Source organism: Leucopleurus acutus (assembly GCF_964270905.1).
Source record: "Leucopleurus acutus genome assembly, chromosome: 21".
Lineage (NCBI taxonomy): Eukaryota > Metazoa > Chordata > Mammalia > Artiodactyla > Delphinidae > Leucopleurus > Leucopleurus acutus.
Window position 1 is genome coordinate 34,053,095 of NC_139163.1, and position 1,153,433 is coordinate 35,206,527.

The 1,153,433-nt window shown below is 41.0% G+C and overlaps 3 protein-coding genes and 1 pseudogene across 11 annotated transcripts; 1 reads left to right on the plus strand and 3 right to left on the minus strand.

Annotated features, from left to right (window-relative positions):
• Window positions 1–6,573: 6,573 nt before the first annotated feature.
• On the minus strand, window positions 6,574–81,803 carry SH2D4A (SH2 domain containing 4A). 2 transcript variants are annotated; one of them, XM_082863895.1, is made up of 10 exons: window positions 81,505–81,803; window positions 76,602–76,976; window positions 61,419–61,578; window positions 59,964–60,135; window positions 44,510–44,590; window positions 38,099–38,210; window positions 36,289–36,490; window positions 30,803–30,933; window positions 9,442–9,662; window positions 6,574–7,779 (listed from the first exon to the last, which is right to left on the minus strand). In XM_082863895.1, the coding sequence occupies exons 2-10, from the start codon at window positions 76,780–76,782 to the stop codon at window positions 7,687–7,689; spliced, it is 1,353 nt and encodes a 450-aa protein (XP_082720021.1). In that variant the 5' UTR covers window positions 76,783–76,976; window positions 81,505–81,803; the 3' UTR covers window positions 6,574–7,686. The 2 variants fall into 2 exon arrangements, with proteins under 2 accessions (XP_082720021.1, XP_082720020.1); XM_082863894.1 differs by having other exon boundaries at window positions 81,196–81,803.
• A 182,878-nt stretch (window positions 81,804–264,681) lies between these two features.
• PSD3 (pleckstrin and Sec7 domain containing 3) lies at window positions 264,682–847,372 on the plus strand (the record flags this gene model as incomplete). Of its 7 annotated transcripts, none has more annotated exons than XM_082863881.1 (17): window positions 264,682–265,398; window positions 398,246–398,354; window positions 451,668–452,772; window positions 455,718–456,113; window positions 529,498–529,692; window positions 529,798–529,878; window positions 531,842–531,954; window positions 534,501–534,559; window positions 565,507–565,596; window positions 581,939–582,004; window positions 675,147–675,190; window positions 736,974–737,167; window positions 763,571–763,641; window positions 801,469–801,626; window positions 804,534–804,678; window positions 820,402–820,545; window positions 840,861–847,372. In XM_082863881.1, 17 exons carry the CDS (start codon window positions 264,682–264,684, stop codon window positions 841,077–841,079), a joined length of 3,906 nt encoding a protein of 1,301 aa, XP_082720007.1. In that variant the 3' UTR covers window positions 841,080–847,372. The 7 variants fall into 7 exon arrangements, with proteins under 7 accessions (XP_082720007.1, XP_082720013.1, XP_082720008.1 ...); XM_082863883.1 differs by lacking the exon at window positions 264,682–265,398 and adding an exon at window positions 333,488–333,561; XM_082863887.1 differs by lacking the exon at window positions 581,939–582,004 and having other exon boundaries at window positions 565,507–565,646; window positions 675,116–675,190.
• Window positions 319,196–320,050, minus strand: LOC309977636 (protein phosphatase 1F-like; annotated as a pseudogene). The gene has a single exon. The product of its transcript is annotated as a protein phosphatase 1F-like (transcript).
• A 192,440-nt stretch (window positions 847,373–1,039,812) lies between the features above and the next one.
• On the minus strand, window positions 1,039,813–1,046,157 carry LOC309977659 (arylamine N-acetyltransferase 1). Its single transcript, XM_082863899.1, has 2 exons — window positions 1,046,078–1,046,157; window positions 1,039,813–1,043,612 (listed from the first exon to the last, which is right to left on the minus strand). The coding sequence occupies exon 2, from the start codon at window positions 1,043,605–1,043,607 to the stop codon at window positions 1,042,735–1,042,737; it is 873 nt and encodes a 290-aa protein (XP_082720025.1). The 5' UTR covers window positions 1,043,608–1,043,612; window positions 1,046,078–1,046,157; the 3' UTR covers window positions 1,039,813–1,042,734.
• Window positions 1,046,158–1,153,433: the final 107,276 nt, after the last annotated feature.

Sequence of the window (1,153,433 nt, forward strand, 5' to 3'; positions counted from 1 at the left end):
CAATCCCATTTACAATTGCTTCTAAAAGAGTAAAACACTTAGAAATAAATTTAACCATGGAGGTGAAACACCTGTATATTGAAAACTATAAGACATTAATGAAAGAAATTGAAGAAGACATAAATAAATGGAAATATATTCTGTGCTCATGGATTGAAGAAGTACTGTTGTTAAAATGTCCATACTACCCAAAGCAATCTACAGATTCAATTCAATCGCCATCAAAATCCCAGTGGTATTTTTCAAAGAAATAGAACAAACAATCCAAACATTTTTATAGACCCATAAAAGACCCCAAATAGCCAAAGAAATCTGGAAAAAGAGGAACAAAGCTGGAGGCATCATGCTGCCTGATTTCAAACTGTATTACAAAGCTAGATTAGTATGGTATTGGCATAAAAACAGAAACTTAGATCAATGGCACAGAATAGAAAGCCCAGAAATAAACCTACGCATATATGGTCAATTGATTTACAACAACAGAATCATGAATATACAATGGGGAAAGAATAGACTCTAATAAATGAACTTGCGAAAATTGGCCAGCCACGTGCAAAAGAATTAAACTGGATTACTCTCCAGCACTGTACACAAAAATTAACTCAAAATGGATAAAAGACTTGAACTTAAGGCCTGAAACCATAAAACTCCTACAAGAAAACACAGGTTGTAAGCTTCTTGACATTGGTCTTGGCATTGATTTTTTAATTCTGAGAGCAAAAGCAAAAGCAACAAAAGCAAAAAGGAACAGGTGGGAGTACATCCAACTAAAAAGCTTTTGCACAGCAAAGAAAACCATAAACAAAATGAAAAAGCAACCTACTGAATGGGAGGAAATAATTGCAAGTCATATATATATATATATATATATATATATATATATATATTTTGTGTGTGTGTGTGTGTGTGGTACGCGGGCCTCTCACTGTTGTGGCCTCTCCCATTGCGAAGCACAGGCTCCGGACCCGCAGGCCCAGTGGCCATGGCTCATGGGCCTAGCCGCTCCGCGGCATGTGGGATCTTCCCGGACCGGGGCACGAACCCGTGTCCCCTGCATCGGCAGGCGGACTCTCAACCACTGCACCACCAGGGAAGCCCAACAAGTCATATATTCTGATAAGGGGCTAATACCAAAATATGTAAAGAATTCCTACAACTCAATAACAAAAACAAAAAAATCTGATTTTTAAATAGGAGGTAGATCCAAATAGGTATTTTTCCAAAGAAGGTTTACAAATGGCCAACAGGCATATGAAAAAATGCTTAACATCATTAATTATCAGGGAAATGCAAATCAAAGCCACAATGAAATACCACCTGTTAGAATGGCTATTATAAAAAAAAGTGTAGAAATAGTAAGTGTTGGCAAGGATGTGGAGAAAAGGGAATTCTTGTGCACTGTTGGTGGCAATGTAAATTGGTGGAAAACAGTACGTATGTTCCTCAAAAAATAAGAAATAGAACTACTACATGATCCAGTAGTTCTACTTCTGGGTATTTATCTGAAGAAAATGAAAACACAAAATTGAAAAGATATATGTACCCACACATTCATCACAGCATTCTTTACAATAGCCAAGATAAGGAAACAACCTAAGTGTCCACTGATGGATAAAGACGATGTGGTAAATATACACAGTGGAACATTATTCAGCCATGAAAAAGAATGAAATTTTGCCATTTGCAACATGAATGGACCTTGAGGGCATTATGCTAAGTGAAATAAGTCAGAGAAAGACAAATACCATATGATCTCACTTATATGTGGAATCTGAAAAGAAGAACCAAACAACAACCCAAGCTCATAGATATGAAGAAAAGATTGGTGGTTGCGTGTGGCAGGGGGTGGAGGGGAGGATAAATGGATGAACCATTTTAGTTTTTTTGGGGGGGGTGGGTATAAAAAAATTAAACAAAAGCAAGCGTTAGAGCCTGCATATGCCTATACTTTACCCTAGTCAGGACAAACAGAATAGATAAAAGAGAAAAAAGCTCACACCCACAGTGTGTGGGCTGCCAGGAATGTAGGGAGTGGCCTGGTTAAGAAGCCTCCTCCAGAGCTTGGCCACACCATCAAGAGCACCTTCCAAAGGTGAGGCGCTCGCGGTGTTGCGGGGTGTTGAGGCCCATTGCGATGGATGGGTACCATGTCTGGACTCAGGTGGTGGGAAGACTCATGAAGGAACATCCTTTCAGTGGGAGAAAAGTAAAAGCTGACTTAGACTGACAAGGGTGTTGGGCCTTGCCCCCTCCCTGGCCATCTGGCTTAGCACCAGCACGGCCTGACCTCTTCGCAGGCAAGGCAGAGTTAACTCCCAAGCGATCTGGGTTTGTAATAAGTCTTCTGGTCAAAAAGAGAGGCAAATACTTGCGGATTTGCGACCAGGAATGCCAAGGCAGCTGAATCTGTTGTCAATGGCCAGCTTTGGGGTGAAGACTGGTGACTGCTAACTTGGCTGATGTCAAAATCAGACGTTAGAGAATGCCCTTTCCATACCATTTCAAATCCTAACTAAGTGAGCCATTTCTCTGCAAGTCGACTGGCTGATATATTGTGTGATTCATCATTAGGTCCCTTACTCTATAAAAGTTTCCCTTTCCCCCTAAATTCATCCCAGAAACTCTAGCAAAGGGGCCATTAGGATACACAGCCCATTGGTTATATGAGCTGAGCTGATGAAGGGGGAGATGGATCCTGGGCTCAGGACTCACAGGAATAACTGCTATTTGTGGAGAATTTTGTATGTTCCAGGCACTTTACAAATTTCTTTTCTAAACCTCAGAACCCAAAGGGTGACTTTAGAACTCCTGTTTCAGAGATGAAGCTGAAGCTCATACAGCTTAGCTTTTTTTTTTTTAAGATTCCACACAGCTGGTTAATGGAGCAGCCAGGATCCAAACCCAAACCTGCTGGGCTTTCCCTCTACTATACCAAGCTACCTCATTACCAAATAGTGCATTTTTACCACACAATAAAAAGATCTTTTATGCCTCCTGGTGGCTTTCAGTCTGGGGCAGTAGTAGGACATCTACAGATTCCCTGAACAGGAAGGTAAAGAGGCAGAGCCAGTACTTCTGGAAACAGAATTATTAATGTCCACACTGCAGGCTGTACGGGCAGAATTAACACTGCGGAGAATGTAACCTGTGAGTGGAAAAGAAAGAGTGAGCAGTTCTCCTAAAATACAAGGAAGAGGATGGAGAGAGGAAAATAATAATGAGGAGATTACAACAATGGAAGGCAAAGGAGGGAAATCTAAGTAAGATGCATAGTGATAAATGGAATATTTATGAACGGAATATTTCCTGCCATATCAGTAAACAAAGGATGTCACAGTCACCGATGATTGCAGCCCTGCAACGAGAGCCGGAGGAAACTCAGGGCTGAAAAGAATACCTGCCATCTAGCAGCCAACAGACCGCAGCCACTCCCTGCGGTGAGCCCCGAGGAAACTCAGGAGGTGAAAACGAAGGATACTGGCCCCAGATAGTTCAATGCATGTCAAAGGAATGATTTCAGTGAGCCCAGACTCTTGCATCTTCCCATGCATAGAAAAGCACTAAATTCTTTAACTTGAGATATCTGGTTTTCTTTAATTAACAATAATCCTTTGACGTTCCCGACTACCTGCCCTTCGTTGCAAAACTCCTGTGTCCTGGCTCCCCCCCTCGCCTCCTTGGAGCAGTTTCTCAGAGTTATCTGAAAAGCCGTGTCCTGGGCTGCAGTCCTTATTTTGCCCCACATAAAACTAACTCACAACTCTCACGTTGTGTATTTTTTTAAGTCAAAAATGGTTACTCCGGAGGACGGGAACACATAATTCAAATTGAAGTATTATTTAAAGATATAAATGTAGAAAACTTATGTTCTAAAACAGAAAACTGTGCAATGCAGTCTGGAACATGTTCTTGACAAAATGAAAGCAAAGAGGCCCCATGAAAACACATCCGAGCATCCCCCACAAATCATTTCTGTGTCTTCTCTGTGCACCAAATGCAGGAGTCCCAGGGTATATATATGTGAGATATGTGAGGACATAACCAATGTTTGGATGCGTGTGCGTGAAGAAAGCCGCCCCTGCAGAGGTGGCAATTGCAAAAACGTAGACCATAATTTTAAAAAATTTATTTATTTATTATTGGCTGCGCTGGTCTAGTTGCGGCGAGCGGGGGCTACTCTTCATTGCTGTGCGTGGGCTCCTCATTGCGGTGGCTTCTCTTGTTGTGGAGCATGGGCTCTAGGCACGCAGCCTTCAGTAGTTGTGGCTCGTGGGCTCTAGAGCACAGGCTCACTAGTTGTGGCGCACGGGCTTAGTTGCTCCACCGCATGTGGGATCTTCCCAGACCAGGACTCGAACCTGTGTCCCCTGCATTGGCAGGTGGATTCTTTAACCACTGCGCCACCAGGGAAGTCCTGACCTTAACTTTTTTAACTAAAAACAGACCTCATGCCACATCAGCCATGACCTTACACTAAAAGGATGGTCAATTCCAAAGCATTAGCTCAGAGAGGCAATTTCTGGTGCAAATGCTGCTGAGATGTCTCAAGTGATCTGCCTGTGCCCCGGGTTCACTTTTTCTCTGGCTGTTCCTGTGTCTTCCTCTTCTTGGTGTAAGGTTTGAGCCAACTGACACTTCTGCTTGTCACTTAGCCTGCTGGGGATGCCAGAGTACAGAGTGACTCTCTGGTGCACCCTCGTGTGCCTTGATGGGGGTTTGGTGGGAGTGTGAGGTTCTGGCAGTGGGGAGGGGCAGCGGAGGGTCTGGGGCAACTGTAGGAGACCCGCAATCTCCCTGGGGGAGAGAAGAGTCACCACGGTCAGGGAGCGGTATTCAGCACAGTCCCACGGAGGTGGGCAGGTTGCAGCGCCTGGGGCTGGGGAGCATCCCAGACCAGGAAAGCTCGACAGGCAGGTCTGGGTGCTGGCCTTATCGAGGCCACAGGAGGGCGAGAGCAGGCCAGAGGCTGGACGTCCTCTCCTTCAGCCTTAACCAGGCTCAGACCCCGGGACACTAAGTCTAATTGCAGAGCTGGGATGAGAATTCAGGCCTCCCCAACCCCATTTAGTGGTAAACAGTTTCTAAGTTATGTAAACCACTCTCCCTCGGAATATCAAGTGCTACTCTTGGCCATCTTATCAGCAAACACTGGACAGTTTCTTCCTCTGAATATCAATAGCCAACGAGGTAAAAGTGTAGAGAACTCAAGTCTGCCCCTCCTGGTAATATTAGGTTAATTCAGTCTGGTCACCTGTTTTCTAAGTCTTCCTCCGGTAGGGTGTCACTTTGTAGTTACATCCGGATAGGACTGTACTTATTTCCTCCAAAATAACTGTAGGCAGAGGGTGATGCTAGAATCTTATATGTCTTCATAATTACTAGTGGCTATAGGGTATTTTTCTATTTATTCCAGAACCTTAAGATTTCAGAGATGGATGAAAATAATAATTACCTGGCTATCCCACCTTGTTTTGCTAGAAGTGAAAAACTGAAGTTCAGAGAGGTAGAGGGACCTGTCCAAGGTCACACAGCTAATGGTGGGAAGAGATGGGAACGCAAGTTTTTCTTTTCTTTTTAAAATTTTTATTTATTTTTGGCGTGTTGGGTCTTCATTGCTGCACGTGGGCTTTCTCTAGTCGCGTGAGCGGGGGTTACTCTTCGTTGTGGTGAGCGGGCTTCTCATTGCGGTGGCTTCTCTTGTTGCGGAGCATGGGCTCTAGGCCCACGGACTTCAGTAGTTGTGGCCTGTGGGCTCAGTAGTTGTGGCGCACAGGCTTAGTTGCTCCGCGGCATGTGGGATCTTCCCGGACCAGGGCACGAACCCGTGTCCCCTGCATTGGCAGGCGGATTCTTAGCCACCACGCCACCAGGGAAGCCCGGTAACAGAAGTTTCTGACTTCCAGCCCTGTGTATGTCTGCAATTTTATAATGTCATGACTGCCGGACTACTGTTAGAAATGAAAGCTAAGAGACAGGTTCTCTTAGACAACTGACCATTGTCTCTCAGACAACAGAAACCACACGGAACATTTCAAGAAACACCTAACAATGATCAGTTTTAAAACTTTCTCATTAAAGCACACATACACCCATGCACACTCACACATATACGTGTACCCCACCCTCTTCTCTGGCTACATTGTACACTGTCCAGGTGTGTCTTGCACAGCCAACAACTTCACGAACAGACTGCTACAACCCTATGCGTCCTTTAAATGAATGCCGCCACAGGAGCCAAGCCTGGAGTACCAGCAAACCCCATCCTCCTGCGTGATCCTGGTGGCCGCCCAGAGGCCATCGCCCTGCTGGGCTGGCCCGGGAGCTACTGCATGAGATGCCTGCCTGACTGAGCAAATCTGCGTCGAGAGCCGAAGAGCCAGGAGGAGTTATCTCCCGCCTTCCCCTCCTCAGGAGGCTGGCGGGCTGTACGGCAACCAAAGGTACACAAGGCACATCAGGGTCTGCAATTACATAAACGTCTATATTAGTTTCCTAGGGCTGCCTTAACAAATTACCATAAACTCGGTGGCTTAAGACAAAAGACATTTATTCTGTCATAGTTCTGGAGGCTACAAGTCTGGAATCGAGGTGTCTGCAGGGCCATACTCCCCTCCAGGGCTCTGGGGAGTCTGCTCCATGCTGCCCCCCCAGCCCTCGGCGTCCCCTGGCTTGTGGCTTGTCACTCGGGGCCCTGCCTCTGTTGTCCCCTGGCTGCCATCCCCTCTTCGTACGCACCTCAACTTCCCAACCCCTCTCTCCTTATAAGGACGCCGGTCGTTGGCTTTGGGACCCGCCCTAATCTGGTCTGACCTCGTCTTAATTTGATCACATTTGCAAAGACCCTGTTTCCAAATAAGGCCACGTTCACAGGTGCAGGGGGTTAGGACTTCAATGTCTCTTTGGGGGACTCGACCCACAGCACCTAGTGTCCACAAAGCTCACTCTTCTGCCCTTGTCTATCCAAGGCACGCATGTGGCTTCACCCTCCTCGGCAAGGTCCTGGGTAGAGCCCTGCCCCGCTCCCCAGAGCCAGCGAACCCCTCACACAGGGCCCCTCACCCCCTGCCGTCGTCCGGAGTATTTCTGTACATGTGAAGGCTCTCGTCCTACACCTTCAAACTCCTCATTCAGTTCACAACACCCGCAACTTGTGTTCCCTGTGTGTCTTACACCCTGGCCCACACATGCACCGCAAGTGAGGCGTGCAGGGCCGTGGGCTCAGCCACCAGTGCAGGCTCTTTCGCCAGTCCCTGACGCCACCGAGGAACTTCATAGGAACATGACCCCGAGACCTTCTGAGATGAGGCAGAGAGGGAGTGCCAAGGCCATGGAGGACTTCTGGTTTTGAGGTGCCCCTTAATTCCTAAAAGGTTCCAATTTCTTCTTCGTTTATTCCATACATCACTAGGGTTGTAGTCTTCATGTTGGGAGCTGCAGAGATGGGGGTTCTTCTCCCTTTACTTCTGGGGTGCGTACAATGCAGAGGTGATTCCCTCTTAGCGTTAATTAAACTCCAGCATTTGTGCAAAAGAGAGGTCGCCATGGGACCCCCAAGGGTCCTTTCACTTGATCAGGATCGGCTCGCTGCAGGGCGATGTGGCTTCATACACAAGTGTCCATCTCCGCGGTGTCTGTCTGTCCAGAGGACGGCCCAGCTGGCGGCTGCAGGATGACACGATGAGGTTGTCACTCAAACAGGCCCTGGTAGTCGGGCGGCTGTTCCTGCTGACCGCAGGGGTACAGAAGGAGCTCCTTCCCCAGGGAGGTGAGGGGTTCCTCCTGTGAAGCAGAGGGTACAGGTCAGGCTGTGCCCAGTGACGGCAGCACAGGTATCAGGCGGCTCCTGAGTCTTATTTATCAGACAGCTTAGTAGGAAGCCCTGCCTCCCTACCCCACCCGAGCACACAATCTCTGGTCTCCCCTGGTGTTCACAGAGCTTCCAGAGCACACAACCTCTGGTCTCCCCTGGTGTTCACAAAGCTTCCAGAGCACACAACCTCTGGTCTCCCCTGGTGTTCACAAAGCTTCCAGAGCACACAACCTCTGGTCTCCCCTGGTGTTCACAGAGCTTCCAGAGCACACAACCTCTGGTCTCCCCTGGTGTTCACAAAGCTTCCAGAGCACACAACCTCTGGTCTCCCTTGGTGTTCACAGAGCTTCCAGAGCACACAACCTCTGGTCTCCCCTTGGTGCTCACAAAGCTTCCAGAGCACACAACCTCTGGTCTCCCCTTGGTGCTCACAGAGCTTCCAGAGCACACAACCTCTGGTCTCCCCTTGGTGCTCACAGAGCTTCCAGAGCACACAACCTCTGGTCCCCCTTGGTGTTCACAAAGCTTCCAGAGCACACAACCTCTGGTCTCCCCTGGTGTTCACAGAGCTTCCAGAGCACACAACCTCTGGTCTCCCCTGGTGTTCACAAAGCTTCCAGAGCACACAACCTCTGGTCTCCCTTGGTGTTCACAGAGCTTCCAGAGCACACAACCTCTGGTCTCCCCTGGTGTTCACAAAGCTTCCAGAGCACACAACCTCTGGTCTCCCTTGGTGTTCACAGAGCTTCCAGAGCACACAACTTCTGGTCTCCCCTGGTGTTCACAAAGCTTCCAGAGCACACAACCTCTGGTCTCCCTTGGTGTTCACAGAGCTTCCAGAGCACACAACCTCTGGTCTCCCCTTGGTGCTCACAAAGCTTCCAGAGCACACAACCTCTGGTCTCCCCTTGGTGCTCACAGAGCTTCCAGAGCACACAACCTCTGGTCTCCCCTTGGTGCTCACAGAGCTTCCAGAGCACACAACCTCTGGTCTCCCCTGGTGTTCACAGAGCTTCCAGAGCACACAACCTCTGGTCTCCCTTGGTGTTCACAAAGCTTCCAGAGCACACAACCTCTGGTCTCCCCTGGTGTTCACAAAGCTTCCAGAGCACACAACCTCTGGTCTCCCCTGGTGCTCACAGAGCTTCCTTGGCTTAGGCAGCCTTGAAAGAGATTTTTCTTGCCCACAAACTGCCACGTGGTCTCCCTCCCTCCTGGGCTTGTGCTCTAACTTAAGAGTGTTCTCATGATGGAAAAGAATATATTATAAAAAAAAGAGAGTATATATATGTATAACTGAATCACTTTGCAGTATGGCAGTAATTACCACCACATTGTAAATCAACTATACTTCAAAAAAAAAAAGGAGTGTTCTCAGATGTGATCAGAGTGTACAGATTTTGTAGCATCTCCTGCATGCTCTGCCCCAGTGGGTTCTCCCTGAGCATTTGAGGAGGAACTAGGTTCAGTGATAAAGGAAATGCCATTGACAATCCTGATTTTCAGGAGGGGTCATCAAAGGCTAATCCCCCACTGCTTGTGTCAGTCATTTTTCTTGGAATTGCCTTTCACTGTCAGAGCTGCTGCAGGACCCCTATCACAGAGCCAGTGAAGTCTGCGCATCGCTTCACCTTGTGGTACTCCACCAAGTCAGCCAGGCTGGCGTGCTGCAGCTGGTCGGCACCCAGGAAGCTGTACGAGTCCGTGGAGGCATCTATGAGGAAGTGTTTGCAGCCATCCTTGGACAGATAGGACAGGACGTAGCCCTTGATCCTCTCACTGACCCGGATCAGAAAGCTGCCTGGCACGCACGTGCTCAGAAGCTCGTTCGCTCTCTGTACGGTGAGAATTCCTGTGGGAAAGAAGAGGTGTTTCAGCCAAATCATTTCCAAAACTCCCCTCTGTTAAACGCAGCCGCGTGGATAAAGCTAATAAAAATCTGAGCACGTTTAAGTCCAGTTTGGACTTCTTAGGAATACGGTATAGTATCATTCGTCATCTGGTATTTGGTGACTGGGCCGGGGTAGGTTACATAAGCAAATAGATAGTATAAACGAGAGCTGAAACGTTTACCCCTCAGAACACGTTTCCACTCGCACACCCACTGACAACAGCACAGGCGTCAGGTGGCTTCTGAGTGTCGTCGGACCCTTGACGGTCGTCCTGGGAGGGCGAGCTCTCCCCAGTTGACTGATGGGGACTCTGTGGCCTGGGAATGATCCTGCTTGATCTGGAACGGTAGTTCCCACCCAGGGCAATGTCTGGAAATGTCTTGAGACATTTTTGGTTGTCCTGGGCGGGGGGCTACTTTCCTCCAGTTCGTTGAGGCGGGGATGATGCTAAACCTCCCACCGTGAACAGAACAGCCTCACTACAAAGAGTGATCCAGCCCCAATGCCGTCAGTGCCGAAGGTGGACACCCTGGTCAGGTGTTAACAAGTGAGTGACAGAAGCGGGATGGGCCCAGGACTACCCAGTGCCCTCTGCTGTGGCTACTCCTAAAGGAGGCTTCATTTACAGGAATGAAGGTAGATATACAGGTATATGCATGTACATGGGTATATATGCTTATCTATTAATATTTATGTCTTCACATACATTCAAAAGAATGAAACCCTTCATATACATACACATGAGTTTTATACCCCTATGTATACATGTGTATAGTTTGGATGCCTCATGAACTCACACTGATTCAGACCGGCCTTTCCCCCAATGAGTCCACACTCATGACGTCTGACCCGTATTCCCAGTTCCCCTTCTCATGCCTAGTGTAATTCTTCAGATGAACCAGCAATGTGATGAGATGGCCAGAAAGCGCACAGACACGTCTTGGCAGGGTGGTGAGGGCGGTGAGCGACTCTGACCTCTGACCTGGGGAGCAGCGTTCTCTGCGCCCTTTCCCGCGTCAGCAGATGGGACCCCCTGCCTTCTCCCATGCTGGTCCTCAGTATCGTTATCAGGAAAACCCAGAAAACCTCCTGGTGGAAAGGCAATGGATTATCACAGCCCTTTAGTCTAACATGACTAAAGGTGGTAAAGTTAATTGAGAATTAAACCTAATTATCCAGGGTGAAGCCTAAACTAAAACTGCTTCTATGTTCTCTCTTGTAAGCAGACCTTTAATAACGGGAGGACTGGAAATCCAGCTGACCGGCCCGCCTCCTGCCCCGTGCCCCCTGCAGGGCCCGCACCTGCACGTCCCGGTGCGTGAGGCTCAGCCCCAGGGCGACGCCAGGTTGGGGGTGGGAGTGGGGGCGCTGGACAGGAAACGAGCCTGCCGCCTCTCCTCTGGCCCCAGCTCTGCTGTGTCCCTGCCCCATGGGGCACCTTCTCTGTCCTCTCCAGTCACCTTCCTGCCCTTCCCCAGCGAGACTGAGCCACTGGACATGGCAGGCACCGTGACCCTGAGGAGCCCCTGGGTCAGCTGCTGGGTGTCCGCGTCAGGTGCCCAAGTGACGCCCAGGTGAGCTCCCCCAGCTACGACCGCTTCTGTCTGCCTGCACACACTGGTCCCACAGAGGGCAACCGGAGGCTGAACCAAGGCCACAGGTGACCAGCCTGCCTGGGGCCTGCAGGGGACCAAGGTTTGAAGACTCTGGGTCTGTCTCTGAAACTAGGGGTATTTTTCACTGACTTCAGAATCGAGCTGAGGGGCTCATTCTGAAAAGATTTCTCTCCCCTGCCCGACTTACTGACAGGCTGACTCTGAGATTCCAGATTACTTCAACAGATGGGACAGATGTTATAATGTATAATGTCTGGATTTTATCAAGAGGGATTTGGATTCCTAAAATGAAAGCTATTCTGGAAAATTATAACCAGAATAAGGCAAATTCCTCCTAAAATCAGGTCATATAGTAGCTGTAGATCAAACCACCCGAGAGCCTCCCAGTCTGTAACTATTCCTCATTACACACAAGTCCTGGTGCTATCTCATCTCCAGAGACACCAGAACTTGGTCCTAATGGGGCCTCCTTCCACTCGGTGGTACCCACGGCAGGTGCAGAAGGTGAATGCTACGGGAACTAGGCTTTGTTCTTTTTGCTTTACAACAGGGTCACCACGCCTGAAGGGCATGCTCTCTTGGTGCACCTGTGATACAGGTCGATGGACCATTTCTCACGATTCCATCGAGGGCAGCGGGTGCCTTCAGGGAGGCCTGACTGAGGTCACTGCCAAGCTCCCCTGTAAAGGGAGCTCCTGAAATGCAATGCCGAAGTCCAGCATCAGATATTAATCACCACGGACTCGTGCCCCGTGCACAACTCTAAGAAATTAATTCTAGAGCAGTGAGTGGCCTTCCTCCAGTCCCTGAGGCTGTGACACCTCCAGGCCACCACCCTCGCACCAGCTCTCCTCACACAAGAATCAAACCTGTCTAGGAGCATAGAAGGATCTCCGCACTAGTGGAAACGGATACATAAAAGCTTCCTTCTGCTTCAGCAGTTTTTTTAAATGAACCAGCTCTTCACCCAGCGGTCTATTTTGGAGCTGAATCCAGGCCAGGTGGGGCAGAACGGCGGTGGCCCGGGGGACAGCAGAGGGCATTGTGCCAGGGGAAGGGGCTAAGCTCCCGAGAGCCTGGACCCCCGGCTTGGAGGGGAGCAGAGAGAAAGGTCTCACTTGTCCCGGTCGTCTGCGTGACGCCCGGCGCCCTCAAGAACAGTCCCATTCAACAGAACTTTCTGTGACGATGGAAATGTCTGTGCCGGTCATGTGTGGCTACTGAGCACCTGACATGTGACTGAGGGACTCAAGTTTTCATTTTAATTAATTTTGCTGTAAAGAGCCAGGCATGACTAGTGGCTCCATATCGGAGAGCACAGCCCTAAACCCCTGCGAGTGTAGGTTTAGCGCTCCAGGCCAGGCCCAGGAAAACTGTTTTTGCACAGGAGACGATAAATGGACCCCAGGAGACCTGAAACAACTCAGAACCCCCCGCAGGACCCTCACTGGAAAGCCAAGTGACAGCGACTCCCCTACAGAAGGAGGGCAGGTAAACGGGATGCCCTTTGCCGGCCCTTCCTCCGTATTCTCCAAGATTCAGCCCAACAGCATGAAGCGTTCTCATCTCTCCCTGAGCAATCTGAGGCCGAGGGTCCTCCAGGCCCGGTGAGCACTCACTCAGCCTCTCCAAGGGCTCACCTGGCCCGACCTCCACCTGGGCAAGCGCCGTCCACAGCTCTGAGGGGACCACGGCACATTCTGCTTCGTGTCTCCCTGCTCCACCGCGTGAGCAACGGGAGGGCAGCTACCACTCCTTATTTATTTTCACAGCCTCAGCACCTGCCACTCAGGATGCCCAGAAAAGGTCTAGCGAATAATTTTGTCTTACTTCTTTCTCTAGGACACTTCCAGCAACCACCGCCTCTGGTCTGAGAATTGTTACCACGGGGACAAGGGGTGCACTCTCCACGGGGAGAAAGGGGTGCCTTTCTCCAAGGCACCGCCAGGTCTAACTCTGCTGATACATGTACATCTGTGTGACCTGCTTCCAGTGTCTGGAAAAGCTGTGTTTAATAACCAGACGAAAGATAACCCAATAACAACAGCACTGAGGGTTCTTTGTGTCTGCCTGGCACTCCTCCAGGTGTGCATTCCCTCATTTAATCCTCACAGTGGCCTGAGGAAGAGGCACTGTCACTGCCCTTCAAGGACAAAGGGGAAGGCCCATGTTGCAGAGTTCCTGACATGCGTACGGTCTCTCGGGTGGGCCCCGAGTGCTGGCTGGACCCGGTGCCTGACCCGAGGCCAGGATCACACACACCCATCTGGAACACCTGTTCCCGGCGGGCACGTTGGTTCTTCCAGGCAGAGCCCTGCAGACTGCGAGTGTACACGTTATCCCCGGGGAGTCTTAAACTTGGGAGAGAGCTCCTTCCTACTTTACACTCTCTGACCCTGCAGCATGTAAAGGAAGCACGTTCAGAGAGGCTCTGGGTCCTGCCCTGGTCCTCTGTCTAGAAGGAGGCGCACCGTGATGCTGACATTCACCCTTGACGTCTCAGGCACCTTAGGGATGATGAAAAAACGGTCAGAGCTCTTAATAACGGTCAGAGCTCTTAATAACGGTCAGAGCTCTTAATAACGGTCAGAGCTCTCATAATGTTTCCTTAATAATTCAAAGGTTAAAATTACATCGTTTGTTCTCACCTCATCACCATGGCTAACACTTACTAACCAGGCCTGAGTATGCATCACACACAGTTCTAAGTACTTTATGTATTTTACCTTGTTCAGACCAGCCCTGGGAGGCAGGTAACGTCGTTATCTGCATCAGACTGATGAGAGTCAAGTGCAGGAGTCGTGCGACTTGCTGAGGCCACACAGCCGGTTGGTGGGGGACCGGGAGCTGAGCGCAGGCGGCCAGGCCCCAGAGATGCGCTTGTCGCCAGCGCGCGTGCTCGCCTACCTGCACCGGCTCAAGAAGCAGCGTCTAGCCTGCTCTGGCTGTGGCAGCAGAAGTCCAGGACACAAGGCACGTGACAAAGAAAGTCTGACAACAAAAGCGTGGACTTAAAGCTACTTCTCTAAAGAGTAGAATGCCCCTTTCCAGAAACGCATCACAAGTAAACCCCCAAGCAGAGCCACTCCCTTTGGTGGGACCCACCCACTGCCCTCTCTCTTGCCTCCGAGGTCCCTCCGAGACCACAGTGGAAACCGCAAACCCAGAGTCGTGGGCGTCAGTGATGGGAAGTGTGAGGCTCCGAGTGCCGGCAGGCCCTGACCCCGGTGGCCAGCAGCGTCAGGGTGAGGACCCAATTGCATCATTTGAAAAACTCAAGGAAGAGAGGGTTTGGGGTTAATGGACTGTTCTCAGCATTATTGGAATAACATACTAAGCCCTGGGTAATTTATGAGAAAAGCCAGGGTCTCCCAGAAAAAAAGCAATGCGTAGTATTCGCTGCAGAAAAGATAGCTCTTCTCAAATCTGAATAAATACCGTAGCTTTCACCTCTTTATGTTTCATCTTCAGGTATTTCAGAAATCTGAACTAACACTACGCAGGCACATAGGAGAACCGCAGAGAATAATTTGGACAAAGTGCTCTGATGCCTCGTTGTAGATGAAGCTTTGATGCTGAACGGAGGTGACTCCCGGGGCTCGTGGCTCAGGCCCTGCTGGTTCCTCCCAAGGTCAGGGCTTCCCCGTGCCCTCCCCTGCAGAGGCTGGAGATAGCCAAGCCAGGCATTTACAAGCCAGGCATTTACAACTGGCCTCCCGTTTACATTTCAGGGGGCAGGAAAAAGTGGGCTTCAGGCCAGACTAGTCTTCTGTTTGCATTTCCTGAGACAGGAGATAGACAGGTTCTAGGTTAGACATTTAAAATCAGCCTCCTGTTTGCTCTCTGCAATAGAAGTGACAACAGAAACAGTGTAAATAGCCAGACTCTGTCTCCTGTGGATGCCTGAAGATAACAGCCGTGGCAGGAACAGAGAGGGGCTAAACTTTGTGTGGGTAAAGATCAAGAGGTCACATATGTCCCACCCTTGGGGCAAGGGAGACGCTGCACATGTGCAGAAAGCCTCCTTGGGGGTCAAAAAGGAGGGGGCACTACTCCATAATGGGTGATGCTAAGGCCGTCCCATAGGCCTCTGGGCTGGAATCCATCTTGGAAAAAAGTTGCGCACACATGTGTTAGGGAGGGTCCTAGGGCAGGGCAGGTGCGGAGAAAGAAACCAGATAATTTGGCCAGAGGTAAACAGAGACCCAGAAGAACTGCCCTGTATAAGTGACTTCACCGCCTCTTTACTGCACTCCTCATTAGGGAGGATGCCCACACCCGTTCTCTCCGGGTGTGCATCTCTGCCTTGTTTCTGTCTTAACTAAACAAACTGTTTCCCTGTGTGCTCTCCCACTTGCTGTGCTGTGTCTCTAATAATAAACTTTGTACCTGTTTTTACAGTTTTTGCCTCTGTGAGAAATGCATTTTTCACTGCGGGCAAGAGCCAGGGGTGTGGTGGCTTGGATTCCTGGTTTTCATCCAGGCTCCCCAGGTTCAATTTCTGGGCAGGGAACTAAGATCTCCCTTCACGCCACCACTCCCTGCTGCCTCTGCAAGATCACTGCCACGCACAGGCACCGACGTCCTCCTGCTTCCGACCACAGCCTCTTCCACTCCATGAGGTAGCCGAATCATAGATGTAAGTGAGGCAGGGTGAATACATTTGGGTGACTTTGAAAAGTCACACAAATCAGTAATTTGTGCTTAAGACAGAAGCTTGAAAAATCCCTTTGTGAGAGATGGGTAGAATTTTGATGGCCCCCCAATTAAGAAACCTCCACTCCTCAGCAAAATAGCTGAAGGACAGATTATCGCTTATGGATGCCAGTTTCCAGGTTAATTAAGGTTTTAGCCTGAAAAAAATCTAGGGAGGCTTCTGTGAGACTTTCTCAATGCAACCCATCCAGGTATATACACTCAGCCCTGGAGGACTGTGCTGATGGAGCCTGGATGGCACACTGCTGGTATGATGGAGAAGAACAAACCTGACTCCATATTGGACCTATTCCTTTAGCTCTAACCTTTGAGCTCTGTGGCCTGTGCTTAGTCATGCAGGCTCTGCACCTTTGTAAAAAAGAATGCTGCCTATATCCTGAAATATACAGGGTAGCCCATTCTCAAGGCCTGACCTTTAAAGGTACAATGCTTTCCACTCATATAGAGATAAAAAGTTGCAGAACAGAGAATAACCTTTGTCTTGTTGTGACCTGACCTATGTGAACGTCATGACCTATGTGGACAGCTGCAAGAACAAAGGATTCTGACACCAAGAAGCACACCAGCTCCCCTTTCAGTGTAAAAGAAGCCTGAATTCTAGCTCGGGTAAGATGGTTCTTTGGGACACTAGTCCACCATCTTCTCAGTCTGCTGGCTTTCTGAATAAAGTTACTCTTCTCTGCCCCAACACCTCATCTCTCAATGTATCGGCCTGTCATGCCCTGAGCAGTATGAGCTTGGACTCGGTAACACTGGGAAGACAAAGACGCAGGACTCCTCCTGGACAATCATCTCTAGGGAACTTAAGTTCCAGAGAATAACTGCCTCCACAGAAATGGACAGGATTTACCCCCAATGGAGGATGAAAATTTGGAGGGTGTAGCAAATATGGAAAGGATCAAAATAGTTGCAGTATGAACTGTGTTGGTAGCCCATGGATGTTAAAAGGATTTGCTTTTTAAGTAGCTTAAAATGTAAAGTTTTAAACAAATGTAAAGCATTTGGAGGGCACGTTCGATCATATGCCACGACAGCAAAGACATCCACAAGAAATAAATCAGGTGGAAGTATTTCATCAACAGTCTAAGCATTTCCAATTTCGGATAAGGAAGCATAAATTACATTTCAGAGGAATAACGATCAGCTGTTGATGCATAAAGCAGGCATGTGAATTATCTAACAACAACAGAAGTAACTAGAAAATTCCTAAATCAGAAATCTGTTTATACATTTACTTCTATCCTTTTCCCACCTTCCCACTCCTAGTTCCTGCTGGCTCCTAAGCTCCTGACACTGTTGCATATTTAACAGGAGTAGGAAAATGGACGGAATGAAGAAATAGGTCTGTGGGTTTCTGGATGGACCTTCAGACTTCAGTTTTATTTATTCCTTGGCCCTTTTCTCCAAGAAGTGGTACGATTAATTACATATCTACCCACATTGAAGACTCACAGCAGGAAACAGAATGAGTGAAATGACTTTGCTCAGAGGGGTGTTAAGTCTGGCCAGGAAGGCTCCCCAACACTTATCACCAACTGCACAAACGGTCCAGACCAAAAGGCGCTCTAATAGGGTGGCCACACGCAAGAATGAAATGGATAAAAACAAGGATATATTCGAGGGTCAAGACAGTCCTGAACTCAACACAAGCATGTGAGGAGATAAGCAGTGAGGAACAGAGAAGAAAACAATCCCTCTTAAGGAAACAAAACCAAATAGACTTAACAACTACACTACTCAGAAAATTATAAATCTAGAAAAGAGAAGACACGCTTCAGTGACCCTAGGACTCACTGCCATCTCACCACATCCTCCCTCCTAACCCCACGCTCAACCCTAACTGCTTGTTATGCTGAACTTTCCACACAGCTTTATTCCCTGTTTGTGGGGTGGCTATCCACTGGTCCTTCCAAATTACTGTTGCCTTCTGGGGTGACCTCCAGGGCTCTAGGCTTTTAAAGGATAGGCCCTAAGTAAATACTTGAGGAAACAGTGTAGGATGGTTTGGGCAGTAATTAAGATCTATTTTGTTGAAGTGCTGCCTCTTCCTCGTATGTGATGCTGCTACTCAAGACAATACTTTGTGGTGGGGTGAGGGTGATGAGGAACAGAAAGGCAGGGAGGACAGGAGGGGTGAACTTCCAATAGGAAGCTGATCGGTTCTGCTTACAACAGAAACACTGCACCAGGCCCTAAGCACTTCACGCATGTCAGCTGACTTACTTAAAAAACAATGCCGTGGTGTAGATACTATACCCATTTACAGAGGAGAAAACACACCTGAAACCCAGTGATCCATCTTGGAGTCTGGTACTAAGCCTGCACCATGCTACCTTTCTGAGCTAGGAGCTAAGAAAACGCTGTGCTGCTTTGGGGCATTAAATTTTTTAAAATCAGTTTGAGATATCATTTACATGCAATAAAATTCACCAATTTTAAGTGTGTCATAGATCAATTCTGACAAACGCATACATTTGGGTACCTACTGCCACAATCATAATAAGATTGCACTTCTGTTACTCCAAACCCTGTGGCCTTGGAGCATTTGTATGTCAAATAACTGCTTCTTGGAATCCCACCTGGAAGTGAGCAAAACAGTGTCCAGACAAAAGCGTGCTTTTCCCTTATTCTCAGAGGCAAGGATGGGGCAAGACATAGCTGAATGAGGTCTCTTTGACACTCCCATTTCACCACTGACTGTGAGACTGAGTGACCTCGTTCATTTATCAGAGAAGCAAATCTCTGCGGTATTACTATTCACTGATTTAAACTTCACAGGTTAATAAAAAGCACCACATGGGTGTTCTCACTTGTCCTAGTGCAGATACACTGTGGCTTTGAAGTCAAATAGATCTGGGTGGGAATGCTGCCTCTGCCACCACAGGTAGGGAAAGAACCTACCATCTTAGTTCCTGGGTTCTTCTTCTATGGAGTGGGAAAGTTACCTTCTTCAAGAGTGCAGTGCAATGCTTGGCCCACGTTAGCCCTCGAAATATTACAGCTCCAACAGAAAACTCTGACAGTAGAATTAATAAGAGTTCAACAGTGTTACTGGACTCAAGATCAATATATAAAAACATAACTTCTTTAAACCACCAACAACCAATGACATACTTTAAAAAATCTCTTTCAAAATAGAAACAAAAAATATAAGTACATACAACTAAAGTCTGGTTTGCTTTCTTTAAAGTGCATGTCATGTATGGGGAATTTATTTAATGATTTAAAAAGAAATATAAGGAGACATTTACCATGTTCACGGGTGGAAAGATATGATAACATAAAGATGGCAATTCCCTCTCCAAATTAATCTACAAATTCAATGCAATTCCATTAAAAATCCCAACGAGAGTTTTAAAACTTGACATTACCAATCAGTGGAGAAAGGAAGGACTATTTAAGGAATGATGTTGGGACAACTGGCCACCCGTATGAAAAAAGATAAATCAAGCCTCTATACCACATATCATATATAAAAATAAATTACAGGGTGGAGTCAAGATGGAGGTGTGGGAAGACGCAGACTTTGCATCTCCCCACAACTAGGGTACCTGCCCCAATGCCCAAGGAGACGAGAGGAACCCCCAAGCGAACCGGTACGATGTGGAGGGACTGAGAGGGCAAGAGAAATGGAGGCTGGACATGACCGGTGCCCCTGAGGGGTGACTGAGAGGGGGCAGGGGTTCCCACACGTAGGGGGACCCTCAGGGGCTCAGATCGGGGGGATGCGAGCCCAGCGTTTCCCCTGCCCAGTTAGCCGGGGAAGTCTGCCTGGCTCTCAGGCCAGGTCCTACGCCTTCAGAGGTGCCCCCCGGGCTGGGTTGGTGCTGGGGACATAGAAGGGAGGCGGGGAGAGAACAGGAGAGGCAGGCGGGAGGGGCCCTCCAGGACCAGAGGAGTGGGAGAGGATCACAGGGCGTTTTCTCTGCCCACTGGGGCCTGGGGAGCCTGCTAAGCTCCCAAGCCGATCTCGCACCCTCTAAAGCCCACTCCAGACCACGTGGGTCCTGGGGACATAGGAGGGAGGCTGGGGAGATCAGGAGAGGCAGGTGGGAGGGGCCCTCCAGGATGTGAGGAGCAGGAGAGGAGGGTGTTTGCACCCCCACTCGAGCCCAGGAGGCCTGCTAGGCTCCCAGGTGGGGTCCCCCACCCGCTGAAAGCAGGGGTGGGGGGCATTCCTGGGTCCCTTATGTTCCATTGAGCCTAAGCCCCACCTGCCCCACCCCCCTACCCCCCACCTTTTCCAGCCCTGTGGGTCCTGAGCATAGGCCCCGCCCACTGCCCAAACCTCACCCTTGCTTAGGCACCACCCTCCACAACCAAGGCCTTTTCCACCTTTTTTTTTTCCTCCTCCTCTTTTTCACTATTGTGGTTCTGTTTTACCTTCTGGTTGTTGTTTCATCTACATTTTAATTTTTATATTTTTTCTAACATAGCTGTTAGTTTCCTAGTCTAATTTTATTTTTTACATTATTTTGTTTTGCCACCCAGTGAGGCTTGCAGGATCTTGGTTCATGAGCTGGGGGTTGGGTTGAAGCTCCTGGGGTGGGAGCTCCGAGTCCGAACCACTGGACTAACAGAGAACCTCAGACCCCAGGGAATATTCATCGGAGTGAGGTCTTTCAGAGATCCTCATCTTAGCACCAAGACCCAACTCTACCAAACAGCCTACAAACTGCAGTGTTGGAAGCCTCAGGTCAAACAACCAGTAAGACAGGAACACAATCCCAGTCATAAAACAAAGGGAAAAAAGATGAGATGCAAAAAAATATGTCACAGATGAAGGAGCAAGGTAAAAACCTACAAGACCAAAAAAATGAAGAGGAAATAGGCAATCTACCTGAAAAAGAATTCAGAGTAATGATAATAAAGGTGATCCAGAATCTCGGAAATAGAATGGAGGCATGGATTGAGAAAATACAAGAAATGTTTAACAAAGATCTAGAAGAACTAAAGAACAAACAAACAGAGATGAGCAATACAATAAGTGAAATGAAAAATACACTAGAAGGAATCAATAACAGAATTACTGAGGCAGAAGAACAAATAAGTGAGCTGGAAGACAAAATGGTGGAAATATCTGCTGAGGAGAAGAATAAAGAAAAAAGAATGAAAATAATTGAAAACAATCTCAGAGACCTCTGGGACAACACTAAACGCACTACAGAGGTCAAATTACAGGGGTCCCAGAAGAAGAAGAGAAAAAGAAAGGGTCTGAGAAAATATTTGAAGAGATTATAGTTGAAAACTTCCCTAACATGGGAAAGGAAATAGTCACCCAAGTCCAGGAAGCACAGAGAGTCCCATATAGGATAAACCCTAGATGACACACACCAAGACACATATTAATCAAACTAACAAAAATTAAATTCAAAGAAAAAATATTAAAAGCAGCAAGGGAAAAACAAAAAATAACATTTAAAGGAATCCCTATAAGGTTATCAGCTGATATTTCAGTAGAAACTCTGCAGGCCGGAAGGCAGTGGCAGGATATACCTAAAATGATGAACGAGAAAAACCTACAACCAAGATTACTCTACCTGGCAAGGATCTCATTCAGATTCGATGGAGAAATCAAAAGCTTTTCAGACAAGCAAAAGCTAAGACAGTTCAGCACCACCAAACTAACAACAAATACTAAAGAAACTTCTCTAGGCGGGAAACACAAGAGAAGAAAAAGACCCACAAACCCAAAACAATTAAGAAAATGGTAATAGGAACATACATATCAATAATAACCTTAAATGTAAATGGACTAAATGCCCCAACCAAAAGACACAGACTGGCTGAATGGATACAAAAACAAGCCCATATATATGCTGTCTACAAGAGACCCACTTCAGACCTAGGGCCACATACAGACTGAAAGTGAAGGGATGGAAAAAGATAATCCATGCAAATGAAAATCAAAAGAAAGCTGAAGTAGCAATACTCGTATCAGATAAAATAGACTTGAAAATAAAGACTGTTACAAGACATAAGGAAGGACACTACATAATGATCAAGGGATTAATCCAAGAAGAAGATGTAACAACTATAAATGCTTATGTACCCAACTTAGGAGCACCTCAATACATAAGGCAAATGCTAACAACCATGAAAGGGGAAATCAACAGTAACACAATAATAGTAGGGGACTTTAACACCCCACTTACACCAATGGACAGATCCTCCAAACAGAAAATAAATAAGGAAACAGAAGCTTTAATGACACAATAGACCAGATAGATTTAATTGATATTTATAGAACATTCCACCCAAAAGTGGCAGAATATACTTCCTTCTCAAGTGCACACAGACTATTCTCCAGGATAGATCACATCCTGGGTCACAAATCAAGCCTCAGTAAATTTAAGAAAATTGAAATCGTATCAAGCATCTTTTCTAACCACAGTGCCTATGAGATTGGAAATCAATTACAGGGAAAAAATGGTAAAAACCACAAATACATGGAGGCTAAACACTGTGCTACTAAATAACCAAGAGATCACTGAAGAAATCGAACAAATAAAAAAAATACATAGGGCTTCCCTGGTGGCACTGTGGTTGAGAGTCTGCCTGCTAATGCAGGGGACACAGGTTCAAGCCCTGGTCTGGGAAGATCCCACATGCCGTGGAGCACCTAGGTCTGTGAGCCACAACTACTGAGCCTGCACGTCTGGAGCCTGTGCTCCGCAACAAGACAGGCCGTGATAGTGAGAGGCCCGAGCACCACAATGAAGAGTGGTCCCCGCTTGCCACAACTAGAGAAAGCCCTCACATAGAAACGAAGACCCAATGCAGCCAAAATAAATTAATTAATTAATAATTTTTAAAAAAGAGTAGCTATTATCATCACTGAAGGGAAGTAAAAACTTTAAAAAAAAATACATAGAAACAAATGACAACAAAAACACAATGACCCAAAACCTATGGGATGCAGCAAAAACAGTTCTAAGAGAGAAGTTATATCAATTCAATCTCACCTCAAGAAACAAGAAAAATCTCAAATAAACAATCTAACCCTACACCTAAAGCAAGTACAGAAAGAAGAACAAAGAAAACCCAAAGTCGGTAGAAGGAAAGAAATCATAAAGATCAGAGCAGAAATAAATGAAATAGAAATGAAGAAAACAATAGCAAAGATCAATAAAACTAAAAGCTGGTTCTTTGAGAAGATAAACAAGATTGATAAACCCTTAGCCAGACTCATCAAGAAAAAAAGGGAGAGGACTGAAATCAATTAAATTAGAAATGAAAAGGGAGAAATCACAACTGACACCACAGAAATAAAAAGGATTATAAGAGACTACTACAAACAACTATATGCCAATAAAATGGACAAACATGAAGAAATGGACAAATTCTTGGAAAGGTACATTTTCCAAGATGGAACAAGGAAGAATTAGAAAATATAAACAGACCTATTCCAAGTAATGAAATTGAAGCTGTAATTAAAAATCTTCCAACAAACAAAATTCCAGGACCAGATGGCTTCACAGGCAAATTCTATCAAACACTTAGAGAAGAGCTAACACTGATCCTTCTCAAACTCTTCCAAAAATTTCCAGAGGGAGAAACACTCCCAAATCCATTCTATGAAGCCATCATCACCCTGATACCAAAACCAGAAAAAGACATCACAAAAAAAGAAAATTATAGACCAATATCACTGATGAACATAGAAGCAAAAATCCTGAACAAAATAGTAGCAAACAGAGTCCAACAACATATTAAAAGGATCATACACCATGATCAAGTGGGATTTATCCCAAGGATGCAAGGATTCTGCAATATATGCAAATCAATCAATGTGATCCACCATATCAACAAGTTAAGGAATAAAAACCATATGATCATTTCAATAGATACAGAAAAAGCTTTTGACAAAATTCAACAACCATTTATGATAAAAACTCTACAGAAAATGGGCATAAGGGAACCTATTTCAACATAATAAAAGCCATATATGACAAACCCACAGCAAACATCATACTCAATAGTGAAAAACTGAAAGCATTTCCACTAAGATCAGGAACAAGAGAAGGATGTTCACTCTCGCCATTCTTATTCAACATAGTTTTGGAAGTCCTAGCCATGGCAATCAGAGAAGAAAAAGAAATAAAAGGAATCCAAATTGGAAAAGAAGAAGTAAAACTCTCACCGTTTGCCGATGACATGATACTATACATAGAAAGTACTAAAGATGCAACCAGAAAACTACTAGAACGAATCAATGAATTTGGTAAGGTTTCAGGATACAAAATTAATGCACAGAAATCGCTGGTATTCCTATACACTAACAACAAAAAATCAGAAAGAGAAATTATGGAAACAATCCCATTTACCATCATAACAAAGAGAAGAAAATACCTAGCAGTAAACCTAACTAAGGAGGCAAAAGACTGTACTCAGAAAACTATAAAACACTGATGAAAGAAATCAAAGATGACATAAACAGATGGAGAAATACACCATGTTCTTGGATTGGAAGAATCGATATTGTGAAAATTATTATACTACCCAAAGCAATCCCTATCAAACTACCAATGGCATTCTTCATACAATTAGAACAAAAAATTTTACAATTCGTAGGGAAACACAAAAGACCCCACATAGCCAAAGCAACCTTGAGAAAGAAAAATGGAGCTGGAGGAATCAGGCCCCCTGACTTCAAACTATACTACAAAGCTACAGTAATCAAGACAGTATGGTACTGGCACAAAAACAGAAATATAGCTCAATGGTATAGGATAGAGAGCCCAGAGATAAACCCATGCACATATGGGCACCTAATTTATGACAAAGGAGGCAAGAATATACAACGGAGAAAATACAGCCTCTTCAATAAGTGGTGTTGGGAAAACTGGACAGCTACATGTAAAAGAATGAAATTAGAACACTCCCTAACACCATACACAAAAATAAACTCTAAATGGATTAAAGACTTAAATGTAAGGCCAGACACTATCAAACTCTTAGAGGAAAACATAGGAAAAACACTCTTTGACATAAACCACAGAAAGATCTTTTTTGACCCACCTCCTAGAGAAATGGAAATAAAAACAAAATTCAACAAATAGGACCTAATGAAACTTAAAAGCTTTTGCACAGCAAAGGAAACCATAATCAAGATGAAAAGACAACCCTCAGAATGGGAGAAAAATTTGCAAATTAAACAATGGACAAAGGATTAATCTCCAGAATATATAAACAGCTCATGGAGCTCAATATCAAAAAAACAAACAATTCAATTAAAAAATGGGCAGAAGACCTAAATAGACATTTCACCAAAGAAGACATACAGATGGCCAAGAGGCACATGAAAAGACACTCAACATCACTAATTATTAGAGAAATGCAAATCAAAAGTACAAAGAGGTATCACCTCACACCGGTCAGAATGGCCATCCTCAAAAAATCTACAAACAGGGCTTCCCTGGTGGGGCAGTGGTTGAGAGTCCGCCTGCCGATGCAGGGGACACAGGTTCGTGCCCCAGTCTGGGAGGATCCCACATGCCGTGGAGCGGCTGGGCCCGTGAGCCATGGCCGCTGAGCCTGCGCGTCCGGAGCCTGTGCTCTGCAACGGGAGGGGCCACAACAGTGACAGGCCCGCGTACAGCAAAAAAAAAAGAAGTTAAAAAATCTACAAACAATAAATGCTAGAGAGGGTGTGGAGAAAAGGGAACCCTCTTGCACTGTTGGCGGGAAGGTAAATTGGTACAGCCACTATGGAGAACAGTATGGACGTTCCTTAAAAAACTAAAAATAGAACTACCATATGACCCAGCAATCCCACTACTGGACATATACCCTGAGAAAACCATCATTCAAAAAGAGACATGCACCACAATGTTCATTGCAGCACTATTTACAATAGCCAGGACATGGAAGCAACCTAAATGTCCATCGACAGATGAATGGATAAAGAAGATGTAGCACATATATTCAATGGAATATTACTCAGCCATAAAAAGAAACAAAATTGAGTTATTTGTAGTGAGGTGGATGGACCTAGAGTCTGTCCTACAGAGTGAAGTAAGTCAGAAAGAGAAAAACAAATACCGTATGCTAACACATATATATGGACCCTAAAAAAAAAAAAAAATGGTTCTGAAGAACCTAGGGGCAGGACAGGAATAAAGACTCAGATGTAGAGAATGCACTTGAGGACATAGGGAGGGGGAAGGGTAAGCTGTGACAAAGTGAGAGAGTGGCATGGACATATATCCACTACCAAATGTAAAATAGATAGCTAGTGGGAGGCAGCAGCATAGCACCGGGAGGTCAGCTCGTGCTTTGTGACCACATAGAGGGGTGGGATAGGGAGGGTGGGTGGGAGACACAAGAGGGAGGGGATATGGGTATATATGTATAAGTATAGCTGATTCACTTTGTTATACAGCAGCAACTAACAACAACGTAAAGCAATTATACTCCAATAAAGATGTTAAAAAAATAGTACATTAAAAAAAAATCATGGTGAATAATATTTGATTTTTTTAACCAATAAAGAAGTCAATATAAGGCTTTTCATGGAAATTAATGTAAGAATTGGAAAAATAAATTCTTTATAAACTAATAAAAAAAAGGCTAACTGGACAACAAATCAATGCTAATTAAATTAAGGTGGTTCCTCTGCAGGCTGTTAGATTAACAAAGAAGTCTGGCAATACCACGTATGTCAAGTATATAGGAAGAAAAACTCTCAAGTATAGCTGGTGGGAGTATAACTTTGTATAATCACTTTGGAATGCATTTGGCAATATTTAATATAATTAAAGATGCACATACCCTACCTCCCAGCATTTCCACTTCTAGATGTATACCCTGAAGAAATTATCATGAATGTCTACAATGAGACATGTTCAGGGTGTATACCACATCATTTTCTGCAATAGCAATAAAATGTACCAAATGTAGGAGAAGGGATGAATGAATAATGATATGTGTGTGTAATAAAATATATATCATCGTTAAACACAAATAAAGCATTATGTGTTTTATAGTGTGTGTATTATAAATATTTAAATAACATATATCATATAACACTGCACTACAGGTAAATGAATAAGCCAGTCTACATTTATAAACAAAGAAAAACCCAGATAACATAATGTTGAGAGAAAACACATGTTGCAGAAGAATGTCTATAACATGATACCCATGTAAATGTTAAACACAATATTCTGTTTTATAGAAACATATATATACCTATGTTTTATATTTTTAAAATATATTTTATAGAAATACACAGGTATGCATATATATAATAAGAGTATAAAAATATGGATGGAAAGGACAGCTTCAGAAGAGTGGTTCACCCATTGGGAAGGAGAGAATGAAATAGAATCAAAAAGGGAATAAAAAAGAAGCCTTAATTCTCTCTGTCAGGATTTATTTCTTAATAAAAGCCGATGTGAAGTAAATATGGTTTTTAACATTCACTGTATCTGGAGAGTAGCTATAACATGTTCATCACTGGCAATAGATATATTTCCCTCTGTACTGTTTTTGTTTAAAATATTTCATAATTAGAAAAATCATGTTTAGGGACCTCCCTGGTGGTCCAGTGGTTAAGAATCTGCCTGCCAATGCAGGGGACACGGGTTTGATCCCTGGTCTGGGAAGACCCCACATGCCACAGGGCAACTAAGCCCATGTGCCACAACTACTGAGTCTGCACTCTAGAGCCGTGAGCAGCAACTACTGAGCCCATGAGCCACAACTACTGAAGCCTGCATGCCTAGAGCCCGTGCTCCACAACAAGACAAGCTGCTGCAATGAGAAGCCCGTGCACCACAACAGAGTAGCCCCCGCAACTAGAGAAAACTCACGTGCAGCAAGGAAGACACAGTACAGCCAAAAAAAAAAAAAGAAAGAAAAAGAAAGAAAGAAAGAAAAGAAAAATCATGTTTAAACGAGGAGAGAAAATCCTCCATAATGTGGGTGGGCCTCATCTAATCAGTTAAAAGCCTTCACAGGACAAAGACTGACCTTCCCTGAGCAAGAAAGAATCTGCCAGGGGGTGGACAGCCTCTGGATCTGAGCCACCAATCTGGCCATTCTCCCTCTGGCTGGCCTGCCCAGCAGGTTTCAGACCCACCAAGCCTGGGACAGAGACGGGGGGGTCTCTGCTCCTCTCTGCCACTGCGCTGAGTGGTGGCTGGCACTCCCTCAGGTTCTGTGCCTGGTCTTCCTCTCTTACCATCTTCCCAACTCACCCCTGGAAAGTCTCATCCCCTCCATGCTTTTAATTATGGGCTAACGATCCAATCTATTATCTCGGAGGGTTGACCCATTAATCTGATTGCCAAATGGATACTTTCACACAGCGGCCCCCCAAAACATTCAAACTCATCATATCCCAAACGAGCGCACTGTCTCCCTCCCCTAAGTCCCTGCATCCTCCTGGGTTCCTGTCTCACCAACAGCGTGCAGCTTCCACCCACCCCACAAGCCAAAGGCCCAGCAGCCCTCACTTCCCTGGTCTCCTCCTACCCAGCCCCATCCTTACCCAAAGCTAATTAAGAGAAAGGGGTGAAATAGAAACTTCTGTGGGGTGGAAGATTAGGTGGCCAAAACAGTAATTTAGGAAGGATGTTTAACGGAGTGCATGACAATGAATGGAATATGGCAAACCAATAAAGAAGAGCTTCCATGCCGCTATTTCAAAACAGGCTTCCTGATAAATAAACAATTATATTTCCAAAAGATAAGATGTGATCCATCTTCTCTTTGTGATAGAAATGTGAAATTTTGTCTTCTTAAAACTGAAGATAATGATTTACATTGACTACCTGGCTGTGTATTTATTTATTATTACCTTATTTTATTGTATCATATTATTTGCTTTGTTTATAACTATGATGTTTGTATAAATAAAAATAACTCAATAACAATTAATAAATTATATGTAAAACTCAAGAGTCTTATTTTTTAACCAAAGCTTCAACTAGATTTTTAGTCTGTGTCTTCCTAGCTTGTAGCAACTGTTTCAAACAGATCTGCCCATTGAAGTATCAGGATTTTTAATAACACCAACACTTTGAATTTCTCACTCCCTGCTGTTAAAAAAGCTACCACCCTTTCAATCAGGGATGACAGCATCTTCTGCCCAGTGACACAGAAGCTACAAAGTGGCTGATTTCCTCACTGTTTATCTTAAAAAGGAAAAATAAAACAGGCAATGTGGGGCAGCGGAGTTGACCATGACAGACGGGTCACTGACCATGTTCTTTCTATTCATCTTCTGATGCTGTCGTCACTCTTTCCCCCAGTGTCTTCAGAGCAGAATGGAAAGGAAGGACCTGGTCCCGGGAGGGCTGGGCTGGGGGGGCTCCTCTGGGGATGGACAATTACAAAACCTAAATCGCCAAAGAACATGCACTTTCCAGGAAAACTAGGCTGCTGTGCTGTACCTGTAAAGGCAGCTCTTTGGCAATGAGCCTACCGCAGATAACGTGGTTCTTTTTAGAGGAGTTTGCCATGCTGTGTGTTTGGGAGCTTGTTTTTGTGGCTTTATTTATGTGTGAGACGATCCTACTGAAAAGAGAGTAAGTAGCATTAAACATAACTCAAACCGAGATACCCGTTAGGACAAGTGTGTTCCATGAGAGGATGTGATCTCTGTCTTAAAGCTGTCGTTGGGACTTCCCTGACAGTCCAGTGGTTAACCCTCCGTGCTTCCACTGCAGGGGGCACGGGTTCAATCCCTGGTTGGGGAACTAAGATCCGGCGTGCCGCACCGTGCGACCAAAAAAAAAAAAAAGCTTTTGCTGTCCACGGGACCAGTGAGTCCAACCCAACCACAGACCTCGTGGAAGCCAATCGAGGCAGGAAGCCACCTCCTTCTCTTGAAGTTCAAGAAACGGAGAGGTCGGTGAGGCAGGCGCTGGGTAAACAGAGTCTTGGATGAGCCTAGCTTCGAGGGTCGAATGAAGACGTGCTTTACGAGCTGACCTCTGCTCAGCCCCCAACAGACCCACTTCGCAGCCTTAACCGCATGGGTCAACTTTTAAGTTCAAGATCACAAAGTCCCACCCCTTCCCTTAACAGATGAGGAAAGTGAGGCTCAGATAAACGGAATCACTGCGGAGAACGATGATCTGCTCAAGGTCACTCAGCCCGAGACCTTCCGGCCACCCACAGAGGCCACACCAGCCCCTCCCTGGGTGGGGGACGGATGACAGCGCTGCCATCTGGGGCCGTCCCAAGGGGCCTGCCTTCCCTCCGCCCTGAAGATAACTACTGGCCCCACACAAAAGGAGATCTTTGTTTTTTATTTTTCCATACTCCTAACAGAGAAGGATTTTTAGTTTTTATTTCAGAGGAAAAGGCTTTAGACAGTTGTGTTTCATTAAATCAATATTTGGTTTCTCTTGGTTATTTTAAATATCATCTTCCTCCAGACCAGAATATGAAAAAGTCATGTAATAGCAATAACCAGGAGAAAATAATTTTATATTTAGTGAAGATAAGGGATGGGGGTTTCTGCTGTGATATCACTGCATTTTTCTTTTTTCTTTTAACATCTTTATTGGAGTATAATTGCTTTACAATGTGGTGGTGCCCGTCCGGGGTGATGAATCACCCCCGTGCTGGGAGCCACCGTGGCGTGGGCCTCTGGTTCTGAGACTGCAGCTCCCTGAGAAAGCCGGGAAAAGCTGCTCTGTGAGAACAAGGTCAGAGCCTCTTCAGGGGCAGCTCAGGTGAAAGGCAGCCCTGACCCTGCGTGCCTGGAGGCCGAGCCGGCTCACCCACTACCAGGGGCGGGGCCGTGCACTCACCGTGGAACCATGGGGCGATGCTGTCCGAGGTGCCCAGGTAGCCAGCCCGCAGCGGGAGCTGCTCCTCCCGGAACCAGCGCACGATGTCCGCATGGGTCGAGTGGGACGCCGGCCTTGCCGCTGCCTGGTTTCTGACATTCATGAAGGGTTTCAAGTTAGATTCAACTTATTGGAAAATAATGCTTTCAAAAATCACACACACACGCAGGGAGTATAACATGTCTGAAGATCTGGCCTCGCAGCTGAGCTCACGGGGTGTGACCCTGCGCACGGCTGTCACACGGTTCCTTCAGGGCAGGGAATAGAAGGGAGCAGATCTGTCACCTGCCCTTCCAGTCCTGCAGGCTAGCCATGAGTTGCTGCTGTACCGACACACAGATTTTAATTCATTTTTAATATGAATGAGAAGCTCCATTAATTAAAATTTGACAAAATGAGCATTAAAAAGTGAAATACACCCCCAGCCATATTTTCCTGGAGAGCATGTACTTGCAAAAGGAGGAAACCAGATGCAATAGAATAAACTTTCTCCCTAACACTTTCATCATTCACTTTCCTCATCTTTCTGTTGCCACTAACCTCTCTGGCTTGCTTCCTTCTCTCCCATACTTTGAAGAGTTCTGCTAAAAGGCAGTCTCAGAAGTAAAAAGTAAAAGCAAGAGGAGTGTTTGAAGATAGGTTAAGAGAAAGATACAGGCAGCAGAATGGATCTGAAATAAATTCAGTGGCAGAACTTAAGTCAATTTCCACTATAAAAACTAATACTGCAGTGTAACAAATGTATTCCCAAGTTCCAGGCCCACAAATTCTGAGCAGAATTCAATGTAAAAACAACAAGTTTGGATGAGCTACCGGAATATCCTGCCATGTAAATTACGTTCTTTATGCTTTTTATGGTAACACATGCTACCAGGAGTTACATGTGACTTACATGTCAGATATATACACGTGATGTATATGCATGCACATACATACATAGCATTTTGGAGAAAACAGCTTATAATACTTGACTTTCCAAGGGAGCAGACACTGCACACACATGAGATTACATGTTAAGTTCTCCTCCCGGCCTTCAGATTAGGTTCTGTTCTTCGGGAAATCTTTGGAGGTAAAGCAGAAACTCCAAGGACAGCCTGTGTCTGTTTTTCCCTGGGCTGGCTCCTAGCTGACCTTGGTCATCACTGTTTGAAGTCCCAGCCCTGAAACCATCCGGTCTGGCCACCTCACAAAAAGCACTTCACGCAAGTGGCTTAAGTTGGAAAAAATGAGCTACTGGAGCTTAAAACATCGTCTTAAAACCCTCATTAAAAGGCACCTTCAGGGCTTCCCTGGTGGCGCAGTGGTTGAGAGTCCACCTGCCGATGCAGGGGATACGGGTTCGTGCCCTGGTCCAGGAAGAGCCCACATGCCGTGGAGCGGCTGGGCCCATGAGCCATGGCCGCTGAGCCTGCGCGTCCAGAGTCCGTGCTCCGCAACGGGAGAGGCCACAACAGTGAGAGGCCCGCGTACCGCAAAAAAAAAAAAAAAGGCACCTTCATTGCTGTCAGTCACATAAGCTGTGCTCTAAAAATACTGTGGGTGCGGGTGTATGACAAGCTGTATTCCACCCTTGGGGGAGCCTGGAGAGGCACATAGCCTGCGAGGACCTGAGGCCCGACACAGTGACAGGCTCGGGTGTGGGAGGCACCTGAGCAGGAGTTCACACTCCGTGCCCCAGGCACAACGTTGAGGGGCCTCTCTTGTTGTCATAAGGAAAAAATCGTTCCCCAAACTGTCACTCTGTAGAACATGGTCAGTTAGTGCTGGTCCCCAAGTTCCCAGATGGAACCTTTCAACTGAGTAAGTATAAATAATCATAGAAGAGGAAATGGTCCGCCTCCTGCTTCCTCTGAGGACAGAATCCCCATTAGGAAAAAGCCCTGAAGATAACTACTGACCCCACACGAAAGGAGATCTTTGTTTTTTATTTTTCCGTACTCCTAACAGAGAAGGATTTTTAGTTTTTATTTCAGAGGAAAAGGATTTAGACAGTTGTGTTTCATTAAATCAATATTTGGTTTCTCTTGGTCATTTTAAATATCATCTTCCTCCAGACCAGAATATGAAAAAATCATGTAATAGCAATAACCAGGAGAAAATAATTTTACATTTAGTGAAGATAAGGGATGGGGGTTTCTGCTGTGATATCACTGCATTTTTCTTTTTTCTTTTAACATCTTTATTGGAGTATAATTGCTTTACAATGTTGTTTTAGTTTCCGCTGTATAACAAAGTAAATCAGCCATATGTATACATGTATCCCCATATCCCCTCCCTCCTGAGTCTCCCTCCCACCCTCCCTATCCCACCCCTCTAGGTGGTCACAAAGCACCGAGCTGATCTCCCTGTGCTATGCTGCTGCTTCCCACTAGCTATCTATTTTACATTTGGTAGTGTATATATGTCCATGCCACTCTCGCACTTCGTCCCAGCTTACCCTTCCCCCTCCCCGTGTCCTTAAGTCCACTCTCTACATCTGCATCTTTATTCCTGTCCTGTCCATAGGTTCTTCAGAACCGTTTTTTTTTTTTTAGATTCTATATATGTGTGTTAGCATACAGTATTTGTTTTTCTCTTTCTTACTAACTTCACTCTGTATGACAGATTCTAGGTCCATCCACCTCACTACAAATAACTCAAATTTGTTTCTTTCTATGGCTGAGTAATATTCCATTGTATATATGTGCCACATCTTCTTTAGCCATTCATCTGTCGATGGACATTTAGGTTGCTTCCATGTCCTGGCTATTGTAAATAGTGCTGCAATGAACATTGTGGTACATGTCTCTTTTTGAATGATGGCTTTCTCAGGGTATATGTCCAGTAGTGGGATTGCTGGGTCATATGGTAGTTTTACTATTTGTTTTTTTAAAAAACCTCCATATGGTTTTCCATAGTGGCTGTATCAATTTACATTCCCACCAACAGTGCAAGAGGGTTCCCTTTTCTCCACACCCTCTCTAGCATTTACTATTTGTAGATTTTTTTTTTTTTTTTTTTTTGCGGTACGCAGGCCTCTCACTGTTGTGGCCCCTCCCGTTGCGGAGCACAGGCTCCGGACGCGCAGGCTCAGCGGCCATGGCTCACGGGCCCAGCCGCGCCGCGGCATGTGGGATCTTCCCGGACCGGGGCACGAACCCTGCATCGTGTCCCCTGCATCGGCAGGCGGACTCTCAACCACTGCACCACCAGGGAAGCCCATTTGCAGATTTTTTGATGATGGCCATTCTGACCGGTGTAAGGTGATACCTCTTTGCAGTTTTGATTTGCATTTCTCTAATGATTAGTGATATTGAGCATCCTTTCATGTGTTTGTTGGCAATCCATATATCTTCTTTGGAGAAATGTCTATTTAGGTCTTCTGCCCATTTTTGGATTGGGTTGTTTGATATTGAGCTGCATGAGCCTCTTGTATATTTTGGAGATTAATCCTCTGTCAGTTGCTTCGTTTGCAAATATTTTCTCCCATTCTGAGGGCTGTCTTTTCGTCTTGTTTATGGTTTCCTTTGCTGTGCAAAAGCTTTTAAGTTTCATTAGGTCCCATTTGTTTATTTTTGTTTTTATTTCCATTACTCTAGGAGGTGGGTCAAAAAGGATCTTGCTGTGATTTATATCATAGCATGTTCTGCCTATGTTTTCCTCTGAGAGTTTTATAGTGTCTGGCCTTACATTTAGGTCTTTAATCCATTTAGAGTTTATTTCTATGTATGGTGTTAGGGAGTGTTCTAATTTCATTCTAATTTCAACTGTAGCTGTCCAGTTTTCCCAGCACCACTTATTGAAAAGGCTATCTTTTCTCCATTGTATATTCTTGCTTCCTTTATCAAAGATAAGGTGACCATATGTGCGTGGGTTTATCTCTGGGCTTTCTAACCTGTTCCATTGATCTATATTTCTGTTTTTGTGCCAGTACCATACTGTCTTGATTAATGTAGCTTTGTAGTATAGTCTGAAGTCAGGAAGCCTGATTCCTCCAGCTCCATTTTCCTTTCTCAAGATTGCTTTAGCTATTTGAGGTCTTTTGTGTTTCTACACAAATTGTGCAATTTTTTGTTCTAGTTCTGTGAAAAATGCCATTGATAGTTTGATAGAGATTGCCTTGAATCTGTAGATTTCTTTGAGTAGTATAGTCATTTTCACAATGTTGATTCTTCCAAATCAAGAACATGGTATATCTCTCCATCTGTTTGTATCATCTTTAATTTCCTTCATCAGTGTCTTATAGTTTTCTGCATTCAGGTCTTTTGTCTCCTTAGGTAGGTTTATTCCTAGGTATTTTATGCTTTTTGTTGCAACGGTAAATGGGAGCGTTTCCTTAATTTCTCTTTCAGATGTTTCATCATTAGTGCATAGGAATGAAAGAGAGTTCTGTGCATTAATTTTGTATCCTGCTACTTTACCAAATTCATTGATTAGCTCTAGTAGTCTTCTGGTAGCATCTTTAGGATTCTCTATGTATAATATCACGTCATCTGCAAACAGTGACAGTTTTACTTCTTCTTTTCTGATTTGGGTTCCTTTTATTTCTTTTTCTTCTCTGATTGCTGTGGCTAAAGCTTCCAAAACTATGTTGAATAATAGTGGTGAGAGTTGGCAACTTTGTCTTGTTCCTGATCTTAGTGGAAATGGTTTCAGTTTTTCACCACTGAGAATGATGTTGGCTGTGGGTTTGCACTGTAGTTTTATTCAGGGATTTTCCAAAACAAATTGTTCTGCCTAATTCCCCCCACAGCCTAGGAGGCAAAGGGACCACCATGGCCAAATAAAGTCTTCATTTAAGAAAGAAACATTTCCAGCTGCTGCATAGCACAGGGAGATCAGCTCAATGCTTTGTGATGACCTAGAGGGGTGGGGTAGGGAGGGTGGGAGGGAGGCTCAAGAGGGAGGGGATATAGGAATGTATTTATACATATAGCTGATTCACTTTGTTGTACAGCAGAAACTAACACAACATTGTAAAGCAATTGTACTCCAATAAAGATATTAAAAAAAAAAAAGAAAAGAAACATTTCCAAATTCTCAATCTATGAGCTTGGCTGTATATCCCAGAATGAGAATTATCATCAAATCTTTAAGCCTGAGCAGAGGAAGTGTAGCTCTGCTCATGATGTGAAGCCCGGCAAGCCTGGGTTCCTACTGTGATGACCCCCCAGTTGTCCCCCCTCCGCTCACTGGCTGTCACCAGGTGGGGGTGAGCTGGGCTGGTGGCACAGGACCTCGCTGAGCATCTTCACGAAATTCCTGGCTGTGTTAATGGTAACCACAGCGGGGATTTTACAGATGAGGGGAGATGAAGGGCTGCCCAGGTGTCTCAGAATCACAGACTCAGAGGTGGAGCCGGATTGAATGGCACCAGTAGGCTCTCTCCCCGCAGCGGCCACGCAATTCATCTATTTTAATCAGCCATTTCACCGCTTATGCTTAAAGCCACCTGCATGGCTTCTTACCTGAGAGGTCTGCAGGGGTGTCCCGAAGGGCTCAGGAACTGAGGCTTGGGTGGAAGGGGGGGCCTCCGAGGCTTCTGGGGGCCGCCGAGGGGGCTCTGTGGCCCCTCGCCGCCTCTCCCCCTCTGGGACAGCCTCTTGTAGTCCTCCCGCGCCTGTTTTGCCAGGGAGCGCCTCCTCTCATCAGCTGCCTTGGATTTTCGCACTAGAAAAACAGTGGGGTTTGAGAAAGGCCCTCATGAGCCACGGAGATGTTTAGAAGAATCAGCACCTCAGACGGTGAACAGAACGGACTCTGGTAACAATGAACAGGCACCAGCAATGCCTAGCGTTAAAGACCCTAACGCAGGATGTAAGAATAAGCTTTACTGAGTGTATCTGTACTTCAGACATTATTGATCAGAATCTGTTATGTTTGATTTCACAGAAATGCCTTAAGTCTTCCATTACACTAAGATTTCACTGCATATAAGTGATTGGATCTGGTAAACATTTTCACTTCACAAAAATTGTCATTTTAATGGTGTGATTGTGATGGAATTCCCAACATTCTGCAAACACAGCTGCCCCTGTTCTCCTCCTGTTGCTTCAAGGGATGACCGGGCAGTTAGGGTATATTTGTCCAAGTCAGATGGAAGCTCTAATCCTGTTTCAAACCCAAATCCTCCCAGCATCCTCACACATGCTCTGCTCTGCCTTCATCTGCACTGGCCTCTCCCTAGGAGGACGATCTCTAGGAAGTGCTAACTCAGAATGGGGCAGGGTTGAGCCATAGGTGTGGAAGGGACGCTGACACATCCAGCCTGTCACACCTGTGTTCTTCTGATTACAAAGTTAAGATGTGTTCACTGTTGAAAACTGAGAAAAATACAGAAAAACGAGAAGAATTCCAATAAATAACCTTGAATCCTGCCTCTCCAAGAAAACTAATGTTAATATGTTAACCTGCCACTTCTTTTCCCTCATATACTTAGACATTTTTAAGTACGGATATTTTTCATACTATTTTATAATGATTTTTCTTCTCCAAGCTAAAAAGATATAAACACAGGGCTTCCCTGGTGGCGCAGTGGTTGGGAGTCCGCTTGCCAATGCAGGGGACACGGGTTCGTGCCCCGGTCCGGGAGGATCCCATATGCCGTGGAGCAGCTGGGCCTGTGAGCCATGGCCGCTGGGCCTGCGCATCTGGAGCCTGTGCTCCGCAGCGGGAGAGGCCGCAGCAGTGAGAGGCCCGCGTACCGCAAAAAAAATAAATAAATAAATAAATAAATAAAATAAAAAAATAAAAAGATATAAACACATTCCAAGGACTTTAAACACTCTTCCAAAACATTTTTTCATAGCTAAATACCATTTCATCATATACATACATCATAATTTTGATGGTACAAAGATGAATTGAGAACCTTTCTGCCATTCAATGTTTAGATGAGAACCTTTCTGCTATTCAATGTTTAGATGGCTCTGTAGCCTTTGAGTAATAGTTTAGTGTTAAAACATCTCTCAGGCTTCCGTGGTGGCGCAGTGGTTGAGAGTCCACCTGCCGATGCAGGGGACACGGGTTCGTGCCCCAGTCCGGGAAGATCCCACATGCCGCGGAGTGGCTGGACCCATGAGCCATGGCCGCTGAGGCTGCACGTCCGGAGCCTGTGCTCCGCAACGGGAGAGGCCACAACAGTGAGAGGCCCCTGTACCGCGAAAAAAAAAAAAAAAAATCTCTCAACAACCACTCTAACTGCTTCCTAGATGGATCATCTTATTCTGTGAACAAACTAGCTTAGTGTCACTGTTATGGAGGCCTCTGGGTACTCACAAGAGGCCTGCCATTCCGAATCTTCTTTCCAGCTCTTATAAATCTGCTTGGTTCTCTCTTCATCTATTTGTTTTACTTCTTCATCTTGTGTTTTCTTCACAGATTCTTTCTTCTGTTTAAAAAACCAAAAACAAATACTGGTGAGGGACTCTGGCAGTTTCCGGCAGTGAGGCAGGCACTAGGCATGGTATGGGCACAAAAATGGGCATATAGATGAATGGAAGAGAATAGAAAGCTCGAAAATGAAAACACAACCTTACAAAATCTATGGAAAGCAGCAAAAGCAGTTCTAAGAAGGAAGTTCATAGCACTACAGGCCTTCCTCAAGAAACAAGAAAAATCTCAAATAAATAACCTAACCTACCACTTAAAAGAATAGAAAAAGAAGGACAAACAAAATCCAAAGTCAACAGAAAGAAGGAAATAATAAAGATCAGAGAGCAGATAAATAAAATAGAGCTCAGAAGAAAAATAGAAAAGATCAACAAAACCAAGAGCTGGTTTTTTTGAAAAGATAAACAAAATTAACAAACCTCTAGCCAGGTTCACCAAGAAGAAAAGAGAGAGTACCCGGATAAACAAAATAAGAAATGAAAGAGGAGAAATAACAACTGATACCACAGAAATATAAAAAAATCATAAGAGAATACTATGAACAATTATATGCCAACAAGTTGGACAACCTAGAAGAAATGGACACATTTCTAGAAACATGCAGCCCACCAAAGCTGAGTCAGGAACAAACAGCTAATTTGAACAGACCGATCACTAGAAGTGAAAGAGAATCTGTAGCTAAAAAAAGAACTCACTGCAAACAAAAGTCCAGGACCAAATGGCTTCACTGGGGAATTCTACCAAACATACAAAGAAGAACTTACACTGATCCTTCTCAAACTCTTCGAAAAGACTGAGGAAGAGGGAACACTCCCAAATTCATTCTATGAAGCCACCATCACCCTGCTGCCAAAACCAAAGACACTACAAAAAAAGAAATTTACAGGCCAATATCTTTGATGAATATAGCTGCAAAACTCCTCAACAAAATATTTGCACACTGAATCCAACAACACATAAAAAGGATCCTATACCATGATCAAGTTTGATTCATTCCAGGGTCACAAGGATGGCCCAACATATGCAAATCAATCAATGTGATACACCACATCAACAAAAGAAAAGACAAAAAATCCATGATTATCTCAATAGATGCCGAAAAAGCACATGACAAAATTCAACATCCATTCACGACAGAAACTCTCATCAATATGGGTATAAAGGGAACATATCTCAACTTAATGAAGGCTAGTTACAACAAACCCACAGTCAACATCATAGTCAATGGTGAAAAGCTGAAAGACTTCCCAAAGGAACGAGACAAGGATGCCCACTCTTACCACTTCTATTCAACATAGTATTGGAAGTCCTAGCCACAGCCACCAGACAAGAAAAATAAATAAAATGTACCCAAGCTGGAAGGGAAGAGTAAAACTGCCACTATTTGCAGATAACATGATACTCTATATAGAGAACCCTAAAGTCATAACACAAAAACTACTAGAACTAATAAATGAATTCAGCAAGATAGCAGGATACAAGATTAATACACAGAAACCTGTTGCACTTCTTTACACTAACAATGAAATTTAAACATGATTTTAAAATCATGTCAAAACAAAAACAAAAACCTAGGAATAAACTTAACCAAGGAGGTAAAAGACCTATACATCGAGAACTATAAACATTTATAAAGGAAACTGAAAATGATTCAAAGGAATGGAAAAATATCCTATGTTCTTGGATTGGAAGAATAAATATTGTTAAAATGGCCATACTACCCAAAGCAATCTACAGATTTAATGTGATCCCTATCAAAACACTCAGGACATTTTTCACAGAACTAGAACAAATAATCGTAAAACTGATATGGAACCAGAAAAGACCCAGAATTGCCAAAGCAATCCTGAGGAAAAAGAAAAAAGCTGGAGGAAAAATCTTCCCAGACTTCAGACTATACTACAAAGCTAAAGTAATCAAAACTGCATGGTAATGGCACAAAAGCAGACACATAGATCAATGGAACAGAATAGAGAGCCCAGAAATAAACCCTCGCACCTATGGTCAATTGATCTATGACAAAGGAGGCAAGACTGTACAATGGAGAAAAGACACCTTCTTCAACAAGTGGTGTTGGGGAAAGCTGGACAGCTACATGTAAATCAATGAAATTAGAATATTCCCTCAAACCATACACAAAAATAAACTCAGAATTGCTTAAAGAACTACATATAAGATACGACACAATAAAACTCCTAGAAGAGAACATAGGCAAAACATTCTCTGACATAAACCGTACCAATGTTTTCTTAGATCAGTCTCCCAAGGCAAAAGAAATAAAAGCAAAAAATAAACAAATGGGACCTAACCAAACGTATAAGCTTTTGCACAGTAAAGGAAACCATCAACAAAATGAAAAAACAACCTACGGAATGGGAGAAAATATTTGCAAACGATGCAAACAACAAAGGGTTAATATTCAAAATATACAGACAGTTCATAGAACTCAATATCAAAAAGGTAAACAACCCAATCAAAAAAGGAGCAGAAAACCTAAACAGATTTTTCTAAAGAAGGCATACATATGGTCAACAGGCACATGAAAAGATGCTCAACTTCGCCAATGATTAGAGAAATGCAAATCAACCACAATGAGCTATCACCTCACACTAGTCAGAATGGCCATCATCAAAAAGTCCACAAATAATAAATGCAAAAGAGGGTGTGGAGAAAAAGGGAACCCTCTTACACTGTTGGTGGGAATGTTAATTGGTACATCTACTATAGAGAACAGTAGAAGGTTCCTTAAAAAACTAAAAATAGAGCTACCATATGATCCAGCAATCCCACTCCTGGGCATATATCTGGAGAAAACTCTAATTCAAAAAGATACATGCACCCAATGGTCATAGCAGCATGATTTAAAATAGCCAAGACATGGAAACAACACAAGTGCCCACCAACAGATGATTGGCTTAAGAAGATGTGATATTTATACACAGTGGAATATTACTCAGCCATAAAAAAGAATGAAATATTACCATTTGCAGCAACATGGATAGACCTAGAGATTATCATAGTTAGTGAAGTAAGTCCGACAGAGATAGACAAATATTATATATCACATATATGTGGAATCTAAAAAGTAATACAAATAAATCTATATACAAAATAGATTAGAAATAGAAACAGGCTCACAGACACAGAAAACATATTTATGGTTACCAAACGGGAGAGGGAAAGAGGGAGGGAGGAACAAATTAGGAGTATAGGATTAACAGATATAAACTGCTATATATACAACAGACAAACAACAAGGATTTACAGTATAGCACAGAGAATTATACTCAGTATCTTATAATAATGTATAATGGAATGTAATCTGAAAAAAAAACTTAATCATTTTGTTGTACACCTGAAACTAACACAATATTGTAAATCAACTGTACTTCAATAAAGAAAAGAAAAAATAAAATATACAAAAATATCTTTTAAAAGCATCCTTTTTGAGAAGGAAAAATATAGAATAAGAAACATGAGTCTTCCTTAAAAAGGAAATATCTTATTGAAGTATAGTGGTCTTACAATATTATTTACTGTGGTAAAATACATACAACATAAAATTACCATTTTAAATTTTTAAAAAATTGTGGTAAAATATACATAACACTAAGTTTACCATCTTAAGCATTTGACATGTACAGTTCTATAGCCTAAGTACACCCAAGGGAATTCGTTTTTAACCAAAGAGAAAACTAACACACCAAAGCACTTAAAAATTCCTTTGTTTCTTTGAGGACAACCTTCTGAGTGTTCATGAGAAAAATGAATTTACAACTTGGTGTGGCAAAAAGCCTCGTCAGCTGAGTCATGAAACAGGCTGAGGGGCGGGAAAGACGGGCCGTGCTTTGCTCTGCACCACAGAAATGGTTTTTTTCTCTTGTGTTTTCCTATAGAAAGATAAAGACTTTCTTGTGGTTAAATTATTTCACCACAAGTAAAATATGAACCTCGATACTGTGAAACTGGTTTCAATCACCATTAAAGCACAGTTAGCACAGAAGATGGTGGTAATTCATATTATGCACTTCACCTCAGATGCAACGAAACTTCTGTGGTTTCACTGTTTTCACTTTTTTTCTTACATTCTTTTCCTGCCTAGAGCTAAGCCCCCCTTCTTTAGTTAATATTATAAAAACCAAAGAGCAGCTTTTGGTGTTTGAAATGACTTAAAATTTGCCATTGCCTTATTGAAGCTGTTGGCAAGCCTGAAAATATCAAAAGTGCTGGTAGAAATTTCTAAGCTCAAACAGAAAAAAATTCAAAGGGAGCTTTGTTTGTCTTCCACACACATATTTTTAAATGATTTTAAATAATTAGAAAAATATAGCTACAATATTAAACTATGCTATCATAGCATACTGTTATACTAAGGATACTGTTGCTTAGGAAAAGCAAGAAGTTTACAAAGTGAGTCTACTTAAAGAAATATATTAAGTAAATAATAATTCGGGCGGTACTTGGCTGCTAAGTTGATACTCCAGTGTCTGAGAGAGATGTGTTTAGTAAGTCTCACTCCTTTTTCATCCACAGTGTCATTATGTATGGGCACAGTGAGAAAGGAGACAAAATTAATGTTTCACAGAGTAATAGCAGATGAGAGCTGACCCTGGCCGCTGTTTTGATTCAAAGCAGCTAGAACACTCAAGAACTTGTCCCGAGTTTCTCTAAGGATTCCTCCAGAAAATTTACTTTTAGAAAAGTCTTTACAAGTTGATCTTTACTTTCTCTGTTTAGAAAACCATCATTTCTTCTTTAGAAGTGTTCTGCTGAAGCACACAGGTCCAGGATGAAGGCCAGGGAGTGGAGGGGCAGCAGGGCTGAGCCTGGACACTGGTCCAGACGCCCAGGGGCCGGGGTGTGGAGCCAGAGATGGGAAGACGGAGCTGTCAAAGGTCCCTGACACAAAGCCGCTCGTCCCGGGCTGCTGATGCAAATACTCCCACCAGCTCCCTCATCAGCCCCTCACTCCGTCTCATTACTGACTTCTGTGCGTTCCTCCACCATGTCCAAGAGCTCTTGCCTCTGTGCCCTCCTACGTGCTATTCCCTCTGCCTGGAACACACTTCCCCAGCCATCCCCATCACCCCGCCCTCATTCTTCAGGTGTCTGCTCCAATGTCAACTTCTCTGGCCACCTCTATAAAATCCAATTCCCACCCTCCCTGCATTCCTCAGCTCCCTCATCCTGCGTGATTTTCCTGCAGAGCTCTTAGGACCTGAGTTCACACACAGATGTATCATCTGTCTCCCCATCAGGAGTAGAAGCTTTCCAAGGGCAGGGACTTTATCTGTTTCGCTCACTGTGTCTCTAGTGCCCATAGCAGAGCCTGGCACGCAGGAGGAACTCAACATAGGTCGTCTGAACGAACACACAGATCTTCTGTCCTTTCTTCCTCACCTGCCCTCATTTAAAATGACATAAGTAATCAGGGCAGGGTCACTGGGGAGTTCCTTTAGGGACTATTGCTGCTGTTTTATAAAGAGGCATGTATTACATCAGCGTCTGCACACCAGGCCCACAGCTCCAGACCTCCCAATGACTGACGCCTCAAACGTGCGAGCTCTCCAGCTCACACGTGGCTCTGCAGAGGAGTCCGGGCCTGGGTCACCACCCAAGGTAACCAGCCCCAGCCACCTCCTGACAGCCTCCATCCCAGCCTGTGGCCCCCAGAACCTTCATTTTACAGCCTCATCTCTCACTCCACTTTTTCAGACCATCTGTGGGCCAAACCCTACAGGGTTTCCAGTCTCTGCCTCAGTTATCCTGAGCCGCATGTATGGTAACACGGCAGTAGGACGGAGGGAGCAGAGAGGTCCCTGTCCGGATGGACCCGGAGACCTGACCGCCTGGAGGCCCTGCGGGCACCGTGGGCACAGTGACCCAAGCAGCTGCTCAGCGCAAAGGGACAGACTCGAGAAAGAGTGAACACCTAGGGAACCTAATGTGAATTCACGATTTCTGCCAAGTTTCATGCTTCGTTTATCTCTCTCTGAAATCAGTCTCCCCAGCGTTTGCCTCTGTCCGGGATGCTATCTCACGTCAGATCTTCAGGGAGGAGTCCGATATGTCCTGACGAGCAGATACGTCCTGGTACATCCTTTCCATGATACTCAAGACTCTCCAACTCCAGATAAACAGGTAAAGATGAACAGCTGTGCTCACAAGCTTTTCAAAGATAGAGTTCACAGTCTGCTGCTTAATTTCATTTCTGCATGAGGCTAATAAAACAATTTGTGAAACATTAGTGGAACTGGCTCTGCACTTAGCCCCTGAGACGGAAGGTAAGTCTTTTACCTGGTGAAATCCATATTCCTTCATACGACTGATAGAATCTGCCAACATTTGGTGAATACTTCTTGAGGAACTGGAGGGCAACTAAAAATTAAATGAAACACATTTTTATGCCATTTAGAGCTGCAGTGCAATTCCAGAAGATAATCTGTTAATGCTTCCCTCATGTCGATGTTCCCAAATGCTGCCCCCCCACCAACTGGATCCATCCCTTTCCCACCAGCAAGTGAGCTCCAGAGCCCATCCTGACTGAGGGGGCAGGTATATGAAGCCCCAGCCTCTGCACTCAGTAGGGTTGGAGATGAATCACTGCCCAGCAGCCAGGAGCTGGTGGTTTGCTCATGTCTTGCTCCCAGCTGGCCCCAAGGTCCCTGGGGTGACTTTAAGACATCAACACTACTCCTTAATCTCAATTCCCTTCCTTCTCTCTTAATCCCTGCTCTACCCCAACCCGTGTTTTGGGTCGGACCAGAGAAACACCTTAGTTTCGGCCACTTAACTGCATTCGCCTCTCTCCCCTTCTAGGGCTGGAGACATACCTGGAACACCCAGTGCCTGGGAGCCCTGCCCGCTCACATCCCCCTGTCCCCCCACTTCCCCCACTTCCCAGTTCTGGCTTCTGCTGCTCTAGACGGATTTCCCAGGAGCCAGCTCCTGCCAATGGGATTCCTAGTTCTGCTGCCTGGATTCCCTGGGACCATCCTCGTGGGCCACCTGCCAACCCCTCTGGCTCAGTGACTGAGCTGGCACAGCACACGGGGTGCCTCGTAAGACCAGGTCAGTTACACCGGCCCCAGTCACCCGGTCCCTGGCCTGAGTGCAGTCTGGGCCAAGGCCAGCATGGCAGCCATGTGACCTGTGTGGCCGATATTAGACACCCTCAACCCACGGTACCACGACTCACGAGCCTTGTGCCTGAGGACTCCTTCCTGGGTCCTGGCTTAGATGAGAAATTGCCTGCAAGGTTTCAGCCAAAGGTCTGCACCAAGATTCAGCGTGGAGCACAGTGGGTACTTCAGGGTCACTTCTATGCCATGAAATGAACCAGCATGGCTACCTCAATCCTGCCCCTGCAGTTAGGTGCCCATGTGAATAATTATCTCCAGAATAATACAGGTGATAACTGGTATTGGCCACTTCTATCCGGGCCCTTAAAACCTCCTTCACATGTGTCTCCAGGCCATTTCCCCCTTCTTTGGGCTGGAATGGTGTCAGCAGTCATGCTACTAGAAAAACAGCAGAGCCTCCAAAGCCTGAGTCCCTGAACGGCTGTGTAGACCTGAGCCTTCCTAGACCAGAACACCCACCCTGGACGTTACAAGGGAGAAAGATGAACTTCCATGATGTTTTGACCATTGCCTGTTTGTTCTACTCTATCTTAGCTGATAAAGCTGGCCACAGCAATTGCTGGCGGCCCTGGACTCCAGCTCTCTGCTGAGGTCATTTACTGATCACGGGAGTACAGTCGATGCTGATTTCCCTGATGGCTGAGGGTCACTGGAGCCTGTCCTGCCCAGGCTCTGCATCAGGGCCTTAGTAAGTATCAGCTTTACTGCCCACAACATCGCTGTTGGAGGGGCAACATTACGCCCATTCTCAGGTGAAGGAACTGAATCTCAGAGGAGTTGTGCAGCTTTCTGGGATCACACAGCCAGCCTGTGCCAGAGTTCATGCTTCTTCCACTATAGCAATATCGTCATGACAGGGAAATGAGTTGCAGGTCAAAAGATTTCTTATACCTATTACTTGGCAAAGTAATGAATGCTATGGGTTTCACAATTGCTACTTGCCATATTCTGTCTCATTTTTTCCTTATTCTGATATTATAAAAGGATATGTAGCTGCCCTGCATCTAAAGCAGAATAGGACAATAACCAGTTCCTCTACTGATGAACAGATCAGAACTCTTCCAACAGGCTTTGTATGTCTGTCTGTTCAAAAGTCTGAGATGGCTTTGAAGGGCTCAGGCTTGTGGGCTCTGAATACATTTCCACTGTAAGAACTGTGAACTTTAAAAGCAGGCTCACTCTCCCTTCCCTCAGTGATGTAAGATCTGTGGGGCATTACTTTGCAAAAAGCATGTTTCTTCTATGCTGAAAATTAGGAGGCAGGTGACTGTGCTCCACGGATACCTCCTCAAGTGCTGTAGACAATGCTGCAGCCCCCGCTTCTCCACTCATGTTTCAGAGGGACCTGGGCTTTTGCCACTAGCAGAGCTTTGGACCAAGGTTTCATCAGCAGCACCTCCACCACGATCAGCTCCTGAACAAACTCTTAGTTGTTTCCTGAATTAGCGTCAGGCTAATAGATATCTGACGTTGCTCTTCTAAGTCATATATCCCAAAGTGTGGTCTATTTTGTCAAGCACTTTCCCCCGTCACTTGCCAATTACTGTCCTCTGCTTGGACATAAAACCTTCAACACACTGTACAAGTTATTCTTTGTCCCTTAGCAGTATTCCTTCAATGGAACTGTCGATCTCATGTATACACACAAAAGTGTTTTCTCACCACTTGCTTTTTAAGAAATTACAATCTGGGTTTTTTCCACCATCATCATGTGCCCTTTCTCACTAGCACTTCCAACATGCTCACTGCTGCTTCACTTGTCAGATATTACAGGGTCATCAATATTGTTAAAAGAGCTCAAATCTAAGCACAGATGCAGGAACAAGACAATTTTCAGGACTTGGTGCCAGGGACTGAAGGGACCTCTGTGACCGTCAGCACCGCCTACTGGTGCCGCTCAGAGTTGACAGCCTTTCCTTGTCTGAAGGTTTAGGTTTTGTTTTTAGTACATCAAAGCTCACAAGTTGGTTCTTGAGTAGATAAGATTTAGCATAAACAGCTGATTAATTTAACAACCACCCCAGAGATCAGTACTTCTATTCAAATCCTTCCATGTGTCCAAAACATACTGTCAACTTTAAAACCATTCACACATACTAAGAACCACATTTATAAAAATTCTCATTTTAAGGGTGAGCGAAGATTTGCTCTTATTCCAAAATGTTAAAATAATATGAAGAAGTTAATCAAGACTTGCGTAGAGCTTACCCTTCCCCCTCTGCATATCCTCAAGTCCATTCTCTAGTAGGTCTGTGTCTTTATTCCTGTCTTACTGTGACAAAGCGAGAGAGTGGCATGGACATATATACACTACCAAACGTAAAATAGATAGCTAGTGGGAAGCAGCCGCATAGCACAGGAAGATCAGCTCTGTGCTTTGTGACCACCTAGAGGGGTGGGATAGAGAGGGTGGGAGGGAGGGAGACGCAAGTGGGAAGAGATATGGGAACATATGTATATGTATAACTGATTCACTTTGTTATAAAGCAGAAACTAACACACCATTGTGAAGCAATTATACTCCAATAAAGATGTAAAAAAAAAAAAAAAGACTTGCGTAGAGCAGTTCATTCAGATACACTTACATGCTTACAAATCCACAAAGCACACCATGTACAATGGAATAGACTGAAAGCAGTGTGAGCCAGATCTCCTTTACTAAAAAACAGCCAGATCCATGGCTCAAAAGTGATGATTCGCAATGTCAATACCAGAAGGAGACAGCCTCAGGAATAGCACTCTGAGCATCCCCAGCTCAAGGATGAAGAGAAGTCCTGAAGAGGGTGCCGGGCCCTCTCTGAAGCTTCCATAGGACGCTGGGTCCCAGAGAATAGACTCTTTAGGTATTCCAATTTGCAACACATGGAAGGTTGGAAAACTACCCACCTCCCTGCATAATTTTTTCTTACAAAGAACTTTCAAGTCCATGCATCATTTGACCTTCATATCAACACCATAAGGGTATCAAAGCAGGTATTATCCCTTTACCAAAAATGTAAGGCGACCTGTTCATAGGTAGGAAAGCAGGGTCTGAAACCCTCGCCCTGCTCCTTCTGTGGGTTGTCCCGGAGAGAACATCTGTCTGCTCTCGTGCACAGAAGCCATGGCAGTCCCCTCCCACCTGCTGCATCACAGAGACTTCTGCAGCTGCTGAAGCCCTATGGGCAGAGTTAAAGCTATTGTATCCTCTACATATTTGTTTTATTTAAAAATGAAAACTGCCATGGAATATTTATGCAAAAGCTCCAAAAAAATAGAGAGAAAACTTGGAAGGCAATGACATCACAAGCTAGTGGACTCTCTGCAGACACCAAGTCAGAATGGTCCTCTCCAATCAATGTGGACCAAGGAAACCTGGGAGTGGAGCCCCTCCACAATGACCAAAGGATTTTATAAGTATATATAAATTACCATTAAACTTAGAAGTATGGCCATTCAAATCTATATAAGCAATGGGTAAACAAAAGACGCTGCCAGCAACATCAATATTATATGGTTACAAATTGTATTTCCTCCAGAGACTGTGTGTCATGTGAGAATTATTCTAATTATATTCACTTTTTAAACTGGTTTGAAAAATGGTTCATTCTGGCTTCTAACCTAATATTCACTCTGTTTAAAAGTAGGACTACACAATCAAACAAACGTCAAGAGCCTTTGGAATAAACAAGAAAGCTCCAGTGAACAGAACATTTTTAGCGCTTATATTTTAATGGTGAAGAAGAAAATGATGAATTAAGGCAGGCATCCCCAAACCGCAGGCCGCAGACCACTGAGGGTCCCTGGCCTGTTAGGAACCGGGCCGCACAGCAGGAGGTGAGCAGCGGGCTAGTGAGCGAAGCTGCATCTGCCGCTCCCCATCGTTCCCCATCACCCGCATTACCGCCTGAACCATCGGCCCCATCGCTCGCATTACCGCCTGAACCAACCTCCCCATCACCCACATTACTGCCTGAACCATCCCCCATTCACCCCCCATCCGTGGAAAATTGTCTTCCATGAAACCGGTCCCTGGTGCCAAAAAGGTTGGGGACCACTGAATTAAGGGGCTAAAATCAAGAGTTTTCATTTGAAAACACACTGCTAGGTTAAGTACTGGCTCATCCTGATCTTACACCTCTTAAATCCATGGTATCCCTTAACAAACTGATGGTCAGAATAGTAACCTCTGTGAGTGCAAAGATCACGTCAGCTTAATTAATTCAAGATACCTGGAGCCCCAGCAAAGAGAACAGTGACTGGGCACTTACTAGGGCCTCAATAAGTATTTGGTGAATGAATGAACACACTATATATTCATGAACACGTTCTCAATCATTAAAAGATATTCAGTCTAGGGCTTCCCTGGTGGTGCAGTGGTTGAGAGTCCGCCTGCCGATGCAGGGGATGCAGGTTCGTGCCCCGGTCCGGGAAGATCCCACATGCCGCAGAGCGGCTGGGCCCATAAGCCATGGCTGCTGAGCCTGCGTGTCCGGAGCCTGTGGCCACAACAGTAAGAGGCCCGTGTACCACAAAAAAAAAAAAAAAAAAAAAAAAAAAAAGATATTCAGTCTAGTTTTAATACTAATAAGAGAGACTTAATTCAAATTCTCCAAAAATCGATGGCCTGTCCCCACGCTTTGCTAACCAGGTCGCTGGAATAATCAGATTCCTATTTCTATTCTCAGCCATTTTAAGTGAAAAGGGAATTTCCCAGTGATGACTATAATAGTAAGCTTTTAAGCATACTGGGGTTTAGCATTGTTTTTTTTTTTTCTTTCTAAAATAGTGAGAGAGGCAGAATAATGAAACCATGCTTTGATAAAGTGACAAAGAATAATAATATAGAGAAAGTGGAGATACTTTCCTAAGGCCAACTAGACTAACAGGATGAAAAAGGGACATTGAGTTTTACTGCTGAAGGTATGTCGTATGGTCCCTGTGGAGAGATTTTACTGAAACATGAACTAGGACAACGGAGAACTTAGGGAATTTTCTCCCCATTTCTCTAACATCGTTCCTAGCAAAATCTGTGCACAAAGACTACTGGAGAGTCCGGCTTGAAAATACAGTGGACTCTAGTATGATGTGCAACTTTATGGCACCTCTTTAAATAATGCATTAGTCTTTAGTGCCTGAGTTTATTCTGGGCAGAGCAGAGCATGGAACTGTCATGCTGTATGAAGGTCTGTCCGCCGGCGTCGCAGCTCACCCACGACTCCTCCAAACGACGCGCAAACAGCAGAACTGGGCAGTAACATCCTCAGGAAATGCAATAATCAGAATTAATAAGGGTTGTTAGGGCAAAGTGTTTCAGATATGAAAGAGTTTCAGAGGCCGCTCTTACAATTTCACCAGGGAGAATATGATCCATGAAGGAGAAAAGGAAGACAGCAAGAGAAATAAAGTAATCGTTAAATGTAAAGTTTAAGGATATTATAAATATATAAATATTTATATATTTATTATATTTATACAGCTGTAATATATATAAATATAAGGTATAAGGATAGCAACAAAGGATTGTTAGGACAGTAGTCCAAGAGTCTTAAAAACATGGTTGATTTGGGAAGTCTTGACGTAACATAAAGTAGGAGCCTAGCAATAAATAATAATAGAAAATAGTATTTACATGTGTAATATTTTACTCACATCCAACCCAGTGATTTGCAGCTACTGTAACCTCCATTTTTCAGACCAGGAAACTGAGCCCCAGAAAGGTCAGCTAGGCCCCACAGGGTTCCATATTTTTCTTCCCAGCATGCTACTCCAGTGAGGGATAAATGAAGCATCGCCAACATCACGTGCATCACACAAAATGAAGTTGTGTTACCAACTTTGTAATGTACAACTCTCAACACCAGAACTGTTTTTCTCTTTTGTAATTCACTTTATATGAAGCTTTTAATATAACATACTACTTTTAAAACTCCAACAGCTTAAAAGGCTTTTAAGGGCTTACGATTCTGTGATTCTACCTTATGTAAAATTTTATTCTACAAACTACCATGAAATTCTATTACAGTTATACAAACACTACTGGGGTAATTGTGTAACTCTCTGATTGTGGCTCTTCTCTTGAATTAATAAAATGAGCACGGTTAATTCCTCGTCTGTTTTTACCTGGTATACGCAATAGTTTCATCTCTCACAAAAATAATACTGAAATGCTTCCTTCACGTATACTAGGAGGGAATATACATCAAGAGACAAACGGTTACTGGTTTGGGAGTATCTCTCTTTTTTTCTTCACATTCAACTCAACCCTCAAAATTCCACTTGCATTTCAAGAATACATTTCCCCTTCTGTTTGCAGTGGTGTCCTCATTATTAGCGTGACCCCTACTCCCTCTGAGGGACTGGCAACATGTCTGTCTGCAGACAAGAGCCAGCCGTCCCGCGATGGCTCCACCAGGCCCTGGCACAGGGCGTCTACCCCTCGGTGGGGGGCAGGGTTCTCCACCCGCCTACTCCCCTAGGTTAAGTCACCTAAGGAGCTGTGCTCTAATACTACTTTTCACTCTTTTTTTTTGCGGTACACGGGCTTCTCACTGTTGTGGCCTCTCCCGTTGCGGAGCACAGGCTCCGGACGCGCAGGCTCAGCGGCCATGGCTCACGGGCCCAGCCGCTCTGCGGCATGTGGGATCTTCCCGGACCGGGGCACGAACCCGTGTCCCCTGCATTGGCAGGCGGACTCTCAACCACTGCGCCACTAGGGAAGCCCTACTTTTCACTCTTAATAGAAAGCCGGTGCCACATAGAACCCCAAACTTTGGTTGCTATGTAGAAGCACCTCGAGATGAATAAGGGTCCAAAGGTAGCAATCAAGCATATTCTTTTCCATTCTCTTCAAGTGGTCTGATCTCTCAGTACCTTGCTTTTGAATCTCTCCTTTATGAAGGCAAACAATCAAAATCCAGTTTTAGAGAACTGCTGGCTTCTGAGTAGACAGCAAGCTTAACAACTTCAGTCTGGAAGGGATGAAGGAGGTAAGGAAGAAGGAAAACCTAAGTGGAAGCCTTCCATTGTGTCTGAAAATCATTACCCAGGTGCCCCTTCACTGTTCTCTACTGAAGGGAACATAACGCTATGAGTTAGAATAACACCTAAAAACACAACTGAACACTACCACAGTTTCAATGTCAACTTTACGATTAAAATGCACATTTTAGTGGCATGTTTTGTTATCAGTTGTTATAGTGAAATGACAGATGTAAAAGCAGGTGCCAGAGCCTTGGGGCAGTGTGGGAGGTGTGTGTGTGTCTGTGTGTGTGTGTGTGTGTGTGTGTGCGTGCGCACGCACAGTAGAGGTGGAGAGGTGAGAGGTCTCATCTCTAGCTCCATTTGGTTAAAGAAGGTACTATGTACGACGGGGAAGACTCTTGCTCAAGGGTTTTTAATCTGCTAGCTTCGAGGTCCTTTTTGGGGTTTTTTGAATGCTTTGAATTCCAAATGTTTGCGTTCTAATTTTTTTTTAATCTCCTGGTTTGCAATGTGGTCCACTTTGAAGGCCATTTCTGTTAAAAACAAGTAATTCTCGGGAAATAAAAATCTAAAAGTGAGCAGATAGTTTTATCCAAGGTCCCCTTTGGGGCAAGGACAGTCAGTCTACTGATGAATGAGTCCCCAGCCCACAAATCACCTGACACAGAGACACACAAGGGCTTATCTCTTTTTTTTTTTTTTTTTCAGTATGCAGGCCTCTCACTGTCGTGGCCTCTCCCGTTGCGGAGCACAGGCTCCAGACGCGCAGGCTCAGCGGCCATGGCTCACGGGCCCAGCCGCTCCACGACATGTGGGATCTTTCCGGACCAGGGCACGAACCCGTGTCCCCTGCATCAGCAGGCGGACTCTCAACCACTGCGCCACCAGGGAAACCCAAGGGCTTATCTTTTAATTAGCATCCCACCCACCACCCTCAAACCTGTTCTTTTCCCTCCCAAATTCTCATGCGGGAAGGGGTTAAACACTGACTGCTTTGGGAGGGCTGTCCACGCCAAGGGTCCCTAAGGATCTCTGCTCAGCAGAGGGGTACTCCTAGTTCTTACCCAGAATCCCCCAGGGAGGGGCGCCTGCTCACACAGTGCCTCATCTGTCCTCTTCTCTGGCTCTTACTAACTGCTCATCAGACTTGTCTCTGCCTGGGAATGACCTCTGCTTCCCAACCTGCATGTCTCAGAACATGGCTGGGTGACAGCTAAATTCTCATATTTACCATCACCTCCCATTGAGGGACAGGCTCCCAGCAACACTGAATGTTTGCTGTGATCCACTGAGAACCAGAACACTCTCACTAGATATTAAGCAGAACATCATTTCTGAGTTTCCCAAGTGCTGCCACTGCTGCCAAAAACAAGGAAAGGGCAGGCATTTTGTAGAGGGCAACAGCTTCCAGAAAAGAAGCCATGCAGGCAGCTCTAATCTAGGGATCATTTCTCTCTCCTCAGATTGCACCAGCCACTCAGCCTCCCTCTGCCTCTACCTCCTCAACTGAAAAATGAAAAGGACCAAGCCTGGGCTCATGGTAAGAATAGCATCTCATAACTGAAGGACTTCAGGGGCAATTCTTGCTGTCTCCATCAGATGATATTAGGCAAGCAACCTCATAAATTTTTTTCAGCTTCCTTTGTAAAGAAACAATGTTGCTAATTTAATCCCTATTCTATAGAGGGAATTGATTCCTGTAGGATGGGGCCCGCAGGTCACAGAGCTGCTTCTAAGGATGGAAACCTCCATTCCCAGACTAGAGGTATTCTATGTCAGCTGCACTGTTTCAAGGTATCTGGTACTTAACTGGGCAGTCTTACTTTTGGTTACCCATTTGTTAAAATGAAAATTTTAAGTTAACATAAATGTATAAGAAGTATTTTGTAAAGATTATCCTCAGTGTGTAAAAAGATGCTGAGACTGGACCCCAAGTTTTCCAAACCCTGAGGCAGGCATCAAATAACTCTTCTCAAATCCCCCAGGTTTGCTTCTTGTGGATCTAAGGGTTAAGCAGAAATTCTCTACCCTTAGGAATTGGGACAAATCTTTCACTGTTCTAGAAAAGATCTCCTTGGATGAAGCCATCTGCCAATGAAGGTATAAAATGAATCATTGTTACATTGGTATAAAATAATCCAAATGCAAACCTAAAGATTGGGCTGTTTACTGTTCTGGTTCCATGGAGGGAAGGGTACAGGTCTCTACAATTTTTTATATGTGAGAAGATTAAGTAGACCCAGGTGAGTCAAGAGGTATCGTTTACAATCTGGGGCTGGAGGGCTGTGGTGAAAAGCTGAGGATAGGCTAGCCAATTGACTAAGGAGGACGTAATATGCACTTTATTTCCAGAAATGGGGCTGGGTTAACCTCAGCCCTGTACTGCTGGGCTTGGACCTCACACCCCTGCCTAATTCCTGCTTGGATGTGAAAGTCCAGCCCTGGTGATGTGATTTTTCCAGTGAAACTGCATGGAAACCCTCCTTAACAGCCATAAAGACATGAGAAAATATTCGCCTTCAGGCCACACAGGCATGGGTGTTGTTTAGGATCACCGGCATTTACAGGTGGAAGGCTAGGAGGAGTCATCTCAGCAAATAGATTCCATCTCTAGCGCTCGCTCCCAGGACTGAGCACGAGACATCTGTGGACAGGACGCGAGGGCGCATGTGCCCTGGGTCGGGGGAAGGAGAGCTGCGATCCATTAGTGATGTCTGCCCAGGTGTAGGTGCGTAAGAGGTCTTATGCTTTGTGTCTACATACCTTTTAAAAGCCTCTCATTTTATAGATAAGAAAAAACGAAATCCTGCAGACACAGAGAATGAAAGCCCAGTTCTTCTGACTACGTTTACCATGCTTGCTCTCATTATGTTAACACAGAGCAAAAACCTACCATAAGTCCACAATCCCTTATTAACAATTCTGAAATCCAACAAGCTCTGAACGTACATAACTCATATTGAGGGGAAAACCTGACTTGGACTAACATGAGATCATTTACAGTATTTACAGTAACTGATTGCAAAGTGTAACCAAACCCTGCCGGGGACACTATATATTATACAGTATATACACAGCATTTCTTCTATAAAATCTGAAAAAATCTGGAATCTGAAACACATCTGGCCCAGGGGTTTGGATAAGGGAGGGTAGGCCAGTGGTACTGAGTCCACCACCTAGAGGGTGTGGCAGGTAGAGTAGCCCCCAAATGTCTACACCCTCATCCCCCGGAACTTGTGTCTGTGTTATGTGACACAGGAAGTTTGCAGGTATTCATTATAAGCTACAGACCTCAAAATAGGGAGGCTTTCCTGGATTGTTCTATTGGCCTCAACTAATCACATGAGCCCTTAAAAGCAGAGAACTTTCTCCAGCAGGAGTCCGAGAGATGCAGCAGAAGGTCAAGTCTAGAATCTTGGCATCTCTCTAAATTCCAAGCAGGAGAGAGACTCCACCTGCCTTTGCGGGAGGGGCCACACTGGCGGCACGAGGAGGCAGGCAGGCAGCCCCAGGACTGTCCCCAGGCTGACGGGGCTTGCCGTGGCTCATTCGCCAACGACCTGAATAAGCGTGGAAGCGATTCTTTCCCAAAGCTTCCAGATAAGATCCCTTCTCAGCCAACACCTCGATTTCCGCCTCGTGAGAACGGAAGACCCAGCCAAGCCATGTCAGATTTCTGACCTGGGGGCTGTGAGATAACAAGTGGGTATTAAGTTCATAGTAATTTGCTACAGCAGCAACACAAAACTAAACAGGACGAGCCTGATTCCTCCCCCATGATACAGCCTCTAGACACCCTCCCAAAGTGCCTTCCCCGCATCCCAGCCAAGCCCCGCCTGGGTCAGGCCGCTCCCTCCCTGGACCCACTCAAGATGCTTTCACTCTGACACCCTGCTGGCCCCCAGGCTCCCCCTGGCCAGCTCCGCCCTCCCTGGCCAGCCCCGCCCTCCCCACCAGGAACTTGACTCTGTCCTGCCTCACTGGGTGCAGTGCTTTCCAGGGGGTGTCCCTTCTTCCTCCCAAGTCCTGAGACACCAAGACCCAGTCGGGTGCCTCCCTTATGGCCCCGTAACACCTATCACTACACGTATGGAGCCCCTGACAAGGCTTAGCTCACAGAAGGACCGATTCACCTCAGTCGGCCTCACCGTGCAGGGTGCACACAGGGCAGGCCGGGTGTAGGACACTGTCACGCAGACCAGGCAAGGCTTCGCGTGTTTCTGGTTAAAATAACCCCTTGGAGTTGTAGTGGGATTTGCAGTTTTCCAAGAGTTTCCAAATATATTATCTCATGTAATTTTTACAAAATAAACCATGAGATAAAACAAGGCAGGTATTTTTAATTCCCAGTTTTTACAGGTGAGAAGACAGAGGCTCTAAAAGGTTCTGAGGTTTGTCCGCTAGCCCACGTGAGAAACCCTGCCTCACAGACTCAGTGCTGCCACGCGCAGCGCAAACGCAACTCTGAGAATCTGGCCGAGGCAGCAGCAGGGCCACATTGCGAGCTCTGGGGACACTGCCGTGGATCCGCTCTGGCAGGTGTCCAGGCAGTTAGATCTCATTGCGTCTGTTTCTCCACTCTCCTCTTTCTCTTTCTCCATGTTTTCTTACAGAAAAAAGTCTACTGTTTAATTTGAAAGCCAACAACATCTGGGTCTAAAGCACTCCTGCTTTGGGGGCACAAAAGCAAAACCTCTCTTGCCAGCAGTGTGATGGTGACGATGCAGCCATGATAGCTTCCCCGGGGCAGACGAGATGGCCCAGCTCTGCCTCTAACACAGGCTCTGCACAAGCCACTGCTCTCTTCCTCCCCTCAGAGAACAGACCCTGTTTCACATCTCCGACAGCTGCTGTGAGGATGGAATGAGACAGTGCATCTAAGTCATTTGGCAACTGTCCAGGGATGCATGCACGTGAAGTGTCAAATTCCTCCCCCTCGCTGTGATCACCCCAGTTACCCACACGAAAGCAAATCTGCCTTTTCACCAAAGAATATCCCAGGCTCCTGGCTATGCTCTTAGGATGTGCTGTTTTCTCCTCTTGAAGCTGGCTTCGGCATTCTTTTAAGCTGATTTCATCTTATTCAAAATATTAGTGGGTAAAGAGGGAGGATAATGAAGGAATTAACTGTGGGATTGGCCCCCAAGTCCTACACAGACCTAAAGGGGTCCCTGACTACATGTTCTCCTCCATTCACAAGATAATCAGAGCAGAGCTGAAAAGACACTGGCTGATACAAATGCAGAAACCCAGTCCACTCTTATACCCCAGTTAAATCATTAACTAAGAAGCACCACCTCCTATGAGTGACTGACTCTTACACAAGAGCTTCCACGGTGCTGAAAGCACATCAACATTTGGGTTGAATTTAACTTTTATCTCTTCTTCATAACCCTTCAGAGATTTTAGATCAGACTAGTAAGGAGTGCTTTCAGATTCAGGTCTGGAGAACTTTCTGAGCATATGGGGCACATTTTCTGGTGATGATCTGTCATGTGGAAATTCATTACAAGTCCAACAAGACCATTTTATTTTAGTAAATCTATAGCTGATTTTCCTTGAATACTTTTTATAATTCTGGAAAACTGATGGCTCTTTAAATCCTCCCATGGTTATTCAGATAAGCATTATGATCACTAACATCAATAAAAATGGCTTGATGATTTTTCCTTTTATAATAAACTTTAGGCCTTGTGTAGGCAATGCAATTTTAAAGACGTGACAATATCCTTCTGGATACTATGGTTAAATTATGGCCGAAACACGGAAATCTTTACAGCGCAAGCCTGGATTGCATTTGGAAACATGCACTGGGTGACTTCCAAAGCTCCTGCCTTGGTTTCTCACTAGAGTTCTTGTCCAAGGAGCAGATCTGGAGAAGACAATCTGTTTTAAGTACATCAAAGTTATGATGGGAGTGGAAGTTCAAGTAGATATACAAAAATGAGGACTTTCTGAGATATGGGGGGCAAATCAATCTCTCTTTGGGCATTAGTTTGTTCATCTGTACAAAAGAAATCATACTTGAATTGTGTTGTAAAATGAACTCAATCCATGAGGAAAAGCTCTGTGAACGCTAAGTCAAATTGTGTGTGTTTTATTCTTTTGTATAAAATCAACTTACATCTCCACCTGGAGGAGCATGAGAAGTCCCTAATGTTTCTAAACCAGACTCATCTTTAAAACCAGCAACTGCTCCAGCAGTTCGTTCCTGTTTATGCTGATGACACACCCACACCCCCAGGCATCCAACCTTGGAAACATGGGCTGTGCTAGAAACCTCACTCCCCTGCCCACTGGGATGCCCGGTCAGTTCCTTTCAAAATATGAATCTGCTTAGGTCAGCCCCTTGCTCAAAAATCACTGACAATTTCCAGCTGTTCCTGCACAAAGGGTCAGAACACGTAAGTCGCCCCCAAGACCTGTCCTGTCTGGCCTTGCCCAGCCCCTCACTCTGTCATTCCCTCTGCATTCCAGCCACACAGACCTGCCCAACTGTCCCTTTGCTGGAACCTCCAGCCCCAGGCAGCCTCTGTGGTCACCTCCAGCTCTGAGTCCCCGGCAAAGCCATTATGCACGCCGCAGTAGTGCTCACGTCCTGGGGTGAGAGAGGCACAGAAACATACCCCAGTCCTGGAGCACAGCCATCGTTTGAAATGAGATTTTATGTGAAGTCCTTCCCTGCTTCCCCAACTACGAAATTCATGACAGCAGTGATTCTATTTTCACTCCTGAATTGTCATCTCAAGCCTAGCACATAATGGGCACTTGTTCATTGCATGAGTAAATCAATCAATCTTGGGATCTTCTCCTCAATACACTTCCCACTTAACAGCCTCCAAGAGGTAGAGCGCACACACAGCGTCATAGAGCCAGAGACCTAATGGAAACCACACAGCTGCAAATCCCCTGTTAGTTCTCAGGGTAATTAAATCGTTGGCAGAAGAAATACTTCACCATATAGTTTCATTATTCTTCCAAACCATAATCCAAGCCGCAAATTACGTTTGAGCTTTTTAAACCACCTGACCTAAGAGAATCATCCTAGTTCTGAGTATAGAATGCTGTTGTGTTGAGGCAACAGCTGTTCCACAATCCCAGGCAGAACCTACGAAGCCAAGAGACACTGATGCTTTGTCCTCAACAAAAGAGGGGACCCATTAGGACATATCTAGGTCCCGGAGGTGCCCGTGTTACAGGCAGGCCCAGCAAACTGCAGCCCGAGCACCAGACCCGGCCCCAACCACCGTGGTGAGTAAAGTGGCCACAACCTGTGCACACCTGCGACAGAGGCCGCAGGGCCCAGAAGCTCCATGGTCCACCATCTGGCCCTTCAAGAGTCTGCCGAGCCATTAAAGAAGGCATATAACACGGAAAAATAACCCCGGAAATGTCTTAAAATGCAGTTTTATATCTAGAGTTCTTTCCTCACACCTTCTCCCATGGAAAAGGGCGCCTTATACTGTTTGTGAAAAGGCAGGTGAGCCAAACCCCCGAATCTCCCAACAAGGAGTAACAGCAGGGCCTTCAAGCTGGGAGGGATTTGTCCCAGAAAAGCCAGTTTAGGATCCTGACGCTCAGTGACCCCAATACCTCCATCTCCCCCGTCATGAAATTCCGCACATTTACAGACAGGAAAGACTCACAGGCGTTTTCTGCTCTTCTAGGGGTGAAGCTGGCCCGCGGCCACGCCCGTGTCCCCCCTCTTCTGTCGCCTTCTCACACACGCTCCGAGGCTCCCGGTCACCTGGTGCCCGCACATCGGAGGAGGGTGACTTTGGTTTCAAGCTGCTGGTGAATTCTCTGGACTGAGTTTTTCTGAAGAGAAACAAATGTGGAATTATCAAAAACAGTCTTCAACAAAGACAGCTTTCCCAAAGTAGAGGTCTGCATTCAAATTACATGGAAACCAGTAATGGGTACCATTTACTGAGCGCTGATGGTAGGCTGAGCCCTTTGCTAGGTATTTAAAGTCATTAACTTAATCCTCATAACAACCCTGCGAGGAAGGCACTGTTATCCTTGCTTTGCTGTAAGAGGCTCAAAATAATGGTATCACTCATCCGAGGCCACGCAGCAGCCAGGACTGAAACCCAGGTCTGCCCGGCTCCTGGTTCGGAAGCTAAACAGCCAGGGCACACGGCCTTTGTGTCATCAGCAGCAAAGAGTCCCTTTCTCTCTGTGTGCCCACTTACGGCTGTGAAGTCACAGGACCGCGGCACGAAAGAGAGGCCCACGTGTCTGTTCCTATTTCCCCGCTCGCACGGGGCTGCCAACACTTCGCAGAGGCCACCCTGGCACCCAGCCCAGGGGACCCATCCCCTGCCTCACTGCTCCCACCCAAGCTACCTTCCTGTCTCTGCAGTTGATTATGTCGCTTCCTCATTCACCACCTCCTCACTGTCACAGAATAAGGTCCAAACTCCTAAACCTGGCCTTCCAGGCACTTCAGAGCACGGCCCCCCTCACCCCTGTGTACCCCAAACAGGCAGAAGGACGCACCATCACCCAAAGTGCCATACATGCCCCATCGAGCGGTCTTGATGACCCCTCTGCCTGCATTGTCCTGCCTGACCTTCTGTAGCTGGAAAACTACTTACCTTTCAAGGTTCACCGCCGTGGATCAGGATGATGGGCTCGGGGAACCCTCTGCCTGACCTTAGTCCCAGCGCACACCACAGCCTGTGTGTCTGCCTGTTTCTCCTCCTGAACTGCAAGCTCCTGGCCCGTCCCTGAGCTCCCAGCACCCAGCACAGACAAGCACCCTCGGGCCCACTTCCTCCGGGGCCCCCGGAGCCTGAAGCCCGAGGGGTCCCCGCGCCTCACCCCTCCCACAGCTGCACTGTTCCAGCGCGAGGCTAGGGAAGCCCAGGGTCACCGGGGGACCACCTCCACACCCAAGCAGGAAAGCGAAACGGCCGACATGGTGGCGCTGTGAAAATGAAGGGAGTCGCCAGAAGTCTGAAGGAAATTTCCAGAAACTGGGAGTCACCGTGCGCCCTCAAGTCCCACCAGGCCCCCCACAGGGTCTGAGAGCGAGAGGCCTCGCAGCCCCGTTGTGTGGTGCCTGGCCAGTCCCTCACGGGTCTGCAGGTTCATACCTGAGCTCCCGCACCTCCTGCCCCGACTTCAGCCGTGCCCTCTGGGCACGGATCTCATCACAGAGCGTGTCGTAGGGTTTATCGAGGTGGTGCTCACCCATCACCCACACCCAGACTTCCTCGTCGGCTCCCAGTTTCCAATGAACCGATTTGCCGTTGTCTGCAGGCAAAACAGAATTTGGATGAACAAGTATCTTTAGCCATGGGTTAGGATGTTTTCCATCATTAAAGTATCTGAAAATCAGATGAGGCAAAGCCCGTCCAACCTGCTCAGAATGAGCAGCATTCCCAGGGCGCCGGCGGTGGGCTGCAGTACGTTTGTTTGAAAATATGATGAATGTGGTGCCCCTTTTCTAAGTGAAGATGCAAGATGGGAAGAAAGCAGGCATTGTCTGCATTATGTTTAGGGTAACAAAGCAGCATCAGGCACCAGAACATCTACAGCCTAAGAATCTCCCTGCAACCCGGCTGCTCCAGGGCTTGGGGTGTCCACTACATTTCTAGGTTTCATTGCTGAGTACAAGGCAAACACTTGAGAGTCAGACCGGCTTTAGTCTAAATCCTAGCCCTGCCACTTAGCTGTGTGGCTTGGACAAATTATTTAATCTCCCTAAGCCTCAATTTTCTTATCTGCAAAATGGGATCTCCCTAAGCCTCAATTTTCTTATCTGCAAAATGGGAATGCTAACATCTACTCAGGAGGATGGCTGTGGGGAGGCGGCGACAGCCGTGCAGGCAGGTCCCCAGGTGTCTGACACACGACACGTGACGGACTCACGGGAGAGGCTGGCGCCACCGTCCCTCTGTGCTGTTGACAGACGGACGTGCCAGCTCAGAGACTCGGGCCAGCCCATGAGAGATGACACGCCCGAGGCGTGAGGCGCGGGGAAGCTACTTGAATAACCGAACTTGCGCCTGCTCCCAGCAGGGGTTGTGTTACATTCTCTCTAGTTCCTGCTCCTCAGATGCGGCCACACAGGTCATGTTCCCTGAAACCTGGGACGGGACCATTCCCAGGAGAGGGGGTGGGCAGTCCTAAACCTGAAGGCCCCAGAGGGGACTCACCAGGGCTATCATGGTCCACGGCTGGTCAAGATGCCTGGGCCTGAGGACCCACACTAGCCAGTGGTGTTGAGTGTGTGACATGGGCAGCAGCTGGCATGCAGGCCGGGCCGTGGCCATGCCACAGGAAGTAGAGTGAAGGTAAAGAGGCAGAGGTTTTGGGGCAGGAAGAAAGGGAATTAGATAGGATGTGTCAGATTTAGCGGCCCTGACAGGGGTCTCTGCTCTGAAGACACTGGGGTCCTCCAGGAGGCCCACACAGCTCCCTGAGCCCAGGGAGGGGGAATCATTCCCGTAAAGTGAGTGTCGGCCTGGTGCCCTCTGCTTCGTACCAAGATAGGGGGGCTAGCAGGGCCTCTGTGTAGCTCCTTCCACAAAATCCTACTGCGTTCCTAACGCTGGCAGGATGCAGAGCTGGGTGCTGCGGAGATGTGGGGTGAAACATCCTCCTGCAGGTCACCCAGAGCCTGGCAGAGAAAGAGTAGGGTGGTAGGTCACTGACTTAATGAACTTCACTGCGTATCTGCTATGTGCCAGGCCCTGAGGTAGACACGCGTGAACACTTACAAACAAGACAGACCAGTCCCTCCTTCTAGCTGGGGGAGGCAGGTGCTGACCAACTAGTTACCTAGAAAAGTCGCAGTAACTGGGGAGGGGTGTTGAAGTGCTGCGGGATGTGTGGAGGGCCGGGGACATACACCGTAACCACGAGAGATTTAAGTCCATTGAGGATTCAGAGGACGGAGGATGCTTCAGAAGGACAGGGAAGAAATAAGAAGTTCTTTGTGTTCAGTTTGGGAGGATGGATATGGCATCTGGACAGAGAATAGGGGTGGGTTTGGTGCTGGACACAAGGAACAGCACGACCGAGATCAGAGAAGGGAATCAACGTGGGGCCACGGGGAACAAGGGTCTCCGCCAGAGCCGGGAGGCTTCAGAAGCCACCTGGCCATGGGCTGAGGTTCAGGCAGGGGGAGCAGGTGGCCGCCTGGCACAGGTCCCAGACACCACGCTGAAGGGTTTAAATGTAGGCCCTGTGCTGCATAAAGCCAGAAAGTGGCGCTAAAATCCCAGGGCTTCTACCAGCTCTACGTGACCATGTATATATCACAATATCTCTCCGAGCCAGAGTTCCCTCTTTGATAACACAGAGGTAATGAGTCTGAACTCACAGGCCTGTCACATGACAAGTGTTCAAAAAGCATTAGCTCCATGTTCTTGGTCTGAGTGACCAAGCAAGAGTCCACACCTGTAAGACATGACACCATAAAACTCCTAGAAGAGAACATAGGCAAAACCTCCTCTGACATAAATTGTACCAATGTTTTATTAGATCAGTCTCACAAGGCAAAAGAAATAAAAGCAAAAAATAAACAATGGGACCTAACCAAACATATAAGCTTTTGCACAGTAAAGGAAACCATCAACAAAATGAAAAAACAACCTATGGAATGGGAGAAAATATTTGCAAATAATACAAACAACAAGGGGTTAATATTCAAAATATACAGAAAGCTCATAGAACTCAATATCAAAAAAATAAACAACCCAATCAAAAAAGGAGCAGAAAACCTAAACAGATGTTTTTCTAAAGAAGACATACAGATGGTCAACAGGCACATGAAAAGATTCTCAACTTCGCTAACTATTAGAGAAATGCAAATCAACCACAATGAGCTATCAACTCACACCAGTCAGAATGGCCATCATCAAAAAGTCCACAAATAATAAATGCTAAAGAGGGTGTGGAGAAAAGGGAACCCTCTTACACTATTGGTGGGAATGTAAACTGGTGCATCTGCTATGGAGAACAGTATGGAGGTTCCTTAAAAAACTAAAAATAGAGCTACCATATGATCCAGCAATCCCACTCCTGGGCATATATCTGGAGAAAACTCTAAGTCAAAAAGATACATGCACCCCAATGTTCATAGCAGCATGATTTAAAATAGCCAAGACATGGAAACAACCCAAGTATCCATCAACAGATGAATGGCTTAAGAAGATGTGATACACACACACACACACACACACACACACACACACACACACACACTGGAATATTACTCAGCCATAAAAAAGAATGAAATATTGCCATTTGCAGCAACATGGATGGACCTAGAGAATATTATACTAAATGAAGTAAGTCACACAAAGAAAGACAAATACTATATAATATCGCTTATATGTGGAATCTAAAAATAATACAAATGAATCCATATCAGAAACACACTCATAGACATAGAAAACAAACTTATGGTTACTAAAGGGGAGAGGGATAAATTAGGAGTATGGGATTAACAGATACAAACCACATAACAGGTACATAAAATAGATAAACAAGGACCTACCATATAGCACTGTATAATTATTGTACTGTATAATTATACCTACTGTATAATTATATTCAATATCTTATAATAATCTATAATCAAATCTAATCTGCCAGAAAACCCCAAAACCAAACCCTATGCTGTACACCTGAAACTAACGCAGTATTGTAAATCACCTCGACTTGAATTATAAAAAGAGTCCAGGACAGTACTGTGCAGGTGGTGCCAGGACCAGGAAGCCCTGCAGCGCGTCCGCACGCAGGGAGGACCTAGACCAGGCGGTGTGCAGCGGGTGTACAATGATGTTGCAGGAGACAAAGGGTGGAGAGAAGAGGGGTGAGGCCAGCCGGGCCTGCGCAAGGGGAAGACGGCCTCCAATGGGGCGATGGCGTCTGGGCGGCCGAGGCAAGGAAGGACTCAAAGATGAGGCCGAAGGTTTGAGAACGTGGGATGATAAACAGTGACGGCAAGAAAATACATGTGTTTGAGGAGTTAGGTAGTGAACGTTTGGGGAAACGAAGAATAAACTATTTTCAATTTTACTAGAAACCCAGATGGCAAGGTTGAGCACATACCTGAAACATGGAATTGAAGTTTAGAGTAAGGTCAGGATGCACAGTGTGAATGTGGGGATTACTTTACAGATGCCATCGTGGACACCGCTGGCCCAGAGAATGAAACCCAGGAGAGACCCTCGGAAAAGCATGTGCTTCGTCAGGACACAGAAGAAAAGACAGGGGAAGGAGAGTCCTGATTCAAAAGGAAAAAGAGGGAGAGGGAATTCTGACTCCTAAATAACTGGAAGGAGAGTGGGGAGGATGCCTTGCCTCCAGGAGAGGAGAGGTTCCGACCTCAGAGACGGTCACTTCAGACAGACGGGGCAGGCTGCACGGGGCACAAAGGACTGGGCACAAGTTACTAGGGGAGGAGCAAAGAGGGTTTGGCGGGGCTCAGCAGGCATCACTGAGCTCCTGCCACGACCCGCTGTGCCCGCGGGCAGGACAGAGCAGCCCAGGCGCTCAGGGGAACGTGGACACTTCCACTGGGTTGCTGGGAGGGGAAGGAGTATGGACGCCAGGGACCAGGCCGGGGATGGGGACACAGGGACAGGAGAGAGCAGGGAAAGAGGGTGCTTTTGAGGAGAGAGAAAAGCTCAGCTGCTTAGAGTTGAAACCTGGCTGCACGGAACCACGTTCAGTTCCCAGTGTGCCTCCTTAAGGTAAAGGTACAAGCATGAGGGGTGTTAACAGGGCAGGCACTGCAACTCGTCCTGACTTAATGCTCTCCAGGTGTCCTGGGCCTCCTGCTGACTTCAACTCAGAGGACAGTGAGAGAGGGACCTGTTACAGCGCCTCCACTGAATTATGAGCTTGTTTCCCAGTCTTCGACTCACGTTTCTATGCTGCAGTGCTCTCAAGTTTGCTCTTAGGGACTCAAGAGGCAGTGCTGTAGAATGTCACACGAAAACAGTGACGGGTCACGCACGTCCCTGGCAAGGCCATGGCCAGGCCCATTCCGCTCTGACGGGGGAGGGTGATGCCGCTCATGCAGTGCGTGTCAGGCCCGCAGGGGGCAGGAGGCAGCGCCTGGAGGTGTCAGCGGGGTCGCCTCCTCCACTGAGGTCAACACGACCCCCGGGGCTATGACTGTGCCTCAGAGTCAGCATCTGGTCTCCACTCTGACTGATCCACTTGGAGGGACGAGCACAGTAGCAGGTGTGCACGAGAGGGAGAGGGATGGAGAGAGGGAGAATTGCATGCTCTACCCCCACTGAGAGAAGACCACGGACTTGGAGAACAGAAGCCAGAAGAGCAACAGAACCAGGGCCCCTAATGCACCATGCATGAACTACACCAGGGCTGACGGAAGCAGGGCTCCTACCAACCCCAGGCTGCCGTGTCCATATGCTCCCTGAACTCACAACATCCCAGGACTCTCCCACCACTCTGGCTGCTCCTCTAGGTCACCCACCTCCAACCCAGAAACCAAAGGGTGAATGAATGCCTGGCCGGGGGGGCCTCCGGGACTCGGGTGCTATGTCCCTTCTGACTGATGCCCGTGCCAGGTCTGCCTTGAAATACTTAGAGCACCACTGAGGCTGTTACTAACCCTACTTGACCGCAAGGAAATTGAGGCTTAGGGAGGGTAACTTGCCCAAGATCACAGAGGTGGTGAAACTGGAACCAGAATTCAAAACTCGGCTGTGAGATGGTAAAACCTGTGTTTAGAGCCGCCTCTGACGCATTGTCCAAAAGGAAATACTTTTGAAAGCAAGAAAGGAAACCCACCAACAGGAATGGCAGGAAATGGAGAACGTGCAGGGCTCTGCTGAGCAAGCTGGGTGTGGGGTCACTGGCATGTGCCCTCACGGCCCTGCAGAGCTGGACAGCTCCAGCCTCACGTGCATTTAGTGAAGGACAAGGCCCAGTCCTACAGGCACTTCCTGAAGTTAACCTGGTAAGAATCCTGCAGTTACTAACACAGGTCCATCCTTTAAAACTTCAAAAATATTTATGCTTACTATAGAGACAAAAGGACAGGAAGGAAGTTGGAGAATGTGCATGGCACCATGGTCCAGGGAAGCAGGTGGTGGCACAGACAAGTGAGAAGGTGAGCCAGGAGGGAGGCCCGCTGAGTCCACAGCTCGTGGAGGTGAAAGGGAAGGGCAGCCAGTGAGCATCTGCATCCGGTGCTCAACGCATAAGACACCAAGTCCGTTACACTATGCAGCCGAGAGTGAGGGGCACAGACAGGGCTGGGACGAGTGGCTCAGCACAGACCTGGAGTAGATCTGGACCTGAGTTCAAACCCTGACTCCACCGGTGACCCACACAAGTTACTTTCTCCAAGTTTGTTTCCTTATTTGTAAGAATAAGGGGGACAACGTTCACCTCCCTGGATTCTTGCGAGGATTAAATGAAACAACATAAATACAAGGCTTCTGGCTGGCACACACTAACAGACAAGCAGGTTGGTGGGGAAAACCTCCCTGGGATGGAGCAGGTGGGATGCAGTGAGGTCAGGAGTAACCAGGGGACTCCCGGGTTTCTGGCTTTGGTGACTCAGGGCCACAGATCATGGTGGAGATTGAGAGGCAGGACCAGGCCTGGGGGTGGGGAGAACCGTGGTGATGCTGATTAACTTGGTTTTGCATCAAGTTTGTAGGGCCTAAGGGTCTTCTGAGCGGAGATGCTCATTGGGTAACTGACATGGAAACCAAAGCTCAGGTGAAAGGTCTGGCTTCGAAATACGGGTGTGAGAGTCTGGCATAAAGAGCAGAAGAGATGCCCCAGGGAGAGAATACGGAGACCCTCACCTTAACCTAGTCTCTGAGGTTAACCTAGTGAGTTAACCTAACCTAGTGACTGAGCCTCAGGGAGTCTGTGAACATTGGGAAACTCTCCAGGGAGAGAATACGGAGACCCTCACCTTAACCTAGTCTCTGAGGTTAACCTAGTGAGTTAACCTAACCTAGTGACTGAGCCTCAGGGAGTCTGTGAACATTGGGAAACTCTACACGAAACATCCTCTGTGTGCATTTTCCTGGTCCAAGCTTTTCATAAGTTTTCCATGGAGTCTATGGGCCCCTCAATCCCACCTCAAGGTTACCAACCACCGGTGTAGAGTGAGACTCCCCTGGGGAACACGGGTATTCAGGGTCAGGCAGAGACGAAAAAGAAGCCGTCATGGAGACAGCAAGTGCCCATGACACCAACGAGAGACTCTGAGAGGCAGCTCACAGGATCAGACGCAGCTGAGGAATCGACTGAGGTAAGAACTGACTCTAGCAGCAGAGGTCACCGTGCTGGGTCAGGAATGAAGGGAGGGGAGGAAGTAGACACGGCATGTGGCACAAAGCAAGGCTTTATCATCATTTCATGAAAAAGGGAAGGTTTTGCATAAAGGAACTTGCCTGAGAATCCACAAATGAAATTTCACAAGCCCGAGTCTGTTTCAGGGGCAACATGGAGCCTCTCGGGCACCACACACGGCGCCCAGAGCCCAGCCTCCTGCGTGAGGCTTCTGCCAGCTGGAGAGAGGTCCATTGCTAGGCAGCCTCCTTTGTGTGTGTTACCAGAGAGAATCTTACAGAATAAATGCTCCACGGCAGGATGCCGATGCAAGCACGTGTTCAGACGCGAGCAGGGCACCTAGACAACAGGAACTGTTACAAAGCTCCAGGTAAGCTGAACGGGTGGGATGTTTGTTGACAGCATTGGCTCCGGGAGAGTCAGACTCAGGGCCACTTACTAGCTGCTGCCCTGGGCAAGTTATTAAGGTCCCTCAGCCTCATTTTCCTCACCTGTAAAAGGTGAACGGTAACTCAGCTCCAGGCTTGGTTGTGACTATTTAATGAGACGATATATTTAATCACAGAGTTCAGGGTCTGACATGCCTTCAGCTCAATCAGTGCTGGCTGGTGCCATGTTTACTGTCTAGAGCAGTGCTGTCCAGTGGGCGCTCTGCCTGTCATTATACATTTTCTAGTAGCCCAACTAAAAAATCAAAAGAGGAGTTTGCCCAAGATGATGGAGTAGAAAGACCCTGAGCTCACCCCCTCTCACAAGCACACCAACATCACAACTATCTGCAGAACAACCATCGATGAAAAAGACCAGAACCTTCAAGAAAAGATATTCTACAACTAAAGACATAAAGAAGGAGTCACAACGAGACATGTACACCAGGTGGGTGACCCATAGGCTGGAGAATAATTGTACTGCAGAGGTTCTCCCACAGGAGTGAACATGCTGAGCCCCCGTCAGCCTCCCCAGCCCAGAGTTCCTACACGAGGAAGATGACCCCCAGAGCATTTGACTTTTAAAGGCCAGCAGGGCTTAATTTCGGGAGCCCCACAGGAGTGGGGGAAAGAGAGACTTCACTCTTAAAGGGCACACACAAAATCTCACATGCACCAGGACCCAGGGCAAAAAGCAGTAATTTGATAAGAGCCTGGGCCAGACCTACGTGTTGGTCTTGGAGAGTCTCCCAGAGAGATGGGGGTGGCTACGGATCACCCTGGGCCCATAAATACTGGTGGCGGACATATTTGGGAACATTCTATTGCGAGAACATTGCTGTTGGCGGCTGCCATCTTGGCTTGTGAGCGCCAAGATCTGGTCCCACCCAACAGCCTGTAGGCAGCACTGCTAGGATGCCTCAGGCCAAACAACCAACTGGATGGGGACACAGCCCCACCCATAAGCAGGCTGCCTAAAGACTTCCTGAGCCCACAGCTGACTCTAGACACACCTCTAGACTTGGCCCTGCCCACCCGCGGGCCAAGACCTAACTCCACACACCAGGGGGCAGGCACTGACCCTTTGCTCCAGGAAGCAGGCACTAGTCTCTAGACCAGACTCATTGGCCAGGAGGCAGACACCAGAAGCAACAAAACTATGATCCCACAGCCTGCAGATCCAGCCCACCCACAGCTCACCAGACCCCACTGTGGGACCAGCTGGGACCTGGCCCTGCCCACTAGCAGGCCAGCACAAGCTTCAGGACACCCCAGACCCCAGACCCAACTGTGCCAGCAACTGGCTCCCCAACCACCAATGATTTTAAATGAGTTCTGGGATCCCTGGGCCCTGCAGCCAGACTCCAGGACCTGGCTCTGCCTGCCAGCAGTCCAGCACTAGTGCCAGGACGTACGTTCACCTGTCAGTGGGTGCACAACATCCCTGGAGTCTTTGGTACCCTGATTCCACTCACCGGTGAGCCAGCACTAGCCCCAGGGCCCCCTAGGATTCCTCAACCAGTCACCTTATGGCCAGATCCATCTACACAGCAGCCGGCAGCATCCACACAAGGCAGGGCCTAAGAATCAACCAGGCTGGGGACCAACCAAGCCCCCCAGATGGCCCGCACACTCAGCCCCTATGACAGAAGGGCCGACACAGTCCTCTTAGGGGGCACCCCTAGAGCCTATACCTTGAGTGACCAGGTGGGAGTGCGCTGCTGGGACACACAGGACATCTCCTACAGAAGGCCACTTTTCCAAGGCCAAGAAACATAACTAACCTACCACATACATAAAAATACAAATAACAACTTAGACAAAATGAGGCAGCAGAGGAACATGTTCCAGATGAAGGAACAAGATAAAACCTCAGAAGAAGAACTAAGTGAAGTGGAGGTAGGCAATCTACCCAAGAAAGAGTTCAGGGTAGTGCTCGTAACGACGATCAAAGATCTCTGGAGGAGACTGGATGCACAGAGCAAGAAGTTCGAATTTTTTAACAAAAGAGTTAGAAAATATAAAGAACAACCAAACAGAGAAGAATACAATAACTGAAATGAAAAATACACTAGAAGGAATCAATAGTAGACTAAATGATACAGAAGAATGGATCAGTGAGTTGGAAGACAGAGTAGCAGAAATCACTGCTGCTGAACAGGAAAAAAGAAAAAAGAATGAAAAGAAATGAGGACAGTTTAAGAGACCTCTAGGACAACATCAAATGCACTAATATTCTCATTATAGGGGCCCAGAAGGAGAAGAGAGAGGGAAAGAGTCTGAGAAAATATTTGAAGACATAATAACTGAAAACTTCCCTAACCTGGGAAAGGAAATAGTCACCCAAGTCCAGGAAGCACAGAGAGTCCCATACAGGACGAACCCAAAGAGGAACATACCAAGACACACTGTAATTAAAATGACAAAAATTAAAGATACAGAATATTAAAAGCAGCAAGGGAAAAGCAACAAATAACATACAAGGGAAGTCCCATAAGACTATCAGCTGATTTTTCTGCAGGTCAGAAGGGAGTGGCACAATATATTTAAAGTGATGAAAGGGAAAAACCTACAACCAAGAATACTCTACACAGCAAAGCTCTCATTCAGATTCGATGGAGATATCAAAAGCTTTACAGACAAGCAAGAGCTAAAAGAATTCAGCACCACGAAAGCAGTTTTACAACAAATGTTAAAGGAACTCCTCTAGGTGAAAAAGGCCACAACTAGAAACAAGAAAATTACAAAATGAAAAAGGCAAACATACAGTAAAGGTAGGAGATCATCCACACACAAAGCTAGCAAGGAGGCTAAAAGACAAAAGTAGTAAAATCATCTATATCCACAATAACCAGTTAAGAGGTACACAAAACAATTAGATGTAAAATATGATATCAAAAATAGTAATTGTGGGGGAGGAAAGTACACAAGCAGGGTTTTTAAAATGCATTTGAAATTAAGAGATCAGCAACTTAAAACAATCACGTATATATATATATATATATATAGACTGCTATACAAAAGCCTCCTAGTAACAGCAAACCGAAAATGTATAATAGATATATACACGAAAAAGAAAAAACAATCCAAACATAACACAAAGACAGTCATCAAATCATGAGAAGAGAACAAAAGAAGAAAGGGTGAGGGGCAAGACCTAAAAGAAAGAATCCAAAACATTAACAAAATGGCAATAAGAACACACATATTGATAATTACCTTAACTGTAAATGATGGACTAAATGCTCCAACCAAAAGACATAGGCTGGCTGAATGGATGTAGATCAAGACCCGTATATATGCTGCCTACAAGAGACTCACTTCAGATCTAGAGACACATACAGACTGAAAGTGAGGGGATGGAAAAAGGTATTGCATGCCAATGGAAAACAAAACAAAACAAAAGCCAGAGTAGCAATATTTATATCAGATAAAATAGACTTTAAAATAAAGACTGTTGGGCTTCCCTGGTGGCGCAGTGGTTAAGAGTCCGCCTGGCAATGCAGGGGACACGGGTTCGTGCCCCGGTCCGGGAAGATCCCACATGCCGCGGAGAGGCTGGGCCCGTGAGGCATGGCCACTGAGCCTGCGCGTCCGGAGCCTGTGCTCTGCAACGGGAGAGGCCACAACAGTGAGAGGCCCACGTACCGCAAAAAAAAAAATTAAAAAATAAAATAAAATAAAATAAAGACTGTTATAAGAGACAAAGAAGGACACTACATACTAAGCAAGGGATCAATCCAGGAAGAAAATAGAACAATTGTAACATTGTTACAGTTGTATATGCACCCAACGTATGAGCATCTCAAAATATAAGGCAAATATTAACAAAGGAGAAATTGACAGTAATGCAATAATAGTACAGGACTTTAACACACCACTTACAGCAATGGACAGATCAGCCAGACAGAAAATCAATAAGGAAACATGGGCCTTAAATGACACATTAGACCAAACAGGCTTAATGAACATACAGAGGGCTTTCCATCCAAAAGCAGCAGAATACACATTCTTTGCAAGTGCTCATGGAACGGTTTGCAGGATAGATCTTGTGCTAAGCCACAAAACAAGTCTCGGTAAATTTAAGAAAACTGAAAACATATCAAGCATCTTTTCTGACCACAATGCTATGAGACTAGTTCTATCAGTTTTTCACAACAGAAGTTCATTACTCCCTTAAATTTAACACTTGGAACAATATGTTTTGCACCACAGTGGTTCCTCTGACTACAGAAAAGGAAAAGTTCTGAGAGTCTTTCTCCACTTCCCCTATAAAGACAGGCCTCCTCTGTGTCTCATCTTGCTCTGTCTTCGGTGATCAAGCCACAGAGAGTCAAGGCCGTGTTGTCATGGCTGAGGCTCCCCAGGCTGAACGAGGCCCCAGCTGCTGCTTGCCAAGCCCTCAGCATGTGTTCCTCCCCGACGGTCTGGATGACTTAAGTGCTACTTTTCCTTAGTGGTTCATAGCTGGGCTGTGGCTTTGAGCTTGTCCTTTTCTTGGCTCATAAATATATCTATGTCCACCCCATTCCTTTACCATTCTAGCTCACCACTTAGCAGTTCTTTCGCTGTCATCCGGTCATTTTTTTCTCTATATAGCCTACTGTGGTGAGTTTTCAAAAAGCATCACTAGACTTTTAGTGATAACTAGCATATTGTGTATCCCAGGAACCTGTCCACCTTACAGTAATCCTCAGGCCAAAGTAGGAGAGGCTAAAAAACAATCAGAAGTATGGATTTAACTCAGTAATAGATCAGAAAATCATTTCGAAATGTAGCGTGAAAATATGATTGTTAGAGAGGGACAGAATTCTGGACCTCGTCTGCCTGCTGGGGCATAACGAGAGGGCGGAAGCTGCAGGGTCCAGTCTGGTAGCCGCTGGCCACAGGTCACTACTGAGCACACGAAATGAGGCTGCTCTGGGCTTAGGTGTGCTAGACAGGTAAATGACCAGAGACTTGGTAGGAGGAAAATTAATGCAAAATACCACATTAATACTTTTATATTCATTATATATTGATATGATCATATTTTGGGCATCTTGGGTAAAATAAATATATTAAAATTAATTTCACCTTTTTCTTTTGATTCTTTTCTGATTTTAATTTACTTTTTAAAATTTTTAAATAATTTTAAAGGTTACACTCCATCTACAGTTATTACAAAATATTGGCTCTATTCCCCATGTTGCACACTACACCTTGTAGCCTGTCTTACCCCCAGTAGTTTGTACCTCCCACTCCCCCTCCCCTACGTTGCCTCTCCCCGCAACCGGTAACCACTAGCTTGTTCTCTACGTCTGTGAATCTGCTTCTTTTGTTATATTCACTAGTTTGTTGTATTTTTTAGATTAGTTAAGTGATCATTAAAAAAGTATGTTGATATACACCTATTCCACTGTGTAAATCAACATACATTTTTTATGATCACTTAACTTATAAAGTAACGTAGGTTTTTGAAGAGGTAGATTCAAACCCTGCAAAGGAAGAACTTAAGCAAAGAAACGGAAATTATTGTCTTAAGTCAGCACGAGGAGAACAATTCAGCAAACATGAGAAGCCCAAAGTGTTTCAAAGAGCCTGGGCCAACGATTCCAGGGGCAAGAGCCCTTCTGCTGTCACCAGGCTTCAGAGTCACACACCACATCTGTGTGTTATGTTCACAACCAGCATGGTGCCCAGTGGCCTGGTTACACCTGGTAAACTCTGACTGAAGGATGCAAGGAAATGAAGGAGCCAGTTCAGAAAGATAAAAGCTCATGCTTCAGTTTGGACGCGTTACCTCTAGAAGGAAAAACAAGTATCTATTTGGAGAGTGTAGGGTACTGTGAAACCCAGAAGATCTGGGCACTAACTGGTGGTGTGACCTTGCATTTATTACTGAACTTCTCTGATTCTAAGTTTTTCCATCTGTAAAACAGGACAACTGATACCTATTTTGCAGAAATATTGTGAAGATGACATATAATGTATGTAAAAGTGCTTTGCGTGGTGTCTGACAAAACAGGTGTTTAATAAATAGCTGTCATTGATGATAGTAATATTAAATGAGATACTCATATTTGTTTCCGTATCACTATAAAGGCTTAATTCTAAAAGATGCCGCATGCTGCAACTAAAGATCCCGCACGTCACAACGAAAATCCAGCACGCAGCAACGAAGACCTGGCGCAGCCAAATAAATAAATATTTAAAAGAAAAATAAAGGCTTAATTGGAAAAAGGTTTTAATGAAAGGCAGTACAAGGTAAGGGTCACTAAACTGACTTCCTTTTTGAGTCTGTGTATACAAGTTAGATTCATGTTCTCAATCTTTGAAACCCTGAATGGTTTTATCAAATTTAATTTTTCCTGGCTTAATGTAGAATGAAGAGAGATTGATCTTGAATACCTCTCTGTAAGTGACCTTGAAAACTGTGTGGTTTTTTTCCAAATGATAACATTTTATTACAGAAAAAGCATCCCAAATATAGGATTTCATAAACACTGATAAGTGAACAAGTGCAACTTTAAAAGTAAATACAAAGTAAAGAGGCAAAACCTACAAGCATTTTGCCTTTAAGAGAAAAGGTAATGCTCTCTACAGAGGTGATCCCACCCAGAGCACAAATGTGGCTCCATCTCCTGTAAAGACATCAGGTTTGCTTTCTGAACTATGTCCAGTTTAACAATTTCAAAATGATAGCAAGAAGTGACATGGAATAAATCACTAAGACCAATTAACTTTCTATTGACTATTACTCAATGAAGGCTCCCCATCACACTTTGACAATTTAAAGCCGAAAACTGTGCTTTTTTTAAACAAAATAGGTATTCATCCATAACAGAATGTGCGTGTGTGTGTGGGGGGGGGGGGTGTTAATGTGTGCTTTTCCACATCTGTGTGTGTATATCCTGATGTACAAGGAATTCCTCCTCACCCATGGTCCCAAAAGGCCTTCTCAAGTTACCAGGGATTCCTTGAGTCAGGAAGACGTAGTACATCTGAAAAATAATCTCACACTAAAAAATTAGTATTATGACTTTTTTCCTGTTAGTAGTATTTACATTTTAAGAGTGAATCTCCCTAAAAAAGAAAACTCAAAGAAATATCTCTTAGAATCTAGGAAATGCAAACAGCACTGCTACAAAGATTTTGACACAAAGACTTTGTATGCTGGTAGCAGAATATTAGTTGTCTGTGACAATATGGGGATAGAACTCTTCCTTAATTCCCCTCAGGTCCAGTTCCACGGGTGACTTTTTACTGCAGCTTAAGATCAGCCTGGTTTCGAGTAAGAGATCTGCTTTTGGCCTCACAACTCCAGGGTAATTGCCATGTGCGTGCATGTGTGTGTGTGTGTGTGTGTGTGTGTGTGTGTGTGTGTGTACATGCACGAGCATGGAGACTTCAAGTCAATAAACTGCACCATTAAAATCTCAGTAACACTGAGGGTCCACCTGCCAAATTAGACCTCACACCTGGCTTGCTTCTGACTGGTGTGAAACGTGGGAAAGAGCGGGGAGGCATCCCACGTGCAGGCTTCCAGGCAAGGCGGGCTCCGCTTACCTTTCTTTGGTCTGGGTTTCACTGGCAAGGACTCCTGTTTTTCCATTGCTGCTTCTCTTTCTTTCCATCGGCGGACCTGCTCCTCCCTCATCTTGAAGAACAGGATCTGTTTCTGTTCTTCGCTGAGCTCTGCCAGCAGATCAGGATCTATGTACATCTCCGACAGTATCTGTTTCAGCATCTTTGCAAGGGTGGAGTCTTTTACACCTGTGGCAAAAGTTCTTGAAAATGGCTTCCAGGGCTGCCTTCACCTGGGCTGGCCCTGGGAGGTACCCGCAGACCTTCCCCGAGACTCGAGGGGCTGGGACAGTAATTCAACAAACTGGTTCTGGGTTCCCGGCACCAAGCATCCTGTTCAAAACGCCACTCATGAACCTGCAAAGAGCAACAGGCAAAATGCAGGCCGTGTTAAAAAGTGTTAAAATGTGCAGACATGGGGCCAGGACAGGCTCAGGAATAAAGCTTGGAGGAAATACAGTATTGCTTTTCATTTCACAAGAAAGCTGAAGCAAGCTTTGTTAAGAGTTTGTGTAACCTGTATCCTGTAATTTCCAAAGATACTTTATCAAAAAACAAAACAAACCCTAACAGGTCAATCTCAGGGAAACAAAAAAATGAACAGAGGTTTGGCCTTCTCCCAACTAAGCAAACATACTATTACCTCAGAGCCCAACAACCCACTACGTCCATGGCTAAGAACAGAGTTAAAGAGACAAAGGCACAGGGAAAAATTAAAAGAAGTTATTTCAAAAGGAAATACCATTTTTGAGATTTCTCAGAATTACCCACACAAACCCAAACCAAACCTAAGCCATGCTCAAGGAAGGAAAAAGAAGAAATAAACATTAGACCACAGTGCCATTTTCCCATTTCTCCTTAAAAGTAGCACTAAATAAATACAATTATGTCCTTTCATCTTCACAAAAGGACAATACAATGTTCAGACAACACACTAGAACCATGAAAACTGTGCAGGTGCAGGAGAGAACATTCATGTACATTTTGGAAGGTCACCAGGTTTTAGGTGTACCTCTTCCAGATAACCTAATTTAATAGGATCTAAATTTACAGACCAGATAAACTGGGGGAGTGGAAGTGACCAGGTTCATCACAAAGGGTCCTGGCTCTGTAAAAGAGTTTCTCAGAGGAAGGAACCTTGGACCTAAGCACACAGGTTGTTTCATGGGGTTGCTTACCCCACTGCGGTTTCATTCTACTTCACATGTTTCTATTTGGTCTATTTAAAAAAATATACCAAACCTTCATATTTTTGTAATCAGAAGGAAATAATGTATAGATTTCCATTCTGAAAAAAAAAGATGTTTATTTGGTTCCAGTATAATAGGATACACAAAAAAAGCTTACTTATTTCGACTTTCCAGGATCACCTATGTTCTAAGAAACTGACGAATCCTTTTGTGCTTACAATGCCTCAATAATCCCACCACCTAGCCACGCCCTCTCAAATATCTTTTTCTCCAAACTAAGTTCAAATGCTCTTAAACCTCAGACTAGTCACTTAGCCACACCATGGCTCTCCCAGTTCCATCACCTGGTCCTTCTCCAGCCAGACTGTGATGTTCCTCTCACCCCTGGGAGGCCCCTGCAGCTTCACCTTTTCATACTCCTCATGAATGTTTCTCCATTTACACCCGTCTTCCGAGAGAAGCATGAGCAACAGCCCAAGAGCCAGGGTACCCAGAGTGGTTTGCATACACAACACATAGCTCGATTCACTAACGAGTCATTGTGTAGCAGGGACCCTTACTAAGGCTACCACGACTCCCGTTAACTGCATCCTACAATCTGCCGCATTCAACTACCAAAACTCAAATGGAACACAACGTTAAGAGAAAATTTTAATTAAAGGCACTGTATGACTTTAACTCAGTCAGCCATGCCCGCCCCCGGCTCCCTGGCTAGCTTTGTATTTTGCTTTGAGGTGATCTTCAAAGGCTGTAACGGCCACAGTACTGAAGTTCTGTGATGCTTTCTTGATTCTTGGGTCTCACAGCTTCTCCAGGGGTGGGCCAACTAAATCCACACTAAAGGGAGGTTTCCTGAAGCTGAGCTCTTATCTGTAGGTGTCAGAACCGCAGGAAGAATGCAGGTCCTCAGCTCACTGGACTCCGGTGCTCCCAGACCAAGTGGTAAGAAACCAAAGTGAAAGAGTCCTTGACATTCCGGTAAATGTCCTTATGCTGGCACGTTCCTTGAACAGGGGTTGACTTTCCCAGAAATTAAACATGGGGAGGGGAGCAGCCCAGTGAAGCTGGAGGCTTCCACTCTGTTTCCCAGTTTGAATCGGGTGACTCCCAGCAACAGGGACAGTGTGGGTTGAGCCTAAAAACTAAAACCCTGAAAGGGCCAAATCCCGCCCCCCCCCCCACTTCCCCACCCAGAGCGCTCCTGGTCACAAGTGCTGACACCTGCCGCGCAGCCACTACCTTGAGCGCTTGACATGCAGTAACTAATGAATCTTTGCCATAATCTTGGAGTTCAGTCCCTCACTATCCCCATTTTATAGAAGATGGAAAGGCGTACGCCGGGCGGTCTGGCTCCAAGTCAATACAGCAGAGTCTGTGAACCCAGAATCAGAGCATCATCGGGATGCGGTACAACTGGTGAAGTTTTAGAATGAAAACCAGCAAGTTCTCGCGAGAGCGGAAACGAACCAAAAGCACATGAAGCAGGGTCCCTCTCAGGGGCAGAAGCCTCACCCCTGCAACTGCAGGTGAGCTCAGGGGAGGCCAGGTATTGAAAAGCCCCCACCCCAGGAAGGACAGTGGGAAATGACCGCCATGCCGGCCCAGGCGTGGATGATGCTGCCCACGGCATTCACCGGGCACTCAGTCTCCTGGCTCCCCCTCCCACTGTCCTGGGAGCAGCACGGGCGGGCAGTGGGGTGCAGGGCTGCTCTGCACCTCGGGGATGACACGTTCAAGCTCTCACAGCTTCCATTTTGTGCTGTTTCGCCTTTTGTAGCAAACATGGGTTTTTTTGACATTAAAGATAACTAATGGACCTTAAGGGAAAGACACTGGCTTCCCTCTGTCCTCAGAGAAAACTTGGGGACCCAGCTGACAACATTCTTGTGGGGCGAGGCTGCTGAATAATATGCACTGCCTGCCACGCTGAGGCTGTGGACTCCCAGTGGTGCGAACGAACGCCTTCCTCAAATACAGCTCAGGCCACTTACGGGACGGCCAGCTCTGCCTTGCGGGCTGTGTGTCTCTGGGTTGTCACTTCACTTCCCTGTAGGGAGTTTCCTCACCGTGAAATGAGCCTGAACTGTGACCCTTTGTAATCTGAGGTCTAGGCCATATAATCTAGCGGGGAGTTACGGAGACAAGTGGAGCCGGGGTAGAGGAAGTAGAAATGAGGAAATTAGCTGACCAGGGTTTCCCCACTTTATCCCGGACAATCAGTGCTGCTACTGATTCAAACGGGCATGACTTTCCGTGTCTAACACACTGAGGGCAGCAGGCTTCCACTTATGCAAGATCCAGTAAAAAGGAAAGCTCGGCTAACTCGGTTTTCTTCTTGTACAACACTTTTCTTAAAAGACAGAAATGACAAGCAACAAGTCCACATCTGCTACTTTTTCCAAAAATAAATTTCTAATGGGTCACAGTTGTCTTTCAGGATGCCTAGAGATGTGGCCTAGCTCTCACACTTTCCAGAGCCACTGTCCTATTTTTTTTAATTGTATTTTTAATGACTCTGAGACCTTACCCCAAATGCCAGAGATACAGCCAAATCAATAATAAAAATAGTGTGATATGGACGGTATAACTTTAATGGTAAGAATATAGTTTGAATTCTAATTCTTTTAAAACAGCCAGCTCTGTTTTCAGACTTTCAGTTATCTTACTCAACTTTATGTTATTAATCTATCTGCACAAGGGCTATCTTTGAGGATAGAATGAATTGCCAAGGGTGACAGCAATTTGGTAAATTTTGTAAATATACACCCCTCTTCAGAAATTTGAAATCACTGTACACGGATTTACCCAGAAACTCCACTCATGCCAGATCTATGCCCGCATACGCCTTCCACTTACTTCTTCACTCAAAAAAAAAACAACAAACCTGTATCCAAGTCGTTGTTCTATTAAGCAGGCAGTCAAACAAAGCCCTTTAGGAGGCGAGCAGGGACTAAGTTTAGAAAGAGGGGAGCTCGCCTGCCTCCTTCCTGTGACTCTGGCGGGGGAAAGACGACTCTGAGCGAACCTGAACAATGACTCGCCGCTGCCCCTAACGCCACCCCGGGGGCGCCCGGCGAACCCGAGGGCGGGGAAAGGTCACCGCCGGGCCGCCTGCGGCCACCGTCCGCGCCCGTCTTCCGGGGGCGGCGCGCCCACCCCGGGCCCCGCGCCTTTCCCCCGCGCCCACGGCGCCCTCGAAGGAGGGAAGCGTCCCCGCCGCCCGGCCCGCGCGCGCCCGGCAGGCCGTCCTACCCCGCCCGCGACCCCCACGCGACCCCACCCCGCCGCCCGCGCGCTCCCTCCCGGGCAGTCCCGCGCGCGCCCCTCGGGGACCCGGCCCGGAGCCGGAGCTGCCCGTGCGCCCCGCGGCCCCGCGCGCCCCTCACCACGACCACCGGCCTGGCCCTCGGCGCCGCGGCTCTCCCGCCGTTGCTGCGACACCGGACACCCGACACCGGACACCGCTCCGCCGGCACCTGAGCCCGCCGGGCGGAGGAGCGTGGGGCCGGCCGGCGGGACCCGGACCCGCGGGAACCCCCGCGCTCGCTGGCTCCTCCCGGCCTTTCCCGGCCGCCTCCAGCCTAAGCGGGGCTGGGCCGCCCGGGGCCGTCGGGCGCCGAGGGAGGGGAAGGCGTGGGCCGAGCACGTCCCCGCCCGCCCCGTCCGTGGTCCAGGCCCGCCCGGGCCGCCCGCACCTGCGGCCGCCGGGGCTCATCCCTCCACGCGTGTCCCGCGGGCCGCGGCGGGTCCCGGCCGGGCGCTGGGCGTCCTGGCAGGTGGGGCCCAGGCAAGGCGGGCGGGACCTTCTCAGCTGCACGGGCTGAGCTTCTGCTACGGCGTCGCTGGAGCTCACTTTTTTTTTTTTCTTTCCCTTTTGTTGACCTGAAGTAAATTATCAAACTCTCCGGCGCTTGTCCGTACGGGTGTGGCTTCGTAGGGAGCCAGGACCAAGGAGGAGAAAGGTTGGAAAAGATGAAGACAGCGGAGAGAGGGGAGAAAATGAAAGAAACGCGGTGAGAAGGAAAGAGGGTAAAGGAAGGCCGTGGACTGCGGCCAGGCCAGGTTGGGGTGTCGCACGGGGGGAGGAGCTGGCTGCGGACGGAGAAGGAAATCTGGGAGGACAGTTCAGCAGAAGCAGAGCGGAAACGTTGGAGGGCATTTTACGTCTAGAGGAACGTTCAGAATGTGTGAAGCAAACAGCCTGCTTTGGTGACGCCCAGGTCGCAGGTGTCCGGGAGAGAGGCTGTAAACGGCGAGTGTGGACCTCGTCTACGCAGCCCACCTGACTTGCTCCTTCAGAAATGAAACCCATTTCTAGCCTCTCCAGACCTCGGAAGATACTCAAAGGTAGAACCTGGGGGCAGAGGTCAGGACTCCCTAGGAGCTATTTAAGAACTTTTCTAGGGATCCTATCAGGGAAGAATTTCTGGTTGGGTTTGGTTCCCACTGCTTATTAAATGAATGGCCTGTAGGGTGTTTCTGGCCGGAGTGTCATTTGCCCCCCGGCTAGCTGCTGTGGCCAACTCAGAGTGAACCCTAACACTGTATGGTGGAGCAGTTGAAGAACTACGAAGTCAGCATTTGACACATCCGAGAAGCATTTAATGAATACCTGCTGGGTGCCCGGCCCGTCGTGACACTGGGACCCACAGGGAGCAGACAGCCGGGCCCTGCTGCTGTCCTCGGGGCAGCACTGCCTTGTACAGTAGCTGTGTGTATGTTTTATGCCTCTTTGAAATCATAAACGTGATGCCAGGACTGATCCCAGGCAAGTTTGAATCCTACCTGACACCCAGGCACACAACAGGCAAGCAGTACACATTGGTTGAATGGATGTTAACAGCCCGACTGAGCACAGACTGTACACTGCATCATTCTCTCAGTTAGGAGCCCGGTGTGTCTTTCCTTTTCTCTGCCGCCTTCTCTACATCTTCCTTGCCATGGGCCTCGCTCCTGTATTGGTAAAATATCTCTTCTTCTCTCCTTTCTCTGCTTCCCCCTTCATCCTGTTCACCTTGTCCCCCTCTCCGCCACCACCTTCCCTTTCTGTTCCTTCTCTCCCATCACCCGTTATTTCCTCTTTCCATTGGCATAATCTGATACAGAAAATATATTTTTTCATTAATTTCAAAAGCAGACAGTTAAAATGTTTTCTATTGCTCTAAAAACAACAATGGCTCTGTTACTTAATTATGAGGCGCTCAATTATTTTCCCTCCGGGCCCATGCCCTCAGAAGAAAGCATGTCCCCACCCCGTGATCCAAGATGAGTTGTGGGAGGGTTGCCACCTTCACATGCTGGCAGTGCCCCTGTTGAGTGTGAGGTCTGGGCATTGGCAGGGGCTGGGGGCTGAGCCTCTCCTGCTTGCTGGCCACAGGCGAGTCACAGACCCCTCTGAAAGGAGTGTTCAGGAGTTCCCTATGCCCATCCAGGGCAGTGTTCCAAGAGAAGAGCTAAATATCTATTTACTTTATACTAATTTTTAAAATTAGTCATTTATTTGTAGTAATGGGTACCATGAAGCAGATGGCCTATGTTTTGATGAACATGTTCCGTGGCATTCCTTTTAGAATTTTGCTTAAGATCCCTGCTTGTAGGCTGCCATGTACAGCCACGCGGCTGGCTCTGTGCAGCTGGAGGGGCGCCGAGCAGAGGCGACAAAGCATAGGTCATCCCCCAGCTGTGAGACACAGCAGTCCCAGTGCTGCCAGGAAGACCAAGAAGACCACTTTTCATAAGTGTGTGAGTTTTATAGAAAATGAAAGTTCCCTTCAGATGTTTTCTTTAGAAAATAGCATAAACACCAATAATGTTTTTCCTGTCATACTTTATCATCAGTAACAGAAAGTCCAGCCATGCTTTTAATTCTCCAAGAAGTAAGCTATACATGTGTCCCTTAGTGACTGTGAAGTAGATGTGAAAGAAAAAGACTAAGAAATTTTAATTTTACTAAAAATTGACCAAATCTCAAAATAAATCTTAGTCATCAATTTTTTTTTTAACGTACTGAAGGGCTACTTTGTCTTCAGTTTTTTGCCAGCAGTTAGATTTTATTTTGAACGATTTTCATTCCTTTATGACTCTGTGTGGCTTTTATTTTTTCATCTTCATGAATATCAAGATAAATTATTGGTCTTTACATCATTTTTAAATTAATTCGATTACTCTAATTTTTGATGTTTCTGCTGAATGACCTTTATGGAATTGTTCCCTCCAAACCCACCCTATGGGCTGGTGACAAGACCATGGCGTTCCTCATTTCTTGTGTTTCTGTAAAAGCTGTTGCTAGCATCCTGGCATCCTTGGATCTTCCCAGGCAGCTTGGAGTAGGTCTCCTAATGCAAATAAAACCAAAGTCTCATCACTTAATCTTGGACCAGATTCAGAATCAGGTTTTGATTTCCTAACCTCTTTTTTACGTGCCATCTTTTCAAAAATTACACAGATTCATTTTAGTTTTATAAAGCTTTACTGCCGGGATCCCAGAAGTAATTCTCAAGCACATATTAAAATAACCTAAGGGAGGTTTAAAGTTTGCCCCTTTGTCCCCTCCCCCAAGGGGTTCTTTTTTTTTTTTTTTTTTTTTTTTTGGCGGTACACGGGCCTCTCACTGTTGTGACCTCTCCCGCTGCAGAGCACAGGCTCCGGACGCGCAGGCTCAGCGGCCATGGCTCACGGGCCCAGCCACTCCGCGGCATGTGGGATCTTCCCTGACCGAGGCACAAACCCATGTCCCCTGCATTGGCAGGCGGACTGTCAACCACTGCGCCACCAGGGAAGCCCCTCAAGGGGTTCTTCTGATGGGGATGGGATGGAGCACAGACATCAACATTTTTCCAGCGCATCCTAGGAGGTCCTAAGGTGTGGCCAAGGGTGAGAACCACTAAAATATGTGGGAACAAAGTTAATTGGTTAAGGGAGATTTTGAAGGAGTAGTAACGGCAGCCCCTAGACTTTCTTAAAATAAACATAAAACTGGATGTTCACCTTCTTGGTTCTGGTCTTGAAGTTAGTCCCACAACCTTGTCTGGGGATGGACAGCCTCACATTTCATAAACGCAGTGTCTGGCTCGTCACTGCTGCTCAGTAGGCCAGAGTTTTGCTTCTTTCCTTCCATTCACTACTTCCTGATTGTGAAACCCAGATGTTCCCTCTGACCTTTTAGTTGAGGACAGGGCTTCGCACTCTGGCCCAAAGACTCCCACCTAGGCTCCTGGCTCCAGGCGTTCTTCTCTTCAAGTCCTTGCCTTTCCTGGGGATAGCTCTTTAGTTCTGCCCTCTAGGGCCATCTCCCCCATTATACTCTGTTTGCCTAAGGACTCTTCTTTAGCAGCAAGGAGAGCCTTACCCTGGGGTAAAGTAAGCTACTATGCCTCTTCCCCTAAGTGTATGTTTGAAGAAGAGCCAGTTTATGGCCTCAACGGTGAATGCCATTGTTTTAAGTTTGAAACTGGAGAGTTGATTTTATTGGCATGTCAGCATTTTAACAAGGACATTTGTATAGCATCCAGTATTATGGAAGGTTATGGCCAACAGATAACAGATCATGCTTTATAAATAGGGAATATGAAAGAGGACAGACTCCCTTTGGAGAAAGGAGTCTGTATTCAGAGTTTATATAGCCACACTGGGAACCGTCATTGGGAGTGCATGCTACAGCTCTGTCCTCACTAAAGGATAGTACATCATATACAGTGTTTAGGGCTGGAAGGAATTTGGACGTTATCTGGACCTCATTTTGCAGCTGAAAAAAATGGGGGGAAAGCAAGGTTAACCATAACAGAGCTTTATTGGTGAAAACAGAATGAAAACAAAGAGTTTCTGACATTCAGTCTTTACAGAGTTATTATACTATAATAAATTAACCAGATCATTTACTTTACTGAGTTCAGGAGTAAGAATGAAGGGAACCATCACCTGTGTTTCTCTTCCAACATAAGCACCTCTGTCTGGTAATGAAGGGGCAGACAAGAGCCTCTTCGGGGCTGCACCAGCTCGAGGGCAGCTATGGGGCACAGGTCTCCCCTCTGGGCTCTGCTGGCCATGCTCATAGCACTTGCAGAAGGAGACCTGCAGGTGCCACATCGAGATTTTCACCCCTCTGGAGAAGGCAGACCTGAGGCTGTGACCCTCCCTCTTTCTTCAGTGCAATAAGCAGGTACTGATGGAACCACCAGTCAATTCTGAGTGTTTCCTTGGGTCAAATTCTGCCCAGAGGAAGAGACGTAAGAAGAAGGAACAGAGGAATCAATGCCAGAAGAATAAAGAGAGTGGAGGTGATTTTTTTTAAACGTCCACATGACTCAGCTGATTTCCTAAGTGAGCTTTGCTTCCCATTGGTGCTTCCTGTGGAGCCTCAAATCTGTACTCCTTCCTAGCAGGGGAGGGGTTCACACGTGAGAGGGGGAAGAATGCATCCAGCATCCAGAAATTACTTTGAGTCTTTAATGGAAGAGGAGGAATTTCTGGTCAATACTGGGCTTGAAAGCATGAATTTTATTGCTAGTTTTGCTGTGTGGTGAGCAGCCCTCCCAAAATGGCTGAAAGAAAAGTCTAATCAAATGCCTGGGAAACAAAAGACTCAAATCCTACTGTTTTTTCCTTTCAATAACATTTCCTAGTTAGACTCCAAGGAAGTAACATATGTCACTAAAGAGATGACACTTAATGTCAGATAGAAATGGTTTCTAGTCCTCCAAGTGTGCACTAAATCATCATGACACCGTAAATCTGTACAGACCAACATTTCAAAGCACTTTCAAGCTATGATTTCCTTCAGTCCTCCCAACATGTTTGGTGAGATAGGCCTTTTGATCTTAATTGACAAATGGGAACACTTGGGTTCAGGGCAATTCCATGATTTGCCTGGTTTATACATTAGCTTGGGTAGTAGTGGACCAGGGCTGGGACTCGGGTCTTCCCACACCTAGTCCAAGGCCCTTTTCCCCACACCCTACTGCCTCTGTCACCCTGTCATTCTCCCTGCGTGCATAGGATGGCTGGAGCTTCGTCTCATTATTTTTGCAGCCCCCAAGCCTAGCCCAGGCTGTGATATAGAGTAGATACTGAACACATGTTTGTTGACAAGCTGAAGGAATCTAAATTTGGGCTTGCCCAGAGAGAATCAGTGCCTCCCTGCAGAGTCTGGGTAAGCTTATTTTTGGAAAGTAAGGTTAAGTAGCTTTGCAGCCTAAGAACTCATCAGTGTGTTTTGAGGAATTATCTTAACCCCAGGAATGGCTCATGTAACTTGAATGTTCTGACCTGAGATGCTAGTCTGTATGAAAGGAGGGGATAATCTCATGGGGATTATATTATTACCCTGACACAGAATCATATGCCTTATTTTTATTTTCCCTTAATGCTTTATTATTTTTCAAACTATTATTCATTATGTGCAATGATGTAAATCTTTTATCCCTATGATGTGAATGACACACACGTGAGCAGCTATTGTTTTGAAATACATAGCATTTGCTGCCCCAGAAGGGTGATTATTTACATGATCAATCTTGCAATTTTAGGAATGCAGCATCTTGAGTTATTATTCAACTGTTTCATTGCTGTTGGTTCTCCAGCTAGATTATAAATTCCTTCAGATAGACTCGTGCATTTTATGTATTTTATCTCCCTCATGCCTAATGAAGGAGCAACACAAAACATGGATTTCTGAGTACACAGATCACGGCAAAGAATGTAGATTCCCTTGATGGAGCTCTTGGTGTAGTCTGGCAATGTTCGCTAGAGAATTTTTTTTTTTTTAGTTTTCATCTTGATCCAACTTAATATTGTAGTTGGGATGGAATTCTGTTTTATTAAACTCCTCATAGTATTTCCTAAGAGTTATATATTTGTATAATGAAACTTTCTGTTGGTAGGGCAAAAAAAGTAGACGGAATTGAGGGAGCTGCTTCTAGGATATTTGCATTAAGAAGAGAAACCACATGTGACCTCACCTTCTCTTCCTGCTTTTCCCTCTCTTCCTTCTCAAATAGCATGTGAAAACCTACAGATGGGAATTTCCATTGCTAAAATGAGAAGGAAATGAATGATTGCTTCTGCTGGCTTGTCAAACATTTAGTAAACACGTGTCTTTGGGGGGCGGGGGGTAATGAAAAGAAACAGTCCCTGATGGCCATTAGCAAATACCTACGAGGGAGAGATGTCATGAATAAAAACAATTAAAATAATTTTAATAACGAGGTTGAAAATATAAATACTACAAAGGCCACAGAGATAAAGGTGTGAGCATTCATGAGAAGACAGATTACATCAACCTGAGGGACTTTGGAAACTGGTGGTTATCAGAGAACTCATCGTACATTCCTTCCTCCTTCCGGTAGCTTAGTCATAGGGGATGGTGGGAATTCATGGGGCAGTCACAGAGGCACTTGGGGTTGTCAGTGAGGCTGAACACGTAATAGGATTTTATGAAGGTTTTCTTAATTAGAAAGTTTTAGTCCTCTGATCTGATCTTTCCAGCTTGTGTCAGTTATCTCTTGCTGCATAACAAACACCAAAAACATAGTGACTTTAAACAATAACCTTTAACATTCCTCATGGATCTGTGGGTTCCCGGGAGGGTTATCCTGCTGGTCTTGCCTGGACTTGTTCTTGCGGGGCAGCTGTGGCCTTTGACTGTCACGGGGTCCAGGCGGATTTCTCCACCAGCAGCAGCAGCATTCCAAGAGGCCACGGCCCGGTGTGTCACAGCACATGTGCTCGTGTCCTGCTGTCTGAGGCAAACCCAAGGCCACCTCCAGAGTCAATATAGGAGGGGCTACACTGCACAGATTGTAGGAAGTGTGACTCACTGGGACCATTACTGTTACAGTGTACCACACAGTCCAGCACAGAACTCTCTAGAACATGGACAGCTTGCCCAGGAGAGCTCAGAGCTCTATAGGAGTTTATTCCGCTGTTTCCTGCATTAGCTTGTTTCTGTAGATGTCTCATGTGGAGTGTCTGGATGACCCCTGGACTGGGATAAACCACTGGTGACACTACCTGCAAGAACCTTTTCTTCCTTTTCTTTTCTTTCTTTCTTTTCTTTCTCTTTTTCTCTCATTCTTTCTCCCTTCCTTCCTTCCTTCCTTTCTTTCTTCCTTCCTTCCTTCCTTCCTTCCTTCCTTTCTTTCTTTCTTTCTTTCTTTCTTTCTTTCTTTCTTTCTTTCCTTCCTTCCTTCTTTCCTTCTTTCTTTCTTTCTCTTTCTTTCTTTCTTTTTCTTTCTTTCTTTCTCTCTTTCACTCTCTCTTTCTCTCTCCCTTCCTCCTTCCCTCCCTCCCTCCCTTCCTTCCTTCCTTCCTTCCTTCCTTCCTTCCTTCCTCCCCCCCTCCCCTCCCTCCCTCCCTTCCTTCCTCTCACTTGCCCATGCTAACTTAGGGAGTGTTAAAGACTAGAATTCAGATCTCAGTCTAATGATCTCTGCATAAGCCACCTCCCTCCCTCTCCAGCCCCTATGGATATCTTGTCTCCAGTTTCATTTACTTTGTAACATTTGAGGACTTCTTGTCTAATATTTTATGTGCTTTTCAATATTTATAATTAATTTATTTGCTGTTTCCTCTACTTTTCAATGCTATGAATACTCCTTATTACTTCACAATCTCTCATTAATTTCATTTCTACCATGTTTAACATTAACTAGTAGAGACACTACAGAGGAATGACCCCAAACCAGATCCTGCAGCCCTGAACCTTACATTCCCCAAACTGTGTTTCCTCCTGTTTATTATTAACTTTGATTTACTTTGCTTTAGCTGGTATTCTGACCATGAGACTATGTCTGACACTTGATAATGTCAGTTGTTTTTCAGAAAAGAGGTGATAATTCCACATCAAACTTACAAAGCTTACAAAGCTCAGCTTGTAACTGTAAGTGAATTCAGAGCACATTGCTTATAGGCTTTATTTTTCATTAAGCCTAAGGGTTTAACTTAACAAACAGCAGAGTGCTGAATAGGAACAGGATGTTGAGTACTTCTTTCTGTTGTGCCTTTTCTCTGACTCTCAGTTCCCCAGTCTGTCAGCCACTGTGCAGGGATAGGTGGGCATCTCTGGGAGCCACAGTAATGCTCTCAGCTTGCTTGCACTTCTGACTCAAGCCAGGAAGTAAATTGGCATTAGGATAGCAGGGCCCTGAGCAAGGCACATAGTCTTTGTTCTGTGTGTAAGGTTCAGGTTAAATAAGCAAACAGATCCAAACCTATGGGTTCCCTTCCTCAGGAGGGCTGGTGCTGGGTCTCTGCAGTGCTGTCATCCATGGGTTGCCTTGAGCCTCGTCATCACCCCCGTCATCATTATTCATGTTGTTCTCACTTGTCACCAAGCAGCACATTTTTGTTCAGGCTCAAGTGCATGTGAAGGGCATGGAGAGAAGAAGAGGGGGTGTCACAGGAAATGACGTCAGGGTTTTTCTTTTGGCTCAGTTTCAGGCTGTTGGAAGGAAAGGTTGACAATTTCACTGTATCCTCCTTCGGTCAGGTTGCCTTTGGGAAATTTCGTTTGAATTTGAGTGCCACAGTTAAAGGTGACATCAATCATGGACAAGTGTAGTTTTTCCAGGGAAGAATGGATAAGTTAAGTACAGTTAAAGGAATCGGGGGGTGATTAGCCTAAACCCAAGAAAGCTTGGGGGTGTGTGGGAACCTCCTCAAATATCTGAAGGAGTCTCACGTACTAGAGATACCTCGGACAAATTAGGACATTTGAAACTTGAGGTCAGTTATTGCTCACGACATTTCATCTCTTCTGGCAATCATCATTTAGCAAATGAAGGACAATGGAAACTTACCACCACCTTCACTCTGTCCTGGTCCATTTTCTTATTTATGGCTACACTGGGTTTCACAGATGTCAGTTCTGGCTGTGTATCCTTTCAAGATATGTTCACCCACAACTGCTGTTTCTAATCTATTATGTTTCTTGCATTAAAGCTCATTTTACGGTGTCAGACTGTTTCATTAAGCTGTCCCATCTCATCCCTTTCACCACTGTCACCTACTCAGCTCCCAGGCACTGCCCCTCACTCACAGACTTTGAGACGTGTTACAAAGTCTTCCCCTCCACTCCCATTCCTGCCAGCGACCTGGAAAATCTCACCGTCTACCTAGATAGATGATCCATCCCACAGCATAGCTCACCCTTTCCTGGGTCTCTTTAATTCCGAAGACATCCCCTGCTCCTTTGGCTCTGTCCACAGCCTGGATCTTCTGTACCTCTTAAATTTGGTATTTGAACATAGCAATTTCTGGCCACAGCCTGCTGTTCTCCCAATTTTCTCATGAACTCACACTGCACTGCTCTTTTAGCTCAAAGGAACTTTTATTCCCTGATTCCTTTCATTTTATTGGCTTATCAGCTACCTCAGCCCCTTCCTTCTTCTCTCCCCAGCATAGTCCTCCTTTGCTGATTTCTCACCACCACTTTCCATTCCCTTACTCCTCCATCATTTTGCTGGAGAAGGAAAATCACACAGTGATGAGGATAAGGGCTACCTAGAGTCATGGCTCTAACTCCAGCTGGACCTTAAGTCTGCCGCGAGTCTTGGGTTAGCTTCCTCTCCCGCTGTTCCCACCAACTACTCTAATAATACTATCATAATCACACTCTTCAGGCCTCCATCTCTCAATTTCAGCAGATGACCTGCCTCCTGTCTTGAGAAAACTGATGCTTTTAGATATGCTGGCTGCATCAGTCAGGGTTCTTTGTTACAAACAACGGAATCCAATCCACTGGTTGAATGGCATGTTTGTTAGAAGTTACTTTGCAGTTCAGAGAATCTGCAGAAGGACCTGAGAGCCCTTGGAAGCTATTTGGCCCCAACCATGCCATGGGGGCTGTTATAGTAAACACCACTATCAGAATCCAAACCTTAGCTCGCACCATGCACTGACAATGATCACAACCGAAAGCCGGAAGTTCTGTTCCTACTGTGCTTGAAGAGATAAACTCTTCTCCACTTCATTTGCTGAAATATGGAGTCTGCGTGTACCTACCACCTTATGCTGCTCCCATCCAAGTCAACAGAAGCATCTGACCCGTGGGAGCTGGATTCACATGCCTGCCTCTCAGCAGCAAGGGATGCCAGAGTGAGTTCTGGTTTCTCCCTTGTGGAGGCAGGATTCATCATATGAGAAATTCTCCAATACAAGAGGGGTGACCAAAGACATCACACCTGATGTCAGCTCTCATCGCACACACAGGATTAACATTTCTCCTTTATTCTAATCTCTTTTGGTTGGTGATTTCAACCAGTCCCTCAAGTTATTCTTACCATTTCCTTTTTCTTTACTATCCCCCATCCCATGTTAATTCTAATCTGGCCATGTCAATCCTAAAGCCATTTCTCGAATTCATCACAGCCTTTCCAGCTTTGCTGTCATTGGTTGAGGGTCTCATCATCTCTTTCTGAATTTCTAACTGGCCTCCTTTCTTCCCATCTCATCGTCTCTAAATCCATACTCCACATAGCCACAAAACAGGATATATTAACCAACTGTGCTGTGACATCTCAAAGCCCATCACTGACGCCCAGGGGGTGTCCTGCCTCTCCAGCTTCATCCCTCACACTATGTGTCCCATAGTTTCGACCTCAACAGCACTAATGATTTATCCAGTTTCTTGCATTTTCATGCTATTTTTGGCTTCTCTGTCGTTGTGCACGCCATCTCTCTTGCCTGGAGTGTTCTTTTCTTTCTCCTCTCTATATTGACACCTCACCCCACCCCCCAAAACCACCACTTAACTCTCCCTCATCCTTCATGCTCAGCTCAGGCATCAGCTCCTCCACAAAGCTTTTTGGGCCTCCTTTTTCGTCCACTGCAGAGTTAGAGGCCCCTCTGCCTGCTCGCATAATGCCGGTTACATGCTCCTCAAAGCACTCACTGGATATTTTATACGATCAAGTTATAATAGGTCTTTTTCCCTGTGAGAGTGTAACTTTCTTAAGGGAAATAGTGGTCTCATTCCTTGCTGTAACCTCAGAACCTGGTAAAGTGCCTGACAGCTGGTAGATACTTCATTAAAGTTTGAGAAACAAATGAAATAATGGATCTCCTTTACAAACCCTAGAGTCAGGTTTTGGTGCCAAGATGCTAACCCTCTCATTGTCCCCTGTCACCTCCCGATGGCATATGAAAAATGGTTGTACCGTTAGACAATGGTTAAGACTTGCAATGCTGCCTACACACACTTCTGAAGGTACTTTAAAAGCTAAGTTTACACAGTTGCCCCATCAGTATCAGAAGCGTGGCAGAATGAAGACCACCCTTGGTCTAAAATCATGAAGCAATGCTAACACTGACCCATGGGCTCAGTGGGTAATCAGAGCATGTCCAAGGTTGGAAGGTAAAATAAAAAGAAAGACTATGCCAAGGGAGAGGAAAATAGCTGATGTGCTGCGCTGCAGTCTTTGGGCTGAAATTAGAGCAGGTGAGAGTTTCAAAGATCAGTTGTTAAATATTCCAGCCTGTAAATATTACAGTAAAATGAAGATAACAAAAATGTGTTACGGTGAAGTAATATAAAGTATTTTAGGCACACATTTTATGTTTGAATTGGAAACGTATGATTGGCTTCCACTAAGGTATCTTGAAAGTGTTGGTGGGTTATTTTAATCTACGGGATGCATACCTCAGGGCGAACTGGCCACTCTCGGCCACGATTGCAGGAGCCTTTGCTCTCAGCCTGTGGAATGACGTCCACTCTGGTTCTTGCTGTTTTGTTAAGCTCATTGGAACCCCCAATGGAGCCACTCCTTCCGCTCCCTGGGGACATGCCAGCTCTTGGCCTGAGGCCACCGTCCCCACTTCCCTGCACCACCACCATGCACTACCCTCTGCCCGGCATGGTGGGAGCAGTATTCACCATGGCTAGGAGCGCCCCCTTCTCCCCCCAGGTGGGTCCCCGTGTGACGAAAGACACCACTGGGACTGGCACCCAGCGTGGCTGTGTCTCTGGGAGGGAAGGACTTCATCGGAGGACAGAAGCAGCTTTCCGCAGCCCCCCTTTTGGAAGTGGTGAGTTAGTCATTAACTAAAACACCTCTGCTTCTGGGAATCAGTCCTGACAAGATGAATGCTGTTCTCTTGTAGAAGTGGCCCGTGACGGAAAGAGGGATGGCAGCTGGGAGCAGAACAAAGACCAGCTGAAGAGTGGAGAGAGGAGTAGGACCACGTGGAGACTCATCTCAGCTCTAACAGAGCAGAGGGGGCCCAGGGCCTGGCAGCTCCTCTCTCCCTCCCGTCCTTACTACATAACGAAAGGCTTATAAGGGAAGGGGCCTAAAAGTCCAAAATTCTACATACCCATGAAATTTGAGAAGCAGACAACTAATTAGCCTGAGAATCTGAGTTAAATGTAATTAAGGGCATATGCAATGAATTTCATGTTCCAACAAATATTCTATACAGATTTATAATAAAGAATAGTTGGGGAAATTTTTGAAGATGCCAATAGTCTGTTTTTTCTGGCCCATGACAGGGTTTATCCAGTTGTCAATCTATTTCTTGTTCTTTTCATAAATCAGACACCTAATGGTTTGAGGTTCAAATGTGGAACATTTCAAGACTAGAAAATTCGGTTGTGTCAGTCGGACTAGAGCTGTGTTCTTATAACCACTTAACTTTTTTTTTCATTCTTAAAGATCAATCTGAAATCCAAAGGCTGGCCAATTATACTTATCAGCAATGGCAGTTTGCTGAAGCCTCACTAAAAACAAGGGTCTGGGAGGAACTAAAGGTCCTTCCGACGTTTCTTGTGAGGAGGCACCTGGATGAATTTCAAAACTACTCTGCCATCTGCCAAGGTCAAATGACATCAGATCCAGGCCCCATCGCACGGCGGTGGTTAGCAAGAGGCTGGTGACATATGAGGCTTTGGAGACCAGATCCCCTGATGGGTTTCCAACACTTGGAGAGCCTTCCCAAGTGCACTGCCTGTTCCCCAGCATGTCCCCCAGCCCTTCCAAGGGAAGGGGTGCAAATGCACGGGCTCCTATGTAGAGCTGAACTATTTGGATGATTCTGTTACAGGTTTTCAGGATCCAATCCAGCAGTCAAAAACGATGTGCCGAGTGCTAGCACGTCTGAAACACAGTGCCAGGTTGGGGAAGATGTGAAAAAGCAAGAAGACAAGGCTTCTGCTCTCAGGTTTTCAGAGCAGTGGGGAAGGATGCCATTCTCCAGGTTGACGTGACAGATTCCAGGTAGATTTCTACGAGGCTCCCGTAGCAGAAGACCAGGATTAATTGGGTAAAAACATCACTCAGACTGTAAATGTCCTGGTCACCACCTACCCTCCTAAAAGGCCCATTGGCCAGAGAGCAGTATTCGCACGGGATTGATTTAAGAACTCAAAGCACTGGGGAGGTGGCATCTTCCCTCATCTCGCTCAGGCTCCCATGCCCCCTCTTCTCTCTTTGCCTGGCTCTACTTTTGTCCTCTGTGTACACATACTTTGAGATGGAAAACATTGACTCAATGACTGTGGTCTATTAGCTCCATCCTGGAGGTTATCTACCTTGCAGGTGGTGTGGTCCTGGATCACGTAGTGTGGGTAGACAACAGAATGTAAACACCAGTGGACAAAAGTCACGTGTAAAGGGGATGCAGGGAATACTCACACAGACTCTGTTATTCCTCACCTTTCCTTTTCTCCAGCTGATTTCTACAACTGGATGTAGTCCTGAAGAAAAGGGGTAAAAGGTCCAGAGACCACTGCCCCATGTGGACCAGTGTATTCTTTACGAAACAATTCAAATAGCCTTCAGTGAAAAAACAGCTTACATCGATGGCGTGTTTACCGTGTGCCAGGCACCACATGTCTCATAGTTAAACCTTCTGTTATCTGCACGTTACAAATGAGGAAACTGAGGCAGAGAAGTAACGTGCCCAAGATCACACAGCTAAAGAGTGGTAGACTTGGGAAACCAATTCAAGCCATTGAACTCCTAAGTTTGTGTCCTTAACCATTACAGGTTCTTCCATCCTGGAATGAAAATAGATTGGGAGTCTTCTTTGTCACATTCCACATTCCTCTTGAGTTTGTGTCAACCGTGTTGCCATCTGACGTATGCCTGGCGTCCATGGGAACCAATCAGTCTGCAACACCAGCCTCCCCTGCCATGAGGCAGCTAACATGACCCTGAGTGGGTCACAGTGTGAGCATCTGGCTGAGCTTGTGCCTTCCGGGCCAGCGAGTCTGGGAGAGAAGCCGCCTAACTGGCTTTTCCACTGACATCACACAGGGAAATAATTTTTAAGGCATCTCTGTACTTTTCCAACTTCCTTGAATAATGGTGTTATTTATGTGGTTATGAAACATGGCTTGAGAATTATTCTTCTTTGATTTAAATAAAAACGTCATTAATGAAGCATGTCAGTTTTTAGCGTCATTGCATAAGGTGTTGCCTTCATAAAGTGTGCTTCATAATTTGGATTGTGGAATATTCCATCAGTATCATGCTTTTGAGAGGGAACCAGTCTCTGAAAATCATAAGCAGTTTTATATAAACATCTCCTGCTTCTTGACCTCCATGGGATACAAATCTATCCATCTTAGGTTGTTATTTGATTGTTTTAGGTGAATTTTAAACTCCTTAAGGATACCTCAAGATAGCTGGGGACACCATAAGTGCAATACCTAATAGATATTGTTGCAGAACTGCACAGGAAATATACAGGTACTAACTTATCATTAGGTACTAAAAATCAAGACTTGAATGATAAAACTTCAGAATTAATTTTGAAAACATATATTCTCCTTCACTCCCCAAGGGACCACAAGTCTCCTTTTCTATTTCTGTTTTAAAGTTCAAATTAAATGACCCATCTTTGTGAATATAATGGAGTAGTTATTGTAAAAAGGGATCTTATAAACTCAGAGTGAGTTTCTGAAAGACATTAAGTCCAATGAACAGATATCCTACCTTTCTCACAGAAGAATTTAAAATAAATAAGTAGTCAGAGTTTATATTTTAATCTATTCTATTTTATTATTTTTACAGAGAGGGAAGTTTCATTCCCTTCCGTGTTGCAGCCCCACTCCCCAACCTTGGTAGAGTTGGAAGCTTTGAAGGTGGCCTTGAAAGGAGGGCGGTCTAGACATAATGTTGTCCTTCAGCCACAGTCCTACAAAAAAGAAGAGCTGCAAATAAAAACGTAAATCTTCCAGCTGGAAGCGTCAGCTATTGTCTGTTGTTATGGAACCCAGAACTTGGCTCTTAATTCTTGGGGCCGGCAAAACGCATGCAGATCAGCGATGGAGTCTTGTTCTTAAATAGTGCTTTTCACGATCCTGGATCTCAGCTCGGAAGCTAGTGAGCAAATGGCCTTGAAGGATGACCGGTGATGGATGGCTGTGGGGAGAGCAAGGGCAAAAGCCATAAAGGCAACGTGTTTTATAAGCTGCCTCCCTCGAGAAACAGGCCCGGCAGTGGGGGAGCGGAGTGAGGTGCAGCATATGTGCCCAAGGACAGCCCAGGCTCAGCCGGGAGGAGTGCACGGTGGCCTGTGCGCGAGCTCGCACCAGGGCGGGTGGTGGGATGTAGGTGAGGAGGGAGACGGCAAAGAGACAGGTGCCAACTAGTGCACGAAGAGAGGACAGACCTGCCCAAGAAGGGAAGGCAGCTGCCTCCAGGCCTCGAGTTTTCCAACCTTCAAAACGAGGAGACTGGTTTATGTCTTAGCTTGATAGTAGTTCATAGGAACTCACTCTCGCTGGCTAATGCAAAAGCGAGAAAACACTGGAAGGATGCTGAGGTGTGGAGAATCCAAAGAAGGGGAGAAAACCCAGGCCTCGGAAACAACAGGGACCAGGAGGCTGCAGGAAGCTAGGCCGCTGCATCTGTGGCATTTCTCTTTAGAACATTGCTGTGGACGAAAGTCAGCAGCCAGGACCCTTGCCTCAACTGCCCCCACTCCCACCCCCAGAGCTCCGTGTCTCTCAACTCGAAGTTTCTAGTTTCTGGGAGAGACAACCGACAAGCTTAGGTTGGGTCAGCCGTCCACGCCTGGACTGGTCACTTCTGACCAGGAGATAGGGTCTCGGGAGCACAGCCAGAGCTGTTGGGTCCCACCCTGTGTCTTGGGATGGAACAGAGGTGGACAGAGGCAAATAGACGAGAGCTGGGTGGCCACACCCATATCTTTCAGTTCCACCTAAGGTTCTAGTGAAACTACTGCAGCTCACAGGGATATTTATGTAATAGCTCTCACGGTGCAACTAGAGCCAGGTGAGTAGATCAGGAAGGAGTTCTCAGAGGGGAGCAGGTCTGAATGGGGATTTAAAGGGCCCTGCTCGGTTCAATGGTGGGAAGAGTGCACAGACGCTCAGAGTGAACAGAGCTTACAAGCGTAAACAAGTCATGTTTGGGGAGAGGAACCACTTTGTTTGGTCAGAAAAATTATAGACTAAAGCATTGAGATAAAATGGCTTAAAGGTGAGATCATTCGTCCAGAGCCTAGAGTTGGGAGGCAGCCTGGAGGAGAAGAAAGAGCAGTGGCATGGGAGCCTGGGAGCCTGGGATCCGCCACGAATTGGCAGTTTCTCCTTGAGTAATCGAGTTCCCTTGGCCTCAGGTATTCACCTGTAAAAGGAGTCTATGTTGCTACCACTGGCAATCGTGTTTCATTTATTCATCCAAAAAATGTTTATTGAGCAACTACTATGTGCAGGCACCTCTAAGTGCTGAAGATTTGACAGTGAACAAAACATAGTGCCTTCTGTCCTGGAGCTGTGTACCCAACTGATAAAGTAACCATCAAAACAAAGTTTGATTCAGACTGAGGATGGTAAGTCTTGCCTTATTGTCCTGCCCCTGCATTTCCTGCACACACTTCCTTTCATGGAGCCCCTTCCTGGGGCTGCATCATTCCTTTGCTAGCTCTCCCTGTCGTGTCAGATGGCACAGTCATCATCGCAAAATATTGACCTGACTCTTAAATTGAAGTGTTTGAGGAGTCCTGAAATAACACCTTTCTTTCCTTTCCACGTTCTGAGCCATTTCAGAAATAAGACAAGAGTAAGGCAGACGGGAGAACCAAACTTAACCCCTAATCACTGATAAATGCCAGGCTTAGTTTACGTCTGCTGTGAAGCAGGCTTTCTGACACTGAGCTCCAGAACCAGACACCCCCTCCCCCGCTCCATCTGCCGGCCTGCCCTGAAAGGTCTCCTGGCGGAGGAGAGGGCAGATTGCATGCTTCCTGCGGGCAGCAGGCTCCGGGACAGGGGACAGAGCCTGGCCTGGGCATGCCCAGTGCCCCTCCCCCATCCCCCATCAGGAAGTCACTCCTCCCCCTGAACTTACTCTCTATTGCTATGTTATTATCCATTTGCTAAATTCCTTCCTATTTGGATAAAGGGGGAATTTTGTTGCACGTCCCCAATGGAAACAAGGCAGAGATGGGGACGCCAGGAAGCAGGTCCTGTGTCACACTGCTCCACATCCCCGCCTGCAGGAGGGCCAGGGTCTCGTAACTACTAGGGCACAGCCCGCTTTGACGCGTTGTCTAAACTCTCGGGTAACGTTGTTGTAAGTTCTGGGGGTTACGGTGAGTTTCCCATCAAAAACTTGGAAATTAGGAAAACTGCTTCCGTAAGAGATGAGACACAGATATGTCACCTGAAGGACAAATAAATAACTACCAGGCCAACAGTAGTTGACTGAGTGAGCGGCTAGCCCTGGGATGTCCAATATGGTGGCCACGTGTGGTGACTTAAATTAAAATTAATGAAAATGGAATAAAATTAAACCGTTCCCCAGTTTGACTAGTCGCATTTCAAGTGCTTACGTGGCCAGTGGCTATTACGTTGGACAGTGCAGATCAAGGACATTTCCATTGTCACAGAAAGCTCTGTGGGTCAGCGCTGACCTAGAAAAGCTCCCGTGATCTGGAGAAGAGTTGGCCAGCTGACTCACCTTGCAGACAATGGAGAATCTCCAGTTAAACACTGGTAGTGAGGTTGCATCCGCCTGGGTCCTGGGAGAAGTCAGATGGCGCTTGAAGGGTTAACTGAAGATGGTGTAGTAAACAGATTATTGACAAAGATAGGGCTACACTGATCTAAAATCGAACCCACAGAGCTGGTGAAGCATCTGGGGCCTTTGCACAGCGGGGAGCTAGCACCACGCTGCCGATGAGAGGTCTGAGGGGGTATGACGTCACTGGGCCCAGTAGCTGCTGTCAAATTGATAGTCCTGCCGTGGGCATTTTGAGGGAATACCCTGCTCTTCCTGCCCTTCATCTGTCTGGCTGGCGCCTCCTGCTGGCGTCCGACTGGAGGCCTGAGGGCATGAGAGCCTGGGGATGAAGGCTGCCCCCGGGGTGGGGGGGGCCCAGAGAAGAAAGCAAATAGAAACAGAGGGGGCAAGGAGAGGGGCCAGCCCTCCCTCCAAGCGCTGCCCTGGGGCCAGGGGGTTTGACCTCGCCGAGAGTGGTCCAAAGCTCAGGCGGGGTTCCTAACGTGGAGATGGAAGCCGGAAGGTTGTATGATGCTGCGATGGTTTAGTTTCCATGTGGGTCTGGCTACACGGGAAAGAGTATCCACGGCCTGTGGTGCTCATGCTTGCTGGTGGGGCAGTTTTCTCTCTTGCTGTGAATTTGAAGTTTGAAACACCTGGCCAAGCGTCTACAAGGCTGCAAGGCCGCAGGCCTTGGGCCAGAGTAAATTGACCAAAATGATGGGCACTGCCTTGTGAACGCTTTTGGGAAACATCCAGCTGGCCTTGCCCTGAGAAGGACTCCAACATATCACATGGGCTTAAGGACAAACATTTAAATTCCTAAAATAACACCTGCCCCACGGAATTGCTGAGAGGGTTCCAACACATGACTTAAGTGAAGCACCCGGCACAGACCAAAGAACACAGAGGGCATTTGTTCATTCACCTGATAATGTCTGATAAGCGTTTATGAATGCCTGCCACGTGCTGGGGATGGAGCAGTAACTAAACAGGCAAAATGTCCTGCCCTCGTGGAGTTGGCATTTTAGTAGGGGAGAAGGATGGTAAACAAGGTAGGTAAGTACACCATATATTATGTTGGACAGTAGCAAGTGCTGAGGGCAAAAATAACGCAGGGCACAGGGATATGAAAAGGGGTGGCCTTTTATACAGAGAGACAGGGTGGCCGGGGAAGGCCTTCCTCAGAGCATGGAACTGGGGAAAAGCCAAAAGAACATGAAGGAACAAGCCAGGGAGGCCTCTGGAAGAGGGTGCCAGACGGCGCGGGCAGCTCGCACAGGGCCCTGGCGGGAGGGCCCTGGCATGCTCGGGAAGAGGGGTGGTCAGAATGATTGGAGCAGGGGAGGGGCAGGGAAGACCAGGTCGGAGCCATGGCAGGAGTTGGGTGGAAGATCACGTGGCCTTGCAGTGGATGGGTGCTTGTGACTGCCACGTGTCAGCCTTATACCCCGCGACCTGTCCTCACATATGGGACTGAGTTCTCCTGTCCTTATGTAATGTTCCTTCTGATCTAAGAGGCTCACTCAGAGTACTCTGGAAGCTAGGCTCCTGTCGTGTGTGTGTGTGTGTAATGTGTGTATGTGAAAGTGTATGTGTGTAAGTGTATGTGTGTGTATGTATGTGTACGTGTGTGTCACGTGTGTGTGTATTAACGTGCTTTGTCCAGCATAGTACCTGACATCAAGTTGACGCCCTATGGATGCTGACTGACTCATGTAGAAATTCCCATGTGGTCTTCAATTTGCTTAAAAAAAAAAATCTGTGATGTCCCTGTCCCAGGGTCATATGAACTCCTGGAAAAGATAGCACAGCTTTTTAATCTGACAGCAGATTAAAGTAAGCTTTATCTGCATAGTAATAAAAACCCGGGCCATATCCTTCAGGAATATCTTAGGTTATCACTCAAGTAATAAAAAAACAGAATAATTTTAGTGTCTATTTAAGCTTTCAAATAATCTTTGACCAGGACCAAAGGCATCTTCAGCAGCCTGACAACAGAGGCTGGATGTGCCAGCTGAGGCCGAGATTGATGGGCTTGGAGCTGGCAGGGCAGCGAGCACACGGCTTGCGGAAGGCGGCTGCACTCATACATCACCTGTGTCTCTCAAAGAAATGACAACTTGAGTGCTGTGCTATGCTAAGGACTTGATTGAAATTTCTCCGGTAAATCAAAATGAACAAGATATGTTTGCACTTGAATCAAAATGAGGTTTCCTAGTTCCCCAAATGGAAAGCAGGACCATGAAGCCAACTAAACTAAACTCCATTTAGTTTATGTGATGCTCTTATGTCTCCGGGTTCTGTGGTCCACAGGCTCCCTATCTTCCCAGGATGTCTTTTTTTATGTCTCCCAGCCCTACGGGCCCTTGTCCCTTCTCTTCTCATTTCCTTCTCCTCCTTTATCTAGTAGAACGCTGGTCTCATTCGTTCTTTTCTTGCTTTACCTTCATAGCCCCACTCTCTCTCGTAGCCCCTCGCATCCACCCCGTCTCCCCTACCAGATGTTAGGCACTGTGAGGGCACGTGCCTTGTTTAAGTGTCTACCACTCAACCCCACTGGAATGCCTTTGATAGTGCTGGGCATACAGTAAATTCTTGTTGTTGTTTTTTAAATCTAGATGTTTTATTTATGTAGATAATCATCTTGCTCCAGTGGGAATTTGAGATGACTTATAGAAATACACAGAGTTCCGTAGGTTATTTTTCATCAGGATGTTGTAGTGGAGATTGGAAACACTGGTCTTTATCCCACATATGATTCTTCTTTGGGTCTTTCCCACACAGCATCCTCCCATGATACAGCAAAACCTCGGATCCCCTGAGGCAGGTCTCCTCCTGAGCGCTGCCCTCCCCAGAATCCACCCCTCGTGGGGAAGCAGCACAGCCCCCTGGCTTGACTGAAGCTGAGTGGGTGTGCAGGCCGGCCTGCTCTATGCAGTGGCCGCTTTGAGACAGAATGTTTGCTTTCATTTAATCTGTTTGGTTTCCAAGACATTCCAAAAACGTTCAAGAAATGTTTTTTTCTTCTTTGGCACTGTGCCTGCAATTAAGGAAAAAAACTAACAAGTGAATAGTGATATCTGGCAGGCCAAAACTTCTTGCCTTTCATTTTTGATGTAGTTACTCCAATCATAAAGAACAAAGTATGCTTTTCTAATTCAACTTTGCCCTGATTTTACTTTCTTTTATTATACCAGGAAAAGTGTACCACATTTAGTATGGAGAAAGTCACCTGTTACTCTAACTCATAAAGTGTAATTTTTTAAACCTTTGCTTCTAAGATGTTTACTAGTTTTAACAATAGAGCCTTGTATTGTGCTTTGTTCCTTGATGTTATTTTCTGTTCAGTAATTTTAATATCTGCATAACATTCTTTCTATGATGTGCCATGATCATTCTTCATTAATTGGCATTTAAATTGCTTCCAATTTTTCATCGTTATAAATACTGCAGTGAGCAACCACGAGCATATGCTTTTTCTTATAGTTTGGGTTATTTCCTTAAGATAGATTCCCAGAGGTGAGATTATGGGCCAGAGGGCTTTAATATTTTTATGATTCTTTACAGATATTGCCAGATAACTTTCCAAAGGATTGTACAGCTTTACAAAGCCACCATTGATACAGGAGGTAGCCGACTTCATAGCTGCCTGCCAACTCTGGAGTTGTATTAAATCTGTAAATTAAATATGGGGGAAAATTCACTAAATTCAGTCTTGCAATTAAGAAGTCTACCTGTTGCTGTATTAGTTATTGTTCGTTTTTTATTTGGCTATACATATGCATATGTGGACTATATGTATCTACATACAACTGGCATCAGGGAAACCCCTGACTCTGTTTTGGAGCAGGATGGACCCTGGCTGCCCAGAGTGTCCCCCTCAAGCCTCCACCTGTGGCCCTGGCCTGGGACTGATCCCAGGGAGCCTGGTCACCCAGTCCGAGGGGAAGGGCGCATGTGCAGTTCCCTCCCTGCGCCTCCCACCCTCAGGAATCTCGTACCTCTAGGCTGTGTGAACAGGAGCAGAGCCAGCCTGGCAGGTGACACCCTGGAACTAGGTGCAGAGTGGGGAGGTCATCTGGTCAGAGCCCAGAGGATACACAAGGCCTCCATGGGAGGCAGGTCTCCCAGGTAACTCTCACTGAAGGGCTCCCCGGAATTACTCCCTAGAGGTCCCATGAGATCTGGCATCAGTGGAACCGGCAACCCTGTTCTGGAGGCTGTGGTGGACCTTGGCGTTGCTGAGAGTCCCCAGAAGTCCCGACCGGTGGCCTGGCCTATCCCTATAAGTCCTGGATCCGGACAGGATCCCACGGTGCCTGGATGCTGAGTCACAGATGCCTGCACCTGCGCAGTTCACTCCAGCACCCCTGCCCTCAGGCATCCTGGATGGCAGGCCTGTGTGGACAAGGGCTGCTCCCGCCCAGTGGGCGTGTTCCTGGTGCCAGCGTCCCAGCACTGAGCTCCTGATGCGGAGCCTGGAAAGGTCCTCCAGGGGTGACCTCCCCTGACCCTGCCGCGGGCCGTTCTAGGGCTCTGGCCTCCCCGGGACCTCACGCGCCATCTGTGGTCCTGCTGGCACTGCATGGCTCCCCGATATCGTGAGATATGCATTCGGGCGAATTGGCATCTCTGTTCAGAGCAGGCTGGACCTTGGCAGTGTGATGTGCCCTCCAGAAGCCCCTGCCTGCCATCTGGCCTGTCCTTACCCGTCCCAGACTCAGGGGCAGCTCTCAGGGAGACGGCGCCCTGAGTTCACTGCGTGCGCTCGCGGAAGTCGCTGCAAAGCCCCTGCCCCGCAGCCCGGCTCTCCCACCCGGACTTACATATGATCGGATGTGGGCACAACAAGGTCCCTGGGGCCACACACCCCTCTCGTCTCCTTGCCTTCTACGTGCTCCCTATCCTCCTGTCTTCGCCCACCAACCTCTCCATAGCAATAATTAAAACACAATAACCCACCCACCCCCCAAAACACCCCCAAACACCCACAATCACCCAGTGGCAGAGACAGTGATTGCATCCAGCCTGGTAAAGCTCTGCTAGAGGCTGACTATCTGGGACACACGTGTCTTGAGTAGGTCATGCCCACCTGGAATTAGATGGGGGGGAGGTCAGATTCACAGCACATTGGCTGGCATTGGAAACTGGCGTGTCCTCAGGGAGGTGTCCCATTGTACCTGAAAAGAATCTTGGTCCCCCTGGCGTGAACGTGTACACAGGCTGCATATGAGCGTGAACTGATGAAGGCGAGTGTGCTTCCTCGGCGCCGTGCTCTAGTCTCAGGGGCAAACTGTGTTCCGTTGGCAGGATGGCACTTCGCTGCTCTGGGCCAAACGATGAAGGAGGTCCCCTTTGTGATGCTCCCATACCTGCCTCGCTTCCCTTGGCTGGCCCCTGACTCTCCTCTCTTGCTCCAGCCCAGGTAGAGAATGTCTACACAGGGCAGCGTCCCAAGGTCTGAGTTGCAGAATCTCAGGGCTGAAATGTGTCTCAAAACTCACCTAGTCCAATCCTTTCCTTTTGAATAGATGAGGAAACTGAATCCAAGAGAAGTAGCGTGGCTTGGCTCAGGTGAGTCTGTGGCAAAATCAGCCCTAGAACCAAGGTGTCTGGGAAGAAAGGGCCTGAGATAAAGGGTCAAAAGATGGACTGGGTCTGAGCCCTGCCTTGTAGGAAGCGCATGGCTTAGGGTAAGTCAGTTACATAGACTTGCTAATTTCCATAACTGTTCTGGACCAGATTAAATTATGGATGTGACAGAGGACTTTAGAAACTGTAAAGCATCCCACCAATGAGAGGTTTTACTATGCCCGGTCAGTGGTGTGCCAAGGTCAGCCATCAAGGAGGTGCATTGTCTGTAAAGAACTTAAAAACAGTTATAAAACCAACTAAAAGTGCGCTTCCTTTTTGTTATCACTGTGTTTGGCAATTCTAAATAATGTCAGTGATAAAATACTCTTTCCTGAAAAAGTCTTTCATAGGTCTGAATTCCAAGCAATTCTTATGGTTACTATTGAATTTTAATAACATATATGAATGCTTCAACTTACCACATTTTTGTTTCTTATCCTTTAATAAACCTTGTCTTCTCCATGAAAGTTGGTCAAAGATCTCCCAGTTAGGGTTGACAGATTGATTAAAGGAAAATCAGAGGGCACCACATAATTTTAATTTCAAATAACAATGATTAATTCTTTAGTATAGCTACGTCTCATGCTTACTTGGGACATACTTATACTAAAACAAATTTATTGTTTACCTGAAATTCAAATTTAACCAGGCATCCTGTATTTTGTCTGGCAACCCTACTAGTTATACGTGAGGATGCAGCTACCCGCTTAGGTTCAGAGAATGAATTCATAATGGTTTAGAATGATTTGAACTTACTTGGAGCACAGTTTGTAACTCCAGCCCTGGTACCTATACACATACTTTATTTAAACAGTAGATTTTAAATAACAATAGCACAGGAGTGGTAAAAACAAAGAAACAGAACGTGAGTCCTTCAACTCTGTCATTCCACATGACCACTTGGAGTTTTTATACGGTTTTAAAAATTTAAGAGTAAAATAGAGTGTGAACTGCGAGGTGTAATATTTTTGTTTGGTAAGTGCAAATTTTATTTCGCATGACATGTAAGATTGTTTTAAATTAATTGATTTATTTATCTAGGCTGTGCCGGGTCTCACTTGTGGCACAAGGGATCTTTGTTGCGGCATGCAGCCTCCTCAGTTGCGGCCTGCATGCGGGATCTAGTTCCCTTACCAAGGATCAAACCCAGGCCCCCTACATTGGGAGCACAGAGTCTTACCCACTGGACCGCCAGGGAAGTCCCAACACTTAAGATATTTTACTAAATGCTATGGGTTGAATTGTGTCCTCCCAAAAGATATATTAAAGTTTTAACCCCCAGTACCTTAGAATGTGACTTTAATTGGAAAGAGTATTGTTGCAGATGTAATTAGTTAAGATGAAGTTGTACTGGAGTGAAGGTGGGCCCTTAATCCAATATGACAGGGGTCCTTGGAAGAGGAGAGAGACACACGTGGGGAGAGGAAAGCCATGTGAAGACACAGACACCCACAAGGACGCCATGTGACAATGCAGGCGATGCAGGTGACGATGAGAACGATGACATTGCATGGCAAGGAACACGGAGGCCTGGGGACCCGCCAGGAGCTGGGAGAGGCAAAGAAGGGCTCTCCCCTGTGGTCTCACAGGGAGCACGGCCCTGCCCACACTTTGACTTTGGACTTCCAGCCTCCAGAACTGTGAGAGAATACATTTCTGCTGTTTTAATCCACCTAGTTTCTAGTACTTTTTTATGGAGACCCTAGGAAGCTAGTACACAGAATCGGAATGACGTCTTTAAAGTTAAATGTGTTCCTCTCTTTAAAAATCGTCATTTTCTCTAATTTGTTGTTTTTGAACTTCAACATTATTATTTATCACATGTTCATTCCCTTAAAAAACCCATTAATATAGTTAGTATGAATCTATTTTTTTCCTTTTTTGTACTGTACTATTTCATCTTTTATTTATTTAAAAATTTTTAATGGCATAAATAAGTATAGGGTTCGATAAGAGACAATTTTCATTGCCTATTTCTTTTCTGGTTTTAAAATTCTTTGTTTTGTATCATAATTATTACTAAACATAATTTTGCCACATAGAAGAGGGGTATAAAAAATGACCCCCTCGGGAGTGTTAGGTGAGCCACATACACAGCTGTGCCCAGTTCAACCATGTGTTCATTGTGGGGCTTTGTCAAGTTTCTTCATCTACCTGAAGCACAGTTTCCTTATGTACAAAATGAAGCTACTAATACCCACCTCAAAAGTTGTTAGAATTAGATGAGATAATGCATGCAAAGGGCCCAGCACTGAGCAGGGCATAAAATGAGAATGTGAATAATATTGACCGCTCTCTTTACGGTGCTGCTATTTTAATAGCTGAAGGTGTGATTATCTAAGAGTAGCACATTTTTGAAGACCACATGCTCAAGGTGCAGAAGGATGTACCGCAGCTGGAAGAACAGGAAGAGGTGACCTGCCCATGAACGCAGCGCTGGAGAGGAGGGTCACTACCTGGACCTGAAGAGGGAGCTCTCTGACCACACGATTCTCCTTCGCACGCTTCACACAGGGCCTCCAAATGGAACAGCTCTGAGCAGTGGTTCGAAATGTTCCTACCCCCAAGAAGACTGGTCATTATGCTTGGGGGCGCCCTGAGACTGGGGAAGCCACTGGGAGAACAACATAAGCAGCATGAAGCCATAATAATAATAACAGTAATAACATTATGATAATGAAGATGACAGCCAAAATGCTGGCGTTTATTTCACTTTTACTGTATACTGTGCTGTATTAAATATATATTACTGAACTTAATCCTGCCAACAGCTCTGTGAACTCGTTACTTCCACTTCACAGATGAGCGCCCCGAGCCTCAGAGGGGTAAGTTATCTGCCCAGGGACCCAGGGCTGGTCAGCAGCTGGACCATTGCCACTCTGAGTCATTGTCCTGAGTGGCCAGACGAAGAGGAAGCATCAGAGCCGCCCAGGGCCTGGCTCTCTCTGCTCACCCTTGTGCCCTGGACCAGCGACTCCATTTACCATGTCCCACGTGTCCTGTGCCGTGCCTGAAAGGACCGCGAGGAAGCCCAGGATCCAGGGCTGACCGCCGTGGCCCCTTCCTTTATCCTCGTCCGGGGCCCTTCAGACCTCCTACTGTTTGAACCTCAGTCTTTTCCTCCACCTCATCAGCTGCTGGCCTAGCAAGCCCATGCAGGGAGAGACCAGGTGGGGTCTGCTGTCTCCAAGGAGGTACCTGGAAGAGGCTCAGGGCAGGATTCAGGGGGTGGCATGTGTGCCAGGGGACCTCCTGCCTGGCCTCACTCTGCCAGCAGCTCCCAGAGGGGTGGCGCTACGGCTTGTGTAGGTCCACCGGCCCCAGCGTGTCTCTTGACCTCTCTTGCTTCCTTGGCCATTTTGCCCAGCGAATCAGGAGAAGAGCACCACCAATTTCCTCCTGCTGTCCTGCACTAACCCCGTATCCTCCGGACCATTACCACCCTCCTTCCGCAAGCCTGGCACCAGGCTCTGCATATCATATGCTCTCTCACTGATTTCCCCAGGAAGAACTCATGAGACAGGCACTGTATTATTCCCATTTTGCATATGAGGAATGATGATGTTCAGAAAGATTAACTACTTTTGCCTGAGTTACCCAGCTGGTAAATGTCAGAGCTGGGATTTGAACCCAAGTCTCCCTGACTTCAAAGCTCACATCCTTTATGTTATCCTACACTGATATTTAGACCTGTTCAAGCTGAGAGTAGCAGAGGAAGAAAAGGAGTACGATTACACATGGATTCAACCTTTAAAGTTATTTTCAGTGGTCTGCCCTTGCCTTTTCTTTCAAGGCTGGAGTTGCCCAGCCAGCAGCAATAGGACACATCCTAAGTATTTTTTTTTCTTTACCATTTTTTAAATTGGAGTAGAGTTAGTGTACAATATTGTGTTAGTTTCAGGTGTACAGCAACGTGATTCAGTTACACATATATGTATATATCTATTCTTTTTCAGATTCTTTTCCATTTAGGTTTTTACAAGATATTGAATATAGTTCTCTGTGCTATACAGTAGGTCCTTGTTTATCTATTTTATATATAGTAGTGTGTATCTGTTAATCCTAAATTCCTAATTTATCTCTCCTCCTCTCCCTCCCCTCACCCCCCCGCTATCCCCTTTAGTAACCGTAAGTTTGTTTTCTATGAGAGTGAGTCTGTTTCTGTTTTGTTAATAAGTTCATTTGTATCATTTTTTAAGATTCCAGATATAAGTGATATGATATTTGTCTTTCTCTGTCTGACATAACTTCACTTAGTATGATCACCTCTAGGTCCACACATGTTGCTGCAAATGGCATTATTTCATTTTTTTATGGCTGAGTACTATTTCATTATCCACATCTTCTTTATCCATTCATCTAGGACACATCTTATTAAATAACACCACAGAACCTGAGGGAGGTTCCAGATCCTTCTAAACAAATGAAGCGGCACAGTCTGAGAGGCTGGGGAAGCTCTTGAGAAAATAGGGACTTCACAGGAATTTCAGTCTCTGTGGAAACTCTAAATAACCATTGAAGGGCCTTAGATTTTCCTAATGTGCAATTTGAGAGCCAAAGATCCTTTGTTTTGAAAAATTCTAACATGTTCCCTCCCCAATCCACTCTATTCTCAATGGCATTCTCAGCCCAGTCTTTTGTAGTAATTCAGTTACTGTTGCTGTTCTTAGGAAATCTATGATACTGAAACGGATGAACAGAACGAGTAACTGTAGTAGGTAAGCATGAGGAAGTAAACACCAGGTTTCAGCTCCTGCAGCTCCCAGGCCCAGATGCAGCGGGAAATAACCAGCTGTTCCAGCAGGCGGCGCTATAGGCCGCCGGAGGCTTCGGGACCAGGTGCGCATCCTACAGTCAGGAACGAACTCGTTTTCCGGGTTCATTCAAGGACAGGGTGGCGTGCCCAGGATTTCATCCTGGGATCCAGCAGCACTGTCGTGTGATCCTTCTACAGACAAGACAGTAGCGGCCACGTGGGGACGGGTGCCCGCAGCCTTCCTAGGACTGCAGTCCTGGAGAGGGAAGGGCACGTCAGCCCAGGTGCCCTGAGGATAATCCCGTGAGGCCCCAGAGATGCTGTGTGGACAGAAACTGCGCTAACAAGCGAGCCGACTAAACCAAACAACTTCAGTGCAAACAAAGCCTCTGGTGATGCAGCGGTTCTTAATCAGAGGTTCGCTTCAGAATCACCCTGAGAGCAAAATAAGCATCCCTGGGTCCCGCTGTTGAGCTCTGGTGGGTCCGGGCGGGCTGGGCGTCCGTGTTCTCAATCTCCACGGTGATTCCCGCGCGGGATCCCGGCACCTCCGCAAAGCTACCCGCCGTCGTGTCATCCGTGTCCCTCGGTTAGTGTGATACAACGGGAAGAACATGTCACAGCTGTTTCCTCATCTGTAAAATGGACCAAGTGGCCGAGATGGGCTAGTTCCTCAAACCCAGAGATCAGACTTGAGCTATGATCAGGGGTCAGAACTCTTGGTGTGCCCCGCCCCCACCCTTGAAGCAAAGCTCGGCACCATGCTAAGTGGAGAAACATCGCTGTTGAGATCGCTGCCTTCCTCAGTAACCGACTGTGATATAGTGATGTCAGCAAGGTGAGCTTGGTCCCTTCCCTGAGGCTGGGAAGTATTAGGAAACTAAGCCTCTTTCATTTTATAGTCTTAAAAACAGTGCTCATTCGGGTCACCCATTGTTTGATGATTTGGGACTCAGAGACTCCTCGAAGGAATAATTAAATCTGTTCACGGTAGGAGGAAAAGAGGAAAGGAGAGGACATTTATGATTTTGTTTACTCTTTTCAAGAGAAGAGAGGAGAAGAAAGACTTCCTGAGGACACAGGAACGGGGACACCTCCAGCTGACTGCCGCCAGCCCCGGGCTAAGCCCAGTCCCCTTGTGAAACCGTCCTTCCGCCTTTCCTCCGCTCCCCCTACCCGACACTGGCCTCCACACCCCTCACCTGGGAGTCAGAGCTCAGCATCCCGGGGGGCCTTCCGCCTCCGCGCCTCCCCCAAGCCTGGTCCCACCCATCCTGGCCGGTTATGTTGTAAAGGCGTCTCTCCCTTAGACTTGGAGCTCCCTGAGCGCACAGGCTCTGACTCATTCGAAGTAGAATGAATGAATTAATGACGCAGGATTAACAGACAGGGAGAGTTTTCCTTACCTGCAGGGAATGTGTCTGGTCATGTCAGGGCTATGCCTGAAATAAAGAGAATTTACAACACCCCACCTCCCAGTATCCCGTATAGCAGCCTAGCAGGTATTTAATTTTGCCAATAATTCATTTCTTCAGGTTAAACATTGCCGGTGCCTGAGGGCCTCTTTGAGAATAGAAACATCCCCAGGAAGGATGGACTACCCCCTTGGAATAAGTGTGATTCCCAAATCTCAGGTGGGAGAAAGGGCTTAGGATGACTCCTTGAGTCATGCCTGGGAGCCAGGGTTTGAAAGACAAGTGTCACCCGGGATTCTGCAGGGAACCAGCTCTGGGCAAAGGGATGTCCTGCTAGGAAGGCCCAGCTCTGATCCTGTGGGGCGTCGGCGGGGAGGGAGGGCCTGCAGTGGGGTTGTGAATGAGTAGGATTCCAGGTGGAAAGAGAATCAGAACCTTCATTTCGTAGAACCAGCGGCTGAGGCCCAGGGAGAGGAAGGACTTTGCCCAGGGTCGGCGTGGGGATTCAGAACCCCCAGGCAGGACGCTTACAGCAGTGGCGTCTGCAGTGCCCTTGTGCTGCCCTGGTGCCACCAGGTGGCCACGTTCCTGATGCCAGAGCTTTGCTGGGCATACCCGCAGGCTGCTCATTAGAATCCTCCAGGGCTCTTTTTTCAAAACCCAGGGACTGTATTTTTAACACAAATCTGCATTTTTAACAAGTGCTCCCAGGTGATTCTGATGCACAGCAGGTGTGGGAACTATCGGCCCAAGTTATCAGGACTGTTTGTATAGATGACCATAGAGTTCTTTTAACTGCTTAAAAGGACCTTAGACATAGCATGGATCCTCTTTTTTTTTTTCCTTTTAATTACAGAAAAGTTTTTTTTTGTAAATTTTATTGGAGTATAGTTATTTACAATGTTGTGCTAGTTTCAGGTGTACAGCAAAGTGATTCAGTTATACATACACATATATTCTTTCTTTTTCAGATTCTTTTCCCATACAGGTTATTACAGAATATTGAGTAGAGTTCTCTGTGCTATACAGTAAGTCCTTGTTGTTTATCTATTTTATATATAGTAGTGTGCATATGTTAATTCCATAGTCCTAATTTATCCTCCCCCCCACCATGTTTCCCCTTTGGTAACCATAAGTGTGTTTTCAAAATCTGTAAGTCTGTTTCTGCTTTGTAAATAAGTTCATTTGTATAATTTAAAAAAAATTAGATTCCACATGTGAGTGATATCATATGGTATTTGTCTTTCTCTGTCTGACTTACTTCACTTAGTATGATCATCTCTAGGTCCATCCATGTTGCTGCAAATGGTAATATTTCATTCTTTTTTATGGCTGAGTAATATTCCATTGTATATATGCACCACATCTTCTTTATCCAGAAAAGTTATGCATTACTAAACACAGTCTACTTCCATGAAAAAACTATAGAGACCAAAAAAGGCAGACTAAAGAAGAGGTCAGAGAAAAAAATAAGCTTATGAATACTGTATCTTAGTGTCTCCTTGGCCCTTTTTTTTTTTTTTTTTTTTGCGGTATGCGGGCCTCTCACTGTTATGGCCTCTCCCGTTGCAGAGCACAGGCTCCGGACGCGCAGGCTCAGCGGCCATGGCTCACGGGCCCAGCCGCTCTGTGGCATGTGGGATCTTCCCAGACCGGGGCACGAACCCGTGTCCCCTGCATTGGCAGGTGGACTCCCAACCACTGCACCACCAGGGAAGCCCTCCTTGGCCCTTTCATTTCCCAAAGGAGAAAACCGGATTGAGAGAAGTTAATGATTTTTCTCAAAGTCACACAAGAAGCTTGTGACAGAGCTGGGCCTGGGAAGCCAGGCCCTCAGGCTCCACTCCCCCAACCCTGAGGGGCTTTTTGAGCTCAGAGAAAAGGCCTGTGGGAAGGAGACCACGAGGTCGCAGCGGTCACCTCTGGAGGCCGAGATCACCCACGCGGCATTTCATTCTGTCTTGTTTAACCCTAGTCCAGTTATAAGCAATGCAGAAGGCTAGGTTACCTGAAATCCTCCACTTCAAACACTTCACTGGGCAGTATCACCTGTCGCAAACAGCCCTGTCAACACAGAGCTGAGTGTGCAGAAAAGTAAAGGGATGCTTCAGCGCTGAAAACCAGGCTGCTTTGCCTGGTGCCTCCCTGCCCTGGGGGTGTCGGCCTCAGCCGGGAGGTGATGCTTCTGGCCCTGCAGCAAGCAGACGTCTGGGTGAGAACCCCACACAGGCAGGCCTGGGAGGGCTGAACCCACAGGAAGAGGAAAGGTATCCCTGAGAACTTGCAACCCATGATTTATTCAAGTAGAAATTGTAGTTTATTCAGGAAAATTAGAAGTTAATAACAAAGGTATAAGTTTTTAAAAAATCCTCTGTGTTTGGAAATTTAGTAAACCATTACTCAATAAGCCTTGGTTTTAAGAGGAAATAAAGTAAACGAATACATGCTCATAATTAAAAGATAATGAAAACATGACATGTTAAAATGTGTGCAATAGCTAAAGAAGTACCTTTAGGTGAAATTATAACCTTAAATATGTTTAATAGAAAAGTTTAAAAGGTTAAAAATTACAAGCTAACTGTTCAACTCAAGAGTTTGGAAAAGGAGCACTGGAATAAATACAAAGAAACATCACGAAAGAAAACAAAAATAAGGACAGAAATCAATGAGCTGGAAGAGGAAAAATAACAGAGATGAACAAAAACAGCAGTGGGTTCATGAAAAAGATTAATAAGAAAGGTATCTGGAGGTAAAAAGGGAGAAAATGCAAATATGCAAAATGTGTAATGAAAAGGGGGGGACACTTGAAAAATTTTAAAGGTGATTGTAAATGAATATATACAAATGAATTTGAAAAACTACCTGAATCAGATAAATTCCTAGAAATGTAAATGTGTAAAAATTGGCACAAAGAGAAATTTTAAAATTAAACCAACCACTGAGTACACAAGGTTTTCAAATGGAATTAATGAACCGTCACTCTCAAGGCACAAGTGCCCGTGTACACACACACACACACACACACACACACACGCACACACAGGACAGGTGGGGCTAATGAAGCCCCTCGGAGTCAGCGTCGAGGCTGTGTCACAGCCCCTCTTTCGTTTCCGCCGTCCTGAGACATACGGTGGTGGGTGGCCTCTGAAGTGGCCCTTGTGACCTGTCTCCTGGGATTGGTGCCCTTGAATGTGGGCTGGACCTAGGGACTCTCCTCATGAATCGAGTATGGCAAAGTGATCGGACGTCACTAGGTGTTTGGCCACAGGGAAGCTAAGGCCCGTTCTGCTCCTGCTGTCCTCCTCTCCCTCTCAGCCCTGCTCTGGGGAAGCAGGGCGCCTCGCTGGGGGTTCCCCAAAGGAAAGGCCCAGAGCCAAGGACTGAGTCTCCTGCCAACAGTCAGTGAGGACCTGTGGCTTCTGAGCAGCCGTGCGATTGGGCTGGGAAGTGGATTTCTGAGTCCTGCCAAGAACCATGTGAGTGAGATGAAAAGCAGATTCTCCCTCGGGAGAGAGCTGACCCACACCACATCGACGGCTACTTTGTGAGAGACCCTGAGTGAGAAGCAAGTAGGCCCACAAAGCTGTGAAGTGACAAATGTGTGTTGTGTGAAGTCACTAAGTTCTAGGGTAGTTTGTCACATGACGAGAGATAACTGACACATACAGAGACAACACTCCTGATTGATTTTACTGGTGAATTCTGCCAACGTTCAATGAGCACTTGTCTCCTGTCTTATAAAAGCTGATCCAAAAAATAGAGAATGAAACTACGCAGTTCATTTGTGATGTTAATATCATCATTTCATTATGATGATGACGACAATGATGATAAAATTTAAGGCAGACGTGCACAGACCTTCAGTGTGCGATCAGGTGGGTGATGACAAACACATACTCCTGTGTATCGATGCGCCAATTAAGACAGAATATTTCCATTCCCCCAGGAAGTTCCCCTGTGCCCCTTTCCAACCAATCTCCCTTCTCATAGGCAACCCTACCCTGATTTCTATCACCATAGGTTATTTTTGGCTGTTCTTTGGAGGAATTGCATAGATATGTACTCTTTTGTGCCTGGTTTATTTTCCTCAACACAATGTTTTTAAGATTAAGCCCCATATTCCCCTCTCCTATATTAATGCCAACTTCCTTCTATTTTCCAGACCCATCTCTGCTCACAAAGCCAAAGTACCAAATTAAAACGAGATCAAATATTCGGTCCAATTGAAAAACATTTAAGCTGGTCTTTTAACTACAGACTAATGACTAAGTTGGAGATGTACAAAGAATTAAAATTGTCTGGTAGCTTAAAGTCAGGTGTAGGGGCAGGAAATTATTAGAGCAGAAGGTTAGAATTTTCTATCTTTGTGTAGAGCACAACACTATGATGAAACAAGGCAGGTTGTGTGAATTATGTATGTATTTCACTATGATGAAACAAGGCAGGTTGTGTGCTAGTCAAATTATACTGAATAATTTTGTCTTTGGCATATACTAAAAGTAGCTTATCTATAGAATTTTATCTGAGAGTTAGTATGTGGATGTGTATACCTCCTTGTAGATTGTTTTTTCTTTTTTTATAACTAGAGTTTTATTTTTTTAATAGATCATTGAGGGAGGTGAGGGGACCACTGATCATTGTAGAAATGTAAGTAATTAAGAGTTAGTAATCTTGTGTTATCTTACAATAAGCATGTTGGGGATGGAGGATTCTGGGCACTGAGGCCACAGCACCTCCCCTTCCATGCACATGATGGACGTCACTAGCCCACCACAGCACTACACAGACGTCACTAGCCCATCACAGCACTTCGCTTTCACAGAGCTGCCTAAGAACCCTTCCCAGACAAGTGCTCCAGGCAGCCACCATCCGTCTATGGAGTTGGCATAGGGGTGGAAACCTACGGGACAACTATTCCCAAACCTATGAGAAACCTATGGGAACACACTGTGCATAGGAGTATGTTGAGATACAAGTGCTACTTCACTGATATGTTACAGTGTAAGTGTGTCGAGGGAAAAGCAGGGACATTGGCGTCTAAGAGCCCTGGATGTGAATCCTGCCTCTGCACTTGATTTTCCAGGTGGCCTTGGCCAACCACACCCCCTCTTCAAAGGAGAAATGATCACTGTTATCTTACTGAGTTCTTGTGAAAAATGGAAATAACTTTTTAAAGTGCTGAGCAAATAATAGGGGTTCATTAAATGGTGACTGTCACTCTCATCACAGTGGAAAGAGTATAGGTTTGGAATCAGGCAGAGCTAAATTCAGATCCTGCCTCTGCTCTTTTGCTGTGACTTTAGATAAGTTACTCACTCACTCTTAGTCTGTTTCCTCACAGACAAGAAAAGGATAATAATAATGGCCTTTATGGGTTCTTTTGTAAGAATCAATGCTAATATGTGGAAATTGCCTGAAACTTGGCCAAAGCTTGCAATAACAGCTTTTATTTTTATTTTAATGGTACTGTTTTTATTATTCTTCCCTCCTCCCTCCCCCCAAAATATGAAAAAGAATTGAGAGGATGTGCTAAACCATTGATGGGGTAAGGGTGCAGGCGGGGAGGGCAGAGAACTTAGAGAGCTTTCAATATCTCCAACTGGTGTTTCTGTATTGTTTGAATTTTCAAGATTTTGATTTATATCTGAAGTTAAAACCCAATATAATAGTAAAACTTAGAAAAGTAAAATGCGTATTAACTATCTATAAAGAGTTTTTCAAATATTGACTCAACCATAATAAATAAGACTCCAAAAAAGAAAAGATTAAGCCATGTTGTTGCATGTATAAGTAGTTCATTATTTTCTGTTTGTTTTTAATTCATAAGTTTTTTAAGGTTTTATTTATTTTATTTTATTTTATTTTTGGCTGCATTGGGTCTTCATTGCTGCATGCGGGCTTTCTCTTGTTGCAGCGAGCGGGGCTACTCTTCATTGCGGTGCACAGGATTCTCATTGCGATGGCTTCTCTTGTTGTGGAGCATGGGCTCTAGGTGCATGGGCTTCAGTAGTTGCAGCACGCAGGCTCAGTATTTGCGGCACGCCAGCCCTAGAGTGAGTGGGCTTTAGTAGTTTTGGTTCGCGGGCTCTAGAGTGCAGGCTCAGTAGCTGTGGCGCATGGGCTAAGTTGGTCCACGGCACGTGGGATCTTCCCAGACCAGGGCTCGAACCCATGTCCCCTGCATTGGCAGGCAGATTCTTAACCACTGTGCCACTGAGGAAGCCCAGTTCATTGCTTTTTATTGCTATATTCCAAACAATTTGTTTATCCAATTTCCTCTTGATACACATTTGCATTGTTTTCATATTTTGGTTATGATGAATAAAGCTGCAATAAACCTTCTTGTACAAGTCTTTTTGTAAATATGTGTTTTCATTTCTCCTGGATAAATTCCTAGGAGTTGAATTACTGGTTTATATGGCAGATGTCTATTTAACTTTATAAGGTATTGCCAAAACTATCAGTTTTCTAAAGTGGTGAAACCATTTTACTTCAGCCAGTAAAGTAGGAGAGATTTGTTGTTCTACAACTTCACCAACATTTGATGTTGTCAGTCTTTTATATTTTAGCCACTATTGTGGGCATGAGGTAGTACCTCATTGTGGCTATACTCTGCATTTCCTTGGTGACTAATAATATTTAGCTTCTTTTCGTGTGTTTATTTACCATACAGAGATCCTTCTTTGTGAAATTAATTTCAAGTCCTTTCCCCATGTTTTAATTTGGGTTGTTTTCCTTTTATTGTTGACTTAAAGCTCATCACATATTCTGGATAGCTGTATCCAAGTCCTTTCTATATGTATATCTTCCCTCAGTCTGTGATTTTCCTTTTCATTTTCTTAATGGAGAGATAAATTTAAAAATTTTTATAAGTTCAATTTATTTCATAAAGGTCAATACCTATTTATAAGTCTTTTTTGTAACAGTAACTTATGAATACAACAGAACTTCTTTACCTTGGTGAAGGTTTTATCCAAAACCTATAGGAAGAATTACACTTAATGGAAAAACTTTGAAAGAATTCCCTTTAAGATAAAGTCCACAATCCCCAGTATAGTTCTGGCCAATACTATAAGGAGAAAAGAGGAAGTATAAACTGTGAAAGAAAAAGAGATAAATTTTTACTATTTGAAGATCATATGATTATCTATTTACCCAATGAAAACCAACAGAATCAATATACAAATTAATAGAACCAATAAGAGAGTTCAGCAAAAGTGCCAAGAAAACATCAGTGCAACAAGAACTACATTCTTCACACCACTGATATAAAACTAGAAAAATATAATAAAAATGAAGTGTCATTTACATAGTAACAAAGATGGATAAAGTGTCCAGGAACTAACCAATTTATTCATACAAGTTCCCAGTAGAAAACAGATGATACACTCAAATTTGATAATTGAGAACAGATTAATAAAATGATTATTTATCAAGGTGCGAACAGAGTGTAGGGAAACCCCCAGGTTTGGTAAAACATTTTAGAGCTTGTAATATCAGGAGGCCACCACTACTCCTAGGGCTACAGTTTTTGAAGTTCTAATTTTGCATTTTGTTGCTGATATAGTTCAAGGTGGCTTATTTCCTTGTGTGTTTTGTGATTTTTTATTGTCAGTTCATGTCCCTTGGAAATTTATTTGTGAAAATTCAAAAAGACCAGGATTTGAAAATGCTTTCCTTGTTTTTGACAGACACCTGTCATCCTAAGACTTCCTTAGACTAAATTTTGGCTTTTCTCCTCCATGAGTAATGTGGCTTCGGGCCCCAGATCCACAGTGGTCTGCTGTGGTTAGGAATTCTGAGTGGAGAATTGTTTTCTGTTTCTTGTTTTCTCTTTTCCTTCAGAGCCCAGACTTACCCAGGCAAATATTCTTATCCTCTCACTCTGCACGACAGATTTTTGTAATTCCCGTTATTGTGTACTTTGTTTTCTAGTTTACCAGCTGAGGGTGTGGCTGTCGAGGGGTGAATGTTCCCATGTGTGGCTTCCACCCACCTGCGTGGTGGGACCTCCTCTTCCTCATTGCCCTTTCTTGACTCCCCTCCCTGCTCAGCTTCCTGAGCTCCTTTGACAGTTTGATCTTTAGCAAAGGCTCTTGCTCAAACCTGCCTCAGTCTGGCAGCTAGTTTCCTTCTAGCCTTATCTACGTCCAAAACGTATTGATTGATTAATTAATCCAATGAATATCTGTTAAGAACAATTCTGGGGATATAATAGTGAACAATACAGACAAAAATTCATAAATTTATGGATCTTATATTCCAGTGAGGGCAGATAGACAATAAATACATAAAAATATATAAGTAAACTAATTTCAGATACTGATGAATGCTAAATATTTCTAAAACTAGGTAATGGTATAAAGAGTGACTGGACAGGGATGGGATGACCTTAGTTAGAATATTCAGGAGAGTTCTCTCCAGGAAGATGATACTTGCTTTGCTTTGAGAAAATGATGAGAAAGAGACAGATGTGAGACAACCTGGAAGGTAAAGCTCTCTAGAAAGAAGAGAGAACAGGCAGGAAAGCACTGGTGTGTGAGGAATGCAGAGGAGACAGGTGTGGGAACCTAGTGGTGAGAGTGAGGAAAGGCCGGGAGATCAGGGGATGCTTGTGAGCAGGGTAAGGGGTTTGGGATTTTCTAGTGCTTAGAAGTAAATAGTTTCAAGAAGGGGTGTGGCATGATCTGGTTTCTGTTTAATAAACATATCTCTTGCTGCTGTGTCTCGGAGCGTATTTGGATTGTGGTGAAAAATGGAAGATCCATCCAGAAGCTCAAAGACAGCTTCTAAGTGGCTTCACAGGCATGTCTGCTGACTGAGGAGAGCTGTGGAACAGGAACAGAAAAGGGGAGAGCTTCTGCTAGGTGTTGGCAGTTGTGCTTGCCCAGACCCCTTGGAAGACTCCAGGAAGACTCTTCTGACCACCTTGAAGATGTATAGGAGTATGGAAGGTCATTAGGGCTGTCACCAGTATTCTGCATCTCCTCCTTCCTGACCCCTCTCATGATAGGTGTGGCCATGTGACTCTGTCCAGTTAGTGGAAGTATGTGATTTTCCACAGCCATTCCTCTAACATAGTGACTGGAGGCATTCCAGACAGTAGAAGATCTGTCACCCTGAGTCCCTGACTGAAGATGAGTATATAGCATGAGCAAGAAACAAAATTGTGTCTTTAAGCCACTACGATTCTAGGGTTCTCTGTTGTCAGAGCATAACCTAGCTTATCCTGACTAAATAGGGAATGACAGTGATAGGAGACTTCGTTGTAGTTTGGACTAAGGCTCAGTTTTAGTTCAACAAACCCTTCTAAAGAGACAAGTCTGGGGAATTCCCTGGTAATCCAATGGTTAGGACTTTGCACTTTCGATGCCAAGGGCCTGGGCTCCATCCCTGGTGGGGAACTAAGATCCCACAAGCTGCGCAGCCAAGGAAAATAAAAATAAAGAGACTACTCTGCACAACACACAAAAATATGAGTCTAGACTAATCCTCACGGTGATTGCAGTCTACAACTGGAGAAAGACACAAAAGCACAGTAATTGTGTTAAGTGGAAAGATTTATAACATAGCCCTGTCCCTCCCATCTTAAAAAACAGACACCTATTTATAACTCTATGTCACCCAATAGTGGTGTGGTCTACACAGCCAGATTTCTTGACTTATTACCTTCTGTCCCCCAGCTCTGTCTTCCTCTGACTATGCTCTGACCTCTGAACCTGCTCTTCCCAAAGTCATCAATAACAGGCATTGCTAAGTCTGATGGCATTATTTTTTCAGTTTTTATCTCATCTGAGCTCCCAGCAGTGTTTAACTCTCTTGAGCACCCCTTCCTTCTTGAAATACCTTCATCTATACCACAACCCTCTCCTGCTTTATGTCCTGTCTGCCTGGCTATTCCTTCTCAGGATCCCCTGACTGTTTTTTGCTTTTGGTTTTACATCTTTATTGGAGTATAATTGCTTTACAATGGTGTGTTAGTTTCTGCTTTATAACAAAGTGAATCAGTTATACATATACATATATTCCCATATCTCTTCCCTCTTGCGTCTCCCTCCCTCCCACCCTCCCTATCCCACCCCTCCAGGCGGTCACAAAGCACCGAGCTGATATCCCTGTGCTATGCGGCTGCTTCCCACTAGCTATCTACCTTACGTTTGGTAGTGTATATATGTCCATGCCTCTCTCTCGCCCTGTCACAGCTCATCCTTCCCCCTCCCCATATCCTCGAGTCTGTTCTCCAGTAGGTCTGTGTCTTTATTCCTGTCTTACCCCTAGGTCCCTCCTGACATTTTTTTTCTTAAATTCCATATATATGTGTTAGCATACGGTATTCGTCTTTCTCTTTCTGACTTACTTCACGCTGTGTGACAGACTCTAGGTCTATCCACCTCATTACAAATAGCTCAATTTCGTTTCTTTTTATGGCTGAGTAATATTCCATTGTGTATATGTGCTACATCTTCTTTATCCATTCATCCGATGATGGACACTTGAGTTGTTTCCATCTCCTGCCTATGGTAAATAGAGCTGCAATGAACATTTTGGTACATGACTCTTTTTGAATTATGGTTTTCTCAGGGTATATGTCCAGTAGTGGGATTGCTGGATCATATGGTAGTTCTATTTGTAGTTTTTTAAGGAACTTCCATACTGTTCTCCATCGTGGCTGTACCAATTCACATTCTCACCAGCAGTGCAAGAGTGTTCCCTTTTCTCCACACCCTCTCCAGGATATATTGTTTCTAGATTTTTTGATGATAGCCATTCTAACCGGTGTGAGATGATATCTCATTGTAGTTTTGATTTGCATTTCTCTAATGATTAATGATGTTGAGCATTCTTTCATGTGTTTGTTGGCAGTCTGTATATCTTCTTTGGAGAAATGTCTATTTAGGTCTTCTGCCCACTTTTGGATTGGGTTGTTTGTTTTTTTGTTATTGAGCTGCATGGGCTGCTTGTAAATTTTGGAGATTAATCCTTTGTCAGTTGCTTCATTTGCAAATATTTTCTCCCATTCTGAGGGTTGTCTTTTGGTCTTGTTTATGGTTTCCTTTGCTGTGCAAAAGCTTTGAAGTTTCATTAGGTTGCATTTGTTTATTTTTGTTTTTATTTCCATTTCTTTAGGAGGTGGGTCAAAAAGGATCTTGCTGTGATTTATGTCATAGGGTGTTCTGCCTATGTTTTCCTCTAAGAGTTTGATAGTTTCTGGCCTTACATTTAGGTCTTTAATCCATTTTGAGCTTATTTTTGTGTATGGTGTTAGGGAGTGATCTAATCTCATACTTTTACATGTAGCTGTCCAGTTTTCCCAGCACCACTTATTGAAGAGGCTGTCCTTTCTCCACTGTACATTCCTGCCTCCTTTATCAAAGATAAGGTGACCATATGTGCATGGGATTATCTCTGGGCTTTCTATCCTGTTCCATTGATCTATCTTTCTGGTTTTGTGCCAGTACCATACTGTCTTGATTACTGTAGCTTTGTAGCATAGTCTGAAGTCAGGGAGACTGATTCATCCAGCTGTGTTTTTCGGTCTCAAGATTGCTTTGGCTATTCGGGGTCTTTTGTGTTTCCATACACATTGTGAAATTTTTTGTTCTACTTCTGTGGAAAATGCCAGTGGTAGTTTGATAGGGATTGCATTGAATCTGTAGAGTGCTTTGGGTAGTAGAGTCATTTTCACAATGTTGATTCTTCCAATCCAAGAACACGGTATATCTCTCCATCTATTTGTATCATCTTTAATTTCTTTCATCAGTGTCTTATAATTTTCTGCATACAGGTCTTTTGTCTCCTTAGGTAGGTTTATTCCTAGATATTTTATTCTTTTTGTTGCAATGGTAAATGGGAGTATTTTCTTGATTTCACTTTCAGATTTTTCATCCCTAGCGTATAGGAATGCCAGAGATTTCTGTGCATTAATTTTGCTTCCAGCTACTTTACCAAATTCATTGATTAGCTCTAGTAGTTTTCTGGTAGCATCTTTAGGATTCTCTATGTATAGTGTCATGTCATCTGCAAACAGTGACAGCTTTACTTCTTCTTTTCTGATTTGGCTTCCTTTTATTTCCTTTTATTCTCTGATTGCTGTGGCTAAAACTTCCAAAACTCTGTTGAATAAGAGTGGTGAGAGTGGGCAACCTTGTCTTTTTCCTGATCTTAGTGGAAATGTTTTCAGTTTTTCACCATTGAGGACAATGTTGGCTGTGGATTTGTCATATATGGCCTTTATTATGTTGAGGAAAACATCCCTCTATGCCTACTTTCTGCAGGGATTTTATCATAAATGGGTGTTGAATTTTGTCAAAAGTTTTCTCTGCATCTATTGAGATGACCATATGTTTTTTTCTCCTTCAATTTGTTAATATGGTGTATCACATTGATTGATTTGCGTATATTGAAGAATCCTTGTATCCCTGGGATAAATCCGACTTGATCATGGTGTATGATCCTTTGAATGTACTGTTGGATTCTGTTTGCTAGTATTTTGTTGAGGATTTTTGCATCTATGTTCATCAGCGATATTGGCCTGTAGTTTTCTTTCTTTGTGACATCCTTGTCTGGTTTTGGTATCAGGGTGATGGTGGCCTCATAGAATGAGTTTGGGAGTGTTCCTCCCTCTGCTATATTTTGGAAGAGTTTGAGAAGGATACGTGTTAGCTCTTCTTAAGTGTTTGATAGAATTGGCCTGTGAAGCCATCTGGTCCTGGGTTTTTGTTTTTTGGAAGATTTTTTTTTTTTTTTTTTTTTTTTGCGGTAGGTGGGCCTCTCACTGCTGTGGCCTCTCCCATTGCAGAGCACAGGCTCCAGACACGCAGGCTCAGTGGCCATGGCTCACAGGCCAAGCTGCTCCGTGGCATGTGGGATCTTCCCGGACCGGGGCACGAACCCGTGTCCCCTGCATCGGCAGGCGGACTCTCAACCACTGCATCACCAGGGAAGCCCTGTTGGAAGATTTTTAATCACAGTTTCAATTTCAGTGCTTGTGATTGGCCTGTTCATATTTTCTATTTCTTCCTGATTCAGTCTTGGCAGGTTGTGCATTTCTAAGAATTTGTCCATTTCTCCAGGTAGTCCATTTTATTGGCATAGAGTTGCTTGTAGTAATCTCTCATGATCTTTTGTATTTCTGCAGTGTCAGTTGTTACTTCTCCTTTTTCATTTCTAATTCTATTGATTTGAGTCTTCTCCCTTCTTTTCTTGATGAGTCTGGCTAATGGTTTATCAATTTTGTTTATCTTTTCAAAGAACCAGCCTTTAGTTTTATTGATGTTTGCGATCATTTCCTTCATTTCTTTTTCATTTATTTCTGATCTGATCTTTATGATTTCTTTCCTTCTGCTAACTTTGGGGTTTTTTGTTCAACTTTCTCTAATTGCTGTAGGTGTAAGGTTACGTTGTTTATTCGAGATATTTCCTGTTTCTTAAGGTAGGATTGTATTGCTATAAACTTCCCTCTTAGAACTGCTTTTGCTGCATCCCATAGGTTTTGGGTCGTCGTGTCTCCATTGTCATTTGTTTGTAGGTATTTTTTGATTTCCTCTTTGATTTCTTCAGTGATCACTTCGTTATTAAGTACTGTATTGTTTAGCCTCCATGTGTTTGTATTTTTTACAGATCTTTTCCTGTAATTGATATCTAGTCGTATAGCGCTGTCGTCGGAAAAGATACTTGATACAATTTCAATTTTCTTAAATTTACCAGGGCTTGACTTGTGACCCAAGATATGATGTATCTTGGAGAATGTTCCATGAGCACTTGAGAAAAATGTGTTTTCTGTTGTTTTTGGATGGAATGTCCTATAAATATCAATTAAGTCCATCTTGTTTAATGTATCATTTAAAGCTTGTGTTTCCTTATTTATTTTCATTTTGGATGATTTGTCCATTGGTGAAAATGGGGCATTAAAGTCCCCGACTATGAATGTGTTACTGTCAATTTCCCCTGTTATGGCTGTTAGTATTTGCCTTATGTATTGAGGTGCTCCTATTTTGGGTGCATAAATATTTAAAATTGTTATATCTTCTTCTTGGAAGGATCCCTTGATCATTGTGTAGTGTCCTTCTTTGTCTCTTCTAATAGTCTTTATTTTAAAGTCTATTTTGTCTGATATGAGAATTGCTACTCCAGCTTTCTTTTGGTTTCCATTTGCATGGAATATCTTATTCCATCTCCTTACTTTCAGTCTGTATTTGTCCCTAGGTCTGAAGTGGGTCTCTTGTAGGCAGCATATATATGGGTCTTGTTTTTGTATCCATTCAGCCAATCTGTATCTTTTGGTGGAAGCATTTAGTCCATTTACATTTAAGGTAATTTTCAATATGTATGTTCCCATTCCCATTTTCTTAATTGTTTTGGGTTCATTATTGTAGGTCTTTTCCTTCTCTTGTGTTTCTTGCCTAGAGAGATTCCTTTAGCATTTGTTGTAAAGCTGGTTTGGTGGTGCTGATCTCTCTCAGCTTTTGCTTGTCTGTAAAGGTTTTAATTTCTCCATCAAATCTGAATGAGATCCTTGCTGGGTAGAGTAATCTTGGTTGCAGGTTTTTCTCCTTCATCACTTTTTTTTTTTTTTTTTTTTGCGGTACACGGGCCTCTCACTGTTGTGGCCTCTCCCGCTGTGGAGCACAGGCTCTGGATGCGCAGCCTCAGCGGCCATGGCTCACGGGCCCAGCCGCTCCACGACATGTGGGATCCTCCCGGACCGGGTCACGAACCCATGTCCCCTGCATCGGCAGGCAGACTCTCAACCACTGCGCCACCAGGGAAGCCCTCTCCTTCATCACTTTAAATATGTCCTGACACTTGCTTCTGGCTTGCAGAGTTTCTGCTGAAAGATCAGCTGTTAACCTTATGGGGATTCCCTTGTGTGTTATTTGTTGTTTTTCCCTTGCTGCTTTTAATATGTTTTCTTTGTATTTAATTTTTGACAGTTTGATTAATATGTGTGTTGGTGTATTTCTCCTTGGATTTATCCTGTATGGGACTCTGTGCTTCTTGGACTTGATTAACTATTTCCTTTCCCATATTAGGGAAGTTTTCAACTATAATCTCTTCAAATATTTTCTCAGTCCCTTTCTTTTTCTCTTCTTCTTCTGGAACCCCTATAATTCGAATGTTGGTGCGTTTAATGTTGTCCCAGAAGTCTCTGAGACTGTCCTCAGTTCTTTTCATTCTTTTTTCTTTATTCTGCCTGCAGTAGTTATTTACACTATTCTATCTTCCAGGTAACTTATCTGTTCTTCTGTCTCTGTTATTCTGCTATTGATCCCATCTAGAGTATTTTTAATTTCATTTATTGTGTTGTTCATTGTTGCTTGTTTCATCTTTAATTCTTCTAGGTCCTTGTTAACTGTTTCTTGCATTTTGTCTATTCTATTTCCAAGATTTTGGATCATCTTTACTATCATTATTCTGAATTCTTTTTCAGGTAGACTGCCTATTTCCTCTTCATTTGTTAGGTCTGGTGGGTTTTTATCTTGCTCCTTCATCTGCTGTGTGTTTTTCTGTGTTCTCATTTTGCTTATCTTACTGTGTTTGGGGTCTCCTTTTTGCAGGCTGCAGGTTTGTAGTTCTCATTGTTTTTGGTGTCTGTCCCCAGTGGCTAAGGCTGGTTCAGTGGGTTGTGTAGGCTTCCTGGTGGAGGGGACTAGTGCCTGTGTTGTGGTGGATGAGGCTGGATCTTGTCTTTGTGGTGGGCAGTCCACATCTGGTGGTGTGTTTTGGGGTGTCTTTTGAGTTATTATGATTTTAGGCATCCTCTCTGCTAATGGGTGGGGTTGTGTTCCTGTCTTGCTAGTTGTTTGGCATAGGGTGTCCAGCACTGTAGCTTGCTGATCGTTGAGTGAAGCTGGGTGCTGGTGTTGAGCTGGAGATCTCTGGGAGATTTTTGCCATTTGATATTATGTGGAGCTGGGAGGTCTCTTGTGGGCCAGTGTCCTGAAGTTGGCTCTCCCACCTCAGAGGCACAGCACTGACTCCTGGCTGTAGCACCAAGAGCCTTTCATCCACATGGCTCAGAATAAAAGGGAGAAAAAGTAGAAAGAAAGAATTAGTAGAAGTAGAAAGAAAGAAAGAAAGAAAGAAGGAAAGAAAGAAGGGAGGGAGGGAGGAAAGTAGGAAGGAGGAAAGGAAGGAAGAAAAGAAAGAAGATAAAGTAAAATAAAATAAAGTAAGATAAAATAAAGTAAAGTTATTAAAATAAAAAATAATTATGAAGAAAAAAATTTAAAAAAAGAAAGAAAAGAAATGGACAGATAGAACCCTAGGACAAATGGTGGAAGCAAAGCTATAAAGACAAAATCTCACATGGAAGCATACACATACTCACTCACAAAAAGAGGAAAAGGGGAAAAAATAATAAATCTTGCTCTCAAAGTCCACCTCCTCAATTTGGGATGATTCGTTGTCTCTTCATGTATTCCACAGATGCAGGGTACATCAAGTTGATTGTGGAGCTTTAATCCGCTGCTTCTGAGGCTGCTAGGAGACATTTCCCTTCCTCTTCTTTGTTCTCACAGCTCTCAGGGCTCAGCTTTGGATTTGGCCCCGCCTCTGCATGTAGGTGGCAGGAGGGCATCTGTTCTTTGCACAGAGAGGACGGGGTTAAAGGAGCAGCTGCTTCGGGGACTCTGGCTCACTCAGGCCAGGGGGAGGGTGGGGTACAGAGTGCCGGGCGGGCCTGCGGCATCAGAGGCCGGCGAGATGTTGCACCAGCATGAGGCGTGCCGTGCGTTCTCCCGGGGAAGTTGTCCCTGGATCCCGGGACCCTGGCAGTGGCGGGCTGCACAGGCTCCCCGGAAGAGGGGTGTGGAGAGTGACCTGTGCTCACACACAGGCTTAGCGTTTCATGCACTTCTCTGGGGTCCGCGCTTTTAGCCGTGGCTCGCGCCCGTCTCTGGAGCTCCTTTAAGCAGCAATGTTAACCCCCTCTCCTTGCACACCAGGAAACAAAGAGGGAAGAAAAAATCTCTTGCCTCTTCGGCAGGTCCAGACTTTTCCACCGGACTCCCTTCCGGCTAGCCGTGGTGCACTAATCCCCTGCAGGCTGTGTTCACGCCACCAACCCCAGTCCTCTCCCTGCGCTCCAACCAAAGCCCGAGCCTCAGCTCCCAGCCCCGCCCGCCCACCCTGGTGAGTGAGAAGACAAGCCTCTCGGGCTGGTGAGTGCCAGTCGGCTCCGATCCTCTGTGCGGGAATCTCCCCGCTTTGCCCTCCACACCCCTGTTGCTGTGCTCTCCTCAGCAGTTCCAAAGCTTTCCCCCTCTGCCACGGCAGTCTCTGCCCGCATAGGGGCTTCCTAGTTTGTGGAAACCTTTCCTCCTTCACAGCTCCCTCCCAATGGTGCAGGTCCCGTCCCTATTCTTTTGTCTCTGTTCTTTTTTCTTTTGCCCTACCCAGGTACGTGGGGGGTTTCTTGCCTTTTGGGAGGTCTGAGGTCTTCTGCCAGCCTTCAGTAGGTGTTCTGTAGGAGTTGTTCCACGTGTAGATGTATTTCTGGTGTATCTGTGGGGAGGAAGGTGATCTCCGCGTCTTACTCTTCCACCATCTTCCCCTCGTCCGCTATGTTTCTATTTCTTCATCGAACTTATTGTTTTGTTCATGCACTGTCTTCCTAATTTTGTTTAGTTGTCTGTGTTTTCTTGTAGTTCACTAAACTTCCTTAAGAGGACTGTTCTGAATTCTTTGTCCAACAGCTCATAGATCTCCATTTCTTTAGGATCAGTTATTAGCGCTTTATTAGCTTCCTTTGGTGGTGTCATATTTTAATACTCCTTGATTCCTTACATTGGTATCTGCACATTTGAATAATTGTTCTTCTCTTCCAGACATTGAGGGTTCTCTGCAGAGACAGTTCTTTACCAGTCAGCTCAATTTGGGTTTCTGGACATGTCTTCTGGTAATGTCCTTGAGCAGGTGGGGCCTGCTATTATGGTCTATTTTGGGGCAAGGCAAATATTCAAGCTCTGAGATTGGGGGTAGGGGTGGGTGTCACTGGCTGAGAATGACTGGATAGGATGGCTGGCTTGGTTCTCTGCCCAAGTGAGGCTATAGGATGGTCTCTGTGGTTGCCTAGATTCTCTGGTCAGGCTCACTAGACGATTGGGACTGGGTATCATACTCAGCAGTAGGTGATTTTTTCCTGGGATGCAATAATAATTCAACATACCAAATCAATAATTGTGATACACCACATTAAGAGTGAAAGATAAAAATCATATGATCCTTTCAATAAATGCAGAAAAAACATTTGACAAAATTCAACTTCCTTTCATGATGAAAACTCTCCATAAATTGGGTATAGAAGAAACATAATCCAGCTAATATTATACTCAATAGTGAAAGGTTGAAAGTTTTCCCTCTAACATCAGGAACAAGGCAAGGGTATCTACTCTCACCACTTCTATTCAACATAGTATTGAAAGTCCTAGCCACAGCATTTAAAAAAAGAAAAAGAAATAAACAGCATCCAAATCAGAAAGAAAGAAGTAAAATTGTCTCTATTTGCAAATGACATGATTCTATGTACAGAAAATCCCAAATACTTCACTGAAAAACTGTTAGAACTAGTAAATGAATTCAGTAACATTGCACAATACAAAATCAACATGCAAAAATCAATCAAGTTTCTGTACACTAACAATGAACTCTCTGAAAGAGAAATTAAGAAAGCAATCTCACTTACAATAACATCAAAACCAGTAGAATACTTAGGAACAAATCTACCCACGGAGGTGAAAGATCTGTATACTGAAAACTACACAGTATTGATGAGGATTCTTGTTCAGGATGGTGATGATCGTGAACTCACCTCCTCCCATGGGCACACCGAATCTACAGCTATGTATGGAAAACTTCCTTTGAATAAAACCCTAAAAACTGGCAGAGCAAACCTTCACACTGGGCAAACAAGAGGGAAACCACACTGAGTGGTAGGAGAGGCAAAGACACTCTCGCCATAAAGCCCACCCCACACAGTGCCCCACAATCGGGAGGGAACTCAAAACCCAGAGCTCCTCCCTGAGGAGGGAAGGATTCCTACCCCCCCTCAAGAACCCCAACTTTTAAGACTGGTGCCTGAGAGAAGAGCTCCCAAAACATTCAGCTTTGAAGTTCAATGGGGCTTGTGTCCAGGAGACCCACGGCTGTGGTGAACTGAGGGCTCACACACAGACTCACACACCCTGGGGCCCAACACAAAAGCAGCTCTTTGAAAAGCACCAGGACTTTATGTGAAAGAGACCCATTTCCTAAATTTAAAGCATGGGTCTGTGGGGCGGGGACTGAGGGGATACTCTCCAGGGCAGGGGCTGGTGAGCACCATCTTCCTGTTCTCCCTCTGCCTTGCTACAGCCAGCAGGTGCCATCTTTTTTTCCTTTTTTTCTTTATAGTTCCCTTTTTTCTCTTTTCCTTTTCCTTTTTGTTTTTTCCCTTTTATCAGTCAGTACAATGTTTTCACTCTCCCTCTGCCATGCTCCAGAGTGCCAGTATCTGTCAGAAGGGAGCGTCAACACACATCTGGCGCCCTGGGTTTTATGACTACCATGTCTTGTTCTGGAGGCCGGGGGGGGGGTGGGTTGTGTTCCTGGGTACCACAGGACCGCAACAATTGGAGTGACAGTTCTTGGCAGGCTACCACCCCCAGGGCACTGCACCGAGGACTGACACACCCCCAGCCTTTCTGTGGAAGAGGTCTACTCGCTAGTCCTGCTTGGAGGCAGGCTTCGGGTTTGCACACATGTATAAGATACAGAGGTGCTCTCAGGGAACATAGGCCAAGAGTGTCAACTTTGTGCTCTCCCTCTGCCTCACTATAGCTCACCAGTATCTCCCAGAAAGGAGCTTGTAAGCCCATCTGGAAACCCAGTTGGCCCTGCTGCCCAGGGAACACCTCAAGAGCACCCAGCTCTGGGGGCCACTAGGGCTTATGGTCCCATAGGACTGTATATATTTGCTATTTTTTTTTTTTTAAGTTGCTACCAGAAGGTCTGGCTTTCAATCAGCCTGAATGTAGGTGCTGACTAAGATCCTCCCCTTTGGGGAGTGATGTTGAAATCATGACAGAGTGAGATGCTTCCTTTGTTTCCCACAATTCAACACATGTGTCTCTGCCCAACACACCAGGATGCAGGAGAATTCCACACATCTGTACATCTAAAGGTGAGTGGATTGTAATATATAGAGGAGGTGGAATGAGGGGAACAGTGGAGCACTGCCTGGAATCCTGCCCCCCACTGCCAGAAGTGGCAGCTGAGCCCACAACCCCAGGTAGCAGCAGGGGAGGTGGCATACTGGCCTACCAGCTGCCATGGCGCTCATGGCCACACATAACTGGGCAGCAGCAGCAGCAGCAGCAGCAGCAGGACCTGTGGCCCCATCCCTCCAGCCATGGGGGCACCAAGACTCTGGCCCCCAACCCCCACTTGCAGCCGCAGCACCCAGGAACCCAACTCAGGCAGCTCAGGTAAGAGGAGCCAAAAATTTGTGCTATAGCGCCACCTACTGGAAACAAAAGCAAGCCTTTTGCTTCTAACCTGTTGTCTCATTAGAATCAAAGGAAAACAAAAACTTTACCTAAAGAAGAAAAGCAGAGGAACAATTCATCAAGCACCATGAAGGCCCAGAGTAATACTGTATTACAAAAAGAAAATGACAATTTTCCAGAAACTAAACTTAAAGTCATGGGATATTGCAATGTATCTGATAGAGAATTAAAAAGAGTCATCATGAAGATACTCAATGAGCTACAAGGAAACTCAGAAAGTCAGTTCAATAACCTCAGGAATAAAACTTATTAATAGAAGAAAAACTTTACAAAAGAGATTGAAACTCTAAAAAAGAACCAAACAGAAATACTGGAAATGAAGGACTCAATAAACAAGATAAAAAATGCATTAGAAAGCCTTGAAAATACAGCAGACCATATGGAAGAGAGAATTAGCAAGCTTGAAGATAGAAAGCTAGAAATAATACAGATAAAAGAGGAAAGAGAATTAAGATCTAAAATATTTCGGAAATTCCACTACAATTATCTGACACTTTTAGGAAGTGCAACATTATAATAATGGGTATCCCAGAATGAGAAGAGAGGGAGAAGGGAACAGAGAGTTTACATACAGAAATTGCAGCTGAGAACTTCCCAAATCTGAGGAAGGAACTGATATACAAGCCCATAAAGCTAAGAGAAAAACCAGTTATCTCAACGTAAACAGGCCTGTTTCAAGATACATCGTATTAAAACTGTCAAAAGTCAATGACTGTCAAAAGTCAATGACAAAGAAAAAATTTTAAAGGCAGCAAGAGAAAAAAGGATGGTAACTTACAAAGGAACCCCCATTAGTCTATGAGCAGATTTCTCATCAGAAACCCTATAGGCCAGGAGGGAGTGGAATGACATTCCCAAAATACTAAAAGATAAAAATTGTTACACAAGAATACTCTATCCAGCAAAGTTATCATCCAGATATAAAGACTTTCCCAGAAAAAAGCTGAGGGAATTCATCGACACTAACCTGCCTTACAAAGTGTTGAAAGGAGCTTTTCTACCAGAAACAAAGTGGTCAAAATATACAAACCTCTGAGCAAAGTGATAAATAGAAACAGAAAATTGCAACTCTTTATTAGAATAGGTTTTACAACACTTTATTACAGCATAAAAATTAAAGGGGGAAAAGGCAGGAAAAAAATAACTATACCTATTTCAATGCAGTAATAAACTCACAACATAAAAAGGGATAATTTGGGGAAACAAAAACACAAAAGGGGAAGAGGAAAAGGATGGAATCTGTATAAACAAATGGAGATAAGATGCTGTTAGCAAAAAAAAAGGACAATTTTATCTATGAGATATTTTATACAAACCTCATGTTAACCACAAAACATAAATCTAGACCAGAGACACAAAATATACAAAAGAAGAAACTGAGAAAAATACTATAGAAAACCACCAAAACAAAATGGCAGGCAGAAACACAAGAAAAAGAAACAATGGAGGGACTTCCCTGGTTGTCCAGTGGGTAAGACTCCGCACTCCCCATGCAGGGGGCCTGGGTTCAGTCCCTAGTCAGGGAACTAGATCCCACATGCATACCACAACTAAGAAGTCTGCATGCTGCAACTATGAGCCTACATGCTGCAACTAAGGATCTTGCATGCTGCAATGAAGACTCAGTGCAGCCAAAATAAATAGAAAAGAAAAAGAAAAAGAAACAATGGAGATATGGAGCAACAAGAAAATAAAAGATTAAATGGAAGTACTAAGCCCTTGCTTATCAATGATCACCCTAAATATAAATGGATTGAATTCACTAGTCAAAAGACACAGAGTGGTAGGATGAATTAAAACACAAATTCCAACTATATGCTGCCTCTGGAAGACTGATCTCAGCTCTAAAGACAAATATAGGCTCAAAGAGAAGGGATGGAAGATGATACTCAGAGCAAGCAGCAGCCAAAATAAAGCATGTGTAGCCATACGCATATCAGACAAAATAGATTTCAACCAAAAAAGGTAACAAGAGACACATGTGGACAGTATATAATGACAAATGGAACAATTCATCAAGAAAACATAACAGTTATTCATACACAGGCACCTAACTTAGGAGCACTAAAATATATAAAGCAAATACTAACAGACTTTAAGGGAGAAATAGATAGCAATACAATATTAGTAGGGGTGTTAAAAGTCCCATACATTTTTGGAGACAAACAAAAAGGGAAATACAACATACCAAAACTTACAGGATGCAGCAAAAGCAGTTCTAGGAGAGAAGTTCACAGCAATAAATTCCCACCTCAGGAAACAAAAATCTCAAGCAACCTAACTTTACACCTCAAGGAACTAGAAAAAAAGAACAGACGTAGCTCAAAGATCTGTAGTGAAGTCCTCTTTCATTTCTATTAAAGTAATTTGTGTCTTCTTTTTCTTAGTTAGCCTGGTTAGAGGCTTATCAGTTTTATTAATATCTTCCAAAGAACCAGCTTTTGGTTTTGTTGATTTTCTCTGTTGATTTCCTGCCTTCAATTTCATTGACTTCTGCTTTAATTTTTATGATTTTTCTTACTTACTTTGAATATAATTTTTTATTCTTTTTCTAGTTCTCTAAGGTGAAAGCTTAGATGATTTATTTTAGATCTTTCTTCTTTTCTAATATATGCATTAAATCCTATAAATATCCCTCTAAACACTGCTTTTGCTTCATCCCACACATTTTGATAAGTTGTATTTTCATTTTTATTATTTCAAGGTATTTTAAAATTTCTCTTACAATCTCTTCTTTGACCCGTGTGATATTTAGAAGTGTGTTGTTTAATTTATAAGTATTTGGGGATTTTCTGGCCATCTTTCTAGTATGAATTTCTACTTTAATTCTATTGTCACCTGAAAGCATATATTGTATGATTTCTATGCTTTTAAATGTGTTAATGTGTATTTTATAGCCTAGAATATGATTTATCTTGGTGAATGTTCCATGTGAGCTTGAAAAGAATGTGTATTTGGCTGTCATTGGATGAAATAGTCTGTAGGTGTCAGTTATATCCAGTTGATTGGTGGTGGTGTTGAGTTCAACTGTGTCCTTACTGATTTTCTGCCTGCTGGATTTCTGATGAGGCGTGCTGAACTATTCAACTATGATGGTGGATTTGCCTATTTCTCTTTGCAGTTCTATCAGTTTTTGCCTCACGTACTTTGATGTTCTGTTGTTAGGCACATACATGTTAAGCATTGTTATGCCTTCTTGGAGAATTGACCCCTTTATCATTATGCAATGCCCTTCTTTATCCTTGATAATTTTCCTTGCTTCAAAGACTGCTCTGACATTAATATAGCTACTTCTGCTTTTTTTGAGTAGTGTTAGCATGGTATGTGTTTCTCCATCCACTTACTTTTAATCTATATTTAGCTTTATATTTAAAGTGGGTTTCTTTATATTTTTTCTTATAAATTTATTTATTTTATTTATTTTTGTTTTCGGCTGTGTTGGGTCTTCCATGCTGCATGCAGGCTTTCTCTAGTTGCGGCAAGCAGGAGCTACTCTTTGTTGCTGTGCATGGGCTTCTCACTGCAGTGGCTTCTCTTGTTGCGGAGCATGGGCTCTAGGCTCGTGGGCTCAGTAGTTGTGGCTCGTGGGCTCTAGAGTGCAGGCTCAGTAGTTGTGGTGCACGGGCTTTGTTGCTCCGCAGCATGTGGGATCTTCCCGGACCAGGGCTCAAACCCGTGTCCCTGCATTGGCAGGCAGATTCTTAACCACTGCACCACCAGGGAAGTCCCTAAAGTGGGTTTCTTAATTTATTCCTCCCCTCACCCACCTCCCACTTCTCCCCCCATATGTTGGGATTAACATACACACGCTACTATATACAAAATAGATAACCAACAAGGGCCTACTGTATAGCACAGGTACTATACTCAATATTTTGTAATAACCTATAAGGGAAAAGAACCTGAAAAAGAATATATATAACTGAATCACCGTGCTGTACACCTGAAACTAACACAATATTGTAAATCAACTATGCTTCAATTAAAAAATTTTTTTAAATAAAGTGAGTTTCTTGTAGAGAGCATATAGTTGGGTAGTGGTTTTTGATCCGCTCTGACAATCTCTGTCTTTCAATTGATGCATTTAGATCACTGACAGTCAAAGTGATTATTGATATAGCTGAATTAATATCTACCATATTTGCTATTGTTTTCTATGATTTGTTGCCCTTTGTTCTTTGTTCCTCCACTCTTTTTCTTCCTTTTGTGGTTTTAACTGAGCACTTTATATGATTCCATTTTCTCTCCTTACTTAGCATATCCATTATACTTTTATTTAGTGTTTGTCCTAGAGTTTGCAGTATATGTTTACAATTAATTGAAGTCCACTTTCAAATAACACTTTACTGCTTCACAGGTAGTGCAAGCATCTTATAATAAAATATATTCCATTCCTCCCTCTCATCCCTGTATCGTTGCTGTCATTTATTTCACTTGTACATAAGCATATATAGCCTAATATATTGTTTCTATTGTTATTTTGAACAAACTCTTATTTGTTAGATTAAGAAAAAGAAAAATAAACATTTTCATTTATTCCTTCTCCAACACTCTTCCTTTCTTCATGTAGATCTGAGTTTCTGATCTATACAATTTTCCTTTTCTGAGAAAAACTTCTTTGAACATATCCCACCAGGCAGGTTGACTGGTCACAAATTCCCTTAAAATTTGTTCATCTGGCAAAGTCTTATTTCTCCTTTACTTTTGAAGGATAATCGCACAGGGTACAGAATTCTACATTGGTGGGGATTTTTCTTTCAATATTTTAAACATTTCACTCCACTGTCTTCTTGCTTGCATGGTTTCTGAACAGAAGTCAGATGTAGTTCTTGTCTTTGCTTCTCTCTAGGTAAACTGTATTTCCCTCTGGCTTCTTTCAAGATTTATTTCTTTATCTTTGATTTTCTGCATTTTAAATATGATATGCCTAGGTGTAGGTTTTTTTTTTTTCTTTTTCTTTTTTGGCATTCATCCTGCTTGTGTTTCTTTAAGCACAGCTTCCTGAACCTGTGATTTGGTGTCTGATGTTAGTTGCTGGAAATTCTCAGGCACTATTGTTTCAAATATTGCTTCTGTTCCTTTCTCTTTCTTCTCCTTCTGGCATTCCCATTCACATATTTACTCCTTTTGTTGTAGTCCCACAGTTCCTGGATATTCTGTTCTGTTTTTTTTAAGTCTTTTCTTTTTAGTTTTGGAAGTTTCCATTGGAATAGACTCAAGCTCAGACATTCTTTCCTCAACCATGCCAAGTCTATTAATGAGCACATCTGATGAACTCTTCATTTCTGTTAGTGTTTTTTACTCTTGTATGTTCTTGATTCTTTATTAAAATGTCCATCTCTCTTACATTATCCATCTGTTTTTGCTTGCTGTCTACTTTGTCCATTAGATCCCTTAACATATTAATCATAGTTTTAAAAAATTCCTGGTTTATAATTCCAACATTCTTGCCATACCTGATTCTGCTTCTGCTATTTTTTCAGTTTCTTCAAACTGTGTTTTTTCTCAGTTTAGTGTGCTTTGTGATTTTTCTTGGTGGCCAGATATGAAGTACTGTGTAAAAGGAACTGGAGTAAATAGTTATTTAGCAATATGGTAGTCAAGTGTGTATGGAGAAGAAATGTTCTTTAATCTTATGATTAAATAAATCTTACTCTTTTAATGAGACTGTGCCCCTGAACGTCAGACTTCAGAAGTGCTTCTCCATTTCTGCTCTTCCCGCCCTTGCATGTGACAGAATAGCTAGAGGGGGATGAAATCTTGTATTTTCTGTCCCCCATGTGGAAGAATAGAGGGAGCTGGAGTATCCCCTTCCTGCAGCTCAGTTGGGAAAAATGATTTCTCCTGAGGGCAGCCCTTGAATACTCTGGGGGGCAGGACAGAGAACTCAGACATGGTTCAAAATGGCTAGCCTCCCTCCCCCCACCCCCCCACCAGAAGCATGAGGAGGTCTTTTTCCAGTCTTCACTTCAAGAGGGTAGTACTCTTAGAGGTAAAGGGAGGCCCTCCTTGACTGTGTCCCTCTGGAGTTTTTAACTCAGAATTACTCACACTGAGCCTCCAGCAATTTGTCAATTTAAGTTCAGTTTCCCCTACCTAGGCATTGGTTCCTGAGGGGGCTTCTGCTCTAGTAAGCTGTGATTCTCAGTATCCACATGTCTGTCTCTCTGATTTGGGGAGCAGCAGGTTACTTTGTGACCTCACTTCTCTGATAGACTAAGAACAGTTGCTGATTCAGTTTGCTTAGCTGTTTACCTGTCAGAACACAGTGACAATTTCCAAGCTCCTTACATAATTAACCAGAAATGGGAAGGCTCTTCTTACCCTCAGTGCATGTATGTAATGTCAAACAATGTAATAGTCATCCCTTTAGATTTAAGCATGTCTTACAAAACTCACTGCTCACCACTGTTTCTTGTACTCTTTAGTTTCCTTATCTAAGCCCTTTGTTCAGATTTCTTTTTCCTTTGGTTAGGTTACTTCCTGAAGTGTTTTGCTTGGATAGAATATGTGGGTGGTGTGCAAGTGTAAAGGACGATGTCTTCACTGGGTATATGATCTTGGGACTTATACCTGTTCACTCAGTAGCTTACAATGATTGTCCACTATCTTCTAGCTTCCAATCCTGCAGAGAAGTTGAATCTTCTTTTCTTTATAGGTATCCTGTGATTTCTGGCTAGAAGCTTAGACATATTTTTTTTCTTTATCATTGAAGTTCAGAAACATTGCCAGAATATGTCTAGGCATGTGTCTTTTTTGCCCAATCCTGTTTGGAACTCCCTTTCAGTAAAATGATTTGAACACTTAAAAAAACTTTAGAATAGTTTTATATTCTATTTTACCCTTAATCATCACTTCTCTATTTTTTCTCTTTTCCTATAAAAATCCTATTATTTGTATAATAGATTTCTTAGGTTTGCTTTCCAAGTGTCTTATTGTTTTCCTTATGATTTGCAATTCTTTCCTTTTTTCCTCTGTGCTGTGAGTTGTGAATTATTTGTCCCTTTTAGTTATCTGCTCCATTAATTGAATTTTCACAACAGCCGTAATAATTTTTAGTGTTTCTTGAATTTTTAAATCCAAAGTCATGTTTTGTACTTACAGCTAATCTTTTTTAAAATTGTATAATTGCATCTATTTGAGATTCTTGTTAAAGAATCTATTAAATTTTCTATTAAATTTTCTTTTGTCTTTTTTGCCTCAGTGAGATCCTCCTTCTCTTGGACTTGGTATTAATTATCTATTACTGCATAACAAATTACTCCAAAATGTCATGGTTAGAATTCTAAACACAACTCACAGAATAGCTCACAGAAATGAGCAGAAATGCTCTAAACACAGCTCATAGTTGCTGTGGGTTGTCCAGGAGTGGCTGAGCTGGGTCGTTCTGGTTCCAGGGCTCTCACAAGGCTGCAGCCAAGGTGCTGGTCAGGGCTGCTGTCCTCTCACACACAGCTGAGAAAGGGTCTGCTTCAGGCTCCCTCACGTGGCCTCTCCACAGGCTGCCTCAGGCAGGGCAGCTGGTTCCCCCAGGAGTAATCCAAGAGCATGTGAGAAGGAACACCCAAGACAGAGCCACAGCATGCTTCTAACCCAATTTGGAAATTATATCTCATTTCTTTTTTACATCCTATTCCTTGGAAGTCAGTAAGGCCAGGCCTTCCAAACAGGAGGGGATTACACAAGGATGTGAACACCAGGAGGTGAAGGTCAGTCCTCCCTCAAGCTATGAAGACCCTCCTTAGAAAGCTGTACCTTACCCTGTCTGTTCATGAATGTGAGTTCCCTTGAGCCTGTTCATGTCAAGCTCATGGGAGGTTCTTGGGCAATGGCAAACATGAAGAGGTTGAAGACAGGATGGTCTTTGTTCTAGAGGCAAGTAAGCTGTCCCTGGATTTCAGTCAGCCAGAATCCTGGCCTCTTATCCCTCCCAGAAACAGAACCAGAGCAGCCCAGAAAGCCACAGGGAGTCCCTGAAGAGCAACACATCAGGTTTGCTTTTCAGAAAAAAAAAACTTTAGTAAAGTTATGGAGGATGGATTGCAGAAGAGGTAGGAGAATACATTGTGGGGCTTTAGCAATAGTTCAGGTGAGAGATGATGGGCTGAATTAGTGCAGTGGCATTTGAAAGGGGTGTTTTTTATATTTAGGAGGGAAATTTTACCTGGATGTGAATTTGGATGTTGAATGTGAATGTGGATGTTGGGTGTGAGGGAGAAGAAACATAAATGAATTCCCAATCACTTGGCTTCAGCAGGTAAGTGCAAGAAGGAACTATTCACTGGAAAAGGACATGCAATTAGGAGAACTCAATATTTTGTGTGGGCTGTGGGGAATAATTAATTCAGTTTAGTTTTTAAATAAATAAATAATTTATTTTTGTCTGCGTTGGGTCTTTATTGCTGCGCACGAGCTTTCTCTACTTGTGGCGAGCGGGGGCTACTCTTCGTTGCGGTGTGCGGGCTTTTGGTGTCTTCTCCTGTTGCGGAGCAGGGGCTCTAGACGTTTGGGCTTCAGTAGTTGTGGCTCGCGGGCTCTAGAGCGCAGGCTCAGTAGTTGTGGCGCACGGACTTAGTTGCTCTGCAGCATGTGGGATCTTCTTGGACCAGGGCTTTAACCTGTGTTCCCTGCATTGGCAGGCAGATTCTTAACCACTGCACCACCAGGGAAGTCCCTACTCCAGTCTTTAAAATGGTTTGCTTAGATGCTGGTGGAACATCCAACTGGAATTCTTCAATAGGAAGTTGTGTTACAAAAACCTGCGTTTCCAGGATTCCCTGGTGGCACAGTGGTTAAGAATCTGCCTGCCAATGCAGGGGACACGGGTTCAATCTCTGGCCCGGGAAGATCCTACATGCCGCGGAGCAACTAAGCCCGTGCACCGCAACTACTGAGCCTGTGCTCTAGAGCCTGCGAGCCACAACTACTGAGCCCGTGCACCACAACTACTGAAGCCTGCGCGCCTAGAGCCCGCGCTCTGCAAGGAGAGAAGCCACCTCAGTGAGAAGCCGGCGCACTGCATGGAAGAGTACGCTCCGCTCTTGGAAACACCCCACGCAGCTAAAAAACAACAACAACGAAAAAGGAAACATCACCCCGTCCTAAAGAGGGTGGGGGGGGGGAGACCTTCCTAGTTCTCTGTGGCCGGAGGGATGCAGGCGCGGGTGTGGGCGGAAGCCTTCCTTTCCCGTCAGCTGAGAGGCTTCTGCCCTGGAGCTAGTTCCTTGGCGCTATAGCAGGGCCCTGGGGGGATCTGATTCCACCCCCGGTGGGGGGAAGGCAGGGGGACAGGGTGTGGGCACGTGAGGGTTATGGACTCACAGGCTAACGTCCCGCTCTGGAGGGGTCCAGACAGGAGAAAGATGGGAAGAACTGAGTCAGAAAGAGAACGAGGAGGCGGAGTCAGCGCCTCCTCCCCCACCTCCCAGGGGTTCTCGGGTGCTCAGGCGGCCGCCATCGCCCTGCGGCCCGGCTCCCCGCGCTCTCGGGACAGGCCCACCCCCCCACACACCCCGGGCACACGAACGGCGGTCCCGCAGGGCGCAGGCGCCGGCCTCGGGGCACGACTCCCCGCGGGGCGCCCCTGCGGCTGCGACCGGCTTCCCACGGCCACCATCGCCAGCGGCCCCCTCGCCCGGCGCCAGCACCGCGGCCCGGCGGGGCGCGTTTCTTCACCTCCTTCCCCTTTTCCCCAGCGGCCCCCAGGCCTCTACCTGCACCCCAGCCGCTCCCCCCAACTCCAAAGGGCCCCCTTCCAGTTCCGGACGCCACCACCCCGCCCGCGGCACCCAGTCCTCCTTCCATCACCGAAGGCGGGGCTCAGGACTCTCCAGAGACACGCAGAGAGAAAACCCGCGGAGACCCCCCTCCCCACCCCCCACCCCCCACCCCCCCGTGAGAACGCCGGGAGTGGCCGCCACCCCTGGCGGCGGAGAGACTGCGAGGCAGGCAGCGGTCGGAAGGCTTCCTAGTGGACAGGAGGCCCTGACCCCAGGCTGTTGAACTGGGCAACAAGCCAAGCATTCTGCGTGGTTGATTTAGGAAGAATATTTGGGATTCCCCGGTTGTTCCAGAGTTGGAAGCACGGGACGGGGCGGGGAGGGGGGGAGTCGGGGGCGGGACGTTAAGGAAGCTTGCGTATCTTGATCAAATCCTCACCGTTTTGGTCTGGTTGCCGCAGGGATTGCGGGTCAGAGTTGCCTATTTATATACGGTCTCCCGCCACTCATCCGCTTGTGCTTCGTCTGATCACCTACGCCTTCCCAAGTGGAAGCTGTCGGTGGGAGTTCTCACTAAGCTCCAACCCGCTAAATAGGGGATTAGCATTTTCCTAGGAGAAGACACTTCAAGCAGTAGGCATGTGCCCAGGGCTGCGTCTTCTGGGCTTTCCGCTCTGTAATGCAGATGGTGGCTGAGCTTTCTGACTTTATTATTGTGAAACCAGCACCTCCTCCGCTTTAGTTCTATGGCAGGGCAGACACCCAGAGGTTACAGAAACGTCTACTGTCTATATAGAGTCATCATCTTCTCATGAATGGCACCTAAAAACCACAGGCCAGGCTCCCTGCTACACAAGTGGACGAGGGAGGGTGTGCTGGCTGTTCTGTGGCCACCAATTTGGTATTAATCAGGTTCTGTATTCACAAAGCCTCCCAATTTCATTTTTGCTATGGTCTGCTTCCGTGCCTGGATTTTCCCCGCCGTGAGATGTGCGAACGTCCTGCTACCCAGAGCTTTCGAGCACCTTGCAAAGCCTGCTAGTAATGAAGAGTGAGGTCTGTCCCTGTCTTTGCTTGCTTCCTGCGTCCAGTTAGCAGCAATTGAATGGTCAGCTGGTGAGTCACTGGCCGCTATTTAGTTTGTTTTGTCAGCTGTTTATTCATCTGTATCTTCCTGTTAAGATGCAGGGTGTGCTTTTTAAAGAAGCCTTACACAGCATAAGTTTTATTTTGGGACTGGATGTACTAATATATAAAGAGGATCTCTGAGAGTTATTTAGCCCTGTAAGCTATTTTCTTTCAGCAAAATTTTGTGGGCGCTCACTAGGTGCCAGGCACTGTTTAGGGCACTGGTGGTGCAGCAATGAATGAGATGGTCTCAGCTTCCAGCAGCTTACCATCCACTCCAGGGAGATGAGCATAAGAAAGTGCTGCATAGCACAGGGAGATCAGCTGGATGCTTTGTGATGACCTAGAAGGGTGGGATGGGGAGGGTGGGAGGGAGACGCAAGAGGGAGGGGATAAGGGGATATATGTATATGTATAGCTGATTCACTTTGTTGTACAGCAGAAACTAACACAGCATTGTAAAGCAATTATACTCCAATAAAGGTTAAAAAAAAACGTGTGGCGAGTGCCGTAAAGCATGGTAGACAGAAAGAGGGGATGCAGTGGAGATCTGAGAGTTTCTACAGCAGGAGGGGATGGTGGGAGGTGAGGAAGAGTCGAGAGAAGGTTTTTGTTTTGGACCCTTGGTTAATGGTGTTGCTGTTGAGAAGAATGGAAAAGAAGCAGCAGGTGTGTTAGGTGATGGCTGTGGAGACATGGGCTCATTTTTGGACCTGTTGCAATAGTTTGAGAAAGAGGACTGGGCGGGAAATGCAGATGTGAGCTACATGTAACCATTTGGAAATGTGTTTCTACTAAAAACAGATTATACTTTATGTTTATGGCACCTGACAAATGACTAGCACTTCAAAAGTATACGGTGTTTATTTTAAAATGTACTTTTCAGATAAAATGTAAGTGGATTCCAGATCATGGCTTTTTTCTTTAATGGTGTCATCTTTTATGTCGGGGATTCAGCATATCAGGAGGGGAAGAGGGCAGTACAAACTGAACACAACCTACAAAGTGAACTTCAGGGTGTTAACAATGACATTAAAAGTGTTACTTGCCCTTTCAGGATTAGAGATTTAAAAAACACTCTGATGAACTCTGGAAAACTGTATATTGAATTTGATCTTGAAATGCTGTAGAATGAAGGTTCTTTCCAACAGTGCCGCACTAGTTCCCGGGAAGTCGGTAAAAATGTGTCCTTTATCATACAAAGAATTTTCAAGAACACATTTTTGTAAAATCGTCCTTGTATCCAGGAATCTAGCCTAACCCTAACCTTAACTCTAACCCTAACCTGTCCCCTTAACCCTAACTCTAATCCCAACCCCCAACCTGCGTGTCGCACTGTCGACTTAAAAAAAGGCACCATCTGACAGTTGCGAGTTAAGTTTTATTGGGGGCAAAATGAGGACTGCAGCCCGAGAGACAGCATTTCGGAGAGCTCTGAGAAACTGCTCCAAAGAGGTATGGGGGAATGTCAGTATATATGTGATTTTGGTGAAGGGGAATACATGTAATCAAGCACAGATTTTTTGTAGAAGGTTTCTGCTAGTCTCGGGAAGCTTACTGCTAGTCACGAGGAGTAGATGTCACCAGGAAGGATTTTAGTGCTTTTCTAGATATGAGGAGATACAAGAACCGGGCTCATAAAGTCGGCTCCTGAAAATACCTAACTATCTGAAGACCTGTTCTGCCAGTTTTTCCCAGAGCACAGAGTGCCTCATTTCAGCGCTCCACCCTGAACTCCTTTCAGGGGGTGTTGAACATCAGCAGCTGCAACAGCACATAGTTTAATCCTTGTAGAGGTAGATGGCGAGTGCCACTTGTAGTTGACAACACTAACACCAACTCTGGCGTGAATCTGCATCTGCACATCTAAACTGACGCCTCATCCAAAGCTGAGCCTTAACTCTGACAGTAACCTGAACTCTAACCCTAAATGCAGCACTAACCCTTAACTCTAACGTGAACCCCATTTCTTGTCACTAACCCTAACCTTATCCCTAGAACTGGCTTTTTTAGGGATAGACCTATTAGGGTAAAATGTTCTTTAGGTCTCTAGAAAACAGGTAATCAAAACTGAGAAATGAATTTCAGATTAAATGAGTAATTTACGAACAGATCATCAGTGGACCATCTTCAACAGCATTTCATGGTCAGGTAGCCTGATCTTTCTGATAAAGACACCCAAGGTGTGGATATTGTTCCCGGATGTCTACAGGACATCCTTGCCTCTGTTCTCTGATGTCACTAAATGTACTTAATAAGGGTCATTGTGAAAATTCAGTGAAAGTCTCTGGAGAGGCAAGATCCAAATTGAGAGTACATTTCCGTAGACTCACAAAGGCGTATGCTAACCTTGATCCCAGTCTTCTAGGACTCCCCAAAGTGTAAGACTTTCCTACTCCAGAAGACCTGCAGAAGCCTGGGCTCTTCCCTTTGTATCTAAATTCCACTGTGACCCGAATCCAGCTAGAACTCATGTGGATTAGACCAGCAGTCTTTAAGACAGCGTGCTGTGTTAGGCTCTGAGGGTTATGGAAGTGAGGTAAGGTACTGCCTTGCATTCAGAGACTTCACAGCCAAGTTGAGGGAAAATGATTACCGTACATGAAACAACAAGAGAGTCTGATGGGACAGGACGTAATTCAGTGCTACACTGCGTGGTGCAGACCTGGATGCTGAACTGACCCAACGCATGGACGGTATTGCCTCACATTTGCCTAGCACTTTGCTGCTACCAGACCTTTGTGAAGCACATTCCGTCCTTCCTAGGGTTCTGGGAGGTTGACAAAGGGCAAGTATTAGTATAATCATTTATCTTTGCATATGCAAAAATGACTCAGAAAAGTTAACTGTTTCTTCCCAGATCCCCCAGCCAAAGCAGAGCTTTGACCTCAAGTCAGTCAACTTCAAATCCAGTGGGAAGCTCACTCTATTTCATGGAGTAAATGAGACTTGAGCTGGGCCTTAGAGGCCTGAGTAAAATTTGAAGAGATGAGGGGAAATGAGAGTATTATGCTTGGGGTAAAGAGTATAAGGAGAAGGCAGGGAGCCAGGAATGGGAGGGTGAGCAGATGAGGGGCGGGGCCAGTGGATGAGGTAAGACTGGAAGGGAAAATGGGGCTTTGAGAGCTAGGCAGGGGTTCATGTTTCATGTAGGGTTTCACTACCTACATGAGGAGTCAGTGAAGCTTTGAACTGGCTTAGTGGCTTAAAGAAAGACCCATCTGATACTGGTGTGCGGGGAGGTTTAGAACAAGGGGGGTCCAGAGGCAGGAAACCCATTTAGGTGGCTTTGGGGTGTGGCTACAAGGACAGGCCTGGAACCAGGTGGCAAGAGCTGGTATAAAATAAAAATAAATGGGTTTAAGAAAAGGCAGTTCAAAAGGACAGACTTAGTGTTTGATTGAGCATGAAAGATGGAGAAAGTGAAAAAAATCAAAGATTCTAAATTTCAAATAACCAGTTACGTGGCTTCAGGGAAGTGATAGAATCTCTCTGGGCCCCTCAACGGAAGGAAATGCAAGTGCAACCCCTCACCTCACAGGGGACTGAGGCTTGTATGTACATAGAAGGACTGGATTAATTGGTTGTTTTGACAAAGAGGGACAATTTTATTTATTTATTTTAAAAGATTGCTTTTATTTATTTATTTATTTTTGGCTGCATTGGGTCTTCGTTGCTGCGTGCGGGCTTTCTCTAATTGCGGCAAGCTGGGGCTACTCTTCGTTGCGGTGTGCGGGCTTCTCATTGCAGTGGCTTCTCTTGTTGCGGAGCACGGGCTCAAGGAGCGCGGGTTCAGTAGTTGTGGCTCGCGGGCTCTAGAGTGCAGGCTCAGTAGTTGTGGCACACGGGCTTAGTTGTTCCGCGGCATGTGGGATCTTCCTGGACAAGGGCTCGAACCCATGTCCCCTGCATTGGCAGGTGGATTCTTAACCACTGCGCCACCAGGGAAGTCCCGAGGGACAACTTTAAAATGTCTAGAGAGACATTCTCAATGACATTATTTAAAATAAGGAAAAATTGGGAAATGTCTAAATGCCTCCCATGGGGGGAGAAGTAAATACATTATGAGTATTGTATAGAAATTAAAACCACATTTAAATAACATGGGGACATAAGTATTCAAAATATAAAAGTAGGTGGAGGAAAGAGGGCATAATACTATCTGAATATTATGAAGAATAAATACATGTAGAAAAAAAGGACTGGGAGAGTGATTGTCTCTTGTTGATGGTAATGTGGCTGATTTGTATTATCAAGTTTTGTACTTTGGATTTTTCCGCAATTTCCAAATTTTGTGCAATGAGCCTTATCACTTTTATAATGAGAAAAAATATTTCGGAAAAAAGAACAAGAAATGAGTTCAACTACTACTGAAACTGTGCAACTCAGATTGGGACTTCAACCCATGGTCTTTTAAATAAGATCACACACCTGGTCTCAGGACTTAATGAAACTCAGGTTCTTGATGTCTCCTTGCAGAAAGAATTCAGTGAGAGACAAAGTGATAGGTAAGAAGTGGATTTATTTAGAGAGAAACACACTCCACAGACAGAGTGTGGGCCATCTCAGAAGGTGAGAGGCCCCAAAATATGGGGTGGTTAGTATTTATGGACTGGGTAATTTCATAAGCTAATGAGTGGGAGAATTATTCCAACTATTTTGGGGAAGAAGTGGAGATTTCCAGGAATTGGGCCACTGCCCACTTTTTGATCTTTCATGGTCGGCCTTGGAAGTGTCATGGCACTGGCGGGTGTGTCACTTATCTTGTGCTAATGTATTACAAGGATGCTAACGTATGAGGCTCAAGGTCCACTGGAAGTCAAATCTTCCACCATCTTGGACCTAGTTGGTTCTAACCAGTTTTTATCTTGTCCTATGGATATGTCATTCTTTTAAAGGTTGTACCCTGCCCCATTCCCTCCTGTTTCACTACTGTTTAAAATCTTCAGATATGTTGTCTCCCTTATAACTGTTTCAAAAGAAAATAGCATATAATAGGTAGAGAGGTGGCATCCTTCTCTATCTGAGTTAAAAAATATCAGTGGAGTGGAATAGATCCTGAGACATGACAGAGAGGGAGAGGTGACCTTCATAGGAAAAAGGGAATAGGGCTAAAGAAAATAAAATACAGCAAAGATAGAGCAGAGATACATGCCTTCACAGAAAGGAAATCAGAGTTCTTCCCTGTAAAGTAGTCTGACCTTTGGAAGCTGTTTACAACTCAGATAAATACAAAAGCAAATTTGGAAGTAGATAAGAATGCAGTTAAGTCACAATTGCAAACAATGCTTCATTGTACAGTATTTTATTAGGTTTGCTAACCTCCAGGAAACCTCTGCCAGGATTCCTCTTGGTTTTCCACCAGGGCTGCAAAATGTTTTCAGTGAACCTGCATTCAGGCATAAATGAAAACTGACCATCCAGTGACATCATGAAACATTTATGTGTTGAGAATTTTTTATGAATTTACATGTAACTAAATAAAATACTTCTAGGAAATAAGACCATAAATGTACCCCGAGGAAAATAATAATTGAAAACCAATAGAATAAATATCTTAAAATCTTGGATCCATGAAGGTTCCTGGCTTTGTGCTTAATAAACAGATAATATGACATGACACGGCTACTGGCTGGAGGCAATATGAGGGGGAAAACGGTCTTTGACACCAAGTTTTCTGCTAAATGTATGATCTCACATGACCTTGTATTATCACTTAAATTGAAAACCCTGGGAATTACCTTTAACAGATGAGTTTCTGACAAATGGAGCCTTCCTTTTGGCTTATCGTTTTTTTCGTTTTAATTTATTTATTTTTTATTTTATATTTTGGCCTCGTGGCATGCGGGATCTTAGTTCCTGGACCAGGGATCAAACCCACGCCCCCTGAAGTGGAAGCGTGGAGTCTTAACCACTGGACCACCAGGAAAGCCCCCTTTTGGCTTATCTTTGACTGTATTTTACAGTTACCTGTGTATTGTTGTTTTCCACCAAAGACATGCTACTCAAAGTTCAGAGAACTCTCCTGAAATATTTTTTCTTCTCCCTACAATTTACATTGGCCCACGTGTCCCCTCACTGTTCTGGATCTCACTCTACCTTATCACAGGTGAGCACACGAGGGTCTGCCTGGTAGAGGGTCAGAGCTCTCTGAATAGCACGGTCCCCAAGCCCCAGTAAATACTAGATCTGAAAAGGGTAAGGGGGCACCCTCTCTGGTTTTCTTTAGGATCAGCTTACTACTAGGTTTTGGGTAGACCCGCATGTGCTAATTTTCTTAGCTATGCTCACATTTGTAAAAATGGCATAAAAGAAAAGAAATGAACATAGCAAGGATTGGAAGAACCTGAGTTTCTCACTACCTCTCACCATCCCCCAGTGTTTGTGCTGCCTGCCTATATTTTATGTGGCAAGTGGGCAAAACTGCTCCATGTAGAGATGGAAGATTTTTCCCAGTTATAAGATACTTTTCAATATAGGTTGTCAAAGTAAATAGTGTAATATCTTTTTCTTATGATATTCCTATGGTAGAGAATGCCAGAAACATTAGGAAAACAAAAATTCACATGTCGATACTAATTGTTTAAAAGTTAAACCTCATTAGAGTATGTTTGCATATTTAAAATGTCTCCGAGGAGGAAGGTAACACGCTGGGAAGGAAGGATGAGGATAAGAACATTATGGAACTTTTGGACTTTATTCATAAAAATGAAATAATTAGGCCTGAGATGGATTTTCAGTTGTAGGCCTCTCATCCCGTATTTCCCTTTGAATGACTGTCACAATAAGCTACCAGTCACCACACCGTGTGTAATCAGTGTGACATCTGGCTCCATAAGAGGCCACTGTTTCTCCAGCGTTAGCTAAACCAGTGCACTTCCTGTTGCTGGATTAACTGTCAGAGCCACAGGGTCTGATTTCCCTCCTGCTGATTTAGAGTCCCTGTCCCGTTCTCTGTCGGCACTTGGATATCATTCCCGCTTTGAAAAAACTTACTCCTTTGACAAATATATACAAAACAGAGAGCTAATGGGGTGACTAATCTATTTGAAGAACCTTCTACATCCTTTTGTGATCGATGATTCCTACTTGGCTTGACACATGTACATTTGGCACCTTTTCCTTGACAAGTAAACCGAGATTGTGCGGTTTTCGTCGTGGCCTATGGTGTAGAAGCGGAGAATGAGGAAGAAAATAATTTGAAGATTTGCAGAGAGAAGGGATTGGATTTCACCCTGTCGTGGAGTCAGTCCATTGGGATAAACCAAGTCACTAATACCAGGCAGAGGAAGTGACCGAATTTTATATTTTGTGTCAGACACAACCTCAAAACAAAGAGGAACCACTCCAAGGACCTGGCCAGATGCAAGCCTGGTAAGTCGCTGCTTAAGATTGAAACTTTCTTGTGAAGCAAAACACCAGCAAGAATATATTTTAGGAAGAAATGTTTGGGTCTTTGAAAAGTTTTATACTTTCTATAACTGTGACTGTGTTAAAATAAGAATTCTGACGTGGTGGGAGATGTGATTTGGGGGTATTTTGCTGGGCTGCTTTGGGATATGTTTTCCTTTGGAGGAAGAAGAGTCAGAAAAATATTCTTGGTTTTACCATCTAAAGCTATTCTAGCATAAAGTCAAATTGCCAGAGACTTGGTGTTTGAGGATCTAGGCAGGTTGATGACCTTGAATTGTGCTTTTCTTCAATATATTCTGAAATGTCAACTGGTTGGATGTGTAGAGTTCTCGCTGAACATTCACTGACGGAAGATTTTATTGGAAGACTCAAGTCTATTCTGATTTAAAGAGCTATAGTTCCATAAAAAAAACAAAACTTTGCTTTTTGCCCTTTATTTAATAATATCTTTAGTGTTAAAGAGACAAAACCATAACCAAAGCAGTTGATGGCAAATACATTACGAAGAAAACCTGTAAACAGTAAAAATGTTAGAATAAGATCGTGTATTTCCAAAGAAAAGCTGAAGATTTAAACTTCAAAAAAACAGAGATAGAAAAGGTAACTTTTTAGTTCTGCTTATCCATAAAAATTGCCACTATTTTTGCAATCACACCTACTAAGATGGCATTTATATGGTGCTTTTGCCCTCATCAAGCGAGGGGGGAAATACCTAAATGTGAAATCACTGCAGTTTATTAAATGTCAAAGAGGAACTTGTTAACCAGACAAATCAGATAACCAGCTGCTGTGCAGAGCAGTTGCCAACCATGGGAAATGTCAGCACTCCCTTTAGAGAAAGACAGCTGATGACTACACAAAATGCATAGTTTATAGATAATTAGAAAAAAAAGACGAGAAGGTGTGCCACTCGTGTTAACCTATATGTTCCTCAGAAGAATAAATATTAGAATGTGTCATTAATACCAATGATCAAATATGATTGTGTTAGAAAATGAGAATGTAGACTACATTTCTGCCTAATTCCAGAATCTCAATTAGATACACGGGCAGGATATGAGCAGAGGATTGAGATTTCAAGGACAAGTGTTGGGGGAGGGGAGGCTGTCCAGGGAGTGGTCGAGGCCCCTTTGTGTTTATGAACTGAAAAGACAAGTTTCCTAGGAAGGAGTCTTTGTCAGGAGATGGGATTTTTCCACTTTCTCTCCCGGGAATTTCTCTTCCCTGAAATGAGGGCAGATGGAACCTTCCATCTCCTTTCTGGATGCTCTCTCTCTCGCTGTCTTTGAAAAGGAGGAAATAAAATTCCCAGGAACGGATCCTGGCCAAGAAACCCTAAGGGGATCTATGGGATTCTAAGAGGTGGACCTAAGAAGGCCTATGACCCCCTGCAACTTGTGCAGAATTGCTGGTTGAAGAACGACTCCTTTGCATGAGTAGCATGTTCGAAGGGAAGGACTCACACAGGTGGAAGAGAGACATGTCTTTGAACTATGCTGCCTTGGAAGCTGGACTTCTACTGCTCCGGCATCTCAGGATATTTAGGAGAAGAGCAGGCCCAGTCCAAGACCCTTGTGCTTTGTGTGCAGTGCCTGTGTAAGAGAGAGAGTAGAAAATGTTTCTTGCCCTGTGTGAACAAGTATGGGTCATCCAGAGAAATCTGAGAACCCTATAACTGGGTTAGTCTTGCCCAAGCGGTGGTAGAGAGGGTCCTGACCATGGAAGGAGCCAAGGCTTACTGAGGCATCTCTGACCTCCACCCAGGAGGGGTGAGCGGGAGACTCACGTGGAGACCCAGAACACTGAACGTTAAGAGCACAGTAAGGACGAGAGGTGCGTGGCTCTGAGGATCAGGGCAAGGACAGAAGTAACGTTGGTGACGAGTTCAGAGCAGAATGGGGCTGGTGGAAAGGAGGGAATCGTGAGAAATGACTCTGAACTGGTTCTGCTCACAGAGCCTGTGCACTGAGGCTGGGTGAGCGGGACAGGGCCACCGTGGCCTAAAGGTGCTGCAGCACTTGGGCAAACTGGATAAAATCTCATATTATGGACTAAAAGTTACCCTAAGAAATCTTCTATTCCATGTCCCTCATTTCACTCACTTGGAAAGTGAAGCCTAGAGATGAATCCACGATTCCATAAGTAATCATGGCAGAGCCTGGCCAGAACCTGCCCATTGAGTGGTCAGCTGTGCCTTGAGGCTGTCATGACTAATCTCATTGTTCCTTTTCCCTTGTTTACATCTGTCACCACGAGGAGCCCAGCCCACAGGGCCCTAGTCCCCTCCTGGACTCTATTTACCATGTGGTTCTGCAGAGCCCCTCTTCCCCTGTCTCTCAGTCCTCCCCAACTCCTGGAACCTTCCACAATGCCTCTGCAACTCGCTGCAAGCCATCAGCTTATTTCTTTGTATCCCTCAGCTTTCCTTTCTGGATGGTCCCCTCACTGCCTAACTGAACCCAAGTCTCCCCGGAGGACCCTGCAGCTCCTCAGGTAGCAGGGGGTCGATGTCCTCTCCACCCGCCCCCCATTGCTCCTTCCACACCCTTTGCCCCTGTCCTGACATCTCCCAGCCTTAAACCCCATCTCATCAGACTCTGCCACCCACTCCCTCTCATTGTCAGAGTCATCAGCTGGGGTCAAGTGTACTGTAAAGCCTAAAACTTCAAATGCCGCCTTGACGCCTTGGAGCCTCACAGGCCCCAAAGGCCTGATCCTGAGTTGCCCTGCTCTTGCCAGATATGCCTCCCACCCCAGTGGGAAAGACTTCCTGTCAGTTGGGTCAGCTGTGCCCCACGTGGTCCTCAAGCTGACAAGTTCACTTCCCTGAAAAATTACCCAAGCAAGCCAATCAGCCCCTCCCACGGGGCACAGGGGCACCACACCCTCTTGTTACTACAAAGCCTGCCCCCAGGCTTCGCTGGTTCACTGTAATCTTGAGAGCAGCCCCTGTGAGACCCTGCATGGCACGCGGTGCCCTCCTCCCCCAGCTGTGAGTGTGTGTGGCTGGTGAACCACTGCCCTCTCCTCTGTCCCGTGTTGAGCATCCTGTGTCCCATGCTATTCAGACAGGGACCCCTCCCTCACCCATGAGTGGATGGAAGGGGATCACAACAGTCAAGTCCCCTCATTTCTGGATCATTTTAGTTCCCGAATCACTATCACTCTTTTCAACACTTTTCTCATATTAACTCTTGTTGATTTCAACATATACATCTGTGATCCTTGCAGTGCCCTGGTCTTCGGGTCCTTTCATTCTTGTTCCCTATAATCTTGTCCTCCACCCTCCGTCAGCCACTCACTTCCACGTCCTTACCTCCCATGACCTTCATCTATGCCTCCCACTTCCCGCCTCCATCCCCTGTCTTTTCAGTTACTCATACAGCACCTTGAGCCCAAAAATCCTTTGACCCCAATGGGACCTTCATTCCATCAACTCTGTCACCTATTCCCTGTCCCTCACCCCCTTTCTTCCCTCTCTGCCCAGTTAAATGGCCAATTGTTACAATCACTCTCTTGTGCACACCCTCATCCCCCCTTGTTTTTGTCTTTTTCATCCTTCTCATTCAACAAACCTGCCTGACCCTGCCCTCATTCTCTCTGTACTGTGTCTGCGCAGCTGAGAGTGGCTCACGCACATTCACACTACACATGACATTCAAGACCACCGTCCCCAAGTGGGCCCTGATGCTGCCTTGAGAACATCCTATATTTCCCTGGTCTGTGTGCTCTCCTGCTCACCTAGAGAAATATTTCACGCCTTTTCCTCTCCTAAAACCCCCAACACCTTTTCCCTGTGCTCTGTCTCAGCTGATGGCTTTGTTTTCTACTCACTGAGAAAACTGAGGTCATTGGAAGAGAGCTTCCAAACTCCTGACACATGTTCAATCAGGAAGCATGTGACCCCATGTTCCTGCCCCTTCACAGGGCGTCCAGGCTCCTGCGGCCAGGGGCCCTCCCTGGGAACTAGACCCTATCAGCATCACTTCTCAAGGACGCTCCTCCAGCAATCGGGCCCTTTCTCTACTGGGTCATTCTCACCAGAAAGCAAATAGGTTTTGTTTCTCCCAACTTTAATAAAACAGCAACTTTTTATTGACGTCATTTTTTCCTCATTATTTCTCTGCTCTCCTTCAAAAAGAAATGTCTCAAGAGTGTTCTCCAATTTTTCTCACCCTATTTCCTCTTGAACCTGCTGTAATCAGATTTTACTCCACTTCAGCAAATCCCTCTGGAAAATGTCAATAATAATAACTTCAAGCACAGCGGTCATCTCTCAGTCCTCATCTTACCTGACATGGTCGATCTCGGTCTCCTCCTGACATTCCTTCTTCCTTCACCTTGAACTGCGTGTGCTCTTCTGGTTTTCCTTCTATCTCACTGGTAGCTCTCAGTCTTTGGCTGTTGCCCCTCCGACGTTTTTACTGTGGCGCTCCCAGGGTCCTGGGCCTTGGACTCGTCTCCTGTTGGAATGCTCTCTCTTTGGGTGATCCAATCCAGTCTCAGGGCTTCAAATACCAGTCATATGACGACAACTCCCAGATTTACACATTCAGCTGGGACCTTGACCTTGAGACTCACAGCCAACACTTACCCAGCATCTCACTTCGATGCTGTAGCAGAGTCTAATCAGAAGGGCAGGACCACTATGAGTGATAGGAAATTGGCGGGGTGGGGGGGGGGGGGGTTCATTGCAGGGATTCGAATTTCTGCAGTTGTGGAGTTGCTGAAGGGTCTGTGAAGAGCTGTTGACTCTGCCCCTGGGGGCCTTCAGGTGCCATAGGTCAGCTGTACCTGCAGTTGGGAGGAAGAGCTGGACCTGGAGTAGGAGGGAGCCGGATGACTGGGGCCACATCTGCCTCTCGCTGTCTCTGACCTGGACCACACGCCGGCCTGCACCCCGGGCCCGGGGTCAGCAGAGCTGGGGAGGGGTGGGGCTAGGGAGGCTGCAGGATCTGCTACCCGCCCTGGCAGCGCAGTGGCCAGCGCTTCGGCCACAGTGCAGGCAGGTCGTGGCCTGACCTTAGACGCTACCTCATCTGCACCTTCCAAACTCAGCGCAGATTTACCTGCAGCCTGACCAGGGGCCACAGGAGGGAATGGGCTCTGTCTTAGCTCCGCTGATGCAGCTCAAAGCCCTCATCGTGTCTAATGGATTCTCACACGACATGTTCCAAACTCTCCCCTTAAATCTTCCCCATCTACCATCTTTCTCCATCCTTCCGAGAATCTGAGTCATTCTTGATTCTTCTTTTTTTCTCACCCCCCTCCCCCATATTCCATTTTCCAGGAAGTCTAGTCAGCTGTGTCTTCAAAAAACCCAGAATCTGACTACTGGGTCCAAGCGCCATAATTTCCCACCTGGGCCATTGCAGGGACTGCTCTCTGCTCCCTCACAAACCCCCTCCCCGTATACTTTCCACCTGGCAGGCTGGGTGGCCCCTTTGAAGCAAAAGTCAGATCACACTGTGCTGCCACACAAACCCTCCAAGGGCTCCCTGTCTCACTTGGAGTGAAAACCAAAGTCCTGCCAGCGAGCCGCCTCCAAGTCCCTACATCGGCTGTCCTCCGGGCCGGCGTCGCTCCTGCCACACTGGCTCGCGGGCTCCTTCCGGCTCTCCAAGCGCGCCAGGCACGCTCCGGCCCGGAGCTTTCACGCAGGCCTCGGCCTCGCCTGCCTGGGATGCTCCCTCCCCTCCTTCAACTCTTCACGCCCCTGCGATGCCCACCCCGACCAGCCTGTTTTCAATTGCAGTCTCCTGTCCCGGTCACCCCTGGTGAGCTCTATTTGCTAAGTAGCTCTATTTTTTAGGAGCGATTATTACATTCTAAGACAGGCTCTGTGCATTATTACGATGACTGTCTGCCTCCACTAAGTAGAATGTAACCGAGTCAGGGCAGGGATTTAGACTGTTTTGTTTACTGATGTACCCCAGGGGCTTCGTCGATGTTTGTTGTATGAACTGAATGTTCTTAGTGTTTGCTTCCCCCTAATTGGAGGAGATGGATCTTAAGAAGGTTACCTTGTGCATTTCTCCATTTTTAGGAGGCATTCTTTCTACATCATTCCAAGGAATTTCTGTGGGAAAGAGAACCCTCCCCATTGTTTTAGGGCTTCGATTATAAATATCTTTTCTTTTTACCTAACTAGATCTTAACTATGAGAGTTGTCATCCCTTTAACTCACCCTGGGAGCATGTGATTAAGTATTAGAGACATACAGAGATGTAGTGGGACACACTCCTCAGCCTTCTTCTAAGGACTGAGTTCTGGGTTCCTTTCACCTAAGCCCTTGAGAGAGCTTTCAAAGTTGGGAAAAGAGGTCACTTGCTCGGGAACTTGATGCAGTTCGCTGTCCCTGCAACAGAGAGGTCTGAAGGAAGAGAAACCACTATCTGATGTGAGAGGAGGTTCCTAGAAAGTGAGGTAGGTGCCTTGGTGGCAGTTATGAATCTCCGAGATGGCGTTCTCTGGCAGCGGACGCAGAACAAGGAAAGGTTTAATCACGGAGGGTTTGCAGCTTGAAATGAAATGTTACTGAGCCTTTTAAAATGTCATGTGCCTGTCCCTTGGGGCGCTGTATCACACTGTACTCCGGTGACACCTTTATGGGACTGTCCTCTAACCAGTCCGGGTGCCACTCCAGAGCTGGGGTGATGTTTTTCCTCTCACCTCCCAGAGCTGGCAGGTGCCGGGACCAGGAAGCAGCTCGCTGAGGGCCTGTTGGGTGGACAGAGAATGAACGAGACATCTCCTGGATCAGCATCAGGAAAGAACAAGGAAAGGGAAGGGGCAGGGGGAGAGGAGGTAGCCCTTTGAGAGCCCCTGTGGGATTTGTGTAACGTAATGTAACTCATGCATTCCTGGCATGTGCTAAACGGTAGCTATTTGTATTTCATTTAATTTTACTAACTTCATGAGGTGTACGTTATGGCCCCTTTTTGACATGTAAGGAAACATTGGATCTGAGGACGGGTGTGCACTTTAGTGCCACTTAACTAGCGCTGGTGGAGCCAGGATTCAGCCTCAGGCCACGCACCTTCCCTGATCCTATCTCTCCATGTGGTCCCCAGAAAGGACGCCTGGAAGCACAAGGCAGTCGTATTTATGTGTGTAAAACGCACACTGTGCACGTAGGCGGGCAATCTTCACCACAGACATGAGTAGGAAACTGGAGAGAACTTACCTTCTTTTAATCACCAACTTCCACCTGGCCGCTGGACCACCATGCACTGTCTTGTGGTTCCAGATGTCCTCACCCTGGGATGGAATGCAGTCGTATTCCATCATTTAAACTCCGAGCCTCAGTCCTTTCACCTGTAAAACTGAAATAATTATATCCCCCCACCATGGGTTCATTGTGAAGATTAAGTAAGAATACAAGGCAACATTATTGAGGGCTCCCTATATACCAGACACTATTCTAAGCATAGTGCGTGGATTAGTTTATTTAATCCTCACAACCAGCCTATGTGGTGGGTATAATTATTGTCATCATGATCATTTAGTGAGTGAGGGGCTGGACATCAGAGATTAAGTGACTGGTATAAGGCTACCCAGCCAATGGCAAAGATTCAGACCTGGGCTGCCTGACTCCATGGGTCCCTGTGCCATTTCACCTCTGCTGTCTTAAAAAACAACAACAAATAAACAGAACCTCTAAAATAAGATAATAATTAAAATAATAAAGATCATAATAAAATAGCTACCACTTACTAAATGCCAAGTGTACAAAGCTCCATGCTTGCTACCCTCCCCTGGTCTCACTGTGAGCCCCCAGCCCCTCACAGAGTTAGCGGGGGTAAATGACATGACAAGTGCCTCACATAATAGGACATTAATAAATATTTGGTCTGTTTTTCACCCAGAGACAACCAAAATTAATACCTTTATATAGAAACTTATAGATATTTTTTCTATACCTATTTACAAGTAAATAAATGTGGATTGTATCATACAACCTTTTTTATTTACTTTCCCAAATATCATAAACATTTTTCCATGTCAGTGCATATCAATCAACAACATGCTTTCTCAATGAGTGAGAATGAGCCCTCAAGTTGGAAAATACTGGCTCTTAGGGGTGAAAAAAATCTTAGATATTACAATGTATTGTGACCCTTTAAAGGACCACAGTACATAAACAGATGTACATCATGGTATTAAAATTTCATGGGGGCTGGGACATCCCTGGTGGTCCAGTGGTTAGAACTCCAAGCTTCCACTGCAGAGGTCAGGGGTTCGATCCCTGGTCAGGGAACTAAGATCTCCACAAGCTGCATGGCATGCCCCCCGACCCCCACCAAAAAAAAAAAAGAAAAGAAAAATTTCATGGGGGAAGGAGGTGGGTGAGAAACTATTAGGATATTAGGGTAAAAAAGTCTAAAAAGGCTCCTTACAGGGACAATATTGGAAAGAGATCGAGAAACAATGATCTACAACATCATTTTACATAATGGATAGTATTCCTTTGTATGAATGTGCCATGTTTATTGAACTGAAATATTGTTCAATCCGTTATTGAAAACTGAGGATGTTTCCAATTTTTAGCACTATAAACAATGCTGCAGTGAGCATCCTTGCAGCTAATATTTTGTACATCTTTTTAATTATTTAAGATCAATTGCTAGAAGAGGAATTACAGGTCAAAGGATGTCTCAAAACTTCCGATATATGTTCAAGACTCTACTTCAGGCAGTTTTCAGAGCAATTTCCAATTATGTATCACTTATACAGAAACTGGAGGAAGGGGTAAAACATTTCTTCATACAACTAAGGTTAATAAATTCACTATTAGTGTGAGTCCATGCTTTAAAAAGTCACCACAAGTAAATGTTTCTCAAGATGTCTTTCATCTGGAATGTTCTGAAATATATTTTTGCAGCAAATATAAAGGCAGACTAGTGCACTTCCGATCCCCGCTCTCATCTTGCTCTCCTGCTGGGGCCCCACCTGACACCCAGAGAAACTGGTGTGACCCACCCAGGAAGGGGGGGTGAGGCGCATATAAGCTCTCGTGGTCCAGCTCCAAGCTCATGTGTGGTTGCTCTCTAAGTGTGTGGGTTCCTACAACTGAGGCCTTTTGTTGGGGATGAGGGAGCGTCCATGCTTTTTAAAAGAATCCGCTCTGGGTACTTCCCACTGAATTCTGGTGAAGAGGATCTTGACTCGCCTGGCTGGTCGTTTTTAACCTCTTTTAACCCTTGGCCCCTTGATGGAGGTCCTCCTCCAGTTTGGCTCTGCTGAGGCGCCATAGGCCTGCCCCTGGAAGAAGGCCTTGGGCAAACACCCCTTTTGTCCATGACACCGTCCACTACCATCTCCGGGCATCCTGACCCACGGGAGGAAGGTGCACCTGTGCCTGCAGGCGGGGGGAGGCGCAGCGCTGCAGGCATCTCTTCTTCTGCTCAGGCCAACCCAGCGACACCATCTCGGCACCTTTGCGCTGGCGCCAAGCTCTCCACGTGGTTCTGCTGGAGCCCCTCTCCCACTTGGCTTGTGGTTGGGCTGAAGCATCCTCTCCCCTTCCCCACGGCAGGTGAGGGCAGTGGAGGGGAAGCCCCCCCCCCACACCTACATCCAATCGTCTTCACGTTCAGTCTCATTACAGCTCACCTTGGGGGCGGGCGAAACTTTATAAAAGCGGTCTTCAGCTCTTATGCATCTTGTCTAGGTGTGAAATGTGGCAGTCCCTAGAACCTATGATTTCTCAGTCTTAACTAAAGCAAGTCAAGTCACATCCTAATTTTCTGTTAAAATTAAAAGTAAGAACAACACCCATTAAATATGACGAAATGTGCTGAGACTCCAAAAGCTTTCAGAAGAAAAACACATGAACCATCTAGAAGATTAAACACTTTTTTTTGAATAATTGAATTACAGCAGCAGTGACATCTAATGCCTCAGTAATTTAATGCCATTTCTATGCTCACAAGGCAGCTCACATATATATCTCCTCTGTATCAAAGTGTGTAACCCAACATTTTTATTGTTGCTTACTACTTCAGTCAAGGTAAGAGTTGGTGCTATTTTAAATACAATAGAATAAAAGTATTGGAAAATATACCCAGTGACTGTGTTTTGGCTCTTGGCAAATCAAATGATAGAGATTAGGGCTTTCAAATCTTCTGTCAAGTCCCAACTTTTTAAAGATAAATTTGGCTAGTTATGCTTAAAATGGATATTTTTTGATTCACAGAATAATTTCTATCCACTGACTTCTTTAACATTTCCATTCAGAGCAAAGCTTATAATAACTGATGAATCTCTGAGAACAGTCGTTCCAATTTTGTTCCTAGAGTATGTTCGCTTTTGATAATGTTGTTCTTATTATTGGTTATCCTAATTTGTACTGACTAGATTTTTTTAAAACCTAGCTTAATTTTATGGGAACAATTGAAATCTCATATCAAGTAAATAAATGTTGACTAGAAAATTCAGGCATTAAATCCCATCATTGTAAATTGGAGCGTAAGGCAGTCAGATAACTTTAAATTACAGATGATGTGTAATTTTAAATTAAATTTAAATTAACCAACATCTCTTGTGCTCCAGAATGAATTTCTAAAATTTGAGCTGTTTTTCAGCCACCATTCCTGAGGGTGTTTTGTTTTGTATTAGTTTAGTTTAAATTTAGTAGAGAATTAGATTTTTTCTTACTTTGAGAGCAGGGATCAAAATCTGTTCCAGCTGTCTAGTGCCCAACATTTCGTGTCTGAAAACAAGGACTCTTGTGTAGTGTTTCTCATGGATTTTGTGGATCAGGGTTGGGTTGGCTCAGCTGAGTAGCTCTGGTTGGTAGCACCTGGTGTGGTCAGTCTGAGGGTGGCAGCAGTGGGATTAGCCGTGTGTGGAGCATCTGGGGACTGGCCAGGTGTTTCTCTCTTCACACGGTCTCTGCTTTTGCCTAAAGAAGTTTGTGCTTCCTCATAGCGTGGCAGCCTCAGACTTCTTACATGTGGTGCAGGGCTCCGAAAGCTAGTGTCCTGAGAGAGAGAGACAGGAGGAAATTATATTGCCTATAATGACTTTGCCTTGGAAGTCATTCTATGTCACTTCTTCCATAGTCTATTCATTGAGACAGTCATCAAGTCCCACCCAAGATCCAGTGGAGGAGACATAGACTCCATCTCTTGATGGGAGAGCTGAAAAGTTCTGAAGGAGCATGTGGGGGTCAGGAGTGTTGTCATGGCCATTTTTGGAAAATACAATATGCTACAGTTTGTCCTCTGGCTACTGTCATCTGCATCCCTTCCATATGCAAAATGCATTCATCCCCTCTCAGAAGACCCCTAGATCTTGCGCATTAAGGTACCAGACTCAGGCTTGAGGTTCAGGATCAAGTTATTTATATCAAGCTTATGTACAGCTGAGGCTTCTCAAGTGTGTTTCTTCACATACAGCTCGTTGTGTAATATTCCTCTCAATCTGAAGTCTTGCAAGCTAGAGAGAACTTACCTGCCCTCTGCATGTGCAGCCTACAATAGTGAGACAGCATAGGATAACTGCTATAGATGCTCCCACTCAAAAGGCAGTAACAGGAGAAACACAGCAATTCTAAAATCCAGTCCCGCACCTGCTGCCAGGTTCTTGGTTAGGGGTCAGGCCTATGACTCTAGGAACAATTCCTGACAGCTCTTGGCTCTGCCCTCCAGGCTCTTAATTCCTCCCTGGGAGTAAAATGTAGCCCATGTTTGCAGCTGAGTGGTTTTCCCATCCTGCTTTTTGTGTACAGAAGTTTGTGGGTCCAAAGGGGTCTCTTTATTTTATAACATTTCTATGCTTTTCTGTCCCAGTTGATGTTATTTTCTGCTACCACAATTCTCCTAAAAGCTTTGTGGGTTTCCTATAAATCATACTGAAGTTTATTCGGTAGGAAAATGGCAAAATATTGAAACAGAAAATTCCACAGAAAAACATACAAATGGCCTTTAAATATATGAAAGGAAGCTTACCCTTGCTCAAAGTAAGAGAAATGCAACTTGCAACTCACTAAATCAGCACGAGGGGGCTTCTGCAGTGCTAGTAATTTTTCTGTTTCTTCATTGGTGTGCTGATTACAAGAATGTGCTCAGTCTGTGAAAATTTACCATCTCTGCACTTCTGATAGGTACACCTTCTGTATGTACATTGTACGTAAATAAGTTAACAAGCAAACTGCCCTGAGATACCACATCTCACTTACCAGGCAGGCAAACATCCCAAAGTTAGACAACACATCCTGTAGAGAAGGTGGTGGGAAACCGGCCCACTCATCCAGTGCTGGTGGGTGTGCCAGCTGCTGGCACCCCTGGGGGGCATTTCGCAATATCTAGCAAAGTTATGTGTGCGCTCATCCTTTGACTTTGCAGTGCCATCTCTAGGAGTCTGTGTCAGAGACATGCAGGCAAAGTTATGACATGACAACATGCACATGGCTGCTTATTGCTGCTCTATTTGAAATGGCAAGAGATTGTCAAAAACCCAAATGTCTGTCAGTAGGCGTTGGTAGCTGTTACTTTCACACAAAGGGTCACTCTGCAGCTGTAAAAGGAATGCGAATGGTCTGTACACCCACCCTGGAGGGAGCTCCCCATGTGGTACCTAAAACCCTGAGCTATGGAACAGTGTTAAAGAGGGACAGAGTGAAACAGCATATGAGTTCACCCATAGTTTCAAAAAGAAACAAGTGAAGAATAAACAAAACCAATAAAAAATGTTTACCTTTGGGGAGGGGGGAATTAGGGTGGAGGGAACCAAGATGAACCTTTACTTCAGAAACATGAAAATGTTTTACATAATTTTAAGAAATTGAACAGCACCTTTAAAACAATACAAAAGGAAGCAAATGAACGTAGTAATTGTATATCAAGTGCATGAAGGTTAGACTGAGAGTGAGTATAGTGACCATAAAGTGTGTCATCCTAGTAGGGACACTTTTGAGAGTGAAAAGGGGTAGTTTTAATAATTATTCCCAGACAACGGGTATAAACCAGACTGACCTTGGCCTATCGGGACTGGTGACTACCCCAGGTTGGATGTTATTAAGGAATTACTCATTTCTGTTTGATGCAATAATATCACTTATAGATACATATTGAAGTGTTTACAGGTCACATGACCTCATGTGTGGAATTTGCTTGCATACGTTGCTTCTCAGAGTGTGCGTGCATCAGGATTACCCGGAGAACCTGGGAAAACATAGAATACTGAGTCTCCCCCCAGAGATTCTGATCCAGTGGGCCTGCAGTGCAACTAAGAATTTGCATTTCCAAAAAGTGTCTAAATATGCTGGCTTTGCTGGGTTTTAGATAGTTTTGAGAAACTATGTATCTGCACACACAAACACATCAGCTCATCCTCTCTGCCCCCGTGTATGTGTGTGTGTGTGTGTGTGTGTGTGTGTTAGTGGGGGAAGGCTGCAGTGAGATTGGCAATGTGTTGATCATTATTGAAGTTGGGCCATGAGTCCATGAAGGTATTTTCCTATTCTCTCCACCTTTGTGTATGCTTGAGAATTTCCTTACTATAAGTTTATATATGTTTTTCAGTTCAGGAGGTTGAGGTTCAACTCAAATGGAACCTCCTGTATTGCCTTGATTCATTTAATTGGATCACACTGATTTTTCTTTATTATTATAAGAATCATATTTATACTTCTGCCAAAGTAAAAGCCAATAAAAATGAAACATAAAAAATTCACCCTAAATGCTCTTATCTGTGATCCACATTTTATGATTTTACATACAACTGTGACCTGATGCAATAAAAAAAACTACAGAATTTAATCAGAAAATGAATTTGAAATAGATATAGAAAATCATTTTCTTATTTTTCTTTAATGCAAAAGCAACTCTTTTAATCATTCTCTTGTATCGCTTGTCTCTGTTATAACTTTCCTAAAGTTTTCTCTTCCTATACTTCCTCTTCTCTCCTTTTTCCTTCTCTTTTCTTCACCCCCTTCTGCTTCCTTTGTCTTTTCCTTCCTGCTCTCTGCCTTTCTAAATATATTTTAGATTTCTGGGGTTTTTTGTTTTTAAGTAAGGTCCTGCATCATTTGGTTTTAGTTTGCAAAGTGATTATGTTATTTTATATATTTCTCTCAAAAATTGAAATTGCTTTGAATTTATGTGAACTCTTTAATTGATTTCTTTTCTTTTCTTTTTTTTTTTTTTTGGCTGCGTGGCACATGGGATCTCAGTTCCCTGACTGGGTATTGAATCCAAGTCCCCTGCAGTGTAAGCACAGAGTCTTTTTTTTTTTTTTTTAATATTTATTTATTTGGCTGCACTGGGTCTTAGGTGCAGCGTGCAGGATCTAGTTCCCTGACCAGGGATGGAACCCGGACCCCCTGCACTGGGAGCGTGGAGTCTTAACCACTGGACCTCCAGGGACTTCCCTAGTTGGTTTCTTTTTAAACACCTGAGTATCATCAGTACACCTCCGTGGGAAATAAAATCCCACCATTGCGGTGAGAGACCACATCTTCGGGCCTCTATAAGTGGTTTGGTTTCTTCCTAGGTGTGCGCCCGGGGAGCCTGTGGTCTGACTGAAACATGTACTTTTACACTAAACCCCGAGATGCCCACTCATGACAGGCTTCACTGCCCACTCCCTGCATTCTAAAGACTGTGTAATTTAGCACAGTAAGGGGAAATGCTGCAATACTTTATATTCTTTACAAAACGTCATATTTTGTAGCAGTTACGAAAGAACAAACCATGACTCACACAGTTTTACTGGCGCTGTGTGGACTTGAGGTGAGCTCCCGAGAAACGTGACCTCACTGTGTTCTTTTGGCTGAAACATCAGCAGAAGCTGATAATTCAGATACTGAGAAATCTGTTTAGGAGATAGTGGCACACATAAAGTCCCTCTGTAGCTCACAGCCTTGCAGTCTGTTCTATTCTACATACATTTGTCCGAAGTTTTAACAGGAAATGTTTGGTTAACCACAATCCTGCTCAACTTTAAACAACTAATTTAATATCTTTAAAAATCTGGCTTTGAAATAGCTTCTCTGAAAAAAGAAAAAAAGTCATAGATTTCTTAGATAGAAAATACAGGCCAACTATCAGAACAGGTGATCACTGTTTTCTTAGTCACTCCTGAAATGATGGTAATAGCAGCTAACATTCTTATAGCCCTTGCTCACTTGTAAGCACTTTCCTAAGTGTTTTACATTATATGTAATTAATTTCCATTAATCATATAATTTTCACAGCTATCTTATGAGGCAGGGACTTTAAATAATGATTGGAGATAAAAAATAAATTTGCCTCAGTAGATAAATAAATTTAGAGGGAAGTAAATTCGCCTGAATGTACTCATGTGTAAAATAGGTATAGTCAACAAATTTGATGGTGGGAAATAATGGAAGATATAACAAAATGGCTTAAATTATTTTTTCTAAATAAGTATTTTTAAAAACTACTGAATAGCTTGGCTTAAAATACTTCTCGGGTGTGGTTTTATCTTAAAATGAGAAAAGGTTTGACCCGTTTGGGAAGTCTCTTAATCACTTCACCATATATGAAATGAAGTGAAATGAAATCATTATGCTGTACACCTTAAATGTATATGGTATGTCAATTACATCTCAATAAAACTGCAAAAGTTAAAAAGAAGTCTCAGCACTAAACGTTGTAAGGTTAAGCAAGGAAATTATTCGATGTAACATACAATTTGGAAATAAGAAGGACATTCAAAGGAAGTTAGTAGTGTATGCCACGTTTTTTTTTTCTTTCTCTCTTTCTTTTTTTTTCCTTTTTTCCTGCTAGCCATAAGGAAGTGAACACACAGGAAGAAAAGTAACTTTCTCCTAGAAAAGAAGATTCAGGGAATTTAGATTCCTGGGATAATTAGGAAATAGATACAGATAAAGTCCTAGTAATTAGAATAAGGAAGTAATTAAAGGCCTGACAGCTAAAACAATAAGCTTTCTTGTCAAGTGAGATTGTTCTGTGTGTATAATGTCTTAGGTAATTTCTGATTTTAAGAAAAGCCTCAGTCAGTCTTACCTTAAAGTCAGAAGTATTAAACTTGAATTCTAGTTCATGTAGTACCAAAATATATCTGGGTGTTTGAGTTTCTTTAAATCTTGCTCTGTATCAGCTTATGTTGGTTATAAATGAGTTAGTAAACATTTTTCCTCTCTTACTATATTTTTGGAAAAGAATATTTGGCTGAATTGTGACTAAGTGTATTACTTCTTAGCTAAACAGTATACCCAGCTCACCTGTGTACCCAAACTTAAAGCATCACTCTTTACCTCGTGGCAGCTTTTCCATTGGAAACATAATCAGTGTTCTAGGCAAGTGTTCGTATACTCAACCCTTTTGTGATAGTGCACATTTTAGGCTTGATATTTTATAAGGGGTGGTCGCACATGTTGTGTCAGTATCTATATGGGAAGCTGAATATTTTCCTTTTTTTTTTTGGCGGTACGCGGGCCTCTCACTGTTGTGGCCTCTCCCGTCGCGGAGCACAGGCTCCGGACGCGCAGGCTCAGTGGCCACGGCTCACGGGCCCAGCCGCTCCGTGGCATGTGGGATCTTCCTGGACCGGGGCACGAACCCGTGTCCCCCGCATCGGCAGGCGAACTCCCAACCACTGCGCCCAGGGAAGCCCCTATTTTTAATAGCTTCTTGGAGCTTACTGTTTTCTGAGTGTGGCTGGAAGCACCAGAAAGCAGTGTACCTGGTGCTCTGTCGAGACTTGTTTATTTACTTGGGCTCTCGACTGAGGTTCGCATAGTTTTCCTCTTGCCCCGGCAGAATCCAAAAACCAGAGCCTCGAAGGAGATGGAAATGTGGCTCCTCAGTTGCCCCTTTCAAGCCAATCAAGCAGGCCAGGGACACCTGAGGTGAGGCAATGACACACTTCCTCCGCAGTTCTTGCCGAAAGAGTCCAAGAATGAAGGTAATGATCACCTCACCTGGCAGATGTCCCTTTGTCCCTACGAGAGCAATTGAGACAACCGCGTCCCATGTTCATACCTAAGGCCGCAATTAGCTGTTGTGTCTCTTTCAGAAAAAGTGGTGCCTGTGAATGTCACTCTGCTCTGGCCTGAGCATCACTTTTCTCCTTGTTTTAAGTGCCGTTTTACCAGGAAATGTAGTGATTGAAGGAAGAAGCTTTAAATAAATAGCAAGTTTTTTTCCTTTTCTTAAGATTTGGTCCCTAAAAACCAGTTTCCATAGCGTCTCTGGAGCTTGTTACATGAACTCAGTTTCCTCTTGTTCCCATCCCCATGAGCACGTCTACAGAGAACCTGCTCCCTGGGCTACTCAGAAAAGAAATGTCAAAAAAAATAATCAATAAACAATAATAGCAATAGAAAAGAGTTTTATTTGCGTCAAACAGGACTAGCCTGGAAGCGCACTTCCCACAGTAGTCTGAGGAGCTGCTCCAGAGAAGCGGGGTTTCCACCACAGTCTTATATCTTGTCAGAACAAAGAACATTAAACAAGTCAGGGATATATTTCTTCAAGGTCAAAACTAAACAAAACACAAGCAAACAAACAAACCAAAAACAGTCACACAGGCCAGCACATACACAGCAAGTCAGCATGGCCTTGGCACCTGGGAAGGGGGTCTTATCATCAGGGAGGACCAGCAAGAGATGCCAGGAAGAGATGCGTTTAATCTTTATTTTTAATATGAACATTTTTTTTTTTGGTTGCATTGGGTCTTCATTGCAGTGCGTGAGCTTCTCATTGACGTGGCTTCTCGTGTTGCGGAGTACGGGCTCTAGGCGCACAGGCTTCAGTAGTTGTGGCATGCGGGCTCAGTAGTTGTGGTGCACAGGCTTAGTTGCTCCACGGCCTGTGGGATCTTCCTGGGCCAGGGCTTGAACCCGTGTCCCCTGCATTGGCAGGCGGATTCTTAACCACTGCGCCACCCGGAAGCCCTGGACAGTCTTTACTTCTGGTCAAAGTTCCCTTTTCTCTAACAATTAAAGCAGATGTACAACGTATGTTTGATAGGCCACAAACAAGCTATTTTAGTTAGCATAACGTTCAAGTTAGTTCGTGTATAAGAATGACTTCCCTATCTCTCGACATGTGAAAATTTCTTTTAGCAGAAGCTATTGGGCAGCTTCGTGCCTCAGTTTTTGTCTTGTCCACTTCCTTACCCATCTTACTCTCCCTCCTATCTTAGAGGAAAAGAAATCCTTCATGTCCCTCCAAAGCCAACTGTTTTCATCTTTGCTAATGGTCTTTCTCTTTTCCTACCTTCCCTGGGGATTTATTTCATCAATTTCCTACTCTGTTTCTCTCATCTGTTTATTCCTCTCCCCCAGCCTATAACTGTGTACAACACCCCCAGGTCACACTCTCCATCCAGTTATTCCCCGCATCCTCTCCTTTGTTTCACTAAAGGGTTTTCTACCGTCTCTGCTCCCTCTCCTCTCCTGTATTTCCTGCTCCCTTGAAACCTGGTTTCCGTCCTCACCGCTCGACTGAATTGTCACAGCAAAGGTCATCTGTGACCTCAAATCCAATGTCCTTCTGAGTGGTCACCTTACAATGTCCTTCGAGTGGACCTCTCGACAGCCCTCCCTCCTGACACCTCCTCCCTGGGGAACATGGAGCGCTCTTCCCCTCCCTCTCTGGTCCCAACCTCAGGTGTCACCATGGTTCTTTGCTGGGGTCGATTTTCCCTGGGGCTGGGGAGAGGGGCTCGGTCATGGGCTCCTGTCGTGTTCTCTCCAGTGACACTTCAGGCATGGCTCGTCTCTTGGTTCCATTTCTCTTCTTCCCTAGGGTATTAGAAACACGAGAAGGCTTCGAAATATCTGGCACAAATTCAGAAGTTGCCATTTTTGTTGCCCTGCTTGCCTTGCCCTAATGAAGGAAGGAGGTCACTTTTAGTGGCAAAGGCCTTGGTCATTCTCTGTCCTGTACCGGCTATTGACATGAGTCACAACAAAAGAGGGTTTTATGAGGACATGTTAAAACTCAGAGCAGCTCTTGTTTCTGGCCCTTTAGGTTTCTGCTGTCCCATCCACGTGCCTCAGTGCATCCCGGGTTCCCGCAGGCGAGGCCCACACTCCCTCACGGGGGAGAGTCACTGCATGAAATAGTTTTGAGGCACAAGTGCGTATCTTCTATTTAGGAAACGGTGGTCCTTATCACAAGGCACACAGCACCCCTTCACCACAGCGTTGAGAACTGTCCAGGGAATCTTTCTGTGGGCTTGGGGTAATCCCTGAAAGGCAGTCACCAAAGTTGGACCATTCATGCTACGGATTCTGGGCGGACACTGTAGTTACTTACTCACTTCTCCTTTCAGCAAAGCCTTCCTTCCTCTTCCACATTTTTTTCCTTTCTGCCCTTCCTTCCTTCCTGCTCATGGGCTGTTTTATTGGAAACCATGAATAACCCCTAAAAATTGCATTTTCATCTTTCTTCTGAAGATCAGAGGACACAGATGACAAAAATCATGCAAATACTGAACTGAAAGTAGCAAAGGAGCCTGAGTAAGATGTGAGCTTTGTGCCCTGAGGGAGACGGGAAGCAGAGAAGCTGTCAGGGTGGTGCTGGGATGCCAAGGCACTTCCTGCCCTCGAGGTATCGGGAAAGGGGACACACACCTGGGCCCACCCCATCCAGGGAGGTGGCCGAGAGTTTCAGAGTCTCAAAACTCAATGCCACACTGACCCCGTGTCTTAGTAAAGCTTATTTCCAGCACTCGTTAAAACTCCAATGTACTGGTTTTTGGAAGAAGTGAAGATACTGATTTTATCAGGCTCCAAACAGTCCTTTGGTTTTCTTTTCTTTAGACTTAATTTTTATAGGGATGTGAACACTTGATAATTTTCCAAGGAGCACTTATCCACAGGTACACTGTGAGGTTGGAAACGTTTATCAGAAGACTCCTCCTTTTCTTTACCTTATTTTCCAGTTTTGCATATTCCAGACAATTTCAAGTGTTTACCCTGGAATAAAATGCGGCTTTAATTTAAAATGGAAGTGACCTGGGGGGAAGAGGTTGGTCCCACTAATGATACTGTAAGGCGCTGTGCTTCCCTTCAGTATCCTGAATATTCCCATCCATTTATATGCAAACAAAAAGCTGCGGAATTCCCTGGTGGTCCAGTGGTTATGCTTTCACTGCCAGGGTTCGGGTTCTATCCCTGGTTGGGGAAGTAAGATCCCACAAGCCGTGTAACGCGGCCAAAAAAAAAAAAAAAAGCTGCGATTTGTTCCTGTGTTGAGTTTTGCGTCACGTTTCTTTTTGGAGTCAGAGCCCTGGCCAGTTACTGCCCAGGACAATGAAGTGCCATCCAGCATCTGAAACCACGTAACATGCATCCTTTAGAATAATCCTCAATGTTGGCAACTCAGCTGCGAAGGTTTTTTTTGGATCTAATGTCTCTGCAGAACCTGAAAGGCAAACAGCAGGAAATCTATTGTTTCAGAATTCCATTTTCAGTGGAGTGAGTCCAGGATTTATGTTTGAGATACATGTGGACACAGCAATTCCAAAATTATCTATCTTGCTGAAAAGCAGATGTGAGAACAGACCCCAAAATGTGCAACTCCGTGGTTTCCTTTTGCTTAGTTTATAATGATGTCACAGTAATCACTAATAAACAATGACAAGGTTTTCCTCAAACTTTGCCTTGTGTCAGGATCGCCTGGAGGGCTTGCTGGTGTAGATGGCTGGGCTCCACCTACAGGGCTTCTGAGTCAGGGGTTCTGGCAATGCTCAAGAATCTGCATTCCTAACCGGTTCCCAGGTGGTGCTAATGCTGCTTGTAGTGAGACCGCGCTTTGAAAACCACTGCTCAGATTACCAAGTGCCAGTATGATCATTACACATGGGCACGGAAATCTGTTTTATTTCACTCTCTGCATATGCAAGAAAACCTGAAAAATTACTATGGGGACTGAAATACTTTTTTTAATTTAATTTTTTTTTATACAGCAGGATCTTATTAGTTATCTATTTTATACATATTAGTGTATATATGTCAGTCCCAATCTCCCAATTCATCACACCACCACCACCATCCCCCTGCTCCTTTCCCCCCTTGGTGTCCATATGTTTGTTCTCTACATCTATGTCTCTATTTCTGCCCTGCAAACCAGTTCATCTGTACCATTTTTCTAGGTCCCATATATATGCGTTAATATACAATATTTGTTTTTCTCTTTCTGACTTACTTCACTCTGTATGACAGTCTCTAGATGCATCCACGTCTCTACAAATGACCCAATTTCATTCCTTTTTATGGCTGAGTACTATTCCATTGTATATCTGTACCACATCTTCTTTATCCATTCGTCTGTCGATGGACATTTAGGTTACTTCCGTGACCTGGCTATTGTAAATAGTTGTGCAATGAACATTCGGGTGCATATGTCTGTTTGAATTATGGTTTTCTCTGGGTATATGCCCAGTAGTGGGATTGCTGGGTCATATGGTAATTCTATTTTTAGTTTCTTGAGGAACCTCCATACTGTTCTCCATAGTGGCTGTATCAATTTATATTCCCACCAACAGTGCAAGAGGGTTCCCTTTTCTCCACACCCTCTCCAGCATTGGTTGTTTGTAGATTTTCTGATGATGCCCATTCTAATTGGTGTGAGGTGATACCTCATTGTAGTTTTGATTTGCATTTCCCTGATAATTAGTGATGTTGAGCAGCTTTTCATGTGCTTCTTGGCCATCTGTATGTCTTCTTTAGAGAAATGTCTATTTAGGTCTTCTGCCCATTTTTTGATTGGGTTGTTTGTTTTTTTAATTTTGAGCTGCATGAGCTGTTTATATATTTTGGAGGTTAATCTTTTGTCCATTGATTTGTTTGCATGTATTTTCTCCCATTCTGAGGGTTATATTTCCGTCTTGTTTGTAGTTTCCTTTGCTGTGCAAAAACTTTTAAGTTTTATTAGGTCCCATTTGTTTATTTTTGTTTTTATTTCCATTACTCTAGGAGGTGGATCAAAAAAGATCTTGCTGTGATTTAGGTCAAAGAGTGTTCTTCCTATGTTTTCCTCTAAGAGTTTTGTAGTGTCTGGTCTTACATTTAGGTCTTTAATCTATTTTGAGTTTCTTTTGGTGTATGGTGTTAAGGAGTGTTCTAATTTCATTCTTTTACATGAAGCTGTCCAGTTTTCCCAGCACCACGTATTGAAGAGAGTGTCTTTTCTCCATTGTATATCTTTGCCTCCTTTGTCATAGATTAGTTGACCATAGGGGCATGGGTTTATCTCTGGGCTTTCTATCCTGTTCCATTAATCTATATTTCTGTTTTTGTGCCAGTACCATACTGTCTTGATTACTGTAGCTTTGTAGTATAGTCTGAAGTCAGGGAGTCTGATTCCTCCATCTCCCTTTTTTTCCATCAAGACTGCTTTGCTATTCGGGGTCTTTTGTGTCTCCATACAAATTTTGAGATATTTTGTTCTAGTTCTGTAAAAAATGCCATTGGTAGTTTGATAGGGATTGCATTGCATCTATAGATTGCTTTGGGTAGTATATTCATTTTCATAATATTGATTCTTCCAATCCAAGAACAGGGTTATCTCTCCATCTGTCTGTACTATCTTTAATTTCTTTCATCAGTGTCTTACAGTTTTCTGCATACAGGTCTTTTGTCTCCTTAGATAGGTTTATTCCTAGGTATTTTATTCTTTTTGTTGCAATGGTAAATGGGAGTGTTTCCTTAATTTCTCTTTCAGATTTTTCATCATTAGTGTATAGGAATGCAAGAGATTTCTGTGCATTAATTTTGTATCCTGCAACTTTACCAAATTCATTGATTAGCACTAGTAGTTTTCTGGTGGCATCTTTAGGATTCTCTATGTATAGTATCATGTCATCTGCAAACAGTGACAGTTTTCCTTCTTCTTTTCCAATTTGTATTCCTTTTTTTTTTTTTTTTTTTTTTTTTTGCGGTATGCGGGCCTCTCACTGTTGTGTCCTCTCCCATTGTGGAGCACAGGCTCCGGACGTGCAGGCTCAGTGGCCATGGCTCGCGGGTCCAGCCACTGCACAGCATGTGGGGTCTTCCCGTACCGGGGCACAAACCCATATCCCCTGCATTGGCAGGCAGACTCTCAACCACTGTGCCACCAGGGAAGCCCTGTATTCCTTTTATTTCTTTCTCTTCTCTGATTGCCGTGGCTAGGACTTCCAAAACTATGTTGAATAATAGTGGCCAGAGTGGACAGCCTTGTCTTGTTCCTGATCTTAGAGGAATGCTTTCAGTTTTTCACCATTGAGAATTATGTTTGCTGTGGGTTTGTAGTATATGGCCATTATTATGTTGATGTAGATTCCCTCTATGCCCACTTTCTGGAGAGTTCTTTTTTTATTTTTTAATAAATTTATTTATTTTTTGCTGTGTTGGGTCTTTATTGCTGCGCACGGGCTTTCTCTAGTTGTGGCGAGTGGGGTTAGTCTTCGTTGTGGTGCACGAGCTTCTCATTGTGGTGGCTCCTCTTATGGTGGAGCATGGGCTCTACGCATGCGGGGTTCAATAGATGCAACACACGAACTCAGTAGTTGTGGCTCATGGGCTCTTGAGCACAGGCCCAGTAGTTATGGTGCACGAACTTAGTTGCTCAGCGGCATGTGGGATCTTCCCAGCCCAGGCACAAACCTATGTCCCCTGCATTGGCAGGCAGATTCTTAACCACTGCCACCACCAGGGAAGTCCCGCTGGAGAGTTTTTGTCATAAATGGGTATTGAATTTTGTCAAAAGCTTTTTCTGCATCTATTGAGATGATCATATGGTTTTTATTCTTCAATTTGTTAATATGGTGTATCACACTGATTGATTTACATATATTGAAGAATCCTTGCATCCCTGGGATAAATCCCACTTGATCATGGTATATGATCCTTTTAATGTGTTGTTGGATTCTGTTTGCTAGTATTTTGTTGAGGATTTTTGCATCTATATTCATCAGTGATATTGGTCTGTAATTTTCTTTTCTTGTAGTATCTTTGTCTGGTTTTGGTATCAGGGTAATGGTGGCCTCATAGAATGAGTTTGAGAGTGTTCCTTCCTCTGCAATTGTTTGGAAGAGTTTGAGAAGGATGCGTGTTAGCTCTTCTCTAAATGTTTGATTGAATTCACCTGTGAAGCCATCTGGTCCTGGACTTTTGATTGCAGGAAGATTTTTAATCACAGTTTCAATTTCATTACTTGTGATTGGTCTGTCCATATTTTCTATTTCTTCCTGGTTCAGTCTTGGAAGGTTATACTTTTCTAAGAAACTGTCCATTTCTTCCAGGTTGTCCATTTTATTGGCATAGAGTTGCTTGTAGTAGTCTCTTAGGATACTTTGTATTTCTGTGCTGTCTCTTGTAACTTCTCCTTTTTCGTTTATAATTTTATTGATTTGAGTCTTCTCCCTTTTTTTCTTGATAAGTTTGGCTAATGGTTTATCAATTTTGTTTATCTTCTCAAAGAACCAGCTTTTAGTTTTATTGATCTTTGCTATTGTTTTCTTTGTTTCTATTTCATTTATTTCTGCTCTGATCTTACGATTTTTTTCCTTCTACTAACTTTGGGTTTTGTTTGTTCTTTTTTCTCTAGTTCCTTTAAGTGTAAGGTTAGATTGTTTATTTGAGATTTTTCTTGTTTCTTGAGGTAGGCTTGTATTGCTATAAACTTCCCTCTTAGAACTGCTTTTGCTGCATCCCACAGGTTTTGGATTGTCGTGTTTTTGTTGTAATTTGTCTCTAGGTATTTTTTGATTTCCTCTTTGATTTCTTCAGTGATCTCTTGCTTATTTAGTAATGTATTGTTTAGCCTCCATGTGTTTGTGTCTTTTACATTTTTTCCCCTGTAATTGATTTCTAATCTCACAGTGTTGTGGCCAGAAAAGATGCTTGATATGATTTCAATTTTCTTAAATTTACCAAGGCTTGATTAGTGACCCAAGATGTGATCTATCCTGGAGAATGTTCCGTGTGCACTTGGGAAGAAAGTGTATTCTGTTGTTTTTGGATGGAATGTCCTATAAATATCAATTAAATCTATCTGGTCTATTGTGTCATTTAAAGCTTGTGTTTCCTTATTAATTTTCAGTTTGGATGATCTGTCCATTGGTGTAAGTGAGGTCTTAAAGTCCCCCACTATTATTGTGTTACTGTCCATTTCCTCTTTCATAGCTGTTAGCAGTTGCCTTATGTATTGAGGTGCTCCTATGTTGGGTGCATATATATTTATAATTGTTATATCTTCTTCTTGGATTGATCCCTTGATCATTATGTAGTGTCCTTCCTTGTCTCTTGTAACATTCTTTCTTTTAAAGTCTATTTTATCTGATATGAGTGTTGCTACTCTAGCTTTCTTTCAAGTTCCATTTGCATGGAATATCTTTTTCCATCCCCTCACTTTCAGTCTGTATGTGTCCCTAGGTCTGAAGTGGGTCTCTTGTAGACAGCATATATAATGGGTCTTGTTTTTGTATCCATTCAGCGAGCCTGTGTCTTTGTTTTTTTTTAAAATATTTATTTATTTATTTGGTTGCACCAGGTCTCAGTTGCAGCAGGTGGGCTCCTCGGTTGTGGCATGTGAACCCTTAGTTGCGGCATGTGGGGTCCAGTTCCCCGACCTGTGATCGAACCTGGGCCCCCTGCATTGGGAGCGTGGAGTCCTATCCACTGCACCAACAGGGAAGCTCTGAGCCTGTGTCTTTTGCTTGGAGCATTTAATCCATTCACATTTAAGGTAATTATTGATATGTATGTTCCTATGACCATTTTCTTAATTGTTATGGGTTTGTTTTTGCAGGTCCTTTTCTTCTCTTATGTTTCCCACTTAGAGAAGTTCCTTTAGCATTTGTTGTAGAGCTGGCTTGGTGGTGCTGAATTCTCTTAGCTTTTGCTTGTCTGTAAAGCTTTTGATTTCTCTGTCGAATCTGAATGTGATCCTTGCTGGGTAGAGTAATCTTGGTTGTAGGTTCTTCCCTTTCATCACTTTAAATATATTGTGCCACTTCCTTCTGACTTGTAGAGTTTCTGCTGAGAAGTCAACTGTTAACCGTATGGGCATTCCCTTGTATGTTATTTATCATTTTTCCCTTGTTGCTTTCAATAATTTTTCTTTGTCTTTAATTTTTGTCAGTTTGATTACTCTGTGTCTTGGTGTGTTTTTCCTTGGGTTTATTCTGCCTGGGACTCTCTGTGCTTCCTGGACTTGGGTGGCTATTTCCTTTCCCATGTTAGTGAAGTTTTTGACTATAATCTGTTCAAATATTTTCTCAGGTCCTTTCTCTCTCCTCTTTCTGTAACCTCTATAATGCAAATGTTGTTGCATTTAATGTTGTCCCAGAGGTCTCTTAGGCTGGCTTCATTTCTTTGCATTCTTTTTTCTTTATTCTGTTCCATGGCAGTGAATTCCACCATTCTGTCTTCCAGGTCACTTATCCATTCTTCTGACTCAGTTATTCTGCTATTAATTCCTTCTAGTGTATTTTTCATTTCAGTTATTGTATTGTTCATCTCTATTTGTTTGTTCTTTAATTCTTCTAGGTCTTTGTAAAATATTTCTTGCATCTTCTCGATCTTTGCCTCCATTCTTTTTCCGAGTTCCTGGATCATCTTCACTCTCATTATTCTGAATTCTTTTCTCTGGAATGTTTCTTATCTCCCCTTCATTTAGTTGTTTTTCTGGCATTTTATCTTTGTTCCTTCATCTGGTACATAATCCTCTGCCTTTTCATCTTTTCTTTCTGTACTTGTGGTTTTTGTTCCACAGGCTACAGGATTGTAATTTTTCTTCTGCTGTCTGCCTTCTGGTGGATGAGCCTATCTAAGAGGCTTGTGCAAGCTTCCTGAGGGGAGGGACTGGTAGTGTGTAGAGCTGGGTGTTGTTCTGGTGCGCAGAGCTCAGCAAAACTTTAATCTGCTTGTCTGCTGATGGGTGGTGCTGGGTTCCCTCACTGTTGGTTGTTTGGCCTGAGGCAACCCATCACTGGAGGCTACAGCCTCTTTGGGGGGGCTAATGCTGGACTCTGGGCAGGCTCACGCCAAGAAGTACTTCCCAGAACTTCTGCTTCCAGTGCCCTTGTCCTCACAGTGAGACACAGACACCCCCTCTTACAGACAAGCCTCTGTACAAGACCCTCCAACACTAGCAGGTATGTCTGTTTCAGTCTCCTATAGGGTCACTGCTCCTACTCCTGGGTCCCAATGTGCACACTATTTGTGTGTGCCCTCCACAAGTGGAGTCTCTGTTTCCCCCAGTCCTGTCAAAGTCCTGCAATCAAATCCCACTAGCCTTCAACGTCTGATTCTCTAGGAATTTCTCCTCCTGTTGCCGGACCCTCTGGTTGGGAAGCCTGACGTGGGGCTCAGAACCTTCACTCCAGTGGGTAGACTTCTGTGGCACACGTGTTCTCTAGTTTGTGAGTCACCCATCCAGCAGTTATGGGATTTGATTTTATTGTGATTGTGCCCCTCCTACCATCTCACTGTGGCTTCTCCTTTGTCTTTGGATGTGGGGTATCTTTTGTTGGTGAGTTCCAGTGTCTTCGTGTCGATGTTTGTTCAGCAGTTAGCTGTGATTCCAGTGCTCTCACAAGAGGGAGTGAGCGCACGTCCTTCTACCTGGGGACTGAAATTTTTGAGGAGGAATACATATTGAGAAAAGTTATATTTTTAAAAACCTACTATCTCCTGTGACCTCAAAAGTGTAACACAGCATGTACAAAACACCTGGGACAAAGAAGCCAAATCACCTTTTTCTCAGTGATTTGCTGCTATGGGTCATCTCTCTGTGTTTTTGCCTTTGCAAACAGACCGTAGATTTTGTGTCAGAGAGTTAACTGTTGAGGCTGGATCTATTTACATAGGAAGCCTGTCTAACCAGCAGTCCCATTGGCCTTTTGACATGACAATGTTTCATTCACTGCCCTCCACCCCTAACAAGCTTGAATCACTACCTCCTCTGTGGCCAAGGGACAGGGCACTACATGTAATGCTCTGGAAATTTTGCCTTTGGAATTCAAACCCAACTAAGATTCCCTGCATCACTGTTCAAGGAAATGGGACAAGAGTACCCCAGAATACACTCTTCTTGGTTTGGCCTCTTTTTCTTTTTTAAATTTTTGTTATGTATGGCTTTTGTAGAATCCTCAGAGCATCAGTTTTCTCTTTTAATAACCTCCACACAATGTTTCAACTTTGCTAAAGCCAAGTGCCAAAAGAGGTAATTGATGGTGGAGCTGTCCAAGCTCAGCTCAGACACCATAAAGGAAGTAAGCCATGACCCCACAACTGAGCCCCAGGTGGCTGAGGGCGTCTGCAGCAGAGCAGGAGGATGAGGGCCTGGGGGCCGTGCTCCCAGGGCACACTAGCTCCACAGGGGCTGATGAGCAGCTGTGGCGTTGGTCTGAGTGTTAAATGCACACAGCAGTGGATGTGCCTAAATATTTTTCTTTCCGAACACCTGGTGTCCTCTGGCCTGTAGCCTGAATCTAAGAGAACGTGCAGCCCTACAGTTGGGCCTGGGTCTATGTTAGCAAAGTCGTCTCTGGGAAACAAACAAGCAATATTACATCTGTTTCCAACTGTCAGGCGTGTTCTTTCTCGACCTGCCTCCCTTCCCTTTACAGTGGGAACTGAGTGGAAAGGTAACAATTGCCACCAGGAAGAGGCGAAGAGAGCCGAGGAAGTCCTCCCAGCCAGAGCCTCTTCCCTTCCCTTCACTTTGGTCTCTTGTTCTCTCTCCTAATTCTTCCTCTTCTGACAGAGAAAATGACTACCAAGTCTTATACTGGTTATCCCAACTGCACATGAGAAACTGTCCCTTTATCTTATAGCTGTGACTAGAATAGACCTATTCTCAATTATGTTTTCCAGGTTATTCAGTCTCATGGTTTTTATTTTTGTTTTTTTCATTTTTTCTTTTTTCTCAGTCTCAAACTGAAGTCTCCTCTGGTTCCCAACAAACTCTCAGGTCACTTTCTTTATTGTCCAAATTTATGTGCTCAAATAATGTAATTCAATACTAGCCTCTCCAAAATACAACTTTAAAAATAAAAGATCTGCAAGCATTATATGCAAAAGCCAATAAATGTATGACTTTTAATATTATCTGTGATTTTAGCTTATGAGTGACTGTTCTCTATGATAATTGATAATAGATATTGCCTCATATTTTTAGTAGGTATTTAATTATTGATTGGTTGATTGTCCCTCTGTCTTACTAGTTTAATGATGCAGAAACTGAAAGAATATGAGTGTATTTTTATAATTGTTCTCAACCCAATGGTTTATTTAGTAAACCACATGGTAACAAATTTTTTTTTTTAATGTATTGCACAGATTCATTAACTTCAGAGTAGCTGTGCAGGAAATTCTCCAATACAAATGTAATTTATATTTATGTTACAGTACATAAATACTGTAGCCTACATCAAAGCCTATGATTATTATACAAAGATCCCAAGTGACCAAGTACTGGTACCACAATTAACATTTGAGAAGAGTAATTAGTTGACTCTTCTCTACACAAAACAGATTTCTTGTTTTTTTTAGTTAAAAACAAATTTTAAAAATTGAAGTATAGTTGATGTATAATATTAAATAAGTTACAAGTGTACAACATAGTGATTCACAATTTTTTAAGATTATACTCCATTTATAGTTATCATAAAATATTTCCTGTGTTGTACAATATATCCCTGTAGCTTATTTATTTTACATATAGTAGTTTGTACCTCTTAATCCTCTACTTCTATATCCCCCTTTCTCTCTTCCCACTGGCAACCACTAGTTTGTTCTCTATGTCTGTGAGTCAGTTTCTTTTTTTATTATAGTTACTAGTTTGTTTTATTTTTTGATACCACATATAAGTGATATCATACAGTATTTTTCTTTCTCTGACTTATTTCAATTAGCATAATGCCCCTAAGTCAATCCATGTTGTTGCAAAAGGAAAAATTTTGTTGTTTTTTATGGCCGACTATATTCCATTGTGTGTGTGTGTGTGTGCGTGTGTGTGTGTGTGTGTGTGTGTATTCATCTGTTGATGGGTTGATGGGCACTTAGGTTGCTTCCATATCTTGGCAATTATAAATAATGCTGCTATAAACATTGGGGTGCATGTATCTTTTCTAATTAGTGTTTTCATTTTTTTTTCAGGTATATAACCAGGAGTAGAATTGCTGGGTCAGATGGTAGTTCTATTTTTAGTATTTTGAGAAATCTACATACTGTTTTCCACAGTGGCTGCACCAATTTACACTCCCACCTATAGTGTATGGGGGTTCCCTATCCTCACATCCTTGCCAACATTTGTTATTTATGTTCTTTTTGATGATAGCCATTCTGACAGTTGTAAGCTGATAGCTCATTGTGGTTTTGGTTTGCATTTCTCTGATGATTAGTGATGTTGAGCATCTTTTCATGTGCCTGTTGGCCATTTGCATATCTTCTTTGGAAAAATGTCTATTCAGGTCTTCTGCCTATTTTTTAATTGGGTTGTTTGTTTTTTGATGTTGAGTTGTATGAGCTGTTTATATACATAACAAAATTTCTTGGGCATGACAAAAGGATAAATTATTTTTCTTTACCATCTCCAAAGGCTATAGTTTTTCAGTTATTTTAAAAACAATGTCCTTTGAGAGTACTAAAACTAAAGACCAATAAGCAAATCAAGTTGAAAACAGAAATAACATGGATTCAATCTATTAATGAGATATTAATGAATAGCTAATAGCCACTAGACTCACATATTTGGGCTTGAAGTAAAAAGTCAAGTCAGGAAATTATCTTTCTTTCTTAAGCATTCCTATTTGGAACCACATAGACAACCCATAAAAATTTTCAGTCGTCTCCACACAATTTGCTGCCTTTTTCTGACTTGACTTCACACCCAAACAGTGACTTTGAAGGAGTGATTGCTCAGGAAGGAGACCAACCATGAAGTTCTATTCTGTCCTGACAGTGAAGCTGAGCAAACCTTGAGCAGTGGAAGGTCTCTTCTGAGACTCGCTGGGGGCCGTGGGCCCTCCCCGGCCTACTTAGATGCACGTGGCACACCACCCGCTTGAGAAGGACAGCTCTTGCACTCTCGTGAAAGAGGGGCTCTGAGTTAGGCTCAGAGATGCAGACCGAGACTCTTTGGGGAGAGATCCCATAAGCCCTGAGAACTCTCCGAGGTGAAGGAGGGCAATGTCAGGACAGTCTGGAATTCTCCAGAAGTGACGTTTTGGAGAAGGGCTCCGGGTGAGGACCAGGGGCTGAGGTCGTCGGGGCCAGGTTTCTCAGATCCTGCTGGCTTAACTTGGAAGATACTGCCGCTAGGGCCAGCCTTTCAGGATGGTGGCTTGTGGTCTTCAGAAGTTTGAGAGTGACTTGTCGGAATGAGATACAGTGGTGGTAACACACTACATGCTTCCAATAGAAAGAAACAACTCATGAGATGAGTGTGAGGTCCCGAGTTGATTTAAAATTACCTTTTCCATCAAGCAAAAAACCTGGTGTCCACTGGTTTGATGGCCAAAAAGGGAAAATTAGAAAGTCTGTTGTTTTTTCTCTGGGCTGTAGGACCAGAAGAGACTGTGGGGCAGGCTGGTGGTGAGGGACAGGGAAGGGACTGAGGAAGCTTAACCCTCCGAAACATTTACATTCTGTGTTTATTTATGGAAGATGCAGATTATGATGCTGAGAAATACTGAGAGTGGAAAGGAAAGAGCAGGTTTTGTACATTCATTATTAGAGAACACTGCAAACACAGGAGGTATGCCCACTCTTACAAAGGAAAATAGCAGAAGATGTAGAGCCTAGGCTGAGGCCAATGAGACTCTCACCTTGCACACTTACAGGGGATGCCAGAGACCTCAATGATCAAGATAAGTAATGTCTATCTAATATATTAGACACACAGTACCTAGTATCTAGTAGATTACTTATCTTGATCACTGAGATTTTGGGCACTCGCTTAAATTTTGTGCCCTAGGCAAGTGCCTCAGTCCCGTCACCCTATTCCCAGTGATGGACCCTCTGAATGAACTGGACTCATCTGCCATGGAGAGTGTTATAGAAAGCAGACTTCTCAGGGCAGGGGCCAGCAAGGCTGTCCTCAATTGGTTTTTAATTTGTAACGGGGACGTCTGGGATATAAGTATGTCAAGTGTGAGTGACTCAACAGGATCTTTAAAAAAGTAGCACAGAAATCCCACACTTTCAAAAATAAAATTAGAAAATGTAAGCTTCACTTAATATGTGTAGTGGGTTAAATAGTGGCCCCCAAAAAGATCTGTCCAAGTCCTGACCCCTGGGACCTGTGAATGTGACATTACTTGAAATAAACAACAAAACAAAGTCTTTGCTGATGTAGTTAAGGATTTTGAGATCAAGAGCTCATCCTGTATTATCCTGGTAGGACATAACTCCAATGGCAGGCATCCTTATAAGGATGAGACTGGGAGCTTAACATAGACAGAGGAGGAAACCGCGAGGGGAAGAGGCAGAGACGGGAGTGAGGTGGTGACAGCCGGGAACACGAGGGCTTCTGCTGCCAGGGGGAGCTGGAGAAGGGAAAGATGGGCTCCCCTCAGAGCTTTAGAAGGGGTGCACACCAGCCCACACCCTGATTTTGAACTCCTAGGCACCAGAACTGTGAGCCAACCAATGTCTGCTGTGTTAAGCCCCCAAGTCTGTTACAGCAGCTGCAGGAAGTTAACACAACGTGGCAATGAACTGACAGATGACAGCACAGACGTCGAGATTTTAATGTCAGCGAAGGTGCTGCTTGAGCATTGTCATCTACATACCGAGAGTCTTGAAGATCAGACTGATAGTGGGTCTTAAGTAGGGCGACCATATAACTTATGGACCAATCAGAACACTTCTGAGAAAGGGAGCGGGGACTACCAGTGACCACAAGTCCTGGACCAACTGCCCTGGGTGATTAATGGCTTAAGCTATTCATTTTCAGCAAATCGGTGGTTGCTGATTTAAACATAGTATTATATAGTCTCTTTCTAATATTTCAATTCGGTGGGGAGCACATAGTTTCCTTATGATGATTCATTTTCTTTTGTGGTTTGTAACTTTTCACCATGAGTTCATCTTCAACTGAAGTTGTTTGTTTCTGTGGGTGTCCCATGAGCTTGGTAGGAAAATGTCCCTACAGACTTGTTTTGCATTTTCTTTTGCCAAGTGCTCCATGGGTTTCAATGATCTGGAAACCACTTTTGTGTTAATTATACGGGTCATGAGCCCATAAATGAGGACCCTATACTTTGCGGGGGTTTCAGGATTGGATTTTCATTCTCACGGAAGAATTTTTGTTGTTGTTCATTTATTTGATTTTTATTCCAAAATCCTTTCAAGGAACAAGCTACTGGTAGAGTTTTTCTAGAACTTCTTTCTAGGGACTTAGCTGTATAAGGTATTTCCCAGTTTCAGCTCCCTCCTTTGCAGAGCCTAAGACCACATCAAAATGCCCTTCTGGGAGCATTAAAACCTCACTCTTTTGGACCTGTATTCAGGTTGATGTCTCGGGGGCCACCCAAGGCAGCTTGTAAGCATCTCACCCTGCCCAAGACCTTTCTGCTATTGCTGATAATTGAAGAAAGTCCATTTGTTTTTTTCAGTATTGGCTATGTGTTTACAATCTTTGTTATATTTTATGTTTGTAGATGAGATAGAGCTTATTTTAGTTCAAATGCCCATGTTGCCAGAACCAGGACTCTGTCACTTAATATACTATAGATACATAGATACCTGGATATGGGTATAGATTCACAGACAGACCCAGCATGGACATCTTCTTTTTCTTTATTTATTTTTGGCTGTGTTGGGTCTTTGTTGCTGCACGTGGGCTTTCTCTAGTTGTGGCAAGCAGGGGCTACTCTTCGTTGCGGTGTGCGGGCTTCTCATTGCGGTGGCTTCTCTTGTTGCAGAGCACGGGCTCTAGACATGCGGGCTTCAGTAGTTGTGGAACACGGGCTCAGTAGTTGTGGCTCGTGGGCTCTAGAGCACAGGCACCGTAGTTGTGGCGCATGTGGGATCTTCCTGGACCGGGACTCAAACCTGTGTCCCCTGCATTGGCAGGTGGATTCTTAACCACTGCGCCACCAAGGAAGCCCCATGGACATCTTCTTGAAGAATATGCAAACTATCCTTTTTCCTGGGTCCCCAGCTTGCTGGCTGACCCTGTAAACCTCGGGGCTTAGCCTCCATCATCACATGAGCCGATTCCTTATAAAACATCTCTGTTTACCAGGAGAGCCCTAATGCCTGACTACACATTCTCCGATCTCCTGCTGGTACTTTCCACTGACCAAGTCCAGCCATCGGGGGACCCAGGTGATGTCACCTGCTGGGGCTCAGAGCAGTGCCACAGAGGATGTGCATGATTCCCAGGTTTTGTGTGTGTGTGTGTGTGTGTGTGTGTGTGTGTGTGTGTGTGTGTTGAGGGGATGGCAGGGGTTGGGGGACAAATAGAGACAAATAAAATTCTATGGTGGTTCAGAGAAGAAAGAGATTGGAACCAATGGAGAAAACTTTATGTAGAGGTGGATTTTAAGGTATTTTTCTGAGGATCAAATGGGATTATGACTGAAAATTATTTAATAACTGTAAAGTTCTGTAATATGCCAGCTGTTATGAAGATTTGGATACATAGTATTACACATTGTAGGATAATACTACTTACACAATAAGAATCATAATACTTATATTAATAGTTAATGGTACCTACCACTTACCATGTGCCAGGCACTGTGTTAGATGCTTTGCATTAGCAGTTGGATATTTCATTTTTAAACATTAGGTGATGATGCAGAGACATGGACCCCTTCACAGAGCCCTGGGTGTACATGTGAAGATTCGGGGGGCAGTTGGCAGGGTAGCTGCTGTCTGCCCAGGCTCCCGGGAAGCAGGGCCTCTGAGGACTGGGGACACTGTGCTGGGTTCCGTGTTTATTGGCTGCCATCTGGGTTATGCCAGAGCAACACTGCCTGGTGGTCTAGCCAAAGGCACTGCATGTATGAAGAAAACAAATACCCGCACCAGCTCCAGGGATGGTTCATCTCCCCATTGGGTGTCCTGTTCATCACCCCCCTGGCTGTGGCCTGAGGCCAAACCTAGGAAGTGACACAAAGAAGAAAGCTCAGAAGGGCGCTAATGAAACATATATTGTCCCGGGAAGGAGATGGGAGGGCCCAGCTTTCTGCTGATATGAATTCTATTCTACCTGTTCTGTCCGCGTCCTGCCAGGTCCTTGGAAGAAGGAAGTGGTGTCGTCATGCTCTCAGGTGCCCAATGGGAAGAGAGAAAGTGCAAGGGAAAGGGAGCCCAGTGAAACGGACCAGGTGGTCCTGTGCTAGGTGATGATCCCGTGGCGAGGCAGGGGAGCTGCTCCTCTGTTTATAGGCCTCTCGTAGGCAGATTGCTCTGAAGGTCAGCCCAAGGTCAGCCTGAAACCAGGTCTGACTCATATGTGCCCTCACGGGTTCTCGCTGCTCACAGACTGGAAAGAAATGTGGGCTTGTTCAGGCTTCTCCAGATGCAGGTCAAGAACATCCCAATTCAGAGCTCACATGACAAATGACACTACTTTCCAGGCTGAGCCCTGACTGGGCACTTCAGAGTCGCTTTGTTGCTGTTCCTGAATTTCAGTGCACCTGTGAGCCACTGGACCCTGAAGGACAAGAGGATGTCAGGCCTTTGACACCAAAATGAAACAGGAACAGAACCAGTGAGTGTAGATGGTCAACAGCCCAGAGTTTGAGTATGTCCACTGCTTTAGGGATAAACTGTTGTGGCTGTGAAGGACCTGGGACGAGTGTACAGGTGGGGGGTTGGGAGGGCAGGTCTGGGTGCCAGGGAGCTTGGGGTCTGGTCCCAACGCTGCCTCTAAGTTGTCTTATGGCCATAGTGGGTGAAATAGCTTCTCTGGCCTCAGCTTCCTCATAATCGAAATGATACAGTTGTGTAAAAAGACCCCTAAGGCCTCCCTGTAGTGGATACGGCTCTATTGCATTCCAGAGCCTAAGGAGGGGGGTGCCTACAACATGGGTTCCTGGTCTCTTGCTCCCTTTAGGGGAGGAGCAGAGAGTCGCAGCCAAGAACCCCAGTCCTGGATGTCCACACTGCCTGGAGTGTGTTGGATCCTGACCAGTAGCTGTGGTCCAGCAGCTTTGCAAATGGCAGACAGGCTGTCGCTGGCTTGTCCTAAGCCTTGGCAGACTGATGGATCCATCACTGATGGATCATGGTATTATCTTTCTCAACCGAGAGCTCCAAGCAAACACTACTACTAAGTTAGAGTAGGCTTGCTAGATGAAGCTTACTTGTCATCCCTGCTCTCATCTTTTTCTTCCCAGCTTGACATTCTTCATTGGACAGCATCAAATTAATTGGCTTGCATGGAAAATTCAGCTACTGTATGAGATGACTGCATTTTAATTAGGTTTTAAGTAATTAAACTCCCTAGTCAACAGTCTTTACATTTAAGTATTATATTAATGAAGAAATTTGTTCTCATAATTTAGCACTGGGTAAGCAAGGATGCGGTTCCCACAGAATCATAGCTTGTGGAAAAAGAAAGAGTAAACATGTATCTGGACAACCTTTTAGTGCCCTGGAAGAAGCACAGCACAGTTACTCATAACACATGCAGAGATAATATTGTTTTTTCAGTTCTGAGTAATGGGGTTATTTGCATCTCCTTTGGGAGATTTCCATAACCTAATGGAGTTTCACAACATTTGGCCCTAATTATTTTTTACTTAATTTAATTCACTGATTGAATTTAGATTGCTTTGCACCAAGCGAAGTTATTCATCCTTTTCCTTGTAAGTAGACACAGCAATTATTGAGGGCAGCTATCACATCCCATCTCAAATGTCACAACTGGGTTAAAAAATCTTTGGAGTTTGCATTACATCATCTATGCTGACGTTTGATGCTCTTCCCAGAATCACTTACAACTTATCTACATTATGATAAATCACATTATATACTTGGGAACTTTCTTCTCTTGTCGTCAACATGCAAAATTTGTGTAGCTTCCTAGAATTTTGCCTGAAAAAGTTTGTTTAGCTTTTCATGGTCTTCGCCTAATGATAGTTTCTTCCATAACTCAGAGCAAGGACCAAGGGGGCTCTGGTGATCAGAACAGGCCAGGAAGGGCCATGCTTGCATTAAGCTGTTGCCACCTGGGAGACATTGGCAATGCCATGCCGAGGTGGGAGGGGGCTTGAAGATAGGGCCCCTCCACGTTGATGAATACTCCTGCATACAAGGAAGACAAAAGGTGTCCCCATCTGGGTAAAGGGCACAGGGGCTGGGAGAGGGATACCCTGACACAAGGGAGAATTGAGGCGTCTGGGCCAGTCCTGGAACCCAGCTCAAGCTGACCTCAGAGTAGGGGCGGACCCACTGTGAAGCTAGTAAGGCTTATGCATCAGGGACCCTCACTGTGTGGGCCTCTTCCGAGACTCTGGGAGGGGCCCTAGCAGTGTGCTCACATGGTCACATGTTCTTGTAAAATATACTCGCAAAAGGAAAAATAAGACATTTTAAGCACCGTTGGTCCAGCCCTCTGTCTCTGTCCCCTCCCGCTGTGCCTCTGTGCTTTCTCTCGTGTCCAGGGTGTGACGAGCATGCAGGGAGTCTTGGTGCTCCATCTAAGGGGCCGTTGAATCGGGGATGTGGGCAGCTGGGTCGTGACGTATATTTATGGGGCTCACTGTCACGTTTGTGCAGGGTTAAGTGACAGGGAGCTGTCCCCTGGGGTTCCCTGCTTCCACCCCAGCTTGCCTGCTGTGATGTCACGGTGCAGGGTCAGGTTGTGATAAGTGTGTGTCCCGCGGTGCCTGCACTGGTACAACCAGATAGCAGAGCAGAAAGTAGGATTTAAACACTTGGAGACAGAAACAGGTCCTTGGAAAGTTCTCCCAATTATCAAACGTGTAAGATGGTAGGTAGAGGATTCCACTTTCAATAGCACCTGGTCAAAAGGGGAATGTTCTTCTCTCAGGAACAGACGCAATAACTCAGTGTATAAAATGATAAAATCCCTGTGCAGTATTTTTCTTTGTTGGCGGAAACCAGTGAGAGGAATTGATCAGACTTCTTGTGTGTGAGGACACAAACCTACCCACGGGGAAACGTGTGTGTGTGAAGCCGTGTGCTCATGCATCTTGACAAGCCACACCCTGGGGGCAGCCTCCTCGTAGGTCTTGTCCTAGCAGAGTCTGGTGGTTCCAGAGGAAATGATGTGCCAAACAGTCACTGACACAAGTGGTCCAGTGACAAAACTCCTGAGCTCAACCATCAGCCAGTCAATGTATGCAGCAGAAGAGTGATTCGATTAAACAGCTGCACAGCTCAATGCAACAAAGCAGCATCATAACCATTTAAAATTGCCTTTGGGACTTCCCTGGTGGCGCAGTGGTTAAGAATCCACCTGCCAGTGCAGGGGACACGGGTTTGAGCCCTGGTCCAGGAAGATCCCACATGCCACGGAGCAACTAAGCCCGTGCGCCACAGCTACTGAGCCTGCTCTCTGGAGCCCGTGAGCTGCAACTACTTAGCCCATGATCTGCAACTACTGAAGCCCGTGCACCTAGAGTCTTTGCTCTGCAACAAGAGAAGCCACCATAATGAGAAGCCCATGCACCACAATGAAGACCCAACACAGCCAAAAATAAAATATAAATAAATAAATAAATTTATATTAAAAAAATAAAATTACCTTTGCTCTACTGTAGGCCTTGATTTCAAATTAATTAGGTATATTTCTTCAGATTTATTGTTCATACTAAAATTCAAATACAATAAGAAAGAAGTAGCCCAGGGAAGCCCACATTGTAAGAAAGAAAAACTGACAGAGTTTAAAATGTCAAAACCTCTCTGATATAGCACATTGGGAACTAAAAAACTCCCAAAACTTTAATAATTAAACTCGTGAAGATAAGGATAAGATGAGTTAATAAAGGCAAGAAAATACAGGTAATGAAAATGATGCAGAAGAATTTTTAAAGATAAAGAAGGTCAGGACACTTAAGTAGGAAAGAAAAAAAGAAGAAGGAGGATTAAAATAAGAACAAAGTAAAACAATCTGTACAAACAGTACATAAAGGCCAACAGCAGCTTAATTTTGATGAATTCGCTGACTTTGATAAATTCTGTGACCTCAGCTTGTTACAATGAGAAATAATTTTTGACACCATTTAATGAAAACATTGGTTTTCTTTTTTTCCCCCAAGTTATCCCATTAATATTTACAGAAAATCAAACAGCACACACACACATACACACACACAAAGATATTTTGAAAATAGACATTCTGGAAAAAAAGTTTAAATGATCAAAACTATCATGAGACTCTGGCTGGCCTATTCCAAGACTGCATGTGTCATTTTATTTCTAAACTGCTTTGAAAGGGACAGATATTCCTTATAGGAGACCAGTTTTTAGACTGGATGTGTATGTGAAGAAAGAACTTCAAAAGTCGTAAAGCTTCTATGAAGCACTAGAAGGCTGTACTTGGATCACGTATCAATCAAATAAAAATGTTATATGTCTCAAAGAACAAAGAAATACAGTATTACCTTGATTGCTTGACAGAGTTGTGTTTATTATTTTTTAATGAAAAGTTTGTTCTGATGTTGCAATGAAAAGTGGCTGTCCTCAAATAATGCAACTTCCATGGGAATTGTTGAGGTAATTACTGAATTTGATTCACTTTTGCATGAGCAATTGGCAGTTAAAAAATTTTAAAAGTGACTTGCTTATCCAAAATAGCTTACATAATATTAACAAAAATAGCTTGAAATGTATAAAAAATAAACCAGAAAACAAATGGACTCCATTATTATAAATTATTATAAATTCTCCATAGGAGATGACACATGCTTTATCAGCTGCTATATTACTCTTATAATAGAAAACCCTATGCATGATTTTTAACTTTTTTGCCAACTGAAAATCATTTATCTGTGACCTTATTCAATAAAGTAAAAGAAACGGTCAGACAACGCGTAGAAGGAGAATACAACAGCTGCAAGCACTGTTTCAAAATATTAATGATTATGTAGCGCATGTGACATACGCAGCTGGCTTCCTAATCTCTTCAGAGAAAAAGCTGCCCCAACAGTATGACGCTGTTGATGACTGCGGTATTCCTGTAATAGTTAAGATCTGTGCTTTCCAGGTTTGTCTGGCACAGTGTGAGCCACTGGAAATACAATGTGAGCCATAGTAAATGTTTCTAGTGTCACAATTGAAACAAGTAAAAACGAACAGTTGAGGTTTTTTCATGATACGTTTTATTTAACCCTATGGATCTTAACATGTAATCAACAGAAATATATTTGAACATTTTACATTCTAATTTTTTTGTACTAAGTCTTTGAAATCTGGGGTGTATTTTACGTCACAGCACTCAATTCCGACCAGCCCCATTTCAGGTGCTCACAGCCTCGTGAGGTTAGCACCTGCCCTGTGGAACAGTACAGGTATAGCAGGTGGTGTGTTTCAAGCACAGATGACATCTCGGATTTTTCTTTAAAGGGTTTAAAATGCAGTGAAACTGTTTGCTCATCACAAACTTGCAACTGGGGTGCAAGGTACCAGCAAGCTGAATTCACTGCCGGCAGAGCATGCGGCTGACTCCAGGGGCTGGACCTCCCCGGGGAATGAAAATAGAAAAGCGCACGCAGCTCGGTGGGGCTCTCAGAGGAGAGCAGCGCGGGGGCGGGGGCATTAGCAGGGGGTCCCAGGGAGAGCTGGAGACCCCTGCAGCCGAGCCCCAGGCTCCCAGAGGGGCGCCCTGGGCGCTGACAAAGTAACAAGGCCGGGAGGAGACGCCGGGCTCACGGGGACCAACAGACGCCAGCGAGGGGCGCCGGGGCCCTGGATCCTGTCTGGGTGCTCCTGACTCTCGGGACAGTCCTCAGTTAGGCGCTGTCATCCTGGATTGACAGCCGACACCCGTGGCGGGGGGGGGGGGGGGGGGGGCCTCTGACGTCCCCCGGGAGGAGCGGAATCGGGGTTTGAACGCTCGGGGAGGCGGGGCGGGGGTACGGATGGGAGGGGGCGTGGGTCCCGAGACGTGCAGAGGTCGCAGAGCCGAAACACAAGCCGTACAATCCCAGCTTGACTCCCCGTCCCTCGTCCGGCGTTGCCTGAAAATCAAGGGTTTTCTTAGGGCTACACTGTGCCTTTGACCAGGAGCGGCCTGGGAAGCAAGGATTTGGCACCTCCAGGTACCAACCGACGCCGCTTAGGGGCTTCCTAGAGACCCTGTGTCCTGGGAGCAGGGACCACCTCCGCGTTGCAGCATTGCTAAATTCCATTTGAACTAGGTCAGCTTTTATTTCCCTCAGACCCGTGTTTTCCAGAGCTCTTCTGAGAAAATTGAATCCATGGAGTACAATTGAATTGAATTGAATTGAAGCCTTCTCACTTTTCCCTCTTGCTTGTAGATACACTTTTTAAGCAGGAAAATGCTTCTAAAGGAAGAGATGCTAAAAGCACATGAAATGAATCTTCGTCTGAGAGAACAGCCTCCAAGTAATTAAAAGCCGATTGTCTCCTCCTGGGCCCTTTAGTTTCTGGTTTCTGCCTGAGGACTTTAAGGTTTAGGTGTGAATAAAAAGACAAAAGTGGCTTGGAGGGTCACCTGGATAACTGTTGATCTGAGCCTTCACGGACTATGTCTCCAGGGAGAGGCATGAAGAACATGGACCCCCTCCTGCTTCCCTGCTAATGAAATCAGGTAAAAACTGCAGGCACCAGTTCTGCCGTTGGCTGGGACGCATGTCAGGTGGGTGACCGCCTATCCTTGACTCCGCTGTAAATGAGAAAAAATCGCCCATTCTGGGATTATCGGGCGCATTGACCGAGATTAAATGACGTGGCACGTGAAGGGCCTCCAGCTGTTCCCAGCTCATGGGAAAGAAACCTCGAATGAATGAACAAATGAACATTTGGGGCTTTTCCCCCTCATCATTTAAAACCATTTAAAGAATAATTATACCAAGTAATTATTAAAAATACTCAATCCATTTCCCACATAGCTTTCCTCCCTTACAATATATAGTTTATTTTCCTTGTAGGCTGGACACACTTTTGTTGAGCGCCTCTTACGGACAGGCGTTGTCAGTCGCCCTCAGTGTTGGCTATAACATTCTTTTTTTTTTTTTTTTGGCCACACGGTGTGTGGGATCTTAGTTCCCCGACCCGGGATGGAACCCAGACCCACGGCAGTGAAAGTATGGGGTCCTAACCACTGGACCGCCAGGGAATTCCCGGATCTAACATTTTGATGTAGGAGAGATTCAAGGGCAGAGTTCTGGTTGTGGGAGAAGAGTACACAGAGGACTTGTCCTTTTATTATTGAGTCATAACATACAATATTATATTAGTTTCAGGGTACAACATAGTGTTTGGATATTTGTATACATTATGAAATGATCACTGCAATAAGTCCAGTTACCATCTGTCACCGTACAAAGTTGTTACTGTATTCTTGACTATATTCCCTATGTGTACATTACATCCCCATGACTTATTTATTTTGTGGTCGGAAGTTTGTACCTCTTAATCTCCTTCACCTGTTTCATCTGTCCCACATCCCCACTCCCCTCTGGCAACCACCAGTTTGTTCTTTGTATCTATGAGTCTGTTTCTGTTTTATTTTGTTTGTTTGTTATTTTTTTAAATTTTAATTTATTTATTTGGCTGGATTGGGTCTTAGTTGTGGCACGCAGGCATCTCTCTAGTTGCGGCACATGGGTTTTCTAGTTATGGCTTGTGGGCTCCAGAGCACACGGGCTCAGTAGTTGCGGCATGCAGGCTTAGTTGCCCCGTGGCATGTGGGATCTTAGGTCCCGACCAGGGATCGAACCCACGTCCCCTGCATTGGAAGGCAGATTCTTAATCACTGAACCACCAGGGAAGTCCCTGTTTGTTATGTTTTTATATTCCACATATAAGTGAAATCTTACGGTATTTGTTTTTCTCTGACTTTTTTTACCTTAGCATAATACTCTCCAGGTCTATCCATGTTGCCATAAACAGCAAGATTTCATTCTTCTTTTATGGCTGAGTAGTATTCTATTGTATATATACCACATCTTCTTTATCCATTCATCTGTCGATGGACACATAGGTTGCATCCATATCTTGGCCATTGCAAACAATGCTGAAATGAACATGGGGATGCATATAAATTTTTGAGTTAGTATTTTCATTTTCTTCAGATAAATACCCAGAAGTGGAATGCTGGATCGTATGGTAGCTCTATTTTTAGTTTTTTGAGGAACCTCCATACTGTTTTCCATAGTGGCTCTGTTGAGTTTCCTTCACCATGCAAAAGCTTTTTAGTTTGATGTGGTCCCATTTGCTTATTTTTGCTCTTGATACCCTTGCCTGAGGAGACATATCTGAAAAAATATTGCTGACACCAATGTCAAAGAGGTTATTGCCTATGTTTTCTTCTAGGAGTTTTATGGTTTCCAGTGTTACATTTAAATCTTTAATCCATTTTGAGTTTATTTTTGTATGAGGTTTAAGAAAGTAGTCCAGTATCATTCTTTTGCATATAGCTGTCCAGTTTTTCCCAGCACCATTTATTGAACAGACTGTCTTTTCTCCATGATATATTCTTGCCTCCTTTTCATAGATTAATTGCCCATGTGAGTGTGGGTTTATTTCTGGGCTCTCTATTCTGTTGCATTGATGTACATGTCTGTTTTTGTGCCAGTATATTACTATTTGGATTACTATAGCTTTGTAATATAGTTTCAAGTCTGGGAGTGTGTGATACCTCCAGCTTTGTTCTTCTTTCTCAAGATTGCTTTTGCTATTTGGGGTCTTTTGTGGTTCCATAGAAATTTTTTTTATACAATTTTTTTTTGGGGGGGCTGCACCATGCGACATGCAGGATATTAGTTCTCCAACCAGGGATTGAACCTGGGCCCCCTGCAGTGGAAGCGTGGAGTCCTAACCACTGGACGACCAGGGAATACCCTGTATATTAATTTTGTATCCTGCAACTTTACTGAATTCATTTACTAGTTCCAATAGTTTTTTTGGTGGAGTTTTTGGGGTTTTCTATATGTAGTATCATGTCACCTGCAGATAGTTTTACTTCTTCCTTTCCAATTGGGATGACTTTCATTTCTTTTTATTGGCTAATTGCTGTGGCTAGGACTTCTAACTATGTTGAATAAAAATGGTGAGAGTGGGCATCTTTGTCTTGTTTTTGATCTTAGAGGAAATGCTTTCTGCCTTTCACCATTGATGTTACCTGTGGGTTTGTCATATGTGGCCTTTATTATGTTGAGGCATGTTCCCTCTATACCCACTCTGCTGGGAGTTTTTTTTTTTTAATCATAAGTGGATGTTGAATTTTGTCAGATGGTTTTCTGAATCTATTGAGATGATCATATAATTTTTATAGTTCTTTTTTTTAATGTGGTATATCACATTGATTGATTTACTTTATTATTTTTTTGATTGATTTACTTTAAATCATCCTGTACCCCTGGAATGAATCCCACTTGATCATGGTGTATGATACTCTTGATGTATTGTTGAATTTGGTTTGCTAACATTTTGTTGAAGATTTTTGCATCAATGTTCATCAGGGATATTTGCCTGTAATTTTCTTTATTTCTGGTGTCTCTTTCTGGTTTTGGTATTGGGTAAATAATGCCAGACTCATAAAAGGAGTTTGGAAGTGTTCCTTCTTCTTCAACTTTTTGGAATAATTTGAGAAGGAAAAGCATTAACTCTTCTTTAAATGTTCGGTAGAATTCGCCTATGAAGTCATCTGGACCTGGACTTTTGTTCTGGGGTTTTTTAAAAATTCATTTATTCATTTACTTGGCTGCATCGGGTCTTAGTTGTGGCACGTGGGATCTTCGTTGCAGCACGTGGGCTCTTCATTGCGGCATGTGGGCTTCTCTCTTGTTGTGGCACACGGGCTCTAGAGCTTGCTGGCTTAGTTGCCCTGCAGCATGTAGGATCTTTGTTCCCTGACATGGGGATCGAACCCACGTCCCCTGCATTGGAAGGCAGAGTCTTAACCACTGGACCACCAGGGAAGTACCTTGGGGGATCTTTTTGATTATTATTTCCTTTTTTTTTTTTTTTTTTTTTTACTAGTAATTGCTCTATTTAGATTTTCTATTTCTTCATGATTCAGTCTTGGAAGATGTATGTTTCTAGAAATTTATCCATTTCTTCAAAGTTGTCTAATTTTTGCCATATAATTTTTCATATTATTCTCTTGTGATTCTTTGTATTTCTATGGTGTTAGCTATTTCTCCTTTTTCATTTCTGATTTTATTTGTTTGGACTCTCTCTCCTTTGTTCTTGATAAGTCTTGCTAAGGGTTTGTTGATTTGTTTATCTTTTCAAAGAACCAAGTCTTAGTTTCATTTACATTTTCTTTCTTTTTTTTTTTTTTTTTTTTAGTTTCTATTTCATTTATTTCCACTCTGATTTTCATTATTTCCTTCCTTCTACCAACTTTGAGCTTTGCTTGTTATTCTTTTTCTAGTTCCTTTAGGTGTAAAGTTAGATTGTTTGAGATTTTTCTTGTTCCTTTTTAAAAAATTGTTTTTACTGGAATATAATTGCTTTACAATGCTGTACAGTGAAGTGAATCAGATATATGTATACCTATATCCCCTCCCACTTGGACCTCCCTCCCACCCGCCCCCATTCCACCCATCTAGGTCATCACAGAGCACCAAGCTGAGCTTCCTGAGCTTTATAGCGTGTTCCTGCTAGCTATCTATTTTAGTGGTATATAAGTCAATTATATACATTGTATAGTATATATGTAAGTAGTATATATACACTCTACATAGTAGTATAGTAGTATATAGTGTATATGCATGGTAGTGTATGTGTGTCAATTCTAATCTCCCAATTCGTCCCACCCTCCCCTTCCCCCTCTGTGTCCACATGTCTGTTCTCTATGTCTACTTCTCTATTCCTGCCCTGCAAATAGGTTCATCTGTACAATTTTTCTAGATTCCACACATATGCATTAATATATGATACTTGTTTTTCTCTTTCTGGCTTACTTCACTCTGTATGATAGACTCTAGGTCCATCCACATCTCTACAAATGACCCAATTTTTTTCCTTTTTATGGCTGAGTAATATTCTATTGTATATGTGTACCACATCTTCTTTATCCATTCATCTTTCATTGGACATTTAGGTTGTTTTCATGTCCTGGCTATTGTAAATAGTGCTGCAATGAACACTGGGGTACATGTGTCCTTTTGAATTATGGTTTTCTCTGGGTATATGCCCAGTAGTGGGATTGCTGGGTCATATGGTAGTCCTATTTTTAGTTTTTTAAGGAATCTCCATACTGTTCTCCACAGTGGCTGTATCACTTTGCATTCCCACCAACAGTGCAAGAGGGTTCCCTTTTCTGCACACCCTCTCCAACATTTATTGCTTGTAGATTTTTTGATGGTGGCCATTCTGACCAGTGTGAGGTGATACCTCATTGTAGTTTTGATTTGCATTTCTCTAATAATTAGTGATGTTGAGCATCTTCTCATGTGCTTCTTGGCCATCTGTATGTCTTCTTTGGAGAAATGTCTATTTAGGTCTTCTGCCCATTTTTTAATTGGGTTGTTTGTTTTTCTGATATTGAGCTCCATGAGCTGTTTGTATATTTTGGAGATTAATCCTTTGTCCGTTGCTTCATTTGCAAATATTTTCTCCCATTCTGTGGGTTGTCTTTTCGTCTTGTTTATGGTTTTCTTTGCTGTGCAAAAGCTTTTAAGTTTAATTAGGTCCTATTTGTTTATTTTTGTTTTTATTTTCACTACTCTAGGAGGTGGATGAAAAAAGATCTTGCTGTGATTTATGTCAAAGAGTGTTTTTCCTATGTTTTCCTCTAAGAGTTTTATAGTGTCTGGTCTTATATTTAGGTCTTCCCTCTTAGAACAGCTTTTGCTGCATCCCATAGATTTTTGAAAGTTGTGCTTCCATTTTTATTTGTCTCAAGGTATTTAAAAATTTCCTCTTTGATTTCTTCATTGACCCATTCATTGTTTAGTAGCATATTGTTTAGTCTCCATGTGTTTTTGTTTTTTTCCAGTTTTCTTCTTGTACTTGATTTCTAGCCTCATACCATTGAGGCTGGAAAAGATGCTTGATGTGATTTCAGATTTCTTAAGTTTTTTGAAACTTTCTTTGTGGACTAACATGTGATCTATCCTGGAGAATGTTCCATGTGTACTTGAATGTATATTCTGCTGCTTTTGTATAGAATGTTCTCTCTATAACCATTAAGTTCATCTGGTCCAATGTGTCATTTGGGGCCAGTGTTTCCTTATTGACTTCCTGTCTGGATGATCTATCCATTAATGTAAGTGGGGTATTAAAGTTCCTTACTATTGTATTCCATCTATTTCTCCCTTTATGCTGTTAATATTTGCTTAACGTATTTAGTTGCTCCTATGTTGGGTGCATAAATGTTTATAAATGTTATAGTCTTTGTTAGATTGACCTCTTTATCATTATGTAACACCCTTCTTTGTCTTTTATTACAGTCTTTTTTTTTTTTTTTTTTTGCGGTACGTGGGCCTCTCACTGTTGTGGCCTCTCCCATTGCGGAGCACAGGTTCCGGACACACAGGCTCAGCAGCCATGGCTCACGGACCCAGCCGTTCCGTCGCATGTGGGATCTTCCCAGACCAGGGCATGAACCCATGTCCCCTGCATCGGAAGGTGGACTCTCAACCACTGCACCACCAGGGAAGCCCCAGTCTTTTTTTTTTTTAAGTCTATTTTATCTGATAGGAGTATTGCTTTCTTTTCTTTTCCCTTTGCATGGAATATCTTTTTCCATCCCCTCACTTTCAGTCTGTGTGTGTCTTTAGATCTGAGGTCTATATGTAGGTGTAGTGTAGATTTGGTGTGTCCAAGGGAGGAGGTGAGCTCAGGGTCTCCCTATGCCACCATCTTGGGCCCCTCCCAGAGGACTTGTCTTAAGCTGCTTTACATAACATTCTGCTTGAGAAACATCAGTTTTACACACCAGTGACTAGGGAGGGTAGACTGACAGAAACCATAGGTGCTGCTCCTAAACCACCACTGTGGCCACAATGGTAGGTTCTATAGAGAATGCATACACATGCCTATGTAACTGCCATTGTGCTAGAAAAGAATATGGTATAACATCACCTTTAAGAGCCTAAAGTGTACATGCAAATAAATCACATGGTAGGAGACTTTCTGAGGAAAAGAACTTACCAATCACTGTGGCAACTTGGCAGAGGGAGCTGACAATGTTTTGCGGTGTTGGCTTCAACATCACAGATGTCATATTTGAGTTGTGTCTTATAGGATGTGTAACAATATGCTATGTGGAGAAATGCAGGGCCAGGTAAGCAAAGAAAACAGCATGAACAAAGACCTTACAACATTTAAAGGACTGGGAAATTCAGGAAATGGAAACTTGGGGAATGGCCTAGGAGTCAGTGTGGCTATAATTTAGGCTATAGATTGGGGGGCAGAACACCAGGAGATTAGCCCACAAGGATAAGTTGGACAAGATAGTCTGCTGGGGTAAGGCATTTGGACCTCACTATTTAGGCAATGGCTAGCTCCTGATAATTTTTAAACAAGGAAATGCTACAATCAAATTGTTCTTTTAAGGATATAAAAAGATCAGCGTATAGGGCCAACTGAGAGAACCCCTCCAATTGTATTAGTCAGAATATGCTAGTTTGTGCTGCAATAATAAACAAACCCCAAACTTTAAAAGCTTAAAAAATGTTTATTTCTCTCTCTCACAAGACATGTCTCACATGAGTCAACAAGAGTCTTGCAACATATAATCTCTCAATATTCTATCTTGTAGCTGCACCATCTGGATGGAACACAAGGCATCCATGTCTGCAAGGAAAGAGGGAATTAGTCTCACAGCCTTGCTTAACTGCTGGAGAGCTGGGATTGTCAATGAGCAAACAGAATACTTGGTGAGCCCTAACTGTCTCTGCCCCACCAGGAGAAAAGGAATTTTAGAACTACCCAAGTAGGGCACCATAAGAACCACTGGAAAGGCAGTGGTGAGGTTGGCTGTAACACCTAGAACTTGTAGAGCTCTGCCGGGGCCAGCCAGCCATGGAAAAGTCAGTCCTTCTGTATCCCATCCACATGTCTCTCCTCTTTATCCATCCCTGCTCACAGATGGGTGTCTGCTAACCTCTACAGAGATGGTTGTGGGAAATTAAGAAATAAGCTGATCAGGATTCTAGGTTATCGGGGCTGGGAACACATGTTGTGTGGAGATCTAAGGCCAGGTGTGTGGATCCCATTGTACCCGTTTCCCTCTTTGCCCTTCTGTCTCATCTGTGAGGGAAGATGAACGAGGCAACCTCTGGATGAGAGAGTGAAAGAAGGGGACAAAAACAGAGGAGAAAGAGGGAGAAAGAGCAAAATACTTATATTGGGGAAAAATAACATGTTAATAGTGGTTGTCTGGAGGTGGTGAGACTATGGTTGTCTGGAGGTGGTGAGACTATAGACTATTCTATCTCTGTTACCACCTTCCTTTTCTGTATTTCACATTTTAGGCAACTTTAAATGTTTTCATCATTTAAAGGTAACTTGATTTATTTAAAACACTATGTAGAAGTTTTACTGTTTATTCTGAGAATGGCTTGTGGGGTTGACACTCTCATCATTTTGATTTAATTATTTGCACTATGCAAGTGCAGATTAGAAAAGATTAGCAAAGAATTCTCTCAACTTCTCTGCTAGTCGAGTAGTAGGTTTGATTAAGGATCTGAGGACAGTTTGGACCACTGCCTGAGAGGGGTGTCTCCAGGGAGGGGATGGAGCCTGGCCTTGGTGCAGGGTTCACAAGCCACTGACTGTGGTACGGATGGACGAGGCTGAACCTTCAGCAACTGAATCAGACTCTGCCCCACCGCGAGCACATTTCTCAGGGCTGGGTCAACACCAAGCCCTGTATTGTCTGGAGAAACTCCTCTCCCCTCTGCTCGTGATTGAATGATGGAAATAACTGTTTTTGATTGTTAAAAATTTTATATTGATATGCATATTTTTAAAAAAACCCTTTGTAAAGATAAAAAGGATGTTAGTTATGTAATAATTAGCACTGTGACAGGAATTGGCAGCATGGGGTAATATTAATCTGAACAGACGTAAAAATGAACATTGAAAGGATGAGAAGTTTGGGGCTTGTAACTTAGTTAACGCAATTTTTCCACGTGTGAGTCAAGCCAGGGTGGTGACTTGTGGTTCTGTCACTTGAACATTCTTTCCCTCTGCATCACTGGAGAGGTTACGCAGTCATTCTGATCTTCCAGCTGTTTCTAATCAAATTAAATGAAAACTTGGAAACAGGCTCTGAATGAACCCACACCATCTCCAGACAGGTCTTGCTTCAAGGAGCCCTGGGGGAGTGGAATCTTCTTATCACTTGTTTACACACATTTATTTCCTTCCTGATGCAGAGACACACATACTAAGAGCCTTTAACTAAACCGAAGATCTGTTCTAATAGCTGTCCAGCCCCCTGTCCTTTGTAGGTCCCACTAGAGGGACTGTGTACAAGCCTGTTTGAAGCAGGCCAATCAAATATGATAACTGAGGCCTCAGAAGACACAGGCAGAGCCTAAATGTAGCTCAAACACCACGGTTAGGAAACATGTCCATTAGGAAAACTGCACCACAGCCTCACCTTTGACGATAGATGCAAACATCTCAAATAGAATGCTAGCAAAACTTCTTCTATAATATAATAAAAATAAAACAATTATGTTCCATGTAAATCGATACAGCGTGGTGTCCAATTCCAGCTCCATTTACCAAGTACCTCTGCACAAGCAATTTCCCCTCTCTAAATATCAGTTTTCCCATCTGCATATTGGGAGTGTACTTCTCTCACTGCATCGTTGTGTGCCTGGCTTATAAGTGAGGAAACAGAAGGAAGGGAAATTCTCACAGCCAGTGAAGGGCAGAACCAGGATTCAACTTCACCTTCACCAGACTCAGAACCTGGGCTCTTAACCTCTAAGCTGTAAGGGAGCCAGGAAGCAGATATAAAAAAATATAGGGCTGCTTTTCTGAACTAGAATAGAAAGAACTTTTTAGTAATATAAACAAATGAAGAAAACATAAGGTGATTTAACAACATGAACTTTAAAAACTTTTAAATATAAAACATACATTTTTAAAATTTAAAAAGTTAATAACAAACTGAGCAAAACATTCACAACATATATTGGTTAATATTCGAAGAATATTAAAAAGTGCTTAAAAAGATGAATATTCAATTAAAAAAAAGACAAAATATGTACACTGAAAATTCACAAAATAAGAAATACAACTGGGCAATAAACAGAAAAATACTCTAAGACAGAAAGACTCTCCAGAATAGTTCCTAGGTTGAGAGAATGTCCACGTTCCGAGAGTCCTTCTCTGGTCCCGTTTGTCCCCAGGCTCCCAGCCTGTGGCGAGCTGGGGATGTGAGGCCTTTCAGCAGGACACAGCGGGCTCCTGCGGTCCTGCATTTCACTTTCCCGGTGTTGAGTGTTCGGGGCTGCTCTGCTGAGGCTTGAATCTGGATCACAGTTATTCAGCTGGTGAGCGAGCCTGCCTGATGCTAACATCCAGGTAGCTGTGCTTCACTGCTTCATACTCATTGTTAAGCGTTCTCATAAAGCAGTAAAAACTGTTTCTTTATGCAAAGGGATCAAGAAAGAAAGAAAGCAGCATGGTAATGAAAGTGAAGTCAAAGTGTGCAGGTTTTAGGAAGTTTTGGTTCTTGGTCAGAAGAAGAAATCTTGAGTATAAAGCCTACCATTGAGCAGCAGCTAATACAATATTCACAAGCAGATATTCTAGAGGCGTCTGGACTTATCCCTTTAGCACGTTAAGGGGTCTGTTGCACTGCCCTTCCCTGAATGCATGTTCCTTCAGGATTCTGTGCCTTCTCTTTTCCTGTTTCCACCCGCCTTGCTTCCTTTCTCCACCTCAAGGCCAAGCCCACAGCACGTCCTCTAAGAAGCCTGCTCTGCAGCGGGCAGAGTGGAGCGCATCTTCTCCATGTGCTTGTCACACTTTGTATCTGCACAGCATAGCCGGAGGGTGACAGCCCGGACTTGGGAGCCGGACTGTCTGCGCTCAGTCCCAGCCCCGCCGCTGATCAGCTGTGCGATCCTGACCCTGTTGCTTCACCTTTGTGTCTCAGTTTCCTCACCTGCAAAATGAGGGTAAAAATAGCACCACCTCATGGGAATGTCTAAGCCTTAGACGAGTTAACGGATGCTCAGCGCTGGGGCAGGGTCTGACATGGCAGCAAGCATGGTTCTGTCACTCTCCCTCAACACTTCCCACGCTTCATCGTGGTTACCTGTTTACATGCAGTGCACGGTTCAAAAACAAAGACTGCCGTAACTCAGTAAGGCAGATAAAGTGTAGTTTCTTTCATTTGTTTATAGATTTTCCTGGACTTCCTCATGAGCTGGCCACCTCTACCTCTCCTGCTCTGGGAGATGAAGCTTTGTAGACCGAGTGTGATCCAGTAATTTAAACAGCCCATTGATAATGCTGTTTGGGGGGTAGTTGCTTAGACTCTGACCTGAAGTTCTCCAAACCCCATCCAGCTCCTCTGAGAGAGAGGGGGACATCCTGCCTCTGATGGGGGAGCTCAGGGGCATCCGATCCAGGCCATGCTCTCTGTTATCCCAGCTGATAGGGGCTCTCCCTCGCGCCCTGGGGGGCTGCTCCCACTAGCCTCACTGTCTCTCAGCTCAGGAAGACCTAGTGCCTCTCCCCATGACTTAGCCCCACCAGCTGTGGACTTTCCAAACCTCTGTTCCGTCTTCCATCCTGTCCCCTGTTCCAGGGTCTACCCCCAGCTCTTCTGCTGTGAGCTTGCTCTCAATTCACCAGCCCCCCACAGGAGACAGGCGGGAAGCTTAGCTTCCCAAACTAGACACTCTCTCTGCCCTTTGATCAATGCTGGGACGGAGACACTGAACCCCTCCTGCCCCCGATTCAGGTTTCCAAGTTCTATCAAGCACACAGCTGCCTCTGATGGCCATGTCATCCCCACCCCGACTACCCTTGGGAGGAGAAAGGGGGCTGTCCTCGATTCTTCCTGATGGGCTATCTCCCACCCCCATGTGGACACTGGGCTGGACAGCCAGCCAGGCTCTAATACAGCTTCATTCCCTTCATGTCATATTAAGCCTGTCTCGTAAGCAAAAAATCCTACTTTGAATGTTAGAATTTAAATGCTAATATTTTCTTTTCCCTTTGACATTCATGTAACAGCAATTTAAATCCCCTCAAGGCAGAGAAAGAAAGTAGGTTGAATACAGTAAACTCCATCCCCACGCCCCCAATTCCAAACATCCGCCCCGTGGTTTGAGTTGGTCTCCAAGTTTGCCCTTGAGCTCCAGGGACAGACTTTGTCCAGTGCATTGGGCTGGGCTCTGTCTAGACTCAAATTCTGACCCTGCCGTTTACCCTGAGACCTTAGACAAGTTACCTATCCTGTCTGTGTCTGTATTTTCATCTGTAAGAATATTACCTTGTGAGGTTATTTTGAGGGTTAATTGACTCATGGGAAGTTTTCAGGACAGTATCTGGCACATAAGTACTCACAAAAATTGTGCTTGAACGCAAACTACCAATACTGTTACCTGCCCCAAACTCATCTCTACCTTTGAATCTGCCAGTAAAGCTCCATGGGAATAAAAGGACTAGACAGTGGTTTGTACTGAGCAGTCTCTGCTGAAATATTATTGCTTCTCTTCCTGATGGAAAAGCCCGCTAACTCTCTCTTCTCTGAGTGACCCACAGTCACTTGTAATCTACGGGGCAGAGTTAACTGATCTAAGAGGCAAATCTGCAGAAGATGACGTGGTTCTTCCAGCATTAACACCCCCTTTGTGTGTGTGTAACTATAAAGATAAATTCTGAATCAACCCGTAGGAAGATGAATAAAATTAGCTCCAATGGACTTTGAACAAAACATATGTTATTAGGAGAAAAATATTTTTAATTCTAAAGGATTCAGTCATCAAGCTATGAATCTAAAAGTTTCATGAAAAAAAAAAGTGGAATCGAAGAGTGGCAGCTGGAAAGGGCCTAAAGATTATTTAGAGGCCCATGCATTTCAAGGATGAGGAAATGAGCTCCAGAGGCAGGAAGGGACTTGCCAGAGCCTCAGGGGAATTCCTGGTGGAGCCAGGAGTAGACCCAGGGCCACCCCAGTGCTCCCCACTGGTGTTGCTGGAGATGCCAAAATCAGTTGCAGGAGATTGTACTGACCCTTCTGGAGACCTAGAGATTATCCTAAAATTGACTGAAAGAAACTGGAGAACGTATTTTCCTATTATTGTGACTTCATAAAAATGTACCGAAGTAAAAGTTAAAATCCAGACTGTCAAAAATGCCTGTGTAATTTCCACCATGGTTTTGAGTCTTTCAGTGTGTGTGTGGTCTGTTTTAGTACATCGTGTTAAAGGTACATTCAGGTTTTCTTTATTACAAATATACTTGAAAAAAAAAAGTGGAGTGTGTGGGTAGAGATGTTTGTGTTTTTGTTTTTAGGGTTTTTTTGGTAGAGATGTTTTAATAGAAACATTTGGGAGGAACTTCCTCATTTCCAAAGCATGCCTTCAATATAGAAAAAAGCAAGGGTGTTGATTTTTCTTTAGGGTTTGATGTTTCTTCTTGGCTCTTGGTCACAGCACAATATATGGAAAACTCGTCAGCCTTTATTTTAGCAAATGGAATAAAATGGAACAGTTACCTAAAGGAACAAGACATCTGGGCAAGAACCCAAGCATCTGGCTCTCTGAGATTATGGCCTCATTTGGAAGAGCTGCTCCCTTCCTGTGTGCAGTGTGTGACATTCAGTGGCACAGAAACCTAACTGCCTATATTTTCCTATGATTACAACTCAAGTCTACCTAAGCCCCCATCCTTCCTGAATCTAGAAAATCTAGTCAGTTTCAACTAAAACTATCACCACAGGGCTTTCCCAGTCACTTTATGATTTCTCTGACCCCTTCCTCCTGCTCTGAAGGGCGACATCAGCCCCAGAGGCTTATCTACATTGTAGCCAGGACAGAGGGCGCCTGTGGGGAAAGCGGGAGCTCTCCAGCTCTCCTCTGTCTACAGTGGCACCCGGTGAGAACAATCTATATACTATTGGGTTTTCATTTCCTAAAATAACTGATTACAGAAATGTCACCTCTTTAAAGAAGTTCTGTGATTCCTCTGAGTCAGAAATAATCTCTTTCTGCTCTACAGCTCTTACATTTTATATTTCTTGTGTCACTCACCACATATTTTGTATTTTATTTGTGTCTTTTCCTATTTTACCTTCTAGACAGAAAGGTGCCTGAGAATAGAAGAGATTGTCTTATTCCTTAAAGAATAACCATGAAATCTAATGCATGGCAGTGCTCCAAATATGTTTTCTGAATGAATAAAGTGATGGTTGTATCAGTCAGCTTTCACTATGATAACGCTGCGTAAAGAAAATGTCAGCAGTTTGCAGCACTTATTTCTCCCTTGCAGTCATGGGCAGTCGGGTAGCTTCTATTTTGCCCCATGTCCTCCATCTGGGACTCATACTGAGGGAAACACTATCTTGTATGCTCACTTCCCACGGTGGTAGTTATCAGAGGGCTGGTGGGAATTCTCTCAACGCGTTTTCCAGCATCCACTTGGGATAAGCAGGAGCCACTGCTTCCCTCACTCAATTAGCCAAAGTGACCCACCCAGCCAAACCCAACTTCCCTGGGAAATGCACTTCTCCTGGCGTGGGGGAGGGATGAGGTAGGACAGACTTGGAGGTGAGAGGGAATATCTGCTGAAACATAATGTAACCCACCACGAAGACATGAGGAATATAGAATGGAAAAGAAGCAGATCCATAGGGGATATTCCTGCTGCAGCAAAGGTACCACTGAGCCAAACAACAGCCATGAAAAGGATTTTTCACATTAATTTCCCATCCTTGTAAATTTTTTGATTGGGCAGTTGTCATACATATATAGTTCTAGCCTGCATGGAAAATATACACCGAGGAACGAAAACCTCAGCTGTAGAATGACAGGCAGACTTTCCCAGGAGACTAAGATACAATAGCTCCTTTTCTTCTCGTAGAAGAAATGGATAGGGCAGTCTTAATGGAATGAAGTCCCTTAAATTATTTCAATATCTTTATTGAGATATAATTCATATGCCATAAAATCCACCCATTTAAAGTGTACAATTCAATTCAATGACTTTAACATATTGAAAGAATTGTGCAAGCATCATCACTGTCTAAATTTAGAACATTTCTGTCACCTCAGAAAGAACCCCTGTACCCATCAACAGTCTCTGCCTATGAACCATCCCCCAGCCTGAGGCAACCACTAATCCACTTTCTGTCTCATTAGATTTGCCCATTCTAGACATTTCCTAGAAATGGAATCATATGATATGTTATCTTTTGTGACTGCCTTCTTTCACCTAGCACATGTTTTCAAGGCTCACGGGTGCTGTAGCATGTATCAGTACTTCATAATTTTTTTGTGGCTGAATAATATTCCTTTGTGTGGTTGGACCACATGTTGCTTATCCATTCATTGGATGGCGGATATTTAGGTTTTTTCACTTTGGGACTACTGTGAACGTTGTGTATAGGTTTTTGTGTAGACAAACACTTTCATTTCTCTTTTTTTTTTCTTTTAACAATTTTTAAAGTCTTTATTGAATTTGTTACAATATTGCTACTGTTTTATGTTTTGGTTTTTTGGCGGAGAGGCATGTGGGATCCTAGCTCACTGACCAGGGATTGAATCCGCACCCCCTGCATTGGAAGACAAAGTCCCAGCCACTGGACCACCAGGGAAGTCCCTCATGTCTCTTGATTATATACCGAGGAGGGGATTGCTGGGTCATGTGGTAGCCCTATGTTTAACCTTTTGATGAACTGCAAACTGTTTTCCTGAACAGCTGCACCATTTTACGTTTTCATCAGCAATGTACAGGGCTCCCAATTTCTCCCATCCCCACTGACATTTGTAATTATCTTTCTTGATCCTAGCATCCTTAATGGTTTTGATTTGCATTTTCTTAATGGCTAACGATGTTGAGCATCTTTATTGGCCATTTGTATATCTCCTTCGGAGAAATATCTATTCAAAGACTCCTCATTTTTAATTAGGTTGTTTATTTCTTTATTATTGAGTTCCAAGAGTTCTTTGTATATTCTTAACATCTGTCCCACATCAGATAAGGGATTTGCAATTATTTTCTCCCATTCTCTGGGTCATTTATTAACCTTCTTAGTGGTTTCACAGAAGGAAGCCCTTTTGCCTGAACTCTTAAGCTTCTTTTGTGCCAGCACCTCTGTGCTTCCTTACCTGGACTTCAGGGCAGCCAGAGCCTTTCAGCTTAAAGTAGAAGCATCACTGCTAGCTCTCCTCAGGGTCATATCACCATCAGAACTTGCTTTCTGATGTGTTAAGAAATTATTTAACTCTCTCCATCCAGTCCCAGATAGTCTTACTGGGGACAGCACAGTGCACGTCGCCTGGACTTTATTTATTTAAATTTTGATGAGGTCCGATTTATTTTTTTATTTTTAATTTTTTGGCCACGCTGTGCAGCATGTGGGATCTTAGTTCCCCAACCAGGGATCTAACTCATGTCCCCTGCCTTGGAAGTGCAGAGTCTTAACCACTGGACCGCCAGGGAAGTCCCCAAAGCAGGGGGTTTTTTTGTTTGTTTGTTCGTTTGTCACCTGGACTTTAAATCCAGTTCCTCCCTTGGAGTGGTTCCTAGGTACCCGAGAAATTGTCATCAATCCCAATAAATGTCCAGGACCTTACCTGCGTGTTCTCAGTGCTCCTGATCTACAACCTAGAGATGAGATGACCTAACTGAAAAAAACTAAACCTATAAATCTCCAAGCACGAATGTGCCTTTGTAAACCTGAACTCTACTGAGAGCACTTTGTTTCTGACATGCAAGAAGGCTTTGGTGTGCAAAGCCTGCTTTTAGTGTCAAGCAGTCTTTCAATCAGCAAACTGTAAGTGCACACAGAGCTTTTATAGATCAGGTGTTCTTCAATTCTCTGATAAACTGACCTGTAGCACAGAGGATGGAGGTACCAGTTATGGGGCTCTTGGAGCTGTCCATCTGCTGGCGGATTCATGGGTGTCAGTTTCACCACCCTTTCTTCCCAATTTTCTTTTTTAATACATTAGAAACTTATTTAAAAACATGAAGTTGTATGCGAGTAGCCAGCCTCCACGGACGATGACAGTGCTTACTGTCTTAAGGAGGGTTTCCCGGATCATGTCCTGAGACAGAGACGGCGCCGGAAGGGAGGTTTGTAGGGAGTCTCTCCGGGGCCACTCCCGAGAACTGTGGTCCAGTGAAACCACAGAAGAGTGAGGCATGCAGGCTCATGCACGCAGGCTCATGCTGTATCCTCAGGGCTGAGTTATGCTGAAGCTTAACCCCAGTTATAGGACTAGGGTCAAGAGGTGGGTGGGAGCAGGTCCTGATGGGACACGTGTCTTGTGGGTGGAGGTCTTTGCATTGCCTGCAAGGTGGCGGTGAGGGGGCAGGAGGGCCACTCTTTATAGGGAAGGTGGCTTGCTTCTGCAGGCCCGGAGGGTTTGGGGAATTAGGAGTTTCAAGACAGAAGGGGGAGCTGAAACCATCCCAGGGGTCCTTGGCTGGACCCTTCCCCTTCTTGGTTCTGCTGTTCCGACAGTTAGGTCCTGAGTCTGGTGGTCATCTTTCTCTGCCTTCTCCCTCTGGGAGGTGAGACCCTCGTTGCTGTTGTAAGGAGGGTCCCTGGCTTCCACATTGACTCTCCATCACCGTAAATCGCTCGCAGGTTTTCATGACGCGTGTCAACTTTGCCATAGTAATAGCTGTTGAATTCCACTGTCATTAGAGTCGCTGTTTCCTCCAAACTTTTCACACATCTGGCACTTTACACCAGCATTTCCTTCCACCCTCTCAACTGGTCCCTGGCAAAAGTTTTAACGACTAGACCGGGCATTAGTTTCCCAGGGCAGCCATGACAAACTGGGTGGCTTAAACAACAGTCATGTGTTGTCCCCTGGTACTGGGGACCAGAGGTCTGAAATCAAGGAGTCAGCAGAGCGGGCTCCCTCTGAGGCCCCGAGGGGAGAACTCTCCTCGCCTCTTCCCGTTTCTGGTGCTCCTGGCGCTCCTTGGCTGTGGCTACGTGGCTCCAGTCTCTGCCTCCATCTTCACATGCCTTCTTCCCTATGTCTCTCTGCCTGTAGGTTTCCCCGCTTCCCCTTGGCAAGGATGCCATCATTGGATTTAAGGCCAATCCTAAATCTTACTTTGAGGTCCTTAGCTAATTACATCTGCAAAGACCCTATTTCCAAGTAAGGTCCTATTCTGAGGTTCTGGGTGGACGCGAATCTCTGGGGACACTTGTCAACCTACTACCAAGAGCCGCTTTGTGGCAGGGGCTATTCGTGCTTGACTCAGCACCAGTGAGAGGTAAGTCAGGTAGCAAGTGAACCAGTTCCAAACCCCACATTATTTTTGTCACCCCCATCCTGGTACCAGCTTCATGGGGTGGGTTCTCCAGGAAGCAGACTGGAATGTGCTCAGTGCCTGCGGAAGGAGGGCAGCCAAGCCTCAACAGCCTCGACCCCACCCCCACACCCCGCACCCAGGGAGCTTTGGAGCGAACATCACCTGTCTGAGCTGTCCTGGGTTGGGCCAGATTGTTGGCTGTTCATGCACCCACCCGTCAGTCACTAGGTATGGGCTGCCCTGGAAAAGGCTTGACCTTGAATGAGGTAGCTCTTTGCAGCCGAGTAATCCGTGGACGGCTGGCAGCTGAAGGCCGTCTGCTGAGAGTACTCAGCAGCGGCAAGAAGTCCTTCCTTCAGGGAGGCCCAGAGGTGAGGGTAATGGGGTGAAGATGGAGTCAAGTCTCCCTGAGCACCCAGCTCACCAAACCCTGAGCCTTCTCCTCCCCTTCTGGGCCCCCCTAGCTGATGAGTCAGCCAACCAACCTCAGTCAGAATAGTTCAGTAGCTGACAAGGATGGACACACAGAAGGAAAACCTCTGTAGAGTCAGGAAATGTAGCAGCCATGACTCTACGACTTGGGAATTAACACCTTTTAGAGAAAAATGAACTGATTCAGGAAAAGTTAATTACCTTGCCCCAAGTCATCAGCTATGGAAGTGAAAATGAATTTTGTTAATTTTTCTTTTTTACTCATTTTTTTTAACTATGCTTATTTATATGGAAGAATAACAAATGATCCAAATATTTAACAATGGAAGAATTGGGTGAAATAAACTTGATTACAGTTATATAATGCTATATAGCTATAAAAAAACACATCTGAAAAAAATTTAATGACATGGAAATAAGTTAATGATAGAGTCTTAGGTGAAAAAGGCTAGTTAGGGCTTCCCTGGTGGTGCAGTGGTTGAGAATCTGCCTGCCAATGCAGGGGACACGGGTTCGAGCCCTGGTTTGGGAGGATCCCACATGCCGTGGAGCAGCTAGGCCCATGAGCCACAACTACTGAGCCTGTGCATCTGGAGCCTGTGCTCTGCAACAAGAGAGGCTGTGACAGTGAGAGGCGAGGCTGTGACAGTGAGAGGCCCGCGCACCGCGATGAAGAGTGGCCCCCGCTTGCCACAACTAGAGAAAGCCCTCGCACAGAAACGAAGACCCAACACAGCCAAAAATAAGTAAATTAATTTTTTAAAAAGGCCAGTTAAAGCAGTGTATATAGTTTAATATTATTTTAGAAAAAAAAGGTAAATAGACAAAATAATCTGAAAAGTTATTTATTGAACTATTAACGGTTGTTATCTCTAGGTCATGAAATTATGAATGGATGATTTTATTTTCTACATTTAATGTTTTACTTTTTAATAACAAAAATGGAAAATTATTTAGAAATAATCATTCCAAGGATTGATTTGTGTGTGATTAATGAGGAATAAGTCACCTTTTTCACCTGGTACTACGATTAGAAGATCAAAAGCCCAGAATCTTAATGACAGAACTGAAGTCAAACACCCTTCCCGCAGTCCTCCCTCCTTATGTGGCCACTTGTCCTGATGTGGGGTTCAGAGGATGTGATTCCCATTTCCCAAGGTGATGGACGCAGAGGCTGGCTCAAACCAGGTTGAGCCTCAAGGCCACATTGTAAACCCTTTAAACCAGATTTATTTTTACAGAAGTAGGATTCAAACTTGTGTCGATGCCTGGAGTTTGGAGGTAAATGTAGGCATTCTAGCAGCTGTGAAAGATGTTTTCTTCTTAGAAAAGAGGAAGGAAGCTTCTTATCACATAGGGAATGTCATATATGATTTGAAGACATTAGCCGTTGAAAATGTGTAATAAGTAGAAGGTCCAAAGTTTTCTCCCAACCCAAATGAACCAGGTTTTCTCAAAAGCCTGACCTTTGGTTGGCTCTTTCTGAGAGATGTTTTATTTTTTCACCACCAGCAAGACACACCTTCAGGATGCTTTGTGCAAAACGCATAATCCTAAAAAATTAGATATAGAATTTTAATTTTTATATTTTGAAAAGTTTTAAAAATATTTAAAAGTTCCAAGATTAATTTAGTAGGTACCCAGTGGTCAATGTTAACAACCAACTCGCAAGAGGAAAACAAAGCTCTGATTTGTAGGACTTGCTGATTTCTGTGAATTGGTGTGAATACTTCCAGCTATCACGGTGATATCACTGAATGGGGAGCTGGGAGGATCTGCACACAATCTACCCTTCCCGGGGTGATCCAGCTGTAGCTCACCACTGAGCGGACCCAACAGCCATAATTAACAAATGTTAACAATTTTCACATGACATCTTTTCACAAAAGAAAGAAAACGTTGTGAGTAATGTTGAAATCCTCCTTGTTTCTCTCCACAGATCCATCTTACCTTCCTTCCCCAGAGACAACCGTCTCAAGAATCTGGTATGTATTCTTCCAGATTACACTTTTATACTTTTACCACATATATATGTAGTCAAAGCAATACATCGTTATGCTTTGCCTACTCTGAATTTTACCTAGTGCTGTCATATTATACATATTCTTCAACTTTCTTTTCTCTTCAATATTGTGTTTTTGAAATTTATTCATATTGATGCATGTAGAGGCAGTGCATCCATTTTAAGTGCTGATTGTGCTCAATTATGTAAAATATCACAACTTCTTTATCTATCCCCTTATTAATGGACTTTCAGGTTGCTTTCAATTTTGCTAATAAAAGTGATGTTGGAATCACCCTACAGACGGTCTCCATATGCAAGTTTACTGTCCCTAGAAGTGAAGTGAACAGATTGTAGGGAGCTCATTTTCTACTTCAGTAATATTGACAAATTGTTCTCCAAGTGGTTATACCAATTTACACTCCTGGCAGAACTATATGCAGGTTTCTCATTTCCCATAGTCTTGCCGATTTTTAGTATCATCAGACTTTTAAAATGTTGCCATCCTTAGGGCATGAGATGACATCTCATTTTAACCTGAATTTCCTAATTACTAGTTAGGTTGAACATTGTATTAGTTAGGGTAAAGCTAAGCTGATGTAACAAAGAGGCCTCAGGTACAGTAGTTCCCTCTTGCGTAACCACCTTGCGTTGGGCAGTCAGGTTGGTATTCAGGGATCCTTCCCTTTGTCACACTGCCATCCCTTAGGTCATACTCCTCGTCCCCATGGTTGAAGTTGGGTAGTTGCCACACACTAACTTTTGGAAAAAAATTAGAGAGTTTCTGAGAAAGCAATTGTCTTATAGGCAAGTAAGGCAGAAACTGCACACACTCCTTCAACTCACATTCCATTGGCAAAAGTTAGGCACATCCTTGGGAGGCGCTGGGAGTCATGGTCCCTGGCTGGGCAGCTATGTGTCCAGGAGGAAGGGGGGAGGGGGACTAGCTTTCCTTCTCAAGCGGTATTTGTGTGGCTTCTGGGCCTCCTTTTCCATGACTCAGCTGGTAAAAGTTTTTATCCATTTTTATTTTGTTTGCTTTGTCTTATTGAGTTATAGGAATTCCTTACATACTCTAGTTTGCCTGTTTAATTTATACAATAAATCTGATCACTTAAATGCACCAGTGCACATACATCAATAAAGATATTTTTAAATATTTTAGCATAAATTTAAAGGAGTTTGTTATTTAAACAAGTCATATATTCTTTTGATAAATTAAGATTCTTTTTATAAAATGAATAATTACCATTTTAATGGCAAGATCTTTACGCTAATATAAGTTATTCAAAGTTAAAACTTAGGGAAAGTGGTTTCTTAGACTCAGTTGAACCTACTGAACTGAACCCACAAGAGAATCTGACACCTATGACATTGTGGTCAATTTCTTAACCACTCGGAGTTTCCATTTTCTTGACTGTAAGGATGATATTATTTGCTCTGCCTCCTATATGAGATTTTTATAAGGATCAACAAGGTAATGTAGAGAAAATGCCCCATAGGGTGCAAAGTTTATACCGTTGTTAGGAATTAGAATTACAGATAGGACTTCAGTAGATGCGTTGGATTTCATCTGAAGGTTACTGAATCTCTTTTCTGGTTCCCCTTGACACTCTCTATGCACTGTCTACACCTTACTCCCTACTGCAGACCAGGGTCGTCCTGGGTTTGTGGGCTGTATGGTTGGAGAATCCATGTGAGATGCGATGCCCCTGAGGGCAGCCTGGCAGCTCGGCTTTCCAGCCTGTTTTCAAGCAGTTCTCAGCTAAGCCTCTCATCCAAGTGGGGCCGTGCAGTTTCTCTGGTTCAGGCCAACCCAGCTTGTCATCCATTACCTCCGTCACGGGGAACAGTTTTCAGTTTCTCAGCATTGGCACCCAGCCTGGCACACACGCTCAGAGCCCATGCCGCTGGGGGGTGAGCAGCACCTCCGCCTGATCCCCCAGCTCCTCTCCCCGCATCTCTGCTCCAGCTCCGTGCTACGTGGGGGCCCGCAGGCTCTGCCAGGGGAGTGGGGGTGGGCAGGGAGGGAGAGTATGGAGGATGCCCTGGAATGTGATTTTGCTTTATTCATGATAAACCAACTTTTAAAAGTTAGAAAGGAAAATTTTAACCATGTGTTGAAGAAATGAGTATATAGTATAAGTCTCGATCTTTCATTGCTGTGTTTCAATTTTGTTTTAAAAAGGAGAACAGTGGTGCTTTTGTGACAAAATGCAGGACATCTTTTTACACTGTGCAGCCTAAACCTGCAGGTGTTAGGCAGGCCCGGTGGGGTATGGGCTGTGAGCTGAGGTGGCCACGTGGCAACCAGAGAAGGGATGAGTAGGGTGGGGGTCTCTGGCCTCCCTCCACCCGGGGTGGGGTTCACACCTAAGCGTTTGCTGAGCAGCTCCACATGCCAAGAGATGTCCCAGGTGCTGTAGCACAGGCTGAGCAGGTGACATCCTGCTCTCATGGAGCTTAAATTGTAAGGCCAGAGACAGACAAAGACACACATGATAATGCAAATATGAAAGTGTCAGTTACTGGTAAATGCTCTGGAAAGATTTTTCAAAGGGTGATGAGAAAGAGACTGGGGTCATCAGGGAAGGTCTTCTTGAAAAATTGACATATGAGCTGAGATCTTCACAATAAGAAGGAACAACTCATGTAAAATTGGGTGGGAGAGCACATAGGGCAGAGGCTCAGCTACTGCAAAGGAGCAAAACTAGGATCAAGTTTAACAGGTCCCCGTGGGATGAGGAGGGAGGTCAGTGGGCCTGGAGTGAGGGCAGAGGGTAAGGAGGTGTGTGTACAGAGGGGGCTGGGGCCAGGCCATGCAGAGCTGTCGGGGAGGGCCTGAATCACAAGTCCAGAAGTTTAGTTCAGAATGGGATCCACCCTGGGGGGGCTCCTGGAGCCATGAGGGAGCCGTGGTTCTCAGAATCAGGGAGTTGGCTCAGGGACCAGCCTTTGGGGGTCAAGGACAGATACTGGGAAGATAGGAGCTCTTACAGCAATGGTACCTGCCCTGGAGGAAGGGACTAGCAGGTACTGGGTGAGTTGCTGATGGCCTCATGTGGCCAAAGTGAACCCCCAGGACAAGGCCGGACAGACAGACTCCCCCTGGGTGAGGACTGAGGAGGGCCCCGTGGCTCTCACCTCCACGAGCATCACAGAAGCATCAGCTCTGCCCCTTGTAGCCTGCACCACAGGCCGGGGGCAGGGAACCAGCTCCAGAGCCTGCTTCCTTGAGCACAGAGCTCCAAGTGGACTGCAAGCCTCCTCACCTGGGCCACGCCTGACGCTGGCAGGACACTTTGGCAGGGAGGTGGCAGCTATACAGTGCTGGGCAGATTGGGCGAGACCACCAAGATGGAAACCATCTTGCTTCTGAAGAGTCGGGATCAAAGTCAGTGTTCTACACCTTTGGGTTGAGGCACAAACCAAGCCAAACTTTCACATCCTTTGACGTTGTAGATCAACCACCTGGTGAAGGTGGTTGTTCATTTTCAGATTTGATTATGCATCTCACCTGGTGAAGGAGCACAGGTGGATGTTCACCTTAAGATTTGATTATGCATCTCACCTGGTGAAGGGGTGCACGGGTGGATTTGGTCATGCATCTCACAGGCAGATGCCCTGCATTAGGTCAGGAACAAACTGAGGCTTTGCGTGCTGAATAACACCCCAGGATTCCAGAACGTGTCTATTTCAAAGGCAGCACCATGTCTAACTACAAGGTCCTTAATTTTTGCAGCCAAGAAGAACTCCAGACAGCCCCAAAGCTCATACTCTTCTTACTAGACTGTCCTGTTCTCCTGAGTAAATGTGTCCCTAAACTTTTAATTTTTGTAGTAAAATTAGTCCATGATTTAGGAGTTCAAATGAGGCATCTTTCATGGAGAGATACTATACAATATTAAATTAAAAGTATATTCCTGTTTGCTCAGTGGAAACTATATAGACAGATAATATACGTGACTATGACATCACATTAGGAACTTTCTATAAAAAGTTAACAATGGGGACTTCCCTGGTGGTACAGCGGTTGAGAATCTGCCTGCAAATGCAGGGGACACAGGTTCGAGCCCTGATCCGGGAAGATCCCACATGCCGCGGAGCAACTAAGCCCGTGCACCACAACTACTGAGCCCGCGTGCCACAACTACTGAAGCTCACGCGCCTAGAGCCCGTGCTCCACAAGGGAAGCCACTGCAATGAGAAGCCCACGCACCACAACGAAGAGTAGCCCCCCACTCACTGCAACTAGAGAAAGCCCGTGTACAGCAATGAAGACCCAGCAATGAAGACCCAATGCAGCCAAATATTAATTAATTAATTAATTATTTTTTTTTAAGTTAACAACAAAACTATTATTATTTTTAATAGCAGCTCTCACTTCTTAGTGCCTGACTGTGTTCTCGGCCCTGTGCTGAGCACATTTTACATGACCTCATACTCCCTCTCTTGTGCCATTGTTTCTGAGTAAAAGTAATGTACTCAAGGAATCCCAGGGCTTGGACAGTCATCTGGTCTGACTTACATCATTTGACTTACAGTAGATTTTCCATTAATGTAATCTTCTTCACCTCATGGGACTTGGGTAATCACTTATTTGTACTTCTTTCTTTTTCTTGGGAGGAATAGTGCAATAACAAATTAACTAAGTGCTTGGATCGTAGAGATAGAAGGGGCTGTGAGAGGCCTGAGCTGGCCTCCTGCCTTTAGATGACTGCGCCTGGGGCAGGGTGGGTGGCAGGCAGGAGAGGTTAACTCACCTCCTCAAGGCCACAGTCTGGGGCTCCTTCTAAGAGCCTGTCTCCTGCTCAGATCTCCTTCCCCTAAACTGAGCTTCCATGCGGCAGTGAGTGTCAATATGTGTTGAGATGTAGCACATCTGTGCCCTTGGTTCTCCTTGACAAGCTACACTTTCAGAGCATGGATTGAAGCGGTGAGGCTGAAATAAAAAATGCTTCCTGCAAATGGTATATTGTGCTTTTAACTGGCCAATTTGGAAGAATTTAGGAAAGGCAGCTAAAATTAAAGCCATAGCTCAGAATAAGCAACACCCCAGGGACACGATCACAGCCGTCCTCTTCCAGCCCCACCTGTGACAACATTCTACCCAGATGATGAAACAAACATGCTCCCTCCGGCTTCACTTCTACTCAAGCACATCTGCTCCATCCCTCCCATCTGCTAACACCCCAAACCGCAGGGCAGGGCGGCCTGAGGATGCAGTGCAGGATTCAGGGAAGGTGTTGAGGGGACCTTTCTGCCAGTCTCAAGTGGTTTTTAAATTGCAGAAATGGTATTTAGCATAGAGAGGGCTCGTTTTATGGCATGTGTGTGTGTGTGTGTGTGTGTGTGTGTGTGTGTGTGTGTGTGTGTGTGTAGGGAGCACTCTCTCTGATGATTGTGCCTAAAAGCTGGTCTTTCCTGACCCACTAATGAGGTTTCCTGAATGGCTGAGAAATAGCCTCTCCCGCCATGAAAAAAGCCAGTCCCAGAATAATCTCTTGCGAGATAGAAAAATCTGAACAAACATAAATCAGACATAGATTTAATGCAGATGCTGACACCACAAGGAGCATGAGGAAAAAGGGAAAATTTGGGGAGAAGCAGCGGCATCTCCTGAAAGGAAGGAGAAAGCAAAAGAATAAACCAAAAGACCAACAATTGGTAGCACGTAATTTATCTTGTACCATTCATAACCCTGTCAACCAGAGCATGTGCAGAAGTGAGTCTGGAAGGGGTAGGGGAAGCATGGGGCTTTAGTAGAGGACAAAGAACCCACCCAAAACATGAGGTCCACTCGCCCAGGCTGTGAAGCTACCATCTCCCTGCTTAGGAGGGATGAGGCTCAAACTGCACTTAGGCTGGTGGATTTATTTACAGATAAATTATATCCCTGTAATTAAGCACATAGACTGAACTGAAATGTGTAGTCCCAATATTACCCATCCACACTTGTTGGTTTATACTTAAAAGACCCCTTTGTGTTTAAAGTGACATTAGGGAGCTGGGTAGTTGGGTGGAGGGCAGGAGGTGGGGATGGAGAACCCCAAGGACAAGCTGCATTCTGCCCAGCCAAAGGCCATCCTAGGCTGCAACTCTCTTTACCAACTTGCTGGAGAGCAGGGTGGGACAGAGTTAACGCCCCACATGGAAGTTCCATCAGCAGGTCTGGGAGGCGCTGGGGGTCTGAGTCAGTGGGTGAGTCACATCCCCACTACACCCAGGATCAAACACACAGTGGAGCCTTTCAAGGCAAAGGTGTGAGTCATGCCTGCACGTCGAGCTGGCAGTGCACACCACGACCTCACCTCTGCAGTACTACTGGCCCACCCGATGGCTGCGGAAGCAGTGACTGAATCTGAATCAAGTTCAACTCTATTAAGTGAACCTCTGCAAGGTCAACATCTGCTACTTGCTTTTTGGCCAGCCGGCAATCTCGAAATGAGTGCGGATGCCTTGGCTAATGAGGCTTTGATAATGGAAACCTGGGTCCTGATTAAATTTTGTGCAGCCTGTGTTTGTGGACACCAGTGTATCCTGCTGGGTTTCTCAGACTTGTCAATTATATATCAAAAATTATAACAGCAATTGCCCTTTTGAAATGTATCCTACAGATAATTAGCATGAAGCCTGTATATGAACAGCTTTGTGTATGTATACACATATATATCTATATATACATATACATACAAATACATATAGTAATATGTATACATACAAATACCTATTGTACTTAATGCTAATGTATCTGTATATATAGGTATATATATGTGTGTATATACACAAAGTTGTTCACTGTAGCATCTTTTATTGCAACAGTAAATGTCTAACCGTGAATACTCAGCAGTAGGATGTTTTAAATTAGGTTATAGCCCATCTATACGGTGGGATGTTATGGAGGTATTAACAAGAAAAAAGTATACTGATATGTATTAGCTATTTTACATGCTATAACTTTTTAAGCATGCTTAAGATATGTTAAGTGAAAGAAAACTATGTGACAGAAAAGATAACGCAGTAGGGGCCCATTTATGTAAAAAAAAGGATAGACATAAATATAAATTATGAAGGCTTAGTTCTGAAAAAAAATGAGGAAAATAGCTGTTAACTGAGTGCAGAGAGGGACTGGAGGTCTGGTGAAGGTGGAGAGGTGTGGGTGAGAATTTTTTTGTTAAAATTAGTTATTTACTTCATGTTTCTTTTAAAATATGCCAAACACTAAAGAAAAACACGTTAAATGCATCCAATATTCAGAGGCCAAACTATCATAACTAACTCACTGGCTGCTGAAAAAATACTTTAAAATGGTTCCAAGTTTCCATAAATAAGGCTTCAAGTGCCCCCAAAGCAACTTCACTGTTCATTGTTTATACGGCCATGTGTTCTCTTTAGCACCATTTTCAAGGAATGGGGGCATTCTCTTTCCAGATAGTTCCTTTCTCAAGAATTCAATCATTGATCTAATAATAAAAAGAAGCTATTAGAGACTCTGTGTGCCAGATACTACTCATGCTTGATAAATCGCATGCCCAAGGGAATATGAAAAAAAGCACACCAACAAAAATAGAATTTAATTCACATTGATTAAAACAATGTGTGCCAAACAGCTCTTTTTGTGGGAGAGAAAAAAATAGCAACATATATCAAGAAATCTAACAACTGAACATAGGAGATTATGGCCCCAATAGGTTTGAATTATTCGATAGACTTTTCTTGATTATTTTGTATCAGGCATTATGCTGAGGATGAGTAGCAGGACAGTATGATGAAAGGAAGAGAAAAGATAAAACAATAATTACAATGCAATGCAATAAGAGGTAAAGTGGAGGCCAAAAGGAAAGTGCATTTAAGCAAGTGCAAAACCCACATAAACACGAAAGAATGAGGTAAGGAGGGAAAGGTGAGAACACTGCTATTCCTGGGTGTGAAGGGGGCGCATCTCAAGCTGCCTCTTCAACATTCCTCTCAAACCTAATACCCCCCAAGTTGAACTTCTTACCCTCTCCACCTCCTCCATGGGCCCATCCCATGGTCTGCCTCTTCTTAGTCATGGCAGCCGCATCCTTTAGTTGCTCAAGCCACATGCCTAGGAGTCACGATTGAATCCTCTCTGTAATCCTCTCTCCAAAGTGTCAACAAATCCTTTTGGCTCCACTGAAAGGATCCAGAACCCAATCGTGTCTTACCAGCTCTGTTGCTTCCACCTTCATCCAAGCCACCATCATCTCTCGCAGGGCTGCCCCACTTCAATCCATTCTCAGCAGAGCGGACAGGGCGATCGATCCACGTATATGGTAGGACAGATCATGTAATTCTCCAGCTCAAAAACCCCCATGACTCCCATTTCACTGAGTAAAAGCTGAAGTCCTCACTGTGGCCGACCAAGGCCCTGAATGCCTGAATGACCTGAGCCCCCCATCCCTCCTACCTCCTTTTACTCCCCGACTGCCCACTCCCCACCACCCCCGGGAGCCTAGCGCTCCCCCCAGACTCCCCGAGCCACACTTCTCTCCCCCTCCATTTTTTATTCAATGACCCTTCTCCGTAGGCCTTCCTAATCCTCTTACAGAAACTTGCCATCCCTCCTCTTACACCCTATCCTCTTATTTATTTTCTCATATCACATATAATTATCAAACACTCTATATTCTACCTATTTAGTTTATTATTTGCCACCTACCACCCATCCCCAGAATATAAGCTCCAGAAAGGTAGACATTTTTGTCTGTTTTGTTCACTGATGAGTCCTCAGAGCCTAGAATAACACTCAGAATATTACAGGTGTTCAATAAAAATTTGTGAAATTCATGAATGAATGAGTGGGGTCTGAATGGGGTTTGGTATTATCAAAACTGAGGTTGAAGGGATAAACAAGGGCCCAGCTCTGGAAGGTGCCACCGTAAGAGCTTTGAACCTCATCAGACAATAGAAAATCACAGGAACAAGAGAGATGTTTATACCATTTGTTTGCATGTAAATATATACAAAACATTAAGAATGCAGTGGGATGCGGGAAAGCACGTCTGGTATTTTTGCCATAAACATCTTTGCTGTGAGCAGTTTCATTGCACAGCTATCTGGCTGTAGGACAGTTTTGCTCTAAAAGATAAACCAGCTGGTTGACATTTTGGTTTCAGTGCCATTCAAGACAATATAAAAGATGCACCTAGTAATTCACAACAGTCTTCAAGAGCATTAATGATCCATCCTTTGGCTGATTTAGATACACTGCTTGTTCTCTCCTGTACTTTTAACAAAATTTATGAATATTAACAATGTTAGAAGTTGGAGGCAAAAGAAGCATCAAGGTCCTCCTACCCACTCAAAAGAAATAGTAATGTGATTCCCGATGAGTGTAGGTTTCTTGAAAATGCGAAATTTTTTGCCATTTGATAATGGAGAACATGATGTAGATGGAATTTTGGTATTTGGCACAGAATGTGGCTTCCTTGATTTAGTGGAATATAAGGACTAGGCATGTGATAGAACATTTCAATATAGCCCAGCTATGTTCTAGCAGTTACATATGTTCCATATACTGATGAAAAATAGCAGTGTCTCTGTCTGTTTGTTTTACTTCCAGGAAAATCTGGAGAGACTTGCAGCAAATATTTTTATATCATAAACAATTTATGTCTGACATTAGATCCTGAATCCTTAATGATCAACATTGAGAAACTATCATCACTTTCTCTAAGATATACCCCAATACAACATAACGCTGAATCTACACATTTTAAAGGTAGTCAAATTTTTTGTGTGTTTTCATTTTTTACAATAAAATCTTAAAAATTTTTTGTTATTAATTTTTCATGTTTCATTATGTCCTTTTAACCTTTTTTTATTATGTCCTTCTTATCTTTTACAATAAAATTGTCTTACGGCCAACTAGTTATGCAGCAAAACTCCTTGCAGCAAAGATTCTTACCACAAAAATACCTGGAACTGGGGAAAAGGCAGGGAAAAGAAAAGCTTAAAAATTATTGCAATGATATTTGACAGTGAGGATGGAAATTGTGACAGATTCCAGACACATTTCAGAGTAGAATTCATGACATGTAGTAGCTAAATTAATGTGGAAGGTGAAGCAGAAAGAGGACCCAAGGTAACTGAGTTTCTAGCCTGGGTGAAACAGGAGGGGAGGGAGCAGGACACAACTTTTGAAAGAATGGCATAGCCCGAGGACATGACATAAAAGGATTAGAACCAAATGGGTCCAAGGTGGTGGACAAGTTGACTTCCATTAGACCTTGAGCCTCAGTATATGCTCATTGTAACACATCAGCAAGCTAAATGACACACCCACAGGAGCCATGACAGTTCCAAGGCCAACCATAATCAAAAAAATGGGCCATGGCCCAATTCCTGGAAATCCCTGCCCTTCCAGAAATAGCTGGAATACTCCTCCCATTCATTAGCCTATAAAATTACCCACCACTATAAAAACTGACAACCCCATACCGAGGTGCCTTTTCTCGCCTTCTGAGATGGCCCACGCTCTGTCTGTGGAATGTGTTTTTCTCTAAATAAATCCACTTCTTACCTATCACTTTGTCTCTCACTGAATTCTTTCTGCGATGAAACATCAAGAACCCGAGCTTCATTAAGTCCTGAAACCAGGTGTGTGATCTCAGTTGGAAGGCTGTGGGTTTTGGCCGGGTTCAAGTCCTGGCCGTGTGGGTTCAAGTTCCAATCTGGCTTTAAGCTGGGTTTGAGTCCTGGCACATGGGTTCAAGTCCCAATCTGAGGTGCACAGTTTCATGGGTGTTTGGGAATGTGTTTAAATGCCATTAAGTAAAGGTAGAACATATGACCTGCAAGGAATGTACTCAAGGCCAATCAGGAGGAAATTCAGGCTGACAGGCCTCTGGACTTTATAATCGATTTCATGCTCTGAGTCAATTTTTACATCTTGCACAAGTGACTTCCTGTGGCAGATGGTAGACAACTGTCTGTCCTTCTGGTCCTTAAATTCATATTCCCTTATATGAACTGGAATTTAAGGCTGGGAATGTGGGGAGGTTAAAAATAAGCAATTCACACTTAAACTGGAGACACTTGATACTTACTGGGTAATACTACAAAAATGTTATGATAGAGGGCTTCAGGGTCGCAGAGGGATGTAATGACTGTAAAAGCAATTCCTATCTTTCTAAGTAGAGAGAGGAGGAGAAATAATAGATAAGGAGACGCTGACATAATATCGCTAACACTGCCTGACATGTCGAGTCGTGTCACAGTATTCAGGCTGGGCTTGTTTCATAAAGGCATCTTAGGACGTGCTTGGAATACAGATAGACTTGTTTACATAGTAAACACATAAACATTACTTAGCTTCTGCAAAGAAACACACTTCCTCTCATTTTTTCTGAGCCTTGCAACCCTCTCAGTATATCTTTCATTTTCTAACTTTTGATGAAGACTTGAATCTAAGAAATGCTTCACTATTTCTTCACTCCATTACAAGAAAAATTTCAATGTAATAAAAACAAGAGGTGGCCCGATGAGGAGCGGTGGCCTGATGATGAGCAGCAGCTCTCACCTGGTCTCCGTGTTAGGTGGGCTGTCCTGATGCTCCTGCTCCCTGGAATGTCAGTCCAGGGCTGCCAAGTAGAGGCAGAAATGCAAGTTCCATATGAAAGCCCCTTTCTAAAAAGGTTAGCAAGCAGGTAAAAAATGGTAATGCACGGTGTAGGTCAACAGGGTACACGGAAACTAAACAGGCTTGAGCAGAAGTTTGAATCCGCTTTAGAGTTTACAAAACTCCTTCAGGTACGTTCTCTTGCTTGACTTCAGGAGGACCTGGTGAGGCAGGAATCTTATCGTTTTTCTTTTCTGATACAGTGGTAACCTGGGGGAGAACAGCTTACCCCAATTACATAAATCCACCCTTCTCACATCTGAGCCTCCCAGCCCAAACCTCGTGCTCTTTCCTCTACTCCATTTTGTTGTTTTAAATGTTGAAAAAGTTTGAGACAAACTTTACATTCTGGTTACCTTCCTTTTCTTTTCCTAGTTCTACAAATTATTTGAGACCAAAATAAATTGTATATTGGGAATGTAAATTGATACAGACACTATGGAAAACAATATGGAGTTTTCTCAAAAAACTGAAACCATATGACCCAGCAATCCCACTCCTGGGCATGTATCAGAAAAAAACCAACAACACTAATTTGAAAAGACACGTGCACCCCAATGTTCATAGTAGCATTATTTACAATAACCAAGATATGGAAGCAAAACCTGTGTCCATCAACAGATGAATGAACAAAGAAGATGTGCTACATATATACAATGGAATACTACTCAGCCATAAAAAAAACAATGAAATTTTGCCATTTGCAACAACATGGATAGACTTAGAGGGCATTATGCTAAGTGAAATAAGTCAGGCTGAGAAAGACAAATACTGTATGATATCACTTATATGTGGAATCTAAAAAATACAACAAACTAGTGAAATAACAAAAAAGAAATAGACTCACAGATACTATAGAGAACAAGCTAGTGGTTACCAGTGGGGAGAGGGAAGAGGGGTGGGACAAGATAGGGGGAGGGAATTAAGAGGTACAAACTACTGGGTATAAAATAAATAAGCTACAAGGATGTACAGCATAGGGAATAGAGCCAATATTGGATAACTATAAATGGAATATAACCTTTAAAAAATAAGTTGTGTATATGTAATTTCATTGAACTCACCTTATAGATTATGAGAAAAAAATAGATTAATCATGAAAAATGCAGCAAAGTTTACTATTCTTCAAAATCTTAGATAACTTGATAGTTAAGCACTTGCTACTCTTGTCACTAGCCACAGGTAGGTAAGTTAAGTCTAACCTTAGGGGAGTGATGTGTGTTTGTCTCCTCCTGTAACATGTAGACTTATGTCTCAAAATATAAGCACAAGAAAAATAAGGTACTTAACTATCTATAGCCTGTCAAGAAGACAAATGAGAGACTTCATATTACACTGCATTAAGACTTTAGATATCCTTCCTGCATACATGATCGTATTTAATCACATTGATCCTATTTGAGGCTATTGCTGTCCCCTGGAGGGAGATGAGGAAGGTGAGGCTCAGAGACATGTGTTTGCTGAGTTCATACTGTTTGTGAGCAGAAACCAGAGACTAGACTCCAGGCTCAGATTTTCATACAAGCTCTGCCACTAAATAGCTCTATAACTGAGGCAAGACACTTTCCTCTGGGCTTAGTCCCCTTTTAAATTAAATAACAGATTTTAACAATACAATCTCTAAGCTCCTTCGAGCGCTGACATTGCAGGGTTCAATGACCAGTCCCCAGGCCTCTGATTCCTGGTCCATCCCTCTTTCCACCACCCCATCCTGCCTTCCTTGCTCCAACCTGACAGGCTCTTACTCAGCTAGGAGAACTGTGATGTCTCAGACCAAACTTGGACACAGGGGCACTGCCCTAAAACCTGAGGAGCCATGGGGTCAGGACAGTCCAAGAGGGCTTCCCACTGGCCACAGCTCAGAAGAGATATAAGTAAGATCCAGAAGAACAAGGCAGCAACGAAAAACACTGGGTTAACAACAGCCAGAACAAGATAAACACTGAAAGCCAAGGATCTCAGCTAAGACTGACGGTCCTGTGCAGCTGCCAGCCATGAGCCAGCCAGTGGTCAAGAAAGAAGGGGTCATGCAAAGAGGGAGGCAACCATGTGTCAGAAATCAAGAAAGAAAAGTGGCCAGATGGATACCAGGTGGAGAGCTGACCCGTGATGCCAACAGTCAGATGGCCAGTGTGATTCAGATGCTGGATCAGGGCAAGGATGGTCTCCTCTCTGCTCTTTTAATCTTTTAGAGTGTAGGGTATAAACTAAAGTGATCACGGTGACCTAGCAAGCCAGAACTTTCTGGATAAAGGAGCAGTGGAATTACAGGTGGAGAGGAGTGGGATTGCTAAATGGACGCGGTTCTTGTCGCTTCCCACACCCAGGCACACCACACCACGTGCGCTATTACAGCCTTCACGTGGACGAGACTCTGCGCTCCGCCGAGCTTGGTGACGGTCTGGCACGCTGGTGACCCGTGAGATAAGCCTGCCTGCCTGCCTGCCTCTGTGACAAGGTCAGTCTTCCTTCCGCTGAAGCCAGTTTCCCCTGAAGTAAACAAGTGTGGAGAAAGGACTTGAGAATTTGGGGTTTGTGAAGAAACCTTCGCAGATGTGACTGTGAAATTATTTACTTAAGAAGCCTACTTCTTTGGGGGCAGGGGAGAAAATCCTACATCTACTGGACGCTGTAGGGAGCGCTGTGATGCACGACGCAGACCCCGCCCGCCAGGGACTAAAGAGCTCCTCCCCGCCGCGGAAAGCGTGGGCGGCGGCAGCTAGCAGCTCACTCCCTGCCCCGGACTGCGGGCCTCTGCAGGGGCATCCTCGTCCGCGGTCACGCTCCCCTCGCTGGGGAGCCCATGACCAGTGACTGGCTGCTGTGGGCGTCTAAAAGTGCAGCCCCCTCGCTCCAGCTGGGGCCACTCTAGCTCCAGAGCCCCCCACCCCCATCCCAGGGGGCTGTAGAACTGGTCCTCCCGGGCCCCCTCTGTCTGGTCCTTCCTCACTGATTTCCTCACGTGATTCTCTGCAGCAGACACTCCATCAGGTGAGGAATAATTACTTAAAACAAGATGACTGACTGGGATTTATCAAGTAACAACAACAGCAAAAAAAAAAACAATAGTAATAACAGCTACTTTAAATGAGTTCTTACTACGTGTCAGGCATAGTCTGTTATCCCATAAAATCCTCACAGCAGTGCTACTGAATAGATATTAGTATCTCCGTTTTACAGATGAGAACACTGAAGTCTAAAGAGGTTGAAGTACTATTCCCAAGGTCACAGAACTGATAAGATCTGTCTGGCATTTGAACTCAGGTCTGTCTGGTCACAAAGACTGCGCACCACCTCTATTCCAGTATCCACACTGGAAGCACTTTTGCTGTCAGATAGAACTGTGAATCCAAGCAGTTATTATGCAGTGATCACCTCGATATTCTAAGAATCGCATTGCATTGGGAAAGCAGGAAGAGAGAAACGGAGTGTAAGCAGTGTTTCCTGTGCTTTGTTCTAATTGAAATCAAAGATAAACAGACTTCATTAAGTTCGATCTTATAAGGAATCTTACTTAAATCTATTCTTCGTTAGTAATTGTTGAGTTGAATTGTGTCCCCCCAGAAGCTATGTTGAAGTTCTAACCCCCAGTGTGTGACCTTACTGGAAACAGGGTCACTGCAGATGCAATTAGTTAAGAGGAGGCCATCCTGGGGTGAAGCGGCCCTACTCCAACATGGCTGGCGCCCTCAAGATAAGACAGTGTGAAGGCCCAGGGGAGAAGCCATGTGACCGCAGAGGCAGAGATGGAGAGGGGCAGCTCCAAGCCAAGGAGCACCAAGGATCACCAGCCGCCCCCAGGAGCTAGGACGAGGCAGTGAAGGGTTCTACCCAGAGCCTCAGAGGGGGCATGGCCCTGCTGACTCCTTGGTCTCAGACTTCTAGCCTTCAGAACTGTGAGAGAATGAAGTTCCGTTGTTTTAAGACACACTCTTTATAGTACTTTGTTATAGCAGCCACAGGAAACTAGTACAGAATCATGTAAACACAGAGAAAAACGACAAGGATATAGCATTTTCTGCCCATCAAGTTTATGTCCACCAAACTTTTTAATTGGAAAAATTCACATCTGATAAAACCACCACAAGCAGTAGTGTATCAGTAGATGTTTAACAACCAGCTCCAAAAAAAAGGTATTTGTAGGTACGTGTGTGTCAATATATGTCTATAACTGATATAAAGGATATGTAACACAATTTAGAAATAATAAAATATGCAGTGCTCTTTATCATCAATTCCATTTAGCCAACTGATTCTCACAGAAAGCTTTCTGTTGATTTTTGCTAAATTCTGAATCCGTAGCCAGCCCGGAGTTATAACTGATGAATGAGTCATGACATGAATGTCACTGGTAAGATTATATTTAATTCAAATTCTAGTTAGTAGGCATCTTTCACTGAAGTGAAATGGGTTTTAATAAATGATTATTGTTGCTACTCTAAAATAATAATGGATAACACTTATGGAATATTTACTATGTGTCAGTCTCCACACCAGGCACAGAGGACACAGCAGCCCCCAGACACAGTTCCTCCTTTGTGGAGCTTAGTCTAAGAGAAGACAGACACTAAAAGAAAATTTAGTGTGCAGGAGATGCATGGCACCATTCAATTTAGGATGCTAAAATACTGAGAGTTTCCTCCCCAGCTGAGGACAGAGTCAGAGGACTGACACTGCAGTCCTAAGGAGAAAGGATGGGTTGGAGATACCTTTGGTGGGATTTTTGGACATGATTTGGTGATTGGATATAAACACAAAGGAAAAAGAGGAAGGATTAAATACTCAGCTTTGTGGCGTAAAGTACTTTCATTCAAGTATCAATTTAACGAATATTTATTGAGCACCTACAAATGACAGGCAGCATTCTAGGTATTGAGGGTGCAGTGCTGAGCAAGAAAAGGCACCTTAGTGAGACGTGGGGAGGAGACAGACAATCAATGGGTCAATTACTCAATAAATCGTTAAGTGATGGCTGCTAAGCAAAGCATTAAAATAGGCTGATGTGATAGAGGAAGAGACTTTGGATTGGACTGGGCGGCCGGGGGGACCTATCTGAGGAGATGACATTTAAACTAAGTTCTGAAGAACAAGAACAAGACAACCGTGCAAAGTAGGAGAAACAGCATGACAGGAAGAGGGACTATTTGCTGAAATTCTCTAAGGCAAAAATGAACTTAGTGAAATGAGAAATTGGTAGGGTTGCCAGATATAGAAATAAAAATACAAGATATCCAGTTAAATTTGAATTTTAGATAACCAGCTATTTTTATTTTAGTATTAATATGTCCCATACAATATTTGGAACATACTTATACCAAGAAAAAATAACTTTGTTGTTTATCTGAAATTCAAATTTAACTGGGTGCATGTAGAAAACTCCTAAAGAATCAACCACAAATTCTTAGAACTAATAGAAATTACATGAAGATTTGTGGACACAAGTTTAATATACAAAAGTCAACTGCTTTCCTATATATCAGCAATGAAAAATTGGAATTTTATTTTATTCTATTTATTTTTTAATTTTTTGGCTATACCACACGGCTTGTGGGATCTTAGTTCCCCAATCAGGGATCAAACCCCATGTCCACATTAACCACTGGACCACCAGGGAATTCCCAACAATTGGAATTTTAAATTAAAAACACAATATCATTTGCATTACTACCAAAAAAAAGAAAGAGAGAAAAAGAATAAAGAAAGAAACACTTAGACTTAGGAATATATAAACCTAACAAAATATGTACAAGATCTATATGAAGAAAACTAAAAAGAGCTTTGATGAAAGAAATCAAAGAAGATCTAAATAAGTTCAAGGATAGGCAGAGACTATTGTCAAGATGTTGGTGCTTCTCATCCTGACCTATAGAGTCAGTGCAGTACCAATGAAAATACCAGGAAGCTATTTTGTGGTTATCAAGAAACTGATTCTAAAGTTTGTATGGATAGGCAAAATACCCACAATATCCAACATAATATTGAAGAAGAACAAAGTTGGAGGACTGACATTACTCAACATCAAGACTGTAAAGCTACAGTAATCAAGACAGTGTAGTACTGGTGAAAGAATAAATGGCCAGTAGAACAGAATAGAGAGTTCAGGAATAGACCTGCATAAGTATAGTCAATGGTTCTTTGACAGAGATGCAAAGGCAATTCAACAGAGAAAGGATAGTCTTTCCAACAAATGGTGCTAGAACAACTGGACATCCACATGCAAAAAATTAATCTAGACATAGACCTTACACTCTTCCCCAAAATTAGCTCAAAATGGAACATAGACCTAAACATAAAATTTTAAACTATAAAACTTCTGGAAGATAAGATATAAGAACATCTAAGTGGTGCATTTGATGATGACTTTTTAGATACAACACCTAACAGCACAATCCATGAAAGAAAAATTCGTTAAGTAGAATTTCATTAAAATTAAAAACTTCTGTTGAGGGCTTCCCTGGTGGCGCAGTGGTTGCGAGTCCGCCTGCCGATGCAGGGGACACGGGTTCATGCCCCGGTCCGGGAGGATCCCACATGCTGCAGAGCAGCTGGGCCCGTGAGCCATGGCCGCTGAGCCTGCGCGTCCGGAGCCTGTGCTCCGCAGCGGGAGAGGCCTCAACGGTGAGAGGCCCGCATACCGCAAACAAACAAACAAACAAACAAACAAACAAAAAACTTCTGTTGAAAGATATGGTTAAGAGAATAAAAGAACAAGCCAAAAACTGAGAGAAAATATTTGCAAAACATACAAGTAAAGAACTTGTATTCAAAATAGCACAAAGAACTCTTAAAACTCAGCAATAAGAAAACAAATAATCCAATTATAAAGAAGGAAAAAGATCTGAATAGACACTCATCAAAGAACATACACAGGTGGCAAAAAAGCCTCTGAAAAAATGCTCAACATCTTATGTCATCAGGAAATTGCAAATTTCCTAACAAACTATACAGCTATTAGAATGATTAGAATCTAAAACACTGACACCACCAAATGCTGGTGAGGCTGTGGAGCAATGGGAACTCTCATGCATTACTGATGGGAATGCAAAATGGTACAGCCACTTCAGAAGACAGTTTGGCAGTTTCTTACAATGCTAATCATACTCTAACCATATAATCCAGCAATCATGCTCCTTGATATTTACTCAAATGAGCTGAAAACTTTTATCTACAAAAAACCTGCACATGAGTGTTTATAGCAGCTTTATTCATAATTGCCAAGCCTTGGAAGCAATAAAGATATTCTTCAATAGGTGAATAGAAACGAAGTTTGATATATCCATACAGTGGAATATTGCTCAGCAACAAGAAGAAATGAACTATCAAGCCACAAAAACATGGAAGAACCTTAAATGTATTCTGCTAAGTGAAAGAAGCCAGTCTGGAAAGGGTACATACTGTATAATTCCAACAATATGACTTTCTGGAAGAGGCAAAACTATAGAGAATAAAATGGTCAACAATTACCAGGGGTTGGAGGGGAATCAGAGGGGAGTTGAGTAGCTGGGGCACCCGGGATCATTAGGTCAGTGAAACTATTCTGTGTGATAATGTAACTCCAAAAAAGATAAACATATGCCATTAAGCACATGTCATTATACATTTGCCAAAACCTAGAGAAGTGTACAACATAAAGAGTGAACTATGGACTTTATTTAATAATAATGTGTTAATATTGATTCACCAGTTGTAACAAATGTATCACAAGATATCAACAGGGAAAATTGTGTGGGAAGGTGGAGGGGGTATATGGAAACTCTACTTTCTGCTCAATTGCTCTAAAAATCAAAGTATATTAATTAAAAAAAGAATTTAACTGGGCATCCTGTATGTTATCTGGAAACCCTAGGAACACAGAGAAATACCTGTGGTTGGACTTAGTGGGTGAATGGAGAGTGGAATGGGATAAACTTAAAGAAGTAGAGAAGGGCCAGAGTACAGAGAGCTTTGTAAACCAGGAGTTGTGATTTCATTCTAAGTGTAATGCGATGCCCCTGGAAAGATCAGTATTTAAAAAATTCTCTCTGGCTGCCATGTGGAGAATGGATGATTCCTGCTGTGGAAGCGGGAGACCTTTCCAAGGAGCTTGCATTTGCCCAGGCAGGAAGTGAGGGTGCCTTGGCTGGTGGCAGAGGAGGTGAAGAACAGTGGTCAGATCTCTAAAGTGGGGACAGAAACAACAGAGTTTTGTGCTGGGATTGGGGATGGAGAATGAGTGGAAGAGCGGAGACACACCTTTTTACGGAGCTGGTAAAGACTAGGTATAAAAAGTCGAGAGTTTTTTGTCCTTTGAGATGTCTATTAAATATCCAAGTGGAGGTGTCAATTTTACTGAGCTAGGGAATAATGTCATTAACTTATACTGGAAACGATGGGAAAGGAGCAGTTTGCATGGGAAAGGTCATAAACTGGATTTTTGACATGTTAAATTTGTGACACTGTGAGAGATCTGAATGCATGTGTTGAGTAGGCAGCCACATGTCTTAGTCTAAAGTTGAGAAGAGAAAGTTTGGCCTGGAGATACCATTTGGAAATTGCTGGTACGTAAGATACAACTGGAGTCATGGTGTTGAATGAGGTTACCTGTTGAGGCTCACATGTCCTAATCTTTGCTTTATAACCCAAGATGGCACAGAGTAGGGTAAGCAGTCTCTCCAAGGCTGGCTACTGCTCCCCATAGGCTACAACCCAGGTCTTTTCTCCTTTGGACCCCCAAACTAGTTTCCACTGGGTCCCCACCAACTTGTTCTGGGGGGTGGAGATGGGGGCACAGAGCTTGGCCTTTGCACTACTTCTCATTGTAGTCTTCCTCTCATCCCCTCTCTCCCTCTCCCCGAATCTTTGAGCTCTTTAATGAGTCGAGGAGATGAAAAGGGACCTGTTCCAGAGTCACCATCACCTCACTCCCAGGTTATTAGTGCTTAAAATTTGCCTCATTTCTGACAACACTCTTCCCAAGGCAAGTGTTGGTCTGCATCACATAGTCCGAGTAGGGCTGGGGTAGAAGAACACAACAAGCTGGTTAAATCCCAAGTACAATTTCACTAGCTATCTGTTCCTTATTGTGGGTCCCTTCTCCAGTCTGCACATGTGTCTCCTTCCATCTTCTTAAACAGCCAACTGTTTTGTTTATCAGTGCACTGACAGAACCCTCCCATCATTCTTGAGATATTTTCTCCTTCAGTTTCTTTAGAGTGAGAATCTACGGTGAGGATTCTCTAGGAATGAGATAATAGTTAGTAGGGAGGTACAATCTGCTTCTGTCAAATCACTCTTGCTTTTATTGACCTAGACAATTACCTGGGATCTGTGCAGCTACTTATTTTCTAATTCTTCTCTCTACCAGAACTCTTTTTTATGTCCAAATTTTAAAATTACTTTTCAATTGAGGCATAACATGAATATAGTAAAGTGTCTAAATTGCCCAGTTCTTATATGTACGATTAATGATTTTTAAGCTTGTATGCAACTATGTAGTCCATACTGTTTTAAACCTTTTGTTTTCTTTCCAGAATAGTGAAAATAAAACATGTCACAGAAAATATAGTTAGTTATGTTATTTAATCTCTTTAGACCAACATTTACAAACTTTTGGATCTCTGGACCACTTTACACTGCTGAAAATTATTGAGACCCTTAAGAGCTCTTTGCTTGTGTTACTTGAGAGATAGGTAGGTAGGTAAGTAGGTGGATAGATGATAGATAGATAGATGTATATTAGATATATATTATAAATTAAATCTGAAAAAGTTACAAAACACAAGAATACAAAAGCACACATTCCATTAGATTTTGTAATAATGACACCATGGGAAACTTTTCTGTATACTTGTGAGAGGATGAGGGTGAAAAGGGCAAATAATGTCTTAGAATTATTATGAAAATAGTTATTATTATTACGGAAATAGTTTTCACCTCACACACTCCATGAAAGAGCCTTTAAGCTCTCCAGCAATGATCAAGAGACAGCACTTTGAAAATGACTCTTCAAGACCTCAGTTTTTATTTCTACATGACATTAGACTAGATAATCTTTAATAGTCTTTTTACTCCGATTTCTATGATCTCTGACTTCCATTTTTTGATGCCCCTTTAAGTTCACAAAACACTTTCCCACATTCACTTATTTTCTTTCTCACTGGTGTGAGACAGTAGAATAACCCATGTGTTATGTAGATCACTGGGAAAGGTGAGGAGTGCAAAGCTGATATTTAGAGATCAGCTCTAAAAGCTTCCAGGACCTCATAAGATGCCATAGAACCTGATGTGCTGGAAGGCTTCCTGCATGATCAGATATGAGATCCCCATTTCTGCTTCACCGGAGCGCTTTTTATATAGTGGCGTTCCACACAGATTTAATTTTTTTAAAAGAGGGTATTCCAAGCAAACAAACAAACAAATGAAAACGATAAACTGAACCTCCTCAAAATTAAAACCTTTTGTGAATCAAAAGACACAATCAGGAACTTCCCTGGTGGCGCAGTGGTTAAGAATCTGCCTGCCAATACAGGGGACACGGGTTCGATCCCTGGTCTGGGAAGATCCCACATGCCATGGAGCAACTAAGCCTGTGAGCCACAACTACTGAGTCCGTGAGCCACAACTACTGAGCCTGCGTGCCACAACTGCTGAAGCCCACGTGCCTAGAGCCCGTGCTCCACAACAAGAGAAGCCACCGCAATGAGAAGCCCATGCACCACAGCGAAGAGTAGCCCCGCTCACCGCAACTAGAGAAAGCCCGCACACAGGAATGAAGACCCAATGCAGCCAAAAAAAAAAAGTCACAATCAAAAAGTGGACAGAACAGGAGAAAATATTTGCAAGTCATATATATGACAAGAGTCTAGTATCCAGAATACGTAAGGAAGTTGTCAACTCAATAATAAAAAGACAAATAATTCAATTTTTTAAATGGACAAAAGATTTGAATAGACATTTCTTCTAAAATATATATACAAATGGCCAAGAAGCAGATAAAAAGATGCTCAACATCATTAGTCACTAGGGAAATGCAAATCAAACCCACAGTGAGATACCACTTCACACCTACTAGGATGGCTATAATCTAAACGAGAGGTAATGATAAGCGTTGACGAGGCTGTGGAGAAACTGGAACCCTCCCACATTCTTGCTGGGATTGTACAATGGTGCAGATGCTGTGGAAAACAGTTTTGCATTTGTTCGAAAAGTTTAACATAGAGTTACCATATGACCCAGCAATTCCACTCCTAGGTATATATCCAAGAGAATTTAAAATATATGTTCACACAAAAACTTGTACACAAATGTTCATAGCAGCAATATTTCAAAATAGCCCCAAGTGGAAACAACTCAAATATCCGTCAGCTGATAAATGATTAAACAAATTTGGTATATCCATACAATGGAATATAATTCAGCCATGAATAAAGTCCTGATTCATGCTACAACATGGATGAACCTTAAAAACATTATGCTAAGTGAAAAAGCCAGACACAAAACGGTACATATTGTACGATGACATTTATGAAATGTCCAGAATAGACAAATCCGTACAGAGAGAAAGTAGATTAGTGGTTGCTAGGAGATGGGGAGAGGAGAGAACGGTGAGTGACTGGTAACAGGTATGGAGGTTTTTTTTGAAATAATAAAAATGTTCTGGTATTATACAGTGGTGATAGTTGCATAACATTGTGGATAAACTGAAAACCACTTTATTAGTATATACTTTACTATATGAAAACTACTTTATTCGTATATACTTTAGTATATACTAAAAAACACTTTAAAATGATGAGTTTTGTGTTCTATGAATTATATCCCAAACAAGTATTGTGGAAAAAGTGTTGTCCTCCAGAAATTATTATTTGGAGCTTTAGAGACAACTTGAAACAAACTTTGTGATCCAGAAAATAAACAAATGGGTGGAGGAGACTGTAGTGTAGATTTCTGCTGAGGGGGAGTTTGTGGAGAATCCCTGTTGCCAGATTGAGTGCAGCATTGGGCTTAGTTCCTGGGTCACTTCGCTCCCAGGGCAACTGCTGTTGAGCTCAGAGTTTGAAAATGCAGTTGTCTGGGACTTCCCTGGTGGTCCAGTGGTTAAGATTCCAGGTAGGCTTCCACTGCGAGGTGCGTGGGTTCGATCCCTGGCTGTGCCACATGCTGCACGGCACAGTCAAAATATAAATACATAAAATATTTTTTTTTAATGCCGTTGTTTAAGCTGAGTGAATACAGTGCTGGTGGGGCAGATGCAAACCTGCAAGAAAGTATAGACAAGCCAGTTTAAGGGCTGCCTACCATGCCCTAAGCCTGGGTTAGGGCAGAACTTACATGTGTTCTTGTGAAACTCAGGCAGAAATGAAACTTTAGAAACTATTAGAAAGAAGGAAACAAGAACAAAACACCAACTTAACCATGACAGCACATGGGTCCCATACATCATGGAAAAATCATCTGCTTCCTCATGGAGTGCCTTTTCTCTGGTCACCTGTGGAGTTTGGGAAGGGTGATCCAATCAAAGCAGCCCGCATTTGAGTTCATTCCCCAAAGAAGAACACAAAAGGCAGAAGAATGGAGTTTAATGGCAAAAGACAAATTTTTAAATATGACAGAAACACATTAGATGGTGTGAGGTGGGGTAAGTCCAGGAGCGAATGGACAGGTGAACTTTCTCCTGAAGCCATGCCTGGATCTACAGCTGGAGTAAGAACTGGGAGACGGGAGAAGCAGAGTGAGACTCAGGCTCCAGGTGGTAGCTCCACGGGGAGAAGGAGACCAACCAGTCCTAAGGTAGAGGGACTTCCAGAAAAGGACCACAAGGGCAGGTCTCGACATCCCAGGTAAGGGACCGGCCTGGTGTCAGTGGGGCTGCGTTCAGGTGTCGACTTCCTGGGGTTGCAGAGGTGCCACATCAGTAGGTACCCTGCTGAATTTTCAAGGCACGACTAAGATGACCCCACGCAGGTGGGAGGGAGGAGGCCCCAATAGGCTGGCGTGCAGGACTTCTGCAAGGGGCACAGAGTTTGAAAGGTATGTCATGTCTTGTGTGTTACCTAGGCTGATGATCCCAGAGTTCTGAGTTTACACTGAAGCAATGATATTCAAATGCAAACAAAGAGTAACTGGACAGATATATGACTGCAACCACTGCATAGCATAAGCTATATATAGATTTACGTATTTACACTCCCAGGGAGAGAGAAGTGGAAAGATTTCTTTAAAAAAAAAGAAAGAAAAGTATACAGCCTTTTGATTAGTTTTCTCATGTTCTGTCTTCATGTAAAATGAAATTTAGGGCCAAAGGCTGTAAACAGTAACAAATATGCAACATCCATCTGGAGTGGTATATGAATAGTCACTAAGGAAACGTTTCCAAGAAAGAAACCATAAATGCTTTCACCAAAGCCAGATAATTAGAAGTGTTGTTAAAGAAACAGTGTAGGATTTAAAAAAAAAAAATCCCTGGTTAAGATAAAACAGATTTGATTACATTTTAGTTGCCAGGTCTTCCCCAAATCCTTAAAATCTTTCATGAAAATTAATTAAAATCGTAATTCTTAATAGGAAATTTGAGAACAAACAAGCTCTCTCAATAGATTAGAATGTTGCAAATTTCTGAAAATAATGTATAATCTTAAGAGTACAATACATCACACATTATTTTCTTCTCCTAACTCATGGGATGCTTTTTCCCTTTGCAGTTATATGAAAAAGATCCTCTATATTCTTTTTCTGTTTGAGTAAGTTTAGAGAAGGTAAATTTCTTTGCTATAATTTCATGTAGGCTTGCAAACAAAGACTGGCCCACATCATAAAGAGAACCACGGGGTGTCTGAAACATATCTGGCAACTGTGGTTATCCACAAAGTGCCCTTTGAGTTGGGGCAGGATTGTGTGGACGAGGAACTAAAGCACAGAAGGGAAAAGTAACCCTGGGATAAGAGCCTGAGTCAGGAGAAAACCCTGGTAGGTGGAGAGCTCTGGTACTCCCTGCCTTCTGGGCTGTGGTACTCGCAGGTAGGCTCACAGTCCCTTCTCTGAGATTCATGGGGTCAGATGTGTTTCCAAGTTCTGAATGTTTGGGGCTACATGAAGGTAATCTATTTCGGATATACTGTGACAGATGGTGTGACACCCCACGGAGGCTGGGGCAGCAGCTCACAACCCAACACAGCAGCACGTCTGCAGTTTCTGTATGAACATCACACTAACTGGGATAAAGGGAGACTAAGAATAGCCTCCAGTCAGTTCAGACCAGGTTTTGCCTTCAAATGAATTCTGAAAATCTCTTAGTTTTCAGGAATTTCTTTGGAATTGTGGGCAAAAGATGGTGAACCTGTAATTAAATGTAAGAGTCTGTGCCCTCTTCCTCTGCACGGAGGGAAACCCTCTCTGGGCTCTGGGTGGAAAGTCCTCTCCAGTGGCTCCTTCACTCTGTCCCCCTCGAGCTCCACAGCAGAGCTTGAACAAGAGACAGCAGCGCCCCGACCCCTGTGCGACCCTGGCTGGACCATCAATGAGTCGTGAAAGAGATGTATTTGATTTTAGTCAAATGTGGAGATAGATCCTCGTTAGTTACACCCCAAGAGAAGGATTTTGTATTTGCTGGATCTGGTGCAGCATGGTGAGTATGTGAGTATCCAAATAATCCTGGGGAATCTTTCACTCTATTGCTCACTTTTACCTAAATTAAGTGTATCGTTTATCTCAACAGTTGATTAAAAAACATCCTAGTTTCCTAATGAACTTAGATGAATAAGGATCCCTGTCTGTTCTCCTTCTATCTGCTCCCTTTCTCTCCCCACTGAGCCCTCTGCCCCCAATCCAAGTTCAATGGAATTAAAAGTATGAGCAAATTTTGAAAAACCTTATTTGGGATATTGAGATAACTAGCACTTTGTTTTCAAGTATAACAGATGTAGCCAGTGTGAAGTAAAGTCATCTTTTTGGCTGTGAACCAATTTTTAAGTTTGAAATGGCCAAGTGGTCAGTTTAAGAACTGAAAATGCCATTTTCTTGGTCTTCAGACCTACTCAATGGAGGAAAATAATGAAGGAAAGAAATATGTGAGCTACACTTGCCACTTAAAATGTTCTAGTAGCTGCATTTAAAAATGTTAAAGGAAGCAAGTGAAATTAATTTTAATAATGTTTTATTTAAGCTAATATATCAGGAACATTAACTTAATATAAAAAATAATGAAATAACTTACATTCTTTTTTTCACACCAAGGCTTCAAAGTCTTGTGTGTATTTTTTACTTAAAGACCATCTTGAATTGTACCAACCACATTTCAAGTGTTCAGTCGCCACATATGACCATCAGCTACTGTGCGGGGAACGTGAAAGTTTAGAAAATAGAGCCAGCACCCAAATACTCAGCAATTTGTGATTCTTCTGGGGAAAGAATTGCTCCTACTTAAACTAACAAAGCACACAGGATTCAGGAAGAGAATCGCATGCCATTCCTTGGCTAAGCAGAAGTCACAATTTGAACCCCAAATTGGAGGAAACAGTGCAATGGAAAAGTTTTGCCCATCAATTTTTTTGCAAACCCAGGTATCTCTGTTGACTTTAACCCTGGTAGCAATGTAAACCGCTCTGAGGAAAGCAAACGTGAACATGGTAAATAAGTGTTGCAATGGTTCAAAAGTAAAATTCAAGCGTGTTTATGCAGTTAGGCTTCCTGCCCTCAGGAGCCAGGGAATTTAGATTTTGCAATCTTGTTTTAGAGTAACCAGCTGCATCTAGATTTTCACCACTATAAAATGAGAATAATATACAGTGTTTGTTACAGGCATTGTTCTCAGTGTATTACATGCACTGATTTGTTTAATCCTCACAATAATTGTATAAGGAAGACACTATATTTTATTTCCACTTGAAAGATGAAGAAACTGAGACCAAAAAGGTAAAGTAACTTTCTCGCAAGGTCACAGAGCTGAGGAGAAATGAATTAGAATTCAAACCCATGTTATTAATCATTATTCTCTAAACTACTAGATCTACAATGTTAAAATAAGATGAAACCTCATTATCTTAAATAGAAATTACAGTATAAATGCAATATATTAATATTCAGAAACAACCCTTTATTAATGAAAATGACATTTGTTAAAGGAAATCCTATTCCATTTATGTTTAAATTATATGTAGTTTGTCTCATGTTGTACTCAGACAGCTAAAGTTTAAACTCATCCATTCATTTATTCTGCTCAAATATCAACTCTCAGTGAGACTTTCCCTGATCACTTAAGGTAAAGTAGTAAGAACCTCCCAGCCCTTGGCAATCTCAATCTTCCTTAATTATAAATTTATACATATAAATTCCTCATTATAAATATATACATTATAAATTTATATATAAATTCCTTATTATAAATTTACTTACATGTTTGTGCTGTCTCTCTCCATCCTTAATAATATAAGGTCCTCACAGGCAAGACTTGTTTTCTGTTTTGTTCACTACTATATTACCAGTACCTAAAAACAATGTTTGGATCTTAGTAAATTCTCAATAAACATTTATTAATTGAATAAATGAATGATTTTTATATTTATTCATTTATGCTGAAACAACACACATAGCAATTAGGTACATAGACTGTGGAGCAAAATATACTTGTGTTAGGGGTATAGTTGCCATTTACTATTTGTAAAATATACAAATAATAATAAATATATTGACCTTGTAAGGTTATAGGGAATAGGATACCACTTTCTAAAAGTGACATAGAGGCTGACACACTGAATGTGGTTGTGTTGTTATTTTTGTAACATTTTTATTACTTATCCATTCCTTAAATAAATACAGTGTCAAACACTGTGCTGGGTGCTGAAGGACTTTGCATTGAAGAAGACATCTCTTTTGAGATACCTCGTAGATTGTAGATAGATTGCTGGACTGATGAGAAGGAAAGGAACTCTTCAGGATGCCACAGCCCTGCAGGCTTTAGCCCCGACCCCAGCCCTTAACCACAGAGTGAGCTGAAAGCAGAGTCAGGAGCTGGGAGCAGTAAGCAAATGAGATGTGCAGTGTTTCCCTGAGGGCAAAGGCTGAGAGCTGTACTGCAGTCGGGAGCTCCAGCCTTGGGCCAGTGCCAGGTGGGTGAGGGAAGCCTGTGTTCTGACATCAGCCAGGGGGTTTCAGAGAGGACTGAAGTAGACAGTGCCAGCTTCAGTAGTAGCAAAAGGAGGCACAAGTTCTCTCTGATGAAGTTTGCATGACTTCCATGCACTCAAGCAAATATGAGTTCAAAAAGTTCACCAAACACACAAATAAACAAGACATCATGTCATAGAAAAAGGAGATAAACAGACTTAGACCCCAAAGGATTTCATATTTTTAAATTCTCAGATAAAGAATACATAATTCTTAAATACAAAGTATTTATGGAAATAAAGAATGGGATCATAAATTTGATCAAGAAACAAAATGATGGGTTGATTTACAAAACAACCTAATAGAACTTTTTTTTATTTTTAGTTGATTTACAATGTTGTGTTAGTTTCAGGTGTAGAGCAAAGTGATTCAGTTTATATATATATATATAAATTTATTTATTTTTATTTATATTTATATATATTTATATCTATATACACACACATATATAATGTATATGTAAGCATCTATGTAAAGTATATATATAAGTATAAATATAAATATATATATATATACACACATATACAAAGTGTATATATATACTTCTTCAGATTCTTTTCCATTATAGGTTATTACAAGATATTTAATATAGTTCCTTGTGCTATAGAGTAGGCCCCTGTTGTTTTTCTGTTTTATGTACAGTAGTGTGTATCTGCTAATCCCAAGCCCCTAATTTATCCCTCCCTCCGCTTCCACTTTGGTAACCATAAATTTGTTTTCTATGTATGTGAGTCTGTTTCTGCTTTGTAAATAAGTTCTTCTGCATCCTTATTTTTAGATTCCACATGTAAGTGATATCGTGTGATACTTGCCTTTCTTTGTCTGACTTCATTTAGTATGATAATCTCTAGGTCCATCCATGTTGCTGCAAATGGCATTATTTCATTCTTACTTATGGCTGAGTAATATTCCATTGTATACATGTACCACATCTTATATATATACCACATCTTCTTTATCCATTGATCTGTTGATGGACACTTAGGTTGCTTCCATGTCTTGGCTATTGTGACTAGTGCTGCTTTGAACATTGGGGTGCATGTATCTTTTTGAATTAGAGTTTTTGTCTTTTCCAGATAGATGTCCAGGAGTGGGATTGCTGGATCATATGGTAACTCTATTTTTAGTTTTTAAAGGAATCTCCATACTGTTCTCCACAGTGGCTGCACCAATTTACATTCCCACCAACACTGTAGGAGGGTTCCCTTTTCTCCACACCCTCTCCAGCTTTTATTATTTGTAGCCTACTTGATGATGACCATTCTGACCAGTGTGAGGTGATAACCCATTGTAGTTTTGATTTGTAATAGAACTTTTTAAAATGAAAAGTATAATTGTTGAAATTGAAAACTCAATGGATAGATTAGTGTATTAATAGTAGCTGAAGAGAGACTATATGATTCTAAACGTATAAACTATGGGAAAGAGAGAAAGGGATGTGGAAGATAGAAGGAGAAGTCCACCAAACGTATAAGCAGAGTCCCGGAGGGAGAGAATAGAAAGAGGTGATACTTGAAGAGAAAAGGGGACTTCTGATGAGAGAAAACTTACCAACAGGATAAATGAAATTATGTGGATACGTCATAACGAACTACAGAATATCTAAGCAAAGAGAAGGCCTGATAAGCAGTGAAAGACAAAATGCAGGTTTCCCACAGAGGAATAACAACTAAACTTACAGCAGCCTTCTCAACACACAAAAAGGAGACAGAAATGGTGGAATGGTATCATCAATAGCTGAATAACAACGTAGAAAAACTATTTTAAGAATAAGAGTGAAAAAACAACCTTTTGAGATGAAGGCCCAGTGTTCCTAGGAGCAGAACTTTATGAAAGAAACTTCTAAAGAACCTACTTCAAGATCAAGGAAAGTGATCCCAGAAGGAAGGTCTGAGACACAAGAAGGAATTGCAGGAAAATAAAGTAGAAAACATGCAGTTTATAATAAAAACGATGTCTACTTGTGGAATTAGAACCAACACAAGGTTCTTGCATTTGGGGGAAAAGATTAAGATATTGACTACAGTTAGGCTTTGTTTACTCCAGAAATATCATTGGCAAAAATAGTAATAGAATATTTAGCTTCCAAAGCAGAAGAAGAAAAAAGGGGATAAAAAAAGTGAATAAAAGTTCTGCTAATTTTTTTAAAAGGCAAGGAAGGGGGAAAAAGTGGCATAGAAAAAGTAAGACCAAAATAATAACGTAAGATCATATAAACAAATCTAAATATATCAATTATCACAATGAATATAAGTGTTATCATCTTACAAGTTAAAAACAAAGTAAACCAAAGAGAGGGGGAGGGAAAAAATTCCAACTATATACTATTTATGAGACATACCTAAAACATTAATATACCAACAAGTTGAAGTAAAAGAATAGAAAACAATATAACAGATAAACACTTATTTAAAGCAATATTATATTCAATACCTTTTTGAATAAAGAAAACAAAACACTGCCCCAAATCTTAACCACAATTATTTTCATTTTTATAAATCCCTCTATCTTTTGTCCCAAGCTTCCATATTTTTATATTACTGTATTTGTGATATCCATTTAATTTTAATTCTGTTTTTTATTTTTAAAATTATAACATCATAATTTCCCAAGCTTTTATGAAGTTTGTATAATATAATTTCATAATAGCTATTTTGACCCTTTTTATAATTCAATTATGTTTCCTGCCCAAGCTTTCTAGTAGTGCATTTTGTAAGTTTACTACCAACTCAATGAAGTAAAAATTCATTTTATTTGTTGCTTAATCATTAAACTTTAGAATCCATGTGTCATGTGAATATGTCTAGATTTGGGGGGTACCCATGTTTCTCTTACACAGGCCACTCTGATTTTGTGGGTTTTGTGGTCCCTCTTGCAGGCTGAAGCCGTGCCCTCTTTTGCACGTAGCAAAAAAAAAATCCTCACGTAGCACCACCTGTCCTGCTGATCATCTTAACTGACTCTTCCTGTTCTTTTCGAAGAGGGTAGAGGGCTGCTCAGCTGGTTGGGAGTTCGAGTGGGGATACAGGGCCTTTGGACCAAGTCTCAAGACAGTACAAGACTGAAGCAGAGGCCCTCAAAATACCAACACCAGGGACAACAACAAAAATGAGTGTTATCTGTGCAGGACTTCCTATGCGCTGTGCACTGTTTAAATCATCTTACAGACAGCATTGCTTAGTGTGAGTCCATGAAGGCCTTGAATACCTGCTCAAGTCCTCTTTCTACTCCTCCCTTCTTTGTTTCCAAAGAAATCAGAGCCAAGTGACTAGGCATTCAGGCCTCTTGCCTGTTTGTAGAAGCTGTAAAATTGGCATCAATACTTCCATTCATCTGCCTCTCTTCTGGGTCCAGAGGGCATGATGACAGGATGGATTATGAAACAAAGGGGTGTTAACTTGGGAGCAGAAGGCCAAAAAGAAAACTCCAAACAAACAAACCATAGAGGTCAATGCTAATGAGTAGAAAACCGGCTTGTAACTAAGACTCTCCCAGGCTTTGAGGAACTTAATAAAATTAGATTATGTTTCAATGACAGGCATTGCAGCAAAGCTGAATAATAATAACACATTTAGTGCAGCACATAGAAATTACTTGTGTGCATAATTATGGATTTGTACAAACTAATGGACCAGTTGAACTCCTCCCTGATCTCTGACTACAAACCTTTGTTTCCCTTCTAGGAATTGGAAAAAAGTCAACGTGTCAGCAGTTCATCTATTTCTGCCTGTTGGTTCATCATGCAGAAATTAAATGAGGTGCATAATGTAAATTTAGATGTCAACATTCTGTTGAATTCTAGAAAGATGCATTAAAATGTTTAGTTTGCATCATATTTCAACAGATTTGTGTCATTCTAAGTTTGTTAATTTTGGCTTATGGAACACTGAACATTTGCATAAATCTAAATTCTACTGAGGACCCTGTGCTAATACCCTGTGCTTCATATTATTTTTCCAAAGAACAAGCTTGATCTGTTCAATCCAATCTTTAAAATCTTCATTATATACTTTGGAAAGCAATATTCTCTTCAATCTTCAGTATTCTGCCGTTAAATCAATCTTGTGAACTGGTCTTAGTAGTTTTATCTTGCAGGCTAATCATTTGACACCAACATTATCACGATGTATTAAAAACCAAACCAAATCAAAGCAAAACAAAAAAAACACGGTTCATGTTGCCAATCACACGGTTGGTCTCTGCTAGAGTACCCTGGGACCTCCTGACAAAGGGCACACGTCTGGGAGCAGAGGCTCGCCAGGCTGGAGCTCTGGAGCTCAGCTGTGGACGAGCACGTCTAAGTGGGCTGTCCTGGGCCCTGCCCAGCCGATAACAGCAAGCATCATGATTACTGTGTAAAGAAAGTGAATTTTAATGTTGTGCAGCACGATATGAAATGATAGCTTATGAAAGCAGCCAACAGCGTGTGCTGCATGAGGGCTTATGAATGGAAAGCTTACCTTGAAATGGGCCCCCTACCCTCTTAACATCCCCACGTATCTAATCTAAGCCTCATCCCCAGACTAAGGCCACTGTAACCCTTCCTTTGCTTTCTTGCTTCAGCCTCATCCCATTTCAACTGCTCTCCACAATCAATCTTCCTACAATAAAGCTACTGTCCTGTCCTGTCCTGATGGGACGACTGGAGTTCACACGTTTACCTGTTGAATCAGGTCCAAGTGCCTCGATCTGGCTTTACATCACTCTCCCTTTCTCCCTTCCTTCTTCCTTCCCTTTTTCCTTTCCTCCCTCCCTCTCTTCTCTTCTTCTTTACTTTTGATCTACTGAATTATAATCTACCCACAGAAAAGTGGACGCATCGTAAGTGTTGCCTGGCTCAGGGGATTCTCACAAACTGGACACACCCAGGTGACACCCAGATCAGGAAGGAGAGCCTGACTGGCCCCCAGAAGTCCCTCCTTGCCCCATCACGGGAGCTACTCACACAGTCTAAAGGGAAACACTGTCCCACCTTCTAAGAGCAGACATTAGTTTGGTCAGGCTTCCTACATGCAAGACTCAGGGGACGGCTCTGACTTGGGGGCCTGAAGATGCCTTGGCCCCCAGGCCTGTGGCAGCGAGTCTAATTCAAGGCCCTGCTCTGGTGGATCTGGATGCCCTGTCATCTGCCTTCATCAGAACTTGCTCAGGAACTGCCAGCCGGAAGTGTCAGGGTGACAGCTGGTGAGAGCTGGGCAGGGAGGGACTGGGGACGAGTTGGGTCTGATGAGGAAGACGTGGAGCTAATATCATAGGCAGCGTGGTCCCCTCCCACCCCCAGGCCTGCTCTTCAGCCACTTCTCTACCCTCCCACACAATTACACGTCCCCGAACAAAGTCACAAAAGGCAACTGCAACAGTGGCATTCAACCCATAGAGTCCCCAGTTGACACCAGGGCTTTTGCATCCCAAGTGGAATGCCTCCAGAGAGGGGCTGGGGATTCCCTAATGCTGCTCCCATCTCAACAACTGTCTTCCTGTCTTCCAGCAGCAGAGACAAGAAAATATTGTTTACCTGTGATTCTTTTTAACAGCAATTCAACAAGTGCTATTAGTTGTTGCCTTATTCTAAAGTTTTCTTAGGCATCTATTGAAAATGTAACATAAAAATAATAAGTTAGGTATCAAAGAAAAGTCAGGAGGTTTATCATAACCCCAGCCTAACTCTACAACCACTTTAATTTGCAGATCACCTCCCAGTCCTGTCCACACTCACTCCAAGTCTTACCCTGTGGTTACCACAGGTTCACATGAGGACATTGTCTTTAAGTGGCCTTTTGTTTATGCAAACAAAAGGGATGCTTTACAGAAAATGATCTCTCTACCAAAGGGATAATTTTAATACAGAATCGTAAAATTCTGCCTTTCTTTTCTGACATAGCCTCAATCTCTGTTCAGGGAAGCTGTGTAGCTGGGGAAAACAAATGGCAATGACGCCAGTCCCTGCGGAGCCTGGGTTTTGTTCCTGTCAGTTACTGTTTAAATAAACATATGGATGTCAGCTTAACCTTCTTATGCCTCAGAATCTCCAGGAGTAAAGTGCAGAGGATGAGACCTATCCCACCCACCTCACAGGATGTTTCCTTCACTCAGTAAACCTACACGGAGTCCCAACCGCACAGGCACCAGGCCCCTCGCTGGGGACTGAGACACGGCAGTGCCAGCACCTGCATCCACCGGGCATCGGACAGGTGCCGGCTCCGGTCCAGACGGACGATGCCCCCTCAGGAGGGGCTGCAGTCAGTCCCTGCCCGTCCTCACCCTCGTGCTCCCTGAGAGCAGCTCCCGGGTCTCAGGATGGACGCAGCCATGTGAGCTGTCTGAGCGGCCCCTGTCCCTTTCCCCGGACTCCCTCCACAGTCCCTCCCCAGTTCCCCCCGACCTGCCTCAGCTCTCCTTCACCACAGCCTCAGGTGGGGCCCAATGCTTCCTTGGCCTGGAACCCCCATCCCAGGCAATACAAAACCTGTTCCCCTCCCCAGAAGGGAAGCATGGGGGCCTTAGAAACACAGGGGTCCCCCTTTGAGATACATCACCTCCCTCAAAAATGCACAGAAAAAAGGTTTTCTGCTGAGCAGGGGAAAAATTGTTTTGAAACATTCCATTTCGAATTCCATTTCATTCCACTGACATAAATCCAGAAGCCAGAGTGGTTGTTTCTGATTGGAAGTGACTTGCAGGATTTTGCAGAAAGGGTGGCTTTTGTGTCAGGCATTGGAGACAGATGGGACTGAAATAGGGCATCTCCCGTGGGGCGCTGGGGGCAGAGGGCAGAGGTGGGAGGATCCCGAATGTGCTTGGGGACCGTGAGGACCCAGAAGCACACAGGGCACACTGGAAGGGCAGCCGCCCTGGACGACAAGGGCTGTGGCCCGAGACGGCCAGGCTGAAGCCCACCCTCTAAGAAGCCAGCAGGCTCATCGCTGTGCACGCAGCCAGAGGCCCTGAGTCCCCACCTCCCTTCACCTGAGCAATCACCGTACACCTCTGTACAGGCCCTGATGCGCCTGAGTGTGCCTTCTGTTCATGGCCTCTCCTCTGAAATGGGGAGGTTCTCTGAGACGGCTTTCCCACGGACACTCAAGGCTGTTTTTCCTCCCATATGCCATGTAACCGGGGCCCACAGGAAGCGGGGTGGCTGCCTCCGTGCCCACCTCTGCTACCTCCACACAGCTGCACCCATTTTCCTGTCAGACCTTTGCCTCTGACGTTCATGTGACTCGGACATGCTACCCACCCCCTCCCTGGGCTTCTCCCCAGGGAGAAGGTTTCTGTCAGGTTTCTGTCATCTCTCAGTCACCCTCTTCACTCACTGGTTCCTGGGCTTCCTTCCACTCAAATTCCATCCTTTTTGTGACTTAGACATTCCCAGGGGAGGCCATCTAGGTTCCCCAGCATCTCGGTTTTTTCATGTCGTGTCTCAAATGGTCTTTTCTTCCCTCTCCAGCAGCTGCCCACTCTGACAGCTGCCCCCAGACACTGCCCCTGGACACTGCACCACCTCTGAAAGCTTGAAGGCCAACCTCCAGCTCCCAGACCATCCATGTCCTTCTAGTTTAGTTATTCAAGTATCCCTCCTAGTGGGCTTCCAATCTCATCATGACTCACACTTCATTGAATCTCCCATTTCTTCCCTGTCCATCAGTAGCCTCATGAATGGCTCCCCTCTTGCTTAGATTCAATCCCATTCTCCACCATTCTAATCATCGTTTACAGATGCCATAAATTCCTTTATCTGTCATGGCTTCATGCATGTGCTATGGGCAGGTATCCCAAGCAGCAGCATAAGGGATGGATTAAATCAGAAAGAAATTGGAGGCAAAGCTGCTGGGAAGAAAAAATGATTCAGCAGATAAGTATATTTATATACATATATATTCTTTGAATATATATATACACATGTATTCTTTAAAAAGGTAAATATGCTGTGTAAATATATGGTTGAACTAAGTTACATATAGTAATTAATTATATCCTTCATGAAGAATTAGCAACATTTGACTTGATCAAATAGTTCAGCCTTGGATATGTCATGTTCAAATGATCAATTTTTGAATGACTGCCCCAAATTATCTCAAATATATTTATGCCCACAAGCTGTAAAACATTTATAGTTGTGGTATGGGGGCTAATCGGGCCTGAAAGTATCTTTCCACAGTAATTGGAAAAAGCCTCCCATATTCAGCTGGCTATTTTTAAACACAAGCAACATCTCACTCCTTCCAAATCAGATTGCTTTAAACTTGGAGAACAAGGGCCCTTATTCAGGACATGTGTGTGCCAGCTCTAAGGCCCAGTTTCTTCAAAGTATCTGGATTGAAACAGTGCCCGGAAAAAGTGATTAAAGTAGCTATGAGTTTTGAAAACTTCGAAAACAGTCATACAGATTTTAAAGATGTATTTAAAAACAAATAAACAGAAACTAATTCTACCCAATGTACCTGGAAAAAGAAAAAGGCCAAGGAACAGCTTAACTCTAAGTGCCAAGAGAAATGAGCAGCAGAGAAAGAAAGGGGTTTCATTGACTCAATGCCCAGAGGCCACCTCTGGCAAAGCGCTTTAAATGGCTATTTTATTCATGTGTTGTCTCTAAATCCAAAAACGTTAAGTGAAGCCAACACACCCCGGAGTGTTTGGTTCTACGTGGTGATGCTGAGGGCAGAGCTTGCTGAAGCTGCTGCAGGGTTAGGGTACCCGTCTCAGGCCCACCTCCTAGGCATCCCCAGCACGGTGGGAACCAGGGAAAGTGCTGGGAAAAGAGCAAAAATGACAGAGCGCCTGTGAAAGGCAGCTCAATAAATTAGTTTTTGTTTTAACTGTTAGGGCAGAAAGCATTATATTAATCCCTGGTAGTTCTGGGACTAAGAGTGGTTTATATGAAGAAACTGTAGTGAAAAGAAAGGGAACAAAATAGTTCTGGTAAAAGAAACTTGAGAGATTTCTACCACAGATATTCAAGATCTGACTAAGTAATTTTGTGCTGGTATAAACGCTGTACTGATGACGTGCCTTTGCCACGTTCTCGGACCAGGACTACCTCCCGGGTGTCTGGATGGCAGTGGGGCCTGCAGAAGGCCCCGCCGCCGCAGCTGAGATGGGTTCTAGCCAGGCCTCCATCTATTTCAACTCTGTGACCTGGAACAGGTAGCCTCCTTTCGCTGACAGTTCTTTCCTCTTCTTAGACTGACATGTTGGCGTCCACCCTAGGAAAGAGGAACGTCATCTCTGGAACTAATTAGGACAGAGTGTGCAGACGTGGATGTGTTAGGATGTAGCCAAGGGCCAGCCCAGCTTGACTTCATCCTTTTTGTACACTCATCCACTGGAGAAGAAGCAGGGCCCTTGAGACGAGAAGGTTGGGACAGGGTCTTGGCGAGCAGACAGAGGGTCAGGAAAGGTTGGAAAAGCACAGTAACATTTACAAGCACAGACATGCAGTGACCCTGACGCTGGCTCCCTGAAGTGGCAGCATTTCCCAACTGTGGAGATAGAAAATGGAAACCCTGGTGCAGTGGGCATTCCAGAGAGGGCAGGGTCAGAAAAAGGTCCTCCTGTCAAACATGAAGAAATACGGCAGAGTTCCTGCCCTTGTTGAAGCTTCATGGAGCACCTTAGCATAGTAAAGGCTCTGACAAGTCCTGCAGCAAAGAAACAGGATTTACTATTTAATCCTGAACTTGCTGGACTATAGGAACTTTAACAGACATGTCTGTTAACATTTCATTGAACACAGTAGATAAACATTGCTCTAGGGAATAAAAATCCAAGCTCCCTAACGTGGCACGTGATGCCCTGCGGGGTCAGCTCCCGCTGCTCTCTGCCTCAAACCTGACAGGGCACCGAGCCCAACCCCCTTGAGACTCATCGCTACCCTGCCTCGCAGTTCCGCAAGCCCTGGCCGGCCCTGCACATTGCAGACTTCGGGTTTCTTTGCGTGTTTTGTTCATTGCGGACACAAATGCTGTCCCTCCTCTTTCACTGGCTAATTCCTATACGTTTTTGTTTGTTTGTTTTTTGCGGTACTCGGGCCTCTCACTGTTGTGGCCTCTGCCGTTACGGAGCTCAGGCTCTGAATGCGCAGGCTCAGCGGCCATGGCTCACGGGCCCAGCCGCTCCAGGGCATGTGGGATCTTCCCGGACTGGGGCACGAACCCGTGTCCCCTGCATCGGCGAGCGGACTCTCAACCACTGTGCCACCAGGGAAGCCCCCTATACGTTTTTAAGACTGGTGTGAGCCACGTGCAGGAGGACACGTCTTCCAGGGATATATGGTAACCTTGAGTAGAGCCATCTATGCATCCGTGCACAGAAGTATCCATCCTACAAACTGCTTCCTTGTATAGTATCTCATTTAGTCCTTGCTTCTATTCCGCAAGGGAGACATCATTACCATTATCATTTTACAGATGAGAAAACGAGAATCAGAAAGCCCAGTGACTCGCCCAAGATCACCTGTCGGGTCCGGAAGGGGCAGGGCCTTCTCCCTCCGAGCCGGGGCTGCCAGGGCGGCTCCTCCGTACTGGAAACCCTCAGCCTTGAGGCGCCTCTTCCATCAGGACTCATCAGGAGGCTCTCTCTCCCTTCTCTCCTCCGACACCATCCCGCCCACACCATGGCTGCCTATCCGATGGGCCTCTGGTGACTCGGAGGACTGAGGACAGAGTCTCAGGGTGGGGGGGGAAAGGAAACTCATTTGTACCCAGTGTGCACATCTCTTCTCACAGCTGCTGCTGTTCCCAATTTTCTGCTTGGCTGGATTTTTTTAGTGTTAACTGGTTTTTTCCTCTTGCTAAACTCAAAACAAACCAAAAAAGCACAGTCACATAAGTGTACACGTGCGAACATGTTTCTTTCAGAAGCAAATATTTGTAATAACAAAGAGCTGGAAAGGATGAAAATTATCTTTAAAATTTTTTACATCACTTACGCTATTTTAGAAGTAGAAAGTGACTAAAAGAAAAGGCTGCAACTACAGCTGGAAACACTGAGCTCATTAACCCTTTATCTTCCTCAGCTGCCCCGGATCCTCGGCTCGCGGGGAGCTCCCTGGGACGGTGAGTGAGGCTTGTTCCTCCAGTCAGCACCCCTGGGCCCTCCTAAGGATGCAGCCTAAGAAAACCACTTGCACGGAGACACTAGGGTGTGGTGGGTTTGCTCCTCCCAGAGTAATTAGTGTTTTAAAGGAGAATCCACTCTCACCCCTAAGGCAATGATTAACCCAGAGAAATGAATCCATGGGGATAGATCTTTTGGGTCTATGTCACTCTGATAAGCATAACTTTTAGGCCAAGTAGGCCTTCCTGGCATCTTCCAAGTTGCTTCACAAGCAAGGACCTTTTCCTCTCCCCTGACTACCAGGTGGAGATAAGTGAAGCAAAGTTTAAAAAAAGGGGTTTTAATGCCTATGTGTGTTAAATGGAATAAACAGTCATTTTCCATTATTTAAGCAGCTGCACAGACCTAATGAAAAGCATTCTGTTTTCAAACAGTTGCACTTTTAAGTGTTTCTTGCTGCCCTCTACCCCTCACTCCTCTTGTACTTGACGTGGCCTTTCAAGATAAATAAGGCCTTTTTTCTGCTATTGCAGGATTTCCTTCTGAAATGCAGAGAGCATGGGTGAGAAGCAAATCCACGCATGCCTGGTTGAGGTTGCTGATTCTGCCTGGTCCGCCAGGCGAAGGTGAACCAGACCTGCACACCTGAGTCATCTGCACCTGCCTGCTGGGCATGACTACGTGCCCACCACACCTTGGTGCTCCATGCTGGCTCTTATCTCACCTATTTTATACACAGTAGTTTGTGTCTCTTAATCCCATACCCCCATCGTGCCCCTCTCCCCACTGGTAACCACTAGTTTGTTCTCTATATCTGTGAGTCTGTTTCTGTTTTGTTACATACATTTGTTCTACTTTTTAGATTCCATATATAAGTGATAACATACAGTAATTGTCTTTCTCTGACTTATTTCACTAAGCATAATACCATCTAGGTCCATCCACATTGTTGCAAATGGCAAAATTTCATTCTTTTTTATGGCTAATATTCCATTGTATACATACACCACATCTTTTTTTTTTTTTTTTTTTTATGCGATACGCGGGCCTCTCAGTGTTGTGGCCTCTCCCGTTGCGGAGCACAGGCTCTGGACGCGCAGGTCCAGCGGCCATGGCTCATGGGCCCAGCCGCTCCACGGCATGTGGGATCTTCCTGGACTGGGGCACAAACCTGTGTCCCCTGCAACGGCAGGCGGACTCTCAACCACTGCATCAGCAGGGAAGCCCTATACCACATCTTCTTTATCCATTCATCTGTTGATGGACACTTAGGTTGCTTCCATATCTTGGTCATTGTAAATAATGCTGTTATGAACATTGGGGTGCATGTGTCTTTTCAAATTAGCGTTTTCGTTTTCCTTGCATATATACCCAGGAGTGGAATTGCTGGATCATATAGTAGTTCTATTTTTAATTTTTGAGTAATCTCCATACTGTTTTCCATACTGGCTGCACCAATTTATATTCCCACCAATTGTGCACCACGAGGGCTCCCTTTCCTCCACACCCTCACCAACATTTGTTATTTGTAGACTTCTTGATGATAACTATTCTGACAGATGTGAGATGATCTATCATTGTAGTTTTGGTTTGCATTTCTCTGATGATTAATGATGTGGAGCATCTTTTCATGTGCCTGTTGGCCATCTGTATGTCCCCTTTGGAGAAATGTCTATTCAAGTCTTCTCTGACGCAGTTCACACTCATACTAATCTACTTATCAAACAGTCGCCTGGCCACACCCTAAGTGTTCTCTTCCAAACATGCTTTCTCATTTTCTTTGTAATATGATAATTTTTCAAATCTTCAAGTTCTAGTTCCTTTTTGCTTAATAATACCACCTTCAAGCCATTTCTCTCTTCTCACAATTTACTATAAGAAGTCAAAAGGAGCCAAGCCTTTCCTTTAACACTTCACTTAGAAACCTCCTCAGCTAGGAATTCCCTGGTGGTCCAGTGGTTAGGACTCCAAGCTTCCACTGCAGGGGGCACGGGTTTGATCCCTGGTTGGGAAACTAAGATCCTGAAAGCCACATGGCCAAAAAAAACCCTCCTCAGCTGAATATTCAATTTTATCACTCCCATGTCCTGCCTTCCACAAAACACTAGGAAACAAACACAATGCAGCTAAGTTCTTTGCCAATTTATAAGAAGGATTGCCTTTTCTCCATTGTCCAGTAACACGTTCCTTGTTTCCATCTGAGACCCCATCAGAACGGCCTTTTCCATCCATATATCTGCCAACATTCTGTACATGATTATTTATGTGATCTCTAAGGAGATGGAAGCTTTCTCTACAGCTCTCCTTTCCTTTCTGAGCTTGCACCAGCACTGCCTTTAAAAGTTCCTTTATTGCCCAGTTTCAAAGCTGCTTCCACATTTTTAAGTATTTATTATAGCAGCACCCCATTTCCGTCTCAGCTTGGGCTGCTATCACAAAATACCATAAACTGAGTGGCTTATCAACAATAGAAACGTATTTCTCACAGCTCTGGAGGTTGGGAAATACAAGATCAAGGTGCTGGCCAACTTGGTGTCTGGCGAGATCCCTATTCCTGGTTGCCCACTGCTGACTCTTGGTGTGTCCTCACGTGGCAGAAAGAGCAGGAACGGCCCTCTGGCCTCTTCTTGTAAGGACACTAATCCCACCAAAGGGGCTCCACCCTCATGACCTGATTATCTCCCAAAGGCCCCACCTCCAAACACAATTCCTCTGGGACTAGGTTTCGATGTGAATCTTGGAGGGACACAAACATTCAGCCCACAAAGGCCATCTTCTGTTAACTCTCCCCACTCTAATATGATGTCCTTTCTTCTGAGCCCTGTGGCATTTTGGTTTCATGGCCTCTAAGGACGTTTACTTGCTTGTGCAGTTTGCACTCCACAGGGTCTAAGCTGCTTTGGGCACAGTCTCACCTCTGTAGCCCTGTCACACAGGACTCACAGCACCTGGCACACAGGAGATGCTCGGTAGCATTTGTTAAAATAGTGAACTTGTGTCACTTCCTGGCAATGACATCAGTTGTTCAATCTATTTGTCTTATCTTAGAAGAAAGCATCAGGATTCAAATTCCCTTCTATGGTCCTAACATGGTAATTATTCAGTAACACTATGAAGTAAAATATATTCAGTAACATTCTGAAGTTAAAATATAAAAATTAAAAGAAATTTTACGTGCAGAAGTTGAACCCTCACATCTGTGCTACTGGTAAGGTGTGAGGCTAGTACTGCAGTCTGGTCCACGGCTCCTTCCTCTCCATCACTCTCTCCAGACCAAAGCCTAGGTCTGTCTCTGTTAGGGGACAGTCCTTCAGCCTGAAGCTCCTGTCAAGAAGTACAGCAGAGGGCTTCCCTGGTGGTGCAGTGGTTAAGAATCCCCCTGCCAATGCAGGGGACACGGGTTCGAGCCCTGGTCCGGGAAGATCCCACATGCCACAGAGCAACTAAACCCGTGTGCCACAATTACTGAGCCTGCGCTCTAGAGCCCGCGAGCCACAACTACTGAGCCTGTGAGCCACAACTACTGAAGCCTGCGCGCCTAGAGCCCATGCTCCACAACAAAAGAAGCCACTGCAATGAGAAGCCCGCTCACTGCAACAAAGAGTAGCCACTGCGTGCTGCCAACTAGAGAAAGCCTGCGCACCTGAGGACCCAATGCAGACAAAAATAAATAAATAAAATAAATAAATTTATTTTAAGAAACTTAAAAAAAAAAAAGTACAGCAGAAGCTGGGAAATCCTAAAACTAAAGCTGGGAATCCATTGGACAAGTAAGGATCCCCAATATTATCCAGCCTTATTAATTCTAGATTTCTCCCTCCCTATTGCTTAAGTGATCACATTGTACCTTTTTTGGGACAGAGGTTCTGTTTAACACTGATCCAGGGGACTGGTTCTTGACTTCTGGATCATTCTACCCTTTCAGGAATTAGGGAGTAGAGCAAAAGATCAAACTCCCCAACAAGGGCTGAGGATCACTGTGTTTTCCCTTCAAAGCCTTCATGCAGGGCCGTTACCAGAGGGTGAAAAGAGGGTGCTCATCATATGGGTACAACTGTTCCTATTAAGACCTGATAAAACCTCCTTCACTTCTATGTAAACGGTGCCTCACTATGCAAGTATATCAGACACATATACACATATATCAGACACATATACACATATATCAGACACATATACATATACAGACACATTTTCAAGCTCACTGCTGAATTAGTCATAGTTCCGTAGAGTCTCAATAAACTTTGTAGTCTGGTGTATATTAAAAAATTATCAATATGTAGTTCTGATCTGAGTTTACAATTTAGCCTAATATTTTACTTATGGGAGAGGAGTTGTAACATTAAAATATTTCAGATGGCTTTTGAGACTGTGTCAGGAGTTAGAAAAAAGAAAATTTCTAAAGCCTTTTGAAAACTTCCTTCTTTCCTGTCTTTTCTTTCTTACTTCTACCATTGGCATCAGAATCAATGTTTTTGGCAGAAAGTGCTAGAAAAGGAAGTATTACTGATGGCCAGAGTGTCTAGCAAGGATGGGGAGGACAGGGAAGGGGAGAGCTCAGCCAGGGTCCGGGTGGAGGCTTTGCACGGTGGCCCCGGGGAACCTGTCCTGTCTGAGGGGACCCCACAGAGGAAGAGTGGGAGGAGAGTCTGGGAAAGCAGGGATGGTGCAGGCAAACCACTGTCTGTGGAGCTGACAACGCTGGAGACACTGGGGACCTAGGCTCATGGGCGTGCAGACCTGGGGCTTGGAAGACGGGTGCAGAGCGTCAGTATAGTCGGCTGGCCAGGATGGGCTGGGCACTGCCAGGATGCGATGGGGTGGCAGGGAGTGTGGCCTGGGTGGGTCTGGGAGGCACCTGGTGCCATCAGGGCCCTGTGTGCAGTTATGACAGAAGGGCTGAGGGCTGGCTTTGCCTCTGGTCAGCAGCAGTGGACAAGTTGACCCACCTCCCTGGGCCTCAGGCTCTGCATCCCGAGGACTAAACAGGAGAGCAGATGGGGGGTGCTGGGCACGTGGGATCAAACTGCGCCGTCACCAAGTTCACCTGGAACTTACAAAATGTGCACTTGAAATCATTGCTACTCAACTAATCAAGCTTCCGTGAAGCCTCCTTCCAGGAAACTCACAGCCCTATGAGGATGGCTTCCCCAAGGGACAATTACAGACCAAGTGAAGAGGTACAGCCTCTGGCTCTGACCCGGGCCTCAGCTAACACAGACCCCAAACACACTCCTCCTCTTCAAGCCGCCCTTCTCCTCCCCCCACCCCAGCCCCTTGGTGGAGTGGTCCTGCTCCCTGCAAGGACCCCACCTCTAACTGCCCAGCGCCTCGTGGTAGAAAGTGTCTCAGAACCGTGAACGAGAGGATGGCCATCTAAGCTTGACACAGGACAGAGCGTTCAAGTTCCTCAGGCCAGTGCTCTGATCTGTTCAAGAAATTTTTCCATTTACTTCAAAAGCATCAGCCTGTGTGATCAGATGCCAGTGTAGACACATAGCAACTTAACATACAAAGAATCACTCAGAACACACCCATGTGTGTATGGAGTTGGGTGGCAGGCAGTAAAGGAAATAGAAGCAGGATGAAAATGAAAGCCTCTTTCTAATCAGAGCATTTCCCAAGCGTTCCCATCTGGTTCCTCCATAAATAGTCATCACAAGGGGACTATCTGACACAGTGTCATCTCCTGAAGAAATGAGCCCGGCTTGCTTTTGGAGGAGAGGAAAAAATAGTCACAGGGGACTGGGTTTGGAGAAAGTAAGGAGTGGAGGAGTTGAGGGGACCACGTGCCCCTGGAACCTGGGGAGGATGTGAGAAAATTTTCTTTTTTTAACCTCTCCAAATCTCAAGTCTTTGTCTGTAAAATGGAAGATAACGTTGTCCTCTAAATATATTCATTGGGAGGCAATGTGGCATTGTGGAAAGGGCATGGACTTTGGATCCTGAAAGACCTGGGTCCACCTCATTGCTATGTCACTTTGGGAAAGCAGTTTAACTTCTGCAGATTTTGTGCTCCTGTCTGAGACAGAGTCTAATATTTACCTTGTTCTGGGGGTGAGAAGTCATATATATAAAGTGCCCTTGGCCGTGTCAGGCATAAAAGAGATTTTTCGTAAATGGCAGCTCTCACTGTCACCACCATCAAGCTCACTATTAGGCAAATCTCCTTATGATAACGGAGGAAACCAAGCTACAACTGTGAAGGTGCATTTCTAACCAGTAGACAGAATATTCTGGAAAGTCCTGAAGCTTTATTTGTACGGCCTGAGCAGGAATGCTCAGTGCTGATTCCTGCCATCACTCTTGTTACTGATCTCAGGTCTGGCTGCCCACCACCCAAAAATCAATACCCGAGTATGGAGGTTCCTTAAAAAACTAAAAATAGAATTACCATATGACCCAGCCATCCCACTACTGGGCATATACCCAAAGAAAACCATAATTCAAAAAGACACATGCACTCCAATGTTCATTGAAACACTATTTACAATAGCCAGGTCATGGAAGCAACCTAAATGCCCATCAAAAGATGAGTGGATAAAGAAGATGTGGTACATATATACAATGGAATAGTACTCAGCCATAAAAAGGAATGAAATTGGGTTATTTGTAGAGACGTGGATGCATCTAGAGACTGTCATACAGAGTGAAGTAAGTCAGAAAGAGAAAAACAAATATCGTATATTAACGCATATATGTGGAGCCTAGAAAAATGGTACCGATGAACCGGTTTGCAGGGCAGAAATAGAGACACAGATGTAGAGAACAAACATACAGACACCAAGGGGGGATAGTAGCAGGGTGGTGGTGGTGGTGGTGTGATGAATTGGGAGATTGGGATTGACATGTATACACTAATTTGTATAAAGTAGATAACTAACAAGAACCTGCTGTATAAAAAATAAATAAAATAAAATTCAACAAAAACAAACAAACCAAAAAATCAATACCTGAGAGGCAGTGGTTGGTAGAAAGGAAAAATGCTTTAATCAGAAAAGCCCGCAATCTGGGGAGAAGGTGGACTCATGTCCCAAGACCAATTCTGAAGATTCTACTCAGCCATGACAGTTTTTAAAGGGAAAAAAGGGGCATAATTTCAGTTAATCATTTAGATAGGGGGTCAGAGTCATCACCCTCCCCCACTGCGTGCAGGCTTCTCAACTTCTTGTGATTTTCTTTAGATGCTGTCTTGTTCACACAGTCGGTTCACAAGATTACTGAAGGGGAAGCTAGGGAAGAGATCTGATCATCTGTTAATTACTTATTCTTCATTTCTACTTCTCTGATCTAAGGAAAGAACCAACAAGTTAGGCAAGGTATTGTGTGATCAGAAGATTTGAAAAGTGTGCTTGGGCTGGAGATGAGCAGAGCATGCGGGTGCCTGGTTTAAGGTTAGTTACAATATATTGGGTTAGCCAAAAAGTTTGTTCGGGGTTTTTCCATAAGATGCTTTGCTAAAGTAACAAGAAAGGGGGTTTCCTGCTGAGGGCAGTTTCCTGCAAAGAGCTACTTACAAATCCCCCCCACCCCCACCCCCGCCCCCATCAGATATCATTTCTTTTCTATGGGATTAGGAACGAAGGTACATCTTCTGTAACTTCTTCATGCTGAGAAAGGGCATTGAGGTCTTAGAGTGGAAGATGTTGACATGTGTCCGTAGTATCTCTTTGCTGACGGTTTTTATTGCCTGCTTATGTATACAGGCAGAGCAAGCTATAATTACTTTGATGTTCACAAAGGTATAGATGATCATGAGCAACAGTGCTAATCCCATTCTCTTGAGGCCAGTTCTTGGAATTGTGCTAGCCATAGACTCAGTACTGCTCAGGGTGTGGCAGTTATATCATGGCTGCAGTCTGGTCATCATGCAGTGAGCTTTTTCCCTCTGGTGGCAGTTATAGTGTCTGTAAAACAGCTCAGGAGTGTGCATCAGACACTGAGTCTGGGACCCTATTGTCCTGATCATTAGCTGCTTGGGCTCACTCTTTTGGACTCAGGGAGGCCTGGGAGACTTCAGCTTTTCTACAAACGAGAGGCAGGGGACATGGAGAGGCCTTTGTAATTGGGGGCCCCACAGAGTTCTGCTCGGGTCCACTCTCTCTGCCTCCCTAACCATTCAGGCTTCATTTCTGCCAAGCTCTCCCTCTGGCCCACCCCCACCTCCGCCTTGTCTCTCGTTCTTTCTTGAATCAAGAATGCATTTTCCGGGAATTCCCTGGTGGTGCAGTGGTTAAGAATCCGCCTGCCAGTGCAGGAGACACGGGTTCGAGCCCTGGTCCGGGAAGATCCCACATGCCGCTGAGCAACTTAAGCCCGGGCACCACAACTACTGAGTCTACGGTTTAAGCCCGCGAGCCACAACTACTGAAGCCCGCACGCCTAGAGCCCATGCTACGCAAGAGAAGCCACCGCAATAAGCCCACACGCTGCAACTAGAGAAAGCCCACGCGCACACAGCAATGAAGACACAATGCAGCCAAAAATAAAAAAGAAAAATTAAAAAAAGAAGGAAGAAAATTCTTGGAAAATTATTTTTAAACAGTGCATTTTCCAAAACATATCCTTTGGCAGGAGAGGACTATAGTTACCACCTTCTTCTCTTCTTATCAGGTGCTAATGCCGGAAGGTCATGACCAAACTGGGCACAGGGACTCCAGAAGGTTCCAAATTTAGTTGCCAAGGACGGGTGGTGTGAACTCCCCTGAGAGAATGAGTGCGTGTGGAGAGGATGTCACTCCTGAATGGAATATTTCCAGGAGCCCCTGGGACCCCCGGGACATGGTCCTCTAACACTCTTTCTCTGGAATCACTACTCTTGGGAGAATTACTTTTCTTCAATTCAGACAACAGATCTTGATAAGGTACCATTTTGTACAATCTTAAATCATTTAAGCTCTTAAGAACGCTAGAGAAACAACTTTAGCAAGTAGCTCCCTGGGCAGCGAGGCAGCTCATGTGGGTGGGTGGGCCTTTCCAGGGAGCCCAGGTTTGGAGAGAGGAGCAGATGGGCTGGACCAGCTGTGTGCACCATCCACCGGTCTAGAGAGGGGAGGAGGGAGCCAGACCCGATGAAATCTCCGCTGCTGTGCCCGAGCCCCGGACCCCGGTGCTCTCAGTCTCTTTCTGCGTCTCTGGAAGGGGGCTCAGCTGCCGACTGCATGAGGTTGTCACAAGGTTGGAGAGAGAGAAGCCCTGACATCTCTCCTCAGTGCCCACTCCCTGCTCCACCCGTGTTAAGTTTCTAGAATCTTCTTTTCTCGCTAGAAGTGATGAGAGAGGTCATTAGCAGAAATAGAGTCCAGTTTAAATTATCTGTTGTTTGCCTTCACACCTTATGAATCTTGAAGGTCAGTGGTGGTGGAGAAATATGAAATCAATTTAGAAACCTTTCAGACAAAGAGATCTTGAGTTTTCAGAGAAATCAGACGATGGTTAAGTTTAGAGTTATTATTAATGATATTATTATAACAACACCCATCCTGATGTAAAGACTTAATAAATATTAATTTTGTGTTTACAGAGTACTCTTACACAGATTATCCCCCTTGACCTTCAAAACAATTCTGTAAGACAGAAAGGGCAGAAATATATTTTGCTCAGGTAAGTCCACTGAGGGTCAGAAACATGCTGTGAGTCACAGCTAATAAATGATCATGTCAGACCTCCAGACCCCAAACTCACTGCTAACCCTAACCTTAACCCTTCCCTCATCGCAGTGACTTCTTCAGTGCTCAGATGCTTACCCATCAGATAGGAAGCGTACAAACTTGCATATGATTGCCATTGCAGGTTTAAAAAAAAAAAGATTTCATGCAACAGCTCAAATTGTTCCATTGGGTCAACCAAACTTCCTAGGCCTGAAAAGTGTGTGCATATGCATTCTAAGAAATGCTAACATTTATCGAGAAACCTTTTTGTGCCCGATACTATGCTAAACAAGACGTTGACAGACACTTCCACTTCATCCTCTCAGCAACCCTATGAAGTGGGTATTGTTAACGCAGAGAAGAGGAAACTGATTATCAGAGAGGTTAAGTAACTTGCTCAAGGTCACAAAGCCACACAGTGGGCTCAGAAAAATGTCTGTGTAGCACCAAAGCTCGTGCTCTCAGTCCCTGTGCTATTTACATCACAGCAGAAACCCATGTTTTTCTGGCACCTGCCCCTACTTCTCACAGAGAACCCCAGCTCCCTAAAAGTCCCCCCAATACTAAGGAGGTGTCTTACACGTGTCCTCCAGGTAAGTCCCTCCGCCCTCCTGTCAACCCCCCAGTGGCATCCCCGCCATTTGTTTACTCTCCTCCCAGGCCAGCCCAAACAACCTAGACATGAAACATTTGGCAGTAATCACCTCTGCGGCAGCCTTGCTAATAACAAGTCGGAAGAGAGAATTGTCCTGAACTCACCACCACCACAGACTTTGTGGTACATTTTTTTTTTTTTTTTTTTTGCGGTCCGCGGGCCTCTCACTGTTGTGGCCTCTTCCGCTGAGGAGCACAGGCTCCAGACGCGCAGGCTCAGCGGCCATGGCTCACGAGCCCAGCCGCTCCGCGGCATGTGGGATCTTCCCGGACCAGGGCACAAACCCGTGTCCCCTGCATCGGCAGGCGGACTCTCAACCACTGCGCCACCAGGGAAGCCCCTGGTACATTGTTTTATTTGCAGGTTGGAGTTGAAGTGAAACTTCTCTTCTGATGGTTCCTTAAGCCCCTGCCCATCTGGGGCTGTTGTGGTAAAAAGGCAATCATTTCCCCTCCCCGAGCTCCACCTTCCTCACCTGTGCAGTGGAAACACTGCCCCCTGCCTCTCAAGATGGGGTTGAACTGTGAATAACAGAAATGCAGAGCACCTAGTGTGATGCTCGAACCCCTGGAAGCTAAGACAAGACAACGGTACTTCTCCCCAAATTCCTGTTCTGCAGGAAGACAGAGCTCCCCCCTGGCCTTATTCAGAGTTAATCGGTTAACTAACTAGTACAATACTTGTTGAGTGGTTACAATGTCCAAGTAAGTTCTTTTATAGGAGAGTGAGTTACATAAAGAGGCCTAGACATCACTCACATGGGATTTTTGTTGAAAATAAATATAATCAGATCAGTATGTCATAATTTCAATGGATAAGTCTGAGACTTGGACATATGTTTTGCTGCAATTTTCTCTGTCATGGTGTTTGTTATAAAAGGGCTACAGCGCCCAGAGCCTGGCCCAGACAGCTCTGGACACATGTAGACTGAGTCATTTGTCAGCTGTCTGGAAACAAGGAGAAGCCTCCATAAACTTGGGTGGAAAAGCTGTGTGAAGATGTTTAAGAAGGAAAACAAACACAGGGCCCCATCCACCCAGGCTGAGAATTTCCAAGGAGCCGCCCCGGACAGCGGTGGTCAGCCAGAGCCGGTGCCCTCGGCCACTGAAGGTACACTGCCCGTGGGAGGTCACGGTCAGGAGTTGGGAGGCTGTGGCTCAGGCTAGCTTGCTGCCAGCTCTCCAGGCCACGTGCCAGTTTGTCTCAGAGGATCATTTCCTGGTTCCCTCCCAGTCAAGCTCAAATTGATAAAGAAAAGACCTTTTCCACTCACTGCTATGCTGTCCCCAGGATCAAGGTCAGCAGGACTCAAAGGGCTCTTTTCCATTGTGAGGGATATTGAGCCTGTAGTAGCCCACTAAATGTGAATTACTGGATGAATTTTCAGGTGATTTCCTATTGTTCTCACAGTTTAAGAAAACTAAAGTATTTCTTAAAATAATTTAACAAAAAACCTCCTGCTTGATTTGTCACCTGGATAGATTTTCTTATTTCATCTTTCTCTCTTTCTTATTTTCTCTTTTTCATCTTTATCTCTTTATTTCTACTTATCTATTTGTGTGTGTGTGTGTATGTGATGCTTAGTATTTTGCTGTGGGACTATGGGACTACCCCCTGGGGAATTCCTGAATAACCACATGATTTCAAGTGGAAATTCACTAAAACATTAAAGTTGTCTACAACTGTGTGTCACTGATGCGAGAAAGGTAGATTGAAAGTGAGCTTTGAAGTGTCCTGGGGGCTCATCTTTACATGCATCCGTCTCAGTGTCAGACACCAAACAACAGGTGTCGCTAATATGGAGTTTAGGATAAGCATGGAAACTAGTAACTTTAGTGTCTTCAATTCAAACATGGGGAGGGGGCCGGATAACAGAAGGAAAGCCATCAGACACACCAGGGAGAGGGCAGCCGAGTCCCAACTGTCCCCTCCCAGCCTCGCTCCCCCAGCCTGTCTGTTCATGCACAGTCCTGACCCGCGGCTGGGTCACCTCCATCCCCAACTCCTTCCCCACTCCAGGGGGAAGACTCCCCCTGGGCTGAAGGTGTATCATTTGCTTCCTCAGGCCGTCGTGGAGCCATGGGGCCAGGTCACGCCTGCCCGCAGCTGCCGGCCTTCGCATCCCTGGGCACCGAGGTCTGAAAGTCGACCCGGCTGGACCAGCCGAGCCCCTGGAGGACATGGCTGAGCAGCAGCAGATGAAAACTTCCTTCCTCTCCGTGCAGCTGCGGCCCACCCCAGCGCGCGCCCGCCCCGCCCTGGCTCCCGCCCGGACTGCGGCCGCAGGGGGCCCGGAAGAGGGACGCTCTCTCTCGGGTCCCGGGACCGGCTTCTCGGCAGGCCGGGCCCTCGGGCTCCCGCGGGGCCCGGCTGCCCCTCCCCCGCAGAGGCAGGGCCGTGGGACAGAGGCACCAGCTGCTCCCAGTTGCTCTGCTCCCGACGAGGGGAAAGAAGGAGAGAAGAAAACCCGGGACGTGGATGCAAGGAGGGGGCGCGCTCGCAGATCCCCTGCCTCCGGGACCCGTGGACGGCGGCAGCCCCGGCCATGCAGACCCCCTAGCCCGGCTCGCGGCATGGGCGACGGTGGCCGCAGTCCCTCCGCGGGCTGGAAGCCCTGGCCGGGCGGTCCTGCCCCGCGGCACGTGTGGGGCACGGACCCGAAGGCTCAGGACGCCGTGGGAGGCTCCCTTCCCCAGCCCCTGGCTGCCGCCGCCGCGGCTGAAAGCCCCCGGTCCGGGGGAAGTGGCGAGGCGCCGGCACCCTGCCCGGAGCGCCCGCGGAGCGCTGAGGGCTCGGGCACGTCCACGCGGCCCAGGAGCGCCAGGCTCGGCAGGCATCGTGCGCTCCTCCAGACCAGCAGGAGCTGCCCGGCCCCGCCTGCCGCCCTGCCTCTCAAGGTAAGAAAGTGCGCGTGGCTGAATCCCTGAGACCCGAGCTCTTCCCAGAGAAGCGAGAGTGGAGAGAGGGGGCCGATGTGCCCGCAGGGCCCCCAGTTCCTCACGCTGGGGTCTCCTGTCCGCTGTGGGCCTGGCTCCTTCTTCTGTGCTCCGCCACCTTCCCTGCACGAGCGGCTTATCCTGCGGAAGGAGAGAATGTATCGCTCCTTCCCAAGATTTCTGCCAAAGACTAGCGTCCTTTATGGGAAAGCGGAGAGGGAGGTTGGTGGCGGTGCACGGACACTTGTTGAGCCCTGTGCTGTGCCAGCCCTTATGCTGGGTGTTAAGCTGCATAGCCACCCGAAAGACAAAGGCTCCTATCCCCAACTCCAGATGAAGGAATTGGGAAGTGATTAGGCAAAAATCCTCCTCTTGCTCCCAAAAAGGAAAGGGCAGAAGCAAAACCTGTTCTCCGGAATGGGCGAGGGGGACTTGGGGAGCCTTCGGTGGGTTTTGTGGAGGTTTCCAGAACTGGAGTGCAGCCTTGGAACTCAGCCCCATCTGTACCCAGTGGACCACCTTCCACCCCTGCCGGCAGGTCGATGTTTTTCTTCCTGGCGTCAGCCTCCAGGCCCTGCTTCCCTTCCCACCAGAAGGGAAAGGGTAGCACTGGGTGGTTTCCAGCGTCTCTCCCAGCTCCAGTCATGGCCAAGCCTACTCTTTGCTCTTCGCATTTTATTCTCTGCATCTCCACTCAGCCTCCTCTCTGGGCTGGTGCTTGAGCCCAGCCTCCCCTCTCCACCCAGCTCAGATGTACTGATCCCAAAATGGGTGGACAAAATTAAAAATTATGCTTTTGTTTTCTCTTTCCCGATAGCACGGACATCTTGCTATACTTTGTCCATATACAGGCAATGAGGGTGAGGGGGGGTTGGTGGGATGAGATGGAGGAGGGGCCTCTTGCTGGACTGTGTGGAAGGTCCACATGGAGGGACGCTTGGGGAAGTCACCAGAGAAATGGATGAAATTCACAGCATCGGGAGAGGGGCCTCCCAGAGGTGTGGACGTGATGCTGCATCATCTGGAGCCTGTGCCTCCCTCCTGCGTGCCTCTACACCCTCCTTCCTGCCCCTTTCCCCGTAACAGGCAGCGCTTACAGCCACAGTAGAGAATCAGGGAGAAAAGATGAGCTCAAGTTCTCTTTGGAGGGAAACTCTTGGAAGAAGAGAAATGCTAGCATGCTTCCTTAAGAAATGGTTTACATTCCATCCTAGTCCTTGTATCTTGTGTTTCCTACAGGGATTTAAGAGGAATGACATATCCGTGCGTCAGAGCCCAGTCTCTGAATGTGGGGTCACACGGTAGTTGTTTGTGTACTTTAATGCTGCTCTGATGACTTGAAAACTCCATCTCCCCTCCTTTCTCCTCTGCCTTCCAGGTATAAGAAAACCTCAGAGCTGTTGCCAGTCCTCTAGGGAGAGGCACGGTGGGACTTGTTCCAAGTGGGTAGATTTCTGCCTGTCTGCCCCATTTAGCCACTTTTGCTAATGGATCCCCAGACATCTGCCCCATCTAAAGCAAGGACGGCAAGATTCCTGGCTAAAATCCTGGAAACCCCAGGTTCAACTCCTAACCTTGAGCAAACCACCAGAGCTCTCAGTTTTCCCATCAGAAAGCCCTGAGGACGCCACCTGCCTGGCAGTCGCCACGGGGCCAGTGAGGGTCCCTCAGTAGCCCTATCTTAGGGGAGAGAAGAGAAGCAAAGTCAGTGGGACAGCAGGTAGGACCGGGAAGCATGGAGTTAGAGGGGTCAGTTTGGGGGCTCTGGGGTCAGGGGAGAATGCAGGGCTAAACTTAACCTTGACCATGCTGGTCAGACTGTGTGACGGTCTCTGTCACAGCAAAGACGGAGTTGGAAAATCAGCACCTTCAGAACTACAAGTCCCTCAGGTGCCTCATGGCTGTTATTAGCCAGGTGACCCCTGCCTGGCCTTGGGTGTTAGAGAAAGGAAGAAATCAACAAAGAGAGGTTTCCATCCGCCCAGCCCTGGGCACATGACGGTTTCCCTGGGTCTGATAGATTGGTGCGCAAGCACCGCCCTGTCCTCGCATGAGTTGGAACTTAGCTGTGTGAGTCACCGCATAGTGACAGCAGACTGGTTAAAAATGTCTTCTGTGAGCTACCAGTGAAGAGGCCTTTCACTCAATACACTCATACAAATGTGATTATTTACTACGTTTATTAAAGTGAAATATTGCTTACGTGGAAGCGAAATTCCTACATGCGTATCATAGGATGGAGGTCCTTGTATCAACTTCTCAAGCAAAAAAGTCTGGATCCTAAGTGTAGACTTTCTTCTCCAAATGGCTAAATTTACTCCCTTATTGTTGAAACAAATGGGGTCCAGAGTGAACATTGCTGATGTATCCAAGTATCACAAGGAGCGGGTACAGCAATCACTTAGTTCTTCATCCAAACCATGACTAGGCTTTAGTGAAAACTACAGCTCTCTGTGCCCTACAGAGAGCTTCCAAAGCATGATTCCTTCTTATCAGAACCTCACAACTCTGTGAAGTTATACATTATCATTGTGCCCACTTTGTGGATGAGGACACAGATGCTTGAGGACGGTCAGTGACTTGCTACGTCCTGAGGCCAGGATGCAGCAGCTTGGACAGAGCTCCTGTGGTCCATGCAGAGGCTGGAGCTCTGCTCTCACTGCCTTCTGAGAGGGCGAGGCTTCCTCGGAAGGCAGCCCACCAGCCCCGGGACTGGGGTCCTGTAAGCACTCCTGGGACATGGGAGAAGGGGCTTCAGGACTATCAGGTCTAGTGACCTAGCCTTGCTGATATGTGACTTGAGTTTGGGGCTAAAGATACAAAGACACAGAAAACAGACAGAAGTCAAATGAGAGGGGAAAATAGCTTTCTCTACAATCATTTTGGGAATTTTCCATTTTTTTAACTGTCTTCCTATCTTACATATTTTATGTTTTGAAATTACAATGACTTTGGGTGTGTAAATGACATTAGAAAGACTTCCCTGGTGGTCTAGTGGTAAAGCATCCGCCTTCCAGTGCAGGGGATGCGGGTTCGATCCCTGGTCAGGGAGGTAGGATCCCACATGCCGCGGGGCAACTAATCCCGCGCGCCACAACTACTGAGCTTGCGTGCCTCAACGAGAGAGTCCACGTGCTGCAAACTAAAGAGCCCATGCGCCCTGGAGCCCACGTGCATGCCACAGCTAGAGAAGAAAAAACCCGCACGCCACAACTAGAGAAGCCCGGGCGCTGCAACAAAAGATCCCGCATGCCTCAACGAAGATCCCGCGTGCCACAGCTAAGACCCGAAGCAGCCAGGAAAAAAAAAAAAAAAGAGCCATTTCACAGCTTCCCTTCCCAAGAAAGCAACTTAAAAAAAAAAGGAAAGAAAATTAGCAGTAAGTAATATTAAAAATTCCCCCCAAATGCCATTTCTACAAACCCCACCTGTAGCTTTAAATTTCCCAAGGATTTTACCTCTTTATTTTGGTCTTCCTCTTCTCTTCCTCTCTCATCTCAAAAACAATTAGCTTTTTGAGTTTTCATCACCAGCTACTAGGAGTGTTCGGGGTTTAGAAGGCAGAGTGAGAATAAGCAGGGCAGAAAGGGCCACCCTGGAGGCTGGGGTCGGGGGCACAGGGACGGGGGTAGGGGGCAGTTATTCCCTGAGGTGCTGAGGGGAAGGGGGGTCCACTTGTACACAGCAGATCAGAGAGAATAGCTTTAACCCTCTGTGTCTTGGATTGTTTTGCCTTAAAATAAAAACAGGGTCTGAAATATGTCTGTAAAGTGTATCAATTTTTGATAGAGAGATTTTATTTAGAGAAAAGGTCACTGTCACTGGGATTCAGGAGATGAAGTGAAGCTCTGGTTCTGCCAGCCAACTAGCTAAGCGCCCTGACGACTCACTGAGCAAAGCAACGTTACCCTGTCTGACCTCTGAGGTCTTTCCAGCTCTGACCTTCTGGGATAAGTATGAATCTTCTAATCCAGAAAGGGAATGAAACTAAGGAAATAAAAGTATGAAAATAATTTAATTTCACCTACCTCCGCTTGTCTCTAAATATTAATTATTTTGTCAAACGGCTCCAGGGCAGGGAAGCTACCCTTAGCGGGCTTGCATCTCTCAGGGGATATGGGATTTCAGCGGGAGCTGGGATGTTCTCTATAGGACCAGCACTGAACAATCAGTTGAATGAATGAAACTTGGAAGGGGGTTAACATCCAGTGATAGGAGTCAGTGCCATCTTTGGGCAGTAACACAAATCCCCACCACAAAATTTGAGGGCCACAATCGTTTGCTGTCTATTCCCTAAAGCCTGATATTTCTTTCTCTGACCAGATTCGAGTTGAATGAAGTTCTCTTCTGAAGTTCAGTACTGACCCCCAGGTACACCTAATCCCCAGGAGGAGGTCGTTGATCTCATCTGGAGTAAATGCTTAATTTCTTAAGCCAATTTGACTTTTCTGACCTGTTGTGAGTTTAGAAACTGTTCTGCTCATAGAAAGATAAAATTCTAGATAATTCTGTCATTATATTAGTCATTCTTGGTGAGCAATTTAGAAGTTTTAAAAGAAGCTAGAACAAAGAGAGAGCTTGCACAAATGCCATATAGTAATTTGAACAGTGATGTAGATAAATGTGCAGTGGTATCACTTTTAAAGGATTCTGGTATTTAGAAGACAGTGTTGATCAGATTCAAAAGCTTATCTTTAGTCTGTTTTACACTGCATTGGTTTTGACACAGATGTCTTGATTTATTATTTCAGTAAATAAAACCTGAGGTAGCAGAATGGGTTTCAACTCTTTTTCATCTTGTGTTTGCCTCGGCGTTCCCATGACAATGTTCTCTCACTCTTTTTCTCTCCTTACCCCTTCCTTCGACGTTCACACAGACGTCCTGTCGTCATTGTGCAGGAGCCGCCCTCATGGCCCCATCTCACCTCCACAACTTGATGGGACAAGAGGGCGGAGAGCACACGGACCACTTCACACATTGCCTCTGAGACTTGTAGAAGCGATTCGGGGTGGGAGCTGGGACCCAGGTCTGGCCCCCTCTTTGGTTCAAGTTAGCTAAGTAAGGGCGACCTCCTCACGCTGGGTCTCAACTTCTCATCTGAAATGTGAAAAGATCAGACTGTGATTTCCTTCCCACTAGCTCAAGATTCTAAATGCTTGCCAATCCATTTGCACCTGTGTTTGTGAAAACTCTACCAAAGCTACAGCTTTTGATGACAAATCTCTAAAAATCCATCATGTTTAGAAGTCACTACTGTTGGGAAACTCCTTTATTGGTAAAATTAGATACCTCTCCAGGATCCAGAGGTTAAAAAGGAACCAAAATACATTTTTAAACAATTTACACCAATATATACCCAATTTTCTAATCTCAAGTGTTAAATTTCTCTACAAAATATTGGTAGCACGAGTTAAGTATTAGGTTTGCCCTGAGAGATTTGGACAAAATACTGAATTGAGTTTTTTATAACTATACAAAAAGGAGTTGTGTTTTGTTATTCTCCCATATTAAAAGGAAATACATTCGCTGAAAGGGATTGTTTTGTGTTTTTAGTCCCGTGATTTAATTACTTAGCAAAGGGAATATTGGAAATCGATTCCAGAATTAAGGCCCAGAATGAAGAAGAGGCTTGTCCGCACTCAGCCAGTTGGAATCAGTTCCAACAATTGCCTCAGTTTAACTTTCAAGTTTTGTGCCCTTGAACAAAAGTGTTCTATCACTTGTAGATTAGTTAGGATTCTTGGTTGTGTGTGATAGAAACCCTCAAGGCTACTTAACCCCAATGAGGGGGATTCATTATGAGGAGAACCCTTGCCTGTAAGTGTTGGGTGTGTAGAACCAAGGGTGGGGGTGCAGCTGCGTCAGGATCACCTGGCATGAGGGCTCCAGGGCATCCAGTTCTCTTTTTTGTTTCTTTTTTTTAATTTTTGGCTGCGTTGGGTCTTCGATGCTGCGCGTGGACTTTCTCTAGTTGCGGCGAGCAGGGGCTACTCTTCGTTGCGGTGTGCGGGCTTCTCATTGCGGTGGCTTCTCTTGTTGTGGAGCACGGGCTCTATAGGCGCTCAGGCTCAGTAGTTGTGGTGCACAGGCTTAGCTGCTCCGCGGCATGTGGGATCTTCCTGGACCAGGGCTCGAACCCGTGTCCCCTGCATTGGCAGGCAGATTCTTAACCACTGCGCCACCAGAGAAGCCCCAGGTCTCTCTTTTCAACTCACCTGTTGCTCTCTGCCCTTCCCAGCACTCTTCTCTGAACTATTCTTTCTCTTTTTGCACATCTGCTTCCCCTATTCCAGGGGGAGGAACATGGTCACCCACAATTCCCAGATTTATATCTCCTCTCCTTAAAGATTGGGATTCCTCAGACCTGCTTCCCAATCCCCCTGCAAAGAGGCTTCTTGGTCCAGTGCAGGTTGGGGGTTGGTGCCCACCCAACCTACTGTGGTGGGGACAGCTCATATGGTGCTATCAGGTCTACTGAGAGCCCAAAGGTGGTTATAACCATGTAAACCTGTGTGAGGGACAGGTCCTAGAAGTTGATGGGACATGGAGAGAAGGGGGCAGTGTGGACGGCCAACCCAATAGATGACAAAGACACTTTCAGGGAGTTTCACTTAAAATTTATAAAGTCACTGCTTTCTATAAATGTCCTATCTGAGCCCTCTCTGATTTTAGGGAAGCCAGTTTTTATAGCTCTTAAGGAGATTTTTTTAAAAAGCATCCCTGAACAAGCAATGTATTAGAATCAAATTATTGCCTGATATGATTTATAAATAGATTTGTTTCCAGAATCTGCTACTGGGCATAATATGGTAAGTTTTCTCTTTCAAAGACTTTTTTCCTTGTAGATTTTTAGAGACTGTAAAATGCTACATGATTTACATAAATATAAGTCCTTCGCTGAAAGCAGGGCTCTGTAGCCCTTTGGGTTCTATGTGTGATCTGTTCAACATTACAGCCACTCCCTGGGCTACTCACAGAATCCGAGAAGTCAGGACAGTGAGGGGAAGCCATGTTCCTTGAACTGAACCGTATCAGTGAAAACACGAGATGGGCAAAGGAAAGAACCCTGGCTCCACCGTGTCACCACTGCTGGGCCGCTGCAGCCTGCTTTGTGAGGAAGTTCGCTCTCCTTCGTTCTAAAGGAATCAGCAGCTGTGGCTCTTTTTTGGCTGCCTTTTGTGTTGTGCACATATCCTGTGATTATATTTAGTCAATTTTAACTTTTTGGAATTTAACTTTCAATTTTCAGGATGTGTGATTTTGTATTAACCTTTGAATTACCAAGTCCAGCAGATCGTGAGCTAAAAAGCTCCAGGACCCTATTCAAGCACTTACAATGTTCTGTCATTTGAAAATTCCATTTTGTCTGCAAGAAGCTTGGTTACTCTTGACTGAGTTATCAATCTGATTGTATGATGAAGTAACAGTTAAAATGTCACTCCATCCATCTCATGCCACAAGCAGAGAGATCTCAATCTTTTTCCGTAAAGAATTTAAAGTGCCCTACAACTATAGCACAAATAATAAAAATAATAAAAATAAAAATAACTATAGCACAAATAATAAAAAATAAAAATAAAAAATAATAAAAATAATGGTGAAGGTAAACAGTAATAAAGAATCAGTTCTAGGAAAACATAAATAAGTGTCAAGATGAAGAAAGGTCAAGATCAGGAAAAGAACCCAAAAGAACATAAAGGCCAACAGAGCCAGTATGTTTGAAAGTCACATTTGGCTGTGTGCTTTCTAGCTGCTCAAGGTAAAAGAGACATGGTTAGCTACACAGTTCTGTGAGAAGGGACGGAGAGAGGGAGGGAGGGAGGGAGGAAGGAAACAAGGGAAGGAGGGAGGGAGGGAGGAAGAGGTCCTCTAACATGTTCCACAGAAATCAATTCTCTTAGAAAACCGAATTTTGCTTGCCCTTTAAAATAACAGGAAAAATAGCATTTTGGATAAAAACTTTTCGAAGGAGGACTTACCATTTACTATTTCCCTGTTTCCTTAGATACATATACATGTATACAACATAACTTAATTTTCTTGATAACTTAAGCAATTACTGTAACTGCAGTATTGCTTGCTGGCAACCTCAGATCTGTGAGACTGTTTGCTTCTACACTTAATGCCCCAAATACTCTGTTTTCTTAGTTCTTTTTGCCTTTCAGTAACTTTTTAGTTTTCTCCATGCTGGCCTATCCCTTCTTGCTGCTATTAGTGTGTCTACCTCTAATATACTTTTTTTAATCTACCACAGGCCAGGAAACTAGGCAGCAGATTTGTTTAAATTGTAAGGCAAGTTTGTTAATTGCATAAAGTAAAAGTTGAGTGGCTCATCTAGCAGAAGGACTGAGTGGGCTCCTCCAGCGGAAGGACTGAGTGGGCTCATCCAGCGGAAGTTCTGAGTGGCTCATATAGCAGAAGGATTGAGTGGGCTTATCCAGCGGAAGGTTTGAGTGGGCTCAACCAGTGGAAGTTTTGAATGGGCTCATCCAGCGGAAGGATAGAGTGGCTCAGCTAGCAGAAGATCTCACAAGTTTTAGAAAGGATTTTTTTTCCTCTGATATTTAAAAAATTAATTAATTTATTTATTTTTGACTGCATTGGATCTTCGTTGCTGCTCGGGGGCTTTCTCTAGTTGCAGTGAGCGGGGGCTACTCTGTTGCGGTGCGCGGGCTTCTTATTGCGGTGGCTTCTCTTGTTGCGGAGCACAAGCTCTAGGCACGTGGGCTTCAGTAGTTGTGGCATGCAGGCTCAGTAGCTGTGGCTCGTGGGCTCTAGAGCTCAGGCTCAGTAGTTGTGGCGCATGGGCTTAGTTGCTCTGCGGCATGTGGAATCTTCCCGGACCAGGTCTTGAACCCGTGTCCCCTGCACTGGCAGGTGGATTCTTAACCACTTTGCCACCAGGGAAGTCCCTCTTCTGATTTTGTGTGTTCAGAGATGATACTGTTGCTTTCTGTGACTATGGCCATGCTAGGGATGAATAAAGTTGCTGAAGAAATAACTTCCAGATTCATTCATTCAATAAGTATTTCTTGACCACCAGCTATGTGACGAGCAATGTTCCAGGCACGGGTGGTACAGCAGTGAGTTGACAAAGTCCTTGCTCCTACAGGGAATGATGAACAAACAAACAACACACGGGCATAGGACTTCACATGGCCACAAGAGCTTGGAAGAAAATAAAACAAGGGGTGATGAGGGGAGGGTGCTCGAATGAATGGTTTAGTTTGTGTGATGACAGAAGGTGACCTCAGAGTTAAGCCTTGAGTGACAGACAGGAGGCAGCCACGAGAAGATCAGGGAGGGAAGGTTCTAGGCAGGGTTAGCAGAAGAGTCCCCTGTACCTGCAGGATCACTGGGGAGCATAAGTTACTGTGAAGCTTACTCAGAGCTATAGGCAGGGCCAGATCACACAGGGCCTCTTAGTTTTCAGTAAGGATTTTGAAATTTATTCTAAGTAAAATAATAAATTTTTAAATTTATTATTGGGGAGCCTTTGGAGAGTTTTAAGCAGGAGAGAAACACAGAAATTAAGGGAAGGGTGGGTGTGTTTATGAAGTGACCCCCCTACAGTTACTCTGCAGATTACATGTTTGAATCTGCCTCTCATTTCCTAATCTTGTCAAAGAAACCTTGAGGCACACAGCTTAACTCCCTCTGAACACTGGGGGCTCTAATTTTCTTCAGAGTCCTTTAGTTCTGAAATGTAGAGGTTTGATGAGGTCCTGCGGACACAGACAGGTGAAGGGGGAGAAAACTCCAGTTACTCAAGGATTTGAGATTTCCCCAAATGAAGCTGTGTCCTAACGATAGACAATAGAGTAGATCTTTTCCATATTTGTAACCTCAAAAAGTTAAACTTATTGCAGTGCATAGAATTTATGATTTAAATAGAAAAACTCCCCCCCGCCTTTTGAGCATTACAAAATGCATTGCACATAATAGGTGCTCCATAAATATTTCTCAACTTTAGATTATGGCAAAACCACACTAAGTGACCTCTTTTACCAATTCCTTCTGTTCTTCCCTCAGGTGCTTTCATCCCTCCGGTTCACATCTGTAGGCAGTGAACTGTGAGGCCATCCATGCCAGGAACTTGGCAAGCAAGTGGTGGTTGGCACTCTTGGAGTCCATCCAAAGTAGAATAGAATTTTGAACTATCTTTGGGGTCATAAATTTAGCCTAGTGGTGTTTCTATGAAAATGTATTTCTCTTGTGGCTTAGACTAATGTTTAAGGAGTTCCTGGGTGGCCCCGTAGCCAAAGAATTAACAGTGGTATTTCTGGCTGAGCTTGGTGACCTAGTTTTCTGGATCTGCTTTGTGAATAATCTTTATGAATAATGACCCCCAATAGCGGTAACTATTCTCCTAATGAACCAGCTTTACTCCATGCTTTAAACAACCTGTAAAATAACTTTTTTCTATTTAAATAAATCAGTCTACTTTTCATGCCATTTTAGAAAGCTCATGGCAAAATTCTTTCCCTTCTCATCCTCGATCTCTTTTACTAAATGAGCTTTTCCTTATAGTTCTCTGCAAACTGCTCTCCTACCACCTTTATGCTGTTTTGTGAGCCACTGAGGATCGGCTGCCTTTGTTTATTGTGTCGTCTTGTTGTTTGCAGCTTCTGGAGCCCTTTGAGAAAAAAGCATCACATAAATCCAGTTAGAAGTAATGGCAGGAATTACACTGTTGACTACCTGTAAGTTACTTCAAGCATTATTGATAGAATGTAGAGAGGGTTTGAGTTCGTGGTTTCTCCTGAGTTCATGTGTGAATTTCATGATTCATTATGAAGGAACATAACAACTATGTGGTCACATATTTAGAGAGTGAATGCTTTTCAAACTGAAAATATTTAAGGTTTCTGGCTTGTTAGTTTATATCTTTTATTCGAAAGTATAAAAAATAAATTTAAATTAGTCAACTACATTTACTGAAAAGAATAAAATATCATGAGAGAAGCACACATTCCAGGATTTAAAAATAAGCATAATTTAATGCAACACTGGAGAATTTGAAACCAAGACCAGAAAATCTGGACACAGAGTCCCATGTCTGTGCATTGGAGAGTGGTGGCTCCGCACCGGAACTGGCCCGTTTCCTTTCCCAGGTGGCAGGTGATGATGGCAACTGAACAGGGCCGCTTTGGGAGGCGTTGCTAAGAGACGCAGAGATGCAGGAAAGGGCCCTGCATGCCGGACCAGTCGGTGAATCAGAAGCTATTTCTTGCAGGAAGCAGGGGAGGCAGTTTGACTCTGGGACGATTCTGTGAATGAGCAAATGTGCAGGGAGTGTATCTTGCTGTAGACACGAAGGATCCTGCTGTTTGGACAGCAAATCAAAGCAGGTGATCCAGGCTGGGAGCAGGCCCCTGTGACTCCTGAACAAAAATGACGTTTAGAAATCTGTGACGGTAACAACCTGTCGGTTCACAACAGTAACGTGTAGATTGGCTTTCCTGCCTCTTTCCCACCCAGACGGAATCGTTATGATTATTAAGACCTCTTAGGCCTCTTAATCACGAAGACCAGGCCAAGAACTTGAAGCACTCATTTCCCTTCCTTTATAACCTCACTGGGCCTGTCTATGCTGCTGGTGGAGCAGTCTTTGCCTTCTCTTAAGGGCAGGAAAAAGACAAAATAAGTTATTCCTGACTGTAGCAGGCCTCAGAATCCATCAACATGCTCAGAGAGAGAGCCATTTCATTCTTTTGTTAAAATCACGTTAAAAGCTAGCTGCAAACCCCCATCCTATTGGAACTCAGCTATGCTCAGGGCTCCCTGTCTGCTAACTTTGGGCCAAGGATCCAGAAAGGTCATGACAGGAGAAGTTAATGAAGTCTTGCCCTCACATCTGTCCTTCAGCACGTGGTCAGCATGAGCGCAGCCTTGAAGAGCTGCCCCAGGGCCCCGATTCTGGTGAGAGGCCGGCTCTGCCTGCCCCTTCCTCCAGGGTGGCCTTGGTGAGTTACTTAATCTCTCTGTGCCTCAGTTTCTTCATCTGTAAAACAGAGGTTAAATGAGGACCTGCCTGATAGAAAATAAGGATTAAGTGTGTACTAACATTTAAAGTACTCGGAACCATGCCTGGCATGGAGTTTGCAGATGCTGGGGGACCCCTGCTTGGATTAGCTCTCTGTCTGCTGGAACTTCCCCCAGACTGCGTCCCACCCCAGGCTTCTGTGCCCCAGGCTGGGGGCTGGACTCTGCACTTCTGGAAGAATGACAGCACAGAAGTAGGGGGTCTTCTCTCTGAATGCCTGAATACCCTCCCCCATCTCCACCCATAAAGATGGGGCTATATTTTCTTTGTTTAATCATAAATTCTGTTATATATATGCTTAATATCTGAATTCACTATGATTTCGTCACCCACTATCCAGAACTGATGGGACCTTGAGAAACAGAAAATTGTTTAAGCTTAGAAATGTAGGAAAGCAAAAGAGCTCTCTGTAGTTGGAAGAGTAAAGCCATGTGCCTCAGGGTCCTGAAGACAAGGTTAGCAAGTGGGAGGTAAGGTAGCAAAGCCTGAAAAACCCTGGCCAACAGCTTCATTGCGCCACTTCATAACCACGACGGCCTCCCCTTAATTCCCGCCCCTTTTCCCCTGCTTAAAACTCCCCAGCCCTGAGCTTCCCTGGTGCCGCAGTGGTTGAGAGTCCGCCTGCCGATGCAGGGGACGCGGGTTCGTGCCCCGGTCCGGGAAGATCCCACATGCCGCGGAGCGGCTGGGCCCGTGAGCCATGGCCGCTGAGCCTGCGCGTCCGGAGCCTGTGCTCCGCAATGGGAGAGGCCACAACAGTGAGAGGCCCGCGTACTGCAAAAAAACCCCAAAACAAACAAACAAAAAAACTCCCCAGCCCTCACCCTCACCCGCACCCCCCAGGAGTCACAGGATTCTCTTTCTGCCCCTTTCCAGGCACAAGCATCCTCTCCTCCTCTCCCCGGACACTTGTTACCGCTCTTCAGTGTGTCTAACCGAAGGGAAGGGTCCTGAGGAGACCTGTGCTCCTGACACAGAAACCTCCCTGGGCACAAGTGCGTGTTAATAAAGTATCCTGCCACTCAAGAATGTTTTGAAGAGGTTTTCATTGTTAGACCACATTCTAAAAGTAAAACACATCAGCCAGGTGTACCTAGAGTTAAAAAAAGAGTTAAAGAAAACTTGGATTTTACAAAAATGTATTGGATAAAACTCTAGTGGTTCTCTGGGTTTAAGTTTGCTTGGTTAGTTCCAGTGTCCTTTTTATTTATTTATTTATTTTTTAAGGAGGGAATACCAACCTTTATTCATACTTGGGTTCAGGTTCAGAGGTATCTTAGAATATATAGCAAAGCAGGAAAAAGCACAGATTCTGGGATCAAGTCTCAGATTCCAAAAAAGCATATTAACTGTGTTACAACAGGCAAATGTTACCCACAGTTTCTTCGGTAAAATGGGGGGAGCATCACCCCAGCTTCCAGCATCTGGTACAGCTGCCTCCCCTCCCACCTCAACTCCCTCACAGGCAGCCCGGCTGAGAGAGCACAGCTCTGCAGGTCTCAGCTCTGCTGGTTAGGGTGGGACTCGGTGAGTCACTGAGACTCTGAAGTAGCCCCTCACCCCAGTATTCACCAAAGGCAAATAGGGGCTCGTGAACTGGTACAAGGACCAAGTGAGAAAACCACACATAGGTGTTCACTAAATCTTAGTTATTATGAGTCTTGCCCAGGACAAGGATGGGGCCAGAGTGTCCAGCAGTGTCCAAAGGGGGTGCTCAGGACAGTCTATTGGGTACAGAAAGAAAGAGGTGGTACTTCTTATATTTTTATATCTCATCTTTAACATTTTTATTTTGTGCTTTAAAATGTACAGGATATATTAATATGAGAGTATTAACGTATCAATCATAAATAAATATGTGTATTTGGGGGACAGATGCTCAACTGATTTTGCTGATGGTGTTGAGGGGAATGGTTTAAACATTGTGAGGCTTACCACACTCAGGGCTGTTAAAAAACAAAATTCAACTTAGTAAATTTTAAAGATCTTAGTGGTTTTCTTCAATGGTTCGTGAATCAGGCAGCATCCCATCTAAGCAGATAGAAAGGGGCTCCACGGTGCTGTACAAAATGAAAGATTTTATAGGTCCAAGGGAGTGGGAACAAGGAAGTTATACCAGCCAACAGTGGGGTGCTTGTGTCAGGTCACTTTCCTGTAGGGGCTGCAGGGGTCTATCAGGCAGATGACCTCACTAGTGCTGACCAGGTGATCCTGATGGATGGGTTTAAGACTCCATTCCTGGGAGAGGCTGAAACTGTAGTAAAGTTAAGCCTGGGTTTGGTGATGTGAAGCTCAGCAGAAGTAATTCCATTTGGGGCTTGTTGCCTTGTGTTTAACAGAACAAATATTCAAAACAAATATCATCTACATGACAATTTTGTCTAAGTCTTATGCCTCTTGCAGCTACCACGATTCATCCAAAATAGGGCTGGAGCACCTATTTTACTCTGGCCTACTTCCACTCCAAATTCCACCCTGCAGAGGTTTTTCCTGCACCACCAAGCAATTCTCAGACACCAGCTGGGTGTCCTACAGTTCAATTCAATTCTGACACTACCGACATGGAGATGGCGTCAGATCCCAGAGGTTAAGGGCTCGATCCTATAAGACTGCCCCTTCCCCCGCTTCAGACATCAGTCACAGGTCTAGACTGTCACTGGTGCTTCTGACCCACCGGCTACAGATGGGAGGTTCCAGAGGGCCCTTCCTCAGGTTCAATTAACTTGCTCAAGTGGGTCACAGAACTTAGAGAAGCATTCTACTTACTAGATCGTCAGTTTATTATAAAGGAGATAACTCAGGAACAACCAGGTGGAAGAAATGCAGAGGGGACAGTCTGGGGAAAGGGCACGGGGCTTCCATGATCTCTCTGGGCACCACTCCCCCGAATCTCCAGGTGTTCACCAACATGGAAGCTGTCTGAACCCAGTCCTTTTGGGGGTTTATGGTGGCTTAATTACATGGGTATAATTGATTAATCATTGACTGAACTCAATCGCCAGCCCCTCTCCCTCCCTAGATGGGGTGGTGGGGAGGGACTGGAAGTTCCAGCTCTGATGGAGAAAGAATAGATTCCTCTGGCACCAGCCGCCTTCTTTAGGAGCCTCCCCCAAGTCACCTCAATAACATAACAAAAGACACCTCCTCTGATCTTACCTTAGGAAATTCCAAGGGTTTTAGGAGCCCTGGGCCAGAAACAGGACAAGACCAAAGACATATTTCTTACTATAAATCACAATATCACATATAGGCAATAGACCATTTCACTCCTAACCAGAATTCCATACAAATAGCTTCAAAGGATGAGATTTGGAGAAGGGTTGCCAAATTTAGCAAATAAAAATAGCAATATTTGGGACATACTTTTTAGTACAATTATTTGTTGTTTATCCGAAATTCAGTCTTAAGCAGTGTTCTGTATTTTATACAGCAACACTTGTTTGGAGTTGGGTCTGGTGTTGAAGACCCATTAGCTAAGAGACCTTGGGCAAATGACTTAGCTTTTCCGAGCCTCACTTTCTTTGTGCCCTCCGTTGCTGTGAGCATCCTTTTTATAGTGGATATCAGCACTTAGCATGGTTCCTGCACAAAGGAGATAAAGGTCTAAATTATAGGTATTATCATGATAGATGGCCCTGTTAGTTGCAACTCAGATTCAAGTATTTACTATAAATCTTACCTCCTTTGCTTGAAGGTGGGATCCACATTTGCACAGACTTGCACTTAACTTGTGCACAGTTTGTTGAATTTTGCATAAGTACAGCTTCTGCCCAAGCACTTCCACTGAGTCTGGTTGACTGGCTCTTGGCTGGCCCCCTCTTCCTATTCTCCTATTCCCTTTTCCTTCCCCGTAGGAAGAATGAAGCTTTGTTCTCAAGTTATTTCAAGCAGGCTAAACCCTTGTGGAAACTGCTTCAATCAGTTTTTATAGGCCAGTAGGTCCCACAGGATGTATAAGATTTATCGTTCATATCAAATTGAAAAACTCCCCTGTGTAAATCTTTGAAACTACAGATGAAAATGAATGGCATTCACTGCAACCACTGTAAAGATTTAATGACATTTGCATTCAAGCTGCTGAAAGTAAATGATTATGGATGCCGGGCGGCTATTCTTTTGCTGAGTTTAGACCGTTTAGAACAACTTGCCCAACGTTAGCTTGATATTAATTCAGGGTGTGTGAAGTGTCCCCCTCAGAGCTGTGGGTTGGATATGATGGAAACTTAGACATTTCTATACAGTCATGAAGCATAACAAGGGTTTGGGGGAGGGAACCCAGGACAGCGATAGGGACAGTGGGAAAGACTTCCTGGAATGCTCACCCACCCAGACCATCCCCTGGGAGGAAGCAACGGTGCCCAGGAGAGAGTGCCAGCACAGTCCTCACAGTCACAGCACACCAGCTCCCAACGGTCTGTGTGTCGCTGCACTGAGGCACTTCGCCCGCCTTCCGCTTGCTGTCAAGAAGGAAGGTTAAAGTGAGAATTAAAGACTCTCTGAGTCTGACTTTATTTTGAAAAGTCCCTGACCTTAGCTCCCCGCCATTTCAACTCTGCTATTACTAAGCATCCCCCTGGGCCACCCACTCTGCTCAGGTGTTCTGGGGCCTCTGCTAGGTAGGTATCCCCCATATGCAGGCTGCAGAGGAGTCAAAATCAGGGGACTGGGCAGTCAGTCCTGTATTCCCAGTGTGTGGGCAGATGAACTGGACTGAACTTTCAGGCATGTGGAAGACCATTCTCTTCCACATCATTATCAGAAAGCATTTCCCATGTGCCAAATGATGGAGGGATTTTCCTTCGGACCCCCGGGTGTTCCACGTTGGGAAGCTAAAGGGAGGTATCTGCAGTGGACAGAAGAGACAGAATGCCAGGCATGCTGCTCCAAGCCAGCTAGATGATGCACAGCGCACTGAGCTGATAAGCCCAACCGTCACCTATTGGCTCATATGAGGGAGATCAGTCACCCAGCCGCCACTGCTCAGGTCCCTCCGGAGCAGCTCTTGCCTGCATGGCCCTGGGGGCTGTGGTCCACTTCAGCATCAGACAAAGCTCCCACCCTGGGCCTTGAGCATCACTCCTTATCTGCACCATCCGATTGTATTTCCATCTTCTAGTTCCATCCGCCCATTTTTGTGCAATTTCTTATCCCCTCACAAGTTATGATTCAAGATTTTGAGCTCATAGAACACACGGTCAGAGTCCAAGGGCTTTCCTTGTGCTCTTTCTGTAGGAGGCATTTTGGAGGATGCTGTGACTCTGGGTAAATGACGGCTTTCTGTTTCCCTATCTCTCACATGGAGCTTTGAATGAGATGGCTCTGGAGTTTCTTCCAACTTTCGTATTCTTTGAGCCTCTGAGATGGGGTAATAGGTATGAATACACTATAAAGCAAAGAGGGTCAGAAAACTTAGGTACCACTACTGTTATTATTATTTTTCTTCTGAATTATGTCTCAAACTGAGGTGTGGCACAATACCAATTTCTCTCAATTCCTAGTTCCTACAGATTGACCAATTTTAAAAACTGATAGTTGAATGTCTGCCCAAAGAACCCATTAGTTTTACAGCTTCAGCAATCAACTTTCACTCATTTAACAAATATTCAGTTTCAGGCTCTGTGCTAGACACCAGGGAATTAAAAAAAAAAAGACAGACCTGCCCTTGTGGTGTGTATAATCTAGCATCTAGCTGAGAAGATAGGTATTGAATAGGTTATTAAAAGTATAACAAATGTTACAAGGAAGGTCAAGATGCTGTAGCAATGTGTAGTGGGAGCAGCCTACCTGGTTTGAGTGGGTAGGAAAAGCTTCCTGCCAGGAGGAATTCTCCAGGTTAATAATAAGAGCTAACATATATTGAGCCCATTTTATATGTCATCATGTTATGTGCATTATTTCATTTGGTCTTCATAAGAACCCCATCAAGTAGGGTCTATTCTTGTTTCTACTCACAGACAAAAGAAATCAAGGCACAAGCGGTGACAACCATGCCCTCACAGCTAGTTGGAGATAGCCCTGCTTGTGGGTGCAGGAAGCTGTACCCCAGTCTCGGCCGACTGGTAGGAAGGAAGCTGGACAAGCCAGGGGCAAAGGCTGGGGCAGGCCCCGTGCCACCTCGTGGGCTTCGTGAGCTGACGCTGCAAGGAAGCTCCAACAGCCTCGTTGTCCGTTTGTCCTTCAGATAGTAACGTGCTTCTGAAGGAACAATTGCTTTTCTAATTCAGGAAAGAGGCAGACGGAATGGTTCATACACAGTCAGAGGTTACTAGGGTTTGTGAGAAGTAAAATATCCTTAAAGTAAAATTTCCTCAGAAGTGGGAGGGGTTGCATAATCTAATTTTCTAATAAGCCTTAAGTGAGAAAACTCTATAATGATTTTAATGCAGTTCCACCTGGTGTTCAATCAGGTGGCAATAATAGTAGATGTTCAGTGTTTTAATGATAGAATGATTCTAGCCACAGTCACAAAGGCATTGATTCCAGCAGGTTATTTTTCTCCATTCCTGGAATCACATGCTTAGGGGAAATGTAGAAATAGTGAGGAAATATTATAACGGTGGGAGGAGGACTTTTCGTCCTGACACTGTGAGCGGTTCTACAGGGTTAACCTGGACGTGTCTTGGCTCAGGACGACTTCACAACATTCAGGAGAAGGGTCTGCTGGGCCACGTTTAGATTCCTCCAGTGTTATTAAAGCGTTTCCACCTTAACTTCAAAAGAAGCAATATAAGCATGACCATGTCCAATATTACTTTATCTGGGTGCACACAAAAGCATCTTTAATTATTAGGAATGACATGCTATTAAAACTTAATTAACTAGAGTTCCACTACCTGGAGTTCTCAATTAACTTGAATTACTTTTTGTATTGTATCTAAGGCTTATGGGAAATTGCCAGATGATAACGGGTTAAAAGAAAAATAAAACCCAACTCAAACATTTTAAGACGAATGAATCTCACGTTGATGGGGCACCTTAGGCCAGGATTCTGGGCACACCTGTTCTGCTACACTTGGTATTGTGAACTTGGAAATCAGATGGGTGTGTCTGAGAGTCCTCGTTATGCTCACTGTTTTGTCTCCAGACGAGTTATTTCATTTTTCGATGGTTCAATTCATTCATCTGCACAAAGCGGGTCATAGTACCTGTCTCACTCTAATGTGGGAAGAGCAGAATGGGATCACATGGGGAAAGCAAAGGGCCACTCAGAACAGGTACTCAGGAAACAGAAATCATTGAAAATGATTTAGCCTGGGCCACCACAACATCACAAATCATCAAAGAAATGTTACTTACATTTGCTGTTCTGTGCTAACTTTGACAGAAATTATGCCTTCATATTTTCAAAAGTTATTTTTGATAGTGACTTTTGAAAATATGAAGGCATATTAAAGTTCATTTAATAATGAATTTTAATATTTTTAAAATTAAAATATTTTCTGGTTAACCCTTGGTAAGCTATAATTAAAGTCAGCTAACTAGAATGCCCAATTTAAAAATATTCAGATTAATAAACACTTGATTTTTCCTGTATCAGAAACTACAATGTTTTATCTATAGAGAAATAGGAGTATCTCTCAGATACTGTCTCCTCTGATTTTAACAAAGTTTATTTTAACAAAGTTAAATAATAGAACTGTCAGCTCTGATTTTAACAAAGTTTAAATAAAGTGCCAGCCAGGAATTAGTGCTGTTTTTCTCTGCCTTTTAAAGCTAATTTGGAATCCTTCAAGTCCAACTGTCTCACACATGTTTTCTACTTGATGTCTTAGTTTTGTTTTTTGCTGAATACCTATTAGCATGTTTACTTTTGTAGGGCTAATAGACTTTTTTCTTGACTAATTTTGAATGGTAGCAAATTTTCTTTTCTCTTGCATTTGGGGAAAAACAGATCAAATCAAATAAATATGACTCCTTGAAAAGGTTGATTTTTCAAAGGTGGGTCCTAACATATGTATACAGTAATATCTATGTGAAATATAGGCTAATCTATCTTACTGGTCAATATGGATTTTGATGTAATATAATGTTTCTCAAAAGTGTGGACCTTAGGTAGTAACACAATTTTACTATTTTTATTTTTAAAAGTTTTGTATTTTAAAGAATATTTGTATATACCTTCTACTTACAGAAAATGATACTGGTTTGCCATTTATTGATAAAAATTCTAAAGATTCCTTTTAAAACTATTTAAGTTAGGGACTTCCCTGGTGGTCCAGTGATAAAGAATCTGCCTTCCAATGCAGGGGACGCGGGTTCTATTCCTGGTCGGGAACTAAGATCCCACATGCTGTGGAGCAACTAAGCCTGCGCGCCACAACTACTGAGCTCGCACGCCTCAACTAGAGAGAGAAAAAGCCTACGCCACAACTAGAGAGAAGACTGTGTGCTGCAACGAAAGATTCCACATGCTGCAACTAAGACCCAACACAGCCAAAAATAAATAAATAAATAGTAAATAAATCTTAAAAAAAAACTACGTTAAAAAACATTAAGGGGGGGCTTCCCTGATGGCGCAGTGGTTGAGATTCCGCCTGCCGATGTAGGGGACATGGGTTCGTGCCCCGGTCCAGGAAGATCCCACATGCTGCGGAGCAGCTGGGCCCATGAGCCATGGCCGCTGAGCCTGTGCGTCCGGAGCCTGTGCTCCGTAACAGGAGAGGCCACAGCAGTGAGAGGCCCGTGTACCGCAAAAACAAACAAACAAAAAAAACAAACAACAACAAAAAAAACAAAAACATTAGGAATTGAACAGATATTATCCCTATGCAATAAAAATTGGGCAGATGGCGCATAAGGGGTGAAACTGGGGAAACAGTGGTCTCTTGCTGCATCTGAGGAAACAGGCCACAGTTTACTCATCCTCCTCCCCCAACTACCAGCACAGTGCGAGGACCACCGCAGCGCAGCTCAAGGCAGCACTGGAAGATTCAATACATTAACTGTCCCCTCCACTTCTGCCATTTGGGGGCCCCTCTATGTCTAGAGGAATCAGCACTTTCATTTTCTTTCCAGTTGTCTACTGAGAGAGATACATCGTGTAGCCACAAGCTTGAATATTTAACAATTGATTGAGTTTATTTGTGCCTTGGACGTACAAAGCGCAATGAAGGAAACCAGAGAAGTGATAGGAATGGTGACTGTCCCCAGAGAGTTTGCAGTTCCCTTGTGAAGGCACTTAGAGGGCAAGTTAGGCGTGTAGGTCAGCAAATATCACTGGATGTGGCGAATCTTATCCAGGATGGGGGAAGGAGTTATCAGTTATTGGCAAGTTTGGGGAGGAGATGGGACATGACTTTGAAGGAAGAGGTGTTTAAAATAAGGGATAAGAAGAAGGAGAACATTCTAAGCTGGGTTAGCCATGTGTGTAAAGTCTGCAAAGTGATGTTTTTAATGCATATTTAACAAATTCACCAGCAGACAAACACAATAGTAATACATTTATCCTCCTGATTGAAGCCCAGTATTTATGATCTAACATACTTGTTGGTTGAGACATTTTGTTAATTTCGTCTTGCTGCCAATGATTAAATTATTGGCCATGTTCTTTTTTTTATTTTCTAAAATATTATCTAGCTGTAAGGCTCTTGACCAATTAGATTACTCTATCATCTCTTTGGCCTGTTTGTTTTGTAAGTGTGGTGTGGTCATGTGTGTTTATTTATAAAGACTGCCAACTATGATTTCACTTATTTCTTTTAGGAAGTTCTCTGCTGTGATGGGAAACTGGGAACCAGTGAGGACAAATGGGGCATGAGCAGATGCCACTGGTGGGAGGCACGCACCTGGCTGATGTCTGGGAAGCCTGCCAAGGCTATGGAGGAAACCCAGGCTGATGAATGTGCCCTACTATGCTTTGTGGATGATTGAAAGGGGCCAAAGAAAGGGCCAGTCAGAGAAGGTAGAAGCCAGGACCCTTCAGCTAGGGGCAGTTGTCACCTTGCCAAAGAGACATCTAGACACCAGGGTGGGCACCTCTGAGCCACCTGCCATTCCTCAGCCTTAGGCCCTTGCAGGCCTGTTGCTTCTGTGTATCACATGTCATGTCCCTCTTTCCTCCTTTAGTTGACTTTATAGTTGAGGATATCATAAAGCAGAATTCCATCTTAGCAGTGAAAAATAGCAGTGAGATGAGACGATGGTCAGTGGGGCTTCAGTATGGACACGTATGTGACACTGATAAGCTCTGCTGGTTGTATTAATAGGTTGATGTTGAGCTGCATATGACGATCCAGGTCTCCATGATGACAGACGCAAGGAATTAGTAATCCTACACATGAAGATGTAGTTTTCCATATATTGATAAATAAGAGGTAGTGACAGCAAAATCTCTATATAGATATTCCTACACTTCTTGGAAACTCAAATTTTACAGTGTTTTTTAAAACTTTTCCTCTCGTCACCTGAAACACATATTCCTTAAATCCCCAAACTTCAAAATGCACGCACTTCCTTCAGCTGCCATTATTCACAAATAAGGAGGAAGACAAACCCCACCTCCACAAAACCTGACGTTGCAGGGAGTCAGGGCCCTCCAAGCATCATCTACAATATACAGGCTGTCATCTAAAAGTCAGCTACATTTAGGGCTCCTCTGGTCAAAAACACTCACATCAAGCACAGGTGCGACAGCAGCCCACGTAGACTTGCTCTTCCATCGGTTCTCAAGGCAGTGGCTCGGGATGCAGCGCTGGGCACAGAGCAAGGTCAGAAGTTTCCATGGTTATAGGAGACAGAAGTCGGCTGGGCGGGTACCCTGGACGGGAGGCCAGTCACAGAGAGCTGCAGGGGACTTGGGCAGGCTGGAAAAGAGGAAGATGATCCAACAGAAAGGAAAGCCTGGCACTTGTCATTTCTTTCCCATCTCTTGCTTTTTGTTTTCTCCAGAATCTCTTCCCAAAACTTTCTGCTTTCTGTCATGGGAGTGATTGAAGGTCTCAACTCAGCACTACACAAACACAGAACATTTTTAATGGTTTTGAATACCTGATCATCAGCTTGCTCTCATAATCTCCCTAGGTACTGGGGCAGGTGGGGAGGGGTCTGTTTCATCTCATTGAATAAAATAATAAAATACCTCAGTCCCATCTGATACTGGTTTAAACCCTAGACTTTTCTAAAAGCTTCAGTCTCTCCCCATCCTGCTCAGGCTAGTTTTCTGTTCTGGAGCAGCTGCTGCTCTGTGTTGGAAATAGACAGTTGCAGAGCTTGGCATGCCCTGCTTACCTGGTCCTGTTTTTCCTTTGAGCTGCACTGTCTACAGAAGCAGCAATAGAGCTGGAGCGCAGGGGACCATCTTCTTATGAGGCTGATGGCGGTCTACAGAATCTAGCAGCCTGGGCATGACCACTCCTTTCTTGGCCCCTGCTCTGGTACCATTCCCTGGTCTAGCTCCCGGCACAATGATGCAGACTCGGCCACAGCTGGATACCACCTGGGTGGAGGACGCGCTCAGGACTTAGACCTTGATTATTCTGTTTTTAATGGTCTCTGCTAAAATGGAGATTTCACTGTAGGTGGCATACAGAGTGTTCATGGTCAGCATTCAGCTCCAATACAGCTGAACCAAAAGACCATTGGAGGGTAGTCAAACTTTCCTGTGGCTTCTGCCCTCAGTACGCACTATATCCTTTCAGGCCCCGCAACTCTGCTTTGCAGAGTGATCACAAGGGCAAGCTCTGGGCTCCCATCCCTCAGTTAACCTCACTTGGGTCACAGAAACCAGCTGGGTTTTTGCCTTGATCCCCAAAGCTCTGGAGAACTGGGATGGCCACGCCCTCACTTTCCCTTTCCTAAGCGTGCTCCACACTGCGGACCCTTGTCACTCTCCTGGCCGAGGTACTGATCAGCCACTCACCATCAAAAATATCTAGGTAAGGAGCCGGCACCATTCCCTAATTTCCAGAAACATCTCCAAACTTCAGAGAACTTTTATAACAATGTGCTTAACACTTCAGTTCAGGGAAAGGGAAAGTATACTGGTAGTATTTTAGTTGGGCCTCACTGGTAGAGTAGGCAACACTTTAAAAAAATTATCATAAAGTAAAATTAGCATGTGTGCGTGTTTGTGTGTAGTTCTATGAATTTTAACACACACACATATATACATATATAATACACACACATACACACATAATTATGCAAACACACCCAAAAAACACATGCTATCCCTTCATACTTACTCCTTCCCCCACCCCTAGTCCCTGGAAACCATTCATCTGTTCTTCAGTACAATAGTTTTGTCTCTTCAAGAATGTCATAAAAATGGAATCACAAAGTATGTAACTTTTTGAGACTTGCTTCTTTCACCCAGCAAATCTCAATATTTTGAGATTCAGCCGAGTGATTAGTTATTGCACGTTCAAGAGTTTGTTCCTTCTTACTGCTAAGCATTCCATTGCGTGGATGTTCCCCAGTTTGTTTATCCTTTTACCCTTTAAAAGGCATGTGGGTTATTTCCAAGCTTTGATGGTGTGAATAGAGCTGCTGTAAACATTCACACACAGGTTTTGTGTGAACATGTTTTCATTTCTCGGGGAAAATAATCAGGAGGGAGATTGCTGGGTCATATGGTAAGTGTATGTTTAACTTTATAAAAATAACTGCCAAGCTGTCTTTCCAGAATGACTGTACCATTTTGTACTCCCATCAGCAATCTATGAGAGATCCAGTTTCTCCTCATCTTTGCCAGCATTTGGTATGTTCACTGTTTTTTATTTTTACCATTCATGATGGTATCTCATCATGGTTTAGTTTGCCCTTCCCTAATGGCTATCCTTATAACCTCTTTAGTGAAATAATTGTTCAACTCCTTTGCCCATTTCTTTCTTTGTCCATTTATTGAGGTTTTTTTTTTTTCTTTTTGTTGAACTCTGAATGTTCTTTATATATTCTGGATACAAGACCTTTGTCTGATATATGGCTTGTAAATATTTTATCAGTCTGCCACTTGTCTTTTCATTTTCTTAACATTGTATTTCAAGCATGAAACTTTTTATTTTTTTGATGAACTGCAATTTGTCACCTCTTAAATTTTACAGATCATGCTTATGGAATATCATGTCTAAAAACTCTTTACCTAATCCTAGGTCATGACATTTTTACTTGATTTCTTCCAGAAGTTTTATAGTTGTAGGGTTTACATTTAAGTCCATTTTTAATTTTTGTTTAAGTGTGAGATTTAAATTGAGGTACTTTTTTTTTTTATAAAGATGACCTACTTTTCCAATATCAGTTGCTGAAAGAGCTACACTTTCTCCACCGAATTGCTTCTGCCCCTTTGTCAAAAAGGAAGTAGCCATATTTGTGTGGGTCTATTCCTGGGTTCTATTCTGTTTCTTTGACCTAAGTGTAGCTCTTCAACAATTCTGCTCTCTTCTTATTACTGTAGCTTAAAGTCTTAAAACTGGATACTGTGATTCCTCTAACTTTATTCTTCTTCAAAAGTGTTTTAGCTTCTAATTCCTCCACCATCCATATAAATTTTAGAATCAGCTTGTCTAAATCTCCAAAAAATTCTGCTTGGATTTGGACTGATATTACATTAAGTCTATAGATCAGTTTGGGGAGAATTGGCATCTTTACTCTGTCCTCCAATTAATGAACACAGTATGTCTCCATTTTTTTTGGTCTTTGATTTCTTTTATGGACATTTTGTAGGTTTCAGCATCTAGCTTCTAAACATTTTTTTAGACTTTTACCTAAATATTGAAATTATTTTAAACAGTATATGTTTTGTTTTCGTGCCGGTTTTTTCCTTTCTAAAATTGTCATGAAATACATGAAACATAAATTTTACCACTTTAATCATTTTTTGAATTTATTTATTTATTATTTATATCTTGAATAAATATACACAAATATATATTAGGAGAGTTGAGTCAAACTTATTCATAGATTCTACCTTTTAAAAATTTATGTTTAGTTTTTGTTTGTTGTGGTTTTGTTTTGCTTTTTTAATATTTAATGGATTTATGTTTGTACATGGTGGGGATAGAGGGGTTGCTGATTCAACTAGGTAATTTTTATTGGAGTTCTAAATGAAATAATAAACTAATTGTTTTCCTATACTGTCTAAAACTCTTTCACTTACTCTTTAATTGTACAACTCTTTCATTTATTCTTTTTTTAAAAATTCTCATTGAAGTATAGTTGATTTACAGTGTTGTATTAGTTTCAGATGTACAGCAAAGTCATTCAGTTATACATATACATATATCCATTCTTTTTCAGATTCTTTTCTCACATAGGTTATGACAGAATATTGAGTAGAGTTCCCTGTGCTACACAGTAGGTCCTTATTGATTATCTATTTTATACATAGTAGTATATATATGCTAATCCCAAACTCCTAATTTATCCCTCCCCACCTTTCCCCTTTGGTAACCATAAGTTTGTTTTCTATGCCTGTGAGTCTGTTTCTGTTTTGTAAATAAGTTAATTTGTATCATTTTTTTACATTCTACATATAAGTGGCATCATACGATATTTGTATTTGTCTGAAAGGTGCATTTACTTTGCTTAGTTTGATAATCTCTAGGTCCATCCATGTTGCTGCAAGTGGCATTATTTCATTCTTTTTTATGGCTGAGTAATATTCCATTGTGTGTGTGTGTGTGTGTGTGTGTGTGTGTGTATACACACACACACACTACATCCTCTTTATCTGTCAATGGACACATAGTTTGCTTCCATGTCTTGGCTATTGTGAACAGTGCTGCAATGAACATTGGGGTGCATGTATCTTTTCAAATTAGAGCTTTTGTCTTTTCCAGATAATATGCCCAGGAGTTGGACTGCTGCATCATATGATAACTCTATTTTTAGTTTTTTAAGGAACTGCCGTACTGGTCTCCACAGTGGCTGCACCAGCTTACATTCCCACCAACAGTGCAGGAGGGTTGCCATTTCTCCACATCCCCTACAGCATTTATTATTTGTAGCCTTCTTGATGATGACCAGTCTGAGGTGCTACTTCATCGTAGTTTTGATTTGCATTTCTCTGATAATTAGCAATGTTGAGCATCTTTTCATGTGCCCATTTAGGTCTTTTCATGTGTATTTAGGTCTTCTGCCCATTTTTTTGATTGGATTGATTTTTTTTTTTGATATTGAGTTGTATGAACTGTTCGTATATTTTGGAAATTAAGCCCTTGTTGGTTGCAGCATTCGCAAATATTTTCTCCTAGGCCATAGGTTGTCTTTTCATTTTGTTAATCATTTCCTTTCCTGTGCAAAAACTTGTAAGTTTGATTAGGTCCCATTTGTTTATTTTTGCCTTTATTTCTTTTGCCTTGGGAGACTGACCTAAGAAAACATTGCTTTAATTTATATCAGAGAATGTTTTGCTTATGTTCTCTTCAGGAGTTTTATGGTGTCAGGTCTTTTATTTAAGTCTTTAAGCCATTTTGAGTTTATTTTTGTGTATGGTGTGAGAAGTGTTATAATTTCATTGATTTACATGTAGCCGTCCAGCTTTCTCAACTCCACTTGCTGTAGAGACTGTCTTTTCTCCATTGTATAGTCTTGCTCCCTTTGTTGAAGATTAATTGACTATAGGTGTGTGGGTTTATTTCTGGGCTCTCTATTCTGTTCCAATGATCCATATGTTTGTTTTTGTGCCAATACCACACCGTTTTGATTACCGTAGCTTTGTAGTATTGTCTGAAGTCTGGAGGGGTTATGCCTCCAGCTTTGTCCTTTTTCCTCAGGATTGCTTTGGCAGTTCTGGTTCTTTTATGTTTCCATATAAATTTTGGGATTCTTTGTTCTAGTTCTGTGAAAAATGTCATGGGTAATTTGATAGGGATCTCATTAATTCTGTAGGTTGCTTTGAGTAGTAGGGCCATTTTAACAATGTTAATTCTTCCAATCTAAGAGCATGGAATATCTTTCAGTTGTCTTTAATTTCTTTTATCAATGTTTTATAGTTCTCAGCTTATAAGTCTTTCACCTTCTTGGTCAGGTTTATTTCTAATGTTTTTTTTTTTTTTTGGATACCATTTTTAAAAGGATTTTTTTTTTACTTTCTCTTTCTTATATTTCACTGTTAGTGTAAAGAAATGCAATAAATTTCTGTATGTCAATCTTGTATCCTTCTACCTTGTTGAATTCGTTTATCAGTTCTAATAGTTTTTGTGTGGAGTCTTTAGGGTTTTCTATATGTAGTATCATGTCATCTGCCTATGACAATTTTACCTCTTCCGTTCCAATTTGGATACCTTTTATTTCTTTTTCTTGTCTGATTGCTGTGGCTAGGACTTCCAATACTATGTTGAGTGGGCATTTTTGTCTTGTTCCAGATTTTAGCAGGAAGGCTTTCTGCTTTTCACCATTGAGTTTTATGTTGGTTGTGGGTTTGTCCTAAATAGCTTTTATTATGTTGACATATGTATTCTCTATACCTACTTTAGTTAGAGTTTTTATTGTGAATAGATGTTGAATTTATCAGATGCTTTTTCTGCATGTATGGAGATGATCATGCAGTTTTTGTCTTCTCTTTTTTTGATGTGGTGTATTGCATTGATTGATTTGCTTATGTTGACACATCCTTGTGAACCTGGCATGAATCTAACCTGATCATGGTGTATGATCCTTTTTATGTATTATTGGATTCGATTTGCTAATATTTTGTTGAGGACCTTTGCATCTATATTCATCAAAGCTATTGGCCTATAAATTTCTTTTTTGTAGTGTTTTTGTCTGGTTTTGGTATCAGGTTGATGGTGACTTCCTAGAATTACTTTGGGGAGGGTTCGGTCTTCTTCAATCTTTTGGAAGAGTTTGAGAAGGATTGGTATAAGTTCTTCTTTGTATGTTTGGTAGAATTCCCCAGTAAAACCATGCAGTCCTGGACTTTGGTCTGCAGGGAGTTTTTTAAATTACAGATTCTATTTCATTTCTAGTGATTGGTCTGTTCAAATAATCTATTTCTTCTTGATTCACTTTTGGTGGGCTGTATGTTTCTAGAAACTTGTCCATGTCTTCTAGGTTGTCCAATTTGTTGGTGTGTAATTGTTCATAGTATTCTCTTATTTTTTTTGTAGTTCTGCAGTATCATTTGTTATTTCTCCTCTTTCATTTCTTATTTTGTTTATTTGGGTCCTCTCTTTTTTCTTCTTGGTGAGCCTCACCAGAGGTTTGTCAATTTTGTTTATCTTTCAAAAAACCAGCTTTTGGTTTTATTGATTTGTTTCTATCATTTTCCAAAACTCTATTATATTTATTTCTTCTCTGATCTTTATTATTTCCTTCCTTCTGCTGATTTTAGGTTTTGTTTGTTCTTCTTTTTCTAATTCTTTTATGTAGTAGGTTAGGTTGTTTATTTGAGATTTTTCTTGTTTTCTGAGGAAGGCCTGTATCACTATGAATGTCCCTCTTAGGACTGCTTTTGCTGTGTTCCATAGATTTTGTATGTTTGTGTTTTCATTGTTATTTGTCTCAAGAAATTTTTAAATTTCCTCTTTGATTTCACCATTGACCCATTGTTTCATTTTAACCATTTTAAAGTGTATAGTTCAGTGGCATCAAGTACATCCACAGTGTTATACAACCATCAGCACTCTCTATTTCCAGAATTTTTATTACCCCCAAAGTAAATAGTATTGTTTTTTATAGTTCAGTTTCCAACTGTATATTGCTACTATATAGAAATAGGACATGTGTGTGTATACTTTGTATCTTGTGACCTTCCAAAATTCACTTATTAGTTCTATGAGTTTTATTACAGATTTCTTGGGATTTTCTACATAGACAATCATGCAGTCTAAAAAGAAAGATAGTTTTATTGATTCCTTTCCATCCACTGAGTTTTTAAATTTAGATTATTTTACTTTTCATTTTTTAAATTCCCACTTCGTTCTACTTTATATTTTCTGATATGTTCTATTTAATATTTCTTTCAAGAATGTTTGCAATTACTTATTTGAGCACTTTTATAATAGCTGCTTTAAAGTCTTTTGTCAAATAATTCCAGGATCTATGTCATCTTATTGTTGTCATTTGTTGATTATGAGTTGAGATTTACTTGGTTCTTTGTAGGCCAAGTAATTTGGGTTGTTTGTATCCTGGATATTTTGCATATTACTTTATGAGACTCAGATTTGTTTAAATCATATGAAGAACATTAGTTCTGTTTTAACAGATAACCAACCTAGTTAAGTTCAGGCTGCAAATTCCAACCCTCTTTTTGTGGTCTGTGACTGAAACATCAGTTCAGTTTTCAAAGCTTTTGCAGTGAGCAGTGATTGAATCTGTCCTATTCATGCACCATTCATATCAGTGTGGGACCTGGGCAGAGTCTATGCTTTAACTTAGTTCTCAAAGTCTTTGGTATGCTGATTAGGACCAAACCCATACATAAGCATGTCAGGATTGAGCCTAAGAGTTCATAAACAATATGTTCCCTCTTCACTGTCTCTCTGACGTTTTCCAGTTCACTAGTCTCCCCTTCTGGTCCCTTAGCCAGAAACTCTCCACTTCCACAACTGCATCATGTCTGGGGTCATGTGGTAGGAGGAGTGGGAGTGGGGGTCAGGGGAACTATGTATTTGGTTCCACCTCTTAGAGCTGCAGCCCCACTGAGCAGAAAGTTGCCTCTCCTTGTAAATCTTGAAGTTCTTCTCAAGCCAGACCTAGAGTGCTTCTCTTGATCGCTCTCTGTCTGCACCATAGTGCTCACTTCCATAGTTCCAGCTACCTCAAGTTCAGGTTGGGGAATACTGAGGGGAAATGAAACTGTAAACTCACCACCAAGTCCAGCACTACTTTGAATTCTAGCATTTTTGCCCGATCTGCCTGCTAGTATATACTTCATTTTTAAGGTCTTCAAACATCTGAGGGAGACACATTGTCTAGGTTTTATAGTTGCATTCAGTGAGAGAAAGTGTGGCATGCACTTACTCCATCACACCTGGAACCAGAAATTCTGGCTATTTTTTTGCATGACATAATTTTTTTTAACCCAACCAATTTTGTTTCGAAGAAGAACTGTCAATAAGGCATCATTATTGAATCAGAATAATAAATTACTAGCTCCAACTGGAAGAAAAAAATTACTATATCTATAATCTCTCCATGCCTCAGCTTTCTCTTGTAAAGTGGGGATAATAATAATTCTCACTTTACAGAGTTGTTATAAGGTTTAGATGAGGTAATGTATGTGTATCTCTTAGAACTGTGCCTTAAATATAGTATCATACAGGCACTTGGTATCATCACCATACAGCATTAATCAAAAAGATATTAATTATTTTTGTAAGATGAGATCTATTTTTGATATTTCAAATATATATGCAATGAGAGGTAAAAAGACAAATTTTAAGTAATTATATAGATTGTAGGAAAAATGTACAACAAACAAAATATCAATTTTGTACTTACGTGTGAAGGTTAAGCATGTAAAATTTATATGTGAAAGTTAAACAACTGAAACACAAATGAAAATTTGGAGTTTTTCCTTTACTATAGTTGCCGATTTATAAAAACAAACCATGATTTTCCTTGAAACTTACTGCATATGTGAGTTTTCTTATTAGATGAATATATAACTTACTGTTTCTCTGAAGAACAATTTAGCAAGAATCCAAAAGTCACTCAATTCTAAATGCTGAAAATATTAGGATTCCCTATAACCTCTCCCCTGATTTGGGAAACCACTAACAGACTTACTTTTCAAATCTACAACAGTTATATATGTTCAGTTGCGTTTCCCTAAAAATGTTCCGTCCGTCCATCATGTGGGTGTCACTCTCCCTTCTGCTGATGCCCACTTTGCACCTAGGCACGGTCACAGTGATAGTTCTCTCTCCTGTCGCTCTGTCTGCTGCTCTCACGCGTTCCTGGGCATTGGTCTCAGGTCATGGACAGGGCACCGATTCGCTAACCCATAAAGTCTCCAAATTGTGCCTATAGTATGTACAGTCTTGGTGGAAAAAATGACTGGTAATGGGAAAATTTCACAGACACAGTGTGTATTTTGGAGTCTGAATGGAATGCTTGCTGCCTGTTGAAATTTTAAAATGATACTAAGTGCCTTGCTGACTTGGACTCCACTTAGCTATAGCTTGGTCTGCCCGAGCATTTCTCTCTGCTCATCAGATTGCAAATGAGGAATCCGTCCAATCTTTCCATCAGGAGCCTTCTCTTTACCTTGTAATTGTACAACGAGTCAAAATTCTGGCTTACTTCTCTTCTACTGAGAGGAACAGTTCTAAGACACATTTTAGTTTTAATACAAATGCCCCAAATAATACAAACATGCAGATTCTGCCTGGTCTGATTAATTATGGTAGAGGAGGGTCAGATTTCCTCATTTGCAAAGCTGCAACATAGCAAACTACCCAGAGACCGGAACTGGTTTCCTCTGTGGCTTCTGAGTTTCAGATTTTGCTCTGAAATAACATCTTTTGTTGGCCTGTATTTGAGAAAGATGAAAGGGAAGGAAGTTCTCCCATGAGAAAGTTGCTGTAAATGATCACATTTAAATGAGATTAAAACTCAAACAAAGAACAGCCACAAGAGGCAGTATTTAACATCAAGGAAGAAAAAAAATCAGACAAAGAAACATAGATTTTCAAGATAATAGAACTACCTTTCATAGACTGTATCTTTGATAATTCACGTGGCAACCTTTTTAGTATGAGAGCAGATGATCTTGGGAATCAGTGTGTTCTCTTGCCACATCATTGGCATGGAGAATAAAGCTGAACTGTGTTGAATTCTGTGTCTGCCTTTGTTTGGTGGAATGTCTTTCCAGTCATGTTTAGTGTAATCTGAACACAGGAACAGGGACCATTGAGAAGATTAAATCTCTGTGGCCACAGGTCACAGAATGAGGTGTGGATTCTGTTGGGTCTAAAATTTCAACATACTGGTCCTAACTGTGTAATTTTGCTTTGTCAACACCCTTTACCCTGAGCACCATCTACATTTACCATTTCTGAACCTTTGCCTTTCCTTGCTGTCTCGAGACTGAAATACATAGCTTAGTTCTTTCAGCCCAGGACTAGGGATGTAGATCAGTGAAAAAGGCTACAAGTCGTCTAGGACGTACACGTGTCGTGGGTTATGTATGAACTCCCGTTTCAGCTGTTGTATTAGTCAGGCTAGGCTAAACCGTTCCTTGGCAACACAGCAACCCCTGAATCTCAGTGGATCAACACAACCAAGGTTTACTTTTTGCTCATGCAAAATCAAATAGGCAAAGAGAAGAGAGATCAAGAGGTCAAGCAGAGGATTTTCACTGTTGCAAACCCAGAAGTGACACGCATCTCTTCCACTCACACAAGCTGAGGCTAATCACATGGTACCTCCTACCTGCCAAGGAGCTGAATGTGGCATCTTCCACATGCCCAGGAAGGAGGAGAAAACAGGGTAGAGAAGCTTTCAACACAAATGTTCCTTCTGCTGACAATGTATGTAATACCACATACATCTATCATGTACAATGTATATAATATCACATACATCTACAATGTATGATATATATACATCTACAATGTGCAATGTACATAATATCACATACATCTACAATGTACTGTATAATATCACATACATCTGTAATATATAATGTATATAATATCACATGCACCTACAGTGTACAATGTATATATTACATACACCTAAAATGTATAATGTATGCAATATTCTTGCTTTCTAAATTATTTAGTTCAAAAGTCCCTCAAGCCTAGAACTGCAGATATATCAGGATTAAAAATTGTTTGCATTATTAGATGTTATTAAGGGGAAAATTATTATCATGATTCCTGTTTGAGAATAAGCCTTTTTAAGATCCTATTTCTATAAAATAGGTTTAGATTCATTTAATCAGCTCACAGGTATTATTAAAACTAAATTTACCAAAAATATGAATTCCCCAGACTACATTTGGCAAATGCCCAGGTGAAGATTCCTCACTGCATTTTTCAGCGTAAAGAGAAGTTGAGGAAATGGGAGGAAGCAAATGGAGGCACATGGGGCAGAGGAGTTGGCTCCATGCAAGACGATTACAGAGCTCTGGAGACACAACTTCTTCGCTCCTTTCCTTCCTCCCTTCATCCCTTTCTCCCTCCCTTCCTTCAACAAATATTATTCAGTCTCTGTCACATGCCACAAACTCTGCCAGGCACCAAGGAGACAATCATCAACGAGTAGTCACTGTTCCTGGATGAGTTAGGGTAACACTGAGTGCTTAACAGATAAATCCCCAAATCCTAGTGGCTCAACACAATAATGTTTACTTTTAATTCATGTACAATCCAAAATGTATGTGCAGGGCAGGGGGAGGCTGTTATCAGTCATATGATTCACATGGCTCCACAAATAGTACATGAAGCTTCCAAGATGTGTGACTGCAACAAGCCAGCAGAAGGGGGAAGAGTGTGGATGTTTCCAGATGGGAGATTTCCACAGGCCTGGCCCAGCGGGGCTGTACACCACTCCATGTCCCAGTGCAGGTGGGAGGGTCAGAGCGGAAGAGACTTAATGGACCAGAGAGACACAACTGAAGGAGTCCACTTTTAGCTTAGGGAAACAAAAATAAAAATTTTATTCATTAGTCCAACAAAAACTCGTTTGCCTTATTTTCTTTTCTTTTCTTTTCTTTTCTTTCCCTCCCTCCCTTCCTTCCTCCTTCCTCCCTCCATTCCTTCCTTCCTTCCTTCCTCCTTCCTTCCTTTCTTCCTCCCTCCCTTCCTTCCTTCCTCCTTCCTTTCTTTCTTTCTCCCTTTCTTCCTTCCTTCCTTTCTTTCTCCTTCCTTCCTTCTTCCTTCCTTCCTCCTTCCTTCCTTCCTCCTTCCCTTCCTCCTTCCTCCCTCCCTCCCTTCCTTCCTTCTTTCTTTCTCCCTTCCTTCCTTTCCTTCTTTCCTTCCTTCCTTCTTTCTTTCTTTTTCTTTCTTTCTTTCTCTTTCTTTCTTTCTTTCTTCCTTTCCTTTCTTCTCCTTTCCTCCCTCCCTCCCTCCCTCCCTCTCTCCCTCTCTCTCTCTTTCTCTTTCTTTCTTTCTTTCTTTTCTTCTTTCTTTCTTTCTTTCTTTCTTTCTCTCTCTTTCTTTCTTTCCCTCCTTCCTTCCTTCCTTCTTCCTTCCTTCCTTCCTTCCTTCCTTCCTCCTTCCTTCCTTCCTCCTTCCTTCCTTTCCCTTTCTTCTTTTCCAGGCAATACTCTAAGTACAGGGGCTACTACAGTGAACAAAACAGACAAAAATCTTTCCACTGTTCCTAACCTCAAATTCTACTTTTAGGTCTTATACTCTTAAGAAAATCTTGTATATGTAAGCAAGGAACCATGTACAAAATGTTTATTACATTATCGTTTGTAAACGCAAAAAAAAAAGGAAACAAATGTCCATTGATGGGAAAAAATGGATAAATTATAATGTGTTTATTTAACAGAATAATACTACAAAGCAGATAAACTGAAAAACTTTGAGCTACAACTATCAACATCTCGAAAACAATTTCAAAAAATCTCAAAATCAAGTCTGAAAAACGATCTCAAAAAATTTTCAAAAACAAAATACTGTGTGAAAAAAAGCAAATTGCAGTTGATTCTTAATAGACCCAGGTTACGTTTAAAAAAGTTTTAAAACCCTGAAAAACAATACCACATGCTCTTTATGGATGTGAATTTATATTAAAAGTTAAAAACACGCATGAGCAGGATGAACACAGAATTCAGGATAGTGGCTGTTACTCCGAGGAGGAAGCAACAGAGAGAAATGGATGAGGAAGAGATACACAGAGGGCCTTAGGTGTATCTATAAATTATGATCTCCCTTAGAAAAATCTGAAGCAAATATGACATAACGTTTCGATTGGATAAAGCCGGAGGTAAGCATGTGTGTGTTCAGCATGTCGTTCTCTAGTTTGTTTTTACATTGGAACTGTTTTTGGTACCCTTTTAACTAGACTCATTTCCTCCTAGCCTCTTCCCAAATTGCCCCGTCCCCAAACATCCTACGCATCTCCTGATTAGTGTCTCAACTACTGGTCCTGACCAGGGGAGATATTTTCCCTTCTTGCCCTTAGGTGATGCATCTGAGGCAGTGCAGGGAGGCCACTAGTGGGAAGGAGGGAGGACAGAGAAGGAGAGAGGGAATTTGGCTTCCAAGTGGGGAGAAGGGGGTAGGTGGGAACAGGGTCAGGCAGCTTACCTCCCCTGTCTGGCTGCGAAAAGGTCATCTAGAATCCAGCACCCTGGGTGCTTCTATAACTCTTCTAATGGGAGGGACCCCACTAATTTTATTATTTTCAAAGGATTCAACAAATTGTGGCTTTAAGGGTTCCTGTCACCAGTCTGTTCTCCTTGGAATATCTATCTTTTCTCTGGGCAGGTGCCAAACCACCACAGTCACCTTGACTGCAAGTAAATTCTTGTATCAGCAAAGTGAGTCTGGCTCCCTGATCTCTATTACATAACCGTGCTCGCCACCAGAGTGACCTTGTTCTCCTTGAGCCTAGGACAACACAAGCACAAGCCAGGTGATCCGAGGTAACTTTGTGGGCAGACACCAGTTTACCAGCTCCAGCTCCAGACATGTAGCCCTAGACTAGGATCAGCCAAGGTGATCCTGGTCCAAGCTGCTTCTTAGTAAAATGGTTTCATCATGGGGTATGTTCTCTCTTGATTGTGCTTTGGGTGTTTTCCATTTTACTGTACATCTCTTTATATCCTCACTTCATCTCTTAATCTTATAAGAAACTTGCCTTTCTTTAAATAACTCTGTCCTGGGACCTGGGATTCTCTCCCATGAGGACCTTATGTTCTCCTATTCTCTCTGTCAGGAGGAGAGGACTGTGTGTGTGTGTGTGTGTGTGTGTGTGTGTGTGCGCGCGCGTGTGCGCATGTGCATGGGTGGGCTCCTCCCACTTCCCATGGACCACCTCTCCCCTGCTGGAGTCACTGGTCTCCTTCCCCAGCTGGGACCCCTTGATGAGCTGTATTAACCCCGAGTCGCCACCCCATTCGTCAAGCTCTGGATTTAGGTATTGAAGCACAGCTGAAGAAATCCCAAGAAATGGTACACATATTTATAGCAAGCCAATTCTCAGCCCTTGACACTTGCTTTCATAACTAACTCTCTATATTTTTCATGAACCCTCTGGCTTTCTTACACAGTAGCTTTCCCAGACCGTCTCTGCTCTCTTCAAGTATGTCTTTTTTCCCATCCACTCTCACTCCCACTTGAGGATCTCACCAAGGAAAGACTGGAAGGAGGCAACATAGGCACCTGGAGCAAATACCCCCATCCCCATCATCTTTATTTTTATTTCTACAATTGTTCCCTCTTCCTTCGTTGTGGTATCAAGGGGAGAGACTTTCCTATTCCTTCCTGGAGTTAATCCAGCTACGTGTGCTCTAAATTTCTTGACATCTGAGCTGAGAGATCTTATTGCTGTATCATGCCATCTCTTTCCAGCATCTTATGTAGCTGTCATTTTCAGTTAGCTCTTTGTGTTTTTCCTCCTTCAACAAGTGTGTGAGTGCCTGCACTGTGCTAGGTACAGTGCATCTAATAAAGGATAAAGTATGGCCCCTGCCCTCAGTTGAACAGGGGTAGATGGTAATGTGCTATTCACCTGATTGTAAGTCAGCACGACACAATGACAAATAGTTCTACAGGCATTCCCAGGGAGGAGCAATTATTGTGATGGGGCATTTTAATTTCTTCAAGCCCTTCTACTGCCTCAGAGCCAATCTCCCTATTCCAGCAGCAAAATAAATAGAAAAGGAGAAAAAGCATGCAAATACACTCATTAATCCATTCAAAAAATATTTATTAAGTGTCTACTATGTGTCAGCACTACCGGGGTGCTGGAGGCCCCCTAATGAGTGAAAACAAACAAGGTCCCTGCACTCATGGAGTTTGTAGATAATCAAAGACTAGCCTTAATCACACAAATAAGTATGAGCTGTGGAAAGTGCTGGAAAGGAGCAGTGCTGGGTCATATGCACGTGCATAATAGAGGGTGTGGTCTAATCCCAGAAAGCAGAGAAGTCTTCCCTGGACCTGGGACAATGGAACTAAGAACTGAAGGATGAGTGCTGGTCATCAAGGTAAAGATGGAGGCCCAAGGAGAGCCAGCCTGCACAGAGCTCTTGTGCAGGGAGGGGGCTTGACCAGGACTCAGGCCTGGAAGGAGGACAGCAAATGGAGGGGTGCAGACATGGAAGGTGAAAGACGCCAGGAAGCAGGGTCTCACAGATCAGGATAAGAAGCTGTGTGTTTATTCTAAGAGCCATGGAGCTGTTGAAGTCCTTGAAGCAAAGAGGAGACTTGATCAGACATGGGCTTAAATGAACACTCCAGCTGCAGGGTGGGTAGCAGGATGGAGGGCTTGGGGTCAACTCTGGTGAAACTGGAAGAGCACTGGATTCAGAATCAGACCTCACAGGTCGTATTCAAGTCTTATGAGCCAATGAACTTGGGCAAACTCTTCCTGAGGCTTGGTTTCCTCCTCTGGACGCTGAGGCAGTTGGGAGAGGATGTGTGTGACTAAGTCCTGGCTCACAGGAGGCCTTCAGCCCATTTGTTTAATCCTATACCTTTTTCAGTGTTTCCTAAGCCTCATAGCCATTATTTGTCTGCCAGGAGGGCATGTAGGTGAAGGGTGTAGACCCAGTGCATTTCTGTGTCTAGTTCAAAGAGCACACTCAGGCTCACCTTGCAGGCCCTGGGGTGGCGGGATCACTTAAATTATATCACTTTCTTTTTTCTCATTTGCAAATTGCAGACCTCAAAGACTATCTAGGGAGAGCTGACATGGCCTCCTTGACCTGCATCCTAAGTACTGAACTCTTGATCTAAGAATTGTTGGAATCTCCATCACAAATTGGCTGGCTTGTTCAAACAAAAGTGTTATGTTTTGGGACTTCCCTGGTGGTCCAGTGGTTAATACTCCACACTCCCAATGCAGGGGACCCGAGTTCTATCCCTGGCTGGGGAATTAGATTCCAAATACCACAACTAAGACCCGGTGCAGCCAAATAAATAAGTAAATAAATATGTTTTTTTAAAGTATTATGTTTCCAAAATCTGGGCTTCTTTAAGAGTTTCAACTCTCTGCTAGGTGCTGGCTGGAATTGAGGATTTTAATTGTTTCATCCCTTCCCTTGTCATGATTGTTTTTCACTAATGGGTTAAGCTAATACGTGGCAGGCATAGGATTCAAATGCAGGGAGTCTGGCTTCACACCATGGGTTTTTCCAGGACACCCTGCTGTTCCACTATTCAAAGCAGGCTCAGGAGCTGAGGAGAGAAAATATCTAGGTTTCCACCTTTTAATTAGATGAGGAAATAAAGCCATCTTTGTCACCATCCTCTGTCACAGATCTTAGAGGCACAGGAAAGTCTTAGAAGCATCGGAAGCTCATCATATGTGTGATTTAGGTGTAAGGGATTCCTGGTGCAGTGATGGGGGAGGTTCTCCTCCCTCCTCCTTGGAGAATGTCCCCTCCTTTTAGGGCCTGAACTATTTCTCCACCCACCTACCCAAATTTGTATGTTGAAGTCCTAACTCCCAGTGCCTGAGAATGTGACTGTATTTGGACACAGGGCCTTTAAAGTGGTAATTAAGGTGAAATGAGGTCATATGGGTGGACCCTAATCTAATAGGTGTCCTTATAAGAAGAGATTAGGACACAGACAACACACAGACGAGGGCAACCCTGAGAGGACACAGGGAAAGGTGATGCCTACAAGACAAGGAGAAAGTCCTCAGAAGGAAGAAACACTGCTGACACCTTGATCTTGGACTTCCAGCCTCCAGGACTTTGAGACAATACATTGCTGTTATGTAAGCCAACCAGTCTGTGGTACTTTGTTGTGGCAGCCCTAGCAAACTGATACAGAGCCTAAGGCAGCTCTACCAAATCTTCGTAAAGTGAGAAAACCTGATTGCTCTTTGCTTCCCTGCTCATATAGACTAGAGTGGACCCTAGCAGTGAGTTTTCTCTATTTTGTGAACGCAGCTGCTTACGGATTCACAAGCATCTTTCAACCCAGTATCTCACAGGTCTCACGTTTACCCACCACGCTGTTGATGTGGGGTCTCTTCCTGTCTTTCTTCCCTCCTTTCTCCACAAGGATATATGAGGATATATAGCATTCTCGCAGTTAAGCTGCTCGGAGTACATAAAGTATTAATTCAGCAGCTGAGCACCTTTCACTACTTTATCCATATATCTTTGTGAGTTAAATGGTTTTCACATGCTCAGCTATATACCATTTCTTCAGGAACCTGACTTTCAAAGGTGTGGGCTTTAGATGGGGAGAAAGTACACTCTGCCCTCATAAAAGATCCCATAAAAAACATCTCTAGGGCTTCCCTGGTGGCGCAATGGTTGGGAGTCCGCCTGCCGATGCAGGGGACACAGGTTCGTGCCCCGGTCAGGGAAGATCCCGCGTGCCGCAGAGCGGCTGGGCCCATGAGCCATGGCCGCTGAGCCTGCGAGTCTGGAGCCTGTGCTCCGCGGCAGGAGAGGCCGCAGCGGTGAGAGGCCCGTGTGCCGCAAAAAACAACAACAACAAAAACAAAAAAAACCCACCTCTAACTGCTCTTTCCTCCTAAGTGATAGGTCTGCCAGGACTCTGTGCCCTGTAGGAGAGGGCGGGGCCGCTTCTCAGTGAAGGGCCAGGAGGTTGGCTCCATCGTCCCACCAGGCCCACTGGCATTTGGGTTAATTTTAGTCCTGGGGGCGGTCATCAAGCCTGGCCTCACCCTGGCTGCGACTTCTTGTAGGGCTTCAGGAGAATGAGTTAGAGGCGTCTGCCCTGTTCTTTGGAAACTCTGGATGTGCAAACGCTACTTGTCTCCAGGTTTGGGCAAGCCAAGGATGCTGCCAGGCCGTTCCGTGGAGAGGCTGCATAAGCAAGGATAGAAGGCGAATGTGCATGAAACTTCACTAAAAGAATCCAACCACAAGACACTCAATGACACTAGGCTGTGTGTAGGTGTTACCTGACAGCAGAAACTTCAGAGCAGGAGGCCCACCTGGCCACAGCATTGGCCCTGGGGGAGATTCTGCCAGGAGCACAGGCACCTTGGGATCCTTGTTCTGATGGGTTCCTGTTCTTAGGCAGGAGAGAACTGGTCCTCTGCCTTTTAAGTCACGTCATTCAGCACATCCCTATTGAATACCCACCTTGTATTATGCAAGAAGCAGGGGAATGGCTGATAGACAGACGTGCTCCCTGCCCCCTGGGCTCAGCAGTGTGCTTGTGCATGCAGCATAGGCTGTTTCCTTCCCTCACCACACTCTGTGTCTCCCTCTTCTTTGTCCTTTCTTCCATTCATCTGTCCCCTGCATGCTCCACCTCCCAGAGGCTTGCATCGGAGGAAGACGCTGCAGGAAGAATGATGCTTATCTCAGGGCCTGAGTCCCTAATGGCAGGATTATATCATCCGGCTAGGAGATATTTTACGATAAATGACCATTTTATGGCCTCTCCAATTACAGGATCCTGAATCCCTTGCTTGTAATGAAATCTGCACAATGCATCTTACTGCTATAGCCTGGAGGCACATGAGAGCTACCCCAGAGTGCCAAGGACTGTGCAGTTAGAGACCTCCATGCTTGCAAATCAGCAATGCATTTTGTCATTAGCAAATAAACAGCTGAGTAGCACTGCATTGCTCACCTGAGGCTCTTAAGTACTTCATCTACTCAAGCACCTAGCTTAGTTCCTGCTTCCTGCAAACAGAATCATGTCCCCACATACACAGGAATAAGAGGCCTGCTGGCAGTGAGCCCCAGGGAGGTAGTGGGGTTTGCAGAGGGTATGCTGACAAATGTAATTGCTGGCAGCTGTTGGTCCCAGGGCTGCCAACCCTAAGATTTAACCCCTAACTCTCCAGGTGCTATGTGAGCTGAGGATAGATAGAGATCACTCTTGATCAAAAACAGGTGCTCACCTGAGGATCGCGATCACTCCTGATCAAAAACAGGTGCTCACCTGAGGCCCACACCTGAGAACTTTGTCCCTGTTCCTATTTAATGCCTTTTCTTCTATTGCAAGACCAACCAACCATTTCACTTGCCAAGACTTGAATGATAGTAAGCTTCAGTATTAAATACTGTTCAGCAGTGTCAACAGTATTTCTTTGAAACTTCCTTTGTCAGCTTTAACAAAACCTCATCAGATCTTACTAAAAAGATTAGCATCCTGGTGTTTTACTTGGGTAATCCAATATTGCATCAAACTTGGAAGAAAAAAAAGGTTTAGCTTGCCTTGGAAATTCAAGGCAAAGTTACACTTGGGTGTTTTAAGAGGCAAATGGGAACGATAAGGGGTAGAGTGCCAGGACTGAGTGAGAAAGAGTAGGCATGACCCTTTGCTAAGTCTGACCTCAGCCAGATGCATGGTGCCAGGAACTCAGCTCATATTTGCTGAATGAATAAGTGATAGCCCAAGGAAGGAAACTGATCAATGCTAAAATCAGAGTCCCTGTCAGGTCCGAAAGTATAAGATCTAGTTATTTCATCTTTGTTCTACACATATTTTCTTGTTTCCTATTGGATAATTCCAGTAAAATTTGTACCCAAACTAAACTTGAACAAGATGTAAGGGATGTTGGTTATGGACAAAAAGAAGATTTAAAGGAAAATATTTGAGAAACTAGTAATTAGACTGATGAAAGCCCTGAATTCAACTGGGAGTAAAAATGCCTACTTGGTAGGTTATTGTGAGGATTAAATGAGATCATGTGTATAAAGCATCTAGCATAGTGCTGACACCTAGAAGGTGCCCAACAATTGTTAGTAGCCTCCTCTCAACACAGCCAACCTCAGTTGATTTTGAGCTGAATCAGAGGGCTGGTTTCTTTTACTTTCTTCCATTTTTAGAATTTCCTTCCCCTCTTAATGGAGAAATGTTACAGAGGAAAGGGATTATTACCTTTCTTTTGTTATGTAAAGAGACCTCATCTTTGCAAGAGCAAAGAGTTTTCTAATCACTTGGGTAAACTTCTGTAGAATCAGTCCTAGAAAACAGCTACTGGGAACTGCTATTTTCAAGAGCTTTATGCTGTTGCTTAGAAATGCTTCTTATTTTTCCAGGAAAGATACTTGGCTGTGTTCAAGGGAGTTTGGCTACTGTCAGTCTCAACTCCCTTAACACTTCTGATATATTCAAAATAAAAGACATATAAGAGAAATACCCTTTGGTGAACTTTTTCAATGGAACTGTGAATCTCTTGGTTTCATTTCATTCTCTCCTTAAATAATCTCTCAATTGTCTGTAACAAAGTCCTAAACCTCTATAATGGTATTCAAGGATTTTCACAATTTGGGCCTTAACTTCTTCAAAAGTCTCATCTGCCTGTCTCCCCGGGTCATACCTAAGCCTTCACATTTTTCTATATAGCCTTCCCCATCTCTCCACCAAACTCCTATTCATCCTTGGAGAATCTCTTCTGTGAATCTTTGTGGTACACCACAGAGCAAGGTTCTCATAGAACTTTCATAGTTCTTTTGCTTTCACAGTATTTTTCATGTTTTATTGTATTTCATGTTGATATAGTAGGCTTGTACAGTATCTAGTATCTAGTTGACACTAACTCTGTGTTTGTTGAATAAATGTTGTCTTGAATTTGGTCCGAAAAGTGGGGGAATACACCAATGTTTTACTGTTTGCACCAGACTGCAAACTCTAGAGAAAAAGACCTGGTCTTGGTGACTAGATTAAAGGCCATGGAATGAGTTGACAAAGAACAGTAAATATAGTGAAAAAGAATAGATAATAATTTACATTCATTTAATATCTGCTATAAACTGGGTACTAGATGCTTTCAAGGATACAATTGATATAATCTTATTTAATCTATTTGATAACCAGGTGGGGATTAACACACTTACAAGTCAGTAAATGGGTTTAAGGGTAGAGTGACTTGGTTAGTGACTTAATTAATCATGGAGCCTAGATTTGAATCCCATCTGTTGCTCCAAAGTCCAGGCTGTTTGCATTACCCCAGTCTGGCTCGGAGAAGGGAGGCTACCATTGAAGCTATAGGCTGGCACTTGTTCGCAGCACAGGTTTGAGGGGGGAAGGCAGCCAGGAGATTGCAGGAATTAGTCAGTTGTGAGGTGATGAGTGCCTGGGCAAGAGTAATAAGCAGAGAGTGATCAATACATGTGATAGGCCCTGACAGGGAGGAGCCGGGTGCAGCACAGCATCTTACTTGGTCCTGAATGCAGTTGTTCGAGGGGTGGGGTGGGGGGACTGCAATAGGGGCAGGGCACAGTCCTCAGCACAGATCCCCAGGTGCAGCTGCTCCAGGCCCTGAGCTGGGAGACTGGCCAGCAGCGTGGGGAGAAGGAGACAAAAAAGACTCAGGTCCTGCAGAAAAATCATAATGTGGTTAATGCCTCTGTGAGTATCTGAGCCCTGACACAATATGTGGTCACGGTAGTTCCCCCCAGCTATGAACCTAAACATGGCCTGCAAAAGTAATAGGTTGGATCCCATTTTCCTCCCAGGTGGGAGGGATTGTAGAGTCCACAGCCCCACAAAAGCATGACCAGATGAGAGGATTGTGTGGGAGCTGTTTGGCTGAATATCACAGTAAATTGAAAGGCTTTTGACCCTGAGCTACCACTAAAACTGCTTTGAGATCCTGTTTATGTAGCCTGATTCCATACCTGTGAATTCTTACCACAATCATTTTGGCCATATATGCTGTTTGCCAGTCTATGATATTTGGCAAAATGTGTGGTCTGATGCTAAACGTAGAACTGGCCTCCTGGTTAACATGCATCAAGTCTTGGGTCTTTACTCTTTTTTTTTCTACTCTTTTCTGTTCCACCCATTTTCTATAAGGTCAAAGTAGTTTATGGACATGTACCAGATTCCTGGGGAGAGGCGGTAGGATAAGTAAGGACCCGGTCTTTTTGTAACTCCCTCCCTCCTACCTGCATTACTGGCCAACTCACTGGCAGCATATTCCTTTATTCAAATTTACCAAGATGGAAGTTGTATTTAACTGGAGATGAGAGTCATCATTCTTCTCTTGTAAAGTTGTGCTTTCTTTTTAGGAGGTATGATTCCTTTATAGGTATTTCATTCAATTAAAAAGAAAGAGAGAGAAAATTGAACTTTTGGCAGCAACATCAAGTGTTACGAGTGAAATGAAAACACCCAAGCCAGTGCTCAAGCCTTTTATGTGGATTTATGATATTCCTTTGAACTCTTCATAAGTTCAGTGATTTTGAGTTTCAGTGACCCATGAAAAAAGTACTTTCATGAGGTGCTTTTGTTTATGTCCCAGACTTTTTTTTAAAGAAAACTGAAGAAATTCTGTTGGTGTCTGGACCTGGTCAACTTATAGACAACCTTTGCTGGCATAGAATTGAAGGTTTTTGATATGTCAATCATTGATATTCTGCTGTTACGTATGATTTTCTTCACTTTATATATTATAGACCTAGATTTATCATGCCTGACATTTTGGTTTTAAACATACACTTAGGCTTGCTTGGAGAAGAACATGTTGGGGGCTCACTCATCTGGGAGCCTCACCCCGCATTTCACTAAGCATGTGGAGGGAAATAAGTTTGCAGAATGTAATTCTAGAAGGTGGGTCACCTGTGAAATCACTTTAGAATTTGATATCCTTTAAAAAGTGGGGGGAGGGGTGCTGTAGGGATGAAATACCATATGTTAGGTGCAATGTGGGAATCTGAATCTTTTCCTCGTTTATTATGTAACGGTTTTGAAACCACATGTTCATCCAGCTGTTTCTCATCAGATTTGTTTTGTTTCCATATAAACACATACACATAAAATAAAACAATTTTAATGAAAAGAGAAATTCTCTTTTCCCCTTAAAGTTTCTTTGATGATGAAATTCATGTAAAGGTCTGAATTATGACAATGTACAAGTTAAAGAATTCAGAAGAGAATTAGAACAAAATTCAGTTTTGATTATCTCTTGTCTCCCTTTTTCAAATATGTTTCTTCATTCCTTTGCTCTCTATAAAACCACATGGGAGGGCTTTCCTGGTGGTGCAGTGGTTAATGATCCGCCTGCCAATGCAGGGGTCACGGGTTCGAGCCCTGGTCCGGGAAAATCCCACATGCCGCAGAACAACTAAGCCCGTGCACCACAACTACTGAGCCTGCGCTCTAGAGCCCGCGAGTCACAACTACTGAGCCCGTATGCCACAACTACTGAAGCCTGCGTGCCTAGAGCCCATGCTCTGCAACAAGAGAAGCCACTGCAATGAGAAGCCCGTGCGCCGCAACAAAGAGTAGCTCCTGCACGCCGCAATGATGAGTAGCCCCCACTTGCCACAACTAGAGAAAGCCTGCGTGCAGCAATGAAGACCCAACACAGCCAAAAATAAATAAATAAATAAACTAATTAATTTAAAAAAAAGGATGTTTTTTTAAAAAACCACATAGGAAAAGCACAATTTTGAAATAATATTAGAAATCACAGTTTTTGGTTTCTTTTTTGTGAGAAAAGATAAAATGGCAGAAAAACTGTGCTGATGACATCAAAACAGAGGAATTCTGGTTCAGAGCATGTTGGGAAACACTTACTTCTTACTCTTACCCTTGTCTCATTACTGAAAATTTGCCTGGGCGTATAGTCCAGTGTGTTTGTCTGACACATACTAACTTTGTATACAAAGACACGTAGCTGTCCTTGGGTCTGGCCCAGCAAGTTCAAGAATTGTAGCATTTCCAGCAGTTACAGCTTTGCAAAGGGACAGAGCACATTGTAAGACATTTTATTGTACTTTTGCACTGAATTTCATTTAAGTAAGAATAGTAACTTAGATTTCTATAAAAATTTATACTTTTTAGTAACTTAGATTTCTATAAACTTTATACATTCCTTCATTTAATCTTCACAAATTGATACCCCTTTTACTATGAATTTAAGGCTCAGGGGATTCTGACTCCACATAGATAAGTAAAATGGGTGTCATGCATTGGGGCTCATTCGTTATGGCAAATCACCCTACTACACTGGGGACCAGTCAGCTCCTAAAGGTAGGATAACTAGCTAGACCAGCTCCAGTTAGCTCTGACCTCTCGTTAATGCCTGTCCCTTTTGTCTTCTGACTTACAGGGTTATGGGGCCATATAAAAAGTAGATAAGGCAGATTCTACATAAAATGGAATCAAGTCTCATAGAGTGTAGAATGTTGGCGGTAGCGAAACCTTCCATACCATGTTGTCCAAACCTGACTCATGGGCAACATTCCTGACTTCCCCCCCTTCCAGGATACTTCCAGTAATAAGGGACACAGCCCCTCACATGTAGCTTCTTCAGCAAGCTCGTCACCTGCATGGATATTCTGGTCCAAGTCCCAAGACTCTCTTACCTGACAACTGAATCTTATAGGTCTTCCTGTCATCACTCTTGTCCTGCTGCAAACTCCATGATCTATTCTCCACATAGCAGTAGGTGATCTTTTAAAATGTAATCAGGCCAAGTTATTCTCAGGCTTAAAATCCTCTAAGGTATCCCCACCAGTTAAAATCTAAATCCAAATTCTGAGCATGGCCTTCAGGCCCAAAGACCTGGACTCCCGCCTTCATGCTGAGCTCTGGTCCTTACTGCTCTGCACCAACCACGAGGATCCTCTCACTGCTCCCATTTCACAACCTTTGCCCTCTCCCCAGGCTCCCCTCCCGTCTTTGTGGTACGTTCCCTCATTGTCAGGTCAATGCTCCAACATCATCTCCTCAGACCACCCTAACTAAAACATTTCCCACCAAGCTGCTTGCAAACCCTTGACCCGCTTTCTTTTTCGTCAGGGCTCTTTTTGTTCCTTTCTATTATTTAAAACGTTTATTCATGCAGATGTTTACTGTCAGCCTCCACTCATTCCATGAGGTAGGGACTTTTTCTCGTTCATTCTCCACTGTGTTTCCCAGTGTTGTCATCTTGTAGGTATTCTATAAATAAATTAAATTAAAATTAATTAATCAATTATTAGAAAAATTTCCTTTCCATTTCAAGATTGAATATATGCAGGGGTGAAAGATGACCCTAAGATTCCATCCCTGGGTACCTGAAAGAGTGATGGATGTGGGACATGAGGAGTTGTAGGAATATAGAGTGGATGGCATCTAATGCCACCCATTGAACACCCCCTTACTCAGGAGATAGGGTTCATACAGCCAGCATGTCAGGGACTGGAATCCACGTCCCCTCATTTCCCTGCTTTGTGTTCTTTCCAGGACATGACATCATTTCATCAGCAGGAAGTGAGGTTGGTGTACAAATAAAGGAGAGATGATGAATTTGGCTTTGGACATGCTGAGTTTGAGGTGTCCCTGGGACGTTCACCAGTTAGATATAAAAACTGAAACTCAGAAATGAGCTCAGGTACCTGCATTGATTTTGTAATTGAAATGTGGGAAAGGATGAGATTGCCAAGGTAGATAAAGAGCAAAAAATAAGAAAAGGGAGAGAAGAAGATGGGAAAAAAAAAAAAAAAAGCAAAGGCCAGAACATTTGCATATGGAAGAAATTTGCGGATAAAAAAAAGGATGCACATGGTCTCATGAAGTCAAGGAAGAAAGAAGGTCAATGGAGGGAAGGTCAAGTAGGACAAGGACAAAGCAGGAGGAGGGGCAGTTTCAGCAGTGCAGGGTCAAAGGTCAGATTGCCAGGGACCCAGGTCCTGAGGATGAGGCCTTATTGGTTAAGATCACTGGAAGTAAACTGCCTGGATTTGTACCCAGACTTCAGCATTAACTGTAGGGCCTCAGGAAAGATTTTTAATCTCTCTAAGCCTTATTGCCTCATATACTAAATAGGGATAAAAGTATCATATTAAAATATTATGAGAAATAAATGAAATAATCCACTTAAATTGTTAAGCCCAGTTCCTGATGCATAGCAACTGCTCAATAACTTTAGATATCATTTCTCTCTCTCTTTTTTTTTTGGCTGCGTTGGGTCTTCGTTGCTGCGTGTGGGCTTTCTCTAGTTGTGGCAAGCAAGGGCTACTCTTCGTTGCAGTGCACGGACTTCTCATTGCGGTGGCTTCTGTTGTTGTGGAGCACAGGCTCAGAAGTTGTGGGTCGCAGGCTCCAGAGCGCAGGCTCACTAGTTGTGGTGCACAGGCTTAGTTGCTCTGTGGCATGTGGGATCTTCCCAGACCAGGGATAGAACCCATCTCCCCTGCATTGGCAGGCAGATTCTTAACCACTGCACCACCAGGGAAGTCCCAGGTATTATTTCTTTTGGTAAGAGTTTGGAATATAAAGGAAGGAGAAAGATAAGATATAAATTGGGGAGATTAACGGAGTTCAGGGAAGACCTCTTGAGTGAACAAAATCCTGTAAAGAAAGGAAAAAGGTTCATATATTTAGACACAGGGCTTAGTGTTAGGGAAGAGAAGATAGATGTTGAGATAGGAGCACAAAACGGATGATAAGGATGAGAAGAGAGATGGGTATTTTGATAAAGAGAAGGTCTTTCAGTGCCATCTTGTTAGATCAGCCCATGGCCCCCACTTGTTGAGAGCTTGTGAGTGCCTCTTTCTCACTATGCCACATGGGGCTGATAATTCCAACTTCCTGAACTGATACTGTTCGATAAGCACTGCCAGGGCTAAGGACAGAGCTCTGTAGAGGTGTAAGAAAGCCTCTCCAAGTGGCCACTGACCAATAGTGAATCGAGCCGCCATTCATGCAACACAATCATTAAGAATCTCAGGGCTGGAGGCTTCTGAAAGGCCATCTGGCCCAAGGTCACCTGAATTCCCTCCACAGCATCTCCAGCAGGCAGTTACATATAAGCTGCATTTGAACAGCATCCCATTTGGTATCTTGCAAGCCAGACCTTTCTTTCTCAGGTTAGACTGTTCAGCACAGGAATTCTCCCACTGATCTGCCATAGACTTGAAATTGCCATTTTCAATCACTCCTTAGGCTTAACAGACTGAAGGATTGTTTTAAACCACAAATACATAACCTGGTGATGGAGATGCTGGTGATGCCTTTTCTGTAAGAGTCCTTGTCAGTCACAAAGGATGACTCCAAGGAGGGGTAAATCTAACGTGCGGTGGGAGGGCTGCAGATGTTAACATCTGAGGATGCTTAACACCAAGGGATGTTAAAGAGCATAAGACACTGCTACAAAAGCCAACATGAAAGCACAGGGTATTCAGAGGAAGGGAAATATTGAAGTCATGTTCATCCTTTGTCTTATTCTGGCCCCAGGTGGGCACTGGGGTGTGCCACCATCTAAAGAGGAGCCCGGACTTCCCTGGTGGCGCAGCGGTTGAGAGTCCGCCTGCCGATGCAGGGGACACGGGTTCGTGCCCCGGTCCAGGAAGATCCCACAGGACGTGGAGCGGCTGGACCCGTGAGCCATGGCCGCTGAGCCTGCGCGCCCGGAGCCTGTGCTCTACAACGGGAGAGGCCACAACAGTGAGAGGCCCGCGTACCGAAAAAAAAGAGGAGCCCAGGCCTGAGCATTCATTCTTGCCCTCATGTAAACGAGGACATTTCAATTACTGGCAATGAGGTAGTCCATTGAATCCATTTAAATGGACCCAGCCAGAGGTTCATGGATCTGGTTTAAGCTAGGATAGCAGAAGGTATTCTCAGTCTACCTGAGGATAAGACTTCCAACCAGCCATGTAACCCTACCACAATCCAAATGGAGCCCAGCCCAGCCCAGCCCAGCACTCTCTGAGTTCAGCTAACTCTGAACTTTGTTTTTCCTCATCTGTGAAATACCTCACCTATTAGAATGCAGGGAGCTAGAGTAGAGGGCCTTGGGTGGGTCTTCCCACTTCTAAATTCCATGATAGTAGCTCAGCTACAAGATCTCCCTGGAGACTCAAGAGATCATAGCAAGGAGGCAGGTAGGAAAGGAACAACGGCAGCTCCAGAATTTCAACCTGTGGCAGACCTGGAGCCCATCTGTTTGGAGGTTTGACAATCTGGAGAGCTTGTCACGTAGTTCCATCTGCATGGCAAACAGCGGTTTTTACTTCGATTGCATAAGCATTCGTGGGAGTTAAGGGAGGTTGACAAGCTCCCTGCAAACAACCCTTGTGCCATTTTGGGAAATAGGTCCTGGCGGATGATGTGGCCATTCCTCCAGCTCTCACTCGGGGCAATCTCCATACCCTGCATTCAGCTTTAGGAAACGGAAAGGCTCAGCAGTGGCATTTGAGTATTGTCACCACCATCAGAAGATATTCCTTTTTCATCAGGAAACCGTGGTTATCACTAATTTTCTCTTCTGCCTGAGTGTATGATGTGAGTTGGTTAAGATTTGGCCAAGAGAAGCATAAAAGAGAGACTAGACAATTTGTTAAAAATAAAAAGGGTGATAAAAGTTTTAAAAAATCCTTTTCTTAATTCAATGATGAAATATGGCTGTTAATGGAAAATGAATTGGTCTACTCTGGCCATAAACACTTCATGTTTATGTTAATCACACTAGCGTTAATACCAAACACTGTGAATCTATTAATAGCAGTTTTCATCTTCATAGTACTTTACCAACAACTAATTAATTAAGCAAACCTGTTTTAACTGGTTGCCATGGTAGCAGAGATGCACAGAAATGGTTGCATCCATCAAATTCATTCTTAGCTCCTGAAATATAATTCAGTTTGGGCAATAAGTTATTATTATGCAGCACTATAATGTGTTTAGAACGATAATTACTATGTTAGTAATGAAAAGATTTGCGAGTACACATAAATACGTGCAGTAGTAAATATTTAAAAAGATAATTTTTATGCTTATTACCTATAAAATCTTTTCCTCCACTGAATCTGGTAGCCAAAACATGACAATTTCATCTGTAATTACTACTCTGTTTATACCTTATCTACTGTGTTTGCTCTTCAGTACCCATCCTGAGAAGATGGTCATCCAGATGAAAGAGGCTTCCAAAAATTTGCCGCTGAATAAACAGTGAGGAGAGGAGTTGCGGGGCAGGGTGGGGAGATGACAGTTGCCATCTTCAAGGGTCTGAAGGCTATTGGAGTGGAAGAGGAATGGGAGTGGTGGCTTGACCGCTGGTGTCCAGACCAGCGTGAATGGCGAAGCTACAGGGAGGCATGTGTGACCTGTGGCCCCATGGCACAGGGGTTACATAGGATGCTCTGGAGTCAGGCTGGACCTAAATCCAGACCCCGTCCTTGCTGTGGTGGGGTTAGTTGCTCGGAGCCACCGGCCTGCTGCATGGGGTCGTGTGGGGATTCCCAGCTAATGCACGGAGGCCTCTGTCTAGCACAGAGTAAATAGAACATGAGTGTTAGCTCTTTATTAGTGGAGAATTTTTACCTGAAGTTTGTTAAAAATAGAATGGACTGCTTTGTGAAGCAATGACTCACTTCTCTGTCAACCAGAAGTAATGAAGCAGAACCTGGATGGCCACCTGTTAAAACTGCTGTATAAGGGCTTCCTGCCTTGAGGGTAAGGTTGAAATAGATGATTTCCAGGTCCACGATTCCATGAATTTGGGCAGGAGGGAAAGGAGGAAGGACTTCTATTTTCATCCTTCAACCTTTGCTTCACTGGATTCTTACTATAATGTAATACTTGGGTGAACTAGGTTTGTGACATAGTGTTATTGGTAAAATGGTATTATATGGAGCAAACTGTTCTCTTTCAGAAAGAAAGTCCTGAGCTAGCCTTAATTCTAAGAAAGACGCTCACTAATTTGACTGTTTAGTCTCTGCCAAGTTTTCCTCTGAGACCCTTTAGGTCCTTTTCAAATGGAGATGTTTTTCCAACTAGTTTCCTTAAGTCTGTGGCTCACTGTGTTCTAAAATTACGTTATTTCCCTTATTATCCAAAATGTCATCTGTCTACAGTCATATTTCTCTAAATATTTGTACCTATCTTTACCTTGTCCTTTAAATCCTCATCAGTGAGCAGGCAATGAACCAGCCTAGGTTTGTTTTTTTTAACGTCTCAGCAAAGGTGTTTTTAATAAACACAGCCTAAGCTAAACAGCTCTGCTTCAGAGAATTCTTTCTTGACTAGAGTGGCAGCCCTGAGCTCCCGGGTGGCGGGTGGCGGGGCTCCCAGCTTACAGTCTTAGACCTGGAAGGTTTTCTGTTCAGATTCAAATGCAGCCTTGTTAATTCTGGTGAGGTCTGTGCTCAGAGCATCTGATGACGGTGCCTACCCCCCCACCCACCCCCACCCCGCGTCTCTTCCTGCCTTGTCGACTGGGCCAGGCCTCAGCTCTCTGGACCTGTTTCCCGGTCTCAGAAATGGACACGATCTTAGTATCCACCCTGCTAGGAGGACCCCCGAGGTTCCGAGGTGAGGTTCAGTGGGCGGTAAGGTCACAGAGGGACCAATGCGTCCTTTCTTCTTTCAGAAACAAACGCGCCTCATCGCGCTAACTGCCGACACCAGCAGCCTAGTGAGACCTGCCCGGGGGAGGTGTTTGGAGGGTGGGGAGGGTCATGTGGACCTCGTGTTGCTGCTTCGCGTTATTGCCCTTCGCAGATGGTGTGTTTTTCACAAATTGAAGGTTTGTGGCAACCCGGCGCCGAGCAAGTTTATTGGCACCATTTTTCCAACAGCATTTGCTCACTTCCTGTCTCTGTGCCGCATTTTGGTAACTCCTGCGATATTTCAAACTTTTTCATTATTATTCTTCTCTGTCGTGATGATCTGTGAGCAGTCATCTTTGATGTTCCTACTGCAAAAAGATCACGACTGGAAGGCTCAGATGACGGCTAGCATTTTTTAGCAATAAGGTGTTTTTTTACCGTACATGTGTTGTTTTCGATGTAATTCTGCTGCACGCTTATAGATGAGGGTACAGTGTAAACGTAGCTTTTATCTGTACTCTCGCCGGGCTTTCCAGAGGAACATATCATCGGTGCAGCGGAAGGCTGCTCTCAGGGCCCCTGCGGGGTCAGTGGGCATCTCCGGCCGGTGGGCAGCAACAGCGTGCATGTGCACAGACGCGTACCCCGCGGCGTCCACCCCTCCGTGCCCATCGAACACGGCAAAGTAGGCGCAGTCCACAGAGTCCGATAAGCCAAAGAGCAGGTTGAAGGCTGGGAGGCACACGTGCTGGTCCTCCATCCTGAGGCGCGCATTACGGATGGCATGCACGGAGACGAGCCACTGCCGCTGTGGGACCCAGGCAGCCACGGGCACCTGCTTCTGCCACTGGCTGCACACTTCCCAGAGCCGGTCAAAGAGGCTCCGCACCAGGCCCGCAGCGTCCAGCAGGCTCACAGGGGCCTCCTCCTCCTCATCTCGATCCTCCTCCACCTGCTCCGGCAACTTCCGCAACTCAGAAAGGTCCGTCCGCAGCAGCCAGGCAGGCAGCAAGTGGCGGCCGAGCGCTCCTGCTGCTCAGGAAGCCCATGGCCAGCTCAGCTAGCTCGTGGCCAGCTCAGCTAGCTCGCCTTTCACCTCCTCCTGGATCAGCATTGTCCCTCGGACCTTCCATGGCAACGGGCTCTCCGGGCCCAGCGGGGCTGGGAAGTCGCGGAGGAGTGCGTCCAGGAGGCTGGGGTTCTCCTCTGCCTTCTGGCTGTTCTGCTGTGGGGGTCCTGAGGCCATGCCCAGAGCATCCCCGGGGGCTGCTGCCAGGTCGTTGGTCTTCATTCTGCCACTCGGCCGCCCGGCGCCCGCTAGCCGCTCCCCCCAGCCTAGGTTTTTAACAGTGTGGGCTTCTTTCTCGTTTTTCTTTTTTTCTCTCTAACAACACCGTATGGTGACAGCTCTGGCCTAGCTGCTAAACGTCTGCCCAGAGCCGCTGAAGTCCACACAGTTACAGGCTTGTTTGTGGGACCTGGTGTCAGGTCCATCCCAATCACTCATGACACTGCTACTCCTGGGAGTGTGGTTGTCACTATGACAACAGGCTGAGAAGACCAGGGATAGACTGAGAACTTTACAGCGAGGCTGAGAGGGAGCCCAGGGAAAAGGAAAGAAAATAAATCCTAGGGAGGTCACCAAGGCAAGGGTGCAGGGCTGGGTGTAAGCAGTACAGGTAGAAAGGAGACAGAAGGAGAAGGAGAGCAAGAAAGAAGAGGTTTAAAATCTGTCCTGATTCTCACTTTTAAGCCCTATGTCTACATAGATCCTTTAGATGCAATAGAAACCCTACTCCTTAGAAGAAATAAAAATTAAGGTTTGAAAAACAAAATATATTCTAAAAGAGAAAAGAAAAATGTCCTTTTACGGATGACCATTCTAGAATCAATCATTTACTATAAAAGCACCATAACAGCATCAGCAATATAAACTAGTATGGGCAATTTCTATAGAAAACCACAAAGGAGAAAAAAACTAAATGAGAAAACAATCTCATATCCAAAAATATGATGATTGTGTATCTCTAGCTATTAAATAACTTTCAGAAATCACGTACAAAGTCTTCTTCTGAACAAAATGGATTTGAAGATGTCCTGTTGTTTTGTGTGTGTGTGACAACTACGTGACATTTTAACCAAATGACAAAATTTAGAGCATTAAAGTAGCCCTCCTTATTGTTAAAAGTTTCAGAAGTTCTTCAACTGTAATATGTGCATATTCAACTTATATTCACAACAAAATGAGAGGCAAGTTCTACAGTCTGACATTAATGTTGAATATCCATCAACTACAAATTACTAATCCGTTTTTGGAAATATTTTTCATCTGAAAAAATCAGTAGCAGGTTAATATAGCTTAAATTACAAAAGAAATCAACTTGGCTTTCAATTTTGTTTCTAAACGTTATATTTAACAAATAAACATAAGGGATAGATAAAACCACGTCTCATTTCTGAGGTGTGTGGGTGTGTGTTTGGGGTTAGTGTAAGAGGATGAAATGTTGATTTTTTTAAAATATTAAATTGCTCTACAAATCTTAAAGCATTTTATTTGTAACTCATTTGACAAGTGAAGACAGTGGCTGGAGTGAAGGGCCCAGATAGGACCCACTGCCCCCAGGTTGGCCTCCTCCAGTGGTCCCCCCTCTGGGGTCCAGTGGCCTGAGCATCCATCCCCAAGTCACGCTGAGCAGCAGGAAGGCCCCCCTAGAAGGTGATCATTGCTCCAAAATAGAGCAGATCATGGGACGTGTCCACCTAGGACATTTATAAAGTAAAATATTATGACGACGGTACTCAAATAAGTGTCTTTCAAGCTGTGCCAAGAGTCTGTAAAGGGTTTCCCCACCTGTAAGGCAAAGAGGTCGGGTTACATCATCTCTAGTGTTCCTCCTAGTCCCCTCTATGATGCTGAGACTTTTACTCGTGGTTTTATCTTCCACTCTTATTTAGTTAGCATACACAAAAGGCCAAAATTTTTTTTAAATTGGTAAGATCAATGCAATAGAAGAGAGTTCAAAAATAGACCCACACATATATGCTCAATTGATTTTCAACAAGATAATTACATGAGGAAAGGGTAATCTTTTCAAGAATGGTTTTAGAACAATTGGCTATCCATGTAGGAAGAAAGGAACCTTGACCTTTAACTCATACCACATAAAAAAATTCAGTTGTAATGTAAACATAAGAGTTAAAATTATAAAACTTCTAGAAGCAAACATAGGAGAAAATCTTTGTGACATTATATTAGGCAAAGATTTCTTAGGAAACAAAAAAACACAAACCATAACAGAAAAAGTGGCAGATTGGACTTTTAAATTAAAAACTCTTGCTCTTCAAAGACACTTAAGAAATTGAAAAGACAAGCCAAAAACAGGGAGAAAATTATATGTATTTACAAATACAAATACATTTATAAATATGTATTTACAAAATACCTACCTGATATAGAACTTGGATTCAGGATATATAAAGAATTCTTACAACTTAATAAAAAGAAGACAAAAAGATTCCATTTTAGAAAATGGGCAAAAGATTTAAATAGACACTTTACAAAAGAAGACATATGAATTGAAAATAAGCACATGACAGGATGCTCAATTATTATTTATCATTAAGAAATGCTAGTCAAACTACAATGAGATACCACTCTACATACACAAAAGGCCAAAAATTTTAAAAAACTGATAATATCAAGTGTTGGCAACAATGTAGAATACTGGAACTCTCAAACATTGCAGATGGGAAAGCAAAATAATATGACCACTTTGGAAAACTGTTTTGCGTTTAAAAAAAAATAAACATATATTAACCATATGACCCAGAAATATCGCTTCTGGATATTTATCCAAGAAAAAAACATATGCACTATACACAAAAACTTGAATATCGAAGTTCATAACATTTTCTTTGTAATAGCCAAAAACTGGACACAACCCAAATGTCCATCACCTGGTGAATAAACAAATTATATTGATATATCCATATAATGGAACACTACTAAATAACAAAGAGGAAAAACTGCAGATCCATATAAAAACATGCATGAATCTATGTGAACACAGGCAGACAACAAATGATTTCATACTGCATGATTACATTTATGTGGGATTCTAGAAAAGGGAAAACTACAGCGGAGAGAAAAGCGAGTTAGTAGTTGTTAGGATCCAGGGTCTGGAGGGAGGGGTTGACCGCAAAGGGGCAGGGAAATTTGTGGGGGGAGAAGGTATGAAATGTCTTTTTTTTTTTTAATTTATTTTATTTTTGGCTATGTTGGGTCTTCGTTGCTGCGCGGGTTTACTCTAGTTGGGGTGAGTGGGCGCTACTCTTCGTTGCGGTGCGCAGGCTTCTCATTGCGGTGGCTTCTCTTGTTGCAGAGCACAGGCTCTAGGCGCACAGGCTTCAGTAGTTGTGGCACGTGGGCTCAGTAGTTGTGGCTCGCGGGCTTTAGAGTGCAGGCTCAGTAGTTGTGGCACACGGGCTTAGTTGCTCCGCTGCATGTGGGATCTTCCCGGACCAGGGATCGAACCTGTGTCCCCTGCATTGGCAGACGGATTCTTAACCACTGTGCCACCAGGGAAGCCCCGGTGTGAAATATCTTGATTCTAGTGGTGATTTACAGAACTAGATACATTTGCCAAAGCTCACTGAACTCTGAACTTAACAATTCTTATCACCAGTTCCAACGTGTGTGGGTTTTTCCCCACACCACTAGGCAGTTCCCCAGCGCCAGCTGGGTGTCCTACAATTCAAGTCAATTGTGACACTATCTACCTGGAGATACCATCAGAGCCAACAGATTAAGGGCTCATCCTTAAGGAACGAAAGGCAAGATTGTGTTCCTTGTGTTCTCCAACCCAGAACCTCATCCTTTTGTTTTTTTTAAGGAGGTTTCATTACATAGGCATAGTGGATTAAATCACTGGCAATTGGCATCAATTCAACCTCCAGCCCCTCTCCCCTTCCCAGAGGTCAAGGGGTTGGGACTGAAAGTTCTAGACCTTTTTTTTTTTTTTTTTTTGCGGTACGCGGGCCTCTCTCTGTTGTGGCCTCTCCCGTTGCCGAGCACAGGCTCCGGACGTGCAGGTTCAGCGGCCATGGCTCACGGAGCCAGCCGCTCCGCCGCATGCGGGATCCTCCCGGACCGGGGCACGAACCCGTATCCCCTACATGGCAGGGGGACTCTCAACCACTGCGCCACCAGGGAAGCCCAGGTTCTAACCCTTTAACCACAGGGTTGGTTCTCCTTGCAACCAGCCCCCACCCTCAGGTGAGGTTCTAAAGTCATGCCATCAACATAACAAAAGACGCTTTTGCTCTCACCACTTAGGAATTTCGAGATCTTCAGGAGCTCTGTGTCAGGAGCAGAAGGAAGACCAAGTATATTTCTTATTATAAATCACAGTACCACAGCACTAACATTGGTGAGTTTTACAGTATGTAAACTATCCATCAGTAAAGCTGATTTTGAAGGAAAGAAACCCTTTTCTCCAGGGTTCCTGACTGTGGATTTATATGAATCAATAGGGCCAAAATAGCTGGGCTCACAGAGTTCAAAAGTGAGGTGACTCGAAAAGAGCCACTCGGTCAGAATTCAGCCCCAGGAACTTGTCAACTCTTGCAGGTAATTCAGCAGATGTGTCCAGAATGAGGGTTTTTAATGGGAAATGGAGAGAGAACGGGTAGATTTCTCTCCTTTCATGAACACAGTTACAGGAATTTTCAAATGTAAGAGTTCCTAAAGCAGATATTTTGAGATGAGAGTTCTATTGGAAGTTCTCTTACCTGCTTTGTTGACAGTGTTCACCAACATTTCTCTCTGTAGAGCCACTGAAATCAAAGGAATCCCTAAACCACATGCTAGTCCCTCCCAAAATAAGGAGAGAGAATTCATTCATCTATGCATTCAGGGAACACTTGATGGGCAACTCCTCTGTGCTGGGCAATGTGCCTTGGGCAGGAGATAAAAAGGAAGTAAATAAAGAAGGTGTGGTCGTCTCTGCACCTGAAGGCTAGTCTGGTCTGAGTTTCTTGGGGTCACAATTCAGAACATTTACAGATTCAGCTTCTGGGATTTGCCATTATCACTAAAGCATTGCCAGAAAGATTGTGAGGATTGTGACAATAAAGACTGCTTTTGAACACCAGGGTACTTTTACAATGTGGACGCACTCAGGCATTGGTAATTTTCATAGGTCATGTCTACTCTGGAAAAATATTATACGTGAAATGCTTATTTCAGCAAAGTAGTTTTTATATGGAATCCCCCTTCAATACAAACACTGCTTTTGAAACAATTCCTTTTCACTGGAATAATTCTGAAAAAGTAATTTGTTTTTTGAGGGAAATAGGGACTTTCCCCTAAATATTTTCAGTAATTATTTGGATGGTAAAGCATTTTCTAGTGGAGTAGGAGGATGCAGATAGGTTTTCAAGGGTGAAATAGAAAAGCAGATATACCTATGTACCTTGGTTTTTGTTCTTTATGGTTGAGTCAGTACTTAGTACTGTACTAAAAAGCTTTATATTCTCAGAAAAATAAACCAGGGCAATCATATGGTATCGTTAGGGAACCGTTGGCCGAAACCACTCACCTTGGCCAGGCACGATAATAACCACTTGCATGAGTTGTCTCACAATAGGAGGTCCTGATAAGGAACATGGTGCTGCCACCTAAAACCAACCTGGAGAATTTGGGAAGGGCCAAAAGGAGAGAGGAGATGCCAGCCCGTAATATGTCCTGCCGACCTCCCAGAAACCCTCGTGCTGGAAACCGTCTTGGCTAAGAGATGCACGTACCATCAGGAAGGACACTGAGTCAGACCAAATATGGGCACAAGCAAGATGATTGGCCAGAGACAACCCCCAAAGCTAACCCCCATCACCATAAAACCTGAGACTGCAAGCCGCATGACAGAGCAGTTCTACTGGGTTCCCCTACCCTGCCGCTCTCCACCTGGGTGTCCCTTCCCAACAAAGTCTTTTGCTTTGTCAGTAAGTGTGTCTCCTCGGACAATTCATTTCTGGGTGTTAGACAAGAGCCCAATTCTGGGTTCCCCTTCTGGTAACAGTATCTTTGGACCAAACTTTCACTTGCCATTCAGTGCCTCCTATGTGCCAAAGCCCTTGTGAGGCTGTGCTGTCCAGCAGAACTCTGCAATGATGGAAAGGTTTTCTATGACTGCACTGTCTAGATATAGTAGTCAGGCTCAGAAACTGGGTTTTAATTTAATTTAATTCTTTTACATTTAAATGGCTACATATGGCTAGTAGTTATCAAGTTGGACAGGTTGGGTATGAGGAATAGGTAATATGAAGTGTCCCAATATGCACAATGTGGTCGTGGTGAATTGGGCTAGGTGTAGATGGAGGATTTTTTCAGTGATTTCTGTCCACAAGGGTACCAGTCTTTCAGTCATCACCTTCAAACATATAAATCTACAATGGAGGTGATTAAGGCTATATCCAGAGGTACAATATGTAATGTATATACTTAAATGTCCATGTAAATATAAGTGCACATGTATTTATAGCAAGAAAAAAATGCTTTGACTCTTTCAAGTCAAGATAGGTAAGAGGATGGTAGGTAGAATGGGGCTCTTTCTGTCTCGGGTTCTACTGAGGTATCAATGCATTAGATATGAAAGTGTACAAAGTGAATGTGAAACAGACCTCCACCCCATGTACAGATTTTGAAGGAAATGGTCCTGAGATCCTGCTCCACAATCTTGGATCCCATAGTTAGATCAAAGCTGTAAAAAGAAGTGAGTGTGAGGAGATTGGGAGGACATGGTGACTAGAGCGGTCGCCTGGTTCTACTCCCCATTAGGGGAAGGTGGGAGGTTCTACTCTATGACCCCAAGACTCATAAAGGGACTTCAAAGAGACTCGTTGGAGAAATTTGAAGTTGTTCCCTGTAGCTGGAAAACACTGAGGATAGTGGCCTCACTCATGCCCCAGAAAGCTAATGGAGACTGTTGCTTTCCAGGAAACTCAGTGTGAGAGAGAGTTGAGTGCTCTAGGGGCAGGGCCTGAGATCCCCTGCTGTGTGGTTGGGATTAGCTTGCACTTCCAGAGTTTCTGAGCAAGGGCCATGAGTGTTCTTGTGAACCAGACGTGGGCCACATGCAAGAGAGTTGGCCTGGGGTCTACCTTCCTGTGGTCTATCCATTGGGGTGGGCTGGAGAGTATCAGTAAGAAGAGGAGGTGTCCCAGTGGGTACTTAGGGCTGTGGAACAGGAGCAGAGGTTGTCACCTACACTCTCCTTCCCATAGCACACTTCCAGCTAAGTAGGGAAGAAGATCTGATGTCAGGTCAAGTTTGGGCTTTCCAGGATGGGGTAGTTTAATTACTGAACTGACCCTGTGTCTAGAGTGAGCTGAACAATTTCTGGGCCTGCCAAGTTTTCATTTAATGACAGGGAAGAGTTTCCCCCACCGAATGAGATGGTTGTGGAGGACAGTTTTGGTTATACCAGGAATGGAACTTATTCAACATCCTGGTTCTAATGTATATAGTCATTCCATTCGATTTTTCTTGGTATAATTCCAAGAAGCTGTGGTTGACACTTCTTTTCTTTTGTAACAAAAAATACAGAAATTAAATACAAATTAATTAATAAACAATTTCTATCAGCCTGGAAACCTATATATTAATTAAATATCTTTTTTAATGAATTCTAGAAGTAATTATTTTTGCAAAAAATAGTAAACAAATATTAGTAACTAGGTCAGGCATAACAAATTAGCTTGAGACAAAGTGAGAAATTGCTAGAACTATAGGTATAAACACTCTCTTCCATTCTTCTTGAAAATGATAGAATGAACGTGTTGATAAAAAGAGAAGTGATGATTGTAGGGTGTAGGGATACAGCAGAATAGAGAAAATGCTAACTGAAAACTTTAGAGAGGAAAAACTTTCATGTAAAAATAACCTGACAATATTCCATTAAGAGCATCTACCTGCTCTCCTATTTTTTCAACCTCCTCTGCTGGTTCTTACTCATCCCCCTAACTTCTTAGTGTTGCCTTGGACTTTCTCTTTCTCTTTATCCGCCTCTTTGTTGATCTCATCTCATTTCATGGGTGTAAATACCACTTCTACTCTAACTTCCAAATTTATAGCTCCAGCACCAACCTCTTCCCTGAATTCTGATCTCCAACTGCTTATGCAGCACTACCATTGGGTGTCTGAAAGATGCCTGTAACTTACCACGTCCACAGCTGAGCGCTGACGTCCCCCGCCTAGTCCTGCTCCCCTGCAGGTTCTTCCCAGCTCAGTTTCCCAACTCCATCTTTCAAGCAGTTCTCCCCCAAACACTTGGAGTCATCCTTGACTCTCTTTCTCTTCCACCTTCCATTGATCAGAAAATCCTGTCAGCTCAGCCTTCAAAATACGACAGAATCTGAACAATTCTCACTACCTCCTTTGCTTCCACCCTGGCCTATGCCACCCTCATCTGCTTGGATTGTTGCATTAGCCTCCTAATTCACTTCCCTGTTTCCGACACCCCATACAAGGTGATCCTGGTAAAAGAGAAATCAGATCCCGCTACTCCTCTGCTCAAAAGCTTCCAAAGTCACTTAAAAGCCCAGATCCTCTCAGTGGCCTGTAAGACCCCACACACCACACCTCCTGCCGCCACCCGTCCTCACTCGGCTCTTGGCACACTGACATCTTTGCTGTGGCCTGAACATGCCAGGTGAGCCCTCGGGGCCTCTACACTCACAGTTCCTCATCTGTCTGTCTGTGAGGCTGGCGCCTCACCTCCTTCAGGTCCTCACTCAGATTTCCCCTTCTCAGGCGCATCCTTCTCCAAACATCCTTTGCAACCATCCACTCCCCACACCCACATTCCTTACTTCTTGTCCCTCTTCCTTGTTTTATTTTTCTCTAAAATGCTTATCACCATATCAGGTCTTATAAATATTAACTTATCTTGCATATTTTCTGTCTTCCCAAGGTCATTAGACTGTAAGCTTCGTGAGGACAGGGATGTTTCATTTGCTGCTAAAGTCAGTGAACTATACCTAGTACAATACATGCAAATGTTCAAGAAATATTGGTCATATGAATGAATAAAAGAATAGCTATCCATGAGAAAGATAATAAAAAATAAGCTGAAACCTTTGTTATTTGTGTTTCTTCTTCTCCTTCTCCTTCCTCTTCTTCTTCTTCCCAGACATAGCCTAACTTATTTGGATCCTGGGGAGAAGGTGAACTGGGTCCAGCCTATGATCTAGCATGTGCTGTGTGCATGCAGCACAGGGAGCCAATGTCACTTCCTCCTTGATCTTCCCCTGATTCTCTGCTCTTTGAAATCACCTCAGCACAGTGACCACATTTTTACTCTTTGCTTCTTGTCTTCCAATCCTCTTATCCATCCAGCATCCATTCAGTATTCAGTAGAGTCAGATGCCAGGTGAATTTTGTCTTAGATCTGTCCTTTCAGTTTCACCTTGGGCTACTGAAATTCAAGGACAACATGATTTTAGATTGTTGTATATTCGAGTTGAATATTTGTTGTGTATGTAAGTTGAATAATTCTACCTTGGATAAGGGCAAATTTCAACTCAACAATTATTCACTGAAGTCTTTACTATGGACCAAGAACAGTGCTAGAAGCTAGGAATTTGACAATAAATAAGCTAACGTTCTCCACTCTAATATACCAGTTATTTGTATACAACTGATAAATGATTAATGTGTTAAGAGGTCTTCTAATTGAAAATATTGTAGAGGTTAGAGTTTGTGTATTTCAAATAAAAACTTTAAAAATGCATGTTTTAAGACTCTTGGATTGTTTGAGAATTCAGGTAAAAACAAGGAGTGAACCATAGAACGCAATGAGAAATTTTCTTTTTCTCTTTTGACATGAAATAACTGACATCTATGAAATGATAAAATTCACAATATTAAGAAAGATGAATTTAAGAGCACTTAATGTTAATCATTGCCTAAATAACTTGAAATGTCCCCATATCCTACGGCTCACATATGAAAGAAACTTGAGACGTCTTCCTAAATTCGACAACACAGTAAAATTGTACATGTTATTTTCAATAATGAATGTGAGACAGGAACTTTTCTAAAGTGTCAATTAAAAAAACCAAACAACTTTTGATCAACTATGCTGGAGAAAAGACTTTTTATTCTACCCATCAGAAATGATGTTACAGAATTATTCTACCACTTCACACTCATTAGAACGGCTATAAAATCAAAATACAGACAATAACCAGTGTTGGTTAGGATGTGGAGAAACTGGAACCCTCATACATTGCTGATGGGAATACGAGATGGTGCAGCCACTGCGAGGCACAGTTTGGCAATAAAATTAAACAGAGTTACATATGACCCACGAATTCTACCCAAGAGAAATGAGAATATAACATCCACACAAAAACTTGCACAGGAGTGTTTATAGCAGGAGTATTCATAAAAGCCAAAAAGTAGAAACAACACAAATGTTCATCAGCTGATGAATGGGTAGTAGAATATTATTTGGCAACAAAAGGAATGAAGTTCTGATATACGCTGGTCCCGGATGAGCACTGAAAACATTAGGCTAAGTGAAAGAAATCAGTCACAAAAAGACCACATAGTGTATGATTTAATTTATATGAAAAGTCCAGAATAGGCAAGTCCATAGAGACAGAAAGTAGATTAGTGGTTGTTTGGGGCTGAGGGGGTTAGAAAGAAAAGAGCAGTGACTGCTAAGAATATAGTGTTTCTTTTTGGCATGATAATATTTTTATAAAATGCACAACTCTGTGAATATACTAAAACCCATTGAATTGTACAGTTTAGATGGGTGAGTTGTGCAGTGTATGAGTTATATCTCAATAAAGCTGTTAAAAAAAGTCATTCCAAAGAGATGATCAAAAGTATGCAGCCAAAACACATGGGGGAAAAGTACTGTAAAGGTACTTTAGGAAGTTAATTAATAAAAATATGTGATTTTTCTGGATTTGGTGCTGTGCGCGTAACTTGTCAACTTTTAGAAATTTGTATTAAAGTTTTTTCCATTCTAAATAAATATTCACTCTTGTACAAAAAAAAAAAAAAACGAAAAAAAAATCCACAATCTGGTTCTGCAAACTGGCCTTCAGAAATAGTGGGGATTGGGCTTCCCTGGTGGCGCAGTGGTTGAGAGTCTGCCTGTCGATACAGCGGACACGGGTTTGTGCCCTGGTCCGGGAAGATCCCACATGCCGCGGAGCGGCTGGGCCCTTGAGCCATGGCCGCTGAGCCTACGCGTCCGGAGCCTGTGCTCCGCACAGGGGAGAGGCCACAGCAGTGAGAGGCCCGCGTACCACCAAAAACAAACAACAACAACAAAAGAGAAATAGCGGGGATTAATTGTATGCATGAATCATGCATGAGAGAATTTCCATTTCCTTTTCATTTCTTCTTTTGACTGCTGGTACCTAATGTCTTGCCTAAGTTATCTTTCTCTCTTTCCACAACACAATACAGGGCTCATGGGCAGAGTTCAGGGAGGGATATGGCATTGGATAAATACAGACCAGCCCATACCTCTTTCGGAGTGGTTGCTCCTCCCTGGCCAGTGTGCCTCCTTCCTACTTTTACAAGGTGGATGTCTGTGTATTCTGACACCAAACTTGAGCACAACTGTGATCTTTTGAGCTGGGTGCCTGGGATCTCTGTGGGCTAGAGTAGCAGAAATGCGAATTCATACTCTATTTCCAATATTTCAAGAAACCTAACAAAATATTTATCCACAAAATACATGCTGGCAAAATGCAATGTCAACCTTTGTTTGATTTGCTTTGGGCTTTATCAAATCAAAAGTGGCAACACTGGCTAATTTATGCCGATCAGAGTCTCCAACAATTATGCCTTTGATTATTTAAGGTGGGAAGAATGAATGATCATTTAATAGGTGTGACCAGCTTTGTAAGTAAAATCTTAAAACATGTTGAATTCAGGGAGAAAAAAATAAAAACTTTGCTTTGTGATGAAAATGTTTCTGTTGCCTAACTTTTGAAATGCCTCTTTATTGAACATTTACTATGGGCCAGGAACCTTACATAACTTGTCATGCTAATAATAGTTCTTCAAGCTATTATTATCCTCTTTCAGTAATTGAGGAAACAGAGCCTCAGATTATAGATGTCCATTACCACGTCCCTTAACTAGTAAGCTCATGCAAATCTCCGTCTACTCTGCCTCTTCTATGAAGAGTTATGTCTGGGCATCGTTGGTATGGGTTTAGATTCAGCTCAAAATCCTGACCTTCTTCCATGTATGAGCTGTTGGTTGATTTTCCAGGTAAAGGCCACCAGGCCAGCGGTCAAGCCCTAGGTAGCAACAGCATTTCCTACTTGGTTTTACTCCTGATTCTTTGCCAACAAAGTCATCAGACCTCCGGGTTCAAGGAAGGTAGGAGTTTATTGAGAATAGGCACACAGGGACTGTCTTCTTTGCGTCATTCTGTTAAGAGGGGAGGATCCATAAAAGAGAAAAATGCCTAAATAACTGGGGTGCTTTAGAACCTACACATCTGACCAAACTTCTGCTCTGGCCAGGTAGCATGGACTACGACCATTTTCAGAAGCTGGACTGGATCTGCATAAATGCATCCACCCCCTCATTCTGGTTCCGCTGGTGGGCGCCGCTGGCTGACCGGCAGCTGTGAATGGGGCAAGGCAAAGCAGGAGCCTCAGGGGCCTCCTGCACCCTGACCTGGTGGGCTGCCTCCTCGGGCCACCAAGGAGCCTGACCCTCCATCCTCGACTCAACGCTTGGCCATTGTTAGCCATTTCCCTTTATTTGGGCATCTTCCACCGGTCACAGAAGCCAGACTTTAAGGCTGCAATACCCTCATACCATAGCACCGTGCAGCCGGCCACGCGGGTCTCTGCTCCAGGTGCTGAGCGCGCTCTCCGCGGGTAACGGACCTCTGGGGGCGGGGGGTCTTAGGTCTCCCCCTCCCTCGGCCAGAGAAGGGCGCCTTCCCGGCCCCGGTCTCTGCCGCAAAAGCTCGAGGCGAACAGGAAAAAGGGCATCGGTGTGCGGCACTTCGGTTGGAAAATGCAGTTTTACGCCGGGATCCCCCGGCACGCGCATTCGGAGCCGGGACCGCGGTGGCCGCGAGCATGGGATCTGCCTCGAGGGACTGGACTTGGAAAGGGTCGGCGGGTCGCTGGAGAGCAAACCCCTACACGGACGCCAGAGGCCCCCCGCCCAGATGCCGCGACCCAATGGGACGCGTGGGCGTGTCGGGCGCTAGTCCCGGGAGCACGCGAGACGCCGCTCCCCTCGCGGCGCTTCCTGACAGGAAACTCCGTCGGAAGCGCGGCTCACTTTCCTCAGGGAGACGAACGAAGCAACAGGCAGGCTTCCGCCGGAGACAGGCAACTGCGAGTTCGGCGCGGGGCCCGCCCCTCCCCCTTTCTTCCCCCTCCCCCTTTCTTACCCCTCCCCCTCGTCTCTCCCCTCCCTTCCTCTGGGGCACCGCCCACCTCCCCGCTCCTGCCCGCCCCCTACCTCCCCGGCTGCCCCGCCCCCTTCCCTCTCCCCCGCGGGGCCCGCCCCCATCTCCCGCGCCCCTCCCACCCTCGGCCCCGCCGCCCTCCCCCTCTCTTTCTCCTCCCTCCACTAGCCCCTCTGGCCCCGCGCCCGACCCCGCCGTCCCTGGGCCGCGGCCCGGCCGCAGCCTCCGCCAGGGAGCGCGCCCGCCGCCCGCCGGTGTCCCGGGAGCCCGACAAAGAGCGCGCCTGAGGCTCCAGCAGCTCGGCGGGCGATGGGAGATGGAAGGAAGCGACGCCGCGGTGAGGCTCGACCCAGAGGGCGGGCGGGCGGGGGCGGGAGCGCGGGCGGCCGTCGGGGTGGCGGTGCTTTGTGGCTGCTCGGTCCCGGGGTCCCGGACCGCTGGACGTCGGGTTCGGGAACTGCTTCCTTTCTGCCCTCTCTTTGTGCGGGTGAGAAGGCGGAAGGCTCGCTCTGTGGGGTGGCGGTTCGGGGGGTTCACCCTGACCCCCGAGGCCGGGACGGCGGGGGAGGCGGGAGGGGGCCCGGCGGCCGAGTGCGCGGCGCTCTGGTTTCTGTCAGGAGAACAGGGAAGCCCAGCGCAGCGAGCGGGCGCGCGGCCGGCGGTGGGGATTCCGCACCTTGAAAGACGTTGCAGCCCTTCGGTGGTACTTGCATTTAACTTTGTCCGCCGGTTTCTGCAGCGAGTTCTGGCAGGCGGTGTTGTGAGATGTTAAAAAAAAAGCAGGCACCACTTGGAGGACGTGGGTTTAAAATGCTGTCGGTTGCTTGGATGACAAATGTGTAGTGTTACCGCTCCCCTCGGAGGACGCGACGCATGCGACGACGTCATTGTCCACAGACACTGGGGTCCCGGGTTTCCAACCCGGAATAGCTCTTAAGTGGGTCCAGGTGCTGGTGTAGGGAAGACGAGGTCTGGAAAATTCCGCTCACTGGGATTCTGGGAGCAAATGCTTGCAATTCATGAGCCATAGTTGAGTATCTGCAGAGGATTTTGCGGAGTCCCGTAGCCAGGTGAGTGCGACAGGCTTGCTGCTGTCAAGGAGCTTGCCTTCTAGGAGGGGCGGCTTGGGCAGAGCTGTGAAGGAGGAACCCAGAGGAGGGCGGGGTTCTGGCGAGCAAGGGCCTGGACGGCCTCTGCGGGCATGTTGGGGTGGACCTTGAAGGGGAGGGTTGGGGCGGCCGTCGCGTCGGGGGGAAAGGATGCTCCCCGCTGGAGGAAAGCGAATGCACTTTCTAGTTTCTTCCAAGACAGGCTTTACCGTCCTTCCTTAGAGTGTTTGCAGATCAAGGGACATTCTTTTAAAAAGTGGTTAAATTCCTCTTACCGCTTAAAAATAAGTGCGGCATGCTAAACAAAACCAGCAAAACAAAGCAAAATAAAAGAACACCTTCCCAAACAATTGTTTAGTGGCTCGATGCATGTTCTTCTACAACTCTCTATATCCTCTCACAAGTCCTATGGCAGCTCTGTGGGTTTGTCTTGTCTGATATTTCATTAATACACACTTTTTGTGCTGACAGGAGCAGAGTGGGTACCATGGAAAGTGCTTAGACACCTGGCTTGTAGGTTATATCACTGACTGGGTGAGTCTTTGCCACTGTCTTTGTCACATCCTTTAGCCCCTGGAGCTGAAATTTCCTCCTCTGTAGGATAAGGGGATTGGGTGGATAGGTGCTCCCTCGGAGTCTTCCAGCCCCAGCATTTTATGGTTTCATGCCTAGACGTGTACATGCATTCCTTATTCAGTGATGTACTCTCAGCTTCACCTTCTGAATCGCTCTCAGTTTATATGTTCTGTGAACGGATCAGCACATCCTGGCCGTTGAGTGGGGGAGAGTGATGGAAGCTGCAAAGCTAAAATAACCTTATTTTAAGGTGAAATTCCACAGTTGGATTTTATTTTTTAAAATGCAAGTGTAAGAAGCTTGATTTGCCAATCTGAATGAGTGTTTGCTTTAAAAAAGGTTTTGTTGACCCTGTTCATTTCATTTGTGACCAAAGAATAATACGTGCTTTACTGTGTACGTGTGTTAAGAGCTTCAATTTTACTCTTAATTAACTACTAGCACTTAAAAAAGTGAGAATCCTTTTAGGCTAGTAAATCTTGGGAATTTGGAAATAAAAATAATATAAGACAGCAAATAGTTCCCTGAAAAAGGGAAATTCAGCGATACTTTCCATCCATGGTTCTGTTCACTTTCTAAAACCTTGGTATTTGTTTGCTGACCCTGGTGGAAAATATGAGTGGGATTTAGCCTGGCATTTTTCCAAAAAAACATGTCTAAGGCATTACTCCTTTTAGAGGTGATTTTTCTTCTTTAGAAATTCTGGAGTCATCTGTCATCATTCATAAACTAAGACACCAGTGTGGTAATGGATTAGGCCCAGTCTTGATTAAGAAGTGCTGGGGCAAAAAACGTGTGAATGTTAAAATGTGTATGTACTTTGGCTTCCGGACTGGTTTGTTTGAGGTTTACCTGACGTAATGTTGTCACTTGCCAATTATGAAAAGAGCATTTCTTTGCGTTTGGGTTGGATTAAGAAATAAGTAATGGATGATGATCCTTCTCAATTTTTAGAAACGAATTCAGACACGATTGAGGTTTAGGCAGCCTGTGAGAAATAATCTGGTGATCAGTAGGTGACCAAAGTCCCCTTACCTGAGCATGTGACTCAGGCTTACAGATACCTTGGGGTCCAGGCTCACCTCCAGTCACTGCTGCTTTGATAGTTCTCAACATTTAGGACTCTCCCCATGCAGTGGTGGCCAGGCGCAGAGGTCCTTGGCTTCCCTTTGCTAAGAGTGGAGACATTTCCACCTAGGGTACTGCCTCTCAGCCCTTCCTAAGTTCTTTCACAGTTAAATCAGCTGAACCTTAGTTTAGGGTAGTGCACCATCCAGGTGAAATCCCCCAGAGCATTTGTTCATAGTGTCCATGTCTGGACAGCTTTCGTTTGTGGTATTGTTTGCAGTTTCAGAGATTTGCTGGAAAGAATTTTAGCAGTGGCATTATTTTTTGAGAGCGTGTCCCTTTGTACCTTTCCTGTGTTTCTTTTTTCTTTTTTTTTCCCTAAATTGGAGTATAGTTGCTTTACACCTTTACACTGCTGTGCCCAGAAGGTCAACAAACTGGGGCCCTGTTGGTGCTGAGCGGGCAGGATTTTGTTGACACTCCAGGGCACAGAGGTGGTGAGGCGTTTTCTCTTTCGGGCACACCTGTGGTGTGAGGGAGTCACCAGCTTCTCTCCCCATCCTCCGTGTAAGCGCCAGGCCCTGGCCACAGCTGACCACTCATTTCTCCAGGCCTGTTTAACTGTGAACAACCATCTAGTTTGAAATTCCCTTTTCGCTGGTCACAGGCCAGTGAGATGAATCAGAATAACTTGTACATGTTGATGGACATTTTTGGAAGTTTATCCTTGGGGTTAGGGTAAGAGGGAAAATGAACATTTTGGCCTGAGCCTCCTTTTTTACCTAGTAGCTTCGTGTGGGTTGTCTGAGAAGCAGCATTTTCCTTTAAGTTTCAAATTATGGCCTAACTTTTGGAAAGTGCTTATTTCATGTGATAGTTTCAAGCATGATGCATTGTTACAGTCACAGCTAATATTTATTGAGATCTTATTGTGTGTTTTCACACAGGTTACCTCTAGTCCCCATGACAGCCCCATGCGGTCAGTACTGCCATTATCTCCAGTCTGAAGTCTGGAGAGGTTAAGTAACACAGCTAATAAGGGGCAGAGCTGAGATTTAAACTTGGCAGTCCAGTGGTCTTAACCACCATTCTGCTTCTATGTACTCAAAGTTAGCATTGTGTTGGGGCTTCCCTGGTGGTGCAGTGGTTGAGAGTCCGCCTGCCGATGCAGGGGTCACGGGTTCGATCCCTGGCCCGGGAAGATCCCACGTGCTGCGGAGCAACTAAGCCCGTGCGCCACACTACTGAGCCTGCGCTCTAGAGCCCGTGAGCCACAACTACTGAGCCTGCGTGCCACAACTGCTGAAGCCTGCGTGCCTAGAGCTCGTGCTCCACAACAAGAGAAGCCACCACAATGAGAAGCCAGCGCACTGCAACGAAGAGTAGCCCCCGCTCGCCACAACTAGAGAAAGCCCGTACACAGCAACGAAGACCCAGTGCAGCCAAAAAACAAACAAACAAATAAATTTATTAAAAAAAAACATTTAGAGGCACTAAGGTCATATTTCAGAGTGTCAGACCTCACAGCCTGTAAATACTGAAACTACTGTATTTAAGAACCCTTTCATGGAATACTTTCATAGAATCAATGAGTTACCTCCAAATCAGTATTGTTCAATAGAACTTTCTGCTGTGATGGAAATAGTTTATATCTGTGCTGTCTAATATGGCAGTCAGTAGCTGCATGTAGCCACTGAGAGCGTTTGAAATATGGCTAGTGAGATTTAGGAACTGAATTTTAAATTTTATTTAATTTCAGTGAACTTAATTAGCCTCATATGGCTAATGGCTAATATATCGGGACAGCACAGCTGTAGACCAGAAATGCTCTACTAGATGCTAATGGTTGTCCTGGGCAGTCAGTTCCCACTTGACCGTCTGGTTGCTTATGGTATGTTTACTGACTGGGCTTTGCTAAGTTTTTAGTTTTGTATGTGTTTACCCCATCATTTCTGATAAGTACAAAAGCAGTGAGAGTATATGGGGGCATGGGATTTTAATGGAAATGAAGTGGAGATAGAGTCATTGAAAGTGATGAGAAGAAGAAAAATGTATTCAAGAGTAAGAACTATACTAAAGAAAAAAAATTGTGTAACAGGTAGCGTGCAGTTGACAGTACTCAGCAAGATGGAGGAAAAGCTTTTGATAAAATAGAAAAACGAGTGTCTGGCTGAGATCCACTATTATATTAATTCATGAGCTGGCTGTGAGTTGTTTGAGAACTTACAGAGATGGTGAGAGCACTGCCGTTGACTTTTTTTTTGTTACAAGCTGTGGATAGTTCAGTAGCTCCCAGCTCCCTTTGAATCTGCATAGCACCACAGTCCAGGTGGTTAGTGCTGGATATTCAAGTGGCTAAGGTCTTTCCTGGGACCCCTCAAAGCTGTCTTGGAGGCCCAATAGATTTTCAAAGTAGATGAAGCTGAGTAGGAAAGATTTCTGTATTGCATGAATTTTGGCAAGGAGCATGCCTAGCTTTAAAAGTACATGTTAGTAGAGGTGCTTCAGACCACAGAATGGAGAAAAAAATCTTACTCTTTATCCCCAAATACTTTTCAGTCTGGGAGGTAGACAGCCACATTTACAGATGCCAGGGTTTCTCCAGGGTCAGGCGTGTAGGAATAGCCTTGAGTATAATAGCATGTGTGAAATCATGAGAGAATTCTCATGGTTAGGCTTCTGTTGGAATACCTGACTATTTTGAGTTTTCTAACTTGTGGTGAAAACACAATGATATCAAGGCATAACACTGCAAAAATGTGGGGATAGGAAGAGGAGAAAGAATAACATGTATCTGTATTTACAGTGTGGCAGGCACCATGTGAAGCAGTGTGTGTATGTGTGTGTGTGTGTGTGTGTGTGTACGTGAATTTACATATTCTTTTTTTTAAAAATAAGTTTATTTAATTTACTTATTTATTTTTGGCTGTGTTGGGCCTTCGTTGCTGTGCCGTGGGCTTTCTCTAGTTGCGGCGAGCGGGGGCTACTCTTCATTGTGGTGTGGGGGCTTCTCACTGCGGTGGCTTCTCTTGTTGCACAGCAAGGGCTCTAGGCGTGTGGGCTTCAGTAGTTGTGGCGTGCAGGCTCAGTAGTTGTGGCCTGAGGGCTCTAGAGCGCAGTCTCAGTAGTTGTAGCGCACGGGCTTAGTTGCTCTGCGGCATGTGGGATCTTCCCGGACCAGGGCTCGAACCTGTGTCCCCTGCATTGGCAGGCTGATTCTTAACCACTGCGCCACTAGGCAAGTCCAGTTTACATATTCTTATATGTTCTTTACAATGTTGTAAGCTAGGTAGTATCCCCATTTTCAGAGGATGAAATTGAGGCTCATGGAGGTTAAATGGGATTCCTTTTTAAAACAAGTTTATTGAGATAAAATTCACATACCACACAGCTCATCCATTTAAAGTGCATATTCATTGATTTTTAGTACATTCACAGAGTTGTGCATTCATACTCGTAATCAACTTTAGAGTATATTCATCACCCCAAAACAAACTTTGGATCCATTAGCTGTTTCTCCGTAATCCTACTATTGCCCCCATTCCCTGACCGAGGAATCACTATTCTATTTTCTGTCTCTATGGGTTTGCCTATTCTGCACATACATATAAATGGAATCATACAGTAAGTGGCCATTTGTGACTGGTTTCTTTCATTTAGCAAAATGTTTTCAGTGCTCAGCCATGCTGTAGCATGTGTCAGTACTTCATTCCTTTTTATTGCTGAGTAATATTCAGTTGAATAGCCAGGACATATTTTATTCATTCATCAGATAGTGGTTCCCTCCCCCCCTTTTGGCATTTAGGAATAATGTTGCTGTGAACATTCATGTACAAGTTTTTGTGGGGACATATGCTTCCATTTCTCTTGGGTATGTACCTAGGAGTGGAATTGCTGGGTCATATTGTAACTCTGTGTTTGACACTTGGATGAACTGCCAAACTGATTTTCACAGGGGCTGCACTACTTTACATTTCTATCAGCAGGCTATGCGAGTTCCCATTTCTTCATATCCTCATCAACACTTGTTATTTTCTGTCTTTCTGATTTTAGCCATCTTAGTGGGTATTAAGTGGTATTTCACTGTGGTTTTGCGTTTCCCTAATAATGCTGACCATCTTTTCACATGCTTTTTGGCCATTTGTTTATCTTCCTTTGAGAAATGTCTATTCAGATCATTTGCCCTATGAAAAATTGGGTTGTCTTCTTCTTATTGAAGTAAAAAAGTTCTTTATATTCTGGATGCAAGTCTCTTGTCAGGTATATGCTTTGCAAAAATCTTCTCCCATTCTGTGGGTTGTCTTTTCACTTCCTTGTTTCTGTCCTTTGAAGTAAGTGAGGTTCTTTTTCTTAAGCAAAGCTTGGGTGGGCATAGCACACTTATAGGTCCTCACATATTTGCTGAAGTCAGTCACCACAATAATTTGTAAAATAGTTTGTATAATGAATATCATTGTTTTGGGGTTTCTGGTTGGAAAAAAGGATGGATTTAACTTTTGCCTAAGTTACTTAAGAGGAAAGCAAAGCTCTGAGGATTTGAGACCTTTATGTGTATTGAAAAGAAATTTTCGAAGTTGTTTCTTTGGAGTCTTTTATGTACAGAAAATGCTGCTTTCCTCTTGGATTAGAGAACTGCTTGAAAGGAAAAGGACACCCTGCCTAAAAGACCCCTCTTGTAGGTCCTGTAATTTTATGATCTGAATAGAGGTTCCCAAACTAATTTGTCACAAGAATCACCTGGTTTTAGATTTCTAGGGCTGCCTGAAGGTCTGGTTCAGTAGTTCTGAGGCGGCACTTTTCATAATCACCCCACATGATTAAGATCAGGAACATTTGAGAAACTCTGATCTAAACTGGTGATAATCATGACCTTTTAGTGGTTGCCCCTAGAACTTAAGGGGCAAGTTAAGTTCTTGGTCTTAGTGGGTGTGGTCTCCGGGTGGCAAACATCCCTCCCTGAGGGTGATTACAGAGAGCTGATCCAGCCAGTCTGGCTACTTTGCTTAGGGAGCTACGGATCTTGATCCAAGGCAACGAACATTCTCTTTCCCTCCCCTCATATAGTAGAGGTGGTTCCACTATAAAAATTTAAACCAGGTTCACAAACATTTCAAGTCATAAGGTTGCCACTACCCTCCTGAAAGTATTCCTCCCTCCCCTTTCTTCCCCTTTAAGATGTGTCCCTGTTTTCTTACCATTGCTGAATCCCTGGCGGCCTTCCATAGCCGCACAGATCTCTATGAGACCCAGTGGTGAGAAGAGGTCATGGAAAGGAAAACAGTTGGAATTTTACATAATCCTTACTTACACTTTGCTTGTTTTGGGTGGGTGGTCAGGGTCTCCTAAAGGATTTGATAAATGTGATGTTGGGCCAGCTTCATTTAACAGGGGATGGGGACACTCCTGTGCCTGGGTCACCAAGTGAGAGGCAGTGCAGTATATGGTTAGAATGTGGCCTTAATAATGCTTGAGAGGGGCTTAGTGCCTGCAGTAAAACAGTAAGTGGACAGTAAATGTGACCTGGATGGTAGTTATACTTATCTGGGTAGGAGGTGGAATTATTTCCATTCTTAAAATCACACAGCTGTTAACTAGTAAGACTGGTTTTTCTTGTTCCCTATATTGTGATTGCTTGTAGATACGCAGTGTGGCAGCCAAGAGGAAAATTCTGGCACTTTGAATGGTGCTTTGGCACATGGTAGTCACTCAATGAGTTAAACACCACAGGCTATTGAATCGCTAAGCCCAGGAACCCTTCCAAGCATGTGTGGACAGAATAGGTGCTCTGATACTGACCCTGGTCTTGTGGTGGAGTAGAATTTCCAGAGTCAGCAGGGTTTCTGGCCTGATCATTTTTTGCCGTTGCTTTGGTGTGTGGTCTTCTTGTACCTCCTGCTTTGGGGAAGTGAATTTTCCCCACTTTGCAGATGTTCATGGGCTGCATTTAGTGCTCCAGGTGTGTGACTTTCATTACAGCCTTCTTGCAAATGACAACCTAGGGCATAAAGGTAAGAGTAATGTGTTAACTGTGAACTTCCTCACATAGGTCTTTCCCTTCTGGCAGAGGCATTTCATAGAAGTAGATTACAGGTGTAGGCTGTGTTTGCATGGTGTGATACAACGGTCTCAGAGACCTGATTCATTCATTCTTTTGATTTTATCACTTTTTTAAATTCTTGATTCATTTCTTCCTACCTTCCTTGTGTGGCTTATATGTCAGTCGATTGTCTCTTGTATTGATAGGTTCTATCTGGGGAAAAAAATCTAATTAAATATAGTGTAATATTCTAAAGCTGGAGCTTTAAGTAGAGATATATTTACTTAAAATACTTTAAATTTTATTTTATTTGTATATAAAGATATTTATATATTTAAAAGAACTTGATAGCTTCAGAGTAATTAAGGTCAATATTTTAGAAGCACTACTAAAATAAATATCTGTGATTATTTAATGAGAAAATGTTTTAATTTATAATATCATTATATACCAAAAAGTTCACAGGGGAGTTAAAAGGATAATGGTAATTTCTTGGTGTATGGAGGGATAATTGCATTATGAATCTTCATATATGACAAATATTTTATAAATTTTATTTTGCCTCTATTTAGTAAAAACAATTTAAAAATAAACCACTGTTGGTAGAATTCTGTTATGGTCATTTAACGGCTTATTTCTAAAGCATTCCATTTAGCTTTCATGGAAACAACTCTTTCTTGTTATACACATATATAATCGCTCTACATAATATTTAATTAAATTACATAATATTGGCATAAATCAGTTTGGGAGCAAACACAATTGATTCTGGTAACCATCAGCTCAGTGATCAGAGCAGAATTTCAGAGCCTTGATTACTAGCCATGAGCACCAGGTTATAATGGGCTTCAGCTCGGATGTTTCACAGGGTGCCTGATCATCCTGGAGCTGGCTAACTGCCGGCTGGTGAGAACTTCTGCTGTATATGTAACTTTAGAAACCTGATAGACTATGTGAGTATTGATAAGGTAGAGAAATTGGGACACTTTCCATTTTGTTGTAGAATCACTTTTAGCTTTTATCTGCCTCATATCACTTCCATTTGTGTACACAGTTACTAAACTCCTAAATAATTTATTTCTGCATCTAAATGTTTTTGAAATTAGTTGGCTTTCTTTTTACCTGGAAGATACTTTTAAGTTCTTTTAAACTATGGTTTATAAAAATATGACCCACCCATTTCTTTCTGTTAACTGAATGCACTGCTAACAACAAAATAACTTTTTTTCTGTCTCATACCGTTCACTGGTTACACCCAGATTTTATACAGCATTAAAACATTAAGTGCTTTGTACTTTGTGTCATAATTTCTCTATCATTTGAAGAAATTAAAGTCCATTATATTGGCCTGGAGACTTTCACCTGCTTCAGGAAGGGTGTACCTATTGAGACCCATCTTTTCATTGTGCTCTGGTGAAGTAAGGTCTAGGGTTTTGAGAAATCCTACTACCCTTGGAGTGTTTTAGAGTATCTCTCAGTTTAGAGAACTATTTCTTTACAGTTATTCAGGTTTTGTATGAGATTAATTTAATTATCAAGTTGGAGCACCTTTGTTTTTTCTACAGTATCTGAATATTTATATGCATACAAAGTGCCATATTAAGATACAACCCTTTTATAAGGCTGCAAGATATACTATCATAGTTCACATGCAGCTCTGTATTACTGTAATCTTTCATTCATTCATGTATTCATTAAACAAATATTTATTGAGTGCCTCCTAAATATCAGGCATTATTTTAGGTACTGGGGATACTGTGGTCAACAAAATAGACCCCAAAATTCTAACTCTTGCAAGGTGAGACAGACTCTGTGTGTGTGTGTGTGTGTGTGTGTGTATGTGTATGTGTATGTATGTATGTGTGTGTATGCACGCGCGCTCCTGTATATGTGTGTATAGTACTTTGGAGAAAAATAAAACAAAGGAGGGAGGTTAGGAATTGGGAGGGAGTTGAAATTTTAACTAGGATGGTCAAGGATGGCCCCCCTGTGGTGACTTGTATAATGAAAGGCCTGAAGAAGGTGAAGGGAGTCATGTGGCTGTCTTGGGGGAAGAGGGGCCAGCAAATGCTAGTCTTGAGGCCGAGGCATGCTTTCCGCCTTCTGGGAACTGCAAGACTGGTGTGGCTGGCGTAGTGCAGGCAGGGAGGAGAGCAGACACCAATTCCTGTAAGGCCACTGGTCCCATAGGCTGTTGCAAGGCCTTTGGCTTGTACTCGAGTGAGCAGAGAAGCTGGTGGAGAGTTCCACATAAAGATTTGACATGATCTGGCTTATGTTTTAAGAGGACGCATTGCTGTTGTGTCTCATGAGACTAGACCTAAGTGGAGAAGGGCAGAGATAGGGAAAGCAGTTAGGAAGCTATTGTAGTAATCTAGGTGAGCGATTGTGACCGCTTGGACCAGGGTGGTCTGTTTTGAAGATAGAGTGCAAAAGATTTCATGGTTGACTGGATGTGAGATGTGAGTGAGAGAAGTCAGTGGTAAATTGCAAGGTTTTGACCTCTGCAGCTTGAAGGGGGTAGGGAGAAGCTGATTTGGAGGGAAGGATCAGGAGCTCAGTTTTGGAGATTCCCAGTGGGCAGTGGATATGCTAGTTTGGATTTCAGAGGAGAGGTCTGGGCTACAGATAAACATTTGGGAGCTGTCAGAATGTAGAGACTGGAGAAATCCACAAGGGAGTGAGTGTAGATAGAAAAGAGGTTCAGGGCCAAGAACCTGGGCTACTTCTGCACTGAGGTTGGGGAGATGAGATGGAACCAGTAAAGGAGAATGAGAAAAAGCTGCTGATGAGGTAGGAAAACCAGGAGAGTGCCATGCCTTGGGAGCCAAGTAAGTGAAGACACTGTTTCAAGGAGGATGAGTCAGATACTGAAGAGGGGAAGTACAGTGATGGTCAAGGTCTCGAATTGACTTAGGGATTTAGCAATGGGGAGGTCATTGGTGAGCTTGACAGCAGCAATTGTGGTGGAGTAGTGGGGACCTACAAATGATGATGAGGACAAGAGACAACAGGAGTAAGAAGTGGGAACATCAAACGTGGACAAATATTTCAAGGATTCTTGTTGTAAAGGGAAGGTGAATAAATACGGCTGAAGGGAAAATGAGGTCAAGAAAGGTTTTAAAATGTGGAAAGTAGCAGCATGTTTGCTGATAGCAAAGACAGTGAAGAGGAAAAATGGAATGATCCTTCATGTAGCAGCATAATTCCCTTTCAGAAGAACTTTGGTTTAGTTTAAAACAGCCAAAATCATTTAGCTTACTATTGTGAACACTAATTTTTGTTAATGTAGCCTATATTTTCAATGTGCAAAATTCTTATCTTCCCATCTCTATCGAGGGAGGTCCAAGCTGGAGAGGATATATGTATACATATAGCTGATTCACTTTGTTGTACAGCAGAAACTAACACAACATTGTAAAGCAATTATACTCCAATAAAAAAAAATCAAACTTTTTCTTTTCTCTGAGCCTTTAAATAAATGTTTTTTTTGTTTGTTTGGATCGTTTCTGTTCATCTTTTTCAACCTAAGGGAGTCCCTAGTTCTGCACCAGTATGCATGGGCCTGAAGTATACTCTGTCCATACACTTCAGTAACTGCTGACTTTTTTTTTTTTCAGACTTCATTTTTTTTAAGAGCAATTTTAGTTTCGCAGCAAAACTGAGAGGAAGGTACAGAGATTTCCCATGTACTTCCAGCCCACACACATGCATAGCCTCCCCATTACCAACATCCCCATCATACGGTACACTTGTTGCAATTGATGAGCCCACATTGACACATCGTGATCACCCAAAGTCCACAGTTTACATTGGGGTTCACTCTTGGTGTTGCGCATTCTTGGGTTTGGAAAATGTATAATGACGTGTATCCTTCATAATAGTAGAATATTTTCACTGCCCTAAAAAGCCCTCCCCTCTACCCCAGCCTCTGGCATCCACTGATCTTTTTACCATCACCATGGTTTTGCCTTTTCCAGAATGTCATACAGTTGGAATCATGCAGTGTATTGCCTTTTTCAAATTGGTTTCTTTCACTTAGTAATATACACTTAAGGTTCCTCCATGTCTTTCCATGGTCTGATCATTCATTTCTTTTTAGTGCTGAATAATATGCCATTATCTTATGTACCAAAATTTATTTATCCATTCACCCAGGACAGTATGGTTGCTTCCAGGTTTTGACATTTATAAACAAAGCTACTATAAACATCCATGTGTAGGTTTTTGTGTGGACGTAACTGCTTGGGCAAATAACCAAGGAGTATTGTGTGGATTGCTGGATTGTATGGTTAGAGAACGTTTAGATTTGTAAGAAACTGCCAAACTGTCTTCCAAAGTGGCTGTACCGTTTTGCATTCCCATCTGCAATGAATGGGAGTTTTTGTTGCTCCATAGCCTCATCAGCATTTGGTGTTGTCAGTGTTCAGGATTTTGACCATCCAGATGACTGTGTAGTGGTATCTCACTGTTTTATTGATCTTATCTCTGGCACAGATTTTCCACAGTCCTTTAAGCAGGTATGGAATCCTCTGGGTTTTCCAAGAATATATTTAGTCAACAAAATAGTCATTGCATGCATTATACATATATGGTCCTGTGTTTACAGATAACAGCCACAGGGCAACAGATGGCTGATAAAAAACAGGAAGAATCTAAAGATACAGATGTCTCTGGCTCTTGTGTGGATTAGTAGTGGCTTCTGTGCATGCTGTGCAAATCATCTTGGGACACTGTAGAAATGCAGATTTTGACTCTAGGTTTGGGGTGGGGCCTGGGATCCTGCATTTCTAATAAACTCCCAGGTGATGCCAGTGATGCTGGTGCACCTCATTTTGAGTAGAAAGATATCAGAGGTACTACTTCTGAGCTTAAGTTTTTTCCTTAAGGTTTTGCTTTTGTTCTCTTCCTACTTTCTCTTATTTCCATACTGGGTCCTCTCTAGTGGGAATTCTAAGTACATACAGCATTTCAGTATTTTCTGCTTTCTAACTTTGCATTTTTATTGATCTCTGCAAAAAGCCTACTGGCTTCTAGGGGTTTGTTTAGTAAATAGGTAGTAATGAGGCAAGTGTCATACGTATTATCTGTGGAAGGCCAGACTCTCAGGCTCGTAAATCCCCAGGCCCTTTTTCTCCTGGGCATCTGAACATATGCTTATGTGCTTTGAAGACCCAGAGGCAAGGTCCAGCACTGGGGCCAAATTGCCAGTTCAGGTGTGTGTTCAAGCGTGGTCAGCTGTCTAATGCTCTGGACGCTTCCGTGCTAAGTCTAGCTCTCCTGATGGAGGTTAGTTGCTGAGCTGTGTTATAGAAGTGAATTCTGTCAGCTTGTGGAAAGTAGAGGAAATCTCTTAAATTCAGCACGTGCTGATAAAAAGCTTCTCAGATGGCTCTAGAATTGAAGAGTCACTCATAAAAGGTCATTTTTGGGGGGAGTGGGGGAGAGTTTGAAATTAATTATATGTAAACTGAAAATTTATTTAAGTTCTATGTTTCGTTTCTGATCATATATCTGATCATATTCTGATCATATATAGATCATATATCTTGTCCTGAATTTAATTTTCATGAGGCATATTCTTTAGGATCATCTATGTCAGTGCTGTCCAATATAAATATGTGTTATATATAATTATATATATATAATTATATATATATGTTATATATAATATATATAATATATATATAATTTTAAATTTTCTAGTAGTCACCTTAAAAGTAAAAAGAAACAGGTGAAATTAATTTAAATAATATATTTAACCCATTGTATCAGAAATGCTGTCATTTCAATATGTAATAGGTATAAAAATTATTAATGAGATAATCTGTTTTCTTCTTCTTCTTACCCTAAGTGTTAGTGATCTGACATGTATTTTTTATTCACAGCACTTCTGCCATGTTTCAGGTACCAAATGGCTCCATGTGGTGCTGTATTGGACAGTGCTGATCTATATGCAGAGCAGTTGCAGGTGTAGTAAATACAGTTTTGTTTGTACCTTTATTTCATCATTCTCTGTGAATCTCAACATACTATTTGCTATAGTGATAGCATTTATGGCTAGCTAAATATTAAAATTGGGGTGGAATTTTTAATATTAATTTAAAAATCTACCCTAAAATGAATAGATGAATGTATGGAAAATAGAAAATTATAAATATGCAAAAAAATGCTAAGCTGCCAGCTGACTTCAGCAATGGCTAACAGAGGTGAGGGTCTATATAAATTAAAAATGGCTGAGACTTTCAGATAAGTTTTAGCAAAATTATTTAGGATAATTTGCTTCTTCAGATGATTTCTGAGTAGTTACAACAGCAACATCAGTAAGAGTTTTGAAAGGTGAGAAGCACCGTTCTGAACACACTTCATGTTCATTTTCATTTGATTCCCACAAATCCCTATAAGGTAGGTAGGTACTGTGATGACTTGCATTTTGAAGATGGGGAACCTGAGACCAGAAAGGTGTAGTAATTTGCCCCAGGTCACCAAGTGGGTAGACTGTGGATCTAGGATTTGAACTCTAGACAGTCTGATCCCAGAGCTTACTTATTTCAAGTCTGTGCCAGATGGCTTCCTCAGTATGTCCCAGTGATGCCTTGTTAAATTGTGTGATTCAGGGGTAAAGAGTGGGGATTGCTTGATTTATGAAATCGTTGTGTTCTGAAAACTTGAGTATAAATTAACTCTTTAAATAAATCTTTTGCCATTAATTTGTCTTAATTTCAGAATTGCTTTATCTTGACTTCTGACTGATCTTCAATTTAAGTTGGGCCTCAGCACTTAATTTCTCTGCCCAACCCTGACTTGGGGAAAGAACAGCTAATGATATATAAGGGAAACCTTCCTTGTAGTAGAGGACTAGAGCTTACAGCTTGATTGGGAGGATACGGCTCTAATACTAGTAAAAGATTATTATAACTTACTGTTAAGTGCAGTCACAGCAGCAGTCATTTATTTTTATACTCATTATCTTTTTTAATCATTAAAATGATGCTGTAGGGTTGGTTTTATCTTCCTCAATAAATAAGTGCCAAAAACAGTGCATTGTATCTGAAGCAGACTCCATGTATTCAATTCTGGGTGTCACCTTTCAAGACAGACATTAGCAATGAAAGGACAGCTAGGTATGTGAGTGGTGGGTGGATGGTCAGAAAATCATGTGATATTAGAAGAGGTTGTAGAAACTTTAATCTTTAGCTTAAGGAAAGAAGACTTAGTGGCAGAATAGTTGTTTTTAAGTATTTGGAACAAGGACTGTGGTCTAAAGAGAAACCTGACTACAGGAAAGGAATATGTACACTTACTCCATCTTTCTCCAAAGAATTATGGGAGAAATTTACAGAAAAGCAGATTTTTACTTCGAAATAATAAAGAACTTTTTCACAGAGCTGTTTGAAAAACTAAACCACTTTCTGTTTACATGTGTTTGGACAGAGAATAGGTCCCTAACTGGATATTTAGATTAAATGCTTGCATTTGGAAGATTCGGATTATAGGAATTGGCTATTGGGTGAGTTGTCCAGTTGGTCAAATGAAAGGCCCTTTAAGTTCTTTCCAGTCTTGGGGGTTTGTGATTTTGTTATAAATTGTGTTCTAAAATCAGATTTTTTGTAATGTAAATAATTACTACCTCAGTTTTGGAAGTTAAGTTGGAGATTGGAAATTAAGTTGGAGATTGTGATTTAATAATAGAATGTCAGAGCAAAGAAGGACCTTAGAAATCTTGAGGTCTAACCTCATTTTGCAAATGAGGAAACTGAGAAAGTTAGAGAAAATAAAGACCCAGTTGGACAAGTACTCAGCTCGTATTGACTTCAGCTGCACTGCTTTTTTTTTCTCACTACAATTACTAATGTATAGGTGGAACAGACTAAATCACCTACAGCACATTTTGAAAGGTCCTTTTTAATCTTCTCTAGAGCTAACAGAATAAAGCAGCCTTAAGTTCACTTTGTTCTAATTGGGGCACACTTGAGTCCTTTTTTTGTTACCTCATCTGAACTTGAAACTCAGTGATTTTCCTAAAGACAAGCTTTCTGTTTCTTCAACTTATTTAATGCCACAGTGTTTTATTTCACTGAAAACATAAGCATCTTCACATTGAAGGCAGAAAGAAGGCATACAGTGGCTCTGATAATTTATCGTTCCTTCAACAAATATTTATTGAAGGCTTCCTGTGTGCCACATGCTTTTCCAAACACAGTTGTCGGATTTTTCTCTGAGTTGGGAAGCCATTAGATAGTCTAGAACAGAGGATGAGGGGATGTCCTTTTTTTTTTTTTTTTAAAGTATCACTAACAATCTAAAAGGATTATCTGGGAGTTTCAGCCAGCTGTAGTCTGCTTTGATTTAGTAAAACACCTTTTGTCCAGTTGGCACACGTTGGAATTACTGCAGTTAGAGCTTTGATCCTTGTTAGTTACATAAGCAAGTTATTCTACCATTTACTGATTTGAAAAACATTATAACTTTATGATGGAATCTGACAGACCTACGTTTGAATCCCATCTTTCAATGGTGATCTGATTCTGAGCAAATGTATTAATTGTGAGCTTCAGTTTTGTCATTGGTGAAATGGGGTTAAAGCTGTTTCATGGGGCTTTTTTGATGATTAAATGATTAAAAGGAGAACGTGCTTATGAGGTGCTCAGCTCATTGCTTGGAATGTTGTAAACATTCAATAAAAGCACAGCAATTACTATGATAATTTAGAAAAGGGAATTTTAAGAATTGGTAAAAGTTATTTTAAAGATAGATTTAGGGTGCTAACTCAGCCTTTATGTTTAGTTTAGACTAAATGTATTAAATACCTTTGTCTAAAAGTCCTAACATTGAAACAGTACTTAAAATAATACCTGTCTTAGCACTATTTCTTTTACATGTGTATGAATTAATTCTTTTAAATGTCACTAGCTGTTTCTGTGGTGTCACAATTTGGCACATTCTAGAACCCTCTTCCCATTCCACAGGCGTTATCAGTTTTGGACAATTCTGGAAATTTGGCTGTTGATTAAAGCAGGCAGAGAATGTCCTGCCTGTGGGTCACAGTTGACCTCTAGCCAAAGGACACGCAGGGAAGTGGTTCACTGTGAAGCCTCCCTGGGTTTTAGGGGTCCGTGCCAGTGTGTGTGTGTGTGTGTGTGTGTGTGTACTCTGTTACGCAGGATCTTTGTCCTCCCAGAGTGTAAACACAGCATCTTATGATTCTATGGACAAGTTTACCTCTGATGTTTTTTCTTTACATATGTTTTACACCTGGAAATTCAGTCTGACTTTTACTTCAGTGTTGTATCTAATAGCAGTGTCTGGTTAAAAGCATTACAAATTTGATTTGCCAGTCTGCAAGTGATATTAGGAGAGAGTCCTATGTGTAATTGGATTGGACCTCTGTAAAACTTGTCTTTATGTTGCCCTACTTTTTTTGGGTGATGGCCTGCTCATTTCTGCATCTCATTTTCCTGGGTCTTTAGGTGTCACCTAGCTGACTTGAGAAATACATCTGGGTTATTGGGAGAGGGATTGAGGACCATGTGGACATTTTAACTGTCTTTGGAGGCAATATTTTGTCTCCCTCTCCTCTTAATTATTTGACAGTACTTTGGCAAAAATAAGGCCACTGTCTTAATGTAATATTTCAGCATTATTTTCAGTTGGCCCATGAGTGAGTGTGATCATTATGAGAATTCTAGATCATGGAAAAGGTGGATACATGGCAGGCCTCTGGTGAAGATGTGGGCATGTGCAGCTTTTTTTCTTGGATTGTGTAATTAATTGTTAAAATTCCATTTTAAAATATAAAATTTGAAATGTTTTTCTGATTATGAAAAAAGGCCTGGTAATTGTAAACAGGTTGGGATATACAGAAATATTTAAAGAAGAAAACAAAAATCAACTATAATTCCTCTACTTAGAGATAAAACACTGTTAACCTTTTTTGAGGCATTTCTATTTCTTATTCTGAGCGTGTGTTTGTGTTCATACAGAATATATGGTTTTATGTGTTTTATTTTGCTTAATATTGTATTACAGACATTTCCCCATGTTATTAAAACTACTTGCAAATATGCTTTTTAAAATGGCCACCTACTATTTAGTGTTAGGGCCCTTCTGTAACTTATTAAACCAGTTCTCTATTGTTGGATACCTAGGATGTTTCCAGGATCTCATTGTGATTTTATTTCTACATATATTGAATATACACACACATACTTTATATATAAACTTTTGTCTGTATCTCTGATTATTGCCATAGAATATTTTCCTATAAGAGGAGTTTGAGAGTTATAGGTGTGAACTTTTTAAGTCCTCCACATCTATATTTCTTTCTGGAAAGGTGGCACCATTTACATTTATATTTTACTCACCATACTATAGAGTCAGAAAGAAACTTTTGTGATTTTTGAGTGATACAGGTTAGGACTAGCTTTGTCATAGCCATTATCTAAGTTCACATCTTTAAAAGGAGGTTATGGAACCACAGAGCTGAAATCTTTAGATCTACATCTAGTACATATTAGTCCTACTATGATATTTTACAGATGAGGAAACTGAGAGCTACAACAGTTATTTAATTAATTTACCCAAGTTCATGTGGTTGGTAATTGGCTGAGCCAGGATTAGAGACTTTGACTCCTTGTCCTGCATCTTTTCTTTTTCATCTAGATCTTGATGCACCAGAGATAGTTGTTCCCCAGGACTGAATTAGAGGGTGACATAAATGTCACCAAACATTTTTTTGCCATGACAGCCTCTGCTAGGCGTATAGAACCATTCATTACCTATCATCTGGCCCAGGACATGCCTTTTCCCTATATCTCCCCCAGAATCTTGGCTTAATTTTGATAGGCCTGGCTTGACTTATGTGTCTATCCCTGTGGCCAGTGTCTTAGCTCGGCCTGAGTCACATGCCCAGAGGCATGGCCCTGGGTGAAGATGAGGGGAAGATGCCAATTTAAGCCTAACACATGGAGTGAGACTAGAGGAGAGATTATTTAAAGAAGAAAAGAGGTATTCTGTTATAAGAAGAAAGAGTGCTGGGCAGGCAGAAACAACAGCTGTCCGTGGTTGATGAAATGGGGCTGGCCAGAGGAAGCGTATGCCTTATAGAGGGATAACAGTGCAGAAGGTAGGGGCAGGCAAGAGCTTAGCACAGGAGGGACTGAGGAAGGCCTGGGGCCTGGCCTGGCCAGGGACTGAGGAAGGCCTGGCCAAGTGAGGAGGTGTTGGGAGGGGGAGATGGGGAGGGAGGGAAGGGAATTGGAAAGGTAAGCTGAAGACAGATTGGGCAGTGAAGTAGGATGCTTGGATTTTGTCCTATGAAAATGAGAATTCAAGTCATTGAAGGGGTTTAAGCAGTTTAGCTTTTCAAAAAGATCACGCTCCATTCATTTCTCCTAGGCAGAAAGGAAGAGGGAGAGTGTTAGGAGACTTTGTAGGAGAGAGATGAAGTTTTCTTGGATGGGAATACAAACAAGTGGAAAGATAAGTGAGCCACAGTTTGTGTAGATCAACAGAATCTGTTGAGTGATGGGTAAGGAGAGGAGGAATGACAGATTTCCAGCTTGATTAGCACAGTGGATGGAGCTGCCATTGTTGAGATTCAGCTCTTTTATGTAAATGGAATTATTCAGTATTATATTTTGTGTCTAGCTTCTATGCTCAAAATTGGGAGGTTAATGTGAGTCATTGCATAATAGCGACACCACTGCTATTACCCTGGATAGATATTCTGCCAGTCATTGAGCCCTTCTGTTGAGGGATATTTGAGTGGTTTCCCACTTTAGCTAGCACGGCTAGTGGTGCTGCCAACACTTACGTATATGGTGCACATATATGTGCATTTCAGTAGGTATATGTATCAGGTCATAGAGTGTATGTCCTGGGTTGAATAGTGTCCCCCCAAATTCATGTCCACCTGGAACCCCTGACTTTATTTGGAAAAAGGATCTTTGTGAGTGTAATTGGTAAAGATGAGGTCATAGTGGAGTAGCGAACCCTAATCCAGTGACTGGTGTCCTTATAAGAAGAGAAAAAGAGACACACAGACACAGAGAGGAGAAGGCCATTTCTTACTGGATACTGCTTTGTGTTACTCAGTTCTTCCCACCCAGACTGTAAACTTCTTGAGAACAGGGGTTAGACGTGTCTCGTTTTTCTTCGTTGATTCTAGCACAGTGCTGAGGTGTATAATAGGCACTTGGTTGGACATAGATCGGGGGAGCTGATCCTAAACCCCACTCTCAGGGTGGACCTTGAGCGGAGGCTTAAAGGAATGAGAACAAATCCCATTTATTAGGATATTTTTTGTTGATGGTTTTTAAACTTGTTTAAAATGGTATAAATTATGTGGGAAGAGGTGCATGAACTGCATTTCTTACAAAATAAAGAAATTTGCCCTAGATAATCTTTTGATAGTGCTTTAACATTTTCTAATCCCTGGTATTCTCATTAAATCCTCTGCCCTATTTTTGTGCTTCCAGGTAATTTTTTTCTGTCTAAAATTAGTGTTTCTTTTTTCTTTGGTGTTATTCCACATAGTGAAAAGTAAAAACATCAAATAACTAGCTATGTCATCTCTGGGTGGTCTCTGCCCCTTCGATGCTGCTTTGATTCTCTCAGTTTCTTGGTCTCTTTTTTTTCTCCTTTACTAAAAAAGCTCATTCTGAAGTGCCTGTGAAAAGAGGTCAAGACTGGAAGAAATCAGTCCAGTGGCCCAGCTCCCTGAGGTTATAGGGCAAACAAAACCTCTTCACAGAATGTGCTCCTGGCCTGGAAGCCCAGTGCTTCGCTAGGCTCAGGAGATGCTCAGCGATGCTGGTTTCTCAAACTTAACCACTGCTGTGGTTTGCTTGGCCCAGACTGGTAGGTGGTTCTGCAGGCCAAATGGTGGGCTCCAGCCCAGCAGGTACTAACCACCTGGGGCAACAGTGTGCTTTTTGTTATGTCATTTCTCCATTTACTACAGATTTTAAAAACGATGATTAGGAGAGTCTCAGAAACCAAAGTTATTTTCCATACTCTTATTTCCATAGTTCTGAAGGACTGTTAGAAATTTTAGTTCTGTTCCTTAAGTTTCTAAGGAAAAAAGTCCCCAAACGTTGGGGTCACTTTTACACCTCCAAATCAATCCTTGCTTTTTACATGTGGTCGTGTCATTAAATGTTCCTGTGGAAGCACTGTTTAAGGAAATAGAGATGTGGAGGGGCTTGGCATATGGGGGTTGGGGGAACATTTTTAACTTGGGTAATTAGGCGGCTACAACCATGTGGAACAGAAGTGGTGATTAGACTAATTAGTTAAGCCATTTTGTAAGTGCCCTGTCGACCCAGGGGTAATGGCCTAGAAATGCTGCCTTTCCTGATTTATTTGATTGATGGAAAGCAGGTTTTACACTTGGGAATTTTCTTGTTTTTAAAATTAGAGATCTTTTTGCCTGGTTTTCATCTGTTTCGATTTTGTTTCTCTGGTAACAGAGAGGCAGGCGTATCTTGGGAGTTTTGGGACAGGGCTTCTCTGCTTTTTGTTTTCCTCTCCTTCACACACTATTCTAGTGGAGCAGATTTAACTGAGCACCTTTAGTCAAGTGTATTTATCTAACATCCCTTGTTGCCTACTGTGTGTCAGGCACTGTTCCATGCAAAAGGTACAGGGATATCTAGCAGTTAAAAGAGTTTGTTTTATTCAGTGTTACTTACCCAGCTGCTTGGTGCATGGTAGGTACTACGTAAATAATTTTTGAAAGAATGAGGGGGTTAAAGGGTTGGCCCTTGTTTTGTGTTTTGTGTGTATGCTCAGATTTAGCTCATGCAGTTGTAGCTCATTTTGCAAAACAGATTTTTTTAAAAAAGGAAAACAAATTTCTGTGCACTTAATCTCATTTCCCTGTAGTTTTAAAATTTAAGCTAAGTCTTTTCAAGGAATTTGCTTCTAAAAATAATAAATAAGAGCAGGAATACTGTAGACCCTTAAACATAAAAAATATGAAGTGAAAAATGTTTTGCCAAATTTTAATATGGTGCAATACTTTTTGCACATGTTGTGTTGTTTGATCTTGCCGTCATCTCTGAGGTAGGCAGGGCGAGCATTACCATCCCTGCCACAGCACTTGTGTAGTGGGCGTGTTGTGTGGGTTAGAAGAGTTAGCTGGCTTCCTCAAGTGTCCGCAGCCAGAACATGACAGAGACAGTACACCCCCTCCTCTTCTCACTCCTGGCCCATGTTAGTCTTCCCTTCAAGGGACAGCTTCTTGTGTACCAGCTCCCAGATGGCTGGATCAGCCCCACTGGGTTAATGAACCCTTTAAGGATGGGCATTCAGCAATAAGTAGTGTTTGACTCTTCAAAAGCAGCATTAGTTATATATATACTATATGTATATATATATTGTATATAGTGTATATACGCACACACGCTAATCAGATAAACAGAATATTTAAAGATGCTTGTGAGACTTTTTACAACATTGAACATTTTGTGATGATTTGACTATTCTCCTTACCTCAGATAAGAGCTTATGGGCTTATAATGAGGAAGTGAGCCAGACAGACCTTTTTGAATCCTTTGATCCCTGAGTATATTTTAAAATATATAATGGGGTAATAATACCAACCTTGCAGAAGTGTTCTGAGTATTAAATGAGGAAATCCATGTAAGCATAGCACTACCATATGAAGCACTCAGTATTTGATAGCAAAAACAAAATAAGACAAAAACAAGAAAAAAACCCCTAAATACCAAAGGGTAAAATAAAACTATTTTCATGTGCCTTTGTATACTTTATAGTTAAAATTTTAATTATAATAACGTATCTATTTACTAATGCAGTTTCTCCAAGGACCTCTACTGTTAACCTAATTTCATTTATCCCATGTATGTGAAGGATCAAAATAATTTTCTTTTTAAAATAAAAACTCCCAATTGTGTGTGACCTTTAACAGTTAATTAGCCTTTATTACCTCATTGCCAGTTGAGTGTTTTTTTCTTTTAATTTTTTGCTGTATGCGGGCCTTTCACTGCTGTGGCCTCTCCTATTGCGGAGCACAGGCTCCGGGCGCGCAGGCTCAGCGGCCATGGCTCACGGGCCCAGCCGCTCCGCAGCATGTGGAATCTTCCCAGACCAGGGCACGAACCCGTGTCCCCTGCATCGGCAGGCGGACTCTCAACCACTGCGCCACCAGGGAAGCCCCAGTTGAGTATTTTAAAGACCTATTGCTGCACCTACACTACATATCATGGGTTAGAGGTTTAAGACACAACTGGAATTTCTTAGTCTTTAAAATAGAACATTGGGTAATAAAATGAGGTAGATTATCAGAACAAAGCTTGATAAATGTGATTATTAATTTAGAGTTACAAGATATTCATTAAATCAGACTAATTAGGAAATATTTAATTGGCTTCTAGGAAAAAATTGAAAATGTTATAGAGCAAATTGCCACCCAAAATCAGGAGCAGAGAAATAGAATTGATTCTGAGACCTTTTCATGCTACTAAAATACATCATTCTAGTATTTTATTATTTTAGAGAGAAAAGAACTCCAGAACAATTGTTTAAAATTTGTCATCTGTGACATGATACTATACATAGAGAATTCTAAAGATGTCACCAGAAAACTACTAGAGCTAATCAGTGAATTTGGTAAAGTTGCAGGATGCAAAATTAATGCACAGAAATCTCTTGCATTTCTATACACTAATGATGAAAAATCTGAAAGATAAATTAAGGAAACACTCGCGTTTACCACTGCAACAAAAAGAATAAAATACCTAGGAATAAAGCTACCTAGGGAGACAAAAGACCTGTATGCCAAAAACTATAAGACATTGATGAAAGAAATTAAAGATGATACAAATAGATGAAGATATATACCATGTTCTTGGATTGGAAGTATCAATATTGTGAAAATGACTATATTACCCAAAACAACCTACAGATTCAGTGCAATCCGTATCAAATTACCAATGGCAGTTTTTACAGAACTAGAACAAAAAATCTTAAAATTTGTATGGAGACAAAAAAGACCCCAAATAGCCAAAGCAGTCTTGAGGGAAAAAAACCAGAGCTGGAGTAATCAGACTTCCTGACTTCAGACTATACTACAAAGCTACAGTAATCAAGACAGTATGGTACTGGCACAAAAACAGAAATATAGATCAATGGAACAGGATAGAAAGCCCAGAGATAAACCCATGCCCCTATGGTCAACTAATCTATGACAAAGGAGGCAAGGATATACAATGGAGAAAAGACAGTCTCTTCAATAAGTGGTGCTGGGAAAACTGGACAGCTACATTTAAAAGAATGCAATTAGAAGACTACCTAACACCATACACCAAAATAAACTCAAAATGGATTAGAGACCTAAATGTAAGCACAGACACTAAGAAACTCTTAGAGGAACACATAGGAAGAACACTCTTTGACATAAATCACAGCAAGATCTTTTTTGATCCACTTCCTAGAGTAATGGAAATAAAGACAAAAATAAACAAATGGGACCTAATGAAACTTAAAATCTTTTGCAAAGCAAAGGAAACTACAAATGAGATGAAAAGACAACCCTCAGAATGGGAGAAAATATTTGCAAATGGATCAATGGACAAAGGATTAATCTCCAAAATATATAAACAGCTCATGCAGCTCAATATTAAAAAAACAAACAACCCAATCCAAAAATGGGCAGAAGACCTAAATAGACATTTCTCCAAAGAAGACATACAGATGGCCAAGAAGCACACGAAAGGATGCTCAACATCACTAACCATTAGAGATGCAAATCAAAACCACAATGAGGTATCACCTCACACCAGTCAGAATGGCCATCATCAAAAAATCCACCAACAATAAATGCTGGAGAGGGTGTGCAGAAAAGGGAACCCTCTTGCACTATTGGTGGGAATGTAAATTGATACAACCACTATGGAAGACAGTATGGAGGTTCCTTAAAAAACTAAAAATAGAACTACCATAAGACCCAGCAATCCCACTACTGGGCATATACCCTTAGAAAACCATAATTCAAAAAGAGACATGTATCACAGTGTTCACTGCAGCACTATTTACAATAGCCAGGACATCATGGAACCAACCTAAATGTCCATTGACAGACGAATGGATAAAGATGTGGTACATATATACAATGGAATATTACTCAGCCATAAAAAGGAACAAAATTGAGTCATTTGTAGAGATGTGGATGGATGTAGAGACTGTCATACAGAGTGAAGTAAGTCAGAAAGAGAAAAACAAATATCGTATATTAACGCATATATGTGGAACCTAGAAAAATAATACAGATGAACCAGTTTGCAGGGCAGAAATAGAGACACAGACACAGAGAACAAACGTATGGACACCAAGGGCGGAAAGTGACGGGGGGAGGGTGGTGGTGTGATGAATTGGGAGATTGGGATTGACACATATGCACTAATATGTGTAAAATGGATAACTAATAAGAACCTGCTGTATAAAAAAATAAAATTCTAAAATTAAAAAAAAATTAATGTTAGAAGTTTAAAAAAATAAAATTTGTCATCTGTCTTATGGGATAATAATGAATAATTGATTTCACTATTTGGATATATTTTTGTAGAATGTGGAAATTTAAAACACTCAACACTTTTTATAGCTACAATTAAGGAATTATAATAAAATTCAGTAAGACTGCAAAATTCACAAACATATTACCTCAATAAGAAAATTGAAACTTGTTCCTTCAAATGCTCAAATGGTTCTTTTAGATCATATTTTGATAGAATTCTTTAAACGGTATATTATTACTCCCTTTTCTGTATTTTTAATGCATGTACTTAATGCTGTTTAACTTTTTTTAGTTATCCATGTTGATTTCCAGTATTGAATTACAGTGATGTTCTCCTCATGGGCTAATAGGTCTGTACCTAATCATGTCAAGGCGTTATGGTAAATTATTATAATGTATGAATAACCTGGTTTTAAATAATAACCTGGTTTTAAATAAGAGCCTAATAACCGTTTTAGTTACATTATGCTCTTTAACAACTAGACATTCAGCAGACATGCAGACAGAATCTTAAAAGGTATTTTAAGTACTTTTCACGTATTAGCTTATTTATTCCTTAAAACAACCTCATGAGGTTGGTTTCTTGTTATCCCCATTTTCCAGAGTCACAGGGAAGTTAAGTCCTTGTGCAAGGTCACCTACTAGTAAGTGGACAAGTCAGGATTTGAATTCTTTTCGTCTGGCACCAGAGCCTGCCTCTTTATCACCATGGTGGTCTTTTTGTTTTACAAGGAGTGGACTGTTTTTCGTCTGTGGCTTGTTTTGCTTTCATCCTGATTTTTGTATGTTTTGAAACTTTCATTCACTCATTTGTTCATTCAGCCAATATTTACTGAGCACCCATCATGTGGTGCAGCAGTGATCCAGCTGGGCCCTGATCTGCGGGACTCTGGTGACCTGCAGGCCTGATGTTGCAGCTTAACGTCTAGGAGGGAGGGCAGATGGAGCAGAGTGAAGCTTACTGTGTTACTGAGAGACAAGGACCTGAGAGGTGAGCAGGATTAAGCCAGATTGGAAAGCAGGTGTGAGGAGAAGAGGAGGACATTCTAGGTAAAGGGAGCAGCCATGTGCAAAGGCCAGAGGATGTGTAAGTAGTTTAGAGAACTTCAGACAAATCCATTATGGCTGAAGGCCAGTGTTTTGAATTGGAAATGGAGTGAAGAAGGGTGTAGATAGTGTTAAAAGTGTTCTAAGATCAGACAGAAAACTGAAAGGATTGATTCACCTTATACTTTATTGTAATTTCTGACAGTAAAAGCATAGAAACCAAGTGTATAGCTTCCAAACTTGTGGGGGCATGGGATAATAAATCACTTCAAAAGGAAGCAAGAAAGGACATTAAAATAAAATAGATGGGACAGATAGCACAAAATAAGATGATAGATATAAACCCAAATGTGTTTGTAATTACTTTAAGTGTATATGGACTAAATGCACCAAAAAAAGACAAGGATTTTCAGACTGATAAAATCCAACCAAACAGGGGCTTCCCTGGTGGCGCAGTGGTTGAGAGTCCGCCTGCCGATGCAGGGGACATGGGTTCGTGCCCCGGTCCGGGAGGATCCCACATGCCGCGGAGCGGCTGGGCCTGTGAGCCATGACCACTGAGCCTGCGCGTCTGGAGCCTGTGCTCCGCGGTGGGAGAGGCCATAGCAGTGAGAGGCCTGCGTACCGCAAAGAAAAAACCCACAAAAAACCCAAAAAACTAACCAAACAAATACACAGATATACTTGACAGAGAATACCACAATACAGGAAATGACCAGAAGTGACCATGAGATAATACACCCCCATCTCCTCACCTCTCCCTTTATCCTGAAGCCACTACCTTGCTGGGAAGGGCACTGGACGTTCCCCTGCAAATGCAGTGGAGGTCACACTGGGAGCTGGCAGGTTAGCTGTGCCTGGGTTACGCAGTACTGGCTCCCACCAGCTTGTGAGAGCTTTATGGCAGAGGCGGAGTCTTATTCACATCCCTAATGAATTATGTAGTGTTCGGCAAACATAAGTATAAATAGACCTTGACTTTATTTTGTATATACATTGATTTCCATGTGAGATTGTAAACTCTTTGCAGGCAGGAAACCTGTAATACTTCTGACTTTTCCATAATACCTGCTAAAACATAGGTGAGTAAATAATAAATATTTCTTGTTTAATTAGTTCAGTCAAGGTTAAATCTGACTTCTGCATAAGGATACTATTGTACCTCTCAGTGCTTTGGAGATTTGTTTTCACAACAGAAGGAAAAAAAAAATGTTTTTATACAATTAAGGACCAAATGACCTACTTTTTCATAAATACATTTTACAAGTAGAAGAGAATTCTTTTGTACTTTGAAAAGCATGATTTATTTAATATCAAAGAAATGCTTTACTCATATAAAAGCTGTAATAAAATATTGGTAGTAAAATAATACAAATATTTTTCTATTATTTGGAGGAAAAATTGGGCAGAGCATACCAAAACAGCAGTTCCTTTTCTTTGGAGTGAAAGATACTCTTGATTCTATTAGTACAAATGCCTGAAGTTCTCTTGTTAAGGAAGAATGTGCTGCTGAAGAAAAGACTCAGTTGATCTCATGTAAGAGCTTCTCATTATGAATGGAAAGAATGACGGAGTTCAGTTTTTACTTACAATGTATAAAAATTAAAACATGGAGCTAGGGTCTAGTTGGATATATTTCTTTGCAATAGATATTTTGGAAACTGAGAACTAAAGATGCTGTATGCTGCTTCCCCCCAGCATCCTGGTGGTTCTCCTGTTTAGTGACCTTAGTTAGCTGTGGTGGAATCACAGAATTTTGAAGCAGGAAAAGGATCTCAGAAATCTCTTCTCATCCTCTCATCCTCCAGATGAGCAAAATAGGCCCACAGTGGTGAAGGGACGAGACGGGGGTCATATGGCTAATTCTGGAAGGAACTAGGCACTCGGACTCTATCTGGCTTGCTTGCTTTGAGACTGCACTGTGTGTTGCTGCCCAGCAGTTCTGCTGTGGTTGCCGACCTTAGTGTAGTGATAAGAGGGGTGGGAGGTGGGGGAAGGAAGGGAGAGAGTCAACATCAGTGAGGGAGACGAGAGACTGGAATTGAGGGAAGGAGAGACGGAAGACCATAGAGAAAGAAGTATGCCTGCTTTGCTCCTTTCTCAGCAGTGGTACCAGTAAAAGCAACGGTCTGAAGCAGGGTCTTGCTGCATACATGAAGCGAGGGGAGACTGGTTCAGGTGGGACCTAGGAATGTCCTATACGTGCAGCATAAACGCCATTCTGAGCATCTGTGTCTGTAGGCTTGTTGATGTATCTCAGTCCAACCAGTAGAGCCAGCCTCTCAGGTTACAAAGAGATGCTGGGGAGGGAAGAGTCAAATCGAAATTTGTGTGGCTGATAATTTGCCAGTTTTCAGGTTTTTCTTAGCAAGGGGGTATAATCTCACATTTCCCTTTCTACTTTCAAGTCTGAGCAAAAACCTGTGACACTTCTTGCTTGGTTAGTTGGGGTTTGACTTTTTAAGAGAAGTCAGAATGCAAACTGATTTTCAAAAGGTATTTGGAATGTTTCAGTTATCCTTTCCCAGTTCACTCAGGGTCTATTATGGATTTGCTGGTGTAAAACAAGTGTTGAAACACCAGTGTGTGGGCGTGTGGCCCACAGTGCCCCTTGGACTTTCACCAAGCTTATGCATTTCCCTCGGGCCGGATTCAGGTTCTTAAATCCCAGCACACCTCCCTGAAGTCAGGTGGGAGCTTGGCCTGATCGAGGTCCCCAGTCCTAGCTACTGATTATCAATTGTGTTCCTTGGTATTAACGTGATATCTGACTTATGGTCCTCAGGAAGACATGTTCTGTTCACTTGTTTTTACTCTAAAGCCCGTCTTTGGTTACACCATTAGAAGTGTCTCAGTTCCATCTCTTTCTTTGTAGGTTCTATAGTTGGAAATAAATTATGACAGTTAAAATTTTATTATTATACAAGTAATGTATGTTCATTTTAGGAAAATTAGAAAATAGGGAAAGCAAAAAGAAGAAAATGTAAATAATCTATAATCTACCTCTTAGAGAAACCACTGCTTGGTAGCATTTTAGTGCATATCAAAATGCTTTTCTATGTACATTTATTTGCATAATATTAAATATTTTAATAAAAATGAGTTTGAGCTGTACATACTGTTTTATGCTGGGATTTCTCATTTGACATGTTCTCTACATTTCTCATATCAATAAATATAATTTTGAATTTTCAAAAGATGAATCTCTTTGTCTCTACCTTTTAAGATACAGATAAGTACAAAAAACCCCCCAAAGTCACATAATCTCACAACCTTTGTTGACATGTTCAAATGGTTAGTAATAAGACAACTAACATTAAGTGGTTGCTTACTGTATGCCAGGGACTGTTTTATCAGTTAGCTTCTTTAACCCTCACAAAAGCTATGCAGTAGATACTATTTTTAATCCTGATTTACAGATGAAGATACTGAGGCTAAGTGTTTAAATACCCTCCCAAAGCTGTAGAGCTGGTAAGAAATTAGCTTGGATTAGGACCCAGGCAGTCTTGCTCCAGAGCCCATTTCTCCACATTCTTAGCAACACCTGTTATCTCTTGTCTTTTTTTTTTTAAGTGTAATTGACCTACAACACTACAACACTATTAGTTCCAAGTGATTTGATATTTCTGTACTTTACAAAATGATCACCATGGTAAGTCTAGTTGCTATCTGTCACCATACAAAGATATAATTATTTGCTGTATTCCCCATGCTATACATTTTATCCCCAACTCATTTATTTTGTAACTGAATTTAGTACCTCTTAATCTCCTCACCTGTTTCCCTCATCCTCCTCCCCTCCTCCCCTCTGGCAATCATCTGTTTGTTCTCTGTATCTATGACTCTGTTTCTGTTTGTTCATTTGTTTTGTTTTTTTTAGATTCCACAGATAAGTGAAATCATACAGTATTTGTCTTTCTCTCTGACTTATGTCACTTAGCATAATACCCCCTAGGTCCATCCATGTTGTTGCAAATGGCAAGATTTCATTATTTTTGATGGCTGAGTAATATTCCATTATGTGTGTGTGTGTGTGTGTGTGTGTGTGTGTGTGTGTGTGTGTGTGTTAGACACACACATACATATATTAATACATACCACATCATCTATCGATGGGCACTTAGGTTGCTTCCATATCTTGGCTATTGTAAGTAATGCTGCAGTGAACAGGGATGAGTTTATCTTTGAATTAGTGTTTTCATTTTCTTTGGATAAATACACAGAAGTAGAATTGCTGGAGCATATGGTAGTTCTATTTTAAATTTTTTGAGGAACCTCCATACTGTTCTCTATAGTGTCTGCACCAATTTACATTCCCACCAGCAGTGCAGGAGGGTTCCCTTTTCTCCACACCCTCTCCAACACTTGTTTTTCTTGTCTTTTTTTCCTCCCATAATGTCATTTTATTATACAGCTACATTTGTCAAGAATGTGTTTAGAATAAGAATAGACATACACATCAATGGAACACAGTAGAAATTCCAGATGTAGACCCATACATACTGGGTTAATTGATTTTTGAAACAGGCATTGAGGCAATCTAATGGGGAAAGGATAGTCTTTTCTTTCTTTTAATAGCTCTTTATTGGAGTATAATTGCTTCACAATACTGTGTTAGTTTCTGTTGTACAACAAAGTGAATCAGCCATATGCATACATATATCCCCATATCCCTTCCCTCTTGAGCCTCTCTCCTACCCTCCCTATCCCACTCTTGTCTTTTTGATGATAGCCATTCTGACAAGTGTGAGGTGATATCTCAATGGTTTTGGTTTGCATTTCCCTGAATACGAGTGATGCTGAGCATCTTTTCACATATCTGTTGGCCATTTGTATGTCTTTGTCAGAAAAATGTCTATTTGATTCCTTTGCATTTTTAAATTGGATTGTTTGGGTTTTTTTTGCTATTGAGTTGTATGAGTTCTTTATATCTTTTTGATACTAATCCCTTAATAGATATATGATTTGCAAATAGTTTTTCCCATTCCATAGGTTGTCTTTTCATTGATGGTTTCCTTTCCTGTGTGGAAGCTTTTTAATTTGATGTAGTCCCACTTGTTTATTTTTGTTTTTGTTGTCTTTGCTTTTGGTGTCAAATCCAAAAAATCATCACCAAGATTATGTCAGGGAGCTTACCCTTTATGTATTTTTCTCGTAGTTTTATGGTCCAGTCTTTAATCCATTTTGAGTTGATTTTTGTGTATGGTGTAAGATGAGGATCCAATTTCATGGATAGTTTTTTTTTTAGTTTTTTTTTAAATGCTTTTTATGAGCTGTCTATAAAATAAGGAAATTAGCCCTTCAACTTTCCTATGCTTTGCAAATATTTTTCCAACATTAGCATTTTCGATGGCTGTATATTTTCCATTATATGGAAATACTGTGATTTATTTGAATGGTGGGCCTTTTGCTTCCAGTTTTTCATTACAGTGTTGTCAAGAACATTCACTTAATAGTTTCTTAGGAAATTTCTTAGAATTGTAAATGGTGAATGGAAGGGAATCCACATTTTTAAGGCTTTGATTCATATTGTTCTGTTTCTCTCTAGAAAGATCGTGTGCACATTGACTGGCAGTATATGATAGAGTGTCTGTGTCCCAATAACTGATGATAGTACTCGGTGTTATTAAAAAAAACTTGGCTAAAGTGTACTCCTTTGATTATGAGTTAAAGTTGAGATATTTCTATATGATTATTAGGAGTTGGTAATTCTTCTTTTGTGGCCTCTTTTAAGGCCTCTTCATGCCTTAAGGAAGATTTTGATCATGTACAATTTTTTCAGTTCTATAATTCCAGTTATCTACCAGTGGAGCAAATTGCCTTCCCTTCCTATCACTGATGGTGTTAAAGCTGATGTTAAAGATATTAGAACTGTTTAAGGCTGGGGAGTGAATATTTATTAACTTACAATTAAAAGTCAGCCTTTAGGCCTGTTATCTCTTTAATCTTTCTGTTTTAATCTTACAGATAAAGAATAAGTTTAGATAGGCCAAGTAACTTATCCAGGGTCCCCTAGTTGTAAGTGGCAGAAAGAGAACTTAAGCTCTGTTCTGCCTGACCTCATAGTACAGGTTTCTTCCACTCCTAGGCCATACCTTGTTTATAAGAAGACATACTTACTTTAGGTGGTAAATTAGCTGGTTGAAACCTAAGGTACATTTTGACCAAAAAGACAAAATTTTCAGAAAATATCTGTTTAGAAATATTCTAATGTGATATAGAGTACTTCAGAAACTTGATGTGTTTTTATTTTTATTTTTCTGCTGACTGTTCCATAAGAACCCTGATCTACTAGGGGTGTGTAGAAAATGAGTAGGTATTAGGCAAAAACCTTTTCCTTAGTAGCTCTGACCTCTTCCCCTTCCCCTTGCTTCCAGCTCCTGCCACTTTTGAAAGCTTTCCTTCCTGCCTGCCGCCCACCCTGGGAGTGAAACCTCTATGCCTTTTGTCATCTCCTCACGGCTGCATTTCTCTTCATGCTCTGGTGGTGGAATGCTTCTCTCTCTGTTTCCTCAGTGCTATGGCAACAGTTCACAGATAACTACTTTCCTTGCCTTTAAGGAAAAAAGGCTTCACCCATTTCTTTCTCTGTGACCCGGTGTTTGCAATTAGCACTGTGGTCCACCCTTTCCTCCGGTGAAAAGCAAGGAAGTACTGAACTGTAGTCAAGGCTATAGGGCCTGATGGATGTAATAGCTAGCAGGCCTGCTGCACTTCTGTGCAGCTGTTTAACCCCCTTCCCGCCTCCAACAACTGGTTGTAAAACAGCACCTGCTGCATCCTCTGACCGTGCTCCCATGCCCCTTCACTCTCTGTCTTTTTGTTTTAAACTTGTCGTGTTCTATATTAGAAGTTTGTTTAGTCTCCCCCCACTAGAATGAGGGTCTGGGTGAGTGGGATTTAATCTGCTTACTGCTCTCTGCATATTCCCTGGGACTAGCACATAGCAGGGGTTCTGTTAGTATTTGTCAAATGGGCCACAGGACTTGGTGGAGATAAGCCTGATTTTGTTCCCTAGGGTTTGCTCTCCTTGGCTCTCTTGCCCTTGAAGGCAGGTTTGGAATATATTTGCCCCTCCCTGTGACATTTGGTCCACCCCATCAGGTCCCAGAGCCTGAGCTAAGTGAGAGCCCAGTAGGAGTGGAGGATTATAGTTGACATAAATAATTTGCACGTGGAATAGCCCAGACTGGTTTGAGTTCTGACCCCAGATGTTTTTAGTCAGTGTATGAGTTTAAGGAAGACTTTCTGAGTCTGTTTCCTCATCTGTGAAATGGGCATAATACCTGCCTCCTTGGTTTGTGGTGAGATGAACTCTGACAATGTATGGAAACAACGGGTATCTAGGAAGAAAAATAAGCATTGGTGGTGATGTGGTTGTTAATGTTATAGTTTTCTTCTGTGTGATTTTCTATTGATAATTGGAGTTATTTACTCAGTTGTATTTACTGTCCTTTACTAATTTAGGGAGACTGTTCAGTTTAATGTTCAAAGGTGGGTAGGTGACTTTGGCATTTGACTGCCTAGGATCTGGTGCTCCTTCTGCCACTTGCCAGCACTGTGACACTGGGCAAGAGTGAGCCTAATTTATAAACAACAACAAATGGCCATAATAGTAGGATTTACCTCTGAGTGGGTGGAAAGATTCAGTGAGATAGTACTTAACACAAAGTTTGGCCCATAGGGAGACCGAGTAACTTATAGCCTATAAATGACAGTTGCTGTAATAGTTGTTAGAGTTGAAAGAAGCTTAGATTTCATTTTGTCCACATCTAGTACTCTTACCCTGTTTCTAATTTTTCCTTATAGAGTAATAAAGAATAAATTCGTATCATTTTCAGTCAGTCTTTCATATACTTAAGGTTGGATGCTGCTGTGGACTGAATTTTGTCCCCCCAGATTCATGTTGAAGCCCTAGCTCCTTACATGACTCTGTTTGGAGACAGAGCCTTTAGGGAGGTGACGAAGGTCGAATGAGGTCATGAGGCTGGGACCCTAGTCCTATAAGACTGGTGTTCTTAAAGAAGAGGGACAGACACCAGAGATTTCTTTCTGCAAGGGCCTTATGAGGACATGGCCAGAAAGCGACAAGCCAGGGATAGAGGCTTCACCAGAAACCAACCCTGATGGCACCTTGATCTTGGACTTCCAGCCTCCAGACCTATGAGAAAGTTCTGAAGGCTGGTTCTTAAGATACCCAGTCTGTGGTATCTTGTTATAGCAGCCCGAGCAGACTTATGCAGATCCTTTTTTCTTTTCTTGAATCATGATATCTTCTCTTAGTTCTCCTCCTGCGACAGTTTTTACATCTTACCATCCTGGTCACTACTGTCTAGATACTTTCTTGTGTGCACATGTCCTTTTTAAAGTGGGGAACCCCAAGATAAACTCAGGACTCCTGTGTGGCCTCAGCAGTTTGGGTACTAGACTCTACCCTTCTAATGAAATCTAAGATTGGGTTAGGTAGTCACCTGAACAAGCCTTTAACACTCATGTCTACCCCATCCTGTACTTGGTCTGATATTTTAGTACAAATTCAGAATTTTATCTTTTTCACTCCAACTCTCCAGCCACGACCCCCCCCCCCCACCGTCCCCAGACTATAGGAATCAGTTTTTTAGAACCCGAGTTCTAATTAGAAGTCTGAACCAACCAGCCCACCCACTTAGTGCTGGCAGTTTTCATGCTGTTTAGTTAGTTTGGGCTGCTATAACAAATTACCATCTACTGGGTGGCTTAAACAATAAACATTTATTTCTCACCATCTGGGAGGTTGGAATTCCCAGAGCAAGGTGCCGGCGTGGTCAGGTTCTGTTGAGGGCCCTTTAACTGGTTTACAGGGGCTGTCTCTTGCTGTGTCTTCACATGGTGGAAAGGGAGCTACCCAGCTTTGTGGCATCTTCTTGTAAGGGCACTAATTCCATTCTTGAGGGCTCTACCCTCATGACCTAATTACCTCCCAAAGGCCCCACCTCCTAATACCGTCCCACTGGAATTAGGGTTTCAACCTATGAATTTTGGGAGGACACAAACACATTGCACTGTTTCTAACAGTAGCTGCCTAATCTGCTCCTATACTTCCAGTGGTTGGGAGCTTGCTACTTTGCTATGGAACTTATTCATTCCTTTGTTGGGTTCCTTCACGTATTTGGAAGAATTATGAATGTTGAGTCAAAATCTGACTCTGTAGCTTCTATTCTTTGATCACACCTTTGTTCTCTGGAGTATCAGAAAATGTCTGTTCTGCCTGCACATGACAGTTTCTTATATAGATTGCCCCCTTCTCTCCTGTTATTTGCTCTAAATATTATATTATATTTGCTCTAAATATTATAACAATATTTTACTTTAGTATCATTGGGGAAAATCAATTCTGCTTGGTCTTCACATGCCTGAGTTAGATAGGTAAGTGAATCTATAAACACATAAATAAAGGAGGAGCCTAATTGACAGAGGAGTACTGTATTTCATTTGTTTTAGTGAGTAGCTTCCATTAGATAATTCTCTATGAAAATAGATTGAGGAAGTAGGCTATTCATTCTTCATTATTTGAATCGGTATGATTCATATCTTTCTTCTCTGTTTAGTATGATAAGCATTAAATCTTTATCTGAACTCTTCATAGTATTTTAGTCCTGGAAGGTACCCTGTATACAAGCTTGATACCGCCTACTCTTTCCAGTGACATATGTACTTCATATTGCAATAATGTGGCCTTTATATTTTAGCCATAGCAAAGCCTTAAAAATACTGCTATTTCATTAAGTTTGGAGTGCTTTTAATAAGTTATTTATACCTGAAGCATGGCTACTGTCTATTCATTTCCCCCACCCCTTATTTCTTATTTGTTCCAAGCTATGTTATGTAGCAGAAATTCCTGGGCAAGATGAATGTAAGGAACTAATCATGGATTCTGATTTTTAAATGTTTTGATGGTCTCTACTTACCTTTCCGAATAATTTTGAAAAAAGAGAATTGAATTTGTCTTCTTGATGCTTTGCATTTTGTTTCTTGCTAGTCAGGTATGTATAAAATAAGAAGAAAAAACAACTAAGATTCATAAACTGGGAACCCATAGAGAATGTGGTATGTGCCTAAGAAAAGTTTTGAAGGAAATTTTTAGTTTCAGAAGCAGAAATTAGGGGGGTCAAGTTCTCTGCAGTTTGTAATGTATGGGAATACATATGGTATCTAACCATAACTTTTCCAAAGATCATGGCAGATCTTGGCTCCACTGGACCTGCTGTGGCCTTTAACCTTTCTATGTCTCCTTGTCTTCGAGACAGGTGTGACAGTAGAACTCAAGGGTTTGTGAGGGTTAAGAAGATAATTCATGTAAAGTTATTAGACAGTGCCTGGCTCATAGTCTGCAATCATACATAAATTTTTTAAATTAAAACATATTTTTTAACTAATAAAAGCTGTCTAGGCTAGTCAGTTCTTCAGCATTTGGAGATATTTGAACTTTGGGATGCTGTGGAAGGATTCAAGCACCAGCTTGATAGACCGGAATAACTACATTACCCTGTTAAAAAAAAGAGACATCTCACTGGGGATACATTAGCAATGTGATTTGCCATTTTTTTCTACAACAACATTATTTCCCCCCCACCACCTGGAAAAAAAATCCCTTTTGCTGTATGTCTGTATTGTCATAGATTCCCAATTTGAAAGCAAACCAAAGATTTCTAAGTTTTTTAATCTTGGAGAGGTTTTTTTTTTTGGCCGCCTCACCCAGCATGCGGAACTTCCCCATCCAGGGATCAAACCCATGCCCCCTGCATTGGAAGCACGGAGTGTTAACCACTGGACTACCAGGGAAGTCCCTTGGAGAGTTTTAAAAGGGAATTCCTGATAGGTATGATGGTGATGATGGAAGTTGACCTATCTTCGTTTTGAAACTAACATAAAAGTTTTGCGAAATGAAACTCAGTGTCCTAGATTTCACATGATTTCATCAGAAAAGCAGGCATAGTTTGGGGCTTGAAGGCATGAGCTCCAGGCAGTGAAGGAAGCACATACCCATTGACTAGGACTTAGAAATAGTTTTGTTAGGCAGATACCTGATTTATCATGCCATTTGACTCAGGACAAATAAAATACCTTTACGGCAATTTTGAAGACCGAGATCTCTAGAGGACTATTTATATCTACAGATACCTTCTGTATATATTTAATTTTTATGACTTTTCTATTGTTGTGTTTTTGTCTTTTGTCTTTAGATAGCTTAAATTGTAACCTTCTCTATCTTATGTTGCTGTTCCGTCATGTTGATCACTGTGTAGACTCCAGTACTGAGTTGACTAATTAAAAAAGATAGTGTTGTTTCTATCACTGCTTCATTAACAGTGCTTACACTTAGTTCCTCCTTCATATTTAGCTAAAATTTCTCTGTTGCTGAATTTCTCCATTTTTCAGTGCACTTGTAAAATGTCTAATTACTATGTTCTAACTGCTAGTCTTCAGTAGTATGATTACATCTTAGAAAATTTTTTATATTTGCTAAATCTTTTTACTCCCTCCAGAAGTCTCATTTTCAGCTCCTTAAATCAGCGGTCCCCAACCTTTTTGTCACCAGGAACTGGTTTTGTGGAAGACAGTTTTTCCACAGATGGGGTGTGGGGAAGGGCGGAAGAGGGGGGATGGTTCAGGTGGTAATGTGAGCGATGGGGGGATGCGAGTGCATTAAACAAGCATTTAATTTGAACATGCCAAGGATTATTTAATGCAAATCCAGTATCTCCATTTGCAAGACTGCTTTACAGAGGTTCAGGGTTTGCTCCTGGAGTGTTCACCAAACATCTCCTGGCAGGGCAGTGTTGTCCTCAAGCCCTACGGCGGGGGGTGGAGCACACCGGCCAGGAGGCTCAGGTCCCTGCGTCCAGCAGCCCTGGGCTGACACGGGCCCGGGGCTCCGCCTCAGGTCCAGACCCAACATTGCAAGGGAAGAGCAGAACCGGAGCGCTGGCCTCACCAATCCCAGACTGGCATAAGCTGGCCTGAGAGTGGCCTTCACTAAGCTCTGGGCCGGCCTCCGGGGAGCACCAGGAGAGGCCTGTGGAGTGGTGGCTGTGGATTCACGGACCTGCCAGCACCTCCTCGGCATGTGTGTACTAGGTAGAGCCCCCAGGGGAGGTGAAGTTGCAGTCCTTCTCCCTCTACATAAGGACCTCCCCCTGTGCCAGAATGAGGCAGTGGTCGTTTCTTACAGAGATGAGCAAGATGGGCATCTGTCTGAATTCCTAACACTGAAAGGATGGGACAGCTGACACCATGGCCTGGCCCATCATCTTGGGGTCCCTGAGAGGGAGGGCTCAAGGCCTGCAGAGCAAACACACACCTTACACACACTGGGGGCAGGGACCACCCATGCTCCTGTCTGCCAAGTACTCGGGATGGTGACAAAGCGGGACACACAATCAAGTCACACTCACTCTTCAGGGATAAGTTGAATCTGGCTTCAGTAAAACCTGACTATTCTTAAATCAGCAGTCACTGAAAAGGGACACTTTTCTAGATTTAGTGTACTGATAGAGTCTGGTAAACTTTTTGCCTTTTAAAGAAAATACACAAATCCTAAACATCCTCACTATTCTAAATTGTGTTCGCAACAAACCCTGAACAACTTGAATGAAATTCACTATTGATATCATTAGGTGGTTGCTGTGGAGTTCTAGAAAGCCCTAAAATCAAGATGGGAACATGTGTGAACAGAACAGGAAGGCAACACGGATGTAGGCCACCTCGGTGCTGACTGATGAGCACGAGCTCGTGCGCACGAAGAAGCACCTTGTCGGGCGAGTCTGGAGGCCTCTCCACAGCTCTTCAATGACGAGCCTTGAGAGATGCAGAATTCTTTTGTATTTCAAACTGATACCCAAACACGTCACACTTATCTTCCCATTACAGGATGCAAGGGGGGATGGTTCAGGCGGTAACGCGAGTGATAGGGAGCGATGGGGAGCGGCAGATGAAGCTTCACTCACTTGTCCATCGCTCACCACCTGCTCTGCGGCCCGGTTCCTAACAGGCCAGGGACAGGTACTGGTCTGTGGCCCTGGGGTTAGGGACCCCTCCCTTAAATCATCTTCATTATTCTTTTCAATTAGGCTTGGAACTCTAATAAGGATCTAATTGGGATCTGTTAGATATATACTTAGAGAGTATAACAATGACTTATTACCCTCCATTTTTAACAGCCCTGTTATGTTAGCAACATCACGGAAGCAGCATTTTATTGTCAGCTAGTGACCCATGGCAATCCTTAGTGTATATATGTATTTCCTAATCTGTTTTCATGATTTGCTTTTATTCAGTTATTCTTTATTGGACAGCTTTCCATTATTTTATGATTTCTGCTTTAATTTAGTACTCTGATATCTGAAGAACCTTTTCCAGATGACAGGTAAATAGCTGTAGTTTCCCTCTTGCTGCTTCTTTGTGTCTTGTATTCTAGCCAGATCTGCCATTGAATATTAATGTTTAGAAAACACTTCTTGATTATGTTTTCCCCTTAACTGGGATTCCTTCTTACCTATCAAAGGCTGCATTCCACATTCTGACAATAATAGTTTTTCAAAATCAGTGGATAGCTGAGTGTTGTCTTTGTTCAGTGGAGGTGAGAATTCAAAGAGAGATAAAATAGAGTCTCAGGATCAGGGGACTTACTGTCTATTTTATCTTAATAGACTTCTCATCAGTACAAGAGATGTTATTGTAAATGTAGAAACAAGAGAGTAGCACAGGCATTAAGTGCTATAGGAAATCCAAGGAAAGGATAACACGGTAAGTGTTGTGTGGGATGGGATGGTTTTCAGGTCAGGGTGGGATGTGTACTGTGCCTTGAAAAAAAAGCAGTTGATACTAGAGCTAATCAATGAATTTGGTAAAGTGGCAGGATACAAAATTAATGAACAGAAATCCCTTGTACTCCTATACACTAACAATGAAAAATCTGAAAGAGAAATTAAGGAAATACTCACATTTACAATTGCAACAAAAAGAATAAAATACCTAGGAATAAACCTGCCTAGGGAGACAAAAGACCTGTATGCAGAAAACTATAAGACACTGATGAAAGAAATCAAAGACGATACAAACAGAAGGAGAGATATACCATGTTCTTGGATTAGAAGAATCAACATTGTGAAAATGACTATACTACCCAAAGCAATCTACAGATTCAGTGCAATCCCTATCAAACTACCAATGGCATTTTTCACAGAAATAGAATAAAAGATTTCACAATTTGTATGGAAACACAAAAGACCCCGAATAGCCAAAGCAATCTTGAGAAAGAAAAACAGAGCTGGAGGAATCAGGCTCCCCGACTTCAGACTATACAACAAAGCTATTGTAATCAATAGAGTATGGTATTGGCACAAAAACTGAAGTATAGATCAATGGAACAGGATAGAAAGCCCAGGGATAAACCCATGCACATATGGTCACCTTATCTTTGACAAAGGGGGCAGGAATATACAATGGAGAAAAGACAACCTCTTCAATAAATGTTACTGGGAAAACTGGACAGCTACATGTAAAAGAATGAAATTAGAACACTCCCTAACACCATACACAAAAATAAGCTCAAAATGGATTAAAGACCTAAATGTAAGGCCAGACACTATAAAACTCTTAGAGGAAAACATAAGCAGAACACGCTATGACATAAATCACAGCAAGGTCCTTTTTGACCCACTTCCTAGAGTAATAGAAATAAAAACAAAAATAAACAAATGGGACCTAATGAAACTTAAAAGCTTTTGCACAGCAGAGGAAACCATAAACAAGACGAAAAGACAGCCCTCAGAATGGGAGAAAATATTTGCAAATGAATCAACGGACAAAGGATTAATCTCCAAAATATATAAACAGCTCATGCAGCTCAATATTAAGAAAACAAACAACCCAATTAAAAAATGGGCAGAAGACCTAAATAGACGTTTCTCCAAAGAAGACATACAGATGGCCAAGAAGCACACGAAAGGATGCTCAACATCACTAACCATTAGAGAAATGCAAATCAAAACCACAATGAGGGATCACCTCACACCGGTCAGAATGGCCATCATCAAAAAATCTACAAACAGTAAATGCTAGAGAGGGTGTGCAGAAAAGGGAACCCTCTTGCACTCTTGGTGGGAATGTAAATTGATACAGCCACTATGGAGAACAGTATGGAGGTTCCTTAAAAAACTAAAAATAGAACTACCATATGACCCAGCGATCCCACTACTGGGCATATATCCTGAGAAAGCCATAATTCAAAAAGAGTCACGCATGGGAATTCCCTGGTGGTGCAGTGGTTAAGAATCCACCTGCCAATGCAGGGGACATGGGTTTGATCCCTGGTCTGGGAAGATCCCACATGCCGTGGAACAACTAAGCCCCTGTACCACAACTACTGAGCCTGTGCTCTAGAGCCCGTGAGCCACAACTGCTGAGCCCACGAGCCACAACTACTGAAGCCCTCGCACCTAGAGCCCGTGCTGCGTAACTGGAGAAGCCACCACAATGAGAAGCCCGCACACGGCAAAGAAGAGTAGCCCCCACTTGCTGCAACCAGAGAAAGCCTGTGCTCGGCAATGAAGACCCGACACAGCCAAAGATAAATAAATAAAAAAAAAAATAGTCATGTACCACAATGTTCATTGCAGCACTGTTTACAATAGCCAGGACATGGAAGCAACCTAAATGTCCGTTGACAGATGAATGGATAAAGATGTTGCACATATATACAATGGAATATTACTCAGCCATAAAGAGAAATGAAATTGAGTTATTTGTAGTGAGGTGGATGGGCCTAGAGTCTGTCATACAGAGTGAAGTAAGTCAGAAAGAGAAAAGCAAATACCGTATGCTAACATAAATATATGGGATCTAAAAAAAAAAAAAATGGTTCTGATGAACCAAGGGGCAGGACAGGAATAAAGACACAGACGTAGAGAATGGACTTAAGGACCTGGGGAGGGGGAAGGGTAAGCTGGGACAAAATGAGAGAGTAACATTGACCTAGATACACTACTAAATGTAAAATAGATAGATAGTGGGAAGCAGCTGCATAGCACGGGGAGATCAGCTCTGTGCTTTGTGACCGCCTAGAGGGGTGGGATAGGGAAGGGATTTGGGGATATATGTATGCATATAGCTGATGCACTTTGTTATACAACAGAAACTAACACAACATTGTAAAGCAACTATACACCAATAAAGTTGTAAAAAAAATGAAATAGAAAAAGGAAAAAAAAAAGCTATGTACTTGAAAAAAAAAAAAGCAGTTGAATAATTAGTGAGGCAGCCTTCGTTTGCCTGGCCTGGTGTTTCTAGGCAGAAGGATCTCCGTGGAAGTGGAGTTGCTTGTCTGATTGGGGAATTGGGAGAAAAAGTGAAGATCTGCAGCTCATTGCCTGCTGGCCCTCTCTGTTCAGAGTCAGCCGGCACTTGGCTTTTTCTGCATTAACAGACTTGGCCCTGCTGGGGTGGCCTGGAGTTGTCTAGCTGTGCCAGTGACTGGGGAAGTCAGGTTGATTCTTGCCACAGGTCTGTAGCTGTTTTCTCTTGTCTGCTTCATCAGTGATAAGGATGGTGTCTTGATTCCCATTTCGCTCTTGGTTGGATGAGAGCTTGGAGAGGGTTGGAAGGACAGGTTTGGTGGAGTTACACACAGTAAACCCTTGAATGGATGAACACTGTTGTTAGTGTAGGGGCAGTGCTGTAGCTCACTACAGATTGGAATGGAGATTGGAGTCAGATTGTGCAGGGCTGCAGAATGTATCCTTTATTTTGTAGGCTGAGGACCCATTCCAGTTTTTTGAATACTTTAAGAGTATAGTTTTGTTTTAGTAACATGAATCTGATAGTGCCGTGGAATGGGTTCCTCATTTTACAGTTAAAAAACCCTTTTTTAAAAACCTTAACATTAAGGCTTCTTCAGTTGGGATACATGAAACTTCTGGCTTTGGAAGTTCTGAAGGAAGATGCCATGAAATCACATGTAGGGTCTTTTAAAGGTTTATCTGCCAAAAACTGGTTAAGAGCTACCAGTAAACACTTTTGTATTGTTTACTTATAGGACTTCTAGGAAGGGAACTTCACCAGTAAGTATGATGTTTATTCTGGATTGTGTTGTAGGGCCTTTATCAGATTATAGAAGTTCCTTTTAATACCTAGTTTGCTAAAGCTTCTTTTAAAAATAATGAATTGATGTTACATTGCATCAGATAGTTTTCTGCATATTCTGATAATCATGCAGGTTTTTCTCCTTTGATTTGTCAATGTGATGAATTATATTAATTGAGCTTTAAAAGTAAAACAGGTTTGCATTCTTGGGATAAAGCCAAGTTGGTGGTAATGGATTATTTTTTTAATATATCGTTGATTCACTTTGCTAATTTCTTGTTTAGGATTTTTTTTTTTTTTTTCCCGGTACGCGGGCCTCTCGCTGTTGTGGCCTCTCCCGTTGTGGAGCACAGGCTCCGGACGCGCAGGCTCAGTGGCCATGGCTCACGGGCCTAGTCGCTCCATGGCATGTGGGATCTTCCCAGACCAGGGCACGAACCCGTGTCCCCTGCATCGGCAGGCGGACTCTCAACCACTGCGCCACCAGGGAAGCCCTAGGATTTTTACATTTAGTTTTGTGAGATTGACCTGCAGTTTTTCTTTACATGAAAACATGTAAATGTTTTCTGTAACTCCTGAATGCTCAGAAGGAATCCATGCTTTGGGGAAAAAACCAAACAAACCAAAGAACCTCCAAAATTGGAAATAATAATACATGGTGCATGATAAATAAGTAAGTAAATAATCAATAAATACAAAAAGGTAGGAGCTATAAAATGAAAGTCTTTCTCTAACCCCAGACACCCAGTTCCCCTGGCAATCTGTTACCAGAGATTTTGTGTGTGTGTGTGCGCGTACGCACATGTGTGTATGTACACACCTCCTCTCCCATATATGTTGCATATTCTAGATACTGTTTTCCATTTTACTCTTCTTACTTACTAATATATCTTTTATATGTTTCATTTTTTTATTAAAATTAAAAAAAATTGAAGTATAGTTGATTTACAATATTGTGTTTCAGGTGTACAGCAACTTACTAATATATCTTGGAGATAGTTCTTGTACAGTACATGAAGTCTTCCTCATTCTTTTCTTAATATCTCTATTGTGTTTCATTATATCCCAGTAGAGTTAATTAGGTCCTTTAGATAGACATTTAAGTCGTTTCTCATTTTGCTGAAACGAACATCATTTCACCATCTTATTTGGCATGTAGATTTTTTTGTGGAATAAATTCCTACAAGTAGAGTTGCTAAAAGGATATGCACTTTTCAAATTTTGATAGAAATAGTCAAATTATCTTACAAATGGGTTACATCTCTTTACACTCCAACACTGTATGAGCTTGCCATGGCAAATGTCTGAAGTGTCGTGGCCTCATAAGACTCCTTTACCACTGCACAGGTCACTCGGTTTTGTGGTCATGCTGGCTGCACCTACACTTCTGCCCACGTGCCAGTGCGTTCATCATTAACTTTGTGATCTCATGAGCTTTGGCAGGCAGGGATTTCCTGCTAGAGAGCCTCACGAGAGCCTTGGAAACTGCTGTGTGTTCTGAAGTATTACTGTGAAGATGAGAGGAAGTCCAGCAAAATGCCGAGATCAGGTGTTGAGTTCAGCCTACCTACCTATCTCTCTCTCCTTTCCATCCCCTCGCCGCACCCCCTTTCCAGGCCGTAATGGAGCAGTGGAGAGAAATTCAGCAAGTGCTAGCTTCTGTCCCTGTCATCTCTCCAGTGCTAGTGATGGATGGAGAGGACAGAGGAGGATGGGATGGCATGGAATGAGCTCTTGGGGATTTGGACTCTATTGAGGCCGTTCTTATCTTTGTGTTTCCCTGAGTTAGATTAATTTCTTCGGTTGTGTGCAGTCAATCACCCTTCTTTCCTGAGTTATTACTCACTCTGAGGCTTAGGCATCTTGAGGTGATATGTGCTCCAAGAATTGGCACTCATCTCTTACTGAATTTGAAGTAGTTGTAGTTGTAGTCATGGTTGGGGGGTGGGGACGTGGTAGGGGAGACTTGACTGTTGGTTTACCCCTGTGTCATTTTTATAAACAGGACCCCTGGTTGCCACCAGAAACAGTCATAAAGCAGTGACCAGGAGCTTTGGGGTATGGCCTGTGCTGAATGGGCCAGAGAAGATAGGGGTGGGGAGGTAAGAAAGAGCAAAACCCTTCATCCTTCTGCTTTTATTTGTTGATTGTCTCTTCCATTATTAAAAAAAAAATTAATCTAGAGAGGGATATATGTAAAGCACTGATACTTTGCCAGAATAGCCTCAAGTTTGTGTACAATATTAAGCAAAACTGAGAAAATATTAAAGTGACAAAACAAAACAAGCCATCTCCTAAGAAAGACTTGGTAGGTAATTTGGTATAAGGATTTTTCTTACTTGATTTTTGTCTGGTGATTAGATCTGTCCTGCTCAGAAGCTTCTAATATAACCCCTCCCTTAAACTGATGACCAAATAATTGAATACCAAAGTCCAAACTGTTTAACCTGACGTTTGAAACTCTAGTGCTGATCTGCCTCTTCACTGCTTCTTTCTTATTTGAAGTACAGTCCATGGACTAGCAGCATCAGCATCACCTGGGAGCTTGTTAGAAATGCAGATTCTCAGCCCCTACTTGGATCTGTGGAATCACAACTAGAATTTTAGCAGATCCCCAAGTGTGTGGAAGCCCACTGCAGGGTGAGAAGCACTGATCTGCCTCATTCTTTTCAGCCTCCATTTTAGTCCTGCAGTCAGCTTGCCTGGACTAGCTGTCATTTTCTGAACACGTTCTGCATTTCTCCAGTGGCCTGCCTTTCTTCAAATTATATCATTTTCCCAGAAATGTCCCTTTCTATCAACTTCCTGTCTTTCCTTCCATTCATCGGATTTACTAGGTGTCTAAATGTGCCAAGAACTGTGATTTGGATCGGGTTTCGGACATGGCTGGACACACAGTTCCCCCCACTGCTTGTACAGGCTCCCTGGAGGACAGCTCCTTTGACCCCAAAATTCCACTTCTAGGAGAGTTTCCTGAACTAATCATCAGAAAAGAATGTAAAGAAATGTGTAGAAAGTTAATCACTATAATATTATTTATAATAGAAATAGATAAATTAATAAATTCTGTTAGTCATATGGTAGACTTACATATTCAAGAAGGTAAGATGTATATTACTGAAATGAGAATATATCAACAATGTTTTTGAGTAACAATTATGTTATTAAAGAATACACACTTAATTCCTGTGGCCCAAGGGCTTATAGTTGAATAAGTAAGAGAGATGTATAAACCAAATAATACAGAAATACAAATGCAGTAATAATGATAACAGTAGCAACTAACATCTCTTGGACACTTGAAATGTTCCAGACACTTCTAAGTGTTTCACATTGTTATCTTCCTTTATCCTTTCAAAAACCTTATAAAGTCAGACTACTGTTAATTCCATATGAGGAAATTATGTTATTTTCATATATTTTAATCTTTGCCAATATGATGGGTGAAGTTTGGTAACTTTTGTTTTAATTTGTATTTCACTGATTATTAGCAAGGTTCAACATCTTTTAATGTATATTGGTCATTTGTATTCACATTTCTCAAATAGTCTTTTTATCTTCTGTTTTTCTGTTGTGTTTGTCTTTTTCTTATTGATATGTTGGAATTTGTTATATTTTGGATATTTAAATATATGTTGCAAATATTTACTACCCAGTCCATGCTTGTCTTTTATCTTTGTTTATGTTGTCTTTTGTTATTTGTCTTTCCGGTCAGACTTGTGTTTGTCATTTTTTATTTTTGATAGTGTCTGCTTGCTGTTAGTCCTTCTCCCTAATAAACTGTTTGGAGTCTTTTAAGAGTTAAAAAATAATGAAATTTCCCCAAATTGTCCATTTTTAAGGACCCCCCCCAAGGGGAGAACCTTGGGGCTCTCCTGAATTTTATATATATATTTAATTGCATGGATTTTTAAGATATGTACTTTGACCATTCTGAAAAATCTACTTTCTATGTTCTGAATATATGTTTGCTGGTTTATGGTGTTCCAAATAAAGGAAGTGTTAATAATACTACCATTCCTTATGTTTTTAATTAATTTTGCTCTTGTACAGAAGATGACTGTTCTCGGCTCCCCCAGGCAAAATTAGGGATCTGTAATCAGAGTCACATGAGTAGTCTTTGCTCATCAATTGATGTGTGCTGTCAACCTCAGTTAAATGTATAGGTAAATAAAATGTGTAGGTAATCTCTAACTTTCATATGTGAATTTCAAAAGTTTATAGTTTAATTAATTGGAACTCTACTTTTATTTTTGCACAGAAACAAGTCAGTTTCTAGGTTTCCAGCAAGCCCAAACGAGCATTCTTAAAATTAACTAACAATATTTAATAAAGCACTGTTATTTGAACTTAACATAAAAAACATAGTGTATCACAAATTTTATATTCCAATTATAGATGTAAAAATAGCACAAACCTCTCATCTTCAGACGCTCTGGTGATCAGACTGTGGGATGTGTGGGTGGGTGTGTGGGGAGTAGGGTAAATGCCTTTAAAACTATAAAGTGCAGAAACCTTTGGTGAATCATTTATTCTCCAGTGTTCTGCATTTAGGAACAAGAACAAAGGTAATTTGCATTTACTCATTATTCTTTAGCTCATGCACTGTCTGTTGAAAATCCAGCGTTTTTCAGGATGATTTGGCCTGGTTAGTGCAGCAGGAGCATTTCCTCATGCTGTATTCCTTGCATTGCTTGGGTCCGAAAGCAACTTTATGACTGATAGCATTGTTCTCACTCACTACACAAGTTTAAGGCCATTGGTAAACAGCTTTAACATCAGTTGTAAAATGCCCACAATAAGCCAGGAAGCTTGCTAGTACATTTTCCCAGGTATTTTGTGGGTGTGGTTTGTGTTGTAGGGATGATGGAGGTGACCTAAGAGGAATGGGCTTCTTCATTCCTTGCGCTCAGCTGTCCTGCTGTTCCTTAGTCTTTTTGAGGGCTCACTTGTATACCTCATAGAGCTCCAGAATAGTAGTGCTCAAACTTCAGCATACCTGAGAATCAGCTAGAGGAGTTAGGTACAAAGTCAGCTTCTCCTGTGACCCCTTCAGGAGTCTGATTCAGTGGGCCTGAGGAGTTCAGCAGCCTGTGGTTTATCCACAAGCACCCTGGGGACTATGTTGCCAGACATCCCTGGGCCAGCAGAAATAATGCTCTAGAGTGTTTCATTCCTCCTGTGTTCTCTCTCTCAAGTATGAGTCAGAGCAAGACAATTCTCAGATCCCTTGCTTCTGTGAGTGAGGCTGATGAACTCTGTCAGGGCACCAAGCATACATAGCTTGATGTCTCCAAAGAGGTAATTGACCAAATGGGACCTAAAAGTCCTAAAGTCCTGGAAGAATTATTTACTTTTATCATGTTTACATAAGCAGTTTGTTTCAGAGAAATTTACTTATTTTGGCTTATGATGAATAGTTTGTGTCTTTTTTTTTTAAATAAATATATTTATTTAGTTATTTTTGGCTGTGTTGCTTCTTCATTGCTGCGCGCTGGCTTTCTCTAGTTGTGGTGAGAGGGGGCTACTCTTTGTTGCAGTGCGCAGGTTTCTCATTGCGGTGGCTTCTCTTGTTGCAGCGCACGGGCTCTAGGTGCGCGGGCTTCAGTAGTTGTGGCTCATGGGCTGTAGAGCGCAGTCTCAGTAGTTGTGGCGCATGGACTTAGTTGCTCCGCAGCATGTGGGATCTTCCAGGACCAGGGCTCGAACCCGTGTCCCCTGCATTGGCAGGCGGATCCTTAACCATTGCGCCACCAGGGAAGTCCCAGTTTGTGTCTTTATTAAAGCTAAATATGTAAAATGGGCACATTTTAGTATTGCAGGTAGTGTGGGTATCCTGACAATGTTTAAGTTTAAAGAATGGAGATCTTCTGAAATCAAAATACAGGTCACCGTGTCAGTTTGTGCCTTTTACCTATTGACTGCCCATCGGACTTGCCTGAAGCTGGGATGCTGAGAAATCATCAGTGGAAAATTGGGCAAATGCCTCGTCAGGTCACTTTGAAGAAATGGCTTTACTGGTAATTAACAGGGCTATTAGGCACCCACATAATATATTTCACTTTCTGTATCATTTTAAATTAAAATTAAAAATTTTGGGTCTTCCCTGGTGGTTCAGTGGTTAAGAATCCACCTTCCAATGCAGGGGACACGGGTTCTATCCCTGGTCGGGGAACTAAGATCCTACATGCCGTGGGGAAACTAAGCATGCATGCTTACAAGTAGAGAGCCCACATGCCGCAGCGAAGATCCCGTGTGCTGCAGCTAAGACCTGATGCAGTGAAATAATAAATAAATAAATATTAAAAAAAAATTAAATCAAGACTATAGATAACTAGCATTGTTTATCTGAAATTTGACTTGGAATTTTTGTTAAATTTTTATTTTTAGGACCTTATGCTATGTTCTCTTTGGTGTCCTTCTTTACCTTGATATTGACAGATACGTGTTATATAGATCCTTTTACCTTAGTGCATGCACATTTCTTCATAATAGACATCTGTTAACACCAGGATGAGATGCTTGTCTCATCTGGTCAGGGTTTATGTCCTGCAGGCAGAACCAGATGCTTTCCAGGGGGATGACCTGACTCTTCTGATTTTCTTTGTGATATCGAACTTGTGGTCATTTGGTGTTTTTCAAGAGGGGTCCGTACTTGGAGATAGTTTACTTTGGTAAAATTTCGGTGGATTGTATATTTTCTTGTAGAAATTAATGCAATGATTATATTATTTCTAATATTTCATGTGCTGGTTTAGCTTAAATTACAGCCTGGATTTTATGACTTTCAGAATGTTTGTGTTTGTCCTGAGACACTTTTTTCTCCATACATGCAGTAATTTTCTATATACATACAAACATAAATATATATATTGGGGAAATGACTTATATTTTGCACGTAGAAACTAATTTATTTGATCACTCACATACCTTCTTTGAGAAGAAAATTATGGCTGGTTTTCTTACCTTAATCAAGAATAGTCTTTAGCATGTCTTATTGCAAGATCCAGTTCTAGGTATTACATGTTCTACTAAAACACAGAGCTGCCATCCAGGGGTGACTTTCAAGTTAAGGGAAATAAAAATGTAGCAAACCAGGTGAGAAGACACTTACTTTTCATGATTCCCACCCGGAATTCATAGTTAGCACCTATTTTTCCTTCTTGGCAAAGTACCAAATGACATGTTTTTAAAAAATTAGAGTAGATTTAATTTTGTTTCAGAAGTTAGTAGAAAATTTGAAAAAACTGAAGATACTTCCGTATTTGTGAAGCTTAGATTTTGGTGAATAGGCTGATACTTAGTTTTCATTTATGTAATTTGTGGTATTCTGCCAAAGTTTCAAGACTTTTTTAGGTTGCTGAGTTTATAAGGACTCAGCAAAAATATTTATGAACGCTCACTGTGAGCCTGTAGTCTGTGTCAGCTTTGCGACCACTTGTTCTGATTGTTCTCAGTACCTAGCCTTCCTCCGTTGTTTTTTGAGTACACAGAGGAACATTTGTGAATGTTGTTATTCAAAGTCTGGTTGATTTCCTCCCAGGGATCCTAGTTATGCTGGGCTGACTTTTAAAGTTCTCTGTGGCTTTCCATCATTCCCTCGTTACCCAACTTAAATCCTGACTTGCTGTCAGCATGTGGAAGGCTCCAGCCTCCTGGGTGAGAGCTCTAGCAAGTAAGGACATGTGTTCTGAGTCTTACAAATGTGTGTTTTTCTTTTTAAAACCTGGACCTTTATATTGTCTGTTTCGTTTATTAGTTTTAAACATTATCAGAAGCACACAGATCCAGAGCCTGAGGAAGGTAGAAAGGTAGGTAGTAGTAGGCAGGGAAATGAGAAAAGCAGAAGGAAGACATAGATTGCTGGGTCTGTACACTTGCCATCAAGGGTCTCACCCTCTGTCATTATGGATTGTGAAATGGTGGGAAAGGCAGAGGATGTATTGTGAGTGCATAATATATGATTGCTAGTTTTCTTTTAAATTCTTTCTTTGAAGCTCTCCAACACTTTAGTCCCTTGGTGCCTTAGTGAAGGAGCCGTCAGGAAAACTGGATCCCTGTGTCTTACACTAGTTTTATGGGAGGCTTTGCTACAAATGAATGTTTATCATCCTAGTTTCTTAGCCCCTAACTTTCTACATCACACTCCAAAAAAAAAAAAAAAAAGGCACTATCACCATTTGTAATAAGCCATAAAATATATTGTGAATAAGCCAGGGAAGGCGCAGTTCCTAAAAGGGCATATAATCTTTCCATTTGGTCGGAAGACAACTATAAAATGGGTCCAAGATGCAGATTATCAAAGAAGGAGCCTTTGCGTTGGCTAAAGGCTTGCTGTCATACCCCTCCCTCTGCCTTTACATGCATGTCAGTGGCAGGCGGGGTGGGGACTCTGTGTCTCTGCTCTGGTGCCTCCTGCACCCCGCCACCCAGACTGGCTTCTGTGTCTGGAGGAGCAGCAGAGCCCCCACTTGCCCTTCCCAGGGGAGTGTGCTTTCAGGAAATGGGCTGAGTAGATGGATGGCAGCTGGTGGGAAGATGAGAATGGACCTCCAGGGGCTTTTAAAAAGGCTGTGAATTCAGCCCTTGTCTCTGCGCTCACACAGTTAAAACAGACTGGCAGCAGGTCTGGCTAGTGATGAGATGAGTCCTGCCTTTTCCCCCACAGTCTTCTCCTTAGCCTGGTAGTCCATTCCTGCTTTGCCCTTTGCTTTGGATGCTGTCTCTAACCTTTAGAAGTCAGGATTTGGATGTTCTGTTATCCCATTTGTCCCCTGGCAGTTTTTGGACTCTTTCTGCTCTTGAGAGGCTCTCAGTCCCAGTTTTACTTGGTTACTGTTCCTGGCTTTTGGACTATCTATCCAATTAGCCTTTCAAGGGAGTAGGAGCTGGTTTTAGGGAATTTCAAATTACGTGGGCCATCCCCTTATTCTCAAACACTGGTGTTTTTTCCACTTGTTTATGTGCAATCGTATGCCAAATATATTTTTAAAGGGAAAAATGCTGCACATGACAGGATTTGAATCTCTCTCTTTATAGCCAGGCAAGCTGAAGGAGTGGATAATTTTGCTTGTTTGTCTTTCAGCTATACAAATTTCTTAATTATAGTGGAAGAGCAAAGTATATTTGGATGAACTTCAACAACAGGGAACAATATAGGTGGAATAACAATTACTCATTAAATCTTTGATTATTTCATTAATAACTCATTTGTACTTGAAAGCATTAGAAATATACTTACAGTATACGTGTCAGTGTGAACTCACGGTTTTTTTTATTAGATAGATACAGAAATAAACAGATATAAAAGTATGTATTTGTATATACATATTTTCTGTGTGTCTGCATTAATTTCCTATGGCTGTTAAAGCAAAGTACCACTAACTTGGTGGATTAAAACCATAGAAATTTATTCTCTCATAGTTCTGGAGGCCAGAAGCTTGAAATGAATTGTATGGGCTAAAATCAAGGTTCCAGGAGGGCAGTGGTTTTTCTGGAGACTGTAGGGAGAGTTTGTTTCCTGGCATTTCCAGCCTGGAGTTCCATTCCTTGCATTCCTGGGCTCTTAGCTCCTTCCTCCATCCAATAGCGTGGCATCCTTTCTCTTACTCTGCTTTCCTCTGACTTCCTTCTCTCCTGCCACAAATCTTGGCCCACCTGGGTAATCCAGGTATGAAAGAACTTAATCACATTTTGAAAGTCTTTGCCATATGGTGCAGCACTCATAGGTTCTGAGGATTAGGATGTGGACATCTTGGGGGACCCTTATTTAGCCCACTGCAGTGTGTGAGAGTGTGTGTGTGTGTGTGTGTGTGCGCGTGTGTGCGCGTGCGCATGCATGTGCAGGGTCCTATTTAAAATTTCTTAGGTCTGTCCCTTGAGCTGGTCGACAAGCAGGTACCCCCAGTAGCAGTGGGCACACCCAGCTGCTCAATGTCCAGTTCTTATGTATCATACTAAACAATATTCTTCATTGAAAGGGACCAGGTTTTTGGGTTGGTTTTTGTTCGTAGAGAAATGGCTGATTCCAGGGAGAGGCCTGGAACGTCCTGTTGTACCAGAAAGTGAAGAGGTGCTCAGAGAATACTGGGGATGTGTCAAAGAGAACAGAAGCCGGCTGGAAAGAGCTTCCACTGGCCAAAATCAGGCAGCTTGAACATTGAAGTAAATAACGAAAGTAGTGGATCACAGCTCATTGGATAAAATAGTAAATTCAGTCCTTATTGATAAAAATAAATTTATAATTTGCAGGTTTGATGAGGAACAGAATATTTATAGTAAGTCCCCTACATGCAAACTTTCAGAGATGTGAACGTGCGTTCCATCAACGGCAGGCGTAAGTGAAATTGCAGCTTTCCCTCTGTCTCCTATTGCTGACGATCCTTCAGCTCTACCATCTCCCACCTCCTCTCCCTCCTCCAGTCAGTAGCCCTTCTTGCCTGTTCACTTGATGCCAGCCCCTGTATGCCAGCTGTTGTACTGTACTACTATAAGATTAAAAATGTTTTCTTTACTTTTTGTTTTGTTTGTTTGTTTTTTATGTATCATTTGTGTGAAAAGTATTATAAACCTATTACAGTACAATACTATATAGTCGATTGTGTTAGTTGGGTACCTCGGCTAACTTTGTTGGACTTACGAACACATTGGACTTATAGATGTGCTCTCAGAATGGAACTCGTTCATATGTAGGGGACTTACTGTACATAGTTTCTAAGTCTTTCCACAGAATATTGATTAATTACAGAGAGAAAGTTCTCAGTTGACAGTAGAGAGGCCTGGCAGATCAAAGTGAATATGATCAGGAATGGGACAAATTGAATCCTGTGTCTCTAAATAGGATGCAGAGTGGATAGCATCACTTCTGTGACATTCCTGTCAAAGATGCATAATCTGAATGTAATCATGAGGAAATGTACCAAAAACACCTTAAATTTTGTATGGAAACACAAAAGATGTCAAATAGCCAAAGCAGTCTTGAGAAAGAAAAACAGAGCTGTAGGAATCAGGCTTCCTGACTTCAGACTATACTACAAAGCTATAGTAATCAAAACAGTATGGTACTGGCACAATGACAGACTTATAGATCAATGGAACAGGATAGAAAGCCCAGAGGTAAACCCATGCACCTATGGTCAGTTTATCTACAACAAAGGAGGCAAGAATATACAGTGGAGAAAAGTGAGTCTCTTCAATAAGTGGTGCTGGGAAAGAATCTAAAAGAATGAAATTAGAACATTCTCTAACACCATACACAAAAGTAAACTCAAAATGGACTAAAGACCTAAATGTAAGGCTGGATACTATAAAACTATTAGAAGAAAACATAGACAGAACACTTTTTGACGTAAATCGCAGCAATATCTTTTTGAACCCACCTCCTAGAGTAATGAAAATAAAAACAAAAATAAACACATGGGACCTAATTAAACTTAAAAGCTTTTGCACAGCAAAGGAAACCATCAACAGAATGAAAAGACAACCTACAAAATGGGAGAAAATATTTGCAAATGATACGACCGATAAGGGATTAATATCCAAAATATACAAACAGCTCATGCAGCTCAATATAAAAAAAAAAACAAACCCAAAAACCCAATCAAAATCAAACCCAATAGACATTTCTCCAAAGAAGATATACAGATTGCCAGCAAACATATGAAAGGATGCTCAACAGCACTAATCATTAGAGAAATGCAAATCAAAACTACAATGAGGTATCACCTCACACCGGTCAGAATGGCCATCATCAAAAAATCTACAAACATTAAATGCTGGAGAGGGTGTGGAGAAAAGGAAACCCTCTTGCACTGTTGGTGGGAATGTAAAGGGATACAGCCACTATGGAGGACAGTATGGAGGTTCCTTAAAAAACTAAAAATAGAACTACCATATGACCCAGCAATCCCACTCCTGGGCATATACCCTGAGAAAACCATAATTCAGAAAGAGTCTGTACCACAATTTATTGCAGCTCTATTTACAATAGCCATGACATGGAAGCAACCTAAGTGTCCATTGACAGATGAATGGATAAAGAAGATGTGGCACATATATACAATGGAATTTTCCTCAGCCATGAAAAGAAATGAAATTTAGTTATTTGTAGTGAGGTGGATGAACCTAGAGTCTGTCATACAGAGTGAAGTAAGTCAGAAAGAGAAAAACAAACACTGTATGCTAACACATATATATGGGATCTAAGGAAAAAAAAGTTCTGGAGAACCTAGGGGCAGGACAGGAATAAAGATGCAGACGTAGAGAATGGACTTGAGGACACGGGGAGGGGGAAGGGTAAGCTGAGACGAAGTGAGAGAGTGGCATTGACATATATACACTACCAAATGTAAAATAGATAGCTAGTGGGAAGCAGCCACGAAGCACAGGGAGATCAGCTCGTACTTTGTGACCACCTATAGGGGTGGGATAGGGAGGGTGGGAGGGAGAGGCAAGAGGGAGGGGATATGGGGATGTATGTATACATAGAGCTGATTCACTTTGTTATACAGCAGAAACTAACACAACAATGTAAAGCAATTATACTCCAATAAAGGTGTTAAAAAATAAATATTGACCTTTAGGTGATTATATGCATATTAAATTTTTTAGAAGGAAGTGTACTTGATGTCTACAAATATTTTTTGAAATATACTGATATAAAGGAAGGATTGAATTATACATAGATGGAAGGATAAATAATAAAGTAAGTATAGTAAAATATTTTTAAAAATGGGCAGAAGATCTAAATAGATATTTATCCAAAGAAGACATACAGATGGCCAAAAAGCACATGAACAGATGCTCAGTATTGCAAAGTGTTAGAGAAATGCAAATCAAAACTACAATGAGATATCATCTCACACCGGTCAGAATGGCCATCATCAAAAAGTCTAGAAACAATAAATGCTGGAGAGGGTGTGGAGAAAAGGGAACCCTCTTGCACTGTTGGTGAGAATGTAAATTGATACGGCCACTGTGGAGAATGAACTTATGATTACCAGCAGGGAAGGATGGGGGAAAGGGATAGTCAGGGAGTTTGGGATCGACATGTACACACTGCTTTATTTAAAATAGGTAACCAACAAGGACCTACTGTATAGCACAGGGAACTCTGCTCAGTGTTATGTGGCAGCCTGGATGGGAGGGGAGTTTGGGGGAGAATGGATACATGTATATGTATGGCTGAGTCCCTTTGCTGTGCATGTGAAACTATCACAACACTGTTAATTGGCTATACTTCAATATAAAATAAAAAGTTAAAAAAAAAAGTCTACAAACAGTAAATGCTGGAGAGGGTGTGGAGAAAAGGGAACCCTCCCACACTGTTGGTGGGAATGTAAATTGATAACAGCCACTATGAAGGACAGGATGGAGGTTCCTTAAAAAATTAAAAATATAACTACCATGTGATCCAGCAGTCCCACACCTGGGCATGTATCCAGAGAAAACCATACTTCAAAAAGATACATGGACCCCAGTGTTCATTGCAGCACTGTTTACAATAGCCAAGACATGGAAGCAACCTAAATGCCCACTGACAGATGAATGGATAAAGAAGATGTGGTACATATATACAATAGAATATTACTCAGCCATAAAAAAAGAATGAAAAAAAAAAGAATGAAATAATGCCATTTGCAGCAGCATGGATCAATCTAGAGATGATCATAGTAAGTGAAGTAAGTCAGAGACAAATATCATATGATATCACTTATATGTGGAATCTAAAAAAATGATACAAATGAACTTGTTTACAAAACAGAAACAGACTCACAGACATAGAAAACAAATTTATGGTTACAAAAGGGGAAAGGTGTCAGGGAGGGATAAATTAGGAGTTTGGGATTAACATATACACTACTCTGTATAAAATAGATAGTCAACAAGGACCTACTGTATAGCACAGGGAACTCTACTCAATATTCCGTAATAACCTATATGGGAAAAGAGTCTGAAAAAGAAGGGATATATGTATAACTGAACCACTTTGCTGTACACCTGAAACTAACACAGCATTGTAAATCGACTATACTCAATATAAAATAAAAATTAAAAAAAAAAGTATATGACTGTAATCATGAGGAAATGTAAAGACAAACCCACGTTGAAGAACACTCTGCAAAATAATGGGCCTGTAATTTTCAAATAACTCATAGTCATGGAAGTTAAGGAATCTAATGTCATGTAATAGTGGGTCTAAATAGCCAGTTGGAAGTTCTGAGCTTCACTGTGGGGAGGAGCTGGTTAAGCCATTCATCAGTGGACCCCTGACATAACTATTTAGGTCTTTCTTCGTGAGGTGGTTGCTTTCTGCAGAGAAAGCTCTTCAGATCTCTTGCCTGCAGGGTAAAGTCCAGGGTGCAGCACTCCATAGGTTGGGTGAAATAAAAGAACTGGATATTGAGTGGCTGGGTGTGCTCATTGCTACTGGGGGTACCTGCTTGTAGACCAGCTCAGGGAACAGAGCTGGAGAAGAAGTCTAAGCATCTTAGCATACAGCAGCAAGTCCCCTTGCTACTCTGGTGTCCTTGTATCAGTTGTGCTTCGTGTCCCCCAGGCCAGAGATGTTCTGTGAAAAATCTCACTCATGAATAAAATTCCAGTCTTTTGCCTGAATGAAGTGGGGGGTGGCAAATTTTCCAGTGAAACAGATCTGGGGATCTAACTGCTTGATAACCTTTCCTTTTCACCAGTCCTGCTTGTGTTGACCCCTCCTCCTTCCACCTTCCCCCTTCCCCCTTTCCTTTGCCTTTGAGTATTCTTTGGTGTGGCTTGGTTGGTTCTGTTCCCTTTTAACAGATCTAAGTTACCTGTCGTCTTAAACAACTTCCCATTTGCTCTTAACTCTTTCAGCTTTCCCTGATGATAGGCTGCTGTAATAAGGTACCACAGACTGGGTAGCTTAGCCAGAGGGAAAATTATGCTCTCACAGGTCTGTAATCTAAGAAGTCCAGGCTCAAGGTGTCAGTAGGGTTGGTTTCTTCCAAGGCCTCTTTCTTTGGCCTGCAGATGGCTGGCTGCCTTCTCCCTGTGTCTTTGTATGGACTTCCATGTGTGTCTGTGTCCTAATCTCTTATAAGGGCACCAGTCATATTGGATTAGGGCCTACCCTAATGACCTTATAGACCCTGTTTCCAAATGCAGTCACGTGTAAGGTGCTGGAGCTAGGACTCAACATATGAATTTTGGGACACAGTTCTGCCCATAACACCCAACCATTGTCTTTGGCAGCATTGGCACTAAGCTTCTAGTGCTGCCTGTACTTGAGTTGCCGCACTCGGTGCCCTGCTTCCGTGGGCCTGACTTCTGGGTGATGGAATCAGATGGCACTGAGTGGGATCAGGCATGGAGTGTGAATGTTGGAATCATATTAGTTTTGAGTGAGTTGTAAAACATTATTTTTATAGTCGTTAGTTTAGCTTTTAATATTCTCTGGCTTAAAGCACTTTATAATATTCAGCCCTGACTGACTTTAGAGCTCTCATATCCTCTGAACATGATCCTGAAATTGAAATGATAAGGATGTGAAGGAGCACGCCACCCTCCTCAGACTACCCTCAAGCCCTGTCTCCACCTCTCCCACCCCTGACCCCATACGTCCCCTCCCAAGTCAACTGAAATTACTTCTAAAATTTGCCTGCAGCTTTCTGCTTTCTCCTCTTGATTTTTTATAGTTAGGCAATTAAAAAAATTATTTTACGTCAGTAGTGTTTCTCTTGTATCTGAAATTGGTAATTATAATCAGCAACATCTTGAGACTTGGATGATATTAGGTGAAAACTCTTTGTAAATTTGAAAAGCTATGTAAAATATAAGGTTGAGATTTTACTTGTCCTGTCCATTTAAAGATGGACTGCCGACTTACATATTATGGTGACCATGTCATTGTAACTTCATCACAAGGAAAAGACTTGTGTTATTCCTCCTTAATGAAATATCTGTGAAGGTGGCTCAGAAGTGTGAAGAATCTTTGTACTTCAGAATTAGAAGGGACCTTAGAGATGAATTTGAATATCTCTTTTTACCAATAAAAAGAAGCTGAAGTCTAAGACTGAAGCTGAAGTCCAGGACTGAACATTAGTGTGACTGAGTGGGAGTCTCACCTGGGATTCAAGTCTGGATCAGCCGACAGTCCATTTGCTAATGTTACTTCATATCCGATACTTTATCACAGTGGCTGTGATAAAAAAGAATATATATTTTTCAGTTAGTAATACAGAAGAAAAAGTAGTGCTGAGTATTTCAAGTAAAATTTTTTTGACCTGCAAAAATTGTTGTGGAGATAGGTGTGTGAAGAACTGTAACCCTTGGCATGGGAAGGGCAGTGGGGCACCTAGCTTTAAGAATAACTAATATAAGCCGAGTGCATTTTATTTCACTGGGCAAGTCAGGGGAATGGTTGTGCTTTGACTGGGCCTGAATGTTGGGTTTTGGGGTTCCCCATAATTTTCAGAGTATGGAGTGCTTTATTAGAGTGGGGCCCTGTAGTATCTTTTACTCTTGGTTAGAGCATCGTTTTAACAGGTGTTTCTCTTCTGTGAGAGTCTGTGCTTTGAACAGTGCTTCACTTCCAAACCTTAGCACAAGTGTGCTCTGTGGACCAGCATCAGCATCCTCTGGGAACGTCTTAGGAATGCAGAGTCTCAGGCCCCACCCCAGACCTGCTTGATCTGTGTTTTAACAAGACTCCCAGGCAGTTCATATATACAGTAAAGCATGGGAAACACTGGTCTAGAGCAGTGGTTCACAAAATGTGGTCCCTGGACCAGCAGCATCAACATCGTGGGCAAAGTTGCTAGAAAACACACATTCTCAGGCCCCAAATTCCAGGCCCCCTGAACCAGAAACTCTGGGTGAAACCCCAATATGTGCTTTAACAAGCCCTGTAGGTAATGCTAATTCATGCTTAAGTTTGAGAACCACTCTGGAGCACTGTGTTTCCACAGTTTTGATCTGGACTCACGGTGAAAAATATATTTTACATCATGACCCAAAACACACACACACACACACACACACTCTAGAAGTTTCATAAAACAATGGTTATCTTACCAAGTTCTATATCTACTTTGGTATTTTCCATTTTATTCTGTTAAATATATATGTGTGTGTATAAACTTATTTATAAAGAAAATCTGGCCATAACCCACACAGGTGCTTACAAAGCCACTAATAGACCATGCACTGCAGTTTAAGGACTGATGCTCTTGAACAGGGTCTCTTAACCTTCTGTGCTGTGGCCCCTTTTGACAGTCTTGTAAAGCTCTGGATCTCTTGTCAGAATAATGCTTTTTAAGTGTATACAGTAATATACATGGAGCTGTAAAAGAAACCAATTATATAGGGTACCAAAATATTAAACAAATGTGTGATATGGTGATATATTGTATTTTCTTATTCATAGTGAGATTTAGTGGTGGGTCTTGTAACTACTGTCATTTCAAAGTAGGAATGGGTATAAATGATAGTTCAAGTTACTTGCAATAATTGTTATATGAAGTGAAAATGGCTGTGATTTCAATTGGTGACAAAGTTACGGTTACTGATAATAATACTGTGGTTTGTTGAGTACATGCATATTTGAAAAAAAAAAGCTACATTTCGGTTTAAGTTAAGTGAAAATAAAGATGTAATTTTTTTCCCTAACTTCAGACTTCCAAAATTCTGAGGTTAAGCACTCTTGCTCAAGAGGAACCTTTCTTTGGAGAATAGTTCCCAGGCTTTAAGACTGTGTGTCAAAAAATTACCTTCCTGGAATTCCTTAAAATTGCTGCTTCATCGATGGCATTTCTTATTTTCTAGCACCATGGTAATGGAGTTCTGTTTTGTTTTTTTCCTCACCAACAGGGTAGGAGGTTTCCCTTTTCTCCACATCCTCACCACCATTTATTTTTTGTGTTCTTTTTGATGTTAGCCATTCTGACAGGGGTGAGGTGATACCTCATTGTGGTTTTGATTTGCATTTCCCTGATGCAGAAATCAGCATTTTAAAATTTAATTTAATTTTTATTTTACTTTGGAGTATAGTTGATTTATAATGTTGTTAGTTTCAGATGTACAGCAGAGTGATTCAGTTATACATATACACGTATCCATTCTTTTTCTTTTTTTGTTTTTGGCCACGCTGTGCAGCTTGTAGGATCTTAGTTCCCTGACCAGGGATTGAACCCCAGCCCTCAGCAGTGAGAGTGCAGAGTCCTAATGACCGCCGGGGAATTCCCCATATATCCATTCTTTTTCAGACTCTTTTCCCAAGTAATGGAGTTTTCCTTTAAAATCTTCTTCTCTCTTGTTTTCCTGAGGTTACCTCAGACCCAAATGCAATCTATTGACAATGTGTCTTCTCTAGTCTCCCCCATCTCAACACACCACCCAGCTGCTCAAACCAGATTCCTGGGATCATTCTCTGGGCCATGGGTTCTGGATTCAGGATCTGAATCTGGGGTCCACGGTTTACTAGCTGTGTCACCTTGGACAAGCGACAAGCCTCCCTTTCTCTGCCTGTGAGACTGGGATGGCAGCAGTGCCCCCACCTCATAGGACAGTTCTGAGTATTGCATGAGACATCCCAGGTATTGCACTGGAACAGCCTGGCCTGGAGTTAAGTGGTTAGTAAATGTTATCCATTACAGTTATGCTTGATTTCTTCCTTTCCCTTATTCCTTAAACCCAGTTTGTCAGAAAATTTATATAGTCTCCCTACAGGTATATTTCATATTTATCTACTTCTGTCTGTTTCCATTGCCGTCATCCTACTCGAAACTTTCATGCATTCTCATTGGCACTTCTGACTGGTGTCTCTCCTTCCTCTTGACTGACTCCAATCAGTTTCCCCTATAACAACCGTATGATTTTTTTTTAAAGTGTAAGTGAATGATCTAATAAAAACGTTAGTGACCACCGTACATTTAGAACAGTCCAGTGGCTTCCCGTCAAGCCTTTCCCTGACCTGCAGCCTGTGTTTTTGGCCCCTGCCTCCTTTCAAGTGTTTGTTCGTGCTGTGCTGTTTCTCTGGTCTGCCTCTGAACTTGCCCGTGTACCCACTGTTCTGTGGCCACATTGGCTTTCCCTCAGTTATTTGGGTAGCCTGGTCCTTTCATACTTTGAGGCCATTGTGTGTGACCCTCCCTCTGTTCAGCTGCATGTTTCTGCCCTTCCTCAGCTCCCATCCTTCTCATCTCTGTGGGAGAGAGCCTTTCTTAACCACCCCTACGTAAATTAGGGCACCAAATTCCTCCTTTATCAGCCTGAGGCTCCCTAAACACATCAACAAGTGAATATTGCCTCTCCATCAGGGAAAAGGATAATTAACAGCCTGTGATTATGAAACATGCAACTCCAAGAGGAGTGGAATAATTTTACACATTGTGAACATTAAGTGATTGTAGAGCTATTTTAAGAAATTGCAATCCTGAAATTGTTCAAGAAGGTCTTTGATATTGTTATTCAAGAACAAAGAGAGGCCGGCCCACTGAACCTGTCTGCAGAGGGTAATGGAGGTACTCATAACCCAGCCATGCGCCTCCTCACTGCTGTCAATCATTTCTGCTCCAAAGGGTAAAGCAGATGTCATAAAATTTCCCTCCTTGAAGTAGCTGCCTGGTTGCTGATAGAACCCTTCATGCTCCTCTCTCCTAAAGTGAATGGTCAGTTGCTGCTCAGACATGAGAAAGATGCCTCATGATTAGACGGTAGAAACCAGTGTGGTAATATCTGGATCCTGGTTTTAATTTTTGAGTTCGGAGTGAAGAGGCAGCATAATGACTCCCTGATTGGACTCGGTCAAATTTCTTTGTGTTTTGAAATTTCTGCCTTGTTACTTATTTTTAATTAATCCTAGGCCAGAGAAAGGAGGCACTCCTGATTTTGGCAGTTGCCTAAAGCAGCCAGGAAAAGGGTGATAGGAGTTGAGAATCATGTTGTGAACCACTTCAGTGACCTTTGTAGTTTTTCTTTCAAATAAGTGTCCCAAAGGACACTGGGACAGATGCTTGAATTTAGGATAATAAGTATAAACGCCTGGTACTCCTGTTTGGCTAAATGGTGTTCCTGATTAAATAAAAATGTGGTCTCTTTTGGGGAAAGACTACCTTTTGTTTACATACTTTAGCAGAACCCATGCACAGAAGTATTCCTGGTATGGACTGTGGGTAATGATAATCATTTGGAAAATGATGTGTCTAAAAATAAAATACAGTTTTCTTATTGCAAAAAAGTAACATATACTTAATTTTTAGAAATTCTACCATAATTCTGCCCTCCAATCAAGCCAAACTTTTCATATTTTTCTTGTTTCCCTATAGATGTTTATATGTTTATCTTTCTATGTAGTTGTAATCTTGCTGTAATCATCTTGTATTCTGATTTATGTTATGTTATGATTTTCATGTTTCATTTTTAATGGCTGTATAGCATTCTATCAAGTAGAAATGTCATAACCATTCTCTTGTTGGTTGATTTGCTTTATGATGTATTTTTTATGATATACTTTTAATGATGTCTTTGTTTTGCTCTAATTTTGCAGGCAGAGACATTTGTTTGGGTTAACAGTGCATCAGCACATTCCCAGAGTGTTGCCAAGGCCAAATATGAATTTTTATTTGGCAGATCTGAAGAGAAAACTCCAGATACTAGTAAGTGTATCCCTACCTTCCTCTTTCAGGTAACAGATAGGAAGTGCTATTGAAATTTCAAATCTCAGAAGCTGAGAATTCTCAAATCAAGAAGTGACTTGAAATTACCTAAAACAGGCTACTAGAATCACATCCTGTATTTCTGAGTTCTACACCTTAGGAAGATGTAGAATTATTAGTGAATAATTAAAGCAACAGGTTTCACAGAGGTAGGAAGGCAGCAGTGCGGATGGAGAAAAGGTACTCAATCAGCAGGAGATAAAGGCCATAGGAGTCCTGGGAGTCAGGCAGAGAAGGGTACTGAATGTGGTTAAGAGCTTTGGCTCTTTAGCTAGGCTTCTTGAGCGTCAGTTCTGGCTTTGTAACTTATGAGATGCATGACCTTGAGTAAGTTGTCCAAGCTATTTTTGCCTCAGTTTTCTCATCTGTAAAATGGGATTATAGTGATATATGTCTCAGAAATCTTTTGAGGATTAGGTAGATTGACATATGTAAGGATCTCAAAACCATCCTTGGCATGTAATAAATGATATGGAAGTGTTTGCTGCCATTATTATTTATTATGATCATTATCATCATCATATTCCTGACCTTTGAAGCTGACATTTAGAAAAAATACAATCCTGACTCTCCTCAACTCCATCACTGTCTGACACTGATTTTCTGTTTTGGGTAGACAAGGAATCTGACCTAATGTATTGGTAGCTGTTGTTCAGTTGAAGAAGTCAAATGCTAACTATTCATTTTGATTTATGTGTTAGATGGGATTATATAATGGGCTCCCTAATACCTGGGGCTAGCAAGAATGCAGTGTATATCAATAATTCCTTTTACCTTAATAATGAATATTTATTAGATATTTCAGTAGTTGGGGACTCTTAATGAAGTATAAAACAGCTAAATTATTTAAAAAAAATCATTCTGCTTTTATTATGTAGCATAAATACCTAACATTCTAGGCTAGAGGTTTGGGGCACTTAATCATTTATTCACTTTGTCTCAGGGAGTACTGACTGTCATCACCCCAAGACTGTGTAAAACTCCTCCTTGGCATAGCCTTAACTTTGTGATTTTGTGCTAATTAAGCTGTTTTTAACTTCGATAAAACATGATTTTTACTTCACTATATAGAGATACTATCAAAGGTCTACATAGTCCTTTGACTTATTGGTGGGTGAGTTTGGGTCTACCTTACTCGTAGGTTTTGTAGTTTTCCGAGTGTACCTGAGGAGAATCAAAATGACATTTTAAACCTCCTGTTCCTTATTTGCCTTGGTAAAAATGGTTGGTGTTATTTATTTCTAGTGTGATGTTATTCTGCAGGTGTGTAAGTGTGCATGCATTTATTAAATCTATTTAATGAACACTTATTATGTGCTAGTCACCTGTGCTGGGCACTGTCATGGTACAAAGAAGTAGAAGACAGTCCTTACCACATGGGGGCTAATTCTTTGGTCAGAGAGAGGGAATGATCATTTTCAGCTGTGCTGGTGATGGCTTCATGGAGGAGGTGAAAGTTGCACTGTTGTTAAAGAATGACTAGTATTCTGATTAATTGAGTTTTGGGGAGGGCATTTCAGACTGAGGGAAGGGTATGACCAAGGGTGTGGTGGCAGAAGATACAAATTTTTTGGAGAACATGGAGGAAACTGCCCAGGTTGGTTTGCAAAGCATATCTGTGGGAGATAGGTTAAGAAAGATAACCATTTAGAAAGGGGCAGAATCATGGAGGGTGAAGAGTGTGCATTTTAATTTAGGTATGCGGAGATGAAGTGCCAGGTACTGTTTTTTTTTTAATCTATTTTTTATTTTTATTTATTTTTTGGGGTATAGTTGCTTTACAATGTCGTGTTAGTTTCTACTGTAAAACGAAGTGAATCAGCTATATGTGTATATATATCCTCTCCCTCTTGGACCTCCCTCCACACCCCCTAATCCCACCCATCTAGGTCACCACAGAGCACTAAGTGGAGCTCCCTACGCCATACAGCAGGTTCCTACTAGCTATCTGTTTTACATATGCTAGTGTATACATGTCTCCCAATCTCCCAATTCATCCCACCCCCACTTCCCTCCCCCCCTGCCCCCCCTGCCCCCCGGCCTGTGTCCACACATTTGTTCGCTATGTCTGTGTCTCTATTCCTGCTCTGCAGATAGGTTCATCTGTACCATTTTTCTAGATTCCACATATATGTGTTAATATACAATAATTGTTTTTCTCTTTATGACTTACTTCACTCTGTATGACAGTCTCTGGGTCCATCCACGTCTCTGCAAATGACTCAGTTTCATTCCTTTTTATGACTGAGTAATATTCCATTGTACATATGTACCATATCTTCTTTATCCATTCCTCTGTTGATGGACATTTAGGTTGCTTCCATGTCCTGGCTATTGTAAATAGTGCTGCAATGAACATTGGGGTGCATGTGTCTTTTTGAATTATGGTTTTCTTAGGGTATATGCCCAGTAGTGGGATTGCTGGGTCATATGGTAATTCTATTTTTAGTTTTTTAAGGAACCTCCATACTGTTCTCCATAGTGGCTGTATCAATTTACATTCCCACCAACAGTGCAAGAGAGTTCCCTTTCTGCACACCCCCTCCAGCATTTATTCTTTGTAGATTTTTTTTTTTTTTTTTTTTTTTTTTTTTGCGGTATGTGGGCCTCTCACCGTTGTGGCCTCTCCCGTTGTGGAGCACAGGCTCCGGACGCGCAGGCTCAGTGGCCATGGCTCATGGGCCCAGCCACTCCGCGGCATGTGGGATCTTCCCGGACTGGGGCACGAACCCATGTCCCCTGCATCGGCAGGCGGACTCTCAACCACTGCGCCACCAGGGCAGCCCCTCTTTGTAGATTTTTTGATGATGGTCATTCTGACCAGTGTGAGGTGATACCTCATTGTAGTTTTGATCTGCATTTCTCTAATAAGTGCTAATAATAATTGCTAATAATTAACAATGTTGAGCATCTTTTCATGTGCCTCTTGGCCATCTGTATGTCTTCTTTGAGACATGTCTCTTTAGGTCTTCTGCCCGTTTTTTGATTGGGTTGTTTGTTTTTTTGATATTGAGCTGCATGAGCTGTTGGTATATTTTGGAGATTAATCCCTTGTCAGTTGCTTTGTTTGCAAATATTTTCTCCCATTCTGAGGGTTGTGTTTTCATCTCGTTTATGGTTTTCTTTGCTGTACAAAAGCTTTTAAGTTTAATTAGGTCCCATTTGTTTATTTTTGTTTTTATTTTCATTACTGTAGGAGGTGGGTCGAAAGAGATCCTGCTGTGATTTATGTCAAAGAGTGTTCTGCCTATGTTTTTCTTGAAGAGTTTTATAGTGTCTGGTCTTACATTTAGGTCTTTAATCCATTTTGAGTTTATTTTTGTGTATGGTGTTAGGAAGTGTTCTAATTTCATTCTTTTACATGTCGCTGTCCAGCTTTCCCAGCACCACTTATTGAAGAGGCTGTCTTTTCTCCATTGTATATTCTTGCCTCCTTTGACATAGATTAGTTAACCATATGTGCGTGGGTTTATCTCTGGGCTTTCTATCCTGTACCATTGATCTATATTTCTGTTTTTTGTGCCAGTACTGTCTTGATTACTGTAGCTTTGTAGTATAGTCTGAAGTCAGGGAGCCTGATTCCTCTAACTCTGTTTTTCTTTCTCAAGATTGCTTGGCTATTTGGAGTCTTTTGTGTTTCCACACAAATTGTAAAATTTTTTGTTCTAATTCTATGAAAAATGCCATTGGTAATTTGATAGGGATTGCATTGAATCTGTAGATTGCTTTGGGTAGTATAGTCATTTTCACAATATTGATTCTTCCAATCCAAGAACATGGTATAGCTCTCCATCTGTTTGTATCACCTTTAACTTCTTTCATCAGTGTCTTAGAGTTTTCTGCATACAGGTCTTTTGTCTCCCTAGGTAGGTTTATTCCTGGGTATTTTATTCTTTTTGTTGCCATGGTAAATGGGATTGTTTCCTTACTGATTTTTTTTTTTTTTGTTAGCGTATAGGACTGCAAGAGATTTTTGTGCATTAATTTTGTATCCTTTAAGTTTACCAAATTGATTAGCTTTAGTAGTTTTCTGGTGGCATCTTTAGTATTTTTGCTGTATAGTATCATGTCATCTGCAAACTGAGAGTTTTACTTCTTCTTTTCCAATTTGTATTCCTTTTGTTTCTTTTTCTTCTCTGCTGTGGCTAGGACTTCCAAAACTATGTTAAATAATAGTGGCAAGAGTGGACATCCTTGTCTTGTTCCTGATCTTAGAGGAAACGCTCTCAGTTTTTCACCATTGAGAATGATGTTTGCTATGGGTTTGTCGTATATGGCCTTTATTACGTTGAAGTAGGTTCTCTCTGTGCCCACTTCCTGGAGAGTTTTTATCATAAATGGGTGTTGAATTTTGTCTAAAAGCTTTTTTCTGCATCTATTGAGATGATCATGTGGTTTTTTTCTTTAATTTGTTAATATGATGTATCACATCGATTGATTTACTTATATTGAAGAATCCTTGTAATCCTTGCATTCCTAGGATAAATCCCACTCGATTGTGGTGTATGATCCTTTAATGTGTTGTTGGATTCTGTTTGCTAGTAATTTTTTGAGGATTTTGGCGTCTATGTTTATCAGTGATATTGGCCTGTAATTTTCGTTTTTTGTGATATCTTTGTCTGGTTTTGGTAGCAGGGTGATGGTGGTCTCCTAGAATAAGTTTAGGAGTGTTCCTCCCTCTGCAAATTTTGGGAAGAATTTGAGAAGGATCGGTGTTACCGCTTCTCTAAATGTTTGATAGAATTCACCTGTGAAGCCACCTGGTCCTGGACTTTTGTTTCTTGGAAGATTTTAAATTACAGTTTCAATTTCATTACTTGTGATTGGTCTGTTTATATTTTCTACTTCTTCCTGGTTCAGTCTTAGAAGTTGTACCTGTCAAAGAATTTGTTCATTTCTTCCAGGTTGTCCATTTTATTGGCATATAGTTGTTTGTAGTAGTCTCTTATGATCCTTTGTATTTCTGTGGTGTCATTTGTAGTTTCTCCCTTTTCATTTCTAATTTTATGGATTTGAGTCCTCCTTTTTTACTTGATGAGTCTGGATAAAGGTTTATCAGTTTTGTGTATCTTCTCAAAGAACCAGTTTAGTTTTGTTGATCTTTGGTGTTGTTTTCTTCATTTCTGTTTCATTTATTTCTGCTCTGATCTTTATGTTTCTTTCCTTCTACTAATTTTGGGTTTTCTTTGTTCTTCTTTCTCTAGTTGCTTGAGGTGTTAGGTTAGATTGTTTATTTGAGATTCTTCTTGTTTCTTGAGGTGAGATTGAATTGCTATAAACTTCCCTCTTAGAACTGCTTTTGCTGCATCCCATAGTTTTTGGGTCATCGTGTTGTCGTTGTCATTTGTTTCTGTGTATTGTTTTATTTCCTCTTTGATTTCTTCAGTGATCTCTTCATTAGTAGCATTTTTTTAGACTCCATGTGTTTGTATTTTTTACAGTTTTTCCGTGTTATTGATTTCTTTTTTAAAAGAATTATTTATTTATTTATTTATTTATTTATTTATTTTGGTTGTACTGGGTCTTCATTGCTGCATGTGGGCTTTCTCTTGATGCAGCAAGTTGGGGCCACTCTTTGTTGCGAGCTAGTCTGCACAGGTATCTCATTGCAGTGCCTTCTCATTTTGGAGCAGAGATCTAGGCACATGGGCTTCAGTAGTTGTGGCATGTGGGCTCAGAAGTTGTGACTCGCTGGCTCTAGAGCACAGGCTCATTAGCTGTGGCACACAGGCTTAATTACTCTGCGGCAAGTGGGATCTTCCTGGATTAGGGATCAAACCCATGACCCCTGCATTGACAGGTGGATTCTTAACCACTGCGTCACCAGGGAAGTCCCTGTGATTGATTGCTAATCTCATAGCTTTGTGTTCAGAAAAGATGCTTGATATGATTTCAGTTTTCTTAAATTTACTGAGGCTTGATTTGTGACCCAAGATGTGATCTATCCTGGAGAATATTCTGTAAGCACTTGAGGAGAAAGTGTACTCTGCTGCTTTTGGTTGGAATGTCCTATAAATACCAATTAAGTGTGTCTGGTCTGTTGTGTCATTTAAAGCTTGTGTTTCCTTGTTGAGTTTCTGTCTGGATGATCTGTTCATTGGTGTAAGTGGGGGGTTAAAAGTCCCCCACTATTATTGTGTTACTGTCAATTTCCCCTTTTAAGCCTTATGTATTGAGGCAGTCCTCTGTTGGGTGCATAAATATTTATAATTATTATGTCTTCTTCTTGGATTGATCCCTTGATCATTATGCAGTGTTCTTCCTTGTCTCTTGTATCAGTCTTTATTTTAAAGTATATTTTATCTGATATGAGTATTGGTACTCCAGCTTTCTCTTGATTTCCATTTGCATGGAATATCTTTTTCTGTCTTCTCAGTTTCAGTCTATGTATGTGTGTCTAGGTCTGAAGTGGGTCTCTTGTAGACAGCATATATACGGGTCTTGTTTTTGTATTCATTCAGCCAGTCTATATCTTTTGATTGGAGCATTTAAACCATTTACATTTAATGTAATTATCGATATCTATGCTACTATTACCATTTTCTTTATTGTTTTGGGTTTGTTTTTGTAGGTCTTTGTCTTTTCTTGTGTTTCCTGCCTAGAGAAGTTCCTTTAGCATTTGTTGTAAAGCTGGTTTGGTGGTGCTGGATTCTGTTAGCTTTTCCTTGTCTGTAAACCTTTGGATTTCTCTGTCAAATCTGAATGCGATCCTTGCTGGGTAGAGTAATCTTGGCTGTAGGTTCTTCTCTTTCATCACTTTAGGTATATCCTGCCAATGCCATCTAGCCTGCAGAGTTTCTACTGAAAAATCAGCTGATGACCTTATGGGGATTCCTTTATATGTTATTTTTTTTTTCCCTTGCAGCTTTTAATATTTTTTCTTTGAACTTAATTTTTGTTCGTTTGATTAATATGTGTCTCGCTGTGTTTCCCCTAGGGCTTATCATGTATGGGACTCTCTGCACTTCTTCGACTTGGGTGACTATTTCCCATGTTAGGGAAGTTTTTGACTATAATTTCATCAAATATTTTTTCAGACCCTTTCTCTTTCTCTTCTTCTTCTGGGACCCCTGTAATTCAAATGTTGGTGTGTTTACTGTTGTCCCAGATGTCTGTGAGAATGTCCTCATTTCTTTTCATTCTTTTTTCTTTATTCTGCTCCTCGGCAGTTATTTCCACCATTCTTTCTTCCAGCTCACTTATTTGTTCTTCTCCCTCAGTTATTCTGCTATTGATTCCATCTAGTATATTTTTCATTTTAGTTATTGTGTTGTTCATCACTGTTTGTTCTTTAGTTCTTCTAGGTCCTTGTTAAACATTTCTTGTATTTTCTTGATCTGTGCCTCCATTCTATTTCTGAGATTTTGGATCATCTTTACTATCATTACTGTGATTTCTTTTTCAGGTAGGTTGCCTATTTCCTCTTCATTTTTTTGGTCTTGTAGGTTTTTACCTTGCTTCTTTGGCTGTAACATATTTTTTTGTCATCTTATTTTTCTTTTGATTGGTAGGGCTGTCTTCCTGTCTTGATGGTTGTTTGGCTTGAGGTGTCCAGTACTGGAGTTTGCCAGCAGTTGTGTGGAGCTGGGTCTTGGTGCCGAGATGAGGACCTCTGGGAGACCTCACACTGATTAATATTCCCTGGGACCTGAAGTTCTGTTAGTCCACTGGCTTAGACTTGGTGCTCCCACCACAGGAGCTCAGGCCAGTGGCCTGAGAACCAAGACCCTGTAAGCTATACAGTGCAGCAAAAAAAAAAAAAAAAAGCAACAAACAGAAAAGAGCAGAACAATAACAAAGAATAAAAAATAGAATTAGAAAAGTTAAAAATATATTAGAAAAAATAATAAAAATGAAACAACAAAACAGAACCACAACAGCAAAAGCAAAAAGGAAAAAAGAAAATAAAGAAAAAAAAAAGATAAAAAAAGTAAAAAAATAAAATATTCCCTGGTGCCTTCTCTATCAGTGTCCTTCTCCTGATTGTGAACTACAGCCAACCCCCACCTCCCCAGTGGGCCCTCCAAGACCTCTACGTAGGTCTCTGGACTCACTATGTCAGCCCTACGTCTGTGTGTGTTCCTTTCACCAGCGTCTGTTCCTGGAGCTGGCCTGGAGCACATGTGCCCATGCAGGCCAGCTGGGGCACAGGTGTTCACAGGCACACCCACAGGGGCTGGAGGAGGCCTTGGAGGGGGGCGGCGTTTGGCCCACCTGGACCCACGTGGCCAGAGGAGGCTTTGTCAGGGGCGGGCCTAAGACCTGGGACCCGCGCAGTCGGAAGAGGCTTTGGCCGGGGCCACTCAGGTCCGGAACTCATGCGGCCGGAAGAGGCCTTGTGTTGGGGGCTCAGGCCCAGGACTCGTGCAGCTGGAAGAGGCCTTGGTGGGGAGGAGGATTTCAGGCCCAGGAACTGTGCCACCAGGAGAGGCCTTGGTAGGGGCAGGAGTTCAGGCCCGGGACCTCAGCAGGCTCATGGGGGCCCGAGGGGCTGGGGGAGATGCTGGCCGCATGACCCTCCAGTCCCCTGATTCCGTGAAGGTCCCTCTCCTTCCCTGCTGATCCTCTTGCTGTGAGTGGGTGCCTCTGAGCGTGGGAACCTCTCCCTTCCCCCAGCCCCCCCACAGGGGTGCCAGTCCCATCCCACCTCCACTTTTCTTCCCCCTACTCCTTCCTTCCCATGTCCAACCTGGTCGAGTGGGGATTTCTCCCATCCTTTTAGGGGTCCAAGGTCCCCCACCAGCGCCTAGTTGGTGCCCTTTTGGAGATGCGAACTCTGTGTCTTCCTACTCTGCCATCTTGACTCCACCTTTCTTGTTGTTTTTCTAACACTCCAGCCTGGGGTAACTGTATTTCTCCAGGTACCATTTTAGAGAGATAAATCAAGATGGGTTGATCTGGAAATTGGAAGGGGCAGCAGAAGTTGTTGCTTATCGTAGGAGGGGTGTAAGATGCAAGTTTATATTGACTTTTGGAAAGTACTTTTTTTTTCTAATCTTCATAAAGAAATGATGGCACATTTTTATCATTTCAAAAATACTCTTGAAGTTTCATTATATTGACTATTCATCTATTGTCAAAACACTGCCCAAACTCAGAAGACCATAGGGAAAGGTAGTAGAGAGAATAGGACAGTGTTTTTATTTGAATTTGATTGATAGGCATACCTCTTCCCACTTGTTTTTGTTTTTCCAAGTGGATTAAATAAGTGACTGAAACTGACTAAGTGCTCCAGAAACAGCCTGCTGGAGAAATGGAAATGCTGACATTGCGTTTTGAATGCATCCCCAGTAATATTCAGGTGGTAGCCTCGTAGTAATGCAGCCAAATCAGTGAAGGTCAGTTGACTCATGACTCCAGTTAGGCCCAAGGAAAGTGTCGCTGCTCTAGGGACAGGAGGCTTAGGCTTTGCCACTCAGTGGGGACTTAACATGGGCTGTGGGTGGGAGTTTCTAGGGAAGACAATACAAGATAATTTGCAAAGTGTTGCTTATTGCAGGGGTTTTGAATCTGTGACAGAGTTTGGGGGTGTTGGATGGGATATGGGAGAACATGAGAACAGAGGAAAGAGTCCCCTGACTGGGAATTAAGGTCTGGATTCTGTGATCTGTTCATCAGTGTAGTGAAAGAGGTGACCTTGCTTCTCTCTATTCCCTGCTGCTTTATGGGAGCTGTCGCAGCTTTCAGGAGCTCTTCAAGGGCAAGTCCGTAGTTGGTAATTGCTGAGAAGCTTTGAGCTAGTGTGGCATCAGTTGTGCTGTGACTTAATGAGGAACAGGGAGGCGAGTCACCAGAGGTTCCCCTCTTCCATTCTGATCAGCTCTTGGAATATTTGTGGAGCTGCATTGAACTACAAAGAGGTAAAAAAAAGGTGCCACAGGAACCCACCTGGGGCCACCTGTGAAGCAACACCTCCCAGACTTACCCCTTGCCCCTTGTTTTCTCTCCTGGCTGTTGCACTGAGGCTGCTGGCTTCTCTCAGCTAGTCAGATGGAGTCCGCTCTAACAGGAGGAGGCTTCATTTTGGGGAAGTACATTCTTTGAAGTGTTCCTAAGGCAGTATCAGATGGCTGAGGTTGGTATGTCTTTTGGGGCGAAATCCAGAGGGAAGAAATGCTTGAGAAAGTCTTTGAAGAAGAGTGAGACTGTTCCTTGGCTTGTGGGGAGGACACGTGACTTGTGGAAGCGTGTGAGGGAGCAAAGGGCCCGTGGTATCCTGAGAAAGGGAACAGACTTCTCGTACTAGCTCTTGGAAATTTACAGACTCTCACTCCTACCTTCTCTACTGATTTTTAAACTTTGAGATAAGTAGGTAGGAAATAAGCTTCAACAGTATTGAAGAAATTGTCCAAGGGCATGTAGTTTAGATGCGTTCAAGTCAGGTGGAGGCCAGGGAAGAGTTGGGGGGTTGGCGGTTGATGAACTGGTTTTCTAGAGCTCTGATGGGCAGAGTCACTCGTGTGGAATTGAAGCCCCAGCCTGCAGCCCAGATGGGGTAGACGTCCAAGTGTATCATCTCTTGACATCTGGAAATTGACACAAACGTGCTGGGCTGGTGAAACCCCACGAGTTACTGCTGAAGTACATGCAAAACCACCCAGAGGGGCTCTTTCACAGCCCAGGACATAGAAGACCCTCATATTAATGAATAGATCAGTGACCCTAAAATGGACAAGCTCACAATAAAATGGTATAAACTGCAAAAAGGAAGGAGCTTCCATGGGAGGGAAGGTCAGCATACACAGCAAGCAGGGAAATCAAGACCCACAGAGCCAGAGATAGTAGAATATTCTGAAACTATAATAGGTTTGTTTAAAAGATAAAAGAGGGAAACATTATGATAAAAGAGGAAAGTATGAAGTAGAGAACATACATATATGAACAAAAAAATAACTTACACAAAATGAAAAATATAAATAGTGAAATTTATTTATTTATTTATTTATTAAATTTTATTTATTTATTTTTTTTGCGGTACACGGGCCTCTCACTGTTGTGGCCTCTCCCGTTGCGGAGCACAGGCTCCGGACGCGCAGGCTCAGCGGCCATGGCTCACGGGCCCAGCCACTCTGCAGCATGTGGGATCTTCCCGGACCAGGGCACGAACCTGTGTCCCCTGCACTGGCACGCGGACTCTCAACCACTACACCACCAGGGAAGCCCCATGAATAGTGAAACTTAGGAAAGCACAATGGTTGAGTTAATTTTACTTTTGGTGGGGGCTGATGAACTTTTTTCTGATCCCTGCTTTTTTTTTTCTTCTGCTTTTCAAATGTTATCTGCAGAAAAGTGAAAAGAAGGGAAAAAACGAGCATTTGTAATTCCAAGCAATGTGTTCTCATCTTGGCAAAGCTTACTTCCGATTTTTTTCTGTTTGTCTGTTCCATCCCCCAAAGGCACACACATTTCTTCGTTATTTAGTAAACATACAGGCGGTTACTCTTTGTCAAGCATTGTTCTAGGTCTCGGGGTGGAGTGTTGAACAGAACTAAAATCCTGGTTTGACAAATTGCTTCACAAAGATTGTTCCAATTCCGAGTCTCCTCTGTCGTACACGTGTCACCTCCTCTTCCTCATATTACTGTCTGAGACAAAGCACTGCACCACATTTAATAGGGGAAAATGCACTGGTTAGGTTTTATTCCCCCAGATATAGGTATTTATTTTTTATTTTAAATATGAATTTAAAGTTTTTATTATCAAAATAATATGAGTGTATAATCTGAGAAATATAACTGTTACTAAAGTATGCACGGCCCACGTGCGAGTCCCCCGCCTTGCTTTCTTCCCCTAGTGGCAGTGACTTTTGACTGTTGCTGTTTTCTTCTACTCTTTTTCCTTCTACTTTTGCTTTTGTTTTTTAAGCTTTAATGGTAGTTGCCTTATAGATAATATGCTTGCACCTGTATTTCTTACTTATTCAGAAAAAGTATAATAAAAATGAGGAATTTGGCTCACTTTCACCCCCTCCCCCCGCCCCAGCACCACAGGTTGTATTCTTACTTTTAAGTTTTTACTTGGTTACATTATGGTTGTTAAATCTCAGGACACTCTTGTGTAAGATGAGAATGCAGCACCACTGCAGCCTGCCTAGCTTTCCTTCCCCCAACTCGGCCTCCTTGCGTCTCACCTTTACTTTTACAAGGCTGTAGGCATTTATATACTGTTCTGTAACTACAGGATAGCAAAATCTTTTGTGCTTTTACTACAGGTTGATTCTGAAAATTAAAAACCTGACACCAGCATTTACAGAGTGCAGAATCCAGGTGGTGTAGTTGGAACCGAAGTGAGAGAAGCGAGTCCTATATCCGTGACCTCCGCTGCTCAAGGGGTGATACAGTCAAGGAGAGCAGAGAGGAGACAGAGTGAGGTTAACTGTATTATTTGTAACAGGCAGGTTGTTTTCATCTTGAAGGCTTTCTTAGAGTCTTCTGACAACCTGTTCTCAGTTGTGCCATAAGTTTTCTAGGCCTCTGTACAGCTGTTCCCCTTTGACTTTGACAGAATTCTTCATTGCATTCTTGATTAGATGCACTGTATCTTGGATTACATGCCTCATTCTTGGAATCTGTTTTTTTTGATAGAGTATATCTATCCTTTAGTAATACTTCCTGAGAGGTTCTGGGGTTGGTAACATTCCTAAAGCTTTGTATGTCTGGAAATGACCATTTTGTTTTTATGCTTCATTGCTCACTCCCCTGGACCTGAGTCTAGATCCAGCTCAGTTCCCTTCAGAATTCTGAAGGCGACCCCGCTTTCCTTGGCATCCACTGATCCTGATGTGACTCTGAGGCTTGCTTCCTTGTGCGGGACCTGCTCTCTCTAGACACTTTTGAGGTCTCCTCACCTCAGCCCTCTGAACTGTCAGGAGGCACACATCGTTAATTGTTCTTTCTGTGCACTTGGTGAGCCCTTTATGTCATACCTTAGCTCTGGAAATATATGTTCTATTTTTTTTTTTTATTATTTCCCCTCCATTAAAAAAATGCTTTTTACTTCTAAAATTCCTGTTCATTTTTTTTCCTTTTTTTTTTTTTAAAGCAGCTGTTGAAAGCTGAGGAGCAGGATTTGACTTTCTTGAGATCAATTTTGGAGCAGCACTGCAACAGTGCATCTCAATTAGAATAGAGAGCTTTTATCTCCAGAAACTTGCGGCACCAAATGTAATTGAGGTCAGACTTTTTAATGTACATATTAGCTATCAAGGCTTTGTTTAAGATTTTCTTCTTCATGTGTTTTTTATTGGAGAGCTAGTCTTTCCTTGACGTACAGAACTCTTTGAGTGCCGTGAGGGTGTTTTAGAGTAAATTTGGGTCCTCAAGATGGGTCCCTGAGCAGAATTTTTCATTTTCAGGTGTAAGAACTACTTTTTTTTTCCTTTTTAAATTTTTTTTTTATTTTTCCCCTTTCCTTTTATTGGCGCACCATGTGGCTTGCAGGGTCTCAGTTCCCTGACCAGGGATTGAACCCTGGCCACATCAGTGAAAGACCAGAATCCTAACCACTAGGCCACCAGGGAGCTCCCAGAACTACTTTAGAAAGTCTGCTTTTAGCAGAACCTCCCTTCACCATTCCTAAATCAACTATCCAGTCTTAAGTTTCCTTTTATTTTTAGGTAGGAGGTATCTTTTCCCTTTTATTTTGTAAAGGAGAGGTCATATACTGGCATCTGGCATGCATGTTTTATTTGACCTGGCCAGTGTTTTAATGAAAAATTGAGCTAACCTGAAAAAAACATTGGGGGATTTCATGTAAAAATCCAGACTTCAAGCGTCTGTGGGGAAATCTGGGGTGCACCACCGTGTGGGTGTTGCAGCTGGCCCTAGATAGAACTCAGGTGCTGCAGGCTCCTACTTTGCCTGCTTTCCTTTTGTGTTGCCTCCTGAAGCTTGTAGGCGTTTGGGCTTAAGGTCTGTGCTTTAAAGTCATACTAGTGTATGGCTTGTTATTTTGACATGTTTTCCAGTAATGATTCTCATTATGTCCTGCTTTGCAACCCTGACTAGCATCCAAAGGTGGATATATCATGAAGTATGCCTGGGAACTTTCCAAGGCCTTCTGAGGCCTAGCAATTTTTTCTTCTTTCGCTTAAAGAGAGCATCCCAAATTTTGTAAATTTCAGGAGCCACAAAACTGGATCTGCCCCTGCCAGCATGAGAACCACCTGTAGACTTTTTAAAAGAAAAAAGATTCTTGGGCCTATGCAATCAGAATCTGTGGGCAAGGGATCCAAGCATCTCAGTTTTTAGGCGGCTCCCCAGTGGATGATTATGATGCACATACAGGCTTAAGAACTTCTGTATTTAAAAAGGTAGTCACCTGAGCTATTTGTAAACTATTTTAATATTAACAAGACTCATTGTGGCATCCTTTAATACATTTGAACTATAGTTTGATGTATTTTACTGACATTCGAAACTGAAGTGCTTAGGAACCACTCTCAACTGAAGATCAATCAGATAAGTTAAGAGGACATCTCTGAAATTAAAATTGTGATGTCAGTATGAAAACATGATTTTATTGTTAAGAAAATAGTGTGCATTATTAGTTTTTCAGGAATTTTTGAGGTTTCCTATATCTGTAATGTTTGTCCACTCATGTGGAATTTCACTGGCAATTTCTGTTATCCTAGTAGTCACGTAAATATTTGCTTTGGAAAACATTATTGTATAGGTGAAATCAGGCAGAGATTCTGGAGTCATTATAATGAAGATACAGCAGACAAGGAGATATGATATTGCAGCCTGATACAAGTGCCTCTGCTCTTATTGCTTGGGTAGGTTGAATGCTTGTTTTAAAGCAGTGGTTTTGGAAATTTGTGGAGATGATTTTAATTGTTACAGTGACTGGGAGTGAGGCCTGGCTACTGGCCTTTAATGGGTAAGTGCCAGGGATGCAAGGCATCCTGTAGGGCATGGGATAGTACTGCACAAGGAAGAATTGTCCCAAGTGCTCATGACTTCGAGTGTCCTGTTAGACATTCTCGTAGGGGAAAACATGTTTCTAACGATCTGGGCATAGGATATGTAACCAAAAGGTTTTTCATGTCATTTTAAATATCAGTGAATTTTCTAGAACTATAACTACCATGTGAATCGAGGGAAGATTCTACTTCTTTTTGTTTGGAAATTCACTAAAAATTGTTCACCATTTCAAAAGTCATTACCACAAGGTAATGACTGTGCTGTTGAGTTGTCAGTTCAACACACCTGCAGTCTGTGCTTGAGCCTAGCTTTCAGGGTGAGGCTGCATGTAGATACAACCTGAGCATGTACATCATGAGGAACATTTTAATTCTATTTCTCCTTTGTGTTACATTTAGTAAACCACTGAAGGCGCACCTTTAGTAAGTCATGATATTGATTTTTTTTTGATATTGATTGTTTTGATTTTTATATTTAGCTTTGAATTTCACTTGAGGATAATAAAGGAGGCATTGCCAAATATTTGTTGTGAAAAGGTATTTTTGCTCTTAAAAAGTTGAGAATTGCTATTTTAAAGCAATGGCTCTTAACCAACAGTGCACATCACATTGACCTGTGGACGTTTTGAAAATGATCATTGTGAACCTCCCCTGGCAGTACTAATTTAATGGTTTCCTAGGAAATTCTAGGAACTCTACAAACCTTTTCCAGTTCATGGCATACTTAGAAAATGATATACTTCGTATCGTACACTAGGGTGAATGAAAGCAGCTGCTTAAGGCTGCAGGTGACCACCTGGGGATCCTGGCAGCTCCCGCCCTGCCCTGCCAGCAGCGATGTATTGACACTTTGGAAGCTTGGGATGCTTATTAAAAATTCAGATTTTTCTTTGCACAATGTATATGTATATCAAATCATCACCTCATACACTTTAAATTCTTAGAATTTTATTTGTCAGTTACACCTCAGTAAAGCTGAAAAAACAATTTGGCTTCTTGAACCTCACCCCAGTAATTCTGATTTTGGTGTGTGACCCAGAAATCTACTGTGATGAGCTCCCCAGGTAATTCAGACCGGCAGTCTGCTTGTAGGGGTAGGTGCAGTAGCCATGTGTTGTCTGATGGACACAGAACAGGAGGGGCTAGGCTCCTTTCTGAGGACGTGTGAGGTGATGGTCAGAGATTTCTGAGAGAAAGTGGGGAAGTGAGACCCCTGCTGGAAACAGTGGAGCAAACACTGCTGAGAAGCCCAGGGAGAACTCCCCTTGCTCCTTTCACATGAGGGAGCTCTGAGGGAGCTGAGCACATCTACAGGTGAAGAACAGACCCACTCAAGGTACTCTTCAGATGTCAGGAAGAAAGGGGTAGATGCTAACATATTTTGAGAGATAAAACGTCTATTTTTAGAAAGGAGAATGGAGAAGATTGTAGAGACTGGTGAGTTTAAGGATGATCTTTAGCCAAATTTTAGAGGATTATTAGAAGTACGGGAGAGTAATAGTCCTCCCCAGGTGAGAGCTGGTGCTGGAGTGGAAAGGATGAGAGGTGGGAACGGGGGTGGGGGTAGGACGCTGAGGTGATAGGCCTTCTGAGGGTGAGGGACTTGGGTGGGTTGGTGGAACTGAAAGTCGTTGGGGGTGGCTGGAAACCCATGTGTTATTAACGTTATTAACATTCCCTAAATGGATGTTATTGGAACACAGTTAGGGAAATGCTGATGTACTAGCAACAGGCCTGGGCAAACAATCTAGAGGCCTGGGTTTTCATTTATGTCAGGTATCAGATGCCACAACTTGCTTCAAGATGAGTGAAGGCACTCCTGAGGGTGTTTACTTTTTCAATATACAGCAAATACCTGTAGTTGCTAGGCTGGAGGTGTGGAGATAACAGTGTACAGTGTGACTGTGAAGGCTGGTTGGGGAAACAGACAAGTAATGTGATGGTTCTAACATTGTATGATTCCTGCTACAGTAGAAATAAAAACAGGGAGTTTTGGGAAGCTGGAACAGCTTCCCAGGAGAGGTGACTATCTGAGCAGAGTTTTGTTTTTTGTTTTTTTTTGCGGTACGTGGGCCTTTCACTGTTGTGGCCTCTTCCGTTGTGGAGCATAGGCTCCGGACGCGCAGGCTCAGCGGCCATGGCTCATGGGCCCAGCCGCTCCGCGGCATGTGGGATCTTCCCGGACCGGGGCACGAACCCGTGTCCCCTGCATTGGCAGGTGGACTCTCAACCACTGCGCCACCAGGGAAGCCCTGAGCAGAGTTTTTGAGGCTCAGGTGGAATGGGTGCTGGCAAGACAGATGTTTCAGACAGTGGAAGAAGTATATGTAAAGCTATGGTGCTGTGGATTGTTCAGAGCAGCTGGTGTCAGTGGGCGTAGAGGGTGGGTGTGAGGGTGGGTGTGAGGGAGAAGGCTCAGGACAGGCAAGGGCCAAGCTGTGCACAGTGTTATGTGCCCTGCTAAGGAATATATGTTTCATTGGATTTGTTAAAATAATGGATTGATTCTTTATGTTTGGGATTTAGGGAATCAGTCTGAAAGCAGTGTGGAGATTGGATTGCAGTTATGGAGAAGTGAGATTGGAAGCAGTGTGCCTTGTTAGGAAGGTGCATGCGCGCACACACATGCACACACACACGTACACACACACGCACATACAGCGCACACATGCACACGCACGCACAACACACGCACACGCAGCACACACACGCTCACATGCGCGCGCACACACACCCCTGTGGCTTAAAGAAAATACAAGTTTACTCTTCTCTTCCGTGAAAGGGATCCAGACAGATGATAGAGAGCTCGGGCGGTGGTTCTACAGTGTCAAATGAGCCACACTCCTGTGGGCTATTTGGTCTGCCATCCTTTAAACATTTCTCATCTTCTAATGTGGTTGGTTGAGTTCCAGGCAATTCCCGAGAGCACAGAAGAGGAAGAGGGCAATCAGAAGGGCAAAGGGGCATGTGTCATCTGTACTTTAAGGATATTTTGGAGAATATCCTTACCACAGAACATTTTCAGTTACAGCTCATTGCTTATAGTGTGGTGCCATGGAAAATGCAGAAAATGTAATCTTTAGCCATGTGCCCAGCTAAGAATTGGGAGTTCTGTTTGTAAGGCAGGGGAGGTGGGCAGTGGGCTCAGACCACCTGTGTGATTGCCACAGAGAGTAGTACGGGGATGCAAGTGGCTCATGATGATGACGGGGCTGAGGCAGTGGCAACAGGGAGGAAGGCAGAGTGCAGAGAGGGAGGCGCTGCTCTCGGCACCTGATTGGGTGTGGAAAGGAGGAAAGAGGGAGGCACTGAGGGTGGTTCTGCTTTGGGCAGCTGGGTGGATGGTGGTGCCTTTCAACAAGGTACAGGCTGGAAGGAGGAGCAGGTTTGGGGTGGTAAGGAGAATGGTGACAGCCCACTATGCTGGGTTTCGGACACTGGCACTTTCATGTAGGGATGTCCGGTGGGCAGGGGGTGTGTGTGGCTCCTCCAGGGAGAAGAGACTTTGGAAGTGGATGTATTGCCCAGGGAACATGTGCACCATGGGAAGACTGCAAGTGGCACCTTGAAGAAGATAAATATTTAAAGGGTGTTTAAAAGGAATTCAGGATGATGAGCCAGGGAGATAGAAGGAAAAGCAGAACAGAAAGATATTGGGAAATAAGAGGGAAAAGATTGTAATAAGAAGGGAATAATTGGGCCCAGTAAATAAAGGCTGAAGTGTCTAGCAATTAAGAGGTGATTGAATGCAGTAAAATAGAGAAATAGATGTTTGTGTGTTTCAGTATCTCTGTCTGTATGTATCAGATATGGGTGTGTGTATATGTGTAAAGTTGGTTAGATCAACAGCATGATTCAAAATGATGATAATGACTGTCAAAATCACTCAGGGTAGATGGCTGCTGAGCTGATCTCTAGGAGTAGACTCTGCATATCCTGTGCCTCCCCTTCCCCCTTGGCAGCCCACTTTGGGTTTTTGTCACTGTGATAGGGCAGTAACTAGGTCTCTCAAGCTAAAATTCTGTATATATTTATTGCTAAGTGAGAATGTTTTTATGGGCAGAGAGGGGTAGCTATTTAATACAAGGACTAGTGTGCCTTGAGAAACATGAAATGGTTTAAAAAATGTGATGAAATTAGGGTCCCAGCTGCCACTGTTCACCCCCTTCTTTGAGCTTTAGCATCAGGCTGTGAGTGAGGATGGGGGACTGCTTAGGACTGCAGCGGCCTTGGTCAGGTAGAGCTGGACATGATGATTTTTTTTTGTTTTTAATTTATTTTTGGCTGTGTTGGGTCTTTGTTGCTGCGTGTGGACTTTCTCTAGTTGCGGCTAGCCGGGGCTACTCTTCATTCCGGTGCGCGGGCTTCTCATTGCGGTGGCTTCTCTTGTTGCAGAGCGCGGGCTCTAGGTGCGTAGGCTTCAGTAGTTGTGGCACACGGGCTCAGTAGTTGTGGCTTGCGGGCTCTAGAGCACAGGCTCAGTAGTCGTGGCGCACAGGCTTAGTTGCTCAGTGGCAAGTGGGATCTTCCTGGACCAGGGCTCGAACCTGTGTCCCCTGCATTGGCAGCCGGATTCCTAACTACTGCGCCACCAGGGAAGTCCCAACATGGTGATTCTTTGTTCCATTTAGGACAGTCCTACATCTAAAGGTATGACAAGTTCACAGGCACAAGTGATTTTGAAAGGTGTACTGTATTTTACGGTATCATTTTAACCTGATTTACAGATACCTAATGGCAGATTTCTGCATTTTCCTTCAAGAAGTATATATATGTTTTTTCCTGAAAGCTTGGAAAGAAATTGTTGGGTTGGCCAAATCGAATTTTTTTTGTACAAAATTCTATGTTTAGGTTCTGCTGATAGTTAGACAACGCTTCCCTCTGGTGGACGCAGTTTGTGGTTTGTTATAACAAAGTGAATCAGTAATACATATACATATGTTCCCATATCTCTTCCCTCTTTTTTTTTTAACATCTTTATTGGAGTATAATTGCTTTACAATGGTGTGTTAGCTTCTGCTTCACAACAAAATGAATCAGTTATATATATACATATGTTCCCATATCTCTTCCCTCTTGCATCTCCCTCCCTCCCACCTTCCCTATCCCACCCCTCCAGGCGGTCACAAAGCACTGAGCTGATCTCCCTGTGCTATGCAGCTGCTTCCCACTAGCTATCTACCTTACGTTTGGTAGTGTATATATGTCCATGCCTCTCTCTCGCTTTGTCACAGCTTACCCTTCCCCCTCCCCATATCCTCAAGTCCATTCTCTAGTAAGTGTGTGTCTTTATTCCTGTTTAACCCCTAGGTTCTTCATGACATTTTTTTTCCTTAAATTCCATATATATGTGTTAGCATACGGTATTTGTCTCTCTCTTTCTGACTTACTTCACTCTGTATGACAGACTCTAGGTCTATCCACCTCATTACAAATAGCTCAATTTCGTTTCTTTTTATGGCTGAGTAATATTCCATTGTATATATGTGCCGCATCTTCTTTATCCATTCATCCGATGATGGACACTTCGGTTGTTTCCATCTCTGGGCTATTGTAAATAGAGCTGCAATGAACAGTCTGGTACATGACTCTTTTTGAATTATGGTTTTCTCAGGGTATATGCCCAGTAGTGGGATTGCTGGGTCATATGGTAGTTCTATTTGTAGTTTTTTAAGGAACCTCCATACTGTTCTCCACAGTGGCTGTATCAATTTACATTCCCACCAACAGTGTAAGAGGGTTCCCTTTTCTCCACACCCTCTCCAGCATTTATTGTGTCTAGATTTTTTGATGATGGCCATTCTGACTGGTGTGAGATGATATCTCATTGTAGTTTTGATTTGCATTTCTCTAATGATTAGTGATGTTGAGCATTCTTTCATGTGTTTGTTGGCAGTCTGTATATCTTCTTTGGAGAAATATCTATTTAGGTCTTCCGCCCATTTTTGGATTGGGTTGTTTGTTTTTTTGTTATCAAGCTGCATGAGCTGCTTATAAATTTTGGAGATTAATCCTTTGTCAGTTGCTTCATTTGCAAATATTTTCTCCCATTCTGAGGGTTGTCTTTTGGTCTTGTTTATGGTTTCCTTTGCTGTGCAAAAGCTTTGAAGTTTCATTAGGTCCCACATGTTTATTTTTGTTTTATTTCCATTTCTCTAGGAGGTGGGTCAAAAAGGACCTTGCTGTGATTTATGTCATAGAGTGTACTGCCTATGTTTTCCTCTAAGAGTTTGATAGTTTCTGGCCTTACATTTAGGTCTTTAATCCATTTTGAGCTTATTTTTGTGTATGGTGTTAGGGAGTGATCTAATCTCATACTTTTACATGTAGTTGTCCAGTTTTCCCAGCACCTCTTATTGAAGAGGCTGTCCTTTCTCCACTGTACATTCCTGCCTCCTTTATCAAAGATAAGGTGACCATATGTGCATGGGTTTATCTCTGGGCTTTCTATCCTGTTCCATTGATCTATATTTCTGTTTTTGTGCCAGTACCATACTCTATTGATTACTGTAGCTTTGTAGTGTAGTCTGAAGTCAGGAAGCCTGATTCCTCCAGCTCCGTTTTTTGTTCTCAAGATTGCTTTGGCTATTCGGGGTCTTTTGTGTTTCCATACAAATTGTGAAATTTTTTGTGCTAGTTCTGTGAAAAATGCCAGTGGTAGTTTGATAGGGATTGCATTGAATCTGTAGATTGCTTTGGGTAGTAGATTCATTTTCACAATGTTGATTCCTCCAATCCAAGAACATGGTATATCTCTCCATCTATTTGTATCATCTTTAGTTTCTTTCATCAGTGTCTTATAATTTTCTGCCTACAGGTCTTTTGTCTCCTTAGGTAGGTTTATTCCTAGATATTTTATTCTTTTTGTTGCAATGGTAAATGAGAGTGCTTCTTTAATTTCTCATTCAGATTTTTCATCATTAGTGTATAGGAATGCAGATTTCTGTGCATTAATTTTGTATCCTGCTACTTTAACAAATGCATTGACTAGCTCTAGTAGTTTTCTGGTACCATCTTTAGGATTCTCTATGTATAGTATCATGTCATCTGCAAATAGTGACAGCTTTACTTCCTCTTTTCCGATTTGGATTCTTTTTATTTCCTTTTCTTCTCTGATTGCTGTGGCTAAAACTTCCAAAACTGTGTTGAATAAGAGTGGTGAGAGTGGGCAACCTTGTCTTGTTCCTGATCTTAGTGGAAATGCTTTCAGTTTTTCACCATTGAGGACAATGTTGGCTGTGGGTTTGTCATATATGGCCTTTATTATGTTGAGGAAAGTTCCCTCTATGCCTACTTTCTGCAGGGTTTTTATTATAAATGGGTGTTGAATTTTGTCAAAAGCTTTCTCTGCATCTATTGAGTTGATCATATGGTTTTTCTCCTTCAATTTGTTAATATGTTGTATCATGTTGATTGATTTGCGTATATTGAAGAATCCTTGCATTAATGGAATAAACCCCACTTGATCATGGTGTATGATCCTTTTCATGTGCTGTTGGATTCTGTTTGCTAGTATTTTGTTGAGGATTTTTGCATCTATGTTCATCAGCGATGTTGGCCTGTAGTTTTCTTTCTTTGTGACATCCTTGTCTGGTTTTGGTATCAGGGTGATGGTGGCCTCATAGAATGAGTTTGGGAGTGTTCCTCCCTCTGCTATATTTTGGAAGAGTTTGAGAAGGATAGGTGTTAGCTCTTCTCTAAATGTTTGATAGAATTCGCCTGTGAAGCCATCTGGTCCTGGGCTTTTGTTTGTTGGAGGATATTTAATCATAGTTTCAATTTCAGTGCTTGTGATTGGTCTGTTCATAATTTCTATTTCTTCCTCATTCAGTCTTGGCAGGTTGTGCCTGTCTAAGAATTTGTCCATTTCTTCCAGGTTGTCCATTTTATTGGCATAGAGTTGCTTGTAGCAATCTCTGATCTTTCGTATTTCTGCAGTGTCAGTTACTTCTCCTTTTTCATTTCTAATTCTATTGATTTCAGTCTTCTTCCTTTTTTTCTTGATGAGTCTGGCTAATGCTTTATCAATTTAGTTTATCTTCTTAAAGAACCAGTTTTTAGTTTTATTGATCTTTGCTATCATTTCCTTCATTTCTTTTTCATTTATTTCTAATCTGATTTTTATGATTTCTTTCCTTCTGCTAACTTTGGGGTTTTTTGTTCTTCTTTCTCTAATTGCTTTAGGTGCAAGGTTAGGTTGTTTATTCGAGATGTTTCCTATTTCTTAAGGTAGGATTGTATTGCTATAAACTTCCCTCTTAGAACTGCTCTTGCTGCATCCCATAGATTTTGGGTCGTCGTGTCTCCATTGTCGTTTGTTTCTAGGTATTTTTTGATTTCCTCTTTGATTTCTTCAGTGATCACTTCGTTATTAAGTAGTGTATTGTTTAGCCTCCATGTGTTTGTATTTTTTACAGAACTTTTCCTGTAATTGATATCTAGTCTCATAGCGTTGTGGTCAGAAAAGATACTTGATACAATTTCAATTTTCTTAAATTTACCAAGCCTTGATTTGTGACCCAAGATATGATCTCTCCTGGAGAATGTTCCATGAGCACTAGAGAAAAATGTGTATTCTGTTGTTTTTGGATGGAGTGTCCTATAAATATCAATTAAGTCCATCTTGTTTAATGTATCATTTAAAGCTTGTGTTTCCTTATTTATTTTCATTTTGGATGATCTGTCCATTGGTGAAAGTGGGGTGTTAAGTCCCCTACTGTGAATGTGTTACTGTCGATTTCCCCTTTTATGGCTGTTAGTATTTGCCTTATGTATTGAGGTGCTCCTATGTTGGGTGCATAAATATTTACAATTGTTATATCTTCATCTTGAATTGATCCCTTGATCATTATGTAGTGTCTTTCTTTGTCTCTTCTAATAGTCTTTATTTTAAAGTCTATTTTGTCTGATATGAGAATTGCTACTCCAGCTTTCTTTTGGTTTCCATTTGCATGAAATATCTTTTTCCATCCCCTTACTTTCAGTCTGTATGTGTCTCTAGGTCTGAAGTGGGTCTCTTGTAGACAGCAAATATATGTGTCTTGTTTTTGTATCCATTCAGCCAATCTGTGTCTTTTGGTGGGAGCATTTAGTCCATTTACATTTAAGGTAATTATCGATATGTATGTTCCTATTCCCATTTTCTCAATTCGGTAAGAAAATGGGAATAGGAACATACATATTGATAATTATTGTAGGTCTTTTCCTTCTCTTGTGTTTCTTGCCTAGAGAAGTTCCTTTAGCAGTTGTTTTAGAGCTGGTTTGGTGGTGCTGAACTCTCTCAGCTTTTGCTTGTCTGTAAAGGTTTTAATTTCTCCATCAAATCTGAATGAGATCCTTCCTGGGTAGAGTAGTCTTGGTTGCAAATTTTTCTCCTTCATCACTTTCAATATGTCCTGCCACTCCCTTCTGGCTTGCAGAGTTTCTGCTGAAAGATCAGCTGTTAACCTTATGGGGATTCCCTTGTGTGTTATTTGTTGTTTTCCCTTGCTGCTTTTAATATGTTTTCTTTGTATTTAATTTTTGACAGTTTGATTAATATGTGTCCTGGCGTATTTCTCCTTGTATTTATCCTGTATGGGACTCTCTGTGCTTCCTGGACTTGATTAACTATTTCCTTTCCCATATCAGGGAAGTTTTCAACTATAATCTCTTCAAATATTTTCTCAGTCCCTTTCTTTTTCTCTTCTTCTTCTGGAACCCCTATAATTCGAATGTTGGTGCGTTTAATGTTGTCCCAGAGGTCTCTGAGACTGTCCTCAGTTCTTTTCATTCTTTTTTCTTTATTCTGCTCTGCAGTAATTATTTCCACTATTTTATCTTCCAGGTCTCTTATCCGTTCTTCTGCCTTAGTTATTCTGCTATTGATCCCATCTAGAGTATTTTTCATTTCATTTATTGTGTTGTTCATCATTGTTTGTTTCATCTTTAGTTCCTCTAGGTCCTTGTTAAATGTTTCTTGCATTTTGTCTATTCTATTTCCAAGATTTTGGATCATCTTTACTATCATTATTCTGAATTCTTTTTCAGGTAGACTGCCTATTTCCTCTTCATTTGTTAGGTCTGGTGGGTTTTTATCTTGCTCCTTCATCTACTGTGTGTTTTTCTGTGTTCTCATTTTGCTTATCTTACTGTGTTTGGGGTCTCCTTTTTGCAGGCTGCAGGTTTGTAGTTCTCATTGTTTTTGGTGTCTGTCCCCAGTGGCTAAGGTTGGTTCAGTGGGTTGTGTAGGCTTCCTGGTGGAGGGGACTAGTGCCTGTGTTCTGGTGGATGAGGCTGGATCTTGTCTTTCTGGTAGACAGGTCCACGTCTGGTGGTGTGTTTTGGGGTGTCTGTTGAGTTATTATGACTTTAGGCAGCCTCTCTGCTAATGGGTGGGGTTGTGTTCCTGTCTTGCTAGTTGTTTTGCATAGGATGTCCAGCAGTGTAGCTTGCTGGTCGTTAGTGAAACTGGGTGCTGGCGTTGAGATGGAGATCTCTGGGAGATTTTCGCCGTTTGATATTATGTGCAGCTGGGAGGTCTCTTGTGGACCAGTGTCCTGAAGTTGGCTCTCCCACCTCAGAGGCACAGCACTAACTCCTGGCTGCAGCACCAAGAGCCTTTCATCCACATGGCTCAGAAGAAAAGGGAGAAAAAGTAGAAAGAAAGAATTAGTAGAAGAAGAAAAGAAAGAAAGAAAGAAAGAAAGAAGGAAGGAAAGGAGGGAGGGAGGGAGGACGGGAGGAGGGAAGGAAAAAAAGAAAGATGATAAAGTAAAATAAAATAAAGTAAGATAAAATATAATAAAGTTATTAAAATAAAAAACATAATTATTAAGAGGAAAACCAAAAAACAAAAAAAACGGATGGATAGAACCGTGGAACAAATGGTGGAAGCAAAACTATAGAGACAAAATCTCACACAGAAGCATACACATACACACTCAAAAAGAGGAAAAGGGGAAAAAATCATAAATCTTGCTCTCAAAGTCCACTTCCTCAATTTGGGATGATTCATTGTCTAAAGGAGGGAAGGAAGGAAAGAAAGAACAAAGATAAAGTAAAATAAAATAAAGTTATTAAAATAAAAATTGAGAAAAAAGTTAAAAAAAATAACAGAACCCTGGAACAAATGGTGGAAGCAAAGCTATACAGACAAAATCTCACACAGAAGCATACACATACACACTCACAAAAAAAGGAAAAGTGGAAAAAATAATAAATCTTGTTCTCAAAGTCCACCTCCTTAATTTGGTGATTCGTTGTCTATTCATGTATTCCACAGCTGCAGGGTACATCAAGTTGATTGTGGAGCTTTAATCCGCTGCTTCTGAGACTGCTGGGAGAGATTTCCCTTTCTCTTCTTTGTTCTCACAGCTCACAGGGGCTCAGCTTTGGATTTGGCCCCGCCTGTGCGTGTAGGTTGCTGGGGCGTCTGTTCTTTTCTCAGACAGGACGGGGTTAAAGGAGCCGCTGATTCGGAGGCTGTGGCTCACTCAGGCCGGGGGTAGGGAGGGTCATGGAGTGCAGGGCGAGCCTGTGGCGGCAGAGGCTGGCGTGATGTTGTACCAGCCTGAGTCGCGCCGTGCGTTCTCCCGAGGGAGTTGTCCCTGGATCAAGGGACCCTGGCAGTGGCGGGCTGCACAGGCTCCCCGGAAGGGGGGTGTGGAGAGTGACCTGTGCTTGCACACAGGCTTCTTGGTGGCGGCAGCAGCAGCCTTAGCGTCTCATGTCTGTCTCTGGGGTCCGCGCTTTTAGCCGCGGCTCGCGCCCGTCTCTGGAGCTCCTTTAAGCATCGTTCTTAATCCCCTCTCCTCGGGCACCAGGTAATAAAGAGGGAAGAAAAAGTCTCTTGCCTCTTCGGCAGGTCCAGACTTTTCCCCGGACTCCCTCCTGGCCAGCCGTGGCGCACTAACGCCCTTCAGGCTGTGTTTACGCTGCCAACCCCAGTCCTCTCCCTGCGCTCCGACCAACCGAAGCCGGAGCCTCAGCTCCCAGCCCCGCCCGCTTCAGCGGCGGGTGAGCAGACAAGCCTCTCGGGCAGGTGAGTGCCGGTCAGCACCGATCCTTTGTGCGGGAATCTCTCCGCCTTGTCCTCCGCACCCCTGTTGCTGTGCTCTCCTCCGCGGCTCCGTATGTCCTCCACTCTGCCATCCGCAGTCTCCGCCCGCGAAGGGGCTTCCTAGTGTGTGGACATTTTTCCTCCTTCACACCTCCCTCCCACTGGTGCAGGTCCCGTCCCTATCCTTTTGTCTCTGTTTATTCTTTTTTCTTTTGCCCTACCCATGTTTATTCTTTTTTCTTTTGCCCTACCCAGGTACGTGGGGGGTTTCTTGCCTTTTGGGAGGTCTGAGGTCTTCTGCCAGCGTTCAGTAGGTATTCTGTAGTAGTTGTTCCACGTGTAGATGTATTTCTGGTGTATCTGTGGGGAGGAAGGTGATCTCCGCGTCTTACTCTTCCACCATCTTCCCGGAAGTCGCGACACTTTTTTAGTAGCAGTTCTCAAATTGTCAAGTGCTGTTTCCTTTTCCTGATACAGATTTCTTTTACATTTGTTTTGGAGGTCAATTAATATACTTTTGTTCTTTCTGCTTAATCTAATCTGAAGGTTTATAAAAATTCCAGTGGTGTACAAATATGCCTTAAATATGTGATGCTTTAATCTCATTATGATGTTATGAAATTAAAGATTTGGAATTTTCATGCAAAAACATTCATGTGGTTGAAATAGAAATGTTAACCACTCATAGTCTCAGATGGACATTTTGGTATGCCTCTGATAATTATAAGGCTTGAATATAAGATGCATTAAAATAATATATGATCCATGGCCGCTGAGCCTGTGCGTCCAGAGCCTGTGCTCCGCAATGGGAGAGGCCACAGCAGTGAGAGGCCCGTGTACTGCAAAAAAAAAAAATATATATATATATCTATATATATATATATATGTGTATATATATATATACACACACACACATATGAAAGCTAGTCTGGAGTGTTCTGTTTTTCTTATACGTAAATTTTGCAGAAACTTCTGAAGAAGTCACTACTACTGTAATAATTGAAAGACTAATGTGGAAGGTCCTAAATTGGCTGTTTCTTAACTGATAGTTTTTTAGTTGTTGTATTTGTTTGTCCTGTGTTAAATTATGGCTGACAAAGTGAGTGGGATATTTTTATTAATTTTTTGGTTCAATCCTGAGTTCTCTGTTTTATATATGTATACACACACACTTACTACGTAACAGATACTCTGCTAGGAAATTTTTATGTTAGCTATTCTTTAGACCTCAGAGGAGTCCTCTGATGCTAGGTCCCCAGTAAGGCTTAAATAATTTAACCTCAGGTTACACAGCAAGTAAGTTGTGGAACTGGCATGTCCATTCGAGTGTGACTTCAGAGCCCAAGTCTTCCCACCACATCCTACAGTATCACAAAAAATCAGAGTGAGATGCCACTGTACCCCAATTGCCAGCCTACTAACTTCAGATGAAAGTGGGCTGTAATTCTGACTTTGTCATTAATTGGTAGTATGATATTGAGTAATTGACTTTCCTAGCTCCACTTTTTAAAAAAATCTTTAAACCAAGGTCTTTGTGTCTCCCTGAGGGTTGGGGAATGAGGAGATGGTGGTATGAATCCATGCCCCACTCCAGTCAACTAAAGGCTCCCCCTCTTATCTGTTGTACATATTGGGCTTCTATGTCAGACATCATTTGAAGGCACAATTTCTCTGCTTAAAAAAAAAAATGAAACTGTTGGTCAATATGATTTCCCAGGTCTTATCCAGCTCATTCTTTCTTGAGGGATGTTGATCAGCACAACAGCTCCTTGTTATTTTTCCTTTGGCAGGGAAAGCAGGTGTGGCCTGAGGCACCGGATTATTTAGTACCTGCTCCTTTCACTTGACAGGATTAGGGTGCTGAGGACAGGGCCATTAAATTAGGAGGAAAGCAGGCTCTAGATGGGCAGTCCTCCAAATCTCAGAATACTGAAGCATTTAAATTCTTTACCCACTGTAATCAGAGCACCCAGCTGCCCCTTTACTTTGCAGTGAAACTTTCAACAACGCACTTCCCACATCCGAGCAGAGGGAAATTATGCGAGGAAGATGACAGAAGTAAAAAATACATAAAACACTGAAACATAAATTTCTGTTTGCATTCAACATTGTAGAATTAGAGAAGATTTCTTGGCAACATGCCAAATAACAGTGAGCAAGACCCAGCACTCTTTCATCCATAGCTACGTTGTCTCTGCCTTCCTGGAAGTTTCTGTTCCTTGTTGTGCTCGTGCCGTTCATATATTGAAGTATTCAGTCAGCCTTATTTCACTGATACAAACAGTGGTATCATTGAGGACAGGGTCAAATCTTAACTTTTATTTCAGTACACCAGGAACATTGCAAACTATTTTAAAAAATGTTTCTGTTGGTTAAAAGGGAGTCTAGCAAATGAGTAGGGACCACTTAGTGCACTATCCAGCTGTACCAGGAAAAGCAATTTAGAGAGCTCGCCCTTCCAATGACAGATTGTTAAATATCTTAAATTGGGCCCCTTAGCTGTCCTTGGAATAACTGCATGGGGAACTCTGATCAAAATGAATAGAATGAAAGAAAGAAGATTAAGAACCTGTTTTAATTTTCTGGTTAAAGGAAAAATGATTAGAGATTCTTTTTTTTTTTTTTTTTTTGGGAACTGAGATTTGTATAGGTTTGGTTCTCATATCTAGGTATAGTGGGGGAGAAGAGGAGGGGCAGGAAATAAGTTTTTCTTGTTTAGTACATTTAATTAATTTCTACAGATAGTTACTGAGTATTTGCTATGTACCCAATTCTGCTAATCACTGCTTATGAGAAACTTATGAACTTATAGGCAAGATAACATTCACACTAGGAGCCATTAAATAGATGATGATGTGTGATTGAGTGCCAGATAATTAGTATAAGTCTCATGAACAGATGACTGATTCCATGCTAATGATCCTGCATGGAGATAGACATATGTTCTTATCAGGAGACAGACTATTGAGATCAGGAGCAGCCTGGGAGGTCAGGGGTGTGTGGTCATCATATTAGGTACAGTAGAGGGAGAGCACAGCAGGGTATGAAGGCACACTCAGAGGCTTCTAGGAGGGATGCTCGTTTGTTCTGTGCCTGGCAGGGTAGGTAGTATTTGAATATATGGAAAGAATAGGCAGGATGTTCTGTTCTAGGAGGAGATGAGAGTGATGTTGTGGAGGACGGCAGAAAACTGGCTTAGGTAGAGAAATGGATTAAGATGTGATCGTGGAAGACCTTAAATCAGTTCAGCAAGTTGCCATTGGAAGTGTATGTCTTGAGAAGCTTTATTTAATCCCTATCAGTTTGATTGATGACCCTTTCTTTGGGGGGTCCCCACTGTACCTTAGAGTCTGCCTCTGTTATTGAACCAGTTATTCTGAAAGGCTCAAATTTATTTACAGGTTTTTCTTTCACTAAATGTGACTGAGACTATACCTGGTTACCTTGATTGGAATTTGGCTGTTTTTGAAATTCCATATTCGTAAATTTACCTATCAGAGTGGGTTACTTCTACAGATAGTTTGATTTTAACCATTTTATTTTCAATCTTAAAATTTAGATTTTTGTGACATCTTGCTTTCATTGTCATATGCTCAGCACAAAAGACATAAAAATTAAATCCTGTTTAGCAATACATTTAACAAATTTGTTTTAAATAAAAAGATTAAATGAAAGAGAATTAGAATTCAGCAGCTATATATATATCATTAATATTATTGTGTTTGTCACTTATGTGCTGTTGCATTCACAGTGTGTGTGTGTTACTCCACTGGTATTTATTTTAGGAACTCATTTTTATTTCCGAATTTGAGTTTTATTTATTTAAAAAATTTATTTATGGCTGTGTTGGGTCTTTGTTGCTGTGCATGGGCTTTCTCTAGTTGCGGCGAGCGGGGGCTACTCTTTGTTGCGGTGCACGGACTTCTCATTGGAGTAGCTTCTCTTGTTGCGGAGCACAGGTTCTAGGCGTGTGGGCCTCAGCAGTTGTGGTGCGTGGGCTCAGTAGTTGTGGCTCGTGGGCCCTAGAGCGCAGGCTCAGTACCTGTGGCACGCGGGCTTAGTTGTTCTGCGGCATGTGGGATCTTCCCGGACCAGGGATTGAACCCGTGTCCCCTGCATTGGCAGGCAGATTCTTAACCACTGTGCCACCAGGAAAGTCCCCTGAATTTGAGTTTTAAAGGACATTTTATAATTAGTTGCTTATGCTGATTTTCTTAGCATGAGTGTTTTAGGATGTGAAATTGCCACTTCTGCTGTGCGAGGTCTTATGGTGACGTGTGCTACCCTAGGAGCCCGGGCTGATGCTCCTCCAGCGTGGACGTGTGTCCAGGCTACCAAGTTTTCCTTGCAGGCAGTGAAGTGAAATTGAAATCTCTGTCATTGCTGATATTTCCCCTCTCCCCTCCCACCCATTTGCTCTTAACCATAAATTTCCCCATTTCCGCTGTTTATGATCTTTGACATCTTCTAATTTGGGTGTGAGTTTGCTCTATAAAAATGTAAAAATAAAAAAAATTGCTGCCAGATCCTTTTGGTGCATTGAAATTTATGTGAATAACTTGAATTAAAAGGAAAATTTCTTAGGTGAGTGAGGGCTGTGAGTGCTTAACATGAGACCCTCTGAGAGGGTTTCTTAACTTCAGAGCATCTGTGAGCCCCCAGACATTTAATGCGAAGTTTGTATGAATATTTATCTGGATTTTTTTTTTTTTTGGCTGTGTTGGGTCCTTGCTGCTGCACGCGGGCTTTCTCTAGTTGTGGCGAGCGGGGGCTACTCTTCGTTGCAGTGCACTGGCTTCTCATTCCTGTGGCTTCTCTTGATGCAGAGCATGGGCTCTAGGCATGCGGGCTTCAGTAGTTGTGGCACACGGGCTTAGTTGCTCCGCGGCATGTGGGATGTTCCCGGGCCAGTGATTGAACCCGTGTCCCCTGCATTGGCAGGCGGATTCTAAACCACTGTGCCATCAGGGAAGCCCCTATCTGGATGTTTTTATTGGGAGAGGATCCATAGCTTTCTCAAAGAGGTCCATGATGCCAAAAAAGTTAAGAACCACTTCTCTGAGGATTATATTTTCCTAGTCCTACAGATTCAACTATTACCCTAAATCAACTATATTAATGAGGTGTTTACCATAAAGTAAGCTCTTTTAAGTACTTGAATTAGTGAATCTATTGATATATTGTCATAATTGTTTTTGCAAGATGTACCCCATACCAGAAAGGTCAAAGGGATTAATTTACACTTTTAGTTTCTTTCCCCATTAAATTGACATATTTACTGTACAGAGACCACTTGACATAATCTTTATAAATATGGGGTGTGATGAAAATTATTTTAGGTTCATATATCCATGGATTACCTTGTAAGTTAACATCATCATCCTAGTAAAGAATTAATGAATATCTTTTAACTTCTGAACACTATGATACTTGTCTAGTCTATAGAAAATGTAACATAAGAAGTAGGTTGGGAAGCCAGTATGAAATCATGAGTATATAAGGACCCAAAGAAAAGTGCAGGCAATACATGTTTTAAGAGTAGAAAGGAGGGAACGGTCACTGTGAGTTGGGTCAAGCATGCAGGACTTCAGTGAGAAGGGGGATTTGAGCGGGGACTTGAAAGATGGGTAAGACAGAGTTTGGGGAGGAGGGTATAACTGGTTGAAGCAAGGTCCACAGGCGATTTTGCCCCTTAAGGGGACACTGAGTTGACCAATGGAGAGGCAGCAGTGGGTAGTGGCTCTTTCCCTGGCTTCTAGTCCTGGCTGGAAGCTGCTTAACCACTCTGTTCTCAGTATTTTAATTTGTAAAACTAGTACTTTTCTTACAACATTCTTAATTTATTTGGTATGTGTTATATTTGAAAAGAAAAACCTAATATACAGAGCCATCAAGATGGCAGTATGGGAATAAGGTGAGAGTAGTTAGTGGCCAGATTGCTAAGGGTCTTGAGTAACAGGGTTAAGCAGGAGTTGGCAAACTATGGCCCTTGTACTCATTTCTTGTCTTTGTAGATGACGTTTTATTGGGACACAGCCATGGGTTAATTTATCATCGTCTCTGACGACTTTTTATGCAGTGGCAGAGTTGAGTGTTTGCATCATGACTTTATGGCCCATGAAGCTTAAAATATTTACTCTTTGGTCCTTTACAGAAAAAGTCTGCTGACTCCTGAGTTAAAGAATTATAGCTTTAATTTAGTTGCATTGGGGATCCATTTAAAATTTCTGTTTTGTTTTGTTTGGGGGAAGGAAAGGTATGTAGTAGACAGTAGTAACAACAATGCCACCGGAAAAGTATTAGGAAGATTAATCTAGTGAAGTTGCCTAGAGTGTGTTGGAGGGTATGAATTCGTGTTGAGGTGGGTAGGCTGTTTAGGACCAGTAGTTAATTCCTGAAGCACGCTAGAGAAGAGATGGTATCCACTGTAGGAAGAGATAGTAATAAGAAGAATGTAAATGGAGGGATAGATGTGTGAGACTCTAAGAAAATAATAATATTCTTGGAGACGATATGGGGAGATACGAGGGAATATATGAGGATCTAAAGTATGTCACTGAAGTGACCGGAGGGGTTAGTGGTGCATCTGAAATAGGAGCTAGTTTTATAGGGAAGTTCATCACTATGGTTTTGGCATGTTGAGTGTGACGATACATCTGTCAGGTAGTTAGAAGTTATTGACTCTTTGCTTTTTTCTGCTTCTCTGGCCAGACCCAACTTTCTGGGAATGGTAGGCACAATTCAGAGAGTAGGCCGCCCTTAATTGCTCAGAACTCCCCCTACAGGGTCCCAGGAAAGAGGGAATCTGTTTCCTTAGTCCAGTTTTTCTTCTTCCTGGTAGTGCCTTCCAAGAGTGATGGCGGTGGGTTGCATGGTGAAATAATGTGGTTGTGTAGCACATGGCTTGTAAATGCCAGCGACTTGATCACTGTCTGTGGGAGAAGCACGGGGCAGTTCCCAGAGGCTCTCTTGAGCATGTTGGCTCAAGTTAGTTCTTCAGACAAAACTCACAATCTTCCCTTCCACTCTTAGCCTGAGACACACATCCCTTCTAGACTCCTGAGACCTCCACCAGAGGTGAGCTAATTAGACTGTATGTGAGCTGCTTCTGGCTGTGGTTTACTTTGTATTTTTTTCTTATTATGTTGTCATTATCATAAGTTGGGTGGTTCTTTTGCCAACACAGATCGGAATGTAGCCTTGACACCTTTAACTTGGTAAGATTTATTTTCTGTTTGGCTTTCTTGAGGCTTGTAATTAAAGAATACAAACTGGTCTAGAGTTACTTTGTTTTTTCTCCTTGTTCTGTCATCCTGGTCCAAATCTAGACCCTTGCCTCAGAGGTCTGGTCTGGCCAATTACATTTTCTTCTGAATTAACTAAATTCTTGACATCTTTCCCTTTTCCTGTATAGTAGTCTCCGTCTGATGAGCACTTCCAGTCAATGGAAGTGTGAGGTGGACTGAAGCTCAGGGCAGATGTCAGATCTGGGAACCTGGAATGATCAGGGCAGAGCCTTCCTTTCAAATACAATTTTGTAGTTTTCAGTTAACTTTTCAGGCAACCTTCTCAGTTTAATCTTACAACAGCCCTGTGAGGTAAACATCTTGTAATTAATTGTTCAAATTATGTTGAAAATAAATTGCAAATTTTTATTTTAGTGAGTACAAAAGGCTGGATAAGTTGACTTTTAGTGAGAATTTTTAAAGTAATAGATGAAAGCTGAGACTCAGGAAGGCAAAATTACTTGTTCCAATCACATGGTAAGTAATGGAACAAAGGCCAATCCCCAGTAGTAGTAGTAGTGACATCAGCTAGATCGTACTGACTGTTCCCTAAGTGCTGGGCACTGTTTTAAGTATTTTATGTGTATTAACTCATTTAGAATACTTTTGCCACAATACCAGTTTGTCTGTTGGGTGATAGATGTTTCTTCCAAGCTCTTGCATTTTAGAAGGTGAAGAATACAAAGTGAGAAGAGCAGTGAGCTGAGAACTAATCAATTTTTGGGACAACCTATAATTTAAGGGCAGAAGAAATGCCAGAAGCCAGGGAAATAGCAGAATGGCAGAAGCGATAGAACAACGACTAGGGTAGCATATTGTCACACGAGCCAGTGGACGAGAGGGATTGTAGAAGAAATTCCTACCCTTCCATCCCTTGACTGACTAGACTGCGCTCTGCTCTTAGGGCTGGATCTAGAGTCCATGTGGTCCTGCTTCCCTGCCAAGGGGTGGGATGTTACATTTTACTGTAACATAGCTGATACAAGGTGAGAGTTTATGAACAGAATCTCTTACTGAAAGAAAGAAAATAAAAAGAAACGGCAAATAAATAAAGGAGTTTATAGGAGAGAGAATTATAATCCTAATTTAACTAAAGGCTAGCCAGAAATCGGCTTGATGAGTACAGATCCTAGGGCCCTCTGGCTACTTCAGTTGCCCACTTCAATGTTGTTTGGGTAATTATTGACTTTTCTACTTTGGGGAAGATTCAGTTCCTCCTAGAATTTGCTTTCAAGTTTTACCTTTGCGTATGGTGTCCCCTTTAGCCCAAGACTCTGGAGCATTCTTTCTCCTCCAGTGCTATTCTTGCACCCTTGGGTTCTGATTCCATCCCAGGCCCCATACATGAGGATGGCAGTTTCCTGACTGACCATAGAAATTCTCCTTGCCTGTTACATGCAACCTGAGTTTTATGCCATCTTAACCTGACTTTGCAGTTTGACATTTGTGCTTCCTGGGTATCTCAGTGATATGGGGGTACAGCAGTGAACAAAACAGGTACAAATCATTTACTTCGTGGAGGTTTCCTTTGAGTCAGTGGGGCTTATAGTTTGATTACGTTCTGAATAATATTAATTAGCCAGTTGTCAATATAAGAATCTACCTAAGATAATATTGGGAATCACCAGAGTAGTCAACAGTAACTGAAGTATATTACTAAATGGCACGTTGTATGTTCATTATAAATGATGTTTACATGGTTTATATAATAGAAAATAACATAAGTATTATTGTAAATAAGTTAATATGTGCAACAAGGGAAAAATGTTTAAATTTCCAAACTGTGGTAGAATAAAAGACAGGAATGAAGTACAGTCCAGTGTGAAGTAGAAGCTTTGTTTCCTTCTGCTTTTCTTAGACTCACATTTGGGCTGCCAACTAAATTCCTTTCCTTCTTTTTTTTTTTTTAATTTGATCTGAGGGATGTTTCTTGCCCTTCTTATCTTCTAATTGTATGTTGGCCAGGTGGCTTAAACTCTCTCTATGCTCTTATCTGTAAAAAAGGAGTTAATATTCTCCATACCCTGACAACCCTCTTACACTGTTTGGTGGGAGTGTAAATTGGTGCAGCCACTCTGGAAAATAGTATGGAGGTTCCTCAGAAAACTAAAAGCAGAGCTACCGTAGATCCAGCAATCCCACTTCTGGGCATATACCCAGACAAAACTATAATTTGTAAAGATACATGCACTCCTATGTTCATAGCAGCACTATTTACAATAGCTAAGACATGGAAACAACCTAAATGTCCATCGACAGATGAGTGGATAAAGAAGATGTGGTACATATGGAATGGAATATTACTCAGCCATAAGAAAGAATGAAATAATGCCATTTGCAGCAGCATGGATGGACCTAGAGATTATCATACTAAGCGAAGTAAGTCAGAAAGAGAAAGACAAATACCATATGATATTACTTGTATGTGAAATCTAAAAAATGACACACATGAACATATCTACGAAACAAAACAGACAGGTGTAGAGAACAGACTTGTGGTTGCCAAGGGGGAGGGGAGTGGGGGAGGGAGGGACTGGGAGTTTGGGATTAGCAGATAAAAACTGCTAATAGGGTGGATAAACAACAAGGTCCTACTGTATAGCACAGGGAACTATATTCAGTGGCCTGTGTTAAACCGTAAAGGAAAAGAATGTGAAAAAGAATACATATACATATAACTGAGTCACTTTGCTGTACAGCAGAAATTAAACACAGCATTGTAAATCAACTATGCTTCAGTAAAATTTTAAAAAATTAAAAAAAAAATCCTCTACACCCCCAAATTATCAGAAAAGGAGGAGTGGCTTTATATTCAAGTTTTTACCATTTCTGAATTAGGGATGTTTGATTGTTTTTGAATAACAAAGAACTTTTGGAGAATACGTATTAGCTTGAAATAACTACAGATAATTCTAGTTGGGATGCCTACAGAGATCACTAAAACAGGTTTAAACAAAGAGGAGGAAACAAATTTAACACACATTTATTAATTATACCTGAAGATGATCCTGGAGTTGTAGGTGTTGGATGTCACTGTAAACTGGCTTTTAAAGGTGACTTTTAAAGGTCAGACAGTGAGTGTAGCACTGAATGGATTCTGTGCATTAGGATAGAATTTCCAGCTACAGCATCACACAGCTTTAAAAATTGCTGTATTTCAACTTAAAGCAGAACCCAAGATGTAATATAACTGAAAATGAGACTGTAGTGGTAGCAAAGATTCTAACGACAATTGCATGTGAAAAGCTTGACTCTGATAATTCCCAGAGCAAGTATTTTTATTGTTTTATGTGGTATGTTATTTTATATATGTACACAATTAACATAAAATATTATGAGAGGCTATTTGATTATTTAATGTACATCCTTAAAGTGTAGCCAACGACTTTTTGTCCATTGGGTTGCCTTATATTTAGGTATACCTGGTCTTTACTTCTTAGGAGATTTTAAGGGTTAAATGAAACAGTTAATTGGGTGTCTGCTGTGTAGTAAGCACTGGGTAAATAGGGACTGACAACAAGACCTGCTGCAGTTCTGTTTCCTGCTCTTTCCTTGTCATCACAGCTGGTGGGGGAGCAGGAACACAGTGGAGAGTGACTTGGAGGGTGACAGGGTGGCTTTATAGGTAAATAGCATCTTGCCCAGTCTCTCCTCCTCCAGGTCTCCACCCCCCACCCCCGCCGCCTCCCCACACAGTCTGTAGCGCAGAGAAGGCGCAGTGGTTCTGCACTCTGGGAGGGCTCACCCTCTCCTCACCAATGCAGACCCTCAGGTCCACTGACTGTGGTCGTCCTGCCAAGCAGTCCTGGGAGAGTTGGAGAGTTTGTAGGTGATTTTAAATTATATCTTTACTGGACAGGAGGTTTCAGACATACACACTTTTTGTAAGGTATGTTTCCCTACAAGATTACTAGTAGGGCTGTGTATATATTTCTTATAAGTTACAAGTGAATTTTTGTTTTTTTTTTTAAAACAATGTTCAGAGTATAAAACTCTGGCATAACTGTCATTATTTCTAGTCTTGGTGTGCACACCTGTCCTCTCTGCTCACTTGGATTTATTTTCATGTTATGTCTTCCTGGATTCTGTTTTCTATGTTAATCTTAAACATTCAGATGTACCTTATAATAGAGACAGTAGACTAATATGTAAAAACTAAATTTTTATAATCCTGAAATTGGCACTGAGTATATTTGTTAACGTCTAAGAACCAGAATTAAAAAATAAATAACTTGAGATAGGAAAACTGGCTTCTTTTTTTTTTTTTTTTTTTGCGGTACGCGGGCCTCTCACTATTGTGGCCTCTCCCATTGCAGAGCACAGGCTCCAGACACTCAGGCTCAGCGGCCATGGCTCACGGGCCCAGCCGCTCCGCGGCATGTGGGATCCTCCCGGACCGGGGCACGAACCCACGTCCCCTGCATCGGCAGGCGGACCCCCAACCACCACGCCACCAGGGAAGCCTGGAAAACTGGCTTCTTATTTGTTGAAATTTGCTCAATAAAATGAAGTTATTTCAAATAAGGAACTATTGTTACCAGTTCTTCTGATAATCTTGTCTCCTCATGGATTTAGTAAGTAATAAAGGCAAATAATCAAATATCATATGTTGTGACAAAATTGGCATTATACAGTCTTTATTTGTAAAATATTTTTAATTCTAAAATTTTGTACTAAATTGGATAACAGTAGTTTGCTTGCCTGTTTGTATTACTTCGTTGGAAATTTTTGAGAAGTAACACGTTATATCAAATAGCAATTTATTACCTACAGCTTGTCAGTGCTAGTGACAATAAAGTCTAGAAATACATTACTGATTTGAAATTTTGTTATTCAAGAATAATTAATTATTCATTTCTCTTAAAACTTTCTTACAAGATTTGTATTTAGGTTTTGTTTTAATCAGGTATGGTAAGTCACACAGACACGGGAATAATTGTCATGAAGAAAGAAGTGTACTCACAGATCTCTAGAAACACCTGCAGGGCCACATGGGGATAGAGGGGGGTGGCGAAGAACACAGCCCAGCCTTTAATGGGGTTTTTGCTGGAAGGAATGGGTAAGGCAGGGTAGATACCTGCGTAAGTTTAGGATTATATAGTTTGAATAATTTCAAGGGTTAAAGTCTAGGGGTAGTTCCTAGTTGTCCCATGCCAGGCCCTTGGGTGATTTAGAGCCGGGGAATATTGGCTTAGGTGGGAGAGGTTGAGGAAGGAGATGCATGGGGTGTGGCTCTGGATTGGTTGATTGGTGCATCAGAAGTGTACTCCCAGGGGAGTCCTTTGCTCTCTTCAGGAAATAGCTAGCCCTGGGAGGGGCTGCCTCTCCAAGATCAAGGCCCCAAATGCCAGAGCATCAATACAGAAAATAAGAAGATACAGTCAATACAAACTTTATGTTAACACTCAAAATACTTTATAATTTAAATTTCATACTTTCTTCATTAAAAAACATTGGTTGCAGTTGGCTGTTGTATACTTTTGTTTAGAAGATCTTAAATTTTAATGAAAAAGTGTATTTTATAAATCTAGCTTTTTTGGTTGGTACAGTCTGTCAGTGATATTTCTAGAAAAACAAATTATCTTTTACAGAGGAGATATAAACAGAATATTGGTAAATTTTTTAATGGTTCTCTCATCTGAATATTATTGATATTATCTGTCTTTCAAGGATAATGGCAGCTTTATTAGGTTACATTTCAGAAACAAAACAAAACCAGACAGTCAAAGACTTCAGGATGTCACTGCCAACCCAGTCGTAGACTCAGGTGCTGTTTCCATATGTATATTTTTTAGAGATAGTGTACATGAGAGACTAGAGAATATGTAACAAATTTATTTTCAAGCTTTACTTTTTAAAATGGTGAGTTTTAGGATGTCTGTCAAAGATATTGTTAATTAAAGCCTAATGTGAAATGCTAGACATTTGGAAATGAGACAGTTGTGTGGTTGAGACAGTTTCATTTCCTCACAGTCACTGGTAGATGCATTTAAGGGGATCATCTTAGTTATGTAGCCTTTTTATAATCTCAGTAACTTTATTCAGCACCCTCATTCATGTATTTGAGTTTTCTCCCCTTGTAAGGAGCTTTCTTGGAAAGCACACCCAACAACTTCAGCTTATATCTCACAGAGAGTTGGTGATTCATGGGTTGGTTAATGTTTGTATGACACCAGCAAAGGTTGTCCTTTCTGCTTTTCCTACCAACTCTGGAAAAATTGCAGCTCTTCTTGGAGAAGTTTTTGAAAAGGGAGGAAGCTGGCAGTTGTAGTTTAAAAATGCAGTAATAATGCTAAAGGTAATGATGATTATAGTAACAATAATAATAATCTTGAGCTTTTATTATATACTAGTTGCTAGTATGAGTGCTTTATATATTTATATGAATAGTTAATTTAATTCTCAGAACAACCTCATTGTTTTCCTCATTTTTTTTGGATGAGAAAATTGAGCCCCTCAGAGGTTAAATCTTGCTTGAGGGACATAATTGGAAAGTGATGGAACCCAGACTACAAGTCTAGATTGTGCGCTTTAACCGTGCTTTTATAACTTAAAAATCTATAGCTCAGAAGTAAGGAAACTAAAGCCGAAAGATTTAAAGCCATTGGCCCAAGGTCACTGGAGCAGTCAGCACTGAAATTCCTCTCCTGGGTATCATTTTCACTATCTTCGTATGCTTTCTCTAGGTGTACTCTCTGCCTTTATCCTCTTATATTTGGGTGAATCTCCTTGCTATTTTTGACTTGCTGTGGTTCCAAATTATATTCTTCCTTTGGAATTGTTTTACTTGACAAGGAAGCCCCCAGGAGTCAGTGTAGCTTTATGGACTGAGAGGGTGGACTTTGCAGCCTTAGTGCCTGTAATTGAATCCTACCTGTGCCGATTTTAGCCATGTGAACTCATACAAGTCAGATACTTCTTGTGTTTCAGTAGTTTTATCTGTAAAATGGGTTAATTATGGTAGCTATCCCACAGGGCTGCTGGTAGGAATAGATAAGTTAATACAATAAAGCTGCTTAGTGTGGTGCCTGGCACATAGTAAGCATTTTATAAATATTTTCTATTCTGGCTATATTATTTATGAGAAATGTATACTCCAAATTAAACTCAGCACATTATCTCACACCTATTAGGTACTCAGTAAATGCATACGGAGTGAATAAAAATAATCATCAATTGCTTTGTATTGACCTTTGCTTTTTATACTGGTTGGAAAATTAAGGTTATAGAAGATGAGATATTTTCAATGTTTGTATTAACCTCTGTTACTAAGACTAAGGACCAATATTACATTATGCTCTTCATCTCGTGCTATTTTTCACTTCACTTTTCTCATCTACAAAACCATTAGTTTTTCATTTAGTATTTTTATTGAGATTGTGTAGAAAGCTATTGCATACATCTGAGGTACCATTGGTGATGTAAAAGTTTATGTCATCATATTTAAAACTAAATGTTAATGTCTTCGAATTTTTTCATGTCACGTTTTCCAAGTAATATCAGCTACCCATTAAATAAGAATTTAATTGCAGGAATGGTAATGCAGTCGTCAGTAAAATGACTTTAGTTGGCAGCGTCATTTAGCCGTGAGATGAGGACCGGGAAAGCAGGATTGAGATCCTCCCACAGCAGTTGTTCAACATTACATTTGCTTTTGCCTTTTCTGGTTAAATAACACAAGAATTAAACCCTGTAAAAGGGAGCCCATCCATCTCCTTTCACGCGTGTCCTTCTTGCATCAGAGAAAATGCTGCATAATTCTGAGATGACAGCCCCACCTCTGATGTCACCCGGGGTGGTACAGTCCTCTCCGAGGCTTTGCTGGGGTTCCTGCTGCTACACTGGGGAAATGGTTACATTAAAGCTCACTCCCGTCATCTCCATTATCTCCTTGGAAGTAGTTTTCACAAATATAGAAAGGCCCTACAGTGGTTGTTTTCGGTAAGCTACCAAGGTGGAGAGCGCAGAGGCAGACGGGAGCGTGAGGGCAGGCTGCTGTGCCTTTGTGACACAGGGAGAGGCGGCAGCTCGCTCAGCCGGGCTCCTGGTGCTCAGAGCGCTTCCATGGACATCACCCTGTGCATTGCAGGGCCACAGGGGCTGCCAGGAAATCTGAAACTCATTTGCTTCCAGTTACTAGAACGGCAGATTTTGAATTAGCCAGCTTCTTTTCTAGCTAACTTTTCTCAAGCGTTAAGCTGATGAACTGGGCATTTTCTATGATCAATGGGTAACTGCTGGAGCTACAGTAATCTCTGTGAGTAACCTCTATTTGTAGGTCTATGCAGGCAAATATATTTTGTATATCTATCTTTTGTAAAATGCTGCTGTAAAATGATCCGTCTGTATTATTGACTGCTTTTGCTTACTAGTCTTGTCTTTTGACCATCCCAGTAGGAGACTGCTGGGGCTGGATGAGGTTTTGCTGAATCCTGACTAGAGAAGCACATACTGTATTTATCCGGGGTGTCCACGCCAGCCGTTCTTTAATTCCCCAGCCGCCAGAAAGACACCACCTGCCCTCCGAGTGCTGTTGCCCAGAACCTCCCCTGGCTTTAACGTGGAAGGTTTATTTTAGCATCTGACATTGGATTTTTCAAAATTTTTATTCTTAAATAGAAAACAGAATATTATTCTTACCTGTAATTTTATTTCCTTTCATTGTTTTTTGTTGTTGTTCAAACGACTTTCCTGGGAACACAGAATTCTATCATCCTGTTTCTCCCTGTTTCTGATGTATTATATAGAAAGAAAGAGGAAACCAGCTACCCCTGTAGTTTTAGAAAGCCATCATGTTGTGGCACTGGATGGGAATGGGGAGGAGTTTCTCTTAAAGAGCTCAGACTGCTTTCCCCCTGCTCTGCGGGAGTCTCTGGAGGAGAGCGTGGCTAGCCCCAGGCAGCACCACAGCCGCTCCTTGAGCACTGTCCTTGAGGCTGAGGTGGTCTCTGCTGGAGGTTTATTTTTCCTCAGTTTACACATGGGGGTGTGTTTTTCTTATCTGTGGAAAGTGTCACTTTTAGAGTAGTTCAAGATTTATTTCTCTCTCACCAGGGAACTTGACTTCGGTGAAATTTGCATTTTCAGAGACGCTTGGAATTATTGCTCATGTCAATTTGCAGCCTGAATCCTTAGCAAAACTGTGGGTCTCTTATTGAGCATGAAAACTACTGAATGCAAATATGGATCAGCTGAGGCTTGTGACAGGCTGGAGGCTGAGTGGAGCTGTTGTTTTCCACTGCACTTGACATCTGTCTTGGCACACAGCGGTTTAGGGAAGTCCACAGCTGTAGTGGATCATCACTGCTAGGCACTCCAGCCGCTTGGCATTTGTGATTTTTAAGAAAAAGAATTGTATAGTATTTTGAATTTCAATTTAAGTATTAAATTTCTTTAATATTTCAATTTTAAAATATTAAAATATTTAATAAAATATCTTAAATAAGAACTTATATTAATACCACCACATCTGTGTTAACTTTAGCAGAAGAGAGCCTGCTATAAACAAGACTGTGGAGTTCTTTAAAAGCTTAAACTTTTGCTTTTAAAAATAAAGAGAAAACAAAAAAAATCAGTGAAGATCAGAGAAATTTAAAAATTGGGTTTTCAGAGAGTAAAGTGGTGGTGACCAAGGGCTGTCAGGGTGGGGAAAATGGGGAGATGCTGGTCAAGGGTACAAACTTACAGTTACAAGATGAATAAGTTCTGGGACTCTGATGTAAAGCATCGTGATTATAGTTAATAATATTGTATGATGTACTTTGAAGCTGCTAAGAGAGTAGATCTTAAATGTTTTCACCACAAAAAAGAAGTAATTGTGTGATGTGGCGGAGGTGTTAGCTCAAGCTATAGTGGTGATCATTTTTCAATCTGTAAGTTTATCAAATCAACACGTTGTATACCCTGAACCTACACAATGTTATATATCGATTACATCTCAATGAAGCTGGAAGAAATTAGAACATAAAATTGGGTTTTTAAAAGTGTGGATTCCTAACAGGAAGAAGTAGAAAAAGGATAGAATGGATGAAATCAGAGGAGCAATGATGATCAGAAGCGCTAAGACTGGAAGGAGAAGCACAAAGTGTGGATATAAGAAGAAACAAATGAGAGTGGATGATAGGTCAAAGTGGAGAATCCTACTGATTGAGAAAAGGAAACCAGCTTTTAAAAACAATGATTTTAAAGATAGGTCTAAATTCAGCTCTTGCAGCTTAGAATTTCTCCTCCGTGATGAGTGCCAGGTCTCTGCACGCTGGCAGAGGCCTGGGTTAAGGTCACTGGGCTGCTCCTTAGCGCACTTGTCTTACCTACCGTGTGTTGTGTGCTGCTGCTCCTAGCCCACAGAGCTCCTCTGCAGTTGACTGGAATGGAAAGCTAGTCTCATTTCCCCAGGGACTAGAATTGAAGGAGAAAAATTGGGTTCTGAATCATTAGTATGTGAAATTTAGTTTGTGATGAACACAGCTGTAACTATTAATCACTTGGGGAAAGAGTGTCCAATTAATAGAACTGTCTCGTGTGCACATGCTAATAGATTGTGTAGTGGTTGGCAGACCTTTTCCTGGGTTTTGTAACATATAAATACCTTAAATATCTGTGCTTTTAGAGAGTTATTAGTGACCAGGTAATAGCCAGCATCCTCAGCTACATACTGTAGCCGTCTCCAAAGTGGGACTTTTATTAAGAGTGAGTAACAAAGTATAATGTACTTAGATTACTCATTTAGCAAATTATCATTACTCATACTCATTTTATATCACCTTTATCATACTAAATATATTTTCTATTGCTTAGTAAAAATGGATTATTCTCCTGTTTGTTTCCTTTTTTTAAATAAAACTTTTTCTACTGCACTGCAAATCGAAACCATGCATGCATCACTGTGATACTGGAGGGGTTTATTGATTGTTAGAAACATTGATCATTGTTATTCACAGTTAAGGATTATGATTACTTATAGATAAAATGTATTTGAGATTTTTTTTATTGATTTATGAAATTTCAGACTAAAGGGGACAATTAGGCACCCATCTGTCCATGGGATTGAATTCCTTCCTGACAGGTCGGGGGCAGTGTGTCTTTAAGGTTGTTTCTGTAAGTTTTCCAGTGTTGAAATAACTTAAGAATTTATAGTTCTTTTATCACACTAACTGATTATATACGTTTTAATATGTTTGGTAGCTGATATTCATTAGGGAACAGAGAGCACCAAGGACATTACTGCATTTATGAACAACCTACAAGGGAAGGAGAGAAACTGACTTCTGGTGGCTGGGTTAGCCATGATTTGTAAAGGATTGAAAATGTGCTCAACTGTACTTATAAAAAATAGTGCTGTCTTGAAAGTGCCACACGAGAGTGAATTTGCCTATGCATTTTTATTTTACAAGTGATATATCCAGTGACATGAACCTTGAAAGTCTGGGAAAATCTCCCAGTTTTTAAAAACAGAAAAACCTTACCTTTCCCTCAGCTTCTTTCTTTTAAGCTACAATGTAATTTCTTTAAGGCTATGTACAGATGTTAATGTACAGGCATTTACTAATGCTCAGTTTTACATTTGTAGGTTTTTTTTAGGACTTTATGGTCTTTTGCCTAAAGGTAGAGTCATTGACCATTCACTGTGGGAGAAATTCACTGTGAGCTGTAAACTAAAGACAGGTCCCATCACAGTCGAGGTGGTTCTCTTCCTCTGCTGAAAGGATCCTGGATCAGCTGGATGGCAAACCCAGACCAGAATGCACAAGGCTTTCTCTTGATTGGAAGGAGAGGCTGCATGTTTTCTTTACCTCTTGTTTACTTGATTGAACACTTGGACCTTTCAGTTAGGAGGTAGGAACTCTTAAGATTATCTTTCAGAATAAAAATTAACCATTTAAATGTAGTCAGAACAACTTCTAGATATTGTAGTTCTCTGGAGAAGTACTACCATATTTTAAAGTGTATACAGATTACCTGGGGTTCTTTTTAGAAATACAGATTCTGATTAGGAAGGTCTGAGATGGTACTTGAGTCTGCATTTTGAACAGACTCCTGGGTGATACCTATGCTGCTGTCCCCTGGCCACATTTTGAGTAGGAAGGTTCCAGGGCAGTGCTTTCAAACAGACTTCTCTGTGAGCATGGAAAAATATTCTGTATCTCTGGTGCAATATGATAGCCACTAGCAACATATGGTATTGAGCACTGGATTTTCAGTTTAATTTTAATTAATTTTTAAGTAGTTATATGTGGCTGTGGCTACCATATAGGGCAACATAGCATTTAGAGAATAAGGTAAACAATTGAGAAATTAATGTTTAATGGTAACAACCCATGTAGGATCATGGTGAATTCTAGAACTATGGCCAAGGTTGTCCCCACTTAACTTTACCACTGCTTTACCACTGCTCTCTGCAAGAGAACATATATGCAGATAGAGTTGCTGGACTGCAAGCTCCTTGTTAGGAAGGACGACCCCGGCCCCCACCCCCACCCCCCGCAATGTTTCCAGCATTCTCTTCAGCCTGTACTTGGGAGTAGGGGACAGAACTTAGGTGGCATTGACGTGTAGTATTTTGCTTGGGTTTTGGGAGGCTTCTTTCTGTTTCTCTTTTGAGGTTCTATTAAATGGTATCCTGTTGGTTATAGGACATTCTTCATTCATTCATTGATTCAACAAATATATCCATTTTGCTCGGTACTGTTATTCTAGGCTCTGGGGATATAATGGTAAAGAAATCAGACAAAGTGCTTTTCTTTTGGAGTTTATATTCTAGTGGCAACAACACAAAATAAGACAAAACAAACAAAGAATCTTTTCCTAAAAATGACTGGGCCTAGTTCCTAGGGAATGTGTGTATGATTCGTAATTGTGGTTTCATGGACGTGGCCCCCATAGTCTTTTGGGAAACCTATATCCAGTTGCTCAGAATCCCTTATGATAAACTTCTTTACTTCACATTTCTACTGTGAAGCTGTGACCAAGTCTGTAGAAGACTTGCCAAATAGTTCTTTTTCTTCTTCTTTTTTTTTCCTTCAGCCATTTTCTTTTAAGGAGTTTGCTACTCAGAGTAGAAAGAAATCCATTTCATTTACTGGGCCTCAAGCAGGGTCAGTCTTAGAAGGGCGACGGTTTTTCTGAAGCTCATCTTTTGGAGCAGGCTTGTTTCTCCATGATTTCGAGAATTCTTTTTTGAAGTATAATTGACATACAATATTATATTAGTTTCAGGTGTACAATGTAATGATTCATTATTGTATATGTTGTGAAATGATCACCACAGTAAGTCCATCACCATACGTAGTTACAGAAATTATTTTTCTTGTGATGAGGACTTTTAAGATCTACTCTCTTATCAACTTTCAAATATGCGAGACAGTATTATTAACTATGGTCCCCGTGCTGTATATTACATCCCCATGATTATTTTATAGCTGGAAGTGTGTACCTTTTGAATCACTTTACCCGTTTCACCTCCCCCCACATCCTTCTGACAACTTCCAGTCTCTCCTCTGTATATGTGAGCTTGTTTTTGTTTTTGTTTTTTTTTAAGATTCCACATGTAAGTGAGACCATTCAGTATGTGTCTTCCTCTGACTTATTTCATTTAGCATAATGTCCTCAAGGTCCAATCATATTGTTGCAAATGGCAAGATTTCATTCTTTTTTATGGCTGAATAATATCCCATTATATAAACTATATATAATATATATCTACCACAGTTTCTTTATCCATTCATCCATCGATGGGCACTTAGGTTGTTTCCATATCTTGGCTATTGTAAATAATGCTGCAGTGAACATAGGGGTGCAGATATCTTTTCTAATTAGTGTTTTTGTTTTCTTCAGGTAAATACCCATAAGTGGAATTGCTGTATCATATGGTAGTTCTATTTTTAATTTTTTGAGGAACCTCCACACGCTGGAGGTTGCACTAATTTACGTTCCATCAACAGTGTACTAGGGTTCTCTTTTCTTCACATCCTTACCAACACTTTTTATTTCTTATCTTTTTTTTTTCTTTTTTTTTTTCTTGAGGTGTGCGGGCCTCTCACTGTTGTGGCCTCTCCCGTTGCGGAGCACAGGCTCCGGACGCGCAGGCTCAGCGGCCATGGCTCACAGGCCCAGCAGCTCCGCGGCATGTGGAATCTTCCCGGACCGGGGCACGAACCCGTGTACCCTGCATCAGCAGGCAGACTCTTAACCACTGTGCCACCAGGGAAGCCCTCAGAAGATTTTTTAAATTTCAGGGAAAAGATTGAAGACACATACTAGGGTATCTCACTACCAATAAAGATGGAGGGCAGGGGAGGGATGTAAATCTTAGTAGAGGTAAAATAGATAAGCTCTGGTTTTTATTTATTGTATCATGTTGGCAAGTACATCATTCCTTTGAGCCTGTTTTCTTGCTAATTATGTTAGGTAGCCAGATTAATTCTTTGATTCCTTTGACTTTTGCAGTTTTATATTCTATGATCCTCATTTTTTGTAAAGGCATACTCTAACTTAAATAAAAGCATTATAACGTCTATAGGAAGTATTTCCCACTGTGATCTAAGTACTTCTCTAACAATTTAAAGCTATTTTACTAAGTTAAAGAAAAAAGCCCATGCTTTTGGATTGTATACTTTTTTCTTTCATTGCATTTTAACAATAAATTTATACCTTTTAAACTATGGAGGAAATTAAGTCCCCTGAATTATTAAGGAAGAGAAAACTGTTAAAAGCCTAAAAAGTGTAAAATATGAAAAATGTTTTTAAAAAAGTGTAAAAAGGTGTAAATAAATGCCAATATAGAATATTTCCCAATTCATTTTTTTTTTTTTTTTTTTGCGGTACGCGGGCCTCTCACTATTGTGGCCTCTCCCATTGCAGAGCACAGGCTCCAGACACGCAGGCTCAGCGGCCATGGCTCACGGGCCCAGCCGCTCCGCGGCATGTGGGATCTTCCCAGACCGGGGCACGAACCCGCGTCCCCTGCATCGGCAGGCGGACTCTAAACCACTGCGCCACCAGGGAAGCCCCTCCCAATTCATTTTGTTAAGCCCACGTTACTACCCAAACCAGAGATAGCACAAGACAACTACAGACGAATATTGTTTATGAATATAGGTGCAAAAATACTAAAAAGCTGAATCTAGCAACTTTTAAAAAAGGATTATGCACCATGACCAAGTGGTATTTATTCCAGGAATGCAAGGTTGGTTCAGTATATAAAGGTCAGTTAATGTAATGCACTCTTACTAGATTAAAAGACAAAACCCACATGGAAATCTCAATTGACAGAGAAAAAACATTTGACAAAACTTGGCACCCTTTCATGATAGAAACCCTTGACAAACTGGGAGTAGAAGGGATCTTCCTTACGCTGATATATAGCGCATTTGTGAAAAACCCACAGCTAATATCATACTTAATGGTAAAAGACTGAAAGCTTTCTCTTAAGATCCAGAACAAGACAAGGATGTCTAGCTCTTACCACTTCCAGTCAACATTGTACTAGAGGGTCTGGCCAGTGCAGTTAGGCAAGAAAAAGAAATAAAAGACATCCAGATAAGAAAGAAAAAAAGTAAAATTATCTCTGTTCACAGACAACATGATCTTATATATAGGAAATCCTAAGGAATCCACAAAAAAGCTATTAGTACTAAATAGTAAGTTCGGCAACCAGTTGTATTTCTATATGCTAGCAGTGAATAATCTGAAAATGAAAAAAATTCTGCATATTATAGTATCAGAAAGAAAATACTTAGGTGAGTAAGTTTAACAAAAGTAATGTAAAACTTGTACATTTAAAACAAAAATATGTTAAAAGAAATTAAAGAAAATTAAATAAATGGAAAGACATCCTATAGTCATGGATCAAAAGACTTAATAGTACTATTGTTAGGATGCAGTGCTCTACAGATTCATCGTAGCCTCTCTGAACATTTCGGGTGTCTGGCAAGCTGATCCTAAAATTCATATGGAAAATGCCAGGGTCCCAGAGTAGCCAAAACAACCTGGAAAAGGAAGGACAAAGTAGGAGGACTCACACTTCCTGATTTTACTTCTGCAAAGCTACAGTAATCAAGATGGTGTTATACTTGCTACTAGCTCAAAGGAATAGAATTTAGAGTACAGGCATAAACCTTTACGTTTATGGTCAGTTGATTTTCTATGAAGGTATTAATGCAGTTCAGTGGGGGAAATAGTTTTTTTCAACAGTAGTGCTGGGACAGTGGATATCCACATGCAACAGAATGACGTTGGAGTTCCACTTTACCCCATATACAAGAGTTAATTCAAAATGGATCAAAGGTCTACATGTAATAGCTAACACTGTAAAACTCCTAAAAAAAAAAAGGAATAAATCTTTGTGACCTTGGATTAGACAATAATTTGTTGCATATGACACCAAAGACACAAGCAACAAAATAAAAGATGTTGGATTTTATTAAAATTTTTAAAAATTGTGCTTCAAAATAAACACCATCGGGCTTCCTGATGGCGCAGTGGTTGAGAGTCCGCCTGCTGATGCAGGGGACACGGGTTCGTGCCCCTGTCCGAGAAGATCACACATGCTGCGGAGCGGCTAGGCCCGTGAGCCATGGCCGCTTGGCCTGCGCGTCCAGAGCCTGTGCTCCGCAATGGGAGAGGCCACAACAGTGAGAGGCCCGTGTACCGCAAAACAAAAAAACAAGAAAACAAAACACCATCAACTAAGGGAAGAGACAACCCACAGAATGGGAGAAAATGTTTGCAAAGTATATATATGATAAGGAACTTCTGTCCAGAATATACAAAGGACTCTTACAACTCAATAATAAAAAGACAAGTAACCCAATTATAAAATGGGCAAAGGATTTGAATGGATATATCTCTGAAGAAGACATACAAATGGCCAACAAGCATGTGACAAGATGCTCAATATCATTAATCACTACCACAGTGATTAATGATATTGAGCAAAATCAGAACCACAGTGAGATAGCATTTCACATCTACTAAGACAGCTATAATAAAAAATATGGGCAGTACTAGAACCCTCAGACTTTGCTGGTAGGAATGTAAAATGGTGTAGTTGCTTTGGAAAACTGGCAGTTTTTCCAAACATTAAAGAGAGAGAGTTACCATGTGACCCAGAATCCACTCATAGATATATACCCAAGAGAACTGAAAATAAATGTAGACACAAAAACTTGTACACAAATGTTCATTATTTATAATAGCTAAAATGTGGAAATAACACAAATGTCCATCAGCAGATGAATGGAAAGAAACTGTGGTATATCCATACAATGGAATATTATTTGTCAATAAAAAGAAAAGAAGTTCTGATACATGGTACAGTGTGGATAAACCTTGAAAGCATTGTGCTAGGTGGAAAAAAAGACAAAAAATGCCACATATTGTGTGATTCTGTTGATATGAAGTAGAACACGTGAATCCATAGAGACAGAAGGTAGGTTGGTAGTTACCAGGGGCTGAGGAATGGTGGCTAATGGATTGGATATAGGTTTTATGGTGGTGGTAGGAGGTGATGAAAATGTTCTGGAATTAGGTTGCGGTGATGGTCACACAATTTTGTGAATATATTAAAGACAACTGAATCTTAAAAGTCCTATCACAGTCTTTATTGAAAAATTTAAAATGTCAGTGTGCCACAGGAAGAGGAATCTTTATTGCTTTTAACTGTCTTCCTTTTCAATATCAGGGTTTGAAAGTTGCTTCCTCCTCAGATTTCAAGCAAGCCACATCCTCTTACTTCTGTCTTGTGAAGGTACTATCAATACTACAATCACAGAGAAGTGCTTCTTGGATTCCATCAATACTGATTCAAATTTAATTTAAAAAATATATTTCAAATTATTTCAAAAATGAAATATGAAACTGAATACACTCTTAGATGTATTATTATTTATCAGATTTTCCACACTGTGGGATACTATACATTAACTTATGTTTCCAAGTTACCTCATTTTGTACATGCCTTGGAATCAAGTCTTTCATGTCATTTCATTGTATATATTCAGACAGTCATCAAACATTTCACTGCATAGGAAGGTAGTAGCTGGCAATGCTTTAAAAGCAATAACAAAAACAACAGGTGTCCTCTGTCATAAAGTTGTCCAAGTGAGGACCCTACATTTCCAGGGTAGATGAGGATATTCTCGATACAAAGTAACCAAAACCAAGTTCAGAAGGAAATTGGATCCTGGGGTGATAGAACTGTAACTGTTATCCATAAATCCTCAATTTAAAATTCTGTTATCAGAGTGTCTTCATTTTTCTCATTGACTGCCGTTTTAATAAGAAAAGGATGTAAATTTGATCCTACATAGTAAATATATGCTAATTGTTTTTACTGCTTCATATATTGGGGTTCTGCATATGATACCATTTAAATTTTATTCAGTTGGGATCCCAGAGATCTTTCTTAACATACTAAGTTTCCTATTCCATTTTGACTTCAGTCTCATTCCCCAGGGATGTTCTGAAAGCATTCCCCCCCACAACAGAAATCCAACAGTGAAGGGGAAGCTTCCAGCCAAAAAAATATTTACTGACTTTAAATAGATCATATCTTTTTTCTGAGGCTTCCATCTCAGAGATTGCACTGCACAGGTATTGTTGGCTGGATCGTAAGACTATTTGTTGTTGTGCCCAATATAAATACTTTAGTTGCTATTTCATGAGTGGCATTTGGAAAATGATACATATCCTTATTTTCATCTGTTCTTGCGTATGCAGCAACCGAGGTGCGTGTGTGGGACTTCATCAGAAGCAGGGTTGAATAGGGCGTGTGTCATTAGATCGTCTCTGTCTGTGCCAAAACCTTTGTGGGTACTCTCGTGTAAGCTAAGTGGAAGGGACCACCGGCAGGGTTATGAGAAGCAAGTGTTGCAGAGGTGGGGGCAGGAGACAGTGAAAGGATCCCATAAGGATGACTGAATGCCTGATGCGTATGGAGATTTATTAACACACATTGGAATCTGTTGTTCAGAACAAGTCATGTGTCCATTCTGTTCTCTTTGTAGGTGATCATGGAGGAAGCACTTTACTCCCCCCGAATGTCACAAATGAATTTCCAGAATATGGGACCATGGAGGAAAGTGGAGAAGGCCTAAGAGCCTCTCTCGAGTTCGATGCCGAGTCTCTGCCGTGCTGCCCTCAGGTGCAGCAGAGGGTCCAGTCTCTCGCTGGCCATCCCTCTGGGCTTCTCAGTGTTACCGGAGGACCAAAAGATGTCAGAGAGGTCCCCTCTCAGAGTCATCTCAAGGAACAGAGTTTACAACCCATTGACTCTTTGATTTCAGCTCTGAAAGCCACAGAAGCCAGAATAGTTTCAGGAACATTGCAGGCTACAAAGGTACTGGATGGAGATGCGGTTTCTACTTTTTTAGTTCAGCAGGTGGAACAAGAGCCAGACCCTGCCAGTCATAAAACACAGAGAGCCAACACACTGTTCCCTGCTGGCCGAGAAAAGTCACCCGATATACCTCTTTCAGCTGAAGTTACGACTGAGGAAAGTTTTTATTTGAGCATCCAGGAGGACCTGACTGCACTATTAACTGGAGAAACTCAAGCAGAGCTTTCCCTAAGAGCTAATAATGGGAGAAAGGGGGCTGTCCATGTGCAGGAGCCAGCTTGTCCAGCATCCTCCGTGGGGAGCCCCGTGACCCACAGCTCAGTGGGAAGTGCTGGTTTATTGAGAGAGAGGAGATCTGATCAGGGGAGAGAGCACCCAGAGCAATGTGGTCGAGGCAGCTCCTCAGGACGCCCAGGCCAGGTCAAACATGTGGAATTTCAAGGGGTGGAAATATTGTGGACAGGAGGGGAGAAAAGAGGGACATGGCAACCTGTGGATTTTCAGACATCATTGGAAAGGACAACCCCTCCTGAAAGCAAAGAGTTTTCTAAAGTGCCAAGCCATCTCATCTCATCTGCTGGTTTGTGTGATTCAGCTGGTTTAACTGAGAGTGTTTGGGATGACACCTGGAGAGCTCCTTCAGAGAGGCTGGCCACTGGCTCAGGGCCATTTCTGCCTGAGCCTCTTCATGAGAGTGGAGAGGATGAAGTCTTCCTAAGGGAAAACAAGGAACATCTTGAGACGAAACCTGAATTGGAGAGAGACAGGGAAAGGTGAGCTCGCATAGTATCCTGCTGTCTGTGATGCCAGTGAGAACTCGATTCACAATATCCTGGGTCCTTGTTTACCACAGAATGGAAGAGAAGTGACTGTAAGCTATGTTGCTTCTAAGGTTCCGAGATGTTAAAGTGGTCTTGTTATAAAGTTGTCCATATGGGGAGACTGTGAACTCTAAACTAGGTGAATCCATTTCTGGTGTTTTATTGTATTTGACAGGTTGCAACTTCTCCAACATCAAGGTAACTAAATACCCCACGATTATCTTTAACAATGTGGAAAGGTTTGAACTCTTTTTGACATCCTGTAGTCATTACATCCTAACTCAGGCATTTCTTCTGGGTGCAGCACCGTTGCTTGCATACAGCCTTATACATGTAGGAACACAGAGGCTGGCTCAGTTTTCTAGATTGAAAGAGATCAGGAGGTCAGAATTCAGTTCTTCCATGGCACTCACATGGGTCTCCCTTCTCACAAGCAGCATGTTTTGATTACAGCCCTGATGAGTAAACTTGGCACCATATGGTATTTCCTGGTCTCTCCCTACATTTCTGGCATCCATACCAGCTGAGAGACTGGAAAAATGGAAGCCATACCCGTCTGTCTTCACTTCCTTTGCTTGTAGTCTGACTGTAGAGTGTTCCTCTTGGCAAAGTCATTTCAAATGTGTGCCGTCTTGTCAGTCCTCCACCTGTGGTAGTTCACATGGGAAAACATCTGTGTCATGCCTGAAGGGTTTTATTTGTTTGGTGTAAGGAGATGCCGTTTTCTCCACAGTTAACTAACAGATCCACGAAGAGATGCTCCTTTAGGATGGCTGTCAGGACTCCTCTCCCTCCCGTCCCCATCCCCCCTACACAGAAAATCTCCAGACTCCCCTCAAAAGGAGCCCTGATATGTGGCACATGGCTCGGTAATTATATTCCCACTGGGGTATGCACTTCTGTGCCTGTGCAGATTATTAATTCATTCCTCCTTTCCTCCCGCCCTCCTTCCCTTCCTGTCCTTTCACAAATGTTTTTCAGTTGTCTGCTCTGTCCTTGATACGGCTAGAGATGCTGGGCATAAAGGAATGTTCAAAATAGACATGGCCCTGGGAATTCCCTGGTGGTCCAGTGGTTAGGACTCTGTGCTTCTGCTGCAGGGGGCATGGGTTCCATTCTTGGTTGGGAAACTAAGATCATGCAAACTGTGCGGCGAGGGCAAAAAAAAAAAAAAAAAAAACAGTGGAAAATAGACATGGCCTGAGGTCACTGACCTCATGGAATTTACTTCTGAAGATCAACACATTAATAATGCTGGGACCTCTAATTGTGCTGGGTTCCGTAAAGGAGAAGAAGGGAGACATACTAGAAAGAATAGTTTTGTTTTGTTTTGAAGTTTTTTTTGACGTGGACCATTTTTAATGTCTTTATTGAATTTGTTACAGTATTGCTTCTGCTTCACCTTTTGGCCCTTTGGCCCCGAGGCGAGGCACGTGGGATCCCAGCTGCCCAGCCAGGGTTCAGACCCTCACCCCGGCATTGGAAGGCGAAGTCCCAACCACTGGACCGCTAGGGAGGTCCCTAGAAAGAATAGTCTGAATGCAGGAGAGAGGCTGATTCGGTTGATGGCTTGGGGAAGGCCTTTCTGTGGAAGTGATAGTTATGCTGAGACTTCAGGAATGAATACGTGTTTGCCCAGCAGAGAATGGGGAGGAGGATATTCCAGGCAGAGGGAACCACCTGGGCAAAGGAGGACTGCTTGTCGCTAATGGAGCATGCTTCCTGGTCACTGCGAAGCAGAAGCCTCCAGGTGCCTTTTAAGATGTGACCCTCAGTCCGCCCTCCGCCCCCCTCCCCGTGTGGCTGGAGCCTGGGGGCTGGGGGAGGGTGGGAAGTAGGTGAGCAGAGGTAGGGAGGGGCCTCATCCTGAGCTTCCTGTTTCACTGCAAGTGCCCTGAGGAGCCAGTTAGAGGTAGAACCCAGAATAGTACTTGGTGTGGGGTAGACCTTCAGTAATTTAAAAACAGCAGAGACAACTGTACTGTTGAATGTGAATCCTGGTAATACCTAGAAATGTGGGTTACCTACCAGGTAGTTTTATTCCTATTTCTGTTTTGTTCCTGAGGCTCAGCTAGTAATTGGCACATCCAGATTCAGCTCCACGTTTTTCTGTCTCTTGTCTTCTTTCTCTTACTGAGTTTTAAAATTTTATTTAGTTATTCTAATGTTCATTTTTAATATTTGAAGAACATGCTGCATATTAATTAATTAACGCCCCAGGTATATTAACTTGTACGTTTTTTGTAGGTTGTCACTGTTTTGGTTAGCCCTGTAGTAAACACGTTTGTTGGCTCTTATTTATTTATTTTTTCTTTTAAAAGGTCGTTTACTGGCTGGCTGTTTCTGGACCTGAACTCTCTGCAGTGCTGTCTTATTGTCACCAGGGGACAGCCCTTGGATTATAGAATATTTATCTTCTTGAGGGCATTTGGTCTTATTTAAATCAGAAAATATTAACAGACTGATGAAAATTTAGTGTATTTTTAGTCCATTAAGTTTACACAATATATTTATCTTCTAACAGGTCATTTACCTGTTAATGACCTCTTTCTGTTAAAATTAAGAATGATAGTAGCTGTTAATTTGGATTTGTGGAGTTTAGTTGGCTAGATGAAAATTCATTATTTTAACATTTTATTGAAATATTCTTTGGACCTGATTCACATATTAGGAAATAGTTCAAAACTATATTAAATTATGTAGAGGGTAGCATAGCGTATGTATGCTAAAGAGTTCTTTCAGCCTGAATATGTTTCTATGAAATCTTCCTTCCCAAATGTATTGACATAAGCCCACTGAATACAAGTGTTAGCTCTATAGAATGTTCCCTTTTTTATATGGTTGGAGGGGAAAAAATAACCTGATATTGAAATTCGTCTGTTTTATGTGCTTTCCAGGATTCTTGAGCAAGAGGAGCACTTTCGGGCCAGAGATGATGATATCCTTGGGTCTGGTTGTGCAGAGGACTCCACTGATGTGTACAGCTCCCAGTTTGAAACCATTTTGGACAACACTTCTTTATACTACAGTGCTGAGTCCTTGGAGACTTTATATTCAGAGCCTGATAGCTATTTTAGCTTTGAAGTGCCCCTCACTCCAATGATACAACAGCGCATTAAAGAAGGTGGTCAGTTCCTGGAGAGGACATCAATGGGAGGACAGCAGGACGTCCTGAGCATCTCTGCAGATGGTGGAATAGTGATGGGCTATTCTGGTGGGATCACCAATGGGCTGAGTGGCTCCAGTAACTCCACCTACGCGAAAGGCACCCCAGAGATTGCTTTCTGGGGAAGGTACTGGTCCCATTCTCTTAATTTTGTGCTGGTGGTTTTTGTAGCAGTTTTTCTTTGGGAAATCTGAGTGTGGAACATATTTGAAAAGCATTTGGCTGGTTTCTGTGGATATAAGTGAATGATGTGAGTGAAAAGTAATTTGGGTTTTGGGGGCAGGTAGAGTACAATTTAGTGGTTTGCCAAATTGGCAACCTGTGGACATTCTATTTGGCAGTATTTCTTGTATTACCATATGTAAATTGGATCCTGAACAAATACTTGTGGGTGATGAGTATGTATTAGGTCCCATGATGCAGCTTTGGTAGCAGTGGCCTGGTGCTGGGAAAAGGACACTGGGAGATCTTGGCTTTCATTCTGCCACTGGCATTGGTTGATTACTTGGGGCAGGTTGTTTGATTAGGCCAGAGACTCCTTGATTGTAAGTAGAGGGTGTTGGATTAGATGGTCACTATAATCTCTCTTGGCTGTTTGCCCTGTGAGGTCCCATTCTGCTGCAAAGTCTTCATGTTCCTGAGATGGTGGGGGAGGATCTAATTATATGGGTGCTTGGTAGAGCTGATTCCTTGGTCAACGCCATAAATACTTATTTTCTCTCTCTACTTTAGGATTTCTCCCTAGAACACAGAATCACAAATTATGTAGGTTTTATGTGCTGTACCTGTCATTTAGTGATTCCCTGTCTCTTTACGGATTATCCAGCATTTCATCTCTTGTCATTCATCATTCTAGGGTCATTTACCTGTCCTTCAGCATCTCCATAAGTGGGAAGAGAATGCTAAACTTCTTAATCATTTTATGAATTTAGTTTTAATATGTTTTTCCTGAATTAAAATGTGTCAATTCACATGTTTGGGGAGGTACAGGGGAGGTTAAATGGGGATAAACTATTTTAAAGTTGTATGAAAAAATGTCAGTGTTTTTTTTTTTTTAAAGTCAGTATACATATTACAGAATTCTTTTTTTTTTCAATATATAAATTTATTTATTTATTTTTGGCTGCGTCGGGTCTTCGTTGCTGCGTGCAGGTTTTCTCTAGTTGCGGCGAGCAGGGGCTACTCTTCTTTGTGGTGCACGTTCTTCTCATTGAGGTGGCCTCTCCTGTTGCGGAGCATGGGCTCTAGGCACGTGGGCTCAGTAGTTGTGGCGCGTGGGCTCAGTAATTGTGGCATGTGGGCTCAGTAGTTGTGGCTCGCAGGCTCTAGAGCCGCGGGCTCAGTAGTTGTGGCGCACGGGCTTAGTTGCTCCGCGGCATGTGGGATTTTCCCAGACCAGGGCTCGAACCCATGTACCCTGCATTGGCAGGCAGATTCTTAACCACTGCGCCACCAGGGAAGTCCCCATATTACAGATTTCTAATGAGCCTGTTTTTATGATCAGTCTGTTCTATGTTAAGTGTTTCCTATAAGCAGTTTATAGGTTTATAGTTCATTGGCTGAGCACATTCAAGACTGGCACATGGTAACGTTGCAGCTATGCATTTCCATGTGAAATAGACCATGGATGTTGGTTGTCTTCTTGGGTCACACAACTCTCAGAAGCAGAAGACTTTGGTCTGAATTTCTTGGACAAGCCACTTATTCTTTCTGAAACCCCCTTTGTTTATTTGCATAGTAGGGTTAATGATAGTTAGTATGCTGTGTGGCCATGTGATTTAAAGAGTTAATATAGATTAAAGCACCTAGCACAGTACCTGGTACCAAGTAGAAGCTGGAGCAAATGTGTGAATCAGAACTGGCTGATAAACCCTCATTTATACCCGATCTCTAAGAGGTGGTATCCCTGAAGGAAGGGGGGCATCCCTGAGAAGGGGGTGTTTCTAGAAGGGGCCAGAGAGAGGGGTGTCTCTGAGGGGACATCCTTGAGAGGGGGTGTCCCTGGGTGGATGGTGCTACTTTAGTCGTTTAGTTTCACCATCATCTCGAGGAACTGTAAGTTGTGGTAAAATGCAGATAATTTCATTGAAATTCCAATCCAACTTTCTGGAGTGAGTTGAAGTTGTTGGGGACCCGAGGTGTTTTTGGCTGAGAGGCTTTGCTGCAGAAGCCACAGGGAGGGTAAGTAAGTAAAGACAAGAAGTAAACATCAGCACGTCAGAACAGGAAGGTGAAAGGTTTATCAAAGGTGCAGTTTGCACACTCAGAATAGGAAGCAGCCATCATTGGGGCCAGTGTGAGTGCCAGTCATTAGTAGGGCAGAGCTGGGTAGTTAAGAGAGAGTATTGGGGTAGGTTATAGTATTTTAGCATCTCAGATGTGGACAGTGGTATACTTCAGGCCAACTTGAGATAAGGTTTCAGCTGTGTTACCCGCATTGTCAAACCATGAGATCTTGCCCAGCCATGAGACCGAATTCCAGTACTGAATGAGAAGCATGTTAGAGATGGGCTCTGGCACTGTCCACATGATTCCTGACCAGTGGTCATTCACCCTTCCTTGAGCACTGCTAGTGATGTGGACAGACCAGCTTGGCAAGGGCACGCCATTTGTGTTCTTGGACTTGGCATAAGATAATAAGCAGTTACAGGTGGAGGAGGTTTTTTGTTTGGTGATTCACGGTTAAAAATTAGGATGGGTTCAATCATTCTAAGAAATTTTAGGGAATCGGGAATAATTTTCATATTTTTCTCTACCTTCTCTGCCTTCTTAGTGCTTTGGAGAAGTTGTAGCACCAGAGGAATCGTGGGTTGAAGAATAATGATATTTTCCAGCTTAAAGGGGGTCTTAGGTAACGCTGTTTTACAGTAAAGAATCTGAGCCCCAGTTGGGTGGGATAGAATTACCTGGTGACAGATCTTGCACCAGAATTCAAATTGCGTGACTCCTAGACCAGGTACATTGACTGTTCTAGGCTGCCTGGTTTCATATTTGTATTCTTTCTTTTGATCTAATTCCTCTCATGCCATATACTCATGGAACCGTAAGTCTGAGTTGGTAATTGTAGAGCTGGTGGTTGGTGATGGTGTATGTGTTAAATTTTAGAAAAAAATTTCCAAATTGTTATCTAAAAAAAAAAAAAAATGGTTCTGAAGAACCTGGGGCAGGAGAGGAATAAAGACGCAGACGTAGAGAATGGGCTTGAGGACACGGGGAGGGGGAAGGGTAAGCTGGGGCGAAGTGTGAGTGGCGTGGACATATATACGCTACCAAATGTAAAACAGATAGCTAGTGGGAAGCAGCTGCATAGCACAGGGAGATCAGCTCTGTGCTTTGTGACCACCTAGAGGGGTGGGATAGGGAGGGCGGGAGGGAGATGTAAGAGGGAAGAGATATGGGGATATATGTATACGTATAGCTGATTCACTTTGTTATATAAAGCAGCAACTAACACAACATTGTAAAGCAATTATACTCCAGTAAAGATGTTAAAAAAAAGAGAAAAAATTCCCAAATTGTTAATAAACCTGCCTCCATAAATTTTTTAATGTAATCAATGATCAGGCTTTTAAAAATTTCTTCTGCATTAAAACATCCCTCTGCAGAGGTAAGGAGTAGATACTGAGGTACTGAGTCTGTTAAGGAAGTCCAGACTAGGATGCTGACTGCACAACTGTCACCCCGATTGACTCCCTTCTGTTAGGCACTCAAGGCCAAAGTGTTAGGCTTCAAGGAGAAAAAAATTCATTTATTAATAAATGTTGTGATAAAGCAAAAGTGATAAATAAAACAAGTGCACGTGCTTAGCATTCCACCTCTACTCACTGGTCTCTCCTGTTTCCTTGGCAGTGGACTGGGGGGTCTGACTGTGTTGGATAAAGTGAACTCTGAGGAAAGCACAAAGGAAAGGGAATGATAAGACTAATCTGCGCTGATAATGCTGCTTTGATTCTAGCTGGACTTGAACCAAGAAAATTAAGCCCATTCCTATTGAGGTACTGCTTTTGATGTATAAAGTGTTAGACAGTATTATAAGATCATTTTAGGTTGTCTCTAAACACCATCTTATGTCCTATGCATCATATGTATTCCATAGATTTTCTTTCTTTAGTAAAGACATGGTGCTTAATTCGCATAATAAGCTAAGAGAAAGGAACATTAATGTTCTGATTTTCCAGGTAAGGAAACTGAGGCTCAGAGCAGTTGAGTAACTTGCTCAAAGTCACACAAATGGTAAGTGCCACACCCAGTATTTGAACCCAGGCAGTCAGGCTCCAGAGACCATTTACTTTTGATCTCAAAACAAAAATATTTTTGCTTGACATTGCCTAGGTATATTTTTAAATACTTTTCTATATCAGTATATGCTTTTACATCATTAAAGATTATTTCAGTGGCGGTATCTGACAGTGATTTCTTTTGAACACAGGAGGACACTGTTCTCAATTGTGTTGCTTCCTGTAAGAAAGGTGGAGTGGTTGGGGAGGGTGACGAGGACCTGTGGCACTTCAACACACCTTAGTTCCCTCTCAGGAACACCTCCCAGGCCTGGATTTAGCCAGGCTTTGTGGCCAGAGCGGGACTGAGCTCCGCTTAAGTCAAAGAAGAAAATACTTCAAATCTGTAATATTCTAGAATAGGGTTGGAAAGGACATTTGTAGAGAGTATGTGTGCTGACTCTGTCTTTTAAAGGGTTATGTACCTTTGCAGTATCAAATAGATCGCTCATTATAAGCTGAAAACACCTCTTAAGATCCTGGAGTCAATTTGGCAGGAATAGTTAATTCTCTCAGATGCTCTGAACACTGATGTTGACCAGAGAGCTGCATGCCAATGCGGAAATAGCGCACCCTGTGAATGTAACACAATAGTTTAATGAAGGAGCAAAGAGTAGCATCCCCTCCCTTTGTGGTCCAGCTACAGAGCACTCAGGCTAGCTAGCGGGTTCAGTGGTGCTGTGTGGAATCCAGTCACGTGGCTCCAAAATTAGAAAGGATAATTAGAGACTTACAGATACCCAGGGCCAATGGGTTCCTTTATGTCTGGGTGCTTCTCCCTCTCCGGCCCATCAGCTGAAGACTGCAGCTCCAGTCAGTAAGTCCTGACCTGAAGCCTGCAGGGCACAAATGTGGTCACTGTGACCATTAGCAGGGCTGAATGTTGTTTATTTCTATGGAGCTTGGGTTTGGACAGATGGGAAAAGGGACAGCAAATACAGCCATATGGCAGGGATTTCTCTTTTGATTCTCTGAAATACACACAACTGCCTTTTAAGATTACATTTTTGGTGTAACAGATATATATACTCCAGGTCTCGGCTTCCCAGTTTTTCTTTCGGAGAGCGCTCAGGATCCCGAGGAGCCCCGCAGAGGGGGTGGATTACGTCTGTGTGCAGCTCTTATGCCTGGGGAGTGCTCCGCTCAGTTGGGTCCACTCCAGCTGGTAGTTGCCGGTTTTCTGCCTTCTCACCTTTCTCAAATGAAGTGCAGACATTGGAAGTATCTTTTTTTTCTTCCTGTTTTTCTTTTTCTTTAGTGTCTTTCTGTCTAGGAAAAGTCACATGAAACAAGATTAGTACTTAGAGAAATTTGTTGAAGTGCGATTTCAAATACATTTTGACATCCCAACTTAAAACCTGCAGGTATTTAATTAATTAACTAATTAATTAATTATTATTTTTGGCCGTGCCACGCAGCTTGTGGTGTCTTAGTTCCCCAACCCGGGATTGAACCTGGGCCCCGGCAGTGAGAGTGCCGAGTCCTAACCACTGGACCGCCAGGGAATTCCCTGCAGGTATTTTAGTATAATGTAAAATATTAAAATCATGTGACATTAGTTAAGCTGGTGACAGGAAAAGACCTTGATCTTGTGAACTTGTTTGGGGGGATCTGGCTGACCTCCTCTGTCCTCCAGGTGGGGAGCTCCTGCCTCTCAGGTTCATTCCTGCTGCTCTGGTGATCTCTTCAGGCCTTTTCTCTCATGTTTTAAAACTTGTTCTGTAGAAGATAGGTTCTTATTTTTCTCTTTCTAGCTTTCTGAAGCAGTTGTGATGATGATTTTTTTTTTCTCTTAACTGTAAAGGAGCCCCTGCTCATTGCTGAGGGCAGGGGCTCTCCTAGCTTCAGAGCTGGTCATATCTGGGTTCAGATCCTGCCTCAGGTACTTACTGGGGGTGTGATCTTGAGTAAGTTACAGAAAACCTGGGAACCTTTCCAAGTGTAAAATGGAATGAATAACACCTATTCAAAAGCAAATGAGATTAAGTGAAAAAAAATCAAGAATAGAAAATCAAGTGGTTTCACAATGCCTAGCATGTAGTAGGAGATAACTGTAAACTAATGATAATACGAACAGCAGTGGTAACCTGGAGAAGAGTTGTTATGCCAGTCTACCGCCTGCTCAGGCCCTGGGTCAGCCTCTGAGCTGTCTGAAACACCTGGTACTGGATGTCCTGAATAAAATTCAATGTACTGTGGTGGGGTGGCATAAATATGGGGATTTGGGATCAGAAGACAGGAGGTCAGATCATCCTCTCTACTGGCTGCTTGGTCCAGGGTAGGTTATTTCACTTCTAGGAACCTCCCATTCCTTACTGGTAAAATGGAAATAACCTTATCACCCAGTTTACAGTTCTGTTGTAAGAATTTGCTAAGTTCTAGTTTGTGGATATTCATTTTTATCATGAGTTTTGCAGTAGTCTGAGTAATAGTCTAAGGAATATAAGAAAATAAATAAGAAAAAGCCTGATAAAGAAGGAAAGACGCAAGAATTTGGTGAGTGTTTGAATCTAGGACACGGGGGCTGCATCAAGGTGACTGTGAGATTTCCAGTGTGGATGACTTACCAAGTCAGGAAACAATCAGCGGGAGTTGGGGGGAGCAGCAGGGTTTGTAGGAGGGCGCCTCCCAGTGGGGTCTGTTTACACAGATTGAATTTGAGGAGAGGGAGGACCCTTCATATGCAGAGACACGGAGTCACCATTTGGAGGGGAGGCTTGCAGTGAGCTCTGGGAGGGCGAGGAGCGGCTGAGGCCGGGCTGGAGAGAGGTGCACACGGGAGCCCTTGGGTGCTGCCCGTGCGGCTTTCTGATGCCACCTGGGTAGGACGTATGCCTCTGACCGGAGTTTCCAGGCGGCTCTTTGGTGCTCACCTTCAGTCCCCAGCAGTGTCCGATTGTCAGGGAACCGGTGTGGCTGTCCTCTCAGGCAGGCCTGGCTCTGGCTCTGGGGGTTTGGCCTCTCCCTGTTTGCTGGGGTCTCTTGTATAACTCGGTGATGACTTCAGGAAATGGTCCTGGATTTGAAACAGGGTTTCCCAGAAGCATTCTAATTCTGTAGTTTAAACCTTAAGACATACAAAGTAGTGACCTGGACGCTGGTGTGAAGAGTGCTGTGGAGTGCTGGCTAAGTGGGTGATCTTTCATCCAAGACTATATTGCAAGACCTCAAATGATAGAGGACATTGGAGTTACATGTTATTACAAGGAGAATCATAGCTCTAAATAAAAACTGGATTGGCGGTTATTTTAACTGGTCAGGGTGATGCAGCAATCTTTCTATTCATATATCAGTGCAATATTTAACTTTTAAAGGAAGCAATAACGTTTTCTCTCAGCAGAGGTCACTTAACACAAGACTTGCAACATTGGATGGGAAACGTTATCCATTGATCCGCTGGGGAAGAAAAAAGACAGAGACCTTCTCCAAATAAAGTTCTCTGAAAGTCTTTTACATAGAAGTACCAATTTATCAGAGCCCCAAATGGGTATGTTTCCAGTGCTTTAATCTTGTTTTTCTTTTTCTCCCGTGTGTCTTAGACACTTTCTGTAAACTGTATTAAATTGGCACAAGCTCCTAGCAGAGCCCTGCTATTCAGTACCATAGGGCCATGGTGCCAGGCGAGTTGAACATAATCTTTCTCATGCATGCTAATGAGGATTAATGTAAACTCCATCTAAACCATCTAGCGTCTAAATGTTAGAGAAATCCCTTGACAGCTTCTCATGCCCTTGTGCTTGGGCCTCTGTCCCCAGGCACTTTTCTCTGAAGCTGGAATTAGGAGGCACTCTCCATGCTTTGCCACCACAGATTATGACTCTGCTGGTCGAGGGTGGTACCCAGGCAGTGACAGCTTCGGAAGCTTTTCGTGGAAAGATGCTCATGTTCAGCCTAAGTTGTCAACCTCTGATTTTTGAGCTTGTTAGAAATGTGTAATGCAGACCTCATCCCTGACCTACTCAGTCAAAATGTGTATTTTAACAAATTCCCAGGTGATTCATGAGTACTTTAAAGTTTGAGAAGCACGGGAAACTGTTAAAGGCAGAATACAAAGCTGAGTAAGACAGTCCGTGTCCTCGGGGGTGGGAGGGTGGCAGGCCTGTTATATGTCACTGTGCTACTGGCAGGGAGAAATTTCTTAACAGAGGTTCATAAAAGTGAGTGGCCCTGGCTGTGAACTTTGAAATGATTTCTTGTGTCACCTTTGGTGTAGTGATCACAGGGTGCCCATTCCTGCTCTAGAAATATAGAGGTTGACCCATTTTCCTGCTAGGAAACAGTATGGTTTCCTAGTGAAGAGTGTGGGTTAAGTCAGACTGCTTTGGCTCATATTTTGTGAATTATCTCTACTAAACCTCAGCTTACTTATCTGGGAAAAGGGATAATAATTTACTGTCACTTGATGATTACTCAGAAAATGTTGGCTCTTATTTTCAGTAATAACACTGCTTGAACTGTTCTCTTTAAAACTTCCTCAAAGTCACCTGCTGTGAGTGTACCATGGTCAGATCAACTTAGGATGTTGTTTATCTGTAATAATAATTCTAAGAGCCTTAGATTACTTGAAGGTGAGGAGTTTTAATGATAGTTTATTTTCTTCATAATTATGCAGCAGCTGCACCTCGACACAACGGTGACATTTTCTAGTCAAGAGTAGTAATATGAAATCTTTAGTATAGAGAAATTAAGAGGTATTGAATAATTATTATTGTGAAACAAAATTATAAATGTTCATTATTCACACTCCATTCACTTAGCAACTATTTTAGGGTTCATCATATAATATTATACTTAGGTCTGAGCCTGTCCCTCCTATTAGGCAGTGAACTTCACAAGTCTTTAGATTTAAGACTCAGAGAACCTGTTACAGAGTCCAGCACATGCTGGGTGCCCAGTTTTTGTTGAATGAGGAACTCAGTTAGCAGCTGCTCTATACTAGGTACTAGGTGTCTCCCAAAGAGGGGGCAGATAACTTCACAGATCACTCTGGAACAGGGCCTAGTGGGTGGGGCACTAAGGTTCCGAGGCCAGGACTACTCCAGCATGGGCTTTGGAGGACCCGGTGGGTGTGTGGACATGGTTGTGGGCTGGGGGAGACTTTCCAGGTGGAGGTAGAGTTAGGAACAGCTGCTTGGATTGGGGGCTTGAGAGTGGGGAGTTCAGGGCTTATTAATCTCTTTGCCTCCTGTTGTGTTAATTTTCTAGATTGAGGCCACTGAATCCACTTGAAAGACAGTCATCATGCAGTTGACTTTTACAACTTCTGCACGTCCTAGGCACACCCAGAAGTGTAAAAGTTAATAAACACCTTCCATCTTGCCAGCCAATTTGAGAAATAAAATGTTGCAGTCAATGCCTCTGTGGTCCCATCTCTCTTGTTCTCTTCCTAAAGGTCACCATGACCTGTGGGCGTGTATTGTGCCTATATAGGTGTCAACCCATAAACAATATATGATATTCTTTCACATGTTTCTGAACTTTATATAAGTGCTATCTTGTTTCCTTTTGTAATCACTTATTTGCTCAACATTTCAAATTCATTCTTACTGATTCATAACGCCCTAGTGTATTAATTATTTGCTGAATAATATTCATTGCATGAATATACACTGTAACTAATTTTCCCATTTGTCTACTTATGAACATTTTGGCTGTCTTGTATTTTTGTTATTTTAAATGGCATGGCAGTGAACATTCTAATTAGTGGCTTCTTGTGCACATGTGGAGAGTTTCTCTAGGCTAGGTATATATTTAGGAATAAAATTGCTGGACAGTAAGTTATAATCATTTTCTGGGTGAACCAAGGCATTCTTGAAAGGGCATATTACATTTTCTTTGAGAGTATGTAATTTTATCTACTTCTGTTTATAAAGTAATTTTTAGTTATTTTACCTCCTGATCCTTATAATTCCCAAATCCCAACAAAAATAGCAGGAGCTTAAAGAGAAAGCATGGGAAAAAAATGAAGCGAAACCAGTCTCCTTTCCCTTCAGGAGCTCTGATGTGTACTCTGTTATCCATTAGTTAGGCCTGGTGCGCGTCCATTCCGTCCGCCCCGCCCCCGCCCCCCACCCCCAAGTCCCGTAGGTCCCAGTTTCTCAGATGCCTTGGTGGCAGTTGTTGCCTGCGTCTGACAGCTGTGAGTGTTGCTAGTCCGCTTCTGGCCGTCTAAAGCAGGGTTTGAGCAAAAGGCCAAATGAGTCTTTTCATTTAAGGATAGCAGAAAAACAGAAACAAAACTAGAAAATAGGAAAACACAAATCACATAAAATTAGGTGTGAATTTAACACAGGTGAATTTTATATAATATAAATGAATCAGATCTATTTATTGCCTATTTCAGCCATTCCCTTATAGCCAGAATGTGTGTGCTGTAGGAAATGATGGTCTTTAAAAATAGGACCTCAAAAACTGTAGTGCTACTTAAGAAAAACAATGCTGAGATTAACACTTTTGTTCTTCTTTTTCAAATGATGTTGGACAAACTCTCTTTCTCACGTAAGCAGCAACCACTCCAGATAAGCTAGCACAGTTGTCCTTTCTCCCTGTAGTCAGCTGGCCTCCTGGCTTCTAAAGAGTTAAGCTGGAGGTTTGTGAGGTCATGCGTGGCTTCCCAGGATCTGGACTTCTGAAGCTCTCTTGGAGGGGGGCTGCCTGCGGAGAGGGGAGGCGGGGCAAGGGGAAGTACTCCTTCAGCTTCTTCAAGTTCTTACCCCGCAGTCCTGAGGGAACAGTGGTGTTCTGGGAGAATGTCGCTGCCGAGTCAGGGTGCAGCAGTCTGCGCTCCCAAAGGAAGCAGCTGTAGAAGTGCATTGAAAGAGCCCTTGCCGATGATGAAGTTCTGCTAAACAGATGGGACCAGGGGATGTTCTTTGTATTCGTGACAAAATTACGGGCAGGCTGTTTGCTGACAAAGGTAACTGGAATTGACTTTATGTTCTTTGTCTGGTCCCAGGCAGTGCTGGATTATGTGTGATTGTACTTACAGAAAATTCCTTGGATTTTAAACTTTTATTTCAAGTGAAAAACATTGTAAGAAAGTCTTAGAAGAAACTTAGGAAAATGATAATTCCTGTATATTGTTTTCTAAACAAGGATGTCCGAAGTGCGGAGGGTGTATTTGTACAGGGCTGTGATGTTTGGGCAGTGAGATGCTCCCTTGATGGAGCTGTGCTGCCCTTTGAGGCCAGCAGGTGTTGCTCTGCGCTCCTGCACCCAGGGCGGTGCCAGCCGCCTTCTACTAAACTTCAGGCGTCGGGAGGTCACCAGCTTCAGCTTTGTCATTTCAGTGGAGTCCATTCTGACTGCTGCGCAAGGCTCCCACTCTTATTTTGGTGTATCACTGCTCTAAAGGGAAGTTGGCTGTGCTGTTAGTGTAGAGACATGATCTGTCTTAGAATTTGGCGTTGGTTTTGAAACTTCAAAGACTAGTCCGTTATCTAAAGAAAAAAGGTAAAGGGAGTTTTTATCTGGAGCTGAGGGAACGAGCTCCACAGTTCTCTCTGGGAAGGTCTCTCTTCATGTTCAGGCCAGGGCATATGCTGGGCAGCTCTAGGGTCGGATGGTAGAGAAGGGCCAGAGCCAGTGCGTTGATATTACTTCCATTCTTGAGATGCTTGGAGTTAAAAGATTCATGGACACCCCAAGGCCGGTGAGAACCTCAGGGCTTGGATGTCTGGGGTAGTCAGCTGAGTGTAATTGGTGTGTTGGTGAGTATGTATGAGCCTGGACTGAGGAGTCATAGTCTCAGCGGTTTAAGTTTTACCTCCGTTTCTTACCATTTGACCTCTAGTGAGTTACTTCACTACCCTGACCCTCAGTCTCTTCACACGTGAAGTAGGAACGGTGACCGGAGCGAGCTCGGGGTGGCGGTTGTGAGGGTTAACAGAGGTGCAGTGCGTGGGCGAGTTCAGCAGCCTTTCTCCTGTCTTAGTCAGAGCTCAGCAAGTGTGAATAAAGCACGGCTATTACTGTGTTTAAGTCGTTCTCCCTCACATCAGATGTGAGAGGGCCTGGGCCTGGGCCTGTAGACCGGTGGTCACAAACACGGACTTGTGGGTACGCTCACACAGTGAACGCGTCAGGGCTTCTTTGTGCCAGGGTTCCAGGCGGTGCCTCCTCAGCGCCTGTGGCCCCTTGCCCCACCCTGCCCCTCTCCCCCAGTCATCTCTCAGATGGAGCCTTTGTGGAAGGCTCCACAGAGGGAGGGAGGAAGATGGGTAGGTTGGTACAAAACCATCAACGCTGTGAAAACGTCTTTATGCTCAAGTCCTTTCAGTGAGGGTTAGTTTCATCGTCTTTGAATGGGGAGAACAGCACTGTGCGCTCACGTGCCGCTCAGGGGCCACACAGCCCACACTGGGAGTGCAGTGGAAACATTGTCGGGACCTGGCCGCTCCTTCTGGTTCTTCCTGTAGGTGCAGGTCGTGCTCTGCCTGGAGCGGTGGCCGCTCTTACCGGGTTTTTCTATGTTCACAGGTTGACCCGTTCTGTCTTCATGCTCCAGGAGTTAGTGGCTGGGCGAAGCTCCTTAGCTCCTATTTCCTGGACTATAGCTTGTGGATGATGTCTTTTTTCCGTGGTTATTGAAGACATTAAATGAGATAAAATATGTGAAAATGCCTAACAATTTGTTTGCTCCTTTAAGAATTGCTCTATGTTTTTCCGTTACTATGAGGGGAAAAATCATACAATTTGTAAATGAGTCTCTTTTCCCCTGTTTTGCTTTTATAAAGGTTTCATGTTTAGATTAGTGTTTCTAAAGCTTTTGTTTAATTTAAAATAGTTTAGTCAGTTTCTGTTTGCCTGCATGACTTTCCAGTGCAGCTAATCCTTATAGCTTTTAAATTTAATTTTGAACTAGTTTTTTTCAGAAATACAAAAGGAATATGTGCCGATGGTAACAATTCAAACTGAAGTCCCTGTGGTCCCACTTTGCCGAAGGGACCTCCTGATGGTTCGTAGGGTGTCCTTGCAAGGCATGGTCTGTGCAGCTCTTTGGGGACCAATTTTAAACTACCTTACAGTGTGAAAGCACAAACGATGGAAAGTTCTTTCGGAGTTGCCAGCCTCCTGAAACGTGGTTCCTCCCTACAGCTCTACCACGCAGCGCTGGAGTGTTTAGCAGCCCTTTGGAGGGCGCGCGCCTGCACAGCTGGGCTGTGTCACCAGAGCTGAGTGCATTCGACAGGGCCAGCTGTAGCCACACCGTGGTTCCTGCCATCAGGCCAGAGTTCCTGCAGGAGAGTGAGCCATGGGCCTCTCTCAGCAGATGCCAGGGCTGACCCTGCTCTGAAAATGCCCAGTCCTGACGTTCTAGGGAGGCAGAGCCTGTGTTGGGTTCCAGCAGGGCTATTAGTGATTATGTAGCTGGCCTGAGGGTGTGGTTCAGTCACCCCACTGGTGTACGGTTATGTTTGGCTTTTTGTCATTAGTAACGTTGGGTTGAGGGAGCGTCAGAGAGGTGTGCTGAGTGTGGGCTTGGAAGATACGGGCTCAGCTGCCAGCCCGGCTGCTTACCAGCTGTGAGCTGGGGCAGAGCTTCCTTGGTCCTCAGTTTCTTTACTTGGAAACTGGGACCATTGTGAGGTGTGAAGTAAAATAATGCACGTGACAGTGCTAGGTAGACTACGAAGTGCTCTGTGGATTCTTTAAGTCTCTTAAGTGTTTGGTGTCCTTGACCTTACCCAACCTCTTTGTGAGTATCGTGTGTCCCATCTGCTCCTGAGTGGTCCCGGCATGCCTACAGCCTTCAGAAGCAGGGCGGGCAACAGAGTTTCTGCGCTCAGCATGTTCTTCAACAAGCTACTCCCTTTTGTTGATTCAGCTGGTCCTCTGTGGAGGCCCTGCTTTTCAGCCAGGGAGACACTGGGGACTGAGGCCCAGAGCACCTCTGTTGGCCCAGCTCTGCTACTGATCCTGAGACCCAGTCACTTCCTCTCTTGATCCCTGCATGTCCTCATCTTTAAGACATTTGTATTTGACATGGAAATGATGATTCTCTTCCTTTTTCTGTCTTTCCTCAACCTTGCTGTATCCATCAAATTACTGAACAATTTCTGCTTCCCCTTTTAAACAACTTGGGACAGTTATCTTCAAAAAGATAAGACAAGTGAGTAATGAGGCTGTGAACAGCAAGTTGAGGAATGCTGTGTTGACTTTTGAGCCCTAAATGTGGAAAAAGGTGATGGGGTGTTCAGGGTAAGTATCAAATTGTCCTGCCCATAAGCCACTGACCTTGACATTGGTTTGTTTTATATTCATCCAGAATTGGTCACCTTTGATTAGGGCTTCTGTGTCTCAGACCTGTTGTTATGGGAGCTGTGAGAACCTGAAGGGGAAGAGAAGAAGGATGCCCTGGCAGCTGAAATGGAGATGCCACCAGGAGAAGAAATGGAGAATGAATTTCTTGGAGCTGGAGACAGTGATCCCTTTGGGTCAGGGAGGGCCTTTGGCCAGGCTGTGTGTGCGAGATGTTTGCGTTGCTGTGGTTTGGTTCTCAGTGCTGTTCATCCATCCTGGTTTCCTAAGTTCTTTGTCTAAATCTTGTTGAATAGAGGAGCACATCTAGCAGGTGTGGACATTTTAGTCTGGCTTTCCCAGGCCAAGACTGCATTTCTGGGTGACAGAATGACAGGGAAACATTTGTATTTCTTCAGTGTTTTGCTGCTAAAAGATAAGCAAAAGACAGTTAAAAACTATCTCTGCAGCTTACAAATCAGAAGGCTCAGGACTGGCCCAGGTAAGGGGAGACAGTCACTGACCATTGGAACTTGTATCTCTAGTGAGTCCCTTGGGGGACCCATCGGATGAGCTGGCTGTTAGAGACTCATGAGTTGTCCTTCTGGTTGAAATAGGTCACCTAGAGAATTCCAGCACTTCTGGCTTTTAAGGCAGTGGTTGATAGGAGGAACACAGATTTGTCTGTGATTGGCTGAATGATCTGAGTGTGTGACTGTGTGTTACAGGAATTATCTCTGCTCTAGACCCTTCCAGTTGCAATGTGAGTGAAGATTCTGTTGCTCAAGACTTGACACTTCTTGCTAAATTCTGAAGTGGGGGGGTCTCACAAACTGACCTACCATAAACGTTGTAACAAGCAGATCAATATCTATTTAAGTGCCAGGTGTTATAAGTGCTGCTTCAGGATTGGAGGTGGGGACATGGCCAACAGGTTTAGAAGGTAATGGAGAGTACCAAAAGTAATGGAAATAAAAACAAAAATAAGCAAATGGGACCTAATGAAACTTAAAAGCTTTTGCAAGGCAAAGGAAACTACAAACAAGACAAAAAGACAACCCTCAGAATGGGAGAAAATATTTGCAAACGAATCAACAGACAAAGGATTAATCTCCAAAATATATAAACAGCTCATACAGCTCAATATTAAAAAAACAGACAACCCAATCAAAAAATGGGCAGAAGACCTAAATAGACATTTCTCCAAAGAAGACATACAGATGGCCAAGAAGCACATGAAAAGCTGCTCAACATCACTAATTATTAGAGAAATGCAAATCAAAACTACAATGAGGTATCACCTCACACCAGTTAGAATGGGCATCATCAGAAAATCTACAAACAACAAATGCTGGAGAGGGTGGAGGGTGTGGAGAAAAGGGAACCCTCTTGCACTGTTGGTGGGAATGTAAATGGATACAGCCACTATGGAGAACAGTATGGAGGTTCCTTAAAAAACTAAAAATAGAATTACCATGTGATCCATCAATCCCACTACCAGGCATATATCCAGAGAAAACCATAATTCAAAAAGACACATGCACCCCAATGTTCATCGCAGCACTATTTACAATAGCCAGGTCACGGAAGCAACCTAAATGCCCATCGACAGACGAATGGATAAAGAAGTTGTGGTACATATATACAATGGAATGTTACTCAGCCATAAAAGGAATGAAATTGGGTCATTTGTTGAGACATGGATGCAGCTAGAGACTGTCATACAGAGTGAAGTAAGTCAGAAAGAGAAAAGCAGATATCATATATTAATGCATGTATGTGGAATGTAGAAAAATTGTACAGATGAACCGGTTTGCGGGGCAGAAATTGAGACACAGATGTAGAGAACAAACGTATGGACACCAAGGGGGGAAAGCTGTGAGAGGTGGGGATGGTGGTGTGATGAGTTGGGCGATTGGGGTTGACATGTATACACTGATGTGTATAAAATTGATAACTAATAACCTGCTGTATAAAAAAATAAATAAAATAAAATTCAAAAAAACCCGACAAACATATGTGGCCAATGGTAACTTTTACAGGTACAGAATCTAGTCCTGTGGCAGCCATGAAAAAAAGAAAAGACACATGCACTCCAATGTTCACTGCAGCACTATTTACAATAGCCAGGTCACGGAAGCAACCTAAATGCCCATCGACAGACGAATGGATAAAGAAGATGTGGTACATATATACAATGGAATATTACTCAGCCATGAAAAGGAACGAAATTGGGGCATTTGTAGAGACGTGCATGGATCTAGAGATTGTCATACAGAGTGAAGTAAGTCAGAAAGATAAAACAAATATCGTATAGTAATGCATATATATGGAACCTAGAAAAATTGTACAGATGAACTGGTTTGCAGGGCAGAAATAGAGACACAGATGGAGAGAACAAACGTATGGACACCAAGGGGGAAAGCGGCAGGGGGGTGGCGGTGGGATGAGTTGGGAGATTGGGATTGACATGTATACACTAATATGTATAAAATGGATAATTAATAAGAACCTGCTGTATAAAAAATAAAATTCAAAAATTCAAAAAAAAAAGGTAATGGAGAGTAAACCTAAGGAGGAAGTTGGTGTAAGGTGGATTTTGCCTTGAATTTTCTGGCATCTTGACCTTGAGAAGCTGGTGTGTCCCATCCTTGGCTGTGACTTTGAATTCACCATGGAAATTGCATAGCTGAGCATTTTCTGAAGTTTAAAAACGAGGGAACTCAAAAGTCTCCACCTGAAACACAAGAAGAATGTTACTTGTGGCATTTAACGTAATGACAGACTGCCGAGTCCACGGCCCCACCTTCGCTGTGGGATTCTGTCATCCTGGGCTCCTCAGTTGGTAAGCAGTGTGGATTTCACAACCCATTCCTTGGAAAGTAACCTTTTTCTTTTTAAATGAGAAAAACATTTTTGCTAACAAAATATTTTACTGGGAAATTTAGGTTGAACAAAACAGATACCCACCACCACACACACACACACACACACACACACACCCCCAGACACACACAGACACAGACACACACACACACAGACACACACAAACACACACATACACCCCTCAGGCAGCCTCAGTGCAGCGTGTGAAGTGTCATCTTGCCCTGCTGCTCCTCCTGGGGAGCTGCCCCTCCTGAGTCAGTCGAGCCCTTCTTGTGGCGCTGGGTCTTCTTGGGAGGCTGCGAGGTCCATCTGCAGGAGCTGGGCCTGGTTCCCAGGGTGGGCCTGCCCCGCCCAGGGTGTGGTAAGGATCCCGACCCACCCAGGGTCGGCCGGTGTACAAGTAATATTTATCTTGTGTTACACTCAGTTTTATGACAACAGCTGAGGATAGCAGTCTGCTGTAACGGTACACCAAGTTGGTTAAAAGTGTCATTATAAAGGAAGTAACAGGATTTAGGGATATTTTTTTCTCACAGTACTGTATATATTATGTGACCAGTGGTTGTCCTTTCTGTGCTTGGATGCCATTCTTTTCACCTGTTTTCTTGATGGCGTATTTTCTTTTCCTGCTTCCTTTCCCTCTGTCTTCAGGGCCTTTCCATCATGCTGAGCCTCCACAGGCACAGATGGACAAGGCCTTTAAGCTGCCGTGTTGCCCTGGCCATTGCACACGTGAGGCCAGCCTGACTCTGATGAGCCCAGGGGTTGCCTCCTGACCCGTCTGTGCAGGGTGGGCCTCTGAGGTTGTCCCGTGTCTGCTGGTGATGCCGGGGGGCCGTAGGAAGAGCGTCGTGCTGGGAGTTGGGAGGCGTGGGCTGTGGCCCTAGTTCTGTTCATATCCAGATTCTTAACCTCCCTCCGAGGCCTTCCTTTACTCATCTGGGAAATGAGATTAGATTCAGCAATTCACGAAGCATATTCTCAACTCAAAAAATTCATTATTTGGCTCTATGAAATCGTACTAATTCTGGCTCCTGAGATTAGCTCTTTGTGACCAGTTAGGACCTTCTACACAAGAACAGATTGAAAAGCAGCTAGGAGACTGGAATTGGAGCGGGTAGAAGAACTCCAGGGCTGAGCACCGCATGTGTCGCTCGCTGGCCGGCTGGGAGGCCAGAAAGCAGGTGCATGAGGGAGCAGGGTCCACTCTTCCCCGACTTTCTTGGGTGGCTTTGCACAGCCTGACTTTCTGCATGTTCTTCCATGAAAGCAACAACCACTCGTTACCCTTCCTCAGTCTGAACTGCTTGGGAAGTAATACTTACTCTGAAACCCAAATGCCCCTCTTCTAGGAAGGCGAGTGCAGAGATGGTAGGAGACTAATTCTTCTTCTCTTGGCTGAAGTAAGGAACTAAAGATTGCGTCTTTTCCGCCCCTTATCAGAGGGTCCCTGTTTCTCACATGAAGGCAGAAGTGTGGGCCCCAGCGGCTGAAATGAAACCAGGACGGAGGAGGTAAATGTCCACATAATCCTCTCTGGAGTCTCAGTGTCCAGTGCGTGTATGTTGCAGGCCTACACTTAGGGGACATATTCTCTCCGTTTGGAACTGAAGAAGCGTGGACGTGACCATCTGGAGCCTGGACTTTATCGTGCCTCACATTAGCTCTGTGACTCCGGGCATGTCCCTTACTCTTTTTTTTTTTTTTTGTGGTACGCGGGCCTCTCACTGTTGTGGCCTCTCCCGTTGCGGATCACAGGCTCCGGATGTGCAGGCTCAGCGGCCATGGCTCACGGGCCCAGCCACTCAGCGGCATGTGGGATCCTCCCGGACCGGGGCACGAACCCGTGTCCCCTGCATCGGCAGGCGGACTCTCAACCACTGCGCCACCAGGGAAGCCCCCTTACTCTTTTCTGAGCTGGTGTCATGTTTAAAATGAGGGAGTTGGGCTAGGCAGGGCAGTATTTAGGGTTGTTTCCGGAGCCAGTGTGCCAGGAACTTGAGATCCCCCTCTTCATTTGCAGGTTGTGGGAGGGGAGTGGCCATGCGGGAAAAGGAGAGGAGCAGCCAGCTTGTGCGGACGCCTTGTATCCAGCCTGCAACCTCCTTGGGCAGAGGCTGTCTCATAATTTTTGTGCAGCACTAACTCCCAGTTACCACAGAGCGTCTTACAGTTGATGTTGTCTTTGGTCAGTGTGCAGATTTTGGTGTTTATTTATCAAGGTGTCACAGCCTGAGGCACCCGGTTAGGAGCACAGCCGCTCAGGAACAGGAGAGGCCTCCCCGTCTGAGTTGTTCCTTTGTGGCCATGGAACTTTTGAACTGTCTGTCCCTTCACAAGGAGTGTCTCCCTCCAGGGGTCCATCTCCCTCTTTCTGTTTCTTTGTTTACCTTCAACATAAGCCTTAAGGACACTCGTCCCCCAGCCCGTGTTAACTGCCTGTTCACATTCAGGTTGAAGAGCTGCTGGTGCCTTTGAACCTCGAGGGGAGGTTTAGCAGGGACAGCCATGCTTCTCCAGGGAACTGTCTGCCTTTGCCTTCTTGTTTTAATGGTAGTGCCAGTCAGAACGCTTGTATCCCATCCGTAAGGCCCAGCACATGCACTGAATGGCTTACTGAGCATATTTTCTGGTCACGATGGGATCTGAAAATCTCCTTTTCCTATCCTGATTCTTTCAGTACCACAGGGCAACTTTAGAGTTGGCAAATTACCTTGTTTAAAATACATCCCAACTCGGTGAAGGATCCCACTCTTCCCAGTCCTGGAGAATTCTTTTATTGAGGCTCATCCCACTGACTTAACTGAAGGAGATCAGTACGAGTGCAGGTCATTACAACTGCATTTAGTTATCTGTGCTGTTGGTCAACAGAGTTATAAAGGATTTCATTTATATATGTTTATTTTATCCAAAACAATAATTTTAGTATTCTCTCCTGTCAGATTTTTAGATAAGGAGATAGTTTGATTCATCTGAGTTTCTCTCTTCTGACATTTCCTAACTGATGTAGTAATGAGACCTTGGAACTTTCACCTGTGGGCAACAGGGAGGGAGAGGAGAGAGTCAGAGGGCTCACGGAGCCCCCAGCCATCCCACGGGCACAACTGACAGGGTGCTGATGTGGTGATTCCAGAGCCCTCTCAGGTTGGAGTACTTGAAACCCTGAAACCCTGTCCTGTGCCCCTGGAAGTGATGACTGAGGAGAGAGTTGCCACCCTGCTTATGTCACTAACTTTGGGACCGCAAGCAGGACTGTGTCGGTGGGATGGCGCAGCTGCCAAAGGCCCCGGGTGTCCGCTCCAGGAGACTGTGCGAGCCCGGCTCGCTCCTGCTGTGACGGCCTCTCCCCGCCAAGGTGGTGTCTGCCTCCATGTGCCAAGGACCTACAGCTAGTATAGTCTCAGATCAGAATGGTATTAGTGCAATATGCTATTTACTTTTGAGGAAATGTGCTAGTTTACTAAATATCATATTCTTACCTCCTGCTTTTTTTACATTTAGAACAAACTTACCCTCAAGTTAAAACTTTATTTAAGCAACAAGGTTTTAGAAAATCTAGGTTAGTTTGTGAACTCATATGACGTGCTTTGAGCCTTCCATGGCTGTACATTCTTAGATTTGAGTGCAAACCTTTCCCCACCGATTTGGAATGAACTGGGCATTGTAGCTGGTTTTGTATGGAACAGTTGTTTCAGATCCCAACCCTGTAATGACGTCATTTTCTTTATACCCAAAGTAAATGCTGTGCAGACTAGATGATTCTGGAATTTGACCTCCCTGTATTTCTCCTGATTAAACTCTTCTCTTGCACAGGAGCCATGCTAGTGCACAGGTCCTTATACGTTATTGTTTTTGTGCCTCTAACTTTTCTGGTAATAAATCTTATTTTTCTGTGAGAAAGCAGCCCATCCTGTTTGAGGGGGTGTAGGGGTTGTGGCTGAAATTGCAGATGCATCCAGTGTTCTGTTTTGATTTTCTAACTTCAGAGTACCTTTTCAGTGGAAGTGATTCAGTCTTAATTGTTATTATATTTAGCCAAGATAAAGCATACTTTAAGTTGTTTACATGTAAGGCCTTGAATTAGAGAGAGGAAAAGTGCTCGAGCCCCAGGGAGTCATTCGTAGAGTTTTCAAGTTTCTGAGGGAAGACAGAAGTGTATCTACCTCAGATTTTTGTATGTGCTTGAAAAAGAATAGGGGAGAGATCAACCTGTAGAAAATTCCATCCTCTCTAGAATTCTCAGGGGCCTGAAGTAGGGCCATTCCTTTACTTTCTTTCTATGATATCTTCATATTTTAAGAATAATTACTCTTGTAGTTTTTCCCTGTGTAGATTTAGATCTTAATTATGGGTAAATCGTATGATTCAAAGGGTATTAATGCAAGTCTTCCTATGATTATGTTAACATTTGTAATCCCATCAAGCTAACTGCTGGACCTCTATTAGGGCCAGAACTCTATCTATGCAATGGATAGAATTGTGTATAGCGTTAAGAACCTAGTTCTTTACCAGCGATTCGTCTTCACAGCCTAACTTGGCCATTTCCTGATAGTGTTACCTTGGGCAAAAAACCCTCCTTTCTGTCCTTTTTGAAGAGGTCACAGTAATACCTACTTTCTAGAGGCATTACCAGGATCAGTTGAGATATAATGCTTATGAAGTGCTTGACACAGTGCCTGGAGCTAGTAAGTGTGCAGGAGATGTTGGCTGTCATCAATGTCTTCGCTGTCACCGTCACTGCCAGGTCCTTCCACAGAGGCACATGTGCCTCTGCTTTTTTTTTTTTTTTTGCGGTACGCAGGCCTCTCACTGTTGTGGCCTCTCCCGTTGCGGAGCACAGGCTCCGGACGCACAGGCTCAGCCGCCATGGCTCACGGGCCCAGCCACTCTGCGGCATGTGGGATCCTCCCGGACCGGGGCACGAACCCGTGTCCCCTGCATCGGCAGGCGGACTCTCAACCATTGTGCCACCAGGGAAGCCCATGCCTCTGCTTTTATCACGCCTTTTATGTTAACCCCATCAAGCTCAAAGCTCAGTTAGCAACAAGGGACAGTGTCCCATGCTCATCCCTTTCCTACTTCTCCTCTCTACCTTCTGCCTTTTTTGGTGCCCTTCTGTCAGGGATGCTAGGTGAGGACTGAGGTTATATCTCAAAGCTATTATTAGAAGAGGAGAAAGAACTACAGATCCAGAATACGGAATGTCTGCAGGTGTCCCTCCAGGAAGAAGAAACTTCCTAATGCCTCTTTATTGTACAAAGGGAAAAAAAGAAAAGAAATTCGAATAATGTCTGACTCTTGCTCAGAGTTTTAGGTACGGTGATTCTGATTCCTCATGCTGGAAGTTGGCTGTATAGAAAATTAACTTTCAGTAATGGGTCACTATAATCCTTCTGTTGATTTTATTTTTTTATTAACAACTGTAGCAGAGACATAGTCTTCTAGAGAGTTGCCTTGACAGTGGAAAAACCAACACGGAAACTGAATATCTCCTGATAAAAGTTAGAATAATAGGAAAATTTATGGTTCTCTGCTCAAGTGAAATCTGTGCCTAGTTCCACATGTTCTGACAAAAAGGAACATCAGAGGAAGGCTTCTGTGCCTTCACATTGTACCAGATTTTCTTTAGTGAATGTCCTCCTTCTCTGATATATGTTATATCTAAATCCTTTGCTGAAGAGCTCTCATTGACTGGATATTAACAAAGTCTTTGTGTAAATAACACCACACAATTTTTGTGAGGTCTAACTCATCTTAAAAGAAGACTAAACAAAACATCCGCTTGCTGTGAAGAACCAAAAAAGTTTTTTTCCACTTAAGCCCCTGATGGGAGCATTTTTATGTCAAAAATAGATCAGCTCGGTGCTTTGTGACTACCTAGAGGGGTGGGATAGGGAGGGTGGGAGGGAGGGAGACGCAAGAGGGAAGAGATATGGGAACATATGTATGTGTATAACTGATTCACTTTGTTATAAAGCAGAAACTAACACACCATTGTAAAGCAATTATACTCCAATAAAGATGTTAAAAATAAACAAATAAGGGCTTCCCTGGTGGTGCAGTGGTTGAGAGTTCGCCTGCCAATGCAGGAGACACGGGTTCGTGCCCTGGTCTGGGAAGATCCCACATGCCGCGGAGCGGCTGGGCCCGTGAGCCATGGCCGCTGAGCCTGCGCGTCCAGAGCCTGTGCTCTGCAACGGGAGAGGCCACAACAATGAGAGGTCCGCGTACTGGAAAAAAAAATAATAATAAATAAATAAACTGCCTTTGATAGATGGCATCTAAGTAGTCTCTGCAGCACAGAGGAATTACAAAAAGGCGTGTAACTTTGGCGTTGTGTGGCCTTGAGCTGCTGTGGGCTTATGGGGATTCACACAGTGATGCTGCAGAGAGTAGCTGTGGTTTAGGTAAAGGAACCCTGGCTGTGGGCTAAACACTAGCTGGGGTGATCCTCAGTCAGCCGGCTCAAGTCTCCTTGTGTATCCAGCAGTGGACTCTAGGTACTTCTCCCTTACTGAGAGTCTTAAGAATTTCAAGTACTGGCTAAAATGGGAGAAGAATGGGCAAGTCCATTGTATTGTTGGAAACAGCAGAAGAGGGCTCCCTCAGTTGCCCTTCTGCTCCCGTGACTTGTAGGTAGGTTTCTTTATCAACTCTACCTTTTCTACCCCTGCACTGGTCTCAAGTCCTCTGCTTACAGATAGAGCAGGTTCTGATTAAACAAAGGAAGGGACAGGTACCCTTTGTTGGTTTGTGCTTTTAAATTCATTCTGTTACCCTCCTGCACTGAGTTAGGCAGGGCTTCTCTCCCGGTGGTACGGCTCAGGGTGGCAGACTGCCTGCCCTGCTCTTAGACTTCCTGAGGGTAGCAGCAGACGAGGGTCTCTCGAAAAACTTAAAGAATTTTGGCCTTCATCATTATTGAGTCATCTGGGCATGACTGGTTGATACCAGCTGGCTGGGTGCAACCCAGAAAAGCCTACCCACTTACCAGCATCCTTCCTTCTACCCAGTTCAGACAACGCCCGTACTTCCTCTCTTCCTAACATGTGGCATCCAGGCAGCCCTTTCTCTTTATAGCGAGTAAGGGCACTTACTCCATGCTAGTGGGTGTTAAATCTCGTGTGCTTGTGTGTGTGTGTAAATAGACTTTTTTTTTTCACTAAGGGATTACAAAGAATTCCCAGTTTTATCACATGGTTGGAAGTGGACCTGCTTTGTCAGAAACTTGACTGGGGGTGGGTGATACTGTGCTCTACCCTGGGCACCCCCAAGGGGCTGCTTTAGTGGGTTATCCTCACTAAGAACACTCCGTTTCCGTGCTGTGCCATGAGCATGCACAAAGACAGGTACCCACAAGTAGCACATCCAGTTAGTGGGGGCATGGCCAGGGGTTCACCAGGCAGTTTAGGTTGTAAACTTGATTTTTATCCAGCAGAAATCATGAGACTTGTTTTGCTTTCTCTTCCCTCCTTAGGTTCTTGTTTATTACTTTTTAAATGTCATACAGTAAGTAATATAATAACCTTATCAGGTGTAGTACGCTGTTGTGGAATTTTAGAGGTAGAAGGGATATTCATCCAGCCCTGCACACCCCCAGAGCTGTGCAGATGAATGAATATACTGAGGCCAAGGAAGTGAGTTACTTGCTCCGAGTCTCATGGTTGATGATGACACTGAAACAGGAATTCACCTCTCTTGGCTTCCATATATGTTGTGCTTTTCCGGAGCGTCTTTGCCATGTGCCTCCCGTCTAACCACTGGTGGTGAGTCTGCGGTACTACACTGGCGCCACGGACCTCTCCCAGGGAGACGAGACAGCAGTGGCGCACAGTGTGGTGTATGGAACCATACTGCCTGGATGCACATCCCAGCTCTGCCATCCTGCTCACGCGTACCTCAGTTTCACCATCTGTCAAGAGGACTTGTTAATACTACCTACTTCGTAGGGTTGATATGAAGATTAAGTGTGCTAATTAATGCCTGTAAACTTCTCAGAACCATGCCTGGAACATTGAAAGTGCTTAATACATATTAACTGTCGTTTTTGCCTGAATGCTTTGAATGGCAGTGGAGAGGAATTAAGTAGAGACCATTATGGCCTGAACACTGAAGTGTTTACCTCAGCCTGGCAGACCAACTGGGGTTCATTTAGTAGCAAAATATACACCAACCGCCCAGGTCGTCTCTGGGAGGCCACTGTGTTTGTCACAGGTGTTCCAAGACATTTTGGCTTAGCTTCTCCTCCAGCAACCCCTCCCAGGGGGAGTGACTGGGGGCATGTGACTTAGCTGTTAGCATGATATCACAGGACATTTCCAGGCAAAAGGTAGTTCTCACTAAGTTCTTCTGGTTTATTCACTTGGTAGTCACATTCCTTTGAAATAATGCAGGCTCATTTTGTTGAAGATCTAGAGGACAAAGGGATCAGCAGTAGGATTCCTAAAGGCCCATGGGATGATTATTTTCTGCTGACCTCAAGCCAGTGTTTTGTTCCTCAGTGTAATAATGTAAATGATCATGTGGAGTTTAACAGTGTGTGGGCGGAGAGAGAGAAAAGTTTTTACGGAATGATGGCACAGCGTTGTCTGTGAGTGACGTGGGGTGAGACGGCCACCGGGAGTTGTAAGTGACTGCCGCGCCTGTCAGTCCACTGCCATAGGCAGTGTGGGAGTTGGGGAGGCACCGCGTGCGTTGGCTGTGCCATCACTGCGTCACCGGGGCCACAGCCAGGCTCAAGCCTTGCTTTGAGTAAGACACTTGGAAACAACCCGTCGCTACTTTGGGCTCAGTGTTGAGTTGATTTACAGTAGGTGATGGCTGTGGAAAGTGATGTGTTCCAGAACCACTGGAACTGCAGAACCTTCTTAGGAAACTGTTTTTCTCCAGGTGAGTAATTCTGGTTCCCACACCATTTGCGGAAGTGACTCCTTGCAGCAGGCCCCCTCTGGGGCTGGCCAGAGCCTGTCACTCTCTTTGTTTTTCTGTATGGAACAGAGGCTCCAGCTTTAAGGGCCAGGAGCTGTATGAGGAAAGCCAAGCTCAGGGTCCTGGGATGGAGAGCTAATGCTGGGGGCTGGAGGGTTGATCGAGAAGCCAGGGAAACTTGCTTTTTGACAAAGGATCTTTTAAGAGGAAAGCTTTTGCTCTACTGTTTTTGTTTTTTTCTCTCTTTCGTGCTTAAGAAAATATTTTCCCTTAAAAGTACAGTTAGATTTGTGTATAAAAGTTCAGTGGAGAAAATGTATTTGGACTAGGGGTGTCTTTTCTGCCTATGCTCTGATGAAATAACAACGCCAGAAACTGATGGACTAACCTTTGGAATTTGTGTTTCTTCTGGTTAGAATATCGTTGAGAGAGCTGAGTGCAGGAAGTGGTGTTTTGAGATTTAGTTCCCTTTTCAAGGACCTCTCCCTTCTGTTTGTTTTAAAGTGGGTTTTGAGTTTTCCATTTCTATGATAAGCCCATTTCCTCTGGGACATTTGTAGAATATTCAGACACAGATTGAAATTACTGAGAAACAAATAGGGCCCAGAGTCAAAACATGTTTGAAATGCAGTTAACTGAAATAGGTTGTCAGCCACTGAAGGCTTACATTTGTTTTACTGAACATTATTATTTTAAAAAATTGAACTTTGGTTTGCACTTTCTTAAAGTTTCACAAAGTCCATTCAGTTTTTTAAAATTATTTATTTATTTATTTTTTTTAAAGAGGCCAGGACACATTTATCAAATAATTAGACTTAACCAATATACAGAAATGCTTATGGAAAGCAGAAGAACTGAGGAAGGGAGGGTCAGACCATTTCCTTTCCTGGAAACCCACGTTCTCTCTCTTGCCCAGAGTGGTAAAACAATGCAGACCTTTAGGTAATTTTTTATACTTAATGTTTCTCGATCATACCATGAAGCTATAGCTTTACATGAAATCAAAACTAAATCTCTAGTGTTATTAGCAAAATATTGTTTTAGAAATAAAAGCCCTGTTCAGGGCTGTGAGGTGATTCCATGTGTGAGCTTTGTCAGATGGCATTACAGGATTAACTAGCTGAGCCATATGATTCATTCAGTACATGAGCCAACTTAAACCCATTCATAATTATGTTCTTTATTAGAGAGATGGGAGAGCTGTGTCTAAACACGATAGGCATTTAGAACAGTCCTCTATTGTGTCTTTCCCAGAGTGACTCTCCCATCCCCAGAAGCTGTCTGCCTGATGTACAGCAACAATGTCTTGCAGACAGAGTTGTGGATCTTATTAGGTTAGAGGAGAGTCATCCTAGCTCTTAAGCAAGGTGGAGGATTACTTGAAAACCTCAGAGCTTTACCAGAGCACTTTTAAAGTTTAATCTCATTTCATTTACTGTGTACATTTATGGTCTTTTGCTAGTTAATAATAGAGAGTCAGGAACAATGACACTTTGATAACCCAGCTAAGTGGTTTGACCTAAAAACCTCCACTGAATCCTAGTTACCTATGCCAATATACCATTAGGACAGAGAGGGGAGCCACAATCAATTTCTTTTAGAGCCCACTCTGATTTTTATTGAACTTGCTCTACACCTCTTGAGGTCTGTGTATGCATACTTATGTTTATTTTACCTGGGTAGGGTAATGTTTTAGATGATGTTTATGTAGAAGAATTTGAGCAGTTTATTAAAATATGCTGTCATGGGTCAACCGTGTATTAAAAAATCCCATCCACTTAAAAAGGAGTCTCATTATAGAATTAAAGTATATGTTCATTAAAGACAATTTGAAAAGCACAAAGAAGTAAATAATCTAGGAACCACCACTGAGAAATCAGTTACTGTTGCCATTTTGGTATATGCATTTTCAACGTGTGTGTGTGTGTGTGTGTGTGTGTGTGTGTGTGTGTGTGTGTGTGTGCACGCGCGCATGCGCACGTGTGCACTTCAGGTTTATTTAAATGAGTGCTTCCAAAAGTCTGGTGCAGACACTATTGGTGGCACATGAAATAATTTAGGAAATATATGAATGAGCATGTTTTGTTAATGGTTATATATTCTAATATATATTATAAAATTATAACAACACATCAAACCTATGATTTCATGGTTACAGTTACTCTGGATGACCTTTAGATGTTGGGAGTCCTCAGCCCCTCTTCAGCACCTCACTCATTAGGTGATTTCACTAGGTCTTCAATATCCAGCACATCAGTGATCTGGTCAGCTCTACCATCAAAATCTGTTCCTGATTCAACTCTTCACCACTCCTAATGCCACCAGGATTCAAATGATCCAGGTCACCATGGTTTATGACAATATCCATTTTTTAAAAAATATATTTATTTGGCTGCGCTGGGTCTTACTTGTGGCAGGCGGGCTCCTTAGTTGCGGCTCACTGGCTCCTTGGTTGTGCCATGCGAACTCTTAGTTGTGGCATGCATGTGGGATTTAGTTCCCTGACCAGGGATACGACAATATCCTTTTAACTAGTGTCCTACTTCAGTCTTTTGTCAATCTCTGTTGGCTTCCCATCTCAGAGTAAAAGCCCGAGTCCTTACCACCAACCCACAAGTCCCTGCATGGTCTGCCTCGTCCCCGTCCCATACCTCTGTGACCTCATCTCCTCCTATTCTTCTTGCTCACCTGCTTCTGTCACATCTTTGAACATACCAAGCATGCTTCCACCTTGGGTCCTTTGCTCTTGCTATTACATCTTCCTGGAATGCTTATCCTTCAGGTACTCCCATGGCCAGCCCCCCAACTTCAGGTCTTCAAAGGTTCCTTTCTAGCAAGCATTTACCTGGCTACCTTCTTTAAAATTCTGACTCCTTCCCCCACAAGCCTCATGTTCCTTTTGCTTGTTTTATTTTTTCTCGCTAACCATGTCACTAATGTGGTTATCTTATTTTATTATGTTTCCCCACTTAAATGTAAGCTCTTCCAGGTCAGGGATTTTTGTCTGTTTTAGTCATTACTGAATCTACAGCACCTAGTATAGTTCCTGGCATATAGCAGGCATTTAGTAAAAACTTGTTGAAAGAATAGCTTAAATAAAAGTCATGGGCTGACTTAATGAACAATATTAAATAAATCAGTACCTCTAGTACAGGGATATGCAAAAGTCATGAAAGTGATGAATGGATAATCTTTGAGAAGCACTGATTTAAATAATCTTTGAGTCTTTTTCTTTTGTGTTATTATAAATAGCACTGCAGTAAATACCCTTTAGTAGTTTTCTTGTATATATTTATGATTATTTCTTTAAAATAAACACTTAAAAGTCTTTTTGCTGATTCTTAGGATATACATATTTTTAAGACTTACTGAAGCTAGACACATTATTGGTTCATACCCCTCTCCAATCTATGAGCACTTATATTTCTTCCTAAACCTTGAGGTGCACTATCTCAGTGCCTTTTTATCTTTGCCAGTTTGATAGCTGAAGAAGCTGAGTGCCTGAGCTTGTACTTCATTGATAACTTATATGTATGAGTATTTTCCCACCTGTTTAATTCTGATGTTTTAATCTTTTTTTGTGTGACTTGCTTGCTCTTGTCTGTTTGGGCTGGGCTCTGATTGCAGGGGACTGAAAACCTCCATGAGGTGGTTTTATTGGATGGATGTCATAGGCACTCTGGTTTATGTACAAGGAAAGAATACGAAGGACAGGCAGACCTCTCAGAGACAGGAACGGGAGGGTTCCTGCTTCCTATCATTTCCACTCCAGCTTTTCTTTCCCTACTGGGTTTCCCTTTTCTCCCTCTCTGCAGGGCCTCTGCTTTTCTGTAACTGTTCATACCACCTGGCTTTGGTTTGCCATGTCACTCAGTTCAGCCCTGACTCTTAGCAGGACCTTTCAGTTCAGATACCCATCATCATCCAGGTGTCATGGGCATCTGTGTCCCAGATTTCTAGGAGTGAGCAGTCAGTTGGCTCCATTTCATTAGGTGGTTGCGTCTGGTCCAGCTAGCTGAGATTAGGGTTGGCGGTGGGGGGCGGGGGGCGGTGGTTGAGGCACTTGGGGACTGTTCTGTCCAGGGGCTGTGGGTGAAATAGCTTCTCTAGGAAGGATGAAGTGACTGGAATGTTCAGTACCACGTCTTTTGCCCATTTTTTTGTATGATGTGTTCATCTTTCTCTTATGGGTACACAGAAGCCCGTTACATACGAAGACTAGTTTTGTCTTTTGTCTCATGGGTGTTTTTCCCTCTGATTACCATTTTAATTTTGCTTGGTGTTTTCGCCATTTAATTAAAATAGTCAATTAAATCATGATTTTTGCTACTGTAAAGTTTAGAAATACCTTCTTTATGAGGAAATTATATATTCAGCTATACCTTCTAGTTCTTTACAGTTTTATTTTTTATGTGCCCCTTGAATTACATTAAATTATAGGGGAATTTGGGAGAGAAATAGTATCTTTGCCTAATTCATTCTAGGAGCATAGTGTTTATTTAGTATTAATTCCTTTCAGCAAAATTTTATAGCTTTTTTTATTCTAGTTCTGTACCTTTCTTAAGTTTAGTCCTATCTACTTTATAAATTTTATTCTTATTATGAGTAGAATTTTTCTCAATTATGTTTTCTAACTGGTCCCTCGTGGTTTATTGAAGCTATTGTTTTCATATTTTTATTTTACAACTGACCACTTTACTAGTTCTAATAACTTTTTTACTTAATACTTTTGGGCATTGTATGTAGACACTTACAACATCTGCAAATAGTTATTTTATTTCTGCCTTCTTCTATCTTTTCATTTTTTTTCCTCATTTTACTGTAGTAGATCTTTTAGAATGAGGATTATGGTGATTGTAATGGAATGTAAAACAATGCCTTATACTGTTGTGTTTTGTTAGGAATAATTGTTCTGACTAGATAGTCAGAATAGGGACTTCCCTGGTGGTGCACAGTGGATAAGACTCTGCACTTCCAATGCAGGAGGCCTGGGTTTGATCCCTAGTCAGGGAACTACATCGCACATGCATGCTGCAACTAAGAGTTTGCATGCCACAACTAAGGAGCCCGGGAGCCGCAACTAAGGAGCCCATCTGCTGCAACTAAGGAGCCCACGTGCCACAACTAAGGAGCCCAGAAGCCAAAACTAAGGAGCCTGCCTGTCTCAACTAAGACCTGGTGCAACCAAATAACTAAATTAATTTTTTAAAAAAAGCAGTAGTTGTTTAACAACTTTTAGATAGTCAGAATATTTGGGAATGTAGAGGTAAATGAAACTAGTGGAAAACTGGTCTTGACCCAAAAGATGATCTACACTGGCTTGTCTTGGAGCCTGAATGTTTCACTTGTTACTCTCTTTCTGACCAAATCATTGCCTCCAGAAAGTCCCTGTTAAAATGCCCATGTGATCCTCCCATTAACACAGACTTGCTAATATAGCATGTCACTGATGTGGTTCTCTGATTTTCTGGTAATTGATACTGGTCTACTATTATGGAAAATGAGAAATGGACCTTAAAGAAATAGGATAGAAAGTGTTTAAGGTAGTGATGGCAGCATGAGCCCATGTAGTTAGCAGCTGCTTACTTCAGCTTTAGCTTTTCTCTGCTTTGTGTTCTGTGTACCTCCCACCTCCACCCCACAAACTCAACCACAGTGAACTTCTTTTGCTTTCTTAAATATGTTTTATTCTCTTGTCTTGAGCTTTCCTGTTCTTACCCCCCACTCTTAGCATCCTCGTCCTCAGGGTCAACTTCAGTGTCACTCTACTCTAGGAGACTGATTTCCTTAGAGTAGGTTATGTTCCTACCATGTACTCTGAATGTACCCTGTATTTTCTTTAAAATGACATTATTATAATTGCTTTGAAAAATAATCTCTTTTAAAAATGTTAGAGCTATTTAACTATAACCTCAAATTGCAGTGCCAGAGAGCATGTCTCCCTTACTGATCATTGTGTCTGACACCTAAATAGTCACTCAATAAATGCTTCCAAAATTAATGATGAACAGGGGAATGGAGGACAGTGAGCATGGGTGAGAGACTGCAGGGAGCTGCCTTGATTAGTGAAAGTGATAGCAAGAGGGAGTTGGAGGAGTTGGAAGGGAAGGTATTGTGTACGCCTGTGCCAGAAAAACTTAGTTTCTGAACCTGTGTGGAACTGAAGGGAAGGCCTGCCTTCTGTTACTGAATTTGAGCAGAGTTCTGAGAGATTTGAAATGGAGTTTCATATACAGGTGAACTCAGTGTACCCTTGGACACGGAGAAGAATACAACCCTATACTTCATGCTTTTACCCTTTAATTTCTTTGCTTTTCAGGGTTGAAGTAGTACAGCCACTAGGATTTTACAACATCTAAACTGGCAGACTGGCTCATAAAGTTTAGGACCCCACCTACAATGAAGACCATATTTAAAAAGCTAGAGTGGTAAAAGGCAGTAGGAGGAAAAAACAGGAGTCTGTACAAAAAAAACAGGACTTGGTGCTTTTTCGCTGGCAAAAGCAAGGAAAGTTTGCTTTTGTGAGCCTGGATGGTACCAGTTCATGAATAAAGAATTACCATACAGTTTTCACTGTTTCTCAAGTTAGAGTAAACTCGTATTCCTATACTTTTGTTTTTTATATTATCATTCTATTATAAGTTATAAACAGTGAACTCAGAGCCAAATGTAAATAGGAGACCAAATACATTTATTACTATTATTTTCTTTATCTCATTTATTCAAACTATGTATTCCTGAGGAAAACTGCTCTTTGACATAATGTTGAACTTTGAGTATTAATACTTGGAGTATTAAAAACAAATCCATGTCAGTTGAGCTGAGTTTTCATGAGATTACTATATGACTAATAAAATTAAGCAAGTTGAGGTGCTAATTTTGGTAGATTGGGTTGTAGTGATACTGCATTTAAGTTTAGAGTAATCTGGCCATTTTTCATATCCACTTGAAGTCTTCCTCTGGCTCCCTTGCCTGAGTACTCACACTACTGCCCTTTTTCCTGTACCCTGTACGATGCCACTGGCCTCATGCTTTGAACAAGCCCTGGCGTCTTACACCCCTGCGACTTGCTGTGCATTGCCTGTGCTGGGAGAGCCTTTCCTTCATCACTGTCCACCTGGCATACGCCTCCTTTTGGTTCAGGATTGTGCAGGATGTACTCTTCTAACAGTTGGAACATTGATTGCTCCGTGATTTCTGTCTTGTTTGTAGTTATTTCTACAAACTTTGTCTGCACTACCTAGACTTTAAAATCCATGATGTTGGGAGCTGTGCTTTGCTCTTTATTCATCTTTGTACACACTGTACCTACTGTGAAGTCTGGATGCTCAGTAATTGATGTCAGTGAGGGAACTTTGTAGGTGGTTAGGCATCTCTGTCCTCCTCTTAAGCCTCTGCTCTTTATTTATTTATTTAATTGACATACAGTTGGTTTACAGTGTTGTGTTAGTTTCTGGTGTATGGCAAAGTGATTCTGTTTTACATATATGTGTTTACATATATAGATATATATTCTTTTTCAGATTACTTTCCATTATAGGTTATTACAAGATATTAAATATAGTTCCCTGTGCTATACAGTAGGCCCTTGTTGTTTATCTATTTTATATATAATATTGTGTCTCTGCTAACCCCAAACTCCTAATTTATCCCTCCCCCCTTTCCCTTTGGTAACGATAAGTTTGTTTTCTATGTCTGTGAATCTGTTTCTGTTCTGTAAATAAGTTCATTTGTATCAATTTTTAGATTCCACATATAAGTGATATCATATGACATTTGTCATTCTCTGACTGATTAGTATGATCATCTCTAGGTCCATCCGTATTGCTGCATACGGCATTATTTCATTCTTTTTTATGGCTGAGTAGTATTCTATTGTGTATATGTACCACATCTTCTCTATCCATTCATCTGTCGATGGACATTTAGGTTGCTTCCATGTCTTGGCTATTGTGAATAGAGCTACTATGAACATTGGGCTGCATGTATCTTTTCAAATTATAGTTTTCTCCGAATATGTGCCCGAAAGGGGGATTGCTGAATCATATGGTAACTCAATTTTTAGTTTTTTTTTTTAAAGGAATCTCTTTACTGTTCTCCGTAGTGACTGCACCAATTTACATTCCCACCAGCAGTGCAGGAGGGTTGCCATTTCTCCGCACCCTCTGCAGCATTTATCATTTGTGGTCTTTTTGATGGCCATTCTGACTGGTGTGAGGTGATACTTCATTGTAGTTTTGATTTGCATTTCTCTAATAATTAGTGATGTTGAGCATTTTTTCATGTGCCTGTTGGCCATCTGTGTGTCTTCCTTGGAGAATTGTCTGCTTAGGTCTTCTGCCCATTTTTTGATTGGGTTGTTTAGTTTTTCAATATTGAGCTGTATGGGCTGTTTGTATATTTTGGAGATTTATCGCGTGTTGGTCACATCATTTGTAAATATTTTCTCCCATCCTGTAGATTGTCTTTTCATTTTGTTGATGGTTTCCTTTGCTGTGCAGAAGCTTATAAGTATGATTAGGTGCCGTTTGTTTATTTTTGCTTTTATTTCTTTTGTGTTGGGAGATGGACCTAAGAAAACATTGGTACGATTTATGTCAGAATGTTTTGCCTGTGTTCTCTTCTGGGAGTTTTATGGTGTCATGTCTTGTATTTAAGTCTTAAGCCATTTTGACTTTATTTTATGTATGGTGTGAGGGAGTGTTCTAACTTCATTGATTTACATGTGGTGTCCAGCTTTCCCAACACCACTTGCTGAAGAGACTGTCTTTTCTCCATTGAATTTTCTTGCCTCATTTGTTGAAGATTAATTGACCATGTGGATTTATTTCTGTGCTATCTATTCTGTTCCATTGATCCATATGTCTGTTTCTCTGCCCAAAACACAGTGTTTTGATTACTGTAGCTTTGTAGTATTGTCTGAAATCTGGGAGGATTATGCCTCCAGCTTTGTTCTTTTTCCTCAGGATTGCTTTGGCAATTCTGGGACTTTTATGGTTCCATGTAAATTTTAGGATTATTTGTTCTAGTTCTGTGAAAAATATCATGGGTAATTTGATAGGGATCACATTAAATCTGTAGATTGCTTTGGGTAGTATGGCCATTTTAACAATATTCTTCCACTCCAAGAGCATGGGTTATCTTTCTGTTTCTTTGAATCATCATTAATTTCCTTTATCAATGTTTTATAGTTCTCAGCATGTAACCTGAGAACCTGTAACATGTAAACCTCCTTGGTCAGGTTTATTCCTAAGTATTTTATTTTTTGTTGCAATTTTAAAAGGGATTTTTTTTACTTTCTCTTTCTGATATTTCATTGTTGGTGTAAAGAAATGCAACAGATTTCTGTATGTTAATCTTGTATCCTGCTACCTTGCTGAATTTGTTTATAAGTTCTAGTAGTTTTTGTGTGGAGTTTTTAGAGTGTTCTATATGTAGTATCATGTCACCTGCATATAATGACAGTTTCACCTCTTCCCTTCCAATTTGGGTACATTTTATTTCTTTTTCTTGTCTGATTGCTGTGGCTAGGACTTCCAATAGTATGTTGAAAGGAAGTGGTGAGAGTGGGCATCCTTGTCTTCTTTCAGATTTTAGTGGGAAGCCTTTCAGCTTTTCACCATTGAGTATTATGTTGGTTGTGGGTTTGTCATAAATAGCTTTTTATAATGCTAAGATATATACCCACTTTGGCAAGAGTTTTTATCATGAATGGATGTTGAATTTTATCAAGTGCTTTTTCTATATTTGTTGAGATAATCATGTGATATTTATCTTTTGTTAATATGGTGTATCACATTGAGTGATTTGTGTATGTTGAACCATCCTTTTGACCCTGGAATGAATCCAAATTAACCGTGGTGTATGTATGTATTTTGTTTTGTAATGTATTGCCAGATTCGGTTTGATATTTTGTTGAGGATTTTTGCATCTGTATTCATCAAAGATATTGACCTATAATTTTCTTTTTTGGTGGTATCTTTGTCATATTTTAGTATCACGGTGATGGTGGCTTTATAGAATGAATTTGAGAGTGTCCCCTCCTCTTCAATCTTTTGGAAGAGTTTGAGAAGGATAGGTATAAGTTCTTTGTATGTTTGGTAGAATTCCTCAGTGAAGCCATCTGGTCCTGGGCTATTGTTTGCAGGGAGGTGTTTTTGTTTGTTTTTGTTTTTTTTCATTATAGATTCTATTTCACCTCTGGTGATCAGTCTGCTCAAATTATCTATTTCTTCTTGATTCAGTTTTGGTGGGCTGTATGTTTCTAGAGACTTCTTCATTTCTTCTAGGTTGTCCGGTTTGTTGGCATATAATTGTTCATAATATTATATTTTTTTGTATTGCTGTAATATCAGTGGTTATTTCTCCTCTTTCACTTTTTATTTTATTTATTGGGGTCCTCTCTCTGTTCTTGGTGAGTCTGGCTAGAGGTTTGTCAGTTTTGTTTATCCTTTCAAAAAACCAGCTCTTGGTTTTATTTTTTCTATTTTTAAAATCTATTTTATTCATTTCCTCTCTGATCTTTATTATTTCTTTCTGCTCACTTTAGGTTTTGTTTTTCCTTGTTTTCCTAATTCTTTTATGTGGTAGGTTAGGTTGTTTGAAATTTTTCTTGTTTTTTGAGGAAGGCCTGTATTGCTGTGAACATCCATCTTAGGACTACTTTTGCTGCATCCCATAGATTTTGTATGGTTGTGTTTTCATTGTCATTTGTCTCAAGGTATTTTTGGATTTCCTCTTTGATTTCATCATTTACCTGTTCGTTTTTTAGTAGCATGTTGTTAAGTCTTCATGTAGTCTTTTTTTTTTTTTCTCATTTCTCTTTCTGTGGTTGATTTCTAGTTTCATGCTGATGTGGTCAGAAATAAATGCTTGAAATAATTTCTATCCTCTTAAATTTGTTGAGGCTTGTTTTATGTCCTAATATGTTGTCTGTTTTAGAGAATGTTCCATGAGCATTTGATAAGAATATGTATTCTGTTTTTTTTGTTGTTGTTGTTTGTTTGTTTTTTGATGTAGTGCCCTGTAGATCAGTTAAGTCTAACTATTCTTTTCTGTGTCATTTAGGGTCTCTGTTGCATTATTGATTTTCTGTCTGGAAGATCTGTCCATTGATGTCAGTGGGTGTTAAAATCTCCCATTATTATATTCCCATCAACTTCTCCCTTTATGTATGTTAGTATTTGTTTTACGTATTTAGGTGCTTCCATATTGGGTGCATATATGTTAACGAGTGTAATATATTCTTATATTGATCCTTTTATCATTATATAGTGTCCTTCTTTATCTTTCTTTATGACCTTTGTTTAAAGTCTATTTTGTCTGATATGAATATTGTTTTAAAGTCTGTTTTGTCTGATATGAATCCTGCTTTCTTGTCATTTCCGTTTGGATGAGATATATTTTTCCATCCCCTCACTTTCAGTCTGTGTGGGTCTCTTGTATGAAGCATATTGTAGATTCTTGTTTTATTATACAGTCTGCCATTCTTTGTCTTTTGATTGGAGCATTTAGTCCGTTCACATTTAAGGTAATTATTGATAGGTATGTATTTATTGCCATTTTTAACTTTGTTTTCCAGTTGATTTTTTACTTCTTTTTTGTTCCTTTCTTTTTGTTTTTGTTTTTCCTTTTGTGGATTGATGGTTTTCTTTTGTTTTATGCTTGAGTTCTCTTCTTTTTGGTTTTTATGAATCTGTTATGAGCTTCTGATTTGTGGTTACCATGGTTTTCAAGTATGTCAGTCCACCACTATATATACTTGCTCATATAAGCTCAAACACATTCTGAAAAACAATCTACATTTTCTTACTCCCCCCACCCCCATTTTTATGATTTTAATGTCCTATTTTACATCTTCATGTTTATCATTTTGCTGGTCATTGTAGTTATAATTGCTTTCACAAAAATTGTTTTGATTGCTTTTTTTTTAATCTATACACTGGTTTATTGAAGTGATCTACAATGCTTTTACATATTTGCTTTTCCTGTTGTAATTTTATTTTTCCTATAGATTCTCGCTTCTTTTCTATTTAGAGAAGAACTTTCAATATTTCTTCTAGGATAGGTTTAGTATTGCTATATTCTTTTTGTTTTTGCTTATCTAAGAAATTCTTTATCTCTCCTTCTATTCTAAATGATAATCTTGCTGGGTAAAGTATCCTGAGTTGCAGGTTTTTCCATTTTAGGACTTTGAATATATCTTTCTACTCCCTTCTGGCCTGCAGCATTTCTGTAGAGAAATCAGCTGATAGCCCTATGGGGGGTTCCCTTCTAACTAACTCTTCATTTTTCTATTGTGTCTTTAGAACCTCTTTTTATCTTGAACTGTTGCCATTTTAATCATAATATGTCTTAGAGTAGGTCTGCTTGGGTTCATCTTGTTTGAGACCCTCTGTACTTCCTGTACCTGGATATCTGTTTCCTCCTTTAGGTTTAGGAAGTTTTCAGCCGTAATTTCTTCAAATACATTTTTGATTCTTTTTTCTCTTTCTTCTACCTCTGAGATCCGTATTATGTATAGATTGGCATGCTTTATATTATCCATAGTTCTCGTATATTGCTTTTATTTTTTTTCCATGTCTTTTTTTTTATACAGCAGGTTCTTACTAGTTATCCATTTTATACATGTTAGTATATACATGTCAATCGCAATCTCCCAATTCATCACACCACCCCACCCCCCGCTTTTCCGTCCTTGGTGTCCATACGTTTGTTCTCTACATCTGCGTCTCAATTTCTGCCCTGCAAACCAGTTCATCTGTACCATTTTTCTAGGTTCCACATATATGTGTTAATATACGATATTTGTTTTCTCTTTCTGACTTACTTCACTTTGTATGACAGTCTCTAGATGCATCCACGTCTCTACAAATGACCCAATTTCTTTCCTTTTTATGGCTGAGTAATATTCCACTGTATTTATGTACCACATCTTCTTTATCCATTCGTCTGTCAGTGGGCATTTAGGTTGCTTCCATGTCCTGGCTATTGTGAATAGTGCTGCAGTGAACATTGGGGTGCATGCGTCTTTTTGAATTATGGTTTTCTCTGTGTATATGCCCAGTAGTGGGCTTGCTGGGTCATATGGTAATTCTATTTTTAGTTTTTTAAGGAACCTCCATACTGTGGCTGTATCCATTTACATTCCCACCAACAGTGCAACAGGGTTCTCTTTTCTCCACACCTTCTCCAGCATTTGTTGCTTGTAGATTTTCTGATGATGCCCATTCTAACTGGTGTGAGGTGATACCTCATTGTAGTTTTGATTTGCATTTCTCTAATAATTAGTGATGTTGAGCAGCTTTTCATGTGCTTCTTGGCCATCTGTATCTGTATGTCTTCTTTGGAGAAATGTCTATTTAGATCTTCTGCCCATTTTTTGATTGGGTTGTCTGTTGTTTTAATATTGAGCTGTATGAGCTGCTTATATATTTTGGAGATTAATCCTTTGTCTGTTGATTCGTTTGCAAATATTTTTCTCCCATTCTGAGGGTTGTCTTTTTGTCTTGTTTGTAGTTTCCTTTGCCTTGCAAAAGCTTTTAAGTTTCATTAGGTCCCATTTGTTTTTTTTTGTTTTTATTTCCATTACTCTAGGATGTGGATCAAAAAAGATCTTGCTGTGATTTATGTCAAAGAGTGTTCTTCCTATGTTTTCCTTTAAGAGTTTTATAGTGTCCCGTCTTACATTACATTTAGGTCTCTAATCCATTTTGAGTTTATTTTTGTGCATGGTGTTAGGGAGTGTTCTAATTTCATTCTTTTACTACATGTAGCTGTCCAGTTTTCCCAGCACCACTTATTGAAGAGACTGTCTTTTCTCCATTGTATATCCTTGCCTCCTTTGTCATAGATTAGTTGACCATAGGTGCATGCGTTTACCTCTGGGTTTTCTATTCTGTTCTTTTGATCTATATTTCTGTTTTTGTGCCAGTACCATATTGTCTTGATTACTGTAACTTTGTTGTATGGTCTGAAGTCAGGGAGTCTGATTCCTCCAGCTCCATTTTTTTCCCTCAAGACTGCCTTGGCTATTCAGGATCTTTTGTGTCTCCATACAGATTTTAAGATTTTTTGTTCTAGTTCTGTAAAAAAATGCTATTGATAATTTGGTAGGGACTGCATTGAATCTGTAGATTGCTTTGGGTAGTATAGTCATTTTCATAATATTGATTCTTCCAATCCAAGAACATGGTATATCTCTCCATCTGTTGGTGTTATCTTTAATTTCTTTCAGCAGTGTCTTATAGTTTTCTGCATACAGGTCTTTTGTCTCCCTAGGTAGGTTTACTCCTAGGTATTTTATTCTTTTTGTTGCAATGGTAAATGAGAGTGCTTCTTTAATTTATCTTTCAGATTTTTCATCATTAGTGTATAGGAATGCAGGAGATTTCTGTGCATTAATTTTGTATTCTGCAACTTTACCAAATTCATTGATTAGCTTTACTAGTTTTCTGGTGGCATCTTTAGGATTCTCTATGTATAGTATCATGTCATCTGCAAACAGTGACAGTTTTATTTCTACTTTTCCAATTTGTATTCCTTTTATTTCTTTTTCTTCTCTGATTGCCGTGGCTAAGACATCCAAAACTATGTTGAATACTAATGGTGAGAGTGGACAGCCTTTTCTTGTTCCTGATCTTAGAGGAAATGCTTTCAGTTTTTCACCATTGAGACTGATGTTTGCTGTGGGTTTGTTATATATGGCGTATATTATGTTGAGGTAGGTGCCCTCTATGCCCACTTTCTGGAGAGTTTTTTATCATAAATGGGTGTTGAATTTTGTCAAAAGCTTTTTCTGCATCTATTGAGGTGATCATATGTTTTTTTCTTCAGTTTGTTAATATGGTGTATCACATTGACTGATTTGCGTATATTGAAGAATCCTTACATCCCTGGGATAAATCCCACTTGATCATGGTGTATGATCGTTTTAATGTGTTGTTGGATTCTGTTTGCTAGTATTTTCTTGAGGATTTTTGCATCTATATTCATCAGTGATATTGGTCTGTAATTTTCTTTTTTTGTAGTATCTTTGTCTGGTTTTGGTATCAGCCTGATGGTGACCTCGTAGAATGAGTTTGGGAGTGTTCCTTCCTCTGCAATTTTTTGGAAGAGCTTGAGAAGGATGGGTGTTAGCTCTTCTCTAAATGTTTGATACAATTCACCTGTGAAGCCATCTCGTCCTGGACTTTTTTTTGTTGGAAAATTTTTACTCACAGTTTCAATTTCATTACTTGTGATTGTTCTGTTCATATTTTCTATTTCTTTCTGGTTCAGTCTTGGAAGCTTATACCTTTCTAAGAATTTGTCCATTTCTTCCAGGTTGTCCGTTTTATTGGCATAGAGTTGCTTATAGTAGTCTCTTAGGATGCTTTGTATATCTGTGGTATCTGTTGTAACTTCTCCTTTTTCATTTCTAATTTTATTGATTTGAGTCCTCTCCCTCTTTTTCCTGATGGGTCTGGCTAACGGTTTATCAATTTTGTTTATCTTCTCAAGGAACCAGGTTTTAGTTTTATTGATCTCTGCTCTTGTCTTCTTTGTTTCTATTCTATTTATTTCTGCTCTGATCTTTATGATTTCTTTCCTTCTACTAACTTTGGGTTTTGTTCGTTCTTCTTTCTCTAGTTCCTTTAGGTGTAAGTTTAGGTTGTTCATTTGAGATGTTTGTTGTTTCTTGAGATAGGATTGTGTTGCTATAAACTTCCCTTTTACAGCTGCTTTTGCTGCATCCCATAGGTTTTGGATTGTCGTGTTTTCATTGTCATTTGTCTCTAGGTATTTTTTGATTTCCTCTTTGATTTCTTCGGTGATCTCTTGGTTATTTAGTTTGTATTGTTTAGCCTCCGTGTGTTTGTGTTTTTTACATTTTTTTCCCTGTAATTGATTTCCAGTCTCATAGCATTTTGGTCAGAAAAGATGCTTGATATGATTTCAATTTTCTTATATTTACTGAGGCGTGATTTGTGACCCAAGGTGACCCTATCCTGGAGAATGTTCAGTGTGCACTTGAGAAGAAAGTGTAATCTGCTGTTTTTGGATGGAATGCCCTATAAATATCAATTTGTCTGGTCTGCTGTTTCATTTAAAGCTTGTGTTTCCTCATTAACTTTCTGTTTGGATGATCTGTCCATTTTTGTAAGTGAGGTGTTAAAGTCTCCCACTATTATTGTGTTACTGTCAATTTCCTCTTTTATAGCTGTTAGCAGTTGCCTTATGTATTGAGATGCTCCTGTGTTGGGTGCATGTATATTTATAATTGTTATATCTTCTTCTTGGATTGATCCCTTGATCGTTATGTAGTGTCCTTCCTTGTCTCTTGTAACATTCTTTATTTTAAAGTCTATTTTGTCTGATATGAGAATTGCTACTCCAGCTTTCTTTTGATTTCCGTGGAATATCTTTTTCCATCCCCTCACTTTCAGTCTGAATGTGTCTCTAGGTCTGAAGTGGGCCTCTTGTAGATAGCATATATATGGGTCTTGTTTTTGTATCCATTCAGCGAGCTTGTGTCTTTTTTTTTTTTTTTTTTTTTTTGGTTGCACCAGGTTTCAGTTGCGGCAGGTGGGCTCCTCAGTTGTGGCATGTGAACTGTTAGTTGCGGCATGTGGGATCCAGCTCCCCGACCAGTGATCGATCCCAGGGCCCCTGCATTGGGAGCATGGAGTCCTATCCACTGCACCACCAGGGAAGTCCCGAGCCTGTGTCTTTTGGTTGGAGCATTTAATCCATTCACGTTTAAGGTAATTATCGATATGTATGTTCCTATGACCATTTTCTTAATTGTTATGGGTTTGTTTTTGTAGGTCCTTTTCTTCTCTTATGTTTCTCCCTTAGAGAAGTTCCTTTAGCATTTGTTGTAGAGCTGGTTTGGTGGTGCTGAATTCTCTTAGCTTTTGCTTGTCTGTAAAGCTTTTGATTTCTCCATCGAATCTGAGTGAGATTCTTGCTGGGTAGAGTAATCTTGGTTGTAGACTCTTCCCTTTCATCGCTTTAAGTATATCGTGCCACTCCCTTCTGGCTTGTAGAGTTTCTGCTGAGAAATTGGCTGTTAACCTTATGGGAGTTCCTTTGTATTTTATTTGTCGTTTTTCCTTTGCTGCTTTCAATAATTTTTCTATGTCTTTAATTTTTGCCAATTTGATTACTGTGTGTCTCAGCGTGCTTCTCCTTGGGTTTATCCTGTATGGGACTCGCTGTGCTACCTGGACTTGGGTGGCTGTTTCCTTTCCCATGTTAGGGAAGTTTTTGACTATAATCTCTTCAGATATTTTCTCTGGTCCTTTCTCTTTCTCTTCTCCTTCTGGGATCCTTATAATGCAAATGTTGTTTCACTTAATATTGTCCCAGAGGTCTCATAGGCTGTCTTCATTTCCTTTCATTATTTTTTCTTTATTCTGTTCTGCGGCAGTGAATTCCACCCTTCTGTCTTCCAGGTCACTTATCTGTTCTTCTGCCTCAGTTATTCTGCTGTTGATTCCTTCTAGTGTAGTTTTCATTTCAGTTATTGTATTGTTCATCTCTCTTTGTTCTTTAATTCTTCTAAATCTTTGTTAAACATTTCTTGCATCTTCTCGATCTTTGCCTTCATTCTTTTTCCAGGTCCTGGATCATCTTCACTATCATTATTCTGAATTCTTTTTCTGGAAGGTTGCCTATCTCCACTTCATTTTGTTGTTTTTCTGGGGTTTTATCTTGTTCCTTCATCTGGTACATACCCTCTGCCTTTTCATCTTGTCTGTCTTTCTGTCAATGTCGTATCTGTTCCACAGGCTGCAGGATTGTAGTTCTTCTTGCTTCTGGTGTCTGCCCTCTGGTGGATGAGGCTATCTAAGAGGGTTGTGCAAGTTTCCTAATGGGAGAGACGGGTGGTGGGTAGAGCTGACTGTTGCTCTGGTGGGCAGAGCTCAGTAAAACTTTAATCCACTTGTCTGCTGATGTGTGGGGCTGAATTTCCTCCCTCTTGGTTGTTTGGTCTGAGGCGACCCAACACTGGAGCCTACCCGCGCTCTTTGTTGGGGCTAATGGTGGACTCTGGAAGTGCTCACGCCAAGGAGTACTTCCCACAACTTCTGCTGCCAGTGTCCTTGTCCTCACGGTGAGACACAGCCACCCCCCTGCCTCTGCAGGAGACCCTCCAACAGTAGCAGGTAGGGCTGGTTCAGTCTCCTGTAGGGTCACTGCTCCTTCCCCTGGGTCTTGATGTGCACACTACTTTGTGTGTGCCCTCCAAGAGTGGAGTCTCTGTTTCCCCCAGTCCTGTCAAAGTCCTCTAGTCAAATCCCGCTAGTCTTCAAATTCTGACTCTCTAGGAATTCCTCCTCCTGTTGCTGGACGCCCAGGTTTGGAAGTCTGACGTGAGGCTCAGAACCTTCACGCCAGTGGGTGGACTTCTGTGGTATAAGTGTGCTCCAGTTTGTGAGTCACCCACCCAGCGGTTATGGGATTTGATTTTATTGTGATTGCGCCCCCCCCCCCCATCTCATTGTGGCTTCTCCTTTGTCTTTGGATGTGAGGTATCTTTCTTGGTGAGTTCTAGTGTCTTCCTGTCGATGATTTTTCAGCAGTTAGTTGTGATTCCAGTGCTCTCACAAGAGGGAGTGAGAGCACATCCTTCTGCTCCACCATCTTGAACCAGTCCCTCCCCCCACTCCATTTGTCTTTCTGTCTGCTGTTCTGATGGAGTGGTTTCCATTATTCTATCTTCTGGATTGCTTATTCGTTGTTCTTCATTACTTAGCTTGCTATTTATTGCCTTTATCTTTATTTTCGTCTCAGCAGTTGAGCTGTCTATTTTTGATTAGCTTCCCCTTATAGTTTCTAGTTCCTAGTTACAGTGGTCTGCATTTCTATCAACAGCCTTTCTTAATTCCTTCAGCACTTTTATTATCTCCTTTTTGGACTTTGGGTCTAGTAGACTGGAGTGGTCAATTTCATTGTTATTTCAGGGGCATTCTCTTGAACTTTTATTTGGGTTGGTTCCTCTGCTTCTTTATTTTACTCATTTTTCTCTCACTGTATAAATTTAGAAGAAACAGTTATCTACTGTGGTCTTGAAACAGTTATCTACTGGTTTTATGTGGGAGCTTCCCTGGGTAGCCTGTGTGACTCTAATATTTTTGGTGTGAGGGTGGTTTTTAGTATGGATGCCTGCCACATCTTTCCTCAGGGTGTGCTGGCTCTTATCCCCTTGAGAGTAGGTGTGATTAGTGTTGTGACCAGAGCCTGCCCTGGATTTTGGATTGGTCCTCCTCTTTCCTCTGTGGTTGTCACAGCCCTGTCAGCAGCAGGGTCTGCTTCCCAGTTGCTGGAGTAGACATCCCTAGATCCGGTTCTGAGCGGCCGTGTGAGGTAGGCAGGACTGGAGCACTCCCGCTGTGAGAGGAGCCACTGAGTATTCCTCTGCAGGAGTTGTCTGTCGGGAAGTGTACTCTGTGATGTCACCTGTTACCTCTTGTGTGTGCTCACAATGTACACTGTTCTTGCCATTGACCTCGGCCCCGCCTTAGTCATGAGAATGCTGGCAATCGGCCCAAATGTCCCTCAGGTGCTGCGCTCAGAAGGCTGCAGATGCAGATCTGCCGAAGTCCGGCACCTGGACACACTAGTGGTGCACCTGGACCTGCTGTGGTAGTGCAGGGAATCTGCCCAAACCCCAGCCCCGCTGTTGCGTGTGCCTACCATAAAGCCCACCACTACCGACACTGGTCCTGCCCCGCCCAGGGGGGTGCCTGTCATCTGTTTGGACGTCCTGCAGGCGCTGCGCTCACAAACCTCCTGGTGGCATAAATCCTCTGATGTTGTGCAACTGGAAGAATTGGCTCAGATTTCAGCCCTGTCTTCGCGTGTGGGCAACCCGCGTGTGCTTGTGTGCTCCCAGAGCTTGTAGAGGTGGAGCCGTGCCTGCCCATGAGCACACTGAGAATGAGGCTGCTGTGACTGCACCACGTTCCACCCCTTCCTGCGTGCGTTGACAGTGGAGCTCCTGTGGTGCACCTAGGCTCTGTCCAGCACACCCCCCCACCTGCAGCCTGGACCACACTGTGGGCCCTTTGGGTTGTCTCTGCACAGCCAACCCCAGGCCCGTCCCTGGGTCTGTTAGCTGAAGCCGGAGTTTCGGTCCCCGGCTGCTGCGCAGCAGGCACGTGTCTCGGGCTGGGGAGTGCAGCAAGGTGGCCAGGACCGTCTGTGAAGGTCTCTCTTTGTCCTGCCTGCTGCAGGCCAGCTGCAGCACTCTCCGCCGAGCCTCTGAGGCTCTGTCTGTCCCAGCTGATCTTCCAGCTGTGAAGGGGGTTCAGAGGGCGAGGGAACCTTTCTTCTCTCACAGCTCCCTCCCAGAGGCATAGGTCCCGTCCCTGTTCATTTCTTCCTGCCTAGTTAGGTGGTTTTCTTTCTGGCAGCTTTGGTTTTGTGAGGTCTTCTGCCAGTGTCATTAGGTGTTCTGTGAGAATTGCTCCACAGGTAGATGTATTTCTGATGTATTTGTGGGAGGGGGTGAGCTCCACGTTCTTTTATTCCACCGTCTTGATCTCTGCAAGGCCTTAAGCCTCTGCTCTTAACAGTGATGTTAACATTGTATAAAACAGTGTCACAGCCATCATACTCTTTCTGTCACTTTAGTGTGAGCTGATGTTAATTGTCTTACAGTGCTTATAGCTCAGAACTTACAGTACATCTGAAAGATAGAAGACATACTCTCTCTGAATAGAAATATTCATATCAGAGTTGTGAGTATAAAATGGAATTTGACCATTGGGTATGTATAGCCAGAATAGGATTTTTAAAAAATACAAACCAAAACCTTCAAAAATTTTCCAAAGGGCCTTTGCCCAGGCTGACATTCATTCTCATACTTCAGTGATAACACAGTACGTGTTTCTGGAATCAGTTTTGTGTAATATAACTCTATTCCTCCTTAACAGTAACATTTTTATTTCTCTAAGAGAAAGGTACAGAAGGAACTCATTTACATCACAAGGAATATAAAATAATAAGACAGCTCAACATCATTAATCATTAGAGAAATGCAAATCAAAACTACAATGAGATATCATCTCACACCAGTCAGAATGGCCATCATCAAAAAATCTAGAAACAATAAATGCTGGAGAGGGTGTGGAGAAAAGGGAACACTCTTGCACTGCTGGTGGGAATGTGAATTGGTTCAGCCACTATGGAGAACAGTATGGAGGTTCCTTAAAAAACTACAAATAGAACTACCATATGACCCAGCAATCCCACTACTGGGCATATACCCTGAGAAAACCAAAATTCAAAAAGAGTCATGTACCAAAATGTTCATTGCAGCTCTATTTACAATAGCCCGGAGATGGAAACAACCTAAGTGCCCATCATCGGATAATGGATAAAGAAGATGTGGCACATATATACAATGGAATATTACTCAGCCATAAAAAGAAACGAAATTGAGCTATTTGTAATGAGGTGGATAGACCTAAAGTCTGTCATACAGAGTGAAGTAAGTCAGAAAGAAAAAGACAAATACCGTATGCTAACACATATATATGGAATTTAAGAAAAAAAAATGTCATGAAGAACCTAGGGGTAAAGCAGGAATAAAGACGCAGACCTCCTAGAGAACGGACTTGAGGTTATGGGGCGGGGGAAGGGTGAGCTGTGACGGGGCGAGAGAGAGTCATGGGCATATACACACTAACAAACGTAGTAAGGTAGATAGCTAGTGGGAAGCAGCCGCATGGCACAGGGATATTGGCTCGGTGCTTTGTGACAGCCTGGAGGGGTGGGATAGGGAGGATGGGAGGGAGGGAGACGCAAGAGGGAAGACATATGGGAACATATGTTTATGTATGACTGATTCACTTTGTTATAAAGCAGAAACTAACACACCATTGTAAAGCAATTATACCCCAATAAAGATGTTAAAAAAATAAAAAATAAAATAAAATTATAAGACATTATACCATTTGGTGAGTCCTACAAGAAGTCGGACTTAAGTTAGAAAGAAGATTGCTGCTGATATTAATTTGTTTGGATCCAACAATTGTACCAATTCATGTTGAGTGTAGTGTACCTTTACTAATCAGGGTTCTTCAGAGAAATAGAATCAATAGAATCTCATGTAAAGGATGAGATTTATTATAACATATTGGCTTGCTGAGAAATTCCACGATCTGCCCTCTGGAGACCTGGGCATGCTGGTGTTGTAGTTTAAAGACCTTGGAGCTGGAGCGCTGATGCTGTACATTCTAATCTGAGTTTGAAGGCCAGGAGTGATGGAGCAGGAGAATACTGATGTCCCAGTTCAGCAGTCAGGCAGGGGTGGGTGAAACTCTGCCTTCTTCCTCCTTTTGGTTTTATTGAGGCCCTCAGTGGATTGGATGATCTCCTCTGCCCCACATTGAGGAGGGAAGTCTGCTTTACTCATTTCACTAATTCAAGTGTTAATCCCTTCCAGAAACACCCTCACAGACACTCCTAGAAATGTTGAACCATGTATATGGGCATCCTGGGGCACAGTCAAGATACATAACATTAAACAATCACACAGTACCTTTTGCTATAATGGGAGAAAATACGGAAGAACCTAGGCATCTGACCAGACGAAGTGGCTGTATATCAACTACACAGATCCTGTCTGATATTCTGATTCTGCCAGTAGTGTTAAAGACAGCAATGAGCTGTCCATGGAGGCTAGGAAAGAGATCAGATTTCCACACGTCATTCTCAGTCCATCAAAAATACTGATCAGTTAAAGTGTAATGTTCAAAGTATGAATCATCATTTCTTATCCTAAAGCAAATACTGAAATCATCTTCATTCAAAATAATATTGAAATTCTTTGAGTTATTGATACTTCTTCCCCATGAACAGGGCTCTGTTCCCCTCAGCACGCATATCCCTAATTGTTACTTACTCTCACAGAATATAAAGGTTAGGGTGAGGATGCTTATAGCCAGCAGACATTGAACTTTCAGTTAAACTTTCTATAGGTGTGATTCTCAAACTGGACTGCAGCCCAGAGCCTGTCAATCTGAATTTTTAGGGGTGATGTCCAGTGATATGTGTTTTTAAATGAGCTTCCCAGGTGACTCTAACAGATATTGAATTTTGAGAGCTACTGGTGGTCTTTACAATGAGAGATAACTGATAATGCTCAAACTACTGGTACAGCAGTTTTAAATTTGTTATAGCCTGTGATGCTTATTTGAAATATAAGTAGCCCTTTGGTTCTCAAACTTTAGGTCTGGAGTAAGGCTGGAGAAGTTGCCTTTATAACATTTTCCCGGGTGATTCTAATGCACACATACGTTTGAGAAACTGTGCTAGTATATGACAGCATAGCAGTAAGTCAGGGTTTTCCGAATTGTATTTCTCTAGGTGTTAATAGATGTTCTTGGCACAAAAGGATTCATGTCAGATAGCTTTGAGAAATGCTGGAAAGGTAAAAAGTGTTTTTGGTTTTTGTACAGCTCTAATTTTCATAGCCTGAAGCACTAGGGTTTTGTGGAATACTGTTTTGGGGGACACATGGAAAGAGGGTGACTCTTGGCCCTTGTTTGTTGAAAGTCTTGGTTAAAGAGGTGGCGCTGGATTGGTGTAAGCCCGGGCGCACTGTATGTTACTGGTACTCTGACTTGGGGCTGGTTTGCTGCTTTCCAGTGTCCGTATCACAGTCAGGTATGTGTTGAACAAAGCACCTATCTCGTTCTTCTTTTCTGAACTTCTCCCTCCAAACACTGCAGATTTCTTTGGCAACGTTTATCATGGATAATGAAGTGTGTGCTTTAGGCATTGGTACATAGCTCTTAGATTTATTCTGGTGAGTAGTGGGGAACTTTTTTTCTATTTCTATTTTGTAAAGTTAAGAATTCTGGGAAAGAGAAACCACTGAAATCTTTAAAAATTTTTAATAGTAAACACTAGTTTTGAGTGACTGATTTTTAAGGCAGGTATTATGATCCTCATTATTTGCAGACGAGGAAACTGAGGCTGAGAGAGGTGACACAACTTGCTGCGACTGAGACCTGAGACTAGGCCTGTTTGAGTCTCCAGACCCGTAATTTTTTTCCTCAGTGGCTTTGCCTTTCAGTTTTGTTCAAGGTTTATATTAGTGCAGTGGATTGTTTACTGTGGAAAGTATTCTAGGATTGAAGACAGATGTGGGTTCAATTCCAATTTTGTATCTAAGCAGCTTTGTGTCTTTGGGAAAGTCATTTAGTCTCTCTGAGCCTCACTTTTTTTCCCTCCATTAAATTGATATGTAGTGTTTTCCAGGCCTTATCCCCAGATATTAGTAAACATTTATGAACATGGGTGTGTATAGTGTAAAGCACCATCTGTAATTGTGAGGGCAGAGAGCAGGTAGTGGTATCCACATTTTTAGTAACGAGCTTTCCCCAAACTTTGGCAAGTTTTAAGTGGTATCAGTGGGAATTACTTCTGCAAGTCTTTTGGTTGCTCTGAAGTGACTAGCATGTGACAACACTGTGACAAGCTGCAGAAACGTCAGGTCTTCGGTGACTTGGGGCTGGTGGCATTGCAGCAAATTGCAGAATTTAGGATCTCCCGTGGCAGGACCAAAAAGCCAGGCTGATCTCTGGTAGGGCAGGACCTTTAACACCTCTGGTGCATAAAGGGAGAAATCACACCTTTGCTATTTTTGCTACTTGACTGGTATTTTCTTACTTTAAGTGATTGGGGTAAAGATCTTTTGAGAGGACTGGCGAGATTGACTTAAAGTGTATTTAGGTTTTATTTTATCAGCCCTAGTTCCAAGGATAGGAATTCAGAATGTGAAAGTAAAACTGTCTAGGTGATTTGACTCTGTAGTCGAAGGAGAAATTTAAAAATGAATTTTAAGAGTGGTGCCAAAGGGCATTCTGTTTTCTTCAGACCCCAAATGAAGGAGTGTGTCCTCCAAATGGAAGTTCCAGACTGGTAGGATTCTTTTTCTTTTTGGCTTCTTGGGAGTTTTTCTGGCTCTTGGCTTAGTTTTTTCTTTTCTTTGTCCTCCTTCCCTCCCTCCCTCTTTTTCTTACTGCTACATAAAACCAGAGTGAAATTACTTATCATATACTTCAGAAATAAAATTCAAGAATAAAGCATAAATAAAAACTTCATAGAGCTGAATGACTGGGTTGAATGATCATCTTTGAGTGAGTTTATATGCTGAGATAGGAGCTCAGAGGTGCCAGGACTCAGGAGAAGGGTGGTCAAGCACATGCTCTTGTTCTCTAAACTTTAAAATATCTGAACTGGGTCATCTGACATGTTTTTTTTTTTTTTTCAGATTTACTTATTATTTATTTATTTTATTTACTTTTGGCTGTGTCGGATCTTAGTTGCAGCACGTGGGATCTTTGTTGCAGTGTGCAGGATCTTTTGTTGTGGCGCGTGGGCTTCTCTCTAGTTGTGGCGTGTGGGTTTTCTCTCTCTAGTTGTGGTGCATAGGCTTCAGGGCACATGGGCTCTGTAGTTCTGGCACGCAGGTTCCAGAGCGCGTGGGCTCTGTAGTTGTGGCACGTGGGCTCTAGTTGAGGTGCGTGAGCTCAGTAGTTGTGGTGCATGTGGGATCTTAGTTCCCTGACCAGGGATCGAACCTGCGTCCCCTGCATTGTAAGGTGGATTCTTCACCAGTGGACCACCTAGGAATTCCCTGATATGTATTTTTTATTTTATAAAAGAGACAAGATCTATATGAAGTTAATGTACTAGTGAGGACAGTATATTTTATATTTCTATGGTGAATTTCATTCTGAAATGGCTGTGTTCTCTGAAAGTCACAAAATCTAAGTGCATGCTGCCTTCTGGGTTCATCTCTGATATGCAGCTTCTTGCAGCAGGTAGTTGGGAATTGCTAAGTGCATCACATCCACACCTTATGGTATTTAGGTAAGGAAGCAGAGGGACTGTCACTAGGGGGATATTGGCCCAGGACATCACAGCTAGGTCATTCCCTCTTGCCATTTAAAAAGTTGAGTTTGAGGATGTTTCTGCTTTTTTTCTTGCACCGTGGCGTGGGGTATTGCTCTTAAGAGTGTGGTGGGGTGAAAGGGTATTAGGAACACACTCTGGGGGATGGACTGTAGTACTGAAGAAGGGACACAGGTTTGCCCCCCTCCTCTCAAGCGATGCCCAAATGACACCGTCCGAGGAACTGGGCTGGGTAGACAGGTTCTGTCTGGGGCTCTGCATAGTGATTCCTTTTTAAGAAGGCATATATATGACCAAATCTTCTCCCTGTTTGCTTTTCTTCTTTGAAGTCTGATGCTCACTCAGCCTGGGCCATCTAGTGGTTTCAGGCCACTGAAGACCCTCTCATGGCCCCTCCCAAACCTAAGTTTTTCTGGTAAAAAAGCATCTTATTTTGTAAATTGAATAGCTTAGTGAAAGTTTGAATGCATGTTTCACAGAGTGTGTGTTCCATGTAGGATAGAAATTAAAAGGGTAGTAAACAAAACAAAACAACAAAAGTGATTTTATCAAGGTTAAACTCTTTTCTGAAGAACTTCTAAGTCTTTAGTACAAAGAGTACTCACCTGCATTGTGAATCTGCAAGGGGTGGGTTTAGAAGTTAAAGAATACTCAGCTTACTGGCCATTCCTATTTTTTATAGTATGGAGTGTATTTGTCCTCGAGGAAAATTTTCTTTTCCTGCTATCCCTTCCTCAAAATGAAGTTTGAAGTGATGGAATAGATTATGGTTCAAAAAATTATTTGAAGCCATGAGCATAGAAGTTCATAAGCCATATGGAGTAAGCTCTGTGTGTGTGTGTGTGTGTGTGTAGGGGGGTTATTTGTTTGTGTATGTGTGTGTAAAAGTCCAAAAGTTTGGTATTAAAGCAATATGAAGCAGTGTTTGAATTACCAGGGGAAATATTCTTCAGTTCCACAGAAACTGGTCAACAAGTGAGAGAAATTGTTAATATTCAGTTTTTTTCTTTTTATTTGAAGTGAAGTTGATTTACAATGCTGTATTAGTTTCTGGTGTACAGCAGAGTGATTCAGTTATACATATATAAGTTACATATATTTTTTCAGATTATTTTCCATTATAGGGTATTACAAGATATTGAATATAGTTCCCTGTGCTATACAGTAGGACCTTCTTGTTTATCTGTTTCGTATATAGTAGTGTGAATTTGTTAATTCCAGACTCCTAAATTATCCCTCCTCCCCTTTCCCCTTTGGTAACCATTTGTTTTCTGTGTCTGTGAGTCTCTTTCTGTTTTGTAGATAGGTTCATTTATATCACTTTTTTAGATTCCACATGTAAGTGATATCATGATATTTGTCTTTGTCTGACTTACTTCACTTAGTATGATAATGTCTAGGTCCATCCATGTTGCTGCAAATGGCATTATTTCATTCTTTTTTATGGCTCGGTAATATTCCATTGTATATATGTACCACATCTTCTTTATCCAGTTATCTGTCGATGGACACTTAGGTTACTTCCATGTCTTGACTATTGTAAATAGTGCTGCTGTGAACATTGGGGTGCATGTATCTTTTCAAATTAGAGTTTTCATCTTTTCCATATGTATGCCCAGGAGTGGGATTGCTGGACCATATGGTAACTCAAATTTTAGTTTTTTAAGGAACCTCCATATTGTTCTCCACAGTGGCTGCACCAATTTACATTCCCACCAACAGTGTAGGAGGGTTCCTTTTTCTCCACACCCTCTCCAGCATTTATTATTTGTAGTCTTTTTGATGATGGCCATTCTGTTCGGTGTGAGGTGCATACCTCATTGTAGTTTTGATTTGCATTTCTCTAATAATTAGCGATGTTGAGCATCTTTTCATGCTCCTGTTGGCCATATGTATGTCGTTTTTGGAGAAATATCTATTTAGATGTTCTGCTCACGTTTTGATTGAATTGGTAGCTTTTTTTTTTTTTTTGATATTGAGCTGTACGAGCTGTTTGTATATTTTGGAAATTAAGCCTTGTTGGTTGCATTGTTTGCAAATATTTTCTCCCACACCATATGTTGTTTTTTCATTTTGTTGATGCCTTCCTTTGCTGTTTAAAAGCTTATAAATCTGATTAGGTCCTATTGGTTTATTTTTGTTTTTGTGTTGGGAGACTGACCTAAGAAAAACATTGGTATGATTTATGTCAGAGAATGTTTTGCCTATGTTCTCTTCTAGGACAAGAAGACATGTTGTCATGTCTTTTATTTAAGTCTTTAAGCCGTTTTGAGTTTATTTTTGTGTATGGTGTGAAGGAGTGTTCTAACTTCATTAATTTACACGCAGCCCTCCAGATTAACATTCAATTTTGTTAGAGAAAAATCAAGAGTTTTCATTCGATTTTATTAGGTATTGATTATAAATACTGGTCTTAAATTCATGTAACCTCCCTTTACTTTGTAATTTTTCTCACAAGGAATATTTACCCATAATTTTAAAGTTTAGCATTTTGGAACTTGGTATGATTGTGTTTTCTTGAAATTGGAGAAGGAAAGTTTTAATACTAATTATCTTAAATGTTTTCTTGGTGCACTGGGATATAGCAAAGCTTTAAAAATATTAGATAAACTTAAAAATATTATTGTAAAAGACATTGGTTAGAGAGTGTCTGTGACCTTTTGAATGGTGATGTTTCAGGAGTTGGCCATAAACTTCTAGAATTAACTGTAAAAACCAGGACTTCAAAAAAACTCTAGTCTTGTCTAAAACAGAGGGAATAAAAAATAAAGAATTTCGTGCCATCATTATTTTACTATAAGGCACGAGGCGGATGTGCCAGCAGGACAGGGGCCTGGGGGCTGATGTGCAGTTCTGAGTGCACCAGAGAGGTGCAGCCAAGCTGGGCACGGATGGGACAGTGGAAACAGGTATTTGTAAGAATTTGAAGAGAGGGCAGAAAGCACTAATAGAGATGGTAAAAACTGGATGATATCTAACCACAGAAAGTATCCATAAAGCCTCTTGTTCTTCACAAGATGGAACAGTTAGAAGAGAGAACAGAGGAGAGTGGAACCCATATGGTTCTCTGGCTGGATAATGTTGTTTAGAACCTTGACATGCGAGGGGCAGAGGTATGTGGCCAAACTAACTTCGTGTTTACAAGTATACTTTTGAGCACTTGTAATATTTAGTTTAGGGGTAGAATACTTAAGTTTAATGAGTTAATTTTTACTTGTTTATTCCTAATGATTGCTATTCTTAAGCAAATTAAATTAAAAAGAAGTAAGTTCTAAGTTGAGACCTCTAGCAGGGGTAGATTAAGAAAAACAACAACAACACACACACACACACTCAACTGGAATTAGGATCTGTCTTCTAACTCTTTGGCTACTGCTTGTGAGGTAGAAGAGGCCAGCTATCCCAGACCGGCTTGGGTGCATCTTGACCTGTGTTCTGGAGGAAACAGGGATTCACAAGAATGGAGTAGGTACACCAACTCTTGATATGACACTATGTAGCAAACTGCTTACAATATTAACTTAGTAGTCATTATCTATGGAAGGATTATCTACTTTGTAGAGTATCTGTTGACAATTATGTTGGTCAGAGTTCAAACATTCCCTCGCTGGCCAGTCCTGGACCACCTTCTGTTGCCCAGCTTCTGATGCCCAGTGAATATATACTAATACTAATTCAACTCAGCACAAATGTGGACAGAAGAGAAATTTTTGCATAAAAATTATTCATTGCATTCTAAAATGTATGGAACAATCCATTTATTATATTTATTTATATTTATTATATTATATTTATTATACTTATTTAATATAAATAATTGGAAGACGGTTTGAGATCTGATTAAAGGTAATTCAGTGCTTTATATTTTTTAAGTTGAAATTAAGCATTTTTTCTCCGTAGGGGTAGGAAGGGCCAGAATATGGTACTGTAAAACCATTATTTTTTAGCCATAACTTTTCCTCAATAATATAACCCTAGTGATAGAAAACTGATTATTTTCAAGTATCAGATAATCACACATGCAAAAAAAAAACCTGTAAGAAACCAGAAAAAAACTAGATAATTAGGATTTAACCAGTAATAATAAGGCGTGTATTAATTCTTCAGATGGCTGTTTGGGAATTTATTCTTTTTGAATGACTTTTAAAATGATAGATTAAAATGTGAGTCTCTAAGGAATAATGTTGTTATAAGCATTACACCAAAACAGACATTGTCATTAGTTTTCTTATATAGGAATTGTATGTGACTATTACTTATCTGTCTGTTCCTCTCTTTTTATTTGGTAGGAATTTCAGAGAGAAAAAGCAAAGAGGAGCTAGCCCAGGCAATTTTTTAACTTTAAAAACCCGTGATAAACCATAATGGAAAATAATATGAAACAGAATGTATATATATGTAACTGAATCACTTTGCTATACAGGAGGAATTAACACAGCATTGTAAATAAATTATACTTCAATAAAATAAAATTTTTAATATCTGATGTTTCTTTCTATAAATTTCCTTTGGAAGGTAGACTTGATCTCATTCTGTGCTATAGTGAGTATTCTGCCTAAGGGTATTAAACTTTCTTGATAATAGTTGTATTGAATTAAGCAATAAGAGTGTCCTTTCTGAACCCCAGCAGGGAGATTGCTGGGCTCTTGCAGTTAGAGCCTTTTACAGAATGTCCTTCTTCATGTGTTGTGAGGCCAAGTAGCACCTCCTTTCTTCTGCCTCATTCAGAGGAGGGAGGTTTTTGGTGAGTTGATGATTGATTGATTGACTGATTGGTTTATTTATTTACTTATGAATAATAAATTATACCTTCCTTTAAATAAAATATTGTAAAATCAGATAACTTGAATTTGGAGAGACAGGAAGGGATGTGATATCTTGGCCTGGATAAGAAGTGTTTTTCTGTGTAGAAATACGGGTGTGTTGTCTAAATTCAGACTGTTTTGTTTCCTGAAGAGTGTGAGTGTGCAGTGTATTTTTTTTAATAGATCTTTATTGGAGTATAATTGCTTCACAATACTGTGTTAGTTTCTGTTGCACAACAAAGCAAATCAGCCATATGCATACACACGTCCCCATATCCCCTCCCTCTTGAGCCTCCCTCCCACCTTCCCTATCCCATCCCTCTAGGTCATCACAAAGCACCTAGCCGATCTCCCTGTGCTATGCTGCTGCTGGCAACCAGATAACATTCGGTAGTGTATATATGTTGATGCTATTCTCACTTCGCCCCACCTTCCCCCTCTCACCCCATGTCCTCAGGTCCATTCTTTATGTCCTCCTCTTTATTCCTGCCCTGCAGCTAAGATCATCAGTACCATTTTCTTTTTTTTTTTAGATTCCATATATATGTGCTAGCATACGGTATTTGTTTATCTCTTTCTGACTTACTTCACTCTGTATGACAGACTCTAGGTGCATCCACCTTACTACAAATAACTCATTTTCGTTTCTTTTCATGACTGAGGAATATTCCATTGTATATATGTGCCACATCTTCTTTATCCATTTATCTGTCGATGGACACTTAGGTTGCTTCCATATCCTGGCTATTGTAAATAGTGCTGCAGTGAACACTGTGATACATGTCTCTTTTTGAATTATGGTTTTCTCAGGGTATATGCCCAGTAGTGGGATTGCTGGGTTGTATGGTAGTTCTATTTTTAGTTTTTTAAGGAACCTCCATACTGTTTTACATAGTGGCTGTATCAATTTACATTTCCACCAGCAGTGCAGGAGGGTTCCCTTTTCACCACACCCTTTCCAGCATTTATTGTTTTTAGATTTTTTGATAATGCCATTCTGACTGGCGTGAGGTGATACCTCATTGTAGTTTTGATTTGCATTTCTCTAATAATTAGTGAAGTTGAGCAACTTTTCATGTACCTCTTGGCCATCTGTATGTCTCCTTTGGTAAAATGTCTATTTAGGTTTTCTGCCCATTTTTTAATTGGGTTGTTTGTTTTTTTTTGATATTGAGCTCCATGAGCTCTTTGTATAGTTGGGAGATTAATCCTTTGTCCGTTGATTTGTTTGCAAATATTTTCTCCCATTCTGAGAGTTGTCTTTTAGTCTTGCTTATGGTTTCCTTTGCTGTGCGAAAGCTTTTAAGTTTAATTAGGTCCCATTTGTTTATTTTTGTTTTTATTTTTGTTATTCTAGGAGGTGGGTGAAAAAAGATCTTGCTGTGGTTTATGTCAAAGAATGTTTTTCCTATGTTTTCCTCTAAGAGTTTTATAGTGTCTGGTCTTACATTTAGGTCTTTAATCCATTTGGAGTTTATTTTTGTGTATGGTGTTAGGGAGTGTTCTAATTTCATTCTTGTACATGTAACTGTCCATTTTCCAAGCACCACTTATTGAAGAGGCTGTCTTTTCTCCATTGTGTGTTCTTGCCTCCTGTGTTGTAAATTAGGTGCCCATATGTGTGTGGGTTTATCTCTGGGCATTCTATCCTGTACCATTGATCTCTATTTCTCTTTTTGTGCCAGTACCATACAGTCTTGATTACTGTAGCTTTGTGGTATAGTTTGAAGTTGGGGAGCCTGATTCCTCCAACTCCGTTTTTCTTTCTCAAGATTGCTTTGGCAATTCGGGGTCTTTTGTGTTTCCATACAAATTGCAAAACTTTTTGTTCTGATTCTGTGAAGAATGCCATTGGTAGTTTGAGAGAGATTGCATTGAATCTGTAGATTGCTTTGGGTTGTATAGTCATTTTCACAATGTTGATTCTTCCAGTCCAAGAACATGGTATATTTCTCCATCTGTTTATGTCATCTTTGATTTCTTTCATCAGTGTTTTATAGTTTTCTGAATACTAGTCTTTCGCCTCCTTAGGCAGGTTTATTTCTAGGTATTTTATTCTTTTTGTTGCAGTGGTAAATGCAATGTTTCCTTAATTTCTCTTTCTGATTTTTCATTGTTGGTGTATAGCAATGCCAGAGACTTCTGTGTACTAATTTTGTATCCTGCAACCTTACTGAATTCATTTAGTAGTTCTAGTAGTTTTCTGGTGGCATCTTTAGGATTTTCTATGTATAGTATCATGTCATCGGCAAACAGTGACAGTTTTACTTCTTTTCCAATTTGTATTCCTTTTATTTCTTTTTCTTCTTTGATTGCTGTGGCTAGGACTTCCAAAACTATGTTGAATAAGAGCGGCAAGAGTGGACATCCTTGACCTGTTCCTGATCTTAGTGGAAATGCTTTCAGTTTTTCACCATTGAATATGACACTTGCTGTGGGTTTGTCATATATGGCCTTTATTATGTTGAGATAAGTTCCCTCTATGCCCATTTTCTGGAGAGTTTTTGTCATAAATGAGTGTTGAATTTTGTCAAAAGCTTTTTCTGCATCTATTGAGATGCTCATATGGTTTTTACTCCTTAATTTGTTAATGTGGTGTATCACATTGATTGATTTGCTTATATTGAAGAATCCTTGTATCCCTGGGATAAACCCCACTTGATCATTCTGTATGATCCCTTTAATGTGCTGTTGGATTCTGTTTGTAGTGTTTTGTTGAGGATTTTTGCATCTATGTTCATCAGTGATATTGGTCTATAATTTTCTTTTTTTGTGATATCTTTTTCTGGTTTTGGTATCAGGGTGATGGTGGCTTTGTAGAATGAATTTGGGAGTGTTTCTCCCTTTGCAGTTTCTTGAAAGGGTTTGAGAAGAATTGGGGTCAACTCTTCTGTAAATGTTTGATAGAATTTGCCTGTGAAGCCCTCTGGTCTTGGACTTTTGTTTGTTGGAAGACTTTTAATTACAGTTTGAATTTCATTACTTATGATAGGTCTGTTTATATTTTCTAATTCTTCCAGGTTCAGCATTGGAAAATTATACCTTTCCAAGAATTTGTCCATTTCTTCATGGTTGTCCATTTTATTGCCATATAGTTGTTTGTAGTAGTCTCATAATCCTTTGCATTTCTGCAGTGTCAGTTGTGATTTCTCCTTTTTCATTTCTAATTTTATTGATTTGCATCCCCTCCGTTTTTTTCTTGATCAGTCTGGCTAAGGGTTTATCAATTTTGCTTATCTTCTCAAAGAACCAGCTTTTAGTTTTATTGATCTTTGCTGTTGTTTTCTTCATTTCTATTTCATTCATTTCTACTCTGATCTTTATGATTTCTTTCCTTCTACTGACTTTGGGTTTTCTTTGTTCTTCTTTCTCTTGTTGTTTTAAGTGTAGGGTTAGATTGTTTATTTGAGATTTTTCTTGTTTCTTGAGGTGAGATTGAATTGCTATAAACTGCCCTCTTAGAACTGTTTTTTGCTGCGTCCCATGGGTTTTGGGTTGTGTGTTCATTGTCATTTGTTTCTTTGTATTTTTTAATTTCTTCTTTGATTTCTTCAGTGATCTCTTGGTTATTTAGTAGTGCACTGTTTAGCCTCCATGTATTTGTGTTTTTTACAGTTTTTTTCCTGTAAGTGGTTTCCAATCTCATAGTGTTGTGGTCAGAAAAGGTGCTTGATATGATTTCAATTTTCTTAAATTTAGTGAGTCTTGATTTTTGACCCAAGATGTGATCCATCCTGGAGAATGTTCCATGTGCGCTCGAGAAGAAAGTGTATTCTGCCACTTTTGGGTGGAATGTTCTATAAATATCAATTAAATCTATCTGGTCTGTTGTGTCATTTAAAGCTTGTGTTTCCTTATTTATTTTCTGTTTGGATGATTTTTCCATTGGTGTAAGTGGGGTGATAAAGTCCCCTACTATTAGTGTGTTACTGTCGATTTCCCCTTTCATGGTTGTTAGCATTTGCCTTATGTATTGAGGTGCTCCTGTGTTGGGTGCATAAACATTTTTAATTGTCACATCTTCTTCTTGGACTGATCATTTGATCATTATGTAGTGTCCCTCCTTATGTCTTGTAAGAGTCTTTATTTTAAAATCTATTTTATCTGATACAAGTATTGCTGCTCCAGCTTTCTTTTGATTTCCATTTGCATGGAATATCTTTTTCCATCCCTTCACTTTCAGTCTGTATGTGTCACTTTCAGGTCTGAAGTGAGTCTCTTGTACACAGCATATATTTGGGTCTTGTTTTTGTATCCATTCAACAAGTCTGTGTCTTTCGATTGGGGCATTTAATCCATTTATGGTCAAGGTGGTTATTGATATGCAGGTTCCTATTACCATTTCTTAATTGTTTTTGGTTTGTTTTTGCAGGTCTTTTTCTTCTCTCATGTTTCCCGCCTAGAGAAGTTTCTTTAGCATTTGTTGTAAAGCTGGTTTGGTGGTGCTGATTTCTCTTAGCTTTTGCTTGTCTGAAAAGCTTTTGACTTCTCTGTGTAATCTGAAAGAGATCTTTGCTGGGTAGAGTAATCTTGGTTGTGGGTTTTTCTCTTTCATCACTTTAAGTATATCCTGCCACTGCCTTCTGGCCTGCAGAGTTTCCACTGAAAAATCATCTGATGACCTTATAGGGATTCCTTTGTGTGTTATTTTTTGTTTTTTCCTTGCTGCTTTTAATGTTTTTTTCTTTGAATTTTGTTAGTTTGATTAATATGTGTCTTGGTGTGTTTTTCCTAGGGTTTATCCTGTATGGGACTCTGTGCTTCCTGGACTTGGGTGACTATTTCCTTTCCCGTGTTAGGGAAGTTTTCGACTGTAATCTCTTCAAATATTTTCTCAGACCCTTTCTTTTTCTCTTCTTCTTCTGGGACCCCTATAATTCGAATGTTGGTGTGTTTAGTGTTGTCCCAGAGGTCTCTGAGGTTGTCTTCAATTCTTTTTTCTTTATTCTGCTCCTTGGCACTTATTTCCACCATTTTGTCTTCCAGCTCACTTATTTCTTCTTCTGCCTCAGTTATTCTGTTATTGATTCCTTCTAATGTAGTTTTCACTTCAGTTATTGTGTTGTTCATCTCTGTTTGTTTTTTGTTTAGTTCTTCTAAAATGTTAAACATTTCTTGTATTTTCTCAATCCATGCCTCCATTCTATTTCTGAGATTCTGGATCATTTTTACTATCATCACTCTGAATTCTTTTTCAGGTAGATTGCCTATTTCCTCTTCATTTATTTGGTCTTGTACGTTTTTATCTTGCTCCTTCATCTGTTACACACTTTTTTGCCATCTCATTTTTTTTCCTTTTTTTTTTTTTTTTAATGAATAGTATTGCATTCCTGTCTTACTGGTTGCTTGACCTGAGGCTTCCAACGCTGGAGTTTGTAAGCTATTGGGTAGAACTTGGTCTGGGTGCTAAGATGAGGATCTCCTGGAGACCTCACTCCGATGAATATTCCCTGCGGTCTGAGGTTCTCTGTTACTCCAGTGGTTCAGACTTGGAGCTCCCACTGCAGGAGCTTCGGCCCAGGCCCAGCTCATGAACCAAGATCCCGCAAGCCGCGTGGGGTGGCAAAAAAGAGAACAATAACAAAGTAGAAGATAAAATTAGACTAGGAAACTAACAGATATATTGAAAAGAATATAAAATTAAAAATATAGATGAATCAACAACTGGAAGGTACATCAGTACCACAATAGTAAAAAAGAGGAGGAGGGAAAAGAAAAAAAAATGGGAAAAGGCCTTGGCTGTGGAGGGTGGTGCCTAAGCAAGGGCAAGGTTTGGGTGGTGGGCGGGGCCTATGCTCAGGACCCACAGGGCTGGAAAAGGCCCTGGGGGCTGTGGGGGGTGGGGCTTAGGCTCAAGGAACAGAAAGGGCCCAGGCATGCCCCCCACCCCTGGTCTCAGAGGGCAGGGGACCCCACCTGGGAGCCCAGCAGGCCTCCTGGGCTTGAGTCGGGGGGGCAAACGCCCTCCTCTCCTGCTCCTCCTGTCCTGGATGGTTCCTCCCGCCTGCCTCTTCTGATCTCCCCAGCCTCCCTCCTGTGCCCCAGGGACCCATGCGGCCTGAAGGGGCTTTGGAGGGCAGGGGATCAGCCTGGGAGATCAGCCGGCTCTCTGGCCCGACTGGGCCAGAAGATCGCCCTCCACTCCTCTCCTACTCCTCCCGGAGGGTCCCTCCCCCCTGCCTCTCCTGATCTTCCCAGCCTCAGGGGTGCCGATCCTGTCTGGCCTCCACTTCTCCCCCACTCAGTCCCCCCTACCTCCTACTGGTTCACTTGGGGGTTCCCCCATCTCCTTGGTCGTCACAGTCCCCCCCAATGGCCGGCAGGTGCCCTAGTTGTGGGGAGACTCCAACGCCGTGTCTTCCCACGCTGCCATCTTGGCTCTGCCTCCCTGTGCAGTGTATTTTAATCACATTATTAAAGGAGATGATCAGCTTCAGACCATCTACTGATTAGTTTACAAGGGAGTGGAATGCAGTTGCCCCTTTATTTTCTTTTGTCAGGGTGGAGAGTGATATGGTGTTATCAGAAATTTTTAATGCCATATCAAGGCAGTGAAGCAACATAGCCAAAAGCTGTTTCTCATGAAAGTTGTAAACTCAGAATTCCAATGACATTTTAAGAGTATCTCAGGAAAACAAGTTAGTCTATCTGCAAATGATTCACTCTTCCTTTCCTGCCCACTGGAATTGGGATTCATTGATCCCACTTTGCACAAAGAAGCGTCTGTGCAAAGAGTGAACATGTAAATGTTTTTGCATCATTTTTTTTCTCCTCAGTTTTCACGCTCAGTATTTAGAAATAGTTGCTTTGCAAATGATTCATTTCAAATTTTTATAATGTGCTTGTATTAAAGTTGATAGTATTGCAGGTATTACATGCTTATTTGAGAGCTGGCCCAGAAAAGCTGCAGCCTAGTATAGAAAAACAAAACAACCCCAAAAAGCAAAAAAGTGAAAACCCCCGTCTTCTGGATCATGCCCAGAGGAGTCTGAACCTGTAGAAGGGTGATGAGTCCAATTGTTTCCTGGAAATTAGTGCTACTAAGGCACGTTCAGCCTGTCTCATTCCGTTGGTGAGCTTGGTTGGTCTCTGTACACTGCCTCGCACACAGGTGCCCTCTTCTGGAACACTGAAGGCAGGACTGAGAAAACTGAGTGAGGTGAAAGGTTCCCTGAGGAGGCAGACCTTCTAGGTGACGCTTACTAAAATTCATCATTGGTAAAGACTGAATTTTGGCCTCTGTGCTGAGTTTTGATTATTAGGTTTTGTTTATGCTTCTCTTATAAGGGCCCTGAAATCATTTGTAGGTAAGATGCAGTCCCATCTAGAGAAATCTATTCTATATAAACATCAAAAATGTGTTCATTTGAGGCAGTTTTCTTTAGAAAAATCAAGTATTCATTCATACTGAGAGCTAACATTTGTATATGATTACTAATAGCAGTTTACATTTAATAAAATGCTGATCTCGCCTGATCATCCAAATAACCAAGTAGTAATCTTAGTGGTGCAAGGGGTGGTGTAGTGATGAAAATGGGTCTGGTGATGGCAGCTGACATTTATTGTTTACTGTGTGCCAGACTCTTCCCTAAGCATTTACACAGATCTTCTCATTTAATCTCCATAGCACTTCGTTCTTTCCATTCTGTAGATGAACAAACTGAGGCTCACGGAGAATAATGAACTTACCCACAACTGGTGGCTGATGGAACCCATGTTTGAACTTGGCAGTCTAACTGGAGCTTTTCAACAGATACTCGCTTTTAGCATCTTCTAAATTTATAGTTGTTCCTTACTGGCAAACTGAGTGCTTGCCTGGAGAATCTCATTAATAAATTAAGGGGACCTCCTAATTCTTTCACTGTAATGGAGTTTTATTCAGATGAATACTCTGCTATACTTTTTAGGGTGGCACATTTCAGAGTTCCTTGGTCATATAGACTCTCACCCTGTGAGGGCACCCATCAGTGTGTGGGCAACTGCTGTGCCTGTACTGAGTTCCCACAGGTAGCTCTGCCTGGGTATACTGTGGGCACTTTATACTTATCATGTCTTCCAGTCTTTGAATCAAACTCAGGGTTTTTCTCGTCTGTCTCCTGTTTTTCCCCATATGCTTGCACACTCTCTGCTCTCTCTTTCTCTAGCTCCCCTCCTCTCTTCTTATCCCTCTCACCCCCTCCCTCTCCCTCTTCTCCCACCCCCTCTCTCCCTCCCCCTCCCCCTGGTATACATTCCTTCTTCTTCCTGAGGTAAGAAGAGTGCTGAGGCCTGTGTCAGGCCAACACTCTGCCTGAGACAATCTCTAGAAAGCACTACTCCCAGGCTTAACCAGTATTAGATACTATTAGGTAAATGGCACCACTGGAGGTGCTGTAGCTGTTCTGAATAACCTCATTTACGTTTCCCTCAAGATTAGGTGTAGAAAACTGCTAGAGCTCATCAATGAATTCGGTAAAGTTGCAGGATACAAAATTAATACACAGAAACCTGTTGCATTTCTATACATTAACAATGAAAGATCAGAAAGAGAAATTAAGGAAACAATCCCATTTACCTTTGCATCAAAAAGAATAAAATACCTAGGAATAAACCTACCTAAGGAGGAAAAAGACCTGTACTCTGAAAACTATAAGACACTGATGAAAGAAATCAAAGATGATACAAACAGATGGAAAGATATACTGTGTTCTTGGATCGGAAGAATCAATATTGTCAAAATGACTATATTACCCAAGGCAATCTAAAGTTCAGTGCAATCCCTACAAATTACCAATGGCATTTTTCACAGAACTAGAGCAAAAAATTTAAAAATTTGTATGGAAACACAAAAGACCTCAAATAACCAAAGCAATCTTGAGAAAGAAAAAAAGAGCTGGAAGAATCAGGGTCTCTGACTTCAGACTATACTACATAGTAATCAAGACAGTATGGTACTGGCACAAAAACAGAAACATAGATCAATGGAACAGATTAGAGAGCTCAGAAATAAACCCACACATCTATGGTCAATTAATCTATGACAAAGGAGGCAAGAATATACAACAGAGAAAAGACAGTCTCTTCAATAAGTGGTGCTGGGAAAACTGGACAGCTACATGTAAAAGAAGGAAATTAGAACACTTCCTAACACCATATACAACGATAAACTCAAAATGGATTAAAGATCTAAATGTAAGACTTGATGCTATAAAACTCCTAGTGGAAAAAGTACACAGAACACTCTTTGACGTAAATTGCAGCAGTATATCTTTTTGGATCCATCTCCTAGAGTAACGGAAATAAAAACAAAAGTAAACAAATGGGACCTAATTAAACTTAGAAGCTTTTGCACAGCAAAGGAAACCATAAACAAAACAAAAAAACAACCTATGGAATGGGAGAAAATATTTGCAAACAATGTGACCAACAAGGGCTTAATCTCCAGAATATACAAGCAGCTCATGCAGCTCAATATCAAAAAACCAACAACCCAATACAAAAATGGGCAGAAGGTCTAAATAGACGTTTCTCCCAAGAAGACATACAGATGGCCCAGAGGCACACAAAAAGGTGCTCAGCATTGCTAATTATTAGAGAAATGCAAATCAAAACTGCAATGATGTATCACTCCACACTGATCAGAATGGCCATCATCAAAAAGTCTACAAATAATGCTGAAGAGGGTGTGGAGAAAAAGGAACCCTCTTACATTGTTGGTGGGAGTGTAAATTGGTACAGCCACTATGGAGAACAGTATGGAGGTTCCTTAAAAAACTATAAATAGAACTACCATATCCTGCAGTCCCACTCAGTGACATATATCCAGAGAAAACCATAATTCAAAAAGCCACGTGCACCCCAGTGTTCATTGCAGCACTGTTTACAATAGCCAAGACATGGAAGCAACCTAAATGCCCATCGACAGAGCAGTGGATAAAGAAGATGTGGTGTATATAAACAATGGAATATTACTCAGTCATAAGAAAGAATGAAATAATACCATTTGCACCAACATGGATGGACCTAGAGATTATCATACTAAGTAAAGTAAGCCAAACAAAGACAAGTATTGTATGGTATCGCTTATATGTGGATATTAAAAAAAAAGTGGTACAAATGAACTTAATATACAAAACAGAAATAGACTTACAGCTGTAGAAAGCAAACTCAGGGTTACCAAAGGGGAAGAGGTGGAGAGAGAGAAATTAGGAGTTTCGGGTTAACATATACATACTACTATATATAAAAAAGATAACCAAGAAGGACCTACTGTATAGCACAAGGAACTATACTCAATATTTTGTAATAACCTATAAGGGAAAAGAATCTGAAAAAGGATAGTTATATACGTATGTATTACTGAATCATTTTGTCATATACCTGAAACTAATACAACTATGCTTCAATGAAAAATAAAATAAAATAATTTTTAAAAAGTTTTGATAAAAGGAATATGTTTTTAAAAGATTAGATTAGGTGCTATCTCTACTCTGCCTGAGACATAAAGGCCATAGATAATGGTGGCCAAGAAGATTTCCTTTCCTTTCTTAGAGGCGATTTATGCTTCTGGGTTTTAAGTGTATCTCACTTACGGTGTTGTACTTAGAGATCTTCTTGACTGACTTCATTCTGGCTTCCCTGGGTCTGCTGGTTTCAGGCCTCTGTGACTGCATCCTCAGCTTGCAGAATGGCAGCCGGGTCATAGTGCTCCCTTCCAGTCCTTTTATTCCACTTGTGACTGGAGTTGTTTCCTCGCCCTCTTTGGGATTCTTCTGACTTGCCTCTGACTAGCTTATGTATGAAATTGAACTAGGTGACTGTGGTTGTTTTCTAAATGCAGGGCACGCACCTTAGCCTAGTTTATTTTTTTATCCTAGTTTTATTACCACAATTAAATAAAAATTTAAAGACATTTAAAAAATTTAAATTCAAAGAAAATATGAACTAAGACAGTGTATCTGGTACCCTCTGCTGATGTCAGTCTCCTTAGAACTTTTCAGGATCGGTTATACTGAACCAGAAAGTTAGTGCCGCATGTCATTGCTGGCAGAACGCAGAAGACCTCAAAGGAAGTGGAAACAGCTGCTTGCTCAGTTCTGCGTTCTTTCAACAGATGGCTGTTGAATAACCTCAGCCTACTCTTCTGATGTGGATACAAAGTGAAGTTTAAGATAGTGGTAGGTGAGAGAGGTGGGACTTTAAAAAAGCAGAGCTGTAATATCCAGGTGCTCTGAGAATGCAGCCGGGGGGGTTGGAGTACGAGTCTTAGAAAAGCTGTTATTTCACTTGGGTTCTTGTAGGATCATTGAGTTTGCAGAATTTTTGGGAACCCCAGGATTTTAGGGTGGGGGTGACCGGAGCAGCAAAGGGAAGGACGTGGGAAAGGGGTGTAAGAGCACAGCTTACATCTCTGTGCAGCCCAAGCATGAAGACGATGGAGGTGACCAGTCTAAACGGGCAGTTGGGGTTGGCTTGTGAAGGGCCTTAACGACATGCGGCAGAGCATGGGCTTTTACCTTGTGTAGGATATTTGTGAAGGAGACGTTTTATCACATCCATGGTGGCAGTATGCAGGCTGGGAAGGAAGGGTGAAAATACAGAGAAAAGAGGGTTTTCCTTTTGTATTTGAAGGACATTAGGGAAGAATCAGCAGATCGTAGTCAATTGAGAGAAGATCTTGATAAGACAATAGAAAAATAGTAGGAATAAAAGTTAAATCACAGAAGCAAGTTGAAACAAACCCAGAAGGAGTCTGATCGAGAACAAGCATTCGGGAGATAGGGTTACCAGATAAAGTCAGGATGCCCAGTTAAATTTGAATTTTAGATAAATAGTGAATAATTTTTTTAGTGTCAGTATGCCCCATGCAATTTTTGAGACATACTTTCACTAAAAACTGTTTTTTGTTTATTTGAAATTCTGATTTAACTGGGTGTCCTATTAATTTTTTTTGGAAAACGCAGTAATCAGTATGATAAAAAGGTTATGAAAAGGCTTGGTGGTCAGACTCAGTGATCTGATCCTTCTTTTGATGATATTGATGATAGAGTGTAACCACATATGTTTGGAGGTGTGAGGTATAGGCCTTAGTGAAGCATTTATATATATCACAGGGAGAAGCTTTTGGGAAGTCTCTTCTATATTTAAGTGACTGGTAAGGATTTCACCTTAGGAGATTTAAGTTACTTGATCAAGAAGAAAAGTGGAACTGTAGAAAAGAAGGGAAAATTCAAACTATTGGAAGCATCTAACACTCAGCAGACTAGATGGACAATGTCTTGTGTATTCCAGGAAACAAAATGGGGGTGTCCCTCCTGCTGAGAGGGGTCATCCAGTTTGCTTTATCAAGTGTGAACAAGGCAGAGCTGCCATTGGTGTGTATGCTCTTGGTATACAGTGGACCCTGTGTTCTGGCTTCTGTTTTTATTAGTACTGTAAAAACATACAGAAACCCCAAGAGTAAACACTTGCGAGAGTGTGAGGTCATAGTCAAATGACCTCACAGGGAGCCAGGTCCTTGGAAGCCCTAGTGGACCAGCAGACAGTGGAGATGGGGGATGAAGAGTCCTGGGAAGGGGCTTGTGAGAGGAAGCATGGCCCAGGCGCACCCTTTCCTCCAAGATATGGGTTCTTGGTGTCTGTCGTACTGCTGGTGAGTTGGTATTGCCATCATACCGCCAGGCTTTCTGACTTAAAAGGGGCAATCTCTGTTCTTGTTCATGTTCTTTCATAAATTGTGAATGGGGCAGAATGAAGCCATCTAGGAATGGAAGTATTTATCTTCATTTTATTCCTTATTTTCCTTTTTACTGAAGGTTTTCTCAAGACGATCCAGAGAAGTCTGATCCATACACATTTTTAAATTACCTCCTTCTGGTGAATGTGAGGAAAATGAGGTGAAATAGACTGGGCAGGATAGGAGAAAGAGGCAGCAAACATGCGGAATGAGAAACATAAGGAATAGGAATCAATACCGCATTTAAAAAATACAATGTCGTTAGGGTAAGTCTGTTGTATTTGAACAACATCTTTGCAGTACTATGTATGTGGTACAATTACTTTTTTTTATGGAGTGATTAAATACATGCCGTGAATTTGCCCTGAGAAGTGAACAATGCTAAGTAGCAGTTTAATTGAGAAGAAAATCCTTTCTTTGACATTGTTTTTTCTACACAATAGCTAATATGCAGAGTAAGAGAATGCGCGGGAGCACAACTCCAGGGATTTTCTTTTCATAATTATAAAAACTACTTGACTGTAACTCAACTAGTTCTTAGAGTAAATATTTTACATTTTCACCACTTATTTAGGAAAACACAAAAGTGTGAGCTGACCTTTAAAAGAAGTGTCCTCTATGAATTTACTTACAGGTTTGCTGTATATAAAAATTAAATATTCAGTTTTCTGATAGCGTAAATTTCACAAAACTGGCTGGTAATGTGAACTTTATAAAGTAAAGTTTAAGATGAAAAAAATTTAAATGTATTTACGTGAAGAATTCATCATAATGAAGCAATTTATTTTAATTGGTGGGTATTTCTTTTGGAAAATTGTTTAAGGTGGCTGATTGCTTAGGGAGGGTTACCAAACATCTTGGTTTGCCTGCGTCAGTTCCGGTTTGTGTCTGTTGTCTTGGTGTTGACTATGGTTTAGCATTTGACTTTGACTTTAAAAAAATGAAGTATTATCATTAATAGTTGCAGTAGAATAAGTCAGCATGGGTTTGTAACCCTCCACTTTGTACTTCCCGCTTCTCCACAGTCTCATCTGGAATGCGTGAGTTGACGTGTGCATTGAACAGAAATTTCACATAGTTGAGTCTAAAAGATTATGTGGGATACTCTCTCTCCCTTTTCCCTCCCCTTAAAGCTCCTTTCAGAGATAGCTTGTGCAGTGCTTGCTGATAAGTGAGCTTGGAGAGGGGCTGCTAGAGTCTGGCAGTGGTTGGGGACTCCGGGGACTCTGCAGCCCCCAGGCGCTCCTTGGTGCACCAGCTGGTTGTGCAGTAGCCCAGCTGCACTGAGTGATAGTGAAGCTGCCAGGCTACCACTTAGTTGGTGGATCAGTGGGAAATGGGAAATTGTAAGTTAGGTAGAACAAGTGACAAAATAGAGATTAAGCAGTTCTGTTTAAAAATGTCTTCACTTTGCTGTAATGATTTTTATAAGTTTACAACTATTTTTTTTATTGGTAATGCTTTTTTTTTTTTTTACCTTGTAACAATTATAACTACATATTTAATGATTTTATCATCCCTGTTTCCTTTTCAGAGTGTCCTCGTTTAGACAATAAATTGTTCTCTACTTACAATTCAGGCCAAGTTAAAGAGCTATGGGATAGGGCAAGGGCCTGCAGACTAGGATTCAGTGTAGCCTGGAATGGCTTTTACATTTTTAAAGGTTGTGAAAAAACAACAAAAACAAAGAAGCATGTGTGACCAGGGTCCTTATGTGGCCTGCAAGTCTGAAATATTTACTCTCTGGTTCATTGCAGAAAAATTCTATGTCTGCTTTACAGTCTACAGTAAGTGTGTTGGAAGCCTACTTAATAACAAGTAGTTTACCATGAACATAGCTTTGTTCTGTTAGAAGTCCAAAGGAAGGTCTGGAAATCACAGTGTTATTGGTTTTAGTGTTACAGATGCATGCTGCAGCACCTGGCTAGAGCAGAGGTTCTCACAGTGTGGTTGTGCGGCTTCCTGAGACCCTTTCAATGGGTTTGTGAGGTCAAAATTATTTTTTTAATAACAGTGCAGCATTGTTTTCCTTTTTCACTGTGTTGATACACACTGATGGTACAAAAGCAATGGTGGGGGCCTTAGCACAAATCAAGGTAGTAGCACCAAACTGTTCTAGTTGTTACATTCTTCATTGCCATGCATTCAAAATAAAAATAAAGGGCAGTTTCACCTAAAGATGTCCTTGATAAAGCAGTACCAATTAATTGCTTTTCAACACTTGGGTACCTGCCTTTTTAATTTCACATGCAATGAAATGGAAAATATGCATGAAGCGCTGTCTAGGAACAGCACTCATGTAGTTTGAGTTGTGAGCTATAAACTAGTTGCTTTTTTCATGGAAATGCCATTTTCCTTCAAAGTCTGACAAACTGTGGTTTTGGCAAACATTTTCTTGCAAATAGAGTTACTTAATTACTTTAAGGAAAACAACCATCAATTTTTGTTGCCAATGGTAATACTTAAGTTTCAATCAAAATTAGAATTTTGGAAAACTTGTATCTACTACCAAAAGTTTGGCAGCTTCCCAGTACTTAAAGACTTTTCTGAGGATATTAGTGGTGACATTAATAAATGTTATTTTTTAAAATAATAAAATGTGTCAACAGATATTTTGCAAGTGACCAGTTCATGTGGCAGAATCATGCCTGGGTAAGATGCATTCAAAGTGTGAGACTTTTTTTTTTTAATTAATTAATTTATTTATTTATTTATTTTTGGCTGTGGTGGATCTTCATTGCTGCACGCAGGCTCTCTCTAGTTGCGGCGAGTGGGGGCCACTCTTCATCGCGGTGCGCGGGCCTCTCACTGTCGCGGCCTCTCTTGTTGTGGAGCACGAGCTCCAGATGTGCAGGCTCAGTAGTTGTGGCTCACGGGCCCAGTTGCTCTGCAGCATGTGGGATCCTCCCAGACCAGGGCTCGAACCCGTGTCCCCTGCATGGGCAGGCAGACTCTCAACCGCTGTGCCACCAGGGAAGCCCATGTGAGACGTTTTTAATATGAGTACAGAAAGTTCATTGATACAAGTTTAGATTCTATATTGCAGCTAACTTTTAAGAGACTACCACTTGTTTTATTTTGGCATCATCATATGAAAAAAGAATATCCACAATTAAGGATATTAAAATGCTCCCTATTTTTCTAACTAAATATTTCTGTGAGGCCAGATTTTCTTAATGCTTTCAACCAAAATGATGTATTATTACTGAGTGAATGTAGAAATGGCTGTGAGAATCCAGCTGTCTTCTAGTGTGCCAGGCATTAAAGAAATTTGTAAAAGATGTAAATCACTGTTGCTTATCTCATTAAATATTATGTTATTGTTTTGGAAAATATAGTTCTTTTTAATAAAAATGTATTATTTATATTCATGAAATGGATTTATTATTTTTAAATGAATATTTAAATTTTTCTGTTTTAATTACTCATGCAGTGAATATCACTAGATATAACCTACATACATAGAGGTCTTTGGAGTTCTCTATACTTTCAAGAATATAAACGTCCTGAGACCAAAAGGTTTGAGAACTGCTCATCTAGGGTTTAAGTAATCACTTCTCTAGTATGTTAAAATATAGCAACTGAAAATATTTTTATGAATAATTAAGCATAAGGTGCTATCATTTAAAATAGTTTTTTCATTTGTTCTACAATATTGTGATAATTTCATTAGCTACTTTCCTTTTTGCCACACAAGAACAATCTTTTCTATTCTTTTGTTTCCTTCTTTATCAATTCTCACAGCAATGCTGGGATGAAAACAGCACTGCTAGAGGCTCATTCTGAAATGGGGAGTACTGAAATTCTGGAAAAGGAAACCTCAGGAAGTCTCAGTAATGGTACCAGCAGCAACGTAGAAGCAGCCAAAAGGTTGGCCAAACGTCTTTATCAACTAGACAGATTCAAAAGATCGGATGTGGCAAAGCACCTAGGCAAGAAGTATGTCCCATTCCAAGGATGGTGTCTGAGTGTATCCTTGTAGGGGTATGTGTGTGTTCTGATGGCTTCAATTTTAATAACCAAGTCTATTCTGTTTTCTTATAGCAATGAATTTAGCAAACTAGTTGCGGAAGAATATTTGAAGTTTTTTGATTTTACAGGAATGACACTGGATCAGTCTCTCAGGTATGATTAAACATCACTTCTGTTCTTCTTTGCTTCTAAATAATTAATTCTGAGAAGAGAAAATAATGTGCTGAAGCTAAAATCTGATTTTTATTTTTTTAAACCCACAGTTACTTTGTGATCTTAGCTCAGATTGTATTACAGATATTAAACATGGTGGAAAGTGGGAAAAATATATTGTTTTTATGAAATCACACATGAACTCATATCCTGCACCAAATAGACGACCTAGTAAAGAATGGTGGCAAAGTAAGTCTTGGAGAAATGGAATCTGTGGGAATCTGGTTTTTGAATGCCTTAAAAAGGCACAGTTTACAGACTGTAGAATTAGATTTTCCCTAATCATTTTTTACAATAGCCAAATAGCCCTTTAAGACAGTACTTTGGAATTAACTAATGAATGGGATAAAAATGAATATCAACATAATAATCAGCAGAAAGTATCTGTAAAACTGTTTCAGACAGTAGCACTTTTTGCTGATCTGTTCAAGTGAAGGTGTTGGAAACACACTGACCCTCATGTCTCACACGATACCATAGTATAAATTTCTAAGCGCAGCTGAAGGTAAAACCCAGTAAGCATTTAATCTTATAAACTTTATAACGTGTCACAGCCTGGAGGAATTCTGAGATCATCTGTGTAATGCTCTAGTGTTACAAATCAGGAAACTGAGGCCTGGGAGGTGAAGGGAGGATGTTCCGTTAGAATGCACAGCAGTGAGTTAGTCTCTGGCTCTTTGCGTGAATCAAGGGTACTCATAGGTTTGTCAATGAAAACAGGTAAGGGTGGGGGAGGGATCTGTATTTTTGCTTTACTCTCTCATATGGTTTATAAAAAAAAGTTAAGAAAAATTAAAGTTAGATCAACATAATTTAGATTAACTACAGATAAGGAAGACAGCAACACTTTCATCATTGAAATATGTTTTATTGTATGTTTCTTTCAAAAGTAAGATTTCTTAGGGCATTTTAAATGATTTTTTCCTTCCCATCTCATGTTTAGGTAAATGCATCTACTTTGTCAAGTGAGGGTCCTGGATATATCTATAATAGACAGTACTCTCAGTGACTCTGATCTAGATTGGTATTCCTAATTTAAGAAATAAATTAGGGTTTTATTTTCCAATTTCTTCCTCATGTAGCAAGTTAATAATATATGGTGGTGATAATAGGCAAAATAAAATTAACAGAAATCTACTGTGCTAATGGAAAACTGATGAATTCCTAAAAGTGCTAACAAAAGTTCAAGATGAAAAAAAAAATAACATGGGACTGAGTGAACTGATGCGGATCATTATAATTTTTGCAACTTTCTGTTTGAATAATAATAAAAAAGAAATCTACTGTGCATAAGACAATATAATTGTAATTTTAATAGTGGGTCGGTGGTGATTACAGTCAAGTAACAAAATGACAAAAACCTGTGATCTTTGTCAAGCTTTAAAACATAGTCTACAGGGGACTTCCCTGGCGGTTCAGTGGTTAAGACTCCGCACTGCCAGTGCAGGAGGCGTGGGTTTGATCCCTGGTTGGGGAACTAAGATCCACATGCTGCGTGGCATGGCCAAAAAATTAAAAAAAAAAAAAAGTTTAAAACATAGCCTACATGGTTATGCATCCAGACTTGTGTTCTTTAGTTTTTATCTGACTGATCTTTTAAAATGGCTACTTGACACTTAACATATGTGGAAATCATCCACCTTCCCAAGGCTTTTTTTGATGTATTGGCCACCATGTTATTGCTCTGTCATCTTTTATATTGACAGTTCCTATAATATAAACATCAATATAAATTTATATTGAATGGCCATCTAGTAAGTGATTTTTAAAAAATAACTATAGAATATCTTACTTTTTATTGTTAATTTCTTATGTTTAAATGAATTAACTTTTAACTATCAAACATAGAGAGTATGGTAACATTTTCTAAAAATTCACCTTTTCCCCCTTAATTCTTTTTTAGGTATTTCTTTAAAGCATTTTCTCTTGTGGGAGAAACCCAAGAACGAGAGAGAGTTTTAGTACACTTCTCCAATAGATATTTTTATTGTAACCCAGATACCATTGCTTCACAAGGTAATCTGATGGAAATGCTTGAATTTCTTTCTTATAACAAGGGCTATTTTCCTCAATGTGTGAAGGTTACATTTTATTATGGAAAATATGGAAACTTATACAGAAGAAAATGAAAATCACCTAGTTATCTCTAATTACCTAGAGATAACTGTTACTAACAGTTTGATTTACTTCCTTCTAGTCTATTTGTACAATATTTTATGTCAAATTGGAATCATTACAGAGTTTTGTTTCCTACTGTCTTTCCCTTTCATTGTGAGCATTTTCTCATGTTATCAAATATTCTTTAAAAGCCATGATGTTTAATGGCTGCATGATATTCTTTACTCTTGTTTTAGTTACTTTTACTCCATTTTCCAGTTCCATAGTATGACAGTATACTTTCTTTAAATTGCTCATGGTTTGTCACTGAGATTTTATGTCAGTGTACATTGTAATAAGTGAAATGCTAGTTTTCTTCTTTCTCCTTCCTATACACCTGATCTCTAAGCTTCTTGATGAAGGGCATGTATAGTTTTATGGTTAGTTTTGGAAACATTTGCAAATCTCACTGGAGTTTGTGGTGTGTCTCTGGTGCTTTTTTTGGACATTCATTATTACAGCACTGACCACTGACTCTGGTTTATGATTTTAATGGTCTATATTTGTATTCACTATTTTAAAAAGCAACTTTAAACTATTTAATTTTTGATATACCCTATGAAGATAGGTCATTTCTCCGTTTCAATTCTTATAATAAAGCAAAGTTTTCAGGGTTTGAAGTCAAGCATTTTCACTTACAATTGGAGTATCTTTCATAAACTTACAAGTTCTGGAATAAATCACTGAGACTAGATGCACTAGAAATTATAATTATCTCTTAGCTTCCGTATTGCCAATTAACATTGTGTCAGTGTACTTTATATTGACTAAAGTGATTGCTCCTGCTGCCTCTGCCCTGAAGGCTGCAGCTAAATTAACTGATTGTTAAAGTCACATTCCTATCCGTAAAATAGGAACTGTCTTTATTCCTTTGACTATATGTAGACCATTTATTCACTGTCTGTGTCACTGTCGGCCTTGACTGGAGAATGAAAGGTATAGAAGTGGATTGTTTTTATTAGAACCTTCTTCAAATCTAAGAAGACACTGACATTACTAAGTGAAACAAGGACTACGGATTTGTATACTCAGTTGGCTGTTGATAAGGATATTTGAGAGCTAGCTGCTGAGTTTTAGAAATACATTCAAGAATTTGTTTTATATGTATTTAGAATACTGGAATACATACACTTTTAAGCATTTAGTAGCATCTACTTAGAGATAGTCCACTTAGAGAAATCACCTACTCAGAGGCATAGTTTGGAAGATAAGCTATCTTTAATTCATGAATTCAGTAGTGGGACAAGCTTTTTTGTACATTTAGTATAAATTAATAAGATTTTTCTGCATCTGCAACTGCTATTGTCTACTTTACTTGGATTGAGAATTGCAGGGAGAGAATAAGGAGAACTAATCCTAAGGTTTGGAAGTAAGAAGCTTAACTCTTAGTGCTTTTTCTTTTCCTTTGTAAAGTAAGAAGAGAAAGTGATGTTTCCATATAAGTGTGAAATGACCTTGCTGGTTTGGGTAACGTTTTTCCCCTAAATATTAATTTTAAATCTTCAGTGATTATTTCAGTATTTCACTTTTGTCTGATCCATAGCATCCTGGACCAGTCAACCTAAATGTTGCCTTTAAAGCATGGCAAGAAAAAGGATAACTATTTCTGTCTATATATTTTTAGCCAGAGAACTAATACCCAAAGAGTAAACATTGGAAGATGCAAATCTTGGTTTTCTTTAACTTTTGCTTCTTTCCTAATTCACTTTCTTCCCAGAAAATAAAAAAGTAACAGTATTAAATAATTTATTTTCATTTGTATATCTTATAGAAAATTGAGAAACTTTAAATAAAAAAGATAAAAATTATAATTTACTATCAAGAGATAATAATCTCTTAATATTACATTATATATCATTCTAGATGTATTATATTTAAATAGAATCATACTGCATATAGTGTGTTTTTCATGTAATACTTTATTGTAAAATATCTTTCCATTTCAACATGTATACTTGGACCACATTTTTAATGACTTCAACATAACAGAATTGTGTTTTAGGTGGGTTATATTTACTCATTCCCCATTGTAAGCAGTCTTTCTTTAGATATCCTTGTGTTTTGGGTAGCTCCTTATTTCATTAGTATAAAGCCCTAGAAGTAGGTTTGCTGTGTCAAAGGACACTGTTTCAAAGTTTTAGATATATACTATCGAATTGTCCTCCAGAGGTAGGAATAATTTACTTCATCACCAGTAGAGTCCAAATCTGTGCATTGAGATCATTTTAATAACTTTTTCTTTATCTATTTTGTGTTTCCCCAAATGAATATGATTAATTTTGCCTAGCCACAGTATTGCGTTTTCATAGGTTCTTAATTAAGCATAGGTATGCTATTTTAATGATACTGAGGAGTCCAATAGGAAATAGTGAATTAATGTTTTCTGTCCTTGTCTCTTTTGTTAGATGGAGTCCATTGCCTCACCTGTGCAATGATGCTTCTTAACACAGATCTCCATGGCCATGTAAGTGTAGGTGTGTGAAGAGCTGTCTTACAGAGCTCCAAAATATTTTGGGCTTATCTTTGCTTTTGTGTTTATCCTCTGCCTCCCTTTACCTCATTCTCTACATGGCAGGTAGGTAAACATAAACCTTTGGAAAAAGAAATAACTTATTCTACATGCTAGCACTGAACATAATTTTAAGTGAATTCCGTATGCCTACACATCTGGAGTTGTTCTAGCTGTAATGTGTGTTCTTGTATCTTCTTTCTCCACTAGGTGGCAGAGACAGAGCTTTTACTTATGTTTTTTGTTTTTGTTTTGTTTTTTGGTTAGCTACTAGGGTTGATATAGAACAGTGGAAAGAGGATATAAGTTAGATCTGAAAGTGTCAACTATGTTTTCACTAAATATAGTAGTAAGTCTTAAAACTCAGTCTTCTTTACACTCCTCAACTTACCTGGTCTCTTGCTAGTTGAAATATCAAGGTAATCTACTGTCTCATCTTCTATTTAAAGTATAGGATGAACTTACAGAATTTAGAATTATATGTAAACTTTCACCTTTCATAGAAGTGGAATTTTAGCATTTACTTGAACTGTTCATATTAGAGAAAATGTTTTAGTTAAATATAGATCAACATGTACTTAGCACAAAAATTATTTCATAGTCCCAGGTCCATTTATTTTGAAGAGAAAATCATGTTTCTTATAATTAAAGAGTCTAGATCATCCCTTGATTTGATATATGATTTATCTTACAATTAAGAAACCACATTAAAAGAACTAAAACTTAGATATTGGTCCTAACTTGTTCTACTATTCCAAAAGGTCACACCTTATTTTAAACATGGTGCTCCTCTTTAAGAGAGGCAAAATGGAGCTGTATGGGGTCATTAAGATGGACTGAGGGGGGGAAGAACGGTTCTACTGTCAAGAAAGTGAAGGAGAAGATACAGTGATAGAATCATAATTTCAACATCGTCTTCACAAATCTCACAATACTCAACTAGGAAATTCCTTCTGCAGTTTGCAGGAGGTGAATTTAGAACACGTTAGTGACTTGTAGGCATATGTAACTTGTGTCCTGAGATTATATAGACTGAAAATGTAGATGTTCTCAGGGGACATTTGTGGATAATATGTCTTGTGGAAATGAAGGTACTGGGATTCCCACAGTGTGAGCCTTGAAATGAGTGTTAGAGTCTAATATTCATTCAACTTGATATGGGGATGACCAATCAGTGTACTATCCTAACCTCTGTTTTCCTGTTAACAGTGAAGCACGTTTTCATTGCTTTCTTTTCTGTTCATCTTGTGATAACAGCTGCAACTCTGTCCCCTTCTTTTCCTCCCACTCAATTTCTTAACCTAACTATCAGCTGAAGGAAACACTTTTGATTATGCTTGTCCACATATAAACATTAATCCAAGCCAATGCGTCCCAGCATGAGGAATCTTCTTCACATTGGATATCTTGAGGTCCCATCCACATATGATAGTTGTGCATTTACTCTCTTTTGACTGAGAAAATGTGTAATAATGAAAAAGAGAATCCAGTAATAGTTCGATTCTTATTTAAAGGTTAGGGATGTCATAGTACTTCTATGGAAGTTGCTAGATTTGTGGGGATTTATTTCTATTAAAAGCTGGATTGCTTTTTAAAAAGCTAATATTGCTTTAATAATACTTTCAAATAAGCATGTGTCTTATTAATCACAATAATTTGAAGTATAGCAGTAAATAAAGGTGTGAAGTTTGTTATTTATTCAGATAACTCCACATGCTTGATGTCCAGACAAGCCATGGGCACCCCAGGGCCTCTTGTACACAGGTTCAGAACCACAGATCTTGGATTTGCTTTTGTCTTCCACACTTGAGGAATTGAAAGGAGATTAAATGATGCGTCGCACTTCTTTTTGGCAACTAGGATATAAGAGACAGTTTATATAAATGAACAGTTTAATATTATCTTGATTTATGCCAATCGTACATAATAACAACTGGCTACAGTGGCAGAATTACATATGAGGGAGAAAATTATGAATGCAAGTAAATCTCTCTGTATCGCCTTCAAAATCGTGTTTTTATTGATTATTAGTTCTTAGGTTTGTTTTTAAAAATGTGTGCTACATACTTCGGATTGTCTGTTGTTTAAGTTTTGTATATTAGACTTTTTTATTCTTATATACAGTGCATGCTGTTACAAGTCTGTTGAAAGTATACTAGCTATCATAAAAACTAACTGTGAAAATGTGTTTCTCTTCTTTTCCTCCTCTGGATTCATTTAAAAAATAAATTTTCCTTCTAGGTGGTAAGTTTTTAATTCATAATTCTGGATATAACTTCTCTTGCATTATGATTGCCTGAATTATGTTACAGTGTCTGACTTATTGAAAGTGAATCATTCATGAAGAGTATACAGTGAATTATTTCTAGCATCTTCCCCTTTTCACCTTCTCCTTATGCTGTGCTGCCTAGGTCATCCCCTCTCATTACTTAGTCCAAAGCCAGAGTAATCCTCTTGGGAAATGAACCAATAAACCACTTCTCTTTTCTTCCCTACCATTGTGTCATAATAGCAGTACAACATCATGACATTTCTAAGAAGTGCTGAGACAAGCTCATCCCTTCCTCATGCTTTCAGTGGGGGAGGTATAACCTGGGAGGTTCACTTCTTACAGCTGTTCTTTGTGAATCTTCCTGTGCTTAGGAATGATGTGTTGAAAATGCACTGGAATGGGCCTTTGTTCTTCCTGCTAATCTTAGTAATAGAATGGTAGAAGGTATACTAATATAGTGAGTCTAATACAGTGTCATATGTTGGAATGTCTTTCTAGCTTCCTTTTTTCTAATTTATTCTGTCGTTAAAGAAACACTTGTAGGGCTTCCCTGGTGGTGCAGTGGTTGAGAGTCCGCCTGCCGATGCAGGGGACGCGGGTTTGTGCCCCTGTCTGGGAAGATCCCACATGCCGCGGAGCGGCTGGGCCCGTGAGCCATGGCCGCTGAGCCTGCGTGTCCGGAGCCTGTGCTCCACAAAGGGAGAGGCCACAACAGTGAGAGGACCGCAAACCGAAAAAAAAAAAAAGAAACACTTGTAGCATGTACACTCCATTCCAAGTTCCCTGCCATCTGGGTAAGGATCAGAGGCCATATCTCACTCTGGTAGGGCTGGTGAGGCTAACCTCCCTTAGGTTAACTGCAGAGGTGGTGGTAGGTAACTAAGGTGCTGTGGTGGAAAAGCACTGGGGTTCTCTTAATTACACACCCTTCACTAAGTGGGCTCAGATGTTTTAGTCATTTCACTGGAGCTAAGAATGGTGATTCCCTTCTGAACTTACTTTAAAAAATACGAATGATTTATCATTAGTTATCATTATTTTAGCAATAGTATGGACTTGCTTTTACTTTTCTGCAAGTGGTTTACTCAGATTAAATAAGTATTTTATAATTGTGGTCACATTTGCTAAGTGATCTCTTATTTTTAAAATGCCTCTTCATATCTGAAATCTATATGTAAGTTAGACTTTTGCACATACAGATCAATATCTATCAAAACAAACCCTAAGGTTTATTTTTCTCTTGCTATGTTGGAACTAAGGTGTATTGAATATTGTAACTATCAACAAGGAAAGAGTTGAAACTTTTTTTTAAAGCCTTGTATTTTATTGGAAAGGCATGAATAAAATGATTTATCATTTTAGAATAAACTCAAACCTGTTCCTTTTCTGGACTTATCTTCAGATGTGCTCTTAACTAAAAGTAGCTCCCTTGTACTTCAGTCCTAGTCGAGCTTCAGCCTCCTGGATCTGAGGCTGAGGCTGAAGACAGGTAGCAGGGCCAAGACAGTAGTCAGGAGCTTCTTACCAGGACTGGATCCTGAGATGGGAGGAAGTTTTAGAAATAGAACTGAGTTGCAGCAGAGACTGGGGTGGATAGGGGCACAGTAGTTGGCCAGTGTCACAGCTAAAAGTTGGAAGAGATCCACAAGATGGTGCTGCCCAGGTCAGGCCATGGTCAGAGGCAGTAGCCAGGGCATTATTTTAAGTCAAGATTTTGTGACAGAATCTACCCTTTAACACTGAGGCCTGGGATTTTTAGCAGCAGTTTTATCTGAGGTGTGTCTCCGCTTTCTAGCATTGACAGAGCCAGCCCACCCTGTGCATGGGGTGTAGTGTGTAGGGTGTGGTTTCTCTGGAGTGGTGGCTTCCTGTCTCGGGCTGGGCATCCTGCAGATGCTCTGTCCTTGGGATACTTGGCATGCATCATCTTCAGTAGTCTGGCTTTGTTGTGTGAGGCAGGACCTTACTGGCTCTTTTTGGTGTTGGGTTATAGGTTGGATAAGGGGTAAAACCAAGGCAAGTATACCATACTGGTAGGGGGAAGAAAGAAGTCAAGGAATAAAGTATAGGTTTTGTAACAGAATAATGTTAAGAAGGTGCGTGTAGTGTGTAGTTCAGTTTGAGATAGGTCATAGGAATTCATTATTTTTCAATCTGTAAACTGCATTGATAATTGTGAGTTTCTAATTCGTAGATTGGCTTTCTAGGATGCTAGAATTTTGAATGGTGGGTAAAATATTTGGTTTATTATCAGAAGTGGAAAATGCCTGTTGTAAGAATTGTGATTAAAGACTTTTAATGCTTTTACTTTTCATATTGTGCTATCTTATATTTCCACCCTTAAAAGCAGCACAGATCTCCATGAGGTTGCTAGGGATTATTTAATAACTCAGGGATTCTCTGTGGGTTTAATAACTCAGGGATTCTCTGTGGGTTTCTGCGGCCGTCATCATTGTAACTGGCATCCGCTGTGAGTGCGTTTTGCTTCTGCTATCCCTCTCTCCTGCAGAGCTGTCTTCTCTGTGGACTCCTCTTCGAGTCCATGCTACCCCATTTCCTCAGTGTCCTCTTCCAGGAGAGCCAGCCCTGGCTCTGAATTCTTTTTCTATCTGATTTCCAGCTGTGGGTGGTATTTATTTCCATAAGCCTCCTTCCCTTGGAGTCCTCTTTTCCACCTCCCTGATGTGGAGTCTTTCTTTCACCTCGTGGGGGCTCCCCAGCCACAGTGACTCCACCAGACTCTCATCACTGTCAAATTGGCAACTGCTGAGATTTTAATAGGAATCCTTATTTAAGCATGTTGGAATTAATCATGCACTGGTGGATTTTCTTGGCTTCCAGGACTCCTCAAAATGAAAGCCTTCCTTTACTTTTTTTCTTTCCTCCATTCCTTTCTCCCTGCCCTTACCCCCTTCTCTTTCTTTTTTCACCTTTTTTTTTTTTTGGTAGTTTTACTTTTCTTAGAATCAGTTCATACTTATAAAATACAACAAGGATAGCTTTTATCAGTTGAGTCAGTGGGGCTCATTTAGGGGCCTCGGATTATCTCATTGATACATTATTCAGAAACTTCATCCCTTCTCTTTCTTACCATTATGAGCTTCTCACATTTGCACTGCTCATTTGTAGATGGTGATAAAGGAAAGCAGATGAAACTCTGTTAAGTCAGGTTTTGCTCTTTCTTCCTGCAAATAGTTTGGGGAGGGAGGGGGAAATGAGGATGAGGAAGGTGACTGAAACCTCTGACCTCTAATACCATTATTTTCTTTAATGCCTGTCTAGACAATCAAGTTAGAAGTAGAGATTAGTCTTTGTAATTTGATAATGAGGGCAGTCTTTCCTTTATCTTCTCAAATTTTAGAGAAACTACTTTCTATGAAGCAGTGATAGAAGATGCTACTAAATACTTCTCAATGTTCTCAGGATTCCTTTATACTCTTAAAATATTTTGAGGACCACCAAAAAGCTTTTACTTATATCTGATTTACCATATTAGAAACTAAAATGGATAATTTAATCATTTTATTAAATCATTTAAAATAGTATTAATGAGGGCTTCCCTGGTGGCGCAGTGGTTGAGAGTCCGCCTGCTGATGCAGGGGACACAGGTTCATGCCCCGGTTTGGGAAGATCCCACATGCTGCGCAGCGGCTGGCCCTGTGAGCCATGGCCGCTGAGCCTGCGTGTCCGGAGCCTGTGCTCTGCAACGGGAGAGGCCACAACAGTGAGAGGCCCGAGTACCGCAAAAAAAAAAAAAAAAAAAAAAAAATAGTATTAAGAAGCCAATTAAATGAATAACATATTTTTTATGAACAATAATTATACTTAAACAAAATTTAGTGAAAAGAATAGCATTTAAAATTTTTTGCCAATCTCTTTCATATTTGGTTTAATAGTAGACTGCTAGATTCTCTGCTTCTGCATTTTGTCTTTTGCAGTATATCACAAGTCATGTAGCTTCTAGAAAACTCCACTGTAACTTGTGAGAGACTGAAAAACGTTTTTATTATTATTATGAAAATAGGTTTGACCTCATGGACACCCTGAACAGGATCCCTGAACCACACTTTGAGAAGCACTGTGTTGTAACATTATTTTCAGTTACCATATATCTTTTTTTTCTTTATGCCATTTCTGGCTCCTTTTTCAATGGCAATGTGTTACACAAGTGGTAGGAAAAATCCCAGTAATACTTCAAATATATCTAAAAGTTGAACTTTTAACACTTACATTAGCCTTGTGTTTGGGGTTTATTAAAGAATACTTTGAATATTATAGCTATAGTTTCCTGGTTTGGAAATTTACAAAGGATCCTGCTTTGCCAACTAATCATGTATTCATGTATAATTTAAAAAATGGACACCTGAGGGCAGCAGAACACAATTAAGCTTATTTGATAGAGATGCATACAAAACAAAAGCAAAATAGGAGCTTTTAGCAGAGCTCCAGAAGTAAAGTAATTACCAGATCAGTAGTATGCTTTTTCAGCACTTACTGTAACATGTTGCAGGAGGTGGAGTTGTCATGTGGGAGGGTATGCCTGCTGTGTTTTAATATTTCAAGATTTATGAAGCCAGATTTTACCAATGGATCATGAGAGCTTTTAGTTTCTCTGAAAGCATGTTTTCCACAAAGTTTCCAGACTTTACGCTATTAAAAATGAAAAATGTTAGGATTATTTTGCTAATTCTTCAACCTTTCCATCAGAGTATATGCTGTGGGCTGCTTCCTGGTGAATGTGCAATTGAGATAGCCACCCTATCAGCAGCTTCCCCTTAGGGCTGAGTGTGGGTCAGGTCTTGGCTGGAGCTTGGTAGAAGGTTCCATTCTCCTAGTTGTCAGGGAAGCATGCTCAAAGCAAAGACTTGGTCACACTTATGCTCAGCTTTAGATTATAGTTTGTGTGGTGTCTAAGTGACATTGTTAAGAATGAAACTCTTCTTCTTAACTTTCCTCCTTTGCTGTCAGTTACGACTAAAGTTGGGAGTTGATTATCTGCTGGGGTGGGAAAAAATGCCACAACTTTAACAAAGGGAAAACCTGAAATTAAGGCACAGAATACATCAGGACGCCTAATCTGCTTGCATGCCCACTTGTGGTTTGTCCTCAGTACCAGTGCCGCTCCTTTTCCTTTTCTCATAGACTGGGCCGGCAAAGTGTGACCCACAAGCATGGTCGCGCTGATTTCCCCAACTTTTATTGGAACACGGCCACACACATTTGCAAACTAAAATGACGATGTTCAGTAGTCACAGGGACCTTATGGCCTGTGAAGCCTAAAATATTTCTTATCTGGTCCTTTACAGAAGTTTACAGAACTTGTCTCTTCCAGATTCTTGCCCCTTAGTGTACGAAACCTTCTATTCCCTCTCCCAAACATAGTAGGGTTATGTTGAGGACGATCTTTTTACCTAACGTTCTAAATGTGAAACGTGTCCGAGTTACGTTTTTCAGACATGATAAATTCATCAAAGAATTTCTCTCTAAAAGGAAACAAATGGATAAAAAAACTCTTTCTTTTGTAAGAAAATATATTTGTTAATGGCAGTATAATGATGTTGGGAGAATAGCCTTAAATTTGTTTGGGAATGTGAACCCCCAGTTTTGGGGTTTTTTTTTTAACTTTTTGAGTAATGTTTTGTCTCATTAATAATGGTACCTTAATTGGCTAAGTAGTCAAGATTTGGGCCTACCTGGTATTTTGGGATTTCAAATAGAATTCTTTTTGTGGCTTTTCCATTTTATATTTGGTTAAAAATGCCTCTGATTTTAAAGATAATGATCTACAGATTTATACTTATTGAGCGTCTCAGATTTGATTGGAAATGTTGCATTGATTTCAAAGGATAATTTGTGTGCCTCTTAATGCATAAGGAGGCCTTTTCAAATCTCTATGCTTTATTATTTAATGGGAAGGAATTCAGAATATAAGGAAGTTCTATGAAAACGCTGCCTTGGCATGCAACTGCCAGCGTTTGTTTCAGAGCAGGCCTACTATTTTCCAAAGTCATGATTCAATTTCAAAAGAAAACAGAATAGAATAGGAAGAAGAGGATAGAACCATGATACTGTGTCTTTGATACCTATGAATTGTTGAGATACAAAGTCAGTGATTAAAGTTCACTTTGTTCAGTGGACAGTATTTGTTTGAATAACAGTCTTTCAAATTAATTGATACAATTTGGTATAACAAGGAGAAAAAAAATGCAGGTCTCATAAGGACTGTTTCTTAATGATAAAGACTTCATTTTATTTATTTTTTATTTTATTTTTTGTGGTACGCGGGCCTCTCACTGTTGTGGCCTCTCCCGTTGCGGAGCACAGGCTCCAGACATGCAGACTTAGCGGCCATGGCTCACGGGCCCAGCCGCTCCACGGCATGTGGGATCTTCCCGGACCGGGGCACGAACCCGTGTCCCCTACATCGGCAGGCGGACTCTCAACCACTGTGCCACCAGGGAAACCCCATTTTATTTTTATTCCCTGATAAAAATTGTATAAAAACATGGGGAGTGTTTAAACACTGATGTCAGTAACACGCAAAATGGACTGACCTGACCCTTTGCTTTTGCTCCTAAACCTTACCTAGAAGAATTACCAGTGAGTCAGAGGAGGACAATAAATGGCAGATTTAAAGAACCTCAACTAACCAAGTATTCCAGAAGTTGTTGGGCATCTTTGACCTATAGAAAGCCATGTATTTTGGTTATCTTTATTCCCTGCGTTGGTCAGACAAATCAAGGCATATCTTTATTCCCTGCATCGGTCAGACAAATCAAGGCAAATTGTTCCAGTTGATTGCACCCAGAACACTACCTTACTGTGGAGGACCCAAAGTGTTTGAATTATCTTTTGTTGGTCTGACTTTTTACATACCCATTTCCCCCCCAATTGCTATTTTCCTAATTGCTGTTTCAAAGTCCATGTGAGTCAAATTGATATCTTTATACTAATATGGGCAATGTTTAGTTACTGTGAAAGTATACAAAAGGCAATACCAAACAAGTAAATGAAATAAAACTGAATTTAGAATGAGTGTGATTTTATAAACTAAAATAACACCAGGGACTTTACCATTATTTTTAAATGTTGTAAAACATAACAATTGTTAATTAAATGATGAAAGTTTTATTTACACCTTATAATAGAAATTCCTGGTGTCCTAAAGAAGCATTTTTGACTGAGTGATCTTTACACATACTGCTCATGAATCTTCCAAAAGAATTTGGAAAAAACTAGTAGCTTCTCCTCCAGTTTAAAGTTGTCATCTAAATATTTTATTGTGTTAAGTAAATAAAACTTATGAAAAGAGATAATTTTTGATGTGGATGTTAATTATTGATATTAAAAATTGTCTTTCATTAGGGTCTAAAGATCACAGGGAGAAATATTTCTAAATGACAGTACTTCTGAAAATCCGTTCCTCCAAAAAACAGTGAGAACACTAGCAAAAAATGACCAAAATAAACATTTTCAGAACTCTGGATATTAACCAGAATGTTTGTAACAATCTAAAGACTTTATTGGAGGAAAAAAATAAAACCCAGCTGAATTTCCGTAAGAACAGAAAGCTTTGTGCTGTTTTCACTTATCCTGTTAACCATTCCCCTCTCCCCCGCTCCACAGTAATCTTGAAAACCAATAGCCTCACAGTCACGGTAGCTTTGAAAACCGAAAGCCTAGCATCCACTGGAATGGGCAATTTGGAGCTCTCCTCAAAGCCCCATTCCCAGGGAATTGTCATTACGTGTATGTGACTTGTCTGGCAGTTCCCTGGAAAATCGTCACTTGCATAGCTTGTCTTTCTTTGATCTGACTCTGCACTCACTCACTGAAAGCAAACTTTTCCCCAGAGTATGTGGCAGTTGTTCAACACTGCTGCTGCCTGGGATGGTGGTAAACAAGAGGCTGACAAACAAGAGGCTGACCAAAAAACTCAAAAGGAAAAGCTGGGAAATAAGATACATAAAGGGGGCTTTGGTAAGCTCTGAATATATTTGGGAATCTGTGTCTACATGCCCAGGAAAAACTTGAGAAGGCCCTAAGTTCTCACTTCTTCTTGACTTTGAGATTTTGCACAAGCAGAAAGTGAAGCCTCAAACAGATTTGTGAACGACCTCCTGGAGCCTCAGCACCTGCAGAACCCCACGGCACAGGCTGACTACTTCCTGATTCAGAGTGTTTAGGGAACCTCTGTCCAGTAATAGGTTGACTGCTGAGCTAACTGAGCAGAGACTTCAGTGGCCACACACAGCAAAGAATATGGACTTTACAGAATTAGTTCAGGAGAAGCAAGTAAACAGTGACATCAAAAGCTGGGGAGGGGAAGGAACCTGATTTACAGAGTGGCTGTATTATGTTATTTAAGATTTCTAGTTTTCAACAAATAATTTTGAGACAAAGAAATAGGAAAGTATGGCCCATACATAGTATGAATAACAGTCAATAGAAACTGCCTCTAGGAGAAGCCAGGTATTGGACATGAAAGATTAGAAAAATGGATTAAAAGCATCTAACTATGTCTACAAAAGACACACTTTAAATTGAGAGACAAGTAAGTTGAAAGTAAAAGAATGGAAAAAGTACTACTGGGCTAACAGTAATTGAAAGACAGGTGGACTGGCTCCATTAATATCAATAAAATGTATGTTAAGACCAGAACTGCTAGAGGCAAAGACAGATATTTTATAATGATAAAAGGGTCAGTCCACCAAGAGGATATAACACTAATTCTAAGGTATAGGCACTTCGTAACACAGCCCTGAAATACATGGATAAAAAGCTGACAAGTGGAAGGGAGACTACGTACTCAGCACCAGAGCACCTACACATATAAAGCAAATACTAACAGAGCTAAAAGGTGAGAGAGTGATTCAGCTGACTCTTGAAACAACGTGGGAGCTGGGCCACCGACCCCTGCGCACAGCTGAAAGTCTGTGTGTAATGTTTAACTTCCCCGGAAGTTAACTACTAATAGCCTACTGTTGACCTGAAGCCTTACCAGTCAGTTAACACATATTTTGTATGTTGTATGTATTACATACTTTATTCTTACGATAAAGTAAGCTAGAGAAAAGAAGATGTTATTAAGAAAATCATAAGGAGAAGAAAATATATTTACTGTACTGTAAGTTTATGAACTTAGTGGTATCAGTAAATTCAGTACAGCAAATGTACTTTCTCCTCCTTATGTTAAACTTATAATTATCATTAAGCTTATCACCTGTTTGTAAGATGAATCCTCTGTCAGTACCTACATCAATATTGTCTTATGTGGTACAAAATGCTATAGGTGTTACATGTATTAATAATGCCAGACATCAAAATGAAAAGATAATGTGGAAAAGAAATTCGTATTTATTTACAGGTGTAATGATTCATGCATTGATAACAAAGAAGCAGCAATAAGATTGCTTCATGGTAGCCTAGCCTGTACACTAATGAATAACTTGTTATAAAATTTTTATGGCATACAGCATTATAGTCATTTATAATATAGTATTAGAAACATTGCTACATTAAAAAAAAAATCACTTCTCTGTGATGATAGGCTGTGAGCCATGTGGTTTGTCTGTGAGTTTTTTACAAATTGCTGCAAATCTCCAAAAAATTTTCCAGTGTATTTATTGAAAAAAATCCATGTGTAAGTGAACCCATGGAGCTCAAACTCATGTTGTTCAAGGGTCAGCTGTATAATACTACTTGGAGACCCCACTCTCACCAATGGATAGACCATCCAACAGACAATCAAAAAGGAAATAGTGGATTTGAACAACACTATAGATCAATTTGATCTGACAGACATATATAGAATATTCCATTAAACAGTAGCATGATACATATATATTTTTAAGCACACATGAAACATTTTCTAGGACCATGTTATGCACAAAACAAGTCTCAACAAATTGAAGATGATAAAAGTTATATCAGGTATCTTTTCAGACCACAAAAGTATGAAACTAGATATCCATTAATAGGAGGAAAGCTGGAAAATTCGCAAACACATGGAAATTAAACAACATACTTCTGAGCAACCAATGGATCAAAGAAGAAATTGAAAAGGAATGAAAAAGTATCTTGAGACAAACAAAAATGGAAACACAACATACCAAAGTGTATGGGATAGAGCAAAAGCAGTTCTAAGAACAAACTATAGCTATAAGAAAATAGGAATATCTCAAACAATCTAACATTACACCTCAAGGAACTAGAAGAACAAAGTAAGCCAAAGTTAGCAGAAGGAAATAATAAAGAGTAGAGCTAAGATAAGAGCAGAAATAAATGAAGTGGAAAATAGGAAAACAATAGAAAAGATTAATAATACTAAGAGTTGGCTTTTTGAAACAAAATTCACAAACCTTTAGCTAGACTAACCAAGACAAAAAGAGGACTCAAATAAATAAAATTATAAACAAAAGAGGAGACATTACAACAGATAACACAGAAATACAAAGGATCATAAGAGACTACTGTGAACAATTATATGCCAATAAATTGGGCAACCTAGAAGAGAAATAAATTCTTAGAAACATATAACCTATCAAGACTGAATCAAAAATAAATAGAAAACCTGAACAGACCAATAATGTGTAAGGAGATTGAATCAACATCAAAAACCTCTCAACACAGAGAGGCCTAGTACCAGATGGTTTCACTGGTGAATTCAAATATTTAAAGAATAATTAATGCCAGTCCTTCTCAAACTCTTCCAAAAAATTCAAGAGGAGGAGGGACTCCTTCCAAACTCATTTTACAAGGCCAGCATTACCTTGGTACCCAAACCAGATAAAGACACTACAAAAAAATCACAAGACACTGATGAATATAAATGCAAAAATTCTCAACAAAATACTAGCAGACTGAATTCAGCAGTACATTATAAGGATCATACACCATGATCAAGTGCCTCATCCCTATGAGGCAAAAGTGTTTCAGCATACACAAATCAATAATCATTAATAGACTGAAAGGTTAAAAATCATACAGATCATCTCAATAGATACAGAAAAAGCATTTGACAAAATTCATTATCCTTTCATGACAAAAATTCTCAATAAATTGGGTATAGAAATGTACCTCAACATAATAAAGCCCATACATGACAAGCCCACAGCTAACATCATACTCAGTGGTGAAATGTTGAAAGCTTTTCCTCTAAGGTCAGGAACAAAACAAGGGTTTCCATACTCCCCACTCCTATTCAGCTCAGTAATGGAAATCCTAGCCAGAGCAGTCAAGCAAAGAAAAGAAATAAAAAGCATCCAAATTGGAAAGGAAGAAGTAAAATTATTTCTTTTCTTAAATGATATAATCTTAAAGATAGAAAACCCTAAAGACTTCACACACAGAAAAAAAAACTGTTAGAATACAATATACAAAAATCAGTGTGTGTTTCTATACACTAAGGATGAATTCTCTGAAAAAGAAATAAAACAATCCCAGTCACAATGGCATCAAAAACAATAAAATACTTATGCATAAATTTAGCCAAAGAGATGAAAGATCTATACACTTAAAACTAAAAGACATTGAAGAAAGAAATTGAAGACACAAATGAGTGGAAAGATGTCCCATGTTCATGGTTGGAAGAATTAATATTGTTAAAATATCCATACTACGCACAGCCATCTATAGATTCAGTGCAGTCCCCATCAAAATTTTAATGGCATTTATTTTTTTTTACAGAAATAGAACAAACAACCCTAAAATTTGTATGGAACCTCAAAAGACCCCAAATGGCCAACACAGTCTTGAGAAAGAACAACAAAGCCATATGCATCACACCTCCCAGATTTCAAATTATACTGCAAAGCTGTACTACTCAGAACAGTATGGTACTGGCATAAAAACAGACACATAGACCAACTGTACAGAATTAAGATCCCAGAAATGAATCCACACATCTATATAATCCATTAATATTTGAAAAGGTAGCTAAGAATGCTCAGTGGTGTAAAGATAGTCTCTTCATTGAATGGTGTTGGGAAAACTGGATAACCACATGCTAAAGAATGAAACTGGACCCTTATATCACTCACAAAATTAGCTTGAAATGGATTAAAGACTTGAACATAAGACCTGAAGCTATAACACTCTTAGAAGAAAACATAGGCAGTAAGCTCTTTGACATTGGTCTTGGCAGTGGTTTTTTGACTCTGACACCAAAAGCAAAAGCAATAAAAACAAAAATTAATAAATGGGACAACATCAAACTTAAAACCTTTTGCACCGCAAAGGAAATCATCAACAAAAAGAATAGGCAACCTATGGAATGTGACAAAGTATTTGTAAATTGTTTGTCTGCTAAGTGGTTAATGATCAAAATACATAAAGAGCTCATACAACTCACTAACAATAATCTGATTAAATGGGCAAAGAAACTGAATTTTTCCAAGGAAGATATACACATGGCCAACAAGTACATGAAAAGATGCTCATCATTATTAATCATCAGGGAAGCACAAATCAAAACCTCAGTGAGTTATTACCTCACAATGAGCTTTCTCTTCACACCTGTTAGAATGGCTGTTCTCAGAAAGACAATAGTTAACAAGTGCTGGCAAGGATATGGAGAAAAGGGAGCCCTTGTGTACTTCTGGTGGGAATGTAACTTGATACAAGCCATATATGGAAAACAGTATGGAGGTTTCTCATAATTAAAATAGAACTACCATATAATCCAGCAGTCCCAGTTCTCAGTATATAGTCAAAGGAAATGAAAATCACCATCTCTAAAAGATACCCATGCTCCTCTGTTCACTGCAGCGTTATTTACAATACCAAGGCATGAAAACAACTTAAGTGTCCATCTACAGATGAATGGGTAAAGAAAATGTGAGATAGATAGGCAGGTAGGTAAGTAGATAGATACGCACACAATGAAATATTATTCAGCCATAAAATAGAAGGAAATCCTACTGTTTGTGACAACGTGGATGAACCTTGAGGGCATTATTCTAGTGAAATAAGAGAAAGACAAATATTGTATGATCTCATTTATATGTGGAATCTAAAAAGAAAATGCACACATATAGAAACAGCAAATTGGTGGTTGCCAAGATCAGGTATGTGTGGGGGAAATGGGTGAAGCTTGTCAAAGGGTACAAACTTTCATTTATAAGATGGATTAGTTCTCAGGATCTAATAATGCACAGCATGATGACTACAGTTAACAGCACCGTATTTGGAAGTTGTCAAGATCTTCAACGTTGTCACCACACACACAAACATGTAAATATATGGAGAGCTGTATGTGTTAATCTTACTGTGGCAGTCATTTTGCTATATGTACATATGCTATATGTACATATGTTAAATCATTATGTTGGACACCTTAAACTTATAGAATGTTATATGTCAATTATATCAATAAAGCTGGGAGAAAAGAAAGAAAACGCACTCATAGAAACAGAGAGTAGATAGGTGATTGCCAGGGGCTGCAGGGTGGAGGAAATAGGTAAAGGTGGTCAAAGCTTACAAACCTCCAGTTATAAGATGAATGTGTTCTGGAGATGGTGCAGTATGGTGACTACAGTTAACGATACTGTATTGTGTACTTGTAAGTTGCTAAGAGAGTAGATTTTAAAAGTTCTCATCACACACACACACCAAAGGTAACTATGTGAGGTGATAGATGTGTTAACTAACCTTACTGTGATCAATTTACTATACATGTGTAGAAAAACATCACTTTGGACACCTTAAACTCACACAATGTTACATGTCGGCTATATCTCAGTAAAGCTGGTGGTGGTGGGGGGAAGAATTAAAGGGAGAAATAGACAATTTAACAACAATAGTTTGAGACTTCAGTACCCCACTTACAAATATCTTTAGAATAACTAAGCAGAAATCAACAAAGCACACTCTGTAGCACACTCCGCTCAGCAGCAGCAAAATGTGTATTCGTTTCAAGTACACATGGGATATTTTCCAAGATAGAACAAAAACTAAGTCTCAGTAAGTTGAAAAGGAGTGAAAATATACAGAGTATGTTCACTGAGTACAATGGAACGGAATTATGTCATTAACAGTGAAATTTGTGGAAATTGAACAATACTGAATAACAGTACTGAATACTGAATAACTATGGGCCAAAGATGAAATTCACAAGGGAAATTAAACAATACTCTGAGACAAATGAAAATTAAATGCAGCATAAAACGTATGAGATGCAGCTCAAGCATTGCTAAGTGGTATATTTGTTGCTGTAATTGCTTATATTTAAAAAGAAGAATGATCTCAAAGCAATAAAGTAGCCTTCCAGTATAAGAAACAAAAATAAAGCAAACTAAACCCAAAGAAATCAGAAGGAAGGAAATAATTTCGAGAAGAAGCAAATAGAGAATAGAAAAACAATAAACATTTTAATGAAACTAGAAGTTTTTTCTTTGAAAGGTCAACAACATTGACAAATGTCTAGCTAGCCTGACCATGGGGAAAAAAATAGATTTAAATTACTAAAGTCAGTAATGAAAGAGGGTGTCAGCAATTGTATGTTAACAAATTAGATTACCCAGGTGAAATGGACAGATTTCTAGAATGATAAATATTGTTGAAACTGAATCAAGAAGAAATAGAAAATCAAAGTATTTTTCAAAGTATTCTATGAGGACTGTATTACCCTGATACCAAAGCCAGTCAAAACTATCACAAGAAAACTAATATCCCTATGAATAGCCCTTGTGAACATAGACACGAAATCCTTAAAGAAATAAAAAGGAAACCTAATCTAGCAATATATAAAAAGGACTATACATTATAACCATTTGAGATTTATTACGGGCATACAAGATTGGTTCAACATATGAAAATCAATCTAATCACCTTATTAATGGAATAAAAGAGAAAAGCCACATGATTATCTCAGTAAACACATAAGAAGCATTGCCAAAATCCAACACCATTTCATAACTAAAAAGAAAACATCTAATAAGCCAGGAATAAAAAGGAATTTCTTTAATTCCTGAAAATGAGCTCTATGAAAAACTCATAGCTAACATCATACTTTATGGGAAAGATGGAAAGCTGTCTCCAGATCAGAAACAAGACAAGAATGTCTGCATTTGCCACTTCTTTGTAACGTATTGAAGATTTTATCCAGGGTAATTAGTCAAGGAAAAAAATAAAACATAAGAACATAAGAAAGAAATAGGTCAAATTTTCTCTGTTTGCAGAAGACCTGATCTTTTATATAGAAAATCCTAAGGAATCTACAAAACAAGAAAAAAAAATCCAAAAATGATTAGAATCTAAAAAACACATTCAGCAAGGCTGTAGAATAAAAGTTGAATATACAAAGATCATTTGTATTGCTGATACTAGCAATGAACAATATGAAAATGAAATTCATTTCATTTACAATATCAGTCAGAAATACTAAGATACTTAAGAATAAACTTAATATAAGATGAATACATTGACATTGAAAACTATATAACATTGTTGAAAGAAGCCAAATAAGTGGAAAGTAATTTCATGGTCATGGATTGGAAGGCTTAATGGTAAAGTGCCATACTCTCCAAAGTGATCTTCAGGTTGAACACAGCCATTGTCAAAATCCCAGCTGGCTTTTCTTCCCCCCCCCCCAGAAATTTGATAAGCTAATACTGAAATTCAATTACAACTCCTATCAAAATCCCAATGACATTTTTTGCAGAAATAGAAAAATTCATCCTAAAATTCATATGGAATCTCAAGGGACTGTGAATAGCCTAAACAGATTTGAAAAACAACAAAATTGGAGGACTCACACTTCCTGATTTCAAAACATATTACAAGTCTACAATAATCTAAAGAGTGTGATGTTGGCATAAAGACAGGCAATAGACAAATGGAATAGAATACAAAGCCCCCAAATAAACTCTTGCATATATGCTTTAACAGTCTTCAGCAAGGGTGCCAAGACTACTCAATGGGGAAAGGTTAGTCTCTTCAACAAATGGTGCTGGGAATAAAGGATATCCACAAGCAAAAAAATGAAGTTGCACCCTTATACCATATAAAACATTAACTCAAAAGAGATTAAAGACCTAAATACAAGACCTAAAATTACAAAACTCCTAGAAGAAAACATAGAGAAAAACCTTCATGACATTGGACTTGGCAATGATTTCTTGGATCTGACACTCAATGCACAGGTAGCAAAATTTAAAATAGACAAATGGGGTTACATCAAACTTACAAGCTTTTGTACACCAAAGTACACAATCAACAAAGTGAAATGACAACCTACAGAATGGGATAAAATATTTGCAAGTCATATATCTGATGAGGAATTAATATCCAGAATATGTAATGAACTCCTACAACTCTACAACAACAACAAAAAATCAAATAACCCAATTAAAAAGAGGGCAAAGGCTTTGAATTAGACATTTACCTGAAGATATTATACATATAACCAAGAAGCATATGAAAAGATGCTTAACTTTCACTAATCATCAGAGAAATGCCAGTCAAAACTACCTCACACCCATTAGGATGGCTACTATAAAAAAAAAAAAAAAGGTGGCAAGTATGTGGAGAAATTGGAACCCTTATACACTGTTGGTGGGATTGTAACATGGTGCAACCCTATGGAAAATAATATGGCGGTTCCTTAAAAAATTAGAAATACCACATGATGCCTCTATCCTATTTCTGGTTATATATCCAAACGATCTGAAAACAGGATCTCAAGGAGATGTTTGCACACCCATGTGCATAGCAGCACTTACAATAGTGCAGAAGTGGAACCCCCAAATGTCTACCAGTGGATGAATTGTTGAACAAAAATGTATACATACAGTGAAATATTCAGCCTTAAAAAAGGAAGAACTTATGATGTATGCTACAACATGGATAAACTTTGAGAACACTATGATTTCACTTTCATGAGTTACCTAAATATTCAGATTCATTAGAACAGAAAGTAGAATGATGGTTACCAGAAGCCTGGGGGAGAGAGGAAAGGTGAGTTATTTTTTTAATTTTTTAATTTTTTGTGGTACGCGGGCCTCTCACTGTCGTGGCCTCTCCCGTTGCGGAGCACAGGCTCCGGACGCGCAGGCTCAGCGGCCATGGCTCACGGGCCCAGCTGCTCCGCGGCATGTGGGATCTTCCCGGACCGGGGCACGAACCCGTGTCCCCTGTATTGGCAGGCGGACTCTCAATCACTGCGCCACCAGGGAAGCTTGGTGAGTTGTTTTTTAAATGAGTATAGGGTTTAAGATTTGCCAGATGAAGGAGTTCTGGAAATCTGTTTCACAGCAGTGTGAATATACATAACCCTACTGAACTCTGCACGTAAAAATCATTAAGGTGCTTAATTGTTCATGTGGTTTTCTTAACCATATCAAAAAGAATGCAGAGGTGTAAATAACTTACTACAAATGTACAAGAATCAAGAGAGTATTATACTGGCATCAAACCAAACATCTAGATCAGTGCAATAGAATTATGAGTTCAGAAGTAAACCCTTATATTTACAGTCTTCTAATTTTTGACAAGGATGCCAAGGCCATTCAGTGGAGAAAGAATACATATGGTGCTAGGACAACCGCATAGTACATGCAAAAGAATGAGGTTGGATTTGTCTTTCCTACCTTGTACAAAAATTAACGCAAGGGCTTCCCTGGTGGCACAGTGGTTGAGAGTCCACCTGCCAATACAGGGGACACCGGTTCGTGCCCCAGTCTGGGAAGATCCCACATGCCATGGAGTGGCTGGGCCCATGAGCCATGGCCACTGAGTCTGCACGTCCGGAGCCTGTGCTCCACAATGGGAGAGGCCACAACAGCGAGAGTCCCGCGTACTGCAAAAAAAAAAAAAAAATTAACGCAAAGTGGATAAAATATCTAAATGTAAGAGCTAACAGTATAAAATCTCTTAGAAAACATAGGAGTAAATCTTTGTGACTTTGGATTAGACAATAATTTGTTGCATTTGACACCAAAAGCACAAGCAACAAAAGAAAAAATAGATAAATTGAATATCATCTAGTTAAAAATGTTCTCTGCTTCAAAGAACACCATCAAGTGAAAAGACAACTCTCATAATAAGAGACAGTATTTGTGAAGTGTGTATATGATAATGAGCTTGTATCCAGAATATACAAAGGACACTTAAAACTCAACAATAAAACACAAGTAATAAGAAAAGGGCAAAGGATATAAATATGCATTTCTCCAAAGAATATATACAAATGGCCAATAAGTGCATGAATGGATGCTGAACATCATTAGTCATTAGGGAAATGCAAATCAGAACCAGAAGATACCAGTTCACACCCACTAGGTTGCCTAAGATAAAAAGGGCAGGTAAGTGTTAGTAAGGATGTAGAGAAATTGAAACTCTCATACACTTCTAGTGGGAATGTAAACTGGTGCCATCAGTTTCTCAAATGATTAAACATAGAGTTACCATATGACCCAGCAATCCCACTCCTGAGTTATACACATAGAGGAATGAAAACATGTCCACACAAAAACTTGTGCACAAATATTTTTAGCTACATTATAATAACCAAAATTTGGAAACAGTCCAAGTATCTACCAACTTCTGAATGGATAAACAAAATTTAGTATATTTATACAATGGAATATTATTTGGCAATTTAAAAAGTTAAATACTGATTAATGCTACAGTATGGGTGAACCTTGAAAACGTTATGCTAAATGAAAGAAGCCAGTCATGAAAGACCACATTTTGTATGATTCCATTTATGTGAAATGTTCTGCATAGGCAACTCCATAGGGTTTAGTAAATAAAAAGTTTGTCAGTGGTTGCCAGGAGATGGGTAGTGGTGATGGGAAGAGAGATTTGGGGAGTGACTACTAATGGATATGAGGCAGCTTTTTGGGGTGAAGAACATGTTCTGAATTTAGGTAGTGGTGATGGTCATACAACTTTATCAGTATACGAAGAATTATTAAATTATATAGCTCAAAAGGGTGAATGTTATATGAATTATATTTTAATAAAGCTGGTATTTTTTTAAAAGTTATAGTAAGTTGACACTCCATCATATTAAAAAAACCCTCTTTTTTGCTCCTTGCCCACTTTTCCATAGTTTTATTTTTATGTTTTTATATTTCAATCTTTTATTGATACTGTTTTATTTGATACTTATTTTAACAAAAATTATGTAAGTTGAAATGAAAGTTTCAATTTCTTATGACTAAAAGACTTCAGGTGTTTAAATATAAATCATTCTAAAAGAAATTTTTATCATTATTAGCAATGCAAAATTGATTAAAAGCAGATAATGTTACAAGTATTTGAATTCACCAAATTATATATTTAAAAACATTTTTGTTCTTAACTGATGATTAAATTACGTCCTCTTTTAATTTTTTTAAAAGCAAAGAACTGGAATCACCTGATGTGGAAAATAATTTTTTACCTGGTCATTATTCATTCATTTTCTTAAATACTTGAAACATATCCCAAAAAAGCATTGCAAGTCATATCAAAATGACTATTGATTATACTTGTTACATTTTACCTTGGGGCACGTTGTTTGATCTGATATACTAGATAAGGATTGGGAAAATTGAGACATTGCTTTTTCAAGACATTTTCTTTTTCAATATAATGTTATTTTCTATTGTGTTGTCTATTTCAGTATAGTGTATTTTCCATTAAAGTTCCTTTCTGTGCTTTAAATTTTCATCAAAACTTAGGACTGCAGATGCAATTTATTCAAATTATAGGAATTATCTACCAAATACATTTAATTGGCAAAGCTAGTTATCATTGTTAAAACATTCATCCAGTCTTTCATGTAAGTGTGACTATATGCCCTCTTTGCTGATGGAAGAGGCAAAGTTTTTAACAAAAGTTATTTATCACGTTCACTATAATTAATTAGCTAGCACATATTGGACAGATTGTTCCATGTTGTAAGGCAGAAGGGCAGTTGTGAAAGGAGAAGTGGGAAGTGATTACTTTTTTTTTTTTAACATCTTTTTTGGAGTTTAATTGCTTTACAATGGTGTGTTAGTTTCTGCTTTATAACAAAGATACCCCATATCTCCTCCCCTTTGCGTCTCCCTCCCACCTTCCCTATCCCACCCCTCTAGGTGCTCGAAAAGCACCAAGCTGATCGCCCTGTGCTATGCGGCTGCTTCCCACTAGCTATCTGTTTTACATTTGGTAGTGTATATATGTCCATGCCACTCTCTCGCTTCGTCCCAGCTTACCTTTCCCCCTCCCCATGTCCTCAAGTCCATTCTCTACATCTGCATTTTTATTCCTGTCCTGCCCCTAGGTTCTAGAGAACCTTTTTTTGTTTTTGTATTTTAGATTCCATATATATTTGTTAGCATATGGCATTTGTTTTTCTCTTTCTGACTTACTTGACTCTGTATGACAGACTCTAAGTTCATCCACCTCACTACAAATAACTCAATTTCATTTCTTTTTATGGCTGAGTAGTATTCCATTGTATATATGTGCCACATTTTCTTTATCCATTCGTCTGTCGATGGACACTTACATTGCTTCCATATCCTGGCTATTGTAAATAGTGCTGCAATGAAAATTATGGTACATGCCTTTTTTGAATTATGGTTTTCTCAGGGTATATGCCCAGTAGTGGGATTGCTGGGTCATATGGTAGTTCTATTTTTAGTTTTTAAAGGAACCTCCATAATGTTCTCCACAGTGGTTGTATCAGTTTACATTCCCACCAACTGTGAAAGAGGGTTACCTTTTCTCCACACCATCTCCAGCATTTATTGTTTCTAGATATTTTGATGATGGCCATTCTAACTGGTATAAGGTGATACCTCATCGTAGTTTTGATTTGCATTTTTCTAATGATTAGTGATGTTGAGCATCCTTTCATGTGTTTGTTGGTAACCTGTATGTCTTCTTTGGAGAAATGTCTATTTAGGTCTTCTGCCCATTTTTGGATTGGGTTGTTTGTTTTTCTGGTATTGAGCTGCATGAGCTGCTTGTAAATTTTGGAGAGTAATCCTTTGTCAGTTGCTTCATTTGCAAAAATTTTCTCCCATTCTGAGGGTTGTCTTTTTGTCTTGTTTATGTTTTCATTTGCTGTACAAAAGCTTTGACTTTCATTAGGTCCCATTTGCTTATTTTTGTTTTTATTTCCATTTCTCTAGGAGGTGGGTCAAAAAGGATCTTGCTGTGATTTATGTCATAGAGGCTTCTGCCTATGTATTCCTCTAAGAGTTTTATAGCTTCTGGCCTTACATTTAGCTCCTAATCCATTTCGAGTTTATTTTTGTGTATGGTGTTAGGGAGTATTCTAATTTCATTGTTTTACATGTAACTGTCCATTTTCCCAGCAGCACTTATTGAAGAGGCTGTCTTTTCTCCATTGTATATTCTTGCCTCCTTTATCAAAAATAAGGTGAGCATATGTGCGTGGGATTATCTCTGGGCTTTCTATCCTGTTCCATTGATCTATGTCTCTGTTTTTGTGCCCGTACTATACTGTGTTGATTACTGTAGCTTTGTAGTGTGGTCTGAAGTCTGGGAGCCTGATTCCTCCAGCTCTGTTTGTCTTTCTCAAGATTGCTTTGGCTATTCAGGGTCTTTTGTGTTTTCATATAAACTGTGAAAGTTTTTGTTCTTGTTCTGTAAAAAATGCCATTGGTAGTTTGATAGGGATTGCATTGAATCTGTAGATTGCTTTGGGTAGTATAGTCATTTTCACAATGTTGATTCTTCCAATCCAAGAACATGGTATATCTCTCCATCTGTTTGTATCATCTTTAATTTCTTTCATCAGTGTCTTATAGTTTTGTGCATACAGGTCTTTTGGCTTTTTATGTAGGTTTATTTCTAGATATTCTATACTCTTTGTTGCAATGGTAAATGGGAGTGTTTCCTTAATTTCTCATTCAGATTTTTCATCTTTAGTGTATTAGAATGCAAGGCATTTCTGTGCATTAATTTTGTATCCTGCTACTTTACCAAATTCTTTGATTAGCTCTAGTAGTTTTCTGGTGGCATCTTTAGGATTCTCTATGTATAGTATTATGTCATCTGCAAACAATGACAGCTTTGTTTCCTCTTTTCAGATTTGGATTCCTTTTAATTCTTTTTCTTCTCTGATTGCTATGGCTAAAATTTCCAAAACTATATTGAATAATAGTGGTGAGAGTGGCCAGCCTTGTCTTGTTCCTGATCTTTGAGGAAATGATTTCAGTTTTTCACTATTGAGAACAATGTTGGCTGTGGGCTTGTCATATATGGCCTTTATTATGTTGAGATAACTTCCCTCTATGCCTACTTTCTGGAGAGTTTTTATCATAAATGGGTGTTGAATTTTGTTGAAAGCTTTTTCTGCATCTTTTGAGATGATCATATGGTTTTTATTCTTCAATTTGTTAATATGGTTTATCACATTGATTGATTTGCGTATACTGAAGAATCCTTGCATTCCTGGGATAAATTCCACTTGATCATGGTGTACGATCTTTTTAATGTGCAGTTGGATTCTGTTTGCTAGTATTTTGTTGAGAATTTTTGCATCTATGTTCATCAGTGATACTGACCTTTAGTTTTCTTTCTTTGTGACATCTTTGTCTAGTTTTGGTATCAGGGTGATGGTTGCCCCATAGGATAAGTTTCGAAGTGTTCCTCCCTCTGCTATATTTTGAAAGAGTTTGAGAAGGATAGGTGTTAGCTCTCCTCTAAATGTTTGATAGAATTTGCCTGTGAAGCCATCTGGTCCTGGGCTTTTGTTTTTTGGAAGATTTTTAATCACAGTCTCAATTTCAGTGCTTGTGATTGGTCTGTTCACATTTTCTATTTCTTCCTGGTTCAGTTCCGGAAGGTTGTGCCCTTCTAAGAATTTGTCCATTTCTTCCAGGTTATCTATTTTACTGGCATATAGTTGCTTGTAATCTCTCATGATCCTTTGTATTTCTACAGTGTCAGTTGTTACTTCTCCTTTTTATGTCTAATTCTACTGATTTGAGTCTTCTCCCTTCTTCTCTTGATGAGTCTGGCTAATGGTTTATCAATTTTGTTTATCTTCTCAAAGAACCAGCTTTTCATTTCATTGTTCTTTGCTATTGTTTCCTTCATTTCTTTTTCATTTATTTCTGATCTGACCTTTATGAGTTCTTTCCTTCTGCTAACATTGGGGTTTTTTTTCCTCTAATTGCTTTAGGTGTTAAGGTTAGGTTGTTCATTTGAGATGATTGTTGTTTCCTGAGGTAGGATTGTATTGCTATAAACTTCCCTCTTAGAACTGCTTTTGCTGTATCCCATAGTTTTTGGGTCATCGTGTTTTCATTGTCATTTGTTTCTAGATATTTTTTGATTTCCTCTTTGATTTCTTCTGTGCTCTCTTGGTTATTTAGTAGTGTATTGTTTAGCCTCCATGTGTTTGTGTTTTTTAGATTTTTTCCTGTAATTAATATCTAGTCACATAGCATTCAATCGGAAAAGATACTTGATAAGATTTGAATTTTCTTAAATTTACCAAGACTTGATTTGTGACCCAAGTTATGATCTATCCTGGAGAATGTTCCATGAACACTTGAAAAGAAAGTGTATTCTGTTGTTTTTGGATGGAATGTCCTATAAATATCAATTAAGTCCATCTTGTTTAATCTATCATTTAAAACTTGTGTTTCCTTATTTATTTTCATTTTGGATGATCTGTCCATTGGTGAAAGTGGAGTTTTAAAGTCCCCTACTATGGTTGTGTTACTGTCAATTTCCCCTTATGTATTAAGGTGCTCCTATGTTGGGTGCATAAATATTTACAATTGTTATATCTTCTTGGATTGATCCCTTGATCATTATGTAGTGTCCTTTTTTGTGTCCTGTAATCGTCTTTTTTTTAAAGTCTATTTTGTCTGATATGGGAATTGGTACTCCAACTTTCTTTTGATTTCCATTTGCATGGAATATCTTTTTCCATCCCCTCACTTTCAGTCTGTATGTGTCTCTAGGTCTGAAGTGGGTCTCTTGTAGACAGCATATATATGGGTCTTGTTTTTATATCCATTCCGCCAGTCTGTGTCTTTTGGTTGGAGAATTTAATCCATTTACATTTAAGGGAGTTATCAGTGTGTATGTTCCTATTACCATTTTCTTAATTTGGGGGGGTTTGTTATTGTAGGTTTTTTCATTCTCCTGTGTTTCCTGACTAGAGAAGTCCCTATAGCATTTGTTGTAAAGCTGGTTTGGTTGTGCTGAATTCTCTTAGCTTTTGCTTGTCTGTAAATGTTTTAATTTCTCTGTCAAATCTTGCTGGGTAGAGTAATCTTGGTTGTACATTTTCCCCTTTCATTGCTTTAAATATGTCCTGCCACTCCCTTCTGGCTTGCAGAGTTTATGCTGAAAGATCAGCTGTTAACCTTATGGGGATTCCCTTGTATGTTATTTGTTATTTTTCCCTTGCTACTTTTAATATTTTTTCTTTGTATTTAATTTTTGATAGTTTGATTAATATCTGTCTTGGGTTGTTTCTCCTTAGATTTATCCTGTATGGGACTCTCTGTACTTCCTGGACTTGATTGAGTATTTCCTTTTCCATATTAGGGAAGTTTTCTACTATAATCTCTTCCAGTATTTTGTCAGTGCCTTTATTTCTCTCTTCTTCTTCTGGGACCCCTATAATTCGAATGTTGGTGCATTTAATATTGTCCCAGAGGTCTCTGAGCCTGTCCTCAATTCTTTTCATTCTTTTTTCTTTATTATGCTCTGTGGTAGTTATTTCCACTATTTTATCTTCCAGGTCACTTATCCATTTTTCTACCTCAGTTATTCTGCTATTGATTCCTTCTAGAGAATTTTTAATTTCATTTATTGTGTTGTTCATCATTGTTTGTTTGCTGTTTAGTTCTTCTAGGTCCTTGTTAAACTTTTCTTGTATTTCCTCCATTGTATTTCCAAGATTTTGGATCATCTTTACTATCATTATTCTGAATTCTTTTTCAGGTAGACTGCCTGTTTTCTCTTCATTTGTTTGGTCTAGTGGGTTTTTAACCTTGCTCTATCATCTGCTGTGTGTTTCTCTTCCTATTTTGCTTACCTTACTGCGTTTGGCGTCTCCTTTTCGCAGGCTACAGGTTCATAGTTCCCGTTGTTTTTGGTGTCTGCTCCCAGTGGCTAAGGTTGGTTCAGTGGGTTGTGTAGCCTTCCTGGTGGAGGGCACTGGTGCCTGTTTTCTGGTGGATGAGGTTGGATCTTGTCCTTCTGGTAGGCAGGACTGCATCCAGCGGTGTGTTTTGGGGTGTCTGTGACCTTACTATGATTTTAGGCAGCCTCTCTGCTAATGGGTGGGGTTGTGTGCCATCTTGTTGGTTTTTTGGCAAAGGGTGTCCAGCACTGTAGCTTGCTGGTCATTGAGTGCAGCTGGGTCTTAGCATTGAGATGGAGATCTCTGGGAGAGCTTTCACTGTTTGATAGTACGTGTGGTTGGGAGGTCTCTGGTGGACCAATATCCTGAGGTCAGCTCTCCCACTTCAGAGGCACAGGCCTGACACGTGCCTGGAGCACCAAGACCCTGTCAGCTGCACGGCTCAGAAGAAAAGAGAGAGAAAAAGAAAGAAAGAAAGAAAGAAGGAAAGAAAGAAAGAAAGAAGGAAGGAAGGAAAAAATAGTTATTAAAATTAAAAAATTATTAAAAAATTAAAAATAATAAAAAAGAAAGAGCAACCAAACCAAAAAACAAATCCACCAATGATAACAAGCTCTAAAAGCTATACTAAGAAAAACAAAAAAAAGCATAATAAAAAAACTGACCGACAGATCCCTAGGACAAATGGTAAAAGCAATGTTATATAGACAAAAATCACACAAAAAAGCATACACATACACACTCAGAAAAAGAGAAAAAGGAAAAAAAATATATCTATATATATAAAAAAGCAAGAGAGTTACTAAATGAATAAACAAATGTACCAGTGATAATAAAGTCTAAATACTAAACAAAGGTAAACAAACCAGAAACAAATTAGATGTAGAAAGCAAACCCCAAGTCTACAGTTGCTCCCAAAGTCCACCCCCCTTAATTTGGGATGATTCATTGTTTATTCAGGTATTCCACAGATGCAGGGTACATCAAGTTGACTGTGGAGATTGAATCCTCTGCTCCTGAGGCTGCTGGGAGAGATTTCCCTTCCTCTTCTTTGTTCGCACAGCTCCTGGGGTTCAGCTTTGGATTTAGCCCTGCCTCTTTGTGTAGGTTGCCTGAGGGCATCTCTTATTTGCTTAGACAGGGCAGGGTTAAAGGAGCAGCTGATTTGGGGGCTCTGACTCACTTAGGCCAGCGGGAGGGAGAGGTATGGAATGCGGGGTGAGCCTGTGGTGGCAGAGGCCAGCGTGACGTTGCACCAGCCTCAGGCGCGCTGTGTGTTCTCCTGGGGAAGTTGTCCCTGCATCACGGGATCATGGCAGTGGCGGGCTGTACAGGCTCCCAGGAGGGGAGGTGTGGATAGTGACCTGTGCTTGCATACAGGCTTCTTGGTGGCTGCAGCAGCAGCCTTAGAGTTTCTTGCCCGTCTCTAGTGTCCGCGCTGATAGTCGCGGCTCATGCCCGTCTCTGGAGCTCGTTTAGGGGGTGCTCTGAATCCCCTTTCCTCGCGCACCCCAAAACAATGATCTCTTGCCTCTTAGGCAGATCCAGAATTTTTCGTGGACTCCCTCCCCACTAGCTGTGGTGCAGTAGCCCCCTTCAGGCTGTGTTCACGCAGCCAGCCCCAGTCTTCTCCCTGGGGTCTGACTCTGAAGCTGAGCCTCAGCTCCCAGCCCCCATCTGTCCTGGCTGGTGGGTGAGCAGAGAAGCCTCTCACGCTGGTGAGTGCCGGTCGGCACCGATCCTCTGTGCGGGAATCTCTCCACTTTGCCCTCCGCACCCCTGTGGCTGCGCTCTCCTCCGTGGCTCTGAAGCTTCCCCCTCCCCACCCAACCCCTGTCTCCACCTGCGAAGGGGCTTCCTAGTGTGTGGAAACATTTCCTCCTTCACAGCTTCCTTCCAGAGGGGCAGGTCCCATCCCTATTCTTTTGTCTCTGTTTTTTCTTTTGCCCTTCCCAGGTACGTGGTGATTTTCTTGCCTTTTGGGAAGTCTGAGGTCTTCTTCCAGCATTCAGTAGGCGTTCTGTAGGAGTTGTTCCACATGTAGTTGTATTTCTGATGTATTTGTGGGGAGGAAGGTGATCTCCATGTCTTAACTCCTCCACCATCTTGAAGGACTCTCTGGGAAGCGATTACTTTTAAGACACACAGGTGAATCTGTTCTCAGGCAGATTTGTATTTTTTAAGTTCTGTATAAATACTCCCTTAAAACTATCTATGGTTTTGCATTCCTTTTAAAGTCTTTGTCTCCAGAAATATTCTCCACCAACTTGAAGAGTACTGTTCTACCCTATTCTTATTCTTTTATGCATAAAATAGGCTTGCAGAGCATGCCTTTTATTCATACGTGTATTGTGTGCAGGGATGTTACTATGTTGGTGAACTTTGTGTTCAAGTGAACTTGACCACCCCACTTGACCACATTTACCAGAAACTCCCTGCCTGTGCACTTGTGTTCTATCAATACATCCCTCTCCTGCACGCATGATGGGTTTCTGTTGGTGCCCATATTCAACCTCAGAATAGTTTACAACTGGCAACTTATACTGGTTGATTGGAGCTGGCATTGGAGGCAATTCTCTGTCCTAGCAATTTTATTAGTTTTCTCAGTCAGCACACTTGTATCTTTTCTCTTTTTACAGTTCAGATTTTTAAATTTTTGTTTATTAATGAGGTCTTCTTTGGTTAAACTTATTATCCTTAAGTCAGATTGGAAATGTGTTTGTAGACAGTCCTCCATGGGTCTCTTGCTTTTCTTATATTTTGTGAACTGAAGTTTGGTTGCCTTTGATCTGGTTTGTTTTTTCAGTGTAATTCCTGTAGTGAGCAGTATTGGAAGACTTAGTGATTCCCAGAGCAATGGTTAGATTTGCATATGACCTTGGAAGATAAGAGCTGGTTTCTCACTTTAGAGCAAAGGGGTAGGTATGGTTACTGCCCCACTGCAGGGATTCATGTTCCCAAATCTCAGGGTTTCTGCTGTGTGTGCAGGTGTCAGCTGGCCCCACTTAAGTTGCTCTGTGAAAATTGGGACTCAGGGAACTGGAGCAAGAAAACACTGGAATTCTGTCCACTTCTGTTGTTGTGATAAATTCCTGTGGTCCTGCTTCTGACTGCATTCAGCAGGTTGTGATAGACTAACTTGTTAGCTTGAAGTAGTAGGCTAAAATCTCAGGTCCTTCATTGTTCTTGGCAATAGGTAGGAAATACAAATAAAGAAGCAAATAAATAGCTATCAGAGTTCAGTTCAGAAATGTCATTTTATTCATGTTTTTCCTTTAAAAACTACATTATATATTATTTTTATAAAAGTAGCATAGATTTTTCAGATTTTATCTTAGGCTAAAATAAAGCTTTAACGTAATTTTGCTATTCATATTTAATGACAGTTTTAAAAGCATAATAAGCCATCTGTTTTTTCATATGCATATAAACTTGTATGTATATATATGCATATATTGGGGTGTGTGTGTTTGGTTTTGAAAAACCAAATCAGTCTTGCTTTGCTTTATCACATTTTCAAGAAATAATCTTAATTCCACATATGCCATCATGATGTATTATTTGCCTCTATTCCAGAATATTGGAAAGAAGATGACCTGCCAAGAGTTCATTGCAAACCTCCAAGGGGTAGATGAGGGTGGTGATTTCTCCAAGGATCTACTGAAAGTAAGCATTGAAATACTGGTATTTATTTATTTATTTATTCATATATTGAAGTATAGGTGATTTACAATATTATATTAGTTTCAGGTATACAACATAATGATTCAATATTTTTATAGATTATACTTCATTTAAAGTTTTTATAAAATATTGACTATATTTCCTTTGCTGTACCATATATTCTTATAACATTTTTTTTATGCTTAGTAGTTTGTACTTCTTAATCCCCTACCCTTAAATACTGGTTTTTAAAATACGCTTATATTTTCTACTTACCTTTTAATCTAAAATAGGCTAAGATCACTTAAGTATTTTGTTTTTTTCTTTTAGTTTTATTGGTGATGTTTCTGTTGGGCATTGTCCTTGATGCGTCAGACTGCAAAAGTACCCTTTGATTAATAATTCCTAAAAGTCCACATTGTAATTGATAATACTGAGATAATAAGTAGATTTGGAATAATTGCTGATACAAATAGTGGGCATTTTTTGATTTACTTGACTGTCAGAACTTGAGAAAGATCACAAAGGTATATTCCTTATGGAAACAAAAAGCATTTGCAGACACTAAAGGAAGGAGTTCTGACTCTTCAGTTCCTAGTCAGAAATCCACTCAGGTCATCTCTGGAAAGAGATTAAATTAAATCTGAGTAATTGTAGATTTCCTGAATTATTTGCACTCAGCTTTATTATTGGTAACAATTAGCATCTTTTTCCCTCTAGTCAGATTGTTTTCTAGGAGACAGAAACATCAACTTTGGAATTCATAGCATCCTGCAGCAGTATAAATGAGATGTGCATTTGATCAAGTGGTTGATAATGGATGTGAATATTTTAGAAGTTCAGGATAAGATGTGTATGTTGAGAATGTGATTTTTACAGATTTGTTTGATTCTAACTTTCTTTTTAAAAACTTTATACACATGTATATTTCTTTTGGATTCAGTTATTTTGACTGAATTTGCTAAGAAGGGCAGCACATTTGAATCATGGTATAATATGGAAATGTACCAGCTGAAGGATAAGTCCTTTATTATGTTTTTTTGTGACTTTTAAACTACATAATTTGTAGAATCAAGTTCTGCCAGATTTGGAAAGACATATATACTTTGAAAAATGAAAGAAGGTGTAAAAATGGCATTATGAGATTCCAAGTCTTACTGGCTTTAATTGCAGCTCATTAAAAAATTATATTATGAAAAAAGCAGGAAGAAATGTATCTTCAGCTTACTATATAAGGAAGGTATTTTTTAAGCCTTTTCTTTATAGAATAAATGCTGCCGTTTCTGAAGCTACAATTCCAAATGGGAATGGGAAGTAAAAGGTGTTGGATGGAGACTTAATAAATATGTTCTGTGCATCCATGGAAGTTATACAGTAGACACATGTTAACAGGTCTTTTTTCAGTCTAGTGGTACTAGCATGGAAAATAACAGTCTTTCTAGGAGAGGATTTGTGAGGCTTTTATCAAGTTATGTCAGCAATGAAAATTGACAGGTATAATTTTTACAATGAAGCTCTTAGACTTTAGTGGTAGGCTTATGGTAACGTTTGTGACTGTGGGTACATCGTGGGCAGATTTAGAGCATGTTTGATGGAGCTTTCTGAACCAAATGTGGTTAATGTACAGTGCAGTGGCTACCATTCTCCTTGGGGTAAACATGTTCTTTGATTTAGTCAGCGAAGAATTTGCTGGCTGATTTGTCACAGTTGTACAGTTTGAGATCACGTTTACAAATCTCAGGGAAAAATATGTGTTATACTGTTCTTTATTTACTGTGTGGGAAGATGACAGTGAAGTGACACTGAAAATGACAGTGGCATTTAGCATGGAAATTGTCAAGTAAAATATTGATTCCTTTTTATAACAAACCCCAGCCACTCACCCATCCAAGAGGAGAGTTTTCCATTTCAGTAGGAATCTGGATTTTATTGCAGTTTCTTCAAACCGTTGGTTTCATTTCACTCTTCTGTGTGGCCAGCCCTCTTCCCTGCTCCTTCTCCCTTTCCTTCCCTTTCTGCCTCCCTCTTTCTTCCTCTCTGTTTCTCTTTACTTCTGTCTTTTCCTTTCTCCTTTGTTTTCTCTTTATCTCTTTCATATCTTTCTTTCTCTCCTCCCCTCCCACCAGAACTCTCTCTCTCTCTCTCTCTCTTTCAATAGCTAACTCTTCATTCCTTGTTGAGATAAATTATTGGGTGGAATATTAATTGGCATTTAGGGGGACAATATTATACACATGCCACACAGACAGATACATACGTACAGATAAACACAAACATGTTTGGTATCATCTTACAGGTTCTGACTAACCCCTTTCTGTCTTCTGCCACCCCCTCCCCAACTTAAAAAATTACAGGCATGTCCTACATGCAGTTTAATTTATGACGTAAGATATTTAAAGTTACATGGATCAAACCAATAAATGGTTATTGCTACATATTGACCTTATTACTTTTAGATTTCTTTGGATCAAAAGTAGCATTTGGATTTATGTCTGTTGTTCAGATTTCTTTGGACCAGAAGTAACGTTTCAACTTACATCTGTTCAGTGTGGTTGCGTAGTCAGGAATATTTATTGAAGGTCCACTGTGTGTTCAGGTGTGGACTTGGAGAACGTGTCAGAACCAAATGGGCCCCTGTCCTCAGAGATCATAAACTACTGAAAACGATGGAGGGTCCTTTCTCCCTTAACATGGACAGTTATTCCATATTAAAATAAAAATATAAACTGAATTCTGCTGTTGTCAATGGAAATGGTTACAGAAAAATAGACCTTAACGTACTTAAAGGTATGCACAATGAGGAACTTGTTTCAAGCCTTCAAATTCAGAGACTTGAGTTAATTTTGCTTTAAATTTGCCTTAAGGTACATGAAAAGGATAGATAATGGTATATTGAGCCCTTTTTACAATTTACAATTCTACTGCTGTTTCCCTTTTCACTCAAATGACCTAAAACAGATACATGAGTATATGAGTGCTTTGTGCAAATAAGAATTCTCCCCCGACAGGTTGCTTAGAGCATAAGTTATAGATATCTATGGCATAAAATGGAAAAAGTTGGGTACCAAAAGACAGCCAGTGATAGAATATTATTTAGGTTCTTTAAACTTGAAACTGGCTGGGAGGATGTGATGTTTGAGATGGGTCTTCATTTGAAAAATAGGTACAGTTTTAGTAGGAGACTTATTTTGATTTTTATTTAGGTTAATATTCCACTTCATCTCCCCCCCCCACTCCGTTTCCTCTCCATAGACATTAATGTTCTTTCTTTCTTTCTCATAAGCACCCCTGACTATTTCCTCACCAAATCAAGACCAAACTATGCCAAACCATCTGGCGTGTTTTATGGCTCCACAGGGCCTCCCCATCCCAATGCTTGGATGTGGTTTGCCTTCAGGCATCACTGGGGATGAGGTGGAAAAAGTTCTGATAGATTAAATAGGACATCCCTAAAACTCTAATAAAAATCTTCAGGACATAAATAGAAGGGTATGAGAATGTGAAATGTGGGCCAGCTCTGGGTTGGAGGCTGAACTTCCTGAGAGACATGAAAGCTTGAGGATTATGACTATGGTCTTGGGAACTGTACGACTGGGTTCCAGTCCCAGCTCCTCTCTCTGATTAGCCTAGTGATTGTGAGCAAATTCACTTAAACTTTGTCTCTTGATTTCGTCATCTATGAAACGGGTGGTTTTATTAGCACCCACCTCATCTAGTTGTTTTAATAATTGAATGAGTTAATAATATATAAACTCTTTAGAGACCTAGCATGTGTTAGGTATTATAAGTTTTTATTTTTAATATTACTTTATTCTTTACCTATCTCAAAGTGGACTGGACAAGGACTCCACCCCTTCCTGTGAGTATTTGGACCCAAGGTGTTTTACATGTCCTAGGGTTGAGTGGGATTAGCGTCAGTAGACAAGACCTCTATCCCCCATCCCTTTTCAGCCTAAACACACACATCATCTTGGTCTTTAAAAGGAAGCATTTGTGACCTTGACCTTGAGCATTGCCTCCTTTTGTGGTAAGATTTTTAATCCTCGTCATTTATGGCTTCCTTTCTTTCTAAAGACTTGTTGGTTCCAAAGAATGGCCATTGAAATCCTTCATGGGAGGCATTATTCAGTGAAGTCTGTCTTGACATTCTGTAGGCACCTGACAATGAACCTTGGTTAACCCTATGTTTTCTGCCTTTTTACCTTGTTAGCAACAGTGCCTTTCTCTTGCACCTTATCCCTCTTGGAACATTTTTATACCTTAGGTTTGGTTTGGGTCTTGGATGCTGCAACAGCGGAGAGACTAAGGAGAGTTTGGAATTAAACTGGTCCTGAGATCATGAAGAACCTTTGAGGAAGCAAATAAGTTCTGGTCCTCTTAAAGATCCCAAGAAAATCCTGGGATATTAATGGGGATGTGAATTATTTGAAGTGACTTCAAATCCCTGGGGAAGAAGTGTTGCTGTATGTCTCCCTGCTCTGTGCGTTCTCCAAATAGAGAGCCCTGGGTCAGAAGGCTCATCGGTTTAATGGTCTTGCCTGTCAGTTTTTATAGATTCTTGACTGTGTTATCCTGAGGATCTCTTCCACCCAGTCTCATCAGGGGCAGATTCTAAGAACTAATGAGAGTGTTGACATGTAATCATATGCATGTTTCTGAAGCACTTTGTAGAATAATCTTTAAAAATTTTCTTGATCATCCTCTATCTCATGCTCCAAGTGTAACACCTTGCTTCTTTGCCTTTCTGTTTCCCAAGTTTTTTTCTTCTGAGTTTCCTATTAACCTCTATTCTTGATTTTAACAGAAAAGCTACATTTGAATCTTTAGTCCAGTTTGCTTTTCATTTCTAACTTTGGTTAGAAATGGTACATTACATGTTGGAAGAGACTTCGGGACTTTGGGTGTGACTACCAGTTATTTACATGTCTAGAGGGGAAGTAGCCATTTCATAATATATTTACATGAAAGAAGAGAAGAAACAATAGGAAATAAGAGAAAAGGAGCCAGTGAAAAGTGGCATAGGAGCACACTGGGTGAAAAGTCAGTCAGTTATTGGCTGCACAGTAATATCATTTTGAAGAGCTCCAGACTGAGTATTTTTGGCAATGAAACACGAAACCCATGTTTTCTATCCAAGCTTCCTTATTGCCCCCTACCATTTGATACTCAGACAATGGTCTCCTTAATATTTTTGTCTGGTCATGGTTAGGTTTATATTTTTTTTTCCTTGAGCAGCAGTTGAATTCAGTAGGTGCCAACAAGAATTAGAAGAAAAATAAGCCAAATAATCCAATTTAGGAGTTTTTACATCATCTTAATTATAGAGAGGACAAACAAGAAAACGCCCAAGTCTTTCAAAATGATTTTAATATAACTAAAAAACAAAACTGAATACATTTTGCAGAGTATTTTAAAACATACCTTCTCCTAAATCAGCTTAAATACACAGGTAGCTTTAAGAATAAAGCAAGGTAAATAATCTTGCTTGGGTAAGTCAATGACATGTCCCCCTTTCAGGCTATTGCTTATGATTATATGTTTGACTTCAGAGTATTTTTCAGAAATTTAATTTTTTTTTAGAAATTGTTTGCTTCCATCTTTCTTACTTGGGAATTTATTAACTCTGAAATTAGTTGCAGCCTCTTAAGGGAGACCAAAAGTTTTTTCACTCTCTTAGGTTTGTAGTTAATGGTGAAGTGTGTGTGTTGGGGGTTTAGGGGGTGTGGGGTAAGGGGGAGTAGTAATTAAATTGAAATAGTGTAAATCAGTGTGCCTGGCTTAGTGGAATTCACATGATTCATTCCACTGGTGGAATAATAATAGTGAATTAAATTGTTACATATTCCAATTCAAGAACATGGTATATTTTTCCATCTGTTTGTGTCATCTTCAGTTTCTTTCATTAGTGTCTTAGAGTCTTCGGAGGCAAAGGAGTCTTTGCCTCCTTAGGTAGGTTTATTCCTAGGTATTTTATTCTTTTTGATGCGATGGTAAATGGGATTATTTCCTTAATTTCTCTTTCTGATCTTTTGTTGTTAGTGTATAGAAATGCAACAGGTTTCTGTATATTGATTTTGTATCCTGCAACTTTACCAAATTCATTGATGAGCTCTAGTAGTTTTCTGGTGGCATCTTTAGGATTTTCTATGTATAGTATCATGTCATCTGCAGACAGTGACAGTTTTACTTCTTCCTTTACAATTTGGATTCCTTTTATTTCTTTTTCTTGTCTGATTGCTGTGGCTAGGACTGTGTTGAATAAAAGTGGCAAGAGTGGGCATCTTTGTCTTTTTCCTGATCTTAGAGGAAATGCTTTCAGCTTTTCACCTTTGAGTATGATGTTAGCTGTGGGTTTGTCATATATGGCATGGCCTTTAGTATGTTGAGGTTTGTTCCCTCTATGCCCATTTTCTGGAGAGTTTTTATCATAAATGGATGTTGAATTTCATCAGAAGCTTTTTCTGCATCTATTGTGATGATCATATGGTTTTTAATTCTTCAGTTTGTTAATGTGGTGTATCACATTGATTGATTTGTGAATAATTGAAAAATCCTTGCATCCCTGGGATAAGTCCCACTTGATCATGGTATGTGATCTTTTTAATATATTATTGGATCTGGTTTGCTAGTATTTTGTTGAGGATTTTTGCACCTATGTTCATCAGTGATATTGGCCTGTAATTTTCTTTTTTAATCAATATTGTTAAAATGGCCATGCTACCCGAGGCAATCTACGGATTCAGTGCAATCCCTGTCAAAATAATAATAGCATTTGTTTTCACAGAACTAGAAGAAATAATTTTAAAATTTATATGGAAACACGAAAGACCCCGCATAGCCAAAACAATCTCGAGAAAGAAGAAGAGAACTGGGGGAATCACATTCCCTGACTTCAGACTATACAACAAAGCTACAGTAATCGAAACAGTATGGTACTGGTGCAAAAACAGATACATAGATCAGTGGAACAGATTAGAGAGCCCAGAAATAAACCCACACACCTATGGTCAATTAATCTATGACAAAGGAGGCAAGAATATACAGTGGAGAAAAGACAGTCTCTTCAATAAGTGGTGCTGGGAAAACTGTACAGCTACATGCAAAAGAATGAAAGTAGAACATTCTCTAACACCATATACAAAAATAAACTCAAAATGGATTAAAGACCTAAATGTAAGACTGGATACTATAAAACTCCTAGAGGAAAACCTAGGCAGAACACTCTTTGACATAAATTGTAACAATATGTTTTTGGATCTGTCTCCTAAAGTAAAGGAAATAAAAGCAAAAATAAACAAATGGGACCTTTAAACTTTAAAACTTTTTCATAGCAAGGGAAACCATTGAGAAAACAAAAAGGCAATATACTGAATGGGAGAAAATATTTGCAAATGATATTATCAATAAGGGGTTAATACCCAACACATATAAACAGTTCATACAACTCAACATCAAAAAAACTAACAATTTGATTAAAAAAGGGTGGAAGACCTGAATAGACATTTTTCCAAAGAGGACATGCAGATGGCCAGTAGGCACATGAAAAGATGCTTGATATCACTAATCATCAGGGAAATGCAAATCAAACTACAATGAGATAACACCTCACACCTGTCAGAATGGCTGTCATCAAAAAGAACACAAATAACAAACGTTGGCAAGTGTGTGGAGAAAAGGGAACCCTTTGTACACTGTTAGTTGGAATGTAAATTGGTGTAGCCACTGTGGAAAACAGTAGAGAGGTTTCTCAAAAAACTAAAATTAGAACTACCATATGACCCAGCACATCCACTCCTGAGCACATATTTAAAAAAAAACAAAAACACTAATTTGAAAAGATACATGTACCTCACCATTCATAGCAGCATTATTTACAATGGCCAAGTTATGGAAGCACCTTAAGTGTCCACCAGCAGATGAATGGATAAAGAATACGATGGAATACTACTGAGCCATAAAAAAGAATGAAATTTTGCCATTTGCAGCAACATGAACAGACTTGGAGAGCGTTACGTTAAAGTGAATAAAGTCAGACAGAGAAAGACAAATCCAAACACTGTATGCTGTATCTAAAAAAGACAACAAAGTAGTGAAAAAAGCGAAAAAAGAAGCAGATTCGGGCTTTCCTGGTGGCGCAGTGGTTGAGAGTCCGCCTGCCAATGCATGGGACACAGGTTCGTGCCCTGGTCCGGGAAAATCTCACATGCCGCGGAGCGGCTGGGCCCGTGAGCCATGGCCGCTGAGCCTGCGCGTCCGGAGCCTGTGCTCCGCAACGGGAGAGGCCACAACAGTGAGAGGCCCGCGTACCGCAAAAAAAAAAAAAAAAAAAAAAAAAAGAAGATTCACAGGTACAGACAAGAAACGGGTGGTTACTGGTCGGGGGTGGGGGGGAATGGCAATATGGGGGTGGGGAGTGAGAGGTACAAACTGTTGGGTGTAAGAAAGGCTCAAGGATGTATTATACAATATGGGGCATAGAGCCAATATTTGGTAATAACTGCCAACGGAAAGGAACCTTAAAAATGATATAAAAAATTTTTTTAGAAAGTTAAAATAATTGTTACATATTCTATTAGTTAGAATCCCAATAAAATGTTACTATTTAGATGTGTTTGTTTTCCTTTGCTTTCCCAAAAAACAGAATTTAGATGTGGTTCATTTAAAAGAAGTTTCTGAAAATGCATGTATCCATTACTTAACATATGTAGTTGGCTGAAACCATTGTATGTTTTGTTTTAAATACAATTTTCTTATTTGCTATTCTTAGGGAACAGTAGCATGTGAAAATGATGGAGAAATTAGCCAGGAGGGTAGCACTTAAACAAACAGATCCAAAACATCAAAAGAGAAAAACACATTTTAAATAAAGGTTAATGTATCTTGTTGGAAAAAGGAAGAAACGTAATTAGGAAATATAAAAATTATACTATGCAGGTTCATAACCATTAGGCTTTTAATCAATTACAGTTATATATAGGGGTAAGCAAAAAAAAAAAAAAAAAAGATTAAACCATTAAAGATGGTTTAACCAGCCGTTAAAGATTCAAACAATTTTGTAAAAGCTCGAACTCTGAAAAGTACCTGTTTGCACGTAGTGACAGCAAGAGCTGTAGGATTTTTCTCAAAAAGAGAGAGCAAAGCTAGCTCAGCTTTCAGAGTTCCATTGACCTATCTAATTTGACCCTTTCAGCTAGGGAGAAGATTAACAGTTTAACACTGACAATTGCCCTATTTTTCTTTCTACCAAAAGGCTGACCCTAAGCAGCATTTCTCCCCCATTTTGCTCTCTCCTCTTTCATCTTTGCTTCCAGTGTTATCAAATTAGGACAAGTATAAATGGGGAAATCTGAGTAAGATCGGGGTTTTCAATGTCAGTACTCTGGTTGTGATATTGTACTGTAGTTTTGCAAATGTTACCATTGGGGGAAGCTCGGTAAAAGGTATAAGAAATCTATCATCTCTTATAACTGCATGTGAATCCACAATTATTTCAATAAAACTTCCAGTGAGAAGGAAGTTCCATTTCCCTCCGTTCAGCCAGAGATTTAGGCATCATACAAGGATGAGTTTCATGAAGTTTTCCTACTCTTTCAAACTTTACTGCTCTTTCATTACTCTTTCACAGCAGTGAGTGTCACAATGCTTAAGCTTAAGCTATAATGGTGTAGCAGCATTAAAAACAGTGCTTTTAAGAAAAAGGCAATGGGGAATTATTTTAAAGAGTTGAAAGCCAGAAAGTCACATGAGTCCATTTAAAAAGATTATTATTGTTACTCTGGGATCTGTGGAGAATTGTTTGAAAGGAAGTGGGAGTGAAAATGGGGAAGATGGTGAAGAAATGGTTGCAGTTGTCCACGCGAGAAGGGTTGGCGGCTAGGACGTGGGTGGCGACAGTAATAAGGGAATGATTTTAAATTGTTTTGAGATGTTATTAGCATTTATGTTACTAAATTATTTTCCAAGTTGCCCCTCTGTCCCTTCCTATATCACCTGTGTTCTAAACTGCATGAGATAAAGAGCAATAAAAAGTAGGAAGAGCCTGTCTGCTTCTTCTGAGTTAATGCTTGGTCTTTGTGCCGCTTTGTGCCTCTGTGAAGACCTCAGCCTGGCCACGCAGGCTTTTCAGTTTTCTCGTGTGTAACATGGGTAGTAAGGCTTTCCTCCAGGAGTGATTGTGAGGATTGGCAAGTGCATCCCCATGTTGTCACATGGCTCTCGTCTCTGTGACAGGGTTGTGGGAGTCCTGGGCTCCACACCTGTCCTCTTGCTGCTGCTGATGAGTGATGGCGCCTCAGTCATGGTTTCTTGGTTTGTAAAATGAGATATGTGGGCCGTGCCCATAATTTTCAGGTTTTCAGTTCAGGCTCCTTTTAGCCCACAGTAGCTGGGGTCACCTTGCCCTGTCCCCACTCCCCACTGGGACCAGAACTCCTTGCTCTGTTTTTTTGTTGTGCTCAAACTTACTCATGTACAGTGTCTTCTGAGCAAAATATTTTGTAGCAGAGAATAAGCTGGAAAAACCCTATACGTGGTCTTTACGGATTCTCAGTCTAAGTATTAGGAGTGTTCTTAATGTCATTTTTTTTCTTTGTAAACTCAAATCACATCACTCAAGTTTTATGTTATATTTATTGGTTCAGACAAGTATGTATTTAATAGTGAAAGTTCAGATTTAAATTCAAGAAAATTACCTTTGTTGTGTCAGCATTCTCAAAGGATTACTCCTGAAGAATTATATGAGAGGAAGAAACAGGCCACAGTCTGAAAACAGTCTGAATTTTTTATAAATGAAAAGCCTGAAGTGAATTCTCAGAAATACTTGATCTGAGTTATATTTGGAGTTTGCAGTTGAAAATAGGAACTGAGGGGTGGTATTTAAGTGTAGCTAAAAAAAGAGCATCAACTGTTGCCTGGAGTAGGTGAGCTCTCTCCAAGAGAAGGTCCTGGAGACCTGGTAGCAACAGTCTCTATGGAGGAAATGGGCTTGAATGCTTATTCTGGTATAAGCAGGAGAGCCTTTTAAGAGAAAAGCTATGTTAGCAGCTTTTTAAGAGAAAAGCTTTAGAGGTTCTGGCTTAAAATATGGAATGTAGCTTTGTTCAGTAAAACGAATCAAGCTGAGGTGTGATACAGGGTTCGTGGTGTGTTTCTGCTCTGGTTTCCCTGTGGAGATCTGGTTGCAGGCTGTTGCTTCCAGTCGCGTGCTGGCCTGGACAGACAATGCTGCTGCTTCTGGTGTAGTTCAGACCTTGAATGGAAGACGGTGACGATGAGGAAGATAATACTTGGAAGCTGCTGAAGGTCTATATCTCGTGTTCATGCTTTAAAACAATCTATTAAAAAGAATTCTCTTAGAACATTTTGACAGAACAGATGCTGCTTAAAGAGTACAAACAGATTTTTAACCAAAAAAAAAGAAGAAGAAGAAGAAAAGAAAAGAGTTTGAGTAGGGGAAAGGGGAGGTAGTCATTAAGGGTCCTGTAATGGAGTATTAATGATTCCCAGATAGATTCCATTTTAATTTGATCATAAAGAAATGCTACAGAATTTCATATTCAGATGCATCCATAGAAGTTAGAATGGTCACATGTTTGGAACATTTTTAAATTTCATAATATAGTCCACCCAGGTTGGTGCTCCTGTCACTCAGGCATGAACATGTGGTATTGATATGAATGTAATGGGTCACATTGTGAATTTAAACTGTCCTCCTTTTGCTTATGATATACCAGATGGGGACAGCAGTGATGGGCTTCTTTTAACAGGCCTGCAATTCAATGGCAAATGAAGTATCACAGCAAATAGTCCATCCTAAACACAGGGTTTACCTGTCCATTGAGGACAGAGACACAGATTTTAATTTAAAGGCATTTGTAGCTGTACAGTACAGAATTTCACAAAGGAAAACAATTTGTTTTGTGGTTGTATTAATGCTTCACTTATGTAAAGGTCAGTTGTCTGGAAAAGACTCAGAAGTTGAAAACACAAAAGAATTAAAATAGAAGTAACTCTGAACAGCCAGAATAAATAGGTGTTATACAGAGTCTGTGTAACAAACCTTACAAATTTTACTCAGACCCTCATTTATGGTCTATTTTCAATAATAACCAGAATTGTTACTTCTTCAAAATTTTGGCCTAATCTTCCTCCCTGGCGTATCCTAAGCCAATGGGCACTTAGATGCCATTATACACACAGCTGCCTAAAACCGCGCACTGTACCTAACACTGCTCATCTCAGAGTCAGCTCACCTTTTCTAAAACAAATTTAATAAAACACAGTATCCAGGTTGTTATTTAAATTTTTAAATTGAACTTATTTTGAAGAAACAATTGTTTTCCCAGTTTAGCCAGGAATTAAAAGGATAATGTTGCATGGAGTGCTGTCAGTTGGATAGATGGACCTTAGCAAGAAGTGATTTGATGATGAGGTGAAGAGAAAGAGAAAACTTAAAAAGCCCTGGGTCTCCACATGGAGCAGCTGGAGTTGTTTTGATGAAGGGCAGGCAGAGCTGAGTAGGCAGCAGCTTCTCAGAGTGTGTTACAGCCCAGCGGAGTAATGGATAGACTTAGAGAGCCATCAGGAACGTTACATCATGTTTACTCAGTTTGATTAAGGAGACAGGAGAGTGAAATGATTTGGAAAGATTGCCAGCAACTATTTTATAAAGGTTTTTCCATTTAAAGAAATTAGCTTCAATCAGAAAATCCACTAATATAGAATAATTCATTTCTCTACCGAAAAACATTCTTGAACTTCATTTTTGGTCAATGTTGGATTTTTATTGTTGCTATTTTAAAGCTTTTTGTTTATTCTAGTTGTTTTAACATTTACCCTCCTCTCACACTTCCCCCAGATAGCGGCATAGTTTTTGTGCTGTAATGCTGCTTTTTCAGAAACACCAGGAAACACCTCGCAAGGAGGTATCTCTGGATGGTGCAGTGCACTATGCCCCTGACCAGTGGAGGCACCTTCTCCTGTGGGTCCTCAGCACCTCACCAGACCACCTGTGGGGAGGCCCCCTCAGCACCTCACCAGACCACCTGTGTGTCCCCTCTGCACCTAATGAGACCACCAGTGGGGAGGTCCCATCCCTTCCCACTCTTTCCCAGATGAATGAGCTGCTGTGCCTATCCCCACACACTGCCACGTGAGGATGACCACCACGGACGCCACACCTACTCTTGGGGCAAGTCATTTCACCATAGGGTCTCTTAATGCTGGAAGCAACCAGAAGCATTTATTCCTTGAGAGTGCAACATAGATAAGTTGTTACTCTTCTTCCCCTCTTTTTCTTTCTTTTTCTTTCACTTCCAGAAACACAAGTCAAAGGTAAATCTCTGTACCCAAAATATTACCTTGAAGGGTTATTTGCATTTCAGGTTGTTAGTCATATGTTGTAGACTTGGGCAAAAAAGTCATCTTTGGAAAGGGTCATGGATTCTGAGATGCCTGACTTTGGATTAGATGGTATTGCTTGTCATTTGCGTGTGACCTCCTCCCTGCCCCTATTCTTAAGGGCGGGGACTATGTCTTGCCCTTATACCTAGTATAATTCCAGGACAAATCAGATATTCAACAAATAATTTGTGAAAGAAATGATTGCAGTTTTATATAAAACCCAGTACTGTGATTTCTGACCATGTGAACACCATGTGACCAACTTGATGTTGTATGCAGAACTGTCAGTGTATACATACAATCATCTTTTCTTGTCTTTTATTTTTTTGAGGGGGGATCCATAGTTTTAATCAGATTTTCAGAAGGATCTTTGTTCCCCCCAAATAGTGATAGCTATAGACCTAGGACTCTCCCAGAGTGTAGACTTGTACCTTGTTGTTTCAATTAAAATAAACAAAATATTTAGGAGAAAGGATTTTTCTTTCCCCTCTGTACTTTGTTCATTCATTGAGACCCTGATATGCGCCCAGTCTCTGTGCTGGATTCATGGGTGCAGCCCTTAATAAGACAGACACAGGCCATGCCCTCTCGGAGCTTAGAATTGGCAGAGAAAACAAATATTGAACCCATGATTACGCAGATCATGAAATGCTTTACTCAAAATTACGCACTTATTGTGTTTAGTTACGGAGGGCAGACTTAGTAGATTTGCCATATATGGCGAAAGTCAGAAGCTGGATCAAGGTGAAATCTGAGATGACTTCGTTGGCATCAGCTCTCCTTTGCTGCTCGGGTTTAGCTGTCATGTGGAAATTGGCGGCATTTGGCACCTCGGGGGTCATGGAAAGTCAGGCCTCTGTGCGTGTTTCTTGAGCACTACCTCTACGGTCAGCGCCTTACGTTTGTGGATGAAAAGCCTGGGGACGCGGAGAGGGAGCGGCCGGCGGGGTGCGGGGGTGTGGTTTTGCCCGAATCAAAGATGGCCGCCGCGAGTGCAGCCCTGCGAAGTTTCACGTCAGGTTCTGGAGCTGGGGGAGCCTCCGGGTTGCTCTCAGCGCCTCTTCACGAAGCTGGCGTAAGGCAAAGAGGCGCCTCTGGAAGAGGCCAGACGGGGGGGGGGGGGGCTACGCTCTGGGCAGGGGCCGCGTCCACGCCTCCGCTCCTAGCTGCTGATCTGGCGGCCTTGCGAGTGTAAGTGGAGAGAGGCTTTGAGGCAGGCGTCTGTGCTCCCAGTGCGTCCCCGTTTCCTCAGCTTCCTCGGCTTTAGGAGTGAAAAGTGAGATTAGGCCCTGGTTGCCCCGACATTGCCCTCGCGCTGTCACTTTCCAGTGGCCAGGCACAGCCAGGAGGTCGGCGGCTGCAGCTTCCACTGCGGACTCTCCACGGTCACACTCGTATTGGCTCAGCGTGTTGGTGCCCGGCTCGGTCCTCCTGGCGCTCACACTCTAGTTGCGGAACTGAATGGACACACGTGAACTGTTGGGTATCAGTTAAAGAGTAATTAAAGGTTAAAAGGTGTGGTCTCATACTGTTAATTAGCAGTGAATGTCGCTTGGCCGTTGGAGCCATCCCCAAATATTTTCTAGCGAAAGTAGCCTCGTATTGCTCAGAACAACCCGTGACCTTTTGTACCTTTCATAAAAACTAATCGCTGCCTTCGTTGTATAGCTCATGCACACGTATTATCTTTCCTGTTAAACTGCATGTTATGGAATATATACATATGTAGCTATCGTGAGCCCGCACGAGAATGTTTATAGCAGCATTGCTTATATTAGTGAAACAGTTAAAATGTCCACTTACAGGAGACTGGATGAACAAGTTACATTATTGGACAAATTGCCGTACACAGAATGCTAAAAGATGGAAATTAATGAACTAAAACTATTAGTAATATTGATTTAGAGTTCATTAACATAATATTGAGAAAAAAAGCAACTTACAGAAAGAGGTATATGGTATACCATAGATAAATAAATGTTTAAACACAAAAAAAAAAGGTGAAATCTGATAGGATTCATGAGTTCCTGCTTTGCTAAAGACTGTGCTAAATATATTGGGGGAAGCAAGGATGAGTAAGATGTGCAACCAGCCTTGGAGAAATTCTTAATCTAGTCTAGTGGTTCTCAACTCTGGCTACACATTAAGATCATTTGAGACGAGGGGAGAAAAAGTAGGCAACTGACATATTCTCACTCAGGTAGGAACTCTTAAAATGGTATGGACACTTTGGAGAAAGGTGTTTAACTAAACATACATTTACCCTATGATCCAGCAGTTCAAGAGGAATGAAAGCACGTCACAAGAATATTCATAGCAGCTTTATTCATAATAGCCCCAAACTGTACACAACCCAGACATCCATCAGCTGGGAATGGGTAAACTATGGTATAGCCTTACAGTGTGATACTCAGTAGAAAGGAGTGGAGTACCAATATACATAACATCATGGAGAAAGAAACCGTAAACCAGTGTATGCAACGCATGATTTTGTTATATGGAATCCTAGTATAGGCAAAACTAACGTACGGTGGAAAATAAAAATCAGAACCATGGTTTACCCTGGGGATGTGAGGGTGGGAATTACCTGGAAATGAGCTTGCAGGAACTTTCTGAGGTGATGCTAATATTAAAAAAATGTTGGGAAAAGTGTCACTTGCAGAGCTATAAATAAAAATTTGATGTTTTCTTCCTGCTCTCCCCTCTTCTCCCTCAGAAATTTTAACTGGGAATGGGGTCCATATGCATTTTAAAAGCTCCTCCGATGATTCTGATGTCCACTGAGATTTGAACTGTTAAATAGGATAAAGTACAAAAGAAAGCTGTTGTTAACAATACCACAAATTTAAACAACACAGATTGATTATCTTACTATTTTGTAGGTCAGAGGTTTGGGTTGGCCTGGATTCTCCTGTTCTGGATTGATTATCTTACTATTTTGTAGGTCAGAGGTTTGGGTTGGCCTGGATTCTCCTGTTCTGGGTTTCACAAGAACAAAATCAAAGTGCAGGTAGGCCTGTGTTTCTTTCTGGGAACTCTGAGGGTGAATCTACTTACAAGTTCATTCAGGTTGTTGGCAGAAACCAGTTCCATGTGGTCGTAGGACTGAGGTCACTGTTTCCATGTTGGCTGGGGGTCATTCTCAGTTTCTAGAGGCCACCCACATTCCTTGGCTTCTGGACTCTTTCCTCCATCTTCAGACCCAGCAATGATGGGTCAAGTCACTCTTTGTATCTCTGTCACCACAGCTTTCACCTCATTGTTCCTCTGTTCTCTTCTTTTGGCACATCTCCTGAGTGACCGTTCTGCCTTCTTCTTTGCTTTGAAGAGCTTGTTTAATTACGTGAGCCCACCCGGGTAATCCAGAATACTCATCCTATGTTAAGGTCAGCTGATTAGTAACCTTAATCTACCTGCAGAGTTCTATCACAGCAGCACCTAGATGGACGTTTAGCTAAATAACCAGGGAACGAGAATGCTGGCAGGATGGCGTCTTTAGCATTCTGCCTACAGTAGAGAGTTACATTGAAAATGCTGGGGTTTCAGAATAAAGAGAAAAGACTTTCAACAGGAGAGCCTCCAGGGAGCCTCTTTCGAGGAGGTGGCTTTTAGTCACTCAAGGCAGTTCTAATGGATGCTGCAGAGCCAGAATAGGAGAAAGAACTGGAGGTGGGCTAATAGTTTGAGTGCCAGCGTGGAGAAAGGAAGCACGACAAAGTGTGATCCCCTCAGAGCAGCCTTTATTCCATAAACGCACTCCGTGTGTGTTAGTTATTATTTACACTGAGTCATTCAGGCCACTGTCAGATTAACATCAGATATTTTTAGATCAAAGTAGAAAAATAGGAGGAATGTCAAAAAGTTACCCACTTAATGGATAGAAATATTTTTAAAAGGACTGGGGGAATTTCATAATGTGATTTATCTATCACCTTCTGTCTGGCTGTTAGAACCCAGTAGAATTACATGTGAAAGTCCAAAAAGTTATTTAAGTATTTCCAAGCACTTTAAAACTCCATATCTACTGATGAAAACCAGAGAATGTGGCCTTCCTTTATATGCCCCCACAGTATGTACCTCTCTGACCATTTTTAGTGGACTTTGTACCCTAAAGTACAAAGCTTGGGTGGATGATGACATCAGTACCATTGCAGCTTCTGTGGAGAGATGCTGTGGCCTAGTGGCATCTATCTAAAAACTGCAGCCTTATCAACTGATTTTTATAATAATCCACATAAAGGAAAAATGCTTTTTGTAAGCATTAACTACTCTATACCACTTATCTTCTTTTTTACTTTATTTATAAGCTGTTAGAAAGGATTGTGTGTACATTTTTATTTTGAAAGGCAGGCATGCATCTCTACAAAAAGTCTTAACAATACTTCCTGCCAACCTTTTAAAAATACAAAGGTTTTAACTGCCTGTGGTCATTTTTATTCACCCTTCTAAAGGATGTGTACATAAGGGCTAAAATACTGAAATCAGCAAGCTAGTTATTTTATTTTATTTTTTTTTTTGCTAAAGCTGGATATGAGAAATAGAGTTCAAAAGGGAAGGCTTGGTGGCAAAAAGCTGAGGCGTCTTTTAATGAGGATCAACAAATTACGCTTTTCTTTGATGACTTGCAGTTTGCTCTTTAAACTTCTGGAGCAACTAAGCATTCCAAACCTGTGAAAGTCTTTCCAAACCTGTCTTCCTATCCCTTGCCAGGGTTTGTTTTCTTTCCTTCTCTTCCCACCTTGCACCCACCCCTGAAGAGTTGGTCATGATGATCAAAGGCCTGCTAAAGGAAGCCCATCCTTTCTTGGAGTTGCTTTGTGCGTTCTGAGTAAGTAGTGAATAGGCAACTCGACAGCAGTTGACTGAGCTGTCTGCACCTGCACAGGAAGCCCTGCTTTCTTCACCATGCTGCCATCCTGCCATGATCCCTGCTGCCTGGTGTTCTGGTTAAAGCTTTGTACTTTCGTATTCAAAGATACGGGGAACTGTTTCTGATTTCATCTTTTTCCATTCATTTTCCCACCTTAATATGCTAAAATATATTTTCTGATAGCTCTAAGAGATTGCTGTTGTTTCACTTATTTTTTCCTCTTCATATTTCCACAATGCTGTTGACTTTCAGGGTATATATATATATATTTTGCCTCTCTACTGTATCAGTTTCATGTTTTTCTTTAGGAAAAATTGAATTAAAAACATGTGAAACATGTGAAAGAACATTTAGAAACTCAGGCAGTTTCTTCAGGTTCTTAGGTTCTTATATTTTCCTTGTTTGTAACACTGAAAAGCTTACTGTAAAGATCCTTCCAGTGCTGTTAACTTCCATTAAGTGGTATAAGTACTCTGGGTTTTTTTTGCGGTACGCGGGCCTCTCACCGCTGCGGCCCCTCCTGTTGTGGAGCACAGGCTCCGGACAACGTGCAGGCCCAGCGGCCACGGCTCACAGGCCCAGCCGCTCCGCGTCACGTGGGACCCTCCCGGACCGGGACATGAACCCGCACCCCCCGCATCGGCAGGCGGACTCCCAACCACAGCACCACCAGGGAAGCCCAGTGTCAGTACTCTTATAGGTACCCACATATATTTTCATGAAAAGGTCAAATTCAGATTTATGTTGTTTTTATGTTATTATTAAAAAGTAGAGAATTATTTGGCAATATTTGCATCTGAGGAAAACTTTTCAACCTTAAAAAGTCAGTAGATTTCTAAACTTCACTTTATTTCCTGTGAGCAAAGGAGGCTATGAGCTGGCAATTCTGAGACTGTATAACTTTATGCATATACTAGGATTAACAAATAAGCAAATAAAGTGTACATGATGAGAGCCAGGTTTCTCTCTATAGGAGAAAGAAATTATAAATCAGGAAAAGAAGGAAGGTTAAAATGAACCTGTGGTGTTAGATTGGAATTGGAGTTATAAGTGTGTATTCATAGTTTCTAATGTGTAGACGGATACAGAGGTGTACTGAGTGATAGGTGTGAGTCAGTGTACAGACAGAGGTTTCCTATCTCTGCCTGCTGAGAGTTTCTAGAAACAATGACACCCAGTAGCCATGACCAGTCTAGCGTCCAGACCTGGGTTTCTAAATACCATTCGCCAATAAAAGGACCAGGGCTCCTTGGAGAAGTGTTTGGCTCTAGGTCTGGGGCAGGGAAAATACAAGAGGCACAGAACATCTGTGGTGCCAGAAAGCTACGTAAGTGCTCAGGAAAGGGGAGACCTGCCGAAAGGGCACTCTGGCCATCTGGAGGGGCTGCGAATGGCCAAGCCTGGGCAGTTAGAGCAGAGAGTGATAGTCTTGGATTATGCCCTATGGAGCAAGAAGGGACAGCTTTTTCTTACAGATGAATTTCAGTTAATACCTATAAAAGCAAAGAGGGAAATAGAATATCACCATTAGGCAAATACCACAGTAATTCTTGAACATAAGGTCCAGTGATGGGTGCTCAAATTTGTGGTGAAAGTTTGAGGAGAAACAGGATATTTGCATAGTCTCAAACTGTCTCTCCCAGATATTAACTACAAAGGGAAAAATAGGAATTTTACAGTGTAGACACCAGCACATACCACCTTAACCAAGTGATCAGGGTTACCCTGCCAGTGGTAAGACGTGGATGTCACAAAGCCTGTGATACGACACGCTGAGAAGGACACAGCATCACTTCTGTGCTGTCCTGCCTCAAATGCCTAACCTCACTGTGAACATGAGAAAACACCAAGCACACTCTGAGGACTATGCCACACTATAACCGATCAGCCCTCCTTGGAGTGTCACGACCATGAAAGACCGAGCAACTGTCACAAATTGGGAGAGACCAAGAAAACACAACTACTAAATAGAGCATAGGATCCTGGATAGGGTCCTGGAATAGAAAAGGACATTAATGGAAAACCTGGTGAAATTCAAATAAGATTGGTAGTTTAGTTAAGAATACAGTACCAATGTTAATTTTCTGGTTTAGATAATTATAGTACAGTTATATAAGATGTTAACATCAAGGGAAGGCTGGATGAAGGGTATACAGGAACTCTGTACCATTTGTACAACTTTTTTGTAAGTCTAAAATTATTTCAAAATAAGAAGGATACTGGATACTTAAATGTACAAAGGTGTGTGTTCAAGGACATTAATTATTGTTGACTATAGCAAGAAATTAAAAATAACACAGATGTCCATACTCAGGGATTAGGTAAATTATGTTATATTCATGTAGTTAAGAGTTATTAGAAAGAACCACGTAGCACAGTGTGTACCTGATATGGATGTCACAGCGAGGAGAGGGGTGCAGAGCGTGCCAGCATGACCCCGCCCCACTTTGTTTGCCTGGACTCTCATCCCACCTCCAACACTTAGCGTGAATTCTGTGACCCTTGGGAAAATTATTCCTCTTTTCTCTGTTCATCAGTTTCCTCATCTATAAATTGGGAATAATAATAGTATCAAGTTATGGACTGGCTGCGAAGATTAAATGTGAAAACCGCTATAAAGCACTCAGGATAATACTTAACATATAGTATTGATAAAATATTAATACTTTATTATTTTCTAGGAGTAAATGGGGAAAACCCCCAATATAACATTAAGTATCAAACGATGCCATTTCTGTTAAAAAAAATCTTGTATGTATGAATCTTGGAGATTAGATACTAATGTGTTTAATGGTGGTAGTGTTGGAGGCGGGCAGTAAATCCGGGAAATTCCACTTTCTGAGTTAAATATTTAAAGTTTTCCATAAAGTACACAGTTAGAGAAGTATACATGGCAGCTTTTTAATAGAAGCCTGCTATTAAATAGAAATTATTAAGAAACGAAAATGGTATCTCTCAGGCTAACAGAATTGGGTAGTCATTCTAGATGGGGGTCCAAGATCATATGACTTGGCGTCTTCATAGTGGAAAGTACAAGGGCCTGACTCTGCTCTTGGCCAGTATCTATAATTGCCTGGAACATGATTCTTAATTTGGAAAGTGAAGAACTTAATGACTCCAGCCTATAATTCTAGGCTGTGAAAGGTTATTGTGAGAATGGGTGTAACAAGCTCTTTGTCTTTGTGGGAAATAAACCAAAAGGCCTAAATTGTGGAGTTGAGCCAGAAATAAGTAATTCTGATAATTTTCGTTAGAATGATTTAAACCCTGGAATAGAGCACCAAAATGATGTACTCTCCAGGCTTATAGTTATAAATAGGATAGATTTCAATTGCTTTTTGACCCCTGCGTCAAAAAGCCCTCCCGAGTTATGGTGGGGGCCAGAATTCACTACTATCTTAACAGAAGCCTTCTATATTTATGTATAGCATAGACAGAATATATAGAAATGGACATGTAAGTAACTACATATTTTTAGAGATATGCCTATGTTCATAATTTGGCTATGACATCAGTTTTTTTTGTGATTATAAAGGTTTTTGTTTTTGTTTTTTTTTTCCCGATGCTTGCTTCAATGCTGGTGGTTCTTTGTAGTGCTGGAGCTCTAAGCCTGGCCATTCTGATTTAAGTGTGTAGAGGTCTCTGCAGCAGATTGAAGACCCATCTGTCTTTGTGATTTGAACTGCACAGGGTTTCTGAAAGGACCATGAGTGGAACTAGGATGAAGTGTCAAGTGTAAGTGTATGCTAGGAATATAGGAAGACCATTCCAAGAAATGAGAATAAGAGGTAAAGTGATCTGCTGTTCTCTTGCATTTGTAATTCTCTTTCATAACTTCCCTATGAATAGGCCTCTCAAAGTTGAATCACCAAAGCTTTCCAAGGAAAAAAGTGATAATGTTGAAAGCATATTTTCCTCATTTGACTCTTGGTAATGTTTTAACACATCTTTTATCCTTTTTTCCTTTAATACTTTTGTTTAAATATACAATGCTGGTTGACCTGCTATTTTAAAATCATTTAGATTTCATTTACATTCCACATTTTCCTTTGGGATGGCACCTGCTTTTTCCTTCTGTTTGCAGTCTTCACTGATTCATCTATGGTAACTGTATGTCAGAACATTTTCCTTTTATGATTAAGTTAGATGCAGTGCATTGAAGCCCATATTGTTATACTGTAATCTCTGGAGAGCTTAAAGTAGATGAGAGAGGGGAACCCAAAATTTATTGTGCCACGAATACCGGTAGATAATTTTAGCACAAAATTGGGTTTTAGAATATTCCATTTTAAAGGTACTGCTATATATAGCAAGTGCCTACTTGTAAGTGTAGAGACTATACATTGAGTAGCACAGTTCCAGTGTTTGTGGAGTTTTCCATGTTTTCCCAAATACTTTGGTTTCTTAAATTCTAGGATTTTAATATCAGATAAAATTGACGAGCTGCAGTGGACACTGCTCTGAAGGTGGATCATGACAGTAACAAGCTTCAGGGAAAGAGCAGTGGACTCTTGGAGTCACACCATCTTGGGTGAAGTTCTGACCCTGCTATTTACTGGCTTGTGACATTGGGCTGAAGCTTTCTGAGGCTCCTTTCTCCAAGTGCAAAATGGAGATAACGTTACTTCCTTTGAACAGTTATTATAAGGATTAAATTAGGTTGCATATGTCAAAATGTTTAGCACATCCTCTGGCTTATAACTAGTATCTACAAGCCTTTCCCCCATCCTGACTTGTTCTAGTCTACTTTTTGCTCAGCGTTTTCTAAGATTTAACACACAGACAATAGAAAACATTCTTTAATGTATTTGGATCTGAACATTTTTATGAGTTTTCACTCTTCCTTTCATTGCTTTATTCATTGTTCACTGTGCAGGACATCTTTCTGGAGAATGAGATCAGCCCTCTGCCCTAAGGAGGCACTCAAGCTGGTTCACACTTAGGAGACACTGGGAGAGGCCCAAGGCAGAGAGAGCTGGACCCCACGGGGGCTACAAGGTGTGGGTGCATTATGGCCAGCTTCACAGGGGAGGTGGAAGTGATGTCTAAGCAAAATCAGGAGGAATCGGAGACAGAGTAGAAGGGATGGAGGGAGTAATGTGCTCACTGGCTCTGGGGATGCATGAGAGAGAGGATTTCCAGGTGACTCCTGGGATTTAAGTGTCTGATGGTGCTGTTTCTCTGAAATTAGGAATGCAGGAGCACTTTTATTAGAGCTGGAGGTAATGTTAAAGGTGGTCTAGTCTGATATCCCTGAATTTTTAGGTGAGAAAACCGAGGAACTTGTAAGTGTTGGCTCAAAGAAGAGCTGAGGCTTGTTCAGGGTCGCTCAGTTCAACTCTCCCTGCTTTAATAGGAGTGCAGTGATTTGATTGCTGAAAGAGGCCCTAAAAATAGGACTCAAGGTGTGCTACGTTCTACTTGAGAATTTTACACATGAAACAGCAAGGCATTTCTGTCTCTGTAGCAAGAGAAGGTCACTGCAAGCTGCCAGAATTGAGGGGGAATAGTGAAGTGGAAAAAGGGTACAGCTGAGGTCAGAATTCTTAGGAGAGAGTGACTCGGTTGCCAAAACCTGGTGCTGGTAGAAGCAGTGTGGGGATCCAGGCTGAGTGAACACAGCAGGAGCCGTCAGCTTAGGGCCAGTCAGAGATCAGAGTCGGGAACAGAAGACAGTAAGCAGAGGCACACTGTGCGGATGAGGAGTCGGCCCAGAGACACCGCCTGGACAGCAGCTGTGGAGTGGCCTGAGGTCGGACCCCTCCTGAGGGCTGGCCGGCCTCCACTGCTCTTGCATATTTGGCTGATAGGTCACACCTTGCACTTTTGTTCCTCTGAGCTTTTTCATGAAGAAGAATGTTACCAAGCACTCTGTTATCCCAGATTTGATGTTACATTATGAGCGGTGTCTTAAAATTTCTTTTGGAAAGAACCTGTGTTCTAAAATTAGCTGATAGTGTTAACTTTGTCTGATGTCTTATATTCTTTAAAAATATTTGGCTTATACTTTTGCTACTAAAAAATGGAATAACTTAAGAGTTCTATGACTATGTTTATTAATGGTGCAAGATACGGTATTTATAAAGTGGACCCTTATCTGTAGACTATTAGACACATGAAAAATGGAAGTTTAAAAAATAAATCTCAAAGTATATCATCCTCTTCTTCATATCCAACCCTGTAATAAAACACAGGTGTTTTAGGACATTTTATGGTTCACCACAGAGTTCAAACAAATGCACTGTATTTACGTTTGATGTTTTCCAGGTTTGCCCAGCCCTCTGTTTCTTTAAATACTCATGGTATTTCAACAGTGAGCCTATAACTAATAATTAAGCAAAGGAACACCCATTTTTTCCCCTTATATATCCTAGTCTTCTTTCTTCCACAAAGATTTGTTTATTGCCTAAAGCCTTTATTTCTGCTGGAGAGTCATGTGCCTTCTTGTTACTGTTTATAACTGAGCATAGTTTTCAATCTAACTTGAGTTTTTCAGTTGTTTAATATTTTCTTTCTTAAAGATATTTATCACTAAATTTTCATCCATTTGAAGTTTTCCTAGTTTTCCTTATGTGCCTTCCAAAATGATTTTTGAACATTGAACTTATTTATTAATGAAATCACCAGGTAAAATCAGCATTTAGTTTGAGCTGTTCTGAATAATCTGTGATACCTAGGTGCCTAAGGATCTTCTTAAAAGGAAAAAAATCATCCTTAGGGTAGTTTTTATCTTACAAATATATTAAAAGACACAATTTTAGAAAAAAAATGACTAACATTTCTTATAGAACCCTTTTGGGGGGTTGGTTAGAGAATTCCTATTTTTGAGTAGAGCTTAATCTTGTCTGCTTCTTAGCAATCCAAGAAAACCATTTCTGGAAAATGATCAGTTCATTAAAGGCTAATCAGCCCTTTAACCCATGTGATGTTCATACGTCTCTCATGGGGTCATCCTTCTAGTGTCTAGTGTGAGTTTTCATTTTGGAGCTGAGAGAAAGATGCCCTTTTGGCATTCAAACCTATTCATGCTGTTGTTTAATCTGTGATGAAATTTACATTTCCAATAGTGATTAGAGTTTTCCAAGTTTAATGTGCAGTGTGTTTGGTAGGCACCCTTTATAATACGGGTTTCTGTGTGGATTCAAATGTATCGTCTGCTGGATTGTATCCCCAGAAAAAGCAGCTATGTCCAGTTAAACATGGTAGACCAGCCCTGTTGATCTTGATAATGTGCATGTTATCTAATCATAGACCATTAGAGTTAGACGTCAGCCTTGAGATGCTCCTGGTGAACCCCTTCATTTGACAAATGAGAAAACAGGTTTCTGAGAGCAATAGTGACCTGTTCAAGACTCTGGTTAGTGTGGACATGTGAAGCCAGAATTGAGACGAGTAAAGCTAATTTTCCTGCCCACTGCCATGGTTTTCGCACACGCCAGGATACCTCCAATTAGACGTATCATGAAAAATTGGTTACTAGAAAGTCAGGATCATTGTCTGTGATGCACATGCTGAGACAGGGAATGAACACTCAGGTCCTGGTTTACTGGGCTTTGCCAGTGACCCGAAGTCAGGGATTCATATTTCCCGATTCCCATTCCGTTGCCCTCCTCCCAATATCACATTGATTTAAGACTTTTAAAATCAAGCAAAGATAGCTTTTAATATTTTTCACCGTAGGTAGAAAAATATTACAAGCAGTTTCTCTTGGTCACCAGTTTGAGTAGAAGGAGCAGTACTAGTAACATGTGATAAGGCTCTGTGCAGGGGGCCACACACATTGAACAATAAGAAATCGGATTCAAGCAGATCAAAATCAAAGTTAAAAGTTAACCCCATGGTATGAGATTAGTTTTGCGTGTCTTTTTTTAACTAAAGTTCAGTGATATCATGGCTATAAAATTAGAAAAGGCAAAATAGACCTGTACCCTGGGAAAAAAATTTAAAATATCAATACATACTTTTTATCCCTCTCAAACCAATATCTGCAAGACTGATTTATAGTCTTACACACCTCATAAAGCCGTACACTTTTTGAGTAATGCATTGAAAATACCTGAGTTCAAACAAGAGTTCCATCATTTTCTAACAGTGAGCCCTAATTTTCTCATTTGTGAACTAATACAGTGTTTCTCAACTCTATGCATGTTAGGATTGTCTGGGGCAACAATATAAAGGCAACACAAGGCAAACTAAGGAGGTAGTACAAGCCCCCACCCCCAGAAAGCTCTGATTCTAATTGATCTGGGTTGGGACTGGTATTGTTTTTAAAGCTCCCTGGGTGATTCTAATGGACTGAGCCACTAGGCCAGATAACTTTGAAGTCCCTTTAAAGTTCTCATATTCTGCAATTTTGAGAAGTTTTAATGTCATTTAGTCCAACAACTCACTCAGCATAACCATCCCTGGGTATTTGAAAAGCAGTCTCTAGTTTTTGTGTCAATATTCACGTTGAAAGAATACTCATTATCATCAGAATCTTATTATTCTTTAAAAGTTTTTCCAGATAAGCAGGCAAATTTTCCTTGGGGAAACAGATAATAAATCTAATTCCTAATATATCTGATGACCTTTCTGATATATGAAGATTACTCTTATGATTCAGCCAAGTTGTCTCTTAGGGCAAAATACCCCCAATTTTTCATCTCTGTTCATGTGACATTATTTCTATATCCCAGCATCCTGCTTATCCTGCTCTAGGGATAAACTGGGTTGCCATCATCTCTGTGAAGTGTGTTCCCCAGAAGTGAACACAGTCCCTTGATGATCAGAGTAAGAAGCCTAGAGGGCTTTGGTGATTGTCCTCCTGTTAGGCTCTTACTGAGTCCCTAGTTTGGATAAATAGCTAATTATTTACCAATACTCACTGATCTATAGATACTACCCCAAGCAATCTACAGATTCAATGCAATCCCTATCAAACTACCACTGGCATTTTTCACAGAGCTAGAAAAAAAATCTCACAATTTGTATGGAAACACAAGAGACCCCGAATAGCCAAAGCAATCTTGAGAATGAAAAACAGAGCTGGAGGAATCAGGCTCCCTGACTTCAGACTATACTACAAAGCTACAGTAATCAAGACAGTATGGTACTGGCATCAATGGAACAGGATAGCAAGCCCAGAGATAAACCCACGCACATATGGTCACCTTATCTTTGATAAAGGAGGCAAGAATATACAGTGGAGAAAAGACAGCCTCTTCAATAAGTGGTGCTGGGAAAACTGGACAGGTACAAGTAAAAGTATGAGATTAGAGCACTCCCTAACACCATATGCAAAAATAAGCTCAAAATGGATTAAAGACCTAAATGTAAGGGCAGAAACTATCAAACTCATAGAGGAAAACATAGGCATAACACTCTATGACATAAATCACAGCAAGATCCTTTTTGACCCACCTCCTAGAGAAATGGAAATAAAAACAAAAATAAACAAATGGGACCTAATGAAATTTCAAAGCTTTTGCACAGCAAAGGAAACCATGAACAAGATGAAAAGACAGCCCTCAGAATCGGAGAAAATATTTGCAAGTGAAACAACCGACAAAGGATTAATCTCCAAAATTTACAAGCAGCTCATGCAGCTCAATAACAAAAAAACAAACAACCCAATCCAAAAATGGGCAGAAGACCTAAATAGACATTCCTCCAAAGAAGATATACAGATTGCCAACAAATACATGAAAGAATGCTCAACATCATTAATCATTAGAGAAATGCAAATCAAAACTACAATGAGATATCATCTCACACCAGTCAGAATGGCCATCTTCAAAAAATCTACAAACAATAAATGCTGGAGAGGGTGTGGAGAAAAGGGAACACTCTTACACTGTTGGTGGGAATGTAAATTGATACAGCCACTGTGGAGAACAGTATGGAGGTTCCTTAAAAAACTAAACATAGAACTACCATACGACCCAGCAATTCCACTACTGGGCATATACCCTGAGAAAACCATAATTCAAAAAGAGTCATGTACCAAAATATTCATTGCAGCTCTATTTACAATAGCCAGGAGATGGAAGCAACCTAAGTGTCCATCATCGGATGAATGGATAAAGAAGATGTGGCACATATATGCAATGGAATATTACTCAGCCATAAAAAGAAACGAAATTGAGTTATTTGTAGTGAGGTGGATGGACCTAGAGTCTGTAAGTCAGAAAGAGAAAAACAAATACTGTATGCTAACACATATATATGGAATCTAAGGAAAAAAAAAGGGTCATGAAGAACCTAGGGGTAAGACAGGAATAAAGACACGGACCTACTAGAGAATGGACTTGAGGATATGGAGAGGGAGAAGGGTAAGCTGTGACAAAGTGAGAGAGTGGCATGGACGTATATACACTACGAAACGTAAAATCGATAGCTGGGGGGAAGCAGCCGCATAGCACAGGGAGATCAGCTCGGTGCTTTGTGACCACCTAGAGGGGTGGGATAGGAAGGGTGGGAGGGAGGGAGACTCAAGAAGAAAGAGATATGGGAACATATGTATACGTATAACTGATTCACTTTGTTATAAAGCAGAAACTAACACACCATTGTAAAGCAATTATACTCCAATAAAGATGTTAAAAAAAAAAAGAATGTTAACTTCTAAGTACCTTGCCACCACCAAGTTCTTTCCATTCTATGTAAATATTCTAATAAGAGTATATTTATACCAATCACTTTAATGTAATATATCCAAATAAAACAGTCTTCAGCCCCTTAGACCTATTTCTAAAGTAATAAGAAAGCCAGGGGATTTCTCATTTATTTTATTCTAAATCACAAATACTATTGAATTTTCACAAGAAAATAGCCTTTTTATTTTATAGCGGTACATGCATGTGTACATAAAATAAAGTAATTTAGGTTTTATTCATTCATCTGTCACCTCAGAGTCTGAGGGAGTCTGGTTTGAACATTGATGTATTTCACAGAATTCTAGAACTCTAGAGTTTAAGCCTTGTGACTCATAAAGTCAATTACCCTTGCTTCATATGGGTGGAAGTCCGGGGTTGAAGAAGTTATGTGGAGGGATAAGTTTTCTGCTTATACTTAAATAGGTAAACTAGATTATAGGAGATGTGCTCAAGTTTGTTATAATTACATGCCGTTTTAAGAAACCTGGAGTATTTCAGAAGCTGCTTTCCATAAAAACAATTTATATGCTAATTTTGTTATTTTTATTTATTCTTCAAAGTAGATTTTTAATGAATTCTGCTAGACAATCTTTGTTTAATTTGCCAAATAAATTTCCTGAAACATAATTTTATTATTCAGATGGGTGTTCCTTAAATTGACTCAAACAGAAAGTTTCTGACTACATTGAAAAATCATTTGAAGAACCCTTGTTGATATCCAATAATCCTTTGTGTTCTCACAGTTTCATCAGCCTGAAAAATCTGTACTGATTCTCTTTATGAATATTATTTTTTAGTCCTTGTCTGATTCATTCTGAAAGGTCAGTCTTTCTGTGTAAGGCTTATACAAGGGAGCTTGCCAGTAAAAACCGTGCTGCAGGGGCATAGAAACAATTTCAGAGAAAAATTGACCTTGTAAACCCTACTGTCCATCTGATTGCTTTTAGCTTCAGATATGTTTGTATGACTATAACAGAATATAAAGTATACAGGCTGCAAATGAAGCATTTCTGTCCTCTGTGAATCTTAGCCTGGAGAGCAGTATATTTGCCCGGGCTCATCTGCGGTCCATTCGCCAGCTCAGCTTAGTTTTTTCTTGAACTAGTGTTGTGAGCAGCTCAGCCATCGGTTGTGATTGTGTGTGCTAAGGCTTGGTGGTCAGTATTACTCTCTAGATTACTGGCTTTAGGGGTATAAAGAAAAGCATAGTCTTTGATGTGAAGATCAGATTTTCCCTTTAACAGCAAAGGCTTCCCTTTAACAGCAGAATTTTAAGTTTTCGTCTCAAATGAGGACTGTTGCTTTTGTAGTACAGAAGGACTTCATAATGACACCGATTTTCTTTAGAAGCCTTTGATTTTTAGTTTGTGTGTGTGTGTGTGTGTGTGTGTTTGTTTTTTTTTTATGTGGTACGCGGGCCTCTCACTGTTTTGGCCTCTCCCGTTGCGGAGCACAGGCTCCAGACTTGCAGGCTTAGCGGTCATGGCTCAGGGGCCCAGCCGCTCCGCGACATGTGGGATCTTCCCGGACTGGGGCACGAACCTGTGTCCCCTGCATCGGCAGGCAGACTCTCAACCACTGCGCCACCAGGGAAGCCCTGTTTTTAGTTTTAGGAAGAATGATTTAACACCTAACAAAACTTCAGAATGAGAAATTATGATCTTCCTTTCCTTTTGTTGACTTTCATTGTTACAGTCATAGATTCATACACTTAAATCAGAAGGGGGAGGCTTGAAGATACCTAACCCAGTCACCTCCTTTTATAGATGACACTGCCCAGTACTGTGCATTTGTTTCTTTTACGTCTTCCCGGGACAGGGAAAGCTCCATGAGGGCAGGGACTTGCTTTACCTTGGTGGCTGCTGTGTCCGCAGCTGGTACACATTCAGGTTCCAAGCATTGAAGAACCTAGGACGTGGGGAGAGAAAAGACTGAACCAGGACTGTCCAGTCAGTGAGCAAAATCTGACCCAGTAACTTTATCTGCTGACTACAAATTTTGTGCCTTTTTCATGATGTAAAAAAAAAAAAAAAAAAATTGGAAATCTTAATTATTTGGGAGCTTTAATCTGTAAAAGATGAGAATCATATACAGTTTATATTTATTGGGTACTGTTTTTCAGGCGTATAAACTACTTATTTCTTTGAACCCACATAGTCTGTAACTCATGATTGAAGGTATTTTTAATCCATATTTTTTTATAGATGAATAAACTTGGGCCTTGAAAGATTAATTTACCAGGGGTTATGCAGAGTTAAAGCCAGGATTCAGGTCTCTTTCTTCTGCTTCCAAGTTTAGTGATCTTTCTACCTTTGCCTTTTATGTGGGGATCAATGTTTGTCAATATGAAGAATTACCCAGGCCCACAGTAGCAGTTATTTAGCTCAGTGCCTTCCGTACTGCAGACTTTAATGCCTGTAGGATGTAAGTAAGTGCTGGCTTAGCTAGAGGTCTGTATTTAAAAGGCAGCAAAGGAAGCATTACTTCCCACTTTCTTTCATCTGCGGTGATCGGTCTTGGCCCCCTGTGTGGTCTTATTTGAGGGGCTTTTCTGCTCCCTTACCTTTTTCTCATTTTCCCATAATTGGACTTGGATTTCTCAGTTTGGTCCTAAATGATTTGCAGGCTTCAAATCTTTCCTGCTAAATTTTTAGTGGATACCCCTGAGATGGAATGTACTAAGACTTGGTTGAGGATTAACATCTATAGCTGGAAGAAAGATACTGCCTTTTTTTGTTTCTATTAAGGAGAATAGAGAGGAATGATGACAAACTAGGAAATGGGTAGATACCACTGTAAGCAGGATGCGTTTGTCCACCTTCTGTGAAAGCGATAAACCTCCTCTTATCCAGTGACATTTTTGTCCAGGCTCAACTGGACTAGTTTCTTGGGACTCGGGATAGTGCCATCACATTGCCACTTTGGTATATAACTCACCTGCCAACCACTTTCTGGCAAAAGTCATGCATGAGTAATACCACTGTTTCCTATACATGAAGAGAGGAGATTTAAGAGGAGATGGTGTTCTGTAGCACTGCAATTCAGTGCAGGAAAGAAGCAGCTGCCTGTCCACAGCAGGATATACCAAGTTACTACCTCCATTTCTCAGTTTTCTCTTTCTCTCTTTCTCCCCTCCCTCCCTTCTTTCCTTCATATATATATATATATTTTTTCATATATATATAAGTTTGGGTTGTACAGCATCATAATTCAACCTGTGATTACCGTCCATCACCATACAGTTGACCCCCTTCACCCATTTTGTTCACCATCCAACCCCCTCCCCTTCTGCTAATCTGTTCTTTGTATCTCTGAGTTTGTTTTTGTTTTATTTTGTTTATTCATTTGTTTTGTTTTTTTAGATTCCACATCTGAGTGGAATCATATGGTATTTGTGTTTCTCCATCTGACATATTTCACTTAGCATAATAGCTTAAGGTCCATCCATGTTGTCGCAAATAGCTGGATTTCATTCTTTTCTATGGCTGAGTAGTATTCCATTGTATGTGTCTACCATATCTTCTTTATCCATTCATCCACTGATGGACACTTAGGTTGTTTCTGTATCTTGGCTATGGTAAATAATGCTGTAATGAATATAGGGGTGCATATATCTTCTCAAATTAGTGTTTTTGTGTTTGTCAGATAAATACCCAGAAGTGGGACAGCTGGATCATATGGTAGTTATACTCTTAATTTTTTAAAAACCTTTCATACTGCTTTCCATAGTGACTTCACCAATTTATATTCCCACCGGTAGCGTATGAGGGTTCCCTTCCTCCACATCTCTCCAACATTTGTTATCTCTTGTCTTTGTGATAATAGCCATTGTGACAGGTGTGAGGTAATATCTCATTGTGGTTTTGATTTGCATTTCCCTGATAATTGGTGATGTTGCACATCTTTTCATGTGCCTGTTGACCATCTCTGTGTCTTCTTTGGAAAAATGTCTATTCAGGTCCTCTGCCCATGTTTTAACCGGGTTGTTTTTGTTGTTGAACTATGTGAGTTCTTTATATATTTTGGATATTAACCCCTTATCAGACATATGATTTGCAAATATCTTCTTCCATTCAGTAGGTTGCCATTTTGTTTTGATGATGTTTTCCTTCTCTATGTGGAAGCTTTTTGTTTTGGTGTAGTCCAATTTGTTATTTTTGTTATTGTTTGCTTTTGTTTTTCTTGCCTTTGGAATCAGATCCACAGAAACATTTCTTTTTTTTTTTTTTTAACATCTTTATTGGAGTATAATTGCTTTACAATGGTATGTTAGTTTCAGCTTCACAACAAAATGAATCAGTTATATATATACATATATTCCCATATCTCTTCCTGCTTGCGTCTCCCTCCCTCCCACCCTCCCTATCCCACCCCTCCAGGCGGTCACAAAGCACCGAGCTGATCTCCCTGTGCTATGCGGCTGCTTCCCACTAGCTAACTACCTTACTTATGGTAGTGTATATATGTCCATGCCTCTTTATCGCTTTGTCACCGTTTACCCTTCCCCCTCCCCATAGCCTCAAGTCCATTCTCTAGTAAGTCTGTGTCTTTATTCCTGTTTCACCCCTAGGTTTTTCATGACATTTTTTTTTTAAATTCCATATATATGTGTTAGCATACGGTATTTGTCTCTCTCTTTCTGACTTACTTCACTCTGTATGACAGACTCTAGGTCTATCCACCTCATTACAAATAGCTCAATTTCGTCTCTTTTTATGGCTGAGTAATATTCCATTGTATATATGTGCCACATCTTCTTTATCCATTCATCCGATGATGGACACTTAGGTTGTTTCCATCTCTGGGCTATTGTAAATAGAGCTGCAATGAACATTTTGGTACATGACTCTTTTTGAATTATGGTTTTCTCAGGGTATATGCCCAGTAGTGGGATTGCTGGGTCATATGGTAGTTCTATTTGTAGTTTTTTAAGGAACCTCCATACTGTTCTCCACAGTGGCTGTATCAATTTACATTCCCACCAACAGTGTAAGAGGGTTCCCTTTTCTCCACACCCTCTCCAGCATTTATTGTTTCTAGATTTTTTGATGATGGCCATTCTGACTGGTGTGAGATGATATCTCATTGTAGTTTTGATTTGCATTTCTCTAATGATTAGTGATGTTGAGCATTCTTTCATGTGTTTGTTGGCACTCTGTATATCTTCTTTGGAGAAATGTCTATTTAGGTCTTTTGCCCATTTTTGGATTGGGTTGTTTGTTTTTTTGTTATTAAGCTGCATGAGCTGCTTATAAATTTTGGAGATTAATCCTTTGTCCGTTGCTTCATTTGCAAATATTTTCTCCCATTCTGAGGGTTGTCTTTTGGTCTTCTTTATGGTTTCCTTTGCTGCGCAAAAGCTTTTAAGTTTCATTAGGTCCCATTTGTTTACTTTTGTTTTTATTTCCATTTCTCTAGGAGGTGGGTCAAAAAGGACCTTGCTGTGATTTATGTCATAGAGTGTTCTGCCTATGTTTTCCTCTAAGAGTTTGATAGTTTCTGCCCTTACATTTAGGTCTTTAATCCATTTTGAGCTTATTTTTGTGTATGGTGTTAGGGAGTGATCTAATCTCATACTTTTACATGTAGCTGTCCAGTTTTCCCAGCACCACTTATTGAATAGGCTGTCCTTTCTCCACTGTACATTTCTGCCTCCTTTGTCAAAGATAAGGTGACCATATGTGCGTGGGTTTATCTCTGGGCTTTCTATCCTGTTCCATTGATCTGTCTTTCTGTTTTTGTGCCAGTACCATACCGTCTTGATAACTGTAGCTTTGTAGTATAGTCTGAAGTCTGGGAGCCTGATTCCTCCAGTTCCTTCTTTCGTTCTCAAGATTGCTTTGGCTATTCGGGGTCTTTTGTGTTTCCATACAAATTGCAAAATTTTTTGTTCTAGTTCTGTGAAAAATGCCAGTGGTAGTTTGATAGGGATTGCATTGAATCTATAGATTGCTTTGGGTAGTAGAGTCATTTTCACAATGTTGATTCTTCCAATCCAAGAACATGGTATATCTCTCCATCTATTTGTATCATCTTTAATTTCTTTCATCAGTGTCTTATAGTTTTCTGCATACAGGTCTTTTGTCTCCTTAGGTAGGTTTATTCCTAGATATTTTATTCTTTTTGTTGCAATGGTAAATGGGAGTGTTTTCTTGATTTCACTTTCAGATTTTTCATCATTAGTATATAGGAATGCCAGAGATTTCTGTGCATTAATTTTGTATCCTGCCACTTTACCAAATTCATTGATTAGCTCTAGTAGTTTTCTGGTAGCATCTTTAGGGTTCTCTATGTATAGGATCATGTCATCTGCAAACAGTGACAGCTTTACTTCTTTTCCGATTTGGATTCCTTTTATTTCCTTTTCTTCTCTGATTGCTGTGGCTAAAACTTCCAAAACTATGTTGAATAAGAGTGGTGAGAGTGGGCAACCTTGTCTTGTTCCTGATCTTAGTGGAAATGCTTTCAGTTTTTCACCATTGAGGATGATGTTTGCTGTGGGCTTGTCATATATGGCCTTTATTATGTTGAGGAAAGTTCCCTCTATGCCTACTTTCTGCAGGGTTTTTATCATAAATGGGTGTTGAATTTTGTCAAAAGCTTTCTCTGCATCTATTGAGATGATCATATGGTTTTTCTCCTTCAGTTTGTTAATGTGGTTTATCACATTGATAGATTTGCGTATATTGAAGAATCCTTGCATTCCTGGAATAAACCCCACTTGATCATGGTATATGATCCTTTTAATGTGCTGTTGGATTCTCTTTGCTAGTATTTTGTTGAGGATTTTTGCATCTATGTTCATCAGTGATATTGGCCTGTAGTTTTCTTTCTTTGTGACATCCTTGTCTGGTTTTGGTATCAAGGTGATGGTGGCCTCGTAGAAGGAGTTTGGGAGTGTTCCTCCCTCTGCTATATTTTGGAAGAGTTTGAGAAGGATAGGTGTTAGCTCTTCTCTAAATGTTTGATAGAATTCGCCTGTGAAGCCATCTGGTCCTGGGCTTTTGTTTGTTGGAAGATTTTTAATCACAGTTTCAATTTCAGTGCTTGTGATTGGTCTGTTCATATTTTCTATTTCTTCCTGATTCAGTCTTGGCAGGTTGTGCATTTCTAAGAATTTGTCCATTTCTTCCAGATTGTCCATTTTATTGGCATAGAGTTGCTTGTAGTAATCTCTCATGATCTCTTTTATTTCTGCAGTGTCAGTTGTTACCTCTCCTTTTTCATTTCTAATTCTATTGATTTGAGTCTTCTCCCTTTTTTTCTTGATGAGTCTGGCTAGTGGTTTATCTATTTTGTTTATCTTCTCAAAGAACCAGCTTTTAGTTTTATTGATCTTTGCTATTGTTTCCTTCATTTCTTTTTCATTTATTTCTGATCTGATTTTTATGATTTCTTTCCTTCTGCTAGCTTTGGGGTTTTTTTGTTCTTCTTTCTCTAATTGCTTGAGGTGCAAGGTTAGGTTGTTTATCCACAGAAACATTTCTAAGACCAATGTGAAAGAGTGTACTGTCTACGTTTTCTTCTAGGGTTTTTATGGTTTCAGATCTTACATTCAAGTATTTAAATCCATTTTGAGTTAATTGTTGTGTATAGTGTAAGATAGTGGTCTGTTTTCATTTTTTGCATGTGGCTGTCCTTTTTTCCCATCACCATTTACTGAAAAGATGATCATTTCTCCAGTGTGTGTTCTTTGCTCCTTTGTCATAAACTAATTGTCCATATATATGTGGGTTTACTTCTAGGCTCCTAATTCTGTTCCATCGACCTGTGTGTCTCTTTTTGTGCCAGTACCACACTGTCCTGATTCTGACAGCTTTGTAGTATAGTTTGAAATCAGGGAGTGTGATACCTCCAGCTTTGTTCTTATTTCATTTTTCAACTGTGGGTATTCCAATGTTTATTTCTTCTAGAAAGATATGTTAGAAACTTTGACCTTTAAAAATCATGACACTTAAGAAGTAGAACTTACCATTTTTTAACAACAACTTTTATTTTTTTCCTAACGGTGTATATGTTCTTTAACTCGTACCAAATCCTTTTATCCTTTTGGGTAAAGTGTACATTTAGCTAAAGGTACTAAGAGATTCAGTGGTGGTTCTATTACTTCATTTTTTTGTTCTCTCTCTATATTTTTTTAAATATCCTAATTAGATGTTGTGATCAAGGTTGCTCTCTACGAAGGTACAGTCTTCACTGCATTTCCATTCTGTTCTTTCTTTTATGTTTTTCATTGGTTGAAGAGTCAAGGGCAGAAGATGGAGTGTATTGGCAAGTAAAGGCACTTAATTTGGATCATCTTTTCTTTTCTTTCTCTTGACTTCCTTTGTGTTGTTGTGGTTTCCAGTTCTGGGGTTTGTGGTAGATTGTCTGCAGAGATGGTCACCTGTAGTTCTTCCATCCCCATGTGCACATGTTGTCCTACCCTTCTCGAGGGTGGAATTATCCCCACCTCCCTCCCCCTTGAAGGCAGGGCTGGCATAGTGTTACAGAATGTGGCAGAGGTGACGCTGTAACAATTACACATCTTAAGAAGGGGCGGTTCTGAGCCCCTGTGTAAGGAAGGAAGTGCAGGCTCTCCTGCTGCAGAGGGAAGCCTGTTGTGGGAGCATTGAGGCTCTGCAGCCTGCAACCGACACCATTCCCAGATGCGGGAGCAAGGTCCTTGAGCTTCCAGCCCCATGGGAGCCCCGCCAGTGCTATGAGGGCAGGCAGAGTGGTCTCCTTAGAGTGGCCCCACTCTGCACACCCACAGAGTCGCGGGCAGGTTCAGTAGTACATGGTGTAAGCTGCTGACTTTGGGGCAGCTTGTACAAGACTTTTATGTCTATCTCCTTATGTCTGGTGACTGTCCAAGTACACCAATGACCCTGTATTTCTGAGGGACCTTCTAGCTGATCAGTATTTTTTGTTGTGGTAAAAATTTGTTAAACATTCTTTAGCAGCTGTTTCTCATTTTGTTTTCACCAGCTTTGTATTTGACCTCACTTGGCGCAGATTCTGTGTCTTTTGAAATGCCCCTAGATGTCATTTCTCTGGGGCATTCAGTGACACCACTGTCTTGTAGTTGTTTTCAGGAAACAAAAAATTATTCCTGTCTTGCAAAAGAAAACCAATGAAAAAAAATTGACTGATTTCCTCTGAAGAGTAAATTTCCTGCTACCAGACTAGAGCATTCTCACTTCTCAGACTCTACATGTAGCTGGTGGACAAAGAGCAAAACAGAAGGCTCTGAGATAAAAAACTAAAGCAAAGGCCAAGATCCAGGGGGAGTTTGTAATGTATATTTTCTGTTCAAATTATAAGTATTCCAAGGAAACACCAGAAGGTAGTTATTTCGTTTTATTTTAAATTTCTGGAAGGATCTGAAACCATTTTTAAACGTATGACTTTTAATTTCCTGAGTAGAATGAATGCTTGTTCTGAGATCCTTGTATCAGCTTCTGTAAGCAATTTCCTTTGAAAGCTCAAGGTAGTATTTTTCTCATTTTGTTGTTAGTGTTTTTGTACTTTAATTAAAGGTTTATCATTTTTCCTGTTGTCTTTCTGCCTAACAGTTCCTTTCCTCAAACTCTTCCAAACAGTTGAATAAAGGAATCACTGGGATTATATTTCATCCAGGGATGTAAAGTTTAAGTATCAGACAGATAGAAGATGCTGGGTTCAGAGGATCTAGTTGCTTTTTTTAACTTAACGAGAATCACATCAAGCCCACCTTAAAGCTCTGTTTACTGTTTCCAAGCTTGTGTCATTATTAGTGACACTGATTCCTGAAGTCATTAGTCAGTTGTTACAATACGTGTTTTGCTGTGTAATGAAGAGGCTTTTTGAGGGGTCGGAGGGAGGAGAGAATTTTCTAGAGAGGACGAGGGGAATGGTTTTTAGGAGCAAGTTCTTTTTCCTTAGTTTCATTTAAAAATATTATTTTCAACCTTAACTAGGTACATGGGAATTTCTACTTGGTTGTCACCTCTCTAAACCAAAAATGCTATTATAAGCCATTTATGTATTTTTTCCAGCATATTTCAAGTATGTGTATCTTTTCTTTCAGTTATGTTTTGAATTTCTGAAAAATGGTGGCTACATACTCTTAGCTTCTGAGACCGAGGTTCCCACAGGACACTGGGCATTGCTTGGAGGTGTTCTGGTTGTTGGCACTTTGGGCAGCACGCTGCTCAGCCTTCTGTACTGTGTCGTGTCTGGCACACAGGAGGTGATCAATAAGTGCTTATGCGTGCGCGGAGGAGAGGCCAGTGAATGTGACAGTAGACATGGGGTGTCTTTTTTCTTTCTCTTTCCTCAAAGGTACTGAGGGTGGGCTTTGTTAAGATCAAGTTGATAGTTCAGATATAAACTATGGTGGTCTTGTTAATATGCATATATACGGGGTTTTTGCATTTCTTCCAAACAGTGACAGAGATCAAAGCTAGATAAGTTTTTAATTATGATCTGGGGTGTGTGTTTATATTGGAGAATACTCGCTGCTTAGCCTGAGAGAGAGAGACGCATTGACAGATGAGAATTATGGTGAGGTTGATGATCACGCCATGTGTCTTTATCCCTAAAACGTCAGGTCCTCATTTTGTTGTCCTGTGGTTGCGGAATGAATGTGGTTTGCAGAGTTGTTCCAAAGTAACATTCCATATTAAGAACATCTCAAAAGAAGTGGTACACTTGGAAAAAAACACAGTGTACTCCTTGTAATTAGAAAAAAAACAATACTTATCGTATTGCTTACTTTTGAAAGTGAAGGACTAGAATTCCAGATAAGGCCCCTATTTTAGGAAAGGGGAAGTTTCTTTGCTTTATGATGCTTTCTTTTCTAGTCTCCATGGAATTCAGGTTTTGCTATTTTAATGAAAGAGGAAATGAATAATGAATGAGATAAATAATGAGAGTTGTTTTTACTGGGGGGAAACATCTTTTAAAGCATGGTAGCAACAATACTAAGAAAAATTGCATTAGCAACTTCCTCACGAGGAAGGTTTAGCAGGGATTTATTTCCCTCTCCTGTGTGGTAGGCTAGAGATAGGGATATGAAGGATTTCCCCCCAGAATGGCATGTATGGTTTTTCTTAGTGCCCTGATTTTGTTCATGGCCCAGAGTGAGTGCTAGCTGTTTTGCGGAAGAACAGTGTTTAAAGGTAACGTATGAGACAAATGCTGGGTAGCTCTTCTTAATACACCATTACTACAAATTGTCCCGTGAAAATCCATACCTTTTCTAAGCCATACTTAGAAAACTAATTAACTTGAAATAAAAGCAGAAGGGAAATCAAAACCAGTTTGAGCTTTTTCTTTAGCTCATTCCTTAAGCTTTACAAATTGCCTGGTAACTGTAAGAACTTACAGGATTGTGGATTCTGAGGGGAGTCCAGTTCAGAAATCTTGGCTGTCTAGCAAAGGAAGTTCAGAGTCTCAAAGGGAAAAACCAATTAAGAACTTAAGGTTCATATAGCTGATGAAATCTCCTGCACTTAAAATTGTCTATTAGTCTCTTTGTTTAATGGCTACATTTTAAAGTTACTCTTTTTTTTCCTTTGGGATGGAAAAGGGGCAGGAAGAATCAAAGTTTTCAATCAGCTTTTTGAACACTGCATTTTTTGAACAGGGAGACACAAGGAATTTATCTTCTGCTTTTCTTACAAGGAATTTATTCTCTAGACTGAGAGACAGAACGGACACATAGGCCCTTTCCTGTGCCCCTTCCCAACTTCCTTTTCATATTCGTTTTGATGGCTCATACTTCTTTTTCTTCTTCGGACAGGAAAGGGTCACCCAAAGGTGATTTCAGGCCCTCAGACTCCTGTCCCTGCCAACCCTGCAGCTCTGTGCTCTGGACTTCTTAGCTCTGCAACACTTCCGCTTTCCCTTCCCGCTCTTCACCCACGCTACTCCCTCTGCTTCCAAGACTCCTCTCTGCTGCTCACCGGCCAACTCAGACTCCTCCCGCACGTCCTCCCTTAGATGTCCCTTCCTGAGAAGCCTGCCCTGTTGTTGAAGATCAAATTAAGCATCCTTTTTGTGTGTACTGTAGCATCCGATTTGTAATTGACTCTAATGCTTACACTAGACTGCGGGATTGGAGAAGGCAAAGGCCCTGTCTGTTGTGGTCACCACACCACCAGTGCCTGACACAGAGAGCTTGGCACACAGTAGGCCCTCAGCTACTCACTGGACACTTGGAATGAGTATTTTTACATGCTGAATTGTGTGACCAGAGAAACCAGTGAAGACAGAAATGATCAGTGAAAGTGGGTCCTTGACCTGCATGATAAACTCCTTCATGGGGACATTCAACACACACACTCTACCTTCCTCCTTCCCTTCTGTTTTTCTCTTTTTCTTGTAATAACTAATCATCCAGCGAATATTTTTTGAGGGCCTAATATGTTTCAGTATTATTCTATGTGCAGAAGATAAAGCAGTGACAAGCCCCTGCCCTTGTGGAATTTACATTTTAATGGACTAAATGGATAAAAGTGGGTTAAATATGAGTATAGAAATAAGCTGGTAGGGCATTGAGGAGGCCAGCTTGGTGGGTAGGGTACGTTGCAAAAGTCAGACTTTGAATGGTTCCCCTTAAGAGCATAATTTTACTTTGGAAAGTAGGTGGGTAATGGAGAAGTATATATAGCTTTCGAGCAAAGGAGACTTTTAGTCTCTAATTAGTATGCAGAAACTGAAAGTAAAAAGGCCAGTTTACACAAGATTGCCAAAATAGGGGAAATGATACCCAGCTTGGAATAGGGCAGTGGCAGAGAGGTAAAGATGACTAGAAGAGACATTCTTCTGTGGGGTGTGTGTATGTTGTGTGTGTATGTTTGGATTTCTTTTAAATTCAGCAATATAGTTTCTAAAGAAAATTTCCTAGATGATGGACTATCTGGATAGAGGTGATGAAGGAGAGATAAATTAGGACTATTTAGCGCCCTACATTTAGAGCCCAGACGAGCAGCAGGAACACTGAGAAAGACGGGGCAGTAGTTTTGGATGGAATTAAGATATTTTGCATAAGTTGCATCTGAGATTTCATCAGAGTAGGTTCATTCAGTTGATGCTTATTAAGCTCCCAGGAACTCTTTATTAGGCTCTGGGGTCACAAAGACACAAGACAGACGAGACCTCTGCTGTCATGAAGTTTACATTGTAATGGGCACACAGAGGAGAGGATGGGATTGCAGGTCAGAGTTGGGAAATCTTCTGTGACAGCATGACTTGAAGTCATGGGAATGGATGGGGGTTTGGGTCTACGTAGCAGATAATCCTGAGTGTATAAATCTTTATATCTAGGGTTTGGTATAATAATGCAATAATTGTCATCAGTTATACAGCAATTCATAGCACAATAAAGAAAGAGATAAGAGAAGATCAGGGAATTACTGTGGCTCTTTTAACCAGCTATATTCCTTTTCCATATGTGGAAGAAAAAACATACTTCTTTGTCTTTAAGTTCTAAGCTGTCATGTTATTAAAGTTCAGCAACTTAATGTTTCTGCCTGCTTATTACTTGGCAACATCTCACTAACTCACCGACGTCAATTTAGGCTGGTCTCCAACGAATGCATGAAAGAAGTAGAGGCCAGCAATTCAGATGACTTTTTAAACAGATTTAGCATGTGAGTACATCTCTGGGTTTGGGGAGGTGGTGTTGGAATCAGGAGAGATCTGCATCATAGCTTCCCCTATCAGCCTTGTCTCTCAGTAACAGTCATGAACTGCGAGGTTAGTGTCTTGGCTCAGAGATAAGGATGCTTTTGCACTGACTCTTCTGTTGCCATCTCAAGCTGTTTTTTTTTGTCCCCAAGAACAGCACTTTCAGTGGGTGTGGAAGTGGGCGGGACGTGAAGCAATGGTTTGCATCGCATTGCCTGGCTACAGCTTGGCATTTCTTCCTTTTTTCTTTCTCTTTGCGTCATTGCCACTGGTGTCACTAATTTTACTTCCCCCTCACCCTTGTTTCTCTGGGAGTATCCCAGAGTCTCAGCATGATGTTTTCTTTCGAGTTGTGGCAGTGTTCTCAAGCAATAACTTCGGAGCTGTTATCTGTCCCATCTTACAGGCTGAATACTAGAGGAATTCATAAAAGAAATAAAGTTCCTCTCGCTGGAACCTCTGCTTTCTCTCTCTGGTTGTCTTTTACTTTTGGACATATCCTAAATGAATATGCACTAGATGCCCCAGTCACCAAAAGGAGGGGAAATAGAACATAAGGTAGGAGGGTGGTAGAAAGGAGTGCCAACCCCATTGCCTCGAGTGATTCCAGAAATCAAAAGCCACCCTCCTTGAAGGAAGTATAAAGGATTTTACCCCTTAGGACACCATGTGATAGAGAGACCTGGTTTTCATCCTTCTTCAGGTCGCAACCAAGGAAATCTGTAATATTAGTTTCTTCCAAGCTCTGTTCCTACTTACATCTCCTCCTTTATCTATTTCTGTCCCTTGTCTGTAGTGTCTCTTTTCAAAGGTGACTGTTTTCTGAGTTTCCTAAAGAAGAAAGAATTCTTGGGGCTTGTGTTGAGTTAGACCTTAAAGGATGGATAGGATTCGGGTGTCATAGAGGCTTATGCCAGACATGGTTTCAAAAGAAGTAACATGATTGGGAGCCAATAAATAGAACATGTTTTCTATACTGAGAGCTTGGTGAAAGGTTACTTGGCAGAAAAGAACTAGGAAATTGAGTTTTGCTTGATGACCTCCTACATGGGAGAATTCAGTTCACTTTGTCTGTGTCTCTTATGAGTTTTTAATATACGTTCCCCCCACCTCAAGCTGGTAACTTTGCCCGAGCCCACCTGCCTCTCCAGGTCTTATCAGTGTTCCTGTCCACTGGTCAGGGTTGGTCTTTGTCCATTTACTCCTCCTTCTTCCAGGAGCTCACACTACTAGCCGTTTGTCCCCTCACTCCTTATTTTATCCATGCATTCATTTATTCCTCTCTCCATTCATTCATATGTTCATTCATTCTAGAGTCGTTTGTTAAGCAGTATTTACCTTTCTTCCACTGTCCATTACATGCTCACATTAAATTTTATACCAACCCTGGAAGGAATTATAAGGAGATTTCTAGCCTTAACATTATTGCTCTTTGTTTTGGCTTCTCAGTATATTGTTGCCTCATTTTTCTTCTAGTAATACACCCTGTAACAGTCCTTGAGAATAGACGTGCCCCTCCAGTTGTCCTGATGCCAGGATCTCTGCTCCACGTGTACTTCCAGCCTCACCTACTTGTTTATGACCCAAACCCTAGGCTCAATTTTTGTCTTCTTTTAGTATATCCATTCTTTTTATGTCTATTATCATTAACTTTTAAAAGAATAATTTTCTGTGTAACTTTCAGTCCTTTACTTGTATTAATATGGCTGTGATAGCAAATCACTGCTGTAGGAACAGCAGGCTTCCAGAGGTATTCTGGTATGTATAGATACAGAAGTTGCCTCTCAAATTAATTTCTGCTTCAGGGAACATGAGAGGAGATTTAAAATCAATAAATGGTTTTTCAGTGACAGTGTGTGGGAGAATCAACTCTCCTCCAGAAATTAAGTCAGAAGAAAAAAATGTGTTCTTAAAATATATTAATTTATTTTTATGTACTTGGCTTTCATATGATTGTTTATTTATAAAGGGCTCATGTGCTTAGCTATGTTTATACCTACAAATTTCATTATTTCATAAACAATGCCATGCCCCTGACACACTGTGAGCTATTACTGTACGTGCAGTACCAGAGGAAGTGGTGTTGGACATGCCGAAGGAACGAGCTTTGTTCCTTTCCTTGAGAACTCTGTGTGTGTGTGTGTCTGCCTGCTTCTTACATTTGAGAATTAACAAAATAAAAAGGGAACTCTGTTGTGTGTCTTGTATTTCTTTCAGGATGTTGCTTGGTGCTGGGCATTTAATAGATCATCAGCAGAGAAATGCCTATGGAACTAACTTGCATTACATTGAAATAGCTAACTAAAGGATCCTCTTAACAACCTGCTGTAAAATGAGAAAGTGCACTGGATGATGAAATACAGGAAAGAAAGAAAAATTACATCCATATATGCACAAAGGCACTTGAGGAATGTGTGTGACAAGTCGTGCCTAAGTGTTCCTGTTAGGCACTGAAGATGAAGATGAATAACAGCCACAGTAGTGTTGATGATTATATCTAGTCTTTTCAAAGGAGCTGGAGCATAGGTGTAATTTATAGCCATACACCTTCCACTCGCACGTGAGTTCATGCACAAAGGAAGAGATGTTGTGGGTTAGTCCTGAGAGGCAGGGCATTGACTGTGTTAATTCAACGCAGCAGGATTTTTCCCAGGTGCCTATTTGTCTGCTTGCATGCTAGTGCAATGGAAAACATTTTAAAAGTATGAGTTCTAGTGTGTGCCCTTAATCTTACAGTTTAGGTGGGAAAACAAAACTGCTAACATACATACGGCAACTAGCAAAGGACACAAGACATTTTGTAATTGGTGCAAATTATGGAATTTGCATAGCAATGTTTAAGAGTTCAGAAAATGAGAGGCTGGTGGGTATATAGCACTCCAGGGGAGCTCTATGGGGGGCATGAATTTGGACCGGGCCTTACAGTTAGCTGAGATTTAGACAGATGGAAAGGCTACCTATGGCAAGGAGGGAAGGGCGTTCTCAGGTTAGAAAAGAGCAGAATGGGGAGGTAGGAGGGAGTGGGGTGTGAGTTGACGGCGCCACCAAGGGGACGTGGTACTGGTGGGGACACTGGGAGAGCCCCCCAGGGTGAGGAGGCCGATGTGCTGTCCTGACCCGGGCACAGCTGCTGCTGCTCCCTCCTCCTTGAATGAGACTGACTCTGTCTCCACTGATTATATTTAGATACATTTATTCACATCTGTACTCCCTGTGAGGATAGGGAGGATGAAGGGGGAGGAAATGGAGGGAAAGATTTAATATTTGTCCATTTCTTAAAGATTAAGTTTATTTTTAGGGTATCTCACTTACTACCCAACTGAGGGGAAACTTTCTAAGGGACTTCTCGGTAAGAGAAATCTCAGGCTATCAGGTGTGACTAGTGTTTTTACTGTGCTGGAAAGAGAATATGTGCATTTTAAAATTCGGATTACCTTTTTACTTGTAATTGTCAGCTCTATAAAGTAGACCAGGCAAAGGAAGGGCTAGTGGTGCTTTGTTGAAAGAGGGAACAGCCCGCTCCTCGTCGAGTCAGGGCATCTGTGAGCCTCTGCCACATATATCTCAGTCCTCCTGGCATATAACCCCCACGTCCTTGTGGGTAGTAAAGTTAAAATTTTAAAAATGTTCTTTGATCTTCCACCCACTGATTTAGTAGACATTTAAGTTCAGTACTGCAGCTGGGAGAAAGGGAGGTTGAAATATAATTTCTCCTGCAAAAAAAAAAAAAAAAAAAAACCCTCAAAAATCACAGTCTCTATGTACTGGTTTAGAAATTATAACAATAAAGTGGTTTCTGTTTTAGAAGGTGTTGTTAGTCATCACGCTTTAATCTACATGGCGTTACTATTTGTGACCTACTTAAAATGGTTGTCCCTGCAGTGGGAACAGTAAGTGTGTAGCCCTCGGTTGACTTGTAGGCCTTTTTCAAAGCTGTCTTTTAATTGCAACCAAGAGGTTAAATACATACTGACTATAATTTTCTGTGGGCTGGACTTTATCGGGTGAAGACGTGTGATAGGTCTTAGTCCAAGGGAACCACTTCGTAAACAGTTACCCTAGTAATTAAATAGCTCCTCCTCATTCTGTGTTAAGATAGGACACGTTGTCCAGAGTGATCTTCTATCTATGCAGAATGATTCCTGGAGCAGGAGTCAAGAAATCCAGGCCCTGTGTTGGCCATGCTGGTGCACTGCTCCATGGCCTTGGGCAGGTCACACACAGCTTCACTTTCCTCGTGTGTAAAATGAAACATTGCATTACCATCTCACTAAATGTCAGTTTTTTAACTTCTAAGGTTTTTATGATCCTAACTATGCTACAGAATGTGCAGAAATATAAAAGGATAAATACAGTGGTCCTTGGTCTCCTAATTACCTGGAGCACAGTTGATTCATCCAGGTAGACCTTTGTAGGCATATCTCAAAATGAATCTTATATCAAATAGCACTGTTGCTTCCCCCAACCCCTTTGGAGCCTCTATAGAACTTTGGCAGATTTTAGTCTGAAATAATTGATCCTGAAAAGGAAAACATTAAGATTACTTGAAAAACATATCAGAAATTGCATACACCTTGTTTTGCCAGAGTGAATGTTCTAAGAGAGCGCCTGCCGGCCGGCGGCAATAACATAATTCACTGGGGCTCCAGGGCCAGGAGGACTTTGTTCTAGAGGGACATGGACAGTGGGCAAAGGCTTCTTTCCCCAAGAAAACCAGTACAGTGTTCGTGATTTGATCTCTTTGTTCACATTGACTGATGAGGCTTACCCCTCAGTATGAATATTTCTGTCTTCATGCTTTCTTTTAAAATAAAGGCTCATTTTGGTTTCCCCAAATCCTGGGGAAGAGTGATATAAAGTAAGAAAAATCAAAACCTTTAGAGGTTTTAAAACATCACTACTACTAATAAATCACTGTATTTGAAAGTGACCTTTGAACCTTCTTTTCTTTTCTGGAAGATGGTTGTTGTAGCCATGTGTGTGTTTAGAGTGTCATTACACGAGTGTGTCTGCACCCTTGTGATGGGTTGTAAGCCATGTGCAGAGCACTATGGAGGTGGTCAGGCAGGGGGTGGGTTCTGTACTAAAGGCCAGATTTCTCCTTCAATCTTCCTGGCAGATTTAATATGTACTTCTTTAAGAGTCTCTCACTATTAATCTCTTTTTTTGGTCAGTTTGCATATGATATTTTATATTTCTGTCCCAATCAAGAGCTGCTAATTCTTGCTACTTTTTGCCAATTGTAAATAGCTGTAAACATATATAATTCCAGGTAGTTTGAGGATGTGGATACAGTTTTTTTCTTTTCTTTTTTTTTTTTTAAGTTTTGCTTCCTGAATCACTTGTCCTTTACTCAACAAAACTGTTTTCCTTTTTCCAGATATTTTATTAAACATCTGGAAATTCAAAGAGTCTTCCTAAGAGGCTCATAGAACGCAGTTGTGCCCAAATGTGTGATCCAGGAAACACCTGGTGGCTTAGGTAGGGAGGAGTGATGGGAATGTGCCTGGGTATTTGATGCCCAGTCCAACAAAACAAGGTTATGTTTTTGTATCCAAAGCCAGAACTTTGGCCCTCCTTGCAGGGACTATCTCTGTAGGTTTTCTCTGTATGAATGAATTCTGCTCTACTGGGTATGGCAGTAGTCCTTAATGGATGTGTCACAATGGACAGTCATAATTGCATGTAGGTTTTTCTTTTACACTATCTGGGCATTAAGGATAAGAAAACTTACATATCTTCACTTTTCTGTGTTTCAGTGAGAGAAATACAGTACTTGTATCACTATGAACACAAGAAGTATGAGTAGTGCTTTTTAATCCTGTGTTTATGGTATACAGAATGCTTTCTTAACTATTACCTCAAAAATGTTTGGCAAAACAAAATATACAATACTGAGTTTTGCTGTACACATGTGTGCTATATTCCTGAAAAGCTGATTGGTTAAAATGAAACCACTTGACCATAAAATAGTAGATGCAGGCAATTTTAGGAATGGACATAAAGTATCCTGGAACAAGCAAGTCAGTCTTTCTCTAGAAGGTGTCCATAGATGAGATCTACCACCTCACTAAATAGTGCTTCCTCGACCTAAAGGTGTTCAAGCAGTAACTGGGCAGTTAGTCTGAATATTGAACAAGGGGTTCAGCTAAAAGAATATTTGGACTAAATGACTTTTAAAGTCTTGCACAAATGAGCTTCTGTGGTATATATTTTGTTATGGTTTAGCACAGATATGAATGTTGTTTTAAATTAAGATGACCAGTAGCATATAATAAAGGAGGAGATGCCTTTGAAGATTGCTGCTTCTGCCAGTGTTGCTTATGTGACTTGAGAAAGTGCTTTTCTTTGGAGTCCTCTAAAAGTGGGTAATGCAGAGGCCTGGGTTTGGTCATTTTTTCAGGCCAGACACTCGATTTCAGATTTTTTTTTTTTTTTTTTTTTTTTTGCGGTACGCGGGCCTCTCACTGTTGTGGCCTCTCCCGTTGTGGAGCACAGGCTCCGGACATGCAGGCTCAGCGGCCATGGCTCACGGGCCCAGCCGCTCCGCGGCATGTGGGATCCTCCCGGACCGGGGCACGAACCCGTGTCCCCTGCATCGGCAGGCAGACTCTCAACCACTGTGCCACCAGGGAAGCCCTCAATTTCAGATTTTTTAATTTTTCATAAGGACTTTGTCTTTTGTCAAATACCCTAATAGAGTTTGATTCAGAGGAACTTTATATATGCTACAAATCGAACTTATTACTTTGGCGGTCTCCATGGAGCCCACTCATACTCCTCTTCCAGGTGCCTTCCAGAAACTGTTTGATCAGGGAGAACAGGGCAGAGTGGTGTGAAGCAGGCTGCCTGACAATCGGAAGTCACAGCCACCTACATTTCAATCTCTGTCTTCATTCTTCCCTTATAGCCTCATTCTCCTGGCCTAGAATAACTCTGTTACCGCTCACATTCCTTTATCCTTTATGCTCACAGGATCTCCACGTCAGCTGCCTGACAGTTTTACAGATGTCTGTGGCAGTTGGGTGGATCCTGAAGTTCTGTGATATCTGTTTTTGCACATTGTCTAAGGATTTGTGCTAAACTCCGCTCTCCTCACTTGCCTTTTTGTTTTTAACCTGCTTTTCCCATTTTAGTTTTTTGGTTTTTGGGTTTTTTTGCATCAAACCCCTTTGCTTTCAAGCTCATTATATCTCTAAATTAGAAAATTTTTCTGACTTGCTACTTTCTTCTACCATCATTTCCTGTTTTCCTCTTACCATCATATTTCATCTCCTCAGGGATTTTAGGGATTTTAGCTCCAATTGAATAACATTTCAGGTCCTGGAAGGACTTGTGCCCAAGAACAAGGCTGAGACATGAATACATGCTGTAGCCATACTGTCTTTCTGTTAATATATTTTCTGATTATAAAATTTATTAAACATTTGATATAGAAAATCTTTAAAGTATTAAAAATGCTTTCAGTTTTCCTGTATCCCAGAGAAAATTAAAATTTTTGAATATTTTCTTCTAGTTCTTTTTATCTGTCTGTGATGCTAAATGATCTGACCTCTTTGTAATCCCTGTTCATGCCTGCTTCCTACAAAAACGAAAAAGAAAACACACATAAAGAGTGTGCTAAAGCTAAAGATCTCCTTTTATAATTTCTTGTGGGGGAGAAAAGTAATGTGAGCATGGAATGAATAACATGGGAAATAAGTAAATGCTGCTCTCTGATTCTAGAGAAATGGACATGTGTGAATGGAGGAACAGATGAAATAAGGAGTGTGAGGGTAAAAGGCTGTTAGCTGCACAGGAACCTTGTGAGGGTGCTCTGTTAGGAAATGGGGGGGGGGGATGGTGAGCAGGTGTAGGCCAGCTCACAGGGGAAGTTGCATCAGGGCCACTGGAGCAGATATGAAACAAATCTTCGTTCTACCAGATACACTTGAACAAAGTCTATTAAAGCCGGGTACGAAAGTGGGAAGTGACGTACAAGGCAGTGAGTCCCCAAGGCAAGACTCCTGGGTGCCCTCTTGGAAGCTGACTGCCACACACGCTTCTGAGCTGTCTTTGGCCTTTAGTCCAGCCCTGTGGAATATTGTTTGGTGTCCTTTTATTTACTGGATCTCGTAGGGGAGCTGGAGCAGGTGAAAGTTTGAAATGGAAAGAGAAGGTTTGGTTCTGATTTAATTTACATGTAAAAAAATCACCAAGGCAATCTGTATGGAAAGAAAACAAAGGAAGTAACGTTTTTTATAATCTTTCAAACTCAGTCATAATGGTAGGAATTCATTAAAGCCAGTATTGTGGCAGCTTTGGAGAAAAACCTAAAAGAAATTATGTAAATAACTAATATACAAATACTTAAAAAGATAATATATCAAGTATATTTAACACTGAAATTGCAGTATGTTTCTGCAATTTTGCTTCATATTTTCTTTTAAAATTCGAGCAAAATATGTTTGGCTCAAAAGCTCAAAACATTATTATTGTGAAAAGAAAAGCACAGTTAGAGTGCTTAGGCCACGGTTACGATGTGTGACCTCCAACCTGGCCGATGGCAGTTGCTAGAATTGCACTGTGCACTCGCCGCCAGCTCCCCTTCCTCCCATTCTGGAGCATTTTTAAAATTTTTCTTTTAAATGGCTCTTTACAAAAAGTAGGCCTGTTGTAGATGGACAACACAGAGTGAAATGCTTACTCTCTGAAAAATAGTAGGGAGAAACACGGTTTCCTTTGGTGATTTGTTTATTTTTATTTCCTCCTGTTGTTCTGGTTTTAAATTATATATTGGAGAAGAAAACAAAACTTCCTAGATCTTGGGACTCCTTTAAAAATGTCTGATTTCAGTGCTGTTGGCTAACTTTCATTTTCTCTTCTGACTAGCAATATTTTGTTCACATTTGAAGAACCTCAGGTTAATTCCAGAGGTCTGAATTTTGTTTTTAGAGGAAGGTGCATCCTTGATCGGCCTCGTCTGTTTGGAGTCTGGCAGGAGAGGGGTGCCTGGGGCTTGGCCTGCTGCTGCTGTGCCCCCAGCTCTGTCCTGCAGAAGGTGGAGATGGCTGTGCTCACACACTGTCTGCGCCAAACACAGAAATGGAGAGATGTTACCTTGGGGGCCTTTGTTTTGATTTATAAAATTCTCATTCTGTACAAGATCAAATTAGCTGTTTTAAAACTGTGTATTTTTAAGCCATTGATTCAAATCAGATGAAGAATAGTTTCTATAACTAGATTGGTCTGTCACAAAGGTTCGTCTGATCATGCTACTCCTCTGCTTAAAACCCTTCATCCCATAACTTCCCTCAACACTTAGAAAATAAATTTAGACTCCTTACCAAGGCCTACAGGGCTTGCAAGGTCTGGTTCCAGCAGTGTCCCCCGCTCTGCCTCATCTCTTGCCAGTTTTTCCCTCACTGCCTAGGCTGAGCCACCTGGCCTTCTTGCCGCTGAGTGAATACCCGCAGCGCCTTCTGCCCTAGGCCCCTTATTGCTGCACACGCCTGGGACATTCTCCCTTCGTTGGCTGCTCCTCCTTAGGAATACGTTGGCCTGCCCACGTACTCCACTGCATCTGTGCCACTGCAGTGCCTAGAAAGGTGAAAACTACTTCCCTCACCCCTTCTGCTGCGGTTTCAGTCTGTGATTTAGGTTTAACCATCAGAGACGCCGTGTGAAATGTGCCAGGTGAACCTGGGCCACAAGGAGGCCAAGTCCACTTGCGGTGACGCTGCCGTTTCTGCTGGCAGTTCATTTTTCTGTGGCTTCTGTGGCAGACGTCTGCATGCATCTCTGAGGCAGGATGTGGGGTGCAGGTTATGTTGCAGTCCAGGTGTTCTGGTGGCAGCTCCAACCTGATCGTGGTGAGGCTGGTGGCTCCGTGGCAGTCCACTTCTGCACTAGAGCTCTGGAGGTATTTCCTGGACACGCAGCCTGGACTTTTCCTTCGGCCTTTCCAGCAATCTGTGAACTAATTAATGTCTGATAAATCACAGTCTTGGACTAGCTAAGCAGGTCCGGTTCTCCCCACTGATGCTCTGACCAGCGTTGACGCCGTGCGTCCCCTCCCAGCCAGCACTTACCCCTGCCCTCCCCGCCCTGTCTCCCCCGCTGCAGTTCTTCAGGGCACTTTGGCATCCCGGCATTATGCATGTTCTTGCTGATTCTCTTACTGGCTGCTTCCCTCACTAAAATGTATGTTCCCTGAGGGTAGGTGCTTTATATTTTTACAGCCATGCCCAGCCAGACCTAGAACAGCGCCTGCATGTAGTAGGGTCTCAGTACATACTTATTGAATGAACTTATGTGCCAGCTCTAGTTTGGGGCTACCTACCTAGAGAAATGAGATAGACACTGAAGACTGACCGCATGGGGTTCAGTGGAAGAACAGGGTTATTAGTAAGTGGTACTTGTCACGGGCTGTGGAGCAGCAGCCAGGCTGATTACAACCACTGAGGCAGCGCATGGATTGATACCTGTGTCCAGAAACACTTCCAAGTGATTTCCTTTTAAAAAAATTCTGTTATATTTAGCATATCATTTTAAAATTATTGTCAGTTTACAAGCTAGGCAATTTAGAATTTGTAGAGTGCTTACCTTTCTTGAACAATCTGAATTCAGATGATTCAAAGAATAACAGATTATTGTCTTTCCTTAAAGTGTTCGAATTTGTAGGTGGACAATAAACAAACCCATACATGAATACATTAATAAAATAAATGCCCTAAAATTGCATTTTTTAGATCTGATTAATCTAGACCAGTGCTTTTCAAATGGCAGTTTAATATCCATTATTAATGATCCATTAAGTTAATCTAGTGTTTTGTGGCTAGCATTTCTTTCATTAAAGTGGAATAGAAAAAAAATGTAGTCCACTTAGGACAGGTAAGTATTACTTCCTGAAACTTTTGTTTCAGATACATATGTGTATCTTACATATACCAGGTCATGATGAAAATGTAATTTCTTACTGAAGATTGGAGTAAAAACTTGAAAAACATAGAGACACAACTGGATTATCTACAACTCATTAATGATGGCTCTACCCAGAAGTGCTGCTAAGGTTGAAAGTTAGAAGTTTATCTACGGAGAGACCTAACTTACTGTTTTTTAAAACCCTGGGCCTGGAGCCAACACGTGAAGCCATGGTCAGTGCTTGCACAGTGGCAAGTGAGGAGAGAGCAGTAGGCCCCCCTGTAATCCACTTTAAGAGTAAATATCCACTTAAAGACAAACACTAGACATTACCAAATAAACCCAGTGCATTTGGAGAAAATTCACCTTGACAGATTGATGTGTATATCCTTTTAAACATCTTGGAATTTATTTGTTGTGCTCTATTTGGAAGCTGCTTTGTTTGTGTCTTCCTACAGTAAAGGACTTAACTCACATGGTGATGACATTAGCACACATGTATTTGGTTTAACTGGACTGTAATATAAATGATCAGCTATACTCTACTGATAATCGTTATGATTCTGTTTTGTCCTGTGTAGGAGGTTCCTTGCTAGGAATGCTAGGTTTTAAATTACGGTCTTCACAGAGGGGCTTGTATATGGGTTTAAAATTTATAGCAAACTGAATGAACCTTGTTTTGTCACTGAAATTATTTATGCCAACTCAAGATATATGTCATGTCCTCTGACCAAAATATCTTTATAGTTACAGTATTTAAGATAAAATGTAATTTTATGAAATTGTAGAACTTGAAACCTGCAAGGACCTTAGAGCTCCTACTTCTATACCGATGAGTACACTCAGGCCTATACTGAGTTTCGCTGGAGATTTTCTCACTCTTTTCTTCAGGCCTTTCACTGCAACTTTGAGGAATTGCTATTATAATTATTTTCTCATTGCCTTAAGTGTAAAGGAGGAAGAGAGTAAGTCTGAGGATTAAAGTGAGCCCATTAAACTGTGAATTAGACGTGATTCCTCAGTCTCTTTCCCACTTCCCCTACCTCCAGGGTGAGGCTGGGCACCTTTGCCAAGATTGTAAATAAATATTTTTTAAATAATTGTCATTACAGCAGCAAGGTTGTTTGTTACCTGGGCCAGGAGCAGAGGAAGAGGATGTTGGTGGCAAAGCCCTGTCTGTCCTTAGAAATTAAGCTCTAGCCCAAAACTTTCCTGTTGTGCTCGACCAGACAAAAACCACAGTCCCTGCCCTCTGTAGGCCATCGCAGGTAACTGACTTTGTTTATTCAAGTATGCCTCTTTGGGGCTCTTATGTCCTGTTCCAAATTTTCCAGTCTCACACTGTATTCTTTTGGGGAGGTGTGTAATAATTCTTCTCTATCTTATGACATTTCTAGTAAGTCTTACATTATTATAATGATCTAGAATTAGCAGAAGGCAATACACATAAGACCAATAAACCTGTGGGCTCTGAATTCCAGCTGTGCCACTTCTGACCTTGGGAATGTTGCAGTCGTCTGAACCTTTCTGTCTCATCTGGAACTATGGAGTGATGATCATTATCTATCTCACAGTCTTGTACATTTTGTCTTAATGAGGTCATTCATGAAACAGTGCTCATAACTCTGCCTGGCAATAGTAGTAAATGTGTTTGCTGCAGGGCTGCTGCCTAAAAACCCTAAACCTCCCTGGCCTGAAGCTGCCAAATTACTGTGGTCAGCAGTCACTTGCACAGCTGTTTTTTGAGGATCTGCTACTCACTTGTTGCTGTGGGGAATCCAGGAGAAGGTTTCCGGGAGCTTCTGTACCTCTGTGTGGGGAAGTCTTAAACTTGACCCATGAGCAGAGCAGTGTGCCCGGTGGTGCTGCTGTGGGTTAGGAAGGAGAGTAGGTTTCCTGGGAAAGAGAGGACAAGGAGTATGAGGAGTTTTTTTTGAATGATCTCTTGTCGCTCTTTACTAAAAAAGAAATCTATGCCAATTTATTAACTCAAGGTACTTCTTATCTGAGCCTATTTTATCAGCACATTCTTTCCCACTCGGTGAAACTACGAAGAAACCATATAGTACTCAGAACATTATTTAGCTGGGGTGGCATCAGGACAAAGGGAGTTATTTAGATGAATGTTTCATGTCATTGATCTAAGGCAGCTCAGTGTAGCCATTTCCCATGGAGATGAGTTTGCCAATGGACCACCACCCTCAGAGTTCCTGAGCTGCCAGGAGATTGCCAGCTGGGCCAAAATATATCCAACCCCATTAGCTAAGGCTTCTCCCCGCCTGGACTGTGTGTTTGTATGGGCACTGCCAATGCTCCTGCATGTGGCTTTTTTGCTCTTTGTCCTTGGCTGACAAATAGCTGACAATGAGTATTTCTTTAGCTATTGTAACATATTCAGTCAAGTTAAAGTGAATCCTTCTAGCTTGTTGAGCTATACTGTTTCTTTTTTTGAACTACCATGTGATTAAGTTATACATAGTTATGATAGAAAAATTAGGAAATGACAAGCAAAATAAGAGAAAAATATTCTCCCATAATAACATTTTATGGAATAGCATTGCATCATGTATTTATATTATTATATATTATGGAGTGTATAATATAATATTGGGATATAATATTATCCCATTATATTATGTAATTATACATTATTATGTAAAACATTATGATATTATACTATAATATTATATATTGTGTTCCTTATATAGCTTTGCTATGTAACAAACACCCCCAGAATCTCAGTGACTTAAACTAGGTATTCGTGTCCCTTTGGGATGGATATGGCTGAGTGTTCCAGTGTTGTCTCTTCGGAGGCCCAGCCTGGAGGAGCTGTCCCTCTGCAGACAAGCCCATTCCTGTGTTAGAAAGAAGAAGAGGAGAGGCTGAGCCAATCACACAATGCACTGAACGCTCCCCGTGCAATGTGCATATCTACTCTTATTCTGCTCGCCAGCGCAAGTTACACAGCTACGGCCACATCCGTGGAGGGGTAGGAAGGTTTCCTCAGAAACCTTGGGAGTAGGTTGCATGGTAGGCATTTTGTGAAAACTAATACAGTGTGTGATAGTTTTGGTCACAGATACTCCATTTCTCCACACAAAATACTCGTGTGCTGTACTACAGCAACCATTCTTCTCTTTCCTGTTCCTGAGGGCTTCCCTCCTCCTACAGGCAGGGTGCACTCACCCCGCCCCAGAGAGCTACAGTACATGCCGCCTTCTTTAGGGCTTTACAACAGCTGTAATGAACCTGGATACAGTGGTTGTGGTCTGCTTTTCCCTTTCGGGTGTGTGTGTGTGTGTGTGTGTGTGTGTGTGTGTGTTTCATTAATTTTTATTGGAGTATAGTTGCTTTGCAACGTTGTGTTAGTTTCTGCTGTACAGAAAAGTGAATCAGCTATACATATACATATATCCCCTCTTTTTTGGACTTCCTTCCCATTTAGGTCACCACAGAGCACCAAGTAGAGTTCCCTGTGGTATACAGCAGGTTCTCATTAGTTATCTATTTTATACATGGTATCAATAGTTTATATATGTCAATCCCAATCTCCCAATTCATCTCACCCACCCCTTCCCCCTTGGTATCCATATGTTTGTTCTCTACATCTGTGTCTCTATTTCTGCTTTGCAAATAAGTTCATCTGTACCATTTTCCTAGATTCCACATATAAGCGATATTATACAATATTTGTTTTTCTCTTTCTAACTTATTTCACTCTGTATGACAGCCTCTAAGTCCATCACGTCTCTGCAAATGGCACAATTTCATTCATTTTTATGGCTGAGTAATATTCCATTGTATATGTGTACCACACCTTCTTTATCCATTCCTCTGTTGATGGACATTTAGGTTGCTTCCATGTGCTGCAGTGAACACTGGGGTGCATGTGTCTTTTTGAATTATGGCTTTCTCCGGGTATATGCCCAGCAGTTGAATTGCTGGGTCATATGGTAAATCTTCACATGTCAATATATATTTCAATAGAATGTTAATGCTTGCACTGTACTTCATTATATATGCTATAAGTTATTTAACTTATAAGTTGGGATTTTTATCTTTTTTCTAATTGATGTCTGAAAATTTGTATTTTAAGGATTTTTTTTTTACCCTTGTCTGTCATATATGCTGCTTATATTTTTTCTAGCTTTCCTTCTAACTTTATGTGTGTTATTTTTTAAAATTTCAGCTTTTAAATATTAAGCAGGACAGAGATACTATGGATGGTATATTGTACAAAAGCAAAATGGGGTAGAATAGAGGTAATGGAAGCAGTAGGACTGTGTAGGAGGCCTCTCAGTAACAGGGCAGGACTGAAATGGAAATGCAAAAAGCGCAGGAAGCATTGAGATACACTTATTTTCCTTTACACTTAGTATTTAAAGTTTCCCACTGTTGAAGTTCATCTTCCCAGAACCGGCCCTCTCCTAAAGGGAAATTCTCCGTTTATAGTCTAGTAAGAGAAAAAAATGTTTGGAATAAAGCAAATGATCTTTATTTCAGTGGCAGTAAAGTCAGTGTTTGAAGAGAAGACATAAATGTATTTGTTTTCAATTGGGAAGCAACATTTTGCTACATTATGCTTTGCTTTTTGCTTTTTCATCTTTTTGGCATCTTTGGTTTTAGATCTTATCTGCCAGGAAGTTCCTTTTTAATGAATCAGCTGCTTTTTGAAATCATCACCACAATTTTAAGAACAGGCTAGTGATATTGCAGTATTTTCAGGGTTAAAAGCACTTTGATTAATGTGAAATTCATTGTCAGTATACTTCAGGCCAAAATGTGAAAATGATTGCTTTGAGATTCAATTGCATTCATTTCTATTCATGTAGTTTTCAAATGCAAGGTTTACTTACTAATTTTTAGGCTTAGTGTTATATATTCTTAATAGAAACACACTCATGTTTTTTTTACTTTTTGTAAAAAAAAAAAAAAAGAAAAAAACGGAAGATTAGCAACTGGCCTTTTAGAAATAGCATCCATTGTACTATAATCACCTGTTCTTCTGTGGCAGTCCTTTCATGTTGTTTGTTTTAACCAGGAATTCCACTTCCAAGGGAATTCTCTATGTGGGAGTCTATCTTCTGTGGGTGATTATTTACACCAACAAAAAAGACACATTAATTGTTTGTATTATTAGAAGTTTGTTTCAAACTTTTCCTTGAAATGTAAATATTTGATCCCCTCAGATTTCAAACATTCTAGTGATAATGAAGAATTGAAGGAAAGCAATTTTGATTTCAACCTCTTGAAAATCTGATTGAGCATCTTCAGGTGCCTTGGAGGGGACAGTAATACACTCTAATTCTAGGTAAGCCCTTCCTGAGTGGATGGGTCTGTGTAGCTGCAGAGTCATTCACGTGTTGGTCAGTGAGCTGCATTCTGTCTTACAAGCCACAGAATGCGCACCAGAAAAATCTCTGCCTTGGTCCGTTCTTCAAGGGGAAAAGACCCTGTAGCCAGAGGAACAGTGAGGGAGCTCAGGCCCTATGGTAGTATTGCCTTCTGATTGGTGCAGTGCTAGCAGCAGAGAATTAAAGGACATTTCACCCAGCTATTGACCACTGGCAAATAAAAGAGTTTTCCAGCTAGGATTTCTCACAGTTCTTGTCCTCAGAAAAGCACGAAAATCAAGATAGTCTCAGAAAAGAGAGAAAGACATTTTAGGAGAACATGAAAATTGCCCTGGCAAGCAGTGCATGAAACAATAGAGTGCCTCTTGTAAAGAGTATCACTTAAGGTATAGGAGTATATACCTTAACATTTTAAGTGATTTCCATCTTGTAACTCTTAGAAGAACCTGTAAGTAGTTTACTTACATATACATACACGGGCACATAAAATGTGTCTATTTTACAGAATTGAAAACTGAAACTTAGAGAGCATAAGTAGCCAGAGGTTCCCCAGACAGTTCCGCCTCCATCTTTCATCACTGCCGTTTCTATGGGCTCAGGATAGTTTACTGACCTCTCCAGGTCATGTTTTGAAGTTACTGGGGAGAATATGGATCAGAGAAAGAGACTTACAAGTAGTTGCATCTTTTTCCAGATGATCTTAAACAGTAGAAAGAACTGTTAGTTACAAGTAGGTTGTCTCAGCTTCCTCTGCAGATGGATGAGTGATAGGTAGCACAATGCCTGGCAGTGGTATGTGCCACTCCAAGTACTGGAAATCAACCTCAGGATTCCTGGGAAATATTCTGCCTCGGGAAATAAAATGTTAAAATGAATGGGATCTGAAAGAGTTTGTTTTTGCTTTTATTTTCAGTTCTTTCACATAATTTTCATATAATTTGTAGGCAAAAAGTCCTACGTTCCATAAATGGTCCTGTGAACATAGTGTTTCACATTCAAGACACGTTCGTGATTGTTTTTTGGTTAGATGGAAAAAGATTGAGATGAAATGTTGTTTATAAGTTTCTACTTCGTAAGAAGATGTTTACACCCTTGGGAAAGCTGTTGGCTATGCTATTGTAAAAGGTCTTGCAATTGGTGAATAATTCCACTCTAAGTAAATATCCACTTAAAGACAAACACTAAACATTGCCAAATAAACCCAGTGCATTTGAAGAAAATTCACCTTGACAGATTGATGTGTATTACCTTTTAAACATCTTGGAATTTATTTGTTGTGCTCTATTTGGAAGCCACTTTTTTGGTCTTTCTACAGTAAAGGACTTAACTCACATGGTGATGACATTAGCACATATATATTTGGTTTAACTGGACTATAATATAAATGATCAACTATACTCTACTGGTAATCATTATGATTCTGTTTTGTCCTGTGTAGGAGGTTCCTTGCTATATGCTAGGTTTTAAGTTACAGTCTTCACATAGGGGCTTGTTAAAATAGGTTACTGTATATGGGTTTAAAATTTATAGCAAGCTGAATGAACCTTGCTTTGTTATTGAAATTACTTATGCCAACTCAAGGTATGTATAATTTCCTGTGACCAAAAAATCTTAGTTACAGTATTTAAGATAAAATGTAATTTTATGCAACTGTAGAACTTGAAACCTGCAAGGACCTTAGAGCTCCTACTTCTGTACAGGTGAACAAACTGAGGCCTGGGGACGTGAAGGGGCCTGCAAGGTTGTGCAGCAGGATGGTGGCATTGTTGCAGCATCACTCAGGTGTTCTGAGTTCTGTTCTACTGTTTCCTCAGACATAGGCAGAGGGAAAGACAGAAAAGACAAGAAAGGCAAGCTGTTTATGCCCTTGTTTTGGTGTCTCGGGAAAATTATTTAACTTTTTGGCCTTTTTTTCCTCTTAAATAAAAATGAAACTGCCTTTTCTGCATCATATTATGTATCTAGTCTGTTTTTGGGGTTTTTTTGATGGGGAAATGAGCCTTTGGATATATGTATACATATAGCTCATTCGCTTTTCTCTACAGCAGAAACTAACACAACATTGTGAAGCAACTACACCCCAATTAAAAAAAAAACATTCTTTTTTATACAATGAAGTTTCTTTAAATCCTTATGCTCCAGAGTTCAGATAATTTATAACAGGTGACCACGTCTATTGATATAACTACAGACCTAGAAGCTGTCATCCTGTCTTTCAGGCCTGCAGGGGGAAGGCTAAATGACCAAGCTGTGCTCATGCTGATGGTTAGCTTCCAAAGCAAACTGCTGATTTCCACAAGTGTAGCAGAAAGGTTTAAGGTGATAAGTGTGGCATACAGCCTTTAAGCAATGTTCATACTGTTTAGAGGTGTTTTATATCTTTAAGAGCTTGATCTAAAAGAAAAAACGATGCTCTAGAAACTACATCATGTTCCCTATTATTAATATAAATATATACTCTTTTGATGACTCATCCATGGGAATCTATAAAATATTCATACTTCTAACAGCCTATAATGAATTCATGGATTGTAGGTACCTTTTATATTATATCTAATTAAGTGCTTAAATTAAGAAATCTGTTTCCAAAGGGAAACACGGAGAGTTGCTGCACTGTTATTTGTTTTTTGTTTTTATTTTTTCATTTTTTATTCTTTTAACATCTTTATTGGAGTATGATTACTTTCCAATGTTCTGTTAGTTTCTGCTGTATAACAAAGTGAATCAGCTATATGTATACATATATCCCCATATCCCCTCCCTCCTGCATCTCCCTCCCACCCTCCCTATCCCACTCCTCTAGGTGGTCACAAAGCACCAAGCTGATATCCCTGTGCTATGTGGCTGCTTCCCACTAGCTATCTATTTTACATTTGGTAGTGTATATAAGTCCATGCCACTCTCTCACTTCATCCCAGCTTACCCTTCCCCCTCCCCATGTCCTCAAGTGCATTCTCTATGTCTTTATTCCTGTCCTGCCCCTAGGTTCATCAGAAACTTTTTTTTTTTTTTAGGTTCCATATATATGTGTTCGCATACGGTATTTGTTTTTCTCTTTCTGACTTACTTGACTCTGTATGACAGACTCTAAGTCCATCCACCTCACTAAAAATAACTCAATTTCGTTTCTCTTTATGGCTGAGTAATATTCCACTGTATATATGTGCCACATCTTCTTTATCCTTTCATCTGTCAATGGGCACTTAGGTTGCTTCCATGTCCTGACTATGGTAAATAGTGCTACAATGAATATTGTGGTTTGTGACTCTTTTTGAATTATGGTTTTCTCAGGGTATATGCCCAGTAGTGGGATTGCTGGGTCGTATGGTGGTTCTATTTTTAGTTTTTTAAGGAACCTCTATACTGTTCTCCACAGTGGCTGTATCAGTTTACATTCCCACCAACAGTGCAAGAGGGTTCCCTTATCTCCACACCCTCTCCAGAAGGGGTTCCCTTTTCTCCACACCCTCTCTTTTTGATGATGGCCATTCTGACTGGTGTGAGGTGATACCTCATCATAGTTTTGATTTGCATTTCTCTAATGATTAGTGATGTTGAGCATCCTTTCATGTGTTTGTTGGCAATCTGTATATCTTCTTTGGAGAAATGTCTATTTAGGTCTTCAGCCCATTTTTGGATTGGGTTGTTTGTTTTTTTGATATTAAGCTTCATGAGCTGCTTGTATATTTTGGAGATTAATCCTTTGTCAGTTGCTTCATTTGCAAATATTTTCTCCCATTCTGAGGGTTGTCTCTTCGTCTTGTTTATGTTTTCCTTCGCTGTGCAAAAGCTTTTAAGTTTCATTAGGTCCCATTTGTTTCTTTTTGTTTTTGTTTCCATTACTCTAGGAGGTGGATCAAAAAGATCTTGCTGTGATTTATGTCAGAGTGTTCTTCCTATGTTTTCCTCTAAGAGTTTTATAGTGTCTGGCCTTACATTTAGATCTTTAATCCATTTGGAGTTTAGGAAGAGTTCTAATTTCATTCTTTTACATGTAGCTGTCCATTTTGCCCAGCACCACTTATTGAAGAGGCTGTCTTTTCTCCATTGTATATTCTTGCCTCCTTTATCAAAGATAAGGTGACCATATGTGCATGGGTTTATCTCTGGCTTTCTATCCTGTTCCATAGATCTGTATTTCTGGTTTTGTGCCAGTACCATACTGTCTTGATTACTATAGCTTTGGAGTATAGTCTGAAGTCAGGGAGCCTGCTTCCTCCAGTTCTGTTTTTCTTTCTCAAAATTGCACTGGCTATTCGGGGTCTTTTGCGTTTCCATACAAACTGTGAAAGTTTTTGCTCTAGTTCTGTGAAGAATGCCATTGGTAGTTTGATAAGGATTGCATGTAAACTGTAGATTGCTTTGGGTAGTATAGTCATTTACACAATGGTTATTATTCCATTCCAAGAACATGGTATGTCTCTCCATCTGTTGGTATCATCTTTAAATTCTTTCATCAGTCTCTCATAGTTTTCTGCATACAGGTCTTTTGTCTCCTTAGGTAGGTTTATTCCTAGGCATTTTTTTCTTTTTGTTGCAATGGTAAATGGGAGCATTTCCTTAATTTCTCTTTCAGATTTTTCACCATTAGTTTATAGGAGTGCAAGAGATTTTTGTGCATTAATTTTGTATCCTGCTACTTTACCAAATTCATTGATCAGCTCTAGTAGTTTTCTGGTAGCATCTTTCAGATTCTCTATGTATAGTATCATGCCATCTGCAAACAGTGACAGCTTTACTTCTTTTCCGATTTGGATTCCTTTTATTTCTTTTTCTTTTCTGAGTGCTGTGGCTAAAACTTCCAAAACTAGAGTGGGCATCCTTATCTTGTTCCTGATTTTAGAGGAAATGGTTTCAGTTTTCTACCATTGAGAACGATGTTGGCTGTGGGTTTGTCATATATGGCCTTTATTATGTTGAGGTAAGTTCCCTCTTATGCCTGCTTTCTGGAGAGTTTTGATCATAAATTAGTGTTGAATTTTGTTGAAAGCTTTTTCTGCATCTATTGAGTTGATCATATGTTTTTTCTCCTTCAGTTTGTTAATATGGTTTATGACATTGATTGATTTGCGTATATTGAAGAATCCTTGCATTCCTGGGATAAACCCCACTTGATCATGGTGTATGATCCTTTTAATGGGCTTTTGGGTTCTGTTTGCTAGTATTTTGTTGAGGATTTTTGCATCTATGTTCATCCGTGATATTGGCCTGTAGTTTTCTTTCTTTGTGACATCTTTGGCTGGTTTTGGTATCAGGGTGATGGTGGCCTCGTAGAATGAGTTTGGGGGTGTTCCTCCCTCTGCTATATTTTGGAAGAGTTTGAGAAGGATAGGTGTTAGCTCTTCTCAATGTTTGATAGAATTCGCCTGTGAAGCCATCTGCTCCTGGGCTTTTGTTTGTTGGAAGAGTTTTAATCACAGTCTCAATTTCAGTGCTTGTGATTGGTCTGTTCATATTTTCTATTTCTTCCTGGTTCAATCTCAGAAGGTTGTACTTTTCTAAGAATTTGTGCATTTCTTCCAGGTTGTCCATTTTATTGGCACAGAGTTGCTCATAGTAATCTCTCATGATTCTTTGTATTTCTACAGTGTCAGTTGTTACTTCTCCTTGTTAATTTCTACTTCTGTTGATTTGAGTCATCTCCCTTTCTTTCTTGATGTGTCTAGCTAGTGGTTTATTAATTTTATTTATCTTCTCAAAGAACCAGCTTTTAGTTTTATTGATCTTTCCTATTGTTTCTTTCATTTCTTTTTCATTTATTTCTGATCTGATCTTTATGACTTCTTTCCTTCTGCTAACTTTGGGGGTTTTTTGCTCTTTTTTCTCTAATTGCTTTAGGTATAAGGTTAGGTTGTTTATCTGAGATTTTTCTTATTTCTTGAGGTAGGATTTTATTGCTGTAAACTTCCCTCTTAGAACTTCTTTTGCTGCATCTCATAGGTTTTGGGTCGTCATGTTTTCATTGTCATTTGTGTCTAGGTATTTGTTGATTTCCTCTTTGATTTCTTCAGTGATCTCTTGGTTATTTAGTAGTGTATTGTTTAGCTTCCATGTGTTTGTATTTTTTCCAGATTTTTTCCTGTGACTCATATCTAGTCTCATAGCATTGTGGTCGGAAAATATACTTGATATGATTTCAGTTTTCTCTAACTTACCAAGGCTTGATTTGTGACACAGGATATAATCTATCCTAGAGAATGTTCCATGAGCAGTTGAGAAGAAAGTATATTCTGTTGTTTTTGGATGGAATGTCCTATAAATATCAGTTAAGTCCATCTTGTTTAATGTGTCATTTAAAGCTTGTGTCTCCTTATTTATTTTCATTTTGGATGATCTGTCCATTGGTGAAAGTGGAGTGTTAAAGTCCCCTACTATTGCTGTGTTACTGTCGATTTCCCCTTTTATGGCTGTTAGCATTTGCCTGCGTATATGGAGGTGCTCCTATGTTGGGTGCATAAATATTTACAATTGTTATATCTTCTTCTTGGATTGATCCCTTGATCACTATGTAGTGTCCTTCTTTGTCTCTTCTAATAGTCTTTATTTTAAAGTCTATTTTGTCTGATATGAGAATTGCTACTCCAGCTTTCTTTTGATTTCCATTGGCATGGAATATCTTTTTCCATCCCTTCACTTTCAGTCTGTATGTGTCCCTAGGTCTTAAGTGGGTCTCTTGTATACAGAATATATATGGGAGGCCTTGTTTTTGTATCTATTCAGCCAGTCTATTTCTTTTGGTGGGAGCATTTAATCCATTTACATTTAAGGTAATTATCAATATGTATGTTTCTATTACCATTTTCTTAATTGTTTTGGGTTTGTTATTGTAGATCTTTTCCTTCTCTTGTGATTCCTGCCTAGAGAAGTTCCTTTAGCATTTATTGTAAAGCTGGTTTGGTGGTGCTGAATTCTCTTAGCTTTTGCTTGTCTGTAAAGGTTTTAATTTCTCTGTCGAATCTGAATGAGATCTTTGCTGGGTAGAGTAATCTTGGTTGCAGGTTTTTCCCTTTCATCACTTTAAATATGTCCTGTCACTGCCTTCTGGCTTGCAGAGTTTCTGCTGAAAGATCAGCTGTTAACCTTATGGGTATTCCCTTGTATGTTGTTTGTTGCTTTTCCCTTGCTGCTTTTAATACTTTTTCTTTGTATTTAATTTTTGTCAGTTTGATAACTATGTGTCTCAGTGTGTTTCTCCTTGGATTTGTCCTGTATAGGACTCTCTGTGCTTCCTGGACTTGAGTGACTAGTTCCTTTCCCATGTTAGGGAAGTTTGCAACTATAATCTCTTCAAATATTTTTTCAGTCCCTTTCTTCTTCTCTTCTTCTTCTGGGACCCCTATAATTGATTGTTGGCATGTTTAATGTTGTCCCAGAGGTCTCTGAGACTGTCTTCAATTCTTTTCATTCTTTTTTTTTTTATTATGCTCTGTGGTAATTATTTACACTGTTTTATCTTCCAGACCACTTATCTATTCTACTGCCTCAGTTATTCTGCTATTGATTCCTTCTAGAGAATTTTTAATTTCCTTTATTGTGTTGTTCATCATTGTTTGTTTGCTCTTTAGTTTTTCTAGGTCCTTGTTAAACGTGTGTTGTATTTTCTCCATTCTGTTTCCAAGATATTGATCATCTTTATTATCATTACTCTGAATTCTTTTTCAGGTAGAATGCCTATTTCCTCTTCATTAATTTGGTCTGGTGTGTTTTAACCTTGCTTCTTCATCTGCTGCATATTCCTTTGTCTTCTCATTTTGCTTAACTTACTGTGCTTGGAGTCTCCATTTTGAAGGCTGCAGGTTTGTAGTTCTTGTTTTTTTTTTTTTTTTTTGGTGTCTCCCCTCAGTGGGTAAGGTTGGTTCAGTGGGCTGTGTAGGCTTCCTGGTGGAGGGGACTGGTGCCTGTGTTCTGGTGGGTGGGGCTGGATCTTGTCTTTCTGGTTGGCAGGGCTGCATGTGGTGGTGTGTTTTGGAGTGTCTGTGAACTTAGTATGATTTTAAGCAGCCTTTCTGCTAATGGATAGGGTTGTGTTCCTGTCTAGCTAGTTTTTTGGCATGGGACATCCAGCACTGGAACATTCTGACCGTTGGGTGGAGTTCGTTCTTAGTGTTGAGACGGAGATCTCTGGGTGAGCTCTTGCCGATTGATATTACGTGGGGCCGGGGGGTCTCTGGTGGTCCAGTGTTCTGAACTCAGCTCTCCCACCTTAGAGGCTCAGACCTGACATAAGGCCAGAGCACCCAGAGCCTGTCAGCCCCACGGCTCAGAAGAAAAGGGAGAAAAAAAGAAAGAAAAAACAATTAAAAAATGAAATAAAAAAAAATAATTAAAATAAAAAAATTTAAAAAGTTATTTAAATAGGGCTTCCCTGGTGGCGCAGTGGTTGAGAGTCTGCCTGCCGATGCGGGGGACGCGGGTTTGTGCCCCGGTCCGGGGGGATCCCGCATGCCGCGGAGTGGCTGGGCCCGTGAGCCGTGGCCGCTGAGCCCGCGCTTCCGGAGCCTGTGCTCCGCAGTGGGAGGGGCCGCAGCAGTGAGAGGCCCGCGTACCGCAAAACAAACAAACAAACAAAAAAAAAGTTATTTAAATAAAAAAATTAAAAAGTAATAAAAGAAGAAAAAGGAAGAGAGCAACCAAACCAAGAAACAAATCCACCAGTGATAACAAGCACTAAAAAGTATACTAAGATAAATATAAAAATCAGAAATAACTAAGTCACAGACAGCAAACCCCAAGTCTACGGTTGCTCCCAAAGTCCATCGCCTCAATTTGTGATGATTCTTTTACTATTCAGGAATTCCACAGCTGCAGGGTATATCAAGTTGATTGTGAGGAATTAATCCACTGCTCCTGAGTCTGCACAGAGAGATTTCCCTTTCTCTTCTTTGTTTGCACGCCTCTTGGGGTTCAGCTTTGGTTTTGCCCTGACCTCTGCCCTCAGGTTTCTGTTCCCAACCAGACAGGATGGGGCGACAGAAAGCAGCGGCTGATTGGGGGCTCTGGCTCACTCATGCCGGGGGAGGGAGGGAGGGGTACGGTAATTATAATTGGAATGCAGGGCAGGCCTGCAGTGGCAGTGGCCAGCGTGACATTGCAACATCCTGAGGCACGCCGTGTGTTCTCCCGGGAAAGTTGTCCCTGGATCACAGGACCCTGGCGGTGGCAGGCTGTACAGGCTTCTGGGGTGGTTATGGATAGTGACCTGTGCTTGCACACAGGCTTCTTGGTGGCTGCAGCAGCAGTGTTAGCGGTTCATGCCCGTCTCTGGGGTCCGACCTGATAGCCACAGCTTGTGCCCATCTCTGAAGCTGGTGCTTTCCCTTCTATGGGCAGTCAGGGAAGGAGTCCCCTCTCCTCCCGCTCCCAGAAACAATGGTCTCTTGCGTCATATGCAGGTCCAGACTTTCTCCCGGACTCCCTCCCATTTAGCTGTGGTGCACTAGCCCCCTTCAGGCTGTGTTCACGCAGCCAACCCCAGTCCTCTCCCTGCAATCTGTCCTCCGAAGCCTGAGCCTCAGCTCCCAGTCCCCTCCCGCCCTGGCGAGTAAGCAGGCAAGTCTCTCGGGCTGGGGAGTCCTGGTCGGCACCGATCCTCTGTGTGGGAATCTCTCTGCTTTGCCCTCTGCACCCCTGTTGCTGCGTTCTCCTCCATGGCTCCGAAGCTTCCCCCCCCCCGCCCACCCCCCTTTTTCCACCAGTGAAAGGGCTCCCTAGTGTGTGGAAACTTTTCCTCCTTCGCAGCTCCTTCCCAGAGGTTCAGGTCCCGTCACTATTCTTTTGTCTCTGTTTTTTCTTTTCTCTTTTTCCCTACCCAGGTACGTGGGGAGTTTCTTGCCTTTTGGGAAGTCTGAGGTCTTCTGCCAGCATTCAGTAGGTGTTCTGTAGGCGTTGTTCCCCATGTAGATGTATTTTTGATGTGTTTGTGGGGAGGAAGGTGACCTCTATGTCTTACTCCTCTGCCGTCTAGAAGTTCCCCCCTGTTTTTTGTGTTTAGAAGATATATTATGTACAATTTTCTTTTTGAAAGAATTAATTTATATTTGGCTGTGCTGGGTCTTTGTTGCTGCACGTGGGATTTCTCTAGTTGCAGCGAGCGTGGGTTACTCTTCGTTGCAGTGCACGGGCTTCTCATTGTGGTGGCTTTTCTTGTTGAGGAGCAGAGGCTCTAGGCATGTGGGCTTCAGAAGTTGTGGCACATGGGCTCAGTAGTTGTGGCTTTCAGGCCCTAGAGCGCAGGCTCAGTAGTTGTGGTGCACGGGCTTAGTTGCTCCACGGCATGTGGGATCTTCCTGGACCAGGGCGCAAACCTGTGTCCCCTGAATTGGCAGGTGGATTCTCAACCACTGCAGCCCCAGGGAAGCCCAGATATATTATGTTTAATGTTAATATGAGAGCCCAAAAAGATGGTGGTTGATTTCAGATCCCATTTCTCTAATTCTTGGCCTAGGAAAATGAAGCACATTTGACTCAAGCAAGATTCCATCAAATGCCCTTGCAAGTGAGGAAGCCTCACATTATCACAGTTTTCCAGGAATCGGGTTGTTGATTAACTGCCTGTGGGGAAAATTTTATTCTTAGAAATAAGTAGGAAAAGTTAACCATTTGCCAATGGGCTTAGTAAAGAAAGGAGGGAACTAGAGCAAAATCTATAGCTTGATTTTTGTTTTTTAAGGTCTCCTTACAATTTGTGCAATCTGTAACACTGGAACTTTGATTTAAATAATGCAAATGAACTTTGATTTAAATAATGGAAATAATTAAAATACACCACATATCACTTTTTCCCTGTCTTACCACACACCCATTCTGTATCTCAGTATACCTATACAAGAGTTTATGATAAATTTACCTTTCACACTGTTTGAATTCCTTTTATTTTTCTCTTATCATCATATATTGCCCAGAAGTACTGACACTACCTTAAATTTTTTACCAGGATTTATAAACATCTCAGCAAACATTTTCTGAGGAAACTATCCTTCATATAGAGTAATTGACCCAGTGAGTAGAAGATTAGTCAGTTCACTACACACAAAGCTACAATTTTTACCACATACAATGAATTTGTCACCATGGAAGTAAACTCAACAACCAAATGTTGGGTCTCCTTTCTTAAATGTTAATAGATGTATCAGTCTGAGTGGGCTAAATTGCTATAGTAAATGATCCCAAGTTGCATCGTGGCTCAGACACAGTAGAGATGTATTTCTTGCCTATCCAGTTGTCTGAGGCACACATTCCTGGTGAGTAGGTTCTTCACAGAAACATAGCAGCCTCTTTGCATTCTGTGCCTTCATCATCCCCAGAGACATCTTAATTGTTCTGTGTCTGGCTTGTAAAAGGAGAAGGACCATGGAGGGGCCAGTGGTTCTTGAAGGACCTGGACTGCAGGTGGCATAGGTTCCATCACTCACACTCTGTTGGCGGGCGTCTAGCTGCAGATGGGGCTGGGAGCAGTGTTTGGATCTTCCCAGCAACAACCCTGTACCATGGAGAAGAAAAGGGATTTTGATTGACAACGGGATATCTCTGCTGTACCAGATAATCTTTTTATCCATTTCCTGAGGAGCCTATTTGAGATTTTTTTTAGGGGGTGGGCAGTGTGGATCTTCAGATGCTCTTAGATGCCTTGTTTTGTTTTTTTGTTTTTTTGTGTGGTACATGAGCCTCTCACTGTTGTGGCCTCTCCCGTTGCGGAGCACAGGCTCTGGACGTGCAGGCTCAGCGGCCATGGCTCACGGGCCCAGCCACTCCGCAACACGCGGGATCTTCCCGGACTGAGGCATGAACCCGTGTCCCCTGCATCGGCAGGCAGACTCTCAACCACTACGCCACCAGGGAAGCCCCCAATGCCTTGGTTTTAATATAGACTTGCTATCTTCATTAATGGTAACTTAAAATTTTAATATTTCTGCATATTTTCCAGAAAGAGGAAGTGCTATTTTTATTGAAACTTATATACTGTTATTGTTCTCACATATAAGAACCAACATAAAACCTTTCAACCCTAATGAAATAGGAAGATTAGTTAGAAATCAGTACATCTACTCCTATTAAAGAAGGCACATAACATGCCATCTGGGATGATACTAGCATGATATATTAGGTGTATTAGCTTCCTGTTGCTGCTGTAACAAATTACCATAAATTTAGTGTCTTAAGACAACACAAATGTGGTAAGCTCTCCTTCTGTTGTTACATGTCCTCTGACTCTGACCTTCTACATCTCTCTAAGAACACTTGTGGTTCCACTGTGCCCACCAAGATAACCCAGGGTAGTCTCCCCACCTCAAGGTCCTTAACATAATCACAACTTGTAAGTCTCTTTTGCCACGTAAGGTAACATATTTACAGAGGAACATAAAAATCTCCTAATCCAGGGATTAGGATGTAGACTTTGGGGACCAATATTTAGTTTAACACTGATAGGTAAATAATGTGCAACTTCTTCTCAGGAAGAAGCAAAACAACAATGAAATGAATTTTTGGTTGCTTTTCAGAAGACAGTTTGTTCATCACACTCTGCCATGTAGTCACAAAATGTTGGTTCTGGAATGAACTATAGAGATTTCTCATTCAACACCCATATTTCATAGATGAGGAATGCAGGTCCCTAAAAAATTGAGACTTGCTGGAGGTTACTCAGACCATCAGAGGCAGAGCTTTGGGACATTCTGGGGATTTTAAGATAAAGGAAGAGAGAAGGTACCTTGTTTCTTTCTTGGAACCCTCCATTTAAGAGGGTTTTTGTTTGTTTGTTTGTTTTAATAATACTAATACTCTGAGATGACAAAATGGTCCCAAGTCTGCTGATGGCAAAGAAATGATGTCTTGGTCCATCAAGGACCTCAGACCTCAGTAATATAAATAAATGAAAATTCTCTCTTGTTTAAATAGATCATCAAGGAGACAGGCTTCATATTTGAGAGAAAATTTTTTATGACAAGTCTTACTGAATGTCAAGTACTTTTATTGTTGCCTGGAAAGGAGTGGAGAGTAGAAATACTAGAAATTCTCACATCTCATCATTAGCCCTTTGTTTCCAACTCTTCAACGTGCTGAGTCGAAACTGAGATGCTTGTGAGTGTAAAACACACACCAGATTTCAAAGACTTAGTATACAAAAAGGATTTTTATTTATTAGAAATTTTATACACGTTGAAATGATAATGTTTTAGATAATGTTGGGTTAAGTAAAATATGTTTTTAAAGTTAACTTCACCAGTTTTCTTTTTACTCATTTTAATAAGGTTACTAGAAAAATTTAACTTATATATGCACCTTTCATTACATTTCTTTTGGACAGTACTGCCCTAAACTTTGCCCCGTAACTAATGATGGTGTGATGTGAGGCTGAGCAGCTCTCCCTTATCCTGGTCAGAATGATTAAAGGTGGTGGAGCCAGATTTCTCAGAGCTAGCTCAATAAAAATTAAATATTTCTTATTTAACCTTATGTTCGTAAACCAGTAGACTCATCATGACTTGGTGAGCAATTGTGATGCTGTATTACTGTAATATATAGTAAAATATATTTATACTGTAATATATAGTAGATATATAGTATTTTATATAACTATATAGTAGAATGTAAATATATAGTAAAATAAATACATATATAAATATATAGTAAAATAAATATATGCTGTAATATATTGTAAAACCTTGATAATTCTGGAGAAAAGTTACAATTAGGACTTGAATCAAAGAATACTTTAAAAGAAATGCAGTTCTCTTTGCTTATAGGAATGTATACAAAGACAAGCTAAGCTCAGGCCCCACAGAGTAATAGTAAGAGCATAGCTTTTAGGAAACTAGTAGAGTCAACATTGATTCAAGTCCTGATTTCAGCTGAATGACTTTAGGCAATTTAGCTAACTTCTCTGAAACCCATCTCTAAAGTGAGATTAACAGTATCTACCTAGTAGGGCTTATCCTAAGGATTACAAGAGTAAGGTAAGTGAGGTAAATGAGGGCCTGAGTAAAGATCCCTGGGCAGCAAACTCTGAGTCACATATTAACTCATAGAGAGTATGTTGGGAAGTGCTCTCCAGATGGTACCCGGGAAGGGTGGGATGCACTTTGGAGGAAAAGAAGCTAGGCTGTGATGCAGTCTCCCCAGGGGCCTCCGCTGCCTCAGCAGAGGTCTGAAGCAGAGAGGTGCCCCTTCAGAGCTGTCCTGCAGTGCAGCACAGTGTCCACCAGGAATGTTCCTTACCCTTTCCCTCACAATAGGAAGATATGCTGTTGTGTTGTACGAAGTTACCATAATTAATTTAACCATTTGAAGGGTTTCCCATGCTTTCCTGTTACAAACAATGACAGTTTTTGAACTCATCTCCTGGAGCATATATGTAAGAGTTTTTCTAGAGTATAGTACTGGGAGAAGAACTGCCAGGTCATAAGGTGACAAATTCTACTTTACGAGATAATGCCAAATTGTTTTCCAAAGCGTTTAGATGGAGGAACAGCAAAACAGGTGGAATGGGACCCCAGGAAGCTTTAATGGCCCTGTTATATTCTATTTCACATATTGGGGGTGGCGGTTTGAAGGGTGTTTACTTTGATTATTATTAGTTTAATATCTTGCATGAACATTACTTTTATGTTTTTATGTGTTTTTGTGTGGTTTGTATGTATACAAAATGTGTTTTATGTATTTTATATGTTATTTTGTACATATCAATGATTACTTAGTAAAAATACCCCCTACAAGAGAATAGACAGAAGTTGCCCATTAGTTCTGTGCAATCCCTCTGGGTCTTCTAAAGTACGTGGAAGGGGACTAATAGTGTGTTTTTAAGGTATTTGATATCTTACCCAGTTGTGTTTCTAACATATTAGAGCAGGAGGCATGAAAGATGCTGTTGACCTCTTACTTTTTACCTCACGCTTGCACTTTCCTGTCTACCAGGCTTATTTGGGGCTGTCAGGTGTCAATAACTGTGTGTCTGCAGCTGCCTCTAAGAGACATTAAGATTTACTTTAGATTGTCAACCCAAGTTGGGATCTCAATCTCACTGTCATCCTAGCTCTCATCAGCCCTTGGTTGTTGCTCTTCTTTGTAAGGAGGTTTTTCCCTTCTGCTAGAGATTTTTAGTCTTCTTAGGAGTGGTTTTGTCCCTAGAAAATTTGAGAATTGAAAGCCTAGCTCTGATCCCTTTTGAATGCTATTTGCCTTAGATTCTGTGTTTCCATTTATTGGTTCCTCTTACATAAAAATGTGTATTGGACTGTTTTTAACATCTAATGGTTAGCATCCCCCATAAAAATGCTACTATAAATTTCTAGCACATACTTGGCCAGCTCTGAGGATCCCTTGAATGAGCACTGCTAAGTTGAAAACCATTTCATTTATCAGAATAATTTTAATTTATTATCTAAGTAAGAAAGGAAAGATTTCATCTAGAGAAGGAACCTCACTTTCTAATTAACTTGCATTGTGCAGAATGTTTTCTCCAGAGACTTGGAGAGCACTGTGGTCGTGGGAACAGATGAGCAGACACTGCTGTGTGGAGTAGGGTTGGGGTAGGAGTGGTGGATAGATGTTTAAGGCACAGGAAACACAAATGTTTTATTGATGATTATTTGTATTTGGCCACTCAGGCTTAAATAGGAACCAGGATCTTCTTAATCTTTGTTACTGAAGTGAAGCTCTAACTTGAGCTACTTTATTGTTTGTTTCATGAAACTTGGACAGGAGTATTTTCAGATCTCAAAATCACAAGTCTTATAGCATATCGGGATCTAGCTTTACTACCCAATTATCACAGATATGCCACTTACATATCAGATGCTATGCTAAGTGCTTCATCTGTGTTTCCTCTCCACTGTCTCCAATAATGTCATTTCTTATAGCCAGGATTCTTGGCTACAAAATAAATGGAAACTGACCCTGGATAACTGAAGTATAAAGGAATTTATTGGAAAGTCATCAGGTAGCTCACAAACTGGAGGGGGAGGCTATTTAAGAATCATAGTAGGAAAATAGCTTCCCACCAAGGAATGCTGACAGCAGAGGAAACGCCAAGTGGCTTCCATGGGAAAGGTGTGGTGAGGACCCTACAGCTGCCACCACTTCTGCTACAGGGATGCTCTGACCCTGTGTCTGTGTCATTCCCTTGGCAGCATCAAGTGGCTGGCTTAGGTCACATGGCCTTCGCTGCTAACTTACAGGGACAGGGGCACACAGTGGGAGTTTCCCTTAAAGTAGGAAGTTCTTGGTGAGTAGCGTGAAATCATCAAATGTCCATTGAGTCATGTTTCCCCCATTTTTCATTGAGATTTAGAAAATTTAAGTAACTTACCCAAGGTCATACATTCAGTCAATGACAAACCCAAGATGTAAACACAGGTCTGCTTGGCTCAGAACCATTGCACTTTGCTGCCACCTTAAGTGCTATTAACCTTGGTGAAGCCACCATTACTGTCTTGGCCACATTGAAATTTGGATGAGGCAGAGAGTATTAAGTAGAAATCTGCTGGTTTTGTTTGTTTAGTTTTTTTTGACTAGGTCAGAACCCGTGGAGACACAGAGTACCTCATAGTGGCGCACTACTGTTTTACATTTGCTTGTGTGATTATTTGATTATTTTCAGTGAATGGTTCTTTAGTTGATGTCTATCTCAGCGTAAGCTCAGTGAGAGCAGGAATCTGTCTGGTTTTGTTTAATATTCTGTTCTTAGTGCCTGACATAACAAATGAGGGAAATCATGGTGGTGAACAGAATTAAACAGGTGTTTTGTCTTTTGCACTATAGAGCTTATAGTTACTCTTATATAACACCAAGTGGTGACCATTTTTGGTGAAATTATAAATATGATTTGAAATTATTAAGTACAGATAGAAACTGATAAGTGACCCAGACTACCAAGTGAACTAAGCAAAGAAATGGAAAATGAAAATTTGTGGGTTTAGAGGACTTTCTGATAAATGAAAGTGAGGCAGCAAATGCTCTCTCTGTACAAATCATCTTTTTTTGGAAAAAATGCAAGTACAGTCATGTACTGTAATTGGCATCGTTTCTTGCTTAGAGAATAATTTGCCTTTGGCGTGAAGCTCCACGAGGGCAGCGATATCTGACCGTTTTATTTCCTTCTGGACAGTGTGTCTGGCATGACTTAGGTACTTAGGGGATATTTGTTGAATTGACACTAAATGAGATTATTATGGGTGGGTTTATTGGATTGGCTTCTGGGACAGAATATTTTCTCAGCACTTACCATCCCATCTGTAATTACTGGTTTACTCACTGGTGTTGGTTCACAACCTGGCCCCATATGAGGAGGGCAAGGAGAGACCGAAGAAAGAGGCAGTCACTCCGGACTGGTAGGTGGCAGGTTTAATACGCAAGGGAACTTATGAGGCTTGTCTTGGGCATCTGAGACACAGCGGATCTCTGCACCAGCCCAGGGTCTTAAAGTTTATAAGCAGCCTTAAGTGGGTTCCAGTCAGGTAGGCCGTCCAGATGGTCCCAACACCACCTTACTGTCTCAAGGCCGCGTCCTTGAGCAGCTCCTAGCACAGGGAAGGCAAGTGGAATGCACATTCCGAGGGTGGGGGCTGGGTGAGGAGCCTCTGGGTGCCCAGGTCCAGCTCCAGGGTCAACTGGTAGACGTGTCCTCTTGATGACTTCCTCCAACAGCTAGAAGAACAGCTCTGGGAGGTCTGAAATGATACCACTTCTGTATCTGCATTTTGTATGTACTTTGGGATAGAATGAAGAGGACCTTCTTCCAGCACAGAACAAGGTTTTAGTGTCTTAGTGGTACATGAGAGGTTTTCTGCCCCTCCAGAAGGTCTAGTGACTTCAAGACAAAGTTCTTTGTTGCTTTTCCATGTGATGGTTTGAAAAGGTCTGAGCTGAATGTGGCAGTGTCAGTTACACAGAATTATGTCTTATGAACACAAAGATGCAGTTTTCCTTCTTGTTTCTGGGCTTCTAGATAGCAAGTCTAATATATTACTCTTGTCTAAATGTCTTACATGACTGGATTTGGTTTATGAGGGATAAATAATGTTTTTTTCAAGTTTGGAACTATTTCATGCTTACAGGGTGGTTTCTCCCCCCGCCTCCCCCTCCCCCCAGCAAGAATGTTATTTAATTTTAAATGTAAGAAGGTTCTATTTAAAGATTTTTTTCCCATCCTGTTCCTTTGTGTGTTTAAGGAACAGATGGAACTAGAGCCTGTGAACCTACAGGCGAGGCTGAGGGCCGCTGGAGGGAAGCAGCACATCCTCGTGGGTTGAACGAGTCAAAGACAACTTCGACCTTCAACTGCCAATTACCGAAGACAGTGATTGTTCATTAAAATTGGGCTTAGTTTACATTTCAGATAATGACTTATGAGTGAAGGAAATCTTTAGCCCCATGGCTAGACAAAACTTTTCACTTTTGTGTCCACCTGAGATGGGCAAGGATAAGCATTATCAGACCTTTATGAAAAGTATTAGTGGACAAAGGGAATGGGTTGTGAAACTAGCTCCTCAGGCTGGGATTGAAGGATAAGGGACCAGAGAGCAGGTCCAGTCTGTATTCCGAGAGAAGCTGTATGAGTTCTGTTTTGGAAAGTAGTCTGTGAGGTGTCTAATCCATTAAGGTGGTAGATTGGTGACGCGTGGCAACAGGGTTCTGGCTCAGACTCTTAGCACAGAACAGAGGCAGGGGAGCCTGCGTGAGGTCTCATGTGGCTGGACCACCTGGGGATCAGGATCTAGTCCTGCCATGTGGGACGCTAGATGGCTGCCACCCTCTGCTGGGGTTTAAAATTGGTCCTCAGATTAGAAAAGGATCAGCTGGGAAAGCCTGGAAGAAGACAGGAAAAAAGCAGGGAGTTTTTATCTAATTTATCTTTTTTTATTATTTAAAACCATTTGTTGTTTGTATGTACTCTCAATGACTGTGGTAAAGTAGATATTGTTCTCTGGAAGGTTGACTAATTTTGTGATCATGTTGCTGTATGGAAAGGAATAGTACCCAGAGAATGGAACGATACCTACCTCACTCCTGCCATGTTAGGGGCAGGAAGCTTCCACACATTTTTCTGGCCCCCCAGACTGTTCCTAAGCTGTTGGTAGAGTTGATTTTTCACGCCTCCTCTCTGCAGTTATTACATGAGTGGCTGGCCTCCATTCACTTCTGGAGTCAGTCTCCTCATATTGGATTTCAAGGTAACCATTTTAAGCCTTAAAAGCAGTGTGAAAAGATGTGTGGTTGTGGAATGTTTAGCTTCAAGAAGCAAATAGCACAGGAGAAAAACAGCTTCTATTGGAAATTAGGAAACCTGGACACAAGTCTCAGTTCTGTCACTTAGTTATGAGGCCCTGGACAAGCCGCTTCATGTTTCTTGGGCCTCAGGAATCTTCATCTATAAAATGAAGAGACTGAAGGTGATTATTTCTAAGGTTCCTTCCAGCTCTCCCAATGAGATTAAGTGCAAATGAATGGCCTAGAAAAGAAATCATTTATTAGCACCTTCGTGACAGTAGCACCAGCCTCTTGAAGATGTCGGGCCATGTGACTTTGACTCCCAGGTCATATTCGCTCACTTTACTCTGTTCCATACAAGCCAGTGTGACCTAAAGAACCTAGGAGAGCCATGAGATCCTTTTACGGCCATCATTCTGTTCTGAAAATAAACTGAAGCTGGTTTCCTCTTGCATCTCATGCCTCTCTTCCCTCCCCTACTGTGTTAATTGTACCTCTGGACAGTTGATATTTAGAATTCATTACCACTTTGGCTTCTCTCCAGAGTGCTTAACTCAGTCTTCGGCCTTTTCTGCTAATGGTTCCACAGTGGTTTTTTGTGTTTTTTTTTTAACATCTTTTTTGGAGTATAATTGCTTTACAATGGTGTGTTAGTTTCTGCTGTATAACAAAGTGAATCAGCTATACGTATACATATATCCCCATATCTCTTCCCTCTTACATCTCCCTCCTGCCCTCCCTATCCCACCCCTCTAGGTGGACACAAAGCACCGAGCTGATCTCCCTGTGCTATGTGGCTGCTTCCCACTAGCTATCTGTTTTACATTTGGTAGTGTATATAAGTCCATGTCACTCTCTCACTTTGTCCCAGCTTTATAAAGAGGAAGGACGCACCTGCCTAGAAGCCACTGTCGTCCTCCCAACTATCTCACTGGAGTTCTGCCAAGTCTTTAGTTCATGGGTATCCAGAAGGTACCATTGTAATTGTGGCAGAATTTCCTGCTGACCCCGCCTCCCACCCCCAACTGGGTGCCAGCTGCATGTTAGGGCCTTACGGTATTGGTGCTGTACGTATCCCTGGCACCTGGCACCTGGTAGGCACACATGAGCAATGTATTAGATGGGATTCAGTTCTCTGGGACTCTGCCTTTTGAGAGGTTTAGAGAGTTTTTCTTTTGACCATTAACTGGGACACTTTTTAGAAACTTGTTAGGGCTTGTGTACCAAATAGTGTCTTCAGTAAGAGAAAGCATCAGAAGGTACAGTATGGATTCCCAGCCTTCCAGTTAATTTGCGTAATTAAGTTTCTTCTACAATTTTTATTTGATATGGAAGTCACCTTTATTTTCTGCTAAAGCTTTTATGAAAAGTTATTTTGTACTTTAAACAGCTGCTGCTCTCCAGGAGGCCTGCCTCTATTTTATAGCAAGCAAGCTCCTCTGCACAGGCTGGCTGATGTCTAAAAACGGTCAAGCCTTCTCAGAGCAGGATGGGGCAGGATGGGGCCATCATTAAATATTGAATCTAGTTGTGAACCCCATATGTGCCTAACACCACAACTGTGGGTGATATAAATGTAAGGGGAAGAAAATTAGACTTATTCAGAAAACAATTGGAAAACCATATTGTTTAAATGTTATTTAAGGTGTGCTACATTACAGGCATATTCACTGCATCCTTATTTATGAAGCAAAGGACTGCAAACTAAATGTCCAGTAATAAGACCCAGATACATCTGTATGCTGGAATACTGTGTAGCGATGAATCAGAGAGAGGGAGATTTATGTGTGCTAAAGTAGAATGATCTTGATGGTAAGGAAAAACAAGAAACAGAAAGAATATATATCATGCTTTCATTTGTAGCCCATAAGAAGAAAAAGGATACATATACACACTCACACAGTGTCCATGGATGGACTGTCTCTGGAAGGATGCTTAGGAATCTGGCAATATTGCTTCTTTCTGGGCAAAGGGACTGGGAAACTAATGTGGGAAGGAAACTTAAAATTCACTGCATGCTCTATTTTACCTTTAGGAAAGAAGTTCATTTTGCATTAACTATAGTCATTTTTCAGAAAAAAAGATTATGCTGAATTTTCTTAAAAAGAAAATGACATGAAATACAATAGGGAAGGGAAACTTCCTGTACATTTAAGGAGTTTATTTGACAAGTAGTCATTGAGCTCCTGCTCTCTGCAGATGCTGTTATAGTCTCTGCGACGCGGAGGACTTCAGACAGCCAGGGATGCCCTACAGACAGGAGACGGCAGTCGTGATGGAGAGTGACTGGGGTCGGGGTCGGGGCTGTTTCAGGAGGGTGGCCAGAGAAGGTCCCTTGGAAAAGGTAACATTTGAGCTGAACCCTGAATGGTGAAAGCCAGGATCAGGGTGCAGCAAGAGAGTGCCCAGCGGGAGGACACCAGCAGGGACCATTCAGGAGAGCCTCGGCAAGCAGGCAAGCATGTGTTGCGTGTGCAGGTTGAGTGAGAGCTGCAGTCCTAGGGAATGAAGACACAGGCCTGACTGAAGGGGACGGTGGTGCTGGGAAGAAGTGGGACTGAGTTCAGGTTGGTAGGGTGGGGTCAGAGCACCCAGGGGTCCTGAGTGCTAGGGGTCCCCGCCAGCTTCCTTACGTGTTCCCTGTGTTGTTCACCCTGACCCTGTGGAGGCATGGCTCTGTGCTCTTCACTCTGTCCCGATACAAGAGTGCTGGGAACAGTATGAGGAAACTGCGTGGTGTGTGGTGTGGCTCAAAGTGAGGATTTGAATGCGGCTCTGCCATCACCTCCCGAACTGACTTCTGCCGCCTATGAAGAGGGGGTTTTACAATCCCCACTCACCTCAACCCCCTCACAACGTTTTCAAGTTGAGAACCCAAATGAGATAACCTGTGCTACTGCTGTAAAGTATAAGGTGTTAAACAGGTGAAAGTTGTTATTAGGAATGACATTACAGGAGGAATAATACCAGCTGGGCAGTCTTTGGATAAAGGTAACATATTTGGGTAAAGATAGGATATTTCTGCTAAACGTCCCAGAAATCAGGTTGTATATCAGATTCCATTTCTGTACATGGCAGCACATGGTTTTCATTCTTTTTATGTAAGCTTTTTGGTGGGGAAAAGGAAATTAAGTTCATCAGGAGGTGTCTTCTCACTCCTCATTATTCTGCCTGGCAAATACCCAAACGATGTGCTGCTTTTACAGCATGTTCCCTGTTTCTGACACGTTGAAGCAGGGTCTCGTGTCTTCCACTAGTACTTTTTGAATTTTTATCTTGGCTCTGCTGCTAGTTCCTTCATGGGTTCTACCTCAGGCTTATTTGTGTTAAATGGAGATATTGGCCTATAGAATCACCATATGCTTAAGTTAGAATTATGCATGTTCTAAACGAGCGACTTTATCATCATTTTTTATGTCTTTGGAACATGCTTTGTAAAATATAAAGTCACTGCAGATTTTTTTTTTTTTTTTTTGCGGTACGCGGGCCTCTCACTGTTGTGGCCTCTCCCGTTGTGGAGCACAGGCTCCAGACGCGCAGGCTCAGCGGCCATGGCTCACGGGCCTAGCCGCTCCGCGGCATGTGGGATCTTCCTGGACCGGGGCACGAACCCGTGTCCCCTGAATCGGCAGGCGGACTCTTAACCACTGCGCCACCAGGGAAGCCCCAGAATTTTTTTAATTTAAAAGGTTCAGTAGCTTCAGATTACCTGGGAAGAGAGGAAAGTTTACCTTAAAGTAGCCAAAAATGATGTCATAGACTCTAAACTCTGCATTCTTAAAGCAGAGAAGATCTCCAGGATCGTCCAGAAGCGATTATCTATTATCATCTTAGACCAGACTCTACCAAAGTTCTCTAATGTCTTTGTTTCGCTCGTAGCAGAGTTGAAGCATCATGGGCTTCAAGGGTGGGAGATGGGAAGTGGAGAGGCCAGAGGAGGTAGGAGGTAGCCCCCGACGTGGGGTGCAGCCCAGCCCAAGTCCAAGCTTCACCTGCCAGGCTCACTGTCAGCAGAGGAGACAGCCCACGTTCCTGAATAGTGCTCAGGAGCTGTGCCTTGTACTGTACAAAGTTTGTAATCCTGAGTCATCAAAGAAAAGATCAGATTTGAGGAGTGGGGTCGGTTGAGGCAGCACTGTCTTCCGGATTGGCATTTTACAAACTATTTTAAAATTGTATTTATATTAACACTAAGCCCTCCTTTATCTGGAGGCTTCTGTGACTGACCCTGTATACCCCAGGGATTCCAGATAAGTGAGGTATTGCAATCCTGAGTATTATACTCAGAACTTCACATGTCAGGAACTAAAATTCTCTGGTCTTCTATTAGCTTCCAATTTGTAATTCTCACTCAAGGGGCTGCATGCATTCTTGTGCTGACAGAGCATTTCTAGCTCTTAGAAAAGCTTCTTGCTCCTTCTTGGTCAGAGTTGGCTTTATGTGGCTCACTCTAAGCCATATTTAAAGCTAACATGTGCTAACCGATGGATTTTTTTTTTTTTTAAGTTTTCAGTATGAGAGGGAGGTGACACACCATCTTTATTCTGGATTTCTCATACGGGCTGACCACATTCCTGGTTGAACGTCTGGCTGTAGTAGTCTGAGGCTGTAAGAAACATTTAGTTCTTCAAAAGGCAATGCAGTTTGAATTACTGTTAAATGATATGTGGCCTGGAACAGGAAGGGGAGAGGAAAGTAAATGCTCACTGGGATGGCTTTGTGGCTGTCATCCTTTTCCTTGCTTGGAATTGACTGAGCCTTTTGATGCCCATCGTATTTTTTTTTTCTTTTTGAAAATTTATCTCTGTTCCCACCCCACGTAGTGCCTGACAGATTACTTGAGACTTTTATTTGTGGTCTCTCTATTTTGTTGTTGACATTAATAAGCTTGCTGCACAATCACAAGAGAAATAGTGTTGCTATTTGGAATGTTAATGCATTGCTTGCCTGGCCAATTGCCATTTGTTCCAGTGTGTGAATATGGGGTGTGTGTGTGTGTGTGTGTGTGTGTGTGTGTGTGTGTGTGTGTGTGTGTGTGTGTGACAGAGAGACAAGTAGCAGGGCTGGGGTTGCTTTTTTTCCTGTTCGCAGCCAGTGACGTGAGCTGTGCCTGGAACAATCAGACTCTCTGCGAGCAGGGTAGTTGACGCTGGAGGAAGCAGCCTGGTGTTTCCTGGGCTAAGGCGATCTCGGAGCTCTGAGCTGCTCAGGCGCGGCCCAGCGGAGCTCCTCCAGCATAAGAGCCTTGCAGCGGCTGGAAAGTGCCTTTGTATTTCTCCAAGCCCCTTCCCCGGTCAGCCTGCAAAATGATTGGCGTGAACAGTGTTCAGAGTGCCAGCAAGGTGCGGGTGAGGACCTCAGGCTCTGTGAAATATTCCCGGGAGGATTCCATCCGGCGGCAGTCACACCGGTCAAAGTCTATGAAAATTTCCAACTCCTCAGAGTTTTCTGCCAAGGAGACCAAGGTAAAGAGACACCACGTTCAAGCATATTGACAGTTGTATGTTAGGATAATGAAATTTGGTACAGTTTTTGCCAGCGTCTAATGTGCAATGACAAACTGAGAAAGTACAATGCATAAAATGGCTCTAAGATAATAGGTGAGAGGGTGGTATCTGAACTCCAGATATTAAGATTGTGGCGTGGGTCAGTTTTCTAAAGAGCCAGTTTGTGGAAGACAAGGGTGAAGCAGGGCTCAAAATGAAATGATAGTGGAGAAGTGTTGGTTGGCACATTGATCGCGTTTTAGTCTCAGAAAGGTTGCCTTGACAAATGACTTGTCAGTGCAGTGTATTTTTAGAACATCAGGAATACAGAGACAGTGTGTGTGATTTTATCGTTCAGATAGGTCCTCTTGCCTTCCCTCCTCTGCTTTCCCCCTAATATGTGGAGGGCAGACCTGGTCCTATTACACTACATCTTTAGCTCATTCAGAGCCTCAGGTGTATGTAATTGGGAAGAATTTCTTCTTTCATGTTCCTTACACATATGTATGCTGATGCTGTGCTGCCATTATTCACTTGTCTTTTTGTGACTGTCTGTAAGATAACATCATCTCTGCTCATATGAGATGTGAAGGGGGTGATTACGTAGTGAAATGGGCATTTACTACATGCAGTATATTCTTGAGATTCTTCCCACCACCATCTGTGTGAGCAGGGTACTCAGAAACACTCCCACTCCACAGGTTTAAAAATGGAATAATGGAATCATGGGATCACAAAACTCTGGGGCTGTAGATGTAGATGATTATGCTGGAGACTCGGAGGTTTGATGTGTGCAGGGGAAGCTTCAGGAGCAGAGCTCGGTGTCACCCGGTCTCCTCACATGTCCCTCCCAGCCGCCGTCTGTGACATTTACCTATTGAAAGACTTTGGTAATAACTGGGTGCCCTCGAAATATGGTGGGGGTAAAGGGAGGGGGCAGAATACCTCATATGACTTTAAGAAACATGTTGGCTTCTTACCCACTCCCTTAGGCTGTGACACAGTGGGATCTAACACCATCAGTCATTAGCAGATTTTCTAGCTAGAATGTCTTCAGATGCAACTCTTTCCTCCTTGTATTTTTTTTTTAAAGCTGTAGCTTTAGGAAGAAACATGTGTTTCTTCGTCCATGTGTTCACCGTCCTGTTAATGTGACCTGCCTGGGGATGTATTGGTTTCTACTGGAACTGTTAGGAGACCTCCTGTGGTGTGATGACTACTGTTTCCTGCTGAGATAGACCTGGATGGCTTATTATATTTTTAAGTAGCTAAGTGTATGTGGGCAGGTATGTGATTCTTAACATGGCTCTGATTAGCTTCTATTAAGAGTGCTAAGAAGCATGTTTAGGTTTTGTTTTAATATGGATTGTACCTACAGTATCAGACCATCATCATCTACCAACAATCCCGATGATAATTTAAGCATTGTAATATTAGTCTATTTGCCCAGAATTATGGTTGTGTACTGTAATGTAGGAATCTAGCATACATGCCAAATGGAAGGACGCTCTAACTATCTTCTCTGTTTGTCACACAGTACAGGTTCTTCTGTTTGATTTGATTCTATGCAAGAGAAAGCCAAGCATTTTGGCGGGGGAGGGGGAGTATTGCAAACATAGCAAGGAGAGAACAGCATAAAAGACTTCTGGTAGAATTGTAGGCAGTAGGCCATCACATGGTACTTTGGAGATTATAGTCAAATTTTTTTAAATTATATTTTTTGAGGCATAGGAAGTTCTGGAGGGTGCATTCACCCACTATCTCACAAGAGATATTTTTATAGCATTATGTAGTCTTTCAAAATTAAGCCCCAGAAGTAACTAACAGAAAATCATTAGAATGGGAAATTAGATAGATTAAACATAATCTTTCACTAACCATTTTTGTTCCCTAAATGAGGTAAACTGAATAACACTATAGGCTTATACCCTAAATGTACTGAACCAAACTATATTATAGATGTGTATAAATACATATCAACATGAATTCCTGTCCACAGTGTACATGTTTTACTCTGGGGGTTAATAATCAGAATTTTCATTCACCTTACTTTTTTAGCACTTAAAAAAGTGCTTCTTTTTTAAGAAGCTTCTTTAAAAATGGAATAATGGAATCTTGCTTCTTCCTGCTAATCATGTAAATAACACGTTTTCATTATCTGACTCTTCATCCAAAATGCAAGATATCTAATCTAATGATTAGAAGAGATACCATCACCACTGCCTGAAAAAAAAGCCAGTAAGGTACCATTAACTTGGGGTATGCTCCTGGGACTTACTTTTGTGTCTCTGGAACTCTGGCGTTTTCTAGAATAGGTACAGTCATTGTGGTCCCTTGTCAAGGAGCTGGAGCTATGTAATACATTTTGTATCCCTTGAAAGCTTTAGAAGAACACGTACGCGTTTTGTGGAGAACACATGTGTTATTTAAATGTCTTAGTGAAGTCTGACTTTGATGTGGCTCTTTATCTGCCAAGGGCCTGCTGGTGGAAGGGTACCCATGAGCTCCTGGCCGTGAGGGGGCGGCCCAGCTGCTCGCTCTGCTTCTGACCCAAGGAGCATTTCGGGTCGGTGTCTAAAGACTGGCACTCCTGAGTCAGGCGTGCGCCATGGAAGAAGATGCCGATCAAGCCTTGGTTCTGCCACACGTTTCCACATCCCCCTGGAAATATAAGTTATTTCAGTACTGCACAGTTTTCAACTTGAGTAAGCCAACTATCGGTTTAAAACATAAACCTGTAAAAGCTCATGTTGACAATATCGCTTTCTCCTTCCCTGTCTCTTGCCAACTACACTATGCATTATAGATGAGGGGGTCTTAACGGGACGCTTTTCTATTGTGGTTGTAGGTCAGTGTGACGCGCATGGTTGACTCTTAGGCATTTTTTGAGAAATAGTATGGGGCTAGAGATTAAACCAGGAGTTCTTTGGTTGGTTATCATCTGGATTCAAGCGAACTGTTTCAAGCTATTCAATAGTACAGCAAAGAAATCAACTTCTCCAACAGTCAGATTGCAGAGCAGAACCCCTGGCACTTTGGGTGGTGCCAACTGAAAACGGGGGCCTTTTGCTCTGTGCTGTGACAGCATCCCTGTGGCGGGCCGGGGTTTTGCTCACTAGTCAGCAGTGTGCACCTAGACAAGTCACTTCTCCTCCCGGACACTCACCCATAAAGAGCAGGGGTTGATGAAATGATACCCTAGTTCTGAGCAATGTTAATTTTAGAAACCTTGTGAGGATTGGTGATGGTTATTCCTCTGTATGAGGAACCTAAAGACTGAGCTAGATTCAGGGAAGGTGAGTTTATATATATTTTGAATAAACCTCTTCCTGTGCTTGGTGTTAACCGTAAACAAATGAAAGGAAAGTGGAAGGGCCTAATTCATTGCTTTGCAAAACTCGCTGCAGTGGTGTGAAAGACACCATCAACTCTGTCCTCTCCCTTCTGCAGAGGCTTTGCTGTAGTATTGTTAGGTAAATGTTAATCATTTCTCCCTCTGGGAACCAAATCTATACACGAAGGAACCCGGAAGAAATCATTACCGTGCCCCTTTGCGACCTGAAGTTTTTCTTGAGAGGTTTGTGGATTGTCATTCTTGACCAGATCTCTTTTTGTTCTTTAAACTAAGGCTTAGAGCCCGGGAACGAGATTCTGGTTCAGTGGGTCATTTATGTCTGCCTATTCAAAAAATGTATTTCTCATATAATATGGAGAAAATCCTTAGTCATAATTTGGAAAATTTCCTGCGAATGTCTTTTTGTATTTTTTTATTCTTAAATTGAAGTAGAACATCTTTTAACCTTGTAGATTCATCCTTCAGTTGGATCCTTTCAGAAGGACAGTAGATCTAAACTATTAGAGCCAGAATATGAAGAACATCTCGCATTACTAGTTATGACCCTGGCACATGAGAGAGTCTGAGAGGAGGTGTCTTTCACAAAGTAAATCTGGTTGTGCAAAGATAAAAACAGTTTTATCTCCAGACTCTCTTTTTCTTATATCAGCTCTACTGTCTTCACACTGGAATCACTTCTTGTGATCCAAGAAGTTATGCTTTTCCCTCAGGTGTGATTCTGACAAACTAATACATTTTGATATTTTAATGTGGTCTTTACCCAGAGGAGGCCTTAAGATACCTGGCCCTTCTGGAAGGTAATGCTGCAGACTACGTAATTATCAATAGTTGTTTAACCCTTTTCAGACTTGACTCAGCCTTGCCTGCAAATAGAAGCTTTCACCACTTTTAGTTTTATTTTAAATTCTAAAGCTAGCACAGTGATACTGGTTTTTGTTGTTAGGTTTGTGTTTTTGGATTTTCCTCCAGCCCCTAACTCCCCCTCCCCTCACCCCAAGTTATTTCTGAATTTTGCAGATCCTGCCAGTACTTTCATGTAAATTAGTACCTTTTTAAAGGATGATTATTTAGGACATTCAGCAAACTATGCTCATGATGGGGTGACACCTGTTGACCCTTGAATGTAATTAAAAGCAGATCTTCACTATCCTCCTATTTACCTATTTTCATTTGCTTAAGGTGCCCGTGGTTTTGTACTTGGTTTGAGTGTCCTTAGAATAATCCCAGTGTCACACTGCATCCAGCTCTGCTGCACTCGTGCCTTTCTGTTTGAACACGTTCTTCCAGGGATGGTGTACTAGGCTGGTGTTTCAGAGGTTCCAGGAAGTATTTGAACATTGTAAAGAAGATGCTGGTCTGTGTCATCATTCCTGGCAAGCTAGTATATTAGCCTTGTCAGAATCAAGGGAAGGGAAGAAGAGAAATCTGTGAAATAGTGTTAAGATGGGAGTTACGGGAGAAAACAAAAAAAACTTGCATTTTTAAGATAGTCTTTGTTGAAGATGCAAGGAGGTTAGCATGGCGATAACCTGAAGTCAACCCTCAGGAGCCCTTGTGTGGGAACATGCATGGCGACCAGATGTCCTGTGTTTCCCAGGATGATGCCTTCCTTTATTGAAACCTGTTGTTAGATTATGCTTGGTTGCCTGGTTTACATTTCAGGGGTTGCATTCCGCTCAAGGACTAACAGGAAAATTTTGGAGAATGTTTTTTATTTACTCATGCATAGCGATACAGAAACCATGAGCAGCCGGGCAAAGTAGCTCCTCCTCAGTAACTTATTATGGGGTTTCTCTTCTATCTTTGGCTTTTAATTAAGATTTTTGAGCATTATCTTATCTTCCAAGCAGTACACTCTTTGAAAAAATCCGGTCTACCACGTTCTGATGGTACAACATTTTGGTTTACACACAGATCATCTGATTTCAGTGGGATTTGTTTTTCTACGTAGATTACTCGGAATGCTTCATGTCAGAATTTTCAGGAAAGTACTGGGTGAGGCCCTCTTCCTAGCCTGGCTCATCCCCTGACATGACAGGGGTTGCAGCCTGCAGTGAAGTGTTGGAACATGAGGTACCCAAGGTAGCCGGAGACGTCAGTATACTTGTAATCGCTCTATTCAGATCTGGCAAGCCAAGTTTCTTTTTGACTCCAGTAAATCAGGTGAGAGTATGCAGCTCTCCCAGGCCCAATCGCTGGTCTCCTCCTTGCACCCAGGTGCGGTTTAGTGGTGTCAGCCTCAGGTCCACAGCTGAGAAGCTGACGGGGGTCTGGAGGGGCTGACAGCGGGCAGGGGAGCCCCTCCAGACCCTGCACCCGCAGTAGCCATGACAAGGGTGTCACTTCCTACTGAGCTTTTTATTAGAGCTGTCTCCTGAGACTTCACAGCATAAGTAAACCAGAAGGTTTGAGGTCTAGTTCACTAGCTAGACCTAATAGACAGAAAAGGAAAGCGCTTTGAGCGAAGAAGGTCTTTCCTGTCACTTAGAGGCACTGATAAAGTACCAGCTTTGTTCTGATTTATGACAGTTTTCTTCCTCAGAACACTTTTTGAAAAGCAGTTAAAATAGAAAGCTCTCCAGAATGCTTTTATTATGATTGGGCAGTGTTTTGAGGGGGTTTTTGTATGCCTCATCAACCCCCTGCTGTGATCTCTGAGATCATGATTAAATGGTATTTATATGCTGCAAAAGCATAACTCTTAAAATTAAAATTTAAGATAACAAATGTGCTTTTATCCCTATGCCTACATAACCCCACTAAAATGACAGTAGAACTCACAGATCTTCAAGGACACAGAGAATGAGATAGATTCCCAGAAGATGTCAACAAAATTCAAAAGATGGAAAGACTTGTTAACTGCAGAGAGAGCTGAAACTCAGGTGCCTGCAGACCTGGAAGCCCATAGAACACAGGAAAGGCGTAGGAATCAGTCACTGGCTACCTCTGAGGGCAGTGGGTCAAAACAGAACAATCCCTTAAGTCCTTTAAAATTGGTTATTGGACCCTCTAGACGCCTTCCCCTGCTTTGCAGAGCCTAGTGACCATATCCCCCATCTTCTGCAGCTCCTCTCAGAGACTTTGGACTTAGGAAATCAGGCTCAGTTGAGGCCAGCAGTGGGATTCCCACATTGAAAATAGGCGGGTTAAGTGAAAAGTACACACATTTCACAATGGGCAGTCTCTTCCTTCTCTCCTCACCCATCTTACATGAAGTTACTGGAAGAAGAGAAGGCATGGTGTCCAGTACACAGAAATCTAATAGCAGAGAGTCAGAGGGGAACCCCAGGATGATAGTAAAGGAGAAGCCCCAGAACAGCAGCTCTGCGGGAGATAGAAACCGACCAGTTTGTTTGTTTATTATTTTGGTTGTTTTGGGTCTTAGTTGCGGCATGCGGGCTCTTTGTTGGCAGCGCGCAGGCTTCTCTAGTTGCAGCGTGCGGGCTCCAGAGCGCACAGGCTCAGTAGTTGTGGTGTGCAGGATAAACTGACCAGTTCAGATTGGAGTGGGAGAATAGAGGATTCCAAGGATGCTTCCAGCAGTGTCACTGAGAGAATACGTGAAGTGTTGGACCATATGGAGAGGAGATTCCCCATGTGGTGATGAATTAGAGATAGGCTCTTAGAAAATGAAGTCAGCAACAACAAAATGAGGTCATGATTAACATCGGGAAAAACAAAAAGTTCACAAAGAAGCAACTGTGGCCTACTGCACACATAGCTCAGCAGTGAATTACATCTGCCTAGTCATAACAAGGTAGGCACTGAAAATTGATGTACCTCTAAATTGTGATTGTGATATAATTTTAGTGGGAGGATCGGGAGTGGAGGGGGGAGTAAGAGCATACTGTGTGTGTGTGAGAGAGAGAGAGATGGAGGGGGGGAGAGGGAGAGACGGAGAGATGGAGGGGGAGAGAGGGAGAGATGGAGGGGGGCAGAGGGAGAGATGGAGAGAGAGGGGGAGAGAGATGGAGAGAGAGGGGGAGAGAGATAGAGAGGGAGAGGGAGAGATGGAGGGAGGGAGAGGGAGAGATGGAGAGAGGGGGGAGAGAGATGGAGAGAGAGGGGGAGAGAAATGAAGAGGGAGAGGGAGAGATGGAGGGGGGAGAGGGTGCGATGGAGAGATGGAGGGGGGAGAGGGAGAGATGGAGAGAGAGAGGCAGAGATGGAGGGGGGGAAAGGGAGAGATGGAGAGAGAGGGGGGAGAGAGATGGAGAGAGAGGGGGAGAGGAGAGAGATGGAGAGAGAGAGAGAGAGATGGAGAGGGAGAGATGGAGGTGGGGAGAGGGAGAGATGGAGAGAGGGAGAGAGGGAGAGAGAGAGAGAGAGATGGAGAGAGAGAGGGAGAGAGAGAGAGAGAGAGATATAAATGCTCTTTTCCAGAGCTCCACAGTTGAAAGTCAGTAGTTCATACTGAAAATAGAAAAAAAAAAAAAGGAGTTGAAAGAGGTTAGCTCTGGATAACAAAAATCTGAAGTAAGTAAATCAAAGGATTGTTATTCATTACATGCCTTTTAGTAATTTTGATTATGAAAATGATAAACATAGTCCTTTGATAAAAGTTTAAAAATGAACAACAAGGAACATGGACAACATATATAAGTACACATGAGACTGGAATAATTTCCATTGACTAGAATGGTTTGTGTATCTTAACTTTGTGTTTAGCAAATACCAAATAATAGGGACTTCTTTTTTAAAAATTTCATCTTTTCCCAGACACTGTATTCTAGCAGCTATAGGACTAGACCGTGTTCTGCTGCTGCTTGCTGTCAAAGTTTTCAGTCTATAGTGAAAATGTTAGTGAAGGTATGGTCCTTTCTTGGGAAACAGTGCTTTGTCTTGAGGTTGTCCTTGTTAATTATTTTGATGGAATGATGGCAGTAGAAGATAGTGTTTTGTTTTATTTCCTCACGTGACAAAATGAAAATCTGGCAGTTCTAGGTGGGTTCCCAAACCTCTTTTCAAAATTTTCCTATTCGTGAAATCCCAAAGCCTGGCAGCCACTGGATTAGATTATTTAATTTAGCTGTATTGATTGTTTTGGATGAAATCTGTTTCCATTTGGTTTGTCTTCATTACTTTGTCTAATGCATGGAAATGACAGAGAACAAATGCCATGCCTGATGTTCTCTCTAAATGTCAGAGTCCCCCAGGAATCATTTTTATAAGCCATTTATAAAAAGAACTCTGCATGTTACTCAGCAAGCAGTTTTTTAACTGTGTACATTAACTTTATCATCATGTCCATAATCATTAAATATAATTGATCATTTTCTCAGGTGTTTAAAAACTTACTGCATGTAATTTATGAGGTCATTTGGAATTTATGTTTTCTTTATGTACTAAAATTATGAAGCTTCCTTTATTATGGTATGTGCCTGCCACTTCCCAACAAGTAAGGCTTACAGCAAGAGGGTCCAATAACAGATATGGCAGGTACAATCCAGAATCTTCTTTGAAAATATTGGTTATTGTTATATTTTTCAAAAGTATGGCCCAGCTATCCAAATCCAGACAAGTTTTTGATAGAGAAATCAGAGGATTCGCGTATAAGAATTAAAAGCAAAATCAGGAGATGGCTATGAAGGCAATGAATTTGAAAATCATGATGCTTATACAGGTCAGAGAATAGTTACATATGCTGAAGAATACTTTGGAAGTTAACCTTAACTCTTATGGAAGAAGGTGGTGATTTACTAAGACTATCATTACATTAACTTTTTCCAAGCTATCAGGCTCTGACGATTGCTACATTAAATCACATCTACATAATGTTTTTGGACATTAGTTTTTAATGCCCACATTTGTTTGAAGATGAAGATCTTTTCAGAATATATGTTGTAATCTTTCCATTGGTACTTCAGTGAATTCCTCTTCTACCTGAGATACATATCCTCTTCCCAGGAGGGCTTTGACGTAGTCACAGCAAGTCCATCTTGGGAAGGACAAGAGGTGTAAAGCAGTGAATAAAAACCTGAGCTCTGGAGGCAGATGGTCCTATGTGTGAGTTCCAGTTTTGCCACTGGAACTGTCACCTGGGAGAGTTGCCAGATTTAGCAAATAAAAGTACAAAACACCCAGTTAAGCTTGAATTTCAGGTAAGTAATAAATAATGTTTAGTATAAGTATGCCTCATGCAAAGTTGGGGGGTGGTAATACCTATGCTTGAAAAAAGTTAGTCATTGTTTATCTGAAGTTCGCATTTAACTGGCCTCCTGCATTTGATCTGGTACCCTACAACCTGCAGCAAGTAACAATCTGCCTACTCTATAGCTTTGAGATCAGTGGGATGGAATAAGTCATACTTATTTCATAGGTTGTAGAGAGTTAAATGAAATAGTACATATAAGTGCTCAGCATGTAGCAGCTCAATAAATGTTACCTGTATGGATCATATCTTCTCAGTTGTCAGACACCCAGCCTGGCATGTCCTAAAGCGCGACTGTAGCTGCAAACAGTTTTAGCCATCCAGGTTGGAGTTCTCTTGGGAGAATAGTATAGTAGTCTGAGTGGTCAGAGACGTGTACTCTTATTGTTGTAGGTTTTAGAGGGAGAATTATATAACAGATTCAAGCTCCTCTGCCCCGAAGTGAAGACAGGAAGTGAAAGCCTAGATTTTTCAAGGGAAAAAAAGTCAAGGAAAAAATGTGAAAGGCTTTGGAATCAAACTGCCTATGATTCCTTTTTGAGATCTCCCACCTAATAACACTCTCTTTACCCTCTCTGCACCCCCATTTTCCTCATCTGTAAAATGGGAATAATACCCATGGGTGGTGGTGAAGAGGGAACAATGTCATACATGTACAGGTCCCGGCACTTGTTAACTACTCAGTAAATGTTAGTTGTTGACATGTTTGTCTATAATGCCAAACTGCCAATTTGATTCAAAATAAGTGATTCTCCCCAGGCCCAGCATGCTTGGCATGGGGAATGGAATGGATGGATTCTGGATGTTTACTTCAGGTGTCCTGTAAAGTCTTAAGTAGGACAAGCATGGGCTGTATGTAACAATAGTACCTTTCATTCATATGTTGCTTTACAAAGTACAGATGTTTTCATATTGACAATTTGATTTCATCCTCACGATTCTATGAGGTAGATTGTTGTTATCTTATCTTTACTGATGAAGCAACCAAAGGCTAGTGTTAGTGGCCTAAAGTCACACAGCTGATGGAAGGGGCACGTTCGATACAAGTGAACTGATTTCTAGTCCACTGTTCTTTGTTCTGTGCTGTGGCCTCCCTGATGGGAGTCATGGTGTCAGGGTCATCATCACCGAGGTCCTTGTCTTCTCAACACCTGTTTCTTTAAAACATGCCGTGGTCAAGACAATTTATGAGGTATCGTGGGGACTAAAGAGAGGCAGAGTCTTGATCACATGTGAGGAGTTTAAAATATAGTATCTAGATTTTTAGTTGAAGAAGTAAAGCATTTATGGTGTGGTAAACATTCAAATGGTACAGAAGGTTATCCATAGAAAATTCTCTCTACCACTCCATTCCCCCAGTTGCCTTCTACAAAGGAAATCTCAGCAGTGGTTTCTTCTGTATCCTTTCAGAGATGTAGTGAGAGCAAACATAGATAGGTAGGAACATACTAAACAGGTAGGAACAAGGTAGGAACATACTAAACAGACTGTTTTGCACCTTACTTTTCCCCTTTAATCGCATATTCTAATATAGCTACCCCAGTTTTAGCTTAAATGACTTTAAATACTAATGGAGAGCAATCTGTCTCTGGTGCCACTGTTGAAACTGTCTTACCCAATTTTTTATTTGTGCTTGAGGTGTGGGAAAATGGGCCATCCTTCTCCCACAATTTAGGAAAATGGTCTGATACATCCCCAGTCTGCACTTTGCCCCCCCAAGCCCGGTCACACCACCCCTCACCAGACACCGCCAGTCTCGATGCAGCTTCCCTTGCTCTCTTCCAATCCTTTCTCCACTTGGTGGCCAGGGCGACCTTTAAGTACATGAATTAGAGCAGGTCACTCTACTGCTAAAATCCCCCAGTGGTTGCCCAACACACGTGGAATTAACCCTTGTTTTCTGGTCAAAAACCCTGTGTGACGTGGTTACCTCTTTGTCCTTGTCAGGACCCACGTCTCAAGCCACCGTGCTCTAGCCATGGTGGCCTTGTTTGTTTCTCAGACCCACCAGGCTCAGTTATGCCAGGAGCTCTTTCCCTTTATCTTCCTGTGGCTGTCGCTTACACCCTAAATTTCCTTGCAGAGAGGCTTTTTCAACCATCCAGTCTAAAGCTACTTTTTGAGTTATTGTTACCTTATTTTAGTTACCTTATAATAATTATTTGGCAGCCTCCCAGAAAATGAATAATCTTTATTTGTTCTCTTATTCTTTTACTGTCTGTTCCTACCCCCACTAAATCTAAGTTCTATGCCTGTGTTGTTCACCACTGGGCTTTCAATGCCTGTATGAGTACCTGACAACCTGCCCACCTGACAGGTAGTAGAGACTCAGTTGACTGAATGTATAAATGAATGAGTGTATAGTTTTAAGAGATTTATTTATACAATATCGTTACAGTTGTTACAATTGTTATGTTATGCTATACTGTTCATGTCCCAAACATGAACTAGTCTTCTAATAGTTATAAAAAAATACTATTCTGTATAAGTACTTATATTGTATACAATACTATTATAGAAAAAAATTCAATCTTATCATTGTTTATTAGTTATAAAAAATACTTTCCCCTGACCTATCAGCATATGTTAGGATAAAATATTTGTTGTGGTTACTGTATGCTAGAGCAATACAGTGAGTCAAGCAGGCATGCCACATAGGCAGTTGGAGCACACAGGTGACAGAGATGCATGACAGGTTAAACGAGAATGGAATGAATAACCGTCGGCACAGGTACACTGTTTTCTCAGGTAAGAACTCAGGATCGTGGATATCTTTCCTTGTGAAAACACTACTTTTAAATAAACTAAATAACAAGTCCTGAGCTGATATAACAGAAAGTAAAAGGCAAAGAAATGGAAGAATCTGAATAGCGTTGTTCGTTTTTAAATTTGTAAACTAGCGTCTAGTAAGTTTTTAACAACAAAGCATTTATTGAAGTTGTAAAATCTATTGCTCAATCTATGTTAACTTAAAACATTTTATATATACTGTATATATACTATGTTATAGTATGTTATATATGTCAGTATTGCATCAGGATTAAGGCAGACTTCACAAGCACAGACTTTGGCTTCAGACAGACCTGTCTTCAGATCCCCAGCTCTGCTCTATGACCTTTGGCAGATTACTTAACCTTTACGAGCATTAGGTATGTCATTTCTAAAGCAGGGATAATAATACCTCATTCATACAGTTGCTGTGAGGACTCAGTGAGATTAAATAGAAATAACTCTCTTAGCACGATGCCTCACGTAGTGTGGCCTCATAGATGGCTATATTATTATCTATCATCAGTGGAATATCAGCCATTGAGAAATGGCTAGAGCATCATCACAGAGTTAGAGAAATCTCATCAAGTGAAACATCCAATATCCAGAAGTGTTAAGTCTCTAAATCATAAACCAGGAAGTTTTGCTGTATCTATTCTCTATTTGGGATTCTCATTGTTCTTCCCAACAGTTTTCTGATAACTTCATTCTAATCAGAATTTCAACCCTGATGTCCTGTTGGATAACAGATGTGTTTAGTTTGGCCCACAGTGGGGTTTTTTTTGGTTTGTTTTTGTTGCCACACTTGAAAATTTGTGAGCCTTGAGTAATTTGTACTCCTGAAAAATAATAAGAGCTAGGCATAGTGAATCCATACTCCCACCTGATTGAAATCAGGCTACAGCTGAGTGTCACCCACCCCTCTAGATCAGGCTTTCTCTAATTCCCAAGAGTATCTCCCTGGCTACTGTACTCAACTATGTTACCTGCTTGCTGATGAGTCTTAGTCAGTTTTTTGATATTGGACCAGCATTTAGACTTGATATTCAAATCAACTCATTAGGATATGTTTACAGGTTTTTTTAAATTGAGGTATAATTGGCATATAACATTATGTTAGTTTCAGCATACAACATAATGATTTGATCTTTGTATACATTGTGAAATGATCACCCCATAAGTCTAGTTAACACCCATCACCTTACATATTTACAAAAAAATTTTTTTTGTGATGAGGACTTTTAAGATCTCTGTTAACAGCTTTCAAATATGCAGCACAGTACTGTTAACTATAGTCACCATGCTGCACATTACATCCCCATGACTTATTTATCTTATGATTGGAATGTTGTACCTTTTAACCCCCTTTGCTCATTTCTCCCACTCCCCCATCCCTACCCCACCCCTCTGGCAACCCCACCAATCTTCTCTCCATATGAGCTTGGGATTTTTGTGTGTGTTTTGTTTTAGATTCCACGTATATGAGATCACATGGTATTTATCTTTTCCTTCTGACCTATTTCACTTCACATAATACTCAGAAGCTTCATCCATCTTATTGCAAATAGCGAGATTTCATTTTTTATGGGTGAATAATTTTCCTTTGCGTGTGTGTGTGTGTGTGTGTGTGTGTATTTGTGTATATGTGTGCATGTGTGTGTGTGTGTGTGTGGGTGGGTGTGGAGAGAGAGAGAGAGAGAGAGGAAGCAGTTTATCCATTTATGGACACGTACATTGTTTCCATATCTTGGATATTATAAATAAAATAATGCTGCAGTGCATGTAGGAGTCCATATGTCTTTTCAGTATATGTTAAAATTAGCGTTTTTGTTTCCTTCAGTAAATACCCAGAAGTGGGACCGCAGGATCATATGGCAGTTCTAGTTTTAATTTCTGTGAGAAACTCCATACTGTGCTCCATAGTGGCTGCACCAATTTACATTCCCACCAACAGTGCAATAGGGGGTCCCTTTTCTCCACATCCTGGCCAACACTTGGTATTTCTTGTTTTTTTGATAACAGCCATTCTGACAGGTATGAGGTGGTGTCTCATTTGGTTTTGATTTGCATTTCCTTGATGATTAGTGATGTTGAATATATTTTCATTTGCCTATTGGCCATCTGTATGTCTTCTTTGAAAAAATGTCTCTTCAGATCCCTTGCCCATATTTTAATTGAGTTTGTTTGTTTGTTTTTTGTGATCAAGTTGTGAGTTCTTTGTATATTTTGGATATTAACCCCTTATCAGACATATTGTTTGCAAATACTTTCTCTCATTCAGTTCATTGCTTTTTCATTCTGTTGATGATTTCCTTTGCTGTGCAGAAGCCTTTTAGTTTGAACAGCCTCACTTATTTATTTTTGCTTTTGTTGCCTTTGCTTTTTGTGTCAAATCCAAAAACTCATCACCAAGACCAATGTCAGGGAGTTTACTGCCTATGTTTTCTTCTAGGAGTTTTATGGTTTCAGGTCTTACATTCAACTCTTTAATCCATTTTGAGTTAAATTTTGTATATGGTGTAAGATAGTGGTCCAGTTCCATTCTTTTGCATGTGGCTGTTCAGTTTTCCTAACACCATTTATTAAAGAGACTTTCCTTTCCCCATTGTATAGTCAGGGCTCCTTTGTCATAAATCAATTGACCATATATGTGTGGACTTATTTCTGGCTCTCTCTTCTGTTCCATTGATCTGCATGTCTGTTTTTATGTCACTATCATACTGTTTTGATTACTATAGTTTTGTAATATATTTTGAAATCAGGGAGTGTAATGCCTCTAGCTTTTTTTGTCCTTTCTCAAAATTGCTTTTGCTATCCAGGGTCTTTTGTGCCTCCACACAAATTTTAGGATTGTTTTCTTCTATTTCTGTGAAAAAAATGCCACTGGAATTTTGATAGGGAGTGCATTGAATCTGTAGATTGCTTTGGGTAATATAGGACATTTTAATGATATTAATTCTTCCAATTCATGAACACAGAATATCTTTCCATTTATTTGGTCATCTTCAATGTTTTTCATCAGTGTCTTATAATTTTCAGTGCATAGGTTTTTCACTTCCTTTATTAAATTTATTCCTACATATTTTATTCTTGTTGATGAAATTATAAATGGGATTGTTTTCTTCATTTCTCTTTCTGATAGTTCATTATTAGTGTATAGAAATCAACAGATTTCTATATATTGATTTCATATCCTGCAACTTAATTGAATTTTTAAGTTAGTTTTAGAAGTTTTTTTTGTGGAGTCTAAGTTTTTCTATACATAATATCATGTCATCTCCAAATAGTGACAATTTTACTTCTTCTTTTCCAATTTGAATGCCTTTTATTTCCCTCTCTTGCCTAATCGCTCTGGCCAGGATTTCCAATACTGTGTTGAATAAAAGCAGTGAGAATGGGCATCCTTGTCTTGCTCCTGACATTAGAGCAGAAGCTTTCAGTTTTTTAATGTAAATTGATGCAGGCACTTTGGGTGTTAGCTGTGGGCTTCTCATATATGGCTTTTATTGTGTTGAGGGATATGTTTACAGTATTAACAAGGAGAAAAAAATTCTTTCTACTTAAGTTTTTGCTCAAAAAGGAGCTTAGTACAAATATCAAATCATTATGTTGTACACCTGAACCTAATATAATGTTATATGTCAATCATGCCTCAATTTAGAAAAAGGAACTTAGTGGCTATTTTGTATTTAAATACATTTACATTTTGAATAATGTTATTTGAACTAGCATAGTTAGGAAAGTTTCCTTAAGACACAGCAGCCAGTCAAATGGGAGGTAATCATAAGGTGTAGAAAAGGCACTTTAGGAGGAATATGCTCTGTAGAAATACTCATGACACCTTATTGACCAATTCTACCCTCAGAATGAATGAAATGAAACAATATGTGTGTGTGTGTGTGTGTATATATATATATATATGTGTAATAGTTTGGAGTACTGTGTCAGCATAAATGGTAATAAAGGGAACATTTTTGTTCCCTTTCAGGTTTGGTTGAGTGCACCTCCAGAGCTGCTCACCAAATCTTTTGGTAGGTGTGCATATTTAGTATTATCTTTGGCTGCATCTCCCCCCCTTTGGTGATAAGGAAGGGTGGTTCCTATTTTAGCTCACAAAGATACATTTGACAGTAGGCAATCAGGCGAGCCCCACTTGCTGTTCCTCCCCCTTAGGGAATAATCAGTCTTCCTCCCTCTTTCCCTTTTTCTTTTTTTTTTTTTTTTTTTTTTTTTTTTTTTGCAGAACGTGGGCCTCTCACTCCTGTGGCCTCACCTGTCGCGGAGCACAGGCTCCGGACGTGCATGCTCAGCGGCCATGACTCACGGGCCCAGCCGCTCCGCGGCATGTGGGATCCTCCCGGACCTGGGCACGAGCCCGTGTCCCCTGCATCAGCAGGTGGACTCTCAACCACTGCGCCACCAGGGAAGCCCCCTTTTTCATTTTTATATGTGCAATTTAAAAATTACTTTTATTTCCTAATTTATAGAGTCATACCTGGGATTTGGGAGCAAATAGTGATGCTGCTAATCAATAACCATGGGGAAAAATAAGTGAGGGACACAGGAAAAGGGAGTAGGGACTAGGGAAAGAACTAGTTTGAGAGTTTGACCAGGTGATTTCTAAGATCCTTTTGAAGTGGAATCATAGAATGGTAGATCTGGAAGGGGTTCAAAAAAGGTAACCTTATGCAACCCTCTCATAGCACATATTTAGAAAATGAAGGCCAGGTAAATGAAATTATTTGTCTTGAAAGGGCAAGTTCATGATTGTCGAACCCCCTCCTCCCCTCAAATTCTTAGATCCTGAGACTGGATCTGTTCTCTCTTCTATTAAATATTTCTCTAAAAATTACTTGTCATATGATGTCACATATTAGATACTATGTGTGAAAGTGTCTTGCACATTGATGGCAGGAAATAAAAAGTTGATTCTGCTAGCTAATTCTCCATTAGGTCAAGTTCAGTCAGGATTAGCAGTACGTTTTGTTATCCTTACATAAGAGGCCCCAGAAGGCAGAGTGGATTCTTCTACACCTAGCATAATGCCACTGTGGCCTATAGATGTACTCACAAGTGTTTGTTATGTGATGAATCATGCATATTAATTGTACTTCAGATTCCCTTTCAGTAAGGCGAGTGCTTTTATGTTACTGTCGTGGTATCTGTTATGGTTTGGCGTTGGCTCATCTCCGCAGTAGAGTCAGACACTTAATGGTTAGATGTTTCTGCCATTGCTGGCTGGGTTTGTAAGTGCGCCACAACCTGTGGTAAGTTAACGCTCCAGGACATAGATTTTGACCCTGTTTACATGGTGACTGGATCCAAAAAATAGATCTGACTATAGATGTGGGAAAAAGCCAAACTCAGAATAAGTTATTTATATTGAGCATGCTTTTGTCACCCTGAATGAGAGCTAAAGAGAGGAATGCCTGCAAGGTTGCTTGTTAATATGTGTTCTTTAATGTTGTGTTCTTTAAACTTGGGTACATGAAAACTTTCCACTGGATATAGGAATCGGTTTCCAGAAACTCATCTTTTATATGTTATTCTCCCTAAAATGGATCTACCTATGAATACTGTTGTGGTCAGAGTTTCAGGCTGTTTATCCTTTTTTACTTCTGGTTGACAATTGCCTTCTGCCACTTAAGAGAAAGAAAAAAAGAAGGCGGCGGCACAGTTCTCACCCATAACTTTATTTGGTATGTTGCACGGGTATAGCAACTTCCACGGGTAGAGGGGCAAACAAAGAGTCAATTCTAAATATTGGTTTTAGGGAAGCCCTCTTTAATGAGGTAGTAATGCAGTTTCTCAATATTATTTTAAGGTATAAGGAAGAAAATAAAAGTTGAGGGCCATCGATTTAAGATATTTTGAGTTTTTCTAACCAATTTGAAATTCATATGGTAACTAGATTTATTAATTTTTTTAAATAAATTTATTTTTATTTTTGGCTGTGTTGGGTCATCGTTCCTGCGTGTGGCCTCTCTCTAGTTGCAGCGAGCGGGGGCTACTCTTCGTTGTGGTGCATGGGCTTCTCATTGCGGTGGCTTCTCTTGTTGCAGAGCACTGGCTCTAGGCGCGCGTGCTCATTAGTTGTGGCTTGCAGGCTCCAGAGCGCACGCTCAGTAGTTGCAGCTCACGGGCTTAGCTGCTTCGTGGCATGTGGGATCTTCCCGGACCAGGGCTCAAACTCGTGTCCCCTGCACTGCCAGGCGGATTCTTAACCACTGCGCCACCAAGGAAGCCCCTAGATTTATTAATTTTTAACCAATGTCTTTTTCAAACACAATCTTTCTCTGATAACATTTTCCAGAGTGTTGCATATTTAGTTCTATACTTAGAAGTCTGCTTGATCTGAATATCTGCATGAAGCAGCATTGCACTTGAACAAGATAGCCACGGTGTTGATGGTGTCATAATTCTTGGGTACAAATTTCACTGTGGTCACTGTCATTCTCATGAAGGGAAACTGGAAGTTGTGTTATCCCCTATACTTTTCCTAGTAATTCAAGGAGCACAGAGAAAGAAAAATCATTGGAGTTGAGAGATGATTGAACAAAAATACATGAATTTCATAGATTGCAAAATGTGCTTCTGGAGAGAAAGAGACTCATGGTTACCTGATGCATGGTAATAGGGAAAGCTTCAGAGAACCGTGTGTGGGCTGTCAAAGATGGTGCTAAGCTTTGAATAAAATTACATTTTATCATCTCGATGAGAAGCAATTAAAAGTTGAAGAACAAAGACTTAAAAGTAAATTTAGACCAAGATACCTTGATCTCTGTAATTTAAGCAAGTTACTTTGCTTTCTCATTCTTAAAACTGATGAACTTCAACTTTGAGGAATCATTCTGTCCTCTTTAGTCTCAGTGGAGGTATTTGATTATTGTCTAGCTCCTGGGTTAAGTTGCAGGAATTTCAGTTTGAAGAAGACAGGTAACCTCACAAAGCAGTGATTTTTAACCAAGGGTTTGTATCAGAGTTATGTGTGGATCATTTGGAAATATTCATGTTTAGGTTCCTAATCTGTGAATCTGATTCAGTAGATCTGGGATGGGACTCAGTGATCAATATTTTAAAAAGTTCATTGGCTCATTCTGGCACATACCCTCATACTTTCAGTTGAGAGCACTCTGGTAGACAACTGTGTTTTACCTGGGGACTGACTCTGGAAAAGTTTCTGGAAGTCAACCTGTGGGTATGATCATTCCTTATTCAGAAATCTGTCTTCCATTTATAGCTCGTGTGTTAATTTCCTAGGGCTGCTGCAACAAATTACCACAAACTTGGTGTTCTAAAACAACAGGGATTTATTCTCTCACAACTTTGGGGGCCAGACGTCTGAAATCAAGGTGTGGAGAGTGCTGCGCTCCTCTAGAGGGTCTAGGGGAGGATGTCTTCCCTGGTTCTTCCAACCTCTGGTGGTTGCCAGCATTCCTTGGGTTGTGTCTGTATCACTTCAGTTTCTCTGTCCATCTTCCTGTTACCTTCTCTTCTGTCTTTGTTAAATCTCCCTCTGCTGCCTTCTTATAGAGACACCACTCAGCCCAGATGTTCTCTCCCATTCAAGATCATTAACTTAATTGTGTTTGCAAACATTTTGTGGAATGCAGAAACATTTGCAGGTTCTGGGGTTTAGGACCTGGATGTCTTTTGGGGGTCTATTATTTAGCCTGAGACAGCTGGCTATCACCTCACTGCATATAATTTATATGGGCTGCTCTGGCCCATTGAGATTGATTTCGTCCCTTTCCCCACTTGTCTCCAGCTACCAATTCATGGCCACAGGGAAATGGAAGCCTTCTGTGACAGTGTTTACCCACAAATCTTGCTTTCTTGGACCTAGATCAGATAACCCCTCACATAGCTAGAGATAAATTATTTTACTAAGTTGTCAAATACACCTCCAATTTCAGCCATTTGTATGGCAAATACCTTTGGTCATAAGTGGAGTGGGAGTATACGATCAGTGCAGCAAACCATCATCCTCACTGACGAAGGCATCCCAAGCATGTGTCCCAGCAACGATGGCTCTTGTTTAAAGCTCATCTTTAAGAAGAGAATATCACAGTGACCAGCATTACATGACTCGATTCCAGGAGAGGCACGAGCCTTCTTCCCTTTCACGTGAGCCTTGACCTAAGCCAGGCATTTACAATGCTGTCAAGTTTGGTTTTAGGAGAGAGAATGTAGTTAGCTGTAGTTAGCTGATAGGAAAGAATTTAGTTAGTTGAAAGGATAGAATGTACTTAGTTGAATGTAGTCACTTGATTTCTGAGAGAAATGTAAGTTCTGAGTCAAATTTTATGAAAACTAGCTATAGCACCTTAAGAGAATTTTTTAAACAAGGGGCTTCATTTTCCCCATCTACAAAAGGAAGAATTTATTTCATGACCTCTAAGGCCCCTTTCAGCTCTGAAATTCCATTTTGTTGTTTCTTGAGTTTTAACAGTTTGTCCTAAAAACACTATTACTAAAAGGCTTGTTCTTGTGCCATTAGTAGGCAGGTGCAAGATTGGTAGTAAAGATGATTTTAACCTGGAGCTTCCTTGATTGTGTGGTAGAAATATATGTAAAAGTATTTTGAATGGAACAATTGATAGAAAAATTTTGGCATTTCTAGGATTCTGACTTGGGCATGTTTTATATCACCATAAACTACCCATCCTTGGGCTTTATGTGTAGTGTTTCTGTACTCCAGTAATTAAATGTTTTATATCAATGGGGTTTACTAAGATTGAGAGTACACTTTCACTATTAGGCCTTCATGTACTAGTTAGTTCCTTTTTACGGAGTTTGTGATGCTTTGTGACACATGAATCTGAACTTCACAGGAGTTCACATGGGCCGAAGATAAACCCTTAGGTTCAGCCACATTTAAGGGATAAGATGAGGAAGATATGAGTAAGGAGAAGGATTGTCAAAGGAGATAGGAGAAAATTCAGGAAACTAAGTATTGTGTCACAGAAAATAAGGAAGAATATATTCAATGTTTGAGAGTATTCAGTGCTGCTGAAGGTGAAGAGATACAGAACACTAGAGTGGCCTTGAACGAGGAAAGCTGATGAATTTGTTGTGATAAGTTTTAATGGAGGAACAGGGATGGAAACTAGATTGAAGAGAATAGATCAAGCGGAGATAAGAATTGCTGAAACTTCTCTCAGGAGAGGTTCTGAGGAACAAAGCGTGGCAACTAAATTGCAGAGATGGGGTTTGGAGAGACCTGCACAGGTTTGAAAGCTGATAGAGGGGAGCAGGTAAAGGAAGAGCTGTTACCCCAGAAAGGGAAGGTCAGGACCTGTGTTAGAGGCTTAGCCTGGCAGGCATGGACCACTCCTTCCCTTCCTGTCAGAAAGGAGGAAAGAACAGATGCCAAAGCAGATACATTTTAGGGAAAATGGCAAAAAAGTTAAAAGAGACTCATGAATGAATGCTCTGCGGAAGTGTGAGATGTTAGTGTGTACTGTTGTTAATGTTCTCTATTAATGTTGAATTAGTCACCTACCAGGAGCTCAGGAGGTCTGCACTTGCGGCCAGTCAGTGCCACCCTTCTGTAATAGATACCCCAGCCCCCTTGACTCCAGGGAAGGGCCGAATCATAACTCCTCATCTCCCAGGCACATGGATTGATCAGTGGGGAGGACAGGTGACCTACATCATACCAGTTGGAATCTTTTCAAACTGGAGCTGGGGGAAAAGAACTGTGGGTTTCTCTTATTCAGAGATACAAAGATGTGAATGGGTGCTGTTGATATGGACATGTTTATTGTTTCTTGTGTAGCAAAGAAACAGGGAGTGGGGATGTTTGGGATGGAAAGAGAAGAGTTGAAAGTAGAGGGGGCAGAGTTTATGTTTTTTTCCCAGTTTTATTGAGAAATGGTTGACAAGGGGGTAGAATTTTAAATTCCTGTGTCCCTGTGGCCAGCTCCATCTGGATCTTTTTTATGGTTTGGCTACATAAACGTTAGGTCCCCCTTACCCTTAAGGTAGAGTTTAGATTTTTGAATTTGAAACTAAAGAAACCTTAACTAATATAATGTGAAGTCAGAATAGGATTGGTCAAGAGTTACAGTGTTTCTTTTCAGGTACAACAGAAAGGCCATGGGACAAAGAAGTGGAAAGTACCATCAAGACTGGTTGAGGTGATGGGCTTCCTGGGAAAGGATGTGAGGACTGTTGGCTGGAGATGAGGGGGAATCAAGGGACTTCAGTTCCTAACGACGTGAAGTAGATACAAGGGTAGGCAGTTGTGATCAGGGTATATGAGTGTTGGATGCATTTGCAAAGCAAATTTTCCTTTTTTAAGAGAAATAATGGACTATCATAAAGCACTAAAAAGATTCAGGAAAATCCCTTTGTAATTTTTTCATTGAAAAGGATAAGGCTAACATCCCGTGTTTAGATTTGTTGCGTTATCATTTACACAAAGAGGACTTGACCTACAATATAGCAAGTTTGTTGAATTTTACAAGACCCTTTATAATAGAGTTTGTTGTGTGATGTGCAGCTGACAGGGAAACAAGAATCTTCTCATTTGAAACTCAGTTCTTTCTTCAAGAAAATATTCTCACAGGCAAAAAATTTGAAAAAAAAATGATCTAGGGCAGAATTGAATTTATTGGAAAATTTCTAGTTGCTTAGATATCATTTTCTACCTTTATGAACAGGTAGTTTTTTAATCTTTACCATATTGTTAAATTACTCTGGTTAGTATTGAGAGTGATAGTGTATAAAAAACCTTTAATGGTCTGTCTCTTCTGAAAAGCCCACTATTACTTGTGGGTTCAGGACGGCTCCTACAAGGAATAGAATTAATGTAAAGACACTTATCAGCAAGAGTCTCCTGAGGCTGGAGCTAGACATTGACTCTGCACTTCTGTACATGCAGACTCAAGAGACATTAGCTATATAATAGGTTGTCCTAGTTCTTGAGTGAATTTGAGTTCTTCAAAAAGAACATCCAATTTATAGCATGGTCTTTGTGCCTTGATTTACCCCTTATTTTCTTTTGATGTTTTACCATTTCTATATTTGAGGACACGTTTTACCATACCCTGATAATGATGAAATGTGTCCTAAATTTTATTAGCTCCCATAATTATACAGTAGGTAAACTGACTACTGTAGCCACACTGAAGAACTCCCATGGAGTCTGTCAAGACACTGGCTAAGGATACATGTATCGCATCTTAAATAATATAAAATCTGTAACTAAGCATCTTTGTCCTGAATTGGGACGTGCTTTGCTAGAAAGGGAGTTCACTAGCTGGATGCAGTCTTTTTGATCACACACATGTAGACTTCCTCTCACACTTAGAAGATAGATCTACAAGGCAGTTCTGCCTCTGCTCTGCTGTGCTGCCTGGGAAATGTTATGAACTTACCATTTCCTCATGTGAAAGATGAGGGGTTGGATGGCATCTGATCCCCCTTTTCCCATCTCAGAGTGAATGAGATGAGTCTCATAAGTCCAAATCCTTCTTTAAAGAAAAATGTTCCAACTGCATCATGTTATTAGACACATAGTCCTCTCTTCAACGCAATTTGCTGTTATATCTTAGAGATGCACTTGTGTTTTCTTTATAACATCTCACTCAAAAGTAAGAAACTAGAGGTGTGGGTAGCATTTTCTTGGATTAGCTGTAGTGGAACAACGTGATTACAAGGAGCTTACACGTGACGCCAGAGCTGGGAGGTGTGGTGGGGCAGTCTTCTGCTGCCTGGACGGAGCCTTGGAGGCTCCAAGGAAGCTTTCTGTCTGCTGCACCACCGCACCCGCCAGTGCGGCACTCACCAACTGTAAAGCAGAGTCAGGAGGTGGGACCCGTAAAAGCTGCTTAATCCATTCCTCTGTCCATGGACACCTAGCTTGCTTCCAGGACCTGGCTATTGTGAATAGTGCTGCAGTAAACACTGGAGTGCATGTGGCTTTTTTTTTTTTAATTTTTTTAAACATCTCTATTGGAGTATAATTGCTTTACAATAGTGTGTTAGTTTCTGCTGTATAACACAGTGAATCAGCTGTACATATACATATATCCCCATATCCCCGCCCTCTTGCGTCTCCCTCCCACCCTCCCTATCCCACCCCTCTAGGTGGTCACAGAGCACCAAGCTGATCTCCCTGTGCTATGCAGCTGCTTCCCACTAGCTATCTGTTTTATATTTGGTAGTGTATATAAGTCCATGCCACTCTCTCACTTTGTCCCAGCTTACCCTTCCCCCTCCCCATGTCCTCAAGTCCATTTTCTACGTCTGCATCTTTATTCCTGTCCTGCCCCTAGGGTCTTCAGAACCATTTTTTTTCCTTTAGATTCCATATATATGCATTAGCATACAGTATTTGTTTTTCTCTTTCTGACTTACTTGACTCTGTATGACAGACTCTGGGTCCATCCACCTCACTACAAATAACTCAATTTCGTTTCTTTTTATGGCTGAGTAATATTCCATTGTATATATGTGCCACATCTTCTTTATCCATTCATCTATCGGTGGACATTTAGGTTGCTTCCATGTTCTGGCTATTGTAAATAGTGCTGCAGTGAACATTTTGGTAAATGACTCTTTCTGAATTATGGTCTTCTCAGGGTATATGCCAAGTAGTGGGATTGCTGGGTCGTATGGTAGTTCTATTTTTAGTTTTTTAAGGAACCTCCATACTGTTCCCCATAGTGGCTGTATCAATTTACGTTCCCACCAACAGTGCAAGAGGGTTCCCTTTTCTCCACACCCTCTCCAGCATTTAATGTTTGTAGATTTTTTGATGATGGCCATTCTGATACAATGGAATATTACGCAGCCATAAAAGGAATGAAATTGGGTCATTTGTAGAGATGTGGATGGACCTAGAGACTGTCATACAGAGTGAAATCAGAAGGAGAAAGACAAATATCGTATATTAACGCATATATGTGGAATCTAAAAGAGTGGTACAGATGAACCTATTTGCAAAGCAGAAATAGAGACACAGATGTAGAAAACAAACATATGGACCCCGAGGGCGGGAAAGGGAGGGTGGGATGAATTGGGAGATTGGGATTGACATATATACACTACTGTGTACAAAATAGGTAACTAATGAGAATGTGCTGTACAGCACAGGGAACTCAGTGCTCTGTGGTGATCTAAATGGGAAGGAAATCCAACAAAGAGGGCATATACATGTACATATAGCTGATTCACTTGACTGTACAGCAGAAACTAACACACCATTGTAAAGCAACTTTATCCCAATAAAAAAACAAAACAAAACAAAAAGCTGTTTAAGTCATTGGCATAGAAACTCTGAAATTATTCTGAGATAGTCTCCCATAATTGGGCTTCAGTCTCCCTTCCATGTGTCTTACTCATTAAGTTGTTATGAAAACAGTTATATTTATTCCATTAATGAAAAGGTATGAATATTGAAATTTCCAAAGCAATGAAACTATAAGACCATATTTTGAATAAGAAAAATAGAGTACATGGTCTAATTTTAATCATGTCCTATATTTTACTGTGGTAAAATGTAGTACAGTGTTGTGTGTCTTACAAATGACGTTTTTTACTTCATGAAAAGTCTCTCTCTTTCACAGAGCTCTACCTGCCCTGTGCTCCTTAGCCTCACCTGTGTTTTCTTCATTTCTGCAGTACCAATAGGATGACCCACAAGGGCCCTGGGAGTTGCTTGCTGACTCACTCAAGCCTTTTGGCTTTGGTCATTTGCTGAACGCAAAATGTGAAACAGGGTGAAAAGAATAATTCCATCTTGTTTTCTCTCTTTACAGGCTCTGTACAACTCAATCAAGAATGAGAAGCTTGAGTGGGCAGTGTAAGTATGCTGCATGTCAGCCATTTAGTAAATGAACCACTTGCTCTTTTCTTACTGTGTTTCTTTGTGCCTTAGTGGTGACCCTGGAGAAGGGTTAATTGCACCAACTGTTCTCGTTTTACACCAGTGTCTTACCTACTTTGTATAAGACACATAAACCCCGAGTATCCTATGTCTTTTTCTTGGTACCCAGCATGCTCCTATTCTTATTTTAAGCTGTTTGCTATGCCTGTATGCAATCAATTATCTTTTTATAAAAAATAGCATTCAAAAAGAAAATATGGTAAAATTACATAAATTCCAGAATCTAACACAGATGATTTGGGTACCATACACTGATTCTGATTATCTCCTTCTTATCATTATAGCAAGGTTTTCTAATCCTGTTTCCTGTGACACTAATTATACCAGGATATTGATAGATAAGCTTAAGAAATGATGGATTAAATGAAGCTAATTTTTTTTTTAACTGAAGAACTTCCAGGAGCTTGTACAGTGCTGATGTGTATTGTCAATCTGTAAGAGAGATATAGAATTTGCAATGTTTCCTGAATCTATTTTGACAGTAAAATGTAAGGTTTCAAGGTACATACTTTGGGGGAGATAGTATTACAGATAAATTATAACTAACTCTATGTAGACCAAGAAAACCACCCTTGTTAAATTTCTACTAATCAATATAGCAGTTAAGAATTTAATTTTTTAGAAATTGTTAGAGCAGAATCTTTACTAAATTTTTAATCCAGTTATCAAGAAAATTAGAGCCAAATATGTTTTTAAATTAGAACTACATGTGAATTTTATTTTTGATTTTCACTGATATTAAGCTTTCATAAATATTTTTCTGACATGTTACCTAACATAGCCATCTACAGTGAACTTAGGTTTACAAATCATAACTTGGGGGAATAAATCTTATTCTTTCATAATGCACACTGTGGAAAAATGGTTTGCCAGTTGACTAGATCTTACATATAACATGCTAGAATAAATTAAAAAATATCAATACCACTTAAATTGTTTGACTAATTGTAAGGGAATGTGGTACTATTTTAAATTGGGGATTCAAAGTATGAGACTGTAATATTTGCAAGTATATGTGATGGCCTATGTTTCTGTGTATGTATATCACCAGACTCAAGTAGAGATAGTGTATCATTTCAAGGAAAACTCATTAAAATTAATATGAATTCATGGCCTGAGGTCCAAAGCGATTATTTTTGGACTTATTTCTCATGAGTGAAAGTGAGTTTCCTAGAAAAATTTCCTAAATGATATACTTAGACCCTTGCTGAAATATGAAAGGCGTATCTTGACCTATGCAGGATGTCTACTCTCGAAAAAATTAATAGAATGAAATAATTGTAAATATATTCATATTGTGAGAGAGAATATTTTGATGATTCTTTTATAAATTTATTTTTAAAAGAAAATAAATATACTCCTGAGGATCTGTTTTGTAAATCTAGATTTTTGATATATTGAATTTGCTACATTAGGTTTTATTTACATTTATATATAGTGGCAATTCGGTATAAGAAAGCTTTATCTTGGGCCCTATCCATGGATGAGGGTGGATGTTTACCCAAGAACTGGATTCTTCTTTGGCCCTCTTGTCAGGTCAACAGGGCATTGTGGTCAAGAGCCCAGATTTCAAGAGTAAGACAGATTTGGGTTTGAATTCGAGCTCTGCTGTGTACCAGCTGGACCACTGGCCATGTGATCCTTGAGGCCTCAGTTTCCTCTTCAGGATGACACTGTGAAATATTCTAAAACAATAAGCATAAAGCAAGTTACCTCTCAAATGGTAACTAATATTGTAGCTTTTAAAGCTCAGATTTCTATTTTATTTGTCATTTCCCTTTTTATTTCTCTCTTGTTCATACGCTTTCCTATCCACATTTATTCATCACCTACCAAGAATAAGGCAATACAGTAATTTATCATATAATTAACTTTCTTCTCGTATAAAATGAAGCGATTGGAAGAAATGATCACAGCTGTCCTTTTCAGTTTTAATATTCTGTGAATTTTGAAACGTTACGACGTATCAGTATTTCTCAAGCTGGCTCCTTGTCTAGATACACTGCTGTTATCTAGAGGATATAAAACAAAAAGGGTTTATGGGTCAGTGTGATGGACTCTTTGAATTTCTTCAGTAGATAAAGGGCCAATATCCTAACCTTTTTGATCCCTGAGTCCTGTTTTGATCATGAAGTACCTTTCAACAGCTAATAAAACTAGTGTTCCCTAGAACAGTGGTCCCCAACCTTTTTGGCACCAGGGACCGGTTTTGTGGAAGACAGTTTTTCCATGGATGGGGGCAGAGGGGGGTGGGGAGGGATGGCTCAGGTGGCAGTGCAAGCGGTGGGGAGCCGTGGGGAGTGATGGGGAGCGGCAGATGAAGCTTCCCTCACTCTCCCGCCACTCACCTCCTGCTGTGAGGCCCGGTTCCTAATAGGCTGCGGACTGGTATCCCCAGGGGTTGGGGACCCCTGCCCTAGAACACACTTTAGAAAACCCTGCTGTCCATATATCAACTTATGTGATCTTCAGATCAAGAGCTAAGCTTTTTCATTCATAAGTAAGTATATATGCATGTGTGTAACTGTATGTAATACTGTGCTCCCCCAGTTTTCCTTGTATCTCTCCAATCACACCTTCTCTGATTCATTTTCCTCCTATTAGCCATTAATGTTAGTATTTCCCGAAGATTAGCACTTAGAATTGTCTTTTCACTAAAGTCCCATTCTCATCAGTCTCATTCAGTCTTAAGAGTTCATCTGCCATATCTAAAAATTCTTACCTTATATGCAGCTCTGCCCTCTTTCCCAGATTTCAGTTCAACATTTGCATTTTTCTGCAGGACATTTCCTCTGCACTCAGCACTCATCATCTGTCTCTAGACTTCGTCACATGTTCTCCACTTCTATTAATGGCACCAGTATTTCCTAGATTCTGGGCTCCCATCATCCTTGAACCTCTCTGGCCCCTCGTTCGCTCCTGCGGAACCGGCCCCACCAGCAGCCCCACACCATTCCTGCTGCGGCACTCCGAGTTCAGACATCCCTGCTTCTGCCTCCTGACTGTCTCCGCCTCCAGCCTCTTTCCTCTACTTTAACCTGTTTTGAAGCCCTCCTCTGCTCTAAAATGTCATTAAGCTCTGCACATTGTGCCAGTAATCTATTTTATTCCCCGTACTTGTCTTCACACACCCTGTATGTCAACAAAGCTGCCACTAGATGCCATTCCCTGCACTTGCCCCATGGCTTCTGGCTTTTTGGACAGTGCTCATAAAGTAACCTCTGCTTAGAATCTACATCCCTGCCATTCTTTACAGCCCAGCTCATAACATGCTCCATGAATTCTTTCCTGATCTTACCAACCAGAAATAATCTCAGCCTTTAAACATCCACTTTACTTTATCTGATGACACAGTGATTTCTATTCTCAGTTATAGTTATTGATAGGAATGTTCCATTAAGACTGTAAGCTTAAGGAAGTTATACATGTCTGGATTTGTCCCTTTATATCCTCCTTTGAGGAGCATAGTGCTTATATGTAATGAAGTCTATATAAAAGTCTATAGAAAGAATAATAGCAACAGTGCAAGGAACTGCATTTCCTGAGAGATTTTCTACAGTTGTGTAAGTTTAGATAATAGTTACAGGAAAGGGGTTGCTACTTCAAAGTTTGTAGGATTTCGTAGTATATACTTGCATGGGGGAGATCTTGATATTGATTTATTTTATTTTTACTGAAGTATACTTGATGTACAATGTTATATATATTACAGGTATGCAGTATAGTGAGTCACAGTTTTTAAAGGGTATACTCCATTTATAGTTATTATAAAATATTGGCTATATTCCCCATGTTGTACAGTATACCCTTGTAGCTTATTTTATACCTAATAGTTTGTACCTCTTAATCCCCTCCCCCTATATTGCCCCTCCCCCCTTCCCTCTCCCCGCTGGTAACCACTGGTTTGTTCTCTACATCTATGGGTCTGCTGCTTTCTTGCTGTATTCACTAGTTTGTTATGTTTTTTAGATTCCACATATAATTGATATCATACACTATTTTTCTTTCTCTAACTTATTTCACTTAGCATAATATAATGCCCTCCAAGTCCATCCATGTTTCTGCAAATGGCAAAATTTCATTCGTTTTTATGGCTGAGTAGTATTCCATTGTATATATACACCATATCTGTTTTTATCCATTCATCTGTTGATGGACACTTAGGTTGCTTCCATATCTTGGCAATTGTAAATAATGCTGCTATGAACATTGGGATGCATGTATCTTTTCGAATTAGTGTTTTTGTTTCTTTCAGATACTTACCCAGCAGTGGAATTGCTGGATCATATGGGAGTTCTATTTTTCGTTTTGTGAGAAACCTCCATGCTATTTTCCACAGTGACTGCACCAATTTACATTCCCATACACAGTGTATGAGGGTTCCCTTTTCTCCACATCCTCACCAACATTGGTTATTTGTGTTCTTTTTGATGATAGCCATTCTGACAGGTGTGAGGTGATATCTCATCATGGTTGTGATTTTGCATTTCCCTTACGATTAGTGATGCTGGGCATCTTTCCATGTGTCTGTTGGCCATCTGCATGTCCTCTTTGTAAAAATGTCCTTCAGGTCTTCGGCCCATTTTTTAATCCAGTTGTGTGTTCTTTTGATGTTGAGTTGCATGAGCTGTCTGTATATGTTGGGTATTAACCCCTTATTGGTTATATCATTTGCAAATATTTTCTCCCTTTCAGTAGATTGTCTTTTCGTTTTCTCAGTGGTTTCCTTTGCTATGCAAAAGCTTTTAAAGTTAAGGGGCCCATTTGTTTAATGATGTTTTTCTTTCCTTTAGGACCAGATCCAAAAAAATATTGCCACAATTCATGTCAAAGAGTGTTCTGCCTATGTTTTCTTCTAGGAGTTTTATAGTATCCAGTCTTACATTGAGGTCTTTAATCCATGTTGAGTTTATTTTTGTATGTGGTGTTAGAGAATGTTCTAACTTCATTTTTTTACAGATAGCTGTCCAGTTTTCCCAGCACCACGTATTAAAGGGACTATCTTTTCTCCATTGTATATAGTCTTGCCTCCTTTGTTATAGATTAATTGACCATAAGTGTGTGGTTTTATTTCTGGGCTCTCTATCCTGTTCCATTGATCTGTGCATCTGTTTTTGTGCTAGTACCATACTGTTTCGATTACTGTAGGTTTGTAGTATAGTCTGAAGACAGGCAGTGTGATTTCCCCAATTCTCTTCTTCTTTCTCAAGATTGTTTTGACTATTCGGGGTCTTTTGTGTTTCCATATAAATTTTGAAATTTTTTCTAGTTCTGTGAAAAAAATGCCATTAGTATTTTGACAGGGATTGCATTGAATCTGTATGGTCATTTTAACAATATTAATTCTTCCAATCCAAGAACATGGTATATCTTTCCATCTGTTTGAGTCATCTTCAGTTCCTTTCATCTGTGTTATATGGTTTTCCAAATACAGGTCTTTTACCTCCTATGTTCCTTATTCTTTTTTTCCTTTCTTTCTTTCTTATTAGTCATCCATTTTATACACATCAGTGTATGTATGCATGTCAATCCCAATCGCCCAATTCATCACACCAACAGCCCCCCCTCCCGCCTCTTTCCCCGCTTGGTGTCCATACGTTTGTTCTCTACATCTGTGTCTCAATTTCTGCTCTGCAAATTGGTTCATCTGTACCATTTTTCTAGGTTCCATATATATGCGTTAATATACGATATTTGTTTTTCTCTTTCTGACTTACTTGACTCTGTATGATAGTCTCTAGATCCAACCACGTCTCTACAAATGACCCAAATTCGTTCCTTTTTATGGCTGAGTAATATTCCATTGTATATATGTACCCCATCTTCTTTATCCATTCGTCTGTCTATGGGCATTTAGGTTGCTTCCATGACCTGGCTATTGTAAATAGTGCTGCAATGAACATTGGGGTGCATGTGTCATTTTGAATTATGGTTTTCTCTGGGTATATGCCCAGTAGTGGGATTGCTGGGTCATACGGTAATTCTATTTTTAGTTTTTTAAGGAACTTCCATACTGTTCTCCATACTGGCTGTATCCATTTACATTCCCACTAACAGTGCAAGAGGGTTCCCTTTTCTCCACACCCTCTCCAGGATTTGTTGTTTGTAGATTTTCTGATGATTCGCATTCTAACTGGTGTGAGGTGATACCTGATTGTAGTTTTGATTTGCATTTCTCTAATAATTAGTGATGTTGAGTAGCTTTTCATGTGCTTCTTGGCCATCTGTATGTCTTCTTTGGAGAAATGTCTATTTAGGTCTTCTGCCCATTTGTGGATTGGGTTGTTTGTTTTTTTAATATTGAGCTGCATGAACTGCTTGTATATCTTGGAGATTAATCCTTTGTCTGTTGATTCGTTTGCAAATATTTTCTGCCCATTTGTGGATTGGGTTGTTTGTTTTTTTAATATTGAGCTGCATGAACTGCTTGTATATCTTGGAGATTAATCCTTTGCCTGTTGATTCGTTTGCAAATATTTTCTCACATTCTGAGGGTCGTCTTTTCATCTTGTTTATGGTTTCCTTTGCTGTGCAAAAACTTCGAAGTTTCATTAGGTCCCATTTATTTTTGGTTTTATTTCCATTACTCTAGGAGGTGGGTCAAAAAAGATCTTGCTGTGATATATGTCATAGAGTGTTCTTCCTATGTTTTCCTCTAGGAGTTTCATAGTGTCTGCTCCTACATTTAGGTCTCTAATCCACTTTGAGTTTATTTTTGTGTATGGTGTTAGGGAGTGTTCTAATTTCATTCTTTTACATGTAGCTGTCCAGTTTTCCCAGCACCACTTATTGAAGAGACTGTCTTTTCTCCATTTTATATCCTTGCCTCCTTTGTCATAGATTAGTTGACCATAGGTGCGTAGGTTTATCTCTGGGCTTTCTGTCTTGCTCGATTGATCTATGTTTCTGTTTTTCTGCCAGTACCATATTGTCTTGATTACTGTAGCTTTATAGTATAGTCTGAAGTCAGGGAGTCTGATTCCTCCAGCTCTGTTTTTTTCCCTCAAGACTGCTTTGGCTATTTGGGATCTTTTGTGTCTCCATACAAATTTTAAGATTTTTTTGTTCTAGTTCTGTAAAAAATGACATTGGTAATTTGATAAGGATTGCATTCAATCTGTAGATTGCTTTGGGTAGTAGAGTCATTTTCAAAATATTGATTCTTCCAATCCAAGAACATGGTATATCTCTCCATCTGTTGGTGTCATCTAAATTTCTTTCAGCAGTGTCTTATAGTTTTCTGCATACAGCTCTTTTCTGTCCCTGGGTAGGTTTATTCCTAGGTATTTTATTCTTTTTCTTGCAGTGGTAAATGGGAGTGTTCCCTTAATTTCACTTTCAGATTTTTCATCATTAGTGTATAGGAATGCAACAGATTTCTGTGCATTAATTTTGTATCGTGCAACTTTACCAAATTCATTGATTAGCTCTAGTAGTTTTATGGTGGCATCTTTAGGATTCTCTATGTATAGTATCATGTCATCTGCAAACAGTGACAGTTTCACTTCTTTTCCAATTTGTATACCTTTTATTTCTTTTTCTTCACTGATTGCTATGGCTAGGACTTCCAAAACTATGTTGAATAATAGTGGCAAGAGTGGACATCCTTGCCTTGTTCCTGATCTTAGAGGAAATGCTTTCAGTTTTTCACCATTGAGAATGATGTTTGCTGTGGGTTTGTCATATATGGCCTTTATTATGTTCAGGTAGGTCCCCTCTGTGCCCACTTTTTGGAGAGTTTTTGTCATAAGTGGGTGTTGAATTTTGTCAAAAGCTTTTTATGCATCTATTGAGATGATCATATGGTTTTTCTTCTTCAGTTTGTTAATATGGTGCATTACATTGATTGATTTGCGTATATTGAAGAATCCTTGCATCCCTGAGATAAATCCCACTTGGTCATGGTGTATGATCCTTTTATTGTGTTGTTGGATTCTGTTTGCTAGTATTTTGTTGAGGATTTTTGCATCTATATTCATCAGTGATATTGACGGCAATTTTCTTTTTTGTAGTATCTTTGTCTGGTTTTGATATCAGGGTGATAGTGGCCTCATAGAATGAGTTTGGGAGTGTTCCTTCCTCTGCAATTTTTTGAAAGGGTTTGAGAAGGATGGGTGTTAGCTCTTCTCTAAATGTTTGATAGAATTCACCTCTGAAGCCATCTGGTCCTGGATTTTTGTTTGTTGGAAGTTTTTTAATCACAGTTTCAATTTCATTACTTGTAATTGGTCTGTTCATATTATCTATTCCTGGTTCAGTCTTGGGAGGTTGTACCTTTCTAAGAATTTGTCCATTTCTTCCAGGTTGTCCATTGTATTGGCATACAGTTGCTTGTAGTAATCTTACAGGATGCTTTGTATTTCTGTGGTGTCTGTTGTAATTTCTCCTTTTTCATTTCTAATTTTATTGTTTTGAGTCCTCTCCCTCTTTTTCTTGCTGAGTCTCACTAATGGTTGATCAATTTTTTTTATCTTCTCAAAGAACCAACTTTTAGTTTTATTGATCTTTGCTATTGTTTTCTTTGTTTCTATTTCATTTATTTCTGCTCTGATCTTTATGATTTCTTTCCTTCTGCTAACTTTGGGTTTTGTTTGTTCTTCTTTCTCTAGTTCCTTTAGGTGTAAGATTAGATTGTTTATTTGAGATTTTTCTTGTTTCTTGAGGTAGGCTTGTACAGCTGTAAACTTCCCTCTTAGAACTGCTTCTGCTGCATCCCATAGGTTTTGGATCGTCGTGTTTTCATTGTCATTTGTCTCTAGGTATTTTTTGATCTCCTCTTTGATTTCCTCAGAGATCTCTTGGTTATTTAGTAATGTATTGTTTAGCCTCCATGTGTTTGTGTTTTTTACATTTTTTTCCATGTAATTCATTTCTAATCTCATAGAGTTGTGGTCAGAAAAGACTTGATATGATTTCAGTTTTCTTAAATTTACTGAGGCTTGATTTGTGACCCAAGATGTGATCCATCCTGGAGAATGTTCCTTGTGCACTTGAGAAGAAAGTGTAATCTGCTGTTTTTGGATGCAATATCCTATAAATATCAATTAAATCTATCTGGTCTGTTGTGTCACTTAAAGGTTCTGTTTCCGTATTTATTTTCACTTTGGATGATCTGTCCATTGATTTAAGTGAGGTGTTAAAGTCTCCCACTATTATTGTGTTACTGGCGATTTCCTCTTTTATAGCTGTTAGCAGTTGCCTTATTTATTGAGGTGTTCCTATGTTGGGTGCATATATATTTATAATTGTTATAACTTCTTCTTGGATTGATCCCCTGATCATTATGTAGTGTCCTTCCTTGTCTCTTGTAACATTCTTTATTTTATTTTATTTTTTTATTATTTTTATTTTTTTGCGGTACACGGGCCTCTCACCGCTGTGGCCTCTCCCGCTGCGGAGCACAGGCTCCGGACGTGCAGGCTCAGCAGCCATGGCTGACAGGCCCAGCCGCTCCGCGGCATGTGGGATCCTCCCGGACCAGGGCACGAACCCGTGTCCCCTGCATCGGCAGGCGGACTGTCAACCACCAGGGAAGCCCATGTAACATTCTTTATTTTAAAGTGTATTTTATCTGATATGAGTATTGCTACTCCAGCTTTCTTTTGATTTCCATTTGCATGGAATATCTTTTTCCATCCCCTCACTTTCAGTCTCTATGTGTCCCTAGGTCTGAAGTGGGTCTCTTGTAGACAGCATATATATGGGTCTTGTTTTTGTATCCATTCAGCAAGCCTGTGTCTTTTGGTTGGAGCATTTAATCCATTGACATTTAAGGTAGTTATCAATATGTATGTTCCTATTACCATTTTCTTAATTTCTTTGCATTTGTTTTTGTAGGTCCTTTCCTTCTCTTGTGTTTCCCATTTAGGGAAGTTCCTTTAGCATTTGTTGTAGAGCTGGTTTGGTGGTGCTGAATTCTCTCAGCTTTTGCTTGTCTGTAGAGCTTTTGATTTCTCCATCGAATTGAATGTGATCCTTGCCGGGTAGAGTAATCTTGGTTGTAGGTTCTTCCCTTTCATCACTTTAAGTATATCATGCCGCTCCCTTCTGGCTTGTAGAGTTTCTGCTGAGAAATCAGCTGTTAACCTTATGAGAGTTCCCTTGTATGTTATTTGTCATTTTTCCCTTGCTGCTTTTAATAATTTTTCTTTGTCTTTAATTTTTGCCAATTTAATTACTATGTGTCTTGGCATGTTTCTCCTTGGGTTTATCCTGTATGGGCCTCTCTGTGCTTCCTGGACTTGGGTGGCTATTTCCTCTCCCATGTTAAGGAAGTTTTCGACTATAATCTCTTCAGATATTTTCTGTGGTCCTTTCTCTCTCTCTCCTCCTTCTGGGACCTCTATAATGCGTATGTTGTTGCCTTTAATGTTGTCCCAGAGGTCTCTTAGGCTGTCTTCATTTCTTTTCATCCTTTTAGCTTTATTTTGTTCTACAGCAGTGAATTCCACCATTCTGTCTTCCAGGTCACTTATCCGTTCTTCTGCCTCAATTATTCTGCTATTGATTCCTTATAGTGTAGTTTTCATTTCAGTTATTGTATTGTTCATCTCTGTTTGTTTGTTCTTTAATTCTTCTAGGTCTTTGTTAAACATTTCTTGAATCTTCTCGATCTTTGCCTCCATTCTTTTTCCGAGGTCCTGGATCATCTTCACTATCATTATTCTGAATTCTTTTTCTGGAAGGTTGCCTATATCTCCACTTCATTTAATTGTTTTTCTGGGGTTTTATCTTGTTCCTTCTTCTGGTACATAGCCCTCTGCCTTTTCATCTTGTCTCCCTTTCTGTGAATGCGGTTTTTGTTCCACAGGCTGCAGGATTGTAGTTCTTCTTGCTCTGCTGTCTGCCCTCTGGTGGATGAGGCTATCTAAGAGGCTTATGCAAGTTTCCTGATGGGAGGGACTGGTGGTGGGTAGAGCTGACTGTTGCTCTGGTAGGCGGAGCTCTATAAAACTTTAATCTGCTTGACTGCTAATGGGTGGGGCTGGGTTCCCTTGCTGTTGGTTGTTTGGCCTGAGGCAACCCAACACTGGAGCATATCTGGGGTCTTTGGTGGGGCCAATGACAGACTCTGGGAGGGCTTATGCCAAGCAGTACTTCCCAGAACTTCTGCTGCCAGTGTCCTTGTGTCCACAGTGAGCCACAGCCACCCCCTGCCTCTGCAGGAGACCCTCCAACACTAGCAGGTAGGTCTGGTTCAGTCTCTCCTGGGGTCCCTGCTCCTTCTCCTGGGTCCTGATGCACACACCACTTTGTGTTGCCCTCTAAAAGTGGAGTCTCTTTTCCCCCAGTTCTGTCAAAGTCCTGCAATCAAATCCCAGTAGGCTTCAAAGTCTGATTCTCTAGGAATTCCTCCTCCCATTGCTGGACCCCCATGTTGGGAAGCCTGATGTTGGGCTCAGAACCTTCACTCCAGTTGGTGAACTTCTGTAGTATAAGTGTTCTCCAGTCTGTGAGTCACCCACCCAGCAGTTATGGGACTTGATTTTACTGTGATTGTGCCCCTCGTACCGTCTCACTGTGGCTTCTCCTTTGTCCTTGAACATGGGGTATCTTTTTTGGTGAACTCCAGTGTCCTCCTGTCGATGATTGTCCAGCAGCTAGTTGTGATCCTGGTGCTCTCACAAGAGGGAGTCCTCCTTATTCTTTTTTTTTTTTTTTAACATCTTTATTGGGGTATAATTGCTTTACAATGGTGTGTTAGTTTCTGCTTTATAACAAAGTGAATCAGTTATACATATACATACGTTCCCATATCTCTTCCCTCTTGCGTCTCCCTCCCTCCCACCCTCCCTATCCCACCCCTCCAGGCTGTCACAAAGCACCGAGCCAATATCCCTGTGCCATGCGGCTGCTTCCCACTAGCTATCTACCTTACTACGTTTGTTAGTGTGTATATGTCCATGACTCTCTCTCGCCCCGTCACAGCTCACCCTTCCCCCTCCCCATAACCTCAAGTCCGTTCTCTAGGAGGTCTGCGTCTTTATTCCTGCCTTACCCCTAGGTTCTTCATGACATTTTTTTTTCTTAAATTCCATATATATGTGTTAGCATACAGTATTTGTCTTTTTCTTTCTGACTTACTTCACTCTGTATGACAGACTCTAGGTCTATCCACCTCATTACAAATAGCTCAATTTCGTTTCTTTTTATGGCTGAGTAATATTCCATTGTATATATGTGCCACATCTTCTTTATCGATTCATCCGATGATCGGCACTTAGGTTGTTTCCATCTCCGGGCTATTGTAAATAGAGCTGCAATGAACATTTTGGTACATGACTCTTTTTGAATTTTGGTTTTCTCAGGGTATATGCCCAGTAGTGGGATTGCTGGGTCATATGGTAGTTCTATTTGTAGTTTTTTAAGGAACCTCCATACTCTTCTCCATAGTGGCTGAACCAATTCACATTCCCACCAGCAGTGCAAGAGGGTTCCCTTTTCTCCACACCCTCTCCAGCATTTATTGTTTCTAGATTTTTTGATGATGGCCATTCTGACTGGTGTGAGATGATATCTCATTGTAGTTTTGATTTGCATTTCTCTAATGATTAATGATGTTGAGCATTCTTTCATGTGTTTGTTGAAGTCTGTATATCTTCTTTGGAGAAATGTCTATTTAGGTCTTCTGCCCATTTTTGGATTGGGTTGTTTGTTTTTTGTTATTGAGCTGCATGAGCTGCTTGTAAATTTTGGAGATTAATCCTTTGTCGGTTGCTTCATTTGCAAATATTTTCTGCCATTCTGAGGGTTGTCTTTTGGTCTTGTTTATGGTTTCCTTTGCTGTGCAAAAGCTTTGAAGTTTCATTAGGTCCCATTTGTTTATTTTTGTTTTTATTTCCATTACTCTAGGAGGTGGGTCAGAAAGAATCTTGCTGTGATTTATGTCATAGAGTGTTCTGCCTATGTTTTCCTCTATGAGTTTGATAGTTTCTGGCCTTATATTTAGGTCTTTAATCCATTTTGAGCTTATTTTTGTGTATGGTGTTAGGGAGTGTTCTAATTTCATTCTTTTACATGTACCTGTCCAGTTTTCCCAGCACCACTTATTGAAGAGGCTGTCCTTTCTCCACTATACATTCCTGCCACCTTTATCAAAGATAAGGTGTCCATATGTGCATGGGTTTATCTCTGGGCTTTCTATCCTGTTCCATTGATCTATCTTTCTGTTTTTGTGCCAGTACCATACCGTCTTGATAACTGTAGCTTGTAGTATAGTCTGAAGTCAGGGAGCCTGATTCCTCCAGTTCCTTTTTTTGTTCTCAAGATTGCTTTGGCTATTCGGGGTCTTTTGTGTTTCCATACAAATTGCGAAATTTTTTGTTCTAGTTCTGTGAAAAATGCCAGTGGTAGTTTGATAGGGATTGCATTGAATCTATAGATTGCTTTGGGTAGTAGAGTCATTTTCACAATGTTGGCTCTTCCAATCCAAGAACATGGTATATCTCTCCATCTATTTGTATCATCTTTAATTTCTTTCATCAGTGTCTTATAATTTTCTGCATACAGGTCTTTTGTCTCCTTAGGTAGGTTTATTCCTAGATATTTTATTCTTTTTGTTGCAATGGTAAATGGGAGTGTTTTCTTGATTTCACTTTCAGATTTTTCATCATTAGTATATAGGAATGCCAGAGATTTCTGTGCATTAATTTTGTATCCTGCCACTTTACCAAATTCATTGATTAGCTCTAGTAGTTTTCTGGTAGCATCTTTAGGATTCTCTATGTATAGGATCATGTCATCTGCAAACAGTGACAGCTTTACTTCTTCTTTTCCGATTTGGATTCCTTTTATTTCCTTCTCTTCTCTGATTGCTGTGGCTAAAACTTCCAAAACTATGTTGAATAAGAATGGTGAGAGTGGGCACCCTTGTCTTGTTCCTGATCTTAGTGGAAATTGTTTCAGTTTTTCACCATTGAGGATGATGTTTGCTGTGGGCTTGTCGTATATGGCCTTTATTATGTTGAGGAAAGTTCCCTCTATGCCTACTTTCTGCAGGGTTTTTATCATAAATGGGTGTTGAATTTTGTCAAAAGCTTTCTCTGCATCTATTGAGATAATCATATGGTTTTTCTCCTTCAATTTGTTAATATGGTTTATCACATTGATAGTTTTGTGTATATTGAAGAATCCTTGCATTCCTGGAATAAACCCCACTTGATCATGGTGTATGATCCTTTTAATGTGCTGTTGGATTCTGTTTGCTAGTAGTTTGTTGAGGATTTTTGCATCTATGTTCATCAGTGATATTGGTCTGTAGTTTTCTTTCTTTGTGACATCCTTGCCTGGTTTTGGTATCAAGGTGATGGTGGCCTCGTATATTGAGTTTGGGAGTGTTCCTCCCTCTGCTATATTTTGGAAGAGTTTGAGAAGGATAGGTGTTAGCTCTTCTCTAAATGTTTGATAGAATTCGCCTGTGAAGCCATCTGGTCCTGGGCTTTTCTTTGTTGGAAGATTTTTAATCACAGTTTCAATTTCAGTGCTTGTGATTGGTCTGTTCATATTTTCTATTTCCTCCTGATTCAGTCTTGGCAGGTTGTGCATTTCTAAGAATTTGTCCATTTCTTCCAGGTTGTCCATTTTATTGGCATAGAGTTGCTTGTAGTAATCTCTCATGATCTCTTTTATTTCTGCAGTGTCAGTTGTTACCTCTCCTTTTTCATTTCTAATTCTATTGATTTGAGTCTTCTCCCTTTTTTTCTTGATGAGTCTGGCTAGTGGTTTATCTATTTTGTTTATCTTCTCAAAGAACCAGCTTTTAGTTTTATTGATCTTTGCTATTGTTTCCTTCATTTCTTTTTCATTTATTTCTGATCTGATTTTTATGATTTCTTTCCTTCTGCTAGCTTTGGGGTTTTTTTGTTCTTCTTTCTCTAATTGCTTGAGGTGCAAGGTTAGGTTGTTTATTCGAGATGTTTCCTGCTTCTTAAGGTGGGCTTGTATTGCTATAAACTTCCCCCTTAGAACTGCTTTTGCTGCATCCCACAGGTTTTGGGTCGTTGTGTCTCCATTGTCATTTGTTTCTAGGTATTTTTTGATTTCCTCTTTGATTTCTTCAGTGATCACTTCATTATTAAGTAGTGTATTGTTTAGCCTCCATGTGTTTGTATTTTTTACAGATCTTTTGCTGTAATTGATATCTAGTCTCATGGCGTTGTGGTCAGAAAAGATACTTGATACAATTTCAATTTTCTTAAATTTGCCAAGGCTTGATTTGTGACCCAAGATATGATCTATCCTGGAGAATGTTCCATGAGCAGTTGAGAAAAATGTGTATTCTGTTGTTTTTGGATGGAGTGTCCTATAAATATCAATTAAGTCCATCTTGTTTAATGTATCATTTAAAGCTTGTGTTTCCTTATTTATTTTCATTTTGGATGATCTGTCCATGGGTGAAAGTGGGTGTTAAAGTCCCCTACTATGAATGTGTTACTGTTGATTTCTCCTTTTATGGCTGTTAGTATTTGCCTTATGTATTGAGGTGCTCCTATGTTGGGTGCATAAATATTTACAATTGTTATATCTTCTTCTTGGATTGATCCCTTGATCATTATGTAGTGTCCTTCTTTGTCTCTTTTAATAGTCCTTATTTTAAAGTCTATTTTGTCTGATATGAGAATTGCTACTCCAGCTTTCTTTTGGTTTCCATTTGCATGGAATATCTTTTTCCATCCCCTTACTTTCAGTCTGTATGTGTCTCTAGGTCTGAAGTGGGTCTCTTGTAGACAGCATATATAAGGGTCTTGTTTTTGTATCCATTCAGCTAATCTGTGTCTTTTGGTGGGAGCATTTAGTCCATTTACATTTAAGGTAATTATCGATATGTATGTTCCTATTCCCATTTCCTAAATTGTTTTGGGTTCGTTATTATAGGTCTTTTCCTTCTCTTGTGTTTCTTGCCTAGAGAAGATCCTTTAGCATTTGTTGTAAAGCTGGTTTGGTGGTGCTGAACTCTCTCAGCTTTTGTTTTTCTGTAAAGGTTTTAATTTCTCCATCAAATCTGAATGAGATCCTTGCTGGGTAGAGTAGTCTTGGCTGCAGGTTTTTCTCCTTCATCACTTTCAGTATGTCCTGCCACTCCCTTCTGGCTTGTAGGGTTTTTGCTGAGAGATCAGCTGTTAATCTTATGGGGATTCCCTTATGTGTTATTTGTTGTTTTTCCCTTGCTGCTTTTAATATGCTTTCTTTGTATTTACTCTTTGACAGTTTGATTAATATGTGTCTTGGTGTGTTTCTCCTTGTATTTATCCTGTATGGGACTCTCTGTGCTTACTGGACTTGATTAACTATTTCCTTTCCCATATTAGGGAAGTTTTCAACTATAATCTCTTCAAATATTTTCTCAGTCCCTTTCTTTTTCTCTTCTTCTTCTGGAACCCCTATAATTCGAATGTTGGTGCGTTTAATATTGTCCCAGAGGTCTCTGAGACTGTCCTCAGTTCTTTTCATTCTTTTTTCTTTATTCTGCTCTGCAGTAGTTATTTCCACTATTTTATCTTCCAGGTCACTTATCCGTTCTTCTGCCTCAGTTATTCTGCTATTGATCCCATCTAGAGTATTTTTAATTTCATTTATTGTGTTGTTCATCGTTGCTTGTTTCATCTTTAGTTCTTCTAGGTCCTTGTTAACTGATTCTTGCATTTTGTCCATTCTATTGTCCATTCTATCTCCAAGATTTCGGATCAACCTTACTATCATTATTCTGAATTCTTTTTCAGGTAGACTGCCTATTTCCTCTTCATTTGTTAGGTCTGGTGGGTTTTTATCTTGCTCCTTTATCTGTTGTGTGTTTTTCTGTCTTCTCATTTTGCTTATCTTACTGTGTTTGGGGTCTCCTTTTTGCAGACTGCAGGTTCCTAGTTCCTGCTGTTTTTGATGTCTGTCTCCAGTGGCTAAGGTTGGTTCAGTGAGTTGTGTAGGCTTCCTGGTGGAGGGGACTAGTGCCTGTGTTGTGGTGGATGAGGCTGGATCTTGTCTCTCTAGTGGGCAGGTTCACGTCTGGTGGTGTGTTTTGGGGTGTCTGTGGCCTTATTATGATTTTAGGCAGCCTCTCTGCTAATGGGTGGGGTTGTGTTCCTGTTTTGCTGGTTGTTTGGCACAGGTTGTCCAGCACTGTGGCTTGCTGGTCATTGAGTGAAGCTGGGTGCTGGTGTTAAGATGGAGGTCTCTGGGAGATTTTCGCCGTTTGATATTATGTGGAGCTGGGAGGTCTCTTGTGGACCAGTGTCCTGAAGTTGGCTCTCCTACGTCAGAGGCAGAGCCCTGACTCCTGGCTGGAGCACCAAGACCCTTTCATCACACGGCTCAGAATAAAAGGGAGAAAAAGTAGAGGGAATTAGTAGAAGTATGAGGAAAGAAAGAAGGAAAGGAGGGAAGGAAGGAAGGAAGGAAGAAAGAAAGAAAGAAGCAAAGAAGGAAAGAAGGCAAGAAGGAACGAAAGGATGGAGGGAGGGAGGGAGGAAGGAAGGAAGGAGGGAAAGAAGGAAAAACAGAAAGAAAGAAGATACAGTAAAAATAAAATAAAGTATAATAAAGTTATTGAATTAAAAAATTCTTAATTAATAAAAAAAGGGACGGATAGAACCTTAGGACAAATGTTGGAAGCAAAGCTATACAGACAAAATCTTACACAGAAGCGTACACATACACCCTCACCAAAAGAGGTAAAGGGGGAAAAATCATAAATCTTGCTGTCAGAGACCACCTCCTCAATCTGGGATGATTCGTTGTCTAAAGGAGGGAAGGAAGGAAGGAAAGAAAGAAAGGACGAAGGTAAAGTATAATAACGTTCTTAAAATTAAAATTGATTATTAAGAAAAAAATTTTAAGAAAAAACCATGGACGGATAGAACCCTAGGACAAATGGTGGAAGCAAGACTATACAGACAAGATCTCACACAGAAGCATACACATACACATTCACAAAAAGAGGAAAAGGGAAAAAAATCATAGATCTTGCTCCCAAAGTCCACCTCCTTAATTTGGGATGATTGGCTGTCTATTCAGGTATTCCACAGATGCAGGGTACATCAAGTTGACTGTGGAGCTTTAATCCGCTGCTTCTGAGGCTGCTGGGAGAGATTTCCCTTTCTCTTCTTTGTTCTCACAGCTCACAGGGACTCAGCTTTGGATTTGGCCCTGCCTCTGCGTGTAGGTCGCTGGAGGGCGTCTGTTTTTTGCTCAGACAGGACGGGGTTAAAGGAGCCGCTGATTCGGGGGCTCTGGCGCACTCAGGCCGGCGGGGAGGGAGGGGCATGGAATGCGGGGCGGGCCTGCGGCGGGAAAGTCCGGCGTGACCCTGCACCAGCCCGAGGCCCGCCGTGCGCTCTCCCGGGGAAGTCGTACCCGGATCCCGGGAACCCGGCAGTGGCGGGCTGCACAGGCTCCGCGGAAGAGGGGCGTGGAGAGCGACCTGCGCTCGCACACAGGCCCCTTGGTGGCAGCAGCAGCAGCCCCAACGTCTCCCGCCCGCCTCTGGGGTCCGCGCCTCCAGCCGCAGCTTGCGCCCGTCTCTGGAGTCCGCGCCCTCAGCCGCGGCTCGCGCCTGTCTCTGGGGTCCGCGCCCTCAGCCGCGGCTCGCGCCCGTCTCTGGGGTCCGCGCTTTCAGCCGCGGCTCGCGCCCGTCTCTGGAGTTCCTTTAAGCAGCGTTCTTAAACCCCTCTCCTCACGCACCAGGAAACAAAGAGGGAAGAAAAAGTCTCTTGCCTCTTCGGCAGGTGCAGACTTTTCCCCGGACTCCCTCCCGGCTAGCTGTGGTGCACTAACCCCTTCAGGCTATGTTCAAGCCGTCAACCCCAGTCCTCTCCCTGCGCTCCGTCCGAAACCGAAACCCGAGCCTCAGAGCCTCAGCTCGCAGCCCCGCCCGCCCCGGCGGGTGAGCAGACAAGCCTCTCGGGCTGGTGAGTGCCGGTCGGCACCGATCCTCTGTGCGGGAATCTCCCCGCTTTGCCCTCCGCACCCGTTGCTGTGCTCTCCTCCGCGGCTTCGAAGCTCCCCCCTCCGCCTCCCGCAGTCCCCGCCCGCGAAGGGGCTTCCTAGTGTGTGGAAACTTTTCCTCCTTCACAGCTCCCTCCCACTGGTGCAGGTGCCGTCCCTATTCTTTTGTCTCTGTTTATTCTTTTTTTCTTTTGCCCTATCCAGGTACGTGGGGAGTTTCTTGCCTTTTGGGAGGTCTGAGGTCTTCTGCCAGCCTTCAGTAGGTGTTCTGTAGGAGTTGTTCCACGTGTAGATGTATTTCTGGTGTATCTGTGGGGAGGAAGGTGATCTCCGCATCTTACTCTTCCGCCATCTTCCTGCTCCTCCAACCCCCTTATTCTTTTTGATGTGATGGTAAATGGGATATGACGTTGATTTTAGAGCCTTAGAAGAAATCAAATCATAGAATTATGGGATGCTTTAGCTAGAGGGAACTTAGAGTTCATTGGCTATCTAAATGGGTTCCATGGAGGCTTAGCGTTCAGGGAGATGTCTGGGGGCCTCCCATGTGATGTGAATGAGGGAAAAGGGGAGGATGACAGGGACACAGTTCTACCTCACACAAGTGTCACAACTGTTTCAAATGACCAAAGCAGCCCCATTTTTATCCTTTTAAAAGATGTATTTGGCGCTCTACTTATTATTGCTTTTCTTAAGTAATCAGTACCGAAGAAAAATTTTTTGAAAAGTACTACTCCAGTCCAGTGTTCTTCTTTCATGTATTAGGCAAATGAAGTCAAGAAGCACTTATTAACAGATGCAGAGTCACACAATCAGTGTAGGAGCAAAGCGAGGATTAGTTTTCCCAGCCACCTCTCTCCCCTTGGCATCGCCATGCTGCTTCACTTTTCTGTAGCCACATAACTCTTATCAAAGTCTTTGCTGGGCAGGTGTCACATCTGAATGTGTATTAAGAGAGATTTATATTAAAGTTTTAGTCTCGTGAAATGCTCCTAGAATTACTAATCATTCATCTATTCCACAAACAACCTTTGAAACAGCTGCTTCTGTGCCTGGCCCAGTACTGAGCTCTAGATACAAATATGAAAAAGAGAGAGGTTCTCTGCCTAAGAAGAACACAACATGGGGGCGGTTGGAGGGGGCAGACTGTACAAAGACTAAAACGTAAAAGCTGTAGTGAGAAGTGCAAGTAGCCAGACTGCCTGTGGAAGGTCTCGGCTCCCTTGTGCAGGAGAATCACCATTTCTTCCCCACTTCCTTTGCTCAGTTATTCTTTATTCATAAAGCTTCTTTGTGCTAAGCGGTATGCGGGAAATTTGCAGAGAAGAAAAGGCATTAAGACATTTTCCCTGGCCTTAAGAAATCTTACAGCCTAATAGACGTGTTTATTTATTTTTAAATGAGGAGTGGTTACTCTGTCTGATTGGGATGGGATGGTAAGGTGAGTTGAAATGGATACAGGCACTTATAACTTATGTTAGAATTGCTTAAAATTTAGCTACCTGAGGATTTTCAGAGAATACAGCAGTTAACAGAAAAGCAAAATAAAAGTGCAGTATTATTCATTAGGAAAATTAATGGTCTTCTACTTTGGACTTTCATGTGTACTGCTTTATTGTATTTTATTGTATTTAGGATTGTAGGAAATCTCCCTTACCCTAGTTTTAAGAAATATTAAAAATTCACATATCCAGCTTCATTTTTAAAAGACCCAACAGTATTTAATGTAAATAATATACTTTTGGACCCCTCCACTCTCATGCTTCTTCCCTCAGTGTGTAGGTTGCAGCATTATTGACCTTGCTTATCATTATGCATAGTTGTTCTTTTAGCTCTGAATAAGCATTTTTACAACGCCTGTATCATGGAATAATTTTTGCTATTTTATGTTACTCTATAACTCAGCTTAGCAGAGCAGTTTAATACCTTTGCCTTTGCTTCTGAATTAAATTGTTTTCTATTTGCCCTCTTATATCAAATTGTCCTGGCTCTGATAGGTGATATCCTGGCACATTGGGGCCTTTCTGTCTTTCAGATCATGTGTTATGGAAGCCCTCAGCTTTCAGAAGTGTGGTTTTAAATACCAATAGTTCGTTGTTTGGCCTCTTTATCATTTTTTAAATGAACTTTAGTTATGACTAGTCTTTTCAGGAAACCAGTGCTACCCGTTTATTGGTTAATTTTAGGAAGTAGAGAAAGCTCTGCAAAGATTTTCTCCCTCTTCTTTACCTGGGTGACACTGCCTGTGAGTACCTGTCAGTGTGTGTACCTGTGTTTATGTCTGTGTGTGTTGTTAGAGAATGATAAAGGCAGTGGGACTGCTTTGTCTTTTATGTGGTGCTTTAATTCTTTGTCCAGTCCAAAGGTCTGAATCCAACATTAACAACTGCTTCCAAAGTCTCTTTGCTATATAGTCTCTGATAAAAGCCTTTTTCTAAGAAAAGAACTCTTCTAGAACTCTTTTATTTTTATTACCTGGTCCCTTTTTATATTTTATTTAACACAGTGTTGATTCTAATTTTATTTTAGTAATACATATCAGTTAAAATGTAGTCTCAATTCTTGCTCTTTAGGAAACGGCCATCTCAAAAGGACAGTTTATTTTCTCTCAACAGAGTCTTTCAAACTTAGACTGATTTAGATAAGGCACCTTTAGCTGATGAATATAATTTATCACCTTGCATTTAAGTTTTATCATTTTCTCATGTTACAATTCTCCCTGATTTTTTATTTGCCAACATTAGAGTCCTCCAGGAAGAAAAATTGAAATTTCCTATGTATACCTTTTAGGTTTGAACTTGTATCCTAAAGAAAAGGGCATTTCTTTGTCTTATTTTAAATTTTTTTTTACCTTGAAGTAAAATTGTTTTATTTCTGTAAAAGAGATAAATCATGGTAATTCATTTTTGCAGTTACTTATTCTGTTAGATAACTTTATTATCCTAATGTCCTAGTGAATCTAGATGTATGAAATTGTTAATCACAATAGTGTTTCTTAATAGTAGATGTAGATAAAGGAAAACTTTCTTACTCAGACAAGTTATTTTGGATCAAGACATTTATGTGGCACTTTGATCTAAGATGTTCAAAGATTAGTTCTTGTTTTAAACTTCAAAATAGCCATTTGTAGGTTGATCGTAATTACTAGTGAGAAAACTAAGACAGAGAAGTTGCCATAAGTTGGACAGTGGTTGTACATACAGTGAGTATAATAAGTATATAGAGAAATATTGGAGTGTGTATATTTGGAGAAAGAGGTAGGAGGGTTGGCATGAGGAATTATTGGTAGAGAGACAACTAACCATGGAAAAATTAATGAAACTGTTTGTGTGAGATATTTGACTATAAAAAAGGGTTAAAACTCAATTATCCATTTGGGGTGCTCATACTATTAAACATTGCACTCATTAAAATACTAGAAAAGAATAAGATTTGACAAGTCCACCATCATTGCTCGGTTAGATCACCCTAACATTCCTAACTGGAGAATACTAATCATGCTGCACTCTTAGCGTAACAATAATTCTAATGTTAATATTAGGTGGAATTCACAAATTTAGAAGACAACCTATATGAATACTAACTAAGGGTAAATGTGTAAGGGATGTGTAAAGGATGTTATTGGTTTGATTGTTCTATATATAAATTCATTGAAAATAGTTTGAATATAAGATAAGGAAAGAAAAGCAATGCCTTAGTTATAAAAAGGTGATCATTAACTTGAATTAGATTTTGAGTTGAAGAATTGATTTCACTTAAAAATTTGTTGGCTAAAAATGATATTGAACATGGATCAGTCTCCTGGATTTTGGTACTTGAAGGAAGATTTCAAGGTTTAGAGTTAGGGAAGAGTCTCTTACACAGCTCTGTGAAGTATAATTTTATTAAGAATCTGAATCGTAGTTCACACTTAACATTTAATCTGTAAGTACCTATTTTTTTCTTAATCATCTCGAATATGTTGAACTCAGGTAGATAGGAAACTGGACACATTTGTCATCCAATGTTTAGCTTTAAAAGGGCAAGTTAAAAAAAAAAAAGTCCACCCTCTGTGTAAGTGGCATCTCAATGATGAGACTGAGATGGATACTTAGAATTTTTAAGGATTTTATTGTTGTAACAGCGTTAATATCCACAAAGATTATGATGAAATTGATGTAATTTACAAATATTATCTTTAACTGCAGAATATGCTGAGCAGACAGGTTGGAGAGCAAATGGAATGTGGCTGTAATGTTAGTAGCCCACTCATCCCAAAGCAATTTTAAATCCCTAAGGTGCAAAAAGTTATAAAGGCTGGGGTATAAGGAAAGTGTTTTTTCCTAATATGCTGATGATTTAGAATTTTATGTCATCTATATCAATTGCTAAGCCTTTGCTTTTTGTTAAAGAATGATACAGAGGAAAATACAATAAACATAATTTCTACATGGAGCATAATATGCATACAATGGCTCACATAGTGCCTGGGACATTTTAGACCATAGGTGTTTGGATTTCATTGAGCATTTTGCGTGTGTGCATTGTGATATACACACAAACCTACATTTTCATAGTTGAAAAATTTAGCCTGATCAGTAATAAGGAAGTTATTTTTAGTTGCCCATTAAAAATTTCGTAGTACATCTTCTGAAACATCTGACATCTGTCTTGACCCCAGTGTATTTCCAACAACTTTTTGTTAAAACCATATTAACATCTACAGTTAAGTTTTTCTTAGTTTGGAAGGGGTGCTACAGTCATCAAACATGCAGTCAGATCCTTTATTCCAGAAAGCCTACATCCTCCTCCCAGCTGGCAGCATTCTTGTTAGTGTTAAAGGGCTAATGATGAAGCTTGACATTTTTAATAAAAGCATATTCTCCTTTTTACAGTTAAGATGCCTGTGTCAGAATAACGTAATATTAGAAAATAAAATGTATTTCCTGTTTTCATCAAAATTTTAAAATTTAACTTCATGGTTATTTTTTATTTTTGGTAAGTGACAAAGACAGATCCATTTTAAACTCATCCTGCCTTGTGCCATATGATGTAAAATCGAAGCCCCATGACAAGTCAGCACATTTTTTATAAGCTTATTCTTCACTTTATTTTCCAACAATCACCTGTTCACAATATTGGGTTGATATTCAACTTAGTATTCTGTGCCTGCACTCAACCACTATATTCATTTTTTAAAAGCAAATTTATTGAGGTATAATTTATATACTATAAAATTCACCCATTTAAGTGTCTGATTTCATGGTTTTTGGTAAATTTACAGAGCTGTATAATTACTGTCACAATCCATCACCCCATTAGACTCCATACAGATTCCTTGTGCTTGTGATTCAGCATATTTGATATGAAGTCTTCCCTCTTCTCTGGTCCTACACTGTTTTGTGCTCAGCTCTATTGAGGTGCATATTATAATACTCTTTTTTATAAAAACATTACCCATTATTATTTGTATTTTTTTCCCCTACTGGACTATGAGTCCCTCAAAGGGTCTTAATCATTTTGATCTTCCCACCGCCTAGTGCACTGCCTGGCAGCTAAAGGCTCCTTGTAATCATTTCTGAGCTGGCAATGACTCCCTCCTATAGACAAGAAAGGGCTTGGCCACTTGCAGCCTACTGTGCTCAACAGGCATCCCTGTGGATGGTGCAGTGACTTTCAAATCTTTTTAATCAGGGAGGCCCCCTGTTACCTGCCATGTGAGGTTGACTTGTCTGAAGCTTGGTTTTTCAGTGAGTTGATAACCTCTATCTTTTTAGGGTGGTTGTGAGGTTAAGAAATTAAGTTAGGATGATATGGTATTGATTAGATGCTCAAGGTGGATGACCTGATTCATACCCCACTCCTGTCTTTAATGTTCTGGCAAGAGAAGTATGTACACAAAATACTGAGTCAAATGAACTCAGTCATCCACTGTGTAACCCAAAGTGCAAGGCACCCTAGAAAGTTAGATTGGAAAATGCAGTGGGAACCTGAGTGACTGCCAGGCTTGCTGAGCTCAGCCCACCTAACTTGAATACAGACTGAGAAACCAGAACTAAAGGAGCGGAGGGAAAGCCTGATCCTCTGGGTTTGCCACACAGTTAGGCAGAGGGTAGAGGGTGTTCCGTTTGATGCTGGGGGTGAGTACTGAGACGCTCATGTGAAGTTCACAGTTCAGAGCCACAGGCTGACGAAAGACTGAGACCAAACCAGAGAACTGTAGAATGCTTCCCTTCCCCACCTTACCATTACGTTACTAAAGCCCTATTTATAGCAGTTCCTTTTACTCACTACATTGATTCTGATTTTCAAGAGAAAATTACAAGCCATACTAAAAGGTAATAAACATGGTTTGGAGAGACAGCCAGCATCAGAATCAGACTCAGATATAGCAGGGATTTGGAATCATCAGACCAGGAACATAAAGCAGCAATGATTAATATGCCAAGGGCTCTAATAAGTACAGTACATAGCATGCAGAACAGATGAACCATGTGAGCAAAGAAATGGAAATCTAAGAAGAATCAAAAAGAAATGCTAGAGAGCAAAAACACTATAACAGAAGTAAAGAATGCTTTCTATGGGCTCATTAGTAGACCGGTCACATCTGAGAAAAGAATCTCTGCAAGCTTAAGAATATGTCAGTAGAAACTTCAAAAATGGAAAAACAAAAGAGAAAATTCACTAGGAAGAGGAGAAGGAACAAAATATCCAAGAACTGTGGGACGACTATCAACGATTAAAAACAGATACATAATGAGTGCCAGAAAGAGAAGAGGAGAGAGAGAGAGACACGGGGTGGGGCAGGGGAGGACAAAGGACACACGTGAAGCAACAGTGATGGAGAATTTCTCCCAAGTTAATGTCAGACACCAAGCCATCGATCCAGGAAGCTCAGAGAAAACCGAGCAGGATAAAAATTAGAGGTGTGACAAAAACTACACCTAGGCATATCATTTACATACCGCAGAAAATGAAACATAAAGAAAAAGTCTTGAAAGAAGCTAGAGGAGAAAAGCACCTTACCTATGGAAGAACAAACACAAGAACATCTGACTTCGCAGACTAGTAATCAGGAAGAGAGTATTGTGACACAGTGTTGAGAGAAAAAACTCACCAACCTAAAATTCTGTATTCTGAAAAATTACTAATTCAAAAAGATACCTGCACCCCAGTGTTCGTAGCAGCATTATTTACAGTAGCCAAGATATGGAAACATCCTAAGTGTCCATCAACAGATGAATGGATAAAGATGTGGTACACAAACATACACGCTGAAATACTACTCAGCCATGGAAAAGAATGAAATTTTGTCATTGGCAACAACGTGAATGGACTTGGAGGGTATTATGCTTAGTAAAATAAGTCATACAGAGAAAGAAAAATACTCTGTGATACCACTTATATATGGAATCTAAAAAATAAACTAGTGAATATAAAAACAACAACAAAAAAACAGACTCACAAAGAGAACAACCTAGTGTTTACCAGTGGGGAGAAGGAAGAAGGGAGGGGCAACAGAGGGGTAGGAGGTTAAGAGGTACAAACTACTATGTATCAAATAAGTAAGCTACATGGATATATTGTACAGCACAGGGAATATTACCAATATTTTATAATAACTATAAATGGAGTATAACCTTTAAAAATTGTGAATCACTATATTGTATACCTGTAACTTATATAATATTATACATTAACTATACTTCAATTTTAAAAAAAGACATCACCCAGATGGCAGCATAAGTTGTTCCTGACTTTACTCCCCCTCACAAGAACAACAAGTAACAGCTCTTCGAAAAAGACACCACTGAGAGATTCCTGGAACATAGAGGGGAGTCTGAAGCACCTCTGTGCCTCAGAGACGAGACAGACTGTATTAGAAGGGTAAGAGGAAAGGCTACAGGCCGACTGCATGGCCCTTCCCCCAAGCCAGTGCAGCACCCACCATGTAGAAATGTCTCCCCTGAGCCTGTGGTTCCCCCAGTGAGAAAAGAGAACCAGTGGCCGACCAGAACCCCCCGCCCCCCAGCATTGTGCATTTCTTTTCAGGAGCCTGCTCTGATCTCGCACCTGGGAATCACCTGCGAGTCTTGGGTCTCGATACTGGGCATCTAATTGAGATGGGAAAGGGTCAGGGGCTTCCAGTAACCATCACAAGGATCTTGGCAGACTGATTTCCTACCCGCAGGGCCAATTGTTAGTCCCAACCAGCAGCTTTGATCATCTGCAGAACCAAGTCAGTGGCTCAGTCTGACCTGGGCAATTCAGCAGGTCTGCCTAAACGAGGTCCCCAGAAGAGGAATTCTGCGGCCCTGGAACCTGGTCTGCTCAAGCCCAGGCAGAAGAGCTGAGCCCTAGTTGCACCTGCTGCAGAGTGTGGCCCCCAGCCCCATCTGACAGGAAGGGCTGCTGAGAACACCTGGAAGCTGCATAACCCACCAATGCTCAAGCCGAGAGGAGGAGGGTAAGCAGAACTGATCACCCCCCAGAGCAAAGCCATTGACCCTGTTTGGCCAGGGAACTTGGGGCACAGGTCAGCTTGAGTCAAGGCTACATACAAAGAGCGTCAGTGGCCTTGGAACTGCTTTTCCTGCTGAGTTCAGGCAGAGAAACTAATTCATAGCCCCAGTTTCTGCTGAAGACAGCTTTCAGCCCACCCAACCAGGAAACCTTACCAGAGCACCCAGGAAACTGTACAGCCCATCCACAGCCCTGCTACAGTGGTACTGAACATGGAGCGTAGCCCAAAGCTTCCTCCACCCACAAAGCAAAACCAGTAACTTCATCTCACTAAGATTTTCAGGGCACACTCTTGACTGGTTCAGGGTCCCAAACAATGAGCCTTGCAGACCCTGGGTCCCATCCTGCTGCCCCTCCATGGCAGGGAAGCTAATTCATAGCCCCATCTACTATGGAGTATGGTAACCAGACCTGACCATCTAGTGAGCCTAGCCAGAGAATCCAGGCAACTGTGAAGCCCATCTGATAGCCTTGCTTGGGCAGGGAACCAAGCCAGCCGTCTTATCCAGCTGTTCTCAGCCAGTGACACCCATCCCCTTCCCCAGTCTCAGAGCTCAGGCGGCTCGCCTCCAAATAGGCCATAATAACAGCCCCCACCTGCCTGAGGATGTTACCAGCAGACATGTCCAGAAATCAAACTGAGCTGACTAATGAAGAACTGTCTCTGCCAAAGTGAATCTGCAAAGTCTGAAAGAGGAGACGACTTACTCAAATGTGCAGATACCAACATGAGGAATCAAGGATCATGAAAAATCAGGTAAATATGACATCACCAAAAAAAACTAATAAGGCTCTAATAACTGAGTCTAAAGAAATGGAGATCTATGAACTGTCAGGCAAAGAATTCAGAACAGTCCTCTTAAAGAAGTTTAATGAACTACAAGAAAACAGACAACTAAATGAAATTAGGAAAACAGTGCATGAATAAGTTCAACAAAGAAATGGAAACCCTGCCCCTTAGTCCTGAGCCACAGGTGCACGGCACCAAGAGAGGTTGTGGGCAAGCTGCTCCCTCCATGGCACCAACAGTCCCAGTGGGCAGAAGGTTCTGAGCCTGACCCTGCGCCGCCTGCATGTGGCACTGACAAATGTGGAGGGCGAGTAGCCTCCTGCCACTTGTGTGACCCAGCCAGAGCCAATGAACATACAGCTCCACCACCCCACACCATTCACACCACCCACCAGAGCTGATGGGCACCCCCAGCCCACACAGGAGACATACCTTGAACGACAGGCTCAGCCCAACAAGGGGCTGTGTTTGTGGAACCCCATGGAGCTGACACAAGCAAAGACATAGTTTTAGAGACAGCTAAGAACTAGGGCAAGATTATATAATAAAGTTCATCTCCCACGTGGGGCCAGTCTTTCATAACAGGGAGAAATAGCTGTTTTGAATAACAGAAATAGGGAGTCAAGCAAAATCAGGAAATAGAGCAATATGTTCTAAATGAAGGAACAAGTTAAAACCCTGGGGGAAAAAACCTGCAATGAAATGGAGTTAAGTAATATACCTGTTGAAGAATTCAACGTAATGGTCATAAAAATGCTCAGTGACCTTAGGAGAAGAATGGATGAACACAGTAAGAAATTCAACAAACAGAAAGAAAATATTAGAAAATTTCAAACAGAATTTTAAAAGCTGAAGAATATAATAGCTTTCTTGAAAAATAAACTAGAGGGAATCAACAGCAGACAAGATGATACAGAAGAATGGATCTGGAGGACAGGGGAGTGGAAATCACCCAAACAAAACAGAAGAAAGAATTTTTTAAAATGAGGACATTTTAAGACACCTGTGGGATGACATCAAGTGCACTATAGTCTGCATTGTAAAATCCCAGAAAGAGAAGAGAGAACAAAAAGGAGCAGAAAACAGATTCAAGCAAATAATGGCAGAAATAGATGAACAGATATTTTTTCCAAAGAAGACATATAGATCATCAACAAGCACATGAAAAGATGTTCAATATCACTAATTTTTAAGAAATGAGAATCAAAACTACAGTGAGATATCACTTCACACCTGTCAGAATGGCTAGTATCAGAAAGTCAAAAACTGGTAAGTGTTAGTGAGGATGTGGAGAAAAGGGAACCCTTGTGCATTGTTGTGGGACTGTAAATTGGTGCAGCCACTATGGAAATCAGCCTGGTGGTTCCTCAGAAAAATTAAAAACACCATACAATCTAGCAGTTCCAATTTGGGGTATTTATCTGAGGAAAACAAAAACACTTAACTCGAAAAGATATGTGTACCACCATGTTCATTACAGCATTATTTGTAATAGCCAAGATATGGAAGCAATCTGAGTGTCCATTGATAGAGGAATGGTTAAAGAAGATGTGGTATGTATGTACGTATGTGTGTGTGTGTATGTATATATATATATATATATATATACACACACACAACAGACTATTATTCAGCCATAATAAAAAATGAAATTTTGCCATTCATACTGACTTAACATGGATCTTGAGGATATTCTGCTATGTGAAATAAGTCAGACCAAAAATGTTAAATATTGTGTGATTTCACTTATATGCGCAATCTTAAAAAAGTAAAATGGACAAAGACTCATAAATACAGAGAACAGATTGATGGTTCCCAGAGTTGAGGGGTGATAGGAGGTATGAGAAATGGAAGAGGAGGGGATCAGGAGGTACAGACTTTCACTTATGAAAGGAGTAGGTCATGGGATATAATGTACATCATGGGAAATATAGTCAGCAATACTGCATTAATTTTGTATATTGACAGATGGCAACTAGACTTACTGTGAAAATTGTATAATGTATATAGACATCAAATCACTAAGTTCTACTCTTTAAACTGACATAATGTACATGTCAATTATACTTCAATAAAAAAGAAATATTAACCATCAAAACCAAACAAATCCTAGAGCAGAAGAACACAATAACTGAACTAAAGAATTCAATAGAGAGCTTCAAAAGCAGAATTCGCAGTGCAGAAGATAGTATCAATGACCTGGAAGATAGGAAAATTGAAATTATGCAGTCAGAGGAGCAAAAAAATTGAAAAAGAGTCAAGAAAGCCTGTGGGACTTACGGGACACAATGAAAAGAAACAATATTCTTATATGGGAATTCCAGAAGGTGAAGAGAAAGAGAAAGCGACAGAAAGCATATTTAAATCAGTAATAGCTGAAAAGTTCCCAAACCTGTAAAGACAAATAGACATCCAGATCTTAGAGGCCCAAAGGACCCCAAGTAGGTTAAACCCAAATAGGGCTACCCCTAGACACATTATAATTAAATTATCAAAAGTCAAAGACAATGAAAATTTTAAAAGCAGTGAGAGAAAAGAGAGAAGTCACATACAAGAGAACCCCCAAAATACTTAGGCGGATTTCTCAACAGAAACTTTTCAGGCCAGAAGAGAATGGGATGGTGTACTTAAAGTATTGAAAGAAAAATGCTCAACCAAGATTACTGTACCTGGAGAAATTGTACATACAACTGAGGATGGATTAAGACTTCCTGAAACAAACAGAAGCTGAGAGAACTTGTTACGGCTAGATCTGCCTTACAAGAAATGCTAAAGGGCGTTCTTAGAATGGAATTTCATGGATAGTATCATTAAAACTCATTGGTAATTGTAAATATTTAGTCAAATTTGGATTCTGTAATACAGTAATGGTGGTGTATAATTCACTTACAACTCTATTTTAAAAGTTAAAATACAAAGGTAGTAAAAATCGTAACTGCAGTAATCTGTTATTAGTTATGCAGTATAAAAATATGTAAACTGTAACATCAATAATGTAAAATGTGAAGGGGAGGAAAAGTAAAAGTGTAAAGCTTAGGAATTCTATTGAATTCATGGTAAAAGCGCTCAAAAAAGTTGGTGTAGAAGGAACCTATCTCAACATAGTAAAGGCCATTTTTTCAAAACCATAGCTAACACCACACTCAATGGTGAAAAGCTGAAAGCTTCTCTAAAATCAGGAATGAGACAAGGATGCCCACTGTTGTCATTTCTATTTAACATGGTATTAGAAGTCCTAATCATAGCGACAAGACAAGAAAAAGAAATAAGAGTCATCCAAATGGGAAGGGAAGAAGTAAAACTGTCACTCTTTGCAGATGACATTATGCTAAATACAGAAATCCTGAGCGTCTCTATACCAACTTTGTTGAGAACTTCTGTCATGAATGTGTGTTGAATTTTGTCAAATGCTTTTTTCTACAGCTATTGAGATGATCATATGATTTTTATCCTTTGCTTTGTTAATGTGGTGTACCACATTGATTGTTTTGTGGATACTGAACCATCCTAGCATCCATAGAATAAGTTCCCCTTGATCATGGTGTATGGTCCTTTTAAATATATTGTTGAATTTGGTTTCCTAATACGTTGTTGAGGATGTTTGCTTCTGTGTTCATCAAAGATATTGGCTTGTAGTTTTCTCTTTTTTTTGTAGTGTCTTTGTCTGGTTTTGGTATCAGGGTAATGGTGGCCTCTAAGAAGAAATTTAAGAGTGTTTCCTCTTTAATTTTTTGGGAATAGTTGGAGGACTCTTCTTTACATGTTTGATAGAAATCCTCTGTGTATCCATTCAGTCCTGAACTTTTCTTTGTTGTGAGATTTTTGATTACTAATTCATGTTCAATACTGGTAATCTGTCTGTTCAACTTATCTATTTCTCCCTGATTCAGTACTGGAAGATTTTATGTTTCTAGGAATTTATCCATTTCTTCTAGAAATTTGTCTAATTTGTTTACATATAACTGTTCTTAGTATTCTCTTATGATTGTATTTCTTGCATATTGGTTGTAATTTCTTCCTTTCGCTTCTTGTTTTGTCTGTTTGGGTCCACTCTCTTTTTTTCTTAATGAGTCCAGCTAAAGGCTTATTAATGTTGTGTATCTTTTCAAAAACACTAGCTCTTGGTTTCAGTGATTTTTTCTTCTATTGTTTTTCTTCCTTGTTTTGTTTATTTCCACTCTGATTTTTGTTGTTTCCTTCCTTCTGCTGACTTTGGGCTTTGTTCTTTTTCTTATTTCCCAAGATGGGAGATTTGGTTGTTTATTTGAGATTTTTCTGGTTTCTTGAGGTAGGTCTGTATCATTGTAACCGTCCCTTAGAATTGCTTTTGCTGTTTCCCATATATTTTGGAAAGTTGTGCTTTTGTTTTCATTTGTCTCAAGGCATTTTCTGATATCCTCTCTGATTTCTTTGTCGAGCCATTGGTTTTTCAGTAGCATATTGTTTAGTCTCCATGTATTTGTGTATTCTCCATTTTTCTTTTTGAACCTCTTAAATTTGTTGGGACTTGTTTTATGGCCTAGCATGTGATCTTTAAAATGCAAATGTTAGTTTGCTTGATGTTGTCCCAGAGGCCCATTAAACTATTCTCATTTTAAAAATTTGTATTTCTTTTTGCTGTTTTGATTGGGTGATTTCCATTATTCTGTCTTCCAGATTGCTTATGTGTTTTTTCTCTATCACCTAATCTCCTGTTAATTCCCACTTGTGTATTTTTCATTTTAGATATTGTATCTTCAGCTCTGATTGGTTCTTTTTTATGTTTTCTATTTCCTTTTTAAAGTTCTCTTTGTGTTCATCTGTTCTTTTACCAAGTTCAGTTAGCATTCTTATTGCTACTTCTCTGAACTCTTTATCAGGTAAATTATTTATCTCTGTTTCATTAGGTTTTTTTAGGGTTCTTTTGTTGTTTTGTTCTTTCTTTTGTAACATATTCCTCTATTCTTATGTTGTTTAACTTTCTCTGCTCTGTGAAATTAGGTGAAACATTTACCTATCCCAGTGTTGAAGGCATGTCCTTGTGTGGGAGCATCCCTCTGCAGTCTGTGTGTACCCAGTGGCTTTGGTGACAGAGCTAGATCTGAAGTGAGCTCAGACCTCATCTTCTGGGGTCCTCTGGCAGATGCCATCTTGGTAGGAGGTAGTACTGGAGTTGGAGGGGCTGGAGACAGAGCCAGTTGTGAGCCAGCTTTTTTCCTCTATTTCATGGCAGTCACATCTGTATTGGAGCCTGGGTCGGGGCCTGTGGGGCTGGAGCAGGAGCCCTGAGGTATTTGGACTTTTCCTGGGTATGATGGTGGTCTCTGTCTTGGGTGGGGTCATTTCCAGGGCTCGAGGGTTTCAGGCTGTACTTCTGGGCTTGTTTCACTTTTTCCTCTTGGTGTGCTTGCTTTGGTTCAAGGCTTGGTCAATGCCAGAGAGGTTGATGCCACACTGCTGAACTGAATCCTCCCTCCCAAGTGTGTGCAGAGATGCGTGCTCTGCCAGTGGCAGTCTCAGCCCTGGAGCTAACCTCACTTACTTCTAAGTGTGTACAGTGATGCATGCTCTGGTGGTGGCAGTCTCAGCCTTGGAGCTAGAGCTAGGGTTGCTCCCTCCTGAGTGTGTGCACCAGTGCATGCTCTGGCAATGGCTACCTCTGCTCTGGTCAGAGGCAGGGCCAGGGACCATGCTGGCTCCATTCCCTACAAGTGTCCTCTATCATTGGCAGCAGTGGCCTCCCCCTTTGTGGAATGCAGTTCCAGAGCAAGAGGGGCTGGAACCAGAGCCTGATGCGGGTTGGTGGGTGCACTGGGGCAGTGCTGGAAAGCCAGCCAGAGCTCCAGGCAGTTTTCAGTCTGCTGTCCTCATTCTGTGTCTGAGAGTAAGCAAGTCTACACATGTGGTATTTAAGAGTGGAGTCTCAATTTCTATAAGCTGGTAAGCTCCGCTTGTTTTCAAACCAGCAAAGAGAGCTTGTCTTCCTGGTGTCAGACCCCAGGGCTGCAGTGGCTGATATGTGGCTTGAGCCCCTTGGTCCCCAGGTAAGATCCCCAAGCCTGTGATATCCCCTCCTTTTCTCTGTCCCCCACTAGGAGTGTGGGTCCTGACCAGATCGCTCCTCCTCCCTTTTACCAGACTCCATATGGATCTTTCTTTATAGCCTTGGTTGTAGAAGTGCCATCCTACTAGTCCCCAGGTTGATTTCAGCAAGAGTCATTCTGTATGCAGTTGTAGTTTTGATGTGTTTGTTGAGGTAGCTGAGCTCATCCTCCTCCTCCTATAATTTTAAGATATTTTATGTAAGTTGCATAACCACAAGGGGAAAACCTGTAGTAATTACACGAAAGAACATGATAAAGAAGTAAAGCTTATTGATACCACATCAAAACACAAAAAAGACAGCAGTATAAAAATCAAGGAACAGTGGATCTACAGTAAAACCAGAAAGCAATGTGCAAAATGCCAGTAGTACATCCTTACTTATCAATAGTAATTTAAACCTAAATTGATTAAATTCTCCAATCAAAAGACATGGAATGGCTGACTGTATTAAAAAATAAGATCCGGGCTTCCCTGGTGGCACAGTGGTTGAGAGTCCGCCTGCCGATGCAGGGGACACGGGTTCATGCCCCAGTCCAGGAAGATCCCACATGCCGCAGAGTGGCTGGGCCTGTGAGCCATGGCCGCTGAGCCTGCGTGTCCGGAGCCTGTGCTCAGCAACGGGAGAGGCCACAACAGTGAGAGGCCCGCGTACTGCAAAAAATTAAAAAATAAGATCCAACAATATGCTGCCTAAAAGAGACTCATCTTAGCCTTAAAAACACACATAGACAGAGAGTGAAGGGATGGAAAAAGATACTTCAAGCAAATGGTAACCCCTCCCCCCAAAAAAAGCAGGACTAGGTCTATACTTCTTTCAGAAAAAATAGAGTTGAAACTAAAACTTGTAAAAGTATATAAAGAATGTTATGTAATGATAAAGTAATAATACCTCAAGAAGATATAACAATTGTAAATATTTATGCACCCAACATCAGAGCACCTAAATACATAAACCAAAAACTATAACAAGAGAGCTAAAAGAGGTAAACAGCAACACAATAATAATTGGGGACTTTAATGACTCAACCTGTCAGCAATGGTTAGATCATCCAGACAGAGAATCAATAAGGAAACAGTGGATTTGAGCAACATTATAGATCAGATGGACCTAACAGACATACATAGAATATTCTTTCCTACGGTGGCAGAATACATGTTTTCCTCAAGTGCACATGGAACATTTTCTAGGACAGACCATATGTTAGGCCACAAAAGAAGTCTTAGAGATTAAAATCATATCAACTGTCTTATCTGAACACAGTGATATGAAGTGAGAGATCAAATAACAAAAGGGAAATTGGAAAATTCACCAATATATGGAAATTAACAACACTCTCCTGAACAATGAACGGATCAAAGAAGAAATTAGAGGGGAAACAAAAACGTTCCTTGAGACAAGTGAAAATGGAAACACAACATACAAAAACTTGTGAGATGTAGCAAAAGGAGTTCTAAGAAGGAAGTTCATAGCAATAAATGCCCACATTAAGAAGTAAGGAAGATCCCAAATAAAAAACCTAACTCTGTGCTCTAATGAACTAGTAAAAGGACAGCAAACTGACCCCCAAGTTAGTAGGAGGAGGGAAATAGTAAAGATTAGAGGAAAAATAATTGAAATAGAGAATAGGAAAGCAATAAAAAAGATTCCCCTAACTTGGCATTGGTTCTTTGAAAAGATAAACAAAATTAACCAAGGAAAAAAGAGAAAGGACCAAATCAACAAAATTATAAATGAGAAAGGTGACATTACAGCTGATTCCACAGAAACACAATGAATTGAAGAACAACTACATGCCAACAACTGCACAACCTAGAGAAAATGGAAAAAAAAAAACTTAGAAACATACAAACTACCATGACTGAATCAGGAAGAAATAGAAAGTCTGAATATATCAATTACTAGTAAGGTGATTGAATCAGTAATCAGAAGTCTCCAGAGAAAATCCAAGAACCAAATGGTTTGACTGGCAAATTTTGTGAAACATTTAAAGAAAAGTTAACGCCAGTTCTTTTCAAACTCTTCCAAAAATTCAAAGAGAAGGGGACACTTCCAAACTTATTTTACAAGGCCAGTATCTCCTCAGAACCCAAGCCAGGAAAGGACAATTCCACGAAAGAAAACAGACTAATATCCCTGATGAATATAGATACAAAAATTTTCAATAAAGTATTAGCAAACTAAATTCAACAGCACCTTAAAAGGATTATTTAACATGATCAAGTGAAATTTATACCTTGGATGCAAGGATGGTTCAACATACAGAAGTCACTCAATGTGTTACATCACATTGAATGAATGGAAAAATGTAATATGATCATCTTACAGATGGTGCAGAAAAAGCATTTGACAAAATTCAATATTCGTTTATGATAAAAATTCTCTTAATGATTTAGGTATAGAAGGAAAGTACTTCAGTGTAATAAAGGACACATAAGCCAAAACTAATATCATAGTATTGAAGATTGAAAGGCTTTCCTTTAATCAGGATAAGAAAAGGATGGATACTCAAACCATTCCTATTCAGTATACTACTGAAAGTTGTTACCAGAGCAATCAGGTAAGAAAGGGAAATAAAAGGCATCAGAATTGGAAAGACAGAAGTAAAATTGTCTCTCTTTGAAGATGATGTGATATTATATTTAGAAAATCCTAAAAACTCCACCAAGAAACTGTTAATTCTAATCAATGAATTCAGTAAAGGATACAGTATTAATATAGAGAAACCATTGGCATTTCTATAAACTTACAATGAATTAATCTGAGTAAGAAATTTTTTTAATTATACCATTTAAAACAGAATCAAAACCAATAAAATACTTAGGAAAAAGCTTAACCAAGGAGGTTAAAGATCTCTCCTCTGAAATTTCTAAGACTGATGAAATGAATCAAAGTGGACACAAATAAATGGAAAGGAACTTATATCAGTGGATTGAAAGAATTAATATTGTTAAAATGTCAATACTACCATCTATAGATTCATTGCAAACCCTGTCAAGATTCCAAATGGCATTTTTACAGAAATAGAAAAAATTTATATGAATTCACAAAAGACCCTGAACAGCCAAAGCAATCCTGAGAAAGAAGAACAAAGCAGGCAGCATCACACTTCCTGATTTCAAGCTATACTATAAAGCTATTGTAATGAAAATAGTATGGTAGTGGCATAAAGACAGACAAATAGATCAATGGAACAGAACTGAGATCCCAGCATAACCCAAGTATATACGGTCAACTAGTATTTTACAAAGGATCCAAGAATACTCAATGGGGAAAAGTCTCTTTAGTATGTGTTGCTGAGGAAATTGGATATTCACATGTAAAAGAATGAAATTAGACCCTTGTCTTACACGACTCACAAAAATTAAGTCAAAGTAGAGTAAAGACTTGAATGTAAGACCTGAAACCATGAAATTCCTAGAAGAAAACATAGGAAAAAATCTCCTTGATTTGGGTCTTGGCAATGATTTTTTGGATATGACACCTAAAGGACAAGCAACAAAATCAAAAACAAGTGGGAATACATCAAACTAAAAAGCTTCTTCACAGCAAAAGAAATAAAGTGAAAAAGCAAATATAATAAGGTAAATCAACTAGACTTCAATTAAAAATAAATAAACTTAAAAAATAAAAGGTGCTAGAGTGAAAAACAGAGATTCAGCCATTTTACTTAGTAACTTGTTCTGAATAGAATAAAATAAAGTAAACCAAAAACAAAACGCAGCCTGCAAAGGGGAAAAAATATTGCATATGATATATTCTGATAAGGGACTAATATCCAAAATACATAAAGAACTCCTGTAACCCAGTAGCAAAACACCAAACATTCCAATTAACAAATGGGCAAAAGACTTGCATAGACATCTTCCCTAAAGAGGTTATCTTAAACGGCCAAGGTACATGAAAAGTGCTCAACATCACTAGTCATTAGGGAAATAAAAAAACAAAATGAGATATCACCTCATGCTTGTTAGGGATGGCCGTCATCAAAAAGGCAAGAGATAGTAAATGCTGACAAGAATGTGGAGAAAAGGGAACCCTTATGCTGTGTTGATGGGATTGTAAACTGGTACAGCCACTATGGAAAACAGTATGGAGGATTGTCAAAAAATTAACACTAGAACTACCATAGGATCCAGCAATTTTAATGCTGGGAATATATCCAAAGGAAATGAAAACAGTAACTTCAAAAACTATCTGTACTCCCATGTTTGAAGCGGCACTATTTATGATAGTTAAGACACAGAAACGACCTAAGTATCCATCATGGATAAATGGATAAAGAAGTTGTGGAATATACATAATGGGACGTTATGCAGCCACAAAAAATGAGGAAATCCTGTCATTTGTGATAACACAGGTGGACCTTGAGGACATTCTGCTAAGTGAAATAAGGCAGTCACAGAAAAACAAATGCTTTCCACTGATATGTGGTGTACTGAGAGTCATCCAATTCATAGAGACAGAAAGTGGAATACTGACTGCCAGTATTTGGGGGAGGAGGGAATGAGAAGTTGTTATTTAATAAGTTTAGAATTTCAATTCGGATGTTGAAAATATCTAGAGCTTACAGTTATTGTCCAACTCCACTATCACAGGGGTCCCCAACCCGCGGAACTGGGCCACACAGCACGAGGAAAGCAGCGGGCAAGTGAACGAAGCTTCATCTGCCACTCCCCATCACTCACATTACCACCTGAACCATACCCCGCATTGCTCACTCACATTACCGCCTGAACCATCCCTCCCCACCTCGTCTGTGGAAAAACTGTCTTCCATGAAACCAGTCCCTAGTGCCAAAAAGGTTGGGGACTGCTGCACTATCATATTCTTCATGATTATTTCTCATTGAATTCAGCATAAGTAAATAATCCAGTTCTGCTCTGGAAAATGTTTTTGTTTTCTTTTCAACTGTTATTCCCTCCCTTCCCCAAACACACACACACACACACACACACACACACACACACACATTCACAAAAGCCCCACCAATTTATATTTAAATTCAGAATTTGGATTTCATATAATTCAGTCCCTTGAAGATAACATAATTCTTGAGTTTGGTGCTAGCTTAACAACTTTGGTACACCTGAAACACAACTATACTGAGACTTGCCAAAATGGGGTATTTTAAAATCTGTTCAGTGGCTGGGTCAATGTAATAATATTCAGCTATTGTCAATCTTAAGAAGCAGTTGTTGGATTGGTTCAAGATGGCGGGGTAGGAGGACGTGCGCTCACTCCCTCTTTTGAGAGCACCAGAATCACAACTAACTGCTGAACAGTCATCAACAGGAAGACAGTGGAACTCACCAAAAAAGATACTCCACATCCAAAAACAAAGGAGAAGCCACAATGAGTTGGTAGGAGGGGCACAATCACAATAAAATCAAATCCCATAACTGGTGGGTGGGTGACTCACAAACTGGAGAACACTTATACCACAGAAGTCCACCCACTGGAATGAATGTTCTGAGCCCCATGTCAGGCTTCCCAACCTGGGGGTATGGAAATGGGAGGAGGAATTCCCAGAGAATCAGACTTTCAAGCCTAATGGGATTTGATTGCAGGACTTTGACAGGATGGGGGAAACAGAGACTCCACTCTTGGAGGGCACACACAAAGTAGTGTGTGCATCAAGACCCCGAGGAAGGAGCAGTGACCCCAGGGGAGACTGAACCAGACCTACCTGCTACTGTTGAAGGGTCTCCTGCAGAGGTGGGGGGTGGCTGTGGCTCACTGTGGACACAAGGACACTGGCAGCAGAAGTTCTGGGAAGTACTCCTTGGCATGAGCCCTCCTGGAGTCTGCCATTTTGCCCCACCAAAGTAGGCTTCAGTGCTGGGTGACCTCAGGCCAAACAACCAACACGGAGGGAACTCAGCCCCACCCATCAGCAGACAAGTGGATTAAAGTTTTACTGAGCTCTGCCCACTAGAGCAACACCCAGATCTACCCACCACCAGTCCCTCCCATCAGGAAGCCTGCACAAGCCTCTTAGATAGCCTCATCCACCAGAGAGCAGAGCAACACCCACCTCTACCCATCACCTGAGCAATACCCAGCTCTACCCACCACCAGTCCCTCCCATCAGGAAGGCTACACAATCCTCTTAGATAGCCACATCCACCAGAGGGAAGACAGCAGAAGCAAGAAGAACTACAATCCTGCAGCCTGTGGAAGAAAAACCACATTCACAGAAAGATAGACGGAAGGAAAAGGTAGAGGACTATGTACCAGATGAAGGAGCAAGATAAAACCCCAGAAAAACAACTAAATAAAGTGGAGATAGGCAACCTTCCAGAAAAAGACTTCAGAATAATGATAGTGAAGATGATCCAAGACCTCGGAAAAAGAATGGAGGCAAAGATCAAGAAGATGCAAGAAATGATTAACAAAGATCTAGAAGAATTGAAGAACAAACACCTAGAAGAATTAAAGAACAAACAGAGATGAACAGTACAATAACTGAAGTGAAAAATACACTAGAAGGAATCAATAGCAGAATAACTGAGGCAGAAGAACAGATACGTGGCCTGGATGACAGAATGGTGGAATTCACTGCTGCAGAACAGAATAAAGAAAAAAGAATGAAAGAAAATGAAGACAGCCTAAGAGACCTCTGGGACAACATTAAACGCACCAACATTCTCATTATAGGGGTTCCAGAAGGAGGACAGAGAGAGAGAAAGGACCTCAGAAAATATTTGAAGAGATTATAGTCGAAAACTTCCCTAATGGGGGAAAGGAAATAACCACCCAAGTTCAGGAAGTGCAGAGAATCCCAGGCACGATAAACCCAAGGAGAAACACGCCAAAACACAGAGTAATCAAATTGACAAAAATTAAAGCCAAAGAAAAATTATTAAAAGCAACAAGGGAAAAATGACAAATAATATACAAAGAAATCCCCATAAGGTTAACAGCTGATCTTTCAACAGAAACTCTGCAAGCCAGAAGGGAGTGGAGGACATACTTAAAGTTCTGAAAGGGAAAAACCTACAATCAACATTACTCTAACCAGCAAGCATCTCATTCACATTGACAGAGAAATTAAAAGCTTTACAAATAAGCCAAAGCTAAGAGAATTCAGCACCACCAAACCAGCCCAACAGCAAATGCTACAGGAACTTATCTAAATGGGAAATACAAGAGAAGGAAAGGACCTACAAAAACAAACCCAAAGCAATTAAGAAAATGGTAATAGGAACATACATATTGATAACTACCTTAAATGTCAATGGATTAAATGCTCCAACCAAAAGACACAGGCTTGCTGAATGGATACAAAAACAAGACCCATATATATGCTGTCTACAAGAGACCCACTTCAGACCTAGGGACACATAGAGACTGAAAGTGAGGGGATGGAAAAACATATTCCATGCAAATGGAAATCAAAAGAAAGCTGGAGTAGCAATTCTCATGTCAGATAAAATACACTTTAAAATAATGTTACAAGACACAAAGAAGGACGCTACATAATGATCAACGGATCAATCCAAGAAGATAAAACAATTATAAATATATATGCACCCAGCATAGGAGCACCTCAATAAATAAGGCAAATGCTAACAGCTATAAAAGAGGAAATCAACAGTAACGCAATAATAGTGGGGGACTTTAACACCTCATTTACACCGATGGACAGAACATCCAGACAGAAAATTAATAAGGAAACACAAGCTTTAAATGACACCGTAAACCAGATAGATTTAATTGATATTTGTAGGACATTCCATTCGAAAACAGCAGATTACACATTTTTCTCAAGTGCACACAGAACATTCTCCAGGATAGATCACATCTTGTGTCACAAATAGAGCCTCAGTAAATTTAAGTAAATTGAAATCATATCAAGCATCTTTTCTGACCACAATGCTATGAGATTAGAAATAAATTACATGGAAAAAAACGTAAAAAACGCAAACACATGGAGGCCAAACAATACATTACTTAATAACCAAGAGATCACTGAAGAAATCAAAGAAGAAATCAAAATATACCTAGAGACAAATGACAATGAAAACACAATGATCCAAAACTTATGAGATGCAGCAAAAGCAGTTCTAAGTCAAGCTTATAGCAATACAATCCTACCTCAAGAAACAAGAAAAATCTCAAACAATCTGACCTTACACCTAAAAGAACTAGAGACAGAAGAACAAACAAAACCCAAAGCTAGTAGAGGAAAGAAATCATAAATATCAGAGCAGAAATAAATGTAATAGCTGGTTGTGAGGGCATCTCACCCTGTCGGCCACAGCTGGTTGCAGCCTCCACCTTCTTTCAGCACTTCCAGAAGCAGCCTACTGGGAGGTGCCTCCTTCCTCAGGAGCCCCTTCTCTAAACCTCTGGACCCCACAACAGCCGGGTAGCAGCACTGTCTCCTCCATAGCATGTGGCTGACAGTGTCTTGGTGGTCTGGCTGGGTGTCAGGCCTGTGCCTGTGCGGTGGGAGAGCCAAGTTCAGAACATTGGTCCACCAGAGACCTCCTGGCTCCACGTAATATCAGACAGCGAGAGCTCTCCCGGAGATCTCCATCTCAGTGCTAAGACCCAGCTGCACTCTACCACCAGCAAGGTACAGTGATGGACACCGAATGCCAAACAACTAGCAAAACAAGAACACAACCCCATCCATTAGCAGAGAGGCTGCCTAAAATCATAATAAGGTCACAGACACCCCAAACACACCACCAGATGCGGTCCTGCCCACCAGAAAGACAAGAAGCAGCTTCATCCACCAGAATGCAGGCACCAGTCCCCTCCACCAGGAAGGCTACACAACCCGCTGAACCAACGTTAGCCACTGGGGCCAGACACCAAAACAACGGGAAGTACAAACCCACAGCCTGTGAAAAGGAGACCCCAAACACAGTAAGGTAAGCAAAATGAGAAGACAGAAAAACACAAAGCAGATGAAGGAGCAAGGAAAAACCCACCAGACCAAATAAATGAAGAGGAAATAGGCAGTCTACCTGAAAAAGAATTCAGAGTAATGTTAGTAAAGATGGTACAAAATTTTGGAAATAGAATGGAGAAAATACAAGAAACGTTGAACAAGGGCCTAGAAGAACTAAAGAGCAAATAAACAATGATGAACAACACAATAAATGAAATTAAAACATCTCTAGAAGGAATCAATAGCAGAATAAATGAGGCACGGATAAGTGACCTGGAAGATAAAATAGTGGAAATAACTGCCACAGAACAGAATAAAGAAAAAAGAATGAAAAGAATTGAGGACAGTCTCAGAGACCTCTGGGATAACATAAAACCCACCAACATTTGAATTATAGAGCTCCTAGAAGAAGAACAGATAAAGAAAAGGACTGAGAAAATATTTGAAGAGGTTATAGTTGAAAACTTCCCTAATATGAGAAAGGAAATGTTCAGTCAAGTCCAGGAAGTGCAGAGAGTCCCATATAGGATAAATCTAAGGAGAAACATGCCAAGGCATTTACTAATCAAAAATTAAATAAAAAGAAAAAATATTAAAAACAACAAGGGAAAAAAGCCAAAGTAACATACAAGGGAATCCCCATAAGGTTAACAGCTGATCTTTCAACAGAAAATCTCCAAGCCAGAAGGGAGTGGCAGGACATATTTAAAGTGATGAAAGGGAAAAACCTACCACCAAGATTACTCTACCCAGCAAGGTTCTCATTCAGATTCGACGGAAAAATTAAAAGCTTTACACACAAGCAAAAGCTAAGAGAATTCATCCCCACCAATCCAGCTTTACAACAAATGCTAAAGGAACTTCTTTAGGCAGGAAGCACAAGAAAAGGAAAACACCTACAATAACAAACCCAAAACAATTAAGAAAATGGTAATAGAAACATACATATAGATAACTACCTTAAATGTAAATGGACTAAATGCTCCAACCAAAAGACATAGATTGGCTGAATGGATACAAAAACAAGACCCATATATACGCTGTCAACAAGAGACCCACTTCAGACCTGGGGACACATACAGAGTGAAAGGGGAAGGAAAAAGATATTCCATGCAAATGGAAATCAAAAGAAAGCTGGAGTAGCAATTCTCATATAAGACAAAATACACTTTAAAATAAAGACTATTACAGAAGGCAAAGAAGGACACTACATAATGATCAAGGGATCAATGCAAGAAAAAGATATAACAATTGTAAATATTTATTTACCCAACAAAGGAGCACCTCAGTACATAAGGCCAATGCTAACAGCCATAAAAGGGGAAATTGACAGTAACACAAACATATTAGGGGACTTTAACACCCCACTTTCACTAATGAACAGATCATCCAAAATGAAAATAAATAAGGAAACACAACTCTTAAATGATATACTAAGCAAGATGGATTAATTTATATTTATGGGACATTCCATCAAAAAACAACAGAATAGGGCTTCCCTGGTGGCGCAGTGGTTAAGAGTCCGCCTGCCGATGCAGGGGACACGGGTTCGTGCCCGGTCTGGGAAGATCCCACATGCTGCGGAGCGGCTGGGCCCGTGAGCCATGGCCGCTGAGCCTGCGCGTCCGGAGCCTGTGCTCTGCAACGGGAAAGGCTACAACAATGAGAGGCCCGCTTACCGCAAAAAAAAAAAAAACAGAATACAGTTTCTTCTCAAGTGCTCCTGGAACATTCTCCAGGGTAGATCATATATTGGGTCACAAATCAAGTCTTGGTAAATTTAAGAAAATTGAAATCATATCAAATATCTTTTCAACCACAATGCTATGAGACTAGATATCAATTACTGGGAAAAATCTGTAAAAAATACAAACACTTGGAGGCTAAACAGTACACTAAGAAATAACCAAGAGATTACTGAAGAAATCAAACACGAAATCAAAAAATACCTAGAAACAGATGACAATGAAAACACAATGCCCCAAAACCTATGGGATGTAGCAAAAGCAGTTCAAACAGTTAAGTTTATAGCAATACAATCCTACCTCAAGAAACAAGAAACATCTCAAATAAACAACCTAACCTTATACCTAAAGCAATTAGAGAAAGAACAAAAAAAGCCACAGTTAACAGAAGGAAAGAAATCATAAAGATCAGATGAGAAATAAATGAAAAAGAAATGAAGGAAACAATAGCAAAGATCAATAAAACTAAAAGCTGGTTCTTTGAGAAGATAAACAAAATTGTTAAACCATTAGCCAGACTCACCAGGCAAAAAAGGGAGAAGACGCAATAGAATTACAGATGAAAAGGGAGAAGTAACAACTCACTGCACAAATACAAAGGATCATGAGAGATTACTACAGTCAGCACTATGCCAATAAACTGGACAACCTGGAAGAAATGGACAAATTCTTAGAAAAGGACAACCTTCCGAGACTGAACCACGAAGAAATAGAAGATATAACACACCAATCACAAACAATGATATTGAGACTGTGATTCGAGATCTTCCAACAAACAAAAGCCCAATATCAGATGGTTTCATGAGCAATTTCTATCAAACGTTTAGAGAAGAGCTAACACCTACCCTTCTCAAACTCTTCCAAAATATAGCAGAGGGAGGAACACTCCCAAACTCAATATACGAGGCCACCACCACCCTGATACCAAAACCAGGCAAAGATATCACAACGAGAGAAAACTACAGGCCAATATCACTGATAAACATAGATGCAAAAACTCCTCAACAAAATACTAGCAAACAGAATCCAACAGCACATTAAAAGTATCATACACCATGAACAAGTGGGGTTTATCGCAGGAATGCAAGGATTACTCAATATACGCAAATCATTCAATGTGAAAAACCGTATTAAAAATTAAAGGAGAAAACCATATGATCATCTCAATAGATTCAGAAAAATCTTTCAACAAATTTCAACACCCACTTATAACAAAAAACGCTCCAAAAAGTAGGCATGCAGAGAACTTATCTCAACATAATAAAGGCCATATATGACAAACGCACAGCAACATAGTTATCAATGGAGAAAACTGAAACTATTTCCACTAAGATCAGAAACAAGACAAGGTTGCCCACTCTCACCACTATTATTCAACATAGTTTTGGAAGTTTTAGCCACAGCGATCAGAGAAGAAAAAGAAATAAAAGGAATCCAAATTGGAAAAGAAGAAGTAAAGCTGTCACTGTTTGCAGATGACATGATACTCTACATAGAGAATCCTAAAGATGCTACCAGAAAACTACTAGAGCTAATCAGTGAATTTGGTAAAGTTGCAGGATACAAAATTAATGCACAGAAATCTCTGGCATTCCTATACACTAATGATGAAAAATCGAAAAGTGAAAATAAAACACTCCCTTTTACCATTGCAAGAAAAAGAATAAAATATCTAGGAATAAACCTATTTAAGGACACAAAAGATATATGCAGATGTATGCAGATGATGTATGCAGAAAATTTTAAGACACTGATGAAAGAAATTAAGGATGATACAAATAGATGGAGAAATACACCATGTTCTTGGATTGGAAGAATCAACATTGTGAAAATGACTCTACTACCCAAAGCACTCTACAGATTCAGTGCAATCCCTATCAAAATACCACTGGCATATTTCACAGAACTAGAACAAAAAATTTCACAATTTTTATGGAAACACAAAAGACCCTGAGTAGTCAAAGCAATCTTGAGAAAGAAAAACGGAGCTGGAGGAATCAGGCTCCTGGACTTCAGAGTAAACTACACAGCTACAGTAATCAAGACAAAGCGATAAAGAGGCATGGACATATATACACTACCAAACGTAAGGTAGATAGCTAGTGGGAAGCAGCCGCATAGCACAGGGAGATCAGCTCGGTGCTTTGTGACCGCCTGGAGGGGTGGGATAGGGAGGGTGGGAGGGAGGGAGACGCAAGCGGGAAGAGATATGGGAATATATGTATATATATAACTGATTCATTTTGTTGTGAAGCTGAAACTAACATACCATTGTAAAGCAATTATACTCCAATAAAGATGTTAAAAAAAAAAAAAAGAGTGTATGGTACTGGCACAAAAACAGAAATATAGATCAATGGAACAGGACAGAAAGGCCAGAAATAAACCCACGCACATATGGTCACCTTATCTTTGATAAAGGAGGCAAGAATATACAGTGGAGAAAAGACAGCCTCTTCAATAAGTGGTGCTGGGAAAACTGGACAGGTACATGTAAAATTATGAAATTAGAACAGTCCCTAACACCATACACAAAAATAAACTCAAAATGGATTAAAGACCTAAATGTAAGGCCGGACACTATCAAACTCTTAGAGGAAAACATAGGCAGAACACTCTACGACTAAATCACAGCAAGATCCTTTTTGACCCACCTCCTAGAGAAATGGAAATAAAAACAAAAATAAATAAATGGGACCTAATGAAACTTCAAAGCTTTTGCACAGCAAAGGAAACCATGAACAAGATGAAAAGACAACCCTCAGAATCGGAGAAAATACTTGCAAGTGAAACAACTGACAAAGGATTAATCTCCAAGATTTACAAGCTGTTCATGCAGCTCAATACCAAAAAAACAAACAACCCGATCCAAAAATGGGCAAAAGACCTAAATAGGCATTTCTCCAAAGAAGATATACAGCTTGCCAACAAATACATGAAAGAATGCTCAACATCATTAATCATTAGAGAAATGCAAATCAAAACTACAATGAGATATCTCACACCAGTCAGAATGGCCATCTTCAAAAAATCTAGAAACAATAAATGCTGGAGAGGGTGTGGAGAAAAGGGAACACTCTGGCACTACTGGTGGGAATGTAAATTGATACAGCCACTATAGAGAACAGTATGGAGGTTCCTTAAAAAACTACAAATAGAACTACCATACGACCCAGCAATTCCACTACTGGGCATATACCCTGAGAAAACCATAATTCAAAAAGAGTCGTGTACCAAAATGTTCATTGCAGCTCTATTTACAATAGCCAGGAGATGGAAGCAACCTAAGTGTCCATCATTGGGTGAATGGATAAAGATGTGGCACATATATACAATGGAATATTATTCAGCCATAAAAAGAAACGAAATTGAGATATTTGTAGTGAGGTGGATGGACCTAGAGTCTGTCATACAGAGTGAAGTAAGTCCGAAAGAGAAAAACAAGTACCATATGCTAACACATATATATGGAACCTAAGGGAAAAAAAGGTCATGAAGAAGCTAGGAGTAAGACGGGAATAAAGACACAGACCTATTAGAGATTGGACTTGAGGATATGGGGAGGGGGAAGGGTAAGCTGTAACAAAGTGAGAGAGTGCCATGGACATATATACATTACCAAACGTAAAATAGCTGGTGGGAAGCAGCCGCATAGCACAGGGAGATGAGCTCGGTGGTTTGTGACCACCTAGAGGGGTGGGATAGGGAGGGTGGGAGGGAGGGAGACGCAAGAGGGAAGAGATATGGGAACATATGTATATGTATAACTGATTCACTTTGTTATAAAGCAGAAACTAACACACCATTGTAAAGCAATTATACTCCAATAAAGATGTTTAAAAAAAAAAGAATGTAAATGGAAACTTGATTATTGATGGTGGAGTTATAAAAATAACATGTGCCATACAACTGCGTAAAACAGAATGGTGTCATTTTGAAGAACTTAAAAATCTTTCAGAAAAAAGACAAGAATGTCCACTCTTGCCACTATTATTCAACATCATTTTGGAAGTTTTAGCCACAGCAATCAGAGAAGAAAAAGAAATAAAAGGAATTCAAGTTGGAAAAGAAGAAGTAATGGTGTCACTCTTTGCAGATGACATGATACTCTACATAGAGAATCCTAAAGATGCTTCCAGAAAACTACTAGAGGTAATCAATGAAGTTGTTAAAGTATCAGGATACAAAATTAATGCACAGAAATCTCTTGCATTCTTATACACTAATGATGAAAATTTTTCAAGAGAAATTAAGGATACACTCCCATTTACCATTGCAACATAATGAATAAAATACTTAGGAATAAACCTACATAAAAAGACAAAAGACCTGTATCCAGAAAACTATAAGACACTGATGAAAGTAATTAAAGATGTTAAAAACAGATGGAGAGGTATACCATGTTCTTGGACCGGAAGAATCAACACTGTGAAAATGACTATACTACCCAAAGCGATCTACAGATTCAAGGCAATCTCTATCAAACCACCAATGGCATTTTTCGCAGAACTAGAACAAAAAATTTCACAATTTGTATGGAAACACAAAAGACCCTGAGTAGTCAAAGCAATCTTGAGAAAGAAAAATGGAACTGGAGGAATCAGGCTCCTGGACTTCAGAGTAAACTACAAAGCTACAGTAAACAAGACAGTATGTTTCTAGAACAAAAACAGAAATATAGATCAATGGAACAGGATAGAAAGCCCAGCGATAAACCCAGGCACTTATGGTCAGCTTATTTTTGATAAAGGAGACAAGAATATACAGTGGAGGAAATACAGCCTTTTCAATAAGTGGTCCTGGGAAAACTGGACAGCTATGTGTAAAAGAATGAAATTAGGACACTCCCTAACTCCATACACAACAATAAACTCCAAATGGATTAAAGACCTAAGTGTAAGGCAAGACACTATAAAATGCTTAGAAGAAAACATAGGCTGAACATTCTATGACATAAATCACAGCAAGATCCTTTTTGACCCACCTCCTAGAGAACTGGAAATAAAAACAAAAGTAAACTAAAGGGACCTAATGAAACGTAAAAGCTTCTGCACAGCAAATGAAAACATAAACAAGACAAAAGGACAGCCCTCAGAGTGTGAGAATGTATTTGCAAATGAAGCAACTGACAAAGGATTAATCTCCAGAATTTATAAGCAGCTCATGAAGCTCAATATCAAAAAAACAACCCAATCCAAAAATGAGCAGAAGACCTAAATAGACATTTCCCCAAAGAAGGTGTACAGATTGCCAGGAACACATAAAGTATGCTCAGCACCACTAATCATTAGAGAAATGCAAATCAAAACTACAATGAGATATCACCTTACACTGTTTAGAATGGCCATCATCAAAAAATCTACAAACAGTAAATGCTAGAGACGATGTGGAAAAAACGGAACTCTCTTGCACTGTTGGTGGGAATGTAAATTGATACAGCCACTATGGAGAACAGTATGGAGGTTCCTTAAAAACTAAAAATACAAGTACCATATGACCCAGCAATCCCACTACTGGGCATATACCCTGAGCAAACCATAATTCAAAAGGAGTCATGTAGGGGCTTCCCTGGTGGCGCAGTGGTTGAGAGTCTGCCTGCTGATGCAGGGGACACGGTTCGTGCCCTGGTCCGGGAAGATCCCACATGCCTCGGAGCAGCTGGGCCCGTGAGCCATGGCCACTGAGCCTGTGCGTCCAGAGCCTGTGGTCCGCAACGGGAGAGACCACAACAGTGAGAGGCCCGCGTACCGCAAAAAAAAAAAAAAAAAGAGTCATGTAGCACAATGTTCATTGCAGTTGTATTTACAGTAGCCTGGACCTGGAAGCAGTCTAAGTGTCCATTGGCAGATGAATGGATCAATAGGATGTGGCATATATACACAATGGAATAATAGTCATAAAAAGAAATGATATTAATTATTTGTAGTGAGGTACTGGACCTAGACTCTGTCATACAGAATGAAGTAACTCAGTAAGAGAAAAACAAATACTGTATGCTAACACATATATATGGAATCTTAAAAAAATTGTTCTGAAGAACCTAGTGGCAGGACAGGAATAAACACGCAAATGTAGAGAATGAACTTTAGGACATGGGGAGTGGGAAGGGTAAGCAGGGAAGAAGTGAGAGAGAGACATGGACATATGTACCCTACCAAAGGTGAAATAGATAGCTAGTGGGAAGCAGCCACATAGCACAGGGAGATCAGCTTGGTGCTTTGTGACCACCTGGATGGGTGGGATAGGAAGGGTGAGAGGGAGGTGCAAGAGGGAGGAGATAGTGGGACATATGTATAGCTGATTCATTTTGTTATAAAGCAGAAACTAACACACCATTGTAAGGGAATTATACTCCAATAAATATGTTACAAAACAAATGAAGTTCAAATGTAGAAAACAATAGCAAAGATGAATAAAACTAAAAGCCGGTTCTTTTAGCAGATAAACAAAGTTGATAAACCTTTACCCAGATTCATCAAGGTAAAAAGAGAGAAGACTCCAATCAACAGAGTTAGAAATGAAAAAGGAGAAGTTACAACTGACACTGAAGAAATACAAAGGATCATAAGAGACTACTACAAGCAACTATATGCCAAAAAAATGGACAACCTGGAAGAAACGGACAAATTCTTAGAAACGTATAACCTTCCAAGACTGAACCAGGAAGAAGTAGAAAATATGAACAGACCAAACAGAAGTAATGACATTGAAACTGTGATTAAAAATCTTCCAACAAGCAGAAGTCCAGAAACAGATAGGTTCACAGGTGAATTCTATCAAACATTTATAGAAGAGCTAACACCCATCTTTCTCAAACTGTTCCAAAAAATTGCAGTGGAAGGAACACTCCCAAACTCATTCTGTGAGGCCACCATCACCCTGAAACCAAAACCAGACTACAAAAAAGGAAAATAACAGATCAATATCATTGATGAATATAGATGCAAAAATCCTCAAAAAAATACTAGCAAACAGAATTCATCACCACATTAAAAGGATGATACACCATGATCAAGTGGGATTTATCCCAGGGATAAGGATTCTTCAATATACACAAATCAATCAATGTGATACACCATCTTAACAAATTAAACAATAAAAAGCATATGATCATTTCAATAGATGCCGAAAAAGCTTTTGACAAAATTCAACACCCATTTATGATAAAAACTCTCCAGAAGTGGGCATAGAGGGCACCTACCTCAACATAATAAAGGCCATATATGACAAACCCACAGCAATCATTCTCAATGGTGAAAAACTGAAAGCATTTCCTCTAAGATCAGGAACAAGGCAAGGATGTCCACTCTTGCCACTATTATTCAACATAGTTTTGGAAGTACTAGCCACAGCAATCAGAGAAGAAAAAGAAATAAAATGAATACAAATTGGAAAAGAAGAAGGAAAACTGTCACTGTTTGCAGATGACATGCTACTGTACATAGAGAATCCTAACGATGCCACCAGAAAGATACTAGAGCTAATCAATGAATTTTGTAAAGTTGCAGGATACAAAATTAATGCACAGAAATCTCTTGCATTCCTATACACTAATGGTGAAAAATCAGAAAGAGAAATTAAGGAAACACTCCCATTTACCATTGCGACATAAAGAATAAAATACCTAGGAATAAAACTACCTAAGGAGGTAAAAGACCTGTCCTCAGAAAACTATAAGACACTGATGAAAGAAATCAAAGATGACACGAACGGATGGAGATATATATACCATGTTCTTGGAATGGAAGAATCAATATTGTGAAAATGACTATACTATCCAAAGCAGTCTACAGATTCAGTGCAATCCCTATCAAATTACCTATTGCATTTTGTACAGAACTAGCACAAGAAATCTTAAAATTTGAATGGAGACAAAAAAGACCCCAAATAGTGAAAGCAATCTTGAGGGAAAACACAGAGGTGGCGGAAGCAGACTCCCTGATTTCATACTATACTACCAAGCTATAGTAATCAAGACAATATGGTACTGGCACAAAAACAGAAATATAGATCAATGGAACAGGATAGAAGGCCCAGAGATAAACCCACACATCTATGGTCAACTGATCTATGACAAAGGAGGCAAGGATATATAGTCAAGAAAAGACAGCATCTTCAATAACTGGTGCTGGGAAAACTGGACAGCTACATGTAAAAGAATGAAATTAGAACACTCCTTAACACCATACACAAAAATATTCTCCAAATGGATTAAAGACCGAAATGTAAAGCCATGCACTATAAAACTCTTAGAGGAAAACATAGGAAGAACGCTCTGACATATATCACAGCAAGACCTTTTTTGACTCACCTCCTAGAGTAGTGGAAATAAAAACAAAAATAAATGGGACCTAATGAAACTCAAAGCTTCTGCACAGCAAAGGAAACTATAAACAAGATGAAAGAACAATGCTCAGAAAATATTTGCAAACAAATCAATGGAAAACAGGTAATCTCCAAAATATGTAAATAGCTTATGCAGCTCAACATTAAAAAAAACAAACAACCCAATTAGAAGATGGGCAGAAGACCTAAATAGACATTTCTCTAAAAAAGACATACAGATGGCCAAGAGGCACATGAAAAGCTGCTCAACATCACTAATTATTAAAGAAATGCAATTCAAAACTACAATGAGTTATCACCTCACGCCTTTTAGAATGGGCATCAGAAAATCTACAAACAACAAATGCTGGAGAGGGTGTGGAGAAAAGAGAACCCTGTTGCACTGTTGGTGGGAATGTAAATTGATACAACCACTATGGAAAACAGTATGGAGATTCCTTAAAAAACTAAACATAGTACTACCATATGACCCAACAATCCCACTACTAGGCATATACCCTGAGAAAACCATAATTCAAAAGGAGACATGTACCACAGTGTTCATTGAAGCACTATTTACAATAGCCAGGTCATGGAAGCAACCTAAATGCCCATAGACAGATGAATGGATAAAGAAGACATGGTACATATATACAATGAAATATTACTCAGCCATAAGAAAGAACAAAATTGGGTCATTTGTAGAGACCTGGATGGACCTAGAGCCTGTCATACGGGTGAAGTAAGTCAGAAAGTGACAAACAAATATCGTATATTAACATATATACATGGAATCTGAAAAAATGGCACAGACTGGTTTGCAAGGTGGAAATAGAGATACAGATGTAGAGAACAAACGTATGGACACCAAGGGGGGAAACTGGGTGGGGGGATGAATTGGGAGATTGGGATTGACATATATACACTAATATGTATAAAATAGATAAGTAATAAGAACCTGCTGTATAAAATAAAATAAAATTCCAAAAAAAAAGCAATTGTTTTCTGTTCTTTGTGGAATTCCAGTGAAATATAAGACTCCAGTGGACTTGCATGGTTCCTTATCTATCTTTTTCGTTTAGAAATAAAAGCACACCTGTCATAAGTAACATAGGATATAGGAAATTTGTGATTTACAGTTGATCTTTAGAAAGAACAGAGAAATAGAAAGATTATCTTCTGATAGCACCAGAGCTTTTGTTCTCCAAATAGACTGCATCTTAAGCTGTGGACTTTGACCACCCAGTGACTCATACATGATTACACAGTGGACAGGTTAAAGAATGTTTTGGGGAATTTTGTAGGTTGTAAGATGTTAAGATGTCTGGAATCTCAGTAGAATATACTATTCTTTTTTTTTTTTTTTTTTTTTTTGTGGTACGCGGGCCTCTCACTGCTGTGGCCTCTCCCACTGCGGAGCACAGGCTCTGGACACACAGGCCCAGCAGCCATGGCTCATGGGCCCAGCCGCTCCGCGGCATGTGGGATCCTCCCTGACCGGGGCACGAACCCGTGTCCCCTGCATCGGCAGGCGGACTCCCAACCACTGCACCACCAGGGAAGTCCTACACTATTCTACTTAATGACACAATAAAAAATAAAGTGAATTTAAGTGTAAGGTGACATGGTCATTTCATTAACCTTTGTAATTTGAAGAATACTTGTTTCTCAGGATTGAATATTTTCAGCCCTCACTTATTGTCAGGGTTTTAGTGAGCTGTACTTTGTTGAACATTTCTTCAATTATTCTTCATCTATTTTTGTCTTTGGTTTTAATATGTCTTAGAATATACAAGCCCCTCTAACAACAGCCTTTCTAAAAGAAATGTGATGCATGCCACATATGTAATTTAAAAATGTTTAGTTGCTACATCATCAAAGTTTAAAAACGGTAAAATTAATTTTATAAAGTATTTTTAACTTATCCCAGTGTATCCAGAATATTATCATTTCAATATGTATTTGGTAGAAAAATTATTGGAGTATTTTCCTTTTTTGTACTGTCTTTTGAAATATGGTGTGTATTTTTTAAATTTATTGTACATCTCAATTTGGACTACCCACATTTTAAGTTCTCAGTAGCCATATGTAGCCAGTGGCTACCATGTTAGACACTGTAAGTGTACTTCTTTTGCCTGATGTTTATATAGAGAAAAATAATTTCATCCCCAAAACTCAGCAGAACGTTTTAAATAAACCAGTATAGAGACTCAAATAAAGAGGATTCAGATAAATTAGAAATGAAATGGGAGACATTTAACTTATTCCACAGAAATACAAAGGATCATAAGAGACTGTTATATGACAACAAATTGGACAAAGTAGAAGAAAAGGATAAATTCCTAGAAACATACAACCTACCAGGAGTGAATCATGAAAAAAAAAAAAACCTGGAAAACTGATGAGACCAATTACTAGTAACTACTTGGACAGGTATTTGATTACTGATTAAATAAACAAAACAAAAAATAAAAGTCCAAGACCAGATGGCTTCATTGATGAATTCTAGCAAACATTCAAAGAAGAATGAAAGCCAATCCTTAAACTATCCATACAATGAAAAGGAGTGATTCTGCCAAACTCATTCTACGAGGCCACCATCACCCCAATGCCAACGCTAGACAAGTATGCTTCAAGGAAGGAATATCACAGGCCAGTAACACTGATGAACATAGATGCAAACAGTCCTCAACAACATACTAGCAAACAGAGTCCAACAGCACATTAAAAGCATCATACATCAAGATCAAGTGTGATTTATTCCAGGGATGCAGGGGTGGTTCAACATCTGTAAATCTATAAATGTGGTACACCACATTAAGAAAATGAAGGATAAAAATATAATCACAACAGATGCAGAAAAAGCATTTGACAAAATTCAACATCCATTTGTAATAAAGACTCTCAAAAAATTGAGTATAGAGGAAATGTACCTTAACATTAATAAAGGCCATATGTGACAAGCCCACAGCAAACATCATATACTCAACCTTGAAAAGCATTTCCTCTAAAATCAAGAACAGTATAAGGATGACGTGGCAATTAGGCAAGAAAAATAAAAGGCATCTAAATTGAAAAGGAAGAAGTAAAATTGTCTTTATTTGCAGGTGAAATGATACTATATGTAGAAAACCCTAAATAGTCCACCAAAAACTATTAATAAATGAAGTGCACAATATAAAATCAATATACAAAAATCAGTTACATTTCCGTATACCAACAATGAACTGTCAGAAATAGAAATTAAGAAAACAATCATTTTTACAATAACATCAAAAACAACAAAATACTTAGGAATAAATTTGACCAAGGAGGTTAAAGGTCTATACACTGAAATCTATAAGACATTTTAAAGGTCTATACACTGAAATCTATAAACATTGATTAAGAAATTGAAGAGAACACAAATGAAAAACATTCTGTGCTAATGGATTTGAATAATTAGTTAAATGTTCATAATACTCAAAGCAATCTAAAGATTCAGTGCAATCCTTATCAAAATTCCAATGGCATTTTTCACAGGAATAGAACAATGCTAAAATTTGCATAGAACCACAAAAGACCTCAAATAGCCAAAGCAGTCTTGAGAAAGAAGAACAAAGCTGGATGCATCACAATTCCTTTCAAACAATAATATAAACAAAACAGTATGGTATTGACATAAAAACAGACACATAAGTCAGTGGAACCCAATAGCCCAGAAATTAACTCACACAAGGCAGCTAAGAATGTACAAGAGAAAGAATTGTCCCTTCACTAAATGGTGTTAGGAAAATTGATAATCTACATGCGAAAGAACAAAAGTGGACCTCATCTTACACCAAACACAAAAATCAACTCAAAATGTATTAAAGCCTTGAACATAAGACCTGAAACTATAAAACTAGAAGAAAACATAGGGAGGAAACTTCTTGACATTGGTCTTGACAGTGATTTTTTTTGATTCGGCAACAAAAGCAAAAGTGGGTCTAAGTTAAACTAAAAAGCTCTGCACAGAAAAGGAAACCGTCAACAAAATGAAAAGGCAACTATGGAGTAAGAGAAAATTTTTGCAAATCCTATATCTGACAGGGGGTTGATATCCAAAATATACAGTGAATTCCCAGTTCCACAGTTCATTAGCATAAAATCAAATAACTCAGTTTAAAAATTTGGAAAGGACCTAAGTAGACATTTTTTTCTAAAGAGACATAAAAGAGGTCAACAGGTATATGAAAAGGTGGTCAACATCACAAATCATGGAAATGCAAATCAAAACCACCTGAGATATCACCTCATACCTGTTAGGATGTCTGTTATCAAAGAGACAAGAGGTTACAAATGCTGGCAAGGATGTGAAGAAAAGGGAACCCTGGTGCACTGTTGGTGGAAATGTAGAGTGGTACAGCCGCTATGCAAAACATTATGGATGTTCCTCAAAAACTTAAAAATAGAGCTACCATATGTTCCAGCGATCCTACTTTTGAATATATAGCCAAAGAAAAGAAATAATTATTTCAGAGATATCTGTACTCCTATGTTCAGAGCAGCATCATTTACAATAGCCAAATACGGAAACAGCCTAAAGTCCATCTGTGGATGAATGGATAAAGAAGATATGATACACACACACACACACACACACACACACACACACACACACACACACACAGGTATACTATGCAGCCCTAAAATAAGAAAGAAATCCTGTCATTTTTGATAACATGGATGAACCTGGAGGGCATTATGCTAAGTGAAATAAATCAGATAAAGATAAATACCATATAGAATCACTTATATGTGGATTTTTTTTAAAAAGTCTAACTTACTGAAACAGAGTAGAAAAGTGGTTGCCAGGGCATATGGTGCGGGGGAAATAGGGAGAGTTTGTTCAGAGGGTACAAACTTGCAGCTGCAAGACTAATAAGGTCTGAAGAAATAATATAAAACATGGTGACTACAGTTGATAGCAGTGCATTTTATAACTGGAATTTACTAAGAGAGAAAAACTTAAATTTCTTACCAAAAATAAATATATAAATAAATATGTGAGGTGTTGTATTTGTTAACTCAATGTTGGGGAACCTTTCATGATGTATGTGTATATCAAATCATCAGGTTGTACACTTATAATACCTTACAATAAATAAATCAATTTTACCTCAGTAAAGCTGGAGGTGTGGGGTAGGGGAAAGTAAATGCATAAATAAACTAGTATGTCCATAAAATAAAATAGTACTCAGCAATGAAAGTGAACAAACTATTGATTCTCACAACAATATGGATGAATCGTAAATATGTTTTGCCAAGTAAAATAAACCATTTATGTGACATTTTGAGAATGGCAAAACTATTGGGAAGGAAGGGAGATAGGTAGTTTCCAGGAATTGGTCAGGGAGAGGAATTGACTAAAAGAAGGCAGCAGAAGGAATTTGGGGGTGACAGAACTGTTCTGTTTGATATTGTGATGGTAGATACATGATGCATTATGTATTCCCATAGAATTGTACATCTCAAGGAGTACATTTTGTGTATGTACATTTCTTAAATATCAGCCACAGTATGGGGAATGCAAGATATATTTCAGACTATGTGAAATTAATTTGTTTTCCAAATGAATTGCATAACCGTTGTTATATATAACAAACAACCCGTTGTTTACTCGGGTTGAACATATAAATAAATAAATATATTGTAGGTAAGAAAGCCAGGTTTCTCACTGTTGAAGAAGTACAAATAAGCAAAAGGCAAAGGCTGGGATGAATTTTGTCTTGCTGGCTTGGGTTGGAGATAACAGTATGAGCTCATGGGAAGGGAGGGAGGATAGCTGGATCATACATATATATATATATATATATATATACACACACACATATATGCAATATCTATGTATTTCCCTAGGTGTGTCTGTTGAGAGGGCCTAGAGGCAGTGAGACACCTAGCACCTGGATTTGGTTTCTAAATACCATTCTCCAATAAATAGAACTGGGACTCCTTGTAGAGTTGTTGCTTCCGGGGCTGAGACAAGGAAAATACAAGATGAGCTTGGAGGTAGCATCTTGTGGTACCTGAAAGAAAGGAAATACTTACAAAACAAAAAGGAAAAAGGATGAGGCATGATGAAAGGACACAGAAGCCTACTTGATAGGACTCCCAGTGACCAAAGCTGGAAAAATTTGAACAACAAATTAAATAATGGTAGTGTTTGATTACAATCCAAATAATAAATATCCATGTGTCCATACTTACAGAAGAATTCCAATGAATAATGTAGAAGAAATTAGGGAAATTTAAAAAAATCACCATTAGATCACTACAGTATAATTGTCTTAGTCAGAATACACAGATGAATGCTAAAATTAGTGGTCAGAAGTTTAAAGAGAAACAGCATATTTTCATAGTCAGAAAATATCTCCCCCAAATCGTTTGCAAAGGAAAATAGTAACTTTACAGTATAGAAACTTGACAGAAAACACCTTAACCAAGTGAGCCAGGTGCATCTCACTAATAATAAAACACATACCTCCTGATCTGGTGTACTGAGAGGGTGTATCACCCATGGTATCCTTCCCGAGAATGTATAACCTCAATCTAATGATGAGAAGACATCAAACAAACCTACAGAATCACTGGCTAGTACTTTCTAGCTCATGAAGGACAAGTAAAGGCTTAAAAGTTGTCACTGTCTGGAGGCGACTAAAGAGCCATGACAGCCAAGTGCACTGTGAGGTCATGGATAGGATTCTGGAAAAGAAAAAAACATTAGTGAAAAAAATGGGTGAAATCTGAATAAAGTCTGAAGTTTACTTCTTAGTATTGTATTGTTAATTTCTTAATTTTGACACTTTTATTATGGTTCTATAAGGTGTTAACATTGGGGGTAATTTCCTGGCAGTCCAGTGGTTAGTACTCTGCACTTCCACTGCAGGGGGCCCGGGTTTGATCGGAACTAAGATCCCACATGCCACGTGACATGGCCAAAAGAAAATAAAAGTTGTTTACATTGGGGAAACTGGATGATGAGCATAAGGGGACTCTGTACTATCTTTGCAAATCCAAAATTATCTAAAAATAAAATTAAAAATAAGGTATAGTTGCCTGAGTTCAGTGTTATTTTCATATATCTCACAATTATTTATAAAATACCAATGGGGAGAAATGTCTGTTTTACTCTGACAACCAAATAAACACTTTTTTTTTTTTTTTTTTTTTTTTTGTGGTACGCGGGCCTCTCACTGTTGTGGCCTCTCGCGTTGCGGAGCCCAGGCTCCGGACACGCAGGCTCAGCGGCCATGGCTCACGGGCCCAGCCTCTCCATGGCATGTGGGATCTTCCCGGACCGGGGCACGAACCCACGTCCCCTGCATCAGCAGACAGACTCTCAACCACTGCACCACCAGGAAAGCCCCCAAATAAACACTTTTGATGATTGTTAAGCTTTGTGGTTTATTTTAAATATATTTTGGTGGTGGTTATTTTGGTTGAAGTTTTATAAAAAGATTCAGTATTCAAAGCTTAATAAACAATGAAACCAGAGATGATTCAGGACATTAAAACCGGAGAACTAAGACAAATGCTCTTATTCTGGTTATGTGTTTTCCAGCAGTATATCAGAGCTTATTAGCTTTCTTCTAATCTTCCCCTCTCTTTATTAGCTGAATGTGACCACCTCCTTCATACTTCATGTACATTATAACCTCAACGTTCAACTTTCCCTGCTTGAAGGAACGGGGATTCAAAAGGGGGGCTGGGCAGTTAGGGGTTTTCTCGGTCAGTGATAGGGTGTGCCAAACTTTAATGGCGATTGGAAAGCTGTAAGATGCCAAAGCACTGTGGATGGCACCCCCATCCTAACCCATTGGTAGCTTTACCTGAGGTTTTGATATTAGAGATTACCTGGTTATTTGGCAGATATAGTCCAATATTGTTTACTGGACTTAATCTGTACTTGTCGTATTCTGTATGCTTGGTACTATTCTAGGCCATGCAGAAATCAAAATCAAAATCATGATCTCTGTCAAAGAACTTGTACTTGTTTGAAAGAAGACAAACATGAAGGCTCTGTAGTAGGTGTAAAGACCAGAGGCTTTAGAGTTTTGCAGTCATATCCTCACTGTTTCTTCCTTTAATTCCTAGGTCTGTGCTTTGGCATATTTATTTAAACTTTGAGTCTCTTTCCTTACCTGTGGTATAGGATACTAATATCAGTCTTACAAGACTGTCATGGTCATAAATACCTGGCACACAGGAGATGTTTAGTGAACCACAGTTATTCTTATCATGGTCGTTGTTATTAAGACTGATAGACCATTAGAAAATATGATAGTTTATTACACCAAGTAACTCTGTTCATTGAATATTGTGTTACTCACAGTGTTCACATTGAATATTGTGTTACTCAACCTGTGTGTTCAATCTTTGTTTTATCCTTTTAGAGATGATGAAGAGAAAAAAAAGTCTCCGTCAGAAGGTACTGATGAGAAGGCTAATGGAACACATCCAAAGACCATCAGCCGTATTGGGAGTACTACCAACCCATTCTTGGACATTCCTCACGACCCAAATGCTGCTGTGTACAAAAGTGGTTTCTTGGCTCGGAAAATCCATGCAGATATGGATGGAAAGAAGAGTAAGCATCATTTGTTGACATTTTCTATTTCATTTATTTCGTCTTTAAGATAGGCTCAAAATTTAAAGTGAATTTATCTGAAGTAAAGTGAAGGGATAAAGAAAAATTGTATTATGTTTATTTAGAAAAGTATTATTGAAATTTGGTAAAGCCTCTAACCCTAAATCTGAAAACCATTATGCACCTTATCTTCTGCAAGTAGAATTATAGAACTTCAGAACTGGAAGATTTCTTACAGACCATTTGTTTCTAACCTCTTATTCATTTATTTATTCTCACCTTCAACAAATAGTTTTTAGTACCTGATATGTGCTAGGCATCAAAAATACAGTAGTATATAGAATGGACAAGGGCCCTGTCTTCATGGAGTTTACATTTTCTGGTGGTTAAAGGAAAGGTTGGATTTATAACACATAGAATGATAAATAGTGTGAGATCCTTGAGACAAAGCAGGGAGGGTTAGAATTGAGATCCAAGCACACGTGGAATGCTGACCTCTGTGGAAGATGGACGGGTGCAGTGTAGGTGAGTGTAGTGTGCTTAGTCCTAGGAAATGGAAGGAGGCCCATGTGACAGGATTATCTACTGACACATGATGTTGGAAGTTTGAGTGGAATGGAGTCTGTTTCTATGTTTAGAATAGCCCTTGCAGAGTATGAAATAGCAATTGTATATAGTTGGATAGACTAAGATAGCTGTTAATGCATGAATTAACAGCTTTCATGCAGAATTAATGCAGAATTAGGCTATAGCTCTAGATTATTTCTATCCACCTCCAGACACAGACATGCAGTGCTGAGATGGACAGTCCTCCTGTTTCCTCCTGTGCTGGGCCCTTTTTTCTTAATGTATTAGCATATTCTATTAGGGTACAATCAAGAGAAACGTTGTAACAGTGTAGCTTTACACTGACTTACAATGCTGAGCAAGCCTTGCTGTCCCCAGTTCTGTAGGAGCACCCCACCGTGTTTCTGGGCAGTCTGTACACTAGCCCGCTAGGCTATGTCATTTTCTCTGTCAGCACTCCAGTGACTGCAAGGGACAGTGAGTCTAACAGCTTAGGAGAAAAGGGCAAGGAGACGCCTCAAGATGAAGAATTGTCTCCAGGACATTTTCTGCATTTCTTTCTCTTTATTGTTTTTGCATATCATATTTATTCTTTTTTTAGTGATTTACAATATTTTATTAGTCTCAGGTGTACAACATAATGATTCAAAGATTTTATAGATTACACTCCATGTATGTCAATAGTTATTATGAAATATTGGCTGTAATTCCCTGTGCTGTACAGTATATCCTTGTAGCTTGTTTATTTTATACGTAGTAGTTTGGATCCCTTAATTCCCCACCCCTATTTTGCCTCTCCCCCTTTCCCTCTCCCCACAGTAAACACTAGTTTGTTCTCTATATCTGTGAGTCTGTTTCTTTTTTGTAATATTCATTCATTTGTTTTATTTTTTAGAGTCCACGTATAAGTGATGAAACACAGTATTTGTCTTTCTCTGTCTTGACTTATTTCACTAAGCATAATACCCTCCAGGTCCATTCATGTTGCTGCAAATGGCAGAATTTCATTCTTTTTTATGGCTGAGTAATATTCCATTGTGTGTGTTTACATTTATATATATCATATTTTCTTTATCCATTTATCTGTTGATGGACATCTAGGTTGCTTCCATATCTTGGCTGAAAAGTTAGCTGATAGCCTTATGGGAGCTCCTTTGTAAGTAACTTGTTGCTTTTCCCTTGTTGCTTTTAATATTCTGTCTTTATTTTTAATTTTTGCCATTTTAATTACAGTGTGTTGGTGTGGTCCTTTTTGGGTTTCAGACTCTCTGTGGATTTTCAACCAAGAAGTCTATTTCCTTTCCCAGGTTAGGGAAGTTTTCAACTATTATATATTCAAATATTTTGTCTTCCACTTTCTCTCTTCTCCTTCTGGTACTCCTATAAGGTGAATGTTAGTATATTTGATGTCCCAGAGGTCTCTTGAACTGTCCTCATTTCTTTTTATTCTTTTTTCTTGTTTTGCTCAGCAGCAGCGATTCCCACTGCTCTGTCTTCCAGCTCGCTCATCCGTTCCTCTGTATCATTTAATCTACTGTTGATTCCTTCTAGTGTATTTTTTCATTTCAGTTAGTGTATTCTTTATCTCTGTTTGGTTGTTCTTTATGGTTTCTAACTCTTTATTAAAAACTTCTAATTTCTCACTCTGTTCATCCATTCTTCTCCCAAGTTCTTTGATCATCTTTACGATCATTACCCTGAACTCTTTCTCAGGTAGGTTGCCTGTCTCCACTTTGCTTAGTTCTCCTTCTGGGGTTTTATCTTTTTCCTTTCTTTGGAATATGTTCCTCTGTCACCTCATTTTGCCTTATTTGCTGGTTTCATTTCTGTGTATGTAAGTTGGTTACATTTCCTGACCTTGGAGAAGTGGCCTTCTGTAGGAGACATCCTGTGTGTGCTGGCAGCACACTCCCCTCGGTCACCAGGGCTGGATGCTCTAGGGGTGCCCCCTCTGTGGACTGTGGGTCCCCTTGTTGTGGTGGGCTGACAGGTGTGGGCAGTCTCATAGGCATGGCTGGCCCCTGGTCTGGTTGCTGGCCAGGCCCTCCTTGTGTAGAGGTTGCTGGTCATTGGTTGGTAGGCCTGAGTCACAAGGTGGCTGGCAGCCTCACTCCTGGTGAGCCCCAGAGCTTGTGCTGGCCCACTGGTGGTCAGAGCCAGGTCCTGGGGTCTAGCTGCAGGACCCAGGGGTGCCAGAGCTGGTATCGGACTGCTGGTGAGTGGGACTGGACCCTGGGGCAGCTGGCTGAGGGGCCCAGTGTGTCTCAGAGCTGGTGTTGGCCTGAAGGTAGGTAGGGCCATGGCCCAGCTGGTGTGTGGGCTGGGTCTGTAGGCTCCAGGGCTGAGGTTTTCCTTGGGCATGTCTCTGCCTGCTGGTGGGTGATGCTGGTCCCAAGGCTAGAGCAGGCTCACTGGTGGATGGGGTCAAGGTCCAGGAGATTCTGGGGCTGGTGCCTGTTCACTGGTGTGTGGAGCTGAGTCATGGGGTCTTTGGCTGCAGGGCCCTGGGGTTCCCAGGTCTAGTGCCTATGTACTGATGTGTGTGGCCGGGTCCTGGACCCTCTGGTGGACAAGGCCGTGTCCAGGGGCAGCTGTGGGCTCGAGGGTCTTAAGGCAGCCTGTCTGCAGGTGGGTGGGACTGTGTCCCCACCTAGTTAGTTGCTTGGCCTGAGGTGTCCCCGTACTGGTTCCTTCAGGTTGGTGGGTAGAGGTGGGGCTGGGTCCTGAGGCTAGTAAGTTAGAGGGAGGATTCCAAGAGGTGCTCGCCAAACCAGCATCCACATGGTAGAACGAGCTCCCCAAATAGCTGCTGCCAGTGTCTGTGTCCCCAAGGTGAGCTGCAGTTGCCTCCTGCCTCTCTGAGGGGCTCTCTAAGAGCCCCTTTCAAATTACTGCTTCTGTCTTGGGTCTCAGAGCGTGTGAGACTCTGTGTGTGCCCTTTAAGAGTGAGGTCTCTTTCCCACAGCCCTCTGGGCAATCTCCTGAAAGTCAGCCCCACTGGCCTTCAAAGCTAAATATTCTGGGGGCTCATCTTCCCAACGCAGGACCCCTGAGCTTGGGAGCCAGATGTGGGGCACGGACCCCTCACTCCATGGGGAGAACCTCTGCAGTTGTAACTATTCTCCCGTTTGTGGGTTGCCCACCCCAGGGTGTGGTCTTGGCTGTACTGCGACTCCGCCCTCAAACCCATCTCACTGTGGTCCGTTCATTATGTCTTCAGTTGTAGAAGATCTCTTTTGATAGGTTCTGGTCTTTTTCGTAAGTGGTTGTAATTTTGTGTGTCTGTGGAAGGAGGTGAGCTCAGGGGCTTCCTGCTTTGCGCTTGTGGGAACCCCACTCAGCTTTATTCTTTGGAAGGGGAGGCTTTCATGTGGCTGGATGCGTGATTACTAGCAGCACGGCAGAGCATGTGTTCAGTTCTGTCTCCTGACTTCCACTGTAGTGTATTCTGTGGCACGACTGTGACCTGTGTGACTGACACCCACGTGGTTGCTCTGGTGAGAGGAGAGTTCCCTCCAGCAGGGGTGAGATACAGTTCTCGGAGAAAGGGTGATCTTCTTGGTAGACAGAGCCAGCGACGTTCATCTCTTTGTCCCCAGCACACACACACACCCTTTCTCCATACATTGAGTTCAAACAGTGCTTTTGCCCAACATGGCACAGTTTCCCATCTCTAACCACAGATCTCCTCACCTCTGTCCCGTGTGTCTAGCTGTGGCTCCCGTCTCCAAGGCTGGTTGGTGTCCATTCTCTTCAGGTAGGGATGTAACTTAACTCTACAGGCTAACTGAAAAATACAGAATATCTGACATACTTCATATAAAGTACTAGAGGCAAAAAACAGAATAACTGCAGTTTAAAATGCCAGTTCTAGAAAAGGCAAAAGAGGCAGCAGAACAGCTGTCACTGATTCAATGTCTGTTGCTACATCAAGCAGGATGGGCTGACCACGCTAATGTACTTGAGCGTCTTTTCACTGAGTCACTTCCCTGGGTAACTTATTCCAGAGCATCCCCAGGTTCAACCTGTTGACATTTGCTTTGTCCATGTTTTCCTGGGCCACCTCTGAGAATATTTGGAGAGAATCCCCCTGCTGGAAGCTCTGATCGCTTAGCAGCCCTATGAGTAAGAGCACAGGCCCAAACCATCGCAGTCCCCTTGCACCAGGCCAGAGGTTTTCCTGCCAGTAAAACTCCTTTAAAAGCCTTAGTTATCCCCTTTGAGAACTTCTGGCTGGTTAGGGCAGTTTTAAGTGTCACAGGGCTTTTTTTCTGTTTAGCAGCTTAAGAAGTTCTGCCTGTTACCTGCCTCTGCTTCAGTCTCTATTTCTGTTCCTGCTTCAGAACGCAAAATAGGTGGGAAAACAGATGGATCAGGTAAGATGGGGCTAATTGGGCCCAGTCTCCAGACTTCACTCCAGCTGGGTGCTTTATCACGGAGGGCTTCTTCACTTCTGCCTTTCAGAGAGGGTTTTGGGGAAGAGTCTTGAAGTTTCATCCTTTAATTCCTCAGGCTCTTCCTAGATATTCCCATTTCAGTTTTTCATGGTTTTTAAAATCACATAAGTATGGGCAGATAATCCAACTTTTTCAGTAGAAAGTGCATAGTTTCTAATGATAATTTACATACACTAAAATTTACCAATTTAAATTACATAGTTTGAGTTCTGAAAAATGAATACAGTTGTGTGACTACCATCACTATCAAGATACATAACATTTCCATTACCTGAAAAAGGTCTTGCTGTTAATTCCTTCCACCTTTACTCCCAGCCCATGGCAACCACTTATCTGTCCTTGGGCACTGAGCTTTTTCTTTTCTATAATTTCAATAAATTGAATCATGCATATTTTTTTGTGCTTGGCTTCTTTCACTTGGAAGTGTTCTTTGCAGATTCATCCATATTGTGTGCTGCGTTAGTTTGTAGTTTGTCTCCTTTTATTGCTGAGTAGTATATTCATTCCATTGTTTGAATATCTTACAGTTTACACATACACCAGCTGGGCATTTGTGTTGTTTTCAGTTTGGGGCTATTATAAATAAACCTGCTTTGGATATTCTCAAACAAGTCTTTGCATGTTTTCATGCAAAGAGATGTTTTCATCTCTTTTCAGAAGGTACCTAAGGGTGAGGGAGTGAGCTTGCTGGGGTGTGTACTAAGTATATATTTAACTTTATAAAAAACTTCCAAACTGTTTTCTAAAGTGTCTGTAATATTTTGCATTTCTGCCACCTGTGCATGTTACGTCCTCTTGAAAAAATGATCCCTTTGTCATGAAATGACCTTCCTCATTCCTGGTCACATTCCTTATTTTGAAATCTACTTTGTCTAATATTAATATAGTAACTCTACCTTTCCTTTCAGTTTTTGCTAGAAATTTTTTCTAGCTTTTTAATCTTATTCTGTGATCTTGTCTTTAAAATTGTTTTCTACAGCATACTTGTGGGTCTTTTCAACCAACAATCTTTTGATTGGAGTGTTTATACCATTTATATTTATAGTAATTACTGATATACTTGACTTTACAGTAATTTGTAGTAATTACTGATATAGTTGACTTTAATTCTGCCATCTTGCTCTTTGATATTTACTTACTCCATCTTTTATTTTTTCCTCTTTTCCTGACTTGTTTGGGCTTGTGTGTGTTTTGTGGCATCGGGGGGTTCGGTCTTTCTTCACTGTTGGCATATTAGCTGTACCTCTTTGTTTAATCATTATAATGAGTGCTGGAGGACTTACAGTATAGTCTTTAACTTGTCACAGTCTGCCTTCAAATTTTACCACTTCATGTGTAGTTTAGAATCTTTATAACAGGTTACTGTGCTATTGTCATACATTTTAATTATGTATATAAAACTCATACTCCATTGTTATATTTTTCCTTTAAACAGAAAGGTATTCTTTACTTTTACTCACATATTGACCATTCCTGGTGTACTGGGTTCCTTTTTGCAGTTTCACATTTCTATTTAGTATCTTTTTTTTCTGCCTGAACAATTTCTTTCAGTATGTCTTATAGTAAACTGCTGGTGAGAAATGTTCTCATGTTTTATTGTTTTTTAAAATGATATTAAGGCTGCACCTTAATTTTAGGAATTTATGTTCACTTGTATGTAATTCCTTGGCAGTGTTTTCTTTTTTGTTCAGTAATTTTAAAATGTTGTTCTGTTGTTCTCTACCCTGTGTGGTTTCAGACAAAGGGTCTGCTATCATTTTCTGTTCCTCTGTACCTAGTGTGGGTTTCTCCCCCTCTTGCCACTCTCAAGATTTTTCTCTTTATATTTGATGTTAAGCATTTTTATTATGAGGTGCCTTACTTTATGTTTTCCTTGTCTGTTTTTTTTTTTTTTTGAAGTTCTTGGATTCATTGGTTTACATTTTTTACTAAGTCTGGAAATTTTTCAGCCATCATTTTTATAGCACCCACCCCTCTTCCTGGGACTCTAGTTTCCTGTATGTTAGACTGTATTACACAAAAGGTTCGTTGAGACTCTGCTCAATTTTTTTCCTACTCTTTTTTTGTTTTTTTCAGTACTTTAATAATTTTTGTTGCTATATCTTCAAGTTTACTACAGTATTTTTATTCCATATATAGTATTTTTATCTTAGAAACTGCAATGTGAAACTTTTATATCCTTCATTTCTCTCCTTATCGAGTTTGTATCTTTCTTAATATCCTTGAGCGTATTTTTCATATTTACATAGCTGTTTTAAGGTCCTTCTCTTCAAATTTCTTTCTCTCTGTGCTTTTCTGGAACTGTTACATTCTTTGCATTTCTAGTAATTTTTGTTTTCATGCCAGACTTTTTGACATTTTTGTGGGTGGATTTGGTTTTATTCCTTTAAAGAATGTTGTATTTTATTCCATTGTCCAAATGAGTAACTTGCAGATTAGCTGAACCCTTTAGAGGCTTGTCTTTACCCTTTGTCATGGTGGATCCAGAGCAGCCTTTATTTGGAGACTTATTTAGCTCCATTACTAAAGCATTATTACCCTTCTTTAGACTCTCTTCAATGCCCTGGTGTTAATGAAGTCTTTCCACTCTGTCTGATAAGAACACAAGCTGTTCTTAGCCCTCTGTGAGCTCTTAAAATTACTCATTCCACTACTTATTTCTGATGAATTGGACCATTTCCGTTCACGTGTGTTCAGATCAGTGCTCCAGCCAAGACCTGGGGATTCCTCAGAGCTGTCGCTTTGTGCAGCTTTTCTCTCTCTTTTATTCTGCTCCATAAATTCTAGCCACCTCAGCCTCACCACACTCCCTCTTCAGCTTCTCAGCTCAGCACTACTTCCAGGCACCTACTTTTACTGCTAGATCTTAGACACTGCCTCCAAGCAGTAATCTGGGCTTACCTTATTTGTTCCTTTCTCTTCTAAATCACAGTTCAGATCTGCCTATTGTACAGTGTTTGAAAACTTTTGCTTTACATATACTGTCCTATTTTCTAGTTGTTATGATCGGAGGGCAGTTTCTGTAGCAATTAATCTTTAATGAGCATAACTAGAGCTAAACTGATTATTGATCCCTGTTGTTAAGAAATTTCTTTCTAGTTGCCTCAGACCTCAAGACCTAATATTTACTGAGTTATGAAAGTGATAAGGAATTCTAGGTATTTGAGTATGACCAGGTGTGTATTTGGAGTCCCAGAACAGGATTTGTCTTCTTCCCAGCTGATCTTTTCCATGCTTCCCAAATCCCTTTTGTTGGACTTCCAATCGTATCTGGTTGAACTGGTTTATCTCACTGCTAGATGGCTACTGCTTCTTGGAAATGCACCAACACCTGACCTGCTTCTGAATGCATCCTTCTGTTTTGAGAGGTAGTCACCATAAGCAAATTTGAAGTATGTTTTATATTACTCATATCTAATGTGCTTTAAAATATATCACTTTTCATTTCTAATACATTAAAAAAATTAAAAACAGCAGTAGAGCTTTTCTGGAATAGGAGATCCAACTAATTTTTGAGAAATTTGTGTAATGATACCTTTTGGGCATATTATCCTGCTAATAAGTCTGTAGAAATTTATTCGGATTCATCGTGTTCAGTATAGCCAGTGCTGTATTACATTTGCATGTATATGTAAACATGGGGAGGTGATCTGACGATAGATATTACTAAAAGTTTTTCATAAGTGAAGATTTGGGTCAAAACTCTATGGAAAGATTAAAACCCTGATTAACTTGTCTCCAAAAGACCACTTGTCCAACTCAAGGTTTGTATATTTCATTTTTTTAAATTAACTCTAAGTACTAAATTTGTCAGAGTATTTCCATAATTCCTCATATAAACATTTTTTAAAACTTGGAGATATTCTTTGCTCTTATTTATTTATTTAGTCTTTTAAAGATATGGTCAGCTCGGGCTTCCCTGGTGGCGCAGTGGTTGAGAGTCTGCCTGCCGATGCAGGGGACGGGGGTTCGTGCCCCAGTCCAGGAGGATCCCACATGCCGCGGAGCGGCTGGGCCTGTGAGCCATGGCCGCTGAGCCTGCGCATCCGGAGCCTGTGCTCCGCGACGGGAGAGGCCACAGCGGTGAGAGGCCCACATACCGGGGAAAAAAAAAAAAAAAAAAAAAAGATATGGTCAGCTCAAAAATTTGTCCAGGAGACAAATCATCATTAAAAGCAAATGTTTTATCTCATAGAAGTATAGGTGTTTACCAAACCCATTAAATCTGACATTAAGCGAAAGCTTTGAACGGTCAAATTTAGAAAACAAAATGTATCTTCTGCATTTTGTCAGGTAGAATGAAAAATAAAGTTCAATATAAGCTCTTAGCTTTATTAACCTGATGCATGATATTTGTGGAAATCAAGAAAGTGATTGGAAACAACAAGGTACTCAAAATATGAATGTTCTAAATCATGATGAATAACGAGATAATTAAGTGATTACTCAATATTAGTACTTTTTCCTAAGCACTTCATGCATTGCTTCATTTAATCTTCACCTTATGAAGCAGGTATCATTACTATTATCCCCATTTTACTGAGGAGGAAATTCATCTTAAATTTGTTAGCCAGAGCTGTAATATAGAATATCAGGATATCTCGTGGGACTAAAATCTGATTATACCAAACTAATTGTGGCACATTATTAAAAGCAGTGCCCATGAGAAAATATGTTTAGAAAACATTTAAGTTCTCCATGTTTTGTGCAATCAGTACCATCTACTACAATGTAGCATGTATTTAGATGGCTAGAGGTCTCAGTCGAGGGCCAGTGGGGCCTGAACATTTCTTTTACTTAGCCAACCTAGCACTTTTTTGTAATTGAATTACGTGAATTTAGTTAGGCATTTCTGGTTAACCATAGTTTCCGCAAGCCCCTATATCATTATGCCAGGCCTCCTTACACAATAATTGCTACTTTTCTAACCCCAGAGTCTTTTGAGGTTGTGACCCACCTCGCCTCACCCCTGCCTCCCATTTAGACTGAGGTAGCCTTAAGGAGACGGGGGCAGACAGATGGGCAAGACCATACCTAGTGCTAAATTTGTACTTCAATGGTATCAATGTGGCAAAAAATGAAGTGCTTATCTAGTTTTGCTACCACAGCCTATATAAGCTGAGGTGCAAGAAATTAATTTTTTCCCTACATGAATTAAACACTCCACAAGTACCTAAGACTATACATGTACAAAGACTGTGTTAAATATAGCTTCTCTCCTCTTAGGAGCTAACATTTAGGTGTACCATACAGAGAATAATTACCATCTAGAATCCACAGCACAAGTTTCTAAATACATATATTGTTAGCTAAGGTACCATATAAAACATTCAAAATTGAGTGGGAGAAGTACAGTTGGGACCATGCTGACATTCTCCCAGATAACAAGATATCCAAAGGACAGTGGAATAGATAAGAGGGCCCAGAAGCAGCAGCATCCAGTGTTTATGGTAACTTGATTATACAACAGAGGAAGTGATTCAGATATTGAAGACAACAGAACTATTTCAGTAAGTGGTGCTGAGGGTGTGGGCAGTGATATGTGTGGTCGGGGGAGGTATGTGGTGTCTGTGGAGGGGGTGAGGTGGGTGTGGTGTGTGTGCTTATGGAATGAGGGGGGGTGGGTGGTATGTGTGTGTCTGTGTATGTTCCCCACCTCAGCCCAACCAGAAAAATCAGTTTCAGGTAGATTAAAGGTAAACATTTGAGAGAGAAAATCTAAAATGTTTAGATCAAAATGTGAAGCAACATCTTAATGACCTTTGGGTAGAGAAGGCTTTCTTAAGATTTAGAAAAACAAAAACAGTGAAAGGATATATTGCTGTATATGATTACATTAATGTGAAGACTCCTCTTTTAAAAAGTTAGAAGATAATCCACAGTATGGGAGAAGATACTTTGTAGCATATTATATTACTAATAATGGATTAATATTGTGTGTGTGTGTAAAGGAATCTTAAATTAATTAGAAAGACGACATAACAGAAAAATGGACAACAGTTGGAACAGACCATTCACAGAAAAATAAATTGCAGTGATCCATATATATATATGAGGAGATACTTAGCCTCCAGTAATCAAGGATATTCAGATTAAACACACAGTGAGATATCATTTCACATATGTCTCATTGGCCAGAATTTGAAAGAGTGATAATACCAAATGCTGGCAAGGATTTTAGAGCAGTGAGCACTCTTCCACCCCATGCATGTGAGTGTCGGTGGTATTACCACTTTGGAAGACAGTTGGCAATAATCAATAAAGTTGGAAAAGCCTACACCTGTGTCTCAGTTAACCCAGTCCTAGGTACGTATCTACAGAAACTCTTGCCATTTTACAAGGAGGGGATTGTTCATAGCAACATTATGTTAGATCAAAATAAAACAACCTAAATGGCCCTTAATAAGAGATTGGAAAGGTTTCATATATTCATATAGTAGAAAATTATGTAACAGTGAAAAGCAAGTAACTAGAGTTACAATTTTTAACATGAATGACTCTCACAAAAGGTAATGTTTAATGAAAAAAAGCAACTTGCAGAAGAATGTGCATATATGGTAACATCTTAAAGCATGCAACACAGCACTATTTTGAATAGGAACACATCCACATAGGAATCATTAAATATGCTTAGTGGTTACCTCTGGCAAGGGGAAGAACATGCAGTCAGTGAGGAGTACCTAGCAATTCAACTATATTGACAATTTTAAAAAATTAGGTACACATATGTTTCTTGCTCTTGATAGCCTTCTGATCTCTTAATGTTTCATTATAAAATTTTTAAAACTTGATAGAACACCTGATTGCATGGGAAATTTAGAAGCAGTTGGTATTTTTCTTGAAGTCTGTGCAAGAAAAATAATAATTATAAAACCGAAAACCCCAAAATTAGTATTCACCTCGTAATATTTTAAACCTTCACCACAATAATAAAATTTTGGTTTTTTTGTTTTTCACATTTAGAAATGTAAAAAATTTAATTATGGTTACACAATGGAATGTAAATATTGTCCACCTTGACCCTGTAAGAATACAGATGAAAAAATTTGGGGTGTAAAAGTGGAGAGGGGAGAGCCCAAGGGAAACAGGGATAGAGCCATCATGCTGCTCTTAGAGAGAAGTGGAAAGGGGCTACCTAATACCCAAGAAGCAGGAAATAATGTTGTTAGCATGCTCTTAAAACTACTGGGACAACAAATAAGATGCAGATAAAAAGCCATACAAATGTACTGGGCAGGTGGAATGGAGCAGTCACATTTGCTAGTCCTCATCTCTCACAGCAGAAAATCAATAGAGAATTTTACAATCTATTATCACAGCACATTGTTTAGGGATATGATGCAAATTAACTACCCCGAGAAACAGTAAATGTTAAAAAGTGGTTTCTTTTGGAAAATGGTATTGGAGGAGTTGGGAAGAAGTGAATCAAAGAAGCTAATTATGTGGACATACCACTTTAGTAATTTTGAAATATTTGAATCACATTTCCAGTATAGATCCTTCATTGATTTTACCCACCTGAGATCTGTTTCTATTTGAAATATTGAAATGTTCATTGCTTTTTAAGGGTGTGGGAGCCATATTTGTTTCACATTTTAGATCTCATTTTAAACGCTTTGGATGTAAGGAGTGTTGAGTAGTGTCTTGAGAAGGTTAGGGGGTTTCACTCACTTTAGAGGGGTTTACACATTGCCTGTCAGTGAAAGTTTTGAAAATTCAGTCCCACATGTCAAATTTGAGAGAGTAGATGATATTCTGAGTCACACTTACTGAAAATAGAGTTTATAATGGCACTGCAGGCAGAATTCTTTGTTATTGTATAACACTGGGAACAGCGACACTGTAATTAAGAGATAATAAAAGTGGAATATTTTTTCCCCAGAAGACAGTGTCTCCTCCTATTAGAGAAAGACTCTTTAAGTGGAGGCAAAGCAAAGCAATTATTTTAAAACTAAGCTAAGTTCCCCCTCCTTGCCACTTTGCTGTTCTGTGGCAGCAGGGTTGTATAATGAAGCCCTTTGACACAAGGCCAAAGAGCAGTGCCATGAGGGTGGCCATTTGAGTCCTCAAGTAGGAGTTTGGTGGCGGTCTAGTTCTGGTGGCATTTTATCTGTGTTCGATGAGGAGTGCCTCTTCACAATTCTACATTTAGACTAAATAACTTTTAGGTTTTTAAGTTCCATTTTGATGGCTCTTGTCTTTCATTTAAAATCCACCCTTTCTTTCATTAGTGTTGGTTAAAAGAGGTCACCCACTGTTCTCAGAAGCAATTTGACAAGGAATGTGGAATAGAAACTATAATCTTTTAGCACCAAAAAAACTCTGTTCGGAATCTGAATATTTCTTTCTGAAAGAAGAATGCACAGTTTTCACTACATCTGATTTTTAGAAATTATTCTGTTTGTACTGTTGACTCATTCTATTTATATTTTCAGTATAGTTAAAATTTAGGAGAAAGAAGAAAATAATCTTCATTTCTCTATGTTTGTTTATTACAGTTTATCAAAGTCTTCAGTAACCTGATGTAAATTTGAAATTAAAAATGCAATACTGGTTTCCTAAAGGAAATAATTATGGTGATGGAAATTTATGTACCAAAATTTTATCACTGGATAGTACAGAATTAAGAATTTGAGCTTTGAAACTAGATAGATCATTGATTCATTTTAGAAATTTTTTTTTCTTTTTTGGACAAGAAAGTAGAATTTATTGGTGGGCAAGTAGGGAGGGGACAGTGCCAAGGCTCTCGTGAGTGCAGGGCCCGCCATGTGTCCAGGGGCCACGATTAGGGATGTATTTGACCTCACAGCCATCTGGGATGGGCCTCTTTTCTGCCACCATGCTTTCAAATTCATCCTCATTAAACTGAGTAAATCCCCCCTTCTTGGAGATGTGGATCTTCTGGCAGCCAGGGAACTTGAACTTGGCCCTGAGGAGGGCCTCAGTCACATGCTCCTTGTTCTGCAGCTTGGTGCAGATGGACATCATGACTTGGCCAATGTGGACCCTGGCCACTGCACCCTGGGGCTTTCCAAAGGCACCTCACATACCTGTCTGGAGCCTCAACTGGGGACAGCATACCAGTCACGAATGTCCACTGGAAAGGGCTGAATCCAACATCCCTTAGGGCAACCCATACTGGCAACAAGCTCATACACTACACTACCAAGGAGCCTGTTGTTTGCAGCCACTGCACACCAGGCCCCCATGGGGAAAAGAGCACAGTCGGCTTAATTGGCTGCAAAGTAGAAATTCTTTCGAGCACCAGCTGTGTGCCAGTCCATTCACTCTTGATGGGAAATAAGGAGAGGGAGGGGATATACCTGAACAGGTGTCATTCAGCTGAAAGCTGAATTGCAAAAGGAAGTCCATAACATCTTTGGATACAAATGGCATATATGAGTATTCCAGTGAGGGAAATAGGTAATGCAAAAGCCTCAAAGGTGAGAATGCCACCTTAAGGTGCTTATTAGCACAGTGTCTGGCACATAGAAAGAACCTAATTGTTATTTAAGAACTTAATTATTATTTTAGGTAATATTAGCAGCAGCAGCAGCATTATTGCCATCATCATCTTGGAAACAGCTGAATGACCAGCAAGAGCAATACAGTGTCACTCTTGCAGTCATTTTTAAAATGACATATGATATATAAGTAGAAATGTTTAAAGGAAACAAGTATGATATCCCAATTTTGTGGCAGACGTGTGCGTAGTAAAATGATTAGGAGCTTATATACTGAAATGCTCTCTGGTGGTTAGACTGGTGATTTTACATATTTTTTCTATGTGTGTTTTTTTCTGTTATTTTCCATATTTTTTATTTACTTTGAAATTTTTTGCCATTGACACTGGATGAATATAACTTACATTATCAGGGAAAATCAGTGTTTTATGTTAAACATTTGTTATTTAAAATATAACATCAATGCAATAGAATATTTAAAGGCCTAATGAAATATAATGATGTCTAAAATATATTAAAATGTTTTCAAAAAAAGACAAATGGAAAAAGGTATAACAAACACTTAAGCATGATTACCAACAAAAATTGACTGTTAAATAACAAAAAATGCAATAAAATAAATTTAAAAGATATAATTGGCTTTATTAAACCATCAGTCAATTGGGCAGCATCCCACCTTGCAAGCAGAGAGGAGCTTGGAGGAGCCGTACAAAGTCAAGGCTTTTATAGGCAGGAGAGAAGGGAAAAGGGGAGAGTGGTCACCTCATCTTCTTCTGGGGTATGGAAAGGGCCTGTGTAGCAGATTTCCTCATTGCTGCTGACAAGAAACTTCCAGACTAGTTGGTTAAGACCATTCCTGGAGGAGGTTGTACTGCAATTACTGCAATTAGGTTAGTTATTAAGCCTCGGTCTGGTGAGGTGGGCTGAGCACAAGTGACTCCATTTGGGGCCTATTGTCTCTTTTTTAAGATGACTTATGATAAGGTGGTGGGTATTAAACCTCCCTTTTAAAAATCTGCTAATGGCTGTTGTGGTACTGTTCTTACATAAATAAATTGGGGATGGGGATCGTTGACAAATGTTTCATGTTGTTTTAGCAGCATTTAGTAATTTGTATCAAGGCTGCTTGTTGCAGTCCTCTTAGGAATGCAGTCCTGGTTACAAGGTGGGAAGTCCCAAGGTGGGAAGGGGTGAAGCTCTTCCAAGCACTGGCAGTCTAAACAAATGGAAGAGGTTGGCCTGACATGGAAAAGCTAAGAGTTACACACATGGTGGCATCACTTCAGATGCAGTTCATGGCAGTGCCTGTTTTCTAGCATCTGTGTCAGCAGTCTTGTAGGAAGGGTTGGGAACCGTGTTTTAGAAAGGGGAGCTGGCAGTCTCTCCTGAAGCTCCTAAGTTTGGGGTAAAACAGTCAGACTGCTGTCATCTTCCCTGAGAACAGCCTCTGTCTGCAGGCTGCTCTTCCTTGCCACTAGGAGTTATTTTTGTTGACCTGTAGTAGCTTTTGCCCAGGGGCGTGTTAAAGGTGCCAATGGGGCTTGGGCTATTTTACAGTTAAGGTAGCCTACTTGAATTCTATTTGTAGAAATGCATGCTCAGCAGCATCTTAGACTCTAAAGTTTATTGGTCATAAGGTGCTTGTGAAGTTGAACAAACTTGATTTGGTGTCACTTGATGAGCCAGATTCAGGCTTATCTGATTTAGCAGTTGCCTGCGTTCCTCAGATAGACTGTAATAATTTACCCTTACATTTTATTTTAGTATGTTGCTCTCTGTAAGTTTGATAATGAATCCTGTAAATTGCTCAAAAAATTATGAAAAAACATAGTATGCTTGATTTTCTTGGAGTTCAGTGTTCATATCTTTCACATATAATGAAGTTATTGAACTTCAGTAACATTTTGCTATTGTCTAACTTTTTAAGGTGGTTATTAAAATAGCAAGTTCTCCAGCATCTTCCTTCAGTTTATAAGAATTATGAGCATGGTGACTATGGTTAATAACACTGTATTACATAATTGAAAGTTGCTAAGAGGATAGATCTTAAAAGTCCTCATCACAAGAAAAAAACTGCGGTAATGTATGGTGATAGATGTTAAGTACACTTACAGTGGTCACCATTTTGCAGTATAGACAAATATTGAATCATGTTGTACACCTGAAACTAACATAATGTTACATGTCATTATATGTCAGATTTTTAAAAAAAGAATTATGGGATGCTGTTTGTTTCCTAGAATTTAAAGTCCCTTTCCACAGATGTCCATTCTTTAATAATTATTGAAAACCCATAGCAATTTGTCAAGCTATGTTTGTTCCTTATGAGCCTGGGTCTTTACTGATATCCTATTTCCATATCCAACATCCTCTTGTTGAAATAATCTGTATGGAAATTTTGTCCTGCCTCTTCTTTGCTCTTTAACCAACCTGAGTTTTCAAATGTATTTCACCTAAATGATGGAGACACTTTTTAAAAAAATTATCTTCAATGTTTGTTGAGTTGCCTCATCTACATGCCTATTTAGGACATCTGATGCTTTTCTTCTTTTTCGAGTTTTTAATCTGTTCTCTGGACACAGTAACAAATAGTACTTGCTTGGAGATTCCATTCTAGTATAGGGGGAGCTCAATAATAAATAGGTGGTATTTCAGGTGACTGTTAAGTGATCCAGAGAAAAATAAGGCAAGGTGAGGAGAGGAAGCCCTGGGGGATGTGACATCTGAGCAGCGACCTGATTGAAGTGAAGGGGCAGAGGTCATGCTGGTATCTGGGAAAGCAGCAGCGAAGAAAATGTGCGGGATGTTCATCTGTCAAAATGCTAAAAAAGTTTATATGACTCTAGTATTTGTTTTTCCTGAAAAAATAGCTGTATATTCTGGGTTATTTTTGTCTTTCTCGCTGCCTGCACACTTTTCCCGTAACCTTAGCTCATGATGATATGTTCTTATTATGTTCTGCCCTCTTCTCCAACCTCAGCACAAGTCCTTTACATTCTCCCTGTGCTTCTAGCAATGGCTAGCTGTGAAACCATCTCCTAGCTGAGTGGAGGAACGTATTTGTTTACAAGTTGGGTTTGTACATTTTTATGGCTTATTACTTGGGTAAAAATTTCTCCATCAGCTTTTGTTCCCCCTCCCACTGTTCACTTTTACTATTTGCATTCATGTTTGATGTATCCAATGTCAAGACAGGACAGGACCTGGGACAAAACAGAAACAATAAATATGTTAATGAATGTGCTGTACTCCATCCTCCCCCCAATTAAATTAAGGGTGAAAGGTTACCCCTTTTCTATTAAAATGCATCAGGAATGTCTGGGGCCGGGGTGGGGGTTCTTCTCAAAATATTGACTTTAACAAAGAAAAATTTCTGAATACATGAATGATGTTTAAAAAGTAAGTCTTTGTGTTTTAGCATGGAAATTGGATGCATTTTCTTTTAGAAGACAGTATCCCTAACAATAAAAAATACACTTTTAAAAGATTCACATGTATTAACTCATCTGATTTTCAGAATAACCCTATGAGGTGTAGGTAGCATTTTCTTACTGTTTTACAGAGACAGTAAGTGACGCATGGGGAGGCTGACTTGCCCAAGGTCACTCAGGTGAAACCAGAATTTCAAATCATGTGCTCTCTGTGGAAAATACTATGTTGGCTTTTGTCCAGAGGCCATCCTGATAAAGGATGGTGGTGATCAGTATTATGAGTCTTCTGTAATTGAGATCCATGTTTTGATTCAGTGTCTTAGTCCAGATATACTGTAGAGAAGGTGGAGGGCCAAAGAAAACCCCCCTTTTCTATCTGCTGAAAACGAAATCCTCATTTAGAACCTTCTCTGACTTGTAAACCCTACACATGGGTAGAATTAGTGACTTCCTCCTCTCTTTACCTGCTTGAAACCTCCACTGTGGTTGCTTTCGGTTAGTGCCATGCTACCGGTAATTTGGTTTATACAACTTATCACTGTTAATGTGAACTGTTTAGGGGGAGGGTTTGTGTCCTAATAACCTTTATGAAACAACACTGTAAAGTAATTATTGTATGTTGTAGTGTCATTTTATAGATTTATAACCAGAGATGTTAGGCAACTTGTTGAAAGTCAGAGAAATAGTAGACAGCAGGGTATGAATAAAATCCAAGTTTCCTGGTTCTTGGTCCAGAGTACTTTCTGCCATTCCAGAAAGATCAATTTAGGGTAAAAGTCTTGACTTCTTAAAGGAATAGAATCACATCCAGAGTGAACATCATCCTGCCAGGGGCATCCTGGGGAGCATATTCTTCCAATTCTCTCTTGTGTTTCATGTTCTGTTCTCTACCAGTGATGTAAACCTATTTCTATTATAAAAAGAAGGAAATGTTTTTCAGGGAAAAGCAATCTGTATAGGTTGTACTTCTAGTTCCTGTAAGGCTGCCCCAGTTTTTCCTTTTATAAAATAGAGTTGACTGCAGGTAACAGCTCCCAGTCGTAAAGAGAAAGATTATAAAGATTAACTGATTTTTTTTAAATGTGTAAATTGCCTTAAATGTTTCAAAGGTAAATGATTTAGAAATATAAGATAGTAATAGTACTGTTTTATTTCTACCACTCTGTTATAAACCTGGAGATAATTAACACTATGAGTTGCTTAATATTGTGTGAGTTTTCTCCCAAAGGTAACTTCTGTTGTGGGCAGCTGGGATTCCATTGCTTCAAGCAGTAATCTGAGTGTCTCAGTTACTCAACTAAGATTTAATGGTACTTCTTATGGTGGTGCCTGAGAATATTTTATGAAAGGAAGTTAGGGATAAATATACAAGGATTACTGTTAACTTCACATAATGATTTGTAGGGAGAGCTGTCATCCATGAATTTATCTAAATCCTTTGCATACCAGTCATAGAAAGCAAACTCCCCCTGCCTGGGGTGCACCTTCAGCTGCCTCAGTGACGTAGAATTGAAGAGCTTGCTTCCTACCAAGGTAGCATATCTCTTCATTCTATAGTAGAGATACTTTAAGAATTTTGCCCAGTTTTCAGATGCTGTCACTAGGGAATTAAACTTTAGAAATGTCTTGTGCCTTTTACAAATCTCGTACAGTTGTACAGTGTAGAAGGGCTTTTGCTGAGCACATCTTTGTTTCCAAGATTTATTTTGTAATGCCCTCGGTGGTGTTGCATTATATTTTAAATGTCTTTCTCCCATTAACATATAGAAATTGAAGGTATTTTACATGGAGCTTATTACATCCTCACATTTCCCTTGTTTCCTAGCCTGGCAAGGCCTCCATTGTTAGCTTTCAGGCCATAACTTAAGAATTGTTTCTAATTAGTGTGGATATGGCTTACTGACCTTCTCTACCATTTGGGGAAAAAATGATATTTTTGTCACTTTACTGGGGCAATGGAAGTATATTTTTCAGGCCAACAGACAGGAAAGAAAGGTTTGTGTATTAAAAGAAAAAATAGACACTGTCCATACTATGTCTTTCTATGCTTCTTAAGTCTTTCTGATATTAAACTTGAAGAAAAGGAAAAAGTAGATAATCAGGGAACCCACAGTGTGGAGTGTTCAAAAACAGGGCAAGATTTTGATGAAAATAGAAAAATTGGAACAGTAAGATCTTAAACGCAATCTGTTCCCAGTTCGGTTCAGAAGAAATTAAAGTTGGAGAGTATAGCATGCAAATAAAAACCTTTGCATGAAGCTTATACCTTTTGGTGAATTAAAAAAATAAATATCTTTATTTTCTGGCATATATCCGTCATTACTCTTTACTGAATATTTCATTGCTCGGGAGTATTTTATACCTTCCTCTTTATGAAAGAAGGGTGACAGGCTGTGCTTTCATTCTCGGTTGTGCATTTAACTATTTTTTAAAGATCAGTGGTAGTAACTGAAGCCAAAATATTGTTCATTGTACTTCATATTTTCAAGAAGACTTCTTCAAATGTATAATAAAGATAAGGTCAGAATACTAATAAGAACTGGTTTATAATATTGAAGATTTAATGATAGTTTCACCACTGCTCAGGTTTGGAACAACTGCGAATTTCTCTTTTGCAGAAATGTGTTGTGTGTGTGGTGTAAAAAGTCACAGAGGCCTGTTGACTTTTTTGTTTCTTGTTTTACTTTGAATTTCACCCCTATATCTCAGAGTCTACCAACTCAGTGTGGATGAGTCTAGTTTGACTGCTCTTTCCCTGCATACAAACCAGAGTAAAAGTGGCCAGTGCGATGGGGAACCTAGTGCTGCAGGTTAGTGAAGTCTCAGAGTCCACATCTGTAAAATGAAGAATATAGAAGTGGCTCCTCACAGAGTTGTGGGCTTTAGTTAACATACATCCAGTTTTGGAACAGTGCTTAAAACAGTATGTTCTCGATAAATGTTAGCTGATGCTATCACTACTGCTACAATTATTACTGCTATTAGCCTTATTACTCTGCAAAATGCTAGGTGAGCTAGGGGGCAGACACAGGATCGTGGCTCAGTTCTGAGCTGCATCGCCATGAGCAGGGGTGCTTCTGAAGGCATCAGCGAGATCAGAGAACACACCTGACTTGCATTCCCCTGCTGTCCTATCTTCTCATTCCCTGCCGTCTGTGCTTACCTCACTGGAGTAGTACACCTGACTATTGCAAAGGATTGTCACCTGGAGAGTTTCCCCTTAATGTATCCATAGAACATGTTTCCTCCTCCGAGTTGCACTAGACAGTAGCTTTGAAATCCGTATGTAGGTAGCCCCCTCAGTAGCTTACACCACCTCTCAGAGCTGCAGATGTAGTTATAATGGAGACATCAATGTGAAATAGAGGCAGTGATGCCTAACTGAAAGGATCATTTGGATCAAAGAACGTTTATAATGCGTGCCCAGTGCTCAGAGCACTGTAGTGTAGGTGCTCAGTTAGCACTGCTGCCTTCCCCTTTCTTTCCAGTTCTTTGTCTTTATTGTGCACCTCTATCCATATTTTGGGCTTTTTCTCTCATGTGGGCGATTGTAACAGCCTCCTTCCTTGTTCTAGTTTCTCTCATCCTGTCCTCTGCTCCTATCTCCTTATCCTGCTTCAAATGAATTCTAGATTATAAAATTTGTGAATGAATTCTTCAAAAGAAAAGAAAAAATGAGAAACTGTTTTTTGGCAACACGATGGCCTACAAATTCCAAAACTCATACATTATGAAACATCTAAAAGTGATTAAAATATTTTTAAACACCTTTTAAATGAGTGGATGAACCTGTAACAATGAAAGGGAAATGAGTACAAATCTAGGAAGTGAGCTAGCCCTGGGACTGCTAATCCCTCAGGGCATCTGTGGATCTGGGTGCCCAAGGAGTACTGGAGATAAAACTACCAGCTTTTAGCACAGAGGACAAAAAGATAGAGTATGAAGGAGCTGTGAAGCCGCCTGTGGGGTAGACTGAGAAGTTAGAGTATCAGAAGTTTCAATAGCGGAGACAATGGAGAGACAGTATTCAAACATATGATGACTGCAAGTGTTTGGAAATGATACCTGAGAAGCCCAGGGCTGGATAAACGTGAAGAAACCTGTACGTAAACAACATGAAGTAATGTCTTCATGAGAAAAGGTAATTGTCCACCTAGACTTTTTTTTAATTAATTAAGTAATTAATTTTGCGCTGCATTGGGTCTTTGTTGCTGCACACAGGCTTTCTCTAGTTGTGGCGAGCGAGGGCTACTGTTCTTTGCGGTGCTTGGGCTTCCCATTCCGGTGGCTTCTCTTGTTGTGGAGCATGGGCTCTAGGCGCGCAGGCTTCAGTAGTTGTGACACACGGGCTCAGTAGTTGTGGCTCGTGGACTCTAGAGCACAGGCTCAGTAGTTGTAGTGCACGGGCTTAGTTGCTCCGTGGCATGTGGGATCTTCCCAGACCAGGGCTCGAACCTGTGTCCCCTGCATTGGCAGGCAGATTCTCAGCCACTATGCCACCAGGGAAGTCCCTAGAATTTTTTATGAAATAAAGACATTTTCATATGAAGAAAAACAGAAAAAGATTTGCCACCAAAAGACCCTCACTAAAAGAACTTCTAAGTATAGATTTCAGTAAGTAGTTGAAAATGGCCTCCAAAAACAACCTGAGTTACAGAAGTAACAAATAAAGGTAATATTATAGTAAACATGAGGGAAAATCTAAGCAGACAGTGGCAATTTATACAAAATGTCTACTTCAGTAGTATTAAACAAGACAAAAGTAATAGACACTGTTATCATGTAAGGTTGGAGACAGTTGATGAGTTAAAATACACCAAGATTCTTTTATTTTCAAGAAGAAGGAAAGCAGTCTTTGAACTCTGGGTATGCATGTTAAAAATAGCCGTGGAAGTGTAGTCTAGTGCACAAAATGGTATCTTTTGATCAAGTTTGGCAAACACCTTTTCACAGTAGGCACCCAGATATTTGTTAAAATGCATCTACCTACCAACCGGCTACCACCCTTGTAGTTAGAGCCTTGCAGTAGGATACATCCAGTTTCCAGTCAGTAACTTCACTGATTCCTTCCACCATGTTCACTATGTAACTACAGTTATAGCTCTTTCCCCAGCTTTCTGTACTTAATAATGAATGTGCTATGATGTCAGATTTAACTCCCTCTACAGTTGTCATTATGAGGGACAATCCTCCTCATTCAGTGGGGTCCAGCCCTGTGTTTCACGTGGCAAGCCTCACCGAGGGTGCAAAAGCCATAGCTGCACTGTGTGTGTGTGGCTTTAAAATCAGGGCCGCTGAGGCTGCCTCTACAGCCTTCCCATCCTGTTTAGTGCACAGTGGTCCTTTTCTTCCCTGAATTCCACTGTAAAATGGAGGTAATACTAGTGTCTTATTTTTAGCATTGTGGTGTGCGTTAAACAACTAAGTTATAATTGACCAAAAACAAGATTAAGTTTTACACTTCTGTGGGAGCTGGAAAAATAGAGCATGGCGCACAGGGTTAATGCTCCCTGACTCAGCATTGGTCACCCACAGGTGACTTGCGATCAGAGTTTGGTTGGAGAGATCTTTGGGATCCATTTCTAGGAGGCTTAGTGTGGTAAAGATGAAGATCTGTTAAAAGTTTTTGTGAACATGTACACCAATTTGTTACCAAATTGGTGGACTAGACCCACACTGGGGTCCTAACCCGGGTGGAGACTCCTTGTCTCCGTCAAGGAGGTTCTTTTTCTGCTCGGATTCACACAGCCACTAATGAAACCAATGAAGAGCCTGGGACAGCACAGCCTTTATTCAATGGCCAAAGAATGGAAAGAAGCCAGAACTCGGTTCCCAAATCAACTTCTCAACCCAATTCAGGCAGAGACACAATGTACATAGGAGGGTCCAGGTAAAAGGGTGGGAATTGGAAAGAGAGGGAGGAATATTCATGAATAGAGGTATGGTTTGGATCCGGACCTGATGCAACACTCCTTTTCAGTCCTTGTATGGGCTTTTCCAGTTGTTGTCATGGCAGTTGTCAACTATCCTGGTGTCAGTGGGTGTGTCGATTAGCTAATCTGGCTCAAGGTCACTGGAAGTCAAATCTTCCCCCATCTTGGGCTTAGTTGGTTCTGACCAGTTCTTCTTTTTCTCCTTGCAGCTTCCTCCTGAAACTTAGATAAGAGCAATTGGTTTGCATTTGAGGGAGGGGCAGGGTTATGATTCTGGGGCAACAACCTTGGTAACAGATTAATAGATTTCTACTTGAAAAGCAGAAAACTAGATTTGTAAATCTTTAAACTGAAGGAATCTCAAGATGCCACTAAATTAGTTTTAGGGCTTTGGGGAAAGCCTTTCAAATCCAGGACCTGTGTTCCTCCTATAGAAAACAGAAGGGTTTCTCTAAGTTCTTCTCCAGCATTAGCCAGTGCTTTGCCTTAAGTTATATGAATTATCCACATTTTAAAATGAAGCAGCTGAAGTCCTGAGAGGTTGGGAGACTGGTCGGGAGTTACCGAATTAGGGTTAGTGGGTGAGAGGAGAGGTTTGAGACAAGGTCTAGAGACCAGCTGGTCTGCCTTCCAGCAGGTACCTCCACCACACCGCTGCCTCTGTCCTGCTCTGCAGCAGCTCCTGCAGCCCGGGGCCACTTCTGTGTGCCCTGCTCTCACATGGACCAGATCAGGATTTGACATCTATTGAAAAAGGCAGTCAACATTTATTTCATATATATATATATATATATATATATATATATATATATATATATACACACACATGTATGATGATCTATGGCTTTCTTTATAGTAGCCACTTGTTTTTCTTTATAAAGAAGGTTATGGCGCTTCCCTGGTGGCGCAGTGGTTAAGAATCCACCTGCCAATGCAGGGGGCAAGGGTTTGAGTCCTGGTCCGGGAAGATCCCACATGCCGCGCAGCAACTAAGCTTGTGTGCCACAACTACTGAGCCTGCGCTCTAGAGCTGCGAGCCACAACTACTGAGACCACGAGCCACAGCTACTGAAGCCCACACTCCTAGAGCCCATGCTCCACAACAGGAGAGGCCACCGCAATGAGTAGCCCCCGCGCCGCAATGAAGAGTAGCCCCTGCTCGCCGCAACTAGAGAAAGCCCACGTGCAGCAACGAAGACCCAACACAGCCAAAAATAAATAAATAAAATAAATAATTTTTTTAAAAAAAGAAGATTATGGTATACATTTTTTGAGCATTTATTTTTGAGTACACACTTTAAAATCTTACGTGATGGAAACAGATGGGATGAAATTTTTTTATTTCCCCTGGAAACCTACAGAGTGGATGTTTTGAGTCCTATTTTGCCAGGTGGATATCTCAGTATGGTGTTGGCAGGAGCACCCATGTTCTGTAGGTGGCTATTCACCTACTTTCCAAGCCTAACGATTCTTCAGTCAAAGGAGATTTAAAAGATTTACTTAAGAATAATGCACTTCCTAATTTAATCAGGCATCCAGGTTAAAGACAGCCTAAAGACAGCCAAATAGTTGATAACAGAATAAGAATAAATGGCCCTTCCTGCATATTTGGTAGACATTAGAGAAATGGTATTCAGGTAATAACTTTTCCAGTTATGGATTTTAATTTTATCAAGATTAAGAATAAATAGTAAACTGTTTTGCTAATCTGTGCTTTTACTTTAGGACAATCTGTAAAGTTTTATATAAGTCAATAGAGAAATTCTACTTTATACTCCAGGAAAATATAAATAAAGGAAATATAAGGACTTCCGGAAGAAACTTAGTTTGGAGAATTTTTATAAAGGTGCCTAATGTCTGCCTTGCACTATGCAAGGTTCTGTGAATTCTGAAGATGAAGGATATCTGTTCTCAGGTTATTCACAGTCTACTGAAAGAGGCATTTAGAAAAAAAAAAATTATGTTACAGGGCAGCATGATCTGCAGCAGAGGTATCACAAATTGCCACAGGAGTAATAATAATTAAAGTTACAGTCCAGCTGGTGGATGTTTGGGAGAAAGGCCAAGAGGAGTCCTTTTATATTCCGGGACTTTTTTCTTATGACTCCTGGAAACTTTGACGAAGCCATGAAGGCTCTGGTTCGTGAGCCCTTAGATTAATGTGTGTTTCCAATATGCCTCTTGCTTTTTCAGTCTTTTAGTCACCTCTACTGGAGCACAGACCGCAGAGCCTTGCTGCTTGGGCTCAGAGTCCTGCTTCTCCTCTTCCTAGTTATGTGACCATAAGCAGAGTACTTCTCTGTGCTTCAGTTTTATAAAAAGACAAGAGTAATAGTACCTACCTCACAGTGTTATTGTGAGGATTAAATGAGATCATACTGCCTGTTACACAGTAAGTCTCAAGAAAATTTTAGTTCTCATTATTATTAGTCTCGGTAGCAAATAAACCAGGAACATTGAAGCATAATCACCATGTTGACCTTTTAGGTTCTCCTTCGAAAAACGCAAATTTCCATCAAATAAAATTTTTCAATTTTTTTTCCCTTTCTAGCTCCAAGAGGAAAGCGAGGATGGAAGACCTTTTATGCTGTACTAAAGGGAACAGTTCTTTACTTGCAAAAGGTAAAAGTAGATACAAAAAAATGAAGCCTGTAAAACTTTATGAAGTGATAATTAGACAGGTTACCTAGAAAATACTCACTTTGTACAAAGAGGCCACATCAAACACCCAAAAGACTGTTTAATTGATATCTAAATTCTCTTTTAGATTTTTCTTTTTTGTTTCTGGTGCAAAAATTGTTTTGGAAATTATTTATATATATATGTACATATATTACATTTTATAAATATAAAAGGTTATATACATGTATATGTGAGTGTATGTGATCAGAGGGAGTGGATGAGCTGTGTTCTAATTATATTCAATTAGAAATGTTGAATATAAGTTGATAAGTTAGACTTCATATTGTCTATTCAGGTTCAGATTGCGGTAACACTTGTTTCAATGGGTATTTATACTATAGATTAGTTTTATCCCTCATTTATTTAGTTATTTATCTTCATTTAGATCCTACCTAAATCTAGAAACACATTTTCTTTCAAGTCCTGGTATTTAACACTGCAAATGTATTCCAGTTACCTGGGTAAGTGTTTGACCATACCATTTCCTGTCAGGGTCCTTTCTTCTAATCCCCAAGTTTGGAAATTAGTTTGGTATCAACTTTATATATTCTGACCTTTGAAGGCTAGTCCCTGGAGCTTCCGCCTCCCTACCTCTGTGTGCGTGGAGATGGGAAAGTTGTGTCTTGACTGGAATAAGTACACCACGTCCCAGGGCCCAACAGGACTCTAGCTCCCACCTCAAAGGAAAGCTTGGAAATACTTTTTCTTTTTAATATGATAAAAAACATAATGTGAGATCTCACTCAATAAAATTTTAAGTGAATAGTACAGTATTATAAACTTTATAAGCACCATGTTGTACAGTAGATCTGTAGAAACTTTCCATCTTGCAAGACAAACAGTACCCCATGAACAGCAGTTCTCCCATTTCCCCCTCTCCCCAGCCCCTAGCAACCACCTTTCTACTCTCTGTTTTTATAAGTTTGACTCTCTCAGATACTTCACATAAATGGCAACAAGCAGTGTTTGTCCTTCTGTGACTGGCTGATTTCACTTAACGTAAAAGGTTCATCCATGTTACAGCATATGACAGAATTTTCCTCTTTTTTATGACTGAACAATATTCCATTGTTTACTTCATTTTCTTTTTCCATTGATTCGTCCATGGACATTTATGTTGTTTCTACCTCTTGGTTATTGTGAACAATACTGCAGTGAACATGGTGTGCAGATATGTCTTTGAGATCCTGATTTCAGTTCCCAGAAGTGGAATTGCTGGATCATATGATAGTTCTACTTTAAATTTTTTGAAGAACCTCTATATTGTTTTCCACAGTGGCTGAATCATTTTAAATTTACACCAACAATGCACAGGAGTTCCAGTTTCTCCAAATGCATGTCAACATGTGTTATTTTCTGGGTTGTTTTAAAAAAATATTTTTTAATAATGGCCATACTAACAGGCATGAGATGATACTTCCTTGTGATTTTGATTTACATTTTCCTGACAATTAGTGATGATGAGCATTTTTTCATATCCCTGTTGACCATATGTGTGTTGTCTGTGGAGAAATGTTTATTCAGATCCTTTGACCATTTTTTAATCAGGTTATTTGGGTTTTTTGCTATTGAGTTTAGAAATTCCTTATATATTTTGAATATTAATCCCTTATCATATATGTGGTTTTCAGGTATTTTCTCCCATTCTGTAAGTGGCCTTTTCACTCTCTTGATTGTTTCCTTTGTTGTGCAGAAGCTTTTTAGTTTTACATAATCCCGTTTCTCTATTTTTGTTTTTGTTACCTGTTGTTTTGGTGTGTATCCAAGAAATCATTGCCAATGTAAATGCCAAGAAGCTTTTCCTCTGTGGTTTTTTCTAGGAGTTTCATAGTTTCAAAGCTTAAACATTTAAATCCGTGATGAGTTGACTTTTGTGTATGGTGTATGTTAAGGATGAACTTGCGTTCTTTTTCATGTGGACATCCAGTTTTCCTAGTACTACTTGTTGAGGAGATTATCTTTTCTCCTTTGTGTTCTTTTGGGACCCTGTGGAAGATCAGTTGATGGGATTGTTTCTGGGCTGTCTATTCTGTTACATTGGACTACATGTATGTCTTTATACCACTACCATAATTTTTTGATTACTATGGCTTTGAAATATGTTTAGAAATGGAGAAGTGTGAGGATTCTAAATTTGTTATTCTTTCTCAATATCATTTGGAGCATTCAGGATCCTTTGTAGTTCCATATGAATTGTGAAGGTGAATTTTTCAATTTCTGCAAAAACTACCATTGGGATTTTGATAAGGATTACATTGAATCTGTAGGTGACTTTGGATAGTATGGGCATTTTGATAATATTAAGTCTTCCAATCCATGAACATAGGATATCTTTCCATTTATTTGCGTCTTTAAGTTCTATCAGCAGTGTTTCGTACTTTTTATTGTATAAGTTTTTCACTCCCTTTATTAAGTTTATTCCTAAAGTATTTTATTGTGTTTGATTCTGTTGTAAATGGAATTGTTTTCTTAATTTCCTTTTTGGATTGTTCATCATTAGTTTATAGAAATGCAACTGATCTTTACACGCTGACTTTTGTATCCTGCAACTTTGCGGAATTTATTTCTTAGTTCTAACAGTTCTTTTGTGTAATCTTTAGAGTTTTCTGTATTTAAGGTCATGGAATTTGTAAACAAAGATAATTTTACTTTTTCCTTTCCTATTTAGATGTCTTTAATTATTTTTTCTTCTCTGATGGCTGGGCTAGGACTTCAGTACTATGTTGAATAGAAATGCCAAGAGTGGGCATTTTTGTCTTGTTTCTTTTCTTAAAGAAAAAGCCTTCAGTTTTTCACCATTGAGTATGATGTTAGCTGTGGGCTTTTTATATATGATCTTTATTATAGTGAAGTAATTTCTTTTTATTCCTAGTTTGTAGAATGTTTTTATCATGTGAAAGGTTGTTGAATTTTTATTAAATGCTTTTTCTGCATCTATTGAGATGATCATGTGATTTGTAACATTTGTTATGTTAATGTGGTTTATCATACTAGTTAATTTTCATAAGTTGAAGCATTCTTGCATTCCAGGGGTAAATCCCAGTTGGTCATGGTATATGCACCTTTCTTTTTTTTTTTTTTTTTTTTTGCAGTACACGGGCCTCTCACTGCTGTGGCCTCTCCCGTTGTGGAGCACAGGCTCCGGACACACAGGCTCAGCGGCCATGGCTCACAGGCCCAGCCGCTCCGTGGCATGTGGGATCCTCCCAGACCGGGGCATGAACCCGTGTCCCCTGCATCAGCAGGCAGACTCTCAACCACTGCGCCACCTGGGAAGCCCCTGCACCTTTCATAATATGATGTTGGATTTGGTTTGCTGATATTTCGTTGTGGATTTTTGAGTCTATATTCATCAGAGATATGGCCTGTAGTTTTCTTTTCTTGTAGTATCTTTTTCTGGTTTTGGTATCAGGCTAATGCTGGCCTCATGAAATGATTTTAAAAGTGTTCCCTCCTCTTGAATATTTTATAAGAATTTGAGAAGGATTGGCGTTAATTCTTTAAGAGTTGGGTAGAATTTACTTGTGAGGCTGAATGGTCCTCGACTTTTCTTTGTTGGGAGGTTTTTGATTACTGATTTAATCTACATGCTAGTTATAGGTCTATTCTGATTTTTATTCATAATTCAGTTTTAGCAAATTGTGTTTCTAGGGATTTATCCATTTTTTCTAGATTGCCCAATTTGTTGGTGTATAATTGTACATAGTTGTTTCTTATAATATTTTTATTTCTCTGACATTAGTTGTAATGTCTCATCTTTCATTTCTGATTTTACTTATTTGAGTCTTCTCTCTGTTTTCCTTAGTAGTCTAGTTAAAGGATTGTCAATGTTATTATTTTCAAAAAACCAACTCTTAATTTCAATGATTTTTTTTCCCTCTACTGTTTTTCTGATCTCTATTTCATTTATTTCTGTACTAATCTTTATTTTTTGAGGGAAGTGAATTTTATTTGAGCTGCTGGCGTTTTGAAGATTTACTCTTTTCTTCTATTACAAATAGGTTTTTAAGACAACTAAGGAGAGATTATCACCCTTGAGGTATGATACTAAAATTAGTGTTTTCACATCTAAGACATTATTACTTGTAAGTCAGTCAAAATTACTGCTATTTAATTTTTTTTTTTTATTTTAGCACATAAAGATAGGTTTTTGTTTTTAGGACAAATTATCTCAAATGCTTGTTTTAAAAATGTAGTTCTTTTTTTTAATTTATTTATTTTAGTTATTTATATTTGGCTGCACTGGGTCTTCACTGCTGCTCGTGGGCTCTCTCTTGCTGCAGCAAGCAGGGGCCACTCTTCATTGTGGTGTGCAGGCTTCTGATTGCAGTGGTCTCTCCCATTGCGGAACATGGGCTCTTGGCACGCGGGCTTCCGTAGTTGTGGCACGTGAGCTCAGCAGCTGTGGCCCGCAGGCTCCAGAGCGTAGGCTCAGCAGCTGTGGCACACGGGCCCAGCCGCTCTGCAGCATGAGGGATCTTCCCAGACCAGGGCTCAAACCCACGTCCCCTGCATTGGCAGGCGGGCTCTCAGTCACTGTGCCACCAGGGAAGCCCAAAAATATAGTTCTACTTTGTACCAAACTTGAAATATTTAGCAAAAATTAGCATCATGATCAGTATTCCAGCTTACGTCTTCAGAATTTCACAGTTGATGCAAAATGTTTATTATTTTTCTTATTGTTATGTTGATATGAATCCTTTATGTATGTAAAGTCCACTTGCTAACAAGGGCTACACTGAAGCTATGTAAACTCCCTAATAATTGAATCTGTGTCCTAGCATGTGGCACACCAACATTTTAAAAAAGGGTCTCTGAGCAACTTTGATGAATATTGTTTGCTATCTTGTTTTTTTGAGGTTCTTCTCCCATTTATTATTTTTCTTTTTTTTTATTATTTAAGTATAATTGACCTACAACACTGTTAGTTTCTGGTACACAACATAGTGATTCGATATTTTTTATATATTACAAAATGAACACCACAATAAGTCTAGTTACCATCTGTCACCATATAAAGTTATTATATTATTATTAACTGTATTCCCCATGCTGTACATTTAATCCTTGTGACTCATTTATTTGGTGACAAAAGTATGTACCTCTTAATCTCCCTCACCTATTTTATTCACTCCTCCACCCACCTTTCTCTGGCAACCACTTGTTTGTATTCTGTATCTATGACTCTTTCTGTTTTGTTATGTTTGTTTTGTTTTTTAAATTGTACATGCAAGTGAAATCATGTGGTGTTTGTCTTTCTCTGACTTATTTCACTTAGCATAATAACCTCTAGGTCCATCTATGTTATTGCAAGTGGCAAGATTTCATTCTTTTTCTATTGCTGAGTAATATTCTGTTATAAATGTATATATGCCACATTCATCTATCAGTGGACATTTAGGTTGCTTCCATATCTTGGCTATTGTAAATAATGCTGCAATGAACATAGGGGTGCATGAATCTTTTTAAAATAGCATTTTTGTTTTCTTCAGAAAAATACCCAGAAATGGAATTGCTGGATCTTATGGTAGTTCTGTTTTTTAAATTTTGAGGGACATCCAAACTGTTTTCCGTAGTGGCTGCACCAGTTTACATTCCTGCCAACAGTGCACAAGGATTCCTATCTCCACATCCTTGCCAACACATTGTTTATTGTCTTTTGGATTACAGCCATTCTGACAGGTATGATGTAATATCTCATTGTAGTCTTGATTTGCATTTCCCTGATGATTAGTGATGTTGAGCATGTTTTCATCCATCTGTTGGCCATTTGTGTCTTCTTTGGAAAATGTCTATTTAAGTCCTCTGCCCATAATTTCATCAGCTTGTTTTATTTTGTTTTGATGTTGAATTATATGGAACCTTTGTATATTTAGGATATTAACCCCTTATCAGATATTATTGCTTCAGAGATCTTCTCTGATTTAGTAGACTGTCTTTTCATTTTATTAATAGTTTTCTTAATTGTGCAAAAGTTTTTCGTTTGATATAGTGCCATTTGCTTATTTTTGCATTTCTTTCCCTTGCCTGAGGAGACGTATCCAAAAAATATTGCTTAGACCAATGTCAAAGAGCATACTGCCTGTGTTTTCTTCTAGGAATTCTATAATTTTACATCTTCCATTCAAGTCTTTAACCCATTTTGAGTTTATTTTTTATAGGTTGTGAGAAAGTAGTCCAGTTTAATTCTTTGGAATGTAACTGTCCAGTTTTCCCAGCAACATTTATTGAAGAAGCACTCTTTTCCCATCTTTTCCCTAGGTTTATTCTGAGATATTTATCCTTTTTGTTGCAATTGTTAATGGGATTGTTTTCTTTCTATTAGTTTGCTGTTAGTGTAAAGAAACACAAAATTGCTTTTGTATCCTGTAACTTTACTGAATTAATTTATTAGTTCTAATAGTTTTTTGTTGTCATCTTTAGGATTTTCTAAATATAGTATCCTCTGCAAACTGTGACTTTTACTTCCTCCTTTCCAGTTTGGATGCCTTGTATTTCTTTTTCTTGCCTGATTGCTGTGGCTAGCACTTCCAGTCCTATGTTGAATAAAAGTGGCAATTGTGGCCATTGTTGTCTTGTTCCTGATTGTAGAAGAAATGCTTTCAGCTTTTCACAGTTGATAATGATACTGGCTGTAGGTTTGTCATATGTGGCTTTTATTAGGTTGAGGTATGTTCCCTCCATACCCACTTTGTTGAAAGTTTTTATTACAAATGGACGTTGAATTTTGTCAGAACCTTTTTCTGCATCTATTGAGATGGTCATGAGTTTTATTCTTCAGTTTGTTACTGTGGTGTATCATTGATTGTTTTGTGGATATTGAACCATCCTTGCATCCTAGAATAAATTCCACTTAATTGTGGTGTATGATCTCTTAATGTATTTTTGAATTCAATTTGCCAATATTTTGTTGAGGATTTTTGTATCTATGTTCAGTGGGGATACTAACCTACAGTTTTCTTTTTTTTTTTTTTAACATCTTTATTGGGGTATAATTGCTTTACAATGGTGTGTTAGTTTCTGCCCCATAACAAACTGAATCAGTTATGCATATACATATGTTCCCATATCTCTTCCCTCTTGCGTCTCCCTCCCTCCCACCCTCCCTATCCCACCCCTCCAGGCGGTCACAAAGCGCCGAGCCGATATCCCTGTGCCATGCGGCTGCTTCCCACAAGCTATCTACCTTACGTGTGTTAGTGTGTATATACCCATGACTCTCTCTCGCCCTCTCACAGCTCACCCTTCCCCCTCCCCATATCCTCAAGTCCGTTCTCCAGTAGGTCTGTGTCTTTATTCCTGTCTTACCCCTAGGTTCTTCATGACATTTTTCTTTTCTTCTTAAATTCCATATATATCTGTTAGCATACAGTATTTGTCTTTTTCTTTCTGACTTACTTCACTCTGTATGACAGACTCTAGGTCTATCCACCTCATTACAAATAGCTCAATTTCGTTTCTTTTTATGGCTGAGTAATATTCCATTGTATATATGTGCCACATCTTCTTTATCCATTCATCCGATGATGGGCACTTAGGTGGTTTCCATCTCCGGGCTATTGTAAATAGAGCTGCAATGAACATTTTGGTACACGACTCTTTCTGAATTATGGTTTTCTCAGGGTATATGCCCAGTAGTGGGATTGCTGGGTCATATGGTAGTTCTATTTGTAGTTTTTTAAGGAACCTCCATACCGTTCTCCATAGTGGCTGAACCAATTCACATTCCCACCAGCAGTGCAAGAGGGTTCCCTTTTCTCCACACCCTCTCCAGCATTTATTGTTTCTAGATTTTTTGATGATGGCCATTCTGACTGGTGTGAGATGATATCTCATTATAGTTTTGATTTGCATTTCTCTAATGATTAATGATGTTGAGCATTCTTTCATGTGTTTGTTGGCAGTCTCTATATCTTCTTTGGAGAAATGTCTGTTTAGGTCTTCTGCCCATTTTTGGATTGAGTTGTTTGTTTTTTTGTTATTGAGCTGCATGAGCTGCTTATAAATTTTGGAGATTAATCCTTTGTCAGTTGTTTCATTTGCAAATATTTTCTCCCATTCTGAGGGTTGTCTTTTGGTCTTGTTTATGGTTTCCTTTGCTGTGCAAAAGCTTTGAGGTTTCATTAGGTCCAATTTGTTTATTTTTGTTTTTATTTCCATTTCTCTAGGAGGTAGGTCAGAAAGGATCTGGCTGTGATTTATATCATAGAGTGTTCTGCCTATGTTTTCCTCTAAGAGTTGGATAGTTTCTGGCCTTACATTTAGGTCTTTAATCCATTTTGAGCTTATTTTTGTGTATGGTGTTAGGGAGTGATCTAATCTCATACTTTTACAAGTATCTGTCCAGTTTTCCCAGCACCACTTATTGAAGAGGCTGTCCTTTCTCCACTGTACATTCCTGCCACCTTTATCAAAGATAAGGTGTCCATATGTGCGTGGGTTTATCTCTGGGCTTTCTATATGTTCCATTGATCTTTCTGGTTTTTTGCCGGTACCATACTGTCTTGATTACTGTAGCTCTGTATTAGAGTCTGAAGTCAGAGAGCCTGATTCCTCCAGCTCCTTTTTTCGTTCTCAAGATTGCTTTGGCTATTCGGGGTCTTTTGTGTTTCCATACAAATTGCAAAATTTTTTGTTCTAGTTCTGTGAAAAATGCCAGTGGTAGTTTGATAGGGATTGCATTGAATCTGTAGATTGCTTTGGGTAGTAGAGTCATTTTCACAATGTTGATTCTTCCAATCCAAGAACATGGTATATCTCTCCATCTATTTGTATCATCTTTAATTTCTTTCATCAGTGTCTTATAATTTTCTGCATACAGGTCTTTTGTCTCCTTAGGTAGGTTTATTCCTAGATATTTTATTCTTTTTGTTGCAATGGTAAATGGGAGTGTTTTCTTGATTTCACTTTCAGATTTTTCATCATTAGTATATAGGAATGCCAGAGATTTCTGTGCATTAATTTTGTATCCTGCTACTTTACCAAATTCATTGATTAGCTCTAGTAGTTTTCTGGTAGCATCTTTAGGATTTTCTATGTATAGTATCATGTCATCTGCAAATAGTGACAGCTTTACTTCTTCTTTTCCGATTTGGATTCCTTTTATTTCCCTTTCTTCTCTGTGGCTAAAACTTCCAAAACTATGTTGAATAACAGTGGTGAGAGTGGGCAACCTTCTCTTGTTCCTGATCTTAGTGGAAATGCTTTCAGTTTTTCACCATTGAGGATGATGTTGGCTGTGGGCTTGTCATATATGGCCTTTATTATGTTGAGGAAAGTTCCCTCTATGCCTACTTTCTGCAGGGTTTTTATCATAAATGGGTGTTGAATTTTGTCAAAAGCTTTCTCTGCATCTATTGAGATGATCATATGATTTTTCTCCTTCACTTTGTTAGTATGGTTTATCACATTGATAGATTTGCATATATTGAAGAATCCTTGCATTCCTGGGATAAACCCTACTTGATCATGGTGTATGATCCTTTTAATGTGCTGTTGGATTCTGTTTGCTAGTATTTTGTTGAGGATTTTTGCATCTATGTTCATCCGTGATATTGGCCTGTAGTTTTCTTTCTTTGTGACATCCTTGTCTGGTTTTGGTATCAAGGTGATAGTGGCCTCGTAGAAGGAATTTGGGAGTGTTCCTCCCTCTGCTATATTTTGGAAGAGTTTGGGAAGGATAGGTGTTAGCTCTTCTCTAAATGTTGGTAGAATTCGCCTGTGAAGCCATCTGGTCCTGGGCTTTTGTTTGTTGGAAGATTTTTAATCACAGTTTCAATTTCAGTGCTTGTGATTGGTCTGTTCATATTTTCTACTTCTTCCTGATTCAGTCTTGGCAGGTTGTGCATTTCTAAGAATTTGTCCGTTTCTTCCAGATTGTCCATTTTATTGGCATAGAGTTGCTTGTAGTAATCTCTCATGATCTTTTTTATTTCTGCAGTGTCAGTTGTTACTTCTCCTTTTTCATTTCTAATTCTATTGATTTGAGTCTTCTCCCTTTTTTTCTTGATGAGTCTGGCTAGTGGTTTATCTATTTTGTTTATCTTCTCAAAGAACCAGCTTTTAGTTTTATTGATCTTTGCGATTGTTTCCTTCATTTCTTTTTCATTTATTTCTGATCTGATTTTTATGATTTCTTTCCTTCTAACTCTGGGGTTTTTTTGTTCTTCTTTCTCTAATTGCTTGAGGTGCAAGGTTAGGTTGTTTATTCGAGATGTTTCCTGCTTCTTAAGGTGGGCTTGTATTGCTATAAACTTCCCCCTTAGAACTGCTTTTGCTGCATCCCATAGGTTTTGGGTCGTTGTGTCTCCATTGTCATTTGTTTCTAGGTATTTTTTGATTTCCTCTTTGATTTCTTCAGTGATCACTTCATTATTAAGTAGTGTATTGTTTAGCCTCTATGTGTTTGTATTTTTTACAGATCTTTTCCTGTAATTGATATCTAGTCTCATGGTGTTGTGGTCAGAAAAGATACTTGATATAATTTCAATTTTCTTAAATTTACCAAGGCTTGATTTGTGACCCAAGATATGATCTATCCTGGAGAATGTTCCATGAGCACTAGAGAAAAATGTGTATTCTGTTGTTTTTGGATGGAGTGTCCTATAAATATCAATTAAGTCCATCTTGTTTAATGTATCATTTAAAGCTTGCGTTTCCTTATTTATTTTCATTTTGGATGATCTGTCCATGGGTGAAAGTGGGTGTTAAAGTCCCCTACTATGAATGTGTTACTGTTGATTTCTCCTTTTATGGCTGTTAGTATTTGCCTTATGTATTGAGGTGCTCCTATGTTGGGTGCATAAATATTTACAATTGTTACATCTTCTTCTTGGATCGATCCGTTGATCATTATGTAGTGTGCTTCGTTGTCTCTTCTAATAGTCCTTATTTTAAAGTCTGTTTTGTCTGATATGAGAATTGCTACTCCAGCTTTCTTTTGGTTTCCATTTGCATGGAATATCTTTTTCCATCCCCTTACTTTCAGTCTGTATGTGTCTCTAGGTCTGAAGTGGGTCTCTTGTAGACAGCATATATAAGGGTCTTGTTTTTGTATCCTTTCAGCCAATCTGTGTCTTTTGGTGGGAGCATTTAGTCCATTTACCTTTAAGGTAATTATCGATATGTATGTTCCTATTCCCATTTTCTAAATTGTTTTGGGTTCGTTATTATAGGTCTTTTCCTTCTCTTGTGTTTCTTGTCTAGAGAAGTTCCTTTAACATTTGTTGTAAAGCTGGTTTGGTGGTGCTGAACTCTCTCAGCTTTTGCTTGTCTGTAAAGGTTGTAATTTCTCCATCAAATCTGAATGAGATCCTTCCTGGGTAGAGTAGTCTTGGTTGCAAATTTTTCTCCTTCATCACTTTCAGTATGTCCTGCAACTCCCTTCTGGCTTGTAGGGTTTCTGCTGAGAGATCAGCTGTTAACCTTATGGGGATTCCCTTGTGTGTTATTCGTTGTTTTTCCCTTGCTGCTTTTAATATGCTTTCTTTGTATTTAATTTTTGACAGTTTGATTAATATGTGTCTTGGAGTATTTCTCCTTGGATTTATCCTGTATGGGACTCTCTGTGCTTCCTGGACTTGATTAACTATTTCCTTTCCCATATTAGGGAAGTTTTCAACTATAATCTCTTCAAATATTTTCTCATTCCCTTTCTTTTTCTCTTCTTCTTTTGGAACCCCTATAATTCGAATGTTGGTGCATTTAATGTTGTCCCAGAGGTCTCTGAGACTGTCCTCAGTTCTTTTCATTCTTTTTTCTTTATTCTGCTCTGCAGTAGTTATTTCCACTATTTTATCTTCCAGGTCACTTATCCGTTCTTCAGCCTCAGTTATTCTGCTGTTGATCCCATCTAGAGTACTTTTAATTTCATTTATTGTGTTGTTCATCATTGCTTGTTTCATCTTTATTTCTTCTAGGTCCTTGTTAACTGCTTCTTGCATTTTGTCCATTCTATTTCCAAGATTTCGGATCATCCTTACTATCATTATTCTGAATTCTTTTTCAGGTAGACTGCCTATTTCCTCTTCATTTGTTAGGTCTGGTGTGTTTTTATCTTGCTCCTTCATCTGCTGTGTGTTTTTCTGTCTTCTCATTTTGCTTATCTTACTGTGTTTGGGGTCTCCTTTTTGCAGGCTGGAGGTTCGTAGTTCCCGCTGTTTTTGATGTCTGTCTCCAGTGGCTAAGGTTGGTTTAGTGGGTTGTGTAGGCTCCTGGGCGGAGGGGACTAGTGCCTGTGTTGTGGTGGATGAGGCTGGATCTTGTCTCTCTAATGGACAGGTTCACGTCTGGTGGTGTGTTTTGGCGTGTCTGTGGCCTTATGATTTTAGGCAGCCTCTCTGCTAATGGGTGGGGTTGTGTTCCTGTTTTGCTAGTTGTTTGGCATAGGTTGTCCAGCACTGTAGCTTGCTGGTCGTTGAGTGAAGCTGGGTGCTGGTGTTAAGATGGAGTTCTCTGGGAGATTTTCGCCGTTTGATATTATTTGGAACTGGGGGTTCTCTTGTTGACCAGTGTCCTGAAGTTGGCTCTCCTACCTCAGAGGCAGAGCCCTGACTCCTGGCTGCAGCACCAAGATCCTTTCATCCACATGGCTCAGAATAAAAGGGAGAAAAAGTAGACAGAATTAGTAGAAGTATGAATAAAGCAAGAAGGAAAGGAGGGAAGGAAGGAAGGAAGGAAGGAAGAAAGAAAGAAGGAAGGAAGGAAAGAAGGCAAGAAGGCAAGAAGGAAAGAAAGGAGGGAGGGAGGGAGGGAGGAAGGAGGGAAAGAAGGAAAAAAGACAGAAAGAAAGAAGATACAGTAAAATAAAAAAAAGTATAATAAAGTTATTGAATTAAAAAATACTTAGAAAAGAAAAAGGGATGGATAGAACCTTAGGACAAATGTTGGAAGCAAAGCTATAGAGACAAAATCTTACACAGAAGCATACACATACACCCTCACAAAAAGAGGTAAAGGGGAAAAAATCATAAATCTTGCTATCAGAGACCACCTCCTCAATTTGGGATGATTCGTTGTCTAAAGGAGGGAGGGAGGGAAGGAAGGAAAGAAAGAAAGAAAGAAAGAAAGAAAGAAAGAAAGAAAGAAAGAAAGAAAGAAAGAAAGGTATAATAAAGTTATTAAAATTAATTTTAAGAAAAAAATTTTTTTTAAAAACCATGGACGGATAGAACCCTAGGACAAATGGTGGAAGCAAAACTATACAGACAAGATCTCACACAGAAGCATACACATACACATTCACAAAAAGAGGTAAAGGGGAAAAAATCATAGATCTTGCTCTCGAAGCCCACTTCCTCAATTTGGGATGACTCGTTGTCTATTCAGGTATTCCACAGATGCAGGGTACATCAAGTTGACTGTGGAGCTTTAATCCGCTGCTTCTGAGGCTGCTGGGAGAGATTTCCCTTTCTCTTCTTTGTTCTCACAGCTCCCAGGGGCTCAGCTTTGGATTTGGCCCTGCCTCTGCGTGTAGGTCGCTGGAGGGCGTCTGTTTTTTGCTCAGACAGGACGGGGTTAAAGGAGCCGCTGATTCGGGGGCTCTGGCGCAATCAGGCCGGGGGGTAGGGAGGGGCACTGCGTGCAGGGCGGGCCTGTGGCGGCAGAGGCCGGCGTGACGTTGCACCAGCCTGAGGCCCGCCGTGCGCTCTCCCGGGGAAGTTGTCCCTGGATCCCGGGAACCTGGCAGTGGCGGGCTGCACAGGCTCCGCGGAAGAGGGGTGTGGAGAGTGACCTGTGCTCGCACACAGGCCCCTTAGTGGCGGCAGCAGCAGCCTTAGCGTCTCCCGCCCGTCTCTGGGGTCCGCGCTTTTAGCCGCGACTCGCGCCCATCTTTGGGGTCCGCGCTTTTAGCCGTGGCTCGCGCCCGTCTCCGGAGTTCCCTCAAGCAGCGTTCTTAAACCCCTCTCCTCACGCACCGGGAAACAAAGAGGGAAGAAAATGTCTCTTGCCTCTTCGGCAGGTGCAGACTTTTCCCCGGACTCCCTCCCGGCTAGCCGTGGTGCACTAACCCCTTCAGGCTATGTTCAAGCCGCCAACGCCAGTCCTCTCCCTGCACTCCGTCCGAAACCGAAACCCGAGCCTCAGCTCGCAGCCCCGCCCGCCCCGGCGGGTGAGCAGACAAGCCTCTCGGGCTGGTGAGTGCCGGTCGGCACCGATCCTCTGTGCGGGAATCTCCCCGCTTTGCCCTCCGCACCCGTTGCTGTGCACTCCTCCGCGGCTTCCGAAGCTCCCCCCTCCGCCTCCCGCAATCTCCGCCCGTGAAGGGGCTTCCTAGTGTGTGGAAACTTTTCCTCCTTCACAGCTCCCTCCCACTGGTGCAGGTGCCGTCCCTATTCTTTTGTCTCTGTTTTTTCTTTTTTTTCTTTTGCCCTACCCAGGTACGTGTGGAGTTTCTTGCCTTTTGGGAGGTCTGAGGTCTTCTGCCAGCCTTCAGTAGGTGTTCTGTAGGAGTTGTTCCACGTGTAGATGTATTTCTGGTGTATCTGTGGGGAGGAAGGTGATCTCCGCATCTTACTCTTCTGCCATCTTCAAGGTCCCCCCCCCCCCCCAGTTTTCTTTTTTTGTGGTGTCTTTGTCTGGTTTTGGTATCCAGGTGAGGCTGGCATCATAGCATGAGTTCAGAAGTGTTCCTTCATCTTCAGTTGTTTGTAATGGTTGAGAAAGATAGGTGTTAACTCTTCCTTATATCTTTGGCAGCATTCACCTGTGAAGCCATCTGGTCCTGGGCTTTTTGTTTGTTGGGAGTTTTTTTGTTTTGGTTTGGTTTTTGTTTGTTTGTTTTTACTAATTCAGTTTCAATTCTGGTAATTGGTCTGTTCCTGTTTTCTATTTCTTGCTGATTCAGTCTTGAGAGATTCTGCATTTTTAGGAATTTATCCATTTACTCTAGGTTGTCCATTTTGTTGACATATAATTTTTCATATAATATCTTTATGATCCTGTGTATTTCTGTCCTTTTTCATTTCTGATTTTATTTATCTGGGACCTTTATCTTTTTAGCTTGATTAGTTTAGCTAAAGGTTTATCAGTTTTGTTTCTTTTGAAAGAACCAGCTCTTAGTTGCATTGATTTTTTTCTATTGTGTTTTAAGTCTCCATATTATTTATTTCTGCTCTGACCTTTATTACTTCCTTCTACTAACTTTGGGTTTTGTTTGTTTTTCTTTTTCTGTTTCATTTAGGTATGAGCTTAGATTGTTTATTTGAGATTTTTCTTGTTTGTTTTTTTTGAGATTTGAGAGGTAGGCTTGTATTGCTGTAAACTTCCCCTTAGAACTGCTTTTCCTGTGTCCCATAGGTTTTGGATTGTTGTGTTTCCATTTTCATTTGCCTCCCAGGTATTTTTTTTACTTCCTCTTTGATTTCTTTAGTGACCCATTGGTTAGCATATTGTTTAGCCTCCAAATGTTCTTTATTTTCACAGTTTTTTTCTTGTAGTTAATTTCTAGTCACATACCACTGAGGTGTGAAAAGATAGGACTTTATATGGCCTCAGTCTACTTAAGTTTATTGTGACTTGTTTTGTGGCCTAATGTTTGATCTGTCTTAGAGAATGTTTCGTGTGCACTTGAAAACAATGGGTATTTTGCTGCTTTTAAATGGAATGTTTTATATATATCTTTTAAGTCCATCTTGTGGACTTATATCATTTAAGACCAGTGTTTTCTTATTATTTTCTGTCTGGATGATCTATCCATTGATGTAAATGGGGTGTTAAAGACTCCTACTTTTATTGTGTCACTGGCAATTTCTCCCTTTATGTTATTATTATATGCTTTATATATTTAGGTGCTTCTGTGTTGGTACATATATATTTATAATTGTTATATCTTCTTGTTGCATTGATCCCTTGATCATTATATAATGCCTTTCTTTGTCTCTTGTTACAGTCTTTGTTTTAAAGTCTATTTTGTCTGATATAAGTTCTGCTACCCCAGCATTCTTCTTTTTATTTTCATTTGAGTGGAATACCTTTTTTCATCCCCTCACCTAACTCTGTGTGTGTCTTTAGAGCTGAAGTGAGTGTCTTGTAGGAAGCATATACATGGGTCTCTCTCTTTTTTAATCCATTCAGCCACTCTGTGTCTTTTGATTGGAGTATTTAGTCTATTTCCATTTAAATAATTATTGATAGGTTTATACTTATTGCCATTTTGTTAGTTGTTTTCTGGTTGTTTTTGTAGTTCTTTCTTGTTCCTTTCTTCTTTTGCTTTCTTCCCTTGTGATTTGATGACAACCTTTAGTGTTATGTTTAGCTTCCTTTCTCTTTTCTGTGTGTGTATCTGTTACAGATTTCTGCCTTGTGGTTACCATGAGGGTCATATAAAACGAATGTGTATATGTGTGTGTGTGTGTGTGTGTGTGTGTATGATTATTTTAAGTTAATGATCACTTAAGTTTGAATACATTCCAACAACTCTGCACTTTTATTCCCCTCTCACCACATTTAATGTTTTGGACATCATTTTACATCTTTTTATGTGTGTATCCCTTAACTACTTGTGGATATAGATGATTTTACTACCTTTTCTTTTAACCTTCCTACTAGCTTTATAAATGTTTGAATTTTTCTTTCATAAATTTCATATTTCTAGTTGTGGTATTTTCTTTTCTGCTTAGAAAAGTCTCTTTAACATTTCTTGTAAAGCCAGTTTAGTGGTGCTGAACTGTTTAACTTTACTTGTCTGTAAAACTCTTTATTTCTCCTTCAAATCTGAATAATAGCCTTGCCAGGTAGAGTATTCTTGGTTGTAGGGGGTTTTTTCTTCCCCCTTTCATTACTTTGAATATATCATGCCACTCCCTTCTGGCCTGCAAAGTTTCTGATGTAAAATCAGCTGATAGTTTTATAGGAGTTCCCTGATACATAACTAGTTGCTTATCTCTCTGCTTTTAAGAATCTCTCTTTATCTTTAATTTTTGCCATTTTAATGTGTCTTGGTGTGTTCCTCTTTAGTTTCACCTTGTTTGTGAATTTCTGTGCTTCCTGGATCTGAATGTCTGTTTCCTTTCCCAGTTTAGGGACATTTTCACTCATTTCTTCAAATAAGTTCTCTATCCCTTTCTCTCTCTCTTCTCCTTCTCAGACCCCTATAATGAGAATGTTAGTATGCATTATGTTGTCTCAGAGGTCTCTGAAACTATCTTCATTTTTAAAAATTCTTTTTTCTGTTCAGCTTGAATGGTTTCCACTACTTTGTTTTCCAGTTCACGTCTCCATTTCTCTGTGTCATTGAATTTCCTGTTGATTCCTTCCAGTGTATTTTTTTTTTTTTTTTTTTTTTTTTGCAGTATGTGGGCCTCTCACTGCCGTGGCCTCTCCCACCGTGGAGCACAGCCTCCGGACGCGCAGGCCCAGCGGCCACGGCTCACGGGCCCAGCCGCTCCGCGGCATGCGGGATCCTCCCGGACCAGGGCACGAACCTGCGTCCCCTGCATCGGCAGGCGGACTCTCAACCACTGCGCCACCAGGGAAGCCCCCCAGTGTATTTTTTATTTCAGTGACTGAATTCTTCAGCTCCTTTGGCTCTTCTTTGTATTTTCTAACTTTTTGTTAAACTTCTTACTGTGTTCATCCATTCTTCTCCCAAGTTCATTGATTATCTGTATGATCATTACCTTGAACTCTTTATTGGGTAGATTGTCATCTCCACTTTGCTTAGTTCTTCTTCTGGGGTTTTGTCTTATTCCTTCATTTGGAATATATTCCTCTGTCTCCTTTTTTTTCCCAATTCTTTGTTTATTTCTATGCATTAGGTAGGTTGGTTACATTTCTTAATCTTGGAGAAGTGGCCTTATTTAGGAGTTGTTCTTTAGGGCCCAGGAGCACACTCCTTTCTTGTCACCAGAGCTATGTGTTCTAGGAGTTCCCCCTATGCAGGTTGCATGGGCCCTTCTTTTGTGGCAGGGTCGAGTACTGTGGGTGAACTGGAAGGCAGGGCTGCCCCTGGCCTGCTTGGCTGTCCAGCCCTGCCTTGTGTATAGCTGCCAGCCTGCTGGTTGGTGTGGCCAGGTCCCAGTGCAGCTGGCTGCAGGGCCTGGAGGAGTCCTAGCGATAATGCCAGCCTGTTGGTAGGTGGGGCTGGGTCCCAGGGTGGCTGGCTTTGGGACCTGGGTGGCCTGATTTTTTGCTCTAATCTTAATGTTTCCTTCCTTCTGCTAATTTGGGCTCAGTTTGTTTTCATTTCTTGATGTGTAAAATTAGGTTGTTTGTTTTTTATCTATAAACTTGCTTCTACTGTATCTCATATTTTGTTATGTTGTGTTTTCATTTTCCTTTGTCTCAAGATATTTTCTCATTTCCCTTATGATTTCTTTTTTGACCCATTGATTATTCAAGAATATATTGTTTAATTTCCACATATTAGTAATTCTGCAGTTTTCTTTCAGCTGTTAATTTCTTGTTTCATCCCATTGTGATTAGAAAACACTGGGTATGATTTCAGGTGTCTTAAATTTGTTAAGACTTGTTTTGTAACCTAACCTGTCATTTGTCCTGGAGAATGTTCTGTGTGCACTTGAGAACAATGTGTATTCTGCTACTGCTGGATGAAATGTTCTGCATATGTCCTTGAGGTCCATTTTGTCTACAGTGTTTATCACGTTCTTTGTTTCCTTGTTCATCTTCTGTTTGGATTTTCTGCTATTATTGAGAGTATGGTAGTGAAATCCCCTAATATTATTGTATTGCTGTCAATTTCTCCCTTCAATTCTGTCTATATTTGAGTGTTCTGATGTTAGGTGTATAGATATTTATAATTGTTACATCTTCCTGGTGAATTGATCCTTTTATCATTATGTAATATCCTTCTTTGTCTTTTTTTACAGTTTTTGACTTAAAGTCAATTTTGTCTCTAATAAATATAGCTCTCTTTTGGTTACATTATGCATGAATATCTTTTTCCCTTTCTTCACTTTCAGCCTATATGTGCCTTTAAACATAAAGTGAGTCTTGTAGACTGCATATAGTTGGGTCTTGCTTTTTTTTTTAATCAATTCAGATACTCTATATATTGGTTGGGGAGTTTAACTCATTTACATTTAAAGTAATTATTTTTTTAAAGTAATTACTGATGGAGAAGTACTTACTCTTAGCATTTTGTAAATTGTTTTCTCCTTTGTAGTTTTCTTGACACTTTTACTTTGTTGCTCTCTCCCTTTGTGTTTTGTTGATATTTTGTAAAAGCATATTTTGATTTCTTTCTCATCTTCTTTTGTGTGTCATCCATCAGTATTTTCTTTGTGGTTACTCTGAGGCTTACATAGCACATGTTATAGTTCTGATCATCCATTTTAAGCTGATAACAATTTTTTTTTTTTTTTTTTTTTGGTACGCGGGCCTCTCACTGCTGTGGCCTCTCCCGTTGCAGAGCACAGGCTCCAGACGCGCAGGCTCAGCGGCCATGGCTCACAGGCCCAGCCGCTCCGTGGCACGCGGGATCCTCCCAGACCGGGGCACAAACCCATGTCCCCTGCATCAGCAGGCGGACTCTCAACCACTGTGCCACCAGGGAAGCCCTAAGCTGATAACAATTTAACTTTAATCACATACAAAAACTCTACACCTTTACTTTTCCCTCCTCACACATAACTTATTATTTTGATGTAAGAATTTTTTTTTATATTGTATATCTAATAGCAAGTTTTGTGCTTACAGTTGTTCTTGATACTTTTCTATTTTAACTTTTGTGCTAGTTAGATGTGATTTGCAAACTGCTACTACAGTATTTCATTATCCTGTATTGTCTATATATTCACCTTCCCAGTGAGATTTGTATTTCATCTTCTTTCTCTTATATTTCCAATGTTGCTGTTTCATTTCCTTTCATTTCAAAGTCTTGATTTGTTTTCATTACACTTTCTGTAAGACAGATTTAGTGGTAACATACTCCCTCAGTTTTTGCTTATCTAGGAAATTCTTCATCTATCTTTCATTTTTAAAGGAGTAATTTTCTGGGTATAGTATTCTTGGTTCACAGGCTTTCCCCCTCCACCCGCCAGCATTCTGAATCTGTCATCCCACTCTCTTCTTCTAATCTGGAAGGTTTCAGCTGAGAAGTCCTATGATAATCATAAGGAAATCCCTTGAATATGACAAATCACTCTTCTCTTGCTGATTTCAAAATTCTGTCTTCACTTTTTACTTGACAATTTGATTATAATGTGTCTTTGTGTAGATTGGGGGGGGGGTGTATCCTAATTTGAGACCATTGGACTTCTTGGATCTGGATGTCCATTTTCCTCCTTAGATTTGGAAAGTATTTGGCGATTATTTCTTTCAATAAGCTTTCTGCCCCTTTGTTTTCTCTTCTCCTTCTGGGACTCTGATAATAGGTATATTGTCCAGTTGATGGTGTCCTGTAAGTCCCTTAGGCTCTCTTTACTCTTTTATGTTCTTTTTTCCTGTTTGTTCCTCTGACTGCATAATTTCAATTTCCTGTCTTCCATTGCTGATTCTTTCTTCTGCTTATGTGTGCTGTTGAATGATTCTAGTGAATTTTTCAGTTTGTCATTGTATTCTTTAGCTTCAAAATTTCTGTTTTAGTTTTTTAAATCTTTTCTTTGTTGATATTCTCTTTTTGTTCATGCATCATTTTCTTAAGCCAATTGAGAATCTTTATGATGGTTATTTTTAATGCTTTGTCAGATACATCCTATACCTCTCTTTCTTTAGGGACAGTTTCTGGAGATTTATTTTGTTCCTTTGATTGGGCTATATCCACTTGTTTCTTCTTTATTCTGGTAAATTTGTGTTGGAATCTGTACATTTTAAGGGGTAGCCACCTCTCAGTGTTTACAGACTGCTTTTGTACAGTGGAAGACCGTCATCAGTCTACTTGGCTAGAGATTCTGGGGACCTCTGTAACGTTTTTTTTGAGGGGTGCAACTTCTCTGGGCCTGTGCATGCAACTTCTCAATTAGAGAGACTTGCATGTTTCTTTTTCCAGAGCTCATAATATTTTTTCTTTCTGATATCTGTCTGTGGCACTGCAAGTTTTCTGGTTCTACAGCAGCAAGCCACCCAGCTCTCCCTTATTCTGAGTGGCAACTAGGCATCCAGAGTATGCCAGCTCCCCATCAATACCCCAGGTCAGGTGAGACTGATAGCATTTCCCTTGGGCAGCCCTCTGATGAGCCAGAATGTGAGATGCATACTTCACTCCTCTTTGTCCCTCCAAGAGAGAAGACTTAAGTTGTGTACCTTTCTCCCAATCTTGACAAGCCCTGCCAGCTGCAGCAAGCCACCCACCTTTTTCCTTGGTCTCAGCAGCCTCCAGGCATCCAATCTATGTTGATTCACTCCGAGGTCTGAGTGAAGCAAGACAGAAACCCATTCCTCAGGCAACTTTGCAAAAAGCCAGGATGTTGGAAGCATGCTCCACTCTTCACATTCCCCGCACTGACATTACATTACAAAACTTCACATTCCCCTCCCGCACAGGGAGGGGCTGGCATGGTTAAAGTGAAGTTGCTCTTCTCATACCCATCTTATCTATTTCAGTGAAGCTGTTCTTGCCTTCTGTTCAGTTGGAGTCCTGCTAGCTCTTGACTGCATTCTGGCATTCTTGTAAAGGTATTTTAATCCGTGTAGCCTTGTTAAATGGGTGTTCCTGTGTAGGAACAAGAACTGAGACTTCCTGTTCTGCCATCTTGCTCACGTCACACCTAGGAAAAGATTCTGAAATTTGCTTGGACAATGATTTCCTTTTCTTTTACTCTATTTATTATCATAAACATTTTTAAATTAAAAATTCTTCAGAAGTATATTTTTTGGTCAGTCTAGTATCTGGTGACTGTGAAATGATAAGTCATATGGTTTTAATTTTTCCTTTTAATAGGGTTTACAAAAACATTCATTTTTAATTGCTTACAATATTTTCCATTAAATAGATTTATCATAATCTTTTCCCATTTTCAGACATACCCTCATTTCAGTTTTTTACAGTTATAAATAATGGTATATTGTGCACATGTCTGTTTATTTCTTAAAGGTAGATTTCTGGAAGTATCATGGGTCACAGGGACAGAGTAGGAACTGTTTAAAATTATTGAGACCTATTACTTAATTACTTCTGGGAAGGCTGAACCAACTTTCACCCACTACAGCAGTTTCTAACAATACCTGTCTCACCACAGCCTTTCCTCGCCACACTAATTACTAATATTTGCATATTTAAAGAATCAAGGTCTCATTCATTTTGGGCTTTTTGTTTTCAGTGTACAAACGCATGCCCTTACACACTTTACACATTCCAACGCTGCCTTTCCACACTTGTGTTTCTCTGGGGAAGAAAGTACATTTGAAATAACATCAACAATACTGAATCAGATGGCAGCCCCTGCGTGATGGCGTCCACACTTGCACTACTGAGATAATAAACTGCTTTGGAATGGAAATATAATTATTGAGGAAGAACATATTTGGTTTATTTTTATTTTAAACATTTCAAAATGTTATAATAATGCCCTGTGTAATAAAATTGAAAGAATTATTCTTTTTTAAAACCACCCGTCCTTAAGAGTCACCCAGATCAATATTTAAAAGGACCTTGACTATCGTATGTCAACATTTTACATACTGCCGGAGCAGCTTTAAAAGGAGCACTATTATAATTCTCTTTCGTTCTATTTCTTTATTGGCACTTTTTTCCAATGTCTAGATTGAGAACTATATCTAATGTTAACAAAGCCTTTTGTTTTCTTCCTTTTGGAATAGATTAGGTAAGGAATGTTAGAGTATGGGATGCTTCACCTTGGACTAGAGCTCTTTTTGTGGCTAAATTACCTTTGCAGAGAGATGTATGGAGATAGCTGAAACCCAAAGATTATAAAGAAAATGATCTGTGGCATCCTTCTAAAATTTACACATTACTTAGAAGGATCAAACAACTGGAGAAATGGAGACTGTTGTTGATGTTAGGAGATCATCCATTTTCTTAGGTGGCCAGATATCTTGTATTATCTTTATTTCCCTACGGAGCCAGCACAGCTTCTAATTTATAAGTCAACTGCTTTGGCCTCTGCCAAAGCACCATGTTGTATTCATGCTGGGCCTACATTGGTCCTTTCAGCTAGATTTGTCTCTGCAGGGAGCAGCCCTTTGAAATTAGACTTCACATATCACAGCTGTTTCCCCAGCATAAATCCTATTCTCTTGGCTTACTTTTTCATTTTCCCTAAAATCTCTATGAGGGACATGGTTGTCTTTGGCAAAATCATTTCATTGAATACCTAGTCACAGGATTTCCACCCACTCCACCCCAGGGTAAGCCTGGGAAGGGAGAAAAACACTCTTGCATTCAACATTTGACAGAGGTGATGCAAAGAGAAATGCTGTTTCCAAGTCAACTGCTTTTCCTTTCTCATTGTCCTCTCCCTCAGATAAGTGAATTGGATTGAATTTGACTCATCCAGATACAAAAGAGAATGGGCTAAATGTTGACAAGGGAATGACTTTGTAAATTCTGAAGTGTCAACATCAGTTTGGATTAGAGCTACAAAATTAGATTGCACCTCCATATTTATGGTACCTCTGGAGTGTGGCCCATGTGCACTTAGGGAAAATTGGATGAGATTCCTTTTGTAAAGTGAAAAATGGGACACAAGGAAATGATATATTTGTTTAGGACAGTGCAGGTAGAGCTGTGGGTTATCTCTCAGTTTGCTGTTTCATACTGAGATGGAGAGTAAGGCTGAGCAGGGGCAGCCGGGTTTTGTATCCAGGCTCTCCTCCCTTGTTATTGTTGTTAGTGCTCTTTAAAAGAAAAGAAAAAGGAGGGGCTGGAAAAAATGTGACAAGTGATTAAAATCTCAACATAGCAGTCAGCCAATATCTATTCCCAGAACTTTGCACAGATCCTAGAGACTAGCTCATCAATCAGCAGAAGCTTCGTCATACCAGGCCAGGTTCTTCTGTGGCTATGTCTACCCTGGTGTTTTAATTAGGTTCTTCCTGATTTGTAAAATTAAGAAAACAAAAAGGCAGAGAGGCAATAAAAATATGAAGACCCTATGGTCCCCTACATCTGAAAATGCCAAGGACTGTAAGGTTAACGGGGCACTGTCTGATATCCACTGCTGTAAGGGGACCTCTGGGATACTGAGCTGCCTACCAGAATCGGCAGGCATCGGTTCTTAGACATCTTCCCCTTTAAATTACCTCTGGATTGTAGTGTATATCAGAGGCTCAGTACTGATACAGCATGTATCCTACAAAGGGCTCTAATGTCCCATTGCTGGCTAATCCTTAACCTTGCCGGAGTCCTGATTTCCCAGCACATGATGGCAGATGCTACACCAAAAGTAAGTTATATGACTGCAGGGTGATTTGGGGTTTATACAATTTGGGGATTATGTCTTCACATAGCCATTTAGAGCTTATCACATCAAGGACTCTGCTAAATGCTGGGCTTCCAATGATGACTAAGACACAGTCTCTGCCACATGGAGCCCACAAAGCAAGAGGGGAAACAGGTACATTGAACCTTCCCCAGACGGTGGTATAAACTAAAGGAGGGATGCAAAGTCTTACAGAGTAGGCCCTAGTCATACTTGCAAAGGTCAGAGAATGCCTACCTAAGGAATTAACATGCCTTGAACTGATACCTGAAGGGTGACCAGACATTTGCCAGGCAGGCAAGGTAATAAAAAGCATTTTAACCGGAGAGGGGGAAATAACAGATTTAAGGGAATTGGCGTGTTCAGAGAATGGCAAAACAGTTTTTTCCATTTGGAGTACAGGATGGACGGAGGGTAGCCAGCAGTAGAAACATGATGAAAAATTATGTTTCAAGTGCTAGTGTATCATGAAAATGAAAAAAATGGTGTCACAATGTCATAAACTGTCCACTTCACCAAAGAAGCAGTTTTCTTCCCCAGAAGAATTTCAAACCCTTTGAGTGTGAGTTGGGTGCTGCTCCCACTGACACCCAGGTTCTCAAAGGATTTAGACAGCATCATCCCGAGCGCTGGGCAGTCACTCTCACAGGACCTGCTGGCTGGTGGTGCTCCCGGGAGGGGCGTGTTGCTCTTTCCTCTGTGCCCTGAGAATGCCGTGCAACCTGCTGGGATTCAAAGCAGAGAAAACAGTAGTCACCCCTTCCTCTCCTTAACTCCTGCCACTCTTTGTTGTTTGGATGATGGGTAAGGAGAAAGGGCACACTTTTCCTCTAGCCCGAGACAGGTTTGATTCAGACTGGCAGGGACTTGCTCAGCCAGGGGTCAGGGTCGGGGTTGTGCCAGGTCCGGGGTGCAAAGATAATAGGACCAAGCGTGTTCTTACGGGTCCGGCTAGCACACAGGCTTTCTGCCGCCATCCTGATTTTGACGCCTTTCCACCCCATGTCAATTTCTCAGCATAGAAGATTCCTGTCCAGAGGCTGCCAGGATTCCTCCCTCCTGCATCCCTTGTTCTCCTCAGGCGGGCAGGTGCTGCATGTCTGCTCCACACCCACCGTGGCTGCCAGAACTTGGCTTCTAAAAGAGGGAGACAGTGTTGCCCTGAGACAGAAGGGAGCAGGACCTCTGCTCCCCTGATTAAAGGAATCCAGTCAGTCTTCTAAAGATACCGTAATGGCTGGGAACTCACCCTCCCTTCACTCTAAACACATACACGCCACACACATCTCAAAACCCCTCTGCCATTGGAGTAACAGTCTGTTTGGGGTCTCATTCCATGATCAGTTGCTCATCAATTACTTAAAATTTTCATCAAGATTTCTCAATTATGAAATAGACAAATGATTTTTACCCAATTAGTATTTCCTCATTAAGAGTGAAGAGTGAAAAATTATAGTAAAAACCACCGCCACCTCCAGAAAAATACAGTCACCAGAAAGAAAACCAGGCACAGCTGAACCTACACCAGGCAGGTGCTCCAAGTCCTCTTAGTCCCCACTCACCCAGGCTTCTCCCTCTTCTCGTCCCAGGCACGGAGAGGCTTAACACAAAGCTTTTCAGTGACTGCTCTAGGAAACTGAAGAGATAATAAAGATCTCATGCCTCTAAAGTTCATAACCCTACCTGTGTGCTTACAACCCTCTCTGCTGCATGCCTGCTGAACACACACACACACACACACACACACACACACACACACATATCCTTACAGGGCATTGCTTTGTATCTAATATCTAAGAGAATCATCATCCCAGATCAGAGCATCCCACCTCACAGAGTTAGGAAGGGACTGACAGACTTATTGAGCCAACTTACTTGAGTGATCGTTCAGCCAGAAATAACATGGGTTTGTTAGTGTGATACAGTTTTTAGGATACTTTTTATATTTGAGCTCCACAACTTCATAGGAGGATATAGTTCCCATTTTTTAAATTAAGAAGCTGAGGCTCAGAGGTTGGTTAACCTCCTCAGGATTGTGAAGGGTGGTAGGAGCCATGCTAGTATTTTTTCCATTAAACCATTCTTGTATAAACACTAAAGCTCTATTTTATGACTTTCTTAAATACTAGAAGTTTAAAACAAGTGATTTTGGAGAAATGTTTCTTTTACCACCTCAACCAGATTCCATTAGCTTTTGTCTAATATGAAGCAAGTATGCAATAGCTTCTTTCCTACAGGTAGCTTCCTGCTTTGGTCAGGACTGATGGTTAACCTGTCTCAGATAGCAGTCTCCTGACTGCAGCCTCTCCTCTATTGGAATATGGGGTTGTCTCTAATCACCTTCCATAATTAGTGTAACTAACCTTTTAAGATTTTCTAATCCAGACCCACTTTCAGATATTCTTCCTTATTGTTCCCAGAAAACGTGGTAAAGGAAATGTCAACATTTCAATCATTTCATGATTCCCAGATTGGCACTTAAAAGTAACCCCAGCATCTATTATCAGCTGAACTTAGGTTAACAATCTACCATCCTGACACAGAGGACCATCATGGGAAGCAAATCATTATCTATCTGAATGTATCTATTAGGTTAGGACTCTGGCAGTTTTTCAGAATGCTGTGCACTGCAGATCTGACCGAGAGCAAAATATAGTCCCTAAAGGAGCATATGCTCTGTCTGAAGAGATCAACAAATAAAAAGCCATTTCAATGCCATTTAGTATGTGCTACCAAGAGGGAAGTGTGCTCTGGAAACACTTTGGAAGGACAGTTAGCTGAGCCTCAGGAAGAGCAGAGAAGATCATGGAAGAATTCATGAAGGAAGTGATGTCTACATCTACACTTAAAAGGCAAATGGAAGTCACATGGCGGATTTAGACAGGGAGGAACATGTATGGATGCCCAGCTGTGAGAGACCATAGCACATCCAGGGAGCTGTGGGCTCAGCGGAGCATAAAGGGTGTCCAGACCAGACTGCAGAGCCCAGAAAACCAGGCTTAGGAGTTGAGCTCTGAGAGCAGTGTGGGACTGTCAAGCATTTTTAACGGGGTGTGACATAATCAGATTTATATTTTAGAAAGATCAGTCTGGCGATAGGATGGAGTATGGATTGGGGGTGGTGTCAGTCAGAGACATAGAGACCAGACTAGCTTGACGATGGTAGGGGTCACAGGAAGGGGGAAACACAGTCTGACTGGACAGTTCAGTTTGTGGTGTTGAATTCAAGGTGTCTGTGGAATAATAAATGGGCATGTCCAGCAAAGAATTATAGATATTCAGATCCGGAGCTGAAAAGGGAGCCTGGAGAGTCATCAAAAAAACATGAGAGTAGATGATGTCACTCAGAGGCTGTAGAGTGAGGAGAAGACGCAGGGTAGGACAAGTGGGACACAGACATTTCATATGTGCCCTGTGAGGAATGCAGTGTGACCAGACCCAGGGGGACAATGGGGGCCGGCGGGGGGGAGCTGCTACAGACTTCAAGAGGTGGCAGAAATGTTCCGTGTTGTAAAGAGGTCAAGTAAGATAGAAGTTGGAAAGTCACACTGGAATTCAGCAACAAGGAAATTATTGATAAAGCAGCTCCAGTGGAGTGGTGGGCATGGAAGCCAGATAGAATGAGTTGAAGACACAGGCAGAGAGTGTACAGACAGCTGCTTTCAGGAGGCTCCACTCTGATCATTCCCCCACCCCCTGCCTGATATCCCCCTTCCTGTGACTTTTGCAAAGAATGGATCCCCCGTGTCTATCTCATTTCTACTGAACCTCTTTTCTTTCCTGTTATTGATTTCTCTCTCAAGTAAAATAAGTCCTTTTCTCTCTTTCCATCCCTTGGACAGTTTCTGATATTATCCTGAGCTCTTGTTTTGCTTCTCCAGGTTATACACAGCCTGCCTCATGACCACCTCATTTCCTTTTCTGGCCCCCTCGCTTAATGTCACTTAATCACATTTGCCTCTAACTTTCAAGCAGAAAGGAAATCCATAGAGAATTGCAATAGTACTGTCAGAACCATTTACAAAATGTCATCTTGGGAGGAATAAACTTGGTCTCTATCCCCAAAAAGAGCTTGGGCTTACGGTGGTGGGTGAGAGACAAGTCTTAGGCAGTGAATGGCTAGTGACATGATATAAACCAAGGATATGGGTGAGCTGGGAAAGCATCAGTGAAAAGGGAATACCGCTGTGCGGGTAGTGGGCTGCAGTCTCTGAGAACTCTCTTGGGCAGGGCACTGCGAGGCACCTGCGGTGGAGTGAGTGGCTCTGTTTTCCAGCGGGGCAGGAAAGCACTCCTGTCCTTGTTTGGTTCCAGTACTTACAGTGCCCCTGAGCCCAGGCTTGGGAAATATATTACCTGATGGAGAGTTAATTATTATTATTGGAATATAAAGCCTTTGTGGCAGAGGAGTCTAATATCATTTCAATATAACACAGTTTATATATGCTTTGAAATTTTGAAATTGCTATGGATTGATGATAAAATGATTAAATTTTTGGTGGTGAAGATCCATCATTGTCGACATTCAGATATCAGCTTTATATCCTTTTGTTAACCGAGAGTGAGTCATCTGCTGGCAAATGCTGAGATAAGCCTTTGCTGTCACACAGCTTCAGAAATTCTCTGTCGGTTTCAGTCAAGGGCTTTGTGTCTGACACTGCTAGTCTCTGCCTTTTTCTTGAAAGTATTTTTTGGTAAGCTTTATGATGGTATTTTTGTTACAGGTCTGGTTGTAACAAAAGTTAACTATGTTATCCTTAAAATAAATTGTCAGGTGATCGATGGAATGGTTAAGAGAGATGGGTGCGGGTGGCTGGTTAGTGCATGGCCGTGAATTACTTGATGATCGTATTCTCCACGCCAGGCTCTGGATAATGTTCTAATGTCTTTTATCTCTAGAGTCTAGAAAATAGGTATTCAGACCTGAATTTATTTGCCTTTACCATGTCTTTCAAATGTTTGTTAGCTAAAAATTTAGTTTCCTGTCATAGTATACTGGGAACTCTATGTCCTCGATGCAAAATCTTCCATTCTTTCCTTCGATTACTGAGATTTGTTCCACCTGCCTATAAGGTTTTTGGATTGGAAGGGGAGTTGTTTGTTTGTTTGTTGCAGTGTTTGAAGTATAGGTGGCAACAATAGAGTGAGCCTGGACCAGGCAGAAGGAAGTACTGAAGACCAGGCCTTCCAGACTGTGATGATGGCAGCCTGGGCTGATGTGTCAAATACCAAGTGTCAGGAGCTGGCTGATCCTGGCCTGGGCCCCTGATAGCAAAAAGCTTCCCTGTGTGCTCAGGGCATTTGTATTTCCTTTTGTGAAACTGCTGGCTCTGTGCCCTCTCACACACTGAAGAGACCATGTGGACCCTCTCTCATTCTCCAAAACAATGGAAAGTGCAGAAAACAAAAGTTAACTAGGTTTTGAAGCCTTAGGAGAATAATGATCATATCAAAGTTTTCATTAGTTATAAGTTAAATGAATGACCCAGTTCAGCCGAGCAATGTAGCCATTATACAAGGTATATTTAGGACACAAGCATGATTTTTTAAGACTATCAATTCATGAAAAAAACGTTGCAGCTGGAAACACCTGGTCTCTGGATTTTAAGACCCATAGGCTGTGCTCTGAAGGTTTCTGTTTAAAAACACAATTCTCGGGCTTCCCTGGTGGCGCATTGGTTGAGAGTCCACCTGCCAATGCAGGGGACATGGGTTCGTGCCCCGGTCCGGGAAGATCCCACATGCCACGGAGCGGCTGGGCCCGTGAGCCATGGCCGCTGAGCCTGCGCGTCCGGAGCCTGTGCTCTGCGACGGGAGAGGCCACGACAGTGAAAGGCCCGCGTACCGCAAAAAAAAAAAAAAAAAACCAACAACGACAAAACACAATTCTCATTCAGGGGTCTAGCAAACAGAAAGTAGTTTATTCCTATGAGTTGTTTTATTCCCACATGAAGAGGCGCTGCAGTGTTTTGTGGCTTCTTCTAAGTTATTCGAGGGTAAGATAGGTCCAGAACTCAAACCTCTTTTCCTGTTTGCTACTTGGGTCCCTAGGCAGTGCCTTTCTCTCCCTCTCTGTCTCCCTCTCTCCCTCCCTTCCTTGCAGTAAATATTATACCCATACCAATCATGTGAAAGTCGTAGCAGGAAACATATGAATTAGATACTAACTTGGTCTCCAGGGCTCTGAACTGAGTGGTGGTGGGTGAGTGCTGGGCAGACACTTCAAGTGGTCCAGACAGTGCCAAGTGCAGCTTTAACAGAACGTTAGTGAGCCTGGAACTGAGAGGAAAGCAGGAATAGCCTCCTATCAATCAAAACCCTGATCATAGTTAGAAATATGGAAGAAGTATGCAAGGGTGATAAGATGTTTTTTCTGCTTAAAAATGTTAAGAGCTCTTACGTTTCTTCAGATACTGAGTCATAGAATCCTGTAGTCTTTTTCTAAGGGCTACTCATGGTTGTCTGTCTGCCCTAATTCTCTTCCAGTTCAGCTGTGTAATCATTAAAAAGATAGATCCTAGCTTCCTGGTTCACTCACCAGATTTGTCCTAGAAAATGTCCTGTGTCTCACTGAAGTCTGAGGCCTGACTGAGAAAGCATTTCAAGTCCTTCAAGTCCTACTGTGTCCGTAAGTGCTCCCTCTGTATGTGGACCATGACGGGTTCCCGTGCTAACAAGGAAAGTCCTCCGCTACCCGCCCATGTGGCCCATCATCGCAACATGGAAGCGGCACCATGTCCACCGTAACCGAACAAACTAATATAAACAAACATAATCCTTTGACTTTAACTGGCTTATTCTTTCTTAATTCTCCTTACAGAAATATAGGACATATTTTTCTGACTTTAAAATTGTTTAGCTAACATGAGAAAATTAGTTGAAATGATCCTTTAGGCTCCTTTCAGCTTTAACATTCTGTGAATAAGTGATTTTCAAATATCTGATTATGTGAGTGATGGGCTAAAACATGCCTCCATTGGATTTCCTATTATGTCTTGTTCCCAGATTTATGGGAATACAGCACACTCTGAGCTCCCTGGTAAAAGAAAAATGAAGCTGAATAATTTTTAGAAAGATACCTAACCAGAAATACTCAGAATTTTTAAAAAAGATAGTCATCAAATTATGAAAAATGCTTTTAATGCCTTTTTTAAAATCAAGAATTAATGGACAGTTTAAGATCCAGTTTATTTTAATTACTGACATTTTTATTAAATCCTCATAGCCTCTCAAGGCTGTCCTCAGTTTTCCCATCTATATTTTCGCTCAGTGGAAATCAAGACTATTTCAGCTTTGTTTTAAATTATTTTAATTAGGTATAGCAATTGTGCCTTATACTTTGAAAACTGGAATCTGAGCATTTTTTAATTGACATTGATGAATTTCAGTTTAGATTTGGTCACTTTCCAAATTGGACTTTATATTCACCTGAGGGTACAGATTTTCTGACTTGATGCCAACCAATTATTTGTACACATGTAGATGATCTGTGTGTTATGATCCAACTTCACAAGACATTTAATTAACAAGCTTCTTAAGAAAAAGAAGAAAGTTTTTCATTTCATGCTTTAAATGAATTTAAAATAAATAGCATATTGTGAAATCAAATTCTTGGTGCTTATTAGGGTGGTAGAGTGCTCTAATGAATCATCCTAGATAAAAAGACGTAGATTGCAGTGAACACAGAGGAGAGTAACATGTTTTTAGGCATCATTTTCACCCTTCATTTGAGAAAATAGATAGTAATTAGGTGTCATAGAGCATTTTCTTTTCTTACAGAATTTCTTGATTAAATTTACCTTGCTCTCTTTTCTCATTTAGTTTGCACAGTCAAGAGTCTTAGGTTTGAAATGGTTTGATTACAATAATTTATCCCTTATTTCCTCCTTCCCAATACCGTCATTTAAACCATCTTCAATTTTAAGTAGTGAAAAATAAAGATGTCAGAATGAACTCCGTAGGATAAAGTCTTTTCTTTTTATTCAATTGTCAACTCTAATTTTTCCAATCTACGCTGAGTTTTGCTCATTTTTTTAATGGACTTGGAGCTACATTTTCTAGTAGGAATTCAGAATGCCAAACATGTATGGTTTATATTTTGCCTTTTTGTTTTAATGGTAAAATAATATTACTATCAACTAAAAGAGTGGAAGCCCATGTTAGACTTGAAATTCCTAGACTTTGGTTTTATCCTAATTAAATAGATCTTATCGTCCATTTTTGGCCTGTGCAGTATTTTCCTTCCAATATTAGGTACCTTAAGAGTTTAGGAAACTGTCTTAGAGTCCTCTTCAGAAACCATGGTGCAATTCTTCCAAGTTGATAATTACTGTTCACTTTTACTTAGAGCTATAATAAATGTTGCATTTTAAAATTCTTCGCACTTTTAGAGAGGTCTAAGAATGTCATCCTTTAAGCTTGGTTTTAAAGGAAAATAACAGCAGAGAGAATATGCTCCAAGAATATGTGTAGTTGCTCCAAAGGTCTAAGTCATCCAATATTAATAGCTAAGGATTGGTCTTGGGTTTCTTATTCATCTGCAGCAGTTTGTTAGGCATCATGATATAGGTGGGACTTCAACTGATAAGAGTAGATTTGACCCTTGAACAACACAAATTTGAGCTGCACAGGTTCACTTTGTCAGCGGATTCTTCAATAGTAATGCACTACATACTACATGATTCATAGGAGGTTGAATTCGCTCACGGAGAACTGTGGATACAGAGGAACAGAGGTTAGGGAGGAACTTCATAAATGGAAGGCAGACTATAAGTTATATGTGGATCTTCACTTGCCCCAACCCATGCATTGTTCAAGTGTCAACTGTAGTCGTAATCATCCCAAGATGCATTTATGGGATGAGAAAGGATGAATGCCAGTGGCAGAACTGACAGCTGACAAACAGGCTAAAGAAGAGATAGCAGAGTCATGGTCAGAGTATAGGGGAGAAACCAGGAGAGAATTGTAAGGAGAAGCCATGGAAGAATTTCAGGAGTATTGTTGACTTCCTTTAGTGCTATAAGACGAAAACTTAAAAGAATCTATTAAATTTTGCAGTTAGGAGGTCATTGCTGACCTTTGCCAGAGCAGTTTCAATGAAGTGTAGAAATGGACTCCAGGTTCCAGTGGGTTAAAGGGTAAACTGGAAATTAATGTATAAAAGTAGTTAATGTGGACTCCTAACTCATTTTATATAAAGGAAAAAGAGAGGTGACAGCTAGAGGTGACAGCTAGCAGAAAGCAATATTCAGGAGGGACTATTATCTTACAAATAATAGAGAGACCTTGAGGGTATTTATAGGCTGTGGGGAAGAAGCCTGTAGATAACGAATGATTTAAAATATAGTGGAAGGATAATAACCAACGCAATAAGATCCTAGGAAGGGTTGGTGGAGGTTGATCCTGGAGTACAGGATTAGCCTTGAGCAGGACTCCTCTGTGTAAGGAGGAAAGAGGATAAAGGTGGTCACAAAATATGCGTTTACAGGGCATGTAAGCAGAAAGTTTGAAATTTACAAGCTTGACCTTATAAAATACAAGTTCAAGCTATGTGCTACTAAAAATTATTATTAGGAATTATATCAGCTAACATCTAAGTGCTTACTGTCTGCTGTGAGCATTATTTAGAGTTTTAGAAAAATAGTATCTCATTGAATTTCATCCTACAGCTCTATGAGAAAAGTATTATCACTACTCCTCAGTCAAAGAAAATGAAGTTTAATGAGTTTAAATAACTTGCCTCTGGTCATGGAAATGTTAAGTACCATAACAGAGCTAGACATTTGAAGAGATGGGTCTAACCCCAGGCACCTGTGCTCTTAACCATCTTTGTCGTGGGATAGGAGTGTTGAAGAGAATGGTGGACGTTTGGCAGAATGGACCAGAGGGGTTATCGTGGAGGAGTAAAAGCATTGTCGGTCGGCACTGGGTGCAGCCATAGCTGGAGACCATACGTCTGGGTGGCACACATCTGCATAGCTGGGTTGGTTGTCTTTAGCAGCTGTCAGCAGTGCAAGTGAGTGATCATATAAGGAGAACTAGGGTGGGATTTTTTTTAGTTCCAGATCAGATAGATGAGAATGTTAGGGCATGGCTGAGCAAAAATTCCTAAATTCTAAGGATAAAAATAAAACCCTATGAGATTCCTGACAGAAAATATAAGAAAAGCAAAAGAGAATCAGACTGGTGTTGGACTTTAGTAAAACTGGAAGCTAGAAGACAGAATAGCATCTGCAGAGTACTGAGTGGAAAAAGACTGCAGCCCAAAGCTCCATACCCAGTTCTCCACCTGAGAAAGAAAGCAAGAGACACTTGAAAGTAAGGACTGGAGGACATCACCCACCTGAGAAAAGTACTTGCAAGAAGAGAGAATAACAAAGGGATGAGAAAAGAGACCTCAAGATGGAGAAAAGATAGAAAGTAGGTGAGCAATGAAACATGGACACAATTAAATCTAAAAGGATAAGGAGAGATTCAGGGAATATGTAATGTAAGTGCAAGATAGGATTTCTTGAAACAGAAAATACATAATACACGATAATTTTAATAAGATTGCAGAATAAAACATACTAAACTTTTATCAAAATTTAGGATTAATGGAAAGGGTAGGGAGGGAAGTGAAACTATTTTAAAAGTCTTGTTGATACAGAGAAATAGAGCATTTGGTGGGAGAAGAGAGCCTTTTAAGTTTCCATCTTATGTAAATAAGCACTAACGTGGATAAAGAAGAACATTTTAAAATAATAAATAGCACACAGAACATGGTAGAAAAATACTGTAAGAACATAGAGGAACTGAATCAATAAGCTTGAATATAAATACACACTCATCCCTCAGAGAATAACTTTTTTTTTTTTTTTTTTTTTGCGGTACGTGGGCCTCTCACTGCTGTGGCCTCTCCCGTTGCGGAGCACAGGCTCTGGATGCACAGGCTCAGCGGCCATGGCTCACGGGCCTAGCCGCTCCGCGGCATGTGGGATCTTCCCAGACCGGGGCACGAACCCATGTCCCCTGCATCGGCAGGCGGACTCTCAACCAGTGTGCCACCAGGGAAGCCCAGAGAATAACTTTTTTTTTAATGTCCATGGAACAATAACAAAAACTAAACAAGTTGTTGGAAAACCTTGAGAAATTAACCTTAGCGAATTTTAAGTAAATAAAATACATTTTACAGACCACATTCTCTGGTCACAAACCAATAAAATTGGAACTATATAATGATAAATAACTAAAAACTTTAGGTGCTTTAAATTTGAGAAACATTCTTTGACATGACTAAGATTGAAGAAGAGAGAAAAAAATAAAACTACAAATCATCTAGAGAACAACGAAAAAATACTCTTCATTCCCAAGCTATGTGTATCCTGTACTCAGAGGAAAAAGTATAGTCTTAAATTCTTAATTAAAGAAGAAATATGAAAAATAAAAAACTAATCGTTTTAAATTCAAACAACAAAAAATTAACCAAAAGAAACTAGTGAGAAAGAATTAGGATAAAAACCCAAATTATGGACCTGGAATATCAAAAAACGGTGCATACAAATTTCTAGGCTGATCTCTGTGCAAACTCAAATATCAGGTGTGTTAGAGATCAGTATGTACGGAAATGGACTTAGTGTATAAACTCTCTGAAGACAGTTTTGTCCCTGATCACTTATCCCCATTCCCCATAATTCATCCACCCCAGATTCCTATCTGGAGCTAAGTGGGTAAGCTGAGCTCACGGCCAGCCATGCGGGGCTCTATTGCAGTCTAATTCTGAGGCCGGGGGGGAATTTGTTGTCATGCTGCCTCTAGCTGATACTCCTGCTCTAATAACAGTTCCCCTGGAAGGAGATCTGTGAAGTTTTGGAATGCTAAATCACTAAGAAAAATCCCATGTAGAAAAGACAAGACCCCAAAACATAGCTAGATTATAGTTTTATGCATTAATGGGAATTGTAGAACAGATACATGTAAATATATTGTATTTATTTTAAGATTTTAAAGTAATTCTCCTTTATTCCTCATACTTCTCTGGAAAATGGTTGTCGACAGCAGTTCCTAATCTCTGAGGCTTAAGAAAATTGAGCTGTAGCAATCTTAAAGTAGTAATTTTATCATTTAGTATTATAAATTGTGTAATTTTTATATTGCTGTTGGCATTTACTGAGTATCTTAGGTTTTCCCACCTTTGTCTCAGCACTGTCACTGACAGTGATCACTAAGGATCAGCAGCTGCTGTTTATTTCTGACTCACTTTGAATCTATGGCAAGAGTACCTCTGAAGAGCTCGATTTGTGCTGGGGCCACGGGGAAGGGAGGAGGAGGTATGGGAGAGTGTAATTATCATTTTGAAAATTTGTAAAACCAGACTGCGATAACAGAATAAACAACGTCTTCCTTTAGGCTTTTAGTACTAATTAGAAGGTGAGGACTTGTGTGTGTGTGTGTGTGTGTGTGTGTGTGTGTGTTCTTTACAGAAGAAGTGCAAGTTTATTTAGCATCAAGTCTGATAAAATATGGGAAGCGGGGACAGGAACTTAAACATCTAAAAACAAAAACATCTCCTACAACACTTTGTAATGTCTACTATATTGACATTAGTTTCCAGGCCTTTTTTATTCTTATGGACCCAAGGAAACTACTAGATATAATAATAATAATAATAATATCACATTTGTTTTAAATTCTTATTTTTCTACTAGTTGGGATTTTTTTTAGTTACATTTGGAAGGACGCCATACAAAAGAACCTTTATAAATTCTATGAATTGTGTCTGGATCATGCCCAAAGATAAAATTGCATCTATCCATGACACCCTCCTTTTTATGTAATTTTACCCATTTTCCAAATTTATGATAATAGAGCTAAGTTTTCTCCTGATTTAAGATTAAACTGATTTTCCTCTTTTCTTTCAGAGAACAGCTGGAGAAATTGTTTTATTTTACTGTTCATTTTTCTTTTAATAATATTTGCCTCAAAAGAAAGTATTGGGAAAATGTAGTATCTTTTGGGCAAACACAGTGGCATGGGTTTTCACCATCAGTACAGTTCTGCTGATGCATCCTGGGGGCTTTTGCATAAGTCCTTTAGCTCCTGAAACCAAATCACCCTATTAGACCTAGCTTCATTTCAAATCACTATAAAACATGTGTGATAGATATTTTGTCTTTGATCTTCCTTAGCTCTTTACTTTAATTATTATATACCAGCTTTTTCAAAAGTGCCCCTTTGGTAAATGTGTATTTTCTCATTCTGAGCATACTTTTCAAAGAGCAGGATTTTTTATGACATTTATGAAGTAGCAAGGAGTTGTTTCTACCCACCATTCATTTCACTTTTTTCATGCACCTTCATGGATTCTCTAAAATTTTTCATATAGTCTTAGATTTTAAAAAGAGAAGATGAAGTCTGAACATGTCTTTGCTTTCTTCGTATCTGCCCACAGGATGAATATAAGCCAGAAAAGGCCCTGTCGGAAGAGGACCTGAAAAACGCTGTGAGTGTGCACCACGCACTGGCATCCCGGGCCACGGACTACGAGAAGAAACCCAATGTGCTCAAACTGAAAACTGCTGATTGGAGGGTCTTGCTTTTTCAAGCCCAGTAGGTTTCGCTGGTTGGTTTGGTTTAGTTATTTAGTTTGCAGAGCACCACTTTACACCGAGAAATAGAATCGGGATCTGCAGGGGAAACTTTTTGAGTTGGAGTCAAAGTCATTAACTGGTTGCAGTAGAGAGACAACTGTCTAAGAAAACTAGAATACGAAATAGAAACCCTAGGGCAAGCTTTTTGTTTGCTGCAAAGTAGCCCTGTGACCCTTTGTCAACCACTTACCACCTCTAGACTGTAATACCCTCAAGGGTGTTAGTATGCAAGTTCTATCACACAGTGAGTAAAATAGACCTGGATTCAGATTACTGTTTCCTAACTCTTTGTCCTATCGTGTAAATTTAACCTCTTTGACCTCAGCTGGTGGCTAGTGTAGATAATGATAATAATAATGTTAATAATGTTTATTTCTCAGGGTTCTTGTGGAAGCAAATGAGATGAAGCATGTAAAGAGCCTCACGTAGTGCCTGGCACACAGGCTGTTCAAGAGGTGTAGATTTTCATTTTGCTCTCCCTCTTCTCTCTCCTTCTGAGCCCTAATAGTTTGTGATTAAACTAGAAGGAAAATATAAAATCATATTGTGGGCAAGGAAATGGGATGGAGTGCCATTTTAATAAGGGGTCTGTGACAGCCTTTAGATTAAAAATGGAACACTCCACGTGGAGAATTCTGGATTTATGAAGTGAGAAACTTTGGATGTTTAGAACTGAGCCTCTAGAACAGGAATTTTAATAGCACACATAGCATCAATGTCCGTGGCAGGCAGTGTTAATTATTCATGGCATGCCTTTTACAGCCTGAGCTTGACTTCAGAATCACTCTCAACACAGCACTACCAACTGGCTGCATTAGGCACTGGCATTAAATTTGACATCAATAGAGTAAACACAGGTATCTGCAGTCTTGCTGATCAAAACAGTGGAAGACTAGCAGAGGAAATGAGAACAAGAACCAGGTACTCTGGTGATTTGGGGATGCTGAGCTTGCAAAGGCATGATATTGCTGACATCAGGTGAGGAGGAAGTTGTAAGGAAACCCAAGTCACACAGGAGTTTTTGGTGTGGGAGATGGCTAGCAGCACAAGGGAGCCACAGCCGGATGTGTAATCACAGCCATTAGTCATAAAGGGCCCCCACGTTATTCTGTTCCCCAGCATTATTGTTTTTAAATGTCTAAAATGCTGGATACGGTAACTAAGGAGAGCTAATTACTCCAAGTGGGATTGATGCAGAAATCAGTCGATTGAAATAACAGGTTGAAGAGGCACACGGGTCAGAGAGGCATGCAGGGCATGATGAGGGTGACACCTGGGTGTGGTGTCAGGTTAGGGTGGTAGCTTTCAGAGTATTCAGTACAGGAAATGATTTTTAGATGGGCTGACTTCTTGTCCATCTTTTTATTGATTATATACATGGTAGGTATCTCACCTAGTTCAGGACTATTTCTTCCATTGATTTATGAGTTCACAAGTGCTGTCAGTGCTGGGCTCCGCAAACATGACATATAAGTTAAAAGTATGATACCGACATCAGGAGATTTCCACACCCTCTCAGGTGGATTTTTTTATGTCCTACTGAAGTATACCGTACATACTTTTAAGTGTACAATGATGTTTAGCAAATTTGCAGAATTGTGCAACACAGTCCAGTTTTGGAACACTTTCATCACCCCACCCCAATCCCCTGTGCCATTCTCACCCACAGCCCAGACACCGCTAGTTTCCTCTTTGTATTGCCCTTTCTGGATTTTCCATATAAATGCAGTCACAGAATACATGGGCTTTTCTTTAACTCAGTATGAAGTTTTGGGGTCATCCATGCTGTAATCTGCCTCAGCACTCCATACCTTTGCTGCTGTGTGGTATTCCACTGTACAGATATAGATCGTGGTTTTGTTTTTGTTTTGTTTTTAATTTTATTTATTTTTATTTTTGGTTACGTTGGGTCTTCGTTGCTGCACATGGGCTTTCTCTAGTTGCGGCGAGCGGGGGCTACTCTTCGTTGCAGTGCACGGGCTTCTCATCGTGGTGGCTTCTCTTGTTGCGGAGCACAGCTCTAGGGGCGCGGGCTTCAGTAGTTGTGGCACGCAGGCTCAGTAGTTGTGGCTCACGGGCTCTAGAGCGCGGGCTCAGTAGTTGTGGCGCACGAGCTTAGCTGCTCCTTGGCATGTGGGATCTTCCTGGACCAGGGCTCAAACCCGTGTCCCCTGCATTGGCAGGCAGATTCTTAATCAGTGCACCACCAGGGAAGCCCTAGACCATGTTTTGTTTATTCATTCACTAGTTGATGGACATTTAGAGTGTTTATCCTTTTTGATGCTTATAAATAGTGCTGCTATGAACATTCACATACAAATCTTTTAGTGCCTATATGTTTTTATTTCCCTTGAGTGTATACCTAGAAGTAGAATTGCTGGGTTGTATAATAAATTTATAGTTTATAGTTTTTAAGAAACTGTCCAAACTACTTTCCAAAGGGGGTGTATGTACCCTTTTACATTCCCTCTATCAGTTTATCACTCAGTTGCATTTTAAAATCAAATTATATGATTGGAAGAGATGAGTTAATTTTTAAATTAATTTTTGACCTAGCCTAGTATCAAATAGAAAGTAGGGGGTTTAGTAAATATTTATTGTGAAGTGATTTTGCTGTATTTCCTTCTGTATCCTTGGGGGATAATCATAGCCTTACACTATGATGATCCTAGGTTCCAGGGCCTTTTATTACCATGGTGATTGCTTTTGAAAATGTTAGTCTCCAATGAAGTTTTGTCAGGAATTATTTGTACCAAGAAGAATAAATGATTTTATATGCCATTTTAGATCAGTAATGAGAAATGGGCAAGATGTGACGCACTTAGATACAGAAATACCCTAACATAAATATATCTGTTTCTCATAGGAGTCCAGAGGAAATGCAAGGGTGGATAAACAAAATTAATTGTGTTGCAGCTGTATTTTCTGCACCACCATTTCCAGCAGCCATCGGATCTCAGAAGAAGTTTAGTCGTCCACTTCTGCCTGCTACCACTACAAAATTGTCTCAGGTTAGTCATTTTGATCGTGTTTTGACCTTGGAAAAAAGCACTTTGTAAAATAATCTTCTTAATATTTGTATTTGAATAATACTCCATATTTTGGGGGCAGTGATGAGACCTTGCCCTGGAGGACAGTGTTGTACAAGTGGGGCAAAATGCAGTGTGCTGGCTTTTACACTTCATGTAAAAGTGTAAGTGAGTCAGCTCAATTGTCAAGGTTGGTAGGACACATACTTTGAATTAGTTTCTAAAATTCATATTAGTTTACTACTTAGTCATTCCAGCCTCATTTTTTATTTTGATTTTTGTTTTTACTAACAGTGCATATTTTTTAAATAACTGGCTAATGTTAGACATCATGGCTTGGAAACAAGCTTTTTATTCATTCATTCATTCAACTTTTTGTTTTATTGAGCTTTTCCCATATCCTAGACTGTATCTGATGCTGAGTATATAAAAATATTCCCAGTGATCCACTATTCACAGTGCAGTGGGGCAGAGCCTTCCCTACCTCTCAGGGAGGATCTAAGTGAACCCTGGTGGTTTTCCCAGCTAATCCAGACAAAGCATGCTAGAACTCTCTTCAGATGTATTCACATGAGCTGCTCTCCTTTTGTAGGAGTGATCTCTCTAAGGACCACATTTTATTGTGTTCCTTTCTTACTTAAAACTCTGTTCTAAGATATTGCATACAAGCCACGTTTGCCAGTTTTAAACCTGTCTGCAGTGCCTCTATTGCCACTGATTAGTTAAGGATTTTGGAAGCTACTTTGATGTCTTTGTGAATTTCTTATTGGTGCAATAATAGAAATAGTTTCACCTGGCTTTAATCAACCAAGTCTTGATATTAACTATCTCCTCTACACATCTGACATCATGAACGGAACATTTATTAATAAACATGTATCATGTGCCTGTGTACCTCAGAGACTATTTTTGGCACTGGAAATAGGAAGGCAAGTGAAACCCAGGCGGTCTCTGGGATCGAATTGGCAAATATAAACAAGCAAGTAATTGTAACGCAGTTTGATTAGAGGTACATGAAGGATAAATCCAGAGTACTGTTGGGGTGCAAGTTAGGGCCTGGCCTTGGAAGAAGGAGGAAGTGTGCTAGCTAATACGAAGCTCACAGGATGAGCAGCAGGTAGGTGTGCTGTGGGAAAGAGAATGATCCAGCAGAGGGTCCGAAAGGCCTAGAGGAGAAAGCACTGGGATGTAGGAGGTAACATAAGTTATCAGATGTGGCTTGAGTACAGAGTGTTGTGAAAAGGCAAGAAACGTTCCTCTGTGGAGATAAGCAAATGCCAAATGATGAAAAGTCTTGTTTGTCAGGTGTAGGATTTTGGATGCTTCACTGGTTCCCAGCATCCTTAGGATAATAGTATAAGCAGGAAATTAATGTGATCAAATCTGTGCTTTAAAAATTATTCTTGTTACAATAGGAAGAAAGTACTAGAGGAGGAAACTACTAAAGCAGGAAGGCGCTTTCAATAATGCAGGGGAAAACTAAGTTAGTTAAAGAGGAGGTGGGCAGAAGTGGAAGGGTTTGGGGCATGTTGATGGTCCTTAGTGCTCCCTGAAGTGAGGAATAAGGGCTGTCACCTGGGCTTGGACACTGAGGACTGTGGTGTCTGATCTGGCTTTTGGGACCCCATGGTCTCCTGCTTTCCCTCCTGGTGCATCTTCCCAGGGTCCTTTCCTGTATCCTTTTCCTCTTTCTACCTCCAAATATTGCAATGAGTGCTCAGAAGCAGACCAAAACAGACACTTGAGAAACAATAGTTTTTAAGTTAGTCAAGAAAAAACCCAGGGAGAATGTTATGCCAAGAGAAGGGGGGAAAGATCAGGTACAAATAGGACCAAAAGATCTCCTGTGAAGTGGCCCGAGGTGACTGGGTCCTACAGTGAGAGCAGTTTCGGGAGTGATGGTGGAGCGGCTGCGTTGGTCATCCTTAAGGGGGATGGAAGGCAGTGAGGATGTGGAGCGGGGGACGTGTGCAAGTCCTGCCTGAGTTCACAAAGACAAGCTGGCGCTGGGAACAGAGGAGGCATGGTTTCAGTAGAGATTCTTTTGTTTCTGTAAATTCATAATTATTATGAACATGATTTGGATGCTCCCACGTAAGCATTGCTATTCCTGTCTAGTTCATAGACTGACTACTGAAAAAGCTGTTAGGAATAGAAAGGACTGAGCCAGCTCACTTTACAAGGCAGAATGGCATTTAACTTACAAGGAAAATAAATATTCTAAGAGAAAAGGCAGGTTTTACCTCTTATTGATGACGAGAAAGTATTTTGGCAGACCTCTCCATCTACCCAACTAAAATACGAACTCTTAAAGCAAATGCATTTCCCCACTGTAATTTTGGGTACTTGACATAAATAGTAAGCCACATTACATAAGGTAAGAGGAGAGAAAAGCAATTGAATAACTAGAGGCAAAAAAATACTTTCAAAACTTGAGTTTTATTCTATTAATTTCACTAGGAATTTTCCAATCGTTGTCTTTCAATAGATTGGTCTTTCTCACAACTACTCCTATAAAAGATCCGGGGGGAAAGGTGATCTGAAGTTAAAGAGGAACATTAATAAGTATAGAGCAACATGAGAGCTTTTCCTTGTTCTTTCCTCACTGTAGAACCTACATTTCTGTTTATTTTCTAGTTTGAAAAATGTGTTACTATCCTACTTATGTATGGGCTGTACATTAGTTAAGTCACTTATACGTGAAAATGAATGTGTTTATCTATTTGTGTATTTTTACCACAAGACCATACCACCTTTATCAAGGCAGAATCTCTTATTTTAAACAAATGTCCTACATTGGAATTAAAAATAGAATGCATAACTTTTTTGATATTTTTCCTCATTTTGAACATGGAGGTGCAAAAAATTCATATGTAATGTGATCAAAATGATGGGTTCAAGATTTTAAATACGCAAGTAGTAACCAGAAAGAAGCATCCTCTTGTGTCACATAAGATGACCAAACCCTTTTGGGCATTTAATTTCTTTGTAAAAGAATACGATGACTTCCTCCCAGACAAGTAAGTCACTGAGACTTTGTGGGCCTCAGTTTTCCATCTGGAAGATGAGGAAGTTTTCTAGAATGTTTTTAAGATTCTTTCTATCACTAGCTCTGTATTTTTTGCCCAGGTCATTGTGTTTGTTTACTAAAAATGAAAAATGTGCTTTACCTTTGAGAGTAATAGGACAATTAGAAACGAATATGTAGAACCAAGCACATGATAAGGAACAGGTTAGAAAGAGGGAGAGAGCGTTGGTTTGCACACAGCCTGGTGCAGGTGTTTGGGGTACCCTCCATTTCAGATGGAGACTCTTGGGGCATGTCTTGGCTGGAGTCACAGTGCACCTTCAGTGAACCTGGAAGGTGTGTCTGGATGCGCCCACAGGGCCTCCAGTGCCTCGAAGGTGAGGCCTCCTCCTTTAGCCCGGGCATTCTCAGTCTCGGCCCTGCTGACCTTTTGTCCTGGGTAGTTCTTTGTTGTGGATTGTAGGATGTTGGGCAGTATCCCCAGCCTCTGCGCACTTGATGCCAGTATCATCCCCCTAGTTGTGACAACCAGAAATGTCTCCAGACATTGCCAAATGTCTCGTGGGGCCAGTCCCTGCTGTTGGGAGCCACTGCTCTAGCCTGGCCGTCTTTCCTTTCTCCGCATGCCCACAGCCTGGCTGCAACTCCCCTAAATGCCAGAACACTTGGATAATTTCAGTTTACAAAATAATGTATAACAGTGTGAGTGCCCTGCTGGAAAAAAGTCAAACAGTGTGAGGAAAAAACTAAACATTCAATTAGAAGATTGTTTGGTGCTTTTAAAGACACACTGTTCACCACCCTGTCATTTGCAGGCTTTTCTTTAATTTATTCTTGTCTTCTCTCCAAACCATATTAGCCGTCGTTACTGGAATTGATTATTGTCAGAGTAGCGTGGTTCTGAGCAACTCTGCTGTGTGGGAAGAGTTGCCTTCTTCTAGTTGTTTTTCATGACCATGTTGCCAGGGCACATTTTTCTTCCTCTGTCTCAGGTAGAGAGACTAGTATGAAAATGTAAGTTTTGTTTCTCCTTCTGGTGTAGCACTCCAAACTTAGGATTTCATGGTTGGCCGTCTTCAAGATCTACTGGACCTCCTTTTCTACTCATCAAAGTAATCATTTTCAGACATTAATGTGCATAAGAATTATCTGGGGACTTATTTAAAGCGCACATTTCTCATCCCCCGGCCCCCCGCCTCGATTGATCAGGTCTGGGCCAGGGTCTCGGGGAATATGTGTGTTTCTGAGACACACCGGTGTCCTGCCATACGCAGTGCAGACCAGAGACCCTGCCCTGTGACAAAACCTGCCTCCGTTTCACTACTTCTCTGGAGACCTGTACCTCATGACAGTGTCATTTCCTCAGGTATCTTGTCCTGTTTTCTGCTTTGAATTCCAACCACTGTTCTGTAGAAGTTTGACTCAATGGATGATCACTAAATACTAACTGCTGAGGGCCAGCCTTGTGATTAACCCAGTCGCAAACAGGAGATTCTGTGTTTGCTTCTCACCCTCGTGCTATCCTGTGCTTTGACCGCATGGCAGTAGTGCTGAGGACAAGGTGAGTGGGGCAATGTTGGTTCACAAACTGGCCCCATATGAGGAGGGCAAGGAGAGACCGAAGAAAGAGGCAGCCACCCCGGACTGGTAGGTGGCAGGCTTAATAAGCAAGGGAACTTGCGAGGCTTGTCTTGGGCATCTGAGACACAGCGGATCTCTGCACCCGCCTCCAGGATCTTAAAGTTTATAAGCATCCTTAAGTGGGTTCCAGTCAGGTAGGCCGTCCAGATGGTCCCAACACCACCTTACTGTCTCAAGGCTGCATCCTTGGGCAGCTCCTAGCACGGGGAAGGCAAGCGGAATGCACATTCAGAGAGCGGCGGCTGGGTGAGGAGCCTCCTGGTGCCCAGGTCCGGCTCCAGGGTCAACCGGCTGACTCGCCCTCTCAACGCCCCTCTCCACAGGCAGACGTTAGGAGCAGAGCTTTCAGAGGATGAAGGCATTCTCAGAGTGTGTCCCTCACTGGCCAGAACCACACCCTTCCCACCCCACTCAATGTCATACTTTCAGTCCTGTCACTTCTACTTCCTACACATCTTTCATATCCTACCCACATCTCTTAATTCAGACTCTTATTATCTTGTACTCAGATCACTGGTGTCCTAATTTTTTGGTCATTTACCTTATCAACACTAAATATTTGAGCAGATATCCTTCAATATGTGTATTTTTTAAATAAAATATATTACATGTCCTACTACCAATATAACATGAAAAAGTGCTGAACATCATTAGTCATTAGGGGAATACAAACCAGAACCATGAGATACCATTAGGATGGCTATAAGTTTTTAAAAAATTTTTATGAAAAGTAATATATTGGTGAGGTTATGGAGAAATTAGAGCTCTCATATATTGCTGATAGGAATATAGAATGAAGCAGCTTCTTTGGAAAACACTTCGGTGGTTTATCAAATGATTAAACATAGAGTTAGCATGTGACCCAGTAATTTCACCCCACTTTGATAACAAGAGAATGAAAATATACATTCACATAAAAATTTTTACATGAATGTCCACAGCAGCATTATTCAAACGGCCAAAGGTAGATATGGCCATCAGCTGATAAATGGATGAATAAAACGTGATATATCCATACAACGGGGCTTTATTCAGCCACAAAACACTGAAGCACTGGTACATCCTACAGTGTAGATGAACCTGGGAAACCTTGCTAAGTAAAAGAAGCCGGTCACAAAAGGAACGTGTTGTGTGATTCTATTCCAAAAGGGTCTCTTTTAGGGGATCTAAAATGTCATAAAATTAAATGTAGTGATGCACAGCCCTGTGAATATGTAGTTGCACAGCCCTGTGAATATATTAAAAAACTCTGAATTGTACATTTCAAATGGGTGATTTGTGTGGTCAAGTGTGAATTATATCTCAGTGCTGATTTTAAAAATTCTTCCCAGTGGATCACCTTGCCTGGGGCGCATGCCCTGCCTTGGAAAACTCTGGCAGACCCTTCCTAGAACCACGGGAGATCTCCCTTCCTCTCATCTTGCTTCTCTTCAGTCCATCCTGCACAGTTCTGGCTAAAACATGATTGCTTTGATGTCACTTAACCTTAACTGGCTCACTATTGCCAACAAGATGCAGTCTAGACTCCTTGGCATGAACTTGGACCACACTTTGAGAATAGACAGCTTTCGTATTCATTTACTAGAGGGTTGAATTAAATAGTTAACATATACTAGATACTCAATAAAACAATTAGGTTATTATGCTGAAGCTCACTAAACACTGCTTAAGGTCTTTAAAACCGTCTTAAACATGAAATGATGAAACAAAATCTTTCTGATGGTGCTTTCAGCAATAGCCCCCCTCGGGCTGACTTGAAGGCAGGTGTTCTTTAGTCTAAACTCCTGCGGCTTGGGTTTGATGAAGCTGCAGTATTTAGCAATTTGACTTGTTAATTGCCTAGCAGATTCCTAGAAATGCCATTACCTTCTAAATCATGTCTACTTTAAAACAGCACAAGGAAACAGTCTGAGGTCTCCCTCTTTACCTTCCCTTTTTTAAACAAGTAAGTCAATTTATTCCATTTTTAAAAAGTAAGTCACTTCCTGTTTCCTGAGAGACCCATATATCAGGTACTGTGTGAGGTGTGTGGGCATTACAAAAATAGCTCAGACTTGGTTTTGGCTCTTAGCTAATGGAAGCTGAAGGGCTCAGTTGATGTTAGGCAGGTCATGTCTACAAGGCAGAACGGTGCCTCTCGTTCCTTCCCCCGCCCAACACCATGCTAGACATTGGATGAGTTGAGAGAAGGGAAAATGAACTTGCTCTGCCTCCAGAGAGCTTATAAACAGTAGAGGAGACGAAATTCCCGCAGGGGTCAGGGTATGTTTTGTACTGAGCATGTGGTGTAGACTTGTAAGTGCTGTACACGCAACAGAGGAATCGGCTGTGAATCCGGGGAACTCTGGCTTTGAGTGGGGTTTGCAGAAAGGACCTAGTTGTTAAAACTGGGTGTCTAAGAGCCACGGGAGAAAAGGCAGTTGAGAACCAATGCGTTTACCAAGAGCCTTGACGGATCAGGTCAGCACTGATCCAGCAGGGAGCAGACTGTTTTGAAGCTTGTGTTTTCAGCAGCCCTTTGGATTTTATACCGTTGTCTGGAGGCTCAGAGTTGGGAGAATGGGGCTGCTGCCCCTCTGCCTTTACCTCTGGGGCCTCAAGCAAGGACTTGACCTTTCTGGATCTCCATGGCCTCCAAGAGGAACAGGTTAGAGGGGCGAAGGCCAGGTTCTCTTTCACTTTAGAATTCCTGGGGTTCTGTATTCCACAGTGGGAAAAAGCACCCAGCACAGCACCTGTCAACCTAGTATGTGTCCAGTTAGAGTGCGGGCAGACAGCTGTGTCCTACCCACCCACCCTCAACCCTCTGCCCCCTCCCTCTGGTCTTCTTCCTTCCTCCCCTCCTTAAGTCTTATGCTTGGTATAAAAGGATGGAGAGCTGACTTCTGTGCCTGGCTGGTGGCTGAACCGTTGGGCTGTGCTTCGGAAGGGAAGGCTCTTGCACTGTCTCAGCCCTGGACTCACTGTGAGATCTTGAACACTGGCTTGCCTGTCCCCATTGCCAAAGCAGCTAAGAAATACTTACTTCATGAAATTAGAGTTTGGTATTTTTTTTTAACATCTTTACTGGAATATAATTACTTTACAATGGTGTGTTAGTTTCTGCTAACAAAGTGAATCAGCTATACGTATACATATATCCCCATATCTCCTTCCTCTTCCATCTCCCTCCCACTCTCCCCATCCCACCCTTCTAGGTGATCACAGAGCACTCAGCTGATCTTTCTGTGCTATGTGGCTGCTTCCCACGAGCTATCTGTTTTACATTTGGTAGTGTATATATGTCCATGCCACTTTCTCACTTCATCCCAGCTTACCCTTGCCCCTCCCCATGTCCTCAAGTCCATTCTCTACCTCTGTGTCTTTATTCTTGTCCTGAAAGGTTCCTCAGAACCTTTTTTTTTGTAAGATTTCATATATATGTGTTAGCATACGGTATTTGTTTTTCTCTTTCTGACTTACTTCACTCTGTATGACAGACTCTAGGTCCATCCACCTCACTACAGATAACTAAATTTCGTTTCTTTTTATGGCTGAGTAATATTCCATTGTATATATGTGCCACATCTTCTTTATCCATTCGTCTGTTGATGGACACTTAGCTTGCTTCCATGTCCTGGCTTTTGTAAATAGAGCTGCAATGAACGTTGTGGTACATGACTCTTTTTCAATTATGGTTTTCCCAGGGTATATGCCCAGTAGTGGGATTGCTGGGTCGTATGGTAGTTGTATTTTTAGTTTTTTAAGGAACCTCCATACTGTTCTCCATAGTGACTGTATCCATTTACATTCCCACCAACAGTGCAAGAGGGTTCCCTTTTCTCCACACCTTCTCCAGCATTTATTGTTTGTAGCTTTTTTGATGATGGCCATTCTGACTGGTGTGAGGTGATACCTCATTGTAGTTTTGATTTGCATCTCTCTAATGGTTAGTGATGTTGAGCGTCCTCTCATGTGTTTGTTGGCAATCTGTATATCTTCTTTGGAGAAATGTCTATTTAGGTCTTCTGCCCATTTTTGGATTGAGTTGATTGTTTTTTTGATACTGAGCTGCATGAGCTGCTTGTAAATTTTGGAGACTAATCCTTTGTCAGTTGCTTCATTTGCAAATATTTTCTCCCATTCTGAGGGTTGTCTTTTCATCTTGTTTATGTTTTCCTTGGCTGTGCAAATGCTTTTAAGTTTAATTAGGTCCCATTTGTTTATTTTTGTTATTATTTCCCTTTCTCTAGGAGGTGGGTCAAAAAGGATCTTGCTGTGATTTATGTCACAGAGTGTTCTGGCTATGTTTTCCTCTAAGACTTTTATAAGTGTCTGGCCTTACATTTAGGTCTTTAATCCATTTGGAGTTTATTTTTGTGTATGGTGTTAGGGAGTGTTCTAATTTCATTCTTTTACATGTAGCTGTCCAGTTTTCCCAGCACCACTTATTGAAGAGGCTGTATTTTCTCCATTGTATATTCTTGCCTCCTTTGTCAAAAGTAAGGTGACCATATGTGTGTGGGTTTCTCTCTGGGCTTTCTGTCCTGTTCCATACATTTGTATTACTGTTTTTATGCCAGTACCATACTGTCTTGATTACTGTAGCTTTGGAGTATAGTCTGAACTCAGGGAGCCTGATTCCTCCAGCTCTGTTTTTCTTTCTCAAAATTGCACTGGCTATTCAGGGTCTTTTGTGTTTCCATAAAAATTGTGAAAGTTTTTGTTCTAGTTCTGTGAAATATGCCAGTGGTAGTTTGACAGGCATTGCATGGAAACTGTATATTGCTTTGGGTAGTATAGTCATTTACACAATGTTTATTCTTCCATTCCACGAACTTGGTATGTCTCTCCATCTGGTTGTATCATCTTTAATTTCTTTCATCAGTGTCTTATAGTTTTCTGTATACAGGTCTTTTGTCTCCTTAGGTAGGTTTATTCCTAGGTATTTTATTCTTTTTGTTGCAGTGGTAATGGGAGTGTTTCCTTAATTTCTCTTTCAGATTTTTCATCATTAGTGTATAGAAATGCAAGAGATTTCTGTGCATTAATTTTGTATCCTGCTACTTTACCAAATTCATTGATTAGCTCTACTAGTTTTCTTTTGGCATCTTTAGGATTCTCTATGTATAGTATCATGTCATCTGCAAACAGTGATAGCTTTACTTCTTCTTTTCCGATTTGGATTCCTTTCATTTCTTTTTCTTCTCTGATTGCTGTGGCTGAAACTTCGAAAACTATGTTGAATAATAGTGGTGAGAGTGGGCAGCCTTGTCTTGTTCCTGATCTTAATGCAAATGGTTTCAGTTTTTCACCACTGAGAACGATGTTGGCTGGGGTTTTGTCATATATGGCCTTTATTATAATGAGGTAAGTTCCCTCTGTGCCTATTTTTTGGAGGGTTTTTATCATAATTGGGTGTTGAATTTTGTTGAAAGCTTTTTCTGCATCTACTGAGATGATCATATGGTTTTTATCCTTCAGTTTGTTACTGTGGTATATCACATTGACTGATTTGCGTATATTGAAGGACCTTTGCATTCCCGGGATAAACCCCACTTGATCATGGTCTGTGATCCTTTTAATGTGCTGTTGTATTCTGTTTGCTAGTATTTTGTTAAGGATTTTTGCATCTGTGTTCATCAGTGATATTGACATGTAGTTATCTTTCTTTGTGACATCTTTGTCTGATTTTGGTATCAGGGTGATGGTGGCCTCGTAGAATGAGTTTGGGAATGTTCCTCTCTCTGCTATATTTTGGAAGAGTTTGAGAAGGTTAGGTGTTAGCTCTTCTCTAAATGTTTGATAGAATTCACCTGTGAAGCCTTCTCATCCTGGGCTTTTGTTTGTTGGAATATTTTTAATCACAGTCTCAATTTCAGTACTTGTGATTGGTCTGTTTATATTTTCTATTTCTTCCTTGTTCAGTCCTGGAAGGTTGTGCTTTTCTAAGAATTTGTCCATTTCTCCCAGGTTGTACATTTTATTGGCATATAGTTGCTTGTAGTAGTCTCTCATGATCCTTTGTATTTCTGCAGTGTCAGTTGTTACTTCTCCTTTTTCATTTCTAATTCTATTGATTTGAGTCTTCTCCTTTTTTTTCTTAATGAGTCTGGCTAATGGTTTATCAATTTTGTTTATCTTCTCAAAGAATCAGCTTTTAGTTTTATTGATCTTTGCTATCGTTTCCTTCATTTCTTTTTCATTTATATCTGGTCTGATCTTTATGACTTCTTTCTTTCTGCTAACTTTGGGGGTTTTTTGTTCTTCTTTCTCTAATTGCTTTAGGTATAAGGTTAGGTTGTTTATTTGAGATGTTTCTTGTTTCTTGAGGTAGGATTGTATTGCTATACACTTTCCTCTTAGAACTGCCTTTGCTGCATCCCATAGGTTTTGGGTCATCATGTTTTCATTGTCATTTGTTTCTAGGTATTTTTTGATTTCCTCTTTGATTTCTTCAGTAGTCTCTTGGTTATTTAGTAATGTACTCTTTAGCCTCCATATGTTTGTATTTTTTACAGATTTTTTTTTCTGTAATTGATATCTAGTCTCATAGCATTGTGGTTGGAAGGATACTTGGTACGATTTCAATTTTCTTAAATTTACCAAGGCTTGATTTGTGACCTAAGATATGATCTATCCTGGAAAATGTGCCATGAGCACCTTAGAAGAAAGTGTATTCTTTTGTTTTTGGATGCAATGTCCTATAAATATCAATTAAGTGCATCTTGTTTAATGTATCATTTAAAGCTTGTGTTTATTTATTTTCATTTTGGATGATCTGTCCATTGATGAAAGTGGGGTATTAAAGTCCCCTACTATTGTTGTGTTACTGTCAATTTCCCCTTTTATGGCTGTTAGCATTTGCCTTATGTACTGAGGTGCTCCTATGTTGGGTGCATAAATATTTACAATTTTTATATCTTCTTCTTGGATTGACCCCTTGATCATTATGTAGTCTCCTTCTTTGTCTCTTGTAATAGTCTTTATTTTAAAGTATATTTTGTCTGATATGAGAATTGCTACTCCAGCTTTCTTTTGATTTCCATTTGCATGGAACATCTTTTTCCATCCCCTCACTTTCAGTCTGTATGTGTCCCTAGGTCTGAAGTGGGTCTCTTGTAGGCAGCATATATGCTGCTCTTTTTTTGTATCCATTCAGCCAGTCTGTTTCTTTTGGTTGGAGCATTTAATCCATTTACATTTAAGGTAGTTATCGATATGTATGTTCCTATTACCATCTTATTAATTGTTTTGGGTTTGTTATTGTAGATCTTGGAAAAGTTCCTTTGGCATTTGTTGTAAAGCTGGTTTGGAGGTGCTGAATTCTCTTAGCTTTTGCTTGTCTGTAAATGTTTTGATTTCTAGTCAAATCTGAATGAGATCCTTGCTGGGTAGAGTAATCTTGGTGGTAGGTTTTTCCCTTTCATCACTTTAAATATGTCCTGCCACTCCCTTCTGGCTTGCAGAGTTTCTGCTGAAAGATCAGTTGTTAACCTTATGGGGATTCCCTTGTGTGTTATTTGTTGTTTTTCCCTTGCTGCTTTTAATATTTTTTCTTTGTATGTAATTTTTGATAGTTTGACTAATATGTGTCTTGGCATGTTTCTCCTTGGATTTGTCCTGTATGGGACTCTCTGAGCTTCCTGGACTTGATTGATTATTTCCTTTCCCATATTAGGGAAGTTTTCAACTATAATCTGTTCAAATATGTACTCAGTCCCTTTCTTTTTCTATTCTTTCTCTGTGACTGCTATAATTCAAATGTTGGTGCATTTAATCTTGTCCCAGATGTCTCTAAGACTGTCCTCAATTCTTTTAATTCTTTTTTCTTTATTCTTCTCTGTGGTAGTTATTTCCACTATTTTATCTTCCAGGTCACTTATCCATTCTTCTACCTCAGTTATTCTGCTGTTGATTCCTTCTAGAGAATTTTTAAATTCATTTATTGTGCTGTTCATCATTGGTTTTTTGCTCTTTAGTTCCTCTAGGTCCTTGTTAAACATTTCTTGTATTTTCTCCATTCTATTTCCAAGATTTTGGATCATCTTTACTATCATTACTCTGAATTCTTTTTGAGGTAGACTGCCTATTTCCTCTTCAGTAGTTTGGACTGGTGGGTTTTTTCCTTGCTCCTGCATCTGCTCTGTGTTTTCTGTCTTCTCAATTTTCTTAAGTTACTGTGTTTGGGGTCTCCTTTTCACCATCTGCAGGTTTGTAGTTCCCATTGTTTTTGGTGTCTGCCCCCAGTGGGTAAGGTTGGTTCAGTGGGTGGAGGGGACTGGTGCCTGTGTTCTGGTGGATGAGGCTGCTTCTTGTCTTTCTATGTGCAGGACCCCATCTGGTGGTGTGTTTTGGGGTGTCTGTGACTTTATTGTGATTTTAGGCAGCCTCTCTGCTAGTGGGTGGGGTTGTGTTCCTGTCTTGCTAGTTGTTTGGCATAGGATGTCCAGCACTGGAGCTTGCTGGTCGTTGAGTGCAGCTGGGTCTTAGTGTTGAGATGGAGATCTCTGGGAGAGCTTTCACCGTTTGATATTACGTGGAGCCAGGAGGTCTCTAGTAGACCAATGTCCTGAACTCGGCTCTCCCTCGTCAGAGGTACAGGCCTGACACCCGGCTACAGCACCAAGACCCTGTCAACCACACAGCTTTTGGGAAGTCTGAGGTCTTCTGCCAGCGTTCAGTAGGTGTTCTGTAGGAGTTGTTCCACATATAGATGTATTTCTGATGTATTTGTGGGGAGGAAGGTGATCTCTATGTCTTACTCCTCCTCCATCTTGACGGTCTCCTCTAGAGTTTGGTATTTTAAAGGAAAATATGAAATTTTCTTCAATGTCAAAATATTATATAAGTAAGGAAAAAAATTAAATATTAAGTGACATCATCTGAAACTTGCCTTTTGAATAAAATTTCATTATATGTGCTATCACACATACTACCAATGTACATCACTTGACATATAACAGTAGTTTTCTTGCATCTATTACTTTAATGCCACTACTTAAGCTGTGACTTCCTAATTTAAAACAGTTTAAACGAGTACATGCCATTTGCTGTCTCTGTTCCTTTTCTTTGAACTTTGTCAGGTGTATTTCTCTGCCTTCTGTGAAATCCCCTTTGTTAGCGTTGTCCCATGAGAATGGTCTGCACGCTTCCCTAATGGATTCTAAGGGCAAAGACAAAAGGGAGGAGAACAGCAAGCTTCCTGATTGGTCTTTCTTCATGGTGGATATTACAGATTTAATTGCGTGAGCCTAAGAACATGCTGCGTCTTGTGGCTCCTGCCTTCCTCCTTCTCCATTTTTACGTCCACTTTTGTTAGGAAAGTCTGTGTGTCTCCTGTATGGTGGGATTCTAGCATTGAAATAATTTGCGTGGTCTGTATCCATTTATGGCCGTAAGAACCACTTGAAATTTTTATTTCAGTGGTGAAAATAGACAGATTTAAGAGGCATCATTTTAAAATGCTTCTATTTTGAGATTATCTCCTTGATTCTTGCTTCATGAAGATGATGAAGCTGGAGTAAAGCACTGCACGTTGAATTTAGACATTTATTTGACTGTGAATAAACTGTACACTATAAACTGTAAACTGTGAGTCATTGTACTTACAGATCTGGACTCAACAGAAAAATGGGTCCAGTGTTTCAGCAGCCAGTTCACAGAAGAGGAATTCCAGTAAACATACGAAAAGATGTTCATCCTCACTTGTAATCAGGAAGATGTAAATTCAAATCATTTTATACCCATAAAATTAGCAAAACTTTGCAAGTGTGATATCAAATTTTGGCAAGGATGTAGAAAAATGGGAAGTTTCAAGCCTATTGTGGAAATGTAAACTGGTGGAAACACTTTGGAAAACAGTTTAGCGTCATTTTAAAGATATACATCTTCTAAAATCCAGAAATTTCAGTTCTTGATGATCACAGGCAGACTTCATAGACATTGTGGGTTCAGTTTCAGACCACTGCAATGAAATCAATATCTCAATAAAGCAAGTCACACAGATTTTTTTGGTTTCTCAGTGCATATTAAAGTTATGTTTATACTGTACCCCACTCTACTAAGTGTGCAATAGCATTCTGTCTAGAAAAACTATATACGTTAGTGAAGAAATGCTTTATTGCTAAAAAATGCTAACCATCATCTGAGCCTTCAGTGAGTTGTAGTAGTAACATCAAAGATCACTGATCATAGACCACCATAACAAATATAATCATAATGAACAAGTTTGAAATATTATGAGAATTACCAAATGTGGCACAAAGACACAAAGTGAGCAAATGTTAGAAAAATGGCATCGATAGACTTGCTTGACACAGGGTTTCCACAGACCTTCAGTTTGTAAAAAACACATTATCTGCTAAGTGTGATGAAACGAGATGTGCCTGTATGCTATAGGGAAATTCTTGCTCATATTCACTAGGCAACATGCATAAGAATGTAGCATCATTTAGCAGCCCAGAGAAACCTGAAAACAACTTAAATATCCTTCAGTAAAATTTGAGGTTGAGGGAAGTCAGAACCTCTACTATTTTGGAGGGAAAAGCATAGGTCACTACATTTTTTAGAATAGCAGCTTTCAGAATAATTATTTCTTGATGGCATTGCTTGTCTCAAAAAGGAAAAAAAAATATGCAGGTAGGTCTTCATCTGTAGTGACAGACAGGACAGCACTGCTGAGGACGTGAAATGGAGAAGCCAAATTGTGCAGCCCTCAGGATGGGTGCTTGACTCTGCAGCCGGTGCCTTGCCTGCTTGAGTATCTCTCAGGAGGCCTGGTCTCAACTCCGTGGCAGTTACTCCTGACGCAGGGCTATGAAAGCATTTGGTTTTGTGACCAGAGGCCTGGTTAGGGGTGCTGGGCTTGGCCTTGGTTGCTGTTTTTCGAAGGTACACGTGGACCCTGGCCTGAGAAAGTTGGTAAGATGTGGCAGCAGAGGCATGTTGGACTGTTTTGATGAATTAACGTCATTCATCATAAGGGATTTTTTAAAGTGTGCTACAGTTGTTTATTGATTTTTCTGGATGCTAAATGGCTTAATACTTTCCTGCAGGAGGAACAGCTGAAATCTCACGAGAGCAAGCTGAGGCAGATCACCACAGAGCTAGCCGAGCACCGCTCCTACCCACCTGACAAGAAGGTTAAAGCCAAGGAGGTAGATGAGTACAAACTCAAAGATCACTATCTGGAGTTTGAGGTGTGTTGAACCTAAATGTAATAATTGTCTGTACCTGAGCTACTTTATGATTTTTTCCATGAGGCAGGTTTTTTTATACTTTCTGTAACTGTGGGCAATGTACCTTGACCCTGCCTCTCCCTGGGGAGCTCTGTGCAGGGTCTAGGTCATGGTGGCCCCTCATGTTCATGGTTCTGTTTAAGCGTCAAACAAGCATCAGGAATAATTGCCAGTTTATGCATTTAAAAGCAAATAGCCTGCCTGTCGGAATAGCAGGTGCTGGCTGCAAGACAAAAAAACAACAAGTAGATGGACATGCCAGGGTGGGCAGCTGCTTTCTCTGTTTCTGCACCTCTTCCAACACAGTCTTAGTCAGAAAAAGTACCGCAGAGGAAATGAGCTACAGGGCGACATGATGCCTTTTCCTGCTGCTAGGCAACAGATGCATTTTTCCTCTTACCACTCACTGCCCTTCACAAGGAGGCTAGTTGTGCACATCCATATACTATAGCAAGTGTGGTCATTAAAAGGGATGGGGAGGATCCATAAACTCTGGAAAGACAGAAAATTTAAAAGCAAGTTGAAAGCAGTATAAATAGTAAATGTTACCTTTGGCTAAATTTTCTCCCAAGTTAGCATCAGGGTTATGCAGGATCCTCTGACACTCCCCCTTCAGCTGCCACTTTAAGACACTTAAAGTATCTCTTTTTTTAAGTTGATAGCCTGTAGTCCAAAATGAAGAACAATTATCTTTAAATTATTTACAGTCTTTTTCTGTTGAGTGTGTTGAATCCATCTTTAACTATTCTTTTTCATTGTAGCTCTAGTCTATTCTACTTATTCATCTCCTTCTTTCCCATCTTACAATCATGTTTCTTCCTTGGGCTTGAAATGTAGCATCATCTGAGCACCCTCGCCCTGGCCCCTGCCATCCCCCAGGATCTGATCAGGAGCCAGATCCCAGTGCTCTGCCTCTGCGATGTCCCTCCTGTCCCTTGCTTGCCACCGGTGTTGCTTTTATGCCTCTCTGCCCAAGTGCTGGGTTTTCATGTCTCACCTGAGCCTGGCGGCTGCTTCCTGTCATCAGTTCATCCTGCATGCTCCTATCAGTTAGTTTTCTAAGGCATGCTTCTGCTCGACAGCTGCCCTTGATTTTCCCCACAATTTACCTTCAGATAAAGTCCAATCCTTAGTCTGAGAGGATTTGGGTTCCTTCTGCCTTTCCACAACACGGGTCTTCCCACCACGACCTCCATGTATATCAGTCACATTTCTGCCCACTCTGCTCTCTCCAAACACGCTTTTTATGCCTTTGTTCATCTACTTTATTCTGCCCCAAATGCTCTTCCCCTTATTTCATTTCTGAAAATGCTGTTCATCTTCCAAGATGCAGCCCAAATCCCTCCTACGAAAAGCCTGCTCTAAATCTGTTGGTTACCGTCCTGCACGGTGACTCCCGTTATGGTGATTTCAGGAAGTCTTTGTATCTATGGCTTCCACGCCAAGGCTGTGAGCCCTTGGAGTGCAGGAGCCTCAGGTCCATTTCTAATCTCTGCTCTGTGCTTGCTTTTGGGCTGCACAGGATTTCATGGAAGCTTTTAAAAGTCTTTTTCTGAGTTATAAAATTTCTGTTACAAAATAACATTTGGTCCCCTGCAGATCCATGTACTAGTTTTCTTCATGGTTAAGCAGGTCCTTGCTCTGGGCAGATGAAGAAAGATCTTTCTTTTATTAAAGGAGAAAGTTTATTAGCTAAAACTTTGGAAGCCTTACCAGCAAAAGACTTGAAAAAATACCTTTTAAAAAACAAAAAAACTAAGCAGCTCATCTCTCCCCACACTTGTTCATTCTTGGGAGATGGGAGTTCTCAAAAATCAATCACAATTCTTCACACGTCTGGAGTGGCTTTCAGCTGTAGGCCCTTTTAGTTTCACATGTGCTAATTAAATTTCCCAGCACCTCAGGCCCCTGCTGCCAGCTCTCAACACCTTGCCCTGAGCCCTTGGCTCAAAGGCTACAAGTCTCTTCCCAGGAGGCAGGGGCGGTGGCAGGACCATAGAAAGGATGCCGCTGCTAGAAGCACTCCCTGCTTTTGCATCCACTGTGGTGCCCCTTTTCTGAAAATGTAACCCAGCAAAAGCCGGCATTTTCATTTCCTGACATGAACTTAGGACCAACCTCTGTGGAGATAAGTCTTGCTTTGATCAAATTATCACATCAGGGCTTCCCTGGTGGTGCAGTGGTTGAGAGTCCGCTTGCCAATGCAGGGGACACGGGTTCGTGCCCCGGTCCGGGAGGATCCCACATGCCGCGGAGCGGCTGGGCCCATGAGCCATGGCCGCTGAGCCTGCGCGTCCGGAGCCTGTGCTCCGCAACGGGAGAGGCCACAACAGTGAGAGGCCCGCGTACCGCCAAAAAAAAAAAAAAAAAAAAAAATTGTCACATCAAGGAGCCTGAAGATTGCATTCCAGGACTTTGGCTCATTAAAATCTTCTCATGTGGTAATATGTCAGGCATGCTGGATTGTCTGTCGAACTGTGTTGACCTGTGTCACCAGAAAGGCAGACGGGCACCTCACTTCATAGAGGTTATCTCAAAAATTTTTTGTAATCGTTTTTTTTTAAGTGAATCATTATTTTTCACTAACTTAAAATTGAAGCACTATATCTTTCGGGGTCCACTTTGCTGTTATTTCAGCCACCACAATTTGTCTTGTGTGTGTGCCTTAGAGAGGCTCTGCAGAGAATTCAGTGCTTGGCTTTTTACAGCCTTCCCTAGCAGGCTGCTCTATTTCCTGAACAGGAGGTCTGAGTGTTACTGACCGTCCTATGTACTTTGTTCATTGCTCTATCCCAGCTTCTGGAATATGGACTGAGTGCTTGATACATATTTGTTGAGTGAATAAATGGAATTTTGTTCTTGAGTATAAAAGATAACATCAGAGGAAGTGGTTCCCCGAGAAAGCTTAGTAGCTCCCCTGAAAACTAATGTGATAAGCAGACAGCAGTGTCTGCAGTTCATTGTGACCTCAGATGGGCAGTGACAGGAAGGGGAGCTTGAATCCCATCTGCATCCTTGTCACCAGGGAAGAACACAGGCAGGAGCCTCTTCTCTCACCTGTTCCTGTAGTAAAGGGACTCGCTGTGGTTTCAGAGCAGTTCTTGTAATTTTTACATCTTGGTAAGAAAAACACCTTTATTTTGTTAGAATATTAAGCTGTTGGTAATAACACTGGGGTTGTTTCTAACTTAATGCGTTTCAGTTATTTATATTCCAAGTTGCTTTCAGTACAAACAGTTCTTCGTAGTGGGCCAAATTCACAGCTCTTTCTATGACTTAGAAATTCTCCAAACCCTGACTGACAGTAAATGATTAGAAACTCTGGTAAATAAGAAGGTTCAGTGGTTGTTTTTTGTTTGTTTGTTTTAACATCTTTATTGGAGTCTAATTGCTTTACAATGGTGTGTTAGTTTCTGCTTTATAACAAAGTGAATCAGTAATACATATATCCCCATATCTCTTCCCTCTTGCATCTCCCTCCCTCCCACCCTCCCTATCCCACCCCTCTAGGTGGTCACAAAACACCGAGCTGATCTCCCTGTGCTATGCGGCTGCTTCCCACTAGCTATCTATTTTACATTTGGTAGTGTATATATGTCCATGCCACTCTCTCATTTTGTCCCAGCTTACCCTTCCCCCTCTCTGTGTCCTCAGGTCCATTCTCTTGTTTGTTTGTTTTTGAAGTCTATAAAAAGTCTACAGAGAACAAGGAGACTTCCATCAATCTCAGCCTTAGCCTGTAAGGATATTCACTATTACTGTAAGCAGCAAACTCCCCTCAGAATGACTGTTAGTTGACCAAGTTCATGCCTGTCTCTCTTTATTGCGTATTCATAGCGGGTGGGGAGGGGTGGCATTGCTTTGTTTTTGATTGAATTGGTTCCCCCAAGCTGTGGCTGTTACTTGTTTAGAAGAGTTCGTGTGGAGTCTGATCTCAGTTTTGAAAGGGTTGTTAGGCATCATAAGTCTGTGTAAGAAACTTGCCATCATTTCCCAGTTTCAAAAAATAAATATCAGAAATGGCCTCACTTCCTTATAACTTATTTCTACTTTATTCAGTTCCCTTAAAAATGTTTAACTGATCTCCATCTTTCTAGTACATTAGGAAATTTATCAGGATGTGGGACAGGTGGGTGGTTTGTGTCACATATAAAAACTTAGAAAGCTCCAGCCACTCGAAGCACAGTAGGCTGGGCTGTGCCCGATACTCCTGGGCCCTTTAAGAAACAGCCCTTGCTAACACTGTACTTGGCCCCAGAAATTTGTCTTTATGTCTCTTTAGCAGTTAAAGTGAAGATACTGTTTGATCCAGGATGTTTTTCATGTGACATTTAAGATGTTTTCAGTGGCATAAGTTATTAATTCTTAGACCTGAGTAGGGAAAGGGAGACCATAGCAACCCAAACCTGTGAGAAACGTGACTGGGCTGTAAGAGGTTTGCTTACAGGAGGGAGGGATTCCTGAGGGCAGGCTAACAGAGGCTCCCGGGTTCACTGCAGAGCCAGGGCAAACCTGGCGGGCAGCACCAGACCAGTGCATTTCATGGGCCAGCAGACCTAAGGTCAGAATGTTTTCTTTGGCCATTGCAGTGCTGTATTTGTTTTCATTGAGATTTGAATGCATTTAGGGAAGACCTGCAGGTCCCTCCCCACCACCCCTTAGTATATCACGCCTAGCAGGCATCCACATTTGTGTTGCTGGCCTGGCCCCTGGGGGCGGTTCAGTTTGCCATCCCTGTACAGAGGCTGCAGACGGTTGGATATGCTTTGTGTCTTAGATCTTTGAACATGGGCTTTGGAATCAACTGTCTCTTTGTGGTTAGAAAATGGATACTTCCAGGTACATGTGTTCTCAGGTTCCAGTCCAGCAGGAAAAGAAGTCCACGTCCCTGATGGCTCTACCCAGATGCAGAATAAGTCCCCTTGGCTGAATGGGCTAGAAATCAGCCACGTGCCCACTCCTGAATTTCGACCTGGAGTAGCACATGCTTATGGCTTAAGGCAGGCAGGGCCCACACGAACCACATGGCTGGAAGCTCAATTTTAGAAACAACAAATGTCCATTCTAGTAAGACATGTAAATCTCTCGGGACGGAATATTTTAAATCTAGAAAATCTAGGGCGTCCTTGAGGCGTGATGCATCTTTTTCTGAATTTCTAATTTTTGGTGGCATGTAAAATGGCGCGATTCCTTCTGAAATTGACGTATATGAAATAAGAGCACATTCCATACAGCGCCGTTCAGGAAATTCAAAGCATCTCATATCAAGGAGCGCACGTAATATGAATTTCTGGGCGTAAGCCCTCAGTTTTATCTTTGGGCTATTTGTTGCACGGTGGGTAGGTGCTGGTTTGATGTATTTCTTTTTGAACAGATTCTCTGCTTGTGATCTTAGCCCGGCTCCCTCAGATCGCTCAGTCTTTGTCAACATCAGATAAATAATTTTCATGTGACGGTCCACTTTTTCTCTCACAGGAGCAGTGCAAGGGCATATTTCAGTGCACTGCCAGCCGCCACAAGCTAATCCATCTCTGAAACAAGACAATCTAGCTGTTAATTTGTGAGTCGCCTTGTTTGTAAAAGTACAGAGATAGCTGTGATCACCATCTTTCTCCCTAGCGAAGGGAGAGTCTCAGTTGAACGAGAGTCTCAGTCTCACTTGAAGAAGAGTCTCAGTCTCAGTAACAGGGTCTAGCCTGGAATCCAGCACTGTCTGCTTTACAGAAAACATCACAGAGGTGATCCCTGGTCTGGATCTGAGAAGCTAAGATATGGCAGGTTAATAGAATTCTTGGGGAAGTTTAGGAATTTTCTTTTTCTAATAGAAGACTAAGTGTTAGAGTCTAGAGACCCAGGTTCAGCATCTGCCCAGGCATACAAGTCCAGTTAACTACAGAGACAGGAGTCTTGCATTGCCGTTCGGAGTTGCATTTTGTATGACACAATGAGCGAGGTCTACAGAGCGCTGGATTTTCATCTGTAAAAGATGGTGCACGCTTCTGAAGGGAGGAGAAGCTTAGCAACAGGATCCTTTGAATCACATTTTAAACAGATGATTGAGAAGCAGAACAAACAGCCAGTCACAGGACCCACAGTGACTCTGTCCCTAAATCCCTCCTTACACCTGAAATGTCTGCTCTGAGGAGGGTCACTGCTTTGGGTGAATGTACTGTCTGCCAGAAAAGGGAAAATACTTGCAATTATAAAATAGTAAAATTAGGAAAAGGGATGGACTGGAAGTTAGGAGGCCACTTTAGTCTCATCCTTGATGTGTTTGGTACTAGTTATCCTCTCTGGACCTCAGTTTCTGGCTGTGGAGATGAGATGGGATTGGGTGAACTAACCTATAAGGTCGCCTCCAACTCTTTATTTTTGATGCGAGATACATACTAACAGCAAATAGTTTATTAGATTAACTCACTCTCACGATGATCCCTAAGAGTGTTGTTAAACGTAAAACAAGAATAGTTCAATTTGGGGATATCAGGGGATCTGGACCAGCTCTGTCCAATAGAGATATAGTGCAAACCACATATATAATTTTAAATTTTCTAGTAGCTACACTTAAAAATAAAAGGAAACTGGTAGAATTAATTGTAATAAGATTTTTCAACTTAACACAATATGTCCAAAATATTATCATTTCCACATGTAATCACTATAAAATATTAAGATATTTGACGCTCTTTTCTTCCTAAGTCTTCAAACTTTAGTATACCTTTACACTTAGGGCACATCTCGGTGTAAGGTGGCCACATTGCACGTGCTCAGGAGCCGCCTGAGGCAGTGGCTCCTGTGCTGCTCAGTCTCCCTAAAAGCCAGCTGGGACTGGGAGGCCTGGTCACAAGTGGGGTGCAGGTTTCATGCATAATGGAAGATGTGCAGCTGTTGTGCACCGTAGGACTCTACAGTAGTTTGTGGACGGTATCGCTTCTGTCTGGCTGCCTGTGCTGTGCCTGTTGTTTACTGTTTTGATTGTTACTTCTGGGTGGGGATTCAGTAAAGAAGAGGCCCACCTGGTGTGAGTGCTGTCACCACAGTGACTTGTGAGAAGGAAGTGCGCTTTCAGTCTCCCCACAAAGCTATTCTCATGCAAATAGTGTGAGCGGCCTCCTTTGCAATTCCCTTGGACCTTTTGGTAAGTGACCCTCCCATCCGTTTTTTTGCAGACTGCTGGTACTGTCCGCCCTTTCCTGTGCTAACTCTGTTTTTTTCTTTTTACCCAGAATACTTTATCTCTGTCTAACTACTTTAGGTTTCTTCCTACTACTTTCCATAAGAATCTGTACGCTTTTGATGTAAGAGTTTTAAAAGCTTCTGTGCTTGAGCCCCTGCTCTGAGATGCAGAGGCTTGTTGGAGCAGGCTACTGCACTTCTTTATGTGTATCTAATTCAGAATTACTCAATAGACTTATAATGAAAACTTAAAATGTTTTCAGAAATCTTCTGGAAATATTAGGGGAAAATCATATGCAAAAATCCTATGTTTGTACTAGCCTTCTCAGTACAGCCCTCACTGGAAGGCTGGAAGCAGGTCCCCCGGTCACGGACTTCTTGCAGGAGCACCTGTCTGCCTGGACAGCTCCTGGAGGTGTGGCTCATGTGCACGAGGGACACGTTGGGGCCTCTCACCTCAACCGGAGGTTTCCTGCCTGACCGGGTCTGGCCTTTGGCCAGTTTGTGGACAGAGTCAACCACAGCTGGTTTCCCATGTGCCTTTCCCTCCCCGGACCAGCACTGCATCTTCATCCATGTGTCATGCTTCCCTCCTTGAGAGTCCTGGGAAGTTTATAGCTGCCCCTCATTCTGCCACTTGTGGAGCCTGAGACTGGAGGGGGCGAGGGACTTGCTGAGGCCTGGTCGCTCAGTGTTCTGACTCCACGGGTCAAAGATACTTTACCAAGACAGGCTCAGAATTGGACACAGAACTGGGGAGATGGAAGAGAGATATTTGAACTGGGCCTGCAGAAGGTACAAAACTGCTTTGAGCTCAAAAGCAATCAATATATCTTAGGTATGAAGTGTCCTGGGAAGTCAGTGGGGAAGGTAGTTTACCTTCAAAGCTTCCTCAAATCCTACTTTTAAAATTTCCTAGAAAGACTGACCTGTCCCCTTATGACAGGCATTGGCGTTTTGGGACCTGTGCACGTGACAGGCCAGCTGCCACAAAGAATCCCGGGAGCGTATTTCTGAGAGAAACTGTGTGCGACTTTAGGGAATCCTAGTACAGCCAGAAGCACAAACTAAATATAAACCAAGGATTAAGAGTGTGGCCTGTAGGTGTTTCCCTGGTGGCACAGTGGTTGAGAGTCCACCTGCCGATGCAGGGAACATGGGTTCGTGCCCCAGTCCGGGAAGATCCCACATGCTGTGGAGCGGCGAGGCCCGTGAGCCATGGCTGCTGAGCCTGCACGTCCAGAGCCTGTGGTCCGCAACGGGAGAGGCCACGACAGTGAGAGGCCCGCGTACCGGAAAAAAAAAAAAAAAGAGTGTGGCCTGTATAAGAATGTTGTCATAACAAACTAAAATTTTGTTTTAGATGTGAGTTCCCTAAGGAAAAACTCAGTGAGAGACAAACTTTTATCCCATAGGAGTTAAATTTAGCCTCTTATCCAGATAAGTAGTATTTCTCTAGCTCAGATTACTCATCTTGGGTATGTAGAAACTTGACTTCACATCTCTGTGTTTCAAAGGACAATTTTTTTTTCCATTAAACTTTTTAATCCCATTGATCCAGAGTTAATTTTCTTCTTCCCGTTAATTTTACTCTCAGCTATTTTCAAAACCCTCATGCAAGGCCACGCTGGGCAGGGCCCCCAGAGCCAGGAGCCTGGTGCATGGCAGGTCTGCAGGACTGACCCATGGCTAGGTGGGAACTGGACAATTCTTGAGTTTTCCACCTAGAAAACAAACTGTTCTGTTTTCTAAGTGAGCTTTGTGGACTTTTAAATTGAGAATTTCGAGTTTAATTTCTAAGAAGAGAAAAAAAATCTGGGTACTAATACAGACTGGGTTTATAGAAAGGGTTTCGAGAGCTGGAGAAACAAAGTGTGAAGAGTGAGAAAGGCAGCAGGGTTTTAAAAATTAGCTCTCAGAATTGGGAAAGCTCTCCTTGACACCGAAGTCCTGTTCTTCTCCACAAAGATGTTGCAAAGGGAAAAGCACTGCAGGGGATCTGCCTGGCCGGGCCTGGCAGCTGGGGGCCCTGGGAGGGACAAGCACGACAGGGGTGGCCATTGAGCCCTCGCTGCTCCCTGAAGGGCCTGTGGGAGCTCTGGGGGCAGAGACCAGACGCCTTAGGAGCATCAGACCAGGACCCAGGATGGAGACAAAGACACGCTCAAAACGCTTTCTGCAGACCCAGTGCTTTTTGTCCGTATTAGAGTTTTTTGACCTCTTCTGCTTACATTATTATTATGAGTAAGCTTTTTATTTTAGTTTTGTTTTTAATTGAAGTCACAAAGTTCATTTAGAGAGCAGTCGAGCCAAAAGGTAGACTGAAATAAAACAATAGAATTCACACTGCCTCAGGTTTTCCCAGAAAGCCACGAATACAAACTATACAACCTAAAAATGTGTGTATTTGCTATATTTTGGCAGTGGGTTACCATTACATGCAGAAGCCTGATAGGGGAATGGCATAGGGAAAAAAACGTTAAAATTTTCTTTTAAAAATGTAAGTCCTAGCATAGCTTTCAGATAAGAACTTATAGAAAGCTCTGTTTTTAATGTATTGCTTTCTTAAGTTAGCAGGTAGCAGAGGGTAAGCCAGCCGGGCAAGGAGAAAGTCTGCAAGTCAATTCTGCATCGTCCTATAGAATGCAGAGTGGAGATGAGCAGTTTCTTCCAGAGCTCCTTGTTTTGTTGGCTTGTTTTAATTGTTTTGGTTTGTTTCTTTGTTTTCCAATGTAGAGATCTAGGAGTAAAAATTGTTTTGCTATGTACATGACATTATTGGTGTTCTTCTCCTTTCATTTTAAGCTGGCCTTTTACCCTTCCTGCCTGAGAAGGGGAAATGTCAGGAGGAAATGTATTCAGGACTTGATTGCTGGTGCAGTGAGGTCTGAAGGCAAATGGCAACGCTAAGTTAGAATTGCCGTTGCAGTTTTCTTTTCATTTAGGCTGTTACTATTGTATTCATGTATCAGAGGTCAAAAGGAGATAGTGTTATATTAAATGAAATGAAAAATGGTATGCAGAACTCATACTCAAAAAAAAGAAACTGCTCCATCAGATGTGGATGTGATTAAACTTCTTTTCAAATAATAACAATACTCAGGATTTTTTTTTTTAGCACTTAACATTCAACCTAAGCCACAGCTTACTTGGCCTTGGATACTGTATTGTTTTGTTCCTCCCTAGTAAGCATTGCTGCTAGTGAAAGGGATATTTTTCCTACATGTTCGAGAAGTATTCTTACAGGTGATTAAAGACCAACTTAATAAATTAACGTTGCAAAACAATGTAGTAAGGAGGTTACAGAGTGAATAAACAACTTGATTTTAGGAGAAAAAGAAGCCATTAAGCATTTGAATTGTCTTTGGCTCTCAGCGGTCACAGAAGGTTTTATGAAAAGCGCAAATCTTACGAAGGAAATTAAGAGAGAGAGCTTGCTGAATGGACAAAGCCACAAAAGCAGTGTTCAGATGCTTCTCTGCAGAGAGTAGCCACTGAGCTTGGATTTGGTAAAATCCCATCTCAATTTTCTGATAGTGGGATCAGCTCACACAGTTATACTGCTATGAATCTATTCATACTGTCAGAGAATCTCTGAGCAAGGAAGCTGAGCATACAGCTCTGAAATTTTTAAGAATTGATCTGAGAATGAATCCACAGAGACTACGACAAAACCTTTAATAACGGGGCTTCCCTGGTGGCACAGTGGTTAAGAATCCGCCTGCCAATGCAAGGGACACGGGTTTGAGCCCTGGTCCGGGAAGATCCCACATGCCACGGAGCAACTAAGCCCGTACACTACAGCTACTGAGCCTGTGCTCTAGAGCCTGCAAGCCACAACTATTGAGCCTATGTGCCACAACTACTGAAGCCTGTGCACCTAGAGCCCATGCTCTGCAACAAGAGGAGCCACCGCAATGAGAAGCCCACGCACCGCAACGAAGAGTAGCCCCCGCTCGGCACAACTATAGAAAGCCCGCGCACAGCAACAAAGACCCAACGCAGCCAAAAATAAATAAATTAAATAAATAAATTTTTTAAAAAGGGAACAACTGTGAAAATGATTTTTTAAAAAAAGACCTTTAATAACCTGACCAAAGGCAGTAACTGTCCCCAAAGCACATCGCATTCTCAGGCTCCCTCTGTCCTTCCTAATGAAAGTACACCCTGGAAGGGCCACGTAATGAAAACTAGCAAGGATTTAGGAAAGTGAATCAATGCCATAGTTAGTGGCCACCTGCCCCCAAGACTGCTCTTTTCACTGTCACATTGCTTCCCACAGACTTGCGTTCTGCAGCCCATCTCATCTTTAACGTGCCCGATCTGGAGCTATGTTCATGCTTGCACAGTGGTTACTTTGTGGCATGAATCATATTAATTAAAACATTCATGGTTTTTTGCTGTTTCTTCTTCCCTTTTTACTATCTGGTTATGAACATTATTGTCAGAGCAAAAGTGTAAAACCTCCATATTGTTATTATTTACTTGCTTAGTGTCAGCAGCAGTTTCCTTCCCATGTTAATATTGATGAGGCTGCTACTCTGACCCACAGAGCTTAGAATCTTAGGTGAGTGTTGAAGTATTTACCCAAGGGTAAATGTGATCCTGGTGCATTACATGTAAGTCACATGCAAGAGTCATCAGGCAAAGGAATTCACATATAAATGACCATTGACAAACTCTTATCTTTTTAATGGATGCTTTTGTTAGAAGGTAAATTTAGAGGCTGCCCTTCATGTCAGAATGAGATCTAGTCACTAACAAATGAAGAACCACCACACTCCACACTCCAAAAGTCCAGTTTTTCACGTTTTTTTTTAAAGCTCCAAGTGGGTAATAAAATTTGGTCTTCATGTACTACTACATAAGAGACGCTCAGAAAATATGTCTCTGTTTTATGAACCTCAAAAGTATGATATAAACTACTTTTCTTTCTCTGTAGAGAGAGAGCCCCAGTCTTAAGGACGCAGCCTCAACACACTCTGCAGGGTTTGTGCGGGTGGCGTCTTGACAGCCGTGGTCTGGATGTGGGGGGCATAGATAAGTCTTTGCTGAGTGGTGCCACTTAGGGTCAGACCATAGCATTTTTGTAGAAAACATGGGAATGGGGAACACTGGAGGTGAAAGAGCATTCCCTAGAGGCTACTGACGGAGGGGCTCATCGGGCATCTACCTCTGCATCTATATCCATGGTTTTATTTTTCTAGAATTTGCCACATTAAGAGTTCAAAATATGTTTTCTATTAGACATGAGAAATTTATTTTCTCATTTGTTCCTTCCTTCCATTTATACACTCATCAAATGTTTACTTAGTGTATACTCTGTGTTCTCTGTGCTGGGGATATATTAACAAACAAAAGCCAAGTCCTTGCCCCCATGTGATTGCATTCTAGGATTGGCAGGGGGAAGATAGACAAGATTGTTTCATAAGCAAACTCTAAGTCTCATGGTGAGAATGCTAAGGAGAAAAATAATGCAGTGTCCAGTGCGAAGAGCAGGTGTGGCAGTTTTAGGTCTGGATGACCAGGGAAGGCCTCTGCATAAAGGAGACATTTGAGTGAAGACTGAAAGGGGTGATGGAGGCCAGGGAATATGCCCCGTGGGCTCCTGGGGCCATGCTTCTTGGGCAGAGAGAGCAGCAGGTACTAGAGGTCTAGAGCCAGGAGTGTGTCTGCTATGTTCAAGGACAGCCAGGAGGCAGGATGACTGGCACACAGCATGCCCGGGGGGAGCAGTAAGACACCAGACTGGGGGGCAGGGGGTGGCACTGATGGGGGTTTCCTAGGCCAGTGTAAGGATTTGGGGTTTGGAAAGATTTTTAAGGATGAGAAGCCATTGGAGCATTTTGAGCAGATGACACACTCTTACAGTTTAGCCCATGACTCTCTTTCTAGAAGTGTATGCATGGGGGGCAGAGAGGGAGCAGGGGGACCAGAGAGGCAGCTATCGCAGTTATCCAGGCACAAGGTGATGGTGCTAGGTCCAGACTGGAAGTGGTGGCAGCAGAGAGAAATGGTGTTCTTCTGAATTTATTCTGAAGATGGAGGGACAGATGGATGTGGGATATGGGAGAAAGAAGGATCAAGGAGCAAAGTTTTTATTGTCAAATTTCCTTCCTCAGGATTTTAGAAGTATCTCCAGGCTGCTCCCTAGTAAATACTAGTATACTAACTAATCATTACCCAGATCCAGAAACTGCTGTAGGACAATTTGTTGGCTAACTCTTACAATCTTGATATCCTACGTGTTGTAGGCTTATAGGGGAGGACCAAGAGAACTGTACTCTAGCACCCATGGCGACCAAACAACTGGTATAAAACTATTAAAATAATAAAATAGTCAATGGATTTAATACTTATTATGTGACCACAGTATGGCTTAGAGTGGAATAACATCCATCAATAATTTGTTGAATATTCAGAGAAAACCCAACAAAACTATGTTATACCAAAGCCTATTAATTAAGTATATCTTTTGCTAAATAAAATTATGACAGGAAGTGCACGTACAGCTCAATTGAGATACTGTTTTTTATTGAAGTACAGTTGATGTTGCATTAGTTTCTGGTATACAGCAATGTAATTCAGTTATAAATATATATTCTCTTTCATATTCTTTTCCATTATGGTTTACTATAGAATATTGAATATAGTTCCCTGTGCTATAAAATAGGTCCTTGTTGTTTATCTATTTTATATATAGTAGTTACATATAATATTTGCTAATCCCAAACTCCTAATGTATCCCCTCCCCCTTTCCCCTTTGGTAACCATAAGTTTGTTCTCTGTGTCTTGTCAGTCTGCTTCTGTTTTGTAAATAAATTCATTTGTATCATATGTTAGATCCCACATATAAATGATACCGTGTGTGTGTGTGTGTGTGTGTGTGTGTGTACCCCATATCTTTTGTATCCATTCTGTTGATGGACACTTAGGTTGCTTCCATGTTTTGGCTATTGTAAATAGTGCTGCATTGAACATTGTGGTGCATGTGTCTTTTTTTTTTTTTTTAACATCTTTATTGGGGTATAATTGCTTTACAATGGTGTGTTAGTTTCTGCTTTATAACAAAGTGAATCAGCTATACATATACACATGATCCCATATGTCTTCCCTCTTGCGTCTCCCTCCCTCCCACCCTCCCTATCCCACCCCTCCAGGCTGTCACAAAGCACCGAGCCAATATCCCTGTGCCATGCGGCTGCTTCCCACTAGCTATCTACCTTACTACGTTCGTTAGTGTGTATATGTCCATGACTCTCCCCCACCCTGTCACAGCTCACCCTTCCCCCTCCCCAGCATGTGTCTTTTTGAATTATGGTTTTCTCTGGGTATTTGCCCGGTAGTGGGATTGCTGTGTCATATGGTAATTCTATTTTTAGTTTTTTAAGGAACTGTCATACTGTTTTCTATAGTGGTTGCACCAATTTACATTCTCACAGCAGTGTAGGAGGGTTCCCTTTTCTTCACACCCTTTCTAGCATTTATTATTTGTAGACTTTTTGATGATGGCTATTCTGACCGGTATGAGGTGGTACCTCATTGTAGTTTTAATTTGCACTTCTCTAATAATTAACGATGTTGGGCATCTTTTCACATGCCTCTTGGCCATCTGTCTGTCTTCTTTGGAGAAATGTCTATTTAGGTCTTGTGCCCATTTTTTCTTTTTTTTCTTGTGCCCATTTTTTGATTGAGTTGTTTGTTTTTTTTGTTATTGAGTTTTATGAACTGTTTGTCTATTTTGGAAATTAAGCCCTTGTCAGTCAATTGGGATGTTGTTTCTATGAGTGAGTCCAAGCTGAGTGTTGACCATTTTATTAGTCTGCAAATAATAGAAAACTTGACTAAGTTTTTAAACAGTATAAACATTCTTTATCTCATCTAAGAAAACTTGAAGTAGATGGTCACTGGCTGCTTGAGAGTTGCCACCAAAGATATATGATCTTTCTAAACTTCTGATTTGCTATCCTTAGCACATTGGCTTTTTTGTTTTCATGCTTATCGTTTCATGGTTTCAAAGTGCCTGCCATAGCTCCGAACATTTCATCTCCCAACTTTTATCAGAGCACCAAAAGCTGCTTCCATGGAAGTACCCTAGTCGGCTCTCCTTACATGTCACTGGCCAGGTCTAGGTCACAGGGCTGCAACATTGACTGGCAAGGGGATGAGGGTTATCCCTTCTGTGTTAGACCACGATTCCTGTCCTGGGGTTAGGCTAGAACATGACACCCTCAGTGAAAAGCACAACTCCGTCAGCTGCAAGAGGAGGCTGCTAGGGAAGCAGCAAACAGTGTTTGCTGCTCTGTCCTCTACCAGCTTCTTTGGCTGAGATTGACCATTGGAACATGACCCTCAGGTTTTCAGTCTCTAAACTGGCACATCAGGTTAAAAAGTGATTGAGAAGTACACTTCCTGCTGTTGCTCTGCTTTTCCCTAAACACCAGCTCTAACCTAAAAAAAATTTCAGGATTGGTCTTAGAAAAAAGAGTCATGTCTTCTCTGAAAGGAAAAAAGGAAATAAACCCTCCCAAAGATGGCACATGGTTGCATTGTTAGGAAGAAGTCTGACTTTGCCACCCCAGAGGGGAGAAGTCAGGAGAGGTCTTGGAGAAGAATTTTGCGGGCAGTCCTAACCCTTCACGCCTCGGGCTGCATTCAGAGCTGCCTGTCTTTGCTCAGAGGCAATCTTTTTTTGGCCCCAAAGCCTCTGGATAGAGGTTTACAAATTTGGTGAGTCTGTAATCCCAGAAGAACGTAGATCACAGTCCTTCCAGTAGTACTGAAGAGTCCTGAGATTAAAGATAAGTTTTCCTAAAATATTTTAAAGAGGAATTTGGCTTGGCCACAGAGAATGGTAGAAAGCAAAGCTGTATTACTGGGTTTAGTAGCCTGTGTCCCTGTAAGCCCTTTTAACTCAGAAATAGAGCACAGCCATTGGAAGTTCCTAAACAAACCCACATTATTTTTTTCCTTATTTCTCTCAACATCTGAGCAGTCCTGGTTGCCGGCCCCCTTTCACCCTTTGCTTTGCTTTGCCTTTTCTTCTCATCTGATGATTCATGTACTGCCACTCCTCTGTGCTCTGCCTTTTGTTTATTGATTGACACACAGATGTAATTTATGGGGGCAACAGATTTGCAGCTGGAGCTGTAAAATGAGTGGATGAAATTGCTTTAATTTATGCATTTTTTTGGTGAATTTTCCCAATAATGTCAGTTTCTTCAAAAGCTAGTAGAAAATGGCCCAGTCACCTTTTCTTCTTTTGTCCTCTTTCAAGTCATCTCAAAAAATTGTCCTTCATATCCCTTTTATTGTATAAATGCCCTAGTTTTGTGAAATAGTATGCCTTATATTGATTTTCTGAATGTATTTTTAAACTGTCTTTAGATCATTTTACTAAACCTTATTCATATTAAAATACAGTTCTTTCCTGCATTTTATTCTTGCCACCAAGGCAGTTTAGAGACAGATTAAGTCTCTAAATTCCTAGAATGAACATGACTTTAGATTTCACTGATGCGTAGACTACTGTGTAATACTTATGACATATTTTTATTAGCATATGCCCTTATTAAACCCTTATGTATTGATAGCTTTCTGAGAAAAGATTAATATTTTATTCCTTTGTTACTTCTTTACTAAAATTGGAATGTGTATCAATTAGTGATGCTTTCATCTGCAATTAACAGTACTTGAGGCACATGAAAAGGTGCTCAACATTGCTAATCATCAGGGAAATGCAAATCGAAACCACAGTGAGATATCACCTCACACCTGTCAGAATGACTATCATCAAAAAGAACACAAATAACAAATGTTGGCGAGACTGTGGAGAAAAGGGAACCCCCCTACAGTGTTGGTGGGATTGTAAATTGGTGCAGCCAGCGGGAGGGATAAATTAGGAGTTTGGGTTTAACAGATACACACTACTATATATAAAATAGATAAACAAGGACCTACTGTGTAATAGCACAGGGAACTATATCCAATATCTTGCAATAACCTATAAAAGAATATATATATTCTTTTTCAGATTTATATAAAACTGAATCACTTTGCTATACACCTGAAACTAACACAACATTGTAAGTCAACTCTACTTCAGTTAAAAATAAAATTGGTGCAGCCACTGTGGAAAACAGTCCTTAAAAAAACTAAAAACAGCCACTGTGGAAAGCAGTCCTTAAAAAAACTAAAAACAGAACTACCATGTGATCAGCAATTCCCCTTCTGTGTATATATCCAAAGAAAATGAAGACACTAATTCAAAAAGATAATGTACCCAATGTTCATAGCAGTATTATTTACAATTGCCAAGATATGGAAGCAGCATAAGTGTCCACCAACAGATGAGTGGATAAAGAAGATGTGGTATATATACAATTGAATACCACTCAGTCATAAAAAAGAATGAAATCTTACCATTTGTGACAACATGAATGGACCTAGAGGGTGTTATGCTTCGTGAAATAAGTCAGAGAAAGACAAATACAATATGATTTCACTTATACATGTAATCTATTAAAAACAAAACAGATGAACAAACATAACAACAGAAACAGAGTCATAGATACAGAGAACAAACAGGTGGTTGCCAGAGGGGAGAGGTGTAGGGTGGGGAGAGAAATAGGTGAGGGAGATCAAGAGACACAGACTTCCAGTTGCAAAATAAATGAGTCAAGGGTATGGGGAATATAGCCAGTAACTATGTGATATCTTTGAGTGGTGACAGTTGGTAACTAGACTTATCATGGTGATCATTTTGAAATGTATAGAAATGTTGAATCACTATGTTGTGTAATAGGAACTAACATAGTGTTGTAGGTCAATTATACATCAAAAAGAAATAAACAAATAAACAGACTCATAGAAAAAGAGAATAGATTTCTGGCTGCCAGTTGGGAGGGGGAAATTGGATGAAGGCAGTCAAAAGGTACAAACAGCCAGTTATAAGATAAATAAGTAGTAGGGGTGTAATGAAACACATGATAAATATAATTAGCACTGCTGTATGTTATGTATGAAAGTCATTAGGAGAGTAAATCCTGAGTTCTCATCACAAGGAAAAAACAAATTTTTCGATTTCTTTAGTTTTGTATCTATATGAAATGATGGATGTTCACTAAACATTTTGTGATCATTCTTTCATGATGTATATAAATCAAATCACTATGCTGTATACCTTAAACTTATACAGTGCTGTGTGTCAATTATATCTCAAAAGAAACTAGAAGGAAAAAATGTGGTGGAAAAAACCATTACCTGATTAACAGTGGCTTAACCCCAAAGGGTATTTATTATTCATACTTAAGACGGTCAGAGGCAGTAAGGGCTTTGAGAGTTGGATCCAGCTCATTGTGTCATCAAGAACCCGGGCTCTTTCTGTCTTTCCATTTCCCCTCAGGCCTAGCATGCTGTCCTTTTGCCTTCACGCCTGCTGCCTCATTTCACAGGGTTACAGCTTTAGGAATCACATCCATGTCAAGGAAGGAGTAAGAGTGAGGGGCTGGCACCAGTGGCTTCTCCTCTCAACCTGCCCCTTTCATCAGAAAGCAAAATCGCTTTCGCAGAAGTCCCCCGGGAGAGTTCTCCTTATATCTCAGTGGCCAAAATATCACACAGCCCATCTTAGCTGCAAGAGTGTCTGGGAAAGTAAGTATTTGGTTTTATCAACAGTGGGAGGGACATAGGAGAAGAGGAGGGTTGAAAATGGCTTTTGATTGGCCAAACCTACAGAGTCTCTCAGAGTTGTCATCCTAAAATACACATTCCTGCATATATTTTCATACCCAGGAAGGAAATGCAGCTTAAGAGTATGGGTTCTAGAGTCCATATCCCAGCTTCACTTCTTTACTGTCTTGGACTTATCTCTGCCTCTATTTCCTTTACTGTAAAACAGGGATAATAACGTACCAATTGTATATGATTCTTGTGTTAATGCCCTCAAGTTAGCCTGTGGGCACCCCATAATGTAATCATCGTCAACCAAAGCTTGGCACCTCAACATGGCTACTGACCAAACCCAGAGCAAGCTTAATGACTAGCAGCTTTTACCTACTTTTGAACAAAACAACTTGAAAGAGTAGCTTCAAGTAGCTTCACCTTCATAATTATTAATTTAAAACAGATATATAAAATCTCAATTTGACCAGAAAAATCCCTAAAAGACTTAGAGTTATAAAAGACTTTGCTGCCTTTGTTGGGACAATTTATAACTGAGCTGTTCTTTTGCTGAGAAAGAAAATACTTTAGGCCTTCTACAGATCCTTCATGTGTTGAAGCAGTATGATGAGAGACTTATTTTGACTAGAATCTATCAAATCGAGAATCTGCGACCCTTCTGTAATTTGCACTATGTACACAATAGCTCTATATAGTGACTCAGATACAAACTTAAGAAAAGAAAAGCAGCACCAGTAAAGGTTAGAGAAAAAAAATCTCTGCAGTGTTCTTCTCAATTATTCTTAGAAAAAGATACCCAGAGACAAGAAAATCAAGGAGCCGTTCAAAACATAGTAGACACTCAATGAACAGTTGATGAAAAAAAATGTGTAGAATAAAGAACAGCATCAGGGGATAATTTGAAGTTTTGCAAGAAACCATAGTACTCTGAGAAGTTGGTAATCCTAGCAGAAAAGCCGTAGCAGGAAACCCAGAGCAGCTTCTAGGAAGTGTTAGTGGTCCCGTAGGGGACAGGAGTACAGGTTCACCACCAACTGCTTCCTCAAGTTGGGAGTAAAGAACCGCACCCCAGCCAGGTTCAGGGGAGGCCTTGGCCACGGCCTTGTGGGGCGGCCCCAGTGGCTGCAGGCCTGAGCCTGAGAGCCATCTGGTCCCCAAAACCGGAGGCCGCAGCTCTTCCAACTCACACTTTCTTGTGCTGAGTGTTCAGGAAGCAGGCTTCCTCCAGCTCATAGCCATTCCTGCAGAATGCAGAACGAAGGAGAACTCACATTCTATCTTTATGTCTTACCGAATCGATGAAACCATCAGTCAGCCTCCTGAGCTGCCAGCCCTGCCCTTCGGGAAGTGAGCTCGCTGGCGCCTTGCGCCGTGTGCCTGTGACAGTATACTGACCCCTCTTCTCTGACTCCCTGCAGAAAACCCGCTATGAGATGTATGTCCGCCTTCTGAAAGAGGGGGGCCTGGAGCTGCTGAGTAGCAGCGGTGGAGGGGGCGCCGCGGGCCTGAAGAAGTCGCACTCCAGCCCCTCGCTGAACCCAGATGCATCTCCGGTCACCGCCAAGGTCAAGAGAAACGTGTCGGAAAGGAAAGACCACCGACCTGAAACTCCAGGCATTAAGCAAAAAGTCACTTAGAATCCATCTGCGGCCAGGAAGTGCTGGTCGTGGAGCAAAATAGAGTTTTTCAAGATCTTTCTGGTGAATCCGTGAATATATTTAAAACAAAGTCTGTGACTAAATGGTGCATTAGTAACCTTTCCTATTGTATATTTTTGTTAGTTTCTGTACAGATTGTCTCTTTGCTCTTGATTTCTTTGCTTTGATGATTTCTGCTACCTGATAACTAATGCACCTTTTGTGAGGGGAGGGGATCATGATTTCAGAATGGATTATGTATCGCTTCTCCCTCAGGGTTCTCTCATTTGCACTCTGCTCAGTTGTTTTGTGTGTTCTCAAATCAGCTGTTAACACTTTTTATAAAGGTTAAAGATTTAATCCATTGTGAAACACTTAACTGGACAAACTTTGTAGTTTAGAAAATTCTAGCCAGAGTTAATATAAGCCTTTTCATGTGAAATCTTGCCCAGTCACAGAGGTAGAATCCAGCTCTCGCGCTCGCAGAAGTTCAGTTAAGAGTTACACTCACGGGAGGTGCCACTCCCCTGTGAGGCCTCATGCATCTGAGTGCTTAGTGTTGAGTCCGGCCCTGCTGGTGGGGGTAGAGGGGGGCAAGGACCTCAGGCCTGGGGAATTTAAGAAGCACGTTAGCTCGCTTGAAGTGTAGATTCCATTTCAGCCAAGCAAGGAAGGAGGAAGTGGCGTCTTTTGAAGGCTGAGGCAAGGTGGCCCCAAGTTCATTTTGTTTTCTAAAGGATGGTGGCAACAATGGACTCTTGGGGGCTGCAGCAGCGAGATGTGTTTTTGATCTGCAGGAAGTTGTTACCCCACTCCCACAGGGTCTAGACAAGGAATCCAGAGCCATCTGTGGTGGATACCCTGCCATCCGGGAATTAGGTTCTTTTATATATATAGGCATGGTGTTGTCTCCTGGTTGTAAGAATTTGGGGTCTTCCTAACAAAATAATATCAAAATGGAGCCCCTTTCATTCTTTCCTTAATAAAGCAAAATAAGGAAGGAAAAAGTTGTTTTTCCCTATAGTTGTTTGGCAATAGAATGTTGATTCTTTACAATAAATCTGAAAGGAATAAAATCTGAAGGAATTATGGCTGGAAAACTGAGGAATCTCCTGGTGACAAACACAGAGTCCCTTAGTCTGTTCTTGTCTCTGTCTCTGTGAAGCCGCTTCACCCTAAAATAAACCCTTGATTCTAAATCATTTCTTTGTATCTGCTCAGAGCAGTCATAAGCTTATTCCAGGGACAGTCCCTTTGAAATTCAGGGTGATAAACAGAACATTCTCTTACTGAGGAGAAGAAAGGAGTGAAAATTGAGCCCACTGTGAGTTAGAACTTTCTGATTTTGGAACCTGAAAACTCTGTGATCCTTAAACCTAGAATCTCCACAAGTTCAGAGTGAATGGAATCACTTCGAATGTTCTTTTCTCTCCCACAGAGATTTGCTCTTTTCTACTTGGTTTACTAGTTAAGGTGCTGTGTGACTAGAGGCTCAGGGACTCTGTGTGGGTAGCATGGCTCCAGGGAATTAGAGAAAACCTGCTCCTGAACCATGGTACTTTCTAGTGGTATTTTGTTCTGATGCACCAGCATTTATACAGGACTATTTATTAACATGCCCTTCCTTCAGCTGTAGAAATGCCCATACTTGCTGGTGCCCAGAAAGGAGAAACCCCTCCGTAAGGTTGTAGCTGCTTGCTTTGTGGTGTTTTTGCCACACATTTGAAAAACTCCCTCTAACCCTCTATCTTGTTTATTAGGTAAAGGCAGTGACTAAATTTGTTTCAAGACCTAGAAACAAACAGGGTAGTTACCAACATGGCCCATGTACCTGATTCTTTCTTTGTAGCTTCTGACTGAATCCAAGGTTTCTACAAGGGAATAGTCTTTCTTCCTAGAATCTGAATCATCAGTGTGTGTGCTTTCTGCCTAGATCTTTATCCTAAGCAGAGGCGAGAGAGGTACCTAGACCATATCATCTCTGAGCTTCAATAACTAAAGAAGAATCAACATCCCTGACTGGCTTGAATGTGTGTGCTCCCAGTATGTGTGTGTCTGTGTATGTCGAATGTCTCCGTGTGTGTCACTTAGAGTCTGTACCAGACATGGAATGGTACCTTGCTGCAGTGTTTAGACACTCGAGCAGCTCTGAAATGCCCAGTGAGCATCAGCACCACGACGGCGTTGTGCTCACTGTGTGACTCACTAATGTTATCTCCAAGAACTTCTGGATATGCTAATAGAGAGACAGATGAGAAGGGCACTTTTGAAGCTGTGGTATATACTGCATTCCCATAGTTTATCTTGAAAAACAACTGCAACGGTTATTTTGTGAGCCATGATCCCAGACTGCCATCGTTAGGGGATGGGCTGAGAACACCTCCCCCTGAGGCCTCTGGACTGTCTGGTGCCAGTGCTCCTTGCAGGCCAAGAGCTTATCCTGTAGGAGACAAGGCCCCTTCTGTGACAGGATCCTGAGAGCCTTGCCCATAGCCAACCAGGGTCTCCTTTGTGATCATTTCTTTCCCGTGGTGTCTAGTCAGGAGACATGACTGAAGACCTTCCCCTTCACAGTTCCTCCACGCCTGCCACCCAGTTCACGGTACAGGGGAGCCCCCTCCTTCCCTTCTGAAGGTACTGCCCCCCATCCCTCACCCATCCCTTAGTACCAGGAGCCTTGCGATCTCTCTCCATCTAATAAGTTATTATTCCTCTTTGCAGAAATACACCTAATATTAATTTTTAGTGTAGAAAATCTTGAGAGTCATCAAAATACCTTGATGACGGTCTTGTTGCCGAATTGTCCATAGAAGCAGCCGTGTGTGGAACCGGAACCAAAGTGTCTCAGAGTGTGTTCCCCCACCTCACATGTTGACATTTACAGGGAGGGGTCAGGATTTCCTTGTTAGCAATCGAAACCTAATTACTAGCATGCAAGAGTCTTTATTTTATTGCCAGCCATAGACATTATTTGAAGTATGCTTTTTACAGATATCATTTGCTGACTCTTAGTAATGCCTGATTAAACCAAGCAACACTTCTGCACATTTTAATTACCTCGTGTGGAGAGTCGTCTGGGGGACTGCAGTCCTGGACCATGTGAACCTTTTCTGTTGCTCTTGCGTAAAGAGGATGGAGAGCACCTGTGCAGGACCGTCTTTGCTTCTCCGGCTGTGATCCTCATTCCAAAGATGAGTGTTTCCTGGTCAGAAGTGACGTGAGGGAGTTAATTCTGGGAGAGAAAAATTGGCTGGCTCTCCAAGGCCAGTCTAGGGTTGGTCTCTTGTGTTTGTGTTTCACCCTGTGGCCAAAGCACAGAACCCCTGAGGCTGGAGAGGGGTTTACGTACCCAGCAGGGAAGGAGCCTCCTGCCAGCCCTGGCCTGTTGTCCTTCCAGCACAGAAAGAGCCGGGGAAGACATTCTTAGGTAGGGCAGGGCTTGCTTTGGCCTCGAGCGCACCTCTTCTCTGCCTTTATCCCTAATCATAGACAATTGGAAGAAAATTGACCTTAAAGAAGTTTCTCCATTGTCTTACTTTGAACACTTTCTTGGGTTTAGTTAGTGGTCACTGGAATTTGATTCTTTGGCATTTTTCCTTGTTAAGCTTTTTTAAGGCCAAGTTCACAGGGCATTCTCAGCCTTGTGGTCCAAAGCTCTGTAGTGTAGCTGTTGTGGACCGGGCCAAGGGTTCAGCAGGTGGGGAGCCACCTTCCTTAGCTGCAACAATGGAAAACCTCCTGATCCCTTCACTTTTCAGTTGTCAGAATTTTTGCAATTATAAGATTAGCGCTGTTAAACAGGAATCAAAGTGGCACCCAGGACTTGTTCACGGTAGAGCCTGGTTAATGACTAGTGTGACTTGGGCTTAACTAGCACCTGCTTTTCTCACGGAGCATCTGAGTTACTCTGACAGAAGATCAGCTTTTGTAAGGAGATGAGCCTCTGGGCCTTCCTGGTTCCAAAGCTTTCTGGCTGTCTCTTCTCCCAGGCCAACAGTCTGCCCCGGGCAACAGGTGTCTCCATTGGCCTTGGACATCTTATAGTACCAAGTTACCCAGAGGACTTCAGAGACCAGTAGCTCACACAGAATAACCCAACAGTGATGAAAGGTGCTTTGTCACCACTTCTGCTCTCTTCTCAGTGTCTCACTCTCAAAAGGAGGACCAAGGTCCAAAGCCATTGCCATTTTCCTTTTGTGCCCAGAGTACCCAAAGCCCGAGCGGGAAGCCTCTGCCTAGGACAGTGAGTGGCCAGTGCCTGCAGAGAGAATGTCTTCAGACAGAGAGTGCCAGTAAAGGTGTGAATCTGCATGACAGTCTGTGGACTTGACTGCAACAGCAAGAAAATACCGCAAGTTAAGTAGTTGTATATACAGTAGGTTTCCTTAGGTCTCTTTGGCTCATTCTTTGTAATTTACGTGTGTGTCTGTAGTGTTGCAGGCTTTTGGAGAATATTGATAGTATGTCAGGCATCCAAGAGTATGCCTTCTGTCACCTTCCAATGTCATAGTTGTGGGTATTTATAGTTGTATGTATCTATATTGTATCAACGTGTAGATTGTACATCAGTATATGGCATATGTACATCAAATTTATTTTTGTCCTTAACCAGTGTGATATGAAAAGCAAGTAAAAACCTCATAGGATTGAATATATAATGCAGTTTTTGAGAGTCTATACAGTGGTACTGTTTTATTAAACTTAAATTCAAATGATATTTTGATTAATTTTTTTAATGATAAGATTTTATGCTAGAAAATTTCGTCTGTGAGCTTTGAATCACCAGAGCAAAAATGGCTCTGAACTAACTTTGTTAAACTATTTCAGTGTACTGTGTACAATACCCGGGGTGGGGCTGTAGCTCATTATAATTTGAAATATACAGAAAGAAAGGGGAAAAAAAAAAAAAACACAGGCAGCCTGTGCAGTCTTAGCAACTTCAGTATTAAGAGCACTTAAACATAAAGTCAAACTGACAATTTGGGGCTTATTACAAAATGTGATGCTTTAAAGCACACGTTCTTTATTGTTGTAATTAGTCCAGAAAAATAGAGCTTTCAGAAGAATTAGCTCAGTGCCCAGCGTATCATTTATGTTCCTGTGTCAGTTTTACAGCAGCCCAAACCACCCTCCTAGCACTGCGTCCTCATCCTCTTCACCTTAAAGAACTATCGCCAGCCCTGCAGCAGATCAGGGCTTCCAGAGATCTGGGACTGCCCTCCAGGCCTGCGGTTGCACAAATTAGCATCTAGACACAGGTAAAAGAATTTTAGGACAGGCTATGGACCAGGTTAAAACTTTAGTATTTTTATACTTAGGTCTCTTTTCCGGCCTCTCCCCAAAGAAGAGCCACTGGCCTTAGTTGTCTGAGCTTACTGCCTATCTTAAAGTATATAAGTATTAGATAACTAGAGATTAAAACTTTATTAGCCAGCATGTTGGTATATTTAAAGCAAAACTGAGTGTGTGTGAGTGAGTGGTTGAGTGCAGTGTATTCGTCTATGCACACTGCCTGTCGTTCCTCGTGTCCAGTTCAGAGGGTGGGAGTCGTGGGCTGGGAGGCTCAGCTTCAGCTCCAGGCTGCAGTAGTAGTGGTGGTTACACTTGCGTTTATTTAATTAACTCTGCAGTCTCAAACCGTTTTTGCCAATGTATCCTATTTCCTAATCTGTTTTTGACCGCGCTGTGAGTTGGCTCTGTGGCTGCGCAGCAGGGTCTCTGTTCCACAAGAGTGTGTTTCCTTCTAAGAACTATAGTGATTTGCAAAAGCGTCCATTTGACTCAGATGCAAAAGCGTCCATTTGACTCAGAAATCATATACAAAAGGAATATCAAAATTTAAAAGTTTCACTTTGGGGCTTAATCATTTGAAATGTTTGGACTTTTAATATAAAGCCAAGTAACCATTTGGCATGGATAATAACGTCTCCTCTGCGGAGAGGATGCATGCTCATTGATTTTTAATGCCATTAGGACCCTTTCTTAAGCTGTAGGAACAAGAGTCAAAGTGAGGATGTGGGGAGTGTGTGAGCCGCTTGCCTTCCGCTGAGGGAGACGTGCTGTGGCCTGTCCTCCGCTCTGAGAGATCTGGCGCACGTGGAGCCTCGGCAGTGTGTACATGCACTTGCACACGTGTACACAGCGAGTGTCCTAAGTGACATAAACTTGAGACCCAGAGCGCCCGAGTGTTGCGAGAGGTGTGGACCGAGGTGACAGCGGCCCGCAGGCCCCTCCCGGGCGGGCAGGAGTTGGAGCCCCGCATCTGACCTTGAGATGCTGTGCGGGGAGGCGGGTGGCTGGCAGTTGGGGGACGCTCATCTCCTGTCCGGTGGACCTTCGCTCCCCGGCGTCCCGCAGTGGCTGGCGTGGCCATCGTCCCCAGTGGCGCTGCTGCTCGCTCTCTAGCTGGTTCCTTTGAGAAGGGAATACGGGGGGGGGGGGGGGGCACAGCCTTCCCCCTGCCAGGCTCCCCTCTGAGCTGGTGGTGGGGCTGGAAAGGGGAGGAGCCTGGCCACGATGGGTTTCCCTTCGCAGGGTGGAGGCTCAGCTTTCACGAATAGTGCTATAAAAATAAGCACCTTACTGTCAGTTCCTGAAAATGCTGGTTACTAGGGAGAATTTTGGAGTTTCCCTTACCATTTCCCCGAGCGCCCCCCGGGGAGCCCCAGGCACAAGCTCAGTTCAGGACCCACTGTGGGCCTGGGCTCCTGCTGGGACGCCCCCTCAGAGGCCGGCATGCACCTCTCTGCAAAGAGGGTTTCCTCCCAGCCTCCCTCCTCCTGGGCTCCTAGGAGCCCAGGGTTGGTCCATGTGCGCCTTCCCTGGCTGCAGGGATCCAGCTGTCCTCATTGGCTGACCCTGCTGAGGGTGACCGAGTCACTGCAGTGACGCTTGACAAAAGGTATTAAACAATTCTCAGACTGAAGACAAGACTGCGTATTTTGCCTTTGCAAGAAACAAGATGGCAGGTTGAACTATAACCGGGGATGGATGATCTCTTTGCCTTTGCACCTGGATTTCTGGAAATGGATAAGGTTTCGCTTCCGCGGAAGGGTCAAGGGACGCAGCCCGCTGCCGCGCGGTTCTCCCCAGGCCCCATGAGCCCTGCTGCGCAGAGGCCTGAGTGCCTCCGTGCATTCCTTCTCCCACCCCCGCCACCGGCTTCGGAGCCTGTTTCTAGAGCAGAAGTTGATGCAGTGAAGAGCTGGAACCGCAGCCTTGATTACTGTAGGGCAGGCAGAGGGCAGAGGTTTGTATCCTTTAATATAAAACAAGCTTTGAACTTTTCCAACCTATTAACTGGATTATGTTTACTGGGGTTCAAACTAATTGGCAGAGTGGGTCAGTCCCTTACCTTCAGAGCTTTCTCCACCAGTCACTTCAGTTTCATTGTAGTCCCGGTGCCATATGTCCCTGAAATCATGAAAGTAATTAGTGATAAAATAGCAGCCTTCTCCTTTTCAGTGGCCAGACTGTCAGCACTGGCAGACTTGGGTGAGCCCGTGGCACCAACTCCTTAGGAAACCTGTTCCTCCTCGCCCACCAGATTCGAGAAATGCTGTCTCCTAGAGAATCACGGTATTTATGGTGGTCATCTTTTGAATGGAACAGTAATTTATGTGGATACTGTTAAAGTGTTTAAAGAATATTTTGAAAATTAAGTTTACATTTTACGATCACTTTATTTTTTATTAAAATGGTTGTATATAAATATTACCCTATCTCACCGTTGTTGAAGGAAAGCTAACCGTGCAGACCAGTGAGTCACCTGATGTGTATAGAAGCTGTGATGTATAGAGTACATTTCTCTACTGTATAAATGCTCATGAATATAACTCTTCCTGTGTTTTTATAAGTTGGGGATAATTTGTTGTTTTACAACAACAAAATTTATTGCATTTAAATGGTTTTTATGTAATAGAAATCATGCAAAATAGTGAAGGATTTAAAATATGTATATGATATATGTAAATGTACAAACTTTAGAAAGAAATAAATCCAACAAATTTCAGTCATTTTGGGGAATGTTCTTATTTGTTTATTTATTAAGCAGCTGGTTTGAACCCCAATTAATTAACAACTAACACAACACAGTACATACACCCCCTCGCATAAAAAGCCAACCACAAGCCCCACAGTGAGAGTTGGCTGGGGAGGTGAGAAAGTCACATTGTCAACCCTGCCTCCCTCCGCTGGGCTCTGTGAACCTGTGTGTGCGAAGCCTGCTGCTGCCTTCGTCAGGGGCTCTGAGGGGGGAAGGATGAAGCTTTTTGAAGTAATTTCAAGAATCTACACGCATCCCACTCCAGCCTTCCCACCAAGGCAGAGGGGCCGAGGGGTGATTGTCGCCCTAACGTGCAGTGCTCACCCCTGCTCTGTGGAGCCTCGTGTGTGCATGTGGGTTCTCTTAACCTAACTTGATGCCCAAAATAACATGTTAACTTGGAAAATTAGAAAAATAAAATTCCACCCCAATCACTTAAGTTCTGCATATTGGAGATATTAGAGACCAAAACCCTGAGGAGTGACTCTCACAGGGATGGATGGATGGGGGGCAGAAGAGGGCCTGGGCTGCCACCAAAATCCCTCAAAGGTGAATCCCCTTATACAAATACTGAATCATGTCGCACACATGGAAGTAATATGTCATATGTCAGTTATACCTCGATTTTAGAAATTCAAAAACAAAACAAGCCATGAATCCTCACTGCCCAGTTGTCTGTCCTCTGGAGCTAGGAGTCTTCTGTATCTTGTCATATTGTTTGTTGCACAGTTAATAATATTAGAACGAAAGGAGCTAAAGAGATCATTTTTGAAAGATGACATTCATAAGAGAAAACTAAAACACAGAGAAAATTAATATACTATAATGAAAAAAGTAGCAAGTCTAAAAACATCTTGTCTCTAGACTAAGTCCCTTGCATACACTGTGGGATTTTCCGGTGAGACTGCTGAGTCACTGTCAGCTTTTATTGAGAGGCTGTCAGCAGCAGGAAATACCTCTCTCCTGTTAGAGAAGAGTGTGAATTCTGGATGCTGTGCACAGTGAGCTTGACTTTAACTCTGGTCGTGGCTTTAGCTTGAGGAAGCAGCGGTTCCTGGAAGCCAACATGGTTTCCCAAGAACAAACCATTTCAGACACATTCATTTTGAATTTTGTAAGATTAGGTAGATTAGAAAAATGCAGTAGGCAGAATATCTGAACCATATCATCAAAGAATTTAACAGGGTCTTTAATGAAATATGTCTGGGCAAAATGGAGAAGGCTGATCTGGACATTAGTACAGCTGGTGAGAGTGTCACCACTTGAACGGTGCTAATTAAAGGCACACGTCCACCTGGGCGATCCTGCTGTGAAGCTTGCCTTTTGGCCCCATCTGTTGAACATTTTAATTAATAACTTGACTAAAGCTACAAAAGGCGAGTTTATTAAAAATGTGTATGTCATAAAGCTGGGAAAGAATGATTATACTGAATGACAGAATCAGGATTTGAAAAAAATCTCATCAAGCAGGGAAATGGTGCAGATTAACAATGTAAACTGTAAGAGTGAAGATCTTACACTTCAGTTATTAAAAGAACAATTATCAAGGCCAAGGTAGGCCCTGGTGTTGCCTAGTGTAGCAAACACCTGGAAAAGAAAGTCTGCGGCCTCCATCCCAGCGAGCTGGGCGCCAGTGCCAAGGGTCCCAGGCACCCTGTGCCGGGACACAGTGCAGTTCCTAAGACACTGCCCTCCATCAGGCAGACGGCGCCTGCAGAACTTGCCCCGAAGCATGGGATGCGAACACAGGGGAGGGCGTAAAAGCAGCAGCCAGGATGGCAGAAATATGAACAGTGATGTGCAAGGAGAACCGGACACACATGAGCTGGAGACGGCCAGCCCATGACAGACCAGGGATGTTTAAATGAGTCGCGTGTAGGAGGGAAAGGAGAGCCATGCTGCAGCAACCTAAGGGGTGACTAGGATTGGTTAGTGGAACTTACAAGGAGAAACACAACAGTGAACCCAAGAGAGAGCTGTCCACTCAAAGCTGCCACGACAGACAGGTCCTCCGCCCACAGGCGAGTTGGGACGTGGGCTGGCACCGGGGCAGGGGCTGGGGGCAGGCACTGAGGACCCAGAAAAACTTGCTGCGGAGGTTGCGTTGTAGAAAACACGGTAAGGGATGCTATTACTCGGAATACCCGGCGCTCAGGTGCGCGGCACCCTGCTGACCCCTCCGCACCCGCCCCTCCTTCCATCTCCACGGGGCTGGGTGCCCGAGCACCGACGTCCCCCACTTCCAGGGGAGGAAAGCCTGCATCAGGCCCCATGTCTTCAGGTCCTCCGCGGCATTTTAACACCTCAGCAGCGTCCATCTCCACCTGCAGGAGGAACTGGCAGCAAACGGCCCGCGCTGGATCCAAACTCCCGGTCCCGCTGGGCACGTCTGACCGAACCGGTCTGGGGCGCGGCTGAGGCCCCGGGCTCACGCTCGCCCGACTGTGCCGCGCAGCCGGCTTGAGAACCGCCGCCCGCCGGCCCGGCCGCGCGTCCTTGGCCCCACGTGGACGCGCCCAGCCTCGGACCCTCCAGACCCGGGGAGGCGGAGGCCTGGGCGTCTTCCCCGCGCCCGGGGCTTGGCGCGCGCTGGGGCCTGGGAAGCCCTGCGGCCGTCCCGGAGGCTGAGCCCATGGGTGACGCTGTGCGCAAAGCTGGGACCTGAGGACTGCTGCTCCGGTCACTCGCAAGGCCACGGGCAGCCATCCGTCTGCTGCGTCGCCGGGCTCGGTGCAGTGCTGCCCTGTGCCCGCACCTCTCCCTGTCCCCACCGAGAAGGGAGGCCGGGCCACCACCCCCGCGTAGGGAAATGTCCGCTGGCGGCGCCGCGGTGGCAGCGGCCAGGGGGCCCCTCGTACGTGCACGTGAACCCGGAGCCCCGCTCACAGTTCTCTGCGCCCGCGGCCTCGCTCCCCTAAGGCCCCCAGACCCAGCCTGAGGCCCGCGGCCTGGCCTGACCCACGCTCCCTCTGTCAGTCCCCTTTCCCACCCTCGCTGTCAGGATACCCTGCCCCTCCTGCCCCGACTAGAGGTATTTCGACCTCAGCTATGACTGCATTCTGGCCCTGCCACCAACATCCCTGAGAGGGGTTTGTGGCCTGGAAGAGTGTGCGTCCGGGGGAATCTTCCCCCCAGCCCGCCAGGGGTGCGACTGCCGGATGGAATACAGGATGCCCAATTATATTTGAATCGCAGATAAATAACAATACTGATTGTAAGTATGTCCCATGCAGTATTTGGGACATACTTAGGCTGTAAAAGTATTCAAATAGAACCGAGCATCCTATATTTTATCCGGCTGCCCTACCGGGGGGGTCCCTCTGGGTAGAATTTCCTCATGGAATTTACCCTTTCTTGGCCCAGAAGAGGATCTTGCCAATATCTTTGAGTTAATCAGACTCGTGGAAGCTCATTCACGCTGACCAAGCTCACGAGGGATGGGAAGTGTAAAGCCAAGTGCCAGCGTGGCCTGGAACGCTGCTGTTGTGGAGACAGACGCTTTCTTGCTCAGGCACATCTGCAGTGGAGTCAGATTATAATCTGTGTTGCACTTAGCCCCTCAAGGGCGGAAAGCTGTACCTTGCTCAGCTGCGTGCCAGGTGCTGGCCATGTACCTGGCGGCCCGAGCAGCTGTTTAATAAATATATACACGTCTGATGGACTCAGAGAGGCAGCGGGTGCCATTAGGTGTTCTCGGCCAAGGCCTCCAGCCGAGATCATTTGCAGCACTTCTCCCCACTGAGGGGCCATGTCGCCAGCAAAACCACAGGGAACCACAGGGTCTGGGGTGGATGCTACCCTGGGCAGTGCTCAATGTACACGGCCTCACAAGACCTCTGTTCTTAAATGGTTAAGAACAGGGATTCTGGAGTCCAGAGGAGCTGCCTTTAACTCCCTACTCTGCCACTTACTGGCTGCGTGACCTTGAGAAAGTTACCTAACCTCTCTGTTCCTGTTTCCACAATTTAAGAATGTGAAGAATAATATAGTAACCAATTCATAGGCTTTTTATGAGGCTTAAATGGAACAATACATATAAAATACCTAGCCCATCATTTGGCCCTTAGCAAGCCCTGTAATAATAATAATAGATAATATTAACTAACATTACCTTACCTACAATATTAATTCCATTAATGATAATTGCCAGCTTGTTCATCCTGCTTCTGACCCAGGAAGAATTACGTTTTAGCATATATCTCGGCTCATCCACTATACGCTGATTTTGTAATGTAACTCTTAGAACAATTTTGCAGAAGTCTGCTTTGACAACCTCCAGCCTGCATGTAGAGATCATTTAGCACTTATGCTGTCTACTTGTGTTATGGTCTCAGTCCTCTAGAAAAGTGGCTACTGATGTGGTAGCCACTAATCACATGAGGCAATTTAAATTCAAGTTAAATGCAATTAGAAATTCTGTTTCTTAGTTGCATGACATACATGTCTCAACATTTCCATCATCTATTGGACAGCAGTACTCTAGATTCATATTAAGTTGAGATTTTCCACACATTCACATAGCACATGATATCGTATCAATGAAAACTCATTTACGGATCAAGACTCAGGCACACCAACCACCCAGACATGATTCATTCATCCAACAAGTATTTCTTGTTGCCAGTAATACCAACAAACAATACAGCCAAGCATTACTTGCACCTGTACATACAAGACACAATACTGCCGAATAGCTTCAGAGGAAAATTCCAGTAAAAATGATATAAAGTATAATAGGGATCTAATTGAAAGTTAAAAACTAATGAAACTTACTGGAAAAGAGTGTACGGTTTGACCCAATGAGCAAGTCTGTTCTGAATTTTTGTTTTGGCTTCTACCTTTGAAATCTGGATCTCGATTCCTCTCCTTGCTCCCCCAGAGCAAGGTGGGGATGACAGCCTGGGTCTCCTTCCTTCCTTTTGTCCCCTGGGAGACCTAGAAGCAGGGCTGCCCCCTGCTGGAAATGAAGACAATTCGCAGCCCCGTTGTGGAGTTTGCAACCCGAAGACGCTGGCTGTTGGGCAGTGTGATCTGTGGCTCGCCACTGTGTTTCCTGTTAGGTGACCCCACGATTCCCAAACAGGTTCTGCCCCCATAATGAGGGACATGCCCATGGACGGGGGTAGATGAAAGCTCAGATCTGGGAATTTTGGTTCTGCCTGAAAGCATCCTCAGCCCCCCTTCAAGGCAGCATATTCACCTCAAAGCCCAGCTCAATTCTAAAGCTAGTTGTACCCGCCTGGGAGTCCATTTTCCTGAGGGGAACTTTCAGTCTTGACTTTTGGGGCTCAGTAAGCTTGTTGGATAAAAATAATGGTTCTGGTAACAATGGTGAAAACTAGTACTTATTGGAAACAATCTGTGCTAAGCACTTGGATGTATTATTTCATTTAACCCTTACAAATGACTTGCCCCAGGTCACATGTAAGTGATGGAGCCAGGAAGTGAGCCCAAAGTTCCATGCCCAGAGCTGAGGCAGGAGATAGATGGGCTCCAGTCTAGACATTTACAACAGGCCTCCTGTCCACACTCCCCAGGGTGAGAAAAAGATGGGCTCCGGACATTCACTACCAGCCTCCTCTTTACATTTCCTGAGGCAAGAGACGAATGGGCTCCAGGCTACATATTTATGACCAGTCTCCTCTCTGCATTTCCAGATCTGCACTTTGATATAAGAAACAACAGGAATAGGGTAAATAACCGGACATTGGACACTTGTATGGCAGGAACAGAGAAGGGCTAAAACCTTCTGAAAGATCAAGAGGTCACACACTTCCCATCCTTGGAGCAAGGGAGACATTACACATACACAGGAAGTCTCCATGGGGTCAAAAAGGCAGGGGATGCCAGACCATAAAAAGTCTTGCTATTCTCCCTCCCAGACACCCTTGCGATGAAACCCATTTTGACTGAGGGGTGCGTGCGCACCTAGGGGAGGGTCCTGAGGCAGATTAGCCCGGGGGGACAAAACAATACGATTGGCCAAAAAGAAGACAAAGACCCAGAAGCCTGTCACCTTATAAAGGATTTAAACTTCCCAAAGGTGCAACTGTCGCAACTCTGTCGCTGAGTTCACACGTGCTTCTTTCTGCCTGTACTCTGAACGGTTTACTTTCCTCTATACCTTCTGGTTCCTTGTCAAATTCCTCTTTTCAAGGTAGACAAGGACTGGGGATTTAGATTCTAGACACTGCCCACCCTGGTCTAGTGGTTAAGATTCCTGGTTTCCACCCAGGCGACCAGGGTTCGATTCCCGGTCAGGGAGCTAAGGTCTTGCTTCCAGCCGCTGTTCACTGCAAGCTACCACTCACAGTTGGGTGCATCTGAAATCAGAGCCACAAGGCTAACTACCTGTATCAGACAGGGTCCAATCAGGAGAGAAACCGCACAGTAATTTCATCAGGGAGAATTTAACATTTAAAAATGACTAACTGTAACAGAGGATTGAAATAACACGTAAAAGGTAACGAAAGCACAAAAGAAAACAGGAGTTGCAGATGTAAGGTGCAGCAACTACCCCTAGGGCTGAGAAAGGGCACCCAGGGAGGAGTCCTTGTCTCCCCCAGGGCTGAAATCCAGACCTTAGGAAGATACAATACTGTGCCTCTGTGCCAGTGGACACTGCTGGATGTATGTCTCTAGAACATGCTAGACATCTGTCCTCTGGACGGCCAGGGAGAGCGTCTCATGGGGAAAACTGCCTGCCCAGGGGGATTTAGGAAGAAGCTGCTGCTCACTACGTGCTGTGACTGCTGTGCGCTGCAGGAGCCTGGCACTGACAGGCCACCCATCCTGCAGGAGCCGGGTGCATCCACTGCAGGAGCCAGGCTCGCAGAAACCGAGAGCTGGAGGAGATTCAGTCACCAGAAGGTGAGCACTGGGGCAGCGCGTGAGCAGGAGCCTGCGGAACAAGCCCATCAGATCCAGAAAGGAAAGCCCCGCCCTCTGGAATCTTTCTCCGGCACCTCCCCTGACAAAGCTTTGTGCCACCTGGCAAAGAAAGACATTTCAAGGACTCAGACCCGTTTGCACAGAGCAGGCGGTGAAGGTGAATTCAGACTGGAGACGAGCACGGATAGCTGGCTCACTGCTGAGTCGGAAACCATCTTCCCCGAGAGGAGCAACATGGCATGACGGCCAAGAGCTTGAGCTCGGAGGCCAGAGGGACCCAGGCCGACTCCTGCCTTCACTATTCACTGTTCCTGCTCTGTGGCTCTGAGCAGAGTACTTTTCTATGTGCTGATTCAGATTCTTCTTCCTCCCAGCATTTGTTTGCTTTGAAAACTTTTAAATCTTTGGAAATTTGAAAAATTAGCACAGTGAACACCTGCCACGTGATGGCTTCTCTGGAAGCAGAAGCCGAGACAGAGTTTGTCTGTGAGGTATTGATTAGGAATCAATACCTGTGGAGGAGGGAGGAGGACGAAGGGCAGGCAGAAGAGGAGCCCGCCCGTGGTGGAGCCTGACGCCTCCCTGTACACCCTGTGGAGCAAGCCCCACGCTGGGCCAAGTGGCTGGGCTTTGTACCCTAACCTCGCAGCACCAGGAAGAGCAGGGCCACTGGGGCCAAGGTGCGGGGGGGGGCTCCCTGCAGCCCGCAGGTCCTTCCTGGAGGAGATGTCAGTGGTCCACATCCGTGCTCCCAGATTCACCAAAGGCTAACATCTTGCCAAACTGCCTTTCTACCTTTCTCTCTATAACCACTCACTCATTCACACACACAACACTCACACTTTTTATTTTAGATGAACAGTTAGAAAGACGTTTTTTTCCCCAAGCCATTTGCAGACATCATGAAACATCACCCTTTAATACATCAGCATGCATCTCCCAAGGACAAGCACATCCTCCTACATAGCCCTGTACCATTACACTCAAGAAATATAACACTGATAAAATTATATTACCTGATATCTAGTCCATATTAACATTCCTCAGATGTCCCCAAAATATTTAAAGCTTTATATAATTTTTATAGAAAAATATTTACACATTTATAGCATTTTTTTTTCTTCTAGCCAGGATCAAAGGTCAAAGCAATTATATTTTCAGGTATTTATTCTGCCCTTTCCTCTCTCTCCTTCTAGGGTTGTGCTGATACATATGACGTACTTGACATTGCCCTCTAGTTCTCTGACTGTCTGCTCTGAGTTTTGGTTTAGTTTTGGCTTTTTACTCCTTTTTCCTTTGTGTTTTTGTTTGGGTATTTCTATTGATAACTTCAAGTTCACTGATTCTTTTCTTGGATGTCAGGTCTGTTTGATGAACCCTCTGAAGACTGTTCATCTCTGTAACTTTAGTTTTTATTTCTAGCACTTCCATTTGATTCTTAGAATTTCTATCTCTTTACTGAAATCTCATTTAATCTTACATATCGACCCCCCTTTTCCGTAGGGGCTTTAGCGTGATAGTTATCAGTATTTTAAATTTCTTGTCTGATAATTCCTACATCTGTGTCACATCTAGGATTGCTTCTGCTCATTGCTTTCCCTCCTAACAGTATGGTTTTTCTTCTGACCTTTTCTTATGTCTCAAATTTTTTGTTGTTGAAAGCCAGAAACCTTATGCAGGACTGTAGAAATTGAGGTAAATACTTTCTATGCCAGGAAATAGTCGTGCCTTTCTTTCTTCTAAGAGAAAGAAGCAGGTTGACCCAAGTCAGGGGTTGAGCTGGTTTGGGGTTTTGTGTTGCCGTGGCCCCAGGACACCACTGGCTTCCAATGCCTCCAACTCTGCCTTGTGGATGACCTGGGAACCGCTGGACCTGAGGAGTTTCTCACTGTCCGTTTCCCTTTGTGCTGTGCCTCCGATGGGGTGTGTTGGGAAACTTCTCCATTCCATGCAGAAGCCAGGACTCTGAAAGCTATTGATTTTTGTGTGACAATTTTATACCCCAAATTTCCTATTCTGCTACTTTACTGAATTATATTCTTTTTATCAGTGATTCTCTTCAGTTTTCCAAGTATATGATCATATAATCCAAAAACATACTTTTACTTTCTCTCCAGTTTTTATGCTTCTAATTGTTTCCTCTTGCCTTATTTTGTTGATTAATACCTGTGGTTGCAGGACAGAGCAAAGAAAAATACAGGATGCATAGTTACATTTGAATTTCAGACAAGAAACAGTTTTTCAATATGAGTATGTCCCATGCAATATTTGAGAATTCAAATTTAACTGGATATCTTATACTTTATCTGGCAGCTCTACTTACTAGAACACAGTAATGTGGTCTGGGAGCACCTTTTACTTTCCCCTCACAAATGTTCCCACAATAACGCAGATGTTGATTTTAATACCAACGTGTGTATTTTCTATCATGTTAAAGAAGTTTCTGCAATTCCTATTTTATTGTGTTTTTATCAACAAGCAATTTTGTTGAAGCCTTTTACATACACATGGAGACAATCACAGAATTTTTCTCCTGAGCTTTATTTACATGTTGTATTATGTAGACAAATTTTTAATCATTTTGTATTTCTAGGTCAAACCTAGATAACTTGGTCACAATTCATTATTTTTAAATAAGCTGCTAGTTTCTGTGCTAATTTAAAAAAAAAATTTACATCAATGTTTATAAGTGAAATTGGTTTGACTCTGTTTTGTGTTTGTTCATTAGTGTTATCCTTGGATTGTAAGAAGAATTTGGAAGTTCCTTCTTTTTCTATATTTTAGAATATTAGAATTATCTGGACTTTGAAAAATTCCTGATGGAACTATATGGTCCAATACTTCTTTGTGGAATAGATCTTTGATAAATTCCTCTATTTCTTTTATGGAAAATGGTCACATACAATGTTCCAAGTCTGCTGGGGTCAATGTTGAAAAATTGCATTTTCCTAGGAAATTATATATTCTGTCTGCATTTAAAATTTTATTCGCATAAAGCTGTACAAGGTAAGCTTTTATGGTTTTTGTTTACTATCTTTGATGGCTTTTTACCCCTTGACACTTCTTATTTTGTATATCTGTGCTTTTTTCCAGGTTTCCCTTGATTAGGTTAGATACTGGGTTTTATATTTCATTGCTTTTTTCAAAGGATTTGTGTTTTGATATATGTTTTTCTGTTTATTTCTGCTTTAATTTTAAAATTATTGTCTTTCTTTTGCTTTCTTTTTATTAGTTGATTTTTCCTTTTCTAGCTTTTTGAATTGGGAATCTAATTCCTTTTATTCTCAAGTATTTACCCTTATTTATTATTTAATGTTATTAATTTTTCCTCTGATCACTACTTTAATTGTGAAATACATGATACCTAGTGTTTTCATTATCATAATTTAAAAGAAATTTTGCAGTTAAGATTTCCACTTCTGCTCTAACCAAAGACTTATTTGTTATAGGTATTTTAAATTTCCAGGTTGAAGGACCTGTTAAATGATTGTGAAATGTTTGTTATTAATAAATGTTTCTTATTAATGTCCTACTTCATGCATTGTTGAATCCCCTGTGTGACACAGTGTGGGCAGCGTTCATGACGGTTCCACGTGCTGAGAAGAACGGATCTCCTCTATTTTAGCGTGTAAATTTAAAAATAATATTTCAGTTGAAATAGAGTTGATTGGCAATATTGAGTTAGCTTCAGGTGTACAGCACAGTGATTCAGTTATATATGTATTTTTTTCAGATTCTTTTCCATTATAGGTTATTACAATATATTGAATATAGTTCTGTGTGCTATACAGTAAGTCCTCGCTGTTTGTCTGCGTTACATATAGTAGTTTGTATCTGTTAATCCCATACTTACAATTTATCCCTCACCCTCCTTTCCCCTTTGTTAACCACAAGTCTGTTCTCTATGTCTGTCAGTCTGTTTCTCTTTCATAAATATGTTCATTTGTGTCGTATTTTAGATTCCACATATAAGTGATATCATATGGTATTCATCTTTCTCTGTCTGATTTACTTCACTTAGTATGATAATCTCCAAGCCCATTTATGTTGCTGCAAATAGCATTATTTCATTCTTTTTAATGGCTCAGCAATATTCCATTGTACATATATACCACATCTTCTTTATCCATTCCTCTGTCAATGGACACTTACGTTGCTTCCATGTCTTGGTCATTGTAAATAGTGCTGCTATGAACGTTGGGGTGCATGTATCTTTCTGAATTAGAGTTTTCATCTTTGCCCAGGAGTGGGATTGCTGGATCATATGGTAACGCTATTTTTAGTTTTTTATCAGGGTGTAAATTTTGATATATAGCTATGCCTTCTACCTGATTGATTGTGGCTTGCTTGTTTTAGTTCTTCTAAATTTTTAGATATTTCCCACTCATGATCTGCCTTGGACTATGAGTAACATATTAAAATCTCCTATTAGTGCAGTTTCTGCTTTGTGAAGGTGGTTGCTGCTTTATTGGTATATAGTTATTCATAACCATTAAATCTTCATTGTGAGGTTGAACATTAGCATTTAAAAACGTTTAATAATTTCCCCCTGAATTCTACTGTTTGCTCTAGGAATCATAACCCTTCTTCCTTACTGTTTGCAATTGCCTGATATAACCTTTTCCTGGACCTTTATATTCAACCTTTCTAAATCACTTTGCTTTCAGCGTGATGTGCACATCATAGCATTCGGTTTGCTTTGTGACACACTTGAAAAACCTTTTTCTTTTAATAGGTGAACCCATTCCATTTATATTGATTGATGTGACTAATATCTTTGGTCTCAAATCTGTCATATTATTTTAGGTTATATTTATTGTGGTTATGGTGTTATATATGTACTCTGTTTCAATGTGATCTGTTTCTTTGATCATTTTTACATTTAATTTTTAGTTGCTTTTAAAAATTGAGGTAAAGTTCACATAATACAAGATCACCTATTTCTCCAAAGAAGACATACAGATGGCCAATAGGCATATGAAAAGATACTCAACATCACTAATTGCTAGAGAAATGCAAATCAAAACTGCAATGAAGTGTCACCTCACACCGGTCAGAATGGCCATCATCAAAAAGTCTACACGTAATAAATGTTGGAGAGGGTGTGGAGAAAAGGGAACCCTCGTATACTGTTGGTGGGCATGTAAATTGGTGCAGCCACTATGGAAAACAGTATGGAGGTTCCTTAAAAAACTAAAAATTGAGTTAACATATGATCCAGCAATCCCACTCCTGGGCATATATTTGGAAAAGATGAAAACTCTAACTTGAAAAGATACATGCAGCCCAATGTTCATAGCAGCATTATTTACAATAACCAAGACATGGAAGCAACCTAAGTGTCCATCAACAGATGAATGGATAAAGAAGATGTGGTACATATATACAACAGAATATTACTCAGCCATAAAAAAGAATGAAATAATGCCATTTACAGTAACATGGATGGACCTAGAGATTATCATACTAAGTGAAGTAAGTCAGACAAAGACAAGTATCATATGATATCACTTATATGTGGAATCTAAAAAAATGGTACAAAGGAAGTTATCTACAAAACAGAAACAGACTCACAGACATAGAAAAACTAACTTACAGTTACCAAAGGGTAAGGAGGGGAGAGATAAGTTAGGAGTTTAGGATTAACAGATACAAACTACTATGTATAAAATAGATAAACCAGGACTGACCTACTGTATAGCACAGGGAACTATGTTCAATATCCTGTAATAATTCATAACGGAAAAGAACCAGAAAAAGAATATATATATGTATGTGTATATATACATGTATGTGTATATATATACATATGTGTGTATATATATATATACATATATATATGTAACTGAATCACTTTGCTGTGCAGTAGAAACTAACACAACATTGTAAATCAACTATACTCCAATTAAAGGAAATAAAATTGGGGTAAAACTCACATAATATAAAGTCAGCCATTGGAAAGTGAACAGTTGGTTGGCATTTAGTGCACCTCAAGTGTTGTGCCACCACCACCTCTGCCCAGTCCCAGATGCTTCATCCCCTAAATGGAAGCCCTAAACTCACCAAGTGCTTACTCCCCATCTTGCTCTCCCTCCAGTCCCTGGCAACCTTCAGTCTGCTTTCTGTCTGGATTTTAATTTGCTTCTGTGAGTGTGCGGTAAAGTGCATATTAACAGAAAAGTTGCCATTTTAATCGCTTTTAGGTGTACAATTTAGTGGCATTAATTATGTTAACAGTGTTATGCAACCATCGCCAGTATTTCCAAAGCTTTTTCAACATCCCACATGAAAACTCTATACCCTTTAAGCAATAACTCCCCTTTCTCCTCTCCCCCAGCTCCCATTACCCTCTGTTCTATTGTACTCTCTGTCTCTATGAATTTGCCCATTCTGAATGCTTCGAGTGGAGTCATACAGTGTACATCCTTTTGCATCTCATTTATTTCACTTAGCACGATGACTTCAAGGTTCACCCATGTTGTAGTCTGTGTCAGAACTCCGTTCCTTTTTATGGCTGAATAATATTCCATTGTATGTATGCACCATATTTTGTTTATCATTCATGGACACAGGTTTTTTCCACTTTGGGGCTATGGTAAATAACACTTGCATGAACATTTGCATGCAAGTATCTATTTTAGTCATTTTCAGTTTATTTGTGGTATATATGTAAGGGTGGAGTTGCTGGGTCATATGATAATTCTATGTTCAACTTTTTGAGGAACTTTCAAACTGTTTCCACAGAGGCTGCATTGTTTTATATTCCCACAAGCAATTAAAGATTTCTCAGCAGAAATTGAGGGTTCCAATTTCTCTAAATCTTTGCTAATGTGTCATTTTCCATATTTTTGTTTATAGTCATCCTGGTAGGTATGAAGTGGCATCTCATTGTGGTTTTGATTTGCACTTCCCTAACGACACTGAGCATTTTACATGTGCTATTGGCCATTTGGCTATATCTTCTTTGGAGAAATGTCTATTTAAATCCTTTGCCCATTTTGTTGTTTGTCTTTTTGTTATTGAGTTGTAGGAGTTCTTATGTATTGTGGATATTAAACCCTAATCAGATATATAATTTGGAAAAAATGTTTTCACATTCAGTGGGTTATCTTTTCACTCTCAGGATAGTGTATATTTATTTTTATATTTATGGTATTTAAGTTTTTTTTATTTTAGTAGTGTTCTTTATAAGAATAAAAAATGTCTCCTCTCCCTTTGGCTAACTTTGGTATATTGTATTTGATTTGATATTTTTTACTACATTTCCTATGTGGCAATTACTAAACTTATTTTACATTTCCTTTTCTCTCTCCCTCCTCCTAGGTTTTTGGTTTTGTCATTTCTTTGTCATAGCATATAAGATTCATATTATTTCTCCATGCTTGTCCTTATGTTTGTCTTGGTCTTTATACAGAAATAAATTCAGTGCTCACCAACACATTTTTTGCCAAAATCTCCCTAGTTATCTCCTGGTTAGATGAAGTTCATGTTTAAGTGGACTCCTTAGGCAGGATTCCTGAATGTTGTGTTCCTAGAATTCTTGCATTTTAAAAACTTCTTCAATACCTTTGACTATTTGGCTTAATATAAAGTTCCTTGGATCACATTTTCTTGAGACTTTAAAGATATACTTTACTTTTGCTTTGTGTATTGCTGCCAAGAAGTCTAAATCCAAATGATGTCCTCTGCTTTATAAACAGCTTGGTCTCTAACCTTGAGAACTGAAGGATTTTCCCCTTTATCTTTAAAGTAAGTTTGTTTCAATGAAGTATGTCTCATAGTTGGCTATTCTGGTTCAATATTTTAAGGTATGCAGTTGGTCCTTTCAAGGTATATATTTTGTTCTTTTATTTCAAGAAAGTTTCCTTGGATTATAGTTTTAAAGATTAGTGATGTTTAGTTTTTTCTGTTTTCTAGGACTTCAATTATATGTACGTGGGATCTTCTTTTCTTACCTTTACATCTATCTCACTTTCTCTCTGATCCCTTTTACCTTTTCTTAATTCCATTTTCATCATTTTGGCTATATTTATTCCTTTCCTCAGTGCTTCCCATTATATTTTCAATAAAATATTTTCCCTTGTGCCCCTTATAATTTAATCTTAATTTTTGAGATTATTTTCAGTTTCTTTCCTGAATTTGATCAACTCATATTTCTTTCTGTCTTGGAGGAAGTTTTTTTTTGGTTTCCAAATTTCTTGAGATATTTTTAGTACCTTCAAAATTTTGTTCAAGGATATCTATGATACTTGATGTTGGTTGACAGGTTGAGTTTTCCCCTGCTCTTTTGGGGAATTGGGAGAGGACTGGACAATTTTTATCAGATTCTCATGTTCCGTTTTCTTCTTACATGTTTGTATAAGAACTGCCATTTTCTGTTATTTGAAATGCATTATATTTTCCTGGACCAGCAATAACAGATGATTTTTTTTTATGTCAGGAGTAAGGCATTTGCATGGCTTACTAAGTTTCCTAATTCCAGTGTACCTCTTCTCTTAGTGTAGTGAAGTTCAATTTCTTCAACAAATGTTACCTTCTGGAGGAGGGGATGTTACCTGATTCTGTGATTTCTTTTTGTTTCTATAGGATCCTTAATTTCTACCTCTTGCTTCCTCCCTCCCCCTCACAATTAAGTTCTTCCCCCTCTTCTAGAATGTGCTTTCCCCAAATTTCCATCTCAAATTCCAAACACTTTCAAGTCCTTTCTTTCCTGTCCCTTTTAGCCAGTTCTCAGATCCACCAGGTCTCAGAGCTGTTCTCAGAATTTCTTCAACCAGGGTGGATGCATCTCTCTGGGGGTGACTTTATCCATGTTCTCCCGCAACTAGGCAGTCTCCTACTATTCTCTTCTATTTCCTGTGTAGTTTCTCTCTGATTCTCTACTTCAGCATTGATTCTAGGGCTGTCTCAAGTTTGTTTCTGTTACTTCTTTTCCTACTTACATGATAATTATAGTTTTAGGACTTTTCTCCTTTTGAGGACAACATGCTGTATCATGTTTTTAAGGGTAGTTTCACTTGAACTCCTTTGTTATTTGTATGTTTTTGTCAGATGTGTGGATATACTTTTATCTGGACAGCTGCAGTTATCCCATGAGAACCAGGAACTCTTTGTTCTTTATCCTTTATCTTATTCTTTGTCCTTTATCTTAAAAGAAGGATGTCCAGAACTTAGCCCTCAGTGTTGTTTCAGGATCAAATGAGGTAATGCAGATAAAATTCCTAGCCTAGTACATAGCATATTACGTGCTCAGCAAATTTTAGTTGCTATTATTATTGTTATTGTCCTTGTTATTCTGATTCACGTTGTGAGTCTTCCGCACATTGGATGTTTCACAGGATCCTCATGCATCAAGGATCCCCAGGGAAAGAGAATCTGACTTTTAGTTCTAGATTCTCTCTTAGTAGCACATGTTTTCCTTCCCAATTCGAGTTTGACAAGCATCTACCATTTCTAGAAATGTAAATATTTTTAATGTTCCAATATTTTTCTACTGAGGATAAATGCTTCTTCAAAAGCAATTAACCATAAAAGGAGATGGGGTGGTGATGGATACAAATGCCTGTGGATCCCAGCAGGATGACCAGGGTGGTGGCCCCGCCTCTCCCTCTGCCTGAGCTGCCTGCACGTGGTCCCCCTGCCTTTTGGTATTTTATAAGATTCTCTTTTCTAAACCGAGCTGTTCCTCCTGTCTTCCACTTTGCTCTTGTCTCTCCCATTCCCCAATGCCTCATCCTTTTCTTGCTCTCTCTCCCGTTCTCTGCCCTCTCTTGCACCTTCCCCCACAAATAGATGATTGCTCTACAGTGTGTCACTTGAACAAATAGCTTATATTTAGAACATCCCTCCTCGCAGACTGGAGTTTACATGTGCCCTCTCATTTAGTTTCCACTTCTCTTTCCAGCTGCCTTGGCTAAACCAACCCTGCCTCAGGTACAGACTGTAGAACATGGCACATCCTGGCTAAAGGACTGGCTTAAGGTGGGGCCCTGGGAAACACTTGCCCTTGGACCTCAAGCCTTTAATGAACAATGTTGGTTCTCGTAACGCCCCTCAGGCAATGACATGTACTATGTACGGAGCAGTTGTGGCAGCACAGAAGTAAAGAATACTCAATTGTTATTGCTCAGGAATCCATGGAAATCATTCCAGTCCAACTTGCTGACTTCAAAGCAGGAGCTGCTCTTCGCAGTGCTCTTTCCCCAGGACTCAGTTGGGTGGTGAACATGCCCTGAGTCCCTGGGCAATGTGGTAGCTGAGTCATGGCCTCAGAGATGCCCAGTCCTAGTCCTGGAACCTGTGGATGTTACCCTACATGTCAAAGGGGACTTTGCAGGTGCGATAAGTTAAGAATCTGGAGAGATTATCCTGGGCCATCTGCAATCACGAGGACCTGTGTCGGGGGAGGCAGGAGCTCAGACAGGAAGTGGGGGGTTCAGACAGAAGCAAGAGGGTTGCAGTGATGTGAGGAAGGGTCACAAGCCAAGGAACACATGTGGCCTCCAGAAGCCAGAAAAGCAAGGAGAGGGGTTCTCCCCAAGGGTTTCCAGAAGGAACGGGCCCTGCCAATACATTAACTTTAGCCCAGAGAGACTGACTTGGGACCTCTGACCTCCAGACCTGTAAGAGATACATTTGTGTTCTTTCATGCCAATGAATTTTTGCTGATTCATTGCGGCAACAATAAAAAACGAATACAGGCAGTGTTAGTTCCCCATTGACAAAATGCATTTATTCTTCACTTAAGATTCAATGCCAGCAGTTAAGGACTCGCCCAAGTTCACAGGGACAGCTATAGACAAAGTGCTGATTAGAACTAGAGTGACTGTTTCTATCAGTTGCTTTTGACGCATAACAGATAATCTGGAACTTAGTGATTTAAAACAGTGAACATTTATTCAGCTAACCACCCTACAGGTCATAACTGTGAGCTGGCTCAGCTGCGTGGGGTTTCTGGTGTTGACTGGACTGAACCACGCATCTCCTGGCAGGCGCCAGGTCCTGTGGGGCTTGGTGTGCTGGCAGGGCCTCAGGCGGGAGGGTTTACCTCTGAACCACCGGATCTTTCAGCCTCCGGAGGGCTTCTTCAGGCTTGTTCTCATGGCAGCTGGGCGGGGCTCCAAGAGAAACAGTGAAAACATACGAGGTAGGCTGAGGCCTCGGCTTGGAATGCACACATCACTCACACTCCCTCTGTGTTTTATTGGCCAAAGCCAGGTGGTAAGATGAATCTGGATTCCAGAAGGGGAAAAAGATGCCATGTTTTGATGGAGAAACTGAAAAGTCACATTGGAAAGGATGTTGAGACAGGGAGGATTTGGGGTTTTTGCAACGTACATCTTCTTATAATTTACATCTCAAAGACTAGGTCACTTTGAGAAGAAAAGGGGATGCTTTTAGGAATTACATCAAGACAGCAGATATAAACCAGGGCTGTCCCAGGTGTTAGGCTGTTAAGGCCCTTACCTCCTGACTTCCAGCCCGAGGCTATTTTTGCTCCGCACACTGGTATGATGCTGCTTTGCTGACCCAAGGGCAGGGAAGCCACAGAAGTCAGACCTCAAATCTGAGTCCAGGCCAAGGTTAGCATGAATGCTATTCCTGGTGTCCAGGTAAACACCCATAAAGAATTTGTTTTCCCGTTTCTCCCTATGACCAAGGCGTGTCTTCTTCTCCCCTGGGACCCCACACATCCAAATGGTCATCAGAGTCTCATGGTCAATACCCATGGTCGCCGCGCTCAGCTTGGCTCTTGTGCACACGGCAACCATACATTTTATAAATATAAATAATTTATAGAGTTCCCACCCAAAGCTTTTCCTGTAAGCATGAATGTAGCAAGCTCGCCTCTGGGACTTTGAACCTTGGCACAGATTTTTGTTGACCTGACCTATAGGGAATCTGGCCTTTTTTTCTAATCCTGCCATCCCTTTCAAAGCTTATTTCAAAAGCCTATTTTATAGCTTGGTTTATAAAAAGCTCTATTTTTCCTTCAAATAATATAGTACTTTTGAAACATGGAGAATTTCTCCATCAACTTTAGAAATTTTTGTCCTGTGGTTTGAAGTCATGAGCTGGAGCATTTGGGAACTTATTTAGAAACCTAGAAATCGTAATATATGTGTGGCGGCTTTTTAATAACCTCCCAGCAGGCAGGCCATTCTTGGAGGTCATTGAGCTGATAGCAGCTGACCTGTCTGGTTCCATCTTAACGTTCCCAGATCAGATTTCTGGAGAGCACTCACTTCCCCCTTGGTTAAGTCTAGAGGCCTCTGCTGGGCTTTGCAGCCCCTCTAGAGTCATCCCTCGCCTGCTTGTGCAGCCTTATCGTCGCTGCTCTGAGACAGGTAATCTGAGAAGTGCCTCCCCGAAGGATCTGTTGGTGCAGATGACATGATGGCCTGGGACGGGCTGCGCCAACGCCTCTCAGTGTCATGTATGTGGGACCTCTTCCTTCCCTCTGTCTCACTCCGTCTCCTGCCAAACCATCATCCCTACCCATTCCTCACATGCTTGTTTTTGCGCCCCTTAAGGTAAAATCTACAAACAGAAAGCGTAGACATGGTAAGCACGTGGACCCTCCATTGTAAGCAGCACTCAGATTGAGAGGTAGACTATCACCCGAAGGCCCCTCCTATTTCCTTCCAGGCTCTCTCCCCTCACCTCCAAAACTAACTACTCTCCTGATTTCTGTACCATAGATGAGCTCTGTCTGTTTTCTACCCTTTAACAGGACATCGTGCAGGCCGTGCTCTTTTGTGTCTGGCTTCTCCTGCTCAGTGGTCGTGCATGGTTGTAGGCTGTTCCTCCCTTCCCTTCAGGATATTCTTTTGTGTAAACACACCACAATATTGACTCATTCTGTTCTGTTAATGGGCATTCCAGTTGGGGAGTGTTAAGGATAGTGCTGCTGGGAGCTCCTTCTACATGGTTTCGGTGAGCATGTATGTGCATTTCTGGTGGGTGCAGGCCTCGGAGTGGGGCTTCTGGGTCATCTGAGCTGTGTGGCTGCAGTTTTATTAGATTCTGCCAACAGATTTCCAGGGTGGTCATACCCATAAGACAGCATGTGAGAGTTCTGTTTGACCCACATCCTACTGATACTGGGTATTTTCTATCTTTTTATTGCAACCATCCTCATGGGTGTGAGTGGTACGACACAGTGGTTGTAATTCTCCTTTCCCTATTAGCTGATGAATTTGGGGGAACTGAGCTCTGGAGCCCACACCACCAGGCCCACAGGGTCCCCTGGAGCCCCCTGGGGTCTGCTGCGGAGCTGGCCTGCTCCCCACCGTGCTGGGGGCAGCCTCGTGGGAGTGGAGGGGGGCCAGTCAGCCAGGCTTGAGCTGTGGCTGGGGAAAAACCTACACCCACCCCAACTCTAGGACCCAGAGCACTTCGGACAGCCCTGGAATCCTAAACCCTTCACGGCGGGCCACCATCCCTGTGGCAGGGACAGCAGGCTAGGAAGACCAGAGGCCATTCCAGAGAGATACTGGTGGCTACAGGGCAGTGTCCCCCTCAAGGTGCCCCCCTCCAAGAGAGCCGAGTAGGTTAGACGGAGCCAGCTGCTAACTGAAACATTAGCAATGCAGCCTCTGCTGCCCCTGGAAACACACTAGCTTAACCTCTGACCTCCATCCATAAGGCTGCCCTGCTGTGTGGCCTCATAAATTTCCTGACAATATTCCTCATTTTGCCTAGGAAGAGACCAAGCTCAGAGGAATGGCTCCATTTAGGTCTCACTAGCCCCATGAAGTAGGTGCTGTTATCATAAGCACCTGGCCGACAGCGCTCCATCAGGGTAGTTGTTATGATTCCAACAAGGCTGTCACGCTCAAAACCCTGTCATGCTCCTTCTTTGAAGATGGATGAACAAACTGGATAATCGTCTTTGCAAGAGAAACTTGAAGTGCTGAGATTATTTTTCTCGGATAGGCCAAAAAAGAGCAAAAAAACCTCTTCCTTTTCCACCCTCCCCTTCCTACCCGCCGCCAACCTCCATTTCCAAGAAGATTGCTCTGGATACTGACTCTCTTGTGGATGTTTAATTTCGATATGTCCTTAGAAAAAGCATCAGGCTTCCCCTTTGTGGGCAGCGTCTTGTCTGGAAGCGGAGGAGGTACATCCCTCACCTGGAGTCCCATCAGTTGCCTTGTCCTCCTGTGACTTGGCTCCAGCCCTGCTCACCTGTCAGAGCTGAGCCCTTGGTTGCTCATAAAGCCCTCATCGACCATGCGTCTTCCTGAACTACAACCTTAAGGGTTCAGATTGAACAATTTAGCTCCCAATGGCCTTCTGTCCTTCATCGATGACCCTTAGATGCATGTTTTTCTTTCTATAGCCAACAACGGGATTATAAGCTTCCAAGGGCTGGAGCATCTCACTCAGCCATATACCCATATGGGTCACAGACTAGAGGCTCCACCCTTTCCTACTGGTTATTTCAGCTGTGTTCTCAATCATATGAGTTAAAACATTTAGCTTTTTAAATATCTGTTCCTTTGGTATGGTCATTTTTGTGTGTGCTGAATTTTTTCTGCTGAATTTTTTCCTTACATAAAATATTTTTCTTTGGGTCTCAGGGAAGGTGGTACATCCTTGGGAAGGGGGTTTGGGAAGGGGGTTTCTGCCCTAGTTAGATGTGATCTGTGTTTTCCCTTTAACTCTTGCACAGCTCTGCCTTCCACATGTTTCTGGACATCTTCCATGCTGATGGTTCCAAGTCCCTAAAGCAGACCTTAGTAGCTGCCCAGCAGATCTTCAACTGCTGTGTGGATTCCGAGGAACAGCAGGTTTACAACAGTTATAGTCAATTCACAAAACTGTCAACATTCATGCTATTGACAATGTAAACACTCTTCCCCAGCTCTCCAGACCCTTGATCAGAGAGGCTAATATTGGGCTGATGTGCTTTGTTCATGGTTGTTCACCACCAGGTAAAGGGCCTATGAGCAACAAATTTCCCCCAATGCAGGAAGAACTAGGATGAGAGGCAAGGTCTAGGCCATCAAGTCCAACCGTCAGCTCCTGGATAATTGAAAGCTAACTTCATTACCTCCATAGTTTACCCTTACCTTTGGTGATTTTTGTCATTTTTCAAAGGCATAAACCCAGCTGGCCCACGGCAGCTGAGGACAGCTCTGTCTCCCAAGCACATGTCTCAGGGGAAGAACCCTGGGTCTGGGGCCTCAGACCTCACCTCTGCCCACCCACCTCCGAGCCCACGTCACTTCTCTTCCACTGGTCCTTTGGCTTTTCTCTTCTTTATAAATTTCAGTTTTCCTTGCACTGAACATATTAAAATTTAATAGTCACAGTTCATGACACACCAAAGCTTTCCCAATAACTTCATTTCCTTCTGTCATTGAAGAGGCTGTTCTCAAAGTCTCTGTGACCTTGAATAATCCCCACATGATGGTTCTTTGATTCTATTTGCACAAGATGATTTTTATTCTTCACAGACATGGTAGCTTTATCTCCCTGATTATGTTCCCCTTGTGCTGATATTAATAATGTAAGTGGGGAAATTTTTAAATGTTCTCATCTAAGAAGAGGCCAGTTCTGTAGAATGAATACTTGCTAAATCAGACCTCACCCACTCCGCTTCATTTCTCTCTATTCCTCCCCAAGTGGCTTCCAAGGAGAGGAAGGGTGAGCAAGCTAAGTGCCTGGCCTTTGCTTTTTGAGTGCAGTGCAACAGCTGGAGCAAGAGTAGAATTACTTTGGAGGTGACCTGAGAAACTATGGGTGTTAAAGGAAAAATCGTCCATTGTTAAATTGTTAAAAACAGAGTCAAACTGTCGCTTGTTAAAGATGGCAATACAGACTTTACTCAGGGCCATCGCGATGGATATAGGGATCACTGTAATGGGATTTTATGGTGGGGAGAGAGACTGGGCTCCACCAGGAATTTGGTGTGGTCAAGTGGGAATTTACAGCCAAGGAGCAGAGAGGGTCAGTGGATGGAGGATTCCGAAGAGGAAACACCAGGAGTGAGGGGAATTCTGTTTCAACTGACCTAACCCGATCTTTGCTGAAGGCAGGCCTGGGCGACCAGACATCACCTGGAGGATGGTGGGGGAGAAATCTGACCAGAAATCAGGATGGAGTGTGGTCAGATACTGAGGTGGGGCTCTGTAAACGCCTGGTAGAGTTGGGCGCTTTGGGAAGGAAGTGGTTTAGTGCTGGGTGTGACTTCAAGCATGAGGAGAGTTAGGTTAAATTGCCCCCCGGCCCTTGACCAGGAAGCACAGAGGAGTCTGCAGCAGGAGTTAGTCTGACGTGAGCACCCTGCTGTCCCCAGAGTCTCTCCAGCCTGGGCGCACCGTGGGGTCTGACAGGCGCCATCTGCTGTGTCCAAACAGCTCCCTGTAAAGGGTGCTCCTGCCGTGCTGGTCTTCACTCATCAGACATGAATCACACATTTCTGGCTGTGCCCGGATGGCTGGATTTGGTTTATGTGACCTTCCTGTCACTTGCTTTGTAATTGTTCTACGTGTGCTGGCAAAATGAAAAGGGAAGAGTTCCAGGGCAGCGATGTCCAGCTGAGTCGTGACCTGGATTCCAGTCTCACATACACAGAGTGCCTGAAACTCGACAGTGAGAGGCTGGGGTGTTGCTGAAGCGCATTTCTTGAGGATCTCAAGAAATGATCTCCTTGGTCTTTTCGCTCTTCCTGGTGTCCTCATCAACTCCAGGCAGGAAGACTGTCCCCGGGCACCTGGGGTGAGGGGAGCGTGGTGGGGGTGGGCAGCCTTCCTGGTGATCCACACTCTGCCGGGGGCTTTGCAGGCTGCGGGGAGCAGAGCAGTGATGCTGCTGCCCGAGAGCGTTGCTCCACAACTCGCTCTCTCTCCCTCTCTCTGTCTCTCTGTCTCTCTGTCTCTCTGTCTCTCTCTCTCTCTCTCTCTCTCTCTCTCTCTCTCTCTCTCTCTCTCTCTCTCGGCACCAAAGTTGGTTTGCCCATGAAAGGAAATGAGGAAATCAACTTGGAATTAAAAGATCCATAACAAGTAGTAAAACTTGGAACGGTCAGACTGAAGACACCTGTGAAAATATTTCCTTTGGAAATACTGATTCATATGAGGCTGCCAAGTTGGCTACTTTTTGATTTCATGGTTCAAGCTCCTAGGATGCTTCCCCTTCTATGGCCTCCCGCTGCATGAGGACAGAGACCAGCCCCACTGCCAGCTGTCCACCTCGGGTCTCCCGGGGTCCTCCTCGGGCACTCTCGCTGGGAACCTGCTGTTCTCCCGTTCCTCTGAACATCCCTCCTGAGCCCCTCTCTCTTCACCTGTCACTCTTCCTCCAGGTATTTGTTCAATGTCAACTCCATAGGAAGCCTTTCCAACAAGCTGCTTCTGCTCCTCTCCTCTCCCCTCCCTGAGCACCTTGAGGAGCCGTGGTCACGGCTCAGGTTCGTGGTCAGTGTCAGCTTGCCCCACCCGCAGGGGTCCTGACAGTCCTCCTCTCTGACTCATTGTGTGGAAGCTTTGCCTTTTGGACAAACGTCTGCAGGTACCCTGTGGACGTCAGGATTGGTGCTACCCCGTGAGAAGGCATTCTGCTCCCTGTGTTCAGTAGATGCTGGACAGCAGCCCTCAGACATGCAGACTCAGGGAGGCCCTGCCTTTCTCTGCAGCCCCCAGGTCCCCACTGTGCTCCTGGTGGGCTCGCTGGACTGGGAGTTCCTGTTGTGGGGGCTGCCTGCCACCTGTGGTCAGGCTGCAGCGTGAGGGTGGTGGACACGTACACTCAATGAGTACCTGTGAACGAATGAATGAAACCTCCAAACAGGAGCAGCAAGGAGCTTTACTGGTTCCGGGCTCAAAAGGCATCAGCAATCCGGGACTGCACAGCTCCCCGCCGCAGCTGTCTTCTCCCTGCCTGGGGGCCAAGTGGGGCGGTGAAGTCCCCGAGCACACTTTCTTTCCTTCAGAAGGAAACCACCCGAGGTCCAGGGTCCTCACACGCCTTTCTTGTTTCTGGTTGTTCACCGCTGAGCTGCTGCTCTGCAGTGGCCCATGTGACAGCCACTGCGACCCCAGTGAGAGCCCTGGCCGTCCTGGGTCTTAGTGGAAACTCATTCCTGGGTCCTCTGCGACCCAGGCGAGGGAGTCTCCTCCTGGGTCAGTTTCTGTTGCCACCAAAGTTCAGCCTCATGAACAGCCGCCAGGATGGGTGACTCTAGGACAGAGAAAGACAAATATCCTCTGATATCGCATATCTGTGGGGTCTAAACAATGATACAAATGAGCTTATTTACGAAACAGAAACAGACTCACAGACATAGAAAAAACAAACTTATGGTTACCAAAGGGGAAAGGGGGTCGGGGAGGGATAAATTAGGGGTACGGGATTAACAGATACACACTACTATATACAAAATAGGTAAACGACAGGGCCTACTGCATGGCACAGGGAACTGTACTCAATATCGTGTAATAACATATCATGGAAAAGAATCTGAATATATTCAGATATATATACATATATCTGAATCACTTTACTGTACACCTGAAACTAACACAACATTATAAATCAACTATGCTTCAATTAAAACATGCAAAGTTAACAATAATGGGAAAGTATCAGTTGTGAGTTGGTACAAGGATACATAAAGCTGATTCACTTCATTGTACAGCAGAAACTAACACAACATTGTAAGGCAATTATACTCCAATAAAAAAAAAAGAGAGAAAAAAGAAGAAAAAAAAGGTCATGAAGCGGGTGCCTCATGTTCACGAATAGCTCAGTGCCCTGTCCCCACTCCCTCACACCAGCGTCCCCAGCTCAGTCCCATGTGGTTACTGGCCCCCAGGAGAAAACCACTAGGAAAGGAGGAAACGAGCAGCCACTGTCAATTTGGGACTTGAATTCTTACAGTAATCCCTTGAGGTTGGTGCTGGAACTCCGGGCCGACCCCAGATGGAGGCTGCCTCCCCCACCCTGCCCCGCCCCCTGCAGCTTAGTTGGGCTCCAGTCAGAGGCACAGTTCCAGGTACCAAGAAGGACCTCGGGTCCAGACTGCTTCTCACCCTTTCCAGCACTTGTGCTGGGAATGCCTGCCAAGTCTCAATCCTTTGGGCTAAGGCAAAATTTTCCAAGCTACTCTTTGGAAGAACCCTCCATAGGAGGTTAATAGCTATTCTATGGGGAGAGAGGGGTTCTATTTTCAAACCTTTGGGGAAAGTAACACATCACGATAAATGGACAAATGTGAGAAATATGTGAAGTCTTTAAGGGTGCTCTCCTAAATTCTTACCCAGCTCCTGTAGAGGATCTGACCTCAGTCATTGACATTAGGTAATCACTACATCAAGCTTGTTTTTTTTCTCATTGTGTTACCACTTCCTGGAACACTCACTTTTAAAGATGCTAAGCGGTGAATTAAAGTCAGATTCCTCTAAGGATATACAGGCACTGGGTGGAGGTATTTCAGGGAAGGACTTGGAGGGAAGACACCTAAAATCACATCCTGCAGGAGACCACCTAACCATGCAAGCCCCTCTCCCTCTTCCAGAGCCAGCCTCCCACCCTGGAAGCTTGACCCACCACCCTGCCACCTGTGAGCAGATGCTGCCCCCACCCCGGTCCAGGTTCCTGGCCACTCCCCCGCCATCTTCCACACACAGTTGTCCAGCTGCTTACTGGACTCCATTCAGCTCAAATTCAGCTTCTCCAAACGGATAGCCTCTTCTGCCTGCCATTCCACAGAGTCGTATTGGGAATGGCATAATTTCCTACCCAGGTGCCCAAGACAGAAATGAATTTTAGGTCCAATTTATTGAGTTATGATTTACATACAGTAAAATCCACCTTTTTAGCACATTGCTCTATGGGTTTTAGTAAGAACACACAGTGGTGTAACCACTTCTAAACTCAGGGTGCAGAGCAGTTCCACCACCCCTAAAACTGCCCTCACACCTTTGTCATCACACTGTGTCCCAAGCCTGGCTCCTGGAAACCACTCATCTATTTTCGGTCCCTATAATTTCGCCTTTTCCAGAACATCATATAAATGGAATCACATACTCTGTAGCCTTTTGAGTCTGGCATCTGTCATTTTTTTTTAACATCTTTATTGACATATAATTGCTTTACAATGGTGTGTTAATTTCTGCTGTATAACAAAGTGAATCAGCTATACATATACATACATCCCTATATCCCCTCCCTCCTGCATCTCCCTCCCACCCTCACTATCCCAACCCTCTAGGTTGTCGCAAAGCACCAAGCTGATCTCCCTGTTGCATCTGTCATTTAAGGTAACATATTTTCAATTCATCCCTGTTATTGTGGGTTTTGGTGTCTTCCTTTTTTATTGCTAAGTAATATGCCATCTAAGCCAGCAGTGTTGAGTTGCATGAAATTTTTCTTTCTCTTTCATTCCCTACCACATCCCAGGTCCTGGCAATTCTACTTTCTAATCTCTCTCAGATTCGTTCCTTGCCATCCTTTCTGCCCCCCACCCTCAGCTGGGGCCATCTCAGCAGCTCCCCTACTGATCACCCCCCCATTCCCCTCAATGCCCCTCCCCTCAAAGGCACGTGGGGCCTCACACTGAGGTTGCTGCCCCACTGCAGGGGCTTCAGTCACCCCCCTGCTGCTGGTCTTTAACCTCTGAACTCCTTCCAACTCCGGTGCTCCGTCTAGTTCACAGCCCTCCCCACACGCTGGCTTCCTCGTTCGCGTTCCAGTCATGTGCTATGTCTGATGACCAGCCCACAGTTCTGCCCTTTGGACATCAGCCCTTCTAACCTCGCTTGTTCCCCAGAGTCTGGACAGCCCGGGGAGAATCTGCTCATCTGAGTCCTAGAGGGAACATCTCAAATGGCCGTGAGGGCAGCATTCTATGAGCATTGTCACTGTTTCCATGCCTTGTAATTAGAGGGAGTTTAACTGACAGAATGTCAGTACACTTGATCAGAGCTTATAAAAAAAGGAAGGTTAATTAAACTGCTTTACTCATTCAGACTTTCATCTTCTCCCAGGAATTCATAGTGACTTCTGGACCCTGACCTTGCATTTTCCTTCCTTTGGGTGTTGATGGGGACTAGAAATGTGCTTGGTGGGTGTACAGGTGGGGTGGACTGGCCCTGCCTCTCCTTTCTCCCCCTTTCTGTGATGCGAGCCTTTCTGGAGAACACCCAGAGCCAGTCTGGAAGCCTGGTGCTGAGCCAGCCTCTTGGGGCGTACACGTGATCAGCCAGTCTTCAAAGGAGGAGACAGAGAAGGTGTCTGATTATAGAGGGAGAGGCCCCTTTCAGCTCCTCTTTCTGAGTTTCAAAGTGGTCTGCCCCATAACACCCACAGTTTTTAGAACTACTGAACTCGATCCTTAGTGGTCTTTTTTCTACAAGTCAGGCCTGAACAGCAATCTGCGTCTAATAGCACTGGGGGCTTCTTCCTAAAACACCTTTGTCTTTGGGTGGAAAGGTGTGAAGAAATTTGAGTTTTATGATTGGCAGGAGCTGATAACTTTTAGAGTTTGGAGTCATTTGCTTGTGATTTTTAAAGGGGGATGCTTCATTATTAGCATCCACTTCTAATAATTAGTTTTATTAGGATTATTTGTTACTGAGAGCAGAGTGTTTGGAGTGAGTGTAGGCAGAGGGCATGTTTCCATCTTGCTCTTCCTCAGCTCAGGCTACTGTGCAGAGGATGTTTGCAGCTAGTGAAGGCCAGTACTGATCCGGCCGTGCTGGGCCATAGGGATGGCCCCCATCTGATTGTTAGTGCCTGTGACATTCGTGGGGTTTATGAATTCAACTGCCACCTCTGCTGCTACTGAATGGCGTGGCTCAAGGAGGATCTCAGCTCTTCCTTCTTGCTGCTAAAAAACATACAGCCATCCACTGACCTTTGTCTATCCCTTTACTTTAAGGTTTCTTCCCCTGTAGGACACAGATCCCTGTTGAAGTGAGGGATGAAGGGACATATAAGCCTTCCCAGTAATTTATACAATCAGTAGATTGAGCAAATGAAGGTTCAGAAAGCAGAGCTGGATTGAGGGTTTTAGAAGTCTTTTCTATGCAAGGTCAAATCCCTGTTCCTTCTAAGTGTCAGTCATGTACCTTCTGGAACTGGAAAGCCCAGTTCTCAGGCCAACCTAAGGTTTGTGGGCACAGTAGCAAGAAGGTGGAAAATGCAGTAGGAGAAGAATGTGTGACCTGCAGAAGCCTGAATTCTAGGTCTTTCCCAAGCACTGCCTGCTGGGTGTGGGAGGTTCTGGCACTCACTCTGCTGTTGATGGGGCCTCTCAGAGAGCTGCTTGTCCTGCCAGTGCTGCTGAGGGTCAGGAAGGTGATAGTGTGAAATGCTCTGTTGCATCTTCGGTCTTTTCTCCTCATCATGATTAGTTTGTTCATTCTCAGACTTTTTAGTTTTGAGACAGGCTTGGACCTGGGACCCTTTGCTGCAGTGCTTGCGCCTGGACAAACAAAATACAAAGAAAGTATAAGGGACTAAAAATAACTGTGTGAATGCACATTTGGGGCAAATTATGGACAACAGGATACAAAAAGACCAAAAAAACCCCAACTGCCACTTCTGAAGAGCAGGGAGCAAAAGCAGGGTACTGCGCATGCCCCCAGCACTCAATGCCACCAAGGGGGTAGGCAGACCACCTAAGCCACCCCTCCACCCCCCCAGACACACCCCTACCCTCACCCCATATAAGGAACCAGTTCCCCCTACCTAGGGGAGTGAACAAGGAAGCAAGGGAGGGGCCCCAGTAAAGCCTTGCCTGAATTTCTTGTCTGACCTCTTAGCAATTTCTGTTGATTAAAGAGGCCAAGAACCCTGGTCAGTAAAAGTTTAATTTGGGTAAGGTATTTTTCAAGTTTTTAAAAATTCAGGTTTATTCAGGTTTTTAACGTGAACTTCCAGTAATTAAAGAAAAGTGTGCTCCATGTACAACCACCAGTACAATCAAGATAGAAGATTTCTGTCACCCTGAAACCCTAACCCTAACCGTTGGCCCTTGGCAATCACACATGTGATGTTTGTCCCTTTGGCTTTGCCTGCTCCAGCTTGCCATACAGATGGAAGCAACAGTATACAGCGCTTTGAGTCTGGCCTCTTTCTTGTAATGCCTTTGAGATTCATCGTGTTGCTGCGTGTGTCAGTACTTCATTCTTTTCTAGTGCTGAATAGTATCCCATTGCATGAAGGTACTGCAATTTATTTATCCATTCACTAGCTGATGGACATTTGGGTTGTTTTCTGTTTTGAACTATTGTGAGTAAAGCTGCTTATAAATAGTCACGTATAGATTTTTGTGTGACTATAGGTTTTCATTTTACTTGGGTAAGTATCTCAAAGTGGGATTGCTGGGTCGTATGGTGAATGTATGTTTAAATTTGTAAGAACCTGCCAAAATGTTTTTCAAAGTGGCTGTACTATTTTTAAAATTCCAACCAGCAAAGTATGAGTTGATCATTTATTTTTATTTCTTAATATTATTATTATTATTAGTTTGTCTCATGTGTATAACTTTAAATACATCCCTTATGTTTTCATAAGCAGTATACTGGTTGGCATTTTCTAAATAGCTTATTACAGTTTTGAATTACTCTCTTAAAAAACCACTCTCATGTTAAATAGTGATATAAAATTAAAGGTGTTTGGGATTTTATAACAAGTTTTTGTTAGTAATTTTGAGTTTTAGGCCATCATGATCTGGGAATGTGTTCTGTGCCACTTTTGTTTTTTTATATTTTAGGGTTTCCTTGTGGCCTGATATAGTAACAATTTGAATGTTCCAGGCATTCAAAAAGATATATTTTCAGTGTGTAATTCATATATATGTGTGTGTGTGTGTGTGTGTGTGTGTGTGTGTGTATTTTTGAGGTATAATTGACATACAATATTATATTAGTTTCAGTTGTACAACATGATTTGATATTTATATATAAAGTGAAATGATCACCAGAATAAGTTTCATCACATACATAGTTGCAAAATTTTCTTTTTCTTGTGATGAGAACTTTTAAGATTTATTCTCATACAAACTTTCCAATACACAGTCTAGAATTATTAACTATAATTGCCCTGCTGTACATTACATTCCCAGGACTTATTTTATAACTGAAAGTTTGTATCTTTTGACCCCCTTCACCCATTTTTCCCACCTGCTCTCCCCTCACCTTTGCCAACCACCAATCTCTTCTCTGTATCTATAAGCTTGGTCTTTTTTTTTTTTTTTTTAAGATTCTACATGTAAGTGAGATCATTAGTATTTGTTTTTCTCTGCCTGACTTCTTTCACTTAGCGTAATGCCCTCAAGGCCCATCCATGTTGTCACAAATGGCAAGATTTCATTCTTTTTTATGGCTGAATAATATTACATTTTATATATATGTAAAAATATATAAAGTTTTATATATATATATATATATATATATATAAAATATTTTCTTTATCCATTCTTCCATCAATGGATGCTTAGGTTATTTCCATGTCTTGGTTATTGTGAATAATGTTGCTATGAACATGGGGGTGCAGCTATCTTTTTGAGTTAGTGTTGTCCTTTCCTGTGGATAAACACCCAGAAGTGGAATTGCTGGATCATATGGTAGTTCTATTCTTATTTTTTGAGGAAACTCCATACTTACTGTTTTCCAGAGTGGCGGCACCAATTTACATTCCCACCAACAGTTGCACCAGAGTTCCCTTTTCTCCTCACCCTCTCCAACCCTTGCTATTTCTTGTCTTTTTGATGGTAGCCATTCTGAGAGCTGTGAGGTGATACCTTATTGTGGTTTTGATTTGCATGTCCCTGATGATTAGTGGTGTTGAACAACTTTTCATGTACCTGTTGACCATCTGTGTGTCTTCTTTGGAAAAATGTCTATTCAGATCCTCTGTCCATTAAATTTTTTTTTTTTTGCTATTAAATTGTATGAGTACTATATATGTTATCAGATACTTAATTTGCAAATATTTTCTCCCATTCAGCAGGTTGTCTTTTCTTTTGTTGATGGTTTTCTTTGCTGTGCAGAAGTTTTAGTTTGATGTAGACCCACTTACTTATTTTTCCTTTTGTTGCTTAGTCCCATTTGTTTTTTGTTTTTTGTTTTTGCGGTACACGGGCCTCTCACCGTTGTGGCCTCTCCCGTTGCAGAGCACAGGCTCCAGACGTGCAGGCTCAGCGGCCATGGCTCACGGGCCTAGCCGCTCCGCGTCATGTGGGATCTTCCCAGACCGGGGCACGAACCCGTGTCCCCTGCATCAGCAGGCGGACTCTCAACCACTGTGCCACCAGGGAAGCCCCCATTTGTTTATTTTCGCTTTTATTCTTTTTGATGAATTATAAATGGGATTTTTTTTTCAATTTCTCTTTCTGATAGATTGTTATCAGTATATAGAAATGCTACAGATTTCTGTTGATTTTGTATCCTGCAACTTTACGGAATTCATTAGTTATTTCTAACAGTCTTTTGGTGGAGTCTTTAGGGTTTTCTATAGATAGAATCATGTCATCTGCCAATAGTGATGATTTTACTTCTTCCTTTCCAGTTTGGATGTCTTTTTCTTGCCTAATGCCATGGCTAGGACTTCCAATGCTATGTTGAAAACAAATTGTTATCCTCTTGTTGGATTGACCCTTTTACCATTATGACATTTCTTTGTCTCTTATTACAGACTTTGTTTTAAAGTCTAGTGTGTCTCGTGTAATTATATCTATCCCAGCTTTCTTTTGGTTTCTATTTGCATGGACTATCTTTCTCCATCCCTTCGCATTCAGTCTGTGTGTCTTCATGTCTGAAGTGAGTCTCTTGTAGGCAACATAGATGGATCTTGTTTTGTTGTTGTTTTTGGTTTAAATACATTCAGCCATTCTATGTCTTTTGATTGGAGAATTTAGTCCATTTACATTTAAAGTAATTATTGATAGGTATGTACTTATTGCCATTTTATTAATTGTTTTCCACCTGATTTGTAGTTCCTTTCTTCTTCTCTCGCTCTCTTCCTTTGTGGCTTAATGACTTTCTTTAGTGGTGTGCTTAGATTCCTTTCTCATTATTTTTTGAGTATCTACTATAGGTTTTTGCTTTGTGATTACCATGAGACTTATACATAACAACTTTCTGTTATTACCATGAGGCTTACACATAACAACTTTCTAGCACTCAATTTTAAGTTGATAACAACTTGAGTTTCAATGCATTCTAAAACTGTACATTTTTACTCTCTTCCCCATATTTTATGTTTTGATGTCACATTCTAATCTATTTATCTTGTGTACCCCTTAACTAATTATTGTAGCTACAGTTATTTTATTACTATTGTCTTTTACCCTTCACACTAAGTTTATAAGTGATTAATCCACTAACTCTACTATATATTTACCTTTACCAGTGAGATTTATAATTTCATGTGTTTCCTTGTTACTAATTAGTACCCTTTCTTTTCAGTAAAGAAGTCCCTTTAACATTTATTTTAAGGCCAATTTAGTGGTGATAAACTTCTTTAGCCTTTTCCTTGTCTGAAAAACTCTTCTCTCTCCTTCAATTCTGAATGATAACTTTGCTAGGTAGAGAATTCTTGTCTGGAAGTTTTTGCTTTTGTTTTTCTTTCAGTATTTTGAATATATTGTGTCACTCCCTCTGCCCTCAAAGTTTCTGCTAAAAAATCAGATGATACTCTTATGGGGATTCCCTTGTATATAACAGTAGTTTTTTGCTTTCTGCTTTTAAGATTCTCTCCTTGTCTTTAACTTTTTATATTTTAATCATGTGAGTCTCTTTGGGTTCATCTTATTTGGAACACTCTGGGCTTCCTGGATCTGTATGTCTGTTTCCTTTCTGAGGTTAGGGACGTTTTCAGCCATTATTTCTTCAAATAAGCTTTTTCCCCCTTTGTTGCTCTTTTCTCCTTCTGAAAATCTCATAATGTGATTGTTAGTCTGCTAGATGTTGATCCAAAAATCTCATAAGCTATCCTTACCTTTTTCATCCTTTTTTATCTTTTTGCTCCTCCAATTGGGTAAGTTCCTCTGATCTGTCTTTGAGTTCACTGATCCTTTTCTACTTCATCTACTGTGCTGTACAACCCCTGTAGTGTATTTTTCAGTTCAATTATTGTATTCTTCTGCTCTGTGACTTCTGTTTGGTACTTTTAAATATTTTTATGTCTCTGTTGAAGTTTTCACTGTGTTCATCCATTTTTCTCCCAAGTTTGGTGAGCACTATAATGGCCATTACTTTGAATTCTTTATCAGGTAAATTTTTAATCTCCGTTTCATTTAGGTTGTTTTTTTTTTTTGTTTTTTTTTTTTTTTTTGCTTCTGACGTATTATCTTGTTCTTTCCAAGAAGTTGAGGGGGTGCCACAACTAGTCAGTTTCCCAAAGGGAAGGATCTCAGTCAGCACCTAGATTCAGGCTGATTGGAAGACAGACCCTCAGGCAGCAGATTTTAAAGAATGCAAATATTTTGATACAGTTCTGTGGGACTGCAAGCGTACACCTGCTGGCCACTAGAACCAGGTGATCTGGAGGTGTACCCTGCTGGCAATTTAAAAAATTGGGGTTCCAGATGAGTGTATAAGCTCCTTTCTGGACAAAAAATTGAACTGCAGTGAGGCAGAGGGAGAGCACAAAGATGGCATTCCCCAGCCCATGTTCCCTGAGCATACATCTGTAGCCTTCTGGATGTGTGCAAACCTGAGGAAGCCTGCCTCTAAGACCAAAGATTCAGGACAAGCAAGTAGGCTTCTTCCACAGAAAGGCCAGAGGTGTGTTTTAGTCATCTGTCTGTCAGTGCTGTGGGAGTGGTAGTCTTCTGGGAAATGTCTCTCCAATTGTTACAGTCCCATGGAACCCAGGAATGCAAGACACTCTGGTTTTCAAAGCCAGGTTGTCAAGGGGTGTCCCTTGGGCTGCAGCCACAAAAACAGGAGCACCAGATATGTACAAGAGCTCCCCTCTGAGAGATGCTGGTGCTCTGGAGCATAGCAGGGGGAGAGAATGAGGGTAGTGCCTGCCCTCTGACATCTCAGGAAGGGCTTATGGTCAGCTTTCAGTTGTGAGTTTAATTGCAGCTATGACTGTGACAATAAATTAATAGACCTCTTTCACAGAAGACTGAGCTCTGGGTCTGCTGCCTCTTGCTGTGCCTAGGAGGGGTGGGGCTTAGATCTGATGAAGAACTCTTTCTCTGTTGGTTACAATCTTGTGGGATCCACCAGTAAAAGCCCCACTGGCCACTAGAGCCAGACAGTGTAGAGGTGTCCACTGGCAGCAGCCACAAAAATCAGGGCACCAGACAAGGGAATATGCTCCTTTCTGGAAGATACTGGTGAGCTGGAGTGAGGCAAGTGAGCACACAGATTAAGTCCATTGGTCTTCACTCCCTGAGAGCAGCTCTGTAGGTCTCCTGTGAGTGTGCCAAAAAAGTCTTTCCCTCAGACCAACCTTATGGACAAGCTAATAGGCCTCTTTCTCAGAAAGACCAGGGATATGTCAGTCTGCTGTCTGTGCAGTACCCTGGGCTGGAAGTCTGCCAGGAACTGTCTGTCTGGTAGTTAGACATGGGACCCATGTCTACATGTAATCATGGGACCCATGATTACAAGCCCCCTGGCCTCCAGAACTAGGTGCTCAAAGAGCATCCTTTGGGTGGCAGCTGCAAAAACTGGGGCACCAAACATAAAAACTGGGGCAGCAATGTAGATGCTCCCTTCTTGGAAACACTGGTGCTCTAGAGTGTGGCAGAGGGAGAGCATGAAGATGATGGCCACTGGCTGGAGCAGGCTAGAGGGGCAGTGTGCAAAAAATTGCACCTGTCAGAAAAGGAAGAAAAAGAAAAAGAAAGAAAATTTTAAGAAAGAAATAAAAAAGAGATGGTACCTGCTGGCTGTAGCAAGGCAGAGGGAGAACAGGAAGATGGCACCCACCAGCCCCTGCCCTGGAGAGCATCCCCACAGGTCCTGCCCCTCAGACCAATGCTTTAAACTTAGGCAGTGGGTCTTTTTCACATAAAGTCCTGACACTTTTCAAAGGGCTGCTTCTGCATTGGGCCCCGGGGTGTGAGACTGCGTGTGAGCCCTTAGGGCCATTTCTCAGTTCACCACAGCGGGTCTCCTGGACACAAGCCCCATTGAGTTTCAAATCTGGATGTTTTGGGGGCTCTTCTCTCAGGCTCCAGTGTTAAAAGTTGGGGTGCACAAAGTGGGTTAGGAACCCTTCTCTCCTCAGGGAGAAGCTCCATGTTTTGAGTTCCCTCCCGATTGTGAGACGCTGTGCAGGGTGGGGTTTATGGTGAGAGTGTCTCATCTCTCCTGCCCACTTCAGTGTGGTTTTCTTCTCCTTTCCCCAATGTGAAAGGGTTGCTCTGCTAGTTTTTAGGTTTCTTTTCAGAGAAAGTTGTTCTATATATAGCTGTAGATTTGGTGTGTCCACGAAGGAGGTGAGACCCTCCCTCAAGTTGCCCTCTTGTACCGGACTGTACATATTTTTTAAATTATTTCTATCATTAAGGTATTCTACATGTTTATTTTTGCTCACTTACTCCATCAAAGACTGAGAGAGATCCATATATATATAAATATTTCTAACAGGTATTGCTTTATATATTTCAATGTAATATAATTTGATGCATAATATCCATGAGTATTATATCTTCTATGTTTATGATATTAAAAGAATCAATATAAAATGACTTTTTTCTATTTAATTATATTTGCCTTGAATCCTATTTCCACAAATAATATTTTATTCACACTATTTGAGGTTATATTATTTGAAATTATATTATGAATTGTTTACATCCTCACTGTCAAGGACTAGAATTCTGTCTGTATCACCAGCACATTGAGTAGGACTGGACACAGTAGGCTCACAGTAAATATTCTTGAACAAATGAATTCATTAGTTTATATTGCACTTCTACTTTCTTTTTAGTCTCATTCAATCTGTATCCATCCATGGTTTTATTTTTAATTTACATCTTTTTTTTTATAATGGCTCTTGGGATTTGTTTTTCACCTAATCAGAAGGTCTTTGTGTTTTTAATAGAGAATTTCATTCATTTCTAATATGGTTATGGATGCTCTTAGGTCATTGTTGGGCTGCACCCCACAGGTCTACAAGGCCAGCACTTGCCCAGCCTTAAGACCAAAGAAAGAGCCTGGAGTCAGCAACAGGGACATCAATGGTCTAATGGATGGGGGAGCTTACACGTCTGAAGCAAGGTCCTGGAGCGACACCCCACCATGTGCAGGGAGATGGCAGGCAGGACGTGGTGGCAGTCTTCCTTCTGGGGGATTTGGGGGTAGGAAGGGGAGATTTCCAGTTACAAGAAGAATTGTTGTCAGATTGACTCATCAGTTACCAACCAGCAGAGGGGCATGCCCTCACTGTCCCTTTAATAAGAACAATCACTAACTGGGGCCTGGGGCAATTAGGTAGGAAGGTCAGTCATGTGAGTGGAGTGTAGGTGAAGCAGGCACTGGTCAAGCAGGGTATGTACAGAGACCAAGAGAACAGCCATCTTGAGTGGTCTGACCATATAGTCATCTCCTTTTGTCTATTATCTATTAATATCTATTAATTAATTTATTAATATCTATTAATTTTGATTAATTCTTCCTTGCTGATTTGTTTTATCTCTCTTTCTCTCTCTCTCTCTCTCTCTCCATCTTCTCTCCTTCTCTCTCTGCTTCAAATGGACAATGTCCTTTTTGATTTCTCTTTTCCAAGGTTTCCTGGTTACAACTTTTCTAGTGGACACTTCTACTTTAAAAATTCATTTAAAACGTATATGTTTTTCATTAACAAAGAATAGAACTGTGTTAATTGAGTTGCCCTTGTTTATGTGGACCTCAGCTCCTCCTACGACAAATTTCCTGACTTTGGAATTAAAACCCCAGGTATTAACAGTGCATTTTGTACATTTACATCATCGCTTCAAAGGATCTTTTCAGTTTTGAAGCCATATTTCTTGTAATTATTTAAACACTTCCATGTTTATCTGCTATCACTCCTCACTACCAGCTTATTTATTGCATGCTTTTCTCATTCACTTTATGTTATCACTTCATTGATTGATGTATGTCTTCAAGTAACATTTTCAAGAAATGTACAAAAAGTCATCTTCTATACTGCTTTTTAAAAACAATTCATATTGTTTTGTGCTTTATGCTCTTATATCCTTAAACCACATTTAATTCTCTGAATTTTAGCTTTAGTAAATCAAATATTTAAGATACTATGTAGCTTAACTGCCTGCTAACCAGACACCCCCATTTCAATGTCTTTGACACCTTTGACAATGCAGCAATATTTTGGGAGTTTTTCACTATTTTGATGGATTTTGCCATTCTTGAATACAATTGAATGGGCATTTAAAGATGGTTTTACATCAGTGATTTTTTTAAAATTTACTCCTGCCCCCCTTTCTAGTGGCTTCATTCAGTATGTCTCTGCTGTGCCAAGGAAGGTATCTCTTTGCCTCTCTTTCTGCTTTTCTGATACTCTGACCCAAAGGACCAGTTTCCTACAAGCACCTCCTCTGAGCACTTCCTGTCTCTCCATCCATCTGCAAGGCTTTGTTCTTTGGCATCAAACTTCCTATTATGCAATATGTGGCTATCCAGTCCCTTTCTTCCCACTATTGGAGTCACACTCTTGGAGATGTAGATAGATGTGGGAGGGAGTGGGAAACCATATTTTGACTGCCTCAAAAGCAGTGCTCAACTAGTAGAGGGAGAGTTAGCCCTGTTTTCTTTCTACTCTACTAGCTGTACTCTCTCCCCAACCTCTATTTTATGATGAAAATCCTGTTGGAATCTTGTCAATATCTAGCTGATTCGTAATTAATAGAATTCCTTCCAAGAATCTGGAAATACATTATATTAGTTATTGTGTTGTGATGTTTCTTTTTTCCTCATTTTCACTTTTGTTAGTGGTATTTAAATGCCAGCCAGGTATTTTAAACTGGAAGTGTCATTATGTTGCTGTCAATAAAACTATGAATAGGTGAGTCTTTCTTGACTAGATGAAAATATTTTTTAATTTCTTTACTTTCCAAAAGCTGTTGTTATAGAGAAGTTTTATTCAGGGCCATTACACAGAATGGATTCAAAGGACAATATTGAAATGAGATTGGTTCAAGATGGCAGAGTAGAAGGACGTGTGCTCACTCCCTCTTGTGAGAGCACCAGAATCACAACTAACTGCTGAACAATCATTGACAGGAAGATGCTGGAACTCACCAAAAAATATACTGCACATCCAAAGAAAAAGGAGAAGCTACAGTGAGACAGTAGCAGGGACACAATCACAATAAAATCAAATCCTGTAACCGCTGGGTGGGTAACTCACAAACTGGAGAACAGTTATACCATAGAAGTCCACCCACTGGAGTGAAGGTTCTGAGTGCCACGTCAGGCTTCCCAACTTGGGGGTCTGGCAATGGGAGGAAGAATTCCCAGAGAATCAGATTTTGAAGGCTAGCAGGATTTGATTGCAGGACTTTTTCTGGACTGGCAGAAACAGAGACCCCACTCTTGGAGGGCACACACAAAGTAGTGTGCGCATTAGGACCTAGGAGGAAGGAGCAGTGACCCTGTAGGAGACTGAACTAGACCTATCTGCTAGTGTTGGTGGGTCTCCTGCAGAGGCAGGGTGTGGCTGTGGCTCACTGCAGGGACAAGGACACTGGCAGCAGAAGTTCTGGGAAGTACTCCTTGGCATGAGCCTTCCTGGAGTCTGCCATTAGCTCCACCAAAGAGCCTGTAGCCTCCAGTGCTGGGTTATCTCAGGCCAAACAACCAACAGGCAGGGAACCCAGCCCCACCATTCAGCAGACAAGCAGATTAAAGTTTTACTGAGCTCTGCCCACCAGAGCATCACCCAGCTACCCACCACCAGTCCCTCTCAACAGGAAGCCTGCACAAGCCACTTAGATAACCTCATACACCAGAGAAGACAGTGGAAGCAAGAAGAATTACAGTCCTGCGGCCTGTGGAACAAAAACCACATTCACGGAAAGAAAGACAAAATGAAAAGGCAGAGGACTATGTACCAGATGAAGGAACAAGATAAAACGCCAAAAGAACAATTAAATGAAGTGGAGATAGCAACCTTCTAGAAAAATAATTCAGAATAATGATAGAAAAGTTGATCCAGGAACTCGGAAAAAGAATGGAGGCAAAGATTGAGACGATGCAAGAAATGTTTAACAAAGACCTAGAAGAATTAAGGAATAACCACCTAGAAGAACTAAGGAACAAACAAACATAGATGAAAAATACAATAACTAAAATGAAAAAATGCACAAGAAGGAAGCAATAGCAGAATGACTGAGGTAGAAGAATGGATAAGCTACCTGGAAGACAGAATGGTGGAATTCACTGCCGTGGAACAGAATAAAGAAAAAAGAATGAAAAGAAATGAAGACAGCCTAAGAGACCTCTGGGACAACATTAAGTGCACCAACATTCACATTATAGGGGTCCCAGAAGAAGAAGAGAGAGAGAAAGGACCTGAGAAAATATTTGAAGACATTATAGTCGAAAACTTCCCAAACATGGGAAAGGAAATAGCCACCCAAGTCCAGTAAGCACAGAGAGTCCCATACAGGATAAATTCAAGGAGAAACACACCAAGACACATAGTTACCAAACTGACAAAAATTAAAGACAAAGAAAAATTATTAAAAGCAACAAGGAAAAAATGACAAATAACATAAAAGAGAACTCCCATAAGGTTAACAGCTGATTTTTCAGTGGAAACTCTACAAGCCAGAAGGCAGTGGCATGAAATACTTAAAGTGAGGAAAGGGAAGAACCTACAACAAAGATGATTCTATCCAGCGAGGATCTCATTCACATTTCATGGAGAAATCAAAAGTTTTACAGACAAGCAAAAGCTAAAAGAATTCAGCACCACCAAGCCATCTCTACAACGAATGCTAAAGGAACTTCTCTAAGTGGGAAACATAAGAGAAGAAAAGAACATACAAAAAAAAAAAAAACACCCAAAACAATTAAGAAAATGGGAATAGGAACATACATATTGATAATTACCTTAAACGTGAATGGATTAAATGCTCCAAACAAAAGATACAGGTTCGCTGAATGGATACAAAACCAAGACCCATTTATATGCTGTCTACAAGATACCCACTTCAGACCTAGGGACACATACAGAATGAGAGTGAGGGGATGGAAAAAGATATTCCATGCAAATTGAAATCAAAAGAAAGCTGGAGTAGCAATACTCATATTGGATAAAATAGACATTAAAAGAAAGAATGCTACAAGAGACAAGGAAGGACATTACATAATGATCAAGGGATCAATCCAAAAAGAAGACAGAAAAATTATAAATATATATGCACCCAACATAGGAGCACCTCTATACGTAAGGCAACTGCTAACAGCTATAAAAGAGGAAATCGACAGTAACACAATAATAGTGGGAGACTTTAACACCTAACTTACACCAATGGACAGATCATCCAAACAGAAAATTAATAAGGAAACACAAGCTTTAAATGACACAATAGACCAGGTAGATTGAATTGATATTTATAGGATATCCATCTGAAAACAGCAGATTACAGTTTTTTCTCAAGTGCATATGGAACATTCTCCTGGACAGATCACATCTTCGGTCAAAAAGCAAACCTCAACATTTAAGAAAATTGAAATTATATCAAACATCTTTTCCGACCACAATGCTATGAGATTACAAAACAATTACAGGGAAAAAGCCATGAAAAACACAAACACTTGTAGGCTAAACAATACGTTACTAAGTAACCAAGATATCACTGAAGAAATCAAAAAGGAAATAAAAAAATACCTAGAAACAAATGACAAGGAAAACATGGTGATCCAAAACCTATGGGATACAGGAAAAACAATTCTAAGAGGGAAGTTTATAGCAATACAAACCTACCTCAAGAAACAAGAAACATCTCAAATAAAGAACCTAACCTTACACCTACAGTAATTAGAGAAAGAAGAACAAAAAAACGCCAAAGTTAGCTGAAGGAAAGAAATCATAAAGATCAGATCAGAAATAAATTAAAAAGAAATGAAGGAAACAATAGCAAAGATCAATAAAACTAAGAGCTGGTTCTTTGATAAGATAAACATAATTGATAAACAATTAGCCAGACTCATCAAGAAAAAAACGGAGAAGACTCAAATCAATAGAATTAGAAATGAAAAAGGAGAAGTAACAACTGACACTGCAGAAATACAATGGATCATGAGAGATTATTACAGGTAATTATATGCCAATAAAATGTACAACCTGGGAGAAATGGACAAATTCTTAGAAAAGCACAACCTTCCAAGGCTGAACACAGAAGAAATAGAAAATATAAACAGACCAGTCACAAGCACTGAACTTGAGACTGTGATTAAATATCTTCCAACAAACAAAAGCCCAGGACGAGATGGCTTCACAGGTGAATTCTATCAAACATTTAGAGAAGAGCTAACACCTATCCTTCTCAAACTCTTCCAAAATATAGCAGAGAGAGGAACACTCCCAAACTCATTCTACGAGGCCACCATCATCCTGAAACCAAAACCAGACTAAGATGTCACAAAGAAAGAAAACTACAGGCCAATATCACTGGTGAACATAGATGCAAAAATCCTCAACAAAATACTAGCAAAGAGAATCCAACAGCACATTAAAAGGCTCATACACCATGATAAAGTGGGGTTTTTCCCAGGAATTCAAGGATTCTTCAATATATGCAAATCAAACAATGTGATACACACCATATTAACAAATTGAAGGATAAAAACTATATGATCATCTCAATAGATGCAGAAAAAGCTTTTGACAAAATTCCACACCAATTTATGATAAAAACTCTCCAGAAAGTTGGCAGAGAAGGAACTTACCTCAATATAATAAAGGCCATATATAACAAACCCACAGCCACCATCGTTCTCAATGGTGAAAAACTGAAAGCATTTCCTCTAAGATCAGGAACAAGACAAGGTTGCCCACCCTCACCACGCTTATTCAACATAGTTTTGGAAGTCTTAGCCACAGTAGTCAGAGAAGAAAAAGAAATAAAAGGAATCCAAATCAGAAAAGAAGAAATAAAGCTGTCACTGTTTGCAGATGACATGATACTATACATAGAGAATCCTAAAGATGCTACCAGAAAACGACTAGAGCTAATCAATGAATTTGATGAAGTAACAGTATACTAAATTAATGCACATAAATCTCTTGCATTCCTATACACTAAAATGAAAGATCAGAAAGAGAAATTAAGGAAACAATCCCATTTAACACTGCAACAAAAGAAATAATATACTTAGGATTAACCAACGTAAGGAGACAAAGGACCTGTATGCAAAAAATTATAAGACAATGATGAAAGAAATTAAAGATGATACAAACAAGCAGAGAGATATACCAGGTTCTTGGATTGGAAGAATCAACATTGTGAAAATGACTCTATTACACAAAGCAATCTACAAATTCAATGCAATCCCTATCAAACTCCCAATGGAATTTTTCACAGAACTAGAACAAGAAATTTCACACGTTGTATGGAAACACAAAAGACCCTGAATACCCAAAGCAATCTTGAGAAAGAAAACCGGAGCTGGAGGAATCAGGCTCCTTGAGTTCAGACTATACTACAAAGCTACAGTAATCAAGACAGTATGGTACTGGCACAAAAACAGAAATATAGATAAATGGAACAGGATAGAAAGCCCAGAGATAAACCCACACACATAAGGTCACCTTATTGTTGATAAAGGAGGCAAGAATATACAATGGACAAAAGACTGCCTGTTCAATAAGTGGTGCTGGGAAAACTGGACAGCTACATGTAAAAGAATGAAATTAGAATACTCCCTAACACCATACACAAAAATAAACTCAAAATGGATTAAAGGCCTAAATGTAAGGCCAGACACTATAAAACTCTAAGAGGAAAACATAGGCAGAAAACTCTATGACAAAAATCACAGCAAGATCCTTTTGACCCACATCTTCAAAAAATGGAAATGAAAACAAAACTAAACAAATGGGACCTAATGAAACTTAAAAGCTTTTGCACAGCAAAGGAAACCATAAACGAGATAAAAAGACAACTCCCAGAATGGGAGAAAATATTTGCAAATGAAGCAACTGACAAAGGATTAATCTCCAAAATATGTAAACAGTACATGCAGCTCAATAATAAACAAACAAACAATGCAATCAAAAAATGGGCAGAAGACCTAAATAAACATTTCTCCAAAGAAGACATACAGATAGCCAAGAAGCACATGAAAACCTGCTCAGCATCACTGATATCTAGAGAAATTCAAATGTAAACTACAATGAGGTATCACCTCACACCAGTTAGAATAGACATGATCACAAAATCTTTTCTTTTACATCTTTATTGGAGTATAACTGCTTTACAATGGTGTGTTAGTTTCTGCTTTATAACAAAGTGAATCAGTTATACATATACATATGTTCCCAAATCTCTTCCCCCTTGCGTCTCCCTCCCTCCCACTCTCCCTATCCCACCCCTCCAGGCGGTCACAAAGCACCGAGCTGATCTCCCTGTGCTATGCAGCTGCTTCCCACTAGCTATCTATTTTACGTTTGGTAATGTGTATATGTCCATGCCACTCTCTCACTTTGTCACAGCTTACCCTTCCCCCTCCCCATATCCTGAAGTCTATTCTCTAGTAGGTCTGTGTCTTTATTCCTGTCTAACCCCTAGGTTCTTCATGACATGTTTTTTTCTTAGATTCCATATATATGTGTTAGCATACGGTATTTGCCTTTCTCTTTCTGACTTACTTCATGCTGTATGACAGACTCTACGTCCTTCCACCTCACTACAAATAACTCGATTTCGTTTCTTTTATGGCTGAGTAATATTCCATTGTATATATGTGCCACATCTTCTTTATCCATTCATCCAATGATGGACACTTAGGTTGCTTCCATCTCCTGGCTATTGTAAATAGAGCTGCAATGAACATTTTGCTACATGACTCTTTTTGAATTATGGTTTTCTCAGGGTATATGCCCAGTAGTAGGATTGCTGGGTCATATGGTAGTTCTATTTGTAGTTTTTTAAGGAACCTCCATACTGTTCTCCATAGTGGCTGTACCAATTCACATTACCAAAAGCAGTGAAAGAGTGTTCCCTTTTCTCCACACCCTCTCCAGCATTTATTGTTTCTAGATTTTTTGATGATGGCCATTCTGACCAGTGTGAGATGACATCTCATTGTAGTTTTGGTTTGCATTTCTCTAATGATTAATGATGTTGAGCATTCTTTCATGTGTTTGTTGGCAATCTGTACATCTTCTTTGGAGAAACGTCTATTTAGGTCTTCTGCCCATTTTTGGATTGGGTTGTTTGTTTTTTTGTTATTGAGCTGCATGAACCACTTGTAAATTTTGGAGATTAATCCTTTGTCAGTTGCTTCATTTGCAAATATTTTCTCCCATGCTGAGGGTTGTCTTTTGGTCTTGTTTATGGTTTCCTTTGCTGTGCAAAAGATTTTAAGTTTCATTAGATCCCATTTGTTTATTTTTGTTTTTATTTCCATTTCTCTAGGAGGTGGGTCAAAAAGGATCTTGCTGTGATTTATGTCATAGAGTGTTCTGCCTATGTTTTCCTCTAAGAGTTTGATAGTGTCTGGCCTTACATTTAGGTCTTTAATCCATTTTGAGCTTATTTTTGTGTGTGGCATTAGGGAATGTTCTAATCTCATACTTTTACATGTACCTGTCCAGTTTTCCCAGCACCACTTATTGAAGAGGCTGTCCTTTCTCCACTGCACATTCCTGCCTCCTTTATCAAAGATAAGGTGACCATATGTGCGTGGGTTTATCTCTGGGTTTTCTATCTTGTTCCTTTGATCTATCTTTCTGTTTTTGTGCCAGTACCATACTGTCTCGATTACTGTAGCTTTGTAGTATAGTCTGAAGTCAGGGAGGCTGATTCCTCCTGCTCCGTTTTTCGTTCTCAAGATTGCTTTTGTTATTCGGGGTCTTTGGTGTTTCCATACAAATTGTGAAATTTTTTGTTCTACTTCTGTGGAAAATGCCAGTGGTAGTTTGAAAGGGATTGCATTGAATCTGTAGATTGATTTGTGTAATAGAGTCATTTTCACAATGTTGATTCTTCCAATCCAAGAAGATGGTATATCTTTCTATCTATTTGTATCATCTTTAATTTCTTTCATCAGTATCTTATAATTTTCTGTATACAAGTTTGGTCTCCTTAGGTAGGTTTATTCCTAGATATTTTATTGTTTTTTTGCAATGGTAAATGGGAGTGTTTTCTTAATTTCACTTTCAGATTTTTCATCATTATTGTATAGGAATGCCAGAGATTTCTGTGCATTAATTTTGTATCCTGCTGCTTTACCAAATTCATTGATTAGCTCTAGTAATTTTCTGGTAGCATCTTTAGGATTCTCTATATATAGTATCATGTCATCTGCAAACTGTGACAGCTTTACTTTTTCTTTTCTGATTTGGATTCCTTTTATTTCCTTTTCTTCTCTGAATGCTGTGGCTAAAACTTCCAAAACTATGTTGAATAAGAGTGGTGAGAGTGGGCAACCTTGTCTTGTTCCTGATCTTAGTGAAATGCTTTCAGTTTTTCACCATTGAGGACGATGTTGGCTGTGGGTTTGTCATATATGGCCTTTATTATGTTGAGGAAAATTCCCTCTATGCCTACTTTCTGCAGAGTTTTTAATAATAAACTGGGGTGAATTTTGTCAAAAGCTTTTTCTGCATCTATTGAGATAATCATATGGTTTTTCTCATTCAATTTGTTAATATGGTGTATCACGTTGATTGATTTTAGCATATTGAAGAATCCTTGCATTCCTGGAATAAACCCCACTTGATCATGGTGTATGATCCTTTTAATGTGCTGTTGGATTCTGTGTGCTGGTATTTTGTTGAGGATTTTTGCATCTATGTTCATCAGTGATATTGGCCTGTAGTTTTCTTTCTTTGTGACATCCTTGTCTGGTTTTAATATCAGGGTGATGGTGGCCTCATAGAATGAGTTTGTGAGTGTTCCTCCCTCTGCTATATTTTGGAAGAGTTTGAGAAGGATAGGTGTTACCTCTTCTCTAAATGTTTGATATAATTCACCTGTGAAGCCATCTCATCCTGGGCTTTTGTCTGTTGGAAGATTTTAACTCACAGTTTCAATCTCAGTGCTTGTGATTGGTCTGTTCATATTTTCTATTTCTTCCTCATTGAGTCTTGGCACGTTGTGCATTTTTAAGAATTTGTCCATTTCTTCCAGGTTGTCCATTTTATTGGCATAGAGTTGCTTGTAGTAATCTCTCATGATCCTTTGTATTTCTGCAATGTCCATTGTTGCGTCTCCTTTTTCATTTCTAATTCTGTTTATTTGAGTCTTCTCCCTTCTTTGCTTGATAAGTCTGGCTAATGGTTTATCAATTTGGTTTAATCTTCTCAAAGAACCAGCTTTTACTTTTATTTTTCTTTGCTATCATTTCCTTCATTTCTTTTTCATTTATTTCTGATCTGATCTTTATGATTTTTTTCCTTCAGCTAACTTTGGGGTATTTTTGTTCTTCTGTCTCTAATTGCTTTAGGTGCAAGGTTAGGTTGTTTATTCGAGATGCTTCCTGTTTCTTAAGGTAGGATTGTATTGTTATTAACTTCTCTGTTAGAACTGCTTTTACTGCATCCCGTAGGTTTGGGGTCGTCTTGTCTCCATTGTCATTTGTTTCTAGGTATTTTTTGATTTCCTCTTTGTTTTCTCCAATGATCACTTCGTTATTAAGTAGTGTATTGTTCAGCCTCCATGTGTTTTTATTTTTTACAGATCTTTTCCTGTAATTGATATCTAGTCTCATAGCGTTGTGGACAGAAAAGATACTTAATACAGTTTCAATTTTCTTAAATATACCAAGGCTTGATTTGTGACCAAAGATACGATCTATCCTGGAGAAGGTTCCGTGAGCACTTGAGAAAAATGTGTATTCTGTTGTTTTTGGATGGAATGTCCTATAAATATCAATTAAGTCCATCTTGTTTAATGTATCATTTAAAGCTTGTGTGCCTTATTTATTTTCATTTTGGATGATCTATCCATTGGTGAAAGTGGGGTGTTAAAGTCCCCTACTATGAATGTGTTACTGTTGATTTCCCCTTTTATGGCTGTTAGTATTTGCCTTATCTATTGAGGTGCTCCTATGTTGGGTACATAGAATATTTAAAATTGTTATATCTTCTTCTTGGATTGATCCCTTGATCATTATATAGTCTCCTTCTTTGTTTTTTCTAATAGTCTTTATTTTAAAGTCTATTTTATCTGATATGAGAATTGCTACTCCAGGTTTCTTTTGGTTTCCATTTGCATGGAATATCTTTTTCCATCCCCTCACTTTCTGTCTGTATGTGTCTCTAGGTCTGAAGTGGGTGTCTTGTAGACAACATATATATGGGTCTTGTTTTTGTATCCATTCAGCCAGTCTGTGCCTTTTGGTGGGAGCATTTAATCCATTTACATTTAAGGTAATTATCGATATGTATGTTCCTATTCCCATTTTCTAAATTGTTTTGGGTTTGTTATTGTAGGTCTTTTCCTTCTCTTGTGTTTTTTGCCTAGAGAAGTTCCTTTAGCATTTGTTGTAAAGCTGGTTTGGAGGTGCTGAATTCTCTTAGCTTTTGCTTGCCTGTAAAGGTTTTGATTTCTCTGTCAAATCTGAATGAGTTACTTGCTGGGTAGTGTAATCTTGATTGGAGGTTTTTCCCTTTCATCACTTTAAATATGTCCTGCCAGTCTGTTCTGCTGAAAGATCAGCTGTTAACCTTATGGGGATTCCCTTGCATGTTATTTTTTGTTTTTCCCTTGCTGCTTTTAATATGTTTTCTTTGTATTTAACTTTTGAAAGTTTGATTAATATGTGTCTTGGCATGTTTCTCCTTGGATTTATCCTATATGGGACTTTCTGTGCTTCCTGGACTTGAATAACTATTTCCTTTCCCATATTAGGAAAGTTTTCAACAATAATCTCTCAAATATTTTCTCAGTCCATTTCTTTTTCTCTTCTTCTTCTGGGACCCCTATAATTCAAATGTTGGTGCGTTTAATGATTTCCCAGAGATCTCTGAAATTGTCCTCAGTTCTTTACATTCTTTTTTCTTTATTCTGCTCTGCAGTAGTTATTCCCACTATTTTATCATCCAGGTCACTTATCCATTCTTCTGCCTCAGTTATTCTGCTATTGATCCCTTCTAGAGTATTTTTAATTTCATTTATTGTGTTGTTCATTGTTGCTTGTTTCTTCTTTAGTTCTTCTAGGTCCTTGTTAAATGTTTCTTGCATTTTCTCTATTCTATTTCCATGATTTGGGATCATCTTTACTATCATTATTCTGAATTCTTTTTCAGGTAGACTGCCTATTTCCTCTTCATTTGTTAGGTCTGGTGGCATTTTATCTTGCTACTTCATCTACTGTGTGTTTTTCTGTCTTCTCATTTTTCTTATCTTACTGTGTTTGGTGTTTCCTTTTTCCTGGCTGCAGGTTCATAGTTCCTGTTGTTTTTGGTGTTTGTCCATAGTAGCTAAAGTTGGTTCAGTGGGCTGTGTAGGCTTCCTGGTGGAGGGAACTAGTACCTGTGTTCTGGTGGATGAGGCTGGATCTTGTCTTTCTGGTGGGCAGGTCCACTCCTGGTGGTGTGTTTTGGGGTGTCTGTGGCCTTACTATGATTTTAGGCAGCCTCTCTGCTAAATGGTGGGTTTGTGTTTCTGTCTTACTAGTTGTTTGACATAGGGTGTCCAGCACTGTAGCTTGCTGGTCGTTGAGTGAAGTTGGGTGTTGTTGTTGAGATGGAGATCTCTGGGAGATTTTCGCCATTTGATATTACATAGATTTGGGAGGTCTCTTGTGGACCAGTGTCCTGAAGTTTTCTCTCCCACCTCAGAGGCCCAGCACTGACTCCTGGCTGCAGCACCAAGAGCCTTTCATCCACATGGCTCAGAATCAAAGGGAGAAAAAGAAGAAGGAAAGAAAGAAAGAGGATAACATAAAATAAAATAAAGTAAGATAAAATAAAATAAAGTTATTAAAATAAAATATAATTATTAAGAAAAAAAGTTTTTTAAAAAGTAAAAAACAAGGGCTTCCCTGGTGGTGCAGTGGTTGAGAGTCCACCTGCCGATGCAGGGGACACGGGTTTGTGCCCCAGTCTGGGAAGATCCCACATGCCGCAGAGCAGCTGGGTCCGTGAGCCATGGCCACTGAGCCTGCATGTCCGGAGCCTGTGTTCTGCAACGGGAGAGGGCACAACCGTGAGATGCCGTGTACCACAAAAAAACAAACAAACAAAAGACCACACAAAAAAAACCACACAAAACAACAAAAAAAGGATGGACCTAACCCTAGGACAAATGGTGAAAACAAAGCTATACATACAGAATCTCACACAGCAGCATACACATACACACTCACAAAAAGAGGAAAAGGGGAAAAAATAATGAATCTTGCTCTCAAAGCCCACCTCCTCAATATGGGATGATTCGTTGTCTATTCAGGTATTCCACCGATGCAGGGTACATCAAGTTGATAGTGGAGATTTAATCCGCTGTTCCTGAGGCTGCTGGGAGAAATTTCCCTTTCTCTTCTTTGTTCGCAAAGCTCCCGGGGCTCAGCTTTGGATTTGGCCCCGACTCTGCATGTTGGTCGTCTGTTGTTCGCTCAGACAGGACAGTGTTAAAGGAGCAGCTGATTCAGGGCCTCTGGCTCACTCAGGCCGGGGAGAGGAAGGGGCACTGAGTGCGGGGCGAGCCTGTTGAGGCAGAGGCCGGTGGGACGTTGCACCAGCCTGAGGCATGCCGTTTGTTCTCCCAGGGAAGTTGTCCCTGGGTCATGGGACCCTGGCAGTGGCGGGCTGCACAGGCTCCCAGGTGGGAAGGCATGGATGGTGACCTGTGGTTGCACACAGGCTTCTTGGTGGCTGCAGCAGTGGCCTTAGCGTCTCATGCCCGTCTCTGGGGTCCACGCTGTTAGCCGCGGCTCGCGTCCATCTCTGGAGCTCCTTTAAGTGGCGCTCTTAATCCCCTCTCCTCGCGCAACAGGAAACAAAGAGCCAAGAAAAAGTCTCTTGCCTCTTCAGCAAGTCCAGACATTTTCCCGGACTCCCTCCCGGATAGCTGTGGTGCACTAACCTCTTCAGGCTGTATTCACTCCGCCAGTACTCTCCCTGCAATCTGACCGAAGCCCGAGCCTCAGTTCCCAGCCCCCTCCCACCCCGGTGGGTGAGCAGACAAACCTCTTGGGCTGGTGAGTGCTGGTCGGCACCGATCCTCTGTGCGGGAATCTCTCCGCTTAGCCCTCCACACCCCTATTGCTGTGCTCTCCTCCACAGCTCCAAAGCTTCCCTCCTCCACCACCCGCAGTCTCCGCCTGCGAAGGGGTTTCCTAGTGTGTGGAAACCTTTCCTCCTTCACAGCTCCCTCCCACTGGTGCAGGTGCCGTCCCTATTTTTTTGTCTCTGTTTATTCTTTTTTCTTTTGCCCTACCCAGGTACGTGTGGAGTTTCTTGCCTTTTGGGAGGCCTGAGGTCTTCTGCCAGTGTTCAGTGGGTATTCTGTAGTTGTTCCACGTGTAGATGTATTTCTGATGTAGCTGTGGGGAGGAAGGTGATCTCCGCGTCTTACTCTTCCACCACCTTCCTAGCTGTCCTCAGAAAATCTTTTAACAACAAATGCTGGAGAGGTTGTGGAGAAAAGCGAACCCTCTTGCACTGTTGGTGGGAGTGTAAATTGATACAGCCATATGGAGAACAGTATGAAGGTTCCTTAAAAAACTAAAAATAGAACTACCATGACCCAACAATCCCACTACTGAGCATATACCCAGAGAAAACCATAATTCAAAAAGTCCCATGCACCTCAATATTCATTGCAGCACTATTACAATAGACAGGACTTGGAAACAACCTAAATGCCCATCAACAGACGAATGGATAAAGAAGATGTGTTACGTATATACAATGGAATATTACTCAGCCATAAAAAGGAACGAAATTGGGTCATTTGTAGAGACGTGGATGGACCTAGAGAGTATCATACAGAGTGACATAAGTCAGAAAGAGAAAAACAAATATCGTATATTAATGCAAGGCAGAAGTAGAGACACAGATGTAGAGAACAAGCATATGGACACCAAGGGGGGGAAAGCAGGAGTGTGGGGCTGTGTCGGATGAGTTGGGAGATTGAGATTGGCATGTATACACTAATATGTATAAAATAGATAACTAATAAGGATGTGCTGTATAAAAATAAAATAAAATTCAAAGCAAAAACAAAGGGCAATATCAAAACAAAATTCCAACATTAGCTTTAAGAAAAATTTATCCATGAAACATTTTTCTAGGTGCTCTTATATACACTGTTTCATTTAACCCCTGCCAAACAACCACATCATGCAATACTATTATTTTATGCAATTATAAAGAATGGATAATGAAGGTTAAAATGATTAAATAACTCACCCAAGGACACCTAATATTTTTAAGAGAGGGATTGGAAAGCCATCAGAGCAGAAGGACCATAGCCCTGTGTGCACATTTCGACAGAGAATAGATACTGGATGTGTGGCTATCACATCCATTACTGTGTGTGTTTTCTCCTGCCAGGATATTAGAGAATCTCAAGTAACTGAGCAGATGTAAAATTATTCTTATTATTAATTAATCTTTGAGAAATATGCTGTTCCAATATCAATTTGAAATAGATCTTAAAATTTGCTGCTAATGAGGTTAGCATGAAATAAGCAAATGCAGCTGTGAATGTGATATTCCACATGGGCTGAGAAAGGATATGCAGGTTTCAGAGGGACCATAGTATCCCTTCTTTGGTAAAGGGATTTCTTTTTGTCTGTTTTAAACTGTGAGATCCTGTTTTAAATCATTGCTTTTATTTGCTTTTTCATATTTGAAGCAGACTTGCTTCCCTCTTCTGAAGTCTACACTTGTCTCTCCATCCCTCTGCCTGGCCTGGCAACCTCCCAGATTCTTGCTAATTTTTCCTCTGTTGAATTCAACTCACATGTGTACTGAACATTTCCTGGACTCTTCTCATTGTTGCAGATACAGAGGTGACTGAGTGGACAGCCCCCACTCTAGGAAGCACAATAAGCACCGTGAGAGAAGTGTGTATTCCAGAGCTCCAAGGAAGTGTCCACTTGTCACCCAGGCCTGTAGGAAGGGCACTCCCAAGTGGAGGGTCAAGCACAGCATTCAGGTAGAGAAGAATCAGATACACGTGTGCTGAATTCCTAATCCACCACTTCCCAGGTGACCTTGGGCCAGTGAGGAATGCAGAAATCCTGATGGGAAGGGTTAGCACAGGTCCTGGCCTGTAGCAGATGCTTAGTGAATGTCAGAGTTGGCATCAGGTGACAACGATGAATGCTCCTTTCTGGCATAGCTCCAAGCCTGAGTAGGAGCAACGCCTAGCAAAGTATCCCACATACATGGGCATTTCCATTTGCCGTGACACACATCCTTATTTTAGTTTCTCATTATACAAGACCCAGCTCTTCATTTTTCCATTTCAAAATCCCGCAATTTTCTCCTGTCACTCATCCTCAATTTCCTTCTTCCAGGAGCCTCTTCCAAGGGGGAAAAAAATCTCCCGGTGTCTCAGTACTCCACTGAGTCCTGCCTATAAAAACACAGGGAGAAATCTCACTTCATTCTAGCCTCTGCCCACCGAGAAGCCCAGGAAGAGTGCTAAGGTGTTCAACTATGCATCTGTATCCTCTACTTCACTTCAGGGAACTCTTGAGAGAAATGAGGATAAAAAGCACAGGGCTAGTGTCGACAGTCAGCATCCCCTATGTACTGGGGGCACGAGAGACTCTGCTGCCCTTGGAATCATATAATATCTGAAAGCAATTTTAGATGCCAGCTAGTAACTGCTTAAATGCCTTGCCTATACTTAAATCTCCTTCACAGCCATCCCTTGTGAATGACTATGCACTTCAGCTGGACCCCAGTGCTCCACACACCACCACTGGGATTGTGATTAAAATAATATGGCCAGGGGCTTCCCTGGTGGCGCAGTGGTTGAGAGTCCGCCTGCCGATGCAGGGGACACGGGTTCGTGCCCCGGTCCGGGAAGATCCCACATGCCATGGAGCAGCTAGGCCCGTGAGCCATGGCCGCTGAGCCTGCGCGTCCGGAGCCTGTGCTCCGCAACGGGAGAGGCCACAACAGCGAGAGGCCCGCGTACCGCAAAAAAAAAAATAAATAAATAAATAATAATAATAACATGGCCAGGACTTCCCTGGTGGCACAATGGTTGAGAGTCCACCTGCCGATGCAGGGGACATGGGTTCGTGCCCCTGTCTGGGAAGATCCCACGTGCCGTGGAGCGGCTGGGCCCGTGAGGCATGGCCGCTGAGCCTGCGTGTCCGGAGCCTGTGCTCCGCAACGGGAGAGGCCACCACAGTGAGAGACCCGCGTACCACAAAATAATAATGATAATATGGCCAGACTCTCTGTTACCTGGAAATGGAATTTCTGCTATGCCGTCAGAGCCTAACCATTTATATCTTTCAACCAACTGAAATTCTGTTGGTTGAAATTACCTGGAGCAAAGATCCTATTTTCACATACTACTTTAGTGAACACCTGGGAAACTACAAGTAGTTCAATGTTCTTATCAGTGGAAGGAGAGACTGGGAGTCAGTTGGATGTGAATTTAAAGAAAAATAATCAGTAACATAGAGTTTGGCAACATATTATAAGCCTGGAACATTCATAATTTGCATCATTGGAACATTTTTACTGTGTGTACCAGTGATGACATGTGTTAAATACTCCAGTATATTTGTTTGTCGTGTATGGAAATGGACCCATAATAAATTTAATGTTGCAAATGAACCTAGAAATAAAAAGTTTGTATCCAATGGGAAGAGGAGCATCACTTTAGACATTATGGTCCTTTGGATTTTTGTTTCTGAGGGAAAGGAACATCTAATTATTATCTGAATTTATATTTCTATTTAATAAACCACTTCATGCTTGAAATTTATCTTATTAGAAGGGACGTAAACATTGCAGATTTGCTCAACAAACATTGGGCCTCAAGAAAAACAAAAACTAAATTCAGGTGTAAATTAAACTGTGTCAGAAGTAATTTCAAATAAACATCATTTCAACTACTCTAAGTTTTTTTAAAAAAATTTTTCAAAAGGCACCTTTATTGCTCTTATGATGTAGGAGATTCCAAAAGTTTTAGGAGCTCTGTGCCAGAAATGGACAAACACCAATTTTTTTTTCTTTCTTTCTTTTTTTTCTTTTGGTTGCACCACACAGCTTGCGGTATCTTAGTTCCCAGTTGAGGGATCAAATCTGTGCCCCCTGAAGTAGAAGTGCAGAGCCCTAAGCCCTGGACTGCCAGAGAATTCCCCCAGTTTGTTGTTAAAAGCAAAATACACCTTCTGGGAGGGTAGGTAAAGGCTGGTAGACAACTTTGGGATCAACAAGATCAGAGTTAAGGAGGTGTCTTTTATTTGTTTCCAGAAATATTTGTCCACTGCCAAATAATGACATTCTTTCTAAGCATGCCACTGTCAGTTAGTGAGTTTTCTTGAATGTCCAAGGAATTTACCCAGGTCCCCAGATAATGTGTATGAGAGCAATCTGTAAACCCTGAAGCACTATACAAATGTAAATGGTTATTATTTTCTAAAATCACTTTCACAGTTTTTCACAAATCAGAAAGCAAGGAAATGGCTGGGGAGATGGTAAAGGAGGCATGGGAGCAAGCCCAGGGAGGAACTGACCAGGACTGGGTGGTACCTGCTTAGAGTATGGGCCATGTTCTGCCTGGTTCAGGAGCATGTAGACAGAGCACTGGATGGAGACAAGCAGCAAGCATAAGGATTCAATGTGAGGACCATTAGGAAATATCACTGCCTCATTTCCCTGCTTGCTTCCTGTTTCTGTCAAATGCTGACTGAAATAAAAACATACAACGTGAGAGCTGTGAGTTTCAGTTTTATTTGGGGACTCACTGAGGGCTATGGCCCAGGAGACAGCCTCTCAGAGAGCTCTGAGGAACTGCTGCCATGGGATAAGGGGAGAGGTCAGTATATATGTGATTTTGGCAAAGGGGGTATGTGTAACCAAGCACACATCTCAGGAGAAGGTTACTGCTAGTCAAGAGGAACAGATATCTTAGTTAACGGTTTTAGTGCTTTTCTAAGTATGGGGAGATGCAAGAATTTGGGTTCATACAAAATTTTCTACTGAAAATACCTAACTATCTGGAAGCCTATTCTGCCACTTTTCCCAGAGCACAGGGTGCCTCATTCTTGATCTCCACCATGAACTCCTTTCAGGGTGTGTTAAAAGTTAGTGACTGCAGGCTTCCCTGGTGGTGCAGTGGTTGAGAGTCTGCCTGCTGATGCAGGGGACGCGGGTTCGTGCCCTGGTCCGGGAGGATCCCACATGCCGCGGAGCAGCTGGGCCCGTGAGCCATGGCCGCTGAGCCTGCGAAAAGAAAAATTAGTGACTGCAGTGGCTAGTGACTTCATTCTTGTAGAACCAGATGGTGAATGACATTTTTCTAGCTGGCAGTGCTCTCACTTGGTCATAAACTCGACCATGGTTTGGGAGGCATTTCATGATCACTTGTCCCATGGTGTTAGGAATTTTCATTCCCAGGTCAGGCCAGGTTTTCACTGATAGGCCACTCAATGTGCTCTTACTAAACTAGGCCCTATGAATCAGTAGCCAAAAGTCTCTGGGTCACCTGTATTACTAGTCTATTATTGTTCAGGAAATGATTCCATCTTGTTGTTTCTTCCCATATCTAGAGTTACACTATTACAATCACTGGTCTTATATAGAACTATATATTTGTTCAATCATTTCAAGTCACCTAGTCATCATTTTATCAGAGAATATGTCACATATTTGGTAATGTAAGAAACAACAGTCTTGAAAAGTTGGCAGAATACAAGTTATAAAGCTAGTAGCATTAGTAAGGTAAGAATTAGTAAGATTTTAAGCCAAGAACTTCCACTAGGTGTGACCCAGTATATTCCCAGGTCATCTGACCTGGTCTGTTCCATACCAATCCCTATCTTTAAGGGAAATGATATGTAAGCATTGTTCATGAAGCACCCAGACCAATTTCCTAGTGTTGTTTCCTTACTATGGTTTAATTCTTCCCAACATAAGGGGGAGGCCTTTCAATTTAAATGACCATAGCCTAGTGTTAACCATATAAATCCATCCCATTACTCAGGGAGGTTATATTATTTGGTTGAAATTTGGCTCACTACTCTGATTGAGTAACTTTAAAAAAAATTCATATTTATGGTGATGGTCAGAGCAAGTGTGATTAATTATCCAAGTGAGGGAGTCCCATCTAGTAATATCAATAGTGGCCCAAACAGAACTATAACTTCTTTCTTCTAGAATACATTTCCTAAGGGCTATCCAATTAGAGCCTTGGAGAGGAGAAATCCACCAAGGTAACCCAGAAGTACTGGACATAGGTAATTGATCATAAACCCACAATTGGATTAGTTTTTAAACTCTGCATGGGATTGTGCTCATGATAGAAAAATATATTAGATTTATATGCAAAAGTTCAAGAAATTAAGAAAACACTATAAATTATCATACGGGTCAGGTCAGCTTCTTGGGATTGCTGTCTACCTTTGATGTTGTCTTCTCTTTGCCCTGGTGTGGGTGTAGTTTCTATTCTGCTTGAGCATTGTTTTAAGGTAATTTTGAGGTCAGTAGTCCTCTCTAGAGACCAGTCTGGTGCAGGAGCCCTTTCTAAGTGGGAAATATGAATCCAAGAGTCAATTTCCTTCAGTTTTGCTGTGCATAAGCTAGTTAATAGTACCTGTTAAGCATCCTTCCATGTAGTTTGGAGACAGTCTTTAGATGATGTCTTTTTCAGTATACATAATCTCCTGGTTACAGGTCATGGGGCATCTGATCTTCATTCACAGAGAGATTACTGTGATAAGCTTAAGAAACAAACTTAGAGTGTCTTTTAATAATTCAATCAAATTTTACAATGATGTAACCTAGCCACAAGTAGCCATCTAGGAAGTGAGTCTTAGACAAACAACACTAGAATTTAATATCCACAAAGATATATTGCTGAAACATATTTTTTTCTCTCTAAAATTACCCTGAGTTCTACCAAATATAACCAAATTAGGACATTTGTTTGGAAAGTAAGTCTGGCTTCAATAAAGTTGGCTTGATTATTTACTTAAGTGTAATTGAGCATACAGGCTCTTTTAAATTTGGCTTTCCTGGAGTTTTTTTTATAAGGAATCTCAGATTGAATTTTTAAAATTCCTCTCAAGGCCAGGAAAGCCATTTACCGTCAAGGGTTTACCGTCAGATTCTGCCTGCAATATCTATAGATTTGGTGAATTTCTCTCTTCTCAAGATTCCCAAAGTATCTTGAGATTCTTGCACCTGTCAGGAGGTGGCCTTCTTGATTCACCTGATAAGGCTGCTGGGAACCTAAGAGTTTCCAATCTTGAGAGGGATCAGGTAGAGAGAAAAGATAAATGTTTCAATTCTTCTTACAAAGGTATAATTTGCCAAAATGCTGTAAGTCAAAATTAGCTTGAGGGGAAAAGTTTTCTTATATCTGGAAAACACAGATTAAAAGGCAGTAATATTTCAGACAGAAGCCATAAAAATTATAAACATAGTCACCAGTTCACTCAGTTTTATGTAACTAATTCTTTATCTCTTGTAACTGTTTTATGAAGCCATCAGTGTTTCCATTAAAATTCTTTAAATTTTTACCCAGTTCAGTGGTATGATTAGAAAGTTATCAGAAACCTATACTTGTCAAAAAGTCCTTTCTATGAACCTTCCTGAAGATGAAGCATTTTTGCAAAGACATCAAAGTAAAATAATAACTGTCTATGAATGACAGTTCAAAAGACTTCAAGCATGATTAAAGACCTGATTACAATGCAATTGACAAAGAAACTTGTTTACTGTTGTGACAGACAATTTAAGATTGTAACTGATAACATTTTACCAGGACATAACAGATTTTTAGGAGTTCCATATAATTTCTAGAATATCTATTAATATTTACCCATACAATATAACCTAGGAAGGTTTATCACTCATTTGACAATGTTTCCTATGTGATTTAACATACCAAATAAGTCTAATTAACTTAATATCTGTTTGATAAGGAAAGAAAACAAATCTCTTGTGGTGTTCCAGGGGCCCATTTGGAAAAACCTCAGAGTTGGCTAGAGGTCACACAAACTTCATTTAGAATTTGACCTTTGGGAATTTTGTCAAAGATATCATAAAGGTTTTAAAACACTTGGTCAAATAAGATCATAGGTCGCTGTGAAATAATACTTATTCACTTAATCAAGGTGACAATAAAAGAGTTCAAAGGCAAATACAGAAAATAATAACAGATTGCCAGCTAAAGGTAAAGAAAGTTTACAATTTGTTATTAAAAGCAGATCAATATTCCAAGAAAACTTTGTCCTCCTAAAAGAGAGGAATCAAATTCTAGTTTTGTGCCAACTTACTTTTGATATTAAAATTCATTCCCTCAATTGAATTTATTATAATCTTAGTTCTAACCACACATAGAACTGTTTTTCCCCCCCTCATGGTTTCTTTTCCACAAAACTTCTATAAATGCCTTTTTTACATTCAGATTTTGCCCTATGCTTTCTCTCTCTCTCTAACCTCTCTTTAGGACAAAATTACTTTATTTTCCCTTAGGAAAATTAACTTCTATTCCTTATGCCCTGTTTTGTTTTGTTTTGTTTTGTTTTTGCGGTACGCAGTCCTCTCACTGTTGTGGCCTCTCCCGCTGTGGAGCACACGATCCAGACGCGCAGGCTCAGCTGCCATGGCTCACGGGCCTAGCCACTCTGGGGCATGTGGGATCTTCCCGGACCAGGGCACAAACCCATGTCCCCTGCATCGGCAGGCGGACTCTCAACCACTGCGCCACCAGGGAAGCCCCAAACAAACACGTTTTTTCTTATTAACTTACTAGTTTTAGTTACATATACTAGTTGGAATCCTCAATTCTTAAAAACCTTAATTTCTAGTGAAAACTAACAAGTAGCAATTTTGAAATGTCTTTTACATTAGCATCTTGCAGATTGGCAAACTTATAGATACTATTCATAATTTCTTTTAAAAAAATGTGCTTTCTTAAAGAAAACATCTCAGTGTAGCATCAAATATATTTATTAATCATCCTAAATTTCTTTAGTTTCTCTGTAAAAGGAAGCCAATGTTCAGTAAATAATGTTTCAGTATCTTATTTTATTTGGGAATGACCTAGATATTTAATAAACTTCCATTATTTAACTTAATTTAGCAAAATTCTAAAGTTTCAAGTTACCCAAATCGGGAGAATCTATTTTTATGTAGATATTCTTGAAACATAATTATTCCTAAAGAGTTTGCCTAAAAACTCTTACCTTATTTACATTTGATTTACATATAAAAATTGTATCATACCAAGTTATTTTCCTTGCTGACAAATTTGCATCAGGTCTAATAAGATCTTATTTAACTTCTAGTAAACTTAGGTACATAAAAATATTATACTTAGTGTTGATGACTCTAAACGCATGTCTGTATTAATTAAACCAACAAACTTCAACTAACTCTAATATCAAACATTAATTTAATACTGAGTTTTTCTCCGTTCACATGGACCTGAAATTCATTTGGGTTAGTCTCTTTTATATTTCTGAGAGTAAATATGAGTGCTTATTTTCCCTTAAGGAAATTAAATAGCTCATTTACAAATTAATTTTGATAATACCATCTGGAGGTAGAGACATATCTTATCTATAAGGTACACCCAGTCATAGATACATCCATATAGACACAGACACAGATCTGACAGTTTAATTTTTAAACTTAGTCGTGAATCAGGTGTTACAATATAAAACTCACTAGTTTATAAATAACAGTTTAAATAAGTTAAGTTTACATGTTGAGTTTAAATAAAAAGGCTCTTTTCCCCCTTTCACCCCTCAGTCTCAGGAATTACAGTTGGTCTACATATATACTGACCTCCCCCTTATCCCATGGCAGCAGTTCCTCAGAGCTCTCTGAGAGGCTGTCTCCTGAGTCATAGCCCTCAGTGAGTCCCCCAATAAAATGGAAATTCACAGCTCTCAGGGTGTGTGTTTTTTTCTTTTCAGTATAGACAGTTTACAGAACAAAAGTGTCCACTATGTTCCAGGTGAAAATCAACAAAGAATGTCCCAAATATGGTCATACTGTGGCAAAATCTTTCAAATTTAATGTCAAATAGAAAATCCTATAAGCATTCAGGCAGGAAAAGTAGTTTATCAATATATGATCAAAATCAGACTAATTTCGGACATCTTTACAACACTTAGCACCTGAAAAAATTATAGTAATTTATAGTTTGAGAAAACATATTTATCCAAGAATTTATTCCTTAGTCATGTGATGTGTGAAGGCAATTAAAAGATAGGCATAAGAAAATATACAAAATCCAAAAAAACTTGGGGACTTCCCTGGTGGCACAGTGGTTAAGAATACACCTGCCAGTGCAGGGGACACGGGTTCGAGCCCTGGTCTGGGAAGATCCCACATGCCGCAGAGCAACTAAGCCCGTGCACCACAACTACAGAGCCTGCGAGCCACAACTGCCGAGCCTGCATGCCACAACTACTGAAGTCCGCACGCCTAGAGCCTGTGCTCCACAAAGAAAAGCCACTGCAATGAGAAGCCTGAGCAGTGCAACAAAGAGTAGCCCCTGCTCGCCACAACTAGAGAAAGCCCGCACACAGCAACGGAGACCCAACTCAGTCAAAAATAAATAAAAATAAATTTATAAAAACAAAAAAACTTGGAGACACACACCACTTAAGTAAATTAACTCAAGAACAGAAAGACACATATAAAAGACTCATGGTCTTCTCTTCTTTAGTTCAAATACAAATTCAGTGGATCCTGTTGTCAGGGTGAGTTCTCCTTCAGTGCTTCTTTCAGGATTTTGTTTGATTGTTTTTCTTTCGCCATCTCTGTTTTCCTAATACAAGTAAATTTCTTGACCACTATATTCAGTTGGAATTTTTCCCTCATATTTGATTACTATTTAAAACATGAAACACTTAACTACATCACTAGGACTGTTGTTCCAGCATTTGCTTAAAACTAAACCTGCAAGCTTGAGATGTTTTCCAGAGGAATCACTAGTCAGAAAGATTAATTATTTGATATTTTAAAGTGTCAGAGTTTTCCAGAACAATTTAATTTAACCTTGGGATAGGCAAAAATTTCTTAAGACACAAAGAGTGCTTAACATAAAGGAAAAGATCAATACACTGAACAACATTTAAAATCAAGAAACTGTTTTCATTGAAAAACTCCATGAAAAGTCACAGAGTGGGGAGAGATTTTTACAACACAAATAACTGACAATAGGCACATATCCAGATTATATAGAAATTTATTTCAAATTAATAAGTAGGAGACCACCTAATGTAAAACTGGGCAAGAAATGTGAACTGGACAGTCCAAAAGAAAATAATCAAATGGCCAATACATATGTGAAGAAATGCTCTCCTTTATTAGTAATAAGGGAAATGGAAATTAGAAGCACTATGAATACCACTACAGACTTACCAGTAGAGCAACAATTGAAGATGACTTCTCACAGAAGTCACCCACCTGAGGAACGTGTGGAATCATGGAGCTCGCACATGCTGCTGAGAGTGTGGAGTGGTGCTGCCATCCAGTAAACTGTTCGTATTTAATGAAGGTGAACATGCAAATACTCTGTGGCTGACAATTTCACTCCTAAGTTATTATATCGATAATATTGGGGTGAGAGATGCCAAAGACATAAGAATGATATTCTGTGATTCCATTCATATAGAATGTGAAGACCAGAGTTCAAGTCAGGGTAGTGGTTGCCTTTGAGGAGGAGGTGCTTCTGTGGAAGTTTGGGAGGATGCTCCAAATGCTGTTAATATTTTATTTCTTAAACTCAGTGGTAGGTACAAAGTTGTGTTTGGTGAGTTATACACTTGGGATTTTTACACTTAAATTTATAGCTATACTTCAATAAAAAAGTAAAAGAATAAAAACCAAATATACATTAAAAAGTTATACATTTTTTTCTTTATCTCTACTCAAACATCACACTAGCTTCCCCATTAGCACTCCTGCAGATGTCTTCTTTGAGAGACACAATTCCACCCTCAAGGCTTCACTGCTTCTCTGTCTTCAGGGACCCTCATTGCTCAGAGTCCTGGATGTGGCCATCTAGGTGCTCCCCACACTGACCCCACAGTGACATACTCGGGATTCTCACTCTCTCTCCATCCTCCCTTCACACTCCACGTACCTGCTAACACCTTCTTGTGCATGCTTACCCATGGTGCAAGGCCTAGATGAATTTTCTTCATGCACATGAAACTTCTTTTGATAAACTGGGCAGGTGCAAGTAATGTCTTTCAAGGTGTTTGTTTCTATGGTTTCATAGCACTTTGTACCTGTTTCATGGCTTTCATCATGTTCTACAGTTATATTTTATTTTTTATTATTTTTAACTGAAGTATAGTTGATTTACAGTATTAGTTTCAGGTGTACAACATAGTGATTATTTATTCTGATTATATTATTTTTTTCTGATTATATTCCATTATATATTATTGTAAGATATTGAATATAATTCCCTGTGCTACTCAGTAAACCCTTACTGATTATTTTATGTATAGTAGTCTGTATCTATTAATCCCATACTTCTAACTTGTCCCTCCCCACCTCCCTCTCCACTTCACAGTTATATTTTAAATGCTCTGCTAGATTAAATGTTTTTTATGGTCAAGTGCTATGTCTTCTTTTTCTTCTTTTTTTAAGTCCTGAAATTTTTTGAATTTAAATGTTAGAATTATGTTTTTCTTTCGTCTGGCAAAATTAACTAATATTTTCTGCACCCATCTACCCACCCTCAAGACTCTTTGCAAATGGAAAAAGAAATCATTAAAGCCCTCGCATCAGGATGTAACACAGAAACATAATTTCATTCACAGAACTCCTTAAAAGAAAAAAGCAGATATAAATGACCACTTGAGCAGACATTACATGTTCCTACTGTTTAAGCATCACATCTAATGTCACCCTCTGTGTAATTTATTTTCCACAGTTGATTTAACCATTTTACTTCCTCTGCTTTTGTTTTACATTTTGAAAACATGATGAGTTATTGAACTGTTTTCCAGTTGCTGTAGCTGTATTTCATTTTGAGCTCTAGCATGATCTAATTGCACATAAGCAGAAGCACTACAAAGACATTTGTTTTCTTGGCCATTTGTTTTTAACCTAATGGCTGTTCTAAACCTTTTTCACTTTTTTTTTTGGCTCCAAACCGGCCATTATCCTCACTTGTCTTAACAGATGACCTGTCTTCTTCCTTATTGAAGGGATCAATGCCATCTGTCTTGAAATCTCCCTGTTTCTAAATGTCCCAAACTTCATCCATTCCATTGATCCAGGGAACAATGTACCTGTCTAAGGGAGTGGTTCTTAACCCTGGCTGCACAGGAAAACATCCCAGTGCCTTAGTCACACCCCACAGAGACTCGGATTACATTGGCTGGAATGAAGCTTGTACACTGGTATTTTTTACAGCTTTGCTGGGTGATTCTATGGCAGCCAGGTTTGAGAACACTAGTTTGAAGGGAGCCCTTCCACTCTCTCCCTGGACCTCACCCCATGGAGAACGGGTTCCATCTGATCTCCTGGCACTCCCATCCTCTCTCAGGCAAGAACACTTTCCCTCCTCAGACCTCTCTTTGAGCTACCGTTCCATCTCTGTTGTTCCCTTTTTGCCAAAGCAAAGGAGTACACACTTGCTACCACTCATGGACTCCTGGATTCATGCTAAAGACTCCATGCCACTCTAGTGGAAATGCTCCCTCAAAGTTGCCAAACACCCTCTTAATCATCACTGATGAAGTGATTTTGTTACAGTTCTTACTTATTCTGTCTGAAGCACTTTACACTGTATGTTAGGTAGCTCTTTTCCTTTGACTTCCTGGTGTTTGCATCTTCTCCTACCTTACTGACTTTGTTTTCCATCACTTCTAACTTCTTGATTGGGTTTTTTTTAACATCTTTATTGGAGTATAATTGCTTTACAATGGTGTGTTAGTTTCTGCTTTAAAACAAAGTGAATCAGCTATGCATACACCTATATCCCCATATCTCCTCCCTCTTGCGTCTCCCTCCCACCCTCCCTAATCCCACCAGTGTTAATACTTAGCTGTAGTGATAAACTCTTAGAGATAAGATCACCTAGGCCTGAACCAGCCACTTAGATTTTAGATTTTAAAGTGGACAAAAGGGTGGCTCAGATTACAAGGAACAAACAATAATAGTGAGAAGTGGCCATTTCCAGTAAGACAAACTCCTTGTCCCCTACAATTGGCACTTTATCTGAGAAAGTCATCCCTTCCCTATCTCAGTTGCAAATGATAGAAACCCAAATTAAATTAACTCAAGCGAAGTCATAATGGAGTTTTTGGTGTATGAAATTTGTAAGGCTAGGTGTACACTAACTTCAGAAACAGGTGGAACCAGGTATTCAAATGATGTTATCAGGACTATTCTTCTCTCCACCTCATAGCTCTTTTTTTGCTCCCTCACACCAACTGGTGAGAGAGACGGCTGCCAGCAGGTCTAGTATTTTTTCTACCAGCTCAACTACCCCCAGAGAACTGAGAGCCTCTTTCTCAGTAATACCTAGAAAAGTTCCAGGTCTGATTCTGATCATCCTGTGTTGGGCTACATGCTCATTACTAAACTCATCACTGAAGCTCTAGTTGGGCAGTCTTGAGCTGTGAGTTGAGGTCTTCCCACACTCGAATGACACGGGCTAGGAATAGGGAAGGATCATTTCCAAAGAGAAATCAGGGAGCTGTTAACTGAAAATATAGACAGGCCAGGCAAAAACAACAGATATCCTCTCTAGTACCCAACAATCTCCTTTGAAAGATACTGACTCTGCTCCATTGTCCCCCTTCTCTCCCAGTCATGATCATCTTGAATGAACCACAACCATTCTCCCTTCTCCTAATGAAACAAGATTTTTTAAAAAAATTATCATATCATGTATTCCTGGAGTTTTCTTAGAGAGCACATCTTTGAACGTTAAGATTAATACCTGGGTTTATATCAGAACAAAAGAGAAACCATGTGTCATAGACTGCTTTAAAAATCGCTCCCAATGATCTCCTCTTCGGGTGTTCATTCCCTTGCAATGTCTCCTCCCTTGAATATGGATGTGATTTCTGACTTGCTCTTAATCAATAGAATAGAGTAAAAATGATGGGATATATGGATTATGGGATTATGTTTCATAATATGGAAGCACCCATCTTGCTGGTGTCTGTCTCTCTCTCACCCTGTTGCTGGCTTGGAGGAAGCCAGTGGACATGTTAGGAAACCCCAAGTAAGAAAGAACCATTAGTGACCTCTAGGAGATGAGGACAGCCTCCAGCAGACAGCCTGTGATGGCCTATAGGTAGCAGCTGATGAGCACATGGGCCCTCAGTCTCACAGCCGTAAGGGTTGAGTTCTGCCAACAATCACAAGAGCTTGGAAGCAGAGCCTTACATTGTTGAGTCTCACATGAGACCACAGCCAAAGCTGCTCTTTGGTGGCAGCTTTACAGAGGACCCAGACTCCTGACCCACAGAAATTGTGTGATACAAAAATAAACTCAAAATGGATTAAAGACCTAAATGTAAGGCCAGACACTATCAAACTCTTAGAGGAAAACATAGACAGAACACTCTATGACATACATCACAGCAAGATCCTTTTTGACCCACCTCCTAAAGAAATGGAAATAAAAACAAAAATAAACAAATGGGATCTAATGAAACTTTAAAGCTTTTGCACAGCAAAGGAAACCATAAACAAGACCAAAAGACAACCCTCAGAATGGGAGAAAATATTTGCAAATGAAGCAACTGACAAAGGATTAATCTCCAAATTTCAAGCAGCTCATGCAGCTCAATATCAAAAAAGCAAACAACCCAATCCAAAAATGGGCAGAAGACCTAAATAGACATTTCTCCGAAGAAGATATACAGATTGCCAACAAACACATGAAAGAATGCTCAACATCATGAATCATTAGAGAAATGTAAATCAAAACTACAATGAGATATCACCTCACACCAGTCAGAATGGCCATCAACAAAAAATCTACAAACAGGAAACGCTGGAGAGGGTGATGAGAAAAGGGAACCCTCTTGCACTGTTGGTGGGAATGTGAATTGGTTCGGCCACTATGGAGAACAGTATGGAGGTTCCTTAAAAAAACTAAAAATAGAACTACCATACGACCCAGCAATCTCACTACTGGGCATATACCCTGAGAAAACCATAATTCAAAAAGAGTCATGTACCAAAATGTTCATTGCAGCTCTATTTACAATAGCCTGGACATGGAAGCAACCTAAGTGTCCATCACAGATGAATGGATAAAGAAGATGTGGCACATATATACAATGGAATATTACTCAGCCATAAAAAGAAATGAAATTGAGTTATTTGTAATGAGGTGGATGGACCTAGATTCTGTCATATAGAGTGAAGTAAGTCAGAAAGAGAAAAACAAATACCGTATGCTAACACATATATATGGAATCTAAAAAAAAATGGTCATGAAGAACCTAGGGGCAAGACGGGAATAAAGACACAGACCTACTAGAGAATGGACTTGAGGATATTGGGAGGGGGAAGGGTAAGCTGTGACAAAGTGAGAGTGGCATGGACATATATACACTACCAAATGTAAAATAGATACCTAGTGGGAAGCAGCCGCATAGCACAGGGAGATCAGCTCGGTGCTTTGTGACCACCTAGAGCGGTGGGATAGAGAGGGTGGGAGGGATGGAGATGCAAGAGGGAAGAGATATGGGAACATATATATTTGTATAACAGATACACTTTGTTATACAGCAGAAACTAACACACCATTGTAAAGCAATTATACTCCAATAAAGATGTTAAATAAAAGAAAAGAAAAAGAAATTGTGTGCTAATTATTTTTAAGCCACTAAATTTGTGATTATTTGTTATGAAGTATTATAAAACTAATATGTTGGTGCTGCCGCAACCCTTCCCTCCACATCCATCTCCCTTCCCAGCCATTCCCTATTCCCAACTGGGGTACTCGAGGCTTTCAGGTTCTAATAGAAAATAATAACCACCCCCAAATTAGTCTTTCTTGAAATGTCATCTTGAGGGTAGGTTTAATGCCTTCCTTCCCTACCTCTTTGAGCCCTTGGAAGGCTCTGTGTGGGCTTTGGTATCCTTTTTTACATGTATAAGGACTAATTAGAGTGATGAAGCAGTCATATGTTTCTTGGCATGTATTGCAGGTGATTTTTAAAAATCAATGTTTAATTACAGAAATAATACATAAATCCCTTTCTTCACAAAATATTAATACCTTTTAGATTAAGCTGAATTCACCTTTACTTACCTTCTCCGATAGTTTGCTCCTCCCCTTACTCAGAAAAAAACAGCATAAGTTTAGCATAGGTTATTCCATACATTTTTCCTATGCATTTAAATGCATTTAGTATATACACTTATAGAAGTATGTAGTATCTTTCTTTTCTAGAAAAGACATCATATTATATATTTTACTCAACAATAACATGTTGACATATTTCCATGTGAGTCCTTGAGATCTACTGTTTTTTAAACTGCTGCTTATTTTTGCACAGTATCTGTAAACTATATCACAGTTTCCCCTTATTGATGAATATTTATGCTGTTTCTAAATTTTTGCTACTCCTAACTAAGCTGCCATGAACTTCTTTAGCCTTGAATCCTTGAATGCATGAGTGATACCAAGAAGCATCTATCAGTCCAGAAGTAGAATTCTGAATAATCAGCACTGTCTACCAGTATAAGATGTGTCCCCCAAAGAATATGCACTAGTTTAGTGCACCATATGCACTAACATTGAATCTTGTCAACACAGTACTATCAGACTTCTAATTTTGCCAGTCTGATGATTTGATGAATGAAAATACCTATTTGATTAATTTGCATTGCCTCAACTACTAGTGAAACTGGGTATCTTTTCACATATTAATAGCCATCTGTAGTTATATCTCTGTGATTTTTTTTTCTTTATATATTTTCCCCCATTATTTTACAGATTGTCTCTTTTTTTCCTCTGGTAGAACCTTTCTACATATTTTTGGGTAAAACATTTTGCTATTATATATACTACAGATATTCTTCCCAATCTGTGTTCATTATACAGTTAGTCTTTAGGTTTATGACTTTTGCTCTCTGTGAACTAAACGAGAAGTCGTTTTCTAATTAAAGGTGATAAATATACCCATATATTTTAAACATCCTTTAATAGTTTTGTTTTAATATGGACCTTTAACATAGCTGTACTTTATTAACTATTCAGAAAATAAAGTTGTGGAAAGGATAAATTTATTTTTTCTTAATGTCTAGAGACTTGCTTTAACCTTGTTTATTGAATAATCTGTCCATCCCTCCATTGTTTTGAGGTTCAACTTTCTTATTTACTAAATTCCCACATATACATGAGTTACTTTCTGGACCCTTTATTCTATGCCATTGATCTGGGATGACATTACATTATTTAATTATTATTTCTTTATTTACTAAATTATTTCTAAATTTTATTTACTAAATTTTTTTTTTTTTACTAAATTTACTAAATTTTTTTTTTTTTACTAAATTTACTAAATTTTATTTACTAATTTTATTTACTAAATTATTATTTCTTATTTACTAAATTCCCACATATACATGAGTTACTTTCTGGACCCTTTATTCTATGCCATTCCTGGGATGACATTACATTATTTAATTATTATTTCTTTATACAATTCTTAATATTAGGTAGGGAAAATGCTTTTATTTTTCTTTCAAAACTGTATCTTACCTATTCTTTCATGCTAATTCTTCCATTTGAATTTTAGTCATCTTGTCAAGCTCTTTGAAAAACACTGTAGGATCTAGATTTGTAGTCTGTTAAATCTATGGATTAATTTGCAGAGAATGGACCCCACAGTATCGAGACATTTCATCCATAAAACTGTTCTAGCGTCTGTTTGTTTTTTTTTTGTTGTTGTTGTTCTTAATAAAGTTTTACAGTTTTCCCCCCAAGGGTGTTATTTATTTGTAGTTTGGTTTATTTCTAGGTACTTTTTGTTGCTGCTGAGATTGACTTTATTTTTTTCTATTTTATTTTCATATTGACATATGGCTTCATTTCAACATCTGTCTCTGTGCCTAGCTGGCTTAGCTATTCTGGATCCTTAGTTTCAAATCCTGAGAGCAAATCTGAATTTTTAAGGTACTGGACACTTTTGCCCTCCTGGGTTTTTTTTTTTTTTTAAGATACCTAAGTTTTATTGGTTAATTTTAAAAGAATGTAAAACAGAATACATCATAGGATTTCATTGGTAAAATAAGAACCATAATAATGCGAATTAGTATATTCACAAAAAATAACCTGAAATACACCATACTGTTAACAGTGGTTATCTCTGAAGTTATGGAAAAAGTTCAGTTTCTAAAGTATTTATTCCAAGATTTAATATTCTTATTTCCCAGAAGAAAGTCCTCTGTAATTAAAAATTCAATTACATGTTTTACCTTTTCTAAAAAACAGATTTATTGAAGTATAATTGTCATAAATTTTCTGTACATATTTAAAGCATACAGTTGGAAACTACATTCAAGATGATGAACATTATCATCACCCACAGAAATTTTATGGGAGTTCCAGTTGCTCCACATCCTCAGCAACATTTGGTATAGTCAGTTTTATTGATGTTAACTGTTCTAGAGGGCAAGCTGTTCCCTGTTTGACTCTCTCATCATTTTTACCCAGTGACTGTGTGTTTTTCTTTAAACATCATTTTTTAAAAATATGTATTTATTTATTTGGTTGCACTGGGTCTTAGTTGCAGCAGGCAGGCTCCTCAGTTGCAGCTCCAGGGCTCCTTAGTTGTGGCATTTGGGCTCCCCAGTTGTGGCATGCAAACTCTTAGTTACGGCATGCATGTGGGATCTAGTTCCCCGACCAGGGATCAAACCTGGGCCCCCTGCATTGGGAGCACAGAGACCTATCCACTGCACCACCAGGGAAGTCCCCACCTGGTGAATGTTTTGATCCCACACTTTAACCTCATGATTGTTTTGAATACAAAATTTTAAATACTCATTATTAGTGGTATGATAAGTTTTGGTCAATGAAATATTCTCTGAAACAAGCTCCATTAAAACACTTAGAATACTGAATACATTTTCTTTGCATCATAGTCAGCACCAACATTTATTTCTTTTCTTTTTTGTCTTGCTGAAATCATTTTTACTGGCATCAGTTCTTCACCTTTTATATTTTACAGTGATGAGGTTTTTTATAAATTATTTTTTCCCCACATAGAATTTTTTTAGGCTGCTTGTTTTATTTCTGAATTAACCTATGAATGAAGGGGAAAAGAGGTGAGGGGAAAGGCCAGCAGAGACACACACGAATAGCAGAAAAGACAGGCCCCCCCAAAAAGCAGCAGAACAGCCAGGAGAAATGTGGCAGCTGCTCTGGTGTAATGACTGCTAATATTTTGAATGCACAGTGGAGTCAAAGCATTCCAGGGATGGATGTGCATCAGTATTTAGGATGGAGCCTGCCCATCATCAAGGCCCAAGCAACAAGTCTGTTGTGATCTGTTATGTTATGATGGGATGTTACCTGTTGCTTCAGGTAAGTGTGTGTGTGTGTGTGTGTGTGTGTGTGTGTGTTTTGTGTGTGTGTGAATGAGGGGTAGTGGTAATTTATCTTATTAAAGTCTACGGTTGAGCATGCTCAGAAATTTACAATGTCAGTAAAAATGTATACATACTACAATCTAAATCTTTATATATTTAAAGTTATATAGAAAGTCTGAAGAAATTATGCTAAAATACTGTCTGGGGGTGATTACTGCTTGTTGGGACTATTGGCCTTTCTTTTTATTATCTGTATTTCCCAAAATAATGTGTATTATCTTTAAAATTAATAATGCATGGGGGTTGGAGGGTGTGGTCCACAATGGTGGCATAAGAAGACCCAGAACTCACCTCCTTCCCCAGACACACCAAGTGTACAACTGAATATAAAATAATTCCCACCGAAAAAAACCCTGAAAACTAGCCAAACAGCTTCTTCCTCCACGACAAGCAATAAAAGGACCACACTGAGATGGCTAAGAAAGGCAGAGATGTGATCTCACTAAAACCCCACCCCCAGTGTGACAACACAAAATAGGGAGAGGTCTCACAGACTGGAGTTTCTTCCTGAGGAGAAAGGGGTTTGTGCCTCACTTTGGGTACCCAAATCCTTGGAACCTGCACCAGAGAGATGAGGCCCCCAAAACATCTGGCTTTGGAAACTGGCAGCGCTTAGGTCCAGTGAACCTGAGGGTTATGGGGATCTCAGGTCCTCCTGCTGAGGGGCTCACAAGAAGACTCACTCCTCCTGGGGAGCAGCACAAAGGCATCAGTTTGAGAGTGACTTGATTATGAATGAAGGAGATTCAGTTGCTAATCTTAAAGCCTTTGAGGGGAGGGGCAGGGATTAGTTGGGATTTTCCTCAGGGATAGAAGTGCTGGAGAGCACCGATTTTTACCCTCCCCTCTTCCTGGCAAGTGCAGGCAGACATGTGCAGACACAACCTTGCTAAAGCCATAGCATGCCCTGCCCTCAGCACTTTGCTCCAGCCTCCCTAAAACTTGTCCACCCCCCAGCGACATTCTGCAGCTTTGCTAAAACTGTGAGCGTGCCCAACACCAAAGCTATTTGCAGGCCTTGCTAAAGCCTCAGGCGTGCCCGACTCTTACGACTCTCCAGCAGCCTTGCTAAGGCCAGTGGGCAAGCACAGTCCACACGGGGAACCACATTTGATCACCTGGATTTGGTGGCCAGACGGGCTTATGCTTCCTCTGGGACTGGAACAATTGGAGACATTTGTGGGCAAACTACCACACCCAGGATACCACACCCAGACCAGAAAACATGATGTCCAAGACGAAAACATATGTGTTAATCTCCTTGACATTGGTCTAGGTGATATTTTTTGAATCCGACTACAGAGGTAATGGTAATGAAAGCAAAAATAAGCAAATGGAATCACATCCAACTAAAAAGCTTCTATATGGTGAAGGAAACCACCAACAAAATAAAAATGCAACCTATTGAATGGGAGAAAATATTTGCAAATCATATATATGCTAAGGGGCTAATATTCAAAATATGTAAAGAACAAATGCAACTTAGCAAGAAAAAGCCAATCAATCTGATTAAAAAATGAACAGAGGTTCTGAATAGAGATTTATTTTTTTCCAAAGAAGACATACAGATGGCCAACAGGTACATGAAAAGATGTTCGACATCACTAATCAGGGAAATACAAATCAAAGCCATAATAAGATATTACCTCACAACTATCAGAATGACTATCATAAAAAAGACAAGAAATAACAAGTGTTGGAGAGATTGTGGAAAAAAGGGAACCCTCTTGCACTATTGGTGGGAGTGTAAATTTGTCTGTTATAATAAAGGACATCTTGCCATTTGTGACAACATGGATGGAAGGAACTTGAAGGTATTATGCTAACTAAAATAAGTCAGTCAGAGAAAGACTAACACTGTATGATTTCCTTATTTGTGGAATCTAAAAAACAAAACCAAGAATAAATAAAAGGAAAGAAAACAAACTAAAACTCATAGATACAGAAAATAGATTGGTGCTTATCAGAGGGGAAGGAGTTCAGAGGGGCAAAAAGATTTAAGGGGGTCAATTGTATGGTGATGGGGCATTAACTAGACTTATTGTAGTGTATACAAATATCAAATTATTCTGTTGTACACCTGAAACTAATATAATGTTGCATACCAATTTTACCTCAAAATAAATAAATAAATGGGAAAAAGTGTTTAGTGAAAGTATATTAGAAAGATATTTACAGTTGGATCCAAACACACACACACACACACACACACACACACACATACACACACAGAGATATATACATATATTTACTTATTTAGGAAACTGGCTCAAAAGAAAGCCATCAAATGTTAACAGTGGTTTTCTCAAGATGGTAACATTATGGGTGTTTAATTTCAACACTGAACATATATTTTATAATGAGAAATAGTAGTATGAAATAATGGTGAGTGATTCTCTCTTGCCTTCAAAATAAAATCTCATCATCTTAACATTCTCTCCAAGCTTTTCCAGTGAATCTGAAGCTTCTTCTCCTACTACTAACTTATCTGTTTTCCACAGTGGTGCCAAACTGAGCAATTTGCCACTCTTTATAAGCAGCCACAGTGGTGCGGTGGTTGTTGGCACACTTTGAATGTTATTTGTTCCTGGAATGCATGTCCTTCCCATCTCTGCCTGTTGAGAAAATGTCCTCTTATCAATACCCAGCTATCCTGACACCAACTGTTGTAGTGCAATTCAATTCTTGCACCAAACACTGAAGTTAGTGTAGACCCCAGAAGGTAAAGTATATGGTCCCCAACAAGACTACCCTTACATCAGACACCAGCTACACTTTAGGGGTTCCCAGGCCATCACATTTCTGACCAACTGGGCTATAAAATCTGAGGTTCCCCAAACCTCTCAGGTCCAGTAATTTGCCAAAATGACTCAGAATTCAGGAAAGCACTATACTTGGGAGTACAGTTTTATTTTAAAGGATATAAACCAGAACAAGCCAAATGAAGAGAGGGTCCCAGACATGGAACTTCCATGTCCTTTCTCTGTGGAATCAGTGTATGTCACCCTCCAGAACACTGATGTGTTCGCCAACAAAGAAGCTCCACTGAGCCTTGGTGTCCTGAGAGTTTATTGGAGTTTCATTACATAGGCATGACTGAATCACTGGCCACATGACTAAACTCAATCTCTAACCCCACCTTCTTGGAGGTTGGGTTGATATCTTTTGGCTCAAAGTCCCATCCCTCTAATCACATGGTTTATCTTTCTGGTGACCAGCCCCATCTTGAGTCATCTCTTCAACATAAACTCAGGAGTAATCCAAGGGTTTAATTTAATAATTTAATTTAATTTAATAATGAATAACATCACGTAGGAATTTCCAAGGGTTTTAGGAACTCCATACCAGGAACCCAGGACAAAAATTAGACTAATTCTTTATTATATGATACCTGCTCAGATGTCACCCTCTCCTGCTCAGTGTCCCCTGGGACTCTTGATCCAATAGTGTTTTGCACTTGTCTCCCTCTACCATTTATTAGAGCTATTCATGTACATACCCTTCTTCCCTTTAAGCTAAAAGTTCTTTGAGTGCAGAAAACATGACTTGTCTATCTTTCTAATTCCCTCAGTGCCAATGTAGTGGCACTGTGCTTTGTTTTTAAGCAAATTTAATTAGGAGGCAACATTTCTCTCAGAAACCTTTGTCCTCTTCCAACCAAACGTTAAGAACTTTTGTGAAGATCAATCCTTTTCCAGTGATGTTGTGAGCAGAAATGAAAGCCATTATTTCTCATCTTCTTGAGGATTACTTGTGGATGAAAAATTTTTAATTCATACTTTATACTTTGTCAATTATTAAGTTAGATATGCAGTCAAATGCTTAAATCAATGTAACTGAAAAAATTCTTGTATTTCCTTTTGAAAGTAACATCTTTACAATCGTATCATTTTCATTTCAAAGCTTTTTGAGTTGTTCTTAATTCTCCAATTGTGGATAGCTCATCATTTAGGCCTCTTGGATGGATTCCTAGATTTATTGCAAGGAATCAATAGATTAAAAAAAAAGATATTCTCAAAACAATGTATAGATTCAATGAAATTCCTATCAAAATTCCAATGGCATTTTTCAAAGATAGAAAAAACAACCCTAAACTTGTATGGAACCACAAAAGACCATAAATAGCCAAAGCAATCCAGAGGTCTTGCTGCATTTGTCCCTGTCAATTTGTCATTTCTCTAATTTAAAAATCTACCCATAAATGATGAAAGAGGAGAAATTCCTGTGTTCTCTCCTCCAGACCATGTTCATAAATATTGTGTTTATTTTTTATGCCTTATTCATTTGTTCAAGACATGGGGAGTGAACTTGAATTCCTACAGAGGCAGGAAGTAATGTGAATGAAAGAAATGCACAGGGTGGGGTGACAGGGAGTCGGGGGGACTGCAGAAAGTGGGCCAGCTAGGCCTGAACTTCCTATTTTTCAAGACCAACCCAAATTCATTTTTTTTAACAAATTTTTGAATCTTTAGGATTCTGTGTGAACCAGACTAAAATATCTGCAGGCAGATCAGACCTGCAGTTTCCAACCTCTGATTTTAGCCATTTCCTTATCCTTGACTTAACTTGCAAGCTCTATAATAATTTAAATGTTTCAATAGTCCTTTTTGGTGAAATCCTGTAACACATTTTTCGAGGCTAAATATATTATGTGTACCTGTTTGCCATGGTCTTCAAGATAACTTTTAAAATTCTAATGAGGTGGAATTCCTTTCTATCAAAACAACATTGCCTTTATTTTAACAGTTATGTTGTATTGTCTTAATCATTTCCAAAATGGTGTGACCTCTCCCAAATACTCTGGGTAGAAAACCTACCAAAGATAGGTAGCAAAGACTTAAGAGACTTTCAATATAAAAGGGCTTGTAAAAGAGGAATATGCTTTGGCTATTGCTGCAGAGACACCAGATGTTTACTTTGCTCAACTTGACTAATGTAAATAGAATATATGACTCAGGTGTTTACGTAGATGTAGCTGAGTGATAGACACTTTTTCTATGATAAACCCAGCTAAAAATTTTATAGGCTCAAATAATTGTCCTTAATCTAATGCCTTTTGACTTGTGGGTAAAATCACACAATAGTGGACTATGAGAGAAAGCCATTGAAATCATTTAGTGCAACTCACTCATTTTTCAGCAGCAGAAAGTGAGGTCCTGATGGGGAAAATATGTTTGTCAAATGATAAATCTAGTGATAGGGCCAGGCTAGAATCAGCCTAGAACCCAGGTTTCCTGGCTCCTTTGACTCTCATGTGTCTGAAAATACATGCTTATACATTTATATTTATATGAAACATAAACATATGTCATTCATAATTTTTGAAAAGCAATATATTGAGATGTGAAAGTGACTTTCTCGATTATAATGTTCTTTAATTATTGGATATAAACTCAAGATGTTGGGGTCTTCTGTGTCTAAGAATGGGAACATTGGGAAGAAATCCCGGTTCTGGTAATTCTCCAGTCCTGCATGCTACATAAACCATTCAACAGAAAGCAGATAGTTTTATAGAATGATGTCAGCATTCCTAAATCAAAATAATTTTCATTTCTTGTCCTTCGTAGGCCAGAATGAATTTTTTCTAATGCTTTGAATTTACACTGCACTGTCATAATGCCCCTTGATGAACAGGGACAGAACTGAACTGGATAACTTTAAGGGCACTGTGACATGAAACAGAAACTGAAGTTGGTTTAGAGGCACCCTGTGCTAATACTGGTCAGGGATCTTCTTTGTCGCAGAAAATTGCTAGTTTCATAAGGGAAAGTCAAATAGGGATGAAATGTAGAAGTATAAAAATCTTTCTGTTAAAGTTAATGAATCTTGGGAGTTCCTGGTGGTCTAGTGGTTAAGATTCCAGGCTTTCACTGCTGTGGCCTGGGTTCAATCCTGGTGGGGGAACTGAGATCCTACAATCTGCACAGCATGGCCAAAAAAAAAAAAAAGTTAATGAATCTCTTAAGCATGTTTGAGATGATAATGGCAAAGCCTCCGTAAGTATGGCACAGATAAACCATAACTGGGAGTAGAGATTTGGGTGTAGTTTTCTCTACTGGACATAGTGAACTATTTTATTCTTGTGTCCAAGTCTCTCAAGCTCACTCGCCTGCCTGCAAAATTATACATCATAATTTCTGTAACCACCTCAAATTGAATGCATGGGATTCAAGCTTCATACCTAATCTCCCTTCTTAGAACATACATCCTCATCTGAGTGGACTGCAATTACACCCGAGACATGGACTTCAGAGAGAGGAGTATTGCCATTAGTAGTTGTTTCCTATTGCCTGTAGTATTTCCAGACAGGCTTGAGTGCTGTGGAGGACTGGCAGTTCCAACACAGAACACAGGATGTGGATCTGAATGGTAGCCCCAAAATGTCTAGTTCCAAGTTCCTGGAACTTGCATATGTTATATAGTAAAAGAGACTTTGCAGATGTGATCAAGTTAAGGCTCTTGAAATGGGGAGATTATACTTGAATATGTGGGTAGGCCCTAAATACAATCAAATTTTTTTTCTTAATTTTATTTTATATTGGAGCATATAAAATTGATATAATGATTAACAATGTGTTAGTTTCAGGTGTATAGCAAAGTGATTCAGTTATACATCTACATGTATAACTATTCTTTTCCAAGTTCTTTTCCCATTTGGGTTTTTACAGAATATTGAGCAGAGTTCCCTGTGTTATACAGTATGTCCTTTCCTGTTATCTATTTTAAACATAGCAGTGTGTATATGTCAATCCCAAACTGCCAATGTACTGCCCCCCCCCCGACCTTTCCCTCCTGGTAACCATAAGTTTATTCTCTAAGTCTATGAGTCTGTTTCTGTTTTGTAGATAAGTTCATTTGTATCATTTTTTTAAGATTCCTAATATAAGCGATATGATATGTCTTTCTCTGACTTCTGACTTACTTCACTTAGTATGATAATCTCCAGGTCCATTCACGTTGCTGTAAATAGCAAAATTTCACTTGTTTTTATGGCTGAGTAGTATTCCATTGTATATATAAACACAACATCTTCTTTACCCATTCACCTGTTGATGGACATTTAGGTTGCTTCTATGTCCTGGCTATTGTAAATAGTGCTGTAATGAACACTGTGGTACATGTCTCATTTTGAATTATGGTTTTCTCAGGGTATATGCCCAGTAGTGGGATTGCTGGGTCATATGGTAGTACTATTTTTAGTTTTTTAAGGAACCTCCATACTGTTCTCCATAGTGGTTGTATCAATTTACTTTCCCACTAACAGTGTAGGAGGGTTTCCTTTTCACCACACCCTTCCCAACATTTATTGTTTGTAGACTTTTTGATGATGACCATTCTGACAGGTGTGAGGTGATATCTCATTGTAGTTTTGATTTGCATTTCTCTAATAATTAGCAATGTTGAGCATCTTTTCATGTGCCTCGTAGCCATCTGTATGTCTTCTTTGGTAAAATGTCTATTTAGGTCTTCTGCCCATTTTTTGATTTTTTTTTTCCCTATATTGAGCCGCATGAGCTGTTTGTAAATTTTGGAGACTAATCCCTTGTCAGTTGCATCATTTGCAAATATTTTCTCCCATTTTGTGGGTTGTCTTTTCATTTTGTTTATGGTTTCCTTCGCTGTGCAAAAGGTTCTGAGTTTAATTAGGTCTCATTTGTTTATTTTTGTTTTTATTTCCATTACTCTAGGAGAAGGCTTGGAAAAGATATTGCTGCAATTTATGTCAGAGAGTTTTCGGCCTATGTTTTCATCTTAGAGTTTTATAGTATCCAGTCTTACATTTAGGTTTCTAATCCATTTTGAGTTTATTTTTGTGTATGGTGTTAAAGAATGTTCTAATTTCATTCTTTTACATATAGCTGTCCAGTTTTCCCAGCATCATTTATTGGAGAGACTGTCTTTCCTTTATTGTATAGTCTTGCCCTCTTTGTCGTAGGTTAATTGACCATAGGTGTGTGGGTTTATTTCTGGGCTTTCTATACTGTTCCATTGATCTACCATACTGTTTTGATTACTGTAGCTTTGTAGTATAGTCTGATGTCAGGGAGCCTGTTTCCTCCAGCTCCATTTTTCTTTCTCAAGATTGCTTGGCTATTCAGGATCTTTTGTGTCACCATACAAATTTTAAGAGTTTTTGTTCTAGTTCTGTGAAAAATGCCATTGGTAATTTGATAGGAATTGAATTGATTCTGTAGATTGCCTTGAGTAGTATAGTCATTTTGACAATATTGATTCTTCCAGTCCAGGAACATGGTATATCTTTCCATCTGTTTGTGTCATCTTTGATTTTTTTCATCAGTCTTTCATAGTTTTCAGAGTAAATGTCTTTTGTCTCCTTAGGTAGACAATGCTAATTAAGTTAATGCTAATTAAGTTTTAAAATATGCTTGAAATGGATGGTTACGTTTTTAGGAAAAGACAAATTATCACACTGACCAAAGAGTAGAAAATCTAAAGAAGGCACCAGCCATACTTTGTATGTTTTCTCACATGTGCACCCAGGCTGGTGAGGGCCACTGCAGAAAATCCTGCAGCTTAAGGTTCTGTATCTCTTCATAATCATGGTCCTAACTTCAGTTAGGCTGTCAGCGTGGCCCCTTCTGTGTTTCTCTAATCAGTTCTTGCTCCTTTTCCACAGAGACCATTTCAGGCCTTCTCCACTAGCTTCAGTCTCCTCATCCCACTCCTCTTAGCTGATGGGCTTGCCTCCATTTTTTTAAAGAGGAGCCATCAGATGTCCTCAATCCCCTATCGCCCAAACCACAGATTCATTTCCTTCCCTTATTGGTTCTCTGTTCCTCCTTCTATACGGGAGAACATATCCCATCTCCTGGTCCACGTTCATCCTTCCTTCTGCACTTTGGGTCCCATCTGGCTTTGTCTTCTTAGGAATTTGGTCAATTGATTGTCTCCTTTTTTTCTTATAAATCCAACATTTTCCTTTTTACTGGCTCCTTCCTGTTAACTTGTGAACATGCTCAATATTTATATTTCAAAAAGAAACTCTTCAAACTCAAGTCTGCCTTAGTTACTCCTTCTTTTGTTTTACAGGAAACTTCTTGAAAGAAAAGTTTATTTCTGCTTCCTCACCCTGTATTCACTCTTCAAATGAATGTAATATGAATCCCACCTATGTGACTTTACTGAAACTGCTCCAGCTGCAGTCACCAATGACCTTCTGTTCTTGAATTAACTATCAATTCTGAATCCTGAATATATGTTTTCCAGTGGGACTTGATACTTTTTCCCTCCCCTTCTTCACTGATGTTCTGTTTTCCCACCTCTCTCCCTATGTGGCCAGCCTCTTGTAAGCTCCTCTTTATCTGAACATCCCTTAAAGATTTATTTTATTGCCTTTGGCTCTTGACTTTTTAAATTCTTAGGTAATACCATAAATGACTTCCTACTTTTTCACTGCTGAAGTTACCATCAGCTTATGGGCTTCATGTCTTTGTTTCAAGCCAAGATATTCTCAACCTCAGGAGTCACATACTTACCTTCTTACTAAACTTTTCCTCAGCTACTCTCAACATCAAACTGGCTGAACACAGAAGTGATTAACCTATGAGCCCTCCTCTATTCCTTCTTAGTGAATGGTGCCACGCCAATTTTGGTGCCTTCCTTCTCTTTCTCCCATAAGAAGACATCAAATATTCTCCCATTCTGTCAGGTTTCCCTCATATATATGTCTCAAGTCTGGCCATGTCACCTCATCACCACAGCCTGGTAGACTCTCCTTCAGGCTACTAGACTCTCTTACATGGATCATCACAATTGCCTCTTAATGGGAAACCCTCCTTTCCTTTCACACTAGTCAAGGTGAACTTAAACACAAGTATGATCACACCACTCCCCTCCATGAGACATTTTTTAATTGAGGTAGAATTGATTTACAATATTAGTTTCAGGTGTACAACATTGTGATTCAATATTTTTATAGATTATACTCCATTTAAAGTTATTATAAATAATGACTATATTTCCCTGTGCTGTACAGTATACACTCGTTGCTTATTTATTTTATACACAGCAGTTTGTGTCTCTTAATCTCATACCCCCTTCCCTCTCCCCTTTGGTAACCACTAGTTTGTTCTCTATATGTGAGTCTGTTTCTGTTTTGTCATATTCATTCGTTTCATTTTTAGATTCCACATATAAGTGATAAGATACAATATTTGTCTTTCTCTGTCTGACTTATTCCACTAAGTTTAATACCCTCCAGGTCCATCCATGTTGTTACAAATGGCAAAGTTTCATTCTTTTCTTATGACTGAGTAATAGTCCACTGAGTAATAGACTGTTACTCAGTGGACTATATATATGTATCATATATATATATATATATATATATATATATATATATATATCTCACATCTTCTTTGGCAATTCGTAGATTATTTCCATGTCTTGGATATTGTAAATTATGCTGCTATGAACATCGGGGTGCATGTATCTTTTCCAATTCGTGTTTCTTTTTGTTTGTTTTTTTTTTAGGATATACACCCAGAAGTGGAATTACTAGATCATATGTAGTTCTATTTTTAGTTTTTTTGAAGAACTGACATATTGTTTTCCATAGTGACTGCACCAATTTACATTTCCACCATGGTGTACTAAGGATCCCTTTTCTACACGTCCTCACCAACATTTATTGCTTGTGGTCTTTTTGATGATAGCCATTCTGACAGGTGTGATTGTGGTTTTGATTTTCATTTCTCTGATGATTAACAATACTGAGCATTTTTTTTATGCCTGTTGGCCATCTGCATGTCTTCTTTGGAAAAACATCTATTCAGGTCTTCTGTCCCTTTTTAAAAAAATACACCTTTATTGGAGTATAATTGTTTCACAATACTGTGTTAATTTCTGCTGTACAACAAAGTGAATCAGCCATATGCATACATATATCTCCATATCCCCTCACTCTTGAGCCTCCCTCCCAACCTCCTTATCCCACACCTCTAGATCATTGCAAAGCACCGAGCTGATTTCCCTGTGCTATGCTGCTGCTTCCCAATAGCTATTTTACATTTGGTAGTGTATATATGTTGAAGTTACTCTTACTTCGCCCCAGCTTCCCCCTCCCCCACCATATCCTCAGGTCCATTCTCTATATTTATTCCTGTCCTGCCACTAGGTTCATCAGTACCATCTTTTTTTTTTAGATTCCATATATATGCGTTAGCATACAGTATTTGTTTTTCTCTTTCTGACTTACTTCACTCTGTATGACAGACTCTAGGTCCATGCACCTCACTACAAATAACTCAATTTCGTTTCTTTTTTTGGCTGAGTAATATTCCATTGTATATATGTGCCACATCTTCTTTATCCATGCATCTGTCGATGGACATTTAGGTTGCTTCCATGTCCTGGCTATTGTAAATAGTGCTGCAATGAACACTGTGATACATGACTCTTTTTGAATTATGGTTTTCTCAGGGTTTATGCCTAGTAGTGGGATTGCTGGGTCATATGGTAGTACTATTTTTAGTTTTTTAAGGAACCTCCATAGTGTTCTCCATAGTGGCTGTATCAATTCACATTCCCACCAATGGTGCAGGAGGGTTTCCTTTTCACCAGACCCTTTCCAACATTTATTGTTTCTAGATTTTTTTGATAATGGCCATTCTGGCAAGTGTGAGGTGATACCTCATTGTAGTTTTGATTTGTATTTCTCTAATAATTAGTGAAGTTGAGCAACTTTTCATGTACTTCTTGGCCATCTTTGGTAAAATGTCTATTTAGGTCTTCTGCCTATTTTTTAATTGGGTTGTTTGGTTTTTTTTATATTGAGCTCCATGAGCTCTTTGTGTATTTTGGAGATTAATCCTTTGTCCGTTGATTTGTTTGCAAATATTTTCTCCCATTCTGAGAGTTGTCTTTTGTCTGGCTTATGGTTTCCTTTGCTGTGCAAAAGCTTTTAGGTTTAATTAGGTCCCATTCATTTATTTTTGTTTTTGTTATTCTAGGAGGTGGGTGAAAAAAGATCTTGCTGTGGTTTGTGTCAAAGAGTGTTTTTCCTATGTTTTCCTCTAAGAGTTTTATAGTGTCTGGTCTTACATTTAGGTCTTTAATCCATTTAGAGTTTATTTTTGTGTATGGTGTTAGGGAGTGTTCTAATTTCATTCTTTTACATGTAGCTGTCCAGTTTTCCCAGCACCACTTATTGAAGAGGCTGTCTTTTCTCCATTGTATGTTCTTGCCTCCTTTGTTGTAAATTAGGTGACTATATGTGTGTGGGCTTATCTCTGGGCTTTCTATCCTGTACCATTTCTATCCTGATCTATATTTCTGTTTCTGTGCCAGTACCATCCTGTCTTGATTACTGTAGCTTTATAGTGTAGTTTGAAGTTGGGGAGCCTGATTTCTCCAGCTCTGTTTTTCTTTCTCAAGATTGCTTTGGCTATTCGGGGTCTTTTGTGTTTCCATAAGAATTGTAAAATTGTTGTTAATTCTGTGAAGAATGTTATTGGTAATTTGATAGGGATTGCACTGAATATGTAAATTGCTTTGAATAATATAGTCATTTTAACAATATCGATTCTTCCAATCCAAGAACATTGTATATTTTTGTTTATCTTCTCAAAGAATCAGCTTTTAGTTTTATTGATTTTTGCTATTGTTTTCCTCATTTCTATTTCATTTATTTCTTCTCTGATCTTTATGACTTCTTTCCTTCTACTGACTTTGGGTTTTCTTTGTTCTTCTCTCTCTAGTTGCTTTAGGTGTAGGGTTAGATCATTTATTTGAGATTTTTCTTGTTTCTTGAGGTGAGACTGAAGTGTTATAAACTTCCCTCTTAGAACTGTTTTGCTGCATCCCATAGGTTTTGGGTCATTGTGTTTTCGTTGTCATTTGTTTCTATGTATTTTTTAAATTTTCTTTGATTTCTTCAGTGATCTCTTGGTTATTTAGTAACACACTGTTTAGTCTCCATGTATTTGTGTTTTTTACAGTCTTTTTCCTGTAAATGACTTCCAATATCATAATGTTGTGGTCAGAAAAGATGCTTCATTCAATTTCAATTTTCTTAAATTTAGTGAGGTTTGATTTGTGACCCACAATGTGATCTATCCTGGAGAATGTCCCATGTGCACTTGAGAAGAAAGTGTATTCTGTCACTTTTGGGTGGAATGTTCTATAAATATCAATTAAATCTCTCTGGTCTCTTGTGTCATTTAAACCTTGTGTTTCATTATTTATTTTCTATTTGGATGATCTGTTCATTGGTGTAAGTGGGGTGTTAAAGTTCCCTGCTATTATTGTGTTACTTTCAATTTCCCCTTTCATAGTTGTTAACATTTGCCTTATGTATTGAGGTGCTCCTCTGTTTGGTGCATAAACATTTATAATTGTTGTATCTTCTTCTTGGATTCATCCCTTGATCATTATGTAGTGTCCTTCCTTATTTCTTGTAACAGTCTGTATTTTCAAGTCTACTTTATCTGATACAATGTTGCTACTCCAGCTTTCTTTTGATTTCCATTTGCATAGAATATCTTTTTCCATCCCCTCACTTTCAGTCTGTATGTGTCCCTAGGTCTGAAGTGGGTCTCTTTACTGAATTAATTTGTTAGTTGTAGTAGATTTTTGGTGGAGACTTTAGGATTTTTCTATATATAGTATCATGTATCTGGAAAGAGTGACAGTGTTACTTCCCTTCCAATTTGGCTACTTTTTGTTTCTTTTTCTTGTCTGATGGCTGTGGCTAGGACTCCAATACTATGTTAAACAGAAGTAATTTTCTTCTTTGTAATGTCTCATCTGGTTTTGGTATCAGGATGATGGTGGCCTCATAGAATAAATATTGGAGTGATCCATCCTCTTCAATTTTGGGGAATAGTTTGAGAAATATAAGTATTAGTTCTTTTGTATGTGCTTGGTAGAATTCTCCTGTGAAGCTATCCAGCCCTGGAATTTTATTTGCTGGGAGTTTTTAAATTACAAATTCTATTTCACTGCTAATGTCAGGTCTGTTCAGATGATTTATTTCTTCTTGATTCAGTCTTGGCAGGTTGTATGTTTCTAGAAATTTGTTCATTTCTTCTAGTCTGTCCAATTTGTTGGTATATCACTGTTCATAGTTTTCTCTTATGATTTTTTTTGTATTTCTTGGTATTGCTTTTTATTTCTCCTCTCTCATTTCTAATTTTGTTTATTTGAGTCCTCTCCCTTTTCTTCTTAATGAACCTGGCTAAAGGTTATGAATTTTGTTTTTACCTTTTCAAAAAAAACTCTTGGTTTTATTCATCTTTTCTATTGTTTTTTTTCCTCATTTTATATATTTCCTATCTGATATTTACTATTTCCTTCCTTCTGCTGACTTTGTGCTTTGATTGTTCTTTTTCAAATTCCTTCAGATGGTATGTTAGGTTGTTTATTTGAGATTTTTCTTGTTTCTTAAGGAAATCCTGTATCCCTATAAGCTTCCCTCTAAAACTGCTTTTGCTGCATCTCATAGATTTTGAAGAATTGTGGTTCCATAGCCATTTGTCTCAGGTTATTTTCTGATTTTCTGTTTGATTTCTTCATTGACCCATTGGTTTTTTGGTAGCATATTGTTTAGTCTCCATGTGTTTCTCCTTTTCCCACTTTTCTTCTTGTAATTGATTTCTACTTTCATACTACAGTGGTTGGAAAAGATGCTTGAAATAACTTCTATCCTCTTAAATTATACGAGAATTGTTTTGTGGCCTAGCATGTGATCTATCCTGGAAAACGTTTCATGTGCACTTGAAAAATTTTGTATTCTGCTGTTCTTGGATGGAATGTCCTGGAGATATCTTTTCAGTCCAACTGGTCTATTGTATTATTTAAGGCACTATTGCCTTATTGATTTCGTCTGGTTGATGTGTCCATTGATGTAAGTGGGGTATTAAAGTCTTCTATTATTTTATTATTGTCATTTCCCCCTTTATGTCTGTTAATATTTGCTATGTATATTTAGGAGCTCCTATGTTAGGTTCATATATGTTTATGAACTTTATATCCTCTTCTTGTGTTGAACCTTTTAAGATCATATAATACCTTTTAAAAATATTTTATTATAGACTTTGTTTTAAATTCTCTTTTGTCTGATATGAGTATTCCTACCCTAGTTTTCATTTTGTTTCCATTTGAATGTTATATCTTTTTCCATCTCTTCACTTTCAGTCTGTGTGTCTTTAGCTCTGAAGTTAGTCTCTTATAGGCAGCCTATAGATGGGTATTTTTAATCTAATCAGCCACCCTATATCTTTTTTAAATAAATAAAGTTATTTATTTATTTATGGCTGTGTTGGGTCCTCATTGCTGTGCACGGGTTTTCTCTAGCTGTGTTGAGTAGGGGCTACTCTTCATCGCGGTGCGCAGGCTTCTCATTTTCATGACTTCTCTTGTTGCAGAGCACAGGCTGTGGGCAAAAGGACCTCAGTAGTTGTGGCACATGGGCTCACTAGTTGTGGCTTGTGGGTTTTAGAGCACAGCCTCAGTAGTTGTGGTGCACAGGCTTAGTTGCTCCATGGCATGTGGGATCTTCCCGGGCCAGGGCTCAAACCTATGTCCCCTGCATTGACAGGTGGATTCTTAACCACTGTGCCATCAGGGAAGCCCCCCTGTATCTTTTGATTGAAGCATTTATTCCATTGACATTTGAAGTGAGTATTTATATGTATGTACTTGCTGCCATTTTGTTGCTTGCTTAAGGTTATTTTTGTAGTTCTTCTCTCTTCTCCTTCTTTTTGTCTCTTCCCTTGTGGTTCAATGATTTTCTTAATGTTATGTTTTTGTGCCTTTCTCTCTAGTTTTTTTGTATCTATTATTGTAGGTTTTTGATTTGTGATTGTCATGGAGTTCATATATGTTGATCTATAATTATGTTTACTTGTTTTAAAGTGACAGTCATTTAAGTTCAAACACTTCTAAAAGATCTACATCTTTACTCCCCCTCCCATGTTTTGTGTTATTGATGTCATAGTTTACACTGTGTCTATTCCTTTTCTGTTTATTGTAGTTATAATTGATTTTACAATTTTTGTCTTTTGAACTTTGTAGTAGGTTCTTTAAGTAGTTGATGTACAGTCTTTATATTTGCCTTTTTCAGGGGAATTTTTCTCTTTCTATAATCTCTTATTTATTGTTGTAGTCTTTTCTTTTTCACCTAAAGAAGATCTTCTCACATGTCCTATAAGATCAGTATAGTATTGATGAACTCTTAGTTTTTGCTTATATAAAAAGCTCTTTACCTCTCCTTCAACTTTGAATGATAACCTTACTGGTAGAGTATCCTAAGTTGTAAGTCTTTTCCTTTCAGCACTTAAACATATCATGCTTCTCCCTTGTGGCCTATGAAGTTTCTGCTGAAAAATTAGCTGATAACCTTATGGGAGTTCCCTTGTATGTGACTCTGTTTTTCTATTGCTGCCTTTGAAATTCCCTCTTTAACTTTTGCTATTTTAATTATGATATGTTTTGGTGTGAAACTCTTTGGGTTCATCTTGGTTGGGACGCTCTGTGCTTCCTATACCTGGATGTCTCTTTCCTTCTTCAGGTTAGGGAAGTTCTCAACCATAATTTCATCAAATACTTTTTCTACCCCTTTCTTTTACAAAGTTCCTTCTGGGAACTTTGTAATGCAAATGTTACTATGCTTGTTTTTGTTCCTGAGGTTCCTTCAAATATCATTTTTTAAATTAATTAATTAAAAATTAATTAATTAATTAAAATTAATTAATAATTATTTTAAATTAATTAATTTCTTTTTGGCTGTGTTGGGTCTGCATTGCTGCATGCAGGCTTTCTCTAGTTGCAATGAGTGGGAGCTACTCTTTTTTGCCATACATGGGCTTCTCATTGAGGTGGCTTCTCTTGTTGTGGAGCATGGGCTGTAGGCATGCAGGCTTCAGTAGTTGTGGCTAATGGGCTCTAGAGCACAGGCTCAGTAGTTGGGGTTCACAGTCTTAGTTTCTCCACGGCATGTGGGATCTTCATGGACCAGGGCTCAAACCCGTGTCCCCTGCATTGGCAGATGGATTCTTAACACTGCACCACCAGGGAAGTTCCCAAGTATCCTTTTTAAATTTTGTTTTTCTTTTTGCTCTGATGGTTGTGTGAGAACATTGTTATTATTGCTAATAATTATTATTATTCTATCTTCCAGATCACTTATGCATTCTTCTGTATCACCTAATCTGCTGTTAATTCCTTTTAGTATACTTTCCATGTCAATTATTGTATTCTTCAGCTCTGACTGGTTCTTTTTTATGTGTTCTAGTTCTTTGTTGAAATTTTTACTGTGTTCATCTACTCTTTTCTCAAATTCAGTTAGCATTTTTATTACTATTGCTTTGGACTATTTTTCAGGTAAATTATTTCTGTTTCACTAGGGGTTTTCTTTCTTGTTTTTTTTTTTTTTTTTTTTTGAAACATATTTCTCTGTCTTCTCACTTTGTTTAACTTTCTCTATCTTTAGGATAGTAAGTAAAACAGTTACCTATCCCATTCTTGAAGACATGTCCTTGTGTTGGAGTGTCCTCATGCTATCTGTGTTTGTGCAGTGGCTTTGGTGATAAAGTTGGATCTGAAGTGAGCATTAGCCGCATCTTCTTATGTAGTGTTCTGGCAGCTTCCACCTTAGTGTAAGTAAGGCTGGAGTTGGAGGGGTTGGAGCCAGAGCCAGGTATGAAGAAGGACTTCTCTTATGTTCAGTGGCAGTCACAGACGAATTGGGGGCAGGATCAAGTCCCAAGGATCTGGAGCACTCAAGGATTTGTGTTTTTCCTGGGACATGATGGTAGTCTCTACTTTGGTTGGGGGTGTGGCTATAGCCCAAGGGCTTGGGGCTGCATTTTTGTGCTGGTTTCACTTTTTCTTCTGGCGTGAGCACCTTGGTTAGAGGCTTGGTCAGCTCTGGAGGCTTTGGAGCCACACTACTAAGCTGGTTTTGCTCAATCCCTTGTGTGCACATGGAAGCATGCACTGGCAATGGCTACCTCCACCCTGGACAGAGGCAAGGCTGGGGCCCAAGCGATTCCATTCCTTCTGTGTGTGTGTACTCTTGTTGGCAATGCAGACTCTGCCTTAGTGGGGAGCAGCACCAGCATAAGAGGGTGTGGAACAGAAGCCCGGTGCAGGCTGGGGGTGCGCTGGGGTGGTCCTGGCAAGCTGGCCAGAGCACCAGGCAGTTTTCAATCTGCTGCCTCCATGCTGTGACTTGGAGCAAGCAATTCTCAGTTTCTTACAGCCCTCCAGTAAACCCCATTGGTTTTCAAACTGGGTCAATGGGCTTGTCCACTGGATATCTGACCCCAAGGCTGGGTTGTTTAACATGTGGTTTAAATCTTCTGATCCCCAGGGAGGATCCCTGTGCCTGTGATATAGCCTCCTCTTCTGGGTCCCCCACTAGGTGTGTGGGTCCCAACCAGATCACTTCTCCTCTCTTCCTATCAGACTCAGTGTGTATTTTTCTTTACAGTTGTGATTTTAGAAAAGCCATTTTGCTAGTCTTCAGCTGAATTTCAGTGAAAGTCGTTCTATATGTAGTTTTGATGAGGGGAGGTGAGCTTAGCATCTTCCTATTCTGCCATCTTGATCCCACCTCCAGACCAAAGATGAAAATCATGAACTAAGTACAATGAATTCAACATGAGGTTAAAAAAAACAAGAGTGACCACTTTCTCTTCAGTTTCTCAATATAGCCCAATGCTTCATTTTTTTTTCAGTCAGAATTAATTCAAAAGCAGCATTTTTCCTTGATCATCTCTTTTTAAAACTGCCTTTTGGCAAAGTTGGTAGCTGAAAACGTTCAGTGTTTGTGGACCTGATTTTTACAGTGGATAAAAACAAGTCTAAAATATTGCCCATAAAATATTATCTGAATAGAAAGTTTCTAATATCATGGGAAAAGCATTAAAACCCAACATTTGTAACTGGAAGATTTTTACTTTTTAAATCCTGAGATCAAAGCATAGTGAAGGTTTTATTTTGAATGAACTTGATTGTGACAATCTTTATTTTCATTTTGTTGTGTAATAAGTTTTATTTTTTTATTATGTGCCCCACATGTCATTCTGGGTCCTTAGTAAACAAAGCTTGTTAGAGAATGGTTTTGAATTAGCTTTGTGAAGGATGTGATGGAGTGTTTCCCATGATTTCCTCTTCCCTGTATCTGCTACCTCCTGGCTTAGTGGTTGTTTCTTTCTGATGTATTGTGACAGTCAAAGTTCTCCAGTTTACATGAGAGGAAACAGTCTTTTAGCTCTCTACTACTTAATGCTTACTCAGCCCAGTATGAAAAAGAAGCATTTAGATTCTCATTGTTTCCAAAATTCAGATAAATCTAATGGATCTAGAACTTAATTTCTTTTAAATAATTAACAGATTTCCTAACTCAGAGTAAGTCAAGATTTTAGTTTCAAAATTTTTTTTACCAATCTTTTCAATACTAGGGAATCTAGAATTTTTAATGACCATCACATCATTTGCATGAAGGGAATCTTTTGATTACACCCTTGAGTCTCTCACTAAAGTTTTTCATTTTGAGGTGACCAGCAGATCCAGTCACTACATTCAAGTGGACATGGTCTACTTGGTTTTGCCAGATTGCAATAGGAAAGATGGATTAAATGATAACCTGACTGGGAAATTGTAGTAATTTTTTTTAAAAAAATTGAAGTATAGTTGATTTATAATATTATATTACTTTTAGGTATACAGCATAGTGATTCAGTATTTTTACAGATTATACTCCTTTAAAAGTTATTACAAGATAATGGCTATAATTCCCTGTGCTATATAATGTATCTTTGTTGCATATCTATTTTATACATAGTAGGTTGTCTCTCTTAATTCCATACCCCTAATCTCCTTCTCCCCCTTCCCTCTCCACTTTGGTAACCACTAATTTGTTCTCTATATATGGGAGTCTGCTTCTCTTTTGCTACATACATTCATTTGTTTCATTTTTTAGATTCCACATATAAGTGATATCATGCAGTATTTTTCTTTCTTTGACTTACTTCACTAAGCATAATATTCTCCAGGTCCATCCACATTGTTAAAATGGCAGAATTTCAATAGTTTTTATGGCTGAGTAATATTCCATTGTGTGTACATATATACATATACACTAGGCAGAAAGTTGGACTCATAGACCTTTGAAGTCTCTTCCAGTATTGAGTCAATGAAAGCTATGTAATGAAACTGGATTATAAATACATTTCACCAAGACTAGAGATTCTTCCTCAGATGAGAAGGAATGTGGAAGTGTAGTGACAGATGGCAGTTTGATCTCAAATGGCTTCATGCTAGGGAAGAAGTAATATGTGAGGCTTGCAAAATGACAGCCTTAATAATCCTGGAGAGCAGCACCACAGCCATCAGAAGGGCTGTGGACAATCACTACTCTCACCCTTCATGGGTTGGAGCAAGCTGGCAGGGCTACAGGGCCAAAGTTGCAGGACACTGTGTGGATGTGAAGGACAAGGCTTGCTATGGTTTCCAAAGTGACCAGAGAGTGTTATTGTTGCTAGCTCTTCTTCTGATGTACAAATATCTGTTCTTTCTACAACTACAGACAAGTTAATTTGCCTGGGTATTCAAAACAGATTTTTACAATTGTTATCCAGGGCCCCAGACAACTGGTTTATGGGTTTTAGGGTTAAGCCAGGGAAAGCTGATGGTCTTGTCTGCCTGTTTTATTGATGTGGTTATCTTAGATACATATCTATTATGTTTTCAAGTGATTCCTTCTTTCCTCCCTTATTTCCACCTAAACGTACCCTCTCCTCTCTTTTTCTCATTCTAGGAACCATAGTAGGATCTTTCAAAGGAGGAAATAAATGGGAGAATATAATCATTAAAGTAGAAAGATTCTTGATAACAGGGGATTAGGTAACTGCTTTTCAATTTCATTTACCTCAGTAGTGATATCATGGTGGAACTGTCAGAAAAGGAAATAAGCATACACTATAAATTTACATGGTTGAATATATTTAGAGTTCTTAACAAGAAGCTATTGAATATATATGAAGGAGATATTGAGGAGAAGCAGTTAATTTGGAAATGTCTTGAGAGCAGAGGGAGCCACAGTGACTCCTGGCTTTGTCACTATTTGACACACTACTTGGCTATTTGTTGTTTGAGCTTGGGAGATGTGCTTCACAAATAGTACTCATTCATAGGAATGAATGAGGATGTGATGGTTATGAATGAATGAGTGTGATGGTTAATTTTATGTGTAAACTTGGCTTGGTCATAGGGAGCCCAAATATTTGGTCAAACTTTATTCTGGATATTTCTGTGAGGATGTTTTAGGTGAGATTAACATTTAAATTGGTGATCTTTTCATAAAACAGATTGTTCTCCATAAGTGTGGGTGGGCCTCATCCAGTCAGTTTAAGGCCTGAATAGAAAAAGAGACTTGCCTCCCCTGAGCAAAAGGGAATTCTCCAGCAGCCTGCCTTCAGACTTCATCTGCAACATCAGCTTTTCCTAGTTCTACAGCAGACAGCCTTCAGGCTCAACCTAGCACATTGGCTCTGCTGGATCTCCAGCCTGCCAGCCCATCCTGCAGATTTTGGACTTGTCAGCCTCCATAATCACATGAGTTAATTCCTTATAATTTTTCTCTCTCAATCTCTTTCTCTCTCCCTACACACACACACACACACACACACACACACACACACACACATCCTATTCATTCTGCTTCTCTGGAGAACTCTGACTAATACAATGAGGTAATATTATTATTCTTATTTCACAGATATGGAAAATAAGGCTCAGAGAGGACACACAGACAGCAAGAGGTTGAGAGAAGATTCAAGTCCAGATGTGTCTGACTTCAGAACCCGGGCACTTACCCACTTTTCTCTTCTGCCTCATGAGAAAGGGAAACATAGAGAAGTGATACCTCCAGAATTATATGGCCAATTAATCCAGACTTTGAGTTCTGCTTTCCAGTCCCAGTTTAAACTCCATCACACAATCTCTATCATGTCTGTTGCCATGTTTCTTTTCCTTCTTTCTTTTGGTTCAGATAGAACAGGAGGTACCAATTCAGTAAGGAAGTTCCCAGTATAGGGTAACAGAGACAATTCAATCCCACCCTCATTGTTAAGGATCATGTTTTGTGATTGACTGCATTACCTGGCAGGTAGCCCCTTTCTGTGTTCTCTGCCACCTGTATAAACAAACGTAGTGGAAGTTCCTCTCAGGCATTTTAGTGAGATGTGTGGCCTCTTTGAGGTTACCAGCCAAACAGTATATTTGGTTTACAAATCACGGCATCTGTAAAAACCAATTTGTCAGACCAATAAATGCAATTCTAAGTCACAAAGCCCTTCAAGAGAATTGGAGCTTTAAATTCTTACTTTTAAGTGTTTCATCTCCAGCCCCCAAAGGAAAAGCCCTTCCCTCCCCGTCAAGGGTAAAACTGTCTCATTCCTGTGATTCATATTTATCTTTTAAGATACAAGGTTTTTCCATAGTTCTTTCCTTTTTGAAAGTGGGCGTCTTTTTATCTCAGATTTAAACAATAACTGCATATCCCCAGTACTTGACTGTTACTGGAAATCTAGTTAATTTCACAAAACAAGTTACCATACATACTTGCACAATTTCCATTTTAATAATATTAACTCTACCTGAAATTTAAATTTAGATGAATACAGGCCAATGCCTGGAACATTCTCTGTTTCAAACACTGGTCCTTTGTGGGAGAAATACTAAAACGCTTTTCTATTCAGACCATTTGGGGACTATAAAGAAGAAAATATAAAACTATAATATAACCCCCATCCCAATTGCTTTGGGTTTGTTAGAGAAATGGGTGAGCAGGATTAAAAATTGGCTAAATGAGAAAACAACAAGAAATTCATTTTGGGTAAAGATTTATGAGTTCTGCCAGATCTTAAGAAGGAGCTGAGAGCCATCAAATTACCTGTGGATTCTATGACATTTTTCCTTCCTCAATTGCCTTGCCTAAAATTCTTATCAAAATCAACTATTCTTATCAACTATGTCTTAACCCAGATCACTTGTATTCAGCCATTCACCTCTCCTTTAATCCTTTAAAGAAAAAGAATGCATTACTTGTATAAGCTCATTTCTTTTCTGTTAGTGAGCAAGTAACTTCTCAGAGAAGATATTTTAGTGATTTTGAAAAAGCATTTGCTTTTTACACTGATGGGGCATGGATAGCAGATGGAGGATGGCATTTGCAATCAGTTCAAATTTTTGCTGTACTGATCAGGTGCAGATTCTGTTCACTAATTCCAACTCTGTGCCCAATTCCAACGTGTGTATGGTGGTTTCTCCCACACCATCAAGCAAGTCTCTGACACCAACTGGATGCCCTACAATTCAATGCAATTCTGACACTGTCTACCTGGAAATAGCATCAGACTCCATAGGTTAAGGGCTCAGTTCTACAAGACCACCCTCCACTTCAGATGTCAATTGCAAGCCCAGGTTGTAACTTATCCTTCTGACCAACTGACTATAAATCAGAAGATCCCATGACCCCACTCTTAGGGTTTGATTATTTTGCTGTAGTGGCTCACAGAACTCAGGAAATCCATTTACTCACTAAATAACTGATTTATTACAAAGGATTGAAATATATGAATCAAAGAGATACATGGGGTGATGTCCTGAACAAAGGAACTTCTGTCTTCTCGGAGCTTGTTGTCTGGCATAGTAGCATGTAGAAACATTCCGGTTCACCAGCCTGGAAGCTTTCCAAATCCAGTCTTTTGGAGTTTTTATGGAGGCTTCATTGCATAGACACAATTGACTAAATCACTGGCCACTGACAATTGTTTCAACCTCCAACCCCTCTATCCTCCCTGGAGGTCAGGGGAGTGGGACTGAATGTTCCAACTCTCTAATCACATGGTTGGTTCCCTTGGCAACAAGCTCACATATTTAGTGTTTTCCAAAAGTCACTTTATTAATGTAAACTCAGATGTGGTTGAAAGGGGTTTGTTATGAATATTGAGGCACGTTTATTACTCTCATCACTTAGGAAATTCCAGGAGTTTTAGGACCTCTGCATCAGAAACAGGGATGAAGACCAAATATACATTCCTTATTATTAATCACAATATCACATCAGATAATTTTAAGATTAAGGTTCTGAGTTCTCTGAACCTCAGTCTCCTCAACTGTACAGTAGGCGTAATGATACCTCCAGGATAATTTTGAGGAATAAATGGGTTTGCAAAGTGTGAGCACAGTGGGTCTTAAAGAAAGGTACTTGACACTCCACAAAACACTTTCAGATACATGATCTTATTTTACCTTTACAATATTCCTGTAGATAGATGTATCTTCTCTCATCATTATTTTTACAGAGATAGGAAACTGAGGCAGAGTGTTTAAGTGCATTGTTCAAGGTATAGTGAGTAACAGATCTAAATATGACATCCCAGTTTCTTCCTGGTTTATTTCTATGATTTCCTTCTGTCTGAGTCCTTTAATTAGGAAAAGAGCATGGTCCACATAAAGAAGACCATCAGCTCTTCTTTATCTGAAAAGGGCCAATGGACACAGGTTTATGAAAGTGAAACTAACTCTAAATGTCTTTTATGATCATTTTGTGGCTTTTCAAGGTTTCACATTTAACCAATTAAGTTCTGCTTCTCAGTTTCTTCCCTTAGATTCTCTCTCTATGATTATGTGTGTTGCTTTTTTCACTTTTCCCCCGGATAGCTTTTCGGAGTAAAATTTCCCCAGTTATTGACCTTACCTTCTATATTCCCATCTCATTCTCTCTATGAGAAGAAAATTTCTATGTGTTTCTTTGATGCAAAAATAAGAACAAAATATTTGTGTACTAAAGCAATGAGTCGATTGATCATTGAAAAAATTATGGCTAGTTAAGAGAAGAAGACTTGCAAAGGAAGATTCAGAGAGAGAATATGATGGTGTAAGGGTGAGACATGAATACTAACATAAATATGATCTAGTTCTTGCCACCAATCAATTTAAGGTGAGGTAAAAGTCACAAATATTTAAATTCCTGAAGCCCTTTTTTGTCTTTAGTTCTTTATTAAATTCTCCTGTATTAGAGAAATCAAAAGAGCTAGTTATTATCCTTAAGGGGTCTATTACTTAGTTGGGGCAGTATTTTGAAACAACAGTGAGTGTATTGAAAGTGGTTGCAGCTTTCAAGAAACTGGGAAATATTTCTGTTTATTAATTTATGAACATTCAAATGAGAAATACAGTATTGGGTGCTAAGAGTGCTAGGTAGTCTTCAGAGTTCTAATCATCTTTTCTTGGGGTCATGGGCTTATATTCAACATGGGTAATCTGGTGGGAAGAACAGATAAGGCAGAGAATAATTTTTTTTTTAAGGAGAGAAGCTTCAAGCTTCTTTTGATTTAGGAATGAAGAGAAAATATCCTTAAATGGGTCTTTGTTCTGGGAAGAATCATTTGCATTGCCCTTCTTAGAAATGAAAGTGTCAGGCAAGTAGGCCTTGGGAAAAGATGTAATGGTTATGTAATTGTCTTAATAAATACTGCTCCAAATAAAATCTTTTAGTAGGCACAGGTAGTCTGAGAGTTCTGTTGGTCAATTCACCTAATGTCTGGGGCTCTTCTGTGATAGTAGCACATAGAACCCAAACCCAGCAATTTGAAGTCAATGAAAGCTATCTTCTTAGATGGCATGGCCTTATCATAGACTGCTGGTAGGAAAGCACACCAAAGATCCCAAAGAGGAGAAAGAAGAGTCCGGGCTGGTGATCCAGAAACACACTGAAGGCCTGGGTCCCTGGAGGAGGAATGGTTTGGGTACACACGTGGCTGACATTGAAAGCACCTGTGGATCCACCTATTCTAACAGTAATTGTGCTTTGCAGAATAATGGCTGAGCAAGGGAATGTAAACTGAAAACTAGTTATAATCCAGTGCTCATGGTGGAATACTACTACCACCTGAAATGGTTTGTAGAGCAGCAACACTCAGGTTTGGTGAAATATCATCCTTCAGGAGAGGATCAGTCTTCAGCCAGGACACTGTCTGTAAGGGAGGATCAATGTATGTCTCCAGGATGACAGATGTCTCTTCACTTGGTGTTCAGAAAAGAACTAAATTCAAGTTAAGACTACACTGAGATACAATTTCTCATTTATTCAGATTGACAAACGTTTAACAGCTTGGCCCACACTCTGTTCGTGTGGCTGTGGGTATAACTGAATTCAGGTTTGGCCACTCACCACTCAACAACCAATACATTGAGGGACAAACTTTGGCAGAGAAGAAAGATGCTTTTTTCCAGAAAGCTGGCAATCTGGGGAGAAGATGGACTTGTGTCCAGAGACCAGTTCTGGATATTCTGCTCAGCCATGACAATTTTTAAAGGAAAAAGGGGGAAAAAATCTCAGTTAATCATTAAGGCAGGAGGTCAGATTCTTCGTCATTTTTCCATTGCATGTAGACCTGCTGACTTCTCCCAATCTTCCTTGGAATGCTGGCTTGCCCACACGGTCCACCTGCAAATTTACTAAGAGGAATCTAGGGGAAGAGAGTTAGTCATTCTTTAACTACTTAATTCTTCATTCTTATTCCTTCTAATCTAGAAAAGTAATCAACAGGTTAAGTAAGGTGTTGTGTGTATTTAGAAGAGCAGAAATCAGGAGCTAAGTTAAAAATTGCCTAATGAGCTCATCTTTATGATTAGAGTCTAAGGAAAACAGGGATGAACAAACAGAAAATGGGCAAAGGAACTGCTTACACAGGGAAAGCAGATACTCTTATATAGCACTGCTGGGAGTGCAGAATTGTGCAGTCCCTGTGCAGAGGAAGTTGGTGATATCTAACAAATTATATATGCACTTGCCCTTTGACCCAGCAATCCCATTGCTATAAATTTATCCTGAAGATATAATACCAACAATGTGAAAAACACATGCACAAAGTTACTAGTTGCAGTATTTCTTATGTAGCAAAATATTGAAGAAAAAACTTGTGTCCATCCATAGAGACTCAAATAAACTTTGGTGCATCCACACAGAGGAATAATATATGCAGCTGTAAAAATTATGAAGTTGATCTGTGTAAACTGATATGTAGTAATTCTCATAGTATATTGTTAAATTAAAAAAAAAAGGCCGAATTGGCTTTTATATTATACTAGCTTTTATGTAAGTGAAAAGGGGAAAGAGGAACACATTTGTTTATTTTACAAAAAGAAGTATAGAAAGCATAATCCAGAAACTAGAATATTGGTTACTCACAGGGGGCATGGATTTTTCCGAAAATATCTTTCTATGTAATATTTTAAAATATTGAATATTGAATATGTTTAACATATTCAGAAAATAAAATGAAATCACCAAGGAATTGTATCTTTCATCTCTAGAAGTTCCATTTATAACTTCCTTTTCCTCTCCTTATTATGTTTGTTTTCTCTTTCAACCACTAAAACATAGATGTAATGGCCATTTTAATAACCTTGTCTGGTAGTTCCATCACTTCTATCATTTGGATGTCATCTTCCTGCTTCTTGGCATGTCTAGTAATTTTTGATTGTGCATTGTGAAACTTATATGTTCGATCATCTGATTTAGTTGTCTTCCTTTAAAGAGTGTTAGTCTCTATTCTGCTGGGAAGTTGAGTTTCTGGCAGTACAGTTTAAGCCTTTGAGGCTTGTTTTTGTGCTTCAGTAGAGCATGTCTACAGAAACCTTTACTCTAGTTATAGTTAAGCCTCACTCTTAAGGCATGATCTTCTGTATATTCTGAATGCTCTGAGAGATCACAAGGACTCTCCACTGTGACCAGTGGGAGCTCAAGTCATTCCCAGCCCTGTGTGACTTCTGGGAGCTGGAGTTATTTACCTGTATCATCCCTTCTTATTCGGAAATCTGCCCTGTAACCAGCCATCTCGGACTCTCTGAACTCTGACATCTGTCTCTTCAATGTGACAAGACCAGCATGCTCTGCTTGGGATCTGCAGTGTGGTCTGCAGTGTGCTTCCAGACAGAAGGACAAGGAAATTGTTGGAAGCTATCTTGTTTGTTTCTCTTCTCTAAGGGATCACAGTCTGTGTGTTCCTTTTTGTCCAGTATCTGACAACAGTGGTTTTATATATTTAGTCCAGATTTCTAGTTGTTAAAAGTGTGAAGATAGGAACTTCACTGATGGCTCAGTGGTTAAGAATCCACCTGCCAATACAGGGGACATGGGTTCGAGCCCTCATCTGGGAAGATCCTACATGCCATGGAGCCACTAAGCCTGTATGCCACAACTACTGAGCCTGTACTCTAGAGCCTGTGAGCCACAACTATTGAAGCCCATGTGTCTAGAGCTCATGCTCCACAACGAGAGAAGCCACTGCAATGAGAAGCCCGTGCCCTGCAAAAAAGAGTAGTCCCTGCTCACCGCAAGTGGAGAAAACCCACTCGCAGCAATGAAGACCCAACGCAGCCAAGAAAATAAATAAATAAAATTTAAACAAAACAAAAAAGAAAACATTTGGGGCCAGTCAAGTCCCTTAAAAAAAAAAGTGTGAAGGTAAATCCGGTGCCTAATATAATCCATCTTGTCTGGAAGCAGAATATATACTGCAGTATTTCCTAGCACTGTCCATTGTAAGGATCTAAAAGGAATAATATCCCAGTAGCAATGAGCACGCTAGTGACCAGATCCCGAGATCATTCCCCAGGAAACAACAACAAGAACAGCAGCAACAAGAAAATCAGAGCTCCTTGGAGAAATGCGTGATACCAGATTTGGGGAAGAGAAAGTACAAAGTAAATCAGGAACACTTTGCTGTGTCTGCCCAAAAGTAAGAAAGCACACAGAAACTAATGGGGACATGACAAAAGGACAACAGAAGCCAGTTTTAAAGGGCTCACATTGGATAAATTTGAGACAATTTGAGCTTCACAAATGATAATGAGAGTAATGGATTTAAAAATACTGAATAAAAGCAGCCATGAATTCATGGTGATACTAAAAGAAAAGGGTTGGTTTGCAGAGAAGTACTTATTCACAGAAGAATGCCAGTTAATAAATGTAAAAGAAATATTAGATTTAGAAAATGACAATTTTGCACCACTAATGTAATAGGTGGCTACAGCATCCTCATCAAAAAATGTTTGAACCACTGGGTACAAAAATTGATGGGCTATAGTGTATTCACACTTTTCAAAGTATCAGACAATGGATTATTAGTTACAATAATTACAAAGGAAAAATACACCTTTATAATAGAGAGACTTGTTGAGTATTACTTTAATGAAGTACCCAAATAGCATAATCAGTAACAAAACAAGCTAATATGAGTGCCTTCTAATGGAAGGCATTGATAAGGACAAAATGTCACCCAAGTAGTTGCCAAAAATAATTTAATTTGAATCTGATCATGAGAAAACAGACAAACCCTGAATGCAACCTTCTACAAGAAAATGACTTTATTCTTTAAAAATATAAATGTTACGAAAAGACAAAAAAATGTAGGGAAGTATTCTAGAACTAAGGAGATTAAAAAGACATGACAGGGCTTCCCTGGTGGTGCAGTGGTTGAGAGTCCACCTGCTGATGCAGGGGACATGGGTTCGTGCCCCAGTCTGGGAGGATCCCGCATGCCGCGGAACAGCTGGACCAGTGAGCCATGGCCACTGGGCCTGCGTGTCCTGAGCCTGTGCTCTGCAATGGGACAGGCCACAACAGTGAGAGGCCTGCGTACAGCAAAAAAAAAAAAAAAAACAAAGGAGAAGAAAAAAAAAAAGACATGACAGAGCAGACGCAAGAAGAACTACAACCTGTGGAACAAAAACCACATTCACAGAAATATAGACAAGATGAAAAGGCAGAAGGCTATGTACCAGATGAAAGAACAAGATAAAACCACAGAAAAACAACTAAATGAAGTGGAGATAGGCAAACTTCCAGAAAAAGATTTCAGAATAATGATAGTGAAGATGATCCAGGACCTCGGAAAATGAATGGAGGAAAAGATCGAGAAGATGCAAGAAATGTTTAATAAAGACCTAGAAGAATTAAAGAACAAACAAACAGAGATGAACAATACAATAACTGAAATGAAAACTACACTAGAAAGAATCAATAGCAGAATAACTGAGACAGAAAAACAGATAAGTGACCTGGAAGACAGAATGGTGTAATTCACTGCTGTGGAACAGAATAAAGAAAAAAGAATGAAGAGAAATGAAGACAGCCTAAGAAACGTCTGAGACAACATTAAATGCAACAGCATTCACATTATAGGGGTCCCAGAAGGAGAAGAGAGAGAGAAAGGACCCAAGAAAATATTTGAAGAGATTATAGTTGAAAACTACCCTAACAAGAGAAAGGAAATATCCACACAAGTCCAGGAAGTGCAGAGAGTCCCATACAGGATAAACCTAAGGAGAAACACACTGAGACACACAATAATCAAATTGGCAAAAATTAAAGACAAAGAAAAATTATTGAAAGAAGCAAGGGAAAAATGACAAATAACATACAAGGGAACTCCCATAAGGTTAACAGCTGATTTCTCAGCAAAAACTCTACAAGCCAGAAGGGAGTGGCATGATATACTTAAAGTGATGAAAGGGAAGAACCTACAAGCAAGAATACTCTAGCCAGCAAGGATCTCATTCAGATTCAATGGAGAAATCAAAAGTTTTACAGACAAGCAAAAGCTAAGAGAATTCAGCATCACCAAAGAAAATCTACATGCTAAAGGAACTTCTCTAAGTAAGAAACAAAAGAGAACAAAAGGACCAACAAAATCAAAACCCCCCAACTTAAGAAAATGGTCATAGGAACACACATATAGATAATTACCTTAAACGTGAATGGATTAAGTGCTCCAACCAAAAGACACAGGCTTGGTGAATGGATACAAAAACAAGACCCATATATATGCTGTCTGCAAGAGACCCATTTCAGACCTAGAGACACATAAGACCGAAAGTGAGGATATGGAAAAAAAATATTCCATGTAAATGGAAATCAAAAGAAAGCTGGAGTAGCAATACTCATATCAGATAAAATAGACTTAAAAAGGAAGAATGTTACAAGAGACAAGGAAGGACACTACATAATGATCAAGGGATCAATCCAAGAAGAAGATATAACAATTATAAATATATATGCACCCAACATAGGAGCACCTCAATAAATAAGGCAACTGCTAACAGCTATAAAAGAGGATATCAACAGTAACAGAATAATAGTGGGGGACATTAACACCTCACTTACACCAACGGACAGATCATCCATAGCTTTAAATGATGCAATAGATCAGATAGACGTAATTGATATTTATAGGACATTCCATCCAAAAACAGCAGATTACAATTTCTTCTCAAGTGTGAATGGAACATTCTCCAGGATACATCACAATTTGGGTCACAAAGCAAGCCTCAGAGAATTTAGAGAAAACTGGAATCATGTCAAGCATCTTTTCTGACCCCAACGCTATGAGATTAGAAATCAATTACAGGGAAACAAACGTAAGAAACACAAACACATGAAGGCTAAATAATACATTACTAAATAGCCAAGAGATCATTGAAGAAATCAAAGAGGAAATCAAAAAATACCTAGAGACAAATGACAATGAAAGCACAATGATCCAAAACCTAGGGGATGCAGCAAAAGTAGTTCTAAGTGGGAGGTTTATAGCTATACAAGCCTACTTCAAGAAACATGAAAAATCTCAAATAAACAATCTAATCTTACACCTAAAGAACTAGAGAAAGAAGAACAAACAAAACACAAAGTTAGCAGAAGGAAATAAATCATAAAGATCAGAGCAGAAATAAATGAAATAGAGGCAGAGATCACCTTCCTCCCCACAGATACACCAGAAATACATCTACACGTGGAACAACTCCTACAGAACAGCTACTGAACACTGGCAGAAGACCTCAGACCTCCCAAAAGGCAAGAAATCCCCCACGTACCTGGTTAGGGCAAAAGAAAAAAATAAACAGAGACAAAAGGATAGGGATGGGTCCTGCACCAGCGGGAGGGAGCTGTGAAGGAGGAAAGTGTCCACACACTAGGAACCCCTTCACGGGAGGAGACTGCGGGTGCCGGAGTGGGGGAGCTTCAGAGCTGCGGAGGAGAGCACAGCAACAGGGGTGCAGAGGGCAAAGCAGAGAGATTCCAGCACAGAGGATCAGGGCTGACCGGCACTCACCAGCCGAGAGGCTTGTCTGCTCACCCGCTGGGGCGGGCGGGGCTGGGAGCTGAGGCTCCGGCTTCATTTGGAGTGCCGGGAGATGACTGAGGTTGGCATCGTGAACACAGCCTGCAGGGCGTTAGTGTACCGCGGCAGGCCGGGAGGGAGTCCGGGGAAAAGTCTGGACCTGCTGAAGAGGCAAGAGACTTTTTCTTCGCTCTTTATCTCCTGGTGCGCGAGGAGAGGGGATTAAGAGCGCTGCTTAAAGGAACTCCAGAGACGGGCGCGAGCCGCGACTAAAAGCGCGGACCCCAGAGATAGACATGAGATGCTAAGGCCGCTGCTGCCGCCACCAAGAAGCCTGTGTGCGAACACAGGTCACTCTCCACACCCCCCTTCTGGGGAACCTGTGCAGCCCACCACTGCCAGGGTCCCGGGACCCAGGGACAACTCCTCTGGGAGAATGCACGGTGCGCCTCAGGCTGCCAACGTCACGCCGGGCTCTGCCGCTGCAGGCCCGCCCCGCACTCTGTGACCCTCCCTACACACCCACCCGCCCCCCCCCCCCGGCCTGAGTGAGCCAGAGCCTTCGAATCAGCGGCTCCTTTAACCCCATCCTGTCTGAGCAAAGAACAGATGCCCTCCTACATGAACAGGCGGGCCAAATCCAAAGCTGAGCCCCTGGGAGCTGTAAGAAGAAGAGAAAGGGAAATCTCTCCCAACAGCCTCAGAAGCAGCAGATTAAATCTCCACAATCAACTTGATGTACACTGCATCTGTGGAATACATGAGTAGAAAACGAATCATCCCAAATTAATGAGCCGTGTGGATGAAACACTCTTGGTGCTGCAGCCAGGAATTAGTGCTGTTCCTCTCAGGTGGGAAAGCCAACTTCAGGACACTGGTCCACAAGAGGCCTCCCAGCTGCACATAATATCAAACAGCGAAAATCTCCCAGAGATCTCCATCTCAACGCCAGCACCCAGCTTCACTCAACGACCAGCAAGCTACAGTGCTGGACATCCTATGCCAAACAACTAGCAAGACAGGAACACAACCCCACCCATTAGCAGAGATGTTGCCCAAAATCATAATAAGTCTACAGACACCCCAAAACACACCGCCAGACGTGGACCTGCCCACCAGAAAGACAAGATCCAGCCTCATCCACCAGAACACAGGCACTAGTACCCTCCACCAGGAGGCCTACACAACCCACTGAACCAACCTTAGCCACTGGGGACAGACACTAAAAACAACAGGAACTACGAACCTTCAGCCTGCAAAAGGGAGACCCCAAACACAGTAAGATAAGCAAAATGAAAAGACAGAAAAACACACAGCAGATGAAGGAGCAAGATAAAAACCTACCAGATCTAACAAATGAAGAGGAAATAGGCAGTCTACCTGAAAAAGAATTCAGAATAATGATAGTAAAGATGATCCAAATCTTGGAAATAGAATAGACAAAATGCAAGAAACATTTAACAAGGACCTAGAAGAACTAAAGATGAAACAAACAATGATGAACAACACAATAAATGAAATGAAAAATACTCTAGATGGAATCAATAGCAGAATAACTGAGGCAGAAGAAAGGATAAGTGACCTGGAAGATAAAATAGTGGAAATAACTACTGCAGAGCAGAATAAAGAAAAAAGAATGAAAAGAACTGAGGACAGTCTCAGAGACCTTTGGGACAACATTAAACGCACCAACATTCGAATTATAGGGGTTCCAGAAGAAGAAGAGAAAAAGAAAGGGACTGAGAAAATATTTGAAGAGATTATAGTAGAAAACTTCCCTAATATGGGAAAGGAAATAGTTAATCAAGTCCAGGAAGCACAGAGAGTCCCATACAGGATAAATCCAAGGAGAAATACGCCAAGACACATATTAATCAAACTGTCAAAAATTAAATACAAAAGAAAGCATATTAAAAGCAGCAAGGGATAAACAACAAATAACACACAAGGGAATCCCCATAAGGTTAACAGTTGATCTTTCAGCAGAAACTCTTCAAGCCAGAAGGGAGTGGCAGGACATACTGAAAGTGATGAAGGAGAAAAACCTGCAACCAAGATTACTCTACCCAGCAAGGATCTCATTCAGATTTGATGGAGAAATTAAAACCTTTACAGAGAAGCAAAAGCTGAGAGAGTTCAGCACCACCAAACCAGCTCTACAACCACTGCTAAAGGAAATTCTCTAAGCAGGAAACACAAAAGAAGGAAAAGACCTACAATAACAAACCCAAAACAATTAAGAAAATGAGAATGGGAACATACATATCGATAATTACCTTAAATGTAAATGGACTAAATGCTCCCACCAAAAGACACAGATTGGCTTAATGGATACAAAAACAAGACGCATATATTTACTGTCTACAAGAGACCCACTTCAGACCTAGAGACACATACAGACTGAAAGTAAGGGGATGGAAAAAGATATTTCATGCAAATGGAAACCAAAAGAAAGCTGGAGTAGCAATTCTCATATCAGACAAAATAGACTTTAAAATAAAGACTATTAGAAGAGACAAAGAAGGACACTACATAATGATCAAGGGATCGATCCAAGAAGAAGATATAACAATTGTAAATATTTTTGCTCCCAACATAGGAGCACTTCAATACATAAGGCAAATACTAACAGCCATAAAAGGGGAAATCGACAGTAACACATTCATAGTAGGGAACTTTAACACCCCACTTTCACCAATGGACAGATCATCCAAAATGAAAATAAATAAGGAAACACAAGCTTTAAATGATACATTAAACAAGATGGACTTAATTGATATTTGTAGGACATTCCATCCAAAAACAACAGAAAACACATTTTTCTCAAGTGCTCATGGAACATTCTCCAGGATAGATCATATCTTGGATCACAAATCAAGCCTTGGTAAATTTAAGAAAATTGAAATTGTATCAAGTATCTTTCCTGATCACAATGCTATGAGACTAGATATCAATTACAGGAAAAGATCTGTAAAAAATACAAACACATGGAGGCTAAACAATACACTACTTAATAACGAAGTGATCACTGAAGAAATCAAAGTGGAAATCAAAAAATACCTAGAAACAAATGACAGTGGAGACACGACGACTCAAAACTATGGGATGCAGCAAAAGCAGTTAAGAGGGAAGTTTATAGCAATACAATCCTACCTTAAGAAACAGGAAACATCTCGAATAAACAACCTAACATTGCACCTAAAGCAGTTAGAGAAAGAAGAACAAAAAAACCCCAAAGCTAGCAGAAGGAAAGAAATCATAAAAATCAGATCAGAAATAAATGAAAAAGAAATGAAGGAAACAATAACAAAGATCAATAAAACTAAAAGCTGGTTCTTAGAAAGGATAAACAAAATAGATAAACCACTAGCCAGACTCATCAAGAAAAAGAGGGAGAAGACTGAAATCAATAGAATTAGAAATGAAAAAGGAGAAGTAACAACTGACCCTGCAGAAATACAAAAGATCATGAGAGATTATTACAAGCAACTCTATGCCAATAAAATGGACAACCTGGAAGAAATGGACAAATTCTTAGAAAGGCACAACCTGCCAAGACTGAATCAGGAAGAAATAGAAAATATGAACAGACCAATCACAAGCACTGAAATTGAAACTATGATTAAAAATCTTCCAACAAGCAAAAGCCCCGGACCAGATGGCTTCACAGGCGAATTCTATAAAACATTTACAGAAGAGCTAACACCTATCCTTCTCAAACTCTTCCAAAATATAGCAGAATGAGGAACACTCCCAAACTCATTCTACGAGGCCACCATCACCCTGATACCAAAACCAGACAAGGATGTCACAAAGAAAGAAAACTACAGGCCAATATCACTGATGAACATAGATGCAAAAATCCTCAACAAACTACTAGCAAACAGAATCCAACAGCACATTAAATGGATCATACACCATGATCAATTGGGATTTATTCCAGGAATGCAAGGATTCTTCAATATACACAAATCAATCAATGTGATACAGCATATTAACAAATTGAAGGAGAAAAACCATATGATCATCTCAATAGATGCAGAAAAAGCTTTTGACAAAATTCAACACCGATTTATGATAAAAACCTTGCAAAAGTAGGCATAGAGGGAACTTTCCTCAACATAATAAAGGCCATATATGACAAACCCACAAACAACATCGTCCTCAATGGTGAAAAACTGAAAATATTTCCACTAAGATCAGGAACAAGACAAGGTTGCCCACTCTCCCCACTCTTATTCAACATAGTTTTGGAAGTTTTAGCCACAGCAATCAGAGAAGAAAAGGAAATAAAAGCAATCCAAATCGGAAAAGAAGAAGTAAAGTTGTCACTCTTTGCAGATGACATGATACTATACATAGAGAATCCTAAAGATGCTACCAGAAAACTACTAGAGCTAAACAATGAATTTGGTAAAGTAGCAGGATACAAAATTAATGCACAGAAATCTCTGGCATTCCTATTCACTAAGGATGAAAAATTTGAAAGTGAAATCAAGAAAATACTCCCATTTACCATTGCAACAAAAAGCATAAAATATCTAGGAATAAACCTACCTAAGGAGACAAAAGACCTGTATGCAGAAAATTATAAGACACTGATGAAAGAAATTAAAGATGATACAAACAGATGGAGAGATATACCATATTCTTGGATTGGAAGAATCAACATTGTGAAAATAACTACTATCCAAAGCAATCTACAGATTCAATGCAATCCCTTTCAAACTACCACTGGCATTTTTCACAGAACTAGAACAAAAATTTTCACAATTTGTATGGAAACACAGAAGACCCTGAATAGCCAAAGCATTCTTGAGGATGAAAAACGCAGCTGGAGGAATCAGGCTTCCTGAGTTCAGACATCAGTACAAAGCTACAGTAATCAAGACAGTATGGTACTGGCACAAAAACAGAAATATAGATCAATGGAACAGGATAGAAAGCCCACAGATAATCCCACGCTCATATGGTCACCTTATCTTTGATAAAGGAGGCAGGAATGTACAGTGGAGAAAGGACAGCCTCTTCAATAATTGGTGCTGGGATAACTGGACAGCTACATGTAAAAGTATGAGATTAGATCACTCCCTAACACCATACACAAAAATAAGCTCAAAATGGATTAAAGACGTAAATGTAAGGCCTGAAACTATCAAACTCTTAGATGAAAATATAGGCAGAACACTCTATGACATAAATCACAGCAAGGTCCTTTTTGACTCACTTCCTAGAGAAATGGAATTAAAAACAAAAACAAACAAATGGGACCTAATGAAACTTAAAAGCTTTTGCGCAGCAAAGGAAACCATAAACAAGACCAAAAGACAACCCTCAGAATGGGAGAAAATATTTTCAAATGAAGCAACTGACAAAGGATTAATCTCCAAAATTTATAAGCAGCTCATGCAGCTTAATAACAAGAAAACAAACAACCTAAACCAAAAATGGGCAGAAGACCTAAATAGACATGTCTCCAAAGAAGATATACAGACTGCCAACAAACACATGAAAGAATGCTCAACATCACTAATCACTAGAGAAATGCAAATCAAAACTACAATGAGGTATCATCTCACACCAGTCAGAATGGCCATCATCAAAGAATCTAGGAACAATAAATGCTGGAGAGGGTGTGGAGAAAAGGGAACACTCTTACACTGTTGGTGGGAATGTAAATTGATACAGCCACTGTGGAGAACAGGATAGAGGTTCCTTAAAAAACTACAAATAGAACTACCATATGACCCAGCAATCCCACTACTGGGCATATACCCTGAGAAAACCAAAATTCAAAAAGAGTCATATACCAAAATGTTCATTGCAGCTCTATTTACAATAGCCTGGTGATGGAAACAACCTAAGTGTCCATCAGCAGATGAGTGGATAAAGAAGATATGGCACATATATACAACGGAATATTACTCAGCCATAAAAAGAAACGAAATTGAGCTATTTGTAATGAGGTGGATAGACCTAGAGTCTGTCATACAGAGTGAAGTAAGTCAGAAAGAGAGAGACAAATACCGTATGGTAACACATATATATGGAATTTAAGGGAAAAAAATGTCATGAAAAACCTAGGGGTGAAACAGGAATAAAGACACAGACTTACTAGAGAATGGACTTGAGGCTATGGGGAGGGGGAAGGGTAAACTCTGACAAAGCGAGAGAGAGGAATGGACATATATACACTACCAAACGTAAGGTAGATAGCTAGTGGGGAGCAGCCACATAGCACGGGGAGATCAGCTCGGTGCTTTGTGACCGCCTGGAGGGGTGGGATAGGGAGGGTGGGAGGGAGGGAGATGCAAGCGGGAAGAGATATGGGAACATATGTATATATATAACTGATTCATTTTGTTGTGAAGCTGAAACTAACATACCATTGTAAAGCAATTATACTCTGGTAAAGATGTTAAAATGGAAAAAAAATGAAATAGAAACAAAGAAAACAATAACAAAGATCAACAAAATTAAAAGCTAGTTTTTTGAGAAGATAAACAAAATTGATAAACCATTAACCAGACTCATCAAGAAAAAGAGGGAGAGGACTCAAATCAATAAAATTAGAAATGAAAAAGGAGAAGTTACAACAGACACCACAGAAATACAAAGCATCCTAAGAGACTACTACAAGCAACTCTATGCCGGTAAAGTGGACAACCTGGAAGATATGGACAGATTCTTAGAAAGATATATCCTTCCAAGACTGAACAAGGAAGATATAGGAAATATGAAGAGACCAATCACAAGTAATGAAATTGAAACTGTGATTGAAAATCTTCCAACAAACAAAAGTCCTGGACCACATGGCTTCACAGGTGAATTCTAGCAAACATTTAGAGAAGAGCTAACACCTACCCTTCTCAAACTCTTCCAAAAATTTGCAGAGGAAGGAACATTCCCAAACTCATTCTATGAGGCCACCATCATGCTGATACCAAAACCAGACAAAGATACTACAAAAAAATAAATTACAGACCAATATAACTGATGAATATATATGTAAAAATCCTCAACAAAATACTAGTAAACAGAATCCAACAGCATATTCAAAGGATCATACACCATGATCATGTGGGATTTACCCCGGAAATCCAAAGATTCTTCCATATATGCAAATCAATAATTGTGATACACCATATTAACAAATTAAAGAAGAAAAACCACATGATCATCTCAATAGATGCAGAAAAAGGTTTTGACAAAATTCAACACCAATTTATGATAAAAACTCTCCAGAGAGTGGGCATAGAGGGAATCTACCTCAACATAATAAAGGCCATATATGACAAACCCACAGCAAACATCATTCTCAATAGTGAAAAACATAAACCATTTCCTCTAAGATCAGGAGCAAGACAAAGATGTCCACTCTCACAACTATTATTCAACATAGATTTGGAAATCCTAGCCATAGCAATCAGAGAAGAAAAAGAAATAAAAGGAATACAAATTGGAAAAGAAGAAGTAAAACTGTCACTGTTTGCAGATGACATGATACTATACACAGAGAATTCTAAAAATGCCACCAGAAAACTACTAGAGCTAATCAATGAATTTGGTAAAGTTTCAAGATACAAAATTAATGCACAGAAATCTCTTGCATTCCTACACAGTCATGATGAAAAATCTGAAAGAGAAATTAAGGAAACACTCCCATTTACCATTGCAACAAAAAGAAGAAAATACCTAGGAATAAACCTATCTAGGGAGACCAAAGACCTGTGTGCAGAAAACTATAAGACACTGATGAAAGAAATTAAAGATGATACCAACAGATGGAGAGATATACCATGTTCTTGGATTGGGAGAATCAATATTGTGAAAACGACTTTACTACCCAAAGCAATCTACAGATTCAATGCAATCCCTATCAAATTACCAATGGCATTTTTTACAGAACTAGAACCAAAAATCTTAAAATTTGTTTGGATGACACAAAAGACCCCAAATAGCCAAAGCAGTCTTCAGGGGAAAAAGCAGAGCTGGGGGAATCAGACTCCCTGACTTCAGACTATACTACAAAGCTACAGTAGTCAAGACAATATAGTACTGGCCCAAAAACAGAAATATAGATCAATGGAACAAGATAGAAAGCCCAGAGGTAAACCCACGCACCTATGATCAGCTAATCTAAGAGACAGGAGGGAAGGATATACAATGGAGAAAAACAGTCTCTTTAATAAGTGGTGCTGGGAAAACTGGACAGCTACATGTAAAAGAATGAAATTAGAACACTCCTTAACACCATACACAAAAATAAACTCAAAATGGATTAGAGACCTAAATGTAAGACTGGACACTATAAAACTTTTAGAGGAAAACATAGGAAGACACTGTTTGACATAAATCACAGCAAGATATTTTTTTTATCCACCTCCTAGAGTAATGGAAATAAAGACAAAAATAAACATATGGGACCAAATGAAGCTTCAAAGCTTTTGCACAGCAAAGGAAACCATAAACAAGACGAAAAGACAATTGGAGTCAGATCCACAAAAACATAACTAAGACCAGTGTCAAAGAGTGTAGTGCCTATGTTTTCTCCTAGGGATTTTGTGGTTTCAGATCTTACATTTCAAGTCTTTCATCCATTTTGAGTAAATTTTTGTGTTTGGTGTAAGACAGTGGCCTAGTTTTATTCTTTTGCATGTGGCTGTCCAGTATTCCCAACACAATTTATTGAAGAGATTATCTTTTCTCCATTGTATGTTCTTTGCTCCTTTCTCATAAATTGATTGTTCATATATGTGTGGGTTTTTTTCTAAGCTCCCAATTCTATTCCATTTATCTGTGTGTCTGTTATTCTGCCAGTACCATAATGTTTTGATTACTGTAGATTTCAAATATAGTTGGAAATTAGGAAGCACGATACCTCTAGCTTTGTTTATCTTTCTCACGAATGTATTGGCCATTCTGGTCTTTTGTAGTTACATACAAATTTTAGAAATTTTTGTTCTATTTCCATGAAATATGCCATTGGAATTTTGATAGGGATTGTATTGAATCTGTAGATTTCTTTGGGGCTAGCCAAATGACATTTAAACATTTAAAATGGACATTTTAACAATATTAATTTTTCCAATCCATGAGCACAAAATAATTTTCCATTTATTTGTGTCTTCTTCATTTTCTTCATCAGTGTCATAGTTTTCAGTGTACAGGTTTTTCACTTTCTTAGTTAAATTTATTTCTAGGTATTTTATTCTTTTTGATACAGTTGTAAATGGCTCATTTTCTTAATTTCTCTTTCTGATAGTTTATTATTAGTGTATAGAAATTCCAGGGATTTCTGTATATTGATTTTGTTTCCCGTGACTTTATTGAATTTATTTATTATTTCTAGCAGTATTTTTGGTGGAGCATTTAGTATTTTCCTGATAGTATCATGTTATCTGCAAACAGTGAGAGTTTTACTTCTTCCTTCCTGATTGGGATGCCTTGTATTCCTTTTCCTTGCCCAATTGCTGTGGCTAGGACTTCTACCACCATGTGGAATAAAAGCGGCAAGAGTGGGCATCCCTCTATTGGTCCTGATCTTAGAGGAAAAACTTTCAGCTTTTCACTGTTGAGCATGATATTAGCTGTGAGTTTGTCATACATGTCTTTTAATATGTTGAGGTACATTACTTCTATACCAATTTTGTTGAGATTTTTTTAATCATAAATGGAAATTGACAAAGTCTTCTTCTTTTTTATATTTGAGATGACCATATGCTTTTTTTCTTGCTGTGAATAATCTTTTTTTTACATCTTTATTGGAGTATAATTGCTTTACAATGGTGTGTTAGTTTCTGCTTTATAACAAAGTGAATCAGTTATACATATGCATATGTTCCCATATGTCTTCCCTCTTGCGTCTCCCTCCCTCCCACTCTCACTATCCCACCCCTCCAGGTGGTCACAAAGCACGGAGCTGATCTCCCTGTGCTATGCGGCTGCTTCCCAGTAGCTATCTACCTTATATTTGGTAGTGTATATATGTCCATGCTTCTCTCTCACTTTGTCACAACTTACCCTTCCCCCTCCCCATATCCTCAAGTCCATTCTCTAGTAGGTCTGTGTATTTATTCTTGTCTTAACGTTAGGTTTTCCATGACATTTTTTTCTTAAATTCCATATAAATCTGTTAGCATACGGTATTTGTCTTTCTCTTTCTGACTTACTTAACTCTGTATGACAGATGCTGCGTCTATCCACCTCATTACAAATAGCTCAATTTCGTTTCTTTTTATGGCTGAGTAATATTCCATTGTATATATGTGCCACATCTTCTTTATCCATTCATCCAATGATGGGCACTTAGGTTGTTTCCATCACCAGGCTATTGTAAATAGAGCTGCAATGAACATTTTGGTACATGACCCTTTTTGAATTATGGTTTTCTCAGGGTATATGACCAGTAGTGGGATTGCTGGGTCATATGGTAGTTCTATTTGTAGTTTTTTAAGGAACCTCCATACATTTCTCCATAGTGGCTGTACCAATTCACATTCCCACCAGCAGTGCAAGAGTGTTCCCTTTTCTCCACACCCTCTCCATCATTTTTTGTTTCTAGATATTTTGATGATGGCCATTCTGATTGGTGTGAGATGATATCTCATGGTAGTTTTGATTTGCATTTCTCTAATGATTAATGATGTTGAGCATTCTTTCATGTGTTTGTTGTCAGTCTGTATATCTTCTTTGGAGAAATGTCTGTTTAGGTCTTCTGCCCATTTTTGGATTGAATTGTTTGTTTTTTTTGTTATTGAGCTGCATGAGCTGCTTATAAATTTTGGAGATTAATCCTTTGTCAGTTGCTTCATTTGAAAATATTTTCTCTCATTCAAAGGGTTGTCTTTTGGTCTTGTTTATGGTTTCCTTTGCTGTGCAAAAGCTTTGAAGTTTCATTAGGTCTCATTTGTTTATTTTTGTTTTTATTTCCATTTCTCTAGGAGGTGGGTCAAAAAGGATCTTGCTGTGATTTATGTCACAGAGTGTTCTGCCTATGTTTTCCTCTAAGAGTTTGATAGTTTATGGGCTTACATTTAGTTCCTTAATCCATTTTGAGCTTATTTTTGTGTATGGAGTTAGGGAGTGATCTAATCACATACTTTTGCATGTAGCTGTCCAGTTATCCCAGCACCACTTATTGAAGAGGCTGTCCTTTCTCCACTGTACATTCCTGCCTCCTTTATCAAAGATAAGGTGACCATATGTGCGTGGGATTACCTCTGGGCTTTCAATCCTGTTCCATTGATATATCTTTCTGTTTTTGTGCCAGTACCATACTGTCTTGATTACTGTAGCTGTGTAGTATAGACTGAACTCAGGGAGCCTGATTCCTCCAGCTCCGTTTTTCGTTCTCAAGAATGCTTTGGCTATTCGGGGTCTTTTGTGTTCCCATATAAATTGTGGAATTTTTTGTTCTAGTTCTGTGAAAAATGCCAGTGGTAGTTTGATAGGGATTGAATTGAATCTGTAGATTGCTTTGGGTAGTAGAGTCATTTTCACAATGTGGATTCTTCCAATCCAAGAACATGGTATATCTCTTCATCTGTTTGTATCATCTTTAATTTCTTTCATCAGTGTCTTATAATTTTCTGCATACAGGTCTTTTGTCTCCTTAGGTAGGTTTATTCCTAGATATTTTATTGTTTTTTGATGCAGTGGTAATTGGGAATATTTTCTTGATTTCACTTTCAGATTTTTCACCATTAGTGGATAGGAATGCCAAAGATTTCTGTGCATTAATTTTGTATCCTGCTACTTTACCAAATTCATTGATTAGCTCTAGTAGTTTTCTGGTAGCATTCTCTATGTGTAGTATCATGTTATCTGCAAACAGTGACAGCTTTACTTCTACTTTTCTGATTTGGATTCCTTTTATTTCCTTTTCTTTCCTGATTGCTGTGGCTTAACCTTCCAAAATTATGTTGAATAAGAGTGGTCAGAGTGGGCAACCTTGTCCTGTTCCTCATCTTAGTGGAAATGCTTTCAGGTTTTCACCATTGAGGATGATGTTTGCTGTGGGTTTCTCATATATGGCCTTTATTATGTTGAGGAAAGTTCCCTCTATGCCTACTTTCTGCAGGGTTTTTATCATAAATGGGTGTTGAATTTTGTCGAAAGTTTTCTCTGCATCTATTGAGATGATCATATGGTTTCTCTCCTTCAATTTGAATTTGGTATCAAGGTGATGGTGACCTCGTAGATGAGGTGGGGAGTGTTCCTCCCTCTGCTATATTTTGGAAGAGTTTGAGAAGGATAGGTGTTAGCTCTTCTCTAAATGTTTGATAGAATTCACCTGTGAAGCCATCTCGTCTTGGGCTTTTGTTTGTTGGAAGATTTTTAAGCACAGTTTCAGTGTCAGTGTTTGTGATTGGTCTGTTCATATTTTCTATTTCTTCCTGATTCAATGTTATCAGGTTGTGCAATTCTAAGAATTTGTCCATTTTACCAGGTTGTCCATTTTATTGGCATAGAGTTGCTTATAGTAATCTCTCACGATGTTTTGTATTTCTGCAGTGTCATTGATACTTCTTTTTCATTTCTAATTCTATTTATTTGAGTCTTCTCCTTTTTTTTCTTGTTGAGTCTGGCTAATGGTTTATCAATTTTGTTTATCTTCTCAAAGAACCAGCTTTTAGTTTTATTGATCTTTACTATCGTTTCCTTCATTTCTTTTTAATTTATTTATGATCTGATTTTTATGATTTCTTTCCTTCTGCTAACTCTGGGTTTTTTTTTGTTCTTCTTTCTCTAATTGCTTGAGGTGCAAGGTTAGGTTGTTTATTCGAGATGTTTCCTGTTTCTTAAGGTAGGATTGTATTCCTATAAACTTCCGTCTTAGAACTGCTTTTGCTGCATCCCACAGGTTTTGGGTCATCGTGTCTCTATTGTCATTTGTTTCTAAGTATTTTTTGATTTCCTCTTTGATTTCTTCAGTGATCATTTCGTTATTAAGTAGTGTACTGTTCAGCTCCATGTGTTTGTATTTTTTACAGATCTTTTCCTGTAATTGATATCTAGTCTCATAGTGTTGTGATCAGGAAAGATACTTGATACAATTTCAATTTTCTTAAATTTACCAAGGCTTGATTTGTGATCCAAGATATGATCTATCCTGGAGAATGTTCCATGAGCACTTGAGAAAAATGTGTATTCTGTTGTTTTTAGATGGAATGTCCTATAAATATCAATTAAGTCCATCTTGTTTAATGTATCATTTAAAGCTTGTGTTTCCTTATTTATTTTCATTTTGGATGATCTGTCCATGGGTGAAAGTGGGGTGTTTAAGTCCCCTACTATGAATGTGTTACTGTTGATTTTCCCTTTTATGGCTGTTAGTATTTGCCTTATGCATTGAGGTGCTCCTATGATGGGTGCATAAATATTTACAATTGTTATATCTTCTTCATAGATCGATCCCTTGATCATTATGTAGTGTCCTTCTTTGTCTCTTTTAATAGTCCTTATTTTAAAGTCTATTTTGTCTGATATGAGAATTGCTACTCCAGCTTTCTTTTGGTTTCCACTTGCATGAAATACCTTTTTCCATCCCCTTACTTTCAGTCTGTATGTGTCTCTAGGTCTGAAGTGGGTCTCTTGTAGACAGCAAATATATGGGTCTTGTTTTTGTATCCATTCAGCCAATCTGTGTCTTTTGGTGGGAGCATTTAGTCCATTTACATTTAAGGTAATTATCGATATGTATGTTCCCATTCTCATTTTCTTTTTTTTTTTTAACATCTTTATTGGAGTATAATTGCTTTACAATGGTATGTTAGTTTCAGCTTAACAACAAAATGAATCAGTTATATATATACATATATTCCCATATCTCTTCCCGCTTGTGTCTCCCTCCCTCCCACCCTCCCTATCCCACCCCTCCAGGCGGTCACAAAGCACCGAGCTGATCTCCCTGTGCTATGCGGCTGCTTCCCACTAGCTATCTATTTTACGTTTGGTAGTGTATATATGTCCATGCCTCTTTATCGCTTTGTCACCGTTTACCCTTCCCCCTCCCCATAGCCTCAAGTCCATTCTCTAGTAAGTCTGTGTCTTTATTCCTGTTTCACCCCTAGGTTTTTCATGACTTTTTTTTTTAACTTCCATATATATGTGTTAGCATACGGTATTTGTCTCTCTCTTTCTGACTTACTTCACTCTGTATGACAGACTCTAGGTCTATCCACCTCATTACAAATAGCTCAATTTCGTCTCTTTTTATGGCTGAGTAATATTCCATTGTATATATGTGCCACATCTTCTTTATCCATTCATCCGATGATGGACACTTAGGTTGTTTCCATCTCTGGGCTATTGTAAATAGAGCTGCAATGAACATTTTGGTACATGACTCTTTTTGAATTATGGTTTTCTCAGGGTATATGCCCAGTAGTGGGATTGCTGGGTCATATGGTAGTTCTATTTGTAGCTTTTTAAGGAACCTCCATACTGTTCTCCACAGTGGCTGTATCAATTTACATTCCCACCAACAGTGTAAGAGGGTTCCCTTTTCTCCACACCCTCTCCAGCATTTATTGTTTCTAGATTTTTTGATGATGGCCATTCTGACTGGTGTGAGATGATATCTCATTGTAGTTTTGATTTGCATTTCTCTCATGATTAGTGATGTTGAGCATTCTTTCATGTGTTTGTTGGCACTCTGTATATCTTCTTTGGAGAAATGTCTATTTAGGTCTTCTGCCCATTTTTGGATTGGGTTGTTTGTTTTTTTGTTATTAAGCTGCATGAACTGCTTATAAATTTTGGAGATCAATCCTTTGTCAGTTGCTTCATTTGCAAATATTTTCTCCCATTCTGAGGGTTGTCTTTTGGTCTTCTTTATGGTTTCCTTTGCTGCGCAAAAGCTTTTAAGTTTCATTAGGTCCCATTTGTTTACTCTTGTTTTTATTTCCATTTCTCTAGGAGGTGGGTCAAAAAGGACCTTGCTGTGATTTATGTCATAGAGTGTCCTGCCTATGTTTTCCTCTAAGAGTTTGATAGTTTCTGGCCTTACATTTAGGTCTTTAATCCATTTTGAGCTTATTTTTGTGTACGGTGTTAGGGAGTGATCTAATTTCATACTTTTACATGTAGCTGTCCAGTTTTCCCAGCACCACTTATTGAATAGGCTGTCCTTTCTCCACTGTACATTTCTGCCTCCTTTGTCAAAGATAAGGTGACCATATGTGCGTGGGTTTATCTCTGGGCTTTCTATCCTGTTCCATTGATCTATCTTTCTGTTTTTGTGCCAGTACCATACCGTCTTGATAACTGTAGCTTTGTAGTATAGTCTGAAGTCTGGGAGCCTGATTCCTCCAGTTCCTTCTTTCGTTCTCAAGATTGCTTTGGCTATTCGGGGTCTTTTGTGTTTCCATACAAATTGCAAAATTTTTTGTTCTAGTTCTGTGAAAAATGCCAGTGGTAGTTTGATAGGGATTGCATTGAATCTATAGATTGCTTTCGGTAGTAGAGTCATTTTCACAATGTTGATTCTTCCGATCCAAGAACATGGTATATCTCTCCATCTATTTGTATCATCTTTAATTTCTTTCATCAGTGTCTTATAATTTTCTGCATACAGATCTTTTGTCTCCTTAGGTAGGTTTATTCCTAGATATTTTATTCTTTTTGTTGCAATGGTAAATGGGAGTGTTTTCTTGATTTCACTTTCAGATTTTTCATCATTAGTATATAGGAATGCCAGAGATTTCTGTGCATTAATTTTGTATCCTGCCACTTTACCAAATTCATTGATTAGCTCTAGTAGTTTTCGGGTAGCATCTTTAGGGTTCTCTATGTATAGGATCATGTCATCTGCAAACAGTGACAGCTTTACTTCTTCTTTTCCGATTTGGATTCCTTTTATTTCCTTTTCTTCTCTGATTGCTGTGGCTAAAACTTCCAAAACTATGTTGAATAAGAGTGGTGAGAGTGGGCAACCTTGTCTTGTTCCTGATCTTAGTGGAAATGCTTTCAGTTTTTCACCATTGAGGATGATGTTTGCTGTGGGCTTGTCATATATGGCCTTTATTATGTTGAGGAAAGTTCCCTCTATGCCTACTTTCTGCAGGGTTTTTATCATAAATGGGTGTTGAATTTTGTCAAAAGCTTTCTCTGCATCTATTGAGATGATCATATGGTTTTTCTCCTTCAGTTTGTTAATATGGTTTATCACATTGATAGATTTGCGTATATTGAAGAATCCTTGCATTCCTGGAATAAACCCCACTTGATCATGGTGTATGATCTTTTTAATGTGCTGTTGGATTCTGTTTGCTAGTATTTTGTTGAGGATTTTTGCATCTATGTTCATCAGTGATATTGGCCTGTAGTTTTCTTTCTTTGTGACATCCTTGTCTGGTTTTGGTATCAAGGTGATGGTGGCCTCGTAGAAGGAGTTTGGGAGTGTTCCTCCCTCTGCTATATTTTGGAAGAGTTTGAGAAGGATAGGTGTTAGCTCTTCTGTAAATGTTTGATAGAATTCGCCTGTGAAGCCATCTGGTCCTGGGCTTTTCTTTGTTGGAAGATTTTTAATCACAGTTTCAATTTCAGTGCTTGTGATTGGTCTGTTCATATTTTCTATTTCTTCCTGATTCAGTCTTGGCAGGTTGTGCCTTTCTAAGAATTTGTCCATTTCTTCCAGATTGTCCATTTTATTGGCATAGAGTTGCTTGTAGTAATCTCTCATGATCTCTTTTATTTCTGCAGTGTCAGTTGTTACCTCTCCTTTTTCATTTCTAATTCTATTGATTTGGGTCTTCTCCCTTTTTTTCTTGATGAGTCTGGCTAGTGGTTTATCTATTTTGTTTATCTTCTCAAAGAACCAGCTTTTAGTTTTATTGATCTTTGCTATTGTTTCCTTCATTTCTTTTTCATTTATTTCTGATCTGATTTTTATGATTTCTTTCCTTCTGCTAGCTTTGGGGTTTGTTTGTTCTTCTTTCTCTAATTGCTTGAGATGCAAGGTTAGGTTGTTTATTCGAGATGCTTCCTGCTTCTTAAGGTGGGCTTGTATTGCTATAAACTTCCCCCTTAGAACTGCTTTTGTTGCATCCCACAGGTTTTGGGTCGTTGTGTCTCCATTGTCATTTGTTTCTAGGTATTTTTTGATTTCCTCTTTGATTTCTTCAGTGATATCTTCATTATTAAGTAGTGTATTGTTTAGCCTCCATGTGTTTGTATTTTTTACAGATCTTTTCCTGTAATTGATATCTAGTCTCATGGCATTGTGGTCAGAAAAGATACTTGATACAATTTCAATTTTCTTAAATTTACCAAGGCTTGATTTGTGACCCAAGATATGATCTATCCTGGAGAATGTTCCATGAGCACTTGAGAAAAATGTGTATTCTGTTGTTTTTGGATGGAATGTCCTATAAATATCAATTAACTCCATCTCGTTTAATGTATCATTTAAAGCTTGTGTTTCCTTATTTATTTTCATTTTGGATGATCTGTCCATTGGTGAAAGTGGGGTGTTAAAGTCCCCTACTATGAATGTGTTACTGTCGATTTCCCCTTTTATGGTTGTCAGTATTTGCCTTATGTATTGAGGTGCACCTATGTTGGGTGCATAAATATTTACAAATGTTATATCTTCCTCTTGGATCGATCCCTTGATCATTATGTAGTGTCCTTCTTTGTCTCTTTTAATAGTCCTTATTTTAAAGTCTATTTTGTCTGATATGAGAATTGCTACTCCAGCTTTCTTTTGGTTTCCACTTGCATGAAATACCTTTTTCCATCCCCTTACTTTCAGTCTGTATGTGTCTCTAGGTCTGAAGTGGGTCTCTTGTAGACAGCAAATATATGGGTCTTGTTTTTGTATCCATTCAGCCAATCTGTGTCTTTTGGTGGGAGCATTTAGTCCATTTACATTTAAGGTAATTATCGATATGTGTGTTCCTATTCCCATTTTCTTCATTGTTTTGGGTTTGTTATTGTAGGTCCTTTCCTTCTTTTGTGTTTCTTGCCTAGAGAAGTTCCTTTAGCAGTTGTTGTAGAGGTGGTTTGGTGGTGCTGAACTCTCTCAGCTTTTGCTTGTCTGTAAAGGTTTTAATTTCTCCATCAAATCTGAATGAGATCCTTGCTGGGTAGAGTAATCTTGGTTGCAGGTTTTTCTCCTTCAACACTTTCAATATGTCCTGCCACTCCCTTCTGGCTTGCAGAGTTTCTGCTGAAAGATCAGCTGTTAACCTTATGGGGATTCCCTTGTGTGTTATTTGTTGTTTTTCCCTTGCTGCTTTTAATATGTTTTCTTTGTATTTAATTTTTGACAGTTTGATTAATATGTGTCTTGGCGTATTTCTCCTTGGATTTATCCTGTATGGGACTCTCTGTGCTTCCTGGACTTGATTAACTATTTCCTTTCCCATATTAGGGAAGTTTTCAACTATAATCTCTTCAAATATTTTCTCAGTCCCTTTCTTTTTCTCTTCTTCTTCTGGAACCCCTATAATTCGAATGTTGGTGCGTTTAATGTTGTCCCAGAGGTCTCTGAGACTGTCCTCAGTTCTTTTCATTCTTTTTTCTTTATTCTGCTCTGCAGTAGTTATTTCCACTATTTTATCTTCCAAGTCACTTATCCGTTCTTCTGCCTCAGTTATTCTGCTATTGATCCCATCTAGAGTACTTTTAATTTCATTTATTGTGTTGTTCATCGTTGCTTGTTTCATCTTTAGTTCTTCTAGGTCCTTGTTAACTGATTCTTGCAATTTGTCCATTCTATTGTCCATTCTATCTCCAAGATTTCGGATCAACCTTACTATCATTATTCTGAATTCTTTTTCAGGTAGACTGCCTATTTCCTCTTCATTTGTTAGGTCTGGTGGGTATTTATCTTGCTCCTTCATCTGCTGTGTGTTTTTCTGTCTTTTCATTTTGCTTATCTTACTGTGTTTGGGGTCTCCTTTTTTTTTTTTTTTTGCAGGCTGAAGGTTCGTAGTTCCTGTTGTTTTTTGAGTCTGTCCCCAGTGGCTAAGGTTGGTTCAGTGGGTTGTGTAGGCTTCCTGGTGGAGGGTACTAGTGCCTGTGTTCTGGTGTATGAGGCTGGATCTTGTCTTTCTGGTGGGTAGGTCCACGTCTGGTGGTGTGTTTTGGGGTGTCTGTAGACTTATTATGATTTTGGGCAGCCTCTCTGCTAATGGGTGGGGTTGTGTTCCTGTCTTGCTAGTTGTTTGTCATAGGATGTCCAGCACTGTAGCTTGCTAGTCGTTGAGTGAAGCTGGGTGCTGGCGTTGAGATGGAGATCTCTCGGAGATTTTTGCTGTTTGATATTATGTGCAGCTGGGAGGCCTCTTGTGGACCAGTGTCCTGAAGTTGGCTCTCCCACCTCAGAGGCACAGCACTGAGTCCTGGCTGCAGCACCAAGAGCCTTTCATCCACAGGGCTCCTTAATTTGGGATGATTCGTTGTCTATTCAGGTATTCCTCAGATGCAGGGTATATCAAGTTGATTGTGGAGCTTTAATCCGCTGCTTCTGAGGCTGCTGGAAGAGATTTCCCTTTCTCTTCTTTGTTCTCACAGCTCCCAGGGGCTCAGCTTTGGATTTGGCCCCGCCTGTGCGTGTAGGTCGCCGGAGGGCGTCTGTTCTTTGCTCAGACAGGACGGGTTAAAGGAGCCGCTGATTCGGAGGCTCTGGCTCGCCCAGGCCGGGGGGTAGGGAGGGTCACAGAGTGCAGGGCGGGCCTGCAGCGGCAGAGGCCGGCGTGACGCTGCAGCCTGAGGCGCGCCGTGCGCTCTCCCGGGGGAGCCGTCCCCGGATCCCGGGACCCCGGCAGCGGCGGTCTGCACAGGCTCCCCGGAAGGGCGTGTGGCTAGTGACCTGCGCTCGCACACAGGCCTCCTGGCGGCGGCAGCAGCGGCCTTAGCGTCCCATGTCCGTCTCTGGGCTCCGCACTCTTAGCCGCGGCTCGCGCCCGTCTCCGGAGCTCTCCCAAGCAGCGTTCCCAATCCCCCCTCCTCGTGCACCAGGAAACAAAGAGGGACGTAAAAGTCTCTTGCCTCTTCGGCAGGTCCAGACCCCTCCCCAGACTCTCTCCCGGCCAGCCGCGGCGCACCAACGCCCTGCAGGCTGTGTTCACGCCGCCAACCTCAGTCCTCTCCCGGCGCTCCGACAAAAGCCGGAGCCTCAGCTCCCAGTCCCGCCCGCCCCGGCGGGCGAGCAGACAAGCCTCTCGGCTGGTGAGTGCCGGTCGGCCCGATCCTCTGCGCTGGAATCTCTCCGCTTTGCCCTCCGCACCCCTGTTGCTGTGCTCTCCTCCGCGGCTCCCAAGCTCCCCCACTCCGCCTCCCGAAGTCTCCACCCGCGAAGGGGCTCCTAGTGTGTGGACACTTTTCCTCCTTCACAGCTCTCTCCCGCTGGTGCAGGACCCGTCCCTATTCTTTTGTCTCTGTTTAGTTTTTTCTTTTGCCCTAACCAGGTACGTGGGGGGTTCCTTGCCTTTTGGGAGGTCTGAGGTCTTCTGCCAGCGTTCAGTAGGTGCTCCGTAGGAGTTGTTCCACGCGTAGATGTATTTCTGGTGTATCTGTGGAGAGGAAGGTGATCTCCGCGTCTTACTCTTCCGCCATCTTCCCGGAACTCCCATTCTCATTTTCTTAATTGTTTTGGGTTTGTTATTGTAGGTCTTTTCCTTATCTTGTGTTTCTTGCCTAGAGAAGTTCCTTTAGGATTTGTTGTAAAGCTTGTTTGGTGGTGCTGAACTCTCTCAGCTTTTGCTTCTCTGTAAAGGTTTTAATTTTTCCATCAAATCTGATTGAGATCCTTGCTGGGTAGCGTAAGCTTTGTTGCAGGTTTTTCTCCTTCATCACTTTAAATATGTCCTGCCCGTCCCTCTGGCTTGCAGAGTTTCTGCTGAAAGATCAGCTGTTAACCTTATGGGGATTTGCTTGTGTGTTACTTATTGTGTTTCCCTTTCTGCTATTAATGTGTTTTCTTTGTATTTAATTTTTGATAGATTGATTAATATATGTCTTGGCGTATTTCTCCTTGGATTTATCCTGTATGGGACTCTCTGTGCTTCCTGGACTTGATTAACTATTTCCTTTCCCATATTAGGGAAGTTTTCAACTATAATCTCTTCAAAAATTTTCTTAGTCCCTTTCTGTTTCTCTTCTTCTGGAACCCCTATAATTGGAATGTTGGTGCATTTAATGTTGTCCCAGAGATCTCTGAGACTGTCCTCAGTTCTTTTCATTCTTTTCTCTTTATTCTGCTCTGCAGTAGTTATTCCCACTATTTTATCTGCCATGTCACTTATCCGTTCTTCTGCCTCAGTTATTCTGATATTGATCCTATCTAGAGTATTTTTATTTTCATTTATTGTGTTGTTTGTTGTTTGTTGTTTGTTTCATCTTTATTTCTTCTATGTCCTTGTTAAATGTTTCTTGCATTTTGTCTATTCTATTTCCAAGATTTTAGATCATCTTTACTATCATTATTCTGAATTCTTTTTCAGGTAGACTGCCTATTTCCTCTTCATTTGTTAGGTCTGGTGGGTTTTTATCTTGCTCCTTCATCTGCTGTGTGTTTTTCTGTCTTCTCAATTTGCTTATCTTACTGTGTTTGGGGTCTCCTTTTTGCCGGCTGCAGATTCGTAGTTCCTGTTGTTTTTGTTGTCTGTCCCCAGTGGCTAAGGTTGGTTCAGTGTGTTGTGAAGGCTTCCTGGTGGAGGGGAATAGGGCCTGTGTTCTGGTGTATGAGGCTGGATCTTGTCTTTCTGGTGGGCAGGTCCACGTCTGGTGGTGTGTTTTGGGGTGTCTGTGGACTTATTATGATTTGGGGCAACCTCTCTGCTAATGGGTAGGGTTGTGTTCCTGTCTTGCTAGTTGTTTGGCATAGGGTGTCTAGCACTGTAGCTTGCTGGTCATTGAGTGAATCTGGGTGCTGTTGTTGAGATGGATATCTCTGGGAGATTTTCGCCATTTGATATTATGTGGAGCTAGGAAGTCTCTTGTGCACAGTGTCCTGAAGTTGGCTCTCCCACCTCAGAGGCACAGCATTGACTCCTGGCTGCAGCACCAAGAGCTTCTCATCCACATGGCTCAGAATAAAAGGGAGAAAATGTAGAAAGAGTGAATTAGTAGAAGTAGAAAGAAAGGAGGGAAGGGACGAGGGAGGAAGGAAGGAGGGAAGGAAGGAAAAAAGAAAGTAAGAAGAAGATAAAGTAAGATAAAATTAATAAAGTTATTAAAATTAAAAATAATTATTAAGAAAAATATTAAAAGAAATAAATGGACAGATAGAACCCTAGGACAAATGGTGGAAGCAAAGCTACACAGACAAAATCTCACACAGAAGCATACACATACACACTCACAAAAAGAGGAAAAGGGGAAAAATCATAAATCTTGCTCTCAAAGTCCACCTCCTCAATTTGGGATGATTGTTTGTCTATTCTTGTATTCCACAGATGCAGGGTACATCAAGTTGATTGTGGAGCTTTAATCCACTGCTTCTGAGGCTGCTGGGAGAGATCTCCCTTTCTCTTCTTTTTTCGCACATCTCCCGGGGTTCAGCTTTGGATTTGGCTCTGCCTCTGCATGTAGGTCACCGGAGGGCATCTCTTCTTCGCTCAGACAGGATGGGGTTAAAGGAGCAGCTACTTCGGGAGCTCTGGCTCACTCAGGCCGGGGGCCGGGGGTGGGGAGGGGCACGGAGTGCAGGGCGGGCCTGCAGTGGCAGTGGCCGGCGTGACACTGAACCAGCATGAGGCGTGCCGTGCGTTCTCCTGGGGAAGTTGTCCCTGGATCCTGGGACGCTGTCAGTGGCGGGCTGCACAGGCTCCCTGGAAGGGAGGTGTGGATAGTGACCTGTGCTCGTACACAGGCGTCTTGGTGGCAGCAGCAGCAGCCTTGGCGTCTCATGCACTTCTCTGGGGTCCGTGTTTTTAGCCGCGGCTCTCACCTGTCTCTGGAGCTCCTTTAAGCAGCGCTCTTAATCCCCTCTCCTCACTCACCAGGAAACAAAGAGGGAAGAAAAAGTCTCTTGCCTCTTCGGCTGGTCCAGACTTTTCCCCGGACTCCCTCCCGGCTAGCCGTGGTGCACTATCCCCTTCAGGCTGTGTTCACGCCGCCAACCCCAGTCCTTTCCCGGAAGCCCGAGCTTCAGCTCCCAGCCCCGTCCGCCCCAGTGGGTGAGCAGACAAGCCTCTTGGGCTGGTGAGTGCAGGTCGGCACCGATCCTCTGTACGGGAATCTCTCCACTTTGCCCTCCGCACCCCTCTGGCTGCGCTCTCCTCCACGGCTCCGAAGCTTTCCCCCTCCGCCACCTGCAGTCTCCGCCTGTGAAGGGTCTTCTAGTGTGTGGAAACCTTTCCTCCTTCACAGCTCCCTCCCACTGGTGCAGGTCCCGTCCCTATCCTTTTGTCTCTGTTTATTCTTTTTTCTTTTGCCCTACCCCATTATGTGGGGAGTTTCTTGCCTTTTGTGAGGTCTGAGGTCTTCTGCCAGAGTTCAGTAGGTGTTCTGTAGGAGTTGTTCCACGTGTAGATGTAATTCTGGTGTATCTGTGGGGAGGAAGGTGATCTCTGCATCTTACTCTTCCGCCATCTTCCTCTCGTCCCAATCGATCATATGCTTTTTATCCTTCATTTTGTTAATGTTGTTTAGGGGTTGGTTCTTAAGGATGGTGTATTCTGATTGCCTACTGAAGTGCTTTGAGTAGGGATATCATTGTCTTTTATTTGAATCACAGCCTATTATCCTATCTTTCATCATGCTATTAGAAGTTTCTGAGGGTGTTTTGGAATTAAAATAATACTGACTTTTTTTGAATGTATTCTTTTATTACTTTCATTTATATTTTCCTTTTTAAATTTTAGAATAATTGACTTCTGAAAGGAAAAATGTCATGGAGTATTGAGGGATGAAATTTTGATTATCGAATGATTTAGGTGGTATAATGCATATAAGAAATAATACTATATTAAAAATCTCTGGAGAGCCTTGTCAGCTTTTCCAGTCTTTATTCAAAACAAGGAATAGAAAGGTCTTAAATATCAAACTGAATCTCTCAGGGTGAATCACATCAATAAGAATATTTTTCTGTGTTGGAAGAAGAAGATGTCACAGGCAAGAAAAAAATCTAGGTTGAAATAATACTGGAATGTAGAGATTAGGTGAAAAAGAGGCAAAATATTTTAATTTGTTTCATGCCATAAAATACTCTTCCATGATCAGAGGTCAGTCTGGCTCAGAGAGTATATCTTATCTTGATGGTGAAATTCTAGTTATTGCCAAGTTACCCTACTAGCTCATAAGATGGTGCTAATTTAATGAGATAAATATTGATTTCACATCATTACATTAACTTCACTCAACTGTATGATTGCAGAATTTGTCCTGACCTCAGGCCAACTGTTTGAAAGCATTGTAGTTTCTAGTGACCCAGGCAAGATTATGGGTTGAAAACAACCCAAGGAACTTTCCTAATAGGTCATGTTAACTACAGTATTTACATCTGTTTGAGTTTCTGTTTCCTTATGTATGAGAAATATTTATTGGTTATTCTCTCCCACCCTCCCCCACTCTTTTGACAAAATCCTTCACTCTCCCACCTCACTTTCCCCTTCCCTATACAGTACAGACTTGTATTCCAAACACTGACTATGACAAAACTTTTTAACCAGCAGGGATCTTTCAGGTTAGAAGTAGTAAAAATGACCTTTAGAAGTATAAATCTACATTATTAAAAGATGACAATTAATATTAGGAAGATGAAACTTATTAGAAAATATTAGAAGATGACAATTAAACAAATCACTTAGGATTCTCTTGGCTATAAGTAAGAGAAAGCTCCAATTCATTTAATGAGAAAATTTACTATCTTACAAAACAGGAAGGCTAGACATAGCAAAGTCTCCACAGTCGATGGAGTCACTAGTTCAAAGAAAAATATCAATTGTTCTGTCTCTCCAATCTTCTTTGCAAAGCATTAACTTTCTTCTAATGTTGTGCATCCTCATGGTTACAAAATGATGCCCAGAAGCAAATGGTTCAACATACTTTCTTATTCCCGTTCAATAGAAGCAAGAGAGAAGTGGTCCAAGCCTGGGGGAGAGTCTGGTTCATCTTAGGCAGGGGCCCACACTTAGACCAATAAGAGTGGCTGGGTGAGATGCCTACTTCAACTGGTTGAATCAAAAAATCAGGCTCCCTTCTGGAAGTGGGAGTGAGGAAGGTAGGAAAACAAAGTCAAATATCTGTTAGGAAGAACAAAGAAAAATGGATATTAGATTGGCAGAAAACTGTAACATAGGGCATTTGCTGGCAAAATACACAGTTATTCTAGTAATAAAAACACCTTAATTAAATTTTATTCACACCAATGGAAAGGACAAATCCATTCATTCACAAAATTCTTTATTGAACTCCTGGGTGCCACACACTGTCCTATGGGCTCAGTACACATAAGTATATAAGGCAGTCCTCACTCTAAAGGAATTCATTCTGTGTCTGTTTTCCCAATTGAACATGGGTTCCTGCTTGCTTACCACTTGAGAAAACTGTTGTATTTGTCTAGGCAAGAAAGAATGAATGTCTAATGTGTAGTAGAAGTGATGAAACATGTTTGAAAAATATTCAGGAAGAAAAATCCACATCATTTGATGCCTGAAAAGATATGAAGGTAAAGGTAAATATGATCCCCATGTTTCTGTCTTGCTCAATGGTGATGCTGTAAACTGGGATAAAAACTATAGAATAATGGGTCCGGTAGTGTGGAAGGAATCAGGGTCAGAATTTTTTCCCCAATTCCCCTACAGACCTTATTATTGTAATTCTTCTTTGCATGCTTATATATTTGATTAACATGAAAAATAAAAACAAATGCTTAAATGCTTTATACTACTACAAAAGTGCCCCAGTCCTCACACCTTGTATGATTTATAAAATTGTTCTTGATTACACATAGGATATATAGATAATCCAAATGTGGGCAGGAGGAGGTTAAAGGATTATTAATGTTAAAAGGATTTCTTCTGGGACAGTGATATTTGCTTTAAGTGAGGAAAGATACCTCCTTGGTCATTGCCTTGTATCTGTGAAAGGAAGAAACTATAGAGATGGAGAAATTGGACACATCACAGAGACAGGTTGACTTCTTTCTTGGGGCCCTTTGGTGAGGGGTGATGGATATTTACCTCTTCTCTTTCAGTCCCCCAATTATCCTTTGATACTTTTTTGTAATCTGTTGTGGGAATCTGCAAAATGTAGTTCTCATATTCTTTACCAGTGGTTTTCTATTTAGTTTCACCAAGAGGAGATATTGGTAGGTGATTAGTAGATGGGAGATGAGGAGAAACTATAATTCTTTCTTGCTCTTTTTCTCTTCCTTCTACCTCTGTCTTTTTAAATTCTTGTTCTGGAGGAATCTCCTCCAAGTTCCTGTTCTGAAGCAGTAGTCTCTCTTTGCCTCTTTAGGTTCTCCCAGCCATAGGGGTGGTGCCTATTTCCTGTGGCACCTAATTGCTGGGTTACCTCATCTTCTTCTATTTGATGCTTCCAGCTCTACAGCTGGATAGGAAGTGTTCAGAAAATGGAGAATAACTAACATACAGGTTTACATAATCATTATTCCAACAACCTACTGAGGGATGACTGTACATGCTCATTGTAAAAGGCTGAAATATCAACTCTAATTGTTTAGTTAAAGCTACCCACAATTTATTAACTATATAATTCTACTATTCTCAAATAATTTCTTCATTCTGAATTCCTAGTTTAAGGGCTCATATAGACTATCTTATCTGGAATAGCAACACCTAAACTTTAGCAGACCCCAAGCTACTCAGATAACATGTTGAGGTCTGTGAATGCTGTACTAACAGGAACTCATGTTATGAAATTTCTTTCCAAGAAGACTCTTCTACAAGAATGGTTTTCAAAAAAAAAATACAATTAATATCAGAAAAGCCAATGCCAAGATTTCACTTGTAACCATCCACACCATTGTCATGATTACAGGTTGTGTTGCTGTCCTTCCTCTTCTCCTTTTCTGAACTTTTTTCCCAACTCATGGCTGCAGGCTGATTCTCCATCTTCAGTGTCCAGGTCTTCCTGTCCAAAGTCTTTTAAGGAATCAGTTCTCTGAGGTTTGTTTCTCTAAAGGATTATCTGGATTTTTATCAAAAATAAAACAATTTTAAAAACAAATTATGTCAGTAAATTAAATTTAAGTAATATTCTTTAATTTTCAAAGGACATTTTAATATCTTATTTTACACATCCCTGGGAAGCAGGGTGAAGCATTTAGCAATAGGCATCACTGAAGGCTTTGGGGCAGGGGATGGCATGATCAGACCTGGAAGAGGCATCTGCCTGCAGGAAGATGCTGGAGTAGAGACATCAATGAGGACTCTCATACCACAGTCCAGGTGAGTTGAAAACAGGGCCTGAACTAGAGTGGTGGGAGTGGGAATTGGAAGGAGAAAAACAATGGCAGAAGCACTGTGGTGGTTGAAACTTTAGGACCTGGTGATGGATATGGTAAGGGGGGAAAGGGTAGAATTTAAAGGCACTTATAGGAGTTCTGATCATTGGTGACTGAAAAAAAGCACTAAATTAGGAAGAGGAGCTGGCTGAGGGAAGGATGATGAAGGATTGGATTTTAAACATAATTGGGTTTGAGATGCTTGGCAAGATGCTCAGGTGTGAATGTCTGGTGGACAGTTATAAATGAGCTATCAAAGATTAGGGGAACATTTGAAGCTTGAGATGTAGATTTGAGGTTTATCTGCCTCAAATCAATTGTTTAGGTTCTGGGAAAGAATGAGGCAGTTAAATACAGGTCTGTTATAGGGCACAGTGGAGTCATTTCTAGGGAGAGTGGTCTGAAGGAAGTACTTGTGAAGGCTTTATCTGAACAGCATAAAATTAAAATCATATGGTCTGCTGGTTTCACTGTTGACATTAAAATGAAAAAGATTATTTGTTCTCTTAGGTCTGCAATGGTTTCAATAATAATAATAACACCTGCATACTTAATTTTTAAGTAACTCTGCATACTTAATTTTGTACCAAATAAAATTTGTACCATACAAAGTTAATATTTTTACATCATGACATTAAAAGTAGTAATTATATGGCTCATGATATTTTTTAGAAATTCTAAACATACTTCATTTATGAATGTACAAGAAAAATTCAACCTATGTCAGGAATTTAGATTCTATAAAAACTTAGATGGGTCCTCTCCAAAAAACCTAGTTACTCAGAAGAAAAAAGATATCAAGATAGCATTTCTGTCTTATCACTTAGCCAAGTACAGAGCCAAGTAAACGTATGTGGCTATGATCATGTGCAAAGCAACATTTGAGGAGAGGTAGAAAGAAGTAGAGTGTAAATGACCCTCCCCTCATCCCTACCCCATACCTGAAATGCTACTGTTTACTTAACACATGACTCCCTTTTCAGCATTTTCTCAACCCTGGCACTATTGACATTTTGGGCTGAGTAGTTCTTTTGGGGGCCTAGCTGTGCATTGTAGGATTTTAGCAACATTCCTGGGCTCTACAATCTGCATGCCAGTAGTACCCTCTCCCCCAGTTGTTTTCAAAATTGTCTCCAGACATTACCAAATGTCCAATTGGGGACAAAATTAACCTGGGCTGAGAACCCAGGTTTCCTCACTTCCTTGAAGGTAAATGGCATTATGAGTTGTCATCAGTCTCTTTGTGCAGGAAGGACCAAAAAGAACAGAATTAGCTTAGGTTATGGGAAGATTGAACAAATGACACTGGTGCCTCAGGGAGATTTCACAGAGCCATCTTATAGAGAAGGTAAAAGGAGAAAGGGTCAGGATGGCTGTGGTTGACAGGAGAACTTCCCAGGATGGCTGTTGGATGACAAGAGAACAACTGCACTGTTTGCCAAGGATGTGTGCTGTATTGGGACATTAATGTGATGTGGCTCACTGCTAGCTTGTTCACCCTGTGTCATACTTATAGACAATGTTGTATTGTGTATGGTGGATGTTATGAGCTACCTTCATATAACCTTAGCTTTCTGTGTGTAGACTGGTGGGAATTTCTTGGCTCATTTGGGTGGAATTTTTTAATTGAAGCATAAATAGTGGTATACTGCAGAGATTGGGATTACACCAGTAAGAACTGGACTGTCTGGTTTTCAAATCTCAGCCCTGCCACTTAAAAATTATGCCATACTTGTGCTTAATTTCCATGTCTGTGAAATGGAGGAACTAATTGTACTTACTTCTCAGTACTGCTTGGGCTACCACAACAGAATACCACAGGCTGAGTGACTTGAATAGCAGTGTGATAATATGATTTATAATATGAAATATATATTTGGTCTCTGTCCCATTTCTGGCACAGAGCTCCTAAAACACTTGGAATTTTCTGTGATGAGAGCAATAATAGGTGTCTTTTGTTAAGTTAATGAGGTGGCTTTTGGGAAACACCTAAGGATGAGGGCTGGTTGCCAGGAAAGCCAACCACTGATTAGAGGACTGGAATTTTCAACTTCTCTCCAGGAAGGGGAGAGGGGCTGGAGGTTGAATCAATTGCCAACAGCTGATGATTTAATCAATCAAGTGTATGTAATGAAGGCTTCATAAACACCCAACATACAGGGTTCAGAGAGCTTCCAGGTTGGTGAACATGAGGAGATTCAGGGAGAGTGGTGCACCTGGAGGGGGCAGGGAATCTCCTTGCTCTTTCTCCATACTTTGCCCAGTACATGTGTCCCACCTGGTGGTTCCCGAGTTACATCCTTTTATAATAAACTGATAATCCAGTAAGTATATTGTTTCTCTGAGTTCTGTGAACTGCTCTAGCAAAGTAATCAATCCCAAAGAAGGGGTCTCTGATCTATAGCCAGATGGCCAAAAGCATGGGAAACAACCTGGATTCACGATTGGCATCTGAAGGGGGGAGAACAGTCTTGTAGGACTGAGACCTTAAACTGTGGGATATGCCTCTATTTCCAGGTAGTGTCAGAAATGAGTTGAATTATAGGACACTCAGCTGGTGTAGAAGAATAGCTTGGTGTGGGGAAAAAACCCTACACATTGGAATTGATGTGAGAATGTTGGTTGGAACCAGAATTGGAAACAGAAAATTTCCCACAGTTCTAGATGCTGGAAGTTTCAGATCAAGGTCCATCTGGCAGAGTTGGTTTCTGGTGAGATCTCTTTTCCTGGCTTACAGGCAGCCACCTTCTCACTATGTCCTCATGTGGTCTTTCCTTGGTGCATGCACATGAAGAGTGTGCCCTCTGGTGTCCCTTCCTATAAGACCACTAGTCCTATTGGATGAGGGTTCTACCATTACAAACTCCTTTAACCTTAATTACTTTGTTAGAGGCCTCGTATCCAAGCCAGATGAGTCAGGAGCTGAATGGCTTCTCTTAAACATTCTCAGGCGCAATTTCGAGAATCTTGACTCTGATAAGGGGAGGGATGTATCTTCTGGGAGAAGGAAATAAATGTTAGGGTAGGAAAGGGGATAACTTTGAGGATTAATTTACCTTAGTTGATACTCTCTTAATACATCAGATAAATCTTTTTGATAAGAAAAAAATGTATTCTGTTTTCTTCTATGACATTCATGTTTTCTCCAGGAACAAAAAAGCTTGGAAGAGTTCTGTTATTTGAAATACAGAAAAACAGATGGGTGTCACAAAAATCTCTTGAACAAGTAGATATCCTTGGTTGCAAACCTTTTCTATCCAATTCAGGACACAAGGTGGTATGATTTAATGACTAAAGAAAACCCACTCAAAAATGTCCCTGGGGCCTAGCATAGGATTGGAAATAATTCCATCAATAATTTATCTTTTTGTTCCTGTCACAAGAGCCTGAAAATTCTCCTGGGTCCAGCTTTAAGTCCCTAAAACCTTTGTGCAAATTGAAATTTCCTCCCTGATTGAGTCATTGGAGCTGCTCAAGAACCTGTGGCCCTCTGAAGATGAAGTTGGGAAAGGACAGAGGGGCTGTATCTGCAGGATGCTAGGTTTGCCAGCTTCACAATTTACTCAGGGAAGTTGACCAGTTTTGCTTCTCTTTTCCCCCTAAAGAAGAGCAATGATTTAAGGCACTTGAATTTTTAGAGCGGCTTTGGATGCAAACTCTCAAGATTCTCACCAAGACCAGTGTTTGTGCCCAATTACAAATTCATGGGAAGGCTCTCCCCAATGCTCTGGGGGTATTTTTGAAGAATTTAAGGAGCAGGTCCTCTCCAGAACTGAGGGTTACCACATGGCTCTCAGTTTTCCTACCTTGGCAACCAACAAGATTCTCCAGGTCACTTCAAATTATACTAGGGGCAGAGAAATCTTATTGAATAAGCTTGTCCAAGGGTCATCTAATTCCCTTGAGGAATGTAACCTTGTTTGGCTAATTGTTTAAAGTTAATTATGGTCCAGGCAGTTTACAACTCTGTCACTTTAGGTAGACATATTTTAGGTTGATTCAGATTTTGGGGCACCCTAATCAGCACAGAGGTCACCCAGCATACTATCATTGAGCTTCTCTCATCTTTGGGGCCATGTAGTTAGAGAAGCATTTAGTGATCCTCAAGTGGATTGAAAGAGCTAATGTTCTTTCAAGTGTCCACCCGCCCCCCACAAAGGAAGACTCCAGGAAGAAGTTGTTTAAATGAGAACCACACCAACATCCTAATGTTGGGGCTTGGGCCAAGGCTGATGACTGCTGGAAATGCCACACTATATTAACACACGTCAACTTACACCTCCCCCCATCAAATGACAAACAGCAACAAAACCTTCGAGATGGACATTATCATTCCCATTTTATAGATGACAAAACTGACACAAAAATAACTTGTCCAAACGCACACAACTTGCAGTGGGGAGCCAGGATTTGAATCCAGACATTGTGGTGCCAGAGTCTGCCCCTGTGGCCAGAGCTTCCTAAGGCATGGTGCTCGTAGACTATAAGCATCTTCATTGCTCTTCCCCTTTCATACTCTGCTCAGCAAATGTGAAAAGGAAGGGGACAAGGAGTTTGGGGCTCTCTTCTTGGTTCCTGGCAGGAGCCGTTGTCCTCACTTTCGTAGGATCACTCCTGCACAATTCACCACTAACAAGTGAAAGGAAAGCAGGGGGAATTTCTGTGGAGCTCAAAGGAACAAGTTGTTCATGGAGTGGCTCCTTCTTGAAGTGGCTTAAACATTTTGGGGGGGAAAGGTAGTTGTCTTATGGAGGAATGATAACTAGAGGACTGTGTTATTGGTACCATAGGTTAGTCTGCCTATTCACGGTGAAGGGTCCTACATTTTCCATCTGTCCTGTGGGGACTCCACTGACTTCCTCTGTATTCTAAGCATCCTGCCATGATGAAGGGCTCTCACAGGTCTGTTATTCCAGCCCCCAGTTTATGCTCCAACTTCAGAACATTTTCAGCTTTTGTCCTTCTAAGTTAAATAATCTATATCAGTGAATATACATACTTATTTGTATTAATATGGATATATGTTTTATGACATTACTTCCTATTTTTATATATTGATGTATAATATTCAGAGACAATATTTCTATAAAGTTCATGAACCAGATGTGGAAGGTATTATAATTTCCTAACTGACAGGTGGTAAGGAAAAATATCCTCTAAATCTCTCCCATCCTTCTTATAATTCCTCTCAAACTCACTGCCATTTTTATCATTTCAACTGTACAGGGATCTACATTGGAGTCAACATAAAAAAGAAGAAATGAAAATAAGAGGTAAGAAAGAGTGTATTGTGTATTCACCAGAATGACTACGTTGGAATCCCAGTTCTGGGAAACTCCTTGGTGGTGCAGTGGTTAAGATTCTGCACTCTCAATACAGGCAGCCTGGGTTCGATCTCTGGTCAGGGAACTAGGTCCCACATGCATGTCACAACTAAGAGTTCACATGCCACAACTAAGAAGCCTGTGTGCCACAACTAAGGAGCCGCCTGCTGCAACTAAGAACCAGTGCAACCAAATAAATAAATATTAAAAAAAAAAAAGAATCTCAGTTCTACACTTAGCTTGTGAACTGGGCAAGCTGCTTAACTTATTGGTGTCTCAGTTTCCTCATTGTAACATGTGAAGATATTAATAGTACTTCTTAGCCTAAAAACTTTTTTTTGTTTTTGTTTTTTTTTTCAGACAAGGGATCCTTCTGGAAATCTTTATAGAGTTTCTGTGAGGGTTAGCTAAGTTAATAGATGTGAAGCAGTTAGAATGGTGCCTAGAGCATATTATTATTACTTGAATAGAGGATGAAGAATACTACTACATGATGCAGATATAGTTATATACCTAGAACAGCTATAATTCACTAAAAAAAAGTAATAAGTGAGATTAGTAAAACAATCAAATCCAAATTAAATCTCACAAATTAAACATTTATAGGAAAAAAATTGTTTTTATAATTCAGCAGTGTTATGGATGGAATTGTGTTCCTCCCATATTCTTATGTTGAAGTGCTAACCTCCAGTACCTAAAACTGTGGAGGTGACTTTGGGACTGGGTAATGGATAGAGGCAAGAAGAGTTTTGAGGTGTACATTTAAAAAAGACTGGGTTGCTTTGAAGAGACTCTTGGTAGAAATATGAGCATGAAAAGTGCTTTTGGTGAGATCTCTGACACTGGAAGGAAGACGAGTCTTTTTACAAAGTGGCAAAAAACTTGACTAAATTCTGTTCTATAGTTTGGTGGAAGTGTTGACAGAAAAAAAGAATACACAACCTATATTTGTAGTGAGATGGATGGACCTCGAGTCTATCATACAGAGTGAAGTAAGTCAGAAAGAGAAAAACAAATATGGAATATAAAAAAAGAAAAGGTTCTGAAGGACCTAGGGATAGGACAGGAATAAAGACGCAGATGTAGAGAATGGACTTGAGGACACGGGGAGGAGGAAGGGTAAGCTGGGATGAAGTGAGAGAGTGGCATGGACATATATACACTACCAAATATAAAACAGATAGCTAGTGGGAAGCAGCCACATAGCACAGGGAGATCAGCTCCTGGGCTTGTGACCACCTAGAGGGGTGGGATAGGGAGGGTGGGAGGGAGGGAGATGCAAGAGGGAAGAGATATGGGAACATATGTATATGTATAACTGATTCACTTTGTTATAAAGCAGAAACTAACACACCATTGTAAAGCAATTATACTCCAATAAAGATGTTTTAAAAAAAAGAATACACAACCTAAATGTTGAGAGTTATGTTTTATTTGGTGGACAAAACTGAGGACTTAAGCCTGGGACACAGCCTCTCAGATAGCTGCAAGGGACTGATCCAAAGACATAAAAAGGAGGCAGGATATACAGGTAGTTGGAACATCAAAAGATTACTGTTTTTTTTTAACATCTTTATTAGAGTATAATTGCTTTACAATTGTGTGTTAGTTTCTCCTGTACAACAAAGTGAATCAGCTATATGTATACATATATCCCCATATTCCCTCCCTCTTGCATCTCCCTTCTACCCTCCCTATCCCACCCCTCTAGGTGGTCACAAAGCACCGAGCTGACCTCCCTGTGCTATGTGGCTGCTTCCCACTAGCTACTTATCTCACATTTGGTAATATATATAAGTCCATGCCACTCTCTCACTTCATCCCAGCTTACCCTTCCTCCTCCCTGTGTCCTCAAACCCATTCTCTACATCTGCGTCTTTATTCCTGTCCTGCCCCTAGGTTCTTCAGAACCATTTTTTTTAGATTCCATATATTAATAATTAATTAATTAATATTAATTAAAGAAAACCAGATGTCTCAAAATAAGGAATTTAGCACTTTTCTATGTATGGGAAGATGCAAGTGTCTGAAATCATTCCTTTCATGTGCACCTCACCTATCTGGGACCAGTGTACTGTATTCTCTCATCTCAGGGTGCACTGTCAGGGGAGGCTGCAGCAGCTGACTGCTAGATGGTGGGCATCCTGTCTCCATCCTGAGTTCCCTCAGGGCTCATTGTGGGGTGGCTGTAATGTGATGGCTTGATGGCTGCAGCATCCTTTGTTTACTGATATGGCAGGCAATGTCATATTTAATTCATAGAAGGTAAGACATGTGAGTGATGAATTTTGATATTTAGTTGAGGAGATTCCTAAGTATTCATAGTAGAATGTGAGAGGAGAGAGATAAATTGAAGAAGAAATTGTTAAGCGAAAAGCAAAAAGGAACCAGAATTTGAGATCTGGAAAATTCTCAACCTATCCATATTGCAAAACACAAGAAAGTGTGTTCTGGAGAGAATACCAGGTTATGGCTAGATCATCACTCCAAAAAGAGATTATGGTATGACTCACAGATCTAAGCAGCTATCTCAGCAGATATGCTGTCAGCTTGTACTGAAGGGTACAGAAACATCATGAAATGAAAGAAGACAGTCAGACTCATAGGATTTTGTCAGTGGGCCTGGAGGACAGAGAAGGAGGCCTAAAAGTATTATTCTACAGCCTTAACATTTAATGGAGTTTGACTTGCTAGTTTTTGGACTTGCTTGGGACCCTTTCTTTTTTTCTGATTTCTCCCTTTTGGAAGGTAGATGTCTATCCTATGCCTGTCCTATCATTGTATTTTGAAAGAAGATAACTTTTCTGATTTCACAGGTTTGCAGCTGGAGAGGAATTTTGACTCAGGATGAATCATACCTCAAGTCTCACATCTTACATGCATGAAATTTTGGACTTAGAGTTGATGCTAGACTAGGTTAAATCTTTGAGGGCCATAGGATTAGGTGAAAGTATTTTGCATGGAAAAAGGACATGAATTTGGGGAGGGGGCATACTCATACTTTTACAGGTACCTGTCCTGTTTTCCCATCACCACTTATTGAAGAGGCTGTCTTTTCTCCACTGTATATTCTTGCTTCCTTTATCAAAGATAAGGTGACCATATGTGCATGGGTTTATCTCTGGGCTTTCTATCCTGGTCCATTGATCTATCTTTCTGTTTTTGTGCCAGTACCATACTGTCTTGATTACTGTAGCTTTGTAGCATAGTCTGAAGTCAGGGAGCCTGATTCCTCCAGCTCCATTTTTCGTTCTCAAGATTGCTTTTGCTATTCGGGGTCTTTTGTGTTTCCATACAAATTGTGAAATTCTTTGTTCTAGTTCTGTGAAATATGCCAGTGGTTTTGATAGGGATTGCATTGAATCTATAGATTGCTTTGGGTAGTAGATTCATTTTCACAATGTTGATTCTTCCATTCCAAGAACATGGTATAACTCTGCATCTATTTGTATCATGTTTAATTTCTTTTACCAGTGTCTTATAGTTTTCTGCATACAGGTCTTTTGTCTCCTTAGGTAGGTTTACTCCTTTATATTTTATTCTTTTTGTTGCAGAGGTAAATGAGAGTATTTTCTTGATTTCACTTTCAGAGTTTTCATCATTAGTGTATAGGAATGCCAAAGATTTCTGTGCATTAATTTTGTATCCTGCTACTTTACCAAATTCATTGATTAGCTCTAGTAGTTTTCTGGTAGCATCTTTAGGATTCTCTATGTAGAGTATCATGTCATCTGCAAACACTGACAGCTTTACTTTATTTTTCCGATTTGGATTCCTTTTATTTCTTTTTTTTTCTGATTGCTGTGGCTAAAACTTCCAAAACTATGTTGAATAAGTGTGGTCAGAGTGGGCAACCTTGTCTTGCTCCTGATCGTAGTGGTTATACATGTGTTTCCATATCTCTTCCCTCTTGCATCTCCCTCCCTCCCACACTCACTATCCCACCCCTCTAGGTGGTCACAAAGCACCAAGCTGATCTCCCTGTGCTATGCGGCTGCTTCTCACTAGCTATCTATTTTACCTTTGGTAGTGTATATATATCCATATCACTCTCTCATTTTGTAACAGCTTATGATTCCACCTCCCCATTTCCTCAAGTCCATTCACTACTAGGTCTGTGTCTTTATTCCTGTCTTACCCCTAGGTTCTGCATGACATATTTTTTCTTAAGTTCCATATATATGTGTTAGCATACGGTATTTGCCTTTCTCTTTCTGACTTACTTCACTCTGTATGACAGAGTGACGGTCCATCCACCTCATTACAAATAGCTCAATTTCGTTTCTTTTTATGGCTGAGTAATATTCCATTGTATATATGTGCCACATCTTCTTTATCCATTCATCCAATGATGGACACTTAGGTTGTTTCCATCTCTGGGCTATTATAAATAGAGCTGCAATGAATATTTTGGTACATGACTTTTTCTGAATTATGGTTTTCTCAGGGTATATGCCCAGTAATGGGATTGCTGGGTCATATGGTAGTTCTATATGTAGTTTTTTAAGGAACCTCCATACTGTTCTCCATAGTGGCTGTACCAATTCACATTCCCACCAGCAGTGCAAGAGTGTTCCCTTTTCTCCACACCCTCTCCAGCATTTATTGTTTCTAGATTTTTTGATGATGGCCATTCTGACTGGTGTGAGATGATATCTCATTGTAGTTTTGATTTGTATTTCTCTAATGATTAATGATGTAGAGCATTCTTTCATGTGTTTGTTGGTAGTCTGTACATCTTCTTTGGAGAAATGTTTATTTAGGTCTTTGGTCCATTTTTGGATTGAGTTGTTTATTTTTTTGTTATTGAGCTGCATGAGCTGCTTGTAAATCCTGGAGATTAATCCTTTGTCAGTTGCTTCATTTGAAAATATTTTCTCCCATTCTGAGGGTTGTCTTTTGGTCTTGTTTATGGTTTCCTTTGCTGTGCAAATGCTTTAAAGTTTCATTAGGTCCCATTTGTTTATTTTTGTTTTTATTTCCATTTCTCTAGGAGGTGGGTCAAAAAGGATCTTGCTGTGATTTGTCATAGAGTGTTCGGCCTATGTTTTCCTCTAAGAGTTTGATAGTTTCTCGCCTTATATTTAGGTCTTTAATCCATTTTGAGCTTATTTTTTTGTATGGTGTTAGGGAGTGACCTAATCTCATACTTTTGCATGTACCTGTCCAGTTTTCCCAGCACCACTTATTGAAGAGGCTGTCCTTTCTCCACTGTACATTCCTGCCTCCTTTATCAAAGATAAGTTGACCATATGTGCATGGGTTTATCTCTGGGCTTTCTATCCTGTTCCATTGATCTATCTTTCTGTTTTTGTGCCAGTACCATACTGTCTTGATTACTTTAGCTTTGTAGCATAGTCTGAAGTCAGGGAGCCTGATTCCTCCAGCTCCATTTTTCGTTCTCAAGATTGCTTGGGTATTCGGAGTCTTTTGTGTTCCATACAAAATGTGAAATTTGTTGTTCTATTTCTGTGAAAAATGCCAGTGGTAGTTTGATAGCGATTGCATTGAATATGTAGATTGCTTTGGGTAGTAGAGTTATTCTCACAATGTTGATTCTTCCAATCCAAGAATATGGTATATCTCTCCATCTGTTTGTATCATCTTTAATTTCTTTCATCAGTGTCTTATAATTTTCTGCATACAGGTCTTTTGTCTCCTTAGGTAGGTTTATTCCTAGATATTTTATTGTTTTTGTTGCATTGGTGAATGGGAGTATTTTCTTGATTTCACTTTCAGATTTTTCATCATTAGTGTATAGGAATGCCAAAGATTTCTGTGCATTAATTTTGTATCCTGCTACTTTACTAAATTCATTGATTAGCTCTAGTAATTTTCTGGTATCATCTTTAGGATTCTCTATGTAGAGTATCATGACATCTGCAAACACTGAGAGCTTTACTTCTTTTCCAATTTGGATTCCTTTTATTTCCTTTTCTTCTCTGACTGCTGTGGCTAAAGCTTCCAATGCTGTGTTGAATAAGAGTGGTGAGAGTGGGCCACCTTGTCTTGTTCCTGATCTTAGTGGAAATGCTTTCAGTTTTTCATCATTGAAAACGATGTTGGCTGTGGGTTTCTCATATATGACCTTTATTGTGTTGAGGAAAGTTCCCTCTATGCCTACTTTCTGCAGGGTTTTTATCATAAATCGTTGTTGAATTTTGTCAAAGATTTCTCTGAATCTATTGAGATGATCATATGGTTTTTCTCCTTCAATTTGTTAATATGGTGTAGCACGTTGATTGATTTGTGCATATTGAAGAATGCTTGCATTCCTGGCATAAACCCCACTTGATCATGGTGTGTCATCCTTTTAATGTGCTGTTGGTTTCTGTTTGCTAGTGTTTTGTTGAGGATTTTTGCATCTATGTTCATCAGTGATATTGGCCTGTCGTTTTCTTTCTTTGTGACATCCTTGTCTGGTTTTGGTATCAAGGTGATTGTGCCCTCATAGAATGAGTTTGGGAGTGTTCCTCCCTCTACTATATTTTGGAATGTTTGAGAAGGATAGGTGTTAGCTCTTCTGTAAATGTTTGATAGAATTCGCCTGTGAAGCCATCTGGTCCTTAGCTTTTGTTTGTTGGAAGATTTTAAATCACAGTTTCAATTTCAGTGCTTGTGATTGGTCTGTTCATATTTTCTATATCTTCCTGCTTCAGTCTTGTCATGTGCATTTCTAAGAATTTGTCCATTTATTCCACGTTGTCCATTTTATTGGCATAGAGTTGCTTGTAGTAATCTCTCATGATCTTTTGTATTTCCGCAGTGTTAGTTGTTACTTCTCCTTTTTCATTTCTAATTCTATTTATTTGAGTTTTCTCCCTGTTTTTCTTGATGAGTCTGGCTAATGCTTTATTAATTTGTTTATCTTCTCAAAGAACCAACTTATAGTTTTACTGATCTTTGCTATCATTTCCTTCATTTCTTTTTCATTGATTTCTGATCTGATCTTTATGATTTCTTTCCTTCTGCTAACTTTGGGGTTTTTTTCTTCATCTTTCTCTAATTGCTTTAGGTGATAGGTTAGGTTGTTTATTTGAGATGTTTCCTGATTCTTAAGGTAGGATTGTATTGCTGTACACTTCCCTCTTAGAACTGCTTTTGTTGCATCCCATAGGTTTTGGGTCGTCGTGTCTCCATTGTCATTTGTTTCTAGGTATTTTTTGATTTCCTCTTGGATTTCTTCAGTGATCACTTAGTTATTAAGTAGTGTATTGTTTAGTCTCCATGTGTTTTTATTTTTTACAGATCTTTTCCTCTGATTGATATCTAGTCTCATAGCGTTGTGGTCTGAAAAGATACTTGATACAATTTCAATTTTCTTAAATATACCAAGGCTTGATTTGTGACCCAAGACATGATCTATCCTGGAGAATGTTCCATGAGCACTTGAGAAAAATGTGTATTCTGTTGTTTTGGGCTGAATGTCCTATAAATATCAATTAAGTCCATCTTGTTTAATGTATCATTTTAAGCTTGTGTTTCCTTATTTATTTTCATTTTAGATGATCTGTCCATTGGTGAAAGTGGGGTGTTAAAGTCCCGTACTATGAATGTGTTACTGTCAATTTCCCCTTTTAGGGCTGTTAGTATTTGCCTTATCTATTGAGGTGCTCCTATGTTGGGTGCATAGATATTTAAAATTGTTATATCTTCTACTTGGATCAATCCCTTGATCATTATGTAGTGTCCTTCTTTGTCTCTTGTACTAGTCTTTATTTTAAAGTCTATTTTGTCTGATATGAGAATTGCTACTCCAGCTTTCTTTTGATTTCTATTTGCATGGAATATTGTTTTCCATCCCCTCACTTTCAGTCTGTATGTGTCCCTAGGTCTGAAGTGGGTCTCTTGTAGGCAGCATATATACGCATCTTGTCTTTGTATCCATTCAACCAGTCTGTGATTTTTGGTGGGAGTATTTAATCCATTTACATTTAAGGTAATTATCAATATGTATGTTCCTATTCCCATTTTCTTAATTGTTTCAGGTTTGTTATTGTAGGTCTTTTCCTTCTCTTGTGTTTCTTGCCTAGAGAAGTTCCTTTAGCATCTGTTTTAAACCTGGTTTGGTGGTGCTGAACTCTCTCAGCTTTTGCTTGTCTGTAAAGGTTTTAATTTTTCCATCAAATCTGAATGAGATCTTTGCAGTTAGAGTGACGTTGGTTGTAGGTTTTTCTCCTTCATCACTTTAAATATACCCTGCCACTCTCTTCTGGCTTACAGAGTTTCTGCTGAAAGATCAGCTGTTTACCATATGGTGATTCGCTTGTGTGTTATTTGTTGTTTTTCCCTTGCTGCTTTTAATGTGTTTTCTTTGTATTTAATTTTTGATAGATTGATTAATATATGTTTTGGCGTGTTTCTCCTTGGCTTTATCCTGTAAGGGACTCTCTGTGCTTCCTGGACTTGATTAACTATTTCCTTTCCCATATTAGGGAAGTTTTCAACTATAATCTCTTCAAAAATTTTCTCAGTCTCTTTCTGTTTCTCTTCTTCTTCTGGAACCCCTATAATTCGACTGTTGGTGCATTTAATATTGTCCCAGAGGTCTCTGAGACTGTCCTCAGTTCTTTTCATTCTTTTTTCTTTATTCTGCTCTGCAGTAGTTATTCCCACTATTTTATCTTCCAGGTCAATTATCCGTTCTTCTGCCTCAGTTATTCTGATATTTATCCCTTCTAGAGTATTTTTAATTTGATTTACTGTGTTGTTCATCACTGCTTGTTTCATCTTTAGTTCTTTTAGGTCCTTGTTAAATGTTTCTTGCATTTTGTCTATTCTATTTCCAAGATTTTGGATCATCTTTACTATCATTATTCTGAATTCTTTTTCACGTAAACTGCCTATTTCTTCTTCATTTGTTAGGTCTGGTGGGTTTTTATCTTGCTCCTTCATCTTCTGTGTGATTTTCTGTCTTCTCATTTTGCTTATCTTACTGTGTTTGGGGTCTCCTTTTTGCCGGCTGCAGGTTTGTAGTTCCCGTTGCTTTTGGTGTCTGTCCCCAGTGGCTAATGTTGGTTCAGTGGGTTGTGTAGGCTTCCTGGTTGAGGGGACTAGTGCCTGTGTTCTGGTGGATGAGACTGGATCTTGTCTTTTTGGTGGGCAGGTCCATGTCTGGTGGTGTGTTTTGGGGTGTCTGTGGCCTTATTATGATTTTAGGCAGCCTTTCTGCTAATGGGTGGGGTTGTGTTCCTGTCTTGCTAGTTGTTTGGCATAGGATGTCCAGCACTGTAGCTTGCTGGTCGTTGAGTGAAGCTGGGTGTTGTTGTTGAGATGGAGATCTCTGGGAGATTTTTGCCATTTGATATTACATGGAGCTGGGAGATCTCTTGTGGACCAATGTCCTGATGTTGGCTCTCCCACCTCAGAGGCACAGCACTGACTCCTGGCTGGAGCACCAAGAGCCTTTCATCCACATGTTTCAGAATAAAGAGGAGAAAAAATAGAAAGAAAGAAAGAGGGTAAAATAAAATGAAATATAGTAAGATAAAAGAAAATAAAGTTATTAAAATAAAAAATAATTATTAAGAAAAAAATTTTTTAAGTAAAAAAAAAAAAAAAGACAGACGGAGAGAACCCTAGGACAAATGGTGAAAGCAAAACTATACAGACAAAATCTCACACAGAAGCATACACATACACACTCACAAAAAGAGGGAAAGGGGAAAAAAATAATATATCTTGCTCACAAAGTCTACCTCCTTAATTTGGGATGATTCATTGTCTATTCAGGTATTCCACAGATGCAGTGTTCATCAAGTTGATTGTGGAGATTTAATCTGCTGCTACTGAGGCTGCTGGGAGGGATTTCCCTTTCTCTTCTTTGTTCACACAGCTCCTGGGGTTCAGCTTTGGATTTGGCCCCGGCACTGTGTGTAGGTTGCCTCAGGGCGTCTGTTCTTCGCTCAGACAGGACGGGGTTAAAGGAGCAGCTGATTTGGTGGCTCTGGCTCACTCAAGCCGGGGGTGGGAGGGTTACGAATACGGGGTGAGACTGCAGTGGCAGAGGCTGGCATGACGTTGCACCAACCTGAGGCGCACCATGTGTTCTCCTGGGGAAGTTGTCCATGGATCACAGGCCCTGGCAGTGGCGGGCTGCACAGGCTCCCCGGAAGGGAGGTGTGGATAGTGACCTGTGCTCGTACACAGACGTCTTGGTGGCGGCAGCAGCAGCCTTGGCGTCTCATGCACTTCTCTTGGGTCCGCGTTTTTAGCCGCGGCTCTCACCTGTCTCTGGAGCTCCTTTAAGCAGCGCTCTTAATCCCCTCTCCTCGCTCACCAGGAAACAAAGAGGGAAGAAAAAGTCTCTTGCCTCTTCGGCTGGTCCAGATGTTTCCCCGGACTCCCTCCTGGCTAGCTGTGGTGCACTATCCCCTTCAGGCTGTGTTCACGCCGCCAACTCCAGTCCTCTCCGTGCAACTGAAGTCCGAGCCTCAGTTCTCAGCCCCTGCCCACCCCGGTGGGTGAGCAGACAAGTGTCTCGGGCTGGTGAGTGCTGGTCGACACCGATCCTCTGTGCGGCAATCTCTCCGCTTTGCCCTCTGCACCCCTGTGGCTGCGCTCTCCTCCGTGGCTCCAAAGCTTCCCCCCTCCACCACCTGCAGTCTCCGCCCACAAAGGGGCTTCCTAGTGTGTGGGAACTTTTCCTCCTTCACAGCTCCCTCCCACTGGTGCAGGTCCCATCCCTATTCTTTTGTCTCTGTTTTTTCTTTTGCCCTACTCCGGTACGGGGGGAGTTTCTTGCCTTTTGGGAGGTCTGAGGTCTTCTGCCAGCATTCAGTGGGTGTTCTATAGGAGCCGTTCCACGTGTAGATGTATTTCTGCTGTATCTGTGGGGAGGAAGTTGGTCTCCGCGTCTTACTCTTCCTCCATTTCCTCAACTCGAGTGCTTAGTTATTGATCAATGTGGACATTAAGTCATTCAAAATTCATTCTTCCCTCTCTCAGCTAAGATAATCTCACATCTGAGGTGTTTCAATTCACACCCTTTAAGCGCAAACCAGTTTGGCTTCCTTCAGTCCTCCCCTTACAAGATATACTTGATGTTTGTGCATAATATTATAATTACATTTAGTGATCTAACAATTTTAATATTTAAATAAAATATCTAGGGCATAATTGACTCCATGATTTCTTACTTTGTTGCCCAAACTCTTTCCTTCCCCATCAAGACCTTCTTGGACCTCCTACTAAATTACTACTAAATAACCAGTTAACACTTTGGTAAGAATTGGTTTATAGGTTATGAATGAAAATTGTTGCCTGCCATATCATCAAACAAAGGGTGCTGCAGCCATCAAGCCATCAGCAACCTCTGCTCCTAACGGTGGACCCTGAGGGAACTCAGGATGGGGAAGAACAGGATACTGGCCTTAGATAGCTAAGGTGTATATCAAAGGAATGGTTTCAAGGAACCCAGACTCTTGCATCTTCCCATACATAGAAAAGTACTAAATTTATAACTTGAGATGTCTGGTTTTCTTTAATTAACAGTAATCCTTTTTAAAAAAAATTTATTGGAGTATAGTTGATTTACAATGTTGTGTTAGTTTCTGGTGTACAGCAGAGTGAACCAAGTTATATATATATATATATATATATATACATACATTTATCCACTCCTTTTCTTTTAGAATTTTATTTTTTATATTCTTTTCCCATATAGGCCATTACAGAGTATTGAGTAGGGTTCCCTGTGCTATACAGCAAGGTTTTATTAGTTATCTATTTTATATATAGTTGGGTGTATATGTAAATCCCAATCTCCCAATTTATCCCTCCCCTGCCCCCGGCCTTAACTCCTGGTGACCATAATTTGTTTTCTACATCTGTGGCTCTACTTCTGTCTTGTAAATAGGTTCATTGCATTTTTTTTTAAGATTCCACATATAAGTGATATCATATGATATTTGCCTTTCTGTGTCTGACTTACTTCACTCAGCATGACAGTCACTAGGTCCAAACATGTTGTTGGAAATGGCATGATTTTGTTCTTTTTTATGGCCGAGTAGTATCCCATTGCATCTATACACCACATCTTCTTTATCCACTCCTCTCTTGATAGACATTTAGGTTGCTTCCATGTCCTGGCTATTGTAAATAGTGCTGCAATGAACATTGGGGTGCATGTGTCTTTTTGAATTATGGTGTTCTCTGAGTATATGCCCAGGAGTGGGATTTCTGGGTCATATGGTAGCTCTATTTTTAGTTTTCTAAGGAACCTCCATACTGTTCTCCATAGTGGTTGTATCAATTTACATTCCCACCAACAGAACCCAAGAGGGTTCCCTTTTCTCCACACCCTCTCCAGCCTTTATTTTCTGTAGATTTTTTGATGATGGCCATTCTGACCAGTGTGAGGTGATACGTCATTGTAGTTTTGATTTGCATTTCTCTAATAATTAGTGTTGGATTAAAGATCTAAATGTAAGGCTGGACACTATAAAAATCTTAGAGGAAAACATAGGCAGAACACTCTTTGACATAAATAACAGCAAGATATTTTTTGATCCACCACCCTAGAGTAATGAAAATAAAAACAAAAATAAACAAATGGATCGAATTAAACTTAAAAGCTTTTGCATAGCAAAGGAAACCATAAACAAAACAAAAAGATTACCCTCAGAATGGGAGAAAATATTTGCAAATAAAGCAACCAACAAGTGATTAATATCCAAGATATACAAACAGCCCATATAGCTAAATATAAAAAAAAAAATAATACAATCAAAAAATGGAAAGAAGGAGGAGGAACCAAGATGGCGGAGTAGAAGGACGTGCTGTCACTCCCTCTTGTGAGAACACTGGAATCACGACTAGCTGCTGGAAATCATCAACATGAGAGCACTGGAACTCACCAAAAGGCGTACCCCACACCCAAAGATAAAGGAGAAACCACAATGAGACGATAGGAGGGGCAAAATCACAGTAAAATCAAATCCAATAACTGGTGGGTGGGTGACTCACAGGCTGGTGAACACTTATACCACAGAAGTCCACCCACTGGAGTGAAGGTTCTGAGCCCCACGTAAGGCTTCCCAACCTGGGGGTCCAGCAACAGGAGGAGGAATTCCTAGAGAATCGGACTTTGAAGCCTAGTGGGAATTGATTGCAGAACTTTGACAGGACTGGGGGAAACAGACACTCCACTCTTGGAGAGCACATACAAAGTAGTGTGTGCATTGGGACCCAGGGGAAGGAGCAGTGACCCCAGGGGAGACTGAAGCAGACCTATCTGCTAGTGTTGGAGGGTCTCCTGCAGAGGTGGGAGGTGGTTCTCTTTCACCATGGGGACAAGGACACTGGCAGCAGAAGTTATGGGAAGTACTCCTTGGTGTGAGCCCTCCCAGAGTCTGTCATTAGCCCCAACAAAGAACCCAGGTAGGCTCCAGTGTTGGGTTGCCTCAGGCCAAACAATTGTCAGGGAGGGAACCCAGCCCCACACAAAAACAGTCAAGTGGATTAAAGTTTTACTGAGCTCTTCCCACCAGAGCAACACTCAGATCTACCAACCACCAGTCCCTCCCATCAAGCTTCTTAGAGAGCCTCATCCACCAGAGGGCAGACAGCAGAAGAAAGAAGAGCTACAATCCTGCAGCCTGTGGAACAAAAACCACATTCGCAGAAAGATACACAAGATGAAAATGCAGAGGGCTATATACCAGATGAAGGAACAAGATAAAACACCAGAAAAACAACTAAATGAAGTGGAGATTGGCAACCTTCTAGAAAAAGAATTCAGAATAATGATAGTGAAGATGATCCAGGACCTCGGAAAAAGAATGGAGGCAAAGATTGAGAAGATTCAAGAAATGTTTAACAAAGACCTAGAAGAATTAAAGAATAAACAAACAGATGAACAATACAATATCTGAAATGAAAACTACACTAAAAGGAATCAATAACAGAATAATTGAGGCAGAAGAACGGATGAGTGACCTGGAAGACAGAATGGTGGAATTCACTGCTGTGGAACAGACTAAAGAAAAAAGAATGAAAAGAAATGAAGACAGCCTAAGAGACCTCTGGAACAACATTAAATGCAGCAGCATTTGCATTATAGAGGTCCCAGAAGGAGAAGCGAGAGAGAAAGGACCTGAGAAAATATTTGAAGAGATTATAGTCGAAAACTTCCCTACATGGGAAAGGAAATAGCCACCCAAGTCCAGGAAGTGCAGCGAGTCCCATACAGGATAAATCCAAGGAGAAACAGGCCAAGACACATAGTAATCAAATTGGCAAAAATAAAAGACAAAGAAAAATGATTGAAAGCAGCAAGGGAAAAATGACAAATAACATACAAAGGAACTCCCATAAGGTTAACAGCTGATTTCTCAGCAGAAACTCTACAAGCCAGAAAGAGTGGCATGATATACTTAAAGTGATGAAATGGAAAAATGTACAACCAAGATTACTCTACCCAGCAAGGATCTCATTCAGATTTGATGAAGAAATCAAAAGCTACAGACAAGCAAAAGCTAAAAGAATTCAGCACCGCCAAACCAGCTCTACAACAAATGCTAAAGGAACTTCCCTAAGTGGGAAACACAAGAGAAGAAAAGAACCTACAAAAACAAACCCAAAACAATTAAGAAAATGGTCATAGGAACACACATATCTATAATTACCTTAAACGTGAATGGATTAAATGCTCCAACCAAAAGACACAGGTTTGCTGAATGGACACAAAAACAAGACCCATATATGGGCTCTCTACAAGAGACCCACTTCAGACCTAGGGACACATACAGACTGAAATTGAGGGGATGGAAAAAGATATTACATGCAAATGGAAATCAAAAGAAAGCTGGAGTAGCTATGCTCATATCAGATAAAATAGATTTATAATAAAGAATGTTACAAAAGACAAGGAAGGACACTACATAATGATCAAGTGATCAATCCAAGAAGAAGATATAGCAATTATAAATGTATATGCACCCAACATAGGAGCACCTCAATACATAAGGCAACTGTTAACAGCTAGAAAAGAGGAAATCGACAGTTACACAATAATAGCGGGGGATTTTAACACGTCACTTACACCAAGGGACAGATCATCCAAAATGAAAATGAGGAAACAGAAGCTTTAAATGACACAATAGACCAGATAGATTTAATTGATATTTATAAGACATTACATCAAAAAACAGCAGATTACACTTTCTTCTCAAGTGCGCATGGAACATTCTCCAGGATAGATCACGTCTTGGGTCACAAATCAAGCCTTGGTAAATTTAAAAAGATTGAAATCATATCAAGCATCTTTTCTGACCACAACGCTATGAGATTAGAAATGAATAACGGGAAAAAAACATAAAAAACACAAACACATGGAGGCTAAACAATATGGTACTAAATAACCGAGAAATCACTGAAGAAATCAAAGAGGAAATCAAAAAATACCTAGAGACAAATGACAATGAAAATACGATGATCCAAAACCTATGAGATGCAGCAAAAGCAGTTGTAAGTGGGAAGTTTATAGCTATACAAGCCTACCTCAGGAAATAAGAAAAATCTCAAGTAAACAATCTAATCTTACACCTAAAGGAACTAGAGAAAGAAGAACAAACAAACCCAAAGTTAGCAGAAGGAAAGAAATCATAAAGATCAGAGCAGAAATAAATGAAATAGAATCAAAGAAAACAATAGCAAAGATCAATAAAACTAAAATCTAGTTCTTTGAGAAGATAAACAAAATTGATAAACTATTAGCCACACTCATCAAGAAAAAGAGGGAGAGGACTCAAATCAATAAAATTAGAAATGAAAAAGGAAAAGTTACAACAGTCACCACAGAAATACAAAGCAATGTAAGAGGCTACTACAAGCAGCTCTATGCCAATAAAATGGACAACCTGGTGGAAATGGACAAATTCTTAGAAAGGTATAACCTTCCACGACTGAACCAGGAAGAAACAAAAAATATGAACACACCAACCACAAGTAATGAAACTGAAACTGTGATTTAAAATCTTCCAACAAACAAAAGTCCTGGACCAGATGGCTTCACAGGTGAATTCTAGCAAACATTTAGAGAAGAGCTAACACCCATCCTTCTCAAACTCTTCCAAAAAATTGCAGAGGAAGGAATACTCTGAAACTCATTCTATGGGGCCACCATCACCCTGATACCAAAACCAGACAAAGATACTACAAAAAAGAAAATTACAGACCAATATAAGTGATGAATATAGATGCAAAAATCCTCAATAAAATACTAGCAAACAGAATCCAACAACACATTAAAAGAATCATACACCACAATCAAGTGGGATTTATCCCATAGATGCAAGGATTCTTCAATATATGCAAAGCAATCAATGTAATACAGCATATTAACAAATTGAAGAAGAAAAACCATATGATCATCTCAATAGATGCAGAAAAAGCTTTTGACAAAATTCAACACCCATTTATGATAAAAACTCTCCAGAAAGTGGGCACAGAGGGAACCTACCTCAACGTGATAAAGGCCATATATGACAAACCCATAGCAAACATCATTCTCAATGGAGAAAAACTGAAAGCATTTCCTCTAAGATCAGGAATGAGACAAAGATATCCACTCTTATCAGTATTATTCAACATAGTTTTGGAAGTCCTAGCTATGGCAATCAGGGAAGAAAAAGAAATAAAATGAACACAAGTTGGAAAAGAAGAAGTAAAACTTTCACTGTTTCCAGATGACATGATACTATACACAGAGAATCCTAAAAATGCCACCAGAAAACTACTAGAGCTAATCAATGAATTTGGCAAAGTTGAAGGATACAAAATTAATGCACAGAAATCTGGTGCATTCCTATACACTAATGATGAAAAATCTGAAAGTGAAATTATGGAAACACTCCCATTTACCACTGTAATGAAAAGAATAAAATACCTAGGAATAAATCTATCTAGGGAGACCAAAGACCTGTATGCAGAAAACTATGACACTGATGAAAGAAATTAAAGATGATACCAACAGCTGGAGAAATATACCATGTTCTTGGATTGGAAGAATCAATATTGTGAAAATGACTATACTACCCAAAGCAACCTACAAATTCAATGCAATCCCTACCAAATTACCAATGGCACGTTTTATGGAACTAGGACAAATCATCTTAAAATTTGTATGGAGAAACAAAAGACCCCGAATAGCCAAACAATCTTGAGGGAAAACAATGGAGCTGGAGGAAACAGACTTCCTGAGTTCAGACTATACTACAAAGCTACAGTAATCAAGACAATATGGTACTGGCCCTAAAACAGAAATATAGATTAATGGAACAAGATAGAAAGCCCAGAGATAACCCATGCACCTATGGTCAACTAATCTATCACAAAGGAGGCAAAGATATACAATGGAGAAAAGACAGTCTCTTCAATAAGTTGTGCTGGGAAGACTGGACAGCTACGTGTAAAGGAATGAAATTAGAACACTCCCTAACACCATACACCAAAAGAAACTCAAAATGGGTTAGAGACCTAAATGTAAGACCGGACACTATAATACTCTTAGAAGAAAACATAGGAAGAACACTCTTTGACATAAATCACAGCAAGATATTTTTTGATCCACCTCTAGAGTAATGAAAATAAAAACAAAAATTTAAAAAATGGGACCTAATGAAACTTCGAAGCTTTTGCACAGCACAGGAAACCATAAACAAGACGAAAAGACAACCCTCATAATGGGAGAAAATATTTGCAAACGAATCAATCGGACAAAGGATTAATCTCCAAAATATATAAACAGCTCATGCAGCTCAACATTAAAATAAACCAACCCAATCAAAAAATGGGCAGAAGACCTAAATAGACATTTCTCCAAAGAAGACATACAGATGGCCAAGAAGCACATGAAAAGCTGCTCAACATATCTAATTATTAGAGAAATGCAAATCAAAACTACAATGAGGTATCACCTCACACCAGTTAGAACAGGCATCATCAGAAAATCTACAAGCAACAAATGCTGGAGAAGGTGTGGAGAAAAGGGAACCCTCTTGCAATGTTGGTGGGAATGTAAATGGATACAGCCACTATGGAGAACAGTATGGAGGTTCCTTAAAATACTAAAAATAGAATTACCATATGACCCAGCAATCCCAGTACTGGGCATATATGCAGAGAAAACCATAATTCAAAAAGACACATGCATCCCAATGTTCATTGCAGCACTATTTACCATAGCCAGGTCATGGAAGCATCCTGAATGTCCATTGACAGATGAATGGGTAAAGAAAATGTTGTTCATATATACAATGAAATATTACTCAGCCATGAAAAAGAATGAAAATGAGTCATTTGTTGAGACGTGGATGGATCTAGAGACTGTCATACAGAGTGAAGTAAGTCAGAAAGAGAAAAACAAATATTGTATATTAACGCATGTATGTGGAACCTAGGAAAATGGTACAGATGAACCAGTTTGCAGGGCAGAAGTGGAGACACAGATGTAGAGAACAAACGTATGGACACCAAGGGGGGAAAACTGCGGTGGGGTGGGGATGGTGGTGTGCTGTATTGGGCCATTGGGATTGACATGTATACACTGATGTGTATAAAATTGATGACTAATAAGAAACTGCAGTATAAACAAACAAACAAACAAAAAAACAACTAATACTAAACTCTCTTTTGGTTATTTGTATGGAAATATTTTAATATAATTGTTTCAGATATTACATGAAATTTCTAAAATCTTATATGTTCTGGTATAATGTTATAAGTCATAATTCTAGTTATTACTTTAAAATGTATATCTCAGAAATAACTAAATTTCCTTGTCAACTACATTATTACGAACTTTCATCAAATCTTTAACCGTGGTGATTTTTAAGTCCTTTGTCATTTACAGACAATTCTGGGTGTACACTGATGCTTTTGCAAATATGTTCCTATAAAAGGGTTTCATCTTTAAGAAATTCATGGAAAAGACTCTGACATGCTCAGGTTTCTGGTAACTGACTATACTGCTGAACTGAATGAATAAGCATTTTCAGAACTCTGATGGAAAACTGATGAATTCATAAGAGTGCTAAGATCAAGATGAAAAAAGATCAAGATAAAAAAAATTAATTACATGGAACTGAGTGAACTGATGAGGATGATTATAATTTTTGTGACTTTCTGTTTGAATAGAAAAAAAATCCCACAAGGACTCAGAGGCAAAAAATACACAAATCAATTTTCACTGCAAAGTAAAGGAGCTGTTACAGTGGAGGATTACTGGACTGAATGTCAATATTATGACATAGTATGAGTGTGTTTCATGTTTGGTAATTGCAATCATTGTTGCTTTTGTTGTGGTCATCCATTAAAAAATAAGATTAAGGTAGAACATGTATTTTAAAGTGAAATGAAGAAATTTGGAATATGTAAATTATGTTAACTAGGTATATTGGTAGTGCAAAATTTGTGTCTCCTCAGTAAACAGAAAATATTTTCAAGCAAAGTATAAATAAAGTCATATGTTCTTTACCTAATCTATGATTTCAATGATTAAATATCTTTTTTTTAAATGACCATGGTTAATGATTTGATGAAAGTTCATAATAATACAATTGACAAGGAAATTTAGTTATTTCTGAGATATACATTTTAAAGTAATAACAAGAATTATGACTTATAACATTATACCAGAACATATAAGATTTTTAGAAATTTCATGTAATGTCTGAAACATTTATATTAACATATCTCTATACAAATAACCCAAAGAAAGTTTAGTATTAGTTGTTTTTTGGTTTGTTTGCTTTTTGTTACTACTAAAGTAAAAAAAAAAATGGAAAGAAGATCTAAATAGACATTTCTCCAAAGAAGACATACAAATGGCCAAAAAGCATATGAAAAGATGCTCAACAGTAATCTTTTGATGTTCCAACTACCTGGTCATTGTTGCAAAGACCCCTGGCTCCTGCCCTACCTATTTGGAGCAGTTCCTCAGGGCTATCTGAGAGGTTGACTCCCAGGCTTGAAGTCCTCAGAGAGTCCACCAAGTAAAACAATTCTCAACTTTTAGGTTGTGCATTTTTTTTAGTTGACAAGGTAAACCCTTCACAAGTGCATCCATTGTCAGATGTTGCAAACTGACCTAAACTAATTTGGCCAATCACCTATCCCTATCTATCTATGTATCTATCATCTATATAGCATCTATTATTTATACATACATATATATTTTAGAACATTTAAAAATAGCTTACATAGACATATAATTTAAAATTTTAAAATACCTTATATGGCATATAATTTATCACTCATTTTAAGTGTACAATTCAATGATTTTTAGTAAATTAATTACAGAGTTGTACCACCATTTTCACAATCCAATTTTAGTACATTTCCAACTCCCCAAGAGTTAGTTTCCATTCCCATTCCCAGCCACATGCAACCACTGATCTATTTTAGGTCTCTATAGATTTAGCTTTTTTAGACATTTCACATAAATGGAATCATACAATATGTGGCTTTGTGTCTAGTTTATTTCACTTAGCATAATGTTTTGAAGTTCATCCATGTGGTAGCAAGGATACTCTCCATTCCTTTTTATTGACAAATAGACTGTTGTGAGAATATGACACATTTTGTTTATCCATTCATTAATTGATGAATGTTTAAATTTTTTCGAGTTTTTGTCTATAATGAGTAACTCTGCTATGACCCCATATACAAGTTTTTTGTGGACATAGGTTTTCATTTGGGAGGATGCCTAGGAGTAAAATTGCTAGTTCATATGGTAAATTTATGTTGAACTATTAAAGAAACTGCCAACCTATTTCCCAAAGCAGCTGCACCATTTTACATACCCACAAATAATGTATGAGGATTCCAGTTTCTCCACAACCTCATTAACACTTATTATTTATTTATTTATTTATAGCCGTTCTATTAGGTACGAAGTGGTAGACTTTTGGTAAATATAGGTAGGATCCAATGATTAGAAGAAGTTGAACTATATCTGTCTTCTCCCCTAACTGGTGGTATATGAGAATGAAGACAAGCCTTAGATCAAATTCTGTCAAATTGTAATATTTATTATCAAGAACAAAAACCATCATACAGCTTATTGTTATGAGTTTGAGAAATCTCTAACAAGTACCTTGAATGAGAGGTATAGCAAAAATGAGAGGTATAGCAAAATATAGCAAAATTCTTATGTCAGGACCAGGACTTTTCTATTCAGATCAAAAAGCAGACCCTGTCCTCTGGTCAGAGGGGACACAGGCCATACAGAGCTCCAGGCCTCCAGCCCTCCTCTGAGGGTGAGGCTTCTGGGCCTCCAGTTGCCCATAACTTGTCCACAAAACAATGGTGATGGTATCTGTATGATATTTCTACCTAACAACATACCTGAGCACCACTCATTTTACCCATGATGAAGCATTGCATATTTTTAACATCTATCATGCTAGTTACAAAACACTTGGGTAGATTTTGATAATGATATGTCAAACCTTTGCAAAGCTATCTCTGACAGCTTGTTTATTATTGACTAGGGAACTTTGAATGCTAACTAATTATTTTCATGATGGGCTGGAAAATGTTTAATAGTAGTTTAATAGTTTAATAATAAAAAACCCACCCAGATTTAAAGCAGATTAAAAAGTTCAGGGCTTCCCTGGTGGTGCAGTGGTTGAGAGTCTGCCTGCCGATGCAGGGGACACGGGTTCGTGCCCCAGTCCGGGAAGATCCCACATGCCGTGGAGCGGCTGGGCCCATGAGCCATGGCTGCTGAGCCTGTGCGTCCGGAGCCTGTGCTCCGCAACGGGAGAGGCCACAATAGTGAGAGGCCTGCGTAATGGAAAAAAAAGTTCAAACTCAGGAATTCAACATAATATACAGTCCTTTTCCAGATTTTCTTTCCAGCTCCATCTTCCATCATGATACTATGCACTAGCCACACTAAAGTAACCATTTTCTGAAGCACCCCATTTTCCTTATTATCTGCATGTCTGAGTACAGTGTTGTTTTTATAGTAAGCACATCCAATTGTGCACTAATTTTACAAAAGTGTATTCATCTCTATATCCTTCTATCAAGCAAAGGCTAAACACAAGTGTGGATCAACTAAAAGCATTCACAAACTAGTCAGAGATTAACTAAAGCAAGCAAATAAACAATTCATCATGATAGATTCCAAAACAGCCATGCATGCTAGTTATAATCAGAATACAAAGGGGGGGGAACCTTCAAGATGGCAGAGGAGATCACCTTCTCCCTACAGATACATCAAAAATACATCTACATGTGGGACAACTCCTACAGAACACCTACTGAACGCTGGCAGAAGACCTCAGACTTCCAAAAAGGCAAGAAAATTTCCATGTAACTGGGTAGGACAAAAGAAAAAAATAAGACAAAGGAATTGAGGGGGGGAAACCTGCACCTCTGAGAGGGAGCTGTGAAGGAGGAAAAGTTTCTTCACACTAGGGAGCCCCCTCACTGGCAGAGAATGGTGGGGGGAGCTTCAGAACCTCAGAGGAGAGTGCAGCAACAGGGATGTGGAAGGCAAAACAGAGAGAATCCTGCAAAGAGGATTGGCGCCAACCAGCACTCCCCAGCCCGTGACACTAGTCTGCCCACTGGGTTGGATGGGGGCTGGGTGCTGAGGCTCAGGCTTTGGAGGTCAGACCCCAGGTAGAGGACTGGGGTTGACTGGGTGAATACAGCCTGAGGGGCCTAGTGTGCCACAACTGAGGGAGTCGAGGAAGAAGCCTCGGCCTGTCAGAGAGGCAAGGGACCATTGTTGGGGGTGTGGCAGGAGAGGGGCAGGTCCACATAGGAGCTTCTTTCTCCACGTGCTCACAGACAGCAGAGTATAACCTACATGAGATCCAGGGGTGAGCATGAGCCATGGCTGCTACCTTGGACCCCAGAGGTGTCTCCTTTACCACTCCTGCTCCTGCCACCGAGGGTCCTGTGAGCAAGCGCAGGTTACTGCCCACACCTTCCCAGGAGCCTGTGCAGCCAGCCACTCCCCAAGGGTCCCGCAATCTGGGGCCAACTTCCCCAGCAGCGTGCACGGCACACCCCAGGCTGTTGCAACTTCCAGCTGGCCTCTACCGCTGCAGGCACTCCCTGCACATCCCAATTGTGACTGCCTTTTCCCTCCCTCTTCCTGGCCTGAGGGAGCAAGTGAACCCTAAACAGCTGCTGCTTTCAGCCACTCTTGCCTGAGTGAGGACGAGATGCCTGAGGGTGGCCCACATGCAGAGGCATGGCCAAAGCCAAAGCTGGACTCCAGGGGCAGTGCAACCAAACAACAGGAAGGGAAATCTCTCTGCGCAGCTGCAAGAGCAGCTGATTAAGTCCCCGCAATTGGCTTAGTAAACTCTGCATCTGTGGAGTATCTGAGTAGACAATGAGTGTTCCTACAATTGAGGCTGTGGATTTGGGGGGCAACTGTGGACTCTGGGGGCAAATACACGTGGAAATAAGGCCAGGTCAGAGACTGAGCTGCCCCAAAGTGCCCACAGAAGGTCTAGAGACCTACCTAGAGGTATGGGAGGACTTTCTGTGTAGGCAGGGATTGGGGGTGGCTAATCGTGGAAGCAAGGACACTGACAGCTGAGGGCCCAGGAAAATATTATTATTATTGCTATTATTTTTTTGTTTCATTTTGATATGCTGTTGTTCTTTTTATAAATTATTCTTTTAATTTTTATTTATTTTTTCCTTTCTTCTCTTTTTATGCTTTTATTTTTAATATATTTTTCCATTTCTACTTTATTTTTTGTTATATTGTGTTTTTTCCTTGTTTCTGTTTTTTCTTTGCTTTTATCTTTTTTAAACTATATTTTCTATTTTTCGACTTTACTTTTTTGTTGTTTTGTGTCTTTTCCTTTTGTTTTCTACTTTCTTCTGTTTTTATCGTGTTTATTTCATTTTTGGGTTGGTTTATTTCTTTGGTTGATTACTTCTTTTTTTTTTTTTTTGGCAGTACATGGGCCTGTCACTGCCGCGGCCTCTCCCACCATGGAGCACAGGCTCCAGAGGTGCAGGCCCAGTGGCCACGGCCCATGGGCCCAGCTGCTCTGCGGCATGCGAGACCCTCCCAGACCAGGGCACGAACCCACGTTCCCTGCATCGGCAGATGGACTCTCAACCACTGCGCCACCATGGAAGCCCAGATTACTTCAGTTTTTAAATATTTTATTTTATTTTATTTATTTTTAACATCTTTTTTGGAGTATAATTGCTTTACAATGGTGTGTTAGTTTCTGCTGTATAACAAAGTGAATCTGTTATGCACATACATATGTTCCCATTTCTCTTCCGTCTTGCATCTCCCTCCCTCCTACCCTCCCTATCCCACCCCTCTAGTTGGTCACAAAGCACCAAGCTGATCTCCCTATGCTATGCGACTGCTTCCCACTAGCTAGCTATTTTATGTTTGGTAGTGTATATATGTCCATGCCACTCTCTCACTTTGTCCCAGCTTACACTTCCCCCTCCCCGTGTCCTCAAGTCCATCCTCTAGTAGGTCTCTGTCTTTATTCCCATCTTACCCCTAAGTTTTTCATGACCATTGTTTTCTTTTTTTTTTAGATTCCCTATATAAGTGTTAGGATATGGTATTAGTTTTTCTCTTTCTTACTTAACTCTGTATGACAGACTCTAGGTCCGTCCATCTCAATATAAATAACTCAATTTCATTTCTTTATATGGCTAAGTAATATTCCATTGTATATATGTGCCACACCTTCTTTATCCATTCATGTGTTGATGGACACTTAGGTTGCTTCCATGTCTGGGCTATTGTAAATAGGGCTGCAATGAACATTTTGGTAAATGACTCTTTCTGAATTATAGTTTTCTCAGAGTATAGGCCCTGTAGTGGGATTGCTGGGTCGTTTGGTAGTTCTATTTTTAGTTTTTTAAGGAACCTCCACAGTGTTCTCCACAGTGACTGTATCAACTTACATTCCCACCAACAGTGCAGGAGGGTTCCCTATGCTCCACACCCTTTCCAGCATTTATTGTTTCTAGATTTTTTAATGATGGCCATTCTGACAGGTATGAGATGATATCCCATTGTAATTTTGATTTGCATTTCTCTAATGATTAAAAATGTTGAGCATTCTTTCATGTGTTTGTTGGCAATATGTATATCTTCTTTGGAGAAATGTCTATTTAGGTCTTCTGCCCATTTGTGGATTGCGTTGTTTGTTTTTTTGATATTGAGCTGCATGAACTGCTTGTATATTTTGGAGATTAATCCTTTGTCAGTTGCTTCATTTGCAAATATTTTCTCCCATTCTGAGGGTTGTCTTTTGGTCTTGTTTATGGTCTCCTTTGCTGTGTAAAACCTTTTAAGTTTCATTAGGTCCCATTTGTTTACTTTTGTTTTTATTTCCATTATTCTAGGAGGTGGGTCAAAAAGGATCTTGCTGATATATATGTCATAGAGTGTTCTGCCTATGTTTTCCTCTAAGAGTTTGATAGTTTCTGGCTTTACATTTAGGTCTTTAATCCATTTTGAGCTTATTTTTTTGTATGGTGTTAGGGAGTGATCTAATCTCATACTTTTACATGTACCTGTCCAGTTTTCCCAGAACCACTTATTGAAGAGGCTGTCTGTTCTCCACTGCATATTCTTGACTCTTTTATTGAAGATAAGGTGACCGTATGTGTGTGAGTTTATCTCTGGGCTTTCTATTCTGTTCCACTGATCTATATTTCTGTTTTTGTACCAGTACCATACTGTCTTGATTACTGTAGCTTTGTAGTATAGTCTGAAGTTAGGGAGCCTGATTCCACCAGCTCTGTTTTTCGTTCTCAAGATTGCTTTTGCTATTCGGGGTCTTTGGTGTTTCCATACAAATTGTGAAATTTATTTGTTCTAGTTCTGTGAAAAATGCCAGTGGTAGTTTGATAGGTATTGCATTGAATCTATAGATTGCTTTGGGTAGTAGAGTCATTATCACAATGTTGATTCTTCCAATCCAAGAACATGGTATATCTCTCCCTCTGTTTGTACCATATTTAATTTCTTTCATCAGTGTCTTATAGTTTTCTGCATACAGGTCTTTTGTATCCTTAGGTAGGTTTAATCCTAGGTATTTTATTCTTTTGGTTGCAATGGTAAATGGGAGTGTTTTCTTAATTTCACTTTCTGATTTTTCGTCATTACTGTATAGGAATGCCAGAGATTTCTGTGCATTAATTTTGTATCCTGCCACTTTACCAAATTCATTGATTAGCTCTAGTAGATTTCTGGTGGCAACTTTAGGATTCTCTATGTATAATATCATGTCATTTGCAAACAGTGACAGCTTTACTTCTTTTCTGATTTGGACTCCTTTTATTCCTTTTTCTTCTCTTATCGCTGTGGCTAAAACTTCCAAAACTATGTTGAATAAGAGGGGTGAGAGTGGGCACCCTTGTCTTGTTCCTGATCTTAGTGGAAATTGTTTCAGTTTTTCACCATTGAGGACAATTTTGGCTGTGCGTTTGTCATATATGGCCTTTATTATTTTGAGAAAACTTCTCTCTATGCTTACCTTCTAGAGGGTTTTTATAATAAATTGGTGTTGAATTTTGTCGAAAGCTTTCTCTGCATCTATTGAGATGATCATATGATTTTTCTCCTTCACTTTGTTAGTATGGTGTATCACATTGATTGATTTGCATATATTGAAGAATCCTTGCATTCCTGGAATAAACCCCACTTGATCATGGTTTATGATCCTTTTAATGTGCTGTTGGATTCTGTTTGCTAGTATTTTGTTGAGGATTTTTGCATCTATTTTCCTCAGTGATATTGGCCTTTAGTTTTCTTTCTTTGTGACATCTTTGTCTGGTTTTGGTATCAGGGTGATGGTAGCCTCGTAGAATGAGTTTGGGAGTGTTCCTCCCTCAGCTATATTTTGGAAGAGTTTGAGAAGGGTAGGTGTTAGCTGTTCTCTAAATATTGGTAGAATTCGCCTGTGAAGCCTCTGGTCCTGGGCTTTTGTTTGTTGGAAGATTTTAAATCACAGTTTCAATTTCAGGGCTTGTTATTGGTCTATTCATATTTTCTTTTTCTTCCTGATTCAGTCTCAGAAGCTTGTGGTTTTCTAAGAATTTGTCCAATTCTTCCACGTTGGCCATTTATTGGTATAGAGTTGCTTGTAGTAATCTCTCATGATCCTTTGTATTTCTGCAATGTCAGTTGTTACTTCTCCTTTTTCATTTCTATTTTTATTAATTTGAATGTTCTCCCTTTTCTCTTGATGAGTCTGGCTAATGGTTTTTCCATTTTGTTTATCTTCTCAAAGAACCAGCTTTTAGTTTTATTGAACTTTGCTATCGTTTCCTTCATTTCTTTTTCATATATTTCTGATCTGATCTTTATGATTTCTTTCCTCCTGCTAACTTTGGTGTTTTTTTATTCTTCTTCCTCTAATTGCTTTAGATGTAAGGTTAGGTTGTTTATTTGAGATGTTTCTTGTTACTTAAGTTAGTATTGTATTGCTGTAAACTTCACTCTTAGAACTGCTTTTGCTGCATCCCATAGGTTTTGAGTCATCGTGTTTTAATTGTCATTTGTTTCTAGGTAATATTTGGTTTCCTCTGATTTCTTGAGTGATCTCTTGGTTATTTAGTAGTGTATTGTTTAGTCACCATGTGTTTTATTTTTTACAGATTTTTTCCTGTAATTATATCTAGTCTCATAGTATTGTGGTCGGAAAAGATACTTGATATTATTTCAGTTTTCTTAAATTTACCAAGGCTTGATTTGTGACCCAAGGTATGATCTATCCTGGAGAATGTTCCATGAGCATTTGAGAAGAATGTGTATTCTGCTGTTTTTGGATGGAATGTCCTATAAATATCAATTAAGTCCATCTTGTTTAACGTATCATGTAAATCTTGTGTTTCCTTATTTATTTTCATTTTGGATGATCTGTCTATTGGTGAAAGTGGGGTGTTAAAGTCCCTTACTATGAGTGTGTTACTGTCGATTTCACCTTTTAGGGCTGTTAGTATTTGCCTTATGTATTGATGAGCTCCTATGTTGGGTACATAAATATTTACAATTGTTATGCCTTTTTCTTGGATTGATCCCTTGATCATTATGTAGTGTCCTTCTTTGTCTCTTATTATTATAGTCTTTGTTTTAAAGTCTACTTTGTCTGATATGAGAATTGCTACTCCTGCTTTCTTTTGATCTCCATTTGCATGGAATATCTTTTTTCCATCCCCTCGCTTTCAGTCTGTATGTGTCCCTAGGTCTGAAGTGGGTCTCTTGTAGGCAGCATATATACAAGTCTTGTTTTTTTATCCATTCAGCCAGTGTATGTCTTTTGGTTGGATTATTTAGTCCATTTTTAAGGTAATTATCGATATGTATGTTCCTTTACCATTTTTTAAATTGTTTTGGGTTTGTTATTGTTGGTCTTTTCCTTTTCTTGTGTTTCCTGCCTAGTGAAGTTCCTTTAGTATTTGTTTTAAAGTTGGTTTTGTGATGCTGAATTCTCTTAGCTTTTATTGTCTGTAAAGGCTTTAATTTCTCTGTCGAATCTGAATGAGATCCTTGCTGGGTAGAGTAATCTTGATTGTAGGTTTTTCTCCTTCATCACTTTAAATATATCCTGCCACTCCCTTCTGGCTTGCAGAGTTTCTGCTGAAAGATCAGCTGTTAACCTTATGGGGATTCCCAGTGTGTTATTTGTTGTTTTTCCCTTGCTGATTTTAATATTTTTCTTTAATTTTGGTAGTTTGATTAATATGTGTCTTGGCATGTTTATCCTTAGATTTGTCCTGTATGGAACTCTCTGTGCTTCCTGGACTTGATTAACTATTTCCTTTCCCATCTTAGGGAAGTTTTCAACTATAATCTCTTCAAATATTTTCTCAGTCCCTTTCTTTTACTCTTCTTCTGGGACCCCTATAATTTGAATGTTGGTGTGTTTCATGTTGTCCCAGAGGTCTCTGAGACTGTCCTCAATTGTTTTCATTCTTTTTCTTTATTCTGCTCTACAGTAGTTATTTCCACTATTTTATCTTCCAGGTCAAGTATCCGTTCTTCTGCCTTAGTTATTCTTCTATTGATCCCTTCTGGAGAATTTTCAGTTTCGTTTATTATGTTGTTCATCACTGTTTGCTTGCTCTTTAGTTCTTCTAGGTCCTTGCTAGACATTTCTTGTATTTTCTGCATTCTATTTCCAAGATTTTAGATCATCTTTACTACCATTATTCTGAATTCTTTTTCCAGTAGACTGCCTATTTCCTCTTCATTTGTTAGGTCTGGTAGTTTTTTGCCTTGCTCCTTCATCTGCTGTGTGTTTCTCTGTCTTCTCACTTTGCTTAACTTACTACGTTTGGGATCTCCTTTTTGCAGGCTGCAGTTTCTAGTTCCCATTTTTTTGGTGTCTGTCCCTAGTGTCTAAGGTTGGTTAAGTGGGTTGTGTAGGCTTCCTGGTGGAGGAGACTAGTGTCTGTGTTCTGGTGGATGAAGCTGAATCTTTTCTTCTGGTGGGCAGGGCCACACGTGATGATGTGTTTTGGGGTGTCTGTGGCCTTATTATAGCTTTAGGCAGCCTCTCTGCTATTGGATGTGGTTATTTTCCTGTCCTGCTAGTTGTTTGGCATAGGGTGTCCAGCTCTGTAGCTTGCTGGTCATTGAGTGGATCTGGGTTTTGACTTTGAGATGGAGATCTCTGGGAGGTTTTTTCCATTTGATATTTCATTGCACTGAGAGGTCTCTTGTGGACCAGTGTCCTGAACTTGGCTGTCCCACCTCAGAGGCACAGCCCTGATGCCTGGTTGGAGCACCAAGAACCTGTCATCCACACAGCTCAGAATAAAAGGGAGGAAAAAAAGAAGGAAAGAAAGAAGAAGATAAAATAAAATGAAATAAAATAGTTACTAAAATAAAAAATAATTATTAAAAAATAAGTTTTTAATTAGTAAAAGAAAAAGAAAGATAGAAGGAAAAAAGAGAGTAACCAAACCAAAAATCAAATCCACCAATGATAACAAGTGCTAAAAACTATACAAAAAAAACAAAAACTAAAAACAATAATGGACAGATAGAACCCTGGGGCAAATGGTAAAAGCAAAGCAATACAGACAAAATCACACACAGAAGCTTACCCATAGACACCCACAAAAAGAGAAAAAGGGTAATAAATAAATAAATATATATATCGTTGCTCCCAAAGTCCACCTCCTCAATTTAGGATGATTCGTTGTCTATTCAGGTATTCCACAGATGCAGGTAACATCAAGTTGATTGTGGAGATTTAATCCACTGCTCCTGAGGCTGCTGGGAGAGATTTCCCTTTCCCTTTGTTCGTACAACTCCTGGCGTTCAGCTTTGGATTTGGACCTGCCTCTGTGTGTAGGTCACCTGAGGGTGTCTGTTATTTGCTCAGAGAGGAAGGGGTTAAAGGAGGAACTGATTTGGGAGCTCTGGCTCACTCAGGGCAGGGGGAGGATGGGGTACGGAGTGCAGGGCAAGCCTGCAGTGGCAGAGGCTGGCGTGACATTACAACCTGAGGCGCACTGTGTGTTCTCCCGGTTAAGTTGTCCCTGGATCATGGGACCCTGGCAGTGGCGTGCTGCACTGACTTCTGTGAGGGGAGGTGTTGATAGTAACCTGTGCTTGCACACAGGCTTTTTGGTGGCTGCAGCAGCAGGCTTAGCATCTCATGTCCGTCTCTGGGGTCTGCACTGATAGCCACAGCTCGCGCCCATCTCTGGAATTCCTTTAAGTGGCGCTCTTTATCCCCTCTCCTTGCACGCCAGGAAACAATGAGGCAAGAAAAAGTCTCTTGCCTCTTTGGCAGCTCCAGACTTTTCCCTGCCTCCCTTCCAGCTAGCTGTGGTGCACTAACCCCCTTCAGGCTGTGTTCACGCAGCTAACCTCAGTCCTCTCCCTGGGATCCGACCTCCAAAGCCCAAGCCTCAGCTCTCAGCCCCCGCTTCCTGGCGGGTGAGCAGACAATCCTCTCGGGCTGGTGAGTGTTGCTCGGCATCGATCCACTGTGTGGGAATCTCTCCACTTTGCCCTCTGCAACCCTGTGGCTGTGCTCTCCTCTGCGGCTCTGAAGCTTCCCCCCTCCACCACCAGCAGTCTCTGCCCACAAAGGGGCTTCCTAGTGTGTGGAAACGTTTCCTCCTTCACAGCTCCCTCCCACTGGTGCAGGTCCCCTCCCTATTCTTTTGTCTCTGTTTATTCTTTTTTCTTTTGCCCTACCCAGGTACGTGGGAAGTTTCTTGTCTTTTGGGAGGTCTGAGGTCTTCTGCCAGCCTTCAGTAGGTGCTCTGTTGGAGTTGTTCCACATGTAGATGTATTTCTGATGTATTTTTGAGGAGGAAGGAGATCTCCACGTCTTACTCTTCTGCCATCTTGAAGCTCCCCCAGATTTCTTCTTTTTTTCTCTCTCTTTTTTGTGTGTATGTGTTTTTGTCTGTTTGGTTTTGCTTTCACCATTTGTTTGGGTTTTTGTTGTCTGTTCATTTTCTTTCTTTCATATTTTTCCCTTTTCTTCTGCACCATGCACCTTGCAGGTTCTTGGTACTCTGGCCAGGTGTCTGGCTTGAGACTCTGAGGTGGGAGTGCCAAGTCCAGAATGTTGGACCACCAGAGAACTCACAGACCCAATGAATATTAATCAATGAGAGCTCTCCTAGAGATCTCCTCCACAACACCAAGACCTGGCTCAACCCTATGGCCAACAAGTTCCAGTGCTGGATGCCTCACACCAAACAACTAGCAAGACAGGAACACAACACAACCCATTAGCAGACAGGCTGCCTGAAGTCATACTAAGTTCACAGATACCCCAAAACACACCACTGGATATGGCTTTGCCCATCAGAGGGACAAGATCCAGCACAACCGATCAGAATGCAGGCACTAGTCCCTCCCCACCAGAAAGTCTACACAAGCCCTGGACCAACAACACCCCCTGGGGGCAGACACCAGTAGTAACAGTAATTATGACTCTGCAGCCTGCAGAAAGGAGACCCCAAACACAGTAAGTGAACCAAATGAGAAGACAGAAATATGCTGCAGATGAAGGAGCAAGGTAAAAAACCCACAAGACCAAACAAATGAAGAGGGAAACAGGCAGTCTACTTGAAAAAGAATTCAGAGTAATGATAGTAAAGATGACCCAAAATCTCAGAAATACAATGGAGAAAATACACGAAAACTTTAACAAGGACCTGTTAGAACTAAAGAACAAACAAACAGTGATGGACAACACAGTAGCTGAAATTAAAAATATTCTAGAAGGAATCAATAGCAGAATAACTGAGGCAGAAGAACAGATAAGTGAGCTGGAAGATAGAATATTGGAAATAATTGCTACAGAGGAGAATAAAGAAAAAAGAATGAAAAGAATTGAGGACAGTGTCAAAGACTTCTGAGACAACATTAAACAAACCAACATTTGAATTAGAGGGGTCCCAGAAGAGGAAGAAAAAGAGAAAGGGTCTGAGAAAATATTTGAAGAGATTATAATCAAAAACTTCCCTAACATGGGAAAAGAAATAGTCAATCAAGTCCAGGAGACACAGAGAGTCCCATACATGATAAACCCAAGGAGATACATGCCAAGGCACATTAATCAAACTATCAAAAATTAAATACAAAGAAAAAATATTAAAAGCAGCAAGGGAAAAGCAACAAATAACACACAAGAGAATCCCTATAAAATTATCAGCTGAGGGGCTTCCCTGGTGGTGCAGTGGTTGAGAGTCTGCCTGCCAATGTGGGGGACACGGGTTCGAGCCCTGGTCTGGGGGGATCCCACATGCCGCAGAGCAACTGGGACCATGAGCCACAATTACTGAGCCTGCGCGTCTGGAGCCTGTGCTCTGCAACAGGAGAGGCCGCGATAGTGAGAGGCACGTGCACCGTGATGGAGAGTGGCCCCTGCTGGCTGCAACTGGAGAAGGCCCTCGCACAGAAATGAAGACCCAACACAGCCATAAAAAAAAAAAAATTATCAGCTGATTTTTCAGCAGAAATTCTGCAGGCCAAAAGGGAGTAGCAGGATATATTTAAAATGATGAAAGGGAAAAACCTACAACCAAGATTACTCTACCCAGCAAGGATCTCATTCAGTTTCTAGGGGGAAATCAAAAGCTTTACAGACAAGCAAAAAAGTTAAGAGAATTCAGCACCACCAAACCAGCTTTACAACAAATGATAAAGGAACTTCTTGAGGCAGGAGACACAACAGAAAGAAAAGACCTACAAAAACAAATCCAAAACAATTAAGAAAATCATAATAGGAACATACATACCAATAATTACCTTAAATGTGAATGGATTAAATGCTCCAACCAAAAGACACAGACTGGCTGAATGGATACAAAAACAAGACACACATATACGCTGTCTACAAGAGACCCACTTCAGACCTAGGTACACATACAGACTAAAAGTGAGGGGATGGAAGAACATATTCCATGTAAATGGAAATCAAAAGAAAGCTGGAGTAGCAATACTCATATCAGATAAAATAGACTTTAAAATAAAGAATGTTACAGGAGACAAGGAAGGACACTACATAATGATCAAGGGATCAATCCAAGAAGATAGAACAATTATAAATATATATGCACCCAATATCAGAGTACCTCCATACATAAGGCAAATGCTAACAGCTATAAAAGATGAAATTGACAGTAACACAGTAATAGTGGGGGACTTTAACACCTCACTTACACCAATGGGCAGATCATCCAGACAGAAAGTTAATAAGGAAACACAAGCTTTAAGTGCCACAACAGACCAGATAGATTATTTGATATTTATAGAATACACTTTCCTCTCAAGTGCACATGAAGATTTCTCCAGGATAGATCACATTTTGGGTCACAAAACAAGCCTCACTGAATTTAAGAAAATTGAAATCATATCAAAGCATCTTTTCTGACCACAACAATATGAGATTAGAAATCAATTACAGGGGAAAACTAGTAAAACCCACAAACACATGGAGACTAAACAATATGCTACTAGATAACCAAGAGTTCTCTGAAGAAATCAAAGAGGAAATCAAAAAATACCTGGAGACAAATGACAATGAAAACATGATGATCCCAAACCTACAGGGTGCAGCAAAAGCTGTTTTAAGAGGGAAGTTTATAGCAATACAATCCTACCTCAAGAAACAAGAAAAATCTCGAATAAACAATCTAACCTTACACCTAGAGGAGCTAGAGAGAGAAGAACAAAAGAAAACCCAAAGTTAGTAGAAGGAAATAAATCATAAAGATCAGCGCAGAAATAAATGAAACAGAACAAAAAAACAATAGCAAAGATCAATAAAACTAAAAGCTGGTTCTTTGAGAAGATAAAAAAAATTGATCAACCATTAGCCAGACTCATCAAGAAAAAGAGGGAGAGGACTCAAATTGATAAAATTAGAAATGAAAAAGGAGAAGTTACAACGGACACCACAGAAACATAAACAATTGTAAGAGACAACTATGAGCAACTATATGCCAATAAAATGGACAACCTGGAAGAAATGGACAAATTCTTAGAAAGATATAACCTTCCAAGACTGAACCAGGAAGAAATAGAAAATATGAACAGACAAATCACAAGTAATGAAATTGAAACTGTGATTAAATATCTTCCCACAAGCTAAAGTCCTGGACCAGATGGCTTCACAGGTGAATTCTGTCAAACATTTAGAGAAGAGCTAACACTGATCCTTCAAACTCTTCCAAAATATTGCAGAGGAAGGAGCACTCCCAAACTCATTCTATGAGGCCACTGACATGTTGACATCAAAACCAACCAAATCACACACACACAAAAAGAGAATTACAGACCAATAACACTGATGAATATAGACCCCCAAATCCTCAACAAAATACTAGCAAACAGAATGCAACAACATATTAAAAGGATCGTACACCATGATCAAGTGGGATTTATCTCAGGTATGCAAGGATTCTTCAATATATGAAAATCAATCAATGTGATACACCATATTAACAAATGGAAGAATAAAAGCCATATGATCATCTCTATGTTTAGAAGCAGAAAAGTCTTTTGACAAAATTCAACACCCATTTACGATAAAAACTCTCCAGTAAGTGGGCATAGAGGGAACCTACCTCAATATAATAAAGGCCACATATGACAAACCCACAGCAAACATTATTCTCAATGGTGAAAAACTGAAAGCATTTCCTCTAAGATCAGGAAAAAGACAAGGATGCCCACTCTTGCCACTATTATTCAACACAGTTTTGGAAAACCTAACCATAGCAATCAGAGAACAAAAAGAAATAAAACAAATCTAAATTGGAAAAGAAGAAGTAAAACTGTCACTGTTTGCAGATGACATGATGCTGTATATAGAAATCCCAAAGATGCCACCAGAAAACAACTAGGTCTCATCAATGAATTTGGTAAAGTTGCAGGACACAAAATTAATGCACAGAAATCTCTTGCATTCCTATACACAATGAAAGATCAGAAAGAGAAATTAAGGAAACAATCACATTCACCACTGCAACAAACAAAATAAAATACCTAGGAATAAACCTACCTAAGGAGGTAGACCTGTACTCAGAAAACTATAAGACACTGGTGAAAGAAATTAAAGATGTTACAAACAGATGGAGAGGTACACCATGTCCTTGGATTGGAAGAATCAATATTGTGAAAATGACTATACTACCCAAAGCAATCTACAGATTCAATGCAATCCCTATCAAATTACCTATTGCATTTTTCACAGAACTAGAAGAAAAAATCTTAAAATTTGTATGGAGACACAAAAGACCCCGAATAGCCAAAGCAATCTTGAGAAAGAAAAATGGAGATAGAGGAATCAGACTCCCTGACTTCAGACTATACTACAAGGCTACACTAATCAAGACAATATGGTACTGGCACAAAAAGAGAAATATAGATCAGTGGAAGGATAGTAAAGTATAGAAACCCCAGAGTTAAACCCATGTTCCTATGGTCAACCTATCTATGAAAAATGAACCAACAATATACCATGGAGAAAAGTCTCTTCAATAAGTGGTGCTGGAAAAACTGAACATCTAAGTGTAAAAGAATGAAATTAGAACACTTCCTAACACCATACACAGAAATAAACTCAAAATGGATTAAAGACCTAAATGTAAGACTGGACACTATAAAACTCTTAGAAGAAAACAGGAAAAACACTCTTTGACATAAATCACAGCAAGACATTTTTTGACACACTTCCTAGAGAAATGAAAATAAAAACAAAAATAAACAAATGGGACCTAGTTAAACTTAAAAGCATTTGCACAGCAAAGGAAACCATAAACAAGATGAAGAGACAACCCTCTGAATGGGAGAAAATATTTTCAAATGAGTCAATAGACAAAGGATTGATCTCCAAAATATACAAATAGTTCATGTTGCTCAATTAAAAAAAAAAACCCAATCCAAAAATGGGAGGAAAACCTAAATAGACAGTTCTCCAAATGTGGCCAAGAGGCACATGAAAAGATACTCAACATCACTAAATATTAGAGAAATGCAAATCAAAACTACAATGAGGTATCACCTCACAGTCATCAGAATGGCCTTCATCAAAAAATCTACAAACAATAAATGTTGGAGACCGTGTGGAGAAAAGGGAGTCCTATTGCACTGCTGGTGGGAATGTAAATTGATACAGTGACTATGGAGAACAGTATGGAAGTTCCTTAAAAAACCAAAAATAGAATTACCATATGATCGAGCAATCCCACTACTGGGCATATACACAGAGAAAGCCATAATTCAAAAAAATAGATGCACCCCAGTGTTCATTGAAGCACTATTTACAATAGGCAGGTCATGGAAACAATGTAAATGCCCATTGACAGAGGAATGGATAAAGAAGATGTGGTATATATATACAATGGAATATTACTCAGCCATAAAAAGGAATGAAATTGGGTCATTTGTAGAGACATAGATGGACCTAGAGACTGTCATATAGATTGAGGTAAGTAGAAAGAGAAAAACAAATATCTTATATAAATACATATATGTGGAATCTCTTAAAATGGTATAGATGTACCTGTTAGCAGGGCAGAAATAGAGACACAAACATAGAGAACAAATGTATGGACACCAAGTGGGGAAAGGAGGGGTGGGATGAATTGGGAGATTGGGATTGACATATATACACTAATATGTATAAAATAGATAACTAATGAGAACCTGCTGTAAAGCACAGAGAACTCCACTTCACTGTACAGTAGAAACTAACATAGCATTGTAAAACAACTATACCGCTCCCACCAAGAAAAAAACACAAAGGAGGGAGCTATTATTTTTGCCTGGGAGACCAGAAAATGGTTTCACAGAAAAGAAGCATTTTAACAAGGATGTAAAAATAAATGGGAATTTAAAAATACTTCTCTAAGCCTTAGCTGCCTTTCTTGGGGGTGTAAAAAGCATAAATAAGGATCAGAATCACCATTTTGGGACTGAGCTGGTGTGACCAGAGAGACTGGGGGTATCCTCTGGGGAAGTGATAGGAGAGTGTTTTATTTACCATACAAGAGCCACTGCAGGCTAGGCAACAGGGAACACCAAGGGAGCCACAGTTCTTCCTTTATCTGTAATTTTCCATACTTCTTGAGCCTGAGCTTGCCTGCCACTCCCTGCAATGTGGTATGACCTGGGGGTAACAGGTCAGTCTGTTTATTTATTTATTTAAATGTTTTTTTGTAACATCTTTATTAGAGTATAATTTCTTTACAATGGTGTGTTAGTTTCTGTTTTATAACAAAGTGAATCAGCTATACATATATATATGTATTTAAATATTTTAATTGAACTATATTTGACATACCACATTGTGTAGATTTAAGTTAATTAAATTTTGTTAATTTGATTTATATATTGTAATATGATTGCCATGGTAGAATAGTTAGCAACTCTATCATATCACATAATTATCATTTTTCTTTAGTGGTTAAGTTCTAGTCTTTTAGCAAGTTTGATGATTATAATGCAATATTGTTTATATTCACTATACTGTGCATTAGATCTCCAGTACTTATTATTGCTCCTTGCAAGTTTGTACCTTTAAACCACATCTGTCCTATACCTCAACTCCCATCTTCTGGTAACCACCATTTTACTCTCTGTTTTTATGAGTTTGGCTTTTTTAGATTCTACATTTGAATGATATCATACAGTATTTGTCTTTCTCTGTCTGCCTTATCTCAGCATAAAGTCCTCAAGATTCATCCATATTGTCACAAATATGTTGTTACAAATAGCAGGGTGTCCTTTTTTCTCTTGGCTGAATACTACTATATATATATATATATATATATATATATATATATATAATTTTCTTTATCCATTCATCCACGAATGGGCACTTAGGTTGTTACCACATCTTGGCTATTGTGAATAATGCTGCGATAAACATGGAAGTGCATATATATCTCTTCAATATCCTATTTTCGTTTCCTATATTCTCTCCCAGAAGTGGAATTGCTGCATCCTATGGTAGTTCTATTTTTAATTTTTTGAGAAACCTCCATATTATTTCTCATAGTGGCTGAACCAACTTACATTCCCACCAAGAGTGTATAAGGACTATGTTTTCTCCACATCTTTGCTAACACTTATCTCTTGTCTCATTGTTGGCATTCTAAGAGATGTGAGGTGATATCTCACTGTGATTTTGATATGCATTTTCCTGATGATTAGTGATTTTGAACACTTTTCATATACTTGTTGGTCATTTCTTTGGAGAAATATTTATTCAAGTACTCTGCTCTTTCTTAACTGGATTTTTTTTGTTTGTGTGCTATTGAGTTGTATGAACTCCTTATATATTTTGGATATTAACCTTTTATCAGGTATATAGTTTGAAAATATTTTTTCCCATTCTGTAGTTTACCACTTCATTTTGTTGATAGTTTCTTTTGCTGTTAGAAACTTTTTAGTTTGATGCAGCCCCACTTGTTGATTTTTGCTTTTGTTGTTATGCTTTTGGTGTCATGTACAAGACAGGTGTCAAGGAAATTTCCCCTAAGTTTTCATCTAGTAATTTTACAATTTCAGGTCTTAAGTTTAAGTCCTTAATCTGTTTTAAGTTAATTTTTGTGACTGGTGTAAGATAGGGAGGTGATTTCATTTCCTGGTATGTGAATATCCTGTTATGCCCAAACCTTGTATTGAGGAGGATTTTCCCATTAAGCACTCCTGGCTCCCTTGTCAAATACAGGTTGACCTTATATGTATGGGTTTATTTCTGGGATGTTGATTCTGTTCCATTTGTCTACGTGTTCATTTTGATGAAAGTACCATACTATTTTGATTGCTATAGCTTTATAGTAGTTTGAAATTGGCCGTGTGATACCTCCAGCCTATGTTCTTCTTTCTCAGGACTGTTTTTGTGGGTTGTTTTCTATTTCTGTGTAAAATGTCATTGAAATTTTGAACCTATTGACCTTGAGTAGTATGGACATTTTAAGGATATCAATTCCTCCGATCCATGAACTCAGTTTAGCTTCCCATTTATTTATGTCGCCTTCAATTTTTAAAAAATTAGTGTGTTATTGTTTTCATTGTGGAGATCTTTCACTTCTTGGTTAAATTTATCCTTGAGTACTTTGTTATTTTCAATGCTATTTTGCATTTTTTTCAGATATTCTGTTGTTAGTGTTTAGAAATACAATTGATTTATGTATATTGATTTTGTATCATGCAACTTTACTTGTTTATTATTTCTTGTTTACTTGTTTATTAGTTCTAACAGTTTTTTGGTAGATCCTTCAAGGATTTTCTATATACAAGATCATGTCATCAGCAAACAGAGACACTTTCACTTCTGTTTCAATTTGAATGTCTTGTATTTGTTTTTCTTATTTCACTGCTTGGTTAGGACTTCTAGTACTATGTTGAATAGTTGTGGTGAGAGTGGCCATGCTTGTCTTGTTCCTGATCTTAGAGGCAAAGTTACATATTTTCACCACTGAGTATGTTAGCTCTGGCTTTACCATTTATGGCTTTTATTTTGTTTATATATGTTTCTTATATACCCAAACAGCTAAGCACTTTTATCACGAAAGTTTGTTGAATTTTGATGCATGCTTTTTCTGCATCTATTGAGATGACCATATGATTTTTGTCCTTTTTTTGAATTAATGTGATGTATTACATTTATATATTTGTGTATGTTAAACCTTTCTTGCATCTCAGGGATGAATCTCACTTGAAGATAGTGTACAGTCCTTTTAATGTGGTATTAAATCTGGTTTGCTAATATTTTGTTGAGATACATTACATCTATATTCATCATGTATATTGATCTGTACTCTTCTCCTCCTGTGGTATCACTACATAGCTATGGTGTCAGGTTAATGTTGGCCTTGGAAGTTGAGAAGTGCTCTCTCTTCAAATCAATATTTGGTAGAATTCATGGGAGAGCTATCTGATCCTAAGCTTTTCTTTGTGGGACGTTTTTTGATTACTGATTCAGTCTCTTTACACATTATTGATCTGTACAGACTTTCTATTTCTTCATGATTTGGTATTTGCAGTTTGTATGTTTCTAGCAATATCTATTTTTTTCTAGGTTGTTGAATTTTTAAATTGTTAAAACTAGTCTCTTAGGTACTTTTGTAATCTGTGGCATCATTTGTGATGTTTCTTCTTTCATTTACAGTTTCATATACTTCAGTTCTCTCTTTTTTTCTTTGTAAGTGTAGCTGACTACTTGTCAATTTTACTTATCTTTTTTAAAAAACCAACTCTTAGTTTTCTTGATATTTTCTATTGTTTTTCTCTTCTTTATTTTACTTAGTTCTGATTTGATCTTCATTATTTACTTCCACATGCTAACTTTGGGCTCAGTTTGTTCTTATTTTTTCAGTTCCTTGAGGTATAAATTTAGGTTGTTTGTTTGCAATCTCTCTCTCTCTTTTTTTTTTTTTTTTTTGGTGGTACATGGGCCTCTCACTGTTGTGGCCTCTCCTGTTGCAGAGCACAGGCTCCGGACATGCAGGCCCAGCAGCCATGGCTCACGGGCCTAGTTGCTCCATGGCATGTGGGATCTTCCCAGACCAGGGCACGAACCCATGTCCCCTGCATCGGCAAGCAGACTCTTGACCACTGCACCACCAGGGAAGTCCCTCTCTCTCTCTTTTAAATGTAGACCTTTATCTCCATAACCTTTCCTCTTAGAACTGTTTTTTTGGTATGCTTTAAGTTTTGGTATATTGCTTCCAGTTTTGTTTGTTTCAATATATTTTCTAATTTCACCTTTAATTTATTCTTTGACCATTGGTTGCAGTACTCTGTTGCTTAATTTTCACACATTTATGATTTTTTCCAGCTATCCTCCTATTACTGTTTTCTAGTTTCATGTGATGTGTTTGGAAAATGTACTTGGTATGCTTTCAGTCATTTAAAATTTTTTGAGATAAATTTTGTGACCCAACATATGATCTATTCTATCCTGGACAATGTTTTGTGTCTACTTGAGAATAATGTGTATTCTGCTGCTGTTGGATAGAATGTTCTATATATGTATATTAGGTCCATTTTTTCCAATGTTTCTTTAGTGATTTTCTTTTTGACAATCTATCCATTGTTGAAAGTAGGGTACTGAAATCCCCTACCATTTATTGTATGGTGCCTATTTCTCCCTTCCAGATGCATAAACTCTGGAAGAGGTGACTGCTTCTTCAAATGCAGACACCTGTGCAATACTACATGTATCACATAAAATCAGAGAAACAGGACACCACCAAAGGAACAAAGTATACTTCCAATAACTGAACACAAATAGAGATACACAAATTTCTCAATAAAATTCCAAAATAATTTGTGTAAAGATGTTCAAAGAATTACAAGAGAATGCAAATAAATAATTTAATGAAATCACTAAAATAATACAAGAACAAAATGAGAAGTTGAACTGAATTTTAAAAAAAAACAAAAAAACAAAATTTTGAAATTATGGGGGTGACCTGTTAGCTTTATAAATTTGGATGTTCAAATTTCTCCCCAGGTTTGGGATGTTCTCCACCATTATTCATTTAAATAAACTTTTTGCCCCTTTGTCTCTCTCTTTTTTGGGGGGGACTCCACTGACGTGTGAATTGTTCCTTTTAATGGTGTACAATGTCCCATTGGCTTTCCTCATTCTTTTTGTATTTAGTATTTGTTTAATGTATTTACATGTTATAGTGTTAGGCACATATATATTTACTACTGTTATATCTTCTTGATGAATTGAACCCTTAATCAATATATAATAGCCTTCAGTGACTTGTTATCATTTTTAGCTTAAAGTCTATTTTGTCTGATATAAGTATAGTTATCCCTACTCTCATTTTCTTTCCCCCCACTAGTGTGGATTATCTTTTTTTCATACCTTTCCATCCCTTTATGTTAAGTGTTCGAGAACTCGAAGTGAGTCCAGTTGTAGGCAGCATATAGTTGGGTCTTGTTTTTATCATCTGTCCAGTCACTCTATCTTTTGGTTGGAAAATTTAATCTATTACATTTAAGTAATGGTTGATAAGTAAGTATTTATGCCATTTTGTTCATTGTTTTCTGGTTGTTTTTAGTTCCTTTCTTCCTCTCTTGCCATCTTCCTTTGTGAATTGATGATTTTCCATAGTGGAATACTTTATTTCCCTTCTTTTTCTCTTGGGTGTGTCTTCTATATGTTTTTATTTTGTGGTTACCTTGAGGATTACTTGATCATTTTAAAGATGTATCGGTCTGTTTTAACTGATAATAACTTGACTTGATTACATATAAGAACCCTATCCCTTCCCCCTACACACAAATTTTATGTTTTTGATGTCACAATTTACATCTTTGTATATTGTGTATCCACTAAACTATTATTGTAGCTATAGCTATTTTAAATACTTTTGTCCTTTCACATTTATACTAGAATTAGTGGTTAACACACCACCATATTACAGTATTAAAAGATTTTGAATCTAACTGTATACTTACCCATATCAGTGTGTTGAATATTTTCATGTTTTCATGTTACTAACCATCATCCTTCATTTTCAGCTTGAAGAATTCAACATTCCATGTAAGGCAAGTATAGTGGTGATGAACTCCCTCAGCTTTGTTTTCTAGGGAGTGTTTATCTCTCCTTTATTTCTGAAGAACAATGTTGCTGGTTAAATTATTCTTTGTTGACATTATTTTTTCCTTCAACACTTTTTTTTTAACATCTTTATTGGAGTATAATTGCTTTACAATGGTGTGCTAGTTTCTGCTTTATAACAAAGTGAATCAATATGTTCCCATATCTCTTCCCTCTTGTGTCTCCCTCCCTCCCACCCTCCCTATCCCACCCCTCTAGTTGGTCACAAAGCACCGAGCTGATCTCCCTGTGCTATGCGGCTGCTTCCCACTAGCTATCTATTTTATGTTAGGTAGTGTATATATGTCCATGCCATTCTCACTTTGTCACAGCTTGCCCTTCCTCCTCCCCATATCCTCAAGTCCATTCTCTAGTAGGTCTGTGTCTTTATTCCTGTCTTACCCCTAGGTTCTTCATGACATTTTTTCCCTTAAATTCCATATATATGTGTTAGCATACAGTATTTGTCTTTCTCTTTCTGACTTACTTCACTCTGTATGACAGACTCTAGGTCCATCCACCTCATTACAAATAGCTCAATTTCATTTCTTTTTATGGCTGAGTAATATTCCATTGTATATATATGCCACATCTTCTTTATCCATTCATCCTGTGATGGACACTAAAAAGAGTCATGTACCAAAATGTTCACTGCAGCTCTATTTACAATAGCCCGGAGATGGAAACAATCCTTCAACACCTTGAATATATCATCCCATTCACTCCTGGCTTGCAAGATTTCTGCTGAGAAATCCATTAATTGCCTTATAGGGTCACTTTTTATGAGAGATTTTTTAATCCACGCTCCTTTTAAAATTCTCTCTCTTTTTAAAATTTTTGACAGTTTTATTATAATGCACCTTGGAGAACACTGTCTTTGGATTGAAATTATGGGGTGACCTATTAGCTTTATAAACTTGGATGTCCAAATTTCTCCCCAGGATTGACATTTTCTCAACCATTATTCATTTAACTAAACTTTTCCCTCCTTTCTCTCTCTCTTTTCTTTCTGGGACTCCACTGATGTGTGGATTGTTCCTTTTAATGACATGCTGTAAGTCCCATAGGCTTTCCTCATTCTTTTTGTTATTTTTGCTCCTCTGAATGGATAATTTCAAATGATTTATCTTTGAGCTCACTGACCCTTCTGTTGGTCCAGTCTGTTTTTGAAGCTCTCTATTGAATTTTCCAGTTCAGTTTTGCATTCTTCATCTCCAAAATTTTGTTTTGTTCTTTATGCTTAAAAAAAAATTCAGTTCAACTTCTCATTTTGCTTTTGTATTATTTTACTGATTTCATTAAATTGCTTCTTTGCATTCTTCTGTAATTCTTTGAACAACTTTACACAAATTGTTTTGGAATTTTATTGAGAAATTCATGTGTCTCTATTTATTTGTGTTCAGTTACTGGAAGTTTACTGTGTTCTTTTGGTGATGTCCTGTTTCTCTGATTTTATGTGACCCATGTAGTATTGCACAGGTGTCTGCATTTGAAGAAGCAGTCACCTCTTCCAGAGTTTATGGACTGACTTTGGTAAGGAAAGACCATCATCTGCTGGTAGGGGGAATGCTAAAATACGTTGTGATCCCAGGTCTAGTAATGCAGGGTGCCAAGTGCAAGGGCATGTGGCAACTCACCTGGGTGTGTCTTGATGTCTTGTTGGTTCAGGCTTCTAAGGCCCAGAGTGTCAACGACTGCATTGTCCTTGCTGAGTGATACAGGGAGTCTGTAGTTGCTGCCAGGACTGCTGGAGTCCTTAGTGTGGTACCCAGTAGGTACAGACTAAGGCAGGACAAATGGTGGCCAGAGCCAGTGGTGTGCCCACACTCAGCTACAAGTGTCTGTGTTGTGGCAGGGACTGGTTACAGACACACATGTAGTGGTGGGGGCCAGAGACAGCAGCAAGGATCAGGGACAACTCTGGGCACACTGGCAGCTGCTAGTGCCCTGGCTGCTGACAGGTATTCTGTGGTTTCAGGGTCTCTCAATAGGTGCACACATGGCAGTGGAGGTCAGGGAAGGGAGTCAGCCTGGCAACATGCAGGTGCATAGTTGGTGGTGCTAAGTGCAGGTTAGCCTCCTGGTGCAGACCCTAACCCTATTCCTAACCCTAACCCTAACCATAATGCATAACATTAACTGACATAAATGACTGTGATATGTAGTAGCTGTTTAAACTTGGGTATGTTAATCGGTCTCTATGAGTCTCAGGACGCTCATCTATAAAGTGGAGATAGTAAAATATTTTGCAGTGTTGTAGGAGAATTAGTGATAGTATACATAGCCCATTGTTAGAGACCCAGATGGTTGTTTTTCTGGCTATGCCAACCCAAGGCAGAGAAGAGGGGTGGGCGTAAGTGAATGAGATGACAAGCCTATTCAGAGACTTGTCTGGCTGAAAATCTGTCAAAGACTACATTCATGAAAGATTAAGGAGAAAGCAGAATATCTGTATCTCAGAAGGAAAGAACTGTTGAGGACAAAGAGTATCAAAAGATGCAATGCCTACCACATCTTGATTCTAATTGGTTTAATTGATCCTTTGTTCTGATCAACTTGAATTTGAAATGTGTATGTTAATTTTTGATGGAGGCAGAGTTAATAGTTTCCCAGTGGGTGAGTGACAGTTACAAGAAGATCAGCAACTGGGGATTTAGACAACTCTCCCTGATTTCGCTTGGTTGTGGAAAAGCAGTAGTGACATACCCCGTGTATAAATGGCTTCTGAGCTTGAGGTTTCAGGTGGAGGACGTGGATGTCAGCAGATTGAAGGAGGTCAGAACTAAAGTCAGTAAGAGAGAAAGTAACAACAGCCAAGCAGCCACATCTATTCATCTCTAAAGTCCTGCCTAGCTGAGAAAAAAAATAAGAATTTGAATTTTAAAAAGCAGATATTTGTTAATATATCTTAAATACTGTTGCAAACGAAATGCTAATTGTTAACTTCACTTGGAAATAAAACTTGAGTAGTAGAATATGACAGCACTGGCAGGTGAAAGAATTTTTTTTAATTTTTATCTTTTGGCACCCATTTGGGCTTCATGATACCCTTTTATTCTTATAAAGTGTTGGATAACAGGCTTTCTTTGCAGCAACTGAAATTAATCTCCAACCAGAATGACTGATTCCAGAAGCTGGGAGTTGTCTCATGTACTAAACCACAGGGAAGAATGAACACACAATTAGAGTTTTATTTATGCACCTAACTGCCAAAACTATGTATTCACTGGTTCCATCTTAGATATTCTTTTTCCTAAAGGATCTCCTAGTTTAGTGGTGTAGATGAAACAAGTGGATGAAACAAGAAACCACTACCTGCCGGCTGCTAGGTTCGGGGAAGAAGGTACAGTAAGGATGCCAGAACAATAGTCATGAGTCTGACCTCTTGGTTATCCTGTGGCAGAGGTTACTCTGATATCCCTCGAGCCTCTGGTGTTGAGACCCACTGAGGGGCAGTGTGAGGCTGATGCCTGCTTGTTGGTATTTGGCCTCGTGAGTTGTTTTGCAGCTAAAGCCTCCAGGGATCCCGTCCTGGCCTTAGCAGCAAAACCAAAGTAGCCATGCTGGCAGCTTTGTCTCCTGTCACCTTCCTCAGCATGTTGGCACCAACCAAATGATGTTGCTGACAAGATCCTGCCAAGATGCAACTTTTCCCAATTCCTCAGTGAGGGCTTTTTGGTTTTCAGTGCTGCCTCTCTCTCCTTGTCATGGAAGAAAGAAAAAAATAAGAAGAAAAACCAAAAATTCAAAACCTGTTCCAGGTGTATACAACAGTCTTCTGCTTCTTACTTCCAGGAGTTGAGAAAGCAAGGGACTCCTGAGTTTTGGTCATTTCCATTATCCCTTTGGGGAAACTACTTTCCATCTTGCCAGGTGGTGTAGGACTTAGGCAGCCCAGCTCCTTGTTCAGAAGCAGAGAAGCACTTACTGCAACTGCGGCCAAAAATTCAGGATCCTGCTTAATGTGGGTGTGGCAGTGGGGAAGAGTAGACCCCAGCAGCATAAGAAACTGTGTGTGAGCTCCTTTCTAACAAAACATGTGTTTATACCTCATGCCATCAGTCAACAAACAACTTTTGAGCACCACTATTTGTCAAGCATCTTGCTAGACACAAGCTGAAGCTATTCATGCATTAATTCAACAAGTATTTACTCAACACCTACTTGATAATTGAATATGGCAGAGTCCATGATGACCATTAACCTAGTTTAAGCTTCCATCAGAAGGGAAACTTCTTTCACACTTACAGCCTCCCCAGATCTCTCTTCACAGTTCTCCAGTCATATGTGGACCTGTGTGTATTTACTGAACCTCCTGGAAAAGAGGCTTTGCTCATCGTGCAACATGATTCTGACCTCACAAGTTCCTCATACATATTTTTGTGTAAAAAAAATATCTTTAGGCATTTTATCCTCTTCCAAATTTTTGTGCTTAAAGCAGCTGTTCAGAATCTCTCTTTTCATGTAATTTAGCTATACATGTGGTGCTAGTCATAGAAGATGACTAACATCTGGGAAAATAATAAAATAATCTAAAGGAGTTAGACCATTTGTCAAGGAAGAAGAGACAAAAAAAGCATACCCCTTTATTGCTGCTCCACGTAGTGTTGATTTATTTTAAAGCACTTGTCAGGGTAGGCTAGAGTGTGCTGCCATAACAAATAGCCCTAAATCTCAGTGACTTATAGAGTGAAAGTTTAGTGCTAATGATGAAACTATAACTATCACAATTATTCTGAAAAACATCCAGAAAATATTCCCCACAATTATTGACAGAGAAAGCTGCTGGATATTGTTAGAGATTAACAAAACATCATATGGACTCACTGTTCCTTAAAGACCTGGAAGATAAAATAGTTCTTTCTAGGATCCTGTTTAGCAGTTCACCTTTCTACTATTAGAATGACAGCTTAGACATATGGGGATATATGTATCTGATTCACTGATTATGAAGCAGGAAGTAACACACCATTGTAAAGCAGTTATACTCCAATAAAGATGTTTAAAAAAATAACAGCTTTTCTTCTGCTCCATAGGTTCTCTGTGTGTTTGCTTCTTTCTTATTTACATTTATGTCTAGTGTTTACAAATCATGAAAAAAATGGTTAAACATTTGTCCCAAGCTTGAATACTAATCCCAGCTTGGCTGCTCTGATAATTCAGGGAGATTTGGGGGATCCTGCCTCCATACCCAGCCTGTCTTTATCCCTCCACCCTACACTACCATCTGTTTTGGCCGAGTCACTAGTCCAGTCGTGTGGGCATCTGATGGCTTACTGCTGACAGTGTCCTGACTCATGTGTATACCAGATATTCTTGCTTCTTGCCACAGGACTTCTCCATGGATGCCAACAGAAGCCCACTCTCATGTAACTCCTTTGGGGGAACTCTCAACCAATGGGAGATGGGAACAAGTGGACAAATGCTCCTACCACTTTTTCTTTAGTGGAAAATGCTGGAAGGCATTCGTATATGCGCTTTTGTAAGTCCTAGTGGCACTTAGCTCATGTTGCCCACAGCAACAAACTTAATGAACCCTCTTACTGACTTTTCATGCATGTCCTCACTTTCCCTGTTCCCTCTCCTGTTTATTGGTATCACCTCCCAAATAAATGTCTCTGAGTCTTAAACTGCTACATCTAACCCCAATGCTCCCGAGTATTCTTTTCTTACCTCACATTCTTTCATTCCAGTCCCTCCTTCTAAGTTGACCTCACTGTTATGGTCACAAGTTGAAGACAGCTCTGTTTTCAGGGTACCCAAACTGAGGACACCACTTTTTCAGAAACATTGCCCCATCATATTAATAACTACCTGCATATTTAATTGCATAAACTCATACTCATCCTTCAAGTCATCACACGTCACTTGAGTCTAGGGTGTCTTGCTGTTCCTTGGGAGGGCTGTGGACAAAACTGCCCTCACCCTGGAGGAAAATCCTTAGATAAAGGTTTATTAGCTCCCATGGGGCTGTAATCTCCTTATAAGAAAATAAGGTTTTTGTCAATTTTAGCCATTATGAAAATTATGGCAGAGACATGTGGTGAATCCAAAAGCCTAGAGAATAAGGTCAAGAATAATGAAAAAACTCACAGGAAATAGGACTGAGCCCTAATCAAGGAACTGGCCACATGGGCCCCTTAGATTTCACACCTATTATGGACTGGGGTCTGCTGTGTGTTCCTTGTTTACCTTGCTCTGAATGGAACTGTCCACAGTGATCATTTTTCACTTGTTTCACTGTTTTGTGTGGGGTATGTGGGGAAAGGTAATTTGTCACAATGGTTTACAAGTGCTCTGATCAAGAAGAATGATACTCAAAGAGAGGTATTCACAAAACTGCACCTGAGGAGCCTTATCTGCACCTGCACCTGATGACAAGATCCTGGATTTCAAGTTTGAACCTAATGCCAAAATGGGAGGGGACTTCAATGTAAATTTTTGCAACCAGAGGGTTGACTGTGTCAGATTATATTTTCCAAAGATGACCATAAGAATATCTTCCATACCTTTCCATTTCTACATCAAGAAGTGAAGTCTAGTTCTTGCCCCTTGAATCCAGAGGACTTGTGAGTTACTTATAACCAACAGAATGTGGCAAAAATGATATTATGTGACTTTGATGCTAGGTCATGACAGGTGATTTAAACAGCTCAATGGGTCTGGGGTTTTATTTGGGGGTAATGAAAATATTGTGAAATTAGATGGAGGTGATGGTTGCACAACATTGTGATTGTACACAAATTTCACTTCACCTGAAAACAATAATTTTTAAAAAGGTGCTTTAGTTTCCAACTTATAAGCTAGAACCCTCAACATAGCATTCTGAGTCACGGTTTAGAACTATGACTGCCCTGAGGCCACCATGCTGTGAGGAAGCCCAGACCACTTGGAGAGGCCACATGTATGTTCTCCTTTTGTAGGCCCAGCTCAGCAACACAATGCCAGTGAATACGCTTCTAGCACATAGCCATCAAATAACCGTGAGCCACTGGAGTTCTCTCAGCTGAGACTGGACGTTGGACAGCAGAAAAGAACCATTCCTCTGTGATCTTCTTAAAGTACAGACCCAGAAGCCTTGTGAGAAAAATAAAATGGTTGTTTTAAACCACTGAGTTTCAGGGCAATTTTTTAAGCAGCAGTAGTAACAGGGTCAATAATCATTAAACCGTAGAGACCACTCATTTAATTTTCACTGGAGAGATGTTAACATTGCACAGAAAGGCACATCTGTTCAATCTGGAAGATAAATTTTATATCTCTAAGTCTCTTTCAACATATTTTTGGTTTTCCCCGACTCCCCCCACCCCCCACCCCATGTCATAGTTGTATTTAAGGCAAAACAACTGCATTGGGTTTCAGGATACTCATTATACAATATGACTTTGACTCATTTGTACAAACTGCATTTTTTCCTTGAGCCATATTTTTTTTAATTGGGGAGCAGCTACAGCAGTATTTAATTAATTAATTAATAATTTTTTAACATCACTTTTTCTTAACATCATTATTGAAGTATTATTTCTTTACAATGGTGTGTCAGTTTCTGCTTTATAACAAAGTGAATCAGTTATACATATACATATATGCTCATATCTCTTCCCTCTTGCATCTCCCTCCCTCCCACCCGCCCTATCCCACCCCTCTAGGTGGTCAAAAAGCACTGAGCTGATCTCCCTGTGTGATGCGGCTGCTTCCCACTAGCTTTCAGTTTTACATTTGGTACTGTATATATGTCCATGCCACTCTCTCAATTCGTCCCAGCTTACCCTTCTCCCTCCCCGTGTCCTCAAGTCCATTCTCTACTAGATCTGCATCTTTATTCCCATCCTGCCCCTAGGTTCTTCAGGACCTTTTTTTTTTTTTTTTTTGGATCCCATATATATGTGTTAGCATATGGTATTTGTTTTTCTCTTCCTGACTAATTTCACTCTGTATGACTGACTCTAGGTCCATGCACCTTACTACAAATAACTCAATTTCGTTTCTTTTTATGGCTGAGTAATATGGCATTGTGTATATGTGACACATCTTCTTTACCCATTCATCTGTTGATGGACGCTTAGGGTGCTTCCATGTTCTGGCTATTGTAAATAGAGCTGCAATGAACATTGTGGTACATGACTCTTTTTGAATTATGGCTTTCTCAGGGTATATGCCCAGGAGTGGGATTGCTGGGTCGTATGGTAGATCTATTTTTAGATTTTTAAGGAATCTCCATACTGTTCTCCATAGTGACTGTATCAATTTACATTCCATTGGTAGTTTGATTGGGATTGCATTGAATCTGTAGATTACTTTGGTTATTAGAGTCATTTTCATAATGTTGATTCTTCCAATCCAAGAGCATGGTATATCTCTTCATCTTTTTGAATCATCTTTAATTTCTTTCACCAGTCTCTTATAGTTTTCTGCATACAGGTCTTTTGTCTCTTTAGGTAGTCTTATTCCTAGATATTTTATTCTTTTTGTTGCAATGGTAAATGGAGTGTTTCCTTAGTTTCTCTTTCAGATTTTTCACCATTAGTGTATAGGAATGCAAGAGATTTCTGTGCATTAATTTTGTATCCTGCTACTTTATCAAATTCATTGATTAGCTCTAGTAGTTTTCTGGTAGCATCTTTAGGATTCTCTATGTAGAGTATCATGTCATCTGAAAACAGTGACAGATTTACTTCTTCTTTTCTGATTTGGAATCCTTTTATTTCCTTTTCTTCTCTGCTTGCTGTGGCTAAAACTTCCAAAACTATGTTGAATAATAGTGGTGAGAGTGGGCAACCTTGTCTTCTTCCTGATCTTAGTGGAAATGGTTTCAGTTTCTCACCATTGAGAATGATGTTGGCTGTGGGTTTGTCATATATGGACTTTATTATGTTGAGTAGAGTCCCTCTATGCTTACTTTCTGGAGAGTTTTTATCATAAATAGGTGTTGAATTTTGTCAAAAGATATTTCTGCATCTATTGAGATGATCATATGGTTTTTCTCCTTCAATTTGCTAATAATCAATCACATTGATTGATTTACGCATATTGAAGAATACTTGCATTCCTGGGATAAACCCCGCTTGATCATGGTGTTTGATATTTTTTAATGTGCGGCTGGATTCTGTTTGCTAGTATTTTGTTGAGGATTTTTGCATTTATGTTCATCAGTGATATTGGCTGTAGTTTTCTTTCTTTGTGACATCCTTGTCTGGTTTTGGTATCAGGGTGATGGTGGCCTCGTAGAATGAGTTTGGGAGTGTTCCTCATTCTGCTATATTTTGGAAGAGTTTGAGAAGGATAAGTGTTAGCTCTTCTCTAAATATTTGATAGAATTTGTCTGTGAATCCATCTGTACCTGGGCCTTTGTTTACTGGAAGTTTTTTTTTTTTTTTTTTTGTGGTACGCGGGCCTCTCGCTGTTGTGGCCTCTCCCACTGCGGAACACAGGCTCCAGACGTGCAGGCTCAGTGGCCATGGCTGACGGGCCCAGCCACTCAACGGCATGTGGGATCTTCCTGGACCGGGGCACGAACCCGTGCTCCCTGCATCGGCAGGCGGACTCTCAACAACTGCGCCCAGGGAAGCCCTGTTTACTGGAAGATTTTTAATTTCAGTTTCAATTTCAGTGCTTGTGATTGATCTGCTTATATTTTCTCTTCCTTCCTGTTCAGTCTGTGAAGTTTATACCTTTCTAAGAATTTGTCCATTTCTTCCAGGTTGTCCATTTTATTGGCATAAAGTTGCTTGTAGTAATCTCTCATGATCCTTTGTATTTCTGCTGTGTCAGTTTTTACTTCTTTTTCATTTCTAATTCTGTTGATTTCAGTCTTCTCCCTTTTTTTCTTGATGAGTTTGGCCAATGGCCTATCTCCTCAAAGAACCAACTTTTAGTTTTACTGATCTTTACTATCGTTTCCTTCATTTCTTTTTCATTTATTTCTGATCTGATCTTTATGATTTCTTTCCTTCTGCTAACTTTGGGTTTTATTTTTCTTATTTCTCTAGTTGCTTTAGGTGTAAGTTTAGGCTGTTTATTTGAGATTTTTCTTGCTCCTGGAGGTAGGATTGTATTGGTATAAACTTCCCTCTTAGAACTGCTTTTGCTGCATCCCATTGATTTTGGCTTGTCGTGTTTTCAGTGCCATTTGTTTCTAGGTATTTTCTGATTTCCTCTTTGATTTCTTCAGTAATCTCTTGGTTATTTAGTAGCTTATTATTTAACCTCCATGTGTTTATATTTTTTACAGTTTTTTTTTCTGTAATTGATACCTAGTCTCATAGCATTGTGGTCATAAAAGATACTTGATACGATTTCAATTTTCTTAAATTTACCAAGGCTTGATTTGTGACCCAAGTTATGATCTACCCTGGGGAATGTTCCATAAGCACATCAGAATAAAATGTATTCCGTTGTTTCTTGACGAAATGCCCTATAAATACCAATTAAGTCCATCTCGTTTAATGTGTCATTTAAAGCTTGTGTTTCCTTATTTAATTTTATTTTCATTGATCTGTCCATTGGTGACAGTGGGGTGTTAAAGTCCCCTACTATTATTTTGCTACTGTCAATTTCCCTTTTATGGCTCTTAGCATTTGCCTTATGCATTGAGGTGCTCCTACGTTGGGTGCATAAATATTTACAATTGTTATATATTTTTCTTGGATTGATCCCTTGATCATTATATAGTGTCCTTCTTTGTCTCTTGTTATAGTCTTTATTTTAAAGTCTATTTTGTCTGATATGAGAATTGCTACACCATCTTTCTTTTGATTTCCATTTTCATGGAATATCTTTTTCCATCCCCTCACTTTCAGTCTGTATGTGTCCCTAGGTCTGAAGTGGGTCTCTTGTAGACACCATATATACACGTCTTGTTTTTGTATCCATTCAGCCAGTCTGTGTCTTTTGGTGGGAGCATTTAATCCATTTACATTTAAGGTAATTATCAATATGTATGTTCCTATTCCCATTTTCTTAATTGTTTTGGGTTTGTTATTGTAGGTCTTTTCCTTCTCTTGTGTTTCTTGCCTAGAGAAGTTCCTTTAGCATTTGTTGTAAAGCTGGTTTTATGGTGCTGAACTCTCTCAGCTTTTGCTTGTCTATAAAGGTTTTAATTTCTCCATCAAATCTGAATGAGATCCTTGCAGTTAGAGTAACCTTGGTTGTGGTTTTTCTCCTTCATCACTTTAAATATGTCCTGCCACTCTCTTCTGGCTTGCTCAGTTTCTGCTGAAAGATCAGCTGTTAACCTTATGGGCATTCGCTTGTGTGTTATTTATTGTTTTTCCCTTGTTACTTTTAATATGTTTTCTTTTTATTTAATTTTAGATAATTTGATTAATATGTGTCTTGGCATGTTTCTCCTTAGATTTATCCTGTAAGGGACTCTCTGTGCTTCCTGGACTTCATTAACTATTTCCTTTCCCATATTAGGGAAGTTTTCAACTATAATCTCTTCAAAAATTTTCTTAGTCCCTTTCTGTTTCTCTTCTTCTTCTGGGACCCCTATAATACGAATGTTGTGGCATTTAATGTTGTCCCTGAGGTCTCTGATACTGTCCTCAATTTTTTTCATTCGTTTTACTTTATTCTGCTCTGTGGTAGTTATTTCCACTATTTTATCTTCCAAGTCACTTATCCGTTCTTCTGCTTCATTTATCCTGCTATTGATTCCTTCTAGAGGATTTTTCATTTCATTTATTGTGTTGTTCATCATTGTTTGTTTGCTCTTTAGTTCTTCTAGGTCCTTGTTAAACGTTTCTTGTGTTTTCTGCATTCTATTTCCAAGATTTTGGATCATCTTTACTATCATTACTCTGAATTCTTTTTCAGGTAGATTTCCTATTTCTTCTCCATTTGTTTGGTCTGGTGGGTTTTTACCTTGCTCTTTCATCTGCTGCATATTTCTCTTCTCATTTTGCTTAACTTATTGTGTATTCCTTTGTGCAGACTGCAGGTTTGTAGTTCCTGTTGTTTTTCTGTCTGTCCCCAGTGGGTAAGGTTGGTTCAGTGGGTTGTGTAGGTTTCCCATTGGAGGGGACTGGTGCCTGTGTTTTGGTGGATGAGGCTGCATCTTGTCTGTCTGGTGGGCAGGACTATGTCTGGTGGTGTGTTTTGGGGTGTCTGTGAACTTCTTATGATTTTAGGCAGTCTCTCTGCTAATGGATGTGTTTGTGTTCCTTGCTGGTTGTTTGTCATGGGGTGTCCAGCACTGCAGCTTGATGGTCATTGAGTGGAGTTGTTTCTTAGTGTTGAGACGGAGATCTTTGGGGAACCCTCGGTAATTGATATTACGTATGGTCAGGATGTCTCTGCTGGTCCCACGTCCTGAACTTGGCTCTCCCACCTCAGAGGTTCAGGCCTGACATCCTGCTGGAGCACCAAGTCCCTGTCAGCCACACGGCCAGGTACGTGGGGATTTCCTTGCCTTTTGGGAAGTCTGAGATCTTCTGTCAGTGTTCAGTAGGTGTTCTGTAGGAGTTGTTCCATATATAGATATATTTTTGATGTATTTGTGGGGAGGTGACCTCAATATTTGAGTCCTCCGCCATTTTGAAGGTCCTCTCTTGAGCCACATTTTGATCTGGAATGTATCTCTTGCTTACATCTCCTCCCTTGGCATTGTCTTTTCAGAATGTGAGAAAATTCTTTCTGTCCAACAGTACCATACATGACCTAACCATGCTGCAAGATAGCAGCAGAGCTGAACAAGGCCAATGAGAGGGAAGGAAGATGGTGCTTTCGGTTAGACACTTATTCATATAGGTATTGTCCCCATTTTAAACCTGAGGAATGGGAGCCACAGATTCATCAATTAATTCACCTGGTGTCCACAGGATTTGAACTCAAAACTGTATACTTTGAAGCACATACTCTTTCTTTTACAACAAAGTGTAAAAGGAAGTAAAAGAATAGAACTGGGAGACAAGAACGAGGATTCAAGGAAGACTCTACTGCAGGGAAAAAAAAAAAAGAAACCCCATAATAACCTAACTATGCCGAACAAAAATTTTATGACTGATATTGTATTGGCCAACATGTTTTAACATACTTTTCCAATATGAAGTTTTTAGATAATAAGTATTTTTAAATTTGCAGTACTTATTACTTTTAAGCAAAAATACTGAGTTCCAAAATTTGAAAATTATAAATAGTAGTGTTCCCATATTAAGAAAAATGGTACTTGAAGAACTGTGGTTGCAAAAAGAGCCATGTAAGAAATTATTAGTTGTGTCCCTCTCTTGGTACTTGATCACATGCTAACAAGTATTGGTTTACACTTTGTCTTGAGAAATATTAAGTTATTTGGAAGGAATGTCATGTCTCTTTCTTTTGGTTGAATTATAATCCCATTATACATGTGGTATTTCTGCACAAATATGACATTGGATATACACTGGTAGAATTTAATAAAAAAGTTTCCCTCAAGGTTCTAGTTACTGAATTATAGGTAAACATGTTGTATGAATTCAACATTAACCAATGTGGAAAGTTTTCTAGCATAAATCACTTTTTCCTCAAGAAAACCATAGGCCATCATTAAAACATCTTTGCTATTATTATTTTTGAAAAAATATATGGTTATGTTTTTTTAAATGTTATCTAATTATATATGCTGACATTTTTAAAGGTGAAATGATTTGATATCTAGCATTTTCTTCAATATAATTTGGGAGCATTGAGAAAATATGATAGGCCTCTAGTTTATAGCTGATAAACTGAGTGATAAACAAATGCAGGTTTATTATTTCATTCTCTCTACTTTTATAGACGTTTAAACTTTTTTATAATAAAAAGTTACAGCACCAGAAGTAATACTGAGACCATTTTTATTGCTTACTCTATATGGTAAAAAATTTATCACCATGTTTGGGGACAAGCTTTTTCTCCAAGGAAATATTAAATATATTTTTTAGATTTTCTTTTACTTCTTCTTCATTCAGTGTGTTAAACTCTACCAAATCTGTATTGTCCTTATAATTGAATCTCCTGTAGGTGAGGGTGAAGCCCACTAAACAGTGAACACCTTCTGGGGTCTGCAAGGAACAAAATGACTTGCTTGTAAAGACAGATGCTGGAGATTCCTGAAGGTATATATTCACAGACTCAAAGTCTTCAATTGTTCGAGGTTCAAGAGTAAAAGAGTAGATTTTCCGATATTTATTCTTTTCCAGGAGCTCAGAATTAAGAAATTCTTGGTTTGGGATATACTGCTCTCTTCTGATTTGGTCTAGGTACCAGATTCCTCTCTCTTCTGTCAAGCAGAAGGTGCAAGGCACCTGGGGCTGATCCTTCCCAGAAATTAACTCTAGAGGCTGCCACATCTGGTAAGAGCGTCCAAATCCAGCATCAGCTATGTAGTTCTTGCCATCAATGGTCACCTTCAGCAGGAGGTGAATCATGGCATTGCTATATTTGTTTGCTGGAGCGTTGTATACATACCCTCCCAATATAGTGGTCTCAAAACCAATTGTGGTCAGAGCCCAGTACAGAAGATGATTGACTTGGAGACACCACCCACCTTGGTTCCTCCTCACAATTTGATCAAAAGTGGCCTCTAAGCCCAATTCCATGGCTTCCCCACAATGGATGTTAAGGTTCTCAAAGGGAATGGCTCGGATCTGGTGCTGAAGAATGTCAGTTAATGTTTCCAAGTCCAACTTGTTCCTATAGTGCTTATAACCAATTCTTTCAAAATATGCTTCAATGTTCATGATTCCTGAAGGCAAGGAAAACAAAACAAAAATATTCCTTTTTTACTTGAATTTCTTTGATTAGCCTAATGATAACAAATGTATTTTAAACATGTAAACACAAACAATGGTTATAAATAATTGTAATTATAAGCCTTTTTGTGTGTGTGCTTTTAGTGTATTAGTGGCTTTCACATGCATAAGTTCAGTTAATGGTGCGAGTAACCCTGAAAGAAAAGTATTATCACTTCTTCCATGTTTTGAACATGAGAAGTTGGAAATCCAGATGAAGTGATGAGTAAAATGATAAAGAGCTTACATGTGGTTTTTCTGGTGATGAATAAGGAGAGGTACAAGTTGCTATCAATTAAAATAGAGTTTACAAACAGTTTCTAATACAAACAGGAGAATTATAATATAGTACTTTCATTCATGGTACTTGACCAACTCAATATCTTCTTCAGCTGAACCTTACACAAATTTCCCCACTCAAAGATGCATATTCATTCACAAACTGATTTATTCAATAAATAGTTTACTGAAAATCTATTATGTATATGTTACTGACCTAGTGGTTGCTTATCTTAAAGAATCTTACAATTTAGTGGGGTCTGGTATGACACAGTGAATTAAATGAATTTTAAAAACATGCAATTTCTTAGATAGTGATAAGTATTCTGGGGAAAATAAAGCAAAGAAGGTAGATAAGATGTGCACAGAGAGAGCTTCAGTTTCCAATAAGGTGGGCAGAGGAAGCTTCACTATGGCTTTAAGGATGTGAGAGAATGAGCCATGTCCACAAATGTGGGAGGACAATTTAGGAAGAAGGACCAGAGGGTTAAAAAAAAAAGCCCTAAACTGGAACCTGCCTAGAGTTTCCAAAGAATGTTCAAGGAAGACAAGATGAAGGGAGCAGAGGGAGTAAGTGGAAGCATGGATTGAGATGAGATCTGACCTTTTGTCTTTTACTCGGAGATGAGTAATCACTGTGAGAAGGGCAGTAGGGGAAGGCTGCAGTTTGGGCAAAATGCACCATCATCAAATTGTTATGTCTGGCTTGTATGGAGAGTGAGCTGTACATACTGAGCTGAATGAATAGACATATGACCCAGGTAGGCGCAATTCAAAGCACATTTGCTCTAGGACCAGTGTTTTGCGTGTGGATGGCATGTGGTCCAAGTCAGTTCAATGAGACTCTGTTGAGGAACTTTTGCTGAAACCTAAGCAGATGCTTCTACTGCAGGACCAGAACCTGGTAGGATATTTGCTTAAATCTACTAGGAGAACTTGCTGAAGAATAATATCAACAAAAATTTATTGAGTTGAGGAATGAAAAGCAGGAAAAGGAAAGATGAGAAAAGACAACAATCAAGTTTTAAGCCATATCTTGACTTTATGGTAAGATGAACCAGAAAAAAAAAAAAGTAGTCCTTATTTTGTAAAATCTCATATAGGAAATGTTTCTGTCCCCTGATACCAGAGTCATAATCCAGTGTGAACACTGATTGTAACAGTGGTGCATTACCATTGATAAGATGACATGGCCTGAGGTAAGAGGTTACAAAAGGCCCTGCCCCTAGGTTAATGGTGATAAGTTATGTATTCCTGTTGTCCTTCTTAATGTCATTTCTTTCAGATTCACCTAATTCTCTTTTTTGATCAGTTATTCTTCCCATTTTACTAGTGTTTCAACTTTTTCTATTCTTGATGTCTGCAATCTGATCTCCTCCAAATCTCTTAAGCTTATTTCATTTCTTCTCATCTTTACATGCATCAGCACAAGCCAAAAACTCTACGACTCAGACACCAAGAGAACAACTGGTACTTAGCCAGACCACCACAGACCCTCTTCTGCTTCTGTATCCAGAATCAGTGCTGGGTAAGTAAGGAGGGCAGGTGATGTGGAACAAAAGCAATATGATTTGTAACTGCCTGGCCATTTCATTTCTGAGTTAACCAACATCTTTTTATTTGGAAATTAATGTATATTTTTTAAAGCTATCTTTTGATTTTAAAGATTTTTCTTTGCTCCTCTGGAGGGAATATGGGGATATATGTGTACATATAGTTGATTCACTTTGTTATACAGCAGAAACTAACAGAACAATGTAAAGCAATTATACTCCAATAAAGATGTTAAAAAAATATTATGTTACTTTAGAATTTAGTAGCTTCAAGTTCATTGAGAAGAAGCCAGGGTCTGGATGCAAGCAACATGTTATAATCAAATTATATCTGCATATTCCGTGACTAAATATAAGAGATTTTGTACTACTGAAGTTATGATAGAAGGTGAAATATGGAGGCACTAGAAAGTAGTTGTCAGGATAAAACTGGGTGAAAACACTGCAAAGTTTATATATTGACTTGTAATTTAGATGTGCACTGATATACCATTTCATTTTCCTTGATCATAAATATAAGAAAAGAATAAAAGGAGGGAGAGTGAACACACTTAGGGATCCAGCTGAGATGTCTCAGAAAAGCATACCTTTCTGAGGAAGTTCAATGTAGATTGAGTCTCAGTTTTAATTCAGAAGACTTAGGATAGTTCTTCTTCTTAGTTCACTCTGTAGAAATAAAAGAAAAAAGTTTTAAATATATCATATTCTTTCTTGAAAACAAGGACAGTAGTTCTAATTGGGACATGAATATGAAGAGTATTTTAAAATCACAAAACAGGAGTAAAATGGCCATTTGGGTTGCACAGAGAAGAGAAGTGAATGTACAATGATGGGAGATGGGAGCAAAATGGGTGGGTTCTAACCCTGGACACTGTGGAAGTCACCAGCAGGGGGCTCAGACACAACAGACCAGATGAATATTTGTCATACAATCAGCAAGGAGGGGTGAACCCTGTCTCAGGCCCCTGATTGCTACTACAAGATTTACCAAACACAGAAAAGACAAGTATGTAATGGTAGCACCTGTCTTCCTTTAGGTGTAAAGTATAATTGGGGATGTTGGAGCAGAAAAATAAGGCAATATTCTTAGTGTATGGTGTCACCAGAAAGGATGAAGAACCATCCATACAGAAGACCAGCCATCAAAATATCTCTTGTCTTCAGTCATCTTCCCTCATCTCCACTGGAAAGATTGCAGAGTACAAGGTCCACTCCAGCCAGACATCTCACCAGTCACATTTCATTCAAGAAACAAATAAAAGATGGAGACAGAACTATACATACATGAATATGATGAAAAAACAGAATGCAAATATACTATGAGATGGGGATCAGAAGAAAAGGACATAATACACAAAAGATAGGGGGAAATGACAACAAGCTCAAGAAGAAACATAAATTGAAAAATGGAAAGATATTCTTCACAGGTACTTGAAGATACAGAACATTTAAAATGGACTCATACCAAAAAGCCAAAAAAATGAGGTGATAAAATAACACAGCATTATCAAAAGAACTATTTATAACTTAGGAAACTAATTAAGAATAACAACAAAGATAATATATAAGTAATTATGAACAATAGGGGAATATATATATATAGCATAATATCAAATGACTTATGTAGAAAAACTTAATACTCAATGGTTTTAATGAAGAGATAAAGCCATTAAAGAGTTAGAGAAAAGTTAATAGACATAAAACCAGTCAAAGACAATCCAATATAAAGATAATTGGTATTTCTGAAGGAAAAGATAAAAGGATAATAGAAAAAATATATATATATATGTATATATTCTAATAGTGTAACCTCTCCATCAGCCTGTGAAGATGTAAATCAAAATGAAAAACTAAGGAAGAGAAAGGCAGAATTGACTCCTTTTATTATAGGATAGAGTAGAAAAGGTATGAGAATAATGGCTGAAGTAATTTTAAAACATTTAAAAAGTGTGACTTAAGTGAAAGCCATTAGACCTATTGACCTCTGCCTCAGGTACAGAGGATAAAGAACAGAGCATGTTCAGTGTACCTTGAATGGGCACATGACACTGGTGAGGATTAGGCTATCTTTTGACTCTCTGGTAAGGTGAGCACCCCACCCCCAAAAGTCTGTATTTTGTAAAATCCTATGTAGAAAAAAATTTCTGTCCCCTGTTACCAGAGTTCTAATCTAGTATGGACACTAATTGTAACAGTGGTGCATTACTATTGGTAAGATGACATGGCCTGAGGTGACATGGTACAAAGAATCCCACCCATAGGTTAATGGTGATAAGCTATGTATTTCTATTGTCTTTCTCTTTTGTTCAATTAGACAACATTTACTAAATGAGAAAACTACACTTAAAAAGTGCTTTAAAACAAAATGAAATTAGAAAAAAAAGACATGTGCATTTGAAAGAACTTTGCACTCTGCTGAAAATCAAATCTCTTGCAGTAATACAATATGCTTATTCTTAAAATATAAGTTAACAGAATTTTCAATTTAATATTTTCAAAGATGATATTAAGGTCAAGAATTTCACATCTACAGTAACCCTTATAGAAGGGCATTTATAAATATAATGTCCATCCCTATGAAGCTTACAAATTTGGCAATGCTCAATAAAAGCTTTAGGAATCACATCCAAGTGTCTCATCTAATGAATCACAAATTTGTGTCCTGTAAGTTCTCCTTCTAAAATCTTTATGTAGACTTTTCTATTTCCATCATTTATTAATTTGAATAAAATATTTTGTTTAAAAAAAAAGGAAAAGAAATGCTGGAATAAATCCTAGATCATGTACAGAAATTATTGCTACTATAGTTCACTACAAAGCATGTCTATACAATATCATATGAATTTTGATCATGAAAAATCAGAATAAAAATCTTTAGTGACATAAGCCTTACAATCATATACAATATTCAAATGGTAACATTAGACAGTTAAGCACCCAATACCCATAGCTGACAAATGTCTTACTGACCAACATTCATTTAAATACATCCTTCATATAGAGGGAGGAAAAAAGAGATAGTGGCAGCTTTCTAAGCCTTGTCAAAAAAGGATTTTCATGTTCTTTGGATCTAAAAACAAACAATAAAAACAAACCCCCAAAACAAAACTGGTGCAGGTGAGGGTGTTATCAGAAAGTTAAGCATGCTGAAAGGTGTTTTGTGGGAATTAAAAACCTAATTCTTTCTTAATGTCACAAAGAAAACAATAGCAACAGTCAATAAAACTAAAAGCTGGTTCTTTGAGAAGATAAACAAAAGTGATAAACCTTTAGCCAGACTCAAGAAAAAAAGGGAGAAGACTCAAATCAACTAAATTAGGAATGAAAAACGAGAAGTTACAACTGACACCACAGAAATACAAAGGATTGGAAGAGACTACTACAAGCAATTATATGCCAATAAAATGGACAACCTGGAAGAAATGGACAAATTCTTAGAAAAGTACAACCTTCCAAGACTGAACCAGAAGAAATAGAAAATATGAACAGACCAATCACAAGTAAAGAAATTGAAACTGTGACTAAAAATCTTCCAACAAACAAAGGTCCAGAACCAGAAGCCTTCACGGGAGGATTCTATCAAACATTTAGAGAAGAGCTAACACCCATCCTTCTCAAACTCTTCCAAAAAAATTGCAGAGGGTGGAATACTTCCAAACTCATTCTACGAGGCCACCATTACCCTGACACCAATACCAGACAAAGATATCACAAAAAACCTACAGACCAATATTACTGATGAATATAGACACAAAGATCCTCAATATTAACAAACCAAATCCAACAACACATTAAAAGCATCATACACCATGATCAAGTGGGATTTATCCAAGGGATGCCAGGATTCTTCAATATACATGAATCACACCGTATTAACAAATTGAAGAATAAAAAACATATGATCCTTTCAATAGATACTGGAAAAGCTTTTGACAAAATTCAAGACTAATTTATGATAAAAACTCTCCAGAAAGTGAGCATACAGGGAAACTACCTCAACATAATAAAGGTCATATATGACAAACCCATAGCAAACATTATTCTCAATGGTGAAAAACTGAAAGCATTTCCTCTAAGATCAGGGACAAGACAAGGGTGTCCACTCTTGCCACTATTATTCAACATAGTTTTGGAAGTCCTAGCCATGAGAATCATAGAAGAAAAAGAAATAAAAGGAATACAAATTGGAAATGAAGTAAAATGCTCACAGTTTGCAGATGGCATTCTACTATACATAGAAAATCCTAAAGATGTCACCAGAAATCTTCTAGAGCTAATCAATGAATTTAGTAAAGTTTCAGGGCACAAAATTAATACACAGAACTATCTTGCATACCTATACACTAACAATGAAAGATCAGAAAAAGAAATTAAGGAAACAATCCCATTTACCACTGCAACCAAAAGAATAAAATACCTAGGAATAAACCTACCTAAGGAGGCAAAAACCTGTACTCAGAAAACTACAAGATACTGATGAAAGAAATTAAAGATGACACAAACAGATGGAGAGATATACCATTTTCTTGGATTGAAGGAATCAATATTGTGAAAATGACTATAATACCCATAGCAGTCTACAGATTCAATGCAATCCCTATTAAATTACCAATGGCATTTTCCACAGAATTAGAACAAACTATTTTACAATTTGTATGGAAACAAAAAAGACTCTGAATAGTCAAAGCAATCTTGAGAGAGAAAAATGGAGCTAGAGGAATCAGGCTCCTGGACTTCAGACTATACTACAAAGCTACAGTAATCAATACAATATGGTAATGACACACAAACAGAAATATAGAGCAATGGAACAGGATAGCAAGCCCAGAGATAAACTCATGCACCTATGGTCTATAACAAAGAAGAAAGAATATACAATGGAGAAAAGACAACCTCTTCAATAAGTGGTACTGGGAAAACTGGACAGCTACATGTAGAAGAATGAAATTAGAACACTCCCTAACACCATACACAGAAATAAACTAAAAATGGATTAAAGACCTACATATAAAGTCAGAAAGTATAAAACTCTTAGAGGAAAATATAGGCAGAACACTCTATGACATAAATCACAGCAAGATCCATTTTGACCCACCTCCTAGAGTAATGGAAATATGGGGAGGGGGAAGGGTAAGCTGTGACAAAGTGAGAGAGTGGCATGGACATATATACACTACCAAACGTAAACTAGATAGCTAGTGGGAAGCAGCCACATAGCACAGGGAGATCAGCTCGGTGCTTTGTGACCACCTAGAGGGGTGGGATAGGGAAGGTGAGAGGGAGAGAGACACAAGAGGGAAGAGATATGGGAACATATGTATATGTATAACTGATTCACTTTGTTATACAGCAGAAACTAACACACCATTGTAAAGCAATTATACTCCAATAAAGATGTTAAAAAAAAAAACCTCAAATGGGACCTAATTAAACTTAAAACCTTTTGTACAGCAAAGAAAACCATAAATGAGATAAAAAGACAACCCTCAGAATGGGAGAAAATATTTGCAAATGAAGCAACTGACATGGGATTAATCTCCAAAATATACAAAGGGCTCATGTACCTCAATATCCAAAAAAAAGAAACAACCCAGTCAAAAAATGGGCAGAAGACCTAAGTAGACATTTCTCCAAATAAGACACACTGATGGCCAAGAGGCACATGAAAAGATGCTCAATAATTTTTAGAGAAATGCTGATCAAAACTACAATGACATATCACCTCACAGTGGTCAGAATGGCCATCATCAAAAGAATCTATAAACAATAAATGCTGGAGAGGGTGTGGAGAAAAGGAACACTCTTGCACTGTTGGTGTGAATGTGAATTGATACAGCCACTATGGAGAACAGTATGGAGGTTCCTTAAAAAACTAAAAATAAACTACCATATGACCCCACAGTCCCATTACTGGGCATATGCCCTGAGAAAACCATACTTCAAAAGACACAGGCACCCCAATGTTTATTGCAGCCTTATTTACCATAGCCAGGAGATGGAATTAACCTAAATGTCCATCGACAGATGAAGGGGTAAAGATGTGGTACACAGGGCTTCCCTGGTGGCACAGTGGTTGGGAGTCCGCCTGCCGATGCAGGGGACATGGGTTCGTGTCCCAGTCTGGGAAGATCCCACATGCCGTGGAGTGGCTGGGCCCTTGAGCCATGGCCACTGAGCCTGCGCATTCAGAGCCTGTGTTCCACAATGGGGGAGGCCACAACAGTGACAGGTCTGTGTACTCCAAAAAAAAAAAAAGATATGGTACATATATACAATGGAATATTACTCAGCCATAGAAAGGAACAAAATTGGGTCATTTGTAGAGATGTGGATAGACGTAGAGTCTGTCATACAGAGTGAAGTAAATCAGAAAGGGTAACCAAATATTACTTGAGTATTCTGTGATTAAACAAAAGAAATTGCTATGACTAAAGTTGTGATTCACAGTGAAATACTAGCAAAACTTAGAAACAGTTGCCAGGAAAACAGCTAACTGAAAACACAACTAGCCTTATTTCTTGATATATAGCATTTCTGTGCAGATATATCCTTTCCTTTCAGCTTCATGATTAATATTAGAGAAGACTCAAGGGATATATAAAGAACACACTTAGAGCATCTACTGAGAAATCCCAGAAAGGCACTTAAAACATTTCTAAGCAAATGGAAGCAAGTTGATGTTCAATTTTAATTCAGAAGTCTCAGAAATTCCTTTCTCCTGGACTGAACTCTAGAAATAATAGAAGAGATAGTAAAATGTATACTGTGACTTCCTTTGAAAACAAAAAGATAGTTTAGTGTTACATGAGTTGTGAAAAGTACCTAAAAATCACAAAACAGAAGGGAAAGAACTGAAGAGTAAAGTGGGCATCTGAGTTGCATAGGGGAGGGTGTAGCAAGTGCAACCACAGGAAATGACAGCAACACTGATGGGTTCTGAGCCTGGAGGTTGTGGAAGCCAGCACAAGGGGGCTCAGAAGGAACCAGTCAGATGATTAGTTGCCCTAGGATCAGTTAGGAGGGGTGAATCATGTTCTATGTCCCTGATTGCTACTACAAGAATTACCAAACATAGCAAAGACCAATATGTAATGGTAACACATGGTCTTCCTTTATGTGTAAAGTATAATTGGGGATATTGGGGTAGAAAAATAACGCAGTGTTCTTAATGTATGGTGTCACTGGAAAGGAAGAAGAACCACCGATATATAGAAGATCAGCCATTAAAGTATCTCTTGTCATCAGTCATCTTCCCTCGTATTCACTGGAAAGATTGAGGAGTCCAAGCTCCACTACAGCCAGACATCTCACCTGTAAACTATATTCAAGAAAGAAATCAAAGGTGGATACAGAACTATATATAAGGAATTGTTTCCTTTTAATATAGAACAAAGAGTAGAAATGTTATGAGAATTTGGCTAAAGTAGTTTAAAAACATTTTTAAAATGTGATGTAATGGAAGCTATCAGACCTATAGATTTCTGCCTCAGGTACAGAGGGTAAAGAACAGAGCATGCTCAGGGTACCTTGAGAGGGCACATGGCATTGGTGAGGATTCAGGACTGAGGTTAATGTGGGGAGAATGCTGTCTTTAAGCCACCCAGAAACCTTTAGATGTGTTTGACCACTTTGCCTCTGACTAGCATGGCTTCTGTGTCCTTGTGCTCAAGGAGCTGCATTGTGGACTCTTTGGAAGACTTCTTGGGGGTTCCTGGAGCTGCTTTGCCTTCCTATGTGAAAATTGGAAATGCCAGGGACTTCATGTCCTGCCAGGGCAGCCCTGCATCAGTGACTTACTGGTGAGAGGTTCTGAAAACTCAGCTGCCTTGCCTTGAGTCTGGAAAGACTTTGAGTTATAATTCACATTCAGGCTGACACTGGAGTTCTCCCAGGAGCACATCATAAGCCACTTGCACATGGTCCTGGCCTCAGCGTCTAAATCTGGGGAACCTGACAAGTCATATCAGTGGTCATTTTGGAGAGCTGTGTGAAAGAAAGGTAAGATGTAAGGGATGAGGAAACTTCCAGAGGGCCTTGAAAGTCAGGCAAAAGAGACTTCTTCTGTCACCAAATGAATTCTTGTTATTTTGTTGAATGGTCAATAGTCAACTGGCTGCTTTGATTTATCCCTAAGTGACATGGTACTTCAGTTACAAATTACATTTTTGATGCAGCCCTGGAGAGCAGGTCAATATGAAGAACTCATTGTCCAGCTCCCAGTCTAGGGTCTCTACCTCTTTCATGTACAGCAGTGTTTTTCTATTTTATTTTATCTTATCTTATTTCATTTTTATTATTTTATTTTTCAACTAAAGAAACCCTTATTCGTTCCCCAAATAAAGTTGTAAGCAAAAGCCTAAAATAGAAGAATTAAAAACAGGTTGATCCAGAGGTAGTTCACCCCTGAGATGCTGCCACCACAAGTACAGTTATGGACTGAGATGAAATCTTCTATACCTACTTCCTGAACTTCTGGCACGACTGAATAAAAGAGCCTTAAGGAGTGCTAGTGAGTGGCTTTTCTTTGTGTGTGTGTATGGTGTTTGTGTTTTATTTCCCATACTTTTCCTTCTTTTTCCTTTTCTCTGTCTCAGTGAAGGATATGGCATCCCACTGGATTGACACTACAACCCTCCCTGACCCCAGGGCAGGTGGGCATCTGCTTGATTTCTGGCTGGAAAGGGAGCTGCTAGGCTAGCCCTACTCAGAGGCCATTGGACAATAGGGCTTTATGTACTGAAGGCCTGCAGCTCAGCCAGGCCTCTGAGCTAAAGCTCTCAGAGTAAGGCAGGTATTGTGAGGACTACCAAGCAGGCCCAGAGGGAACACAGCTGCTCAGCTGAAGATAGAAAAGCCAAACAAAATAAGTCTCTGGGACAGGAGTACTAGGGAGTTGATATTAAAAAAACAAAAACAAAAAAACTCCTTTTGAGGGAAGGAATGGAGTCCTCTGTTTTATCCTTCAGGAACTAAAATGAGGGCCCAAGGGAAGGGAGTGAAATGCTGATGACACACTCAGGGCTACAAGCAGCATAAACACACGTTTGGACAGAGGTGGAACTTTCTGTACCTACTGCCAGCATATCTGTCATGACAACAGATTTATAAAAATTGATGTGAAATTTACGTGACCTAAATAAACCATTTAAAGTGAACAATTCCATGTCATTTGGTACATTCACAACTTTGCACAACCACGACTTCTATCTAGTTCCAAAATATCTCACTACCCCCAGTAAAACCCCAAACTCATGAAACAGTTACTCCCCATTTCCTCCAGCCTCTGGCAACCACCAGTCTACGTCCTGTCTCTATGTTCCGCTCCACCTTCGGCTGCTGTGAACAGTGCTGCTGAGAACATTTGTGGTCAAGTACTTTTTTCTGTATGTTTTCAATTCATTGGGTATATGCCTAGCATTAGAACTGTCCAAATGAATAGTAGAATTTTAAGAGGTACTTCTAAGTGGCTTTTCATTCTATATGCTGTGATTTTCTTTTCCTCTCCTTCCCTTTCCCTTCCCTTCCCATCCCTTCCCTTTACTTACCTTTTTTTGGTGCCGAGGCTCACTGCAAGGACACCACAACCCAACCCACCCCCAGGGACAAGTGGCCAGCCCAGTGATCTTCTGGATGAAAACAAGAGAAGTTGCCATGCAAGCCATGCCCACAGACCATCCTTCACAGTGCTTACTGCACAGAAAGCCCATGGAAAACAGCCAAAAAAAAAAGTTACACCCAGGCAGCAGAAAGTTCTGAATGTTTCTTTGTTTCTCTTTTTTTCCCCGTCTTGAGGAGAAGAAACTCAGAGTTGTGGGTGAAATCTGCCTATTTTTAAAGTTGGCTCTGAACTATTTAAAATGTAAAAGGCAAACAAAATAAGTCTCTGGGCAGGATGCAGCTATATACATAGTTGGCAGTTAACAACTTCCTTCTGAGTGAGAGGGGGCAGGGTCAGCCACTTTGTGGTTGAGGAACTAAACTGTGACTTGGGGGAAGGGAAAGGTCAGTTCATCAAAGAAGAGCCAACAGGCGTGTTGTTGTTGTGGGCATCGGGCCAGGGCAAGGGAGCAAAGTCCGGAGGGGAGAGCCCACAGACCCCTTGCTCTGGGGCTGTCAGCCTCCACAGGCTCCTCTCTCCTGTGGAATTCTAAACATTTGTGCTCAGGGAGTGGTGTCCTCAGCCTGCCTGACAGTGAAAGAGCTGGTTCTTGTCATTTATGGCTCCTGAAGACCTTCCCCTTAGGGTCTTCCTTCCATCAAGATAAAATGTCCTCAAGAATTCCCTTGAACTGTGCAGACAACACAACACAGCCTCCCTGGAGTTTGGGGATGATCATTAGAGAATTTCTGATGAGCTAATGCAGGAGGAGCAGGAGTGATCATGAATTTGATGACTGCAGGACTAACTGGGCCCTTTGGGACACACCCAGGTGGGGACAGAGAAGGTGGACATTGCTGTTTCAATTATCCAAGAGGGAAATCCTGTCCCCTGAATCACGTGTTGTACACATTAGCTATATTTTATATACTTTCATCCTCGCAACAAACTTTTAAAGTAAGCTCTCTTATTAGCTCCAATCTTCTGAGGGATAAACTGACTTTTAGAGATGCTTAAATGACCTACCCAAGTCCTCACACCTGGGATGTCACATGGCTGTTACTCTAACCCTGAAACTGAGCAGGGCCCTGTGAGGCACCCAGGTATGGAGGCTTGGCCTTTTATTTTTGTCCCCGATTTCTTGTCGGAAAGACTACAGCCTCCATGACCTTCCCTGAGTTCCAGAGGGCAGACTCAAACAGTTGCTAATCAAGGGAGGGGCAGGCAAGAAACCACCCAAAGCAAGATTAAAGGGACCAGAGAAGCTCATCAAGATTAGAAGACTTACCACCTGAGACCCTACACACATCCTCATCTTGTCTGCAACCCCACCCTTTGATAACTCCTTTGATAAGGAGTTATAAAACTCCTTATCAAATCTTCCTGGGTTGGGACACATAGTTTTTCGAGGCAGAAGCTCTTGTGTACCCCTTTGCCTGGCAAAGTAATAAAGCTCTCCTTTTCTACTTCACCCAAAACTCTGTCTCCAAGATCTGATTTGGCACCGGCGTACAGAGAAGCTGAGCTTTTGGCATCAACCCCGACAGTTTGAACTGGGGTGTGTTATCTCCTCCATTATCCTGTACAGTAATTACAGCATAAGGATTCAAGTTATATGTCAGCCAAACTTTCTGAACTGGCTTAGGACCTGACATTCGGGTGTGTGTAGTATCTAGTCTCCTGGACTCACATTTGAAATAGGATTAAACCCCAATTTCAAAGCACAACACGTCACTTACCGAGCTCCCCTGGGTCCCACAACCAGGAACCGGGCTGACTGCCATCCTCCCACTTCCTGGACAAGCCCAGGAAGAGACCTCATTGGTTTGCAAACTGCTCCACCCCTTGAATCTTAGAATCACCAGGGCGCTCTGGGAAATGTAGTCGTGGGAACTTGGGTTGTCTTTGTGCACCTCTTGTTCAAATGTACTCTGGCGAGACCTGGCACCAGACTGAGAGTGGAGTGACCTTGTAATCCATACAGTTCCTACTCTTAGGGTGGCTGAATCCAGATATCCTAAGTGTAACGTGGGAGGTTAGGGTTTTAAGGGGATCTAGGAAAAGCAGGTTCATTAACCTAGAGGAGTAGAAGGAGATGGATATTTTAAATCACTCCCTCAGGTTATGACAGCATTTCCTCATGAATTTCCATGAGGCCCCTAAATTTCTTCCCCATCTTCAGTCCCATTCACCATTCCACCCTGAGGCACTGTATAATGTGTCCTAAATTTGTCCACATATAAGTTACGAGTGTGACATATATAATGTGCTTTTGTTTCTGCATGTATTTTTAATTTATGTTAACGGTATAGGTCTATCACTCTTGCTGTTTCTAATGTACTTACCTCTACACTTTCTTTTTTACTTAAAAAAATTTTATTGCAGTATAGTTGTTTTATAATATTGTTTTTGTTTATACAGTACGGCAAAGTGAAGCAGTTATACATATACATATATCCCCTGTTTTTTGGATTTCCTTCTCATTTAGGTCACCACAGAGCACTGAGTAGAGTTCCCTGTGCTATACAGTAGGTTCTCATTAGTTATCTGTTTTACACATAGTATCAATAGTGTATATATGTAAATTCCAATCTCCTAATTCATCCCACAACACCCCCCCCCCATTTCTAAAACCATCTTCAGGACACAAGTGTTGCCTTGTGCTCTCTCTTTGGCACTAACAGTTCTAGTCCATGCCTCCTGTATTATGCTGCATGAACTTGGGACTCTCTACGTGAAGGCTTTCTCTTGGCCTGTGCTTGGGCCATCCAGATGGACCTGCAACTAATGGCCCTGGAACACCACTCAGCCTGGAAAATGTGAGTGGGTGCATAAATGCCCCTGTGTTCCACCTACTAAGGTGGGGTTACTCTGGGGTCATGGCCAGCACTGCCTCCCTATGTTCTCCACTGAGAGGAAGCTTCCATTGTCCTCTGAGGTAATGTGCTGATCATGTATCCTTCTTTGAGTCTCAAAGAGCCGCTGCCTCACTTTTCTACTCCCATGGTGGTGCTCCCTTAAATCACCTCCCAAGTAAGCTACTTGAATATAAATCCTCATCTCAGGGTCTGGTTTTGGAGGAAACCAACCTAAAACAATTTAACCTACCGGTACCACTGGTGAAGGACACTTAGGTTGCTGCCAACTCCTTGTTACTACAAATACCACTGTAATCAGCACTTTCCTACATGTGCCCTGGACACGAGGACTTTGCTTGGATAGACATCAGGAACAGAATGTGCTGGAGGACAGGGCAACAGTGTATTTAATTTCACTGAGCATTTCTGTCCTCTTGTGTAGAAAGTTTCCTGCTTTCTTCATATCCTGGTTGATACTTTCAGTTAGCAATCTTCAAATGTCTGCCAATCTCATGTGTCTAAGGTGATAGCTCAGGGTAATTCTCATCTGCACTTCTCTGATTCTTAGTGAGTTTGAGCAACACTTCATATTCCTATTGACCCATCACATTTACTGGTGGTGAATTAAATGGCAAGGTGTCGAGGAAACACTCTTCTGCCATAGTAGCCAGGGCACAACAGAGATGAAGGATGGATAGCAGAGGACATCTTGCTAGAAAAATATTGCTGGAGAAGGATATAATCTCAGAATGCAGGTCTGGGCCTGGGTCATTTTGACAGAAAGTGTGGAAAGGCTTCATTCAATGGAGTAGGGCTATTGTCCCCTGATCCTGGGAAATGTGACACCTGGAATTAAGATCCAGATGGCAAGTTTGTAATTCTGAGATTGCTTCCATCATTCTAGCCAAAGTAACAGAGACCCTTGAGGATCTCCAGCAAGAATTGTTACAGAAACATGAAGTCAGGAGGCTGTGGCTAAGGGAGAGTAAGACCAGAGTCATGGATCCTGGGGTCTGAGGGCAGGGACACCAGAGGATGTAGTCCTGGGATCAGAGTGGCCATCTGAAATGCCAAGCCAAATTCTGACTACTTCCTAGACTTTCCATGTGGAAGGAGAGCAGAAGTAGGAAATACTGGAACTGTCACTGAGCATTCTCCTCACCATAAAGGATGTGAGTTAGGTGTAGTAATAAACTTCCTCTTTATTCCAGTATGTACAAGTTGGAAAAGTTTAAGCATTCTGCTTTTTAAAAAATAAATATACTTAATACAATAGAATTAATTTGTATATGGTAAATATTCTAACTTGTTCTAAAGTGTTTTCTTTCAAATATTAAACCATATAAAGAACTTCTTATTTCATTGCTAAAGAAAAACAAACAGACCTACATTTTTGCAAAGATAGGAAGTTTGAACTAAAACTCCCCCTCTTGATGATGGAATCTGTGGAAGACAATGACCTCTAATTTAAGATTTTTTGTTGTTGAATAAATCTGTTTTAAAATTTGTTTGCCAAGCCTTCTGGTTTCTGCTCCAACAGGTAAAAGTTATCAATTCTCTTTCTCTCTCTCTCTCTTTTTTTGGCCTTGCCTCATGTGGGATCCCTGACCCGGGATTGAACCCACACCCCCTGCATTGTAAGTGTGGATTCTTAACCACTGGACCACAAGGGAAGTCCCAATCCTCTCATTCTTATTGCAAAATCAATAAGTCCTGAAAAATCAAACAGATCCATTAGTGTATCAACATCATGAGGAAAAATGCTGCTTTAACTGAGCAAGACTCTATGAGCCCTTCCCAGAATAGACCCCCACCCATGTTCTCTTCCTGCCTTTTGTCTGTAGAAAAACTTTAGTCAAAGAATAAATTTAATCAGAGAAGTGAGAAAATGCAGAATGAAAGGAAAACAGTCAAGCAAGACAAAATAATACTTTAGCCATTAAACAACATCAAGGATCTTTAGTTCTTCCTCAGGACTATAGATAATATTCTCAGCCATGTCCTTTCAGTTGTTTTGCAGATACTGAAACCCCCACCAAGTGGAATAAGTTAACTGTATGCTACCCACAAGCATGTAGACCCCAGACCAGTTGGAACAAGAAGGCTGATGATGCTGATTCCCGCTTACCTCATCACCAACCAATCAGAAGAAATTCCATGACCTGATCACACCCTGCACCTTGAGCACTATAAGACTCCTTGCTACCCCCTCGAGAGTGGGACACACAGTCTTGAGGGCATTACCCACTGTGGCCACCTTTGCTTGGCAGAGAAATAAAGCTATTTCTTTCTACTTCACCCAAATCTCTGTCTCCAGGATTTAATCTGGCATCAGTGTACAGAGCCCAAATTTCAGCAACACTGCTAAAAAGTAGAGAGACAGACAGGTGCATACATAGAATCGGAGATTACTGTGAACTGAAGTTCAAGATTAGAAGCCCTAGCTGAAGCCAGTATTATTAACACTTAAAAACTTCGATGAACTCCTGGAGACTCAGTGTGGATGAGCGTGAAAGTTACAAACTTTGGGCTGTCTCAGTCTCATGGAGTCCTCCACACTTTTGTGAATTTTACCACCAGGAACGCCACCCAAGTTCTCATTGTGAAGACAACAGAATAATCTCTATGAGCTTCTGATAGAAGGAGGAAAATGTAATCATTTTGAAATAACGTCACAGACTTCTCTTCTCTCCCTTCCCTCCAGGGAAATTACTTTATAACAGCCTAGTCAAAGTAAGGTAAGGAAAATACCAAACTCCAATCATCTCCAGCATTTCTGCCTTACCTAAGAGGAGGAAAAGTTGAGATGCACTTTTGAAGGTCATACTTTGGGGCAAAACCCAGGCTTACTTAAAACTTGAGACTAATGATAGGACTATAAATATACTTATCTCCTCACCATCCCTTATAATCACATCAATAATTCTACTGTATATAACAGAGAATTACAGATGAAAAGCTACAATTTTCAGACACTATTTAATGAGGGATTTCCAGGCAATCCTAAGAAAAGAGAGAGACCAAAACTAGGATAGTAACGGAAATTGAAGACTTGGACATCTATAGCTATGGAAAACAGTAAACACAGCATAATTCCTAGTGAAATAAACATAAACCCTCATACTAAAGGCCTGCATACCTCAGTTCTTATTACCCAATATATCATGTCTAGCTTCCAACATAAAATTGAAAGGCATGCTAACATATGAAAAAACACAGTATGAAGAAATAAGGCAAGCATCAGAGTAAGATTCAGATATGGCAAGGATTTTGGAGTTATCAGACCAGGAATTTAAAATAACTATGATTAATATGCTAAAGTTTCTAATGGAAAAGCAAACAACATGCAAGAATAGATGGGCATTGTAAGCATAGAAATTAAAACTCTAAGGAAGAATCAAAGGAAATACTAGAGGGACTTCCCTGGTGGTGCAGCGGTTAAGAATCCACCTGCCAATGCAGGGAACACAAGTTCGGTCCCTGGTCTGGGAAGATCCCACATGCCATGGAGCAACTAAGCCTATGCACTGCAACTACTGAGCCCTCATGCCGCAACTACTGAAGGCCACGTGTCTAGAGCCCATTCTCCATAACAAGAGAAACCACCACAATGAGAAACCTGCACACTACAACAAAGAGTAGCCCTGGCTCACTGAAACTAGAGAAAGCTTATGTGTAAAAATGAAGACCCAACACAGCCAAAAATAAATAAATTAAATAAATAAATTTATAAAAAAGGAAATGTTAGAAATAAAAATTTATAAGAGAAATGAAGAATGCCTTTGATGGGCTTACCAGTAAACTGAATATGGCCAATTAAAGATTCAGTGTTCTTGAAGATATGTCAATAGAAACTTCCCAAAATGCAAAAAGAAAACCAAGAAATAATAGAGAACATTCATGAACTGCACGGCAATTGTAAAAGATACAACATAAATGTAATTGGAATACCAGAAGAAGAAAGAAAGAAAGAGAAAGGAAGGAAGGAAGGAAGGAAGGAAGAAAGAAAGAAAGAAAGAAAGAAAGAAAGAAAGAAGCAGAGAAATATTTGAAGTAATAATGGCTGAATATGTATTTTCCAAAATTAATGACAGACACTAAAACACAGATCCAGAAATCTCAGAGAATAACACACATAATAAATATCCAAAAATGGACACCTGCAGAAGAAACAGAGACAAAGAGAAAATCTTGAAAGAAGCTAGAGAGGGGGGAAAAACACCTTACACACTAAAGAAAAACAAAAATTATAGTGGACTTCTTTTCAGAAACCATGCAAAAAGTAAAGAAAAATATTTAATGATTTGAAAGAATAAACCCACAAATCTAGAATTCTGTATCCAGCAAATTTATCCATGAAAAGTGAAGGAGAATAAAGACGTGCCCAGAAAGACAAAAACTAAGAGAATTTGTCACCAGTAGGCCTGCCCTGCAGAGACATACTGTGTTTGTGGATTGGAAGACTCAACATAGTGTCAATTCTTCCCAGATTGATATATAAGTGTAATGCAATTCCTATCAATATTTCAGGAAGTATTTTTTGTTGTTCTTATTTTACCTTTATTTTATGTAGATACAGACAAGCTTATTCTAAAATTAACATGTAAATTGATAGGCCCTAGAATAGCTAAGACCAAGAAAAAAAAAGTAAAGGGATGAAGAAATATCCCTTTACTAACATAAATCATGCTAACATAAATCAAAAGAAAGCTGAAGTGGTAATATTAGTATTAGACAAAGCCTGCTCAGAATAAGGAAAATTATCAGGAATACAAAAGAACATAATGATACAGGGGTCAATTCTTTAAGTAAAGCTGTGCATGTGCCTAACAACAAATCATCAATATATATGAAGGAAAAACTGATAAAACTGCAAGAAGAAATAGAGAATCTACCTATAGTTGGAGACATCAACTCCTTTCTATCAATAATTGACAGATCCAGTAGACAAAAAATCAGTTGAACTGAGCCAAACTATCAATCAATTGGATCTAGTTGCCATTAATAGACTATATCCAATAATAGCACAATATGCATTGTTCTGAAGCTCACATGGAACATCCACCAAGAAAGACCACATTCTGGACCATAAAATGCTCTTCATTAATTAAAAAAAAGGGAGTCAATATATGTTCTCAAACCATAATGAATTAAACTAGAAATTAATAACAGAAAGACAGCTGGAAAATCTCAATGCCTTTGAAGGTTAAATGACATACCTTTAGTTTATTTTTAAAAATTTTTGTTTCATATTGGAGTATAGTTGATTAACAATGTTGTGTTTGTGTCAGGTGTACAGCAAAGTGATTCAGTTATACTGAATACATGTAGATATTCTATATGTCTCTATTCTTTTGAAGTTATTACAGAATATTGAGCAGTTTCCTGTGTTATACAGTAGGCTCTTGTTGGTTATCTACTTTAAATATAGCAGCATGTATATGTCAATCCCAAGCTCACAATTTATCCCTCCCCCCTACACTCCTCTCACACATAACCATAAATTCATTCTCTAAGTCTGTGAGTCTGTTTCTGTTTTGTAAATAAGTTTATTTGTATCATAAATGACACACTTTTAATAACATGAGAGCTAAACAAGAAATCTTAAGAAAAGTGGAAAGTGAAATAAAATCTATCAAAATTTGTGGAATGCACAGTGCTTAGAGAGAAATTTATAACACTAAATGTAGAAAAGAATAAAGATCTAAAAACAATAACTTAAGTTTTAACCTTAGGAAACTAGAAAAAGAATAGCAATAATAACCTACAGAAAGCAGAAGAGAAAGCATAATAAAAATCAGGGCAGAAATCAATGAAATTGGAAACAGAAAAACAATTGAGAAAATAACAAAACCAAAAGCTAGCTCTTTGATAAAAATTAGCTCTTATTTTATTTATAGTTTTTTATATCTCTGCAGCTATCAACATTATCTATCATTTCCTCCTTGAAACACACTTTTTTGTTTGTCTTCCATAGCCCATCATCTCCTGATTTCCCTCCTAACTCGTTAGCTATTTCTTCTTTGTCTCCTTACCCAAAAGGTTGTGGTGTCTTAGTCTTGGGACACTTTCTCTTCTCAATGTACACATTTTCTCCTGGATGATCTCACTCATTACCATGACACTACATGCCACTCAAACACTATTTAGGTTTCTCCAGAAATCAGAACCTGAGGCAAACTGTTAAAAGCAAGTATTAAGTAATATAGTCATTTTCACAATGTTGATTCTTCCAATCCAAAAGCATGGTATATCTCTCCATCTGTTTATATCATCTTTAATTTCTTTCATCAGTGCCTTATAGTTTTCTGCATATAGGTCTTTTCTCTCCTTAGTTAGGCTTATTTCTAGGTATTTTATTCTTTTGGTTGCAATGGTAAATGGGAGTGTTTCCCTAATTTCTCTTTCAGATTTTTCATCATTAGTGTATAGGAATGCAAGAGATTTCTGTGCATTAATTTTGTATCCTGCTACTTTACCAAATTCACTGATTAGCTCTAGCAGTTTTCTGGTAGTGTCTTTAGGATTCTTTATGTATAGTATCATGTTATCTGCAAACAGTGTAAACTTTACTTCTTCATTTCCAATTTGGATTCCTTTTATTTCTTTCTTTTTTTCTGATTTCTGTGACTAAACCTTCCAAAATTATGTTGAATAATAGTGGTGAGGGTGGGCAACGTTGTCTTATTCCTGATCTTAGTGGAAATGCTTTCAGTTTTTCACCATTGAGGAGGATGTTGGCTGTGGGTTTGTCATATATGGCCTTTATTATGTTGAGGAAAGTTCCCTCTATGCCTACTTTCTGGAGAGTTTTTATCATAAATAGGTGTTAAATATTTTTGAAAGCTTTTTATCCATCTATTGAGATGATCATATGGTTTTTATACTTCAATTTGTTAATATGGTTTATCACATTGATTGGTTTGCATATATTGAAGAATATTTGCATTCCTGGGATAAACCCCATTGATCATGGTGTATGATCCTTTTAATGTGCTGTTGGATTCTGTTTGCTAGCATTGTGTTGAGGAGTTTTGCATCTATGTTCATCAGTGATACTGGCCTGTAGTTTTCTTTCTTTGTGACATCTCTGGCTGCTTTTGGTATCAGGGTGATGGTGGCCTCGTTGAATGAGTTTGGGAGTGTTCCTCCCTCTGTTATATTTTGGAAGAGTTTGAGAAGGATAGGTGTTAGCTCTTCTGTAAATGTTTGATAGAATTTGCCTGTGAAGCCATCCGGTCCTGGGCTTTTGTTTGTTGGAAGATTTTTAATCACAGTTTCAATTTCAGTGCTTGTGATTGGTCTGTTTATATTTTCTATTTCTTCCTGGTTCAGTCTCAGAAGTTTGTGCTTTTCTAAGAATTTGTCCATTTCTTCCAGGTTGTCCATTTTATTGGCATATAGTTGCTTATAGTAATCTCTCATGATCCTTTGTATTTCTGCAGTGTCAGTTGTTACTTCTCCTTTTTCATTTCTAATTCTATTGATTTGAGTCTTCTCCCTTTTTTCTTGATGAGTCTGACTCATGGTTTATCAATTGTTTATCTTCTCAGAGAACCAGCTTTTAGTTTTACTGATTTTTGTTATTGTTTTCTTTGTTTCTATTTCATTTATTTCTGATCTGATATTTATGATTTCTTTCCTTCTGCTAACATTGGAGTTTTTTTGTTCTTCCTTCTCTAATTGCTTAAGGTGTAAGGTTAGGTTGTTTATTTGAAATGTTTCTTGTTTCTGGAGGTAGAATTTTATTGGTATAAACTTCCCTCTTAGAACTGCTTTTGCTGCATCCCATAGGTTTTTGGTCATCGTGTTTTCATTGTCACTTGTTTCTAGGTATTTTTTGATTTCTTCAGTGATCTCTTGGTTATTAAGTATTGTATAGTTTAGCCTCCATGTATTTGTATATTTTTCAGATTTTTTCCTCTAACTGATACCTAGTCTCATAACGTTGTGGTCAGAAGAGATACTTGATATGATTTCAATTTTCTTAAATTTAGCAAGGCTTGATTTGTGACCCAAGATATGATATATCCTGGAGAACGTTCCAAGAGCACTTGAGAAGAAAGAAATCTACAGATTCAATGCAATCCCTATCAAACTACCAATGGCTTTTTTCATAGAACTAGAACAAAAAGTTCACAATTTGCCTGGAAACACAAAAGACCCTGAATAGCCAAAGCAATCTTGAAAAAGAAAAACGGAGCTAGAGGATCCAGGCTCCAGGACTTCAGACTATACTACAAACCTACAGTATTCAAGACAGTATGGTACAGGCACCAAAACAGAAACATAGATCAAGGGAACAGAATAGAAAGCACAGAGATAAACCCACGCACATATTGTCACCTTGTTTTTGATAAAGGAGGCAAGAATATAAAATGGAGAAAAGACTGCCTCTGCAATAAGTGGTGCTGGGAAAACTGGACATCTACATGTAAAAGAATGAAGTTAGAGCACTCCCTAACACCGTACACAAAAATAAACTCCAAATGGATTAAAGATCTAAATTTAAAGCCAGACACTATAAAACTCTTAGAGGAAAACATAGGCAGAACACTCTATGACATAAATCACAACAAGATACTTTTTGACCCACCTCCTAGAGTAATGGAAATAATAACAAAAATAAACAAATGGGACTAACGAAACTTAAAAGCTTTTACACAACAAAGGAAACCATAAAGAAGACGAAAAGACAACCCTCAGAATGGGAGAAAATATTTACAATTGAAGCAACTGACAAAGGATTTATTTCCAAAATTTACAAACAGCTTATGTAGCTCAATATCAAAAAGCAAGCAACCCAATCCAAAAATGGGCAGAAGACCTAACTAGACATTTCACCAAAGAAGATATACATATTGCCAACAAACATATGAAAGAATGCTCAATATCACTAATCAGTAGAGAAGTGCAAATCAAAACTACAATGAGGTATCATCTCATTGATGATACTACAAAACTACAATGAGGTATCACCTCACACCAGGTCAGAATGGCCATCATCAAAAAATCTACAAACAATAAATGCTGGAGAGTGTGTGGAGAAAAGGGAACCCTCCTGAACTGTTGGTGGGAATGTAAATTGATGGAGCCAGTATGGAGAACAGTATGGAGGTTTCTTAAAAAACTAAAAATAGAACTACCATATGAACCAGCCATCCCACTACTGGATATATAACGTGATAAATCCATAATTCAAAAAAGTCGTGTACCACAATGTTCATTGCAGCTCTATTTACAATAGCCAGGACATGGAAGCAACCTAAGTGTCCACTGAAAGATGAATGGATAAAGAAGATGTGGCACATATATACAATGGAATATTCCTCAGCCATGAAAAGGAACGAAATTGAGTTATTTGTTGTGAGGTGGATTGTCCTAGTGTCTTTCATACAGAGTGAAGTATGTCAGAAAGAGACAAACAAACACTATATACTAACACATATATAAGGAATCTAAAAAAAAAATTATGAAGAACCTAGGGGCAGGACAGGAATAAAGATGCAGATGTAGAGAATGGACTTGAGGACATGGGGAGGGGGAAGGGGAAGCTGGAACAAAGGGAGAGAGTGGCATGGACTTATATACACTACCAAATGTAAAATAGATAGCTAGTGGGGAGAAGTCGCATAACACAGGTAGATCATCTCAGTGCTTTGTGACCACCTAGAGGGGTGGGATATGGAGAGTGGGAGGGAGATACAAGAGGGAGGAGATATGGGGATATATGTATGCATAATGCTTTGTTATAAAGCAGAAACTAACACACCATTTAAAACAATTATACTCCAATAAAGATGTTAAAAAAAAAGCAGGTATTAATTGGGGAGGGTAATCAGGTTGCAAGAGTTAGTGACATGGGCAGCAAAACAGGTATAGCTAGTAGTTTCCAAGTTGGCCACTTGTATGGAACACTCATTCTTCCATCTCATTTTTTCATTATCATCCATCTTTATTGGTTGAAGTTTACTTCCTTGTCATTACTTGCTAAGACTTGAATGAGAGCTGAAGTGCATTCAAATGGCACCTGCCCAAAGCTGGCCAGAACCAACAAAGAACTGATTTCTGTCACATGGCTATAATTAGTAAAGAGGCCAAAAAGATTTAAGGTGTTACCCTACAGGTGTCTCATATAGTACTTGCAATGCCCACATTTACATCTTCAACTGAAATCTTTCCACTAGTGTCAAGACATCAGGTGCAAATAGCACCTTAAGTTTATATCCAAAGTGAAACTCTTGATACCAAACTCCATACCTGTTCTTCCCTAAATCTCTTTCAGCACGCCCCACATTGGAAAACTTATAGGCTTATGTCACTTGCTGTTCACTTGTTTATGGTTCATCTAACAGTGAACATCTGTTGGTGCCCTCTGGGTGAAAGGAACTTTCTTGGGACATATTTTTTGGCTCTCCAGAGCCTACCCTGCTCAGTCCTGTGATATAGGAGTTCTGGTACAACCTTAGGTACAACCTCCCTCCCAACACAAATTTTATTGTTGCTGGGTTCCTATAGCTGATGGCCTTCTTGAGTACACACATGGCAACAAGGTTCAGGCCTAACTCCCTTCCACAATGTTCCCTTGATCCATGGGAAATACATATATTTTTGCTACACTAATAGGTGGACATGAAGGTGCTTCCTGGCATGCCCTCTTTCTTCTATGCTACCTCTAGTCTTCCAATTTCTTTAAACCCTAATGACATCGAGCACTCAGCTTGCACAGGGCTTCAGAAACTTTAAGCTAAGAGGCTTTACTTGTCCAGTACTTAGTGTGTGAATGAAGAGCATTTGTACCCTCATTTGTTAGGAGTGATTTTCTTGGGAATTCCCTCAGGAAGCAAGGCCACACTTTCCCATAAGTGATCTAGGAGAGGGAGAGAGCCTTGTTTAACAAACAGTGTTCTCAGGAATAGAACACATTCTCCTATTCAGCTCTCCTATTACAAATGCTATTGGGGAATAGTGGCAGTTCTGCTGGCTGCAATTTCTCAGCATGTCAGGGTAAAAGGATGGATGATCCATCCAAGAGGTGGATGATCCCTGAACTGAGAAGCCTGGGAAATTTGAATCTTCTTACCTGAGAATCTCAGTTGCCTTTTCCAGTCGTCAGCATATAATTATATCCTATTACACATGTACAGTATTGTTTTTTATAACAAAAGAGAGTAAGTTGCATATTATGTTTATAACTTAACAGTATATGGTGAATATTTTTCTACATAAAGATTTATATATAATTCTTTTACAACCCCTCCTTTTTTATTATAGAAGATTCCAGACATATACAAAAGTTGATAAAAAATTATTCCCAGTTTCAACAATTATAAACTCATTGCCAATCATGTTTCATTAATACAGCACCCATTCTTCACTCCCATATGATTTCGAATCCAAGATATTTTAGATATCACATTTTATAAATATTTTTAATTGAAGTATAGTTGATTTACATTATTGTGTTAATTTCAGACATATAGCAAAGTGATTCAGTTACATATATTTTTAAAATTCTTTTCCATTATAGGTTATACAAGATACTGAATATAATTCCCTGTGTTATACAGTAAATCCTTGTTGTTTATTTTATACATGGTAGTGTGTTTCTGTTAATCCCTAATTTATCCCTCCATTCTTTCCCCTTTGGTAACTATAAGTTTGTTTTCTATGTCTGTGAGTCTGTTTCTGTTTTGTAGATATGTTCATTTGTACTATTTTTTAGATTGTACATATAAGTGATATCGTATAGGATTTGTCTTTGTCTGACTTACTTCACTTAGTATGATAATATCTAAGTCCATCCATGTTCCTGCAAATGGCATTATTTCATGGCTGAGTAATATTCCATTGTATATATACACATCTTTATCAATTCATCTGTTGATTGACATTTAGGTTGTTTCCATGTCTTGGCTGTTGTAAATGGTGCTGCAATGAACATTGGGGTGCATGTATATATATATATATATATATATATATATATTTTTTTTTTTTTTTGGTGGTATGCGGGCCTCTCACTGTCGTGGCCTCTCCCGTTGCAGAGCACAGGCTCCGGACGCGCAGGCTCAGCGGCCCAGCCGCTCCGCGGCATGTGGGATCCTCCCGGACCGGGGCACGAACCCGTGTCCCCTGCATTGGCAGGCGGACTCTCAACCACTGCGCCACCAGGGAAGCCCATGGGGTGCATGTATATTTTTGAATTAGTTTTCATCTTTTCTCACTCAGCCAGGAGTGAGATTACTGGATCATATTATAACTCTACTTTCTGTTCTTTAGGGAACCTCTATACCATTTTCCATAGTGGCTGCACCAATTTACATTCCTACCAACAGTGTAGGAGGAATCCTTTTTGTCCACACCCTCTCCAGCATTTATTATTTGTAGATTTTTTGATGATAGCCATTCTGACAAGTGTGAGGTGACGCTACATTGTGGTTTTGATTTGCATTTCTCTAATAATTAGTGATATTGAGCATATTTTCATGTGCTTATTAACCATCTGTATGTTTTCTTTGGAAAAATGTCTATTTAGGTCTTCTATTTTTTGATTGGGTTGTTTTTCTGATATTGAGTTGTATGAGCTGTTTTTATACTTTGGAAATTAAGCACTTGTTGGTCTCAGCATTTAGAAGTATTTTCTCCCAGTCCATAGGTTACATTTTTGTTTTGTTTATGGTTTCCTTTGTTGTGCCAAAAGTTTATACATTTGATTAGGTGCCATTTATTTATTTTTGATTTTATTTCTTTTGCTTTGGGAGACTGATCTAAGAAAATATTGTTATGATTTATGTCAAAGAATGTTTTTCTTATGCTCTTTTCTAGGAGGTTAGTAGTGTCATGTCTTATATTTAAGTCTTTAAGTCATTTTGACTTTATTTTTGTGTATGATGTGAGGGAGTGTTCTAACTTTATTGATTTACATGTAGCTGTCCAGGCTTCCCAACACCACTTGCTGAAGAGAATTTTTTTCTCCATTGTATAGTCTTACTTCCTTTGTTGAAGATTAATTGACCATAGGTGTGTGAGTTTATTTCTGGGCTCTCTATTCTATGCCATTGATATATATGTCTGTTTTTGTGCCAATATCATGCTGTTTTGATTACTGTAGCTTTGTAGTATCATCTAAGTCTGAGAGAGTTATGCCTCCAGCTTTGTTCTTTTCCCTCAGTATTGCTTTGGCAATTCTGGATCTTTTGTGGTTCCATATAAGTTTTAGAATTATTTGTTCTAGTTCTGTGAAAAAAGTCATGGGCAATCTGATAGAGATTGCATTAGACCTGTACATTACTTTGAGTAGTATGGCCATTCTAACTATATTAACTCTACCCATTCAAGAGCATGGGATATCTTTCCATTTTCTTGAATCATCTTTGATTTTCTTTACCAATGTTTTATACTTCTCAACATATAACTCTTTCACCTCTTTGGTTAGGTTTATTCCTACGTATAATCATTCTTAATCACTGAAATTGCTTACATTAAAGCATTATTTATTCATTCTTTATCATAGGACATTTGAATTCTTTCCAACTTTTCATTATTACATGTGCAAAAGCATCTTTGTATGTATATTTATAACTAATTACTCTTTATGATTTGCAATTCTTTTATTTTCTATACCAATTTCTTAATAATGTCTTTGGAATAAAAAACCTTTGTTTGAGGGAATGTTTTCTTTATTTCTGTGAATCTATACAGTTATACCATAACATAAAATAACTAAAGTCATATAAATCTATTTACTAGGACACTTTATGCCTTGTTTGAAAATTTAGAAAAGCCTCTTACTAGTTCTTGTCTACCATCTTCCTTACTGTGAAAGAACATTATTAAAAACAAATATGGAGTTCTGGTTCAATATGGCAATGTTGAACTCACCTCTTCCCGTAGACACAGTGAATATACAATTACATACAAAACAAGTTCCTTTGAAAGAAATAAAAAAACTAGCTGACTGACTCCACATCTGGTGAATGAGAAAAACACTGACATTGAAACATGTAAGAGAGGCTGAGACATAATCTTTCCATAAACCCCACCCCTAATGCAAAACCCCATAATTGGGAAGGAACTCAAAATTCTGGGCTTCTCCTTGAAGAATAAGGGTTTGAACCCCACATGTGGCAACCTAACTTTTAAGACCTGCACCTGAAAAATGAGCCCCCAAAATATCTGACTTTGAAAACCAACAGGGCCTGTGTCCATGAGACCCACAAGGCTGAGAAGTAGTTCTTAAAGTGCTGCTGAGAAGTAGTTCTTAACGGGCTCAATGCAGTTAAGGTGGACTTACAGCAGTTACACCCTAGGGCCTAATGCAGAGACATTTTACTGAAAAGTCAGGCTCTGTGTGAAAGAAGCCTATTGGCTTATCTTAAAGCTTTAGCCTGAAGGGCGGGCATTAATTGAACACACATCTAGGTGCCTACTGAAATACTTTCCAAAGACCAGTGAGAATAGTGAGCACCATCTTTGTGCTCTCCCTCTGCCTTGCACCATATCACCAGTATCTCCTGGAAGGGAGCTTGTACATGTGTCTGGTGCCCAGCTTTGTGGCTGCTGCTCAGCCCTTGATTCCTTTGCTCTGGTGGCCAGTGGGCTTACATTTGTAAGTCCCACAAGACAGTAACAAATGGAAAAACTGTTCTTAAATGACTAACACCCAAGGCATGGTGCAGTGACAGCTGACTGAAACACACTGCCGTCTTTCTGTGAAAGAGACCTATTTGCTTATTTAAAGTTTCAACCTGAGGTTCAGGCTTCTAATTTAACAGTCATCTAGAGGCCTACTGAAAGACTCTCTGAAGACCATGGAGGTTGGTGGGTGTCATCATTGTGCTCTCCCTCTGCCTCACTCTAGGTCACCAGTATCTCCCAGAAATGAGCCTGTGCATATGTCTGGAGTCCTGATTTTTGTAGCTGCCTACTCAGAGGATGTTTCTTGATTGCCTGACTGTGGTGGCCAGTGGAGCTTGTGTTCATGAGTTCAATGGGATGAGGGCACACAAACAAATAATTTTGAATTGGTTATCACCCCAGGGATCAGTGCAGAGGGAGCAGGCAGAAATACCCTTCTCTCAGTTTTCCCCTGAAATAAGTATATTTGCATAATTTTAAAACTGCTGCCTGGGGACTTCCCTGGCAGTCCAGTGATTAGGAGTTTGCTTTCCAATGCAGGGGGTGTGGATTTGATCCCTGGTCAGAGATCTAAGATCCCACATGCCTCTTGGCCAAAAAACCAAAAATGAAACAGAAGCAATATTGTAACAAATTCAATATAGACTTTAAAAAGTGTCCACAAAAAAAAAAAAAAAGCTTCTGTCTGAAGGCCTGGATTACAATCAGCCTGCACCTGGGTGATGTCTGCGACCCTCCCCTTTGGGACACTGACAGATCTTGGCATGTCCTCAACTATTGGGAGCCACTAAGAACAAAGTAGCCTGCTTGGACACTCAGAGATTTGAGAAGCAACAAAGAGTAAGGACAGGGTTGAACAATAAGTTTCATCTCCTACATAAGCCTCTCCTTCAAGACTGAGAGAGGTGGCTGTTTTATTTAATGCAAAAAACTCAACACAGAGAGTCAAGGAAAGTGAGAAAAAAACAGAAGAGAGAGACAGAAATATGTTCCATATAAAAAATAACAAACCCCAAACCTCAAAAAAAAAAAAACCTTAATGAAACAAAGATAAATGATTTACCTGAAAACAGTTCAAAGTAATGGTCACAAAGATGCTTATCAAGGTTAGGAGAATGCATGAACAGAGTGAGACTATAATCAAAGAGATAGAAAATATAAGAAAGTACCAAACAGAAGCCACAGAGCTGAAGAATATAATACCTGAACTGAAAATTCCCATTAACAGGTTCCACAGAAGACTACATGAAACAGAAGAAAGTGTCAATGAGCTTAAGAGAGAACAGTGGAACTCATCCAATCAGAACAACAAAGGAAGAAAGAATGAAAAAAAGTGAAGGCAACTTAAAGGACTTATGGGAAAACAAGCAGATCAATATTTGCATTATAGGAGTCCCTTAAGGAGAAGAGAAAGAGAAAAGGGCAGAAAATTTATTTGAAGAAATAATGACTGAAAACTTCTCTTAGCTTTTCCAGGACATCCAGTTTTAGGAAGCCCAGAAAGTTTCAAATAATTTGAACCCAAAGATACCCACACCAATACACATTATAATTGAAGTGTTAATAGTTAAAGACAAGGAGTGAATCTTAAAAGCAGCAAGAGAAAAACAATGTGCTACATACAAGGTAAACTCCTTGTATGTAACACATTGAAGCTCTGCAGACAGAGGGAGTGGTGCTATATACTGGAAGTGCTGAAAGAAAAAAGTACTAAACAAGAATACTTAAGCTGGCAAAAGTGATATTCAGAATTGATGGAGATAAAGTTTCCAGACAAGCAAAAGCTAAGAGTTCATCACCACTGGATCAGTTTTATGATAAATTAAAAGGAAATCCTTTAATCTGAACAGAAATGGTACTAATTAGTGACAAGAAAACATTAAAAGCATAAAGATCACTGTTAAGGTAAATATACAGTGAAATTCAAAATAGTCTAATATAAAGTATAAAATATATAAATATAAATAGAATATAAAGTATAATATAAATATAAAATGAGTTAATCAATTTTAAAACTATGAAGTTAAAAGATAAAAGTAGTAGAAACAACCGTGACTATAATAATTTGTTAATGGAAACACAAGATAAAAATATGTAAATGGTGATATCAGAAACAAAACGTGGTGGATAGTAAAAATGTACAGATTTAGAATGCATTAGAACTTAAGTGGTTAGTGACATAAAATAGACTGTTAGAAATATAAGTTGTTCTATGTAAGCTTAAAGGTAATCACAAAGCAAAGATCTATAGTAAATACACAAAAGAGAAAGAGAAAGGAATCTAAGCATACCACCACAGAAAATGACGAAATCACAAAAGAGAGTAAAGGGAGAGAAAAGGAGCAAAGGAATTACAAAACAGCCAGAAAACAATTTTAAAAATGTCAATACATGTGTACTATCATAATTACTTTAAATGTAAATGGACTTAATTCTCTGATCAAATGACATAAAGTAGCTGTATAGATTAAAAATATATATTCTGCCTGCAAGAGACTCTTTTCAGAGTCTGAAAGTGAAGAGATGGAAAATGATATTCCATGTAAATAGAAACCAAAAGAAAGCTGAGGTATTTATACTTATATCAGACAAATTGACTTTAAGACAAAGATTGTAATAGGAGCCAATGAAGGAGAGTATATAATGATATATGGGTCAATCAAGATATGACACTTCTTTATATTCCCCTCAAAGAGTCCTTAAATATATAAGGAAAATATTAGTAGACCTAAAGGGAGAAATAAACAGCAATGCAATCATAGTAAGGGACTTCAATACACCACTTTCATCAAAGGATAGATCACCTAGAGTGAACATCAATAAACATTGACCTTAAACAACATGTTCGACCAGATGAACTTAACAGACACACACAGAACATTCCATCCAAAGGCAAAATAATACTCATTCTTTTTTAAGTTGAAACACAGTTGATTTTCAATATTTCATTAGTTTCAGGTATACAGCATAATGATTCATTTATTTTTTTTCACATTATATTCCATTATAGGTTATTACAAGATATTTAATGCAATTCTCTGTGCTACACAGGAAATCCTTGTTGTTTATGTATTTTATGTACAGTACTTTGTATCTGTCAATCCCTTACCCCTAATTTGTCCAACCCACTTCTCTCTCCCCTTTGCTAACCATAAATTTGTTTTCTGTGTATGTGAGTCTGTTTCTGTTTTGTATATAGATTCATTTGTATTATATTTTAGATTCCTCATATAAGTGAAATCATATAAGGTTTGTCTTTCTCTGCCTGATTTACTTTACTTAGCATAATATTTTCTAGGTCTATCCATGTTACAGCAAATGTCAATATTTCAGTCTTTTTATGGCTGAGTAATAATCCATTATATATATATAATCTTCTTAAGTCAAACTGTTGATGCGTACTTGGGTTATTTCTATGTCTTGGTTACTATAAATAATGCTGCTGTGAATATTAGGAAGCATGTGGCTTTTTAAATTAGAGGGTTTTTTTTACCCCCTCTGTATATATATACAAGAGAAGGATTGCTGGATCATATGGTAGCTCTATTTTTAGGTTTTAAAGGAACTTCCAAACTGCTTTCTATAGTGGCTGCACAAATTTACATTCTTACCATCAACAGTATACAAGGGTTCCCTTTTGTCCACATCCTCTCCAGCATTTGTTATTTGTAGGCATTTTGATGATGGCCATTCTGGCCAGTGTGAGATGATACCTCATTGTGGTTTTGATTTACATTTCTCTAATAATTATTGAGTTTGAGGATCTTTTCATGTGCCTGTTATGTATCTGTATGTATTCTTTGGAAAAATGTCTATTTAGGTCCTCTGCCTACTTTTTTATTGTTTTTTTTTTTGATATGAGTTGTTTGTATATTTTGAAAATTAAACCCTTGTCAGTCTCATTGTTTGCAAATATTTTCTCCCATTCCATAGGTTATCTTTTCATTTTGTTATGGTTTCTTTGTTGTGCAAAATGTTTTAAGTTTAATTTAGTGCCATTTGTTTATTTTTGATTTTATTTCTTTTGCTTTGGGAGACTGATCTAAGAAAATATTGCTATGATTTATGTCAGAGAACATTTTGCCTACGTTCTCCTCTAGGAGTTTTATGGTGTCTTATATTTAAGTCTTTAAGCCATTTTGTGTATAGTGTGAGAGAGGTCTAACTTCATGGATTTACATGTGGTTGTTCAGCTTTCCCAACACCACTTGGTGAAAAAACTTTTCTTCATTGTATATTCTTGCCTCCTAGACTAATTGACTGTAGGTGTGTGAGTTTATTTCTGGGCTGTCTGTTCTGTTTCATTGATCTATATGTCTGTTTCTGTGATAATAAAGCACTGTTTTGATTACTGTAGCTTTGTAGTATAGTCTGAAGTCTGGAAGGGTTATACCTCTAGTTTTGCTCTTTTTTTCCTCAGGATTGCTTTGGCAATTTGGGTCTGTTGTGGTTCCATACAAATTTTAGGATTATTTGTTCTAGTTCTGTGAAAAACCTCTTGGGTATTTTGTTAGGAATGACATTAAATCTGTAGATTGATTTGAGTAGTATGCCCATTTAAAAAAATTAATTCTTCCAATCCAAGAAGATCAGATGGACTGCAGTGAAGTGGCAGCCACCAGCACAAAGCTCTCTCCACCTGATTGTTGGTGAGCCATCATGTATGCACTCCTCACGAGTAGAATCTAGGTTTCTCCAGCCTTTCTGTATGTCCCAGCAGTTCTCCTAGCAGTCAAGGGGTCTTGTCCCCTACACACCAAACCCCAGGACTGGGATGCCCAGATTGTTTCTAGTCCACTCATTTTGACCTTCACTTCCTTTCAGATCCCTCCTAGGGGTGCAGGTCCCAATGCGATACTTTTTTTTCCATCCTATCCAGTTATGAGGTGATCTTTCTTTTTTCTTTTCTTTTTTTTTTTTTTTGTGGTACACAGGCCTCTCACTGTTGTGGCCTCTCCTGTTGCGGAGCACAGGCTCCAGATGTGCAGGCTCAGCAGCCATGGCTCATGGGTCCAGCCACTCTGTGGCATGTAGGATCTTCCCAGACCGGGGCAGGAACATGTGTCCCCTGCATTGGCAGGTGGACTCCCAAACACTGTGCCACCAGGGAAGCCCAAGGAGATCTTTCTTGAAGATTTGGTTGTGTAGGAGTTCTTCTGCTAGTTTCTAGTTAATTTTCCATGTGAATTGTTCCACATATAGATATATTTTTGATGTGTTTTTTTGGGGGGAGGATGGGAACTCCATGTCCTCCTACTCTTCCATCTTGATCCCCCTCAGAACACACATTCTTCTCAAGCACATATTGGTTGCTCTTCAGAACAGATTATATGTTAGGTCATGAAACAAACAACTTATGGAATGCAGCAAAAGCAGTTTTAAGAGGCAAGTTGATAGTGATAGATGCCTACATTAAGAAATAATAAAGATCTCAAGGAAACAACCTATTTACCTCTAAAGGAAGAAGAAAATAAAAGTAAAGCAAACTAAACCCAAAGTTGGTAGAAGAAATAAAATAACAAACATCGGAGCAGAAATGAATAAAATAGAGACAACAAAAGCAGTAGAAAAGATCAGTGAAACTAAGAGCTTGTTTATGGAAAAGACAAACAAAACAGGCAAATCAGTAGCTAGATTCACCAGGAAAAACAAAAGGCAGAACTCAGATAAATAAAATCAGAAATGATAGAGAAGAAATTACAATTGATACATCAAAATACAAAGGCTCATAAGAGACTACTATGCAAAATTATATGTCAACAAGCTGAATAAACTATTTTAAAAAATGGTAAATTCCTAAAGTCATACAACCTACCAAGACTGAATTATGAAGAAATGGAAAATCTGAATAGACTAGTTAGGAGATTGAATAAGTAATCAAAACCCTCTCAAGACACAAAGTCCAGAACCATATGGCTTCACTGGTGAATTCTCCAAAACTTTTAAAGAATTAATACCAATCATTATCAAACTTTTCCAAAAATTGAGGAGTAGGAAACATCTCCAAACTCATTATATGAGGCCACTATTACCCTGCTATCAAAATCAGATGAGGATATTATATGAAAAGAAAATTATAGGCCAATATCCTGGATAAATTTAGACATAGAAATCTTGAATAAAATGTTAGTAAATTAAATTCATATTTTCTGTACCATATTGACAAAATAAAGGATAAAAATATGACCATTTCAATAGACACAGGGGAAAAATTGACAAAATCCAACACCCATTTATTTTATTAAAAACTCTCAAAAAAGTGAGTGTAGTAGGAGTATACCTCAACATAATAAAGACCATACATGATAAATTCACAACTAACATTATATTCAATGGTGAAAATCTTCAAACTTTTCCTCAAAGATCAGGAACAAGACTACTTTTATTCTATATAGTATTGGAAGTCCTAGCAAGGGCAATTAGGCAAGATGTAAGGGCATTCAGATATGAAAGGAAGTAAAACTGTTTCTATTTTCAGATGACATGATATTATATATAGAAAACTCCAAAACCACAAAATATTGTTAGAATTAGTAAATAAATTAAGTTGCAAGATACAAAATCAATAAATAATAATCTGTTGTATTTCTATACATCCATAATGAGCTATCAGAAAGAGGATTTAAGAAATCAATCCCATGTATAATTGCATCAAAATCAATAAAATAACTAGAAATAAATTTATCCAAGGAGGTGAAAGATCTGTACTCTGAAAACTATAAGACATTGATGAAAGCAATTGAATGAGACACAAATAAGTGGAAAATATTCCATGCTGATTATTTGGAAGAATTAACATTGTTAAAATGTCCATACTGCCCAAAGCAATCTACAAATTCAGTACAATTCTTATCAAAAATTTAATGATTTTTTTTACATAGATAGAAAAATCAATCCTAAAATTTGTATGGAAGCACAAAAGACCCTAAATAGCCAAAGCAATCTTGAGAAAGAAGCAAAAAGCTGGAGGCATCATGCGTCCTGATTTCTTTATATTACAAACCTATAGTAATCAACAGAGTATGCTATTGACATTAAAACTGACTCATAGATCCATGGAACAGAACAGCTCAGAGATAAATCCACACATATATAGTCAGTTAATTTACAATAAAGGAGACATGAATATACAATGGGTAAAGCACAGGATCTTCAATAAGTGGTGCTGGGAAAACTGGGCAGACACATTCAAAAGAATGGAACTGAACCACTATCTTACAACATACACAAAACTTAAAGATGGATTAAAGACTTGACTGTAAGACAAGAAACCATAAAACTCCTAGAAGAAAACTTGGCAGTAAATTCCTTGACACTGATTTTGGCAAAGATATTTTTGCATTCGGCACCCAAAGCAAAGCCAACAAAAGAAAAATAAACAAATTGGACTATATCTAACTAAAAATCTTCCTTTTTTTTTTTTTTAAATCTTCCATACAGCAAAGTAAACCATTGGTTAGATGAAAGGGCAACCTACTGAATGGGAGAAACTATTTGCAAATCATTTATCAGATAAGGGGTTAATATTCAAAATGCATAAAACTCATACTACTCAATATCAAAAAACCAAATTATCCAAATAAAAATGGGCAGAAGATCTGAATAGACATTTTCCCAAAGAAGACATACAGATGGCCAACAGGTACATACAAATGTGCTCAACATCACAAATCACCAGGAAATTGCAAATCAAAACCACAATAAGATATTACCTGTTAGAGTGTCGATTATGAAAAACAGAAGAAATAACCTGTTAATGAGAATGTGGAGAAGAGGGAAGCCTTGTACATTATTGGTGTGAATGTAAACTGGTTCAGCCACAATGGAAAACAGTATGGAGGTTCCTCAAAAAATTAAAAACTATTCATAACAATTAAAACATGTCTGCTCAGGGATGAATTGATAAGCAAAGGTGGTGTATACACATAGTAGAATATTATTAATCTGTAAAAAGGAAGGAAAGATGACATGTACTACAATATGGATGGACCTTCAGGATGTTATGTAAAGTGAAATAAAACAGTCACAAAAAGAGAAATACTGAATGATTCACTGTATAGGAGATAGTTAGAGTTAAAATCATAAATAAAATGTATAATGGTGGTTTCCACAGCCTGGGAGGACGGGAGAATGGGAAATTAATTAATAGGTTTAGAGTTGCAGATTCAAAAGATGAAAGGAGTTGTGGGAGATGGATGGTGACGATGGATGCACAACAATGTGAATGTTTATTTTAAATTAAAAATTTTTTTTAACTTTTTGTTTTATAGTGGAGTATAGTTGACTAACAATGTTGTATTAGTTTCAGGTGTATAGCAAAATGATTCAGTTATACATATACGTGCATCTATTCTTTTTCAAATTCTTTTCCCATGTGTTTTTACAAAATATTGACCAGAGTTCCCTGTGCTATACAGTAGGTCCTTATTTGATATCTATTTTAAATGTAGCAGTGTGTACATGTCAATTCCAAACTCCCTAACTATCCCTTTCCCCCACCCTTCCCCCCAGTAACCATAAGTTCATTCTCTCAGTCTCTGAGTATGTTTCTGTTTTGTAAATAAGTTCATTTGTTTCATTTTATTTAGATTCAGCATATGTGATATCATATGATATTTCACTTTCTCTGTCTGACTTACTTTACTCAGTATGACAATCTCTAGATCCACCCATGTTGTTGCAAATGGCATTATTTCATTCTTTTTAATGGCTGAGTAATATTCCATTTTATGTATGTACCACATCTTCTTTATCCATTCCTCTGTCGATAGACATTTATGTTGCTTCCATGTCTTAGCTATTGTTAACAATGCTGCAATGAACATTGGGTGCATGCATAATTTTGGGCCATGTTTTTCTCTGGGTATATGCCCAGGAGTGGGACTGTAGGATCATATGGTAGCTCTGTTTTTAGTATTTTAAGGAACCTCCATACTGTTCTCCATAGTGGCTGCACCAATTTACATTCCCACCAACAGTGTAGGAGGGTTCCCTTCTCTCCACACCCTCTCCAGCATTTATTGTTTGTAGATTTTTTGATAATGGCCATTCTGACAGGTGTGAGGTGATATCTCAATGTAGTTTTGATTTACATTTATCTAATAATTATTGATATTGAGCATCTTTTCATGTCCCTCTTGTCCACCTGTAGGTCTTCTTTGGAGAAATGTCTATTTAGGTCTTCTGCTAATTTTTTCATTGGGTTGTTTATTTTGATGATATTAAACCTCATGAGCTGTTTGTAAATTTTGGAGACTACTCCCTTGTTGATCACATCATTTGCAAATATTTTCTCCCATTCTGTGGGTTGTCTTTTCGTTTTTTTTTATGGTTTCCTTTGCTGTGCAAAAGCTCTTGAGTTTGATTAGGTCCCATTTGTTTATTTTTGTTTTTATTTCCATTATTCTGGGAGATGGATCAAAAAGATATTGCTGTGATTTATGTCAGAGAGCATTCTGCCTATGTTTTCCTCTAAGAGTTTTAAGATGTCCAGTCTCACATTTAGGACTTTAATCCATTTTGGGCTTATTTTTGTATATGGTGTTGAAGAATGTTCTACTTTCATTTTTTTACATGTAGCTGTCCTATTTTCCCAGTACAATTTATTGAAGAGACTATCTTTACTCCATTGTATAGTCTTGCCTCCTTTGTCATAGATTACTTGACCATAGGTGTGTGGGTTTATCTCTGCACTTTCAATCAAGTTCCATTGATCTATATTTCTATTTTTGTGCCAGTACCATACTGTTTTGATGACTATAGCTTTGTAGTATAGTTTGAAGCCTGGGAGCCTGATTCCTCCAGCTCCGTTTTTCTTTCTCAAGATTGTTTTTGTTATTCAGGGTCTTTTGTGTCTCCATACATATTTTAAGGATTTTTTTTGTTCTAGTTCTGTGAAAAATGCCATTAGTAATTTGATAGGGATTGCATTGAATCTGTAGGTTGCTTTGGGTAGTATAGTCGTTTTCACAATATTGATTCTTCCAATCCACGAGCATGTCTATCTTTTGATCTGCTTCTGTCGTCTTTAATTTCTTTCATCAGTATCTTATAGTTTTCTGCATACAGGTCTTTTTCCTCCTTAGGTAGGTTTATTCCTAGGTTCTATTCTTTTTGATGCAATGGTAAATGGAATTGTTTCTTGAATTTCTCTTTCTGATCTTTTGTTGTTAGTGTCTAGGAATGCAACATATTTCTGTGTATTAATTTTGTATTCTGCAACTTTACCAAATTCTTTGATGAGCTCTACTAGTTTTCTGGTAGCATCTTTAGAATTTTCTATGTATAGTATTATGTCATCTGCAAACAGTGACAGTTTAACTGCTTTTTCTCAATTTGGATTCCGTTTTTTCTTTCTCTTCTCTGACTGTGGTGGCTAGGACTTTGAAAATTATGTTGAATAAAAATTGTGAGAGTAGACATCCTTGTCTTGTTCCTGATCTTAGAGGAAATGCGTGAATGTTTTTAATACCACTGATTTGTATACTTAAACATGGTTAAAATGGTCAATGTTAGGTTATGTGAATTTTAACACCATAAAAAGTTGAAAAAAAAAAAAAGAATTCCCATATCACTTTGGGGAATTTATCCAAAGTAAACAAAGACACTATCCTGAGAAGATATCTTCACCCCTGTATTTATTGCAGCTTTATTTAAATACAACAGCCAAGACATGGAAATAATGTAAATGGCCAGTTGGTAGATGAATAGGTAAATAAAATGATTCCATTTGACCATTCAGTGTGCTCTAGGTGGCTTCTAACACCTGGATATGCACAAAACAACCCACCCTCAGAGCATGTCTAAAGTCCTTAAGTTACAATGTGTCTCTTTCCACCCAATTATCTTTGTTAATTTACTGAGTTATTGCTTCCAGACTGTAACAAAGTTCATGATGAACTTCATATTATCAAATGACTGCAACAAATCTTCCCTTCCTGCTGATTTTTTTCTCCTATTTTCTCAACTATTTCCTTGAAGGGCCTTCAGTGCACCATAAAAACCTGACCTTTAACATCCTGAGATCTCTTCCTTTATTTCATCACTTCAAGTGCAGTACTTTCAATCACATACTGTTTGTGTGTGTGTGTGTGGTAAGAATATTTTACAAGAGATCTACCCTCCTAACAAATTATTTTGTGTACGATACTGTATTGTTAACTATAGGCATGATGTTTTATGGCAGAACTCTAGAAATTTTTCATCTTGTATAACTGAAACTTTATATATGCTGAATAACAACTCTCACTTTTTCCTCCCTCTTGCCCCTGGAAAGCACCATTATGTTCCCTGCTTCTATGAATGTGACTATTTTAGATATCTAATATAAATTGTATCATGAAGTATTTGTTCTTCTGTAACTGGCTTATTTCACCTGGCATAATGTCCTCAGGGTTCATTCATATATGGCAGGATTTCTTTCTATATAAAGGTCAAATAGAATTCCATTGTATGTATATATCACATTTTTATAATCCACTTATCTCTCGACATTTTGTTTCCTTATCTTGGTTACTGTGACTAATACTGCAGTGAACATGGGACTGCAAACATCAGTCAAGAACCTGACTTTATTTTAATTTTTGGATATATACTGAGAAATGGGATTGATGAAATCATATCATATAAAAAGAATCAAGGTTCTTTTTTAAAAATTTTTTGAGGAAACTCCATAGTGTTTATCATAGCATTTGCCTCATTTTACATCACCACCAACCCTTTTTACATCACCACCAACCCTTTTCTCCACACACTTGCCACTATTTATCTTTCTGTTTTTAAATTGAGGTATACTTGATTTACAATATTATGTTAGTTTCAGATGTACAAAAGACTGATTCAAAATTTTTGTAAATTATATTCCATTAAAAGTTGTCATAAAACATTGGCTATATTCCATGTACTGTACAATACTCTAGTAGCTCATTTATTTTATACATAGTTTGTGCCTCTTAATGCCTTATACCATCTTGTCCCTCCCATCACACTTCTCCTCACTGGAAACCACTAGTTTCATCTTTATATCTGTGACTCTCTTTCTGTTTTGTTATATTCATTCGTTTTATTTTTTGTACTCCACATATGTGATGACATACAGTATTTGTCTTTCTCTATCTGATTTATTTCACTAAGTATAATGCCCTCCTGGTCCATCCATGTTGTGGCAAATAGCAAAATTTAATTCCTTTTTATGGATATTAGTTTTCCATATTTATACTACATTTTCTTTATCCATTCATTTGCTGATGGACACTTAGGTTGCTTTCATATCTTTGCCAATGTAAATGATGCTGCTATGAATATTTGGGGTGCATGTATATTTTCAAATTAGTGTTTTCAATTTCATTGGATATATAACCAGGATTGGAATTGCTTGATCATATAGTAGTTATATTTTTACTTTTTTGAGGAAACTCCATAATGTTTTCCATAGTGACTGTACTAATTTATATTTCCACCAACAATGCAGGAGTGTTCCCTTTTCTCCACATCCTCACCAACCTTTGTTATCTGTAGACTTTTTGAGGATGGCTGTTCTGACAGGTGTGAGGTGATACCTCATTTTTGTTTTGATTTTCATTTATCTGATGATTAGCAATGTTGAGCATCTTTTCATGTAACTGTTGGCCATCTGTATATCTTCTTCAGAAAGATGTCTATTCAGGTCTTCCACCCATTTTTGAATAGGGTTGTTGTTTTTTTGATATTGAGTTGTATGAACTGTTTATATATTTTAGATATTAACCCCTTATTGGTCATATCATTTGCAAATAGTTTCTCATTTTCAGTATGTAGTCTTTTCATTTTGTTATGGTTTCCTTTGCTGTGCAAAAACTTTTAAGTTTAATTAGGTCCCATTTACTTATTTTTCCTTCTTTTAAAAAAATTTTTCCTTAGGAGATAGATCCAAAAAATATTGCTGTGATTTGTGTCAAAAAGTGTTATGCCTATGTATTCTTCTAGGAAATTTCTGGTTTCCAGTATTACATTTAGGTTTTTTGAGTATATTTTGTATATGGAGTGAGAAAATTAATTTCATTGATTAAAATGCAGCTGTCCAGAATTCCCAGCACCACTTACTGAATAGACTGTCTTTTTATCCATTGTATATTCTTGCCTCCTTATTCATAGATTAATTAATCATAAGTGTGTGGGTTTATTTCTAGGCTTTCTATTCTGTTTCATTGATGAATCTATTTTTGTACCAGTACCATACTGTTTTGATTACTATAACTTTGTAGTATACTCTGAAGTCAGGGCTCCTGATTCCTCCAGCTCCGTTTTTCTTTCTCAAGATTGCTTTGGCTATTCGGGGTCTTTTGTGTTTCCATACAAATTGTGAATTTTTTTATTCTAGTTCTGTAAAACATGTCATTGGTAGTTTGATAGGCATTGCATTGAATTTGTAGTTTGCTTTGGGTAGTATAGTCATTTTTACAATGTTGATTCTTCCAATCCAAGAGCATGGTATATCTCTCCATCTGTTTGAATTGTCTATAATTTCTTTCATCAGTGTCTTATAGTTTTCTTCATACAGGTCTTTTGTCTCCTTATAGGTTTATTCCTAGTTATTTTATTCGTTTTCTTGCAATGGTAAATTGGAAAGTTTTCTTAATTTCTCTATCAGATTTTTTAGCATATAGGAATGCAAGAGATTTCTATGCATTAATTTTGTATCCTGCTACTTTACCAAATTCATTGATTAGGTCTAGTGGTTTTCTGGTAGAATATTTAGGATCCTCTATATATAGTATCATGCCATCTGCAAACAGTGACAGTTTTAATTCTCTTCCGATTTGGATTCCTTTTTTTTTCTTTTTCTTCTCTGATTGCCATGTCTAAAAATTCCAAAACTATGTTGAATAATAGTGGTGAGAGTGTGCAACCTTGTCTTGTTCCTGATCTGAGGAAATAGTTTCAGTTTTTCACCATTGAGAACGATGTTGGCTGTGGATTTGTCATATATGGCCTTTATTATTTTGAGGTAGGTTCCCTCTACGCCTACTTCTGGAGTGTTATTTTTTATCATTAATGGGTGTTCAATTTTGTCAGAAGCATTTTCTGAGGTGATCATATGGTTTTTATCCTTCAAATTGTTAATATGGTTTATCACATTGATTGATTTGCATATATTGAAGGATCCTTGCATTCCTGGGATAAACCCCACTTGCTCATGGTGTATGACCTTTTTAGTGTGCTGTTGGATTCTGTTTGCTAGTATTTTGTTGAGGACTTTTGCATCTATATTCATCAATGATATTGGCCTGTAGTTTTCTTTCTTTGTGATATCTCTGTCTGGATTTGGTATTAGGGTGATGGTGGCCTTATAGAATGAGTTTGGGTGTGTTTTTCCCTCTGTTATATTTTGGAAGAGTTTGAGAAGGATAGGTATTAGCTCTTCTCTAAATATTTGACAGAATTCACTTGTGAAACCATCTGGTACTGGGCTTTTGTTTGTTGGATGATTTTTAATCATAGTTTCAATTTCAGTACTTGTGATTGGTCAGTTCATATTTTCTATTTATTCCTGGTTCAGTCTCGGAAGGTTGTGCTTTTCTAAGAATTTGTCCATTTCTCCAGGTTGTCCATTTTAATGGCATATAGTTGCTTGTAATAATCTCTCATGATCCTCTGTATTTCTACAGTGTCAGTTGTTACTTCTCCTTTTTCATTTCTAATTCTATTGATTTGAGTCTTACTTTTTTCCTTGATGTCTGGCTAATGGTTTATCAATTTTGTTTATCTTCTCAAAGAACCAACTTTTAGTTATATTGATCTTTGCTATTGTTTCCTTAATTTCTTTTTCATTTATTTCTGATCTGATCTTTATGATTTCTTTCCTTCTGCTAACTTTGGGTTTTTTTGTTGTTCTTCTTCCTCTTCTTTCTCTAATTGCTTTAGGTGTAAGGATAGATTGTTTCTTTGAGATTTTTCTTGTTTCTTGAGGTAAGATTGTATTGCTATAGACCTTCAAGGTGGCACAGAGTAAGACGTGGAGATCACCTTTCTCCCCACAAATACTTCAAAAATACATCTACATGTGGAACAACTCCTACAGAACACCTACTGAGCACTGGCAGAAAACCTCAGACCTCCCAAAATGCAAGAAAATCCCCACGTACCTGGGTAGGACAAAAGAAAAGCAGAGACGAAAGTATAATGATGGGACCTGCACCTCTGGGAGGGAGCTGTGAAGGAGGAAAAGTTTCCATGCACTAGGAAGGCCCTTCACTAGTGAACATGGCTGGTGAGTGGGGGAAGGCTTTGGAGCCATGGAGCAGAGTGCAGCAACAGGGGTGCAGAGGGAAAAGTGGACAGATTCCCGCACAGAAGATCAGTGCCAACTAACACTCACCAGCCTGAGAGGCTTGTCTGCTCACCCACTGAGGTGGGTGGGGGCTGGCAGCTGAGGCTAAGGCTTCAGAGGTCAGATCCCAGGGAGAGGACTGGGGTTGGTTGCATGAACACAGCTTGAAGGGGGCTAGTGCACCACAGCTAGCTGGGAGGGAGTCCGGGAAAATCTCTGGACCTGCTTAAGAGGCAAGAGACCATTCTTCTGGGGTGCATGAGAACAGTGAATTCCTTCTCTGTCTGCCCACAGAAGGCAAAGCACCACCTAAACGAACTCCAGAGATGGGCACAAGCCGCAACTATCACCACGGACACCAGAGACAGGCATGCAATGCTAATGCTGCTGCTGCAGCCACCAAAAATCCTGTGTGCAAGCACAGGTCACTATCCACACGTCCCTCCCCCACTCTCCATGACCCTGTGCAGCATGCCACTGTGAGGGTTCTGTCATATAGAGATAAGTTCCCTAGAGGAACACAAGGCACACCTCAGGCTGTTGCAACATCATCCCGGCCTCTGCCCCCACAGGCTCACACTGCATTCCAATGATAACTACCATACTCTTCCCTCCCCACAGCATGAGTGAGCCAGAGCCCCCTAATCAGCCTATGCTTTAGCCTCATCCTGTCTGGGCCTGAACAGAAGCCTAAGAGCAAACTACACGCAGAGGTAGAGCTAAAACCAAAGCTGAACCTCAGGAACTGTGCAAACAAAGAAGAGAAAAGGAAATTACTTGGTGCAACCTCGGGAGCAAAGGATTAAACCCCCACAATCAACTTGAGGTACGTTGCATATGTGGAATACCTGAATAGACAATAATCAACCCAAAAGTGAGGTGGTGGACTTTGGGAGCAACTGAAGACTTGGGGATTGCTGTCTGCAACTGACTTGTTTCTGATTTTAATGTTTATCTTAGTATAGTTTTTAGCACTTGTTATCATTGTTAGATTTGTATATAGGTTTGGTTACTATCTTCTTTTTTATTGCCATTTTAATTTTTTTATTTAAAATTTTTTTAATTATTTTATTTTATTAAAAATATTTTTTCTTACATTTTTTTCTCCCTTTTCTTCTGAGCCTTGTGGCTGCCAGGGTCTTGGTGTTCTGGCCTGGTGTCAGGCCTGAGCCTCTGAGGTGGCAGAGCCAAATTCAGGACATTGGACCACCAGAGACCTCCCTGCCCTATGTAATATCAATTGGCATGAGCTCTCCCAGATATCTTCATCTCAATGCTAAGACCCAGCTCCACCCAATAGCCAGCAAGGTTCAGTGTTGGATGCCCTATCTCAAACAACTAGAAAGACAAGAGCACAAACCCACCCATTAGCAGAGAGGCTGCCTAAAATCAAACTAAGTTCACAGAAACCCTAAAACACACTACCAGATGCAGCCCTGCCCACGAAAATGACAAGATATAGCCTCACTAATCAGAACACAGGCACCAGTCCCCTTAAACAGGAAGCCTACAAAACTCGCTGAAACTACTTTTCTCACTTGGGGCAGGCACCAAAAACAATGGGAACAACGAACTTATAGCCTGCGAAAAGGAGACACTAAGCACAGTAACTTAAGCAAAAGGGGAAGACAGAGAAATATGAAGCATATGAAGGAGCAAGGTAAAAACCCACCAGACCAAACAAATGAAGAGGAAATAAGCATTCTACCTGAAAAAGAATTCAGAGTAATGATAGAAAAGATGATCCAAAATCTTGGACATACAATGGAGAAAATACACGAAACATTTAACAAGGACTTTGAAGAACTAAAGAGCAAAAAAAAAATGATGAACAATGCAATAAATGAATTAAAAATTCCCTAGAAGGAATCAATAGCAGAATAACTGAGGCAGAAGAATGGATAAGTAACCTGGAAGATAAAAGAGTGGAAATCACTACCACATAGCAGAATAAAGAAAAAAGAATGAAAAGAATTGAGGACAGTCTCAGAGACCTCTGGTACAACATTAAAAAAAACAACATTTGAATTATAGGGGTCCCAGAAGAAGACGAGTAAAAGAAAGGGTCTGAGAAAATATTTGAAGAGATTATAGTTGAAATCTCCCATAACATGAGAAAAGATATAGTCAATCAACTCCAGGAAGTGCAGAGCCCCAGACAGGATATATCCAAGGAGAAACATGCCAAGACACATATTAATCAAAGGATCAAAAATTAAATACAAAGAAAAAACTACTAAAAGCAGCAAGGGAAAAGCAACAAATAACATGCAAGGGAATCCCCATAAGGTTAACAGCTGATCTTTCAGCAGAAACTCTGCAAGCCAGAAGGGAGTGGCAGAACATATTTAAAGTGATGAAAGGGAAAACCCTACAACCTAGAATACTCTACACAACAAGGATGGATGGATGGATTTGATGGATGAATTAAAACATTTACAGACAAGCAAAAGCTAAGAGAATTCAGCATCACCAAAGCAGCTTTACAACAAATGTTAAAGGAAATTCTCTAGGCAGGAAACACAAGATATACAAAACGAAACCAAAACCAATAAAAAATGGTAATAGGAACATACATATTGATAATTACCTTAAATGTAAAGGGATAAATTGCTCCAATGAAAAGACATAGACTGGCTGAATGGATACAAAAACAAGATGTGTATATATGTTGTCTACAAGAGACCTACTTCAGACCTAGGGACACATACAGACTGAAAGTGAGGGGATGGAAAAAGATATTCCATGCAAATGGAAATCAAAAGAAAGCTGGAGTAGCAATTCTCATATCACACAAAATAGAGTTTCAAATCAAGACTATTGCAAGAGACAAAGAAGGACACTATGTAATGATCAAGAGATCAATCCAAGAAGAAGATATAACAACTGTAAATATTTATGCACCCAACATAGGAGCACCTCAATACATAAGACAAATGTTAAGAGCCATAAAAGGAAAATTGACAATAACAATAATTGTAGGGGATTTTAACACCATACTTTCACAAATGGACAGATCATTGAAAAAGAAAGTAAATAAGGAAACACAAGCTTCAAATGCCACATTAAACAAGATCGATTTAACATATTCATAGGACATTCCATCCAAAACCAACAGAATACACTTTCTTCTCAAGTATTCATGGCACATTAACCAGGATAGATCATATCTTGGGTCACAAATCAAGCCTTGGTAAATTTAAGAAAATTGAAATAGTATGAAATATCTTTTCTGACCACAATGCTATGAGACTAGATATCAATTAAAGAAAAAAACCCATAAAATATACAAAGACAGGGAGGCTAAACAATACTGAATAACTAAAAGATTACTGAAGAATTCAAAGAGGAAATAAAAAAAACCTAGAAACAAATGACAATGAAAACATGATCACCCAAAACCTATGGGATTCAGCAAAAGCAGTTCTAGGAGGGAAGTTTATAGAAATACAGTCCTACCTCAAGAAACAAGAAAAATATCAAATAAACAACCTAAACTTACACCTAAAGGAATTAAAGAAAGAAGAACCAAAAAACCCCAAAGTTAGCAGAAGGAAAGAAATCATAAATTTCAGATCAGAAATAAATGAAAAAGAAATGAAAGAAACAATAGCAAAGATCAATAAATCTAAAAGCTGGTTCTTTGAAAAGATAAACAAAATTGATAAACCATTAGACAGACTCATCAAGAAAAAAAGGGAAAAGACTGAAATCAACAGTATTAGAAATGGAAAAGGAGAAGTAACAACTGACACTGCAGAAATACAGAGGATCATGAGAGATTATTAAAAGCAACTATATACCAATAAAAGGGACAACCTGGAGAAATGGACAAATTCTTAGACAGCAAAAACTTCCGAGACTGAACCAGGAAGAAATAGAAAATATGAACAGACCAATCACAAGTACTGAAATTGAAACTGTGATTAAAAATCTTCCAATAAACAAAAGCCTAGGGCCAGATGGCTTCACAGACGAATTCTATCAAAGATTTAGAGGAGAGCTAACACCTATCCCTCTCAAACTCCTCAAAAATATAGCAGAGAGAGGAGCATTCCAAAACTCATTCTATGAGACCACCATCACCCTGATACCAAAACCAGACAAAGATGTCACAAAGAAAGAAGACTACAGGCCAATATCACTGATAAACATAGATGCAAAAATCCTCAGCAAAATACTAGCAAACAGAATCCAACAGCACATTAAAAGGATCATACACCATGACGAAGAGGGGTTTATCCCAGGAATGCAAAGATCCTTCAATATATGCAAATCAATCAATGTGATACATCATATTAACAAATTGAAGGAGAAAAACCATATGGTCATCTCAATAGATGCAGAAAAAGCTTTCAAGAAAATTCAACACCCAATTATGATAAAATCCCTCCAGAAAGTAGGCATAGAGGGAACCTACCTCAACATAATAAAGGCCATATATGACAAACCCACAGCCAACATCATTCTCAATGGTGAAAAACTGAAACCATTTGCACTAAGATCAGGAACAAGAAAAAGTTGTCCACTCTCACCACTATTATTCAACATAGTTTTGGAAGTTTTAGCCATGGTAATCAGAGAAGAAAAAGAAATAAAATGAATCCAAATTGGAAAAGAAGTAAAGGTGTCACTGTTTGCAGATGACATGATATTATACATAGAGAATCCTAAAGATGCTACCAGAAAACTATTAGAGCTAATCAATGAATTTGGTAAAGTGGCAGGATACAAAATTAATGCACAGAAATCTCTTGTATTCCTATAAACTAATGATGAAAATATATGAAAGAGAAATTAAGGGAACACTCCCATTTACCATTGCCACAAAAAGAATAAAATATCTAGGAATAAACCTACCTAAGGAGACAAAAGACCTGTATACAGAAAACTATAAGACACTGATGAAAGAAATTAAAGATGATACAAACAGATGCAGAGATATACCATGTTCTTGGATTGGAAGAATGAACATTTTGAAAATGACTATACTACCCAAAGCAATCTCTGGATTGAATGCAATCCATATAAAACTATCACTGGTATTTTTCACAGAACTAGAACAAAATAATTCACAACTTTTTATAGAAACACAAAGGATCCTGAATAGCAAAAGTAATCTTGAGAAAGAAAAATGGAGCTGAAGGAAACAGGCTCCTGGATTTCAGACTATCCTACAAAGGTACAGTAATCAAGACAGTATGGTACTGGCACAGAAACAGAAACAGATCAATGGAACAGGATAGAAACCCAGGGATAAACCCACTCACATATGGTCACCTTATTTCTGATAAAGGAGTCAAGAATATACAGTGGATAAAAGACAGCCTCTTCAATAAGTGGTGCTGGGAAAACTGGACATTTAAATGTACAAGAATAGAATTAGAACACTCCCTAACACCATACACAAAAATAAACTCAAAGTGGATTAAAGACCTAACTGTAACACCAGGCACTTTACAACTCTTAGAGGAAAACATAGGCAGAACACTCTATGACATAAATCACAGCAAGATCCTTTTTGACCCACCTCCTAGAGAAATGGAAATAATAAACACATGGGATCTAATAACGCTTAAAAGCTTTTGCACAGCAAAGGAAATGATAAACAAGACGAAAAGACAACCCTCAGAATGGGAGAAAATATTTGCAAATGAAACAAAAGAGAAAGGATTAATCTCCAAATTTACAAGCAGCTCATGCAGCTCAATATCAGAAAAACAAACAACAAATCCAAAAATGGGCAGAAAACCTAAATAGACATTTCTCCAAAGAAGATATACAGATTGCCACCAAACACATGAAAGAATGCTCAACCTCATTAATCATTAGAGAAATGCAAATCAAAACTACAATGGGGTATCACCTCACAGCAGTCAGAATGGTCATCAAAAAAATCTACAAACTATAAATGCTGGAGAGGGTGTTGAGAAAAGGGAACCCTCTTGAACTGTTGGTGGGAATGTAAATTCATAGAGCCACTGTGGAGAACAGTATGGATTTTCTTTAAAAACCTAAAAATAGAACTACCATATGACCCCATAATCCCTTTACTGGGCATACACCCTGAGAAAACCATAGTTGAAAAAGAATCATGTACCACAATGTTCATTGCAGCTCTATTTACAATAGCCCAACATGGAAGCAACCTAAGTGTCCATCGACAGATGAGTGGATAAAGAAGATGTGGCATATAAATACAATGGAATATTACTCAGCCATAAAAAGAAACGAAATTTAGTTATTTGTAGTGAGGTGGATGGACTTGGAGTCTGTCATGCAGAGTAAAGTAAGTCAGAAATGGAAAAAAAATGCCATATGCTAACAGATATATATGGAATCTTTAAATAAAAAACAAAAAGTTTATGAAGAACCTAGGGAAAGCATGGAATAAAGATGCAGACCTACTAGAGAATGGATTTGAGGACACGGGGACGGGGAAGGGTAAGCTGGTACAAAATGAGAGAGTGGCATGGACATATATACACTACCAAATGTAAAATCGATAGCTAGTGGGAAGCAGCTGCATAGCACAGAGAGATCAGTTTGGTGCTTTGTCATCAACCAGAAGGGTGGGATAGGGAGAGTGGGATGGGGGGAGATACAAGAGGGAAGAGATATGGGGATATATGTAAATGTATAGCTGATTCACTTTGTTATAAAGCAGAAACTAACACACAATTGTCAAGCAATTATACTCCAATAATGAAGTTTAAAAAAAAAAAACCCTACAGCTAATTTCATACTTTTAGTGAAAGCCTAATAACTTTTCCCCTAAAATAAGGAACAAAGGAAGTCAATCTGATAGCCTCTGAATCTTCCTCTGGCTTTGCAATTAGAGCCCATATTTCCCTTTTCTGTCTCAATAAAATTATGTTTATCCTCAAAAAAAAAAAAAAACTCTTAGAGGAAATCATAGGAAGAACACTCTATGACATAAATCACAGCAACATCTTATTTGACCCACCTCCTAGAGAAGTGGAAATTAAAACAAAAATAAACAAATGGGACCTAATGAAACTTAAAAGCTTTTGTGCAGTGAAGGAAACTATAAAAAAGATGAAAATACGAAGGCGGAAGATGGCGGAAGAGTAAGACGCGGAGATCACCTTCCTCCCCACAGATACACCAGAAATACATCTACACGTGGAACAGCTCCTACAGAACACCTACTGAAGGCTGGCAGAAGACCTCAGACCTCCCAAAAGGCAAGAAACTCCCCACATACCTGGGTAGGGCAAAAGAAAAAAAGAAAAAACAGAGACAAAAGAATAGGGACGGCACCTGCACCAGTGGGAGGGAGCTGTGAAGGAGGAAAAGTTTCCACACACTAGGAAGCCCCTTCGCGGGCGGAGACTGCGGGAGGCGGAGGGGGGAGCTTCGAAGCCGCGGAGGAGTGCACAGCAACGGGTGCGGAGGGCAAAGCGGGGAGATTCCCGCACAGAGGATCGGTGCCGAACGGCACTCACCAGCCCGAGAGGCTTGTCTGCTCACCCGCCGGGGCGGGCTGGGCTGCCACCTGAGGCTCTGAGGCTCGGGTTTCGGTTTCGGACTGAGCTCTGGGAGAGGACTGGGGTTGGCGGCTTGAACATAGCCTGAAGGGGTTAGTTCACCACTGCTAGCCGGGAGGGAGTCCGGGGAAAAGTCTGCACCTGCCGAAGAGGCAGGAGACTTTTCCTTCCCTCTTTGTTTCCTGGTGCGTGAGGAGAGGGGTTTAAGAACGCTGCTTAAAGGAACTCCAGAGACGGGTGCGAGCCGCGGCTAAAAGCGCGAACCCCAGAGACGGGAGCGAGCCGCGGCTAAAAGCGCGGACCCCAGAGACGGGCGCAAGCCGCGGCTAAAAGCGCGGACCCCAGAGACGGGCGCAAGCCGCGGCTAAAAGCGCGGACCCCAGAGACGGGCGGGAGACGCTAAGGCTGCTGCCGCCGCCACTAAGGGGCCTGTGTGCGAGCACAGGTCACTCTCCACACCCCTCTTCCGCGGAGCCTGTGCAGCCCGCCACTGCCAGGTTCCCGGGATCCAGGGACAACTTCCCCGGGAGAACGCATGGCGGGCCTCAGGCTGGTGCAAAGTCACGCCGGACTTTGCCGCCGCAGGCCCGCCCCGCACTCCGTGCCCCTCCCTCCCCGCCGGCCTGAGTGCGCCAGAGCCCCCGAATCAGCGGCTCCTTTAACCCCGTCCTGTCTGAGCAAAAAACAGACGCCCTCCAGCGACCTACACGCAGAGGCAGGGCCAAATCCAAAGCTGAGCCCCGGTGAGCTGTGAGAACAAAGAAGAGAAAGGGAAATCTCTCCCAGCAGCCTCAGAAGCAGCGGATTAAAGCTCCACAATCAACTTGATATACCCTGCATCTGTGGAATACCTGAATAGACAACCAATCATCCCAAATTAAGGAGGTGGACTTTAGGAGCAAGATCTATGATTTTTTTCCCTTTTCCTCTTTTTGTGAATGTGTATGTGTATGCTTCTGTGTGAGATCTTGTCTGTATAGTCTTGCTTCCACCATTTGTCCTAGGGTTCTATCCGTCCATGGTTTTTTTTTTTTAATTTTTTTTCTTAATAATTAATTTTAATTTTAATAACGTTATTATACTTTACCTTCGTTCTTTCTTTCTTTCCTTCCTTCCTTCCCTCCTTTAGACAACGAATCATCCCAAATTGAGGAGGTGGTCTCTGACAGCAAGATTTATGATTTTTCCCCATTTACCTCTTTTAGTGAGGGTGTATGTGTATGCTTCTGTGTAAGATTTTGTCAGTATAGCTTTGCTTCCAACATTTGTCCTTAGGTTCTATCCGTCCCTTTTTTTTTTTCTAAATAAGAATTTTTTAATTCAATAACTTTATTATACTTTATTTTTTTTACTGCATCTTCTTTCTTTCTGTCTTTTTTCCTTCTTTCCCTCCTTCCTTCCTCGCTCCCTCCCTCCCTCCTTTCTTTCCTTCTTACCTTCTTTCCTTCTTTGCTTCTTTCTTTCTTTCTTCCTTCCTTCCTACCCTCCTTTCCTTCTTTCTTTCCTCATACTTCTACTAATTCCCTCTACTTTTTCTCCCTTTTATCCTGAGCGTGTGGATGAAAAGCTCTTGGTGCTCCAGCCAGGAGTCAGGGCTCTGCCTCTGAGGTAGGAGAGCCAACTTCAGGACACTGGTCAACAAGAGACCTCCCAGCTCCACATAATATCAAACGGCGAAAATCTCCCAGAGACCTCCATCTTAACACCAGTACCCAGCTTCACTCAACGACCAGCAAGCCACAGTGCTGGACAACCTATGCCAAACAACTAGCAAAACAGGAACACAACCCCACCCATTAGCAGAGAGGCTGCCTAAAATCAAAATAAGGCCACAGACACCCCAAAACACACCACCAGACGTGAACCTGCCCACTAGAGAGACAAGATCCAGCCTCATCCACCACAACACAGGCACTAGTCTCCTCCATCAGGAAGCCTACACAACCCACTGAACCAACCTTAGCCACAGGAGACAGACATCAAAAACAGCAGGAACTATGAACCTGCAGTCTGCAAAAAGGAGACCCCAAACACAGTAAGATAAGCAAAATGAGAAGACAGAAAAACACACAGCAGATAAAGGAGCAAGATAAAAATGCACCAGACCTAACAAATGAAGAGGAAATAGGCAGTCTACCTGAAAAAGAATTCAGAATAATGATAGTAAGGTTGATCCGAAATTTTGGAGATAGAATGGACAATAGAATGGACAAAATGCAAGAATCAGTTAACAAGGACCTAGAAGAAATAAAGATGAAACAAGCAACGATGAACAACACAATAAATGAAATTAAAAGTACTCTAGATGGGATCAATAGCAGAATAACTGAGGCAGAAGAACGGATAAGTGACCTGGAAAATAAAATAGTGGAAATAACTACTGCAGAGCAGAATAAAGAAAAAAGAATGAAAAAAACTGAGGACAGTCTCAGAGACCTCTGGGACAACATTAAACGCACCAACATTCGAATGATAGGGGTTCCAGAAGAAGAAGAGAAAAAGAAAGGGACTGAGAAAATATTTGAAGAGATTATAGTTGAAAACTTCCCTAATAGGGGAAAGGAAATAGTTAATCAAGTCCAGGAAGCACAGAGAGTCCCATACAGGATAAATCCAAGGAGAAATATGCCAAGACACATATTAATCAAACTGTCAAAAATTAAATACAAAGAAAGCATATTAAAAGCAGCAAGGGAAAAACAACAAATAACACATAAGGGAATCCCCATAAGGTTAACAACTGATCTCTCAGCAGAAACCCTACAAGCCAGAAGGGAGTGGCAGGACATACTGAAAGTGATGAAGGAGAAAAACCTGCAGCCAAGACTACTTTACCCAGCAAGGATCTCATTCAGATTTGATGGAGAAATTAAAACCTTTACAGACAAGCAAAAGCTGAGAGAGTTCAGCACCACCAAACCAGCTTTACAACAAATGCTAAAGGATCTTCCCTAAGCAAGAAACACAAGAGAAGGAAAAGACCTATAATAACGAACCCAAAACACTTTAGAAAATGGGAATAGGAACTTACATATCGATAATTACCTTAAAATAAATGGACTAAATGCTCCCACCAAAAGACACAGATTAGCTGAATGGATACAAAAACAAGACCCTTATATGCTGTCTACAAGAGACCCACTTCAGACCTAGAGACACATACAGACTGAAAGTAAGGGGATGGAAAAAGATATTCCATGCAAATGGAAACCAAAAGAAAGCTGGAGTAGCAATTCTCATATCAGACAAAATAGACTTTAAAATAAGGACTATTAAAAGAGACAAAGAAAGACACTACATAATGATCAAGGGATTAATCCAAGAAGAAGATATAACAATTGTAAATATTTATGCACCCAACATAGGAGCACCTCAATACATAAGGCAAAGACTAACAGCCATAAAAGGGGAAATCGACAGTAACACATTCATAGTAAGGGACTTAAACACCCCACTTTCACCCATGGACAGATCATCCAAAATGAAAATAAATAAGGAAACACAAGCTTTAAATGATACATTAAACAAGATGGACTTAATTGATATTTATAGGACACTCCATCCAAAAACAACAGAATACACATTTTTCTCAAGTGCTCATGGAACATTCTCCAGGATAGATCATATCTTAGGTCACAAATCAAGCCTTGGTAAATTTAAGAAAATTGAAATTGTATCAAGTATCTTTTCTGACCACAATGCCATGAGACTAGATATCAATTACAGGAAAAGATCTGTAAAAAATACAAACACATGGAGGCTAAACAATACACTACTTAATAATGAAGTGATCACTGAAGAAATCAAAGAGGAAATCAAAAAATACATAGAAACAAATGACAATGGAGACACAACGACCCAAAACCTGTGGGATGCAGCAAAAGCAGTTCCAAGGGGGAAGTTTATAGCAATACAAGCCCACCTTAAGAAGCAGGAAACATTTCGAATAAACAACCTAACCTTGCACCTCAAGCAATTAGAGAAAGAAGAACAAAATCCCCAAAGCTAGCAGAAGGAAAGAAATCATAAAAATCAGATCAGAAATAAATGAAAAAGAAATGAAGGAAACAATAGCAAAGATCAATAAAACTAAAAGCTGGTCCTTTGAGAAGATAAACAAAATAGTTAAACCACTAGCCAGAAACATCAAGAAAAAAAGGGAGAAGACTCAAATCAATAGAATTAGAAATGAAAAAGGAGAGGTAACAACTGACACTGCAGAAATAAAAGAGATCATGAGAGATTACTACAAGCAACTCTATGCCAATAAAATGGACAAGCTGGAAGAAATGGACAAATTCTTAGAAATGCACAACCTGCCAAGACTGAATCAGGAAGAAATAGAAAATATGAACAGACCAATCACAAGCACTGAAATTGAAACTGTGATTAAAAATCTTCCAACAAACAAAAGCCCAGGACCAGATGGCTTCACAGGCGAATTCTATCAAACATTTAGAGAAGAGCTAACACCTATCCTTCTCAAACTCTTCCAAAATATAGCAGAGGGAGGAATACTCCCAAACTCCTTCTACAAGGCCACCATCACCTTGATAACCAAACCAGACAAGGATGTCACAAAGAAAGAAAACTACAGGCCAATATCACTGATGAACATAGGTGCAAAAATCCTCAACAAACTACTAGCAAACAGAATCCAACAGCACATTAAAAGGATCATACACCATGATCAAGTGGGGTTTATTCCAGGAATGCAAGGATTCTTCAATATATGCAAATCTATCAATGTGATAAACCATATTAACAAACTGAAGGAGAAAAACCATATGATCATCTCAATAGATGCAGAGAAAGCTTTTGACAAAATTAAACACCCATTTATGATAAAAACCCTGCAGAAAGTAGGCATAGAGGGAACTTTCCTCAACATAATAAAGGCCATATATGACAAGCCCACAGCAAACATAATCCTCAATGGTGAAAAACTGAAAGCATTTACACTAAGATCAGGAACAAGACAAGGTTGCCCACTCTCACCACTCTTATTCAACATAGTTTTGGAAGTTTTAGCCACAACAATCAGAGAAGAAAAGGAAATAAAAGGAATCCAAATCGGAAAAGAAGAAGTAAACCTGTCACTGTTTGCAGATGACATGATCCTATACATAGAGAATCCTAAAGATGCTACCAGAAAACTACTAGAGCTAATCAATGAATTTGGTAAAGTGGCAGGATACAAGATTAATGCACAGAAATCTCTGGCATTCCTATATACTAATGATGAAAAATCTGAAAGTGAAATCAAGAAAACACTCCCATTTACCATTGCGACAAAAAGAATAAAATATCTAGGAATAAACCTACCTAAGGAAACAAAAGACCTGTATGCAGAAAATTATAAGACACTGATGAAAGAAATTAAAGATGATACAAATAGATGGAGAGATATACCATGTTCTTGGATTGGAAGAATCAACATTGTGAAAATGACTCTACTACCCAAAGCAATCTATAGATTCAATGCAATCCCTATCAAACTACCACTGGCATTTTTCACAGAACTAGAACAAAAAATTTGCAATTTGTATGGAAACACAAAAGACCCTGAATAGCCAAAGCAATCTTGAGAATGAAAGAAGGAACTGTTGGAATCAGGCTCCCTGACTTCAGACTATACTACAAATCTACAGTTATCAAGACGGTATGGTACTGGCACAAAAACAGAAAGATAGATCAATGGAACAGGATAGAAAGCCCAGAGATAAACCCATGCACATATGGTCACCTTATCTTTGATAAAGGAGGCAGGAATGTACAGTGGAGAAAGGACAGCCTCTTCAATAAGTGGTGCTGGGAAAACTGGACAGGTACATGTAAAAGTATGGGATTAGATCACTCCCTAACACCATACACAAAAATAAACTCAAAATGGATTAAAGACCTAAATGTAAGGCCAGAAACTATAAAACTCTTAGAGGAAAACATAGGCAGAACACTCTATGACATAAATCACAGCAAGATCCTTTCTGACCCACCTCCTAGAGTAATGGAAATAAAAACAAAAATAAACAAATGGGACCTAATGAAACTTCAAAGCTTTTGCACAACAAAGGAAACCATAAACGGGACCAAAAGACAACCCTCAGAATGGGAGAAAATATTTGCAAATGAAGCAACCGACAAAGGATTAATCTCCAAAATTTACCAGCAGCTCATGCAGCTCAATAACAAGAAAACAAACAACCCAATCCAAAAATGGGCAGAAGACCTAAATAGACATTTCTCCAAAGAAGATATACAGACTGCCAACAAACACATGAAAGAATGCTCAACATCATTAATCATTAGAGAAATGCAAATCAAAACTACAATGAGATATCATCTCACACCAGTCAGAATGGCCATCATCAAAAAATCTAGAAACAATAAATGCTGGAGAGGGTGTGGAGAAAAGGGAACACTCTTGCACTGCTGGTGGGAATGTGAATTGGTTCAGCCACTATGGAGAACAGTATGGAGGTTCCTTAAGAAACTACAAATAGAACTACCATATGACCCAGCAATCCCACTACTGGGCATATACCCTGAGAAAACCGAAATTCAAAAAGAGTCATGTACCAAAATGTTCATTGCAGCTCTATTTACAATAGCCCAGAGATGGAAACAACCTAAGTGCCCATCATTGGATGAATGGATAAAGAAGATGTGGCACATATATACAATGGAATATTACTCAGCCATAAAAAGAAACGAAATTGAGCTATTTGTAATGAGGTGGATAGACCTAGAGTCTGTCATACAGAGTGAAGTAAGTCAGAAAGAAAAAGACAAATACCGTATGCTAACACATATATATGGAATTTAAGAAAAAAAAATGTCATGAAGAACCTAGGGGTAAGGCAGGAATAAAGACGCAGACCTCCTAGAGAACGGACTTGAGGTTATGGGGAGGGGGAAGGGTGAGCTGTGACAGGGCGAGAGAGAGTCATGGACATATACACACTAACAAACGTAGTAAGGTAGATAGCTAGTGGGAAGCAGCCGCATGGCACAGGGATATTGGCTCGTTGCTTTGTGACAGCCTGGAGGAGTCGGATAGGGAGGGTGGGAGGGAGGGAGACGCAAGAGGGAAGAGATATGGGAACATATGTATGTGTATAACTGATTCACTTTGTTATAAAGCAGAAACTAACACACCATTGTAAAGCAATTGTACCCCAATAAAGATGTTAAAAAAAAAAGATGAAAATACAACCCGCAGAATGGGAGAAAATATTTGCAAATTAAGCAACTGACAAAGGATTAATCTCCAAAATATACAAGCAGCTCATGCAGCTCAATATCAAAAAGCAAACAACCCACTCCAAAGTGGGCAGAAGACCTAAATAAACATTTCTCCAAAGAAGATACACAGATTGCCAACAAACACATGAAAGGATGCTCAACATCACTAATCACTAGAGAAATGCAACTCACAACTTCAATGAGGTGTCATCTCACACCAGTCAGAATGGCCATCATCAAAAAATCTACAAATAATAAAGACTGGTGAGGGTGTGGAGAAGTGGGAACCTTCTTTCACTGTTGGTCCGAATGTAAATTGATTCAAACACTATGGAGAACTAAGGACGTTCCTTTAAAAACTAAAAATAGAACTACCATACAGTCCAGCAATCCCACTACTGGTCATATACCCTGAGAAAACCATAATTCAAAAAGAGTCATGTACCACAATGTTCATTGCAGCACTATTTACAATAGCCAGGACATGGAATCAACCTAGGTGTCCTTCAACAGATGAATGGATAAAGAAGATGTGGCAGATTACTGAGCCATAAAAAAACCGAAATTGAGTTATTTGTAGTGAGGTGGATGATCTTATAGTCTGTCATAGAGAATGAAGTACGTCAGAAAAAGAAAAACAAATACTGTATGCTAACACATATATATGGAATCTAAAAAAAAGTTTATGAAGAAGCTAGGGGCATGACGGGAATAAAGACACAGACCTACTAGAGAATGGACTTGAGGACAGGGGGAGGGGGAAGGGGAAGGTGAGAGAGTGACATGGACACAACAAAATGTAAAATTGATACCTAATGGGAAGCAGCCACATAGTACAGGGAGATCAGCACTGTGCTTTGTGACCACCTAGAGGGGTGGGAAAGGGAGAATGGTAGGGAGGGAGACACAAGAGGAAAGGTTTATGGGGATATATGTATACATATAGCTGATTCACATTGTTATACAGCAGAAACTAACACAACATTGTAAAGCAATCATACTCCATTTAAGATGTTTAAAAAAAAGAATATACTGTACAACACAGGGAATATAGCCAATATTTTATAACTAGAGATGGAGTACATGCAATAAAAATTGTGACTCACTATAAAAAGAAAAAAGAAAACAAAGGCTAGCCTGAAGGGAGGCACTTGGTGCAAGGTTACACTTATATGGATAAATGTGTTTTATAATAATTTATTATTTCATTGGTTTATTCATTCCTTTAATAAATATTTAATGAGAATCTTCCATGTGCAAAAAAAAAAAAAAGATTGTATTGCTATAAACTTCCCTCTTGGAACTGCTTTTGCTCTATCCGGTAGGTTTTGGGTCATCGTGTTTTCATTGTCATCTCTTTGTGGGCATTTTTTAATTTCCTCTTTGATTTCTTCAGTGATCTCTTTGTCGTTTAGTAGCATATTGTTTAGCCTGCATGCATTTGTATTTCTTTTATAATTTTTTTCCTATAATTGATATCTAGTCTCATAGCTTTGTGGTAGGAAAATATACTTTTTACGATTTCAATTTTCTTAAATTTACTGAGGCTTGATTTGGGACCCAAGAGATGATCTATCCTGGAGAATGTTCCATGAACACTTGAGAAGAAAGTGTATTCTGTTGTTTTTGAAAGGAATGTCTTATAAATATCATTTAAGTCCATCTGATCTAATGTGTCATTTAAAGCTTGTGTTTCCTTATTTATTTTCTTTTTTCTTTTTCTTTTCATTTTGAATGATCTGTCCACTGGTGAAAGTGGGGTGTTAAAGTCCTCTTGTATTATTTTGTTACTGTCAATTTCCCCTTTTATGGCTGTTATCATTTGCCTCATGTATCGAGGTGCTCCTGTGTTGGGTGCATAAATATTTACAATTGTTGTATCTTCTTCTTGGTTTGATCCCTTGATCATTATGTAGTGTCCTTCTTTGTCTCTTGCAATAGTCTTTATTTTAAAGTCTATTTTATCTGATATGAGAATTGCTACTCCAGCTTTCTTTTGATTTCCATTTGCATGGAATATCTTTTTCCATCCCCTCACTTTCAGTCTGTATGTGTCCCTAGGTTTGAAGTGAGTCTCTTGTAGACAGCATATATACAGGTCTTGTTTTGGTATCTAGCAGCCAGTCTGTGTCTTTTGGTTGGGACATTTAATCCATTTACATTTAAGATAATTATCAATATGTATGTTCCTATTCTCATTTTCTTAATTGTTTTGGGTTTGTTTTTGTAGGTCTGTTCCTTCTCTTGTGTTTCCTGCCTAGAGAAGTTCGTTTAGCATTTGTTGTAAAGCTGGTTTGGTGGTGCTGAATTCTCTTAACTTTTGCTTGTCTGTAAAGGTTTTGATTTCTCCATTGAATCCGAATGAGATCCTTGATGGCTAGAGTAATCTTGGTTGTAGGTTTTTACTTTTCATTACTTTAAATATGTCCTCCTACTCCCTTCTGGGTTGCAGAGTTTCTGCTGAAAGATCAGCTGTTAACCTTATGGGAATTCCCTTGTATGTTATTTGTTGCTTTTCCCTTGCTGCTTTTAATATTTTTTCTTTTTATTTAATTTTTGATTTTTTGATTAGTGTGTATCTTGTCATGTTTCTCCTTGGATTTGTCCTGTATAGGACTCTCTGTGCTTCCTGGAATTGATACTATTTCCTTTCCCATGGTAGGGAAATTTTCAACTATAATCTCTTCAAATATTTTCTCAGACCCTTTCTTTTTCCCTTCTTCTGCAACCCTATATTTCGAATGTTGTTGCATTTAATATTGTCCCAGAGGTCTCTGAGACTGTCCTCAATTCTTTTCATTCTTTTTTGTTTATTCTGCTCTGTGGCAGTTATTTCCACTATTTTTTCTTCCAGGTCACTTATCTGTCTTCTGCCTCAGTTATTCTGCTATTGATTCCTTCTAGAGAATTTTTAATTTCATTTATTGTGTTGTTCATCATTGTTTGTTTGCTCTTTAGTTCTTCTAGGTCCTTGTTAAACGTTTCTTGTATTTTCTGCATTCTATTTCCAAGATTTTGGATCATCTTTACTAACATTACTCTGAATTCTTTTTCAGGTAGAATGCCTATTTCCTCTCATTTGTTCATCTGGTGGGTTTTTACCATGCTCCTTCATCTGCTGCCTATTTCTCTGATTGTTATTATCTGGTACCAGGAAGTCTCTGGTGGTCCAATGTCCTGGACTCAGCTCCCCCACCTCAGAGGCTCAGGCCTGAGACCTGGGCAGAGCACTAAGACCCTGCCAGCCACACAGCTCAGAATAAAGGGAAGGAAAAAAATAAATAAAAAGAAGAGAGCACCAAAACCAATGAATAAATCCACCAATGATAACAAGCACTAAAATCTAAATTTTGATAAACATAAAAACCAGAAACAAAGCAGATGCAGAAAGCAAACCCCAAGTGTACATTTGCTCCCAAATTCCACCATCTCAATTTTGGGATCATTCATTGTCTATTCTGATATTCCACAGTTGCAGGGTTCATCAAGTTGATTTGGGGATTTAATCCTCTGCTCCTGAGGCTGCATGGAGAAATTTCCCTTTCCCTTCTTTGTTAGCCCAGCTCCTGACATTCTGCTTTGGTTTTGACCCTGACTCTATGTAGGTCACTCTCAGACATCTGTTTCCCTTCCAGACAGGAGGGGGTTAAAGCAGCAGTTGATTAGGGCTCTCTTGCTCACTCAGGCTGGGGGGAAGGAGGGGTACAGAATGTGGTGTGAGCCTGTGGTGACAGAGGCCGGTGTAAGTTTGCAACAGTCTGAGGCATGCTGTGTGTTCTCCCAGGGAAGTTGTCCCTTGATCTCGGGACCCTGACAGTGGTGTACTGCCCAGGCTCCTGGGGGGTGTTGGTAGTGACCTGTGCTTGCACACAGGATTCTTGGTGGCAGTTGCAGCAGTGTTAGCATTCCATGCCCGTCTCTGGGATCTGAGCTCATACCCATGGCTCATACCTATCTCTGGAGCTCGATTAGGTTGTGCTCTGCCTTCTGTGGGCACATGGGGAAGGAATCCCCTCTCCTTGAACACCATGAAACAATGGTTTCTTACCTCTTTGGCAGGTCCAGACTTTTTCCCAGCTCCCTCCCAGCTAGTGTGGTGAGCTAGCTCCCTCAGGTTGTCTTCATGCAGCCAACCCCAGTCCTCTCCCTGAGACCTGACCTCTGAAGCCCTAGTCTCAGCTCCCAGACCACACCTGTCCCAGTGGGTGAGCAGACAAGCATCTCAGGTTGGTGAGTGCTGGTCTTCACTGAGCCTCTCTTCAGGAATCTCTCCACTTTGCTCTCTGCACCCCTGTTGCTGCACTCTCCTCCATGGTTCCAAGGCTTCCCCCCTGCCCACCCCCCATCCTCACCAGTGAAGGGGCTCCCTAGTGTGTGGAAAATTTTCCTCCTTCACAGCTCCCTCCCAGAGGTGCAGGTCCTGTCCTTATTCTTTTGTCTCTGTTTTTTCTTTTTTCTTTTGCCCTACCCATGTATGTGGGGATTTTCTTGCCTTTTGGGAACTCTGAGGTCTTCTGCCATTGTTCAGTAGGTGTTCTGTAGGAGTTGTTTCACATGTAGGTGTATTTTTGATGCATTTGTGGGGAGGAAAGTGATCTTTACATCTTACTCCTCTGTCATCTTGAAGGTCTCCCTCAAAACTGAGGACTTAAGCCTGGTGCAGCCTCTCAGATAGCTCTAAGGGACCACTCTGAAGACATAAAGGAGGAGCCAGGATATATAGCAGTTTTTACAACAAAGATCAGGTAGTTGAAACATTAAAAGTTTACTGTTACATTAAAAAAAAAGATATCTTGAGTGAAAGGAATTAGTGCTCTTCTATGTGTGGGAAGATGCAAGAGTCTGGGCTTATTGAAATCATTCCTTTGATATGCACCTCGGCTATCTGGGGCTGGTATCCTATGATTTCTCATCCTGGGTCTCCTCAGGGTGCACTGTCAGGGGTGGCTGCAGAGGCTGATAGCCTGATCGTGGGCATCCTGTTTCTATCCTGAGTTTCCTCAGGGCTCACTGTTGGGCTGGCTATAATGTGATGGCTTGATGGCTGCAACATCCTTTGTTTAGTGATATGGCAGGCAACAATTTTTTCAATGAAAGATAGAAGTTTGCATTTCTGAGCATCCCCTTGGAGATTCCCAACCTGATACCCATCCTAAGTAGTTTGTCAAGTGATTTCTTAAAACTCTCTTGAAGTGTTCTAGTAATTTTAACTTTCCTCATTTGTATGAGGCCACCAAAGATGGCTGTTTGCTTGCTCTCTGTACATCCCCTGCTCAACCTGTCCCTGCTTCACCTACATCCTAGAAGCATGACTGACCTTCTCCCTTAATTGTAGAGCCCAATCAGTAAATACTTACATACTTGACCCCCTCCTCCTCTAGTGATTGTTCTACTGTTTAGGTCAGAATGGCTCCCCTTTGATAATTTAACAAAAGGAAGACATCTGCCCCAGGAAGGTACTTAGCCCAAGGGGATAAGACAGGCTATGAGTGCTGTGCCCCTCTGCTGGTTTCCCTGGTAACCAATGAGCCAATCTGGTGTCAGTTCCCCCTATAACTTGTAGTCTCCCTAGTCCCCTTAGGAGTGAAGATTGCCACCATGTCCTGCCCTGCTGTCCAATGCACAGCAGTGGTGGAGTGACCCTCTAGGACCTTGCTTCCAACATATGAGATCCCCCAATCCATTACACTGTTAATGTCTCTGTTGTTGACTCTGGGCTCTTTCTTTGGTCTTGAAGATGGGCAAGTAAAGGCTTTGCAGGCCTGTGTGGTGCAGCTCAATAACATCTCATTACAATTCCAGTGATCCATTCCTTAAATCTCTCTCTTCCCAGGGTACTCTGGTCCCCATGGCATGCCCTTTCCAGAGTATATCCCCTGGAGAAGGACAGTTCATTATTCTCCATCATGCTTCTCTTCTTTCAGGATCCTAAACTCAGTAAGATATAGAATTAAGAGATCTAATAAAAATACTCAATTTGTTCCTTTTTATGGCTAGGTAATATTCCATTGTATGTATGTGCCACAACTTCTTTATCTATTCATCTGTTGATGGACACTTAGGTTGCTTCCATGTCCTGGCAATTGTAAATAGAGCTGCAATGAACGTCTGGCACATGACTCTTTTTGAATTATGGTTTTCTCAGGGTATATGCCCAGTAGTGGGATTGCTGGGTCATATGGTAGTTCTATTTGTAGTTTTTTAAGGAACCTCCATACTGTTCTCCATAGCAGCTGTATCAATTTACATTCCCACCAACAGTGCAAGAGGGTTCCCTTTTCTCCACACCCTCTTAAGCATTTATTATTTATAGATATTTTGACAATGGTCATTCTGACTGGTGTGAGGTGACACCTCATTATAGTTTTGATTTCTATAATGATTAGTGATGTTGAGCATCCTTTCATGTAGTGTCCATTGACAGATGAATGGATAAAGATGTGGCACATGTATACAATGGAATATTACTCAGCCATAAAAAGAAATGAAATTGAGTTATTTGTGGTGAAGTGGATGGACCTAGAGTCTGTCATACAGAGTGAAGTAAGTCAGAAAGAGAAAGACAAATACCGTATGCTAACACATATATATGGAATCTAGAAAAAGGAAAAAAAAAAAGGTCAGAAGAACCTAGGGGCAAGATGGGAATAAAGATGCAGACCCACTAGAGAGTGGACTGGAGGATACAGGGAGGGGAACAGTAAGCTGGGACAAAGTGAGAGAGTGGCATGAACATATATACACTACACTACAATGTAAAATAGAGAGCTAGAGGGGGGCAGCCACATGGCACAGGCAGACTAGGTCGGTACTTTGTGACCACCTGGAGGGGTGGGATGGGGAGGGTGGGAGGGAGGGAGATGCAAGAGGGAAGAGATATGGGGACATGTGTATATGTGTAACTGATTCACTTTATTGTAGAGCAGAAACTTACACACCATTGTAAAGCAATTACACTCTAATAAAGATATTAAAAAATACTAAATTCTTTCTATTTTATAACCTCTTGCTTGTAATTAATTTTTTGCTTATTTCAAACACGGGAGCTTGGACTTTATTAGCACCCATGTTGTTCACAACTGTATCCCAACAGTTGTGAACAATATGGGTGCTAATAAAGTACTTGACACCTGGTTAATACTTAATAATATCTGCTGCAAGAATGAATGAATTACATTAATCAAGAAGACCGATAATGTGTTATATAACACTATACCCATTAGGTTTAGGTTCATCTGTGAGTGACAGACCCAGGAAAACTGTGGCTTAAATAAGATTAAGTTTATTTATCTTTTATAGAAAAGGATAAAAATAAGCAGTCCATGATTGTTCGGTGGTTTCATAACGTCCTCAGTGACCTAGTCTCCTTCTGTCTTCCTGTTATGCCATCCTCAGCATGTGGCTTCTACCACCTAGTTCAAGACAGCAATGTGAATTCCAGCTGTCACATCTGCTTTCCATCTGTCAGGAAGAAAAGAGGGTTGAAGATATAAATTTCCCTTCCTTTAAGGATACTTGCTATGAACTGAGTTTTGTCCCTCCCCTGAAAATTTGTATGTTAAAGTCCTAACTCCCAGTGTGATGGTATTTGGAAATGGGGATCTTTGGGAGGTAATTAGGGTTAGATGATATGAAGGTGAGGCATTCATAATGAGATTAGTACCCTTAAAAAAAGAGACACCATGTTTCTCTCTCCTGCAAATGAAGAAGAGGTTGTGTGAGGACACAGACATATGGTAGCCACCTACAAGCAAGAGAAGAGGCATCAGAATGAAGCCTACCTTGCTGATTCCTTCATCTTGGACTTTCCAGCCTCTAGAACTATGAGAAATAAATTTCTGTGTTTTAAACCACCCAGTCTATGGAGTTTGTTATGGGAATCTGAACAGACTGATATAATGATTTTTTGGAAGATATACAAATTTAGTTTTCAAATAAAAACAATATTGAAATCTTGCCTTTGTCTAACATGATGCAACTATCTCTTACACAACCAAAAAACTTGCTAAATCTCTTCCCCAAAAATGAATCAAAGTCTGGTCAAATCATATACTTTCCTTTGATATACTTCAATTTAAATAAGAAATGTGAAGATAACGAGTAGTAACACATTTTATGTTAGATGGGAGGAGAATGGGAGAAAAGAGAAAAAATTGGTTAATTCACACCATATATTCATATCAAAATAAGTATGAAATATAACCATAATAGTCCTTGTTTCTGCATCTGGTCACATGATCATAACTGTTGTTTATAACTACCTCTCACACTATCCATTCTGTATTCCTTTTGTTCTCAGCAAGCACATTAGCTGGTCATAATTCCCTGACTGGTAGTTTGACCTAAACTTTATTCCTGCCAAGTCTAAGCCATTAAAAGCTTTACCTGAATTGGTTTGTTTTAGTTTCACATTTACTTTAGTCACAAATCATGAGTATGAAGTGGTACTCAAGGGGGTTTCTTGCATTCATTATATTCCTATTTAACCCCATTGGAAAGTAGCAACCCATTTCTCCTTGATAGTCAATGCCAATCACTACTGCTAGTACACTAATCTCTTCTTTGTTGACTTTAAGCATAAGAAGATTAATGTGTTCAGGTGGCAGTCTCATCTACCATTACTGTGCCCCCTGTTGGAAGCTTTTCTCCATTGTGAACCAAATCTTCTATACCTGTATAGACCTGGGTCATGGAGATGGAAATGATGCTAGTGGATCACTAGAAGTAGTAGTGAGAGGAGCCACTCTCTTGGGAGCCACCTCTTGGTTCTTGGACCCATGAATTCCGGTGGTAGAAGAAATAGCACCAATATTGGTTATTGATTTAGAAGATATACCACATCCTGGAAGATATTACTCTAGACTCAGAAGGTGTTTCCTATATCTTTCAAAGGTCTATTCTACAAAACTATCAGGCTGTATGCTTCAAGGTAAAAAAGAACATGGTAAGACCAGTGAATTCTATGAGCATGGGCCAATAGCTGTGCTTCATTTGCTGTAAAATGGGTTTCTTGGTAAGAAGTAATTCTATATAGAATAGCATGAAGATAAATAAGTCAGTTAATGGATAGTGGTTTTAGCAGAAATTTTGCAGATAGGAAAGGCAGAGTAAGTGTCTATTCCAATGAGAACAAAATGTCCCCCTACTATGATGAAAATAGTACCATGTAATCAATCTCTCACTAGGTGGCTGGCTAATTCCCCTGGAGAATGGTGTTTTGGGAATTCTCATAGCCCAACACATTTCATCTAATGCTCACTTCCTTGCAGTCCCTTGTACTCATCCCATAATTCAAGTCTGTTAGGCTTCCTCCCAAATTTAGCTGTTTGTTTTATATTGGCCTGCTAAACTCATAATCTGGTTTGGATCCCTTCCTTTGCCTTTTCTTTTATTCTCCTTCACAGTTACTTACACTACGTGGACATTGTTGCTGCCAGTGGTTTGACCATAACCACTCATATCTGGGGGTTATTTGGGGCATCGTGTCATTTTGTTTGTTAAAGATGTTGTCCATGGCTTTCTTTGGTGCTATCCTAGTTTCTCCTTCTAGTTTGCTTTCTTTTATTTTCTATTTTTAGGGAGTATGAGAGATTCACAGAGATTAAAAAAATAATGCCTCTGTTACAACCACCTTGCTTTCAGGTTGTATTGATATACTTCCAAAACTCCCCAAATGTCTTAATGTGCAGTCAGAATTAGGAATCAACACTATAGAGGGGTTTAGAGAGTATGAGCACTTGGAAAATCCAAGTGTCTGGATTTTCACTCTTCCTTCTGCTGCAGGACTGGAACGAACTAAGAGGAGAAGTTGGAGAGGTCCTAAGAGGTCTCATCCAGGCCCAAAACTCATTACATCAGCATTCAACAAGGAGCCAAGCTTCCCTTCATCTCCATGAGTATTACAGGGCAAGGAAGTAACCCCCATGCTATTGTAAGATTTGACTAAAATGCAGCACAAATCCCTGGAACTGTTCATGTTCTGTGTGCCCTGGGGTAGGGTTTTCTCACAGCCCATCTTAACCACATCTGAATAGTACATTTAACCAAAATTCTCCATTTGCTACAACAATTAATGCATAGGTTGGCTCTCTTATTGAGTAGGTCACAGGCAGCTCAGGCTAAATTACATGTTTTAAGGCCTCAGATATGTTCAAAATTCCATCCCAAGCTTCTTTCTTTCTTTTTTTTTATTAATTTTTATTGGAGTATGGTTGCTTTACAATGCGGTGTTAGCCTCCACTGCACAACAAAATGAATCAGTCAAGTTTATTGATTTCAACATTATTATTCAACTCTGGGGGGGGGTTTGTTTGTTTGTTTGTTTTCTTTCGGTATGCGGGCCTCTTACTGTGGTGGCCTCTCCCGTTGCGAAGCACAGGCTCCGGACGCGCAGGCTCAGCAGTCGTGGCTCACGGGCCCAGCCGCTCCGCGGCATGTGGGATCTTCCCGGACCGGGGCACGAACCCATGTCCCCTGCATCGGCAGGTGGACTCTCAACCGCTGCGCCACCAGGGAAGCCCTCAACTCTGCTTTTTATCAGAGCAAAAATTCAAAACAAAACCAACCATCCCTCCCCAAATGAAAACAGAAAAGCCAGCATGAAGCTGTCCCCCAAATGATAGGATAATTTGTTATTTCAGAGTAGAAATGTTAGGCATAGAGACTTCAGGACATTTGTCTCATATGGTTGTGTTTACTTACCTACTCCTCCTCCACCGCTATTTGAAGTTTCCAGTGACTGTCTAAAGTTTCTCTGTGCATGGTTTCAGTTACCAGTTTTTTCGCTGCAGCAGCTGCTATGGTTCTGTTCTCAGTGAATTTGAGGTTCTTGATGTCTCGTTGCAGAAAGAATTCAGTGAGAAACAAAGTTATAGTTAAGAAGCGGATTTACTTACAAAGAAACACGGTCCACAGACAGAGTGTGGGCCATCTCATAAGGCGAGAGAGCCTCGAAATATGGCATGGTTAGTTTTTATGGGCTGGGTAATTTCATAGGCTAATGAAGGGAGGATTATTCCAATTATTTTGGGAAAGCGGTGGAGATTTCCAGGAATTGGGCCACCGCCTACTTTTAGCCTCAGAACTGTCATGGTGCTGGTGGGTGTATCATTTAGCATGCTAATGTATTACAATGTGTGTATAATAAGGCTCAAGGTCCACTGGAAGTCAAAGATTCCACCATCTAGGACCTAGTTGGTTCTAACAATTTTTTGTTATGTCCTATGGCTGTCATTCTTTTAAAGGTTGTACCCTGCCCCCTTCCCTCTTGTTTCAGTTCTCCTGGTCAGAAACTGGCTACTCAAAGTGAGTGTCGATTCTGCCTGGTTTTCGTATTCAAGGTATTTGTTCTCTATTCTTGTGTTTGCCTAGGCTTCCCTCTGAGGTAAGTTACCTTGAAGTTGCATTTCAGTTATGTAGTTTCCAGTGGCAGGTAGTTTACTGCATATCCCTTCCATGTGACAATAATTTGAAGGAATTTATTTAAGGTCCTCCAGAGTAATGTAATTTACCCTTCCTAAGTCAGGCGATCTGATTTTTAGTCCTGGCTCTGTCTACTCTGTCAGCAGCTAGTTGACTTTGAACTTAGTGTTATTTGCTCATGTAGACTGAAAAAAAATTGCAAAACCTAAAAGTTGAGAATTATGTTTTATTTGGCAGGAAAAACTGAGGACTTAATCCCAGAATGCAGCCTCTCAGATAGCTCTGAGAGACTGCTCCAAAGAGGTAAGGGAGGAGCCAGGATCTATAGGAGTTTTTGCAACAAAGACCAGGTAGTCAGAACATCAAAAGATTACTATTAATTAAAGAAAAGCAGCTATCTCAAGTTAATGACTTTAACATCTTTCTATGTGTGGGAAAATGCAAGAGCCTGGGCTCATTGAAGTCATTCCTTTGATATGTACCTCAGCTATCTAGGGCCTGTATCCTCTTCTTTTTCCATCCTGAGTGCCCTCAGGGAGCACAGCTGGGAGTGGCTTCAGTGGCTGAGAACTTCATTAGTCTCCATCTTGAGTTCCCTCAGGGCTCATGTTCAGGGTAGATGGTTGGGGGGTGGGCCTGGGGGTGTGCAGCTGTGGTGGCTTGATGGCTGTAATAGCTTTGTTTACTGATATGGCAGGCCATCCTTCCATCCATTCTTCTATCCCTCACCCTCCACTGTGCTTGTCATTTTTCATTCACTCTCAGTATGATGGGGCAATAGTTGTTGGAAGCATTAAAAGGAGATGGGGTGGGGAGGGAACTTAGACAAAACTGGGGGTTTGTATGGTTCTCAGTTCTATGGGCAAAAGTCTTACAGTGGACATGGAGTTCATTCATTTTCCCTTTTGTTGTTAAGAGTCTTTTCCACTGATATGGGGTGCTTTGGAAGATAGTAATACTACACCAGATGTCAGCCTTCATTCTGGATTGAACATTTGAATGTTTCACAGTTTTGCTGTGTGATGGATATAAGTAGAACTGGGTCCTACACCTTTCTCATATATGCTTATGTAGGATTTTTGTAATCTTGGTATTTGGGGATGATACTTATGGCTCTGAGCAATCAAGATTGGACCTTGCTTTGTACGTCATCAAATCAAGGCTCCTCAAGATCACTGGATAAGCTCACCACAGGCAAATGGCAAAGCTTACTGTGCTGTCTTTCATGAAAATGGCTCTCTACTTGTTATTGATCTCAGAGAGGCAGCAGTGAGTGGCGGTACAAAGTGAGATCTTAATTCCCTGTCCAGGAATTGAACCTGGGTAGCCTGGATGAAAACCAGGAATCCTAGCCACCAGACAAGCAAGGGCTAGAGGCTAGATGCTATTTTTCCCTGGATCTTACCCCTAATGAAAAATGCATTTCTCATGGAGGCAAAACTGTAAAAACAGGTACGAAGTTTATTATTAGAGACATAGCACAACAACAAGTGGAGAGCACACAGAGAAACTGTTTGTTTAGTTAATATAGAAGCAAGGCAGAGATGCCCATCCAGACAGAAAGGGTGTGGACGTCCTCCCTAATGAGGAGGAATGTAGTAAAAAGGTGGTTAAAACATTTATATAGGGCAGTTCTTCCAGGTCTTTGTCTTCCTTCTGGTCAATCATCTTGTTTTTGTCCTCCCTGACTAATTTGTTTCAGGACCCTCCCCCTAGGTGAGCACGCACCTCTCAGCCAAGATGGATCTCCACTCAAAGGCGTCTGAGAGAAGCAAGACTCATGATGGCCTGATGTTGTCCCCTGACTTTGATCCCCATGATTTTCTGCATATGTGTAGTGTCTCCCTTGCCCCAAGGAGGGGGGAAGCAGAGATTTCTTGATCCTTTACTCAAATAAGGTTTAACTCCTCTCTGTTCCTCCCAAGACTGTTATCTTAAGGTGTCCACAAGAGACAAAGTCTGGCTATTTACCCTGTTTCTGTTGTTACTTCCATTTCAGAGAGCAAAGAGAAGGCTGATTGCAAATGCCTAACGGAGCTCACCTATCTCTTGTCTCAGGAAATGCAAACAGGGGGTTAGTTGTAAGAGTCCGGCCTGAAGCCCACTTTTTCCTGCTCCATGAAATGTAAACAGGAGGCTAGTTGTAAATGTCTAGACAGGGTCCCATCTATCTCCTGCCTCATTATAAGAGAATGAGTGTTATTATGGTAAAGAAAGGGTTATATCAAAGAGGAATGTGAAATATATTACAAAATGAGAGAGTCTTAGCATCTATAAACTTTAAAACTGTGGTAAAATACACATAACATAAAATTATCAACTTAAAAAAATTTAAGTGTACTGTTCAGTAGTGTTAAGTATATACATATTGTTGTGCAACAAATCTCCAGAACTTTTCATCTTGCAAAATTTAAAGTCTAAACACATTAAACAACAACTCCCCATTGCCTTCTCTCACCCCAACCCCTGGCAACTGCCATCCTACTTTCTGTTTTTATGTATTTTTATAAATTTGACTTTTCTAGATACCTCATTTAAGGGGAATCATACAGTATATTTTGTGTGTGTGATCAGCTTTTTTTGCTTAGCATAATGTCCTCCTCAAACTTCATGTTTCATGTAGTAGCATGTGTCAGAATTGCAATCTAAGACTGAATGATATTTCATGCTATGTATGTACCACATTTTGTTTATCTATTCATCCATTGATGGACACCAAGTGTAGTGTTGTTATGAACATAACACAAATATCTCCTTGAGACCCTGCTTTCAATTATTTTGACTATATACTCTAAAGTGAAATTGCTAGATTATATGGTAATTTTAATTTTTTGAGGAACTCCATATTATTTTCAATAGCCTGCACCATTTTACATTTCCACCAACAGTGCACAAGTCTTATTTCTCTGCACCTTGTCAACTTGTTATTTTCTGTTTTTGTTTTTGTTTGATAGTAGCCATACTAATAAGTATGAGATGATGTATCATTGTGATTTTGGTTTTTATTTTCCTAATTAGTGATGTTAAGCACTTTTTCTTTTCATATACTTCTTGGCCATTTGCCTATCATCTCTGGAGAAGTACATATTGTTCCTTGTTAATTTTAAAATTGGGTTATTTATTTTTTATTGTTAAGTTGTAGGAGTTCTTTATATATTCTGGATATTAATTCTAATTAGATAAAGTATTTGTAAATATTTTCTCACATTCCAAGTTACCATTTTACTCTGTTTAATATGTCATTTGATGCATAAAATTTTTAAATTTGATATAGCCAGTTTATTTTTACTTTTGTTTCCTGTGCTTTTGGTGTCATATCATATCCAAGAAATCATTGCCAAATCCAGTGTCACGAATCTTTTCCTCTATGTTTTCTCCTAATTGTTTTACAGTTTTAGGCCTTACATTTAGGTCTTTAATCAATTTTGATTAAATTTAATTTTTTATGTTAAATTTTGTATGTGACATTTAACCACTGTAAGATTTTGAGGTGGCTGATAACTTTGAATTGGGCTCAGCTGTCACACTGCTTTCTCCTCTAATGCTGACAAGCTTCCCAAAGGGCAGTGAAGTAATTAAGATCTTGCAAGTAAAAATTGTCTCTTAAAGTGTATCCTGTCAACAACTCCAAATGAGCCACAAATGCTGAAAGTCCTGGACTGCTTGTAACTAGCAACTGTAAGTGATTAAATGAGACCACTTTTATGAAAGAAACTTGAAAAGTGTAAAATAATAATCACATGTGTATGGGGTAATATTCAATTTGAAGTACAGACCACCCACATTTTTAGTTGAATTTCTGTGAGGTCCAGATAGGTGAGTTTAACTTGAAATAATGAGATTTAGGTAATTGGAAAAGGATGGCTGTGCCAAACATATTATGTGATAAAATGGAATATGAATATTTATAAGTCCAGATATACGTTTCTGTGTCTGTGTGATATACATATAGTTTTCTTCTATTGTCTTTCTTGCTTTTTTTCCTTTGTCTTTCAGCCTCAAGTACTTATCTGATTTTTTTGCCAAAGTTTGTCTGCTTTAAATCAGGTTCAAAGCAAAAGAATCTCTTTAAAGATGGCCCCTAATGCATTGTAATTTCACATGAAAGAAAGTGGAGTAGAAGTGCCAATGTGTGAGCCTTTCCAGGTCTAATCATGTATCCTTGGCAGAACACATCTTCCCATAAACAGGTAATAGAGCACAGTGTAGGACAATATGCTCACAGAAGTGATGGTAGCTTCATTGGAGCAGAGATGGTAAAGAGGTGTGCTGATTGTATAAAGTGGTGCTGAGCAGTTGGCACGTATGTTTGGATGTGGGAGAATTTGCATTTGGATAGAATCCTGGATCTGAGGGTGGAAACTAGAGATTAGATGAGCAGGTGCTAGTGAAGTTCAAAGCTAAACGAAGAAAAGAAGGAAAATTTGACTGAGTCATGAAAATGACTCATTTCCACAAGAAAATGAAAATGTGTGGTGGTAGGATGGGATTGGGGAGGGGTAGGAGAGAACTGATAGAAAGTCTAAGAAGCAGGAAGTCTAAATATGAGAAGAGAAACTCACCAGGGAGTATGGAAGTGGTACATGGTACTTAAATAAGCTAAAAAAGAGCAAGGAAAACAAGAATGTCACTTCTGTACAGTAAGAACACATCTCTTTTTCAAGGAAGTTATGATTGTGATAAAGAACAAAATTATGACAATTATATGAGAGTATAAACAGAATAAAAAGGAATACAAAAATACAGGAAAATAAATTTTTTGGTTTTTTTTTTATTATTTTAACAGAATAGGATGAGAAGAATTTTAGAGCATCTGAGTTTTCTATATTTGATTCCATAATGCACAAAGAATTTTGCCAGTGATCTTCTTATGGTTAGAATTATTTTTTCCCCTTTTTCTTGAGGTATTGACTACACATACTACATTCTCATTTTTTATATTTAGAATAAAGAAATATACATCAGCAAAATTTATTATCATGGCATTTTCTCTAACTTTATTTTAAAGAGTATATTGCTTGTGTCTTTATTTTCCTGCTTTAGTGTCATATAGTGTGCTCACTAACTGGAAGACCAGAAATTGTTAAATAAAAGAATATGTAGAATCATATACCTTTAAATTACTTAGCTGTCATTGTACTAGTGATAGGATTATATAATGGTGAAAATTTCTTTCCCATTATGTTGTAGGGGTCAGTAAACTTCTATAAAAAGTTACATAGAAAATATAATTGACCCTTGAACAACATAGGGTTTAGGGGTGGTGATCTCCTGCACAGTGGAAAATCCACATAAAACTTTGTAGTTGGTCCTCTGTATCCAGTGTTCCACATTCACAGATTCAACCAACCATGGATCATGTGGTACTGTAGTATGTATTTATTGAAAGAAATTGGCATATAAGTTGACCCACACAGTTAAAACCTGTGTTGTTCAAGGGTCATCTATACTTTTGTGATTCATATAGTCCCTGTTGCAACAGTATCTACCATTGCAGAACAAAAGTAGTCATACAATACATAAACAAGTGAGCATGGCTGTGTTCCAATAAAGCTCTATAAACACTGAAACTTGAATTTCATAAAGTTTTCATGTATGATGAATATTATTTATCTTATTTTTCTTCATCAAAAAATGTAAAAACCATTGTTAGCTCATGCAGGTCATATAAAAACAGGTAGCAGTTCATATTTGGCCCATGGGCTGTAGTTTACCAATTTGTGCTCTATGATTACAAGGAGAGATTTCTTTGTATTTCATTTGTTTTACAGCATTTTTATAAGTAATTTTTTCTAAAGTTTTATTAAATGAATTTATAGGTCAGCATTACAGATCCTTTTTATTTTCTCAGGCTCATACCACTTCTAAGAGAGATACATTATTTTCAGAAACTCAGAATATGTGCCACAGAATATGTGGCAGAGTGAATTATTTTTCAAAAACACCACTAGGGCTTAATAACTAGAGTTATATCTTCAAAAAATCCCAAAAAACTAGATTTGGGTCTTCAAAGTAAATATGAGAAAATGCCAAACATATTTCTTGGCTCATAACAGGCACTTAAGTAGAATTCAGTTGATGTTTATATTATGATCTCTGTGGAACATCAGATTTTTCAGAATTGAAATAGAATAAAATTCACTAATTCAGACTAATCAAAAGGTCAGTCAAAATTAACAGCATAATATCAAGTTCATCTAATAATATAGATGATTAAATTATCATCAGGAAATCTAATATAAATGGGTATGTCTCAATTAATTAAGGATACTTAAACATACTTCATTTTCCTCATAGATATAAATTGTTCTCTTTCAAATTATTCTTGTATTATTTACTTAAACTATCTATTAAGAAAGCTTTGCTATCCAAAACAAAAAGTTCAGCATAGTCTATTCTAGTCCTTTCAAATATCAGTGTAAATGAATAAAACTTACATGCTTTTTTGAGATTCAGTGTCTCTAGATACATGTTGATACATTGTCTTTCAGATTTAATAACTTTGGGAATATGACAAGATGTCTTTGGTTTGTAGATGATGTAATGTTGTGAGAAGAGACTAGTTTCTAACTGCTCCACGAAGAAATATTTACTTGTAACTTTCAGATTACTAAAGAAAATGTTAAAACCAAATATAATCTCTGATCTGGTAGCTGTTGATGAAGAGAGGGAAAGGGAAGTCTAAAAGTTCAGAAGAACCTAGGGTGAAAGGCTAATATAATGACTATTGTTAGGTGGTTGATAGGGTTGATGTATAGCATCCATGTTCCCCATTCAGTTTCAGAAACCAATTGAAAAGCAAACAAACAAACAAAAGAAAACAGAGTTAGGTTTAGAGGAGACCAAATTATCAGCTTTATAAAATGTAAGCTGATTAAGGAGATTGTGCCTTATACTTGTAGCAAATTTCTTTTTCTAATACTGAACACTGTCCTTAGAAAGCTTACTCATTGTCACTGGTTGTCCCCCACTGAGGCAAGCATTTTGTGTGCATTCAGCAGAGAAGACTATACAAAGCATTACAATAATAAATGTTCTTCCATGTGGAGGGAATTTAGAGATAAAAAGAGAGTAGATATTGGGTGAGGTAAGGGCTAGGTACTTGTAGATTTTAGTTTATCTACTCTCCAGTTGGGAAATAGTCAGATCTGGATTTAGGCTACAGATTGTTGAATGAACTGAATGAATGAATAGATGAGTAAATAAATGATGGCAAATTTCCCCCAAACTTGGGGTAATCCCCTTCTATGCTGTGGTTAACTGAACCCACCATCTGATTCAACATTGCTACCATAATCAGACAAGGCATGGCACTTCCCCATCACAGATGGGTCATGCTGCACTCTGTGAGGAGGGTGATTTCCTTAAGGAGTGCTGGGGAGAAAGACAGGCTTTTAATGGGCAGCCAGATCCTATGGAAGAAAACCCAGCTTGTCTCAGACCCCTGCCTTAACTTCTTGCCCTCTTTTCTTTAGTCTTCACCATGACATGTCATTCACACTCCATACTGTTCCTATTGTCTGGGATAACTGTCTGTAGCCACCTCCAAGAGACTCCTGCCCACTATTCAATCTCCCTCCCATTGTGAGGAACCTCTTTGAAGTCCACCTAACCTAACCAAGTTTTAGACCTCATCATACCAAACCATGCACAAGCCACCAGCTTAGTTTTTATGGGAGGTAAACTGGACTTCTGGAAAGATATTAATGTTTGAAGTAATTGTACTATAATGCTTTCCTTAAATCTCTGAGTCTATTGGTACTCTCCTATCTTATGCCAAAATTAATGGGAAGCAAATATGAATAAGACTGTCTTTCAAGGAGAATTATTCCAACAGAAGTGAGAGACAAGCAACAAGGCATCAGAAGGACTACAGAGGAAGTAAATTGTAAAAAAGTGCTATAGAAACATGAGTCACAGTGGGTTTTGTGGGCAAAGGGTTAAGAGCGGTAGAGAAGATGGTATCAAGGAATTACACTTAGAACCTGAAGTTTGAGTTTGCATAGGCATGTTCCAGGAGACTATGATAGATGAAATTGCCTTATAATGGAATTTTAAAAATTTAGATGCATTCTTTCAAGTAGAGGTCAACATGGATTACTTTATCCTGACTTCTACAGGCAGTGATTAGGTCTCACAGTGTGTATAAAAACATATGTGTGGGCTTCCTTGGTGGCGCAGTGGTTGAGAGTCCGCCTGCCGATGCAGGGGACACGGGTTCGTGCCCCGGTCTGGGAAGATCCCACATGCCGCGGAGCGGCTGGGCCCGTGAGCCATGGCCGCTGAGCCTGTGCGTCCGGAGCCTGTGCTCTGCAACGGGAGAGGCCACAACAGTGAGAGGCCTGCGTACTGCAAAAAAACAAAAATGTGCAATTTAAATAATTTGGGACGCAAAATCACATAAAATTTATTCCAATTAAAACTTGATTCAAGCTGAATTTTACAAGAATATTCATTCATCCTGGGCATCACCCTTCCCTTGATAATTTTAAGAACTCCAACTCACCAGGTTGGTAACATATATCCAGGTCAGTTCTGGCCACTTCCATCTTCCACCAGTAGCTAGAAAAGATTTGCTCCCATGGAAATAGTGGATTCCTCAGTTGCAGCTCCATTAGGCCTGATGCCAAAACCAGAGGCAGCTAAAGCTCTTATGAATGGAAGGTATTCTTCATTTATTCCTCTTTCTCTTGCTGTTGCTGTGGGTGGTGGTGCTAGAATGTAGCTATTGGTGTGGTACAAGGTAATCCTGGTTGCTTCCTCCTCACTACTATACCTCAAATCAGACATGTTCTCTGCAGGTTGGTAGGCTTTCCTTGCCAACTGTGTCTAAGGGTCCAGAAGACAATTGCTGTTTTTACCTATCTGGTCTCTGAACTCTTTTCCTGTTTGGGGAATTCATTTTTGTGTGAGTCTTGATAGGGGGAGGGTCTTGTCTCTTTTTCAAAATCCAAAAAGGTCACATATTTTTCTCCCTGACCAAGGGCAGCTAAGGTAAGGACAGTTTACCTGGGTGAATAGAGAGATGCATCATCCAAGTCCCCTTTCAGAAATAAAGACTTATTATCCTAGCCACTGAGGATACTGCCAGCAGGCAGTTCAAGGATTTTCTCACCTGAACCGAGCTGCCTTGACCAAACTCATGAGACCTGTTCCAGGGTGGCTATGCAGCCAGTGAAAGATCAAGGCAAGGGTGTAAAGTCCTGACTGTCTCATCCTAACTTGGGATAACTATGAAGGGTCATCTCAACCTCAGAACTCCCCACAGCTTTGGCTATCCCTTCTGCTGGAACTGCATCGGAGCTCAGCTCTCCCTCTGCACAATCCTGGTTCCTCCACTTTCCTTTCACGCATATCTATCCACAAGGCACTGCCTAATAAACCTCCTGCACGTTAAACTCCATTGTGAAGTTGCTTTCTGGGGAAATAACTTAGGTGGTATCACCGAAGTTTAGCCCATATTTTGCTTCAGCCAAGGATCTTAACTTAGGAGTTAGAAACACGAAGAATCAGGGGGATAGTTTAGAAATCACTCTGGTGGTGATAGTGGAGGTACAGTATCTTGTGCTAGCAGGGTTTCCAAGGTTCACCATGTGGGCAGCAGCTTTCCAATCAGACTCTGTCATTAGAATGATTTAGGCTGTGGGTTGGACTGTGATTTGAGCTACAAAGTTTCTTTTGTTCCTGCCATTTTCTGAGACTGGCTCTCTAACTTTCCTGTTAGCCTTCAAATTAGTCTCTTTTCTGCTTAGGTTAACCAGAGCTGATTCTTATTTGTTTGTTTTCCCAAACAAGACCCCTTGGGTCTTCTGAGAAGCAGATGTCAACACATGATCAAATATGCAAGGATTTTATTTGAAGAAATATCTGAGAGAGAGAGAGAGAGAGAGAGAGAGAGAGAGAGAGAGAGAGAGAGTGCAGCAGGAGACTGGGAGAACCATGAGACCATGAAGCATGTTTTACCCCAAGTGAAGGAGAGAGGTAGGAAAGTTGGGTGAAAGTGCTCTAGATCACATGCTATCTAAGGAAGGTGGCAAGGCCAACAAGGAGTCCTCAAGAAAGTTACCCATCAGTGGAGTCCTGCTTCTCCTATAAACAAGGTTGCCTTAGACATTGATTAAGAGCTCGTGGGAAGTGTGGTCTTAGTACAAATATGGAGTTTTCAGAGTCCAGAGTTGTGGAGATCGGAAGCTCAAAACTCTCCAGTGTGTCATTGAGTGTGGTAATAAGTAGAACCACTCCTGCTTTCACCCATTTTTTCCTGAACCCTTCCTCTTAGGGGTGCAATGCCGTACAGGGATCTTTAATTTAATACATATATTGCATTCTGAAGAATGACATCTCATTATTCCAGAGTGTATCCTCTAAGCTGTGGCTTAGATTAGGTCTTTAGAAGGCCATTCTGGTATTCTATGAGTTTAACTACTTCTGGCTATTAGGGTATGTGATACAATCAGTGGGTCCTATAGCCATGGTCCTATTTCCATGCCTCCTTCACTGTGAGGTGGATCTTCTGATTAGAGGCCATGCTGTGTGGGATCCATGCCTGTGGATTAGGCATATTTAAACCCCAAGATAGTAATGTTCACTGAAGCTCTGCAGGCAGGAAAGGTGAATTCCCATAAGTACAGAAAAGGTACTTATCCTTGTGAGGACAAACTGCTGGCTCTTCCAGGATGGAAATCAGCTTGCTATCAAGTGCCTAGTTGGTCTAGGAATACTGACATATCAGGAACTTTGTGTTGATTTCTGTTGCTAAAATTTTGGACATTCAGAAGTAGCAGTAACCAGATGAGACTTGGTAAGCAGGAGTCTACAGTACTGGGCTCACACATCTTCTTTGCCATTATAGCTACTCCATTCATGAGCCCATAATGCTAGTTGTGGAGTGGCTAATAATAAATGCTGGCTAACATCAAATTATTTTGTCAACTTGTTTCTTCTGTAGATAGCAAATGCTTGCTGGTAGATGTTAATATGTGATACCAAAATTTTCACACCTACTCTCATATGTCCATAGACATGCATCTACCACCACCTTCCTATCTCCAATCTCCCAGTCATTTTCTTCAGACCCTGACAAGACAGCCAGGCCATTTGCCAATGCTCGGGAATCTATATATACTCTCACTTCAGGCCACTTCTCCTTCAACACAAATTAAATCACCAGATGCATTGCTACAACTCCATCCCTTAGGAAGATTTTCCCTCTACACTTTCTTTCAAGGCCTCCCGTGAATGAATATTTACTGCAACTGTGCTCCATTTACAGCTTGAACCAATGTATTAAGATGACAGGTAGACCAAGCTCAGGATGATTTCCAAGCCAAGGGAAGGGCACTGGTGCAATTGTGGTGCGTGTTTTGAAGGTCTAAACTATCTGCTCATGCTACTTATGAATGTTCTTTTGCCCTTCTGGGGCTCAATCCCATATGTACTATTTTACCATGACTGCTACTGGGGCTATCCAGTTTAATAACTTTGTGGACCACAAGGAACACAGTATATATTGCTCACTTGGTATCCCACAGTCAAGTATCCCAGGTCTATCCAGGGCATAGAAATGTACCAAGATTTTTTTTTAATTGTTTACTGTGGCAAGAATATTTAATCCAAGATCTATCTTTTTAACACATTTTTGAGTGCAATGTAGTACTGTTGACTATAGTTACAATGCTGTACAACAGATCTCTAAAACTAATTCATTTTGCTCAATTGAAACTTTATGTCCATTGTAGTAACTCCCCAATTCACTCTCCCCACCAGCCCCTGGAAACTATATTCTACTCTTTGATTCTATTAATTTGACTATTTTAGACCCTTATATAAATGGAATCATGTGGTATTCCTCTTTTTGTGATTGGCTTATTCCATTTAGCATAATATCATTAAGGTTGATCCATGTTGTTCCCTATTGTAGAATTTCCTTCTTTTTAAGGCTGAATAACATTCCATTGTGTGTATATACAACATTTTCTTTATCCACTAATCTGTTGATGAACATTTAGGTTGTTCCACATCTTGACTATTGTGAAGAGTGCTGCAATAAACATGAGAATGATAATGTCTTTTCTTTTTTTTTTTTTTTTTTTTTGCGGTACATGGGCCTCTCACTGTTGTGGCCTCTCCCGTCGCGGAGCACAGGCTCCGGACGCGCAGGCTCAGCAGCCATGGCTCACGGGCCCAGCCACTCCACGGCATGTGGGATCATCCTGGACCAGGGCACGAACCCACATCCCCTGCATCAGCAGGTAGACTCTCAACCACTGCGCCACCAGGGAAGCCCCAATAATGTCTTTTCAAGATCCTGATTTCAATTCTTTTGGATAAACACCCAGAAGTGGGATTGCTGAATCATATGATAGCTCTGCTTTACATATTTTAAGCAACCTCCGTACTGTTTTTCATAGTGGCTGTACCTTTTAACATACCCACCAACAGTATGCAAGTGTTCCAAATTCTCTACTCCTTGCCAACACTTACTGTCTTTTGCTTTTTTGTTGATAGCCATCCTGATTGTATTAACTGTTATCTCATAGTGGTTTTGATATGCATTTCCCTGGTGATTAGTGACGTTGAACATTTTTTCATATACTTTTTGGTCATTTGTATGTCTTCTTTAGAGAAATGTCTGTTTAAATTTGTAGTTCATTTTTAAATCTAGTTATTAAAGTTTTTGTTCTTTTTTGTTTGTTTTTACTATTGAACTGTAGGAGTTCCTTATATAGTTTGGAGATTACACCCTTATCAGATAGATGGCTTACAGCTATTTTCTACCATTTCATAGGTTGCCTTTCATTCTGTTGAATTTTTCCTTTCCTGTACAGGGATTTTAGTTTGATTTAGTCTTTTTTTTTTTAATTTGTTTTTGTTGTCTGTACTTCTGGTGTCATGTGTAAGAAATCATTGCCAAGACCAATATCATGAAGTTTTCCTGTGTGTTATTCTGAGCTTTGCAGTCTCAGGTTTTACATTTAAGTTTTTAATCCATTTTGAGTTAATGGATCCATTTTTGTAGATGATATAAAATAAGTGTAATTTTTTTACATGTTTCCCCAACATCATTTGTTGAAGAGACTAATCTTTCCCATTGTGTATGTTTGGCACCCTTGTTAAATATCAGGTGACCAAAGGTATGTGGATTTTATTATGAACTCTCTATTCTGTTCCATTGTTCTATATATCAGTCTTTATGTCAGTATCATACTATTTTAATTATTTTAGATATTTAACATATTTTGATAGAGAGTATGATGACTGCAGTTTTGTCCTTTCTCAGGATTTATTTGGCTATTTGTGGCCTTTTAGGGTGCTATATGAGTTGTAAATTTCTTTTATTTCTATAAAATATGCCATTGGGGTTTTGATAGAGATTGCATTGAATCTGTAGTTTGCTTTGGGTAGTATGGACATATTAATAACAGTAATTCTTCCATTCCATGCACATAAGATGTCTTTTCTTTTGTGTGTCTTAAAATTCTTTTCAGCAATGTTTTATAGTTTTCAGTATACAACTATTTCCCTTCCTCAGCTGTTTATTCCTAAGTATTTTATTCTTTTCATTGTAAATGAGATTGTTTTCCTAAATTCCTTTACATAGAAAGTATAGAAATGTAACTGATTTTTGTAGGCTGACTTTGTATCCTAAAACATTATTGAATTCGTTTGTTAGATCTAATAGTTTTTAAATGGAGTCTATATATAAGATCATGTCATCTTCAAAGAGGGACACTTTTACTTTTCCCTTTCTAAATTAAATGCCTTTTATTTCTTTTCCTAGCCTAATTTGTTCAGTCTAGAACTTTCAGTACTATGTTGAATAGAAGTGGTGAGAATAGATATATTTTCCTTGTCCCTGATCTTAGAAGAAAAACTTTAATTTTTTACTGTTCAGTATATTATATATGGTCTATCATATATTGTTTTTTTCATATAGAGCTTTTCATACATATATGTAGAAATACTTTCCTTCTACATCTAATTTGCTGAGAATGTGTATTATGAAAATATGTTATTTGTAACACTGTAAAATCTATTAAAATGATCATGTGATATTTACCCTTTATTATTTTAATGTGATGTATCACATTAACTGATTTTGTATGTTGAGGCACCCTTGCATTTAAGGGATATAGTTCACTTGGTCATGGTGGTAAGCTTCTTTTCATATGATGTTGGATTTACTTTGCTAGAGTTTTGATAGAGAATCTTGCATCTATATCATCAGAAATATTTTTTAGTTCTTTTTGCTGTAGTTTCTTTGTCTGGCTTTGGTATCAGGGTAAGGCTTGCCTCATAAAATGAGTTTGGAAATGTCTCTGTTCTTCAATTTTTTGGAACAGTTTGACAAAGATTGGCATTTTCTCTAAATGTTTGGTAGAATTCACAAGTGAAGCCATCTGTTGCTGAGTTTTTCTTTGCTCGGAGATTTTTGATTATTGATTCAATCTACATACATGTTATAAGCCTGTTCTGACTCTGTATTTCTTCATGATTTAGTCATGCTAGGACATATATTTCTAGGAATTTATCCATTTCTTCTATGTTATCCAATTTGTTGGCATGTAATAGTTTATAGTAGTCTTATTATCCATTTCCTCTCCTGTGATGTCAGTTGCACAGGCTCTTCTATTCTTTCTGATTTTATTTTATTGATTTTTCTATTATTTTCTTACTTCCTATTTTGTGTATTTCAGCTCTAATCTTTTTTAAAATTTATTTTTTGCATCTTTATTAGAGTATAATTGCTTTACAATTGTGTGTTAGTTTCTGCTTTATAACAAAGTAAATCAGTTATACATATACATATGTTCCCATATCTCTTCCCTCTTGAGTCTCCCTCCCTCCCATCCTCCCTATCCCACCCCTCCAGGCGGTCACAAAGCACTGAGCTGATCTCCCTGTGCTATGTGGCTGCTTCCCACTAGCTATCTACCTTACATTTGGTAGTGTATATATGTCCATGCCTCTCTCTAGCTTTGTCACAGCTTACCCTTCCCCCTCCAATTTAAGAAAAAAAAATGTCTGCTCTAATCTTTGTTATCTTTTTCTTCTGCTAAATTTGTCCTTAGTATAGTTATTTACAATATTGTGTTACTTTCAAGTGTACAGCAAAGTGATTCAGATATATATGAAAATTTTTTCACTATAGGTTATTACAAGATATTAAATATTATTCCTTGTGTTATACAGTATATCCTCATTGATTATCTAGTAGTGTTAAACCTATACTCCTAATTTATCCACCCTTCCTTTCCCCTTTGGTAACCATAAGGTTTTTTTCTTTTCTATGTCTGTGAGTCTGTTTCTCTTTTGCATATAGATTCATTTGTATTATTTTTTAGATTCCACATATAAGCACTATCAAGTACTTGTCTTTCTGTGTCTGACTTATTTCACTTAGTATGATAATCTCTAGGTCCATCCATGCTGCTGTAAATGGCATTATTTCATTCTTTTTTATGGCTGAGAATATTCCATTCTATATAAAAACCACATCTTTTTCTTTTTCCTGAGGATTGCTCGTGTGGTTTCATATGAATTTTAGGATTATTCTAATTCTATGAAAAAAAAACTGGGTAATTTGAAATGGATCACATTAAATCTGCAGATTCCTTTAGGTAGTATGGCCATTTTTTTTTAACATCTTTATTGGAGTATAATTGCTTTACAATGGTGTGTTAGTTTTTGCTTTATAACAAAGTGACTCAGTTATACATATACATATGTTCCCATATCTCTTCTCTCCTGCATCTCCCTCCCTCCCACCCTCCCTATCCCACCCTTCTAGGTGATCACAAAGCACCAGGCTGATCTCCCTGTGCTATGCAGCTGCATCCCACTAGCTATCTACCTTACATTTGGTAGTGTATATATGTCCATGCCACTCTCTCACTTTGTCACAGCTTACCCTTCCCACTCCCCATATCGTCAAGTCCATTCTCTAGTAGGTCTGTGTCTTTATTCTCATCTTACCCCTAGGTTCTTCATGACATTTTTTTTTCTTAGATTCCATATATATGTATTACATACGATATTTTTCTTTCTCTTTCTGACTTACTTCACTCTGTATGACAGACTCTAGGTCTATCCACCTCATTACAAATAGCTCAATTTTGTTTCTTTTTATGGCTGAGTAATATTCCATTGTATATATGTGCCACATCTTCTTTATCCATTCATCCAATTATGGGCACTTAGGTTGTTTCCATCTCCGGGCTATTGTAAATAGAGCTGCAATGAACATTTTGGTACATGACTCTTTTTGAATTTTGGTTTTCTCAGGGTATATGCCCAGTAGTGGGATTGCTGGGTCATATGGTAGTTCTATTTGTAGTTTTTTAAGGAACCTCCATACTGTTCTCCATAGTGGCTGAACCAATTCACATTCCCACCAGCAGTGCAAGAGTGTTCCCTTTTCTCCACACCCTCTCCAGCATTTATTGTTTCTAGATTTTTTGATGATGGCCATTCTGACTGGTGTGAGATGATATCTCATTGTAGTTTTGATTTGCATTTCTCTAATGATTAATGATGTTGAGCATTCTTTCATGTGTTTGTTGGCAGTCTGTATATCTTCTTTGGAGAAATGTCTATTTAGGTCTTTTGCCCATTTTTGATTGGGTTGTTTGTTTTTTTGTTATTGAGCTGCATGATCTGCTTGTAAATTTTGGAGATTAATCCTTTGTCGGTTGCTTCATTTGCAAATATCTTCTCCCATTCTGAGGGTTGTCTTTTGGTCTTGTTTATGGTTTCCTTTGCTGGGCAAAAGCTTTGAAATTTCAATAGGTCCCATTTATTTATTATTTTTTTTATTTCGATTACTCTAGGAGGTGGGTCAGAAAGGATCTTGCTGTGATTTATGTCATAGAGTGTTCTGCCTATGTTTTCCTCTAAGAGTTTGATAGTTTCTGGCCTTACATTTAGGTCTTTAATCCATTTTGAGCTTATTTTTGTGTATGGTGTTAGGGAGAGATCTAATCTCATACTTTTACATGTACCTGTCCAGTTCTCCCAGCACCACTTATAAAAGAGGCTGTCCTTTCTCCACTGTACATTCCTGCCACCTTTATCAAAGATAAGGTGACCATATGTGCATGGGTTTATCTCTGGGCTTTCTATCCTGTTCCATTGATCTATCTTTCTGTTTTTGTGCCAGTACCATACCGTCTTGATAACTGTAGCTTTGTAGTATAGTCTGAAGTCAGGGAGCCTGATTCCTCCAGTTCCTTTTTTCGTTCTCAAGATTGCTTTGGCTATTCGGGGTCTTTTGTGTTTCCATACAAATTGCAAATTTTTTTGTTCTAGTTCTGTGAAAAATGCCAGTGGTAGTTTGATAGGGATTGCATTGAATCTATAGATTGCTTTGGGTAGTAGAGTCATTTTCACAATGTTGGCTCCTCCAATCCAAGAACATGGTATATCTCTCCATCTATTTGTATCATCTTTAATTTCTTTCATCAGTGTCTTATAATTTTCTGCATACAGGTCTTTTGTCCCCTTAGGTAGGTTTATTCCTAGATATTTTATTCTTTTTGTTGCAATGGTAAATGGGAGTGTTTTCTTGATTTCACTTTCAGATTTTTCATCATTGGTATATAGGAATGCCAGAGATTTCTGTGCATTAATTTTGTATCCTGCCACTATCAAATTCATTGATTAGCTCTAGTAGTTTTCTGGTAGCATCCTTAGGATTCTTTATGTATAGGATCATGTCATCTGCAAATAGTGACAGGTTTACTTCTTCTTTTCCAATTTGGATTCCTTTTATTTCCTTTTCTTCTCTGATTGCTGTGGCTAAAACTTCCAAAACTATGTTGAATAAGAGTGGTGAGAGTGGGCAACCTTGTCTTGTTCCTGATCTTAGTGGAAATGCTTTCAGTTTTTCACCACTGAGGATGATGTTTGCTGTGGGCTTGTCATATATAGCCTTTATTATGTTGGGGAAAGTACCCTCTATGCCTACTTTCTGCAGGGTTTTTATCATAAATGGGTGTTGAATTTTGTCAAAAGCTTTCTCTGCATCTATTGAGATGACCATATGGTTTTTCTCCTTCAATTTGTTAATATGGTTTATCACATTGATAGATTTGCGTATATTGAAGAATCCTTGCATTCCTGGCATAAACCCCACTTGATCATGGTGTAGGATCCTTTTAATGTGCTGTTGGATTCTGTTTGCTAGTATTTTGTTGAGGATTTTTGCATCTATGTTCATCAGTGATATTGGCCTGTAGTTTTCTTTCTTTGTGACATCCTTGTCTGGTTTTGGTATCAAGGTGATGGTGGCCTCATAGAAGGAGTTTGGGAGTGTTCCTCCCTCTGCTATATTTTGGAAGAGTTTGAGAAGGATAGATGTTAGCTCTTCTCTAAATGTTTGATAGAATTCGCCTGTGAAGCCATCTGGTCCTGGGCTTTTCTTTGTTGGAAGATTTTTAATCACAGTTTCAATTTCAGTGCTTGTGATTGGTCTGTTCATATTTTCTATTTCTTCCTGATTCAGTCTTGGCAGGTTGTGCATTTCTAAGAATTTGTCCATTTCTTCCAGCTTGTCCATTTTATTGGCATAGAGTTGCTTGTAGTAATCTCTCATGATCTCTTTTATTTCTGCAGTGTCAGTTGTTACCTCTCCTTTTTCATTTCTAATTCTATTGATTTGAGTCTTCTCCCTTTTTTTCTTGATGTTTCTGGCTAGTGGTTTATCTATTTTGTTTATCTTCTCAAAGGACCAGCTTTTAGTTTTATTGATCTTTGCTATTGTTTCCTTCATTTCTTTTTCATTTATTTCTGATCTGATTTTTATGATTTCTTTCCTTCTGCTAGCTTTGGGGTTTTTTTGTTCTTCTTTCCCTAATTGCTTGAGGTGCAAAGTTAGGCTGTTTATTCGAGATGTTTCCTGCTTCTTAAGGTGGGCTTGTATTGCTATAAACTTCCCCCTTAGAACTGCTTTTGCTGCATCCCACAGGTTTTGGGTCGTTGTGTCTCCATTGTCATTTGTTTCTATGTATTTTTTGATTTCCTCTTTGATTTCTTCAGTGATCACTTCATTATTAAGTAGTGTATTGTTTAGCCTCCATGTGTTTGTATTTTTTACAGATCTTTTCCTGTAATTGATATCTAGTCTCATGGCATTGTGGTCAGAAAAGATACTTGATACAATTTCAATTTTCTTAAATTTACCAAGGCTTGACTTTTGACCGAAGACATGATCTATCCTGGAGAATGTTCCATGAGCACTAGAGAAAAATGTGTATTCTGTTGTTTTTGGATGGAGTGTCCAATAAATATCAATTAAGTCCATCTTGTTTAATGTATCATTTAAAGCTTGTGTTTCCTTACTTATTTTCACTTTGGATGATCTGTCCATGGGTGAAAGTGGGGTGTTTAAGTCCCCTACTATGAACGTGTTACTGTTGATTTCCCCTTTTATGGCTGTTAGTATTTGCCTTATGCATTGAGGTGCTCCTATGTTGGGTGCATAAATATTTACAATTGTTATATCTTCTTCTTGGATCGATCCCTTCATCATTATGTAGTGTCCTTCTTTGTCTCTTTTAATAGTCCTTATTTTAAAGTCTATTTTGTCTGATATGAGAATTGCTACTCCAGCTTTCTTTTGGTTTCCATTTGCATGGAATATCTTTTTCCATCCCCTCACTTTCAATCTGTATGTGTCTCTAGGTCTGAAGTGGGTTTCTTGTAGACAGCATACATAAGGGTCTTGTTTTTGTATCCATTCAGCTAATCCGTGTCTTTTGGTGGGAGCATTTAGTCCATTTACATTTAAGGTAATTTTCGATATGTATGTTCCTATTCCCATTTTCTAAAGTGTTTTGGGTTCGTTATTATAGGTCTTTTCCTTCTGTTGTGTTTCTTGCCTAGAGAATATCCTTTAGCATTTGTTGTAAAGCTGGTTTGGTGGTGCTGAACTCTCTCAGCTTTTGCTTGTCTGTAAAGGTTTTAATTTCTCCATCAAATCTGAATGAGATCCTTGCTGGGTAGAGTAGTCTTGGCTGCAGGTTTTTCTCTTTCATCACTTTAAATATGTCTTGCCACTCCCATCTGGCTTGTAGGGTTTCTGCTGAGAGATCAGTTGTTAACCTTATGGGGATTCCCTTATGTGTTATTTGTTGTTTTTCCCTTGCTGCTTTTAATATGATTTCTTTGTATTTAATTTTTGACAGTTTGATTAATATGTGTCTTGGCGTATTTCTCCTTGGATTTATCCTGTATGGGACTCTCTGTGCTTCCTGGACTTGATTAACTATTTCCTTTCCCATATTAGGGAAGTTTTCAACTATAATCTCTTCAAATATTTTCTCAGTCCCTTTCTTTTTCTCTTCTTCTTTTAGAACCCCTATAATTCGAATGTTGGTGCGTTTAATGTTGTCCCAGAGGTCTCTGAGACTGTCCTCAGTTCTTTTCATTCTTTTTTCTTTATTCTGCTCTGCAGTAGTTATTTCCACTATTTTATCTTCCAGGTCACTTATCCGTTCTTCTGCCTCAGTTATTCTGCTATTGATCCCATCTAGAGTACTTTTAATTTCATTTATTGTGTTGTTCATCGTTGCTTGTTTCATCTTTATTTCTTCTAGGTCCTTGTTAACTGTTTCTTGCATTTTGTCCATTCTATTTCCAAGATTTTGGATCATCCTTACTATCACTATTCTGAATTCTTTTTCAGGTAGACTGCCTATTTCCTCTTCATTTGTTAGGTCTGGTGGGTTTTTTTCTTGCTCCTTTATCTGCTGTGTGTTTTTCTGTCTTCTCATTTTGCTTATCTTACTGTGTTTGGGGTCTCCTTTTTGCAGACTGCAGGTTCGTAGTTCCTGCTGTTTTTGATGTCTGTCTCCAGTGGCTAAGGTTGGTTCAGTGGGTTGTGTAGGCTTCCTGGTGGAGGGGACTAGTGCCTGTGTTGTGGTGGATGAGGCTGGATCTTGTTTCTCTAGTGGGTAGGTTCACGTCTGGTAGTGTGTTTTGGGGTGTCTGTGGCCTTATTATGATTTTAGGCAGCCTCTCTGCTAATGGGTGGGGTTGTGTTCCTGTTTTGCTAGTTGTTTGGCATAGGTTGTCCAGCACTGTGGCTTGCTGGTCGTTGAGTGAAGCTGGGTGCTGGTGTTAAGATGGAGGTCTCTGGGAGATTTTCGCCGTTTGATATTATGTGGAGCTGGGAGGTCTCTTGTGGACCAGTGTCCTGAAGTTGGCTCTCCTACCTCAGAGGCAGAGCCCTGACTCCTGGCTGGAGCACCAAGAGCCTTTCATCCACACGGCTCAGAATAAAAGGGCAAAAAAGTAGAGGGAATTAGTAGAAGTATGAGGAAAGAAAGAAGGAAAGGAGGGAAGGAGGAAGGAAGGAAGGAAGAAAGAAAGAAAGAAGCAAAGAAGGAAAGAAGGTAAGAAGGAAAGAAAGGAGGGAGGGAGGGAGCGAGGAAGGAAGGAGGGAAAGGAGGAAAAAAGACAGAAAGAAAGAAGATACAGTAAAAATAAAATAAAGTATAATAAAGTTATTGAATTAAAAAATTCTTATTTAAGAAAAGAAAAGGGATGGATAGAACCTTAGGACAAATGTTGGAAGAAAAGCTATACAGACAAAATCTTACACAGAAGCATACACATACACCCTCACTAAAAGAGGTAAAGGGGGAAAAATCATAAATCTTGCTGTCAGAGACCACCTCCTCAATCTGGGATGATTCGTTGTCTAAAGGAGGGAAGGAAGGAAGGAAAGAAATTAAGAAAGAAAGAACGAAGGTAAGGTATAATAACGTTATTAAAATTAAAATTGGTTATTAAGAAAAAAATTTTTTAAAAAAACCATGGACGGATAGAACCCTAGGACAAATGGTGGAAGCAAGACTATACAGACAAGATCTCACACAGAAGCATACACATACACACTCTCAAAAAGAGGAAAAGGGAAAAAAATCATAGATCTTGCTCCTAAAGTCCACTTCCTTAATTTGGGATGATTGGTTGTCTATTCAGGTATTCCACAGATGCAGGGTATATCAAGTTGATTGTGGAGCTTTAATCCGCTGCTTCTGAGGCTGCTGGGAGAGATTTCCCTTTCTCTTCTTTGTTCTCACAGCTCACCGGGGCTCAGCTTTGGATTTGGCCCTGCCTCTGCGTGTAGGTCACTGGAGGGCGTCTGTTTTTTGCTCAGACAGGATGGGGTTAAAGGAGCCACTGATTCGGGGGCTCTGGCGCACTCAGGCCGGCGGGGAGGGAGGGGCACGGAGTGCGGGGCGGGCCTGCGGCGGCAAAGTCCGGCGTGACTTTGCACCAGCCTGAGGCCCGCCATGCGTTCTCCCGGGGAAGTTGTCCCTGGATCCCGGGAACCTGGCAGTGGCGGGCTGCACAGGCTCCGCGGAAGAGGGGTGTGGAGAGTGACCTGTGCTCGCACACAGGCCCCTTAGTGGCGGCAGCAGCAGCCTTAGCGTCTCCCGCCCGTCTCTGGGGTCCGCGCTTTTAGCCGCGGCTCGCGCCCGTCTCTGGAGTTCCTTTAAGCAGCGTTCTTAAACCCCTCTCCTCATGCACCAGGAAACAAAGAGGGAAGAAAAAGTCTCCTGCCTCTTCGGCAGGTGCAGACTTTTCCCCGGACTCCTTCCCGGCTAGCAGTGGTGAACTAACCCCTTCAGGCTATGTTCAAGCCGCCAACCCCAGTCCTCTCCCAGCGCTCCGTCCGAAACCGAAACCCGAGCCTCAGAGTCTCAGCTTGCAACCCCGCCCGCCCCGGCGGGTGAGCAGACAAGCCTCTCAGGCTGGTGAGTGCCGGTCGGCACCGATCCTCTGTGCGGGAATCTCCCCGCTTTGCCCTCCGCACCTGTTGCTGTGCACTCCTCCGCGGCTTCGAAGCTCCCCGCTACGCCTCCCGCAGTCTCCACCCGCGAAGGGGCTTCCTAGTGTGTGGAAACTTTTCCTCCTTTACAGCTCCCTCCCACTGGTGCAGGTGCCGTCCCTATTCTTTTGTCTCTGTTTTTTCTTTTTTTTTTTTCTTTTGCCCTACCCAGGTACGTGGGGAGTTTCTTGCCTTTTGGGAGGTCTGAGGTCTTCTGCCAGCCTTTAGTAGGTGTTCTGTAGGAGTTGTTCCACGTGTAGATGTATTTCTGGTGTATCTGTGGGGAGGAAGGTGATCTCCGCGTCTTACTCTTCCGCCATCTTCAAGGTCCCGCCTCATTGTAGTTTTGATTTGCATTTCTCTAATGATTAGTGATGTTGAGCATCCTCTCATGTGTTTGTTGCCAATCTGTATATCTTCTTTGGAGAAATGTCTATTTAGGTCTTCTGCCCATTTTTGGATTGGGTTGTTTGATTTTTGTTATTGAGCTGCTTGTAAATTTTGGAGGTTAATCCTTTGTCAGTTGCTTCATTTGCAAATATTTTCTCCCATTCTGAGGGTTGTCTTTTGGTCTTGTTTGTGATTTCTTTGTTGTGCAAAAGCTTTTAAGTTTCATTAGATCCCATTTGTTTATTTTTGTTTTTATTTCCATTTCTCTAGGAGGTGGGTCAAAAAGGATCTTGCTGTGATTTATGTCATAGAGTGTTCTGCCTGTTTTCCTCTAAGAGTTTGATAGTGTCTGGCCTTACATTTAGGTCTTTAATCTACTTTGAGCTTATTTTTGTGTATGGTGTTAGGGAGTGTTCTAATCTCATACTTTTACATGTACCTGTCCAGTTTTCCCGGCACCACTTACTGAAGAGGCTGTCCTTTCTCCACTGTACATTCCTGCCTCCTTTATCAAAGATAAGGTGACCATATGTACGTGGGTTTATCTCTCGGCTTTCTATCCTGTTCCATTGCACTATATTTCCGTTTTTGTGCCAGTACCATACTGTCTTGATTACTGTAGCTTTGTAGTACAGTCTGAAGTCAGGGAGCCGGATTCCTCCAGCTCCGTTATTCGTTCTCAAGATTGCTTTGGCTATTCGGGGTCTTTTGTGTTTCCATACAAGTTGTGAAATTTTTTGTTCTAGTTCTGTGAAAAATGCCAGTGGTAGGGCTTCCCTGGTGGCGCAGTGGTTAGGAGTCCGCCTGCCGATGCGGGGGACATGGGTTCATGCCCCAGTCCGGGAGGATCACGCGTGCCGCAGAGCGGCTGGGCCCATGGACCATGGCCGCTGGGTCTGTGTGTCCGGAGCCTGTGCTCCACAGCGGAAGAGGCCACGACAGTGAGAGGCCCACGTGCAGCAAAAAAAAAAAAAAAAAAAATGCCAGTGGTAGTTTGATAGGGATTGCATTGAATATGTAGATTGCTTTGGGTAGTAGAGTCATTTTCACAATGTGGATTCTTCCAAGCCAAGAACATGGTATATCTCTCCATCTATTTGTATCATCCTTAATTTCTTTCATCAGTGTCTATAATTTTCTGCATACAGATCTTTTGTCTCCTTAGGTAGGTTTATTCCTAGATATTTTATTCTTTTTGTTGCAATGGTAAATGGGAGTGCTTTATTAATTTCACTTTCAGATTTTTCATCATTAGTGTATAGGAATACCAGAGATTTCTTTGCATTAATTTTGTATCCTACTACTTTACCAAATTCATTGATTAGCTCTAGTGGTTTTCTGGTAGCATCTTTAGGATTTTCTATGTAGGGTATCATGTCATCTGCAAACAGTGACAACTTTCCTTCTTCTTTTCCGATTTGGATTCCTTTTATTTCCTTTCCTTCTCTGATTTCTGTGACTAAAACTTCCAAAGCTATGTTGAATAAAAGTGGTGAGAGTGGGCAACCTTGTCTTGTTCCTGATCTTAGTGGAAATGGTTTCAGTTTTTCACCATTAAGGAGGATGTTGGCTGTGGATTTATCATATATGGCCTTAATTATTTTGAGGAAAGTTCCCTCTATGCCTACTTTCTGGAGGGTTTTTATCATAAATGGATGTTGAATTTTGTCGAAAGCTTTCTCTGCATCTATTGAGATGATCATATGGTATTTCTCCTTCAATTTGTTAATATGGTGTATCATGTTGATTCATTTGCATATATTGAAGAATCCTTGCATTCCTGGAATAAACCCCACTTGATCACGGTGTATGATCCTTTTAATGTGCTGTTGGTTTCTGTTTGCTAGTATTTTGTTGAGGATTTTTGCATCTATGTTCAACAGTGATATTGGCCTAGTTTTCTTTCTTTGTGACAGCTTTGTCTGGTTTTGGTATCAGGGTGATGGTGGTCTCGTAGAATGAGTTTGGGAGTGTTCCTCCCTCTGCTATATTTTGGAAGAGTTTGAGAAGGATAGGTGTTAGCTCTTCTGTAAATGTTTGATAGAATTCATCTGTGAAGCCATCTCATCCTGTGCTTTTGTTTGTTGGAAGATTTTTAATCATAGTTTCAATTTCAGTGCTTGTGATTGGTCTGTTCATATTTTCTATTTCTTCCTGATTCAGTCTTGGCACGTTGTGTAATTCTAAGAACTTGTCCATTTTTTCCAGGTTGTCCATTTCATTGGCATAGAGTTGCTTGTAGTAATCTCTCATGATCTTTTGTGTTTCTGCAGTGCCAGTTGTTACATCTCCTTTTTCATGTCTAATTCTATTTATTTGAGTCTTCTCTCTTTTTTTCTTGATGAGTCTGGCTACTGTTTTATCAATTTTGTTTATCTTTTCAAAGAACCAGCTTTTAGTTTTATTGATTTTTGCTATCGTTTCCTTCATTTCTTTTTCATTTATTTCGGATCTGATCTTTATGATTTCTTTCCTTCTGCTTACTTTGGGGTTTTTTTGTTCTTCTTTCTCTAATTGCTTTAGGTGCAACATTAGGTTGTGTATTCGAGATGTTTCCTGTTTCTGGAGGTCATTGTATTGGTATAAACTTCCCTCTTAGAACTGCCTTTGCTGCATCCCATAGGTTTTGGGTCGTCGTGTCTCCATTGTCATTTGTTTCTAGGCATTTTTTGATTTCCTCTTTGATTTCTTCAGTGATCACTTCATTGTTTAGTCTCCATATGTTTGTATTTTTTACAGATCTTTTCCTGTAATTGTTATCTAGTCTCAGCGTTGTGGTCCAAAAAGATACTTGATAAGATTTCAATTTTCTTAAATTTACCAAGGTTTGATTTGTAACCCAAGATATGATCTATCCTGGAGAATGTTCCATGAGCACTTGAGAAATATGTGTGTTCCGTTGTTTTTGGATGGAATGTCTTATAAATATCAATTAAGTTCATCTTGTTTAATGTATCATTTAAAGCTTGTGTTTCCTTATTTATTTTCATTTGGGATGATCTGTTCATTGGTGAAAGTGGGGTGTTAAAGTCCCCTACTATGAATGTGTTACTGTCGATTTCCCCTTTTATGGCTGTTAGTATTTGCTTTATGTATTGAGGTGCTCCTATCTTGGGTGCATAGATATTTACAATTGTTATATCTTCTTCTTGGATCGATCCCTTGATCATTATGTAGTCTTCTTCTTTGTCTCTTGTAATAGTCTTTCTTTTAAAGTCTATTTTGTCTGTTATGAGAATTGCTACTCCAGGTTTCTTTTGATTTCCATTTGCATGGAATATCTGTTTCCATCCTCTCACTTTCAGTCTGTATGTGTCCCTAGGTCTGAAGTGGGTGTCTTGTAGACAGCATATATATGGGTCTTGCTTTTGTATCCATTCAGCCAGTCTGTGTCTTTTGGTGGGAACGTTTAATGCATTTACATTTAAGACAATTATTGATATGTATGTTTCTATTCCTATTTTCTTAATTGTTTTGGGTTTATTATTGTAGGTCTTTTCCTTTTCTTGTGTTTCTTGCCTAGAGAAGTTCCTTTAGCATTTGTTGTAAAGCTGGACTGGTGGTGCTGAACTCTCTCAGCTTTTACTTGTCTGTAAAGTTTTTAACTTTTCCATCAAATCTGATTGAGATCCTTGCTGGGCAGAGTATTCTTGGTTGTAGGTTTTTCCTTTTCATCACTTTAAATATGTCCTGCCACTCGCTTCTGGCTTGCTAAGTTTCTGCTGAAAGATCACCTGTTAACCTTAAGGGGATTCCCTTGCTTGTTATTTTTCCCTTGCTGCTTTTAATATATTTTCTTTCTATTTAATTTTTGATAGTTTGATTAATATGTGTGTTTGCGTGTTTCTCCTTAGTTTCATCCTGTATGGGACTCTCTGTGCTTGCTGGACTTGATTAACTATTTCCTTTCCCATATTAGGGAAGTTTTCAACTATAATCTCTTCAAAAATTTTCTCAGTCCCTTTCTGTTTCTCTTCTTCTTCTGGGACCCCTATAATTTGAATGTTGGTGTGTTTACTGTTGTCCCAGCGGTCTCTGAGACTGTCTTCAGTTCTTTTCATTCTTTTATCTTTATTCTGCTCTGCGGTAGTTATTTTCACTATTTTATCTTCCAAGTCACTTATCCATTCTTCTGCCTCAATTATTCTGCTATTGATCCCTTCTAGAGTACTTTTAATTTCATTTATTGTGTTGTTCATTGTTGCTTGTTTCATCTTTAGTTCTTCTAGGTCCTTGTTAACTGTTTCTTGCATTTTGTCTATTCTGTTTCCAAGATTTTTGATCTTTTTTCCTATCATTATTCTGAATTCTTTTTCAAGTAGACTGCCTATTTCCTCTTCATTTGTTAGGTCTGGTGGGTTTTTATCTTGCTCCTTCATCTGCTGTGTGATTTTCTGTCTTCTCATTTTGCTTATCTTACTGTGTTTGGGGTCTCCTTTTTGCCGGCTGCAGGTTTGTAGTTCCCGTTGCTTTTGGTGTCTGTCCCCAGTGGCTAATGGTGGTTCAGTGGGTTGTGTAGGCTTCCTGGTGGAGGGGACTAGTGCCTGTGTTGTGGTGGATGAGGCTGGATCTTGTCTTTCTGGTGGGCAGGTCCACGTCTGGTGGTTTGTTTTGGGGTGTCTGTGGGCTTGTTATGATTTTAGGCAGCCTCTCTGCTAGTGGGTGGGGTTGTGTTCCTGCCTTGCTAGTTGTTTGGCATAGGGTGTCCTGCACTGTAGCTTGCTGGTCGTTGAGTGAGACTGGGTGTTTTTGTTGAGATGGAGATCTCTGGGAGATTTTCACCGTTTGATATTCATGGAGCTGGGAGGTCTCTGGTGGACCAGTGTCCTGAAGTTGGCTCTCCCACTCAGAGGCACAGCACTGACTCCTAGCTGGGGCACCAAGAGCCTTTCATCTACACGGCCAGGTACGTGGGGAGTTTCTTGCCTTTTGGGAGGTGTAAGGTCTTCTGCCAGTATTCAGTAGGTGTTCTGTAGGAGCAGTTCCAAGTGTAGATGTATTTCTGATGTATTGCCAGAGTTAGACAGTGTTCTGCAGAGGCAGGGGGTGGCTGCAGACCTAAGCGGGGACAAGGACATTGGCAGCATACGTTCTGGGAAGTGCTCCTTGGCGTAAGCCCCCCCAGAACCCAAAGAGCCCAGAGGCTTTGTTAAGTATCATGTTAGGGCCTGAGTTAGCAGTGGTGTCAGAGCCTTAGTTAGGACCAGTGTCATGGCCTTAGCTAGGAGTAGTGCCAGGGCCATAGTTAGGGACAGTGTCAGGGACTGAGTTAGGTATAGTGCAATGCCTCAGGGACAGTGCCAGGGCCTTACTTAGGACTAGCAGCACAGTCTTTTTTAGGAATCGTGTGAGGGTCTGAATTAGGAGTAGTGTCAGGGCCATAGTTAGGGACAGTGTCAGGGCCTGAGTTAGCAGTAATGTCAGGCCCTTAGTTAGGGACAGTGTCAGGGCCTGATTTAGGAGTAGTGACAGGCCTTAGTTAATGCCAGTGTCAGTGCCTTAGTTAGGGCTAGCATCACAGACTTTGTTAGGGATTGCGGGTCAGCCTGATTTAGGTGTAGTGTCAGGGCCTTAGTCAGGGACAAGGTCAGGGCAAGATTTAAGTTTAGTTTCAGGGCTTTAGTTACGGACAATGCCTTGGCCTGAGTTCGGAGTAGTGTCAGGGTCTAAGTTAGGGCCATGGGACTAAGTTAAAGTCTAAGTTAACTAAGGACTAAGTTAAAGTCATGGCTTTAGTTAGGAGTAGCATCAGAGCATCTGTTAGGTATCGTGTCAGGGTCTGAGATACGAGTAGTGTCAGGGCTTGACATAGGTGCAGTGTCAGGGCATCAGTTAGGGACAATATCAGGACCTGAGTTAGGAGTAGTGTCAGGGATTTAGTTAGAGGCAGTGTCAGGGCCTGAGTTAGGTGTAGTGTCAGGGCATTAGTTAGGGACAGTATCACGGCCTGAGTTAGCAGTAGTGTCAGGGCCTTCGTTAGGGACAGTGTAAGGGCCTTAGTTAGGACAAGCATCAGAGAATTTGTTAGGAATGGTGGAAGGGCCTCAGTTAGGAGTAGTGTCAGGACCTTAGTTAGGGAAAGTTTCAGGGCCTGATTTAGTTTTATTTTCAGGGCTTTAGTTACTGAAAGTGTCATGGCCTGAGTTAGGAGTAGTGTCAGGCCTGAAATAGGTGCAGTGTCAGGGCCTGAGTTATGGACAGTATCAGGGCCTGCGTTAGGAGTACTGTCAGCAACTTAGTTAGGGGCAGTGTCAGGGCCTGAGTTAGGTGTAGTGTCAGGGGATTAGTTAGGGACAGTATCAAGGCTTGAGTTAACAGTAGTGTCAGGGCCGTAGTTAGGGACAATGTCAGGGCCTTAGTTATGGACAGAGTCACGACTTTTGTTAGGACTACAATTAGAGCCTTTGTTAAGTATCATGACAGGGCCAGAGTTAGGAGTAGTGCCAGGGTCATAGTTAGGGACACTGTCAGGTCCTGACTTAGGTGTAGTGTCAAGGCCATAGTTACTTACAGTGTCAGCAACTTAGGATAAGCATCACAGCCTTTGTTAGGAATCGTGTCAGGGCCTGAGTTAGGAGTAGTGCCAAGACCGTAGTTAGGGACAGTGTCAGGGTCTTAGTTAGAACTAGCATCACAGCCTTTGTTAGGAAACGTTTGAGGGCCTGTGTTAGCAGTAGTGTCAGGGCATTATTTAGGGACAGTTTCAGGGCCTGAGTTAGGTGCAGTTTCAGGGCCTTATTAAGGAGAGTATCATAAACTGACTTAAGATGAGCATCCAGCCCTTAGATAGGGACAGTTTCCAAGCCTCGGGACTAATTTCAAGGCTTTACTTAAGTCCAGCATGAGGGCTTTAGTTAGCATAAGGGGCAGGACATTAGTTATGGACCGGGTTAGGTTAAGATCTAGGGATGATCTCAGGCCATGACCTAGTCACAGTGTCACGAGGCTTGTACTGACAGGATCGGGGCCTTATTTAGGACGAGCATAAGGGCTTCAGGTAGGGACAGTGTCAAAGCCTGAATTAGAGAGAGCAACAGGGCCCGAGTGAAGCCTAACTTCAGGGCCTTAGCCCTGGACAGTGTGAGGGCATGACGTAGGAGCCGCATAAGGGTCTTTGTTGAAGACATTGTCAGGGCTTTTGTTAGGTGCAGCCTCTGGGCCTCACTTAGGGACAGTGTCAAGTGTCACTTAGGGACAGTTTCAGGACCTCAGTAAGAGACGGGTCACCATATAAGCTCAGGATAGTGTCAGTACTTTAGATATTGATGGCAGCAGGGCCTTAGTTAGGGACATTGTTGAGACTGAGTTAGGAGTAGTGTCAAGGCCTTAGTTAAGGCCAGTGTCAGGGGTTTACTTAGGACTAGCATAAGGCCCTTCGTTAGGTATCATGCCAGGGCCAGACTTAGGAGTAGTGTCAGGGCCTGAAATCGGTGCAGTGTCAGAGCGTGAGTTATGGACAGTATCGGGGTCTGAATTAGGAGTAGCGTCAGCGCTTTAGTTAGGGGCAGTGTCAGGTCCTGACTTAGCTGTAGTGTCAGGGCATTAGTTAGGGACAGTGTCAGGGCATGAGTTAGGAGTAATGTCAAGGCCTTTGTTAGTGTCAGTGTCAGGGCCTTAGTTAGGGCTAGCATCAGAGCCTTTGTTAGGTACAGTTTCAGGTCCTGAATTAGTGGTCGTGTCAGGACCTTAGTTAGTGACAGTGTCAAGGCCTTAGTTAGGGTTAGACTCAGGGCTTTAGATACAACTACCATTAGAGCCTTTGTTAAGTATCATGTCAGGGCCTGAGTGAGGAGTAGTGTCAGACCTGAAATAGGTTCAATGTCAGGGCCTGAGTTAAGGACAGTATCAGGGCCTGCCTTAGGAGTAGTATCAGCAATTTAGTTAGGGGCAGTGTCAGGGCCTGAGTTAGGTGTAGTGTCAGGGGATTAGTTAGGGACAGTATCAGGGCTTGAGTTAACAGTAGTGTCAGGGCCGTAGTTAGGGACAATGTCAGGGCCTTAGTTAGGGACAGAATCAGGGCTTTATTTAGGACTACCATTAGAGCCTTTGTTAAGTATAATGACAGGGCCTGAGTTAGGAGTAGTGCCAGGGCCATAGTTAGGGACAGTGTCAGGGCCTGAGTTAGGTGTAACGTCAAGGCCGTAGTTAGTTACAGTGTCAGCACCTTAGTCAGGATAAGCATCACAGCCTTTGTTAGGAATCGTGTCAGGGCCTGAGTTAGGAGTAGTGCCAAGACCATTGTTAGGGACACTGTCAGGGTCTTAGTTAGAACTAGCATCACAGCCTTTGTTAGGAAACGTTTGAGGGCCTGTGTTAGCAGTAGTGTCAGGGCATTATTTAGGGACAGTTTCAGGGCCTGAGTTAGGTGTAGTTTCAGGGCCTTATTATGGAGAGTATCATGAACTGACTTAAGATGAGCATCCAGCCTTAGATAGGGACAGTTTCCAAGCCTCGGGACTAATTTCAAGGCTTTACTTAAGTCCAGCATGAGGGCTTTAGTGAGCATAAGAGGCACGACATTAGTTATGGACCGGGTTAGGTTAAGATCTAGGGATGATCTCAGGCCATGACCTAGGCACAGTGTCACGACGCTTGTACTGACAGGATCAGGGCCTTATTTAGGACGAGCATCAGGGCTCCAAGTAGGGACAGTGTCAGAGCCTGAATTAGAGAGAGCAACAGGGCCTGAGTGAAGCCTAACGTCAGGGCCTTAGCCCTGGACAGTGTGAGGGCATGACGTAGGAGCCGCATCAGGGTCTTTGTTAAAGACCTTATCAGGGCTTCTGTTAGGTGCAGCCTCTGGGCCTCACTTAGGGACAGTGTCAAGTGTCACTTAGGGACAGTTTCAGGACCTCAGTAAGAGACGGGTCACCATATAAGCTCAGGATAGTGTCAGTACTTTAGATATTGATGGCAGCAGGGCCTTAGTTAGGGACATTGTTGAGACTGAGTTAGGAGTAGTGTCAAGGCCTTAGTTAAGGCCAGTGTCAGGGGTTTACTTAGGACTAGCATAAGGCCCTTCGTTAGGTATCATGCCAGGGCCAGACTTAGGAGTAGTGTCAGGGCCTGAAATCGGTGCAGTGTCAGAGCGTGAGTTATGGACAGTATCGGGGTCTGAATTAGGAGTAGCGTCAGCGCTTTAGTTAGGGGCAGTGTCAGGTCCTGACTTAGCTGTAGTGTCAGGGCATTAGTTAGGAACAGTATCAGGGCCTGAGTTAGCAGTACTCTCAGGGCCTTAGTTCGGGACAGTGTCAGGGCCTGAGTTAGGAGTAGTGTCAAGGCCTTTGTTAGTGGCGGTGTCAGGGCCTTACTTAGGACTAGCATCAGAGCCTTTGTTATGTACCGTGTCAGGGCCTGTGTTAGGGGTAGTGTCACGGTCTTAATTAGTGACAGTGTCAAGGCCTTATTTAGGAACAGAGTCAGGGCCTTAGTTAGGACTAGCATCAGGGACTTTGTTAGGAATCGTGTGAGGGCCTCACTTAGGAGTAGTGTTAGGGCATTAGTTAGGGACACTATCAGGAGCTTTGTTAGGACTAGCATAAGTGCTTTGGTTAGGCATCACGTCAGGGTCTGAGTTAGGAGTAGTGTCAGGGTTTGACATAGGTGCAGTGTCAGGGCATCATTTAGGGACAATATCCGGGACTGAGTTAGGGGTAGTGTCAGGGATTTAGTTAGAGGCAGTGTCAGGGCCTGAGTTAGGAGTAGTGTTAAGGTCTTTGTTTGTGCCACTGTCAGGACCTTTATTAGGACTAGCATCAGAGCCTTTGTTAGGTACCGTTTCAGGGCCTGAATTAGGGGTAGTGTCAGAGCCTTCGTTAGTGACAGTGTCAAGGCCTTAGTTAGGGACAGACTCAGGGCTTTAGTTACGACTACCATTAGAGCCTTTGCTAAGTGTCATGTCAAGGCCTGAGTTAGGAGTAGTGTCAGACCTGAAATAGGTGCAGTATCAGGGCCTGAGTTACGAGTAGTGTCAGCAATTTAGTTAGGGGCAGTGTCAGGGCCTGAGTTAGGTGTAGTGTCAGGGGATTAGTTAGGGACAGTATCAAGGCTTGAGTTAACAGTAGTGTCAGGGCCGTAGTTAGGGACAGTGTCAGGGCCTTAGTTATGGACAGAGTCACGACTTTTGTTAGGACTACAATTAGAGCCTTTGTTAAGTATCATGACAGGGCCTGAGTTAGGAGTAGTGCCAGGGTCATAGTTAGGGACACTGTCAGGTCCTGACATAGGTGTAGTGTCAAGGCCGTAGTTAGTTACAGTGTCAGCACCCTAGTCAGGATAAGCATCACAGCCTTTGTTAGGAATCGTGTCAGGGCCTGAGTTAGGTGTAGTTTCAGGGCCTTTTTTAAGGACTGTTTTATGCCCTCCCTTAATACCACTATCCAGGCCTTATTTAGGGGCAGTGTCACAGCCTTGGGACTAATTTCTTGGCTGTACTTAGGTACAGACTGATGGTTTCAGTTAGCATAAGAGGCACAACTTTAGTTATGGAGAGGGTCAGGTTAAGATCTATGGATTATGTCAGGAAATGACCTAGGGATAGTGTCAAGATGCTTGTTACTGAGAGGATCAGGGCCTAAGTTAGCACTATCATCAGAGCCTCTGTTAGGTACCGTGTTAGGGCCTGAGTTAGGATTAGTGTCAGGGCCTTAGCTAGGGACACTGTCAGACCTGAGATAGGTGTAGGGTCAAGGTCTGAGTTAGGGCCTGTGTCGGGCCTTATTTAGGACTAGCATCGGAACCTTCTTGGGGTACCTTGTCAAGGCCTGAGTTCGGAGTAGCATCAGGGCCTTATTTAGGGATAGTGTCAGGTCCTGACTTAGGAGTTGTGTCAGGGCCTAAATTAGGGACAGTGACAGGGCCTTAATTAGGACTAGCAACAATGCTTTCGTTACGTATCGTGTCCGGGCTTGAGTAGGAGTAGTGTTAACACCTTAGTTAGGGACACTGTCAGACGCTTAGTTGGGAGTAGTGTGAAGGCCTTAGTTAGTCCAGTGTCAGGGCCTTAGTTAGGACTAGCATCTGAGCCTATGTAAGGCACAGAGTCAGGGCCTGTGTTAGAGTAGTGTCAAGGCCTTAGTTAGGGACAGTGTCAGGGCCTATGTTAGGAGTAGTGTGAAGGCCTTAGTTAGGGCCATTGTCAGGGGCTTAGTTAGGACTAGCGTAAGTCCCTTCGTTAGGTATCATTTCAGGGCCTGAGTTAGGAGGAGTCTCAGGGCCTGAAATACGTGTGGTGTCAGAGTCTAAGTTAGAGAGAGTATCTGGGCCTGAGTTAGGAGTAGTGTCAAGGCCTTAGTGCCAGTGTCAGGGCCGTAGTTAGGACAAGCATCAGAAACTTTGTTAGGAATCGTGTGAGGGCCTCACTTAGGAGTAGTGTCAGGTCGTTAGTTAGGGACAGTATCAGGGCCTGAGTTAGGAGTAGTGTCAGGGCTTTAGTTTGGCACAGTGTCAAGGCATGGTTTGCTGTAGTGTCAGAGCATTAGTTAAGGACAGTATCTGGTCCTGAGTTAGCAGTAGTTTCAGGGCCTTAGTTAGGGACAGTGTAAGGGCCTGATTTAGGAGTAGTGTCAAGGTCTTAGTGATTGCCACTGTCAGTGCCTTAGTTAGGGCTTACATCAGAGACTTTGTTACGAATCGTGGGTGGGCCTGATTTAGGAGTAGTGTTAGGGCCTTAGTTAGGGACAGTGTCAGGGCCTGATTTAGGTTTAGTTTCAGGGCTTTAGTTACGGACAGTGTCTTGGCCTGTGTTCGGAGTATTGTCAGGGTCTTAGTTAGGGACACTGTCAGACCTGAGTTAGGAGTAGTGTCAAGGCCTAAGTTAGGGCCCGTGTCAGGTCCTTAGTTAGGACTAGCATCAGAGCATTCTTTCTGTACCTTGTCAAGGCCTGAGTTCAGAGTAGCGTCAGGGCCTTAGTTAGTGACAGTTTCAGAGCCTGACTTAGGAGAAATGTCAGGTCCTAAGGTAGGGACAGTGACAGGGCCTTAGTTAGGAATATCATCAGAGCCTTCATTACATATTGTGTCAGGGCCTGAAGTAGGAGTAATGTTAAAGCCTTAGTTAGGGACACTGTCAGGCCCTTACTGAGGAGTAATGTGAAGGTCTTAGTTAGGCCAGGGTTAGGGGCTTAGTTAGGACTAGCAAAAGGCCCTTTGTTAGGTATCGTGTCATCGCCTGAGTTAGGAGTAGTGTCAGGGCCTGGCGTAGGTGCAGTGTCAGGGCCTAAGTTAGGGACAGTATCAGGGCCTGAATTAGGAGTAGTGTCAGTGTCTTAGTTAGGTCCAGTGTCATGGCTTAATTAGGACTAGCATCAGAGCCTTTGTTAGGTACCGTGTCAGGGCCTGAATTAGGGGTACTTTCAGGGCCTTAGTTAGTGACAGTGTCTAGTCCTTATTTAGGGACAGACTGAGGGCTTTAGTTAGGGACAGCGTCAGGGTCTGAGTTAGGTGTAGTGTCAAGGCTTTAGTTAGAGACCATGCCAGGGCCTTAGTTAGGACTAGCATCACAGCCTTTGTTAGGAATCGTGTGACGGCCTGAAATAGGAGTAGTGTTAAGGCCCTAGTCAGGTACATAGTCATGGCTTGAGTTAGGTACAATTTCAGGACCTTAGTGACAGGCAGTATCATACCCTGACTTAAGACGTGCATCCAGACCTTAGTTAGGGACAGTGTCGCAGCCTCGGGACTAATTGCAGGGTTTTACTTATGTACAGCTTTGGGCTTTAGTTAGCATATGAGGCAGGACATTATTTATGCACAGGGTCAGGTTAAGATCTAAGTATGATGTCAGGAAATGGCTTAGGGTTAGTGTAAAGATACTTGTTACTGAGAGGATCAGGGCCTTAGTTACGACTAGCATCAGAGCCTCCGTTAGGTATTGTGTCAGGGCTTGAGTTAGGAGTAGTGTCGGGGCCTTATTTAGGGACATTGTCAGACCTTAGGTAGGAGTAGTGTCAAGGCCTGAGTTAGGGCCAGTGTCAGGGCCTTAGTTAGGACTAGCATCAGGGCCTTATTTAGGTACCGTGTCAAGGCCTGAGATAGGAGTAGAATAAAGGCCTTAGTTGGGGACACTGTCAGGGCCTGAGTTAAGAGTAGTGTCAGAGCCTAAGTTAAGGAGAGTGACAGGGCCTTACTAAGGAATATCATCAGAGGCATCGCTACGTATTGTGTCACGGCCTGAGGTAGGAGTAGTGTTAAAGCCTTAGTTAGGGACAAGGTCAGTGCCTTAGTTAGGAGTAGTGTGAAGGCCTTATTTAAGCCAGGTTCAGGGGCTAACTTAGGAGTAGCCTTATTGCCTTCATTAGGTATTGTATCAGCCCCTGACTTAGAAGTAGTGTCAGGGCCTCAGTTAGGGACAGTTTCACTGCCTGATTTAGGAATAGTCTCAGGGCCTTAGTTAGGGACATTTTCACTGCCTGATTTAGGAATAGTCTCAGGGCCTTAGTTAGGGACAGTGTCAGGGCCTGAATTAGCAGTAGTGTCAGGGCCTTAGAAAGGGACAGTGTCAGGGCCTTAGTTAAGAGTAGCATTAGAGCTTTTGTTATGTATCGTGTCAGGACCTGAGTTATGAATAGTGTCAGGGCCTCAGTTAGGGTCAGTGCCAGGGCCTTAGTTAGGACTAGCATCACAGCCTTTGTTAGGAATCATGTGAGGGCCTGAGTTAGCAGTAGTGTCAGGGTTTTAATTAGGGACAGTGTCAGGGCCTGAGTTAGGTGTAGTTTCAGGACCTTAGTTAGGCACAGTATCATGCCCTGACTTAAGACGAGCATCCAGGGCTTAGTTAGGGACAGTGTGACACCCTTGGAACTAATTTCAGGGCTTTACTTTGGTACAGCATGATGGCTTTAGTTAGCATAAGAGGCACAACATTAGTTATGGACAGGGTCAGGTTAATATGTAGGGATGATATCAGGAAATGACCTAGGGATAGCATCAAGATGCTTTTTACTGAGTGGATCAGGGCCTTATTTAGGACCAGCATCAGGGCTTCATGTAGGGACAGCGTCAGAACATGAATTAGGGAGAGCAACAGGGCCTGAGTGAAGCCTTACGTCAGGGCCTTATCCCTGGACAGTGTGAGGGCATGACATAGGAGCAGCATCAGAGTCCATGTTAAAGACATTATCTGGGCTTCTGTTAGGCGCAGCCTCAGGACCTCACTTAGGACAGTGTCAAGTGACATTTAGGGACTGTTCCAGGACCTTAGTAAGAGATGGGTCACGATATAAGCTCAGGATAGTGTCAGGACTTTAGATATTGACGGCAGGAGGGAATTCTTTAGGGACAGTGTTAGGGACTGATTTAGGAGTCGTGTGAAGGCCTTAGTTAAGGCCAGTGTCAGGGGCTTAGTTAGGACTAGCATAAGGCCCTTTGTGAGGTATCATGTCAGGGCCCTTTTTAGGAGTAGTGTCAGGGCCTGAAATAGGTGCAGTATCAGGGCCTGAGTAAGGGACAGTATCAGGGCTTGAGTTAGGAACTGTGTCAAGGCCTTAGTGCCAGTGGCAGGGCCTTAGTTAAGACTAGCATCAGAGACTTTGTTAGGAACCGTGTGAGAGCCTGAGTTAGCATTAGTGTCAGGGTGTTAGTTACAGACAGTATCAGGAGCAGATAAATCTAGCATAAGGCCCTTCTTTAGGTATCGTGTCAGGGCCTGAGTTAGGAGTAGAGTCCAGACTTTAGTTTGGGGCAGTGTCAGGGTCTGTGTTAGGTGTAGCGTCCGGGCATTAGTGAGAGGCAGTATCAGGGCCTGAATTAGCAGTAGTGTCAGGGTCTTAGTTAATGCCAGTGTTAGTGCTTTAGTTAGGGCTAGCATCAAAGACTTTGTTAGGAATCGTAGGTGGGCCTGAGTTAGATGTAGTGTCAGGGCCTTAGTTAGGGACAGTGTCAAGGCCTTAGTTAGGGACAGTGTCAGGGCTTTAGTTAGGACTACCATTAGAGCCTTTGTTAAGTATCATGTCAGGGCCTGAGTTAGGAGTGGTGTCAGGGACTTAGTTAGGACCAGTTTCATGGCCTTAGGTAGGAGTAGTGCCAGGGTGATAGTTAAACACAGTGTCATGGCCTAAGTTAGGGACAGTGACAGGGCCTTAGTTAGGACTTGCAACAGAGCTTTCATTACGTATCGTTTCAGGGCTGTGTAGGAGTAGTGTTAACGCCTTAGTTAGGGACACTGTCAGACCCTTAGTTAGGAGTAGTTTGAAGGCCTTAGTTAGGCCAGGGTAACGAGCTTAGTTAGGACTAGCATCTGAGCCTATGTTAGGCAGAGAGTCAGTGCCTTAGTTAGGGACAGTTTCAGGACCTAGGTTAAGAGTAGTGTCAAAGCCTTAGTTAGGGTCATTGTCAGGGGCTTAGTTAGGACTCGCATAAGGCCCTTCATTAGGTATTGTGTCAGGCCCTGAGTTAGGAGTAGTGTCAGGGCCTGAAATACGTGCGGTGTCAGAGTCTAACTTAGGGAGACTATCTGGGCCAGTGTTAGGAGTAGTGTCAAGGCATTAGTTAGTGCCAGTGTCCGGGCCGTAGTTAGGTCAAGCATCAGAGAGTTTGTTAGGAATAGTGTGAGGGCCTCAGTTAGGAGTAGTATCAGGGCGTTAGTTAGTGACAGCATCAGGGCCTGAGTTAGGAGTAGTGTCAGAGCTTTAGTTTGGGGCAGGGTCATGGCCTGAGTTAGGTGTGTCAGGGCATTAGTTAGGGACAGTATCAGGGCCTGAGTTAGCAGTAGTGTCAGGGCCTTAGTTAGGGACAGTGTCAGGGCCTGATTTAGGAATAGTGTCAAGGCCTTAGTTAATGCCACTTTCAGTACCTTAGCTAGTGCTAGCATCAGAGACTTTGTTAGGAATTGTGGGTGGGCCTGATTTAGGAGTAGTGTCAGGGCCTTAGCTAGAGACAGTGTCAGGGCTTGATTTAGGTTTAGTTTCAGGGCTTCAGTTACGGACAGTGTCTTGGCCGGTGTTCGGAGTAGTGTTAGGGTCTTAGTTAGGGTCAGTGTCATGGCTTTCATTAGGAGTAGCATCAGAGCCTCTGTTAGGTATCGTGTCAGGGCCTGAGTTAAGAGCAGTGTCAGGGCCTTAGTTAGGGTCAGTGTCATGGCCTGAGTTAGGAGTACCATCATGGCCTTTGTTAGGGAGAGACTCAGGTCCTGAGTAAGGGTC

What these genes read in the sequence shown, in the direction of transcription:
- SH2D4A (XM_082863895.1), bottom strand. Translation starts at nt 76,782, where the DNA reads ATGCTGAAACAGATACTGTCGGAGATGTACATAGATCCTGATCTGCTG. An exon ending in CAGGAGGTGCGGGAGCTCAG is followed by an intron (nt 60,136 to 61,418) that starts GTATGAACCTGC and finishes GTTTCTCTTCAG; the next exon opens with AAAAACTCAGTCCAGAGAAT. An exon ending in TTCGGAATGGCAGGCCTCTT is followed by an intron (nt 36,491 to 38,098) that starts GTGAGTACCCAG and finishes CTGTTTTTCTAG; the next exon opens with TGCGAAAATCCAAGGCAGCT.
- LOC309977659 (XM_082863899.1), bottom strand. Translation starts at nt 1,043,607, where the DNA reads ATGAACATTGAAGCATATTTTGAAAGAATTGGTTATAAGCACTATAGG.